This window comes from Gopherus flavomarginatus, chromosome 1, assembly GCF_025201925.1.
Source record: "Gopherus flavomarginatus isolate rGopFla2 chromosome 1, rGopFla2.mat.asm, whole genome shotgun sequence".
Classification (NCBI taxonomy): Eukaryota; Metazoa; Chordata; order Testudines; family Testudinidae; genus Gopherus; species Gopherus flavomarginatus.
In genome coordinates, this window is record NC_066617.1 from 113,244,980 (window position 1) to 114,273,927 (window position 1,028,948).

At 43.0% G+C, this 1,028,948-nt stretch overlaps 8 protein-coding genes across 23 annotated transcripts; 2 read left to right on the plus strand and 6 right to left on the minus strand.

Moving 5' to 3' along the window:
• The first annotated feature begins 25,782 nt into the window (after nt 1-25,782).
• Nucleotides 25,783-96,113, plus strand: PKP2 (plakophilin 2). The gene is made up of 13 exons (XM_050918483.1): nt 25,783-26,139; nt 41,308-41,420; nt 44,427-45,130; nt 53,052-53,190; nt 60,379-60,586; nt 69,806-69,983; nt 83,529-83,646; nt 85,380-85,541; nt 86,048-86,221; nt 87,826-87,979; nt 89,630-89,819; nt 93,760-93,847; nt 94,554-96,113. Exons 1-13 carry the CDS (start codon nt 25,920-25,922, stop codon nt 94,620-94,622), a joined length of 2,517 nt encoding a protein of 838 aa, XP_050774440.1. The 5' UTR covers nt 25,783-25,919; the 3' UTR covers nt 94,623-96,113.
• Nucleotides 96,114-172,893: 76,780 nt separating this feature from the next.
• On the minus strand, nt 172,894-226,059 carry LOC127031540 (uncharacterized). The gene is made up of 21 exons (XM_050918471.1): nt 226,010-226,059; nt 225,438-225,527; nt 218,887-218,987; nt 217,487-217,673; nt 215,855-216,283; nt 214,693-214,745; nt 213,382-213,521; nt 203,910-204,051; nt 201,800-201,841; nt 201,058-201,085; nt 198,112-198,186; nt 196,837-196,970; nt 194,406-194,592; nt 192,155-192,631; nt 190,464-190,513; nt 188,991-189,112; nt 188,133-188,253; nt 184,735-184,768; nt 183,677-183,763; nt 183,124-183,239; nt 172,894-174,233 (listed from the first exon to the last, which is right to left on the minus strand). Exons 2-21 carry the CDS (start codon nt 225,445-225,447, stop codon nt 174,186-174,188), a joined length of 2,583 nt encoding a protein of 860 aa, XP_050774428.1. The 5' UTR covers nt 225,448-225,527; nt 226,010-226,059; the 3' UTR covers nt 172,894-174,185.
• Nucleotides 226,060-230,310: 4,251 nt separating this feature from the next.
• On the plus strand, nt 230,311-237,132 carry YARS2 (tyrosyl-tRNA synthetase 2). The gene is made up of 5 exons (XM_050918775.1): nt 230,311-231,109; nt 233,483-233,650; nt 234,183-234,338; nt 234,948-235,118; nt 236,782-237,132. The coding sequence occupies exons 1-5, from the start codon at nt 230,328-230,330 to the stop codon at nt 236,939-236,941; spliced, it is 1,437 nt and encodes a 478-aa protein (XP_050774732.1). The 5' UTR covers nt 230,311-230,327; the 3' UTR covers nt 236,942-237,132.
• A 17,571-nt stretch (nt 237,133-254,703) lies between these two features.
• On the minus strand, nt 254,704-319,365 carry DNM1L (dynamin 1 like). 4 transcript variants are annotated; one of them, XM_050918500.1, is made up of 20 exons: nt 319,133-319,365; nt 293,568-293,715; nt 285,029-285,067; nt 283,750-283,796; nt 282,162-282,233; nt 280,856-280,942; nt 279,546-279,708; nt 276,231-276,351; nt 274,728-274,859; nt 274,200-274,406; nt 273,842-273,962; nt 272,226-272,381; nt 270,500-270,589; nt 267,969-268,061; nt 266,415-266,471; nt 265,192-265,269; nt 261,992-262,159; nt 261,229-261,338; nt 258,622-258,781; nt 254,704-257,005 (listed from the first exon to the last, which is right to left on the minus strand). In XM_050918500.1, the coding sequence occupies exons 1-20, from the start codon at nt 319,232-319,234 to the stop codon at nt 256,949-256,951; spliced, it is 2,208 nt and encodes a 735-aa protein (XP_050774457.1). In that variant the 5' UTR covers nt 319,235-319,365; the 3' UTR covers nt 254,704-256,948. The 4 variants fall into 4 exon arrangements, with proteins under 4 accessions (XP_050774457.1, XP_050774460.1, XP_050774469.1 ...); XM_050918503.1 differs by lacking the exon at nt 285,029-285,067; XM_050918512.1 differs by lacking the exon at nt 265,192-265,269 and having other exon boundaries at nt 319,133-319,364.
• Nucleotides 319,366-333,766: 14,401 nt separating this feature from the next.
• On the minus strand, nt 333,767-551,437 carry FGD4 (FYVE, RhoGEF and PH domain containing 4). Of its 7 annotated transcripts, none has more exons than XM_050918294.1 (17): nt 551,335-551,437; nt 414,822-414,983; nt 396,552-396,735; nt 391,995-392,472; nt 380,269-380,358; nt 377,071-377,216; nt 364,870-365,026; nt 362,250-362,388; nt 361,193-361,251; nt 360,223-360,369; nt 348,457-348,629; nt 345,766-345,796; nt 345,444-345,539; nt 344,925-345,050; nt 342,798-342,938; nt 340,914-341,054; nt 333,767-340,574 (listed from the first exon to the last, which is right to left on the minus strand). In XM_050918294.1, the coding sequence occupies exons 3-17, from the start codon at nt 396,641-396,643 to the stop codon at nt 340,317-340,319; spliced, it is 2,274 nt and encodes a 757-aa protein (XP_050774251.1). In that variant the 5' UTR covers nt 396,644-396,735; nt 414,822-414,983; nt 551,335-551,437; the 3' UTR covers nt 333,767-340,316. The 7 variants fall into 7 exon arrangements, with proteins under 7 accessions (XP_050774251.1, XP_050774270.1, XP_050774260.1 ...); XM_050918313.1 differs by lacking the exon at nt 551,335-551,437 and adding an exon at nt 477,898-477,974; XM_050918303.1 differs by lacking the exon at nt 551,335-551,437 and adding an exon at nt 433,133-433,313.
• An 11,227-nt stretch (nt 551,438-562,664) lies between these two features.
• BICD1 (BICD cargo adaptor 1) lies at nt 562,665-873,373 on the minus strand. Of its 5 annotated transcripts, XM_050918401.1 has the most exons (11): nt 872,593-873,373; nt 736,529-736,741; nt 657,574-657,726; nt 652,271-652,708; nt 636,480-637,574; nt 623,837-623,988; nt 608,066-608,383; nt 606,917-607,107; nt 596,014-596,022; nt 586,261-586,336; nt 562,755-568,511 (listed from the first exon to the last, which is right to left on the minus strand). In XM_050918401.1, the coding sequence occupies exons 1-11, from the start codon at nt 872,803-872,805 to the stop codon at nt 568,421-568,423; spliced, it is 2,949 nt and encodes a 982-aa protein (XP_050774358.1). In that variant the 5' UTR covers nt 872,806-873,373; the 3' UTR covers nt 562,755-568,420. The 5 variants fall into 5 exon arrangements, with proteins under 5 accessions (XP_050774321.1, XP_050774348.1, XP_050774358.1 ...); XM_050918364.1 differs by lacking the exons at nt 596,014-596,022; nt 606,917-607,107 and having other exon boundaries at nt 562,665-568,511; nt 586,261-586,346; nt 608,176-608,383; XM_050918391.1 differs by lacking the exons at nt 596,014-596,022; nt 606,917-607,107; nt 872,593-873,373 and adding an exon at nt 756,577-756,687 and having other exon boundaries at nt 562,665-568,511; nt 586,261-586,346; nt 608,176-608,383.
• A 45,953-nt stretch (nt 873,374-919,326) lies between these two features.
• RESF1 (retroelement silencing factor 1) lies at nt 919,327-972,733 on the minus strand. Of its 3 annotated transcripts, none has more exons than XM_050917931.1 (6): nt 972,218-972,733; nt 953,587-953,718; nt 939,153-939,193; nt 923,241-929,018; nt 922,388-922,462; nt 919,327-920,729 (listed from the first exon to the last, which is right to left on the minus strand). In XM_050917931.1, the coding sequence occupies exons 4-6, from the start codon at nt 928,969-928,971 to the stop codon at nt 920,572-920,574; spliced, it is 5,964 nt and encodes a 1,987-aa protein (XP_050773888.1). In that variant the 5' UTR covers nt 928,972-929,018; nt 939,153-939,193; nt 953,587-953,718; nt 972,218-972,733; the 3' UTR covers nt 919,327-920,571. The 3 variants fall into 3 exon arrangements, with proteins under 3 accessions (XP_050773888.1, XP_050773878.1, XP_050773885.1); XM_050917921.1 differs by having other exon boundaries at nt 953,587-953,735; XM_050917928.1 differs by lacking the exon at nt 953,587-953,718 and having other exon boundaries at nt 972,218-972,275.
• A 12,625-nt stretch (nt 972,734-985,358) lies between these two features.
• On the minus strand, nt 985,359-990,931 carry LOC127042800 (uncharacterized). Its single transcript, XM_050936188.1, is given in 2 exon segments — nt 985,359-988,048; nt 988,051-990,931. Coding segments are annotated over 2 exon segments (5,571 nt in total).
• Between the last annotated feature and the right edge of the window lie 38,017 nt (nt 990,932-1,028,948).

The following is a 1,028,948-nucleotide window of genomic DNA, read 5'->3' on the forward strand; positions in this document are numbered from 1 at the left end:
TTAGTAAGTAGGAAACCTTTTCTCTCACTGGACCTTGTCCATAAGGGATGTGAGTGTAAATGTTGAGACATGCATCAACTTTTTATGAATTACCACTGTGACTATTAATCAAACACCACAACTCCCTCCCCTCTCCCCTCACCAGAACATCTGCTGTGGCTCCTGAGACCCAGCATTCTTTATTACATGCAATGACTTTTTAAAAAAATTCTCTACAAACTGATATAAGTAGAACTTGGAGTTTTCTTTTAACATTTGTCCTAGATTTTATGACATTTAATATGCACTCTCCTCATTTATTTTCTAGTTCCAGAAGCTTTTTTTTTTTTTTTTTTTTTTTTTACTTTTTTTAATTATAACAGTTTAGTATGTACAGGTAACTACACTGCATTTAAAAAAAATCCTGAAGTTTACTTTCAGTTAGAGAGACTCATAATGCAAACCCCAGATCCAAATATTCCTAAACTTATAGTGGATTGTCTCCATCTCCATGTTCAGATATATATTCTCAGACTTAGCGGTTTCATAGTAGCATTTCTATCTAGTATGGAATTGTAGAAAAGCACCAGCCCTCCACCTCTTCCCATTCTGTCTCTCCTACATAGTATTTTTACTCTTCAACAGGTCATAAGCATAAGCTCCCCTACTCTCCTGCATAACTACTTTAAGTCCCACTTAACAAAAGTCATCTGTTTAAAACCCTGCCGTTGATACACCCTGTACCTAAATGCAGACTATCAAATCCAAATAGTCCTCTCTCATAACATATGGAATTCCAGTGCTCCTTGAATTCAAATCACAGTTGATGCCTTCACTGGTATCATCCTTCTCCTTTCTTCGTGCTTGTCAATGGAATGATCTTTGAGAAGATTACGTGCTATGCTCCTCCAATGCCCTGAAGACATTTTTGGTTCCATCACACCTTTCTCCACTGATGTCAGTTGTTCCCATATTAATTCCATTCAATGGTATGTACCAGTATTTTTAAGGCTTGCTCTTACTCTTATTGTGGCACACTTTATTCTAGCACCCTCCCAGCAGCCTGCTTTCCTTTGTTTACCTTATCTGGACTGCAGGTGTCATGGGCTATGTTCCTCATTATGGACAGATTTCTTTGTGAATACTCTCTGCCAGTGCTTGCCATGTGTTCTTCAGTTGAGCTGTTCTTAGTTTGATCCTCCTCCTGTCACATCAAGGGCATGATAGCTATTGTTGATATCAGATTAAATGGTGCCATCCATATTTCCCTTCTTCTCCTCCTACAGCTTCTAATCTCCTTGACATCTCCATCTTTCTTCATTTTCCTACTCTGCCCCATCCAGGGCTGGTGCAACCATTTAGGTGAACTAGGCGGTCGCTTAGGGCGCTGGGATTTAGGGGGCGCCATTTTCTTCAGCAGCAACCACGGCGGCCGGATCTTCGGCCACTCCTGTCGCCGCCAGCACTTAGGCAGATGGAATTGGAGCAGGGGAGCATGGGGAGGGCCGCCTGCAGCAAGTAAGGGGGGGAGGCGGCACCATTGGAACTCCCTGCCCCAGCTCACCACTACCCCGCCTCCTCCCCAGCACGCCGTGGCTGCTTCACTTCTCCCACCTCCCAAACTTGCGTCGCCTAAGCTGATTGGCGCCGCAAGCCTGGGAGGCGGGAGAAGTGAAGCAGCGAGGGCTGCTCGTGCTTGTGCATGGAGCAGGGGTGAGCTGGGGCAGGGTGGGTGCCTCAGGGCGGAGGGGGCACCTCAGGGCAGATAGAGGGAGCTGCCGTGGAGGGGGCGCCTCAGGGCAAGGGGGTGGGGGTGTGGTGGGGGAGGGGGGCGCAAGGAGGAAGTTTTGCCTAGGGCGCGAAACATCCTTGCACCAGCCCTGCCCCCACCTAATGTATCAACCTGCCATGTCTCACCGGATTGTTCCCATTGGTGTCTCTCCATTAAAACCTGCTTTGTTTTTATCAGGGACTCCAGCTTGTGTTCAGGCTCCTACAACAGTTTTGCTGATTTTTTTTCTTCTCACAACAGTGTTATACTAGTGCAATTCTATTGATTTCAGTGGAGTTGCTTTTGCTTACACCAGTGTGCGAGGAGACTGAGGCCTCTCATCAGCAAATAAGGAACCAAGCCTCAGCAAAGGGCATGTTCAGACTCACTGATCAATCTGTCTCAGGGTTTGCCATTTGGTTTCAAAATTAATATCATACAAGTACATATGTAAAAGCAAGATTATCCTCACTATCAAAATTTCATTGTCCATGTCCAAAGTAAGAGACCCAACAGTAGAAAATGGGAATAGGCAACATTTTAGGCGACTTTAACTTCAATCAGAGATTTAATTCAGGAAGTAAATCTTGATGTATTTTAATTTTGCTTCTCAGTAAGATCCGCCAGATATATCACTGCTGCATAACATCCCTCAGCAGGGAAAATGACTGAAAAACACAGTCCCATTTGTTTTCACTTTACAGCGATTGCCAAGTAATAATGGAAGCAGTCATAAACAACATCAGCTTTAGAGAGCACAGTCATCAAATCGACATCTGTTTGATTCATGTCCATGCCCCCAGCCCCGCAGGTTTCTCCTCCTTAGGGCTGTGGTTTGCCTGGAGCCACGATAACCATGTGACCAATTCAATGCTTTCTCGAGGACTAAATTGTAGTCTTTCAACACAGCTGTGCATGACCACACATCCCAGTTAACATTCCCACATAAGAATACAAGATTTTCAGCATGTGTATGTTTACATATGAATACATACATGTGCTCATATATGAGGAAAGGTGTCACTTCACCCGCTGCTAAAATCCACCAATCTCAGAAAGCAGAGCACAGCAGCAGCTTACAAAGGCCACAGTGGCACTGCACAGCAACTAGGACAGAAAATGAAGAAAAATCACCCCAGAAAATTGAAAGGCACCAGAAATTTAGATAAGCAGAATATAAATTACTTGAATGGGACTGTGGCCATGAATCATCCACCAACACTGCTATTTTTATGGAAAGTAATACAGAAATTTGCAGTCAGATTTTCAAAACATTTTTGCGTGCGCAAGTCTGTTGTAAATGAAAGCATTTATGTATACATTCAGCACTTGTACATGCAAGTATCTTTTTGCCTGTGCAAAATCTATTTGCATGTAGGTACCGTAGTGTGTCTGACTGGGTCTCCAAAAGGAGTTCCAAATAGTTCTCTTTGAGTGAGAAGATGATGACTATGACACTGGATCAAAAAGGGTAGAAGGGACATACTGGGGAAGCTCTTTGGCACTCTAAATCAAGTGCAGAGGACTTATAGACTCATAGACTCACAGACTTTAAGGTTAGAAGGGACCATTATGATCATCTAGTCCGACCTCCTGCACAATGCAGGCCACAGAATCTCACCCATCCACTTCTATAACAAACCCCTAACCTATGTCTGAGTTACTGAAGTCCTCAAATTGTGGTTTGAAGACCTCAAGCTGCAGAGAATCCTCCAGCAAGTGACCAATGCCCCATGCTGCAGAAGAAGGCAAAAAACCTCCAGGGCCTCTGCCAATCTGCCCTGAAGGAAAATTCCTTCCCAACCCCAAATATGGTAATCAGTTAAACCCTGAGCATGTGGGTAAGACTCACCAGCCAACACCAAGGAAGGAATTATCTGTAGTAACTCAGATCCCATCCCATCTAACATCCCATCACAGAACACTGGGCATACTTACCTGCTGATAATCAAAGATCAATTGCCAAATTAATTGCCAAAATTAGGCTATCCCATCATACCATCCCCTTCATAAACTTATCAAGCTTAGTCTTAAAGCCAGATATGTCTTTTGGACCCACCATGGTAAAACAAGTTAAGTAAAGGTAATGTTCTGCATATTCCACAGCAACATTCATTTTCATAATTATTGTACAGAAGTATTGTTGACTGAGGGAAAACCTGTAGCAGAGTTTTTATAACAGAGTTATAGACCTACCAGGAATAGAGGGTACACAACATGAAACTCTCAGTTAAACACTTGGCCCCTGGAATCCCAGTAAATAGCAAACACTGCTCATCTAGAATCCTTTTGTGCAATCCATTGTGACAGGTAGGGTATGGGCAAGAAATGTACATAGCTGCCTTCCATTCTGTTTGTTGGAATGAATATTCTATTTTAAACTGCTCCCTTGGTAATAAACAAAGTCCAGGAGCAGCAAAGCAATTATCAGCAATGGTATTCTGAGGGATCAATTTGGCCACTGGCTGGGAGAGCACAGCTTGAATTAGAATAGCAAACCTGGTCTAGCACTATGGCAGACCTTGCTAATTCATTAAATAAATTCTCCAAGGATGTTCTACCAAAACAAATTAGAAAGATTCATTGGGCACCATGGACCACATTCATTCCTGATTTATCTCTGTTATCCCCAACGGCACCACATGAGGAATAAGTTTGGCCAGATATGTTCCGATTTCCAGGAGGTGCTTTTACAGAGCTCTCTATTCCCATCTGGACTTATTGTTTAAAGTTGATAAAGAGTCATGGATGGAAAGGTGAGAGACACTGTGGATTGAAAATGCTCTGAAAGAGGAAAATGTTGTACTCAGCTTCACTGAGCTAAAAAGAAGCAGGATACAGCAGTGACAGAAATTGGAGCGTCAGCATTTTTTATTATTTATTTAAATAATTCCAAGAGTTGGTAATAGAAGCAACACATCCAGATTTGCATCAGATATTTTAATGATATTATTTGGGAACCACAGCAAATCATGAGAAACAATGTATTGGCACAGAGAACTTCTGCCATTTAGGTCTAACACCTGGGCTAACAGATGGCAAGTGACACAAAACTGATAAATATAAAGGAATAAATCCAAGGAGAGGGAGAAGAGGAAAGAGCTTGAGCATATTGATCAAGCAGCGTATATGTTGAAAAATCCCCAAAGTTTCACTTCAGTTTGCAGATTGTCTGGAGTAAGGGAACTGGGTTCCAATCATTTTGTTCCTAGTGATGTTGTCATGTTTAATTCATTATTGTATGCAAAACACCTTGAGATCCTTGGATTGAAGACCTTGTACTATGCAAACTTATATAATTAGAATGCAATCAAAGGAGAGATCATCACTGCACAAGGTGTTCTCTAATCAATGCATTTCCACCCCAGAAAAAATGAGTCTTGTATATCTTTATGTGGGCGGATAGGGAGGGAGGAGAGCGCATAATTTAGGGTATAGACTGTTGGAAGTTTGGAAATATTGAAAGAGGTCAGCGAGACTTTTGTTCAAAGTTCACTGTCTCTCATGATAACAGCTGCCTTCCTCTTGGTTCCTGCATTTTATTCCACAAAAATTTTTCTTTTGGATGAAAAGCCATTTTCATTGAAAAAGCTTTCCCATAAGATCTTCAAAATAGATTTTAAGGTGCGGCTGCATTTTGGTTTAAACTGAACGATTCTGCACCACTCTCTAGTCTAGGGTGTAAACCATAAACACTACCAAATGGTGGGGGGGGAGGGAATGGTTAAAGCACTGGATTAAGATTCAGGTGATTTGGGTTCAATTTCCAATTCTGCTACCAGCTTTCTATATGCCCTGGGGTATATCACTTAATCTCTCTGTGCCTCATTTGTAAATGGAGATTATAAGACTTCCTTTCACCTACCAGTTGTCTGTCTTGTTTATTTATACTGTAAGCTCGTCAGGGCACACAGACTCTCTTACTATATGTATATACAGCACAATGGGCCGCTGATGAAAAATGTGGCCTTTAAGCGCTACTGTAATCATGACTCTAATGAACTCCTCTGCTGTGCCCCCTCTTTCAATGAGTCCTGTAGTCTGAGTACTCACGCCCTCACAGAGGCAGGCAGCACCTTTATTATTTACTTATTTACTTATTTACTTGGCTGTGGCCAGGTTGTCAAGGCATTGAGAAACAACAGCCATTCAAGAAGTTTAATCACCTTGTCATTTAAGGCAATGGCTGTAACAGGGGTTAACTCTGCTTTGTTGCTTTCCAGCACTGAGCTGACTGTACAAAGAAATTGACTTTCTCCTCACGTCGGCGGCTTTTTACCGCCAGCTGGTGAGATGATTTGAATGTTCTTCCTGTCAGTTTCCTGGCTGTCTCGCTTGTGCCCAGAGCGAGCAAAAAATGACAGAAGCTGAGCTCCCTCCACAACTGGCCCAACTACCTACACATCTGAATCTAAAATGTAAACAACTTCTAATTGTTTCCCTGGAATATTAAAGAAGAGAGACAGGGACAGAAGGCACAAAAGAGGAAAGAAGGAGCCGAGGGCATGGATGGGTGGCTAATGGTAAAACATGCAGGAAGGGGGTTAAGGGTAGAGCACTCCACAAGGAACTCCTCTACTACCGTTTTATTGAGTGGGACAGGATTGTTGCCCTCACAGAATGAGCTGCAAGTTTGGCCCCACCCCAGCTCTCCACTCCAGAATGAGCTGAAGGTCTAAGCCCAGGACCCATGAACTTTGTAGGAAGTCTACGCTTTCTCAACCAGCTCAGGTCCCTTTCCCACATTTCCCCCTGGTCCCCATGGGCTCCCCATTCCCCTTTTGCCCTTAACACCTGCATTCCCAGCCCTTGCACCCCCTTCACCTCTAACCCCTGCCCCCTCCTGTGCCCTAACGTCTACTCTGTATCCCTTTGCCTCTAACTCCTGCATTCCCCTCCTGTGCCCCCAGCCACTGCCCCGCTCCTGCTCCCACTTCAACCCTAACCACTGCACCCTCTCCTGAGCCCATGTGGGGAAACTGATTTGGATGCATGGAGCAGCTGGCATTGCTGCCTGCTCCCGCCAGAATGCTGCTCCTCTGCACACCCCTAGGGGTTTGGTGGGGTGGGAGTGAGGAGCGACCAGGGCTCCCTGCAGGGCCGGCTTTTGGAAGTGTGGGGCCCAATTCAAACAGTTTCGACGGGGCCCAGACAGGGATGACTTAAAAAAATTTAAAAAAGTGGGGCTTGTACTCACCGAGCGGTGCTCCGAGTCTTCGGCGGCAGGTCCTTCACTCACTCCAGGTCTTCGGTGGCACTGAAGGACCCGCCGCCAAAGACCCGGAGCGAGTGAAGTACCCATCGTTGAAGTGCTGCCGAAGACTCAGAGCGCTGCCGAGTGAGTAAAAATTAAAAAGGCGCCTCTAGCCAGGGAAGGGATTCTCACTGGGTGCAGGGCCCGATTCGGGGGAATTGGTGGAATAGGCCTAAAGCCAGCCCTGGCTCCCTGCATTCAGGTGACTTTCCCCAGCCAGGCTGTGTAAGTGGAGGGCAGAAAGCAGCAGCTTCTAATGCTCGCCTCACAGCACAGCCCATGGAGGAACGTGTGTGGTGGGGGAGGGGTGAGCTGTATCTGTGGGTACGTCTTCACTACCCGCCATATCGGCGGGTAGCTATCGATTGCTCGGGGATCGATATATCGCGTCTCATCTAGACGCGATATATCGATCCCCGAACGCACTTATATCGATTCCGTAACTCCACCTACCCGAACGGAGTTGCGGAATCGACAGGGGGAGCCGCGGACATCGATCCCGTGCCGTGAGGACGGTGAGTAATTCGATCTTAGATACTTCGACTTCAGCTACGTTAGTCACGTAGCTGAAGTTGCGCATCTAAGATCGATTTTCCCCCGTAGTGTAGACCAGCCCTAAGTGTCACCACTTCGCCCACACCCCCAATGTTCCTCCACTGGGAGGAAGCAGAGAGAAACCTGGGAGCCCCCCAGAAAGCAGTTTCTGATACTACACCAGCTGCGCACATCTTTGTACTGCTGCAAAGCGCCCCTTTGACCACCGGGTGCCCTGGGCAGCTACCCGGGTGGCCCACCCCTAAGGCCAGGCCCTGCCTCTAGGTGGCTTTGAACATGTGAATTTAGATGGTCTTCAAAGACAAACTGAGGAGATCTGCCTAGTGCACATGCAGAAAAGGCCTAAAAATGCTACTACAGGTCATGAACTGAGATGGAATGCTGATCGCCTATACGTTTAGTGCAAACAGTGAATTTCATGGTGTTCTAAAAATCCTGAGATCTCCAGGGCTTGCAAGATATGCCATAATACTCTAATGAAAGAAAAATAGATTGCTTGTGAGGATTATTGTGAGATAAATGTGGTTTCCACATGATGGCAGTGTAGCTTCTGCTCTCTCTGAGGTTATACAAGTCTGCAGCACAGAATCAAATTGCTCATTGATCTGAATTCCATGGGGCGTAAACTTACTCTGATGTCTTCTGACAAGGAGTTCCGCTACCAAGGCCCTATTACTGACACTATTTTGTTCTCAATGCCTCATGGTCAGAACCTGGGTCTGCCCAGACGCATGCAATGGGGAGTTGTGCTGAAAGAACCAAGTCTTTCTATATTTGTATTATCATAACGCCTATGAGCCCCAGTCACGGAGCAGGACCCTATTCTGCTAGGCACTGCGTAAACACAGAACAAAACGATGGTCAGTGCCCCTCAAAAGTTTACAATATAAGTATAAGACAAAAGATGAGAGATGGACACAACCAGACAAGGGAGTACAAGGAAACAATGAGACAGTATTGACAGCATGGTAGGCATTGTTCTCTGCACACCAGCAGCCTGTTTGCCTTGTTTTTTATAGGCATCTTGGCAAATGAGAGACTTGGGAAGAGTTTTGAAGTGCGATACCAAAGTAGCTTTGCAGCTGCTTATGAAGAGCACCTCCCAGGCATGAGGGGCAGCATGGGAGAAAGTACAAAAGTGGTTGCTAAAAATTTAACAAGTGTAAAATCCTGGGATGATCGGAGGTGAGCATCAGCAGCTCGGTAGCAAATGAGAGAGAACAGGTAGGGTGGGGATTTAGCATAAACGGCCTTGAAAATGAATATAAGCTGCTTTTGTGTGATCTTATACAAAGGGAGAGCCAGTGGAGGGATTCAAAGAAAGGGGTGACCTGGTCAAAACTCCTGTAGTCTTCACTCAGGGAAAAGCTCCCATTTACTTTACTCTCGCTAAGGTTTGCAGGTTTTGGGCCAAAAACTCTACAACAAAATAAATAAGTTTTAACTTAAAATGTTTTTGGATAAATGACCTAGGAAGTCAGAAAATAAATTATTTCTTAGTATGGGGCTTCTGAATGATTTACCAGTGTTCAGATCTAAATGTCCTGTCCCACTGAGCCCTTTGGGAGAACTCTTCTCTCACTAGCTGCTTCTGTCACTCTGGGAATAATTCAAGGAGATGAACTGCTTCGTTCAGGAGCAACTCTCACATTTTGTATTTCAGTCAACCCCTCTACCGACCATTAGCAGATTTTGGGAAGTTTCCCACTGGAGGAGAAAACTGCGACAACAAGTCTGGGTGTTTTCTTAGTGTAATTAATTTTATTGGCACTTTACAGCCCAGACCAGGGCTCGGCAACCTTTCAGCAGTGGTGTGCCGAGTCTTCACGTATACATTCTAATTTAAGGCTTCTCGTGCCGGTAATACTTTTTAATGTTTTTTAGAAGGTCTCTCTATAAGTCTATAATATATAACCAAACTACTGTTATATGTAAAGTAAACAAGGTTTTCAAAATGTTTCAGAAGCTTTATTTAAAATTAAATTAAAATGCAGATCTTCTCAGTTTAGTGTGCTCCTTGCCCTTGCTTTTCCTTGCTGAGTTTTCCAATGTCTGGTGGCATGTATTTGGATACTTTAAGCTGCACACAGGCTTCTGAGTGATCAGTTGTTAACCGGCTAGAAGCCCAGATCAGCAGCTGAGGAGAGTGGAGCTGATGGCTGGTAGGGCTGAGCAGGGCTGGAGACCTGGACCCTGTCTGGCAAGCGGCCTGCGCTGGAACTCCAACTGGAAGCAAGGTGAGTGGGGCTGTGGCGGGGACCCCGGCTGGCAAGGGGCCAGCAGCCGGAACCCCAGAGAGGCAGAAGGCTGAGCGGGTCAGCCCGCCCAGCTCTGGGGTTTCGGCAGTGGACTGAGCGTCTCCGCCCGCCCCTGTTCTGGGGTTTCAGCCGTCCACTCCTGCCAGCTGGGGTCTCAGCCCACTGCCAGCCTGGGGTTCCTTCTCCCAGGCCAGCAGCGGGTGCTGAGTGAGACCGGTGGTGGGACCCCAGCTGGCAAGGGGCCAGCAGCAGGAATCCCAGAGCAGCGGCAGGCTGAGCGGCTCAGCCTGCCCCACATGCCATCAAAAATTGGCTCACGTGCCACTTTTGGCATGCATGCAGTAGGTTGCAGATCCCTGCCCCAGACCTTGAACAGAGGTGGTCACAGATGGCATGAAGCAAACTCTTTTTTTGGAACTCTCAGCCCCAACACCAGTGTCCAGGTCCCAGAAAGCAACTCTGTCCCAACAATTGACTTTTGTTGCATTGATTAAGGCAGAGAACAAACTGCCTGGCCTTTTGCATACAGCTTGCCCAAAAGACCCTGCATCTAAAGGAAAACAATCCAGCAGTTCTTCAGAATTGTGTGTAACAGTGCCATCTGGTGACTCCTGCCATAACATTGTTTTCAAAATCTTCAACAAAACTGCTGCACAGTTATGGTATATGTGAAACTGGCTTGGTTTAGATTTTAAAAACTATCCATGTTTTGTGATTGTGCTTTAATTCTAAGTCTTAAACTGATTGCTAAGGGAGGTGACTAATCTGTAATCATTGATCATGTGTGCAAATCCACTCTCTTACTGTCTGGAAAGAAAGTGTAACCTGTTCTTTGCTGGAAACCTTTGTAAATCAGTAAATAGTCCTAAAATATTTTAAAATCATTTCTAGTTCTGGGGTGTCTTGCCTACTGTTTGTCACTTCCCTTCCTTCTCCACACTTTACATTTTCTTTTTCTCCATTTTCCTGAGATGTTTTCTGGCCATCCACCCCTCTCTACCTACAAGTCCTCCCTTACCTCATGACTGCCCCGTATCTCTAGTTCCCTCCTCTCCATGAATTCCTGGTCCTTCTTTCTCTCTAGGTACCCCTGCAGCAGTGGTTCTCAAACTATGGCGCACGCCTCCCAAGGGACTTCCCAGATCGTGTCTGATCCTCCCTAGTAGTAGCATAGTTTACCTCAAAGAACAGGAAATTGCAGCTGAAAAAGTATAGGGCCAACACCAGGGGAGGGAAAGGGAAGCTATTAGGGACAGGCAGTGAGTTGCAGTGAATTAAAATGGGAGACAGACAGACTGAATCAGCCCAGAGGAGGGGACCTATACCGCTGGTGTAGCAGGTATGTCAATATGGAAAAAAAATACTAGTAGGAAATACTGGCTATACCGACTCTGTTTGTGCCCTGATTGCTCCATAATTCACAGTTACTTGTTGTTGGGGTAATACCCTTTTTTCATTTGCTCCTAATTTTCAAAAACAATCACTCTTTTAACTAAAAATCTCCAAAGTTGGTCCAAAGGTTTTGTTTGTTTTATTTTTAAATTGAACAACACTGGTTCCTCTGTGTCTTTTTCTTAGAACAGGAAAAGTGAAGGTACACACTTTCCCATTCTAAATAAATTCCTGTGGGGTTTTAACCACTTAATTGCCAAAATGGCTGGAAACAGAATGTCAAACACTTGGTTTTGAGATTGTGTGCACAACATTAAGCCTTGATCCAGCAAACTCTTGTGCATAGGCATTCTGTCACCCCTAGGAGCATAGTTAAGCACATTGTATCAGAGCAGTCACCCTGCTCCAGCCCTGAAGGAGTTAAAACAGCCCTGGGAAAGGGCTGCCCTGCAGAGCCAGAAGGCTAGGCTGATTGGGAAGTCAGTCACAGCTGGGGCCAGGCCCCAATAAGGCCACAGCAGGTCCTATAAAAGGGCTGCTAGACCAGTGCTTAAGCAGAGTCTCTTGTTAGCTGTGAAGAGAAATGGGCCTGGTTGCTGAACAGTGCACCAAGTGTGGCGCAAGACTGGGGGAAGGCCAGAGGAGTTCCAGCCTGGGAAACCTCCAGGTTGCAGGCCTTGGTAAAAGCTGGGAAGGGTTCTGGGGCTGCAGAGGCAGCAGGTCCAAACCCCTCTTGCCAGTGATGAGTGGTTTACAGACTGCTGTCTGCCCCTGTGAGCAGGGGCTAGATGGTGAATAGCAGTAGCCACTGAGCTGAGGTGGGGATAGGGAGTTGGTGGCTCCCCTGGGAGGGGAGACTCAAAGTGTGGGGACACTGCTAGAGGGCAGTACCCCAAGATAAAGGGGTACTGGGGTCTAGGAGGGACATGGGGCCAGTAGCAAGGTGAGACACTGGCCTGCAGATGGTGCTCTGGAGCTGGAGAGCTCATTCCCAGGACAACCGGTAGGAGGTGCTGTGCTGGTGAGTCATTGCCTTGCTATACACATGCATAAGTGTTTGAGCCTTAACTTTGGTAACTTTTTTAAAGTAAATCATTCAACCTTGACTCTTTTCATTTTTTTGTAATGAACATAGATATTTACACATCTCAGGAAGTTCTAATGATAATGTCAATGTTAGTTTCAGGGCAACTGTACCTGCATTTCCCCTACATGGTTCACCAAGGGCACCCACTTCATGGTTGTGGTTCCCAAAGGTCACCTCTCTTGGATAGAGACCAGCATCTCACTCTCTCTTGACTGGGAATTTTAAGGCTGTATAGCTCCCTGCCTTACACTGTGATATCCCTATCAAGACAAACTGCCTAAAAAGGCATTTTGCTCACTCTCTGAGGGCCATGACTAGTGTATTGCCTGTAGTTAATAAATTACCACAAAGTGCCTTCTAAGCCAGCACATGTAAAAGCACTATGGACAAAATACTACCAGAAATGAAGCTAGGCTTTCTAACATCTGTCTATCAGAATTCTACTCCAACATAGAGTTCTAGATTTTAGTCCAGGGGTTCTCAAACTGGGGATTGGGACCCTGAGGGGGTCATGAGGTTATTACATGGGGGGGGCCATGAGCTGTCAACCTCCACCCCAAAGCTCTCTTTGCCTCCAGCATGTATAATGGTGTTAAATATATATAAAAAGGTGTTTCTAATTTATACAGGGGGGGTTGCACTCAGAGGCTTGCTATGTGAAAGGGGTCATTAGTACAGAAGTTTGAGAGCCATTGTTTTAGTCTCTCAAAACCCACAATGGAGGTTCCCCCATGATTACAAGTTCATATCTGTCTTTGATCTAGAACAAGAACAAAAGCTGGGCAGAGCAGCCATTTCTTTATACAGTTCTAGCTTTTGATCTTGGCCTTAGTATCAGGTAATCAGCAGACAATGACAGTCTCCTCAGGACATAGCTTCAGAAGGCTGGGTTTTTGCGTAACTGGAGCTGAGGAAACCTCTCCCTAGGGATTTACTAGGAATCCACTTGACGCTTATTGTCCCAAAAATCCATGCTTGTCTCTCTCTCTCTAATAGAAGTTGGTCCAACAAAAGGTATTCCCTCACCTGCTTTGTCTCTTATACTTGTCTGGCACATTTTCAATTCAGTCATTTGAACTCCTTTTTGCTTCCTAGGTCTCACATCTGTCACATCTCCCCCCTCAGGGAAGTTGCCTGGAATCCTGGCCCACATTAATAAATTTAATACAACAAGGTCTTCCCAGGTGATTGCCATATCTGTCACACAGTGAAAACATCCAAATCAGTAGAACTTCATTTTCACAGTTGTCAGAATCCTGCATAAATAAACGTATTCACAGATTAGTAGTGTCATAGTTAAAGAACTGCCCAACATTTTGTATTTTAAAATGTTTATTAAAATCCTATACAATATATCCTTCTGTCTGCATGTTTACTGTTTTTAAGATTTCAGTTTCTTAGAAACAGGGGAAGGAGGGTGTGAAGCTTTTTGGGAGTTGTTTTAAAAAAAAAAAAAAAAAAAAAAAGCCCACATTTGTTTCTTTTCAAAGACCAAAAAAAAATAAACCAGCAAGGTGATTTATATCAGATAAAAGAGAAATCAGCATCATAATTTTCTTTATTTGCATATAGTTCTGTCAGTTAAAATGGTGCCTGTAATTTCCTTTGGGCTTTCTCACATTCTGAAAAAGGTATTGCTTTTGTGAAGTCATAGCTGTGAAGTACAGGCCTTCACAATACTTCACGGTTATGATATGTATGCTATTACACATGTCAAAACTTGCATTATAGGGTAATAACATATTTTAGCTGAGTTTTGAGGTCTGAGTGCATAAAGCTCTGATCATTCCTATTACAGTATCACATGTCTTGGAATGTATCATTGCTTCTAGTTTTGAAAAAATATGGTTGCTCCAGTAAATCTACTAACTTGGATTCTTAATCACTTCAAATGTAAGTATAGCACTATTATAGCTAAGGTGACCAGACGTCCCCTTTTTAAAGGGACAGTCCTATATTTAAGCCCTGCTGCAGGTATCCTGACTCTTTCTTAAAAAGGGGCAAATTGTCCCATATTTTCTGTCTTCCTCCCCTCCCCCCATCAGCAGTACTAGTGGGTCCTGCTGCTGGCCGGATCCCTGCTCGCCAGCCGCCCGCCCACCAGCAGTGGAGGATCCAGTGCCGACAATGGAGGTGAGTGTGTGGCCGGGCTAAGATGAAGCGCATAGGCCCAGCCGCTCCCCTGGCTGGCCTATCAGTGCAGCCCCTGCTGCTTGCTGGCTCTTGGCCAGCAGGGCCCCACCCCGTCCCATTTCCTGCCAGCACTGGGTGTGCACTGTGAGCTGCGGTGGCTGGTGCATGCAGGCAGTCAACAGGTGGCAGCCAGTTATGTGTTGCCTCTGCTGCCCATCTATCAGCGCTTTACATGCTCTCCTCTTGCTGTCTTCTCTCTGCTTTGCCCCTTTACCACCCGCCCAGCCTCACTGCTCCTCCAGCACTGTAGGGAGAAGCCACCCCTGATCAGAGTGCTTGGCTCACTAACAGCTTGGCCAGCAGGCTCCTTCCTCCCCCCATTGCCTGTGGCTGGGCTGAAATCCTAAAAAAGCCCAAGACCCTCCAGCCTGAGGCACTGGCCAGGAGGAGCTGAGCCCTGTGTGCAGGGATTTCCCGACACCCCCTGTGATTTTTTTTTCCCAAACCCCACCCCCAGTTTTGTGAACTAGTTACATGTAGTGTTGCCAATTTAGTGATTGTTTAGAAATTTGAATGGAAATTGAAACATGAATACACACTTTCAAAGCATATACAGTGTATGATAAAATACATGTATCTGAAAAAGGACAATAGATTTGAAAAGTATGAACGTAGACTAGCTTCCTTATACAGCTGTCATTTTTTTATGACAATGTCAGTGCATTCATTTTGGTCATGTTGGCCAACCTAATAATATCAAATTATGATTTGGAAGCAAAGTCTCTAAATGAGCTCTCCCTGACAGCTAGTGACAAGCTAGGGGCTGAAGGAAAAGGCTTCAGGACCAGATTGTATTTACATTCACACCTAATCTACCTGGGCAACAGAGCTCTGTTTGTTGGATACCTAAGTGATAGATTTTTGGCTGGGGTTGGGTTACAAATCACTTGAATGTGGGGTAGGGAGGTAATGAAGTGGTGGTAGTGGCTCTAACTTTATGAGTAAAGGGCAGTAGAACTGTACTTAGCCTGTGCTGATTGAGGGCATTGAGAGAGGATGGGGACAGGTGTTTTGCTTAATGATCTGCCTGAGTCACAAGTACTATTTGACCTGCTCCTCTCCACTGTTCAAAGACAGAGCTGATTAGGCTCCATAGATAGTCTTTTGTTTTAAGTGACCACTACAGCTGAAGTCACTGATGACCAGGTCTAAGTGCTTAGTTCTGCTGTGGGACAGTGTTCTGTGGAAGAGACAGCCCAGTCTGCACTAGCAGCAAGGTTCCCCCACTGAGAGCTCAGCTGAAATCACTGAGAGCTGGTTAGAACCTCAAGAGACCAACTCACAGAGGTCACAGTGATAGGTGGCAACAGAAGTTGATGGCGCAGGGCCATTGGCAACAGAGCAATGGTGTGAATGGTGGCACAATGAACAACAGTGGCCAGAGCGAACAGTGAGCAGCTGGAGGAATAAGCAAGGTGCCTCCTTGCCCCCCAACTGGGAGGTGAACTCATGTGAAAGCACCTCTAAACTGAGTCTCCCCTGACCAAGGACAACACTGGTGAGTGTTAATGAGTCTGTTAAGAATGCTGGAGACACATCACCATTCATGCAAACAAACATGGCTGTGGCATCATACTTTCTATTTAAGCGAGAGATACCATGCACTACTGTCATAAACAGATAGCTAAGGGTTAATGTCTTTCACCTGTAAAGGGTTAACAAACAGTGACCTGAAACACCTGACCAGAGGACCAATCAGAAGACAAGATACTTTCAAATCTTGTGTGGAGTTATCATAACCTTAGTCCCAGATTTGGACCTTAGTGTCCAAAATATGGGGGTTAGCATGAAAACCTCCAAGCTTAGTTACCAGCTTGGACCTGGTACTTGCTGCCACCACCCAAAAAATTAGAGTGTTTTGGGGCACTCTGGTCCCCCTGAAAAACCTTCCCTGGGGACCCCAAGACCCAAATCCCTTGAGTCTCACAACAAAGGGAAATAATCCTTTTTCCCTTCCCCCCTCCAGGTACTCCTGGAGAGATACACAGACACAAGCTCTGTGAATCCAAACAGAGTGACTCCCCCTCTCCGTTCCCAGTCCTGGAAACAAAAAGCACTTTCCTCTTCACCCAGAGGGAATGCAAAATCAGGCTAGCAAATCCAACACACACAGATCTCCCCCTGATTTCTTCCTCCCACCAATTCCCTGGTGAGTACAGACTCAATTTCCCTGAAGTAAAGAAAAACTCCAACAGGTCTTAAAAGAAAGCTTTATATAAAAAGAGAGAAAAATACATACAAATGGTCTCTCTGTATTAAGGTGACAAAACACAGGGTCAATTGCTTAAAAGAAATATGAATAAACAGCCTTATTCAAAAAGAATACAAATCAAAGCACTCCAGCACTTATATTCATGCAAATACCAAAGAAAAGAAACCATATAACTTACTATCTGATCTCTTTGTCCTTACACTTAGAAACAGAAGATTAGAAAACAGAAACTACTTCTCCAAAGCTCAGAGAAAGCAGGCAGACAGACAACAAAGACAAAGACACAAACTTCCCTCCACCAGAGTTGAAAAAATCCAGTTTCCTGATTGGTCCTCTGGTCAGGTGCTTCAGGTGAAAGAGACATTAACCCTTAGCTATCTGTTTATGACAGGAGTGAAGCCTTTGTTTGTGGGTTTTGGCTTTGTTCTCTCTGGGTCCTGGATGGGACTAGAGGTGCAACCAGGTTTCTGCCAATCTCCCTGCTACAGTCTCTTATCTATTCAGAATTGTGAGTAAGAATGAAGGCGGTCATAGTCTTTTAATTTGTTTTCTTATTTGCATATGTGTACTTGCTGGAAGTAGCTTAAATTGTGTTTCTGCTGGAGAAAGTTTCTTTCTATTTTGTATAAGTTAAAAGACCCTGTAACTTTTTACCATCTCAAGTGCAGAGATAAGCCTTTTACTGTTTTCTTTTTTTTATGAAAGCTTTTGCTTTAAGACCTCCCTGATTTTTTTTTTTTCCTCCAACTTAAGGCTCAAAGGATCTGAGTCTGTGCCCACCAGGGAATTGGTGGGGAGAAGGGAAAGAGAGCAGGGAGGGAAAGGTAAATTTCCTCTTTGTGTTAGATTCACGGAACTTGAATCCGTATTGCCCCTGGGAGAAGAGGGATGAAAAACCTGCTCTCAGCGTTTATCTGTGTATCTCTCTCCGGGAAAGAAGGGAGGGGAAGTGGTTATTCAAGGATTTGAATCACGGTGGTCTCCTAGTGTAACCAGGGAGGAAGAAAGGAAGGGGGAAGGGAAATGGCTTATTCCCCTTTGTTGTGAGACTCAAGGAATCTGGGTTTTGGGGTCCCCAGGGAAGGTTTTGGGGGACCAGAGGGTATCAGGCCCTAGAAATTCCTGATTGGTGGCAGCGCTACAGAATCTAAGCTGGTAATTTAAGCTTAGAGGACTCTATGCTAGTACCCATATCCTGGACGCTAAGGTCCAGATTTGGGAATTATATTATGACAACTACAACCTGGAGGCCAATGTTAAGGTTGCTGTCACTTGTTCATCCTGAAGTTGAACGCTGGTTCTGAACAAGCCCAGCAAATGCTCACTATCTTCCTGAAAGAAACTCAACTGGCTGGCTAGAAGCATGTATTGCAACAGTGAAAGATTCAACAGTTGAAAAAGTGAAGAACTCTCTCATCACATTCAAAAAAATTGCATATATGGCTGATGAATGCACCAATGTAAATAGGTATCAAGTATTAAGTCACTGTATGTTATCTTGATGTCAGTGGTAGGCCAGTAGATGCATTTCTAGATCTTCAAGTTATAGAAGACACATGGGCTACATCTGTGACAACCCACATATTAGATTTAAATGCTTGTCAGTTGGACCCCAAACAGATGGCTGCTTGTGCATTTGATGGAGCTGCAAACTTCTCCGGAAGACATGGTGGAGTACAAGCTTTGCTCAAAGAAAAGTGTAACCCTAATCTCTCCTATACGCACTGCAGAGGGCATCTACTCCAACTAGCGTTAGTACAAGCTGCAGACTCTTCAAAAGATATTAAAAGCTATAAATTTGTCTTCATTATATTCTTTTCAGTAAGAGTCCAAAGACTGAATATCTTGGAAAATATAGAAGAAACACTCAGACTGAAGTTCAAATTAGTCCAACCTGGGAAAACCCTCTGACTTTCTCATGAGTGATTCTTGGCTATCTTAAAATTACTGTAGCTGTTATTACTGGCTTTGGAAAGTATCCATAAAGATGGGATGGATCTAAATAGAGAAGCTAGTGGATTACTTTTGCTGCTATGTTCAGAGAACTATTGCCATTCTTTCTTGTAAGTCTACTGTTGAAACCACTTGGGTCACTAAATAATACCATCCAGGCATCTGGTACAACAGTAGTACTTTGATCCAAATGTAGCTTCTATTGCTGGACAATTGGAGAGCTATCCATTGAAAAAGTACTGGAAGAAGCAAAGACTTCAGTCCAGAAGTTGACTAGTGAAGGCATTTATATTCAATCCTTAAGTGAAGAGGTCAAGAAGTGTTTCAGACAACTGAAAGTACACAGATTTGATTCTTAATCTACAACAGTGACTTCTAGATTCTACTCAACCTCTACACAGCTTTTACAGATCACTGTCCTATAAAATACCAACAGCTGAGTGGAGTGAGACCCTACCAGGAAGGGGGCTGCCATGTGCTCAGGACAGAATAGAGAATTTGAGTGGAATATACAACAAACGAATGAAAATTTGACTTTGACTTTATCATCACTTGTGGCTTGACTCGATCTTTATGCTGTTTCCTGGAATGAAAGAAGTAGTTCATCTCTTGCTACTCCCAGTCACAACAGCTACAGTTGAGCGTTCTTTTCATCATGTCTGATCATGTGAATGTACTAATGAGCATATCAATTAAAGGAATAGAAGTACTGGACACATGAGAAGCCACCAAAGATGAACGCATTTGTCATAACTTAGTCCCAGATTTGGACCTTAGCGTCCAAAATATGGGGGTTAGCATGAAAACTTCCAAGCTTAGTTACCAGCTTGGACCTGGTATGGCTGCCACCACCCAAAAAATTAGAGTGTTTTGGGGCACTCTGGTCCCCCCCAAAACCCTTTTCTGGGGACCCCAAGACCCAAATCCCTTGAGTCTTACGACAAAGGGAAATCCTTTTTCCCTTCCCCCCTCCAGGTGCTCCTGGAGAGCTACACAGAAGCAAACTCCGTGAGTCTAAACAGAGGGACTCCCCCTCCCCGTTCCCAGTCCTGGAAAACAGAATTACCTCCCTCTTCACCCAGAGGGAATGCAAAGTCAGGCGAATAAATCTAACACACACAGATCTCCCTCTGACTTCTTCCTCCCACCAATTCCCTGGTGAGTACAGACTCAATTTCCCTGAAGTTTCCCAGTAAAGAAAAACTCCAACAGGTCTTAAAAAGAAAGAAAGATACATAAAAATGGTCTCTCTGTATTAAGGTGACAAATACAGGGTCAATTGCTTAAAAGAAATATGAATAAACAGCCTTATTCAAAAAGAATACAAATTAAAGCACTTCAGCAACTATATTCATGTAAATACAAAAGAAAAACAATAGAAACCTTACTGCCTTACTAAATTTTGTACTTACAACTTGGAAACAGAAGACTAGAAAGCAGGAAATAGAAAATCCTTCCCAAAGCTGAGAGGGACAGTCAGAAGACAAAGACTCAGACACAACCTTCCCTCCACCCAGAGTTGAAAAAATCCGGTTTCCTGATTGGTCCTCTGGTCAGGTGCTTCAGGTTACTTTTTTTTTTCAGGTGAAAGAGACATTAACCCTTAGTTATCTGTTTATGACAGCATTGCATTCAAGAAGTTCATTAAGAGTTGTGCAAAACTATAACAAGAAACCACGCATGTAGATATGCTTCATAGAAGGCTTGAGTAGCCAACTTTAATTTGTGTGGATTTTTTTTTTTTTTTTAAACATGAGTGAAAATGGTCATGAAACATTTTTTCAGTTTTTACTATGATGCCATACAGCCTACCTGTGCACTCACGGTCTCACCCCTCATCAGCCCTGACGCCTCTCTTTTACCACCACCACCACCCCCCCCGGCAAATTTTAACACTCTCCCCCTAATTTAAATTCCTGGGGAAAACACTGCCTGTGTGCGCAAAAGCCCTGCACAGTGCTGGCATGGGGAAGTCTCTCTGTCCCTCACCTAAGCTCTGGAGTGGTGGGGGAAGGAGAGGGGAGCTATTTCCAGGCTGTTCATGCCCCGAACCTGCAGAATCCAGGGCAGGGGGTTAATACCCTCATATATACACACACCTCTGGACCCTGTTCCCAGGGAGCATGGGGCTGCTCTGTCCCCTAAGCACCCTCCCATGCTGGGCCACCTCTCTGGACTAGTTTGCTGGAGCCCCTGCAGTCAGGTTCCCTGGGCCCTGGTGCACAATTAATCCTTACAGCTTAACCTCTTCTGGCCCGTGCTGTAGCCAGACATGGCTGGGTCATAACAGGCTTTGCCTTCCCTGGCACTGACCCACTGCCGGACAACTGGGCTACGGTGCCCCCTTCTTCCCCGAGACCTCCACCACCACCTCTATTTGTAAAACTGATGAATGAAATTGTTTAATCACTTTATTAATGTAACTTCATAAGTAAAGGTTTTTGAATTAAACAATATTCATTCATAAAACCGGTTACCCCAAGAACTGGCTAATTGACAATGAAGATGCTTGTTAAGAGCCATAGCTGTTCATGTCAGCTGCCTTTGTAAGTTTCACTATCAATCCAATTCCTGCTTAAATCACTGAGACTTGCACTGTTTCAGTATTGTAACTTCTGTTCATTTTTTACACTTGCCTACATTGTAACTTCTGTTCACTGTTTGCCATCCACTACACTTGTCGATATTGTAATTCAAACCCCATTTAAAACACTCACTCCATTTTGAAAAAGCTTCCTCCAACCTTCATTTTGCAAATCCTGCTCTAATCTTATTAGTTAGTTTAGATGTGTGAATGAGGTGTATGGATGATGGAATCAACCTCCAGCCACAACCTGTCCTGATGAAATAAAGTTCCAACGCCAACGACTGAAGATGCAGACAAGAGCCCTAACATAGTGAGAAGAGTCTACCCTAAAAAGAAAAGGTACAATAGAAGGAAGATCAAAGCCAGGTCCGAGGTGAAATTCATGCCTGCAGTTGACGGGTGATCAAGCACCAAACCCAGAGGCAGCAAGACCTATAGACTCTGGATTCAAACTAAAGCCGACAAAAAGGATGGATGAGATGGAAGACTGTGGAGGGTAACGTTCTGCTGCCAACATCAAAGGGCATCGGTGCATGCCCAACAGAGACCCAGCTCAGCCTTGTGCCTGGCTTTCCTGGCCAGTTAGCTGCCAGAAGCTATGAACCCAAGCTGCAAAATCAAGCCATGAACTCAGGCTATATTCAGGACTGGTAACTATGCAGCAGCTCCAGAACATCTGATGGGTGTGTGTGTGTGTAAGGATTAAGATATGAGTTATTGGTCATAAATCAAATTATCATAACAAATGTGGCATCTTTGTCTTGCTCCCTGGAAAGATCCTGTGTAGTTTTGTCTGTACAACATATTCCACCCCTGAAGCTCCATGCTGCTGGCGCTGGTAGCTTGGCAGGGGGAGAAGACCTTTGGGGTGGGAGGAGCTGGTGCTTGGAGGCTGCCTGTGGCTCTTGGGCTGGCTCAACCCTAGCAAGGGAAGGGCTGGTAGCTCAGCCTGGTGCTGGGGCCAACCTGTCACTTAGGGGGGCTGGTAGCTCAGCCCAGGGTGGACTGGGGTGGGCAGGCCAAGGCACTACTGGTTGGTGGGGGGTGCCCTGTCAGGGCTTTTCCTTTTAGGGGGGATTTGAAGTTCTGGTGTGCAGGGAGGTGGGGCAGGCAGGCTACCCTCCCCAAAGCAGAGGTTCACCTGCTGCCCGTGGGCTGGGTTATGTCAGTGGCCAGCAGCAGCCTGGAGCTGTTAGCTGCATTTCAACACTATGCAAGTAGGAAGGGACAAGCTGCTTCCAGCTACACAGCAGCGGGTGGTGGTGGGAGAGATGAGATGAGCTCTGCAACAACAGGGGCCAAGTCATTCCCTCTCTTTCCCCTCCCCACCCCACGGCTGGAAGCAGCTCCTATCCCTTCCCTCCCATGCAGTGCTGAAAGGCTGCTGCTAGCAACATTCTGGTGTGAACCCTGGCAGAAATCTGGGGAGGGGAGGCATGTGACCCTGTGTGCCTGCCCCCAGTGTGATGCCTCTGGAAGACACATACCAGGAGAGGTGGGTCCATCCCAGGGACCCAGCCAGGTATGGAGGGTAGAGAGTACTGGGCAGGGAGGGTCAGGTTGGTCAGCCATCGTGTGTGTGTGTGTGTGAGGTGTACAGCTGTATGTGTCACCTCTCCCTCTGGGTGGGCGGGGTAAAGGTACATATGTCACCTCTCCCTGTGTGAACCCTACAGCCATAAAGATAAGAAGATAAATAAAAAGAATCCAACTATACACTTTCTTTAATAGGGGCTCAGTCAACTTGTTAATTTGAATGTACTGTATAGTTCTTGAATGAGTCATTTTACCAGGTGTCCTGTACTCTCCATAAGGAAATCTATAACTAAGGTGACTATTTTTAACATAACCTTTAGCATAGTACATATTGTCATTATTTATCCTTTTAAGTACCTACATCCTAAGACCCCTGTGTCATAAGAAAGAACTAAAAATAATAAATACCTCCTAACATAGTAGGAAAACAACCACCCGCACACAGGGACATGATGCTGCCACCACTTAGGCGAGTGCTGAACTTTACTGCCCTATATGCCTTGGATTTGGCAGGATCAGGGCCACAGTTAACAAGGGAGAAAGGCTCTACGAGTCCTGTATGTATGTGTGGACATATCTAGATATGTGCTTTGGACTGCGTGCCTCTTATCCATCTGGATTATACATTCGTTCCTGTTTGGAAAGTGCTCAGCACATTGTGTCGGCTGCTGATCATAAGTAATAATTTGTGTGTATGTGTGATTTGCGGAAGGGGACTGTCTATGTAAATATGTGATTGTGTACCTATCTTTTATGTGTCTTTATGGCTGGTTGCTTGGGTGTGCTTATGAGTGGGCATGGGTGTGCCTACAAATGCAGACACTTCTGTGTATGTGCATGCCTTTATGGCTGGTGGGTTGAATGTGTGAGCGAGCACAGAATCATAGAAATGTAGAGCTAGAAGGGATCTCCAGAGGTCAGCGAGTCCAGCCCTCTGCACTAAGGCATGTGGCTGTGTAGGTGTGTGTTACTAGATGTGGTTTGATGTTGAAATCAAACTGACACTTTTAAAAAGTTATGCCGGCATAGCTATGTCTGTTAGGAATGGGCGGAGAGGAGGAGAGAATCATACTCCCAATTGACATAGCTATGTTAGCAAAAGGCCTAGTGTAGATTAGGCCCCAGACTTTTACCAAAGTAACAGGTGTGAGTTAAAACTAGATTAGTTAAATTGGTGCAGCCCAGCCCTGTGGGTGGCTGTGTATGACAAAACTTCTCCATCTGTTATTCAGTAGGCCTTGTTCTAGGCCCTGTCTACACTACAAACTTTGATGAAGGCCTGTTTTGGGTATAAGTAGTGTCTTGCTCAGGCAGGGGCACACTTGGTGCTATGCAGCCAGAAGAGCTAGGCTGTTGCCTGTAGGGTTGCCAGGCATCTGGTTATTGACTGGAACACCTGGTCAAAATGGTGGCTGTCAGCTCTGCTGACTGGACCGGTAAAAGTCTGGGCAGCAGCACAGCAGGGCTAAGGAAAGCTCCCTGGCTCCACGCAGGTCCCGGAAGTGGGGGGCATGTCTGTGTCCCCTAAGTGTAGAAGTGGCCACTGAGGCACCATGGGCTCCCCTGCCCCAAGTGCTGGTTCCACAGCTTTCAGTGGCCAGGAACTGTGGCCAACTGGAGCTGAAGGGGCAGTGCCTGCAGAGAGAGGCAGTGCACAATGCCTTTGGCCCTCCCTCTGCCTAGGAGCCAAAGGGAAAGGCCAGCCCCTTCCGGGAGCCACCTGAGGTAAGCACCACCCTGAGCCCAACCTCCTGCCCTAGCCCTGAGCCCCCTCCTACACCCAAACTACCTCCCAGAGCCTGAACCCCCTCCTGCATCCCAACCCCCACGTCAGCCCATAGTCCCCTACCCACACTCTGAACCCCTCATTTCTGGCCCAAACCCTGCCTGCAATTCAACCACCTTTCCCAGCCCCCCACCAGAGCCTGCACCCCCTGCTGGAGCCCTCACCTGCCCCACACACCAACTCCCAGCCCAGAGACCCCTCTATACCCTGAACTCATTTCTGGCCCCACCCCAGAGCCTGCACCCCCTGCTGGAGCCCTGCAGACCAATCCCAGCCCCAAGACCCCCTGCACCCTTCACTTCTGGCCCCACCCCAGAGCCCAAATCCCCTCCTGCACTTCAACCCCCTTTTCCAGCCCTGCACCAGAGTCTGCACCCTCAGCTGGAGCCCTCACCTGCCCTACAGCCCAGCCCAGAGCCCCCCCCCCCCGAACCCCTCATTTCTGGCCCCACCTCAGAGCCTGTACCCTCTCCCAAACCCTTGCGACAGACTGGAGTCCCCTCCTACACTGCATACCCCTTGCCCACACCTCCAGCTGGAGCTCTCACTCACTCCTACAACCACCCTCCTGCCCCAGCCCTGAACCCCTCATTTCTGGCTTTACCCCTTCCCAACTCCCTGCCTAGCCAAGGAAAATAAGCAGGGTGTGCGGGGAAAGCGCTGGAGGGAGGGGGCGGGGCGGGGGTGTTCAGTGTTTTTTCTGCTGTCGGAAAGTTGCTCACCCTAGTTGCCTACACGCTTTGTTTGGGGGAGTCGCCTTTCGGCCCTGACCAAAGCTCATGCAAAGTTGTTCTGTCCCCTCCCTTGCTATAAAGCGCTGCCTGAGCCCTACCCAGCTGGATCCTCGTGCCCACGGATTGACTCCTTCCTTCCCTCCCTCGCCAGAGGCTCAGCCCGCCCCGCCTGGTGTCCTTTCCCTGCGGGCGCTGCAGCAAAAAGGTTACTGATTTCCCGTCCCCTGCCTTGCTGCCACGCCGAGTTGCCGGTGAGCAAACGCAGGGCGAGGCCGGCTGGGCGTGTGGGACCGGAGGGGGCCGCGCCCAGGCCGAGGAAGTCCAGGAGTCCTGCCCTCGGGGCCAAGGGGAGGGAGGGCGCGCTCCTCCCTGCTCCTATCGCCAGGCTGGGGGAGGAGCAGGGGGCGCGGCTCCCTCCTGCCCCTGGGGCGGCAGGATTCTGGCAGCCAGCTGCTACCTGAGCTGCGGCGAGGGCGTGGCACAGCCACGGGCTGCCCGGCCCCGTCTGTCCCTCCTGCACTGGGCGCTGGAGCTGGGTGGCGGCGGCTGCTCAGCCAGGGACCGACCGTAGGGAGCAGGCTCCACCGCAGCCTCCGCTGGAGCTTCTTCCCCCAGCTGGACCATGGGCACCTTGGACTCTGCCGCCGCCGCCGACCGCAGCTACATCCGTACCGTCCTGGGCCACCAGACCCTGCAGGAGCAGGACAGTTCCACCTTGGCTCTGCCCTCCGAGGCCAGGCTGAAGCTCTTGAGCAACAGCGCCGGGAAGGAGAAAAGTCTCCGCATCCAGCAGCAGGTCCAGCAAACGCTGGCCAGGAAAAGTAGAGGCTCCCTGTCAAATGGTGAGTGCCCCAAGCAGGGCCCGATCCCGTCGGCCTTATGACTCCTCCTTTTCCCTTTCTCATTCTTTTTGCTTTCCTCACCGCTTCCCCCCCCCTTCTTTTCTTCTTTCTTTCTATTCATCCCTCCCCCTTACCAAGATTAATACCAATAGTCTCTGGTACCTTTTGCTTTCTTCTTTACAGTTCTCTCACAAGGCAGCCTTATCCTGTGGGGAGGCTCTTCCTGAAGGTGACACTGATAGTCCATGGTTCTCTGTATTCCTGTCTTGCCCACAGAAAAGTTTGAATCACTGGCCTCCAGGAGTCAAATGTTTCCCTTACAGCCCCAGCCCTCCCCCCAACCATTCTGCCTGTCTTCCCCCTTATGACCTGTTATGCTAAGACCAGCTGGAGGTTCTCCATTTTTCTGACTTCTTTCAACTGTGTGTCAGGTCTCCAGTTGAAATTGTTGCTATATAAATGTAACCAGGAGTACCTAAAGGATTTAAGAGTGCAATATTGATTTGAAAGTCAATGGGATTTATGCTCTATCAGTGCTTTTGAGGATTGTGGGCGTTTTGATTAAGCTCAGTGTTGGTTATGTTCTGTAACTTAGTGTTTGTAAACTGCAATGGCCCTCAGGGAAATGGCCTTGAGATGATCTAATGGGACTTTCCTGCCTCTTACAGGATTTGCCATATGATCATAGCTGTCTCTCTTATTTTTTCTTTAATGCTCTCTCTCTCTCTTTCCTTTCTGATTAAATAAATTAGCCCTGATTTTCCTCTCTTGCGACAGTATTGTCACAGTAGTATAACTCAGTTGACTTCAGCTGAGTTACTCCTGTTTTGCCACCTTGTGGAAGAAGAATCATGTTTCTTCCTCCTTCAACCCGCCATCCTGTAACCATTCCAGTGTGTTTGTTTTAATCCTCTTTTAATTATTTTTTCTAACTGTCAAACTGGGGAAAGATATAAAGAAAATATCTTGCCTGCCTTCAGGCTGCAAACATAAAATAAACACACATGGGAAAGGAGTTATTAGGAGACATAGAAACAATAATACTATAGAACAGGGATTGGCAATCTTTGGCATGCGGCCTGAGGGAAATCCACTGGCAGGCTAGGGTGGCTTGTTTACCTGCAGCGTCCATAGGTTCGCGGTTTGCCATTCCGAGGTCAGTGGGGGCTGCGGGAAGTGGTGGCCAGCACATCCCTCGGCCCGCACGGCTTCCCACAGCCCCCATTGGCATGGAATGGCAAACCACCGCCAGTGGGAGCTATGATCTTCCAAACCTGCGGACACTGCAGGTAAACAACCCCAGACTGCTCATGGATTTCCCTGACGTGCCAAAGGTTGCCGATCCCTGATATAGAAAATTATTGTTCACAGTACGCATTGGTGTGTGTAGGGATTTAACTATAAGCACTGCCTTTAGGAGTCTCTGACCTGTGGGTTGGATTCATGCTGCCACACTCTTTGCCCACCACATGGATCCAGGGCCAAAGAATTCTCTAAAGCGCTGAGAGATGGATGCCTTCAGCTCTTATAATATGGCCCTATGTTGGTATTAATCGGTGTTGAAAATATGATTTCATTTTAAAACAAAGGCACCCAAAAAGTTGAGGCTATAAGGATCAATTATGAAAGCTTTAATCCTGTTTTTAAAAAAGATGAGGAAATATTGACTCACTCTTTATTATAGTCTGATGCTCCATTTATGTGAAGAGTCTTAAGCTGAGTTTTAAGTACGGAAGTGATCATCTTTTTGTTCTCATAAAAATATGAGAGAAAGTACCCCTTATGGATAAATATAATTCATCTACCTGTCTTGTTCCCAACAAAAAACAATAGTGATAATAATTGTGATCTAGTGCTATTGGTGGCTTCCAGCTTAAAAAAATTCACTAAAAATGAATGGGATGCAGTCACAACTGTACCTTCATTAAAAAACTTTGCAAGACATCCATCAAAATCATGTACCCTTGGTTTCACAATAAAGTACTCGGTAGCTCTAGGCAGAATAGTTTAGTTTATGTGTAAATTCTCAGCTTGTGAGCTTGAGTATTAAAGGAGCTTCCAAAGATTTTAACAATTGCTATTTGTTCTGTTGAAATGTTTTTTTACAGGTGAGTCTAATTTTATGCACATTTAACATGCGTGAATTCAGCTTTGCACAGTTGGCAAAAAAAAAGAGAAATAACAATTTAAATACTGTACGTGTAGTGCGGGTGATTCCGCACGCCATCACACTCAGTGTAATTTTGACTATCCACAATTTTCGCTTTACACGCTGACAGCGGAACGTAACCCCAGTGTAAAATGAGACTCGCCTGTATTTTACTTTATTTTATGGTTGATGATAGAGTTGAGACTTTGAAAAATGCTTCTTTAAACAAAAGCTGACAAATGAGGGTGGGTTAGGACAATGCAAATGTCAACACACCCAAAACACTCTGAAAGATTGCTCTAGACAGGGGAGGCACCAGCACACCAAGCGCATGCATAGGGTGGCAAGCCGCGGGGGGTGGCCTGCCGGTCCCTGTGAGGGCAGCAGTCAGGCTGTCTTCAGAAGCATGCCTGCGGGAGGTCTGCCAGTCCTGCGGCTTCGGCGGCAATTCAGTGGCGAGAACGCCAAAGGTACGGGACCAGCGGACCTCCCACAGGCATGCTGCTGAATCCGCATTACCAGTGGACCTCCCACAGGCGTGCCATCGAAAGCCGCCTGACTGCTGTGCTTGGGGCGGCAAAATACATAGAGCCACCCCTGGCTCCAGACCTACTACTTTCTCTAATTCCTCTTCAGGGTGTTTGCAATTCTAATGGATTTGGGATATTTGGGGGGGGGGGGTTATTACTATTATTATTTACTTTTTTTTTGAAATTCAAGTATTTCAGACATTTTGCATTTTTGAAATGCCAATAATTTTTTTAAATAGGCTTCAGAAACAAGAAGCCTGTATATAAAATGCCTGTGATAGGTGAACTAGTTATGGCACTAAGAACTTTAACAGTAGTTCTTCCTTATGTACCTGTGCTCAATTTATCACACTTCTTTGGGTTATTTCCAACTCAAAACACAGAAAGACCCAAGACAACTGGATTTGTTTCATATTAATGTTTATACTTAGGTAAGCCCCCTCAGCAGAGATTTGCTACTATTTTAGATGGAAAAAACGTCCATCTCCCTGAATTATAAAGCCTTTCAAACTTTGCTTTGGCACTGTTGGCTAAATATACACCAAGTGCCTAATCCTGCACCCCTTAAAGTCAATGAGAAAACTCTCATGCACTTCAAAAAGAAAATGCTTAATCCTCTCTGATATAAATGCCCCATTAGTAAGCATTTCAGACCTAGTTCATCAAGCTACTTAAGCATACTCATAACTGGACTATTCACATGCTTAAAGTTAGGCAAGCACATAAGCACTTGTTTCTACATCTGTAAAGGGGAATCAATGATACGTACTGCAAAGGGCCTGATCCTGTAGTCCCTGAGGCCTAATAATTTCCATTGGCTGAACTGGAAGCTTTGAGTGTGCAAGGAGTGTAGCATCAAACAGTTTATTTTATATAAAAGGCATCAGAGTAATGGTTCCAGCTCAGCCTTAACTGTGACCTACAAAGAGAAACAGATTGCATTTGTGCCCTTTTTTGCTGTTTCATAATGCATAAAGAAGCTGAAAGTGTTCTGTTCTGTTTGTGGGTTTTTCTTTAGTTTCTTTCTGCTTCTTTTTTCTTGTTAGAAGTTCAAATCCATCTTGAAATATGTTCATTTTTATTCCTTGAAAAAATGTGTAGTTAGTCTTGAAATGAGAATTACTCCAGTTACTATGAGATTAAAATTAAGTGCTGTTTCAGTTCTATTTCAAAAGAAAAACACACCTGGTCAGTGAACCAATTGCTGTAGATTTATAAGTTAAAAGTTTGGTCAGAAAGAAATAAAATTGAGCACTAAAGCAGTCAAATGAAAATTTTGATTATCTACATAAATAAACTTTCTCCCACTTGGTCTCACTGCAAAATAGAATCTGTTATCACAAAGAGAGCAGTATCAAAATGTTATGCAATAATAGGTCTGGAATTCCTCCCTTCAGTTCACATGTGTAATTTAACAGTAGTGGCGATTTCATGTGCTCTTCAAGAGATTAGAACCCATTATATTTCTGTTTCTTCTTTTCACCAATCTGGATCTCTTTGATGTGTCTTTACTGGCTACTTAATTCTGTAGCTGGCATTTCCATTCCTCTAGTGATTGACCAAATCCACACTCCTTTACATCCTTAACCATTTTATTGATGGATAGGAAAGCAGAATCTGGCACCTTAGTTTATCAAAGGGCCCTGCCTATATAATTAATTTCACTGAAGGAGTTGCATTCAATTTTATGAATAATAGACCTATAAGTCTTCTGAGGTTTTGGAGGACAGTTTTGGGTGTAGGCCAGTTATGGATTATGTTCCCTTTTATGTCTCCCTTACGTTTCTTCATTTGTATAGGTCTTAATGGGATTTTTCTCCCTTGCTTTTAGCTGATTTTCTCTCTTCTAGTTTGAGTAGATATTTCAGTAGAAATTGGATCATACTCAATCTGATGTTTTGAAATCAGAGAAAATCATTCCCTTTTAAAATCATTGTAGATAGAGGCGTTAGGTAGAAGGAACATTTGCTGAAGACTTCCATTCATATTTTTTCCTGTTAAATTCTTTGCTGCTTCTTCCTAAACAATAAAGGCTTTTTGTTTTTCTTAAACTATGAGAAATTGTGCAACTGTTCCAGCATGGACAAATGTAAAGTATAAAACATTAGGAAATATACTATAGGGATCGCTCCTCCTTTGGCAGGGAGATGGACTGAATGATCTGGATGACTCTCTATCTCAGGCATCTGATTCACAGAAGGGCTGATACAATATAGTACACGTCTAAGTGCTTCCATGTTTCATGAATGTTTGAACAGGAAATTAACGTAAGAACGGCCCTACCGGGTCAGACCAAAGGTCCATCTAGCCCAATATCTGTCTACCAACAGTGGCCAATGCCAGGTTCCCCAGAGGGAGTGAACCTAACAGGCAATGATCAAGTGCTCTCTCTCCTGCTATCCATCTCCACTCTCTACAGAGGCTAGGTACACCATTCTTTACCGATCCTGGCTAATAGCCTTTTATGGACTTAACCACCATGAATTTATCCAGTTCTCTTTTAAACACTGTTATAGTCCTAGCCTTCACAACCTCCTCAGGTAAGGAGTTCCACAAGTTGACTATGCGCTGTGTGAAGAAGAACTTCCTTTTATTTGTTTTAAACCTGCTGCCCATTAATTTCATTTGGTGACCCCTAGTTCTTGTATTATGGGAATAAGTAAATAACTTTTTTCCTTATCCACTTTCTCAACATCACTCATGATTTTATATACCTCTATCATATCCCCCCTTAGTCTCCTCTTTTCCAAGCTGAAGAGTCCTAGCCTCTTTAGTCTTTCCTCATATGGGACCCTCTCCAAACCCGTAATCATTTTAGTTGCCCTTTTCTGAACCTTTTCTAGTGCTAGAATATCTTTTATGAGGTGAGGAGACCACATCTATATATAGTATTCAAGATGTGGGCATACCATGGATTTATATAAGGGCAATAAGATATTCTCAGTCTTATTCTCTATCCCCTTTTTAATGATTCCTAACATCCTGTTCGCTTTTTTGACTGCCTCTGCACACTGCATGGACAGCTTCAGAGAACTGTCCACGATGACTCCAAGATCTTTTTCCTGACTCGTTGTAGCTAAATTAGCCCCCATCAGATTGTATGTATAGTTGGGGTTATTTTTTCCAATGTGCATTACTTTACATTTATCCACATTAAATTTCTTTTGCCATTTTGTTGCCCAGTCACTTAGTTTTGTGAGATCTTTTTGAAGTTCTTCACAATCTGCTTTGGTCTTAACTATCTTGAGTAGTTTAGTATCATCTGCAAACTTTGCCACCTCACTGTTTACCCCTTTCTCCAGATCATTTATGAATAAGTTGAATAGGATTGGTCCTAGGACTGACCCTTGGGGAACATCACTAGTTACCCCTCTCCATTATCAGAATTTACCATTAATTTCTACCCTTTGTTCCCTGTCTTTTAGCCAGTTCTCAATCCATGAAAGGACCTTCCCTTTTATCCCATGACAGCTTAATTTACATAAGAGCCTTTGGTGAGGGACCTTGTCAAAGGCTTTCTGGAAATCTAAGTACACTATGTCTACTGGATCCCCCTTGTCCACATGTTTGTTGACCCCTTCAAAGAACTCTAATAGATTAGTAAGACACGATTTCCCTTTACAGAAACCATGTTGACTATTGCTCAACAGTTTGTTTTTCTATGTGTCTGACAATTTTATTCTTTACTATTGTTTTGACTAATTTGCCCGGTATCGACATTAGACTTACCGGTCTGTAATTGCCAGATCACCTCTAGAGCCCTTTTTAAACACTGGCGTTACATTAGCTAACTTCCAGTCAATGGGTACCAAAGCTGATTTAAAGGATAGGTTACAAACCTTAGTTAATAGTTCCGCAACTTCACATTTGAGTTCTTTCAGAACTCTTGGGTGAATGCCATCGGGTCCTGGTGACTTGTTACCATTGCATCTTGGTGACTTGTTAGATAGGAGAAGGAAGAAAGCAGGAACCCAGAACTCTGAAGGGTACCTGTAGGGGACACTTTCGCCCACTCAGAGAGAGAGAGAGAAACAGCGATTCATGAGGTGAGAAACCATATCAATATGAGAAGATCATGACTACTACCAAACTGACTGACTACCTGGGGTGTGATTATATTGAGACCTGCTGGGTATCTTGGCTCCACAAGGTTTTTGTGGTAGCTAGCCAAATACAGGTACACATGGTAAAGAACCTCATAATTGGAATGTGAGCGCACACAGAATTTGAGGCATTTGGTGCTCACTGAGTCTTTATAGACTGACTGTCCCATTTGTATTTTGTGCTGTCTTAGGTACACCCAGATTTGTCCTATTGTCACTGTAACTTAGAGGTAGGGTAGTAAATAGGTGGACCTTGGCTGCAAACTGCAGACAGGCTACCATCCATGACCCAGAATTATTGGGAGGAATTCAAAGCATTTTGAAGCCTTTCTGGACACAGGAAAAACTCTGGTACTAAGTCCAAGGGATCAACAAGGGCTAGAGGAGAAACACAGGATGACTGGGAGCTTTTCTCTGAGTCCACTCAGGCTCTTCAAGACTCTCTTTCCATTACAGAAGCTGTGTTGCTTATTCTCATGATTTTATCACAAGTCTAGTGATATTTGGTGGCTTTTTTAAAAAACACCAGCTTCTGGAGTCCTGTGATTATGTAAGCCTTTTTGTTAAAATGAAAGCTGTGATTAAGCTTCTGGCACTCTAGTTGCAGGAAAAAAAAGCATTAAAATCTGATCCCTAAAGTCAGGAGTGTGCCCTGCTTGTCCACCCTGAGACCCACCCTGGCCTAAAGGTTTCAAAAATGAGAGGGTAAATATGGAACACCCAGACTTCATTTACATTTGGCTTAAAAACCATGAGATTTAACAATCTTCTGATTTTGGTGGCCTAACTTGTGGTTTTTGAATATTTGGAGTTGGCAAAACTGTAAGTCTAAGAGCTTGTCTACACTTACATTAATATAGACCAGGGCTAAGAGTTGGAGATGAAAAGCATATATATGTCCAGCACGGAGCCTAGAGGAAGGGTTCAGTCTCCTTACTCCAGGGAATGCAAAGGCAAATCTGACTTAGAGCTCCTTCTCTGGGACTAATAGCTAATGGAGAAATTCAGCATTATGTAGTAACACTTCCTTTAGAAGCAGAGTTTCACAAGAGCACTGAAGGTCAAACCAGCTCGCCAGTTAAAAATCTAAAATTCTTTGCTTAGTAGAAGTTCTCTGAATGTTGCAACTTCTGATCAACAATATTTTGGCTTTGCAAAGAGAACAGCTATGCTTGGTATGAAGCTTAGGCTAATTTAGTGAATGGAAGGCAATGTATTATTGTATTATTGGTTGAGTGCAAACAGTGAGTTCAGAGCTGCACAAAACATGCAGGCGAGAGAGGTCTTGCTCACAGGAGCTTTGTCTTAACTAACTAAATAAATAATAGACAATATAGACCCCTAGCCTGAGATTTTCAAAGGAATCTAAGGAAGGTAGGTCCCCAAGTCCTATTGAATGTCAAGCTGAGTTGGGTCTCCAGTCTAGGTCTCTTTATAAATTCCCCAACCATAAAACACTGGGCAAACAAAGTGGACTAATGACATGGCATGATTGCAAATATATGTATTTTCAAGGAATAAATAAACGGCAATTCTTTGATTGGAGAAGTAATACTGCTCGGCTTCAAAACACATTTATAATTGCTGAAGGAGTTACACCAGTAAATTACATCTTAGTACTACTGAGGCCTTGGGACAGGACAATGATGTGTGATATAAAAAGTCTATAAATTAAACAAACTATATGAACATGTGGGGTCTCAGTTGGCATCGCACAGTGGTAGGCAGAATAAGCAGAATGTACATGTTTGTAGAGCAAACCAGACATGGCTGGCACCACTTGGTCAAATACAGTACTTAGGTATCCCTTACCTGGTATAAAAGACACACACAGACTTAAAGTGACAGAGCAATGCAGCTGGCACATATGACTGAATTTTGCCCAACATCTTTAAATGCTTTTCAGTAGTATACATAGGTTCTGATTTATCCTTACACTGTTACATTCCAATGAAAATCCATAACAGCTCCATAATATAATCCTTTTTCAGCCTCTTGGTCTGTTTTATTTTTGCCACATCCTTTGCCAGCCTCAAAATAGTTACCCAGGTCCAGATTCACAGAGGTATTTAGATGCCTAAAAGCACCTAAGCAAGTTAATGCTTAACTCCCACTGAAAGTCAAGGGGTGTTTTGTTTTTGCAAATCCCACTAGGTTCATAACTTTAGGCACCCAAATATCTTTGTAAATCCACCCCCTAGAGTTTTAAAGATGCAAATTTAATCCAGTTTTGGCTCAGTTAACTATATAGTTCTTTGGTTGTTTTCCATCTGGTATTTGAGGACAGACTGCCTTTTGGATCAAAGTGATGTGACCAGTCAGTTGCTCTAGGTCAGGGGTCAGCAAGCTGCAGCTCTGGAGCCACATGCGACTCTTTGGCTGCCCACTTGCAGGCAACCGTTTTTTGAGAGAGTGCAGGGTGCAGGCTCTGTCCAGGAGGTGCTTACCACAGGTGGCTCCCGGCCAGCAGTGCAACAAGGCTCTGGCCCCACGCTGCTCCGAAAAGCTGCTGCACATTTCTGTAAACCACTAGGGGGAGGGATGCAGCGGGTCTCCGTGCGCTGCCTGCACCCGCAAGCACCACCCCCTCAGTTCCCATTGGCTGATTCCTGGCCAATGGGAGCTGTGAGGACAATACTGGGGGCAGGGGCAGCACATGGAGCTGCCTCCACCCACCAGGGACACACAGAGACATGCCGGCCGCTTCCGGGAGCAGTATGGAGCCAGAGCCTTGCTTTGCTGCTGGCCAGGAGCCACCTGTGGTAAGCACCTTCCATCCAGGGCCTACACTTTGCACCCCCTCCTGCACCCCAGCCTCCTGCCCAGGTCAGAACCTCCCCCTGCACCCAAACTCCCTCCCAAACACCACATCCCCTCCTACACCCCTACCCCAGCCCGGAGGCCCCCCCCCCCCCGTTTATTTTCAAATTCAAATGGCAGAAGTCACATTAAAAGTATTGGTGAGTAGTAGTAACTTTAATATTTCAATTATTATTAGTTGATAAATTGTAATTCTACAAGTAGCTTTGCGTGTGGTGTGTCTCTCAAAATATTTTGGTCAAAGACAAAAACAAAAAAAGACTCTTCTTTGAAAGGTTGCCGACCCCTGCTCTGGGTTCTCCATTGTTGAAGACTAGTTTTCTGTCCATATAAACTGCTACAATTATGCTTCAGTCATATCCTTCCCGAAATTTTGACTTTTACTTTACCCCTTGAAACACCTCTCTATATTTTATGTGTATAACAGTATTTGCAGTTAGTCAGAGCCAGTGGATTCTTTTGAACAATAATTTAAATAGTCAAAAAGTATTCTTTTTTTTTTTTTTTAAGCAAGGGACTTTACCTTTTGGAAGCATTATATTAATTATAGACTCACAACGTGAAAAAATGTTAAATGAAAACAAATAATCTGATTGTAACCAAGGCAATAACGTGAGTCACAGTTTTACCTTCAGTGCTAGACCTTGGATAAAACGTGAGAGAGTCAGTACAGCATGCCTCCCACACTTTCTGTAGGATTACCTAACCTTTCAGGTATGGATTGGGACTGTCATTAACCCCCTTTCCTCTCTGAGGGTTTTATGCCATATGTCTCCATAATCCATAGAATTTGCTCATGGTCTCTTACTGTACTCTGCATGCAGAACTCAAGGGATTAATGAAGCACTGCCTGCTCCAATATGTTACTGCTAGGTTAGAGCCTAAGGAAGAAGAAACATCAACAGTTGAGCTAGGCAAGTATGCAGTGCAGATTATATATACCATGTGTGCTGCATTTTTCAAAGCTGTGTCAAAATTGCCCCTGCAGTATATGTACAAGGAATAGCATTGACACATGAGCATGCATTTTCGCAAGAATTTCCATCTGCAATTTTCTGTTTTCAGCCCTGCTAGCCAGAGCTGGTCCACAACATTTTTGCACCTGATGCGGGGAGCTCAAATAACGCACCCATTGTCCCTTGCTTGGGCCAAAAATTTGAAAGGTCTCAATTCTGCCTTTCTTCCTGTTCTACTCATCATGGTACTGCTCTGCTACCTACCCCAATAAAGAAGAATTAACAACTTAAAATACCTTGTTCAAAAATTTTAAGTAACCATTTTATTTTCAAACGCCTGAACAGCAATGTCCCTTTTCTTGTCTGCATAGTAAACACTGGCATTTTTATCTGTTTGAATAATCAAAGTGATGCTTTCCGTGCCTTCTTGATTGCAAAGATTTGAACTGCTTCCTGAAGGACCACAGTCTGGGCCAGCTCATGCTCTATTGAGATGGTTGCAAGGCCGACCAGCCTTTCCTGTTTCATTGTGGAGCGTAGATGTGTTTTTATTAACTTCAGCTTGGAGAAGCTGCATTTTCCACTGGCAACTGTTACAGGAAGTGTTAGAAGTATGTACAGAGCAAGAAAAGCATTTGGAAAGAGGATGGTCATCTTATTTCTGCACATATATTCCAGAACAGCCTTTGGAGTTGATCCTGCTGAAATGTATCTTGAAAGAGCTTTCAGTTTATCACCTAAATCACTTGCATCAATATCGTGCATGTCATCGTGTGCCAACACTGTCTATAGTGCCCTGCATTGCTGGTGTAGGCCTTCTTCAGAGATAGTGAGGAGTTTTGGAATATCATACAACATCTCAAATATACTGTTGTGTTCCTTGAACTGCATGAAACATTCTTCAACTGACTGTATTGCACAATCTAGCACCTGGTTAAAGAATTCAACTTTGAATTATTGTTTGGGGTATCTTATGGGATTATCTCGTGCCTCGTAATCAAAATGTCTTCTTCTTCAGTGACTCTTGTATTCTTGAATGGGTGGGAAAATAGCTTCAGTGTGAAGTACCTCTGCCAACTTCTGTGCACTCTTCAGAATGTTTTGAAATCCCTCATCTGACCAGTAAGACTGTAGGTATGACTTTGTTTTGTCCAGTTGTTCCATTGCTCCAGATATATCAAGGTCAACAGCTTGGAGTCTCTGGCTTACAACATTTATTTCAAACGGTATGTCATGCCACAACACTAAACCACACAGGAATGTGAAGTTATGTATGTTTCTGGTGATTCCATTTCCCTCTGCCATGTTCTCCCATGAACAGTTCCTATCATAGCATTATCCTCCATAATAGCAACTAAGGCATTGTCTATCTTCCCGATTTGGTGTGTGTTAGGCTTTATCGCCTCCACTCAACTTTCCCATCGTGTGGCACAGTGGTTTCAGTGTCAGAGAGGCTGTTCCTAGATGTTGCTTCAAAATTTGCTATCGATGAGTTGATGTGGAGAAAAATACATATATGCTTTGAATTACATTAAAAAATTCAGCAGCCTCACTTGAAGTTGACACTGCATCATTGACCACCAAGCTCAATGAATGAGAACTGCTTGGGACAAAAAAAGCTTGAGGGTTTAACTCTCAGATCCATGTCTTCACTCCTCTGTTCTTTCCTCTCATGTTGGCACCATTATTGTAGCCCTGACCTCTCATGTCAGCTATCACAATTCCCATGTCTTCCAGCTTTTTAAGAAGCACATTTGTCACACCAGCTCCTGTAGTATCATCAACGTCAATAAATTCTAGAAAATGCTCTCTGACAGTCACCATTGCAGGGACATTTTCACTAGGTTCTGTTTGTTGTTACAAAACGCACCATTAAAGTCATGTGTTCTGTATGGCTGATGTCGGGTGTGCAGTCCAGCATAACAGAGTAATATCTTGCTGACTTCAGGTCTGCCACAATCTTCTGTTTGACTTTTGTTGCCAGTAACTGTATGATCTCATTTTGAATTGTTTTTCCAAGGTAGTGGTGTGTGTACAGCATCAAACTCAGCCATCAGCTTCACAATTTTAAGGAAGTTTCCATTGTTTGGCACATACAGCTGATCTGAAGTGCCATGCAGTGCTAGGTTTTGGATAGCAAGCATTCTCACAACGGCAATGAGCCTTTTCAGAACATTTTGCCAGTAAAGAGACTCTGATGCAATCTTCTCTTGATGCTGATCATCTATGGTGGCCTTTAACCTTAGTCTCATCTCAAGCTCTTTCCACCTATGGAATGCTCTCCAGTGATTCGCTGCCTTCTCATGGCGTGTCAGATTTCTAGCCAGATTTTTCCAATCCTTTGTTCCTGTAGAACCTAATGGGGCTGGAACATTAGACTGGAAGAGTTTGCAACAAAAACAGTATGCAGTGTTCTGAGTTTTTGAGTACATAAGCCATGGCCTCTCCACTTTGTCACCATTGGGGATTTCATGTCAGTAATGTGTTGCATGGAAACTTCTATTTTCATTGTCTTTGGGGATCATGAATTTTCTCACTTGCTGTGGCCCATGTAGTACAAGGAAGTCTCTCAGGCTACTGCTCAAGTGGGTCCACAGTCCTGGATCATCAAGACTTAAGCAACTAAACTCAGCAGCAGCTGTTTCTTGCGCCTCCAACACACTCTTCTCTGATCTACACTTTTCTTCAGGAATGTGCATAGTTACATCCATTTGAGATGGAGATATGGATGCTGCAGTAGCTTCCAGGTCACCTGCACTCTGACTAACTGGAAGATCAGGCATCTCCTCACCACTCACGTCCTCACTGGGGCCGGAAGGCTCACTGTGAACATTTGTGTCTATGTATCTCAGGAGAGCTCCTTCCTGCTTAGATAGAAAATTTTCCTTTGCTTGCTTTCTTTTTCTGAATGCTGCCCCAGAGGGGAGTTTTCTTCTTTCACTCATGACTGCCATTCTGTGCCAGCTATAGTGGTTTTCAGCACTCAATTGAAGGGGACAAATAAGCAGGCTGGTAGCAGGTCATGAGTGAGGGAGGATATCAGCGTCTTAAGGGCCTAGCTGGCTCCTGCTTCAGTTGACTGCCTATTCCCCCTCAAGTGGGTTCAGGGAAGTGGCAGGCAACAGGAAGCTCCCTGAAAAGCTGATGTTAATCAGTGCAGGCTCCTGGGGGTGCTAGAGAGGTACATAAGAGGCTCCTCCTCCTCTCTCTCTCCCTGCAGCTCCTGCTGCTTTTTGTTATTCCCTCTCACCTTTTCTCCTGCCTGCCTGTTGTCTCTTGTGCCCTCCAGCACAGCACTCCACCATCTCTGTGCACCTAGAGCAGAGAGAATACATATGCACCAGTAGCAGACACAATCTTCTACACTTGGGTTCTAGTGGTGCCCCCGCCCACAGTCTGGCACCTGAGGCAGCCACCTCAGTTCGCCTCACGGTAAGGCCAGCCCTGCTGCTAGCATATTTTGTATGTACTTCACACTCTGATTTAAAATTGTAGCTTTGTATGCATATTTTGGGTTATCATGGAAAACAATTGTTCTGTAGTTGGAAAACATGCCTTAGAGTATCCATTCATTGCTAGAAGCTATATTAATGTAATCCCTTTATTACTTTAGTCAATCATCCATCAGAACATAGGATGTTTCTAAAAATTCTCACTTGCTGTTATCAAAATATTTTTATAAAGTAGTTCTTTTGGCCTCTGGCCTTAAGAAAGCTAAGAGATATTTAAAATATTAGATAATTTTTATCTATAATATGAGAGACTGAAAAAATGACCTATTGCTATCAGAGAACATTGCTTATCCGTTACCTAAATATAATACAGTGAATACTTAACACCTTTTCCATTTCTTCTTGTTCAGTCTCCAGGTAATACACCTCAACCCCAATATAATGCGGGCTGGGGCCGCATCACTCTGCTTCCTGCCGCCAGTGAGTGCGGGGAGGTTGGGGAAAGGATGCCCTCCGCACTCACTGGCAGCGGGAAGCAGAGTGATGCGTCCCCAGCCCACTTCACTCCACTTCCCAGCCGCGGTGCTCCACTTCCCTCTGCAGGTGAGTGCGGGGAGGTTGGGGAAAGGACGCCCCCCCGTACTTACCTGCAACGGAAAGCAGAGTGCTGCGGCTGGGAGCTGGCGGAGTGGAGCGGGCTGGGGCCGGGCTGCTTCGCTTCTGCCACTGCTGGTGAGTGCGGGGGGGAGGGATTCCTTCCCCCCCAAGCCCTCTCCCCCAAGCGACACGGTTGGGGCCGGAGTGAGGGAAGCAGAGCAGGCTGCACCCAGCCCCCTGTTAATCCCCCGGCTACTCTGGGACTGCAGGGCCCCCGAAAGTGCTCTCCCACAGCTTCTGCCCCCAAGACCCTGGTAGGGGAGCCCTTGATTGCCCCCTTATTGAACTCCCTGGCCTGGCCCAACACCTTTAACATGCTGCTCAGAGCAGCATCAGAGCTTTACCACATTGCATGCGAACCCACCTTATATCGGGTCTTGTTATATCAGGGTAGAGGTGTATGTATGTTGTTATCATCATAGGCTGGACATGTATTGTCTTTTTGTTATAAAATAGTGTTTCCTTAAGACACTACTTACGTTAGTCTTATTTCAATTACAGGCAGTCTCCATCGGGCCATCAGTGTTCCAGAACATGTTTATAATCTGGACACAGTTGATAATTATTCTGTTTCGAGACCTCCACATGGAGTCGCATATTATTCATCTCTCCAGGTGAGGAAAATGTAGGAAATAACTGAAAATATGTAGAATTGCAAATTCATTACTTTGTCTGCTGCCACAAACAGTGGCTAGATTTTTTTTTTTTCTATCATGTTAAATGTTCACCTTGCCAATCACTGGTTTAAAGAGATTACAGTCTGCGGCCCATCAGGGTAATCCATTCACGGGCCACCAGACAGTATGTTTACTTTTGCGCAGCTCCTGGTGGCTGCGGTTCACTGTTCCCGGCCAATGGGAGCTGTGGGAAGCAGCAGCCAGCCCACAGTGCTTCTCACAGCTCCCATTGGCTGGGAACGGCAAACTGTGACCACTGGGAGCTGCAGGCGGCTGCGCAAATGTAAATAAACTGTCTGTTGGCTCACCACAGGCAGCAGGTTGCCCACCACTGCTTTAAACCTTTCAAAATGCAAGAATTTCTGCTGAGGTGTCCTTGTCATATAGGATTAGTGGAAACTTGGGGCTTTAAAAGCACCACATACCCATGAACAGAAATAATTATTATTTACTATATGAAGCAATTCAGATCTGAGACAGAAATGTGTAAAGGCACTTGTATAACATCGTCACCTGTGAGGAGCCTAATCCCTATTTCAAATGCTAGATCTTTTGGTCTTGTATGAGTCAATGTGGGTTCTGTTCTTTTTTTTGTATCCCAGAGGACTAACATCACCCTCAACAAAGGAAGTAGGCTACTTAGGCCGAACTCATGCTGCCTGGTTAATTAAGTAGGACCTAGTTTTAATTAAATAATCTCTGTTTTCTGAATATATCTATTTACCCTCTTCAGACACCCTCACAACCAATTACATAACTGCACTTGCCTCGCTGCCACCCTTATGCTCTCACACCCCCCAATAAGAAAATATTTTAAATGGGTTTTACTTCGCATTACGGAATGAATAGTGTCATCTCTACAAAGGAGAGAGCACTGAGGGCAGGAACTGGAGGTAACACAGGAACCTCAAGGAGATGTCATCACTTTGATGGTAGAAATGGAAGAACCAGAGAGAGTGGATGGTATGGGAGAATGCCTTGCAGCCTCTCTGCATCACAGTGTGGGACTATGACTCCTGAACTGAAGCATCCTTTTCCCCTTTGCAGTTCCCTCCATCGTCCTTAAATATATATCTCTCTTCAATAACAAATGCAATCAACCCTATGGGCCTGACCCAATCTGACAGCTAGATTGTGCACCCCTTCCTTCCACTGGTGAGCATTCCCACTGCTGAGACTACCCCTGTGAGGAGTTCCTCACCAGTGAAAGTAAGGAGTTTGTAGTCTGGCCCCTAGATGCTATGGCCTCTACGCTAAATTCATAATTCACATTAACTTTTTAATGGACGTGTATGTAAATAAAATGCGGTTTAGCGATTTATGACAAGGTGCCAATCTGCCCATTGGGGCCAGAAAAGCTGTTCATCACTGCTCCAGTGCAAGGTCAGATAAGCTGACTGCATGTACTACCCTGACTAGAATATCATTGTTAATGCTCTTTGCTGACACAGCCTCTTTCATCTGTCTGAAGGTCTCAGATCCTTTGCAGATGTTTAACTTCAGCTGGAGATGTTGGTGTTCAGTATCTTTGAAAATCAAGCTCTGAGTGTGTCAATCTGATGAACACCTAAAAACAGAGATGACCCAGCATGTAGAGGCTTTTTTGAATATCTAGCAATTTAGTGACTTGCCTAGGATAACACTTCAAGATGGTGGCAGAGCAGGGGCTAGAACTCAGAAGTCTTGACTCCTAGTCCTGGGCTCCTAAGCACTAGAATGCACTCCCTCCTTGTTTCACTGGGAGGTTAATGAAGAAGTGCAAAAAAACCCATTGTCATCTGAATCTTTGATTGAAGTTCTCGTTTTATTATACTGTAACTCCTCACTTAACATTGTACTTATATTCCTGAAAAATGCGACTTTAAGTGAAACGATGTTAAGCAAATCCAATTTCCTCATAAGAATTAATGTAAATGTGGGGGTTAGGTTCCAGGGAAATTTTTTTTCACAAGACAAAATACTATTATACACAGTAAATTGTTTGTTTAAAACTTATACTGTACACCGCAATTATGATTGTGAAGCTTGGTTGAGGTGATGGAGTCAGAGGGTGGGATATTTCCCAGGGAATGCCTTACTGCTAAATGATAAACTTGCACTTAGTTGAGCCCTCAAGGGTTAACACGTTGTTAATGTAGCCTCACAATATACAAGGCAGTACAAATGGAGGGAAGGGAGACGGCATGGCAGGCAGAGACACACACCGTGTGTGTGTGTGTGTGAGAGAGAGAGAGAGAGAGAGAGATGCACATTGCCCCTTTAAGTACGTTGATCCCACTCTAAGTACATTGCCTTTTTAAGTAGATCAGCAAGTTGAGACAGCAGCTGCTGCCAGCAAGCTCCCTCCATCCTGAGCCCTGTCATGTCCCCCCTCCTCTCTATGGAGATAGGGTAAGCGGGGGGTAGGAGGGAAGGGAACACCCTGACATTAGCCCCCCTCATTGTCGTCATCCGTCCATGCGTGCGCACGCAGCAAGCAGGAGGCTCCCCGGGGGCAGCTCCAAGGCAGAGGGCAGGAGCGGCACGTGGCAGTTGGGAGAGGGGACAGCCGAACTGCTGGCAATTGATAGCCTGCTGGGCGGCTGCCACACAGGGAACTTAGGGGGTAGGGAGCTGAAAGCAGGGGGCTGTCGATCCACCCTGGTTCCAAAACCCCACCAGCTAGCTCCAATGGGCTGCTCTTTCTGCAAGCAGTGGACAAAGCAGGCAGCTGCCACACAACTTTATAAGGGAGCATTGCGCAACTTTAAACGAGCACGTTCTCTAATTGATCAGCAATGTAATAACGAAACAATGTTAACTGGAATGACTTTAAGTAAGGAGTTACTGTACTATTCTATTAGCAACTTGCAAAAAATATATAAATTATAAAAGAATAGTTAAGAAAGTAAAAAAGCTCTATCCTTCTGGTGACTTTTGTCCCTTTTTTGCTTCTTTGCACAGGTGAGCTCACCAATCACTTACAAACATGGCTGGGTAAATACAGGCACACAATATAATTCATACAAGACAATGGAGGAGAGGAATCAAAGGCAGCCTCTGAAGAGATTAGAAGTTTCTCCCCAGAAAGGTCCTGAGAAGCTGACATATGTATACAATGATTTCCGCTACAACAGGGGAAACCAAGTTGGAGTCTCTGCAAGGCACGGTGATAGGAGAAGATACAATATTATTGTCCCACCAAGATATGCTCGCTCTGAGATTGTTGGTCATGGTAATCATGATTCTGCAATCAGAAAGCAAACTTATCAAACCCGTTTCCATAGACGATCTTTTAATGACACAGTCTTTAACAGTGCCCCCACCAGCCCGAGTGTATCTTTGTACCCACAAGTTGGATTCAGTCGCAGTATGACCAACCTCTTAGAGAAAGAGAACTACCTGACTACAGGTAGTGCTGTGGGACAAGTCAGATCACCTGTTGCTTCCCAAACTGGACTGCAGAACAGGCAGTCTCTGAAGTCCAGCTGGCAACAAAGTACCTTCCGAAGCACACAACCCATGAGGGAAACTCCCCAGACTGCTGCAGTGACCAGTGCTACTGCCGAAACGGATGGGAAGAGGATTGCAATGACTGCTGCTATTGCGGCAGCAGAAAATGTTCTTTTACGCAGTGAAAAAGCAGGCGCCAGTGGATCTCAGCCAGGGTAAGTCTGACTCTAAATCTCCTCTAGTTCACAAATACCTGGAAGTTTTCGTACAGATTTTGTACCCCACATGTTTCCCAGTAAAAAAAGAAACGATCCCAGTCCATCCGTTCACAAAGAATAGATGCATTTCTGGCCAGTGACCCAATAACCGACTCAATCTAAAATATTTCAGTGTGGGAGAGTCAATTTCTGATTTCTTTTTGGGCTCTTATTTTGGATGAATCGAAGGAAGAAGGGAAATTATTATTATTATTATTATTATTTATTGTTAACTGTATATACTATAGTTCCAAAAAGCCTCACAACTAGGGTCCCATTGTACTAAGCACTAGTCAAACATATAGGGAAACATGTTATTTGCCTTGAATAATTTACAGTCTAACTTGCAATAATATATTGACAGGCCTTGTGCTGTTGGGTAGATCACATCATTTCAGCTCTGGTTCATTTGGCTATTCTTATATAGATTGAACCGCTTGATAACCAGAAGAATATTACACAGTTTATTATGTTTCACATTCCTATTTCATGTTTTGTTGTATATGTAGTTTGAACATTAATTGTTCTGCTAGCACCAACAGTGTAATTAGAGAATTTTCTTTTTTTTCCACAAGCGTGTAGCCTTCAAATTCCTTTTTACCAAAGCTTTATTTGCTTTCATATTTTGTTTTTGTTTTTTATGTTTGCTGCTCTATTTGTTGAAGTTTTGCTATGGGGCTTGAACATTTCTGATCAGATAGCTACAGCATCATTTGTTTACCGAGGAATTAAGTGTACAGACCATTAAGGTTTGCAGTATCTGAGTAGAGCATTGTTCTGTGTGTTGTCAGGTCAGGACAAGTTATCATACAGTAAAATGATTCCAGTCAAATACATCCTGTTTAAACAAAAATACTGAATTCCTGATGTGATTCTGATGCTCTTTTAAAGCAGGCAAGGTTAAGGAATTAAGATAACTGAGGCTATGAGGCCAGGCAGTGCTGGCAACTGAATTTCTATATGTGTCCTCTGACTAGGTATGAGGAAGTGACTGGGTGAACCTTAAAAGGTTTGGCTGTTCATTTCAGTTGGGATATGCATGCAAAAGTTCAGATTTTATTTGTACCTGAAAAGAAATATCTGAACCTTAGTTGGTCAGCGAAATTGTCCTGAAAAGCTCTCAGGAAGAGCCTCTCTCATGGACATTCCTTACTTCTTGTGTCCAGTTGGCCAGTTCTGAGAATGAGCTGCTTTGAGGTATTATGGCAATTCTGGTCCTAGTCAGAACCAGGAAGTACAGAAGCACAGGAAAATGAAACAATCAGGATAAAAATTAGCCACACTTTTTAAAAAACAAACTCAGAACTGGTGGTTTTGGGATGGGAGGTGAGGAGGGAATTGGTTCAAGATTTAGGCAGTTCTTCCTTTATACGTGCCAGTTTATTTCTCCATTGTATGACTGTCAGTTGTGTCAGTGATGGATTTGATTCACCCTTTGTCAAGCTGTTTCACCAGATACATTTATACTGGAGATGAGGTAGACACAAGTCCCATTGGTGCCCTCCCTCAAAGGCCCTACTAGGGGAAACAGCCATTCTCTGAGACTTCCCAGAAGATAGGGTAAATCAGTGCGTCTCCTGGGTACCCTGGTCCCATGCTCTTCCAGTCTGACTGTATTCACTATGTAAGCAGTGTCAGTTGGCTCCAGGTCCCCCAGCAGCACACAGACTGGGGCATGTTTATACCATTTGCTCCTAACACCAGAGGAAATTTCTACTGCATAAATCCGCATCTTGGATTCTATAGGCAGAATGAATCAGGCCCTCATATTATATTTTCCTGTATACACTACTATTACTGTTGAATGGTAATTTAAGTGGCTTTGTTTCTCCGCTAAGGCCCTGATTCATGAAAACACTTACATGCCTAAGTCCCATTGACTTAAGTATGTATTTAAAGTTAAACACATGCTTAAGTGCTTTCCAGAATCATGTCCTAACTCTGGACTTGATTCAAGCTAAATTCATTCAGGGGAAAGAGGAGTTCTTTACCCGGACACCAGTATATTTTTATAGAGAAGGTTTTTTGTAAAACTAGAGGAGCAGCATGGAACAAAATACTGAAATGATTCACAATTAGACAACATGTGGATGAGTTTTCAAGGCAGCACCAAAAAGTAAATGCCAAAATCCAGTTAGCAAATAACTTGGCTTGTATCTCCCAAGGTAACAACACTTCAAGGGTCACAATTTAAAAACAAAACAAAATCCTTTAGCTTTGTGCTGGAATAACTTTTGTGTTTGCAATTAATTGTGGGCACACATACTAGAATTTAGATATCAGACTATAAGGCTTGTTGGCAAAATTGCTGTTCACACCTGCAAATGTGTGTCTGTATTCTGTTGTTGTGCCTATAAATGATTGTGACCACGTTCAAATACAAAGGCAAAATTAATGGCCAGACTGAGGTCCTCTTTGAAAGTGTAGCCATTAACAGCCAATTTTTTCAGCCCAGCTTTTGCGAGTACACTCTCTCTCTCTCTCTCTCTCTCTCTCTCTCTCTCTCTCTCTTTTTGCACCTGTAAATTATGAACACACACAATTGTGGGAAGCCTGTAAGTCACTTGAGTATCAAAATACCCATATGCTCCGAGTTTAGATGTTCAGGTGCCCTAAATTGCATTTTGAATTACAGCCATATTATGAAAATCTAGCCTTAAAATTCCATAAGAGCATGGCATTTACTCAAAGTATAAGAACCTATATGATGGGTCAAATTAGTTAGAGCAGGGATGGGCAAACTTTTTGGCCCGAGGGCCACATCAGGGTTGCGCAACGGTATGGAGGGCCGGGAAAGGAAGGCTGTGCCTCCCCAAACAGCCTAGCCCCTACCCCCATCTACCACCTCCCACTTCCCACCCCCTGACTGCCCCCTTCAGAACTCGCAACCCATCCAAACCCCCCTACTCCTTGTCCCCTGACTGTCCCCCCAGGACTCCCATCCCCTATCCAACTGCCCTCTGTTCCTCGTCCCCTGACTGTCCCCCCAGGACTCCCATCCCCTTATTCAATCCCCTCTGCCCCCTGACTGCCCTCCCAACCCCTATCCACATCCCCGCCCCCTGACAGGCCCCCCGGGACTCCCACTCCGAACCCTCCCTGTTCCCCATCCCCTGACCGCCCCCCCAGAACCTCCCCCCGACTGACTCCCAGGACCCCCCACTCGCCACCCCCTTACTAGCAGCAGGAGCTCACAGCCACAGCCCCTGGCCAAAGCCATCCTCACTCCCCACGCTGCCCAGCGGGAATGGCAGGCCAGAGCACGGGGCCCACCTGATGGTATCGTTGCGAGGGAGGGAGGACCACGGGGAAGGGACCGGGGACAAGGCTCCCCAGCCAGGAGCTCAGGGGCCAGGCAGGACGGTTCTGCAGGCCGAAGTTTGCCTATGTCTGAGTTAGAGATTGGAAAAGACAAATAGTCAAGATATAGTCCCTGAAAAGAGATGTATCACTTGATAGTATACTTGATCTTAGACAAAAAGTAAAGAATAAATTATAATCATGTAAAATGTCTTTAAATACTGAATTAAGAATAGATGCATTACAGGTGCTGGTGTATAACAACGCACCTGCAGAACACAGGTATCTTATGTTCAGGCACCTACAAAAACTGTAATTACAAACTCTACGAATTCCCCTTATTAAAAAAAATCTCTATATGTGAATAATATTTAAGTAGAGCAGGGATCGGCAGCCATTGGCACGTGGCTCACCAGGCATCCTGACAGGCCTTGCCGATTTGTTTACCTGCTGTGTCTGTAGGTTTGGCCGATTTGCGGCTTCCACTGGCTCTGGTTCGCTATCCCAGGCCAATGGGGGCAGTGGGAAGCGGTGGCCAGCACATCCTTCATCCCACGCCGTTTCCCTCAGCCCCTGTTGGCCTGGAGCGGTGAACTGTGGCCAGTGGGAGCTGCGATCGGCCGAACCTGTGGACGCAGCAGGTAAACAAACCGGCCCAGCCTGCCAGGGACACATGCCAAAGGCTGCCGATCCCTGAAGTAGAGTATCTTTTGCAGTTCATTCTATACCATATTAGCATGGTCCATCTTCTCTTACAGACTGCACAGCATATTGTAGAATTAAGTATGAGAGATACCAGACACATTGTGCTTTCATGTACACCATTGTAAATTGAGTAGTGTAACTACACTGAAGTCAAGGCAATAAACTGTGAGCATAAATTGATTTATTCTGGGTTTACATCAATGATACCAAAAACAGAATTTGGCCCTGCATATGTTGTTCTATAATAGTAATCACCATAGGGGAAGAAGATTCGGACAGGTCTTTCTCTTCTAGTAAATGCTGGATAATTAAATGTTATGAGTCCAATTCTGTAGTCCTTTTTTGACTCTTTAGGGTTTGATTCTGCACCAATTAAATAAATGAGAGTAGGATCAGGGCATTACTCATGTAAGGCAAAGAGGATGGACTCCTGCCTCCATGGAAATTTATTGGAGTTTTGTTATTGACTTCAGTGGAGGCAGGATTTCACGCAGAGTAATCAGTCACCTTCCCCAAATATCTCTTAATCTAAGACATGAGTAAAAACTTGAGTATTAAGCCTTAGCAAATTTCAGCATTTAGCCTTATAATAAAGCACACACTGTGTATTTTACAGCCGTGTGCAGGGAGTTATTTAAAACTGAAGGATTCAGTCCTACTCCGGCATCTTTAAAGATTAACCAAGAGGATACAGAATCATTAAACTTTTTTTATATATAAAATACAAGCATTTAAAAACATTTACAGAATATTTAGCTAACACTGTGAATAAAAAGCACAAGGCTTTGAGACTCTTGTCCTTATCTTTTGGACATGCCAGTAGGATGTTGCGCCAGTAGGATGTTGCACCAGAAAGACACTCATATCAAAGGCTTAGAGAGTTCCTGGAGTGCTGCTGCCCTTTGATGTTACACAGCTGTTCAGAGAGCAGTTCCTTCTGGAGTCATCATTCTAATTGTGCTGAGTGCCACCTTAAAATTATCAGACAAAATGGTGTATTGCAGCTACTCTTTAGTCTGGTAATTAAGATAAAGTGGGAAGCCATCATGGAGTCGTCTGGAAGAGATACAGATATCTTGGAAGTTCATTTGCTTATTTACACTCTGCTTGCTCATTTGTAATATGGTAATTGTTCATCTGTGAAGGTTTTGGAGTTGGGACAAGATCAGAGCTTCAAATTCTGATTTTAAAACGTTGGCATAAGTTTGGAGTGTTTGAACTTTTAAATATGTCATACAATGGGTCACAAATAACATATTCCACTGTCCTGTCAGATAAACTTCAGTGAAGTAAAAATCAGACTAAGCCTCAGACCTGTTATAATTAGCCTCATTATAACCTTGTGAACATGAATAAGGACTAGTAAAAAGACTGCAGTACACAACAACAGGATGGAGACTTTGGGGAGGGCTAGCTTAGTGGTTTGAGCATTGGCCTGCTAAACCCAGGGTTGTGAGTTCAATCCTTGAGGGGGCTACTTAGGGATCTCGGGCAAAATCAGTACTTGGTCCTGCTAGTGAAGGCAGGGGGCTGGACTTGATGACCTGCAGGATCACTTCCAGTTCTATGAGATAGGCATAGCTCCATGTATTTATTTATTTTATATTTATGTTAATGCAGATATCAGCCACGAAAAACCATATATTGCTCTAGTTCGCCTTGCAGAATTACACTGGCTTCAGTAGGAGTTGTGTGTATTCATTTTGGGTAGTACATGACTGTGTGTCTTTCTTGACTGATCTCAGTGCCGTGGATTAGCTGTTCCTGATATACATGTCCTGCTATCAGGCCTACTTTTATAGCAAAAGGTTGAGAAAGTATGTACTTTTCTGGCTCACATTAAGGGGAGTAAGAGGAAGGAATGTGATTCAGTTTGATCAGTTTACTGCTGTTCAGGTTCATTATGTATGATTTTGATAAACTGTAAGATCCTTACACCAATGTTGCAATTTAGAGTACCTCAGCAGCTGCACTAAATTGCATCGCCGCCAGGGTCAGTCGTGAGAATCAAGGTGCTGTAACTGGCACCAAGCACAGTTTGGTGCACAAGAGAAGCTAGCCCACGTTGATGATATTTTTGCTCATAAGCCTATTTCTATTTCTCCCTTCCATTGACACTCTCATCCAGTTTCTCCTTCAGCTTTCCTTTCTGTCCTATCTTTTTCAAAGGTATTATTGATATGCCTAGCAGATGTCTATGTCCTACAAGAGCAGACTCCTTGGCACCTGTCTGTTAAATAGATCAGTTTAAAACACTAATTCTGAGAAGAAGAGAAGACAGGAGATTGCATGGTTCATAATAAATGAAAACATAGCGGAGACCTCAGGACATAAGAATGTAATTTCATTTGTAATATGGACGTCACAGTTGTTTTCCTTCTCTTTGCTGTTCTTGCAGCCATACTAATCACTTCTTATGCCTCCTGATGAACCTCCAACTCTAATTGTAAATTATAATCTATTGCTGCTGGTCAGAAAAACTCTGATAAAACATTTTTCCATTGGAAACATGCCTGGTTTCCTGCCACATCAGTCACTTCACAGACTGCAGGGAACACCAGAGCTCCTAGGGTCTGCAGCTCCAGGATAGTTCACTATTTGGACTGTCTTGGAGTCGGTGACCTCTAGGCTTTCAGACTTCTGTGGCAATTGGCTCTCTACTGTTATCTTGACAACAAGAGTCTGGTCAGTTTCACTGTGTTGTTCAGTGGTGGGCACAAGCAAATCTGGCAAGATTCATGTTAATTTCAGTCAGAAGCAACCAGGGCTTCCTGAGTCCTGGGTTCAGCTGCAGACCACCAGGTAAGCAATCAGGGATTCCAGGAATATATTTTGTTTTGGAAACACCATGCTTTGGTGTTGCCAAAATAAAATATTGCAGGATTTCAGTTCCATAAATTTTTTGGTTTTTTTGCCCAATTCAAAATGAATTTATTTTCTGAAATCTCAAAAATTTTAATTGAACTGAAATTCAGTTTCCTGGCCAGTTCTGCTTCCACTGTAGAGAAACGTGCTGGGGGTGAAAGGGAGTGAGGGATGTACCTTACCTGTCCTATTTCTACACATGCACATATGTGCATTTTATTGGCTTACATCCCTTGTAGATACATTTTATTGGAAACATGTGAGCCTGGTGACTGCTTCTTCCAGCTTTTGACATTTTGCGTGATGTCATCATTCAGGCAAAGATGCTGGCAATTAAGGGGAAAATGGGGACATACTTTGGATGCTCCTGTGAGGCAATTTTTTGTGTTTCATTCAGTGAGTGGAAAATAATTTTGTTCCACCATAAACAAGTACTGTCTGTCGGAAACAAAAGCAATTTTCAAGTCTCCCCCCCCCCCCACCCCCCCCAAAAAAACCCACAAAGGCCGAAGCATCAGATGTTCCACGCATGGAGCAGCTGAGAAAGGATAGGACACGTTGCATATATGCCATCATAATGGCATTGCACAGAAAAATAAACAGAAAACCCTGACAGTTACAAACACTCTTTCTAATTTGGCCTCCCATGGGGCCCAATCCTTCATGGTGCTATGCACCTCCTAAGGTCAGTGGGAGTGGAGGTTGCTCTGCACCTCACAAGGAGGGATACTTGAACTTCTGGTGTGGTTGAGTAATTCCGGCAGGATTTATCGTATGCTGACCCACTTCATGTTATAACAATTCCACTTGTCAGAATTTTTTCCAAATCATGTGTTAGACTTTTATGGATACCATGACCTTTCTCAACTCTCTCCTGTTACTGGGAGGAGCATCATAGTCTAAGTATAACTAAAGAGTGTTATGAATTGCCTCGTAAAAAAAAAAAACAGTCTGAATGCTGGTATTCTGCCGTCTTGAGTCACCAAAACTTCCATGGCTATATATTTAGGAGTCCAGAAGGGGAGATGTCTCTGGAGCTCGCAGTGAACACTCTGGACACTGAAAGGACATCTTCATTACCCAGGATCCTTGCTGCAGTTAACTTTATACAGCATGAGTGCTTCCAGAAAGCAGAAGCCAGAAGGAAAGTGAGTAATTGGTTTTCAACTTCATGCTAGTGGAGCAAGGAGTGTTCTGCATTTACTGTACTGTGTTGTCTGCCATTGAAAGAGAAAATGACAGTTTAAGAAGCATCATGGGAAACAATAAACAACATTCTAAGCCAGACTCTCTGCTGCTGCAATTTACTCCAGCACCATTGAAGTCAGTGGAGTAGCTCCAATTTACAATGGGAAAAATTCTGGCCCTCTATTTAGTATTTACGAGCAGTTGTGCTTACCGTACAATTAATATGTATTTTCTGTTTCTCTTCTCCCTTCTCCATTTTTTTAAAATTAGGGACAATTTTATTAAAATTGATGTTCAGTTACAGTGGAGATGACAGCCTGATAAATACCTAGGTAGAAAGAAAATAGGTACTTTCATTGTGCCAGTGGAAATCAAAATGTGCTGTGGTATTTGGACAGGAGTATACACTGTGGGATAATGTGAAAGAACAAAATTATTTAAGGGTCTTTCTCTTTTAAGTTGAGAAATCAGTTACCCGGTTATTTAGCACTACAATATCTAAGGGTTGGGCATATAAATAAAAACCCACATAACCTGCTGAATCTAGCTCAGCAAATTGCATGTAAATATAGTAAAGTGAGTAGTGTGGTTCCTCATTTGAGAAGAAAATGATCAATTATGGACCACTAATTCCAATATTTTTTAAAGATATGTGCCCAGAGTTAGGCTCCTAAATTCATATTAAGGCATCTAAATAGTGGCTTCATTTTCAAAACTATTGAGCACCCAGCAACACCCAGGAGCACGTAAATATGAACTTAAAAGCCTCACTTTAGACGTGATTTTTAAAAAAGATCTTCGTCAAAATCTACATTTAGCAACTAAATGTCCATTTTAGATACCTAAACCAGTACTTGGATGACTAAAACAGGTAGTTGTGTGCCTAAATACAAATATGGGTATCTAAGTTTGATCACTCAAGTTTGAAAACTAAGTTTTTATGACTGTATCCTGTTTATAGTTGAGGTGATACGGACCTGAGCTGCAAAGTTAAGACCTAAATTTATACAGTACTTTCTCAGGGTTTACGAGTAGTGTTTGTGTTGGATTTGAGATTCACTTGCTCAGCAGATGGGTCTAACAAATCTTTATTAAGGCAAAACCCTCAGCAAGCGATTGTAGTAAGAATTATACTGGGTGATCTCAAATCTTGATTGTGTAGGAAAGCCTAGATTTAGGAAGATGGTCTTGCTGTTTTTTAATTAAACGAAAGCCTGAAAAAAATACAAAATGTAGTAAAGCCCACCTTCCTCCTAAATAACCCAAGTGTTTGTACACCCTCCCAAGGCATACAAAGTAGAAACAGTAGTTATTACGTAGTTCTTGTTACTGCTCAGCATGCTGTCTTGTGAAGTCATTGTGTAGGATATTCCATGTGCTGGGTTTGTTTGCTTTGTATAGTAATGTTTAATCACTTTTACTAGACTTTTAACCATTGGAATAGCAAATAGATAAGTGACACAGATTTCTTTATTTTAAAGAGCCCTATTAGGTTATTTTACATAAAGGCTGAATTAAATAGAAAACTGTGTTAAATAGAAACATTTACTTACAATATAAGCATTTTTATCTCTGTTGATTGTGAAACCACTTGTGTCAGACAGTAAAAATGCTGATCATGGTGGACTGCTGAATGTTCCCCTAACAAATTCTTCTATCCTTGGATCAGCAGCTTTATCAGGAATATAGTGTCCCACAGTTTTTGGCGGGGGAAAGGGGGAAATGTAGACTGTATGCACGCTATTCCTTCTAGTCCATGTTTTATGACATTTGGAACCCAGATACGGAGTGTTTTGTGTGATCAGTTTTCATGATCTATTGGATGCTATGTAGTGCTTTATTTATTACTATGATCTTGTGTAACAGTGGAGGTGTCTGTAGTAACTCCATAGATAGGTCTGAGTTGAATTTTGCACTTAAAGCAGAGAATCAATCTCTTTATTACATAAGAGAAATACAGTGTGTCCGCCCCAAACTACTGCAATTACTCCTTAAATACAGAATGAATTTTCTGAGAATTCACAAGTAAATCTGTTAATTTGTTTAGGAATTAAAACAAATTTAAAATGGGACCTTTAAAGAAAGTGAGTATCTAGTATCAAACTCGTTTTTTTCATTTCCCCAAAAATACTCAGTAACACAATAATATAGACTCTTCAAGCGTCCCATTAAGTTAAAACTCACTGAAATATTGGGATATGTTGAATAGATAGATTTTATTCTTATCCATCCATCGTCATTTTCCCCCATTATTCTTTGTAACTGAAAGTTTCTCCTTCAGCAAAGATTGAAAGGTTAAAATGGCCTACAGAGAATATCAAGAAGAACCTCTCTCTTTCAAAATGGGTGCTTTATCCAGTTGGTCTCAGTGGGACTCACATTACTGCTGACCTCAGCTGGTGGCCATTTTAAGAAAGGTGTCTTTTCTCTCTCTCTCTCTCTCTCTCTCTCTCTCTTTCATTCTTCTCAGTGGTTCTGAGTGTCTCTACCTCCGCACAGCATAGGGGGCCACCATGGGAGTTTTCCCTGAGGACAGCTGTGTTCTCAGTCCCACTGAGAATAAGGGGAGGTGGTAGCTGTTTTGAAAAAGGCAGTTCTTTGTGACAAACTTTCAGTTATGGAAGATAATGGCAGAAAATTGCCATTAATCCCAACCATCTTTTCAAAAGCTGCTCTTTGCATCAAGTGTACTCAAACTAGTAGGCTGGGAAGAGGAAGGAAAGTAATGAGTGTGCATGCATATGTGCATGCACAGAGAAATGAATGAAGGTGCAGGAGGCAGAAGTAAGCAGATACATGCAGGATAATTCACAAAGATGCAGGAGGGAGAGAGAAATTGGATGGGTGGAGGTTTGTGGTGCGGGGGGGGGGGGAGGTGGGGGCTTGGAAAAGCCAGGGGGAATTTGGAGGATCAGAGGGAGGGGGAAACAGGATGTACACTCTGGCTGGTTTGCGTTGCTCTAGCTAAATAAAGCAGCTATAAACCTATTTTAGCTAGCCCCATATGCTTTGGCTGCTATTTGCTGCTCCAGATTGGGGCAAAGCAGTCAAGTGTGTCAAAGAATCTGGTCACAAAAGTTAAAATTATTATCTTCAGATAAAATATCAACCTTTTTATATTTTCAAATCACTAAAAATATTACAGGGCAACATTCCCTTTGAGTTTCTGGTTTAGGGTTCATGTGTGAATTTTTTAATTTGAAAAATAACAAGGAAATTCCTGGATCACCTTAATTCTGCCCTATTACAAACCCAGCAATCTTCTCATATAGTTAAAACTTACAAGCTATGTTGAATTTTTTCCTGATTAGTACTTATTATTTCCTCCCATTATGCTTCAAAACTGAAAGTTTCTCTTTCTGCAGAAAACTTAATTCTGCTTTGAAATGACAACAATGCAAGAGCAATACAATAATGTTTAAGGCTCATTAGAGTTTGTGGACCCTGCTTAGATTAAATGAGTTTCAAAGATACATTTGACTTTTCCCCCCTTTTATAGTGTCAGTACAGGGCAGAGTAAAGGTTGATTGGGTGCCCTAAACTGTGCATTACCAAACCATAACGTGTTTGGATTTTCTTTAAATTTAATCTCTAAGTGTGAATTTCCTGGGTTTCCTTGTTTTTCAGATAATTACAACAGCATTGTAATGTAGTCTACCCTAAATTACTGATATGTATTCTCAACCTTAACTCCATTTTAATGTAGTCATTTTCTGGGAACATGTTATGTTGCTATGCATACTAATCTTATGTATGGATGGATTATTGCTTGTTTGTTTCATTAAATGCCAGATGTTGAAGGGATTATATGGTTTACTGTGTTGAGTACATGTTACAGAGCATTTTCCTACTTAGGTCCCAGCTCAAATACACTTAGGCTTCTATTTTTCTGAGTTTATTCATTCAGTTTTCTGGGTTTATTTTTAGCAGTTAGAGTTTTATGTAGATGTGAAAAAATCAGCATGTTTCTGTGTTTTCTCCTTGTGTATATTGTAATAAATAATGCAGATTACGTTACGGCAGTATATATTTAGGGCTTCAGATTTTAGATTTTAACTGATAAACACTGATAAAATGCCCCTGATTTAAAAAAAAAATCTGTTTATCCAATAAACACCGGGAAAAACACAAGAAATGGTTACTTGAATCTAAGGGCCTGTCTGCACAGAGCAGTAATACAGGCTACAGGGGTGCGATTTCTCAAGCACACTAACATGGTGCGCATTAATTGGCTTGTATAGACCCTGCTGATGTGCACTAAACATTCCTTGCTGTGCTTTAATGTAGTACTGTTTGAAGCAGAACAATGTTAAAGCATGCTAGGGAACATTACAAAGAGATTAGTCATTACAGTATATACTTCTGTATATACATTATAACATATAATAGTAAGTATACATTATTCTTTACAGTTTATATCCCGGGACAGCCTCAAAAACCCCAGTGTTTGGACATCTATATACAACTCACAAATTGCTAAAAATAAATCAAAAATTGAAATTAATAAACCCCCAAAACCAGAATCCTGTATATACAGTGAAGAATAATCTCTTTGTAATGTGCTGATTATGCTTTTAATATAGTTCTGTTTCAAACAGCACTATATCAAAGCACACTCAGGAACCCTAGTGTACACCAACACACACTAGTGAGCTTTAGAAATCACACCTCCTATAGTCTGCATTACTGCTCTGTTTAGACGAGCCTTAGCTGCAAGCTATAATTTCCAGTGTTTGTTTAACAAACACTGAGTGTTGTTTGTTTGTTTTTTGGTAGTGGGGGGTGTTTATCAGTTAAAAACAAAAATCAGAAACCTTAAATACAATCTAGGTTAGCAGAGACCAAACCTTGTTCACTTCTTGGGTGGTCTTAATCTACTTTCCGCTGGACCAATGTCTGTATTTTAAAAACAACCATCATAACTAGCATCCTTATTTTCAGTCTTGGCAGAGAGTCTCAAAATGAGTTGTGAAGGACAGTCCCAGCAGACAGAGTTTGAGGAGCATTTGTGTGGCATCATGAAGGAAGCTTGTATTGCTGCTGCTTGTGTTGTACTTGGGTGGGTTAACAAAAGAGTTAAGTCTCCTGGTCTGGAAGCTTGATTGTGGGGCTTTTTACCTTTCCCTGGTCCATTCACACATCCAGGTAGAGTTCCTCTGGATTGTTTCCACTGATTCCTTGGATTCCGTCTCAAAGCAGTGGATGTAGTCCGGGGTTCTCTGCTTGGTGTCCCTTTTGGGTTCCCTTGTTTTACACTTCCACCTGCACCTGTCTTCCATAATCTGTTAGGGCCTGTGGCCCCTTCTTCATCTGAGAGCATGGCCGTCTGTTGTTTGGTGGATATAAATAGGCCAGTAGCTTTCATGAGCTCTACAGTCACTGACAATTACAAAAGAAAGCCAGTAAAAATGTTCAAAGAAAAACTAAGTAATGTCAAAAGGACATGTCAGTTTTGTAGCAGTAAGCAAATAGTCCTTCAGTGTTTGTGCTCTACTTACCTTGAGAGATGGCTATTTCTCTAGTTCACTCTGTGAGAATCAGAGTGCTGAAGGATAGGGAACCAAGTCAGTATAGTATATTAGCAGGAAACTTTACCCTTTATACAGCTGAGTCAAAGCAAAGGCAGGTGTGCAGAGTACTTTGCCAGGGCATGAAGATAACAGGAGGCTTTGTTGCATTTCATTTCTTCCTGATCTCAGCAGCTGCCAGTTAGATTAAATTCTTTTTATCATACGGCTCCATGCTACCCATAATAGTTATATCACGTTTCTAAGTCTTGTATGTACAATCCTTGCTATACAAGGATGTTTGTCCAGAAGACCCTATTGCATTATGGGATATTGGATTAAACCATTCCTAACTGCTTGACTGCAAGACATACTGCATAAGAAACTTGTTCCTAAAGAAGCCAAAACTCATTTACACCACATCTTGGGATAACTGGGATACTGAGAGTTGCCACAGCATCTAATCCCTGAAAAATATTTTATTTCCCTACTACTGCAGTGATTATAAAATGCTCTTTTTATTTTGCATTCTTTTTGGGTCAGATCCTCACTATCTAGTCCTCTAAAAAGAGATTGAAGTGATATCTCTTCTATAGGTACTGCAGTGATTTAAGAATTGTCTAGATATATTTAATTTATGATTGTGTGTACTCTGAGGTTTCGTTTTATGTTTTTATTAAATTCTTATATAGTGTGCTACTGCTAAGAAGTGCTTAGTAAGTAAAATAGGTTATTTATTATGCCTTCAGCCCATGCAGCAGGGGACAACAAGGAAAGCTGCAGATTGGCTAGCATGGGGAAATAATCATCTTGAACTTGTGTAGCACCTTCCGTCCATGACGCTCAAAGCACTTTACAAATATTATTGCATTAAATCTAAGGACAACCCTGTGAGGTGCAGAATTATTATCATCCTCATTTTATAGATGTAGAAGCTAAGGCACAAAGAGGTTAAATGACTTACATGAGGTTGCACAAGACTGTGGCATATTTGGGAACGGAACCCTGCTCTCTTTAATTCCAGCCCCACGCTTTAAACCATGCTACCTCCCTTAGCTGTGGATTTTGACTGTGACTTATACAGAAGCCCTAAGATAATGGGTTCCATACCAAAATTTATAATTAGAGTTGGGAAAACTTTTATTTGGGGGAAGGGAATAGCACATTTGAAAAATGCAATTTTGGGGTAACTGAAACCATTCACATTTGACAAATAATTTAGGCTAGATACAAAATGAGGGGGAGGGAAATTTTAAAAAGCCAAAAACATTTTCAAAACAAAGTGTTTTGACATTTCTTTTCTAAACGACCTATTTGGTTTTGAAATGTCATTTCATTAGATCCAAACAAAAAAAATGTTTTTTCATCAACCTGAGAAAAGTTACTTTCTGTTCAAAACTAACCAATTTTTTTCCAGACTTTTCAGTTCCACCACTGAACCAAAAACTCAGCTATTCACTCAGCTCTACTTACAGTCATGGCCTGTTCACTGTCCTAACTATTAACAGTCAGAGCTTCAAATCATTCAGCCCACTGTTATACCTAAGCAAATGAAAAAGCTCCCAGAAGCTATATTTGAGAAGGCATTTTTTTCCCCGTAGCTAAATAATGAGAACACTTCTCTTTGGTTTCCTTTCCCAGGTTTATTTACTTGGTGGCATTCCCAAGCTTCTACAGCTTCTGAAAATGCAGAATGAGGACGTTCAGCGGGTGGCATGTGGAGCTTTGAGGAGCTTGGTGTATGAGGACAATGACAACAAACTAGAAGTGTGTGAGCAGAACGGGGTCCCAGTCCTGCTCCGTGTACTCAGACAAACCAAGGATGTGGAAACTAAAAAGCAGATAACAGGTAATACTTGCATGCACGTTTGCAGTGCTCTACATAGTGCACAGGCTTGCTGTAATATGTGTTTGTTTATTTAGCTGAATGATCAATGGGTCAAACATAACCGGGAGAGGAACAAGGATTTAAAGGGACATTGTCAGCTAGATAGGGCTCCTGTCCTCAGCCAACCTCTAAAGTCTTGATTCAAGGCCAGTTTGTTCTCCTAGGGAGTAATAGCCACATAGGAACCAGGAAACGGCAATTTCCCTTCTCTAATCTTCTTCTGAGTCCTTGCATTGGAGGGGCTCAATGGCCTACAACTCCAGAGAAGAAAGTTGGGGGCCCTTTCAGATTCATGCTGCTCTGAGAAGTCCACTAGGGACAGAGGGCCACTGGTACCGATGCCATGTATGTCTGCAGCAGCTCTGGTCCCCTGCAGAGTTATTCCTATAATTATCCTGCCGTCAGAGCTAAGTGAATGTCTTGTTAACCTGTCATGGTTCAGGAAAATTTTGGAGCTTGGCAGTGCCAGACTTAACTCCTGTGAAAGTGAGAGGCTCATATCCTAGAGTCTCTCATAGCCTAGAGCCTATGATTTTCCTTAATGATGATATAGTCTCTGTATAAGACCAGGGCAGGAAGGACGCACATAGGAAGCAAAGCACCAGAGTTCTGTATCTGAGGGAAAGAATGTAAACTTGAGGAAATTGCTAGCTTTTAAAGAGTATTAGTTAACTATTCCCTCTGTGAAGAGGGTCAAGAAGCCTTTGGTCAAAAATTCTTTGTGTGATATTTATTCTCCACCAAATGACAGAAAGATTATCTAATTTTCATATACAGGAGAGCAGTACATCCCAACCTTAGAAGCTCAACTTCAAGGTCACTGATTTAGTTAGTGGCAGGACTGTTAATGTAGACTTAATTGGCCAAAAACTAAGCCAGTTCTGACAAGACTAAAATTTATTTCTCAGTTCCTAATATGCTGGGAGACTACCTCCACCTCCACTGTGTGTGTGTGTCTGTCTGTGTCTCACGCGCGTGCACATACGCGCACACACACACACACAGTGGAGTTCCCCTAAAGAAGCGTGACTCCAACTATATGCCTCTGGAGTATGTAGCCTATAGGTATTGGCTAGGTAAGGTATAGATATTAGGTAAAATATAGATATAAATTGACTGTGCAGGCCCAAGTCTGTGAGACAATAGCTTAGCATAAGGCCTATAAAGCCTTAGCAGAAGTGACCCTATGTCACAAAGTATCATAAGATAAACATCTATGACTGGATGGCTGAAAGGTAACCACAAAATATCAGTTGATGCTAGTTTAAATATTTTAAGATAAGAACATCAGTAGATGTTCAGCATGAAAAGTGCCATGGCAACCAATTGACATATATACTAATAAGCTTCTTATCAGAAGACAGCACCCCAGCGTTATCACAGTAGGAGGTTTAGATATGCACGGAGGAGGCCAGGCATCTTTATGAATATTCATTGTGGCCACAGAACCTGTGTATCAGGGCCGACTACGGCCTAAGCCACTGAGATCTTAGAATTCCAGGGATAGGATAACCACTATTAGACTGCCGGTCTCACAAGTTTTAGGGTCTCTGCCAGGAATGGTGTGGATGTATGGAGTATCAGATGCTAGACATAGTGACTGTCTTGTGTTATCTCTATCTAATTTGCTGGGTCGGAGTATTTGTACTTTTGCTAATTGTACTAATAAAAATATTACAAGTATAGAAAGGTGTGACGGGGACGCTCGCCTCTCGTGAGTGCCTCCTGTGAGCTGGGTGGGATGCTGCAAGCTTTCCTTCCCCAGGTGCCCCCTGTTGTTTATTGACCTTACTAAGTGGGTCTTCAGTGGCACAGCCCTCCAGCCAAGTCACACAATCTAAAATGAAAGATCCTCTTCTAGGGCAGCTAAGAGGTCTGCTATCACTAGGGTCTTCAGTCCCGTTAACGCCTACCCTTCCCTTGAATATCATACAAGAAGATCTGGAGGACTTCGAAAACTGGAGAAATAGAAATGAGATGAAATTTAATACTGTGAAGTATAAGATCATGAATTTAGGGACTAACAACAAGAATTTTTTTTCCTATAACCTGGGGACATATCCAGGGCTGCCCGGGGGGGGGGGGGGGGGGCAACTGGGGCAATTTGCCCCGGGCCCCACAGGGACCCCGCGAGCCCTGGCCCAGCAGCAGTCCTGGTCTTCAGTGGCATTTCGGCAGCAGGGGGCCCTTCAGTGCTGCCAAAGACACAGAGCGAGTGAAGGGCCCCCTGCTGCCGAAATGCCGCTGAAGACCCGGACTGCGGATGGGCGAGTACAAGCGCCGCAGCTCCCCCCTTTGCCCCAGACCCACTGAATCCTCTGGGTGGCCCTGGACATATCAGTTGGAAGTGACAGAGGGGAAGAAAGATTGGGTATATTGGTTGCTCACAGGACCACTATGAGCCACCAGTGTGATGCGGCTGTGGAAAAAGGCTAATGCGGTCCTAGGATGCATCAGGCGAAGTATTTCCAGTAGAGACAGGGAAGTGTTAGTACCATTATAGAAGGCACTGGTGAGACCTCCTCTGGAATACTGTATGATTTCTGGTCTCCCATGTTTAAGAAAGATGAATCCATACTGGAGCAGGTGCAGAGAAGGGCTACTAGGATGATCCGAGGAATGGAAAACCTACATTATGAGAGGAGATTCCAGGACATTGGCTTGTTTAGCTTAACCAAAGGAAGGCTGAGAGGAGATGTGATTGCTCTTCATAAATACATTAGAGGGATAAACACCAGGAAGAGAAGGGAGTTATTTAAGTTAAGCACCAGTGTTGACACAACAGCAAATGGATCTAAACTGGCCATCTACAAGTTTAGGCTTGAAAAAAACCTAACTGGCTTTAAGACTGAACTTGATAAGTTTGTGGAGGGGATGTTAAGATGAGACTGCCTACAATGGCATGTGGCAGATCTGTGCCTGCTATTAGCAAATACCCCAACGACAAGAGATGGAGGACTAGATGGGGAGGGCTCTGAGTTACTACAGAGAATTCTTCTCCAAGTGTCTGGTGGATCTTGCCAACGTGCTCAGGGTTTAACTGATCACCATATTCGGGGCTGGGAAGGAATTTTTCCCCAGTTCAGGTTGGCAAGACCCTTTGAGGGTGGAGTGTTTCGTCTTCCTCTGCAGCATGGGGCATAGGTCGCTTGCAGGTTTAAACTAGAGTAAATAGGGATTCTCTGTAACTTGAAGTCTTTAAACCATGATTTGAGGACACCAGTAACCTCAACCAGAGGTTATGGGTCTATTACAGGAGTGGGTGGGTGAGATTCAGTGGCTTGCAATGTGCAGGAAGTCAGACTAGATGTTCGTGATGGTCTCTTCTGGCTTTAAAGTCTGAGACAGAACACCTTTCCTAAGGGTAATTATCTCCCTTGTGCACAGTGGGGCTCTCGTAATAACTCCCAAACTACAGAGTGTTAATAGGTTTCTCTAATAAAGCCATATAATACTAGACCAGGTAACAAGTAGCAGACTGCAAATGCGTGGCATGGACTGACACGTAAGGTAGGGAAATGGGGCTGGGAACAATCATACTATGTGTGATGTACCCCTTGATGAAAGATGTGAATTATGCTGTGAAACACTGGTGATGTATGCTGCTTACAGAAAGTGCTACCTTCTGCCACATACCCTTATGAACCCCAGCAGAGGGTGAGAGGAGGAAGCCTTGTCAGCACACCAACCTGACTGGCTGTGATTCTAGTACTGGGGATTGGAAGTTTCATAGAATATCAGAGTTGGAAGGGACCTTAGGAGGTCATCTAGTCCAACCCCCTGCCCAAAGCAGGATCAATCCCCCAGGCAGATTTTTGCCCCAGATCCCTAAGTGGCCTCCTCAAGGATTGAACTCACAACCCTGGGTTTAGCAGACCAATGCTCAAATCACTGAGAGATCCCCGTCTCCTGTTGAACCAGTGTGTTTTATCCAGATGTGGCAAACAACTGCAGGGTTCCCTGTAGCATTTTCTGTGGATCTCCAGCCTAGTCACAGAAAGGTGAAGTGACTTCCTCAGTCACACTGGAAGGTATGGAGTTGTTAGCTTCATAACTGCATTGTAACTATTAAAGAAAGGAAAAACTTAAATTTGCCCACAGTTTAACATGCAAGCTAATTAAGATATTTGAATTAGATTCTTTTTAGGCAGAGAAGGAAGTTACAAATTACTTGTGGGAGAAGAGTATGTCTGGTTGGGAAAGTGGGTTTTAGCCCATGAAAGCTTATGCCCAAATAAATGTGTTACTCTCTAAGGTGCCACAAGGTCTCCTCATTGTTTTTGCTGATACAGACTAACACAGATACCACTCTGAAACCTGTCAGTATGCTAGTAGTGGCATATGTTTCTTCCCTTAGAGAGCTGATACATGCAAGATGGGAGGGGTTTCCTTTTAAATTATTATTTCTTTCTGTGACAGCTCTGCCTGTCTGTGCTGTAATCCTGCCTGCAGGAGAAATTTTCTTTCATTTCTTAGATGAATGTTGCACAATAATAAGATCAAGAGGTTAGACATTCTCCTGCAAGCTTACCTGGCTCACCTTCAAAAGCTGATTTTGCTTGTTCTGGGTGTTCTACTTTGTTTCCTGCTGAACTCTTTACATAATCAACAAATACGCTGTTTGATGCAGACAAGGCGGTGAAATGAGGACAGACCCATGCATGGAATTAAGCAATAGGCCGCAACTTTTATGTAACTTCTGCACACAAGAGAGTTGCTACCCACCCATCACCCAGACTCTCCTGTAGCAGGCATTTAATTGGCTCCAGTGCAGGGGTTACAGGGCTCCTTACCATATAACCCATAACGTGGGGTAGGCTCTCCTCAGCCTACCCTGCCAGGACTCAGCTCTCTCTGAGTCCTAGCACCCTCCCAACTGTGAGAGGCATAGGCGCCAACTCCATGGGTGCTCCAGGGCTGGAGCACTCACGGGAAATAAATGGTGGGTGCTGAGCACCCACCTGCAGCCCCCCTACCAGAATCTTCCCCCTCCTCCCCTCCCAGCGGCTCCTGCATGCCGGCGGGCCCCACTGATCAGCACCTCTCTCTCCCAGTGCCTACTGCCTGCCACAGATCAGCTGCTTTGCAGCGTCAGCAGGTGCTGGGGGGGAGGAGGGAGGTTGCAGCATGCTCAGGGGAGGAACTGGGTGGGGAGGGGAGGAGGGAGGTTGCAGCATGCTCAGGGGAGGAACTGGGTGGGGAGGGAAGAGGTGGAGTGGGAGTGGGAAGAAGCAGGGCAGGGATGGGGTTTTGGGGGAAGGGGTGGAGTGGGGGTAGGGTCTGGGCTGAGCTGAGGGGGAGTCCCCCCGCCCCTCCTGGCAGATTAGAAACTTGGCATCTTTGGCTAGGGAGTCAGAAGATGCCAGGGCCGGCTTGAAGGTGCCAAGAGGAAGGCAAATAACTCTCTGATCCATGGCCAATTGGCCCATGAGAGGAAAAAATTCCGTCCTGGCCCGCAAATGGGCAGTTGGCTAGGCCAGCGGCAGCTGTCATGCCGGGTTCCCATTCCTAGTTCAGGGTGGGTATGGTGGGGCTGCTGGAATGGAGCCAAAAGAGGCTCCACATAGCCCTTGCACCAGTTTAAATCCTGGGAGCAGGTGAATGCTTCGCGCTAATAGGTAGCAGAAGCTCCCAGGAGGGGAAGGGCTACCTAGTGTCCCTCAGCGAGTGTCTCTTCCTTTGCTGCTGAGACTGGGTCCCCTCGCCACTGGTCTCATCAAGTTCCCCCACCCACTGAGGCAGATGGGCGGCATTTCTCTCAGCGTCACTCCGATGAAGTGGGTTTTAGCCCACAAAAGCTGATGCCCAAATAAATGTGTTAGTATCTAAGGTGCCACAAGGACTCCTCATTGTTTTTACTAGCATACTGTGTAGCATATCTGAAGGTAAAGGGCCTGATCCTGCAGACATTTTTGCATGTAAGTAACTTGATTCATGCCTATAGTCTCAGTGGGATTGCTCAAATGGGTAAAATTAAGCATGTGTGGGAGTGTTTGCAGTATCAGCAACATTTTAAATATTTTGGCAGCTGTGAGTCTTCTGTTCGAGGTGCTTTTATTTATTTATTTTTCTCATTTTTATATAACACCTGTGTTCCTGTGACAAATTGATATATGTTGTTTTGTTACATGAATTTTGTTTTACAGAAGCCAGTTCACAATATATTCTACTTGGACCCTCCCATTTTACTTCCTATTTACTGCACTGGTTTTTGTTTGTTTCATTTTTCCTAGAAGAAAGTTTTTGTAATACACAGGTGTGGCAGCATTCCCAACATTTGAGTGGGTTTTTTCCCCCACCGTTGGCAATTATTGTAATTCAGACACCTGTTGTATCTAGGTATTATAAAGGAAACATCATCTGTGAGCTGCTGAGAGGAACATCAGCCCTGCTCTGTGCTGCTTTTTTAAAGGATGAGGTTTATGGAAGTCAGAGCAGCAAACTGGAAAAACAATCATTCTCTTTGTAGTTCAGAGCAGCAGTTTACACTCACTCAGAAAAGTACCTTTAAAATCCTGGCTTAGTCTGTTAGTTTTTCCCCTACACTATTCTAACTAGTTAAAACTAGCTATGTAGACTGTGAACATACACAGTATACAGCACCCCTTCCTAAGTGTTCTTTTGGCTGGCTGGAAGATAACACAATTCCAGACATTGCTATTTTCACTTCTGTGAGGAATTCTGCTGTTAAATGTGGAAGAAACTTGGTAACAAGAATCTCTCATCTTGGTGTCTGCAATGTATGATGGTGATGTGCAAAATATTCTGTAGTGAAGTATTGTTGGTGAGCTAAAATTCCACCCACTGACCAGGAAGGAGGAAGGGGAGTGCGTATGACAAAAGTGGTCAGGGGATTTGCTGATTCAGAGCTTCCCCATTGTGACCTCCACCAAGGTGAACGTCAAAATGCCCACACCTGCATGACCCCTAAGGTATACTGCCTCCCTGCTTCTAGAAAGAAAATAAAAGTAAGAAAAGGTGAGATTTCTGGAGGGCAGCCTTAACAGCCTCACCCTCCAAAAAGAAAAAAATTACTGGCTTATACTATCTCCTATGTCACACCCACCTCCATCCTCAGTTTGGGATTTTCTTGTCAAACTGCTTATAACTAGCTTTCTTTGAGTACCTGCCAATGGTAAAGAAAATGCAATGGCAGTCATAATTATACAGTGGTACCTATGGACAGATCCACATGTTCCAGATCGGTAGCTCTGTTTGCAATATCAGGCTACAGGCCACTGCTGCTCCTGGAAAATAAAAGGTAATACATTCAAAGGGCCATATACTTGCTATAATCCACCCATTGAAGTCCATGGGAGTTGTGAGTGCAGATGTTAGGGGACTTAGGATAAGTTTCTCAGGTGACATGAATGGACCTTGTACTTCATAGCTCTGTTGATATCATTGGAGCTATGCCAATTTACACCGGCAGTTCCTTTACCTATATACAGAAAACAGAACTAATCACATTCTCAGTACCTTTGCTCCCTTTTCTTCTCCATTTCCCTTGAGAGTAGATACGTGAATGAGTAGTTACCTGTTATCTAGTTACCTAGAACACCTACTTATTATTCTCTTCTGGGCTTTGGAACCCCACCATGTGGTTCAGAGCCTTCCATCTTTATCCTTTGACATAATGTGTATACTATGTTGCAATAGCTCCATGGTGGGGGAAGGGAGCTCTCACTCATTTGATTTGTGTGTTTAGTTACATTATGGCATTTTTTTTTTCAAGTATGATAGCTAACATGTATATCTTGAGAGAGAGAGAGCAAGGAAAGTAAATTAAAAAAAAACCTCATCAACTCTGAGCGGAAACTCAAACATGCAGTCACTTACTTCTGTTACCACTGTAGGCCCCTGGGCATTTCTTACCTGCTTGTGCAGGTACAGTAAATGCCAAATGGAGTTCTTTGATCATTGTTCCTCACTAGCTGCCTGTCTCCTGATTTTTGGCATTGCTTTTCACTAATTGGTCACTGCTGCATAGAGGAGAAGTTCTTCTATACTTGGCTGATACTACAGAGTTTTCCTTTCAAAGGAAAAAGACAGTGTTGTATTTAAGGACAAAACCTTAGCTTGCAGACTTCAATTAAAATTGTTTTAAGTCCTTTGTGAATTCTTTCAGTATTAAAAGCTGTGTACACATAGTAAGATCAACAGTGCAATACTTGTCCAGTAAACCAGTATTGCATGAACTATTAAACATCTGACTTGCTCAGTTAAAATTCCTGTTAAATTTAAATATATGCAGTAAAATACCATAAATCAATGGTTCTCAAACTTTTTTTTTTTTTTTTTTTTGCGGACCACTTGAAAATTGCTGAGGGTCTCGGCAAAGCACTTAATGACCTTTCCAAATGTTGTTTGTGCCATTAGCTAACTATTGTAAAGCACTTTGGATAAAAGCACTATATAAAAAACCCCTTAATAATTAACGTTTTTTTGTTCTACAAACAAAAGCACACAACTCATATTTTACTATCACTAGTCTTACCTTTCTAATGCAGTGGATGTGCCCTCCTTCTCCCAGTGCGTCAGCTGGGGCTGGGAAGGAGGGACGTTTCTCCCCAGCAGCCATAGCTCTGGAGCTGGGGAAAGTCCCCTCCTTCTCTGGCAGCCACAACCCTTCACATCCCAAATTCCTCCCACCCCCTCTTCTCACCCCACTGCCCCCTCCCCTCTGCCCCCTATTCTCCCCAAGGCCACCACCTCACCTTACATGTGAGTCTTCTCCAGAGTCCAGGCACCTAATTAGTGGAGCCATGCCTGCATAACTCCACTAATTAGGTTGGTGGCTCTTCATTCTCTTGTGTGCATCCACCCAGGTGCGCACCTTAGAGAGAACTATCCACGGACCACCTGAATGGAGCTCGCGGACAACTGGTGGTCTGTGGTCCACAGTTTGAGAACCTCTGCCGTAAATCACTGTGCCTTTCCTTCTGTGCTTGATACACTGCCATGCCATGGGAATTTATGATATCGGTTCCATCACATTGATGCTTTAGGTCTAATATAACTGAGGATAGCAGGGATTGAGTTGTCTTTTAAAAGTTATCAAATTTTCACCTGATCCAAAGCCCACTGAAGTCAATGTGCGTCATTAATTACAGTGGGTTTTGGATTAGACCTTGTAAATTGAGTTCTTGTTGCCATTCTAATTTATTTTGGTTATTGTAGGTTTGCTGTGGAACTTGTCCTCCAATGACCAGCTGAAGACCCTGCTGATTAGAGAAACCCTGGACCCACTGACAGAGACCATTCTTATCCCCTACTCTGGTTGGCCAGATAGAGATTACCCAAAATCAAGTATTGTATCTGACCCTAATATCTTCTACAATGCCACAGGATGCCTGAGGTGAGTTCTCCATCTTCAGATACCCTAAATGCTACTGATGATAAAGCTGGGTTGAACACTCTTTTTGAACTTTACATGCTTCCAAGCACAGAGGGAAATGTCTTGTCTTGTTTTCAGGCTGACATGTAGGTCAGATTTTGAAATGCAACCTAGTGCGTATCTGAACTGAACAGCTGCTGTTCAGTATCATAAAAACAACTTTATTTATAAAGTTCCTACAACCTCTCCAAGAAGTGCAGCTAAACCATTTCAGTAAAAATAACCAGTAATCAAGGACCCAGTTATCCAAGCCTTATTCCTGCAAAATAGTCACATTGAAATCAAGGGGAAGGCTCATGTGAGCAGAAACTGTTGCTGTGGGTTGCAGGATTGGGCCCTAAATATTATAATATTAAAGATCTTTTTTAAAAATCGCACCATTACACAGTTTGTGCAGGGGAGGGGAGAGTCATTTAGTCTAATACAAGGGAAGACAGTCATTTTAAAAAAAGGAAAAAATATTTTCCAGTCAGTTTTGTAAAGTGTAGAGGGATGAGTGAAGCTGAGTATCCAGCTTCCCACACCGAGAGGCCTTTGCAGCAAAGCTCTCTCACCTACTGATCTAAACTGTGGATGATGAAAGGTAGTGGTCACCTCCACAGAGAAGAAATATCAGAGCACATGTACCTCATCCACAAAAGTATTGCCTCTGACCCAGCTGTCACATCACTTGCAGAATCAATGCCTGTTTAGTTTTGTTCCGTATAATTGATAGGAACTGTGACGTTCTCATTCAAATACCTAGTAGCTGGTCCTTTGGCAGTCTCACAAAAACGTGTCTGCCCTTTTGCTCTCTCCCTCCCATACACACCCTAAATACTTAACATACTCACACTCAGCGTTGGGTATTTGTCAGTACCTCTGGACAGCTGGGTGGATTTAGGATTGCAGTAAATGAAGCATTATTATTGAAAAAGTAATATTGTAATGCTCAGTGATGCGCGTGGAGAATAACAGTTAAACCAATAAGTTTGTTTAGTTATTTTTTTATTATGCTAGAATGAAATGTTGTTCTGGAAAGTACTTACAAATTATAGTAAGTATCCTCAGTACGTACATACGAAGAAACCTGTCTTAAGCATTCAAGTGACTGATATATCAATTCCTTGTTTAGAATGTGGCCTTCTAATAAAGGTGAAGCAGAGCTGTACTGTGTGCATGTATAGCTACTTTGGGGTGGTTTTTTAAGATATTATCAAACAAGGCAGAAGGCTGCATGTTATATTGATTTTACTATAGTGGGTATATTTTCTGAAATTCTGGGTTCACTGACAGCTCATAGGCAAGACTTCAGCAATGTGGTCACATTTATAATTAATGAAGCTGAGCATATTGTAAAACAGTGGCTTGTGCAGCCTCTGGAGAGGAGGTTCCGGATACGTGAGCAATTCAAGTGCTTCTGTGGTGAGTCTGTGACACTGGGATCAATCCCATGCAGAATTTGTTCCTCTGCCTTCCCAGCTGTTGTAGCAGTGCTGTGAAGCTGTGATGTAGCAAGGGGAAGGACGTCAGACACATGTTGCATTATTTATGGTCCTTGAGCTGGCCAAAATATTTCTATTCCATGCTGGTGTACTGCATCTGCTTGAGTGAGACTGGATTCCAGAGGTACTTACACACCTAGCCCCCTGAAAAGAATCACCGTAGGTGACCATTTAATTTGTGAACTCAGCAATAAGGCATTCAGGTTCTGATCCAGCACTAAGTAAAAAGGGTCTTTCCATGGACTTTAAGGAATCAGGATTATTGAATAACCAGATGAGTAATTTACAAACTGTTCACCCTGGAATTGTAAAACAGACACTATTCCAGGGGTCAGCAACCTTTGGCACACATGCCAAAGATGGCACGCGAGCTGACTTTTAATGGCACGCTGCTGCCTGCTGTAGTCCCAGCAGGCAGCAGCGTGCCATTAAAAATCCTGCCCAGCCCGGCCCACTCTTCTCTGCCCTCCGCTTCCCCTAACCCCCGTGGGGGCAAGGGGCAGGGGGCAGAAGCTTCGTCCTGCCGGCTGCCCTGCCTCTTCCCATAGTGTGCTGGGTTCCTGCCCCTCCTCCGCCTCTCCATCCCTCCCTCCCTGCCAGCCGATCAGCTGATGGCCTTTGCGAGGGAGGGAGTCAGGAAGGATCAGAGTCAGCGTGCTCGCTGCTCTTGGCAGAGGCAGAGAAGAAGTGGAGGCAGGGCCTTGGGGAAGGTGGGGTGGAATAGGGGCATTTCCTCCAGCCCCCTGTCCTGACCCCCCCCACACACACCCAGCCCTCTGCCCTGCGACCCGCAGCCCTGCACACCCCCCCAGACCCCTGCCCTGAGCCCTGTACCCCCTTCATACACACCCAGCCCTCTGCTTGAATCTGTCACACACACCCACGACCCAATCCCTGACTCTTGCACCCCTCACATCCCCACCTCCACCCTGAGCACCAAATGGGAGCTCCTGCACCCCCCTCCCACATTCCCACCTGCACCCCTCTCACCAAATGGGAGCTGCCCCGGTAAGTGCCCCACACCTGAACCTCCTGCCCCAACCCTGAGCCCCCTCCCTCATTCCAGCTCCTGGCCAGACCCTTCACCCCCAGCCCTGTGCTCGGTGCACTCCCACCCTCAGCTCAGTGCAGAGAGAGGAAGAGAATGGGCCAGAATCAAGGAGAAGGTAGGTACTCACTGTATGTGGGCAGGGCTGGGACCCCAGACCAGCAGCGGGCTGAGTGGGTCCAGCAGCCGGAATCCCGGCTGGCAAGAGCCGGCGGATGAAACCCCTGAGAGGCAGTGGGTTCCCGGCTGCCGGCCCCACACAGCCCGCTGCCAGTCTGGGTGAACAGAACCCCAGACCAGTGGCGGGCTGAGCAGGCCAGCGGTGTAAGATCAACATTTTAATTTAATTTTTTAAATGAAGCTTCTTAAACATTTTGAAAACCTTGTTTATTTTACAATACAACAATAGTTTAGTTATATAATATATAGAGTGAGAGAGACCTTCTAAAAAACATTAAAATGTATTACCAGCATGCAAAACCTTAAATTAAAGTGAATAAATGAAGACTCAGCACACCACATCTGAAAGGTTGCCAACCCCTGCACTATTTAGTTATAGTAATTTTATACCAAACATGTATTCACTTTCTTATTCACTGATAATTGTTGTGCCACTGGCTTTTTACTTGTTATTGAGGACATGGATGAGATGCAAAATTAATCCATGGAAAGCCTAAGGTGTGTCAGAACTGGAGATTAAAACTGGACAGTCAGTGAACACAGTTGTATTCCCCTCTGTCTTTTTTCTGTCTGCAGGGTATGTTTTTCTTTAAATCTGATATGTGATACACTGAGACACATCTTAGTGGCAGAAACTTTAAAGAAATGTTCCTTTGTCTTTAATTGGAAATAATCATAGAATCATAAACTTTAAGGTCAGAAGGGACCATTATGATCATCTAGTCTGACCTCCTGCACAATACAGGCCACAGAATCTCACCCACGCACTCCTGTAACAAACCTGTGTTTGAACCATTGAAGTCCTCAAATCATGGGTTAAAGCAGGGGTAGGCAACCTATGGCACATGTGCTGAAGGTGGCATGTGAGCTGATTTTCAGTGGCACTCACACTGCCCTGGTCCTGGTCACAAGTCCGGGAGGCTCTGCATTTTAATTTAAATTTTAAATGGATCTTCTTAAACATTTTTTAAAACCTTATTTACTTTACAAACAACAATAGTTTAGTTATATGTTATAGACTTATAGAAAGAGACCTTCTAAAACCATTAAAAATATATTACTGGCACGCGAAACCTTAAAGTAGAGTGAATAAATGCTTTTGTAGATTTCCCTTCGGATACTATGAGATGGTCAGTAGAGAATATATTTAATTTGTAAGCTCTTCTTTGGAGCCCCTCCCCATGATATCCGAGGACTGCACAAACATTACTGAATATATCTTCACAGCATCCCATGAGGTAGGGAAATACTATGGCCACTTTACAGAAGGGGAGTCTGAGGCACAGGGATTAAGTAATGTGACGTTCCTGTGGTCACACAGGAAGACAACAGAAGAGCCAGGAGCTGACCCTAGACTTTCTGATTCCCAGGCCAGTATCTTAGTCACAAGACTCATTTCTGTCAGCAGCAAAAGGAAGTCTCTGCATTTTACCTGCAAAATCCACTGTAATTATTTACTTCCTCAAGTTACAGTTTTGATTTTGCAGCATCAGCAGCATGACTGTGTTGTCCTAAAAACTCTGAGGCAGTTTTCTAAAGGCAACTTTTAGTTTTCTGGGAATGAAACAGAAGTGGTGGGCACTGCATTTTTTTATTTATTTATTTTTTTTTTAAACGAAAGGCTAGGTAGCTGCAATACCCCTTCCTCCCTTTGGATCTGAACAGTACCCACTGAATGCTCATTAACTTCACTGGGCATTGGATCTGCCCCTGAAACCTGAATATGCTCACCAATGGAATGGCTATGTTTATTTCTACTCATTCAGCATATAAAACATACTAACATATGTGTTATGGAAGCACCTCTAGGCCCCAGCTGAGACTGAGGTTCTATTGTGCAAACACATAGTAAGGGATAGTCACTGGCCTGAGGACCTTACAGACTGAATAGACAAAATGGACAAAGGGTGAAAGGGGACACACAGATGAGAAGAAGAGTTACCCAACATCACATAAAAGGTGAGGAGCAGAGCTGGGAAGAGAACCAGGGTCTCTGGACTCCCAGGCCATAGCCCTGGGACACTATACCATGGCAACTTTTTTTTTGCAAAAGGCTAGGTGGACGCTTATTTCTGTTTAAACTTATTTCAGTTTAGTTAGCTTAAATCAGCTTCTAATCAGACTAACTGGCAAAAGTCACTCTTAAACCAAAGTACAAGTGTCCACACATCTTTTTGCATCAGTTTAAATAAATTGGTTATAAAATCAAACCTTTAGTTAAACCAGTGCAACTTTCTTATGTTGAGAAGCCACTGGGCTCTGCACCACATTATGACTTCAGCAGGGCCAGCTCCAGCTTTTTTGCTGCCCCAAGCGGCAAAGTAGGGGGGGAAAAAAAAAAAGAGAGAGCCACGATCAGCAGCGCTTTAGTGGCTGCTCTACTGCACCAGTTTCATTCTTCAGCGGCAATTTGGCAGCGGGTCCTTCACTCCGAGGGGACTGACGGACCTGCCACCGAATTGCTGTGGAAGACCCAGACGTGCCGCCCCTTCCCATTGGCCGCCCCAAGCACCTGTTTCCTTTGCTGGTGCCTGGAGCTGGCCCTGGACTTCAGACAGGTACACTACACTTGCAAGAGCTAAACACAAGTGTGAGCACAGGAGATTTTTGGTTTTGCTACCAAGTCAAGAAGATGTATAGTAGATCAACTATTGCCATTAATTATAAGTCAATTCTATGATAAAAGTAACCTGGCTGTAGTTTTGGACATGCCTCTGTGAAGTCTGTAGAGCTGAATGTCAAACTTCTAGCCTGAGAAGCTGTCCTGTTTCCGCTTGCAGATGTGTGTTTTGTTAACAAATTCTCTTTGGTTTTGGTATGCAGATCTCCTTTAGTGGAGTAGTTGTGCATATATATTGCAGAAACCACTGCTGCTGTGCTAAAGTTATTGCATAAGCCATTCTCTCTTGTCAAACATCATGGTTTTACAGCACACACGCAGTGGTGGTTATACCAGACACATGTTCAACAATGAAGATTCTGTTCCTATAGGAGCACTTCAAGGCCACAGATATCCTAACTACTAATTAACTTCAGTTCTAACAGATAATAAACCAGTGTAAAAGGCAAGACCTTTTATTTGAGGGATAATAGAATCAAACCAAGACAAACATTAACTACTTGGTATAAACTTTTGTGTCCTAGTTAATGTCTACTATGGGGTAGCGTACATGGAACTAAAAAGATAATCCTGGCATCTATAAACGTGCCAAAGTTTTGTGTATACAAAGAGAGATGCCTGTTAGCTGTGCCCCTTTACAATGGACATCTGTCATCTTAGGCTTGATTAGTTATTTGCTTACATATATAGCCCAGAACAGCCACTTCAAAGTCAGCCAGGATGCAGATGCACAGAATTAGTCCCAGTGCTGGCCAGGAACTAGTCTTAGAAAGCTTATTGTAGCAACTTTTCAAACCTTGATATTTGCTTACTAAAGAATAAAGAATTCCAATGTGAACTGTTTTTGATCAAATAAAAATGGACATTGAGCCAAACTCGTCATTGGGGTAGCTCTACAGAGTTCAGTGGAATTACAAAACCTGTTCAGAGAATCAGAAGAATTTTGATTAACTTGTTTAAAAATTCTTTTTGTTTGCACTCTTTTGCCCTTCCCACTTTTGTGAAATGAAATACCATGAGATGTATTTCTGACCAAAATGAGATCAAGAAGTATTGGACAACTCACAAATATAGGGGGGGGGGAAGATTCTGATAAGATTTAGGATCCTTTCCAAGCCAAACCTAACCTTATAAAATTATCCATTTTCGATAAAGGATCAAGAGGAATGGTCTCGATTTTTTTTCTCTCATACTTCAACATTGTTGTAGTCCCATAGATTACAGTGGAATTACCCCTGCTGTGTGTCTGTATTAAATATGGGAGAATCTGGCTCAAAGGATCACTGAAATCCAAAGGAATGCTACAGAGAAGTCATGCAGTGAAAAACAGGGCACAGAAGGTGCTATGCTGGCAAATAATTTGTTTTAATGTTTATACATTGCCAGAATATAAATCTGTAATTAGTCCTTTCTTTTGTAATAACTGACATGTTTGTTGCTCACATTGTTAGTCTGTAGCCTGCAGCCTGTGTTGCAGCTGGAATGCTGCACTTTGAAGTTTAAAAATTATACGTGGCATATTGCTCGTGTTAAAGGTGAACTGCAAAGCTGCTTTTCAAAAATTAACACGCTCTTCATGATGTCTTCATGATACCAAATGAATAGCTGCCGAAGATAAATGCAGGAAAAAAATAAGTAAGAAAAATGTTTTGAGAAATTTACATTGAAATATTTAAAAATTTATTCCTTCTTTACTTGCAAGATAAGTCCTAAAGTCAAGATTCACTTTCAACAGCTGATAACATTGCAAATAGCTAAAACACTGCAATAAACACAGGAAAATGCTCACCACCTCTGATCCAACGTGTATATAATCTTAATCAATTATTTCAGGAGAAACAGAAGCCCAATCTTGAGCCCAGTATCAGGTCCATGAGTGGGGGCTGGGGTGGGAGGAGGATGAAGGTTGAACTGATTTTTCATATATTTTGCTTTAGTGTGTTAAAATATTGGCAGTATTTACCCTGGGCATGTGATATGAGTGACAGTGGGCTGTGATTTTTAGAAGAATTTCAAAATCCCTTTTTACTCTATTTGTGATCCCCCTCCAATCGTTTGCTCCCTTTTGCACGTACTGACAGTCATAAAGCTAAACATTAGAAAACAATCAGGCATGTTTCAGTGGCTGCCAGATACTGAGTTTCTGACACAATGGCATTGTTTGTATCTGAAAGAAACTTTGGCATTCTTTCCTGAACACGGAGAGTTAGGTAAATCAAAAGAAAGGGTGTGTTGCCTAACAGCCAGGCAAATAGATAAAATTGGCTTTACTATTTAATGAGCTAGTCAAAGCAAACCTGGCACTGAACCCAGGGAAAGTGGTGTGAGTTTTAAAGGTAATGTTGCATATCTTTCTCTTGATCTGAAAGTACTGTGCTCTGCTTTGACTTCATTCATTCCTTCAAGTGGAACTAGATGGATTGGGTAGCCTCACAGCCTGAAATGTTATAGTAGCCACTACACACTGAATATATGGTCTTGGGCCTGGTCTACACTGGGGCGGGGGAGGGATGTCATTGTCAGATACGCAACTTCAGCTACGGGAATAGCGTAGCTGAAGTCGACATATCTTATTTCGACTTACCTCCCGTCCTCACGGCACAGGATCGACAGCTGCTGCTCCCCCATCAACTGTTTCCACCACTCGCCCTGATAGACTTCCAGAGTCGACGGGAGCGCGTTTGGGGATCGATTTATCGTGTCTAGATGAGACACGATATATCGATCCCTGATAGATCAATTGCTACCCGCCAATCCAGCTGGTAGCGTGGACGTACCCTTGGATATGACAGTGCATGGCTGGCATGGCTGTGCTTCTGAAATAAAAAACAAACCCCTTTTCTTAGCACAAGACTTCCTGTGTTTCTTTGCTGTACTTTGAACACTGGTGAGAATGTGATCTCCCTTTTGGCATGAACTACCTGTTCAGAAGGGTTCTTCATGAATAACAGGAGATAAATGCTTCACACTGGACAGAAGATGATTGTTCTGCCCAAGTTGCTGCAGAAGCAGATTTGTACAAAGCAGGCGAGAGGCAGAGCTCCTTAACTTCCTTATCAGAGCCATGTGCTGCCCTTACTAGGCGCTGGAATGTTCATTTCCCCTTCACTGTCCACTTCTTCTCCATACTAATACATTGTTCATTTAAAACAACACAGACCTATGGCGTAGGAGCTAGTGCTCAGCATACCACAGCCGCCAATCTTTCTTATTTTGGCAGAGGAGTCCTGGCTTTTTAAAATCAGTCCTGTGGGTCGCTTTATAACTGGAATGTCCCACAGCAAAATGCATCGTAGTTCTTTCAAAGAACGGATGGTCTTTTGGTTAAGGAACTGACCTAGGGCTTAGGAGATCTGGATTTAGTTCCCAGTTGTGACTCAAAATTCCTGTGACACCTTGGAAAAGTCACTTAATCTCTCAAAATGTGGTTGTACAGTGCTCAGCAGACTGGGGGCTTGATCTCAGTTGGAGCCTGTAGGTGCTACTGTAATATAAATTAGTAATGATATTACACCTCTTTGACCCCTGTTGCAGCAGGACCTTTTTACATTATCTCCATTCTCTGAATCTGTCCCCATCTTTTCTGGTCTCCCACTCAACTTAACACCCATTCATTTCCTCCCTGTTCTTTCCAGCTCAGCAGCTTGCAGCCCAGCACCTTAGTTGGTTAACTAAATATGTCCCTGAATTCTTAGCCCTGGCTGCTTTCGCACTTCAAAACTGTGTAAGGTATGAAGGGAATGCAACTCCCTGAACTTCCTGAGATGTTAGGAATGCCATTGACACAGGAAGGCAAGGCACCGATGTCTGGCCTTCACGTGCAAAGTTTTTCCGGTCACTTTTTAAAATAAAATTTCAGTGACTTTCATTTTGGTAGAAGGAGTACAAAAGTCCAGTATTTATCAGCAAAACAGCTGATGCACAGGCCCTCAAAGTACAGTATAAGCAGTCCCACAATGCCCTGCCAATGTGTCTCAGTGCTGGAGGGGCCTCCCCTCCGCTTCAGTTCAACCTTGATATTAGTAGTTCTGTAAAATATTCTTTTCTTTCAAAATCTTTTCTCATTTTACTTTATAGTAATCCTTTGCTCTAATATGCACATCTCATCTCAAGATCCAAACATATTTTACAAAGAAGAATTAGTTGAGTCTCTGGAAACACCCTTATGAGATAACTAAAGGATTGCTCCAGCAACAGGACATAACACTGTGCAAGAGTTTAAGACGGAATGAAAGAAATAAGCATATTGTGTAGACATTAAATAAGGAATTTAGGTGGGCAGAATTACCTAGACTAGTGTGTACTAAGGTTTGGCCAGGTCACCAGGACTAGCACCCCTATGTGAACAAGTGCCATGAGATTTTTTACTGGCCACAGGTGATCAAAACCTCATCCAAAAGAGAGTGCTGCCAGCAGCAGTGTACTCCCTAACAGTACACTGCAGCATTGATCCAGTACAGCCTCAGAACGAAAAGCACCACCTACTGATTCACAATATCCGCTGTCCTCGTGGTGCTCCCTGAAGGACTCTCATCCACATTCTGACCTGCCCTGACCCTGCTTAGGGCCAAATAGTCATAGCCCTTATTTGGTCATGTACAGGGGAGTATGTCTTCCCTCCGTCCTGTTACTCCCCTGCTCAAATTGTGGTAGGGAATGGGAGGAAATACAACCATAAACATGCGTGCACAGCTGGGCGCACAGTGGAGAGTAAAGGAAGGGATGAAATAACTTACTTCTTCCTAGAGTAAAGGAAGATCAGAGGAAGGAGTTGTGCCTCTGAATCATATTTTCTTCTCGGTTCTGCTCCTTAGGCAGTGCAGCCATGTGCCAGCCCTGGCCCATCAGAATTGTAAGGCTGCACTCTAATCCTTTGTAAGATCTGACAGTATTATGCCTCCAAGCACTATGGCTGCTGCTGTCAAAAATTCATACATGAGGATGCTTTTTGTGCAGTGATTTTAAACTAATGTGCTGTGGCATAGTGTAGTTCCATATCAGCTAGTCTTTGCCAGTAATGGAAATTCCGTACTTATCATTCATGATATTTTTAGCTCTTCTACGCTAGTGAAACTGTTTTTGATATGCACATGCAAGGCTGTTACACACACCTCTGTAGACATAACCATAAACTGGCAAAAGGGATGACGTGTTTCAAGTGTGTTGTATCTGAGGAAAATTAAAATTGCAAAGCAACACCGATGGACGCCATGTGAATAAGCTTGATTTCCAGGTCCATTAATTCTACCCAATATCATTTCACAAGGGAACAAATGAACTCAGAATTATGCATACTAACAACAAAGCATGACCGAAAAGAAAACTGCAGTTATAATGTATCCTTGTTTAAACTGTGTGAATACCACCAGAGGCAAAAAAGCACAAGAATTGCATTGGCAGCATATAAAACACCACATCTGTTTTATAGTGCATAAACAATAGGGAACTTTTAAAGTGGTAGTTCATCAGCTTTATGGCATTAATAAAATTTTAAACCATTGTAATTTGCCACCTGGTTGTGTAAAGCTTTTTTGATGAATTTATTGGAGTGACTCATTTAAAGGGAAATTTTGCTCCTTTGTTTGTGATGAACTGTGATATCAGACTGCATTTTATATTCTTTTCCAACGAAGAGCCTGAAATGTGGTGCAGGATGCAGGCTCCTCCCCAGCAGAACTGCCTGAGGTCTAAATAGTGAGGCTTAGATTTATGATGCCATTATTCTGAAATTCAGATCACATTCTGTTATAGAAATAAATGTATCTTAAAGTTATTAGCCTCATTGCTCTCTCCTTAAATTGGCAGTTCATTTGGGTTCAGCTTCAAGTGGGAGTTTTTGGTTTTTAAATCACTTTTATAGTTCATGTTAAGATTATGTCTCACAAACTACAGATCTTCTGACTGAAAGCTGGGGTGGACAGTTGTTCCTTGTTGATCTATGAGGCAGAAGAAATCATGTAGCATAGATTCAGTGGCACTCTGAGCTGGAGAGAGCGAAAGGTGGCTTTAAGCTTCCTTTGCACCTCCTATATTCTGGGACTCTTCTGGAGCCCTCTGGGCTCGCCTAACTTAGACTCCAACTGCCAGAAGCCTTCTGTGGGCCATGGAAAGGAGAGAATAGCCAGAGTGTAGTATGCTCTGGCCATGTTCCCTACCTCTCCACTCCCTCGTTAAATTATCTTAGTCTGGGGATAGCAAGGGAGACCAGTGTAAAGTTGCCCTTCAGCTATACACGTCTGAGCAAAGCCCCTTACACAGAGGGCATTTCCTGGGGTGGAGACACCTACTTGTTGCCTTTAAGCTCGTTTAAGGGGATTTAAGGGAATCAGGGAGAGGATCCTATATTGGGACACTAAGCCAGGTGAGTGTAAATATCTCCCCACCTCTCTTTCACCTGTGGAAGCAAAGGGGAACTAAATATTTATAGCTGATGAGGAGATAGGCCCACAAACTCACCAGAAGGTCAAGGAGATGAGGTGAGCAAGGAAGAGGTTCTTGGCCACTGACCAATCCATCAGTTCTTCATAGCATCGCTGTGGGGACTCTAGGGGAGGGAAGGGAGCCTTTCCAAATGGATCTAGCAAAAGTCTCAGCTCATGCTTACCTATTGCATGCAGCAGCAGCAGCAAATGTGGCTCATCTCCTAACTCCTCACTCCAAGAGGTGAGGCAGGACTGCTGCTGTCGCTTCCAGGGAAAGCCCACTTCCTGTTCCTTCATGCCACATTCCTATCACTGCTGCGGTAAAGAAGCTCTAGGCCTTTTTCCCTCCTGGGTTGAGCTATCCTTACACTCACAGGAGCTGTGGGCTTCCCTTCAATGCTCATTAAGTTTGGGAAGTTGCTTCTGCAGCAGAAATAATCTCTGGTTCTCGTTTGGTCACCAAGTGAGATGAAGGGCAGTCTCAAAAAGGGAGGGAAATATACACTTGTTCACTGTCCCAGTACAGTAGCTGGGACACGGACTCTGATAATGTCTAGGCCACCAAAATAAACCAAAAAAAGAACAGCGTATGACTCCAGCACCGCCTCTGGTCTCTGCTTTCAGCCATTAGAAAGTAGAGATAGAGGCTGGGGAAAGAGGAAATACAATATGAAAATAACTCTAAAAGTTAATTGGAAGAACAAACTCCCAATTGGAGTTCAGCTCCAAAGGAACTACTAATTCCTGGCAACCTTTATGGACAAGTCCTAATATTATTTACATTACATTATTTACATCTAGACATCAACCAAGTTGGTACTCCCTTTGTACTAGTGTTGTACAAACACATAGAAATGAGAGTATAGTAGAAGTGAAGCCAATAGGATTCAAGTAGTCTATAGAATCCTCTATTAAATTCTATAGGTTTTTTAAATCAGCCTAATAAATTTTGTTGCTGGAATATAGTTCTCTATTAAGTGCTATATGGTAGGATTTTAAAAAAATCTATAGAAGAGCACTTGAATTTGGCCTCATAACTAAGACTTTAAATTGCAGTGAGCTGAAGAAGTATGAACTTGTTTTATGGCAGTTTGTGGAATTGGAGAATAAGTATTCAGAATGCAGAGTATGGAGAAGGGAGTCGTCTTCCATTACTCAACACTTACGTTTTATAGCTAATGTACAAAGGTTGCAGAACTTCTTATCATGTGTAACTATAGATGAGTGATCGTGGTTTGGAGGATTGAATGGGTTTGGATAACTGCCCCAAAGTATGGATGCTTATCCAAACCTGGGGTTGCCATATTGTGGCAGAAATCTTCAAATAATCTTTCCAGTGATATTTTGACACATCCATTTACAGTCCTGAGTTAAATTAGAAATCTCACATGGAAATTAAATAATAGAAAAAGCCTATCCAACTTGTTCAAACTTTAACGAATGTTGGTCCAACTTCTGGGTGAAGGTTTAATACTGGTCTTATTCTATACAAATAGATTCACCTATCCTTCTACAGTATGTTATACTGTGTGGGAGTACTTCCAGGGTTTTAAGATGACAACCTTAGTTAGCAGAGTCTTCTGTTACTTGATGACTTTTTGATTACTCAACATCTGGTGACATCCTGCAGAGGAGTCAAGTCATGGCCCCACAACTTCAGTATCGTTTCTGCTGTTTAGCCAGTGGATGGCAGGAAGACAGGGAAATGACCAGTATAAATCTCTTCTTATCAATGTATTTCTTTCTGGACAGAAACATGAGTTCTGCTGGCCCAGAAGGAAGAAAAAAGATGAGAGAATGTGATGGATTGATTGATTCTCTTGTGTATTACATCCAAGGAACCACTGCAGACTACCAGCCTGATGACAAGGTACCTCTTCAAAATGAAAGGATTCTGCACCAGGACTAATTGAGAGGGGAAAACAATTAAACCTTTCAATTCAAAGAGATATGGTAGAACCTCAAAGATATGAACACCAGATCAGTGCTTCAGTGCTTGGTATGGTGTCTGTAGATGGAGGTGGAAGAGAGAAGAAGAGCATGGCAAACATCTCTCTCTTTTATCATGTCTTTTCTTTCCTCTTGGCTTTGCTCCCCTCGCTCCCTTTCAGAGTCAGGTAAGCATTACCTCATTGTAGTCCCAAACTGACCAAAGGAAGGAGGGTGACTCTCCTGAGAGTCCAACAGATCCTTTGTTGCTGCCTAGGCCAGTGACTTTTGTTCCTAGGAGACTGGGCTGGATTTGTCCCATATATGCTCTGATGAGAACACATTTTCAGCCTCATAACTATTTACATGAAATTACAACCTATTACAACAATTACTATAACATCACTATGGGCAGGTCTATGCTACAGCTGGGATCGATGCTCTGAGATCGATCCACCAGTGATCGATTTAGCAGGTCTAGTGGAGACCCGCCAAATCGACAGCAGATCGCTCTCCAGTCAACCCCTGTACTCTACCCCCGATGAGAAGAGTAAGGTAAGTCGACGGGAGAGTTTCTCCCATCGAACCCCCTTGGTATAGACCCCACGATAACTCAGCTTGAAGTATTTTGGCTTACTGTGGTAGTGTAGACATAGCCTATGACAACAATGCTCAGTGCATCATGAGCCTTCCAAAGACACCCGACATGACAAAATTTGCATTGGATACCGCACAATCATTTTATAAAGATGAACATGGGGGTGCTGGATGTTCCCCCAAGGTACAGAATATCACAGCAGGGGAGCAGCAGGGCTCAGGGTTTTAGGTCTGGGGGGAGTGCTGGGGCTCAGAGCGTCTGCTCCCTGGCTCCTTTCCCAGCTTCAGCCCTGAAGGGGGTGCTGGGGCTCGGGTTGCCCACCACAGCTGAAACCGGCGTGCAGCCATGGGGAGCCCCGAGCCCTAGCGCCCTCTGCCCCAGGGCAGAAGACAGGAATGGAGCCTCAGGGCTGATGCCCCTAGCCCCAGCACTCCCCCCGGATCTAAAGCCCTGAGCCCTGGTGCTCCCGCGGGTCCGAAGCCCTGACCACCTTCACCCTGCCTGGAGCCCTGACCCACCCTGCAGCCGCAGCTCCAACCTCCCCCAGCCTCAGTGGCTGAAGTCCATAATGTCTTGTTCAGAGTTATGGACATTTCAGAGTTATGGACAACTTCATTCCCGAGGTGTCCATAACTCTGACGTTCTTACTGTATGCAGAAATGATTGTGAAAGAACTATCACATTTTCACTTAGCAGAGATGAAATGTCAGATAAGACACTTTTCATAGGTGGATTTATCATTGTGTCCTATGAGGATAACACACATAGGTAGAGAGTAAATTTTTCAAAAATGTCTAAGTGAATATAAGAAGATGCCCCATATTTTAAAAAGTGATTCAGAGCTAGATTTGTTAATGTATTTAGAAGCCTAAATATGTAGATGAGTTTTAGTGGGGTTTTCAAAAGCACCTGTGGTTTCTGGTGGCCTAATCACTATTGTCTAGTTCTTCTTCAGGCGACCAAAAACCCAAAGGTTGGCCATGTAAGATCCTGAATCAAACATTCCTTCCATGTCTATATTGTCTATTCGACATGTGCAGAGAGCTATAATGATATCTACTTCTTCATTATTTTAGGCCACAGAGAACTGCGTATGCATTCTTCACAATCTCTCCTACCAGCTAGAATCAGAGCTGCCTAGCAGTTATGCCCAGAACATCTATATACAAAGAAAAAATACTCCTACCAATGATAAAACCTTGGGGTGCTTTGGAACACGCAGCAGGAAAACAAAAGTGGTAAATATGTGAATTTATTATACTTTGAATTGGTAGGCAGTTCTAGCGTGGCTGGTGACGAATGGTGATCTGACAACAGCTGCAATAGACCTGGGGTCCTTCAGGGTTAATAACTTGTCTGGCAGCATGAGCCAACCAAACTCATTTCAAATGAATGACACTTCACTAGAAGCTTGTAGGATTGTGACCCACTGCTGTTAGTATGATAATGTCTGATGTCACAATATTTTTAAATACTTATCTTTTATAAACCACTGTTTGAGTTCACAGCATACTGTAGTTTGTTATATCTGGGGGTCTGAAGAGCCAAGCAATGAACTTTGATTTTGATCTTATACTAGTTTTACATTGATTTTATTCTGTTGACTTCAGTTGGTGGAGTTACTGCTGATAGTAAAAGTAAAAGCAAAATCAGGTACCAGTTACAGAATGCCTGCTTTAGATTGTGATGCATTGGGCCATATAAGTTCTCAAGTTCTAAAAGTTTGATCTCTTTACATGTTTAGAAGCAACAAGATACTCTGCTGCCCGAGGAAAAGAGCAGTCCCAAAGGAGTAGAATTACTCTGGCATTCCACACTTATTAGGATATATCTCTCCTTAATAGCAAAAAGTACAAGAAACTACACTCAAGAAGGATCTTTGGGAGCTCTCCAGAACCTCACAGCAGGCAGTGGACCAGTAAGTCATTCTGTTTCTTGTTTCTATTTTAATTTAGAAAGGTGGAGACTGGGGCCACAATGTGAGATGTTTATAGCTTTGAGCTCAGACCACCATTGTGAAGTTGCAAGCTCACAGGATTGATCAGTAAGAAGGAATCTAAGGGTATGTCTACATCTACAATTTTGCAGCGCTGGTTGTTACAGCTGTATTAGTACAGCTGTATAGGGCCAGCGCTGCAGAGTGGCCACACTTACAGCAACCAGCGCTGCAAGTGGTGTTAGATGTGGCCACACTGCAGCGCTGTTGGGCGGCTTCAAGGGGGGTTCGGGGAACGCGAGAGCAAACCGGGGAAGGAGACCAGCTTGCCCGCGGTTTGCTCTCGCGTTCCCCGAACCCCCGAGCAAGCAGGTCTCCTTCCCTGCGGTTTGCAGGGGGGTTCGGGGAACGCGAGAGCAAACCGCGGCGAAGCTGGTCGCCTTCCCCGGTTTGCTCTCGCGTTCCCCGAACCCCCGTGCAAGCAGGTCTCCTTCCCTGCGGTTTGCAGGGGGGTTCGGGGAACGCGAGAGCAAACCGCGGCGAAGCTGGTCTCCTTCCCCGGTTTGTTCTCGCGTTCCCCGAACCCCCCTGCAAACCGCAGGGAAGGAGACCTGCTTGCTCGGGGGTTCGGGGAACGCGAGAGCAAACCGGGGAAGGAGACCAGCTTCGCCGCGGTTTGCTCTCGCGTTCCCCGAACCCCCCTGCAAACCGCAGGGAAGGAGACCTGCTTGCACGGGGGTTCGGGGAACGCGAGAGCAAACCGGGGAAGGAGACCAGCTTGATTACCAGAGGCTTCCTCAGGTATGCTGGGATACCTGCTTATTCCACGGAGGTCAAGAAAAGCGCTGGTAAGTGTCTACACTTGATTACCAGCGCTGGATCACCAGCACTGGATCCTCTACACCCGAGACAAAACGGGAGTACGGCCAGCGCTGCAAACAGGGAGTTGCAGCGCTGGTGATGCCCTGCAGATGTGTACACCTCCTAAGTTGCAGTGCTGTAACCCCCTCACCAGCGCTGCAACTTTGTGATGTAGACAAGCCCTAAGAATATGGACATAGGGGAGCAGGCTCAGAATTGTGGATACTTTCTGCTTGGCACGTTAAGGAGCTGTTCCTCCTCTGTATGTGTCTCCTTCTATGTAACAAGCTAATTCATTGGGACAGAGATGAAGGCATGAGTGTATATAATAATGATGTAAAACATTTTTTCTTCTAATATTATAATTATTTCTCTATGAATTTCCTCAAAGAGCAGAAAACTCCCTCTGACACATCCACAGCCAAGGTATTTTTAAAGTGTCATCACTTTTCTAGTATACACCACTGACTGGCCAAACAATCCCAGGATCAGGTGGTACAAAAGGGATTTAAAGCTGCTATTGCATCACTTATCTCTTCCGTTCAAGCTTCCACATAGTTCAGAATCTGGGCTAATATCTCAAACGTTCCTGAAAATGATCTTTAGGGAAACTTGTAACTTCATTGCCTGCGCTTTTCAAAAAATGAGATAACTTAATGTGATGGTTGTTTATACAGCAGTAGAATCATAACAATTGCTCATTAAAGTTGTATGCCTTATGACAGATGCCATTTTCAGCAGCTCATACTGTTGTCCAGAAGGCAAATGGCCTTCAGAGTATTCGATTCATGCTGCATGTAAGCAATCCAAGTATAAGGAGGACAGCCGTCTCATTGCTCAGGAACTTATCTCGTAATGCCTCTCTGCAGAGTCAAATAGGTGAGCAAAGGACTGTTTTCTTTCAGATTTTATCTCTGTTTCTTCTCTATTTTCAGTTTTCCTTCTTTTTTTTTTTTTTTTTTTTTTTAAAGAAAAGATTGGATTAGTGGATTTAACAGATTTAGGGCCAACGCTTGCAGCCTTTTTTCAGGTAAAGGTCCCATTGACTAAAATATAGGTTTTGCCTAAGTGAGGACCATAGGCTCAGATTCTCTCTGTTTAACAGTATTATGTATTTCTCATCATATCTTTTCAGAAAAGATTAAATGAAAGAACTTAAATTAGTCCAGTTTTGGAGAGGGAAGATAGTTTTGCATTTAAAGTGATTCACACTCTCACAAGTGTACCATGATGTAATTAATCCCTATATTTGGCCCTTTGAGTGTAGCCACTAGCTGTCAAGGTGACTGTATGCTGGCAAATCTTCTCATTGTGGCCTCTTCCCATTGGCACTAGTGTAAGCCATGTCTACACTAGCACTTACGGTGGCAAAACTTTTGTCGCTCAGGAGTGTGAAAAAACACACCCCTGAGTGATGTAAGTTTGCTGGCAAAAGTGGTAGTGTGCACAGCACTATGTTGAGGGGAGACACAGCTACTGCCGCTCGTTGAGCTGGTTTTATTATGTCGACGGGAGAGCTCTCATAGTGCAGAATTACGCTGTGTAAAATCTATGAAAGTGTGTGTAGAATCAGGTCGTTGTTCACGCTACTTGTGTGTTCTACCCCTTCCCACCCCATCCTGTGTTTCTTGTCTATTTAGATCGGAAGCTTTTCAGGCAGGGGCCATCTACTACTCTGTGTTTGCTCAGTGCCTAGCAAAGTAGGGCCCCATTCTCAGTCATTGAGAATGACTGAGGCACTACCATAATAGACATGATTAGAAACATGAACACAGGAGGCTCCTTTCCCACTTTACCAATGCAGCCCAGTGCAGCATTTAACCAATAACTTCAGTATATTTTGTTGTAGGGATTCGTGCTCCATATTTCTGTGCATCTCTTGAGAAGTGCTGAGTATCCAGAACTCTCAGTGATTTGGTCTCAAGCATCATTTTTCTAAAAGTGTTCTTAAGCACCTGTGTAACTTCAAGCACATTTAATGTTCAGCCCATGCTTAGGTGCTTTCCTGAATGAGGATTGGTTTATACACAATCTTAAATTCTTTCTTAAATCAGGGCCTTGAACTGGAGTTCAGAAAGCTCAGTAGCTCATGTGATCAGGCCCATAATGTATATACCTCACAGTTCAGAATTGCTACGCTAATATTTATGCTATATTATCACACCTTGCACAGTTAGTGCAAAGATATTTTATAACAGTTACATGAATTAATTGAAAATTAGTGAAGTGTCCCCAGCTTGGAGGGATTGGAGTAAAATATAATATATGTTAATCTGCCTCGGATTGGGGAGCTGCAGAATATACTGTAGGGAGGAAATCTCAGCCTATCAATATTTATAGCTGGGCATCATTATACCCACAGTTGGCTATAAAATAAAATCATGAACTTTCTTATGAAGGGACAGCCCACCTGTTAGCAGACACCCAGTAACATAGGTAGAGTAAACCTGGTATCAGTGTGTTGTATATACAAAGCAGATTATATGGTACATTTGTAATTGAATTCTTTGTTTCCCTTTCATCCTCTAGCCACAAACGTCTTATCAGATTTGGTCTCCATACTTCCTGACTCTGTCCAAGGGTCAGAGGTTACCAATGAGATCACAGCTTCTGTCTGCTACACCTTGTACAACTTGACCCAGAACAGCTCCCAGAATGCCCGGCTTCTCCTAAACACAGATGGCCTACCAAAGATAATGAACATCAGCATGAGTGACAGGTAAGCCATTTTAAAGTTCCCCCAAGATAAAAGAGCAGCAGCATCCATTGGAAAGAATATAACTTAAAGGAATAGACAGCCTAAATAATAATTGTAGTGTGACTCAAATCAAACACATTGGGTAAAACAATGAAGCCCTTTTTAATAACTGCTCTATCCTGTCATTTTAAATGGCTCCTTAAAAGGTGATAGGTAAGGCTGAGAGTCTTTCACGGAGGTCACAGAAGTCACGGGTTCCGTGACTTTCTGGGACCTCCGAGACTTCTGCAGCAGCCAGTGGGGCTGACCCCCAGGGCTGCCTGAGCAGCTGAGGCGGCCCTGGGGCCAGCCACAACAGCTACAGCTCAGGCGGCCCTGGGGCCAGCCACACCAGCCGCTGCTCCGGCTGCACCAGACAACTGGTCCCGGCTGCTGCCCCGGAGCAATGATCCGGGACCAGCGTTGGCATCCCAGGCTGCCCCACCACCAGCAGCAGCAGTTGTGCTCTGAGCCGCCACCCCCACCCCCCGTTCCAGAGCAGCAGCAGTGAGGCCCTGGGCCACCACCCTCCCCCCAAGAAGCAGCAGCAGAGCCTTGGACCGTCCCCCCACCCCCACCCAGCAGCAGCTGCAGGGTCCCAGGCTGCCCCCCACAGCAGTGGCAGGGCCCCAGGCCAACCTCCCCAGCAACAGCGGTGGTGTGCCAGAGCAGCAGCAGTGTCCACCAGGGTGTCCCCTCTCCTCCGAGCACCTGCAGCACCCTGGAGCCCCCTAGAGCACCAAAGATTTAGTCAGAGGTATTTATAATACAAGTCATGGACAGGTCAAGGGCAGAGGCTTTTTTTTTTTCTTGCCCATGACCTGTCCATGACTTCACTGAAATTATTCATGATTAAATCACAGCCTTAAGCCTGGTCTACACTATGCATTTAAACTGAATTTAGCAGCGTTAAACCCATTTAACCCTGCACCCGTCCACACAACGATATAAAGGGCTCTTTAAACCGGTTTCTGTACTCCCCCTTGACAAGAGGAGTAGCGCTGAAATCGGTATTGCCATGTCAAATTAGGGTTAGTGTGGCCGCAAATCGACGGTATTGGCCTCCAGGCGGTATCCCACAGTGCACAATTGTGACCGCTCTGGAAAGCCATCTGAACTCAGATGCACTGGCCAAGTAGACAGGAAAAGCCCCGCGAACTTTTGAATTTCATTTCCTGTTTGCCCAGCATGGAGCTCTGATCAGCACAGGTGGCGATGCAGTCCCAAATCCAAAAAGAGCTCCAGCATGGACCGGACGGGAGATACTGGATCTGATTGCTCTGTGGGGAGACAAATCTGTTCTATCAGAGCTCCGTTACAGAAGACGAAATGCCAAAGCATTTGAAAAAATCTCCAGGCTATGATAGACAGAGGCTACAGCAGGGACTCAGCACAGTGCTGCGTGACAAGCGTAATGGAAAGCCAAAGAATCAAATGGACGCTCATGGAGGGAGGGAGGGGGTACTGAGGACTCCAGCTATCCCACAGTCCCCACAGTCTCCGAAAAGCATTTGCATTCTTGACTGAGCTACCAATGCCTGTAGGGTCAAAAACATTGTCTCAAGTCGTTCAGGGAATATGTCGTCAATTTACTCCCCTCCCTCCCTCAAAGAAAAGGGAAAAAAATCGTTTCTCACCACTTTTCAATGTCACCGTATGTCTACTGCATGCTGCTGGTAGACGGGGTGCTGCAGCGCTGAACAGCAGCATCCTCTCCCCTCCTTTCCCCGGTGGCAGACGGTACAGTACAAAATGACTGATAGCCGTCCTCATCATCACCCTGTGAGTGCTACTGGCTGGCCTCAGTGAGGTCGGCTGGGGGCGCCTGGATAAAAATGGGAATGACTCCCTGTCATTCCTGGCAGACGGTACAAAATGCTGGGTAACCGTCCTCATCATAGCAGCTGGAGCCTGAGCTCCATCAGCCCCCCGCCCTCCTTTCATGTCTAAAGAAAAGATTCTGTACTCCCTGGACTATCATAGCAGCGGGAGGCTGCGTTCCTCACCCCCCCACTCTTTAATGTCCTGCCTGGACTATCATAGCAGCTGGAGGCTGCCTCCCCCTCGCTTTATCTCACTAAAAAGTCAGTGTTTCTTATTCCTGCATTCTTTATTACTTCATCACACAAATGGGAGGACACTGCCACGGTAGCCCAGGAGGGTTGGGGGAGGAGGGAAGCAATGGATGAGGTTGTTGCAGGATCACCCCCTAGAATGGCATGCAGCTCATCATTTCTGCGGGATCTCTGGAGCTCTGACCCGGAGCGGCTGTGCTCTCTGGCTCTCTAGTAGACTTGCCCCATATTCTAGGCAGGACTGACTCTATTTTTAGACAAAACATAAAGAAGGGAATGACTCAGGGAGTCATTCCCATTTTTGTCCATGCGCCCCCAGCCGACCTCAGCGAGGCCAGCCAGGAGCACCCATGACAGCAGCAGACGGTACAAAATGATTGATAACCGTCATCACCAAATTCTAATTACAAACGGTACAAAATGATTGAAAACTGTCATCTCATCGCCAATTTACAATGGCAGACAGTGCAGTAGGGATGGTAACCATCTCTGCTACCTTGCAAAGGCAAATGAATGCTGTTGTGTAGCACTGCAGTACCGCCTCTATCAGCAGCATCCAGCACACATACGGTGACAGTGACAAAAGGCAAAACAGGCTCCATGGTTGCCATGCTATGGCGTCTGCCAGGGCAATCCAGGGAAAAAGGGCGCGAAATGATTGCCTGCTGTTGCTTTCACGGAAGAAGGATTGAGTGACGACATTTACCCAGAATCATCCGCTACACTGTTTTTGCCCCATCGTGCATTGGGATCTCAACCCAGAATTCCGATGGGCAGAGGAGACTGCGGGAACTATGGTATAGCTACCCACAGTGCAACGCTCCAGAAATCGACACTAGCCTCGGTACATGGACGCACACCGCCGAATTAATGTGCTTAGTGTGGCCACGTGCACTCGACTTTATACAATCTGTTTTACGAAACCGGTTCATGTAAAATCGGAATAATCCCACAGTGTAGACATACCCTTAGTAACATGCCGTGGCTATGTCTACACTGCACCCCACTGGTTGCGTCATGTAGGGCATGTGTAGAGAGACACAGCAGTGAAAAGCAGGCCATGTCCACCTGCAGTGAATGGCTCTGGCAGGGGAAACGCAGCTGGGAAAGGCTCTGGCAGCAGTGAGGCTGTGGGACACTATACTGGTAAAAACAGTAGTGTAGACAGGGGAGGCACTGCTAGAGCATATAGAGAGCTGTGTAAGTAAGGTACATACCCACAGCATTCAAGCATATCTTTACTCTACTTGCCTAAGCGGTGTCTCACTGTCTACACTGCTTTTTATACCTGTACAAGGGGGGCGTGCAACATATGTTCTCTATCAGCCACTGTAAGGAGCAAGCAGTGTAGACATACCCTATATTATAGGAAATTCATCTGTTGAAGGACTAGGTCTTTTATATAAATAATTCTCTTTGTGCCAGCCCTTCTCTCATAAGGGTGAAAGTCACCTCAGTAATGGGGGCCTACACAGGACCATCCATAAATGAAAGCCCCATTTAACCCTTAATATTGGGTTTAACTAGGACAGAGGGCCTTCGATGGGCCCACTGTGCTGCAGTGTCTTTCACCCTTAATGAATACCCCTTAGAGGTGGAGAGTTCAGACTACTCTGTTGGGAATATCGTCACTAATAGCTAAAGCAAGGAAGTGTGTTCCCTACGCTACTTTAGGTGGTAGGGATGTCATGAGCTGTACTGGGGAACCTGAGAGAATGAACTCAACTCTTCTCAGGGAAATGAAGGGAGGAACTGATCATAAACAATCATGTTTTTAAGTCTGAACACACATTGTGTTCATGAATTGGTATTTTAAATGTTTTATATTTATTTTTTACAAATTGTAGTAATATGCTCAGCAAAGCTAGCAAAGCTGCCTCAGTCCTCCTGTACTCCTTGTGGTCACATACTGATCTCCACAGTGCCTACAAAAAGGTAAGATCTGAGTTAGTGCAAACATTGAATCTGCCTTTAGATTAAACTGCTTTGGGGATTTCTTTGTGCATTCATGGAATGCAATATCCTGTATACAGAATCAGGGCCAGCTCCAAGCACCAGTGGAGCAAGCTGGTGCTTGGGGCAGCCCATGGAAGGGGACGGCATGTCCGGGTCTTCGGTGGCAATTCAGCGGCAGGTCCCTGAGTCCCTCTCGGAGGGAAGGACCTGCCGCCGAATTGCCGCCGACATACAGCCACCACGTTAATTTAAACCACTGTTGCATGTCCACACTACGCCTCTTGTGTCAGCAGAGCGCATCCACACTAGCAGCTCTTGCATCGACACAGAGAGCAATGCACTGTGGGTAGCTATCCCACTGTGCAGCTGGCCGCAGGGTGCTTTGGGAAGGGTTTGCAATGTCTCAAGGGGCAGGTAGAGCGTCACATGATCCAGGTTTCTCAATCCTATGATTCCACGGGCATCCATGGAATTAGGTTACTAGATTACCAGCCGCTCCTCCACTGAAATGTGAGGAATGGAAGGGAGGCAAGGGTGTGTGAGAGAGAGGAGGGGGGAGGGGGGAGAGACAGAGACCACGTGTGTGTTGGGCGAGAGTGAGTGGGTTAATATACTGTCGTATGCATTCCCTTTGTTTTCAGAATTGTCATTAACTATAATTAGATCTTTTTGTTTCATTCCAAAGGCTCAATTTAAGAAGATAGATTTCGTCAATACCCGGACGACAAGAGCGTACAACTCACTCAAAGACTAAGGCAGGCTACAAATATATAGAGACTGTGTGTGGATTTGTATAATTATCTATTCAATGTCATCCTGGCCACCATGAACTGTCAAGTATCTGAAAAAACAGAGACTGATTTTGTATGAAAGCTGATGCTGTCTTCTGCCTTTACCCTATATCACACTGTTCTCGGTGTACTTCAATATATCAATCGTCAAAGATGGTATTGTTAGGGATTCTTAGTGCAAATTTTTTTAAACTTACTATACTAGTCAGTGTTTCAAACAATAAGTATTTATACAGAGAGGTTTGAAATTCTGACCTGCAACACATTCTTTATAGGCTACTTTTTAAACATGGAATTTATCTCCACACCATGTGAAATGGAACAGAATATACAAAAAGTTGTTTTATCATGTGCATTTTTAAAAGCACCCAGAAGGTTAGGAGGAGGGGTTTTTTATAGACAGGGGTGTTTGTCTTTGTTTTTTTCATTTTTTGTGTTTTTCTATTACTTATATTCACGTGCTCAATAGCTCACCAGTCGCTTTTGCTTTGAGATCTCAGCAGCAACAGCAAAACTGACAAGCAGTAATGCAGCTTCAGCCCACTTTCTTCCCTTTCACTGCTGCTAGAATTTTTGGCTGTGTCCCAGAAGGAGTTTTAAAAAGTGTCGGCAAGTTACTCCTGGGGGAATTCTGTGCCACTGCGCAATGCAGAGTTTTGCAGAAATTAATGTTGCGTGTGCAGAATTTATCTTTTTCCCCACAAAAAAGGGCTGCAAAGATGTTGCCTGCCACTAGGGGCCCCTGGACCCATCAGAGCCCTGCTCGCAAATAGAAAACCAGGCCAGGGGGAGGGGGAAGGAACTGGAGGTTTCCCAGCAGCTGCAGTTCCCAGCATGCCCTGAAGGAGGGAGGTGGCAGCATGAAGGAAACTCCGTGCAAGCCCAGGACTGAGCATTGGGCTGTTTCTCCCCCTGGATCCCTGGACTCTAGGAGGGTAGGGGGTGAGTGTCTGGGCCTTGGAGGGCCCCATGTCTGGGCTCTGGGGGGAAGGGGGAATGAATGTCTGGCCCTCTGGATGGGCTTTGAGAGGGGAGAAACAGGAACTCGGTTGTCGTGGGGGTTTCTCTACTCTTGGGGGAATTTTGTGTGGGTATTGTTACAGACATACTTGCTGACAGGTATTTTGAAATAAATTACCAAAATAATTGCAACTGGCATGATTATATAGTGTTATTTTTACCAATAAAATTTGCAGAATTTTAAAAAATGTTGTGTGCCAAATTTTTAATTTTTTTGGTGCAGAATTCCCACAGGAGTAATCAGTGTCAGGTACCTTGGGCTAAACTGGAATGTGTCATTCATTGCTAATTGGGTTAGAGAAGTGATGTTGATTCATGGACAAGTTTGAGAAACATTCAATTTAAAAACAATTCTGTTGATAGCTATAAATCGGGGGTGGACAAACTTTTTGGCCCTAGGGCCATATCAGGTACAGAAATTGTCTGGAGGACCGGGTAGGGAAGGCTGGGGGAGGCTGTGCCTCACTAAACAGCAAGGCATGACTTGGCCCCCACCCCTATCCAGCCCCCCAGAACCCCTGCCCCCATCCAACCCCCCCCTGCTCCCCACCCCTGACTGCCCCCTGGGTCTCCCGCATCCTATCCAAACACCCCTGTTCTCTGCCCCCGACCACCCTCCTGGAGCGCCCCGCCCCCATCCAACCCTCCCTGCTCTCCCCGCCCCATGTTACCTGTGGGGTGGGGGAAAGGAGGGCTCAGTCCTTTCCCTGTATGTTTCCCCTGCTCGTTTGGCTGCTCTCCCTGGCAGTCAGGCAGGGCTTGCTCCCTGTCTGGGCTTGGCTGCTGGGACAGGGGCCAAGCATGCTGGGGGTGGAGTGGGGCCCTGGCTTGCTCTGCCCCTGTCACTGGCAGCAGGGCGTAGACCCATTGACTGCCACTCTGCAACCTCCCCTGCTCTTCACTCCCTCTGCTCCCCACCCCCTGACTGTTCCACTCCGGAGCACCAGGTCTGACAGTTCTATAGCAGTACCACCCAGCCGGAGCTGCAGCCACACTGCCCAGGTGCTGGGGGAACTGTGACTGCGAGGGAGGGAGGGGAGCTGAAGGGGAGGGGCCAGGCACTAGCCTCCACCCCACTCACCATGCTGCTGGGAAGTTGGGCTGGCTCCTCTGCAAGGCTGTCCTGACCCCGCTCCCTGGCAGGAGCTTGGGGGACAATGGGAAGGGTCCTGCAGGCTGGAAGTGGCCCGTGGGCCGTAGTTTGCCCGCCTCTGCTATAAATGGTAACGAGAGTGGAGATTGGTCCCTTATCTTTATTACTAAGGATATAAGTGAGAGATTAGGGACATTGTTGCTTAGGAGTTCATCTGATCCGCTTTATATGGTTTCACTTGTAGACATAAATTATCCATTGGCAAAATCATAGTCTTTCCACAGCAATTAATTGCAATATGACAATCAGAGGAGTGTGACTTCAGCTGTGGGAGTAGGTAACAGCAGGAGATGAAATTTTAAGTAATACAACACTAGGGGTTTCTGACATGATCCTGTACCTGGAAGAGGGGAAGTAGGCAAAAATACAGAAAATGTGCAATGCCCTCAGTAAAAAAAAAAACTGTCTCTTAATAAATTTTTCATGGCTTTCTTTGAGCCAGCAGATGATCTTTAATGTATAAAACTCTATAGGCCAGATTATCAACTAGCATAAATCGATGGCTCTCCATTGAAGGCACTGGAGCTATGCTAATTTTATGCCATCTGAGAATCTGGCCCTATCTATTTATAACCTCTTTTGCCCAGCCATCACCCTCAGAGCACCTTCACTACCAGCCTCTGGCACAGGAGTTATTACCGTAGCCCTGATCCACCAAAGGATTCCTCCACATTATGGAAATCCTCAACAGAGTCTGTTTTATGCCAGGGGGACTGGGAGCAAGGACTTAATGGACCAAGAATTGTACCCATTCATTTTAACAGTCCTTACCAAAGTTTCAGATCTTACCTTATCTAAAGCTATAACCAAACAAACCACAGCACAGCAGCATATGCAAATGTATCTCTGGATACTAGGGAGCTAAATTCTGCTCTCAGATGTACATAGCTGTCTTTGACTTCTGTCGAAGCCACATATGTGCATCCAATGCAGAATGTGTCCCAGGAAGTTTAACGAACATTATTTTCCTACCCTAGATCATTTTTATATATTAGTTGATGCTTTTTCTTTGCTTTGAATAACTAACATCAAATGCATCAAGTGGGAGGTTCTTAAAATAGTTTGATTCTTAAGGGACATTTGCAACAAGTTCTATACCCAAATACAGATATTGCTTAAAAAAAAAAAAAAGTGCAAGGGGAAGACAAGAATACAACCTCATGTATGTGAAAATGTTTTCATTATTTTTTTAAATGTGATTGAAAACAGGTATTTAAAATCTGAATATTTCTCTCCAGTGTTATGAAACCAAACCCCGCTGCATTGTACTAATGAATGAACACTGGGAAGTGGCACTGAACAGTGTTGTACTGCCCTGAAATGAGTGAAATGCAAAGAAGTGTACAAAGAGCACAAAGGGTGACAGTGAAGAATGAAAACCAACACCAGTACCACAGGAACAGAGAATATCTAAGACTTGAGAGGGAGACTTTCAAAAGTGCTCAATATTGGCCTAACTCTGCTCCTCTTGAAGTGTGATTGAATTAATTATGGTGCTAGTTATAGCAGGTACAGATTTGTTTTTTATGTTGACCGTGGCCCTTTAAATCATGAGTGTTCAAAATGTATTTTGCCGTTGTAAACAAGAAAAGTCAGAGCTGCCATCACTCTCAGTGATAAATAGGGCTGTTTGGGAAGAAATCTAGGGACACACCTTATTATTAGGCTTGGGAGGATTCGATTTTTATCGGTAAATGGTGAAATCGACATTTACCAACATACACTTACAGAACAATTAAAAAATATTTCCATCGATAGTAATCAAAATGTACAGAGAGGCTGTCATGGTATAATTCCCCACTCTGAACCTTAGCGTCCAAAAGAGGGGCTACCAGCATGAATTTCTCTAAGCTCAGTTACCAGCTTAGTACTTGTAGCGCTGCCACTAACCAGGAATTCCAGTGCCTGGTACACTCTGGTCCCCTCAAAACCTTGCCCGGGGGGACCAGACCCTCTGGATCTTAACACAAGGAAAGTAAACCCTTTCCCTCACCGTTGCCTCTCCCAGGCTTTCCCTCCCTGGGTTACCCTGGAAGTTCACTGTGATTCAAACTCCTTGAATCTGAACACAGAGAGGAAAATCCACCTTCCCCCCTCCTTCTCTCTCCCCCTCCCAGACTCTCCCTGAGAGAGAAAGTAATCCTAACACAGAGAGAAATTAACCTCTCTCTCTCCCTTGCCTCCTTTCTCCCCACCAATTCCCTGGTGAATCCAGACCCCGCCCCTGGGATCTCACACCAGAATAAAAAAACAATCAGGTTCTTAAACAAGAAAAACTTTTAATTAAAGAAAGAAAAAGCAGTAAAAATTATCTTTGTAAATTTAAGATGGAATTTGTTACAGGGTCTTTCAGCTATAGACACTGGGAATACCCTCCCAGCCTAAGTATACAAGTACAAATTAAAACCCTTTCAGCAAAATACAAATTTGAACTCCTTCCAGCCAAATACACATTTGCAAATAAAGAAAACAAACATAAACCTTACTCGCCTTATCTACCTAGTACTTACTATTCTGAGCACATAAGAGCCTGTATCAGAGAGATTGGAGAGAAACCTGGTTGCACATCTGGTCGCTCTCAGAACCCAGAGAGAACAACAACCAAACACTAACAGCACACACAAAAACTTCCCTCCCTCAAGCTTTGAAAGTATCCTGTCCCTTGATTGGTCCTCTGGTCAGGTGACAGCCAGGCTCACTGATCTTGTTAACCCTTTACAGGCAAAAGAGATATGAAGTACTTCTGTTCTATTAACTCTTACTTGTCTGTTTATGACAGAGGCAAAGTAAGAAAAATGCTGCTTGAGAACTTACTAGAGCCCCATCTTAATGTGTGCAAAATGTGTGTAGTGCCAGCATTAGCAGAGCTGGGGCTGGGGCTCCATTGAGGTAGCTGTAACTTTTTGAATCTCAGTATCCACTGTTGTTAAGTAAGCACGGTCTGACCCACCCAAATGTCCAGCAACTGTGGTAAAATGCTTAAAACCCATAATTTTGTACAACAGAACATTTTAATTGTTAACAAGCAAATTCTGCCAAGCCTACATATTACAGCTGAGTTTCTTTGTTTATATGAAATCAAAAACATTTCAACTGGACTCCAAGGGGGGAAAACTGTTAACTGGGGAAATAATAAAGCACTTGCTCAAATGGAAAATTTGCCTTTGGATTGTATTGCTGTTAATGGAAATATTTGTTCTCGGTGAAAACGTCCTGCTTTCAAGCCTTATCTACCTTAAAGAGGGCAAGTCCATTTTTGTTATTAGATCTTGCTACGGAGAAACAGAATTGCAGTAAAAGGATCATGTAGTGTTGCAGTTTAGCTGTTTCTGGTTATACCAAAGAACCCCTGTATTAATCTGTTTACAGTAGAGTGCCTGTTACGCATTCCTTGCAAATGCAGTAGTGATCTGCCCAAACACTTGGCATTCCTGAGGTTCTCACTAGCCTTTGCAGAGATGTTTTCTATTGGGCTGATCACACGGGTAGTATCTGAGCATCTCATAAATAAAATTATCCTCACTGTGTTCCAATGAAGCTGGAAAACATTATTACCCCACATTTTACAGAGGGGTAACTGAGTCATAGAGATATTAAGTGATTTACCCAGGATCATCCAGGGAGTCTGTGGCAAAGCTGGGAATTGAATCCAGATCTCCTAATCTTGGGCTGATGCATTAACCAGAAGAACCTCCATTCTCCTGTAGCAGAAATAATTAGTAGTTAATAGTATTGTGCTAGGACCATGGGATATTGAGATATATTCACTGCCAGAGAGTGGTTCATTCTTTTCCTTGTTCCACCCATCTAACTTCCTCTCTCTGCTGTCATGGCTGGTAAGTAAGGGGCAGGGCTCTCTCTTTCTCTCTCCCCCTTGCCAATCAGAGTTCAGTTGCAGCCATCCACAATTATGTATCGTAGCCAAAATAGCTTAATTAGACTATGTGTATATGATTCTTTTTTCCCAATTTGGGGTAGAAATGATAAGGTATGTATTAAGTTAAACCCAACCACTGCAAAGCCCTGAGACTACAAGAGCTCCAGCCCTTGCAACACTTAGAATTGTTTAGCCTGGTAGTGTGTCCTGGAAAGCAACTTATGAAAGCTGAGGGATTGCTGCTTCTGTTTCTTCAATCACCCTGAGTCTGGATGTCAGTGTGTCTCGGGAGTTATCTCAGCTTGCCCAAAGAACTCAGATTTCCCTGTCTATTGGATTGTAGGACAGAGACCAACAGCCTGAATTCACATACCTCCGCTTTGCCCAAACTGAGACACATTCTGCCTCCTAAACAGTGAAACAACTACCACTGTGCTGCAAGTGGGGACAGGTCATGGCAGCTCAGGCCAGGTGTAGTAAAGTAATCAAGGAGCTAACTGGATTACTCAGCGTATACTGGGAAAATTGAGGCTATAAATACTAAAAATGAGGATTGGCAGCAATATATTGAAAAATCAGGCCACTGTTTTCTTGCAAATGAGATTCTAGATAAGGACAGCCGGAAAGCTATTTTCCTCAGTGCTCATGGCAGTAAAACCTACTCCCTCTTAAGTCATTTGTTACAAACTCAGAAACCAGAGGATAAAATTTTGGAAGGTCTGCAGATGATCCTAACAGAGCATTACCCATCAAAACCAAGTATCGTTGTAGAATATTTCCAGTTCCATGGTAGAATGAGGAGGCAGAGTGAAACTAGCTGGGTATGTGACAGAGCTAAAAAGATTAACTGATTATTGCTCCTCTGGAAACGTCCTAGAGGATATGCTGCAGGACAGATTGGTTTGAGGTATCAATAATGAGAGAATTCCAAGGCGATTGCTGGCTATGATGAAGTGGGGATTTTCCCTTGTTATGTTGTATGTGAGTCTTACTGTTGAGCCTATGTGAGTTTTACTGTTTTGCATGAATACCGTGTGTGCCTCAGTTTCCCTGTGTTCTGCACCAATACCTCGGTGGTGGGAATAGGGGTGTGTGACATTGGCTGAGACCTCTACGGCAGGTGAGGCTGCTCCAGCTGGCTGCACATATGCTATGACTGGTGCCCTTTGTATCCTGAGACCCAGGCGGGATGCAACCAGGTGCTGCCCAGGTGACTCTTTGCCCAGGAAGCAAGACAAAGACAAGGAGGAGGAGCAACAGGGGTGTCTGAGGTCAGGTCGCTGAAAGCTGGCAGTCTGCTTGGAGGAAATGGAAGAGGGGGAGTCCAAGGCTTCTACCTAGGACTCCCCAAGATGGACTTGGCTGAAAGTCACTGATTTTGGTGCTAACAAGTTCTGTCCTATGCTGAGTTCCTGTCAACTAATAAATCTTCTGTTTTGCTGGCTGGCTGAGAGTCACATCTGGCTGCGGAGTTGGGGTGCAAGGCCCCCTGGCTTCCCCAGGAGCCCCACCAAGATGGACTCGCTGCGGGAAGCACACAGTGTGGAAGGGGATGCTGAATGCTCCAAGGTCAGACCCAAGAAGGTTATAGCCATGTAAGCTTCTTGCCCTGGTGACAGTATGCTCAGAGAGAGGAGGTATGCTCCCCCAGAGTCCTGACTGGCTTCATATGGAGTAGTTTCAGAGCATCGCCCAGTGACTCCCAGTAACTGGCCACAAGCGAACTTAACCTGGCCCAAAGCAGTAGACTTAGCAATTGCAATGGAAGCAGCAGTGGAAAACTTACAAGATTTGCACTTAGAATCAAACTGACTCAAAAAACAAAATGTAAATCTAGTTGCAAGGGATTCAGACTCCTGCGGTGTATTTTCATTCTGGAGAAGTTCATTTTGCACCCCTTTATAAACTTAAAACAGCCTGTTGTGCTATATGCCTCAAGGCTGGACACTTGGCCAGAAAATGCAAAGGTAACTCTCAAACAGCTGTCATGTCCAGGAGGGTAGACTCGAAAAGGCCAGCCAAAAAGAAGAAAGTAGAGAGCTTTTTACCTTGAGGGGATGGGAGACACAGAGAAGGAGATACACAATATGTACCATCTAAAGGCAATAAAGTGGGCTTGTACGAAGTAATGGTAGAGTTTAAACAATCAGTACAAATGGAAGTAGGTAGAGGGGCTTCAGATCCTGTGATCAATGAACATATACATTAGCAGTGCAAAGCAGGACTGAACCCACTAGTGAATGCAGGAGCCCACCTACCTACACCAGGGAACCCATATGGGAGGTAGGTTCTGTGTTTTTTTCTGTAAAATACAAAAACCAGAAGAAAAAGTTACCAATCCTAGTGATCCAGAGATAAAGGCAAAATCTCTTAGGCAGTGATTGGTTGCAACCATGAAAACTGAATTGGGATGAAATTTTCAAATTAGAACCTAGCAAAACAACAGCATTCCAGAAGTTCTGGGTGGTCAACCAGCCATGTTTAAAGACTGGTTAGTGGCCCTGGAGGATGTAACAGGTGGTATCTAGGATTGGCTCAAGCCAAAATACCTTAAAGCAAGACCAGTTCCTTATGCTTTCAGAGAAAAAGATTGGAACTGAGTTATCCAGGCTGGAAAAGGAGAGTATCATTTCACCAGTGCAGTTTTCTGAATGGGCCCTGAGGAGGCCACCTGTAACAACCTGGGTACAAAAGAATCTTAATGAGGAACCAGAACTCTGAAACTGAACCAAGAACTCTGATTGGTTTTAAGGGGTAGCAATTTAAATGACGTACAAAACACAAAATTCTTGTGGAGAATTAACACCCATTTTTAGCAAGATTTGAGAAGCAATTCCACTCACTTACAATTCCATGCACCACTGCTACATTGTATTCCTTTGAACAAAATTATTTTAAAAATAAGCCAAATGTAGCTACTAAATTGCATTCTATCTTCTAATGCATTGTTTAGCCCTCCTCAGAACAAAAGAACAAAAAGACAGGGACATTCAATGAAATTAAAAGGCCACAAATTTAAAACTGACCGAAGGACATGTTTATACAACATAATTTGCCAGGAAAATTGAGTGCCTGAAAATAACAGCTAACTCAAGAGTTGAACAGGATTCAAAAAAGGACCAGGCATTTCTATGGCTAATGGGAATATCCCCAGTCACATCATACAAGTTTTAAAATTTAAAAAAATGGTTGGAAAGAATATGAGCCTTCCTTTTATTAAGACAAAACCAACCTCTAATGGAGCAGAGGTCAAAGAAACTTCCCCACAGGGGATTCATAATTGATCACACCAGAGTTTACAACACAATTTTCCTGCACCTTTCTTTGAAGCAGCTCGTAATTTGGACCCTGTCAAAGACAGGACAGTGAACTAGATGAACCACTATCCTGATCATGGCAGATGCACATCTGAAATAGTTGTACATTCACGTGATGATCTCCACTGCTACCTGTGAAAAGTTCAGACAGACCTTTGCCACAAGGACTATGAGTTGTACTTGTTACAGACAATGGGCCACATGTTATGACCATGAGGTTTAAAGACTTTCTGAGCAAAACATATACAAACTTCCCCAAAGGCTTAGCAGAGAGAACTGTGAGGAAGAGAACTCATCTGGCCTCAATCCATTCCAGCCTGGATGGAGAAGTGTTAAGAAATCAAGCTTTTGAAAAACAAAACCATGGCTGTCATGGTGAATTCACAGAGTTGAGCCCAGGACTTGGTCTACAGCAAAAGTTTCAATATTTACCTGCCAACATGGATTCTGGGTACCATCCTAGAGCAAAATGGGCCCTTGTCTTTTAAAGTCCATTTAAGTAATGGTCAAATAATAAGACATCCTCAAGATCATGTCTACTTGCAAAGAACCATGCCAGCACCACAGCCTTTGTCCTTGGGTAATGACCATCTGAAAGAGCCAAGGTCAGGAGAGGACACCGTTTTGCCAGGAATGCCTGGGAGAGGGGGTATTTACAGAACTGCTGGACCAGTAGACTGAGGGTAATAGGTCTCAGCCCCTGTAGGCAGCCCTGGCTGTTGAGGAGAGTTGTACTCTGTGAGAGAGAGAGAAAGAGAGAAGAGCCCTATTTAAAAGACTACATTTGGGCTCTAAAGTAAGGGAAAGAAAGTAGTAAAGTGGCTTAACTGGGTTTCTCAGAGTATTATAGGTTGGGACTATGGGTATGTCTACACTACGAGATTATTCCGATTTTACATAAACCGGTTTTGTAAAACAAATTGTATAAAGTCGAGTGCACACCGCTACACTAAGCACATTAATTTGATGGTGTGCGTCCATATACCGAGGCTAGCGTCCATTTCTGGAGCGTTGCACTGTGGGTATCCCATAGTTCCCGCAGTCTCCCCTGCCCAGTGGAATTCTAGGTTGAGAGCCCAATGCATGATGGTGCAAAAACAGTGTCGCGGGTGATTCTGGGTAAATGTCGTCGCTCAATCCTTCCTCTGTGAAAGCAATGGCAGACAATCATTTTGCGCCCTTTTCCCCCTGGATTGCCCTGGCAGACGCCATAGCATGGCAACCATGGAGCCTGTTTTGCCTTTTGTCACTGTCACTGTCACCGTATATGTACTGGATGCTGCTGACAGAGGCGGTACTGCAGTGCTACAGAGCAGCATTCATTTGCCTTTGCAAGGTAGCAGAGATGGTTACCATCCCTATTGCACCGTCTGCCATTGTAAATTGGCGATGACGGTTATCAATCATTTTGTACCGTTTGTAATTGGAAATTGGCGATGACGGTTATCAATCATTTTGTACCGTCTGCTGCTATCATGGGTGCTCCTGGCTGGCCTCACTGAGGTCGGCCGGGGGCACATGGACAAAAATGGGAATGACTCCCTGAATCATTCCCTTCTTTACGTTTTGTCTAAAAATAGAGTCAGTCCTGCCTAGAATATGGGGCAAGTCTACTAGAGAGCCAGAGAGCACAGCCGCTCTGGGTCAGAGCCCCAGAGATCCTACAGAAATGATGAGCTGCATGCCATTCTAGGGGGTGCCCCTGCAACAACCCCACCCGTTTCTTCCCTCCTCCCCCAACCCTCCTGGGCTACCGTGCAATATCCCCTCATTTGTGTAATGAAGTAATAAAGAATGCAGGAATAAGAAACACTGACTTTTTAGCGAGATAAAATGAGGGGGAGGCAACCTCCAGTTGCTATAATAGTCCAGGCAGGACTTTAAGGGTGGGAGGGAGAGGAGCACAGCCTCCCGCTGCTATGAAAGTCCAGGGAGTACAGAATCTTTTCTTTAGACACGAATGGGTGCGGGGGGCTGATGGAGCTCAGGCTCCAGCTGCTATGATGAGGACGATTGCCAAGCATTTTGTACCGTCTGCCAGGGATGACAGGGAGTCATTCCCATTTTTACCCAGACGCCCCCTGCCGACCTCACCGAGGCCAGTGAGGAGCACTCACAGGATGATGACGGTTTTCCGTTTTGTACCGTCTGCCTTCAGGAAAGGAAGGGGAGGGGATGATGCTGTTCAGCGCCACAGCACCACGTCTACCAGCAGCATGCAGTAAACACCGGTGACACTGAAAAATGGCAAGAAACGATTTTTTTCCCTTTTCTTTCATGGGAGGAGAGGGGGGGGTTAACTGACGAGATATACCCTGAACCACCCCGGACAATGTTTTTGACCCTACAGGCATTGGGAGCTCAGCCAAGAATGCAAATGATTTTCAGAGACTGCGGGGACTGTGGGATAGCTGGAGTCTTCAGTCCCCCCTCCGTCCCTCCATGAGCATCCATTTGATTCTTTGGCTTTCCGTTACGCTTGTCACACAGCACTGTGCTGTGGACTCTGTATCATAGCCTGGAGAATTTTTCAAATGCTTTGTCATTTCGTCTTCTGTAACGGAGCTCTGATAGAACAGATTTGTCTCCTCATGCAGCGATCAGATCCAGTATCTCCAGTACGGTCCATGCTGGAGCTCTTTTTGGATTTGGAACTGCATGGCCAACCATGCTGATCAGAGCTCCACGCTGGGCAAACAGGAAATGAAATTCTAAAGTTCACGGGGATTTTCCTGTCTACCTGGCCAGTGCATCCGAGTTCAGATTACTTTCCAGAGCGGTCACAATGGTGCACTGTGGGATACCGCCCAGAGGCCAAAACCATCAATCTGCGGCCACACTAACCCTAATCCAACATGGCAATACTGATTTCAGCACTACTCCTCTCGTCAGGGAGGAGTACAGAAACCAGTTTAAAGAGCCCTTTATATCGATATAAAGGGCCTTGTTGTGTGAACGGGTGCAGGGTTAAATTGGTTTAATGCTGCTAAATTCGGTTTAAATGCTTAGTGTAGACCAGGACTATGTTCCAACTCTCCCTTCTTGTTTGGTTAGTGGGAGTTTTCCTCCTGACTCTACCACAGTGCAGTAAAATAAAGCAGTCAGTTCCCAGCCTGCAGCCCTAAAGGCCTGGTCTACACTATGAGTTTAGCAGCGTTAAATCGAATTAATCCTGCACCCATCCACACAACAAAGCCATTTCGACATAAAGCGCTCTTTAAATCGATTTCTGTACTCCTCCCCAACAAGGGGAATAGCGCTGAAATCGACATTTCCTGTTTGAATTAGGGTTAACATGGACACAATTCGACAGTATTGGCCTCTGGGAGCCATCCCACAGTGCCTTTGTGACTGCTCTGGACAGTAATCTGAACTCAGATGCATGGGTCAGGTAGACAGGAAAAGCCCCGCAAACTGTTGAATTTCATTTCCTGTTTGCCCCTTGTGGAGAGCTCATCAGCACAGGTAACCATGCAGTCTGAGAATCGAAAAAGAGCTCCAGCATGGACCGTACAGGAGATACTGGATCTGATCATTGTATGCGGAGACAATTCTGTGCTAGTAAAACTACATTCCAAAAGACAAAATGCCAAAACATTTGAAAAACTCTCCAAGGGCATGATGGAGAGAGGCCACAATAGGCACTCACTACAGTTCCATGTGAAAGTTGAGGAGCTCAGACAAGCATACTAGAAAACCAAAGAAGCAAATGGACGCTCTGGGGCAGAGCCTCAGACATGCTGCTTCTACGCTGAGCTGCATGCAATTCAACGAGGGGCCGCCACCACTACCCCACCCCTGACCGTGGATTCCGAGGAGGGGATGGGGAAGATGAGGAGGAGGAGGACGACGAGCTTGCGGAGAGCACACAGCACACCGTTCTCCCCAATAGCCAGGATCTTTTTCTCACTCTGACTGAAATAGCCTCCCAACCCTCCCAAGTCGGTATCCTGGGCCATGAAGCTGGAGAAAGGACCTCTGGTGAGTGTACCTTTGTAAATATAAAACATGGTTTAAAAGCAGGCATTTTTTAATGATTAATTTGCCCTGAGGACTTGAGATGCATTCACGGCCAGTACAGCTACTGGAAAAGTCTGTTAACGTGTCTGGGGATGGAGTGGAAATCCTCCAGGGACATCTCCATGAAGCTCTCCTGGAGGTACTCCAAAAGCCTTTGCAGAAGGTTTCTAGGGAGGGCAGCCTTATTCTGTCCTCCATGGTAGGACACTTTGTCATGCCATGCTAGTAGCAAGTAATCTGGTATCATTGCATGACAAAGCCTGGCAGCGTATGGTCCGGTGTTTGCTGGCATTCAAGCAACATCCGTTTTTTATCTTCTGTGTTATCCTCAGGAGAGTGATATTGTTCATGGTAACCTGGTTGAAATACGGGAATTTAATTAAGGGAACATTCAGAGTTTCCTACTGGGCTGTTTGCCTGTGGCTGAAAAGAAATCTTCCCCGCAGTTAGCCAAGCGGTGGGGGGGCCCCCCACTGGCACTGAGCTGTTCACATTTGGCTAGCAGGGATCTTCCTTGATACCAGCCACGCGGTGCAGGGAGGGGTAAAGCAATTATCCCAGAGAATTGGGGTAGTTTGGTTTCTGATGCTACTTGTTAACATGAAAACCTCAGCACTCAATGGGCTTTGCTTGGTATGGGAAAGGAGGGCACTGCTTTCATGAAGGTTACAGAAGCCGAAAGACAATGGCTTACCATGGCTGCTTGCAAGCCGAATTCTGTTGCCCAACCCTGCGTCTGTGATCTCTAACTCCAAAGCCTCAGGCACTCAAGATACAAAATGCGACCTTGTACTGAAATCACATGTGCTATGTAATGTGAATAGTGTTGTTCACTGTGAAAGAGTATACCCATTGTTCTATAAAATGTATCTTTTAAAATACTTCTCTCTCTCTTTTTCCTCCTGCAGCTGCAAATTTTTCAAGCCTCCCTCCTCCGTCTCGAAGGCTATCTCAGATAAGGCAGTGAAAAAAACGCATGTGAGATTAAATGTTCCCTGAGATCATGCAGTTGACCCGCAATGAAAGCACTCATCTGAATGAGTGAAAGGACACAGTATCACAGTACAGGAAGTGGCCAATGAACGTGAGGACTGGAGGGATGAGCATGAGGACAGGAGGGACGCTCGAGATGAGAGGTGAAAGCAGGAAGGTCAGAGGAGGCAGGATGCAATGCTGGGGCTACTGTGGGATCAAATGGACATGCTCCGGCATCTGGTGGAGCTTAAGGAATGGCAACAGGATCACAGAGTGCCGCTGCAGCCCCTGTTTTACCCCCTCCTCCCTCCCCAAGTTCCATAGCCTCTTCACCCAGATGCCCAAGAATGCGGTGGGGGGGGGCGGAAAGGCTCCGTGCACCCTGCCACTCCACCCCAGTGGACAGCCCAAGCAACAGAAGGCCATCATTCAACAAGTTTTGAAGGGGCCTTTTCCTTCCTTCCTCCCCTCCTCCCACACCCCACCCGGGCTACCTTGTCAATTCTCTCCCTATTTTTATAATCAATTAATAAAAAATACATGGTTTTTAAATGACAGTGACTTTATTTCCTTTGCAAGCAAGCTGTGATCGAAGGGGGGAGAGTGGGTGGCTTACAGGGAACAAGTCAATCAAGGGGGCGGGTTTTCATCAGGGAGAAACAAACAGAACTGTTACACTGTAGCCTGGGCAGTCATGAAACTGGTTTTCAAAGCTGCTCTGATGTGCAGTGCTTCATGGTGTGCTCTTCTAATCGCCCTGATGTCTGGCTGCATGTAATCAGCAGCCAGGTGATTTGCCTCAGCCTCCCACCCTGCCATAAATATCTTCCCCCTTACTCTAACAGAGATTGTGGAGCACACAGCAAGCAGCATTACCAGTGGGAATATTGGTTTGACTAAAGTCTGAACGAGTCAGTAAAGTGCACCAGCAACCCTTTAAATGTCCAAATGTACATTCTACCACCATTCTGCACTTGCTCAGACTATAGTAGAACAACCCCTGACTACTGTCCAGGCTGCCTGTGTATGGCTTCATGAGCCATGGCATTAAGGGGTAGGCTGGGTCCCCAAGGATAACTATAGGCATGTCAACATCCCCAAAAGTTATTTTCTGGTCTGGGAAGTAAATCCCTTGCTGCAGCCATTTAAACAGACAAGTGTTCCTGAAGACACGAGCATCATGAACCCTTCCCGGCCATCCCACATTGATGTTGGTGAAACGTCCCTTGTGATCCATCAGTGCTTGCAGCACCATTGAAAAGTACCCCTTGCAGTTTATGTACTGGCTGCCCTAGTGCTCCGGTGCCAAGATACGGATATGGGTTCCATCTATCGTCCTACCACAGTTAGGGAATCCCATTGCAGCAAAGCCATCCACTATGGCGTGCACATTTCACAGTCACTACCTTTGGTAGCAGCAGCTTAGTGATTGCTTTGGCTACTTGCATCACAGCAGCTCCCACAATAGATTTGCCCACTCCAGATTGATTCCCGACTGACCGGTAGCTGTCTGGCATTGCAATCTTCCACAGGGCTATCGCCGCTCTCTTCTCAGCTGTGTGGGCTGCTCACATCTTGGTATTCTGGCGCTTCAGGGCAGGGGAAAGTAAGTCACAAAGTTCCGTGAAAGTGCCCTTACACATGCAAAAGTTTTGCAGCCAGTGAGAATCATCCCAAACCTGCAACGCTATGTGGTCCCACCAGTCTGTGCTTGTTTCCCAGGCCCAGAATCGGCATTCCACGGCATGAACCCGCCCCATTAACACCATGATCTCCAAAGCTCTGGGGCCCATGGTTTGGGAGAATTCTGTGTCCATGTTCTCATCACTCTCGTCGCCGCATTGCTGTCGCCTTCTCCTCGCCTGGTTTTCCAGGCTCTGGTTCAGCATAAACTGCACGATAATGCATGAAGTGTTTACAATGTTCATGACTGCTACGTTGAGCTGAGCAGGCTCCATGCTTGCCGTGGTATGGCGTCTGCACTGAAAAAAGGAGCGAAACGATTGTCTGCCATTGCTCTGACGGAGGGAGGCGCAACTGATGACATGGCTTACAGGGAATTAAAATCCACAAAGACGGAGGCTTTGCATCAAGGAGAAACACAAACAACTGTCACACAGAATGGCCCCCTCAAAGACTGAACTCAAAAGCCTAGATTTAGCGGGCTGTTGATTTCACAGAGGGAGGGGGGAAGCAAATGAATACAAAACAAATCTGGTCTATTTCTTGTTTTGATCCACTCCATCTATCTTTTACATCTTAGGTTGGCAGCAGACAGTGCAGTATGACTGCTAGCCATCATCATCTCCTGTGTGATCAGCAGAAGATGCTGCATTAAGACCACAAGCCATCATCGTTTCCAGACTGCTTGCCAGAAGTTGCTGCATTATGACTGCTAGCCCTCATCATCTCCTGGGTGCTCGGCAGAATATGGGAAATGACCTGGTTGAGTCACTCCCATCTCTATATGATGATAATGGCTTTCAGTCCTAATGCACCATCTGCTACCAAAAGGCAATGAGCTGCTGCTGCTGTGTAGCAATGCAGTCCCACGTCTGCCAGCACCCAGGAGACTTATGGTGATGGTCAGCTGTGTGGGCTCCATGCTTGCCGTGGTATGGCATCTGCACAGGTAACGCAGGAAAAAAGGCACGGAATGGTTGTCTGCTGTTGCTTTCACGGAGGGAGGGAGGGAGGGAGGGAGGGAGGGAGAGGGGGGCCTGAAAACATGTACCCAGAGCCACCCACAACAATGTTTTTTGCACCATCATGCATTGAGATCTCAACCCAGAATTCCAATGGCCAGGGGAGACTGCAGGAACTATGGGATAGCTACCCACAGTGCAACACTCTGGAAGTCGATGCTAGCCTCGGTACTATGGACGCACACTGCCAAATTAATGTGCTTAGTGTGGCTGCGTGCACTCAGTTTTATACAATCTGGTGCCAAAAATCAAACTCTGTAAAATCGGAGTAATCCCGTAGTGTAGACATACCCTAAGAATAAACTTATTTCTGTTGCACCGAGCCATACCTTTGCAAAACAAGGCGACTCCACATACTCCATATGCTGCAGAGCTCTGCTTTGCTGAGCATCTCTGTGGCCATTGAAGAGAGTAGAAGTAGAGTAGAAGAGAATTTAGAAAGTGGCCATTGAGTCTAGTACCACATGAATTCATAGACTTAAATTCTCCATAGATGGGTGTGCAAGGGGGCTAGCTACTAGCATAGCTGTAGCAGTGGCTGAGACAAAGCTGAGTAGTTGCTCTTCACTCAGCTACCAGTTTACAGGGAGGGATGCCTCCTCCCCGCCACCACACAGACATTTTTAAATCCCGCCAACAAAACCTATTCGTTCTGACCTTGTGCAGGAGGAAGGGTCTTTTGATCCTTAAGCAAGGCTCACTTACAGAAGCAAACAAGGTAACCCAAGGGTGTGACTTTCTGTATAGAGTTAGCCAGTATAGTGCAGTGTGATTGCACAGCACTTTTCTGCTAAGTGGGCAAGTCAGTGACACGACAAAGAGAACAAACAGCCTTTTTATAGCAGTCAATATACTTAAGCTGATGTTTTCCCTACCCCTTTATGCGTACTTTGCACTTCTATAGGTTTATTCTCGGTGAATCACAGTTCCGGGGAGTGGGGGAGGACAATCGGTTCATTTCCTTCACACACTGATCACAAAAGTTTTCTCCATATGCAGATAGCAGAAGAGTTACTAATTCAGTATCATGAATTTGAATTCTTTCCTCTATGTCTCCCAGTACTTTGCCCAATCTACTTTTAAATGATTCAAGTTAAAGGGCTTTAATATCATGGTTACAAAATTAACCTGTTACTTATCCTAAGCTCTCATGTCCTTAGTTTTATCCCATTATTCCTAGCAATATACCCCTAAGACTGCCCTAAAATAGCCAGGCATATGAGGAAGGAGAGGAATTGGTTAATCATTTGATATATCAATATGAAATATAATTTAGAGAAATCACAGGAACACTCCACAGGCACAGAGACTTCTGAACGTGAGCACCCTCCCAACCAAGAGAGGAAAAGCATTGCGGTAGTAAAGAAGAACTGGGATCTCATGGTTAAAGCACAGGACTAGTAATCAGGTTCTGTTCTGCCTCTGCTATGGACTGTCTGTGAACGTGAGTGAGCCAACTTAGCTGTGCCTTGGTGTTCCAGTCTGTAAATTGGGGATAATACTATAATAACCTTAGTCCCAGATTTGGACCTTAGCGTCCAAAATATGGGGGTTAGTATGAAAACCTCCAAGCTTAGTTACCAGCTTGGACCTGGTACCTGCTGCCACCACCCAAAAAATTAGAGTGTTTTGGGGCACTCTGGTCCCCCTGAAAAACCTTCCCTGGGACCCCAAGACCCAAATCCCTTGAGTCTCACAACAAAGGGAAATAATCCTTTTTCCCTTCCCCCCTCCAGGTGCTCCTGAAGAGATACACAGACACAAGCTCTGTGAAACTACACAGAGAGACTCCCCCTCTCTGTTCCCAATCCTGGAAACAAAAAGTACTTTCCTATTCCCCCAGAGGGAATGCAAAATCAGGCTAGCAATCCAACACACAGATCTCCCCTTGATTTCTTCCTCCCACCAATTCCCTGGTGAGTACAGACTCAATTTCCCTGAAGTAAAGAAAAACTCCAACAGGTCTTAAAAGAAAGCTTTATATAAAAAGAAAGAAAAATACATACAAATGTTCTTTCTGTATTAAGATGATATAACACAGGGTCAATTGCTTAAAAGAATATTGAATAAACAGCCTTATTCAAAAAGAATACAAATCAAAGCACTCCAGCACTTATATTCATGCAAATACCAAAGAAAAGAAACCATATAACTTACTATCTGATTTCTTTGTCCTTACACTTAGAAACAGAAGACTAGAAAGTAGAACTACTTCTCCAAAGCTCAGAGAAAGCAGGCAGGCAGAAAAAAGACTTAGACACTCAATTCCCTCCACCCAAAGTTGAAAAAATCCGGTTTCCTGATTGGTCCTCTGGTCAGGTGCTTCAGGTGAAAGAGACATTAACCCTTAGCTATCTGTTTATGACAAATACTTACCTGCCTTGCTGGGCTTTTGTGAGGATTTATGAATTAATGCTTGTAAAATGCTTTGAGGTCCTCTACTGCAAGATGTTATAAAATGTAACACTGTGGTGTGACTCTACTTGGAAATCTTGTTCAGCTCCATAAATGGGAATTTCAGCATGCTTCTGACACTATGGAGTATGTGATCTTTAGTGGGAAAACTAGTGGATGGATGCAGGTACCATGTAATACAAAATGCAACTATCTCTATTACAGTTGAGAAACCAAAAATAGGAGTTCAGGTTTGAATAAGAAAATTAAGTCTTTAATTCTGAAATAAATGAGCTGGAAGTATAGTGAAAACAGAGTTTCTTGTCATATTACTGGCACTTCTGCTTTCTTCATGGCCGGAAATGGAAGTGGAGGAAAAAGTCAGTAACTTAACTGACCTCCACACCAAAGCTTTTTTTAGAGTGAGCAAAATTCAGAAAGCAAAATTGTACATTATTTTGCTGAATGTAAGCGCACTAATAAAGCAACATGTCAGGAATGACCAAACCAGACTGGAAGAATAATGCCCAGCACAATAGGATCCAATTTCTGTTGGAGCCCCTGGCCTCTATTGTAATACAAATCATACTCAGCTGTTTCCTGTTCTGAATGTGAGGTGGAAATTGTACTATCTCAGATATCGTTGTATGACAGCTCTGGACACCATTACAGTGAGCAGTAGCACCACTGTTCAGGCTGCATCACAACTTCTGTTTAAAAATCAATCTTTCTAAGTCATCTAAAATTGACATGCTTCCTTTCAAATTTGGTGTGCCTCAGGTGGGTGAAGGGTAGGGTTCATTAATTCAATTTCAGATCATCTGAATCAGGGGTTCCAGAGATATAAGCCCTGGAAAAAACAGCCATTTTTCAGAAAGTTTTTAGGTGGGTTCGGGGGCAATGGGGACTTTTTTTTTTTTTTTTTTTTTTTTGCACAGAGCTAGAGATCAAACTATTCATGTGATATGGATCAAAATGAATCACAGACTCATAGAAGATTAGGGTTGGAAGAGACCTCGGGAGGTCATCTAGTCCAACCCCCTGCTCAAAGCAGAACCAACACCAACTAAATCATCCCAGCCAGGGCTTTGTCAAGCCTGACCTTAAAGACCTCTAAGGATGGAGATTCCACCACCTCCCTAAGTAACCCATTCCAGTGCTTCACCACCCGCCTAGTGAAATAGTGTTTCCTAATATCCAACCTAGACCTCCCCCACTGCAACATGAGACCATTGCTCCTTGTTCTGTCATCTGCCACCACTGAGAACAGCCTGGTCCATCCTCTTTGGAACCCCCCTTCAGGTAGTTGGTCTCAATCTGTCATGTTTTACTCAAGGTAGTGCATGGCACCCACTAAATCTTTGAAGAACCCAAACTGAGAGTGGTGTTCAAGAAAATATACATTTTTTACAGTGTACATGCATCAATACAGAAAAACAGTCAGAATTTTCCATTCCCACTATTTGCTATGCTGTAAAACTTGATCTTGTAATTGCTCTAAAATCTATACAGTTCCTCAGATTGCTAGGAAATTTGGTGTGTGTCATTGAGGGGGAGGGCATTGAGCAGCATTAGTGATCTAAATTTGGGGTCATTTGACCAAAGGGTTCCCAAATTACAAGTCTCCCCTAAAACAGCTTCCTTTTGCTGCCTTGTTCTATTAAATTGAGAGGTACTAAATAATGACTGAGTAAATCACAGACCTCTGTGAATTCACTGGCGCTGAATTCACCCTTGAATTAACATAACGAAGGATAAATTAATCACAAGCCCCTACTTAAAATAAAAGAAATTTGGGAGTGTGTCTCTGGAGGTTGCTACAATTTGTGAGTCATGAGTGGTAATTTTATTTGGGGGGGATGTAATCCCAGTCTTTGGGGAAAACAAATCAGACATCTGACTGCTTCCTGGGAGGGGAGGGGTATTAGCTGGCAGATAAATGGGTCGGGGACTGCAGCAAGGAGAGGCGGGTTATGGGGAGGGGGGATAAATGAAGATGAGTGGGAGGGATGGGTAGTACAAGCAGGGAATGTGCTGAGGCTATTGCCGCTGATGTCTCTAGTCGGAACCTTTGTACATTGTGCAATAAAGATTTGCTGACTCATTCTGCTTGCTACACGTTGCCTCGGTCATAACATAGCATGTTTTTATTTTAGGGGGAGGCTTACTGTGAACACAGCAGAATAGTCAGCAGCCAGTCTAACCAAAATTGTTGTCCTATTGGGTGAGGGGGAGCTGGAGACATAGGACTGTGTGTGTGGAGAGGTGGGGATAGGGATAAAGACAGGGACAGGGGTTGCAACCATAGAGGGGTTGGGAAATGAGGATGGGCAGTAAAGAAGCCTTTGATTGGTTGTTTGAGAAAAATCTGTATTTTACTAGCCTCTGGGTGGGTGGACAGAAAGGGACAAGTGGCTGCTTCCTGATAGGTCAGATTAATGTGATGTTTTCAAAGACACATAATGCAGAGGGTTAGAAATGACAGCGCAGGTACCTTAACCACTCAGGAAAATGAAATGTATGCACTGCCAGTGTGTCAGTCCTGGGCGATTTCTGGATCACAAAGTTGCAGAAGTTTGCAAGAGAGCAAGGAGTACACCATGACATGGGGATTGCTGACAACAGGCTGATTTGAGTGGAGAGAGGCAGCCTGTATTGGGATCATAATTTTGCCCACACTACCGTGTCTAATTGGTGACTTAAAAGTTTGTGATCTACCGGATATTGGGGTGATTCACACGGAAAGAAATAATCTGGACCTTTATTCCCTCTGTGCACCTCATAGAGTGTATGAGAGCAGATTTGGATGGCATCAGAGATTTGTGTCCAGGAGCTGCAATAGTTTTCTCTGATTTGGCTGAGCAGCTGACTAATTGCTACAGTGACAACATGAAAGCTATTAATAAATGTTGAAAAAACATTAATCAGGAAATTGGAGAGTTCATGGCTGACTGGAAAACGTGTACCGTATGGCATAGAAACATTACAAACTCTGACATCCCCTGTTTCTTGTAGATGGGGTACATTGGACAGGGGTCAGAGGATCTTTCTCTCAAACATAAAACTGTAAGTCATTTGGAACAGAAACGCTGTCTGTGATTTCTCTCACTGGTCCTACCACAAACTCCACCCTCCAACCATTCTGAAACACCATTCCACTGTAACATAATTGTCCTTGGCTCCAGGCACTGCATGTGAGTTGGGTTACAGGAGGGAGAAGAAATGGCAATAGATACATTTATATACCAGGAAGTAAGGACTTCAGGGAAATGAGTTCCCTGCTTGCAGGGGGTGGTGCCAGGGCACAGTAATGCTGAAAAGGTGGGGGGGGGGGTGCAGTCAATAGGTCATGGGTATGGCAAGGGAGATGTGCTGTAGCAGGGATGGTGGAGCCAGCTCATCAGAGGAGAAGCTGACTGGCTTGGTATGCAAATAGTAAGACATATGTAGAACTGCCTGAATGATTACTAACCCCTACCAACAATATTTGTTTTTCTTTTCAAAAAAGCAGGAAATTCAATGACAAAAAAACTATGTTAATGCAGAGTTAAGCTTACTTGGTGGGATGTCATCCCCTTGCAGAATTCTGAGTTGAGCAAGACTCAAACTTCTGATAACCAAGAAATGCACAATTAAGGTTGCCCATGCACCCTTAACTCTGTCTGCATTCAGCAATGCTCAGTATGCTTCTATCAACATGTCTGGGGATGTAGCTCAGTGGTAGAGCACATGCTTTGTATGTATGTATGAGGCACTGGGTTCAATCCTTGGTATCCCCAAGCTCTTTTGGGCAGAGAGGGATAGCTCGGTGGTTTGAACATTAGCCTGCTAAACCCAGGGTTGTAATCTCAGTTGTTGAGGGAACTGGGGTAAAAAATCTGTCTGGGGCTTAGTTCTGCTTTGAGCAGGGGATTTGACTAGATGGCCTCCTGAGGTCCCTTCCAACCCTGTTATTCTACGATACCTTTAGTCTGATACCCCACAGTTGCTGAAATGTACAAGTGCTTTACCTCTTTTTACAATCCATTCACTGTCACCAAACTCAACATCCTGCAAAAGGATGACATACAACCAAGCAACCTTAACCCTGCATTAAAATAGCTTTTTGCCATTGAATTTAATTTTTAATTGGTGTCCATTGTACTCCAGATGAAATAACGATGTATAATTACTACATTATTTTAAAAATTCCCCTGCATAAAGCAGGGAGCTGAAAGGATGCAATGGACCACTTTAGGTGTGAAGGGATGAAAAAAAGAAAATCTATGAGTTAATTGTGGCCTGGGTGTGGTGCGGTATTTTCCAACTGAATATACCCCAGCTCAGTGGTTAGGGTTTCAGGTTGATCATGGCCCAACAGGAGACCATAACAGAATTTGTTCCAGCTAACCTGAGCAGTAACTCAGCTTGGATAGTGAAACTAGAATGCTCAGTTTCACTTTGATTTCAATGAGTTTCTCTTTCTGGTTCTCATTCACTGAAATAAAGCTGCTGTGTTTGGGTTCACGCCATCAGAGGTTAATGTTTTCAGTTTTGAATGTTTCCACTGACTTTTGTTTTAACTGAATCAAAAACATTTCTGTTGCTATGAGGCTTTGTAAAATCTTTTCTTTAAAGAATGAAAATGTTGAGACTAAAACAACTTGTCAGTGTCCCTTCAAGGGAGTCTTAAAATGAGTAGCTTCAAAGGGCTCGCCGTATCTCATTTATCATATTTTGCCAAGTTCTTGATTTCTCCAACACCATCACCTGCTTGTATTTCCTTTCATTCCTCCCTTCTCCACCGCTTTCATTATAATTCTCATATTACATCTCCAACAGCCCCAGCAAAGCAGGTTTGGGACAGCTGTCGCCCTTCTTTTAACCAACTCATTAATCAGAGAATCAGACATAAATCCCACATCAAGAAGAATCCAAATCTCTTAAAGAACTTGTGAAGAGTCTCGTTTAGCTGATGAATGAACAGCATTGGCCAAATGTCAAGGACAAATGAGATAAAGATGAAGGCTAAGCATGTCTATGCAATCATTTTCGGCTGCTTTAATCAACAGATTGCTTTCAAGTGCTAACCCCAAAGCCACTTTAATATTGCTATTAAAGGTCCCAACATCTGGAAATCAATCAGTGGTGTCCACGTCTTTCTTGCTTATTTTTCTGCAAATGCAAAGCATTGTGCTGAGTGGTCATGTAAATTCTTACAGGATTAGTAAAGGCTTTAGGCCACAATCATCTAAATATCTTTGATGCCTAACTCCTGTTGATTGCAGTAGGAGTTAGGTGCCTAAATATCTTTGAGGATCTGGCCCTCAGCTCCTCCCACTGGTTTATATTGCTCAGAGGGAAAGGCATTATAATCCTTAATTCTCCAAAATGTTACTATGAAAATCAGTTTAGAAATTGTAGGCCTTCCCTTGATAATACACAATATATTGTAAACAAGAAAGATATATTGGCATTGCTCTCATTTTTCTCTAGCTTCAAATGGGAGATGTTAACCCCACCCTGTGAAACTTAATGTAGTTGATTGTAGGATTAAAGGCAACCTCCAGTTTTGCTTGAAGCAACCACAGTGACTAGGTGCCACAGACGATAAATGAGTGATGCTGACATTGCATCTGGCACTTGGTAAATCCTGGACACTGAGCAAAAGGAATGGAGAGAGGTACCGTGGTATGGAATGAAATAACTATATTTAAGGACATCAGGTGAAAGAACCTCACACAGAAATAGTTCGTTTGTTATGCCTCCAGGCCAAAATACCGTAAGACTCTGCTACCCTCACTATGATGAAGGTGGCCTGGCCACAAGATAACACATGGGTTCCTTTGCCATTGAAAGTAGCTTCTGAAGATGTGCTAGAAAGTCTGTCCCCAAGTTGTTGATACTACCTGAGAAATATTCTGATAGTGAACAGTTGCCTTGCTTCCCGAGTGCCCAGACACCATAATGGTGGATGGCGTAGACATATATAGAATAATTAGCCTTCTGCTTCTAAATGTGAGATGTTATGGGATTCCATGCAATCTTACATTGCTCCAGAGCAGTTTCAAAGGATTTCATTCCAGCTCGCACTAGAAAATGTTACCCCTAAGTCGTAGCTTGGTGATTTATAAGAGATTTAAGAGGTAATGGGCTTGTCTGCGCTGCTGCAGCGCTATAAGTGTAAGCAAGCCCCTTGGCTTCTCAACCATTCTATGGTTTTGAAAAATTTAGGCTAGGGCCATTGGGGGTGAGGATTGCACTCTGATGTTAGGTTTCTGAATGTCAGCGCACACCGAAAATAGCTGCTGCAATAAACTGAATCTTGAGCCTATCGCTCACTCTGCAGAGAAATGGCAAGATTCAGAATGTACTGTAGACACTGACCAACTGGTTTTACCTGTCTTTGCACGCTGTACTTAATCTTCCCAAGCCCATAGTTAATCTATTTACAAAAGCTCTGTTGTCAAATTTTTGAAAGGTTCTTTGCTTCAGCAAAATCTACAGTTGACTTGATGCCCTCCAAGTCCAGCACAGTCTTATAAACCAGTTTTCACTGGCATCAGCTAGCACGATGATGGATCCGTTATCCCAAACGATGATGTCTTCAATTTGTGAGAGAGATGTCATTGGGACAGAGAACTACCTGTTGTTGGTATTATTTATTTGTACTACTGTAGCACTGAGGAGCCCCAGTCATGGACCAGGACCCAATTGTGCTAGGCGCTGTACAAACACAGACCAAAAAGGAGGTCCTTGCCCCATTGGGATTACAATGTAAATATAAAACAAGAGATAGCAGTGGATACATCCAGAGGGGAAATACAAGGAAACAGTGAGGCAGTATTGATCTGCATGCTAGGCAGTGGTCTTTGCACACTAGCAGCTACCCAAAACTCATAAATAAACTGCGACCGGCTGTATCAACCCCACACTGGCAGTGCCGGGGTTAGCACACTGCTTTGGGCTCAAGAGGTCATACCCCCTCACCCTTGCTGCGCATGCCCCTAGTGGAGGGAACATATAAAAGGAAGCAGATCAGATCAGTCCGGGCAGGCTGAGGAGGATCGTGGACGTGTGCTGCAGAATCCTGCTGAGAGACCACAGAGGCGTGTATCTGAGCTGCGTCAAGTGCAGCGAGCCGATCGTAGGGACCCAAGGAGACAATTAGCCACAACAAGCAGAGGAGATACCAGAGGTGGAGGAAAGGGTAGGAAGCAACCAGGGAATGCACTTGGGAATACAGAGATCTGAGGTGCATAACAAAGTGGTTGTGAAGGGCCCTAGTGGAGTAATGTGGGCCTGGCTTCCCCTCTCCCCTCCCCTGCACTCACCACTTGGTGACCTTGCCACTAGGGAATGTGGCCTACTGGGACTCTAGCCATTGAGCCATACTACCACTTGCCACAAAGGCTACTGGGAACCTAGCCATTGTGTGGCACTGCCACTAGGAAAGCGGCCTATTGAGACTCTTTAGTCCTTTGGGGATACTGCTGCTAGCTATACCGGCCTGCTGGGACTTGAGGCATTGAGCGATCCTGCCACTGGCCACAGCGGCCTTCTGGGACTTGAGCCATTGTGTGCAACTGCCTCCAGTGAAAGTGGCCTACTGGGAATCTAGCCATTAGGCAATACTGCCACTAGTTACAGCGGGATTGGGACTTCCGCCATTGTGTGGGACTGCCACCAGAGAGAGGGCGGAGCCTTGGACTCCTGCCACTAGGCACCCCCCACCATCAGAGAGAAAGGGCAGCTCCTTGGATCCCTGCTGATTCCTTAACACAAACTCATAAAATCTAAATTCATTCAGAGCAGTATGTAACTAGTTAAAATCCTCCACTCCAAGAAATAGTCACGTGTCACTACAGTATTGAGTTAGAAGCCGGCGGTAACAATATCATTCATTATTTAAAGCGCACTTTTGTCTGGTTCATGGTATAATTCCCCACTCTGGACCTTAGCAACCAAAAGATGGGGTACCAGCATGAATTCCTCTAAGCTCAATTACCAGCTTAGTACTTGTAGCGCTGCCACCAACCAGGAATTCCAGTGCCTGGTACACTCTGGTCCCCCCAAAACTTTGCCCGGGGAACCCCAAGACCCAGACCCTCTGGCTCTTAACACAAGGAAAGTAAACCCTTTCCCCCACCGTTGCCTCTCCCAGGCTTCCCCTCTCTGGGTTACCCTGGAAGATCACTGTGATTCAAACTCCTTGAACCTTAAAACAGAGAGGAAAATCCACCTTCCCCCCTCCTTCTCTCTCCCCCTCCCAGACTCTCCCTGAGAGAGAAAGTAATCCTAACACAGAGAGAAAATTAACCTTTCTCTCTCCCGCCTTCCCTCCTTTCTGCCCACCAATTCCCTGGTGAATCCAGACCCAGTCCCCTGGGGTCTCACCAGAATAAAAAAACAATCAGGTTCTTAAACAAGAAAAGCTTTTAATTAAAGAAAGAAAAAACAGTAAAAATTATCTTTGTAAATTTAAGATGGAATATGTTACAGGGTCTTTCAGCTATAGACACTGGGAATACCCTCCCAGCCTAAGTATACAAGTACAAATTAAAATCCTTTCAGCAAAATACAAATTTGAACTCCTTCCAGCCAAATACACATTTGCAAATAAAGAAAACAAACATAAGCCTAACTCGCTTTATCTACCTAGTACTTACTATTCTGGACATATAAGAGACTGTATCAGAGAGATTGGAGAGAAACCTGGTTGCACGTCTGGTCACTCTCAGTACCTAGAGAGAACAACAACCAAACACTAACAGCACACACAAAAGCTTCCCTCCCTCAAGCTTTGAAAGTATCCTGTCCCCTGATTGGTCCTCTGGTCAGGTGACAGCCAGGCTCACTGAACTTGTTAACCCTTTACAGTCAACAGAGACATGAAGTACTCCTGTTCTATTAACTCTTACTTATCTGTTTATGACAGTCTGACTATATCCCAAGTCTACACAATGTTATTACAAAAGTGTCCTTTTTAAAAATGTTAAAAACATGAGTTTCATTAGCTAAATCACTTTGGAATGTGGCAGTCCAGCAACAGCAACAGACTATGAAGAACAGTGTTTGAATTGGGATAAGGTACAGGTGATTACTCCATACATCCACTTCTCACCGCTGCTGAATGTGTAAAGGAAACAAGACTGAGAAAAAGGACCATGATGGAGGCGCTTTGCAATAATTTATGAATAGTGTATGTTAACCTGATCACTGGAACGTTCACTGTATGAAGATATTGGCTTAACACAACAGGGACTGTCTCAAAAAACAGTTAAGAAGGACAAGAATAGCTCAAGATAGCCACCTCTCAACAAACACTTGAGAGCAGTTAAGTGACAATGACAGGACTATTAGCTTTAAAGATTTTGCCTACTTATCCAGCCAACCTGCAAAACTGGTTTCGACCAGTACAAGAAAAGACCCCTGACCACAGAAAATCAAAATATTTATGACAGGATTTAAAAGGAACACTCTTTCAAAAGAGGCAGCAGTTGTTTGGGAGAACCAGATTGCGACACACTACACTGCACTCCAAGATTTACCTTGCAAATAGTACAACATGATTTTTTTTTCATGAGAGCCAGTGGGTCAAGACCACAATATAGTTCTTCAGCTCATCTTCTGGAGACAGGTGCTAAACACATCCCTCCAAGTAAAATGTTTCCTGACATGTTAATTTTCAGAACTATTATAATAAACCCATATCTAAAAAAAACAACAAAAGACCAGATGGCATTATTGCAGAATCTGAGCATTCTGACTGCTTGTAAAGATAGCTGGTATTTTCTTTTGGAAAATACTCCACCCTCAAGGTCAAATAACTACCTGCTGTGGTTTGCATTTAGATTTATCCCTTCTGACAGACAATGCCATATGAAATATATTTAGGCACTCCCACACATTTGACTGTAAGATTTTCTTCATTCATCATGCTAGCCCAGGGGCACTCTTTACCAAGGGAGTTCCCGCAATCCCAAGGCAGTTATTAGACAGGGTTAGAATTAAGATAGATAGAGCCCTAAGCTCTCACCTGCTCCCTCATTCATTACATACAACATAAAACCCTAACAGAACATTGTTTAGGTTGCAAACTCAAGCATTCAAAAGTTAGGAAATGCTAGTGTGACGATGGGACCCCCTTCTGGGATGCCACCTGATATACCGGGATTTCACTGAGCATCTCTTGCTCCACCAGCCTGGGTTCCCTCTCCCTGCTTTTCTGAATTAGGCTCTCCGGCCTCCTGCAGCACACACACAGAGGTAGGGCCACACCCCGCTGCAGACACAGACACAGAGGTTTCGACTGCACAGAGTTCGTGGAGTAATCCTTGTGCTTGTGTGCATTTCCTCAATAAGCCACTAACATTGTTTGGCCTCATCCAACATAGCACGTTTGAAATACAAAGACATGGTCACTAGGCCAAGATTCAGGTACAAAAATGATATATGCATGCCAATTGGATAAACACATTCAGTAAATTATAACTTTTCCAATGATATCTTACAAGACCCATCATGCATAAAGTATATCTTAGTTATACCATAGTCATATCACAAGCATATTTCCATAAAGAATATGAGGTGTAACATCATAGCTAGATTTATGGTTGCCCATGTAACCTTAATTCTGCCCTCTTGTGTATCCATCCTATGCACTGAATGAGGCAGGGGTCCCCTGGGAAATATAGCACAAGATCACACAAATAAAGAGTGTATCATAATGCACATGCACAAGGGGACAGTGAGCACCGTAGAAGTAAATGCTGAAGGTGGTAGTAATAATTATTGAATCTTCGCCCTTCCCCAGTACTCTGTGGATACTTTGTGCAGCCTAAATGCTGATATAACAGCTTGCTGCTACTCTAGTATAGTGTCTCAGAAAATTCATGCAGTCTTAGTATGACTTTAGCAACCCTTTTTCTCAGGGTTACTAAAACTGCAGAAGGCAATTAGGGCTGGGTGAACAGCTCAGGCAGAAATTTGAGCCTGCCTGAACCACCCACATTTATATCTGACCTTTGAATCCCAAATTTGGCTTGGCAGAAAGCTATTAGATGTTTGCATTTTCAGTGTTTTGATGTTGTGTCAGGCCTCAAACATCTTATGCTCTCTGGATCTATCCCACGGCAATAGCGTGTACAGGAAAATGACTAAGTGAATAGTACTCTGGTAGACCACCCCCAGAGCACAGGAGAGAGGAGTTCAAGTTTGCCAAAGTTCAAATATGTTTTTAGGGACAAGCACTTGATACAGTTATAATTTTGCTGTCAAATACAAACATATGATGCCAATATTAAGAGCACATCCGCTCTTCTTAGGGTGAGGTCCTATACTGAAAAGCAGCTTGGGGGAAATGACAGCATGGGAATCCATATATATCTTCACTCAGTCACTTTCAGATTCCAGTTTGCTCGGATTACAAGGGAAAAGAAGGCTTTTCTGTCTGCAAGCTCTGCAAATTCACTCTGGGATCTCTGAAAAATCAAGCTCTTTTCCTTCTCCCTCATTTTATCACTAGGGCCCTACCAAATTTACAACCATGAAAAATGCATCACAGACTGTGAAATCTGGTCTTTTGCGTGCTTTTACCCTATACTATACAGATTTCATGGGGAGAGACCAGTGTTTCTCAAATTGGGGGTCCTGTCCCAAAAGGGAGTTGCAGGGGGGTTGCAAGGTTATTTTAGGTGGGGTCGCAGTATTACCATCCTTACTTCTGCACTGACTTCAGAGCTGAGCAGCTGAAGAGCGTTAGCTCTTGGTTGGGCGCCCAGCTCTGAAGGCAGCACCCAGCCAGCAGCAGCGCAGAAGGAAGGGTGGCAATACCATACCATGACATTATTACTTCTGTGCTGCTGCTGGTAGCAGTTCTGCCTTCAAAGCTGGGATCCCAGCCAGCATCCACCACTCTCCAGCTGCCCAGCTCTGAAGGCAGCATCACCACCAGTAGCAGCACAGAAGTCAGGGTAGCAGTACTGCAACCCCTCCTACAAAAACCTTGTGACCCCTCTGCCATACACACATACACACACACAACTCCTTTTTGGGTCAGGCCCATTAAAATTACACCACCATGAAATTTCGGATTTAAATAGCTGAAATCATGAAATTAATGATCTTTTAAATCCTATGACCATGAAATTGATCACAATGGCCTGTGAATTTGATAGGTCCCTAATTATCACAAGCAATAAAAATTCTTCAGGGAGAATTTAGTTGAAATTTGTGTTGGTGAATGACAGAGGCCAATACAATTGTTTGTTCTGCCATAATGGTTTGGGCTTCTCAGTACAAACTTCTTCTTGGTGGTGAAGAAAGCAGATATGCCATGAAGATCCATAATTACCATTTTTTACAGTATTCTTCTGACCATAGCAACACTTTACGTTTTCTGTCCTAAATGTCCTTGTATCACAGATTTAGAACAAAACTGATCACAAAAGAAAATTAGTTATTTATATTAAACATTCAAACAGTCCTAGGAAGTTATGACTTTCTCTAACATTTCCACAATGGGGAGACTTCCTTATGAGGGAAGAATTTTCAAAGACTTGGGTCTGTCTGAGGTGTACGAAAACATCACTTATGTGTCAAAAACATCCCTCCAGCCCATCTAAAAACAATTTCTCAATGGGGGTGCCTAAGAGAGAGCTTTTTTTGAGGATTTCCTAATGCAAACGTCAAAACTCAGGCAGGCCAGGGTTGTGGTCTTGACCCCAAAGCATCCGTGTCCAGTTTCACTACCTGTAATGGTGATTCCCTATCTAAAGCTCCATCTATACTGCAATCATGATAAGAGAATGGTTAAAGCATGGTTCTGTTTTCCAGTGTAGACAGGGGTTAACTGTGTTTAAATAGTTGTGCTGAAGCCATGACATGTCCACCAGAGGTTGGAAGATTGACTGACGGGCTCCAATGTATATCCAAGACATATCAAGGCTGTAGCACATCTGGTAAACATAGTTATGCCCTGTCTACATTAGAAAATGGAACCCTACTTTAACCATGTTGGAGGGTAATTATAGTGTTACTGGGTACTCTGACGCAATTGTATTTGCAATACCCAAAACCAAAGAAGATAGCTGAGTTAAGATGACTGAATGTTCATGTGGATCTTATTGTGATTGCTGTTGAAACTCCATTTTGCATTTGAACTCCTTACTTTGCCATGCCACAGGAAATAACTTGCAGAAGCTTAGCTCTGTTCACTGATCTTTTAAAAAAATATATTTTGTTTTCTTTCACATGGACTGTTTTTCCTAAGAGTTTATCTCAGGCAGTTGTGCTCCAAAGAGCTATCTGTATACCTTTGTGTCTCCTGGCTTGTAAAGCCCCTTTTTCAGGGCTAAAATGAAGAAAATGCTACTGAAGAAAATTGATGGGATAGCAAGAACTCTGGTTTAAGCTTGAGCTGGCTACCTGAATTGCCCGTAGCCAGTAATTAAAGCTCATACTGGCTGAGTTAGGTGCCTAAGCACATTTTCAACACATTTCTGCAACATTTGTTGTGCACTGCAAAATTGGTTGTGTCTTTGATCCTCACACAGGGTGGTGCTAAAATGCCCCAAATCGGAATCTCTGAAAAATCAAGATCTTAATTCTGCACTTGTTGAAGTTAATGGGAGACCTTGACGGGAGCTGAATTGGGGCATAGACTCCCTAATTTTAAATCACCAATTTGTTCCCAGACAGAAAAAGAAAGCAGAAGCAAATCTAGAGAAAAGATGTTTAATTGTTTAAGATGAGATATAGGGGTGTTGGTTATACATTTAAAATGAGTGCAACCTCACCCAGGTTTCCTCAAGCTAGTTCCAAGAATTTGCAGTCACTAAGTTGTCTGACCAACTTTTACCTGCTGTTTGACTCTTTTACATTTGATGCCTTATCAATCTGAATGTATTGCTGACCAGTTTTCAAATGTTTGCAACGTTTACTTACTTAATGAGCACTAATCAACAGCAGGAGCATTCAGCAGTTTAACAGAGACTTAGAAATCTCTAATTCTTGTTTGGAAGATAAATGACCACAAATAATCATGAGGTTGGGAGACCATAGGCAGAAAACAATATGGAGCAGCAGAATTCTGTGTGGTAATTTGGATTTAGCTGCCAACTTCTATGTAATTTTAGGGCTAGCCATCTGAGCTTGCACCTCAGTCACCAGACTGGGAACGCTCTTGTGAGTTCCTTGTGATTCTCATCTGCACCAATATTTCAACCAAGACAAAGGAAATATGTTTACTGCTTCTCTTAATTAGTCCAATTTCCTGATATTTTATATAGTTGAATAGTGTGACATCCTGAGGCTCAAAAGTCAAAAATTTCCACAGGGAAAAGAAAACAGCTCTAGTCAGCACGTCTGGGTCCTGTTGTTCCCAGGCCTGTTTCATTACTGCATTGCTTCAACTGTCTTCTACTGTCACGCCATTGTTTTCTGTGGAGTTACACCAATGTGAAGCTGGCATAATATTGTGGTTTATCAAGCCTGCTGTCTCTGTAGCTGACTGCTTCAGTGATCTTGGGCAAGTCATTTATGGGCAAATTTTCAGAAGTGGTGTCTAACTGTGGTTGCCTCCATTTTGGAGGGAGTATCTTTAGTGGCGACACTCTCTGGGTCTTAGTTTATTCACCTACAAAATGGACATAATGAAGCATAACAGAGGTGAGGGGAGGTTTTATCATCATTAGTTGTGGACTTGGATAAAAGAGATTCTGTGTAAGTGCCAAGTATTAGTACTATGATGCATATGCAGTGGGATTTCTTTGTGCTCTCTTTCTACTGAACAAGATTTATGGTACATAACAATAAAATAGAAATTACAGTGAAAAGCAATATGCTCTGGCTGTGCAGATTATGGACATTCCAGATATGAACTGGGGATACCTGATGTGCTTCTTTGTATGCCTTATCCTGAAGGCCTGTCCCGCTATTTTGTAGCAGCACTAAAGACGTGTGAGCCTTAGGAGCACTCTGAAGGCCATGTTTACACTTCAAAGCAGGAAATCATTTTGGAGTTGGAAAATCCAGTGTGGGTGCCGTAGTTATGCAAGTGTGCAGCTCCTGCTACACAGAACAGTGACTCTCTGCAATGTGCAGCACACAGTGGATGGCTTTGCAGCTAAGGAGTTTCCGAACTGTAGTGGAGCAATAGATGGCAGGCACATCGCTATTTTGGCCCCAGGGCACCTTGCCACAGAATGGGCTACTTTTTTCATTGTTATGCAAGCACTCAGGGGTGGCTCTAGGTATTTTGCCACCCCAAGCATGGCAGGCAGGCTGCCTTCAGCAGCTTGCCTGCAGGAGGTCCCCGGTTTCTCCACAGGCATGCTGCCAAAGGCAACCTGCCTGCCGCCCTCACAGCGACCAGCAGAGCACCCCCCGTGGCTTGCCACCCCAGGCACATGTTTGGTGTGCTGGTGCCTGGAGCCGTCCCTGCAAGCACTGGTTGATCACCAGGAATGCTCCACTGACATCAAAGTTGGCTAGTCAGGGAAGGTGCATGATGTGCACATCTTTAAGAACACAGGACGTTCAGAAAGCTACAAGTAGGGACTATCTTTCTTGACCAGCAGATTGCCATTGGCGATGTTGAAATGCCAGTAGTGATCATACCTACCTGTCTCATGAAGCCATACACTGATCACCTTGACAGCAGCCAGGAGATATTCAACTACGAGCTCAGCAAGGGCAGAATGACAGTTGAAAGTGCTTTTGGTACATTGAAAGAATGCTGGCGTTGTTTACTCAACAGATTGGATATCAGTGCAAAAAATATCCTCATGGTTATAGCTACCTGTTCTGATCCTGCACAATACTTGTGAAGCAAAGGGAAAGAACATGCCTCGGGATGGAGGGCAGAGGTGAAGTGGCTGTCTGCTGAGTTTGAACAGCCAGACACACAGGCTATCCGATGAGCTCAGCTGGGGATAAGGAACTTGGGGTGCAGACAGGATGCCCCAGGGCTAGGGCCAGAGAGGACTCCCTTCCCCCAAACCCCACTGGCAGAAACAAGCTCCAGGGGAGGGACCCTTCCTCTTCCTCACCCCCCCGCTGCGCACACGCTGTGCACCACAGTCACTGCACATGCTCCTAGGGCCTCTCTCAGGTCCAGCAAGCCAACTCTCCTCCCCTGTGGTGGATACTGGAGCAGGGGGTGGGTTGCCATCACATGTGTGGCCTCCCCTGCTGCTGCCCTTCACCATAGCCTCACTGGGGATGGGGGATGGGTCCAGGGCCGGCTTATGAGCCACGGGGCCCCATTAGAATACTCAGCTGCACAGCGTCCACTCCGGGTTTTCCGCGGCACCGAAGGACCCCGCCTCTGAAGTGCCACCGAAGACCCCCAGAGCGGGGCCCAATTACGTGCGGGTGTGGGGCCCTATTCGGCACAGGGCTCAATTCCAGGGAATTGGGTGAATCAGCTTAAAGCTGGCCCTGGATGGGGCTCCCCCTAGCCCAGCATGGGGCAGGAGTGGAGACTGCAGGGTGGTGGCTGCGGGTGGGGGGAGCAGGGTGTCACAAAATTCACCCAAGCCCCAGCTGCTCAGGTCTAGGAAGCCCCCCACCTCCATCTCCCCTGTGGTGGGTAGGTAGGTGCTTGGGGGGGGGCTACCAGCACATGTGGCTTCCTTCCTCCCCTGCTGCAGCCTGCTGCCCCTCACCCTAGCCTCACTGGGGATGAGAGATGGGGCTTCACCTTGCTCAGCATTGGGCAGGAGTGGAGGCTGCGGGGGGGAGGTGATGGATCACAGGGTCAAACCTCACCGAAGCCCCAGCAGCTACTCAGGTGAATGAGGTCCACTCCAGATGTCCATCTTCTGGCCAGAAGTCCCCTTGGCGTCTCCTCCAGGTGGGTGCCGGGGGACAGGAGAGAGGGTTCCCAAGCACATGCTTGCCTCCTCCCCACTCCTTTCTCCCCCTCCCCCTCCCAAGCTGCTTCAACAGTCTGCCAGCCGCTGCTCTCTATAGCCTTAGACAGAAGCAGTGGCAGGCAGTCGGCAACCCAAGCAAGGGAGAGAGGCACCAGCTGGTTTTTTCAGGCAGGAAAGCTCCGTGGGTGGGGACGACACTCTGGGGCGGGATGGGCAGGACTCGCTCCAGGCGGGGCCAGGGGAGAAACCCAGCTCCAAATATTGATGGAGCACAGCCCACAGCCTTGAATATTTCTGGTGCTCGGGCACCTCGAGCCTATATAACCTACCACCCCTGTCTGTAGCATCTGTGTTTGCTGACAGAGAATCTCCATTATGTCCTGGTGCATTTCCCTCTCCCTTTCTTGCTGGGACTTCTGGACTTCCTCCTCTCCGGTCTTTCCTTCTCCATACAGTTTGCAGTATTCACCATCCGATGCAGCAATGGCTTTCAGGGCCTTGCAGAATATATCCTCCCATGTCCTCTTTTTCCTCCTAGTTATCTGGGTCAGTCGTTCTGCGGAAGTGGAGGGGGTACCCCTCAAGGCCACAGTGGCTGTAGCTATAAATGAAACACACAGAGGTAACAATGTCAGTATAGTATGTACAGAAAGCAAACCTTCTGATTCAGAAGTACCCCCTTCCCTTGCTCCCGAAAAGAGTTAAACAAGACATACTTATTGGCACGTCTGCTTCAGAGTTCTTGTTCATGGTGCCACTAACTGCACCAGCACTGGTGAGTATGACTTGCCAGGAGTGAGGGAAATACTCAGTTGCACGAAATGATGAGTATAGGGCACTGGCACTGAATACTGGTGATGTTTTCCACAGGCAGTGGTTTTAGCTGACATCTCACTCCTGAGGGTAAAAAAGGCAGAGAAAGCACAGCTGCAGCTGGCGTCCCGAAATCACCTGGACCTGTATGTTACTAGCCTGATTAAGGCAATAGTGCCTGCCGAAGTGATTGTCGAATTATGTGGGAAAGTGTCCTACCACAGAGGAAGAAAAAAGGCTGCCATCCCTAAGAACATTCAGGAACATTCAGGAAAGGATTGCAAAGTACCTGCATTGAGATCTCTCAGGAAGATTGAAGGGACTTCCCTGTGTATATAAACAAACTGCTTTGCATATCCCCTCCCTCACCTAACTCTAGAGGGGAATGAAAAGCAAGTAACAACTCTACCTCTTTGTTGTTCCTCTACCTCTTCTAGTACAAGTAACTTAATGGAAATTTTATAGCTTACTGGAAATTTTATAACTTTTAAGATGGGGGTGCCATGAATTGTTATGGGAACTGTATTTACACACTTACTCAAGTTTCCTTCCCCTGCTTCCCTCTCACCTGTGCTCAACTGCAAGTATTGGCCTGACAGTGGAAGAGTCAAAAACAGGTCCTGGTTCACAGTACAGCTGGACCTGCCAATTGTCTGTCCCCTATACTGCTCCTCTTCCTCATCCACCTTTCTCCTCATCACTGTTCACAGAAGGAGCCTGTGACTCAGGCTTCTTGGAGGTATCCACAGTGGTTTGCAGGGGTCATGGTGGGTCTTCACCAAGTATGACACTTTGTAAACATGACAAGTCTGCAGCTCTGTACCCAAACGATTGTTGGCCTCCATGACCTTCTGGTACTTCTGCCACAGCTCCTTGGTTTTCACGTGGCACTGATGCTGGTCACTGTCATACCTCTTCTCAAGCATCTCTGAGCAATCTGCGCATAGATGTTGACATTTCTATGGCAGGTTTGGAGCTGTGTCTGCCCAGCCTCTTCTCCCCACAGGCCCAGGAGATCCAAAAACTCCTGTCTGTTCCAGGCAGGAGCACGTCTGGAGCATGTAGCCAGCATGGTCAGCTGGACAGTTGCGCACAACAATGGAAAGCAGTTAGGTGGGCTCGCTCAGCTGGAGAACCAGGAAAAACCATTTGAAAAATTTGCAAGGTTTTAAAGTCAGGGAGGGGAGGCTTGCAGTCTATGTGACCCTTGGTCAGTGAAATTAACAATCATGTGTAAAGCAGTGTGTGTCAGGCATTGTGGGACAGCAGCTGGAAGACTGTTAGGGTCCATATAGGTAACGCAGTGTCTACATTTGGCATAACAAGGCATTTACATGGTTTGGAGACAATTTTAAATGGAGACCCATGGACAGCTAGGTTGACGCAAGACTGCTTATGTTGGCCTAACTTTGTAGTGTAGCCCAGGCCTGAGTTCTGCACCATACTCACTCACCAGGATTGAAGGGTGTGCCTTCACTGAGCCTTCACAGCCCTGTGGTATGCAACTTTTCTCTGGAAGTAGTATGGTAATTACCAGCTTATCTGTAGCTGATAAATAATAACTGATTCTTTGTGTGAGTAACAGGCTATAAACAAGACTTCATTGTGGTGACTAGCTGATTGTACGCTAGCCAGGAAAACCACACCCAGCCTCAAATGCAGTTTCAGCTGGATTATTTTGATGCTGCACAGTAAGTTTCCCTGCAGTGTTCTCACCAAATATACTGCAGCCGTTATTTACGTATTGGAAACCCAGGGATCCTCCCACAATCTGTGCAATCCTCTGCAGCTCAGTGCCTCTGCAATGACACTGGGGCCCACTGCCCCTTACCCAATTTGACTCCCTAGTGCACAGCACCAGTCTAGCTGTGATGCCAAGTGATACCTTCTGGCTACAGACCCTGAAGTCCCTCCTTAGTTAGGTTCCATAGCAAAGTCAACGTTAACTTGGTTTGTATTATCATTCTATATTGCAAAACCTAATGAGATTGATGGAGGTCAGGGTCATGGGTATCCTTCCAGCCTCTCCTGCTCAGGTGTGCCCATTCTCTAGACAGATCCATAATCTTGTGAAAGGCTTCTGCAGGGAATGCTGTTGCAGGGAATGCTGCTGCAGAGGTGGCACAATGCCAGCTGAAAATCCACAAGGTTTTCATCCCTGAGGAACTGGAGAGGACACTTTGACCAAATGCACGGCCAGAGCATGCCATTCAGGCACAGGTCTACATTGCAGACCGTGCAAAGCTGCACTAACCTATGGAAAACACCAAAGAGATTTTGCGGCAGAGAGGTGTCCCAGAACTCCATAAAGAGCCTGCACAGTATTGCACCTTGAAGGTGCAGCATGCTTCATCCCAGCGTGGCCAAGCAGCGCTACTGGCTGGTGTGTGGGGCAAGGGGAGTTATGGCTCCACCATCTCCCAGTTCATTCCTGTCCCTTTTGGGTCACTGTACTTCCTGTGGCAAGCAACTCAGCAACAACCCAGCACTCCCCTGAATGCAAGGTTTGCCAATTCTGGCAGGTGTGACTGGAGTCTCTGTGTGCCTACTGTAAAACAAATAGTGAGTGATAATACCAACCAACCAACCCTGGGAAGAAAAGGTGATGCTGTTGCTGTGTGTGGAGATTTTTATACATTGCCAATACACCAGTGTGATGCATGGCTAGAAAGGGTAAAACACCCTGCAAAATAAATAACCCTCAAAAGACATGTGGGGAGATAATTGTGTTTTTGTGTATTTACATATGTATGAGTAGGGTGAACAATGTAATCAACAGTCCCTGTCTATGCTGTATTCTGATAATTCAGAGGTCAAAAGAACATCCTTTCATTTAAATGAATTGTAAACACAGGTTATCTTGGTTTACATCTCTCTTTGAAATGTACTGTGAATGGTGGAGGAACAAGAAAATGGCCTTATGTTAACTCATATAGCTAAATACCAGTGATGGACCTCCTTCAAAATCATGGTAATCACCTTTTGTTTCCTGAGGAATTCCAACTTGTCAAAAGACATGAAATTGTATAAAAGATCCTTGGGTCCTGATTCTGTCATCTCAGATCTGCTTAGGCTTCATCAAGGGACGTTTGAGTCGCAAGACAGGTCCCAGTTATGTTGGTACACCCTGAATATGAGATTTGGACATTGGACTATAACCTATGAACTATTTCTGAAAGAACTCTTTGCAACTACAAAGCTCACCGTCTCTGCTATGAATCTGAACCTCAGTGAACTGAACTCATGTTTGGATGTATATTGATCTTTTAACCATACTCTCTCTCTCTTTTGTTTTTTAATAAATTTTAATTTAGCTAATAAGAATTGGCTGTAGCATGTATTTGGGCAAGATCTGGAATATTCACTAACCTGGGAGGTAATGTGTCCGATCCTTTGGGATTGATAGAACCTTTTCTTTCATATGATGAAATAAGATTTATAGAAATTTTCATCATATTTGACGTGGATACCTGGATGGAGGCCTAAGGCTGGATCATTTTAAGGGAGCTGAGTAACCAGTGAGGTTAAAAAAAAAAGCTGTTTTATGCTGGCTTGGTAAATCTAAGTACTGGAATATCCACCAGGTTTATGAGGATTGTCTGCCCCATTCTTTGCAGTTTACTCTAATTGATTGACCATAGCTGGCCCCCACTGGGAACCCGGTCACAACCAGCTACTGACTACTTTATTAAAAACCTATTTTTGCAGGAGAAACAGACTCGGTGAGAGCCTTAGCCCTGCTCTGGCCCCGTTATTCTGCATGAAAGGGCTGGAGCAGCTTAAAGGGGCCAAAAAAACAGTGAATGATCCAAGCATTGCAAAGACAGCCAGAACCCTTTGCAAGCCCCGGCATAGGTGGGGTAGGGCACCAGCAAGCAGCACTGTGGAGATCCCAAGAACTACTGGGATCTATAGGGCAGCCCAGAGAGGCAGCCATAGCTTAACAAGTTATATCTGGGGCTTCACCAGCCCCTGCAGCAACCCAGGACTTGGAACAGCGACTTAAAACTACCTTAGTCACCCCCTCCACTTGGGCTGTGAGTTCTGTGATGTGCCTCTCAGAGGCCCAGTGCAGAATCTCACCCACCGTGTATGTATATATTTAATTTGAAGAGATTATATTTCAAAAAGGAAAGTTCCTCAGGTGGGGGACTCGGGAGGGCTCTTCCAGCTCTACATTTGTGTGTCTGTGGGTACCTCTACAGTACAAAATTGATTTGAACTTGTTCTATTCAAATTTTCAGAAGTGATTTTATACATTCGGTGTTGTATGTCCCCACTAAAGTGTGTGAATTCATTGGAGTGCATCCACAGTACCGAGGCTAACATTGAATGGTGAAGTGGTGCACTGTGGGAAGCAATCCTACAGTTACTGCAGTCCCCGCCGCCCATTGGAATTGTGGGTTAAGCTCCCAGTGTATGATGGGGCAAAAACATTCTTGCGGGTGTTTCTGGGTGTGTGCTGTCACTCGCTCCTCCCTCCGTGAAAGCTATGGCAGATGCCATATGGCCAGCAGACGGTGCAGTACGGTGCACTGCCTGTCTCCTAGTACTATGAATCCACCTCGTGTGTCCTCTCGTCCTTCTATCTACTCTTTTATCTAACCATTTCCCACTTTTTTTTGGATACCATGAACCAAGTAGCGGTTATACAGGGGCTGCAGCCGCAGACTCTGCTCTCCCACTCTTACATCGCTAACTAATTTTTCCATGCTGTCTGTCCTGGGCTTGCGTGCAAGCTACAGAAGGCAACAATTCCTCACCGTTTTTCGGCCATCGTGAACTGAGCCGCACAAATTCTGCCACAAACTCTGCTCATGCTTCCACCGCAAACTCTGCCCTCCTGCTCTTGCAGTTCTAGAGAGCTTCCCGACCCTGTGAAAGCTACAGAAGACACCCATCTACCGCCTTTCATCAGCCATCTTGAACTCAACAGCTCTCCTACGTTTTGCGCCCTTTTCCCTGGATTACCCGTGCAGGTGCCATAGCATGGCAATAATGGAGCCCACTCAGATCTCCAATGCAGTTTTGACCATTGTAAATACCTGGTGTATTATCCAGCAGTATGTGTAGTACCTGCAAAACTAGGCGAGGAAGCGACAACAGTGCAATTACTATACTGATGAAGACATGGACACAGACGTTCAAAGAAGCACGGCATGTGGCTTGGGAGATCATGGTGGCATTGGACTAGGTTCATGCCGTGGAACGCCGATTCTGGGCCTGGGAAACAAGCACAGACTGGTGGGACCGCATAGTGTTGCAGGTCTGGGATGATTCCCAGTGGCTGCGAAACTTTTGGATGCGTAGGGCCACTTTCATGGAACTTTGTGACTTGCTGTCCCCTGCCCTGAAGCACAAAAACACCAAAATGAGAGCAACTCTCACAGTTGAGAAGCGAGTGACCATAGCACTGTGGAAGCTTGCAGTGGAAGGAGCAGTTCAACTATAGGCTGAGCAAGTGCAGAATGGTGATAGAATGTGCTTTTGGACGTTTGAAAGGGTGCTGGCGCAGTTTACTGTCTCGGTTAGATCTCAGCACAACCAATATTCCAATTGTAATTGCTGCTTGTTGTGTGCTCCACAATATCTGTGAGAGTAAAGGGGAGATGTTTATGGTGTCGTGGGAGGTTGAGGCAACTTGCCTGGCGACCAGTTTCGCACAGCCAGACAACAGGGCGATTAGAAGAGTGCAGCAGGGCACGCTGCACATCAGAGAAGCTTTGAAAGACAGTTTCATGACTGGCCAGGATATGGTGTGACAGTTGAGTTTGTTTCTCTTGAAGTTACCCGCATCCTATATATATGAAAGGAAATAAAATCAAAATTGCTTAAAAACTGTTCTTTATTATTTGTTGCACAACACATTGAGAGAAATCAGAAGGTAGACCAGGGGAAGGGGGTTATTGGGTTAGGGGGTTGGAGGAGGAGGGAAGGACAAGTCCAGAAACCAAATCAAAAGTTCACATATGCCAGTTTTCTGCTGCTTGGACGATCCTCTGGGGTTGGATGTGTGGGTCCCTGTAGCCTCCCCCCTTGTGTTTTTGGGCGTCTGGGTGAGGAGGCTATGGAACTTGGGGAGCAAGGAGAGCGATTATACAGGTGCTGCAGTGACAGTCTGTGGTCTTAGTGCCTTTCCCGCATTAGATCCACCATACAGCGGAGCATGTCAGTTTGCTCCACCATGCACTTGACCATAGCGTCCTGCCTGCTCTCATCGCGTGCGTCCTTCCTCTCTTCGAGTTCCTGTAATGTTTTACGGGACTCTGCAATTGCTTGCCTCCATGCATTCAGCTAGGCCCTATCAGTGTGGGAGGACTGCATGAGCTCGGAAAACATGTTGTCCTGAGTTCATTTTTTCCACCTTCTAATCTGGACCAGTCTCTGGGATGGAGTAGATAGGGGCCACGTTGAAACATTTGCACTTGTGAGAGGAGAAAAAGGGAGGGTAGTATTTTAAAAAATACATTTCAGAGAACAAAGGGGACACTTTGGTGTGAGTAAGCCATCACACATGGTCGGGCAACAGAATTCAGCTTTCAGGCAGCCTAGGGGCACTTAGGGTTCTGTTTCTTCTACATTCATTTCAATGCTTTCAAACAGCTGGGCCCCCTTTCCCACAGCAAGCAATGCCTGGTGGGTTTGCCATATAAAAGAATGGCCTGCAGGCTCTCTGGGATGATCGCTTCACACAACACACACACACACCCCGCACCCACTGCGTGGCTCCGATGAGGCTTTAAGCAGGGATGAGCCCTTTAAACTAAAAGCAAATAGCCCAGCACAGCTGGGTTTCCCCCCGGCCCCCACTGCATGGCTCCGATCAGGCTCTCACTCACCAGAAGTACCTTCTTGAGGGTCATGGTTCGGGAACCCGCCTTGGGAGTGGGGGGAGGCTATTGGCTCCAGCGTTAAAAATAGTTACTGGCTAGGGGGGAAAACAGATTCCCCATTTGCTGCCTGTGCACTGTCCTCCTCCTCCTCCTCTTCGTCCTCCAATGACTCTTACTCCTCACTCCATGCAACTCCCACCTTGCAGGTGTCCACAGACAGTGGTGGGGTACTGGTGGCATCACCCCCCATAACTGCATGGATCTCACAGTAGAAGTGGAATGTATGGGGCTGTGAGCCAGAGCGCCCGTTCGCCTCCCTGGCTTTTTAGTACACTTACCTGAGCTCCTTGATTTTTATACGACACTGCTCTGTGCCCCTGGAGTAGCCTCTTTCCGTCATGGCCCTGGAGACTTTAGCATAGGTATTTGCATTCCTTTTTTTGGACTGTAGTTCTGCCATAACAGACTCATCTCCCCAACATGTGATGAGATCCAGTACCTCCCATTCAGACCACGCTGGAGTTCATCTGCAAATCCAGGACTGCATGATCTCTTGTGATGGTGGACTCTGCTTGGTCGCCTGTGATGGTGGACTGTGCTGATGGTCACTTGTGCTGATGGTGACCAAACAGGAAATGAAATTCAGAAGTTCCTGGGGCTTTTCCTGCCCACCTGGATAGTGCATCGGAGTTGAGAGTGTTGTCCAGAGCGGTCACCAGGGAGCATTCTGGGATAGCTCCCGGAGGCCAATAACGTCAAATTGCATGCACAATACCTTTAACCCAGGATTGCGATCTCGATTTAAGCGTTACTCCACACAGTCTGACCATGTAGACGGAATCTTTTTTTTTTTAATTAACTTGGCTAATTCCAAAACAACAGACTAGTGTAGACCAGACCCGTGGTTCAGTTTTCAAAGTGTTGATAAACTCTGTGTGCAGCAAAACCCTTTCTCAGGCTGGTCCCTAGTACCTCCAAACCATGATGTTATTATTTACAAAAAAATTGTCATAGTGCCTGTATAAGTTGGCCCTTCTGTGAGCCAGTAATTGACCTTTTATTAATGACTCCAACAGAAACTTAATGGTCCTGTTTTGGAAAGTTAAGATCTGAACTTGAGAAGCATGGAGCATCCACAATTCCCACTGACTTCCCAGGCCTGGATCCTAAGGCAAGAACTCTGAATCTTTTAGTAAAACATGGAAACGTTCTGGCCATTGAAAGAGCTTCTAGGCAGGGCTGGCTCCAGGAATCAGCTTAGCAAGCAGGTGTTTGGTGCGGCCACTCCAGAGCGGGGCGGCAGGTCCAGCTATTCTGCAGCAATTAGGCGGAGGGTCCCTCACTCCCACTCGGAGCGAAGGACCTCCCTCTGAATTGCCGCACATCGCAATCGTGGCCTTTTTTTTTTTTTTTTTTTTTTGCTGCTTGGGGCAGCAAAACGCCCTGGAGCCAGTCCTGCTTCTAGGATAACTTGTAATTTAATCTCTGTTTTTCACATGACTGCAACAGAACAGTTTACAAATAATTAACCCAGAATGCCAGCACCTCTGAGTGTCAGAGCTCAGGACTGACATACTGCTTTATCAGATATCCTTTGGCTTTACTTGTTTGAGTACTTAGTTAATAGAGCACAATCAGCCTCAATCTTCAGTTGAACTGGTCACTGTGTCGCAAGGACAGTGGGATAACATCAATGTAAACCACATTATTGTGTAGTTCATTGCCGGTTCAGCAGTTTCTCTCTTACTTTCCTGAAATTTTCCAAGAGGGACATGTAGTACCAAAGGGCAATTTTACTATATTATTGATCTGGATCAAGAGTATGTTGCTTTCCCATCAATATTATATTGACTCCACTGCTTTAAGACAATTAATGTTAGAGGCACTCAGCGTGGTTCTACTTGAAACAGATTTAAGAAACAAAACTCCAACAGACATCAATGATATTTTTGGTTATGGCATATACACAAATAACAGCGAAGCAATTTTTTGCCCCTCTGTTCACTGTTTCGCTGATAAAGAGGTCCCTGGTCCCAACAATGATAAGATATGAATGGAACGCTTTTTCACTGTTACCCCAAAGCACAGTTAGTGTGTCCTGGATTTTTGTGTCAAGTTATCAGTGGCTTATTTCCATTGTAACAACCGCCATTAAAAATCTTTGAAATCTTTTCTTAAAAAGCAGCTTTTATAGGCAAAGCCCCTATCCGCCATACTTTTTAGCTGGTATTATAGAGTCTTAAATGTTCCTTTGGGGTGGACGGGGGGGTAGAGAAGGAACAGTTAGTTTAGATGGTCTGGCGCAATTGTTGCTGGAGTTTAATTTGTTCCTTTTGGGAGTGGGAGGGGGAGAAGAAATAGTTAGTTTAGATAGTTAGTTTGTTGGAGTTCAATTCTGTTTTCTTTAAGGAAAAAAAAGCCAAACCCACACAGAAGGGAAGAGGAAAAGTCTAGCAATGGTAGAAAATGCAGCTTCTGTCTGATACTTTCTTTAACTTGCAACCTCACTGCTGAAGGAACAGCACACAGTCTCGGAGACCTGGCAAACTGGTGCCAGCGCTGGGATGTGTGAGGCATTACTTGTAACTGTCTTTCTGGTCACTGGCTTACAGCAGTGCTGCAAAGGTTGTGTTGGCTTGCTAAGCCTAATTTTTATTGGACAGAGAAAAAAGGAGACAGGAAAGAGAAGAAAGAAGGTGACAAAGGAAAATGACACCAGGGAAGGGTTAATGACCTATAGCTCACATCCCAGGTGGTGTTCAGGGGTTAACTGATGCTGTTGGAGGTGGTGATGATATCTGGTTCCCTCTCTGGCCCAGTCTGGTCAGGGTGCTTTCAGGATCAGGACAATGAAGGCCCAAAGGTGTCAAGATTGATCCCAGTGTCCCAGGAGATAGTGGGGGTGGCAGCCATGATGGTAAAGCTTGTGTCTTCCAGACCATGTGACCTTAGTTTCCCATCAGCAACCCTGACATAAACAACATCCAATTAAAATTAACCAATCAAAACACATTTCAGTGGTTTCAACTTTCAATATTTCCTCTCATTCCTGGAGTCTTTTAGTTTATTGTTATGCCAACTGTGACTTTGCCAAAAGCCTTGAAAATCTCTTATCATAATTCTTTTAACTTAAACAAACAAGTTTGTACCAATCTGTTTGTCTTCTGCTTTTGCTTACTTTCATAAACAATTTTATGGAACCGGCTGAGTTGGCCTTTTTTTTAACCTTGGGCTACTTAGAGCACAGGACTTTACACAACGCCACAAATCCTCATTATTCCTGCTTCCTATTCCAGACTCTTAAATTATTCCCTCCCTATGCCTGGCTATGCCCACAGCTGTGTTAAAACAGCAGAACTAGCTGATCACAAATGTAGAAGAGCATTTCAGGCTCAGCAGCAGTGCATAGCTGCAGAGACATGAAGGCTTTGCTTTTTTAATGAAATGTGTGACTTTTGTTATTATCACTGCACTGCCTCTCACCTCTCAGCTGTACCTCATCCTGTGGGACATCACTCAGTTTGTAGACCCAAAGTTCCTGTGTTCCACAGAAATTTGGGTCTCAATCCTGTTATTTCTTGCATGATTGGTGGACTGTTGCACTCACACACAAACAATTGTAATATCAGGGCCTACACCCTTCTTGCTTGATATTACTGAAAAAGGTTTACAGCAGTAATATAAACTGAAGGCACAGAAAGAATTATCAACATGAAAGGAAGGAATCCCTGAGGATGTAAAGTTTCCTGCATGGCTTGCTTTTGTGGAACCCTCCTTCTGGGTGTTTGTCAAAACCTGGGTCCCACATTTGGGCCTTGGAAGGTCAAAAGTAGAGCCGGCCAACCTTCACAGTTTCCCATGGAAGGGAAATTCCAAAGCAACGTTTATTTTGGAAAAATCAAAATGTTTTTATTTAATTTTTCAGAAGTGAATTGAAGCAGCTGGCTGCCCCAACTCCCAGGGACTCTGCATGCTGGCCAACACTGAGGGACTCCCCAGGTCAGAGTCAGAGGCAGCCAAGAAGTTGCCTAGAATTAGGGGCAACCAGAGAGTCAGGGGCAGCCCAAAGGCTTCCTGGGAATCAGAGAAGTTCCCATCACACGGCAGGGATTCTAGATGCCCCAAGAGCCTTGGCTTCCCAAGCTACCAAGCTCCTGGTTGCATGGCAGGGCACTTGGAAGCCCTAGTGATTCCCAGTCCCCAGGCAGTCTGCATGGCAGGACTGTCTTGGAGTCACAGATCCTGGTAGTGCAGGCTGCCCAGCAGCCCACTTAGAGAGCCATCAGGAAACCAGGCAGGTTTCAGTAGAAATTCATCAAAAGTGAAACATTGTCACAAATCAGCATTTTCCAGTGAAAAACCAGTTTGTTGGGAAATTGCCAACCTGTTCTAGCTGAGAACTGTGCTAACTGCACATGTACGGTTTAACTCCAAACCCAGTTTTACTGGCTAAACAATGTTTCTAAAATGGGCTTTTAGACAAAGAGCTCTTTTTTAAAGTGTTTGTTTTCCTAATCAGAACTTTCGTTGAGTGCTAGCCTCAAACTGCTCTGTTTTTTAATGCCTAGGTTATAAAGTGCTGAATAGCAGGTTTCATAATGGAACTGCTGCCAGACCTTCAGCCAGACTGGCACTAGCGGTTGTTGAGTGAGAGTCATGGTAGTGATTTGAATCGAGTCACTAGCACTGTATCTGTACAAGAACAAACATGGAATCTGCATTGCCCTGACTATACCAAGATTTTAAACCTTCATACTCCTGGGCCCCAAGCCCAGCAAACTCCAGACCTTCAGTGACCTAAATGTGAAATTTGAGCGTGCAAGGAATGCAGAATTGGGCCCTTTACGATTTTGCATTTACATGGGGTCTGGTCCTGAAAACTGTTATTCATGAGAGCAGTCCTTGGTGCTCCCTGATCTAGCTCCCACTCAGTGGAATTAACTTCAATTAACTTCATTAACTTCAATGGGAGCTGGATCAGGCCCTTGTCTTGTCTCCGTAGACTGTACAGGAATGTCTTGTGTGAGTCAGGGTTTGCAATATTGGATCAATCAGATTCCATCGTCATATAGTAGGAATCATTTTAACAGATGCCTATTTAGGGCAAAAGGTGTAGCTGTAATGTAAGAAAATTCTTATTCTAATTCTCATTCTCCTCAACTTGTATAAGCAGCAAAACACACAGCAAATTGACTCTGGCTTGCGTGGATCATTGTACACATTCAAAGAACAGCCTCTCTATTCAGTTGTTAAGATTAATGTATTTTTAATTTTCTAATTTTACGATACTTGAGGAATAATAAAGGGATCCCCCTAGGGCTGAGTTAATGTAGTTTTGTGAAATCCGTCACATTTCAAAGTAAATAAGTTTAAATGTTTTACAGATTGGATTGTGTTAACCTTTTGAATAACTTTGTCCAATCAATGCAATTCCAGAATTCTTTTGACCAAACATATTTCATTCTTTATATTTACAAATAATAATTGAAAAACGAAGAGGGTCAAACAAACACTAGTGCCAAGCAAAAAGGGCAGTCCTCCGAATATTATTATTAGCAACCGAGGAGTCCCAGTCATGGAGTAGGACCACTGCTTGTCTTTTTCGGGATCGTTGAACAACCTAACTTCAATACAGTTACAGACTTAACTTCAAGCCAGGGCTGATAACAGATTCTCACAGAAAGTTCTCTTTTTACTCCTGCAGGTGAACTAAATTTATCCATAGTGCAACTTGATTGTAGTTAACGGATTGGCACCAGACATGGGTTTGGGCTCTTTTTAGAAACAATCTTTTTTAAAGAATAACTTATGTCTGAATTAAGAACTATCAATCAGTTGATGTATGTCAGATGAGCATTGTCTGTATATTCTTGCCCTTCCCAGGACTGGTTTTAATCAAAACAATCCAGGGAGCATCCATATCACAGGGATGATTTTTAAAAGTAAACTATGGAACTAGAATTTGTAACCGAAAATATTGCATAATTCTCTGCTTCATTCAGTAGCACTAGAACGATCAAAATATGTACTGGAATTGCAGCCTTTTTATGATTAATAACGGCATAGGTGGAAACAAAAGTCTGCAACAAAGAGTGGGGCTTACTGCACTGTATCCCTAGATCAATCTCAAAATGATCCACCAATCAATTGCTCCGCTGATATAGTCACAAGGGTTGTATGAAACTCAGCAGTTTCAATGCATAACAGCTCACTGGAGTTTTTTTCTTCCTTTTCCATCTATGTGAGGTTCAAACCTTCCTGAGTTTGGATTGGAATCCAAAAACACAAGGCAAAATTCCCTAGCAAGTCCTATGGTTTACCTGGTGTTATGTTGAAAACATGAACAATGGAATATTTCTAATTTGGCACTTTAAAGAAATATACATGAAATATTTTTGATATGATATATGCCACTCAGATTCATATTAGTAATCTTGTGCCCACCCAGGAGCACTCTGAGCTTGTACTGATGTCCAATGTATTTTGAATAATAGAAAACATCACCAATTCTAGCATATATCTTCATATCTGAAATGTAAAAGCTGTCCAGCATCTCTTTACAGATAAGAAATGAAATATAATCCTTTAAATGAACACATTGTAAAGCTTACTTAATAATGCAATTGCTTAGGATTACTCATTCATCACATGAGTCTGACAATTTGGGTGGCACCAAGTGTAAAATCAGATTGCTGTGGTTTTCCTTATCAATGCAGAAAACCCATTATAAACACAGTGGAAATGATACATAGTGGACCAACTTCATCCCTGGTGTAATTCCACTATTAGTGAAATCAGTGGTGCTACACCAGAGGTAGATTTGGCTCTTTGCATTTCTGTAAGGCACATGTCACTTTAAAACAAGTAGAGTGGAATGCTGAGAGCGCAGAATGCTCAGGCAGGAGTCAATCACAAAATGGAGGGTGGGGCTCAGTGCTCTGGGTATGGCCACTGGAACTCACCAACAAGTGGCACTGCCCTGTATTTCTATGTCACCATATTCTGACTAAAGTAACTGTTCGATTACACAGGGGAGGAGAGAAAGAGGGTGAACACAAGCTGTTCTTTATGATGAATATAAGCATAGAGAACATCAGGTTCTGTCACCTAGGCCTTGGCTACACTTGAGAGTTACAGCGCTGTTGGTGGCTTTATAGCGCTGTAACTCATTCCCCGTCCACACTGGCAAGGCACATACAGCGCTGTATCTCCTTGGCTACAGCACTGCTTGTACTCCATCTCCCCGAGAGGAATAAAGAATATAGCGCTCCTGCTGCTGCAGCGCTGGGGTGCCAGTGTAAACAGGGAATAATCTTAGTACGCTGTGACTGACCTCTGGAAACTTCCCATAATCCTTTAAGTGCAGATTCCGCTCTTTGTTTTGTTGTGATGCCTCTGTTTGTTTTGTTGTGAACTCCGGGCTCCTGGAGCTGCTTATCAAAAAACACAAACACAAGCCCCTGTTTGCTGTGAATGAGCAGAGGCAGGGGGGCTCCCTTTGGAATGCCCACAGCTCGTGTTGCTTGAAGAGAGGGGGAAGGAAGGGGCTTGAGGAGAGAAGCAGCACGGCAGGTGGGGGGGGTCCGTTTCAGAGCAGCTGCTTATCTGGTCTGTGAGGAAAAAAACAAAGAGGGCTATTTGCTTTTAGTGAGCGAGAGAGGGGTGGAGGAGGGGGTCAGAAGTTGCAGCTGCTGACACAGTGTCAGCTCCAAAAATACACTCTTTCTCTCCCCCACACTCCCTGTCACACTCCCTCCTCCCCCTTTTGAAAAGCACGTTGCAGCCACTTGAATGCTGGGATAGCTGCCCATAATGCACCACTCCCAGTGCCGCTGCAGATGCTGCAAATGTGGCCACGACCGTGCGCTGGTAGCTGTCAGTGTGGACAGACTGCAGCGCTTTCCCTACTCAGCTGTACGAAGACAGGTTTAACCCCCAGCGCTGCACAGCTGCAAGTGTAGCCATACCCCTATTCAGACACTTGGATACTCCAGTAACAGTTGCCATTTTAAGCACCTAGGAAATGTCTATTTCCTGAGCACAGTGAGACACCTTCAGGTAATGAGGTGCAGGTCTGGTTGTGTAAGCTATTATAATGAAGTGCCACTAAAGCAAACCTCATCAGCACTGAGCTGGTGGGCTGCGTAAGCAGCAAAGATGCACAAACCAAGTATTGAGCCTGTGCTTATCGAACTGCTCTTCAGTATCATTAGCTCCCCAAAGTCAGGAATGAAAAAAGTGACAGATTCAGAGTCACAACTGGAAAGTTTGGATGCCTTAAATTTCCATCCATCCTGGCGAGGACTTCCCATCACACAAATGAACTGCATGGAATAACACTAGCCAGTTTGAGTAACAATAGCAGTGTAGCCAAAGCAACACAGGAGGCTGCATGGCCTACCCACCCTCTCACATACTTGAGCAGCCACTGCCCATGTCACTGCAATGTTATTGCTATTGCTACTCAAGCCAACTTTGATATGGCTAAACATGCTGTCATAACTTTCCTACTCAGATCTGAACGTTAGAGTTCAGAACATGAGAAGCTAGCATGAAACCTCCAAACTTAATTACCAGCTTGGATCTGATATTGCTGCCACCAGCCAGAATTCCAATGTCTGGCTCACTTTGGTCTCCCCAAAACCTTCCCTGGGGAACCCCCAAGACTCAGATGCCCTGAATCTCACCACAAAGGGAAATAACCCACTTCCCTTCCCCCTCTTTACCTCCTCCCAGATTTCCCCGCCCTGGGGACCCTAGGATATTCCCTGCTTCAAGTCCTTGAAACACAAATACCGAGAGATCAAATCTCTCTCTCCCCTCACCCAGAGGGTATGCAAAGTCAGGCTTAGTAAATCTAACACAAAGAGACTCTTTCTTCCCCCCCGTCTTCTTCCTCCCACCAATTCCCTGGTGAGCTGCAGACTCAATCCCCTTGAGCCCCCACTAAAAAAAAATCAACAGGTCTTAAAAAGAAAGCTTTATATAAAAAGGAAGAAAAAGACATAAAAATGGTCTCTGTATCAAGGTGACAATATACAGGGTCAATTGCTTAAAAGAAAAAATGAATAAACAGCCTTATCCAAAAAGAATACAATTTAACACATTCCAGCAACTACACACATGTAAATACAAAAAAACAATATAAACCTATCGTCTTACTGTCCTTGTACTTACAACTTGGAAACAGAAGATTAGAAAGCCTGGAGATTCCTGTGGTCACTCTCAGAGCCCAAAAAGAGAACAGACCAAGAACAAAGGACTCACACCCAAAACTTCCCTCCACCCAGATTTAAAAAAGTCTTGTTTCCTGATTGGTCCTCTGGTCAGGTGTTTGGTTCCCTTTGTTAACCCTTTACAGGTAAAAGAACATTAACCCTTAGCTATCTGTTTATGACACATGCTGCAGTCACACCCCCTGACTGCACCATAGACAAACCCTTAGTTCTTATCAGAAAGATACTCCTTGCCTGCAGGACCAGTAGAATTTTCAATATCCAGGCCTGTAAGATACATTCTTATTCTTTAATTATTTTGCAGCACTCAGAAGTGTGCTAAGCACTTCACACGCAATATAGAAAGACCCAGCCACTTCCAAAAGAGCTTCCAATCTAAAATTTGTAACAAACTATAGATCCAGTTGAGGATGGACTGGAGTAAAGCCAGTATGATCACATTGCTGCTTACTGTACAGAATGGGTATGTCTTGGCTTATTGTTTTAATGTGCACATGTAAAAGGTGTCCAGGGAAAACAATTGACTCCTTTACTGTGGGTATCAAAGAAGAACTGAATTTTCAGGAGTTGCAGCATTCATTCTTGGTTTGGTGAAGCACTAAGAATAGGGTTGCCAGGTGTCCAGTTTCCGACTGGAACGCCTGATCAAAAAGGGACCCTGGCGGCTCTGGTCAGCACTGCTGACTGGGCTGTTAAAAGTCTGGTCAGAGGCGCAGAAGGGCTAAGGCAGGCTCCCCGCCTCCTGTGGCTCCACATAGGTCCCGGAAGCAGCGGCATGTCCCCCCTCCAGCTCCTATGTGTAGGGGCAGCCAGGGTGCTCCACACACTGCCCCTGCCCCAAGCACTGGCTCTGCAGCTCCTATTGGCTGGGAACCATGGCCAATGGGAGTTGCAGGGGTGGCGCCTGCAGACAGAGCAGCACACAGACCTGCCTGGCTGTGCTGTCACGTAGGAGCCAGAGGGAGGACATGCCGCTGCTTCTGGGAACTGCTTGAGATAAGTGATACCTGGAGCCTGCACTCTGCCCCTCTCCTGCACCCCAAACCCTTCATCCCCAGCCCCACCCCAGAGCCTGCACCCCCACTGGAGCCCTCATCCCCTCCAACACCCCAACACCCTGCCCCAGCTCTGATCCCCCTCTCACCCTCTGAACCCCTCAGTCCCAGCCTGGAGCACCCTCCTGCACCCCAAATCTCTCATCTCTGGCACCATCCTAGAGCCCCCAGCTGGACCCCTCCCCTCCCAGACCCCAGCCTGAAGCACCCTCACGCACTCTGAACCCCTCACCCCCCAGCCTGGAGCCCCCTCCTGCACCCCAATCCCCTGCCCCAGCCCAGTGATCTAGTGAATGAGGGTGGGGACAGTGAGTGACGGAGGGAAGGGGAGATGGAGTGAGCAGGGGCAGGGCCTCAGAGGAGGGGCGGGGCAAAGGTGTTCGATTTTGTGCGAGTAGAAAGTTGGCGACCCTAACTAACAAGCATGAGACATGTGCTACTATATATCATTCAATAATCAATTACAACAAATAATCCCAGGAGAAGGCACTTACAGAAGAACATCCTTACCTGGAAAGGCTACTGTGATTTAAAAGAAGTGAGTTGGTCTGTTGGGCTCTTATATTTGTCCAAATGCAACTGTAAAAATCCAACTCAACTTCTGACCAGGTTCAGACAGAATAAATGCCGCATTAGGCTCTATTTATCTCCATGATAAACACCTCCTTGCCATGGAGCACACTGCAAACACCTCTTGGCTCACAAGTGCATATATCAGAGGGGTAGCCGTGTTAGTCTGGATCTGTAAAAGCAGCAAAGAGTCCTGTGGCACCTTATAGACTAACAGACGTTTTGGAGCATGAGCTTTCGTGGGTGAATACCCACTTCCTCAGATGCATGCATCTGAGGAAGTGGGTATTCACCCACGAAAGCTCATGCTCCAAAACGTCTGTTAGTCTATAAAGTGCATATATGTTTTTCTTAGTTCAGATTTTTGTGTCCTGATGTCTGTTGCACAATTCACTAAGTTGGTCTTTTATGCTGGCTTTTGTTGTTGCTGAATGGTCTAATAATTTTGATAAAATTAAATCAGAAGCTTTACACTGAGCTTTGGTCAATTATGTTTTAATTCTTTTCTCTCCCTTACACATCAGTTTATTTATTCCTCCTTACTCTACTTTGTTTTTTATTATTCCACCCAGAGTGGAATTCAGCTGCCACAACAAAGTGGGGAGGTCACTTTCATTTAGTTTGACCTCCCATCATAAGTGATTCTAGGGCTTCTTATTAAGCTCAGCAAGAAGCTGGTCCAGGGCAGGCAGAGAAAACAATGTCCACCCTGTTTATTCAGTGGTTTATGTGCTGAGACAATAGCCACATAAAATAAAGGAAAGAAGACAGACAAGTGAAAGAAGGGCTAAGAAAAGCTCCAACCCAAAGAGAAATCAGAATCCCTTAGTTCAAATATTTTAAGTAATGCATGTTTTTCTTAAGGTGTCTTTGCTTTTCTGTTGCATTTTTAGCACCCTTGGATTGGTTTCACACTGCCTCAGCCTGCAGCCCATGCTGGAAAGGCTTGATTTTTCAGTGCCCCATCACTCCTTTACACTGTCTCTGTCCACAATGAATCATAGGTTTTTAAGGCCAAAAAGGGACCATTATGGTCATCAGCTAGTCTGATCTCCTGCATATCACAGGCCAGCGAACCTCATCCAATAATTTCTGCCACAAGACTATAATTTCTGTTTGCTCCCTAGCACACCTTTTGGAAAGACATTCAGTCTTGATTTAAAGCTATGCAACCCATCGTTGTCTCCTGCTCCGTCACCCTCTGGTCCAGTCCTGGGTTTACAATGGCACCAGTGATGCCACAGAGCCAGGCCCATGCTCAGAAGGGGTCCTCGCCTGCGCCGCTTGTACTGCACCCCAACACCCTGCCAGCCTGCTGGCTCCCCCGACCCTGCCCACCACTTGCTCCTCTCGCCCTGCCCGCCAGCCGGCCCAGGGCTCCTCTCCACCCTCTGGCCCCACCCGCTGGCTCCTCTCTGCCTCCTGGCCAGACCCCAGTGCACCTCCAGCTCTGGCCAGTCTCTGCTTCTCACCACCTGTGAAGCCCCACCTGTCTCCCCGGAGCTGAGTGTCCTCGGACTGGTGCAGAAGACTGGCCAGTCTCAGCCAGGTGTGGAGGGATGTTGCCAGGGGCTTGGCTGGGCCCCTCCAGGCAAGTGAGTCCTGAGGGAGCTCAGCCAGGGCAGGTCCTGGCCTGGCTGATTCTGCCACTCCCAAGGGGCCGGAGTGATTCCCAACCCTGGGACCAGCCCTGGTCGCCTCCCAGCAGGGTCGGTGAGAGCAGCCGGGAGGCAGGGTGTGGGGAATGGAGTCTCTGGGAAGTCTTGGGGGGGTGCTGGGCTGTGAGGAGGTGGGGAGGATCTGTGTGTGTTGAGGCACTAGGGAGTGGAGGTTCTATGGGGGGTGCTAGGAAGTTGTGGTGGGGCTCTGGCCAAAGGCGACTCTAGGCATTTTACCTCCCCAAGCATGGCAGGCAGGCTGCCTTCGATGGCTTGCCTTCAGAGGGTCCCCTGGTCCCGCGGCTTCGGCGGAACTCCCGCACGCCTGCGGGAGATCCGCCGAAGCCATGGGATCAGGGGACCCTCCGCAGGCAAGCCACTGAAGGCAGCCTGCCTGCTGCCCTCGTGGCAACCAGCAGAGCGCCCCCAGTGGCTTGCCACCCCAAGCACACGCTTGGCGTGCAGGTGCCTGGAGCCACCTCTGGCTCTGGGCAGGGGTGGTGTTGTGCAGCGCACTGGGCATTTGTGACAAGGTCGGGGTCGGGGGAGGCGTGCTGGGCATAGCGGGTCCAGGGGCCTCTGGCCATAAGGAGTCAGGGGTGTTTGTGTTAGGTGAGGGGGGCTGTGTGGCAGGGCATGGGCCCACCCCCGAGGGAAGGTGAATGCTGGCAGCACAGGGGATTGATTGAGTGTGCATATGGCAGCTGCCAGTTTGTAAATAGTGCCCTCGCACTGGGCTGGGCGGAGCGGGGCCGCCCCTGCCATGCCGTTCCCCATTGCCCCTGGCTGGTCTCTCACTCTGGGGACCCCACTCCCCCATGCCATGTGCCACTGCCTCCATGGGGGCCCACAAATATGTTTAAAGCCAGGCCCACAGAAGGTAAATCCGGTCCTGCTCTGTTCAGCCAGCGATACCAACCTGGATGGCCTTTTTATTCTCTCCTCCCAGCCATTTCCAGCACCATGCTTTTTTTTCACATTGCACATGAAGCATGGAACACTCTTCCCAAATCTGGCCTGTCCCATGCTCCTCCCCATAGTCAGGGCTCTCCTTAAGACTCTCTTCCACACCACAAAAAGTGAGTTGACGCTGATAACAATTATTTTTTGAAAATGGCTTGAGCCGCCTAGGTATGTCTGCATTAAGTCACAGTGTCATCATTGCTATAACTCTTTCACTCTCTTTCCCCAGTCCCTCACTTCTCTTTGTTACCCTCATTTAGTGTGTTACCTCTGAAATTAGCTTGCAAGATCTTAAAGGCAAAGGCAGGACCAACCTTAGGGGTGGGGCCACCCGAGCGGCCACCTGGTAGTCAAGGGGGCACCATACAGCAGAACAGAGGTGTGAGCTGCCAGTCTAGTGCCAGAAACTGCTCCCTGGGGAGTGCCACATGGGGAGGGAGCTCCCAGATTTCTCCCTGCTTCCTTCCAGCAGAGGAACATGGATGGGGGCAAACGGTGACACACAGATACTGCTCCCCCACCCATGTTCCTCTATACCCCCTTAGGGGGCTGCGAGGGGAGGAGTTTGGAGCAACACCAAGCACTCCAAGCATCCAGGTCACTTTCCCACCTGGGCTATGCTGAGAGGCATCAGGAGCTGCTTCTCTCCTGCCCTCTCTTTATGCAACTTGGGTGAGGAAAACGACCTGGATGCAAGAAGCCCTGACATTGTTCCTCACCCCCCCCCACACACACACACAGACTCCTAGAGGGGTATGGAGGAGCAGCATTTCATGGGGGCCCAAGCAGCAATGCCAGGTGCTTTGGGCAGCAAGGTCAATTTTCCCACATGGGTGCAGGAGGGGGGGTGCAGGGGTTAAGGGCACAGGAGGGGGCAGGGATTAGGGGTGCAGGAGGGGAGTGCAGGAGTTGAGAGTGAAAAGGAATAGTGTAGGTTTGTGGGGAAGAAGTGGGGGTAGTGGTTGGGGCAAAGGGGTGGGGGGGAGTGCAAGGGTTGGGGTGAAGGGGGGGTTGGGAGCCCATGGGGGATGGGGGGCACCAGGAGCGGTGCCAGGGTTTTTGGCGCCCGAGGGGGGGGTCCTTCCATGCTCCCGGTCTTCGGGGCACTTCAGTGGTGGGTCCCGGAGCGAGTGAAGGACCTGCCACAGAATTGCCGCCGAAGACCCGGAGCGTGGAAGGACCCCCCCGCTGCAGAATTGCCGCCGAGGGCCACAAAATGCCACCCTCCCAAATCCTGGCACCCTAGGCGACAGCCTAGGTCACCTAAATGGAAGCTCTGGCCCTGGGGGGCACCCACAGGGTTTAGGAGCAAAGGGGGTACTGCATCCATGGGGGCTAGAGGTGCCAAAATACAAGTTCAGCCAGGGTGCCATTTTCCCTAAGTCCAGCCCTCGGCAAAGGTGATGATGGGCCAGCATGCCAGCTCCAGCTATGTTGAATATGGAGCAAGGATCCACGGTATATTGGTGTAGAAAGGTGAAGCTAAGCCATCCATCCTTTTGTCTGATCCCTGGCCCCCGGCACATGTTAGAACAGGCTAAGTGTTGCTCTAAGTTACTATAGCTACAGTGGTCCCCTAGGGACAGTTTCACCAAGTGGGAACTGTCAGTGCAGCGTGTGCTTTAGCTCCACCATCTTCTGCCAGCCTATTCTGGGTTTCAGATGAGGTGGCATAGAGCCAGCTCCATGGGCTTTACACCACTAGGGAATTCTCTGACTGCCCCCTTTGAGCTAGACTCAAAATATTTTGATAATCTGCAAAGAGCCTTGCACAATTTGGGGGCACTATGATAAATATAACTATTAATCGGTCTCTTTGATTGTACTTAATTGCAGTAGAAAGCCAAGAAATTCAGGCAGCTCCTTGCCTTGTTTTGTTAGTGGGATCTTTGTTTTTCTTTCTTAAAGAGAAAGCTTTATGTAAAAAGAAAAAAAATACATAAAAATGGTCTTTCTGTATTAAGGTGACAAATACAGAGTCAATTGCGTAAAAGAAATATGAATAAAACAGCCTTATTTAAAAAGAATACAATTCAAAACACTTTAGCAACTACACACATGTAAAATATAAAAAAACATATAAATCACTATCTGATCTTTTGTACTTACAACTGGGAAACAGAAGATTAGAAAGCAGGAAATAGAGAAATCCTTCCCATAGCCGAGAGGGAGATAGGCAGAAGACAAAGCAGTCAGACACAAACTTCCCTCCACCCAGACCTGAAAAAGTCTGGTTTCCTGATTGGTCCTCTGGTCAGGTGTTTCAGGTTACTTTTTTTTCAGGTGAAAGAGACATTAACCCTTAGCTATCTGTTTATGACAGTCCTCATATCAGGTAGGTTAAATTGAGCGAATAGTTTCACATGCAGCAAATTGTTTACCCAGCTGCACCTGGCCTTATGAAGCTCATACAAATCAATGAGCTCCATTGCATTCTGCAGCTGTCTGTTTTTATTTTGGGTTCCAAAATAGCATTTCCCCTTATTTACTTACCCTTAAATATACCAGATCTAAGAAACATAAGCAGTTCACGGTAACACCATAGCAGGCAGTAATGTTGAGCTGCTTCACTGAGTGAGGAAATGGTATTTACACCCATTTTCAGGGGAAATTCAGTAACTGCAGGAGGAGAAAGACATTTCCCTTGCTTGGCATTCCCCTTCTCCCCCACTCCATTCCCCCCCCCCCCCACACACACACACTGTATCACATTTTCAAGCAATGTATGAGTCCTAAAGTAACAGGGCAGACTGTTCATTGCTGCAATATATTTCAAGAATTTGCAGAAAATCTAATGACTAATCCTTGTTATGGAGATTAGTCAAATATTGGCTAAGCAAATTTATGACTTCACTGGAATTCTCACAGTCTTTGGTGGCTTTGTGGAATTGGGTTGGTTACAGGATTTGCGTTATTCCTATACAGAGCTTTGGTTTTCAAAAATAATCTAATAAGCACCATTTTACAGCTTGGGGAACATGACCATAAATCCAGCTGCTAATGGGAGTGGATGTTAGGCAGCTTCAAAGCTCTAAGAGTCAGCGGGAGTGTTTGTTTATATTTAGCATTGATCAAAGGAATGAATGCCTGGACTGACTGACCATTCAGTGGTCAAGACTTTGGGCAGTTTTTCAGACTCTCTTGGATTGATTTGGTTAGTGTAGCTGGCAACGTTATAACTAAAACAAAGCCACACACACACACACTGCAGAGGATGCAAAAGATACAGAGCAATGTGGGTCGTTTTGTAAATTGGGCCCATTCATATGAAATACCTTTTAATACAACCAAACACAACGTTATAGATTCTAGGAACAAGGATTACAACCCATATATACAGAATAGGGGACTGGGTCCTGGAAAGCAGGGACCCTGAAAAGGATTTAGGGACCATAGTGGTCAAGCACCTAAACATAAGTGCCCAGTGTGATGCTGTGGCCAAAAAAAAAAAGCTGGGGGGGCGGAATGCAATCCTTGGATGTATAAACAAGGCAGTAGGAGTAGACAGGTGATTTTGACTCTGAACAAGGCATTGTTGAGCTCCAGGGCCTGTACAAGCATATTTTGCGCCCTAGGCGAAACTTCCATCTTGCGCCCCCCCCCAAAAAAAAAATCACATACATTATAGACTATACACAGTCTCAGAGTAACATGTTATAATTTAGAATTTATGTTTCCGTGCTTTAAGTTTAGCAAATTTAGAAACAAGTTCCTCCAAGTCAATGCTGTGAGCAATGTCATGTTCTAGTGACAAGGTAGATAGCCCAACAAGTCTTTGTTGCAACATTGATGTTCACATGTATGTTTTTATCAATTTGAGCTTCGAGAAGCTTCGCTCACCACTGGCCACAGAAACTGGGAGAGTCAAGAGGATGAGAAGAGCAATAACTGTGTTAGGGACACTATCTGTCAGCTGGGGGTCAGGGCTGTGAGGAGGATGGGGTCAGGGGGTTTCCAGCTCAGAGAGACTGGGCTCGGAGCTGGGGGTCAGGGCTGTGGGGGGGATGGGGTGAGGGGGTTTCCAGCTCAGAGGGACTAGGCTCGGAGCTGGGGGTCAGGGCTGTGGGGGGGATGGGGTAGAGGGGGTTTCCAGCTCAGAGGGACTTGGCTCGGAGCTGGGGATCAGGGCTGTGGGGGGATGGGGTAGAGGGGGTTTCCAGCTCAGAGGGACTGGGCTCGGAGCTGGGGGTCAGGGCTGTGGGGGGGATGGGGTCAGGGGGGGTGCCTGGGGGCACTGCAGCAGCTCAGCTCTGCAGGCTGCTGTTCTCTCCAGCCATCCAGGCACAAGGGGAGCAGCAGCAGGGACCAGCTAAGTACCAACGGGGCAGGAGCACAGGCACCTGAGGCCAAGCTGTGGGGAAGCACTTGCTTACCTTGCCCAACATATGAGCATCGGGGTCCTCTTTCTTCCTCCACTCCACCAGACCACGACTGAGGCTCTTTTCTTCTCCTCGCTGGGGCTGATGTGGAGGCTGAGCCAGGGGGCAGCACCCACTTTCTTCAAGAAGCCCTGGTGTCGCGCTGCCCTGGCAGGGCTCCTGCCACCTGCCCTAGACAGAGCTGTGCAGCTCTGCCCAGCCGCCGGCGCCCCCGCCGGCAACAAGAAAAATGGCACAGGCTGGAGCCCCTGCTCTGGGAGGGAGAGGGATTCTGAGCTTCTGCCTGCAGCTCAGGGATTCCCCTGGGTCAGAGCGCAGCGGGCAGCCCGAACCTCTGGGCTGCCACGGCAGCGCCCTGACCCAGGGAACCCTCTGGGCTGCCGGCTGCAGCAGCGGCGCGCTGACCAAGGGGAGGCCCTGGGCTGCCGGCTGCTGCGGTGGACACCCTGGGCTGCCGGCAGCAACTGTCACAGGCAGCTCAGACTCCCTCTCTGTCCCAGCAGCAGCGGCTGCTCAACCATTTAAAAAAAAATTGGGGGGGTGCCACTTTTTGGCGTCCCCAAATCTTGGCGCCCTAGGCAACCGCCTAGTCCGCCTAAATAGTTGCACCGGCCCTGGTGAGCTCCCATACTAGAATACTATGTACATTTCTGGTGTTCACATGTTAAGATTATGAAAAATTGGAAAGGGTGCAAAAAAGAGCCACAAAAATGATTTGAGGAGTAGAAAACATACCTTACAGTGCGAGATTTAATGAGCTCAATCTGAAGCTTTAGAGGTGACTTGATTATAGTGTATGTACCTTCAGGGCGAGAAAATAGCCAGTACTAAAGGCCTTTTTTAACCTAGGAGAGGAAGGCATACCAAGAACCAAAGGTTGGAAGCTGGAGACAGGCAAATTGAAATTAGAAATAAGACACAGATTTTTAAAGGTGAACATAATTAACCTTTGGCACAAACTACCAAGGGAAGTGGTAGATTCACCATCTCTTAATGTTTTCAAATCAAGACCAGATCATAGAATCATAGAATATCAGGGTTGGAAGAGATCTCAGGACGTCATCTAGTCCAACCCCCTGCTCAAAGCAAGATCAGTCCCCATCTAAATCATCCCAGCCAGAGCTTTGTCAAGCTGGACCTTAAAAACCTCTAAGGAAGGAGATTCCATCACCTCCCTAGGTAATCCACTCCAGTGCTTCAGCACCCTCCTAGTGAAAAAGTTTTTCCTAATATCCTACCTAAACCTCCCCCACTGCAACTTGAGACCATTACTCCTTGTTCTGTCATCTGCCACCACTGAGAACAGTCTAGATCCATCCTCTTTGGAACCCCCTTTCAGGTAGTTGAAAACAGCTATCAAATCTCCACTCATTCTTCTCTTCTGCAGATTAATCTTCTGCAGATGCCTTTCTGGAAGATATACGTTAGTCAAACACAAGTTATTGGGCTGAATAGGTTGAACTTTTGGGGCCTATTATATACAGCAGATCAAACTATATAATCAAATTGTCCCTTCTTGTCTTTGACTCTATGAATCTTCCAAAAGGCTCCTGAGAAATCTTGGCTCTCAACTCAACCAGAGGCTGAAAAAAATCCCCACATGAGCAAGTGACTGATGTGCTGGTTCTAGGTTCCAACACAGGGAATTCAGTCAGTGATGGATTTAGGCAGGCTACTTGGAGCCCCAAGATCTGAGCCCTCAGTTTATAGGGTACTAGACTATGAGGGAGGGAATCTTCTCCCTGCTACAGCCTTTGGAACAGAGACTTCAACTTGGATCCTTTACATTGCAGGTGAGGGCCCTAATTACTGAGCTGCAGAGTCATTTTTTTCTTGCTTTCTCTGTCTGGCCCAATGACTATTTAATCATTTATACAAAATTGAATCGCTCTAACAGTAGAGATTGAGAGACCCACCCCAGACTACCCACATCACCCAATGGCTAGGGCACTCATTTGGGAAGGCGGAAGCCCTCGGTTCAAATTGCTGCTCCAAATCAGTCAACATGGGGATTTGAACCTGGCTCTCCCAGGTTGAGTATACAAACCCTGGGCTAAAAGGTACCCGGGGCAACCACCTACTCCTCCAGTATCTTTTGTGCATGGTCCAATCCAGCAGGCAAGACAACACTTCACTTGGGGATCCTGCTGGGGCTTAGTCCTGAGCTGGGCACCCAGATTTAGGTGCCTGGGCACCACCTACTGGCAGACATTTGAACACTATGGGAATTTTACTAGCACCTAGGGATTTTGACACCTTCAGGGTTAGACAGCAGTTGACATGGGGTTTTGAGGCTTTAAATTTGGACATAGGCACCAGAAATATTTTGTAGATCTATCCCTAAGTAACTTGACCAAGGTCACACATGGCGCCTATAACAGATCAGGGACTTCAACCCACAGCTCTCAGTTCACAATCAGCCTCACAGAGGAACTAGATGATATCTCTGAGGCCACGTCCACACTACAGAGTAAAATTGAAATTAATAAAATCGATTTTATAAAACAGATTTTATAAAATCGATTTTACGCGTCCACACTAGGGCGCATTACTTCGGTGGTGTGCGCCCATGGTCCCAGGCTACCATCGATTTCCGGAGAGATGCACTCTGGGTAGCTCAGTAAAAGAATGGGACCAATAACTTCGATTTCCGTCCACACTAACCCTAAATCGATTTAGTAATATTGATTTTAGGGTTACTCCTTTCGTTTAGCTGGAGTACAGAAATCGATTTTAAGACCCCTTAAAGTCGATTTTAAGTGCCTTGTAGTGTGGACAGGTACAGCGTTAAATCGATTTAATGCTGTTTAAATCGATTTAACGCTGTAGTGTGGACCTGGCCTGAGTAGCTGGGTATTGTTTCTTTAAAGGGTGTAGCTGGAAGAGGGGCTGACAAAGGTTCTAGCAGAAGTCTGCAGCGAAGGAGAGAGAGAGAGAGAGAGAGAGAGAGAGCGCGAGAGAGAGACACACACACACACAGAGACAGAGTAACAGTACTTCAATTAACATCTTTGTTCACTGTAAGAAGAAAGTAGATTCTTCTGTGATTCTTTACCATTGTCATATGACAGTGTCACAGATTCCATGCAACTTTAGTAGTACCAGCTACAACTGGTGGGAATGGGAAGGGGATTGACATTTTAGTGATTAAAATAGAAGAATAGAGTTGAAAATGTTCCACGTGACTTGCAATTCATTCTCGGTAGACGTTTGTGTGCTGTATTAAGCCTGTTTATCACCTAAAACTTTGCTTTAGTTGGGAGGATGAGAACATACATTATGCTGGTACCAGCAGATTTCTCATGCTGTTCTGTTCTCTCACTCTATCTAACATACTCCAACAGGTGAACTAGGACAAGTCACATCTTAATCCTCTACTGATATAAGCAATCAAACACAGAAGACATATTTGGCAATATTGTAACAAGCAGCATTGTGCAAAACACTCAACTTTTGCTTTTTGAATTGCTTGTTGTGAAAATACTGATTTATACCTCCCCCCCAAAAAATGTGGCTCTGTAAGTTTGCACTAATTTTCATTATCTCCCACCAAATGAGACCAAATTGCACGTGAAGCTGAGTCATAAAGTAGATGTTGTCATCTGTATTTGGTGTCCTCCCATGGAAATGAGTTGGTGGCTTCACTGTCATTCCTAATGGACAGGTTTCCACCACAAACCCCTCCCCACCAAAATGGGCTTCCGCCTTCCCAAAGGCCCAAATCCTCAAAGGTATTTAGGCACCTACCTTGCATTGATTTCAATGGGCATTAAGCACCTAAATACCTTTCAGGATCTTGGCCTAATTGCCCTCCGACCCTCTGTTGGCAACATCAACAGAAAGACTGAGAGACGAAGAGCCATGGAGACCAAACGCCACTCTCAGCCCGACTGGGGTGGGGGGGGGCTTTCTAGTTCAGGATGGAGGCACTTTGGCAGGCCAGCATGGGGATGCTTTGCACTGTGCCTGCCATGTTATGCTAGTTCTGTTGGTAGAGTTTCTAGTATCAAGGACCTTTCACCACTACTAAAGTCTCAGTCACTTTCTTTTTTTTAAACTCTCTCACCTTACGCACTTTGCCTCTTTTTTGCCAGAGCATTTTTTTCACCAGGGAATAACAATTTTTGCCACAGCAAGGGTTGTCAGCAAGACATTTCTTTGGATAAAAAGGAATTTGCATCTGTGGAAAAGTTGCTTTCGCCTTAGCGAAAAATACCACCTTTGAGGTGAAAACACTATGTTTTCTGCAAATCCAGCAAGAATGTTACTTTTCAGGGTTCTCACCATCTTGAACTTTATGTCATTGCAGACTGTGCCTTTAAGGGCTTCCCAGGCAGTGTATGTGGGTGGGGTACTGTGAAGCTCTTGTTATGCCCATCCAATTGGAAATGGACACAGAATAAAGCAGAACTCAAGCACCTTAAGCACCAAGTGATAATTGATAACCACAAATTTCATAGGATAGCCATCATTTTGCTGTGTAGCTTTAAAATCCTTCATACCAGGTTAGATACTATGGCACCGTGATACTGCAGTGATGGGCCTTCTATAAACATGATTATCTCTTTTGGGATTAATGCAATGTTATAACTTCATGCCATCGCAGCATGATGTGCTGGTTTTGCACTGCAGTGAGTTTGTCCAGCTGATCTATTGGTGACACCTGCAACAGGCAGTGTTTTTCATGAGAGCTCCCGCTCCCTCTCCCTCTTGAGAGCTATGGGAAAGAATGGCTACTAAATTGCAACGCAAAAGCCTCCCCGCAGAATCCCAGAGGTGCTTTAATGCATTAGCTGTCACTTTTCAATAGTCCCCTCTCTGTTCTATCAGGAGGAAGAAATATGTCTTTTCACAACAGTTGGGCATATTCATCTGACAAATACAGTACAACAAAGGAGGCAGTTTATATAATAACGTTTCTTTTTTCTTCTTTGGGCCAAGCCTTTTCTTTTAAATTAGTTTGCCATGACAAGGTAGTTCCTAGTTAAACTATGCTTGTGAAAACGCAGCTCTACACTTGTCTGCAATTTAGTTTTTATACCAGTCACTCCCATTATATTTAAGAGCTATTTGTTCCTTTCATAGACAATGCAATCTGTTTAATCAGCGAATATGATCTTGAAATGATATCTTGGCAGCTTTGCAGTTACACCTAAATATAAACATCCCCCACTGAGCCTGAATTTAATCTCTCAGTGTTAACACAAGATCTGGAAAAGTATTACTGTGATAGAGCACTGCAGGAATGGAAGTATACTGTAGACTTGCCTATAAAGTTATCTCTGATGCCTGGCCTTTGATGATTCAGCCCTGCTGCAGTTCATCAGAAACCCTTCAGTCAGCTTTTTCCACAAACACACCCCGCCTTCCCCATAGTGGAGGCTTCATACTTCTTAAACACTCCTCTGAGGGCATGTGCTCTGTGGCTTGACCAACCTGAACACTGGTTCAGATAGCTGTGCCTAGATCTTAAGCTACTCGTCAAACTCACTGTAGCCCATCTCCATGGCTTCCTGAAAGAATCCTTCCCAGAAAAATCAAGGGCCTCTGAGCATCAATAACAGAAAAGTTGGACTCTAAAATAAAATGTTGCTTTTATATAGCATCTTTTCTCTGTGGTATATACTATTCCTACTGAGTCGGCTACTCCAGCACGAGTCCATGCTGCTCCACAGCGCAGGCTGGTGTTCTGTATAAATAATTTAATAGCACCCAAAGGTTTTTAAGGCACTTCCTGTTAAGAATGTTTGCATTTACATGACCCAAGGATTTCACTTTACAAACATTAGGGTGAATTTCATATCTGTGTTACCCCTGAGGGAATTCTGCACCAAAAATTTTAAAATTCTGTATCATAAAAATTCTGCATGCAATATTTTAAAATTCTGCAATTTTTATTTGTCAATAAATAAATGTGTAGGCTCCAGCATGGCAGTGGGGAGCATAGGCCACTGACTGCATGGAGGTGGGAGATCACTCTGCAGCCCTTCTCCACCAGGGACATGGACCTGACAGTGAGGCTGCACCAAACCATGACACAGCAGAAGGGACAGGCATGCCCAGAAACATCCCAGGGCCCTGCCCTTCTGCTCCAGGTGCACAAAGTGTGGGGCAGGCAGTGGGGAGTTTGGCAGGGGGGTCTGGTTGCGTGGGGGCTCCATATGCAGGGGGTGAGGTGCAGTGGAGCAGAGGTTTCAGGGTAGATGACTTAGTGGGGCAGTTATGTGGGCAGGGGGGTGAGGCTTGGTGGGGGGATCTGGATATCGGGGGGGGTTCAGACACACAGGGTGAGTGAACAGGAGTGCAGTTCCCTGTTCAGTGACCTGTCTCCCCACAGCTGAGGAGTGATAGGGGCAAGAAGTGTGGGGGTTGGAGCTTCCTGCAGCTAGGGAGGTTTCTGGGGATGTGTCTGACTCAGCCATGATCAAGGCCACTCTTTGCAGGGGAAGAGGAAGTCCCGTCCTCCCTTGCCCCCAGCCCAGCTGGGACTGGCAGCTAAGCCTGCTGCAGGATAGGAGCCACTGTCCAGAGCATCCCCAGCCCCCACCCCTCAGATTTACCTCTTCACTGGCTGCTCTGGGCACCCAAAATGACATGCCCACACTGCTGAGCAGGGGCGGGTGACTGCTCTTGCGGCTTCCCTTTGCTTCCCTGTCAGAAAGTCATTTTTCTGCAGGGAACCAAATAAATCTACAGGGGACATGAATTTTCCATGCACACACTAGCGCAGAATTTCCCCAGGAGTAACACTGTGTACAAGGCCATCAGTGAAATGTTGCCTAAGCCTTCTTTTGAGTGAGTCTATCCATGGCTCTAGTTGGGAATAGCAAGGAGCCCCAGCTACTGCTGCTCCAGAAAACATTCAAGCCCATTTTGTTCCTTATTGTTGCTCAGCAAGTGGGAACATATTTCTCATGCAAGAATACACTAATGGAATGCCAGCTTTAAGATCACAGCATCGTTATGTTACACATCTAGTGTGTGAAAGCAAAGAACCTATAAACATCCCAGTGTCACATGAAATGTGGCTATAGTCCTCTCTATACAGGGGCTTTCCAGCACTGTAGCTACACCAAAGCAAATCCCCACTGTAGGTGAGCTACACCAATGGAAGATAAGGCTTGCACTGGCGATTTCCACTAGTAAGTTGCCAGAGCATGTCAAACTGGTGCAATGTGTCTTTACACAGGGTTTGCACCTACATCAATGTAATTACACCAGTGCAAATTTCCCTTAGCTATGCATACATCTGAAAACTACCACAAGAATGCTTTCTAGGTATATTAAACATGAAGGCACTTAACTGCAAATAAATAAATAAGACACATATTAGGTGTGTTTGTCTTTGCAAGGTGTGGCACAAAACTCTTCTCTGATGAAAACCCTGCATTGGAAACTTTGCTGACTAGTGACATTTTCAGTCTGTCACACCCTCTATCTGTAGGGTGTCTGTAGCATACTCAGGAGAGGTCCCATGGGCTTAAAGGACTCTAAATAGACTCCTGTTGTCTGATTTGCCATTGAATCATATGGAGGTAGAGAGAAAAGAGAGCAATGAAAAGCCTGAACTAAGTGCATTGACTGGCAATCCCAAGGAAGAAAAAAAGAGTATTCCCTTTGGGTAAAGAATCAGTATTTCATGTTGTTCATCTGGGAAGTATCAGTGACACCTGCGATGCTGTAAAAATAAAATCATGATTATTAATATCTATCTCCACCCAATTATGAAAACATGAGCTGTTCTCTAGCAGTCAACTATGTGCTCTCATGATTCTTTGATGTGGTCAGCAGATGCCTGCTTTTTCAATGAAATGTTTACTGAATGTTTTAAAACACCATGCATGGAAAAACACACACTAACTCTGATCCATTGCCCATTGAGGTCAGTTGACAGATGCATTGGCTTCAGAGGGAGTCGGATCAGATGTACATAGAATGCTGAAGACATACAAAAGACCAGCAGGACACAGAGTTTGGAGTAGGAATTATATTTGATGTTCTGAATGGTGTATGGACAACTTTTCATGATTACTTACCAATGAAACCACCCTCAGCCTGACTGAAACAAAACATGAAGAATTGCAGGCAGCTTATGAAGACATTCCAAGAAGATTTTCATGCTATTTCAGACTCCTGGCAAGATTAGGAAAAAATATTTCTATAATAACAAAGATCCTGCATTTTAAGGTCATTTCTGCACATTTCAGAGCCCTTTCCCCCATCCTACAGTGTCTTAGTCATTACCAAATTCCAGGCAAGAAAACAAATGACTTGCCGAAAGCAAAACACAGAAGGATGCCTGCTTATAGACAGTCACCACACAGCCAGCTGGGCATCTCGGAGGATGAAGCTAAATAAAGAAGGAAAATAGGGAGAGTCTCATCTCTTCCGCAAGGTAAAGTATGCAGTAAATAAGCTCTCTGCCAGCTATCCAGAGGTGCTGCGTATGAGGGGTCAAGTGCCTCCCCAGATTGGCCTGCCAGGGGCAGGGAGGGAGAGAGGGTCTGGCCTGCTCTCCCTGTGCCTCCCCCCCCGAAGCTCTCCCTAGAAGCCAGGCGGGGAGAGGGATGGAGCCGCTCCTACCTGAGAGACCCTGGGTGCGAGACAGCAGTAGCCCACTCCATGCCTGGACTCAGCTACGAGGGACTGGGACTAAGTGAGCTGGAGCCCACCCACTCGCCCATCTGGTATGCTTGTCACCCCCTGCCCAGGCAAGGAGTGGGCTGCTGCTACCTTTCAGCCAGGCTCTCTCAGGCAGAAGTGACTCCATCTCGCTCCCCACTCAGCTGCCATGGAGAACAGCTGAATGTGCAAGAACAGAGAGCCTCCCCCCACCCACCCCAGCAGGTAACGTGGGGTGGGGAGAGTGCTGCAGCCGCAGGCTGGGCATGGGGGTGTGTAACTGGGCAGGGGAGACAGGTGGGGTGATCACAAGTCCTCCCCTTTACATTGTGCCCCCCCAGTAGAGGGCAGTATCAGTCGTCTATGCAGAGGTGACACATGGAAGGGTGATGGGGGCGGGGGGGTCACAAGCAGCCGAACATGCCAGAGGCAGAGGCAGATTACTGCACAGGCCGACAGGGCACGTTCCCGGGGGCCCCAGCCCTGCCCCTCCTCTCCATTGCCCTCAGCTGTGGTAAGAGCCACCCAGGCAGCTGTGGGGCACCCCGGAGCCTTCACCTGCCTTGGTGTGGGGCCGGAATGCACAAGAGCAGCTCCTGGCACATGACCTTGTCCCCAGGGCATGCCCCAGGCCAGGTGGAGGGCCCAGGGCACCCACAGTGGGAGCTGTCTGAGGTAAATGCTGTCCAGTTGGAGCCCACACCCCAAACCCCTTCCCGTACCCCTACCTCCTGCCCCAGGTCAGAACACCCTCCTGGAGCCCGCACCCCACACTCCCTCCCGCACTCCAACTCCAGCCCTGAGCCCTCTCCCACACTCAAACTTCCTTCCTCCCAGAGCCTGCACCCCAATCCCCTGCCCCAGCCCTGAGCCCCTTCCTGGAATCCGCACCCAGCACCTCCTCCTGCACCCTAGCCCTCATCCCTGTCCCGCACCCAAACTCCCTCCTGAAGCCCACACCATCACCCTCTACACCCAAAGCCCCTTGCCCCAGCCCTGAGCCCGTTCCTGCAGTCCAAACCCCTCAGCTCCAGCCTGGAGCCCCCTCCTATGCTCCAGACCCCTCATCCCCGGCCCCAACACAGAGCCTTTACCCCCAGCCGGAGCCCTCACCCCAACCCTGTGAAAGTGAGGGAAAGTGAGAGAGAGCCAGCAACAGAGGGTGGGGAATGGAGTGAGTGGGGGCAGGGCCTCAGGGAAGGGGGCAGGGCAAGTGTTTGGTTTAGTGCAATTAGAAAGTTGGCAACCTAGGGGAAGCACAGGTAGAGAAGGACAGAGTAGCTCCCCCCCCCTTGCAGGTAATGAGGGGGCAGGGAGAGCATGGCAGCCACAGGCTGGGCACGAGGAGATGGTCACTGGGCATGTAGACATGTGGGGTGGTCATTTGTCCTCCCCTTTAGATTGTGCTTTCCCACCCCCACCCCAGTATGGGGAGGCACCACTCATCTATGTTTGGAGGCAAGATTGCTTTGCGACACAGAAAGAAACAGTTCAAGGTTGTTGGTAGCATTCACAGAGCAGCTGCAGATGATGGAGAGCTGGTTCTGGGCCCAAGAAACAAGTACTGACTGGTGGGATCACATTGTCATGGGATGACAAGTGGTGGGTGCAGAATTTTTGGATGTGCATTCCTGGATCTGTGCGCCTAACTCTCTCCAGCTCACGTGTGCAGGGACACCAAAATGAGAGCTGCGCTGACAGTTAAGAAGCAAGTGGCAATTGCACTTTGGAAACTTGCAACCCCAGATTGCTACCAGTCAGTTGGGAATCAATTTGAAGTTGGGAAATCCATCCCAGGGGTGGGGCTGGGGCCAAAATGCAGTTGGGCAATAGATGGCACACATATTTTAGCACCAGCCACACAGTGTATCAACAGTCAGGGCTACTTTTCTGTGGTAATGCAAGCATTGGTGGATCACCGGGGTCCTTTTACTGACTCAGTTTAGGCAGGTCAGCGAAGGTTGCATGATGAACTCATCTTTTAAAACATAAAACTGTTTAGAAAGCAAGAAGCAGGGACTCTCTTTCCTGATTGGGGGATTACCATTGGGAATGTTGAAATGCCCATAGTGATCCTGGGAGACCCAGCCTATCCCTAGCGCCTCTGGCTCATGAAGCCTTACATGGGCACCTCAGCAGCACCAAGAAGTGCTTCAACTACAGGCTCAGCAGGTGCAGAATGACAATGGAATATGTCTTTGGCTGTTTGAAGGGGTTGCTGGCATGGTTTACTTTCTAGATTGGACCTCAGTGAGAGAATATCCCAATGGTTATAGCTGCCTGCTGTGTCCTGTATAACTTCTGTGAAGCAAGGCAGGGAAATTTTCCCCTGGGGAGGAGGGTAGAGATGGAGCAGTTGCCTGCTAAATTTCAACAACGAGATATCAGAGCTATTAGAAAAGCTCCTTGTGCAGTTTTATGGCTCAGGAAGACTATTTTAATAGTTAGCCAGTGTAGTGTGTGTTGCTGTAGTGTGCTTTATCTGGCCTCACTCTTTTGCAGCAGGGCATGAATCGTGTAGTGATTGCTATGTATGTAGGACTATAACATTGTCAATGCACCTGTTAATATGGTTTGTGAATGATATTATTGTTTCTGTGACACAGTACAGGAGCAGGAAATTAGTGGGTGTCAGACCTGTCCAGCAGCAGATAGCATCCATTGTGAAATAATAAAGATGAATTTTGTTCTAAAAATAGAATTTTATTCTGTTCCATGAAAAGATAATTTTTTAAAAAATTAAAATTTACCAAATTAAGAAAACAGAATTTAATGAAGGGGAAAGAACACACATTTCCATTTCAGGTACACATACACCAACCATGGCTTTCACAGATCAGTGTATGGGAAGCTGTGATTGTCTTTAATGTCCCCCAGGGTAGAGTGGTAGGGGTAGTGTAGTGACCCCTTGATGCCTTGTGGTGGGATACAGGGAGTTCCCGATACTGAGTTCTTTATGAGCTGCGGAGGGAGGTGAGCATGGGCTTGTTGAACCTGCGGGTCTGCCAAAGTCTGCAGCAGCTCAGTTTGCTGTTTAAGAAGCAAAAGCATCTCTTGCTACACATCCCTCTCCTTTTCCTATGCCTTTCTGCTCTCCACTCTATCATTCTCCATGCTGCCTGCAAGGGTGATCCTCCAGGCCCTGTGCTTGTTCTCTGATACAGCACTGGCTTGCAGGCGCTCCTGGAACATGGCATCCCAGGCACTTCCCAGGTGTGAAGGAAAAGACCCTAAAGCCACAGTGACAACAGCTGCAGCTACAACACACAGAGGTACCATTGTCAGTGTATTCATGATGGAAATTGAAACTTAAGAACTCACTGCCCTTGCACCCCAAAAGTTGTAAGCGCACATTCTCACTTCTGCTTGGAATTGAGAGGGCTCAGCAGCAGTCACAACCCCAGCCATGATAAGTAGGGCCCCTGGGGGAGGGGGCTGGAGAAATGGGGGAGGGGAGGGGAATAGCTCACAGGCATGATTACAGTTGCAGATGGCAATGGGACTGATTACTGGCACCATTTTCCATAGGCGGTGGTTAGTTTAGCTGATATCTCACTCCTGAGGGTAATAGAGGCAGAGGGAGCACAGGAACTGCTGGCATCTAGATGCTGCCCAGGCCGGCCTACTGCTAGCCTGTGCACTGCAAAGGTGCCTGCTGAAGTGATTGGTGAATGGCGTGGGAGAGTGGCAGAAGAAATAAGGCAGCCATCCCCAGAAACCTTCGGCACAGGATTGCAAACTACCACATGACTGTTTCATTGAGCTCTCTCAGGAGGATTCATGGGACATAGCGGTGCTCATAAACAAACTCTCTGCATGACCCCTCTGTGCCTAATTCTAGAGAGGAATGAAAGCAGAGAGCAACTACCTCTACCTCTTTTTGGCCCACTACCTCTTTTAGAATAAGTAAAAAAAGAGTAAATCAACAGATGTGTCTTGCTATGTCAAAGTAAACTGCATACTTACCAGAGGTTCCTTTCCCCTGCATCAGGCTCACCCATGCTTGACTGGCAGGACCGGCTGGATTGTGGTGGGGTCAAAAACATGTCCTGGCTTGCTGCACAGCTGAATACCCCAGTCGCCTAACCCCCATACTCCTCCTCCTCATCCACCTTGTTGTTCATGGCAGGGGACTGTGATTTGAGCCCCTCGGAAGTATACACAGTGCTTTTGGGGGTGGGGGTGGTGTCTCCACCAAGGATGGCTTGCAGCTCATTGTAAAAGCACCAGAGCTGTGACTCAGCATCAGCTCAATCATTGGCCTTCCTTGCCTTCTGGTATGCCCTGGCTTTCATGCAGCACTGCGGCTGGTCCCTCTTGTAGCCCTTCTCCAGCATCTGCCAAGCAATCTGCTCATAGATGTCTATGGTTCTACAGCTGAATCGGAGTTGTGCCTGCACAGCCTCTTCTTCCCACGGTCCTGTGGAGCCAATACCTAATGGCAGGTGTGTGTCTGCAGTGTGTAGCCGGCATGATCAGCTGGGCAGTTAATGGTAACAATGGAGAGCTGTTAGGTGCACTCACCAAGCCAGGCTACCAGGAAGACATTTCAAAAATTCACAGGGCTTTAAAGGGCAGGGGGCAGCTTCCTGTGTACCTGGCCCCTGGGTAGCAGAGTTCACAATGGTGACCACAGTGGGCAGCTCCTGGGGGGTCAATAACAATTGATCTAACTAACACAGTGTCTACACTATCACTGTGTTGACCTAACTACATCAATCCTGACTCTACACTGCTCGGGGAGGTGGTGTTATTAAGTCGGCAAAGCAGAGTGCTTACATCAGCAGGAGTGAAATTTAAGCGTAGACACGTACACAGCTCGGTTGACGTAACCTGCCTTGTGTTGACCTAGCCATGTAATGCAGACTAGGCCTAAAGTTTGAAAACTTCTGACACTTCACCCTTCTCCAAAATGAAACCAGCTCTGGCATAGAGCATGGCCCTTATGTGGCAGTGTATAGCAACACTAAACTATAGCCTGGGACAAAGAGTAAAGAGCCTCAGCTTGTTAGAATACTGAAATAGCAAAATATTATATTCGATTGCAACTACAGGGAAATTTAGGTAACTAAAACTATTACTGGATGTGTAATTTGGCCAGGAAATTGGGACTGGTTACCTCCTGTCTTTTATAAAGTATTGCATGTGATCTTAAATATTGGGGGCCTCCATTTTCTACCTAATCCCAGATCTGTCATATTTGGCCACACACTGCTCCACTGTTGTATTGGCTCAGAACTAAACTTGCAGAGGAGACAGCCCATTATGGAATCCTCTTAATTTTCACAGAGGTCACCCATCCAAATAATGACCACACCATATACCTTTTGAAATCAGCCAAGAGCACAGCCTAAGGATGCATGACTGCAGGCCACACTGCTGTAAACAATCAAACAGCTGATACACACATACAAGAAGGCTAAGTCAGGGATCAGTATAACTATTTGCCTCCAGAACAGAACCATCCTTGAGGGAGTCTTACACCTTTTCCCAGAAGAAAGCTCTTATTATCAGCTTTTAGGACAATGTCTTATTTATAACCTATCTAAACAGGCAGATAAATGGACATTAATAAGTTTACTGATAGTTGGCAGCACAGCAACTCAAGCCCAAGGGCCTTTTACCAAGACCTGTGTTTAGCGTACTCCATGCATGTAAGTTTGATGACAGCAGCAGAGATGCATATCTAATAAGCAGAACCACAGTAAATAACATGAGAGAGGGGTGCTGATAGACAGTTTCTTAGTTCAAGGTTCCTTGCCCTGAAAACTGTTTGCAATAATACAGTCTGTCATGGCCTTGCTCTCTACTCAACACTAAGAGTATGGGGAAAATCACTTGGGCACAGTTGGATGTCCAAAAAAAAAAAAAGTGTTTATTAACTATGTACAATTATACAAGACCTAGCTCACTGTGTACACTGCTCAAAGGCGGTGGTTATAAGAGGACAGTGGAGGCTAAACCTCCCCAAACAGCCAGCCCGCTGCCTTTCGAGCATGCTGCTGCTGAAAGGGTGGGTGCCCCGGGCAGGGCCCCACTCATGCTCCACCCTGAGGCCCTGCTCCCACTCATCTGCTTCCCCTGAGTCTCTGCCTTTTCCCATCCCTGCTCCGCCCGCATGGGAGCATCATGGGAAGGGGTGAATACGCGCACAAGCTGGTCGGCTGACAGCAGGTGGGGGGGGTCCAGGGAGGGGGCAAGAGGCGTGAGTGGTGGGCCTCGGGGAGGGGTCCGAGTGGGTCCAGGGGTGCAGCATGAGTGGGGCTTCAAGCAGAGGTGGTTGAGTGGAGGCAGGCCTCGGGGTGGGGCCCCGGTGTGGGGGCACACAGCCTCCCCAAATGGAGGAGTCATGCACCACCCATGGCACTTCTGTTCTCGCAGGATCCTGATGGGTTCAGCGATAGACAACACGGAGGCCCGCTACAGAACACCCAGACTATTTCAAGGGCTGGTCCCCAATTCCCATACACCATCTGGAATTAGGGTTGTAAAACGAACTGTATTTTACTGCAAGTACATGGTACCCATGCAGCTGTGTCCACAACAGATCAGAGAGCCTAACCACACCCAGTACACATTCTGAGTTGGCTTACTAATGCTTCCTTGTTAAAAAAAACTCTTAGCTCAAGAGAAACAATTCTACTTCTTATGGGTTTCTCATTTTCTCATGCTCCTTGGTGCTGCTATTCATTTACTTAACCACACACTCACTCAGTACCAAAAAGAAGAGTTACACAATATCACACTGAATCATAGTATAGCCCTCAAAAACATGTGACAAAAAAGTTTCCCAATTTATATAGCACAATGCAACATAATGCCCTTGATTAGATTCATAGATATTCTCTCTCTAATGCAGGACAATTCAAATTCTGGTAAGTGAGAACAGCAACAGTTCTGCAAGCTGCTATGCCTTTGAGCAAATTAGCAAAGCGCTGGTTTCTGATAGGCTCCTCATCAGTTTGTGTTACTAATCTGTAAATAGTAATGGTGGCTACAGTAGATACGCGACACATGCTGCAGAGTTAAACAACATATCTCAACTAAGATCCATTCCTGGATCTACATAATCAGGTTTTTGTGTGTCTGCTTTAAGGAAGAAGTAATAAATGCTGTAACGCTGTAGATTTAAATTCATCTTGAAGGTATAATGCTGAAAACTGAACAATGTCTTATATATTTTATTCCTCACAGGGTCAGAGAAATGAGACCTTGCTATTGAAGATGACGTTGATGCTCTTAATATTTGGGAATCTGCAACTGATATGAATTGTTTTTAGCAACAAGAAAGGATGGGAATGATTACCATTTACTTTGGTTTAATACACTGTCCAAAGAACTAATGGTGATAAGACTGAGATATGCTGAGAAGTGAATCAGCAACCCAAATGATAAAAAGTATTAAATAAAGAAGGCTAGGGTTTTCAAATAGAACCTAAGAGAGTTAGGCACCTAGCTACTCTAGAAATTCAATGAGAATTGACTTCAGACTCTCTTGAAAATCCCAGACCAAATTTTAAAAGCCCAGTAAAACAGTAGACTACTCAGGGTGAGTTAGAGCAGCTTTATGCCACTTTGGTACTATCTCTCCTGAGCTATGCGCTGTGATCCTAGGCTATCTCTGAGTATCCAGCCCTGAACGTTTTATCAGCTGCTTAGTCTTCCTAAATGTAGGTACCAAGTTACCAGCTGCATAATAGGTATTAGACTTAAATTGTACTTGAGTTTGTATGGATTGACCCTTGACCACTCTCAGTTTGTGCACAGAAAAAAGTTAATGATGTATAATGTGGGATAACTGTTTATTATTATTTGGCAGGAAAAACAGTCAAACAGCAACACTAGACACTGAAAATATCTCTGGATCAGTTAACTGAGAATAAATGTAACACAACCTCAGTGAATGAATGTTAGCATTATCACTTAGTGGATAAAGCTGTTATACTGCCACTCAGTGGTTAACATATATATGAATTAATTTATTTTTGACATCTGTGATAGGAAAGCCCTTTGTCCACCATTTTATCTGAGTAACTGTTGTACCTGTAGTTTTCAAAGGCAGGGTACCTAACTATCATCATGGCAAGTAAATTAGATCAGAGTATTTGTCTCAGGGAATACTTATTTATGGGATGTACTATGCCATATCTCTGTGCGCCTGCCAGTATTATCCTGCTGATGTGAAAAGCCTGCAGTTGTGCTGCCAAAAGATATTGACACTCAAATGCGGCCAACTGTCTGGATCAAAGGAAAAAATGAGCCAATTCTGAAATACTCCCTCTCAGTAGCACTTCAGCTTCTGACTTGGTTACCCCATCCTTTACTGGTCATCCAAAACCATAAATGTTCCAGGAAAATTTATGGGAAGCCTAACATCCACTTAGAATACAATCCTAGCACATATATTAAGCATATTTTTAACATGTGAAAAAGCTTCTCACAATAAGTTTATTTTTCTCAGGGTATTTCTCCTGTGACCCCTCAATAAAAATCTTTAAATCTTTAACTCAATGCTAAATTGGATCCTGGACCGTACAAGACATAAATACATGTAATTTTACTCACATGAGTAGGCTCCTTAAATTATAATATAATACAATATAATATAAAATATAATGTGTCACGAATATCAAACTTCCCCTATTGGTGTCCAGTCCATAGATCAGTTATTGGGCCAGTCAAATTTACATACAATAAAGTATCAGCCAAAAACTGACTAATTGCATGTACATTTGGACCTGACTACCAACTCCACTTTCAACCTAGCTAATTTGATCTACGGTGATCAGAATGTATATGAAGAATTCCTTGCAGTGACTAGCAACTTACTGTCTGGCACAAGGCAATGTAGAATTTTAAATTTCAACTTGTGCTTAATGTAAATACACCTCTACCTCGATATAATGCTATCCCTGGGAGCCAAAAAATCTTACCGCGTTATAGGTGAAACCATGTTATATCAAACTTGCTTTGATCCACCAGAGTGTGCAGCCCCCGTCCCTCAGAGCGCACAGCCCAGCCTCCCCAGAGCACTGCTTTACTGCATTGTATCCAAATTCGTGTTATATCGGGTCACGTTATATCAGGGTCGAGGTGTACATCTCTGTGGAGTTACTATCTTCCTTCTTAAAAGAGAGAGAGAGTTAAAAACATGACAGAATGTTAACATACAGTCTCTGTTACGTCAGTTATAGCCTTTGCAAGAAGAGTGTAAATCAGATAAGAATCCATTATTTAGCTATCTATCAATATACTCTATCACGCAGAAACTCACTTAGTTACCCTGGTATTATTTTGTTGGTGAGGCCAACATAAGAGTACCGTATCCCAGAAAACTAACATGTCACCATCACTAAGCAGTGGATTACAGAATTACTTCAGTATGATCCTTCTGGGAAATTCCTGTAATAGTTCAGGAGGCCAGGGAGTGACTCTGAATTTAGTTGGAATTGAGGCAATTCTGTTTTACCTGTAAATTTGTTTTTTTCTCAATTCTTTACAACATAAACTTTAACCATAAAATGTACATATCACCATTAATTGGGCATGTAAATGAAACAGAGTTGGAGGCTCATGTACGAGTTTTTGTGAGGCTAAAGTCATAAAGCAGGATCGATTGCTCCTCTTCTTGAGTGAGTGACAGTACCATCAAGGGTCTCAGGTGGCCCAGGTCAGACATCTGGGACATGGTGTTCATTGCTAAAACTATACAAATGCATAGGAAACTGCAGGCAAAATAACATTCTCAGATTAATACTCAATCAGTTGCTCAGCTGGAGAGCATCCAATCATATGACTCACCAATACATATAAAGTTTTTAATTAAAAACAATACAGCTTTATTAGTCTCAGCTCTGTTAACTAATCAGTGTGTAATAATATCATGTCTGGAGTCTATCTTCCAAAACTTCATGATAACCACACTACCCTTAAAATGTATCCCTGGTTCTGTCCCTATTTCTGAAGGAAAGATACAGACAATGCCATGATCAGCTTTGTTTTGATTCATTTATTTAAATGGCTTCCAGTACAAGGTAATTTGATAATTATAGCACTAAAAAAAATGGAAAAAACATGCAAAAGCTGTTACCAAAGCCTGATATCTAATGCCACAAGAGGCTCTTAAGCTAGTAAGGGCAGGTCTACACTAGAAGCGCTACATCTGCATAGCTGCGCTGAGTGCAGGGTGACCAGACAGCAAATGTGAAAAATCGGGACAAGGGATGGGGGGCTGGGGGGGTAATAGGAGCCTATATAAGAAAAAGACCCCAAAATCGGGACCGTCCCTATAAAATCAGGATATCTGATCACCCTACTGGAGTGTGTCTGGTGAAGATGCTGTATGCCAACAGGAGAGCACTCTCCTGTCACATAATTACTGCACCTCTGCAAGCTATGTTGGTGGGAGAGCACCTCCTGCCAACATAATGCCAGTGTGAACAGCGCTTAGGTTGCTGTAACTTGCATTGCTCAGGGGGATCTTATTCACACCCCTGAACAATGTAAGTTACATCAATTTAAGTGGTAGTGTAGACCTGGCCTACACCATGTGTGTGTGTGTATATATACACCTCTACCTCGATATAACGTGACCTGATATAACATTAATTCGGATATAATGCAGTAAAGCAGTGTTCCGGGGGCGGGGAGGGGGTTCCGCACTCTGGTGGATCAAAGCAAGTTTGATATAACACGGTTTCACCTATAACACGGTAAGATTTTTTGACTCCCGAGGACAGCGTTATATCGAGGTAGAGGTGTATGGGGCAATTACTTCAAAATTCTAGTAGTGTATAATTGTTTATATATAAGCTACCTGAAGAGGGAGTTTCTTTAAGAATCTAGCATACTTAGGTTTCTTTGAAGATATTGCCAGCACAAGTTTCCAGCTATTTTCACCAGGAAGGATGGTCTTATTGTTCAGACTCTGGTGTGGGCTCAATTCCTGACAGCCTTACAGATTTCCAGTGAAAGTCACTTAGTCTCTATGTGGCTCAGTTAAAATGGATGTAATGAAACTTTCTCACAAACTCTGTTGATCTGGTTTTTAAATGACGCATGTTTGCAAGTGTTCACAGGTCCAGGGCCTCAGGCTGTGAACTGTTTGGTGACGGATTGTCTTATAGTATGCGTTTGCATAGCACTTGGCACAACGGGGCCCCACAATCGCAGCTGGGGCCTCTAGATACTCTTATAATAATAAAAATAATTTTCCTGCATATGTCCAAATATTTCCGCATGGTGTGTCACTCTGATTATTTGGGGACTCTAGGTACAACTTATGAATTCTGTTTGATGTTATAAAATTATGAAATTATTGTATCAGGAAATGCCTCTATGAGGATGTAGATTCCACCAAACCAGGGAGTTGTGAACCTTAATGATTGTTCTCTGACAAAAGGGTCTGCTAAGGAGATTGCCGAAGTAGGGAAAACAGTTCAACCAAGTTTCTCTGCAGGAAGGGGAATCAGAAAATACCCAGCAGGAGAACAAAGAAACCAGATGTTGGTAGCGGCCATAAAAATTTGAGGGAAGACTCACAGATCAAGACACAGGAAGCTTTGGGCAGAAGAAAGGAAGAGAAATGCATGCTTTCTTAGTAGGGGGTCCAGGCCAAGCCAAGTTCAAAGAGACCTAACTAACTTAGAAGTACTCAGTGATTCAAAAAAGAAACCATGAGCTGCAGAAGAAGGATCCTGGACAGCCCAGAAGAAGCCCAAGTCCAAAGAACTCTCCAGAGCGGTTAGGAAACTGAGGTGTGCTTATTATGTTGTCTGTGTATCTCTTGTGTTGCCAAGTAAAGAGTAATTGTGTTTTAGAATGCTGTGCAAAGTTTGTCTGTGTGTCTGTTGGCTTTCATTGTCACAGGGGTAAGGTCTGGATTCTGTTCAGGAGACTTAAAGAGCACAGAGGGCCTATCTCACTGGATCCCTGGGAAATGCCCAACCAGATTTGGGAGCTCTACTAGGGCTGTTTGTGTGGAACTGTCATATATTATGTTTTCAGTTATTTTTGCTAAGATGCCTAGAAACTTATGGAAAGAGGTACCTATACAATTAAAATGCATTATTATTTTAAGTTTATAACATCATATAGTGCCTGGCATCTCAAGATTATTAACCCGATACTGAACTATCTGAGATTTTTTAGGGGGTTGCCGTGTCCCTAAAACTCTTCTGATTGTTCTGATGTTTATGCTGGTTCATCTTCTGCAGCATTCACAGAGGGCCCCTCTGCATTATGTGACTCTGAAATTATTGCAAAAATATAAGACATATTAAAAATAATTAATTGGTAAGATGATTCCTGGCCGATACTTTGCTTGTCATTGAATTAAACAGATATGGGTCAACTGAGGATATCACTCACTAATCTGCACCCCAGTGTCATTTTAGTGACTTACAACTGTTATTCTAAAATCATCACAGGTACGCTTTCCACTTCCATATTAACATGCTTCAGTTTGTTAATGTAGTTCTACACAGTGCACTTCTCAATTCCACAAGGCCTTGTTTTTACAGAATGTCCTGCACAACCTACACATCACATACAGTCCCCAGCTAAAACCCCTCCAACACATCATCAGGGATCTACAACCCATCCTGGACAATGATTCCACACTTTCACAGGCCTTGGGTGGCAGGCCAGTCCTCGCTCACAGACAACCTGACAACCTGAAACATATTCTCACCAGTAACTGCACACCGCACCATAGTAACTCTAGCTCAGGAACCAATCCATGCAACAAACCTCGATGCCAACTCTGCCCACATATCTACACCAGTGACACCATCACAGGACCTAACTAGATCAGCCACACCATCACCGGTTCATTCACCCGCACGTCCACCAATGTAATATACGCCATCATATGCCAGCAATGCCCCTCTGCTATGTACATCAGCCAAACTGGACAGTCTCTACGGAAAATGATAAATGGACACAAATCAGATATTAGGAATGGCAGTATACAAAAACCTGTAGGAGAACACTTCAACCTCCCTGGCCACACTATAGCAGACCTTAAGGTGGCCATCCTGCAGCAAAAAAACTTCAGGACTAGACTTCAAAGAGAAACTGCTGAGCTTCAGTTCATCTGCAAATTTGACACCATCAGCTCAGGATTAAACAAAGACTGTGAATGGCTTGCCAATTACAAAACCAGTTTCTCCTCCCTTGGTTTTCACACCTCAACTGCTAGAACAGGGCCTCATCCTCCCTGATTGAACTAACCTCGTTATCTCTAGCTTGCTTGCATATATATACCTGCCCCTGGAAATTTCCACTACATGCATCTGAGGAAGTGGGTATTCACCCACGAAAGCTCATGCTCCAAAACGTCTGTTAGTCTATAAGGTGCCACAGGATTCTTTGCTGCTATTTGCAGAAAGTGATGCACCTCCTGTCTCAATGGATGCTCGAGAGAAGAGTCCCTGAGAAGGATCAGGGAAGGAGGGTGGATAGTTGGTATAGATGTAAAAGGGATGGTATAGCCTGATAGAATTGGTTCTAAAACCCACTGATCAGATGTGATCATGGCCCAGTTGGTGTAAAATGGCCTGAGTCACAGTGCCCAAATATTTGTGTGTTGTCCGCTGACGCTGGTGTTATGGGGAGATCATGCAGACCCTCAACCAATACTTCAAAATTGCGGTTTGTTTGGTGGTGGTTGAGACGCTGAGTTCTGGGGTTGATTCTGTCGGTATCTTTGTGGTCTATTTCTTTGTCCCCTTGATTCATATGGTCTCTGCTGTCGCTGAGACATGTTGTCCCTGTTTCTGTTGTCTGGCTGATAATGTTACCTCCTGTTTGATGTTATGTATAGCCCTAATGTTCTGAGGGTCACCCTGGAATCTTTCATGAACTAGAGAACTTCATCGGTTTTGGCCTAAAATAGTCTGTGTCTGTCAAAGGGCAAATCTTTCACTTTGTGTTGCAGTTCTCCGGGGATTCCTGATGAATGCAGCCATGATGCCCTGACATTACAATGGCTGTTGCTGTCGTGTGAGCTGCTGTCTGCCACGTCGAGGGCGGCCTGTAGTGTTGTCCTGGAGATAAGCCGGCCTTTGTTCACAATGGCCTGGAATTGTTCTCTTTTCCCCTCAGGTATATTCTGGATGAATTCTGTGAATTTGTTATAATTGTCATGATCATACTTTGTCAGTAGTGCAGTGTAATTTGCAGTGAGGAATTGCTGTGTGGCTTATGTTCACTTTTTGGCCTAGAAGATCAGCCTCTTCCATTCTTTGTTTTGAGGAGCGGATTTATATTGTTTGTTTCTTTGATTTACTGCATCCACCAATAAGGAGTTTGGTGGTGGGTGTGCAAATAGGAATTCCATCCCTTTATTTGGTACGTGGTATTTCCTATCTGTGCACTTGTTGGCTGGTGGAATGGAGGTCAGTGTTTGCCACATTATGTCTGCTGGTTTCAGGAGGGCATCATTGATAGGGATGTCAATCCTCGAGGAAGTTGATGTATGGAGTATTTTCAGGAGCTAGTGTTGTGTCTCTTGTACTTCCTATAGAGGGATGTTCTGGCTCTGTGCCCTCACCTGAAGAGCTCCTAGAGGTGTTTGAAGTCATCAGGGGCCGTTGTAGATGTGGGTATAACTGTTTCATCCGGAGAGGATGAGGAGTTGTGTTCCAGAGGTTCACCATGTTCTGATGTGTCATCTCTTTCTTCTTCCCATTCCTTTGTGGCTTCAGAGGGTTCGGGTACTGAAGTTGATGCTGATTTTATGGTTTTTCTGTGCACGGATGTAGGCCATTGGAATTGTACCCTAAAAGTTGCCCTTGGGTAGCAACTGTAGCTGGAATGGCATGGGTGGGCATATCCATGGGTTAGCCAGCCATGGTGGTAGACCCTTATTTGGGTCTGATTTTCTTTTGTATTTGGTCGCTGTTGGGGAAGAATGGCCAGAAAAGAAGACAGCTTCCTCTTCTTCATCGCTTGGAAATGGTGGTGCGATGGGAGAGTGGGGTTGGTCTGGTGCTGTAGGTACTGGAGAATCCACAGTGCCAAGTAGAGTAGAGTCAATGCAGATGCAATTTGAGGTTTGTTCGGCAGACATTGGTGCTACCATTTGCAGTGCCACTGCTTTTGGTGCTGATTGCTTCTGTATGGCCTTTCTCGGCACCATGGTGTCTTGATTAGGTTGTTCTATGCTCTGTGCTGCTATCATTGGTGCCGGAGGGGGTGCCATGGGTTGCAGCATCGGTTGCGGTGCCGTTCCTTTCACTGAGGTAGAGGGTGCTGTGGAGTAGGAGGAGAAGGCTGAATGGTGCCTGCTGCTCGACTCTTTAACTTTGCTGGCAGAGGTCCCTTGGTGGACGGTGCTGGAGGTGTCCGGTGTATCGAAGATGCTCTCTCTAGAGAAGCTCAACATCGAGGGCATGGATCTTGCCAGAGACTGTTTCTTTTTTAATGGTTCTCGGCTTGGAGATGATGAGGCTCTCTTCCTTGATTTCTCTGAGGGCGAGACACTAGCTCTGTCCAGTGACATGGCCCCGGGGAGCCACTTGTGGATTCCATTGTGAAGGTCAACGTTTTCTCCATTAGGATGCATTTTAGGTGGAGATCCCTATCTCTCCTTGCCCTTGCCTTTGGGTTGCAACAGTGAGCGCACTTTTGACAGATGTGCGACTCCCACAGGCAGCGGACACAGAGCGAATGTCCGTCTGAGACTGCCATGGTGTCCTTGCAAGATGCACACTTTTTAAAATCTGGTGGTCCAGGCATTTTTGTTTTCGTCCCTTTTCAAAGTTTTGAGGACAAAGAGAAAGAAATGTAAAAAAAAAAATTTTTTTTACACTACACTATTAAAAACATCTACTTAAATCCAAGCTTAAACTAACTATTAACACTATAAGCACTATCCTAAATCTCTACAATCTAACTAAAATCCACTAACAGATTCCATCTCAAGCCAAGAATGGTTGAGAAGGAATTAAGACGGTCAGTGCATGCACGTGCCAGAAGAGGCGCCAGCGCTGTCACAAGACAGCTCTTGCGCATGTGCGCCCCGGCCAGACACTGCTAGCAAAATCTCCGATCAACAATGCTGGGATGCACTGCCACCTGAAATGGAGCACCCACAGGGACACCACTCGATGAAGAACCTGACTCTAGGAGTTATGTTCCTCCAGTTGTGGAACAGAAATTTACCATGTGACTTACATACGCCCTCAGAACTAATCAACACCACTTGAATTTCAGATATTAAATTTTCACAGTGAACAATCTATAGCTCAAGAATGATTCACTCTAAACAATTAAGTAAAGAATTTCAAATAATGAAGACATTCAAGAAAATCAGACTGCTCAGAAAATTTGTGGATAAAAAATTTGTCATGTGAATGATTGGCTCTGAATTACTGATATTGTCACTTCAAAACTTAGAAAGGAATCTCTCAAATTTGGGGCTATTTTCTGCCCCAGTTATTAGTAATCACAAAGATAATACAATTAACCACTGGAACAGTAGTTATAAGAAATTTTACAGTAATCTTGCAATTGCTTTCTAATAAGAGTCGAATGACACATGACTATAAGCCACCATGAGTGGATATGCATAAAGAAAATGAATGAGTCGAATCCTACATTATGGACTTCATTATACCTCTAGCTAGCTATAACAGGTTCTTTATGGCCCTAGCATCACTTCTTCAATTTGCCCACCAGTCCTCAGTTTCCTTTCTGCTACATTAGTTTGGATTCTGGCCAAACTATAAAGTCCTCACTTCCAGAACAAACAAAAGCAGGCCAAGCACAAAACAAAGTATTCGTTTGCCCTGCCCCAAGATTTTATCACAAGTCTCAGGATATTTGGTGTTTTTCGTAAAGCCCCAGCTCCTAGAGTTGTGTGATTAAATGAGACTCTCAGCTTTCATTTAAACAGAAAGGTAAGTTTCTAGCCCTTCCAGCCGTGGAAAAAAGCTTGAAACAAAGGCTCAAAAATCAGAAGTCAAACAGAAAGCACCTATTTAATAAACATATGATTTTTAAGCCAATTGCATGATTAATTTTTTAGGGCCCAACTCGTGATTTTTGGCCCTTTAGGGATGGCAAACCCCATCCAGGGGTTGAAGTGGGGCTTCCTCCCATCCTCACTGAAAGCTCTGGACTGGGCACCTAGAAAAAATTAATGGCAAACCTGCACCTCCAGCATACACCAGTACTGTATTGTGGCAGGTCTTTTCCTTCTTTTACTCTACCTCTTCCTGGCTCATTTGATGTCTTGTCTCTTCAGGCCCTGAGAAACTTACTCCTCCTCAGGGTTCCTGCATCTTCACAAACTTTTTCCACAGACCCTCCTGGGCTCAGTGCCTACCCAGTTCTATAAGTTGTCAGGCCCACACAGGGCCTGGTCTTTCCAGAGAACTTTCCCCAGCAGGTACATGCTCCCCTCTCTCCTTTCTCCCTCCCACAACATCTCCAGTCACTTTAAGGAAAGGTTGCCTTTTAGAGGGCCTGCTTTTTCTCCCACCATGCACTGCAGTTCTGCCCACAGTTACCAAGCATCTGTGAGAACTACATCTCACAGAATCTTTAGTTTTGAAGGCCAAGCTCTGTTGGTAGGCAGCCCAGCAGTGCCTGCTATTAAAAGGGCCAGCACTCTCAGTTACAGTAAGCAACGAAATTATGGTAAATTTGTCAGTCTCAGAAAAGACTAGACAATCAGACCAGCATACTTCTCAAAATGTCAACTACAATTAAAGTCAAAGGGATAATCCCCAACCAATTAAAAATGTTGGCATTAATAATTTTATTCATCACTCACAGGCCAATTTAGTGAGTTTTTATCTTTACCATATTATTAATTATTATTATTTGTATCATAGTAGTACCCAAGAGCTACTGGGCACTGTACAAATACAAATACAAAATTAAAGGATGGTTCCTTGCCCAAATTGCTTATTATCTTAACCATTCTAATCTAAATATTTAAAGCATTATGTAGGCATATTTTTCTGGTTTTATCCGGTTTATTATTTTTTAAAAAAATCTGTTTACCTGACCAGAAGCATGTCCTTCATCTGCTGGTGACTGTATTTCCATTGTCTTTCCTTCCTTCTCTCCTGAAACTGAAGTTCCTTCAGTATCCTTTCTACTACATTTCTCTCGATCAGCTGTAAGTAAAACTGCAACTATAAATACTGCCTGATGAAACTTAGAACTAAACAGAAACACAACTCCCTCTCCTCCTTAAAAGAAAAGTACATTCTTATGTAAGTAAATTTGTAAGTCTGGGAAATATGGGTTGCAATAATTTTTCAAAACTATGCTAAGGCCTTTTTGGTGGACGGTGGGTTCTTGACCACAGTTTTGTCTTAACATGATTTAACATACCTGATAATTCTTGAAGGACTAGTGTGGATACTCTAAACTGATTTTGAAAGTGATTAGACTAACATACACTTTCAAACTGCATTTAAAATTGGATTAAACTAATGCCAGTGTAGGAAAGGCTAAAAACACTGATCAAACTTCCTACTGAATTAAACCTTAAAGTCATTACAGTCTTCAGCAGATCTCAGAGAAAGTATTAAAAAGCCAGAAAACTCACCTTGGAGTGCTAAAATCTTTTCACCACAATGTTTTTTGATGATGCTTTTTACCTGAAAGGGTTCAGTGCTTGGATTATTTTCTTCTTCTGAATGTGGGATTCCATGTGGGGGAAAATTTAAAGTATTAGTATGTTTAGGCAATATACACTCAGAAAGCAGTTAAGTGTCAGTCTCCAAAGCCATGGAGTCCATCCACCTCAAGAGTTTGATACTTAAATTTGTACCGTATTTACAAACATATGGAAATACAATAATATAAGGCAAATGTGTATCAAGATAGCACTGAAAAACACAGTAGTTCTACAAAATGCTGCAGAAACAGTTGCAAAATTTTTGCAAATCAGACATTTCTCTTGATATATATCAGCAGTTCTCATTAATGTTATGCACAACCTACTAATGTTAACAGGAGTTGCATATTTATTAAAGGAATAAACTACTTCATCTTTCTACATGACTTGGTGTTTCTACATTAACTTGACTATTTTATGTATCATTGCTTTCATGATTAAGCAAATGTATGTTAATAAATCACAGTAAGTAAAAGTAAGACTATAACAAGTATGACAGAAGTTAATGTGCATCTGAAATGAGGAGGAGCAGGAGCTCAAGTTGTTTACTTTGTGAACTCATGTGCCTACAGAAAGATTAAACTGTTCTGATTCTCAAGGTCCTCTTTACTTTTTTTGAACATATAAGTTAGCACCAACTAACTTCTCAGGGGAGAGTTCACTGGCGGGGCAACAGGATGGGATACAATTTGAGAAAGAAACAATAGTATACAAAAATAGAAAGTCTCCTAAATAGCTTTGATAGTGCTCATGTACTGATGCTAGATAAAAGGACTGTCCCTCTCTCACAAAAAGAGAATAAAAGGCTGAATTGAAAAGGCAACTCTGCTGTGAACATTTATGCAAAGGAGTAACTTTACATATGTGACAAGTGTCTTTAAACAAAATGGGTCTCTGCATATGTAAAGTTATGTATTTACCAATCAGGGCCTAAGACAGTATTTTCATGCATTTAATATAAGCTCATATTTTATATAGTTGCCTACCTGTTGGATCTTTAGTTGCATGTTCTGGTTGCTTCTAGAAGAAAAAAAAGAGAATAAGTGAATGGAAAATATTGAACATTTCACTTTTCTAATGAAAAGTGGGACTATTTAGTACAAGGATCAGCAACCTTTGGCATGTGGATCGCCATGGTAAGTCCCCTGGTGGGCTGGGCTGGTTTTACCACCTGCCGCTTCCGCGGGTTCGGCCAATTGCGGCTCCCACTGGCTGCAGTTCGCCCTCCCAGGCCAATGGGGGCTGTGGGAAGCGGCGTGGGCCGAGGGATGTGTTGGCCACTGCTTCCCGCAGCCCCCATTGGCCTGGAACGACAAACCATGGCCAGTGGGAGCTGCAATTGGCCGAACCTGTGGATGCGGCGGGTAAACAAACTGATCCAGCCTGGCAGGGGGCTTACCCTGGCGAGCCACATGCCAAAGGTTGCTGATCCCTGATTTAGTAGCTTGTTGTGCTGAAGGGAATTTTTAAAATAATTGTCTGGATTCATTTCATAGTGGGGCATAATAGTAACTATCATGAGTTGTTGAATGTCAAATAGTTTTATTTCAAACTCTAACCAGGCTAGAGAGCTGCGTACATTAATTCTTGTGCTGAAATGACTCTACAGAATCATTTATACAGTCATTAAAAAAAGATCTTAGTTCAATGAGCTATATTATCTTCAGAAAAAAGAAGTCCTCATTCTACTTTAATAATTATACTATAGGAATATCCGTATATAGGAAGTGACTGCAGAATCAAGCCCTCTGGTCCCAGTCATGGAATGATTTGTGAACATAGTCCCACAAAGTTAAATCTCTGCAAGATTGAGACTGTGACTCCAAATCACAGTCCTAATTCACTCTATTAAATATAAAATGAAATACTGTTAATGGAACATCATAGCTGACACACATTTAACAAGCACCAAGGTCAGAAAATTCAGTTATGTTTCCCACAGCAGCTGCAACTGAGCCACGGATGCGTATACAAGACCAAACCCTGCCCCCTTCCAAAGTAGAAAACTCTAAAATACAGCAAAACCTCCATGGTTTTATCATGCAAGGTGGCTGGCCATGGAGAGGGTGTGCAGGGGAAAATCACATTCCGTATCATGGAATTTCCAGATTTTTGTGCCTAGGTAATTTCAGTTATAAAGCTTTTGTTTGAATTTAATGTCTTTGGCTAGCTAAAAATCATTACACCATGAAATGGAAATCGTAGCACCTGGTCCTGTAACCACTGAAGTCAATGGTAAAACTACCACTAACCTCAATATTGCAGGATCAGGTCCTTAATGCACTATGATTACATATGCAAATAAATGCACTGGTGCCTTTGTTAAATATTAAAATAAAACTTTCCACATATGTTCAGACAGCCCTTGTTTGAATTTCCCCATCTTGTAAGAGGAGAGATCTGCCAAGCATTCTGCTAGGTATCACCACTGGAAATTTCCAGTTTCATGTATTGTATAGGTAGGGCCCTTCATTTGCAGTTTTAATTTAATTTAATTTAATTTTTATTTAATTAATTCCCAGGAATTTATCAGTTTATTACCACAAAAAAGGTGAAAATCAGTGCAAAAAGTTATTAATAATTTTTCTGGGTAAATATCAGGGTTTATTTTGGTGGACAGAAAGACAGGGGGGAAAGGTATTCAGTAGATTAATGCTTTGAATTTCGTTCATCAATGTGGTTTTCTGCAGAACTAAAACAGAACTCAAAACACAATGCCACCTCTGAGTTTAAGAAAACAACGTCTCTGTAATCCCCAGATAAAACTTTTCATTTGAATAAACAATTGACAGTTGTAGACTTAGAACTATTAGCCTATAAATATTACATTTAATAATTGGGCCACACCATTTGCAGCGCATACACTCAATTTCATCCTTTTCTCCTGTTTTTGTTTTTTTTTTAACTTTCAAATACTTCCTTGTGTTCTGAAATGTATTCCAATATAGATTTTCATTTTCTTCCCATTTTCATGTGTCAAATCTTTAAACCATTATCTGCTAATAGCTTGAAATGTGTATGTGGTGGGTGTGAGCTTCATCAGTACATTCAGATGCACACGCATTTCTGAGCTTGCGTGTGTGCCTGTTTCTTTATTGTGTGCATCTTCTATACCAGCGTTTCCCGAACTTTGGACGCAACTTGTTCAGGGAAAGCCCCTGGCGGGCCAGGCCGGTTTGTTTACCTGCCGCGTCCGCAGGTTCGGCTGATCACGGATCCCACTGGCCGTGGTTCGCCGCTCCAGGCAGCCCCCATTGGCCTGGAGAGGCACGTAAGCAAACTGGCCATGCCAGCCAGGGGCTTTCCTTGAACAAGCGGCACCTCAAGTTTGGGAAACACTGTTCTATACTAATACATAGCCTTACTTCAACAGGCAGCTTGGCATATACACACATACTAATGCATTATTGTAATACGTATATCTCATGCAATATATTGTATTTTCCTAATAAAACAAATTATTTTGTATGTATTTGAATGATACAAAAGTAGGGTGAAAAATCAGAAAAAAAACTGAGTAATACTTTTTGTAAAACCCAGAAATTTTTCGGTAAAAATTGGTTTAAATGGAAAATGAAGGGGCTTATCTATAGGGCACAATATTCTCTGGGGTACCATACAGAGCTTGTGAAAATTGCTATGACACACTCCATCAAGAAGGCTGATAAATGCCTCTCCTAATGCCACTGTAAAAGTAGGAGTTGGAGGAGATTTCTAAAGGAAATGAGACGAAAGATGGATTACCAAGAGGGGAGGGGGTCAGGGAACCAATGGTTGACTGGGACTACGTTTACGCTATGAGCTCGGGGTGTGATTCCCCTGCTTGTATACACATACTAGCACTTGCTCTCAGTGAGCAAGTGCAAATTTAAATAGCTGTGTAGTCATAGCTGCACAGGTAACAGCAGCAGAGGCACAGCTGAGCCATGCCAAATACTTATCCACTAGTTTCAGGCGAGCCTGCGAACACAAGAGGACAATACGATTTGCTCTCGGGGGGAGCGAGAGCTAAGGTGAACCAGGGCTGTCTGGGACAAGCTAGACCTTTCAAGGGCCCCTTGGTTAATTTTAAGATCCTTTTCTCTTAAGTGCTTTGGCTTTAGTTAAATAAACAATACTCTTTTTTACAAAGGTCACTGTAACCAGAAGGTCATAGGCTTCCAAAGGGAAGAACAGCAGATATTAAACCCACTAGGACCTGCTGGGTAAATATGTTTGGTAAACAGGGTACTGCAGCCTAGGACCATTTGAGAGTGAGAAAATCATGTGATTCCACCTGAAGAGAGGTAGTCACAAGGTCTGTGCACTAAGAGAAGGGGCAGAGTTGCAGTTAGCCCTGTAACTGTGACACATGGCTTTTTGCTGTAAATTTTCTGCTACCTACTTTTCCATCTCGATTAGGCCAAATGATTTTCTTTATCTTCATTGCTTTAATTAGGTTTTCACAGACACTACAGGGCTCACATGTGGTGATTAATTCAGTGTCACTCAGATCATCATCAGTTCTGTAAAAGACAAAAACACTGTTGTTTTTATAAATTAGCTCTTTGTTGGTTGAAGTTATTTCTCTTAGCGTATCTAAAGCGAGTTCTTCTTCCTTCTCTTCCTCTGCCACTGACCAAAGGAGATTAGTAAGGAACCTCAGCACCATGGCTAAGACTCAGGATATGCTGTGGACTCACTGCCATGGGAAGTGATGGAATGAGGTTGCATAGGCTCTATCCAAAGAGGAGTCTGCATGGTCCTCCTTTCAGCTGTGTGCTCCCAGCACTGTAGAGATAATACTCCTGTCCTCACCACCACCCCCAACCCACCACCACCCAGATCCTCCCAGTGTCCTAGCTCAGCTACCTTCCTCCCCCTTCTCTAGTAGGGTGAGGTAACATACTCTAGAGTACCTTTTTGTAATCGTGTCCATCCACCATTCATCCATGGCTCTCACCACACCCCTCTTATACATCATAGCATCCATCATCATCCTCCCTCCCCCTTTCCCCACGGTCTCCATTTCCTCTCCCTTGTTACTCTCACATCTCTACAGATCTCATCAGGTCTATCTACTCCTCTTCCCCTATCTCCTCCCACTCACACAAATTTAGGTTTCACATCTGCATCCTCCTCCTCACCCCTAGTGAAATTTGCCCCCATTCTACCCCTTCCTCCACACTCTCCACCTCCCACGTACACACCCTCTGCCACCACCTCCTTCCTCTTTCATGCTACCATTCCTCACACTTCCTACCTTAGAATAATTGCATTAGCTTCTGCACAGATGATTGCATGCTGGTCACAACTACCATCATCCTTCTGTGCAAACAGACTATTCGCTGTCCCTTTTGGAAATCCATTGTAGCCAACAGCGACCTATAACAACACCAGGCAAAAATAAACAAAAAGAATACTTTCCCAGGACTCTGATGCATTTAGGCCCAATCCAAATCCCAAAGATTGTCACTGACTTCCACAGGAATTGCTGTATTGTTGTGCTCTTTGATCAGCTCGTTGTTATTCTTTGAGCACGTAGGTTTCCATCTTGCAAAATGTTTGGTTTTTGAATCATGAATACTAAATGTATCTGAAGTCCCAGTCAGGGTTACAGTTCCTAACAGCAAATCCTGTTTTTAGGACAATTTTTTTTTCAATTTCCATGAAATCTTGTTCATGCAAATTTGAAGTTTGCTTTCCATGAACAGACATCTCAGTAAAACCTGATTAGTCATGAAGCCAAATGCAAAAAAGATTGTGGTCCATGAAGTGAACAATTTAAAAATTTAAGCAAGACTGCGGTATTTGCCCAACTGAGGTGGAATTATTTATTCATTTTGCAAGTATTTATACTGTAGAGATTGCATGAGTGTAGCAGGACTGGAATGCAGGGAAGTCAGCTGATTAGTAATAATATGTATCACATAGAGGAGGCTTGGCACAAGCCAAGCACTGTGTAGACATTAAATAATTAATCATCACAACATTCCTTCGAAGTAGGTCAGGAAGTATTTTTATCTGTATTCTTCACATGGAGACACAGACACAGAGGGCCTAATTCTGATCTCACAGTGTTGTGACTCCACCGACTTGGTAATGGACCTCAAAAGTGCATTCCTTAGTCCTAGTCCCATCCTCAGTCAGCTACACCATGTTACATCTCAGCACGTGTAATTGTGTGAAATATTAGTAGTGCTATTGGTGTACTAAGACAATAAGTTCTAAGGTCTCTGGAAGACTGCAGCTGCACATTTCATAAGCCTTATTATATTCTATCTGAATGTTTGATTATTTTTTATACTCTGTTAAAAATAGTCATGTGGAAATATGACTATGTGGGTAATTTGCTCCTTGTGCAAGTTTAATTGTCTTTAAAATCCTTTCAGATTTTGACTTGCATGGGGAGGGGTAGTGTAGGAGAGTTTTTAAGAATCGTTATTTATGTCAGTAGAATTAACTTGCTCACTTACATAAATAATACTGAGGAAACCCCACAGAAATACAATGCATATCTATGGCAGACTTGAGCTCTTTTAAATATTTCTATGCATCACAATACATTGCACAAAAATCCTACAAGCAAAAGTTTAATGTGACAATCAGCTATAATAGATTAATGTTTGTATCAAAAATGAATATTTGACCGTGAGACTGAGGGGTTTTCCTCATCATTTTCAAACTGTATCCAGACTAATATTAATAGTTCTTGGGCTGCATATAAGGTACTTACAATGTCTTCTTTCCTGTAGATCAGTGTCCCCACTCCAGTATTAGGACTGTCTGGCATGAAAAAAAATCAAATAGTGAAGCTACCAACAAAGTCTGAGAATGTGATTCACCCTGTTGGTGCAAATATATGCAAGTACACCTTCCTGAGCCAGAAGAGGTTGCTATTACAACTACTGCCCTCCAAAGGGGATTCAACCCAGGAAAGAAAGTGTTAAGTTGCAGTGAGGGCTCCATATCAGCACCAGCAGTGAAGACTATCCAGGGATGTGGTGAATCAGCACATTCCAGAGTTGATTCCCTGAAAGACTTCAGCCCACACAGACCTATGTCCCTATGCAATCCACCTCTACCCCCCCACCTGGTGGTGTCTTCTTGAGTAGAAGTACCAATGATCTGTTAAATTCCTGTAGCACTCCTTGCTGCTCATTCCAACATTTATTGTATCTCCCTGTATCTCAGAAAAAGCATAAAAAATACTATCTCCACCTGAGAAAGTGAGTCATAATGGTTTCTGCTAAGCCTTCTCACTACAAAAGGTGAACTCATCCACTCAGTGAAGCAAAACCAATACAATACAACCCTGGGGTTTTTCGTCTTTCTCTGCAGCATGGGGTATGGGGTCACTTGCAGGTTTAAGCTAGTGTAACCTGAAGTATTTAAATCAATATTTGAGGACTTCAGTAACTCAGCCAGAGGTTAGGAGTCTATTACAGGAGTGGGTGGATGAGGTTCTGTGGTCTGCAATGTGCAGGAAGTCAGACTAGGTAATCATAATGGTCCCTTCTGGCCTTAAAAGTCTATGAGTATGACCAATCACAGCCAGCCAACCCAGCTTGAAATGCAAAAAAGTAATATTGTCTCAGAATTGTTTTAAAACTGTTATAAAATTACTCCAAATTTGCAAATGTTTAATGGACTCAAAACCAGGAAAATCTGAATAAAAAAATATATGTTGGACCAATATGTCCGACATCTTGTGTGAGTGCACAAGAGTGGGAGCAAAAGAGTGGGCAAGGGAGCAGCCATAACTGTAGTGTCTGCACTCAGAGCACAAGAACGACTGTCTAATAGCACCCCCTGAGGTACTAGAAACCACAAAAGGGGTGCAGGTGAAGGTAGGGTCATGTACTTGCTGTTTAGTCAAAGATAAAATATGAGCCTTCCTCCTAGAGGTTAGTGGAATGGATGTTCTTCCCTTGCTCACCATGGACCTCTAGGAAGCATTGTGCTTCTTTGGGGCATAATTCTGCATGGAATTCTTGGTAGTGCAGCATGGCTCTTCACCAAATACAAGCTGGTCTAGGGTTTAAGGTGCAATCTGGTCCTTTGTAATGGATATTTTTGCCGATCTCTACTACCAGCCTTGAAAGTATTTTTTCAGATGACCTGTATTGGTTCTATATTGACGTATAATTAATTTAATCTGGTCTGCATACCACAGGCTAATTTTCTAACACAGGTGATACCACTGTAATATTTCACCTCTAGTGTAACAAGTTAGCTAAATGCATGCACAGCTTCCTTGAAAGTCATTACCATGAATAAGGTCACAGAACTCAGTGTTACAGCTTCACTCACATTAAATATATATAATTCTCTACTACCCAGGACTATAAATTCCTGAACTCATATCTTTCCTATATCATATTACAGTACTTACTGACTTTACCTTAGTACTAATCATTCACTTACCATTTCTGGCTGCTAGTAAGTTACAGAGTTGCAATGCATGAGTATACTTGGGCTGTTTTTCAATGGCATGTTTATCCTCTTGAAAATTATTTTCCTTTATTTCGGTATCAATGCCACCTGCCAGTGTCTGAAAAGATTCCATTGCTTTATTAATATCATCTTCATATGATTGTTGGAATGATTTATCTTTTTTAATGTGTGTCAGGTTAAGTATTTCTAAAAGTTTAGTTGATGATAAACTATTATATACAGAGGTAACAGGAGTGGTGCTCTTATCAACTGGAGGTGACCCTGTTCGTGGAAAAATCCTTCGCTTCACCATTTCAACATCTAATATTGGTATGTAGACTGCTGAAGTGATATAGCTTTCCCTAAAGATGTTATCAACATGTTCAGCTTCCATTTCAATTTTCTTCAGATTTACTTCTGTTGTTTGTATTTCAAGATTAGGCCAGTAATACACCTGAGAAACTTGAGCTGCATGAAGAAAAATAGATGTAAGATAATATTTTAAAAGAAATATAATAAAGTGGACACATTTTCTTAACTAGTAAAATTAAAGCAGTACTGGAAGTAATTATATTAGTTATACTTTTTCATGTATTATTATTTATTATCATGAGAACAGCAGTGTGAGGCAGTTACGCCTAATACACAAAAGGGGGCCTGGTCCATGACTAGTGTTCCTAGGTACTACTGCACTACAAATAAATCATCATCATCATCATCACCCTCTATGTACAGCACCAGCTACACAAACATGAAAAAATGAGAAATTAACAACTATGTCATTAACAATCTAGATCTTCCTATTAATCTCAGACATAATATATCCTCTTCACTGAACACATTCAGTAAATTGAAAACATAGCTCAATCAACAATAAAACAGAAGCCTTGAAGCAAAACAAATTATTATTAATAGAAATTTTAAAAATTGACACCTTTTGAATTATAGACATAACATGAAACCAGGTACTTACTTTGTGATATTTATTTTAAGAACTTTGTTGCCACTGTAAATGGAAATGTCAGTACAACCCTAAAGATGGAACTGCCCACACATATAAATAATCCATTTTAATGCTCACAGAAATGTATATATTAAAATTAATTTCACCACTATAAATCTTAGAAACATAATTCCATTTAAAATTCAGCTTAGTCAAGTAGATCTTGATGTTTCTATTTGTTTAAAAGGTGGTCAATACTTAACTGTGATTGGACTAAAGATATATACGATTCCTTTCTATTTAGCACGGTGTTACCATATTGTAAAGTGAATCTCTTTAGACCATCCAGGAAGCATTGTTTCACGTGATGTGATTAAACTGAGTGAAACTATAGATAACTCATATTTATCAAACCAGGTGTGACTATCAAATGCTAATATTAAAAAATATTAAATAGGTTCTATATGGTTTTGTGTTTGGGTTTTGTTGTTGTTGATTAGGTTTTGTTTGTTTGTTTTTTTGCAGGCAAATGCACTTGAATAAATGGCAACCAAATATTTAACTATTTGTCTTCTGCCTTTTTTGCTGGGCAAAATTGATACATTAATTTTTCCATAGCAACATCCTCCCTTAATTTTTTTATAGTATTCCTCTAGGTTTGTATTATTTTTCTTTTTCCAATCAGAGGTTATCAGTAGCTTAGCAGCTGCAAGCAGATGAGAGATGAATTTTTATTTCTTTGAGTGTGACCATTTCTTCTAGGAAGCCCCAGAAGGCTTGCCAAAGGATCATTTGGTAATAATATCCAACAATTAGAATTATCAGGTTAGAAATTGCATCCTAATACTCTCTAAGGACTGAACATGTCCACCATAAATGCCTAAAATCTTTCTGTCAACACAATTTCTACAACATTTATTCCTATACAACCTCTCTCTATTTTCAACCTGACTGGAAACGTTAAAAAACAACACCACCACTTTCCTAACCTGAGCCTCCAGCAGGCCACCTCTGGTCAGTGTTAAGGTTGCAGTTTCGGTTTTAATTTTACTCATTTACTCACTCAGTTTCAATAACAGGATTGTGGTATGAAAGTTAATTGAAGAGGACAAGATGACTTACCTCTCTAGCTAAACCATCACTCAACAATAGGACGAGTTATTCAGCAGAAGACATGCAGGAATGGGAAAGGAGTAGAAAGGAAAGGAAGTAACCCTTGACATCACTATTTTATCAACCTGTGAGCCTTTCACAGGTATGATGCCAGTTAGTTACAAATATCGTATCTCTGATACTGACCTTGAATCAAAAGTTTTGCACACCTGATGCAAGGCATTCGAGACAGGTAAACTTCACAGCCTCCTAGTGCATTTGGAAATCTTAATAATGCTCTTGGCACAGCATGAAGCTCCTTAGTGGAGCAGTCCATTGTGATAATCCTTTTCGGTTTGTTAGCTTCACAGATGACAATTCCAGTTCTGAAAAACTACAAAAAAATGCTTTTACAATATCTTTAAAACAAATAAAAGGAAATATTTCTTCACACAACACACAGTCAACCTGTGGAACTCCTTGCCAGAGGATGTTGTGAAGGCCAAGACTATAACAGGGTTTAAAAAAGAACTAGATAAATTCATGGGGGATAGGTCCATCAATGGCTATTAGCCAGGATGGGCAGGGATGGTGTCCCTAGCCTCTGTTTGCCAGAAGCTGGGAATGAGCGACAGGGAATGGATCACTTGATGATTACCTGTTTTGTTCATTCCCTCTGGGGCACCTAGCATTGGCCACTGTCGGAAGACAGGATGCTGAGCTAGATGGATTTTTGGTCTGACCCAGTATGGCCGTTCTTACGTTCTTATGTTTAAGCCTGCCAATTAAAACAGAGGATGGCAATATCCATTTCAACAAAGCAAACTGCTTGCAACACTTCCTTCTGAGTGGAGGCATGTGCAGCCAGCTAGCAGAACACAGAAAATGTTTGGAATTGACTGGGAAGATGGTGGGTCTAACGCACCCAGGAGATCTGCTGATTCAATGCCTCTCCAGGGAAATCTCCATTAGGGCTTGTCTTCACTGTAACGGTTAGTTCTAGTGTACTCAAATTACTGCACTCGAGCTTGCCTAGTTTAAATGCAAGCGACCATACTTCAAAACAACACTGGAGATACACCGAGTGATCTGACTAGCAGCACAGATAATTGAATTAGCTGCTGATGCATTATTATAATTCAAGGGGTTGCATCCCCAGTGCATTACTAGTTTGAGCTTCACTCCAGCATAACTTGAGCTTCAGCTCACCATTAGCTAGATGTGACAGCTAGTTTGATCTTAAAGCACCACTTAACTCAAGCAAGAGCCTGGTATGTGAATGGGAGTCAGGTTAGGGGTATCACTCAAGTTATAACTCAAGCTAAATGTGCTGTGAAGACACACCCTCAGTCCTAGCTAGAATTATGCTGGCTCCCCATGGTGAATCTCATGCAGGAATGTAGAAGTTGTATGACTGACTGCTTTCCAATATGGTGAACCCTCCCCCAGAGCAACTGCCCCTTGAGGTGCAATTTACGTCCTCTGCAACTGCAGGGATGAAACAAGCACAATACTTTCACTGCAGGACCAAACAGGAAAATATTGGCTAAGGGACAATATTTTAAACAGAGGTAAGTGAGATTAAAAATATAGATAAGAATTATATATTTTAGTATTACTTATTTTAAAGCTTTCTTCAGTATGAAAGTCTTGCTTTTATATTTCTGTCCTTGAAAACTAAGGCAGACTATGCTACAAACTTAAGTTTTTCAAGAGCCAAATGTTATCAAATATATTATTGGTATTATTTAACATTTATATTGCTGTGGTATCCAAAGACCTCAACGAAGTTGAGCTCCATTGCACCAGGCACTGTGCGAACATATAACACATGTCAACCCCTAGCCCGAAGAGCTTACCCTGGACATTTTTAATAAGGAGAATTAGTGAGAAAGAAGGAAAATAGTCTTTCTGTCTGGAAATTCTTCTTCAGACAGACACACAGATCCATCAATTTCCATAAAGATAGATGGGAACTGCAATAATTTAGTACTAATATAGCCAAACTATTCTGCTTACTATTCCTAGTTCTGCAGCCCCACGTTAAACAATATCAGAACATACTAGACAATATCACATATAGAATTCCTGATTTGAGGGGCTGAATTTTGTGCTTTTGAAAATGAGGAACTATCAGAGTTGGCTTGAGGCAGATACTTTCTCTGCAAGCCTTCTGTACACAAGTGACAGTGAACTTCAACCCCAACCTGCAAAATCTCTGCTCATCTGGTTCTGAACCACTTTAAAACAGATACTATCAACTGTGCTGTGTGCTTGTTTTATGATATACCAAATTTGGACTATGATGAGATCATGTAAGACTAAACATTACATGACCATGTGAAAATACTAAGATTTGGAAACCACTTCACTCATATGAAATCTTTACCAGATAATGTTGTGATATGTTTAAAGGCTATTCCACCACTATTGGCTGGCATAAGGACCGAGTATTTATGCAATTTGGAAAAATAAAAGGAGTTTTTGATTTATCAGAGCTTCTTGTACGTTCTGCATATTGTAGGTTAAAATCCTAACCAGTCAAAATCACAATCAGCAATATGTAATAGTCAAAATCCTAATTAACATCATGGCCTCTCTTATTCTGCACAATAGATACTGAATTCACTCAACTCACTTTTAAGATATCTGGTTTTTTTTGTTTGTTACCAACATATTTACATGTTGGTTCTTGACAGTTTGGTGCATTTTCCATATGGAGTGCTAAGAAGATGCACAAGTCTTCTTTATTTGGTAGACGAGAAGGAGGACCTGAAGAAAAAAGTGGAATTAGAAGCTAGTTCTTCAAAACAAGCATGGAGCAAAAGGAGCAAATGGAGTAAATGTAAAATAGCCAATGGGACTGAGCTACAGAGGATAATTCCCAAACTATGCAGTCTCTGGTTAAAACGAATGCTGCTGTACCTTTCATTTCTATGTGTGTTAAAATAAAGAACTATATCCTAAAATCACATTAAAATTTCGTCCACTGACACTCTGCAAATCCTCTTTCTTGAACTTTCCTGATCCTGAGACCAATCTGTGCCTCTCCAGTCCCTGCTGTAAGTTACACTGGCCGTTCCAGCAACTGGGGATTGCCAATGTGCAATGATCCTCTAGTCTTGCTTCCTTCTCTGGCTACTCTGCCTGTATCTGCTGAAGGGAGAGTAACTCCTATGCCTGCCCCTTCCTTCGGCTGGCACAAAAAGTGACTTCCATTGACTTCAACAGGCTTTGTATCAGGCCCAAAGCGGATATCCTATATCTGGGACAGCCTTTTCCTCACTTACTCAACTTCACATTCCTCTCCAAAACTCATTTATTTCAGCTACCATACTGCCATTTATCTTCTCTTTGAAGCTATATGTCCTTCTCTGTTACCTGAACATTATTTAAATAAATAACTAATTCATAATTAATACAAATAATATAAAATAAGACAATTTATACAATCAGCTTTACTTAAAAACATCACTCTCCCAAAAGCTATATTTCCTTCCCATCCATTACTGTTGTGTCTATCCCCTTCCCCACAACGATCTGTTGTCACTATCCATTATGTTAACTGTGTGTTTTAGGTTGTAAGATCCCAGGGACCTTACGTCCGTACATGTCAGTAAAGCACCAGTGGCACAGTCATAGTGCGATACAAATAACAACCCATACTATCAGAACAATAACTTTATTTCTACTATTATAGGAAGAGAGGCCCAGAAGTGGAATAGCATGGAAATTTCAAATTAAGACTGAGGTATGTTGCCGGAGATGGATGTTAGAAGTATGCAAGTTGCCTGCCTGCACTATGGCTCAAGACTTTCTGAACAATTAAATTTATTCAAACATCTTAAAGAGAAAAGAATTACGTAAACCAAGAAATAAGAATATATGAGCAAGTTTGATTAATTTTTTTTGCCTTTATCATTCTTTCTTTCTGTTTCTTCTCCATCTCTTTTTTCTGAGTTCTCTGTTTGCTTACTGAAGGGGGAAGCTGGAGGATAAAAGACAAAAAGTTTAAATTAGGAATGATATATCAGATTTTCTCTGATGAGGTTTAGTAATGGATGAGATCCCATCTATTACCATGAATGGCACCAGATCCCTGCTCACTACAAAAGGGAGAGGGTGAGGTATCTCAGGATCAGTTTATTACAATATTTGATAAACAAGAATTAAAATCTGGTTGATGTTTGGATCCAAAGGTCCTTCTACGCAAAATTCAGATTTGTCAAAGCTTATCATGAAAAAATTCAAAGACAAAATCAAGACAAAAATGTGACCCATAGTACAAGATGCAGGGTAGTGAGATCATTATCATCATTGCACAGAAAAGACCTTAGACAGACCAAGTCATCCTCAAATGATCCCAATCTTGTAAATTCTAGCTCCTCTATCCTTTAGTCTTTCTTTGGACATAGACTTCTAATTCTCATGCCTTTTGTCATAAACAGATAGTTAAGGGTTAATATCTCTTTTACCTGTAAAGGGTTAAGAAGCTCAGTGAACCTGGCTGACACCTGACTAAAGGACCAATAGGGGGACAAGATACTTTCAAATCTTGGTGGAGGGAAGTCTTTGTTTGTGCTGTTTGTTTTGTTTGTTGTTCACTCTTGGGACTGAGAGGGACAAGACATACACTCAGACTTCCCAATCTTTCTGAATCAGTCTTTTGTGTTTCAAAATAGTAAGTAATAGCCAGGAAATGCGGATTAGTCTTAGGTTTGTTTTCTTAACTTGTAAATGTGTCTTTTTGCTGGAAGGATTTTTACCTCTGTTTGCTGTAACTTTGAATCTCAAGCTGTGGGGGAGTCCCTTTAGTCTATATGAATGTGAGTACCCTGTAAAGCATTTTCCATCCTGATTTTACAGAGATAATTTTTACCTTTTCTTTCTTTAATTAAAAGCTTTCTTTTTAAGAACCTGATTGATTTTCCTTGGTTTTAGAATCCAAGGGATTGAGTCTAAACTCACCAGGGTTTGGTGGGGGGAAAGGGAAGGGGAGAATGGTTAATTCCTCTTTGATTTAAGATCCAAGGAGTTTGGATCTGTATAGTCTCTCAAGGCAACCCAGGGAGGGGAGAGTCTGGGGGGAAAAAGAGGGGGATGGTTAATTTCTCCTTGTTTTAAGACCCAAGGGGTTTGGGTCTTGGGTTCCCCAGGGAAGGTTTTGGGGGAACAGAAGGTGTACAACACACAGACTTCTGGCTGGTAGCAGCGTACCAGATTTAAGCTAGTAATTAAGCTTAAAAGTGATCATGCAGGTCCCCACTTCTTGAACCCTAAAGTTCAAAGTGGGGAAAAAACCTTGACACCTTTGATGTGTAATCCTGTTATTTTATAATAAGGGGCCTGATTCTTTCCATTACCCTAGTGTTACTCCACTGACTTCAGTGGATTTATACCAGCATAAAATGAATGTAGTAGGCTGAAGAATCAAGCCCAAGGAATCCAAGCTGTTCTCAGAGAAAAGAAAAATAAAACGCAGGATTCTGATCAGCCTATTTAGCACCAGAGGAAAGCACCTAAGCACACATCAAAGGCATGAGAATGAGAAGCCTATGTCCAAAATGAAATTTTCATTTCATATTCGAGTCACAAAGAAAGACTAAAGACCAAAAGGAACATCAAAGACTGGTGAGCAAAGGACACCTGCTGATTTGTAAATGTATTATTCATTTTGCACATTCCTATAGCTAATCTGAGGCCCATTACCGCATCCAGAAAACTGGGCCACTTACTGTGCAGAGAGCAGGATTCTTGTACGCATCAGCCTGTTGTTCATTCAGAAGTATTAAACTAGCAAGTAGAGTGGTGGGATGCAGATATTTGAATTGTATGGCCCTGAACCAAAATAGAGCTAATAGGTCTAATTCAGAGGTCAGCAACCTTTCAGCAGTGGTGTGCCGAGTCTTCATTTATACACTCTAATTTAAGGCTTCGCATGCTAGTAATACATTTTAACATTTTTTAGAAGGTCTGTCTATAAGTCTATAATATATAACCAAACTACTGTTATATGTAAAGTAAACAAGGTTTTCAGAATGTTTCAGAAGTTTTATTTAAAATTAAATTAAAATGCAGATCTTCTCAGTTTAGTGTGATCCTTGCCTTTGCTTTTCCTTGGTGAGTTTTAAAATGTCTGGTGCGTTTTTGGATACTTTAAACTGCACACAGGCTTCTGAGTGATCAGTTGTTAATGGGCTGGAACCCCAGATCGGCAGCTGAGGAGAGTGGAGCTGGCGGCTGGTAGGGCTGAGCAGGGCTGGAGGCCTGGATCCTGTCTGGCAAGGGGCCTGCGCTGGAACTCCAACTGGAAGCAAGGTGAGTGGGGCGGCAGCAAGGGACCACGGCTGGCAAGCGGCCAGCAGCCGGAACCCCAGAGCAGCAACTGAGCGGCTTAGTCTGCTGCCGCGCTCTGCGGTTTAAGCTGCCAGCTCCTGCCAGTCGGAGTCTCAGCCCGCTGCCAGCCTGGGGTTCCTTCACCCAGGCCAGCAGCGGACGCTGAGTGGGACCGGCAGCAGGACCCCAGCTAGCAAGGGGCCAGCAGCTGGAACCCCAGAGCGGCAGCAGGCTGAGTGGCTCAGCCCGCCCTGCTCTGGGGTTTCAGCCACCGGCTCCTGCCAGCCAAGGTCTCAGCCCTCTGCCAGCCTGGAGTTCCTTCACCAAGGGCGAGCAATGGGAACCCCAGAGCGGTGGCAGGCTGAGTGGCTCAGCCCACACTGCATACCATCAAAAATTGGCTTGCGTGCCACCTTTGGCACACGTGCTGCAGGTTGCCGACCCCTGGTCTTATTTAATAATAATAAAATACCAACTTTAGCAACCTTAAGACACAATGTTCAACTGTATGTAGTTATCTTACCAGAACATTCCGCATATTGAGGTTTCCACTGTTGAAAAACAGAAGGAATTTATGCAAAGCACAGTCCCAAATAATTTTTTTGAATAGTTCTTTTTCTGACCACAGCTGCCTTTATTCATCCTAGCTATTCATTAGATCTGCTCAGGGAATTTCTTGGGACATCAGACAATTCCTGGTATCTTTACCCATACCTACATCCCATCTATGTCATTATTTCATTCCTAAATCTTTCAGTCTATTCAGGCAAGGCAAGCTCCAGGTCAAAAAGCTACTTTTATATCAGTATTTATCTAATTTGTCACTAACTCTGCCTCTCCCATTTCTCTTTCCACCCCCAAACTCTGATCCTTTTACCTATATCAAACATATTTAATAAAACTTAATTATTTAAGTGACATTGTTTTCCTCCTCTGGTGCTATTCCTGACATTTCTTCTTGTTGGTGTTTCCCACTCTATCCCTAACTGGATGACTCCCAAACCCATAATGAGCTTTCAAGAAAGCCACTAAACACCTCTATTGTGAACACTAGTGTGAATACATATTTAAATAAGTATGCTCCTCAGTTTCTTGTTTGGTGAACTTTCTTACAAACGAATATTGGCTTGGATAAACATTTAAAAAAAGAAAATCAAAGTGGTCTTGAGCAACATCAAAGTGAATTTGATTTTATTAAATGAGTGTTTGTGAATACTTTTTCACAACATTTTCCCTGCTTTATACTCCTCAATAAGGATACATACCTGATAATATTCAAAGTTGCTCTTTAAAGAGTCTGTAGAGTCCTGAAAAGGAAAAAAACCTTTTTCAAAATACATATATATCTCTGGCCAATGTGGTCTTATTTGTGAATATTCTTTCTAGAATTATCCATGTCTGAGTAGTCTTTACAATATACATATTCTCATTTCTTCTATTAACTGGAGGCAGACTAGATATCTGGATGTAAGCCAGGCTTAGGACAATCCCTCAAAAAAGAATTCTCCAGAACTAAAGTTTCCAAAACTGTAAAATACTAACTATGTAAAAGTTAACAAGTCAACTCAGCCATTTGCAATAGAGCCAAGGAAACAAATATAAGTATTTCCTTGGAGGAAATGGTCCTCCATTTCAAGTTACTCAGAAAATGAATAATGGCCAGGAAACTCTGGATACAATACAATGCTCCAAGGGAAGGCCAGACTGTCAGATATGGAAGGTTCAAGAAAGCCTATTCACTTGCATGATCAAATTTTCACTTCTCTGTTTTTCTTGTGTCCAACAGTCTTTAAAGTGAGATGTAGAAAGCACTTGTAAAGTGTAGCAAGCCCAGGGGTGAAAGTAACTTTGTCAAGGTATTTTTCCCACTTTGAACTTTAGCGTCTTAAAAGTGGGGACCTGCATGTACCCTTCTAAGTTTAATTCCTAGCTTACATCTGATAGTGCTGCCACAAGCCAAAAATATAGTGTTTTGGCACACTTCCTGTTCCCCCAAAATCTTCCCTGGGGAATCCAAGACCCAAACCCCTTGGGTCTTAAAACAAAGAGAAATAAATCATTCCCCCTACTTTCCCCCTCCCAGACTTTCCCCTCCCTAGGTTACCCTGAGAGATTTCACTGATCCAAACTCCTTGGATCTTAAAACAGAGAGGAATTAACCTTCCCCCTGCTTTGCCTCCACCAATCCCTGGTCAATTCAGACCCAATCCCCTTGGGTCTTAAACAAGGGAAAAAATCAATCAGGTTCTTAAAAAAGAAAGCTTTTAATTAAAGAAAGAAAAAGTAAAAATTATCTCTGTAAAACCAGGATGGAAAATGTTTACAGGGTAGTCAGATTTATGTAGCCTAGAGGGACTCCCTCCCCCGTAGCCTGAAATTCAAATTACAGCAAACAGAGGTAAATATCCTTCCAGCAAAATACACATTCACAAGTTAAGAAAACAAACATAAGACTAATCCACCTTTTCTAGCTAGTACTTACTATTTTGAACATGAGAGACTGTTTCAGAAAGATTGGAGAAAGACCTGGTTGCACGTCTGGTTCCTCTTAGCCCCAAGAGCGAACAAACACAAAAACAAACAGCACAAACAAAGACTTCCCTCCACAGAGATTTGAAAGTATCTTGTCCCCCCATTGGTCCTCTGATCAGGTGTCATCCAGGTTCACTGAGCTTCTTAACCCTTTACAGGTAAGAGAGACATTAACCCTTAAACATCTGTTTATGACAAACTTAAAGGAGTTACCGGAACACCAGAGTCCTGAGAGGAGGCATGGCCACAACCGGAAGAGGTGGGGCCTTTAAATACCCAGCTCCTTTAAATCACCCTGGAGCTACCAGCTGCAGAGGCGGCTGGAAGCCCCAGGGCTCAGGGGCGATTTAAAGGGACCGGGGCTCCAGCAGCAGGGCTTGGGTGGCAATTTAAAGGGTCTGAGGCTCCGGCTGCTGCAGAGAACCCTGGGCCCTTTGAATCACAACCAGAGCCCTGCTGTCGCTACCCCGGGGCTCTGGCAGCTAGGGAGGCTTTTACTGTCAGTCCCTATGATTAAACTGCAGGAGGTTAGACTTTCTCAATGGAGAGTGTCCTAGAATATAGCATTTACTCCTTTTTTGGCTCCAGAAAAGTTTGGATTTAAAGGCTTTCAGGGCACAGTGAAAGCCATATTGTTTTAGTCATTCATTTGTATAATTATGAATGTTTAAGTATGTTGAAGGTGTTTTGTATAGTGGAGCTTCCTCTACTACATAATACAGGCATGTACAGATGCTTAGGATTTTTTAAATTGAGTACGTTGATCATAAACTATAGCACTAAACACCAAATGAATGTATAAATAAATAATTACAATAAGGTAATTGCATTGCATTAGCTCACTTGTTGGTTTGATGATGACTGTGATGAGTCTTGTACGGAAACAATTTTCTTTATGCCCACAAACTGTATATAGTTCTGACATTCAGAGCAGGGAGGTTTCGTGCAATAAAGAACATCATTATCTTCTATCTTTTTTCTGGATCTGAAAAAAAAAAGTAGCAGCATATATTCTCTGCAAGAGCAAAACAAGAGATCATGATGAGCTGTCCCTCAAATAAATCCTAGGACTTTCCCTGAAGAACCTTATTTATTGTTAGTTCTCTCTGTCCCAGATTTCCCATCTCACTTTACTTCTGCCTTTGAGCTTCTCATCATTATACATATACATTTTCACTTATAATTTACAACAGTAAGGTATTTCTGTCTTAACTGAAACCATTCCAGTCTCGTTGAAGTACTCTGTCTTTTCTCTACAGAGAAAATGGCCATAAATTGGCTGCTAGGCCAGTTATAACTACCATCTTTCCCTCAACTGCTGGATGTATAGTCTTCTTGTACTCTCAGTATGCTCTCAGCTGTGAATCAAGAATAACTCCACTGAAAATGGAGCTGGAGCAATGTAGTCTAGTGGAAGGGAAGCCAGGAAATTTGGATTAGTCCTGGTCCTGGTCCTAACACGGCTTCCCTTTGTGGTCTTGGGTAAGTCACATAACCTCTATGTGTACCAGTTTCCATATCTGTAAAATGAGGATAATATCTGCCTTCATTCACAGGAATGTTATGTATTAATTAATTAATGCCCCAACATAATTTTTAACAGTTATATGCTAAGTATTATTAATAGTAATTACAATATTCAGTGTAAAACAGATGTGAGTTCGCAATCAGGCTCATACTGCAGTACTGGGAATATTGTTATTTAATTTTTGCATATTTTAAAGTAATGTGAAAATTAAATGACAGTGAATATTTTCAGCCTGGCCAGGGAATGCGGTAGGTTGGAGAGGAAAGAGCAGTCTGCTGGACTCAGGGGTACTAGCTAGAAGGAAGATTTACTCACCTTGTGCAGTAACTGTGGCTCTTCAAGATGTGTGTCCCTATGTGTGTCCCACTTCAGGCTCATATGCACCTTTCAAACCCTTGATAGAAGATTTTCTGTAATTAGTGTCCACTCAGACCATGCATACTATACAACCTCATGCCACACTCACAGGGTACAGAGGGCTGCACAGGTGAATCACCTTCATTTCCCCTCTCTATCCCAACATGCAACAAGAACAATCCAAAGCAGAGAGGAAGGAAAGAAGGCAAGTAGTGGAGCACCCATAGGAACGCACACCTTGAAGAACCACAGTTACCGCACAAGGTGAGTAGCCTTTTTTTCTTCTTTGAGTAATGTCCCTATGGGTGCTACTCCTGAGCAGTATTCTCACAGAAAGCTTCAGAATCAAGACCAACACTGAAGACAACACAGCACAACCAAGTTCTGCATCAAATCTGACGGTATGGACCAAGGCGTAGTGTTTAGAAAAGGTGTGCACTGAAACCCACGTAGTAGCTCTGCACATCTGAGGCACTTTGACGTTATTGAGTCACACTGTGGAAGTTGCTTGTGATCTGGTAGAGTATGCTGTAATCCTTTGAGGAGGCAAAACACCAGCTGCATTATAATAAGCAGTAATACACCCCGAGATCCATCTCAACAGTCTCTGTGAAGAGATTGTAGATTCTTTTGATCCTTTCACAATGGAGACAAAGTGTCTCAGTGATTTCCAAAACTGCATAGTCCTATCCAGATAAAAGGTCAATGCTTGTCTAACATATGCCTGTCTAACATACGAAGGGAAGTCTCCCACTGAGATTTATGTGGTTTAGGAAAAAATACCAGATTAATAGACTGATTAAGATGGAAATCCAACAGCACCTTAGGTAAAAACTTTGGGTGTGGTTGCAGGTAGACTTTGTCCTTGAAAAATAGTGTAAATGGGTCAAGGCTCCAATTTCTCCAGCTGACAGGATAGCTACTGGAAAGGCCATCTTCACAGATAAGTGAAGCAAGGAGCAGGTTGCCATAGGTTCAAACAGAGGTCTCATAAGGAATCTAAGTACCAGGCTGAGATCCCAAGTCAGAATATAGATTCCCCAGACCCCTAATAAATCTTAAGAATAGAGCAGGGGTCAGCAATCTTCCTGAAGTGGTGTGCTGAGTCTTCATTTATTCACTCTAATTTAAGGTTTCGCGTGCCAGTAATATATTTTAACGTTTTTAGAAGGTCTCTTTCTATAAGTCTATAATATATAACTAAACTATTGTTGTATGTAAAGTAAATAACGTTTTTAAAATGTTTAAGAAGCTTCATTTAAAATTAAATTAAAATGCAGAGCCCTCGGACTGGTGGCCAGGATCCAGGTAGTGAGTATGCCACTGAAAATCAGTTTGTGTGCCGCCTTCGGCACGTGTGCCGTAGGTTGCTTACCCCTGGGATAGAGGATATGCAAAAACAGAATACCCCACTAGTAGGGAACGAAAAGCTGATATTGCATCAAGGAGAATCTTAATGGAACTAACTGATAAACCTGTTTTGTTTTTTTTTTAAGTTGAGCAGATAATTCAAGATGGCTGAGAGCCGAGACAATTGAGACACAAGGCAATGAGGGTGACACCAGTGATTGAAGCTCTTCCATTCTGAAGATAAATAATTCAAGTTGACTCCCTTCTACTGTTTAATAATACTTGTTGTACTCCTATTGAGCAGGTGGATTCTAATCCCATGAGCCATCTAGGAGCCATGATTGGAGATGGAGGACCCCTAGGCTGTGGTGAAGCACATGACCCGCTTCCTGGGAGAGGAGATGAGGGACAGTTGAAAGCTTGAACAGTGGTTGGACACACAGGTGAAGCAGATAAGGATACCAAACTTGCCTTAGCCAGGTCAGTACTACAAGGATAACTCTGGCTTTGTCCTACCTTATCTTCCTCCTCACTTTTAGAATTAGTGGTGTTGGAGGAAATGTGTAGAACAGGCCGTTTATCCAAGGAAGGAAAAAGGCATCTCCCAAAGAGAGGGGAACTTCCTGTTGCTGTATGTGGCCAATAGGTCCACCTGTGGAAGTCCCCACCTCTGGAATATCCCATGAAGGATCTGAGAGTCCAACTCTCATTTGCAGTACCGGGAGAAGCATCTGTTGAGCATATTGACTGTGACATTCTGGACTCCAGGAAGGTAAACAGCTGAGATCTGTATCTGACGAGTTATACACCAGTTCCATAACTTTATAGCTTCGGCACACGGGGAGGGGGAATCTTTCAGCTCTATTTGTTGATATAGAACATATAAGCTACATAGTCCATCATGATACTCTTTGATTTGCCCTTGATGAGGGGTAGGCATTGAAGGCAGGCATTTCTGACTGCACTGAGTCCCAATAAGTTGATATGGAGACCAGTTTCCTGAGGTGACCATGTGCCCTGAGTTGTGAGTATGTTGAGATGTGCTCACCACCCTAACAGTGAGGCATCCATTCGCACAGTTATTGTTGGAGCTGGGACGCTCATGCAGACACTGCGTTGATCTTTCCACTAATCCAGGGAGTTCTTCACCTTGAGAAAAACTGTAACCAGTTTGTCCAAGCTGTTACTGGCTGAGTAATAGGTCCTCCTGAACCAGCCCTTGATAGCAGCAAAGACATAGGCCTGGTCTACACTACACAGTTAGGTTGATGTGAGGCAGCTTACTTCAATTTAATTATGTCAGTGTACACACTGCAGCTTTGCTCCCGCCTGTGTAGGGGCTTGTCTACACTACCGTGCAGGATCGATCTGAGATACGCAACTTCAGCTACGTGAATAGCATAGCTGAAGTCGACGCACTTAGATCTACTTACTGCGATGTCTTCACTCCAATAAGTTGACAGTTGACGTTCTCCCATTGACTCCACTTGCGCTTCTCGTTCTGGTGGAGTACCAGAGTCCACGGGAGAGTGCTCAGCGGTCGATTTATTGCATCTATACAAGACGTGATAAAATAACCCCCCTGGATCGATCACTGCCTACCAATCTGGCGGGTAGTGTAGACAAGCTCTAAGTGCCCTACTACACCAACATAATAACTCCATCTTCAAAAGAGATGTGATTATGTCGGTGTAGTTAGGGTGGCACAGTGTCTGTGTAGACAGCAGGAGCCGTGAAACTGACAAGAAAACTGGGCAGCTAGAGCCCAGCTGCCATCTGCTTTCCTGGAGAGCTGGGCAGCTAGACCCTGCTCCCAGCTGGGAGTCAGGCTAAGAAGCCCAGGCGGCTGGAGAAGCTGGAAGCAGACAGAGGAAGAAGCTGGGGCAGCTGGCAGCTGGACCCTGCTCCTGGGGCAAAGAAGCTCCAGATAGTTTCTCCCTTGCTCCTGACAAGGAATGCGGAGGTGAGAATCCCAGGGAAGCTTCTCACCCCCTCCCAATGGAGAACGGGAAGGTGAGAAGCTCCAGGCAGCTTCCCTCACTCCCAGCGGGGAACAGGAATGCAAGAGGAGGCAACCCACTGGGAGCTCCTGGCAGAGAGCTGCCAGTTGAGCTGAGACACTTGGCGCTCATCTCCCCACACTGCCCCTCTTAGGTCAGTGGAAGTGCTGCTGGTGAGGATACACACCACCAACCCAAGAAGGGTAGTGTGGACATGCACCACTGCAGTAATTACTTCAGTGGTTGTAAGTCAACTTACATTTCTAGTGTAGACATGCCCATAATCCTGCATGTTTGATCATGAAAGTGCAAGCTTCCATATGACCCAGGAGCTGCTAACAGTTCCTTATGGTAGTATGGGGACTATCTTGAATTGTCCCAACCGGATTCAACAAAGTTGTGAATCTGTCTGTGGAAAGGGAGGCCCTGGCTGCCAAAGAATCCAAATATGCCCCTATGACTTGTACTCTCTGTGCAGGGACTAACTTGGACTTCTTTAGGTGTAGCTGGAGACCCAACTCTTGGAAAAGGGAAGAGAGCTGTGTGGGTGGAAGTTAGTATTCCTTTGTAAGATCAGTCCTTGAGTAGCCAGTTGTCAAGATACAAGAAGACCAAAGTTGCTTCTCAATGAAGGTAAGCAGTTACTACCACTAAAATCTTTGAGAACACCTTTGGGGTCAAAGAGAGGCCAAAGGGAAGTACTCTGTATTGAAAAGGATCCTGGCCCCTGGTGCAGCACAGATATGTCCTGTGTGCGGATTTATTGCTATATGAAAATAAGCCTCCTGTAGGTTGATGGCTGAAAACCAATCTCATGTTTCTAGAGGAGGGATTGTAGCTGCCAGAGTCACCATCTGGAACTTCTGAGATGATAGAAATTTGTTCAGTTGTCTTAGATCTAAGGTTGCTCTCCACCCTCCATCCTTCTTTGGCACAAGAAAATACTTTGAGTAAAACTCTTTCCTCCTGTGAGGGGATGGGACCAGTTCTATTGCTTCTAATCAAAAGAGGGAATGTACTTCTTCACTCGGTATACTTTTGTGGGAGGAGTCCCTGAAGAGGGAGGGGGAAGGGGAGATGGGCGAGACCTATAGCAGTAGCTCGATGTTATAACCTCTCTGACTCACTTGTTTGTTGTAATATGCTGCCAAGGCTATTGGAAATTGGAAAGGCAGTCTCCAAAAGTGGGAAGGTGGGCAAAAGGTTGCAGCTTGCAAATTAGAGGTGCGGGAGGAGTAGAGCCCTCAACTGAACTGTCAAAATTGCTGTTTCAGTGATGACGGGGTACTAGCTGAAGGAGGTTGGGAAGCTCTTTTTCACTGAAATCTGTCTTTTTCTTGTGAGTTTGGTAGTTATATGAAAACTAGAGAACTGAGCAGGGCACAATCCCTGGGTAGTCTGAGGCCTGCTAAATCTCCTCTTGTTTGGAGGGGCGTATATACCAAGAGATCTCAACATGGGCCTAGAGTCCTTCAGCATGTGCAAAGACTCATCTGTAATTCCTGAGAAAAGTTTCTGACCATCAAATGGGAGGTCTTCAACAATATTCTGAGCCTCTCAGGAATCCTGAACACTGGAGCCATGATCCCCTGTGCATGACAACTCCTGTGGAGATGGATCTAGCGGCAGTGTCTGTGGCATCCAACAATGGTTGGAGAGAGGTTCTGAGTAATAACTGACGATCCTTAATGATGGCCTGGAAATGTTCTCTATGCTCCTGTGGAAGATGTTCAATAAAGGATGTGAACTTGTAATTCGTGTAGTCATACTTGGCTATGATTGCCTGATAACTTGTGATCCAAAATTGGAGGGTTGCGGATCATTACGCCTTCTGTCCAAAAAGGTTTAACCTTGTCATGGCCCTTGTCCTGAGGAGTAGATCTGAAATAATGCTGTCTACTCTGCTCACTTACAGCATCCACCATCAGGAAATAGGGTTGGGATAGGAATATTAAAATTCTGAATCCCTGGGGGGAAGATAATATTTCTTATCCATCCATTTACAAGTTGATGATTTGGTGGCGGGAGCTTGCTACACAGTCTTTGCTGGATGCAGGAGTGCTTCATTAATGTGTACCACAACCCGAGTGGGTGTTGCCGACAGCAAAATGTCCAGGAGCTTGTAATGTGAGTCTTTAACCTCCTCAAGAGATGTCAGGAGGGTGTCTGCCACCCCCTTCACAAAGTCTTGGAACTGACAAATATCATTGGCTATCGATGGTGTGCAGGCATTAGTGCCTCATCTGGAGATGCATACAAAACAGAGGCTTAAGGAACCTCTCAATCTGCCCTAACTTCCTGTTCCTCAAAGGTCTCCTTACGCTGGTGTTTTGGTGGTGGAGACTATGTGACCCTAGTTTCCTGGTGCAGTGGAGCTGGAGATCTGGCAAATTGTAGCTAATATGCTGCCCAAGGATCCCAGTATGGCCACTGGGGAGGCCGATACCAGAGAGCAGGTGATACCCAAGACTGAGCCCACCATCCCTAATATCAAAGCATTGATTCATTTAGTGATGTGAAGTGGAACCCTACACTGATAAAAGGGCGAATGACTAAACATCTCTTTCATCCTCCTCATTATCCTCCAAAGGCGGGGCCAGAAGAAAAGGGTGGAGAATCCTGTAGTACCAGGAAGCACCAGTAATCCAGAGATTGGGGTCTCAGTACCAAGAGTTGTTTGGTACCCATAAGCAATGGGGACGCCAACTCATCAAACACTTGCAAATCCCTGGAGTAAAGGCATTCCTGTGGTACTGAGTGGGTAAGCACTGATGCAGCAGTTGACTAGGGCAGTATCATTGGTTTGGAGCCCACAGGTGTCAGGGCTGAAGGTATGTGCTTCAATGTTGTCAGTAATAATGTGGAAAGGCACCATTGGTAAGTCTGAAATAGATGGCCCCAATCTGGAGGCAGATGGTAGCGGGGTCCTGCCAGTGCCATGTTTCTCCAAAGTGCTCCACAATCTGGTACTCGAAGAAGTTTTTAGACTCCATGGGACCAAGTCAAGAGGCTGAAGCCTCTGACACTGTAAACCTAGCAGGAGATTGGGACTTCTTGAGAGCTGCTCCTTGTGGTGAGAGACTGAGTGCCTCTTCTTCAGACCCTTCCTTGAGTCTTCTGAGCTCCTCCCCTTTTTAGACAAGACCTTAACCAAAGTCAAAGGAGCACTGGATCTGTCTGGAGATAAATGTATGGGGAGGGAGTCTCCTGAGCTGACTTGGAAGCAGGTCAAAGGGAGCGCTCCATCATCATCAGCTTCAGTTTGATCTCCTAATTCTTCCGAGCTCTAGATTTTAGAAGCAGGCAAAAGTTACACTTCTGGGAAATGTCAGTTCTGGGTGCCAAATTTCAGAAAAGATGTGGACAAATTGGAGAAAGTCCAGAGAAGAGCAACAAAAATGATTAAAAGTCTAGAAAACATGACCTATGAAGGAAGATTGAAAAAATTGGATTTGTTTAGTCTGGAGAAGAGAAGACTGAGAGGGGACATATTAACAGTTTACAAGTACCTAAAAGGCTGTTACAAGGAGGAGGGAGAAAAATTGTTCTCCTTAACCTCTGAGGACAGGACAAGAAGAAATGGGCTTAAATTGCAGAAAGAACAGTTTATGTTGGACATGAGGAAAAACTTCCTAACTATCAGGGTGGTTAAGGACTGGAATAAATTGCCTAGGAAGGTTGTGGAATCTCCATCATGAGAGATTTTTAAAGGTTAGACAAACAGGTGTCAAGGATGGTCTAGATAATACTTAGTCCTGCAATGAGTGCAGGGGACTGGACTAGTTGACCTCCTGAGGTCCCCTTCCAGTTCTATGATTCTATGTCTATGGTGTTGGAATCTCCTAAGCAACAGCTACCCGTACCGTGGCTGTTGCTGATCTTGATAGCCTCCCGATGAGAAAGGTAGTGTTTGAAACCTGGGGAGCCAAGCATGCCCAGTCAGGCCAAATAAGCTCCCCAGAAAAACTGGAGGAGAAAAAAGGAGGAGAGGAAAAATGGAAACCTCTCATAACTATCTAACTACTTCTATACTGGCAACATCTAATACTAATTAGAAACACTAAATAACTACAAAACACACTGAGGCACACATGAGGCAGACACTCTAGAGCTCCTTCTCAGGCCAAGATGGTAGAGAAGGAACTGAGGGTGGTTCACCCGTGCAGCCCTATATACCTTTGGAGCATGGCATGAGGTTGTATAGCATGTACACATAGGATGAACGGACACTGCTAATGGAAAATCTCCTATCAAGGGCAGAAGTGGCACATGCACACCTGAAGTGGAATCCCTATAGGGAAACTACTCAAAGAAGTGTCTGTTTTGAAGGGCAGGAAAGTTCTGTAATTCTAGTGTATCTGAACCTCAGCTAGTCTTAATCTGCTTCAAACACAGCTGCTTGCCTATTGCTAAGGAAGTGGCAATGCCAGCCAAAACATCTTCTCTCCTTCTTCTCCAGTACCACAGTTAAGTGCCTGCACAAGGAACAGTGCCATTTGCTGGTTGCTAGGCAATGGCAGTAGAACATTTTCTTCCCAAAATGGCCAGTCTCTGCTATCAACAAAGTAGACAGTAGCAGTGCTGCCCTCATCAGCTCCTCACATATACAGATGTAAATAACTCACCAGCCACTACCATTGCCACCAGAATCCTCAAGGCAAACCACCTCCCACTACTGTTGCTGTCCTAAGGATCAGCTGATGCTGCCAGGTAAATCTTTCAAAAGGTGCTTGGAGCTTCATGTTGTGGGGAGGAAGTAGGCATGTTGGGTAACTATTCCTGAAGAGTGGAATAGTGAGGTGTTATGGTGAAAAATTTGTGAAAACCCTTTGTTAAAAATTTTGATAGCATATTACTGTGCTCAGAGGTGTAGAATACTAGTAGTCCTGGGGGAAATAAATTACTGAGCAGACACCAGGTGAGGTGGTCAAAGGTGAATGCTGAATGCAATTTATATCATGGGTCCACAATTAATCACCTGGATATTACAATGCATTGATAAATAGTATCATAAGGAATTTATGTAAAACCACTGAATTATTTTTAAACAAACAAATAAATAAATAATAACAACAACTACCTGAATAGTAGAGCATTTGCTTCAGCATGGATAAGGACTGGTCCTTTTGCTGTTCCTGACTCTTTTTTGATGTTTCTACCTGCACAAGGCAGGTTTGCAAATATTGCACCAATAGGGTATCCATTATAACCTGCCCCAAACTAAGAAAAAAAATTAGTAGAACCTAACAGAGCTGTAAGATAACAAGAATGACTAAGAAAAATAAGACACATATCACTGTAGTTTAAATAAAGATAAATATAAATACATGAAATTGCCTCTTTTTTTTTAAGATGCACACAATTTTCATGTTTGAGAAAAGTTTGCAATATACAATAGTTACATCACTTTTACTTCTCAGGGATTTTTCTACTCAAATACTCAGTCACTGCCTACTATCGAGACCAATTATTTCTTACATATATACATCAGTCTGAGAGCCCTATAATGAATGTAATATACACTATTTTGTATATTTAATAAACTGTTTCCCAAATTGTTTTGAGGCAATTTTTCCAATTTACCAGACTAAAATATCTCAACTGCACCAGCAAATAACCTTCTCACCCTCACTATCCAACTCAAAACCACTAACTACTATGTATACCTTTTTCTTGCATCCAGTGACCTCAAAATTCCTCCACCATCATAATATCTTTCCCTTCCTACCTTAATAATATAGTTAGAGCTAGCTTCTTTGCTGGGCCATGGTGAATCATTTGTCTGGATTTCAATGATAAAATGTTATCATTATTGTCACTGTGTTTATAGTTAAGTGATTAGGAGCTAGCCTTCTGAGGGAAAGGAGGCTGGAAGTGAAATCCAGAATATTGGAGGAGGGAGGTGCCAGGAACTGTTTGCTGCAATTACACAAAAAGAAGGTACGTTTATTTAAATGAACTGTACGTGGTATTCTAGAAACTGTAGGTGTTTTAATAAGTACTTTTAAGTTTTCAAAGAGGTGAGAAAGGTACAAGGCTGGATTCTGATTCAGTTATCTTGATGTAAAATGAAGTCTAGTGTAACTAAGATTAGATTCAAATCTCATCACCAAGGCCCAATGATAGGGTATGCTTTATCACTGAGTTACAGAAGTGATTGAGAGTGCAGCCAAAAAGCCCGGGGCTCCTATGGGGTATTGTACCTTATACACTTTACTAAGGGCTAATACTGAAGGCATTATCTACTTATAAGGTAGATACATTAATGCAGCAATGACCAGCCAGGTAACAGTGGCAAAAACTGGAAGTACCAATACTAGTATACTTATTAGCTAATGCACTGGAGAGAGTGAACATTAAAGGAAGTGCATGAAACATTTGCCATACTTACAAAATATCCATTCTGACTGTATAATATGCAACCAACACCTCGATCTGGATCATCTTTTATAAGAGAAAGAGCATTTTATATCACTTTAGTGGTAAGACTTAAATATTATATTGTGTTTTAAAGTGTCACGCTTTAGAATATTGAAACAGAATGTATAAGTAGATTGATCTGTCTAAACTACCACAAATACAGAGCATACACTATATTAATACATTATCTAGATAGCAACATATACACCGTTTTTATGGAAAGGCATTATTATAATCAGATACAAAGAAAAGCATATTTCATCACAACACAACAACTCAATGTAAAGTTTTTCCTTGATTAGTAATCTCAAAATATAAACACAACACAAAACCCTGAAAATGGAACATAAAATGTTTTATGTACACATTAATTGGGTATGGTGAGGACTCCAAATGCAAGGCCATTTACATACATAATTTTACCATAAACAGACAATTTTATACACTTTTCCTGGTAACTACAAATGCAAAAGAAGAACGAGCAAGTATAAGTACTTTACCAAAAAATGTGTCAGTTGATAAATATAGTAACTGATCATTTTCCTCTGACGTTATCACAAGAAAATATTCAGAGGCCAAAATCATGAAAAAAAATATCTAAATATAAACATTCACACATGCACACAATCCAGGGAATCAGAATTATGGATGCTGCATTGTGATGAAATATGTACTTCTTTGTACTTGATACAAAACTTTTGTTTATGTTTATTAGCTAGACATTGTAAGATTTACTTATCATTTCCTTGCTTTTAATTGCTTAGATTTTATAAATGATTTTAGATAAGAACATGGTTGTCACTTAGTAATCGTCACTGTTTTTAAACAAAGCTTTTTGGGTTTGAAATATGATAGTGTGATTCAAAATAACTTGTTTACAATTTCACTTGAACTGATTTGAGTTTAAGTCTATTTTGACTCAAATGTAGTACCGGATATGATTTCAATAAACATATCTACTTATTTAAATGAAAAATATTTATTTAGATCCTGGGTGAGGAAAGCATACCAATTCTTTTGTTATCAACATGAGTTATGAAATATTTGGCTTAGCTCTAGCTAAATTTATTAGGAAAAAATACCTGGTTTTCATATTTGTTTGCTATTTTTTCCTATATTTTCAGTATACTTACCAGATCTTGCTGCTAAAAGATAACAAAGCTGCAATGCATGTGTGTGCATTTTTTCCACATCAATCTTTTCTTTTTCTTCAAATTGTCCATGGGAACAATGTAGTAAACAATCAAGGCAACACAATGCATTCTTCATCTGCTCTGCACATATCCTTATATGGCCTTGCATATTAAGTAATGAACTATTTTTTTCCATGTCTTTAGGAACAGCCTCAGCATAATGGGAACTGCATTCTGTGCACTTGTATATTTTGATTCTAGATGAAATCTTAAATACAGTGTCAGAGTCTGCGATTGGTAGAAAAACACTGCTACTTATATTACTTCTGAGAAACATTTGGTCAACTTGCTTGAGATCTTCCTCAACTGCTGAATCTTCCCCTTTTAGTTCTGGAGACATTGGCCAGTAATAGACTGAAGAAACTGATCCTAAAGATGAACATTTAGACTGATTTACAATACAATTCAACCAGACAGGCTCATTAATGCCTACATTTCTTGATAACAATGGTGGGCCTAATTCTCTGTTGCAGTGCTGCCAGTATGTGCAACACTGTTAGTGCATTCTAATGTCAAAAAACTAATGTAGTTGGCCACAGAGAATATCCCCACCCCAGTACAGAGGGCTCCTTGGATGCTGTAGAATCACTGTAATGGCTACTATCACACCCCTCATGCCTGAGGCCAGTAGAAAGAGCATGGTTGAGAAAAGGAGCCAGAGCCAGGTTAGCCCTACATCCTGCTGTTCTAACTTTTGCTAGGGGCTGGCCTGGTGCTCAGCCAGCCCAGCAGTGGGAGGGCATAAAAGCAAGCTTTGAACCACCATCTTGGGTTGTAGCATGTGGTCTTTCGGGCAGGGGAGGCTCTATGTATTTTGCTGCCCTAAGCACGGCAGTCAGGCGGCTTTCGGCGGCGCGCCTGCGGACGGTCCGCTGGTAACATGGATTCGGCGGCATGCCCGCGGGAGGTTAGCCGATCCCACGCCTTCGGCGTACCCACCGCTGAATTGCCGCGGAAGCCGTGGGACCGGTGGACCTCCTGCAGGCATGCCGCTGAAGGCAGCCTGACTGCTGCCCTCATGGTGACCATCAGGCTGCCCCCTGCAGCTTGCCACCTCAGGCATGCGCTTGCCGCGCTGGTGCCTGGAGCTGCCCCTGCCTTCAGGACAGGGGACCCAAAAACTAAGAGTTATATATTTTTGGACCTGCTTCATAAGTGAATTCTGACACAAGCTCACATTACATGACATGAGAACTACAATTTATGACCCTAGCCTGCAAATTCTTCCCAGGCAAGTAGTTTCACTGATTTCAAAGGGACTACTTACATGAAAAAAGGACTACTTGTGAGAGTCAGGATTTGCAGGACTGAGCTCCATAAGATAACATGATTTTTTCAAACCTGATATTCAGTATGGGCTTAGGGGGAGGGATAGCTCAGTGGTTTGAGCATTGGCCTGCTAAATCCAGGGTTGTGAGTTCATTCCCTAAGTGGGCCATTTGGGGATTGGTCCTGCTTTGAGCAGGGGGTTGGACTAGATGATCTCTTGAGGTCCCTTCCAACTTTGATATTCTAAACCTACTCAAAAAAACCTCCCATTGACTTAAATGGGTGAGTCAGTTTATTATTTACCTTGAATGAGAACTGTAGTACAGGTGGAGCAGGGTTTCCTGGACAAGTACACAGTGCAGTTATTCAAAGAACAGGGAACGTTCAGCATGACATGTTGCACAGCATGTAGGTTTTCTCTGGAGCAGCTCATTGCTACCATTTTGTGTATTTTGTCTGACTCACACACAACAATCCCAGTTTTATTGAACTGAAAGAAAATAATGTGACTTACTATTTGTTTGCAAATTTTATTTTACAAACACCTGTGTTTTAAAAAGCAGCTTCAACATATTACAGATTTGTCTACACTGTATGTAAGTACATTGATTCTTCAGTCCTAATAACCTTTGGGTCTTAATTTGTCTTTCTGCGTAATCAGTCCTATGAATATTTATTTACTTGTTCATTATTAATTCACTATCTTTATATGTGTATGCTGTTTCTGAATGGACACAATCAGTCTCCCTTTGAAGTCACTGATAAAACTCCAGGTGACTTCAAGCAAGCAAGATCAACCATAGTTTTCTAGAACACCCTCAAGTGAAATTTATGAGCAAAAAGGAAGCGTGACTTTGTGAGAGGTATAAATCATTTCAGTCAGCATTACATTAGCTGTAATGGATCCAGTAAGGCAGAGAGACATCAGTGCTACTGATTAGATTGCAAGCTTTTTGGATGAGAAACTATATCCATGTGTAATGGTATGTTTATACAGTGCCCAGCACAATAAGGACCTAATCCTTCTTGGTGGCTTTGGATTCAAATAATAGATAATATTATCTGACAAAGCTTTCTTATGAAGTTAGTGTATAAATTAAGCTCAACCAAATTCACTCTTAAAAGCTAAAATTCTAGTCTTCTCTGTGGAGGCAGTAACTGGAATAATCTACCCGAGGGGGTTTCACATGTTATTCAATTATTTTAAAGAACAGTAGCATACTAGTTAATCTAGCCCATTATGCACAGGAAGGATGGAAAGTGATCAATAACAATAATATTTAACACATACAATGTTTTACATTTTAAAATCACTGTACAGTATGAATTAATCTCCACAGCCCCCCTGGGAAGTAGGCAAGTGAGCATTACTATCCCCATTTAACAGATAGAAAAACTAGAACAGAAGTCTTGTATACACTAGCCTTTTTCCAGAAATCTCCCACCACCATACTACTTACCAGCAAGTATGCTAAGAATTATGGTATATTGATATGATACAGTGACTGTGAATGATCACATCTCAGCTGTTATCTAATCAGGGAACTGAGCTCTTTATGTAACTGTTCATCTGCTTACTAATTGAAAACTAAATGGTATTGATTACTGTTCGCACCTATTAATTGATATTATCAGTGATTTTAAGGGTTCATCCCCTTTTATTGGAAAGAAACACCTCTTTGCAGTGACATCTCATTGCATACCTTTTCAGATGGGCTAACACACATTGGAGAATTCTCCATATGAAGGGCTAGAAACATACACATGTCTTTTTTATTTCCTAAACGTGTGGCAATCTTGTAACCTACATAGTTTCAAAGAAAGAAAAAGACATATTCAATAGACATATTCAAAAAGAGCTCCAATCCATCTTGTTAAAAATCCTGTCAACTGTTGTAATGCAGGTAATTTATAGAGCATCTATCATGAAAAAAACAAACAAACAAAAAACACTTTGGATGAAAACTTGGCACCACTGAAGTAAATGGGGCTAAGATTTAACCCTTGGGCACCTTCTAACTATAAGGACAGTTAAGCTCTGGAACAGGCTTCTGTGATGCTGGCAGACCAGGTGCCAGCTCTTGCCAAGGCCTCTAGACATCACTAAACACTGACAAATGCATAGCTGGAAACCAGTCTGGCTCACCTGTGCATTAGTATTTTTACAACAGATGTTAAGCTTATAAGAATGTGTTTAGTGGAATACTTGTGCAGTAATCTCACTTGTAGTATCTGTATCCCTTGTTATAAGGTAATACGGAAATGTTTGCTTTGTACTATGAAAGTGTTTGCTATGAAACTGACACCCCTCCCACCCCCACACCTCACCCCCACACAGGAAAGAAGAATGATCAAGTGTGAAATACTAGTTTATCATTTCCTCCCCAACAAAATAAGGCCTGTAGGCACCAGACAAACCACTGTGGAACACCAGTGGATGAATCAACTTTGTTGATTGCTTCCCCCACACCCATGAAGTGGATACATGCACAAACCCTTCTCCCATCACAGCTTGAATGCTGGGGGAAGGGAATAAAAGTCCCTGTTAAGGATAAATTGTTATCACTATGCTGCTTGGAATTTGGAGAGGGCAACAATTCTAATAAACAAGGGATTTGCTGAGGCTGGGTTAGTCCTAAAGGACATATTGAGCTTGTGCATGATAGCAGCTACTATTATCTTTTGAAACCTAAGAGAGTAACTCATTTGTGTATGTATGTTTGCCTGCTTTAACCTTAGAGACCAGCATTTCTCAAACTGGGGTCTGCGGACCCCTGGGCAGTCCCCGAGGGTACCCCAGGAGGTCGACAGGCCCCGCTGATCAACTCCTTCCCCTCCCTCCCTCAATTCCTCCCCCTCCCTTCCAGCACCTCCTGCATGCTAAAAGTCTAACAGTGCAGCTGGGCTAAGGCAGGCTTCCTACCTGTCCTGGCCTCACACTGCTCCTGAAAGCAGCCATCATGTCCCTGAGGTGGAAGAGGAGAAGAGGGGGGGGTCTCTGTGGACTGCCCCCACCACAAGCACCGACTCTGCAGCTCCCATTGGCCAGGAACTATGGCCAAAGGGAACTGCGGAGGCAGCGCCTGCGGGCAGGGTCAGCACGAGGAGACCCCCTTGGCTCCCCGCCTAGAAACTGCTGCCAGACAGATGTGCAGGTCGGTTGCTGTTGGGGCCACTCGAGGTAAGCGCTGCCTGGCCAGAGTCTGCACCCTGTACCCACTCCCATACCCAAACTCCCTCCCAGATCCTGCACCCCCTCCCACACCCAAACTCCCTCCCAGAGCCCACATACCCCTGCACCCAAACTCCCTCTCAGAGCCCAGAGCCCTCACCCCTCCCATACCCAAACTCCCTCTCAGAGCCCACACCCAAACTCCCTCTCAGAGCCTAGAGCCCTCACCCCCTCCCACACCCAAACTCCCTTCCAGAGCCCACACATCCCCCACACCCAAACTCCATCTCAGAGCCCAGAGCCCTCACCCTCTCCTGCACCCAAACTCCCTCCCAAAGCCTGCACCTCACATCTCCTCTATGACGTTATCTAATGTGATGGGGCAAGGCCAGATGGCTACAGTAAAGTACTGAGAAACAGGTATGTTAGCCCCAGGCTAAACAAATCCCTGGTAACCAACCCCGCTGGATGCCAATAGGACCCTGGTAACCAAATGGCAGTTGCTCCAGGTTAGTCAAGGCACCTGGGGCCAATTAAGATCTTTCTAGAAGGCAGTAGAGATAGCTACTTTAATTAGAACACCTGCAGCCAATCAAGGCAGGCTAATCAGGGCACCTGGGTTTAAAAAGGAGCTCACTCCAGTCAGGCAGGGTTGAACCAGAGGAGAAGGAGTGTGTGAGGAGCTGGGAGCAAGAAGCTGAGAGTGAGAGAGTGTACTGCTGGAGGATTGAGGAGGACAAGTGTTATCAGACACCAGGAGGAAGGTCCTGTGGTGAGGATAAAGAAGGTGTTTGGAGGAGGCCATGGGGAAGTAGCCCAGCGAGTTGTAGCTGTCATGCAGCTGGTACAGGAGGCACTATAGACAGCTGTGATCCACAGGGCCCTGGGCTGGACCCCGGAGTAGAGGGTGGGCCCGGGTTCCCCCAAACCTCCCAACTCCTGATCAGACACAGGAGGAGCTGACCCAGACTGTGGGCCCCACAAGAGGGGAAGATCACTGAGGTGAACAAATCCGCCAATAAGCGCAGGACGCACTAAGGTAGAGGAGGAACTTTGTCACACTGATTAAAATATGACCATGTAGATCACTGTTGCTACCACTTTTATATAATTGCAACAAATATTGTACAAAGGTTGTCAAGCAAGTTGTCTATGGAAAGGTTATGATTTGCTGAATATGATTATGCTATTCATATGCATGTATCATTTTTTGTATTTAAAGTTACAAGTATTAGCTCTCTACCTGGATTTCAAATATGTTTGCTCTGGGGCTACGCCCACAAGGTATTTACCCTGCACATCTTGAAGGGATTATTCAAGTTAAGTGGCCCATCAAAAGAACACTTAGCTTACAATGGAAGGCGCCTATTTACTCTTAATAGAATTTCCTGCTATGACTAAGTGAAATCATGCATGGACATGTGTCTTGCTCATGTGACTCCAAATTCCATCTTTTACCTGTAATTTTCCACTATTTTGAGAACAGCTGTTCCACTGTCCTAAGGGCTTTGTTTGAAACAATGGATTTCTCTCCACATGGCAGAAGCTATAAAAGGTACTGGAAACATCTCATTTTTGCCTCTTTCCTGCTCAAACCTCTGGACAATGGACTTGTACTAATGGGAGCATTCTAACCAAGGACTGAGGCCCTTCCAATGATTTGGAAGCAACCAGAGACTTAACAAATCCACAGTTTATTCCATCATTGCTACAAGCCTGAACCAAGGACTTCCCAATTGCTGTATGTATTTGATTCCTTTAACCAATGTTAACTCTCACTTTTTCTTTCTTTCTTTCCATAAATAAAACTTTAGATTTTAGATACTAAAGGACTGGCAACAGCATGATTATTGTGTAATATCTGAGTGATATAGTGACCTGGGTGTGTGGCTGGTCCTTTGGGATCAGAATAACACTTTGTTTGATGAAACTGGTTTTAAAGAACCACTCATCTTTAGGTCTAGTGTCTGGGTGTTGAATCCAGGACTGGAATGCGTAAGGAAACTGCTTTTCTGACTTCTTGTTAGCCAGTGTGGTGAAACAGTTTACTTGTGTTGCTGGTTTGACATATCTTATGGGAGAATAACCACCAATTTTGGGATGTATCTGCCCTATTTCTCAGCAGTTTGTCCTGAATTTGGTATTCTCAGCTGTGATCTACGAAGACACGCTGACATCCTCCCATACCCAAACGCCCACCCAGATTCCGCCCCCCTGCACCCAAGCTCCCTCCCAGAGCCCACACCTCTTCCTGCATCCCAACCTCCTGCCTCTCCCAGCCTGATGAAAGTGAGTGGGAGTGGGGGAGAGCCAGCGATGGAGGGAGGGGGTATGGAGTGAGCATGGGATGGGGCCTTGGAGAAGGGGGCAGGGCAAGGGCTGACTGGGGAAAGGGCTTGGGAGTCCCCAGAAATGTGTTCATCAACATAGCGGTCCTCAGGTTGCTAAAGTTTGAGAACTGCTGTTGTAGATAACTGTCTCATTTATTTTCGTAGTTAATACATCTTCAGTTAGTTTATTACAGGATTAGCTACAAGCCTTGTGTTTGGTGAGAGATCTAGGTGCAACTGACCTGGGATAAGTGACTGGTCCATTGGAATTGACAGTAACCTGAATTTTGTTGTGCTTTCTGGTATATGGGACCATCTATCACAAAAGTCAGGCTTGCCTGGGTGGAAAGATAGACCAGAGTGCCCAAGGGGACTGTCTGTGACTCCATGTTATCATAGAACCACAGAGTTAGAAGGGACCACAAGGGTCATCTAGTCCAGTGGCGCTCAACCTTTCCAAACTACTGTACCCCTTTCAGGAGTCTGATTTGTCATACATACCCGCAAGTTATACTTCACTTAAAAACTACTTCCCTTACAAAATCAAACATAAAAATACAAAAGTGTCACAGCTCACTATTACTGAAAAATTGCTTACTTTCTTATTTTTACCATATAATTATAAAATTAATTTGAATTTAAATATTGTACTTACATTTTAATGTATAGTATATAGAGCACTATAAACAAATCATTGTCTGTATGAAATGTTACTTTGTGCTGACTTCGCTAGTCCTTTTCATGTAGCCTGTTGTAAAACTAGACAAATATCTAGATGAGCTGATGTGCCCTCTGGAAGACCTCTGCATACCCTAGGGGTACATGTATCCTTAGTTGAGAACCACTGATCTAGTCTAACCACGTTAGGGCTATTATAGTGCTTGTGGAGTTCACACTTGTTACTTGGTTTGTGCAGTATAGAACATACAACCAATCTGAGGATTGTAGCCCTGGTTCTTGACAGTCTGCCCTGGGGTTGGCGCCCATGTTCATGAGCCACTCCGGGTAGCCTGACAATTTCTAAGGCAGGTTCTGTAATCCACCACTAGAGGTTTTTTAGGCCTTGGCTACACTGGGGCTTTACAACGCTGCAACTTTCTTGCTCGGGGTGTGAAAAAACACCCCCCTGAGCGCAGCAAGTTACAGCGCTGTGAAGTGCCAGTGTAAACAGTGCCCCAGCGCTGGGAGCGCGTCTCCTAGCACTGTAAGCTAATCCCCTCAGGGAAGTGGAGTACCTGCAGCGCTGGGAGAGCTCTCTCCCAGCTCTGGAATCGTGACCACACTCGCACTTCAAAGCACTGCTGTGGGAGCGCTCCCGCGGCAGTGCTGTAGAGCTGCAAGTGTAGCCAAACCCTAAGAATAGGTTGGACAAACTCCTTTCAGGGATGGTCTAGGTTTATTTGGTTCTGCCTCAGCACAGGGAGCGGGACTTGCTGACTCTTCCAGGTTTTTTGTTTTGTTCTGGAGTTTTTTGGTTTTACACAGCTGTATGCAAAAAACAAATGGACAGCAAAAACAAAGCCCCTAGCTTTCTTCACTACTCATCAACCAGCCTACACATTGGATGAGGCAGGGGTCTTACAGAAAAAAATACTGGGCCAGATCCTCAACTGATGTTAATTGGCATAGCTCCTTTGCCTTCAAGGATCTGTCCCAGGATATCATTGCATATGTTAGGACTGAATCATACATCATATGCACAAAAGGAAAGAGTTAAGGTCATGACAACCTCAGCTTTGGTATTTGCTGAATTCTGAGTACTTCACATTACACTCTTTATATTATTTGTAACAATTTTTCTATGGAATTTCTTATATTTACTAAAACATCAATAAATCCATTATGTGGAACAATTTGCTAGACATAGAATGCTCTGTTCTGCACAAGACTGATACTCACTCCACTGCCTCAGTTTTACCCATTTAACTTTATAGACCAGAATGTAGTTACACTGGATAAGACCAGTAGTAATGGAGCAGGGAATCAGGTTCAAGATGTGCAGCCTTGCCTCTGTTGATGCCCAGTCACAACACAGTTGAAGTCTTTCAGATGACTTCAACAAATGTTGGATTGGGCCTTAAGTAAGTGAAATTCTGAGTACTACGATACACACGCCAGATATAATAAAGGATTTTAGAAAAATAATTATTAGTGATTTAATGTTCACACTGGAGCAAGTGGTTGAAAATTATTTTCTACTCCATCCACTTTTTCCTTTAAATTACACTGGAAATTGTTTCTTATAAATATTCCACATCTTTCATCAAACTTATCAGTGGTACTTACCACTTTGTTCGTTAACTGCATAGTTTCCAGGCCTGGTGGACTATCTTTTGTTTACCATATCTTACCTATTGTAAGACCCCCATATTGTATCCATTGCTTTATAAAAAGTAAGGCACCAGTCTCCTACTAAGAACCATATAGGCCTGTGACCTGGGTCCCTTCCCATGATGTTGTACATCCCTACTATTATTTCCTCTACAGCCACCATCCACAAGTGGGCAGAAGGAAGTTGTTGTGATCCTGAGCTATGATTGGAGCCCCTAAATGCTACCACAATACAGACAAGCAATAAATAAATAGTAATAGATCTGGGCTGCCACAAATTTCCTGCATGTCCATAAGCAGCTTGGATCTACACAACAGATCTACCAGGAAGAGCCCAATTGTCAAATGTGTAAATATTTTTAACTGGGTACCAGTTTCTTCTATTAGTCATCTCAAAATGTAAGACAAAAGAAATACAAACCCCGTTCCATGTCTAACTGTAAAGAGTCCTTTCCTTCGGAAAATATTTAAGAATGTCTTCTTTCCTTTTGCTTTCTTTCATCTGATATCACTGTGGTAAAGAGATTATATCATTACATCGATAATCAAAATCATACATTGTGCTTGCAAATGTGTTTTAAAAGCATATAATAAACCCTTTTCCTCCATATGAATGAAAGGTACATGAACAAGAAATTTTGATATGTAATATCACAGCCTCATACTTTTTGCCAGCAAAGTAAATCTTCATAAAAATAAGAAAAGTGAACCCTTCTCTGTAATTGGATTAATTCAAACATACTATCTAGTTATTTGGAGGAGAACAATAACATTAATATTTCAACTTCTCACAGAGTACTAGAGACACATTCAGTAAATATTCCACCATCATTTTGGTGTGTCCTTTCCATTTTCTTCTGTTAAGTTCAATTTCTACTTTTCTTTTAAGGAATTGTTCACTATTGGTGACTGAAAGAACCTTTACTTTGTGTATTCTAAACACTTAAATAACAAGCCATTTAATATCACAGAGTAAATTTATGCTTTTCTTACCTGTTTCTCTATTACCAAGAGCATTTGCTTCACAGAGATTTAAAAGACTTTTAAAGAGCAGAAGTGAAACTAAAAAGCTACTTTCAGTTCATTTGTCTGTCGTGATCATAAGCTATTTCCTGTTGATGTTGTAATAGCTCAGTCTGGTTCATATTGCTGTGTGTACTATTTAAAATTCACAGTGTTTATTAAACAAGATTAATTCTCTGAAATAATGGAAATTGACCAGACTAGTGCAGGGTATGAAGATAAGCTCCAAAAATGCCCTTTGAAATGAGGGTGCTTTATTTTGTACTTTTCCCATCTCTAGCAAAAAAATTATGTCCCCGCTTTAAAATGTTAATTTGCAAGTGAATAGCACCTTGCTTCTGATTATGGAGTGATGTACTGGAGAGCAGGGGCAGCGAGTTGTACGGGCCCATGGTGCCCAGGCTTCAGCAAATTCAGGAGGACCCAGCTCCCCCAATGTTCAGAGCCAGGTCTCTCCCTCTGCCCTGCCTGTCCCTCTCCCTGCCCGCCTCCCTGGGGCATCCCTGCCTGCAGTGGGCGACTGCCCCCTGAAGCTTCTTGCTGCGCTGCCATGCCGGCCGCTGTCACAGCAGCTACAAGGAAGCGTTGCAGGGAGCAGGCTGAGGCAGCGGCTGCTGTGCCTGCAGAGGAAGGTGGGGAGGAGGTGCATGGCAGCCTTCCCCTTCTCCTTCCCCTTCTCCCCCCCCCCTGCAAGCAGGCAATTCCTGACTGGACCTCCTCAGCTGCAGCTGGGGGGGGGCCCTTGGGTGAGTGTCGTGCCAGGGGGCCAGAGGGGGCCCCCCTCCCCTGGAGCTCGCTGCTGCCAGGGGGAGAGGGCTGGGGGGAGGCCTCACTGGCCCCCAGCCCCAGGGCAGCCTGCCTGCTACACCCCAAACTCCTCATCCCAGGCCTACCCCCATGCCCTGCACTCCCTCCCGCACCCCAACTCTCTGTCCCAGCCCAGAGACCATACCCAGCACCCACTCCTTCCCAGAGCCCACACCCAAACTCTCTCCCAGATCCTGCACCCCAAACTCCCTCCTGCACTCAAACTCCCTCTCAGAGCCCACATCTCTCCTGCACCCCAACCCCCTGCCCCAGCCCAGAACCCACACACAGCACCCAACCCCCCCCCGAGCCCGCATCCCTCCTGCACCCAAACTCGCCCCCAGAGCCTGCACCCCCTCCTGCACCCAAACTCCCTCCCAGAGCCTTACGCAGGTGTGGGGAGGGACTTGGACTCATTCTGAGCACCACCAAAAATTATACAAACCTGCCACCCCTGCTGGAGCGGGCTTTTAAGGCTGATGGGAGCCCTCTGTTAAAATCCCACCATCAAATTGAAGAGATAATTGGGATGTTTTTCTTGACTGCCTCTGAACTTCAGTCCCCATCTGACTACTGAGAAATCCTCTCCAACAAAAAATGTGTTATCCATTAAAATTATATCTGAAGAGCATTGCCTAAGGAAAACACCAACTTGCACCAGGTGAAAATGTGTGGTATTATTCATTAAAGGTCTGCACTACCTTCATCATAAGGATAGGTACATTAGTCCTTTAAAACTGTAGCAGGAAGTTGCCAAGAGGAAGAATGAAAAAAGAAGTTCTACACTGAAGCAAAGACAAGGTAGCTTTAGGAATAATACTGTTTTTCCTATTCTAATTAACTTCCTTGTTCAGTGTTAGAACACAGTGACTCAGGTTATTCTTTTTCATTATGAAAACATATCATAAGTTGCCTTATTTTGAACCAGCAATAGAATCAAGCAAAAAACTAGGAAAATATTTTGAAAAACCAATTCAAATTTGTTTGTGAAAAATGTTTATTGAAATTTCAAACTTTTGAAAAATGTTAACAAGCCCTAACCAGCATAAGGAAAAAGAAAAGTCAATACCAAAGTTCAGCCTTCAATAAAATGTTCATTTTGATAAACCCATGGAATTACTTGCGTGGATGGCATATGTTACCTGAGTCAGACCTGCCATAAAGCTTAAGATAGAGCATAGCAAAGTGCAGTTCAGTTCATTAATTCATGTAACTGGTAGTGCAGACAATATATATGTAATTTGCCTTCACTCAGAAAAGAGATTAAGAATAATTACATTCTTTAAAAGTCTGATAAACATTCCATTCCACATATGTAATATATGAATGGAATTGCTTTTACCAAAGAGGTGCCAAGGCTCAGAGAAGGCATGAAAGCCTGTTTTAAGGACCTTATATATATAAACAGAGCGTTGTGACTGTGGTATCTATAAGAAAGAATGTCTAAGAGATCAATTGAATTTTAAAAAGGAACTTTCTCTACAATATATTGTTAATGTCTGAGCTGACAAGTGGTGTAAAAATCACAGATACCTGAGTGGAATAAGTGCAAGTCACCTAGCAAGAAAGCAGCGGGTGACAGCATGGTGCAAGAAGCAAAGAAATAATTCCCATGGAAAAAAGGGAAGAACCATTACTAAAATACCTGAGTTCCTGGGCAGAAATGTGGTAGGTGTAGAAAGAGAGGACACATAACAGATGAAATGGAGTGGAACCAGCGGAAATGTGCAGGGAATGTAAAGAAAAGGGTATTTGTCTAAAAACAAAAAAAAAAAAAAAAAAAAAAAAAAAAAAAAAAAAAAAAAGCAAAGGAATCAGGAAGATAACTGAAGCAGGGATACTTGAAGCCTATTTCATGGGATTGTGTATCCAAAAATGGCATGCCAAACAGATTTGGACTGTTAGTGAAATCCTGTTACATTTGAAATTAATTCAGGAATAGAGGTGACAAAAATGAACGCCCTAAAGCTGAAGGTTTGATTTCCTATGGCAATTGTATTGCAGTTCTACATTCTTTTACGATGACATATTGGAAAGGATTCACGAGGCATCTCAAGGCCACAAATTACATCTAGTTGCTTTTGCTTTATTATTTTGCTATATAACAAAAATTATTTGGAACATACATTTGCAACATTTTTTAGAACTGTTTTAGTACATAGAGTCTTTCCCTATTTCCTTTTCAACTGATAGTCACAAATATAACTCTTTAACAACAGGTCATCGTGCTCCAGTACCTCAAATATATTGTTTTATGTTGGTAAAGAATTTCACCTGCCACCCAAGGTACCTACAGAGACAGAGTCTGCAACTCTTCTGCCCTTTTCTAGGCACCATTTTAGCTAAGTACTTAAGCATGTGCTTAATTTTAATCTCTTCAATGAAGTCACTCACAAACTTTAAACTAAGCACATGCTTAAGTGCTTTGCTGAACTAGAGCCATGCCATTTGGTTACATATGGTCCAGTGAAAAAAACCTCTAGTTTCTCTTCTTCTATCTAGAATAGAGAGTCTCATCTTTGGAAGGTTCAGCTAGAACTTGTTCCTCAATAAGGGCAGCCAAATCAGATTGTGATGTCATTGAACCCAAACCTTAAGAACAAGAAGCATGTAGTGGGGGGGGGGAAGGGAAGTGTTTAAAACTAGAGTAATTTTAATGTATGTAACAATAACAGGGACTTGAGAAATGAAATTGGCCAGGGAGCTAGTCCTGAAAAGATTTCAGAGTAGCAGCCGTGTTAGTTTGTAGCCACAAAAAGAACAGGAGTACTTGTGCACCTTAGAGACTAACATTTATTTGAGCATAAGCTATTGTGGGCTACAGCCCACTTCATCTGATGCATGTAGTGGAAAATACAGTAGGAAGAGATATATATACACACACAAAGAAAACATGAAACAACGGGTGTTACCATACACACTACAAGGAGAGTGATCAGTTAAGGTGAGCTATTATCAGCAGGAGAGAAAAAGAACTGCTTGGAGTGGTAATGAAAATGGCCCATTTCCAGCAATTGACAAGTAGATGTGAGAAACTGTGACGGGCAGGAAACATGCATGGGGAAAGTTTTACTTTCTGTAATGACCCATCCACTCCCAATCTTCATTCAAGCCTAATTTAATGGAGTCTAAATTGCTAATTAAATCCAATTCAGCAGTCTCCCCTTGGAGGCCTGATGACCATGGGAGTTGATTTGGTCACGTCAGCAGCCGCACGGACCCATTCTTTGACAACCGACGGAAACCGGCGCGCGCGCGCCACTTTCCCCGCGCAGACACCCTGATTTCAGGGGGCGGGGCTGGGGACCACGAGGCGCGGAAAGCGGGGAGGGGAAGAGGCGGCTGCTCTCCCAGCTCTAACGCAGAGCCCAGGCTCCTCACAGGGCAAAAGGGGCGGGGCCTAGGGAGCCCGTTCCCGCGACAATCCGGGCGGACCCCGCCTCTACTCCCAGCGTCCCTGGCGCTGCACTTCCTAGCCAAGATGGCGGCGCCCAGGGTGATGCGAGTCGGGTGCCGCCGGGCTGCGGGTCTTTGCGGGGGCCTGTCGCGGCGGATCCATCACCAGCCGCAGCGGGCTCCGGCCGCCAAGGGGCTGCTGGCGGCGCAGTGCGAGCGGGGCCTGTTCCAGGAGGTGTTCCCGGCGCAGCGCGCGGAGGAAGGGCTGCCCGCCCTGCTGGAGCCGGGCCAGCCCCCGCAGACCGTTTACTGCGGCTTCGACGCCACGGCCGACTCGCTTCACGTCGGCCACCTGCTAACCGTCATGGGCCTGCTGCACTTTCAGCGCGCGGGGCACAACGTCATCGCCCTGGTAGGCGGGGCCACCGCCCGCCTGGGCGACCCGAGCGGCCGCACCAAGGAGCGCGACCCGCTGTCGGAGGAGCTCGCGCGGGAGCACGCGCTGGGCCTGCGCGAGGGGCTGCAGAGGCTCTTCCACAACCACCGCCAGCTGTTCTGGCCCGCAGCGGGCGGCGCGCGGTTGGGCGAGGTGATGCTGCAGGACAACGCGTGGTGGCTGGGGCGTGAGCCAGTGGTGGGCTTCCTGTGCGGGGTCGGGGGGCGCCTGCGCATGGGGACCCTGCTCAGCAGGCAGAGCTGCCAGGCTCGGCTCCGCAGCGCTGAGGGCATGAGCCTGGCCGAGTTCCTCTACCCGGCCCTGCAGGCCTACGACTTCCTGCACCTGCACCGACACCATGGCTGTCGCATCCAGCTCGGGGGAGCCGACCAGATGGGCAACATCATGTCCGGATATGAGCTTGTCACTAAGTATGGGCAGCAGGACAAGGGGGCAGCTGGGCTGCACCAGTGGGCTCTGGCTTAATCTCTCATAGGGATGGGCAGCCCCTGAGAGATGCTTCCTTTCATCAGGATTGGCAACCACTGAGGTGCCAGTGAGAGCTGCACCATGATGGCCACCAGCTTCATCTCTCATAGGGATGGCTGGCTCAGAGATGCTGGCACAGCCTGCCAGGTGCCATCATGGGCTATACCATGTGTCCAACCACTTCATCTTATTGGGCTGGGCAGCCCTTGATAGATGCCAGCATGAGCTGCGTCACCATGGCTTCCGACTTCATCTCTCACAGAGATGGGCAGCCTCAGAGAGACCACATGTCCCAGATTGCCATGAGCAGCAGAAGCACGGCTGACTGCTTCCTCTCATAGGGCTGGGCATTGGAAGCCCCTGAGAGATGATGGTTCTAACCTGCTAGGTATCATCTTGTGCTGAGTGGCCTGAGGCACCTAGCAGGTTGGAACCTGTCCTCTAAGAGTTGGTCTACACTGGGCGGGGGGAATTGATCTAAGATAAGCAACTTCAGCTACGCTATTCACGTAGCTGAAGTTGAAGTATCTTAGTTCAACTTACCTGGTCATCCTCATGGCGCAAGTCGACTGCCATGGTGTCCCTGTCGACTCCACTTACTCCTCCTGCCGAGGTGGAGTACAGGCATCGATTCGGGAATCAATTTATCTTGTCTAGACAGAACATGATAAATTGATCCCCAGTAGATTGATTACTACCTGTTGATCCGTGGGTATTGTAGATGTGACCTAAAAGCAAGGAGGTGGCTATCCCAAGTTCAAGCCTCTTGCTTCACACATGCTAATCCACAAGTGTGACAGTGATGAGGATGATATTAAAGCACTGGAGGGGTCAAACTTTTTCCTTTGTTTCTCAAATAATGGAAGGAACTCAGGATGGCCAAGTTCAAGTATTCAAAAATAATGAGTCAGGCCTCAAATAGTTTATATTGGCTTAAAAAAAAAAAGACAGCAGGTGTTATTTGTCTTCTGAATTTTCAGCCTTTAGGAACACAAGGATCATGCGTTCAAGCTTTTCCTCCTAACCAGGAGGGCTAGACATTTTTATTTTTTAAATGAAAACAGAGTCTCACACTCATTTGTCTCCAGCATCTGGGGCTTTAAATAAAATATCAGATATGAAACTTGTTAAAATTGTAAGGAGTGGTAATGCTAAAGTGGTCAATATTTTCCGAAATTTCAACAAGTTTTCCACCAAATGAAAAATGACCCTTTTTTTAGCAGGGCTTTGGAGCTGTACTCCGGTTCCACTCCAGCTCCAGGCAAAAACCTTCAGCTCCATTGCTCCGGAGCTGCTCTGCACTCCAGTTCTGGGCTCCGCTCCAAAGCCCTGTTTTTTAACATCTCTAATATATAAGTAGACACAGCTCTTGGGTGACAGTACAATCTTCCATTGTCAGGTTGCCTGAGGTATAGCAACTTTGAGGGAGCAGCACTGAAATGCTTGCTCAGACTTTTTTTTTTATTATTATTATTAAAGTTACAATCCATAAAAAAAGACCAGGGGACACTTACGTTCAGTAATTGCAGTCTGCATCATGGCAACAACTAGTCTGTTAAGAAAAGAAGATGCCTCTAAACATTTCTGACTGTCTCCAAGGTATAAGACTGTTTGTGAGATTTATAGCATCATCTACTGCAATAGATAAGTGGAAATGGAGGAGAAAAGGCAGCTGAAAAATGCTTTTAAGGAGCAACTGCAGGTACCAATGGTGGTGGTGGGGGGGGGGTGTTGTACTAATAAGTGAAATACAAACAGAGTGCTAGGTCTAGCCTGTCTTGGTAGTTGAAATGGAAATTAAGCACTTCTCAAAAAGCTAGACAACATTCAAAGTTATTATGCAAGTTATGCTGAACATAGAACAACATCTACAAGACATTATACATCAAAATTGACATTCAGTGCATCCTAATACAGTATTCTGAACCAGATGCTTCAGAAGAACCTGCCAAAAACCCTGTTATGAATAACCTGCCAACAGACAAAGTTTCTTCCTAACCTCTTATTAGCTGCTAGTTGTCTTATACCCTGAAACTTGGGTTTACATATCACTTCTAATTTTTTAAAAACCTAAGTGGATAGTCTCATTATTACATATAAATGTAGCTTATTTTGTATCCCACCAATATTGTTGCCTCAAACATTTAGTGGCAATGAGTTCACAAGACACACATTTTAACAATGTATTTTAGTATAATCTAATTACTTTGTGAAAGGCTTATAAGCAGCTCAGAACCACCAGTAGTTTCAAGTACAAGTTACATTTAAGCTTACCAAGCAATGTGATCTTAATGCAGTTTGGTTTTTTCCCACAGAGTGACGGGAGAAGATGTGTTTGGAATCACTGTGCCTCTTATTACCAGTACCACTGGAGATAAATTGGGAAAGTCTGCTGGTAATGCAGTTTGGCTAAACAGAGATAAGACCTCTCCATTTGAGCTGTATCAGTTTTTTGTTAGACAGCCAGATAGCACCGTTGAAAGGCAAGTAGTTCTTCTTAAACCTCACTTTTCACAAAATTTGCTCCAGAAAACTATATATAACAGCAACACTGAAAATGTGCCTGTGTTTTATACCGACAGATACAGTATGAGATCATGCAGTATGATGAATTTCCACTATCATCATGCCAGTTTTTCTTTTGAAAATGAGTCTTTATTGGTTAAATAACATACATCAGATTAATAAATGTACATTACATTAGCACTTCATTTATTCACACATACCGGTAGATGCATCACAAGTTAGCATCAGAAAAGTGGCCCGTTGAGTTTTAAGTGGCATGAAAGTGTATGAGTGTGCAGTTGAGGAAATAATCTACAAAAGATATGGTTAGTCCTAACTTTGCAAATGGAAATAAAGGTTTGGAAAAAGTAGAATATCTAAAATCTGGATATTTTAAAATTAAAAAAAAATCATTTTAACACGGGGAATTAAGTTTGCATGAGAGAGAGAGAAAGGAAGTCTAGTATACAGACCACTGTAGAGATAAAATAATTCCCTCCCTGCCCTTAGGTACCTGAAACTCTTCACTTTCCTTCCTCTTCCGGAGATTGAGCACATGATGGAAATGCATGCTAAAGAACCTGAAAAGTGGGGACCTCAGAAACGACTTGCTGCAGAAGTAACTAAGCTTGTTCATGGAAAAGAAGGTCTGGAATCTGCTAAAAGGTAAAATTTGACTAATTTATCTGTCCAATTTCAGGCTTATTTAGGAGGAGTGTTCTTCATGACCAGAAAGAAATACTGTGTGGTTAGTTCATGAATAGGGCTCCGTGTCTGTCACAGATTTCGTGACTTCCTGCAACCCTGTGACTTCTGCAGCTGCCACATCTCTGTGGCTCCCAGCAGCAGTCCCGACACAGATGGAGCAGCGGGTGGCCCCCCACGGTGCTTCCCACCCCCTGGCAGATGGTGCCGCGGGCCCTCATGACTCTGTCCTCTCTCTCAAGATTTATGGGTTATGTATGGTATAGGCCATGACATTTTGTTACCCGTGACCTATCCATGACTTTTACTAATAATACCTGATTAAATAGCAGCCTTATTCATGAACAGTTGAGTGGGGGAAGGGAGGGCAACAAAATGTCATGTAATTCTGCTGCTACTGTTATCTTTGAGTGGCATTGACAAGGTTTTATGGGTTTCAGTTCAGTCTTGTTTTTTCTTTATATATTATATAATATGCAGGAAGGTAGGCTACTATAGTAAAAAGATGAGTTTGGGGAGAAAATCTTAAAACAGGAGAACCCTAACTTAGTTAACCATATTTGTTTTTAGATGTACAAAAGCACTGTATTACAGCAATGTGGAGGCACTGGAGGCTATGTCTGACCAAGAATTACAGGAACTTTTCAGAGAAGCTCCATTTGCTGAATTGTTGCTTGAACCTGGAATGAGTGTACTTGACCTGTGTCACAAAGCAAATGCCATTCCAGATGGACCTAGTGGGTATGTTCCTCCTTTAATACCTCTTTGTTATATGAGCTACATTTGTACATTTTCCAGGAATTCACTTCTAACAGAAGGTCTGCTTTGTTCAGTCCTCAGTTATATCAAAACAACTAATAGTCATCCATCTGAGAAATCAATTAGTGAGGTGTTGATGATCTACCTACCAGTAGTACAAACTCAGGTGGGAGAAAGGCATAGGTGGAGAACACACTAGATTGATTTACAAGTTAAGGTGAAGTTATTAGATAGGTCTCAACTGTGCTGCTAAAATATCTTCTCACTATTGATCCAAGTTGTAGAATGTTGCTATCTGCTACATTTCATTAAGTAACTAAGTCTGGCATGCTTGTTTGTTCTGGTGCACATTAAAAAGTTCTAAAAGAATGACACATGAATTCCAAATGCACTAAAAAGTAAAAAAGCTATCAAGAGTATTGATTGGCTAGAGCAAAATATTGAAATAAGTGAATTTACTGCTGGTGCAATGCACCAAATTAAGAGCCATGAATAAAAAAGGACAAATAAGAACAGCCATACGGGGTTGAACCAATGGTCCATTTAGCCCCAGTATCCTGTTTTCCGACAGTGACCAATGCCAGGTGTTTCAGAGGGAATGAACAGAACAGGTAGTCAAGTGCCCCATCCCTTGTTGCCCATTCCTAGCTTCTGACAAAGGCTAGACAAACAGAGGGACACCATCCCTGCCCATCTGGCTAATAGCTATTGATGGACCTATCCTCCATGAATTATCTAGTTTTTTTGAACCCTGTTATAGTCTTGGCCTTCACAACATCTTCTGGCAAGATGTTCCACAGGTTGACTGTGTATTGTATGAAGGAATACTGCCATTTGTTTGTTTTAAACGTGCTGCCTATTAATTTCATCTGATCCCTAGTTCTTGTGTTATGAGGAGTAGATAGCACTTCCTTGTTCAGTTTTTCCATACCTGTCATAATTTTATAGACCTTTATCATATTCCCCCTTAGTCATCTTTTCCAAGCTGAAAAGTCGCAGTCTAATTAATCGCTCCTCATATGGAAGCCGTTCCAGACCCCTAATAATTTGTTGCCCTTTTCTGTACCTTTTTCAATTTCAATAGACCTTTTTGAGATGGGGCCACCAGATCTGTATGCAGTATTCAAGATGTGGGCATACCATAGATTTATATAGATAGCATGACAAAGTATCATATTGCCTCTATCCTTTCCTAATGATTCCCAACATCCTCTGAGCTTTTTTGACTGCTGCTGCATATTGAGTGGGTGTTTTTAGAGAACTATCCACAATGATTCAGAGATCTTTCCTGAGTGGTAATAGCTAATTTAGACCCTGTCATTCTATATGTATAGTTGTATATGTATGTAAAGACAGCAGTAGAGTCAGTTTCCTCCTTACCTCACCTCTCAACAAAGGCATCAAATTGCTAGAGGGGGGGAGTGGTGTGTCCTTTAGGAATGTGACTGATACCAGTTACAATGTTGACCTGAAATGAACCTGAATAAGTGACCTAGAGGCAAATGGTTTCATGCTCCAGTATGAACTGCTCAAGTTGTCCAGTCTCCCACACCAAAATTAATACAGTAATTTTTTTCTAAACGGAATGTATGAGAGTTAGCAACAATCAATCAGTTTCATCGTGCAATTACTGTTTTGTTTCAAGGTACCAGAAGATTACAGATGGTGGAGTCTCTATAAACTACATTCAAGTAACTAATCCTGAAACTGTTCTTGTTATTGGGCAACATATCCTCAAGAATGGAGTGTCACTACTTAAGATTGGAAAGAAAAACTTCTACATTATAAAATGGCTGCAGTTATGACAAAAGGAAATACCTAATTAAAATAAGATACAGCTTCACACTAAATTTCCCAAAGCCTCTATCTTATTTTGTCCTTTCTATATTGTGCATATTGCACATCTCACAACAGTGTAGTGTTTGTCTCATTCTTCTCACAATGTGAGATTCTACCTAACACATGTGGTTCAAATAAAAGCAGCTACATTTATGAAGATGGATAATTTTGTATTTGTTAATTTTGACAGAGTTTATAAATCTGAGAGGTTTGCTACATACTAGAGTCATGGAGTGAAGAATACAGTAAAGAAACTCAGAGCAAAATATTCCATCTAGTGTACGCCAGAATTCCTTTAGGGATAGAGCAATTGTCATTCCCATAATCAGTCCTCCAAAATAGAATTCTCAATGCAATAAATGTCCCAGAAGGCAGTCTACTCATTTGCCATCAGGGTTACAAAAAACTAATTTATTCCCTGCCCCCTCCAGAAAAGACATGTTTTGTGCTCTAGTTTGAGACTTTCATGTTTTTGAATAGTAACAGAATTTGAAAGTTTAAACACGGGGCTCTCATTTCAACCAGTGCAAATCAACTTTTATCCAAAAAGGTGAGCTGTGGAGAGATGACAGTTAATGTTTCCTGAGGAGCAGAACAGTAAATTACAGAAATGTTTAGAAGCTAAACTCATGGAGGCTTTAGTGACTGGAGGAAGAGGTGTGAGTAAAGGATAGAATGAAATAACAGATGTTGGATTTGCTTAAATGTAGTCTTGCTTTACCCCCTGCAACTCCTAGGCCTTCTAGCCTCTTGTATAGGAGTTAACCCACTGGAGAAATAAGACGGTTACTCACCTTTGTAACTGTTGTTCTTTGAGATGTATTGCTCATATCCATTCCAATTAGGTGTGCGCGCACCCAATGCACGTTCGTCGGAAGATTTTTACCCTAGCAACACTCAGGTCAGCTGGAGTGGCGCTGTTATGGCGCCGGATATATACCCCTGTCGACCCAACGGCCCTTCAGTTCCTTCTTGCCAGCTACTCTGACAGAGAGGAAGGAGGGCGGGTTTGGAATGTATATGAGCAACACATCTCGAAGAACAACAGTTACAACGGTGAGTAACCGTCTTTCCTTCTTCGAGTGCTTGCTCATATCGATTCCAATTAGGTGAGTCCCAAGCCTTATCTAGGCAGTGGGGTTGGAGTGAGATGTTGTAGAATGCAAAACTGCTGAGCCAAAAGCTGCATCATCTCTGGACTGTTGAACCAATGCATAATGTGTGAGGCAAAGGTGTGAATCGATGATCAGGTAGCTGCCCGACATATTTCCTGGATGGGAACACAGGCCAGGAAGGCAGCAGATGAAGCTTGAGCCCGAGTAGAATGGGCAGTGGGGTGGCTAGCCGGAACGCGAGCCAAATCAAAGCAGGCACGGATGCAAGACGTCACCCAAGATAAAATTCACTGAGAGTAAACCTGCAGGCCCTTCAGCCGGTCTGCCACTGCTACAAAAAGCTGAGACGACTTTCGAAAGGGTTTTGTTTTTTCGATATACAAGGCGCGAGCCCTACGGATGTCTAGGGAGTGCAGCTGCTGTTCCCGACGCAATGAGTGCGGCTTCGGGAAGAAGGCCGGAAGGAAGATGTCTTGATTGACATGAAAGGCAGACACCACCTTAGAACGGAAGGTGGGGTATGGTCACAGCTATACCTTGTCCTTATGAAACAGCGTATGGGGGGGTCCGCTGTCAGGGCCCGAAGCTCGGATACTCGCCTTGCCGAAGTAATAGCGATGAGGAAAGCCGTCTTCCAAGAGAGGTACAGCAGTGAGCAGGTGGCTAGCGGTTCAAAAGGAGGACCCATAAGCTTGGCTAGAACCAGACTGAGGTCCCAGGTAGGGGTAGGGCATCTAACCTGCAGGTACAAATGTTCTAGACCCTTGAGGAACCTCGAAATCATGATGTGAGAGAAGACTGATCGCCGGTCCTCCCCTGAGTGGGAGGCGGAGATGGCTGCCAGATGTACTTTTAAGGAAGAGACCGCTAGACCGTGTTCTTTCAGGGACCAGAGGTAGTGCAGGACAGTAGGAACTGGTACCTGTGTGTGGACAGTTACGTTGAGCACACCAGCAGGAGAAACGCTTCCACTTGGCCAGATATGTCAACTTAGTGGAAGGCTTCCTACTGCCCAAGAGTACCTGTTGGACCGAGACAGAGCAACGTAACTCGAATTGGCTTAACCACGCAGCTACCATGCTGCGAGGTGAAGAGACTGTAGGTCTGGATGGTGAAGTCTGCCTAAGTCCTGAGTTATGAGATCCGGCCAGAGTGGTAGGGAAATTGGGTCTGCCACTGAGAGGTTGAACAACATGGTGTACCAGTGCTGCCTCGGCCACGCTGGAGTCATCATGATCAGGTGGGCGCTGTCCCTGCGGAGCTTGAGAAGGACCCTGTGGACCAGCAGGAATGGTGGAAAGGCGTAGAGTAGATGGTTGGTCCACGGTATCAGGAATGTGTCTGAGAGGGAGTCTGGGGAGCGTCCCTGGAGGAGCAGAACACATGGCATTTCCTGTTCTCGTGAGAGGTGAAGAGGTCTTTGTGCGGAAAAACCCCACTTCCAGAAAACAGAATGGATGACGTCCGGACGAATCGACCACTCATGAGACAGGAAGGATCTGCTGAGATGATCTGCCAGAGTGGCCTGAACTCCTGGGAGAAAGGACGCTCCAGATTGAGCGAGTGGGCTATGCAAAAGTCCCAGAGCTGAATGGCTTCCTGACAAAGGAGGGAGGAGCGTGCGCTGCCCTGTTTGTTTATGTAAAACATGGCCGTTGTGTTGTCTGTGAACACTGATACACGATGGCCTTGGAGATGCTCTCGGAACACCTGGCACGCTAGATGAACTGCCCTCAGCTCCCGCACATTGATGTGCAAGGTTAGTTCTTGAGCTGACCAGAGCCCCTGAGTGCGAAGGCCCTCGAGGTGGGCACCCCAACCCAGAGATGACGCTTCTGTGGTTAGGGCCATCGAAGGTTGCGGTGGGTGGAATGGCATCCTTGCACAAACTAGGGTGGGAGTCAGCTACCAGGTTAGAAAGCCTAAAACATTTAGGGGAACAGTGAGTATCGAGTCCAGGCTGTACCGGCCCAGCCAGTATACTGAGGCAAGCCAGGTTTGAAATGGACGGAGGCATAGCCTGGTGTGTTTGGTCACGAAGGTGCAGGTGGCCATGTGACAGAGTAGGCTGAGATAAGCGCAAGCCGATGTCGTCGGGAAGGTTTGGAGGCCTTGAATAATTGTAGCCATTGCCTGAAAACGAGGCTGCAGCAGGCAGGCTCTGGCCAGAGTGGAGTCCAGAATCGCCCCGATTAAGTCTATTCTCTGCGTGGGTATCAGAGTAGACTTCTCTATGTTGATCATCAGGCCTAGGCTCCTGAAGAAGTCTTTGACGATGTACAGGTGATGTCTCACTTATGACTCGGAGGTCCCTCGAATGAGCCAATTGTCGAAATACTGGTAAACGTGCACTCAACGACGCCGGAGGGAGGCCGCGACTACTGCCATGCATTTTGTGAATACTTGCGGAGCCGTAGAAAGGCCAAATGGAAGGACCATGAACTGAAAATGTTGATTGTTGACCAAAAAACGGAGGTACTGTCTGTGTGGTGGGTAAATCGTGATCTGGAAATACACGTCCTTCATATTGAGGGAGGCGTACCAGTCTCCGGGATCCAAAGATGGGATAATAGTCCCCAGGGATACCATGCGGAACTTCAACTTTATCATGAATTTGTTGAGTCCTCGCAGGTCTAGGATCAGTCGTAGACCTCCCTTTGCCTTGGGGATTAGGAAGTATCAGGAATAAAACCCCTTGCCCCTCAGCTCTTTTGGAACCTCCTCTATGGCTCCAAAGGTTAGGAGTGACTGGACCTCTTGTCAGAGGAATTGCTTGTGAGAGGGGTCCCTGAAGAGGGATGAGGAGGGAGGGTGGGGTTGAAACAAACTGAAGGTGGTATCCCAACTCTACCGTGTGCAGGACCCAACGATCCGAAGTTAGGTGGGACAACACAGGGAGGAAATGGGAGAGGCAGTTGTAAAAGAGAGGAGAAGGATCCGGGAAAACAAACTGGTGGGCCTTCCTCGGGTGTCCCATCAAAAGTTCCATTTGGGCCCCGCTAGTGGGTTTTTTTTGGGGTGGGGGGCGCCTGCTTTTGCCCCGCTTGGGGGCCAGACTGCCTCCTTCGATTCCCTCAGCCATGCCTTCTGCTGAAGTCCTGTCGTGGCCTAGGAGGGGGTAAGTACAGTGAGACTGGGGCCGGAAGGTCCTGCGTTGGGTCACTGGTGTGTGCATCCCCAGCGAGTGCATTATTATGCGACTGTCCTTCAAACTTTGTAATCTGGGATCAGTCTTGTCTGAGAAGAGCCTCTGGCCTTCAAAGGGCAAGTCTTGAATAGTTTGTTGTAATTCAGGAAGAAGGCCTGATACCTGGAGCCAGGAGATACACCTCATCATCACTCCTGATGCCAGAGTCCTGGCCGCAGAGTCCGCTGCGTCCAGAGAAGCTTGGAGGGAGGTTCTTGCCGCCTTCTAACCCTCCTCAAGTAGAGCCTAAATTCCTGGTGGGACTCCTGAGGAAGAAGCTCCGTAAATTTCTCCAAGGATGTCCGGGTGTTATAGTTATACCTACTTAAAGGAGGGCTTGCTGGTTTGCCACCCTAAGTTGAAGGCCCCCAGCCGAATATATTTTGCGGCCTGGGAGGTCCTTGCGCCTAACCTCCTTGGGAGCATGACGCTCCCTCTCATTTACTGATTGAACTACTAGGGAGCAAGGAGGTGGGTGTATGAGATACTCATACCCCTTGGAGGGTACCATGTATTTTCTCTCTACTCCTCTGGCTGTGGGGGGGGATCGCCAAATGGTGTCCGCGTTTGCTTGAATAGTGCGGATAAACAGCAGGGCCACTCTGGTAGGTGCATCTGCAGATAGGATGTCCACTGCAGGGTTCTCTATTTCAGGGACCTACTCCACCTGCAGATTCATATTCTGCGCCACCTGTCTCAAGAGGTCTTGATGTGCCCTTAGGTCACTTGGGGGAGGGCCGGAGGATGTTCCTGCCACAGCCTCGTCTGACGAGGAGGAAGAGGAGAGGCCAGGGACAAGAGGGTCCTGTAGGGGCTCCTGTTCTTGAGGAGCGGCGTCAGACTTCGGTGGGACCTGGATGTCTGCAGCTGGTACCGAAGCCTCATCCGTACCCATGGAGGGGGCAGGGGGCTTACGGTTGCCTCTGGTGCCCGGTGTTGTGACGGGGCAGACCGTGGTGCAACTGAGGGAACACCTTGGGCTTGGTGGTACGCCCACGGTGTCCAGAAAGACCACTGATGGGGTCCTTGCTCGTGGCTCTGGCTCTCAGGAAACATATGCTGGGGACATCCGAGTCACGAGCCTGTGGATAGGAAATGCTACCAGCCTGTGATGACAGTGAGGTGTGTCTCAACGGCCAAGGTGGTGCTGATAGACCCTGAGAGGGAGCCATGTCCTGGGTTGGTCTTACACGGGACGGCACCAGGGAGCGGTACCGGGAGCTGTAACGGTACCGCGAGGGAGACCGGGACCTACAACTGAAGCAGTGCCAAGAGGTCGACCAAGATCTCAAGTCCCTTCGCCTGGAGCAGTGGCGAGATGCGTGGTGCCGTGAACGGTGTCGGGAGTCAGATTGGTACCGTGAGTATCTGACAGGTGAACAGGAGGCCGGGCAGTGCTGCGAGTGCTACCAGTACCGCGATGGAGAGCGGTGCCGGGACTGCGAGCAGCGTCGGGACCGGGATCATCGGCACGACCAAGATCTTGAACGATGCCTCTCAGTGGCTCCCACAGAGGGCGGCCTCAGCAAGGCAGGCTTGCCAATAGATTGGATGACCCACACCGGCGGTGCCGGGGGTTGAGGCAGCGTGGTCTCTGTCATCGCGATCAACTCCCATGCCGTGGAGAAGGTCTCCGGCGTGTATGGGAGAGCAAGTTCGACCACGGCGTGAGCCGGGGAGCTTTCGGGCACCGGACTCAATGGCCCTTGCAGGACCGGAATTAACGGTGCCGCACTCGGCGGTGCTGTGGCAGATGACGGTGCCGGGCGATCCGTCGTCGACGGGCACTCCTTCTGTGGTGCGAGTGGTGCCGAAGCAACTGGAGCACTGTGTTGCTTCCTGGGCCGTGGGGACAGGGAGCAGGGCTGAGCAGACATCAGTGCTGGTGAGGGTCGGTGCCGTGGCTCCTTCGTGGTACCAGAGTGGTCCGGAGCCGAAGGAGCGCTCCTTACAGATGCAGGTTGAGCGCTCGGTACCGATGTTGCAGGGCTAAGTGCCGCCTCCATGAAGAGCTGTTTCAGTCGAAAGTCCCGCTCTTTCTTCATCCTCAGTTTAAATGACTTACAGATGCAGCACTTTTCAGGAAGGTGGGATTCCCCTGGGCACTTGAGGCAGGAGTCGTGGGGATTCCCTATTGGCATCAGCTTTTGGCAGGCCAAGCACGGTTTGAATCCCGGTGACCTGGGCATGAGCCCGACACTGGGGTGGAGGAAAGGGGCTAATCCCTGATCTCCCCTCAACTAAATACACTAACTATACATATACACAACAACTAAAACTAATTACAACTGTAAAACTCAAACTATAAACTCAATTAACAGTAAAGAACAACGAGTAAGCTAGGGAAGTGGAGATCAGCAAAGCCGTGCTCCATAATTCCAACGACCATCATGGGCAGTAAGAAGGAACTGAAGGGCCGTTGGGTCAGCAGGGGTATATATCCGGTGCCATAACGGCGCCACTCCAGGGGGCGACCCAGCTGACCCATCAAGTGTTGCTAGGGTAAAAATCTTCCGATGAACGTGCACGCAGCGCGTGCACACTAATTTGGAATTGATATGAGCAAGCACTCGAAGAAGAATACAAAGGTTCCTACTGCTACTTTCCTGGAACAATTGTAAAGAGGATATGCATAAGAATGTAAAAATACCAATTTATGAAGGTAGTTGACCTCAAGGGCAGCCAGAAGCCTTGCATGTGATAGTGGATCTGTTCCTTTCACAACCTGGAGCTCAAGATGCTGATGAAAACCAGCGTGAGGCTGTTGAGTGTGACTCAAGGAACATGGGCTAGAATGTCTCATTCCTTGATCATCAACCTATTAGAAGTGAAAGCCACCGGAGTCCCCTTGCAGAAGGAGTAATCCTTGGCAAGCTGAATTCATCCTGACAGAGCAGCCTACATAAATTGGTAAGGTGAAATGAGCTCAAGCTTGAAGACAATAGAGATCCTTTCCTGGGCAGATATGGCTTTCATCAGGCAAGTTACATAAGAGATCCAACTTTGTGCAGGGGGTCGGACTAGATGATCACATTGGTCCCTTCTGACCCTAGAATCTATGAATCTATGAAAAGCAGACTGGCTGAGCCTCACTTAAAATGTAAGCTGCCTGAAGCAACGACCATCTTTGTGTATGTACTGTGTCTATTTATAGTACTTGAGCCTCTAGATGTTATTGCAGTGCAAATAAGCAAGCTGTCAGAACAAGTTTCCCACAGGAGCAGTGACAATTTGGACCTCCTAAATTAGACGCTTCAGATACAGAGGCCACACAAAAGAAGGAGCAGATAATATGTACTTTGTTGTGGGTAGGATTGGGTAGGCAAAAATAACAGTGCAGTAACTTGTAGGAAAACACACTCTCTCATCAGTTTGTCAAATAAAATTTTAGCAATGTAAAGCAATTTTTTTTTAAATAAAAGTTTTAGTACTTAAATTTCAACAAGGGATAGATTTGATGGCTGTTATAAAATATTTTTTACATGGTTTAGGCAAGATTTATTCTTTTAGTGATAAATAATTGGAATTCAAACAATGTTTATATATATATATATAAAAATACCAACTGTAGTGTGGGTTTTTTTTAATAGCATGGGGTAATCTCATGGGACTTGGATCTAATTTTTTTGTGGGTAGGAGCAGGCTAACAATGCAGGAGCAGAAATGAGTACTGCAGGACAGGAGGAGGAGTGGGATTTAAAAAATAGTCCCATGCAAGGCTTTTTCTAGGCACTGAAGCCAACTTCAAGCTCCCCCCTACCCTGGCACATAAGAATTAGAGTTGGACTTGTTGGACAACATAGCAGTAACCAAGATATGTAGATCTAGACTGCTTGGAGAACAACAAAACCTTGAAAGTAGTCATTGGATAAGTTTCTTTTGAGTATTTTTGAATGCACTCCATAATTGACAACACTTGTTGAAAGATTTTTGCTGTATGCTGGAGACGGCCTGCGCCCCTCCTACAAAGTGCTGCAGGTGGCCTAGCTTAGCACCTTCTTTCCCACCAAGGACCTTGTCAGATTCATCTCCTAGAGTTGCAACTATTGCATTATTTTCTAGAAGGTCCAACAACCCAGCCTATGCTTTTGGTTCCCCATTATATGGTTATGAACTGGATTCTTGTCTTCTGGAACCCATGCTACCTAGCAACATGGAAACATATAGGAAGCATGCATGGTAATCAAATTGGTTCCCCACTAATGGGGAACGCTTGAGTGTAAGAAGCAGTTACTGAAAAAAGTCAAGTCACCTACTTGTAGCAAAGGATAGTTACAGCAAAAACAGTAAATTCAGCAGTAGTATGAGAAAAAATGTCATTCTGAGTCCAAACAGGCAAAGATGAGATGGGTTTCTGCTATATGGAGCCCTCAAAGAGCACAATATATAGTGCAAGCACCCTGGATGCAGCAATACAGAGACCCTTTTATACCCCCACTCTACCTGAATTTGTAGGCAACTTCTAACCCAGATAGGGTACATCATGATGTTCTAGCCTCTCACAGGTCATCCACCTGCATTATCTATATAAAAATCTGAACTCAGTTATTGTATCAGCTAGGAGCCACAGACATGGTCCAACGCTCCACTGTGCTAGACACTAAACATTGAACAAAAAAGTCTTCCAATTTTCCTATGTGTATTTCATAAATCAATAACACTAGGAAACCAGACATTCTAGTTCTTATATTTTCTTTAGGATAGTCTGGACTTTAGCATTAAAGTCCATGCCATCATTTCAGCTTTATAAATCACTAATTGCCAGCACCTTACCTGTGAGGTTCCTGGAGCAGTCCTAGCCAAATAATTAATCAGACCTTTCCTACACCTACGGTTTGCCCTTTATACTACAAAGTACTCCACAGCTCACTCCATAGAGTCGATGCAAGTCTATATTTCTTCAACTCTGTCAGTCAATGTCCGCATGCTGGTAGCAAGCATAATAGCAAGGAGAGTTTACCTTACTCCATATTGCATGAGACAAAAGTTGTGCTTTGCACTAAAGAATCATTCCTATGCAAAATCAACATATCCCTTCACGCCTCAAAATGGGAGTCATACCACTATCATTTTGCCCAAAGCCACATCAGAAAGCAAATAGCACCAAACTTGAGGGCAATGACAAACTCTAAAATAGACCAATTCAGGAAATCACCTTCACTGTTTCCTTCATCTAAATTCTCATGGACTGGTGGAAAAGTCAGACTCCAGAATGTAATATAATGGAAATCCAATTTCCTTTCTGGGACTCATCTCATCTTGGCTATATTTTTCTGCGATCAATTCATCAGATTCTGAGCTCTCTCTCTCTCTCTCTCTAAAATTCATAGCTAGATAAATTTTTTTAAAAAATGAAATTGTGTTTAATATAGCTTTAGAAATACTCTTTGAAAAGGGCAGAAGCAACAGTAAACATGGAGGCAGGCAGGTTTTTTTGTTTGTTCAGTGCCAAGGATTATAGGACCATGGTTTGGTTGGCCTCTAGATGCTACCACAATATAAATGTTAATATAATGATGGCTGCTATCCCAGGATGGAATAGCCTTCAGTACCTGCACAGAGTCAAGACTGGGGAACAGGTCAGTCCTAGAAATCAGATAACAAGAAGTTTGTACTTGGTATAGCTACAGAAAAAAATTAGATTGCAGGGTTTGAATACAGTAACTCCTCGCTTAATGTTATAGTTATGTTCCTGAAAAATGTGACTAAGCAGAACTATGTTAAGTGAATCCAATTTCCCCATAAGAATTAATATAAATAGGGAGCTTAGGTTCCAGGGACTTTTTTTTCACCAGACAAAAGACTGTATTATATATATCTATATTATATATAGATTATACATACATACAGAGTATAAGTTTTAAACAAACAATTTAATACTGTACACAGCAATAATGCTTTTGAAGTTTGGTTGAGATGGTGAAGTCAGGGTGGGATATTTCACAGCGAATGCCTTACTGATAAATGATGAACAAGCACTCGGCTGTGCCCTCAAGGATTAACATGTTAATGTAGCTTCACACGCTACAAGGCAGCAGAAATGGAGGGAGATGAGAGAGCATGGCACAGACACACCCTGTATGTGAGAAAGAGATGCACATTACCCCTTTAAGTACACTGACCCCACTCTAAATACGTTTCCTTTTTAAGTAGATCAGGTGGAGACAGCAGCTGCTGCTAGCAAGCTCCCTCTGTCTTGAGCCCTGTCATGTGCCCCCCCACACACTCTGTGGAGATGGGGTAAGCAGGGGGAAGGGGTAGGGGGACACCTTATTTGCCTCCCCCCGGCACAGCAAGCAGGAGGATCCTGGGAGCAGCTCCAAAGCAGAGGGCAGGAGCAGCACATGGCAGTGGTGGGAGGGACAGCTGAACTGCCAGCAATTGATAGCCTGCTGGGCGCAGGGCTGGCCTTACCATGAGGTGAACTGAGGTGGCCACCTCAGGTGCCAGACTGGGGGGAGAGGGAGCGTGCTGCTAGGACCCAGAGTGTAGAAAATTGTGTCTGCTGCTGGTGAATATGTATTCTCTCTGCTCTAGGTGCACAGAGATGGTGGAGTGCTGTGCTGGAGGAAGGAGGGCACAAGAGACATAACAGGCAGGCAAGAAAAAAGGGGAGAGGGAATAATAAAAAGCAGCAGGAGCTGCAGGGAAAGAGAGGAGGAGGAGGAGGAGGAGCCTCTTATGTACCTTTCTAGCACCCCCAGGAGATTAACACCAGCTTCTCAGGGAGCTTCCTGTTTCCTGCTGCTTCCCTGAACCCACCTGAGGGGAACAGACAGTCAACTGAAGCAGTAAGAGCCAGCTAGGCCCTTAAGACACTGATATCTTCCCTCACTCATGCCCTGCTACCAGCCTGCTTATTTGTCCCCTTCAACTGAGTGTTGAAAGACACTAGAGTTGGCACAGAACAGCAGTCATGCATGAAAGCAGAAAATGCTCCTCTGGGGCAGCATTCAGAAAAAGAAAGCAAGCAAAGGAAGCTTTTCTATCTAAGCAGGAAGGAGCTCTCCTTAGATACAAAGACACAAATGTTCACGATGAGCCTTTCGGCCCCAGTGAGGATGTGAGTGCTGAGAAGATGCCTGATCTTCCAGTTAGTCAGGGTGCAGGTGACCTGGCAGCTACAGCAGCAACCATATCTCCATCTCAAATGGATGTAACCATGCACATTCCTGAAGAAAAGTGTAGATCAGAGAAGAGTGTGTTGGAGGTGCAAGAAATAGCTGCTGTTGAGTTTAGTTCCTTAAGTCTTGATGATCCAGGACTGTGGACCCACTTGAGCAGTAGCCTGAGGGACTTCCTTGTACTGCATGGGCCACAACAAATGAAAAACTTCATATTCCCCAAAGACAATGAAAATAGAAGTTTCCATCCAGCACATTACTGGCATGAAATTCCCAATGGTGACAAAGTGGAGAAACCATGGTTTATGTACTCAAAAACCCAGAATGCTGCATACTGTTTTTGTTGCAAACTCTTCCAGTCTAATGTTCCAGCCACACTGGGTTCTACAGGAACAAAGAACTGGAAAAATCTGGCTAGAAATCTGGCATGCCATGAGAAGGCAGCAAATCACCGGAGGGCATTCCATAGATGAAAAGAGTTTGAGATGAGACTAAGGTTAAAGGCCACCATAGATGATCAGCATCAAGAGAAGATTGCATCAGAGTCTCTTTAGTGGCAAAATGTTCTGAAAAGGCTCATTGCCATTGTGAGAATGCTTGCTACCCAAAACCTAGCACTGCGTGGCACTTCAGATCAGTTACATGTGCCAAACAATGGAAACATCCTTAAAATTGTGGAGCTGATGGCTGAGTTTGATGCTGTACTCCAGGAGCATCAAAGAAGAGTCACCATCCAAGAAATATATACACAATTCAAAATGAGATCATACAGTTACTGGTAACAAAAGTCAAACAGAAGATTGTGGCAGGCCTGAAGTCAGCAAGATATTACTCTGTTATGCTGGACTGCACACCTGACATCAGCCATATGGAACAAATGACTTTTAATGGTGTGTTTTGTAACAATAGAACCTAGTGAAAATGTCCCTGCAATCATGACTGTCAGATAGCATTTTCTAGAATTTATTGGCATTGATAATACTACAGGAGCTGGTGTGACAAATGTGTTTCTTAAAAAGCTGGAAGATACGGGAATCACGATAGCTGATATGACAGGTCAGGGCTACAATAATGGTGCCAACATGAGAGGAAAGAACAGAGGAGTGTAGACATGGATCTGAGGGTTAAATCCTCAAGCTTTTTTTGTCCCATGCAGCTCTCATTCATTGAACTTGGTGGTCAGTGATGCAGCATCAGCTTCTAATGAGGCTGCTGAATTTTTTAATGTAATTCAAAGCATCTACATATTTTTCTCTGCATCAACTCATTGATGGCAAATTTTGAAGCAACATCTGGGAACATCCTTTCCGACACTGAAACCACTGAGTGCCACACAAGTGGAGGCGATACAGCCTACCAAACACCAAATTGGGACGATAGATGATGCCATAGTTGCCATTATGGAGGATAACGCTATGATAGGAACTGTTTGTGGGGGAACAGTTGCAGAGGGAAGAGAATCACCAGAAACACACACAACTTCAAATTTCTGTGTGGCTTAGTGTTGTGGCATGACATATTGTTTGAAATAAATGTTGTAAGCCAGAGACTCCAAGGTGTTGACCCTTGATATATCTGGAGCAATGGAACAACTGGACAAAGCAAAGTCATACCTATAGTCTTACCGGTCAGATGAGGGATTTCAAAACGTTCTGAAGAGTGCACAGAAGTTGGCAGAGGAACTTCACACTGAAGCTATTTTCCCACCCATTCAAGAATACAAGTGTCACCGAAGAAGACATTTTGATTACGAGGCACGGGATGATCCCATAAGAGACCCCAAACAATAATTCAAAGTTGAATTCTTTAACCAGGTACTAGACTGTGCAATACAGTCAGTTGAAGAATGTTTCATTCAGCCCAAGGAACACAGTAGTATATTTCGGATGTTGAATGATATTCCAAAACGCCTCACTATACCTGAAGAAGACCTACAACAGCAATGCAGGGCACTAGAGACAGTGTTGGCACATAATGACATGCACAATATTGGTGCAAGTGATTTAGGTGATGAACTGAAAGCCCTTTCAAGATATATTTCAGCAGGATCAACTCCAAAGGCTGTTCTGGCATATATGTGCACAAATAAGATAACCAACCTCTTTCCAAATGCTTTTGTTGTTCCATGCATATTTCTAACTTCCTGTAACAGTTGGCAGTGGAGAATGCAGCTTCTCCAAGCTGAAGTTAATGAACACACAGCTATGCTTCACAATGACACAGGAGAGGCCAGTCGGCCTTGCAACCATCTCAATAGAGCATGAGCTGGCCCAGACTGTGGACCTTCAGCAGGAAGCACTTCAAATCTTTGCAACCAAGGCGGCACGGAAAGCAACACTTTGGCATTTTTAATCTGTTTGAATAATCAATGTTTACTATGCAGACAAGAAAAGTTACATTTGCTATTCAGGCGTTTGAAAGTTAAGTGTTACTTAAATTTTTTGAACAAGACATTTTAAGTTGTTAGTTCTCCTTTATTGGGGTAGGTAGCAGAGCAGTACCATGAGAGGAGTAGAATAGGAAGAAGGAAGAATTGAGACCTTTCTAAGTTTTGCCCCAAGCAAGGGGACATGGGGGCGTCATTTGAGCTCCCTGCCTCAGGTGCCAAAATGTTGTGGGGTGGCCCTGGCTGGGCGGCTGCCACACAGGGAACTTATGGGAGTGAGGAACTGATAGGGGGGCTGTCGATCCACCCTGATTCCAAGCCCCCACCAGCTAGCTCCAACAGGCTGCTCTTCCTGCAAGCAGTGGACAAAGCAGGTGGCTGCCAAACAACATTATAAGGGAGAATTGCGCAACTTTAAACAAGCATGTTCTCTAATTGATCAGCAAAGCAACAACATTAACCTGCACGACTTTAAGTAAGTAGTTACTGTAATTCCTTCAGTTTTGTGGGAAAGAATGTGTCTTCTGGTGGTTGGGTCAGGTTCCTTTGCCTAAGACTAGAGAGTGATGTTATTTGCTGAACCTTCAGTTATCAGTTTCCCTCTAATTTTTGTCTAGACTTTAATACAGTTGAACTCACTTGCTACTATGGTAAGAGCCATAATTAAAAAACAGTTCTCTCTTCCCGATCCTTATAGTCAATATAGGTTTTTATAACACTCATTGTCATCATCTCTGAGCTCTTTCCAACATAGCTCAGTAAGGATTAAGTCATGTGACTACACTTCTGTCACATGTTTGTTCTCTCATCCTCTTCTCAGAGGCAGATGTGTGTGTAGAAGAGTGGTTTAGTTTAGTAGTGGATGTCTTTTTATATATAAATATACCTGTTGTGCGTTTATATTAGAATAGGCAAGGTCAAAGAAATGCACCTTGCACTTGGAGCAGAAGGTGATGTTTGTTCCTGGGCAAGTTCATTCTAGAGTCTCACATCGCCCCTGGAGAAAGCTCTATCTTGCACAGACAAGCTTTACTCTTATTTCACAAAGTTTCACTGAGCCAGAGGAGCATAGCTGTAGACCACGGTCTTCCTCCTGGAGCTTTAGGTATGTCCTGGCCCAGGTCATGGAATGCTTCACAGATAAGAGCTGAGACTTTGAACTTGATTTGAGATTCTATGGGAAACTATCATAGGAGCAGAGGACATCTCCAATATGTTCCTGGAAGCCTGTATTGCTGAGGAGACATGCTGCAAGATTTGTGTACTAGTTGGAGTTTCCTAAGTGCTGAAGGCTTTATGCCCAAGTATATTGCATTCCTATAATTCAGTCGAGAGGTGACGAAGGTACTACTAACTGAAGCTAGATCTTCAGCTGCCAAGATGAGAATTTCCTAGCCAAGTGGAGATGGTAGAAAGTATTACTTGCGGATGCTGCTATGAGAGAGGAATATATCAGCAAGCAATATCAGCAAGAATTCAGGAGTACTCCGAGACTACGACCTGAACTGACCAATAGTGGGTATTAGTCTTCAGACAACAGAGACTGCACCATGGCTGTGAGATCTTGAAAATACTTTCCTCTAACCACCAGCATCACCTCTGTCTTGTTCAAGTTCAGCTTCAGGCAAACGTTCATTATCCACTAGCTGATCTCATCCAAGCACTGGGACACAACGATAGTAATATAGTCAAATGTGGTGAAGGACGGGTAGAGCTGTGTATCGTCTACATATTGCTTGCACTTGAGTTAGTCTCACGTGACCAGTTAACCTTGTAGTTGCATGCAGATGTTGAAAAGGACTGGACAGAGAATAGATCCTTGTAGAACTCCACAAATGGGGTATAGTGGTAGAAGTGCAGTTACCCATCAGTACTTCTTGCAGTGTTCTTCCAGGAAGGATTCAAATAATTTTAGCATATTACTCTGGACCCCTGCCATCTGTCTCGGGCGAGACAGCAGAATCTCACATTTAACAGTGTTGAATGCTTTCAAGGTCCAGCAAAAGGAAAATAACCCATTGACCAGAGATCATACATCAGTGCCACTAAAGCAGTTTCAGTTCCATGTCCTGGCCTGAATACAGAATGTGCTGGATCTAGAATGTTAACTTCAGTTATATGAGCCTGTAGTTTGCCTTTTGCTAGATTTTTTTATTATTATTTTTTAATGAATCTGCTCAGGAATGGGAGGTTTGACACTGGGTGACAGCTGGCTAGGACTAAAGTATCCAGGGTGGGTTTCTTCAGTGTTGGTTGGACCAGTGAATGTTTGAAGGAGGAAGAGAAGATTTTCTAACAGAGGTGTTAACTATTTTGGTCAGTAGTGGTGCCAGCTGTTCATGATTCTTTCACAAGCCAGGAAGGACACGGATTGGATTCACAAGTCTTGGGTTGAGACTCATTTAGGGTGTCCAGAACTTCTTGATGTGTTACTGTACTGAACTCTGTGAATGTAGGTGGGCTGTTGGTTGATGGAGGCGAAGCAGATCCTTACTATTTGAGAAGCCTTCCCAAATGTGCATGGTCTTCTTAGCAAAGTAGGATGATAGTTCTTCACTAAGGCTAAGATTTTGTCATGGTTATTTTTAGTAAAAGTCACAGATAGGTCATGGGCAATAAACAAAAATTCACAGAAGCTGTGACCTGTCCATGACATTTACTAAAAATAACAAAATGGGAAGTAGGGGAATCCAACACCCATTTGATCGGGAATAATGTCCTTAAGTATACACACATATCCCACTCCCACCTACCCCCACATAAGTAAAATTTAAAACTGACCGCTTAAAAAAAGTAATTTATTGATATGAAAGCTATGTGCAAGTCTTTCACACTATCAGTTTTATTTACAGTAACATACATACGTCAAGTATATTAAATGTCAAATTTCTATTTCTCTAACTTTTCTCCCTTGATTACTTGCTTACGCCAGTAGTTTCATTGGATACTGGATTTGTTCAAGGTGTGCAAAAAGAATAGCTGTTCTTGATGAACAAATGTTAAATTACATTTCCCAAGAGGTGTTTGACTTCATTTCCAACCCTTCCTATTTTTTGCTTTGTGCACACAAGAAACCTAAATCTGTGGAAATGAGTCTAACTTCCTCCCTATTCCCTGCCAAGTAAAACCAAAGAACTACAGCCTGGCCTACACTAGGTTTCTTTCACTAAAATTTCCATGCCATTTCTTCCATCGATGGAAGTAACAACCATAGTTCTAGCATAGACAAAGTGCCAGTGACTGCTGGCATTTTAACCATCCCATTATCTAGCACTGCTTAAGCTAGTTGTAGACAATACCGTACTTAAAACACAAGCAGCCACCTGAGTCCTGTTGACACTAAAACTCCCACTCCTGTACTAGAACTAGTGATGGGAAATTCTGGGAGAGCAAATCACAGTATAGAAAAAGCTGTACAAGTGTAACTACATTAGAAACCTAAAGTTCAGATGGTGATGGGTATCTGACCCAGTTCCTCATAATTCACAGTTGACTATCTGGTATATTCAATACACTATATATAGCAGGGATTCTCAAACTTCATTGCACTCCAACCCTCTTTTGACAACAAAAATTACTACATGACCCCAGGGGGTGGGGTGGGGAACACAACACAAAGCCTGAGCCCACCGAAGTCCCACCACCCTGGGTGGGAGGGCCAAAGTCAAACCCAAGGGCTTCAGCCTGAGGCAGGTGGCCTGTACCCTGAGCCTCACTGCCCAGGGCTGAAGCCCTTGGACTTCAGCCCCGAGTGGTAAGGCTTGGAGTTTGGCCCTGGGCCCCAGCAAGTCTAAGCCAACCCTGTCAACTGTATTAAAATGGGATCATGACTCACTTTGGGATCCCAAACCACTGCACTATAGCTTATTTAGTCAAAAGATGAAGTAATGTTAAAGCATGGACTGATTTTTTAAAAAAATATTAAGTGATAAAGGCAGACCAAGTTCATTTCTTTCAAATCATTATATATCCTTAGCTTATTTACAAGTTAGTGTGATACCAAAATATTATCACAGCATTTCCAAAAAGAATTCAGGTCACCAATGCTAATTAACACTTAATAAATTGTATCATTTCTTGTGAAATTTACTTTTCACTTGTGAGAATTTCTTGAGTAAACTGCACTCATTTGCTTTGTGCAGCCTTCTGAAAGTTCACATGATTGGTGTATTTCCTGACAAGGAGACTAAATTATATTTTCCAATTAATCATTGATTAATCTCTGTCAGCCACTAACATGTTGAAAAGTAGCATTTCTAAACCAAGAGGGTATATACATGGGTGGATGGGGAGACATGGGCAAGAAAGAAGCCCAGTTGCAGAGAGTTGAACTGTATTAAAAGTGGATTCCAATTAAAAGGCATTTAAAATAATTGTTGGTTAAATTAGTATGAAAACTAACAGTTTGAAACCCTCTCTCTTTTGGCCTCATGTTTCCAGAACCACAGGAAGCATTTTTCCCTGGTAATTAAGAATGATAAATTGGTTTCTTTATGTTGATTAAATAGGATATTTAACATGTAAAGTTCTAGACTGCTTACATATGTGGAATTTAATGTGGCATATGAGAGAGACAGGATTCTTAAGCCAAATAATGTTGTTTTCATCTGTTGATCTTAACTCAGTGTATCAGTGATAAATGAAAACTGATACTTAGCCATTATTTTAAACTAGTCCCTTAAATGTTTGCAAATGATCTGGTTTGTACATTTATAGTTTTAGCAGCTTAAACAGGAATTCAGTTTCTGTTAAGTGATGAAATAGTGAAGGAACTGTGTGGGTCGGAGAAGAAACCCAGGCCTGCTGCACAGAGAAGAGCCATAAAAATGTGGACAGTGATGTCTATTTAATTCTTCTACAAATAAATGTGCATGTGAGAGAAACAACATCAGGAACAGCATCATGAACATTTCTACGTTATCAAATAAATAAATCTGTGTGAAAAAATACATGCAAGTGTGCTGGAGTTTAAATTCAAATTGTAGGAAGCTATAATGTATAATAAGATTTTAACTTTTAAGAAGCTCATGTGATCAGCACGTATCGTGCTATCTATGGCAAGAAGAAAACCATCAACTTCATGCTCAACCTCACATTTATCTTACAACAAACTGGGTTGTCTTAGAAAAATTCCTCACAGCACAGTAAAATTTGTTTCCCAGGACAGCAGTATTTAAAGTAGACTCTGGTATAAACATTCTAGTCATGCTGTCTCTTCCACAGATACTCTTAGCCTTCATACTTTACAAAATTATTTGAAAAGAACTAAAAAAAATCCCACCTCCTTTCTGTCCAACATAATTTTAAAAGATAACATTACTATCCCACAACAGTTTTGAAATTCATTTTATTTTTAAATTCTATGAGAACAATTTTGCTAGTGGATGGTCCAGAGGTTTGGTCCCAGAGGGGGAAAGGGGTTCTTGCACTTAATTATCATCCCCAACAATGAAATGCAAACTCTGCTGCACATTCATTGGTTTGCATCAATTCTTTAGTACCTCCTCCTGTTTGTTTTTTAAAGTTCCAGGCTAACTCACCTAAAGTGAAATTCATTTATCCAGTTCAAAAATTTGTTTTATAATGCTGCTTTCTTTTAAAATTCTGAAATAAAATGGGTGCACACATACTTATATAGAAGACATTTTTACTGTGCCAGGTATCAAATTCAGATCTCCATTTGCCATGGTGCATGCAGTATACTCATGAAAGAATACCTGGTGCTTTCTCATCTTCATGGTATTTAAACCTCTATTATAAAAGCAGCTTAAAACTATGCAACAAGACTACACTGTCCATCTACCCCACAGGCAATCTCTTTAGCAAGCTAGGCACTGGAACTTTAATGGTTCTGCCTAAGTTTAAATGAGACTGTCACAGGACAGTAAACTTGGTCTGTTTTATTTGCACCAGATAACTGGTAAGGAAACATTTAGAGCCATTTATTATGTGGATTAAATGTGACTTGTTTTGCAAAGTACAGCATACTTTTCAGTCTGTAAGCCAAACCAATTGTCTTTACATGAGCAAATTTACACATAGTTGCAGTACACAGATAAGAGTTCATAAATAAAATTCTACCAAGTATACAATGCTTAGCAAATTTTCAAGTCATCAGGATTCTCCACCCATATAAACAGTGTGGCGGGTAGAGATAACCTTCACCAAAGATGCGTCTCTCGAATCTCAGCAATAATCTGACTGGCTCGCTGCAATGCCTGCAGAGAGGGGAAAAACAAAAGAAGAAATATTAATTTTTCCCCTATTTGCTTCTCATATGACATCCAGGAGATCATTCTGTGGAAGACAACGTTAATTAAGCAATGTTTTACAAAACAAGATCAATCATTGTTTTCACTGTGACAGTGTTGGGAGGATTAATTCACTAATATTTGTAGAGGCCTCTCAGATCCCCAGATGGAGCATACTACACAAGTGCAAAATATGACAAAAACCACAAAGGTATTGTCAAAATAGTAGCCCAGAGTTATTGTGTCAAGTCACCCCCTCAGCCTCTCATTCACAAACTGAAAATGTTAGAAATTCATGCAAAACAGGTCTCAGTTTAAAACAAAAAAGTTCTGTTCCAGTCGTATCTTTTTTAGACTTTTCTTTTGGTTCGGGAGATATTCTCGCCTATTCAAAGCATTTGTATTAACATTCCACGTGGATCAATTAATCTTTAGGTAAGCTACACAGATATTTGCCACCACGTATCATCTTTAATAAAGAATAGTTTCTTTCTGCAACTAATGTATAAATAGCACTCATTTTGTACCTTCAAACCTCTTCACTAGCATTCTGCCTAATTCATGCACCACTGGACTATGTCCAAATCCTAGCAGCTTTAAAACAGCTGTCATTTTAAACAAACTTAACAAATAAACCATTTTATGATAAATACTAACAATGCACTCAGGACTGTACAAAACAGATGACTCATGCCCAAAGAGTTTACCATCTACAAGACTCTCTCTGACTCAAACATGTGGGTTAGGTAAGAGCAGAGATTTAAAATGACACTTGCTACATCCAGTCCTGGAACAGTGACAGGTTAGGGGGCCTGGTATCTCAAACATCCAGAGTCAATGCCTGCTGCATTCTATGAGAGAACTGACCCACACTATTTCTCCCTCACTGTGCTGACTTGATCTTTTAGAAAGCATATTTCTCTATGCCAATTCAGTGCAAATGAATGGAACAGGCAGTATTTGGTACACCACAAAATAAGTGGAAAATTATAGCTTTGGAAAAAACAAAATTTTACTGTATTTATGACAAGTTCAAACTCGCTGAAGTACAAGAAATATAGGTGCAGCATCTGCAGTGACAGCCAAATCCACTGCAATATGTCCCTGATCAAAATCTTTAGGACAGGATACTTTAGGACAAAATAGTTTAGTACTATTCAGAAATAAGCATGGAAATTGGCGGGGGGGGAAGGAACGGGATGAGATGACACCTCTTAACCCCATCTTCAAAAGGAAATTCTGTCAAGGGAGGGTTACAGAGCTTTAAAAGAGTATGTTGGAAAACCTAACAAAGTTCACTATTCTAAAACTCTTATGAAAGAAAGATAATACCTAACAAAGCTGTGTTTGGAGTTTACTCGAGGAGTTAGATTAATGATGTATAGTGAACATTACTAGTATTTCATTATTGCTTTCTTGCTCATGCAGGGCTTCTATAAAAGAATGAACTAGATCAAAACAAAACTGACCTGAATCCAAAAAGCATGGCAAAAACCTGAAGACTGTTATATACCTGAAATCTCAGCAGATTTAATATGCTTCAGTTTAATTAACTGTTCATTGGGTGTTTTGATTTTCGATACCTTTAACATGTCAGCTGCCTCCTTTCTGCGCTGTGCCATGTCCTCAGATTCCGTCAGAAGGTCATCTAACAACAAGGATTTGTACAGCTGTCCAACTAGCTCGCTCTGAAGAGTGTCTTTCACATGATTCACCAGAAAATGCATCACCGCCTTTGGCACACTGCAAGTGAAAAAATAAAATATAAAACAAGCCACATAAAGCTAGGGCATTAGCTATTCTAGATTCAACATGCAGTCTGAATAAATCTATATGTTCCAATGTAAGAAATTATACAGATTCTTGACAAGAATCTTACAGCAATGTCTTAAATAGCTGTAAAGTGACTATGTGCAGTCCAACAGGTGCTGAGTTTATTGCCTGTAAGATGGCCGCATTTCAAAGTGAACTGAATCCCATATGTACAACCCTGAACAGTTCTATACCAACTGTTAGGTCTAAATTATTTTTATTACAGTAGCACCTAGAAACCCTAATCAAGATCAGGCCCACTGTGCTAGGCACTGTAAAAACACTAAGCTCTTCACAGCAGGATCTGTCTATTAATATCTAAATAGACAATACAAAAGGATGACAAGGGAAATGGAGGCACTGGGCAGTGATTGTCCATGGTCACACACTAGGTCAGCAAAAGAGCTGGCAACAGAACATAGGTCTACCAATTCTCTGCCAGTACCCTATACACTGCTTCTAAGGCACCACACAGCAAGAAGTGATTGGAATTTCAAAATGCGAGCAGAATTTAGACAAGCAGAATATAATTACCCAAAACAGTTTGGCCATGACCAAGCCTGAAGACTCCTATTCATGAAAAGGCAGCTATGAAATCTTTAATGATCACAAGTGGGCAAGATTTCAGATTTGTGTCACACTTGAAATAGCAAGAAGGAACACTGGTTTAGTATGGATTTCTGTAGTTACAAGTGCCCCTGAATTTCCTGCAGTAAATTCAAAATACTGACCCTGCCTTGCTTATGAATCTGACAGGACATAGCACAGCAGAGCTCTTCTGATAAAGTGGAAAAATCAATATAGATAGGAATTGGCAAGATAAAAACCATGAACTTCTTATGGAGTGATAAGTGCAACGAAAACATATCCTAACTCAGGTGATCAGCATCCAGGCAGGAGCACTTGGGATAGCCTAACCTGGATGTAAGCAGCTACATTGAGAAGCCATACCCAAGTTAATGTTTTCTCACTGGCGCTATATTATGTCTGTCACTAGCACTTTCTGGGGGCATACCCCATGGTTTGTTGTGCTGCAGTAAGCCAAGCTACTCTATTCTTTCCAAGTGAATGTGGGAGAACTTGTCTGTCCTTTTGGGCATGTGGGAAGATATTGTAGGACAGTAAGCAATCAAGTGATTTAGTCTGTGTTACCACAGGCAGGTTACCAGCTTGAGTGAAAACAGATTTTAAGCCTACAGTGACAGATGAGATAGCTAACCTAGGTTGAAAGCACCGCTAAACTCAGGTCAGATGGTTGTGCAGATGGGTGGATGATACAGGGTTAGAGGCAACATCCAAGTAAGAGCCTGACTTAACTCTGCCATTAAACTTAGAGATGCAAGTGCTCTTTTCAATGGCCAATTCCTAAGACATCTTTGCATGGGAACACATACTGGCTCTTAAGTGTTGTAAGGTTACATAGTGTAAAAGTAAACAGCCATGACACACACAGTATGTGAGCCTATGTGGGAAAAAGTGCATGAAGAAGGGAGAACAAAATTATTTAGGGGAGCACAAGAGGGTATATAACGTGGAATACAAGGATAAAGTGAAGTACAGGTAAATCAAGGTTGAACGTCTGGGGTAAAAGGACTTTTGGATAGCATTAAAATGGAAAATGAGGAAACACCATTTGAGTCATTTAAAATTAAACTGGACAGAATACTGGAGAACAATCTTGCAATTGTCATAGTGTTGGCTAGACAACCAGATCGAAGCTTCAAATTATAGAATTCTCTTACTTTGCCTATAAAAAAAAAGGGGATAAATTGCTGGCTTTTCTGTAAAATCTTCAGTAATAAAACCATTAGTCTCTTCTTTGCTTCATTCTTCTTACCAAAAACAAAACAAAACAAAACTGGGCAACAGCAACTTTAAAGACAGTCTACACAGCAGAGGCAGCATTACTACATCTAGCCTTACGGCTGAGAATTGGCACACACTAGTCAAAATAATTCTATATGAGCATCCTCAGACGGAAAGCTGGTGGCTGCAAAGCTAAGTCCTTTGACTGCTTGACTGGACCTTGGATGTATGCCAATTATTTGCCCCCAGTCCATCAATACAGATTGCAGTATCCTATACAAAAGCAGACATTCTCTTTAAAAGCAAATGAAGTTTAAAGTGCAATGCAACAGAGTACTCAAAAACAAGAACTAGTATTGGATGCTTTGAAAAAGTGTGCTCTTTTTGCCTATCAAGTGGACTTCAATTTTATAAGGAATCAAATTTCACAGCTCCTCCTTGTAGATCTACTAAAAACTCTGCCTAGAGAGATAAAGCAATATAAATGCAATGTTGTATTCAGCAGCAAATGGTATGGCTATATCACACGAAGATTTGCAAGGTTTACATGTCTACATAAAGTTAGCTATTACCTGTCCTGAATGTTCTTCCTGACAATAAGAAAGTAGGATTTGATAAGTCGTTCTATCACTTCGCAGTCTCGTTGCTCACGGGAAGAGAGTCTGCGTGCAACAGGTACAGGCTACAGGAAAAAATAAAGACAATCTTATTCTAATGTTTACAGGTTGATTTTATTTAAAACACTTCACCTACTTTCGATAGCAGTGTGTAAACTCCATTCATCTTTCAGCTTGATTCCAACTGGTCTTGCAACAAGTGTTTACTCTCCCCAAAACAGAACTACAGATGTTTTGATAAGTTAAAAACATGAGCCTGAAACTGAGCGGAGAGGTAGTACAAAGGACAGGAAATTCTCAAGAAAACAACCTCTCAGAGAAAAAGGAAGATGTGATTTAATTTAATCAAGTGACTTTAGTTTTTACAATAGCTCATGGTTCCTGACAGTGAAAGTGATTGTCCACTTGATCCTGCTGAAGTCTAGGGCAATTTTGCTACTCTGACAAGAGATTAATCTTTTTATAGCATTAATGAAGTAGACAAATAGTCCCTTAATTTAGATGGGTGTGAAAATAAGTCAGTTTCCCCCAGTTTGTTCCATGAACTAAAGGGAATGAAAGTGTTAATGGCAGAGCACCTCAGAAGGTATCTGCCTATCCATATGCCAATAATAGTTTTGTATTCTACAAGTACAGAATTCATGTAGATTAAAATCCTGTTTCCTGTGCCTGAGATAATCAGGAGAGGTCCAGATATATCATCTCTTTCACAACTCACCACATCCAACAGGTTTACAGCATGGCCTTTTTGAGGACTGGCAGGTAGGACTATAACTGGTTTGGATTTTTCCTCCATTAATAGTTCTTCGGCTTTTGAGGGTTTCAGCATTCCTCTCCAGTTGCCTGTTCCAGGTTCTTGAGTCACATCTCCCACCCCAGGAGCAGCCTGCAGAAACAGGACAATGCAAAGAAATACTGGTCATACAAAACTCAGGCACTGCAAGGAAGTCTCCTGTGAAGCTTACTACTACCACCACCAGGTGATCACGCATGGCTCACTTTATTTCATTCTTTGCTTCCAACAACTCTACCCTCCCTCCAAGCTTCATCTTGGGTGATGGATTGGGGGGGACACATTCAATTCACTGTGACAATGTTGAGCAGTGTCAGTGTAAACAGAGTACAATTTTTCAAATATGCGTAATAGGCTAACTCCCATTTTAAAAAGTGAATTAGGCACTTCAGAGCCTAAATCCCACAAGTCTCTGAGACTTGGGCTTATGTACACTGGACCTTTTCCAATATATTAAACTATAATAATCATCATAATATCTTAAGAGCTATAGTTATATTGGTATAACTACCCTGCCTGGATATTCTTATTCTGGAATACGAGAGAGTGTCTTATTTTGGTTTTAGCTTACATTACTCCCGAAGTGACATAAGCAACACCAGAATTCTGGAATACGAGTGTCCCTAGGGGGAGTTACACTGGTATGGCTATAGTGCCTTAAACTCACATTCTCCCTTACAGCACTTCAAGATTTCCCATGTAGATCAGGCTTTGACTCTTAAGTACCTAGTTCATTTTGAAAAATGGGAATTAGGCTCATAAATCACATTGGAAAGTGTTACCCCCTATCTTGTAGCAGTAGGTACCTTCAATAACTGAAAGGAGTAGCTTTTGTTTAACACATTTGGTTCGGTAAGTATATTTCTAGGCAACATAATTCTGAAAGGTTTGAACCCATTCAACAGATTTTCTCTAGTGCCTCAATTCAAATAGAAGCAAGAACAGTCCTTTACAATAACAGTTGTAAAACCCCATGCATTCAGGTTCCCAGGTATTAAAAGCTTATGTGTGTGCCACAAAGCTTTAGGGATCTGTCTCCAAGAGACCAACTGCCCTGCCCCTCCTTGTGCAAGAGCTGGCATACAATGGGACATAAACCAAAGTTAAATAATCCAGATCAGCAAAACAGAAGGAAATCTCCACCCACTGGGAGACAGGCAAGAACTGGCATTCTCAGCCAGCAGAACTTCCCTTACAGAGAAAGGCTGTTCTTCATCTCCCAGTAAAAGGATGCAACACCCACTCTGGGTCGCACATTAGGGACATTGGATGAAAAAGTATTAGTAGGTGATACTGTTGCATTACTTTGAAGATTGTTAGTTTGAAGGCTACATTGCTAGATGCACCCATATTCACAGAACCTGATCATCCATCCCGCACCACTCTACAACCCTACTGTCTGTTTTATTCACCCTGCTCATATACCTTTGACAAAGTTATTACTGTTTGTGAAGAGAAATAAATTTAAATCTCATAGTTGAATCACTGAGAACCTTGAAACACTTCTTATATCTTGTTTCAAGTACATGTGGAAAACAAGTCAAACCCCACCTTCTGTGCTCATGATTAAAAAATTAATAATTACCAAAGCTTGTCATGGGTCAAAAGGAAACTACAAGCAAGCAAGCAAAAAAAAAGAGTATATATACTCAAGTTAATGATGAATCAATCTAATCAGAAGACAACTCAATTTTATATCTGAGCAACTCAACTGTCGGATTCAAACAGATGTTTTGGGTTTTTTCCTAAACACAACTGTTAACAGGTAATGTGCATAAAACACACTGATTTGAATTTTCACAGTCGTAATCTTAACCACTAACAAAATAGGAGACATTAAGACAGACAAAGACTTAAGAAGGTTCATTACATTTTCTGCTAGTAGTAGGACTGCTGCCAAAAATGACTATCATCAGATTAGGTGCTAAACCACAAAATATGGCTCCATAATAGTAATCTCTAAATGCACCCCATATCCTTTCAGCACAGAATCAGTCACATATATCACTGTTCAAAATATTTCAGAAACAATCTCCAAGACAGACTACATTTTGTTAACACACTGAGAAAGACTATTAAGATTAGCACATAGCCGTATCAAATTTACAAACACAAATTTTACACAGTGAACAGCAACGTGCTTGAATTCAACAGTTCCCCTGTAATCAATCCTGCCATCATAATGCCTAAGGAATACACATCACTAGTACACAAAGCCTAGTCTAAGAAGAGCCGTTTTCAGCTTTTGTTTAGGTGACCTTGGTGGATTAACCCCCCCTAAATCACTTGCTACTGTATACAAATAAAACTCCAGTTTCAACTAGAATTTATTTTAGGTTCAAACTCCTTAATCGGGGCTGGGCGGGGGGGGAGAACACGACGATACACGACAGTGTCTTTGCATATATACATGCATCATCTAGCACAATGGGGCATGAAGCTCCTGTGATAGCAATATTCAACAGCAAACATTCCTGCCTGTAAAATGACGACGACTAGGAAGTGAAAGGTTTTTCACACAGATGTGCTGTGAAAACAACAAAACAGGCAGTACACCGGAGCTGAAATGTAAAGAGCCATTGCAAGATGTATTGTACAGATACAAATAAATTGGTTAGCAGGGATTATTTTTAAAATGACAAAAAGGGGATTCAGCTAGAACAGATCCTAGAGAGATTCCCTGCAGGCAGCAGGAGACTCACACCTTTAATTTATCTTCTGCTTTCTTCCATTAAACATTAAGATATATTAAAACACAACTTGACAAACATGCTCAAAATGTTGGATTACAGTATGGTAGTTGAACAGACTATTTTGGTGAAACAATTTCCTGCAAATTATGTCTCTCCACATTTGCACCACAATTCACTGCAAACAAATACGCAGATAACGAAAGCAATGAAATTTCTATCTGAGTGTACCGCATACATTACCTGCCCTGTACAATCTAATGAAATGTGAGTAATGCTAGGCAACCTCAGCACTACAGGACACATGATCTGACAGATGCAGAGGACACTGCATCATTGACAAAACACTATGTACATGAACTACTTTTTGTACTATCCAAGGTGAACCACAACAGGATTGAGCATGCAGTGCTAATAGGAAGGATCAGGACAGACCTTGCCATCAGCCTCAGCAGAAGCAGCAGTAGAGGTCTCCTGGGAGGCAGATGTCAATGCACCTGGAGGTTTAGTAGACTAAAAAGGTAAGAAATGCAGAAAAAAAATCAACTAAGGGCAGACACTGAATGTGCCTAATACAGTCATACATTGTTCTCTACTAACATCTCAGCTATCCAGAAAGACATTGTTAACTTGTAGATTTACAAGCAGCCCAGCACGAACAGGAGAAGAATCCCAAAGGCCTTAAAAAGCAGCCAATTAAAAATTAAACCCTTCTGGCTTGTTTGGCCTCCAAACTGTTGTCAATTCCCACGCTGCAGATTTAAATTTGACTGTACAATGAAATAACAGAAAAGCATGATGTAATGGGCATGATCAAACAGCATACAAAACAAGCTCTGTACTGCTGCTTAACACTCCCAGTTCTTCCACCAACTAGTTCACACAGATCCTAGGTTGATCCTATAAAGTAATATTGGATACATTTTGAATGCTTCTCTCACTTGCTTAAAGTTCCGTGCATTAACTGTTTTTTAAATTACAAATGTCAACAATTCCTGCAAAGCTTAAACAGAATTTTGGAGACTCATGAAAAAGATGTTTTGCACCAATCTGGGCTTATTATAATTTCACACAACACCACAGTGCATGAAACACTCTAAAATGACATATTGCCCATTTTCACAACTAAGTACACTTTTCTATGTCACTTAGTGCTGCCTCATGTGCACTTACCAACTTATCCTGAGAACCTTGCAAACCTAAACGAGCTGATGGGATACAGCTGAAAGAGCAGTAATATAATAGTACTGGTCAAAAGGTTGGAATTGAATAGACAGGAGCTATGTCTAAGCCTGAGAATAAACTCATGCTACGGCTTAATTTTCTTCTTCCAGAGAATAAAATGCTGCATTATTAACTGTAGCTCTAAAAGTGGCTTTAAAAGTTTGAATCATCATGTTGGCTTTGGGATCTTAAAAAAAAAAAAAAAAAAAAACCCACCATTACACCATAGAGGATTAAAATCTCCAGATTCTCCCTCAAACCACATTTAAGCATACAAGTTATGACCCACTTTTTTTTTTAACGCTTGCAAACACATTAAATCTCACCTACTTAACAAGATGCTCATGGACTATAAGTGTGTAATACAGTTCTCACACTTTGGATCAAAGATTGTGCATTAAACAATTTTTTTTTTTAAATGAATACTCACTCACCTTGTCTCGTGGCACAGCAGAAGGCAATTCTCGGGCTAACCTGTTACGCCTTTGCTCCTTTAAAAAAAGCCAGCAAAAACCTTGATTATTTATCATTCTAGGTCAAGGCGCATTCAAGCTTTATTGCTTCAGGGACAAGCACCTAAACTGTAAAGACTGATGCTAGCAACATGTGTCTCATTTATCGCAAAGTAGCTTGTATCCCACACTATGATGTTTTAAATCAAAACCTGTTAGCTGGACAAGACAGTTTTGAAGGATTAAGTGGCCAGATCTAATTTGCAATATAAAATCTGAACTGAACAAAGTGTTCAATGCACGAAGTATTCAAGGCACAGATCTTTGCAGTACACTCAAGAAACTGAGCTTCTAAGCCACAGCCCTTAAAAACCAAGATACAGCTTGGATCAGGATAGATTCCCTATAGTCTTCATTATGAAGTGTGTTTATAAAATAATATCCATAAGGAACTGACTACTAGAGCAGCATGGTCAGGCTGATCATTACTGGCCCAAAAGAAAGGGGGAAAAGGAGAGACCTTGCACTACCTATAGAACAACAAAGTAGCAGTTGAAGCAAGTCAAGGTGAATAAAGAGAAAGATTGGACTTTTATGATGATTAAGAATACATCGCTCATTAGAAAGGACAAAGCATTACAAACTTAGAAGAACAGATTTCAGACCCAGTATTTTTTTTTTTCAGAAAATGTTAGAAAAGGGGATATTGTATGCTATTCAGAATTTGTATAAGATACCACAGAAGTTTACATGCACTGACAGAGTCCTTATTCCTGCAATAGGATCATCACAGACAGACTTTGTTCCCACACTAAGTCAATGGGAGTCCACCTGCGCAAATCTGATGGCAGAACTGTGGCCATAGGTAAAAGACTTGCCCCCAGCAAGCTTACCATTATATAACACAAAATAAATAATAAAGAGCATCAAAACATAAGCGACAAGAGGAAATATAAGAAGTCAATGGACGGTGAGAGATGTGGTTGGAGAAGTGAGAGAAGAAATCAATGTTAGGGTAGTGAGAAGTGGGAAGCCTCAGGATAATGGCCAGTTCTCAACATCTATAAGGCTATTTTGTCTCTCAGAAATAGACAGATATTTAGGGGAGAAAAAAGCCAATCACCTGTGCTAAACAATGTACATTAGTTAGTATTGGCCTCTGTTCTGTGAAGTTTGCGTCTTGTCAATTAGTTTTGTTTTGTACTTTAAGTGGCATTTGAAACACATGGAATTAGTATTTACAATGTATTATCCAAGTTTATTTCGCTTCGCATATTTTAAAAACATGCTATTTTAAGAAAGAATAAAGAATACTTACTGATGCCTTAAGAGACATGCTCCAGAGGAACACGTAAGCAATGTCTTAAGTTTAAATTTATGGGTTGTAATTATAAAGGTTTTCATATTAAGTATATAAAGGCACAGGACAGTTGTAAGAATATACAATTTATGTTCAGATTTTTTTTTAAAAAAAGGTTCCACTTGAGTCCCTTATAGATAATCAGGGCATCACTTAAAAGGCTGTGTTTTCCTTACCTCTATGTTGTTGTTTATTAGCCCACAGGCATCAGCAAAGTCTGGGTGTTTCGTGTTGATATAAGCTAACTCAATGGCCACCAAATTATGAACCTAGAGGGAGAAAAGTCATTCATAGTTAAGATTTTATGAGTTAATTTACTGCCAGGAAAGGGTGTTGGACTGGCAACTGTAGAAACTGCAGTCTAATTATCCACAGTACAGCATAAACATCTACAGCATAGGTTTTGCCCGCATTGCCCTGCTATTGCATATCATTTCTGACCCAAAAGGACAAATTCTTAGGGCAAGAAGGTAATTCATCCATCATGACCTAAGTTCCCTATAAGCTGCATGGCCATGCAGCAGCCTATTTAGCACCCTGCAGATGCTCAAGGAACCCGCCTGGGACCTGGCGCAACCAGGGGAGGGGCAACCCCTACCCCTGCCCACATCCAGCCTGGCCCCAACCTGCAGTGGCACCCCCACCTCTGGCCACCTGGACCCAGCCCTGGCCTGGTCCTTAGCATGGCCAGAGGAGTCCAGCCCCAGGTGCAGCCAGGGCAGCCCTCTCCTGGCCCGGACCTGCTGGGGTTGGGGTACTTATCCTGCAGTCCCAACCCCAGAGCTGCCGCAGCCAGGAGAGAAAGCTGGGGGGAGTCCTCTCTCCCCGCCATAGCGCCTGAGCACCCTCCTGCACCCCAAACCCCTCATCCCTGGCCCCATCTCAGCACCTTCACCCCCTGCAACCCAATCCTCTGCCCCAGGCCTGGGCCCCTCATCCTCGGCCACAGCCCTGAGCCCACACCCCCTGCCAGAGCCCCCACAGCCTTGCACCCCACCCTCTGCCCAAGCCCTGAGCCCCTCATCTCTGGCCACACTACACAGCCTGCACCCCTCAGATGGAAACCGCACACCCCTGCACCACAACCCTCTGTCCCAGCCCTCAGCCCCCTCCCACACTCCGAACGCCTAGGCCCTACACATCACCTCCATATTGGTGCACATAAAATTCATTCCGCACATGGGTGGGAAAAATTAGAGGGAAAACTGATCAAGACATATTTAATCTTTTCCCTGTATTGAAATCCCCCCGATCCCCACAAACTGGCACTCTTGATGGTATTTTCAGGCAGACATCTGTCCACTAAGAATTGGACTAAGCTGCAACTCATTTCACACTCTTCACCTAACAGCTGCGACATAGTAATTTTCAATCACAAGCACTCTGCACCACATTTGAACCAGTAACCTGAAAGACTGTCCCAGAGTTGCTGATGCCATCCAGTGGTGCAACAACCCAATATGTTTTTGTACAATAGTACTGACTACATCATTCTTTATTATGAATGGTGATTAGTCAAAACTACCATTACATTTAAGTTTGAGCAATGAAATCAAATTACAAAATCCAATCCAAGACAACCCAAGCCTTATCTTTTACATTTATCATAGTATAATAAAAAAATTAGTTAGCCTAATTTTGGTTAAGAAAATACCATTCACTTTAGTTTGTGGCCAATAGGGAAAAGGCCCCAATCAGCAAGTAAATGAAGGCCGTGAGAATAAGTAGTAGTTTTATGGAAGGGTGTATGATTTGAAAAGTAAAGTAAAAGAGCTCCAGTAACAAGACAAAGAGAAATTGTCTCAAAAGAAAAACCCACACCTTCCCACTGTTCTGCTGTGCAAGCAAAGATTAGGGGAGAGAGATGAGACAAGGCCTTGAAGGATGAAAAGTAGCAAGGAGACACTGCTTCAAACTAGTTTTTTGCTAAAGCTAGTAAATTAGCGGGAAGGTATAAATGAGGCCAGAATTGGGGTTCTTTGTCAGACCCTACCTGATCATGCTGGAGCACATCAGAGTGTGATGGTCATCTCTAGGTGTGGCCTATTTGTAAGTGTAAGTCCATTAATGGCTGTTAGCCAGGATGGGTAAGGAATGGTGTCCGTAGCCTCTGTTTGTCTGAGGGTGGAGATGGATGGCAGGAGAGAGATCACTTGATCATTTCCTGTTAGGTTCACTCCCACACCTGGCATTGGCCACTGTCAGCAGACAGGATACTAGGCTGGATGGACCTTTGGTCTGACCCATTATGGCCATGCTTATGATGTATGGTGGTACATGCTATATTACCACTCCACAGCAGCAGTGTCAGTGTCTACATAATAATCAACTATGGAAGTTAAGTGAGTAAGTTTAGTAATGTATTTTTGTGCATCTCTGAGTCTGATAAGAAAGCACAGCTTCCATGTTATCAAGAAAACAGAAGCTAAGTGGTTTAAAATGTGAATTCTAGGTAAAACTTTTTTGAGGGGGAGGGGGATTTTTTTTTTTAAATTAGGCCAAGGTATTCAAAATCAGGAGCCTAAAGTTAGGTGCCTAAATATGGATTTAGCTTCTATTTTTGAATATTTTGGTTTAATCTAATGTTTTAGAAACTTTAAGATTATATGGTAAACAAAAGCACTAAGAAAGGAAGTCACCAATAGAAACAACAGTTTGCTAGCAAGCAGGAATGGAATACAAGGTGGTAAGTAACAACACTAATTACCATTTCATTTGTAACTGGTAGCCTCTTACGCAGAAGACTGGTCACTACTTCAACTATGGCATCATGTAGTTTGGGAAACCTCAGCAATTCCTAGAATACAAGGAGAAAAAGCAAGGTAATAGAGTCAAAGTCTAATGCCACCATTAGAGTGACCACCAGATCATCTAGTCTGACCCCCTTTATATTACTGGCCACCAACTTAAATTGCCCTTAAAGTTGGAATTGCGATTACAGTTCTTGTTGATTTCAGTCAAAAGCAGGGTTAATACCAAGTCAATGAGCAATAAGAGTTAACAGCAGGGAATGCGCAGTTATCGCTTATAATTTTTGTAGCTACAGCTTGATATTGTTGTCCCACTAGGCACATTTGGGGGAGATTTTCACAGACAAAAATGGCAGTCACCTAATTATAATTTGTGCCTTTGATAGTATCCCCCAAAGTAAATTAAAATTAGTGTTACATGCAGACAATTTGGAGATGTTGAAGTTACCAGAGTTTACATTATCCAATTAAAATTGGCGAGAAATTTAGACAGGCAGAATAAAGTACCCAACTGGGACATACCAAGATGCTGGGGTTAACACTTCCATTAATGAATAGTGCTGTGAGGAGATCTTTTATAGCCACATGTACAACAGTTTGGACCTCACTTAGGTCTCATCCAAAAATACACGGATTCCTACCACTGAACTGACTGTGCCTCTATATTCCTTCCTATCTCCCACATAAATCTGCTATGGCTTCTCTCATAAGCCTCGACGAAAGAGGGAGGAAGAATAAAAAGTTATTCTTAATTAGGGACTTTCCTGCAAGTCTCAGCCCTTCCCTGGTGTTGTGCCGATTCAGAATATGAGAAATTTCAACACATAGATAGGCTAAACTATCAAGGTTAAGAGACCTGGTAAGCAGGAGATTTTTGTGAAGCCAGAGCAGCATGAGTTTCTAGTAATCTGCTGTAAACTCTGCTATCAGCAATTCGTGGCTTAATAAATTATTCAAAAGTGTAATTAACTTACTTAACACTTTATTAAATGATCACAAAATACTGAAAATAGGAAGCATCTTACACATTTCTAATCATTTAAACTTTTTTCTAAGAGAATAAGAGTCTCTGAAAGCAACACTCTAAAGTTTTCCAATAAAAGTTTCTTCGATACATTCAACAATTATACATGGAGGGCATTCTGAGCTATCAGTGAGATGAGAATGGCATTTTCACGAGGACTGCAAAACCTGAAAATCAATTTTATGTTCTTGTGGCCCTGCAAACATTAAGTCTAATGTGGGAAATGACAACTGAATTTAGACTGCCGCATTTAAAAATCAGTCTAAACAATCTCAACCATTGTGTTAACTTCTGGCATTCAATAATACTACCGTATCTGCATCTCTTCTATCAAAACTAGAGCATCTGAACCTTATGGCCAAATCCATTAGTGCCTTATTAGAGTCACAAGCCAACAATGACAGTCTGCCCTTATGAATAAGATCCTTTGTATTCTGTGGGAAACGTGTACTTTCACAAAGCTGTTTACACAAGTCTAACTCTGTGACTTGTGTGTGTGTGTGTAAGTAATGTGGATACTGAATTTTTACCATAAAGGAGGCTGCCCAATACTGTTAGACAAGTCGCAATGCACTGAACCTGGGTCTTAAGAGTTTATGATATTTCTAAAAAAATACTTGTACACATTTCTAAACTTAGTAGTCAACCTCTGCTTTTACCTGTGTACTGTAATTGCTACAATGTTGGATAATCCTCTGCATTTCCTCATGAACCAGCTCCACACAGCGCAAGCTGGGCTCCTCTAAACGTTTGATTTGCCTCTTCACCAACAATTCAAATGACACTTCAGGAACGAACAAGGCAGGTCGGGGTCCCTAGTCGAAAAAGGGAAGAAAAAGGGCAGATACTTTTTGTGTGATAATAGCACCCAAAGTGTGCTAGGTGCTGCATGAACCCTAAAGGGGCATTAGATGATGAATCCCAAAATTAAATCATGTTATTCTCACATCAAAATATTATGTTCAGATGAAGATAAGGTTGAGAGTATGTACCAGTAACCTAAGGGTTTAAAAAAACACTCCCCTCCCCCACCGCACAGAATAATCCCAAAACAGCACAGGGAAGATATTGTAATTATTCAAAGCAATATATACTCATTTTCACATTAAAAGAGAAGCTCACTAGTACACAAACGCTGCATAAAAAAACACCCAGTGATGAATCTTGCCCTCAATCTACAGTTGATTTATAGGTTCAGAGGGGTAGATTAGTGAGAATTGTACTATGAAGGGGGAAGCAGGGAGAACCCAGTCACCAAGGCCTGGTCTACACTGGAGGGAGGGTTGGGGTGGCGGGGGGGGGGGGGAGAAATCGAACTAAGTTATGCAACTTCAGCTATGTGAATAACGAAGCTGAAGTTGACGTACTTAGACCTACTGTTGCCACTCCCCTGTTGACTCTGCCTGCGCCTCTCACGGCGGCGGAGTACAGGAGTCAATGGGAGAGTGGTCGGGGGTCGATTATCGCGTCTAGACTAGATGCGATAAATCGACCCCCGCTGGATCGATCACTGCGTGCTGATCTGGCAGGTAGTGTAGACATACCGCAAGTTTCTGTGCTTTAAGGTCTCTTCCCTGCACTCAGACCTCAGTTCCTCTGGCAAAGGAGTTGAAGCAGCAATGCTATGGGGCGCCTTTCAAGTATTTGGGGATGTCAAAGCTATTATGTGACCAATGAATCTTTAAAGACCAGTGTCGGTTGTATCAAATATTCTATCGGTGAAAACTCTTGACAGATGTTGTCCAGTATTCCCCATAGAATTGCTGCATGCAAATTAGCTGTAGAGTAAAGATGGTGAGTGGCTGAGTTACTTCTGATGCCACAATGGCCCCACTCAAGAGTTGCCTGAGTTGTTGACCTGAGCCCGTCTGTAGCCTAAATAATCATAGTAATGAGATCCAATCATTAATCTTAATTCCAGTCTAGTTTCTTTGCTTTATAAACTATGCACAAGACTGATTATTTTTGTAACTATTAGGAAAGTTTGAAGTGCATGTGTTATTCCACCATTAAGATTACTTGGGACCAAGAAAAGACGGACACCTTTACATTTCTTGAAGGACCTAGTTTTAATTAATGTCAGTTAAAATTAATTTAACTTGTATGGTCTCAGAAAATGTGAGGATATATTGTTCTCTTCACATGATAAAGAATTCCTGCTTTAAGCACAACCTTAATTTCATAATACAACAGACATGAATCAAAACAAGATTTTTTAAAACCTCATTTCAAATCCAACAAGCAAAAACCGTAGGAAACCTAAGATAATACTCACTGTAGCATTTCTAATAGCAGTCAAAATATCTATAGTGTTAAGGCCACCTAGTGGATCAACAGATTCTAAGGTTCGTCCAAATGTCTCATGAAAAATGTAGCAAATTCTAGCTCCACCACAACTAAAAAGATAAAATTAAGATTGAAGTTACAAACGAGGAAGAGGAAAAAATATTAACTGCAAGGTTTTTCTGTGCCAAACACATTGAATATTTTAAAGTTAACATTATCAAAGTATAAATCTTCAAATATATTACGATTTGCTTTTACTACTACTACTGTAGTTTTAAAGTAATGTGATCCAATGTTTCACGCCAATTATCACAATCTAGATTCTATAAACAAACAATTATACTTACAGCTCAGAAGTTTCTATATATTTTGCTGTTCCTTCAATGGTGTTGCAATATTCAGTGGCAAACTTGGTAATCAGTTGCAATAAAGTGGCACTCTTGTCCTCTACAGGTTCCCCATAGCTGTTCAGCAGAGATTGATATTGAGCAGCTAAAACATTTATTCTTGTTTTCAGTTCTGGCAAGCAATCTCTGATATGATGCATTAGTAACCTAAAAATAGAGAAAGTATAAATTCCTCTGTTAGAAAAGGGAAGAAATCCTCTTCAAACTTTGTTACCTCCAACACAACTTAAAATATAAACAATTATGATCAAACAAATATATTCTATAACATTTGCTAAGAAAGAGTACAGTAACCGCAGATACTAAATTTTGTTTCAAATTTCAAAGGGAGACATCCCAATGTTTCACTGTAGAGCAGTAGTACTTAAGGGATGCTAAAGATAAAAATAATTTTTAAAACATTAATTTTAAAATCTTTTCATTTGTTATCGGCTTTTTGCATTTTGCATGACAATTAATCTGTGGTACCTGTTAAGTGTCCTAGCGAGATACTTGGTTCCATTTCGGTTGGCTAGAGATGGATACTTCTTTTGAAGAAAAGCATATTCATCACGGATAGAATCAGCTACAGTCTTCTTATTGTTAATATCTAATTGACTCCTAGGGTAAAAAAGAACTATTAGTAAATAAATGTAAGGTGCAATTATTTTATTCGTGCTTCCACTTTTCTTGACAGTGCCATCCCGAAGTCATCAGAACATCTGCCATTTTTGCCTTCATTCTTAACCCATTTCTCCAACCATTTTCTCTCTTTAACTAACCATGTTTACACAAAGTTTGGTCAACATTTTCCTCTGACTATGAAGGTGGGGGATCGGTACTGAGAATGAAGACATGTCATCTCTTCTGAAGGTATAGAAACGTTACTCCATGGACTGACTGGTTGGTGTTGTACAGTAAATAGGAAAGCAGCATGGGCAGTAGCCACCCGCAGTACATTAAGCATGCAGCCTCTACATCAAAGTGGTATCAGCTCTCACATGGAAGATTGAGGGGTAAAGCAGGTGGAAAGATTAAGTTTCTGAATCCAAGTACCCACACAGCAGCCAACATTTTGAATCTGGGCCACTCACTGCTTATTTCTTTCTGTAATTAAATACAGATGCTATTGTCGTCTCCAAATCCCTTATTCTAAATCCCACACCCATATGCTTGAGAAACCTAAACATTCCTTCGTATTATGGAAAGATCCAGCTTTCAAGAGAACATATTAATTGCCATCCCCTACACCAGTGGTCACCAACTGGTAGATCGCAGAGCCTCTGACAGTGGATCTCAGTCTCAGTCACTGAGACTGAGATCCACTGTCAGAGGCTCTGCGATTGACCAGCCAATCACAATAGGGTTGCCAATCCTCCTGCAGTCAAACCAGGAGATTGTACGCTAACAGTCCAGCAGCACAGCAGGGCTAAGGCAGGCTCCCTGCCTGCGCTGGCCCCACACTGCTTCTGGAAGTGTTCGGCATGTCTGGCAGTGGTTCCTGGGAGGGTAGGGGGTACAGGGTCTTCATGTGCTGCTCTCACCTGCGGGCACCATACCTGCAGCTTCCATTGACCAGGAATGGGGAATGGTGGGGAACCGGCCACTTCCGGGAGCAGCACAGGGCCAGGGCAGGCAGGGAGCCTGCCTTAGTCTCACTGCACCGCTGCCCGGGAGCCGTCTGAGGTGAGCAGTGCCCAGCTGGAACCCCCACCCTGTACCCCTCCCATACCCCAACCAAAGCCTGAACTCCCTCCCGCACCCTCTCCTCCACCCCAACCCCCTGCCTCAGACTCAGTCTGGAGCCCCTCCCACACGCCCAACCCTTCACTGAGCAAGATGGGGCCTCTGAGAAGGGGTGGGGCAAGAGTGTTTGGGTTTGTTTGATTACTGTTATTTCTACTGTTTCTTTGAGGTAGATCCTGAGTTTCACTTAAATTCAAAAAGTGATCTTGCACTTAAAAAGGCTGGAGACCACTGCCCTACACTCACCTGTTCACGATCCCAATTATGCCAAGTTTAACTGGAATCACTCTTCCCATAAGTACATCCATAGCATCAGTGCCAGCATCCATGAGATCCAGCTTTGTGATAACAGCAAGCGTTCTTCGACCTATCAAAACAGCAAGAAAATTGTCATTTACAAGAAGTTTGTCAGCTGTAAGCAGTTTAGTAAGGCAGTAGAGCAGGGGTGAGCAAACTACGGCCCAGGGCCACATCTGGCCCTTCAGATGTTTTAATCCAGCCCTCGAGCTCCTGCTGGGATGTGGGATCTGGAGCTTGCACCACTCCACATGTGCCATAGCTCTGCATGGCTCCCAAAAGCAGCGGCATGTCCCTCCTCTGGCTTCTGTGCGCAGAGGCAGCCACGGAACTCCGCACGCTTCCCCTGCAGCTCCTATTGGCCAGGAACCACAGCCAATGGAGCTGCAGGGGCAGCACCTGCAGATGAGGCAGGGCGCAGAGCCAGCTGGCCGCACCTCCATATAGGAACCGGAGCGGGGACATGCTGTTGCTTCTGGGAATTCCTTGAGGTAAGCACTGCCTGGAGCCTGCACCTCTGACCCCCTTTTGTGCCCCAACCACCTGCCCCAGTCCTGATCCCTCTCCTGCCTTCTGAACTCCTCAGTCCCAGCCTAGAGCAGCCTCCTGCACCTCCAGACCCACCCCAGAGCCTGCATCCACAGCTGGAGTCTTCCCCCCCAGCCCCACCACCACCACACACACAGTCCAACCTCCAATTTTGTGAGCATTCCTGGCCTGCCACACAATTTCTATACCCAGATGTGGCCCTTGGGCCAGAAAGTTTGCCCATCCCTGCCTTAGAGTATTCAAGAAGCTCCACGCAATGGTCAGAACAAGATGACTAGAACTATGAGCAGCAAGATTCTAGGCTCCATGGAGCTCTAGTAACCTGCACAGAAAATAAGGTTTGACTGGTGCACCGGCTGGAAATTCAGATAATTGACGTCAGTGACAGGAGCACTGTGCCAGCTGAGATGGGGTTAGAGTGAGAGAGAACAGGAAGTACTATGCTCACAAGCTTATAAGTTTTAAGTGTGAGCTGAAAGAAGAGAGCCCTGGTATATACCTGGAGCTAGACTTGACTTGTTTGCAGTTGTACAAGGGCTACGCTTGCAACACTACCACTATATGAATGGCTAGAAAAAAAAACTATTAATTTTATTCTGTACACAATGAAACAGATTTAACCAGTTTCTAAAGTATATGATCAGATGTTTCTCAAGGAAAATAAGAACTTTATATTTGGATATGAACATCTCTAAACCCAAATGTGGAAAGAAACCTGTGTAGATATACTGGATTTTCTTACTTCGTGAAATGCTTTAGAAACAAATAAAACTTACACTATCTTGGAGCCTTAACATCTTAAATAAATGTGTTAGTCTCTAAGGTGACACAAGTACTCCTGTTCTTTCTGTGGATACAGACTAACATGGCGGCTACTTTGAAACCTAGTGAACTAAGCACAGTTTGACTGGGTAAGTATTGGCATAGGAGGCTACTGCAGACAAACCAGGTGCTGCAGGAAGAGATAATTCAGTGTTCAGTACTGCCCCAAATCTATACTGATTCAGCATCTCAGCCCTGCATTAGCTATCGCTGAGCTGTTATTGTAAGGGCCATCTTTCAAATGCATGCAGATCAGAGGTCCTGACCACTGGTAGGCATTAAAAAAAATCCTATAGAACTTTTTGGAAGAATAAGGACGTATAATAATAGCTGCAGACCAGCACACGTGGTACAGGCCTCAAACCTTTAAGGCTGGGAATTATTGAACGTAGTCCTAGAGTTATATGCCTGATCATATGAACAAGGCAATAAATAAAAAGCAGGATCTGTTGCCCCGTCAGACAGCCCTAGTTCAAGGAAAGACCTAGGAGGAGGTTCTTCAACGGGGTTAAGAACGTGGGACCTCTGAATGGAGCCCCTGAGAGTACGTCTACACTGCAATTAGACATTTGCATCTGGCCCATGTCAGCTGACGCAGGCTCGCAGGGCTCAGGCTAAGGGGCTGTTTAACTGCAGTGTAGAAGTTCAGGCTTGGGCTGCAACACGAACCCTGGGACCCTCCTAACTCGCAGGGTCCTAGAGCGCAAATGTCTAGACCTCAATTAAGCAGTCCTTTAGCCCAAACCCCACGAACTCAAGTCAGCTGCCATGGGGCAGATGGGTGTGTTTAATCCATGTAGACACACCTTGAGGGCCTTTGCCTGAAGAGGCCCAAGCAGAGACTACGTTCCTGTGCCTGACACAATGGAAAGGGAAAAAATCCCAGACACCAAGGTGAAAAGTACTTGGGAAGCCACATTAGAAGGGTGAAATATTGAATATATTTTGTTTGATAATAAATGAAACCCCTGAACAGGAAAGAGAGAAGGGAGAAGAATTTTGTTGTGAACTTCAGCTCTGTGTTTGGGGACTTTGAGTTGGGCCTGAAGAAGAGGGCAAACCAAGGCAGGGTGGTACACCGACAGGTAAGGCAACTGCATGACAGGGTGTTAATCCCAGTGTCTTCGGATAATTTTAACTTGAGTAACTAGATTCACTGTCTCTACATATTTCTCCTCTAGGTTCAAGTAAATAAAATACTTTTAGCTATTTCAGTGGTTGTGAAAGTGATTCTCACATACATACAGTCAGCAAGTGTGTAGAGTGCTTTAGGACTCATTTGGCTCAGTCACTACATAAATATAAAATTAGTGTATATCCGCTGCTCAGAAGAAGTTCAAATCAGCAGACTTGCCAGACAAATACAGAGCACTGAAGTGGGCAGTAGCTGAAGACCAACGCTTCCAAATGTATTTTCTCCCTTTTGAGACTAGAACAGAACCATATGCAATAGCCAATTACTAACTGTAGAAGTATGCATTTTCCCTGCTACAAGACATACATTTTATTCCTCCAAAATTATAATCACCTGAGCAGGTCATACTCAGTGACAACTCTCATGAAAGCAGCCTTCTTCAATGCAATTATATTGCTTTGTAAAGAGCAGTGGACTACATGACCATATTAGAAGAGTAACAGGATCTGGACTGGCCTTGCCTGTGAGCCAGCAGGCCCTTAATTAATCTCAGCATTGTTAACAGCTTCCGAATCACACAAGATACAATTGGACAATGTTATTTGTTAAAATATAACAGCTGTTTCCTGAGAAAACCCACTAGTATGGAAAACAAATACCATTTTCTCCAGAACTTTAATTTGATTCCTATTTTTCCTAGGAAAATCCATTTTAAGAGAAATGCTAAAATGCAGGTTCCGGTATGTCTTGCTGCTTACCATCTGGATCTACCTCCCGTGCAATTTTAAGTGCCTCTGATGTAGCCATGTCTGTGTTGGCAGCTGTGACTGCCAGAATAATTGAATTTGGGTTACTAATGAATCGAAGGATTAGTTCTCTGATTTGAAGTTCAATGTCCTTAGGCTGATCACCTACAGGTACCTAAAGGGAAACAATATAGAACTCAAGGGGGGAATGAATCATGCAAATGCAAATCACACACTTCTCTCTATAAAAAAAAAACACAACAATATAAAATCAAATTTCTCTGGACTTTGAAACCAGGTTAATGAAGATACTATAAGAAAAGTACAAAAACATGAAAACGGTGCACAGTGAGAACCAAACCAAATACTCCAGCTTATTATGTTAATTTTGAGGAGATTTTCAAAGGAACAAATGGCAGTTCTGCCCCTAACCTGCACTGCAAGTCTAGGGAAGTTACGCACTTAACTGCCATAGGGGACCCAGAAAATAGCTCCCTTCCTGTAGAAAAAGTTACAGTTCAATAAAAAACTTTCATATGGGACCTGAATATTTCCTCCCCTTCAGGGCACTCTGTGTGTCCTTCAGAGCTCAGAGGGTTTCCTCCATTGTTTCCTTGCTTTACACAATTCTTCAAGCATCGCCAATTCTGTAAGATGGGGAGGTGTCATTTTGATTCTGCTCAATACTTACCTAATTAACTACAGGTGTTACTGCTGACACTAAAGTGCTACCTCTCCTATTAGCCAAGCATGCTGCCTCCACAACATTTCCAAGCCTCTTAGTGTACATCTACTCCGCAAAAGAAAAAAAAATCCCACAGCAGCAAGTCTCTGAACCCAGAAATACATACATGGGCTCATGGAGCTTGTACTGTAGTGATATAAATAGCATGTAGACATTTTGGCTCGGCCTCTAAAGCCCAACTCCCTTCCCAGTCTTCAGAGCCCAATCTCTAGCCCAAGCAGAATGTCTACATGTTTATCTTTAGAGTCGTAGTGCAAGCCCAAGTATGCAGACCCAGGCTCTGAGACTCGCTGCTGTGGTTTGTTTTCTGCAGTGTAGACATAATCTTTACAAGAAAACCCTCTTCCCTCAGTATACAGCACTACCAAAGATCCTAATTCTAATCATAAGATGGGGACACTTCATTTCAAAGCTATACAGAATTGCTGGTCAACTTGATGAACAATAACATTTTCTGTTTTTAAAGGGAATCTTAGATGATTTATCAAATAGTACAAAATGGTCAAAACAGAGGTAATTTTGCCCCTCAAAAATAATCTACCTGCAGCAAATCAAAAGGTAAAATTCAGTCTCTTACCTTTGTCATTCCTGGCAAATCCACAAGAGTCAGATTGACGACATTCGGTGAAAAAATTTTAAGGTGAATAGGTTCAGGACTGATCCCCTAGAAATACATTAAAATCACCAAGAATTAGAGTTAGAGGATTTGTTTACCTAGACATACCTCTCAGAAAGCCAATTATTTACTAAAATTAAACTCCTGCACCAGAGACCTCTACACAAGAATTTGTCCAGAAATAAAGTCAGTTTATCAATCAATTTCTGAGTGCATGCAATCCCGCTTTCTCCTACTTAATGGATAAAAAAAATGTCAGCCACGGCACATAGGCACATAAACATGGCTGCTGATTTTACAAGCTAAACAAAGTGTCGTACATATACATAAAGCTGTTTATATAAACACCATATGGGTTCGACCTAGGGAGGTGGAGGCCACTTCCACTTGTGGCACTATTACATAAACAAGTTTTGAAGCGAAGTCTGATACTCAGAATTCTGCCAGTATAATCATTTCATAGCAGTGTTAGTGTCACCTCAGACCTATGAACTACATGTGCTAGTGGATCCACTACATTATTTACTGTACACCGGAGTTGTATGAGTCTTTCCCAATGTTTAACCACCAGATTTTCTGCAAGTAGGATGGGGTGTTTGCCCGATGTCAGCCCCAAAAGGGCCAAGGAAGCTGAGAAAGGGGCAATCAGTGGCCATACATGAAAGGTTCGGCTGCCAAAGCAATTCCTGATTGGAAGACGGCATTCAGCTGAGCAGAAAATGGCTGCAGCAACCCTCTATACTTTAGAGAGGAAGAGAGGAAACCTAAGGAAAGAGTAGGATCCTGTGGTCCTGACCCTGAGAGAAGGGTGTACCAAGCAGAGAGATGGGCAGAGAAGAAAGCCTGCTGGAGATGAGTAGGAAGCAATCCACGGAGAAAAGGGACTGAGCAGAACTTGGCTACGTGGTGTAGAGTCCCTGGGCTGGAACCCAGAGTTGTGAGAAGGCCTGGGTTCCCCTACCAGGCACCGATGGAGTGGCATTGCCTGGACAGCAGGTCCACTGTGACTCTATACCCCAGAAGGGGAAACAACATAGTGACCTGGCAGGAGGGTTGAGTCACAAAGAGGAAGCTGCAGTCCCTGGAGTGAGGGAGGGGCTGTACAGCGAGAGAGAAGACAACAGGCTGAGACCCTGCAAAGAGAAGTGTCGAACCTGAAAGAGAGCTAATCCCCAGAAAAGGCAGGAAGAGGTGCCACCATCGAGTACCCCATGACAGTAAGGAATGATATTCTGTGAACTAGAGTTTGAGTTCATCTCATACCAACCTTATTATTTCCTGAAATCCTCTCTGTTTCGTTTTCTATTTCTTGTCGAATTTCATCAAAGTCTGTATAGAGCTGAAATACAGAAGCAAAAGTAACAAAGTCAGACAGCAATGTACTTACTGCATATATCTATGAGAGAGAGAGAGAGAGAGATATCTATATATCACCAAAATGTTCTTCGTGCCAACAAAGTGATAAATACTGTAAGTATGCACATAAAAAGCAAGAATCATCTTCAGCACTATTTTACAATGTTATCAACGTGAACATTAATAGCTGAAAACTCATTATTGAGTAATAACATTCGCCTTTTGTTACAATGGGCAGCAAGAGTTATTACTTGTTACCAAAATCTCATCAAGGGGAAAGATTTATCCACAATAAAATGTTTAAACTATATTAGTTTTATATCTAATAAAATTTTGTCTTTGAAGTTTTATCATGAGTAGGATACACTAACAACATGTTGCCCTCTGTATCTTTCAGGTACCCTGTTCTGCCCCCTGCCAACATGCCCTGCCAATCTTCCCTGGTCTGCCTCCACATTCTGCAACCACCTCTTCCTTCTTTAAACAAAACACCAGTCCAAAATTAGGTAGCACAGAGCTATGTCATCCAGTCTTCAGTCCTTCCTGGCTCCCCATCTCTGTATGTATCCCCTATCAGTCTCCATCTTTGGCTTTGCCAGAAGTTGTAGAAACAGTTTGGCATCAACAGCATATCAACTAATAGTTCAAAAATAATTTCATAACAGTGTTCTATAAACATGTGAAAAGATCCCTCTACATGAGTGGCCTAAGCCATAGCTTCAAGCAACACACAAAGAGGGGAAAAAAACACAATGACACAAAATACTGCATTCTGTCACACCTCTTCACAGCAAATTTCTTCTCCCTGACCCAAAGTACAGGGAGTCAAAACTGGGGCCCTCTTCAACCCACTCCAAAAAGATCCAAATCAAAATCAACAAGCAAGTCATCAAATCAAGGATGGCTTGCTTCAACCAAGGGAGATAAACTGTCCTTAACACAGGAAGACTCTTAAGCATTACAGTCCTTCACTGTTCACCACATGGCTGGGGAAGCTCCTTCTATTCCTTTCAATCCTCCTCCCACAGTCTTCCACTACTTTCCTCTTATCTCTCTGCTCAGTAAGTCTCTAGTTAACTCCTTCCCTGACTATCTTAATCTGGAGTAATAAAAACAATTTGTGATGGTATATGTACTTATCTTTGTAATTTCCACTCAATGCTTCACCAAAACACACTAAAAGCAAAGCCAACAATACATACGAATTTGGAATTTTTAAAGCCTAGCCATTCAAGCCAATACAGTGAGGACAAGCACTGTAGAAGAGAAACAACCCAGAGACACCATAACTTTAAACTTCCTTTTCTGAACTTAAAAAACCCACAAACTTCTCAAGAAAAAAGAAGTTCTACCTTGGCATGAAATGTAGCATGTGGAATTCATCCCTTTTAGGGGAAGCTGATGGTGGAGAAAGGGTTGGGATTGAACTTCAGGCTTATAATGGAAAGATACCTCACTTTAACTATGAAGGAGCTACTGTCACTCCACAATAAACATACCTTATTTTTGGTGTGAAGAAATTTACCCCATTCTTCAGCATCAATCCCTGAAAACAAAACCATTACATGAGTTAGAGAGGAAAAAAGTTTCATTTCAAGGACACCCTACTAAGAGCCTAAGTATCCTCGTGTCTTTTTCACATGAACAGTTTGTTGAAAACCAATATACATTTTCTTTTAAAGTAGCAGTAGAAATGCAAACATTAATCTACTTCCTACTGTAAGAAATTAAATGGCTTTAAATACATATACTTAACATTCTGCATCTCATTTCAAATGTTAATTTGTAGATCCGTTGCCTAATTTCCACTCTCTGAATAATGGATTTGATTAAAAGAATGACTCATTTTCCTATCCCAGAAGTCCCCAGAAATGCCCTGCTTATTTAAAGATCAGTTTGTGACTGAAAAAAAACAATTTTGCAACATCCTTTTTTGCATACAAGCAAGCATACATATAGTGCACTGTACAGAGATCAGATTACAGCTGAAAGAAATTGTTAGAAAAATCTGCTCAAGCAAAAAAAAAAAAAAATTAAGTAGAACACTTATGTATTGTTTAACAATGAAACCTTGGGGCAGAAGTCTTATAAAGCCCAATTCTGCCAGAGGTCAAGCATCCTTAGCCATATGGACTTCCATGTTGGCTGACAATACTCTGTGCTTCTTAGGACAGGCCCAAAACTAGCGAAGGAATCACAGAAGTGGCCACTTCTGTTATTGAGTGTACATAAGTGCAAGCTCCTACTAAAAAAAGTAAGTTTTAGTCACATCTGGAGACATCTGTATTCCCTCAACTAGATCTCCATTTTTTTAAGTGATGTTGCATTTCAGAAATTCACAGTTGCTCCATACAGAAATCAGTTCTAGAAAGGAACCAACAAGAACTCTGCTTACTACTTGCTCATCCAAATACTGCTTATCTAAAAGTAAGTACCATTCAGACTGTCTCATTCTGGTAGGAGTCCCAAAAGAAACTCACCTATACACATTAAAAACACATTATGTAACTAAAATGTTATGAAAGTTATATGATAAAGCAACACATCGCAAAAGAAAAGTTAAATCCATCCCTTAGATGCTAATGCAGAGCAAAGACAGAAATTACTGAAATTGAAAAAAAAGCCATAAGACCGACCAAAATAACCATCAGTCAACACAGTAGGCAGTGTGTTAAAGTAAAAGTGCAGTCAGCAATAAAGTAGCATGAAAACAGGTAGTTAGAACACATAAACATGCAGATAATGCGTAGGGACAACAAACAAGTGGCTAAAAGAAACCTTTAGTAAGGTGTCTTGGATTTTTCCATGTAGCAGGGTCTGCAGTTAAACAGAAACAGCATTGAATAAAGTTTAGTACTTGCCATTAAGTTTTACATAGCATTCTCTTTACCTTTCTGTACCAGACTTAGAGGGATTATAAAAGCATGCAGACAGACATGCATGCTATTCAATTATTAATGAAAATGCATAATGCATTATCACAATACACTGTAAACAGATCTTGAACACTCATCACTAAATGATACCTATTAATCAAATATACTGTCATGTCGTTTATGTGATGTCTTTATTATTGCTGTTCATCTCAGAATTACTGTTTTGAAGTATTTTGATTTCAAACACACAAAACAATGCCCTTTTCAACAGAGCAATCTAGGACTTCCCTTGATGAGAGTCATCTCTCACCCTGGATAAGCTATAAAACCTATTTGAAAACAAGGATTTGACATGTGTTTGTGTTTTTTTTTTTTTTACACATTGCTGGAGATGGCTAATGTTCTGTAGAGAGATTAACTTTTTGCTGCATAAATCACAGTTATGCATGACAACTTCCTGCACATCAATAAGAAACTCATGAAAATTAAAATAAGCAGAATACAATGGCCAGAAATCTGAGATTATATTTAAGAAGAAACAGTGCCAGGTAATTTAGACTTTAAAAATGTAGGTTTCAAAAACAAAGTTTATCCACATCTTGTAACTGCCTTTACACTAAGAAGGCTATTTCCTCACACCATCCTCTACTGGGAGCGGAAGAAGCCAACTAGGGTCATAAAATGCTGCCATCAGAACCCCAAGATCTTCTAGGTTGAGATGGGGACAGCAAGGACTTCCCAAAACAGTAACAAGCAGCACCACTCGTGCATGAAGAGACCCAGCTGGTCTCCCAGCTCTCCCTCTCCAATACTTTACAGTCCCTAAACACCAGTAGACCACTTCTTATTATCTGAAATTTAGACATTATTGTTCCTGTTTACTCATCCCTTCATTCCACCCTATAACAAACAAAAATAAAGAAATGGAACAAAAGAGAGACATGCCCAGCCACACTCTGAAGATGCTGTACCAGTTACTCCACCCTTTGTCTTTTTAGATGGTAAGTTTTTTTGCAGCAGGAACTGTCTTCCTTTGTGCTTGTACCAATTACAAAAGGGGGCCCCAAAACCTGACTGAGGCTTCTGCCTGCTACTGAGATATAAACAGCACTTGCTTCAGATATCACAAGGTCCTATATTTGGAGGCACTGATGTGAAAAGCTGATAAAATAATGTTGCTTTAGTAAACTTCAGATTCTAGATTCAGACTCTTGCTCCCATCTTCTGGCTCCATATTAACTGTCCAGTAAGACTGCAACATTTAACTTCCCACCTCAAATATTAAAACAGTAAAGGTTACTAAACTGATCCATCATACGTCCTCTTCCCCTATCCCATCCTCCCACAAAACGGATGAAGTTTAATTGTAAAAATGATTCTTAGCTGCAAGGCCAATTTAATAATTAATGGGGGCAGAAATTTAACAGAGCTCTCTCAATTGTTTTCTTTGTCCTGTAATTCAATAGAAAACAATGCATGCCACGAACATGTTATATGACTATCAACAAACAGAACTATTATGAGGTATTTGCTCTGATCAAACCAAGAACCCCTCTCAGATCTCAGTCTAAATGAGAGCTATGGAGATTGTGTCTCTGTCAGATATGATGATGTGAAAATACAGTGCTTACTCCCTCACTTCTAATGGAGTAGACTATTCTCTTTAGTTAATATATTTTCTGTATTTTGGGTTAGAAGCTCTTTGGAAGCTTCAAATTCTGTTCTACTGAATAGCAATCGTATTTACTGTCCCTTCATTTCAGTGAAGCAGTATGATTTCATGATGCACAGAAGCGACTCAAAAAATAGTTGCTCTTTGGTCTAGCACAAAAGAAAATCAGAAACATTGACAGTTACATGGTTCTTAGACTTATCCTCCCTACCAGAGTGCTGAGGATCAAACTCAAATACAGTAGGTAGGCTTCTTCAAGAGAAAAATTATATGGGCTCATTCTTCAGGTAAATCACACTGACTCTTGTCAAAGGATATCAAAATGAAATTAGCATCACTGGAAAGTAGAGGTTATTTCCAACTGCCTGTACAGTTGTCATGTCAATGTATTTACCTTCAACTTCTTTTTGAAAAACAATCTAGTATTGGGCACAATAATATTAAGATCTGAAAACAAGTACAATAGGTGACAATTCGGAAGTCTCTAAACTACAAAACAAGGGAGGAATTTTCTGGGTGAATATACCTATGCTGAAGATAAATTTCTGTTTATAAAAACATATGTATGAAGCCTCACTTTTGGAACCAAGATGTGCATGATTTATATACAAGCTTCAGTGAATAAAGCTCGTGTTAAAATGTTAAGTCAATATCAGCACAATACAAGGAGGCATTCAAATGAAAGCACAAGGAACCATTATGTCTTCTTACGTTTATGAGCATGAAGAGTTCATTAACAGTATGTTCAGAATAGTACAGTGCACTGGTGCAGAAACTGAAGACTTCTTGTGTAAGATTCAACTAGCAGAAAAATCTCCCTCCTTTAGGGATAATTTGTGTTTTTGATAGGCAAATATTAAGTTTGTTTTCCTCATTCTAATTAATTCAAATCAGGGGTGAACTATAATATTTTTTGCCCAAGCTAGTAATTTTTATTGACAATTCTGCAAGTTTAGTGTATTTTTTAAAAAATGGAAGCAAATATGTCAATTTATTTAATGACCGGATGCTAAAATATGCTTGAAAAACAGATTTCCACAAGAGCTCTGAAACAGAAACCAAGTTTACTAGGCTGGAATAACTGGAGCAGCTAAACCATTGTGGATAATATGAAATCCTTCTTTACTATACAATAAACGTCTAGCATTCCTGATTATCCAGCATTCTTGCAAAAATGTCATATGTCGCTATCCAATGCCCTGTCTGGGGATTGTGATATTATGGGTTGGACTTGTAAAATTGGTAGCTAGCCTATGACATTACCTGGCACTTTAACTTGTAACCAACTTAATCAACTACAGTCAAATGCCCCAGGGTTAGTTCCATGAAATGCACTTCAGAGTTAGACGTGTAGGGTTCAGATATGCAACTGTCCTTAGATTTATTTACAAACAGTATTGTATACACATACACAACTACTATACATCAGTTTTAGAAATATATACTTTCATCTTATTAGCAAGTGGAATACAATTCTAATTATTCTGAAAATAATCCATTATTTGCACTATTTTTGGAATTTTAAAAATGAACTACCAAGTTGTCCTAGTTCATTTGACAAAACCTTCACACTACATTTCAAAGCTAAAATGGTTCTTATAATTCTGCATATGCACTAGCACAATGATGTCAGTGGGAACACATTTAATTCTGAGAATAGCATTTGTTAGGGAACAGTATTAGAGGGCCAATAAATTAAGCATCAAATCACTCCTCTCCCCCACTGGTGTTTGTCATATGTTGTCATTCAGCTTCTGTCATAAACAGATAAGTAAGAGTTAATAGATCAGAAGTACTTCATCTCTCTTTTGCCTGTAAAGGGTTAAAAAGATCAGTGAGCCTGGCTGTTACCTGACCAGAGGACCAATCAAGGGATAGGATACTTTCAAATCTTGAGGGAGGGAAGTTTTTGTGTGTGGTGTTAGTTTTTGGTTGTTGTTCACTCTGGGGGCTCAGAGGGACCAGACGTGCAACCAGGTTTCTCTCCAATCTCTCCAATACAGGCTCTTATAAGTTCAGAATAGTAAGTACTAGGTAGATAAGGCGAACTAGGTTATGTTTGTTTTCTTTATTTGCAAATGTGTATTTGGCTGAGAGGAGTTTAATTTGTACTTGTATACTTAGGCTGGGAGGGTATTGCCAGTGTCTATAGCTGAAAGACCTGTAACATATTCCATCTTAAATTTACAAAGATAATTTTCACTGTTTTTTCTTTCTTTAATTAAAAGTTTCTTGTTTAAGAACCTGATTGTTTTTTTATTCTGGTAAGACCCCATGGGACTGGGTCTGGATTCACCAGGGAATTGGTAGGGAGAAAGGAGGGAAGAGGGAGAGAGAGGCTAATTTCTCTCTGTGTTAGGATTACTGTCTCTCTCAGGAAGAGTCTGGGAGGGGGATTGAGAAGGAGGGGAGAAGGTGCCTTTTCCTCTCTGTTTTAAGATTCAAGGAGTTTGAATCACAGTGATCTTCCAGAGTAACCCAGGGAGGGGAAGCCTGGGAGAGGGAACGGTGAGGGAAAGGGTTTACTTTCCTTGTGTTAAGATCCAGAGGGTCTGGGTCTTGGGGGTCCCCGGCCAAGGTTTTGGGGGGACCAGAGTGTACCAGGCACTGGAATTCCTGGTTGGTGGCAGCGCTACAGGTTCTAAGCTGGTAATTGAGCTTAGAGGAATTCATGCTGGTACCCCATCTTTTAGACGCTAAGGTTCAGAGTGGGGAATTATACCATGACAGCTTCATATTAATAATCTAGGTTTGGTGACAAAATTACACATACAATTCAAATTCCAGAGGGTATTTACCTGCCAGAATGTTTTTGGTTTTTTTTAAATGTAGGTCAAATTCTGGACTTCATCTTCTTAACAGTGTTTGCTTTATAATATCAACAACACAGATCCTCTGACAGCAGGCAGCTTTGACGTTGTATGAGAAACAACAGACCATGCTGACTCATTTAGGAAAGACTGCAGTATTACTGGCTGTAATTATATACAGCAGTATATAATTATGTAAATACTCAAAAGAAAGCAAAACAAGTTATTTTTTCCAAAAAAGAAATTTCTCTAAATCCCTAAAATTATTATAGGACAACTATGCGTAAGGACACTATGTAAAGATAAAGTTCATATGGTTATTCTTTATTTCATGTCATTTTAGTCCTTGAAGCTGGAATGAAAAAAAGACAAGCCTGATAATCATAATTAGCTACATATAGGTTTATATATATAGACAGTTGTTTATGTACTTATATCTAACACACAAATAGGGCCCTACCAAATGCGTGAAAAATGTGTCACAACCGTGAAATCTGGTCTCCCCCCATGAAATCTGTATAGTGTAGAGTAAAAGCACACAAAGAGACCAGATTTCATGGGGGAGACAAGCATTTCTCAAACTGGGGGTTCTTACCCAAAAAAGAGTTGCAGGGGGGATGGAAGATTATTGGGGGGGGGGTGGTATGTGTCCAGTGATGAGCTGCCAAAATATTAACAACTGGTTCCCTCCTCCTCACCCCATGAGGGGGTCGTGCACCACCCCCACCCCCCGGGACTCCTGCCCCATCCAACCCCCCCACATTCCTTGACACCTCACCCCCAGGATCCTGCCCCATCCACACCCCTTCCCTATCCCCCAACTGCCCTCTGCCGCCCCATCCAACCCCTCCTCTTACTCCTGATGGCCCTCCAGGACCCCTGCCCCATCCAACCACCCTTTCTCTCTATCCCTGACTGCCCCCCACCACCTCATCCAACCCCTGCTCCTTCCTGACTGCCCCCGGGACCCTTGTCCCCATTCATTCCCCCTGTTCCCTGCCCTCTGACTGCCCCGACCCCTATCCACTTCCCCAAAACCCACCGAACATCCCCTCCCTGCTCCCTTACCACACTGCCTGAGGCCCGGGCCAGAGCCGCTCGGCCGGCACCAGGACCAGCGCTGCGGGGCCCGACTCCCTGAGCCAGGCCGGAGCCCTCAGCCGGCACTGGGACCGGTGCCGCGGCGCCCAGACTCCCAGAGCCGGGCAGGCCAGGCGGGCACCGGGACCGGCGCCATGGGGCCCAGACTCCCTGAGCCGAGCCGACGCCACTCGGCCAGGACCAGCCCGAGCCGGGGGCCAGGGGCAGGGGGAGCCAGACTGGGCCGCGCACGCCGTGCCTCCTCCCAACCCAGTTTACCTGCCTGCTCCTTGTTTCAGGCTTCCCGCGAACATTTGATTCGCGGGAAGCAGAGGAGGGGGAGGAGAAGGAGCACGAAGCGTTCAGGGGAGAGGGGGAGGTGAGCTGGGGCCGGGTGGACAGCTGCCCAAGCCTTTGTTAAATTTAAAAGCATTTTTAGAACCAGTTGTCCTGAAACAACCAGTTCTAAAACGGCTTCTAAATTTAACAACGGGTTCCTGAGAACCAGTGCGAACTGGCTGGAACTCACCACTGTATGTGTCACAGTATTGCCACCCTTACTTTTTCGCTGCATTCAGAGCTGAGTGGCCAAAGACTGGCGGCTGTTGGTTGGGCGCTCAGTTCTGAAAGCAGCACCCTGCTAGCAATACCATACCATATCATGCCACCCTTACTTCTGTGCTGCTGCCTTCAGAGCTGAGCAGCCAAAGAGGGGCAGCTGCTGACTGAGGGCCCAGCTCTGAAGGCAGCAGCGCAGAAGTATGGGGGGCAAAACCATACCAAACCATCCTTACTTCTGCACTGCTGCTGGCAGTGGCTCTGCCTTCGGAGCTGGGTTCCTGGCCAGTAGCTGCCGCTCTCAGGCCACACTGCTCTGAAGGCAGGGCCACCGTCAGCAGCAATGCATAAGTAAGGGTAGCAGTACCACAACCCCTCCCACCAATAACCTTGCAACCCACCCCGCCCACACCAACTCCTTTTTGGAGTCAGAACCCCTACAATTATAACATCGTGACATTTCAGATTTAAATAACTGAAATCATGAAATTTACTATTTTTAAAATCCTGTGACCTTGCAATTGACCAAACGGACCGTGAATTTGATAGGGCCATACCCATAAAGAAAGGTATCTATTGAAAAGCGTCTGTGTATTTTGCTTTAGTGTTTGTCCCTGCTTCTTGGAGCATCCGTGCAGTTTGTTTGCACCTTGGTAAAGAAATTTTAACTTAGCTGATAGAAGCCATAAAGCTCTGTCCATTCCAATCAGATGAGCCTACCTTACTCTGAAAATGAAAAATATAGATATACAACTTGGCACATATGTAGTGGCTTTCATCCAAAGATCTCAATGGGCTTTATACCATAAATATTTATTTATTCATCTTCCCTGTGCAGTAGGTGCCATTATCCCCATTTTACAGTTGAAAAGACTGAAGCCCAAGGTCACAGGAAATTTGTGACAGAGCTGAGAACAGAAGAGATGCCTACAAACTCCTAATACTCTGTCCTAGTCTACAAAACCATCTTTTCTACCCTTAATCTTGCAGACTAGGACAAAAACTAGTAATTAGCATGCATCTCATTCTACAGTGCATGAGATGAAAGCAGTTCAAAGGGTACCAAAACATTAAGTTCAGATAAAACACAAACAATGTGAAATTAAATTTCACAGATACTTTAAAGAAACCAAATGTGTTCTATGGTTCTATTTTAATATTCATATACCTCTCAGAGTCCATCCTTGTCAATTAGTTTATTGTGCTGTGTGTTAAAAGCTTTTAACTTTTATACATTGGATTTGTGTTTTCTGTCACTTTCAGGAACAATGGCATTTGGAGCTGGAACACATTCAAGGTTCTCCGGCGCTTAATGGTAATTTTTCAAGAACCAAAAGATACAAGAAGTATATTAATAAAACAAAACAAGTAACAGACTTCTAGAACCTTGATTGAATATTTTCAGGAATCTGTTCTGAACTAAAGGTTTTAAAAGGAACTTTATTTAAATTCAGGAAAAAGTAACAATTTTAGTATATATATATTTAAGTTTCTCATGCCATCAGAAGTGTATGTGTTTTCACTGTTAAATGGAAAGATTTTTTGCTATGATTGATTAATTCTAGTGGCCTCACTCTTACATAGACTAAGAGTATTACTTCATGCAAAGTGAAACTGTTCCAACTTCCAGCAGGCAATTGAGGTGACACTCTAGATCTGCTAACGGGTAAGGAGTCGCCACTAAAAGAGACTAAAGTTTTAGACTAGATAAGATTTAGAATAATCTAAATCATCCTGCTTTTCTATGGCTTAGAATTTCTCAATACTGCTTAGTAAAATGATAGCAATAAGCCACTGGAGGTTCCAATTAAGTTTTAAACTAATAAAGGTTTGTTTTCGTCATCCCCAGCCAACTATTTTTTCCAGTGTACATACATACTTTAACTCCTCTCTACAGTCATGCACTTGTTGGGGAGGTTTTATTTATCAGCACGAACAGAGAACATAAGCAAAAATGCTCTGCACACCCTATGCAATCACTACCAGTCAGATACCGTAATACTCTCTTCTCACAGGTGCTCACTGAATACAAGGGAGAGAACAAAGGTAAGACTAAAAATATGAAATTCAGAAAAACTATTGAAAAAATCAATTAGCCTAACTGCCAGAACTTTTGCAGCTTCTGTTGTATGGGAAGCATAGGTGGTGACAGTGGCTATGTTTTCTCAACACAATTGTATGTATAAAATAAGCCTCAGAGAAATAAGAAAAAAAGTTGGTTTTTTTTTTTCCCACAGAAAGGATAGAAATATCATGAGGTATTTTCTTTAAAGACAACTACATAAACATGAAGATTAAAATCCCAGTTGGATCACTCTTACCATTTTCATCTCCAGATGTTTTCCGACGATCCTCTGGTGAAACATGCACCAGCTGCAGAATAAGAGGTCTCCGGGTGATAATTCCAGTACCTCTTGGGAGTAGATCCCTCCCCACAAGGCTTTCCAGCACTGAACTCTTTCCACTGCTCTGAAAATTGAAACACATCTGTGACTTTCTTATATACCTATTATTGCAATGCTGTAATATTAACCTTTTAATAATTTATTTTCTTTAAAGGAAAACAAATGCCTCCACAGATTGTATTCATTTGTTTCACCAACCTTGAAGTAGCAACTTACTGGGCTTAAGAAAATATTCTGCATTTTTTTTTTAGCACTTTCCATCCAGAGATCTCAAACCACTTTAAGACCATTAATCTTCACAACAAGCTTTTGGAAATAACTGAAAAGTTGTTTAATTATACTTTAATTTCTATATTCTTTTTATCTTCTGGGGTGACTATTTTGTTACATCTTACAGTAACACTACAATGAGTAACAGTATAGTAGAGAGTTAATTTTCCTGGCTACACCATGATGAAAACATTCAAGTGTCACTGAAAAAGACGTTTTGCATTTGGGTACTTGTCCTTTCTACATCGATACAGTAAATCTTTCACATGAAAACAAGTACCCCAAGTAGAATTTTGCACAGTTATTGTACACTTCTTGGCAGATAACTCCACGGATTGCAAAGCTGATGCATCTTGCCTATAGGACAATCAACCAGCAGCTGCTGACACAACACAGCAGTTAAGATATACTTTCACTGAGGCCTGGTCTACACTGGTGGGGTGGGGAGGGAAGGGAAGATCAACTTAAGTTACGCAACTTCAGATACTTGAATAACGTACCTGAAGTCAACGTACTTAGATCTACTTATCGCAGTGTCGACTGCGGATGCTCCCCCGTTGACTCCGCCTCTCACTCTGGTGGAGTACCAGAGTCAACAGGAGAGCACTCAGTGATTGATTTATTACATCACCACTAGACGCAATAAATCGAACCCTGCTGGATCGATTGCTGCAGAGGTAAGTGTAGACATGCTCCTGTTGATTACAGATTGCTCTCGCCCCTTGCTCCACCGATATGGCCACCAGGTGCCCGTTATCTACCGGGTAATGAGCGTTGGAATAGGGCGGAGGTTCGATCACTGGATGCCCCGGGGGGGGGTGACAAGTGCCCAAGGGCAGTGACGGGGATAACGCAAGCAATCAGGCGTAGTGTTAAAAATTAAGGATTTATTAAAGGAGTCACAGATAAGGATAAGGGATAACACAATTAGTTACAGCTTGGGCTTACAATATAATACTAGAACAAATAACACAAACACTACAATTACAAATAGAAGTTGGCCCTGGTATTTTTCTAAGTCCCAGTAATTATTCAGGTCGTCCCAGGGGTTAATAAAAGTGATATTGGTGCTGTTAGTACTCATAAATGCAGCAACTAATCTTAGTAGACACAAATTGCTAGGCTCAACTGGTCCCCCTTGCGTTCAAGGTTTCCTGGTCAACGGGTTTCCCCTAGCAGGAGCCTTGGGGCGGCTGGAACCAGTCTCTGCCTCTTATCTAACACACAGATGTACAGATATCCTTAACAACTAATTATACTTACACATACAAACCACAAAAGTTTCATTACGGCCGGCAAGCAGTCAGGCTCTGGGGAATGCGTGAGCCAGGAGAGAGCCAGGTTGATCAATTCTGGATACGGTTCGACGGGAATTCGAGTTCTCTCTCCCCCCGTCCCCAGGAGGGGGTCAGGAATATATAGCGAATTTTTCGTCATAATTTGTGATAAGCCAATTGTGGGGTCGCGAGTGGCTTATGCCCATACAAGGGAGGCAGTCGGGCCCCTACATCCTTACCCAGGTAGCAACCGTCGTGAGGGGAACTTCGTCCCTTCAGACCGGCTGACCACAAGGCTGCTTTTCCTGTTACAAGTTCTGCTTTCCAAGCAGCTACATGATCAGTGGCAGCTATGGGGGCTGGGGGAAAAATCCGTTGGGGGTGGAGGCCGGGGCACTAGCTGCCTGGCCCTAGGGCCCAACTTGGGGGTCCAACATGCCCCCATGCTCCGGCCGACAACACCCAACGTACCTAAACCTCAGTGTCCGAGTCAGCGTCCGCTCCTACGAGCGGATGCGTCTCAGTGGCCGAGGCAATAAGGGCACTTCCCACCATCCGCCGAACACAGGCCTTAACAAAAGCACACCCGAGGCAGAGGAGGCAGAGGCCCACCACGAGCGACACCAAAAGGGACTGAAAATAAGCCTTATAGGCACCAAGGCCCAGCCACTCCAGCCATGACCAGAAGCGGAAGGTCTCTCTGGACTCACGCACAGCAGTTCCCAAGGCCTGAAGGTCATCAATCACTTCACTTAAGTTTCCAGAGATAGAAGAAAGAGAGATACAGCACTTATCTTTAAACTGCGGATACATAGATATGAGGGTTTCACAAAAATCTCGTGATTGTAACAAAAATTGTATCATTAAGCGATTTTGAAAAGAATACTCTGCTAATTCATCTAACCGCTGATTAACTAAGCTGAAGCCCCGTGCAGTGGTGTTAGCTAGCGTTTCAATAGCCAATGATTGGAATAATACTTGCTCACGCAATAACATATATCCCACGGGGTTGAATGAAACCGCTGAAGATACTACAGAGGATAACGCACCCTTTGCCCTCTCCCACCATCCCCAAGAACGTCGAACCCGCCCGGCCGAACTGGGCTGCCGGGTCTTGACATAAAGACCACCCCCTTTTATTAGGATAGACCCGATGGTACATATACCTTTGGGATTGGGGGGGAGTGCTGCAAAGGCCGTCTCGCCACATAGCCAAAAGTGACCGGGTCTTAACTTATTTAAAACCCAACTAAAATAAAAATAGGTGTGCCTAAGAGGGTTAAAGAAGTCACTAAAGGGTGGGTCCATGACATTTATTTCCACGACAGTTTTATTGGTTATCGGCAGGGGGGTGTCCTGATTCATAACAGCGTTGCCGTGGGATACGTTGTCATAGATAAGGGTTTGGGAACAGTTTGGATACGTGCCTACCCAGTAGGGTGAGTTTGACCGGCCTCGTCGTCCCTTATTGCCATAAAACACCCAACAGTGGGACGCCATGGGTCTCTGTCCGGGTGACAAGGGGAGTGGGCCTAGATAACGTGCCGAAGTTTTATTAAAAATAGGAAAGACACGGGGGGAGATGGGGTTAAAATAATCATTTATACAACCTGTCCACTGCACGATAGGGAGCCACTGAGCAAAGGAGGAAGAACAATTAAGGGGACTATTAATACTACTAAAGTTAAACACTAATGGCAATAAATCAAACAAAGGCCTATTTACAGACAGCCTATTGGAACATGCAAGACAGTTGTCAGGTGTCAGTGAGGATAAGTCGATGTTTCCTCCCAGGACTTCTTGGATCCAATAGGCCGCGAACATAAGCTTATGGGCGTTCTCATCTACAGGATACGGCTGTCCTAGGTTCCGCGGATCGGGGCCCTTCTGGTTGTCGTCCCGTTTTCCTGCTGCCATTGCGAGCTGCAAGACAAACAGAAGGCGGCCTTATTGGCCCCCGTTAGTTCGTTCCTGACTCGGAACGCTTGCTTATCCAGTTATGATGGACCAAGGTGTGGGTGCCCCGGGCATTCACAATCGTGTAGGTATTAGGATATTTACCTATACTTACAATTTGTGCAGCGTAGGGTTCTCGGTGACCTGAGGCCTGTGGCTCAGCCACCCAGACTAGTTGGTCAGGCTGATATACGGGTGTCCAGGGGCCTCTAGGTCTGGGGCTGATTTCAGGCCAACGAGAATAGTTTGCATTGAGAGAGATTAGAACCTGTGGTAATAGTGCACTCCAACCCTTATAGTCAGCGTTGGGATTAACTGAACGAATCATGGTTTTCAGAACCCCGATTTTCCGCTCTACAACACCATTACTTTCGGGGTGATACTTTAAGTGAATATGGAGGGAAGCCCCCCATCCCAGCACTAATGCTTCAAAACGTTTGCTGGTAAACGGGGGTCCTCCATCTGCTTGAACTTCGGAGGGCACACCCCATGCTGCGGCTACCTGTTGCAGTGCCCCAGCCACAGCCGCAGCCGTGGTGGTATTTAGAGGGATACAGTGAGTTTGACGGGAGCCCAAATCTACCACTACCAGAGCCTTTGGGTGGCGACGGGCTCCAGGCAGGGGTCCCATTAAATCTATTTGCCACACCGCGCCAGGAGGGAAATACTCCGCAGCGTACGCCCACCGCTCATAACGTGGGCGGTTTTGGGACTTGATTTGTGCACACTTAAGGCAGGACTGCACGATTCTTTCACAGTCCTGCCGCCGTACCTCAGGTTTTCCCTGAGCACCTAGGGCTAACTGATTATATAGGCGGCCGCTAGGCAAATGCCCCCAATCCTCATGAAGCCATTGGAGGAATGGGTCGGTGTTAAGCTGGGGCTGCTGCCCCAGGCACACTTGGGGTGCTTGAATTTCCCTCATTTTGTGATCCAATTCAGAGTGGAGGGGGTTAGAGTCAGGACGATGTGATGGGCAATGGGTTATAAACCAGGGCCGGGAGAACTTACGTATGAGGTCAAAAATAGTCTCCCACAGGGGCATAAACGCTGTGGGGTTAGCCTCTCCCGTGAGGATGCTGAGACAAAATTGTGAGTCTATACCCAATACAACCTGATCAGAAACAGAATGGGCCTGGGTAACATGCTGGGCAGCGAGAAGGACCCCATGAACTTCGCTCTGCTGGGCCGATGAACCCGGGGGAAGGAGATCAACCTGAAAGTGGTCGCATTTAGCACAGAGGACTCCTGCCCGGGGGGTCGGGGAAGTGCCCCCGTCGGACACAATCCAGGGGTCATATTTTGTTTCTATACACAAGGGCTCCGAGGCTGCTGGGAATCGGACATCGTTTGGCAGCGATTTAAGCGTCCATTCCCGCCACGTGATTTCCCCCAAATAACACAGCTGTTGCCAAGTTAGGCTGGTCCCGTGAAAACTGGGGGGGGGCAGGCGCGTGAGCCAAGGAATAAGGTGTACCTCGGGGCCTATCAGGGTCCCTTTACTAGATAGCGGGGCCCAAATGCGTGCCTCGCCTGCGGCTAGTAACATAAGTCCTATGGGTCCATATCGATACTGAGGACCCTTGAGCCGTCGGGCCCAGTTATAAACCGGTTGCCCATCTTGTGATACCGAGTACCCATAGTGATGTTGTGTAAAGAAAAGGGTAATGGTAAAAGGTGAATCCCTTTTATATCGCGCTAGCCGTGGGTTGGAGGCAAACCAGGTGGCTATGTGTTCCAAGCTTTTTTGGGCCTCAGGACTCCATATTTCCCGTTTCCGTTTGGACGAGAGGGGTTCCTGGATCGTTTCCAGGTCTACAAGGTGTTTATCTGGGATGAAGTGTCGGTGATAATTAATCAGGCCTAAAAGTCTCTGCAGTTGCTTTTTATTCTCGGGTGGGTCTTTAACCCAAGGGTCTAAAATTCCCGAGGTGGGTTGGCCACAGTTATAAGGGTCATAATGTTGGCCTAAGAAGGAGAAGCTTTGAGAGGGCACGAGGTGGCTTTTTGCCTCATTAATTCGCCACCCATTGGCCTTTAGTTCGGCTACCACGGTATTAGTTACGTGTTGGACTATGTGGTCGTTGGGTCCAATTATAATTATGTCGTCCACATAGGCCAAAATGGTGGTGCCCCCAGTGGCTTCTACCCCCTTTAAGGTTTTTGCAAGAGCGGACGTGGCCAAGGTGGGGGAATTACAGAATCCTTGAGGGCACACCTTCCACTGGTACTGTGCGCCCTGAAAAGCGAAATTTAGGATTTGGGGTTTGTCCTCCAATGGGATTTGATAGAACATATCCTTTAAATCTAGGGTGCAGGCCCACCTTCCACTGGCATCGCTTAGCTGTTGCCGTATTTCTGGAATGGTGGCTGGGCCTGCGAATGGGAGGTGTCGGACTCGGCTATTTGCCTGCCTATAGTCAATTACCAATCGAAATTCAGAGGAGTTGCCGGGCTTGGGGATACCCCAGCCGGGAGATAGATAGTTTGACGCGATCGCCTGTGATATCCGTCCCTCCTTTAACAACTGGGCGAGCAGTTGCTTAATGAGGGGGATGCCTTCAGGCTTCGTGGGAATGGGGGAAAATTTCCATGAACTGTCATTAACAAGCTCGGGGCAATAAGGGGGGGGGGCTTCGGGCGACAGGGTGACAGGCAGAGCCTGACAGACTTGTTTTTGTAATCGCAGTCGTTTTATATCCCCAACCCCCAGCAAATTTGTTCCCCCCAACAAAGCCTTAACTTTTCGCTTATACCCCTTATGAATCAGAGTAAAGGTGACTACAGGCTTTTCTTCAATACTGTTAAGACCCTGAATAAACATAGTAGAACTTGTGGATACATGGGGTACATCGGATTTTATAACGGAGATTTGAGCTCCGGTGTCCAACAAAAAAGATACAGGGGTATAAGGGGGTTTGGGACCGGCTACCAATAGGGTGTGATATGGTCGATCATCCCAAGTCTCTGTGGAGGCCGGGGCGCACCCGGCCTCTACTCGTTTTTTGTTCTCAAATAGTCGTCCCAGTCCCTCCATCCTAACTGTCTCCCCAAATCTAGCTGCTGGGTATCAGACATTTTCCGCAGTGCCTCCTTGGGGATCCCCTTATGTAACAGGAACCCAAAAAGTGCTCTTTCAGCCTTAGTTCGTTCAGGGTGTTTAGACTGACCCTTGTTAACAGGGCTCTCAGCTGGAAGGGCTGAAATGGGGTCCTTCGAGGCTGGTGGCATTCGAAGCCGGGACATGACTTCATATAAGATAATAAGGGGTTGCCCAACCCAACCATGGAGCAGCAGGGTCCCCCCTGTGTCAATCGGTGGGGCGCCTTCTACGGCCATGTCCACTGCGTCCCGGTTGACCGGAATTTGAGTGGGGTCTGCGACAAAAATAAAGGGGAAGCCCGACTGGAGCTGTTGCGGGTTTAAATTTAACGGCGTCGCTTGTGGGTCCCACGTTAAGATGGACGCTCCGGCAATGGCCCATATAACTTCGTGGGGGGTGTTTATGCTGCCAGGGGGAATATACATGCCCTTAAAACTTCCCTTCATTGTTAGGGCGGCCGCGGCTGGTATAGTAAGCGGCCAGACCCCATTTCCTAAGAGGTGATGACCCGGGAACCCTGACGACCAATTAGACGTTTTGGCCAGAACAGCGGCCTCCTCCTTATCCACTACCTCCGCCCCATAATCCAGAGCCAGACGACCCAGCCATATTAGGGGTGCCTCGCCCTCCCTGCGCCTCGTGTCTGCTAAGAATTCCTTCAACTCCGCCTTAGTGCGAGTTCGAAGCTCGGTGGTCGTAACCGTCTGGCCTGTATTAGAATCCAACTTACTTTTGGTGAGAACAACGGGCATTGCCTCTATCTGCCCCTCCTTCTCAGGCGCAGGTGGGGCTGAGGGGAGTGCGGGGTAAATTAAAGGGGAAGGGGGGTCTTCATAGGGGGGTGGGCTTTTACTAGTCTGACTCCCGTCCTCCTGCTCTTTTTCACTTATCTCACATTCTGCGCTGTCAGTGCTGTTAGCAGCGGCTTGTTTAGCAGCAAACATAGTGCTTCCATGAAGGACCGCGCAGAGGTCCAGCGCCTTATTCAGTGCGCTGAACAAGACCGTGGACACGTCCTCTGACTTATACTCGTCTGGTCTAAGTTTCTTTGTTCGCCTGGTCTGTTCTAATTCCTGCACTAACTGGACTAGCAACCCATGGGCAGGATCACCCGGCTGTACCCGGGGCGGGGGTATGAGTTTGGAAACGGTGGCCCCGGATCTTTTTATGATACGGCTACACTCCTTCCAAATGCCCAACGGTGTCTCGGTCCGACTAGTCTCCGCAACCCCCGTGCACTGGGGCTGCAGGGAGCTATCGGCCGGCTGACATTTAAAGGTGGGATGGCAATGGAGGAGACATCCTACGGCGGGCAGGGTTAATGAGGTCGTATAGCTTTTTGACCCTGACCCTGACTCTATAATACAAACCCAGTCTAGGGTGGGCTTCGCAGACTGTCTGCTGGCCACTTGGTGAAATTGCAGGTGTTGAAATTGCTCGAGCTCAGATTGCTCACGGTCCCCACTACACCACGGGCACTGACCCTCCCGAAGGCATCCTGTTCGTGACGCCATGTTGATTACAGATTGCTCTCGCCCCTTGCTCCACCGATATGGCCACCAGGTGCCCGTTATCTACCGGGTAATGAGCGTTGGAATAGGGCGGAGGTTCGATCACTGGATGCCCCGGGGGGGGGTGACAAGTGCCCAAGGGCAGTGACGGGGATAACGCAAGCAATCAGGCGTAGTGTTAAAAATTAAGGATTTATTAAAGGAGTCACAGATAAGGATAAGGGATAACACAATTAGTTACAGCTTGGGCTTACAATATAATACTAGAACAAATAACACAAACACTACAATTACAAATAGAAGTTGGCCCTGGTATTTTTCTAAGTCCCAGTAATTATTCAGGTCGTCCCAGGGGTTAATAAAAGTGATATTGGTGCTGTTAGTACTCATAAATGCAGCAACTAATCTTAGTAGACACAAATTGCTAGGCTCAACTGGTCCCCCTTGCGTTCAAGGTTTCCTGGTCAACGGGTTTCCCCTAGCAGGAGCCTTGGGGCGGCTGGAACCAGTCTCTGCCTCTTATCTAACACACAGATGTACAGATATCCTTAACAACTAATTATACTTACACATACAAACCACAAAAGTTTCATTACGGCCGGCAAGCAGTCAGGCTCTGGGGAATGCGTGAGCCAGGAGAGAGCCAGGTTGATCAATTCTGGATACGGTTCGACGGGAATTCGAGTTCTCTCTCCCCCCGTCCCCAGGAGGGGGTCAGGAATATATAGCGAATTTTTCGTCATAATTTGTGATAAGCCAATTGTGGGGTCGCGAGTGGCTTATGCCCATACAAGGGAGGCAGTCGGGCCCCTACATCCTTACCCAGGTAGCAACCGTCGTGAGGGGAACTTCGTCCCTTCAGACCGGCTGACCACAAGGCTGCTTTTCCTGTTACAAGTTCTGCTTTCCAAGCAGCTACATGATCAGTGGCAGCTATGGGGGCTGGGGGAAAAATCCGTTGGGGGTGGAGGCCGGGGCACTAGCTGCCTGGCCCTAGGGCCCAACTTGGGGGTCCAACAGCTCCAAGACTGCACAATCCTAAATTCCCTCTGCGTGGCATTTCCCTCTGCAGAACTTGTATAAGAGGTTTGTAGAAGTGTAACGAGATAGGCAAAAATATCATATACATACAGGTTCGAGGAAATACCTTGTTAATCATCTACTAACATTTACTAAGCCTGGGTATATTACCTCAATTCACTACAATTCTGAATTGACAGGTTTGGTTTGGGGAGTTGTTTTGTTTTAATAGAACCATACTACACTATTCAATTTCTCTGTAGTTTGCAGCTGAGGGAATAAGAAAAGAAGGCAGGAAGCTAAAAAGGTCTTTGGTAATCACTGATTTATTGAGTCCCCATATTATCACCCACCATCATGGTAGTTATTTAATAATCACGGAGCATATGGAAATGTCTACCTGCTACACACTAGCTCTATGGAACCCTCTCCACTGGGTTCCAATCCAAGGCCCAATAGTAAGCAGCTATGTCCTGCTACTCCAAGTGCTAGACTGCTGTTTTTCCTCCCTGGATCATTTCCCACCAAATCCCTCTTTTACCAATAGATAAAGTAAAAATATGAAATAATTGAAATCAGAAAGTCTCAGACCTTCCGAGAGCTGCAAGTCCCTTCTCTGTAGGTTTTGCAAAGGTGGTACAGCTAGTAGCGGCACCTGCAGCGCTCCTTCCCAAGAGATCAGGGTGTAGGTCAGTTCTACACCTCTGCCAGCCAACTACTGAGCTGATTGCTCCTCTTTTAAGTTCCTCCTCCAGCCCATGCATGCTTTGCAGGTGAGGTGGGGCAGGGCTGCCTGGGCCCAAAGTAGCTCCTTACCCCCTTCCTTTCCAGTGCAGGGTTTGTACACTGTCACAGGGGCACTATTTAAGTCAAAATAGTAAATACAATTTAGTAAAAATTGTCTTATTCTCAAGATTAGCAGCTGCTACCCTTCATTATCTTCAGGTAGAAAGCTGTTTCTTTAACAATAGTTTAAAATCAAGAACCGATATGGAGGACTGCAGCAGAGTCCTGTGGCATGTCCATATGGAGGACATGAACCTAACCATATCATTGTTTACAAAGGCAGATTAAGGTGTCACACTGAAAGGAGGATAAAATAATGGGATTAAAAAGTGACTTGCTAAAGGGTTAATTTATAAAGTGCAAAGTAGTAACAGATTTTTACTGATGTGATGGGACAAGACAGCCAAATCACTATCTGCCCCACTAAAGGAAACACACACAGCAAGAGAGTATTAAAGAGAATATTTATGAATAAGGCTTCAACCTTAGAATGTATCAACACCTCCTCAAGCATACAGGGCCAAAACCTTCAGTTGTTACTCAGAATTTCAACAGGAACATTGCCTAAACTTTAATTTAAAAAAAAAAAAAATAAGAGCTTCATGCTGAGGGAGAGAGCTATTTTATCAACAAATAGAGAAAGACTTAAAAACCACACTAAAAGTAACGCTGCTGTCAGATTTGCAAACCGCAGCTGGAGTTACATTATGATGAAAAATAAGTCCAAAATAATCACACCGAAATTATCTGAATTGGAATGTGGACTCACTCTAAAAAAATAACTACATAAATACGCACTCACTCCATAGATCTGTTCCCTATAGGAGTTGCGGATATATCTTCTGACTTGTACATTTTAATGACTTTCTCCCCAAGCAACTCTACAGAGCCAACAATTAGAAAATATGACTTGATTCTATTTCTTTTCATCAATCCACAGCCGACGTCTTCACCGCTAAACTGAGTAACAGGCAGCTCTTGGCTTAAGTCTATCCACACACAAAAATCCTTGTGTCGGACGTTGTTTCTAACTCAAGTTGGCTGGCCCACCAGGAGATAATAGAACACAGCTGGAGTTAGTACAACTCATCAGTAGGTCACATCCCCCGTTCTGTGTAGCTCCAGTATTATTTTGCAGGATGGATGCTCTCACTTAAACCAGGCTAACTCAAGAGGAGTTAACTTGAGCATAGATATTTACATTAACTCTGTAGTAAAGATATAGGGTACATCTACATATACATACATACACACACACACACACATTCTGCTCATCTTAGTGCCTACAAGTGGAAGTGTGGCTAAGATAGCATGGATGACAGCTCACATAAGCAGCCTGAGTATGTAGCTGGGGGTCAGAAGGGCCTGTACTCAGGCAGCTAGCCCAAACTGCCGCCCATGTTATTTGTTGTAGAAAAGAGCCTGGATACATAAGACTTGCTGTAAAGCCTAAGGCCCTGCTTATAAACAGCGAAGTTTGCAAGAGTCAGGCTATGACCAAAGTTGGGCCCTGTTACAAAACGTGCCAGCTTGCAGGTTCGCTGTCTGGAACATGAACTTGGCAAGAACACGGCTGGTGTTGCAAAAACACAAACACTCCTAAAAAGTGCTAGGCACTGGACACTTGCATAAATGCATTCCAGAAGATCATGCCACAACACCCCAATACAAAGTTATGGTGTAAATACACTCCCCAAAGATGATATGGAGACACACTGACCCCTCCTGAAGATGACAAGGTGATGGATAAAGATGTTTTGATTAAACCAACATGTACAAGGTAAAGGGTGGTAACTAACCACATCAGAGAGGCAATAAGTAACTTGTTTGTATCAATGTATAAAAGAAGAGTCACAGAGGTGTCGTCTTTGTCTGGCCAAGGGGAGAGCGGAAAGTCACATTGCTTACTGGGCTGGTTCATTGTAACAAACATACATGTATTATTCTTAAGGCTGCAATTTAGTCACGGAGGCCATAGAAGTCACGGATGGGTCCCCTACCGCCTGCGGAGGCAGGTAGCTGTGGGACACCCCCACAGCTCCCAGCCACTGCAGATGGCAGGGGGAACCCCCATAGCTCCACGCCACCACCACTCCTGGCCACCATGGGAGGCAGGGGAATCCGCTGCTCCCAGGCAGCAAAGGGAACCCTCGACCACTCCCCACCCATCCACTCCAGACAGCAGGGGGGACCCAGCAGCAAGAGGGACCCCCAGAGCTTACAGCTGCTGTGGTGCCACCAGAGGGGGACCCTGAAGCTCCCAGCCTCCACACCCTCTGCCCAGGCTACCCATTTTGTGATGGGTATTTTTAGTAAAAGTCAAGGACAGGTCACAGGCTTCCGTAATTTTTTCATTATTGCCCATGACCTGTCTGTGACTTTTACTAAAAATATCCATGACTAAAACTTACTCTTAATTATTGTACCTGTAACCACTGAGCCAAGGCATTAGGACTGTGTTTCGTTAACAATAAACCTGGTGGAGCGCCTTTGCCACTGAACCAAGTTTGTGGTCTTCGTGGACAATTCCATCAAAGTGCGTGGCATGGGCTATCTGGCCAGACCCACTGCAGCACACAGAGAGAACACATGCAGCCAACAACAGTCACCAGCACTATGGCCATATTGCTATTTTTATGCATTAGCTCCAGCAGCACTAGTGCACATACATCTACCCGAGCTGGGAATCACATCTCCCAGTTGCTGTGTAGGTGCACCCATATCATAAGGTCCAACTGCAGGGCCAAATTCTTTCCTAAGTCACACTTGCACAATACAGATGGGTTGTAGTGGTTAAAAAGAATTTCTTCTGCAGAATTTCTATTATGAGTGAGACTACATGAGAAGGATTAGACTCAGGTTTACTTAGATTCCATTATGAGTCTGCAGGACTGAGAAAAACATCTTTTTCCTCAGACTGAAAATTTTTCAATCAATAACTAATGATACACAAACAAACCCTACAATACCAGTTTACAGTCATTTTCAGACAAGAACTGCACCCTCAGCTAATTTCACTTCAGACATTAACACTAATGGACTTGTACTAATTGTAGATATTGTCAATTTAAATTTGTTGTTGCTCTTTAAATGTATCATGTTCTTCCAAGATAAAGTTTCTCGTTTTAAAAAGTGTTTCCAGTGAGGGATAAGCTGTCAAATGCAACTACTGAGGAATTTCAAATCTTCAATAAAGATAATTTGTAAATGCATCATCTTTTGCAAAGTTACACATAACTGCAGTATTGGAAAAAAGTACAGAATTTATGCTTCAGATAACTTACAGTAGGACCATAGAGCAAAGCAGGAGCATTATAGCCCTGACTTAGCAAAGCAACGATGGCAGTATCAGAGAGTTTCCCCTACAATATGAGATAACAGAGGCGAGAACTCGGAAATAGAAAAAGCTTTCACTACAGGACAGAATCATCTCCTCAACATTTTCTTAAAACTAACTATCAGCCCTGCTCTGAGATTCCATATGGGATTGCAAAACTGCATTCTTTCCTTCTTGCATACAATCACCAACAGTAAAAGTCCAGCTGGACAAATAATGCTCTCTGTAACACCTGTGTGAATCCATAATCTTCAGCAGTTTGCACAGTTGCAACTATTTGTCCTCATACTCCGAATTTAGTAAGCAATTCCATAGCTGATACACAGGGAGGAATAGAATCTAGTTCACTTTATCTAAGGACTTGTCTACACAGGGAAATTGACTGGGATAGCTACTGTAGACTAAGTAGCTACACAATAGGTATTCTGGAACAGCTCCCCACATGGATGTTGTTCCAGAATAATTACTTTGCTTTGGAAGTGCACTAATTTTTCTGGAAGAAAGTATGCACATGGGAAACTATCGTGGAATAGATATTGCAGAATAGCTAACTACACAATAGCTCAGGGGTCCCCAGCGCGGAGTCCGCAGGGGCAATGGGACCTGCAGGGGCATCTAAAAGCACCCGCGGCCTGGCTGGCAGTGGAGCATCCGCCAAAATGCCACCGAATTTTGGCGGCGACGCCTCTCGATGACATTGCTTGTCGGCGGCAAGTGGCATCATCGAGAGGCGTCGCCGCCAAAACGCCGCAAAAATTTGGTGACATTTCAGCTGCTGCTCCACTGCCACCATGGTCCTTCATTTGGCGCTCACCAGACGAAAAGATTGGGGACCACTGCAATAGCTATTCTAGTCAATTTCACTGTGCAGACAAGCCCTAAGTTGCATTGGCTCTACAAGGCTAACAAGAGTAAACCATATTCAGCAAAGGCAACACAGTGGACTCTTAAAAACATAGGAAGCTGGACTGGTGAGTTTTCATATAATTCCTTTTTAGAGTAGGACTGCACTCCAACCAGGCTTCACAAGGGGTAGCCCGTATCTATATCCCCTGTGCACATGCACACACAGCCCCTCCAATTTTTTGGCAGAAAAGTGAGACACAGCAAAAGGGTACCAACTGCAAATCCTTCATCAATAAATACATTCTGTAACAAGAGATTGAGCCAGTATACTCTTCTGCTTTGCTGGAGTCTCAACTCAGTACTACAGCTGACTGCAGTTCTTCCAAGTTGCACCATGAAACAGTAACGTTGGATATCTGACCATTCAAACGAGTTCCAGTGGAATATACGGATCTGCCTTTCCATACACATAAGTAGTACTGTACAAACATACTACAATAATTGTGCTTAACCTTATTAAAACAAAAAAATCCACTTTACAAGATAGTAAGAAAACCGTATCTTAAAAGAAGCCAAAGTAGAACCTCAGAGTTACAAACACCAGAGTTGTGAACTTGACTAGTCAGCCACACATTTCATTTGGAACCAGATGCACACAATCAGGCAGCAGTAGAAACCAAAATAAAGCAAATACAGTAGTTTATGTCTAATAGAGTACTCTGTTAAAATAAAGGGAAATGAGCATTTTTCTTCTACACAGTAAAGTGTCAAACTTATATTAAATTCAGTGTTGAGTTGCAAGCTTTTGAAAGTTCCATAACATTTTGTTCAGCGTTATGAACATTTCAGAGTTATGAACAACCTCCATTCCCAAGATGCTCGTAACTGAGGTTCTACTGTAGTCTCAAACTTATTCTAAATTCCAAACCAAAAAAACTTATTACTAGAGATTTATTATTCAGATATTTGACAACATAAAGCCTGTGCCTTGTGATCATCACATGTAGGAATCTTCTCCAACAGCTTCTAACATACATTACAGATTTCTCTACATTTAGAGAGTACGTTTGTGGTTGTCAAATTGATTTTTTTCTCAGTTCTTTTGGAAACATTTTTTTTTTAAGTAAGTGTGGGCAGGATTAAGGGACAAACAAAAAAAATTATCAAGTTTTTGGAAAAAGCGCTCTGCCACTCAGAAGGAGAACAGAGCCCAGGCAGCAAGCAGGAGTCAGTGGAAAAGAAAGAAGGTCCTCTCATGTACTGATAACCGGTTAAAAGATAGGAAACAGAGGATAGCGATAAATAGTTAGCTTTCAGAATGGAGAGAGGTAAATAGTGGTGTCCCCCAGGGGTCTGTAGTGGGCCCAGTCCTATTGAACATATTCATAAATGATCTGGAAAAAGGGGCAAACAGCGAGGTGGCAAAATGTGCAGATGGTACAAAACTACTCAAGACAGTTAAGCTACAAAAGGATCTCTCAAAACTAGGTGACTGGACAACAAAATGGCAGATAAAATTCAATGTCGATAAACACAAAGTAATGCACAGTGGAAAACATAATCCCAACTATACATAAAATGATGGTGTCTAAACTAGCTGTTACAACTCAAAAAAGATCTTGGATAGGTCTCTGAAAACATCCACTCAATTTGCAGCGGAAGTTCAAAAAGCGAATAGAATATTGGGAATCGTTAAGAAAGATACGGATAAGACGTCAAACTATAGTGCCTTCATACAAATCCATAGTACACCCACATATGGAATACTTTGAGCAGACACGGTCAACCCATCTCAAAAAAGATATATAGGAATTGGAAAAGGTTCAGAAAAGGGCAACAAATGATTAGGTGTATGGAACGGCTTCCATATGAGGAAAGATTAACAAGACTGGGACTTTTCAGCTTGGAAAAGAGATGATCAAAGAGGGATATGATAGACGTCTATAAAATCATGACTGGTGTGGAGAGAATAAGAAATTATTATTTGCTCCTTCTCTTAACACAAGAACTAGGGGTCAGCAAATGAAATTAATATGCAGCTGCTTTAAAACAAACAAAAGGAAGTACTTCTTCATACAACATGGTCAACCTGTGGAACTCCTTGCCATAGGATGTTGTGAAGGCCAAGACTATAACAGGGTTCAAAAAAGAACTTGATAAATTCATAGGGGATAGGTCCATCAATGTCTACTAACCAGGATGGGCAGAGATGGTGTCTCTAGCCTCTGTTTGACAAAAGCTGGGAATGGGCGACGGGATGGACCACTCAATGATTACCTTTTCTGTTCATTCCCTCTGGGGCACCTGGTATTGGTCACTGTCAGAAGACAGGATATTGGACTAGAAGGACCTTCAGTCTGACCCAGTATGGCCGTTCTTATGAAAAAAGTGGCAGTACTTTAAATTTAAGCTTGGCAGAACCTTTTTTTTTTTAATTTCAACAGAAAATATCAATGTTTAAGCATTTTACTTTTTATTGATTTTAAAATTTCACAGTTGTATAAAATTATGGGTTTTAAGCTTTTATTTTTATCAATTTAAATTTTCATAAGTTGCAAGAAATTGGGGGGCAGACAATTATTTAATGACATGTTGCAATTCAAAAAGTTAAATCTTCATAACAGTTAAAACACAAATTATCCGCATCTGTGTCAACATACACAAAGTATACGCGTGACAGAATTCTGTGTCACTGAGCATGCGCAGAATGTGTGTCCCCCGCAGATTTCTTTGCTTCCCTGCAGAAAAATGACTCTCTTACAGGGAAGTAAAGGGAAGACACGAGAGTGGTCATGCGACCCTTCCCAGTAGTATGTTTTCAGTGCCCAGGGCAGCTCGCAGAGGTAAATCACTGTGGGGCAGGAGGCAGGAGTGGGGAAGACTGGGCCAGTGGCTCTTACCCTGTGCTGGGCTCGGCTGCTAGTCATGGCTGGACTGGGGAGTACAGGACTTCCTCTTTCCCTGCATAGTATTTGAGGCCGGGTCAGACCCACCTTTAGATTTCTCCCCAAGCTGCGGGAAGCTCTGCAAACCCACCCCCGCTTCCTGCTCCTTGAATGCATCGTTCCTTAGCTGCAGGGGGAGGGATCCATGTAGAGGGAGCTGCTCCCCCATATGCCCAACTCCCATGCATCCGGACCCCGTCATATCTAGACCCTCCGGCTGAGCCCCACTCCCCCTGCACCTGGACCAACCCAACAAGCCCCAACCAGCTGCACCTGGACCCCTACCCCACTGAGCCTCACTTCCCCAGCATCTGGACCACACACTGACCCTCCCCAACCAGACCCCCTTGCCAAATTCTATCCCCCAGACACCGACTCCCACTGAGCCCCAACCACCTTTACCTGGACCCCCCTGCAGAATCCCATTACCGTTGCAACCAGAACCCCCGCCCCCAACAAGCCCCCTGTGCATCCACATCTCCCCTGCACCTAGATCCCCCACTGAACAACCCACACTTGTATCCTCCCCAATACTTGGATCCTGCCTTGCTCAGCCTGCATGCCCACACGTAGTGCACCTGGCCCAGAGAGGAAGGGACCTGGGTTGTTTCTGGGGTAGGCCCAGTTCTTGCGCTGTGTCAGGATTGGGTGTAGCCTCACCTCTGAATCTGTGTCCCCAGGGGTGGGGGTGGGAGGAACTGCACAGTGATTTCCCACCTCTGTGCAGCCAGTGGCTTGTGCTCCCCAATGTCATGCTGGAGCCGTCAGATTTATTTAACAAATAAAATTTGCAGAATTTTAAAACACTGGGCGCAGAATTTTTATTTTTTGGGCACAGAATGCCATCAGAAGTAAAAGTAAATATCCTTAAAGCTGGTTAGATTTGATTTAAATCAAACTGATTTAAATCACTAGTCAGGAAGACTTGATTTAATCATGGATTTCTACATAAAAGTGCATTCTTGTCGGTTGTTATAACCTTAATACATATTCTTCACAACTCAGAGATAGATGTAAAAGATACACACTATACATTTTTAAAGTGATTTATTTTGAAAACTTTTCAGATTAGTTTTACATCTATATCAGGAAATGAATGACTGGTTATTTCATTTATCAAAGGTAATCGAAGCAGATAGTTCATCTCCCAATGACTTCATAACTATCTCCAATTCAACAGGTTAATCATTAATATTTGAAGGATTTTCTTGCCATGCTGTATCAGGAGGAGATCACCATTAGACAGACATTTAAATTGTTTTAGTTAACTAAAGCAAGAATGTTATGTATTCTGGATTTTTTTCTTCAACAGCAAACATAATATTTTAACAAAACAAGCATATGAATTTTTGAATTTAGTTAAACATTCCAGTTTTTTTAATTAGTTTTTTGTTAAAATTGTTTTTAACTAAAATAGTTAAATTAAATATTTTTAAAAAAATTCAAATCGACTGTGTCAGCCAGGTCAACATCAGAAACTTAAAATATTGGCTTCTGCAGTTAACTCAGTCGTCTTCACCTTCATTTTCCTGTTCGTTCAGAATCTGGAAAAGAAAAACAAGCTTTCCTGCTTTTTCAGGACCCAAACAATGTGGAATCAATTAGTCCAAAGGAAGAAAATATTCTTTCTACACCAGCAGAAGAAGCTACTGCTGTTAAAAGAGAGATTATCACTTCAACAGTCTCTGAATCCAAGTGCTTAAGTGACTTCCACCAGTTCACTTGTGTGACTTTCTTTAAAACATCAGCAGCAAATATATATTTCTTGAATGGTTCTTATTCCCAAACTGGGTCTCTTTTATGGCCTGCTGCCATTATAGGTTTTCCCTTCTAGTGAGAAAATGGTATGGAAGATCTCAAATCAATGAAGGCTACACTCAGAAAGACTACAAGACTTCTGGAATACGCTGCTCAAGCAGTTTCATTTTTGTTTCTACTCCCTGTCCCTCTCTTCTCACATTTATCTCCAGATGACTTCTCCTTGTCCAGCTCTATTCCACCCCCAAAAATCTTCGCTTCATTGAACTTTTTGAAACTTTGCACTTCAGAGAGAGGTAAAGGATAGACTGTGTGTACACAAATTTGCAGAGGGACAATAGGGTTGAGGTCTGTTACTTCTCACCTCTATAGATTATTTTTATTTTTTTGCTGTTAACAAGCATGTTATCTCTGGAGACACAAATCCACAGTTTGAGAACTGCAAAACTACTCATCTCTGATGGTATCTTCTAGACTGAGCACCGAGTCCCATTGGATAGATAGAAAGATTATCCTAAATAATCTATACAGAAGTCCCTGGAGCCCCATAAATTTGGGTCCCTAATCCATGAACTATTGGAACTCATTTACAAAACTTTTCTTAAACTTCACACGAATACATTGTCTCATACTCTAGAACTAGAATTTATAATCCCTATTCCATGATGAGATATCTTTGAGCTATAATGTATCTGTCTTTAGATAAAATGCTTTTTGAGGAAAAAATCTATCAAAAAAATCAGATTTTAAATAAAAAAGTCTAATTTAAACAAAAAAATCCGTTTTTAACTTATTTTTTAAAATCATTGCTTTTTATCCACCCTGCCTTGAAACCAATTCTAATAAGCTCTCAAGCACCATTTTTCTCTCTTGCCTATCCATAAATTTTTCCATCACCAATGGAAATATCTTTTCATTCATTTGTGGGGAAATTGATGTTTACTGACTTTTACCAATCAAAATCTAATCCTCCCAAGTCTATCTATACTCAGCTCTGCCCACACGCTCAAGCTAGCTAGATGTACCCACCAAACTGATTGGCAGTAAAATAGTCAACATTGCCATTGGTTTCAATGTTAAAATCCTTTAGATGAAGGGGACACAGTTCATGCTTCTGTTACAACTATCCTTTCATTCATCCATCCGCAGACTCATTGTGAGACAGTGAGGCACTGATCACATTCTGAAGGTTTTCTTCAAACCTAAGGCCCTAAAAAAATTCTGCAAAAGCTAATGATGGGGCCAGAGACGCTCCAGTACAGCATACCATCAAGTACTGCTCAATCTGACCTACATCAGAAGTAGATTACACGGTATCTTGACAGTGTAAATAGCTAATTAATGTCAATTTCAAATCACTGCTTCTGCTCAAAGCAGGCACCAGAACAGGCAGGGTATGAATCGTTGGGAGGAGACACTTGAGAGGAAAACAGACAATTGCACACAAAACCAGACACCATGAACAGCACATAAAAACCAACAGGTTTTTGGTTGGGAGGAGTTGGGGAGACAAATGCACACTCCTTGCCAGTTGTCTGGATTATGCATTTGCAGTTCTGTCCCATCAGTGGCCAGCCACTGTGTAGATGCAAACAAACCCCTTCTACGGACACAAAAACTGGAGCTTTGCTAAGTAGAGCACACCCCAGTTTGAAATCTGGGTAAACGAAACTGGTGCAAATTGCAGCTTGCCCTATCTAAAGCAGGGGTTTACACCAACACAGTGCAAGCACACCATTGTTTTACAACTGACAGCTGAAATTGGGACAAATCCCCAGTCGAGACAAGGCCGTAGCCGCTAAGCACGAAAACTCAAATTTAACAAACTAAATCAGGGCCAGCACAAGTACGAGGATATCCCGATAGAACATCTGGTACAGTTGCTCCTGAATTCCAGTAGTTGAGAGTGTACACCTGGCTTCACAAACCTTTTTTCCCCAACCAATATCTTGCTGTGAGAATTATAATCTTAACTTTATCCAACAGAATACAATGGATGTGCAGGATAGCTGTTATGCAGAACCTGACATACCCCATTATGACATTCAGAGTGGTTCTATCATTGGGGTACCAAGGATACCATATCCACTCAGCAAGATTAAAAAATTAATAGAAATAAAAGCAAGTTAAGGCAAACCCAAATCTGTGAGACACTCACAGACATTAACAGAATAAAACAGCTGTTGTCTTTGAAAGATCCATGCAGGAAGGCTGTATGTTAAATACTGGGAAGTACACTTAGGCACTTTCCAGTAGGAAGCCCCAAAATAGCAGTGAAACAATAGTGAATAAGTCAGAAGACAAACATAAGTCTGAGAGGCAATTTCAGAAGTGCTACTAATGAGCATATGTTCAGTTAAGTATTACAATATCTCATCTGAAAAACTGTCCCAAAATCATGTCCAGGATGCACAGGTAAGAGCACAATTTTACACATAGCATGGGTTGACTCATAACTCATTTCTGCAATGGTATAATGGTATTTACTACTAAGCTAGTCATTATTTAAATTAATGGGAGAGGCAATGCTTTCTAGGAACCCCCTGCAGAAGGCAAACAATAACCTGGAGGAGTAAAGCTACCTCATTCATAGCCATTTGGATTAATGCCCTCTTGCGATGGCCAAATCTGATAATATTCTCATTCTCCATAATGAGCCGTGTGTTTTGACCTCTTCTTGAACCCAGACCTGATTTTGTAGTGCGGGCAATTAACCACAGCAGTAACTATCACACATGTATTTTGTATGTACATACATTCAAATACACTCATTGTTTTGGGAATAATCAATATTACTCCTTCTCTCTTTTTATTGTAGTGTTTTGTGCTATTAGGTTGAAGCCATTCCATAATGCTTTGTAAGTAACAAGTCTTAACCACAGAGCAAAGCCATCAGAGCAGTTGGACGCTATTGCACTATTTTATTGTGTGTGTTGCTTATACAGTATTCCCAGCCTGTGCTTTTTCATGAAATTTGATAATGCAGAAAGCTAACATCTAAAACCAAAGGAGAAATAAAAAGCACACATTCACCACTAGGAATGACAGAATAACCAGAATTAGTGACACAAGATTAGTGTAACAGGAAGGGTTCAAAGGGCAGAAGCCAGTAGTAACAACTCAACTCTTTTTGCTAAGGTTGGCAAGAATGCTAGCAAAATATCTATACTATGACACAGAACTGCTGCTCTACACAATGCCTGGAGAGAACTGGAAAATGATCAATTCTCACACTGTTTGGAGTAACACAAAACATGACTAGAGGGGCAGAGGCATCTGAATAATAGTGCCCAAAGCTCAGTTAGGAAATATTTTATAATTAGGACTAAAATGTGGTTACAGAGAGAAGAAATAGGACACTGAAGTTCAGCAGAACATGTTTTCAAGGAATGCAGGAAACACTGAATCACAAAGCAATGGAGGAAAGGAGCACACTGGGGAAATAGAAAGCGTTCAAAAATAAATTAGGTGCATGCCTGCAGGATATGGGCAATTTCTAGCTAAAAATACTGTAGGAATGAATAGAATTCACACACCATGCACAAAAACACAAAATATATCATGGATAAGAGAAAGGCACAAGCAAGGTATGAAATATTATATAAAGGGAAAGAGTGGAGCTATTATAACATAGAGGGAGAACAAAAGTGATGAGTGTGAAATTAAAATTACAGAAGATTAAAACAATATTCCTTTCCAAGGAGAATGTATATAAAAAAATAAGGCCATTTAAGGAGAGAAACAGACACAAGGAAAGAATGAGAACAATTCACTGACAGGAGACACACAGAAATTCTCTTTCATTTGACAGTGTCCGTTTTCCACAAAGAATGAGGCTGGTGAAGAATACAGAAATGGATTTGAAAAGTCAAATGGAATAAAGAAAATATTTTTAAAAGTCTTCATATGCCAGCAAACTACTAGGAAATTAGGCATCTTCGAAGAACTCCAGGGCCATATGGCATTTAACCCCAAAATTCTGAAGTAATTGGCCTACACAGAGAATCTCAAGAAGGTTAATTTCAAAATTTACTTAAATAAGGCAATAAAGCTAAAGTAACAATTTAAGAAGAAATTTGAGGAGTCTCCAGAAATCTGTAGAATCATAAACCAACCTTAATAAAGGAACACAACAAGAACACACTCAGGCGGCTATAATTTCACTGAGGGCAGACAACATAGATTCATATCACAGCAATCAAGGTTAATGAATATAATAATTATTTTTACTTTTAAAATATTAGGAAGGATGCAATTTATCTAGACTTTACAAAGCCCTTTAATATAGTGTCATGAGACCCCCATCTAAAAAGTAAGTAGGATAATTATGAAAGTATTAAATACAGAGCTGTTATTAATATAAAAACAGAATATTTATAAGAGTGGACCATTCAAATTACATGAATTGTAAGGAAGACCATTATTTGCTCTTTACATTTACGAATGGTATATGAGGAGAAAGTTGTTAATCCTTTGAGATTCTTGCCCCCAAACTGCCATGTCAATAAATTGCACAAAGTTAGGCAAGGAAAGTTTCAGACAAAGGGTCAGGTGGAAGAATGCCACAATTACACCTGCTTTGGGAAGTGAATTACCCTGAAATATACTGTAACTACTGCTTTACAATTCTTTTACATTAAGAATAATTAATATCACTGGAAGAGATTAAATGTTTTCAGAGGATAATGGTGTCCTTTCTGCTGCAAAAATAGTAAAGCATTTAACCGTAAATGCAAAATAGACTTTTTCCCTAAGAGTAGGAAATATACCCTTGACAGTGTTCTATTACAAGTATTTTACATCTGTTAGAATAATTATACATCAGTCATTTAGTGTATCTGAAGAATGTTGGTAAAATAGAATGACAGCCTATTCCTGTACTTCTCTTGACCACTACATTCTAATTGACGTAGAGAGCCAACCTATTATGTGCTTCAGCAATACAGCCTCTTTTGTAGTACAAGTATTTCAAAGGTCAAAATGTATAGTGCTCTCCTGAATAAATCATTTTCTGAGTGTCTGATATTCTATTATTTCCCATTCGCCCCATATATAAATATAACTGACCCTCAAGTATCCAGAAATTGAGTTGGATTTGGTATAACTTACAAAAAGAGACATCAATCCTAAAAATAAAGCAAATTTTTTCTTACAAAATTTTTAACAAAGGGTACTACTTCTACACAGAAATAGGATGTTGCAGTAGTCACTCTCAGAGCCCAGATCAATGGGCTCATGATGTGACATTAAAAATAGCTATGTAGACATTAGGACTTGGGCTGGAGCTCCGGCTCTGAAGCCTAGGGAGGGGAGTGGGCTTTGAAGTCAGAGATCCAGCCTGAACCTGAAGTCTGAGTCTGTAGAAACAGGCTCAGAATCGCTGCCACGGGATCCTGCTTGCTACGGAGATGTACCAATCCTGCAGCAAGATCCACGTGGCCAGACTGATCCACCTGCAGAAAGCTCCACTGAATTCATTGGGAACTCAAGGGTCTGTCCACGTAGATCCACCTGCAGAAGTGCTGCCAAAATATATAAGTTCTGTCTAATTTCCATGAGTTTCTATGGTCATAGGAATACAGTCAATTTAAGTAGCTACAGTAAACTTTTTTTTTTTTTTTTACACACACACACACCCCTACAGGAATAACACTGCTTTACACTATGACAAATGAAAGAATTTTAAAAATCTAATTTAGCTGGTAACTACTTATGTGTGTTACTTTCTGCATTTCTCCCAGTATAGACAATGGGGGAAAAAATGCAGTACTACTACTTTTAATTCGTTTCACTTTCAGTGTCCTAGTGCTCAATGTTTGGGTTTCAAACCCTGCACAGGAACTTTCTCTAAGAACTATTTTCATTTAGATAGGTAAAACCTTATTAATAGTCTATGATTTTATATTTTGGTTTTTAAAAAAATTAAGGGTCACATTTAAGTTGACATCATCCCTTTAAACAACAGTATGGTATCAATTTGGTTTTTAAATCATACTAGCACTGCTAGATTAAACCAGTAATTTGTTCCAATTATTTTGCGCCAACAGAGGCTCGCGGTTTTTAAACAGGTGCACCAAATTGCCATTTAACACGAATCAATCCAAGTAACTGCCAGTGATGTTAAATGCCGGTACATGAGAGCAGAGGGCCGGAGTCACACAGATGAGGTGTTGGGAGTTACCTTACCAGCCCCATCTTACTACACCCCCTTTCCAACGTTATGCAGCCCAAGCACCGGGAAGGTCAAGCCCAGAATAAAACGGGGGCCTGCTAGCGGCCCAACACGTCAAGATGCTGGAGTGGGCAGCGCAGTCACCTTCAGTGGGACACTTGGAGCCGGTCCCTTCACACCTCCCCCTCGCTCAGGCCCCCCGCCGAAGAGGGAACAACCCTCCCCCGCCTGCCAGGGCTGAGGCACCGTCAGTCACTGACGGGCGCTGGGCGCAGCAATCCGGGACACCGGCTAAAGGGCGCCAGCGGGTCTCCCCGGGGTCCCCCCGCCGCCGGCTGGCAGGCCCCGGAGGAGCCCTCGGGCGCCAGGCAGGAGCGGGCTCGGGGGACTCAGGGCCCGGACCCGCGCGAACTCAGCTCCCCGCCCCAGCCCGCGTCCCCCGGTGCCCTTCGCAGAAGGGCGGCTGCCGCCTCGGGCCCGCCGCTCGCCGCCTCGCTCACCTGCGTCCCCACCACCACGATCTGCGGCAGCTGGATGATGTCGGCCCCCACGGCGTTGAACACGTCCTGCAGCTTGTTGATCACCGGGATCAGCGCCTCCATGGCGGCGGGGCGCCCGGCCGGGGACGCGGCGGCGATGAATGGACCCGGCAACCAACGGTTCTACCTCCCCTCCCCCCCCGGCCACTACCCACCATGGGCGCCGGCCCCGCGCGCAGCCCGAGCCCAGCAGGCTGTGCGCGCGCCCCCGCTCCCGGGGCGGTGGCGGCAGCCGCAAGGCCCGACGGGAGTTGTAGTGCCAGGAACCGCGTAGCGCCCTCTAGTGGCTCCCGGAGGCAGCGGCAGGCTGAAGCGGCGCAGGCTGCCAGGCCTCGCCCCTGGACGAGGGGGAAATGGTGCAGCAAAAGCCAGGGGCCTCCGGCCCACCCCTATAGCATAAACAAACCATAGCCCTGAATTGTCATTCATTATTGTGCCTAATAGAACAACAGATACTGTACTACAGAGGTACTGCAACTGGGGATGCGACTGCGCCCCTTGGGTTGAAGTAGTGACAGCCCCAATAAAGGATTTCTGCCCTCAGCACCCCTACTATAAAAATTGTGCCAGCACCACTGCTGTACTAATACCAAAGTCCCTGCACTAAGTAACCACAGAATAACCAAACCACCAGGCCTTCCCCAGCTGTACAGTGTTTATTTACTACCCCCAGGTTTACACAGCACCTTCCCCGCTTCCTCCATAACAGGCTCCTCACAAAACTCCCAAATACCCTCCTTTGCCCTGCCAAGGTGCAGATGTAGCGATTAATGAGTGGGGGTGAAAAAACACAAGAGAGACCCTCAAAAACCTGTGGGACTCCTGCCTTGCGCATGTGCAAGTTAACTCTGTCTTTCACCTCAGTTGCATGTATTTTTATTTCTGTTGTAAGTAATTTTCAGCAGTCCCTGTGAGGAGATGGCAAATTAGCATAGGACACAACCTGCGGACTGATTTGCGCCAACCCTCACACTGAGAGAGGCTGGAGAGCTATGTCTCTGAAATGCAATCCTGGGAGACAACCTAGTTGTTGTAAAAGCACAAGTGCCCTGTCTATGTTATAATTTCCATTCCTTCCACTGATGCAGCTGCACAGATGTTGAATTACAACTCTGAAGTTTGCTAGAGCTCTGTTAACAGAAGTAATTACAAAGGAGTGCATCAGCATTACCTCCTAAGCAACTTGTCTGATGGCAAATTGGTGCACTTCCTCAGTGACGTTAACCCTACAAGGTCATCCAAACAGGAGAAAAGGGTAGCCAAAGGGATATGAAAATACCATAAATGGACAGAAACAAAATTAATAGCATTAATTTTCATAACTTGCCACGTTTAGTAAAGTGGAGATGGGCCCAAACCCCAACATTCAGATCCAGATCCAAAACTTCACCAAAGCAGAAGTAAAGCCGATCGAGCATTTCAGCTCAGATCTGTTTTACCGGGAGTCATAAGGGCAATTGCATATGCACAGCAGAGGGATGCTGTGGAGAGGACCTCTCTACAGAGGAGTCCTATATTCCTCAAAACGTGAGTGTTTATGGGAACCCACCAAGGCTGTGGAGGCTGATGCCAGGAACATCTAGTGCCTTGTCTCCACACTTACGGCACACAGTGAACACTACCACACATTTAGAAGACTGGTGTACCATCAGCACTCAGAGTGACATCCTGCAATTGAGTCAGTTACATAACCTAGTCTCCTCTAAGAGATGTCTCCCTTTACTTGCAGTTATAGTCTTGGCTTCAAGGAAGAGCAGCAGGTCGAAGGAAGGGGCCCGGGCAGAGACAGATGCATCGTGGAGGTGAATGCCTGGCTGCGAAGATGGTGTCACCAGGAGGGCTTTGGCTTCCTCGACCACGGGATGCTATTCGAGGAAGGACTGCTAGGCACAGATGGCGTTCACCTTTCGAGAAGGGGAAAGGCCTTATTTGCGCACAGACTGGCTAACCTAGTAAGGAGGGCTTTAAACTAGGTTCGACGGGGACAGGTGAGTAAACCCCACAGGTAAGTGGGGAACAAGACCTGGGAGATGGCTTGGAAACAAGAGGGAGCACGGGCTATAATGGCAGAGAGAAAGGAGGGTCAGGGCAAAGCTGGGAGGCAAGATCAAACCAGTATCTTAGATGCCTATGTACAAATGCAAGAAGTATGGGTAATAAGCAGGAAGAACTGGAAGTGCTAATAAATAAATACAACTATGACATCGTTGGCATGGGATAATACACACGACTGGAATGTTGGTGTGGATGGGTATAGTTTGCTCAGGAAGGACAGACAGGGAAAAAAGGGAGGAGGTGTTGCCTTATATATTAAAAATGTACACACTTGGACTGAGGTGGAGATGGACATAGGAGATGGAAGTGTTGAAAGTCTCTGGGTTAGGCTAAAAGGGGTAAAAAACACAGGTGATGTCATGCTGGGAGTCTACTACAGGCCACCTAATCAGGTGGAAGAGGTGGATGAGGCTTTTTTCAAACAACTAACAAAATCATCCAAAGCCCAAGATTTGGTGGTGATTGGGGACTTCAACTATCCAGATATATGTTGGGAAAATAACACCGCGGGGCACAGACTATCCAATAAGTTCCTGGACTGCATTGCAGACAACTTTTTATTTCAGAAAGTTGAAAAAGCTACTAGGGGGGAAGCTGTTCTAGACTTGATTTTAACAAATAGGGAGGAACTTGTTGAGAATTTGAAAGTAGAAGGAAGCTTGGGTGAAAGTGATCATGAAATCATAGAGTTTGCAATTCTAAGGAAGGGTAGAAGGGAGTACAGCAAAATAGAGACAATGGATTTCAGGAAGGCAGATTTTGGTAAGCTCAGAGAGCTGATAGGTAAGGTCCCATGGGAATCAAGACTGAGGGGAAAACAACTGAGGAGAGTTGGCAGTTTTTCAAAGGGACACTATTAAGGGCCCAAAAGCAAGCTATTCCGATGGTTAGGAAAGATAGAAAATGTGGCAAAAGACCACCTTGGCTTAACCACGAGATCTTGCGTGACCTACAAAATAAAAAGGTGTCATATAAAAATGGAAACTAGGTCAGATCACAAAGGATGAATATAGGCAAATAACACAGGAATGCAGAGGCAAGATTAGAAAGGCAAAGGCACAAAATGAGCTCAAACTAGCTATGGGAATAAAGGGAAACAAGAAGACTTTTTATCAATACATTAGAAGCAATAGGAAGACCAAGGACAGGGTAGGCCCACTGCTCAGTGAGGAGGGGGAAACAGTAACGGGAGACTTGGAAATGGCAGAGATGCTTAATGACTTCTTTGTTTCGGTCTTCACTGAGAAGTCGGAAGGAATGTCTAGTATAGTGAGTGCTTACGGGAAGAGGGTAGGTTTAGAAGATAAAATAAAAAAAGAGCAAGTAAAAAATCACTTAGAAAAGTTAGATGCCTGCAAGTCACCAGGGCCTGATGAAATGCATCCTAGAATACTCAAGGAGTTAATAGAGGAGGTATCTGAGCCTCTAGCTATTATCTTTGGGAAATCATGGGAGACGGGGGAAATTCCAGAAGACTGGAAGGGGGCAAATATAGTGCCCATCTATAAAAAGGGAAATAAAAACAACCCAGGAAACTACAGACCAGTTAGTTTAACTTCTGTGCCAGGGAAGATAATGGAGCAGGTAATCAAAGAAATCATCTGCAAACACTTGGAAGGTGGTAAGGTGATAGGGAATAGCCAGCATGGATTTGTAAAGAACAAATCATGTCAAACTAATCTGATAACATTCTTTGATAGGATAACGAGCCTTGTGGATAAGGGAGAAGCGGTGGATGTGATATACCTAGACTTTAGTAAGGCATTTGATACGGTCTCGCATGATAGTCTTATAGATAAACTAGGAAAGTACAATTTAGATGGGGCTACTATAAGGTGGGTGCATAACTGGCTGGATAACCGTACTCAGAGAGTAGTTATTAATGGCTCCCAATCCTGCTGGAAAGGTATAACAAGTGGGGTTCCGCAGGGGTCTGTTTTGGGACCGGCTCTGTTCAATATCTTCATCAACGATTTAGATGTTGGCATAGAAAGTACGCTTATTAAGTTTGCGGACGATACCAAACTGGGAGGGATTGCAACTGCTTTGGAGGACAGGGTCAAAATTCAAAATGATCTGGACAAATTGGAGAAATGGTCTGAGGTAAACAGGATGAAGTTCAATAAAGATAAATGCAAAGTGCTCTACTTAGGAAGGAACAATCAGTTTCACACATACAGAATGGGAAGAGACTGTCTAGGAAGGAGTATGGCAGAAAGAGATCTAGGGGTCATAGTAGACCACAAGCTTAATATGAGTCAACAGTGTGATACTGTTGCAAAAAAAGCAAACGTGATTCTGGGATGCATTAACAAGTGTGTTGTAAACAAGACACGAGAAGTCATTCTTCCACTTTACTCTGCGCTGGTTAGGCCTCAACTGGAGTATTGTGTCCAGTTCTGGGCACCACATTTCAAGAAAGATGTGGAGAAATTGGAGAGGGTCCAGAGAAGAGCAACAAGAATGATTAAAGGTCTTGAGAACATGACCTATGAAGGAAGGCTGAAGGAATTGGGTTTGTTTAGTTTGGAAAAGAGAAGACTGAGAGGGGACATGATAGCAGTTTTCAGGTATCTAAAAGGGTGTCATCAGGAGGAGGGAGAAAACTTGTTCACCTTAGCCTCCAATGATAGAACAAGAAGCAAGGGGCTTAAACTGCAGCAAGGGAGATTTAGGTTGGACATTAGGAAAAAGTTCCTAACTGTCAGGGTAGTTAAACACTGGAATAGATTGCCTAGGGAAGTTGTGGAATCTCCATCTCTGGAGATATTTAAGAGTAGGTTAGATAAATGTCTATTAGGGATGGTCTAGACAGTATTTGGTCCTGCCATGAGGGCAGGGGACTGGACTCGATGACCTCTCGAGGTCCCTTCCAGTCCTAGAGTCTATGAGTCATTCCCCCACTCTCCAGCATCTTCAGCGAGCCTCTCCTATATGCTTTTTGTTGGGAACTGGGGACTCCCGGCTTCTCCCCTTTTTGTCTCTCTCCTGGGAGTTAGGGAGTTTTATGGTTTCCTTAGTCCCTTAGTCTCCACCCCCCACCTCTCACGCAATCCTGTATGTCGTTTGTTTATCCCCAATGTCAGGAAGTCAAAATGCCTCTCCTCTAATCCCTCCCTCCACCCTACTTCCAAAAATGAACCCTGCTCTGCAACCAAATTTCCTGATGCCCCCTCAACACCACATCATAGCTGCCTTTTGTCTGCCTGCACAATAACCCCATAAAAGGAAGGGAATCTCTCTACCTTGCTGTCCTGACACATGGCACCTTGGTTTGGAACATTTGTAAAAACTTAGAATTGGGCTGGCTAAATGGAGACTGCTGGAAACCATGAAGGAAAGGACTAGGGTAATTTATAGGGGGGAGAGAAAGAGTACAAGTGATAAGCAGACTCTATAATATGTAAGACATCAGCAATATTTGGCAATGAGATGGATCCCAGATTTAAAATCAGATGGATGAGGGAAGAAGAAAGCTATCAGCCAGATTTATTAGCTAACAGACTCTGCATTAAATGTTTTTTTGTTATGTTCATAGCATCTAATTACTGGCAAATCACATCCCAAACTTGCTTCTGCTAGCCAACTTTTGCATTTCACCTTGATGATCAAATCACATCTGATGAGCTTTATCCTGCCAGCAGGAGCTCATATGACCTATTATACACAGAAATCATAACACTGGGAAACTATTCCCAAGTGCTCAGCACCTTTCCCTAAATATCTACAATACACTGAAACCAACTTGCTTGATGTTCTGGCACTGGACCATGTTCAAAGTATCTCTAGGCAAGGGACCTTTCTGTTGCTTGAGCATCCCCACTCCTATGCCCTATGCTCACTGATGTTCATGCTAAGTGATCACTCCATTACATTTATTCAGCTTGGTTGCTTATTTTAAAATCACTGGCTTTTTCACCTGTTCTCTTCCTATCTGTGATATCCTCACTCCAAAGCACACAAAATGAGTTTTAAAGAAGGTATATAAGGTAGCTTGTTGAGCCTTTATAGCATGAATACAAGTGTTCACTCAAGAACTACCAAATGAAAGAGTTATGAATATAATGGAATTGAATTTTGTTAACTTTTACCCCACTATTCAGCCAGCTCTAGTACTGACACCCTAGCACTTGTTTGAGTCTCTGTGACAATTAAGTGCTGGATGACATCATGCTTTGTATTCATTCTATGGATAAATTGGTCAGTCCTTTCCCATTTCCGCCAACCATCGAGAGGTGACAGGAAGGTAAAGAAAGAAAAGGGGAAAGAGAGCAGAGTAAGTCTTGTCTTCTCAATCAGCATTGAATCTTCTCTGCACAATTCTTATTCCCAGTCAGTAAGATGTATTTTCCAGCCATATTTGGATTTATTATCCATTTATGTTTTCATAAGTGAGACATCCATAGCAAATGGAATATCAGTGCTACTGGAATGACTAATATTTCATGACAAAAGTTTAAAGCAAAAATTAATTAGTCATAAATTAATATATTCATGAAAGAGAGAAGCAGTTAAAGCTCATGCAAGGTAAAGTGCAGAAAATTGTGCTTGAATGACTGTACCCAGGGCCGGCTCCAGGTTTTTTGATGCCCCAAGCAAAAAAAAAAAAAAAAAAAAGAAAAAAAGCGGGGGAAGGAGTGCCACTACCGAAGCAAAAAAAAAAAAAAAAAAAAAAAAGCCAGAGTTCTGCCCCTTGAAAAGTGCCACCCTCAAAGACCTGGAATTCAGCCCCTTGAAAAGGGCCGCCCCAAACACATGCTTGGAACGCTGGTGCCTAGAGCTGGCCCTGATTGTACCTGGTGGGGAAAAGTCCCAGTGGAATGTATTATTCCCAATAATGATACAGTAATCCATTGTGATTATCCAGTGGCATCGGTTAACCTTTGGAATGCTAACGCTCAAGTATTCCTGTCATGGGCAGCAGGTCGCATAGGCTGGGGAAGGCTGTAACTCCCCAAACAACCAGGCATGGCCCTGGCTCCCTGTGTGCGGTGGCTCCAGTCCTGCTCCTACTCCAGCCCCCGAGTGCTCCAGTTGGGGCTGGGGCTGGGGCTAGGGCTGGGGAGACTGCATGCTGCCCACCTTCCCGGTGCTCCAGAGCTGTGGAGGCTGGGGCTGTGCATGCCGCCCACCTTCCTGGTGCTCCAGGGCTGGGGGACTGGGGCCGTGCTCCGCCCACCCCACTGAGCTGGGGAGGCTGTGGTCGCCTACCCTCCCCTGTGCTCCAGGGCTGAGGGGACTGTGGCCACATGCCACAGGCCCTCCCGTGCTCCAGAACTGTGGAGCCTGCGGCCACACGACACTTGCCTTCCCAGACATCTGGGGCTGGGGGAACTGCAGTATGCCCTCCTGTGCTCCGGAGCTGGGAGGACTGGGGCTGCGTGCTGCCCACCTTCCCGGTGCTCAGGGAACTGCGGCTGCACGCCACCCATTCTCCCAGCACTCCGGGGCTGGGGGACTAGCCTGGGGTGGGACTGGGCAAGTGGCTGTGGTGGGGGAGAGGCTAAGGCAGAAGAGGTGGGGGTGGGGTTAGCCTCTCCCAGCCGGTGGTTCACATGCTGCCCAGTACTGAGGTACAGAACCTGAATTCTGGATCCTGGGAAGTGACGGGGGAGCCGTCCCTGAGTTCATTCTCAAAATGCCAGCTTCTGGATTCCTTGGAAGAACCAGGCTGGGCAGAGGAACAGGAAGATGAAAGGTGCTGCTGTTAAACCCGTTGTCTCTGTCCTTCTTCCTGTAAGAGATGGACTGGGGGACACCCCAGGACCTCAATGGAGGCAGGGAACAGAATGGCTTCCTAGCCTACTTAGGGGTGCGTAGGGCCAAGGAACAGAATGAGGCATGGGAGTCTAAGTCCGTGGAGCCGTTCATCGGTCAGTTCTGAGAAGAACCCTTCTCCCTCAAACAGGAGATCCTGTATCTCCTGGGACAGCCTGGAGGACTGCAACCAGGAGCTGCGCCTCATGACCATTGTGGAGGCAACTGCCCTGGTCACAGAGTCCGTGGCATTCCAGGCCACCTGGAAGATGCCTCTCACCACTGCTTTGCCATTGTTCACTAAGGCAGCAAACTCCTGGGCTCAGTCCTGTGGAAGGCCCTCGAACTTGCTGATGGAGTCTCACAGGTTGACATTGTACTTGCCTAGCAGGGCCTGATGGTTAGACATCTGAAATTGCAGGCTGGCTGTTGACCAAATTTTCCTGTGAAACAAGTCCAGCCTCTTGGTGTCTTTATTTTTCGGTGTACTACTGGCCTGTCCCTTTCGTTGATGATGGACATGACCAAGGACCCCGCTGGAGGATGGGTGTACAGGTATTCAAATCACTTCACATGGACTTAGTACTACTTTTCCACCTTCTTAGAGGTAGGCAGAATGGAGGAGGCGGTCTGCCACACAGACTTAGCAATTTTTAGGTCCCCTGGGTGGATGGGCAACATGACCTGGGCCATGGTAGAGGAGGGTATGATATTAAAAAGGTCGTCTGACTCCTCTGCTAACTCCTCGACCTTGAAGTTCAGCCTGGCAGCCCCCCGTCAGCAGGGCCTGGTGCTCCTAGAAGTTCTTTGGGAGGGATGCTCATTTGCCAGGGGCCTGCCACAGCTTCGTCAGGAGACGACGAAGATGACTGCACTGGAGGGGGAGGGGCGGCTTCCCCTTGCTTGTCTGGGAACGGCTCCTTGAGCATTAGGGTGACCAGATAGCAAATGTGAAAAATCGGGAGGGGGGTATGTGTGTGTGGGGGGGTAATAGGAGCCTATATAAGAAAAAGACCCCAAAATTGGGCCATCTGGTCACCCTGTTGGGTATTGGTGTCACCAACATGTCAGATTCAGCACCGTGCTCCAACTCTGGGGTGCCAACTGTGTCGGGGGCAGTTTGTCTGATGTGGCTTGGGAGGAAAGGTGGAAGTATGGGACCGGCATAACAGGCTCCCCCACGGGTTCCAATACTGCTACTGAGCAGGCCACTGTCCCTGCCTCCATACTGCCACTGCAGGATCCACGCCGATAGTGATTAGTTTTTTTACAGGCAAGGGGCTGAACTCCCCTTCTGACTCAGACCATTGCCCTTCCAGTGACTAGGGCAGGGCTGTAGATGCCTGAGTCTGCCAACTGACCCTCGTCAGCAACAAGTAAGGAGAGGGCTAGGATCAGTACTTGCCCAAAGAGAGGGACTGGGGAGCCAGAAACTGGTGCTGCGATTGGGAATGATCTCGCACTGGGAGGGATCCATGCCTGGGAGACCACTTAGTGACAGTAATCTGCACTGTGGTGATCTCTGGTGGGAGATCCGACAGTGCAGTGGGTACAGGGATCGGCATTGTGACTCAGGTGTCCCGTGCCTTGTAGGTAGCAACCTTGGTGTCAGAGACTGGAGTCTTCTAACCAAGGCTGCTGTGCTGAGGTCCTAGGCCGCGGTGATGGGGATCGATGTCTGTGGTCCAGGGATCGGGAATGGCCACTGCTTTAGAGGATGACCCCAAAACATGCTTGCCCCTAGATGCCAGGGCCTTAGCTGGGTCCATTGCCTGGCTATACATCGGCAGTGCTGGCTGGCCTACTTGATCTTTGGTTGCTGGGCACAGATGGCCCTATGAGGGGCTGGGATGCTCTGCTGCTCCCAGGAGTCCGAGGTTTAACATCCCTTCCAACATTTTATCATAATTAATTATCATAACTGGATATTCTTCTTTTCCATATAAATGTCCAATCTTTGTTTTAATGTTGCCAAGTTCTGGTCCTTAATAACTTCCTGTTAACAATGTGTTCCAGTGTCTAATTGCGCGTTGCGTGAAAAAGTATTTCCTTTCATCGGTTTTGAATTTGCTACCTTTTAATTTCATTAAATGTTCCTTTGTTCTCATGTCAGGAGTCAGAGAGAATATAAGTTCCCAATTTATCTTCTCTGGACCATTCATTATTTTATATATACTTTTATCATGTCCCCTCTGATTCATTTCCTTTTTAAAGAAAACAGTCTTTTCAATCTCTCTTCCATATGGATTTTTCCATGACCTTGAGCATTCTTGTCACCCTTTTCTGAACTCCTTTAAATATGCAATCCCCTTTCTGAAACAGTGTGACCATTTCTACACACAGCATTCTGGAGGCTGCAGCATTAAAAGTCATATAATGATAAGATATTTTCCATATTATTATTCTCCATCCCATTCCTTATGCATCCTAACATCTTGTTCGTTTTTGACTACAGCTGTACATTGAGCAGAAGTCTGAATTGACCTATCTACAGACACTCAATTCCCTTCTTCAGAATCTTGCAAGGTATAGGAGTACTTTACATTTTTCCCTCCAGTGTGCATTACTTTGCCTTTGTCAATGCTGAACTTAACTTGCCATCATGCTGCTCATTTAGTTGGCTTGTTTAGATCTCTGAAATACCTCAGTCCTCTAGTTTTGATTAATCTAATAACTTTGGGTCTGCTGCAAATTTTGCTACCTTCTCTACTCACCCTCATGCCCTTTTTGCAGATCTTTAATAAATATATAAACCCCTGATTGCTGGCTCAGGCTAGAGCAATAGGGCAAGTCACCTGCATGCGAGAATCAAAGAAATGCTAACAAGTCACAGTGTGTTCAAGCCTATCCACTTGTTAGAACAGATCAAAAGGAGATGTATTGTTTTCGCCTACCTGCATTCTGTTGTCTGCTATCTCATTACATGTAGTTCCATTATGTATACCCTGTAATTAGCTAATTCTAAATCAAAGGTATATTTACTTGATGTTTAAACTTCATGAAAACTGAGGAAAGATTGTTTGGATTATTGTAACTAAATGTATTGTGTATGTATCTGTAATTGGATTGTCCAATCGGGATCGGAGCCTTTGAACTGTAAATGAAGAAGCATGCTAACTTCAAAGCATGGGTCATTGTGTTCGACATTGGGAAATCCACGGACCCAGTTTGTGTTTAGTCTGAGGAAAAGCCAATGCTGGAGCCACTTGCCAGATTGCCTCCCAGGGAGGACACTTATAAGAATGGATCTAGGGAGCAATCTGTATCTCTGGATGTCGACTGAGTGGAATACTGAGTGATTGAACAGATACCTAGAGCGATTCTAGGTAATCCCGAGAGATGTATGGAACACTAGCAGATTACAACATTTTTGTAAGGTTACCAGGCATCCAGTTTTTGACCGGAACACCCAGTTGAAAAAGGACTCTGGTGGCTCGTCTCTAAAAGTCCAGTAGGTGGCACAGTGGGGCTAAGGCTGGCTCCACATGGCTCCCAGTAGTGGTCGATATGCCCGGCTCTTAGGCGCAGCTCCCACTGGCGTTGCCTGTGGGTATGGGCAACATGCAGAGGCCCCTGGCTAATGCGCCTAGGAGCCAGATATGCCAGCTGCTTCCGAGAACCACCTGAGGTAAGCACTGACCAGCCACAGCCCACACCCCCTCCCACATTCCAACCCCCTGCCTGAGACCTGAGCCCCCTCCCACACCCTGACTCCCTCCCAAAGCCTGCACCCCTCTCTCCTCCTAATCCCCTACCCCAGTGCTGAGCCCCCTCCCACACCCAAACTCCTTTCCAAAGCCTGCACCCCGCCACATTCCAACCCACTGCCCAGCCCTGAGCTCCCTCCTGCACTACGAACCCCTCAGCTCCAGCCGAGAGCCTTCTCCTGCACCCCACAGCCCAAGCCCCCGCCTCCAAGCCCACACTCCCAGCCAGAGCCCTCATCCCCTCCTGCACCTATCATAGTATCTTTCCCCAATCTGAACCTTAGAGTCCAAAAGTTGGGGTACCAGCATGAATTCCCCTAAGCTTAATTGCCAGCTTAGATCTGATAAGCTGCCACCAATCAGGACTTGGAGTGCCTGATAAACCCTGGTCCCCCCAAAACCTTCCCTGGCGACCCCCAAGACCCAGACCCACTGAATTTTAACACAAGGAAAGTAAACCCCTTCCCTCACCGTTGCCTCTCCCAGACTTCCCCTCCCTGGGTTACCTTGGAAGATTACCGTGATTCAAACTCCTTGAATCTTAAAACAGGGAGGAATGTCCCTCCCCCCCCTTCCACCCTCACCCAGAGGCAATACAGATTCAAGCTCCGTGAATCTAAAACAAAAGGGGTTCCCCCTTCTCCCCTTCCTTCCCCTTCCCTGTTAAGAACAGACAATTCCCTTGAGCCTCAACAAGGGGAAAAAATCAAACAGGTCTTAAAAACAAAAAACTTTTAATAAAAAAAGAAAAAGGTAAAAGTTACCTCTGTAATTTAGATGGTAAAAGTTACAGAGTCTGTCAGCTTATAGAAACTGGAGAAAAAGCCTTCTCCAGCAGAAATACAATTTAAAATACTTCCAGCAAACTACACATTTGCAAATACAGAAAACAATCAAAAGACTATAACTGCCTTTTCTACTAAATACTCACTATTCTGAATATATAAGAGACTGTACCAGGGAGATTGGCAAGAAACCTGGTTGCACGTCTAGTCCCTTCCAGGACCCAGAGAGAACAAAGCAAAACCCAAAAAAACCAAACACAGGCTTCCCTCCACCGAGATTTGAAAGTATCTTATTTCCTGATTGGTCCTCTGGTCAGGGGTCCGGTTCACTGTTTGTTAACCCTTTACAGGTAAAAGAGACATTAACCCTTAACTATCTGTTTATGACAGCACCACATTCCCCTGTCCCAGCCTGGTGAAAGTGAGAGTGGAGGAGAACAAGCGATGGAAGGGGGGAGAATGGAGTGAACCAGGGGGTAGAGCCTCAGAGACGGGGTAGGGCAGGGCCTCAGGGAAGCGGCAGGGCAGGGGTTGGAGCAAGGATGTTCAGTTTTGTGCGATTAGAAAGTTGGCAAACCTACTTCTCTGCTGGACTTACATTAACCTGTGAGTCAAAGTTTGCATTTTACCTGCTTTCACCTCTCAATAATTCATTTCTTTTTCTAACCCAATAAACCTTTAATTAGTTTACTAGAGAAACTGGCTGTCAGCTGTCTTTGGTATGAGATCCAGAGAATCCATTGACCTGCAGTAAGTGACCAACCTTTTAGGGTTGGGAGAAATCTAATGTGAGGTGATTTTTTGTTTTAGTAACCTTTCATCACAAACTCATTTGTCTGCAGAATTCTATTTTTTTTTCAGTAAAAATACACCAAATATTTCAATTCCATTAAAGAACCTGAACCTTTCTACTAGGTGACTTCATTGCCAAGGCAACCTGTGACCTGACAAACCCATGCTTAGGTATATGATATTGTCTAGAGAAATGACTTAATATGTTCAAGCATTGAAATGTAAAAGACACGCTTTTATTCTTCTGCCACCACACTTTGGAATGGCATTCAGGATATCACAGTTTTTGTAGTAATGACATAAGAACGGCAATACTGAGTCAGACCAAAGGTCCTTCTAGCCCAGTATCCTGTCTTCCAACAATGGCCAATACCAGGTGCCCCAGAAGGAATGAACAGAAAAGGTAATCATTGAGTGGTTCATCCCCTGTCGTCCATTCCCAGCTTCTGGCAAACAGAGGCTAGGGACACCATCCCTGCCCATCCTGGCTAATAGCTATTGATGGACCTATCCTCCATGAATTTATCTAGTTATTTTTTGAACCCTGTTATAGTCTGGTCTTCACAACATTCTATGGCAAGGAGTTCCACAGGTTGACTGTGTGTTGTGTGAAAAAAAATACTTCCTTTTATTTTAAATCTGTTGCCTATTAATTTCATTTGGTGACCCCCTAATTCTTGTGTTTTGAGAAAGGGTAAATAAAACTTCTTTGTTTACTTTCTTCACACGTGTCATGATTTTATAGACCTCTATAGATCCCCTCTTAGTTGTCTCTTTTCCAAGCTGAAAAGTCCCAGTCTTATTAATCTCTCCTCATATGGCAGCATTTGCATACCCCTAATAATTTTTGTCGTCATTTTCTGAACCTTTTCCAATTCCGATATATCTTTTTTTGAGATGGGGCAACTGCATCTACACTCAGTATTCAAGATGTGGGCTTTTTTGACTGCCGCTGCACATTGAGTGGGTGTTTTCAGAGACCTAGCCACAATAACTCCAAGATCTTTCTTGAGTAGTAACTGCCAATTTAGTCCCCATCATTGAATATGTATAGTTGGGATTATGTTTTCCAATATGCATTACTTTGCACTTTCTCAACATTGAATTTCATCTGCCATTTTGTTGCCCAGTCACCCAATTTTGAGGGATCCTTTTGTAGCTCTTCGCAGTCTGCTTGGGACTTACAAAATAGCTCAAGATAGATATCATCTGCAAATTCTGCCACCTCCCTCTTTACCCCTATTGAAGTAATATTCAAAATAGCTTCATATCATCAACCAAAATTTATGTTTGTAGAGACAGCTTCCCAAATTGAAATAAGCCTGGTTTAAAGTAAAATAAGCATCCACATGATGTTTGGCATTGGTTTAAGATCACACATTAAGTTAAGTCATTACAATCTTATATAGACAAACCCTTATTCTCCACAGTCATCTATATGCTTGGCACTGTATTTTAAATCATTTATCAGGACAGCAATAAATCATGGACAGATAGTCAACAGTACTTAATGATTTATTTTACAGCATACAAACTAAGTATTCAACAGGAATTAAAGTGCTTAATTTTACAATATGCCAGCTCCCATCTTTATGACCAAATATACATATGTTACACAAAATATATACAATATCTGTAAATATTTTACATTCATATTTCTTGACCAGGAAAATTACCACTTATATTTGCACAACTTAAATTTTGCTTCTTCTTTGAAATTTTGCAATTCAGTGTAAAATCAGAACAAAATTTACACCTCTTCGAAACTTTAGGTGTTTTTAAAGAAAAAAATCAGTTTCTTCCAAATTAAACTGCAAACAGTGTTTTCATAATTAAGAGAGATTCTAATACACTGCATGTATATCTGATATTACACAGAAGGGCTGATCCAATTCCCACTGAAGTAAACAGTCTAACTCCCATTAGCTTAAGTGGTAGCAAGAGATATCTCACTGTATGTAAAATAATCTTCTTCTATTGCAAATGGTTCCCCATATATAACAAACTTGCCCTCCTTCGTCTAAACATTATGGCACCTCTGTGTAAAAGAGGCTTTGACACAGTTCCCTCCCCTTTCTTGAACATTACCACCATAAATAGTTTATGAATCCACAAGGATAAACTATAAATTGAAGTAGGTTAGTATCACACATTGACAGAAACAATATGTTTTATTCATGGAAACAATCTGCTTTACAATTTAGTCGAGAAATAAAATCTACATTTATTTGGAGGGATGGGGATGACAATGCCATGAATAAATGTGAGAATAATTTAATGAAGAGGCAGTACAAAAAGCACATTGAATATTTAGCTGAATATTTAGACTGAATTTCAGCTTATAAATCAGTTGGAACCAGTAAACAGGCAAGTAAAGTAGATCGACTTATGTATTGATTTTTATCCTCTTAAGGTATATACAATTTTGTCAAAAGACTACTTATATTTTTAATCCACAGTGTACTTCTGATTGTAAAATGCTGTCTGAATCAAATAATTGTCTTAAAAATATATGTTAAATAAGTCTCCCTATTGTTTTATAAAAAGGAGAGAGGACTAAAGAAACAATCTGATTGGCATATGTAAATTTCCATCCAAAGAATATATTTCACTACAGTCCAATGGGTCAGAACCATGTTGGTAAGTTAACAACCTCTTACCAATATGGCCATGAAGACGATAACAGCTAGGTTAAAACAAGTTCTCCTTTTTATAGTTCATTTGAAGCTCATCACAAACAGTACACTACAGAGTTAAACCCATACAGACTTTGCCAATTTTTTTTTTTAAGCATTAGAAGATTCTGCTCATACAATTGCTGGTATTGCCCACCCCCATTCCTTATTATTTGAATTTATCTGCCTGAAAGCAAATTATTTGTTCTCAGGGACTTCCACCTGCTTATTCTCACCTCTGCCATTGTTAAGTTGTTTTGGAGATTGCAACAGTGTGATAGAGGATTAAAACTTGATCCAGCTCAATTCTGAGTTGGATCTGGTCCTACGAGTCCAGGTGAATGGCAGTAGCAGCAGCACGCCTAAAGATGGGGTGATCCTGGTTTTCATGAGCATGCCTTCAGAGAATATAGGCCAGATGTAGCGCTAGTGCAAAACATCATAGCTGTTTAGGCTCCATTGGAGATATGCCAATTTACACCAGCTCAGGATCCGTCCCTATATACTTTCATGGATGAGTCTCAATTTATTATTTAGAATTATTTCCATATTATTGTTTTTTAAAACTTCCTGCAAGAAAAACAGGTTCTTAGAACAAGAACTCGTTAAAAAAATGGGGAAAATGGTAATTTTTTTTTGAAATTCCATGTTTTCCTTTTGAAATTAAAAGTTTGACCAACTACAGACGTAGTAAAAATGGGAAAAGATTTATTAAAAGTATTTGAAGTTTTCCTCATCTTTTCAAGTTTCAAAGTTTTGACCACTCTACTTAGAACCTATTTGAATCCCTGTCTGTAACCTCTTCTAAAACCTATACAGGCTTGGGGTATGTGTTTTGTATTTAGTCTCCCTGCCTCAATTTATCCCATATATTAAAATGGAAGGAATAATACACCTCTAACCACACAAGGGTATTATGAGGCTTATTAAAGGTTAGTAAAGAGATCTTCTTTGTAAAAAGCTGCAATTATATGATGCACACACGTACTTTAAATATTTTCCACATTCCACTCCAATGGGAAGAGAATGTTTCTCTTTTTCAGTGCTTGCTTTTTTAAAAAAATTTTTTTCCTGTTGAACAGGAGTACTTAAATACAAAAAATACTCCTGTCAAAGTCAATAGAGTTGAAGCTGCAAGATGCTCCAGGCTTTAACAGCTTTTAATCATTCAAGTGTAATTACATAAAGCCATAATAAAACAGATAGGAACAGCAGTGCAGAAATGTTTAAGACATATTAAAAATAATGCAAAGGGTTACCATTCGGGATTCTGTGCTTGTAGACATCAGGAAAAATATGTTGAAAAAATAATGTTGTAAATCTTACCATTATTTGTCAAATAAATGCAACTAATGCTTTTTGATTAGCCATAGTTCTGGTAAAAAACAGAAAAAATTTAAATCTAACAAAACCAGTAAGTAGTCAAATATCTGATAAGCTCTAAATTGCACAAAAATATCCTCCATCACATAAAACATTTTAAAATGAGCACTTCTTGAACATAGGGCTTAAATAATGTAGCTAAGGCATTCACATACATTATAAATGAATGCCCATTTGTCACTTAAACATATGTAGCATCTCTTCATGCTACTAAAATTAACATTTGTCAATGTTTTCTTTCAGGAACTTTGTTTAAAAAAAATCACTCAGGGCTGAAATTTGTACACAATCTAAACAGTCGGGTTTGGAAAGAATTTTTTTCTCCATAATTCAGATGTTCTAATGTCATGGGAATTAAAGCATAGCAGTTAGCACTTTCAGTTTGTGTCTTTACAGTCAGAACATAAACCTTAAAATTAAGCAGAAGTTTTTACATGTGGTTATGTGGATTAGCCTGTGAGGTACTGGGTAAAATATTTGGAGGAGTTGTCACTGGGATCAGAAAAGCAACCTCTCTCCTTCACTGTCTGTACTTTTTTTTCCAGAATGGTTGGCACGTGTCTATACTTGTAGAATATACACATAATCAAATAATTCTTGCTTTTCAGAGTCTCCCATTACGTGCTGACTGAGAAGAGAATAGCTTTGAGCAGACTGTTTTATTACTGTATAAAGTGAAATAAATTATTGGGTCAAAAACCTAATTACAGATTTACACAAACTTTAATGGCTCAAAATGAGATAACAGACCAGGAACGAGAAAGGGACCAGCTACTGGAACACCTACATTCTGATTCTGGCTTAATCCCTAATTCATAGTCTGATTTTGGAAGAAGTCATTTAGGGCTTAGTCTTTCAGAGGTGCTGACTACTGTCCACAACTCCAGCTGAAGCAGTTGCAGGTACTTAGCATCTCTCAAAAGAGAGTCAGACCCTAATCTCTTTGCATCTCAGTTTTCCCTATCTAGGAAAATGGGGAAAATACTGCCTACTTACATGCCTTACAAGGAAGACCGAGTTAATGTTTGGGAAAAGCTTTGAAAATATGAAGCACTTTATTAGTGCTATGTATTACTACTTTATCCAAATCATCACTTCCTATGGGAGGTGGCAAAAGAGAATAAATCTGAGGTTTTCCTTACATGATTCCTTTCTATAGGGTGGGTGAGGGAGTTATCCATTCACAGAACAGGCCCTGAAATCTCATAGATCAGGCAGAATCTATGGGTATGTCTACACTACTTGCTGGATCGGTGGGCAATGATCAATCCAGTGGGGATCTATCGATCACATCTAGTCTAGATGTGATAAATCGACTCCTGAGCCCTCTCCCATCAACTCCTGTACTCCAGCGCCACGAGAGGTGCAAGCAGAGTCGACGGGGGAGTGGCAGCAGTTGACTCACCACGGTGAAGACACCATGGTAAGTCGGTCTAAGTACACTGACTTCAACTACGTTATTCATGTAGCTGAAGTTGCATAAATTAGATCGACACCCCCCCAGTGTAGACCAGGACTACATGATTTCCAAGGTATTGGCACTCAAGGCTCCCAGAACCAGCAGTTGCCTTGGGAACTCCTTTTGAAGGCAGATATCCACCGAGGAGAATGGCCATGGAAAGATACAATACTGACCCTCAGGTAGTTCTTTCTGGCCAGAGCTCAGCCTGTGTTTCCATGCCCTAAGCCTGGATGTTCCCAGGAGAAAGTACCCATTTGGGGAAAGAAGGCAAAGTCACCCTGCACTTTCTGTGCGAGATGAGCAGGTCCATGCTTTAGTTTGCCCCTGTGCATCGGCATGAATCTACGGGTATGAGTAGGCCCAACTTTAAGGGAAATAGTATGAATTGTAGAAGTGGTTTGAATTTCTTTAAACTTCAAGAAGATTTTTTTAAAAAATAAGTTGTACATTATATACCCTATTAAAATAAAGTAGTGAACAGGATTACACGCAGAGCAGCCTAAACCTAGTGAAGACTAAGGGACAAACTGTGCAATGACATACATCCTGGGCAACCATATGAGGCCAGATTCTGATCTCGCATGGGTAAAAAACTGGACTAACTGTGCTCAAGTTGGAGGGTTACACCAGATTTACACTAGTACAACCGAGATGAGAATCTGGCCCACTAACTTCAGTGAGGTGGCATAAGAGTTAGCACAGAATCTGCTGTGACTGCCTTTTACTCACCCTGGTTTCCCTAAGTATTGGGCAATACAGAAAGATTTGGATTGCTCAGAAGTAAATGACATTAGGTGAATGACTATACCTAAGTACAACAACTGTTGACTGAAGGGTAATCTTTCACTCTCAATGACGATTTTAAAAAAAAGGGTAAGGTCTGTCAGAGTGACAAAAAGAAATTTTAAGGTAAAGTAAATCTTGACTCAAGTTACTAATTTTTATCTAATTGTAAAGATAAGCCCAATCAAAACTCTAGATCCATCCCCCAGAGTTTTTGAGGAGACTGTACCTAAATCTGAACTTTGTGACTTGGAACCCTCTTAACTAATTGCTGCATTTTAGAAAATAAATGACTTCATTTAGGTTTTTTTAAGTCAGAAATTGATTAACTTGCTCTATTAGAGAGACAGTCATTGCATACGTACCATAAAGACCTATAGTCCATCTAAAATGTTACAGTGGAATCCTCTTATAGCAGAGTCATTTGCCTCTTCATAAAAGACTACTAGAAATGAAGATTCATCACAGGCCCAATACTCAAAGACTGATGCCCACAGATAAGTCTTTACTCCCAAGAGCAGTCCTACTGAACTCAATAAGAGTAAGGACTACTCATGCAAGTCAAGAATTGCAGGATCAGACTTTATATCTGAGTTCACACAAGAAGGCTCTAACATGATGTATAATCCTTGCAGATAGTTTTTAGTGATCACTAGCTGATGCAATATGTGTATTTGTGAAAGTTAAAACATTTTAAACACGTCCAAGTGTTCCAATGACCATAAAGGCAAAAAATATATGATCCCAAAAGATCATTTAAGATCAGGATGTTAATTACTAAAGCACATACTGTATTTTAGAAAGGTAGCACCAGCACCTTGAAAAGATAACAGGCAAAGAACCAAATCAAACCAAAAAGACTACTCTTTTTTAAAAACACAGCTGGAACTCACAAATCCATTACATGCCACTTAAATTACTGCTATTTAAAAAATATTCTTAATATATAAAAATATCAAGATCAGTAGGTGTAAGCTAGTTAAACAAATCACTAAAGAGTGGTTTTTTTCAATTTAGAACCCTCTTAATTTGCAAGAGAAAACATACTTTATTTTAAATAAATTACAGACTAATAACCTATGTATTGTCATGAAGCAAAATCAAGTACAATTTTTTCTAACACTGTACATATATTGTACTTTATTTGTATTTTAGCAATGAATTTCTAAACTGAAACAATTAGATTCTTTTCCTGATAAACTGACAAAAGCCAATATTATTATAAAAGCCATTTGCATTAAAAAAGTGAATATAACATATGTACAGCATTGTATAAGTAATTCTATAAACTAGATACAATAAACCCAACTGTCCCTGTATATTTCACTACAGATCTATTTTGGCAACGTGGAGGTATATCTTTTATACTGATGAAGTCCTAACGTAAAGGATGCATCAAATATCCACATTCTTTAATAAAGTAGCAAACTTTTACCCAACAGCAAGCGAATCATACAATGCAATTTACTTTGACACAAACAAGAAGTACACTAAAGTTAATAGGTTTTGTTCTTTTAATGGCATTTATGTTTTAAAAAAAAATTCTGTGGAACGGATCTGTACATTAAACTTTATTGACAGAACATAAATATAAGAAAATGATCTCTAAATAGATCAGTATCTTTTCAACATAAAGTGCTAAGAGATGCATGTAGTAGTTGGAGAATTTGCTTCTTTTGCTTGAACAAAGAAAAATCAACCAAGAATCTGACTGGATTATTTTAAAACACAACATGGTCTTGAGCTTCAGCATTCAGATTTTTTAGAAGATTCAGGCTGTTCCTCTAAACTCATCTGCAATTCATTTTGACATTCTGGTGTCTCACCTTTGACAGCTAAATGGATGACTTTCAACCATTTCTCTTTCAGTTCCTCGCTGTCTGCTGCAAAGCTGTGTACAGATTTGGACTGGGTCAGTTTAAAGCTATGTGGGAGGTCAGCACTTCTTGGAGTGTCATCTACTGCATAGCCCAGTAGTGGAATTGTAGCCAAAGCTTTAACATCCTAGGAAAAAAATAAATCCTGATAAAAACCTGCTTTGGTTCACAATACAGGCTGAAAACAACTCCTTGACTATTCCCAGACCTGAAGAAGAGCTCTGTGTAAACTCAACAGTGTGTCTCTCTCACCGACAGAACCTGGTCCAACAAAAGATACCTCACCCACCTTCTCTCTCTTCCCATATATCCTGGGACCGACACTGTTACAACACCACTGCCTACACAGATTTCCCCTTATTCTCACATTACATGTCCTTCTTCCCAGATGCCCCAATGGGGCAAAGGAGTGAGGAGGGCAGGAGGGATTTCCTATTTGTTTTCACACTATTTCCTCGCTACATACCTGTGGAGCACCATACATGTACAACACGAGAGCTTCATGTTTAGGAATAACACACCAAGCTTTCTGCCAAGGCTTTGATTTTTCCATATATTGAAGAAAGCTACATATGACACTGTTTCCAGAGACTTCAGCTGATTCAATCTGTGAGGAGACAATACAAAGTGTCAGAAGGAAAATGAGTTTTTCTTAAGAAAAACTCACGTTTTCATGATGTTGACAAGAATGCATAAAACAGGACAATTAAATACGACACTATTTATAACAATTTGTAGAAGTTTCTCAGAGATGTTCTAAAATGCTAGTGAAGAACCAAATCTTGGCAAACTTCTGCTGAAGATCATGGGAGTTTGCTTGATTAAAAACTGAATAAGGGCCTCAGGATTGGATTATGAAAAATAAAAATGTATCTAGATATATATTCAACCTCCCTCGCCTTAAATATGCCCAATCTGCCTTGTTCCCTCCAGAATTTTTTAAAGTGCAGGTGGCAGAATCACCTTTAACTTTTCATCTACCTCCACCAATGGATAGTTGCCAGACACTAATATCTGAAACAATCTCTCTGATTTCTAGCATGTCCACCATGAAGGCGCCCAAATGTTACCAGCAACCCATCACAATTACACTCCTCTTTTGGCATTCAAAATTTTATGAAGGCATCCAACAGAAATGCATTTTCAAGGATCATACTGGAATTCAACCATTAACCCTGGGTAAACTCAAGAGAAATAACTAAATACATTAATGGAAGAATATTGATAGAGTGACCTATTACTTGGACTCAGTCATCTTGGGAATCTGTAGAGAGAACATGCATGATGATTTAGTTGGGAATTAGTCCTGCTTTGAGCGAGGGGTTGGACTAAATGACCTCCTGAGGTCCCTTCCAACCCTGATATTCTATGATTGTGTAGTGTTAAGATTTTATTGGCATGAATTTGGGATAAATGCATTTCTCAGAAATGGCAAGAATTTAATAAAAACTGACTTGGACAATAATGTATATAAATTGGTGCTTATCCTCTTAATTCCCTGCCTTCAAACACACACACATTTCTAGACCTGATTGTTGATGAGATATTGACCTTACCCTGCACCTCAAACACAGAATTTCACAAAATGTTCACATTTTAGGAAGACGAAGGAAGGAAACATTTTGAAGCTACTTGATTTGCAGTGTTTTAATATTGGATTAGTGAACAGACTGCAGTTATGCTGGGCCACTTCTCACAGTTACCACCTCTACTTGTATGTTACAGTGCATGTGTTATATAACTTTCCCCCACAACCAATTTTTCAGTCAATCAATCTTAGTTCAATTTCTCTTGACGGTCACCCCAATAGAAATCTCCCCAATAGAATGTTTTTTTTAACATTGAGAGGTTTACTGAGTAAATCAGAGTGATGCTACATATATTGATCAAAACAAAATCTTGTTTTGGGCATTTGGAATGTCATCAGAAATATCTGAAATTCTCTCCATTCTGGCCACAAATTTCAAAGGTATAACATATTTTGGGGTTTTTTTGAACTAGCATACTGAAGAGATACATGGTGAAGTCCAGTAAAAAAAAAAATTATTCAACTTTGAGGATGCATATTCAATCTGGCTCAGAGATAAAGAGTAACTTTCACAGACTTCCATTGCAGCCAGCTACAATGATTTACCCAATTGGCATATGCAATCTGGTTGGGTGACCTTGCTCCAAACTTCAGTATTGTTTATTTCTAAAGTGGTAAAAAAAAAAAAAAAAAAAAAGAATTTTACTGGCTCACAGGACTTTTCAGCCAGTGATGAGCCAAGAGATTCTTATTGTATGTAGCAATACATGCCCACGCAGGAATTTTACAGATTCAAGTATTTCATTTTTTTAAACCTCATACCTCCAAGATGCCTTTCTTTTTCTTTTCTTCACTATCTGTGCAACCCCTTATAATCTGATAGCAGTCCTTACAAACTTTGTTCAATTTATTGCCATCATATTCAAGTTGAGCTTTATAATCAGAACATTTCCAGCAAACCACCTTAGGAAAAAGAAATAAAGCAAAATTAAGCAAGCAAATTGTCAGAAAAATCAAATGATCACTTTAAAACCTACTAAAATGCAGATCAAGTGATGTGTAAGTGCTGTTTTCTGACACTGGCAGTGCTATCATACCAATTGTAATTTAAAAGAAAAACTTAATTTTTAACTATATTTCACTATTTCTTGAATAAGTGAGTGCTTTTTATCTTTCAAATTGCTGGACTGAATAAAATGAGTACTAGGATTCTTTTAAATGTTCTACAATTTAGATCCTGATTCAGGAAATCACCCACATTCGGGATAGATGCTTACACAATAAGCTTAACCTTAAGCACATGTTCAAATCTCACTGAGGTCAAATAGAGCTTTCAAATTTATATCTTAACGTCAATATTAAGGACCACTTCAGTGTAAGATAAATTCTCCTGAACAAACCTCTCCCACTCAGTTTAGCCTTATGGTCCTTTGTCTGCGAGAAATATGCAAGAGGTTTGCTTACTATTTCACTCTCTATACTAGTGGTTCTCAACCTATTTACCATTGTGGGCTGCATATGCCGCTCTCTCTGTTGTGTGGGCCACATCCACAGAATATATACACTACCTGTATTGCCCTGAAGATGTCACATGCATGGGTCATAGCTGCATGCTGATTTGACCGTGGATTGAGAACCACTGCTCCATACACTCCAATACATATAAAATGATACTGTGTTGTTTTTTTTTGTAAAAGAAATTGTTGCTTTTGTCAGAAACCAATGTCTTAACTTTGTTATAAAATCTAAGCATACAGCTTCATAGTTAGTTACAAAACAACGACAGACACACACCCCCCCCCAAGGGAGGAACAACTGAAACAGTTCCATGTTGTATCCTGACAGTGAAATTTTCTTTTAAATAGACTAAAACAAGAAAGCTAGACTCCTAAAAGGTGTAGGAGGAAGGTCTTTTATTGTAAATATTTTTCAGCAGAAAATACTCCTCTGAGGAGAAAAAGAAGCCCAGCGTGAAAAATGAAAGCGTGAAAAGGAAGAGAGAGTCAAAATAACTTTTTAAAATGGTTGTTGTAGTAGCTAACTGGAATAGTACATAAGCAGTACTATGTACTCTGCACTCTGTTACACCACCAAGACAAATGTTTTTCGTTGAGCCCAACCCAATTTAGATCACAAGGTTTTCAACCAAAACCCCTAATGAAAATTAAGTGAGCAATATTAACTATCATTTCTAGAAAAGACTTCTGCCATTAACCCAAATTAGCCTTTAAAAATATATTTATATCCCCATGAAACAACATTTTAAAATGAAATGGAAGGACATGCATTAGAGATAATACAAAACGAAATCAGTTAAGAATTTCCTGCACCAACCATGCAGAAGGAAAAGGAATTATCATAAATTTAACTGGGCACCTCTAAGCTGGAGGAAGCAATCCAAAAACTCCTAAAAGAGTTAGTGCTAACAAGAAAGAGCTAATGACAATGCCTGAAGCATAGTGCAAAGCACAAAAGCAATGCTATGAATGCAGTAAAGGCATGAAAATGTACATCAAGCAAAATCACCCAGGATGACCTCTGAGACTAAGATTAAAATCAGAGGTTGCACCATCACTTAGTGAAGAAAGAAATAACTTACTGGGAGAGAAGGGAAGAAGCACGGTAGTTTTGCTCTATTTATAGTGCATCCAAAGGTGAGTGAATAGGTCAGAGTTGATATGATCTAGACTGATATTTCTGGCATTTTGCCTATCTTACACATTTAGATACCTAGCTCTGCTGAGAACAACTGAAAATATATTTTGACCAGCTTTTGCTCCTTTTCTGGGTTCACCTAATAGAGCTGCTTCTTACGAACCACAAAAGTCACAGCTGAAGTCTCTGCTGCAGTAACATGAACAATCAGCCACCAGATGGGGACTCTAAACAACTGTTTAGATCTGTTCTAGCGTCTGGTCACCCAGCTAGCAGATGTGGATTTCCACTTACATGTCCACATGCTCGACAATGATGCCGTCTCCTTGTCAGTGCATTGAAGGGCTCCTTGCATTTCATGCACATTGTTACTTCATTGTCTCGGATCCATCTTGGTGCTCTCTTCCCAAGCTCAGCCTTCTGAAGAGGGAAAAGAAGGACAATTGTGCAGTATTTTTAGTAGAGAAAATAATTATTCTCTTCCTCTGGAAAGGAAATGGCAAAGCACAGCTCAAGCTATGTTTTGAAATTTATGTGAGAGATAGCTAACAAAGATTCCAGTCAAAGATTGTAACACATTGCTGAAAGGACACTCCATCATTCATTTTAGAAAGAACAGGATTGTTTATGAGGCATGGTCTGGCTCATAAAGGGAAATGGTTGACCAGCAAAATGATTACTTTGTAATTCCATTTCTATAAGAATCTTAAGCCTGAATATGCAGCTTCTGACACCCTCCAGCAATATGGCATTTGTAACAGGAAAAGGACAAAAAGGGCACTAGTTGTACAAAGCTACAGTAACCCGACTTACAGAAACTTCAATGGGCATGTCCTCATATTCTTTTGCAATGGCGTTTCTGAAGGTTTCATTCCTCTGCTGAAAAACTTCTATGGTATTCTGAAGAGCCTATTAGAAATACAATGGATAAAGGTCACAAACATACAATATTTAATAGACTCTTTGAATTTAAACTATTTAATGACCAACAACAAAACTACCAGAAATGTGAATTAATTATGATCAGCATTTGATTACATCAGAAGTTAATATTTCAACTTAAATATCACAGGCACAGCCCAAAAATAAAGTTTTGGTTTTTTTTTAAAGTAAGTCAAAATATAGATGTGTTTACCTTTATCCATTCTTCCTTATCTTGTTCAGAACTAAAACAAACATTGACATATTAGTATAAAACTAGCTTAGGAAACATTAGCTCATGGTAGTTGGTGAATGAAGCTGTAACTTACAAAAGAAGCAGAGACTTTGAAATGATTCCAACATTTATAAAAACAGTAGAGCTCCTGAAAGTGTCTAGTTAAAAATGAATCAGAATCGTGGTTTGAAGCTTGGTAAATTTAATAGACTAGAATTAAGTTCTACTCGAAAGATCATCTTAAATGCACTCTTTAAAGACCTATAAGAATGGCATTTTCAGCATTAAGCTTTCTTAAAGCACAGTGTATAAAAGAAACAGCACACAAATTTCAGTGTGAATTTAAGATAGCTGTAAATGAACCAAAATGGGAGAAACTGCATCAGTATATCAACTTTTCCCTGCAGCATTCTTCCTCAAATTAAAGTTAAAGTAAATGAGAGCAGAAATAAAAAAAGAGTTGACATAATAGGGTGATACTATCTAACAGAAACAAAGAAAAGTTTTGTTTTAACACTATAAACCAAGCATCCATGTGTTTCCTTTTATTGACTGGGGTAGAAGATCTATAGAGGATGACAGAGCTAAGCATTTTCCACCCAGTGTCTTGTACATTAATTGTTTTCAAAGCATCTCAGTAAGGCTTCTAAATTCAAATCCTATGAAAATATGCCTTGTATCCCAAGGAAAAGCACTACTGTAATCTAGTGATGGAGTAAATACAAACCTAATTTCCCATGAATTTTGAATCATGAAAAAAAGACTTGAAATGGTGTAACCCACACACCTTCTGGGTGTGGTGTTCTGTCCCATCTAGTGGCACCGAGACCACTTAAAGAGAGAGATAAAATGAGTCTGCTCTACAGCCTTGGCTAACAGTCAGTTGGATTTTAGCTTATGTGGTAGAGGCTCATGCTCTAAATTCCAGAGGTCCCAAATTCAATCCTGCTCGCCAACCACTGGGGTCTGTCAATGTTACAATAGCACCACAGTATTTTTTTTTCTGCTACTCATTTAATACTTCCTCCACTCACTTTGGTGAAGTAAGGTGCATACAAAGAATTCTCTCTCTCCCCGCCCACCCCTCGCACATACACACCTCTACCTCCATTTTGATTTTTCCTACTGTTGGATGGGATGTGCAGGTGAGATCACATTCCCACCATACATGGGTATGTCTCCAGTGAGACTTATATATTTTGTAATATTACTGCAACTAGCAATAAAACTAGAATCCTAAAATAGAAGGACAGAGTCCTGTTCCTCATTCTTTACCATTTGTAAATATTGGAAAAATGAATCTTCTAACTAAACAAAATAATTCTCCCTAATCCAACAATTCAACTAACTTTTAAAAGTAGTATGTAATCCCCATATCAGACAAGCAATCACTCCATGTGGGAAGTGATCTAATATCAATTTTAAAAAAGTGACTGAAACACTAAAATGCACTCAAGCAGTAATCTGAAAATAAATATATAAAATTATCTGGAAAAGGGAATTCCTGGGGCAAACTAAACATTTCATCAGAGCTTGGACAAATTTATAGGATGAGATTTATGCATAGTATACATTAAGAATAAAGTATGCATCAACTAAGATTATTTTAGTCTCACTAATCTACTTTTAGGACGGCATTTTTGTACATATTACTTGACAATTTTGAATGATCTTTATGAAATACATCCTAAAATGTTCTCAAAAGCTAGACAAACTTTCCCTTTAAACTAAATAAATTTAGTGCTAATGAAAGTACTAATAACTCGAAGTTGAACAAAATAAAAATAGTTGATACCTGCATTTTGTTCACAATCACAAAATGCTTTTCACATGTGAAATGCATCGGTCTCCAGGTAGAATACAGTGGATATGTTGTATGGTGTTACTTCTGCCACCACACAACAATTTCCAACCAGTATGATATGTAATAAAAATAATCTATTATTGAATTAAAACATTAAAGACAAATTTACCTTTATGGAAGAGTCCTAATACAATTTAATACAAATAACTTTTCTATGGGTTTTGAATCATCCTATATAATTGACAATTGTATCCCTGCCATTGAATTATATTGAATAGTTAAAAATCTGTATCAAGATTATAATTTTCAATTACATTTTAAAGCTTTTAAAGATAATTTATATAGATCTGTTACATTTTTAGAGAGAACATCATTATAATTCCTATTAAATTATAGAGGATTTTTCCATAAAGCTAAGTAGGCAGATTACAATGAAGCCTTTGTTTATTCACAGAACATATACAACATGCACAAAAAAGACCACAAGAACTTTGCTACAGTGCTTGACAGTATGCTTCTATCATGAACTGCAATCATCACTGTTCAGGATGAAAGGTCAGTTCTGCATGCCTGTTTAATCCTTGGTCTTTCTGCAGAGGCTGTCAATAAAGGCTAAATGTGGCAGTCATTTCTGAAAAGAGGAAACTTACCCACTAAAACAGAACTAGGGCACCAATTCATTCAAAAAGGCCAAACAGCAGTGAGGACAATTTCAAAGTCCACCAAGCTGGGCCCATTTTTAAACTAATGATTTACAAACAGAAGGCTCCATATCACCTTACCAGTTCTCCAAATCAACCAGTCCCACAATTCTCCTCTATTTTGATATATTTTTAATGCTTCAAAAGTAAACCAATGTCTCCTACCTGGCCTGCAACTCCAGTGTTCGCTCTTTTCCAGACACCTGGAAGGTGCATGGATATTCTTCATTGTGTGTTTCTATAATCTTCATACCATCAATACCAACTCTTGTTCGTACTGAGTACTTTGATCCCACCAAACTGAATTTGGGTACACAATACAGCAACATGTTGTTGAACTATTAAAAAAAGAAAAGAAAAAGCATACATCAATAACAAAGAAAGTCAAGTACAATATATTAAGAGATGAATTGCACTATCACCTTACAAAAACAACATGAAGGAGAGCGTGGTTAGGCTTGTTAATTTCAGACAAAATCAAAATGGAAAGAACTGATAATATGGATAGGAATTAGAAATAAAATTAAAAGCCAACTATTGATACATTTAAAAACCAGCTACTGCATATGTGCAGTAATTTTCATAATGTTTATAATTATGTGATGTTTAGCAACACTAAGCCTTTTGTTGAGAATTTTCCATGCTGATTTCAATACGCTGAAAACTGGGTAAATAGATTTTTCTTAAAATCTTTATTCTAGAAGAGCAGCAAATTGAAGGAATTTCCCATCTATGATGTCAAATGGTAGATTTCTGTCTTTTCTTCACAGTATCTTTTTTTTAAAATCAAAGTTATGGTGAGACTACGTAAACCCACAAAAGGAAGGGAAAAATTATGAGGCCAAAGTGGACATACTGATGACATTGATCTTTTTTGTAAAGTGCTATGATTTCTACTGAAGAAAAGCACTATACAAAAGTTAGGTATCATTAGTATCATTTATTATTTGTAGCTTTTAAATAATCATTTTTAACAGCCTAGAATTTCAGCTCAGGGAGGCATCCACTGCCATGCATTTGTGCTTATGAAGATTTAAATCAGATCAGTAGTATACTGCTCAATAGTATTCATCACCATGCATTTTTGACAGATTTCCAGGCCCATTTTAGGGCTTATGTCCCGCCTTCCCACCCCTTTTTTCGTTGGCACCGAAGTGTGGCACCGTCAGCCATTTTGAAATAGTGTGTGTGTGTGTGTGTGTGTGTGTGTGTGTGTGTGTGTGAGAGAGTGTGTGTGTTTGACTAGGGGAAGTGTTGTGTATGTTTGTGCTTGGTTACGTTGAGAGAAAAAGGTTGAAAGAAGAGTCAGTTTAAAGCTGAAAAAAACTGCATAAGGTTTAGAGAAAAAAAGGAAAGAAAGGTTATTTGGATGTGATTGAGTAAGGAGAGAGGCTGGTAAAGGCAGGTTATGAAAGAATAGAAAGATTTTTGTTTTTAAAGGGTTAGTTAGTTTGAAAGAAGAGAGATTTTTAGTGAGTTTGAGTAAGGAGAGATGATAGTAAAGACTTAGTTTGGTAGGCTATTAAAGAATAGAAAATTTTGAGATAAATGTAAAAGGTGTATTAACTATCAGGATGGGTTAAGAAAAAAGCTTTTAAAAACATTAAAAACTAGGGTTAAAAAGGGAATTTACTAAGGCAGAGCCTGTTTGGTAAGCACATGGTAAAAAAGTGAATAAAAAAGAATTTCAACTATTCAATACCAGTGTAAAGTTAAGAAAAGAAAGAGGTTAAAAGAAAGAACAGGACAAGAAAAAAGAAAAGAGCCCTCTTCGCAAAGAGCAAAGATAGAGAGCACATGGTGGAACAAAAAGAGAGAGAGAGAAAAATGAGATTGGCACCAACTTTGGTGCTGTCAGCCATTTTGAAAAAAATTATGTGTGTGTTTTAATAAGGGACGTGTTGTGTGTGTGCTTGTGCTTGGTTACATGGAGAGAAAAGGCTTGAAAGGAGAGAGAGTTTAAAGATGAAAATGAAATTTTGCATAAGGTTTAGAGAAAAAGGAAAGAAAGGTTATTGGATGTAATTGAGTAAGGAAAGAGGCTGGTAAAGGCAGGTTATTCAAGAACAGAAAGATAGAACTTAAAGAAAAAAGGAAATATTTGTTTTTAAAGGGTTAGTTTAAGAAAAGAGTTAAATAATATTGAAAACTATGTTTAAAAAGGGAATTTACTAAGGCAGAGCCTGTTTGGTAAGCACAGGGTAAAAAAATGAATAAAAAAGAATTTCAACTATTCAATACCAGTGTAAAGTTAAGAAAAGAAAGAGAGGTTAAAAGAAAGAACAGGACAAGAAAAAAGAAAAGAGCCCTCTTTGCAAAGAGCAAAGATAGAGAGCACATGGTGGAATCAGAAAGAGAGAGAGAGAAGCAGGGAGAGTCTGTTTAGTAAGCACATGATAAAAAAGTGAATAGAAAAGTATTCCGTATCAGGGTAGGTTAAGAAAAAGAGGTTAAAAGGAAGAATAGGGCAAGAAACGGGAAAAGAGAATCCCTTTGCAAAGGACAAAGAGAGACAGCACATGGTTGAGTCAGAGAGAGAGAATTAAGTGTTTCTGTCCTTGGTTCAGACCCTCTCAGACTTATCACCACCACCTTTGGATCAACCCAATTAGAGGTTGTTTTACAGCAGCGTCATAGAATTCGTTTTCCTGAACCAATCCTAGAGTCCCAAGATTTTAAACAAGAGCCAAATCCCTTCTTTCCCCTCTCCCCTCCTCCCTCCCTTTTAACTGTTTTATTCTTATCTAAAGAAACAGACCTCCAATATTTTTTTCACCATGTAGCCCTTTTACAGAGGAATTTTTAGAAAAGTTAAAACCAAAGCTTTTAGTAACAAGCAAATTTTAAAAGTTTTCCCCTAGGTTTTAGACTGACGGGTTATTTTTTAGTAAGCACAATGTGAAACAGGCTTTTGCAGCAAAGCTCCTGTTAGCAAAGCAGCCTCTGAGAGTCAGTGGATCACAGAGAAGGAGTTTGCTTCTTTACCTGCTTTTTAACAAACACATGTTAAAGTTATATTAAGTTTTGCAAAGGTATAATGACAAACCTAAGACACATCCCTTTTGTATGTGTTGTAATAAAAAAAGGAGCAGGCAGAAACACCCCAGGTTTAAAACCTCAGGTTTTTAGTAACAGACAGTTTATAAACCCCTTATTTTGTAAACCATTGAATTAGAAGGAAGAAGATTGCTTCTTCCCCCACTTTTTAACAAATAGAGGTGAAAGTTATATTAAGGCTTTTAAGGGAATAAACACTTGAAAAGACATGCCTAAATGAAGACACATTTCTTTATTTAACCCCCTTGGCATAAGTGTTTCAATGAAAAAGAACAGGCAGAGGGATTTTTATAAAAGTTAAAACCATAAGCTTTTAGTAACAAATTTTTTTAAAGTTTTCCCCTAGGTTTTAAACTAACAGGGGTTATTTTTTCATTATCAAAAACAATGTGAAGCTGCAGCAAAGTGCCTGTTAGCAAAGCAGCCTCTGAGAGTCAGTGGATCAGAGATAAGAAGGAGACTTCTTTCCCAAACTTTTTAACAAACATAAGTTAAAGTTACATTAAGTTTTGCAAAGGAAGAAAGCTTTGCTTTATAATGACTTGAAAAGACAAACCCAACACAACACATCCCTTTTGTATGTGCTCTAATAAAAAATTATGCAGAAGCACCCTAGGTTTAAAACCCCAGGTTTTTAGTGACAAACAGTTTATATTCCCCTTATTTTGTAAACCAGTGGATTAGAGAGAAGAAGATTGCTTCTTCTCCCCCCTTTTTAACAAAGAGGGGTGATAGGCTTTTAAGGGAATAAACACTTGAAAATACATGCCTAAATGAAGACACAGTCCTTTATTTACAGGGGTGTTTCAATAAAAAAGAGCAGGCAGAAACACCCCAGGTTTAAAATCCCAGATTTTTAGTAACAGACAGTTTATATACCCCTTATTTTGTTACCCATTGGATTAGAGAAAAGAAGTTTGTTTTTTTCCCCACTTTTTAACAAAGAGAGGTGAAAGGCTCAGAAAGGAATAAAGATTTGAAAAGATAAGCCTACCTGAAGACCCATACCTTCATTTAGCCCCTTAGGCATAGGTGTTTCAATAACATGCAAGTCCGCAGAAACAACCCAAGCTTAAAAACACAGAAAGCCTGTTCATAAAAGTTTTTCCCTAGGTTTAGGCTAGCACTAGTCTTTTTTTTAGTAAGGACAGAAGGCTTTTGCAGCAAAGCAGCTGTCAGCAAAAACAGCCTCTGTAAGCCAGTAGATCAGAGATAAAGCTGCTGCTTCTTTGCCTGCTTTTTAACAAATACAAGTGAAAGTTATATTAAGCTTTGTAAAGGAATAAACACTTTAAAATACAAGCCTATATGAAGACAGGGCCCTTTATTTAACATTTTTACATGCGTGTTTCAATTAAAAAAAGAGAGCATGCAGAAAACACGCCAGAGTGAAAACCACAGAACCTTAGTAACAGCTAGTTTATATCCCCCTTATTTTGTAATCCTATGGATTAGAGAGAAGTTTATTTTCCTCCCCATATATTTGAAGCATTATGTGTTTTTTAAAAAGTTTTAAAAAGAGCTGTAACAAAACAAGGCACCTCTTAGGCCTGGTCTACACTACGCATTTAAACCGATTTTAGCAGAGTTAAACCGATTTAACGCTGCACCCGTCCACACAATGAGGCCCTTTATATCGATATAAAGGGCTCTTAAAACCGATTTCTGTACTCCTCCCCGATGAGAGTAGCGCTGAAATCGGTATTACCATATCAGATTAGGGTTAGTGTGGCCTCATATCGACGGTATTGGCCTCCGGGTGGTATCCCACAGTGCACCATTGTGACCGCTCTGGACAGCAATCTGAACTCGGATGCAGTGGCCAGGTAGACAGGAGAAGCCCCGCAACTTTTGAATTTCATTTCCTGTTTGCCCAGCGTGGAGCTCTGATCAGCACAGGTGGCGATGCAGTCCCAAATCCAAAAAGAGCTCCAGCATGGACCGTGCGGGAGATACTGGATCTGACCGCTGTATGGGGAGACAAATCTGTTCTATCAGAGCTCCATTACAGAAGATGAAATGAGAAAGCATTTAAAAAAAATCTCCAGGCTATGATACAGAGTCCACAGCACAGTGCTGCGTGACAAGCGTAACGGAAAGCCAAAGAATCAAATGGACGCTCACGGAGGGAGGAAGGGGGTATTGAGGACTCCAGCTATCCCACAGTCCCCAGCAGTCTCCAAAAAGTATTTTCATTCTTGGCTGAGCTCCCAATGCCTTTAGGGTCAAACACATTGTCCGGGATGATTCAGAGTATAGCTCGTTAATTTACCCTCCTCCCCCTCTGTGAAAGAAAAGGGAAAAAAATCATTTCTTGATTTTTTTCAATGTCACCGTATGTCTACTGCATGCTGCTGGTAGACATGGTGCAGCGGCAGTGAACAGCAGCATCCTCTCCCTTCCCTTCCCCGGCGGCAGATGGTACCGCAGAAAAGGACTGATAGTCGTCCCTGCCATCATCCCGTGAGTGCTCCTGGCTGGCCTCAGGTGAGGTCGGCTGGGGGCGCCTGGGTAAAAATAGGAATGACTCCCGGTCATTCCCAGTAGATGGTTCAGAATGGCTGGTAACCATCTTCATTATAGCAACTGGGGGCTGACCTCCATCAGCCTGCTCCTTTTCATGTGTAAAGAAAAGATTCTGTACTGCCTGGACTATGATAGCAGCGGGATGCTGGGCTCCTCTCCCCCGCACCGTTTAATGTCCTGCCTGGACTATCATAGCAGCTGGAGGCTTCCTCCCCCTAATTTTATCTCGCTAAAAAGTCAGTGTTTCTTATTCCTGCATTCTTTATTACTTCATCACACAAATCGGAGGACACTGCAATGGTAGCCCAGGAGGGTTGGGGGAGGAGGGAAGCAACGGGTGGGGTTGTTGCAGGGACACTCCCTAGAAAGGCATGTAGCTCATCATTTCTGTGGGATCTGAGACAGAGTGGCTGTGCTCTCTGGTTATCTGGTACACTAGTTCTGTAGTACACTTGCACAATATTCTAGGCGGGACTGATTCTATTTTTAGATACCATAAAGGAGGGATTGACTTGGGAAGTCATTCCCATTTTTGTCTTTGCGCCCCCGGCCGACCTCAACCAGGGGCACCCATGACAGCAGCAGACGGTACAGAATGACTGATAACCGTCATCTCATTGCCAATTTACAATGGCATGGCAGACAGTACAGAACAACTGATAAACGTCTCTGCTGTCTTGCAAAGGCAAATGAAGGCTGCTGTGTTGCACTGCAGTACCGTGTCTGTTCGCAACATCCAGTAGACATATGGTGACAGTAAAAAAAAAGCTGAACAGGCTCCATGGTTGCCATGCTATGGTGTCTCCCAGGGCAATCCAGGGAAAAAGGGCGCAAAATGATTGTTTGCCGTTGCTTTCATGGAGGAAGGAATGAGTGACGACATTTACCCAGAATCACCTGCGACATTGTTTTTGCACCATCATGCATTGGAGTCTCAACCCAGAATTCCAATGGGTGGAGGAGACTGCAGGAACTATGGGATAGCTACGGGATAGCTACCCACAGTGCAATGCTCCAGAAATCGATGCTAGCCTCGGACCATGCACCACCGAATTAATGTGCTTAGTGTGGCTGTGTGCACTCGACTTTATACAATCTGTTTTACAAAACCGGTTTATGTAAAATCAGAATAATCCCATATGTAGACATACCCTTAGAGATATTTTGTAGAAGTTTAGTGAACTAAAAAGGCTTAAAATACTAGCCTGTTCTTTTTAAAAGAGTGTTTTTAAAGTACCAAAACAACAACTGGGTAAGAATATGAAAACTGGCAATTGAAGGGAGTTTACATATGTGTTTTAATAAAAAAAAAATCCAATATGTGTTTTTTGTATAAATCCAAACTTTAGAAAGCAAAGAAAAAATAGCTTATATAAAAAAGTTAGCATTTTTTTTGTTTTAAACCAGAGATATGGAGCCTTCCTCACCCCTGCTCTCTCCACACACACACACACACACACACACACACACACACTTCTCTCCCTAGCCTTCCTCCCCCTTTTTTTTTTTTAAATCTTTTTTAAAATCTAAACCAAGGACAAAGAATTTTTTTAACAAAAGCCAGAGCCACAGAGATCAGGCCATGGGTGTAAGAAAGCTTCCTGAGTTTTGGGAGCATGTTGATAACTCTTTTAGTGAAACAGTTTTGTAGGCAGCCTGTCTGTGTAAGTTGTTATGCTTTAGCATGGGCAAGCGTTTATTAGTTGAAAGCCCGTTCCCACTTCATGACATATTATCTCCCCCATCTTACGGCCTATCAGAAATATTAACAAAAACAAGCTAAAAGATACATTGTAGCAAGGACTGCAAAGCAATAGTTACAATATTGTTGATTATTACCTTGTCTAAGCCCCTAAAGAATATATTTTGTTTTTATAAAACACTTATGCAAACTGTAACCCTAGGTGATGTACAGCATTAAATAATATGAAACAGTAGACGAGAGACCTGAGACATTGTTGAAATCAGAGGAGTCATGATTAAGTCCTAATGCAGAGGGCCTTGGGAGGGAAAATGAAAAGATACAGCCAAAGCGGAAGATGATATGATTTAAGAGGAGTTCTGGGGCTTCAAGTAGGTTTGTTATTTCATGTGTTATTTAATAAGTTAAAGAGAGAGGGCTTTAGACATTACTTTAAAAAACGCATTTTAAAATGTTTTATAGTATATGTTGTTCAGCTTTAGTTACAGGGTCCTGGTTGTTTAGATAAGAGCAGAGCAGGGCTCTGCTGCAGCTTCACAGTTTTTACTCAAAAATAACTCATGTTAGTCTAAAACCTAGGGAAAAACTTTTTTATCACTATACATTACTTTTATAGGCTTGTCTTTTCAAGTGTTTATACCTTTACAAGACTTCCATCTCTCTCTTTTTTAAAAAGTGGGGGAAAAACAAACAACTTCTCTCTAATCCACTGATTTACAGAATAAGTGGAATATAAACTGGCTGTTATTAAGGACCTGGGGTTTTAAACCTGGGGTGTTTCTGCCTGATCTATTTTATTACAACATACTTGTAAATAAAGGGATGTATCTTCATATAGGTTTGTCTTTTCAAGTAATTATCCCTTTGCAAAACTTAATGTAACTTTTACTTGCATGTGTTAAAAGTTTGAGGAAGAAGCAGCCTTCTTATCTCTCACAGACGCTGTTTTTGCTAACAATGGCTTTGCTAAAAAAGCCTGCTGTTTCAAATTGTGCTTACTAAAAAATAACCCACGTTAGTCTAAAACTTTTTTGTCACTATATATTACTTTTAGAACCTGGAGTTCTTTCTGCATGCTCTTTATTTATTAAAACACCTATACCAAAGGACTGTGTCTTTAGATAGACTTGTCTTTTCAGGTATCAGAGGGGTAGCTGTGTTATTCTGGATCTGTAAAAGCAGCATCCGACGAAGTGGGTATTCACCCACGAAAGTTTATGCTCCAATACGTCTGTTAGTCTATAAGGTGCCAGAGGACTCTTTGCTGCTTTGTCTTTTCAAGTGTTTATTCCTTTACAAGCCTTTCACCCCTCTTTGTTAAAAAGCAGGTAAAGAAACAAACTTCTTCTCTCTAATCCACTGGTTTACAAAATAAGAGGAATACAAACTGACTGTTACTAAAAACCTGGGGTTTAAACCTAAGGTGTTTCTGTCTGCTCTTTTGTGTGTCTTCATTTAGGCATGTCTTTTCAAGTGTTTATCAAGGCCTTTACAAAACTTTTATCTCTCTTGGTTAACAAATTACTTTTATAAACTACAGATGTGCATCTGACGAAGTGGGTATTCACCCACGAAAGCTCATGCTCCAAAACGTCTGTTAGTCTATAAGGTGCCACAGGATTCTTTGCTGCTTTTATAAACTAGCTGGCTGTGGCTTTAACCCCAAGATAATTTCTTTTTTATTTTACCTTATAAATAAAATTACTTACAAAGCAGAGGCTGGTAACTTTAACATGTGTTTTTTAAAAAGCAGGTAAAGCAGCAAACTCCTTCTCTGTGATCCACTGACTCACAGAGGCTGTTTTTGCCGACAGCTGCTTTGCTGCAAAAGCCTGCTGTCCTTACTAAAAAAATGACCAGTGCTAGCCTAAAACCTAGGGGAAAACCTTTATAAACAGGCTTTCTGTGTTTTTAAGCCTGGGTTGTTTCTGCGGACTTGCATGTTATTGAAATACCTATGCCTAAGGGACTAAATGAAGGTATGGGTCTTCAGGTAGGCTTGTCTTTTCAAGTGTTTATTCCTTTCCAAGCCTTTCACCTCTCTTTGTTAAAAAGCGGGAAAAGAAGCAATCTTCTTCTTTCTAATTCAGTGGTTTACAAAATAAGAGGTTTATAAACCGTGTTACTAAAAACCTGGGGTTTTAAGCCTAGGGTGCTTCTGCCTGCTCTTTTTTATTACAACACATACAAAAGGGATGTGTTTTAGGTTTGTCTTTTCAAGTCATTATCCCTTTGCAAAACTTAATGTAACTTTAACATGTATTTGTAAACGTATGCCACTCGATAGTATTCGTCACCATGCATTTTTGACAGGTTTCCAGGCCCCTTTTAGGGCTTATGTCCCACCTTCCCACTCCGTTTCCATTGGTGCTAAAGTGTGGCGCCGTCAGCCATTTTGAAAAAAAGTGTGTGTGTGTGTTTGACTAGGGGAAGTGTTGTGTATGTTTGTGCTTGGGTACATGGAGAGAAAAAGGTTGAGAACAACCTACCTTTACCAGCCTCTCTCCTTACTCAATCACATCCAATAACCTCTCTTTCCTTTTTTCTCTAAACCTTACACAATTTTTTTTTGTCTTTAAACTCTCTCATTCTCTTCTTTCAACCTTTTTCTCTCAATGTAACCAAGCACAAACACATACAACATATCCCCTATTAAACACATACACACACAATTTTTTTTTCAAAATGGCCAATGGTGCCAAACTTTGGTGCCAACTTGATTTTCTCCCTCTCTCTCTTTCTGATTCCACCATTTGCTGTCTAACTTTGCCCTTTGCAAAGGGGGCTCTCTTTTCCCTTTTCTTGCCCTGTTCTTTCTTTTAACCCCTGACACTGAATAGTTTCAAGCATTTTTATTCACTTTTTTACCCTGTGCTTACCAAACAGGCTCTGCCTTAGTAACTTCCCTTTTTAAACCTAGTTTTCAATATTTAACTTTTTTCTTAACACACCCTGATATTTAATTCACCTTTTACATTTATCTCAAATTTTTCTATTCTTTAATAGCCTACCAAACTAGGCCTTTACCATCATCTCTCCTTACTCAAACTCACTAAAAATCTCTCTTCTTTCAAACTAACTAACCCTTTAAAAACAAAACTCTTTCTATTTTCATAACCTGCCTTTACCAGCCTCTTTCCTTAGTCAATCACATCCAAATAACCTCTTTCCCTTTTTCTCTAAATCTTACTCAAACTTTCTTTTTTCATCTTTAAACTTTCTCACACTCTTCTTTCAATGTTTTTCTCTCCATGTACCCAAGCACAAACATACACAACACTTCCGCTATTCAAACACATACACATACACACTTTTTCAAAATAGCCGAAGGCGCCAAACTTCAGCGCCAACGGAAACGGGGTGGGAAGGTGGGACATAAGCCCTAAAATGGGCATGGAAACCTGTCAAAAATGCATGGTGACGAATACTATTGAGCAGTATACTACTCAGATCTATAATGGTTAACATTTTTTTCTTATGATTAAAACCAGAAACTCATGTTTTTAAATGATATTTCATAGAAGCACAGTCTACCCCATTAAGATTATTTAAGGCCTTTTTTAATATTTCTTACAGCTTCAGAAGTCCTGTTGACTAGGGCTTGCTTATCTCTGGAGCACACTTGAAAACGACTCTCAAAAAAAGAATCATTATGGATTACATACAATGGCTGGTGAAGGATTCTATGATTCTTTTGATGGTCTAAGCCACATTCACATCAGCTGAAGTGTGTATCACAGATATGGCACATCTGAACTTTTTATGTCCCTCATTTTAATATCATGTCTAGCCCCGTTCAGAGACTTTTCTTAATAAATTTATTCCACTGCTAGAAACTTGGGTGAGCAGAAGTCTGTCCCTCAGAAAATATGTACTTTACTATCCAGAGAACATGAAGCAGCCAGTGGCTCATATAGAAAATGGGACAAATCATGACTTGAATTTGTCATTTTAATATATTGGAAGCAGTGAGTTATATCAAACATTCCACAAGGGAATTAATGAAGAATCACTGATGGAGTCCACCAGTGCTAAAATAAAGACAGAACTGAGTATGTGAACCAAGGGAAATGTGATGAGGTAAAGCAACGAGAGCAATTGAAAAGAGGGTATGAACTTTCCAGGGGTACTAGGTTCTGACAAAGCCATGGGACTCATTTGGTCATATCACACTCAAGGATTTTGAAGGACATCTAATAATTACTATATCTGTAACGCACATGCATGTTCAGACTACTTGATTAGCTAAATAATCTACTGCTATAAAATACTATTCTAATGTATTCTAATAATATCTAATTAGAATAGAATCTTAAATATTTTTATTCCAAAAATGTAAGCACCCCAAATACAGTAGTAGACTCCATCAATATAAATGAATAGCCTCCATGATAGCTGTAGCAACTATGAAAGACTAATACTACATTTGCTCAGATATGTTACTGGACCTTGGTTTAATTCTGTTCTAAACGTTTGTCATTTTCCAGAAAACATTGTGGGTAAAATCTTGGCTCCAGGTGAAGTTAATGGCAAAATTTCCCCATTGACTTAAATGGAGAGAAGACTTCACCTTTGCTTTCAGGCAGCTCCTTGGAATTAGAAAGGAGCCTAACATCACTCACACAAACACAAGTTTTGATACTTACTAAGAAAAGGTATCGTTCTTGGGCTGATGTATTACGAGCAGCAAGTTTAAGGATCTGTCCTTCTTTTATCAGCTCATTTGAGGGGTTGACAATATCTTCCTCTTCTCCCAACATCTCATACACCTCCAGCAACTTCTTTAGATTCTCCTTTTCAATTAAAATAAAATTACACTCGTGAATAAGCGATTTTGCCAGTGTAAAATGGTTTACCTGAAGCTTATGTAAGAGTCAGAAAAATGCTAGTTTAAAAGAATATAAACCTCTACCTCGATATAACGCTGTCCTTAGGAGCCAAAAAATCTTACCGCATTAAAGGGGAAACTGTGTTATATTGAACTTGCTTTGATCCACTGGAGTGTGCAGCCCCGCCCTCCGGGAGCACTTCTTTACCATGTTATATCACAATTTGCATTATATAGAGTGGCGTTCTATCAAGGTAGCAGTGTAGATAAGCCATTCATATAGGTTGCCAGAACCAGCTTATATTTGGGCATAAGCTGTTTCTAGTAATCTAATTTATCTAACTAGTATTTAAGTGTACTTATATAGTGCTATTTCATGTCCAAAATATTTTACAAATATTTAACGGTTTATGTACCACAACATCCCTGCGAGGGAGATAAGTATTTTCTCCATTTTACAGGTGCAGAAACAAGCACAGAAAAGTTAAGTGACCAGCATAACCTCTTACTGGCAACCAGGAATAATACAAAGAAATCCCAATTCCCACTCCTGAATTTTAGTTACAATATCATAGTTTATTAAGCATTCCAGGCAACAGTAAAAAGGACAATATAAATAGCAGCATTTTGGAGCAAAGAAACCAAAGTTTGCAAGTTCAACTGTTTGAAAAATCTCCATTTCAAGTGTCTGGTAAAATTCACAGAATTTCCTAGCTGTACATGCTATTTAAAACACAAGACTAAGAATAGAGTATTAAGAAAGGGAAAACCCCACAAAAATCACTTACCATTTTTCGTATAGCACTATTGGAGTGACTGGCTGCTGTGGATATAATATCCAGGGATTCTAGATGGCACCGAAAATGAAAAACAAATGTAAATACATTGTTATTTACTACAGTACACAGACTGCTAGGTCTAATGGCATACTTCTAAATTTCATATGAATGAGAGCCTTCTCAAGCCCCAGAATTGTCAATAAAGTAAGCTACAAGTGTTTAGTCCAACTGGGTACTTTTGCCTTAACTGAATGTAAGATACAATAAAAGTTAGAGTTAACAGATTAGATGCTGGAAAAGTTTAGCAGGAATCCTTACCAGTTTTAATCAATTATTGTAGGGTGTTTGTGGAGTGAATTTCAAAATTCATGAACTTCAGTACTTGTACCCAAAATATGAATCTAAGATTCACGGCCCCTCCAGTCAAGGAGCAGAAACATGCAGAGTGACCTACAGATCCATCTAAAACAGCTCCAATTTCAAATACTTTTAAGAAACTGCTCCAGGCCAAGAATTATTTTCAGAAGCTATTTGAAAAATAATTCTGAATAAGAAGAAAAAATATGATCTGTTCTTGCATATTTCATACATGAAAAATGATAAAACTTGGAATCTATTTTCACAAACAAATTGCTGAATTGTGTATTTTAAATAAACAAAATATGGATCCCATTTTCAAGGTTGTTCCCCCCCCTCCCCCCAAGCAAAAGACCATTTCTATATCAAAAGCCACACAACAGTGTGCTTAAATGCCAGACTAGCCTTCTCCTAAGAATCGTGCATATGGCGTAGTTTCAGAAAAGGGTGCAAAATCATGTGAAACAAAAGTAGACTTGTTGTGCTCCTTGCCAGGAAGGACAAATTGTAAGTTTCACTGCTCTAGCCTAGAAATCAAAATAAACAATGGATCATTTTTCAGAGAATCTTACAACTCTACGCTAACATTTTCCATGCAACTGCATTTCTTTACCTCTTTTTCACTGGGATAGCTTTAATTTACAGAGTCCTTTTATTACTGTTTTCTAATTGCTATATTAAGTTATCACACAATCCATTAAATATTTACTTTCAGCATCCTTCCAGTCTGGGGAATCTTGAGGCAGTTTCCTTAGGTAGTCCTTTAGTAGCATCTCATAGCGTGGAATGCGTTGTACTGGTTCTAGCATATGATGTTGCAATGTCAAACTCCCACAGACTTTTTGTGTCTAGGAAAATGTAAATATATTTAGATACCACAGTTCAGACAATATTTTTCCATAACTTAATATGTCATAACACAATACAAAAGTTGTGACTGACCTAAATCCAAGACTACTGTATCTTCATAAAAAAGGACTACAAAAACATGGGATTTTAACATAAGAAATCCTGATTGCAGGAAAGTGAGTTAGTTTTTTTCATCATAATCAAATAATTAAAATCCTTTCCAATGACTTTAAAAGCAAGTAAAGTTAATTATTGTAAAGCAGGGAGAATCACTGTATTTATTTTCTTTGTATCCAGCAGAAAGAATTTCATAAATTGAACCACAAATGACATTGCATTTGAACTTAATTTTTCAAATAATATCTGTAATAACTGATCTTAAACATCTAATTCATTTAATAAGGGACAAACATAATTTACCATCACAAGTCATAAGAGCAGGGCATTTTATTCTGGACTCTAATATGGCACACATGTATGACAAATGCCTTCTTTCAATACATCGCTATCCATGATGTAAAAACAAGGGTAGCTATATTGAGAAAAATGTCTGTTTACTTCCATTTCCTTAAAAAGTAATAAGCTGTAGATTAGACTAAAGCATACAAAAGAAGTCCCTTACTGAGGACCACACATTCTGCTTAAATTGCATTACATTGCAAGAATGTCTTATTCCTTTCCCAAACTTCTAGTTGGTAGGTCTGTAGGTTGGAAATGATATCCATACTAATTAACAGAAAAATCAAGAAGAGGCCCTGGAGAGGTGAAGTTACAGACTTTTCCAAAGAGATACATTCCCATGACTGACTGCTCCTTCAACCTTCACTTACTCAATAATTTAGGAATGTAAATGTACTTCCTAACTCAGGTGTTTTGGAAAACTGCAGGTCATGCACGACAGGTTAGGAATTTAGAGATGGACAAATATGTAATTGTAAAAAAAAAGTGTTATTTACTTTTTAGTATCTATGACCGACATAAAGCAAATTCGTTGGTCCTCATGTGTTTTAACATTTATGCTTTGATTGATGATGTGTTTCACTGGAGAGAAAGGATGCGGGAGAAAAAAAAAAGGAAAAATAGGACAAAATTAAATGGACAAAACGGAATCTTGACTTACTTCTAAGGGACCAGAAAAATAGATTGTGTTTTGGAACAGGGCCCCCAAATACCCCGTGAGAATCTGCTTCATTAGAATAACCCCACTGACCGCATAGCCCTATTTGTCACCTAACACCCCACACTGGAACCCATAAGGGGTATCAAACAATCACAATGCATACCTGATGGGAACCACATCCTGAAATAATTCTTTTCCAACCCCCTCTTCTGGGCTTCAAACAATCCCCCAGCCTATCCAAGAACATCATCAGAAGCAAGCTTCCCACAGACCAGGAAACATCAATTCAAAGCAGCACCAGACACTGCCAAAACAACAGATGCAAAACCTGCAGACATAACTCCACTGCTACAATGATCTATACCTCCCACAAACACACCTTTCAAGATCCAAGGGTCCTACACATACCCATTGCAACATGTGGTATACCTCATCCAGTGCAACAAAGACCTCAACAACAACAACAAGGGTGAAACCAGACAATGACTACAACTCTCGAACAAACTCACATAGAAAAATGATAAAAGACAAAAACCAACTTATCACTCATAGGTGTATATTTTTCACAAAGCAATTACTCCATATCTGATCTCAGTGCTCATCCTCTGAGGCCTGGTCTACAGTAGGGAGGTGGATCGATCTAAGTTATGCAACTTCAGCTATGTGAATAACATAGCTGAAGTTGACATATTTAGATCTACTCACCGCGGTGTCTTCTCTGAGAGTCGACTGCTGCCACTTCCCCCGTCGACTCCGCCTGCACCTCTCACGCCGGTGGAGTACAGGAGTCGACGGGAGAGCGCTCGGGGGTTAATTTATTGCATCTAGACTAGATGCAATAAATTGACCCTCCCTCCCCCGTTGGATTGACTGCTGCCTGCCGATCTGGCGGGTAGTATAGACATATCCACAGGAAACCTACACAACTCCTTCAAAAGACAAGCCTAGGAACTTAAATTCATAACTCTGTTGGACACTAAAAACCATGGACTTAACACAGAGATTGGTTTTATGGCTCATTAAAACAATTTGCAACACACCCTACTGCCTACTCATCCTTTACTTAAAATGAAGTGGGAAGTTGTCTCCTACAGTGTGTGTGAACCCCTTAGACTTGTCCCACCTTGTATTTAGTTCAGATGCTCTGGTTACCTTCTCCAGATCTGAGGAAGAGCTCTGTGTAGCTTGAAAGTTTGTTCCTTCCACAAACAGAAGTTGGTCCAATAAAAGATATTACCATACCTACCTTGTCTTTCTAAGGAACTGGATATTAAATTATTTAACACCGTCTTTCAGAAATACAGAAAATGACAAATACACAGTACTTTGTAGCTCTTCAAGAAATAGTCTCTTCCATTACCTGAATGTCCTGAATAATGGATTTGAATAGAGGAGACCGCTCAGTCCACATTTTCACCAGTTCCATTGCATTATCAAAGTTTTTCACATACTCTCCATACATCTTGAGGAAAGGAGCTAACTTCTGCAGAATATCTCCAATTCTGGGGGTTTCAGCCCTGTAGAGCAAGAGGATTGAGACTCAACTTCACAGCAAATAAGTAAAAGCCGACAAGGTATTAACTAGTAGACAAAATGAGGGGGAAATATTATTTAAAAATCTAAATTAATGAATCCTCCAGTTCAATACTACTACACAAAGGATCCCAGTCTGACCATCAAAGGAGACCTGCAAAAGTGAAAACAATCTTTGTGCCCTATCTTGATCATGTATAAAGGCCACAAGTAAGGAATAAAGCACTACATAAAATGTTAATTCTTCTTTCATTATTTCCATTTAGTAAATGGCATTTCTCTGGGCTGCCATTATAAGTGATATAACACTGCACTTCTCAACTGGAGGTGAAAACTCAGGAGGCCAGTCAAAGCAGAACTGAGAAGATTCCAGTATTGCTAGAAATTATTGGAAAAAATCAGACAGTTTTAAGTTATATGATGATAGATTCCATACTTTGAAAAAATATTAAGTCACTTAGAAGCTTAAAGTGGTAAAGACTATAGAGTTGCTTTATGTCCACAGTAAACAAATAGCTTTAGCAGCTTTTCAAAAATTGAAAAAAAATCACTTCGCACTGACCTTTTCACAAACAAACAGAGTTCGCAACAAGGTTCCAATAGTTTTATGAGCCAGCCAAACAAGATATAGCCTACAAATGAAATGGACTACTTATCTATAGCTGCTAGCTCACCAAAGGTGGTCTGATTTCACTTTCCCTCCAGAGAAACTAAACTTTTAAGGCTGTCTCTAATGCCAGACCAGGTGGTTTCCAATTTCTACAAGCTTGGGCACTAGGCCATATCAGATATATCCAAAAAAGTCTAGCACATTGAGTCTTGGCAAGAATAAAAGTCTCCTGTGACTTCAGAACCCCTCCATAAGTAGGGCCCTTCATTTTCAGTTTTTATTTTATTTAATGTTTCGCAGGAATTTGCTGGTTTTTATTACAGCCACAAAAGAGGTGAAAAATCGGTGGCAAAAACTATTAATTTTTCTGGGTAAATATGGGGGGGGGAGGGTGCTGGTGGATGGAGGAACAGGAGGAAAAGTATCCAGCAGATTAATGCTTTGATGAATGGAATTCAATGTGGTTTGCTGCAGAACTAGACCAGAACTCCAAACACTACGCCACCTCTGAGTTTAAGAAAACACAACATCTCTAATCCCCAAATAAAACTTTTCATTTGAATAAGGTTTACTATTGTAGACTTAGAACTATTAGCCCATAAATATTTACATTTAATACTTGGGCCACACCATTAGCAGCACATACGCTCAATTTCATCCTTTTCTCCTGTTTTTGTTTTTTTAAAAACTTGTGAACCCTTCCCTTGTGTTCTGAAATGTATTCCGATACAGACTTTCCTTTTCTTCCCATTTCAGTGTGTCAAATCTTCAAATCATTATCTGCTAATAGCTTGAAATATGTACATGGTGGGTGTGAGATTCATCAGTACGTTCAGCTACACACACACACACACTTCAGAGCTTGTGTGCACCTGTTTATTGTGTGCAACTTCTAGACTAATACATAGCCTAACTTCAATAGGCAGCTTGGCATATACACACAGACTAACATATATTGTAAAATCTATATCTCATGCAATGTATTGTATTTTCCTAATAAAACAAGTTAGTTATTTTTTATACACTTGAATATATAAAAGTAGGTGTGAAAATTGGAAAAAAAAGAAAAACTACTTTTTGTAAAACCCAAGATGTGTGTGTGTAATAATCAGTTTAAATGGAAAATATAAGGGTTCATCCATAAGGCACAGCCCAAAGCACTCTGGAAGAACATGCAGCGCAGAGGTGCCTTGGAAAGAAGAATCTTCTGATGAGAAAACGTATAGTGCCATAGGTGAACTGATGGCTGTAGATAACCAGTCCATTTCAGATTAAAAAAAACAATTTGTACTTTGGCTGGTTCATCAAAATTACTGGAACCTTGTTACTTGTTCCCAAACCATAATGTTATCCTCGATATATGCCGCTGTCTGAAAATGCTTGATTCTAGTGACAATGCTACCTGTTTACCCATAGACTCAAAGCCATAACAATTTTTGGTGGGATAAGGGCACCCATAGCATACAGGCAACAGTTCCCATAAGAAGAGTTAGAACTCCAACGAATAGTAATTTCAGAGGCATTTCCAGACACCAGAGATAACATCCTCATGATGTTCCAAGTCAACAAGGCTAATGTAATAAAAGCTTTTCATAGTTATGTAAACCCTGGGATACTTCATATTTCTGCATTATCAGACCAACCTTCTACGGGGAACTTACTGCAGTGAGTCAAGCCTGGTTGGTCATTTCTCAAACTCCTCTTTTGCTGTCTTCAAGCTGCACAGCATACAAGAGGTACTTAGGTCTGGTTGTGATGTCTCAAGCAGGGCTGTCAAGCGATTAAAAAACTAATCATGCGATTAATCGTGCTGTTAAACAATAATAGAATACCATTTATTTAAATATTTCTCAATGTCTTCATTTTCAAATATATTTATTTCAATTAAAACACAGAATGCAAAATGTACAGTGCTCATTTTTTATTACAAATATTTGCACCGTAAAAAAACAAAAGAAATAGTATTTTTCAATTCACCTAATACAAGTGCTGTAGTGAAATCTCTTTATCATGAAAGTTGAACTTACAAATGGAGAATTATGGAGGAAAAAACCCTGCATCCAAAAACAAAACAAGTCCACTCAGTCCTACTTCAGCCAATTGCTCAGACAAACAAGTTTGGCTACAATTTGCAGGAGATAATGTTGCCCGCTTCTTGTTTACAATGTCACCTGAAAGTTAGCACAGGCGTTCACATGGCACTGTTGTAGCTGGTGTTGCAAGATACTTACATGCCACATGCATTAAAGATTTATATGTCCCTTCATGGTTCAACCACCATTCGAGGACATGCATCCATGCTGAAGACAGGTTCTGCTCAACAACAATCCAAAGCAGAGCGGACTGTCGCATGTTCACTTTCATCATTTGAGTCAGATGCCACCAGCAGAAGGTTGATTTTCTTTTTTGGTAGTTCAGGTTCTGTAGTTTCTGCATCTGAGTGTTGCTTTTTTAAGACTTCTGAAACCATGCTCCACACTTTGTCCCGCTCAGATTTTGGATGGAACTTCAGATGCTTAAACTTTGGGTCGAATGCAGTAGCTATTTTCAGAAATCTCACATTGGTACCTTCTTTGCATTTTGTCAAATCTGCTGTGAAAGTGTTCTTAAAATGAACATGTGCTGGGTCATCTGAGACTGCTATAACATGAAATATATGGCAGAATGTGGGTAAAACAGAACAGGAGACATACTATTCTCCCCCAAGGAATTCAGTCCCAAACAGGGCTGCCCAGAGGATTCAGGGGGCCTAGGCCAAAGCAATTTCAGGGGCCCATTCCATAAAAAAAAGTTGTAATACTATAGAATACTAATTCTTGTGGGGGCCCCTCTGGGTCCTAGGGCAAATTGCCCCACTAGCCTCCCCCACCCCACCCCCCCGTCAACCCTGGGAAAAAAATATTTAGCACAAACCCATTTTTGAGAAAACTTCTTTTCAAGTCACCTTTACAAGGTATCACTGGTTCTCGGCATCAGCTAGTGCTAAAAGGCACTAAAGCTCATTAAAAGAGTTGGATAAATATTTTCCATCAAAACTCTTTTTGGATTTGAAAACTAGGGGTTTTTAAAAAGCAGAAAAAATCACGGACAATGTCTGCTTTCCTTCAAAATTTGTTGTATTTTTTTTTTATTGAAAAGCTGAAATTAGTCTGCCAAAATCTGAACATGGTTCAGGGTTTCAAAAGCGTGTGGCCAAATATTTGCTGCTTGCTGTGTTTGATTGTTTAAAGAAACAATAAAAAAATTCTGCTTAAAAAAATTCCAAAACTTTTGAACCATCTCAGCTTGTGACCAAATGCCTGAGCCCATCCAGTCAGAGATTTTTCCAGGTTTCTGATACTCTGCTAGCTTCCTTGACTCACATCTGTCTCCATAACTTTGGGTTCATTTAGGTTAGAACATAAGAATGGCCATACTGGGTCAGACCAAAAGTCCATCCAGCCCAGTAATCCTGTCTTCTGATAGTGGCCAATGCCAAGTGCCCCAGAGGAATTGAACCTAACAGGTAATGATCAAGTGATCTCTCTCCTGTCATCCATCCCCACCTTCTGACAGACGCAAGGGACACCATTTCTTGCCTATCCTGACTAATTGCCATTAATGGACTTAACATCCTTGAATTTATCTGTTTTCTAGAGACTGGCTCCATGGGGTCCCTCACAAACTGGAGACTGTTACTGTGGGTTTGTCTTTAGTATAGACTATGTACATACTCCATGAACTGAGCATTTGAGCTTGCTCCAGAATCTGGGATGAGCCTATGTTGTGAAAACTGAAATGCTCAAAATAGTACATGCATGTGAATGGACACAGGGTTCTAAAATTAAATTAACCCAGGGGGTCTCAAACTGGGGATCGGGACCCCTCAGGGGGTCACAAGGTTATTACTGGGAGTCACGAGCTGTCAACCTTCACCTCAAACCCTGCTTTGCCTCCAACATTTATAATATAGTGTTAAATATATAAAAAAGTGTTTTAATTTATAATGGGGGGGGGGTCGCACTTAGAGATTTGCTATGTGAAAGGGGTCACCAGTACAAAAGTTTGAGAAGCACGGAATTAACCCCTCTGGAGCCTCAAGGAATGCAGGGGACATGGGGTCTCCCTTGGTAGGGTTGGGATGGAGGTAGGGGGTATAGGATATTGCTCTTCTCACGTGATCCCTCCCTCATGGCTTTCTTGGCTCAATCAATGTTACTCTAAAGTGGCTAATTTTAATAAAGCTACCCTCCCTCAACATGAATTTCCCTATGGCACTGAAATTAAATGTAGACTGTATCTTGGCATTTGAGAAGTGAAAGGGATGGTAGCCCTAAGGGAAAAGATAACAGCTTGGCTCTGTGCGTTAAATAGCTGTCTGCAAGCCTCAAACTGCTGAATGAGCTTTAGAGTATGGAAGGCTATGCCTCCCCAAACAGCCTGGCCCTGCACCCTATCCGACCCCCACCCACTTCCTGTCCCCCGGCCAGCTCCCCTCAGAATCACCAACCCATCCTGCTCCTTGTCCCCTGAGCGCCCCCCCAAGACTCCCCTAACCACCACCCTAGGATCCCCCCATCCCACAGCCTCTGCTGCTCTCTGTCCCTGACTGCCCCGACCCCTATCCACTCCCCACGCCGAGTCCTGACAGATCTCTGCAACGCCCACAATCCAACCCCCCGTTCCCCATCTCCTGACTGCCCCCTCCAGAACCTCTGCCCCCTCCCTGACCCTGGGACTCCCTGTCCCTTATCCAACCCTCCCGGGACTCCCTGCCATGTTGCTTAGCACACCACATCCAGGAGCAACCCTGGACAGTACTGCAGCAGCCTGGCTCCACACGACCTGAGTTCTCGCCGCTCGGCCTGGAGCGCACAGCCCCATCCCCTTACCACTCAGCTCTGAGCCACGTCGCTTTAGCTCAGTCCAGGGCCGCTCCTGGACACGGCGCGCTGAGGTGCTGGGCGATGGGAGAAGGCGGGGGCGAGGTGGGGGGGAGCCTCCGATGTTCTCGTGGGATCCCCTGTGGGGCCCAGGGCAAATTGCCCCACTTGCAGCCCCCCCGTCCACCCCCCACCGGCCCTGGTCCCAAATTTAATTAATGCTTTAAAAAAATAATAATAATAATAAAACGTGCATCATCAGCATGTAAACATGTCCTCTGGAATGGTGGCTGAAGCATGAAGGGGCATATGAATGTTTAGCATATCTGGCACGTAAATACCTAGCAATATTAACTACAAAAGTGCCATGCGACTGCCTGTTCTCACTTTCAGGTGATGTTGTAAATAAGAAGCAGGCAGCATTATCTCTCGTGAATATAAACAAAATTGTTCGTCTTAGCGATTGGCTGGAGAAGTAGGACTGAGTGGACTTCTAGGCTCTAGTGTTTTACATTGTTTTGTTTCCGAGTGCAGTTATGTAACAAAAAAAAACTACATTTGTAAGTTACATTTTCACAATAAAGAGATTGCACTACAGTGTTTATATGAGGTGAATTGAAAAATACTATTTCTTTTATCATTTTTACAGTGCAAACATTTGTAATAAAAACATAAAGTGAGCACTTTACACTTTGTATTCTGTGTTGTAATAGAAATCAATATATTAGAAAATGTAGAAAAACATCCAAAATATTTATTAAATATCAATTGGTATTCTATTGTGATAAGTGTGTTTAATCACAATTAATTTTTTTGAGTTAATCGTGTGAGATAACCGTGATTAATCAACAGCTCTAGTCTCAAGATGTCATGACCAGCTGGAACACTGTTTACTTATGATTAAATGCCTGCTGTAATATAAACAGGTTCTCACGGCCATTTGTTCAAAACAATCTTAGTTAATCCACCAAACGCAACCCAGCAAAATCTTGTAGAGTTTATAATTCCAGTCTGGTGCCATTTAGGGTACACGTCTTCACTCCAGAGTTAGTTCAGACTAGCCTCGCCTGGTGCATCCCCAATGCAAAGTCCTACTTGTGCAACAGTATCCCCAGTGGTGCAGCACTAGTCAATGTACTGGGATGGGATTTCTGGTGGATATCTCATGGTTCTTAGTATGAATTAAGCTGGGCTGTTCCATAATTCATTTGCAGAGTGCTCTCTCTCACTTAGAATGGAGCTGCTGTCTGTGTCAGTGACATAAGAACACCTTATCTAAGTAACTTTCAGGCAGAGCTCCTCATTATTAACGCGGACTGTTCTGTACACAAAAGCAAACAGCATTTGGCATCAAGAACGTCTAATGAGACTATCACTAAGGATTTCAGTCTGCAAGCCCAAAGTGATTCTTAGCACACGTTCATGGGCTGTATCTCTGCTCAAATTCTTTGGAAGCACAGCATAAATGGAGTGAGAAAATGTGGGGTTAAAGTACTGAGCCAGTGTAGGTGACTTCAGTGCAGAAGGAAGGAAGGTGGTAGACAAGAAACCAGAGCCTAGATAGAATTGTGGGTTAGCACTGGAGGCCTAACAGAACCTGGGCTTGATTACCCTGCATTCTCGCTGCAAAGTAGGCAGGTTGCCAGATCAGGCAGCAATGAAACTCGACCTCAAGCTATACCCTCAGTTGTGCCTGCTAGCCTGGATTTAAAACATCCTCAGGCCAAGGTTACAGATTTGTCTATGTACACAGAAGCTACAGCCTGGGCTAACTGCAGTGAAGATATACCCTTGGAGTGCTCACGCATGAGATCAGCTCAGATCAAGCAAAACTTTACATCGGGGTAGGCAACCAGCAGCAAACGTGCCAAAAAGGTGGCACACAAGCTGATTTTCAGTGGCACTCACGCTGCCCAGGTCCTGACTACCGGTCCGGGGGGCTCTGCATTTTAATTTTAAATGCTTCTTAAATATTTAAAAAACCTTATTTACTTTACGTATAACAATAGTTTAGTTATATATTACAGACTTATAGAAAGAGACCTTCTAAAAACATTAAAATGTATTACTGGCATGCGAAACCTGAAATTAGAGTGAATAAATGAAGACTCGGCACACCACTTCTGAAAGGTTGCCAACCCCTGCTTTACATGATGGTTCTGCGGTCTGATCATTGACAGCTTATTTAAAGAGCGGCATAACACATCAAGGTGCTGGATGTGAAAATTCCACTTTAGATCACTTTAGCCATACCAAAACGCAGCAAAGTTAGGAGTATTGCCTATGTTCTGGACTCCCAGATTTAAGATCCAGACTTTTATCATCCTAACTGCTGAAAACAAAACAAAATAAACAAAAAAAACCCCCACTCAGCTGGGAAGTTACAGTCAGAGAAGACATTACCCAGCAATGTGTATAGAAAGCCAGAGACGATACCACAATCGTATATGGAGTTACCAGCTGATATTCACAGAGTTCCTGGCTCTCGTTTACGGAAATGCTACAGAAAATGTATGGTTTTTTTTTTTTTTTAAACGTCATAGGACATGATGGAAGAGAGCAGATCCCAGAGACTGGTGGAAAACAAGATCTATCAGATTTCTCTTTCAGAAATATCAAACATTTCTCCTAGGCAACATCCTTCCTTCAAATATGTGCACAATATGACCTATGAAAGGCAGTTAAGCAATTTCCAAGGTATCCAAGATACACCAATCACAGATGAAGATTGCATCCAGATAATACAGGATGGTGTGCTGTTAAACTCATAAATTGCATTTTAAGAACATTAATATTAGAAGTTGATTTACAGAGGCACTTTTTACTTTAAAAAATAACCTGAGCATTTACATTGCTAATGTATGCTGCTTTTACATACTCCAGAAAATGCAATTTAGTATTTGTGACACTCTGTACCTCAAAATAGCACCCTGGAACCCATATATTTACCACTGTGATATGATTATATGTTTTGTACCAATTATGCCTTGTGAGGTATCATTTAAAAAGTCTTGATCTGCTGAACATTGCTATCCTGTTGGATTGAATGTACTATCACTGTATGTGAAGTTATGAAGTATTGCTGTATGTTTGGTACTGAACTATGTGGAGAGTGGGGATCGCTCACAGCTAGCTTCTCAGTGGCAACAATGGAGCAACAATCACTGACCAGACTGGCATTGATGGCCCATTAAAAAGAATCTATTCTCTTAGAGACTCCTTAGAGAGCACATATGCAATGGTGGCGACCCAACTCTCCTCCCTCTCTCCCACACCCACCACAGCAAGGATCTTTCTAGCAGCTTGAAGAAAGTAGAAAAGAGGGACAATGACATCATCATCTGGCCTCTCTCCTCCCCCATCTTAACACCTGGAAGACTGTCTGGAAGACAAAGACTTTGAACTGGGGAGATTGGTCCCAGGCTAGGAAGGGAATCCAGACTGTGTATTCAGAACTTGTGAGCTGCCTGTAATATCTATTAGGGTGAGAGACTGATTCTCTCTTAGTCTCAAAGACAGAAACATAGTCTAAATTTTATTTCATTTCTTATGTAACCAATTTTGATCTGTATGCCGGCTACTTGTAATCACCTGGAAAAAAAAAATCTTTCTGTAGTGAATAAATCCATTTTATATTTTACCTAAAACAGTGTGTTTTTGGTTAAAGTGCTTGGGAATATCAGCTCAGATTACTAAGGCTGGTGCTGGTTCACTTTCCCTTTGACAGTGCAAGCTCATTAATTAGTTCACCACTCTGTCAAAGGAGTCTTGAACACGTAAGATGGTATATTTCTGGCATGCAAGGCTGGGGTAATTGGCTGGTGCATCTCTGTATTATTCAGGGGTAAGGCTGTGAGTCTTTCATGGAGATCACAGAAGTCATGGATTCCATAACTTTTTGGGACCTCCGTGACTTCAGCAGCTGGAGCCGCTGGGAGGTCCCGGTCCAGCTTCACCAGCTGCTGCTCTGGCAGACCCAGGCAATGGGTTCTAGGCACTGCCCCGGAGCAGCAGCAGGGCCCCGGGCTGCCTCCCCACCCTCTCAAAGGAGCAGCAGTGAGGCCCCAGGCTGCCCCCCCACCCAGAAGAGCAGCAGCGGCAGCAGGGGGGACTCAGGCCACCCCTCTGCCTGGAGGAGCAGCAGCGGCAGCAGGTGGGACTCGGGCCTCCCACCCCCTCCCCCCACATGAAGGAGCAGCAGTGCAGCAGGAGGGACTCGGGCCACCCCCGTCCCTCCCGCCCGGAGGAGCGGCAGCAGCCACCAGAGCACCTTCTCCCCAGCAGCAGCTGCTGCTGGAGTGCCCCCCGCCCACCACATTCCTCAGCATCTAAGATTTAGTTAGGGTTATTTTTAGTACAAGTCATAGTACTGGCCATGACATTTTGTTTAACGCTCCTGACCTGTATGTGACTTTTACTAAAAATACCCGTGACTAAATCATAGTCTTATTCATGAGTGGTTCTGGGAGCATTCATGCAATTTCATTGGGTGTGGGGCTCCATATGCTGATGGCTAAGTGACCCCAGCACCTGGAGAGGTTTGCTGTTTGTCACTGGCATAGCCTTGTGAGAGACAGCCCAGGTTGGAGAATTAAGGGGAAACAGTGGTCCCACAGTTCCAGGTTGTACTCTGGGATCCTGTCACAGTATTTTACTAATACGACACACAGCACAAAGTATAGGAGACAACTTTCTCTAAGGCAGAATGTAGTTTATATATACTATAGCTTTTAAACCATTACTCAAGTAAATCATACTTCCCCCTCCCCTAAAATTGAGCAATTTAATATTTGGGTTCACATTTAGTATCAATTTTTTTCATTTGATGAATACAAAAAGATGAATTTCTCATATACACTATTAAATACTTTATTATAATGGAGTAAGGAATGCAAGCTTAATGTTAAGCATTACTTTATTTTATGCTGCTTAGGGGTTATCTAATTATATTTCCTTGTTCTATAGAAAATGTTTAGTTCTCTCTGTGTTGGTGCATGATAACCACCATTTTATTTTGAACCCTGTGGGAGCTTACCTTGCCTAGACACCTGGTGCTCTGTGCCTCAAATTTACCCTCCTCTTGTGCCCCTGGAGGAATTCATGCCATACAACTGGTGTTTGAAACTAGAATTTTCTCAGGCTTATTAATAAACCAAGTCTGTTCAACCCCTCGCCCCCAGATCAGGGTTCTCACGTAGCCTTTGTTATCAGTGTTTCCTGCTAACTGTACTCGGGCTCTGTTCAGCTCCCACTGGGCAGTGAGTGATGTCATTCCCACTGTGGTTCTTTCCTAGGCAACAGCTCTTCTGTAATCTGCTGTGCAGACCCCCCCACCAGGAGTTCCACAGCCCCTCATCTCCTCTTGAGCAACAGGCCCTGCTTCTTATTTCCTGCCTTGTACATGACACACAAAACATGCATGCACGCACGCCCTACACTGCAAGCATGTCTGCATTGCCTGCAGGCAGTTATGACCCTTTCTTGGTAGAAGGATTAATATTTCACCTGCCAATCCAGGGATGAGGCCTGTGCACCCTATCACAATCCTTAGGGATCTTCTATACCAGTTCCCACCTATTCTTCCTCCAACTGTTACCTGGACTGAGACAAGCAGGTATTTTAGGATTTTCTTGGATGTTGCAGGAATCAAGAATTCCTTAACTCTTCTAAAAATGCCCCTGATTTTTGACATTTGGAGTACTTTGTAAATGGGTGTCTGGATGTGACGAGAAGCAAGAGAACTTAGGGAGGTTAAACAGTAGGAACTCAGCTCACTGAGATGACATAGGATCGGACCAGTGTACTGCTGGTGAAAACTTTTTGTTAACGAGTTGTCACCTTTTCTTGAGGCAGAGAGATTTTTAAGAATTAGGTTGGATTAAATACATTGAGTTTGTGCTGACAACTGCTATGTCTAGTGTTATCACAGCACAGGCACACTTCCAGTTATTTGCACTAAAGATGGAAAATAAAAAGCTTATCCACAGTACAAAATCTCCATTAACACAACATTTTAAAATTTATACCACTCTGGCTTGCTCTTTTAACGTGACTTTCCCTTGAAAAAATGCCATGACAACACCATCCTAAAAATAATCCAGAACCAGGTGTTAATTACTAAATGATAAAGTTAAAACATGTAATAAAAGGAATTCTACTTTATTATAGAGTAGAAAGCAATGATAAAATCATCAGGTTATTGCACAATAATTGCATAAGCATTCATTTGCACCAATTCCTGTATTTCAGGCAACAGACTCACCAGGTAGCATGTAATCTTAAAGGGCTTACCGCTCTCATTCAGCTAAAGGTTTCACATATGAGTAATCCCATTGACTTCACTGAAACAACCATGTGCTTAAACTAAGGACATGCTTAATTCCTCTATTAAACAAAACCCTGATGAACAGTAGAGCAGCAGACAATTTTTCCCAACAGCAGAACTTCCTTGGTGCATTTTAATGGCAAAGTGTCTTCTATCTCAGGCATGTAACAATTTCAACGCTAGCTCAGACCCATTATTAAAAGGCTTAATATCTTTCAAAACAATTCTTACCATTCTTGCATTCTTTTCTCAAGCTCCGGAAGCAAGAATTTACTGTGGAAGGCGTTGATTGATGAAATATTAGAAAAGATTTTATTGACCACCTCAGCTGGAAATGAACCCCTGTAAGCTTCCTCCAATAGTTTGCCATAGAATACCTGCAACACAGAAGGACTTAAAAGTTAACAGGCCAATGTGCATTTCTGTTATCTTTAAGTGGTACACAGTAGACAAACACCCCTTCCCCCACCCCCAAGCATTTCTAGATGGTTACTTTTGTAGCTCAACTGTGGGAGCATCCAAAATTACTGAACTATCATCGTCCCCCTTCCCCTCCCCTTCTTCAGGTATCAGCGGAACTCCCCACCTCAGTGTGCCCTCCAGGAGCCAGAGCAGCAGTGAAGCCCTGGGGAGTAAGGCACTTCCAGAATGCATTGGGTGCAAGTGATGTCATCATACTTTGCTTTCTTTCAGTTTGGACTACAGACACTCTTTCTATCTGCTGACTGGCCTTTCTTTCTGGCCTCCTTTCCAGTCCTCCATCCTATCTTCTTTTCTTTGCCTCTCTCTCTCAACACCCCCTTTCCCTTCCTATTTCCATACTCTTGTTAATTCATCCCCTTGATGCTCCCTTGTTGCCCCACACTCTCATATAAAACACTGAGCTCAGCATGATATTTTGCAGCTATCACCCTGAGCACTTTGCTTGTACATTGGATCCCCTTGTCCTTTTAGAATATGAGCGCTTTGGAGACAGGGGCTGTGCCTTTATGTGCGTTTTAAGACATCTAGCAGAACAGGGCTCTGATTCTGAATCTGCCTTTTGGTACTACAGCAGTAGAATTAAAAAAAAACTCACCACCTACAGAATCATAGAAATGTAGGCATGGAAGGGCTTATAAACATTACGTAAGTATTATGTTAACCAAATTTAGGGAAATAAGCTCACCGCCACCATTCTCTTTTCTTTTCATGATGCTGGTAGTTTTAGGTGCTACCTGTAAACTTCAGAATTTTGCCTGATATTCTGGAAAAACGTGAATGCAGAAATGCATCTAAAATTGGGATAGTGAAAATACTTCTACAACACCAGTTAAAAGAGACTAAAAGCATATTTGAATACCTTACTGTGATTTCTTGTGTCCCTAAAACAATGCTCTTATTTGCAAGAAAGGTCTATTTTCAACACAATGTGTTCATGTAAGACACCTATGTAAATCATTTCCCTCATATTCACGAGAACTAAAACTGATATGCCTAAGCAGTCTGACAGCTACTAGCTGTTTAATGTAGCAATTAGGACTTTTAAGACCTGATTTTGATTTATAAGCCCATGCACTAGACCAGGAAAATATCAACATGAAATAAAGATGAAGAACAAGGTTAGTTGACAAAGCAATGCATGATCAGAGATATTTAGGTATAGTCAGGGCCGATGCAAGGATATTTTGCACCCCAGGCAAAATTTTCACCTTGCGCTCCCTCTCCCCAGAGCATCACTTATTATAAACTTTCAAAAATGAATACTGCATTACGTGGCATTGTTCATTAGAATTAATACACATTCAGCTTGAAAATTTATTAATTTCATTATTTATTCTACATATTTAATCAAAATAAATGAATAACCTGACAGGGTGTGAGACTGGTTGGCTTTGGGCACGGGGGTGTGGCAGGGGTTGGCTGGAGGCAGGGGAGTGTGGGGCTGGTTGGCTTCAGGCAGGGGGTGTGGCAGGGGTTGGCTGGAGACAGGGGAGCGTGGCAGCGACTGGCTGGAGACAGGGGGTATAGGGCTGGCTGGCTGGCTTCAGCCAGGGTAGGGGATGCAGAGCTGGTTGGCGACGCGGTGTGGGGTTGGCTGGAGACAGGGGGTGTGGGACTGGCTTCGGGCATGGGGGTGCGGCAGGGGCTGGCTGGAGACAGGGATATAGGGCTGGCTGGAGGCAGAGTGGCTGGTACCAGGGCTGTTCTTAGATATTCTGGGGCCCTATGCAGCCCTCCTGCGGGGGTAGGTTGTGCTGCCCCAGGCCTCTGGGTGGGAAGCAGGGGGGCCCCAGGCCTCGGGGAGGGCAGGCCTCGAGGGGGCGGGGCTCGCTTGGGAGGCAGGGGGAACCATCCTCCCAGCATTCACCAGCGGTGCATCTGGGGCCAGGTCTCCCTACTTCCCCCCCACTGGTGAGCGCAGGTCAGGCCCTGCTGCAAACCTCAGGGAAGTGGGGCGGGACGGAGCAGGGGCAGGGGCCCTGGGGAAGAGCCAGAGCAGCAGGGAGCAGTGCAGTGCCCCCGGCAGCCAGAGGAGGAATGACATAATTTCCCAGCCTGCCGGCAGGAGCTAATCAAAACCACAGCACCCCCTAGTACAGCGGCAGGAAGAGGATTACATGTTCAGCTGGCACCGGGCGAGCATCCCAGACATTTTGGGCACCGCTTTTTGGCGGTCTCAAATATTGGTGCCCTAGGCGGTCGCCTAGTTTGCCCAGTGGTTGCCACCGGCCCTGGGTATAGTGGGTATATATGAGAAAGTAGGCAGGCTCAAAGAAAGATTTAGAGAACTGCAGATTGACATGTAATGACTAATATAGTTTGAAGCTGTTAAAAGTGCAAGCGCTCAATTCTTCCATCACAGAATAAGCATAACTACCATTCACTTTAATAGGAATCAGGCAGACCATGTGATGGAAGAATAGAGCGGAGAAGGTTTAAGATGGGATGCTTCTCTTCTAGATCACTGTTTGAAACCTGGCTAACATCAGTAGACACCAAAGTTCTACCAGAGACACTGTTCAGTGACTTAGTGCGCAGGTGATTACATCAAACACATACCACTATACATTGGCTTCCTTGTTGGCAGTTTCAGCAAAGGCCAAGAAATGAATGAGCAGAGAGAGGTGAAATTAGCCTCTCCTCCTTGTAGGCTGTCTCGCTGGTATGGAAGCTTGCACTTCTATTGCTCACACTGTGGTCTACGTAAACACAAGAATTCAGTTTCTATGTCCATCAGGGACCAGTATGTTTTGCAAACATTAAAATTATTTAAAAACAAAAACAAAAAAAATGAAGTAGTTGTTGCAAATGACTGCTTAGTTGAGAGAATTAGAAGAAGGCAAAAACCCACAATCCCTTAATGTGGTTTTTACAAACAGATAAAGCTCATGTGAACTGCAGTATAAGTAAGTAAAAGAATGAAGCATTTCTTAAAGCAAAATTCACCTTGTCTAAGAGGTCAAGTCGGCTGACGTAGGCTCTTTCTGTATGCAAAAGCTCATCGGCAATTTTGTGACGTTTCTGCTCATCTGTCTCCTGAAAAAAACAGAAGATTCTTTTTCTGAATAGTTCAGGGTAATTCAATTCACGTTCTACATTTAATTAGTAATTTTTTTTTTTTTCGCAAACACAAACTAATTCAAAATGACAATGTTCCCACAGGATTTAGCAGGAAGTAAAAATCAGGAGCAGAGCAGAACCAACATGTAACAGTTTTCCTGTTTGCGCAGATGGCTTTGTATTATTACTAGGTATTTGCCAAACCCTTCCATACTCCCCACTCCCAGATTCCTACCCAGTTGAACAACTAGTTAATGATAATTATCATTAACATTTCAGAGCTATATGAATTAACTCCTATCTTTTGCCAGATGAATTCAGCCCTTTTTTTGTTGTCGTTTCCAATATCGTTTAAACTGACTGTTCTTTGCACAACTTTGTTAATCAAAATTATTGCACAAACATTTTATATAGACAATCAGCCTATGGATTCCAGATGAAAGGTTAGCTGCAGTAAGAGTATTCACTAGGGCTGTGCAGGAAATGGATTTTCTGTTTCGTGGGAAATTCCACAATTCTGAATCCCCCCCTACTGAAATTCCAAAAAATAATATTCCAGATCGATAGAAACATTTTGTTCCAATTTCAATTTTTTAAAAAAAATTTTAAAACCAGAAAAGAATTGCAACGGAGTCATTCTGAAACAGAAAAACTGAAATGCTCCACTACAAAAAGCTTGAAACAGAACATTTAAACCTCAGGGGGAAAGAAATGAAAACAACATTTCCACACAACATTTTGATTTTGATGAAACGGCATTCTCCAACGGAAAAACGTTCCATAGGAAAATTTTTGAACAGTTCTACTATTCACTTGTGTGGCTGTTCACCTTATTCACATGGAGTGAAATCTCAGCCCAATTAAATCAATGGGAGTTGTGTTATTGGCTTCTCTGGGGTGACGATTTCATCCAAAGTATTGTTTCCACTACCTGGCTGTAAGAGTAAATCTTTTATTAAGAGGAAGGTTTGAATAAGTAATTTCTGGTGCAAATCTTCCAGCAAACAAACACACACACATGCTGCAGACATCTTTGCAAATGTTTGCAGAACACTGAAGTACATCGCTTTTATTCGATAGTCCGTTAGCGGCTCATTTTTTGTAGTATTCACCCAAGCTTTAATGCTATTACCATCCCTGTAAATGTTAGTATCTGCAAGTAACTGAAATACACTTCAGTCCTAAGCTTCAGGGCTGCCACCAATCATATTGCTGCATGCCAAAACTTCTCCCTTCAGACTTAAGTAGCTGCTTCGACAAGATAGTCTCCATTGAATCTGCTTACCCGTATAATGGCCACTGTATTACTAGAGCTTATAAAATAGCACTCCTACAGTCTACATGCACTCAGAAGCACTGCAGAGACCAGAAAAGCTTAAACTATAGGATGCTGTAGGTTAGTATCGGGGTGAAAGTAACTTAAATGACTTACTGGTATGCCAGACTCCTGAGCAGGGACATGGCCTCAACCAGAAGAGGTGAGGCCTTTCAAGATTTAAAGGCCCTGGAGCTCCAGCTGGGAGCCCCAGGGCCTTTAAATCACCCTGGAGCTACTAGGTGCAGAGGCGGCTGGGAACCCCAGGGCTCACAGGTGAATTAAAGGGCCCGGGGCTCTGGCTGCTGCAGAGCTCCGGCTGCTGCAGAGCTCTGGGCCCTTTAAATCACCATGGGAGCCCAGCTACTGGAGCTCCGGGGGCACTTTAAAGGGCGCGGGGCTCCCTGCAGTGGCCAGAGCACCAGGCCGTTTAAATCTCTGTCTGAGCCCAGCTGCCAGAGCTCCGGCAGTGCTTTAAAGGGCCCGGGGCTCGCCACAGTGGCTGGAGCCTTGGGCCCTTTAAATCAGTGCTGCAGAAGGCGGTCCAGTCCGGCACAGCATACTGGGTCTTGCCGGACTTTCACCTCTGGTAATAATTTACAGATAAAGTCTTACATTTGGACTTCAGAGGCTACAAAGATTCTTGTTTTTTCTGCAAAAATTATTTCGCATCCCCCAAAAAATAAAATATCCCAGCAGTTTCCCCAAGTGTGCGTGAAGAACCATTTCACTACATATTTTCAGGGGACTATTTTAAGTCCACATTATTTGCATATTTGTATGCATTACAGAACCTAGTTAAAGGAAAAAGCATGCAGCTAAAAGAACAGACTTGTTAAAATAATGTAACTGCGATATTGCCAAGCAGCATTAAAAGCATCGTGAGTTAGGGTCCTCAAATGTGGGAGATTAAAAAAAACTCCTACCATTTTTAAGCCAAATACATTTTAAAAAAAGTTCGCCATCTGCTTTTTGCCCTTTTAAGGGGAAGCTTCCCACAACCAAAGGGTGAGAGCATTTCAGGTCCAAAATTTAACCTGAAACATACACAAAACATGAACAACAAGGAGTCCTTGTGGCACCTTAGAGCCTAACAAATTTATCTGGGCATAAGCTTTCGTGGGCTAAAACCCACTTCATCGGATGCATGGAGTGAAAAATACAATAAGCAAAATGTATATTATAGCACATGAAAAGATGAGAGTTGCCTTACCAAGTCGGAGGTCAGTGCTAACGAGGCAAATTCAATTAAGGTGGAAGTGGCCTATTCTCAACAGTTGAAAAGGACTCCTTGTTGTCTTTGCTGATGCAGACTAACATGGCTACTACTCTAAAACCTGTCACCACACAAACATGTGCATGAATTTCCACTCTGAGCCATCTCCTAACCCCTAGGGTGGAGAAGCTGCCATTCTATCCTCTTTGGTCCTCCGCTGGATCACCACCCTGCTCTCCCCCCAGTTCCATTTCCTTCACTATCCCACTGACTTCTGTCTCCTGTCCCCATATTTTCCCTCTTTTTCCCCTTCATATTTTCCCCACAGTTACCTTCTCTTCCTTTGAAGCCTTATTAGTCTCTTCCTGAACTTTTTCATTTTCCCATCTCGTTTAGTCTTCTTCTACCTCTTATGTTCCTCTGAACCACCTTAGCCTTCCTCTTGCACCCCACATTCTCCTCTCCAGTCTCTTCTCTGGACCCTGTGGTAAATGGACGCCCAATTTCCCCCTCCCCTCATCTTCTCCTGCTCCCACATTGCCCGCTCTCCACTAAATATGCTCCTGAATCCTACGTCTCCTCTGTTTCCTGCTGCACCTTTCTTCTCTGTGCCCATCAGGGCTGGTCTACATGGGGAAATTTACCATCCTAATTATATCATTTGCTTTTATGCTGCTTTGGAAATGGTATAAGGTAAACTAGACAAAGGTGCTCTTATTCCAGAATGGGAGTGTCCATGTAGGGAGTTATACTGCTGTAACTATAGCAGTATAATTTACCAGAATCATGTTAGTAAATTTGCTCACGTAGACAAGCCCTCAAACTCCAACCACACCTTCTCCTAGTCTCCCACTCTATACCCCGATTAAGTTATTCTCAGCCTTCTGCTGCCACTGCCATCCCCATGCACGTCCTCACTCTCCTCTGCTCCCCAGATTCTCCTTCTCCTCATAGTGTCCTGACTAGTCCCCCAACCACAAAAGTCTAAACAAGGCATATTTTGTAAAAAACAAAACAGAACAAAAAACCCAACATTTTCTGACTATGATCAGTATTGTGGCAAATTTCTAATGATTTATAATTAGATTTCTTTTAGTTGTATACAAAAAGCTTACAATTTTATATAACAAAAATGGAACATACAAATAAGAAAAGAAAGATATATAATGTACTGAGCCACAGCATGCTTTCTTGGTTAAGCAAAACTATCTACTGACCTCAGTAAAGAGGTCTGCTTAAAAAAAATGGATGGCTTGATATAGCTCCAGGAAATCATCTATTACATGAAATATCACAAAGGAACATAAGAAAAAGAAGTATTCTCTATTATACACAAAATATTAATATTAAATGAAAACTATAAGATTCCAAAATATTGATTAACAAGGTGTTGCGGAGAGGGGGTGCGGGCTCTGGGAAGGAGTTTGGGTGTGAGAGAGGACTCTGGGCTGAGGCAGGGGGTTGGGATACAGGAGAGGGTTTGGGGTGAGGGGTCCTGGCGGTGCTTACCATGGCTCCTGGGAAGCGGCCACCAGGTCCCTGCAGCCCCTAGATGAAAGGGAGGCTCCATGTGCTGCCCTCACGCCCACAGGCACCTCCCCTGCAGCTCCTATTGGTTGCTGTTCCCAGCCAATATGAAGCTGCAGAGCTGGGCCTCGGGGCGGGAGCAGCACACAGAGCCTCCTTGGCTGACCATGCATCTAGGGGCTGCAGGGACCTGGCAGTGCTTCCGAGAGCCACACTGAGCTAGGGCAGGCAGGGAACCTGCCTTAGCCCTGTGCCTCTGCTGCACGACCAACTGGACTTTTAACGACCTGGTTGGTGGTGGCAACCAGAGCCACCAGGGTGGGTCCCTTTTTGACCAGGAGTTCCGGTCAAAAACTGGATGCCTGGCAACCCTATGCTGCTATGAGTTACCTGTTCCAACCAGTAATTTGGAATAGATAACTTTTGTGTTCAGTCTTTCAACAAACGGTTTTTTCAAAATATTTAACCACCCAGACGAGCTTGGGTGAAACCTTTCCTGTTTCACCCAACTCAACTGACAAAACCTATGCATCAGAAAGGATTGTAAATAACTAATCAATTTACAGATGAAGTCTAAAATTATGCATTCTATGTGGTCTGGGTACACATTTCTTACTACAAAGTTATTAGTGTTACTCCTCCTCAGAATCATTTCACGGTGATACAAAATGAAAAAACAAATAGTTTGCATTTAAGTTATTGCCTGAACTGAGACATTAAGCCATGATGAGAAAAAAGTCTGCAGAGATTAAAAACAAACTTCCATACTTAAAATATTAGCAGTATGTAGACATTTTTCATAATCCTGCAATAGATTTACACATCCTGTGAATTTACATCAAACTTTTTCTATGAACTACATCCTAATTTATTTGAGGCAGTTTCCACTGAAATTTGCAGATCGAAGTAAACTAATATCAATCTCTTACCAACAAAGCTTTTCCAGTTGTGCCAGCAAACATGAAGAGGGTATGGGAATATAGAATATGATTCTTTCCTTTCCAGATTGAGTCCTTGCCTCAAGAGAATTTACAATCTAATACAACAACTGACATACGAAGGGTGGAGAGAAAAAATACAAAGTATGTATCACCACTACTGCCAAACTCTTGTTCAAAAATCATTAGTTGGACCCCAAAAATGACGAGTGACCTAAAAGCAATGAAATTTAAAAATATAATTCATTTGAAGTTCCTTTTTATTTGACTTCTGTTTGAGCATTTAAGTCACATGGACTCTACATTTTCAAGCTTTTCTCTGTGATCAAGTGGGCTAGAAATTTAATTTAAATTAAGACTGATGGTCTCATGCAATCTCTTGGTTCCAGCAGCGAGGGCTTTAAAGCCAACACCATATATTATGAGTCTTGAGATAAAATCATGAGAGCTGGCATCATCATCTTATTTATAAGTACATCTCTCTCTTCAGCTTCCCCTCAAGCTGCCAAATATTACCCACATAAGTGTATTGTATATCTATTCACCTTCAAGAAAGGGCACAGATTTCATTACCCCTGAAGATAGGACAGCACTAGTTAAGATACCGCTGTCACCCCTATAAAAAATGCTAAAGGGATGAAATTTTGAGTATCCTTCCCAGGGAAATGCAGCAACAATCACACTCTGACTTCTGCCCCTTCAGGGAAGACAAAGCCTGGGGCATAGAGATAAAGGAGAGCTGTTTTCTCTCTCAAAAATGTGGCAAAAGGCGTGTCCTTTTCCGGCAGAAAGTTCATCTTACAAGAAATTCTCCCTCTCTCTTCACAGACCCACAGACCAAAAGCACCACATCACATCTGCAGCATGAACTCTGGGATACTTAAGTGTGTCTACAATATTGCAGCCTGCAGCACTGCCACTAAAAGAACATGTCAAACAAATGTTATATTTACTGAAAATATACAATTGATTTTCAACTCTCTAGAACACAATCATTTATATTCTGATTTTCCATTACATTCAAAATGTGTAGTCAGACACTTTTTGGAGAGGTGTCTTCAGTTAGTTCTAATGGAACACTTCTCCCAGAATGTTCTCTCATACAGCTGTGGCATTCTTGTACTATTCAGCCTTCCGGTGTATAAAAAAAAATCCTATTACAGAAGGTATTGCTGTAGCAGGACTGGCAATTTTCTTAAGATCTTCTCTTTAAAGGTCTTTTGTCATGCGTTATTTGCAGTTCTTGATTTTTTCTTACATCCCGTAAAGTGTTTAAAACTCAACAAGTTCCATACAGGATTTTTTTGCAGCAATAACAGAACAACCCTTTGCCAAGTCTAGTCACAATTTTGTCTGGACCCCTTTACAACCTGTAATTCCATAATGCCTCAGTCAGATCTACCTGCTATAGAACTGAGAAAAGGAACAGGGAAGTGCATTCAGAATTAGCTCTCAATTATGAGCTCTGGCTTCACATTACTCCCCAGCCTCAAACTCACCTCCATCCTTGAAGCAATGGATCAAATCTACTTATCTTCTTAAGATACATAAATTCAGAAAGAAAGGATATTTCCCTCCCCTCCTTCCCTTTTCTTGAATTTTAGGACTGTTTCAAAGCATTAAACTGGTGGCCAAGGAATAGAGCTGGTAGTCTACACAGTGGTTCTCTAGCTTTTAGTACCGCTGCTCCATTGCCTCATCTTAAAACTTGGTGATTAGACACACCCTTTTTTTTTTTTTTTGTATTTGACACTAGATTCAAGGAGGACACAAGAGTGTGAACATTTCGGTGACTTTAAATGTCTACAGTTTAATTATACACACTGATCTAATCTAGGTTTTTAAAACTATAATTTGATTATATGGATTTTTGGCATGTTCAGACACAGTAAGATTTTAGTGAGAAGAGTGGGCCCATTACAAACTGCATAGTTGTATAATATTTGGTTGAATATCTGCTAGTTTCCAAGTGTAAACAATTTCTGTGGTTAGTTTTCACAGAAATCACTGCTTAAAACTCAGCCTTAAAGTGATAACTAGGAGAAAACAGAACCAGTATTTTCATAGCTTTATCACTGACTTCTTTGTACTCTCTAACAGAAATCTAGAATTCCTGGTTTATTGGATTTGAAAACTTGGTCTTCAGAGTGAGTTTATTTGAAAATTCTACGATTTTTTTTTTTAAGATGAAATACCTAAGGTTGGAATGGAGTCAACTGTTACCAATATCAGATTTCAACTCCAATTGGTATTTGGAGATTCATGTCCAACTCCAGGAAAGTATTCATCAAAATGGAAATACAATCCAGAAAAAATGAGTTAATATTTGGTCTCAATAGAATTTTGATCACTTTTCCTCTTAAAAAAAATTAAAAGTCTGATAACATCTCTAAATCTGGAAACATCTCAGTAACTCTTTTCTGTGTGGCATCTCCAAAGACAGATCATTTTTTATAAATCCCCTGATTTTCTCTCTTTCATATCTAGTATATCTGTATTCCTAGTTTGAAGTGTTAGGTTCTTTGCATTCAATTTGCCTAATATGTCCATCAGGTAAATCAGTTAAATGCGGTCAAGAAGCCCCCCTTACAAACGTAATCTGCAAGGTCCGTTTTCCCAAGGGGGAAATTCTCATTTTATCAATCAATTTAAAGATGTGTTGTAACATTTTCCCACATGACAACCACCTGACTTTACTGTGAATGGAATGTAGTCAGAACTCATCTCACCACATTATACTAAAAAACGTGTTCACTGCCCAGGATTTTATTATATTATTTTAAGAACAATGTTGAGGGCTTCATGTATTTCAGGGTGCAACCTCTTTGATGCCAAAGCTTGGCGATGAATCATCCAGTTTCCACATTGCTGCTGTTGCCACTTGCTTTACCCATGGCTGAAACCCCAATAGTTTCTCCAGTTATAGCTGCTGCCCCATCCATGCACAGCCCCATCACACATAGCCCAGTTAAGACCTTCATCCATCATGAGTATTTCCTCACTGGTTCTTCAGGTCGGGGTTTCTTTGCAAAATAAAAAGTCCTTCATCTATTGTACTTGCTTTTATAAATCTCAGATAACACAGAAGTTGAGCCATGTTAGCTACGTCTGTGGCTGATCAAGCTGCAGTGCAAATATTGACTCTTCTTAAATTTGTTCTATCAACTGATCCTGGATGTTTTCTGCAAGGTCATAAATGCACCAATGGAAGGTGTTATTTGATAAAGAAATGGTTTTTCAGTGTCATGGCTGCTTGTTTCCCAAATCAGAATTCTACATGTCTATTATTTCTGGAAGGAGACGGGTCCTGCAAATGGTGTGTGCTTGTTTGCTTTTTGTAATCTGCCTGGCCACAAGATGCCTCTGAGGATTTTCCTCTTTAGACATGATTTGGGGGGGAGGGAAGAGCAGAGGGAAGGATGCTTTAATTCTTCTAGTTTCTGAAGGAAAAATCATGGCTTTTGTTCACGAATTCCAGGTGTTGGTTTCTAAATGCTCTTAGCGTCATACTTTCAGTTATTAACATTTGAAAATAAATGACACACTGTAACTGCAGATGTTCTGCAGTAATACTGCAACATGAATATCCAGATCTAATGTAATATCATTGTGTTATCTACTTTTCTTCCTCTTCTGTTTAACTTTATTAAAATCACCTTCTTTGGTCAAAGATATGCTACATGTAGGCTTAGCACATGGCAAAAATCATTCCATTATCAAGACAAGACACACCTGTCTCTACCTCAGTCTCCTTGCCTTATCTGCTGGCACTGGTGCTGGGAGCCTTTCAATATGTTTATACTTCACGCAGCAGTCCCCCAGTCCGAGTAGACACATTTGGCTGGTGACAGAGTTGCCAATTTTGGCTGGCTGTATTCCTGGAGGTTTCATCACATGATATAATCTTTAACTGAAAATTAGTCTTTAATTCCTGGAGACTCCAGGATAGTCCTGGAGGGTTGGCAACTCTAGCCAGCAGGGCTCACACTACTGTTCTGAAAACAGCTGTGTAAACATTGTGGCTTAGGCTGTGAGGTCGGGCTTTGAAGCGCAGAGAGGAGGATGGGCTTCAGGGCCTGGAGCTCCAGCCCAAGCCTCAACTGTCTAGACAGCTATTTTTAGAGTGCTAGCGTAAGGCCCACTAGTCCAAGTCTCTAGCCCTGAGCTGAGGCGGTGGGGGGAGAGGGAGGGGAGGACGGATGGTTGTTTTGATGTAGAGTCCATGGGCACTACAGACATACCTTCTGTACTATATACTCCAGCAAGGGGCTCTCAGCTGAGAGCCCACCCTTGCAGTGGAGTACACAGAGGCTGCCCCAGTCCCAACAGCAGCATTATTGAGAGTACAATTTAATTGTGTCCTAATTAGGAACAAAAACAGCCATATAGATTAAAATTTGTTCCCAAACACTTGTGGCTCACGCATGAGCTCTTCATGGCTCCCCAAGGGAACCACAGTACAGAGTTTGGGAACCACTGTATTATGTTAAGAAAAATATCTACTGCTATTGATAATTGTTAGACTGCATTTACACTGTCCTGTTATATTTTTTTTTTTTGCTATCAATTTAGGATGTTATGCAAAAATAAAATTTCACATGCATTTCTCTTCCATACTCATTCACAACATCATTTGCTTCTGCAGTTTCTTGAAGATGGTAACAAATATCTGCACCCAGGACAGAATGAAGGTCTTGTTCATATTGCAAACGAATATATAGTTCAGAAACAGCTGCCATCTCTAATGTAATATACTGGGTGTTGAATATTCCAGGGCTGGTATTACTGTTCTAGATTTTAACCATTCTGACTTTTGTGTCTGCTTCTTTATTCTTCTAGCATCAAAGGATAAAGCATCCAGCCTTAACTGGTTCAAATATTATACCTATTCTTTTTGGTCAGTTAGGCCAGATAACATCTGTTTGTTATCCACGAGGCCAAGAGCAGACACAGATGGGATTGCTCTCGTTAGCATTTTCCTCAGGCTTTTGCCCAGTTCCTTCCTGTATTTTATGTTCCAGCAGCCTCACATTTCTGCCTTTTCCTGTACATACTGCTAACACCTGTTGCATAATTTGGATTCCCATTCTGTATTGCCTAAGGAGTGTCTAGTGTATTGTACTGGACTAGACATGCACATAAAAAGAAACAGGCATCACAGAACAGGAAGCAAAGAAATATAATAGAAGGTGTGGCAGGGCAAAGGTACCTTGGATTCCTATCAGATCTATGCAGAGATGGGATCCTAACACTCTTCATCAGCAACAAGTATAACCTCCCATTCACTGGCTAAGATATTCAACTCTGCACATGTGAAAGTTTACTATGCACTGTTTATCCTGCACACACACAGGATCACCTCCTATGCAAAATTAAATGCTCAGTGATATGCGGTTTCTTCCATAAGTGAAAACCCAAAAGAAAATATGCAAGACAAAATCTGTGGGAACAAAATACACATCAGGGATAAAAAAAGCAGTACAAAATCATGAACGCCTACACTCACAAACTGCTAAAATACATTATCCTATAGGAAACTGACAGGTAGGGAGAGACACACATGGTGGGTGGGGGAGTGTGAGAGACATACACATTGAGCATTGCTAATTCTGTCTGACAGGCCCTACGTTACCAGAGATTGTCTTTTACTTCAAGTATTAGTGGGCTGTGCTTTCAAGACCAAGAGCTGGGTTCTATTCTTCTCTTCCCTCTGAAGTTCCAAGTGACTCTGGTGTGCAGCAAAGCAGCAGTCACACAAATCTAGCTGGCCATGGTTTTGTTACAATACAGTGCCTCATGTACTACATAGTCATCTGAATTTTGAAACAGGATATGATTTTTTTTTTGCAGTTCTATTTTCCAAGACCAATTCACTTTCACCCACTCATTTCCTCTTAACAACAACAAAAGAAGCCTCTACTAGGAAATCTCAGATTCATCCCCAGTGTAATTCCACTGACTTCAATGGGATTTCAACAAGGGATAAATGTATTTCTTCATCCCTTATGTCTAGCTGGGACATCCCAGTGGCTTCCCATTGTCTTGCTAGATCCATTCAGAGGGTTATACTTGAGCTAAGCTCTCACAAGCCAGTTCTGTCTCCAGATACCTTGATGCTGCTGTGTTAGTGTGTGTTTTTTTGCCACTCCAATCATTTGTTCCTCCACCCTCTCTCATGGCACAAACAACATGACTAGACATGCAAGTTCAGGTCAGTTACAGTCTTTTCCAAAAATATCCAAAAAGGGTTGCCAAATTTTGCATATTCAAGATCTTTGAGGAGTCCCAGTTTTGGTGCACTAGGACATCATAATGTCACTGCACAGCACACAACCTGGGTCTATTTCCACAGGTTAAAAGTATTCAGCATTTTCAAAAGTGCCTCATTAAAAGGCTAATCTATTGTTGAAAGGTTTTTGGTTTTATTTGATTTTATTTATTTGCAGAGCTGGTCACATTTTTTCAAAGTTTAAAAAAATAAATCGGGGGGAAAAATAAAAACATCTTCCTTTTTGAATAGTTCTATAAAACTTCTTTTTTTTTTTAATATGAAACACCTGGAAAAAAAACACAGGAACAGTTATATGCAAGGAAAAAATACAGAATGTAATTTTACCTTTGCTTCTACATGCTCATCTTCCTTACTGAGTTCCTCATTCTGTTTTTCCTCTACATTAGTATTAGTTTCTACAGTTTCATTTTCAGATGGGAACAGTGTGTCCCTGCCTGGAGTCCTGCAGCAGTCAAGAGTTTGTCCTGTGCAGATCATTGTAGCTTGCAGTGATTCTGTAGTAGTGCTTTCTTGTTCCCCATTTACTAAGTTACTGTTGACTGCAATATCTGAAGCTGGAGTGGATGTATTGGTGCTATGTTCCAGTAATTTATTGTCATTGCATTCCATCTGGCTTTGTGCTACTACTCCATTGGCCGTGTGTTTCTGTACAACCTGAGTTTGATCTGTATTATTTCCCTGCTTTTGTAGTGGGTGTTGGGAGATGAGTTTTGGCTGAGGTGATGCTGACTCATATCTTCCTTGAGATTTAGCAACCTTTACAACAGAGGATTCTTTCTTCAAATCACTAGGACTTGAGGGACTAAAAGGTTAAAAAAGAAAAAGAAAAAAAAAGTTAAGGGAATCATTAGAAAAGTGTTTTATTTTAGCATGGCATTTATATTGCACAACTTTAAATTTCTTCAAAGGTATTTTTTATTTGCTAATATTAGAAATGTTCAGTTATGCAGAACATGTCTAATATAGGCCTTCCATGATGTAATGCCATACTTAATTCAACAAGTCACAAGGGCAACAGTACACATCTTTCTAGAAATTAAAATGGTGTCCATTATCTGTCTGTTAATAAACAACTTATGACACTCTTCACTAGTAGAACTCAAAAGAACATTACAAAGGTGGCCAGTATTGTTATCCCCATTGTACAGACAGGGAAACGGAGACACATAGGTGAAGTGACTTGTCCAAGGTCACTCAGCAAGCCAGAAGCAGAGCTGGACAAATCCCAGTCCAATGCTCTGTCCATGTCTACACTTAAGTGTGCAAGAAACATTCTTTTAATTTTTCCCTATTCCTTTCTTTATCAGAATATAGTAAAAGCTTTATATTCTTAATCTAGCTCCACATACTTATCGCAGGTCAGTCAATCTATTTAGTGCTACCCTTTCAGATCCTTGTCACTATCAAGAAAAAAGCTTTCTTTCTCTTCGGGCCTCATCAGTTCAAGTCAGTCCCAAATATTCATCTGTTCCTGGTATGTACCCCAAATTTTATCTTCCTGCGGTATTCTTTCATGGTTCCAACTCTGGGCTACTGTTAATATTAAAGATACTCGATAAAATAAAGTTATATTGCTCTATTGTAAAATCACTGGGATGAAAAGGAATACTTGCATGTTGATGTTTTACTTAAAATTCATATTTACCAAAAAGAAAATTTTTTTAGAATTGTGGTGACAAAACTATTTTGTATAAAGTGATAAATAATGCAGTTTTCCTACTGCACTGTTTGTAATATGTGAAGACCATTAATTTAGAAGGGTTAGAAACATTAGGTTTACTACCAAATAACTCTTCCTTAAAATAATGATTACAACCATAGTCTGGACTCTACAGGTTTATTGGTGGTTTGAAGAATGCATTTCATTTGGATTTTGGTTTTCTGTGTTTGCTTTTTTTTTTTTGCAGCATGTAAACAAATAAAAATTGCTTTGCAATTTGTTTTGTGACAATTATACCCTTTTAAAAACTCAGTGAAATGCATATTATGCTACATTCATTTATAAAAATAGTTAACTTCCTATAGATTCATTTTGGTTTTTTTATGCCTATTATATATTACCTTGCTCCATATAGTTAAGAATCATTCTAAATATTCCCCATTTCTATTAGCTTTTGTGCTGCGCAAGCTAACAAAAACCTATTACTGTAATTCACATTCACAATTTACTACTACACAGTTTGGGTATACTAAGACAAAAGATTGGCAGAGGCTATCAGTCTTCCTGCTTTAAAGCAGCAACACATTGCCAACTGAGGATATGAAAAAAATTCTCTTTTCACAACCCACAATAACACCACAGAACTGGGTAGGTGTATTATGGAGGCTTTTTCTCAAAAGAGGATTAGCCTTGCTCTAGAAATCAGGTACAGGCTAGTGTGTGCAATTAAACACTAGATAGTTCGATCAATTATCTCTTCATGTAAGACAATTCCACTGTTTATAAGTAAAAGTGAACAAACATTGTAAATAGGGAATAATAGGGTTTAGCATAATATCTATAGTCCCCTTGGGTCTCAAAATAGTACAGACTTCTCAAAACCTTTCAGACATCCCCAAAAATGGAACCAACTGACCACCTCCTGAGGAGGACAGCTATCAAAGCATACTACCTGCTCAATTCCCAGTCAGGAGACCCTGATATTAGAAGGTAGTTAGAAAGTTCCCTGGCTTTTTTTCCAGCATCAAGGAGATGCATGAGATCATCTCAGATCTCTCTTAAGAAGATAAAACCTTGGAAAAAAGCTGGAAGGGGTGGAAGTCCTATGGCTACGTTTGGATTTCTTTTATTTCCCTCCTTAACAAAAAATGAAGCAGTTCAGTTTGAAGGATGGGTGAAAATTCATCATGTGGAATAACGAGAGTCAGTTAACCCATCCTGTATCAAGCAGCTCCATCATGACATTTCCCCTCTCTTGTTAAACAGTCCTCATAGTATGTCACTGCCAGACTGGATAACTATTAAAGCAGATGGAAGAGTAAGAGTAGCTTTCCTAAGGATACCAGACTGTTAAAAGAATTCTGAGGCTGATACTTTAGGAGAATTATAAAATGGAAAACAAAAAGGAAATTGTGGGTGGGCACTAAACTGAAAGAATTCTTGTAAATCCTCCAATACTATATTTCCCCTTTCCCTATTCACAGCTGTCACAGCAGTGTAGCAGTGAGATGAGATCTCGAGTAGGTTAGAGGCTCCTTTTCCTTTCACAGATCAAGCTCATCATCCCTGTGATAGTCTTGGTCTTCCAGTAAAAGTCTCTTCTTGCAGCACTGGACTACTCCTATCTTAGGATACATTCCACTGCCTGGAAGCCAAATTCTGCCCTCTGATGCATGTGTGCACATTGGCCCTAAATTAGTAGACTGGCAAGGCATAATAAATCATACATTCGTGTACAAAATGTTCCTTCAGAATGCTGATGTCCTTGAGATACTGGAAGGCCAATGCCATATATACCCACTACACAACTCTCGCTGCTCCTAGAATTGGCCCAGTCTGAGGTTTTACAGCTTTCTGAAAGATCACCGTATAATATTTAGGACCATTTATCCAATTGTTTAAACAAAGAGCTACCTGGGGTTTGTTTTTATTTGATATGTCTCCTTTTAAGATGAAGATAACACCAGAGATTATGTTCACTTAAAATTTATTCCTTCTTCTGATGGTAGTTATTCCAGTTTTTTTCTTTTAAATTTATGTTCGCACACATCATATCTTGAGTAGAGGAACTGACCTTTCATGTGTATAGAGAACTATGGAAACCTCCTGGGACATGGATATAAAAAGTTTGTTATAGTACATCGCTACCTCAATATAACGCCACCCAATATAACAGGAACTTGGATATAAAGTGGGAAAGCAGTGCTGGGAGGGGGTGGGAGGGCTGCGCACTCCGGTGGATCAAAGCAAGTTCAGTATAACACGGTTTCACCTCTAATGCGGTAAGATTTTTTGGCTCCCAAGGACAGTGTTATATCAAAGTAGAGGTGTATTATAAATATGTTTCTTCTCACTGCCTCAAAAAGCATGTTTGAGCATTTAGTCCCTTCATGCATATTTTGATTGAAAAAAATGTGAACAATAAATGTTATCACAGCGGATATTTTTCAGTGTTCTAAATATCTGCTTGCATGTTTGTAAAATGAAGAACAGCAGCAATGTCCTAATTCACTACAACCAGAAAGTGAAATGGACCATAAACAGATAAGTGAAGGTGACCCATTTAGTTTTCCTGTTTATGCGGAATGATGTAAGAAAGGGTAAACCAGCATGAAAAGTCAAAAGGAAAAGATCTCAAATGATTCCACTAATAACATGATATTTATTATTAAATACAAAAGAAATTAAGGTTACCTGAACAATTTCATTTTAAATGTTTATTCCAAACCATGAACATTTTTCAGAATGTTTTAATCATGCAAACTATTTACTTCACTTCAGATTGTGCTTGAGAAACTAACCTTGAAAAAAAGTGTATATTCCAAGGCCTAAAAAAAGTTTCTATTATTAATTATTAATATTCTAAATCAACATTTACAAGTATTAGGCAGACCACCACAAGTTAGATTTGTTTAAACACATTTTTCCTTTTAACAAAATACTGCAATTAGACAATATATTGTAAAGCAGGAAGCACTGTGTTGCAGCTAATCCTGGGGAGATATCAGATAGTTGTCATAGGCATTACTCAGTTCCCATTTATATCCGTAGCAAGACTGCCATTGACTTCAGTGAGAGCAATACTGGAGTCCATACTGTCACAACACATGCCATTCATTTACACCATACATTATAGCTCATTAATCTACACACAGTGTTGTTAAAAGAATTAGGACATGTTGTCCTTTACCCTTACTTTTAAAAGAAAGCAAGTGACGTACCCGCCTCCTTCAAAACGACTGATGAGATCTGACACCTTGCTGGGTTTTTCCTTTGACACACAAGAAACAGAGGTAGGTGTGACTTCCTCCATTCTTGGTTGTGCAGTAGGTAAAGCTTTCCGTGTAGGGGTTTGGTGTGTGATGGATAAAAATGAATTCTGCAGATGCACTGGCTTTGGAGGCACTAAGAAAAAAAATGGAAAAAAAAATCCACACCACACACATTAGCTGTTACTTTGTATTGCTAAAACGAAGACAGATAGACCAACCGACAGAAACAGATACCAGGAGCATTAAGAAAAGTTCCTTGAGTTCACCTAAATGTAATTGTTCTCTTACCAATTCATACTAGAGTTCAACATTTACTGTATGCAGTCAGACATCCAGTTAGTTATTGGACAGAAGCCAGTCAAAGTGCTACTTTAAAAATCTAATCAAGTTGCTTTATAGAGTCTACTGCAGTCAAATGGACAGCAGTTTTGATCCTCATAACCATCAGTTTTACCCCAAATACGAACTAGTATAATTCCAAGATATAGCTGTGATGAAGGGCACAGGAATTATTCCAGTCACCCTTCCCCAGCACGGGCTAAAAAAGGCTCCGAACAAAACTTTGGTGCTCAATCTCTCTCACTCACATCCACCAACTGATATCAGAAGGGCTTTGCTTCAGGAAAGCTTCGGTTTTGGTTGTCCAGTATCAAAAGACATTGCCCTGAGCACTAAAGCTAAAGTCTATGAGCTCTTGTATTGGCGTGAACAGGTGCAGCTGCATTTACTTCACTGGACCTGTGCCCTTTTGCAGAGGCTGACAATATGGTCCTATATATAAACTAATGTAGATTTATACAAACTTTTATAAATAGCCACCCTTTGAAATACACAATATCAAGCAAAATAGAAATAATGACTTGGATATGAATAAAAATCCAGCAAGTCCCTCCCTTTGATCACATCCTTTCCGTAACACCCCAAAAGGGATAAGCTTTGCAGCACATCTAGAAAGTTGGGGTGGGGCCGGGGGGGAGAAATCAGGCATTGGCAGACCCAGACGGGTAAGTGAGCTCCCAAGTCATGGGTTCCTAGAGGAAAATGCCCTGCTACCACCTCCCTTGTTTATAGCAATGGAACTACAGGTCACTAACCAACAGCAGCAGTATGGTATGGCATAGAAGAGAACAGTGAGAACAGACAGCTTGCTAATTATAAAGCAACTGTTGTACAGTTTCTTAATCTAAAATGAGCCAACATGGATCCTTTTGCTTTCTAGAATTTTCCTCAAATCCTAGGGCTTTTCAGTCTCCACCTCAGCATTACCAGCTCTACAATGAAGTTTAGCCTCCTTCCCCCCACCAAAATAGTTAGTGATATTTGCTTACTGTGTCCAGAATGCTTTCATTCCCTTTCCCTCATCCCTTATCTCTACAATAGCCAAGTGTTTCTGGAATTCTTAGTAATCAACTCTGGTTTTATAGAGCCATAGCCAAGAGGCAGCAGGCCAGGCTGCATGAGAAGCACTGCCCTTCAGAGTCACAGCTACTGGCTGCTTTCAAACTAATCTTATCCCTATCTGAAACCATCACCCACCACATCTGAGTGTCAAGTATCAGAGGGGTAGCCATGTTAGTCTGGATCTGTAAAAGCAGCAAAGAATCCTGTGGCACCTTATAGACTAACAGTCGTTTTGGAGCATGAGCTTTCGTGGGTGAATACCCACTTCGTCAGATGCATTCACCCACGAAAGCTCATGCTCCAAAACGTCTGTTAGTCTATAAGGTCCCACAGGATTCTTTGCTGCTTTTACACATCTGAGTGGCAGAGCTTCCACTGTGGCCTGACACTGCTTCCTGCGATCATTTCAGAGCAGCAAACCAGCTTCTGCATGGCAAAGACAGGGGCGGGGGAGGGGAAATCACATGTAACAGCCCCCCCAAAATGAATTGTGGGTAGAAGGAACAACATGAGAAGTGGAAAAGGAAAAAGTTACACACACACACACACACACACACACACACACACACACACACACACACACACACTTTTTCACTTTCTTTAACAAATAAGTTACTGATTGGAAGTCAAAAGAGCGGCCACTTTGTTACTTCCTGAATCACACTTCCACTAAAGAACATCAGCTCGTGAAAGCCTGCATCCAGCCAATAAACCAAGATTCCCACCAAGAGGGAATAGCAGATGGCACTAGTACAGGGTATGTGTCACCCATGACTAAGAAAAGTAAACATCCTAGAAGCTACTGATATACGGTACTGTACATGGTTAAAAGCCACACAATTCCCTAGCAGCACTGACACTTCTTTCCCTGTGATTCTACTGATTTTGCATATATTTTACTTGAATATCAGACCTTCACATTGTAATTATTCACAGAGTTATTAAACAGAGAGAGGGACTCCATTCTTAGGAAAGATTGAAGAGTTAGACCATAAATAACTATAGTTTGACTGAAGGAAAAACAGCATGCATGCTAGTTAAATGATGGAGACATCAAGGAGAGGGCAATCATTTAAGGCAGTTTAGGAGACATAGGTGCACAATCAAGAGAGAAGATCAGGTGTCCCTTCCTCCCCCACCCTTATCAAAAAATCCTACTTCTAGATCCTGAAACAGTTCCTCATGGAAAGCAGTTTAAGCCCTATCATCCAAGATTTCAAGACCGTGTTGAAGAAAATAGTTATATTCCTGAGGGCATTCTGCACCAAAAAATTAAACATTCTGCACCCAATATTTTAAAATTCTGCAAAATTTATTTGTCAAATAAACATGGAGGCTCCAGCATGGCATTGGGGAGCACAGGCCACTGGCTGCACAGAGATGGGAGATAACTGTACAGTTTTCCCCGGGACACGGACTCAAAGGTGAGGCTGCACCCAACCCTGACACAATCCAAGGACTGGACCTGCCCCAGAAACACCTCAGGGCCCTGCCCTTCTATGACAGCTGCACCACTTGTGGGCAGGCAGGCTCAGCAAGGCATGATCCAAGTGTGAAGAGGCTTAGTGTAGGAGGATCCAGGTGTGGCTGAGAGGGTTCTATGTGGGGCAATCTGAGTGTGGGCAGGTCAGTGGAGGATCTGGATGCACAGCGGCTTGTTGCGGGATTTGGGTGCAATGGTAATGGAACTCAGCGGGGGAGGTCTGGGTATGTGGAGGTCCAGATGCTGGAGTAGTGGGGCTCGGTGGGCTGGGGATCCATGTGCAGCTGATTCGGGGTCAGTAGGGTGGGGATCTGGGTGTCAGTCACTTGTTGGGTGGTACCAGTGCAGGGGAAGTGGGGCTCAGTGCAGGGGCTTGGGGGGGGTGAGGCTCAATGGGAGGGTCTGGATATGAGGTGGTCTGGATGCATGGGAGTTGGCCAGATGAAGGAGCAGCTCCCTATACAGTGATCTCCCCTGCAGCTGAAGAGTGATGGGTGCAGGAAGCTGGGGGGGGAGTTTGCAGAGCTTCCTGTAGCCAGGGGGAGAAATCTGGGGGTGGGTCTGACACAGCCCTGGATGCCGTGCAGAGGAAGAGAAAGTCCCGTCCTCTCCAGCCCAGCCAGGACTAGCAGCTGAGCCTAGCACAGAGTAGGAGCCACCAGCCAGGTCCTCCCCAGTCCTACCCCCTGCCCCCCAGTGATTTCCCTCTCTGCCAGCTGTCCCGGGCATATGAAACACACTGCTTAGGAGGGTTGCATGACTGATTTTATGGCTTCTCTTTGCTTCCCGGCAGAAAAATGAGTTTCTGAGGTGGAACCAAAAGACATCTGGGGGAAATCTGCGCTACTGCGCATGCGCAGAATTTATATCCTCACAGGAGTAATAGTTGCATATATACCAAACTATCAGGAACAACCACGCCCTGGCAGAAAGATGGACTTGATCTAGCAGAGCTTTTCCATCTCTACCTTGCATTAGTGCATGAGAGGAAATAGTGAATTCTGCTACCAATAGAGAACTTCACTACCAAGGAGTAGCTTTAGTGACAGCTTCAGTACAAATAGGAGTGTACATATTACTTTGAAGTTATAAACTCTTTGGGAAAGGGTTTTGGCTATTTAATCTATTCAATCATATGAACATCAAAGGATGATAAATGAAACAACAATAGTATCAAAGAACAATGGAGAAGGATGAGGGTCACAGTAAGCAATGAGACTTTTCTTAGATGTGTAACTGTTCTTGGCTCTTAACATTTATATGTATTAATATATGTCTATGGTCCAGGACATAGACTAGACTAAGAATGGTGGAGTGGAGATCAGCACTGGAAGGGTAACTCAGCATGCCATATTTTAAAGGATTGCTTTACAAACATTGAACAAGTGAAACAATTTTCTCACCAGCATTTTGTACAATGAGATGCTTTCCAAAGAAATTAAAAATGTTTCTTCCATCTGCCTGCTTGCTGCTGTGAAGCACTGTTTCCGCTTTACTGTTCTCCCTTCTCTCATGCAGTTCTCTGAAGGACTGGCAGATCTAGGCCAGTGAGCATCAGATAATTGTCAGAGAGCTGAATAGCTAGGTAGCTAGCTGAACTAAAAAAAAAAAGTTATGAGACAGCTAAAAAAATCAGACAGACAGACTGTCTGGGAAGAAGCAGGACACAACTGAGTATCGGCATTCCAATTTCCCTGGGGGAAGAGATGGAAGGACGAGAGGTGTTTGGGTGGATTTAAGACCAGAATTAAAATGATGCATAGCAACATTTCCTGTGATGCATTTCACAGAGTAATTGTAACGTGCTTCGTACAATTGCAGAAAATCAGTTTGTTAAGCAATTAATACTGGAGTGAGAATTCATAAAAATTGCTGGTGTTGGTGGAGTTTATGTTGAACAAATACAAGTGGTGTATGTTTGGAGCAGAAATCCCCCCTTCCCCAACCACTGGATCCTACATCCATTTTGCAGCAAAAACAGTTTCTAAATCCTTCCTAAACAGACCATGGCCAGAGGTGGTCAGACATCTTTCTAGGTGGTAGAAATAATATCAAGACAAAATCCTGGTTCCACTAGAAATGACAAGCACTGGGACCATCTTAACTGTGACAATCACAATATGTTAGAACATCTGGTCAACCTGAAGATATTAAGATTCGTAGGTGGCAGGACACATGGGGAATGAAACCAGACAGCCACACTAGTCCCATTAAAGTGAGTTTATTTTCATCTTGTCTCCTTAATAAATACTGCCTTTCTATGAATTTTTCCTGTAACCAAGCAACGTTATTACTGCATGGAAGTCGGTGAATCAGAATGGGACATGACCACATGAGGTTCACTGTTTGAAAGTCACTGATAACAAGGAAATAAATCTGGTAGTTTAAAAACCTTACAATAAGGTGAACCTTTTAATAGGGATTGTGGAAAACAAATTAATCCTATTAATTCCTCATTCTATGTACCTTCTGTAGCTATTTAGTTTAATCACAGATTATTTCTCCTGTGTGAACACAGGAGATCTTGAAGAATAAAGAGACAAAGATGGTAATACACCACTGGATAATTTAAAGCTCTTTTCAACAATAAAATTTTCCCAGCTTCTATGCTGTGCAACTATGAGCACATCTGGGGATGCAGGCTGCATATCCAGCCCAAAGAAAACCTATCACAGTGCCCAAGTAGCTACTTCCATACACTACTGATCAAAACTAGTTAATCAGGATTTAATACGTAGTATACAGCTGTACAATCAATTGTGTATGAACAGACAGTGAATAGGTAAAGTAGGTGCAAAAGCTGCAATGAACACAGAATATTATCTCCACAAGGCACGAGAGGAATTTTTCCCTTTCACTGGAAGCCTCTTGACTTGCCTGGCCTTTTCCCCTTGCTGTTACTCTAGGAAGTTTGTGGGTTTGGTTTTTATAAATAAAACTTTAAATTTCTCCCTAGCTCACTGATATTAGCCAGAAGATTTGTGGCATCTTGATTCAGTGAGAATACAGAAGTTCCAGCACTCAGGAGTGTCATCTACATTACAGTTCCCCTGGCTGACTTGCATCAGTAATCATCACGGAGCATGCTCCATCACCTTCAAGTAAATTGTCAAACGAATTTGGACAGACAGCTGCCACAGAATCTCTGCAGGAAAAAGCCATGCAGAATAATAGTCTGGATCCAGCACAGAGAGGAAAATTACACCAGTCTATTCTATTCTACATAGGTTCTTATATCATGCTAATCAGCTTAGTATCTGAGCACCTTTCAGCAGTGCAGTAAGCAACGTGACTGATATCTGTCATGTTTCACTTCTCTCATCTGCTATCCAGGGGGAGAAAAGAGTGCAGTGAAATGTTTTATTTTGGTATGGGCTTTCTTTGCTTTGTTTTTTGTTACTATATATTAAAAAAATGTGTTGCTACATGTTTATGTTAGAGAGAACAAGGTCAAAGAAATCCATCTTGTGCTAGGAACAGAAGGCAGCAAAGTTTGTGATGGTTCTTAGTGTGACAGGCTGACAATATCCTAGTCAAGCCTTACTGATTAAATGGAACCTGACTGAATTAAGTTTAATACCCCTGGGATCCATTGTATTAAAAATGTAAATGTTTGTTTATGTACTATTGAACACTGCACGGAACTTGCAGGAAAATGGGGTTAATGTGCTCTCTGGGAGATAAGAGGAACTTCAAAGGATTTTTGGAACAAAACATGTAAAGTGGATCCTGCTGGAAATAGCGAGGGGATGAGGAGAATGTAAATGATCCACTTAAATCTATCCTTTTTAATCTCTGCCCTGGATCTCCGTGACTTCCGCATCTGCAGCGGCTGGTGTGGCTGACACCAGGGTCAGCTGTTGCTTTGGCAGCCCCGGCAACTGGTCCAAGGCAACTGGCCCTGGGCACAGCAGTGGCACCACAGGTCGCCTCCCAGCCTGGAGTGGCGGTGGGGCCCTTGGTCACCTCCACCCCAGGAGCAGCATCATCTACTGGAGCATCGCTGCCACTTTTTAGTAAAAGTCACGGACAGGTCACTTGCCGCGACTTCTCGGTTATTACCCTGGACCTGTTTATGACTTACTAAAAAAACTGTGACAAAATCGTAGCCTTAGCTGTGATGAACCTAAACTCATAAGGAAACCCCTTGTGTGGGGTTTTGAAGGACTGCTCCAGCCAGAGGCCATGCAAGGGCTGCGGTGAACTCTGGTAAGCTTATTAGCACATGTATAGGTCCTTTTATTGCTGTTAATGTGTTCTCTGTAGTGCTTCAGTTTAAGAATAAAATAGGCTTGCACAGGAACAATTGTCTGGTAACTCAACTGTGGGCAGTCACACTTATTAGTCTCTGAAGAGAAGGCAAAAGAAGCTTGCTTAGGCAGCCTATCTTGTGCTGGGAATAACAGTGAAGGCAGGGAACTTGGGAATCGCATAGCAGTGTGAAAGCAAGTTACCTAGAAGGGAAAAGTACAGAGAAAAAAGTATCAGTCTTTTCAGGAAAGAGACAGGGAAAAATGGATTTTTGAACAGCTGAAGAAAAGCTGGCTGGTTGAGCTATGCAGAGAAAGGCAGCTGAGAACTGAGGACCAGACAAAACTGCAGCTAGTACATTTGCTGTATTCTAACGAGCAGCAGCAGAATAGTCCAGGTGCGCAGAGAACCTCCAGTCTGCTGGCAAAGGATCCAGCAGATGGGAGAATCTTGGAGCCAACTCCCTGGAAAGAAACAGGGCAGAGATGGACAGATGCAGCAACTGTGTTCGGTCCAGACTAGTACATCACTGCAACAGGAGTTGTGCAGAGTCCAGTAGCCAGAGCAGGAGAAGCTGCAGCTGGAGAGAGACAAAGTGCATCTGGAAAACTTAGCAGCTTGAAGATCAGGAACAAGGGAGAGCAGATCGGGAGCAGCAGCATCAGTGGAGAGAGAAGAGAAAGAAGAGCCAGAGTCAGCATGAGAAGGAAAGGGACAAGAAGGGGCACTATCAGCTCAAGATGGAGAGACTGTGCCAGAGACACCAGGAAAGACATCATCAGTTTGATGTACAGAGACTGCCAAGTAGAAGAATAGTCCATAGGTAAAGCCAGTCCCCAGGTACCTGTCCCAATGGGAGGCCTAGACTCTCAATTACTTCCTGGCTTTAGGAAGGGGGATGACATGGATATGTTCCCAGACGTTTTTGAAATGGAGTATGAATTGAACAAGATGAAGGAAAGAAGATATGATAAGGAACCTGGGTCCACTATTGCCTTGGACAAAGGTCTTGGACATTTTTACCCTTATGGGTAGCATATAAAGATTATGATAATTGTAACCAAGCTTTACTGCAAAAGTTTAAACTGACACTGAAGCATTTAGGAAAAGGTAATAGGGAGTTCAGGAAAAAGGGGCCATGATCTATGATGAGGTTTTAATTCAAATGAGGAGTTATGTAAAGAAATGGGGAACTGATCAGGGAGCTAAAACAAACAATCAGTGAGGCCTAGAAATTAATGGGTATAGAATGAGCCTATAAACTTTGCCATGCCAACCTGAAATCATGTTAACAGACAGTAATCCTAGAGATGTTACAATGGCTGGAAAACTGGCAGGTCAGGATATGGATAGTCATCCTGGTCTGGAGAGAAAACTAACAAGGATGAAATGGCATCAGAAGACAGAGATCAAACCCAAGAGCAGACCCACACCCAGCAGTGAGGGAAACCATCTCCCAGAAGCCTTGGAATGGGCGAGGATATGTGGTGCACCATATGCGGCCAGCAGGGTCACTGTGCCCAAGAATCCCTGCAACATCTACTAAGTCCCTTGGGGTTCTGAAAGGCCAGCTATACCCCAGACACAGAGTGATCTGGTGACTGAGTCATTCCACAGTCTTGGATGGTCTGCCGAGAGAGCATTGCCTCCTGCAAAGATGAGTTTTGGCTTTACTGGGGAACGCTCTGTTTTGCCAGAGGAGTGCCATGGTATTCACCCTGGAGCTTTAGGAGACCTTTTAGATCCCCTGGGTCCAAGTCATTCAGCATCTTGAAGATAAGGACAGAGACCTGAATCTTTATTTGAAGTTCTATAGGAAACCAGTGTGTGGAATGGAGGACAGGTTTGACACAGCTCAGAATAGCCTGCACAGCTGAGGAAATGTGCTGAAGCATTTGGGACTAGTTGGAGTTTCCTAGGCACTGAAGTCTTCATGCTGCCGTATTGTAGTCCAGCTGAGAGCATGTATAACTGAGACCACGACTTTGGCCACCAGGGTCAGACAGAGTCTCCCCACCATCTGCAGACGGTAGAAAGCATTACTCACAGATGCTGCTATATGAGAGCTCAGTGTCAGCGAGGAATCCAAAACCACTACTAAAAACTGTAGTTAGAACATCCTCCAGAGCTACAGATGTACAGATATGTCTTTGTAAGATACCGTACTAGAGATGCAGTAAATCACTTTTCTTTCCACCACATAACAGGATTTAAATTTCATCAGGTATGAAATAAGAAATTATGTGATACACATCATGCAATCGGAGGAACACTTGCAGGCAGGCAGACAGGCAATCGACCCTGTTTGTACCACTGTGTGTGATTATGGTGAAGCTGGGCCCAAGCTAGAGCTCAGACATATCTGTAGTGGGAGCAAATTCCGAACTACCTACAGCACTCTGCCTCAGTGACCTGGAGCATCATGTTTCACCTCTGGATTGTCAGAGAACTTTGTGGACCTTGAGGACCACAGTGATCCATGCATGTGTCACCACCAGGCAGGGTTACTGTAATCCACTCTATTTTAAGCTGAATTTGAAGACAATGTGCAGGTTCCAGATGGTACAAAATGCGCCTGCCTGCTTCCTTTATGGTGGAGGCTGCCGTGAACACATCAGAACCGTGCTTAAGTCCCTTCACTGGCTTCCAGTCAATTTCAGAAGCCCGTTGAGGGCTTTTTTCCTAATTTTTCAAAACAATTAATAAATCAAAACCCAGCAACATTAAAGACTGAATTGTGATCTACAAACTGCTGAGCTTATTTGTTGCTGAAAGGAGTCCTAAGGAAACAAGAACTATCCTTTTACCTTTGAATGCCAGGAAATAATATAACCAAAATTGAGGGGAAATAATTTTATATTGGACTCTGTTCAGCAATTTAGTCACTTGCTCTGGCTGCATCAGGACTGGTATATAACGAGTGATTATTTCCAAAGATTTAAGTTATTTTTCAGACAGACACCAAGTACTTACACTGAACAAAGACAGGTTCAAAGTCCAAGGCTAGTTTCAAATCCAAATCTTGGGTAATATGTACGACTGTGAACATTCTACACTTTATTTCCAAAACAGCGCTGATGAATTAAACACACACACTTGGCTTTATCTTTACTTCTTGTTATTTCTATCTCCTAAACTTTGGCAGGTTAGATGAATGTTACTTAGTGATTAATCTATCAACAGCAAAGAAACTGGCATTGCAATTCAGGTCTGAGATCTTATTTCCTTTCATCACAGAGAGATATTTAAGGTTGGCAAGACTAAAGCAGTCTCCCCCAAAAAGTATTGAAGGGAAAAAAAAAGTGTACGGTACCTGTAAACTAAAGCTACAATTCTGTTAAAAATACAGCTTCTCAACAGAAAAAGAACAGGAGTACTTGTAGACCTTAGAGACTAACAAATTTATTTGAGCATAAGCTTTCGTAGGCAACAGCCCACTTCATCGGATGCATGCAGTGGAAAATACAGTAGGAAGATGTATATATACACACACAGAAAACATGAAACAATGGGTGTTACCCTACACACCCTAACGAGAGTGATCAGTTAAGGTGAGCTATTACCAGCAAGAGAGAAAAAAAAACTTTTTGTAGTGGTAATGAAAATAGTCCATTTGCAGCAGCTGACAAGAAGGTGTGAGGAACAGAGTGTGTGTGTGTGTGTGTGGAGGGGGGAGGAGATAAACATGGGAAATAGTTTTACTTTGTGTAATGACCCATCCACTCCCAGTCTTTATTCAAGCCTAATTTGATGGTGTCCATTTTGCAAATTAATTCCAATTCAACAGTCTCTCATTGGAGTTTGTTTTTGAAGTTTTTTTTTGTTGTAATATTGCGACTTTTAGGTCTAATCTAGTGACCAGGGAGACTGAAGTGTTCTCCAACTGGTTTTTGAATGTTATAATTCTTGATGTCTGATTTGTGTCCATTTATTCTTTTGCATAGAGACTGTCCAGTTTCATGCCTCCAGCTTCCATCTCGGGCACATCGCACGATCCATTGTCTACAGCCAAGCACTGAGGTACAACCGCATCTGCTCTAACCCCTCAGACAGAGACCAACACCTACAAAATCTCCACCAAGCATTCTCAAAACTACAATACCCACATGAGGAAATAAGGAAACAGATCAACAGAGCCAGACGTGTACCCAGAAGCCTCCTACTACAAGACAAACCCATCAAAGAAACCAACAGGACTCCATTGGCCATCACATACAGTCCTCAGCTAAAAGCTCTCCAACGCATCATCAGGGACCTACAACCCATCCTGGACAATGATCCCATACTTTCACAGGCCTTGGGTGGCAGGCCAGTCCTCACCCACAGGCAACCTGACAACCTGAAACATATTCTCACCAGTAACTGCACACCGCACCATAGTAACTCTAGCTCAGGAAGCAATCCATGCAACAAACCTCGATGCCAACTCTGCCCACATATCTACACCAGCGACACCATCACAGGACCTAACCAGATCAACCACACCATCACCGGTTCATTCACCTGCATGTCCACCAATGTAATATACGCCATCATATGCCAGCAATGCCCCTCTGCTATGTACATCGGCCAAACTGGACAGTCGCTACGGAAAAGGATAAACGGACACAAATCAGATATTAGGAATGGCAATATACAAAAACCTGTAGGAGAACACTTCAACCTCCCTGGCCACACTATAGCAGACCTTAAGGTGGCCATCCTGCAGCAAAAAAATTTCAGGACCAGACTTCAAAGAGAAACTGCTGAGCTTCAGTTCATCTGCAAATTTGACACCATCAGCTCAGGATTAAACAGAGACTGTGAGTGGCTTGCCAATTACAGAACCAGTTTCTCCTCCCTTGGTTTTCACACCTCAACTGCTAGAACAGGGCCTCATCCTCCCTGATTGGACTACCTCATTATCTCTAGCTTGCCTGCATATATATATATATACCTGCCCCTGGAAATTTCCACTACATGCATCTGACGAAGTGGGTATTCACCCACGAAAGCTCATGCTCCAAAACGTCTGTTAGTCTATAAGGTGCCACAGGACCCTCTGCTGCTTTTACCATGATTTCAATAATTTTCACTCCACCATCAACCTCATCCTGGACCAGTCCACACAAGAGATCCACTTCCTGGACACTACAGTGCTGATAAATGATGGTCACAACCACCACCCTAGACTGGAAACCTACTGACCACTATACTTACCTACATGCCTCCAGCTTTCATCCAGACCACACCATATGATCCATTGTCTACAGCCAAGCTCTAAGATACAACCACATTTGCTCCAACCCCTCAGACACAAACACCTATAAGATTTCTATCAAGCGTTCTTACAACTACAATACCCACCTGCGGAAGTGAAGGAAACAGATTGACAGAGCCAGAGGAGTACCCAGAAGTCACCTACTACACAGGACAGACCCAACAAAGAAACAGAACGCCATTAGCCGTCATCTTCAGCCCTCAACTAAAACCTCTCCAGCGCATCATCAAGGATCTACAACCTATCCTGAAGGATGATCCCTCACTCACAGAACTCAGGAGACTAGCCAGTCCTTGCTTACAGAAAAGCCCCCCAACCTGAAGCAAATACTCACCAGCAACCACAGACCACACAAGAAAAGCACTAACCTTGGAACCTATCCTTGCAACAAAGCCCATTGCCAACTCTGTCCACATATCTATTCAGGGGACACCATCATAGGACCTAATCACATCAGCCACACTATCAGAACCTCATTCACCTGCACATCTACCAACGTGATATATGCCATCATGTGCCAGCAATGTCCCTCTGCCATGTACATTGGCCAAACCGGACAGTCTCTACGTAAAAGAATTAATGGACACAAATCAGATGTCAAGAATTATAACATAAAAAAAAACAGTTGAACACTTCAATCTCCCTGGTCACTAGATTACAGACCTAAAAGTCACAATATTACAACAAAAACAAACTCCAATGAGAGACTGTTGAATTGGAATTAAAGTTGCAAAATGGACACCATTAAATTAGGCTTAAATATAGACTGGGAGTGAATGGGTCATTACACAAAGTAAAACTGTCTCCCCATGTTTATCTCCCCCCACTGTTCCTCACACCTTCTTGTCAACTGCTGCAAATGGACCATTTTCATTACCACTACAAAAAGTTTCTCTCTCTCCTGTTGGTAATAACTCACCTTAACTGATCACTCGTTAGAGTATGTATGGTAACACCCATTGTTTCGTGTGTGTGTGTGTGTGTGTGTGTGTGTGTGTGTGTGTGTGTGTGTGTGTGTGTGTGTGTGTGTGTGTGTGTGTGTGTGTGTGTGTGTGTGTGTGTATCTATATCTACCTACTGTATTTTCCACTCCATGCATCCGATGAAGTGGGCTGTAGCCCACGAAAGCTTATGCTCAAATAAATTTGTGAGTCTCTAAGGTGCCACAAGTACGCATGTTCTTTTTGTGGATACAGACTAACATGGCTGCTACTCAAACGTCTCAATGGAGCAACCCAAACAGTTTAAGGCACTGGGATTGGTTTGGTTCATGCAGGTACACCTCATTCCATCCCTCATTTCTGCCTGCTTGCTTTTTATGAACAGGCAGGCCCAATACAAAATGCTTTAAGATAATTTTGATACCCTGAATGCACTCAGAGGAGCAGAAAGAGGGACACACACAGCAGGACCCCAACATACCAGGCCCAAAACTATTTGCAATAGCATTATTGCTTTTTAGCTGCAAATCTGTACTTCTCATCTTGCAACAGCATTGCTGGAAGTGGCCCTGTCTGGAGGAGGTTCTTTTGAGATAAACACATTGGACTCATGGCTAGGAGGGAGCAGTATCAGCTGCAAAACTACCTGAATTATACATGTTCACAGTTACCCAATAGACAGGTGGCCTTGTAATCTATAAGTTACTACAAATTGGTGTTTAAAAAAAAAAATCAGTCTATTTTTATGGATTTCCTACTGCTCTTCATCCATTAACTTTTTGTATTTTTGTTTTTGGGGAAAATAACTTAAAAAACCAAAACATTTTTTAGCTTGGTTTCAAATAATCAGTTACAACAGGACATTAAGGCAATACAGAAAGGCTATTAAGCTGAGCAATGTTTATATACGCTCTTCACTAGAAACAAGAATCTTTTTACGAGGAGTTTTATGCACCAAAAGCACAGCTTCGTTTTGCTCATGTTTCCTGAACCAAAACTTGCCCTCAACACCCACTGATTTTTTCCTCCCTTAAATATGAGATGAATTTGATATTTATGAAAGGTGCTGTAGTGGCACCACTAGGGAGTGACCTCCCCATTTATCCACAGTACAGACAATAGCAATGCTAGTTTCCACCACACCAGGAATGTGCCTCAGCCTAACCTGGATGTGTATTACCTTAGGAAGAGAGGCTCAGTCTCCATACTTGTTCATTTATCTGTGGAGACTGAGATACAGATTATAATCATCACAGTTGCTGTCACAACTGGCACCCACGGACACGTCCATTCGGAAATAAATTGAGATCTTTTTATTTCCTAGAGGACAACATTTTTAGATTGCAATGACTTTTGGTCACTATCAACCTGGGTTAAATGTTAACCAGTGACCTCAAGGTGAAAAGGTTTACATTCCACTACCAGCATTCTTAGTGCTGATATTTTTGTAAACCAGAGGAATGTATTCTGCACACAAAAACATGGTTTGTGTTTTACATATTCTAACTCAAACTTGTAGCTATGAAATTATAGAAAGGTAGGACTGGACGGGACCTTGAGAGGTCATCTAGTCCAGTCCCTTGCACTGGGGCAAGACTAAGTATTATCTACCATCCCTAACAGGTGTTTGCCTAATCTGTGCTTAAAAACCTCCAATGAACACAGATTCTACAACCTCCCTAGCTAATTTGTTCCAGTGCTTAATTATCCCGACAGTTAGGAAGTTTTTCCAAAAGTCTAACCTAAATCTTCCTTCCTGCAATTTGGGCCCATTGCTTCTTGGCTTGTCTCACTGTTCTCCTTAATCACTGAGATCACTCTCCTCTTTATAACAACCTTTTATGTACTTGAAGACTTACGTTCCCCATCTTCTCTTCTGCAGACTAAACAAACCCTATTTTTTCAATCTTCTCTCACAGGTCATGTTTTCGAGACCTTTAATCATTCTTGTTGCTCTTCTCTGGACCTTCTCCAATTTGTCCACATCTTTCCCGAAGTGTGGTGCCTAGAACTGGACAGTATTCTCACCGAGGTCTTATCAGTGCTGGGTAGAGTGCAAAAATTACTTCTTGCATCTTGCTTACAACATTCCTGCTAATACATCCCAGAACGATGTCCACCTTTTTGTCACAGTATTACGTAGTTGATTCATATTTAGTTTGTGATCCATTATAACACGCAGAGCCTTTTCTGCAAAATTCCTTCCTAGGTAGTCATTACTGATTTTGTATTTGTGCAATTAATTATTCCTGCTTAATTGTAGTTCTTTACATTTGTCCTTAAGTTTCATCTTCATTATTTCAGACTATTTCTCCAGTTTGTCAAGATCATTTTAAACTCTAATCCTGTCCTCTAAAGTGCTTGCAACCCCTCCCAGCTTGGCACTGTCCACAAATTTCACAAGTGTACTCTTTATGCAATTATTCAAATAATTTATGGAGATATTGAATAGAATCGTACCCAAGAAAGATTCCTGAGGGACCCCAGTAGATATGCCCTTCCAGCTTGACTGTTAATCACTGGGAAACTGTACTCAGAGAGCAGTTGTCAATCACTTGTGCACCATTTTATAGTATAGTAACTCCTTACTTAACATTGTTGTTATGTTCCTTAAAAATGCGACTTTAAGCGAAACGATGTTAAGTGAATCCAATTTCCCCATAAGAATTAATGTTAACGTGGGGGTTAGGTTCCAGGGAAATTTTTTTTTTTTTTTTTACCAGACAAAAGACTATATTAACACACAGTTTTAAAAAAACAATTTAAGACTGGTACCCAGTGATGATGATTGTGAAGCTTGGTTGAGGTGGAGGAGTCAGAGGGTGGGATATTTCCCTTACTGCTAAATGATCAACTAGCAATTGGCTGAGCCCTCAAGGGTTAACTCTCTCACTCTACAAGGCAGCAGGAATGGAGGACGGAGGGGAGACATCGCAGTGCGAGAGAGATACGAGCATTTCCCCTTTAAGTACACTACCTTGTTAATTAGATCAGCTTGTTGAGATCACAGCTGCTGCAAGCTCCCTCCATCCTGAGCTCTGGTGTCTCCCCCCTGCTCTATGGAAGATGGGGTAAATGGGTTGCAGGAGCAGGGGGAGGAGGACACCCTGACATTAGCCCCCCTCTTCCTTCCCTCCCTCCAGCACAGCAAGCAGGAGTCTCGGGGAGCAACTGCAAGTCAGAAGGCAGGAGCAGCATATGGAGTGGGGGGGAGGAACAGCTGAAATGCAGGCAGCTGCTGCACAGGGAATTTAGGGGAGTGGGGAGCTGACAGGAGGCTTCCGGTCCACCCTGGTTCCAAGCCCCCACCAGCTAGCTCCAATGGGCTGCTCTTCCTGCAAGAAGTGGACAAAGCAGGTAGCTGCCAAACAACGTTAGAAGGGAGCATTGCAAACTTTAAAAGAGCATGTTCCCTAATTGATCAGCAATGTAACAACAAAACAACCTTAGCCAGGATGACTTTAAGTGATGAGTTACCGTAGGCATGTTTAGGCTACGTTTCCCTAGTTGGCTTATGAGAATGACATGTGAGACAGTATGAAAAGCCTTATTAAAGCCAAGATTATACCACATGTACTGCTTCTCCACCCCACCCTCTGCTTCACAAGGCTTGTTACCCTGTCAAAGAAGGATATTAGGTTGGTTTGACATGAGTTTTCTCGACAAACCCATGTTGACTGTTACTTATCTTTTTAATATCTTCTACGTGCTTACAAACTGATTCATTATTCGCTCCATCGCCTTTATAACTGGGCTATGATTCTCTGGGTTATCTTTATTCTCTTTTTTATAGATAGGTACTATATTTACCCTTTTCCAGTCCTCTGGAATCTCTTCCCATCATCCATGAGTTCTCAAAGATAATGGCTTAGAAATCTCCACAGCCAGTTGCTTCAGTATCTTGTCAGGCCCTGCCGACTTGTTTAAGTAATTCTTAACTTGTTCTCTTATTTTAAGCCTCAGATCCTATCCCGTTTACACTGATGTTCTCTATATTAGTCATCTGATCACTGCTAACCTTTCTGGTCAAAAATGAAAGAAAAAAGGCATTTATCACTTTGGCTGTTGCTGCATTTTCTGTTACTGTCTTTCCCTCCTCGTTAAGTAATGGACCCACCCTGTCCTTGGTCTTCCTCTTGCTTTTCACATATTTGTAAAATGTTTTCTTGTTATCTTTTAGCAATCTTTAGAGGGCAAATCAAAGTGAATATGTAATTCATTGGCGGGAGTGAGGGAAATATACTTCCTCCATTCAATGTGCACATTTGCATAATAAAGAGTAAAGAATAATACGTTCAATATAATGTGTTCTTCTCCCACACAACCACCCACCTCACTACCTAGGGTTCCCATTTCTGCTAGAATCTGAAATGCCCCCTTAACGCCGCCTACTCAGCTGGGCTGTTTTGCTCACCATATAATTTAAATATAGGAACATATCCTTCCAGCTCAAGGATGCAGGACTCCTTCTGAAAACTAGCATGAGACTCATGGAGCCCCTCAGTGCCAAATGGCAGAGGGTAAACAAAACCATAACTCATCAGGCCTGACCCACTCATTGCCCCAATTCACCTTTGTCAATCTGTAGCTAAACGGTGTTGTGTGAAGTGTCATATGCAAACTGGTAATATACAGAGTCTAAACCCTAATCCTATTGTTTTGCTGGCTTGACTGTGTCTCCAATGTAAATTAAGCAAAGTGAAACCAAATACAATGAAAAGGACATTTACTTGTAAGGTAAACGAAGGCGAGCAAGATGACCACTTAATAATCTCAAAGGAGAATGGAGGCTGCACTCCCCAGGAAGCCTGCCTGTCTCTTGAAACAGGGTCAGCTAGCCACAGAATGACTTATGTAAACAGAGTATTTGCATCTGTACTTACCTTGTGGCTTTGGACTTGAAGCTGAACGTGGGGACTGTTTAACTGGCACGTTTCCATTTATTCCCTGAGCCACTTCATTGCATGCGTTCTGCTTGACTAGCCAGGTTGTGCTATTTGCTGAGCAAGACTTAGTTAGGAGACTCTTTGGACAGGTGCTGCTGTCTATAGGGGGGGGGGGGAGAGGGGGAAAAAAAAAAGAAGTAAGCATGAATAATGCGTAGGATAGCAAGGATATAATGTTCTACATCAGTGGTCTCCAAAGTGGGATGCATGTACCCCAGGGGCTCTGCAAGAAGATCCTTCGGGGTGCGTGGCAGGAGGAGCGCCACTGGAGCAGTGCCATTCAGGCAGCTTTTTTTTTTTGGCGTGCTTTGGCAGTTTGGGGGGGGGGGGAGTTTGAGTGGCTTTTGGGGGGGGGGGCGGCGCTTGGGGCAGCAAAAATGGTAAAGCTTGTCCTGCAGCACGGCAGAGGGTGTGTGCTCAAAATTTTTTTTACTGATAGGGGCGCACAATCAAAAAAGTTTGGAGACCACTGTTCTACACAATATGTTCTATCATTTCACTTCTACAGAGAAAGTTACGAATGATTTTGTGGCAGCCCTGGGTACTGAGTTTCACATTTCCAGTTACTGTTCCATTTAAATGTCTATAAATAGTATCACTCTAGATGTGTGCTCTTTCTTGGTAAAATTAAAGAATTTGTTTAATTTTAAAAAACGTGTTGCGACATACAGACAACCTCTCAAATGTTTTCATATCTAGCAATATTTTGTGAACAGATATAGATATGCAAATAGAGTGACCAAACAACTATTTCATTTTTCTCTACATTGATTTTGCCAAGATGCACACTTAGCTACCTGGATCGGCAAATAGATACTTCAATAAAGACTACCATAGTGGACATTTGACTGACTAAAGGTAACAACTTTCCTATACGATCAACCATGCTGGTGATAATGGTTTACGTACATAAAGAAGGAATCTTAAAATTGCCTTTTATCTCATCTAACTGTATTTGTTGTTTCCTTCTCCAAGCATTCTATCATAAGCATCTGAAAATAAATCAGCTATGTTTCTCCCAGCAAGATGTGATTTATGCCAACAAGCGAAAAGGTATGTTATCTTCTTTGCCTAAAGACAGCTTGATGCAACACCAGAGGTTAAGATCATTTTTCACAAACACATTGGAGATTACAAATGGACTAGCTGTATTATTCACTCTTTTCAATCTCACATTCAATTAATATTTAATTCTCAAGAAGCACTTCTTGACTGGCTACTTCTACAATTCCACTAATTTAATAACAGAAAAATAAGATAATCAGATATTTAAGACCCTGAGTCAAAGTTTTCAAAAGTAAGAGCCTTTAGTGAGGTCAGTAGGAGCTGTTCGGTGCACAGCATTTTTGAAAGGCAGGCAGGTGGGCTAAATATAGCTTTAGGAGTCTTAATTGTAGGCTTTTATGTTTGAAAATTTTGATCATGGTTTCTTAAACCCTACCTGAAAAGTAATAAAAGACCAAGACTAGCATAAAAGGCTTCCAGAATCGTTTCCACTGAAAAGCTGATAATTAATAAATTATTTGAGATTTAAAACATATATGCCCCACCCCCCACACACACACAAAAATCCCACCAAAGGGCTGATTTTATGAATGGGCTAGACTACATTTGAGATTCCTGTCAAATGAACAATCTTTTATTCAAAATATAGGAACACTTGTCCTGTTTACAACACAATATTTGTTGGAGTTTTAAAAGTTGTGTAGAAGTTTAAGTTATATTTCAAACTTTTGATGCTATTTTCTTCAAAAGCACATGAACTGGCTACTATGAAGTGTAGTTTATTCTGGCATGGTTAATAGGTTATGCTTAGTTTTCATGAAGGGTACCCAGAACTTAAACTGAGGTAGTGCAAGGAAACCTTGGTGTAAGAAATCCTTTACAATGTTTAGTAGTCATAACCTAGGGCAGGGGTAGGCAACCTATGGCACGTGTGCCGAAGGCGGCACGCGAGCTGATTTTCAATGGCACTCACGCTGCCTGGGTCCCAGCCACCGGTCTGGAGGGCTCTGCATTTTAATTTAATTTTAAATGAAGCTTCTTAAACATTTTAAAAACCTTATTTACTTTACATACAATAATAGTTTCGTTATACATTATAGGCTTATAGAAAGAGACCTTCTAAGAACATTAAAATGTATTACTGGCACGTGAAACCTTAAAATTAGAGTGAATAAATGAAGATTCGGCATAGCACTTCTGAAAGGTTGCCAACCCCCACACTAGGGACATCTGATGTACAATAAATCTCAGGAACTGTCAGCTTTGGCTTCAAACCAGTGTCTTAAAAACAAACTTAATTTAGCCTGGAAGGCAACAGAACTTGGAAGTGCTACTTACAATCCTATTAGGTGTGCAAGAAATAAAACACACTGCAAAAGGCTGCAGATTTTAATGGACTGCTATAGGTTTGTATTGCATTTGTTTTCAACTGGAGAAAAACGAAACATTTGTTTACCCCTGCAAATTTGTTCTCTGCATCATATATTTACAAATCTTGACTGAAACTCCCAGAATTTCAGTTGTTTACCAATATAATGCTAGCTAGTTACTTTTACAGTGTTAATACAGGAATAACTTTTACCATCCCCAAACTAAACCATTGCGGGAGGACAAAGGAAGAGAAAAAGATTGTGTGAAATATATCCCGGTGGGATTTTCCAATCTATATATCTCACTACCAGGAAGGAGGGTTAGGCATCAGAAATTTGATGAGTATTTTATTATTCACTTTTGCCTATCACCTGCAGTGAGGTTAGAAGGAATCCTCCATCTGTTCTAGGCTGTGAGATACAGTATCTAATTTTCCAGAAAATTTTAATTAGGAACATCTAGTCATATTTCATCTGCCACAGTTAGAAGTGCCAAAAAGAGGGCTGATTTGCATTTGTAAAAAGTAAAAAAATATTTTGGCAAGGTGCAGATCCTCAAACTGTGGTTCTGTAGGGCAGGCCATAGGAAGATGGAACAAGATCATTAGGTTTTAGGTCAGATTTTTTTACTTTCAATCCTGTTCAAGACACCTAGGTATACACCTCCAACAGTATGAAATGTTTTAGGGTGTAGTCTAAGCCAGTGGTTCTTAACCAGACATCTGGGGCCCTACGGGGCTGCAAGCAGGTTTCAGAGGGGCCGCCAAGGAGGGCCAGCATTAGATTCACTGAGGCCCAAGGTAGAAAGCTGAAGCCCCATCGCATGGAGCTGAAGCCCAGGGCTCTGTGTCCTGCTGCCCGGGGCTGAAGCCTGAGCTATGTAGCTTCGCGGAGGCCCCAAGCAACTGCCCTGCTTGCTACCCCCTAATGCCAACCCTGGCTTTTATATGCAAAATACCAATTATTGTGGTACAGGTGGGCCGTGGAATTTTTATAGATGCTGGGGGGGACCTCTGAAGGAAAAAGCTTGAGACCCTCTGGTCTAAGCCACAGGGATACATAGACTTATTCTTGTCACAAATGAAAGTCAGTCAAATGTTTTCAGGAGGAAGAACTATTACAGTTTCAAAGTCAGTTTAAGAGTACAGATTTTTTTTAAGGTCACATTAATGATTACTGAATTCACATGTACATTCCCATGCACACTGTCCACAGCAAATATAGTTTCTCACTGTTGTGGTGCTAAACTAATTCAAGGATATATTCCACAGATGTCTTTAATATTTTTTCCACACTTCACCAATTAGAAAAACGATCTAATTATCTGACTACCCAAGCCCTTAATTAAATGTTCTTTTCTGCTTTGCAGAGTAATTTCAGTAAGGTTGAAACCTGAGAGAAAGCTAGTCCGACAGATAAAACGAGAACAAACTGCAGATATCCTGAAAGGCCAACAATTTTAGAATAAAATGGTGTTTATCAAATTGTTTTCAAAGCACTTGCTGTCAGAGTTGAATATTCTTATTACACCACTATCTTGATTTCTTAGATCTCCTGCAGTTTTGATGACTATCATTTGCAATAAAAAAGGCAGGTTGCTTATCAAAAGATAATAATATTGCAAAAGCTTTCTAACCAGCTACCCTGGATTTGCTTTTGGAAATAGAAAGTATGGGAAAGGGGAATCCAGTGGATTCATTTCTGATCCACACAGACATACTGAGCTTCCACAGAGCTGAGCTTATTAAGCACATGGGAGGCATCAGCATCCTGCCCCTAACTTTATGTAAGAAAACAAAACCAGCTCTACGATTGCCAGGGACTGCAGTAAGGGGTGAAGGATTTGCTCCATAAGGGTACAACTCTTTCCCCAAAGGTATCATTTGGTAGAGTGAGATCTGTGGTAAGAAAATCCAATAACCCAGAACAAGCCAGAGCACATAATGTGAGTGTATAATAATTCTGAATACTTTAAGTGAGAAAACGTGACCCAAAAGGGAGTGGGACTCAGAGTACCTCGATTCCACCCCTGGCTATCTGCTCAGCTTCTCTTAAAAAAAAGTCATGTATGTATCACAGTGGACACTCCAAAAGCAAAAGTTCCCAAAAATCAGTGGGCATTTTTTAAAACGTCAGTGTAACATCTCATCTGCCAGATGGAGTTACTTAACATTGCTTACCCAACTCTGTAAAGTGATGTAAGAGTGGTATGAACATTTTATTTTATTTAATACAATTAACTTTATGAGGCTGATTTGTGAAGATCCCTCAATTCAGACTCACATCTGGTAAGTGCAGTTTTGTGAATGCAAAGGAAGCATAGGCTTACTTTATATAATTTACACATCCCACTACAGTTGCTGATTTACTAGCACAGGGGTACGCAATCTATGGCATGCGTGCCCAAGGCAGCACGCAAGCTGATTTTCAGTGGCACTCACAGTGCCGGGGTCCTGGCCACTGGTTCGGGGGGCTCTGCATTTTAATTTAATTTTAAATGAAGCTTCTTAAACATTTTAAAAACCTTATTTACTTTACATACAACAATAGTTTAGTTATATATTACAGACTTATAGAAAGAGACCTTCTAAAAACATTAAAATGTGTTACTGGCACGCGAAACCTTAAATTAAAGTGAATAAATGAAGACTCGGCACACCATTTCTGAAAAGTTGCCGACCCCTATACTAGCACAATAAGATAGACATGTAAATCCCATCAGCTGCATCCACTAAACTGTACATGCAAGAAAGGACACAATTCAAGGAAACCGCAGGATTTCCACTGGTTTTGGAATGAAACCATGGAAAATCAGAAGTTTCAAGCATCTTTGATACAAAACTAGAAAGAGCCAGCCCCAGCTCATGAACAGTAATTGTTAGAACCAAACAGGGCTTTTTCAGGTTTAATTGAATCTGAAAGTAACTAAAACTACAGAGTGTGAGGCAGGAAATCTACACATTCAATAGCTGGGGTGGGAGTGAGGGGGGTGGGAACTGCTGACTTGCCCTCAATTGTTTACACATTTGTATTTTAAAGCAATTGTCAGTTACAAACTGTAAATGCTTTAAAGAGTCTGCTCACTCTGTTACTCTGTTCTGCACAGAGTTCTGAGGTTATTTTAAGGCGATGCTCGCAGTGGTAAGCCAGTGATTAAATGCTTTAGGCGGTCAATGATGCTGTTAATAAGAGAAAAGCAACTGTCCGGGTAGGTCTACACTACAGCAGCACAGCTATCAGGGGTACCAATGCAGTGTTGTAAACAGTTCCTTCACAGGTGGAAGGAGGGTCTCTTGATACAGGTAATCCACCTATGTCAACCAAAGAATTCTTCCATCAACTTACTTGGGTCTACACCAGGTGTGAGGTCAACCTAATTACAGTGCTCAGGGTGTGACATTTTTCAAGGCTCTGAGGGAGATAGCTAGATTGACCTAATTTTTAAGCATAGACCAGGCCCTCTATGAAAGGACTAGTGGGTGGAATATTCAAGAGGAAACTAGTTTTCCTCTTGCTTCTCTGCAAAAACCTAGTTTCCTAAAAGCGTTGTGTAAATTTCCACTGGGCAAATATCTGGGATTATGTTTGAAAGGTTGAATTTAGGCATTGAACAGATCTTTATGGGCAAAACATATGCCAGAGAGCAAATTCAAGTAAATATTAGTTCTGATATGTGAAAATTGGTTATTTTTACTATGTTATTCTCTAGCCCAGTGGTTCCCAAACTGAGGTTCATGAAATATGACAGGGGGTTCTCAGGGAAAAATTCCCTAATGGCTGACAGAGCTTCCCTAGGGACCCCGGGCAGCAAGGGACCAGCAGCTAAGCAGATCAAAGCAAGCATATCTATCACACTGAGGAGATTTAAACTTCAAGACTCCTTATAAGAAATGGAAAGGGAGGTGGATATTTTTTGCTGTTTTTACAATTAAATAGGCAGCTAGTTTTGTTTTTTAAATTATTATAAAGAACAAGTTTAAGCTTTGTTGTAATGTGCATTGTTTGCCTGGACTGCTCAAGCCCTGAATGCTTGTGTAGGAGGAAATCTGAGATGGCTTCTTAAATACCTTCATGCTGTTTCTCATCTGATACTCCTTGATGAAACATAGGAGCCTTGTCTTATAAACAGGCTTATTCAAAGTGATACAAGCTACTGAAGTGAGAAGAATGTTGCAATTTTCATAACGTAATAAAAATACTGTAATGATAAATAATTAATAAGTGTGTAATAATCATGTCAAACACAAATTTTATATTTCCAAGATCACTGCTTTTATAATTTATACTCAGGTAAAGGAAAAAATACCTAGAAATGTTCATTTTTAGGAGGGGGTTCACAAGACTTGACATTTTATTGAAAGGGGTTCACAGATTGTTAAAGTTTGGGAACCACTGCTCTAGACACAAGCAAAGAGATTTTGTATGCTGCAGTAGACAGTAGAAGCACATCCCCTCCCCCTAACTTTCCCCACAAACCTTCCTACCCTTCCTCCCCCACATTATTTTCAATAGTTAAGTGTATGTTATACATCCTGCTAATGTTCTCTGGGCTACATTAATTCCCTCTTCTTTTGGTGTATACCATTTGCTGCAGCGAATAAAATCAATCCTCACCAGATTTGTCATATCATTTTAGAGGAAGCAAGAAGGCATTTACCCTGTTTTCTCCTTACTAACAAGGTTTAGTGCCTTTATTGATAATGTTAATAGTGTATTTCCAAACACATTGTTCTATTTTATCTCAGGTTCAATTTCACACCAACAATATTCAAGCCAAAGCCTGAGCTGGATGCTGAGTACTTACTACCCAATATTTTCTGGGAGAAGCAAAATATTTCACAAGTGGGTATTTACTCTACAAATGTTTTTCTGGTGTTTTACTCCCCCGGTTACCCAAGCATGACCAGTTAGTACCCTTCTGTTGATGTTGCACCAAGTATTCAGCTTTAATAGAGGTTGTGCAACATATAGATGGAACAAACAGGAATATAGGATTTTAATAGCATACTTAAAGCTGATAGACCTAAAATTAGATACCAAAGCATTGCTTGGCTTATGGGTGTGAATGAGACATAAACAACCTTTCCTTTTCAAGGATGGTCAATTCTTGATACCAGGCAGGGTGTTTTATGATCAGTCATCTTCACTACCCTCTCTGCTCGTAAGTTTGATGGAGAAAGGAGGATAAGAAATAGGGAAACATGCATGTATGCGCACACAACCTGTTGCAGAACTCATACTGGAAGATAACAGCTGAAATGCGGAGATTTTATTTACAGTGGTTGCTATTAAACTATAAACTTTTGCCAACAGTTACCCGATATCGGTGTCGCCCTATTTTGTCCCATACTTCAAATAGTAGGTATCTGTGGCAACTCTGTGATAACAGTCAGTCAAGTTGAATTTTCAATAGCTTCTTGATTTTGCAGCCTTCATTATAAAAAAAGGCTACAGAAATTCACAGAAGTTACATTTTAAATAAAATTTTAAAGGTAAGAACATGCCAATCATTTATTTTTTGAAGTATTCTACAAAATTATATAATACTGAAAGTTCTCTTAAATTCTATAGAATAGTTTAATACAAAATACCCTTACTCTTATAGACTTTTCCATAAATGTAGGAAAAGGCAAAAATTTTCCATCCTCTTTATCATGAGGAACCCCAAAGCAAAAGGGCTCAAATCAGTTTTAGGACTTCAAACAAAAACACCCACACAAACACCCCTCCCCCTCAAAAAACTACCCTGAACCCCACACAAACCTGGAGGAATTTAACTTATTAAAACAATATATGCAGAAGATAATTTCTTCTGCAATACTCACCCAAATATACAAAGATGACTGCCAAACCAAGTAAGCTCATTTTATAACACACACCTAAACAGAAAGAAGTTGATCTGAGGAATTTAAAATAGTTGGACTTTCGAGTATTTTTCTATATCTATCAATTGCTTATGTCCTTATTTAACCAACAGGTTTTCTTGATCAAAATCACATATGTAATCCTTCAGTCTTTCTCTTTATAAATATATCAGAGGGATTAATATTAGAGAGGGAGAGGAATTATTTAAGCTTAGTACCAATGTAGATACAAGAACGAATGGGTATAAACTGGACACTAGGAAGTTTAGACTTGAAATTAGACCAAGGTTTCTAACCATTAGAGGAGTGAAGTTCTGGAACAGCCTTCCAAGGGGAGTAGTGGGGGCAGAAGACATATCTGGCTTTAAGATTAAGCTTGATAAGTTTATGGAAGGGATGGTATGACAGGAAAGCCTAATTTTGGCAACTGATCTTTGATTATCGCCAGATAAGTTTGCCCAGTGGTTGGTGATGGGATGTTGGATGGGATGGGAACTGAGTTACTGCAGAGAATTCTTTGCTGAGTGCTGGCTGGTGAGTCTTGCCCACATGCTCAGGGTTTAGCTGATCGCCATATTTGGGGTCGGGAAGGAATTTTCCTCCGGGGTAGATTGGCAGAGGCCCTGGAGGTTTTTCGCCTTCCCCTGCAGCGTGGGGCATGGGTCACCTGCTGGTGGATTCTCTGCAGCTTGAGGTCTTCAAACCACAATTTGAAGACTTCAGTAACTCAGGTATAGGTTAGGGGTTTGTTATAGAAGTGGATGGGTAGGGTTCTGTGGCCTGCTTTGTGCAGGGGGTTGGACTAGATGATCACATTGGTCCCTTCTGACTCTAGAATCTATGACTATGAATCTATGACTCTTGACACAGACAAATTCTCAGATAGGTCAATAAGAGTTGTGCCTCCCTGAGAATTGTAGGATTAAGCTTTAAGGATAGAGTGGAACATCAACAACATGATCAAGATTTACAGCAATAGGTTTTTGGATCCCAACCTGGAATCTTGATGTACAGTACATCATGCAAACTAAGTGACCAAAGGGGAAATTCAATACTAATTCACTAGAGGTATTACACTGACACTGGGCAATTTATAAAATCCAAGAGATTGCCAAGAGTCAATTTATCAATCCAGTCTTGTGTGTTGTATTGATCTTCATCAGTTGACCCTGATCCCATAAGCTGCTCCACGCAGGCAAACCTATATGCTCACTCTGAGCCCAAGTAAGATGAAGGGATCCAAAGAATAGGGTTTACATACATTACCTTTTAACATTTTTTTGAACCTTTTTTTTAAACTAGTTTTAACCTGAACAAAACTCATGGTATTGTTTCAATAAGATAAAAGCATTACCACAAGATTTCAAACAATCCCTTGAAATCTCCACTCTTAGTTACAGCCCTGGTTATATTGCTCTACATACTAAATACTGAAATTTGAGTGCAAAATTTATATTCCAATTAATGTATTTTATAAAATTGTGGTAAAAATGAGAAAGTTAGCAATTTTTCAGTAATAGGTTTGATTTTGTAAGAAAGTAGTTTTTAAGTGGGGTACACAAGACATATCAGACTCTCCAAAGTAGTACAATAGTCCAGAAAGGTTGAGCGTCACTCAGATATTGTGTCTGAGGGCTGATTTCTTCCTTCTCCTCCTCCCTATCTCTCTGTTGGCTTTTACAGCTTAGTGCACATGTGACTGGGGAAAAGAGGAAACCAGTCAAGTTTCAGTTGCTTTTGTAAGTCACTCCCTACATCAACGGTATTTTCAATTGTAATATATACACCTCTTCTGGAAAGCACTAACCGGAAGCATTTCTGTAATGATACCCCAGTGGATTTTTCCCTTTATTCTCATGGCATTACTCTGGAATGTGAATAACTCTGCAAATGTCTGCGTTCTAGATCACTTTTCCCACTGTAAATGTTCTGCTTAAGGCTTATAGCCAGGATCCCAGTGAAGTCAAGGGGAATCTTTCCACTGACTTCAATATGCTTTGGGTCAGGCCTCAAATGTTCTGATTTATCATTTTCTAAAGAGCCCAATTCTGCAGTCCTTAACATAGGAAATCCTTACTCTCACAAGCGGAGTCATTACACTCAGTGGGATTACTTGCATGAATATGGGCTGCAAAATGAGGCCCTAAGTGAACAAAATGAAAAATACATTTTCTTCAGGGCATCAGTAGGGTTGCCAAGCGTCCAGTTTTCAAAGGGACCCTGGCAGCTCTGGTCAGCACAGCTGACTGGGCCGCCAAAAGTCCATTTGCCAACAGCGGGGCAGGCAGGCTCGCTCCGTGCCTAGCTCCTGGGAAGCAGCAGCATTTCTCTCCAGCTCCTAGGTGGAGGGATAGCCAGGGGCTCTGCACACGGCCCCACCTACAGGTGTAGGCCAAAAGCCTAATGGGAAGAAATTGTCTCAAGTAAAATTGTACTCCTTTTTGCTAGCTTTGAATTCGTAAGAAGAAACTGTAGCCTTGAATTAGTAAGAAGAAATTGTTCTGAGTTTATTTTTTGCTGATTATGTTAACATTGGTTCTTAGAAGGATAGAAGTTTTATGGCTGTAATTGCCTTATTTACTGTTTGGTGTGAGTGAAGAATGTATTGTAATTAACTGAAAAAGGACAAGTAGGCTGGATGGTCAAGAAGGGAGTAGAGGAATCAAGAGGTACCAATTTTATCATCAATCACCCGGAGGGCAGACTGATGACCCTAAAGCAAAGGCATAAACCCCAAGGACAAGATAAGGAGTTGATCCAAAGGGACAGATAAGAAACAGCTGCGGATCCTTCCCGTAACAACTCAAAATAATGCTAATTAAGAACAACCTTGACTACCTCGTGGGTATGACACAGCAAGATATGGGAATTTATTGCTATAAAAGAAGGGTGTATTGCCATGGGACTTTGGGTTTGTTTTGCATCAACATTGGAGCTTTGAATACATTTGACAGAGGTCTAGCTCCCCTCCCTCATGTGCAGTTTCAGCTGGCCACTGGAATTGACCGAGCAACACTAAGGACCGATAACTATAAGATCCAGCTGCAGAACTCTGTGTGCGCGCATGTGCATATGTTGATTTCAATGCTTAAATTGTACTCTCAATAAACGCAGCGTATTGCCTTATCCCCTTTAAATAGATTCTCTGTGTTTCTTATAAGCATAACACAGGCGCCACGCTGAGCGTCAGCTCCACAGCTCCCATTGGCTGGAAACTGTGGCCAATGGGGCTGCAGGGGTAGCACCAGCGGGCGCGTGGGGCCCCCCTGGCTGCTCTGCCTAGGAGCCGGGGGGACAGCCCATTGCTTCCAGGGAGCCATGTGGGCTTCTGCCATCCCCAGGAAATGGCAGGGCCACCTGAGGTCATCACAACCTGGAGCCCGCACCCTGAACCCCCACACCACAACCCCCTGCCCCGTCTCCAAACCCATTCCAGCACTCAAACTCCCTCCCGGAGCCTGCACCCCGCATCTGTTCCCGTGCTCCAACCCCCTACCTCAGCTTGGAACCCGCTCCTACATCCCAAACCAGTCATCCCCAGTCCCACCCCAGAGCTCACATCTGCAGCCAGAGCCCTTATCCCCTCCCACACCCCAACCCCCCGCCCCAGCCTAGAGTCCCCTCCCACACTCTGAACCCCTTGGCCCCAGCCAACAGCCCCCTCTGAATCCCAGTCTCCTGCCCCAACCTGCTGAAAATGAGCGAGTGAGCAAGGGCGGGGGAGAGCAAGCAACAGAGGGACAGGGAGTGGAGTGAGTGGGGGGTGGGGCCTCAGGGAAGGAGTGGGGTGGAGGCAGGGCAAGCGTATTCAGTTTTCTACAATTAGAAAGTTGGCAACCCTAGATACCAGCAATACACAAGACACCTATCATGGAATTATGCTCTGACAGAGTATAATCTAACATTCTTTAGCATGGCCATCCAAATGCTAATGGAGAAGCTCTAGTTTAAAACAACATAACATAACATAACATAAAATAAAATAAGAGAAAAGATAGAGTTCTTAATGTTACATAAATACAAACAGCTGTAGTTACAGTGGCAGTTGAGGTTCTAAAATACAGTGAAAATTTTAGTGTATTTGCATTGCCTTTTTTAAACTAATATAGAATAATGGTATTGGGCAACAGCTTTCCTAAAAAATAATAAAAGCTAAATATAAACTCAAATTCCTTCATTCCTTTATTGCTCATCATATGAAAATGCTTAGAACACATTTTTAATGCATCTGTATAATGTCTTTTGTAACCACCTGGTCCGTCACTCTTACTGGCTGTTGATCTGTGCTGTTAAAACACTTCTTAAGCAACTTGCTTATTTTAAAAATAGCTACATACATTTTAAAAGATGAGCGCAGATATCTTTCACTGAACGAAGGCTCTCTGCTACTAGATAATATTTTTAGAAACAGGATGCTGCAAGAAAATAACCTCATCCCCAAGAAGAGAAAAACAAACTAATTAAAGAAGTTTTAAAACTGACTATTCCTTTGATTAATTTAAATGCAAATGTACAAATCTTCAAGATTATACCACATAAAATAAACTGAGGTAAAGACTCAGTATAAAATCTGCCTGAAATATAGAAAAGGCACAAGAGAGCCTTAAAAGAAAAAATCAAAGCAAATTTCAAACACTGGACCCAAACTGTTAATAGTGTGAACCATCTCTTTTATTTCTCAATTCTTTCAAACTGCAGAAATGGATAACGTGTATGGCATAACCACTTATAGCCCCACTAACTCAAGCATGAAAAGAAAATCACGACTCTAAGATCTATGAATTCAAATATGAAAAGAAGTTTTAAAAGCAGTGCCTTAATTCTAGAATGCCGTGCACTGAGGTTAACTCCATAACGAAGGCCAGACACTAACATTTACTACTGAAAGACAACAAATCATGTAAAAAAGGGAAGTATACCTTAGAAAATCATCCCGTTTGTTAGAGCAGACTGAAGTAGACTGAGTCCTGTGCTTGCTGCCCCTGACATAGGTAATACCAGCATTGCCTCTCTGCAGCATTACAGCTGCTCTGTTTAGCATGCTTTTTCTAATTTTGGGGGGACACAGACCATTTTTAGGCTACTTAAGTAGTCCCAGCTTGCTGCCAAGTAATTAACAGCCAACATCTACAAAACACAGAACAGCAGCTCCCTGGGAACGTCTGCAGCACCAACTCAGAAGTATAAAGAACTCAAGCTGCAAACCTCACAAGAATGCCAGTACTTCCTGCTTTTGACCTGGTTGGAAATACCACAAGAATAGCCTTAAATGGCTGATTTAAGCAAATTTAGGGCTTCCTGTGAAATCATTCGGTTGGAACCCCTCCTGCAGTCTCCTTTCATTCTCCTCTACTAAACTTGCCACAGTGGTGCCAGTTTTCATGTGGACATTGCCTATGAAGACTTAGACCTCCATATATCATCAGAGCAGGGGTTGGCAACATTTCAGAAGTGGTGTGCCGAGTCTTCATTTATTCACTTTAATTTAAGGTTTCGCGTGCCAGTAATACATTTTAATGTTTTTAGAAGGTCTCTTTCTATAAATCTATAATATATACCTAAACTATTGTTGTATGTAAGTAAATAAGGTTTTAGAAATGTTTAAGAAGCTTCATTTAAAATTAAATTAAAATGCAAAGACCCCCGGACTAGTGGCCAGGACCTGGGCAGTGCAAGTGCCACTGAAAAAAATCAGCTTGCATGCAGCCTTCAGCACATGTGCCATAGGTTGCCTACCCCTGCATCAGAGCATAATGGCCATCATTAAGGAAGTAAGTCATATTCACATAAGTATTGTCTTCGATTCAAAAGAAGAATTAAAACAATCTCATCTGCCAGAGAACATTCTTTTGCTGTTCAAATACTCACTTCAGACTGAACGTTAAAAGGATTTGCATCAATTCTTTCAACTACTCTGGGTAATTAAACGCTAATTTACTCTGCTTACATGTTACTAGATGATCAGGCTGACAGAAATAACAGAGATCCAGAAAGACCAAGCCCAACAGTTTAATGTTTTTACATTGTTCAAACCCTTTGTCCCTCTTCCTGCCCCCACATCCCAAAAATGTATTTATTTCAATCCATCGACTAGTATTAGCACACATCACTTGATTAATTCCCAAATTGGGAATCCTTTGAAGTTATTTTTGATGCAAAGACTTCGATAATTGCTTATTGGAAGCACTGCACACTGAAAACAGCTGAAGCATCATACAATGATTTAAAATTAATCATATTCCTGTCCTGGGATTTATAATATTCCTAAAATAAAGAATAGGAACTTCCCACAAAATCTCATGCTACTGAAAAAAAAAAATTCTGAAATAAGCCTCCTTGTAAAGTTACCAGTGTTTCACGAAGGCAAGTGTCTTTTTGTGGGGTTTGCCAGAGCCCACGCAGCATCCACTGTGGCCTGTCTGGGAAAGGCCCTCAATCTCCCAAACCCTTCTTTCTGCAAATACCCTCCTTCAGTTTTATCAAATTTACACTTCTAAACCTTTGGCCAGGTAAAAAAGGCAACTTAAAACCAACAGATTTTTGCCAACTCACAATATTTGGTGTTCTTCTGAAAGCTCCTACATCATTTCATGGTAACTGCGGTCCCTCGAAGGCACTCATTCTAGGTTCCCAGCTTCTCAGCCATCACCTCTCTTGGGCAGAGACCCACATCTCTCCCTCCCGACCAGGGTTTTTCCAAGCTGCACAGTTCAGCCTGCCTACATTGTTATATCCCCAGAAAGCCACACTGTCTCAACAGGCCAGCACCTGCACTTGGCTTTCTCTTTGAAGGTTATGAGCAGCTGTAATTGCCAGCAGTCACAAGTTACCATACAGCTCTCTATAAGCAATCACATTTATTCTTAAGGTAAAAGCATTAGAGAGAAAACATTAAAAATAGTAAATATATGCATGCTAAAAGCTTACGAGAGGTCACCCATCAGTCTTCTACAGCCTCACTAGATTAAGTCCTTCCAACTCCTCCCTGAAAGGATTGGGGGCCCCCTTGAACAGAAGGCCCTGTCTGTTTGCTGGACCAGAAAGAAGACTGAGTACATTTAAACTCAAGCTATCTATCCAAAAGTCCTTTCTTTGTCTGTTGGTTGCTGGAGAACACAGTTTGAACTAGTATATGCAAGCCTCTGCAGGTAGTAGTACTTTTCTGGAGGAGTTACAACTTGAGTGAAATTGCCTGATCACCCCCTCCCTCCCCCCACAGTTCTTAGCTCCGGAAAGAAGCTAAGAACAGCCTACTCTTAGGTTCTCCTGTTCACTCAGACATGAATCTCACAACATGCTAGTATCTCTCTTAATAGTGTTTTACCGTAAGACCTCCCCTTGTGCATGAAGTCCATTTCCTACCTTCATGTCTTCTGCTTTACGTCAACAACTCAAGCAACCTAGCTGCAATGCAGCACAAGCCCAAAAAACCTGTCAGTTATTAACCGAGGCCTCCTAGTAACACACAGGCAAGGTCATGTTAAATTTCCTTGTGAAATATAGGAGTCCATTTAATATTTAGCCTTTCAAGATCAAGATTCTCAAACTTCATCTTGCCAGTTTGCAACCAGACTATTAGCATATACGTTCATATTTTAGCCCAATGTGAATTGAAGTAGCCAAGTAATAAACTCCTGACACACAGAAAGAGATTAATTATAAACAGTAGCTGGGGCAGCACTGCTACAATGCAGAAATCCATGCTCCTCAGCAATGTCAAGCTAGTACAGCTAGTTTACTTATTTAATATTGATCAGTTTCTGTAAACTAAAAGGCAACCGCTGCCCATCACCAATCGTTCTATCACAGTGGTTCTCAACCCCCCATCCCCCCCTCCCCCCCGACACAGACCACTTGAAAATTGCTGAGCGTCTCGGCGAACCACTTAATGATCTTTCCAATTGTTGTTTGTACCATTAGCTAACTATTGTAAAGTGCTTTGGATAAAAGCACTACATAAAATCTTAAAAACTTTTTTTGTTCTACAAATAAAAGCACACAACTCATATTTTAATATCAGTAGTCTTACCTTTCTAATGTGATGGATGTGCCCTCTCTCCTCCGCTGAAGCAGCCCCCGAGCTGGGGCTGGGAAGGCGGGGGCAAGGCTCTCTCTCCTGCCACAGAGCTGAGGCTGGGAAGGAAGGTCATCTCTCCCCAGCAACCGTAGCCCTGGAGTTGGGGAAAGTCACCTCTTTCTCTGGCCACCGCAGCCCTGCACGTCCCAAATTTCCCCCAGTCCCTCTTCTCACCCCACTGCCCCCTCCCACCCACCCCTTATTCCCCCCAAGGCCACTACCTCACCTTACATGTGCATCTTCTCCAGGGTCCAGGCACTTAATTAGTGGAGCTATGCCTGCACAGCTCCACTCATTAGGTGGGTGGCCCTTCATTCTCTCATGTGCAGCCACCCAGGTGCACATCTTAGTGGGAGCTATCCACGGAGCACACTTTGAGACCCCCTGTTCTATTGCACATCACTCAGAGGGCAACTAACTTTAAAAAATTTTGCTCTTAATACCATGTGAACAGAATTTGACCACAATAACCATCCTAGAAATTTTTTCACCTCAAAAGGCAAAAAACGTATGCCTACTATGTACAAGGACCACATGCACTACTATCATTTACTTCCAGAGCACAGCCGCCAACTTTCTTTCTGCAGTAATTTGTGTTTTACAATACAACTTTATGAAGCATATTTTTTATAAAGCATATCCTTTCACACACATTGCGTCCCCAAAACAGGCTGGGGTTACAAAGTTGAAATAAAAATACAAAAGCAGAGAAGGGGAAAAAATGTCAAGAGAAAAATTCTTGCATCCGTCATGGCGAGGTTGTGCAAAGGTGCAGAGAAGATAGTACACAAATTGAGGGAGTTAGGAATAAGAGACCAGATCTTTGAACTAAGACACAAATCAGAATGGTTTTAAAAACTTCTGGGCCTGTGTATTGGTACATGAAATGAATGAGGAGCCAACAGGAGTTGTCTGATATGGGTGACATGTCACACTTCATACCTGTGAGAAGTTTGGCACCAGCAAAAACTGAAGTTGGGAGGACTGTGCTTGGGGTTGATAGACCAGTAGAGAATGGAGTCCGGCAGAGTTAGCTGCCCAGTTTACCCCAAACTTCCTCAGCAGACTGCTATCAAAACCCCAGACCAAACCCCAAACTCAAGTACACAGAAGTTCTCTCTTCTCCTACCCCTCAACTGGTTCTGTGGTTTTCGTAACAGCCAGGGGTGATGGGCTTTTCAACGTATCTGCTCACAAATCTATTTCATCTCTAATTTTGGATTAGATCCCATTTTCAAAAAATATTATAGTTTGCTCTTAGGATCAGAGAATGTTTACATTGTGTGTCCTGCAGAGTAAGCACTTGTCAAGGCTGAAATTACAATGCAACTATATTTTTTTAGACACTATTCCTTACTGCAAAGTAAGTTAGAAAAATAAGCATGGAGTACGTGAAAGTGGCCACTGCAAGACCACATATACAGAATTAATTGGCAACGCAAACTTATCTCCCCCAAATTAGCCAGGTGAACTTAATTCATGAATCACTGAGAAAATAAATATTTCAGACAATACTGATTTATAGCAACAGACTAGGGACCTTTCAGCTGTAAACAGAATTGTTGCTGTCAGCTCAATAGCAAACCAGAAATAGAAAGCACTTAAATATCTGAAAATTCAATTGTTTGAGAGTTGAGGTGAAAATAGCAAGATGTGCACAAACAGTATTTTTGCATGATGAACTTAGCAAACACTCCAAGAAAAAAAAAATCTATAAACTGATTAGTCAGTGAGAATAAACATGTTCCAAATGTATTACACAATCAAGCAGCTGATTTTATAATATATTTATACTTCTAAGGCACCAGATATAAAACTTTGCTCTTCATTTGTCTTTGGACTAAAACACTATTAAATATTCTGCAGGTAACAACTCAAATTCAAAGACTAACAATCAAAAACAATTCAAAAATCCAAACAAGTCAGCCTTACCTAGATCAAAAGACATGGTTTTCATGTATGCTGATACCAAATTCACTCTAATGCTGCTGTATGCACCAGTAATCGAGTTCACAGTGTTAATGATCATATGACAGGTTCACATATACCCCATTTACAAATTTTGTAGATCATTGAGAAGGAGTTCTAATCAGATGCTCAGTATATACTGAAAGTTTACAGTTTACAGACATAGCATGTAATAGCCCCACCTCTTTGACGGCATGCCTGTTTTGTGTAAGGGAGAGAGAGAGGGCTGGAGCAAGCAAGCAAAACTAACAAGAGAGGAGAGAGAGTCAGTTGGAAGAGGTTTTATTCCTGTTAAATAGAAAAACAAGGGAATCAACTTATGTAACCTTCAAACCACAGGAGCAAAGCATGGGGAAAACACAGTAAGTGGTTTTCATCTAATGCCTCAGCTATTTTGGAAGTTTCTACAACTGTTGATTTCACCACTGTATAAAAAAACAAGGTTAAATGATAAAATCAGTAGCCCTTTCCTCTGGTTGATACTTACAGTCCCATTGTTACTAAGTGACTTTTGTTTCCAAAATCCTTTTCATTGTGCAAACAGAGCGTGTTTAAACTGCTTCTTTGAACTAAAGTAAAGGTGAAGATTAGAACTCCAGAGCAGAGGTACAACCGAAAAAGATTCTACAATGTATTCATAAAATGCTGGCTTTTTTGGTGTAGAATGGAAATAGAATGAGGTCACTGGAATGAATCCAGTTTTAAAATAGTAAGGCTCTTGCACCCTGTGCTTGGCAATGCCTTGGTACATATTTTGATGGCATCTCAAAAAAACCTGACATGCTGCAGCATTGCAAGTAGCTAAAAAGTTCAATTTTTGAGGAACAGTCCTTGCCACAAATACTGAAGGAAGGCACAGGGTCAGAGGATGAAGCCAGTACACTGGTAGCACTTGAGGCCTACTGACTGCACTTTCCTCTTCACTCTCCTCTGTCTCAACCACCTCTCTCTTCTGACTCTTTGCTTGCAGGTAAATGTAAGGAAAGAGATAAATCAGAGTCAATTTTGTATTGTGTAAATGCAAATCATCTTAGAAAAGTACAGACATTAGATGAACTGGAAAGAGTAATATTACTATTAACAAACAAACTGTTGAAGATTCCCAAGTCTAGTTTGCTAAGAACCCCACCCCTTTTCCTTCATGCCCTGTTGACCTTGTAAGACAATTACCCTGTTGCAGGTGTCATTTTGCTCAGACCGTATCAAACAGTATCCATGACTAACAAAGTGGTCAGCAAAATAAAATACATAAATGCAACGTATCTGGTTTCCTCCACACCCAAAGAGATGGTGCGACAGGGACAAATGCTGCCCAAGCTTGGCGGCAGGGGGACAGGGGAGGAGGAGGAGGAAAGAAAAGGAGGGGAAAAAAAAGCTTAAAAGCCCTGGATGAATTTCATTCTGGGGCAAGAGGAACAGACTGGGTTAAACCTGGCTGACTGTTCTTGGTAAATTTGGATAATGTGAACCAGAACATGGCACATGTTCATTCACAGCACCAGGGCCGTAGCAACAATGAACGTGGCTCCCTCCGAACATATGTCTGGGGCCCCTTACAATGCAGAAACTGGAATGCGGTATTTATTTTATACAATATACAGGATTCATATTATGTATACATAGGCCTACAGTGTACATGTACTCTGTATTTACGCAAAGCGCTTCTTTCGAGCCTTGTTCTCCGCAAATTGGTTAATCAATGCGTCATATCCAGAGATCTGGCAATCTTGTTTTCGATTGAGATAACTGCAAGCGCAGAAAGCCTGTCATCTGTCATGGTTGAGCGCAGGATATTCTTGATCAGTTTCATTCTGCTGAAGCTCCTTTCAGCACCAGCGACAGTAACTCGTGTGGTCAGAAGAATTCTGATGCAAATACAAAGATTCGGATATATCTCCTGAAGGCTGTTCTTGTATATGTATGTTAAAAAATTGTTTGCCGTGACAAGTCCTCTCTCTTTCTCGATGACATAAATAAAACGATTCAATTCCATTATGAGTTCGTTGGCATCAATGTCTCCCATTTTTCTTTCAAAATTTTTGCTTTGATTCTCCAGTTCATTTTCTCTGTGACACTGCTTCAGGCTGTTAGCGTTGTACAGAAATCCAAACAACTTATACCACTCCACGAGTTTGTCAAATCGCGCCGAAACAGAAGATATGGCCTGATCAGTGAGAACAAGAAAGAACTGCGATTTGAATTTTTCTTCGGCAGAAAGACGACTCGAATCATCAGCACATTCGTAATCAAACATTCTCTTCTTACGTCGCACCCTGGTTTCTGGAAACACCTGCTCAATACTCATATGCTCTGCTATTTCACGTGCATTTGTGACCACAGAGTTATATCCTGTATTTTGATAGTCTTCCAAAAACTTCATTGTAGCACCGACTTCTGCCTGCAGGACATCAATTGACACATCTGGTGACTGAATTAATTTGCTGGTTTTATTGACGTGAAATAGTATATCGTACCACATGTACACAGTCAGAACAAAAGGCCACGTAGTAACATGGTCTAAAAGCGCACTGGCTTCTGTTGCTGTATTGCCATCTTTCTTTTCGAGCGCATATTCTAGCAAAGATGACAAAGCATTGCACAATTCTTCAAGGTGATAACGCAATGGCTTCACAGCATCAATTCTCGACTCCCAACGAGTGTCCAATAACCCTTTAACAGATATTGGCATATGTTCTTGAAGTATATCCCAACGTGAAGCTGAAGAAGAAAAGATAACGTATATTCTGTTAATCAGACCGAAAAAGTCAACGGCATATTTCGATGACTTTGCTGCGTCTGAGATCACAAGATTCCAAGTGTGAGCTCCATATGGTACATACAAGGCATGGTCATTTATTTCTAGCATGCGGGCTTGAACTCCTTTATTCTTTCCTCTCATATTTGCGCCGTTATCATAAGCTTGGCCTCTCATATCAGCAATGTCTATTCCTAAGTTGTTTGCCTTTTCAAGAAACGCTTCCAATAAGCCCTCGCCAGTTGTATCATGAACATTAAGAAAACCAACAAACGCTTCACGAATATTGACACTATCTTCACCGTTGCATTCAACAAAGCGTAACACCACAGACATCCGTTCTTCATGTGACACGTCGGGAGTACAGTCAAAAATAACTGAATAATATTTTGCTTTTTTAAGCTGCACTGTGTTGGCCTCTTGAATGTTACTGGCAACAAGTTGAATCAGCTTGTTTTGGATCTGTGGATTGACGTACTGAACATGCGTCTCTGCCTTCCTAATCCTCTGTAAAAGTTCGCTGAGGACAGTATCATACTTTGCAAGCAATTCAAACAGTCCCAAAAAGTTGCCATTCGAAGGATCGCCGAGCTTTTCATTACTTCCTCGAAATGCCAAGTTTCTTTCAGACAAGAAAATAATGACGACATCAACCATGCGTTTGACAACATTTCTCCAGAAATCTTTCTTTCAGAAAAGCCTGCAATTCGAGTTGGTCAATAGATGTACGGTTTACTATGCCTGACCGAAGGTCAAACCATTTCACCATACAGTCTTGATGACCTTTGCCTGTTTCATGCTGCTGAAGTCTTTTTGACAGTGCTTTCCAAGCAGATGTTCCACGACGTAGCAGTATGTCGCCAGTGCCAAATTACAACAAAAACAAAAAATGGCATCTTCCTGAACTGAGTACATTAACCATGAACGTCTTATTTTCTCGCCATTTGCCATGGTTCGATAGAAATGAGTACTTGTGAACCTCCGTCTTTCCTCGTTAAATGGAAATTCGTAACTTTCATTCTGCTGCGGTGGGCCACGTGCAGCAATGTCACACACTTGCCTGTCCGATATTATAGACGGCCAATCTCCTGGATCATCAGTCAGTGGTTCAGATTCAGATACTTCTTTCCCAGCAGCAGCTGGAATATCTGTCACAGTTTGTTTGGTAGAACAACTGGCTTCACCTTCGACCTCACTTGAAGCACTTCTGGATACGATTCGTCGCTGCTAGCGCTGTCCGTTTCATGTGCCTGTACCTGTACATTGGATTGCAGCGCAAAATACGTTGACAACTTTGGAATTTTCTCAAGTTCCTTCTCGGCATCTTTTGCTGCCTTTTGTTTACTAGCTCCGCTCTTATACATTCTCTTAGACATCACAAAGCACGCTTCTGCGTTCGAAACGATAAAAAACTAAACAACTAAATTAATAACATTTATCCGCCGACCGCCATTATGAACGCAAATACACATTCTTTGAATGGGTCCAACTAAAATTCGAAACTGACCGACAGACAACTGATGTAGCCAATAGCATTATGATGTATCATAATGACTTCACGGTTTTGTCAGTAAAACCGACATGGATTGTGCAATAGCATCAATAAATGTCACTTACCTAGTTATACCTTACATTTTCTTTTGCCACTTTTAAGGGCCTCCTTCCTTGTGGGGCCCCCTCCGGTCGGAGGTTACGGAGGGCGCTCGCTACGCCTCTGCACAGCACTGAAGTAATCTTCCTCAATAACTGTTCAGATGATATATTTGCTTTGCTTTCCTCTGACTTTTTGCACATGCCACAACTCTGCCTCTGTCTACAGGAAGACTGGAAGGTGATATGTAAGATGGTGCAAGTGAGTATAAGGTGGTGTAACTTGCACACCAAGTGAACAGAAGAGATACATATAGCAGGAAAAGTAACTGACAGGATAGCGTAGATCATAAGTGCTGGAATTAGGGGTTCTGGGGTACTGCTGCACCCCCTGGCTTGAAGTGCTTTCCATCATATATGGGGTTTACAGTTTGGCTCAAAGGCTCTCAACACCCCCACTATACTAATTGTTCCAGCACCTCTGATGTAAGTTAAATTAGTTAAAGTTCATACTTTAACTCAGCTCCTCTTTCAGTACCTGAGCACAGAAATTATACCATCTTAGACTTGCATCATGTTCAACTTCGCTTTCTTTTTTTTTTTTTTTTTTTTATTATTCTTCCCTGTCCAAATGCCTTATTTCACCACTCCCTTTGTATCTTTATCCCACTCCTGACTTCCTGCTTTCTTCTATATTTTCTTTAATGCTTTCTTGCTGTAACTGGAAACTCTTTCACCCTAAAGGTGCAAGGTAACACCACTTCCATTCAAATTCCTTGTTAAAATTCCTTTCTTCCAAGAGCTCACCAGTCAAAGCCACCTGCATAAAATCTCTTACTCATCTATCGTAGAAATCCTGCTACACTTTTAAGACAGAGCCATTTGGGGTCATGCAGTACACTGGGCGTGTGTTTGGTACCATGGCAAATACAGTGTTAGAGGTTTAAAAAAACCACTGTCACCGTAATTCATCAAAACCCAGTTCATGCTGAAGAATTTTACCAGGATCTAAGCCCCGAAGAAGCATTACAAGAGGTAAGTGCCTCTGTTACTGACTAGTTAGCCTCACTTGTACATCCTGCTGGGAATTTCACTTTCCCCACTCTGAAATATGTTTTACTCTCCATCTTCTCCTCATGTCTGGATGTGTTATGAAGCAGGTGGTGGGGTTGAACTGCGCTTTCTAAATCTGAATCCAAATTTGTATGAGTTCGTATCAGATCATTCACTCTGTCTACCACCTCCCAGCTTTGATAGATAGGATTACTTGATAATGAAAGTACATATTTAAAGGCACAGTCCACTACAAAAAAACAACATTTCCTATTACCACACATAGGCAATTTTAGTAGGGAAAGCACTTAAAAGCCAATCCCAATGGTGTTTTGCCTCCATAACAGATGCAATATTGGATCCCAAAAGGATATGTAACCTACTTCAAAAAAACAAAACCAAAAACACAAAAACAGTATTTTGAACATTCAAAAACCCCAAGGGTAACTAATCCCCAACAAGTAACATTTTCACCAATTTTAAGGAAGCAAGTACCTAAAAACTAGTATTCCCCACAGCCCTGCTTAGTGCTATATATATGCAAAACAAGTATTATTACATTTATTAATAATTAGTTTACTATCTTTGTATTGAATAGTCGGTTCTCTGGAACTGGGCCACTAATTATTTCCTTTCTGGTACAGATGTTGAGTCCTATCAGCAGAGTTTTGCCAAAACACACAATATATTTTATAACAATTTTGCTTCTGTTATTTTAAAAACTTTGACACATATTTTGACTTTGAATGCTCAAATGCAAGTCCAATTTGTATATATCTGAAATCGGAACACAACCTTGCAAATCCTAGTTTTCCTCTACTCCAACATGTTTAGGGATGATCTCATTCACTCTCTCACCGAGGTGAGCAAGCAGGAAAACTGAATTTCAGCAAACAGTAGGAGTCCATGTTTCCTTCAAAAATAATTTTAAATTCTACTGTTTCTTTATTTTGAAATTAACCCCTCCCCAACAATTGTATTTTCGGGCGGGGGTGGGGAGTGACAGCAGAATAGAAAGACATGCTATCAAATGGAGTTCTGCCCACTCCAGCTGGTTTAGTAGGTTTTTTGAACCCATTACAAATATCTTAAAGAGAATATCAATATATTGATGAATGCTTGGAGTGAACACTTGGTAAATTTAAAAATGAGAAGAACTGTAAAGAGGAGACGCTGTGATTCCCCATCCTTGAGGATCTGAATGAGAAGCCCAAGTCCTCTCAAACCGACAGACAAATACCTTTCAATTTAATTTCCAGCAGTAATTCAAACACTACCAAGTATGTATTGCAAATTTAGCACCACATTCAGAGATGAAGGGTGGGTCATTGGTTAGGCTTTGGCCTGGAAAACCTGTGTTCATTTCTTCATATTATTCATCTGGATTTCAATAGTGACTGAAGGCCCTAGCCAGGGTCAGGAGCCCATTGTGCTAGATCCTGCAAACACACAATAGAATACAGTCCCCCGCCCCCAAAGAGACTATCCTCTAGCAGACAAAAAGAGATGTAAGAAAAACACAACACAAAAGCAATTTGCTGTAAGTATAATACAATTTCTCTTTTCCATTTCTCGTACGTAAAACCCCTCCCCATGACCTCCTGTGTCCAGCTTCTTTAAACTCCTTGCTTGGCCTGACTGTCCTCCTTCCGCCCTTCCCATAGTAACAAATTCAGCCTCGTTTGCAGAGACTCTCATGCAACAAGGAAAAAAAAAATCTTTTCAAAGATGGTTCTGTCCCACTTTCCCACCCCACCATGTGCGGGAGTGGTGGAGACAGAGGAAAGGAGAGCTTCCTGATCACCCCTGAACAGTCCACATGGCCCAAGCCTATCCCAACACACAGTGTCCTGGCTCTGGTGACTCTCAATCCCTTTCCCTGCAGGCAGGTAGGGGGGAGGAGGAAGAGAGTTTGTGTGTCCTCATCCCAGGGTCAGTATCTGTTCCACTGGAGACCTCCCATGTGACCATGAGCTAATGACTTAGGGTACTGGCCTATGGGAATCAGCCTCCCAGCCTGGGTCAACAGACTCAAGTTAGTGGGGCTTGTGCTAGCAGTCTAAAAATAGCTGTATAAACAGCACTTTGAAGTTGCAGCTCAGGCTGGATCTTGGGTGTTGGACTCAGCTGCAACTCAGCTCCCCATCTGGAAAATAGGGTAATAGTCCTTCCCTACCTCAAAGGGGTGTTTTGAGGATAAATACATTATAAATGGCAAGGTGCTCAGATAATATGGTAACGGTGCCATAAAAGTATGATACACAGTGACTGATTTTAAAGACAGATACTATCATCAATATAGTCTGAACTCCTGCACATAAGCCATACATCTATGCAGTAAGCTACTACTCAGTATGAGAAAAGATTGCAGAATATAGAGATCTACTCAGATAACAGTCAAAAAAGAGAATAGATTAGCAGTCTGCCTATTAAATAAGGTACAGAACAGGGGTCTCAAACACACGGCCCGTGCCCGTGCCCGCCCCCTCAGCCTACCTCCAGGCGAGGGATGGGGAAACTACACCCGTGGGATTGCCCCCTCAAGCCCCGTGCCTCTCTCTGAAACTGCTGGCATCGTATCCCGCGGAGGGGAGGCGGGGGGTAAGAAGCAGAGGGCTCCGTCCGTGTGTTGCCCTGGCTTCTAGGCACCTCCTCCTGCAGCTCCCATTGGCTGGGAACGGGGAACCACGGCCAATGGGAGCTTCAGGGGAGGCACCTCCCCCAGGGGCCACAGGGACATGGTTCCAGCTACTTCCGGGGGCAGCAGCCTGCCCTGGCCCTGGCCCACACCGCTGCCACCCCAACCCCCTGCCCTGAGCCCCCTCCTGCACCTCTCACCCCAACCCCATGCTCCGAGCCCCCTGCTGCATCCCCCACCCATTCTGCACCCGAACCCCGTGCCGAGCCCCCTGCCTGCACCTCAATCCCGTGCCCTGAGCCCCCTGCCTGCACCCCACAGCCCAACCCCGTGCCCTGAGCCCCCTGCTGCATCCCACACCCCTTTGCACCCCAATCTCCTGCCCTGAGCCCCCAGCCTGAACTTCAACCCCCTGCTGCACCCCCACTCCCTGCCCTGAGCCCCCTGCTGCATCCCACACCCGTTCTGCACCACGAGCCCCCTGCCTGCACTCCCACCACACTCCTCATACATCCTCTGGGGGCAGGGAGGGAGCGGAATTGGGGTGGGGACTTCAGGAAAGGGGTGGGAAGAGGTGGGGCCTCATGGAAGGGGTGGAGTGGGGGCAGGGCTGGGGGCAGAGAGAGGGGAGTGTGTCAGTGATGCGGCCCTCAGGCCAATGAACTAGCCCTCATGGTCATTTGAGTTTGAGACCTCTGGTATAGAACATGACCATCAAAGACACTGTAGCCTGGGGAGTGTGTGTGGGGGGGCAGCTGAGTAATCTCAGAGCTAGGGCTGTCGATTAATCGCAGTTAACTCATGCGATTAACTAAAACAAATTTATCACGGTTAGAAAAATTAATCATGATTACCTCGCAGTTTTAATCGCACTATTAAATAGAATACCAATTGAAATTTATTAAATATTTTGGATGTTTTTCTACATCTTCATATATATTATATTTTGTGTTGTAATAGAAATCAAAGTACATTATTTATTCCAAATATCTGCACTGTAAAAAAGATACAAAAGCAACAGTATTTTTCAATACACCTCATACAATCTCTGTTGTGAAAACGCAACTTACAAATGTAGATTTTTTTTGATATATAACCACAGTCAAAAACAAAACAATGTAAAACTTTAGAGCCTACAAGTCCACTCAGTCCTACTTCTTTTTCAGCCAATTGCTAAGACAAACAAGTTTGTTTACATTTACAGGAGATAATGCTGCCCTCTTCTTATTTGTAATGTCACCAGTAAGTAAAAACAGGCACTTGCATGGCACTTTTGCAGCCGGCATTGCAAGGTATTTACGTGGCAGATATGCTAAACATTAGTATACCCCGTCACGCTTCAGCCACCATTCCAGAGGACATGCTTCCATGCCAACGACACTCATAAAAAAATGTGTTAATTAAATTTGTGGCTGAACTCACTGGGGGAGGAATTGCGTGTCCCCTGTTCTGTTTTATGTCCCCCGCATTCTGCCATATATCACATGTTATAGTAGTCTCAGATGATGGCCCAGCACATGTTCATTTTAAGAACACATTCACTGCAGATTTCGCAAAATGCAAAGAAGGTACCAGTGTGTGATTTCTAAAGATAGCTACAGTACTCGACCCAAGGTTTAAGACTCTGAAGTGCCTTCCAAAATTTGAGAGGAACAAGGTGTGGAGCATGGCTTTCAGAAGTCTTAAAAGAGAAACACTCTGAAGCAGAAACTACAGAACCCAAACTACCAGAAAAGAAAATCAACCTTCTGCTGGCGGCATCCGATTCAGATAATGAAAATAAACATATGTTGGTTCGTAGTGCTTTGGACTGTTATCAAGCAGAACTCGTCATCAGCATGGACGCATGTCGCCTGGCATGGTGATTGAAACATGGAAGGACATATGAATCTTTAGCACATCTGGCCATAAAAACGTCTGTTCTTACTTTCAGGTGACATTGTAAACAAGAATAGGGAAGCATTATCTCCTGCAAATGTAAACAAACTTGTTTGTCTGGGCAATTGGCTGGACAAGGAGAAGGACTGAGTGGACTTTTCTTTTTTAATGCATTTTTTGGTACACAATTGTACATTTGTAAGTTCAACTTTCATGATAAAGAGATTGCACTACAGTACTTATACAGGAACTCCTCACTTAAAGTCATCCCAGTTAACGTTGTTTTGATGTTAGGTTGCTGATCAATTTGGGAACATGCTTGTTTTGTCCACTGCTTGCAGGAAGAGCCGCTCATTGCAGCTAGATGGTGGATGGTTGGAACCAGGGTGGACCAGCAGCCCCCAACACCAGCTCCTCACTCCCCCTAAGTTCCTTGTGCAGCAGCTGTCCCTCCCCCCACTGCCATGTGCTGCTCCTACCCTCTGCCTTGGAGCTGCTCCCAAAGACTCCTGCTTGCTGTACAGGGGGAGGGGGGCTGTCAGAGTGTCTCCCCCTATCCCTGCATCCTACTTACCCCATCTTCCATAGAGCAGGGGGGACACACGATGGATGGAGGGAGCTTCTAGACAGTAGCTGTGGGTCTCAGGTCTCAGCAAGCTGATTTAATTAACAAGGCAGTGTACTTAAGCCTGGGGTCAGCTACTTAAAGGGGAAATGCGTATGTTTTTCCTCACACACGGGGTGTGTCTCTGTCTGCCCTCCCTCCCTCCCTGCTGCCTTGTAGAGTGTTGAGAGAGTTTACCCTTGAGGGCTCAGTCAATTGCTAGTTCATTTAGCAGTAAGGCATTCCCTGGAAAATATCCTACCCTTTGACTCCTCCACCTCAACCAAGCTTCACAATCATCATGACTGTGTACCAGTATTAAACTGTTTGTTTAAAACTTATTGTGTGTGTGTGTGTGTGTGTGTGTGTGTGTGTGTGTGTGTGTGTGTGTGTGTGTGTGTGTGTGATTAGTCTTTTGTCTGGTGAAACTTTCCCTGGAACCTCACCCCCTCATTTACATTAATTCTTATGGGAAAATTAGATTCACTTAACATTATTTCGCTTAAAGTCACATTTTTCAGGAACATAACTACAATGTTAAGTGAAAGCTTATGCTCCAATATGTTTGTTAGTCTATAAGGTGCCACAGAACTCTTTGCTGCCTCTACCTACATAGAAAACAGAGTGCCATGAAATGAAATCTCAGTAACTCTGGTTCAAAGAAATGTTTTCATTACTGGTTAACTAAGAGAGTGTTTCTAACATGGATAATTTTGCCCACATTAAATTGTTCAAAATAGAAAATATACATCCAGTAAAATGGCATAGTGTTGGTTCAAGGACATGCATAGTACATAGTTGAATTCCACAGGAATTAGTTTACCACTGTCTACAAATTGAAGCCACTTGCTAAATAAAATGCCCCTTGCTTCAGCACTCCAGGACCTGGAAAAATTAATGCAAAAACATCTTGATAAAATACTTGGCACTTCTGTTTTGCCTTCCATCTCAAAGCAGTCTTCAAGCCATAAATAAGCTTCACCAGCACCCTGTGACTCAGTTCTGTGTTCTGCCCTTTCTACAGCTGATGAAACTGAGGAAGAGGGAGGTTAAGTGACAAAGTCAGTGCTAGAACAAGGAACAGAACCCAAATCTCCTGATGCCAAGTCCTATGCTTTTAATCACTAGACCAGGGGTAGGCAACCTATGGCATGTGTGCCGAAGGCGGCACACGAGCTGATTTTCAGTGGCACTCACACTGCCTGGGTCCTGGACTGGTCCGGGGGGCTCTGCATTTTAATTTAATTTTAAATGAAGCTTCTTAAACATTTTAAAAATCTTATTTACTTTACATACAACAATAGTTTAGTTATATATTATAGAAAGAGACCTTCTAAAAATGTTAAAATGTATTACTGGCACACAAAACGTTAAATTAGAGTGAATAAATGAAGACCCGGCACACCACTACTGAAAGGTTGCCAACCCCTGCACTAGACCATGGTTCTCCAGCTTCATATTTGAGTTTCACATTTCTATTATATACATTATACTATAGCACTTATCTGTATGACTATGAAAACACATGCATGTGATAATGTTTTTTTAAGCAGCACACAGGTGAGATGTACATTCCATGCCCGTTGTGCCTCTGCGGTCTATTTTGTTTCATTCAAAGTGTGACGCTAACTGCAGTTTAAATAAAAACTTTATTAAATGCCATGGCCTGATCTGTTTATGTGATGGGCAGTTTTAGCCTAACTCCCCATGTTTCCTGTTCTACTGGTGACATGTCAGTAACAGTCCATTCAGGAAACATGGGCCCTCTGACTCCAATTCCACTGATTATAATTCACTTTTCCTATTTTAGGATAATTTTAATACAAACATTAAAAACAAATCATTGACACTGAAGACCTTACCCCAGGTCCCTTTGGCCCCAGGCTACTAGCACGTAGCAGAGATGGAAGCTTCTCTTTACCACAGACTCAGCTGGTCACTGAGTCTTTGAGACAGTTTGATCTCAGCAGGCAACCAACACGGGGAAAGACTTCTCTCTCTTCCTATCACCTGTCTCTAAGTCTAGCAAATGCTCCTCCCTCCCTGTGGAGTTGGCTTCTCAAATGGTTCTCTGTTACTCCATTCTGCTGATCTCTGATCACCTACCACTCGTGTAGTCACCTCATATAACCTGGGTGCCACTGCACCCCTCAGAACTGCTTTAGTCCACTTCTTCTGCTGTCTCTCTAATGGCTGAATCCTCACACGAGTGCCTGTCTCCAGGGCCAGTAGGTCCTTTGCAGACGTGCAGTACTCCAGTGCAGTGTTTCCCAACTTATGTGCCAAGACATGCTATTGTGCTGTCAAGCACGAACAGAATTTTGGAATTGTCACTTGTGGGGAAAACTAATCTCATTTATTTTAATTAGTGTCAGACCCAAATTGCATTTGGTGTTGTTGATCTTTGGGTATACGTGCGTGAGACAGACATTGCATCACACTACACTCAAATAACCTTGCCACTTACATGGTATATCACAGTAGCTGTGTTTTCTTATCAACCAAGTGGTGAATTTTGAATTGAAGACTCAAAAATGGATACACGTTTGAAGAAAGATTCTGGCATAACACCTCCACATCTACTTTCAGTGATGAAATGGAGTGTGAACACAGCAAAGTCAAAGTGGTGAGCCAATGCTACTTGCTACTTATTTGCTAATTGGATTTTTATTCACAGATGAACAATCTTGCCCTCTTCCACAATGTCTCGTATGTGGGAAGAAACTCTCAAACCATGCCATGGGGCCAGATAAGTTAAACCAACACCTTACAAGCAAACATCTGGCCCTGGCCAACAAGCACAACATTTTTTCAAGTGTTTGAAGGACCATAAACAAATGACCAAGGACCGTAATGGTTTCTGATTAAGTGCTGGACGCAAACTCAAGCCGATATTGTGGTAAAGGCTAAAAAGCTGCATACAAATCACAGAGATGTTAATTTTACCAGCATGCAAGAAAATGTGAATAATGTTAGGTGCAAATGCAGTCAATGAATTCGCAAAAGTTCCCCTTTCAGATAATATGAAAAGTCACCATATTGATGATGTGTTAGCTGACATTCAGATTGCTCCAAGAAAAAAAAATCAAATCAAGCAGAAGGTTTACACTGCAACTTCATAAATCAACAGATCTCAGTGGTCATGCTCAACTCTTGGCTAACATCAGGTACATTGACGGTCCTCTGTGGCTTGTCGTCTGTCGCCCACCAGACGAAAAAGGTTGGGGACCACTGGTATAAGATATCTATTTTTTTTATTTTGCAAACAACTGTCAGGTCACACAGCTTGAGATGCTATATTAAAGGTGACAAGAACCTTCCCTGAAGAGGGAGAAATGCACTGGAAAAATTGTCCCAGTATTCACACAAACAGGGTGTCCTTTATGACTGAAAGGGATTGTAAGCAAGGTCAAAGAACAAAACCCAGCTGTGTTGGTGACCCACTGTTTCCTACATTGTGAAGCTCTTGCGGCCAAAACACTGTCAGGAGAACTCTCTTTACTATTAGATGGCGCAGTAAAGATAGTGAACCTAATAAAAATCACGGTCCTTAAAACGTTGCCTTTTCTCGCTGTTGTGTGAGGAAATGGGAGCAGAACACCCAAATTTACTTTTGCAGACAGAAATATGCTGGTTTTCCCATGGAAAAGTTTCCTCATGTTTGTATAAGCTGAGACACAAATGTAAAATGTTCTTAACTTTGAAGGAATCTGTATACACAGACTTGATCGTCAATGTGGCATGGTGTGCAAAACTTGCCCACCTGGTTGATATATTCTGCCTCCTAAAATGAACTGAACAAGAAAATGCAAGTATTCTACCACTAAACCACATTCTGTTTTCAGCTTTCTAATGCCTGAGATACAAAACATTGTGGGTCGAATTCCACAATGGTGTACATCCCATGCAATTGCATTCAACTTATTTGTGGAACTGATGTTCTGTGCTCACAATGATTCCCTAGTCATGAGATGAGGTGCCACACTCTGCATCTACTGAAGCTTTCAATAGCCAGCTTCCAAAATCCATTGCGAGAGACAGAGCCATTGTATCACAAAAACAGTAGTGCTGCAATCACACAGTGTGCCACTTAAACCTCTTTACACTAGGGCTTGTCTACACTGGCAATTAACAGCGCTGCAACTTTCTCGCTCGGGGGGTAAAAACACACTCCCGAGTGCAGCAAGTTGCAGTGCTGTAAAGTGCCAGGTAAACAGTGCCCTCAGTGCTGGTAGCTACACCCCGCTCCCTCCCTCAGAGGTCTGCCCCCCCATGGCGGGAGGGGGGCTTCGTATAGACCCATAATAGCTAGGGATGGCCCTGCACATGAGGCACGTTAAAGTGCTGCCAGTGTAGACAGGGGTAGTGAACATTAATGCTACGTTACAATGTATGCATGTGGGGTGGGGGGGTGGGGACAAGGGGAGTAACATGGAAATAAATGTTATGGACACATTCAAAATTATTCTGAATTAAGATCATTGCAAAGGAAGCCAAATTAACCATCTGTCAGACTGGTGCTCTTTGATGATGCTGGCAGTTAATATGTCACATGATTTTGAGGTTTATTACAAAGTCTACATGGAAGTTTCACAACAAAGTATAAAATAGCTACTTGAAGTTTGTATTGCTGCACAACCAGGGCAATCTCATCGACTACAAATTAGTTCAACTGACAGTGACACACTTGAACTAAGGCTTTGTGCATCTACAGCATGAATCATTATTGCAGACTCCTTTGTAAACGTAGCACATTATAATATCCACTCGCTGTGAACAAAAACGAGGAGTACTTGTGGCACCTTAGAGACTACCAAATTTATTGCCAACTCTGTCCACGTATTTGTTAAAGGGACACCATCATCTGACCTAATTACATCAGCCACACAATCCGGGGCTCGTTCCCCTGCACATCTACCAATGTGATATATGCCATCATGTGCCAACAACACCCCTCTGCCATGTACATTGGCCAAACTGGACAGTCTCTAAGCAAAAGAATAAATGGACACAAATCAGACATCAAGAATTATAATATTCAAAAACCAGTCGGAGAACACTTCAACCTCCCTGGACACTCAATAGACTTAAAAGTGGCAATTATTCAACAAAAAACACTTTCAGAAACAGACTCCAATGAGAAACTGCAGAACTGGAATTAATTTGCAAACTGGACACCATCAAATTAGGCCTGAATAAAGACCAGGAGTGGATGGGTCACTACAATAACTAAAAACTAATTTCCCATGCTTATTTCCCCCAATTTTTACTCAGACTTTTTTGTCAACAGTTTGAAATGGGCCACCCTGATTACCACTACAAAAGTGTTCTTTCCTCGTGTTGATAACAGTCCACTTTAATTGAATTGCCTCGTTAGAACTGACACTCCCACTTGGTAAGGCAAATCGTGTGTGTGTGTGTGTGTGTGTGTGTGTGTGTGTGTGTGTGTGTGTGTGTGTGTGTGTGTGTGTGTGTGTGTGTGTGTGTGTGTGTGTGTGTGTGTGTGTGTGTGTGTGTGTGTGAGAGTGAGTGAGAGAGAGAGAGATTCCTACTGTATTTTCCACTCCATGCATCTGATGAAGCGGGTTTTAGCCCACAAAAGCTTATGCCTAAATAAATGTGTTAGTCTCTATGGTGCCACGAGGACTCCTGGTTGTTTTTGCTGATACAGACTAAGACAGCTACCTCTCTGAGACCTGTCACTGTGAACAGTTTTGCATAAGATACTGCACCATAGTATCAAGCCACTGCAAGACAATGATTTTGTTTCATAGACCAAATCTTGAGAGGTCTCAACCCAAACTGTAGCTCCAAGCTGATGGCAAATGCAGCAGCTTGTCTCTCTGATGGAGTGAGCTGTTCTGAGTATTGAACACACCAGTGCTCTGCACTGAGTGTGCTAGTTTCCCAGGGATAGACCCCACTCTCTTATGTCCGCTTTTCACTGCTCCACTAGTCTAATGGGGATTAAAACTGACCCCAAAAGAGACATCCAGAGCTTCCCCTTGCATAGAGTAACCCCCAACTGGTGAAGGCAGGCAAGACTGGCTCCATGTTACCTCCTCTTAGTCATCCTACTGCACAGGGGGCATGCCACGGAGCATTCTAGGAGCAGAACATGGCGTGGCCAGAGCACACTGTGCTTCTGCAATCTTCACCGATATAAATGGCCCTTCTGGAGCTGGTACAAGCCTACTGCTGCTCTAATTCACAGCGGGGGCCCGAACTGGCTACCAGCTCTTCCCAGGATCTGATGGAGGAGAGGTAGACAGGGGGCATTGTTTTGCATCCTCCCACATCCCACCATGACTAAGGATTGAGCCCCTGTTAAAAAACTTATCTGATGGGCCCCTATTGTTTTGTTGAATTTTGAGGTACTCTGCAATCAGTAGCAAGATGACAACATTCTCCCTGCAAGGCCCATAACACTGAAAACCCGATGTCTTTCATGGTTCATCAAAGCAAGAAAGTGATGAGATTCAGTATGTAACTTAATGATGTCTCCATTCATCAATATTGTAATTCACTTCTTGACCATTATATGGGTACAAGTACTCATGTTTTACATGAATATGGTCCCAATATAGGAAGACTATTTTAAGCTAGCAGTGTAATATAGCAATTGGCATTTACTAGAGTATACAGCAGAGTACTCGAGGCTCCATGAAGTATATCTAAGAAATCTAACCATGCTATGTTATGCATGTGCATACATAAGCACACAAATGGATTTCAGTAACTGCCAAATGTACTTTACTGCAATAATTACCAACAAAAACAAAAAAACCCTTCATTCTGACCATAGACTCCCATGAAAATGTAATATTAATAAAAGCTGTGAGCAATTTTAAAATAGGGCAACAGCAAAAATATATTTAGATTGGTGGTAGGCATTCACACGTGAAAAGGTACTGTGGCCCAGTGGATAGGGTACTGGAGTGAGAGTTGGGAGACCTAGCTTTTCCTCCCAACTCTGCCAATGACCTGCTGTGTAACTTCTGTTTCCTCTCCTAGCCTTCATCTTTATTGTCTATTTACATTGTAAGCTCACTGGGGCATGGACAGTCTTTTACTTTATTTTTTTTTTTTTTACCATAGGGCCCTGATATCAGAGTCCTGGGTATGATCTGTAATGCAAAAACAACAATAAAAGATAATGATCTATCACCTCTTCTTTCAGTTACCTTTCACCAACCACCAACCTGTTAGACATTTCCCCAAGGGCAGACTGCTCCACATCTGTCCTTCACAGGGATTTTTTTCAACTTTTTACAGAAGCCTCTGGTACTGGCCACCACTGAATAATGGACTATAGGGACCACTGGCCACTACTGAAACAAATTTTCAACTATATTAACATTGACAACAAGACAACTCCTATATTCCTATCCAAATGGGAACATATACGGCTACTCAAGCAGATTTCTAAGAACTTAGCACATATAATAAAACCATGCTACTTATTAGAAATGAGTCCAAACTACAACTCTAAATCCTAAACCCCATGTATATTTTGGGGTGGAAGGGAAGAAAAAAAAACTGGATTCAAGTACGGGGCCTTTTCAGAAGGAAAAAACAAAAAACAGAAGTTAGCTTTTTTAGCTGCAGTTCAGTGCATAGAAATCACAAAAGAAAAAATAAATCACAATACAAATTGGATCTGCAATCATTACATCAGAGTTACTGATACTGTCTTTTTTGAGTGGAGCTACTTTGTATATCTTTCAAACTTCTTTCAAAGGGAGCTTGTTAAGTGCTGCAAAGAGAAAGCCATTTGCAGTGTACAACAACAGTGTACCTAGATTGAAAGTCACTGCCTCAAAGAGCTGTCTTTTTGTTCTGTATTTATACAGCGCCTAGCACAATGGAGTCCTGGTCCATGACAGGAGCTCCTGGGCGCTACCATGGTACAAATAAAAAAGCAAGTTTTACTGATTTTACAAAAGCCAGGAATTGTGCTACATATTCTTGCGTATCAACTACTGACTCCTTATCTAGTTACACAAAAAACAGAGTGAGCACTCCTGCAACTTTTACTATGCATGCTTTCTTATGACTACCTTAAGTGTTTTCCGCTATTTTCACATCCTCTACAAAAAGTGGGAACTTGTGGTTCATTGGCTAATTCTCTCCAACAAAGAGACTTCGCCTTTATCAGCATGGTTTAAAATGTTATCTAACTTGCAGACTTTACCATTAGTGGTTTCTCCTTGTTAAAAAAGTCAATAGCTCAACATTTATTAGGCTTCCTCATTAACCTAACTCTAATTTCAGAGAATTGTGAGAACTGTTTTGATATAGAAGACAGAAAATATCACATTGCCTCCATATAAATACATGCTATGCCCACATCTTGAATACTGCATGCAGATTTCGTCATCCTATCTCAAAAAAAAGATATATTGCAATTGGAAAAGGTACAGAAAAGGGCAACGAAAATGATTAGGGCTATGGAACATCTTTCATATGAGGAGAGATTAATAAGACGGAGTTTTCAGCTTGGAAAAGAGACAACTAAGGGGGGATATGATAGAGGTCTATAAAATCATCACTGGCGTGGAGAAAGTAAATTAAGTGCTATTTACTCCTTTCTCATAACACAAGAACTAGGGGTCACCAAATGAAATTAATAGGCAGCAGGCTTAAAAACAAACAAAAGAAAGTATTTCTTCACACAACACACAGTCAACCTGTGCAACTCTTTGCCAGAAGATGTTGTAGAGGCCAAGACTATAATAGGGTTCAAAAAAGAACCAGATAAATTCATGGGAGGATCGGTCCATTAATCGCTATTAGCCAGGATGGGCAGGGATGGTGTTCATCACCTCTCTTTACCAGAAACTGGGAATAGGCAACAGGGAATGGATCACTCGATAACCTGTTCTGTTCATTCCCTCTGGGGCACCTGGTATTGGCCGCTCTTAGAAGACAGGATACTGGGCTACAGCCACCATGTGTTTTTATTTCTGATTTGCCAAAAAGATAGCTATTAATTACAATGCTTGTCCATTCTATTTTAGTAGCACTAGTGCAGAGGTGGGCAAACTATGGCCCGCAGGCCAGCCTGCCCGGCCCCCAAGCTCCTGGCCTAGGAGGATAGCCCCTGGCCCCTCCCCTACTGTCCCCCCTCCCCGCAGCCCAGCTCGCTCACTCCACCGCTGATGCAATGTTCTGGGCAGCAGAGCTGTGAGCTCTTGGGGCAGCTCAGCTGCAGAGCCCGGTCTGACCCGGTCTCTGTGCTGCGTGGTGGTGGTGTGGCCCGGCTCCAGCCGGGCAGCGCGGCTGTAGCGTCGCCAGCCACTGGTGCTCCAGGCACTGCATGGAGGGAGGGGATTGGACGGAGGACAGGGGAGTTCAGGGTGGTGGTCAGGGAGGAACAAGGGGTTGAATGGAGGCACGGAGGAGCAAGGGGGTTGAAGGGGTTGAATGAACAAGGGGTTCCAGGAGGGGGCGCCAGTCAGGAAGGAGGGGGGGCAGGATGGAGTAGTGGGGGGCACTCAGGGGCAGGGGTTCTGGAAGCAGTCAGGGGACAGGTAGAAGGGGCAGTTGGATGGGGTTGCAGGGGTCCAGGGGCAGTCAGGGGACAGAGGGGGTGTGTGGATGGGGCAGGGATCCCCCAAAGGGGCTATCAGGAAAGAGGGGGGTTGGATGGGGCAGGTGTCCCAGGAGGGGGGGCTGATAGAAAATGGGGGCCGGGCCACGATCCCCTCCCCTAACCAGCCCTCCATACAATTTATGAAACTGGATGTGGCCCTCAGGCCAAAAAGTTTGCCCACTCCTGCACTAGTGTGTATTGATTAAATATAAACCAAGTTATAGGAAGATTTTTAAAAACTTTGTTTTTGATAGTGGTAATAGTGGTGGTGGTGGTATTTCTCACTTAATGTAGATTTACTTACACCTGTTTAATCCTCACTGAAATCAGTTTAGTTTAATTTAATAATTTACTAGTGTATGCTAAACAAGGATTGAGTGGGTTTAAGTGCATCTACATTAGGGGGTATCACCTATTTAACTACACAGACTTCAAATTAATTTAGATAAGACTGTACAACTTGTCTAATATAGACAAGCCTTAAGTATTGGGACACAATTGAAAATATTGACATTTACCCAATGTGCATCCATGTATTTGTATAACACCACAATTAATCTGCTTATAAATTTGCTTCATTTGAGTGCGCAATGTTTTCTCTTTTTTTTTTTTTAATTTTTAAAAAGGGCCCCTGAGAAGGTGAGTGGGGAAAGTCTACCTACAGAACAGGTGAGACATTTAATGAATGCCCTAAGGCTAGAGGTTTTGTCTACATAAGGGGTAGGCAACCTATGGCACGGAGGCTGAAGGCGGCACACGAGCTGATTTTCAGTGGCACTCACACTGACAGGGTCCTGGCCACCAGTCCGAGGGGCTCAGCATTTTAATTTAATTTTAAATGAAGCTTCTTAAACATTTTAAAAACCTTATTTACTTTGCATACAACAATAGTTTAATTATGTATTATAGACTTATAGAAAGAGATCTTCTAAAAACATTAAAATGTATTACTGGCACACGAAACCTTAAATTAGAGTGAATAAATGAAGACTTGGCACACCACTTCTGAAAGGTTGCTGACCCCTGTCTACATGATTTTTCTGTGGAGAATTTTGTTGTAGAAAAGAATCAAGTATGAGAAAGAAGCTTTCCAAAAGGCAAACACCCCACACTTCTTTTAAACCTCTCATACTGTTCTAAATCTCATGAATCAGCACTAGGCATGAAGAACGAGAAGTACTTGTGGCACCTTAGAGACTAAACACATTTATTTGAGCATAAGCTTTCATGGGCTAAAGCCCACTTCATCAGATGCATGCAGTGGAAAATACAATAGGAAGAGATATTGTATAGCACACACACACAGAACATGAAAAAATGGGTGTTGCCATACCAACTCTAAGGAGACTAATTGATTAAGATGGGCTATTATCAGCAGGAGAAAAAACATTTTTGTAGTAATAATCAGGATGGCCCATTTCAAACAGTTGACAAGAAGGTGTGAGTAACAGTAGGGGGAAAATTAACATGGGGAAAGAAAGTTTTTAGTTTGTGTAAAGACTCATCCACTCCCAGTCTTTATTCAAGCCTAATTTAATGGTGTCCAGTTTGCAAATTAATTCCAGTTCTGCAGTTTCTCATTGTAGTCTGTTTTTGAAGTTTTTTGTTGAATAATTGTGACTTCTAGGTCTGTAATTGAGTTACTAGGGAGGCTGAAGTGTTCTCCAGCTGGTTTTTGAATATTATAATTCTTGACGTCTGATGTGTGTCTGTTTATGCTTTTGCATAGAGACTGTCTGGTTTGGCCAATGTACATGGCAGGGGGCCATGGCTGGCATATGATGGCATATATCACATTGGTAGATGTGCAGGTGAACGAGCCTCTGTTAGTGTTGCTGATGTGATTAGGTCCTATGATAGTGTCCTCTGAATAGATATGTGGACAGAGTTGGCAAGAGCTTTGTTGCAAGGATAGGTTCCTGGGTTAGTGTTTTTATTGTGTGGTTGCTGGTATTTGCTTCAGGTTCGGGGGCTGTCTGTAAGCGAGGACTGGCCTGTCTCCCAAGATCTGAGAGAGTGAGGGCTTGTCCTTCAGGATAGGTTGTAGATCCTTGATGATGCTCTGGAGCGGTTTTAGTTGGGGGCTGAAGGTGACAGCTAGTCGTGTTCTGTTACTTTCTTAGTTGGGCCTGTCCTGTAGTAGGTGACTTCTCAGTACCTTTCTGGCTCTGTCAATCTGTTTCTCCACTTCCACAGGTGGGTACTGTAGTTGTAAGAACTCTTGATAGAGATCTTGTAGGTGTTTGTCTCTGTCTGAGGTGGAGAAAATGTGGTTGTATCTTAGAGCTTGGCTGTAGACAATGAATTGTGTGGTGTGGTCTGGATGAAAGCTGGAGGCATGTAGGTAAGTATAGTGGTCAGTAGGTTTCCGGTATAGGGTGGTGTTCATGTGACCATCGCTTATTAGCACATCTACATGGCTCCACAGAGCAGATGGCAACACTAATATTTCCATGTATGTCAAGCACAGATGACTTTAAGGGTATGTCTACACAGCAACGAAAAACCCGCAGCTGGCCCATGCCAGCTGACTTGGCCTTGGAGGAAGAGGGGGCCCTCAGGCTGTGGGACTGTTTCATTGCTGTACAGACTTTCAGGCTTGGACTAGAGGTGGAGCTCTGGAACCCTCCTACCCTGCAGGGCCCTAGAACCTGGGCTCTAGTCCCAAAGAAGTCTACACAGCAATGAAATAGCTCCACAGTCTGAGCACCACGAGCCCAAGCTGGCTGGCACAAGCCAGCTGCGGGTTTTTCTTTGCTGTGTAGACATGCCCTAAAGGGAATACATTCTTAGGAGTGAAGTTACGCCATGATCTGGCCCAGCACTTAAATATGTGCATGAAAGTTCAGCACCTGAGTATCCCCATTGAAACTAATGCTTTGCCAGACTGGGGCCTTAGTGAACGGCATGACTAAGGTCATGGCTACACTAGAGAGTTGCAGCGCTGGTGAGGGGGTTACAGCGCTGCAACTTAGGATGTGGCCACACTTGCAAAGCACGGCCAGCGCTGCAACTCCCTGGTTGCAGCGCTGGCTGTACACCCGGTTGAGCCTCGGGTGTAGGGATTCCAGCGCTGGTGATCCAGCGCTGGTCAGCTGGTGGACGCCCACCAGCGCTTTTATTGACCTCCGGGGTATAAGGAGGTATCCCAGAATTCCTGTCCACAACAAACCGGAAGAAAGGGAGAGCTCGGAGTTCAGCCAAACTGCTTATTTAAAAAACAAACACAGCTCCTGTTTGCTGAGCGAGCGGAGGCAGGCAGGGGAATTACTTTGGAATGTTCACAGCTGTTTGCTTGAAGAGAGAAACAGCACGCTCACACGGCAGAGGGGGAGGGGGAAGTCCGTGTTGAGCAGTTGCTGATCTGGTCTGACGGGTATTTAGCAGTACATAATTTGCATTTAGTGAATGAGAGAGGAGTGGGGGAAGGGAGTTAGAACTTTTAAAATGATTGAAGGTAGGCACAGTCCTTAGAACTTGCAAGGCAGGGAGCTGAGAACAGTGTCAACTCCAAAAATCCATTCTGTCTGTCTCCTCCACCCTCCCTGTCACATTCCACCCCACCCCCCTCTTTTGAAAAGCACGTTGCAGCCACTTGAATGCTGGGATAGCTGCCCACAATGCACCACTCCCAACAGCGCTGCAAGTGCTGCAAATGTGGCCACACTGCAGCGCTGGTAGCTGTCAGTGTGGCCACACTGCAGCGCTGGCCCTACACAGCTGTACGAACACAGCTGTAACTACCAGCGCTGCAAAACTGTAAGTGTAGCCATGGCCTAAGTAGTGCTGGGCACACCTCTACTCAGTCACTGGTCTAGAATTTAAATTGTTGCAGACAATAGATTAGGAGGGTAATAGAAATGAGGCTCCAGCACGGCAATGGGGAGCACAGGCCACTGGCTGCGCAGAGATGGGTGATCACCCTGCAATCCCCAACCACCCTGGGACAGGGACTCTGCAGTAAGGATGCACCAGCCCCTGACATAGTGCAATTGCCGGACTTGCCCCCAAAACACTCCAGGGCCCTGCCCCTCCACGCCAGGTGTGCTGCAATTTGCAAACCAAAGAGATAGTCTTACATACACGCCCAGCCCAACCCTGCCCCTCAAGGCGGTGATCCATGCCTCCCCTGGCACCCAAACCAAATGCACCTGTTTGGGACTGCTGCCCAAGAGGGGCACATGAATCAATTATTTTTCAGGGAAAGAGAAAAACCTGTGGAGGACATCACGTCTGCGCTTGCACAGTACCACAGAATTCACCCAGGAGCACACGGTGTACACACGAAGTCTGAGCCAAATACAGCTGTTGTGCGGAGTTTGCTTACATACAACTTAAACAAAAACACCACCACCCCATAAGGTATGAACAGCTCAAAAACAAAATAGTCTTGCATACAGCTAGTATACACATATTCCTATCTATGTAAACATCACATCTCTAATTTTATGCCCACCTTTAATATTTTGTCTGAAATCAAACTGTAAACTCGTTGTGGTAGGGATGTTCTCTTCCTATCAATTTCCTTAGCTCTCTGCATGATGCTCTTTGTGCCCCCCACCCCTATTATCCCTGATAAAAAATCCTCATCTTAAGTTTTTCCTGAGCTCAACTGTTCTTAAGGGGGCTTATATCTAAAGATACTTATTCTCTGTCCATGCCCTTATTGCCTTCTGTCTCAGATGTACAAATTATTTTGTTCTTCTGGCTTGGCTCTATTAGGACCCACATAATCTGGTATCAGGGTCAGTGAGCAAAAACAACAGCATTTCTACACAGGATTCTAGCATCCGCCATCCTAACATACACAATTGTTACAACTGGCATCCCATCTACCCCAGTTGAATTTACATATTGAGTTAAAAAAAGGTTGAGAGGAAGTTAATAAGACACAGTCAAGGGTAAAATCCATCTAAAGAAAGAAGGAAACACTTATGTGAAACTAAACTAAATACTGTTACAGCATTTATATTTGTAGTTCTTGTGATGAAGGTGCAAGACTACATTTCCAGGACAACTCTGCTTTTTGTTTTATACAGGAAAGAATCAAGTTACGCTGCCGGTTAAACACACAGTTTACAATGTAATTACTGCTGACGCAATTTCTGAAATTTCTTTTAAATTACTACTGTCTACATCTAAGCCTACATCAGCCATTCAATAGTGGCTTTTCATCATTTATTTTAACAAAAGAGCAATCAATGATCTTTTCTCACATTTCCTCTGCTGCCATCTACTTGAGGAGCTCTGTGGAATTTGAAGAACAAAATATGTTTCCTATAAGCTACATGATTATTTAAATTTCATGTTTTGCTTTCTTACCATAATCAAAGATATAAGTTTTACTCTCTTCTGAAACCGAGCTGGGCCACGTCTGTCTAGATATTTTTAAATAAACTGGTTTTGCAATATTTGCATTGAAATATATGGGAAGAATCTGAGTAAACCAAAACATGATCAGCAGACTAACATACTACTGTATCTTATTGAAAAACCTAGCTAGATCAAGTGTATTTTCACAAATTGCTTGCCTCTCTCATCTTTGTCTTTACCTCTGTCCGCTACATAACTGGTTATAGACAGCTCTACTCTAACAGCCATACTCAAGATGCAAGTGCATTAGTCAGCATTAGCAGATTGCAGCAACATCTTCCAGTTTGCACAGAATATAATTCACCAAATATCAGACAGCATTTTACAATTAAAAGAAAACAAAGGGGAAATAAAGATTTAAGTGGCCTACTAGCTAAAGTTTTAGACCTACAAAGTACTGAGAAAAAGCATCCTTGCAACTTGTGGAAATGTCAAATACTCAGCAGGCTTTCAGGAAGGGATGGGCAAACTATGGCCCATGGGCTGGATCCAGCCCATCAGGGCTTTGGACCCAGCCTGTGAGACTGCCACCCCGTGGCACCGGGGCCCCCGTGCCGCTCCCAGAAGTGGCTGGCAGCACGTCCCTGGAGGGCAGGGGGGGAACAGAGGGCTCCATGTGCTGCTCTTACCTGTGGGTACCTCCTCTGAAGCTCTCACTGGCTGGGAACGGAGAACTGCGGCCAATCAGAGCTTCGGCGGAGGTACCCATAGGCAAGGGCAGCGTGTAAGCCCTCTGGCCCCCACTCTCCCAGGAACCACAAGGACGTAGTTCCAGCTGCTTCCTGGAGCAGTACGGGGCCATGGACAGGGCAGGCAGGGAGCACGCTCTGGCCCCAGGGCGCACTGCTTCCACTCTGGAGCCGCTCCAGGTAAGTGGTGCTGGGCTGGAGCCTGCATCCCACACCCCTCCTGCACCCCAAACCCCTGCCCTGAGCATCCTGCAGCACCCTAATCCCTGCCCTGATCCCCCTGCTGCACCTCACACCCCTCCCTGCACCACTGCTCTGAGCCCTCTCCTGCACTGTGCACCCCAACCCCCTTCCCTGAGCCCCCGCATACATCCTGCACCCACGACCACACCCCCTCACACACTTCAACCCCCTGCCCCAGTCCTACATTCATGGCCCTGCCTGCAATGTCCCCACCCAGATGTGGCCCTCAGGCCAAAAAACGTTTGCCCACCCCTGCACTGAAGATATGTTTGAGGTATTGGTACTATCTTATACAAAAAGCTTAATGCAAAAATCACAACTCAAGCAAGAATCACTGCAGCATACTGGAAGCCAGCTACAGTATTCTGAACCAGGTGGAAAAACAGCATTTAGCAAAATCAGGATGCTGGCAGAAAGAGCACTGCAGTAATACAAACTTCTTTTGTTAGTAAGCACTGACAGACAATGATCCCTGCATCTACTAAGGAAAGTGATTGTTTTATCCTGAACAGAACACCACAGTTTTCATGTGTTGGGATTTATGTAGCAATAAATTTTTAGATAAAAGAATTAAATGTGACCACCACGCTATTACCAAACATCTGTTCTCAAGAGAACCTCAGCTCTCTATCCAGACACATTTTACAATACACCACCAATTCATAGCTATAGAGACAAGCTTCTCTGCAGCAGATTAAAATTTAGTCATTTATAGACAGAGCAGAAAATTGTCACAACAGGACCAAAGGGCAAAAATGGGTCACATGGATTATAGTAAGTGTTCAATCATAACACCAGAAAATGGCCCCAAGCAATGGCACATCCAGTGGCTATTGAAGAGAACTGGTGCAGAAAACCCACATAACCTAAATCATGCACTTGCCAAGGAGCGATTACTTTAGTCTGAAGTAATAAAACAGGACTTTTGAGAAAGTAAGGGTGGTATCAGATAATCTAGCTGAAACCCTTTGATAGCACAGCAACCCTCTATACTTCAGCATTATTCACAGTACTGAACACAAACTATCCTGTCAAGACCCGCCTCTCAGAAAGCTCACCAGTATGAGGTCTAACCAAGACAATCTCAATACTCTAATCTGATCAAATACCAGGCAAGAAGCTACCACCAAGCATTCTTACTTATAAATACATATCAATTTGTTGAGTTATTCATCTTTAGGAGCATCAGAAGTTCCTTTATTAAAAGAAGGAATACAATAGAGCTTCAGAGTTACAAACACCAAAGTTACTAACTGAAATGTAAATATAAACTACTGAAAAATAAAGGGAAGCTTAAAAAAAGATTCGACAAGGGAAGTAAAGTTTCTGTGCATGTTTCATTTCAATTAAGATGGTTAAAAGCAGCATATTTCTTCTGCATGGTAAAGTTTCAAAGCTGTGCTAAGTCAATGTTCAGTTGTAAATTTTTAAAGGAACAACCATAATGTTCAGAGTTACAAACAACCTCCATTCCCGAGGTGTTCATAACTCTGAAGTTCTACAGTAATAGAGACAATAAAAGAGAGCGTGTGCAGGACACAGGACAGAAATTAGGAGATTTGGGTTCTAAATCTCCTTCTGCCACTAACATGCTGAAGTACCTTGGGTAAGTCACTTCATCTGTCTGTGCCCACCTTCCCCTCAAACCTTTCCCTTCTTGTCTACTCTGTAAATTCTTCGGGGCAAGGGACAGTCACTATGTGTTTGTATAGGTACCTAACAAATGGGGTCCCATCCCAGCTTAGGCCACTAGGCACAATTTTTTATTATTAATGGTAATAATAAAAAAGGAGAGCCAGTATAAGGTATTCCGCTTGAGACCCTCACAGTCTGAGCTACTTGGAAACTTACTGCTAGCCTACTATTCTGTTATGAAAAGATTTTGTACACAACTGTTGCAATGCAGGTTAAGGACCATGAGACTTGCATTTTCATATAGAATTAAGCGTAGGCTGAATATGCAGTTTAGTATCACTGAAAAAGAGATCCTCCAGGACAGAAGCCTGATTGGTATTTTGAATACCACACAATTTAAGCGCATTTAGAATTAGAGTGCAAAGGGGGCAGGACATTAGCATGGGAAACCCCAAATCTGGAATTACTGCCCTGGAAGAGAAGGTTACTACAAAGTGATCATTAACAGTCTGTCGGAGGATGACTAGTCTTCTTCTTCAGATGAGTTATAGAAACTCTTTAGAGAACACTGCTGCCCACAAATATATGGAGAGCCTCGTAACAGTAAAGATGGCCCACAGTTCTCCAGCTGATAGTACACAGACTTCAGGTTGCTAAAAGCCAAGCCAGTCAACCAAAATGAAAAACCTCAATATACAGACGAGGATACAGTGCTTCAAGCACAGGACTGGGATTCAGGTGTTTGAGGTTTAGTGCTGACTGTTAGACTTACGACCTTGGGCAAAAATCAAACTGTGCCTTATTTTCCCTTCTGTAACAGAGAAAAGATTGCATATCTACTTCAAATGGAGGTGTCTTGCAACTGATATTTGAACAACAGCTGTGGATGAAAAGTTCTGTATAGAAGTACAACAATCAGCACTTTCAAACTCAGCGTTCAAATCCATACTTACGACCCCAAAGAACCAGATCATCAGAGTTGTGGTGCACCCACAACTTCCACTGAAGTCAGAGAGCATTGTGGGTACTCAGCACCGCTTGAAAAATAAAAAAGATCAGGGCTTTCATTTAGGCAGTTAAATATGGATTTGGATGCCTAATCAGCATCCAAGTTTAAACATTTATACTAGTAAGAGTTATGACCAAAAGGAATTTGGCGATCCAGAATGTGGTTTAAACACAGATTGTCCACTTGCTACATGAAATCATTAACAGAGTGTAGTGCCGTTTTCTTAAACACAACAGATATCAGTAAAAAGCATGGTCCAAAGCCCATCAATTACTGTATACAGACATCTCCAAATATACAGCTGAGAACAGGTTAAAAATTACAGCAAAGGCTATTAATAGAAACAAGTGTGGAAAAATTATTTTCATTTAAAGGATGATCCCTGTGGTACGACACTGTAGGATCCCTTTGCAGGAATAGGCTCCTAGCATGAAGCAAAAATAGCCAGTACAGCAATTACTGCAGCTCAATTATTTCCACAATTCTAGTCATTACAAGGCAGCTTATAATACGATGGCATCAGTCATCATATCTGACATTAAAATTTCTGTCTTGCATGTTTTTGCTTTGGGTAATAAAGTTAAGCTCCCCTGACAGTTGTGTAAAAAGTAAAGCTGGTCTAATAATGAACCACAGATTTGTGAATAAACAGCTTGATTTGATTTGCTGCGACTTGTGGAGTCATATTATTACTTACAAGTATTAAGATAATGGCATGAATCCCTGAAGTTTCACAAATGGATAATGTACTTGGCATTCTTCAGCTAAGTTTTAGCTGGCCAATCAAGGAGTAGAAGTACCATGAGCCAAATACATGCCGTGAATAGGGAAGAGTCAAAATGAAATATTCATAAGCCATTCACAAATGACCCACAGTCTGAAAAACAATTTGTCTGAAATATACAGAGCACTAATGAGATCAGTCTCTATCCTTAAAGAAAAAATTAAATTGAATTTTCAGCTGAGAGAACGTAATTTGACCAGCTCCAACCAAAAGCCAGGCAGTTATTTTTCATTATGTATGCAATTGTTGATCCAGCACAAAAACACCTATGACAACAACAGTATTTGATGTGCATGCGACTTATGACCGTGTTTCTCAATCAATCTAAACACATCTTACTAACTAGCAGTCTAATCCTAAACTTGCCTTTCAGAACTCAAGAGGGATTACTCACATTACCATCATGCATGAATGTTTGCAAGGTTAGGTTTTAGGACTGTTTGATTTAAATACTCAAGTAGCCAGTTTGCTCAGTCATTTCTTACATACAATAACAAACATACATTTTGTTCCATGATGGCATTCTAAGTAGCATCATCTTGCATTTAACTACTGGTTAATTATATATAGCAGAGCAACTGGATAACAAAAAGCAACATTATTTTTATAATTTCATTTTAATATTCTATTCCTGCCTCATCTACCACCCCACTTACCCTCTGTACTTACTTCCCTATATGCAAAATGAGAATAAGGCTACTTACCTCACAGGTAAATTGTGAGAATTTATTCCTCTTTATAAAGCCATTTTGAGGCCCTCCAAATCTTCAGTTAGATGTTGGTAACAGAGGGTAAAAAAGTATTATATTCTTCCCTACTGAATAGAAATCCTTTGTAACATACTAAAAATTCTTTTTTGTACATATATATAGTAAAAATTCATATACATATATATACATATATATATATATATGTATATATATGTATATGAATTTTTACTATATATATGTACAAAAAAGAATTTTTAGTATGTTACAAAGGATTTCTATTCAGTAGGGAAGAATATAATACTTTTTTACCCTCTGTTACCAACATCTAACTGAAGATTTGGAGGGCCTCAAAATGGCTTTATAAAGAGGAATAAATTCTCACAATTTACCTGTGAGGTAAGTAGCCTTATTCTCATTTTGCATATAGGGAAGTAAGTACAGAGGGTAAGTGGGGTGGTAGATGAGGCAGGAATAGTCCTAAACCCTAACCTTTAAAAATATATATATATATATATAAAAAGAATTTTTAGTATATATATAATATAATTATAGCTGTAGTTAGGCAAAATCTCATGACACCAAGAGCACTGATTTGCTTTCAACCAAATTAAGCTATTTCACAAATTTCCTAAATCCTTATATAGCGATTTCTAACTTGAGAGGGGAGAAAATGCAGACATCAGCAATATTTTTAAATAAAAAGGGCATGGAAGGCACAAGTAATTTCATACAGATGACTTACAAATAGACCAGCAGTAGCAACTACCATGTCAGCAGGATTTTCTTCCCACATCCAACATCCCTAGACCTCCATTATCTCACACAAGTTGCAAAGAGAGTGGCTTGTAAACAGATGCTATGACTTTCCAAAACAGTGAATGCTGAGAGAGGATTGCCAGCTTTAATCTTGAAGCTAAAGAGCATCCCCAAGGAGGCAAATCACAAGCTGGGTTTTGTTTTGTTTTTTAAATTCCAAACATATCAGTAAGCAGTAGAAAAATGTATCAAAACTAAACTTGTTTACAAATGCTGCAAGCGAACAGCCTGGATGCAATGCATAAATCCAAGTCATGTCAGACAGCATTCCAGAATAATGTGTCAAAGAAAATGCAGAAAGACTTGTCTGTTTGTGGGAAACAATTGAGTCAGTTTGCTGACAAGCCCTTTGGACTCCTTTACATTGAATCAAACCCATTATTCAATGTCAGGCTTCCTTTATAGTTTAATATACAGAGATATTGCAAAGGAGACTTAAGAAATGTCTCAGTTAAGTACCTACACTATACACACATTTCTGGCCATTGTCTTTTTTTTTGTTCATTAATTAAATGCATCTTGGAGTAGGTATTTTTTTGTTTTTGGATGGGGATGGGAAAGGAGTTTGTGGCAAGATGCACTGAAGGTGATCTTTCCCTCATGTAGATCTCCTATAAAAGGTAGCAGTGCTGCTCTGGGATAGCTTTTGGGGAGGAATTCCAAGGAGAGACAGAGTCCTCCTTTACGGTGCTCCTCAGAGGGGTTCAGTGCAACCTATTGACCCTGCTGACCAAGACAGCCAGCGTTCCAGGATAGGTCTCCCTCATGACAGTTTATTGGACAAAGGCATTGCAGTAGCCCTCATTTGTCACTGAATCAAGTAGGAAGGTCAGGGACATTTACATTTGTGGTCCACAATACATTAAACTAACTGATTCCATAAGAATCAGTGTCCATGTATTTTAACATGGATTCGTAGCATCCAGAAGATTTAAAAAAAAACAAAAACAAAAAACCACAACACTGTTATGAATGGCCAGATGCTTTAATGGATTAAATACTGACTGGCCTTAAATCCCTCTGTCTGCAGATCAAGACTGACCCAGTGACCAAAGTTAAAAAAATTCACATTTTGCGGCCTCTTATTTTTTTTTTAAATTGGAATTTATATATTTTGTTGAAAGCCTATTTAGATATTTATACCATGCTCATCACTGTCATTTAAAATCGAGAGATACATCTGAGAACGTCAGTTGTGAAGTCCTCTATTTACTCTGGAAACAGAACATAGGCAGTGGCAGTACAAATTCCATGCCAGTCATATAGCCAAAAAAACAAAAGGAAAAAAAAAATCACACAAGAAGCCACTTTTAAGTCCATTCCACCGTTGGCCTCTTTGCCTACACATGCCAATGAGATACTAACTGTGTCAACTGTGATAGTGAATTCTGTGACTGACACCAGCCAATTAGGAAATGAACTGGGACCAACAACTCATTTCACATAGGCCACAAAATAACCTTTACATAAAACTTTTGACCCAGCTAAATCCATAATGTTCTAATGGTGAAAGTCTAATCTCCAGCCATGAGCCAGTCTGCTCCTTGAACCTTCTTTTAAAAAGCACCCAAATATAATAGTACAAACACAAGTAGTACGCACGAACAAGTGCACCACAACTTTAAGTCCAATAAAACAAGCTCTAAATAAATGACACTGTTCAATGTCAGAACACTGTGAAGGAGGAAAGACTCTGTCCAAAAGCAAAACCATTTAATTATTACAAAAGGTGGTACAGCCTCTACCAAAACTACTCTCCCACTTCCACCATGTATAAGCATGGCATTGTTCCTATGTACATTTAAAAGCACTTTAAGCCTATCTACCTCCCTCCAGAACACACATGCAGTCATGCTACTGTGCATTCTACATAACAAACCCATATACTGTAGTGCTGCCACCATAATTGCTCCAGGGATAAGAATTAAATGTTCAGTACTTTAAGACTTAAAAAAAAAAAATCACAACACTGCCAGATTAAAAATTTACCATTTTCAACTGTTATTTTGCATGCTGTTGACTTATTAACCATGTCATTTTCGAACTTTCCTCACAGACTCTGACCTACTGACATTTTAAGTGCACAGACAGACAGCAGATCAGTGGAATGAGGAGGACTGACATGGCATAATTAAAAGGCTTTAGTGCTGCCCTCCCCCATACAAAATAAAAATGGCAGTCTTGGTAAGATGCATGCAGCATAAGCGCTTTATTTCAAAAGAAAATCCCATACCATGGCCAGAAATCCTTGCAAAAGGGACACTACCTTAACGATGATTTTTGGTACAATAGTGCTTTAAGACATATTTTAGAAGTCCCTTGTATAAAGGCAACAGTAATTTTAAATTGGTACACAAAAAATGTTAAAATCAAGCATTTGTTATATCTACTACCTCCTACAGCACAACAAACACGTTGTTTAAAAAGGACTCCATGGATATAGAAGAAAGGAGTCTTACAAAAGAAAGTGCATCTCCCTAATTTTATACTTGGTTTTACTGAAACCCTGACATGAAAGCACTGTCACGTTGTTTCCATACGCACAGCACCAGTACCCTGAGAACTCGCGCAAAGTCACTGCACAATTGAACTGCATATTGTTACAAAATAAAGATTTGATCTGTCAGTGAGTTCGGGGCGGCAGTGAAAGGGGGAGGGAGGATTGATCTGGCGTTCGACTACCATTTCATGTTCTGTCCAAGTCACTTACACTATCTAAACCAACCATGTATCTATTGTACCGGTAACTCCATTGAATGCCACCCCCCGCATCCCAATCCCCCATTCCAAAAACAAAACAAATGTGAAGCTCACCACAAGCTACTCAAAGAAAAAACAATTAACATAAAAAGGTGTGTAAATCAGCCAGCCAATTAGTTCAATGTGTAATGGGAGCAAGGAACAGTATTTCACATAGAAATGAGGTATGAATTGCCCCAATTCGGCTAGTCATTCTCATTTCCTACTGCAGAGATCCAAAAATCAACTACTTAAAATGAGACAAAAGAATCTTTAGAACATTAATATTCCCAGTCTTTACTGATAAAAATTGCTAGACCGAATGACTAACAGTTATTCATCTCTAGATCACGAAACCATATATTGAATTAATATTACAAAAATGTATATATATTGCATTTAGTACTAACCTTATAAAAGCTGCATTTGCTCCTCTGGACAAGAAATCATTAATAGTTTTGGTAAAATCCCTTTATGTGCTCTTCCAGCTTGCTAATTCAAAGCTTCCATTAACACACTCCATTGCAGATAATTGCAGACAGCACACGCTCCCCTGCTTTTGCTAGTCCCAAACACAGTAAGGATAATCACATTCCAGCGGGGAGTGAACAGATGGTGGATTCCATGGTAACCAACTCTCCTAAGGCTATTGGTTGAGCGTGTGACTACCACTTATTGGGTAACAATCACTCTTTGTGCTTCAGCCTTGCAAATCCTTAATGAAGGGACATATAAGCTCCTAGCACTCACTGGGCATGCCTAGGCAGGTGTTTTGCCATTTAAACAAGGCACTGCACCACAACAAAAGCTTTCATCAGGATTTAACCTTGATGGTGCCTATGTCTAATATTTTGGGCAGGTTTAATGCTGAAGAATAAGATCACACAAAGCTCAACTTGAAGTCTATTAAAAGTAACTCAACAGTTATGGACACATGTAATTATCTTCTAGATTTTTTTCTTCACCTTAGTAATTTCCAAAAAGGTTAAGTGCAGTCATTCAGTCATTTTTTTTCCTTAATGAATTAATTTCCAAACCATAGTGGATAGATTGAGATTTACATTATCTTACAAGCAAACAAACCAGCTGTTAAAAAATTAAGTCTTATTCATAAAATACAAGAATGTAGGAGTGTTAGGTAAACTAAGTCTATGCTTGTATGGTACAAAAATAATTGCCAGAACAATTTCCCAAAGGTTGGTTTATTTCTACTGGAAAAGGTTTCATACCTACTCTGTTGGAACACTTGCTGCATTTTCTGGAGCTACTATGCTTTGCCTTACCTACAAGTGTTCTAATCTCCTAATTTAGGGATTTATTCAACAAGAATATTGCAGTTCCTTGCTTTTGTCGTTAGAGCCTCTGCTGGGTTCTCTGTCTTTCCATCCAGCGAGACTAAAGCTGATTCAGCAGCCAGAAGCTACCTGTTCTCCGCAGACAGTCTGAATATGAAGCAGAGAGGATTGTCTGGAAAACGCTTTTTGGACTGTGCAGTAACTGAAGCTACTCATCTCACCTGACCATATCCATCTAAAAAGAGGCCTACATTGACACATGTAGCAGCTCAATGGAGCAGTCTTAGCAAAATCCTCAGTGACATTATATTGAGGACAGGAAGAGCAGGGAAGTGGTTTTTCAAGAACAATTGATAGCAGTCTTGCCTGCAGAGAAGAAAGAGCCTGGAAGGCATACATTGAGGCTTTAATTGCATGCCATCCTCATTCAAAATAATAAGAGCCCTATTTAGTGACAGAACATGCCTATTAGTTTACCAATATTTTGTGGGTGGGATCTGTTTATAAGTTCAGCCTTTCACAGCCTCGCCCTCCAAATCTCTGTCATTTATACTTTACAGTGCTTTGGAAAATGGAAGAGGATTTTTGTAAACTGATGGCAAACCACCTAGTATCTGGATCCATCCTAAGCATGAGGAGTTTCCAATTCAACAGACTTACTATATGGAAAAAAGAAAAAACCCTTTCCCCCCTCTTCCCCAACAATATCGCTCTTATATTCTGCTAGCTAGCCCTGATCCTGCAGGCCCATTAGCAATTCCTAACGGAGAATGAGAACCCCTCTATTGGAACTCGCTGTGATAAGTCTTACGATTTCCCTGCAGATGATGCTGCACACCATGAGACCACTCAGTGCTGCCCTTCATTCGTGGATCCTCAATTCCTTTCATCCTCACTGCACCGCTGAGCTATATAAAGTTGATATAAAAGAACTAAGCTGATATAAAGGAACAAAAAAAACTAACTACAGTTATAAATTAAAATAAACTTAACTATTGCTAATAATTTGTTTTAGGGTGGCACCTAGAGATTGGAGCCCCATTGTGGTAGCCACTGTACAAACATGTAGTAAGAGTCCCTGCCCCAAAGAGATTACAGTCTAAATAGATGAAATAGACAAAGGGTAAGAGGAGAAAGAGGCACAGGCAGGCTAAGTGGCTTACCCATGGTGTCACAGCAAATCAGTGGCAGAGCTGGGACTAGAACCCAGGCAGTACCCTGTCCATTAGGCCACACTGGCATGCAATGTTAACTGATGTCTGAAATGCGTTACAAGTGACATTTGGGTTCAGAAGCCCAAAACTAGACCTGATATTTCCCCTCATGTCTATGTAGACCCCAGGCAACTCTCTCTGCAAATTCTTATCTATTCCCATTCTAAAATCATGACACGCGAAATGAGAACACTCAGGTGGAACTGGGTAAGAGGAGAATTGATAGGTAACGCAATGACATGGTACAAGCTGTGATGCAAGTAGCCCCTGTGATGTTTCACTCCATATTCTTTACGAAAATATGCTTATGATATGAACATAACATACCAGATATACTTTAGGCAAAATGGGTCTTGTAAGATATCATTGGAAAGGTTATAATTTATTGAACATAATTATCCAATCTGTATGCCTGTATCATTTCTGTATCTGAAGTTAGGAATATTGACTATGTTATTTTAGGTGACACCCACTGCCAACCTTTCAGGTACAACAACGGAAAAAAGCCAGACAGGGTGGATGGCCCATCAGCAAGGAAAACGGACTGTGAAAAAGCTTGGCCTCTCTGCAGACACTCCATACTGACACTGACTCATGAATGCTGTGATACTATGGAGTCAGGTGGTCTTGTCACCTGATACTAAACGTTTCCTGGGACTTCTTGTAACCTTCCACTGGAAGGAAAGGGGTGGGGGGAGGTGTCAAGTTTGGGAAACAAAGGATTGCTGCCTTATGTAAATCCTATTTAAGGATGGGGAGGAAGGCAAATGGGATGACTCCTCTCCATGGCTTGTTTGCCCAAGAAGAAAGACTACTAAAGCCACCTGAAGGGAAGGCGGGGGGAAGTTCCGACTGAGACAGGCGGTCCAATCTGAAAAGAAATATAACTGGAACTCTGAACCACAGAAACTTTGCAACCTACTGAAAAACAACATTTAGGGTAAGAAATTACATTTTGTAACCTGTTTCTTTAGTATCTTGAGCTTAGCTTGCATACTTTGTTTTATTTGCTCAATAATCTGCTTTGTTCTGTCTGTTATCTCTTATATTCACTTAAACTCAGCTTTTGTTGTTAATAAACGTATTGCTTGTTTATAATAGAAATTACATAAACTGTGTTATAACTGGGGGGGGGAGGGGGCAAGAAGTTGTGCATATATCCCTCCACACTGAGGGAGGGGGCGAATTTCATAAAAACTTTGTGTTTGTACTCCTTAAAGGGAGACAGCATGTGAGTGCTGCGGGATCCCTCTCACACAGAGCTGACTTCAGTGTGTCTCTGCAGTGAGGTGTGGCCCTGCCTATGTGTTATGGAAGAGGCTTGTGAGTCTAACCCAGCAAGACCAGGTAAAGGGGACCCAGGCTGGCAGAATAGGCTGATTGAGTAGGGGGAGACTCAGTTAAACCCCAGCACATCAGGTGACACCCCAAAGGGCCCAAACCCCTCACAGCCTCCGTCACGGAAAAGCTGAGGGAACACTGACTGAGATCGCTGGGGAATGTGAGACGATGAAATGTGGGATATGTTGGGCAGAGCACAAGATCTAGTCGTCCCAGGAAAAAGACTATGGGAAGACCCAGAAAAAGGTGATTTGAGACACTGAAGGAGGACACACAAAAAGTCAGCGTCAGCTTGGAAGACTCACTCGACAGGAATGTTTGGAGATGAAGAACAAGGACCACTGACCCCAACTAATGGGGCAAAGCAAAGGTGAAGAAGAAGATATGGCAGACTAATATAGGTCTGTATTATCTGAACACCTCAATCTTAAATATATTTATCCTCACAACACCCCTATGAGGTAGGGTACTATCATCACCATTTTACAGATGGGGAACTGAGGCACCAAGAGGCTAAATGACTTGCCCAAGTTCCCACAGAAGTCTATGACAGAGCAGGTAACTGCACTCAGATCTCCCAAGTCTTAGCCTAGTGCCCTAATCACTAGACCATCCTTCCACTCCAACTCCCAGTGCCTGTGCCACCTCGGATAATGGCTAAAGATCCCTTAACTCACTGAAAGCTGAGGAGATTGGTAAGAACTGATTAACGCACAGGAGTTGCTGCTGTCCTTGAGGATTTTTGGAGTCTTTTGCTGAGGAGGGTGAAAAGTATGGATGGGAACTGTGGGGCTGCCATTCTTCTCTGACTCTAAGGAGCTCAAATCACACACACTTTTATGCCACGCCGTGGTCTCCAATCTTTTTACACACAAGATCACTTTTTGAATTTAAATGCAACCCAGGATTTACCCCAGCCTGCTCACTCCATTCTCCTTCCGTCACCTGCTCTCCCCCACCCTCATTCGCTTTCACTGGGCTGGGGCAGGGGGTTGGGGTTCAGGAGCAGGCTCTGGGCTGGGGCCGAGGGGTTTTTGTATGTGGGAGGGGACTCCAGACTGAGTGTGGAGCAGGAAGTAGGGTGTAGGAGGGAATGAGGGGTGCAAGCTCCTGGAGAGGGCTCCAGGCTGGGGTGCAGGAGGGGTTGTGGGCCCAGTGCTGGTGCAGGAAGGGGCTCAGGCCTGGGGCGCGGGGTGGTGCTTACTTTGGGTGGCTCCTGGTCAGCAGCACAGTGGGGCTAATGCAGGCTCCCTGCCTGCCCCAGCACCACGCTGCTCCTGGAAGCACCTGGCATGTCCCTCCAGCCCATTGGGGGTGGGAGCATGTCACTCCGTATGCTGCCCCTCTCTGCAGGCATACCCCCACAGCTCCCTTTGACCTCAATTCCCCATTCTCGGCCAATGGGAGCTGCAGAGGCAGTGCCTGCAGACAGGAGCAGTGCGGAGACCCCCTGCCCTCCTTGTCCCCCGGGGCCACGCCGCCACAAGGATATGCCAGCCACTTCCATGTCCGGGAGTGGCAAGGGGCCAGGGCAAGCAGGGAGCCTGCCTTAACCCTGTTGCGCCACTCGACTGTTAGTGGCCAAAGATCACGACTATCAGAGGCTCTAGGGTTGACCAGTCGATCGTGATCTACCAGTTGGTGACCCTGCTGTAGAGAGACTGTGTAGTCATCACCTTAAGAAGAACAGAGGGAATGTATAGGTGTATGTACTAAGGTAGCATTTTTCAAAGTTTGGGTCACAACCAGTACTGGGTTGTGGCATGTCAGGCACTGGGTCACTCTGGTCAGCTCTGCTGACCAGGACGTTAAAAGTCCCATTGGTGGTGCTACCCAGCTAAGCCAAGCTAGTGCTTACCAGCTCCGATACCACGCTACACCTCGGAAGTGGCCAGCAGCAGGTCTGGCTTCTAGGCAAGGGTACCACGGGGCTCTGCGTGCTGCCCCCACCCTGAGCACTGACTCTGCACTGGAGTGCAGCGCAGTCCACAGTGCCAGGACAGGTGGGAAGCCAGCCTCTGACCCCAGCTGCATCGCTGACTGGGAGCCACCAGAGGTAAGTCTGCACCCCAACCCTGTGCCCCAATCCCCTGCCCCAGCCCTGAGCTCCTCCCAAACCTGGAACCCCTTTCTGTACCCCAAACCTCATTCCCAGCCCCATCCCAGAGTCCTGACTGCAACTCCCAACCCCAGCCCTGACCTCCTCCCACACCTCAAACCCCTCATCCCCAGCTCCGCTGAGTTGTTGGCAACAACAATTTTCAACTGGCTCCCCAGAAAAAGAGCTTGAAAAAATCACTGTACTGAAGTACATCCCACAATAAGAATTATTTAACTACAACAGAATGGTGAATCCTATGTGGAAAAAAACATCAATATAGTTACCACCCCATAACAAAATTATTTATAAGTATTTCCAGTGCTAGTTGTGTATGTTTATATATATTAAATCCTGTTCATTGAACCTGAAAGACTGTCATACAATGGCCTAACTCTGTGTAATATCTTTTAAGTCCTGAAGAGACAGAGTTCTGGCCTGTGTTTCAACAGAGAGATAGCCTGCACCTCAGGCTAAGGGGAGTATATTAGAGTTATATGTAACATTACTCAGCATCCTCTCTTTACCCCGGTACAGGTGGCTAATGCATTAGTCAAAAAGACCATATAACATCAGCTAAACAGATGGCAAACACTGTATCAAGAGAACAGTTTGATGCACCTTAAATTCCAACTGCCACAGGAGGAAAGTGATGCAGAAAGCACTACTGGCAATTCTTGCTAGGCCTTAGAACTGCCTTTGTTAGATGTTCATGCATGCAATCTTTTTGTGCTGCTGCAGAGTATGAAAGTCTTGCATAGCAATTTTCTGACAAATTGGCACATGTCTATTTTGTAAGTCATCTTGCTGCTCTCTAGCCTGAAGCTCCTTCAGTGGGTGCTAGCTTAGTTAGCAGTACCGTTATCCAGGAAATCAGGTCCTGATATTTAATCATGCAACTACAAAGTTTGCTCTATCTGTGACCACAGCTGTCGACTCTAATGCCAAGCACGCAAGAGAGAGGGGGAGTGCAAAGGGGAAAAGAACAGCAACATCTCAAATTTTGCTAACAGCAGCAGAAGCTGTGCCAATGAACGAATGCTCAAAATACTGTGTGTGTGTGTGTGTGTGTGTGTGTGTGTGCGCGCGTCACTCAATTGCCACAACTTGTGTTGGTCATGCTGTCTGGAGTGGCTCAAGACCATGAGTGCCAACCTCAGGGCAGACTGTCAAAAAGCAGGGCAGAGACACCAAACCAGTTGTATGGTGAAATCTTTTCATAGAACAAACCAGTAACAAGTGTGAACTCCTAAACCTCTCCAATAGTCTTATCATGGCATCACAGACAGTCCCCTTGGGCACTCCAGTTTATCTTGCCACCTAGGCAGGCTGGACTATGTGACAGATGGTCACTTCACCCCCAAAATCATAACAATATTCAAGTTACAACCAGCCCCAAAACACCAGTCACTTCCTACATGTCAGCTGTACTCAGATCTCAAACCAATGATTATACCTGTAGCCAATCCTGTAATAAACTAACTAAATATGTATTAAGGAACAGAAGAAATGAGAGTTTTACAAGGTTAGAACATGAAAAATATACATACACCAATGAGTTACAGTTGTAGACTTAAAAAAGCTAATATAAGCTTCTATAATAAGCAGCTGCATGCATCCTTTAGGGCTGAGTCATACCAAGCAGCAAAGGGATCTCTTGCTTGTGTTTATGAATCTTTGCTCTTCAGAGTCCAGACACCATAAAGAGATGCAGTTTCCTTTTCAGGGATTTTTATCCCCTTCACCCCAGAAGCCAAGCTGATGGGATGAGTTCATCCCCAGGCCTCCCCTTCTGGAGGGAGGGAGAGAGATATACAATCAACAAGGTTTCCTCTCCTTTGATGCTACATAATGCCTCATTTGCCTTCAATGGGTCATCTTGGGTTAGGGTGACCAGATGTCCCGATTTTAGGGTCTTTCTTATGTAGGCTCCTATTACCCTCCACCTCATCTTGATTTTTCACACTTGCTGTCTGGTCACCCTATCTTGTGTGCTGGACGAGCACTTCACTTTAATTAATGCTTCTTCTGTTTGGTAAATTACACAGTTACAGAAGTTTACAATGCAAACACTGAATATAACTTTATATTATGGGTTACAGATATTATAAGGTAGGATTAATACATGCAGCATCCTACAAGCAATTCCATAAAGTCTAAACACGGGACACATTCTTATATCTATTTTAACTATACTAATCCACAGATAAACCAGACTGGCCAGACCAGCTATTCATTAGTCAGTGCTCATTGAGGCCTGGGGCCCTGGCATAAAATGGCACCTTGTCTGCCAGCACCACAGTGTTAGCTTTCAGAGACCCCATGTATAATACTGTTTGCCTCTCTAGTAACACACACTCCTTGTTATCACTTAAAGAGTGCACAATCAAAAGCTTTTCCCCTCATTTCAAAGTTTTAGTTACTACAGTGATTCCACATTCCCCTGTGCAATCTCAATATAGAAAAAGGAAGCACACATAGTTCCCTGATTGCAAAACTAGATTACACTACTTGAATCTATTTCCTTACGATAACTATCCTTACACCTCTTGTTATCTGTCTGTAATTGACCATCTAGATTATCACTACAAAAAAGTTTTTTTCCTGCTGATAACAGGTTATCTTAATTAATTAGCCTCTTATACACACACACACACACACACACAATATTATATATATATACACACATATATACACACACACACACACACACACTATATGTTTCATTCTATGCATCCGATGAAGTGGGCTGTAGCCCACGAAAGCTTATGCTCAAATACATTTGTTAGTCTGTAAAGTGCCACAAGTACTCCTGTTCTTTTTACAGATACAGACTAACACAGCTGCTACTCTGAAACCTGATTGCAAAAAGACATTTTAGTAGTGCCTGTCTCTATGTGCACTAGTGTTATGCATACACAATGTGTTCTTGATCCTGAGTGGGGTCCTGGATGCTGCCATGATATTATAAATAGTTTTATGAAACTATAGGATCGAAGATACAAGGTCATTAAAAATAATTTATTTACTTTTGTGTTTAAAAGAATCTTTCCCTCTCTGCTGATTTGAATACATCAAAACATGTTTACATGGAGTTTTACAATATTATGAATATGTATTTCAGCAACAATAGAGAGTGTGAACCAGAGGGCCAGCAATACCTTTCTTTCTATCAAATCCGTAAGAATCAGATATTGGCATGGTGACATTTGCAGAAGAAGTGGCAAATAGGAATTTACGTTTTTCATAATTTGTCCATTAACCTATTAAGTAACCTCTAGTAGTTTTCATGTGTATAGATGGTGGGGGGAGGGAGGCAACCATGAAAAAAATATTCATAAAAAAAGAGTACCATTACTTGCATTTCCAATGATTGCACAGAACAAAATGAAGTGCATTATAAACTGAAGAAATATTGTTTTGCTAGTAAGAAACAATTTTTCAGACAGACATTTTCAGCATTATCAATAGTCTACTGACATCAGTATTGAAGCACTATCCCAGTCAAAGGAATACTGAAAGCATTTTTACCCATCCGTATGAATGCAGCTGTATAATTTGCTACATTGTCAAATACTTTACTTACTATAGTGTAAGTTCCACCATCACCTGACAAAGAGCTATGTCACATATTCTCAAGCCAGGTAGGGATACACAAAGTATTGCCAGCCTAGCCCTAGCTATTCCATTAAGGATGTGATATTTTATTTTTATTTTTAAGTTTAGCTATGCCAGCAAAAGCCCCAATGCAAATGTAAATATGCTGGCATAAAAGGGGCTTGTGCAGATACAGCTTGTTTTGTTTGGGGAACAGTTATAAGATATATTAGCAAAAGCATTTTTTTTTTTTTTACCAGTATTAGCTGTATGTGCAGTAGGAGGGTTTGCCATTATAGTTATAATAGAAAAGCTTTTAAGTACGGACGAGGCTTCACTATTAAGGAACCAAACAAAAGACCACTTAATGAGGCACTACAACCATCCCTTAATACAGATATAGGCGGTAACACTAAAGTTCCATTTCCCATCCCATGATCCACACAGATTGACTGGCAACAGAAGAAGCAGAAAGAGAAAATTCAAATGTTGGTGGCAGAAAACAGTTTAATACAAGACTTGAGCACAAAGCATATCTACAACATTTTGCCATTGCTATGAAGAGACATACTGCACAACACACCAACATTCTGCTTACTCCACTGACTCTCCAGTGAGCACAGAGTCCAATTCAGTGTGTCTGACCTGATGTTCAAAACCCTCAACAAGGGAGGGGAGAGCAGCTTTATTTACCTGAGAGATGAACTCTCCCTCCTCAACAGCTACATTTGTGCGTAGGAGACAGAAGTCTCCCAGGAGAGGGATCTAGAATGTGAAACTGAAACGCAAAAATGACCATATAGGTCTTATCACGTCTAGCAACAAATACAGGACATATCTATTTGACTTACATTTCCCTCAAATTATTTTTTAATTCCCTAACTCACACAAATCAGATGTATAAATTAATCAAGCCTTTCCTAAAGGCTGGAAAGGAGGAAATATTTCTCATCTCAAATTCTTGGGGGATGCTCAGATACTATGGCGATAGATTGTTATATTTAGCTAGCTAAATATATACCAAGGAACTATACTATATTTAAAATGCATTAGATTAAAAATAGCTTACTTACAGCCTCCCATGCCTTTCATCAAACAACCAACCAATGATGTGAACTGGACTTCTCCTTAATCGCAAAGATTTACCTGTTAATGCCTCTGCACATTTTGGATTTAGCCCATAAACTGGGCACAGAAAATGGTTTATAAAACACATTTTAAAAAAATAGGAAGTTCTGAATTTCATAATAGTTACTAACACTGACGTGACTCAGGAAATATGCAATACAAATTTCAAAACACAGTGAAGAGCAGCCAGGGGTTGGGAACTGGAGCAGAATTATATTTTTTATTTAAAATCATACTTTTAAAGGATTTGTTAAAAAAAACAAATACCACTTAATGCTCACAGATCTCATACCAGTTCAACTCAGTGTCCTGGGCAAATTTATCTTGGTAACTACATTCTGTGACTTAAAAGTTCTGTCCAATTACAGCTATGCAGATTATACTTCCCTTTCTTAAAAACCTGGTATGCAGTGTTCGTGAAGAATGACTATATAATACACAAGAAGTTGTATTTCAGTTTATAAAGTAATTTGGGCTCTTTGAATGACTTGAGTTAGGATATTAGCTTATTCTCTGGTTACTTCCATTTGCAGGCTCAGATTAAAGTTTGTCCTCTAAATTATATTTAAAATATTCAATTTATATCCAGGGAAGAGGTGCAGTGTCTACTCAAGCTAAATTATTACCCTTCAGCAACAAGCTGAGACTAGTAAATAGGACAGCCTTATATTTTAACTGTTTCATTCTTGCATCTTATTTTTATGTAATTTGTACTAAATCAATAGTATTAAATATTTGAATCCTTTATTATGTATTTCATTCCTGCAAAAAGCTAATACAGATACAATCAGTCACTGAAGTGACTTCCCAATTTTTTTCCTCTTTTGAATGCCAAGTATTCTACTAAAACTATACTATTGTTGCAACAGTGTTTTCAAAAGATTTAGTGATCTGTTGGCCTAAAATGCTCGAACAGCAAGCCATGCTTTCAAACCCAACATTCCCTCAAGGTCACAGACTTCCCACACATCAAAGTAGCAAACCCTTATAGAATAATCCTATAGAATTATGCGGAGATGAAACCAACACGTTTCTAAGGAAATTTTTCTAAACGACTATCCTTTCTACAGAACGTCTCTAAAAATCTATAACTTATAGAATTTGTTCAGGCATGTTACATAAGGAAAGAGAAGTCCATTTCAACAGATTTCCACGTGTGCAAGCTGTATATTGTACTTAACATACTGCAGTGAACACTCAGTGTAACATACTACTTTTTTCATACACAGTCCTCCTCTTTCCTTGAAGCTGGACTGTAAAGCATTGACACTAACATTTCCTTTCATGAGTATACCTACACAGGCAACAGCCATAGGTAAGGAACTAGTTGAACAAACAGAATGTTGCCAACTCTCACAATGTTTGCCATTCTTCTCAAAGCCTCAGTTTCTGTTTTTTCATTCACAAAGTGTGAAGCTGAATGGAGCTTAAAGTTGAATAAGTGAAAGTTTATTAACCCCCCTGGATTATTCTGTCCACATGTCTGAGCTGCTTCCTGCCTAATTCCCTGCATTATCTATTCCACTGGTATCCCATCAATAAGAGTCATTCCAGGGAACAGTGACTCTCTGACTTCAATTCCACCGATCATATTATACCAGGAGCCATGCGATGATGTGAAAATTTCAGCTTCCATTTAAAATACGTTTTTTTCAGTTGTGGAGAAAACTTGACCCTGCTAAAACCTCAGAAAATCAAAAAGTAAAAACAAAAAACAAAAACAAAAAAACACATTGTGGCTCTGTTTTTAAAGTGTCAAGATTTTTAAACAATTTCAAGATTATATTTTTAGGACCGAACATTATTTTGTTGGGTTGGCAATACCAAGATAGACCAAGAGATTAAAAGTAGTGTACAGATTTTATGAAACCCTGTGTCTTTAAGAAATGCATACTAGCTGATAAGTAGTTCTCCAAGAACTTACTGCTTATACATTCAGATAAACAGAACTAGGAAGACCATCTGCCATGGTTCCATCTGGTGATGCCCAATAGTTACCTCCATCTCAAGGGACAGAAACAGGAAGTACCAGGAACCAAGACAGCTGAGAGAATCTGGGAACACTAAGCTGATTCCTGTTGGGCTATACTGGTCTAACAAACATGAGGCTTTCCTGAAATCCAAGAACTCACTCCATGATCAACAAAAGTTGTCCCTGAAAGCATAGCTGGACCATGTTACTGTATGTACACATCATACCGAAACAAGCATATGTACTATATCTAAAGAACTCAGTCAGTCAATGATGGATTCACAGTCTAATTATTTTTTGTGCCTTTGCCAAGAAATCTGCTTGCTCAGAATGCCTATTACATGACATTTATTAGCATTCCTGGTTTTTTCTGCAACGCCTACTAGCTAGCATCTCATGTGACAATGGTACAGAATAAAAGAATGAGTCACTTCTAACACTCAACAAGGAATTTGTAAGAATAAGCAAAAAACACTATTATCCCCAAAACTGCTTTCTTTCATCCCTTCATGGTAGAATCTTGATCCAGAACACTCCTTTAGTCCCTTTCCTCCAGACATCATGCCACATATTTAAACGAACAGTACACAATGCCTTTTTAAAGCAACATTTTAGTCCTATAACTTCCCTTTGCCTTTTAAAGCATGGACAGTAAATTCTTCTTTATCCCACCCTAGTAATTTTGTGTTATGAAAGGAGCAATAGCGTGTCTGGTACAATAAATAAAACATCACTAAAAAAACCCCACTTTTGTTACACTTTTTTGTCTGAGTCAAATTTGGTTTCATCACTGCCATTGCTAGAGTTATTGCTCACATCAAAAACAAGGAGGAGTTATTCCATCTAAATGCATACAGAGCAATATCAGTGCTATATCACAATTATCTGAAACAAAATAACGCTTCAACATCTACTATACAAACAGTACACTTTATATTCAAGCTTACTTTAGGTGACCTATGACATTCAAATAACTAAGGTTGTACTGTTAGACAATATCCATTTTTGGCTCCCTCTCCCTAATCCATTTTCATTGCACCAATTTACATTAATTGGGTCTTAAGATGCTCACATACTACAACGACTGACATGATAAAACCTTCCAAATGCAAACAGATGGACATCATACCAAATGGACTAAAGATAAAAATCCACTGCTATCTACATACTACACAGACCACAGTGAGAGACTATGCCATACTCTGTCAAAGAAACTGAGGAACCACCTGATCAGCATCCTATACAGCAAACCGGAAAACATCAAAAAAGAGCTCTCCAACCTGGAGACTCATTAATAACCAAACTTCCATACAAATGGACTTCACTAAAATAAGACAGAAGATCTACATTACTCACTTCATCTCTCTACAAAGGAAAAAGTACTGTAAGCTGTCTAAACTCCTACCTGCCTCATGGGGCCACAACCGTGGTACCCCCAACCCACCCAGCAATATCATCAATCTATCCAACTACACACTCAGCCCAGAAGAAAAGTCTGTCCTATCTCGGGGACTCTTTTTCTGCCCTGCCACCCCCACCAACATGATACAGTTCTGCGGCGATCTGGAAGCCTACATTTGCCGTCTCCGACTCAAAGAATACTTTCAGGACAACACTGAACAGCGCACTGATACACAGGTACCCTCCCACCAACAGCACAAGAAGAACTCCACATGGACTCCTCCTGAGGGTCGAAATGACAGTCTAGACCTCTACATTGAATGCTTCCGCCGACGTGTACAGGCAGAAATTGTGGAAAAACAACATCGCTTGTCTCATAACCTAAGTCGTGCAGAACGCAATGCCATCCACAGCCTCAGAAACCACCCAGACATTAATCATCAAAGAGGCTGATAAAGGAGGTGCTGTTGTCATCATGAACAGGTCTGACTACCAAAAGGAGGCCGCCAGACAACTCTCCAACACCAAATTCTACAGGCCACTTCCCTCAGATCCCACTGAGGAATACACTAAGAAACTGCAACATCTACTCAGGACACTCCCTACACTAACACCGGAACAAATCAACATACCCTTAGAGCCCCGACCAGGGTTATTCTATCTACTACCCAAGATCCACAAACCCGGAAATCCTGGATGCCCCATCATCTCAGGCATTGGCACTCTCATTGAAGGACTGTCTGGATATGTGGACTCTCTACTCAGACCCTATGCCACCAGCACTCCCAGCTATCTCCGTGACACCACTGATTTCCTGAGGAAACTACAATGCATTGGTGACCTTCCAGAAAACACCATCCTAGCCACCATGGATGTAGAGGCTCTCTACACAAACATCCCACATACAGATGGAATACAAGCTGTCAGGAACAGTATCCCTGATGATGCCACAGCACAACTGGCTGCTGAGCTCTGTGCCTTTATCCTCACACACAACTATTTCAAATTTAATCACAATATATATCTCCAGATCAGTGGCACCGCTATGGGCACCCGCATTGCCCCACAATATGCAAATATTTTTATGGCCGACCTGGAACAACGCTTCCTCGGCTCTCGTCCACTCACGCCCCTTCTCTGCCTACGCTACACTGATGACATCTTCATCATCTGGTTTCATGGGAAGGAGACTCTGGAAAAATTCCACCAAGATTTCAACAGCTTCCACCCCACCATCAATCTCAGCCTGGACCAATCTACATGGGAAGTCCACTTCCTAGACACCACGGTGCAAATCAGTGATGGTCACATTAAACACCACCCTATACCGAAAACCTACCGACCGCTATGCCTACCTTCATGCCTCCAGCTTCCATCCCTAGCACATCACACGATCTATTGTCTACAGCCAGGCACTGAGGTACAACCGCATCTGCTATAACCCTTCAGACAGACAGAGACCAACACCTACAAAATCTCCACCAAGCATTCTCAAAACTACAATACCCGCATGAGGAAATAAGGAAACAGATCAACAGAGCCAGACGTATATCGAGAAGCCTCCTACTGCAAGACAAACCCAAGAAAGAAACCAACAGGACTCCACTGGCCATCACATACAGTCCCCAGCTAAAACCTCTCCAACGCATCATCAGGGATCTACAACCCATCCTGGACAACAATCCCACACTTTCACAGGACTTGGGTGGCAGGTCAGTCCTCGCCCACAGGCAACCTGCCAACCTGAAACATATTCTCACCAGTAACTGCACACTGCACCATAATAACTCTAGCTCAGGAACCAACCCATGCAACAAACCTCGATGCCAACTCTGCCCACATATCTACACCAGCGAAACCATCACAGGACCTAACCAGATCAGCCACACCATCACCGGTTCATTCACCTGCACATCCACCAATGTAATATACGCCATCATATGCCAGCAATGCCCCTCTGCTATGTACATCGGCCAAACTGGACAGTGGCTACGGAAAAGGATAAACGGACACAAATCAGATATTAGGAATGACAATATACAAAAACCTATAGGAGAACACTTCAACCTCCCTGGCCACACTATACCAGACCTTAAGGTGGCCATCCTGCAGCAAAAAAACTTCAGGACCAGACTTCAAAGAGAAACTGCTGAGCTTCAGTTCATTTGCAAATTTGACACCATCAGCTCAGGATTAAACAAAGACTGTGAATGGCTTTCCAACTACAAAACCAGTTTCTTCTCCCTTGGTTTTCACACCTCAACTGCTAGAACAGGGCCTCATTCTCCCTGATTGAACTAACCTCATTATCTCTAGCTTGCCTGCATATATATATATATATATATATATACACACCTGCCCCTGGAAATTTCCACTATATGCATCTGACGAAGTATTCACACACGAAAGCTCATGCTCTAAAACATCTGTTAGTCTATAAGGTGCCACTGGATTCTTTGCTGATGATATAGCCTAGGTAGAACAGAATTTGAGATCTAAGTTCGAGATCTATTCTTCAATGCAGTTGTTGATTTTGGTAGCAACTGTAGGCCCTAGCCAAGATGGAGGCCAAATTGTACCAGGTGCTATACACTTATATACTAGCAGTCCCTTGTCCTAAAAATCTTACAATCTAAGTAAGCAAAAGAGATAAAAGAAGTATTGTCTATTTTAAAGATGAGAAGACTGTGGCAGAGATTAAATAATTTGCCTGAGGTCACACAGAATCCTGAAACACAGCCATTAACTGACCCAGGGTCCCAGTCCAGTACCTTAACCAAAGACCATCCCTTTCACCAATCCACAACTGACTTTGATCAAGCCACTTTTTCTACACACGAGTCTGCCACAGTAGCTTTAACATTTATATAGACAAGCAAGTCCTTGGTAAGTGTTTCACACACTGATTACCAGAAATGTCTTTGTTTTTCTATTTCAGGTTCTCTGTGGTGATGTCAGTTATATATTCCCACAGCTCTTATGTCTTCTTCCAACTCCCCTTCAACTTACTTCTGAAGAGTCCTCTTTCCATTTAGTTTCATTGCTACTTTTTATTTGCAAGCATGAAATAATTTTGTTTTTCACCCAGATGTGTTTTCCACTTCTCTGTTGAAGTTCTTTCATCTGGAATCTCCTTTTACAAGACCTGTTTAATCAACTGGAAAAAGCCCTTTCCACTGTCTTAAAAAACAAAATAAAAAAAGCAACACAAAACTGATTTAAATGGGGCAGGGAAGGGACTGAAAGGGTTGGCTACCCACTGCAGAAGTATTTCAAGGTTTGATACTTAAAGATTGTCAATGAAGCTTCATTTGAGTTAGATTTTCATAGTGATGACTAACAATCTTAGCCTCATATTAAAGCTGGCTACCACAGTCTTGCCCCTTGTCCCAGTTGGTTTGTAAATGAGGCTCTGAGGCAGCATGTGTTGAGTGTTCAATAGAACTTGCCAGCTACACCACCTGTGGTTTAAATGAGCTGCTGGGCTGTAACTGTTCAAGAGCACTTTCTGCTGTCAACTTCTTTTATTTAATTTCCTCTTTATTTTCATCTGATTCTCATGGTCATAACTTGACTGCACACCAGGGACCAGTTAGAGAAAGATGGAGCAAGTATACCCTGCTTCTCTCTCTCTCCTATTTTTTATGCAGTGTTCATAAAAAATGTACTCCCTTCCCACTTTCAAATTTCCTCCTATCTGCTCCCCTTATTGTGTCACTTTCATTATTGAACTGTATAAGATTTTGGTTACTTTTTTACCATATCATCCTTCCAGCCCTACGAAGAGGGTTGAGCATCTTTAAAATGCAAGACACATTTAGTTGAGTAAGTTAAGGCACCCAAATTTGAATGTTCTGGCCTCCATTTTCCAGGCTGAATTTAATACAGTGTCTTTCATGACACCAACAGGGACCTCCACCATCACGCAAAATGTTCATCAAAACATAAGCAAAAATTTAACCTCAAACGTAGCAGAATTCAAAATATATATTGTGGAGCAAGACAGTCATTTGGTTTAGGTTATTCAACATTTACATAAGTTTTATTTTTAAATGCAATTATTTACATAGCTTTACAGGTCCAATACATAGGTCAAGAATTGAGATCTTAGCTTTGCATGTAAGCGGATATGAACATTACAGCAACAGTGTGCCTAGAGTTCTCTAGCATTGAAAGACGAGACTAAAAAGTATGGATCACATTTTAGCACTTGGAGCACCGCCAGTCAGGTGCTTTAACAAAACAAAATTTTTTAACAAATGAGTTTGGTCCACCAGGTAAACCAGAATAGAAACAATACGCCATCCAGTAAAGGGCAGGGGAACTCAACTCACACCAGTGTTAGAATACATCCTAAGAGTTTCCATTTGCCAGTATTTCTCCAGAACATACTAGAGAGAGAGTACTCATTTATTTTATTATATAAAATATACCTAATACAAACTGATGGGTACCTTGCATAATGGGGCTCTGATTCATGACTGGGACTCCAAGGTGCTACTGCAATACAAATAATAAGGTACATATATAAACAATTTCCTTTTGAATTTTATATGACTTAATTAAGAAAAATGTAACAGGCCTGCTCAAAACAAAATCAATACCATCCTAAAAAAACCACATCCCTTCCAATTAGAGTCTGATAAGAGACAGGCCCAACACTATACCCTAAATACCAGACTGATTGAAAGTTGCTTCCCTTGCTGGCACAGGGCCATCGAGCTTTCGTTGCACTGCTAACACCACACCACCAGCCCACAATCATTTTGTTGACGCAACTAAAGTGCTCTCAGATGCCACAGTGGAACATGGGGACAGAGCTGGCCTCACAGGTATCCAAGTCCCAAGCTATTCAGGCCTTTATAAATCTAAGACTCCATCTTGATTTGCACATGAATGTAAATAGTAAGCCACAATTTCTGGCTACTGATACCACTTGAGTTTCCAGGAACAGTCAGGATCTTGAAACATCCCTAATGTGTGAAATGTGAAGAAACCTCCTCAATGCTGATGGCTGGAACCACCTCCGCTATCTAATCAGCATCTCTCCTCCAGTCCACATCATTGCAATATTTTCTAGAGGAAACTTCAACCATTTGTTCTCATCGACACCCCAGGCTTGGTCAGGCAACATGAACGTAACCTGAGGAAAATGAAACACTGCTGCATATCACCTGGACAATGACACCACAACTCAGAATGCCTTGCTATCTCCTTCAGCAGCCTCTCACACACATTGGCTAGAAGAGGTGACAGATTAAGTGCTTGCTTGGCTGTTTTTTGTTTGTTTGGGGTTTTTGGTGGGGGCGGGGGGCAGAAGAGGAGAAATCTTCCAGGATCTCTACATATCTAGAGATGATGAATACAATTGCCTTTTCTCCCTCTTCAATCAAGGCAATATTTGATAGAACTAAAAACTCCACGATGTAAAACAGCCATATTTTCCCAGAATTTACCAATGTCTATAGTATAAGGTTGAAGGAAATTAAAAAACGGGAACTGACAGAGGTTCTCAGGTCAAGTTTTTCTCTTGAAGGAAGGAAAAAACCACACATTTAGGTTTATCTTATAAACCACTTTGCAAACCATCCTGTAAAATTCTAAGGTTTGACTTCTACTGTGAAGACAAAAATGCAAATAGTACAGAAGTGCTTTTTCTCCAAAAGACTGTCAAATTGTTTCTGCTACATACACTGTACATGCTAGGAGCCAGAATTCAGTGCATTTTAGGAAACAGCATTTTTTATATAATTTATTTTAGTTACATGCCAACTTGAGCCACCATAGGTAAAAGAAACATGAACTTGTAAGAACACAGTATTAGTGGATTACACACAAGATTTCAAATATAAATGCCTCCAATCCACCACAAGTGGCTCAGAAATTTAACTCCTATTGTCTACTTTGTAATAGGGCAACTAAAAGTGAAAAAGCCAAGTGAAGAGGAAGGAAAACAACAGCAAGCATTCAGAAAGAAAGTGGAGCTTTGATAACGCTGGACCAAAGCAGCAAGAAGATGAACCCACATGTTGAAGCTGAAGCAATGACAAGAACCTAGCTCTAGGAAGCTTGCTTTGGTTTTAAGTTGAGATTTTAAAGAAAGCTCCTTCCATGTGTATTACCAGCCACATGCAGTCACGCCCTGGTGGCATTCTAGCAGTGGTGTAGGTGCCCTAACAGAACAAGTGTACCACAGGTGGCTCAGAAAAACTGAAGCACTTAAATTTTTTTTTTTAAACTAAGAAGTACATTTGATTTATCATCTACTAGTTGTGGGGAGATGGTTGCCGAAGGGGAAATTCTGGAAGACCAGAGAACATGCACCAGTAGTCACTACTGTACAGTAAGAAGAATGTCAAGGAAGTGCATTAAAAATGAGTAAGTCAATCAGCAATAATATAACACCAAGAACTTTTCAATAAGGTCTTGACAGCCACGTAAGCAAGAAAATAGCTTACGGAGCCAGAAAAGCACAATAATCCTTCACTAACAAAGTTCAATGTCAATCCAGGCCAAAGGTCCTGTTCCCTATTTAAATTTCTATTTAGCTAAAAACACATACATGTCAAAAATTTCAGAGGCGCCTACCTAAATAACAGGCGCTTTTGAAAATGTTACTCATTAAATTTTACTTGGACTTTGTTTTCTAAGTTACAATGGATACAAATTTCAAAAAGGTATCAGCTTGCTCCTGAAAGGCTGATCCTTCTAGTCAATCCTTACTATGGCAATGGAGGTAGAGAGAGGCCTAGACTCTGATCCTGTCCCTTGAGGAGTGGCATGGATGGACAATGCAAGAGACATTATAATTCTACCATTTGGTCATCTGTTTTTTCCATTACAGCAAATCCTGGAACAGCTGACCCTGTTGTTGCCATGCTCACAAGCTACATACACTCATGACTCTGACTCATGATTTTATTGTACAAACATTATTTTCCTCTCCTTTTTGGCAGCTTTTTACATATTTTATGGTTTACAACTCCATCTTACTCTTTCATTTGAAGTAAGTTGCATGTGGAGAATAAATACTAAAAATCTATTCCAATCTAAAAGGTCTCCGATTTCTTCACCACTATGTTTACTGCTAAGTTTTTGAATGCTGCATCAAAAAAAATACCAACTACAAATGGCACAGAAATAAGAAAAAGCTTTGCCCGTTTCCAATTTTTTTTTAAATTTATTCTCTATGGAATTCAAACACCTGTTTTATGTGTTGCTGCCTCCTAAATCTGTTGACCACTTGTCAGTGAGATTTAATTGTTGAAGTGGGTGGCGGAGGGACTTTTTTTGCAATAATAAGCATGACTGATTGCGAGGATTTTTTTTTTTTAAATCAAATCAAAACCTTTTTCACAGCTGTAAGAAATAAAAATGGTCTGTGCAGTAATACTCTGTTGCCAAAGTTAGGCAACTAAATCCCTATTTAGACACATCAGTGGCCCAATTTTCAGAAGTGAGAACATGCATCTTCCATTGAAAGATACCTGCTTTTGTAAATGTTGGCCTCAGTACGTGCATTTCAATATTTTACCATGTTGCATTTCATTTTGGCACCTGAATACTTAATTATACGGAAAAAAAGAAAAAACCCTTTATCCAAGAAAGAAAAGAATTATGTCTATAGTCACCAGCTTGGGAGGCACAGACACCAAAGTGGAGACTGGGAACTGCGGGCTTGAAATAGAATCAGAGAAATATCTTTGTTTTCCAAGTCAAGTAACTTGTGAGAGAACACCATTCCTAGAGAAGAACGATGTTCTTCTGGTTAAGGGACAGAACTGGGACTTGGGCTTTGAGTTCAGTTCCCACCTCTTCAACACACTTCCTACATGACTTTACTTGCCCAAAGTCGCTCTCTGCCTCAATTCTCCATCTGTAAAATGGAGATACTACTACTCCATCCGTCTGGCCTATTTTACTTGTAAGCAATTTGGGATGGACACAGTCTCACTGGGAGCTTGATCTCAGTTTGGAATCTATTGTAATAGAAATCTTTCCTGTAGCATTGCTCTATACCAGGGATCAGCAACCTTTGGCATGCAGCCTGTCAGGGAAATCCATTGCCGGGACGGGACCATTTGTTTACCTGCAGCAGCCAAAGGTTTTGGCGATTGGAGCTCCCATGGATTGAAGTTCACCGTTCCTGCAGCCCCCATTGGCTTTGAAGTGGCGGTCAGCACATCTCTTGGCCCACGCCGCTTCCCGCAGCCCCCATTGACCTGGAACGGCGAACTGCGGCCAGTGGGAGTGCCTATCAGCTGAACCTGTGGATGCTGCAGGTAAACAAACTGTCCCGGCCTGCCAGCAGATTTCCCTGATGGACCACATGCCAAAGGTTGCCGATCTCTACTCTATACTAATAAGTCTTTTACAAATACAAGTACAATCAGAAGATGCCATCCCTTCCCTAATGATTTAACAATCTAAGTTAGACAAATAGTCTGACCGTCTCTGGGAGAATTGAGGGGAAAAGTGCAAAAAAAGAGGAAGAATTGTTCTTGTCAGAGGGTCAAGACCAGACTATTTGTAAATGTGTGTTAACTTCCTTAGTTCCTGATTTTTTGGCACTGGGAGAAGAGCATTTTTTTCTTATTTGTTGAGGAGAATAAGAGGGAAGAAAGCAGGTAGATCAAGAGAGTGAATATTACAAAATTTTCCTCTAAACGTGACTTAAAAGAAGGCAGAGTGTCAAAGTTTAATAGTTTTAAAAATGTGCAGGAGAATTCAGGAATTCTTTGTGGCCTGCTACAATAAATTACAATGGTGATGAACTCACAGAAGCAGAGGCCTTTGTATACAGCTGAAAGTTTGGAACTTCTAGTAGAGAAACATAAAACATTCAAGATAACGTATTGACACTCCATATTCCCCTGCTGTTCCATGGTAATTAGTGATTCATTATCATACAGTGAATTAGATTCTGCATAGGCTTTGTTTGTTTGTTTTTTGTTAAAAAACAACAAAAACTAATCACAGAAGTGTAGAGCTGGAAGGGACACCAAGAAGTCATCAAGTCCAGCCCACTCTGTAAATCTAGACCATTCCTGACAGGTATTTGTCCCACCTGTTCTTAAAAACCTCCAGACACAGGAATTCCACAACCTCCCTTGGAAGTCTGTTCCAGTGCTTAACTACTCTTATAGTTAGACAGTTTGTTCCAAATACCTAACCTAAATCTCCCCAGGTGCAGATTAAGCCAATTACTTCTTATCCTACCTTCAGCAGACACAGAGAACATTTAGGCACTGTCTTCTTTATAGCATATGAAGACTGTTCTTATGTCTCCCTGTAGTCTTCCTTTCTGAAAACTAAATATGCTCAGGTGTTTTTTTTTTAAAACCCTTTCCTCATAGGTCACATTTTCCAAACCTTTTATCATTTTTGTTGCTCTCCTCTGGACTCTCTCCAATTTATCTACATCTTTTCTAAAGCATGGAACCCAGAACTGGATACAATACTCTAAGCCTCATCAATGCTGAGTGGAGTAGCACAATCATCTCTCATGTCTTACATATGAGACATTCCCATTAATACAACCCAGAATGCCAGCCTTTTTCACATATCCATCACATTGTTGACTCATTCTACTTGTGATCCACTATAACCCCAGATTCTTTTCAGCAGTACTACCACCTAGCCAGTTATTCCCCATTTTGTAGCTATGCATTGATTTGTCCTTCCTACATGAAGGACTTCACACTTATCTTTATTAAACTTCATCTTTTTAAGTTCAGACCAATTCTCCAATGTATTAACATTGTTTTAAATTCTAATGCTGTCCTCTCAGCTTGGTGTCATTTGCAAATTTTATAAGTGCACTCTTCACTCCATTATCCAAGTTATTAATGAAAAAATTGAGTAGTATTCAATGTAGTACTCACTCTGTGGGACTCCAATAGATATGGCCTCCCAGTTCAATAGCAAACCACTGATAACTACTCTGAGTACAGTATGTTAACCAGCTGTGCACCCATCTTATCATATTGTCATCTAGACCACAGTTCCCTTATGAGAATGTCATGTAAGACTGCATCAAAAGTCTTGCTAAAAAAGAAGGCATACCACACGTCTACCGCTTCCCCACATCTCACTATACTGGTAACTCTAAAAAAGAAGGAAGTTAGATTGCTGTGGCTAATGCTCTCTCTAAATTTGCCAGCATCAAGAGTAGATGAGATGCTGGACCAGTTTCATGGGCGAAACACACCTCAACCCTAGACCTAAGCAAAGGTTCCTGGCAAATCCTCTGAGATCCACCACTGCACTTTAAGACCACATTTGTGACACTAGTTTGGAAATTTCCAAAAGTTATCTGCTGCAAGAGCTCATAAGATACCGTGCTGCATGCCTTGATACAGTGATCTCGATCAAGATTTAGGAAAAGTGGGGCACCTACGCCAAAAATCCCTAACTTCAGGTCTAATTATTAACCCATATACATGTTATTCTGGGTAGAGCATCTTCGATTCTTTTGGGGCAAGGAAAAGATGAAACCTAAACAAAAGAAAAGAAATCGTAGACGATCAAGTCCCTACCACAAAGAAAAGGCTTTTTTATAGAATTAGCTTGGTATTTCAGGAGGCTTATACCCAATGTCTCTAAAATTGCTACTCCATTAATGGACGTCACTAAAGAGGAGTTAAAAAATTTAGTGGAGGGCAGAATTCAACAATCCTTTCAAAGAAAAGAAAGTCATGTTCTTCTGTTTAATATAACGGAATAAACGGTTCTCAAAATCTGGACTAGCAGATACTTCTAAATTAGGAGGGCAAGAATTTTAAGGACTGAAATCTCTTTTCCTTGTATAAAAAAAGGAGTAGAAAAAACGCTTCCCAAGAGAGCAAAGATATTGCACAATCGAACGGAAATACCAAACTATTAAATGAGCTATTGAAGGACTTATTTCCTAGGATGAAGATTTAACCTAGGTTAATTGCATGAAAGATAATGATGGTTGTCTTGCAGGTAAGCCATTAGACTGCTAATCAGGAGGCCTGTGTTCAACTCCTGGCTGTAACACAGACTTCCACTTAGTTTTGTGTCTCCCATTTCCAAATCTGTAAAATGGGGATAATGATTCCCTGTCACATAGAGGTGTTACAATTATTAAGGAACCTGTCCTTGTGAGTTACTCAGATGCTGCAGTGATGCGAACCATATAGGTATAACGGAAGAGACGAACATACACATGTTCTAGGTGATATTTAGAACACTAGCCATATCAGAATATAGTAATATGCTGCCCCCCCTCAAAAAAAAATCAACAAAGTTACAAAATTTATATCGTACTGTGGGATGGAAGAAAAAAAAAAGATTGAAGAAGTTTGTTTCCTCTTGACTGAGGAAGACAGCATGCATGTCATCGCCTAAATAATAAGAGAAGAGGAAAATGTAATAGGATAACTCACCAGCAGCAGGTGGAAGAGGGAAGATACAGAAGGCAGCTGCCAGTTGCCAAGTTACCACTTTAAGCTTGCAGCTACTTTTCTCTGCCAAATTTAAAGGGTCAGCTATTCTAAAACTACACTGGAAAAAACAGGGGATTTTCAGAAGTGAGCTTGTAAAGAAAGGACAGGGGTTGAATTCCCTCTTCATTAAAGACAAGGCATCTGGTTGAAAGTCATCCCAAAGTTTGCCAAGTTTAGATCTCAGAGTTTAAAATATAAAAATAAAAACTATAATAAAACAGATGTAATTTGGTATCAACGGATACCTTTCAGTTCGTATCACTTCATCCCCAAACTACCCATTCCTATTGAGCAAAGTTGGAAACTCCTATAAAGATGGCACTTTTTAAATTACCCTATCAAAAACAGACTCATTTATTGCAAACACAGTAGTACATCAACTGTTACTCTCTAAGCAGGCAATTAGCATGGTAGGAAGACCAACATTGTTTCTAAAGGATTTATATATTATCTGCCCTGAACATAAAAAGCTTGATGTTTCCATAATGCGCAAAAATACTTGAACTCGAAGAGGAATATTTCAAAGGTCCAGTAGGCCAGTGCAATAGTTGCTTTTTGCAGAGATTAACAAAAAAAAAAGCAGAGAGTGTTCCACAAACATGAATCTGAAGGCTCCAACAATACATATACCACGGACTCTCTAAACATCAGCTCATGCATCCAATTTCACTCCTGCAGCATCTTTAAAGTCCTACCGCAAACTGAAAACATGAGTCACAGACTATTTACAGTTATTTACTGTGCATACTTTGAAAAGCTTTTGCATCAGGCAACAACACATAAAAGGCTCACAGTTGTATTCTTCTTGTTCAAGGAAGGATTCCAACTGAAATCAAACAGAAGTCACTGGAGATATTTAAGCAAGTAAAGCAAGCAGGATATGACTCAATGTCTTTGCTGCTAAGAGAAAAAAAGTTTAGTGGAAAAAAAAAATCTTTACATTACTGCAGTTACACCCAAACCCCAGACATATGTAAGGGGACTGTTATCTCCTTACTAACATTCAGTGGGGGTGTTTGGTTGCTAGCTCCCAGCACTAAAAGGGGAGGGATCGATGGCAAATCAGGACCCTGAGACTGACAGTCCCCAGGAACAATGGCGAGAGGCCAATGCTCCAGGTTAGCCTGATTGACAGGGCGGGCAGGCTAATCAAAGAGACAGAAGGCCAGGGTGGGTCCCATCCTCCATGTGAGCTGGAATTGCCTGGGTCAGACAGACTGGGGCCGAGCTAAGGAGAGAGCAGGGGCCCAAGCTAATCTGCTAGGAGCAGAGCTGCAGTCCAAAAAGCCAGAGCACAGCCCAGAGAGAGAGACCTGCCCTGGGAGGGGAGCTGCAGCAACCAGAGCCAGAGGGGCCAGACAAGCAGCCCAGGAAGCAGGTGAGAGCTGAGAGAGTGTCACAGAAGCAGCCTGCAGAGCAGACCTGCCCTGGGAGCAGAGCTGTTGCAACTGGAGCCAGAGAGGCCAGAGAAGCAGCCCAGGGAGCTGAAGGCAGAGCAGCAGCAGCCACCGTGCTGAGGCAGTGTGGAGCTGGGGCTGGAGCACTCCGGAGCTGGGTGCGGTGAGCAGCTGGGGAGAGCGAGGGGGACCCTGGGCAGTGGGCCCAGCACAGGGATACGCCTCAGCCAAGAGGCTCTGCAGGCCAGACTTGGAGGGGGATCATAACCCTGACAGAGCGGAGGTGACACTGGGGAGAAGGGTCCCTGCCACCCAGAGTCTGAGTGTGTGTGACCACCGCCAGAGCATGTGTCCAACCCGCAGCATCCCTGCAGCACAGCCAGGGCCTGAGAACGAGGCCTGGGAACTAAAAGGAACAGACTGTGAACTGCCCTGACATTCCAGAGAGACTGTTTGTAATGTTCTCTGCCACAGAGAAGGGTGATGTGTTTTCCTTTAACCCCTTCCATTTTTCCTTATTCTTTTTTTAAAATTAATTGTTAATTAAATAACTTGTATTTGCTTTAAATTGTATGATGTGATCAGTTGGTCAGGGAGGTTCGCAGTGCAAAGAGAGTACCGCGGAGTGGGGACACCCTAGCCCCGATCCTAGGTGACCACAGCAGGGTTGGGGGTTGAGCCCCTCAGGAATCCTGGGCCCAGCCTTGTTGGGGTTACGAGGACTCTGCCAGACAGGAGAGTGGAAGGGGAGTCCTCAACGGCAGGGAGGCCTCTGGGTAAAGGAAGTGGGAGCGAGGACTCAGATCCTTTTGGCAGCCCACTTCACCGCAGTAGTGCAGAAGCCAGGAAAGTTCCCCACAATAGTGGGACCATTCCCCCGCTTACATATATCCCTATAAATAGTTCAAAAGTTTCAAGTTGTTAGCAACAGTTTGCTGGTGATAATCATATTAGAAAGTTCTAATGTACACTGGCAGCTGATGTTTAAACTAGTGTGTCATCTAACCCCTCACAAACTAGCATCTACCAGCACCTATCAACTAGCGTTCTCTCCATTGATATCACCATTGGAGCTGCACTGGTGATGGCAACTGTGGGAAATTTTAACAAAGGAGTCTAGCACAGGCCTATGCCTGGTCTACACAAGAAAATTAAGTTGTCTTCCCTACATCACTCAGGGGTGTGAAATATCCACCCCTCTGATAGACATTGGTATACCAATCTAAACCTTGGTGCAGACAGTGCTAAGCTGATTGACAGAAGAATTGTTCAGTTTACTTACTGTCTCTCAGGGAGGTGGATTCCCTACACTGACAGGAGAATCCCTCCTGGTGGCGTAGGTAATGTCTACACTTAAGTGCTGCAGTGATACAGCTGTCCCACTGTAGCATTTTAACTGTAGACATACTGCAACTCTTGTAAGGCCTAATAGAACACCTCTTGAAGTAAACAGCCAGGCTCCTCACAGACATAAATGAGAACAGGACAGCCCACTGTGATAATAAGAAAGGAGAGTTGGCAATAGGTGTGGTTCTGGTATCATTTTAGGACTACAGTAAGTCAAATCTATATTTGAGACTAAATTGCAAGAGCACATGACTATTTCCTATAAATGTAGTTGTTTATTAGATTTCACACACACACAAAAAATGTAAGTTGCCTTCTAGTAATTTATGGCAGAAATTCTGCCTATGAGTCATATGGCTGCTTTTAAAAAAAAGATATGAGACACAAAAAAGTAACTATTTCTGAGTACTTGACACATGCATCCAGAAAGTGTAGAATGAAGGGGTCACCTAAAAGTGTTAAAATCAAAGACCAAATGACTGACACCTGATTCCTGCAATAATGAATTTCAAATAGATTGCCTTGAACATCTTATGGGTGAAGAGAAGGGTAATGAAACCAAGGAAGAACATCAGATCCACACATACAGTGGGCAACTTTCCTCTAGTCACACCCTTGAAACTAACAGCTACATTGTCCTTTATTTTAAACCCTTACAATGTGTTTACGAAATACTTAGTCCAGTCTATGAACTTTTAGCAGGATTCCAATTGGTTATACTCTTAATTAAAAGCAACTGAACAGTCTATAGGTTAATAGTTTCCATTCTATCTCCTCCACTAGCACGCGTGTGTGCTTGCAAGCAAGCAAGCAAGCAAGCAAGCAAGGGGCAGGACATGTTTTTTTTAAAATTCAATATCTTACTGAATGACACCACTTGCCACATTAGGAATTCTAGACCACTAGCATCAAATGTTGTTATATAGACATTAGGATTTCATAGCAAGTTTTATCAATGTGGAAGAAAATACTTAAATCCCCATTTGACTCTGCCCATACAAGGTCCTAGATCTTGCTGTTAATGGTTATTAAAATTATTTTACAGCACCTCTCTCAGCCATTAAGAAATATAGTAGACATGATCAAAACATAAGAACTTCATCCTAACTCTACTGTAAAGATCAGGCTGGCTGATACTATTCATTGGTTGTCAGACACGAAAACCAACAAGCTGTGTACGCTTTCTTCTGAAAAAAGATACCAAGGTAACCTTTCTTGAAATTAATAAGCTGCTAGTGGTTTGCTTTTTCATCTACCTGAACTCTTAGCCCCAAGAATTATGATTTGGGGACAGCTTAAGGCTAGGGGCAGCCATGTAAGAAGCTATTCTGAAGAGCTCAAATAGAAATAAATGAGGTTTGTAATTACTATTTTCTGCATTGTTGCATGGTCAGACTACATTACGAGGTGGTTAGCAAAGCTTTTGACATCCACACAGTGCAAAGTTAAGTATAGGGTTTGGGGTTTTTGTTTATTTGATTTTGGTTTTAAAAGTGTTGACAAGGCATTTCTTACTATACACATATGTACTTACTGAAGATATAAAAGACATCAACATGTGCACAGATGCACATGCTATGAAGTAGAGGGATGTGTCAAGGCTGATAGAAACCAAAAAAAAAAAAAAAAAAAAAAAAAAAAAACACCAATCAAGTTTGAAGGTCTCTCTTGTAAGTGTAAATGCTTGCTGTGCATTTTCAAGCTTAGGCCAAAATGATCTTTTATTAAGACATTTGGAATACACTAAAGAAATTAGTACAGTTTAAAAAACTTAATAGCACATCCCTTCAATAGACTTTTTAATTTGACAGTAAGAGAGAGATAAGATACAACGTAGCACTTTTTTTTTTTTTTTTTTTAATGTGCAATGAGACCCCAAAGAAAAAGGAAGAAAGCTAATGACTAAATTCTCTTCTCTGATGGCTGCTTGGGGTGACTGGAAACCTCCAGGCCAGTGTACACCCAAAGACATACTTTGCTGACAAGTATTTTTCTTTATAAAGACAGGTGTAACAGAGACCAAAATCTCTTTAACGTATCTCAAGTTTATTGCTTCTTTACATACAAAGCAGTCTCCTGCAGCCCGTCAACCTCACCACATCAGGGGCAGCCATTTTGAGGCCACATGCAGCCTCCAACAGAGAGATACAGAGAATGCATTCTGCGCAGGTCCAGGTTCGAGTGGCAAGAGGCTCTGTTTTAAACAAAAATCCCTCTCTGGTGTTTCTACTTCATTTCAGGAACAGATTTAAACAAAAAAGTAGGAACTTGCCCAAAGTCTTTGGCTTCACACTTACCATTTGGCCCGCCAAGTGTTGCACATCAGGCCTGGCAGTCAGTCATAACTGCATGTTTCCCATCCACCCAATACATTGCAACAGCCCTGCTGGAATGTCACCCATCTTGCAAGGTGGTAGGGACTGATTATACCTCCTGGCAATCAAATCCTATATATGATGGCAGCATGGCTGTCTGGATGCTCTGGCCCCCTACTGTCCCCCAACTCTCTGCAGTTAGGGATGACAGGTGTCTAGTTTTTTTTACTGGAACACCTGGTCAAAAAAAGGACCCTGGCGGCTGCTGACCAGGCCGCTAAAAGTCTGGTCGGTGGTGCAGTGGGGTTAAGGCAGGCTCCCTGCCTGCTCTGGTTCCACATGGCTCCCGGAAGCAGCTGGTACGTCTGGCACCTGGGTATGTATGTGTGTGTGTCTGGGAGGCTCCCAGCTTGCAGTAGCTGGGGACCATGGCAGCTGTGGAAGCAGCGCCTGTGGCACAGAGTCCCCTGGCCCCTGTGTCTAGGAGCCAGACAGGCTGGCTGCTTCCAGGAGCTGCCTGAAGTAAGTGCTGGCCAGAGCCTGCACTCCTGAACCCTCTCTCACACCCTTGGCCCAGCCCTAAGCCCCCTCCCGCACCAAAACTCCCTTCCAGAGCTTGCACCCCACACACTCTCCTGTACCCCAATCCCCTGCCCCATCCTGGAACCCCCTCCTGAACTCTGAACCCCTCATCCCTGGCCTGGAGCACCCTCTCCTGCACCCTAAACCCCTCATCCCCCAGCCCCACCCCAGAGCCCTCATTCCCTCCCGCATCCCAAACCCCTGCCCCAGCCTGGTGAAAGTGAGTGAGGGTGGGGGAGAGCCAGAGGGGAGGGAGCAGGAGTGAGTAGGGCATGGCCCCAGGGAAGGAGTGGGGCAAAGATGTTCAGTTGTGTGCGATTATAAAGCTGGCAGCCCTATTTGCTTTAGGGAAGGAAGGGAAGGCACCTGTGGTCAGATGCTTCTCTGCTGTGAGAAGAGAAGGGCAATGGGGGAGCAGACGGGGGAGGGGGCGGGAGCAGGGGGAATGGATCAGGGGCTAATACAGGATGGAGTGCTCCCTAACATAGCAGCTGGAGATTACCCTGACAGAAAGGAATCTTTGTGGCATGGAGTGATGGGAGAGTGGGTGAGGAGAAATGTAGGAACGCTCCTGGGTGGGTAGGGAGTATGTCGAGGGGCATAGTTGGAGAGAAGAAACGATCCAGCAGAGTAGTCCTGAGCTGCCAGCACACAAAGCCGTTAGAAGAGTGCTCTGAGTTACGCTAGGAGCTAGTATCGGCCCGACCAAACCCAATATCAAGGGAGTGAAAAAGAGTGGCTTTCATCCTGACCCAGTCCAGCACTGAGCACTTGGCTGGAGCTGGGTCATATGTAAACAAAAAAAAAATCCTTCAAAAATAATTCAGGATATACATGCTAAATAAAAAACAATACAAAAACTGTATTAAGTCACGGGGTCCACATAAAAAAGGGTGTTATTTTTCATGCAAGTAGATTCAATTTAAAACTGGCGAATTTTTAGCCCTAACTCCTTGACAATATCTTCTTAATTCAAAAGAAGTCTGATTTCATCCCCACACAGAAGGTTGTGCTGTATAGGAATAATAGGAATAGGCTGAAAAAACATATCATATTAGGGTCTAGTTTAAAAAAATAAACTTGTACCCAAATTTGGAGACTGGCAGGCTTTGTGCTGTTAAATGAAAGCTAGAGGGGAAAAACTCATGAGATTACTGGTTTTTACTACTCAGTTTATTATGCGGAGGGTATCTAGAAACTTAGATTCAATCTCTGTATGGGAGCCAGTCAAGGCCTGGAAGTTCTCTACAAATTGACTCAGTGGAAGCAGGACAGACATTTTGCTATCCCAAGTGAATTTCAGGGCACTAACTGTGCCCTCCCCTCTCAACTGAACCATATGTTTTAAAACTTGTGTTATGACTGGTTAAAAAAAAAACAAAACAAAAAAAGCCATCTCCTTTCCTCTCTCCATTTTCTGTATAAAACTTTTCCTCCTACTGTTTTCCATAAAAATATTTCCCTGAAATGATAATGGTTTCCTCTATGTTTCATCATCTCACTCCTCCCTGAAGCATATTTTCAGTGTCTCTGCTCATCCCACCTCTTCCTCCTTCCACTTCTCCCCATTGCCTGAGGGCATGGCTACACTGGAGAGTTGCAGCACTGGCTGTACACCTGGTTTGCTTGGGGTGTAGCGATTCCAGCGCTGGTGATGCAGCGCTGGTCATCAAGTGTAGCCACCAAAAGCGCTGTTATTGGCCTCCAGGTTATTAGGAGGTATCCCAGAATTCCTGTCCACAACAAACCGGAAGAATGGCTGAACTCTGATCTCCCTGTAGCTACTTAGCTAAAAAACAAACACAGCTGCTCTTTGCTCCAGCGAGCGAGCGGGCGGAGGCAGGGGAGTTGCTTTGGAATGTTCACAGCTGTTTGCTTGAGGAGAGAGGGGAGGGGTAGTGTTGAGGAGCTGCTTATATGGTCTAAAGACTATTTAGGAGTGCATAATTTGCATTTAGTGAATACAGGCAGGTGGCGGAAAGGTCAAAACTTTTACAATGATTGAAGGTAGGCACTGTGTATCTTCCAGTCCTTAGAACTTGCAAGGCAGGGAGCTGAGAACAGTGTCAGCTCCAAAAATCCACTCTCTCTGTCTCCCCCACGCTCCCTGTCACACTCCACCCCACCCCCTCTTTTGAAAAGCACGTTGCAGCCACTTGAACGCTGGGATAGCTGCCCACAATGCACCACTCCCAACAGCGCTGCAAATGTGGCCACACTGCAGCGCTGGTAGCTGTCAGTGTGGCCACACTGCAGCGCTTTCCCTACACAGCTGTACAAACACAGCTGTAACTCCCAGCGCTGCACATCTCCAAGTGTAGCCATACCCTCAGTTTCAGCCCTCTCTTTTCTACTCTTCTTTCCTCCCAGGCTTTCCCCCTCAAATATGCCCTCACGTGCTGACTGTCCTCCCCACATACGCACTCAAATTCCCTGGATCTCCTGTACACACATCAATTCACATTCTGCTCCCCAACACCTACCTCTCTGCCCTTGTCCACATTTCGGTTCCACGGGGTTTACAAGAAGTTTCAGTATGGGGAGAGGAAGCTTAGAGCATCCTTTAAAGGTCTTTGCTCAGCAGATTCTTCTCTTCCCTTGGTTCCTGTGGAGTGATCTGAGTTTCCCCATTCTACCCTTTTCATTTCCTTGTGAAAGAGGGAGTTGCACATGAGGTAGCTCATTTTCACTCACTTCCCTACCAGGCACATAATTGCAGAGAGGTGGTCCCTGAATGGTACTGCGGTGAATGCACCACTGGGTTCTTATAGATGCAGGGCCCTTCACAGTCTGTTTAGCAGTGAACTCTGCTTTCTCCTTTTATTCCCCTTTCCCTTTAATAACCCATTATGTGGCAAACTGAGGTTAATGCCTGTGTGATTTACAATTTGACCCCAGATTATTAGTGTCTTCTGGGTCACAAATGAATAATTCAAAAATTGAATATTTCTGATTTTTCTCTTTCCACCTACCGTCCTCAAAATAATCCCCAAATAATAGCTGCCCTTTTCACTAGGAACTAACTACTGACTTTTAAAGATTTGTAAATCAATGTGGCATAGAAATGGTGTGAGCATTTCAACATGCCTGTGTAGCCAGACTGCACCAAACCATTTAATATTTGACATGTAAGTGGAAGCTGAGGGAGAGAGGAAGCGTTATAAGTGACATACACCAACATTTTCTGTAGAGTCAATGATTAGCTGACTGCAGAGGACGTGTTTAAACTTCTTCTCTTTTACTCTGTACTTACACAAGTGAAACAAAATTTGGCCTGACTCTGTCCTTTGTAGTTTGCAGAAAGTGGAATAAGCAGAACAAAAAAATTGTATATTCTTCCTAAGCAATTGTTTTTCCAGGGGAGGGTAGACAGTAAACAAAACAACCCCCCCCACCACCACACACATGGATATTTCTTGTTCAGAATTGACTCATCTTGCACTTTGTGGTAAAAATAAATTTCTTAGGACACATCTACGCTGGCAAAGTTACAGCACCACTCAGAGAGCACTGAAGATAAACCGCTGTTGTGTGTTCACACTGTCACCTGCCTGCACAATAGCATGTGTGAAAGTAGAATGAATTAAATTGTAAAAATAAGAATGGATTAAAGAAATGTTGTATGTACCTTTAAGCAGAAATAAGAAATGTTGAAATACAGGTGCGAGGCATAAACAAGGGTGCTAATGGCGAAACAGTAACAGAGGATCGGTAATAGTTAGTAAGGAATTAAGATATGCATGCCTAAGCCAGGTAAACTTATCAGATTCTGCTTCCTTTGTTATCTTGTTATGTGCTCGCCCTTTTATCTGCATAAATAAGATAGTTTGTGTCTTGCATGGTGCTCACGTTATCTGGATGTTATTAGCAGAGCGCTGTGCTAATAAAACAGAGTGGTCTGACAAACTGTGAGTCCTGAGTCTAACTTTAACAATTTGGAGGTTCCACCGAGATGGCAACTGTCTTCACTGGGGCTGTGTGATTCCTGACCGGTTTTGTAGGATGACCGTGGCAGCCGGCACCTGGGCATTTGGCCCGAGCTGTCCTCCACTAGAGCGGAAAGGCACATAGCCACAGTGAGGTCTACGCCATCGAACCTGTTGGTTCCCACTCTGTTCTGGTAGGGATCCTGGGATCTGACATCAGGAATCTGGTCAGGTAATTATTTCTGTGTTTTGTCCGGACTGAGGACTGTCCTGTCTCTGTGTCTATCCGTCCTCTTGTGGAGTGTTTGAGTCTGGGTGCCGTCTCCGTCCAGGGATAAGCCGACCAAGGGGTTCCTGTCCCCACGGTCTGAGTGAGTGGAATCTGCACAATCACAGCCGCACCACACCTTGGGTAAAACCCTTAGTGTGAAAGCAAGGGTGACCGAGGCAGTAGCCTGTGGGCTCCTTTTGTGTGTTGCACTGGGCATCGCTCTGACGAACCTGAATTTCCTTCTTTTGTGATTGGTGTGTGAAGTCCTCCTGTATTGGTAACCAGACGTCTAAGTCGGGACCTTTCCCTAAATGAATGCCGGCTCATTTTATGTATTTAGGATGGGTCCGGACTCCTGTCAAAAGCGTCCAGACTCCAGTAAATTTCTGGAAGAATGGTCTAGGCTAACTCAGGGGGATCCCAAAACTCAGTGGCCACTGTTAAAATCTTGGAACAAAGACTGAGTGGACGTCTTAAAAGACAAACTCGGCCAACCTAAAACTAAATTGGCTAAAGGAGAGGTTAATTGTTTCATGCAGTGGTGGGAAGAAGCAAATCGTAGGTGGACAAAATCAAAACTGGCCTCTCTCAATTATTCAAATAATAAGTTAAAAGCTTTATTAAAAGCCTCCTCTCCCACCACCAGACCAAGCGCTCCCCTTTACCCTGTTCTCCAAACCTCGGATCGATCCAACCCCCTTCATACTCCCATCTCATTGTAAAAAGGACAAAAAGCCCCTTGTTCTGTTCCCCTTTGTTGTCTGCCTCAAAAACTGATTCTTTAGTGTTCCACTACCAATTCAGCAAGGAGAGTGGGCTCCTCAACTAGCCCCCACCCTTCCTGGTCCCTTTCCTTGAACATTTCTTTCAAAATTATGAAATGACCACAATATCACTCACAAACGGTTCACTGGAAAAAGCAGGATCGGGCCCAGACAAGCAGGCAAGCAACAGATAAAGTAACTGAAAAACAGGTTGAAAGCCCTAAGGGAATAGTGTCAGGAGTAAGAAAAGCAGTACGTGCAGCCATGAACCCCTGGAACAATACTTAAAATGGTGAAATAGGTGTCATTTTGGGACATAAACAAGTGATTTAAGGGAAGAGAGTGAAAAGTTAACTCTACAGAGACTGGAGAGAATTAAGCAGTTAAACTTTGTGGAAAATGTTAAAAAAGGACCATGTTAAAGAGAGAGAATTCTTGGTTTATTTGCAGCCATTCTGAAGGGAAAATGGACCCTTTTCCAGAAGAATGCCTGTAAATAATCCAAATATATATACAGCTATGTAAAAACAAAGCAGTGTAAAGGAATGTTAAGGAAAAGAAAATGTGTATGTATCTATTTGTCTGTGAAAATATTTAAAGTTCTAAGAATCTAAACCAACACATCTGGTTTGTAAAACTCCTGTTTTCTAGGTGTGAGATAAATTGGTTTTGTTTTTGTTTTTAATGCCACTAAAAATCACATTTGACTCTTTAATTCAAAGTTGCAAAACTGACAGACCTTTTTGCAAGACACAGGTAATTAGTGCTGTTTGACTTTGGGATTTAGCATTTAACCCTTAAGAGGTAACTTGATTCTTTACAAAAATTAAAATGTTTTTAAATAAAGACCAAGTCATGGCTGCAATAGGGCAGTCAAAATCAGGAGAATAGGGAGAGATTCTGAAGTCTTTTTGTTTAGTTGGGTTTTTTTTTTTGTAACAATAACAGATAAAAGCTGTAATGAAAGAATAAGAAATTAACAGTGACCCTCTGAAGCAACAGCAGAGATGAGGTGCACAAAACAAAAAGCAATGTTAAAAACACTGCGCCTTAAAATGGCTCTGTGTAATCAGACTGTCACTTTGATAAGAGTACATGAAAACTCTGTCAGAACAAAAGAAACAGTTACACCTTATGTAAAAATTAATATGGCAAATAAAACCAGAGAAAGTTTAAGAGCCCTGGCCAAAGAAACAGGGGCGATCCGACAGGTGGCTCTCCAGAACCATCAGGCATTGGACATAGTGCTGGTGGCCAAAGGAGGGACCTGTGCTCTCATTGGAAAAGAATGTTGTCTGTTTATACCTGACGATACCAATCAGGTAATAGATCGCGCTAGCCACTTAGAACAAATTGCATATCTTCCCCATGAAGATCCGAGTTCTTTATGGAAGTGGCTAAGTAACCTGTTCAATTTCTCTGGTATAGGAAACTGGTTGTTTCAGGGAGCCCTAACTATCCTGTTTGGAATCTTAGTGATTTTTGTATGTCTTCAGTTAATCTCCTGTTGCATCCAAAATGGTGTAAGACATGCCACACAGCTAGCTGCCCCAAACAAGAGTGCTAATATGATGATTTTAAATATCACTGATGAAGAAATAAAGAACGATTGATTTGTGGAACCAGTAAAATTTTGGTCATGGCGTGAGCTTGACCAAAAGGAGGGATTGTGAAAGTAGAATAAATTAAATTGTAAAAATAAGAATGGATTAAAGAAATGTTGTATGTACCTTTAAGCAGAAATAAGAAATGTTGAAATACAGGTGCCAGGAAAAGAAACAGTAGGCACAAACAAGGGTGCTAATGGCGAAACATTAACAGAGGATCGGTAATAGTTAGTAAGAAAATAAGATATGCATGCCTAGCCCAGGTAAACTTATCAGATTCTGCTTCCTTTGTTATCTTGTTAAGTGCTCGCCCTTTTACCTGTATAAATAAGATAGTTTGTGTCTTGCATGGTGCTCACATTATCTGGATGTTATTAGCAGAGCACTGTGCTAATAAAACAGAGTGGTCTGACAAACTGAGTCCTGAGTCTAAAGGTATGGCTACACTTGACATTTCAAAGCGCTGCCGCAGCAGCGCTTTGAAGTGTTAGTGTAGTCGGAGCTCTCTCCCAGCGCTGCACGTAAACCACGTCCCTTATGGGTGTAGCTTGCAGCGCTGGGAGCGCTGTGGCACTGATTACACTGAGGCTTTACAGCGCTGTATCTTGCAGCGCTCGGGGGAGGGGGGGAGGTTTCACACCCCTGAGCGCAAAAGTTTCAGCGCTGTAAAGTGCCAGTGTAGCCATGGCCTAAAACTTTGATCTCTTCCTCTTCTGCTGCTAACAGTTGTAGGAAAGTGGAGGTGGTCACGGAGCATCCTGGGTCCTGTCCCAATGCCCTGTGATGCATTGCTTCATATCCCAGAAATCCCTGTGCTTTCATCTGCATTTAGTGCCATCTTTCAACAGTTTGTGTATTGCTTGCCCTGCCTCTGTGGACTGCAGGAATGGATCCCGAACTGTTGACTAGTATGCCGTTCGCTCCGATTAACACATCACGAGTGGCAGTGGAGTTATTCCTTAAACTACAAAGGCAAGAGGAGTGCGACATTGAAATGAAATCGCTTGTGGCATTCACAGAGGTGCTGACCAGAGTGGAACGCTGTTTTGGGGCTCAGGAAACAAGCACTGAATGGTGGGATTACATCATCATGCATGTCTGGGATGACATGCAGTGGCTGCAGAACTTTCACATGAGACAAGCCACATTCATGGGACTATGTGATGAGCTCGCCTCAGCCCTGTGACACAAGGACACGAAAATGAGAGCTGCGCTGTCGTTGGAGAATCATAGAATATCAGGGTTGGAAGGGACCTCAGGAGGTCATCTAGTCCAACCTCTGCTCAAAGCAGGACCAAATTCCCAACTAAATAATCCCAGCCAGGACTTTGTCAGGTGTGACCTTAAAAACCCCTAAGGAAGGAGATTCCACCACCTCCCTAGGTAACCCATTCTAGTGCTTCACCACCTTCCTAGTGAAAAAGTTTTTCCTAATATCCAACCTAAACCTCCCCCACTGCAACTTCTGACCACTGCTCCTTTTTCTGTCATCTGCTATCACTGAGAACAGTCTAGATCCATCCTCTTTAGAATCCCCTTTCAGGTAGCTGAAAGCAACTATCAAATCCCACCTCATTCTTCTCTTCTGCAGACTAAACAATCCCAGTTCCCTCAGCATCTCCTCAAAAGTCATGTGCTCCAGCCCCCTAATCATTTTTGTTGCCCTCTGCTGGGCTCTTTCCAATTTTTCCACATCCTTCTTGTAGCGTGGGGCCCAAAATTGGACACCATACTCCAGATGAGGCCTCACCAATTCCAAATAGAGAATGATCACATCCCTCAATCTGCTGGCAGTGCTCCTACTTATACAGCCCAAAATGCTATTAGCCTTCTTGGCAACAAGGGCACATTGTTGACTCATATCCAGCTTCTCATCCACTGTAACCCCTAGGTCCTTTTCTGCAGAATTGCTGCCTAGCCACTTGGTCTCTAGTCTCTATCAGTGCATGGGATTATGCCATCCTAAATGCAGGACTCTGAACTTGTCCTTGTTGAACCTCAGAGTTCTTTTGACCCAATCTTCTAATTTGTCTAGGTCCCTCTTTACCTATCCCTACCCTCCAGCATATCTACCACTCCTCCCAGTTTAGAATCATCTGCAAATTTGCTGAGGGTGCAATCCACACCATCTTCCAGATCATTAACGAAGATATTGAACAAAACCGGCCCCAGGACCAACCCTTGGGGGATTCCACTTCATACTGGCTGCCAACTAGACATGGAGCCATTGATCACTACCCGTTGAGCCCGATGATCTAGCTAGCTTTCTATCCATCTTACAGTTCATTCATCCAGCCCATACTTCTTTAACGTGCTGTCTTGTGGCGATTGCACCATGGAAGCTGGCTACTTCAGACAGCTACCGATTGGTCGCCAACCAGTTCGGAGTGGGGAAGTCAACCATGGATTTGTGTTGACAGAAGTGTGCAGGGAGCTTTCTTCTCCAAACAGACAGACTCTGGGCAACATGAATGACGTGGATGGCTTTGCACAAATGGGCTTTCCTAACTGTGGAGGGGCGATAGATGGCATGCATATTCCAATTCTGGCACCAGACCACCTAGCCACCGAGTACATTAATCGGAAGGAGTATTTCTCAATGGTTCTCCAGTTGCTTGTGGATCACCATGGGCATTTCACAGACATTAACGCAGGCTGATCCGGAAAGGTGCATGACATACACATCTTTTGTAACTCTGGCCTGTTAAGGAAGCAGCAAGCAGGGACTTTCTTCCTGGACCAGAAGATCACCATAGGCCAAGTTGAAATGCCCACTGTGATCCTGGGAGACCCTGCCTACCGCTTAATGCCGTAGCTTATGAAGCCATACGCAGGGCACCTTGACAGCAGCAAGGAGCGGTTCAACAACAGGCTGAGCAAGTGCAGAATGGCTTTTGAATGTGCTTTTGGCCATTACAGGCCTGCTGGTCCTGCCTCTGTGGGAACCTGGACCTGGCAGATGACAATATTCCTATGCTTACAACCGCGTGCTCCATAATATTTGTGAAGGGAAGGGTGAAAGCTTGACTCAGCGTTGGAGTGCAGAGGCTCAGTGCCTGGAGGCTAAGTTTGAACAGCCAGAGACCAGGGCTACTAGATGGACACAGCGTAGGGCCATAAGGATCAGTGATGCCTTGAGGTAGCAATTTGAAGCCGAAAGCCTCTAATATGTGTTGCTATGCTTGGCACTGCAGTGCTTGTAATACCAGGAGGTGATTGGTGCACATGCAGGGGTGAAAGTAACTTACAGGATTTACCAGTACTGCCGGAGTCCTGAGGAGGGCGTGGCCTCTCCTGGAAGAGGCGTGGCCTCTCAAGATTAAAAAGGCCCTGGGGAACCAGCTGTGGCTGGGAGACCCAAAGCCTTTAAATCAACCAGGGGCTCCCAGCTGCAGAAGTGGCTGGGAGCCCCCCGGGGCTCAAGGGCAAATTAAAGGGTCTGGTGCTCCGGCTGCCAGGGAGAACCCCGAGCTTTGCGGGGCTGGGGCAGGGATTTAAAGGGCCCAGAGCTCCTGCCACTGAGGGAAGCCCGGAGCCCTTTAAATCCTGGCCCCAGCCCGGCCACCAGAGCCGGGATTTAAAGGGCTCTGGGCTGCCCACAGCTGCGGGGAGCTCTGAGCCCTTTAAATCTCAGCCCCGGCCCGGCCGCCGGAGCCGGGATTTAAAGGGCTCTGGGCTGCCCACAGCCACTGGCAGCCCAGAGCCCTTTCAGTCCCTGCCGTGAAGTCGATGCGGTCCAGCACGGCATACTAGCTCTTGCCGGTACGCCGGATCAGACCGGACCGGCTTACTTTCACCTCTGGAGCAGCAGAAATAATGTCTCCCCACCCTTCAAAAGGGCACCGGCGCCCTCCCCACGGGATAGTAATACATACTGTATGTATGTGTATGTGTATGAATGTGTCAAACAATGCAGCTGCAGCCTGCCACCGAACAGCAGCAACCGGACCCTGTGAGCTGCTGCCTGCAGAAAGCCAGCAGGTGCCGCTGGGCTGGGTTTGCCAAGGAGTAACCAACCAAGGCAAAAACCACAGCCAGCCAGCCAGGGAGGGAGCTGGGGAGGCGGGGGGGAAGAAGGGGAAGTCAGGGATGAATGAAGGACAACTGGTATATTTCATGAAGGCTATTCAAGATATTTAGAGAAAGTTTTGTCAATTTCAGCCTCTGCACTCTGCAGGCAGAACAAAAACAAAAAAAAGAGATCTGAGATTGCACCCGATGTCCTAAGGACATTTCAGGTGTTTAAATCAATATATAAAGAGGGTGGATTGGAATGAAAACTACTATTTCTTTCAAAGGAGGCACAATAATTTCCCTGAATATTCAGTTTTCACCTCTAATCCCTTTGTGGTTTTTTCTATGGGGGCTATTTGCTTTCCCTGTGAATCTTTAGTTGCTTTAGCACAATTGCTTTGCCCAAAATAAACCCTAATCATCATGACATATCTTTCCACCATGTTCTCCATGTTTTTTGTGTTGTTTTTTTAAACAGTAACATTTCAAAGAGGATCTGCAAGCAGTTTGGACATCACAACCATGATCCTCTGCTGGGAAGGGAATGGGATAGATTTGAACTTGGAAATGGTTCAAGATTTTGATTGTGTTTAGGAGATCCCCTCATCCCGGGGGCAGAAAAGAACTGCCCCTGCCATGGTCACACACACCCAACAACAACTGGGAGTGAAATTAACAAGGATGCCAGAAACGGCTCCTAACTCTGGGCACTGAACTGCACAGGGAACAGCTGAGTTTACACTGTTCTTTTGCAGGCAGCAGCAGCAGGCATCTCAGCCAGTCTCCCTACTGCAAGCTAGAGCCTGGAGGAAAACCCCTGCTGGGGGGTGGGAAGGAATGCAGAGCCTTGTCTGCAACCTGGCTGGAGAAGGAGGAGGAGATGAGAAACCAAATGTGACCGTGAGGTTTTCCCCTTCCACCTGCTTTTATTAGCTCTGGATTTAAGTTGTGCAGCCAAATGCTTGTATTTGTTGTGTATATTAGTATTGGAGTGATCTCTTCATCCCGGGGGCAGAAAAGGACTGCCCCTGCCATGGTCAAACACACCCTCCCCTCGACCACCTCCTCCCAACTACGGAGAGTGAAATTAACAAGGATGCCAGAAACCTAGCCCTGGGGGCTGAACCATCAGGGAATAGCGGAGTTTAAACTTTTCTTATGCAGGGAGCAGGCTTCTCTCCCCCTCCCTCAGTCTGTCTCCTTTTCTTACCTGTCCTCCGTACTGGCCCGTGCTAGCTTACTTTCACCTCTGTGCACATGATGCAATAAGGGGATTTAACATAATTGTATGTTGCTTTGCAGTGCTCTTTTTGCTTTCAATTAATAGAATGAAGATTGCTTTCAAATCAAAATTCTTTTATTAAAAAAGACAACAACCAGAGGAGAGAGTCAAACAAAAAGGAAAAAAAACCATCAGTAGGGAGTGAGATGGGGGAAGATAAAGTTCCAAGAGGAGGTGGGGTTCTGCGACAGCTACAGATTTGTTTATGTCCAGGGATCATATCCAACCTTCTCCTTTGGAGTACAATGCAGCGGGTACTGTACTTCAGCAGGGCCAAACTGCAGAGGGACGGGTGTTGATTGCAGTGGGTAGTCGGAGTCCTCAGTGCTGGACTGTAAGGGGAGAGGAGTGGAATGCTGTGGGTATAAACTAGAGCCAGGAGGCTGATAAGATTGTGTTGGAGGTGCCTGGGGGGGCGTATGGAAAAGAGTTGTGTGACTGTAGCTGCAGGGGACGGCAGGTGTGGAGCTGCTCGGTTTGAAGAGCTAATATCGCCTGGAGCACATCTGCTTGGCGCTCCATAAGCTTTAAGAGCTGCGCTGTGGCTTCATTCTGCCATGCCACGTTCTCCTTTCAGTCCCTCTTCTTGCTGTCCCACCACTCCTGTAATTCCTGGTTTTTGGCTGTGGAGTGCATCATGACATCACACAGAAAGTCCTCCTTAGTTCTTCTTGGCTGTTTTCTAATTCTATGTGGCCATTCAGCTACTAACAACAAAGAGGGAGTTTGGGATCCCAGGGCCATCTTGGGGAAGTTTAAATGCAACATTTTATAGAAGCAGTATTGTTTGCAACACAGATAACACTGATTCAGTGCTTTAAAAACACAGCCAGTAGTCACACATCTGTCACTAACTGGCTGACCTCAGGCAAGCACACATGAGCCACAAGACCCCCAAAATGATGAGTAGCTGCAAGGGAAGGGTAAATCACTATTCCCGGACCCTGCTGTACACTGGGCACATGGCTCTTGGGGAGAGCCAGCACTGTAGGGTGGGCTTGATAATCATTCCTGTCCCCACACTTTCCACAGGATGTGACCATTATGGAAGATTCCCTGCTCATCTTCTGCAGCAAGGTATCAAGGGAGGGTCTTCTCCAAGCCTGTGGCTTCCACCCTGGCCCCTATGTGTCTCACTGGTGTGCAGGATTGCCCCCCCAGTGACAGCACAGTGGCACAGGAAAGTTATCATTAATGGGACAAGAAACAAAGCAGCTCTGACAAAGAACCTGCAGCAGTGGATTGCCCACCATCTCCACAAGAGTTTCCTGGAGATCCGAGGGAGATTCCCATGAAGTGAGGGAGTCAATCAACAGCCTGTTCTGCCTCTCAGACTAGGCATGTGGTGGGAGACAAGACTGCTTTCTGCAACCCTCCTGCTCCCAACAACTCACTTCAGCAATTCCCAAAAATCAGATCCACTTAAGAGGGGCCTCCTCTCCTGTTCGCGCTTCGCCAATCTCCAACAGCTGTGACTGACGAGCCTCCTCCAGGGTAGAAAAGAGCTCCTGGCTGCATGCATCTCAGGCCTCCATGTCATCCTCCGCCTCTGGGTCCCCCTTCCCCTCCCCATCCTCATGCAAGATTTCCTCCTCCTGGCTCAGTCTACTCTCGATTGGCACGTGAGCCACCAAAGTATCCACTGTGGTCTTCACAGTGGACGTGGGGTTGCTACTGAATATCACGTCCAGTTCTTTGTAGAACCGGCAGCTTGTGGGCGTAGCACTGGAGCGGCAGTTTACCTCCTGTGTCTTGTGGCAGATGTTCCACAGCTCCTTCACTTTGACCCTGCACTGCAGTGTGTCCTGGTCATGGGCCGTTTTTGGCATGCATCATGAAATCTGTCCATAGGTATCATAATTCCTATAGCTACAGCGCAGCTAAGACTGGACAACTTCCTCTCCCCAAATGTTGATGAGGTCCAGCAGCTCAGCATTGTTCCACACGGGGGATCAGCTGGTGCTTGGAGCAGGCATGCCACCTTGAAAGATGCGCTGAGACCACTGCACGTGTCACCGAGCAAACAGGAAGGGGACTTTCAAATTTCCAAAGGAATTTATGGGGTGGGGATGGTCACTTGAGGGCAGGGCAGTAGAATTGAAACCGATGAACAGAGAGATGAGAACAGGCATTGTGGGATACCTCCTGGAGGCCAATCACAGTGCTGTAATCACCATGGTGTCTACACTGGCACCCCAGAGCAGAAAGCCGTATGCCTCTCATTGGGGTGGTGTTTTTACAGCGCTGCAACTGCACAGTTTCTGGGCACTATGTAGTTTGGCAGTATGTACACCTCAGGAGTTACAGTGCAGAAAGCTGATTTACTGCATAGAAACTTGCCAGTGTAGACAGGGCCATAGTGTAGCACAAGTGTCTTGTTTAAAGGTCATTTCCCTTTCTTCACCCCCGTTTAGTCATTTCTAAGGAGAAGATTTTAATGCTTCTGCTGACTTGTATGGGCACAGGGAAAGTGTCTAAATTTAACAAGGCTTTTTATCTGCCAGACATTATACAAGCACAGAGCTCCTATGTGGCTCATTCTTTAGCAATGAAAAACTGGTGTGTTCACACTAAACCTTCGTAGTCTGAGCCTTATTTCAAATTAAATACTGGAAGAATTTTTCCCAGAGAAAAGCAAGAGAGTTTTACAAGATGACATGGGTGTGAGCTACAAAATTCAATTCTGGTTTGGATTCAGTCTCTCTCAAAGTTCAGTTCTGTTTGGATGCAAGATTAGAATTGGACCCCTCTCTACTATTAATAAACACCAGACATTTATTAACGGAAGTCCAAATTACTACCCATCTCCTCTTATTCATGTCTCCTACTCTGGTGGCATAGAAATCAATGGAATGGTGCCTGTACTGGAAGGAAATTCTGTTCTACTGAGTGGGTGGGGATGAGTGATTAAACAGTTGCGTAACCCCAAAGATTTTTTTTGTAGTTCCTCTTTCTTACATTTCCCAGAATACTTTTATTTCTTGTTGGGCTGAATCTGGAAAGTGCTCGGACAAGCAGCACTGCCGAGTTCAACTTGAGGACTCCCAAGGGTAAGCCTATTGACAGCAGCAAGCATTGGCAGGGTTAGACTCTCAATCTCCATGGTACTACCAGAGACTCACTGAAAAAGGAAGTTTGGTCATCTATCAGTGCCCTACTTCACAACTCCTGAAACAGTATAGCCATGGCAGAAGTCACTTCCAACAAAATATAAAGATTTTTAGTGGCAGTGGTCCACAGTGCTGCCTTGTAAGATTTTAGTTTCAATAAAGCAAGCCTTTTCTAAGAGAGAAAATGGGAGCAATAAACACAAATTTAGGCTTGCAAATGCTGAGACAGTCAGTAATGGTTCAGATGAAAAGGCCCAGGATCCAGCAGATGTTGAATCTTTTTCTTTTGAAGTGCAATTGCTACTCCTGGAGTAATTCTACACTACTGCACAATGCAGAATTTGTGTTCCGTGAAGAATTTCATTTCCCTCCTGCAGAAATGGGCTGCTAGACTCAGCAGTCCCCAACTTCTTCGCAAACAGAGGACACTGCCAGGTGCAGGGAGAGAGGAGAGCCAGAGGATTCCGGGCAACTGTAGTTCCTGGTACCTCCTGCAGAAATGAGGCGATGGGTGGGCTGCAGCCTCACAGTGAGCAGTGTACCCGGCCCAGCGGGAATGAAGGCCCTGGACAGTGTCAGCCCTGCACAACCCAACACTGAAATCACCACCGGAAACGCCATACAAAAAGTCTGGTCTGACCAGCACCAGGCTGTTTCTCCCTCTAGACCAGACGGGCAGAGTTTTCTCCCAAGATGTGCCCAGCTGGCACATGTGACACACTCAGACTGAGGTGCCCAACAAAAGCACAACAGAGAAACAAGGGTTTGCGGGGATTTCTTCAGAGCTGCCCAGAAGGGGGGGGGGGGGCAAGTAGGGAAATTTGCCCCATGCCCCGCAGGGGCTCCACAAGCCCTGGCCCAGCGACGATCCGGATCTTCGGTGGCATTTCTGTGGCAGAGGGCCCTTCAGTACTGCCAAAGGCACAGAGCAAGCGAAGGGCCCCCTGTAGCCGAAATGCCACCAAAGACCCAGACCGCCCTCGGGTGAATACAAGCGCTGCAGCTCCCCCACTTTGCCCTAGGCCCCCTGAACCCTCTGGGCGGCCCTGGATTTCTTTAACTCTCTACTCTTGGGGGAATCTTTTTTGTTGTCTGCATTGTTACAGACATACTTGCTGACAGATATTTTGAAATCAATTACCAAAATAATTGAAACTGGAGTGACTTATTTTCACAAATAAAATTTGCAGAATTTTAAAATGTGCTGAATTTTTAATTTTTTTTTGGCACAGAATTCCCCCAGGAGTAAACTGCTCTGGAAATATAGTTCTATGACCAGCTTACTCAGACCTAGGGAGCTAACAGTATCCTTATGATTAAGAGTCATGAAAACAATCAGAGGATAAGCTCAATTATGTTAATAAACGTAGGAAAGGTGCTAAGCAGGCAGAATTGCCTTTTGAACAAGTTTTTCTGGTTCATGGTAATACAAAAATGTACCTGCTTTGGAGAGAATATATTTAACGTGCTATAGCAAATACGCTTTGGGTGTTCCTGCAGGAATACATTCATGGTCCTTTCATTTCACCAAATCTTGCTCTGAACTGAAACAGAGCAGCAGCCTTTAAAAAAAAAAAATTGCAAACTGTTCTCTCACATTCTTAAACAATGCCACAATTAAAGAAAAGTGCATGCATGGAATGACATCCACAAAGGCCCCAGCAGCATTATACAGCCCTTGCTTTAAACAATATTTAGAAGCACCTTAAAAGAACCACTATGCATATACTCATTTTCTAGCACAAACTGGGATCAAGATCTCTCCTCCCTCAGATTCTCTTCAGGTATAAAGCCTGATTTCAATGTAATAGATGACTCAAAAAGCAACATTTTAAGGGTTCCTCCCCACTCAAAAAAAAAAAAAGAGGATAGTAGTCATGTCCTATAAACACAGCACAATTTTTTAAATGCAGTTCATTAAAAAAAAGTTAAAAATCTCATGTAGATATGGATTTCAAGCAGGATCTGTATTCCAGTTACATGGGTGCTGCACTTGTATTATGAAAGATTCCCTATGGCAACAGAAGGCTTTCAATTATTTTGGATTATTGCCAGTGCTTTTGGAAAACCAATTATTTACTCCTACAAGTGTGCCAGTGACTTGGTGGATGAGCTATGTAACTGGACAGCAGCTGCTGTCATGAGTCAATAATAAAAGGCATCCCAGTCATTGCAGTAGTGTTTTGTTTTCACTTTAAAAAACAAATCACAAGCATTGGTTTTTCTTACAGGTATTGAATGTCTGCTCTAGTATCGCCCTCTCTACCTCCCAATTTCACTGGATCATAAAACTCAGCCTTCAGATGTTACTGCCCTGGAAGTGGATTTTGCCCTTCTTAATACAGAAGTAATGCTCCAAACATGATGGAAGAAGAAATCTAGAGCACAGGCCTCAGGCCACATACATCTGCAACAATAGGACTAGAAGATCTGATTACTGCCAGCCATCTAACAAATGTAGACTATGCCTGAACTGCCAGATGTAGGTGTCTAAAGTTAGACACCCAAATCTGTATTTAGGCACATAATTAAATAGCCTGATTTTCAGAGGAACTGAGATTTTTGGAAGGGCTCAGAGCACTCAACTACTCTGAAAATCAGACCACTTAATTATGTGCCTAAATATGGATTTGCTATTCACATTGAAAATACTGGCCACAGCACTCTGAAAGCAGTCACTCCCATAATCACTTTATAGTAAACTACTCTCAGTATTAGTCTTCGGTTAATACACATAGCATTTATTTTATATTGTCTAAAAAATTATAACTTTCTACATTAAACATCTGCAGAACCATAGTATGACAAATATTCCTTCAGAAAAATCAGTAGTTCTCTTATAATTCTGAAGCACCTTCATCTAATCAAAACAATAAATTAACTTACCAGTGAAGACAGTCAGAACATTTGCTAAGAAACAGATGGATTCATTTATGCTGTTTAACCTTAAATATGGCTTTTTTTTTTAAAAGCTTAGCTAAGCTCACTTCCTGTTCACACCATGAATACAGAGACACCCGAAGCAGGACATACATACTACCACATACTGACAGGGCTAGCAGTCTCATTTCCTTTGTGGCTTCCAAGACCAAGACTGAAACTGTCTTGCCACTGGAAGATCATTGCACTTTTCATAAGAAGTCACCACACTAATAAAACCCTTTCAATATACACATTTGAGTAAAGACAAAAGTGAGGGTGGAAGCCTCTTCACTTACTATAGTATCCATAGCTTTGATTCTCTTTTCACTGTACTGCATCTTTAAATGTAAGTGCCTGTCCTCTCTGCTAGAGGGCAGGGTTGCAAGGCGATTCAAAAAAGCATGCGAAAGAGAGAAACACTAACAGATGTTTGTTGTGTGTTTTCCTTAATCTAAAGTACGTATTTTGGTCTTTGTGTAGGGAAAGATAACAATCCTTCCTACTTTAAGTGTATCATGTCCATAAGATTGTCAGACACAAATAAAGGGTGTCTACTAACCTTTCAGAATTTCTCTTCAAATCCTAATGGTTAAAAATCAGTCAGGTTACTTATACAGCTGCCCTCCCAAGTGGCCAATTTACATGTTAAAAAGATGCATCACATGTAAAACATCTGACATATGCACTCTAATTGTGATCCTTATTTCACAGGTCAAATCTGGCAATTGAAATATCTAAGAATTATTACCTTCGTATTAACATGTCAGTACTAGTAGTCTGGTAAGAATTTGCTTTTGACAGGTATACATTCAACAAAGACAAATTATACTGTAAAACATATCCATATACCAAATCGGTTTTCTAAGAAAACTTCTGTTATACTCTTCTTGTTGCACAGTAGGTCTGTTGAATTGATCTGTGCTTTTATCTAGTATTGTATTTAATTGGACTTATTTCAGCATACATTTGGGTGAATGGAAAGCATATACTTTTGTCAAATTTCTTTCTTTAGCAGCTACATCATTTGACTGTACTTCATTATTATGCAGTCATTTGGTTACCTAGTACTTACATGTTGCTTAATATTTCTGTGGGAAGCAGTGATTATCAACAACAAACTATCCCTAAAGGCTGATGGTTGCTTTAAAAACAAGTGACCATTTCTAAAGCAGCAACACATACAGGTTCATAAAATATCAGTAACGTGAAGCAAAACAAAAAACCTCATTTTCTTGCTTGTTGGTATGTTTTCCAAACAACTGAAAGTATTGCTAATTCTAAGAAAAGTTTCACCAAGGTACACAACAGCTGCTTTTCTTTACGAAGCAAAGGGCAAAATTCAAAGCAAATCTCTTTGCTCAAAATTTACACAAGTTTGCCTATTTTTTCTTCAAAGCTTCAAGGCCTATAACCAGTTTGTTATAGTTTTACAAAAAAGTAGAAAATTTTCTGGATGAGAGAAGGGCACAAATTAGGTGAAGCAATACAAATTCAAACCGAACAAGCAATTTCAGTTTTACACAACTGTAAACATGCTCTAATCTTCCTAAATTGTTTGGAGGGCATAGCGGGGAGGAGGAGGAGGAGGAGGATTATAAACTTTACATAGAAACAACCCATCTGGGCTTGCAACCACTTGCACAATCAATCTATAGATTATATAAGGGGATCATGTCCCCAAATGGAAACTTTCAGCAAGGCTTATATAAAACAGCAGCACCTCCTTGCAGCCACCTCAGCACTGTACATAGACTCACAATTCTGGGCATATTACACAATATAAACACTTTCTAAATATACATGAAGAACCATTACCTTTGTGCTAAGACAACATACTACTTTTCAGTGGCTTGCACAAAATAGATCGAAAACCTATTAATTCAATTAAATGAAATATGTTTTTTCTGAAAACGTCCTGTAACTTTTTTTGTTTTGTCTGTATGCTATCCTATAGCACAAAAACAACAAAGCCCTAGTGCGACAGTTTGTATCCCTATGTTCACTTCTTTTATAAAAAGTGTGTTAAATTTTGTACAAAGCATACTGTACAAAGTACCATCTGAAAACATAATTTGCTGATCATTACTGTCCTGGTAAAATGTGTAGCAACATTTATGTAAGGATATAAGTGACACACTATCTCAGGGGAACACCCTGCACCCCCATGTTCATCCTTATAAAATGATTGTGTGGTATCCAATGCAAAGTTTGTCATGTCGGGTGTCTTCGCAAGGCTCATGATGCACTGAGCATTGTTGTTATAGGTTGTAATTTCATGTATATAGTTATAAGGCTGAAAATGTGCCCTCATGGCTTAAAACAAGCCCAGGCAAAAAAAACTCTCCAGGAGCAGAGGGGCAGTTCACACTCACTCATCAGGGCACGTGTGGGAAAAACCCAGCCCCACCTCACAGGAACAAAGGACACTGACTGGCCTAGGCAGCAACAAAGGATCTATTGGACTCTTGAGTGAGTTGCCCCCCCTTCCCTTGGTCAGTTTGGGTCTGCAATGAGGTATTCTCACCTGACCCTGGCGGGGGGGGTATAGTCGCAAAGCCAAGAGAGGTAAAGACATGATAAAAGGAAGAGACGTTTGCCATGCTCTTCCTCTCTCTTCCACCTCTATTGCCAGTCTGTGGTAAGAAGCATCCAAGTTTGTAAGGGCACTGAAAGTGTTAAGATCAGCTTAGAATGCGTTTTGCCTTTATTTCATTTGACCAAATCTGACTTGTGCTTTGACTTATAATCACTTAAAATCTATCTTTTGTAGTTAATAAAAAAGTGTTCATTCTACCTGAAGCAGTGTGTTTGGTCTGAAGTGTGTCAGAGACTCCCCTGGGGATAACACGCCTGGTGCATATCAATTTCTTTGTTAAATTGACTAAGTCATATAAGCTTGCAGCATCCAGCTGGCATAACCAGACACTGCAAGATGGAGGTTCCCAGGGTTGTGTCTGGGACCAGAGATATTGGTTAATGTCATTCGGTTGCACAATCCAAGGAGCAGCTTACATGCCAAAGGCTGGCCATGAACAGCCCAGGAGTGGGGGCTCTCACAGCAGAGCAGGGTAAGGCTGACTCCCAGAGTCAAGGATTGCAATGACCTAGCAGATCACTGGTCCAGATAACACCAGGGCAACGTCACAATAAGAGTCCACAATGTTACCAAAACATGTTCCAACATGTTCTGGAGGGCAGTCACAAACAAGTTCCCCACAGACAAAAGGCTAGCCAATGCCTCAGCCAAGTGTCAATGGGATCAAAGGGACCATCACCTGATTAATCAGCTACTCTTCAGCAGGAGAGAGGGCGTGGGCAAAAGATCTACATTTTTTCAAAGAAGCAACTTAAGGTTCCTGATCACGCTGCCTGAACATCAGATGGAAATTATTCTTGCACAAGAGAAAGGGTGGTAAGAGGAGAGGACAGACACCCCAGATCATCTCTTCCTTGATCTCTACCCACAGCTGCATCAACATCTGAAGAACAAAGGAAGTAGCACTGGACTGGGGGAGAGATCCTCACCGAAAGAGGCTCAGCCAGTAAGACTGATAGAATATGTGGGGAGAGAGACCTGTGCTTTGTATTCATTAGGTGTTATTGCATTTTAGCTTTTATTTCTTTTTAACCAATTCTGACTTATATGCCTCATTAGCTGTAGTCACTTATAAAGCTTTCTGTAATTAATACATTTGTTTTGTGGATTTATCTAAACCAATGTATTTGAGGAAACTCCGTTCGGCCTAACAAGATTTGTGCATACCATTTTCCATTAATAAATGACGGACTTCATATGAGCTTGTATTGGCCCAAAAGGTGCTGGGTAGTATAAGATGCACATTTCTGGGACAAGTCTGGGACCGGGAATTTGCTAGTGTTGTCCTGTAATGCAATTTATGAGTGGCTGGTCTACAGCACTCAAGCAGTATAGCTGGGAGTGATTTACATGCTGGAGGCTGTGTGTGGGCAGACCAGGAGTGGTTGCTCTCACAGCAAAGCAAGGTAAAAAGACACACCAGGCTGGGAATTGAGGAGCTACTGCTGTCCATCACTCCGGATTGTACCCTGGGTAATGTCACACCTGGTTAGCAGGAAGTTTGGATGTATTTTCATGTAGCAATTGTTCAGAATTAGGTCATGAGGTAAACACAATAAACTATAGTAAATAGGTCACAAGCATCACATTGCTTTTGAATGTATTTTGTGTCCAAAACAAAACAACTTCTGGATGCTGAAGTGCTGCCTCAAAAAAGAAAGTCAAATCACAATGCAGAAAGGAACATTTAAAATAAGAGTATTTTTACAAGAAATATTTTTAAAGGTGTCTAAAATCAGTTCCCATTTTCCATAGGCTGTTATGCAGAGCTGGTTGAAAATAACCTATTTTCATAAATAAGTTTCCAAATGTCAAACTTGTTTTCAATTCCCATTGTTTGAAGAAGTGGACCTATTTATTGGATTGTTGAAGTTTTGCAAATTTATTTTTATTCAAAAGATATCTGATATTTTCAGTAACTTTAAAAATGCAGAGTTTTTCCACAAATGATGAAATTGTTGACAATGCCAAAACCTATTTTGTGAACAATTTTCTTATTCAATTAAAAAAAAAGAAGGGCCACTTTCGGTGAAACTTCATTTGAAGAATGTTGAACAGCTTAGACTTCAACTACAATGGAAAAAAAACAATGGTTACCTACCTTTCATAACTGTTGTTATTTGAGATGAGTTGATCATGTCCATTCCAGATGTGTGCATGCCCACATGCACAGTTGGAGACTTTTGCCTTCGTAATATCTGTAGGGTCGGTTGCGGTGCCCCCTTGAGTGCTACAAACATGCATCGCTTTATCAGGCACCACTGACCCTACTCTTTCTCAGTTCTTTTTTATTGACAACTCTGACAGAGGGTCGGATGGGCAGGTAATGGAATGGACATGAGCAACACATTCCATTCTAGGTGACTCACAAGCAGTACCCTTGGAGATGGGCTCAGAGGTCACAGTCTAGTGGCTCTACCAAAGCCAGCACCGACCCACGCCTGCTGGGTAAGCACGTACTGGGATGTGAACGTGTGGACACACGACCAGGTGGCTGCCCTATAGATGTCCTGAATAGGCACTTGGGCTATGAAAGCTGCCGAAGAGGCTTGCACCCTGGTTGAGTGGGTGGTGACAATCACCAGAGGTGGCACCTTAGCCTGGTCATAGCAGTAGCAAGTGCAGGTGATGATCCAAGAAGAAAGTCTTGGAGCGGACACTGGACAGCCTCTCTTTCTGTCGGCCACTGCAACAAACAGCTGTATAAATTTATGGAATGGCTTGGTCCATTCAATGTAGAAGGACTAGCACTTTTTTTTGACATCTAGGGAATGCAGCCAATGCTCCTCCTGCAACTTACGCAGCTTTGGAAGAATGATGGGCAGATAAATGTCCTGGCCCATATGAAACTGGGAGACCACCTTCAGCAGGAAGGCTGGGAGTAGATGCAGTTGGACCTTGTCCTTGAAAGAGACCATATAGGGTGGTTCCAAGGTAAGTGCCCTAATCTCAGAGACCCTACGGACTGAAGTTATTGTGACCTTCCAAGAAAGGAGGAGGAGGAACAGAAGAAGAGAACATGGCACCAGAGGCTCAAAGGGGAGCCATGAGCCAGGATAACATGAGATTTAGGTCCCGCAGAGGAACTGGGTCCCTGACGTGTGGATAAAGGTGCTTGAGGCCTTTGAGGAACCTGGCAGTCATGTCATGGGCGAAAAATGATCTGTCCTCGAATGGCAGATGGAAAGCCGAAATAGCAGCCAGATGGACCTTAATGGACAGACAGACAGAGGTCTTGGAGTTTGAGATGCAGAAGGTAGTCCAGAATTAACTGCAGTGAAGCCAGCTTGGGACGAATGCCTTTGAGGACCAGTACATAAACTGCCTGCACTTGGCCACGTAGATTGCTTTAGGGGTGGGCTTTCTACTGCCCAGCAAGACTTGCTGGGCTCTGGCTGAGCACTCTTGCTCCTCCACATTTAGCCATGCAGCAGCCAAGACACCAGGTGCAATGCTGCCAGGTTCTGGTGCAGGAGGGCACTGTGGGTTTTGTGACAGCAAATCCAGCCAGAGTGGTAGCTGTAATGGAGCAGCCACAGAGAGATCCAGCAGCATGCCAAACCAGTGCTGGCACAACCAAGCCGGCACTACGAAGATCACCTTTGCCCTGTCCTGCCTGATATTCATGAGGACTCTGTGGATCAACAGAACTGAGGGAAAGGTGTAATTAGAGCCTCTGACCATGGGAGCAGAAAAGTGTATGACAGAGCCTCTGTCAGACCCCTGAAAGGAGCAGGGAACGTGGCACTTCCTGTTCTGCCTGGATGCAAACAGCTCCACCTGGGGAGTTCCCCACCTGTGGCAGGTGATGCTGACCACCTCCAGAAGGAAACACCACGCATGGCGAGACAAGATGATCCCGCTGAGGTGATCTGCCAAGGTGTTCCTGGCCCTGGGGAGGTGTGCGGCTAAGAGATGGATGTCATGTTGTACACAGAAGTCCCATAGCCTGAGGCCTTCTTGGCAAAGGGCAGACGACGTGGCCCAGCCTTGCTTGTTGATATAGAACACAGCCGCTGCACTGTCCATCAGGGCCTGGACCACTTTGCTTTTTAGGTGAGGCAGGAAGGCATGGCAGGTCAAGCGGACCACTGTGAGCTCCCTGACACTCATGTGTACTGAACAATCAAGGTGGGACCAATAACCTTGCATGCTGAGATTGCCCAGGTGGGCTCCCCATCCCAGGTCTGAAGCATCGAAGATGAGGGTAATGCAAATGGAACTCCCTCCAACACCAATGCAGGATTTTGCCACCATGCAAGTGACGACAGGATGTGGTCCAGGACCTTGACTACACAGTCCATTTTGTGTCTGTTGGGGATGTAGACCAATGCCAGCCATGCCTGCAGCGCCCTAAGGTGGAGTCACCCATGCTGAACCATGTAAATTCAGGCTGCCAGGTGGCCCAACAACCACAGGCACCTATGAGCAGTGGTGAGAGAGTTATCTTGTATACACGAGATCAGGTCTGCCATGGCCAGGAACCAGGCCTTGGGGCGGGGGAGCCCTGGCCTGGGTAGAGTCAAGTACCGCTCCAGTGATCTCTGTGCACTGCATCAGGACTAAGGTTGACTTTGTCTCATTTATTAAACAGCCCCAGGTCATGACAGGTGGAGAAAACCAGGTCAAGATGACGCTGTACCTGATCCCAGGATCGATCTTGTATTAACCAGTTGCGAGGTATGGGGAAATCTGCATGCCTTTGCGCCTCAGGTAAGCGGCCATTGGCACTATATATTTTGTAAACACTCTTTGCCAACGGGAGGCTGAAGGGCGGTGCCATGAATTAAAAATGGCGGTGGCTCAATAATAATTTTTTTTTTTTTTTAAAAGGAAGAAAAGACCTGTGCCCCAGGAAAATGGAAAAATGCGTCCTTTAAGTCGAGAGCGGCAAACCAGTCTCCTGGATCCAGGGAGGGGATAATTGAGGCTAGAGAGACCTCCTTTTGCTTTTGGGATTAGGAAATAATGGGAATAGAACCTTTTCCCTCTCATATCTGGGCGAACCTCCCTCCACCATCCCCAGGCACAGGAGGTTCTCGACCTCGTGCACTAGTAGTTGCTCATGAGAAGGGCCCCTGAAGAGAGATAGGGAAGGGGGTTGGGAGGGAAGGTCAGCCACGAATTGCAGGATATAGCCCAAATAAATTGTGTCAAAGCACCCAACAGTCCGATATCAGCCACAGCCAGGCTGACCCAAAGGAGCATAGAAGGTTGAGGAAAAAGCAGGAGGGTGGATTCTGGGCAGTGGCTGTGCCGCCATCCTCAGGCACATCCTCAAAATGCCTGTTTCTGGCTGTCCTGGTCTCTGGAGGGGCCAGGCTGGGCAGAGGAACAGGAAGACAAAGGGTGCTGTCGCTTAAACTCCATGTCTGTCTTCTTTCTTTAGAAGCAGGACTGGGGGACACTCCACAACCTTGACAGCGGCAGAGGAGGCAGCGGCTGGAATGGCTTTCTAGCCTCTTGAAGGGTGTGCAGGCCCAAAGACTGGAGGATGGCATGGGAGTCTTCAAGGCTGTGGAGCCATGCATCGGTCAGCTCTTAGAAGAGCCCTGCTCTCTCAAACGGGAGATCCTGAAGGGTAGTCCGCATCTCCTCGGACAGTCTGGAGGACAGTAACCAGGAGCTGCGCCTCATGACCACCGCAGAGGTGACCACCCTGGCCAACAAGTTTGTAGTGTCCTGGGACATCTGGAGGGCGCCTCTCACCACTCCTTTGCCCTTATCCATTAAGGTGGCAAACGCCTGGCCTTGGTTCTGTGGTCCTCCATAAGCTTGCTGATGGAGTCCCACAAGGCAAAGTTGTATCTGCTTAACAGGGCCTGATGGTTAGACACCCAAAATCGCAGGCTGGCCGTTGAATACATTTTCTTGTCAAATAAGTCCAATCTCTTGGTATTTTTATTTTTGGGTGTGCCACTGACCTGGCCCTGCCCTCCCTTTTGTTGACAGCAGACGCTACCAGGAACCTTGCTGGAGAGTAGGTGTACAGATATTCAAATCCCTTTGCCGGGACATATTTCTTTTCTGCTTTCATTGAAGTAGTTGGAACGGAAGAGGTGGTCTGCCACACAGACTTGGCAATTTTCAAGACCCTTTTGTGGACAGAGAACACGACCCAGGCTGGGGTGGAGGAGGGTATGACGTTGAAAAGGTCGTTGGAGATGGAGGAGACAGTGGAAGAGTCCAAGTTCAGGTTAGCAGCCACCCCCTTGAGCATGGCCTAGTGCTCTTTGAAATCATCAGGTCGGGGGGTGCTCGTTGTCTGGAGACGACAAAGAGAACTGTACCATTGCGGGAGGGGTGGCAGAGTGAGAGACATGGCTTCCCCTTGCTTGTCAGGGGACAGTTTTGGGCATCGTGGTGCATTGCACCGCTCCCGTGTTGAACTCAGCACCATGCTCCAGTGCCAGGGCTGGCTGGGCCGGAGGCAATTTGTCCAATGTGGCCTGAGAGAAATGGTTGGAGTACGGGACCAGTATGATAGGTACATCCCATAGGCTCCAGTATTGTCACTGGGTGGGCCACTGTCCCTGTTTCCACGCCACCAGTGCCATGCCTGTCTTGTGAATCGCCAGTGGCCCACCTCTCCTAGGTGAGGGGCCGAACTCTCCCTCTGACTCAGACCAATGCCCTTCCAGTGACTGGGGCAGAGCTGTAGATGCCCGAGTCTGTCGGCCGACCTTTGTCGCCAACCCATAAGGAAAGGGTGAGGAATGGTGCCTGCCCAAAGAGTGGTACTGGGGAGTTAGAGACCGGTGCCGCAATCGGGAACGATTCCGCACCTATGTCTAGGTGATGGGGATCTGCGCTGTGACTATTTCTGGCTTGAGGCCCAGCAGTACCATGAGTACAGGGATCAGTGTCATGACTCGCACGTCCCGTGCCTCATAGGTGATGACCTTGGTGTTAGGGACCTGGATCTTCTGACTGGAGACCAAGGCTGTGGCACTGGGGTCCTTTGCCATGGTGACGGAGGACGATGCCTATGGTCTGAGGATGCTACATTGTTTTAGAGGGAGGTTCCATAATTGGCTTGCCCTTTAGAGATCTGGGCCTTAATCCGGTCCATCGCCTGGCTTGGTGTCTGGGGTGCTGGCCAGCTTCCTTGGCCGTCGAGGAGGCCTCAGGCACAGGTGGCCCTAAGAGGAGCCGGAATCCCCTGCCACTCCTGGGAATTGGAGGTGGATCCCTGGCTGCGCAAGGGGGTCTGACCACAGCTGTACTCCCATGTAGCTCCAGGGCAGGCACGTGGCCTAACACACGTTCTTTGCCCAAAGCCCCCTTGTCCTGCAGTACCGATGGGCCCTTGGGCTTCAGCTGCTCCTTGGGCACCAGTGCAGAGGAATGGTGCCAGCAGTGCCAGCAGTGCACTGTGCGCCGATGCCAAAATACTAGGTGTGGAGTGTGATGAGGAGGGCTCCAAGGCAGGACAAAGCACAGTCTCCATGCAGGGGCGGCTCCAGGCACCAGCATGCCAAGCGCGTGCCTGGGGCGGCAAGCCACAGAGGGGCTCACTGCCGGTCGCGGTGAGGGCAGCAGGCAGGTTGCCTTCAGCGGCATGCCTGCGGAGGGTCCACTGGTCCCACAGCTTCAGCGGACCTCCCGCAGGCAAGCCGCCGAAGGCAGCCTTGGGGCGGTAAAATACTTAGAGCCACCCCTGCCTCCATGAGGAGGGCCCTCCAGTGGATATCCTGCTCCTTTTGAGTTCAAGGGCAAAAGTTTTTACAGATCCTATACTTGTCTTTTCTGTGTGATTCCCCCAGACACTTCAAACAGCTATTGTTGGGGTCCCTAATGGCCAATGGCCAGGTACACAATGAACATGAATAAGCCTGGAGAATGCTTACATGCTAGAGGCTATGCGTGAACAGCCCAGGAGTTGGGCTTCTCACAGCAGAGCAGGGTAAGGCTGGCACCCAGAGTCAAGGATTGGAGTGACCCAACAGATCACCGGGCCAGATAACACCAGGGGAATGTCACAGGAATCTGTCTCTATTTTGTTCCTTTTATGTTTTATAAAAAAAGGTAACATGCTCTAAAGATTGTTTTAAAGAAGCAAGAAGCTCAGATTCTCCACATGACAGACACTTAGGAGGGCTGTCTGCAGCCAGGATGGGAGTTCACTCTCAAAGAAGCCATGTGCAGAAGTTGTCTTCTCCAAAGATATTTTCTTCTCCCACCTCACTAGTGCCCTCCAAACCATGAAAGATTTCCCCTCTCCTTAAGCACCTGTGAGATTGCACCACACAACCACCACTGTGGCTAAGGAACAGACAGCTAAGGATTTATGGACCCAGAAATATTTGACTCCTTAAAGCAGTTATAGCCCTTCCTCCTCCAAATCTCCCACAGCACCCAGCCACTTGGTTTCCCCACCTCAAAAAAAATTGTCTCATCCTGGAATTCAATGAGATTTGGGCAGAGCCAGCTCCAGGCACCAGCATTCCAAGCAGGTGCTTGGGGTGGCAATCTGCAAGGGGCAGCAGTCCCTGTTGTTTTGCCCTCAGCAGCATGCCAAAATGCCGCCGCAGACGGCGGGGGGGGGGGGGGCAGTCCGTGTGCCCTTAGGGCAGCACGCGCGTTTCTGCAGTGTAGGCAATTCGGCAGTACCTTCTATATTTAGCTGTCCGCAGCGACTTCAGCTAAACATAGAAGCTGCCACCGAATTGTCGCCACCGCGGAAACACGCCTGCCGCCCTAAGGGCGCACGGACTGCTCCCGCCACGGCAGCAATTCAGTGCGCTGCTTGGGGCGGCGAAAACTATAGAGCCGGCCCTGGATTTGGGCACCTACCTCCTTTAGGCTCCTTTGAAAAACCCAGCCGCTATGCCAAGCAACTTCTGTCAGATTATCTCATATAGGATCACTCATGACACCTCCTTTTCCAGTATACATGAGCGAGAAATTAAAAAAAAAAAAAAAAAAAAAAAAAAAAAAAAAACCACAAAACAAAAAAAAACCTCGAATTTCATGAGGCCTTCCTTTTCGGATTCACTCTGGTTTGTGGAGTTCCTTCTGTTTTGGTTGTGTTTGTCTTAATTTCATTATATGTACAGTACAATAAAGCAATTTTGCTGTCACGGAAAAAAAAAATCTGAAAAACAGTTCTTGACTGTTCCAGAAAGGTTTCAGCATTTGTCTAAAAGAAGATTAAATATCTGCCCTTTGGTTTTGTAATTTGTTTTCATATTCAGAGGCAAGCTTTCACAGCAGCACATGGAAAGGGTATACTATTAAAATAGGAGACTACTTGTTTTGCATATTTACATGTTACAAACTTATTCCATACCTCTGAACTCATGTTTACATATATTTGATACTTTTCATATAGCTGTGTATGTGAAACATTCCTAGTATATGTGAAACCAAAGTCAGCCCTTCGCTGTACTAACTGCATTGCTATTAGTCCATATAGCATCTGTCCATCTGAGAAGCCATCTATTGCACTATCTCCAGTCTTAATTAAAATCATCAGTGTAGGAAGCACTAACCATCTCTGGCCATCGATGATTAAAGAATTTCAGTCTACAAAAGCTGTCAACCCAGAACCTTCTTTAAATCATTAAAAATATTATAATCACATGGAACTGTTTGTAATGTGCTAAGTCCTCTTCGGCATGAGAACCATACTACTGAGAGTTTATTGATGGCCAGTCCACACAACCGTAGCCAATACTTTTACTTAGTTTGATTTGGGAAGGATTAACCATCCACTAAGTGATTTGAGTAGGAAATTGGGCAAAAGAACAAACTTGGAGAGAGAAATCATTTAAATATTCCTTACTGGAGCTTTAGGCTTTGTCTTCACTGCACACCTTAGAGTGGCACAGCCCGTGCCACTAAAAAGCCTTGCTGTTGTAAAGCACACAGTGTAGCCACTCTGTCAGCAGGAGAGAGCTCTCCTGACAAAATAAAACTATCCTCAATAAGGGGCAGTAGCGCTCCTGCCGACAAAGCGCTATCCACACCGGTGCTTTTCGTCATTAAAACTTTTGTCATTTGGGGGATATATTTTTTTCCACAAAAGTTTTAACAACAAAATTGCAGCTTAGACATAGCCTTAATATTAACTACATTCAAAGCTACAGGTAATTAACAGAGAAACTGTAAATGATAATGAGATGCTTCATTAAAGTAGCTAAATATAGACTCAAAATTCAAAGTGCTCTATAATCCATGTTTTGATTAGTTTGTCAGATCATCACTTTCATAAACACATTGGTCATTCGGGCACCATCACTGATAAGCAATCAACCTAATGTCTCCACCCCTGACAATTGTGTATCAGTGCTTGAGTCTCCACAAAGTCCATTCCAGTACATATTTATTTTACCAATCCATCTCTTCTTCTGTCTACTACTACTTCTCTTCCCCTGCACTGTCCCTTGAAGGATGAACTTGGATAGGCCAGATGATCTTGTTACATGGCCGTACCACTTCAGCTTGTGCTTCTTCACGGTTGTCAGGAGGTCTTTATATATCACCCAGTGCAGTGGGTCAGTGTTGTGGACCTATTCATTAGTGACGTGGTTGAAGTACGAGATACTTCTGTAAAATTCTGGGTCTCTCTACTACCTGTATTTTCCATTTAAGTTCTGCTGTAAGGATCCATGTCTTGCACGTATACAAAAAAATGGAGATGACCTGTGCATGCTGCAGTTTCAGTTTGGATTCCAGGGAGATGTTCTTGTTCCTCCAAACTAGCTTCAGCTTTGCCACTGTTGCTGTTGTTTGTGTAGTTCTTGTTAGAATTTCTGCCTTTGATTCTTCATCAGTAAAGATTGTCCCCAAATACTTGAACTGTTTCACTGTCTCCAGCTCTTGTCCACTGACAGTGATATGTGAGCTGATCTCATCACGTTTGTCTGTCTTCAGCTTGGTTTTCTCTGCACTGGATTTCCATACCATATTTTGAAGAGGTTTTATCCAATTGTTTCACAAGGTTGGCAAGTTCATCTTCACTAGTTTGTCATGTACTTAAACTAAAACTTTCCTTTTCCATCCAACCCACTTAGGCTATGCCTACACTGCAAAGTGCTGATCTGCCAAACTGCTGTATCACCCAGTAGTTAATAGTGACCTGAGAGAACCTTACTCTTCTCTTTACCCAGTTAAAGACCTAAACATTTCCTGCTCACTGCATTATTCTCAAAATGACATGGAAACTGCCATTACTATTCCCTGAGGAACATTCCCCCTCAACTCAGAACCAAAGGTTCTCAAACATTTCCCATAGTGTGGCCCATGTTTTAATAGAGAGATTGTCCCCTGGACCACTTCTCCCTCTACTCAGGAGCAAATAAATATCCCTGTTACAACTACAGCATGGAGAAAATAAAGTAAGTGCTACATATATGTAACTCCTTTGAATGCAACGTAGCAGCAAGAAATGAAGAGGAGGAACCAACATCACAATCAGTTTATTCTCTGCCAGCCACCAGTGGTCCATAGAGTTCAGTAACCTCCGTTTTAGATATTGAAGACTAGGTCAAAGAATGCCTGTTTCTACAAATATATTAATAACTTAAGCTTAAAAACAAGGAATTTCAAGTTCTCTTTATATTTTTGTATAGGTAACCATCACTATATGATGTGAATATCACCTCCAAGAATAAGAAACAAGACATCATCTCCCGTCTTGTTGGCTTACAATATATGAGTTTTTCCCCATTTTGGTGTGTGTGGGGGCAGGGATGTGTAGAAGGCTACTGTGGAAAAGCTAGGTTGAAGAGAGTAGTTTTGCATTTAGTTCTGAATGCAGTGAAGTTAGAGGTCAACCTCTTATTTCTGCTACCAGAAAGTTCCACAGTCTTGGTCAAAGTTCTGCCATGCACAGTCTTGAGTGTTGCCCTACCTTCATCATTCCAGTCAGCCAGAGCCATTGGGAGGGATGGATACTCTTGGATAGATGGGGCCAATGCTAGACAGGGCTTTGAAATCCGGACAGCAACTTGTACCATAACTGATGACTGTAGCTATTTTACGACAACTGTAAACTTAGTTATAAAACCTAAATCAACCTCCTATCCATAAGAAATTTTATTGATGGTAAGAAAGAAAGGTCAGTTATAACGAGACTCCAATTTTCTGCCCCAATCATATTTCGTTCAGTTCGAACAAAAGAAAAAAGACAGGAATGCTTAGATATGTACAAAACTAGATTATCTTCTATATCACATGGCCTGTGTACATAATTGTATCATTTCTTTTCAACCACCAGTGTCTGGCACAGATTTGTAAATGATTTACCATTTATCAACACTGAGGTTTAGTGCAACTACATATTATGAATGGCTCCAGAATAATGTTAACTTATTTTTAAATGTTCTTGAACATATGAACTTCAGCCTCAGATGTGGCTGGTGATTTTTTGTTCAATTTTTGTTTTGATACATTAAAAACTACACTGAAAAAGGAGATGGGAATAGAAGATGAAATAAAGGAAATTCCAAAGAACGTATAAAACATGGAGCAACCCTATTGGTCAGGTAAATTTGGATCAGGTAACAAGTATACACACATCCATAGTTACAAGTACTGTTTCATATGATCACATGTAACAATGCTGTCCCTTTTTCATGGTGATACATAAAGCTAATAGTCCTCTCAATTATTTAAAAACAATTTTATCCAACAAATTTTATTCCCCTAATAATGGCTAAATCAATACATTCTAAAATGCCGTTTGCACATCTGAAACTCAAAGAACACAGAAAAAAAATCAGTGACAAATATAAAATAAATGAACTTTTACGACAAGCTAGAAACACAGTAGTTAGCCTTAGTGGAAATATTCAGTATGGCCTTCACTGACATTCCTCCTCTCCATCCACCTGATGAAAATGGCATAGCACAGGTCAGTGTCTAGAAATCATAACTCTCACCATTGTAGTGCTACAAGGTGAAAAAAGTTGTGTGGGGGTTTTATTTGCGAGGAGGAGGGTTCATCAGCATAGTTTCTCCAACTTTATTAGACTTTCTCCGATTCGCTTGGCACACTTACTTGTTTTCTAGGAATATGGTTAATGCTAGGAAAGTATTTAAAAAAAAACTAGGTGATGATCTTCAGCACTCTAGCTTTAAAAAGCTGAGTGGCTATGCTGGAAGGGAGGAAGAGTAGGAAACATCCCCTGCAACTTTTGAGCTCCTAGAGAGTTTATTAACTGAGTCAGCCTGGAATTGCCTAGTAGGTCTACACAATCCATTTGTCTGGAATTACACCTAGACAAGAATTATGCATCTTCTCAGCCAGTCATCATGATACCTATATATCACAGAGTGCCACTTTCACACAGGTAAACCTAAGACAGACATGGCTATATGAGGACAGAAAAATAAATGACTTTAAAATTAGTATGAAGCCAGTTTTCCTCTTCACTAAATCCATCACAAGAGAAGGGTGACATCTGACAAACAGTTATAAAAAGTCATCAACTCATGGATTGAGGAAATAAAGCAAATTTAAGAGCTCATTGCCAATCTAGGGCAACTTATCTTTCTGTTGATACATTGTATGGGGAAACCTTCCATATGTACCTATTTCTTATATAAATATTTCTATATTGTTCATACTATACTAGGCAGCTACTCAAGATCAAGGAATTTACTACTGAAAAGTCATATGCAGGAGCCAAAAGTTATAAGGTATGGTAAACAACATTATTCATGTCATTTGTTCACTACAGGAAAGGGCTGTTTTCTAAGTGTGTTCTGATTACTCTATTTTTCATTGAAAAAAAAAAAATCAGTCAACCTTAAAGACTCAAGAAACTCTTCCTGACTTCTCTGAAAAATTAGGAACAAAGCTAAAATACAGGTCAAACACCATATACCATTCCGTCTATTAAGTTATATTAGAAGAGTTTTTATTTTGAAATTTTCCTTCAAATGTCTATTAGTTAGTGAGTATTAGAGTATGGTTGTAGTCAGAAAATTGCCTGTAAAAACAATATGAGCTATATATTCTCATTAGCTTCCATATCAAAAGTTGCTCAGTTTAGATTTACAAGATAAAGTTGACACTGAGCAATGAAAATTCAAATTGGGATCTGAAGGAGACACTTTTCTGCCTCGTATACCAACACCAATAAAAGTTCTGAAGTCAGTAGCTTACTGACAAATTAATTGATGAGTGAGTAGAACAGAATCCAGTTCACACTGCCACAGGCACAGTGGTACTGTCAATGCTGAGGAAAAGACAATGTTACTACTTGAGCACATCAAGAAGTAGATAATCCTAAATAAAGTGTGATTTTATTTTATTGTACCAACTTTTGAGCTACCCAGAGCTCTTCCTCAGGTCTGGAAAAGGTAATAAGCATGTCCCAGCTAAATACAAGGCGGAACAGGTTGTTTAGCATAAGCAGACCATTCAAGGCAAAACAATCAGTTAACACTTCTGCAGGATAGGACAAAACGGGGGGTAGGGGGGAGAGAGGGAAATTAGTGGATTACAGATTGTTGTAATAAATAACTCTCTCTAGAACACTCCTGCATGAGCATCAACTTCCTGGACACCACGATCAGCGTCAATAATGGAAACCTACAGACAATTATATACAACAAAACCATGGATGACCAGATTTACCTTAAAAGATTTGTTGGTGTGTTTGGAACTGTGATGTGCAACCAGTTGCTCAGATCCACGGAAAATGCTCAGGAGAGCGAGTCCAGGATACACACCTTAACACACTTAAAACCGATCTCACCAAATAAGGACACTTCACCAGAGAATTAGATCTCATCATGGAATGTGCCACCCAAATCCCCCAAGAGAACATGCCCCAATATGCTGGGGGGATGGAGGGGGGCAGAACAGTGTTGCAACCTCTCATGCTTTTGTCATGAGTCTCATGATAATTATTCTTCTTCATAAAGCCCCAGCTCCTGGAGTCAAGTGGATATCTGATGATTTTAGCCTTCATTCTTAAAAAAAAGGTAAGTTTCTAACCTTCTTGGCTGTGGAGAAAGCTTCAAAATGTGACCTGAGTGTACCCTGAAGGCTCAAAAAGCAGAAAGCAAATAAAAAGAACACCAAATCTATTATTTTTACATAATCTCATGATTTTTTGTGAGCCTGACTCATGATTTTTGAACATTTGGGGTTGGCAATACTGAAAAACCGTCAGACTGAACACCCCTAAGGTATCACCTATCATCCCACACAAAAACCCATATGAGGTATCATTAAACTACAACGTATACTCAATAGGGCTCCCCCATCCTGAAAGAAATCTTCCCCAAACCACCTCTTCTGGCCTTCAAACAACTCCCAAACTCCTCCTCAGAAGCAAGCTCTGCACAGATCAGGACCCACCAACTCAAAGCAGCACCAGACCCTGCCAGAACAGGTGTTAATGGGCCACTTCACCATGAATGGCCATACTGGGTCAGACCAATGGTCCATCTAGCCCAGTTTCCTGTCTTCCAACAGTGGTTGCTGCCAGATGTTTGAGGGAATGAACACAACAGGGCAATTATGTGTTAACCACTTACATTAAACAATCTGTACCGCCTTGTATTTAGCTGTGACACTCTTAGGGCTAGTCTACACTAGAAGCACTACAGCGCAGCACCACTGTAGCGTGTGGGGTGAAGAGGCTCTCTGCCAACAGGAGAGAGCTCTCCCGGTGGCATAATAAAACCACCTTCCCAAGAGAGGGTACTATGTCGGCAGGAGAAGCTTTCCCAACTACATAGCGCTGTCCACAGCAGTGTTTAGGTTGGTGTCAGGGAGGTGGCTTATTCACACACTATAAGTTATACTAACACAATCTGTACTGTAGACCAGCCCTCAGCATCTTTCCTAGCCCTGAAGAAGAGCTCTGCGTAGCTCAAAAGGGAGAGCTCTCACCCATTGGCATAGAGCGTCTTCATCAGATGTGTTACAGCAGTGCAGCTGCGCTACTATAGCACTGCTAGAGTAGACCAGCTCTTAGTTATTTAGGGTATGGCTACACTTGAAACTTCAAAGCAAAAGTGCGAGTGTGGTTCACTCCACATCCTGATGGGGTTTAGCTTGCAGCGCTGGGAGCTGTCCTCCCAGCGCTGCAGCACTGTTTACACTGGCGCTTTACAGGACTGTATCTTGCATCGCTCAGGGGGGTGTTTTTTTCACACCCCTGAGCGAGAAAGTTGCAGCGCTGTAAAGCGCCAGTGTAGTCAAGGCCTTAGATTCTCTCCATGCATGCTTGTGCTAGTCTGTTGTACTCTTTAGAAATTTTTTCCCATTTCCATTTTTTGTAGGATTCCTTTTTGATTTTCAGGTAATTAAAGAACACCTGATGCAGCTATACTGTCCTCTTACTAATCTGCCTCTCTTTCCTTTTCATCAGGATAGTTTCCTCTTGTGCCTTAAAGACTGTCTCTTTGAGAAACAGCCAAGCTCTAATTTCTTTTTCCCCTCAGATTTTCTTCCATGGAACCTTACCTAATAGTTCTCAGAGTTTGTTAAAGTCTGCTTTTCTAAAGTCTATTGTCCTTATTCTGATACTCTGACTCCTCCCTTTCCTTAGAATCACATCATCTATGGTTTCACAATCACTTTCACCCAAGTTGCGCTCCTCCTTCAGATTTGAAAAGCTTGTCTCTCATGAACAGAAGTTGGTCCAATAAAATAAAACAAAGCATAACTTTATTTAGGTCCATTAAAAGATATTACCTCACCAACTTTGTCTCTCTCATACCCTGGGACCAATAGAGGTATAACACTGCAAACAACATATTTTATATTTATTTGAAAACCCATGAATGATCTATGTTTAAAACCAGTTAGTAATGGTAAAGAGACATTGTGCTTGACCTTTATTTGTTGACATGAAGAACAATAGCCCATGATTAAGGTCTATAAATTGCATATTATACAGCTGAAGGTATTAACCATATTGAAATGCTAAACACATTGAGTTGGGTTCAGTTTGTGGAGCAATTAGTTTGACCCATTGTTGTTTTACACATGAAGAAATTTTTAGATTATCACTAAAGCTGCTTAACTGAATTGCCTCTACTGAGAGCCAATACAGTCATTCCCATCTGCTGCCACAATCATAGCACAGCACCTCATTTAAGCAGTCTTTGTGGTGAGAAACTGATATCTTAATATAGAAAAGTTTACCCAGCAAATTTATAGCTAATTCATCTACTCTCTAGTCATACTTTTTGTTAAGAGGGGTGAGGGATTCTTTACTTTTCAGGAACATTCAGTAGATAGGATCTGTGTGCATCTCTTGTTACAGTCATGTGAAGAAAGCCTGTGTACAACATATACTTCCTCTGTGCTCGTATTCAACTGCTGGAGAGAGACTGACTCATTTCTGTCAAATACAGAGATTTTTTTATTGTAGTTTCAGCAAGCCTCCTATAGTCTCTAGAGTGGGAAGAAAAAGCACCCAACCTCCTTTTATGACATGTACAAAGAATTGAACATACATAATAGTTTGAAGAAACACTAATATATGTGGTCAAATCTCATGCATTGCAGCAATACATTTTAATTAAAACACAAGGTTTTTCTTACTCACATAAAAATCCAAATCACAAATCTTTTGTTTTAACCTGTATGGGTATATTCCTGCTAAGGTAACTGTTGCACAGCAGCTTTACTACTTATTTGCAAACAAAATCCCCCTGTCCTTTTTGGAACCTGGCTTCAGGCCTTACTTTACATGATAAAGAACACTCTTGTTATCAGCTTGCAAAGCAAAAGAATTGTGTTCATTCAGTTAAGTGTATTACTCCTGAAATACCTTAGCCCAAGGGTTCTCAATCTTTTTCTTTCTGAGGCCTCTCCTCAACATGATATAAAAGCCTCATGGCCTACATGTGCCACAACAACTGTTTCTCTGCATATAAAAGCTGGGACCAGCATTGGGGGTAGCTAGCTGGGCAACTGTCTGGATCCTGCAAATCTAAATTGTTCAGGCTTTGGTTTTACCCCTGGGGGCGAGGTTCACGGCCCTGGGCTTCAGCCTTATGCAGTGGGTCTTTGGATTTTTGCCCTGAGCCCTAGGAAGTCTGATGCCAGCCCTGCTTGGAGGACCCTCTGAAACCTGCTTGTGGCCCCCCCAGGGGGCCCCTGACTCCTGGTGGAGAGCCACTGCCTTGGCCTATGAATTAATGTTTAATGCTGGTCCTTAGTAAATCCCATATAAAAAGTGCAGCCAAGAAATATAAAAGTTAGTATATAGGGACTACACCCAGTCAGATACACACATATGGTTTGTTAACATGTACTAAAATCACATGCATGTAGTGCTCAATATCATAGAAAGCAACAGAGGTTCCTCAGAATAAGCACAACCTAGCCAGTATTGTTTTAGAGTTAATCTACACTGCACACTACTTCCAGCAGCATGTAGAGTACATACATTATACCTGTGCTAGGTGGCATGCAAACAGAGATGGTGAGGCACTGCTTAGGCAAGTAAAGATGCACCTGAATCTACCTAAGACACACCTAAGCTGTGTGTTCCCAATCTATACTGTGATTTTTAGCTGTGTAGTGTCCCAGTGCAAAGCCTTTCCCTGCTGCAGGGAGCTGCCCGGTGTCTTTCCCCACCATAGGGGAAGACTCTGGCAACAAGGAAAGACCCTGGCAAAGTGAAGGCAGAGGGGAAAGGCTTCCGCAGCTCCCTGCTACCAGAATCTTTCCCCCCTGCCAGAGCCTTTCATGGACACCACAGCGTGAACAGAGTCTGGTTCTCACGCAGCATGTAGCTACATGTACCCTACACACCACTGCCAGTTTGTTACCATCTGCCATGAACCAGCTCCAAAACATACATTTATGAGTCTGCTGTACTTACCAGCTTTCAGATGTCACCAGCCTCCCCTCAGAGAGAGGCCTTTCCGTGTGAGGTATCTAGGAAAAACTCCCTCCAGTTGAGCAGCTCTTCTGGCACCAAGCAACTGGAATGCAGTCCTCTGCTCACTTCAAATCATTAACCTGCTTCTGCTTTTCTAACCACCACCTGTTCACCTTATCTGGAAAGAACACATCAGAAATCTGATCCTAGCTCTAGAGGCAGGCATGCACAAGTCATTGCAAACAATAGCACAGCTCAAACTTCTTTGGCTCAACACACCCTGCCCTCCTGCACTTCCCAAAAGAAGTCTGTTCAAACTACAGCACCAACACTCTCCTCCTCCCCGCACTTCCCCAACACACACTAGTACTGATACTAGAGCTGGTCCCATAACTATTCAAATTCATTTTCCACATTTAACGGATTTGTTTGTTCAAGGCCCAGTTTTGCCACCCTTACGCATATCGCGTAGTACCTTACTTCACAAGTTGCACAACTGATTTAAACAAGGCAGAGTAAGACTTCAGCATGAAGATGGCGAAATTGGGCTTTGAATATATAAATTAATAATCCACCAGATTTAACTAAGAACAGACACTAAGTCTCAGACTCCAAGGTCAGAAGGGACCATTATGGTCATCTAGTCTGACCTCCTGCACAATGCAGGCCACAGAATCTCACCCACCCACTCTTGTAACAAACCCCTAACCTATGTCTGAGTTATTGAAGTCCTCCAATTGTGGTTTGAAGACCTCAAGCTGCAGAGAATCCTCCAGCAAGTGACCCATGCCCCACGCTGCAGAGGAAGGCAAAAAACCTCCAGGGCCTCTGCCAATCTGCCCTGGAGGAAAATTCCTTCCCGACCCCAAATATGGCAATCAGTTAAACCCTGAGCATGTGGGCAAGACTCACTAGCCAGCACTCAGGAAAGAATTCTCTATAGTAACTCAGATCCCAACCCATCTAACATCCCATTGCAGACCACTGGGCATACTTACCTGCTGATAATCAAATATCAATTGCTAAATTAATTGCCAAAATTAGGCTATCCCATCATAACATCCCCTCCATAAACTTATCAAGCTTAGTCTTAAAGCCAGATGTGTCTTTTGCCCCCACTACTCCCCTTGGAAGGCTGTTCCAGAACTTTACTCCTCTAATGGTTAGAAACCTTCATCTAATTTCAAGTCTAAACTTCCTCGTGTCCAGTTTATATCCATTTGTTCTTGTGTCCACATTGGTACTAATCTTAAATAATTCATCTCCCTCCCTGATATTAATCCCTCTGATATATTTATAAAGAGCAATCATATCCCCCCTCAACCTTCTTTCGGTTAGACTAAACAAGCCAAGCTCTTTGAGTCTCCTTTCATAAGGCAGGTTTTCCATTCCTCGGATCATCCTAGTAGCCCATCTCTGAACCTGTTCCTGTCTTTAGCTAAATAATTTTTAAATGTATTTTAACAGTCGAGTCTTTAAAGGAAATGTACATACAGTCACATTGTGGTTCCCTTCATTCCTACCCCTACCTAAAGAAGCCAGACAAGTGTTGTATATGGAAAGGTGGTGGGGGAGGGGGTGGAATGGAAGGGGAAGAATTTCTTGAGCATTTTATACAAACGAAAAGAGGCCTTAGTTTTCTTGTCACAAATGCGTTTTTAAACTAGCGAGCAGAGTTGGACAAATTGTATATAGCATAGTGGATTACCAAAAATATGAGCGTATGCATTGAGTAGCCTATCCCCACTCAAGCTTTATGTTCTATATAATACTAAGACACACACAAAAAAAGTAGAGCAGCCATTATTTCTGTCCAGTTTTCTTCTCTTTCCTTAGTGAGTAGCTAAGGAAAGAGATGGGACACAGGGGGAAGTGTTTTGCTGGTGCTGGTCCAACAAAAACAATTACATTTCATACACTGAAGGACAACAGTTGAAAACTGAATTTTCCTCTGCAGCCAATTCTTTGTGAAAGGCTGTTGCAGTTGAGCACCTCTGACTTCTGCTGCTCTGTAGTGCATCACCTAAACGTGTCCAGACTGACAAACGACAATAGTCAAGAAGTGGGATGGAAAAGCTTATAGCATGCATGATAGACCTGAGGAGAAAATTCAGTCAGCATAATTAACCCACATAATTTGAATTTACAGTGGCACTTGTTATGTCTGTCTCTTTACAGTGGGTTTTCAAATTGTGCTTTCACTGTACCTATTCACACACCCTATTGTGCCTTGAGAAGGATTTGAGGATCCTAGAATATAGCATGTTTCAAAGATAATTTGCCTATTTTATCAAATGCACTGTGTCAAATGGATTAGCCCTTCTCACGGTATCCAATCTGAATTGCATTTGAAAGAAATGATGGTCAACTAGAGGGGGAAAAATATATGAATATTCTGGCCCTTGCAATGGCAGGTGTCAAACTACTGAAGCTAGTGACTTGGGATACTCCCAGTATCAGTTTTAAGACGACACTTTTGATTCTACTTTATTGGAAGGATGTTTCAACAGTTGGGTTAGGACTGGGAAGCCCTGGGTTTAAGTCCTGCTTACCAAAGACTTCCTGTATGACCTTGGGTAATCTTGTGACCTCTCTGTGTCTCAGTTCCTCATCTATAAAATGCGGATAATAGCACTTCTACTTCACAGATGCGCTGTGAGAATACACTAAAAATTCCAAGGTGCTCAGATATTACAACAATGGGGGCCACATAAGTACCTCAAATAGAAATAGATCTATTTCGATATTCATACATAACTGAACATGCTCCTGGATTATTTTGCCAAAGAAATTCTGAAAGACTGTATGAGGCATTTAAAAAAAATTAATCTTTAAAAAGAGGATCAATGCTCCTTTTCCCCACTGTCATGTACTGCATGTTGCTCTATATGTATGCTGAAGACCAAGTGTTTTATCTGTATTGTTAAAAACCTGATCTGGTGAGACATGTATTAGAGCAATGAGGAGAGGGATCGGCAAAAGACTGTTTAACAGAGTTGGCTTAATAAAGGGAAAGCAGAATTGCCTTTGGAACATGTGAGACATTCTTTTAGAAAAGGATGTTGTCTAAGGAGGTTTCCCTGTACAGCTTCTTTCACTTGATGTTTTCTAGATTTACTTCTTTTGGAAAATAAGTTTTAAAGTCAGTGATATTCAAGACCTGAAAACCTTGCTGTGTCTTTTAAACCTTTTCTATTTTGAGTACCAGACTTCTTAAAAAAAAAGAAAAAAAAAAAGGGTTGGAACTAATCAGAATCCAGCTTCAGAGAGAGATTGTTTAATGGCCAACAGGAAATACTGAAGAGGTAAAATATTCATGACAATAGGGTTCATTTGCTATGTGTAGCTGCCAAATGTAGCAGCTCAGCTTTTAGCTGAGGCTCAGACTTGAAATAATTGCCAGATTTATGCTAGGATTTCTGGCTACAAGTCATACAAGAGATAAGGAAAATCCACAATGGACTAATTAGTTACACAATTAATAGAGGATAATTAAGAAAAGTGGCAATTTAGTTATCACTGTCAAAATAACCCGCTCATAGATTTGCCCCAGTTGTTAAACCAGGAACAAAGTAGATCTCCATAACCATTATGGGGAAGGGAAGCAGAAATCTGAGCAAGTCAAGTTACAATAGTTAATTTTAGGGGAAAAAAAATATAAAAATCCTCAGAAATGGGCAGCTAACTAGAGAACCTTCAAAAGAGCTCATTTGGTTTTGAAGTTATTTCCAGATTCTTTCCTTCTCTCTCAGATACACACACAATTGTTCTCAGCTCCATGAATAATAGGCTACCTTTCAACATTTCCCATACATCATGTTACAATGTCAGCCTTGAGAAAAACGCAGGGAAGTACTTTCATTGCATTGCCACTGAAGTTTAGGGCCACTTTCCAATCCAGTTACACACAAGTGACTATTTTTAGTTACACAGATGCAAATTAAAGGAAAAATTGGGCCCTTCAGCTCTTATTTGTGCCAAAGAGCCAACAAAATATGCTGAGAGGCAGATTTAAAAATTTTTTTTTTGGTGTGTTCCTGCAGTTTTAGTCTAAAGATACCACCCATGTTTACTATAAGACAGGGGTCATCTTCTAGGGAATTTGAAATTAGAACTATTCTTGCAGAAATAGTAACAATGCAGCCCCTAATAGTGGCAAATATCAGTGGACACTACCGGTGTTTATTTGTACAGAGCACCAGAGTACTCAGGCTGTCACATTGGCACTTTTTTCTTATACACTTTTTCCATACCCCAGTCCTGATCCTGCAACAGTTGATTCAAACCATTGGTAAGACTTTAAACTTTGTTTTAATAAAATAATTCTTGTATTAATGGCTGCTAGTTATATGCTAAGTGGAGCCTTATTTTCACCTTATGACCACACTGATTAGTGTGATACAAGTAGGTAAAGCTGCAATTAAGTGAGAAAGTCAAAATGAATTTTTAATAAAGTTTACATAGTTGCATATTTAAATTAATAGGCATCATAACTAAAATTCAAACTTGGAATGATCTCACCCACTGGTGTCAACTCTTGGTTTTATTGCAAGTCTCATGCTCTTCGGTGTTTCTCTTAAAGCACCAGCTCATGGAATCATGGTTATTACATGAAAAACTCAGTTACTTATTTTAAAAGTGATCACTTCTAGGATTCACATTATCCAGATCTTCTCTGCAGCCATGAGGGCTAGAAGCTCAGATGGCACAAGGTAAATAAAAAGAATCCCACACTTAACTTTTTAATTCAGTCTCACAGTATTTTGGTGTCCCACTCTTGATTTTTGAAGGCTGCAATACCACTGGCCCTGTGGCAAACTAGTTAGAGCTGAAAAGGACTCTGCACTTCTTGATGGAACTGAAATACCTCTGTGGTGGGCTGTACTATGAAACAGTAAAAGAAATGTAAAGTGCATCCATTTGAAAACAAAAGTGGCATAGATGGACCCAACTGAAAAATGTCACTGGGGAAGTGCGGGGGAAGACACCTCAAGAGAACTTTTGTTTAAATCTACAACAGCGGCCTACTGGCCCACAAATGCCAGTTACACCAATATCATTGGCCACAACTATCCATTTCCTACTCACATGAAACCCATCTTTGATTAACTATTTTTGGCTTCATAGTTATTTACTTGAGTCCTGCTGAAGTGTCACATACTGCACAGACAACTGTGGCATTTTAAGCACAAACAAAAAGAAGATTATTCCATCACAGAATCATCATAATGTGCTCTTATCATGCAACATGAAGCCAGACTCTGTTTTTAGGCTAAAACTTGCTTCCAAGTAGTGTTTCTGTTTTAACAAACAGACACTTGGGAGAATCTGCATATATAAAATGTATTAATTCCATTTGGTTTTATGAACTATTTCTGACTAACCTTTGGACGGCATTAAAACACCCATTTTATAGCAGAAGGCAGACCAGGTCAGAGTATCTGAAATAGGGCCAACAAAAGTGAATAGCCCATCCCTAGTGGAACTATTAAATCTCTCTGCAGTCCTACCTAGGAGTTGGAGAATGGGAAATCCCTAGCGGAGGAGGAAAGAAGGAAGAGGTATCAGACCCTACCCAGCAAGAAGGGGGCAAACCATCACCAGAACTAAAAGACTGAGCAAGAGGAGTGAGGGTCAGAGGGACCTGCCCCCTCCCTTACAAACACTGACCAAACCCCAAAAGACTAGAGGGTTAAGGATAGTGGAGAGAGGGGGTTAAATTCAGGTTTCTGTTCCTTTGCCTAAATCTGTGTATCTTCTGCTTTCTGTGGCTATGTCTAGACTTTGAGCTAGAGATGTAAATTCCAGCTTGAGGAGAGACACTGGTGCTAGCTCTGAATGAGCTAGTGGCTGGCAGGTAGGGCCATACCACAGAGGCTACACATTACTTTTAGCACACTAGCTCAATCAGAGCTAGCGCAGCTGTATCTCCTTCAACACACTTCTAGATCAAAGCCTAGATATACCCAAAGCATAAAGTGTGTGTTTAAGCCTTTACAAAAGCTATCTTCCTCACTTTAATGGTCACGTGGTCCCCAAGGAGTTAAAATTGTGCACTGAAGTGCACACGAGGTTGGAGCTTGGGGAGTGGGGATGGGGGACTGTGCATAAACTTCTGGAGGAGGGGTTCAGCACTGGTCTTGAGGCTTAGGGCAGCTGGACTGCAGGGTCCCACCCTCCACGGAAGGGGTGCCAGACAAAGTCTACACCTGGGAGCATGCCTAGAGGTCAGAACTAGAGAGAGTTTCTGGACACTGCTCAGACTCATTTGGCTTGTGAGCAAGTAGGATCCAAGGATTAGAACAGCCTGAAGATCATTCACAAAAGGGGATCTGTGAGGGCTACAACAAAACAAAACCCAATAACCCCCTGGCAATGCACAAAGGATTCAATTATAGGGGAACAAACAGAGACTACGGGGAAATCCAACCTCTATTCATGTCACAGACAGTTATTTTATACTATTTTTCCCAATATGTGTGTAATTTCCATTGATGTCAACAGGAGGTGCCCAAGTACATATTGAGGAAAGGCTATACCTGTGAATTTGGTGCATTTTCATGTAAGAGGCTTGGAAGTTAAACCCTAGGATTTAATTCAGTAGGCCAGGGCTTTCACCCCTTGTCCTTAATCCACCACAACAAATGACCTGGGGAACTTGTGCTGTAGTAGTAACAGCACAAAAGCAATATGCTTCCTGAACAGGTTCCTTTTATTTTTTCCAAACCATACACTTATTTTTGGTAACATCCAAACTTCTCATGTTTCCTGCACATTGGATTAGTTAAGAGGAATAGTGTTTTACATGCATGAGCCAGTTTCAACATTGTAGGCATGCAGCTAGTTCAGGAACTACTACTACCATTGCCTCTTCATTTCCCACCTTCTACCAAACATTCTAAAAAGAGGTGACTAAATGGGCATATTTTTATTATTTTGACATGTTTAGATGCAAACCTCCCTCTCTTACTAAACAGTCATTCATTTATTGACAATGACTTCATTAAGGGCTAAATCCTTTTTCTCCTAGAAGTTAGTGTTATGGGTTTGATGGGGGAAATTCTACAGTCTGTGTTAAACAGTAGGTCAGATTAGAGGATCATAATGGACACTTCTGGCCTTTTAAAAAACAAAAAACCTAATCAACTAAAGAGTGTTGTGCTGTTAGCTTTTGGTCATTTTAGTCCTAAATGCTGAAAAACAAAAAACCAAACAGGAAACAAATATGCACACTTAACGTTTGAGAAAAAGCCATCTGTACCAAATATACCAATGACAGACTATGTATCAAGTTCAGTCAGGGTGTGATTCCAATAGCATCAATGTTTTAAGTAAAGTTGGATGCCTGTAGTGCTGACAGGACCATTAAGACTTAGGATACCAACATCTGCATTTTTGTTACTTTCACACAACTCTGAGTTGCTTCAATGGGAGGTATGTGCACATATATCTGCAAGCAGAATTTAGTCCATGGTGGTAATAATCTGCAAAATAACTGCGGAATGGGAAATTGTATAGCCAACACAAATTTCCAACATGGTTTCCCATAAAATAATTGCTAGTACATTCCTCAAATTTTGTGGAGAGAAAAAATATTTTGAAGAGAACTTCACCCTGTTCTCCCCAGCTTGTTTTCAGATATTACACTGGTCAGAATTTGTTTGATTATTCATGAAATACAGTACCAAAAAAGAAAAATCCCACAGCAGGGAAGTCCAATATATGACAAGTTTTAGGTCACAATGGCCTCCACTGTGTCTAGTACTGTAATTGCTATCTGCATTAACTAATGCTCATTTTGGTTTTCCCTGAACACATCATATAGCAATCAGATATTCAATCACTACAATCCAATCAACCTTAATACGGTGGGTGACTCACACCCAGGAGCAAGGAGAGCAGATGCCCAAAGGTAATTATTCATTTCCAGAGGCAAGAAAGAGAATCAGAGCACTGTTTATTTTGTTCAGAGCCCTCAGCCTCTATTAGATTCACTGTTTTAACACAGACATCCCTTAAAGCACTGCACAGCACGTTACTGAAGTCTCCTTTATTTCATCCCCTGCAATAGGCAGCAAATTTTAAAAGAACCCATAAAGTATTATTTCAATAATGGATCATATCCATTTGATGAGCTGAGGTACAGCAGCAATAGAGGGAAATCACAATCTTTTCTGCTAGACTTTGCAAATACCTTGATGCAGCAATACTATATGGAACGCAGGTCACCTCCGTTCTCTGAAAGCAAGACAGGGATAACACACAATAATGCAGAATCTAACACTGCTAACATGTAAGAGCCTGGCATGAAATCCTTTACTATGGGGAGGTAAGCGGGGCAGAGGTGAGCCAGTAATTTTTTACTCAGAGGAAGAGAACCAAGGTAAGCACATGCTACTTAGAATCGGCCCTCCTCCCGACTAGACTTTTTAAACAAACAAAACCCCACACATTCCTGTCATACATAAATATGAACTCTTTCCTCTAAAAATTGAAAAAAGCCATTGATGACAGTAAACAATCACTGGTCTATGTGCTTTGAGCAGTGTCTCACATTATCTACCCAAAAATGAATCCTCTCGAGTTAGCCTACCTACCTTGATTGAGAGTAGCCACACTGCAATATCGCAGTCAGACTGCGCAGAGCGACTGGATTAGAAACTGATGGTTCTGTGAACTTGAGCAATAGCCTATATCCTCTGATAGGCCAGCCAACTCAAATCAAAGCACCACCACACTTAAGTTAAGGGTTTACTTGTGTGGTCGGGACTCAAGTTAGAGGCAACACTAGAGTTCAAGCTCAAGTTAACTTTGCAGTGAAGACAACCCTTAGCTGCGATCTTCATAATCTAGGATTAACCAGATTTCTACAGGCCAAGGTTTCTCAACACATAGGCCATGATCCAAAATTAGGTCCCCAGAACATGTCAAAGGGTCCCACAGCTCCAGTCTGGTAGAGTTGGCTGGGCTTGGCTCCAGGGGGCCAGCTGGGCCAAACGTGAGTGAGAGTGAGTGATGCTGCAGCAAATCTCATCTACCAGGTGCAACACCCAAAGCAGAGAGTCAAGACCAGACAGCTATGTGGGACTGGAACCACAGGAGCCCCCACTGCAGGGTTAGTGCAGAGTGGGCTCTGCAAACACCCACGAGGGCCTGCCACCATACTGGAAGCAGGACATGACTCCCCACCCCCAGGGTCTTTTTACTGGGTCCTGACAGGCCATCAACATTTACAAATGGATTCTGAGCCCAAAAAGGTTGAGAACCACTGCTGCAGACCATACGCCCTACAATTTGCAGCCGCCCCTTTAAAATCTCTCCTAAGTTTCCAGTACAATTTTGTTCAGCTTTGAATTAAATGTCAACTTCTAAATAATTTCTACTGGTTCCTTAGGTAGTCACTTAAACCAGGTTTCAGTTTAGTTTTAATATAATCAGACTGGCATTGAACGCATCACTATGAGTTACTGTGGCTCAGTTGGTAGCACATTTGTCTAGAAGCTGGAAGGTCTTGTATTAAAAGCCCACATCTGGATTTCACCTTACACCAAAGGCTGATGTGCACTACAATCCTTAAGTGGGGGGGGGAGGGGAGAGGGGAGAAGAGCATGACTATTAGGAGGTGCTATTTTTCATTCACAACAATGAACTGGAATACTTACCACCTGTCTATATACATTAGAGTCTATGATATGTCTCCCAAAGACTAGATATAACCTACAATGTTCCCTACATGAACAGATTCTGATGCCCGGCCGGTGCAAGAACCGTTGAGTGCACAGTGGTTACTCCAGTTCCTGACTCTGCTCACTAACAACACATAAAACTTACTAGTTTATGAAGAGCTTTTAAATACCAGCTGTATACAAAAAAAGTCTAAAATGTGCTCTGATCTCTTCATAGTCTTCCATACAAGCCCATGGCACATGGGTAGTTTTTCTATTTGTCTGACGCCCAGACACAGTACTTCTGATGCTATGAACGTTGTGAGAATTCTCCCATCCCCTTACAATAACCTAAATAGCTGACACATTTTTCAAATGCCTGGCACGAGACAAATTTCAATATTTTATGATTCAATGCACACAATACCTGACAGGATGCAGTTAGGTAGGGAGGCTTCCTCAACATTCAGCTAGCATTTTATGAAATGTAGACTGCACAAGATCTGGCACCCTTCCTATCATGCCAACACCCAGCTTTACAATGCATTATGTTGTGCCTGAAAGCTAAAGTCTATGTTTGCAGAATAGGAGCTAGCCTGAGTCACACTTTTCCCTGGGCAAAAATAAAGAAGAAAAATTCCCAAGTGATAGTGAAAAGAAACCAAACTGGCTGCTCATTTAGTTGGTGGGGTCTTGTGATCCAGACACAGGGAGCACAGACTTCATCTAGGGGCTTATAGTGGTGTAGTGGCCTAGGTGTCTAACTGCAAGATAGGTTACATTGACATCCCTAAGGCAACAAAGGATGTTAGGCCCTATCTGTTTCCATTTCTCTACTTCTAAATGAAGATGTACTTAATACAAGGACATTGTGTGGACGCATTTAGGAAGTAATCTGAATAGGAAGTCCTATATATTTGGTATATTATTATTCTCTTAGACTTTTGATATTGTTCTTGCTCAAGTAAAAAAGTTAGCCCTTGCTCACTATTCAGTTTCTCCATTTACTGAGTGCAGCAATGAACAATGTCCTATGACTGCAACGGTGTCACTATGGAAGTTATAATAAATTCAGCTTAACAGCATCACTCATAAGGTGCAGATTGAGATAGTATGTTAGAGTAGCAGTCGTATGGTTCGCTACACCTGCAATTCCCTTTCTCACCTCATTCACTTGATCTCTGTCCTCTTCTGCTTCAAATTTTTCCCAGTAAAAACTTGCTTCTAACATAAGGCCTCTTAACTCACCTCTCCCCGCTGAAATGTTGTAATAAGTGAAAATGAAAGACCCACAGAACTACAAGAGGAACGTCAACCACCACCACTTAGTCACATTTTTCTTGATTCCCATCCCTCATCTCTTGACTTCTCCATGTCTATTTGGAGAGTAGCTCCTTTCGGTAGGGACCTTACTATTAGTCTTTAAAGTGTCTACCACACTTTGGACACTATAGATGTAACATACAGCACCTTTAAGCATAAGCATCCCCATAATCATCAAACATGACAAGTTTTTATGTATGTTATTGCAGTGTATAGGAATCAAGCCATATTTCTTAAATAGTTTGTGAGCCCCCTAGTGGCTCTCATGGTCCTTTAGGTTTCAGAAGCCACCAGAGCGGTGGTGTGCGAATGTGTAGCAAGGCCTTGCACGTATATAGTCAGTCAACAGGATTACTGTGTTCATGTGTTTCCTTCATACTATGTATGTTGTGTAAGGAACAACCAGTGGGGAGGATAGGAAACTAATCCAAGAGTGTAGTCAGAAAGAGGGTAACTGCAGAGGGTTAGTGAAAGTGCAAAGGAAACTCTAGCCACTGGGACTGAGAGTTAGCTGTTCATTTGGAGGAACAGAAGAATTACTACCCAAGTCCTATACCAGGGATGGCCAACCTGTGACTCCGGAGCAACATGCGACTTTTCAGAAGTTAATATGCAGGGTTCCTTGTATAGGCACCGACTCTGGGGCTGGAGCTACAGGCACCAACTTTCCAATGTGCCAGGGGGTGCTCACTGCTCAATCCCTGGCTCTGCCACAAGCACTGCCCCCACACAACCCCTTCCCACCCCATCTCCTGAGCCTGTGATGCTCTTGCTCCTCCACCACCCCCCAGCAAGCCACAAAACAGCTGATCAGGAGGTGCCGGGAGGGAGGGGGAGGCACTGATCAGTGGGGCTGCCAGTGGGTGGGAGCTGCTGCGAGCAGGGCAGGGGAGCTGATGAGGGGGCTGCTGATGTATTACTGTGGCTCTCTGGCAATGTACATTGGTAAATTCTGGCTCCTTCTCAGGCCCAGGTTGGCTGCCCCTGTCCTATACACTACATATTATATAAATAAAATATGAAAATCCCCCTCCCACTACAGAAACCCTATGAAAAATCCTTCAAGTATACAAAAAGGGGAGGTTTAAAGGCTTTAGAAAAATCCTTCTCTGGTAGCAGTAGCAAGAGCACTAGCATATCATATCAACCTGCTCATAAACAACTCCTTAAAATACCAGTGCAGCCACTGTAACTGATCATGAGTTTTATAAAAAGTTTGTTCGTATGAGGTTCACATGTGCAGGCAAATCTGAGTTGACAGTTTCCCTTTAACACTGTACTTTAAGTTGAGGGGGTGGCAACTGGCATTTCAAGCCTGAATCTGTGTCAAACAGCAAATTAACATACAGAGTGTGTTGCTTATCGACAGCAGGTGAGTTTCTTCCTTTCTTATAAGGAGTAGCTCTGAGGCATAAGACATAATGGAAGTATCACCAAGGATGGAGTCCCATGTTTACTGCTTCTACAGTTTCCATGTTAGATGTGCTCAATATACAAGTTTAAAGAAAAAGAAAAGAAAGGATTTTTCCAAGATGCAAGCCCAGCACATTCAGACTGGGCACTCAGAGCCAAGCTGGCTCCCTTCTCCCCACCCCCCAAATCACCATCAGTAATAATAAAGCGTGTAGAACCGTTAAGTGACACCTGTGTAGCACCCCCCTCCCCATCCCTTAACTGCACAGGTGTGACTGATGGAAATTTAAAAAGCAAGCCTATTCAGGAGTCATGAGATTAAACAGAATCCCCAGATCATTTTGTTATAGCCATGTTGGCTCTGCAGAGCCAACAGATAATCCAACAAAAATGTGTCATTAAAAAAGTCAGAGACAACACTGAATGCATACATGGAGCATATCTACAGAGTAGGATGGTGCTATTTTGTCCATAGTCTTTTCTCAGTTCCAAACCAGACACTTCTGTACAGACTCACTAACCAGGACCTGCCAAGTCTCTCACACTGAGAATTAAAAGGCTCAGACAACTCAATTTTGAACCTCAAAAATTAGTTCTTGCAGAAACAAGCACTTTTGGAAAAACAAAACAAAACAATCAACCAAACACACCTAAGATTTTTTTTACCTCAAAGAGAATTTTAAAATCCAAAACATCCCTGTGTTAAACTCCAGAAAAAAAAATACCTAATCTACTTTCATTGCCTAAACAGAGCAAACCACCACCAAAACCAGAGTGAAAAGTTATTAACACCCTACAGTGTTTGTCATGACAAGATAGAAACATTTAAAGATATTATTGTATTAGGTTATCATTGACCCGAGGGCCAAAATTCCAGCTTCACCAGGAGGGATACATTAGCCCCTGTAATGTCAGAGCCATTCTGAAGTCTTGTCATTTGGTGAAGGAGGCTTTTGCTTGTGTTTTTCCATTTTTATTAGTTATTGGTATGACCCTAGCCCTTCGGAGCCCTAGTCTTGAACCCCGTTGTGCTAGGCGCTGTACAAACAATAAAAAGGCACCCTGCTTGCAATCAAAGAGACATTGCAGACCTCAGCCAGTCAGTGCGGAAGGAGAAGCCGGACAAAATGAGAGAGCCGACCGGGCGGGCCAGGCTCAGCGCTGGGGGAGAAAAGGGGAGGCGCGCGGGGGTTGTTACCTGCTGCTTCCTTCCGAGCCCCCTCTCCTGGCGGTGGGCAGAGCCTGCCTCCTCCAGTGGGGCCAGCAAAGACCAGGGCCGAGCTGTGCAGGGTCGGGTTGGATTTCCTCCGGATCGCCATCCGCCTGAAGTTAGCGCTCTCCGCCCCGCTCATCCTGCCGGCGCGAGGAAGCGGCAGCTCGCGCTGCCCTGGCTGCTCAGCGGCCCGGGCACAGCAGGGCTCGCATCGCGCCTGCCCGCGCTCCGGCTAGAGCAGAGGGGCTGCTGCCCTGGCGCTGGGCTCGGGGCAGGCAGCCGAGGAGAGCAGCTCGCGGTCCTGGAGCGCTGCGGAGGCCGGGCTGGCAGGAAGCCAGCGGCGCAGGGACCCTCCCCGGCAAAGCGCGCCCGCTCCCTGCACTGCAGCTACCTCGGGCGCTTGGCTCCAGGCGCTCTCTGCACCAGCCCAGCGAGCGCAGCACCGCCCTGGCTTTGTAACTCCGCCTCCCTCCCGCACCTGCCAGGTGAGTCCTGCCTTCGCCCAGCGCCGTCCCCCGGGAGGCAGCCGAGCTGCGCCGCAGTGGAAACTCCGCAGCTCCTCCCCCTCCGCAAGCAACTTCTCAGCAGCGGCCTCTGGCTCTCTAGCTGCTCCTCTTGTCCCCTCCCGCGTCTTCCACACCCCTCGTCGGATCCTCCCCACCCCCAACTTTTTGATGCACTCGGGCAGCCGCCAGTGTCTCAGTACCTCCCTTGAACTCTCCGTCCCCGTCTCCTTTCCTGCACCTCTAGCCCAGTGTTGTTGCAGCTGCAGTGCCGCGGCACACACCCTGCCCAGGTAAACCCTTTGATCCTCCAGCTAGTAAACACAACAGCTCTTGATTCGGTGTCAGCTAACTTTCAGACTCCACTGGCACAAAGACACAAAAAGACACTTGTCTCCTTCCTCCCGGCTCCAACTCCGCAAAGTTCCCACCCGCAGAAGGGAGAAGCAGGCGCCTGAGATAGCATCGGCTTCCGTTCCTCCTGATTTATGTTCTGCTTCCTGGACTTGCCTGTTCCTTTCTCTGCTGATGCGCTGGCTTCCCTAGAGAAGCCAGAATAAGCATGCATGAACATGCCTGTACCGGGTACAGTGTACCCACAATAGCACTCATTGGATTGGGAAACTCTTAGATCAAGTGAAACCTGTCTGATGTGGGTACTGAGAGCCCGGGTAATCCAACCACCTAGTGAGAACAGATAGATCCCTGTCTGAGGGAGCTCAAAGAAGTCCAGGGCAAGTGAGAAGGAATAATGACCAATCTGTGCGAGCAAACCCTTTAGGCAGCAGGGACAGGCAACTGGAGGAGCTCTCCCATACCCCAGGATTCCAATCCCCTCCCCACCTTTCCATCCCCAAACAGATCCTCCTCACCAGGCAGACTCTGCTTTCCCCACAAACTGCCCCTCCACCATCACGACTTATTTCTGATGCCACTTCCTCAAAGATTTCTCTGTGTCTGTATTAGAAATGGGCCTTAGCTTGTCACATGCCAGCAGGTCACCACACCAGCTATTTTTATATATTTATAATTTTTATTAATTTGTCCAGATACAATAACTAAACTACCAGATTCATCATAATATCCAAAGTAAATGAAGACAGTTAGGACAAAGGGAAGGGGAAGTGACATATCCATCTTCAGGGTCTACATTCATTATAGATCTCTCAAAAGTCAGCCCAGATGGCTTTGAATGTTTCAGGCATTTTCTTTCTGTGGAGAGCCCATTTGGAACAGCCATATAACTGAACTAGGCATCGGTATTTGGTGGGGATTGACTTTTCCATTTTTGCAGGATTATTTTTTTAGTGACCAAAGCTGCATGTTGGCCCCATGCTGCCTTGTTAGCAGGTAACTTCCAGGTATCAGGATGATATCCAAGAATGAAACTTAAGGGGAAGGGCTCCCATCAATTTTTTTTTCTCTTGACTTGTGATATACCACTTATGAGCATGTTTATGTTCCCATTTAAACAACTATACGTTCATGTCCAATGGTGAGGCAAGGCCGCACTGCTGGTCAACCAAACATACTTTAGTACCCTTTGCTGGAAATGTATATGTTTGTTTATGGAAAATATGCAGAGCATAGTGCTGATAGAGTTCCGCTTGAGTAATTTGAAAAGAGGTGTGTGTGAGACTGTCACATGCTCAGATAACACAGTGATAGTCATATAAAAATCTAGACTGTAAACTCTGCTAGGGATGACTCAGCAGTATCCAGAGAGGGAGTGCCTCCATCGGAATAAGGGATGGAGGAATAAATATAAGGAATAAGTCACCCTCACATCCTGTCTAGCTATAGGTGCAATTTTAATAAGGGATCCTGAGGGCCCATCGAACACCTCACTTTGGATAAGCCAGTCATCGCTCTACCCTAAATTTTCCAAAGCAACTGGTGATTTGTTTGGATCCTAGCTCAGCACTTTACAGGGGCATGATTTTTAAGAGCCAGATAGGTGCTGAGCATTTTCTGAAAATCCACCTCCATTAAGGTATCTCAGAGTTAGAACAAAACAAATCAAAACTTGTCCCAGTTAAAAAAACAAAACCACAGCCAACACTTCAGGAACTAAAATAAAAATGACCATTCTAAAGGTTGCAGTGTGTCTAAGAAATCTCAACGTGGATCATGGAAATGCTTGCGGCCCAGAAACTGAGATACCCCAAATCACTGGCCACTTTTGAATATTTAAGTCCCTATGACGCAGCAATACCAAAGAGGATAATATTGGTAATTCTTTAATATCAAGTTTTACAAATTCTTACAGCACAAAGAACCTTTTCCTTCACCCCTTGGAGATTGCAGATTTGTAGACTACATCACAAATCATTACGTCAGGGCATTCGTTTGACTGGCTGGCCAGTGAGTTTCCTACAACGTAATATCAGGCCCGGCAGGTGTCTCTTATTTAAAAAAAAACAAACAAACAAAAAAAAACCCTTCATAACTATTTATTTTGGGGGATTGACAATCCCAAACAATATATAGTAAAACCAAAATGGAATCCTCCATATACAAAATCCATAGTCAAATATGTAGCTGGCCAAGCCAAATCCTGCTAAGAGATTTGGGTGTCACATTGGTCATAGACTCTGACCTTTGAACAGAATGCTGTGGAACCAACAATCTGACCTGCCAAGGGGAAATATACAGAGTAAAAGTAGATATAGCAAAAGGGAGACTAGATCAGGATTTCTCAAACTTCATTGCACTGTGACCCCTTTCAGACAACAAAAATTACTACAGGATCCCAGAAGGGGGGACTGATGTCTGAGCCTGCCTAAGTCCTGCCACCTGCAGGCAGGGGGCCTGTAACCTGAGCCCTGCTGCCCAAGGCTGAAGCCCTTGGGCTTGGGCTTTGGCCCTGAGCCCCAGCAAGTCTAAGCTAGCCCTGGTGACCCCATTAAAACAGAGTCACAACCAGGAGCAGTGCCAGGGTTTCTGGTGCCCTAGGCAGAATTCAGGGGGCAGCATTTTGTGTGCTCCCCACGGGGCGCGCAGAGGCTTCCGGTTCTGCTCCTGTCGTGCTGCTGAAGAAGGACTCTCCACCGAAATCCCGCAGGCGACAGCGGCAGTCATTGAGCTGCTCAATTGCCTGCCGCTGTTTCCCGCGGCACATTGGCAGAAGGTCCTTCTTCGGCGACGCAACGGGAGCGGAACCGGAAGCTTCCGCGTGCCCCGTGGGGAGCACACAAAATGTCGCCCCCCCCCCGAATCCTGGTGCCCTAGGCGACCGCCTAGGGTCACCTAATGGAAGCGCCGGCCCTGGTCACAACCCACTTTGGGGGTCCCAACCCACAGTTTGAGAACCACTGGACTAGATTTACTGATCAGACCAGACATCTCTGATCTCATGCTGTCTGTTGCATATTCCAAATGAAAAACCTCTGATGGCAGCAGAAATCCTCCGCACAGAGTATCTGCAGGGTGGGCCACAGAGCGCCATGTGAGTAGAAAGAGATTTTACATACGTATCAGTTACATCAGAAAGCAAATGCAATATCTAGCAATTGAGGATGGTGTATGAAACAGACACATGCTGGTGGACTTCAGCTTCTCGAACCAGTGAATAGCTTACAGTGACCGTGACCTCAATCCTCAACACCACTTAATAGCAGTTGGGCTCAGTTCAGGAGGGGAGAAGTTGCATCTCACTGATCCTGGGGCAAACTGAGGGCTTTTATCTCCCCTCAGAGCACACACCCCACTTCCCATTAACAGACATACTTTATTTTTAATAGTTACCAAAGCAAATGTGGTTTTGACTTCCTCCAGCTATTTTTCAAAGTGATGTTTGGTTTTAGATCCTTTCCCCATTTTTCCATCAAGGTAGTTTTATCTTCCAGACCCAGAAATAACTATTATGTTATGTGGAGCTCAGATTCTTTGAGAGGATTTTTCCTGTATTTAGTGTTTCTATCCTTATTAATGGTCTCCTGAAACCTTAGCTTTCTACATGGGATTTGATATAATGCTGAAGTTGCAAATAAGCCAAAACTGGTCTATTAATATTCCCTGTAACAGTATGTTTCCATAATGCTATCCTTATAGAATGGTTGATCAGTGAGTATATGCACTTCTTTCCTCACATATATTATCTATTGATTATATAACCCTGGTTAAAATTCTGGATTGTTTCTGAAGGGTGTAAGCAGGGAGAGAAAAGGGTTATTACCTTGACATTATTGGCACAGACTACGTGTGACAGTACTTAGTGCATGTTTACATCACAAAATGCATTGCCATGCTTCAGCAGAGGGACTAAAGACTGAATGTGGGTGTAGATAGAATTAGTTTGTCGTTGCTTCAAGCTGTCTCTTTACGCGATCTTGCCAATGTCTCTCAACACGCATTCAGGGAAGCTTTCCTGCTGCTGCCTGTGATGGACAGTTTAGGTAAACAGATCTTTCAGTGCCAGCCTTCTACTTGAGAAAAGGAATGGCTGGTAACTTTGAGCTGACAAAGAGGTGGCGGTGGTGGTGTGGGACACACATGAAAGATGTTGAATGAAGATACCCTCAGAGAAGTTAAGGTCAGCATTGTCAAAACTATCTGCTATTTTAGGTGCTCAACTTGAGAGGCCTGGGACCTGATTTTTCAAAATACTTAGGATATTTATCATAGTTTACATGTTCAAAGCATTGTTCCCTTTGATGTCCATTGCAGCTGGGAGTGCTCAGCACTTCTGTAAATCTGGCTGCATGTATCTCAGATCAGGTGTCCAGAAAATAAGGAACACACAATTAGTGTCCCTCCCCCTCGCAAAGATCTGGGCTTACGTGATTTGCCCAGAATTCACCCAGGAACTCTGTGACAGAGGCAGAGATAGAATCCAGTTCTTCAGCGTGACATTCAGATACCTTACCATGAGAGCAACCTTTCTCTTTCCCTGCACCTGTTTCCTTCTGTCTGCTCTATAGTCCTACTAACCTCTGCCTGCTTCACATTCCTCTGTATTCCAACAAAACTGGTTGTTTCCTCCACCAGCAGTAGGGTTATTGAGGGCCCAAGAAGAATTGTCTCTGCTCAGTTTTGGTTGCTGGTGTCACAATAGGAGTGAGGATGAGTGATTGCAGGAAAAATCCTGCTGTCCTTGTGCAGCCCTGGGAAGACACTCAGTCTGGTGAGCACATAGAAGCTGTAAGGAATCTTCAGTGGAAACAGAATCTGCTAAGCATATACAAACAGTGGGTTTTATTTCCTTTTCTCTCTCTCCAGAAGCTTATAATATTAGAAAAGTTTGGGCAGATTTTTATGGGGAAAGCAAAAAGTTCCAATCCTCACAAGAGGCGTGAACCAGCCTGCCAGACTTCAAGTCCCTGTTCCACATCATGGAAGCACTAGGGCTTCTTAATGAAACTGTAAAGATTAAAAAAAAAAAGGGGGGGAGGGTATTTTTCTCTAACCTTGTGAACAGGTACGCCACCTTAACTGAAACTTAAAAATAAAACAAAATAAAATAAAAATTCATCATCCTGAGGCTGACAGCCATCATGGAACATTTCAGCCCAACTAGTATAAATTTGGTAGTTATTATAATGCAAAATTACTCTTAGGCAACCTTAACTGAAGGCAGCAGCAGCACTGCTTGTAATGAATACAGAAGGGTTGGTGAGTGGTGACCTCTCTACCTTTACCCAGCAGGGCAAAGAAAGAGGACAGGTAAGTGGGAAGGATATCAGACAAGCAACGGTTCTCAGGCTGCTGGCTGCATTTATCTCCACAGACACAGATCCTTTTACTGTAGAAAGGACCCTGCCACTCTGGTCAAAACAAATACAGCCTTACTTCCACCTGTCCTCAAAGTGCCAGGGAGAAAAGGGTTACTTCAGCTGTCATGTAGGCCAAGCCTGGTAGGCAAATCAATCCCTTGTACAGTTTCTTGTCCGGCTACCAATGAGGCTCATCAGCATTGCGATGGGGAACACTTTATCAGCAGAATACAGAGTGATTGGCTGTTTGGGAAGGATTTTGACCCCCCTTGCTGCCGGATCCTACTCAGACTTCCGCAAGGAGAAAATGTTTCTTGCTTTGCAAGATGCTTCTTGCTTTGATGTACAGGTATGGTTTGCTGCACAGCATTCCTAACCCCATTTTCTGCTGACTTCAGCTCTTCCTTTGCTTGCACATTGCTTGAGGCTAGAGATTTGCATTTTACAGAGCTCCACAGGATGAAGACCCTCTGCAGATATTGGTGTAATTCAGAGATTATACGAATTTCTGGAAACACTATAAATGGATTTAGTCCTTACTCCGGTGTCTGCCTCAATTTCAGTAAAAGGAAACAGCAAACCATTTCTATTCAGGGCCGTACTAAAGTTTTGTGGGCCCAGAGCCAAATATATTTGTGGGCCCCCATGGGACACTAAGCAGGAGCGCCAGAACCTCCCCCTGCCCTGCCTCTTCCCCCTCCCAGCCAGGCCCTGCCATTCGCTGCTCTCCCTCCTCCCCCTTCCCCATCGCTCCATCCACTCCACCTCCCTCCCATCTCTCCCAGGGGTTTAAGCAAAGTGAATGAAGTCACTGCATGCTTTGCCTTTATATGGCCATATGCTTCCTCTCTGACAAACAAGAAAACTTAATCACATGGACCAACTATCCACTTCCAGGAAATGCAGGCATAAACACGCATGAAACTTTTCCCCCATAAATAAGCGTAGTTTGGTCCTTCATAACCCCATACAGTTTTTGACCGCTCAGTGCATTGCACCTTCTAAAGCCAGATCTTAATTACATTTATTACTAAATAATGTCTTAATCTGATAAATAAGAGTAATGGTTAATTTCTTTAGCATCCAAAAATCAAAGACTTCTGGACATGGTAACAAACTTTACATAATAATAAAATTATAAAATAAAGCAATATATTCTATATATACCAGAGCAGAATTAGAATTAAAATCCTTGAGATTTCAATATTTGTACAGAGAATAAAATGCGCAACTGCCAGTAACAACAATAGAAAAGTCATGTCTAATGCTCTTTTCACTGTGCTGAAGAGGGTGGAGTTTATTTTTTGCCTTCATATATCACTATTCCTTAATTTCTGATGGGGGGAGATCAGGGCTGGGTTGGCAGGGGGCTGCTGGTCAGGAGTGAGGGTTACTTCAGGAAGAAATGCAGATACAAAATTTCTCGATACTTTAAATGACTGCTTCATTGAGCAGCTAGTACGGGAACCCACAAGGGGGAGAGGCAACTCTAGATTTAATCCTGAGTGCAGCGCAGGAGCTGGTCCAAGAGGTAACTGTAGCAGGACTGCTTGCAAATAGTGACCATAATATAACAACATTTAACATTCCTGTGGTGGGAAGAACATCTCAACAGCACAACACTGTGGCATTTAATTTCAAAAGGGGGAACCATACAAAAATGAGAGGGTTAGTTAAACAAAAGTTAAAAGGTACAGTGACTAAAGTGAAATCCCTGCAAGCTGCATGGACACTTTTTAAAGACACCATAATAGAGGCCCAACTTCAATGTATACCCCAAATTAAGAAACACCAAAAAAGAACTAAAAAAGAGCCACCGTGGCTTAACAACCATGTAAAAGAAGCAGTGAGAGATAAAAAGACTTCCTTTAAAAAGTGGAAGTCAAATCCTAGTGAGGCAAATAGAAAGGAGCATAAACACTGCCAGCTTACGTGCAAGAGTGTAGTAAGAAAAGCCAAAGAGGAGTTTGAAGAACGGCTAGCCAAAAACTCTAAAGATAATAACAAAATGTTTTTTAAGTACCTCAGAAGCAGGAAGCCTGCTAAATAACCAGTGGGGCCCCTTGACAATCAAGATACAAAAGGAGCGCTTAAAGAGGATAAAGTCATTGCGGAGAAACTAAATGGATTCTTTGCTTCAGTCTTCACAGCTGAGGATGTTAGGGAGATTCCCAAATCTGAGCTGGCTTTTGTAGGTGACAAATCTGAGGAACTGTCACAGATTGAAGTGTCACTAGAGGAGGTTTTGGAATTAATTGATAAACTCAACATTAACAAGTCACCGGGACCCAATAGCATTCACCCAAGAGTTCTGAAAGAACTCAAATGTGAAGCTGCAGAACTATTAACTAAGGTTTGTAACCTGTCCTTTAAATCGGCTTCGGTACCCAATGACTGGAAGTTAGCTAATGTAACGCCAATATTTAAAAAGGGCTCTAGAGGTGATCCTGGCAATTACATACCGTTAAGTCTAACGTCGGTACCAGGCTAATTAGTCAAAATGATAGTTAAGAATAAAATTGTCAGACACATAGAAAAACATAAACTGTTGAGCAATAGTCAACATGGTTTCTGTAAAGAGAAATTGTGTCTTACTAATCTATTAGAGTTCTTTGAAGGGGTCAACAAACATGTGGACAAGGGGAATCCAGTGGACATAGTGTACTTAGATTTCCAAAAAGCCTTTGAGAAGGTCCCTCACCAAAGGCTCTTACGTAAATTAAGCTATCATGGGATAAAAAGGAAGGTCCTTTCATGGACTGAGAACTGGTTAAAAGACAGGGAGCAAAGGGTAGGAATTAATGGTAAATTCTGATAATGGAGAGGGGTAACTAGTGGTATTCCCCAAGGGTCAGTCCTAGGACCAATCCTATTCAATTTATTCATAAATGATCTGGAGATAGGGGTAAACAGTGAGGTGGAAAAGTTTGCAGATGATACTAAACTACTCAAGATAGTTGAGACCAAAGCAGATTGTGAAGAACTTCAAAAAGATCTCATAAAACTAAGTGATTGGGCAACAAAATGGCAAATGAAATTTAATGTGAATAAATGTAAAGTAATGCACATTGGAAAAAATAACCCCAACTATACATACAATCTGATGGGGGCTAATTTAGCTACAACAAGTCAGGAAAAAGAGCTTGGCGTCATCGTGGCTAGTTCTCTGAAGATGTCCACGCAGTGTGCAGAGGCGGTCAAAAAAGCAAACAGGATGTTAAGAATCATTAAAAAGGGGATAGAGAATAAGACTTTGGGTATGGCTACATTTGGAATTTCAAAGCGCTGCCCCAGCAGCGCTGCTGGAGTGCTGCCGCGGCAGCGCTTTGAAGTGTGAGTGTAGTCGGAGCGGCAGCGCTGGGAGAGAGCTCTCCCAGCGCTGCATGTAAACCACATCCCTTACGGGTGTAGTGTGCAGCGCTGGGAGCCACGCTCCCAGCGCTGCTGCCCTGATTACACTGACACTTTACAGCGCTGTATCTTGCAGCGCTCAGGGGGGTGTTTTTTCATACCCCAGTTGCAGCGCTGTGAAGTGTGAGTGTAGCCAAGGCCTGAGTATATTATTGCCCTTATATAAATCCATGGTACGCCCACATCTTGAATACTGTGTACAGATGTGGTCTCCTCATCTCAAAAAAGATATTCTAGCACTAGAAAAGGTTCAGAAAAGGGCAACTAAAATGATTACGGGTTTGGAGAAGGTCCCATATGAGGAAAGATTAAAGAGGCTAGGCCTCTTCAGCTTGGAAAAGAGGAGACTAAGGGGGGATATGATAGAGGTATATAAAATCATGAGTGATGCGGAGAAAGTGGATAAGGAAAAGTTATTTACTTATTCCCATAATACAAGAACTAGGGGTCACCAAATGACATTAACAGGCAGCAGGTTTAAAACAAATAAAAGGAAGTTCTTCACGCAGTGCACAGTCAACTTGTGGAACTCCTTACCTGAGGAGGTTGTGAAGGCTGGGACTATAACAGTGTTTAAAAGAGAACTGGATAAATTCATAGTGGTTAAGTCCATAAATGGCTATTAGCCAGGATGGGTAAAGAATAGTGTCCCTAGCCTCTGTTCGTCAGAGGATGGAGATGGATCGCAGGAGAGAGATCACTTGATCATTGCCTGTTAGGTTCACTCCCTCTTGGGTACCTGGCATTGGCCACTGTCGGTAGACAGATACGGGCTAGATGGACCTTTGGTCTGACCCAGTACGGCCGTTCTTATGTACTAGCAGAGCTTGGGGGAGACCAGGGCTAGGCTAGCAGGGGGCTGCCCAGGTTGGTTCCCAGAATGAGGCAGGAGCCAGGGACAAGCATGGCAGGGGTGTCAGTCCCCCGAGTGAGGCAGGGGCTCGGGACAAGGGCACAGTGAGGCAGAACTGGGGTGTCAGTCCCCAGAGCAAGGCAGGGGCTGGATACAAGAGCACACTGGGGGGGATGGGGAGTCAGTCTTTGAGCAAGGCAGGGTCCAGGGGCAAGAGCACAGCGGGGTGAGTGTGTGGACAGGATCCTCCTGGGTGCAGCACAGAGCCAGTACCTACCTCTCTCTGCCGGAGCCAGGTCCTTGGGAGCCAGTTCTCTCTCTCTCCAGCTGAGCTGCAGTCCTCCAGGCAGCAGTAGCTGCTCTTCCCACCCTTCTGGCGGGGAAGCTGATTGTGCTTACTCCTCTAACTAGACCTTTAGTGTATTGCCAGGTCCACTTTTCGACTGGAGTTTCTGGTTGAAAAACTGGACACCTGGCAACAGGGGCACTGGAAGATGGGCCCCATCATTTTTAAAAGTGGGAGGGTTATGCTTTCCTACATTTTTACTGCCATAAGGAGCAAGGGCAGGGCCCTGGGGAGAAGAGGCCAAGCATGGGTGGGGCCTCAGGGAGGAGCAGGGCCACCATCTGGGTGCTGGTGTGGGCCCCTTCTGAGTGTGGACCCAGCACCACAGCACCATTGTAAACCTGGAACTGTTTCTATTAATTCTGATACTTTTGAAAGTAACACGCCCCTCCCCCCCACGCCCAAAAAGGAAAAAAAGCATACAGCAAACTACTTACAGAGACAGTAAGGTAGGGGAGAGAGAGAGAGAGAGAGAGCATAGAATTAAATGAACAAAAAATGGCCAGTTTATTTACTGGGACAGTAATACATTACACTGTAATTTTAATGGGAACATAATTATATGTATATTGGCTTCTTTTAATTGATTTCTTCAGCACTGGATTGTTTTTCTCAACCATTTGACTGCATGGTCATACTACACATGTACAAGCACATACTTTATGAATCCCTCACAAGGCATTCACCTAGGATTATCTATAGGTATAAGAAACATGGCAGGAAAGGGTTAACATGGGGATTATGTTAACTTGAAATATAAATGATGCATTTTTGGAACCAAGAATTATTCATCATGTTTTGCTTTTAAACAAAAGGTAGCAACAAGAAGAGTTTCTCATGTTCAATATTTTAGTCAATGAGCACATATACTTTTGTATTCTTCACCATCCAGAAACACTCCATCATTTAAGCCCAGGAAGGCATTACAACATAATTTCAATTCAACATAGGAGTAGCCAAGTCATAACAGCAGTAAACATACAGTATACAAATTTGTGTTTGTCACAAATATCACCAATGTTAAAACTATTTGGAAATTAACACGGCAATTGGTATGGTTTGTTAGATACAGATCATCATGCAAATGGAAATGTTCAGTAGATTATAAAAGTCACAAAACATCAGATTTTTTTGTTTTTTACATTTTTTTCCCCAAAGGATCAAGTTAATTAACCCTTTAACAGTCAAACCATAGGGCTTGAAATTAGTAGGGCAATAATTAATGAGATACATTTAATTTACCCACTGGCATGGTGCACAAAGCCATACCTGTGAATAATAAACAAATAAATAATAATAATAACAATAATAGTAACCATTTTAAAAGCTAGAGTTTTCTTATTTCTTCTTCACAGCTGATTAAATGAACCAGCTAGCAAACCAGTTCATTTGGGTCAGCCTCTTTTGTTCATTAATCTCCAGCACACCTTTTAAATCAAACACAAGTTTTAATAAAAAAACCATTTGTTTAACCATGTTTACTAATGCTGAGAAAAACCATACAATAATCTCCATTGTTTCTATTACAGCATAATAATGATGAGCAGAACAAACACCTCCATATAAAGACAGTAATTGAAACCCAAGGCCCCATCACCCAGAGTCTGACAACAAATGAACTGCATTTATAGAATATGGGAATTTTCCTTTATCTCACGTCAGTTTGTCACTTTGTTGACTTTAGATTTAATAGAGGGGAATTTTCAAGAACTCCACAGGAAAAAGATTAAAATGCAAGGAGGATTTAAACCATGCTTATCATGTAAGGTACAGACTCTGTGTAACATCCGTCTTGCATTTCTGACACAGGGAGTAAGGGAATCATACAGGAAAAAAGAATTCTCTAGCTTCATCATCATACTCATGGAAAAGGCTACATGATTTAAAGAATCTCATGCATGAACTTTATATTGCATATGTAGGTGCATTTGTGCCTTAAGGCTAAAGGCAATTAGTTGTTTTTTTGTGTATTTCTTTTTCACAGAATATTTAAAAATTTAAAAAAACCAACACCATCAATGGTGAAAAAAGTTCTGAATACTGTATGTCTCCTTAAGACATACTGCATGTACAGCAGGAGAAAAACTGAAGTAAATTGATGGCTATCATTTTTAAAGAGGTAAATAAAGCAATGATCATGCTTCAAATGTAAAACATCAATGCCTGCCATTTTCAAATAAAGACTTCTTCAGGACAGAAAGAAACAAATTTACTGCAACTCCAACAGATGTACATCTATCACTTGAGAAAGAGAACAGACCTCTGAAGAGCTTGTGTAATCTATAACCTCCTTACGCACTCAGTCCATTTCTATTGAAGTTGATGGCAAAATTCCTCCAGTGATGCCAGGTGAAGTTCTAAAGTAGCTAGCATAATATGGGCCCAGTTCTGCTTGCATTGCATCCAGTGTAAGCAGGATTGCTCCCCATGTAACTAGCTGCTTTATGTAAACACTGATATTAATATGATTTCAGGTTAGCAGCCTTCATTGGTGATGTTTTTATCATCTTTTAAAACATCCTCCTCTTTTTGCTTACAGATATGTATGGCAAATGGTTAAAACCACTCCAAATTTTTAAACAGGAAAAAAACTGAAGCATAATCTTGGCATTAAAACTCTCCACCTTATCTTAATAATAAACAGTTTGAGTCTACTAATCCTACTGTATAGCTATCATTACATTAATTCTACTTGGGTTGAATAAGCATGGAGATGCCAACCTGTCAGAGATCAATTAAAAAGGATCTCCCTGCTGCCTCTGTCTAGAAGGCAAAGACCCTTACATGATTTGAGATGGGAAATGATCTATATTTTCTCTTTCTATAAAAGTCTCAAGGTTACCTTCTGACGCTGGTAGAACATATATTCTTCCCCACTCCCATTTTACAATTTTCTATTAATTCACTTTCTTCTCACCTTATATTTGAATTTGATTTACACTGTTTATTTTGTTTTCCTTCCACAAATTTCCAGTAACTGGCTGTTCAGACATGGATCATTTGTTTCTATTAGGAAACAACTCTCCCAAGGTCAGAAAAAAGGACAAAACGGTCATGCATTTATAGGCTACCTGACAACCAGAGACTCCAAGGCCCTCTTTATGAACAATAGCTGCATTTCTAATATGAAAGTCTGGACAAGCTTTTGAAAGACGTTTCTTTGCTGTTGGGGATACACATCAGCATTTCTAAGTATACCTAGCCTCTAAGAATATATGTATTCATTTTTTCCCTTTCATTTTAAAATCAGGATAGATGGCAATGTGTTAGGAATGATTTTTAAAAATGGCTATATACAACATTTTGCCAACATTAAAAACAAGTTGGATTTTTTGTGTTCAGAAACAATTCCTACCAGATATTTGGTAAAACTTTACCTCACTAATTACCATCTAACCAAGAAGGCTTTATGTTTTCTGAAGTTTAAGATACTTTTTTCCCCCAGTGAACTGACAAAAGAGGCAAGACTGCTCTGGGGCCTACAAAGCTTTATTTCTTACAATGCAATAACCACAGTCATTTTTACATTTAAGTTGGTTCTTTCCTAGATCTCTTCAATTTCAAGCATGTATTCTTGCTTTATTATATTTAAAAAATTATAAATTGATTAGGAATTAAAGCATCACAGGAGAATCAAAACTTTAAAAAAAAACTACTTATTTCTGTAAAACATGACCAAAATTTCTAATCCATGGAACACTCTTCTATAACTCTTGATCCAAACAGGCATACCATTACAGTCTTTCAGAGTTGCTAATTTTACTTTGCAAATCACAATTAAAAATGAATATATTATTGAATGAATATTTCAAAACAAGTATTTTCTCCACAGATTCATATCTATATAAAAAGAAACTAAACCGTATAGGATTTTTTTAGAATTTGTTTTTAAATTAGGGGGAAGAAATGTTCTTTGTAGTTTCAATAGATGTCTGGTTTGGATATGAAAACAGGAGATAATATTCTAAATACAGTTTACAGCAACTGTATGCAATGTGGCAATGCTAATTCTTTTCTCACTTAACTGATATGCAGTAGCTATCTTTGTTGGACACAGACGCTACCACTGAGGAATAATAATACACTGATCTAACATCGTCAGGTATTCCGAGGTGCTTTTTAAAGGCAACATTTGCCCAGACAAAACAATTCTTTAATAAAAATCTACATAGCAGCTAATCTTAGTGCCAAACAGCATGATAATACTAAACAAGTTTTATCGGACTTTTCTGTTAGAAGAGTAGGTTATGTATGGCACTAAATAGTTATGTGAATGCAGTACAAGAAGTGAACATCTTGGAAACATGTATAGAAACAGTGCAAAGAATTGTTAGGTTGGTATGATCAGACTTTTACATGAATTTGTTTCTATTTTTCTCCACCTCCAATTCTACACGTTTTGTTATATTAGCTCAATGGCTCTGACAAGGTTATATAGTGTACATTGTTGATTACATTAGGATACTTCTATTTACAGCACCTTCATTACTGGTACTATGGTAATGATTGTTAGGCACACTGATTGGCCGCTGATTTTTTCCTCCACTTATATACTGTACGTTATTACATTTGGTAAGTACTGTTAATGTTGGAGGACTGTGCTCATTTCCTCAAATTCAGTTATATTGAATTATTCCAACTATATCTGCAACAATTTTTCTTTTTTAATTGCTGCAAATCGTAAGCTGCATTTGTATTTCCATCTTGTGGATCATATTAACCCCACAGAGAAGGAACAGACAGGAACATGGAAATATCAACGCCTGTCTTCTTTAAATAAATTAAGGCCACTGACCAAGAGCAAGGAGTATGCTAATTAGCAACTGACTGGGCAGTACTTGTATTTTTCCATCTTGATGATCAGATAAGAAGCCCAAAGGTGCTAAGACACCACAGCTTATTTAGCTACTCGCCTTGCTGTCAGATTCTGTGCAAAATAAATTCAGCTATCCTTCATTTTGCTGTGAAAATCCACTACTCTGCAACACAGCTTTATCCAGCCTTTAGAGGAGAGATTCTTTAACTAGAAACACTGTGCACCATAGGTCACCTGAGTATTTGTCATAAACTGACAATGAACTAAGGTTCTGTATTTGTTAATATTTGGCAAGGGAAAAAATGCACTACAGTAAAATCCTGCCAATTTCAATCCAAACCATTAACCCTACATGCATGAGGTATTTCACCATAGAAAATCTCATGCTAAATGTATATAACCTCACCATTCTTACTCTTTATCCTTTCACTGGTAAGGCCTCAAACAAGTACCCTCAATTTGGGAGCAGGAACAAAACCAGAAGATTTTAATTAACACACAACATTTTACTTCAGGTTATTTTAGCTTTTCTTTCTCAGATACCAAACAGAACTCTCCCCACACCCCCCAGAAAAAGCACCAATTCATCTACTTTTCTGAAATGCATAAATATACTTAAAATGTAAGCAAATAACTGAATGAAAATCAAAGCATCATTCTTTAATCTCCTTCTTAGGTTTAATAATTAGCTTCCAGTGAAGACCGAGAACAAAACCAGCAGCTAGTGTAATAGAAATTAGAAAACAAGTGCATAAACAATATCAGTGCAGCAGCAAAATATAAAGTCACTGTTAACATTCCAGTTCACCCCATTTTCAATGTTTTTGTGCAATAAAAAAATTAGGCCATACTCTGTGGCCAAGATAACAATCATCATATTTTTTAAAATATCGACTCAATCATTCTTAACTTAAGCTATTTCTGGTTGTCTTTTAAAAATAAAATGAATTAAATACAACTCTCACCAAAAAGAGAAACAAAACAAAACAAAATCCAAAAACCAGGACCACATTTTATAAACACAAAATTATGGTGCAAATAAAATAAAAATAAATATCACACTCTTAATGACAGAAAAGAAAATCTGAACTGGTTCGTATGGCTGAACGTAGAGGATGTGAAAATAGGATTTTGTAACATTTTTTTAAAATATTGGCTTAAGTCTCTCAATATTTCAGAGGTAAAGCCAAGCAGCTGGGAGGAACATTTTCTCACTTTGTTAAATTTCACTAAACTTCAGGTGTGATAGCAAAGTTTGAATATAATTAGAGGAACCATAAAAAGTCATTGGGTATGAATCCAGAGTTAAATGCAGCAACAAGGAAGGATTGTCTACTGAATCCTTGGGAGCAACTTATACCTTTGTTGTGTGAGCTCCACTCCCGTTTGTTTGTTTGTTTGTTTTTTCTCTTATGTTGCATCTGAAGATTAGGAATAAGGAGGAGGCTTGGAGAGACAGTTGAGAGGGGCACACTGAGAGCTGGAATGTGGCTGCTCTTCTGGAAGGGCTACATTAGGACTGAAAATTAAAAGAAGAGAAAAAGTGCTTAAAACACATGGCCAAATCTTTACACAAACATAAACAAAACAGGTGTGGGCACAGATTTTCAAAGGGGATGAAACCCAGCTTGCAAATTTGTACCCTCCATTTAATTCAGGCAGTGATCTGCATATGTAACATCCCTAATATGCACATACAAAATGGCCCTTGCACATGTAAATCAGATGCTAAAGATGTCCTGCTGTCCAATTAGCACCACACTGGCACAGATATAGCAGTTTCTAGTAATATCCTGGATAAGCTTATTGAATTAAATTTAATCTTATTGAATTAAGTTTATGTATCTTTGGTGCCCATTGTATTAAAATTGCAAAGTTTATATATGATTGTGGGGTTGTATGTGACTTCTCTAATGGGGAGACATGGCCAGTATAAACCTTGGGAAGTATTATGACTATATTAAACAATATGATAGACAAACATAAGAATGGCCATTCTGGGTCAGACTAATGGTCCATCTAACCACAAAGTGAAGTGGGGTTCCTAGGAAATATCTGGGGGGAGGTGAATGCAAATTACCACCTCCAGTTATGCAAAGACCCAGCCTTCTGAAGCTTTGCCCTGAGGAGGGGACCCATTCTCTGGCTGATTGTCTATCCACAGTTTCTGCACATTGAAGACTCAAACTGTATGAAGGAGTGCTTGTTCTGAGCCAATGAAGTTATGGACTTGTAACCACAGAAAACTGCCTATTGTGGTTTGAACAACTGACTCCTACCAGAGCTCTTTCTGAGTTGGGGTGATCTCTAGTAAACTTTTTACACACATGCTACTTTCATTTATTGTTTTAATATGTTTTTCCTGTAAAGCTTTTACCTTAAGAAAAAATGTGCTTGCTTAGAAAAAGCTGTGTGGTACTTTATAACCAGAGATCCAAAAAATCTGTTTGTGGCAAAAAAACACGGAATTTGTGTTTTTACAGAGACTCTTAATTTTTACATTTTGTGAAAAAATAAAAACATATATTAACTATTAACTATATTTTACTAAAAATACCAGTGTCACTTATTCAGTGTGTGCAATCTCCCCCTCTTGTGGTTGATTTTTGAATGCACTTTAAATGTACATAGCTAAACACACTCCAATAAACTGCTTCTGGCATATATTGGTTACTCAGTGATGGATAGGGTTTGTGTTTTAATGCATCTCAAATTTCACTTCAGCCTCTACATGTGAGTAATTAAAGTTAGGAAAAGATACTGAAAACTTTAAAAATCACCCCTAAAGATCCTGTCACTGAGTTTGGCAAGGACAAATTTCATATTAATGGTTCTGTACTTGTATGCAGCAAGGCTGTAGATTACAAATTGGAATTCTATTAATTATATTTTATTATAATGATTGATGGCACTGGTAGGCTTCAAACTTGCTTAAAATTTGTAAATCTATCAATAAAACATTGTGTTCAGCTGATTCCTATACATAGTGTGGCTATAGGGTGACCAGACAGCAAGTGTAAAAAATCAGGACAGGGGTTGGGGGTAATAGAAGCCTATATAAGAAAAAGACCCCAAAATTGGGACTGTCCCTATAAAATCAGGACATCTGGTCATCCTATGTGGCTAGAAAAACTAAAATTCAGCATTTTATTTTAATTGTGGAAAACCACAGATTTTAATTTTTAATTTTTTTTTATCATGGAAAACTAGGATCCCTGCTTATAACTGGGTAATTACGCTGTTTATAGTCTCTGAGGAGAAAAGCAAAGCAAACCTGCTTAGGCATTCTATCTCTACCAAACAAAGGTAATGGCTGGAGAAATGGAAGCCTGAGAGTGGGTGCCCCTGGCAGGACCGGTGCTTCCATTTAGGCGGCCTAGGCAATCGCCTAGGGTGCCAGGATTATTGGGGGGCAGCATTTTGCTGGGGGGGGCAGCAGGCGGCTCCAGTGGACTCACCGCAGTCGTGCCTGCAGAGGGCCCCCTGGTCCCGCGGCTCCAATGGAGCTGCCGGAGGCATTCCTGCGGACGGTCCACTGCTCCCGCGGCTCCGGTGGACCTCCCGCAGGCACGGCTGCGGCAGCTCCACCGGAGCTGCGGGACCAGCTCGCGGGGCAGCCAAATGGCCGTGCACCTAGGGCGCTAAAAACACTAGCGCCGGTCCTGGCCCCTGGTGGACCACAGAGGGGAAGACAGGTGATGTTGCCCTGAACTGTGACACACAACTTTTGTTTACATACTTAGATGAAGAATGTTGTGAGGGTAAATGAATGCATGGGCAAAATGGTGGGATCAAATTTAAACAGCAATTAACAAATGTCATTTGATTTGCACACTACGGATTTTATATGTTCATATGATGATCCATACTAAACTGAGGGTGCCAGTTCAGAAGCAAGGTTTCCTCTGCTTTGAATACAATGTACCAACTAGTGCATTTGTTCAAATCCACTGAAACCTGCCTTTAGAGGCAGCACCACTGACAAGTACCCTCTAATACAGGGTTTCTCAAACTTCATTGCACCACAACCCCCTTCTGACAACAAAAATTACTACACGATGCCAGGAGGGGGGACTGAACCCTGAGTCTGCCCAAGCCCCACCACCTCGGGTGGGGGTCCCAAAGCCCAAGGGATTCAGCCCCAGGCAGGGGGCCTGTAACCTGAGCCCCGCCACCGACAGCTGAAGCCCTTGGGCTTTGGCTCCAGCCCTGGGCTTCTGCTTTGGCCCCGGACAGTGGGGTTTGGGCTTCAGCTTCAGTCCCTGGGTCCCAGCAAGTCTAAGGCAGCCCTGGTGACCCCTTTAAAATGGGGGTGCGACCCACTTTGGGGTCCCAACCCACAGTTTAAGAACTGCTGCTTTAATGCTAGCAACCACTTTAAAACAGCCCCAAGATTTCCAGTAATGTTTTGTTTGGTTTCTAACCAACTTTGGTTTGTCGCTTAAGACAGGTTTCATTGCTTATTGTTTTAAATACTAGTCTAGAAACGATATTCACCCAGGGTGAACTTCACCCCTTACAGCATCTCATTTGGCCAAGCTGTCTTTGCAGGGGTGAATTGCACTGCCAGAAAGCTTTTACATCTGAGCCCTGCTTGAGTTACAGTCCTTAATTTTTCAAGTAAAGCATCAGGCACATCAAGCTTCAGCTACAGTATGTTAATAAAATCAGCCCATAAACACCTGCCATTTTTCAGGCTGTCTGAGAAATGTCTTTTCTTTTTTTTAAACTCAGTATCTATTATAGCAGGGATAAGCAACCTATGGCATGCAGGGGCAGCTCTATGCACCAGCAAAGCAAGTAGGTGCTTGAGGCAGCCCATTTTCAGGAGTGGCAGCTGACAGGGATCCAGCCCGGAAGCTGAGAACCAACAGGGGTCCCTGGGAGCTGTAGTTCCTTGGTTAGCTCCCTGCCTATAGAGCCAGCCCTGGAGCAGGAAAAGAACTACATTTCCCAGCATTCCCTTGGCTGCTATCAAGAGGAAAGGGAGGGGGAGGGAGTATGGTAGGTGAAACCTCATGCTGCAGCTTGCTGTGAATGGAGAGCTCACTGCTAGAGCGGGATGGCACTGTGAATGGGGAACAAGTGTGCCCAAGGAGTAGAAGGCTTTGTCCCAGATATCTCCTTCAGAAGACATCCCCAGACTGGATTAGGGATACTGGTGTGACCTCACCTTGCAGCCCCCAAAGAAGGAATTGGGTGGACTAAATGGACAGTGCCCCTCTCTATCTGAAGCCTAGCAAGGGAGGTATGTTGATCCCACTAGAATCAAAAATGAAAAGTCAGGGAGGGGAGGCTCTACTGGACCTGGGCAGCTTTAGATACAGTACCAGGCACGCAGGAAGATTTCGACTTCTGAGCCATGGAAGTGGAAATCGACTTTTCCAGATTTAGCTAATATTCAGAAAGGGAATCTAGCACCTGCCTTCCAGATTTGAACACCTCAAAATTCAAAAGTGTTCAGGCTCAATTTGGGCAGCTATCACTTCATTTCTCCTAAATCAAATATACTGATCCACTGTAATTTGCTATAGAAAAAGTAGATAAAATTGCGCAAGAAATGCTTCCCAGTGGTTTTTAGGACTGGAATTGCTATTTTCAACAGCCATTGCCTTTTTTTTTGTTAAGTTTTATTTGTTTAAAAGAAAGACAGTGATATTGCATTGGCAAATTCCCCATAGAAACAAAGAGTGGAACAAAAGAATAATAAAGGCACCTCAACTTTTCCTCATTTATGGAGGACAATCTTATAATATGCATCCAGATATCCTCCAATCTCACAAGCTGAAAACTGTTCCACTTTACTGCAGTTCTGTAACCATATGGGAACCAATCCTGTCTGTGTTCTGTGCACATCCAAAATTCCTGCTGAATGACCCGCCCTGGGAGCAAGTTACCAGTGACCCAGTCCTGGGGCGGAAGGAGGGTGCAGGTGTGGGGGTGGGGAAGAGAGCCCAGGGCTGGGACAACAGGATGTGGGTGTGTGTGTGTGGGAAGCCCAGGGCTGGAGTGGCAGGGGGTGCGAGTGGAGGGGAGAGCCCAGGGCTGGGGTGGGGGCAGCCAAATTTTTTTTTGCTTGGGGCAGCAAAAAACCTAGAGCCAGCCCTGATGGCATACGTGCTGAAGGCGGCACACAAGCTGATTTTCAGTAGCACTCACACTGCCCGGGTCCTGGCCACCTGACCGGAGGTTTGCATTTTAATTTAATTTTAAATGAAGGTTCTTAAACATTTTAAAAAACCTTATTTACTTTACATATAACAATAGTTTAGTTATATGTTATAGACTTATAGAAAGAGACCTTCTAAAAACATTAAAATGTATTACTGGCACATGAAACCTTAAATTAGAGTGAATAAATGAAGACTTGGCACACCACTTCTGAAAGGTTGCTGACCCCTGTAATATAGTCTGTTTGGCAAGCACAGTGAAGCACAACTGCTCTTGAAACTGCACTGTCTCATGTATATATTATCCTTCCAGGACAGAATTTTGGTGCATTGCAGATATTGACTGAGGGACTGCAATTAGTCTGCTGTTGGGAATGGATCAATTAGAAATGCCAAAGGTATTTATAGCATGTTGAAAAGGTGTAAATATTTACATAAAGGATTTAATTAGGGAAACCAAAAAAAAAAAAAGGAGTACTCATAGTTCCATTTGTTCAAAGACAAAAAAGAATGTGGTACATCACCACCACTGTGGTTTTATTATGGCAGGCCACAGTTTTCAAATTTGGGAAGCCTAAGAGAGTTTGGTGCCTCACTCCCACTGGAATTCAATTGGGCACCTAACTCCCCTTTAGACTCCTCTGAAAATCCCTATCTAGCATGCCTTAAATTAGGCTCTTAATTCTACGTTTAGGCCTTTACATAGAAGATGCCTGAATACAGAATGAAACCTGCAAGGTGCTGGGTACCTTCAACCCCCACTGGCTTCAATCACTGTTGAGGGTGTCCAGCACCTTGAAAAATGAGGTTCTCTAGGAGGGACTCACCAGGGGAAGCAGGGTTCAGCACTTTTGAAATCAATCCACTTCTCCTTGGGGGCTCTATCCTGCAGTGGACTGAGCACTGATCCAGCTAAATGCTTAAGCACATGAGTAGACCCACTAGCTAGGTCAATGTCAGAATTCTCAGCACCTTGTATTATTGAGCCTCATAACATATGGAGGTCGAAACTTAACTCTAGGAACCTGGGCTTGTATATTTTGGCCCAAATATTTTCCTAGTTGGATTTGTTTTACCTTGAAAAAATTCAATGTAATTTACTATGATGGTACTTTCCTTTGTATTGCGGTTAGTGTGATGCAACAACATGTAAACAGAGTTGGCATTAGGGGAGGGATTTGAATTAGCTCTTTGCCTATTCTGGTCATCCTCAATAAAGGGAGTGTGGGGGAGTGGGGGGAACACAGAAAAGGATGACATTTAGGGTGAAATTCATCCATTTACTGAGAGCAGCACAAGGCCTCTGCACCTCTTAAGTCTTCAAAATAGGGCTTAAGTGGAACTTAACTCAGGCACAGATCTTGTTTTCCCCCTCAGTGAAGGAGTGAAATTCACCCTTAAAGTAGCAGGTGATAAGGATTTATTACCAGGTGGCCCCATAATCCTAGAGAGGTCCCATTTTTTCTAGGATTCCTGTGATTGGTTGATAATGGTAGAGTGGAACAGAAAGACTCATGCATATTTTTCTTGTTTAAAAAGAGATCTATCCAAATGTGTTTCCTTTCAAAGCTACCTTCCTACCTTTAAAAACAAATATTAGGAGGAGTACGTGATTTCAGTTACTGTGATACAAAAATATCCCAGTACTCAGGACATTAAGCATGGGCTCATTTTCTGTCCATGGCACTGCTAAGTTGGATATCATCTTAGTATATAAAAACATTTTTTGCATAAAAAAATTAGACATTTCTGTCTCACCAACCTCTTAATGATATTAATAATAAATTATGATGAGATAACTGGCTCTGTGGATGAGGGGAAAGCAGTGGATGTGCTATTCCTTGACTTTAGCAAAGCTTTTGATACAGTCTCCCACAGTATTCTTGCCAGCAAGTTAAAAAAGTATGGATTGGATGAATGGACTATCAGGTGGATAGAAAGCTGGCTAGATCGTTGGGCTCAATGGGTAGTGATCAATGGCACCATGTCTAATTGGCAGCCGGTATCAAGCGGACTGTGCCAGCACAGACTCCTGGATTTGTTCAACATCTTCATTAATGGTCTGGATGATGGGATGAATTGCACCCTCAGCAAGTTCACGCATGACACTAAGGTGTGGGGAGATGTAGATAGGCTGAAGGGTAGGGATAGAGTCCAGAGTGACCTAGACAAATTGGAGGACTGGGCCAAAAGAAATCTGATTAGGTTCTGCAAGGACAAGTGCAGAGTCCTGCACTTAGAATGGAAGAATCCCATGCACCGCTACAGGCTGGGGACTGACTGGCTAAGCGGTAGTTCTGCAGAAAAGGACCTGGGGATTACAGTGGACGAGAAGCTGGACATAAGCCAACAGTGTGCCCTTGTTGCCAAGATAGCTAATGGCATATTTGGCTGCATTAGTAGGAGCATTGCCAGCAGATAGAGGGAAGTGATTATTCCCCTCTATTCGGCACTGGTAAGGCCATATCTGAAGTATTGCTCCAGTTTTGGGCCCCCCACTACAGAATGGATGTGGACAAATTGGAGAGAGTCCAGCAGAGGGCAACAAAAATGATTAGGGGGCTGGGGCACATGACTTATGAGGCGAAGCTGAGGGAACTGGGGTTATTTAGCCTGGAGAAGAGACGAGTGAGGGGGGATTTGATAACAACCTTCAATTACCTGAAGGTGGGTTCCAAAGAGGATGGAGCTAGGCTGTTCTCAGTGGTGGCAGATTACAGAACAAAAAGCAATGGTCTCAAGTTGCAGTGGGGGAGGTCTAGGTGGGATATTAGGAAAAACTTTTTCACTAGGAGTGTGGTGAAGTACTGGAATAGGTTATCTATGGAAGTGATGGAATGTCCATCCTTAGAGGTTTTTAAGGCCCAGCTTGACAAAACCCTGGCTGGGATGATTTTAATTGGCATTGGTCCTGCTTTGAGCAGGCGGTTGGACTAGATGACCTCCTGCAGTCTCTTCCAATCATAATCTTCTATGATTCTATAATTAGCGGCGTTAGAAGAAAATAAACTGCCCCCCCGGGACCTGACTGCCCCCCCGGGACCTCTGCCCCCATTCAACCCTGTTCCCTTCCTGAATGCCCCGACCCCTATCCACACCTCCACCCCCTGACAACCTGCCAAACTCTCCTGCCCTCTACCCACCTCCCTGTACTCCCTGCCCACTTACTGTGCTGCCTGGAGCACCGGTGACTGGCAGCGCTACAGCTGTGCTGCCTGGCTGGAGCCAGGCCACGCCACCACCACCACACAGCACAGAGACCGGGTCAGGCTGGTCTCTGCAGCTGCACTGCCCTAGGAGCTCTCAGTCCCACTGCCCAGAGCATTGTGCCAGCAGCAGAGCGAGCAAGCTGAGGCTGCAAGGGAGGGGGGACAGCAGGGGAGGGGTCGGGGCTAGCCTCTCAGGGCAGAAGCTCAGGGGCCAGGCAGGACGGTCCTGCAGGCTGGATATGTTCCACGGGCCGTAGTTTGCCCTCCTCTGATCTATAGGATACAATCATTAAAGGATACATTGCAACCCATGTGTTTCTAATGATGGTACATATGAATGAAATCAATGTGGCAATGTATTCTTGAGTTCAAGTGTCAGCTATGTTGAGTAGTGTAGGCAGTATCAGAAGATAGTAAATTACTAACAATAAAACAAAAAAATACAAAAGTTGGGGAAATGTCGAGTTTTTGACACATATTTGGGAATAAACTTGCAAATTACTACAACTGGACATGTGTATCCCTACACCTGTGATGTGTGCTGCTTTTACAACATAGTTTTAATGCATGTTTTTATTAAATTCTGTTTAATGGTTAATATTATATCATTAATGAATGATTGCCATTTGTTTGAGCTAGTATTACTGCATATTTTTAAGTGGATTTCAGCTATGATTGAAAAAGCTAATCATATGTTTCTAATGCCAGTTGGAAAGTACTATGCAAAGCCTTTTAATGTTGTTCTTAACTAGTATTTTCTATTTCCCAAATAGATAATATACTATACAATATTATCTAATTAACATTAAGCCTGCCTAAAATGAATCAGCAGTGGGGTATATTTACAAACTATAGAGGCCTAATGTTATTTCATGGAAACTATGGCTTTGTACAGATAATGTCAGGTTTTAGAAATACTTTATTTCATGGAAAAATAATCAGCTCACTTCCTTTTACTTTAATCACTTGTAAATTTATGACAGATAACCTGGGGCTATATTTTTGGCTTCACATATATACATAGGGTTCCCAGTGAATTATATGGAAGCCTGAATATGGCCCAAAGTAAATATCATACATACAATCTCAGGCTAATTATATGGTAATATACTTTCTACAGTAATTCAGAAAAGTGATTACAGGTGATGATAGGAGAAGAGGAGGTTATTTACTTCATAGTAACTGGAGGTTCTTTGAACGTGTGGTCTCTGTCTGTGTTTCACCATGGCTACGTATGTGCTGCATGTGCCTGGAGTAAGATAATTTTGAAAGCAGAGTCTGCTGGCCCTAGGATGACCAGACCTCCTGATATTATCAGGACTGTTCTGATATTAGGGGCTTTGTCTTATATATGCAACTATACCCCCTCCCCTCACTCCTGTGAGAAAGAAAGTGTCCCGATTTTTCACACTTGCTATCTGGTCGCCCTAGCTGGCCCACACATGAATCTTTGCTCTCTTCATGCCTCCCGCTGAAGAGATAAATGGCAGGGCAGGCCAACTGTCTCTTCAGTTCTTTTTCTACTGTGAATCCAAGTATGGTCCGAAGTAGAGAGGAAGGAGGACGAGTAGTGGAATATAGAAGGGGACAATACATCTTGATGAACTTCCAGCTACTATAAGGTAGGTAACCTCCTCTTCTTCTTTGAGTGCTGGTCTCTATGTGTATTCCACAGTGGGTGACTGACAAGCAGTAGTCAAGAAAGAGGAAGGTCCATGGATGCAGGCATCAGAGCTGTTTGAAGGACCATTGTCTCAAAGGATGTGTCAGTGGTGGAGTCCTGTGGAGACCATAATGTCTCGTGAATGTATGGATGGAAGTCCACATAGTTGCCTCAACTAGAGGCACTTCTTAAAGTGATGCTACAGATGTCGCTTGCTCTTGTAGAATGAGTCCTCACCCATTATGGAGGAGGAAGGTGAGACAACTGCCAGCAAAATAAGATACAACCTGAGATCCTCTGCAAGGAGATAGTGTGACCTTGGACTCTTTCTGGTATAGCAATGAACAGTCTGGGAGATTTTCTAATCAATTTTGTCCTTTGTAGGTAGAAGGTGAAAGCATGTCATAGGTCGAGGGAATGAAGCCTCCTCTCCTCCACAGATGCATGCAGCTTCAAAAAAACCTCAGGTAAGTTGATTGATTTATTTATGTGAAACTCCAAACCAACTGTAGGAAGGAATTTCAGATGTAGCCGTAAACAGACTTTGTCTTTATAGAATAAATTATATGGTGGATCTGCCATTAGGATTCTCAACTCACCTACACTCCTGGCTGAGATGATGGCCACAAGGAATGTAACTTTCATAGATAGAGGAGACATGCAACATGTACCTAACAGCTTGAAGGTATGCTTAACGGGAGCGGACAGCACAAGGTTCAAGTCGCAATAAGGGGGAGGCTTCCTTACTGATGGAAAGGTCCTAATTAGGCCCTTTAAGAATCAGAGTGAAAATTGAATAGCCATCTGCTGGTGGATGGCGCACACTGATTACTGCCAGACAGACTTGTATAGAGTGGAGAGAAAAGCCAGCCATTTTGACAGAAAGAAGACAATCCAAAATGAAGGGAACATCTGCTGCCTTGGGAGATATGCACATCTGATGCACCCAGATGGAGAAACGCCTCCACTTGGATGAATACGATTTCCTAGTGGAGCTTTTTCTACCATTTTAAGAATGGTTTATATGGCTTCTGAACAGGAAAGTTCTAGTGTTGATGCCCATCCAAAAATACGCTAAGAGATGAAGCATGTCAGGATTGGGATGCTTGATCCTGCCCCTCTCCTGGGAGAAGAGAAAAGGAAACAACTGGATGCTCATTAGAGGGCAGGATGACAGCCACAGGAGGTTCAGGAACCAAAACTGTCTGGAGCAGTAGGGGACAATGAGGATGACTCATGCTCTGTCTTGACAGATTTTCTGCAAGACTCAAGGTAGGAACAGTAAAGGAGGAAAGGGATAGCTCAGAAGACCTGACCAGGAAAGAAAGAGAGCATCACCCTGAGAATGTAATCTTACAGCACCTTTGGAACAATGTGTGTTACATTTCTTGTTCATTTGGGAGACAAACAGATCCCAGATGGGAGTCCCCCACTGAGCAGAAATGTTATTTACTACTGAATTCCCACTCCTGACTGATGGTGAAATGACATTGTGATTGGATTCTTGATAGCAATTTCATAGGGTGACTGATTCTACGCAGAGGGATTGATCTCATCCCATCCCTGTCACATTGTCTGACATTGTGGGGACATGATGGGACCATATAAATTGCAAAAAGACTTTGAAAGCATCTCAAACTGTCCAGAGTTCCAGAAGGTTGATGTGCATCCTGGCCTTTCAGGACATCCAAGTGCCCTGAGCCATATGGTTCTCCACATGGGCTTCCCAGTCTAAGAGAGAGAGTCTTTAATGATCATCTTGTCTAGTAGGATGGTAGGAAGAGGACACCCACACACAAGTGATGAAGATTCTTCCACCACGTTAGAGAAGCTGTTACTCTAGCAGGAATTGTTACCGTGGTGTTCATGTGGTGTTTGGTTTGTGAATACACAGTGAGAAGCCATGCCTGAAGGCAATGTAGGCAGAGTCTGGTGAATGGGGTAACGTAAGTGCATGAAGCCATGTTCCTTACGAGAAAGGAAAGTTCTGACTGAAGCTCAAGAGTTGCATATAGCCTGATCTATCAGGTTGCTCATGGTGTGAAACCTGTCCTTTGGCAGATAAGCTCTCGCTGTGCCGAATCTAGGGAGGTCCTTATGAAGTCTGTTGACTCTGACTCGTAGGGAAGAAAATAAGAATGAATGAGGTCAACTTGTGGGCCTCCTGATATGTCTCAGCAATGAGAAGGCAATCATCAAGATAGGAGAAGACTGGGAAGTCATTCCATTTTCAATAAGCTGCTATAACCAGGAAGACCCTGCAAAAAATTCTGGGGGCTGTAGCAAGGCCAAATGGGAGAACATTATATTGGAAGTGGTTGGGGCCCACCATGAATCTGAGAAAACATCTGCCTGTAGGGTGGATATCCATGTGTGACGTTATATGATTAAAATATGAGCATGTAGATCATTGTTGCTACCACTGTTATATAATTGCAACAAATCTTACACAAAGTGTGCCATGTAATGTGTCAATGGAAAAGTTATGATTTGCTAAATGTGATTATCCTATTTGAATGCATGCATCATTTTTGTATCTGAAGTTATGAATATTGGCTATGTACCTGTATTTCAAATGTGTTTGCTCCTGTGGTAACACCCACAAGACAGTTTACATCCAGTCTAGCCAGCACAATGTGAATGAAGTATTCAAATTATGGCCCATCAACAAACACAATGGGCCATGGAAGAAGATTATCCATACCTGATGGACTTTCATGTGGATGTTCTAGCTAGAATACGGGTAACGGTTGCTCTGACTCATCAGAGCATGCAAGGGCATGTGACTAAGTCACATGGTACAGAATTGCATCTTGTGTGGCTATAATTTTCCACAAACTGTGCTGAGGGCTTTGTTTGGGGCAATGGGTTTCCCTCCACATGGAAGAAGCTATAAAAGGCCCTTGAAACATCTCCATTTTGCCTCTTTCCTGCAGAAAAGGATCTAAGGGTTACAGTGGATGAGAAGCTGGATATGAGTCAACAGTGTGCCCTTGTTGCCAAGAAGGCTAACGGCATTTTGGGCTGTATAAGTAGGGGCATTGTCAGCAAATTGAAGGACGTGACCATTCCCCTCTATTTGACATTCGTGAGGCCTCATCTGGAGTACCGTGTCCAGTTTTGGGCCCCATGCTACAAGAAGGATGTGGAAAAATTGGAAAGAGTCCAGTTGAGGGCAACAAAAATGATTAGGGGGCTGGAGCACATGACTTATGAGGAGAGGCTGAGGGAACTGGGATTGTTTAGTCTGCAGAAGAGAAGAATGAGGGGGATTTGATAGTTGCTTTCAACTACTTGAAAGGGGGTTCCAAAGAGGATGGATCTAGACTGTTCTCAGTGCTACCAGATGACAGAACAAGGAGTAATAGTCTCAGGTTGCAGTGGAGGAGGTTTAGGTGGGATATTAGGAAAAACTTTGTCACTAGGAGGGTGGTGAAAAACTGGAATGGGTTACCTAGGGAGGTGGTGGAATCTCCATCCTCAGAGGTTTTCAAGGTCCGGTTTGACAAAGCCCTGGCTGGGATGATTTAGTTGGGGATTGGTCCTGCTTTGAGCAGGGGGTTGGACTAGATGACCTCCTGAGGTCCCGTCCAACCCTGATATTCTACAATTCTATGATTCTATGAAGAAAGAATCCATATCCTCTGATGGTTCTGGTAGAGAAAAAGCATAGCTGGAAGAGGGGATAGAATTCTGTCCAAGGTAACACCCCGGTGGAGTCACAAGCTTCCTCATTAGGGAAAGTCCTGATGATGGTGGAAGAGCAAAGATATTATCCAGTGTGATATAGGTTTCTGACCTTCTTGGAGTGCAAGGAGACTGATGCACTCATACCAAAGGAGTCAGAAGAGGCAGACTTTGGGCTTGTCTACATTTGAAACACTACAATCATACAGCTGCAGCACTGAAGTGTAGACACTCACTACGGTGATGGAAGGAATTCTCCCATCAGCAGAGGTAATCCACCTCTCCAAGAGGCAATAGTGAGGTCAACGGAAGAATTCTTCTCTTGACCTAGTGCTGTCTACACTGGGGGTTAGGCCAGCTTAACTGTGTTGCTCAGGAGTGTGGAGTTTTCACTTCCCTAAATGACATAGTTGGGTACAACTTAACTTCTGAGGGCAGACCTGGCCTTTGTATTGCTACCACCACCAGAGGAGGTATCTTCGATCGCACCTAAACAGATGGATCCTGATATTTTGACTTGGATGGTACTGGTGGAACGGATGCTGCCAGGACAGGTTCAGTATCAAAGAAGCCCTGGCTTTATGGGCTTTAGAGTCCTGCCCTGGGACTTAGTACATCCTAAATCCTTAGAAGTGGACAGAGTAGGTTTGCTTGACTTATGCACAATTGTGTTAGATGATTTTATAACCAACTTAGAAAGGGACCTACTTTTATGTTTGTGTGAGTGATCTCTGCCTTCCTGATGAGACCCTGATGGGGGTCTGTGCATACATACTCCCCTGTAGCAGTCAGACCTCGTGGTGGGAGGTGCATTCCATATAGATGCAGGTGGGTGTACAGGGGGGTCCCCGACCTGGGTCCAGCTGTGGCCTCATGACCTTCTCCATGAGGTGTTTTCTAACCTGAAGTTTCTGCGCCTCATGGGTATGGCTAGGAAGGAACAGGAAAGGCAGTCAGCCCACTCCACCCTGTATCTCCTTGACTGGCGGCATGAGGAGAGCAAGGGCATTTCAAAAAGTGGGATGGCCCTGGAGCCCTCCCTCACTCCCCCCAATTCTGGCACCACTGCATGGAATGCATGCATATCCACAGTGGATTACACACAGGGACCAGCACTTGAAGAAGAAATCCAACAATTTGGTAAACATCTAAAAATGTGACTGCTTATCCAGATCTTTTTGGGCCTAGAAATTCAGATGGATTGTCATGCAAATTTTCAAGCTATCCAAGGTACCCTGTCTTTGGTTTAGTTGGAAACACAGCAAGAAAATAATCTCTTATAGTTATAGCTGAAATATGCAGAGGCAAGCAAAACTGTAAACATAAAACAACAAAATAAATTGACCAAATGTTTCTAAACCTTAAAGTTTCAGGTTCAATTCAGTTTGAATCTTCTCTTAAATTTATCATAGGAAGTTCACCAGAAGCTATTTACAAAAGCTATTTGTAAATTAGAATTACACTGGAATGAAAACATCTGTGGGGATGAGTAATTACAGTGTGAATTTCAGAGTATGTACAGGATAAAGTAAAACCCTACACAGGTGCCATTTAAGTAAAAGAGTTTGTGCAGCCCCATTTGAGTAAAGAGCTCATGCCACACTTCATATTTGTGTTATGGTGAGGAACGTAAACTATTTTGAACATGACTAGACTTGACATATCGTGGGATGCAGAAAACATTCATGTGAATTTCAGTCATAACAAGACACTCTGTAGTTCCAGGTTAGAGGCCTAGGGAGGTCACATTCCTGTGGGCATGGTAGCAGGGATTTGTAAAAGCATGCACACATCTCTCTGTTACAACTGAATAGGCAATTTGCTCTTCCCTCAAATGCCTTCAGTTTTTATTCCAGATCCCAGTTATGGTACTCAAAGCAGTGAAAAATTCATGCCATTATGCTGTTGTGCTGATAATGGAGCTGTTGCTGTGTTTTCTCACTGTGCAAGACACAGTCCAGGATATGCAGCTATGTGGCCTAGGCATGCCAGACATATTTATGAATATTTATGATTGGCATTACACCCAACAGCGCATGTATATTCTTATCAAGAAGAGCATCAAACTGGTGATGAAACCGATAATCTTTTCAAAGCCAACAGATAGGCTGGATATAGGTCTACTTGTTTCTTGTGGGATGACTAGTTTGGATTTCTGAAAATTATTAACTACAAAACTCTAATTTCCCCTGTACCCTTGTTCTGAGTCAGGTGGACACTGCAAGAAAAGCTTCTCACACAAAGTTTCCAAATCTGGTTCTAGCTGAAGTATCCAGAGGAAAGCAAATATGTAAACAAATGAACAAAATAAATGACTGATCTTTCTAATTGGGGAGAGACCTAATCCATGTTTACGCAGTCTGGATACCTCAGCACTTTACAAATGTCCTTATTTTCCCCTCTGCCATAACATGTGGAGGGGCTCTAAATCAAATCCCTGCATGTGCAGAGGAGAGAAGGGCACAGTGGCTCTGCCACAGGCTGTCTACTTCCCCAAAGCCTATGGAAACCCCTTCACTGTCATAGCACCCACGAGGAGCAGGGGCAAGTAAACAGCCACATGAAGTGACATCTACTCACTCTACATTCATAGGAGTTTACTCACGTAAATTAATGCTGACCCTGTTGTCACTGGCTTATGAAGTATCCCTCCTCTGCAAGCTGATCTTCCCTCAAGGAAGAGATCAGGGCAGCCAGTGAGAACTACATGAGAGCAGAGGTCCTGAGGCAGAGTACGGAAGAAAGGTGGCAGGAGGGGAATGAGGGACAGACTCTGCATGGATGCTTTGGGCCTCTCTCTGGATTCTTCAAGATTGTAATCATTTATAGTTTAAAAGGACTAACTCCCCTGGTCTCTGCACTGGAAAGTGCAAGGAGCAAAATGGGACAATTCAGAGGACCCTGGTACTTTCCATTGGACTTGCCTCTCTCCACACTTTTGTTTGCAGTACAGATAATATAGCCAAGTGAATTTACAATAGTAGCAAATGTGGTGTGGTTCCTCCGTTCTGGCAGAATCAGACCTGCAAGGTCTGACTAACTAGATTAGATTCAATTTAGTTTAGGCTAAATATAAAACACAACTGGGAAGACTGTCTGTTGTATGAGATGCTTTGCTATTTGTTCACCAGGCATATAAACACACTGGCGATATGACAGATACATTTCACAGCTGGCATCGCTGCATTTCATGCTTGCAGAAGAACTGATGTGCAGTTCTGTGCTAAGTGGTATTAGCTCATTTGGAGCATGTCATTTTCCTGATAGGAATTGGAGAGCCTTGCAAAGTTCTACTCACTCAATTAGCAGGGGCAAATTTGGTTGATTTTTTGGTTTCTGAGGTGCAGACAGGAAAGCAGACACACAAGAGGTTTAAGGGACTTCCCCAAGGCCATAGAAGGAGTCAAAGTGACATAGCAGGGATTAGAATTTCCTGGTTTCTAGTCTATTACTCATATCTCACCTGTTCTCTAACCTGATTAAAGGGAACTTCTATACGTACTGTAATGAAGTTCATCTTTGGAGGGTGGGTAAATAAATAAATAAATACATAAGAGGTTTTATTATACGTTAGGGGAAGATATAAAAAATAACTTTGCATTCTCCAAATGAGCAGGTCAAAACATGGGTAAATATCTTGTGCAAAGCATATATTGGAACCTTCATGTATCCCAAAAACAAGTGTACCCTATTTATTTTATGTAGATTACAATTTATATGGCAAAAAAACTTTTCAAGTACCAACTACTTTAAGATGACCATTTTGTTACATTTTTTCAGTGGCAGGTCAGTACAACATAGTTGAAACGTGATTTAAAAACTCTTGTGTGGAGATGTTTCCTCTTTCAAACCAAATGTTTTGATTAGTTTTTTTTTATAATAATACTTAGAACTTATATAACATTTTTTATCCTAAACATTTCAAAGGTATTTAAGTTTAATTATCTCCATTTTACAGATGGGAAAATTGAGACTCACCAAGAGGTGAAGTGACTCACTCAGGGTCATACATAGAGTCAGTGGCAGAACTAAAATTGGAGTCCAGGCCTCCTGATTCACTGTTCCCTGTTTTAATCACATGACAACACTGCCTCCCACTGACTAAGAAAAAATTAAAGACTAGTTTGTTTTTTAATGTAGAGTCAGCTGACACTGCTAATTCTGCTGTCCTTACTCAGGCAAAAGTCTCAAGAATTTCATCCAAAATATATTAATTTTGATGTCACTGGGAAATTGTCTGGGCTAAGGAGTACAAGACTGAGCCCTAAATTATTTTCCTTATTTTTGATATATGTACAAGCAACAGCTTCCCTAATACACATAGGGGGAAAAAATCTCCTATGCTGTAACTACAGAAAGTATTAGAGTAACTCAAATCAATACTTTGCTTAAAAAGCAAGCAAGCCTCCCTCCCCACACACACAGTTCAGAACTTTAAAAACAGGAAAGGCTATTTATATAGGAAAGGAAGAGTAGATGCAAATGCAAGAGTAGTGGCATGCAGCTATATGCAAAGAGAAAAGAGTTAGCTACAGTTACCTGACAGTCTGGCAGTCCGGCCCCCTGGCTAGTTGTGAGCCGCATAGTGGTATGGAGGTAGCAGGCTGCTGATAATCTACAAGAAACTGATAAATTAGACATATATACAAAGAGATGACAAAGCAAGGGGTTAGTAACAATAGTGAACAGACTATGCAGCTGATGGAGAGATTTAGTGAGGAATGTATGTTTAGTTCTTATTAGCTAAGTTAACAGTTTCTTTCACAAATACTCATGGAAACAGTTGAGCTTATTTTTTTCCCCACTGGCAAGATATTATTAGATGGGAGTTTTAGATCAACCATATTTAATTTGCAATATGGGCCTGACGGTAGTCTTTTCACTGACTTCAATGGGGTCTGAATCAGGCCATATTAACCATTATTTTATCATAGGGTATGAATGCAACTGGTTTCCTTACTAGTAATATAAAATGTCAATAATAGCTACTTTAAAATTCTCATGATATCTTATGCCTATCATATGTAAAAAAAATCCTCTGTGGACTTGCAGAGTAAAAAATATATATATAATCCTGTGGCAGTCCCAGCTGCCATCAAAAAATAGTTATTTCAAAAAGATTTAAATCAGACATTACAACCTGCAAGTAGTGGCAGTGAGATTGTGTGTGTGAAATAAATGTAGAGCCACTGTAATTCTTGTGACTGTGTTTATACTGGAATGAGGAAACAGATTTTAAAACCACTAACAATGTTCTCTGTTTTCTTGATTTAAAAACCAAATCAAACAACAACAAAACAAACCCTGAACTGCTAGCCTTTTACCAACTTCCGAGTCTGAGCAAACCCCACCACTGCACAACAATATAAGAAACTAACAGTCTGACTCTTTATAATGGAGCTAGTCCAAACATTCTGCGGCCTGTGTTATACACATATAGTCAGACAGATGATCGTCATGGTCTTTTCTGGCCTTAAAATCTGTGAGTGAAATCCTGACTCCATTGAAATAAATGGAGTTTTGCCATTGATTTCAGTGAGGTCTGTGCATCTCTTGTCTGCCATGAAGACTGCATCTTGATTCTCCAGATCCCAGCTTTTGATTCTCTAAGTTTCTTTCTCTAAAGCAACTGCTTAGGAAACGGGAAGTTATTCTAATGTGAATTTTAAAAACAAAAATGACAAGACATCATAGTTAATCAGAATCTTTTTTAGGAATCATGAATCTTTTCTTCTTTTTCTCACTGGCTGCCACTCAAAGCACAAAACTCCTTTTGAAGGAGGTACAAATAATGTCACAGTCTCTGCTCTGGTGTAGAGGAAGATTGTTCCCTTGGAATTCAATTCTGCTGTCTCAATCAGTTGGAAATTGTTGTTGGTACTATATATACACAAAGACTCCCCACATGTAACTGACACTGTTGGTACTGTTCTTTTTTCACAGAGGGCAGGGTACTTGCCTGAAAATACTGGGGGTCATTTTAGTACCACAGTTGCCCCTTCTCAAACAAATCCATTTATCAGTCACCATATAGTGATCTGTGTCCTAAGGTGATCTGTGCTGCCCTCTAGTGGTTAAGTGTGTGTGGACAAATCACATTTGGTGCCTCCCTTCTCACCACAGTAAACATCATAGATTTTTGGACCCTGAGCATGACCTTTGGCAGGAAGAGGAGGAAAGAGTGTAAGGAATTATTATTCAACACATCAAAATGTGTCATATGACTTGAGTTGTCAGAGCTGCTCTTTTGTTGCAGTTTGCAGAATAGTCTATTTGAAGTGCTGGTCTTAGACCCAGAGCTTTCTCTTGGAAAATCAATGTATAGCTTAGTAGGGAGGTATCTTATGCAGCAAGATGGCTGTTCTACTGGTGAAAAACATTTTTACATTGTGTGATGCCTGAATGGCTATCAGTGTGTAGTCTCTCTAGCTCCCAGGACTGATGAAAGATTAGTTAAGCCATAAAATGCAGGCACTGCTTATTGCTGGTGCAGTAAAGATTTTTACTCTATGATAAGTCTCCTAAAAACAGCATCAATGACCTGATTAATGCAAGAGTCAGACTGGTTTATTCCTAAAGTCTCTGTTGCCAGGAAAGCCAAATACAGTGTTGATTTCAACCACTACAGGGACAGAACGACTATTTTGTATGAGAATCCCCCAATCCAATTCATACTGAAGTCAGTGGGAGTACTCCCATTGTCATCAGTATAAAGGCCTGCACTAGTGACAGGCAATAAATAAAAGATTCAGCATGGTTCAGAATAGCATTCTTTGAAACTCTAAGGGCACAACTCCTATCACCACTCGGTCTCATCAGCCCTACAGCTTCTCATCATTCTAGCAACTCTCCTTCACTGTTGGACTGGCCAGAGCTACTTTCTCCTTTTAAATCTAATGCCCAGTGCTAGCCATGGGCCAAATTTAGTCCTAGTGGAACAGCTTTAAATTCTGTTAATTCAATTAAGTTGCACCCATTTACATCAGGACTGACACTGGCCCTATAGATACTGTTAAACCAAGAAACTCTTTGTGAAAAATGTGGGAATTTTGGTAACATTTTTTATGATGCCTGTGCGTGCCTCAGTTTCCCTTGGGGCTTTGCATAGCTATGCACTGAGGTTGAAGGGAAGGGATAAAGTGGTGACTCAGCAGCCTGGTTGGAAACCAGCGTCATTAACAAACTGAATAAAAGTCTACACATTGTCCTGAGAGACAATGGAAACCCCAGTGGCCAGTGACCCACACACCTATTGACCAAAAGCCAAGAGGAAGGAGACTTCCCCACCCCACACACCTCTCTGCAAGGAAGCACAGCAAAGGCCCCAAGCAGTAGAACAAAGGGGAAAGTTGCTAGGTGGCTGTGATAAAAGCTGTGCTCACAGAGATCCAGCATGCACCCCACCCCCCGGAACCAAAGACAAAGGGACAGAGACAGGGCCAAAGTGGATTCTACAGCAGCTCGGCTAGGTAGAGCCCTCACATTGGCTAGACTGAACAATGTCTTAACCTTTGCTTCTCTACACCAGTGGTTCCCAAACTTGGTTTGCAACCTGTTCAGGGTAAGCCCCTGGTGGGCTGCGAGACGCTTTGTTTCCCTGAGCATACGCAGGTATGGCCGCTCGCAGCTCCCAGTGGCCACAGTTTGTCATTCCCAGCCACTGGGAGCTGCAGTAAGTGGTGTGGGCCAGGCCACTGCTTCCCGCAGCTTGTATTGGCCGGGAACAGCAAACTGCAGCCACTGGGAGCTGTGAGCGGCCTGGACCTGCTGATGCTCAGGTAAACAAAGCATCTCACAGCCCAGCAGGGGCTTATCCTGAACAAGCTGTGAACCAAGTTTGGGAACCCCTGCTCTACGCTAACCTCAGGACTTTCACATTCTGAATGCTAGGTAACCGATAGTTTATCTTGCTTTGAAAAGAGTGCTTGGCATTGCTGAAAACACTAACTGGGAGCACTGCGTCCTGAAGGAATAAAGAACAAGCCTCCCACAGGAGCTCAGCTCTGCAGGATTTGCTGCGGGGAGTGGGAGCCCCAGAGGAAACAAGGATCATTAGCACTCAAAGGTCCAGTTTTGGAGTCTCGGCGGCTGCCAGCCTGCCCCTGTGAACTGTGTGGATCTTTGGGGGTCTGGCATGCTAAAGGGGTCACTCCCAAGGGACTATTAGCAGGCTGGGGCATAGACCAGACCCTGTGGATCCCTGACACTCTTCTAAATCTTTTCCTGCTCTGTCTTCTTCTGGCTAAGCACCACACATAGTGTCACAGGTACGTTCAGCCTTTGGACCATAAAATAGGTGAATCCAATCAACATTATCATGTGTGGCTGTGTTTTTAATGTCTGAGAAATGGGCATGCAGTTTTGCTGCTGTCAGCAATGTCCTTAGTGAAAATTTTACATGCGACTACAGGATCAGCATAATGGAACTCCCTTTGTACATTCTGTCATTGGATATACGAAACAAGCTGTCTATATAAAGAGTGACTTGGTATTACCAAGGAACAAGAATAGCAAGGGATCCAAGACCAAAAAAAGTATCAAGAAAACATGAGTGCTGCTGCAAATAAGTGACTGGTGTCTTCTGATTACTCAAAATTCATGAAATGTTTCTATAAAAATCTCATGGGTAAAAATTAAGAGCCAAACACTAAATATAAACAACATTTTAAAGGGACGATTCACATTAAGAAATCCAGATGTGTGAATAAAGATTTGCAGGATCAATCCCTGAAAAGAAGAAAATGAAATTCTTATTGCAAAATGTGAAGTTGATGTTTTGGTGTTTTATGTAAAACTCACCCTGGAGACGGAAGAATCCCTTCATTTTGCAGAACTTGCAGAAAAGTCTCACTTCCTAAGCTCAGATTTTCATAGTACCCACCCCACTACTGTCATGCCACCCAATGTCAATTGCACTTGCTGCATAAATCTTGCGGGAACTTGATAATGTGTTCTGCTGAGACGTGCTATTGATAGTTCACCTGAAAACAGGAGCAGTCTCCGTTTACCTGAGAATGAATTATTCTCTTTCCTGGGATTTCAAAAACAACGACAACGTTGATTTAATGTAACTCCTGGCTAACAGAATGAATCAAGAGTAGTGAGCAAGAAAACCTTTTCTTAAAAACAACCTCCCCCCCCTTCTTCTGAACACTAGCCGTGCAATAGGCAGAAATGCAGTGTTTTACACTGCAAAATCTACTGAAACAATTTGTTCCCTCTGCTCTAAGTTTCTGATTTGGGTAAATACGTCATTTCCAAAGTCAAAGGCCAGTGTGATATGTCAAGAAAAATGGCAGCTTGGAAGGGAGAACACTCATCTTGCTGCTATGAGACAAACTCCTAAGACATTCTGAAACTCTAAGCTGAAAAGGTGGGAGAAATCTTAACAGCCTTTAAGATGAGAAATATATTTTTTCATCTATGTTATAGGTAATATTTCCATACTTTGTAACACGAGGTTTGGGACAGCTTAGTGCTGCTTTTGTCTCAGTATGTAACAATTTGAGTTTATTTCCTACCATCAGTTAAATTTGTGATTTTTCTCTTGATTTCCTAACTTATGCCAAAGAAACACTGCTTTTATTAAAACAAACTGGAATTTGATGTGGTGATTTCAATTGGGATGATTGCTGTTGGCTACTTCAGAGAGAAGGCAGCATGAGAAAAGTAACACTTAAAAGATGAGGAGAGCCTACTCACTCATAAAAAGTGACAGTCCTGTGGCACCTTATAGACTAACAGAAGTATTGGAGCATAAGCTTTTGAGGGGGAATACCACTTGCGTCTGACGAAGTGGGTATTCACCCACGAAAGCTTATGCTCCAATATGTCTGTTAGTCTATAAGGTGTCACAGGACTCTTTGTCGCTTTTTACAGATCCAGACTAACACGGCTACCCCTCTGATACTACTCACTCATAGAATATTAGGGTTGGAAGAGATGTCAGGAGGTTATCTAGTCCAACCCCCTGCTCAAAGCAGGACCAACCCCAACTAAATCATCCCAGACAGGGCTTTGTCAAGCTGGGCCTTAAAAACCTCTAAGGACAGAGATTCCACCACCTCCCTAGGTAAGCCATTCCAGTGGTCATACAATCACACTTTAGAAGATCATGGTGGTCCCTTCTGACTTTAGTCTGACCTCCTGTACAATGTAGGCCACAGAATCTCACCCACCCACTTCTGTAACAAACCCCTGACCTATGTCTGAGCTATTGAAGTCTTCAATTTGTGATTTAAAGACTTCAAGGTGCAGAGAGTCCTCCAGCAAGTGACCCGTGCCCATGCTGCAGAGGAAGGCAAAAAAACCTCAGGGCCTCTGCCAATCTGCCCTGGAGGAAAATTCCTTCCCGACCCCAAATTTGGTGATCAGCTAAACCCTGAGCATGTAGGCAAAACTCACCAGCCAGACACCCAGGAAAGAACTCTCTGTAGTAACTCAGATCCCACCCTCTCTAGTGTCCCATCACAGGTCATTGGGCATATTTACCTCTAACAGTCAAAGATTAATTGCCAAAATTAGGCTATCCCATCATACCATCTCCTCCATAAACTTATCAAGCTTAGTCTTGAAGCCAGATATGTCTTTTGCCTCCACTGGTTCACCACCTAGTGAAATAGTTTTTCCTAATATCCAATATAAACCTCCCCCACTGCAACTTGAGACCATTTGCTCCTTGTTCTGTTATCTGCCACCGCTGAGAACAGACTAGCAACATACTCTCTGGAACCCCTATTTAGGTAGTTGAAGGCTGCTATCAAATCCCCCCTCATTCTTCTCTTCTGCAGACTAAATAAGCCCAATTCCCTCAGCTTCTCATCATAAGTCATGTGCCCCAGCCCCCTAATCATTTTCATTGTCCTCTGCTGGACTCTCTCCAATTTGTCCACATCCTTTCTGTAGTGGGGGGCCCAAAACTCTACACAGTACTCCAGATGTGGCCTCACAAGTGCCAAATAGAGGGGAATAATCACTTCCATTGATCTGCTGGTAACGGTCCCCAAACAATGTCCTAAGAAAACGAGCCAGTATGGTCACAGAGGAGAGCAGAATAGTTGATGGGTGCCAGAACTTATTACAAACATGTTAAACAGATGCATGGGCCAGGGCTTGCTGATCAGTAATTTAGTGGAAGCAGTGACTGTGGTACAGTAGGAGCACGCCAGTGTGTATAGTATTTCTTCCGGGTACAAGGCTGATAAGCACTAGATGGCACCAACTATTTGATTTAGTGCAGTAAGGTTGACTTACTGTGATATTGTGTGGCAAATCTTGCAATGATCCTTCATTAACATTGTGTCAATGCTGGAGATTACGCTTATGTTAAATATGTTATCTGCAGAATATCACCCTTCAACATTTTTTACTTGAGTATCTAGCTGGCTAGATCATTGGGCTCAACAGGTAGTGATCAATGGCTCCATGTCTAGTTGGCAGCCGGTTTCAAGCAGAGTGCCCCAAGGGTCGGTCCTGGGGCCGCTTTTGTTCAATATCTTCATTAATGATCTGGAGGATGGCACGGACTGCACCCTCAGCAAGTCTGCAGATGACACTAAACTGGGAGGAGTGGTAGATACAATGGAGGGTAGGAATAGGATACAGAGGGACCTAGACAAATTAGAGAACTAGGCAAAAGAAATCTGATGAGGTTCAACAAGGACAAGTGCAGAGTCCTGCACTTAGGATAGAAGAATCCCATGCACTGCTGCAGACTAGGGACTGAGTGGCTAGGTAGCAGTTCTGCAGAAAAGGATCTAAGGGTTACAGTGGATGAGAAGCTGGATATAAGTCAACAGTGTGCCCTTGTTGCCAAGAAGGCTAACGGCATTTTGGTAGGAGTATTGCCAGCTGATCAACAGACGTGATCATTTCCCTCGATTTGGCATTGGTGAGGCCTCATCTGGAGTACTGTGTCCAGTTTAGCAAAGGTTTAGAAACACACACAGTACTGACTGGGTTAAGATCAGCAATGCAGGGAAACTTCCACAGGTGTAAATCTCATCACTCCCCAATGCCTGTTTCAATAAGTGTTTACTCCTGAAGTATGTACAAAAGATGCAGTCTCATAACAAGCATGGAAGGAAAGCATTAGATAAACTAAAGGCTTCTTACCAGCAAGAACCGGTGATTGGTTTATTGGACTGGCTAGAATATGTCATTACTGAGATAAAGAAAAGCATTTAGAAAGATGCCATCTGTATTATTGACTACTACAGAAAAATGTGATAAAGCACTGTTAACAATAATAATTTAGTGCTATACTTTGGTTTGAACATAAAGATATATGGCTTTATGGATCAGTCTGTTTAAATTGCTTCCTGGAATATCTCAGGCTTCCCTCGCTACACTATTACTAATCTCTTTCATCTAAGCAACATTACAACTACAGTTTTTTTCTTCCTCTTAGCATTTAGCCAGGTAATTTCCCAGCGCAATGGAGGTTTTAGCAAACACAGAATTCCAGATATTTTAGCCCTGCAATGCAAAGAAAACTGTAGGAAATGATGTAGATTTTGCTAAATCCTGACCTCTGCTGAATTCATGCACAAGCGGTGGGACCATTTCCTCTTTACTCCCATTATGTAAGAAACAGGCAAGGATGCTTCAACCCACTCAAGAGCACCAGAAAACATGTTCCAGTGGTGGCATGGTTTATAGGTTAAGAGATGCAGCCATCTGGCTAGCAAGCATTATGCTATAAGCAGCAACCATTATCCAGATGCAACAGTGATAATTGATAAATTAAACAGTAATAAGTCACCAGGATCAGATGGTATTCACCCAAGAGTTCTAAAGGAACTAAAATGTGAAATTGCAGAACTACTAACTGCGGTATGTAACCTATCATTTAATGATGACTGGAGGATTGCTAATGTGACGCCATCTTTTTTTTAAAAAGGCTCCAGAGGCGATCCTGGCAATTACAGGCTGGTAAGCCTAGCTTCAGTACTGGGCAGACTGGTTGAAACTATAGTAAAAAACAGAATGATCAGATACATAGATGAATACAATTTGTTGGGAAAGGGTCAACATGGTTTTTGTAAGGGGAAATCATACCTCACCAATCTACTAGAATTCTTTAAGGGAGTCAACAAGCACATGGACAAGGGGGATCCAGTGGATATAGTGTACTTAGATTTTCAGAAAGCCATTGACAAGTTTCCTCACCAAAGGCTCTTAAGCAAAGTAAGTTGTCATGGGATAAGAGGGAAGGTCCTCTCATGGATCAGTAACTGATTAAAAGATCAGAAACAAAGGTCAGGAATAAACGGTCAGTTTTCAGAATAAATAGAGGTAAATAGTGGTGTCCCCAGGGGTCTGTACTGGGACAAGTACTGTCCAACATATTCATAAGTGATCTGGAAAAAGGGGGCAAAATTTGCAGATGATACAAAACTACTCAAGATAGTTAAGTCCCAGGCAGACTGTGAAGAGTTACAAAAGGATCTCACAAAACTGAGAGACTGGCCAACAAAAAGGCAGATTAAATTAAATGTTGATAAATGCAAAGTAACTCACATTGAAAAACATCATCCCAACTATACATGTGAAATAATGGGGTCTAAATTAGATGTTACCACTCAAGAAAGAACTCTTCCGACAGTGGCCAAATCCAGGTGCCCCAGAAGGAATGAACAGAACAGGGAATCAAATAATCTGTCCTCTGTTGCACATTCCCAGCTTCTGGCAAACAGAGGTAGGGATACTATTTCTGCCCATACTGGCTAATAGCCATTGATGGACTTAACCTCCATGAACTTATCTAGTACTTTTTTGAACCCTGTTATAGTCTTGACCGTCACAACATCCTCTGGCAGTGAGTTCCACAGGTTGACTGTGTGTTGTGTAAATAAATATTTCCTTTTGCTTGTTTTAAACCTGCTGCCTATTAGTTTCACTTGATGATTACCTGTTCTGTTCATTCCCTCGGAAGACAGGATACTGGGCTAGATGTACCTTTGGTCTGACCCAGTAAGGCTGTTTCTATATTCTTAGTGCTCCTGCTTTGAGCAGAAATGAAATATGCTCCACTGCTTTGAATCCTGCTAGATTCCTTTAGCAGATGACTCACTGAGCAGTCACTGCTCCCTCTCTCAGTGTAGGCTGGGACAGGTTTTGAAACTTAATGTACAGGTAATGTTCAAAGAGATGGACAGGTTGCATTAGAGTTTTTTATGCAGGGAACAGAAATTAAAGCAATAGGAAAAGTCTGAGGGGAGGCAGCAGAAGTGGCACAGAAGGACCCAATTTTCACCCAAGATTTAGGAATGAAGGTGAGAAGGTGTGGGCCTCTCTTTGCTAAGCCAGCATTTAGTAAAGAAAGGCTCAGGGGGAAACAAAGATTAAGTAAACCAGAAGTTGGGAGCCAAACCTATCCCAGCTACACAAGCTTAAGGGCCAGGTGATTTTACATCAACTGAAAAATCTAACCCTGAGAATGATCATAATATCAAAGGAAGGCAAAGAGATATGCTAGTGCAGGAGATGCTGATGCTGTCTTATCTTGCTCTTTTTCTTTTAACAATGGAAAATTTAAATTCTTTAATTATATTTCCTGCCTTGGGTTGCTTGTGATAGCAGGGGATTGGACTCAATAACTGAGTTGATCCCAACCAGTCATATGTTCTTATATTCTTTTTTATATCTGTATTTTATCAAAATCTTGTACCCATTGCCCAACACTGTAGAAACATTTTCACCTATCTGAAAGCATCATTCAAAATAATCTTTTTGAAAAAGTCATGCTGGTTCCCCGCCCCCCGCCAGTCTGTTCCACTTCTCAATTCACTACACCTCTCTCTGTCTTCCCTCCCCACCTTTTAATATGCTGTCCCATAGCAGGAGACCAGATAGCTGATTTTTCCTAATTTTTTAGTTAGTTTTATTCAGTACTTTCTTCTGACACCTGGATTACCTGCCAGCCCCAATTAAAGTCTCCCCCTGGTCTTTCCATGGACTCCATTGGTCACGTGAATGACAATCAGTAATCAAAGTAATGCAAGCAAAGCTGTATGTCCATTTTAACCTTCAGCTTTGCCTCATTGTGGCTTATTGTAACATGCATTTGTATGTTACAATGGCTTATTGTAACATGCATTTTTTTCCAGATACAAAAAACAATATTAAGAAATTTCTTGACCGTTTGACACTTTTTTATTGTAGGTCATGCTTTTGCATTTTTATAATGAATATAATTTGTGGGATATTTTTTAAATCATTCCTCACTAAATCTAATGAAATGCTAAATAGGTGTTAGTAAATTAGCAGAAATGGGAATGGACAGAAGCTTAAAAAGATATTATGTTAAGGGTGTTATACAGTTCACAGACATAGCATTTCTACAGATCCAAGCATCTACTGTGTACACACATATTAAAAATGTGATATATCATTTAGAGGCTTCAAAAGCAAAAAGGAAAAGGCTTATAAACATATCACTTGTGATACTGTTGTCTAGGTTACCAATTTTCATTTTAAGACTTGTGGATACATTTCAAAGGTCATTCTGGCCTGCAAACATGGCCAAGGCCATGGTACAGTTTGTACCATGTCAGGGTATAAGTAAGGTCTGATCCAAGCCTGCTGAAGTCAAGGTGAATGGGATTTTGTAGGCTTTGGAACAGGCTCTAAAGGCACAGTTGGCAACCGTCACAGCCCAAAACAGCAATACATCTACAATAATGAATATGTTCATTTTGATGACAGAAGTTACTGATGAGATTAGATGACGGCCTCCCAAGAAATAGCTCTGCAACAGAGATAAAAAAAAATCCTTGCTTCACTAACTTAAACAAGCGGAGACTCCCTTCTGCACTATCTTATGTTTTCAGATGACTAGCACAATAATTAATATTCAGGTATTATTGGTGATCAAAATCAGTAACTCATGAAACCGCATTAAACCTTTTCATAGAACATAAAGACAGACAGTATTTGTTAAAGGAATTTTGAAGAAGTGTCAATAATTGTTTCAGATAATTGAGGGTGGTAGATTCAGGAACACAATATTTTTATGGAAAGTAACAAGAGTACTGGTAATACATTTTTTAAAAGGTGTGATGTGTTACTTGCCTATATACTTGGTTGGAAACAGCTTAAAGTCGAATGGATTCTAATCAAGAACTTCCAACAGAAGTTGCTAAAATTTGTTATTTAAATGAGACAAATTCAATCTAATAACCAGGTAACAATTTTTATACACATGGAAAAAGGTCAATAACCTCTTGATAATGTTCAGCCTTAAGACATGGACTTCACTGCAATCCTTTATTTCTTTATTTAATTCTGTTTCGTAGCTGGCAACATATCTTCATAAGGTGGGGGGGGTTAAACGCACTTTAAAAAGGTAATGAGAAAATACAAAGAGAAGCGAATACAACCAGTGGCACAGCAGTAAATTAATGTCATCATAATAGTTAAATGATATTGACCAGCATGAAATGTATACCATCGGTCTTCTCTGTGGTAATTAGGAAGCTAAACATAACAGAGAAAAAGCATAAAGCAAAGTGGTCCTATTCACAGTGGCACCAAGAGGTAAAAGTACATTTAGCCAGCTGATTTCTTGATCAGTTACAGCCAGCTAAAGTCCTTGGCAATGATACTTCTCTTTAGTTTTGTAGCAGCTTTCACAAGGACAATGTACCACAGTAGGAGTGATGTACGTGCATAATACTCATTAAGCTTAGTTAAGTGAGCATATCAGATGTAGAACATGTAGACCCTAATAGCAAGGATATATAGCTATTTCTAGATGTATTCTCTAACCCCACACATTAAACAATGAAGACAAAATTATACACACACAAATGGTTCATTACAAAAATAACAGAAAACAGAGAAACACAGAACAAAAAATGGACACAGGTAATAACATTAAATTAAAGATGTCTAAATTATCATTTTTGTATGTAGCACCTGATTTAGTCACAGTTCATAACCCTGAAAAAATTGATTAAAATAATTTCTATAAACAGTGTAAGATACATTAAACTAATGTTGCAGGAATCCTGTAAATGTCAATAGCCTGTCTGTGTATAAAAATAGATAAGGCAACTTGTGCATATGAATTCAGACCATAAACATCAACGCATTCACTGCACGTACAAATATATTTTATGCATATTCAGGGAATCACAGAGAAACTCAGACTAAGATCCTCTTGCTCATGACACACCCAAGAGAGTAATTTGTAGTTGACCTCAGTTTTGTGAATTTGGAGGATTTCCAGAGTTAGGACAATATTTTTAAAATGTTGGACCAGATTCATCAGCATGCTCCAGCTGCTTTGTGTTGCTCCAGTTACACAGACCAGCCAAAAATGATCTGATCTGGCTGTTTAAGCCAAGCTTATGATTGCTTTTCATCACCGTAGAAAGCAAACAGAGCCTACTGGTGAATCTAGCCCAGTGTTTTGAAGGTATGTTAAAATTCTGAATGAATTAATTTTGACAGATTCCTTTGAAAAGCAGAATTATGTTGCACTGTTGAATTTTTATCTATATATTTGTGGATATGTTAAACAAAAAAGTTAATTATTTATCACGATGTATACATAAAATTGTATCTTACACACAATAAAATTCTGAGTCCAGAACCCAGTTACAGAATCAAACGCTTAGTCAACAGGTAACTAGCATAGAAAGAATTGTCATTTTCTGTCCATATGACTTCTTTTTTCTGAATGTATTCCATTGACCTAAATATTTAATTTAAGACAAGGAGAAGAAAGGATTTTTTAAAAACAGTCCAAGTCTACAATCAACCTCGTTCTAGAAACAAGTGAGGCATTATTAGGGCTTGGTTGAATAGGCTGCTGATATACTTTTGAAAAGCAGGCTAACTGCAAAATTAGTACCCAAGCTAAGAACTTTTATCAATGGCCTTGGATCACTTCCTTTTTAAAAATTATGCTTCCTAATTATATAGGTTTCTAACAGTCCTGCTGTCCCAAAAGAAGGAGATGTTAGAACAAGTCAAGGTTTAGGAATTTAAGGGATACTTATGGTACTGGAGTTTATAAAGTTAGGAACAGTTTTGTAGATTTTGTTCTTAAATGCAAAGCAAAGCTGAAGTGTTTATTAGCCACTAAAATTAGAAGTTTTAACCTGTATAACTTCAAAGCTTGAAGATTAATAGCCTCAGAAAAAAGAAGATAGAAACCAAACAGTTAAAAAACCAAACAAACAACTTTTTCTTCTCTTTCAAGGGTGTAAGTTACACTGACTATTAGGGCTGTTAACTTAAGCAATTAACTCAAAACAAATTAATCGTGATTAACCGCAGTTTTAATCACACTGTTAAACAATAATAGAATACCAATTTACATTTATTATAAATATTTTGGATGTTTTTCTACATTTTCAAATATCTTGATTTAAATTACAACACAGAATACAAAGAGTACAGTGCTCACATTATATTATTTTTATTACAAATATTTGCACAGTAAAAAAGAAACAAAAGAAATAATATTTTTCAATTCACCTCATACAAATACCATAATGCAATATCTTTTTCCTTAAAGTGCAACCTACAAATGTAGATTTTTTTGTTTGTTACATAACTGCACTCAAAACCAAAACACTCTCGTAGCTGGCATTGTGAGATATTTACATGCCAGATATGCTAAACATTCATATGCCCCTTCATGCTTTGGCCACCATTCCAGAGGACATGCTTCCATGCTGATGATGCTCGTGAAAAAAATAATGCGTTAATTAAATATGTGACTTGAACTTCTTGGGGGAGAATTATATGTCTCCTGCTCTGTGGTTTTACCCACATTCTGCCATATATTTCTTGTTATGGCAGTTTCAGATGACCATCCCACATATATTGTTCGATTTAAGAACATTTTCACTGCAGATTTGACAAAATGCAAAGAAGGTACCAATATGAGATTTCTAAAGATAGCTACAGCACTCGACCCAAGATTTAAGAATATGAAGTGCCTTCCGAAATCTGAGTTGGACAAGGTCTGGAACATGCAGTCAGAATTACTGAAAGAGCAACACTCTGATTTGGAAACTACAGAACCCAAACCACCAAAAAAAAAGATATCATCTGACTCAGCTAATGAAAATGAATGTGCATCACTCTGCACTGCTTTGGATCATTATCAAGCAGAACCTGTCATCAGCTTGGAAGCTTATATTCTGGAATGGTGGTCGAAGCATGAAGGGGCATATGAATATTTAGCATATCTAGCATGTAAATACCTTGCAAGGACAGCCATGAGAGTGCCATGTGAACGCCTGTTCTCACTTTGAGATGGCATAGTAAATAAGAAGCGGGCAGCATTATTTCCCATAAATGTAAACAAACTGGTTTGTCTTAGCTATGGCTGAACAAAAAGTAGGACTGAATGGACTTGTAGCTTCTTAAGTTTTACATTATTTTGTTTTTGAGCGCAGTTATGGAAAAAATAATTCTACATTTGTAAGTTGCACTTTCATGATAAAGAGATTTCACTACACTACTTGTATGAGCTGAACTGAAAAATGCTATTTCTTTTATCATTTTTACAGTGCAAATATTTGTAATGAAAAATAACAAAGTGAGCACTGTGCTGTGCAGAATTTTTACTTTTTTTATTTTTTGGTGCAGAATTCCCTCAGGAGTAATAATTGTCCCAGAAGGATTACTCTACTGGTTGAGGATTGGCCAAAGGGATGAACTATGGCCCCACCCCTTATAGACACCCTCGTAACCTCCCCTCACCATCAGGTGATCCTGGTTTACAAGGGAAGGGAATAGGTAGTGCAGAGACAGATTTATGTGCTGTGGGGGGTTCCCATATACCAAGGGAATCCACTGGCTGCCACTTTCCAGCAGCCTGAGCCATGCAAAGAGGCTGGAACAGAAAACAAGGATCTGGCCCCATATGTTAAATACACACACATAACATTTTCATTATAATTAAATGCACACACACACTTACTAACAAAGAGGTAAGTGAAATAGAAATCAAATAAAAACAGAATAAAAATTGTATAAAATACTTCTGAGGAAAATTATTAAATTAAATATTCAGTAGTTATGCAGTACTGGTACAGGAAACAATTCTTTAAAAAACTAAAAACAACAACATACAACTGGAAATGAAAAAATAAAAGCCATGTGAATTTTTCATCATTTGTGAGCTGATCTAGCAAGGTACTAAGCACCTCCTGACAGATGCTCAGCGCCATCTATCTCCCCTGATACTAATGAGATTTGAACATGCTGAGCCCCTTTGAGACACTCATTACCTTAGAGGATTGAACCTCTTTGTGATTTAAAACCCTTTAAACAGGTTTTTATTTAAACAAAAACCCTTCCCAGGTCACTATGTTATTCTTTATGCAAAGGCTGTATAGTAATTAATAAATTAATTAGTTATTAATAGTAATGAAATCTAAAACCTATGATCCAAATCCTCAGCTTGTGTAAATGAGCATAGCTCCAATGGAACTACACTGATTTACATAAGCTGGGGATCTGGCCTCAGCTAGTCTCTGAATTTCAGAGAGTAATGTCACTTCTACAGGATTTCTTTTGTGTTTGTTTTTCAAACCGATTATATAGAGTTCTATAGCACAAACATAATTATCCATTAAATAGTACTTTTCTATCAGAAAAAAATGGGTGATTTCTCCTCTTGACAAATCTGAAACACTTCAACACGTATCCTGTACGGTATTTTTACATATTTAAAGTCTACTGCTGGTAAATCTAAATATAACAATGCACAAAATGTGAAACCTGCAATAGTTTGATTCAGTAGCATGCAAAAGAAGGGCAGAGGTCTGTATGTCCCAAAAAATATTGTGGTTGACCTCTTAATATCAGTAAGATTGAACATCAAAGAGAGTAATACAGAACAGTTTAGTACCCACTACTTTATGGTGGGTCAAATATTTTATGGAGAATAAACTGCAGGCATTCATTTTTCTACAGCGTGCTTAAAAGCGTCTATGAAACCATTATCTAAGCTTTTTTCTCCAACTCCAAGAATCTCAATGGAGTGAAATGTATCATTTTAAGCTCAGATTGCTACAAATAACAAAGAACTTTTATGTCAAAATAACAGATGTGACAAAGAAAGAGAGCTGAGAACCAACCTTGGACCTTTTCCCCTTCCCTTCATTGACAAAGTCAAGAAAGGACAACAGAAACATGACCTCTGTCAGATTTGGGGTAGTGGAATATTAAAGACCATCTAATCACATCTACAGGGTCTGTGCATGAAAATTAGAGAGGAAGGAGTTCAGATACAACTGAAAATAAAAGGTCATTGGTGATACAATGTTGCATGCTGTAGGCTGTCAAATTCAGCATCAAATTCATTACTGAGACTCCTTTAGAAGGAATAAATGATGTTATGGGGCCTTTTGCTTCCTTTTTGCTCTCATTTTCTCATGTAAATAGAAAAACAACCACACAACAAAGAGGGCTGCAGCTGCAGCTGCATGGTGCACATCCTGGTTGGCTCAGCCTAGTGGAGAAGTAATTTTTATCAGCATAAAAAGCTTATTGACAAAGGCAGAGGGGGATAGGGAACAAATCTCAATCCTAGATGTGATCCATAAACTGAGTTCTCAGTGTAGTGTGCAGCAAGACTACAGTACAGCTAAACACATATTATCCTGAGGAAGTCAAACAATATGCTTTGTAAGTGAACTGATCGGTGTTCTTCAGCAATTGTGATTAGAAACCATTAGCTCAATAAAGGAGCCCAGGTGGATCATACTGCAATAATCTGAAATCAGAAGGGTCTATATGTGCTGATTTAGTTGCACATTGGAGTCAACTGGGATCAAGAAAGAATCAAGAATTCTTTCCTGAGAATTCTTTAACTCAGCCATTCTGTACTGGAGCCCCTCACTGCAGATACCAACCCAACTTCTCCTCTGCCAAAAGGCTAGTAGTGCCAGCACTTCCCTAAAAGTAGGGAGCAGTGTCCAGGAATGTGGCATGGCTAAAGATAGCCAGCGGATGTGCCAAGCAGGAGAGCTAAAAGAAGGGCAGCATCAAGGAACAAATTAACACCACAGATGAATGTAAAAATGGGAGCACAGGGAGCTGATCACAGATAGGGAGGCATAACTGATATCTTTCCACACCAAGTTCACTTATTTTAGTCCTTAGTGTTCCTCCTCAAATACATCTTTAATTCCAATACACTGGAGATTAAAGAATGACTAGACACGTCTAAATGTCATATGGTGAAATTGTCTTATGAAGGAAATGCAGATTTTAAAACATGCATAACTTAAAAAAAATTACTGAACCAATAGCATTTTTCTTTCCTCACTGAGGACATTGAAACAATACAAGTTTGAAGTTCCTACCTTTAGCCATTTTTTTCCACTCTTCCATAACCTGGACCAATTTTTCTCAAACTTCAGTGAAAAATCCATCTCAGAATTCAGACCAAGTATGGACAATTTCAGCCCAAGGGCCATATGTTTGAGGAAGTGGGGAGGTTATGGAGTGGTTAGAGTGGGAGGCACAGTTCAACCTTACCTTGGTGTTTACTACCTACCTGTAAGCACTAAAATAAGTAGAAGCATGTTTATTTATAAGATTAAATATAGGGGGGTTAAATTGTAGATGAAGAGAACAAACTATCAATAGGGACACTTGATTAAAAAAATATAGTGAACTTGATGGGCACCAAAGTGACCACCAGACAGTCCTACTGGACCAGAAGGCTCGTTTCTTTGAAGTGGAGATTCAAAGAAGAAATGTATAAAACACTAAAGGAGTCGAAGTGGGAGCAATGGGTTATGGAATCTTCTTGGGACTGTGTCATAGGAGTTGGGTAAGAAGAACACAGGAAAAGTTTGCTGAAGAAAGGTTGCAAACTTCTTTGGGATGGTTGTGGATGTTTTAATTAATTCTGTGTCATCATTCTTGAATTCTATTGCTAATTCTACTTGTGATTTCTCATTTAAATGAAAATGGCTGCTACAAGCTTTGTATTTCATCCTGTTGTGTGATTTGGGTTTGGATGCTATTGTTATCTGACAATCCACACGATGAAGAGGTATTGCTATTTGCTGAGCACCAAATGTGCCCGACTCAGTACAATGCATGGAGAAATACCCAGTTCCTGACACAAAGAGCTTACAAAATTCCCGTAAAAATGGACTATGGATTAAGGTGTTTTATGCTTTCTGCTTTGGGGAAAAGAAAATACAACTCAGGCTGCTGCAATAAGAACAATGTTAGTCAATTTCCCACTGTCATTCACAATACCTATTCTAAAATAGGCCCAAGGTAATCTTTAAACCTGAAGCGGATATAAAATTTTGATCAACATACTCAATTGTAAAGTAACATGAGGAAATGTAAAGTAAAATGAGAAAGGCAAAAAACTATCTTCCTTCATCAGGATTAAGTGCTCAGTAGAACAGTCATTTGAACAAACCACTATAATAGGTTTACTTGAAATGTAGGCCGTGTGAAAGCATAAAAGGCCAATAAACCACACCCATGAAACCATTTTAGGGGTATTTTACCCTGAGAAGGAAAAGGAATACATGAATATATAACACTGTCTTAAGAACCTAATAGACTTTGAGGATATGTTAGTGCACCTCCAGTGCACTGTTTGACTAAAGGCATTTATTATCAATGGAACACTTTTGCTTTTTAAGTATCAACAAGTTATTTGGCCTCTACTATGCAGAAGGTCAGATGAGATTGTTGTAATGGCCCCTTCTGGCCTTAAAAATCTATGAATCTTGTAAATTCTATATTAACAAAAGAACTCCTTTACAAAAATCTACTCTTGCAATGTTTGAGTGCAGCCATACCCTCCACTGATTTCAAGTTGGGAGTTCTGGGTATGCGAATAATGCAAGATCCGTTTCTTTAGGGGTGTGTAAGTGGCTCCCAGAAATAGTGATCATGACCCCATTCTAAGAGGGAGAAGAAACAACAGATACCATCAGTGTTTAATTAACAGATTCTTGTCTAGAGGGTAGTTATAGACACACATGATCTCCTCTTTCTTGGCACACTACCCTTTCCTCCAAATTATGAAAAATATTGACACAACTGCTCCCATATGCTCCTACTGAAATAATCAATTCTATCAGGTAAGGACTGATTGTTTATTCTAAGTAACCCTGTATGGTGCTGCTAGAGCAATGCAATGGGAATATTTGAAAGGAATTCCTGATGATAGACGGATATGATTTGCTGTGCAAGGTTGTCATTTCTTAGCTGCTGCCTTCATCAGTCAGCCATTCAATTTTTTGACAGTAGACTCTTATGGTTGCCTGCTTTGTTCAGGCTTCCTACAGTCCTGCATCTGGTATATGAGCCAGTGTCATTTGAATCACACTTCTTTAAGCCTGCTGTGGTATTACTTTCACTAAGGGAGACATAGTGTATTCTGATATATTATGCTGTTTTCTTATAGCAGGTATTTTATTTATTTCAGAGGATGCCACCAGTCTGGTCTTTACCTCTTACATTTTCTGTTTGGGCTTCTTCTGCTTGGCAAGCTTCAAAGCAAACAGTTAAACATATCTATTGACAATCAGAAGTATGCATGTTAATAGGTTAAAAACAGTGCTCAGTCACAGACCATCCTTACTGCTTTCTGATTTCTAAGAAAAAATAGCAATTATTAGTTTGCCACCACGAAGAGTGCGATGACATGACCTTAGGAACCAGGAAAGCTTCCTGGCAAGATGGACCCCATGAATCAATGTACATAAGATAAATCCTTTGTGAGCTTAATATTACCTTTAAAAAACTCCATCAAGTAGCTAAGCACAAGCAGGACACAGATACTACTGTGGGCCTTTGCCTATTTCCAGCCATTATATGCGTTAGTGACTGTTTTTGAACTCCTAATTCCTCTCTCACTTTCAGTTTGTATTTTCATCACTGGCTAACAAAAGAGGCACTGGACCAAATTCAGCCCTGGTGTAACTGGGTGCAACTCCTGTGGATGCCAGTGTGAGTTGTGTCCACTCACACAATGGATTAACTTGTCCCACACCATCTAGAACCAGTTTTTGTACATGTGGGGGCTGATGTTCTGCCAGCAGCTGCAACAGATTACATAGGAGAGGACATTTTGATTTTAAAGTTGACAGAAGGTGCCCAAATTACATCGTGTGTGCAGTTCTGGGGTTCCCTATTCTGCTAATCACTTTGCACCACATGCACCCAAGGAAAAAATGTTTACCTGGTATGGCCACGGTTAACCTTTTTTCCTTGCTGAGACGGTACTCATGGATGAGTTCACTCATGGAAGGGGGGCTCCTCAGAAGAAATGATTCTGTGGAGGTGGGATCAAGGGGGGCTCTTAATATATTCTGTAGGTAGGTCCCTGAAGTCCTGGGATGGCTCTGATCACAAGGGGAAGGTGAGAATAGTCTTGCAGGAGATCCAAGAAAAATACATATGGAAACAAAAGAGTTTTACTTTAATTATCTTTAAATGCCTCATGAATGACAACAGCATGCTAATTTGTTTAACAGGTAAAACCAGCTAGTGTTGCCACCTCCTATCGTTTCCACAACATGGCATGTTGCCTGCGTTGGAAATTTTTTTCATAGTTGAGGAGGAGATGAGGTTTATATATTTATTCTCCACCCTCCTTCCCACCTCCTGAGCATTATATTCAGCATTTAGTGGGCTTCCTGAACATTTTCTTATCCTTTGCATTGTGACCAGAAAGTAGAGGGAAAGGGAATGAACATCCAGGACACTTCTCTAATGGAGTCCTTTTCATTATCAGAACCATTGACATCTTCACAACTACACAGCTTTGGCATGACAGTCAGAAGACAACATGAGAATTCACTGCTTGAACAACCAGAACATCTGCTTTAGGTTATAAACCACAGTCATTCCCTTTGAATATGCAGAAAAGTTCATCCGAGCGAACACATCTATATCCTTCTCCCACTCACGAGGAGACAGAGGCAAGCACTATAGCATATCAGAAGGATTGTGTTGGTTTGTTTTGAAAAGAAAAGCATTGACATGCTCACAGAGCATAGCTTTTTTTTTTTCTGGAGATTATTTTGCTGTGTGCAAAACCTTAACTCATTTTAAAAGGACATACAAAGTGCACTGAAACACTGACAGAATATAGTCTAAAACTATAAGAAAAAGGAGGAGATAACATTATGGGTAGATGGAATCAGAAACACACTTAGCCAGGCTTTGAGTTTCGATCAGCCACTATTTTTATCCTCCCCTCTCCCTTCTCCCCAACCAAAATAATAAATAATAATAATAATTAATAATAATCTGTTTACAATTCAGTGAATGACTTTAACTAAAGTCTGGCCACTGCACTGTACTATAAAGATCACTGCATGCATACCTTTTCCTCTGAGTGCCACTGCTGACCAGTAAGTTTGGCTGCTGTGGGCCCTGACTATGCAGGAGGAAAGTGTCTACGGTTGGCACGGTGGCTGATGCTTCCTCACTTACTTTAGAGCGGCTGTCCTTGCTCTTTCCAAGCTTGCCTTTGCTGCGTCGGGACTGCTCATGATCAAACTCTAAATCCTCCAGTCGCTGGGTGAGGGCAAGTTTTTGCTGGATAGCCATCCGCAATAGAGAGTTTAAGGTCTTCTTCTCATCCTCTGCAGCTGCCAACTGCCTTTGCATCTCGTCCAACTGTGTGACATACTCATCACACCTGGAGAAACAAATGGAACAGAAGCCTAGTGAAGTATTCTAAGAACCAAACAGAGCAAAGCAGAGATGGGCCTGAACCAACACCCCAAATCTAAACCATAGACCAAGATTTGTATCCAGTTCACAGCTCAAACTCATCTCTAGGAAAGGCCTAATCTCAACCTTGCCCCCCACTACTCCAAGAAAATTTGGATTCAGATCTGGATTTCAAACTCTCAAGCTCAACAAGAAAATTTGGCTCCAGAGCACTGGTGCGGCCCATGAAAACTTTTCAGATTTCAGATCCAGCTCATGAGTTTAGCTCTAGGGTTTTGATTTAGGACCATCCCTAATTTTGAGCACCATTGTGATGTGGGCAAATTAAACGGATAATTTACATAACACGAAGGGGGTCATAAATAATAAATTCTACCTACAGCAAAGTATTACATAAAACAAGAGCAGGAATATCTTCATTCAGTACCCAGTAGTGCATAGATTGTGTGATGAGATGCTTTCAATTATTAGCCAGTGTTAATTGTTCAAAAGCTATATGCCATTTTTAGGGATCAGGAGGCTGTTTGGTGTTTAGGCCCATTCAGTCCTTGACCAGACTTCCAATAAGGGAGCGACTGAGGCAAATTGTAGTGAGTAGGGTTTTGTGATGTGGACACTTGCTCATTTTACACAAAAGCTGTCAGGTGATAACTTTCAGATACTCTAGCTCACCCCCTTAGCAGAATTTGAAATGGTGAACTGTAAACAAAAGCTTCGTTTCCCATTACCATTCTCCTGATCCACCTACTTCTCCCAACACTTCAGTGTTGGAGCTAAACAATAATTCACATCTGATCATACCTCTTATCTATCCCTCACTTATTTTACATCTACGTTTTAGTCTTACAACAACCTGACATTCTCTCACTATTCTAAATGTACATTATTTACATCAGAATGGTTGAATCATGAAACTCACTTTGTACAGAAATGTCAAAGAAATCAATCATTCAGTAGTTTCAGTTTCTAAACCACAGTTCTTGGCTCACTCATTTTGGGACTTCGACCCATGTTTCATCTCATATTTGGTCTTTGGGAGGTTTTGAGGTACGACTATATCCCCCAAGTGATTGAAAATGAAAAATGAGTCTGACTTGATATGGCTTTAAACAGGGATTTCTAAAGCTTACAGTGGGCCAAGACATTATGTCCTGGCATTAGTCAGTTGCGGGAGTGAAACAGCTTTTATTCTATTAAATGAAGGGTCTCTTTTCCAGTCTGAACTCTTACTAGATGCAGTCCAATTGTCCTGACAGTCAAACTGCTCTATGGATAACTAGAATGGGATAGTATCACTCATTCTCAGCAGCATCAAATGCTTCCTACATGCTTTTTTAAAAATACTAAAATATGCACCCACTATGTTAGAAATTTCATTACAAAAATTGTTTGAATTCACCATAAAATAAAAAAGATGTATTTAAATAAAATCCTACCATTTCTGTACTAATGGCAAAACCCTATTTAAGTGTCACCCCACAGTAACTCTGCTGAAGTATATGGAGTTACTATGGATTTACAACTGTGTAACAGGGATGAATTTAGCCCTAATAGCGCTATCAAAAGGAAATAAACACCCAGTCCACCATTTTATTTTCTCTTTCGAAATGTCTGACTCACAATAAACCTCTGAATTCTCGCTAACTGAATGATGAAACCATTTAGTCTATAACTTTTATCCTTCAGTTAGAAAGCAGGATCACAGTGTTTGGAAAATTTTTACTCAATCTATATAGACATTGTGCTCTTCTTTCAAGTGATTTCAGCAATTTTAATTGCAAACAAAATCACTGTAAACCAGCCATAGCTTCAGTAATGTATGCTTTCTACAGAGCTTTAACAAGCAGGACTGCATTTGATTGTTCAAATTATGGGGAAAACAGATACTGCCGCAATGTTGGCTGGCTTACAGTCGTCTCTGACACCTCTCGCTGATAGAAACAGTTTTATGTTTATGGGTGTTTTAATAAATCTATTTGACAGGGCACTAGAATGATGTTAGCATCCTGGAAATTAGATCAATTTGAAATACAAATGGCTGTAATACCCACGATTTCAGATTTAAATTCTTACTCACTGGGATCCGACAGATCTTGTATCTCCCTTCTCCAGTTCGCCTCTTCAGTTTACCCAAGAAGAGATAAAGAAACTTTGACTTCTAACTACATCCCCAATGGGAAATTTACAAAAAAAATGTAACTACTAGATTCAACACCACAAACACTTGCAGGATCACACTAGCAATAGAACTGAATGCTTTGCTTTCATATGCCAATGATGCAGTTTCCTTGTTGGGATAAAATTAGTTGGCCTTAAACCTCAGAGAATACATGCTCTGCAACTGCACAACTGCCTTGTAAAACAGTGTAACTGTGCAGTTATTATTTAAACATAAGGCTTAATGAAGATGTGCGTTATTAAAACCAATTTAGACAAACACACTTCTCACTGCTGTGCAGGAAATCATCGTAAATTGGCTTTAGAAGTTTGGCCATACTAGGAAGTTTTTTTACTGGTTGTTTGTAACCAACCTCACATGTATGTCACTGATGACCTAATAAAAGCAGTTTTCTGACTGTTATCCTTAATTTTCTATACATCTTAAACTTATTTTCATAAGAGCAATAAGACATTCTTGACAATTCATTGCAGGGCAATTAAAGTCACTTGATCTACACCACTATCCAAAGTATGCTATAATCTCTCAGAAATGTACGGCCCATTGTTTCTATGGTTTGTTGAGAACCAGTGTTCTAAAAGGTTAAGCATAGCTACAAAACAGTCAAGTCAAAAGCTATGGTTAGCTTTTGAGGCTGCTGAATCACCAAAGTGCTACAAGTCTCCTTGAAGTCCACAGTGGTGGAAGCTATTCCTGTTTACAGGAGGTAACTACCTGTTGTAGCGATGGTACTTTCCCTCTGTTAAATTCCCTCTGTTAACTATTCCATACAACATGCAGTCATGGGATAAAAAGGTAAACATTTCTGATTAAAGAAATAATAATATGCATATCTATAGGGCCTTTCACCCAAAATCTCCAAACACTTTACACACATTAATTAAGCCTCACAAGATATTGTGTGGAAAGAAGTTAAGTGCTAAAATGATGTGGGGTGGTGGGTAAGCGGGGCTCCAACAGGCATTGTGGCTCAGAATGGGAGTTTTAAATATACCTCAGTGATTTAGAAGCACAAATTCTACTGACTTTCAGTGGGACTTGTGCTCTATCCTCAGAGTCTCAATTTTCTCCTTAGTTACCCCTGGAAGTAAGCTGATATTGACCCATACCACCAGTCAGTTACCATCACCAACACCCATTCCCAACACAGACTCAGCCGTGATGGCCAGCAAGAAGGTGAGGTGAGAGCCAAGACCTCTTCTCCCTTCCGTCAGCACTAGACCGCTTTTTCTCACCCCCTTCCCACTATATTGTCTGCTGTGGCAAGATTGTTTTTTAAAAGGCATCAGTCTATTACTATGCTCTCTCCATGTGTGTTACTCTGTCACTGTTTCACAGGAGTGATGCTCAAACCCTCTGCCATTCACTCAGAAGGAGTAGAGAGGACAGGCATCTTGTATCAGGTCTAGGGATATAGGAAGGAGCAGCAGATTGAGTGGGTGGGTTAGGGATCAGATCGGGGGCTCAGGTGAGCAGCAGCAGTTGGCAGTGGATTATATCAGCTGCTGCTCGTCCAGGCAATAAATAGGAATTCAAATTCTACTCTGCTAGCAGGGTTTCGTCTATGTTCATGGCTCCAGAAGATCACTTCCTCTGTTGAATAAGCTTCAGCATGAATACCTATTATATTCGCAAACAAAAAATGCCATTATAAAAGAATTATGGCTGAAATAATCTTTTAATGGAGTCCAGCTAGTGCCCCAAAACATGATTACACTTAAACTTCTTCACTTTGGAAAAAACCCAAACATTAGAATGTCTGGAGATGACTAGTTAAGAGATTAAGCCTGTTCCCCACCACCACATAATATTTCCTCACTCAGTTAACGTGGCTCATCTGGCCTTAACTGACTCCCTAAATTTTGCAAAAATCCATGCAAAGGTGAAAATAACAACTGTCTTAGGAGAGCATGGGAAATGGATCCTTCTTTGAACAAGAAATGGATTTTTATCAAATCTTCCCCTGCGGTGGGTGGGAGGAGATCTAGAGTTGTGGGGAACATGTGCTCCTGGCAGGAGATGGGGAGCAGATAGGGGATCTGCCCCTTTAGGATCCACGTGAGGAACAGGACTGCTGTTTCCCCCTTGAAGGCATGCATTTAAAGTGCTGTATCACCACAAAGATGGTATATCTGATTTTGTCAGCGGAGCACCAGAACAAACAAACGTTTCCCTACAAAACAGAAAAGTGTACTTCAAAGAGGAAAAAATACTTTCCTTGCAAATACTATAAGACAGAAGAAATCATTTTAATATCCATATTTACAATATAACTCTTCTTTCAAGAAATGCCCTTCCTGCAGTATGGACTCAGAAACAGATATGTGATGCAGGGTTGCCATAGGGACCACTCTACTTTTCTTGAACAGCAGATTACACAACTGAATTTTCATGCTCAAGGTTATGCTACAACAGAGTCACGATTAGAAAAAACTCACATTCTCCCATTTTTTCAGACAGATTTTTTTTTTTCTTGAATGGATGCCTACAATACGTTGTTTGGAGTAGCACTTTTTATTTAGACATACAGTGCTTCAAAACAGGGGACAATGACTTGCTATATCTTTTGAGCATTTGGAAAGAGAGACTTAAATATAAAATTCCTTAGATTTTTGGGGTGGGAGAAGAGAGGGGACATTTTCAGCAGAGCAGAACCAAAAAATGCACTGATACATATGATCTGCAGTGAAATTTAAAAAACACACTGACTTTTTATGACTATCTGTGCCCACAAAATACTACACAACCCCTTTTGAATACTTCAGTGCCACTACCTTTAACCAACACTGCCTTCTATAATTCATGCAGCGACATTCTTAAACACTGATGCACATCACTATGTGATGTTACTCATGGTTCTGATTAACTCTAACAGACATGTGGAGCCTAATTCCAAATAAACCAGCCTGCAATAGTGTCATCCATATTTTATTATTTTTACTCTATACAGTTAGACTCATACAGGAAAACTCTATAGGCCAATGAAAGGCATTTGATCTTGAAAAGTGATCCCTTGATTACAGTGGCCCCAACAATGCCCTTCCATGGTATGACACATGGCCAGAAAGGACCATGACTCAGATATAAATGACTCAGATTCAACCCTTAAAGACATATGGGGAAATAATGGTTGTGATTTTGTGTATTTACATATATATGTTTCAGAGTGGTAGCTGTGTTAGTCTGTATCAGCAAAAACAATGAAGAGTCCTTGTGGCACCTTAGAGACTAACATATTTATTTGGGCATAAGCTTTCGTGGGCTAGAACCCACTTCTAGCCCACGAAAGCTTATGCCCAAATAAATGTGTTCATCTCTAGGGTGCCACAAGGACTCCTCGTTGTTTTTACATATATATGTATAGTGGTGGACAATGTAATCAACAGTTCCCGTCTATGCTGTATTCTGATAATTCAGAGATCAAAAGAACATCCTGGCATTTAAATTAATTGCAAACATGGGATATCTCTGTATACATCTCTCTTTGAAATGTATAGCGAATCATCTGTGAATGGTAGAGGAACAAGCAAATTGCCTTATGTTAATTCGTATAGCTAACTATGCATGTATTTGGGTAAGATCTGGAATATTCAATAACCTGAGAGGTAATGTGTCCAATCCTTTGGGATTGGTAGAATCTTTTCTTTATGTGATGAAATATGATTTTCAGAAATCTTCATCATATTTGACTTGGGTACCTGGATGGAGGCCTGAGGCTGGGTACTTTAAGGGAACTGTGTTATTGACTTCTGAATAACCAGTGAGGTAATGAAGAAGCTGTTTTATGCTGGTTTGGTAAATCTAAAGTATTGAATTATCCACCAGCTTTGGAGTTTGTCTGCCCCATTCTTTGCTGTTCACCCTAATTGAGTGACCTCAGCAGGCCCCCACTGGGACTTCAGTCACAGTGGTATAGTCATGCTAGGCTACGCATTACCACAGGTTAATTAGGGTTTTGGATCAGAACCACACACTTGTCAAAATTAATTTTGATATTGGAGCGTTTAAGGGTTAAAAATCAGTTACAGTGAATGACCCACGATCCTATAAAGATCATAACAGAAAAAGCCTTGAAGAATCGTGCTCACAGAGGGGGTTGTCTTTTAAGAAAATGGCCCTGGAGCAAAACCTGAAAAATCTGCTAATGACAAGGGATCAGGAAGCAGACCCAGTGAAAATGCTTGCAGTGAGAAACCAGCAGCAGTTTGAACAAAGACTGGCAGAAATTCAAATACAAAAGAAGCAAGCTTTGGCCCAGCTGGAGAAAGAAGCTGCTCAAAGAAAGAAGCCCATGCAAGTCACATGGAATGGCTGGCTGCTGAGGAGAGGGTTGTCAGACTTAAGCTCCAAATCAAAAAAGCAATGGAAGAACAGCAAAACTTGTATCATTCTGAAAGTCCAGTTTATAACAATGTTGGTATGTTATTTGACTTTAGATAGTTGTCTGTGTTTAACCAATTTTGTTATGATCAGAAAGAGGGTGTTTCTAACCTCAGGAAGGTGGAAAATAGCTGTTTGTCTGTGTAAAAAAGCAGTTTGTCTGTGAATAAAGTTTCTGCATGTCCGTCTAATATCCCAGAAGTGAATCTGGCATTAGATGAGACTCAGGGAAAAGTTTCTTTAGAGCAAATTAAAGTTGGTGATCAGGTTAAAGTCCTAATTGAGGAAGGAAAGGGTACAGTCTTGGGCTTGGTCTACACTACACGTTTAAACCGATTTAACACTGTACCTGTCCACACTATGAGGCCCTTTATATCGATTTAAAGGGCTCTTTAAATCAGTTTCTGTACTCCTCCCCCACGAGAGGAGTAGCACTAAAATCGGTATTACCATATTGGATTAGGGTTAGTGTGGCCACAAATTGACGGTATTGGCCTCCGGGCAGTATCCCACAGTGCACCACTGTGACCACTCTGGACAGCAATCTGAACTCGGATGCAGTGGCCAGGTAAACAGGAAAAGCTGTTGAAATTTTGATTTTCATTTCCTGTTTGCCCAGCGTGGAGCTCTGATCAGCATGGGTGGCAATGCAGTCCCAAATCCAAAAAGAGCTCCAGCATGGACCGTACAGGAGATAATGGATCTGATCGCTGTATGGGGAAACAAATCTGTTCTATCAGAGCTCCGTTACAGAAGACAAAATGCCAAAGCGTTTGAAAAAAAAATCTATATGCTACACAGTATTGCGTGACAAGCATAACGGGAAGCCAGAGATTCAAATGGACGCTCATGGAGGGAGGGAGGGAGTACAGAGGACTCCAGCTATCCCACAGTCCCCAGCAGTCTCCGAAAAGTATTTGCATTCTTGGCTGAGCTCCCAATGCCTGTAGGTTCAAACACATTGTCCGGCGTGGTTCAGGGAATAGCTCGTCAATTTACTCCCCCCACCCACGCGAAAGAAAAGGGAAAGAAATCGTTTCTTGACTTCTTTCAGTGTCACCCTATGTCTACTGAATGCTGCTGGTAGACGTGATGCTGCAGCAGTGAAGAGCAGTATCCACTCCTCTCCCCTCCCTGGTGGCAGATGGTGCAAAATGACTGATATCTGTCGTCACCATCAGCCCGTGAGTGCTCCTGGCTTGCCTCAGGTGAGGTCGGCCGGGGGTGCCTGGGTAAAAATAGGAATGATTCCTGGTCGTTCCCAGTAGATGGGACAGAACGGCTGGTACCCGTCCTCATCATAGCAACTGGGGGCTGAGCACCATCAGCCCCATCCCTTTCCTGTGTAAAGAAAAGATTCTGTACTGCCTGGACTATCATAGCAGCGGGATGCTGGGCTCCTCTCCTCCGCACCGCTTAATGTCCTGCCTGGACTGTCATAGCACCGGGAGGCTGCCTCCCCCCATTTTATCTCACTAACAAGTCACTGTTTGTTATTCCTGCATTCTTTATAACTTCATGACACAAATGTGGGGTACACTGCCATGGTAGCCCAGGAAGGTTGGGGGAGGAGGGAAGCAACAGGTGGGGTTGTTGCAGGGGCACCCCCCATGAATGGCATGTAGCTCATCATTTCTGCAGGATCTGACACGGAGCAGCTGTGCTCTCTGATACACTGCTTCTCTAGTACACTTGCCCCATATTCTAGGCAGGACTGACTCTATTTTTAGAAACCATAAAGGAGGGATTGACTCGGGGAGTCATTCCCAGTTTTGCCTTTGCGCCCCCAGCTGATCTCAGCCAGGGGCACCCATGATAGCAACAGACAGTACAGAAGGACAGATAACCGTCATCTCATTGCCAAATTATACTGGCAGCAAACGGTACAGAATGACTGGTAACCGTCTCTGCTATCATGCAAAAGCAAATGAATGCTGCTGTGTAGCGCTGGAGTATCGCCTCTGTCCACGGCATCCAGTACACATACGGTGACTGTAAAAAAAGAAAAGATGAACGGGCTCCATGGTTGCTGTGCTATGGCATCTGCCAGGGCAATCCAGGGAAAAAGAGCGCAAAATGATTGTCTGCCGTTTGCTTTCCCGGAGGAAGGAATGACTGACGACATGTACCCAGAACCACCCGCAACAATGATTTTTGCCCCATCAGCCACTGGGTTCTCAACCCAGAATTCTAAGGGGCGGGGGAGACTGTGGGAACTATGAGATAGCTACGGAATAGCTACCCACAGTGCAACGCTCTGGAAATCGATGCTAGCCTCGGACCATGGACGCACACTGCTGAATTAATGTGCTTAGTGTCGCCGCATGCACTCGACTTTATACAATCTGTTTTATAAAACCGGTTTATGTAAAATCGGAATAATCCCATAGTGTAGACGTACCCATGGTGAGTGATGGATTGTTGGCTAGTAAAACTTGTGAAAGTGTGCTTACCAATATGAAAATTATTTGCTTAAAGTAGCTCAGTATAATACGGAGAATAGCAGTTTATGTGTTGGGGTAGCAAACTTGCCTGTTAAGGAAGCTGCCTCACTTTCCAGGTATGTGTCTGAAATCAGCCATTGGTGCTGGAACAAAGAAAAAGATATCTCCAATTGTTTGTCTGTTTTAAATAGCAGCATGCCTGCTGAGAAACAGTGTCTCTCTCTGTCTGTAAAGCAGACAGAAGAAGCCTGTCAGCCTCTGATGGTTGAAGATTTATCAGTTGACCCAAAGTTGATTCTGGATACAGCTAAAGCCCAGGAAGGAAGTGGTCCTAAATTTGTGTCTGCTAGGGATAATGACATTGTAACTAGGTTGCACCCAGTTAATGTCACAAATAGCTCCCAGAGACTAAACGATTCTGGTGCTTCTATTTCGCCTGTTGCTAGTGTGTTGCTGGGTAAAGATATGGCAACTATGTCTGATCAGCTTGATATCATAGCCAGCCAGGGCACAAGGAAAACATGAAGGTGATTTGACTATGTTACCCACTGACAGTGTGGAAACTTGTAACAAAGAAGAGAATGCTTCTAATCTTTTGACTATGAAGTCTAGCAGTGTACCTGAAAGGCAGCTGTGTAAAAATCCTCCTGATGGGCCAGAGGTGATTCTGGATGTAAGTGAAACTCAGAAGGAGTTTGGTGTTTTGTCTGTTGTGCCAAAGTTGGTTCTGGACATAAATAAAGCTCAAAAAGAATCTGTTGCAGTACATGATATTGCAGAAGAAAAGGAATTTCTTGGTCAAGTCTTTGAAGTCTGTGAAAAGGGATTGTTTCCCTTGATTCTTAATGGGCCATTGTTGATAGTAAACAGTCTCTCTTCTGAGGAAAATGTGTTGGTGCCTAATGGTCAAAGTCTTTCAAATGTGCACAGATCCACTGGCCTTGCTTTTGAAAAAATCCAGTGTGGATAGCTTTGAGAAGATTTCAGATAAAGTAAAAATTGTTAGGGAGTTTAATCAGCTTGTTGGGGAGACAATGTTGTTGGGACAGGAATGTCTTCATGTTAATTCTTTGAGTAAACAGTTTATATCTCAGGTTCAGAGGGAAAACTGGATAGCTGAATCTGCAGAGCAAGAGAACAGCTGTGCAGTTAATCTGTCGAGAATACAGAGGATGGCAGGTAAACTTAGGGTGACCAGGTAGCAAATGTGAAAAATCGGGATGGGGGTAGGGGATAATAGGAGCCTATATAAGAAAAAGTCCCAAAAATCGGGACTGTCCCTATAAAATCGGGATATCTGGTCACCCTAAGTAAACTCTCATCTCTAGATATTTTGGATATGTCTTGTAGTCTCTTAGGGTATGGCTACACTTGAAACTTCAAAGCGCTGCCGCGGCAGCGCTTTGAAGTGCGAGTGTGGTCGCAGCGCCAGTGCTGGGAGAGAGCTCTCCTAGTGCTGCACGTACTCCACATCCTCTACGAATGTAGCTCACAGCACTGGGAGTCGTGCTCCCAACGCTGCGGCACTGTTTACACTGAGGCTTTACAGCGCTGTACCTTGCAGCTCTCAGGGGTGTGTTTTTTTTCACACCCCTGAGCGCAAAAGTTGCAGCGCTGTAAAGCGCCAGTGTAGCCATGGCCTTAGTGGTCTTGACCTCTGATTCTATGTGGAAACAGAGGTTGTTAGGGGAAAGACAAAAGAACCTTAAATCTAACATGCTAGTGAAAATAGATGGTATCTCTTTAAGACAGAGTCCAGCCTTGGAACTGGTAAAGGCTGAGGATCTGAAAACTGGTAAACAGGCTAGTGTCTGTGTTGATGTAAATTACGTGACTTGACTGGGGGGAGACAGACTTGCCCATAGCCATTAGCAAAGAGGACACACCCAGCCAGCCGATGGATTCTGTTAAGCAAAAGAGCTCAGATTTTGACCCTCCAGAACAGGGAGAAAGGGAAAAATATTATTATGTAATGGAAGTACAGGTTAACTCTAAAATACCAAAACACCAAGGAAGTGGTTAAAGTGAAATCCTATGTTAAGGAAAACCCTAAAGTAAAGAAGAATCTACAAAGGTTCAAAAGGAACACGGAACAAGCTGACTAACACAGGATTTGTCTAAAGAACAGGCGAGGCATGACAAAGATGATTGTAGACATACACAGGTGATAAACCTGATGTTAATATTATTGTGAATAATTGTGACTAACTTGTTGCTGATAACAAAAACTGTAAAAATGTACATTGTGCACAGTCTTTTGGAAAAGTCCTTGAACATGTTAAAAGGGTACATAATAGAGACCCTTATAATTATGCTGTTTGGTTGAGTAAGAACACACTCTGGATTAAAAAGCCTAATAACATTAAAGTTTCACAGCTAATGCCATGCACATTCCTAAAACTTTCCACAGCAGAAAAACCATTACAAGCTTAAACTGCTGTGCAAAATGGGAAACTGAGGTACAACACCTCCCAGCCTTCATGGCTGAATACCAGAGTAAGTGCTCTCTGAAGAACATTAATGGCTATGTTAAGTCAACATGGCCAGAAATGGTTAAACATCCTGCAAAATAGATGACTCAGATTCAACACTTAAAGACATGTGGGGAGATAATGTTTGTGCTTTTTGTGTATTTACATATATATGGGTAACCCCCTGATTTACATTAATTCTTATGGGGGAATTGGATTTGCTTAACATCGTTTCACTTAAAGTCACATTTTTCAGGAACATAACTACAACCTTAAGTTCCTGTATGTGTAGTGGTCGACAATGTAATCAACAGTCCCTGTCTATGCTGTATTCTGATAATTCACGGATCAAAAGAACATCCTAGCATTTAAATTAATTGTACACATGGGATATCTCTGTATTCATCTCTCTTTGAAATGTATAGCAAATCATCTGTGAATGGTGGAGGAACACAGTGTCCCAAGTGGGATAAAGAAGTGCATTCAGTACACCAACAACCTAACATTACCTTGACATTTCCTTTCTCAAGCTTTCCAAAGTGCAGCCACATAGCAGATTATTGGCTCATGCTCTACATGATAAGCAGTCTGCTTTATGCCACTGATGCCACACCCTCCTCAGGTCCTTGTTGCAGACTGGAATGGCCTACATCTATATATACCTCACAAAGTGTGCTTTTTAAAAGATGAATAAACAGATTTTTAAAACCTATACAAAACCATGCATTTCTGGAGTGAAGTCATTGAAGTTACATTCACTCAAACCAGCTGTTGATCTGGCTCCTAATTACTACAGAAAAGTTCCAGTATGAAACTGTGCATGTAATATGGTTAGATTAGTGCAATGGTTCTCAAACTTTTGTACTGGTGACTCCTTGCACATAGCAAGCCTCTGACTGTGACACCCCCCCAATATATTAAAATCATTTTTTATTAGGGCTGTCAAGCGATTAAAAAATTAATCGTGATGAATTGCACTGTTAAACAATAATAGAATAACATTTATTTAAATATTTTGGATGTTTTCTACATTTTCAAATATACTGATTTCAATTACAACACAGAATATAAAGTGTATAGTGCTCACTTTATATTTTTTTCTTACAAGTATTTGCACTGTAAGAAAACAAAAGAAATAGTATTAGGTGAATTGAAAAATACAAGTACTGTAGTGCAATTTCTTTATCATGAAAGATAAATTTACAAATGTAGAATTATGTACAAAAACTGCATTAAAATTAAAACAATGTAAAATTTTAATCTGCAAGTCCACTCAGTCCTACTTCTTGTTCAGCCAATTGCTCAGACAATCAAGTTTGTTTACATTTGCAGGAGATAATGCTGCCCACTTCTTGTTTACAAGGTCACCTGAAAGGAGTTCTCATGGCACTATTGTAGCTGGCATCGCAAGGTATTTACATGCCAGATGCACTCAAGATTGATATGTCCCTTTATGCTTCAACCACCGTGCCAGGGGACATGTGTCCATGCTGATGATGGGTTTTGCTCGATAACAATCCAAAGCAGTATGGACCAACACATGTTAATTTTCATCCTCTTTTGAGTCAGATGCCACCAGCAGAAGGTTAGTTTTCTTTTTCGGGTTCTGTAGTTTCCGCACTGGAATGTTGCTCTTTTAAGACTTCTGAAAGCATGCTCCTCACCTCATCCCTCTCAGATTTTGGAAGACATTTCAGATTCTTAAACCTTGGGTTGAGTGCTGTAACTATCTTTAGAAATCTCACATTGATACCTTATTTGCGTTTTGTTAAATCTGCTGTGAAAGTGTTCCTAAAATGAACAACATGTGCTGGGTCATCATCCAAGACTGGTATGAACATGAAATATATGTGATATGCAGGTAAAACAGCAGGGGGCATACAATTCTCCCCCAAGGAGTTCAGTCAGAAATTTAATTAATGCATTTTTTTTTAAAATGAGCCTCATCAGCATGGAAACATGTCCTCTGGAATGGTGGCCAAAGCATGAAGGGGTATACAAATGTTTAGTATATCTGGCACATAAATACTTTGCAATGCTGGTTACAAAAGTGCCATGCAAATGCCTGCTCTCACTTTCTGGTGACACTGTAAATAAGAAGAGGGCAGCATTATCTCCTGTAAATGTAAACAAACTTGTTTGTTTTAGTGATTGGCTGAACAAGAAATAGGACTGAGTAGACTTGTAGGCTCTAAAGTTTTACATTGTTTTGTTTTGAGTGCACCTATGTAACAAAAAAAAAATCTACATCTGTAAATTGCACTTTCACAACAAAGCGATTGCACTACAGTACTTGTATGAGGTGAATTGAAAAATACTATTTTGTTTATCATTTTTACAGTGCAAATATTTGTAATAAAAAATAATACACACTTTGGTTTCAGTTACAACACAAAATACAATATATATGAAAATGTAGAAAAACATACAAAATATTTAATAAATTTCAATTGGTATTCTATTACTTAGTGCAATTGAGACTGAGATTAATTTTTTAAATTACGATTTTTTTTTTTGTTAATTGCATAAGTTAACTGTGGGTAATTGACAGCCATATTTTGTATACATATTTAACACCATTATAAATGCTGGAGGCAAAGTGGGGTTTGGGGTGGAGGCTGACAGTGACAGTTCATGACCCCTCATGTAATAACCCCGTGACCCCCTGAGGGGTCCTGACCTCCAGTTTGTGAAGCCCTGAATTAGTGCATGATAGGGCAACTACATGAAGCAGGAGCCTGCAGTAAATGTGGTGTCAGATTAGAAGGGGAAAATAGGGTGATTTAATCCCATAAAGTGCTGAGAGCTTGGCTACACTCACACTTTACAGCGCTGCAACTGGGGTGTGAAAATACACCCCCCTGAGCGCTGCAAGATACAGCGCTGTAAAGCGTCAGTGTAATCAGGGCAGCAGCGCTGGGAGCGCGGCTCCCAGTGCTGGACGCTACACCTGTAAGGGATGTGGTTTACATGCAGCGCTGGGAGAGCTCTCTTCCAGCGCTGGCGCTCTGACTACACTCACACTTCAAAGCGCTGCCGCGGCAGCGTTTTGAAATTCCAAATGTAGCCATACCCTGAATCTCTCTCTTTCTTTGGTTATTTGGGGGAATTCAGCACATATTGCTGCAGGCATTGGATCTTTTGAAAATAATTATTTGGAAGTCACCTTTAAGAAACCAGCTAAAACTGAAAGTTCCCTTTAGTTAAAAAAAAAAAACAAGAAACATAAGATGTGATTAATTATGATCCTGCTGGGAAGAACTGAAAAATTCACTGCAGAAGGTGTGTAACATTTTTAAACCTATGAACGAGAAGATAAATGAAATACCAACAGCTGCAGAAAATAATAATTTACAGTGCAATGAGAAATTGCAGTCACCTGATAATTATCAGTGCTGGGTTATAGCAGAGCCATACTGATAGGGAATTATAGATTTTTTTTTCCAATGTGAAGGTTTTTACATGGCAGAATCACTGTGTTATCTTTTCGGAGTGTGAACAAAAAGCACATAAATCTAATGTTTATTTTCCACTTCAAAAAATAGGAGTATAAATCCAAATATAAAGGGCTCTAATATAGTTATTTTTATAACACTTTACCCAAGGCTGTACTGGCATTGCCACTTAAAAGCATTGTTTTCAGAGGCATGCAGCTTGGTGCCATTTGGAAGCTTGAAACTTTTGCAGAGTCTGCATTACAAACTTCATTCTCCTTGATTCAACAAAGCTTTGGTATTGCAGAAAGCTCAAAAGCTTGTCCCTTCCACCAACAATAAAAGATATTGCATCACCAACCTTGAGGAAAGTAGCTTTTGTATCCACATACTAGCGCATCAAGAGCATGAGAGGAAATGCATGTAGGTGATAATGTTCTCTCCCTCACATCATAGGCTTGCCTTTCAGCTATTGAGCAGGAGAGAAAGCTATGAGGCAGTTTACCTTACCTGGTTGCAAACATTGCTCTCAAGGATGAGAAGGTTGCTGCATCTTCTTTCAAAGCCTTTAATTCATTTCGCAGTTTGGTCATGGTTTCGGTCACCATTGATTTTTCATTCTCATATTTATTCTTCAGATTGGCCAGTGCCACTTCAGCTGTCTGAAAAAGAGAGCGATATATGTTTCTGAAAAGGGACTTTGCTAACAGCTAAGAGGCCAGGTTATGATTTCATTTCTGGCTTCCACCTTCATTCACAAGTTAATGCACCATGAAACCAGTGATATACCTGAGATACATTGATGATACTTTCATCCTCTGGACAGACGACCTAAACTCCCTCACAGATTTCCACCACAACTTCAACAACCACCAAACTCTCTCTAGAACATTCCCACACCAGCATCAACCTCCTGGACACCACAATCACCTTCAACAATGGAACTCTACAGACAACTATATATAAGAAATCCATGGATCACCACATTTACTTTCGTAGATCCAGTAACCACCCCAAACACACCATGAAATCTGTTGGCCGGTGTTGTTTGTCATGTTGTTGGGATGGAGAGGAAAGGAAGTTCACTATGGAGGCTTCAGTTGCAACTCCATAGTTATAGGTGAGTTCTATTTTGCACGTAAACCAGAATTCAATCTTTGTTTTGTACATGAAGTACAGTGTATCCTCGCCAAACTTACAGCATTTACTGAGTATAACATGAATTTTCTAAGAATTTACAAGTGAATTCATTAATTAATTTGAGAGTTAAGACTAATTAAAATTTGATCCTTTAGGAAATGTAGTATCTCCATCAGTTTTTTCATTGTCTCAAATGATTTTAAGAAAGGAATAATGCAGTCACTTCAAGTTTTCCAGATAGTTAAAATTAACTGACATTTGTGTATAGGCCATTGTGATAGACCCAGGCCAGTTGGGTACAGCAGAAGGCAGATATACTGGCCATTGGATTAACAGTTTTCTGTTCCCTGACTGACCAGAGCAGAGGTGGCTCCAGGCTAATGAGAACATCTGACTCTAACCTGCAAAGAGTGAAGTAAGGCCATTAAGCTAATGTCACCACCTGACTCTAATTAAGGCCCCACTGATACTATAAAAAGGGCTCATTCCAGTCAGGCAGAAGAGAGCCAGGGAGCCAGAGGAGAGGAAGTGTGGCTGAAAGGCTGGTTAATGAAGACACCCTCAAACCATCAGTAAGGGAGCCCTAAGGTAAGGGTGAAGAAGGGAGAAGCAGGAGAGCTGTGGGGAAATGGCCCAGGGAAAATGTAGCAACTCTGGCAGTGAAAAGTTGGCTGCCAACAGCTGCTACCATTAGAGTCCTTGGGCCGGAACCCGGAGTAGAAGCAGGCCTGGGTTCCCCCCAACCCACCGCTACAGGAACATCTCCTGGGAGGGGAAGTCAGGACCCTGTCAGGACAGGAGGCTAAACTGTTCTGAAATAAGCCCCCAGGGACAACAGAGACTGTGGGAGTTCTCTCACCAACCTCCTTGCTGACCTATGATGAAAAGGGCTCAGTAATCTGTAACCCTGGCCCTAGAGAGAGAAGGGCTACATGGAGGGTCACAGTGAGCCACTGAGGCTAGCATAAATCGCCTAGAAGTGCAGGACCCACGGGGAGAAGGTCAGAGCTCGGCCACAGCCATATTTGAAGAAATCAAGTTGTAATTACATTATTAATGACTGTTGTATCTACTTGTTTGGCGGTAGTGGTTCAGTGGTATGAGAGAGATAGGACACGTGTCAAGAGTTCTCATCTGCAGATTACTTAGCCCAATAGTCACTGTCATTTAAAGATGCCATGGGTGCCTTACGGAGGTGTTTTTAGTGACTCCATAGTTAAGGCTGAGTTCTGTTTTGTACTTAAAAGCCGGAATCCAGACTTCTTTGCTTTGTATGAACAATACTGCATATCCTCCCCAAATTTACCACACTTCTTGTTTGAGTATAGAATGTATCTTCTAAGAGTTTACAAGTACAGCTGCTGATTTGTTTAGGAATCAAACTGACGTAAAGTAATTTAGTATCTGGTGCTAGACTTTGCCCTTCCCCACCCCCAATGATCTCAGTAACGGAATAACACATTTCCCATACATCATAACTTCCCATAGAGTTAGCACTCAGAGAAAATGTGTGCATTGACTGCATTTTAATAATTTATTTTTGGATTAATGGTAATTTTTCCTATTCTTGATAACTGAAAGTCTCAATACAGCGTTGTACTACTGAGAACTCTACAAAGAAAAGCCCTTTTTCAAAATGTCTGCTATCTTCCACGGTTCTCAATAGGACAGGAACTATGACACTCACCCGTTGGTGGCCATTTTGAGGAAGGTCTCTCTCTCTCTCTCTCCCCCTCATTGTTCACAATGATACTGAGTATCTCTACCTCCACACAGCACGGGGGACTAATCATCGTCCCATAGGGAATCTGGGGCCTTAGTCTCATTGAGAACAATGGGAGATGATTGCCATTTTGAGAGGGACAATATAAACATTCCTCTAGAACCTTACTAGTTGATAATGTGGATTTCAAGGAAACATCTATCTGGTAAATCATGGCTGTGTTAATTTCCTCTGAGCTGGTACAAGAGAATTTTAGAGAACAGTTACCGCCCATTCCTGAACTGTCTCCCACTGCCACTCCCCATCTAGGATACACACTGTCAGACTTAAAATACAGTCTGTACTCCTCTGCTACAGCTGACATGATTTCTCAAGGATCTTTTTCTTTGGTGCGACAGTGCTAAAAATTGTACAACAGATATATGGATATGGCATTCTGTATGTCATATCCTGTTTTGATATTGCTGCCTACAGTGCTGCAACATTCCACCCCAGAACAACTGTGTTTCTTTGCTGGTTGAAGCGATCCCAACATTTAGTTTGTCTTTCAGTTTATATTTGTAAACAGTTTTAGGACCGTACAGGGTAAAAAGAAATTTATAAATGTAAATTATTATAACTACTCCTGAATTCCCATCCAAAAATGAGAGTCAATGCATCAAAACCTTCAGGTCTTTCTCTTCTCAATACATTGTAGTCTAAAAGAGTAGGTATATAACAAAATTAAAAACTGAAAATCCTCCAGGAGGTCCCCAGTGAGCTTCCTCTGCTCCACACAAGCTTTTACATGTAAAATTATGTAGTCTCAGGCAACTCTTCTCAAAGTCATCTTCAAACATAAGCCAGTACAAGCGCACCAAAGGCAAAGCAAACAAAATCAAGAAAAATACAGCTAGGCAAGATAACAGAAAACAAATTCCTCTATCAAACCTGCAGATATACCTAAATGGCTTCCAAAGGAATAGGGCAGAGCATCTGTACGTGCATACGTTTGCATTGCCTGTCTCAACTCTTCCCCCAGTCTATCAATATTATAGAAGGACCCTTTTTCTGTTCCAAATTCAATCTCTCAAAAGTTGTGGCCTTAAAACTATAGCCCACATGCAAACTTTGCTCTGTTTACTCTTTTTCAGTTTAGATATTTCAAGTTTCAAGACAACTTTACACATTTAGAAATGTCTTGCCACTTGCTTTGTGGTAACAGTGTGTGAAGCAAAACAAATGAGCTATACTTGTTACTGAAAAAAAATGAAAAATGCTAAAATGGTAAGTACTTCATTTTTTACACATAAAAAAGCAAAACAATGGGCCTGCTATTTTAGTTATGGAAAATACATAGCACTTTGAGGAGTACTTAGTATCATGATCTACATTTGCATTCAAAGTACAAAACCTCCATTTTACTATACCTGCCTAACTCCAGGCTTTTGGCTTAAGGCTCAGGCTTTGGGGGATATTTTAGGCCCTCAAATAATTCCTGCAATGTCTCAGGACTTGAGGAGACACCCCAGTTGTCAAAGATAGAAGCATCATGGCTGCAGCCAGCACATATGTAAAATGGATACTGAATAAACTAGAGGGGACTAGAGAGTCCTACTGTTCACCATATTTGCCTGAAGTAGGGGATTTTATTTAATGTATGTATTTATTTTTAATTAATGTAAAGGAAATTCTCAGGCTGTTGAATTTCCCTATTGTAGGCAGGTTTATTTTATTTTCTACATTTTATTTGAAACCAAAAATCAGAACCATTATTGATGTGAGCCATATGGTTAGTATAATTACTTTACTATTGCTTTAGATTTTTAAGATTCTATGTTTTGCTCCCAAACTAGTGTTGATACAGCAAGTGAAGCGCTGAATAAATGTATACATAAAACAAAAAGAAGACGTGAACTAACAAAAGGTATGTTCATCATCATAACCTTGATCAAACTGCTTGATCCCCTTTTCACCACCCTTTTTCTGTTTTTTGTCTGGATATTTTAGGTTGCAAGGTCTTTGAGGAAGACACTGTCCTCCTCTAAGTTAGTATTTTTTTTAGCATAATGGGACTCTAATCCTGTTTGGCGCTTTTGAGGGCTACTGTAATATGAGCAAAGAGGACTGTAAATTCCTTGATTGTTTTCCTTCAGTCAGATAAGCATAATTCAATTTAAGAGGCAGTACTGTACATTTTTTTTTCAGGAACTACTGGTTATAATGCCAACTTAGCAGAAAATGTTAGTGAAACACTTCATTGTACTGTTTCTTTTAGCAACATGATGCAGTTTTCTTCAGAATGAAGTTACAGTGCTACTTGGTGGCCACTAGATAGCACCCATGTTTCCTAGGTTTACTGTGTAATGTCATTACCTAAGCAATATCCAAACCATAATCCTGCATTTTGTTTCTGAGGAGCCTTTCCTTGAGTTGAATGATGGTAAGAAGAGAGTAATATGCTCTTCTTAAATAGGTATGTTTTCCTAAAAACACTAACTTCTTGACATTAATTTAATGCCTCTTTTTTAGTATTATGCCCACTGTTCCTGACCAGAAGATGTTATCAAAAAAGCAAAATTCTTCATTGCTGTGACTGTTTACTTGTAAAATTGCATACTTGTATTGAAGTTCCCATGAAGCATGCTGTATTTCTAAACATCAACAAGCTGTAAGTCATTTACCCCTTTTGTACTTTTCATTGTGTTTCTTTATAAAAAATCAAAGAAAAATTAATCACAATAATAATAATAATAATAATAATAATAATAAAAAACAATAGACATTTTTTAAAACAGTGATGCCATTTCTAAAAAGGATTTTAGACATTATTTAGAATACCAAGGCCAATGTAGCAAGAATCAAAGAGGCCAGGGATGGGATGGGTCTCGACTGCTTTCTTGGACACAAAGGATGAGAATATGTGCTGACCTTTCTAAAAGCACAGCACAGTATTTGCAACCCAGAAGGAGGTGGGCCTATGGTGGCTTTGTGCCATTGTCTCCTTCCAATCCCAGGCAGCCCTGGGACCCCTGGCATAACCTAGACAGTCCTAGGAGACTGTCTGAGGGTGTGTCTTGAGTGTCAGCCCTAACTTGACGCCCATCCACACACAAATCTCTAGCGTAAGTGGTACTTTAAGCTTGAGCTAGGAGATAGCTGGCCCATTAGTGGGGTGGGTTGAAGCTTGAGCTAATAATGCAGTGAAGATGCAACAGCTCAAGTTATAACTCATCATCAGCTAATCTAATCACTCCAAGCTGCTAATCAAATGACTCCATGTAACTCTGCTGTCTGTTGCCTTGCAGTGTAGTTGTCCTCAGCTACACTAGCTCCAGTGCAGTAAAGATAACATATTAACTTGAGCTAACTGTTTTACTTAAGACAGGCCCTAAGTTACCACAGCCTTCCTAGGCTGCTATATTGTCTGCAGGGCTGCCTGGAATCTTCTCAACTCTGAGCACTGCAGTCCCAGCAGCTCCCCAACCACACACCTCCGAGTCCTCTGAGCGCAGCCTCAGGACTCTCTTCTGGGGTTCTGTGCTGGAGAATCCTCCCCTGGCTGGGTCTGAGGCTTTCACAGCCCCTGCACTCTGCCCTTTTACCTAGATCAAAGGGCCTAGAGCAGGAGTAGGCAACGTATGGCACGTGTGCCGAAGGTGGTATGGGAGCTGATTTTCAGTGGCACTCACACTGCCCGGGTCCTGGCCACCAGTCCGAGGGGCTCTGAATTTTAATTTAATTTATTTTTAAACGAAGCTTCTTAAACATTTTAAAAACCTTATTTACTTTACATACAACAATAGTTTAGTTATATATTATAGACTTATAGAAAAAGACCTGCTAAAAATGTTAAAATGTGTTACTGGCATGCGAAACCTTAAATTAGAGTGAATAAATGAAGACTTGGCACACCACTTCTGAAAGGTTGCCGACCCCTGGCCTAGAGCAAGGGTGTATCTTAGTTACACCACATCTACATCAACAATATACCTGTATTAGGATAGGGTTACTTGTGCTCAGATACTATAGTGATAAGGGCCTCATAAGGACCTATATTAATAGTTAGATCAGGGGTCGGCAACCTTTCAGAAGCGGTGTGCCGAGTCTTCATTTATTCACTCTAATTTAAGGTTTTGTATGCCGGTCATACATTTTAATGTTTTTTACAAGGTCTCTCTCTATAAGTCTATATATTATAACTAAACTAGTGTTGTATTGTAAAATAAACAAGGTTTTCAAAATGTTTAAGAAGCTTCATTTAAAATGAAATTAAAATGTTGATCTTACGCCGCCGGCTCACTCAGCCTGCTGCTGGTCTGGGGTTCTGTTTACCTAGGCCGGCAGTGGGCTGAGCGAGGCCTGCGGCTGGGACCTCGGCTGGCAAGGGTCTGGCAGCCAGAACCCCAGACCGACAGCGGGCTATGCAGGGCTGGCGGCCAGAACCCCAGACCGGTAGTGGACTGAGTGGCTCAGCCCACTGCCGCTCAGGGGTTCCATCTGCCGGCTCCTGCCGGCCGGGATCCAGCTGCCAGATTCGCTCAGCCCGCTACCAGTCAGGGGTCCCGGCCCTCCCCACATACAGTGGGTACCTACCTTCTCCCTGGTTCTGGCCATTCTCTTCCTCTCTCTGCCGTGAGCTGAGGATGGGAGTGCACTGAGCACAGGGCTGGGGGTGAAGGGTCTGGCCAGGAGCTAGAATGAGGGAGGGGGCTCAGGGTTGGGGCAGGAGGTTCGGGTGTGGGGCATTTACCTGGGCAGCTCTCATTTGATGCAAGGGGTGCAGGTGGGAATGTGGATTGTGTGTGCAGGAGCTCCCGTTTGATGCTCCGGGTAGGGGTGGGGATGTGGCAGGTGCATTGGATGTGTGGGGGCTGGATGTGGAGGGGTACAAGAGTCAGGGCAGAGGGCTGGAGTCAGGGCTGAGGGCTGGGGATGTGGGGGAATACAAGAGTCAGGGCAGTGGGGGGCTGGGTATGTGTGGGGGTACCAGAGTCAGGGCTAGGGTTGTGGGGCGGGGGATGAAGGAGTCAAGCAGAGGGCTGGGGTGTGTATGAGGGAGGTATAGGGCTCAGGGCAGGAGCCTGGGTGGTGGCAGGGGTGCAGGGCTCAGCGCAGAGGGTGGTGTGTGTGTGTGTGTGTGTGTGTGAAGGGGGGTCAGGGCTCAGGGCAGAGGGCTGGGTGACTGCTCCTCTAAGAACTCCCAACCCCCTGCTCCTTGTCCCCTGACTACCCCCTCCTGGGACCCCTGCCCCAACTTTCCCCCAGGACCCCACCTCCTATCTAAGCCTCCCTGTTCCTTGTCCCCTGACTGGACCCTACCCCCTACCTGTCCCCTGACTGCCCCAACCCTTATCCACACCCCCGCCCCGAGCCAGATCTCCAGGACTCCCATGCCTATCCAACCACTCCCTGCCCCCTGACAGGACCCCTAGAACTCTCGACCCATCCAACCCTCACTCCTGCTCCCTGCCTGTCCCAACCCCTCCAGAGACCCTCCACCCTAACTGCCCCCCCAGGACCCTTCTTGCTCCCAGTCCACTGACTGCCTTGACCCCTATCCACCCCCTGACAGACCCTGGGACTCCCATGTCCCATCCAACCCCCCCTGCTCCCTGACTGCCCCCTCCAGAGACCCCCTTCCCCTAAGCACTTCCACATCCAACCCACCCTTCTCCCTGTCCCCTGACTGCCCCCACCCCTTATCCAACCCCTCCCAGCCCTGAACCCCTTATGAGGCTCCAAGCAGAGCCAGATACGCTGCCTCGTGGGAGCACACAGCCCCGCCCCTCACAGCACTGTGCGCATGGCAGCAGAGCTCCGGTTGAGCAAGGAGTGTCTTTCCCTCCCTGCGGAGCCAATCACTGCCCCGCGGGAGCATGTAGGGTGGCAAGGCTTCAGGGGAGGGGGGAGCGTTTCTGCCTCCCGGCAGAGCCAAACTGCACTGTGGGAGCGCACAGCCCCGAACCTCAGAGCGCTACGCGCATGGCTCCAGGGGAGGGGAGAAGGCGAGGTAGGCGGCAGCTTGCTGTGCTTGGCCCGGCGCTCTGGCCCAGGAGCACGGACCCTCCGGCCTGCCGCATTGGGAGAGTGGGGCCATTTGCCTACCCTATGCACACAGCGGAGGGAGGGGAGCAGAGGGCAGAGGAGAGCAGGCCGGGCTGGGCAGGATTTTTAATGGCATGCTGGAGTCCTGGCAGGCTCCAGCATGCCATTAAAAATTGGCTTGTGCGCTGTCTTTGGCACGCGTGCCATAGGTTGCCAACCCCTGAGTTAGATTATTGTTGGTGAAGCATGACATGGAAATAAAGCTGATTGGCTTTCAAATATTAGGATGAGTTTGCAAAGTTAGCAATTAAGAGACATCTTTTTACTTGCAAATTGAGCACAATTGACTGGAGTCATTGAGAAACAGACACAGAATCCCACTGTGCTTTTTCACACAACAACTTTTCAGGGCAGGGTTGCAACACCTTCATTTCACATACATAAGATCCATGAGTTCTCTTTCTTTAGTTAACTGTGTATCTTAATATACATGTAAAAAAACCGATATGGCATAAAATTCACTGGATGTACAATACAGCCAAGTTAACTTTGCTGTTGGAATCTTTAGTGTTGTATTTCCTGACCTCTGGGTGATTTTACATTTTCAGCCTATCATCATTTATATTACAGCAGTGACCTAATCAGGATTGGGACTCATTGTCCTGTTCTCTGAACTAACACAGATGATGGAAAAGCCCTCAAGAGTTTACAATCTATGGCCGTGATCCTGCAAACACTTGAACACATGCTTGAGGATAAGTAGTTCTATGCATGTCAGTGGAACTACACCTGCTTAAAGTACATTGTAGGCCTCGGACTTGGCTCACCCCCACGCTAACCTCGCCTTGACCAGCCTTGTGTAAGCCTGGGACTTAGCTCATCCCCATACTAAACTAGCCTTGATTAGCCTTGGGTGAAACTCAGGGATTTCACCACTAAAATTAAAAAAATGCTCTGCTGCTGCTAAGACACTCCCACCTCAGGAATGCCCCTAACAAGAGTTCTAACACCGAGGGTTGTAAAGTAGAGACACCCAGGCGCTGGGTAGTTTAGGGAGGATACAGAAAACCCCTAACAAATGGGGAAATAGATAAGATAAGCTCTGACCAGTGAATTTATACTGACAATCTGCACAAACAAAGGAGGTCATAAATAAGGTACAATTTGGGCATGAAAGATAAAATGTAAAGAGCAGGGAGAAGAAAACATAGGTGCCAGTGCATGACTGGTTAAATGTTGTTACCTAGGGGTGTTGAATAATGTAATAGGTTTAGTAAATTTGAAGGATGGAGCTAGTTTTACCTATATAATATAAATGAAAAACAATGCTCTTTAGGAACCATCTCCAGCCTGCAGTTCAACATCAAACTGCTAGAACTCTGACCCCCTTGCATGACCGTGATGTGCAGAGGCAGCACCAGCATCCCCAGATGAGTGGATCCTGACTGGCCATCAGATGAAATTTGTATATATTTTGGGAGTGGTGAGCATAATAGCTTTGCTTGGCAGATGTATTTTGTGTGTGCTGCTAATAAATAGATGTTTAGAGCATAGCTATGTGAGGCTCTTTCACTGGGAAAACGTTACGCAGACCTGTATAGCCCAGAGCCCCATGTGAAAGGGGGGGTACTTAAATTGACCAGGTTTACCCTGAGCTCCATGGGTAAGGGTATGTGCTTTACAACCCGAGCCCTCTGTAAGGAAAGGGTGGGGGTACCAAAATTAACCAGTTTATGCCTTGAGCCCTTGGCAGGGTATAGGCAGGGTGCCCTAGATTTTTGCAGAGAACAACGTGCATAATAGTTTGTAAGACTGGTGCCTAAAGGTACAAAGGCAAAGCGTTGGCGATAGGGGTATAACACAAATAAATGAACATGGTGATGATTGACATTTTACATTTAACATACAATGCACCTTATTCTCGTCTTACTATACAATATCAAGAATAGACCTGGTCACAAACTGAAAAGAAAATTTGAGACAAATTTTAAAATCTTTATTTCATTTTTGAAATTTTTTTAATCTCCTTTTTATCATTTTCAAAATAACAATTAAAAAAGTGGTGTTTTTGATCAGCTTTTTCCAAAAGTGATACATATTTCTTAAAAAAATCCAGTATTTCTTATTTTAGAAATGACAGACAAAAAATTTCAATGGCAATAAAATGGCATTTCTGAAAAACAAATATTGGAAAAATTCCAACCCACTCAAAATCAGGAGTAACTGCATTTAAGTCAATAGAGTTTTACTGATGAAAAACCAGTATAGAAAGGAAAACCAGACCCATAATATCTGGCCAGGTGACTGCAATGACAAACTAGTATCCAAATTGGATAAGAGATTTGCATACCCAGGAGAGTTGTGTGATCCACTCATTTGTATTAAATGATCAGACATTGTTCAATAATCAGAAGGGTCTACAATTTTGCTGATCATTTTGCTTTGCAGAAATAAATGTTTTCCCCTACCTAGAGTGCGTGGGTTATTGCTGCCATTTAACTACTGTTGACTATAAAGGGATCAATCACTGAATTTGTTTAGCAGAGAGCACCCACCGTTGTTAGGATAGCACAAAGATATTGTAGTCCAATGGTTACAGCTGGGGAATGGGAGTCAGGAGGCCTGGATTCTAATCCTGACCCACTTCATGTCTTTGGTGGAATCATTTAGCCTTTCTATGCCTCAGTATCCCCACCTGTAAAATGGGGTAATGATACACACATTTGTAAAGTGTTTTGAGATCTTTGGCTGTGTAACTGCAATGAATGTTTTTTTTAATTCCCAAGCACCCTGGAGTTGCATACTGCCTCAAGGCTACAGCACATGATGTTACCATTTGGAAGACCCAGGTTTGGTTGTGGCCTTCAAAACCTGATTTCTTCTCAAATCAGGAGACCCACTAGGGAGCCATGTTAGGGCTCGGCTCTAGCTGTGCCTTTCTTACTGCCCTTCTCCTTCTCCTGTAGGCTGATCCAGAGGTGAAAGTAACCTGGTACAGACCGGTATGCCATGCCAGACTGGACCGGCTTACCCAGGCTGGCGATTTAAAGGACCCAGGGCTCCCTGCAACAGCCAGAGCCCTTTAAATCACCTCCTGAGCCCCACTGCCAAAGCCCTGGGATAGTGGTAGCAGGGCTCAGGTGGTCCTGTAAGGGGCCGGGTCTCCCTGCAGCGGCCGGAGCCCCTGGCCCTTTAAATCCCCACAGTAGCCCTGCTGCTGCTACCCTGGTGCTCTGGCAGCTGGGCTCACATGGTGATTTAAAGGGTCTGGGGCTCCTGATGCTGCAGGGAGACCCAGGCCTTTTAAAGCACCGCCTGAGCCTTGCTGCCACTACCCCGGGCTAGCGGCAGCAGGGCTCCTGTGGGGATGTAAAGGGCCTGGGACTGCCCACCGCTAGAGCCCCAGGCCTTTTAAAGTGCCGTCTAAGCCCAGCTGCCGGAGCACTGGTAGCTCTGCAGCTGGTATCTCTGGGCATAGGCACTGACTCTGTGGGTGCTCTAGGTCTGGAGCCGCACAGGAAAAAATTGGTGGATGCAGCTCCCCTCCTCCCCGGCTCACCTCCACCTCCGGCTCCTCCCCTGAGCACTCCTCCGCTTCTCCCGCTCGCTCTCAGTGCTTGGCACTGCAAAACTGCTGTTTTGTGGCAGAAAGCGCTGGGAGGGAGGGAGGAACAGGGGGAATGTGGCACGATCGGGGAAGAGGCGAGGCCAGGGCGGGGATATGGGGAAGGGTCCAATAGGCGCAGGGATCAGGGAAGTTGGGGTGGGGACTTTGAGAAGGGATTGGAATGGGGGCAGGGGTGGAGTCGGGGCAGGGCCAGGGTCCAAGGGAGGGGGTCGAGCACCACTGGCGCCAGGAAAAGTTGGCACCTATGGCTCTGGGGATGATTTAAAGGCATCCTCCTCTTCTGGTTTAGGCTATGCCTCTTCCAATTGAGGCCACACCCCTGTTGAGGACTCTGGCATACCAGTAAGTTCTTTAACTTACTTTCACCCCGGGCTGATCCATGTAATGACATTGAGGTCTCAAACTCTGCAGCAAGTCACTCACTCTGACTCCTTTAGGTCAAGGTTGGGTGCTGTAAAAGGACTATGCAGAAAGATTGCAGGGAGTTAAACAAGAAAACCCTCAGCTTCATTGTGACTGACTGGAAAGATGATCAGCTGAGTCTTCAATGTCTACCACAATATCTGCTGAAAGGCACATAAATCAGCTATGAAAATACTGATCACCACAAACTGACAGCATTGCTACTCACTTACCTGTTTGTTGGCTTTCAACACTGCCCTCAGGGTTGCTATCTGCTCCCGTTTTGTACTCAGCAGGGACTTCAGTTTCAGTATCTCTTCCATTAAGGCCTCCTTGTCCTTATCAATCATGGGCACCAGTTCACGTGCTGCTGCACGCTGGCGTGACAGCTGCAGTGACCGATCTACAGCCTTCTGCAGGTGCTTGATTTGGTCCCGTATTATTGCATTTAGGTTGTAGATATTCATTGGCTCTTTGCGTATGTCACTGGTGTCAGAGACTGGAGAGGAAGGAGGGGCCGTGATGACAGGAGAAATCGTAGGTGTCTTGGTTGGACTTTGTTCTTTGCCAGCCTCTGTGCTCTCTTTCGAAACATGCTCAGTTGGGGTCCTGGCTTCTACCGGGGATGCCGTTCCTCTTCTGGTAAGCCGTGGAGACAGGAGCCCCCTAGGATCATCAGGTCCCTTCAGGCTCCCACTACGAGTGACTCTACTTTGCCTGTAATAGTCCAACATGACCCTATTTGGAGTTTCATTATTACACAAACATACATGGTGATAGAGCTGAGCCAGCTCCTCACTAAATGTCACCAGCTCATCCTGGGCTGTGTTGAGGGTATTATGGTTTTCATTCGCTATGCTCGTCATCCTTTGCAACTCTTTTTCTATGTGAACCATTTTCTCGTAACTTTCCTTCGTTGATCTTTCCAGGTTTGTCACCTGCTCATCATACCTCTGGATCCTGCTTTCATACTTCGTCTTTTCTTCGGTGTATGTTTCCACACATTTATTGTATTTCTCCTTTAAGGCCTTTATCTCAGCTTTAAGGTCAATCACTTCTGTCACGGCCACTTTGTATTTACACTCTAGGATCTCCAGGCCATTGATGTCTACTTCATAATCATGCGTTTCCTCGCTGGAGTCTCGGCCCTTCTCACAGTCTAGCTCTGCTTTCAGCTCCTTGTTGCTCTGCAGTCCCCTCATGGCGTTGACGTGCTCTGTGAGCCTGTGGACCCGCTCGTGTTGCTCAGTCAGGGCTCCCTTTGTGTGTTCTAGCTGCGTTTGGGACTCCTGAAGGTTGGCAAGGAGAATAGCTTTTTCTCTCTCCACCTGGAATGATATAATAAAGAATATTAACATTTGAGAAGGGAATTAAACTAAGAGACCTAGATCCATAGGCCACGAAACATATGCCATAGCCCGACTTTTTGGCCAGGCCAAACCTCAGTGGTGCTGCAACCACGTGTGCCAGGTCACAATGCCACTTGCTCAAATTTGTCCTGGACTCCTCTCTGTCATGACGGAGAGGCTGTTGGGACAAACATGAGTGGGACAAACATCTGCACCAGGTTGCAGCGTGATTTGCTCAAAATTGGAGGGGGTAGGTGGACGGGGTCACAGGCCAAGAGGGTCAGGTTGATGGTGGGGTGCCAGAGAGGGGAAGAGAAGGGTCAGGAGGAGGGCAGGGATCTATTCTCCCCCCCACACACACACACACTTTAAATGGTGCTCTGCAGCCCCTGTATAGGCCAGTTCTCAATCTTCATGTGCTGGTCACCAAACATTGCCAATAGCATTTCCACCCCCCAGCTATGTAACCTAGTTGAAATTTCAAAGCACTTGAGGAAATTTAGACACACCAGTGTCATAACCTAGTCCCAGATTTGGACCTTAGCGTCCAAAATATGGGGGTTAGCATGAAAACCTCCAAGCTTAGTTACCAGCTTGGACCTGGTAAAGCTGCCACCACCCAAAAAATTAGAGTGTTTTGGGGCACTCTGGTCCCCCCAAAAACCTTCCCTGGGGACCCCAAGACCCAAATCCCTTGAGTCTCACAACAAAGGGAAATAAACCTTTTCCCTTCCCCCCTCCAGGTGTTCCTGGAGAGATACACAGAAGCAAGCTCCGTGAATCTAAACAGAGGGATTCCACCCTCTCTACTTCCAGTCCTGGAAACAGAAGTACTTCCCTCTTCACCCAGAGGGTATGCAAAGTCAGGCTAGTAAATCTAACACACACAGATTTCCCCCTGACTTCTTCCTCCCACCAATTCCCTGGTGAGCACAGACTCAATTCCCTGGAGTTCCCCACTAAAGAAAAACTCCAACAGGTCTTAAAAGAAAGCTTTATATAAAAAGAAAGAAAAAATACATAAAAATGGTCTCTCTGTATTAAGGTGACAAATACAAGGTCAATTGCTTAAAAGAAATATGAATAAACAGCCTTATTCAAAAAGAATACAATTCAAAACATTCCAGCTACTACACCATGTAAATACAAAAGAAAAAAACAATAACCCTTATTGTTTTATGATCTCTGTACTCACAACTTGGAAACAGAAGATTAGAAAGCAGGAAACAGAAATCCTCTCATAGCCGAGAGAGAGACAGGCAGAAGACCAAAGAACAAAGGACTCGGACACAAACTTCCCTCCACCCAGATTTGAAAAAATCTTGTTTCCTGATTGGTCCTCTGGTCAGGTGTTTCAGGTTACTTCTTTCCAGGTGAAAGAGACATTAACCCTTCGCTATCTGTTTATGACAACCAGCCATTAATTTTAAAATTGAATTGTAGGTACACATATAAATCTCCTAGAGTGTCTGAAAATCTCAACTCCCACTCCCATTTGCAGTAGTCTAATGACAAGTGGTCATTATTTCTTATTATTAATGCTTATTTCATCAAGGGCTACCCACTTCCCTAGCAATTCTGCTTAGGTATCTAAATTGACAGTGACTGTTTTCTCATTAAATATCAGATTTATCTCAAAATATGTTCTCTGAATTTTAAACAACCACCACACATTATTCAGCCTACCTCATGATATAATGCATCATAATGATACATATACATTTCTCCCCTAAGCGTACAAATTAATGTAGCAGTTTCTGTGAAAAACTCTGCCATTCTTTCATCATCATTATTTATTTATTTATTTGGATTTTTACCAACAATTATGAAAAGCACCCTATCAGTGCTCTTGGGTATCCCTGACAATCTTTAAAGAATACATTAAACAGACGCATAAATTCCCCCAGCTCAAATGAAGTAATGCAGCAACAACATAAATAGAAATAGAAATTACAGCACACACATAATCCCCAGTGCATTCTACCACTATGTACCCCCACCTGGCACTCATCTCCTCAAAGACATGGGAGAAAACATGGTCCTTGCAGCACACCCTGGGAACTAAAACTGGCTCTGTTACAAACCTGGAGGTAGACACAGATGCTGTCAATCAAAAGGCAGCAATCTGTACGTGTGCTATAAAGTTTTGGGGCCACATCATCTCCTGCCTGGGAGAAGGAAAGAAGGAGCTGAGCTGCCATTGGCTCTGAGTTATATTAATTCTGTCCTAGCTTTCCACAGAGAAATCTGGAGGTTAAAAAGGAGATGGTGCGATGGAGAATGGCCATACCCCAATGGTTTAATACAGAACGTCTCAAAGCAAGGGAACCAGGTTAATTGTTAGTAGTTTGGTCTCTTCAGATGCAGATTGTCATACATAAAAAAACCCACAATATTTAAAGTTTCCCATGTGTCTTTGTCCAGATCAGAACTGGTGATGCAATGGAAGATAAAAGACTGTGGGTCTATTCTTGCTCCCCATGGTTTCAAGGGTGTTTTTGACAGTAATTTCAATATGTGCAGGATTAGAGTGTGGGTTGTGAGCAGGTTAGATTTAATTGTGAATGACTGTGTGCTCTTTGGTAGCCACTGTTGCGTCTTCCCAGCTCTCTGTTTATATATTTGGAGAAAAATGTCAATTCCATCTTCGTTTTATGGGAAACAGAATTACTAATTCAGAGAAATCAGAGCTTCCTGTTTCTAAAAGCCTTTTAAAAAGCATTTCCCCCAATAGGTATCTCCCCAACCAATATCTGGGAAAGTCAAATTAGTCTCTGCAAAATTTATATGGGGGAAAAAAAAAGGCTTTTGAAGACTTTATAAAAAGAATATCAATACCATTAATGTTCATTCGGTGTTCTAAAGTGAAGTTCAGACTCTACCATCCCATAGCTAGGAATTCTGCATTTCCCAATTTAAAGGGTTAAGTGCATGATGGATGGTTTATATGTCTGCTTTTAAAACCTGGCCTCTATTTTTGCACCTGTAGTCAGCAGCAGACACAAAATTGTAGGTGTAAAAATAGAAGCCATTTTAAAGCCTCTTTAAAACTCTCAATTCTTTTGTGTGCAGATGGAAGAGAGATGATGGCTCTTTCTCTAACCCACTGAGTACTTAAGCAGAAAAATTGGGACCAAATTGTATTACCGTTTTCCTCATATCTGTGTTACAACACAAACAGCACATCCACTTCCTCAGACATACAGAACTGCATTTCTGTCTGAGGGTATGGCTACATTTGGAATTTCAAAGCGCTGGAGCGCTGCTGCGGCAGCGCTTTGAAGTGTGAGTGTAGTCGGAGCGGCAGCGCTGGGAGGCAGCTCTCCCAGCGCTGCATGTAAACCACATCCTTTACGGGTGTAGTGTGCAGCGCTGAGAGCCGCGCTCCCAGCGCTGCCGCCCTGATTACACTGACGCTTTACAGCGCTGTATCTTGCAGCGCTCAGGGGGGTGTTTTTTCACACCCCTGAGCGCGAAAGTTGCAGCGCTGTAAAGTGTGAGTGTAGCCATGGCCAGAGTTTGGTCCCCACTGGAATCTAAAGCTACTGAAGAGGTTAGTCTAATTCCATGGCTGTAGCAGGGACTTCTTCAGTTCAGTCTTGGGCTCTGCCACTGCCTCAGTTTCCCCCGTTAATCAGACTTCACACTGCGAGTGTTTTCGCTCTAGCCCTCCCTTTTATGACCATCTGGTTTATTAAAAAAACAACAGTTCACAATAACACAGATCTTCCAACCAGCCTTCTTAGCTGGCTCACACCCTCCTAGTCCAATGCCTGCTGAGACTTTCTTCCTAGCAGCGTGGGCGGCGGGTGGAGGTGGTATGTGTTACTCAGCTTCCTGGGTTCATCAGTAATCTTTCTGGAGTCCAGGAAGATTACTGATGAACCCAGGAAGCTGAATAGCAGATACCACCTCCTCAGCCACCCCGGAACCTGCATGGAGCATAATCAGGGGCAGCTCCAGGCCCCAGCATGCCAAGCGCGTGCTTGGGGTGGCATGCCACGGGGGGTGCTCTGCCTGTCACCGGGAGGGCGGCAGGCGGCTCCGGTGGATCAGCGGACCGCAGGACCAGCAGAACCTCCGCAGGCATGCTTGCGGGAGGTCCACTGGAGCCATCTGCCGCCCTCCCGGCGACCGGCAGAGCGCCCCCCACGGCATGCCGCCCTGCTTGGGACGGCAAAATGTCTAGAGCCGCCCCTGGGCATAATAAAGCAAAACCTTTGCCTGCCAAACCCCACAATCGGGGGTCTGGAAGCCTCAGCGGTGGACTATTATACCTGCCACCCATGCCTAGCAGGCTTCTGCTTCCTGCAAGTCTCTCTCTCCTCAGCCTAGTTTTCACTGACTCTCCACTCTTTAATGGAGTACTGGTGTAGCCCAGTGGGCTAGCTTACCTCTATTATATTTTCTGCTTTGCATTGTATTCTGCTTTATTATATTCAGCAGTAATGCAAGGAGCCTACAGGCTTGTATCCTGTAAGACATTGGTTTCAGCAGTTAGCATGAGACTTGTGGCCTACAAACTTTGGCATAGATAAACTTAGGTAACCCATAAGTTTTGGGGAACTGGAAGTAGAATGTAAGGGGGAATTTTGTCCATAATGACATCAGCCAACCATAGCAACATGAACTAACACCAGCTTCTGGAATGTTTTGGACGGAACATCCAACTGCAAGACTGCCATGGCAACGAATTGACGTATATGATAATGGGGTGAAATCATAAATATATTAACCTATAGAAAAAGGATATGGTAAAGGGAGGAAATATAAATAAGGAAGAGGGGAGAAACCCCTACTGAATATCCATTAGACATGGTAACGTCAGCAGAACATATTATAAAAGTGGGAGAGAGAGAGAGATGTAGCCCTTGGGAGGGGCCAGAATGATGGCCATTGGTGAAGATGAGGAAGGTGACAGTGATGAGGAAGATAATAGCTAACATTTCAGGCTGTTCTGCAAGGGATGGTGTAAGTATGGATGTTCAGATGTACTTTTGTATTATCTCTGTCTACCTTACTGAGTTAGAGCGTGTGTGACTTTGCTAAATGTATTAATAGATTATGTATTTGTAAATATAGAAGAGTTACTATAGCATGAGTGTTACACCTGTGCACATTGGGGTTCCCAACTGTATAATAATTTTAGTAATACTGGACCTGATCTTGGGACAAGAACCTGTCTACCCTGAAAGTGATAACTGGGAGTTTTTATTCATAATCTATAGATCAGGCTATACTGACTTCCCAGGTCTGCTGTCCCTGGAATCTCTCTCCTGATTGAACTGAGGCTGCCATCATGTCTCCTAGCAGGCCTGATTCTTAGTTGCATGCTCCTCACCACATGACCTATTCATTCCATTCATCTGGCAAGGTGGGCTACACCCTGGCACAGATGAGGCTGAATATCAATCATCTTGAAGTGCCAGCTCTTCCTGTGATAATAACCATATACTGAAAAGATAAACGGATATTGTCACAAGAAGAGCTAGCCCTTAAAGGTAAGTAGTGCTACAGCATGAACATTAGGAGAAGTCCTTGAATTTGGCAGCTAATAGTGGATTCTATTGATACAGAAATAAAGATGGCTGCATGGGGCTCTGTAGGGAGGCGGTGTGGTTCCCTGGTGGAGCCAGAGCACTCCAAGCCTGCCCCTCAGAGGGTCAGAGACCAGACAGGAAGTATAAGAGTTTAATCCCAGAGCTCACTCAAGAGGCAGCCGCTCGAGAGACTGGACCCCTCTGGCTAGGGTGACCAGATGTCCTGATTTTATAGGGACAGTTCTGATTTGGGGGTCTCTTTCTTATATAGGCTCCTATCGCCCCCCACCCCCATCCTGATTTTTCACATTTACTGTCTGGTCACCCTACCTCTGGCCCAGCTCCCACCAGGGAGACTCCAGCAACCAGCGGTGGACCTGGAAACTCACCTGACACTCGTTGCGGACCAGCATGTGGGAGAGTCGCTGAGCCTACCCCTCTCACCAGCTACCCCAAGGATCCAACGGTGATTGACCCCCCTGAGGACACCACCTTGACCCAGGTACCTCCAGAGGGGGAGTTGGGAAGTAGCCCAGGGTCAGCCGACCCTCATCTGGCTGCAGCACAGCCGGAACCCATGTCAGTGTGTTGCGCGCGCCCAGGATCCCCACTGACAGCAGTGGGCCTTTGGTCGCTGCTAGGGCCCCAGGCTGGGACGCAGTGGAGTGGGAGGACCTGCCACCCACTCCCCCTCTCCCAGGCCGCTTGGAGCCTGAAGCCTGAGTGTGCTATTTACCTGTGTTTGCTCAGCCCCTGTCTGAAAGCCTGAGCCTTGGACTCTACTGCCCCGCCCTGACCCAGAGCCTGGGCTAGTTATCTTTTAATTGTTACCTGTGTGTGCTCAGCCCCCTGCTGGACGGCTTGACCCAGGACTCCTGCTGCCCGACTGATTCCCCAAGGGGCCGTGCAAGGATTAAGGGAGGTGGGGTGGTTCCCCGCCATCCTGCAGAGGGATGAGCCCCAGCTAACCTCTATACAGGCTCATTGTCAAATAAAGTTTTACCATTTGTTACATGAAGTTGGCCCTACAGAGCCACTGTATTCCAGTGACTATGACTGCTTAAACTAGTTAGAAAGAATTGACTCTTAGTACATTATTGTTCACTGAAGACATCTACTATGGAGAAGAAAATTAATGGGAATGTTTATGATATCTTTAACAAACACAAACCAGGTTTGGAAAGATTGCTTCTCTTGCAAAGTTTCAGACTGGCAAAATAAAGTGAGAGTCTGCATGGAAATGATTATCTGTTTGCAGATACAAATAACATAATGTTAGAAGTAGTGTATCTGGAACCCATATGCTAACTGGTATACTAGGTGAGACATTTAAAGAAATCTACGGAATCAATATAAATGTATTATATAATAAGCAGTACAATACTAGGCGACACTAGGATGTTACTGTGTGTTTCAGTGACTAATATATGCTTCTACCTTAAAAAAAAAAAAAAAAAAAAGCAAGAGTAAACCCCTAAATAATAATGACTTTCTGCTGTTCCTAAGTATTTCACTTTCTTTAATCTGCTGTATTTTTATTTCCACCCACAGCAATCTTCTAGAAACAGGGTGTTATATTTCAGTGTTATCTGGGTTTTCTGGACAGCTAAATTAGTAGTTTCACTAACTAACTTTATCGTTATCTAAAACTGAAAAACCAACCCAAATGGGCTGTGCATGTTTCATGCTGCATACTTCTCTGCAAGCATTTCAGTTTGGGGGTATTTTCCCCCAAAGCGTGTTAGCAGTTTGCTTTGAACTATGGGAACCAAATTTATCATTATTATTTAGTTTGTTAACAAGAGAAGTTAGCAATGAACTGATGGTGGGAAATGTGAAGAACTTCTGAACAAGAAACTTCCATTATGGAACCTGATGTCTAGTCTAATTTTCTTGGTTCTCTGGACAGAAAAGCACTGAAAGTGCTAAGGAAGCTGAAGGAGAAGGTCAGAGAGGGAAAACACTGAACATTGTTCAACAGCCACCACATGGGATGATGAAGAAGGGTCAGCAGATCTGAAGATTTGTCTAATCCTCTCCACTCAGAAGAAAGGAGGCTATGAGGTGGGGCCTCAAGAATAAGGAGAATAAAGTGGTGGAAGGAATCACGGGGCTCTGAAAATGATATGGATAATTCCTCTTTCCCAAATCAGAGAAGACATTTTCGCCATTAATAACCATTAGAATTTTAATTGAGGCATGGACCTTCGCTGGGAATTGGTGGGTCATATTACTCACCTCAACTCCACCAGAGAGGTCCTTTGGGGCCATCTGCCTGTCCCAAGTCAGGATAAAGGAGGAGGGTTGGGCGTGGGAGCTAGCAACTCCACCTCGTAAAAAATCAACCTGCTACAGAAACTCCAGCAATAGAGACAACAGAGACTTTTACCCTGGAAAAAGAACAGTCTTCAACTCGAAGTGCATGACGCTGAGTGGTAAAAGCCGTGAGGAAGCCACTAAGCCGATTACCCTTCTTGCAACCAGGAGGATTACCATAGGCACATGGAATGTGAGGAACCTTCAGGCTGATAGCAAAAAAATGGGCTATACCTGGAACCAGCTAGAGCGAATGGCCCAGGATAGAGGACTCTGGAGATCTGTGGTTGGTGGCCCATACCCCGATTGGGGTGACGGGCATGAGTGAGTGAGTGATTACTCACCTCGTTTAGAAGGTGTGTCTTGTTTGCACTATTGGAATACAAGCAGTGACAGCATGGTCTCCTCGGCACTAGCCAGAAGCTGGCCTGTCAAGAGGTAGGAAGGAGTGCAGCCCCAGAGCTGCAGGAGGAATTGTACCTGCCTTAACCAATATTTTGATGCGTGTGCTACAATAGGCCTATAGTTTGCTAATAGGGCAAATAAATGGCTGTTGTGTACGAAAATTTCAAATAGCTAAAGTACACACCCTTTGGTGGAAGTGGGAAGTGCCTTTGATACATGCCTCCATGAATATACCACCACAAAGACACTGCTGAAGATAGCAAATCCTATTTTGCTGAAGCATTACCAGCGTGAACATATAATTGAATCCCCATCTCCAACATCAAGAAACTTCCTGGAGGAGTTCCTCACATTTAATTTGTGAGACCATAGGTGAGCTTGTGTGGCTCTAAATAGAAAGGACAGTTTACTTAAAAAGACAAGCACACACCAGCATTCTAGGACAAACCTTTAAGTATCTGTAGCTGTTGTCCCCAAAATTTTCAGGGTTACATCCCCCCTTATCCCTGTCTGTTCCCCCTCCCCCCACCCCCGCCCCCGAGCCAGGCCGCAGCTCCTGGAATTCAGACAAGGATAAGGGGGCCAAGGCTGGAGCCAGGAGCAAAGCCTTGGCCGGGCCGTGGTTGGGGGTTGAGGCTGGAGGGCGGGGCCGGAGCAGAGCTGGGAGCCAAGCGGGGCTGGGTGGTGCTCCCTCCTAGCCCCAGCACGCTGATCTATAGAAATCATGTCCGTTTTCTTGCTGTGTCTATTTTTTTCAAAAAAATTCTTAACATGCTTAGGATGCCTAGTAAGGGCAGTTGCTGTCTGTATTACACACAGTATCAAGTTACTATGGTCAGGCATATCCACTCAACTACGAAATCTTCCCATGTATATGTACTATTTGGAATACACTTAATAAAACGTGAAGAACACTATTAGGCTGGTCATTGTCGGTAGACTGACAATGTTACTGAGAATAGTTACCAAATGAATACTGTTAACACATTTGTATATGCTTTTCCTCACAAAACTAATTGTACAAAGCTCCAGGCACCATATCATCACTGCTTTCTTATGTCATAACCAAGATTTGGTAACGAAACAGGTAAAACAGTTAGTACTCCAGCAAAATGTCACTTAACATGTAGGGGAACTTTTTTCCCCATTGAGTATAATAAAGCGAGGTCCATTATATTCTCAATTTTATTTCTATGCATCTCTCACTTTTTCATGAGTCTCCCTTTAGCAGAGGGACATCGTGATGGCACCTTCCGGAATTAGGCCCAAGAACACTCAGGATACGTCTATACTACCCGCCGGATCGGCAGGTAGTGTTCGATGTATCAGGGATCGATTTGTTGCGTCTCGTCAATCCGTGAATCGACGCCTGTACTTCACCTCAGCAGGAGGAGTAAGTGGAATAAACGTGGGAGCTGCAGCAGTTGACTCAACGTCGTGAGGACGGTCAGATAAGTCAAACTAAGATACTGAAGTTGCGTATCTTAGTTCGCACCCCCCCATCCCAGTGTAGCCCAGGCCTCAGTTTGCACTGAGCTGACATGCTGTGCACCCCACAGGAATTGCTTAACAGCTTGCATGGTTGGACCTTTAGGCTGCGTGGCTCTGTATTATTTCTTTCTTGGATGAGGATACAAATGTTGGCAACTACTACTACTTCTGTTTTGTTTTGTTTTTTATTAAGTATGTATACACTGGATCCCTTCCCAGTTCTTAGAATGCCTCCTGTGGGCATGGAGGAATGGAAAACAACTGCTAGTATTATGCTCCCCAGTGCATCAGCAGGGGATGATAATGTGGAATACAACATTGTGTTATGTCTCAAACACCAAGAGCTCTTAGGGTAAGTATTCAACAAAAGGAACTCTTCTCCCATTTTGTTCTTTCTTGATTAAATGCCAAATCTTTTTCCAACTTAAGTTAATGGCAAAAACTCCAATTGATTGTAACAGAAGCAGAACTGAGTCTACATACACTAAGGACTAATTCAGATACCCTTACTCACATTGAATAGCACCTTAGTCCACAGTCTCACTGAAGTAAAATGGAGTAAGGTGCTACTGAACCAGTGTAATGGTATCAGAATGTGGCCTGAATTTATTCAGCAAGAGGAACTGGATCCTAGTACAGAAAGTTGTCTGGAAAAAGCGAGGGTATGTCTTCACTACCCGCCGTATCGGTGGGTAGCAATCGATTGCTCAGGGATTGATATATCGCGTCTCATCTAGATGCGATATATCGATCCCCGAACGCGCTTATATCGATTCCGTAACTCCACCAACCCAAACGGAGTTGCAGAATCGACAGGGGGAGCTGCAGACATCGATCCCGCGCTGTGAGGACGGTGAGTAATTCGATCTTAGATACTTTGACTTCAGCTACGTTATTCACGTAGCTGAAGTTGCGTATCTAAGATCAATTTTCCCCCGTAGTGTAGACCAGCCCTGAGAGTCATAGAATCATAGAAATGTAGGGTTGGAAGGAACCTTGAGAGGTCATCAAGTCCCACCCCTTGTGCTGAGGCAGGACCAAATAAACCTAGACCATCATCTGACAGGTGTTTGTCCCACCTGTTCTTAAAAACCTCCAACAACTGGGATTCCACAACCTCCCTTGGAAGCCTATTCCAGTACTTAACCACTCTTATAGTTAGAAAGTTTTTACTAATATCTAACTATAAACGAGTTGGCTGCCCCCATGTGCCCTCTGGTGGCCTTGTGCCTCTGCCCTGCCTTGCCCTTTATTCTTCCTTTTCCAGGTCCTTTTACAGAAACTCCACACTTGCTCATCCAATCACCACCTTATTGGGGCCTGGCTTTATTCAGACAAATAACTCAAAAGTAAAACTCAAGAGTCCCAAAAATCTGTCCTGGGGCATGGCTCTTACCTCAGAGCCTGCGGAACCAAAAGGGTTCCGTGTTGGAGTTCTTACAGGGTGACCTGCCCTGGGGTTCAGCTTGCAGCAGTCCTGCTCAGAGCTGACTCCCCTGTAAACTTCCCAGAATCAGCCTTCTTAAACAACTGTCAGCTCTATTTTAAAGAACCAGCTGCTTGAGGTTCTCTCCCCCCTTGCACCAGGTGTCTCTTGTTAGCTCATATAACAAGCCTGCTCCAGCCTGTGACTGCAGTTCCCTTACTCCCTCTGCTCTATCACACTAACCTAAATTCTTTGCTGAAGATTAAGCCTATTACCGCTTGTTCTACTTTAAATGACATGGAGAACAATTGATCACTGTTCTCTTTATAAAAGCTCTTAACATATTTGAAGACTGTTATCATGGTCCCTCCCCAGTTGTCTTTTCTCAAGACTAAACATGCCCATTTTTCTTAACCTTTCATCATAGGTCAAGTTTTCTAAAACTTTTATCATTTTTGTTGCTTTCCACTGGACTCTCTCCAATTTATCCACATCTTTCCTAAAGTGTGGTGCCCAGAACTGGACACAGTACTTCAGCTATGCCCCAGGGCTGAGTAGAATGGGCCAATTACCTCACGTCTTACATACTACATTCCTGTTGATACACCCCAGAATGACAGACTTTTTTTGCAGCTGCACAACACTGTTGACTCGTATTCAATTTTTGATCCACTATAACCCCCGTATCTTTTTTAACAGTTTTACCACATAGCCAGTTATTCCTCATTTTATAGCTGTGCATTTGATTTTTCCATCCTAAGTGAGGTACTTTTCATTTCTCTTTATTGAATTTCATCTTGTTAATTTCCAACCAACTTCCAATTTGTTTGAATTCTAATCCTTTGAATTCTTTCCAGCTTGATGTCATCCTCAAATTTTATAAGCACTCTCTCCACTCCATTATCCAAGTCATTAAGGAGACTATTAAATAATAGTGGACCAAGGACTGACCCTTGCAGGACACCACTAGATATACTCTCCCAGTCTGTCAATGAACCATTGATAATTACTCTGTGAGTACGGTCTTTCAACAAGTTATGCACACACTGTTCATCTAGACCACATTTCCCTAGTTTACTTATGAGAATGTTATATGGGACTATGTCAATAGCCTTGTTAAAATCAAGTTATATCATATCTACTGCTTCCCCTCATCCACTAGGCCAGTAACCCTGTCAAAGAAGGAAATTAGGTTCGTTTGTCATGATTTGTTCTTGACAAATCCATGCTGGCTATTCCATATAACCCTATTGTCCTCCAGAGGCTTACAAACTGATGGTTTAATAATTTGTTCCAGTATCTTCCCAGGTATCAAAGTTAGGCTGACTGATCTACAAATCCCTGGGGGTCATCTTTGTTCCCCTTTTTAAAGATAGGTTATATTTGCTCTTTGATAGTGGTAAGCCAGCTCAGGATAAAATTAACAGACCAGTTCACCTGAGTGTGATCTTAAAGGCTTGTCAAGATGCATTGCAAGGTAATCAAGCTAATTCACAGTGTGTAAGTAACAAAGGAATGTTAATTGGGCTTCCAAACATAAGAGGTTTCAGAGTTCATAAGAGGTTCACTTGTGTTTATAAGAATCAAGAATAGATACTAAATTAGGGTGACCAGATGTCCTAATTGTATAGGGACAGTCCTGATTTTGGTTTTTTTTTTAATATAGGCTCCTCTTACTCCCTACCCCTGTCCCAATTTTTCTCACTTGCTGTCTGGTCACCCTGTACTAAATTGCATTTTGACAGGTTTCAGAGTGGTAGCTGTTAGTCTGTATCAGCAGAAACAATCATAGACTATCAGGGTTGTAAGGGACCTCAGGAGGTCATCTAGTCCAATCCCCTGCTTAAAGCAAGACCAATCCCCAGACAGATTTTTGCCCCACATCCCTAAATGGTCCCCTCAAGGATTGAACTCACAACCCTGGGTTTAGCAGGCCAATGCTCAAACCACTGAGCTATCCCTCCCCCTAAATGAGGAGTCCTTGTGGCACCTTAGAGACTAACACATTTATTTGGGCATACGCTTTCATGGGCTAGAACCCACTTCATCAGATGCATGAGGTGGAAAACACAGGAGCAGGTATAAATACATGAAAGGATGGGAGTTGAACTCACACCTTCTTGTCAACTCTCTGAAAAGAACCACTCTCATTACCACTTCAAAAGTTATCTTTCTTCCCTTGGTATCCTGCTGTTAAGTGAATTGTCTCGTTAGACTGACCTCACTAAGGCAACTCCCATCCTTTCATATAGACTTGGTGGATATCACATTGTGTTTACAAGACTGAAACCTTAGGGCTGAAGCATTCAATCTTCAAAGCAAGGCCATTAGGACTTGTCACAGACTCAAGTATCTATTCTTCCTCACACTAGATGCCCAGACTGTCTTCCTAGGAAGACACCTGTGAACTTGTTCTTTATGTCAGAGAGCTATAAATATAGATTCATGAGACTGATCCAACAGCTCTGAACTTTCTGGACGCTGTTGGAGGCTATTCCAGATGCAAGACGGATCTCCCCAAGTCTGCTTTGGTAAAACCTTGAGGAACTCATGGAAGGACACGAGACTTATGGAGAATCAGCAGGCATTATACCTCTGCTAACAACTGGTCTCTCAGATTCTGAGCCAACTGTAACGTTTCTTATACGCTTAGAACTTTTAATAACTCTTATTTCTTTTCCTGAATTAATATATTTTTAGTTTCATTTTCTAAGGATTGGCTTCCAGTGCTGTTTTTGGTGAGATCTTGAAGTATCCAGTGAACCTGGGGTGAGTGACTGTTTTTTTGGGACTGGAAAAACCTAATGTTTGGTGGCTTTGGTTTTAATAACCTTACATCATAAAGTCCAGCTTCTCTGGGCTGGAATGCTAAGTGGGCTGTATGTGACTCCTTGGTAAAACCAATATAGTGATCCATGGGTACACTTTTGTTACTGACTTGGTAAAACCTAACTGTAGAATATACTACCAGTTTGGGTGTGTCTGCCCTGTTTTCTGACAGCGTGTTCTGAGTTTGGCATTCTTAGCTGTGACCCACTCTATGAACCGTGACACTCTTCTCCAGTGGTCTGGAACCATGCCTATCCCCCATCAGTTCTCGAAGTCTGTTATCATCAGGGAGGAGCAGCTTTCATAAGATAATGCTTAAAGGTGCTCTTCAGTTTACTGGCTTGATTTTTAAATTATTATGTTTGCTAGATCTGCAAACCCTTGTGAACTCTCCTCTCCTGCCCCAACCCCATACACACTTCAAGCACTGCTGGGTCCCTTTCTCCTCTCTTCCCCTTGTTTCTGATCATTTCAGGCTATGCACATACCCCATTCTCTCAACTGAACTTTTTTTGAGAGATCTGGAAATTAGAAAACACCTAGGCAGAAAGCTAAGAACAGGAAAATGGATGGTGGGGAATAGGATCATGGACAAGTAAATCAGTCATTAGCGCTACAGTCTGGTATAATTATGTGGAAGTCTTTATGATTTTAAGCTGAGCTCTTACCTGCACAAGTTGCTGCTTCAATTTCTGCATTTCTGATATGTTGAGCTCACTGAAGAGATCAGAGACTGGGTGCAGAGATTCTCCTTTCCTAACTGTGGGAGTCCGGTAATCTCCATTCAGTTTCACAAGAGGCCCATGGATGTGCCCGTTCATTTTGTCATCATTATTAGGTTCGCTCCCATCCTCTGCAAACTTTAATCCATCTACCGATATATTAATGTGATTACTGTACATACTATCATTGAGGTTGATATACTGGGAGAGTTCCTTCCTCAGATTGTTCTTTTGCTCCCTTTCATTTTTTAAAGTCTCCAGGGCTTCCTCCAGTTGATGTTCGGCAATCTCCTTCAGTCGGATGGCATCTTCTAGCTGGCTATTAAGCAATACTGTCTCCTCCTCAAATCGTTTAATCTCATGCTTTAAACCTTCATATTCAACCTGAATTAGACAAGACAAAGAACATTCATAACACTAAAACTTGGGTCTTAAAAACCTGCCATATATTAGCCTGATTCAACTAGGCACTAAATAGCCAAATATTACTTAGACCAGGCATTGCCAGTAGCTGCAAAGAGCGTCGTTCTCAGAAAATTCATGAAGAAAGGTGTACTGCATGTACCCCATTTTATTAGTTCTCAGTTTTATATTGTACTGCACACATTTTCAAGGGGTGACAATCAGAATCTGTGGGTGATTTATTAGGACACATACTATATTTCAGAGGTTCTTAATCTTTTTCTTTCTGAGTCCCACCCCCTACACACACACACACACACACACACGCTATAAAAACTCCTTGGCACACCTATGCCACAATAATTGGTTTTCTGCATATAAAAGCCAGGGCCAGCATTAGTGGGTAGCAAGCAGGGCAATTGCCTGGGGCCCCATGCCGCAGGGGCCCTCACAAAGGTACGTTGTTCAGGTTTCAGCTTCAGCTCTGGGCGGCGGGGCTCAGGGACCTGGGCTTCAGCCCCATGCAGTGGGGCTTCAGCTTTCTGCCCTGGGCCCCAGCAAGTCTAATGCTGGCCCTGCTTGGAGGCCCCCCTGAAACCTGCTCGAGGCCCCCTAGGGGGCCCTGGATCCCTGGGTGAGAACCACTGCTGTATTTCATGCAAGAACAGTCACTGACCTGAAGCTACACTAGGAAGTGCAGCTTTATTATTAGTTATCATAAGTAACGTTTGTCTATTATGGCATTGCGTATAGATAGAGGTTAATTATATTGTTTGACTTATCACTCATAGCTAGTTCTAAGGCATCTATTACTATGACATCTAACTTTTTATCTGATGTAATGACTGCGTGCCCAGTTTTTTATACTGTAGGGACATATAGGTTTGTTTTATGAAAATTATTCAATACGGTTTTATTTAAAAAATGAAAGTACAGACTAATAACCCAACCTATTTAAAACTGCCAGATGTCCTCAAGTGGCAGCAATTTTAAAATAGAGGTTGACTTTTGACAATCTGAAAAATATAATAGTAGCAGTGTTCAAGCAGCAATAAGAATCCATCTTAGGGCACTGACAGCTGGTCTTCTAGTCCTGTAGCAGGCCAGACTGAAATTCTTCCCCTCCTGAGCTGGTGTTGGCCACTCCAGTTTTCACTGACTGATAAATCTCTCACCTCATCACAGAGCAGCCACCCAGCTCCAAAGGCAAGGAGCTGTATTTTCACAATACATGTGATAATGTGGCTGAAGAAAATGGCAGCTGCTTCTCCCAGAGTAACTACCGTGTTTTTAGAAAGGAAGCGAGTTCCCCATCTCATCACAACTATAGCCACTCACTGTAGTGGAGAAAATGGAGAAGCTATCTGCTATGCCAGGCACAGACAAAAATGCAGGCAAGAAAAGGAGGACTACCTGGTTCTAGGCAGTTTACTTCCAGTGCTGAACAATTCACTTAGAAAATGAACCAGTTTGACATAAACTCAAAGTTTCACATCAACAGAGCCAAAGAAAGAAGCTAGTGGTAGTGCTGGTCCTAATACATTTGACACCGGTTTGTTAAGGACCCGAGCCTTCTCCCACTGAAATCAACGGTAAAACTCCCATTGACGTCAAAGGGAGTAGGCTTGGGTTCTAAATCACTTTGCTGTCATGATGACCAGCCATTAAGATGGAAGAAGATCTGCGTTCCTTGGCTCTCCTTAGCATTCCAGCTGCTCTGATCCTCACCTCCACTATTATCCAAAAGAATTAGGAACTGACATTGCCAGTACAGTGGTTTAGTTCCATTGTAATTTGTTGGCAAGGAAGATTTGACATTTTTACAATTTTCTCTCCTTCCTTATGGAAAATTTAGTCCTGCTACTGCAAACTGCTTTGTACATGTGATCCCCCTGCCTCCATACACAGCCCCATTGGCTCATGAGTCTGCCTATGCAGAGCAGCTTGCAGGACTTGGGACCTGTAATAATTCCTTCTTTTACCTTGTCTTATCTTGATGGAATTACTAGCTCCAAGAAAGACAGTTCTACACTGGGAGAGCCCTGGCTGCTGAATTGGAATGGGAAGAGTTCTTATGCTAGAATAAGCATCTGACCAGTCAAGACACAGGAATGTGTTGGACAAGAATCATTATGAAAGTGACCAAGCAATTGAGGCATTCAGATTCTTTCCTCACTGATAAGCAAAGTGACACAAAAATAAAGGATGTTTAATGAAAACAAAATAGCTTTATACCTGGTACTTTCCCCCCTCAGAATAAAAACTATTAGAAGTAACTCTCAAACTTTATGGATAATAAAGACAGATATTTATTTCACCCTTGTGTCATAGGAGTGGTGTCAGAGGGTGGCGGGGGAAGGGTTGGAGAGGGGTGAGAGAAAGTTAAAAAAGTATTTTCTGGTACTACACATGCCCCTGAATCCCTTGAACAGTTTCTGTGGCTTTACCTAATCATATTTTTAAATTTATAGGAAATAATTTCCCAATTTTCAATTTTTTTTCCGGTTCCTTGTTGCTGTACAAAAGACCCACACAAACAAAATGGAAATGTACTGACCATACACTGCAAACTGACTATACACAAATTCCTGTTAAATCCACAAAATACATTTTAAAAAAAGGAAGAGAAAAATAGTTTCTGACTAATTCCTTTCAATTTCTTTTCTGTTCATTATAAAATAGAGCCAGACATTTTTTTCATTCAAACAAAATTTTGATAAAGATTCATTAACGTTTCCATTTTCCAATCAGCTCTACTTATAAAAATGGTAGCTTTAAACAGACAGTGGTATGACTTTTAATTTGATGATATTCCTTTAATATTTTTAATTTGTAAAATTCAGATTTTAAAATAAATCAGCTTAAGTAGTGTAATAATGTCTTTTGGAGGTGGAGGGAGAAATTTGGTTTTCAAGTAAATGCTGAAAAATTCCCAAGTAAACAATTCCCAAGTCAAACAATTCAAGTGAAAAATTTGGCAGACATTACTAGTTGGCAGGCATTACTAGTTGCATCTTCAGTGGATGGTCTGGAATTTTGTTTCATTTGGTGTCTACAGAAATATTTGAAAAGCAGAATTTAAATATAATATAAGGAATGGGTCCCTGTGAATAGCAAGTTCCTTTTGGGCTTAGATATTCAGTAGACAGTTGAAGACTTATTTGGGAGCTGGCTGAAAAGGCAGTCTTTAGAATTTGAACCTTCAGACTGATATTATGTCACTGAGCAAACAGCTCAGGAAATTTAGTGACTGATTATACTGCGAAGTTTTTGAAAATCTGAAGGTTTGGGGTTTATCCCAGATTTTGTGATTTGGATTTGGGGGTCATAAATCTGTGTTGCTGTTGTTTTGTAGGGAAATTAATCCTGAAAACACAGGCCCTATTAATAAAATCCAGTATCTATATTTTCTTGATTATACACATAATATAAGCGGTGAAATTCTCATGAAAATCAGAGAGATTTGCACTGTCTGAACAGTAACTGATTTTTACATTGCCATTTTTCATGGATTCTTCTTCCAAATGCCTAAAAAGATCTGATCATAAAATATCAAGGACTACATAATACATGATTTTATAAATTAAAGAATATACAACACTAAGCTCTTATGAAATTCCATCTTGTAGATCAAAACTATTTTCTGAGTTACAAGAACATACAAAAAGTATTTGATAAAAAAATACAGTGATTTTTTTAACTCAATCAAAATATGCCAAATATTTTTTCCTCTTTATGGGGCCCTGGTATTCAGTTTCATTAAGAGTGAAGTGTTCTAACAGATACAAACACTTGTGAAAAGAGTCTCTTCTGGTGGAAACTATGACAGTCCATTCATGGGTCTAGTTTTCCCAAGATCTGTGCAGATCATTTCCATGAAGCTAGTGAGAATCATACTTGTACCTCAAAGTGGGGATACAGTGGCCTGGATAATACCTCTCTGATAAAGACAATCGACTGGAAATTTAGTTTTAGAAATTTATAAGTCATGGTGTCTCAATATAAGGAAAGGAAAGTATGGATCTGTTTCTATTATCTCCATGTCCCCTGTTGTGCTACCTTGTTCTAAGTGCTTCACTCACCATGTCAGGATGGGTAAAATAGTAAAAGTTAGATGAAATAGTACTGCAAATCCTGACAGGAACAAGATAGCTTTGTTAACAAACTCCCTCTAGAAACTGTGGCAATCTTGGATACTTGATAAAAGCCCTATTTATCCCGTTGAGCATGTTAGGCCTTAAAAAGCAACTGCATGTTATGGACGCAGGAAGCAATTACAATCTGTTTGAAATGAAGGCATTGCCTTATAAATTGTTATCTGGCGCTGGCATGGAATGTGTTTAAAAGAAGAAAAATATTTCCAGTTTAATCACCTGAATTGCATATTTACCAATTTATTGTGACAAGACAGCACTTTTGACAGAGGAACAAATCCCTTTTGTCCAAGACAACAGTTTTCTTGATTACTTTGCCAGCAACAACATTTTCCACAGAAAAAATTTACGTTTTTCAGAGTAACATTTCTAAATGTCATATATGTATAAGTGGGCCTGAGTTTCCCTTCACATCATTGCGAGTTGTGCACACATATTAAGTGGAGAGCAATCCTGGATATTGTTTACAGCTGGTTGCAGTGGGGTTTTAATTTGTCATGGAGCACTCCGGATGCATTCAGCACTTTAAGATTTCCAGTGTGTTAGTTTGCCAATACTCTATTTAACAATAGCCAGCAAGATATGAAATATCTCATACCAGATTAATTTAAAATAGGTCAACTTATGCAGTTTAAAGTCAATCAGTGTTGTATTTTTTTTTAGTCTAGCATCTAAAATCTCTTCTGTGCTTACTTGGTTCTGTTTCAGTGTGGACACCAGTTTTTGCAAAGTGATATTTTCTTCTTCAAGCTCTGTGTAATCCTGAAGAAGTCTTGCCTCTCGGAACTTATATTCTCGAATTTCATCTTTCATCCGTATTCTCTGCAGCTCTGCCATTTCGTTATTCTGAAAGAGAGGAAAAAAAACCCAACATATTACTATTTCATTTACAGCAGCATGAATGGTAAACATGGCCCCAGTGTATAACAATGGCAACAAACAAGTAATCAAAATGATGTAACACTACATGTCGAAACGGCAGCACCACAATTAATATGTTGTCATACCATAGTTTCTGTACTTTGTTATACAACTGGATGCATACAAATGAGCATATATGATATGGAAACTTGAACAAAATAGTTCCAAGATTAATTTTCTATTTAAATTAAAAAGCCCTCCAGTGCTTTATCATCTTATTGCTTTTATTTGCTAGAAGCCTGGTTGAAAGGCTTAGATCAAAACACAATTGCCTACTGTTTTTCACTAAAGGACAACACACTAGACTCGTAGAGCAGAAAAATGAATAATGGTGTCTGTCTTGCAAAGATAACTATTAACCAAGAAGAAGTAATATAAGAACCAACTTCATGTTTTGAAATCAAGTACAGGTATTTGTGTGCTGTACTATTCAGTGAAACCAGTTGCAAGTGACTACTCAAAGGATGGAAAACTCAGTTGTCTAACAGATGTGGTCTTCTAATAAAGCCAGAGTATTTTAGGATAACATGAGGCAGCTTCTTAAGCCCAGAGTTTACCCATTAGGGTGGTCTCTTGTTTCAGGTTCTGCTGTATGTATAAAGTGGTATATGTATAAGTCATTTAGACAATAACCCTACCAGTTTTCTAGACAACATTCTTATATATGTTTCAAGAACTGCCACCAAAAAGTTATTTGACTGCATCTAATTCTAGGTTTAACTAATTTTTTGCATCCAGAGCTTGGGTTTCCTAAGGTTATTCTTTGTGGGAGATTCAGATGCTGAAGTGACCTTTAATCTCTCTAAATCATCAGATATCAGAGGCCTGATTCTAATGGTACACTTGTATAACCCCACTGTCTTCTATGGAGTTACTCCTGATTTATAATTAGGCTTGGAATGAGTTGATTTTAATCGGTAAATGTCAACAAAAGTTGATGTCACCATACCCAAACCAATGAGAACCATTTCCATCAACAATAATCAAACTTTACAGATAGGCAAAGTAACAAATATGCTGCTTGACAACTTATTAGAGTTTGATTTAAGGGTAAAATTTTGACATATGATGTTGACCATTTGTATTTTAGCAGTTATAAAGCTTTAACTTTTTGAATCTCAAAGTTTACTCTCATTATCTAATTATTGTCTGACACTCATAACTTCCTGCAACTGTAAAAATTTAAATTGATAAAAATAAAGTGTAAAAATAAACATCAATATTATCCGTTGAAATGATAAAAAAATAAAAATCCAATTCTGCCAACCCTGTTTATAATGAAGTAGGTGAAAGTGGAATCAGCGACAGATATGGTCTTTCAAGGCAGCACTGCTCTGTATGTGAGCCCCCCTTCAGTCCTGATTCATGGCAGTAAGGACCATCAGTTGCATCTCCCACCCCCTGCAGGAATGATGAGTACTGCAGTAGCAGTGGTACCTGGGGGGTACAATGGAATATTCTACAGTAAGAAGAAAGGCTCCATTCATAATGATGGCATAGACTCTGTCTCTGCTGTGATGCCAGAAGGAGCAGAGATAGAAAATAATATAATCTATGATTTCTGCAAAGGGAGAGCAATCACAGACATTATATCTTTCTGAAAAGTTGAACATCTCTGTAAGAAACAGGCACTATAGAAATTGCATTCAGTGACCTGTGTATATCTGGCTCTGTATGCAGTGGCAGATTAGCCACTGGGCTAACGGGGCCCATTCCCAGCGGCCCCAGCCAATTGGGGTACCCCCACGCTCCAGCCTGCTCCACCTGCCCAGGGCTCCTGCCAGGGAGCATGGTCATAGGAACATAAGAATGGCCATACTGGGTCAGACCAATGGTCCATCCAGCCCAGTATCCTGTCTACTGGCAGTGACCAATGCCAGGTGCCCCAGAGGGAGTGAACCTAACAGGTAATGATCAAGTGATCTCTCTCCTGACATCCATCTCCATCCTCTGACAAACAGAGGCTAGAGACACCATTCCTTACCCATCCTGGCTAATAGCCATTAATGGACTTCACCACATGAATTTATCTAGTTCTCTTTCAAACCCTGTTATAGTCCCAGCCTTCACAACCTCCTCAGGCAAGGAGTTCCACAAGTTGACTGTGAGCTGTGTGAAGAGGAACTTCCTTTTACTTGTTTTAAATCTGCTGCCCATTAATTTCATTTGGTGGCCCCTAGTTCTTATGTTATGGGAACAAGTAAATAACTTTTCCTTATTCACTTTCTCCACACCACTCACGATTTTATATACCTCTGTCATATCCCACTTTAGTCTCCTCTTTTCCAAGCTGAAAAGTCCTAGCCTCTAATCGCTCCTTATATGGGACCCGTTCCAACCCCTAATCATTTTAGTTGCCCTTTTCTTAACCTTTTCTAGTGCTAGAATATCTTTTTTGAGATGAGGAGACCACATCTGTACACAGTATTCAAGATGTGGGTGTACCGTTGATTTATATAAGGGCAATAAGATATTCTCCATCTTATTCGCTATCCCTTTTTAATGATTCTTAACAGCCTGTTTGCTTTTTTTGACCGCCTCTGCACACTGCGTGGATGTCTTTGGAGAACTATCCAAGATGACTCCAAGATCTCTTTCCTGATTAGTTGTAGCTAAATTAGCCCCCATCATATTGTATGTATAGTTGGGGTTATTTTTTCCAATGTGCATTACTTTACATTTATCCACATTAAATTTCATTTGTCATTTTGTTGCCCAATCACTTAGTTTTGTGAGACCTTTTTGAAGTTCTTCACAGTCTGCTTTGGTCTTAACTATCTAGAGCAGTTTAGTATCATCTGCAAACTTTGCCACCTCACTGTTCACCCCTTTCTCCAGATCATTTATGAATAAGTTGAATAGGACTGGTCCTAGGACTGACCCTTGGGGAACACCACTAGTTACCCCGTCCATTCTGAAAATTTACCATCTATTCCTACCCATTTATTCCTCCACCCGCTTGCCTGGTGCTCCTGCTGGGGAGTGGGGTCAGGGTGGTGGGGCTTGCCCTGCTCCATCCACGTGGTGCTCCTGCAAGCCCCTGCACCCCAATCTCCACTCCCTGGCAGGAGCACCAGGAAGGCAGGGCAAGCCCCCATGCCCTGATCCCACTTCCCCAGCAGGAGCACTGGGTGGGAGAGTGGGAGGGACTGCAGGTGGAAGAGATGGGGGGGTCCCCCCATTTGCTCTGGCTCAGGGCCCTACAAAAGTGTAATCTGGCTCTGTCTGTATGTACAGATTAATTCCTAGTACATAAGTGTTTTCAATTCTGAGTTGATTTGCAAGACACAGATATTTAGTTTTGCATCTGAGTTAAACAAGCGTAAAATCCTAGAAGATAAAACTATAAACCACTATAAAATATATTGAAGCACAAAAAAAACATGCAGTGTAGCTGCAGGAGTTCTCCTGCCAACAAAAACTTCCACCCCCACATGAGAAGCAGCAGCTTTGTCGGCCGGAGAGTACTCCTGCTGACAAAATGCTGTTCACACCGGCACTTTTCACCATTAAAACTTGTGTCGTTTTTAACACCCCTGAACAACAAAAGTTTTGCCGACCAAGTGCCAGTGTAGACATACCTTCAATTTTATCTGGATTAAGACTGAAAATAGGGGTGAATTGTCTCAAATTGGTTTTAACTGAAGTCAGTATCTGGCAGTGACATCATTTGTTTGTTAAAGGCTATAAAAAATGATGAAATTGAAGATTCTTTGTCATACTCTACCTGATCATGCTGCAGCACACCAGAATGAGAGTTTTCCCCAGGTCTCACCCAGCTGTAAGTATACTGATCACATGTTTATGAACACTTTGTTACTGTATTGGCTCTAGTGACTGCTTATTTTTAGGCTGTCAGGCATGTTTAGAGCAATTGTATAAAATACCATTTGATGTATACATTAAATAAAAGAATTAATGGTTAAATTAGTGTCTGGTGATTTCCCACGTTAGTATTATTAATGTCTAATATTATTAATAATTCCAATACCACTGAACAATTGCCTGTGTTTTCCATTTCTGACATTATGTCTTTAATTTTGGCTCCTGTAGGGTCTGGGTATACATGCAAGTCTACTTTCATGAGAAATGTGAGACAAAATGGACTGAAGGGATAGCAGTATGGGGACAACACCCAGCCCTAAAAGAGAGCTTATGCCAAGCATAACTGTGCTATCTCACAACCTTACTAATGGCAGGAAGAAGATCAGCCCCTGGATGAAGAGCAGGTGGCTGAAAAATCAACCCAGGCAACAAGTGTGTTTTAAAGAATTCTCCTTCTGCATAACAGTCCCATCCATTAAAGGAATCTCTCAGGACTGCTGAAGTGGTCCACAGCAGGCTCAGGCCTGTAGCCAATTGCAGTTTAGGAAAGGCTTGTGATAGGACAGGATTAGGGTGTATTAGCAGAATTACACAAGAAACCTAATGTCTGTTCACATTAAGTCTGATCCAAACCCCAGTGAAGTCAATGGAAAGACTCACATCAGGCCTATTATGCCAGTCCTTCATGAGCAACAACAAATTTATACATAAAATTAAATTTTCAAAAACACACAACCAAAAATATGTTGAAGGTCAAAAATCTTAACTAGTAATTTGTAACTGTTGGATGAAGCAAAGGGTAGGAAGGTTGAATAGCTGATAACATAAAATTAAGGTTCTGACAAAAATTATACAAAACTAATCAATTATTTTATCCTATACTTAATTTTTACAAAATCCATCACATACTCTGAGATACAGTAAATATTAAACCCCCCTCCTCCCCCCTCCCCGAAAACTGGCTCAGCAATCGGCTACATTGATTAAAAGGAATAGCTCTTAGAAAAAGCAGGAAGGGGACAAAATAGCCAGAGATCAACAGACCTGAATAAAAAGGCTTTTTACCAAATCACTGATGTGTTATTTCACTGATGCACTACAAACTACTTTATTTTGGAAACGGTTCTAAGATTAACTGAATGTGTAAGACCAAGGAATGGAACCAATTTTCCCCCTAATACAACATATAGCAACTGTACAGGAAGCTTGAATGGCCATCTTTCTTAAATTCATCATATTAAAACAAACAACAGACTGCTCATTCCTTCACCACATACCACGGCTTCTCCTACACATTCCTGGAAGTATAAACAGAACCACTTATAATATTTCTCCTCTCTCCCTTCTTTTATCCATATAGAAAGTGTTACTACAGAACAATATGCTATTTGCTCTGGTTAAAACAAAAAATAACAGCAACAACAAAAGAACCAGCCAAAAATTCTGTCTGCTAACAGTTCTGTCTGCAGTGTTACCTTAAGTGTCTATCCAAAGCATCGGATGGAAGCAAGACAGTAATAGTACTGTCATAGGGACCAACACCAACTCAGCATGTTATTTTGAAAAGATGATACAATATTTCACTAAGGTAAAACACAAATCTTGTCACTGAAAATGGCATAACATTGCACTCTATACTCCAACCTCTCCCTTGGCACTTGCAAAAGCCTGCATTATGCTGGCAAAGATCCAGCTGTAAAGCACTGTTTCATTTTCAATACCACACATAAAATGCTGTGCTTTACTAGTACAGCCCAATATTTTATCAAGGCTAATCTAAAAGCAATCTATAGAGTTTTTTTTTCAAATTAGCACCTAGTATGAGCAAATGCCAGAAAAGGTCTTTCAGGATAGCGAGTAATGTTACAGAATTTTCATAGTTATGCTATTTCTGTGTGGTTTGCATTGGTGAAATATTCTTTTGTCTTTTCAAAATAACATGCTAAGTTTGTATTTGGTCCCTGTCACAAGTATTATATTTGCTTCCACCAAATGTTCTGATTAGAGACATAGGAAATATGTCTGGCAACAATTGTGTTTATTATTTTTGTCAGTTTTTTTTAAAATATTTTGACTGAACAATACATCATTATGACATATACAACAGTCTCCTGATACATAAGCCAGTGTCGAAGCATGATGCAAGTGTCACATTTTGATCATCACATCAAGCCTCTCTCAGGATTTTTGAAATGCACCAAAATACTTTTATATGATGTAAAATGGGTGTATCAGCAGGGCAATTTTCCAGATGAGCCACTAGGAGACAATTCTAAACCAAATGATTCTATGATCAGCAAAATAATTCATAATTCAACTTCGCTTTTAATCATGTACTATTAAAGTTCCAAGGGATGGCTGCTGATCCAGAAATGTTTGCAAGGGTTTAACCAAAAGATTTTTTATCACCTCCAGAGAAGATTCCCTTCTTTGTATTACTGTATCTGTAAAACACTGTTAACCCAAGAGGTGGCGCTAAAGGTACATGAGTCATGTTTTAATGCCTAGAGGTTATTTTCTGTCTCAATCACAAGAAGAATTTGGTGCAATGATTTTAATGCATCTGTGCCAAAAAAGCAAGAAAGAGACACCTATGAAACTAAAGAAGACAACAGACTTCTTGTCAGCATGGGATCAGACCGTGACTAGTGGGCATTAATTACTGTAGGTGTTAGCATATTTCTTAATGCGCTACTGGAAGTTATTCAGATGCTACGGTAATAAGGGCAATATAAGAACCTATATAGGATTGAATAGAATAAATCCTAATCAATGTAAAATTGAATGCACCAATTAAGATGGAACTAAAGAGTTAATATCTGCAATCATCAGGCACATCTTCAATGGCACTACTCAAATTTGTAAAGTAAAGTATGTGCCCAAGCGTTTGGGCATATGCCTAAGGCCCATGGCCATGAACTGTGAACTCTTCAGTTCAGGGAACTGTGTCTTCCTATGTGTTTAGTTAACATGTCTTTTTATTCTCTGGAACAGAGCTAGGCCGATTCCCCAGATGTTTAATTGATCCTTTACCAGTATATAGTTAGGAGTCTCATTTAGGCTTATATATGGACATGGAGTCATGAGCATTTTTTCCACATTACTTCACATAAAACTCAAGGGAGGGATTCCAAGTTAAGCAGAAGTGATGCCGGCAGCATCTGGCACAATAAAAAGCCTATTTTCTTCCACAGTGAAGGGCTTTTCAGCTCTGTTAATCAGAAAACAATCAGATATGTGCACCAAAGCTAGTCTACACTGGACCAAAGTTTAAGTCTTATCTGGTGGGAAGTGCAGCCACAACCACTTGCATTGTATGTGAATTTCTACTATTAATTTAGTAATTCAGGAGCAAAAACAATGAAAATTAGGTACTTTGGTTTTAATAACCGAATATTGTATGTATGCAATACAAAAGCCCATTTGAATATGACTTTTGTAATGTATTAACAATAAATGGGATGTTTTGAAGCCGACTATGTCAGTTGGACGATTTATGGTTAAACTAATATCTGCTTTCTTGAGTCTGGGAACACCTGTCATTGTAAACTTGGGTGCCAAATTCACTTTAATCTACACAGATGAAAATAAAAGGTGTGGGTTTTGTAGACACCAATACTTAATAAATCTTTTTAGTTATATTTTACCTTGGGTTAGAATTTAACATATTATGAGTAATTTCTGTTTCTTTCTCCATCCTAAATTTGTTTCTATTTGGCCCTAGGAGAACAAAAATAAATGAATGAAAAATTCTTGAGACTAAAAAAAACCCTCCCCAAAAATGCCAAAATGTTCTTATTCTACTGCCTTTGGGGTAGCCTGTTAGGAGCTATATGGTCCAATTACATCTTTTCTTTTTAAAAAATTGATTTGTGTTTGAGTTTTAATAAATAAACAATCAAAATGGAAGAGGAAATCTATATCTGCATCCTATAGGACCAGGGCCGGCTTTAGGCCTATTCCACCAATTCCCCCAAATCAGGCCCTGCACCCAGTGAGAATCTCTTCCCTGGCTAGAGGCGCCTTTTTAATTTTTACTCACCTGGTGGTGCTCCGGGTCTTCAGCGGTACTTTGGCGGCAGGTCTTTTGCTCGCTCTGGGTCTTCGGCGGCGAGTCCTTCAGTGCCCCTGGAGACCTGAAGTGAGTGAAGGACCCGCCACCGAAGTGCCGCCAAAGACTCAGAGCACCGCCTGGTGAGTACAAGCCCCAAGTGTTTTTTTACATGTGGGTTTTTTTTAAGTCATTCCTGCCGGGGCCCCGTCGAAACTGTTCGAATTGGGCCCCGCACTTCCTAAAGCCAGCCCTGTATAGAACATATTCTACCCTCCTGGCATGGTTTACAAGGAAGCAAACCAACACATAAAGCGGGAGATGAAAAGCCATGCTCTTTCCCTTCCCACCCTATAGAAGTCCCTCTCTAGGACAACATTACCATTAGAAATCTGTGGATTTTGGTGGCCACAGAGGGAATACAGCCAGGGATCAACTAATCTATACAGGATGATACTCTCAAGAGTTGGCAGATTTCAAAGAAAAAAATCCACTCAGACAGTAAGGATGCACCAAACCAGGAATGGAATAATGTGATAGGTGGTCCATCCAAGCAACATTAATTCGCCATATAAACCCATTCCATGCATGCGAGGTGCCACAACACCATTATTCCTTCTGACCTGGAGGGCACCACATGGGATTGAGGACCTATGCAGAGTACGAGGAGGTCGACCAGAAGGGAGGATGAGTGCATAGTGCCCATTGTTTCCCACAATTGCATGTGAAAGCTAATTAAAAGTGAACTAAAGTCTTAGTCCTGATCCTGCATCAGGATCTGCTAGTGCAGGGCTGGGTAAACTTTTTGGTCCAAGGGCCACATTTGGGTATGGAAATTGTATGGCAGGCAGTGAATGATCACAAAACTGGGGTTGGGCTCTGGTTGGGGGAATGGGCTCTGGGGTGGGGCCAGAAATGAGGAGTTCAGGGTGTGGGAGGGGGCTGGGGGTTGGGGTGCAGGCTCTGGTTGGAGGTATGGGCTCTGGGATGGGAATGTAGGTGAAGGGTTGGGGTTGCAGGAGTATGCTCTGGGCTGGGGCAAAGGATTTTGGAGGGCAGGACGGGGAATCAGGACTGGGACAGGGGGTTGGGACATGGGAGGGGATCAGGGGTGCAGGCTCCGGGTAGTGCTTACTTCAAGCAGCTCCCAAAGCAGCAGCATGTCCCTCCTCTGGCTCCTATGCAGAGGTGTGACCAGGTGGCTCTGCATGCTGCCCTGTCTGCAGGTGCCACCCCTGCAGCTCCTATTGGCCATGGTCCCCAGCCAATGGGAGCTGCCAGGGTGGTGCTTGGGGTGGGGGCATTGTGCAGAGCCCCCTGGCTGCCCCTACGCATAGGAGCTGGAGGAGGGACATGCTGCTGCATCTGGGAGCCACAGCATGCACAGAGCGGGGCAAGCCCCCGACTCCGCTCCCTGCCTGGAGTGGGAAAAGCCCTGGATCCCGCTCCACAGTGGGAGCTCGAGGGCCAGATTAAAATGTCAGAAGGGCCGGATGTGGCCCCTGGGCCATAGTTTGCCCACCCCTGCACTAGTGCTATCCATGTGTCCTTGAAGAGCCCTGTAGATTAAGTGGGCACAGCAGTCTACATTAGAGGATCCTGATGCAAGATCCAGGCCTGTAGCAGTTGAACTCCCCTTTAGGGAGGGGTTTCAGCAGTAGCAGCAGGCAGGGTAATCCTTGGTGGTGCAGCCGGGCTCCCCACAGCTCTGACCAAGCCAAAAGATCAAGATGTCACTGACCCTTGCCTCCAGGTACCACCGGCTATCGGTGTGCTTGAGGACTTAGCATTATCACAGTGGCATGATGAGATGAGGAAAAACAATCAAAGTCACTGCACCCTTCAGTGACTAGAGGACAAGGAGACTAGTAAATTGGCTGCTCTCTGCAGTCTGCAAACAGAGCAGGACGGTGGAAGATCATGTACTGTATTTTTCACTCGCATGCGGTATTTCAACGTAGCATCCTGGAACCCCCTTATTCACCATCATATCATTGTGATATATTTTGTACAAAGTATGCCTTGTGAGGTGTCATTTTAAAAGTCTTGATCTGTTGAACACCAATATCATGTTGAATGGTATGTGCTATCTTTGCACGTGAGGTTATGAAGCACTGCTATATGTGTTACTGAAACATGTTGTGAGATGCCCACAGCCAACCTTTCAATTGCAACAAAGGACCCTATCAGACATGTGCTGATGGCTCATTAAAGGGAATCCACTCTCCCAACAGCCACCCTTGAGACTTCTCAGAGAGACCACGTATGCAATGGAGACTGCTTGACCAAGGGGGATTGCCTGATCCTCACATCCCAGTAAAGATCTTTCCAGCATACTGGAAGAAACTATAAAAGAGGAGAAGTGACATCATCAAATGCATCTCTAAACCCCCTCTCCTCAACCTAACACCCAGAAGAATGTCTGGAGGACCAAAAACTTTGATCTGGGGAAGGGTGGTCCCAGGCTGGAAGGTGGTCCCAGCCTGTGTATTGAGGAGCTGTAACCTGCTTGCACCATCTGTCAGGGTGAGACACTGATTGATTCAAATCCTGTTTAGTTTGTAGAACTTAGACTGTGAATTTTTTTTATTTCTTAAGTAACCAACTTGGATCTCTACGCATGCTACTTACAATCACTTAAAATCTATCTTTACATTTTACCTAAAACAGTTGAAGTGCTTGGGAAATCTTAGCTTAGTTTACAAAGGCTAGTGTGTGCCCACTGCACATTGAGGGAAAGGTGAAGGGGGTAATGAACATACACTGGCCAGGCTTCTGACCAGGGCAAGATGGTACAGCGTTGGGGTGCAAGGCTGGGGAGCAGGGGGAATTGGCTGGAGCCCCCCTATTGATAGTTCATGAGCGGCTAGGAGATTGTTCACGTAACTCTGTTGGAGGTGTCCCTGCCTGTGGATGTCTGTGTAAGTGCAGTATCTTCCAGAGGTATGTAGCTTCACATCAACATCACAGTGTGAGAGGGATACCCCGGGTTGGTGAGTTTGGAGGGCTCAGGGGTCCCACAGTCCTGGTTGCACCCGGGGACCCATCACAGAGGCTCCCTCCACAATGTGTTTGAAACAATGCTAGAAACAACTCTCCTGAAAAACAGCCAGGTGCCACTCGGTGGAGTCCCTCCTATAGTCATCATGCCCACCTTCTCAGTCTTTCCTTGATTATTATTTCTCTCCTAATGTAGTCTCTAGGCCTTCCTGCTTACCAAGCTCAGCACTAAACAGGAAGGAACTACCTTGATCCCATTTTCAACTGTCCCTCTTTTGCCCATAAAACCCCACCATTTCCTTACAGAGATTCCCCTCTTCGTCTACAATCAGTATCTCTTGTTCAGCTACCTTACTATATATTTTTTTAAAGTTTTGCAGACTAGACAGAGCTTGCATTCACATTAATGTCATTCTTATCCCCTCCCTCCACATTGGCTTTCATACCCACCTTCATGTATTCTCCCAGTCCCATGAACACTTATACATATATACTTTAAGGATGTCATTAATACCATTGAACTCAAGCATACACATACGTGTTTGCAGGATCAAGACCTTAGACTGTCAACTCTGAGGCAGGAGCTAACTTTTGATTTACCTTTGTACAGTACTCCGCACAACAGGCCAGTATAAAATAATAAAAACAAACTACCACGACCAAAGTAACACAGAGAAAAAAAGGCTTCTCCAGAGCTGGCTTTAGCACTTTGGGGTGGGCTGCACAGCAATTTTTTCCAACTCTTCCACAAACATACCCAATTTCTGCCACAATTAAATGAAATCAAAACAGGGATTCCTACATTCTATAATGTCTCAGGTTTGGATCTGTTAGAAAGGGCTCACGTGAGCCCGTTCCTGCTCATCAGTTGCAGAAACTGAAAGTGATCAACTCTTAAAACCCATCTAAGTGGTAATTTGGAAGTGACATCTGCCAGTTGCTCTTTTTTAAAAACAAAACCAGCCATCCATCAGGTGTTACATGCTAAATTTTCCAGTGGGCCTAAAGGGAGATTGATTGCACACAAAACAAAAGTAATACTAACTGAAAGAGCTATATATTGGCCGCAAATTCACTAGAGCAACAAACAAACTTCAGTCTGAAAACAAAGAGTATTTTTGTTTCTGATTTTTATTTTGTGGTTGAGCAACGACAACACAATTTTCCTCCACCTCTAAGGGTAAAATCTTGGCCTCACTGAAGCCAATGACATAACTCCCATTGACTTCAATGGAGCAAGGATTTCACCGTACTGTGTGCATGGTACAAGAACCTAAACAGAGTAAGAGTGAGACTGATCATTTTTATATATGCCACAGAAAATTAAAATGAAAAAAAATGTGTAACCATTAATGGTTTGTTTTTGCATGACACTGCTAAATGCTAGTGTTTTTCCTCGAAGATGGAAGGGAATAAGAATTCTTTATCACAATCAATAAGTAAGAATGCTGTTCCATTTTCCTATGTTTCAGATGCAGTAGAGTCAATCTTATCATAAGCTCTCCATTCCGCTTGGCAGCTGATTCCCTTTCCCAGGATTCAGAAATGTTTTAATTACATCTTATTACTAGCTCAATCCTAAATTCTTTAAAGCAGCAATCATGCTGTACTGTTGAGAGATGAGCATGACAGTCTGTAATATCCTCAGCTGAAACTCACCATTTTATGCAGGAGAGGAGCTTAGCATCCAACCTCTGTCTTTAGTTGAAGGGTATGCACGTTACACACTGAGTGAATCTGTGATCATGTAAATGCCACATGCAAGTTACAACTTTATTTGCCATCATTTGCAAGCAAAGCACCCTCCTCTTCCATCTGTTTCACTAGAAAAATTCACAGGATGCACATTCCATCTTAAACGTTAACAGCACTAAAAGCTTGTAGGAGCTCATAACATTGTAGCATGATTAACACAAGAAGGTGGTAGAACGAAACTTGCGCAAATGGTCACCTGATGTTGTAACTACAGTCACCAGTCCCAATAGCATACAAAATCTCAGTCACTTGTTATAAAGAAATCTTTTTGTGGGTATTACTAGCAGGTTTCACAGTATTCAGAAGTATACTTGGAAAAAAAATCAGTGGACCAGAAGAGGACATAGTAGTCACCTTTTACTAATTACTGGATTGATTTTCCTTCAACTAACACTGGTTTTGACTTCAGTGAAGTTACTCTTGATATGCATCAGAGTAAATAAAAGGAGAATCAAGCCATATATCTATTTTTCCTAACAGAGCCTAATATCTTGTTTAGAGATTTATAGAAGTGGTCACAATTATTTCACAAAAAGTCTTGCTTGGAAATTTTCATAATTTTGGGCACCATCACAGCTAATATTTTACTTTTCTTCACAGTTTCTTGGCAAGAATTATCTCACTCTAAACATGTAAAAATGGAAGAAGCCAGACTTTGCTCATAATTGCTCTCATGTTTAGCATCTTCGAGGAGAGGAAGGTATCAGGAAGGGCTACTGCCTCACCAAATCTAGGATGGTCTTTGGAGGAAAGAGTAAGCTGTCTTCAATTTATTATTTATTAATTGCATTACATTAGCTTCTAGCAGTCCCAGTTAGGATTAGGCTCTTGTGTGACAGTGCTAATAATTAGGGCTGTCAATTAATCACAGTTAACTCATGCGATTAACTCCAAAAAATTAATCATGATTAAAAAGATTAATCATGATTAATGGCAGTTTTAATTGCACTGTTAAACAATAGAATACCAATTGAAATTTATTAACTATTTTGGATGTTTTATACATTTTCATATATATTGTATTCTGTGTTGTAATTGAAATCAAAGTGTATATTATTTTTTATTACAAATATTTGCACTGTAAAAAAAATCAAACAAAAGAAATAGTAGTTTTCAATTCCCCCATATAAGTACTGTAGTGCAATCTCTTTGTTGTGAAAATGCAACTTACAAATGTAGATTTTTTTTTGTTAAATGTCTGCACTCAAAAATAAAACAATGTAAAACTTCAGAGCCTACAAGTCCACTCAGTCCTACTTCTCATTCAGCCAATCGCTAAGACAAACAAGTTTGTTTACATTTACAGAAGATAATGCTACACATTTCTTATTTACAGTGTCACCAGAAAGTAATAGGAATTTGCACGGCACTTTTGTAGCTGGCATTGCAATGTATTTATTTGCCAGATATGCTAAACATTCATATGCCTCTTCATGCTTCAGCCACCATTCCAGAGGACATGCTTCCATGCTGATGATGCTCGTTAAAAAAATAACGTTAATTAAATTTGTGACTGAACATCTAGGGGGAGAATAGTATGTCCCCTGCTCTTTTTTATCCACATTCTTCCCTATTTTTCATGTTATAGCAATCTCAGATGATGACCCAGCACACGTTGTTCATTTTAAGAACACTTCCACTGCAGATTTGACAAAGCGCAAAGAAGGTATCAATGTGAGATTTCTAAAGACAGCCACAGCACTCGACCCAAGGTTTAAGAATCTGAAGTGCTTTCCAAAATCTGAGAGGTTTGGGGTGTAAAACATGCTTTCAGAAGTTGTAAAAGAACAATACTCAGATGCAGAACCTACAGAACCCAAACCACCAAAAAAGAAAATCAACCTTCTGCTGGTGGCATCTTACTCAAAAGAGGATGAAAATGAACATGCATTGGTCTGCACTACTTTGGATTGTTATTGAGCAGAACCCGTCATCAGCATGGACGCTTATCTCCTGGAATCGTGGTTGAAGCATGAAGGGACATATGAATCTTTAGCGCATCTGGCACGTAAATATCTTGCGACATCAGCTACAACAGTGCCATGAGAATGTCTGTTCTCACTTTCAGGTGATGTAAATAAGAAGCAAGCAGCAGTATCTCCTACAAATATAAACAAACTTGTTTGTCTGAGCCATTGGCTGAACAAGAAGTAGGACTGAGTGGACTTGTAGGATTTTTGAATGCAGATTTTTTTATACATAATTCTACATTTGTAAGTTCAACTTTCATGATAAAGAGATTGCACTACAGTACTTGTATTAGGTGAATTGAAAAATCCTATTTCTTGTTTTTTTACAGTGCAAATACTTGTAATCAAAAATATGTGAGCACTGTACACTTTGTATTCTGTTTTGTAATTGAAATCAGTATATTTGAAAATGTAGAAAACATTCAAAACTAGTTAAATAAATGGTATTCTATTATTAACAGTGCGACTAATCGCAATTAATTTTTTTTATCACTTGACAGCCCTACTAATAACATAGAAAGCCTCACAAACTCTGGGCTTGTCTATATGGTGCATTAGTCTGCAACAGAAGGGTGTAAATTCTAGTGAGCCTTAGTGGATGGCTTACTAACTGGCCCATGTGGATCCTGCTGGCAGGTACTCAAAGTTCACTAGTGCACATTAAGGTAGTACTGTTCAAAATGGGATTTACATTAATATGCACATGGGAATTTTTAGTGCATGCCAGCAGGGTCCACATGGGCCAGTTAGTGCGCCAGCCACTAGTGCGTATTAGGATTTACACCCCTCTGGTGTGGACTAATGCAATGTGTAGATAAGCCCTCTATTTCTCATGGTTCCATCGCCAAACTCAGTGGTTTAGGACAAGTTTTACGTCAAGTTCCTGAGAGTATTCCAAACTGAAATTCAAGGATTGTGAACCCACGTGAAGCAAAATGCAAAAAAATGTGCGCGCTGACCTCTGCACAGCACGAACAACCAGTTAGGTGCATGTGTGCAGTGCATACTTATTTACTTTAGAGTTGTGCAACTTGCTTTTATCACCTCTTCCTCACGCACAGAGGATCTTGCTTCCCAGAAAAACAGAACTAACATCAAGCTAATACAAAGAGTTGCTCCTAAGGGTAAACTGAGATGGAGCCAGTATATTGAACGAAATAGAAGAAGAAATCAATCTGAATGTGCTTTAGAAAGCAGTTTGCATAAATTACTACAGGCTTGAGAGAAACTGGATTTTAGTTTCAGGGGTTACGAGTGCTGCAAAACTGAGCAGCTACCAAGTCACCCTTCAAACTATAATGAGGCAGCTATGCAGAACTCCACTTCAAAAACCACATACTCTGTGTATACCTGTAGGTCTTTTAGAACAGTTTTACTAGAAAAAACACATTCAGTAAATTGACAGTTGTCAGTGCATCTTAAAAGCTCTGACCTTGCATGCAGAGCACACATGCTTGCTTTTCTATGACATCAGGCACATCTGTTGGTGTTAAGAAGATGGCAAAGTTTCAGTGACTAATTCCTTTCTTCTTAGAACATTTGGCATTTTTGCTTTTGTCACTGTGTTTCAGTGATTTCAGCAATGAGTTATGAACAAAGATGAGATTCTTCTGTGAGGGTAAACTACATCTTTCAGGGCTGAATGCTAAGTACCACTTCTTTACTGTTTTTGGCGCACGTGGCAATTCATTAATATTAATTGCTATGTGCAAGACGTAGGGTATGTCTTTACTGGCAACATTAAAGCGCTGGCAGCACTTTAATATGGCTTGTGTAGTCGTGACACAGCATTGGGAGCTCTAAAAACCCACCTCCATGACAGGGGGTAATTCCCAGCACTAGTGCACTGTCTATACTGACACATTACAGCGTTGACACTTGCAGCGCTTGGGGAGCATTTTTTCACACTCCTGAGGGAGAAAGTTGCAGCACTGTAAAGTGCCAGTGTAGACAAGCCCTTAGTAAAGCAAACCGCCATTGGAAGTTATGTGAATTTCTTGATAACTGACATTGTTGTGTTTTTTTTTCTCTGCCAGTTCATTATAAAATTGATTTTAAATGTGGTCTTGACTTTTTTGCTCTTACCTTTCTTTTATTTATTTTAAAATACAGATAACACCTCCAAGTACTCTTACTTCACATCTTACAGTCATCCAACGTGGCTTTTGCAGTGACAATTTTCTCATCTCAGCTTTAAAGGACTGATCAAGTGAGAAATATCAAGATACTCTGCATGATACCAGAAAACATCCCAAACATAATACATTCTATGGAAACAGAATACTAGGGCCAATTACTAATGATATAATCAGCCTGAGAGCTACTCAGACATGAGATACATGGTAGCTGAACCCTACAATTAAATTATTGTTTTAGAAGTTAAATAAGCAAGGAATGTAGTGGCAAGTAACAAACAATATCCCTTTGCCCTGAGGGTTTGCCTGAAACGCAAAAACATTAGAAATGGAGGGGTAGAGGACAGGGAATAGGGTTAAGATCATATTTAAATCAACTTTTTTTCATTACTCTTGCTTGTATTAACCCTTTGAAAGCTTGAATTTAAAATGTGTTGCCTTAGGACGGTGTTTGTTTTTACTTACCACCGAGCTTCTATATGAGGTTATTACTGTAGGGCTTCTTAGGAAGCTGGGCTGGTTGCAATAATTATCTTGAGAAAAATCTCTGAAATCTTTGTTGTTGTTTTTTTTAAAGGAAAGAATTAAATATATTTCATCCAAAAAGTCTTCACTGAGAATGCCCAGAAGTAAGGATTCAAAAACAGCTCATTCTTTTACACCAGGATAGTACACTCACTAAAGAATCAATATTTTAAAGTATACAAATACAGCCAGTTGGGAATTGTTTGATGAAACTCTTTTTCCATGGGAAAATGTAGATTCACTGAAACTCAATGTGATGCTGTGGCCAAAAGAGCTAATGCGATCCTGGGATGCATAAACATGGAAATCTCGAGTAGTAGTACAGAGGTAATTTGATCTCTATATATGGCACCGGTGCAACCGATGCTGGAATAGTATGTCCAGTTCTGGTGTCCACAATTCAAGAAGGATATTGATAAATTGAAGAGCGTGGAGAAGAGCCACGAAAACGATTACAGGATTAGAAATCGCACCTTATAGTGATAAACTAAATAGATTGAGCTTTTTGAGTCTAACAAAGAGAAGTATATCAGGGTGGTTACCTTGCTCCTGTCCTAAAGGGGTTTAAACCAGCCCTGGGAGAGGGCTTCTGGCTGGGGCAAGAAGCCTGGGCTGATTGGGGAAAGTAGGCTCAACTGTGGCCAAGCCCCAATCAGGCCCAGCTGTTCCCTATAAGAGGTTGTGAGCCAGAAACCCAGACAGTCTCCGTCTGCCTGTAGAGGGAGAAGGGCCTGGTGGTAGGGGGCTAGAGACAGGGTACCTGAGTGGAGCAGGGCTGGGGAAAGGCAGAGGAGCTGGGGAGCTCCAGCCTGGAAAGCCCCAGGCTGCGGCCTAGCATGAGGCCAACCGGTACTAGGGGTTGCAGAGGGCAGCCCAGGGGTAGGCCAACGCAGCAGGTCCAAACCCAACCTTGCCAGTGACGAGTAGGCTGATACTGCAGTCTGTTGATGATTGGCAGTAGCCTGATACTAAGGCAAGGTGGAATAGTGGGTGAGGGTTTCCTAGGGAGGGGAGACCTGAGAGAAAGGGGTTACTGCCAGGAGGTAGCGTCCCAGGTAAAAGGACACTTGGTCCAGGGACGGACATGGGGCCAGAGGACAGGCGGATCACCAGCCTGCAGAGGGCACTCCAGAGCTGGAAATTGAGCTAATTCCCGGAGAGACCAGCAGGAGGTGTCGCAGGGGTGAGTCCGCTCCTCTACAAGAAAGTTCAGAGGTGACTTGATTAGAGTCCATAAGTATAAACATGAGGAAGAAATATTTAATAATGGGCTCTTCAACATAGCAAAAAAAGGGTTAACACAATCCAATGGCTGGAAGTTGAAGCTAGACAAATTCAGACTGGAAATAAAACATCAATTTTTAACACCGAGAGCAATTAGCCATTGGAACAACTTACCAAAGTTAAATTTACTGACAACTTTTTAAATCATGAGTGGATGTTTTTCTAACAGAGATGGTCTAGGAATTGTTTTGGGGAAGTCCAGTGGCCCGTGTTATACAGGAGGTCAGACAAGATAATCACAGTGTTCCTCATATTCATAGATTCAAAGGCCAGAAGGGAACGGAACTGTACTGGGGTCTGTGAAGCTGATTCTTTTAAACAGATGTATTATGAAATCAGCATATATATTAACAAAAATGTCAATTGCTTCATTGCTGTAAACTACAAGTATGATTGCATAAGGTGCTGTGTAACAAACATAGGAAAGTGGCTAGTAGTAAATAAATATTATGTTTAGAATACTTTATATTCATGCTAAATTGTATAACTTTGAACTGCACTGAAGTTAGATGGCTGTAAACTCTGTGTTAGCCAGCATCCTATACAATACATAGTGCTCATATACATGTATGTATTAATGCTGATGTAAGCAGAATCAGGATGAGCTCTACTCTGACATCTGGTGGTGAATTATGGTGAGCGTGGAAAAGAATTTCAGGGGCTGATCATGTTTGCATAGGCACACTCATCCCACCTGGCATAGCCCACGGCAGCCTGGGATGGTTGCTTTGGCAGCTGTGGGATCCCCAGTTTCTTTGTTGTTGGGGTGGGAAGGGTGGAGTGTTGTCACCCTGGTTGTGTGGATGAGGAACTGTGAAACTGCTTTGTGACAGGGAGTCTCACCATCAACTGAGCGGCACTCGCTAGACAAGGGAGTGGGCTCCTTGGGTGAGCCAGAAGCATCAAATGCACCTCCTCCTCTCTCCACTGTTGAATACCAGAGCTGATTTTTGATTCCCTTAAGAATCTAAGTTACAGGTTCCTGAGCTGAAATCACTAAGAACTGAAATCACTGAAGAGCTGTGCTAACTAATGGGGGAACCTGAAGCTATATTGCAGAGTAGAGCAGCTGGCAGAGCAGAGCAGTTTGTGGGACAGTTGAGAGTGCCCACGGAGCGAGCAGAGCTGAGCAGTTTGCGGGGATGGCTGGAGCAGATCACAGGACGGCTGGTGGAGCAGAGCAGAGCAGTTTGTGGGACAGTTGGAGCGGCCCACGGAGCGAGCAGAGCCAAGCAGTTTGCGGGGACGGCTGGAGCGGATCACGGGATGGCTGGTGGAGCAGAGCAGCTGGCAGAGCAGAGTGGAGCGGAGCTGAGCAGTTCGTGGGGAAGGCAGAAGTAGAATCCCATGGAGAGGCAGGGCAGTCAGCGCCGGAGCACGTAAGGTGCCCCTTTCTACCCAGACTGACGGGGGGTGGGGAACCCCTGCAGATAGACTCTTGAACTCTGGGGCTGCACTGATCCAGGACAGACACTTTTGGGTTGCGGGACTTTTGGGACTGTGGGTGATCTTTGGGTTGCTGGACTCTAGGGACACTTGGGGTATTGGAGTTTGGAGTCTTGGGGTGATTTTGGGGTTGCTGGACTCAAGAACCCAGGGAAGAGGACACGGCCAAATTTCCTGGGGTGGGTCTTTGTTCATGGTTTGGTCTATGAACTCTAGTTGAGGTGTTTTCCTATTTTAATGCTATGTTGTTTATCTCATGTTATTAAATATTTTCTGCTACACCGAGACTGTGTGCTTGTGAGAGGGGAAGTATTGCCTCTTCGAGGTGCCCAGGGGTGTGTGTAAGATTTTCCCAGGTCACTGGGTGGGGGCTCGAGCTGGTTCTGCATTATGTTGTATGGAAGAGACCCCTATGTATTGAACCCGGCCCTTGCTGCTATCAATTCGGCGTGGCAGAAGGGTTACACTTTTATATAACTATGAATTGTATTCATGTTAAGCTCTTCCCAGGATGCTGTTTAACCAAGAGGAGACGTGAGGTGTTGTATTTCAGTGAGAGCTACGGAGACATATCAGAGAGCCCCAGGCCAAGACAAACAATTTTGTTGATGCTCAGCTAACATGTTCTCTGTACCAAGCTAGGTTAGGGCAGCATATCTGTTAAGTTTTGCTGACTTCTGGAAAATTATGCTCAAAACAAGATAAGCAACTGATAAGAACTGGTGCATAAATCCATGGGAATACTGTGGAATTTGTGAATCTTCCATGTTCTTATAAACAAGGGTAATAATAAGCAAAACTGAGCCCTTATTTTTGGAACAGATTGAATGCTGAGCGAGGCTGTTTCCCAGGTTAGTTTGGTAAAGTATTAACCCTTTCCTTTCTGTGTTGTGCTCTCTTGCGTGACTTAATAAAGCTGACTGTGTCTCAGTTTTCTGACAGCTCCTCAATAATCTAAATCAAACTCTCACACAACTAACAAAATACAAGGGAACAATTACCTAAATGCTCTCGTTTCAACTTGTATTCTAGGTCGTGCTCTATGGTTTAATACTGCTAAACAGTAGCTGGTTATATATTATAAAGTAAGGACAGATGAAGTAGTCTGGTAAAGGGGCTGTGTATTTTTCCTTCTCGATTGCTCCACACTCACTATCTTGACTCATCATGTAATTTCACTCATTCCTCAGTCAGTTTTCAATGCCAGATGATAGCTGAATTTCTAATGTTAAAAAAACAAAACAAAACATGTTAGCTCTTTATGCATCATTTAAAAAAAAAAAAGGTGTGGGGGGGGGCAGGGACAACCCAAAATCCCCCAAACCATGGTCTCTGTAGTGGCATTTCTCCTAATGTTCTGTGAACTTTAGGATCCTCTGGCAACCAAGTTCTCTTTTTGATTAAAACTTCCAAGCTCCATAATCTCACCAAGATCATGGTCCTAGGAAGAGATTTGGAATTGAAGCAAAAACACTTCAGAGAAACAAGAAAGTGAATGTAAATAGTAAATATGACAGTCATTCCATGCAGTTGGCCTACCAAGGAAGGGGGGCTGGGAGGAACGCTATCAAGGCATCTAGGCTGTCTGTTCCCTGGGAAAAAATATTTTAACACATATTTTAACACAAGGCAACTTGTAATTGTGTCACATTACTAGGTCGAGAAAAACCCTCAGAGAGAATCTCAAGTGTATTTCTACCAGCTAGCACATGTTAAAATCATAACTAGTCTTGTCCACAGCAGTTGTTATTAGTGTTGTTTATTGGTATTAACATACTGCCTAGGAGCCCCAGTCATGGACCAGGACCCCACTGTGCTAGGTACTGCACAGACAAAGAACAAAAAAATGCCCCTGCCCCAAAGAGTTTAAAATCTAACATTTTAGCATGTTAGGTACTATGCATTAGCTAGTGTATTAAAATGCACCTTTTCCCCCTAGCGTGGGCATGACCTAAAAGTTTGTAAGAACTAGGAAAAGTGGTCAAGGTTAGCTAGGGGGCAGTTAACATGTCTTAGCTTAACCTGACCTTTTCCCTATTGTTCATGCAGGTTAACACCTTTTACCTCAATATAACTAGCTGAAGTAAAGTATGTTAACTTGTATCTAACACTAGGGAAAAGATTGTGATTAGGCCAAGGTTAGGGAATACCTGTTAGCAAATGCTGATTCAATCTCAACCTCTTTCTAATTTCGAAAAACCCTAACAGGCTGATCCAAACCCACTAAATTCAATGAAGGAAACAAACGAAAAACCATTGGCTTCACTGGGCTTTGTATCAGATCCCAAATTTCTGGCCATCTTGGAGGTAGAATGAATAAGTATAAGAGAGTTTGCAGGGAGTGAGCAGTGTGCAGCCTTCTATGGCCAAAAGCATGGTCACTCTCATGCAGGGAATTCGAAACAACAGGCTCCTCCAGACTGAGTGATGCTCAAAGAACCACTCCCTCCCATCCCTGGGAAAAGATTTGGAGACTGAGCTCCTTCTTACCGCATCAGAGGTGTACCACACTCATTAAAGGATGCTCTAATGGTTTCTGGATGGAGCTGTTGGGCCCTTTGAAAACACTGATATGCTACAGCTCTCATTTCATACAGGACCTACCCTTTGTTCTCATAGGTGAAAGGGCACTGCTTTATATGGAACAGTCTCCATTAATATGGGCTTTCATAGATAAACAAAAAACAATGACACAATTTTTTCCTGCTTAGAATCTCAATTAGAATCTTGGATTTAGCAACAGAAGACAGCTTTGAAAGTGACTGGGAAATGGGAAACATAGCTGATGGGGAGAGAATATTTTTAAAATGAAACATTTGTTTAAAGTATAAATTATATTACAATGCCTTGTCATTAAATTAGGGACACAGTTTATTAACAAACCTTTGCTGACTTTAAAGTTTATAAAAGGAACTGTACTTCACTTTAATTAACAATGCCACCAGAAAATACTAATGTGTTCTGTATTTTCCTTACATTGGGACTATAGTAGTTAGAGGTGTGAAAAAAGCTACTAACTCATGGAGTCCATCCTCTCCCGGGGAAAGAAAGAGAAGAAATAGCAATGATAAGCTAGTACTAATACAATTAGAAAACATTCCACCAATATGGCAAATGAATAATAGGTTGCATTAATTGATTCTTGATGCATACCCGGAGTGGGAATATGCAGAGTACACGAAGAATAAATGAAGGTTACCTACCTTATTAATTGAAGTTTACTTTACTTCCTTGGGGAAAACGTGTATGCATCATATTGTATTCCTAAATAATGTGTTTTTACTTGAAGTGGAGGCAGAGGGAAGAATGAACATAGTCTAGCAGTCTGAACATTAGACAGGGAGCTAGGAACTCCTGAGTTTTAGTCCTAGCTGCATCACTGACTCCCACTCTGTCCTCAGTCAAACCACTAAAGGCCAGTTTTAAAAAAAAAAATATGTAGGCACCTAAAGCTGCAGATAGGTTCCTAAATACCTTTAAAAATCTAGCCCCAAGTAGCAGAGGCCAGTGTGCCTTAGTTTCCCCATCAGTAAAATGAATAGAAATACACTCCCATTACTGTAAAGTTGAGAGGATTAATACTTGTTCAGTGCCTGGAAGGTGAAAAGTGCTATGGTATGTAAGTGGCAAACAGATATTAGCTAAACAACATCATACTGTACAAAAAAAGCTGTAAAATTATATATATTTTAAATTGTAAAAATATAATTTTGTAAGCAAAAAGTTCTGAGCACAGATAGAATATATCTCCATAGTCTGCTATTTCACATATGAATATGATTAATGTTTGCTGTGGAACACATACTGGTTACTTTACCTCTGTGAGCATATGGAGAAAAGAACATACAGCAGCACTACTTAAGAAGCAATAGGAATTGCGGCATTACTAGTACGAATTGAGAAAGTGATTCATCTTGTGAAAGAGAACGTTATGTGGCTAGCATGGTAAAATGCTGGTATGCTTTGGGTTTTTTTCCCCCCAAAATGGAAGATCATGGGGTATTTAGAAAACAGCACCAAATACTGTTTCCTGATACTTCCAAGAGTAAATCCAGACCGCAATACATCAAGTCCCTGCCAACAAAAACAAGCAAAACTCACAGCCAGGGCTGTCCTTAAGCATATGCAGCTGTGTTGGGCACCCAAAAAATTGAGGAGCCCCTGGGTCTTAGTGTCCACGATCCTGCCTCTTCCTATCCCTGTTCTGACCCTTCCTGCAGTTTCCCACCACAGATAGCTGCTGCAGGCTGGTGAGTCTTAGGCCTTGGCTACACTGGCACTTTACAGCGCTGTAACTTTTGCAGTCAGAGGTGTAAAAAAACACCCCCCTGAGCGCAGCAAGATACAGCACTGTAAAGCCTCAGTGTAATCAGTGCCGCAGCGCTGGGAGCACAGCTCCCAGAGCTGCAAGCTACACCCGTAGAGGATGTGGAGTATGTGCAGCGCTGGGAGAGCTCTCTCCCAGCGCTGGCGCTGCGACCACACTCACACTTCAAAGCGCTGCCGTGGCAGCGCTCTGAAATTTCAAGTGTAGCCATACCTTTACTCTGGAGGGGATCTAGTATTTAAAAGTGAAAAAGCTTTCCAGCCCGCCAGACCTATTAGCACACCATTGAAACTGTTAAAGAGTCATTCAAGCAGTAATGAAGCCATTTAACTGGCATTTGCCAACCCCCAAGTATATACTGCCGGTTTCTGAATTTACTGACAAAAACAGTTGTGCATGACTGTAATATTTACTCAGAATATGTTAGTCTACAGGACCTTAGTTTAAAATTTGCTTTAAAAATATTTCATTAGTGTGTTGCTGAAGATTAAAAGTCACAGCTCTAAAAAATCCTTGCATAGATTTTTAGATGCACAATCTGAGTATTTATCTTTAGCATTAAATGTTTGGATCTTCAGACATAGTTTTTTAAATAAATCCTTCAAAAGACCGCCCTTATCTAAAATACACATGCGAGCCCGGGCTGCCGTCGGGCATAGGAGCACCAGTTTAATAATACTGCAGAAAGCCCCATAAATCCTAAGGACGGCCCTGCTCTCGGCCACAGGAAGAGAGCAGTAAGAAGAACATCTGTTCTAAGATAAGAACTGGTGGGTAAAGTCAGAGGGAGTAAAAGCAGAGCTGGGAGCTAACCAGATGAAGTAAAAATATATTAACTTAGGTTAGATATTGTGCAAAACTCATGAAGATTTGCCTATCACTTTGCCAATCCTAGAGAATAAGATGAAAACAAAAGAGTGGAAAAGAGCTTCTGAAATCTGGTCTGAGAGGATGGGTGTTTCTGGCAGTCAGTTATCTGTCTTATTATAAAAAACTCCCAAATCCACCAGGGTGATTCTTCTCCAGGATAAGATGACAGAACATTCTCTGTACATTTCAAAGCTTTATGCCAATGCAAATATAGTCTGTTTTCCACAATAACTGTAAGGTTTATAGTCTTTGAATTAGGACAAACACACAAATGTGAACAGTCATGACACTTCCATAATGGCGTTGTGGAGTATTACTCACTATTTCAATAGAAGATGGAGCATATGCATGGGCCTACTTTAACCCTGTTTAGATATTATGGATGATTGAAACATAGGAGTCAATCTCAAAAGGATATAAGGCTACACATGAAAAGCAGGTGGTGAAGAGCGAATGAGTAGGCTGGAAGAGGCTTTAGTCCTTTTGGAAAGTGATCCAGCCCCCCCATCTAGGTTCAAAGGATGTTTGAGTGACTGGTGATGTTAGGGAAAAAAATGAATTTGCAGTTGCCCCTTTGCCCAGACATAGTAGATTTGGGGGCTTTGCAGTGGGTTATTATCCCATTGGAAGAGCAATGGGTGACCCAGGTTGAGGCTATTTTCCTCCTTGTGTGTTTTTATTCACAACACATACAGCAGCCCTGTTTACCTTTACCGGAATGATAGCAAACAGCAGCAGTGAAACTGCACAATGGCAACTCCACTCACAGAAACCCCAAATATGGCCCCATTATTTATAAAGGCAATTTTGCAGTGTTGTTGTAGCCATGTGGATCCCAGGTTATTAGAGACACAAGATGGATGAGTTAATAGCTTTTATTTGACCAACTTCTGTCAGTGAGAGAGAGAGAAGCTTTAGAGCTTATTCAGAGCTCTCCTTCAGGTCTGGGAAACTTAATCAGTGGAACAGATTGTTTAGCATATGTAGTTAATACATCTTTCAAGGGATCATTCAAGGTGAAGTGGCCTGCTACCACCCCTCTAGTCACAGAGTGAAAAGGAAGAGGGGAGTTGTCTATGGGTTATAGATTTTTGTAATAAACCATAAATCCAGTGATTATATTCAGTCCATGATTTTTAGTGTCTAGCAAAGTTATGAATTTAAGATCCCAGGCTCATCTTTTGAAAGCGTTGTGCAGGTTTCCTCTGAGGATGAGGACTGAGAGGTCAGATACGCTTTGTGAAAAGTGTTCGGCCACAGGTGATGTGGTGTTTTTGTCTTATATCATTTTCCTGTGAGAGTTCATTCAAGAACGTAGTGACTATCTTGTTTCACCCACATAGTTGTTATTGTGACATTTAGTGCACTGGATTAGGTACACCACATATTGTGATAGGCATGTGCAGGACTGATGGATCTTGAAAGGTGGGTTGATCACTATAGCAGTGGAGATATGTCTGCAGGTTTTGCATCTGTTGTTCTGGCAGGGTCTGGTGCTGCTTTGAGTTGGTGTGTTCTGGTCTGTGCGGAGCTTGCTTCTGATGATGAGCTTGGAGAGTGATGTTTGAAGGCCAGAAAAGGGGATTCAGGAAACATTTCTTTCAGGATCAGATCCCCACTGAGTATGGGTTGTAGTTGTTTGATGATACTCAGTATGGGCTCCAGTGAGGTGGTAGATGATAACTAGGAGTGTGTGGTCAGAGGGTATTTTGGGAGCCTGTTCCATGATGTGATCTACATTTCTAGTGGAGTGTCCTTGTATGGTGATGGCGGTTTTGAGCGTGTTAAGGTGGGTTGAGGAGCATAGTCTGTGGTATCCGAGTGCCTGGCAGTAGCTAACAGATTTCACGGTTTGGTTGGGGTGGTTACTGGACCTATGAAGGTAGGTATGGTGATCTGTGGCTTTCTTGTATATGGTTGTTTGTAGGATTCCATTGTGTGTCCAGGAAGTTGATGCTAGTGTGGCAGTGTTCCAGAGAGTTTAATGGATGAGTGATGATTGCTGAAGTTGTGGTGGAAAACTATGAGGGATTTTTAAGTTATCTGTGCAGAGGATGAAAATATCATCAACATATCTCATTTATAACATTGGTTTCATGGTGCAGTTGTCCAGAAATTCTTCAAGGTGGCCCATGAAGAGGTTGGCATATTGAGGAGCCATCTCAGTACCCATGGCTGCAAAGTGTTTGTTGCTGAATGTAAAATTGTTATAGGTGAGGATGAAATGGGTGAGTCTGGTGATGTCTGGAGTGGATATCTGAGGGTTGTCCATCGGCTTGTAAATGTTTGAGGCAGGCAGATATGCTGTCATTGTAAAGGATGTTGGTGTATAGGGAAGTGACATTCATGGTAGCACAGATGTGTTCTGAGAGAGGTTGTTAATGTTGTGGTCCAGTTTGTGGATGAAGTTGGTTGTGTCCTGGAGGAGGCTGGCGCTTTGTGTATACTCCACTAACAGCCTTCCCCGCCCCCAGTTGCCTTCCCCCCCCACATACCTTCCTTTCCTCTCTATGACTGGATGTGTGTTAATGGGCCACTTCACCATGAATGGTCCCTTAAAATATGTGTTAACTACTTATGCTTAACAATCTGTTCCTCCCTGTATTTAGCTGTGACTCTCTAACTACATTTTCCAGACATGAAGAAGAGCTCTGTGCAAGCTCAAAAGCTTGTCTCACCAACGGAAGCTGGTCCAGTAAAAGATATTACTTCATCTATAAAAGACATTACTTTGTCTCCATAAAAGGAATTGTATTTTAGCCAAAAGAGCTGCTCCCTCTCTGACCCTTAATTACTAGGAGCTGGTCTACACTTATAGCACTGGATTTTCCAAACCCCTGAGTGATGTAGATGTACTGACATAAGTTTGTTGCGTAGACCAGGGCTCTATCAACTTTCTATCGCTGTCCTGCTTACCCCACCTACTCTCTCTTGGAAAACACCTCTGCCCAAAGTCACATGACTTAACTGCAAGAAGTCTGTTAATCTTAATCCTGAGCACAGACTAGTTCAGACAGGCCTCGGTGCTAACCTTCCTTTCTGCCAGCTAGAGATACAAAGAGAACTCCTCAGACAGCTTCAATGATAGCCAATGTCTACTGGAGCCAGCTTATCTGTGAGTCATCATCCAGACAAGAGGATGCTTAACCTGCCCAGTTCTTTTAATGAGCTTGTCTCCACTGGGAAAACTTTTTTCAACATAATAGTGAAGAGGCAAATTAGCTAACACTAGGTTGACGACAAATGGCTGGGCAGCGTGGACAAGCACAAGCCATGCTCATCGTATTTAAAACACCCAGCATAGTGAAACCTTGATCCTGACAGGGGGCTCTGAGATTTACTCTAGCAATATTTAGTAATACTTACACTACAAAGCATTTTGAGAACTATAGTGGAACAGCATGAAATACACATAGGGCTTGAAAAATGATTTTCCAAGGATGAATTAAGCTAGAGGCAGAATTGTTTCAAAGTGGGATTTTTCAAATTTTGCTCAATGCATCAGTAGCTCTTTAAATAAACTAGGTTGATTATTTTAAAACTGATCTTTTTACTTAAAAGTGTATGAAAATGAAGGCTTCCTGCACTAGCTGAATTGCTGTTGTTTAGCTAGGCAAAGATGCTTACACTGTTTACCTACTGTTTAACCAGGCAGCTGAAAGAAGAGGTATAACATGCTTAGTATCGATCAATAGGAGCTGCAATAGAGTTGAAAGCTGCTTCCTGGAGAATTCAGCTTTACCATCATAACTGCACTGTGCTGAAAGACCAGGATAATGCTTCAATGCTTGTTATATCACTTGTTACTTTTTCTTTAAAAATTAGCTTTACTGTTAGTGAAAATTCCAGTAAAACCTTAATTTAAAAAAATCATTCTGGATTCTAGGGAAGACTGAAGTTTTGTTTCTAAAATAAATTGAAAGGACAAATTGTCAATTTCATTTTTAAAATATCCATCACACAAAATTATTTTTTTTCCATCCCTGTTCTGAGTGATAATAGGTTATCGACTCTGCATGAACTGCACCATAGAAACACAGGGTTATGAAAAACAAAAAACTAGAATCCACCCAGAGGACAGTTAACTTGAAAACACACATTCCATCTCTGTAATTATAGAGTAGGCTACAATAAATCATTATTAAAAGTTTAGAGCTAATCTCAGTGAAGTAATAAAAGTTCCTAATGAAGGAATGAATGCAAGGAGACTGAATGCAGAGACTAATAGGTGGAAATGGCACATTCTTTCATGTGATGGCACTTGACGGGCCCTAAGTTATGTGCTTCGAATAAAGCAGGGGTAGGAAACCTATGGCCTGCAGGTCAGGTCTGTCCTGTTGCCTAATTTCATCGGGACCACGGCAAGTTTCTGCTCCGCAAGCTGGAAGCCCCAAGCCTCAGCGCCTCCTCCCCCCACCTCCCATGGGGCTGGAGCTGCAAGTGCCAGCTTTCCCCACTGCGGGGGGAAGCTAGGGTTGCCAGGCTGTTAAAAGTCCGGTTGGCTCCACGCAGCTCCCAGAAGCGTCCAGCATGTCCCTGTGGCCACCTTAGGCACTGGTGCAGTCAGGGAAGCTCCATGCACTGCCCCCACCCCGAGCGCCATCTATGCAGCTCCCATTGGCTGGGAACTGCGGTCAATGGGAGTTTTAGGAGCAGCACCTGTGGGTATGAGCAGAGCACACTCCTCAGAGACGCCTGGCCGCACCTCTGCCTAGGGGACATGCTGGCTGCTTCCGGGAGCAGCGTGGAGCCATGGAAGGCAGGGAACCTACCTTAGCCCACTGCTCTGCCAACTGGGAGCTGCCTGAGGTAAGTGCTGCCCGTCCGGAGCCCACATCTTGAACCCTCTGCCTCAGGTAGGAACCCCCTCCTGCACCCTAACTCCCTCTTGCATCCCAGCCCCCCTGCCCCAGCCTCCTCCCACACTCCAAACCCCTTGGCCCCAATCTGGAGCCCCCTCCTGCACCCCAGAGCCCTCGTCCCCGGCCAGAGCCATCACCCCTTCCCACACCCCAACCCCCTGCCCCAGCCCAGAGCCCCCTTCCACACCCTGAATCCCTCATTTCTGGCCACACACCTGAACTTAGGGGAATCCCGAAGCCTTTCCGCCCCACTGTGGGGGGGAAGCCCTGAGCTTCCATGCCCCTCTACCTCCCATGGGGCTGTGTGTGGCCCACAACTGATTTTTTCTGTGGGTCAATGGCCCCGATAGAAAAAAGGTTCCCCACCCCTGAGGTAAAGGAAGCGACATGCATTCACTGTACTTCATAACTTTCACTCCCCGTATTACCATATTCTGGAATGGCATCACTGTTGGGCCTGAAGATACACTTTGTTCCTCTGTCTACTGCAATGCTACCTTTAAAAAACTGCATCTTTTGAGTCATAAAAGACTAGAAAGGAGTTCAGTTCTACCTCTACAAAGCCAGCAGCATAATTAAAAGGGCCGACTTACAGAGTATGGCGTAACAAGTTATCATTAAACAGAAGTGATTAAATACATGGAATGAAAAGCCATGCTAGCCTGTGGCTATTGTGGTCTTCTTTGCTAATGCCTCCTTACCTCTTTCATTGCGGGCAACCGCTGTTCAGCAATGGAGCCCAGTTTTATTATTTTTAAACTGCCCCTGTTCCATTGGAACGTTTCTACAAGTAGGTTTGTCCACATCTCCCATGAGATGTCCTGATGTGATTCAATCTGCACCAGTCTTTCAAATATAAATCACATCCCAGTGGTTTCTCAACAAAATCAATGATGAAGTGTTTGTTTTGAGCAGCTGAAGTGCTCCATGTGTCTCTCCATTGAACCACAGTATCCAAGTTGAGTTTAAGGATCTTGACACGGTTCCATAGAGGGTTGCGGGATCTTATCTTTGGCGGGTTCTGCGGGTCATGGTGCAGCGGGATCCTTGTACTTGCATTGACATGATTAAGAAAGCGAGATGTCTGAGCAGCTCTTCTAATCTCTGGAGGCTGGATGTGTGATGGCAGCCAGTCAACTGGCATAGATTTGAGTGTCCCCAACACTATGCACATAGCATAATTGAGTTAAGTGTCAAGGAGTTTAGTGTGACTGCTATGAGACCACACTGGTGCACAATATTCAGCTGCAGAATATACCAAGGCAACTGTTGTGGTTTGTAAGGTTTGTGGACTGGAGCCCCAGGAAGTTCTGGACAATTTTCTAATGAGCATGACATGAAACTGGACCTTATTGCGGGTGTTCTTGAGGTGTTGTAGAAAGGTCAAACTCCGGTCCAGTGTAATACCAAGATACTTAGGATTAGCTTCGTGGCTGACACTCTTACCACAGAACTATGCATCAAGTTTGGTATTAGCCATTTTATTGTAATGGTGGAAAGCAGTTACCATGGTTTTTTTGGATTAGGCCTAGGTTTCCAGCCTTGGAAATAATCAGCCATTTTGCTAAGATCTCAGGTAAGGGTGCAGCTGATAGTATGGAGGCTTGTGTGCTGAACAGCTAGGGCAATATCATCTGCATACATGAATCTCCTTGACTCCGTCACTGGTATCTCTGCGGTGTATGGATTAAAAAGTATTGTAGCCAGGACAGAGCCCTGAGGGTTGCCCAAGTTAAGAGTTCTTGGTGTACTGCTCTAGCCATTAAGGTGTACCTTAAAGCGGAGGTCCCCAGTCATTGCTGCCAAGAGGCAGATTGTTTGCTGGCAGTGAATGACATGGGAGACCGTGAGGAGAAGGCCCTGTCTCCAGCCAGTGTCGCATGCTGAGGATAGATCAACATGGGCAATCCCTGTCTTCAACTTACACTGGAATCCTGCCTCAATGTGGCTGGTAAGTGAAGTTACTTGGTCACAGCAGTTCCTCTTCGGGAAAAACCCTGCCTGCTCCACTGGGAGGATGACTTCAATAATATGAGACAGATGGTGGAGTAGCGCCTGTTCCATGAGCTTGCTGGTGGTTGAGAAGAGAGACATCGGGCAGTAGCTGGCTGCGTCCACTGGGAGTTTCCCAGGCTTCAGTAGGGCAACCACTGTTGCCTTTCGCCAGCTTACTGGCACTTCTCCGGTTCTATGCACGGAAGTAAAAAGTGTCGCTAGCCATTCCCATCCCCGTCTCCCCAGATTCTTGAGAAACTCTGGAGGAATGCAAACAACCCCTGCAGCTTTCCGGGTTTTGGTTTCCAACAGCGCAACATTGATCTCCTCGACAGAATATGGGGGAGAGTGGGGAATCCTCCAGGCATTGTTGAAGGTTTCTGCAGAGTTCCCGCTGGACCTCCTGGCATGTTATCTTGTCTGTTGGCATCTTGTGGTTAGAAAGAAGATGAGAGGCAACAGCATTTGCCGTCACCTTTGCTGAGCACTGTGTTACTGGCTGGGATCCTCCAAGTTGCCATGACCCCATGCCTTATGGCTTGAATGGGTGAAATCAAGGCTTTCAGTGGTTTCTTTCCACCTTTCCAGGAGCACCAAATTCAAGGACTCAAGCAGCACAGTGGCTTTATCTGGGTTGCTGCTCTTTTCATATTCCCTCAGGAGAGACTTGGATTCTTTTGTCCACCAGGGGGCAAAAGTCTTGTGATGATCATGTGGGATGTACTTCTTAGTGGTCGATTTTAGGATGTTTGCCCCCACACCTCCAGTTGCCTTTGCCGTCACATCATAAAAACCTATGTATTATATACATAATTATATAAAGGGCCTGATGCAAAATTCACTGCAGTCAGTGGAAAGACTCCTACTGATTCCACTGGGCTTTGGATAAGCCCTTTATACACACATTATCTATCCACACGCATGTGCACTCTCACACAAAGTCCATCTATCTATCTAAATACAATGTCTCAGTGGCTGAGGATGTGTGGAGTTCACTCCTGCAGCAAAATTCTGCTGTGATTATCCTCTCATGAGTATCACCACCACATCATGTTCAAAGTATCATGGTTGTCTCCCAGAGGTCATGTGACAAAACAGACATTAAAATTGTAATAGAAATAATTTTCATAACTGAGGGACAGGCTGCGCAATACAGGAGGATTTGCTGTTGCAATAACTCCTCTCGCAAGAAAAGGAAGAAAAGAAAATATTCCCATCTTCTTTTCTGCAAATATTTGCAAAAGGGATTGATGTTCACCCTGGAGATTAAAAAGACCAAAACACACAACACTAATACATTGTGAAGGAAGATTTTAAGCCTAAAAGACTGGGCAAATCTGTTCATTTTTTTCTTGCTTGCCCGATCATTTCTACTTGGGACTCAATAGAAGCCAAATCATTTTGGATGTTCAGGCTATTCAGTGTTGAAGGAACCATTGTGTTTTTACTGCATCTTAAATGAAAGTGATCTAGCACTAACCCTGAGGCTTGCTTGTTGTTCCCTGGGAACAGGTCGGTCCTGTATGATTTGATATACACGGCTTTAATAGGATTTTCATTGTTCAAGAATTATCTTCGCTTTCGATTCCCTGATGGAAAGAACACCCCTGAGATCATTCTAAATCAGTACCAACAGAATCCATAAATAATTCACTCCCCGTGAAAACAAGTACTTTGTAGTTTTAGTTAAAGAATGTTGCTTTACTAACCATCCTGCCTTTAAAATGTTAAGAAGATGGTTAAGACGCATTCTACTTCAGACACATCAGTTACAAGGGCTGGATCGCTGGCTACTACGAATATGTAACGGATTGGTATCTTTGACATTTCTGTTTCATGTACAGATGCTATGCTAGGGAAACTCAGAAGGGCTTCAATCTGTAGCATATGCATCTGTCTTACTGTCTCTTCTTTGGGAAGAAAAAAAAAGAGTGTTTGTGTGTGGTACACAAAACTGATTAATTAAATTACAGGAAAAAATGCCTCTTAAGCAAAGTTGCTAGTTGGTTTATTTTTGTCTTCTAATTGCTGCAATGTGAAGTTAGGTATTCACTGAATTCCAGTAGACTAGCCCTTGGTGCACTCATGCAATTTACAAGCTGAATTCAGCAGGAGGCAGGTGATGTGGCTGCCCTCAATTAGATCTGACAGGGTAACAAGGCAAATGTATTGCTATTGATAATGTTCTAAATAGAGGAGGATTTCATAAACAGGAGTACCACCGTTGTTGTTTCATTATGTCATGTTTTCAAATCCAAATGGGTTTCTCAATGGTGCTTTTCTTCTCTCCATTGGTCTGAAACCTTTTACATTTAAAGCTTCAAAACAGTCACTGTCATTTTTGTTTTTCACTTGGAGAAGCAGTTAATAAAAATAACTTCAAAGAGAAATAATTTAATGGTATTTTTAAACTCGTACAGTAATTTAAAATTCAGAGTCATTTAAAATGTATAGGATGATTTATTTTTTAACTAGAATTACCACTGTGATGACTAACTCCATCTCTCATAACAAATTGAGGAGAAAGAAATTATATAGCTGCTTTAGGAGGAAGAATAACTCATTACACCTCTACCTCGATATAATGTGTCCTTGGGAGCCAAAAAATCTTACCGCGTTATAGGTGAAACCGTGTTATATTGAACTTGCTTTGATCCACCAGAGTGCGCAGCCCCCCTTCTCCCTCCGGAGCATTACTTTACCGCATTATATCCAAATTTGTGTTATATTGGGTGGTGTTATATCAAAGTAGCGGTGTATTTTTAAAAGGGAATGGAGGGAAGAATGGAAAATTCTAAAAAGTTACAAATCATGGGTCTAGTATCAACAATTAGGACAGGTGTAGTCTATAGGTGTAGGTATTTCCTAGGTAAGGCACAGCTATAAGTTTAGGCAGTAATGTAATGAGCCTACAAACAGTAACTTAGCTAAACAAGGCTTATGACCCAAAAGCCTTAGCATAAGCAGCTAAGCCAGGAATAACCCTAGAGATCACAAGATATCACAAGACAGAATGCTGTAATGACTAACCTGCTGATAGGTAACCACAAGATGCTAGTTTATACCAGCGTGGGATATTTCAAATCAGGAACATCTGCTGATGCCTGACCACAAGCGTGCCATGGTAACTAAATGACATATGCCAAGAAGCTTGAGGTAAAAGGCCTAGAACCTTTGGGAGAATAGCATCCCAACATCAGTAGGGTGAAGAAATACAGATAAGGAGAAGGGGATGATACCCCTTCTGAATATGAATTAGGCAAAGTGGAGTCAGCATAACACACTATGAAAATTGTATCCCAGCCTGCGTCCCTTGGGGCGTGTCATTTTTGGGAGATGCCAGGATGATAACCACTGATGCTGATGGTGATGGGGTTCATCAGGATGATGATGATGAGGAGGACTAGCACTTCGGGTGCTTTTGTAAGGGATGGTGTGAGTAAATGGATGCCCAGATGTACATTCTGCATTATCTCTATCTACCTTGCTGGATCAGAGTGTTTGTAACGTTGCTAAGTGGCTTAATAAAACTATTACAAATATAGATGGTCTTTCCTAAACGTGAGTGTTGCAACTATGCACATTGGGGCTCCTGACTAAACTTTAATTTTAATAACACTTAGGCCTGATTTTGGGACAAGAACCTACCAAATGTCAGAGTGTTAATTGGGAAATCTTCAATAATCAATATAATTAATACACAATCTATAGATTAGGCAATACAGGTGTGTGAATTACTCCATAATTGCCCTGTTCTGTACACTCCCCCTGAAGCTCTGACATGGGTCACTGTTGGAGACGGGATACTGGGCAAGATGGACCATGCTGTATGCCACCTCTTAGGTACTTAATTTTAAGTTTGAAAGCAAATTACACTTACATATCACAGTTTCCTTCCTATGAATTTCCTAAAATGTTTATTAGGCATAAAAATGAAAAATAAGTTGTGAAGAACCAGTATACCAAACTTGCCCAAAGAATGGACACAAATGCAGCTAGTGATTTGGACAGACAATGTGCATTACGAGGAATACATGTTTTATACTTGGGATCGGGAAGGGGTGTGTGTGGGGGAGGGAGGGAACAAGGCACAATATGAACACCTCTGCTCTATAGTTAGAGCCCTGTGCAGATACAAATGTATATCCATGGAAATAAATCCGTATCTGTGGAGATGCAGGGCTGTACCGGGAACCATAATAGCGAAAGGAGCAGCATGTGGGGCAGACGCTCCCAGGAGCCAGCGCCCTGCGCTGTACTCCTCCAGCACAGCTATACCACCAGCAGCCTTGCCTCCAGCCCTGCCCACTGGGGCGGGCACCAAGCTCACCAGCAGCTGTCCCTGGTCATGTTAATGTATTCAAGCAGCGTGCACAGCTCCAGACAGGAGAGACAGACCGCTGCTTGGAAGGGACTCCTCTCCTGGGCCGTGCAACCGCTTGAGCACATGAGCGTGACAGAGACAGCTAGGCTCTGCCTATAGTTTTCCCAAAATAAACAAACAAACAAACCAACCTAATCTGCAGTTGTTTCTCAGATCTACAATACAGTGTGGACGAAAGGCAGTTTCAAGCTAATCGGGGAAACCTATGTCATAAACAGATAGCTAAGGGTTAATGTCTCTTTCACCTGAAGCACCTGACCAGAGGACCAATCAGGAAACCGGATTTTTTCAACTTTGGGTGGAGGGAATTGTGTCTCTGAGTCTTTGTTTTCCGTCTGCCTGCTTTCTCTGAGCTTTGGAGAAGTAGTTCTACTTTCTAGTCTTCTGTTTCTAAGTGTAAGGACAAAGAGATCAGATAGTAAGTTATATGGTTTCTTTTCTTTGGTATTTGCATGAATATAAGTGCTGGAGTGCTTTAATTTGTATTCTTTTTGAATAAGGCTGTTTATTCAATATTCTTTTAAGCAATTGACCCTGTGTTGTATCATCTAATACAGAGAGAACATTTGTATGTATTTTTCTTTCTTTTTATATAAAGCTTTCTTTTAAGACCTGTTGGAGTTTTTCTTTACTTCAGGGAAATTGAGTCTGTACTCACCAGGGAATTGGTGGGAGGAAGAAGTCAAGGGGAGATCTGTGTGTTGGATTGCTAGCCTGACTTTGCATTCCCTCTGGGGAAATAGGAAAGTACTTTTGTTTCCAGGATTGGGAACGGAGAGGGGGAGTCCCTCTGTGTAGTTTCACAGAGCTTGTGTCTGTGTATCTCTCCAGGAGCACCTGGAGGGGGGAAGGGAAAAAGGATTATTTCCCTTGGTTGTGAGACTCAAGGGATTTGGGTCTTGGGGTCCCCAGGGAAGGTTTTTCAGAGGGACCAGAGTGCCCCAAAACACTCTAATTTTTTGGGTGGTGGCAGCAGGTACCAGGTCCAAGCTGGTAACTAAGCTTGGAGGTTTTCATGCTAACCCCCATATTTTGGACGCTAAGGTCCAAATCTGGGACTAAGGTTATGTCATGGTGGCAGCGGTGGGATCTAGACAGAATCCAGAAGCCAGTAGGAATATTATATTTTTCTTTTCTCTGCTAAGGGCTTTTTAGCAGAGAGAAACAGTTGGTTTTAAAAGGGAACCAGAGAGAAATTTTTTTTCTGCTCTCTCTCGCAGTTTGTGGCTTGCATGTTAAGGGTGTTTTGTCATGCAATAGCCCTCCCATTAGGAGGCAAGTACCAGCACTTATAGGCATGCAAATAAAGTGGTTTTTCTGGTTTCCCTTCATTGAACATTAGCTAGAGAGAGAAAAGGAAAATTAGCTAAAGGCACTGTTGCTAGGCAGACTTCAGGAGGCAACAGAGAACCTGCAGTGCAGAAGATAAACACCGGAGGGCACCCCAACACAAGAAAACAGGAATCATGACTTCTAAGGCAAAAATTGAGGCTGAAGAGCAACTCAAAGAAGCTGAACACAGGCGACAACTGGAAATAAAACAAAAAGAGATGGAGATGAAAGAAAGAGAAGAACAGATCAAAGAGGCAGCCTTCCAAAGAAAACAGGCAGCCCAAGAGGCAGCACACAAAAGAAAACTAGAAGAAGAAGAGGTGGCCCACCGCCGAGAAATGGAAAAGCACCAAAAAGAAATGGAAAAACAACAAAAAGAAATGGAAAAACAACAAAAAGAGAATGAAGAGAAGGAAAAACAGAGAAAACATGAACTGGAGTTGGCAAAAGCTGGGCTGCATGTGCCAGCCAACCCTAACAACCCGGCGCCCATTATTGCTCCACAGCACAGGAAATTTCCCACCTACAAGGCAGGTGATGACACCGAGGCCTTCTTGGAAAATTTTGAAAGAGCCTGTCTTGGGTACAACATCCCCGAAGACCAGTACATGGTAGAATAGAGGTCACAGCTCAGTGGACCTTTAGCAGAGGTGGCAGCTGAAATGCCTAAGCACCAAATGAATGACTATAAACTTTTCCTAACCAAGGCCAGATACAGGATGGGGATAACCCCAGATCATGCCCGTCGGCGCTTCAGAACCCAAAAGTGGAAACCCGAGGTGTCATTTCCCAAACACGCCTACTACATTGCAAAAAACTATGAGGCCTGGATAACAGGAAACAACATTCAAACCTTGGAAGAACTAAACCTCCTCATACAAATGGAACAGTTCTTGAATGGTGTTCCTGAAGACATCACACGGTACATACAAGATGGAAATCCCAAAGATATCGCTGAGGCGGGGGAGATTGGAGCCAAATGGATGGAACTGGCAAAAAGCAAGAAAGCTACTGTCAAGGGGAACGATTACCCCAGGGGGCACACAGACCATAAACCCTACAACCGAGGACAGCCAAAGACCCCACATACCACCCAAGTAAAGCCACAGATACCCTACCCTTCAACCTCACCAGTCTCCAGTAACTCACCTCGGCCCAGTGACCCATCAGATGGAAGATGCTTTAAGTGTAATGAACTGGGACATATCAAGGCCAAGTGTCCCAAGAACACCATGCGAGTGCAATTCATTACACCACCATCACCCCAAAGATCCCCAGGCCCGGATGCCTCTCAAATACCCTTGGAGCGAAGGGAAAATTTGAGAGTGGGCGGAAAGAAGGTTACTGCGTGGAGAGACACGGGGGCACAAGTGTCAGCTATCCACCAATCCTTCGTTGACCCCAAATTCATCAACCCAAAGGCCAAAGTTACAATTTACCCCTTCATGTCACAAGCTGTAGACTTGCCTACAGCTCAACTGCCTGTCCAGTACAAAGGCTGGTCAGGAATGTGGACTTTTGCAGTCTATGACAATTATCCTATCCCCATGCTACTGGGGGAAGACTTGGCCAACCAGGTGAGGCGGGCCAAGAGAGTGGGAATGGTTACACGTAGCCAAACCAGGCAAGCTTCCAGACCCATTCCTGTTCCTGAGCCGTCCACAGAGGCCCCGTCTGTGTTACCAGAGACCCAGACAGAGGTAGTGGACCCGGATTCCATGCCTAACACTGAAACAGCCACAGCATCTCCAGTCCCAGGCCCGGAACTGGAACAGCAACCAGCACCAGCAAGTGCAACCACATCTTCAAACTCGACGCCAGAGGGCGCCAGCGAGCCACAACTGGCAGAAGCAAAAGACAGCCATACCCAAAAGGCTCAGCCAGAGCCTGAAATACCCTCAGGTGCACCAGCGGAGAGCGGTTCACCAGCAACGGAAACAACCCCATCACCTACATCGCTTCCGGAGGGACCAAGCCCAAGTCCACAGTCTGAGGAAGAACTGGTGACCCCAGCCTCAAGGGAACAGTTCCAGACTGAGCAGGAAGCAGATGACAGCCTTCAGAAAGCTTGGGCGGCGGCACGGAGCACCCCACCGCCTCTCAGCTCTTCTAATCGATCCCGGTTTGTTATAGACCAAGGACTTTTATACAAGGAAATTCTTTCTGGTGGACACCGGGAAGAATGGCAGCCGCAAAAACAGTTGGTGGTTCCAACTAAGTACCGGGAGAAGCTCTTAAGCTTAGCCCATGATCATCCCAGTGGCCATGCTGGGGTGAACAGAACCAAGGACCGGTTGGGGAAGTCCTTCCACTGGGAGGGGATGGGCAAGGACGTTGCCAAGTATGTCCGGTCTTGTGAGGTATGCCAAAGAGTGGGAAAGCCTCAAGACCAGGTCAAGGCCCCTCTCCAGCCACTCCCCATAATTGAGGTCCCATTTCAGCGAGTAGCTGTGGATATTCTGGGCCCTTTCCCAAAAAAGACGCCCAGAGGAAAGCAGTACGTACTGACTTTAGTGGACTTTGCTACCCGATGGCCAGAAGCAGTAGCTCTAGGCAACACCAGGGCTAACACTGTGTGCCTGGCCTTAACAGACATCTTTGCCAGGGTAGGTTGGCCCTCCGACATCCTTACAGATTCAGGGTCTAATTTCCTGGCAGGGACCATGGAAAAACTGTGGGAAACTCATGGGGTGAATCACTTGGTTGCCACCCCGTACCACCATCAAACCAATGGCCTGGTGGAAAGGTTCAATGGAACTTTGGGGGCCATGATACGAAAATTCATCAACGAATTCTCCAATAATTGGGACCTAGTGTTGCAGCAGTTGCTGTTTGCCTACAGGGCTGTACCACATCCCAGTTTAGGGTTTTCACCATTTGAACTTGTGTATGGTCACGAGGTTAAGGGGCCATTACAGTTGGTGAAGCAGCAATGGGAGGGGTTTACGCCTTCTCCAGGAACTAACATTCTGAACTTTGTAAGCAACCTACAAAGCACCCTCCGACACTCTTTAGCCCTTGCTAGAGAGAACCTAAAAGATGCTCAAGAAGAGCAAAAGGCCTGGTATGACAGACATGCCAGAGAACGTTCCTTCAAGGTAGGAGACCAGGTTATGGTCTTGAAGGCGCAACAGACCCATAAGATGGAAGCATCATGGGAAGGGCCATTCACGGTCCAAGAGCGCCTGGGAGCTGTAAACTACCTCATAGCATTTCCCAATTCCTCACTAAAGCCTAAAGTGTACCATGTTAATTCTCTCAAGCCTTTCTATTCCAAAAACTTACAGGTTTGTCAGTTTACAGTCCAGGGAGATGATGCTGAGTGGCCTGACGGTGTCTACTACGACGGGAAAAAAGACGGTGGCGTGGAAGAGGTAAACCTCTCAACCACCCTGGAACGTCTGCAGCGGCAACAAATCAAGGAGCTGTGCACTAGCTTCGCCCCATTGTTCTCAGCGACCCCAGGACGGACTGAACGGGCATACCACTCCATTGATACAGGTAATGCTCACCCAATCAGAACCCCACCCTACCGAGTGTCTCCTCATGCCCAAGCTGCTATAGAACGGGAGATCCAGAACATGCTACAGATGGGTATAATCCGCCCATCTACCAGTGCATGGGCATCTCCAGTGGTTCTGGTACCCAAACCAGATGGGGAAATACGCTTTTGCGTGGACTACCGTAAGCTAAATGCTGTAACTCGTCCGGACAACTATCCAATGCCACGTACCGATGAGCTATTGGAAAAGTTGGGACGTGCCCAGTTCATCTCTACAATAGACTTAACCAAGGGGTACTGGCAAGTACCGCTAAATGAACCTGCCAAGGAAAGGTCAGCATTCGTCACCCATGCGGGGGTGTATGAATTCAATGTCCTTCCTTTCGGCCTTCGAAATGCACCCGCCACCTTCCAGAGGCTGGTAGATGGTCTACTAGCTGAACTGGAAAAATTTGCAGTTGCCTACCTCGATGATGTGGCCATTTTTTCAGACTCCTGGCCCGAACACCTACTACACCTGGAAAAGGTCTTTGAGCGCATCAGGCAGGCAGAACTAACTGTTAAGGCCAAAAAGTGTCAAATAGGCCAAAACAGAGTGACTTACCTGGGGCACCAGGTGGGTCGAGGAACCATAAACCCCCTACAGGCCAAGGTAGATGCTATCCAAAAGTGGCCTGTCCCACGGTCCAAAAAGCAGGTCCAATCCTTCTTAGGCTTGGCCGGATACTACAGGCGATTTGTACCACACTACAGCCAAATCGCTGCCCCACTGACCGACCTGACCAAAAAGACCCAGCCAAATGCAGTTAAGTGAACTGATGAGTGTCAAAAGGCCTTTACCCAACTTAAGGCAACGCTCATGTCGGACCCTGTGCTCAGGGCCCCGGACTTTGACAAGCCATTCCTAGTAACCACAGATGCATCTGAGCGTGGTATAGGAGCGGTGCTCATGCAGGAAGCAACAAATCACAACTTCCATCCTGTCGTGTTTCTCAGCAAAAAACTGTCTGAGAGGGAAAGTCACTGGTCAGTCAGTGAAAAGAAATGCTATGCCATTGTGTACGCCCTGGAAAAGCTACGCCCATATGTTTGGGGACGGTGGTTCCAACTACAAACTGACCATGCTGCACTAAAGTGGCTTCATACTGCCAAGGGGAACAACAAGAAACTTCTTCGTTGAAGTTTAGCTCTCCAAAATTTTGATTTTAAAATTCAACACATCACAGGAGCTTCTAACAAAGTAGCTGATGCACTCTCCCGTGAGAGTTTCCCAGAATTCAGTAGTTAAAAAGTGTTCTTAAAATGTAGAAGTCTGTTAGTTATATACTTAGGAGTATATGTAAAGGTCTATGTGTTGTATTAATCTGTTTATTTTCAAGTTCTAGAAGGAAATCGCCGCCAGTGAGCTTCCCCCACTGTCTGCAATTTGGGGGGCGTGTCATAAACAGATAGCTAAGGGTTAATGTCTCTTTCACCTGAAGCACCTGACCAGAGGACCAATCAGGAAACCGGATTTTTTCAACTTTGGGTGGAGGGAATTGTGTCTCTGAGTCTTTGTTTTCCGTCTGCCTGCTTTCTCTGAGCTTTGGAGAAGTAGTTCTACTTTCTAGTCTTCTGTTTCTAAGTGTAAGGACAAAGAGATCAGATAGTAAGTTATATGGTTTCTTTTCTTTGGTATTTGCATGAATATAAGTGCTGGAGTGCTTTGATTTGTATTCTTTTTGAATAAGGCTGTTTATTCAATATTCTTTTAAGCAATTGACCCTGTGTTGTATCATCTAATACAGAGAGAACATTTGTATGTATTTTTCTTTCTTTTTATATAAAGCTTTCTTTTAAGACCTGTTGGAGTTTTTCTTTACTTCAGGGAAATTGAGTCTGTACTCACCAGGGAATTGGTGGGAGGAAGAAGTCAAGGGGAGATCTGTGTGTTGGATTGCTAGCCTGACTTTGCATTCCCTCTGGGGAAATAGGAAAGTACTTTTGTTTCCAGGATTGGGAACGGAGAGGGGGAGTCCCTCTGTGTAGTTTCACAGAACTTGTGTCTGTGTATCTCTCCAGGAGCACCTGGAGGGGGGAAGGGAAAAAGGATTATTTCCCTTGGTTGTGAGACTCAAGGGATTTGGGTCTTGGGGTCCCCAGGGAAGGTTTTTCAGAGGGACCAGAGTGCCCCAAAACACTCTAATTTTTTGGGTGGTGGCAGCAGGTACCAGGTCCAAGCTGGTAACTAAGCTTGGAGGTTTTCATGCTAACCCCCATATTTTGGACGCTAAGGTCCAAATCTGGGACTAAGGTTATGTCACCTATATCAACCTTTTTGAACAGTCAGAATATTTATTCCATATACCTCTACCTCGATATAACGCTGTCCTCGGGAGCCAAAAAAATCTTACTGCGTTACAGGTGAAATCGTGTTATATCGAACTTGCTTTGATCCGCCGGAGCGCTGCTTTACTGCGTTATATCCGAATTCGTGTTTTATCGGGTCGCGTAATACCGGGGTAGAGGTGTACCTGTTTGACTGGAATGGCCGCACAGGAAAATATTTATCATAATAATTACCAAAAATAAACACAGGAGAAATCAAATTGAGGTTGTCCCTTAAGCTTATAGGCCTCCATTCAGAAAGGTGGACAAGAACATGACTAAGGATATGTCTACCCTTCATGCTGGACAAGGGATTCCCAGTTCGAGGAGAGATACTCATGCTAGATCTGAGCAAGTTAACTCACTAAAAATAGAATGTAGCCATGGTAGCTTGAGTGGCAGGAGGAGCTAGACTCCCTTAAGACACTAAGTGTGTATTTGGGGTGGCTAGCCCCACTTGCTGCTCACGCTGCTGGGTTTTATTTTATTTTTAGTGTGCTAGCACGAGAGATGGCGCGAGTGTCTCTCCTTGACCTAGGAATCACCTATGCAGCTCAAAAGTGTAGACATACCCTAACTGTATAGTTAAGGAGACTACCCATGTGCTAACATCTTATGTGCTTTAGTGAGATTATCCACATACTTAAATTAAGGCACATGGTAAGGTGTGTTCTTGAACTGGAACCTCAGTTCTGGAGCCGTATCCTAAGCCCTTGCAAGCAGGGCTTTGGAGCTGTGCTCCAGCTCTGCTCCAGCTCCAGGCAAAAGCCTGCAGCTCCACTGCTCTGGAGCTGCTCCAGGCTCCGCTCCAAAGCCCTGCTTGCAAGAGGACCTGCACATCTCATTCTTCATTCTGATTGTAACTTCTGGCCACATTGCAAAGCCTGCCCCTTTAACTAGGCTTTTTCTGTGGGTTGAGTCAAGTCAGGATGAATTGAGAGGGCCTTGGTGCTCACACGAGGTTAGCCAAAAGACTGATCTCCTCTTCAATTTTTTTCCTCAGTTCAGTGCAGGAAATTGCACTGGGTACTTCAAAACCAGTGGTGGGCCAAGCAATCCTAATGTATATTTTTATTTATTCTAATGCTTATCTTCCTGTTTTCCTTACTACATTTGAAGCACATATGTGTGCCAATTTTGGGAGAGGTGACACCACTTTTCCTGTGCTGATCAGAACTTAGCCCTTGAAATTTTAACCAAAGAAGAGCTAATTTAAATACATTTCTTTTGCTATACATATTTTGCTCAAAATACAGGATAGTTCCTCATCTTGTTACCATCTCTCTCATGAGAATGTGACCTGCTAACAGTCTGTGAGTTACTGTGCAGGAGATGGAAGTGTCACACAAAGCCATAACTCACAGGAATATAGCCAGCATTAGAATTCTGATATCCCATTCTCACCACCAAGTCCGCAACACTACTGGGAAGTGGGCCATAGTTAAACCTCTGTCTCTCTCTATAATGTTGGCATTGTCATTCCATGGTAATTCTTTTAAACGCAATTCTCAAGTGAGCATAAACATAGGCCTTCTGAGTACATTCCCTTGACATTTAAAAAGGTATCTACTGTGATGTTTTCAAGGACTTATTTGGGTGAGGCGCTGCTGTACAAAGAAACGGGGCTGTGTATAAAGAAAACACCACAGTAACGAAAAACTGTATGAATACCCAGTTCAACACACATTGTGTTATGAAAGAACTAGTTACAGAAGCTGCCAAGTTGTAATTTCGTATGATCATCTGCACGTACACATCCAAAGCATTTGCCAGCAAAAGTGCATTTCCCTCAATCCTGAAGCTTAAAAGTGGATTTGACCATCACAATGAAAGGGTGATAACACTGTCTGACCTCTGATTGACTTGGTGCCCTCTTCCTGGATATTGACAGGCACTGGTTATTGAGAACAACTAAAAATACATAGCTTGCCTCATACACAGCAATAAAGTAAAAAATACACTGAAATGGAATCCTTGAGTTTCTCACTATTCCCCTTTGTGCCATCTTCCTCTGGCATTTTTCCCCTTGAGAAAAGGGGATGACACAGAAGGCACAATTAGACTTCATGATGAAAGCCAAGAACTTATTAGTAATTTCATTGAAGTGCCAAACTGGTAATGAGTTCTGGGTTTTCAGTGAGATGAGGGAATTGCATGAAAGACTTTACTCTGTGGAGGATGGTACCTAGCAATAGCACCACATTGCCATGCAAAGGATGACTCCTGATTTGCATAGCAGCCTTTTGTTTTCAGAGATGAAGGTCTCACTGAATTCAATCAGGAGTTCTGCCTCAGAATAGCAGCATGACATGGAGTACAAAAAAACACCAAACAAAAACAAAAACACAGGAGAAATTAAATTGAGGGTATGTCTTAAGCTTTTAGGCCTCTATACAGCAAGGTAGACAAGAATGTGCTTAAGGATATGTCTACCCTTCAAGCTGGACAAGTGATTCCCAACTTGAGGAGAGACATTTGCACTAGCTCTGAGCAAGATAGCTTGCTAACAACAGAATGCAAACATGGCAGTTTGAGAGGGAGGAAGAGTTAGACTCCCCTGAGTGCATTTGCATCAGGGACACTAGATGTGTACTGGGGATGGTTAGAAGCATCCTGAGTAAGGCTTCGTGTCTGTCACAGAGGTCACAGATTCCGTGACCTTCTGTGACCTCCGTGACTTCTGCAGAGGTCACCTGGACACCACTGGCACTGGTGGTGGGGGAGGGTTGGCAGGGCTGGCAGGCTCCCTAGCCAGCTCCCACTGGCATGCCCCTGCAGCTCCTAGGCGAAAGGGCCAGAGGGCTCTGCGAACTGCCCGTGACCACAGACACCACCCCTGCAGTTCCCATTGGCTGTGGTTCCTAGCCAATGGGAGCTATGGAGCTGGTGCTTGTGGTGGGAGCACCACGTGGACTCCACGGAGCGCCCCTGGCCTTCCCTCTCCAAAGGAATTGCAGGGACATGCCAGTGGGAGTCAGGTAGGAAACCCGCCAGCCCTGCCAACCCTCCCCCTCCCATAACTGCCAGTGGTATCCCAGGTCCCAGGCCACGCACTGCCACCAACCACAACCCACAGGCCACCACCCTCCCCTACAGCACCAGCAGGGTCCCGGGCCACCCCTTCCAGTACCTGCAGTGCCTCTGGCCCAACCACCTCCAGAGCAACCCCAGCCCAAGTTTTAGTGAGGGTATATAGTAAAAATCATGGACAGGTCACGGGCTGTCAAGGGCAATGGGTGGGAGAGACCCTGAGAGTCATATGATCCTCCCCAAATGCCATGGGGAAGGGTGGGTGCAAGGGACCAGCAGCCAGCAAGAACAGAGCCTCTCCTGTTCTGGCCATTCTGCCCAGTGGGGGGTGCTGCCCAGTGGGGAGAGCATCGGGGCTCCAGGCTGGGTGTGGGATGAGGAAAAGTCATGTGGGAGTGTCCATCTTTGACTGGGGCCCCCTTTGTGTCCCTCTCCACTACTAAAATGTAGCCTTGGTCATGAGTTTTGATTCTGCTTGCTGCTTTGGTTTTGTATGTAAATTATTACTAGCAAAAGACTTTACCAAAAGGTGAGTTTCGCACTTCAGTCTAGGCTCAGTCTGGTTTCATCTGAATGTTTTTCCTGCTGGGGTCACGTTACCATTGTTGGCAAAACTCCGCCAGAGTCCCATAATGCTCTATGGCTAGACCAAAGGTGAAGTGGAAAAATATTGCCTGAAAAACTATAGTACTGATAGAAACAATGAGGAGTCCTTGTGGCACCTTAGAGACTAACAAGCTTATTTGCGCATAAGCTTTCGTGGGCTAAAACCCACTTCATCAGATGGGGGTTTTAGCCACGAAAGCTTATGCCCAAATAAATTTCTTAGTCTCTCAGATACCACAAGGACTCCTTGTTGTTTTTGTTGATACAGACTAACATGGCTACCACTTTGAAACCTATTGTACTGATGTGGCAGGGGTAGTTTCCATACGAGGAGTGGAACTGTACTAAGGACATGGAAGAGTACTAAGAACTGTGAAACCAGCTCTCACAAACAGAGACATTAACTAAAGTATGTAAATGGTTTTATGACCGTAATTAAAAAGGTGATGGGATAAGGTATGTTGTGCAACTACATAAGAAAGTAGCTAAAAGTAACCAAATAAAATCTAGCATATATTTTAAAATGCCTTGTATCCATTTTAAGTTGTAAAACTAATAACTGTAAGTAGAGCTATTGTGAAGATCTACTAAGAAGCTAAACTACTGCAATCTCTGTTCTCTGTAGGTATAGCTCTGTTCTTTATTTGCCAAGTCTGTCAGAGATAAAAGATATGCCCTGGTGAAGCTTGTGAAAGATGTGCAGACTAACAGGTACAGATATCTGTGCTGGGGTCTGCTTGGTCTCAGTGTTTTGCAACATATTTATGGAACCAGATCAGCAAAGACAGGGCTGTAACCAGGGTGGGGTGAGCAGGGCAGCGGCCTAAGGCACAAAGCCATGGAGGCAAAAAAAAAATGGGGCAGAGAAATGACAGCAAACACACAGTAGAGGGCAGAGGGAACATCTGAGTATTGATAGTGACAGGGACACAATTTGAAGGTTCTCTGCGTGATGTGATCACCCCACAGAGGTTTCCAAATTGTGCAGCACACCTCTGGAGGGGCAGGGGGCATGCAGGAACATTTGTGGGCGGGGGGAGCAGCGAAACCCAGCCAGGTGGGTTTTTTTAATGAATTGGTAAACTCAGAGGTTGTACCGTACGACTGGAGAATTGCTAACATAGTTCCTATCTTTAAGAAAGGGAAAAACTGAGTAACTATAGGCCTGTTAGTTTGACATCTGTAGTATGTAAGGTCTTCGAAAAAATTTTGAAGGAGAAAGTAGTTAAGGACATTGAGGTCAATGGTAATTGGGACAAATTACAACATGGTTTTACTAAAGGTAGATCGTGCCAAACCAACCTGATCTCCTTCTTTGAGAAGGTGACAGATTATTTAGACAAAGGAAATGCAGTAGATCTAATTTACCTCGATTTCAGTAAGGCATTTGACACGGTTCCACATGGGGAATTATTAGTTAAATTGGAAAAGATGGGGATCAATATGAAAATTGAAAGGTGGATAAGGAACTGGTTAAAGGGGAGACTACAACGGGTCATACTGAAAGGTGAACTGTCAGGCTGGAAGGAGGTTACTAGTGGAGTTCCTCAAGGATCAGTTTTGGGACCAATCTTATTTAACCTTTTTATTACTGACCTTGGCACAAAAAGCGGGAATGTGCTAATAAAGTTTGCGGATGACACAAAGCTGGGAGCTATTGCTAACACAGAGAAGGACCGGGATATCATACAGGAAGATCTGGATGATGTTGTAAACTGGAGTAATAGTAAAAGGATGAAATTTAATAGTGAAAAGTGCAAGGTCATGCATTTAGGGATTAATAATAAAAATTTTAGTTATAAATTGGGGACACATCAGTTAGTTGGAAGCAACAGAGGAGGAGAAGGACCTTGGCGTATTGGTTGATCACAGGATGACTATGAGCTGCCAATGTGATATGGCCGTTAAAAAAGCTAATGCGGTTTTAGGATGCATCAGGCAAGGTATTTCCAGCAAAGATAAGGAGGTGTTAGTACCGTTATATAAGGCACTGGTGAGACCTCATCTGGAATACTGTGTGCAGTTCTGGTCTCCCATGTTTAAGAAGGATGAATTCAAACTGGAACAGGTTCAGAGACAGGCTACTAGGATGATCCGAGGAATGGAAAACCTGTCTTATGAAAGGAGACTCAAAGAGCTTGGCTTGTTTAGCCTAACCAAAAGAAGGTTGAGGGGGGATATGCTTGCTCTTTATAAATATATCAGAGGGATTAATATTAGGGAGGGAGAGGAATTATTTAAGCTTAGTACCAATGTAGACACAAGAACAAATAGGTATAAACTGGACACTAGGAAGTTTAGACTTGAAATTAGATGAAGGTTTCTAACCATTAGAGGAGTGAAGTTCTGGAACAGCCTTCCAAGGGGAGTAGTGGGGGCAAAAGACATATCTGGCTTTCAGACTAAACTTGATAAGTTTATGGAAGGGATGATATGATGGGATAGCTTAATTTTGGCAATTGATCTTTGATTACCAGCAGGTAAGTAAGCCCAGTGGTCTGTGATGGGATGTTAGATGGGATGGGATCTGAAGTTACTGCAGAGAATTCTTTCCTGAGTGCTGGCTTGTGAGTCTTGCCCACATGCTCAGGGTTTAGCTGATCGCCATATTTGGGGTCAGGAAGGAATTTTCCTCCAGGGCAGACTGGAAGAGGCCCTGGAGGTTTTTCGCCTTCCTCTGCAGCGTGGGCCATGGGTCACTTCCTGGTGGATTCTCTGCAGCTTGAGGTCTTCAAACCACAATTTGAAGACTTCAATAACTCAGACATAGGTTAGGGGTTTGTTATAGAAGTGGATGGATTGGGTTCTATGGCCTGCTTTGTGCAGGTGGTCAGACTAGATGATCATATTGGTCCCTTCTGACCCTGAAGTCTATGAGTCTATGAGGTGGCGCTTGGTCGCACCTGCATGGTGGGGCTCAGAGAGGGAGCACCACCTGCAACTCAGTTCACCTCAGAGGCCCAGTCAAACTGTCTGGGTTGCAGGAGGTTTGCAACCAAAAAATTAGAGGGGGGACACATGACCCTGCATGCCCCCCTCCATGCATTGCCTCTGGTAGGAGGTACAAATAGGCTTGCTCATTCCAGGTGCTAAAATTCCTACTCATGGCTCTGAGAAAAGATTAAAGGTTCATGTATATATAGTGGAGTTTGGGGCACCTCCATTTGTTATAAACAAGGGTAGTATAAAATGAGAAGTAAGCCCATGATTTCAGGACTGACATTGCAAGACAGGTCCCCAGAGTTAGTAATGTATAACCTCTCTGTAGTGTGCTTATTGATCTTGGATCAGCAAACTGGTTGAGTCTGACTTATCCGACATTAACTAAACCCAACTTTTTAACACCCTGAACCTGCCGCTCCTCAGCACGAGAAGATATTCCTTAGATCTTAACATCCAGCTTGCGATCAAAGTGCGACCCCATGAATAAGGATAAGACGAGATGTGGCATTTGTTTAATAAATAAGAAAACAGCAAATACGCTAACCTGAGTTACTGATATTTTCCTTGCCATTTATTATTTGTATTGTGGTAGCAGCAGTCAGGGTTCTGTTGTGATAGGCACATAATGAAAAGATAGTCTCTGCCTCAAAGAGATCATAAAACTTTTGGTTTTGCTAAGTGAACTCATAATGAATCTCTAAACCTTTGAGGCCTCACTTTACAATCAGTTCTGTGCTGTTAGCTATTACAAATGCAAAAGTGAAGTAGTGTTTTTTCCCCAACAAAATGTCTTCTGCAGGAAATATTACATTTCCTACAATGCCATACAGAAAATCCTGCACTTATTTGGCTCAGACTGACCACAGTGTGCTTTACAACAAAGAAGGCAATATGAACATGATCCTGAATTGGTTAGGGAGCCTGTAAGAGGGTTTATACACCCCATACTGAGCATGGACAGAAGAAAGAGGAGAGTCTTCCCTACATATAAGCAATCAGGCTGACCACACCCCATATAACTACCAGAACTGGCAGTTGGGGAGCCATGCACCCACAGCTGTGACAAATAAGGAAAACAAGCCAGTTCGAAAGGGGGGAGAACAGAGAGGGAATGGGAGACAGAAAGGCCTAGGACAACCAAGGGGTAACAGCCCCACACCAGATTGCCTGTGAGAAACTGACAGGGAGACAAAAGGAGACTGCAAATCCTGGAGTTAAAGGGCCGACAGACTCAAGTTAAGAGGTTATACACTGGTCTAACAGTAGAACAGAGGTGCTCAAACTGGGGGGGGGGGCATGGAATGTATTCTGGGGGGCATGAGATACAGAGCATTATACCAAAGTCCTTGCCATCTGTATGTCAATCCATTTGCTACAACGTGGTGTGCACATTTAATTGTAAGCATGGCCCACAATCACAGTTTTCCTTTTGTTCTTATTACAATGGATTGTTGGTTCATTCATGCAACAAGGGGAAAAAACCCAACTCAAGTGAAAAAACAAAGAAGCTGAAACTGATTGAAGTGAAGCACAGCCACATATATATTGGTATATGTACTTGCGTGGTGGGGTAGGGTAAACTACTCCAGACACAAAGATGGGAGGGGGCACGATTTAATAAGTTCGAGAACCACTGCTGTAGATGAATTGAAGGGGGCCACTTAGGAGAAAGTTAGGACCCCTAGAGAGACTGAACCAAGAGCAGCTGACAGCACCAGTAGATTGAGAAGGTGGGCACAGATATGCCCTTTCCTGGTGAACATGAGAAATGTTAAGCAAGTCATAGCCACAATATAATCTACAGTTCCTAGGAGACAGATCCATGTTATTCTTTCCATTGTGGCACGTGACTACACTGTTTGCATGTTGACTAGTGGGAATACTTCAACTTTATGAGATCTGCTATTATTCTCTCTCTCTCATTCTCACACATACCCTCAAGGCAGAAAACTTATGACGCATGGAAGAGGTCTTCTGATACTGAATAAGTGACAAGAACTTCAGCTTGTCAAGCTGTTTTAACTCTCTTGTTCTGGCAGGTGCTCAGGAAACCTAGCAACACGGATGACTGCTTTCCATATCCTTTTTGCTATTCTTAAGAAATTCTTATCAATGACATATGTCTCTGAGACTTCCATGCTGTCTGTGTCTCCACTCAACTGTTGAGGACTTTCAGCAGACATTTCTGATTCTTAGGTTAAATTCTTTATTCTTTTTGGAGATTCAAACACTAGAACAACAACAATCCCTATGATTGTTTAATATATCAACCAAAATCTTTTTTTTTATGTATAAACCAAAGTGATCGGTATAGTGCACAAAGTAGAGAACAAACTGAAAACGTAGATTGAATCTTAGAGGGTGACCAAATGATGGAATGTATTTAAATCAATAATGGAACATGTGTACTCCCTTGCTCTGATCCCACAGACCTGTAGTAATTGTGTCTACACTGCAATAAAAGCTCTGTAGCACAGCTGTGGCTGTCCTGGGTCAGCTGACTAGGGCACATGGTTCTCACGCTACAGGACTAAAAGTTGTAGTGTAGACGTTCAGACTTGGGCTGAAGCCAAGGCTCTGAGAGCCCCCAGTGAGGGAGGGTCCTAGAGCTTAGGCTCCAGCCCAAGCCCACAGTTCACACGGCAACGTTTAGACTCTCAGCCTGAGCCCTGCAAGCCTGAGTCAATTGACCTGGGCTCTGTGACCAGTGCCATGGATTTTCTGTTGCAGTGTAGGTGTGCCCCCAGATGTACAGAGAGGGACCTCTGGTGACAGAGAATGTTTGTTACCAGATGTGTTCTGTGATTAATGAAATAAAGAACCATTGATTGATGTTTATGTCAATAAGAATCACTTTTGTCATAGATGGTTTCTGTAATCATGGCTCAGCTGCAGCTGTCTTTAGCTTATTTGTAGTAACTGTTGCCAACCTGCTATTATAACATTTAAAAAATAAAAAAAAAGATAGAGACTTTTAAAGTAGCAGTAAACACTTTACTTGTTGCTGAAAACCGTACAGATTGGTGTTGCTGACATGCCTTCCTGGCTCCAAGTGCAAGGTGCTTCTTTTGATAAGGCTTGCTACATAACGATTCCCTCAAACAACACGATGGGTAACTTTGGATTGTGAGATATCTGGGACAGAACCTACACTAAGCTCAATTGCAGGAAAGAAATGTCTTTGTCCTAAACAGTACATAACTTACTTCCCCAAACTCTTCCCTTACGAGTGAATCCAGTCTTCAGATCGGTTGGTAACATATCAAACCTTCCTTTCTGTACTCTTCACTGTGCTGTATTAATCTTTGATTAATAATCTGTTTACATAAATGCCACTTGAGCCTGTTAATTGACATCTATCATTAAAAATTTGAACCCATAACAAGGGCTGGCTCCAGGGTTGTTTTTTTTTTCTGTGGCTTAGGGCGGCAAAAAAACAACAAAAAAAAAAACAAAAAACCCCCCCACGATCGTGGTCAGCGGCAGCTCCACCACGCCGCTTTCTTCTTTGGTGGCAATTCGGCAGCCGGTCCTTTCCTCCGAGAGGGACCGAAGGAATTGCCGCCGAAGAGCCCGACGTGCCGCCCCTTCCCTTTGGCCACCCCAAGCACCTGCTTGCTGAGCTGGTGCCTGGAGCTGGCCCTACCCATAACAAACTGAAGCAGACTGAAGCCTCGAACTGTTGGACACACAAGGTAAATTTCTTTTCTGATTTACACCCATGCAAGCCCCTGAAGTCATTGAGTGAGAGTCAGCACAGAACATGGCCCACTGCTCCTGAAGAACCCAGATCCCTTGGCAAAGATTCTTAAAACTGGCCATTCAGTATTTAATAGCGAATACGAACAATGTCAAAAATTGACATTTTGAAAAACCTTAGGCTGGCCTAAGCTATTTTTAACCAACAATAACTATATAAATCTGAATAGCACAGATGTTTCCCACGGGGCTCCCTCATCTATAAACAAAGACCCGTCAGTCAATTCTTACATATTAGAAAAAAATTTCCCAATAATCATCATCATAGGGACCACATAAGACAACTTAGGGTTTAGTGGCAGCATGGTCCAGTGAATAAAGCACTGAACAGGCATTCACTAGACTATGGTTCTATTCCTGACTCTGGCAGTAATCTGGCCAAGGCATTTCACCTCTATGTATCTCTACTTCCCTTCCCACCCTTTGCCTTGTCTATCAAGACTGTAAGCTCTTCAGGGCAGGAACTGTCTCTCATTACATGTTTGTACAGTATCCAGCACCAAGAAGCCCTGATGTCAGCAGGGGCTCTAGATGCTACCATGATACAAACAGAATACTACTACAGGGCTAATAATTTCCCATTAGTTTCTGTAGGTACCTACACTGATTTATCCTGCTCAAGGCTCTTGCTTTGATTTATTACTTCATAGAAAGTAAAAAGCACTGTTTAAAGTACACCTGTTTTATTTGGCGCTTACAATCTTAAGACCCTTTCTGCTAAGAAAAACAGGGAATATGAGAGAGTAACATAACATACATGCTGTAAATTATGCAGTGTCCTCTTGGCAATGATCCATCATTCTGCCTAACCCTTGCTTGACCGCCCCTCTGTCCATTGTTCAAGTCTTTTTATTTGTGGCAGAACTAAATGCCTGAATGTTGCCCAAGGAAAACAGTGTCACTTATGTGTCAGATCAGAAATGCGTGTCCTAAATCCCAGTACCAGATTCATCAACAGGAAACAAAACCAATCAACAAATGTTTTTGTTCAAATGTAGGTGCCTGTTTGAGGACAACAAATCATTGGATGGGGTGAAAATTGCTCTGAAAAAAACAATGTTAAAATCACATTTAATCAGTGGGTCTCTTGTCACCTTCCTCTCATGTTACACATACTGAAGAGGTCCTAGGGAAGGGTTGTCTTCTTTGACTGTATGATCAGATTATAAACAGTAATAATATTATGAACTGTGTTTCAACAAACGTTAATATTAATGCAATATAGCCCTCATTTGGTTTCAGATACAAGGGCTGAGTCAGTCATTGGGAGAAGCATGAACATTTAGAACTGCGGGGGAACTACACAATGATACACAATAAGTGGGTGGGGATGAAGTGCTGCCTTGCAGTTCAACTGATCTACAGCTTAATAAGTATATTCAGCATAAGTTCAAACCAATTGCCATAACCACACTCAGGAAAGTTCTCCCCCGAACTCACAGCTGTTCCTATGATGGACAGATAATGTCATATTGTAGCATATCAGTACCCTTTTATAATATGAGAAAAGACCTAGCAGGGTTACCAAACCACTGACCCAGAGAAGATCACTTAGTTCTCTGGGTCAGTGGTACAAAGAATGCTAAAAAGTTTCCCATCCGGTGCTTTCTGGAAGATGCACCAAAGACAGGAAAACTGGATACAAAGGACAGAGGATGTGACCCAATAAATATAAAATTGTTACATGCAGATTGAGGCACAGGAAAATATTTTCATGAAATCTGGGTCAGCGCTAGCTAACACTATTCCACAAACACGCTACAATTTTGTCTCTCTCTAATGCTTTGTGCAGCCAAATCAAGTATTACTCTTCAATTTGCTTAATTGCTGCTTTTTTTCCCACTAGACCACTTATAGGATAACAACTATTTTCCAAACCAACTGAGAGCTACATTTATTACTTGTAAGAGACATGGTGGCCTCTTGGGAGACAAGGGAGGTTTCTTTTCAGACAGATCCCTTCCTGGTTCATGTAGATCTGAAAGGACAAGAGGGAAAAAGCAAGATTGCCTTAGGTGTAAATGAGGAAATACTAGATACGTTCATGGAGGATAGGTCCATCAATGGCTATCAGCCAGGATGGGTAGGGATGGTGTCCTTAGCCTTTGTTTGCCAGAAGCTGGGAATGGGTGACAGGGGATGGATCACTTGGTGATTACCTGTTCTGTTCATTCCCTCTGGGGCACCTGGCATTGGCTACTGTCAGAAGACAGATACTGGGCTAGATGGACCTTTGGACTGACCCAGTATGGCTGTTCTTATGAGAAAACCCTCAGGAAAAAAAAAATTCCTACTGAAATCAATAGGACCCTAGTGGCTGCAGCACTCATGAGTACTGTTACCCAGCTTCTCCTGTCCCTCCACCCTGTGCATTTTTAATGTGCTCATCACTGAAGTATCCCTCCATCAAACACTTTTAAGAAGTCAGACATGGATCAGAATCTGATCCTTTTAGGTATTTGGGGCCTAATTTTCCATTGCCATGCATCTCATATAGTCATTACACAAGTGTAAAATGAGTGCTAAGCGAGCTACAATACTACCAAATCAGAAGGATTTACATCTACTTTGTGCTCACTTTGCATTGATGTAAGTGACTACACAAGTGTGATGGAATGCACCCTTATATTCACACCCTGCACACTACTGTAATAATCTTTGAAAACTAATAACTTGTTGGTCAATAATATTCTGGTCAAACGTTATATGTACAGTTATTAACATAAGCTGAAATCATGACAGAAGTGTGTTTACTAGACAAGTCTGGGAAGCAGGTAAACCTGTTTCTCAAAGACAAAGGATAATTTGACGCCACAGCCAGGTGTCAAAGCTGATGGGCCATAACCTATCAAGTGGCCATTCTTTGGCAAGGAAAGGGGGCAGGAATAAACAGATCTGCATCTTAAGAAACAGCAGCAAAAAGCCTGCTCCCACCAGACTCCATGTCTCCTTGCTTTCAGCTGGAAAGTACTTTAGCTAGGGGTCACTCTCAGGAAGATGCATTTTAAAGGGTAACTGAACTATAAGAGTGAGGGGCAAAAACACCCCAAGTTCTCTCTCCCTGTCCATCTCTCTTGAACCAAAGATGACAAAAGAATCCAGCTCGGACTTTGTGAGGGATCCTGACCTGAGGATTGGTCAGTAATGCTGTTGGGAGCATGTAAGAATTTTATCTTGAACCAAACCAAGTCTGTAAAGTTTTAGTATCAGGAAGTATTTTATCTCTACTTCTCTTGTAACCATTTGTGACACTATTGCCTAAGCTTGTACTCACTTAAAATCCTATCTTCTGATAAAGAAAACTAACCCCAGGCCCAAAAGCCGGGTCTTAATTAAGCTAATAATTACATTAAGGCCATAGGCCTTAATCATACTAACATATAAAGAGTAAGGAAAATAATTTTTACTAACTTACCTAAGGTTTACTTAAAAATTTTAATATACACTATTATAACACTATTAAATGCTGCTACCACTACTATAACAATTAAATGCTGCTATAAGGGGTTAAACTAACATAAAATTCCTTAAATAACCTTAAATAACCAATTTATTACTGCCAAAATAAACTAACAGCTGTTGGGCCATTATAGTCCATTAAGTAGCTCAAGCATAAAAAATAACTCCTAATAACTTGGCCAAAAAAACAAACAACATGTATTTTTGGACCCAAGTTCCTTAAAAAAGCTTAAGTAACAGCTGTATGACCACAAGTAAAGGATAACCGAAGTGTCAAGGTTTTGGCAAATGCAAAAACTTTTTATGGGAAAGTAAAAAAGAACAAGCTTTGCAATTTTTAGCTCTTTTTGCAATATATAAAAATAATTAATTGTTTTAAAAAAATGTCATATATTAGCCAAATAAGGGAATGACGAATGTATAAGCTCATATAATAATTTGCGGTTTTAGGCTTTATAAGCACAGGTATCACTGCTGTAAGGTAAAGCGACTTACCCCTTGCTAGGGGACCTGTCGTCTCTCCGTGCATATGCATGTATTCTCTAATTAATCAATAAAGGAACCTCAGGCTGTCTGATCAACTCAACACGGTGGTGGTCATTTTCCACGACAATTTGGTGCATTGGCCGGGAACCCACGAGAGGGCTTCTCCTGGATCGGAGGACCACAGGCAGTCTCCTTCCAACCCCAGGGCCCAACTAAAAGGTAAGAGACCTTTTGAAATCTCTATTGGGGTTTGGCAGAGGACTGGTCTGTAGGCTCCGGTTTGGGGTAAGTCACAAGCTGGGTTCAAACTTTTAGCCATCAGACAGACCTGACGCCCTTTCTCTAAGGTTTCCAGGTCATGTAAGTCTTGAAGGTATAAAGCCTTTCCAAAGGCTCCAAAGGTTTTAAAGGTATCGCCGGCAGCCCACGGACCACACTCCTTTCGGTCCGGAGAGTCCTGATCCGCTCCTGGGCTAGTACGCCCTGGGAATTGATCGGGGGTCCCCTTCCTACTAGGTTTGGTGGGGATCCGGGTTTTAAAGTCTTTCGCTTTGACGCCTGTGTCAAGAAAGTGCCTGTGTCTGTGTGTAAGAAGGCCAAGCGGCCAGTGTAAGTGACAGCTGTGGGAAGACGCCCCGAGCCTCCTGCGAAGTGAAAGCTCGTAACCGGGAGTGTCTCAAAAGCAAGCCCCACAGCTGAGCTTTGTGTATGTGTGTAAAAAGATTGTAAAGCTTCCTAGCTGGCAGGCCTTGGTAAGTGGCTAGCCTGTTGGGTGCTTGTGTGTTTCCCCGTCCCTTTTCCCTTCCCTTCCATAACCTATGACCCTGTAACCGCTCCTTGATCACTGTCCTTTCAGGACCGCAGGGTCCCTTTTCTGCCCACTGGAGCCCTAAGCTCCCTTCCCTTCTCGGAGAGGAGGGAAGTCCCCAAGAAAACCGTACCGCTGGGTCCGTAGCTTCAAAAGCATCGTTGGCTTAAGGCTGGTGCTCTGGGCTGACGACAGGCGTGCGGGAACCGCGGGTTCTCCGGAAGGAGGCCCGTCCCATCCTTTACCTCCTTCCTTGTAGGTACCTGCTGTATTGCGGGTCGGCAAAAGCCTACTCCTATTTCCCCTGCCCAGGGCAGGTAAAAACGCCATCGGTGTTAAAACCGTGGTAATCCTAATCAGTGTTTCCCTTGTATAAGTGGCTTGTGTGAAAGAGGGCTGAAGTGAAAATGGGGTCTAGTCAATCTAAAGGGATTCCTGTCCCACCAAAAGGCACTCCTGCTGCTTATATGTATGTGCACCGTGGCCCATCAACATGTAAATATTTGCAAAAATGAAATTGGTATACCAAAAATGACCCGAAGCTGCAATTTCCTGTAAAAGGCAGTTTCAATCTTAACAGGATTGTGCACCTCTGGGGTGCCCTTGTTGCTAATTCTGTAGGACAGGAACAGTTCAACGCTTATTTTAAATGGCATAATAAAATGGAAAAAAAACGTCAGAAATCCCAAGTTAGGGGTTTAAAAAATACCCCCCAAAAAATTAAAAACTCAACTTAAAAAAGCACAGGAAAAATTAAATAGTGCTCAAAATATGTCTAACCCCCCTTTATTAGACGTGGTTCCCCTCTGTCCGTCCCAAACGCGCCCAAAACCGACTGCCCCAAAAAGGACCTACCCTTCACCACCCTCCAATGAGCTAATCAATTTGTTCCTAAAATATCGGCAGTGGCCTAATAATCCTGTTCCTGTCCCTAATAATCCTCCCGCATATAGTCAGGATGATCAAGCGGGGGGTGGGGCAGGAGCTGAAAACAAAAACAGTAAAACAAAATCGGAAAACCGGGGTGGCCATCAGGGCGCCTCCTCATCTCCCTCGGGTTCAAGTAGACCAATGTCTCCCACGACCCCTTCAAGTGGCTCCTCGTCTCAGTCTCCTTTGTCACCAGAGTTGACTAAAGCCCTTGCCGTAATAACAACTGGGGAAAAGTTCATGGCCCGGTGGCAACTGAAGGCAAGTAAAAAAAACGTAGACTGGGAAGGGGGGAATATTAATTAAAAAAAAAATATCTCCAAACTCCCCGTTACGGCGGTTGTCGGGTACTATAGCTGAAATAAGGCAACTCATAACATCGCCAAAATATAAATCCATTCTAAAAAGGTGCTCTCCCGCCTCTGACCCTAACCCTGTAGCCTTTCGCACTCGCCAGAGGACTTGGCTGCGTAAGGCTGCAAAAATAAGCACCCCGCCCGAAACCATTACCAACTTTCCCCTCCGCCAATTACCAGCAGGCACAAAAGGGTTAATAACAGTACATGCCCCCTGGTCACCTGGTGATCTTTACAACCTCATTAAAAAGTTTCCAAAAATCAAAAAAGATCCCGTTAAATTCCAAAAACAATTAAAAATAATAGTCAAGTGTTATAACCCCTCACATGCTGATATGCACCAACTGTTATCAGCTATTGTGCCCAAAAAAACCCTTACCCGCCTCTATGCAAGGGCAAATTGGCCAGCTGACCTCAGTCAGCTATCTAAGGCTAAATTTAACCAAAAAAAAGTTAACGTAATCAATAAAGTTCTTAATGTATGCCCTAAAAAAACAAATTGGGCAAAAATAAACGCCTGTAAGCAAAATAAGGAAAAAAATCCGACTAACTTTATGAAACGTATTAAGCAAGTGTTTAAAAGGCATTTGGAAATTAACAATGCAGAACAGGTAGCTACGCAGGCAATAGTGGCTGCCTTTGTGCAGGGACTCTTGCCAAAGGTGGGGGAGCAGTTAAAAATTAATATAGTAAATTGGAAAGGCAAAAATCTAAAAAAAATTCTGGCAGCAGCACAGCATTTTCACCGCCAGTTAAAAAAACAAACAAACAAAAAAATCTAAACTTATGGCTTTACAAATCCAAAATATGCAAAATTCCGCTGGAAAAGGGCCCAGGCGAAGACCAAAACAGGCTGTAACTAAAGCTCAACCCTCTGCTGGAAATAACCCCCTAACTAATCCTAGCTCCACAGCCTGCTTCTCATGTGGGCAAAAAGAACATTAAAAAGCCAATTGTCCCCAGTTGGAAAAAGTCCAGTGCAAATATTGTAAAAAGGAGGGACACCTTATTCAGGACTGCCCTACACGACCCCCTAAACAGTTCCCAAGGCAAAAGGGATTGCCTTTTCCTGCTCCGTCAACCCCGGCCCTTAACTATTAAAAATGCCAAAAAACTAATAACGTCGTCGTTGCCCCCCTCGTTCATGTGGATCAGGCTGGTCCAACAGTTTCTTGCCTAATAAATGGTGTCCCTACCCCTTGCTTGGTTGATACAAAAGCTTCTAGGTCTACCTTAAAAGCACAAAATTTCTCCACTGTACCCCTTTCTTCTAAAATTGTAACCGCTGTGGGGGTAAAAAATACTCCCATTGCCCACCCTGTGTCATCTCCCTTATCTATATCTATTGGTCCTCTTTCCGCTAACCATGCTTTCCTTCTCAGTCCGTGTTCCCCTGTAAACCTTTTAGGTAAAAATTTGTTGTGTAAACTTCATTGCACTATCTTTTGTTCCCCGGACGGGGTCTTTTTAAAGGTCCCAAATCCGGCTCACAATAAGGTTCTAGGCCTCCTACAAATTAATCAAGCCCCAAATCGGAAGCCCGAACCCAGTCCTTCCTTGTTGCAACAGGAACTACTGGCAAAGGTACCCCCCTCGCTGTGGGCTAAACATGTTAATCAAGTAGAACGCATTTGTTCTGCTCAACCTGTTAAAATTCGTCTCAATCCAAGCAAACCTCTTCCCAGGGTCCGGCAGTATCCCCTCTCTCAGCAAGCTGAGGAAGAAATTCGCCCGGTTCTTTCTGCTCTGCTCAAACAGGGAGTTATAGTCCCAACAGTAAGTAAATGTAATACTCCCATTCTGCCTGTACAAAAACCCGAAAAAAATACCTGGCGATTCGTACAGGATTTGCGTGCCATTAATGCTGCTGTCCTTCCAACTTTTCCGGTAGTTCCCAATCTTGCTACTATTCTCTCTTGTATACCTCCAACTGCCCAGTATTTTTCTGTAATAAATTTGTGTTCTGCTTTCTTTTCTATTCTCATTCATATAAATAGTCAGTTCCTCTTTGCTTTTACTTATCAGGGTGCTCAACACACTTGGACCAAACTACCCCAAGGTTATATTAAGTCCCCTATCATCTTTTTTCAAATCTTAAAAAAGAATCTAAATAATATCTTATTTCCAAAAGGTTCTGTCCTAATTCAATATGTAAATAATCTGTTGCTTGCTTCTGACTCCCTAAAAGCTTCAAAAGCGAATACGTTAGTTTTACTCCAAGCCCTAGCCCAAAAGGGTCATAAGGCCTCAAAAAAAAAGTTACAACTCTGTCTCCCCGTAGTTCATTATCTAGGCCATAATATTTCTGCGGAAAAACGCGCTTTATCTTCTTCGCGGGTACAGGCGATTCAAAAGATCCCTAGACCCATTACAAAAAAACAGCTTAAAAAATTTCTAAAAATGGCAGGCTATTGTAAACAATGAATTCTGGGTTATGCGTCTCTTGTGCGGCCCTTACAGGATCTAACCCTTAACAAAATCTCTGACCCTATTCCATGGCCTGCAAAAGCAAAAAAAGCGTTTCAGCAAATTAAAATTGTTTTAACCAAAGCCCCTGCTCTCGGTCTACCCGATTACAAAAAACCTTTCACTCTCTTCTGTCATGAAAGAGAGGGTTCAGCCCAGGGTGTTCTTACTCAAACTCATAAAAAAAACCACAAACCCATAGCTTATTTCAGCTCCTCATTAAATCCGGTAGCAGCTGGGTTACCCCCTTGTCTTCGGTCTGTTGCAGCGGCTGCAATGTTAGTAGAAGCTTCCGCTTCTCTAGTTCTTGGCAGCCCTCTCACTGTGGCTGTCCATCATGCGGTCACCGCTCTTCTAACTAAAAGTAAAACATAGCACCTCTCAAATTCCAAACTTACTAAATATCAAATGCTACTTTTAAATGCTGCAAATGTTACTTTAGTTAGGTGTCCAGTACTAAATCCTGCTTCCCTTCTCCCCACGGCAACCGATGAAAAACCCCATAATTGCTTATCTATAACTGCTAAATTGTCTGCTCCCAAATCTGATCTGCAGGATATTCCCCTGCAAAACCCAAAGTTAATTTATTATGTAAATGGTTCCTGTTTAAAAAATGCAAAGGGACAGCTGGTAGCAGGCTATGCTGTGTGCAATCAACAAGCATTATAAAAGCGTTCTCCCTTCCTTCAGTAAAGTCAGCCCAAGTTGCTGAATTGTTTGCTCTTACTCGAGCCTGTTGCTTGGCAACCGGTATGTCTGTTACTATTTATTCTAACTCTAAATATGCTTTTAAAGTAGTGCATAATTATGGGCAGTTATAAAAATATAGAAAATTTCTTACTTCTACCGGAGCACCTATTAGCCACGGCCCATATGTTAATGCTCTTTTGTCTGCTTTACAATTGCCCTCTGCTATTGCTGTAGTCAAATGTGCAGCCCATAAAAAACCTCATAACAATGTTACTCAAAAAAATACCCTGGTGGATGCTTCCGCCAGGCAAGCGGCCCTTTCCGGGTCTCCGGCTCCTACTAAAATATTCGCCCTTTGCATGTCCCAGCCCATCTCCTTAGTCAACTCTTTGCAGGATCTAGTGCTTACGCAGGAGTCGGCACCAAAGAGTAAAAAAAACCGCTAAAAACAGTCCGGCTGTTCCAAACATCCGGATAATGCCTTGTGGTATGCACCAAACGGCCGCCTGGTAGCACCCTTGGCTCTGCTTCCCCACCTTGCTCGGCTAGCACACGGGCTGGCCCATGTAGGCAAAAAGGGAATAATTGCTTCTGTACTTAAACATTGGTATGCTCCAAAGTTCACAAGTATTGCCCAGCAGTACTGCCAAACGTGTCCTATCTGTTTGGCATATAACAGTAAACAACCTGTTCAAACGACCCAGGCAGCACATCCGCCGCCATGGGGACCATTTGTAAATATTCAAATAAACTTCATAAGTATGCCTAAGTGCTGTTCATATAAATATGTACTTGTGTGTGTGTGCATGTAATCTGGGTGGGTAAAAGCTTACCCATGTGCTAAGGCAGACTCAACTACAGTAGCAAAAAAGTTGCTCAAGAAATTTATTCCTCGCTTTGGCATCCCTGTCTCAATTAACAGTAACAAAAAAACCCATTTTACAGGTCAAATCACTCAACAAATCTGCAAAGACCTCCATGTGGACCAACGTTTACACTGTGCTCACCACCCTCAAAGTGCAGAAGCGGTAAAACAAAAAAATAAAAACCTAAAAAACAAACTGGCAAAACCGTGTGCAAAAACAGGCCTCAAGTGGCCAAATGCACTCCCTCTGGCATTAATGCAAATAAAAAACACTCCCATGTGTAAACATAAATTGTCTCCTCATAAAATTCTCATGGCTAAACCAATAAGGATGCCAGTGTCCCCGCCCCTGCCCCCTAACTCCCAAAATTTACAACTCTGTAATAAAAATGTGCTAAAATATTGCAAAGCGCTAATTAAACATGTTAAATTTGTTCATTCACAGGTCCAAAGTGCCCTACCAGATCCAGCTAAAACTGCATGCCATCCCTTAAAGCCTGGTAACTGGGTTTGCTGTAAGGTGTTCCAGCAAAAGTCCGCCTTGGAGCCCAGGTAAAAGGGTCCGTTCCAGGTCTTACTAACTACCCATACTGCAGTAAAGTGCCAAAAACTCCCAAATTGGGTACACGCATCTCATTGCAAAAAGGTAACACCTCCTTTAAATCCCACCAGTGCCCTGTTTGTTCCACAGCCTTGGCCGGCAGCGTCAACAGGTAAACCTAAGCAAAAACCCAAGTATCATCTTCAAGGTCGGCAGGTTATTTAATCCATCATAACTAATCCGCAGACCAAAATCAAACAAACTGCACAAGTGCGAAAATGGCTGATGCCCTATTTGGTTCATCTCCACTCTAATGTTTCTCATGTTCCTTCTAAACATTTATGACTCTTTCCTGCTCTCAGCTGCTGCTCAAAAGACTACTTCGTTGCGCTTCCTGTCGACAGCAAAACCAAAAGTTAAAACAACCACCCCACGCTATCCTCTGTGTGGGGTAAACACTGCTGCTGCTGGAAAAAGGAAAAGGACTCCTCCTCGTTCTGCTTTGTGTGGTGTACAGACCCTTGCTGCCGAACAAAAGGGAAAGGCAAAAAGGTCTCAAAAAGCCTCTACAGTTAAACCAAAAACTCTTACTATTAAAAACGTTAAAAATTGGCCATGGTATAAAAAACGGTACATAATGTGGTATCAGAAAAAAACTTGTGGTTGGCAGGCATAAAAATGTAAAATACACTGAACATTAAAATTTATCCCCAGTACAGCTGATTGCCACCCAGGTCAGGTCCCCTGGCCATGTCAAATCATTCCAAAACTACTAGACCACACCTCCCCTGCTCCCCCCACAGTCCCCCCTTTAAGTAATCCTCCCATAGTAACTCCATCCCTTAATCTCTCAGAAAATCATGCCCGTTCCGAGCCCCAATCAAACCCATATTTGCCCAAGACCTCAACCATTAAACAGTGGCCCAAACCCTCTTCCTCTGGTAATTTGTTCTCTTATTGTTTATCCAAGTTAATCTTTTCATTACATGGCCAAGTGTATAAACAGTATGTTAAATAAAATGTGTTTGGTATGGTGTATCTTAGTTACCGTAATATAACCTCTTATGTTACTTATACAAAAAAACCTAACCAAGCTAAAATTTACATAAACACATAAAATACTAACCATAATATAAACCTTGTGTTAGTCCCAGGTACTTGTTGGCCTCTTACTAACAAGGGTCCAAAATGTTTTGTAACTACTCGTGCCACCAGGACTAATGTTACTGTTAAAAAAATATGTTTGGCCACTGTAGGATTTCTTTGTGTACAGGACATTCCCCTCACTGCAAATCTCACCTGTACACTACTTCAATACACTCCTTCACATTCAATTAACACCACATTGGCCAAAAAGGGCATTCAGGTTCAAAGCCAACAATTATGGTATAAGCCTACCAAAAAACCTCACTTATCAAAATTTAAGTAAACAATCTTAAATGCTACTTTAAAAACCGTCCATTTCTCCCTACCCCTTACTCACTTTCAAATTACTAGCACTTATTCTAACTGCTCTAAGGGTGCGGCCGTACGCCTAATAAAACAGCAAGCTCAACTTAAAAATAGCAAAAAAAAAAAAAAAAATATTGTTAATACTCTGCTGCACGGTGCTAACACTGCAGCATCAGCTTAAACTGTTTACAAAACACAAAAACATAAGGGTCATCTAAAACAATTAAACCAGGCTGCAGAATTTATCTCTGGGGCTCAAATTACTAAAAAAAAGGCCGGTATAGGCGCACTCCATACTATTTCGGCACTAAGCATTGTTACCCAAAACCTGCTTAAGCAAATGGTCCACCAAGTTGCTGCATCAAAAAAGGCACTGCAGTAAAATCAAGCGTGTTCTAAAGTACAAAATTATCTCAACACTATCCTTTTCTCTTTACAAAAAAACCTCAAACAGCAGCGTTGGCCCACTGCCCTTACTAATACATCTGGCATACCCCTCAATTTGTGGCCATAAAAATATACTTAAAAGTTCTCTAAATAAAAGTGTTGGCGCTCACAGTGCTCCTTCCGGGCTTATAAACCCGTAAAAAAATTTTGGGCCCCCACTTATCGCATTCTCCCAGGCCCTTGGGGGGTGGTTGCTTGTAAAACTGGGTAATTCATCAAAATGTTTAAAAAATTAAGCCCCCTGGCGGTCCTAACCGCTTCTTAATCGGTGCCCCAGCTATAACCCCTAACCTTTAAATAGGTCTAGGCAATCTCTAAACCTATTGGCCTCTACAGCCCCCACAACTGCAATGCTTTAAAAAACTACACCCCAGAAAGATGGTAACTGTCCATCACCAGGTATGTTGGAAGGGTCCTGGCAGCCTACAAAACTTAGCCTCCCATACCCTGTTATCTGCCAATAGCAGTTGTGTTCATATCAATTCATCAATCATACATAATGTGGCCTTTAATCTCCACACCAGCTCAGGTACTCATAACATTTACTGGCCTGCAAAAAAACATTACCAGGTACATTTAAAATTTCAGGTTCCTTTTAACTAAACCTCCGTTGTCCCTAACCAATTCCATTCACTGTTATCTCTCCTACCAAACATTCAATCTATCTCACACTTACAAACTCAAATTCACTATTTAAAAACTGTTTATCAAAAAGCTCTAAAAGCCCTCCAAACTGTTCATTTAGTATCCACCCTCTGTGTCAAAAGTAACCTTCTTTGCCAATTTACAAAAAGCTTTCGGTCACCCCAGCAACACCCCTGGTATGTATGGCTTCTTTTTGCCATTGGTACATTCACCTTTGTATGCATTTGCTGTTGGTGTTGCTGTAATTGCTGGTCACATTGTACTTGCCCTTGTACAACTTCTCGTTCCTATCTTCCACCGCAGTTAGTCTCCATTAACCCTGTCAAACTCAAACCATACTTCACGCCCACCAATGTCAATAATAATATCTGTGTTACTTTCAGGGCTAACTTTCCTGCCAATGTTCCAATTCCTTTCAACACTCCCCAAAAAGGTAATCTTGGCCAAAAAACAGGAGGTCAAAAAACCATTAAACAAATTGCACAAAAACTCATAAATATTCCCCTTTCAAACATTAATAAAGTGTTTGCTGACGTGTAAAGTCCATAGGCAGCAAACAAAAAAAAAAAAAATAAAAAATACCTAACCCCAGGCCCAAAAGCCGGGTCTTAATCAAACTAATAATTACATCAAGGCCATAGGCCTCAATCATACTAACATATAAAAAATAAAAAAAATAATTTTTACTAACTCACCTAAGGCTCACTCAATAATTTTAATATACACTATCATAACACTATTAAATGCTGCTAACACTACTATAGCAATCAAATGCTGCTATAAGGGGTTAAACTAACAAAATCCCTTAAATAACCTTAAATAACCAATCTATCACTGCCAAAATAAACTAACAGCTGTTGGGCCATTATAGTTCATTAAGTAGCTCATGTAAGCATAAAAAATAACTCCTAATAACTTGGCCAAAAAAACAAACAACATGTATTTTTGGACCCAATTCCTCAAAAAAGCTTAAGTAACAGCTGTATGACCACAAGTAAAGGATAACCGAAGTGTCAAGGTCTTGGCAAATGCAAAAACTTCCTATGGGGAAGTAAAAAAGAACAAGCTTTGCAATTATTAGCTCTTTTTGCAATATATAAAAATAATTAATTGTTTTAAAAAAATGTCATATATTAGCCAAATAAGGGAATGACGAATGTATAAGCTCATATAATAATTTGCGGTTTTAGGCTTTATAAGCACAGGTATCACTGCTGTAAGGTAAAGCGACTTACCCCTTGCTAGGGGACCTGTCGTCTCTCCGTGCATATGCATGTATTCTCTAATTAATCAATAAAGGAGCCTCAGGCTGTCTGATCAACTCAACACGGTGGTGGTCATTTTCCACAACACTTCTTTTGTTACATAAATGTGTTTTAATCTTTAGTCAAAATTAATCCATGTTGTGGTTAAACCATAACTCCATTTAGAAGGAGCACATTGTTGTATATTGTTCCCTGACAGGGACAACAGACCTAAAATGTCTGAACTGTCCAGGAGAGGGTTGGAAATGCAGAACAAACATTTTCTGGAGGGGAAATTCAGGACTGGGAATATGTTGGCATCACCCTGCACGTAGTAACCAAGGCTGCTATAAGCCAGAGTGTGACGGTGTTTAGTGACAGAGTATCGGGGTCAGAATTGCTGAATCAGGACTGTGGCTACACACAAGGCGTGACTTGCAGGCAGGGCCGGTGCAAGGATATTTTGCGCCCTAGGCGAAACTTCCATCTTGCGCCCTCCCCTCCCGCCAAAAATCACATACATTATACACAATACACGGTCACAGAGTAACATGTTATAATTTAGAATTTATGTTTCCGTGCTTTAAGTTTAGCAAATTTAGAAACAAGTTCCTCCAAGTCAATGCTGTGAGCAATGTCATGTTCTATTGACAAGGTAGATAGCCCAACAAGTCTTTGTTGCAACACTGATGTTCACATATATGTTTTTATCAACTTGAGCTTCGAGAAGCTTCGCTCACCACTGGCCACAGAAACTGGGAGAGTAAAGAGGATGCGAAGAGCAATAACTGTGTTAGGGACACTATCTGTCAGCTTATTTTCCCATATGAAGTTCAATACATCTTGCAGTGATGAACTCCTTTGGACTCGTCTTGCAATAGCTTGCAATTCACTGCACAAGTCAAAGGCATCAATATCTTTGGATTCACCATGTTGCAAAGCTTTCTCCAGATTCAAGCAATGTTCCATAATTTGCTTTGGTGTTTTATTTTGCAAACTGTAAATATCATATATGAAGCCAAATACTGAACTAATTTGCTGCATCAATGTGAATCTTTCTTCAACCGAATGTATTGCTGTGTCAATGACTGCAAAGTAAAAGTTCACTTTGAATTTTTCTTTCGGATCATAAATAGGTTCGTCATCTGCTTTATATGTGAACCGCTTCCTCTTCTTTCTAATACGGATTGGATCTGGTTCAAAAAGTGCTGGTACATCCAACTCCTCAGCAAGTTCACCTGCATCTACCAATGTTTTCTCAAAGGCTGCGTCACTTCTGCGGCCCACAAGAAACTTCTTGGTTTCTCCAAGTTGATTAATGGCATCACATATATCAAATTATTTTGCCTGAAGTTGTTTGCTAGTTATGTTGATCTCAAACAATATGTCATGCCACAAAACAAGAGAAACAAGAAACTTGAAACTAGAAATGGCTTTTGTAAGAGCCTTTGCATCAACTCGTGATGTATTGCCAGATGATCCTGTCAAGAGTATTGTCTTCATAGATGTCTACCAGAGCATCACAGATGTCACCAATGAAAGCAGGATGGAAAAGCTCCCCCCTAAGAAGACCTAAGACATGATGGCTGGATACATAAACAGACACCTGTCCCTCACAGGCACTACCTCATAACATGCCAATTTTGCTCAGGACAGAACATCACAGAGGAATATTATGCATTCAGTGGTCTCTACACTGGCCAAGCAACAGCATGACAACTAACCTAACCAGTCCATTCAACTTTTTTGACTGCTTCTTGGGCACTGGTGAGGGGTAATGGTGCCAGACTGAGCCCGGTGATGGGTGCACTACAAATCTACAAACTGAGGCAAGGTGCTGGGCTTAGAGTCCTGCTGAGACTGCTGTCCTGCACCAAGTGGAGCACAGCCTCCATGAGGAGAGAACTCAAACAAATATCACGCTCCTGCATGATTCCCCCAAGCACTTCTTCAGGCAGCTGCTATGTGGGTCACTCACAGGCTTAGGCCTGCCTGTTGCAGGCAAAACACAGCAGCAGGGCTTAAAACTCAGACAGGGCCGCCCAGAGGACTCAGGGGGCCTCGGGCAAAGCAAAATCGGGGGCCCCTTCCATAAAACATTTGCAATACTATAGTAACATGTATTAGGAAATGTAAAAAATAACTAGTGAAATACATTCAAAAATTAACTTGTAATAATTTGAAAATACACCACATACATTATTTAAAAATATTAAAAGCTGTAATGGTCTGTATACATTTGCAATTACATAATGGGCAGTTGCTGGGTGATTGTGATAGTTGATACCAATGGGCTGTCGTAGCCTGGGGGTGGTGCTGTTGTTGCCCACGGCTGGGTGGGGAGCTGGGCTCTGGGTTCAGGGGTGCCCAGCTCACAGGGGCTGGGCTCAGGGATGTGGGGAGATAGGGTCAGGGGGATGTCCAGCTCAGAGCTGGAGGTAAGGGCTGTGGGGGGATGAGATCGAGGGGGTTTCCAGCTCAGAAGGACTAGACTCAGAGCTGGGGGTCAGGGCTGTGGGGGGGGATGGGGTCAGGGGGGTGCCTGGGGGCACTGGGGCAGCTCAGCTCTGCAGGCTGCTGTTCTCTCCAGCCGTCCAGGCACAAGGGGAGCAGGAGCAGGGACCAGCCAAGGACCAAGGGGGCAGGAGCACAGGCACCTGAGGCTGACCTGTGGGGAGGCACTTGCTTACCTTGCCCAATGCATGAGCGTTGGGGTCCTCTTTCTTCCTCCGCTCCACCAGACCACTGCTGAGGCTCTTTTCTTCTCCGTGCCCCTTGCTGGGGCTGACGTGGAGGCTGAGCCAGGGGGCACCCGCCGCTTTCCTCCAGAAGCTGAAGTCCTGGTGTTGCGCCACTGTCGCAGGGCCCCTGCCATGTGCCCTAACCAGAGCTGCACAGCTCTGCCCAGTCAGGCAACGAGAAAAATTGCAGAGGCTGGAGCCCCTGCTCTGGGAGGGAGAGGGATTCTGAGCCTCTGCCTGCAGCTCAGGGATTCCCCTGGGTCAGCACAGCCGCCGTCAGCCCGAACCTCTGGGCTGCCACCGCGGCGCACTGACTCTGGGGGTGCCCCGGGGTGCCGGGCTGCCGCGGCAGCGCACTGACCCCGGGGGGGGCCTTGGGCTGCCGGGCTGCCGCGGCGGCGCGCTGACCCCGGGGGGGCCCCGGGCTGCAGGAAACTGCTGCCGCGGGCAGCTCAGACTACCCCTCCAGCAGCAGCGGCTGCAACCATTTAAAAAAATTTTTGGGTGCGCCGCTTTTTGGCGCCCTCAAATCTTGGCGCCCTAGGCAACCGCCTAGTTCACCTAAATGGTTGCACCGGCCCTGCCTGCATGGTGTCTGGCTGTTTGCGAGGAGCCCAGGTTGGGAGCCACAACAGTGAAGCATTGTGAGGCACCCAAGGCTGCAGGATAGGTTGTGCCACAGCCCCTCATTGGTCTGGATTGCATCCCGGAATGTCACAACTAGGATGCAAAGGAAAAGACAATCAGGTGACTGGATTCCATACATGTGCCCAGGATCAAAGTTTACAGCACCTCACGGACACACCAGAACCAGCTGGTGGACTTCCAAAGAAGACACCAACTACCAGATTCTTAATGGATTTTGCACAGGGCACTTTTTAAAAAGATACTTTTCTAAAGGCAGATCTTCAATGGCAGGGCTGTGGCTGCTGAGGAGTAGATTTGCCAAATGGTATCACCAAACAGGAACAACTCCTCCACACAGACCTAACAGAATGGCCAGTGAACACATGGCTGAGGTCTTGTTATTACTGTTACTTTTATATAGCCCCCAAAAGTGCCTAGGGCTTTACAGGTGTACTACTCTGACTTCAGTGGTAGAGGGAAATGGTTCCAGATCTGCTGATTATGGGTCATCATGTGGGGCTGGGTATTCCCATCATGTCTAGTAACTAAATAATAAAACCCTACCACTGCAGCAGTGAGCTATTTATAGCAAACGCTACACAACCTCAAAAATCCCATCCAGTTTAAAGGTGCTTTTATGTGATGTGCCTATAGAAGCAGTGAGAGAGTTTCCATTTTGCTATAGATAAACTAGAAAGCAGAAAAATCTCAGGCTCTCAGATCATTCATCTAGTTAACAGTCATTAAACCATCAGCCACCCTAGGCTGGTACTTAATTTGTTTAAATAGTAAATCATCCCTAGTATAATTCATTTGACTCCAGATTAATCTCTCCCTCTGATTCAGGTTGATGGGGTTCATCTGATTTCAGGGTTCACACAGCAAGGCACAGTACAGGACTAAGGGTTCTATTTCAGATCCTCTCTCACACACACACTCTGGCTCTCCCTGGGACACGATGCCAACTGTCCCATGAGTCCAAAGTAACTTAAGCACCAAGTCACTCACCCTCTATGCTAGCAGCAAAGAATCCTGCGGCACCTTATAGACTAACAGACATTTTGGAGCATGAGCTTTCGTGGCTGAATACCCACTTTGTCAGGCGCATGTAGTGGAAATTTCCAGGGTCAGGTATATGCTCTATGCTGTTCATCCCTGAGCCCCGGAAGATTGCAGGATCCTTTCAGCACTGATAGAGTGCATTCTTCCTTGTACTCAAGAGCACAAATAGTGCTTTTTCAAATGCCTGCTTAACCTAACAAGGCCCACCTGTCCAGATTGTTGCAGGACTGACAGCTCACACGTTCCCTTCATGACAAGGCAAATCTTTTACCCCTAAATGAAACTCAATATTCCCCGATGTGTGCAGGTGCATACTCTCCATCACAGTCCTTATGAATGGTTTCATCACACATGCCTGTGTTAGCCAACAAAAAACAGTGTTAGTATCTTTTAGTAAATATTAATCCTTTTAGTCCTCTTCTCCTTTTTATGTATTAAATTAATTCACATATTAACGATTCTCCCGAAATCCATACAGTATTAACAAGGTGTGTTTGAATAGTAAGGCTAGAGTGCTGGTTTATAACCTGTGAATGACCTATATTTAGGAATTTCATGACTGAGTATTGGACTGTACTTCATTATGGCAGGTGCCTCCAAATGTGTGGGAAAACAGATGTGCAAAAAAAGAGACCCCCTCCCTCAAAGTGTCTACTGGAATACAAACACAACTGGGTGATTGACAGGGAACAATTGTTATTGGAGATGTTTTCTGAAATGATGAAATGAGGATCCATTAAAAGATGTTTTTAACTCAGTGGGAAATGCTGTTTGTCCCAGCTGTCAGTAATAATGACCAGATTAGAGTTCCCTTTAGTTTACCGATCATGTAACCTAAAGATACCATAAAAGAAATTCTACAAGGTAAAATGAACATGTTACAACATATCACACAGTGAAATTAATCATAGGAAAGTATTTTCCTTCCAAAAAATGCGTTTGTCTCATGCCCTGTAAAGAGACAGAGGTTTTGGAAGTTAGATGGAGAGTACAATCTATTGGCATCTCACCAGTTACACAGAAGACGACACCCAGAAGCCAGCTCTTTACCTTACACCAAGGATGGTAACATATCTGTTCTTTCCATTTGATCCTGTTATTTGACCATCTGGAATTGTTACTAAATTTCAACATGCAACAATGGTATCCTCATAGAACCATAGGGTTAGAAGGGACCGCAAGAGTCATCTAGTCTAACCCCCTGCCAAGATGCAGGATTTGTGTCTAAACCATCCAAGACAAATGGCTATCCAGCCTCCTTCTGAAAACCTCCAGTGAAGGTGCTTCCATGACCACCCAAGGCATCTGTTCCATTGTCCTACTGTTCTCACAGTTAGGAATATATAAATGAAAAACTTCCTAACTAGATGAACAACCAGACAGGAAACCATTGATGCCAATTTTACATGACTTATCCTACAACCTGTTTCATGCCTGAGCTATTCACTGCTACTACTTCTGTTTTTGTATCACTCATTGTGACAAGAGTACTCTCTTGGCATAGTGAAAAGGTGAATTTAAGGTCAGCTGCCACCTGTGCCTCAATAATAATTCTTTTCTTTGGCAGTTCTAGACTCTCAGAGCAATCTGCATGGGCCACTCTGACATCCAGCTTCTATGCTTCTTTTCAAATAAAAGTTTTCAACAGTACATTGTGAAATGGGTGACAGTTCTGAAAGCCACACTAACCATTTCTCATTTCTTTCCTTCCTACCTCTCTAGAAGTGGATCATTTCTTACAAGCTACACAGGTGTTTGTAAGGAGATATTACAATTACTCTGCAGCCTTCCATTTAACATTTCATGGCAAGAATGCTCAGTTATTCTTCAGTAAATTGAGCAGATTCAAAATATGGCCGCTGGCTAGCTGAGGGGCAACAAGATCAGGAACCAGGGTAACATGATAAGAATTTTGCATTGATTTGTGTTTTAACTGCAAAAAAAAATTTAAAAAATTAAAACCTCAATATTTGAAGATTTCACATCTTATTTTAATTTTTCAAATATATTCCGGGTTTTTTTGGGGGGAGAACGGGGGGGTGAAAGGGAAGGAGCCATGAATAATTGTGGCTTTTTTAACTGATTAAAAGGACCATTTCCGAATGAAAATAGCCCATATTTATTTGTAAAGGGCTCTTTTTTTAGTATAAAAAAGCAAACGTTCCAATGTCTCTGGAATGAAAATCAATTTGGATACAAAACTTGCTCAAGTTTTGGAAGCAAAAAGGCCATTTCACGCACAGTTAAATTTCTCCAACATTAAATGGCCCAGAACAAAAAGGAATTATAATAGCTAGTGATTAAGGTCCTGGTAGTAGCTATTCATATTTGGAAAGAATCCACAGCACAACTATTTCAATTGCTAAAGCAGTGAAGTCTGGCATGGGTTTGAAATAGAAATAGTCCAAAGGTTCATCCACCATATCCTTTTGGTATTAAGAGTGAAATCCTGAGGCCAATGAAGTGAATGGGAGTTTTGCTATTGACTTCAGCAGGGTCAGGACTTGATCCTAAAGCTTCTCTCTCAGCCCAATCTTAGTGTAAGATGGGCACACACTCCCCACAGGCCTCTGTTCCCTTCTCCCCATCCACCCTTTCACTGTCACTTATTTCCCCATGCCCTCTGGAAACCAGGTGTACACTGATGGTTAAGCTCCTTAACATTCCCATCACTGAAGCCTTGACATTCATTTATTTTATCAACTGGATTGCAAGCAGCCCTGGTCTGTGGTGGCTGTACCTTTCTGCAGTCCTAACAGATACTGCAGAAGTTTCTAGTGACACAGAATATGGTTTCAATCCTTTGTCTGCCAGGTTTAATCTGAAGTTCATCTTCTATACGTTGAAGAGAGAGAGGAATGAATGGCAGCCCTTAAAACTGTCTGGAGACTAAAAAAGGGATTTATCTGCATCATGTTCAAATTCCTCAGCCTAACCATTTAAGCTTTGCACAGCTCCATCTCTACCTATATCTCTGCTCTCTTTTCCACCTACGTCCAAACTCAAGACCCTGGTTATGCCCAACTTGATCTCATAACTGCCCCCCTCGATACTGTTTCCCACTCTTTATGTCATGCTTTTCCTCATGCTGCCAGCTGTGCTTGGATCAGAATTACAGTTCCCATACATTTAAAGTCCTTCCACAGCTGGTCCCCTTGCAATAGCTTCCTGCTCCAGCTTTTGAGTCCAATCACATATTGTTTATATGGAATTAGCTTAAAGTATGGCTGTAAGCTCCTCAGGTCAGAGGCCTCATCTTCGTGCTGGACTATAAAGCACTAAGCCCCCTTATGATATTGTAGGGGGAGATTTTCAATGGCACAAATGGCACCTAACTGCAATTTGTGCCTTTGAAAATCTCCCCCATAAAAACCAGAAATATGTTAAATATTGCAAAATTAACAGCAAAAGTGACAGAAGATAAAGATTATATTGTAAAAAGATCCTGTTACATTGTGACACTTTGGGCTTTATTTTCACCTTTCACCAGTTCATATGCAGCTACATAAAAGGTTAAATAAGCTATTAACCATATTGATTTCTAGAGAGATACACAGAGCAGCAACAACTATATATTCACATACTATATCTGAACTTTGTCACTGATTACTGAAAAATGTTCCTCATGACTATAAACCTAGTTAATGAAAACAAAATATGGTATCTGGTTCAGATTACTGAAAGATTTTAAGAGGCTCTAATCAATTTTGGTTGTTGGGTTTAGTGCACGGGTGCTAAGAAGTGTTGCCGGCCTGTGATATACAGACGGTCATATGAGATGATCTGATGGTCCTTTCTGGCCTTAAACTCTATGACTACAAGTTCTGAATGTCCCAAGTTAGAGGCCGTGGGTGGGGAAACAAAGGGCAGGCTTACTTTAGAAAACATTTATTTTCTATTTATTTATTTATTTGGATTTAAATAATAATTTAAGGATGCCTAGCTGAGGTTCTAGACCTCACAACACATCATTAATAATACAGTGAAGTCTCAGCAGCATTAATGTAATCATTTCAACAGGAACTCAGCCAGCCAGAGACCTACAGAAACTCCTTTCCACCCTTCATTGTTGTGGGAAATGTACCTTCAGCCCTCTCAGACAGGTGTCTTTTGCACCAATTTGAGGCTATTTCTGCGTGTGCATGAATGACAGACAGACAGACAGACAGACAGACACACACACACACGAGGGTGGATGGGACAGCTCCAGAGTCCCACAGCCCTCACAGAGAAAGCCCTGACAGCCTCCCCACACCCTTCTATAATGAGGAAAATCCAGCTCAAACAGCTTGGCAGACTGTAGTATGGCACATCCTTGCAATAATTCATGTTTGTTTGCTTTTTTAAACTCTGGGATTACTCAATTCATAGAGCTCATAAGAGCCATTGGCTTTCAAGTATGTCCTGATTGTTCAAAATACCCTTGCAGGGATTCAGATATTTCTGCCCTGTTGGAAAACTGCTGACCAGACACTCCTACAGTACATGATCAGCATCCTGATTCTGAACAGAATGACCAGAACAAGAAACAGAACCCAATTGGAAGAAAGTTCCCAACACAGATTGGGGTTGGTGGTGCACTTTCATCAAGCAATTTAGCCGCATGGTACCTATAACAGGGCCTGCACTGGGAGAATCCAACAATCTGTTTTCCGCACCAGAGAGGATCAACTGAGTCCAGACCAGAATACTGCAGAGTTATGATGCACTCACAGAAATACCATCTCCAGCATTGTGGAGGAATGGTTAAAAACATTTTTTAAAAACATAGGGAGGCTAATTTTAATTTATACTTAATAAAAAAACAAAGTATTTTAAAAAACAAACAAATGACAGCCCCTCTTTAAAAAAAGATGACTTTGGACTTACATTTTTGAGGTGTGTGCGCACTTAACACCTCTGAACAACAAAAGTTTTGTCTTTCTCTTGCAAGTGTAGACAAAGCCTTAGTGTCACTAGTGGAACACGGGACAAAGTCCAGAGCCACTTAAAGTAGAACAGCACCTCAGTTCTTGACTCCCTATTGACACATAGGACCTATGATATTAATCTCAATGAGATGTACATGCCTGGAAAGAGAGGAACAATGAGCTGTGTAAGCAACAGGACACTTCTGGATATGAGGTTGATGTGAGATATGTGTCTTCCTCAGGCCAAAGGCCTACAAGCACCTGAGATATGTAGCTACCTCCAATTATTACACTTCATTCAGTGTGTCATTATTCTATTAAGAAAATGGTAAAATTGGAAAATCTGAAGACATGTATTCACTGGAATCTGTAACCTTAGCTAGCCAGTTTGTTTCCTCCCTAATCCCAACTTTCAAAACATGAACAAACTCATGAACCCTGTACAGTAAACAGCAAAGAAGTGAAAGTTCTGGCTAGGTGTAAGATTATAGATTATCAGGGTTGGAAGGGACCTCAGGAGGTCATCTAGTCCAACCCTCTGCTCAAAGCAGGGCCAATCTCCAGACAGATTTTTGCCCTAGAGCTGTAAGTAGCCCCCTTAAGGATTGAACTCATAACCTTGGGTTTAGCAGGCCAATGCTCAAACCACTGAGCTATTCCTCCCCCCAAAATAGCCAACCCAAAATAATGTAAGTGAGAAAACAGAAAGTGAGAGCAAGAGAGAAAATCATCTGAACAGAAAAGAATGCAAAAAACAGGTATTTATGAGAAGCGCATGTTTCTGCAGATCCTGAACAGTAAGATGAAACCCTGCTGTGCTTTTAAAATTATGAATTGCTGACCTGGTCGTCCCCCCTACACACAAACAAACTGGGTTGTGATGTTCCTGGGACTGATTACCGCAGGATACTCCCGTATTTATAGATACAATGCTATTTTTGTGACTCAGAGCCATACCATTTATCAAACTCAAAGAAAACCCGTTCTTAGTCCCATCCCTCACTCTCCTCCCTCACCCTGATTAATTTACCTCTTTCAGGTCATGGACGATAGCAGTGAGCCTCTCATTCTCTGCTTGAACCTTGGTGACCACTGCCCTGCTCTGTTTCAGCTCATTTTGCATCTCCAAGATCTTCCCTAGGTAATAAGCTTCCTTTGATGCAGATTCCTGCAGGAGAGTCTCTTCACGTGTTTCACCATCTTCCGCCACTTTGCGGTGAATTGAGAATGATTGTCCAAATGCCTGCAAGAGTAAAATAATGGAAGCCCTTAAAAATCTACTCACTATAGAGAGCAACTCTATCCTGCCATGGGGAATGGACCACATCTGGGGCCTCCACGCTATGACCAACTAAACATTGTATCAGCAGCTTTCCAAGAGATGAGGGTGTCACAGGTTGAGCCTCCTGTCTGGGATGCCACCTGATATGCTGGGGTCCCATTGGTTCTGCCCGTTCCACCAGCCTGGGTTTCCTCACCCAGTCCTAGCTGTGCCAGGCCCTAAAGCCTTCTCCAGCACGCATACACAGGTAGGGACACACCCAGCTGTAAATGGACACAGACACTGAAATCAGCTCTGTGTGAGAGGAATCAGCTTGGAGATTGCCCAGCACTCACGTGGTGTATACCTCCTTTGGGGCATAAAACCAAAATAATATTGTCTTGAACTATATAGAAAGACCTGCATAGTGCAAGCTCATGAAAATTCACCCCCCCCCACCCAGTATGAATGGCACAAACTGGGTTTTTAAATAAAAAATAAATTTATTAATTACAAAAGGTAAATTTTAAGTGATTATAAAGGATAGCAAAAAGAACAAAGATTACTGAGAAAATAAAACAAAACATGCAAACGAAGCTTAATACATCCAAGAAACAGGTTACAAAATGTAATTTCTGACCCTAAATGTTGTTTTAGGCAAGTTGCAGAGTTTCTGTAGCTTAGAGTTCCAGTTATTTTTCTTTACAGACTGGACCCGTCTCAGCCTGGACTCAACCCCTGCCTTTCCCTTCAGGTGTTTTTAGCAATCTTCCTTCTTGGACTGGGAGGCAATGGAGATGAGTCCTGTTTGCCTTACTCCCTAGCCTTAAATAGAATTTACATAAGGCAAGAACCTTCTGTTTCCAGAGGAAAAATACAAGCAGCGTCCAAGATGGTACTCTGTATCAGGTGACATCATTAGACGAACCTGCAGTATCAAAGCAACATCCCAGGAAGCTCCTCAGGATGGTGTCAGATTAGTATCTCCAAAGTTCTATTGTCCTTCTTAAATGGTTCATTCAGGCTGATGGAGCAATGCCCACCAGACAGTAAGCATTCTCCCAAGCACACACACAGTTGCAATTGTTACAAAGTCAATATTCCTAACCTCAGACACAGAAATGATACATGCATGCAATAAGATAAACACATTCAGTAGATCATAACCTTTTCAACGATACCTCACATGACCCGTCTTGCATAAAACATATCTTAGTTATGCCATATTCACGTCATAACAATATTTCTATGATGAATATGGGGTGTAATGTCACAGAGCGCCCCACTTAATTTGCATGAAATAAAACACATTGAAGCTGTTGTCATCTGTAACATAGGTGTAGCCCAGAACAAAACACAGGTACCACTGTGCAATATTTCATCTCCTTGCAAGTAGTCTCCTCTGAGATCTAGATGGTGCACTGCTTGCTGAGAAATTCTGTCTTCCTGGGCTCAGTATGCTTATTTGTATTACCATAGCACCTAGGAGACCTGTTCGTGGATCAGTACCCCATATATTGCTAGGTGCAGGACAAAAAACACAGAACAAAACAACAGTCCAAGCCCATGGGGCTTACGCCATCAGTAGCCATTTGACCATCACTGAGCTAGGTGATCCAATATCTCCAAGTGCTCTTTTTCTCTAATTTATATTAAATAGATTTTTTTAAAAACAGTGTACATGGCTAGTAGTGCTCTCTAGCGGGGTGGCTCTAGGCACCAGCAAAGCAAGCACCTGCTTGGGGCAGCCCATTTGCAGGGGCAGCATGGGAGCAGAGAACCAACAGGGGGCTCTGGGAGCTCTAGTTCCTTGGATAGCTCCCTGCCTATAGAGCCAGCCCTGGAGCAGGGAAAGAACTACATTTCCCGGCATTCTCTTGGCCACTACTAACTGGAAAGGAAGGGGGGGGACCTCATGTGGCAGTGCGCTGTGAGTGGAAAGGAGACCATATTTTAACATTCAAAAAACAGGACACTCCAGGGGGAGGGAAGCCCCACTCTGCCACCGTCCACTCCATCTGACTGCCCTCCACAGAAACTCCAACCCATCCAACCCTCCCCCTTCGCTCCCTGTCCCCTGATCACCCCCTCCCAGGACCCCTGCCTCTAACTTCCTCCCAGGATCCCACCCCCTAGCTAAGCCTCCCTTCTCCTTGTCCCCAAATGCCCCCTCCTGAAACCCTCCCCCAACCTCCCCCCCAGGACCCCAACCCCTACCTGTCCCCTGACAAACCCCTGCGACTCCCATGCCTATCCAACTGCTGCCTGTCCCCTTACTGCCCCCCTGAACCTCCACCCCATCCAACCCCCCCTGCTCCCTGTCCCTTGACTGCCCCCCCGGAACCGCCTACCCCTTCTCCAACCCACTAGCCCCCATACCGTGCCACTCAGACCGGCATGTCTGGCTCTGCGCAGCTCCAGACACACTGCTGCAGTGTTCCCTTGTGGAGCCCACAGCCCCCCACTCCCACCCCCAGCACCTGCCTTCCAGATTTGAACACCTCAAAATTCAGGACTGCTCAAGCTCAGTTTGGGCAGCTGTTACTTCATTTCTCTCAAATCAAATATACTGATCCACTGTAACTTGCTGTAGAAAAAAGTAGGATAAAATTGAGCAAGAAATGCTTCCCAGTGGTTATTAGGACTGGAATTGCTATTTTCAACAGCCATTGCCTTTTTTTTGTTTGTTTGTTTAAAAGGAAGACAGTGATATTGCATTTGCAAATTCCCCATAGAAAGAAAGAGTGGAACAAAAGAATAATAAAGGCACCTCAACTTTTCCTCATTTATAGAGGACAATCTTATAATATGCATCCAGATAGCCTCCAATCACACAAGCTGAAAATTGTTCCACGTTACTGCAGCTCTGTAACCATATGGGAACCAATCCTGTCTGTGTTTTGTGCACATCCAAAATTCCTGCTCAATGACCCGCCCTGGGAGCGAGTTACCAGTGTCCCAGGGCTGCGGCGGAAAGAGGGGGCAGGTACGGGGGGAGAAGAGCCCACTGCTGGGGCAGCAGGGCGTGTTGGGGGAGGGAAGGGGAGAGCCCAGGGCTGGGGCAGCAGTGGGGTATTGGGGGGAGCGCTGAGCTGGGATGAGGGGCAGCCAAAATTTTTTTTGCTTGGGGCAGCAAAAAACCTAGAGCTGGCCCTGGCTCTCTACATTGTCTTTCATTTTCAACAGTGCCTTATAATGTGACCCAACTTCAGGCAGTCAGAGGCGCAAAGAGAACATGTGAAGGCTCATCATAATTCACAAGAAAGTTGAGAAGGCTACATAGGCAATGACCATCTATATTACTGTACAGCAAATAGAGATGCTGCTTTTAAACTCTTAAAAAAATAAGAGAGTTTGACAGCATTACCATTTTTATTTGCTTTCTTTTAGCCTCTTTCTCCCCGCTTCCCTGCTCCACTCCCTTCTTTTCTATCCTCTATTCCTCTCATGAAGAGAGTTATTATTTAGGGATGAAAAGAAATTTCTAAAGGAACAGATATTTGCCAGTTAATCTTTCCCTGCTGTTGGCCTGAGTGATCCCCTTTCTTGCATAGCTCTTCCCAGTGGTTAATGAGAGAGATGGCTGCTTTAGACAGCTCTAGTTCAGTACTACAGCAGGCCCAGTAGAGATCAGCAGCATCATTTAGTCGATAGGACAGACAAAAAGGCACATAGCGAAGAAACATCTGCCACTTCATTTTAATTACTATTAGTCAAAACCGTGGATAACCTACTCAAAACCAATGGAAATAACCAAGTATAAAGAGCCATTATCTTAATAGTAGCTAAAGCTCTCATACATTTTTTAACCCAAAAAATTATTCTTGCTTGAAGATGGCGATAGTCTTCCCATTTCAGGGCTGACAAAGGTTGTGGAAGCATCTCTTCCTCTAATGAAGACCCTCCCAAAAATTTAATTTCTGCTGTACTCATAGCTCCATTCTCAGCTTGATCCCCCAAACCCAAAGTATACTAGATAGTTGTTCTTTTTGTGAACGGTACTCTCCTTTACCTTCTCGTTAATAGAAATGTCATGCCAAATTAAATCCATTGCCTTACCGTTGTTATTTATAGCCTTCTCAGAACACATGCAACATTTTGCTGGCATCACAGTTGAAAGAACCCTTGAGAATTTCATTGCAAAACTCTGTTCATACCTCTGTACTTTGTAAGTATGGTTTACTTCAAGGGTATTGTGAAATCAGCATTAAAGGATTCTAAATATATTCAATAATATATTAATTCAGCTGTCGCTTCAAAAGACTGCAAGTTCTGAAACAGCAGGAGTCAGCAACTTGCTGGATGAGTTATTTTAAACAAGAGGTTCGATTTAAACTAATGCAACTGTTAATTGTGATTCAGTAAATACACCTGTTAATATAACAGGGAATTAGGAACACTGCTGATGAAGTACAGCTTATGAATAAAAGGTGAATTCAGTGGCTCACTATTAATGATTAAAGGCCTAAGCAATAAAGTGCCTGTCTATCAAAGGGACACAGATACTGTGGTGATGAAAGCTAGAGACAAAAACACATTTTTTAAAAAGTGGGAGTCAACTCTGACTGAGGAAAACAGAAAGAAACAAACTCTGGCAAGTCAAGCATAAAAGTATAATTAGACAAGCCACCAAAAAAAAAGAAAAAAAAGAAAAAAAAAAGAATTTGAAGAGAACTAGCTAAAGAAATGAAAACTAACAGCAAACTCTTTTTTAAGAACATCAGAAGAAAGAAACCTGCCAAACAATCAGTGGGGCCACTGGAAAATCAGGATGTTAAAGGAGCACTCAAGGAAGACAAGGCCATTGTGGAGAACCTAAATAAATTCGTTGCATCAGTCTTCACTGCAGAAAAGATATAAGGGAGATTACATTTCAGCCATTCTTTTTAGGGGACAGACCTGAGGAACTGTCCCAGGTTGAGTTGTCAGCAGAGGAGATTTTGAAACAAACTGATAAATTAAATGGTAATACATCACAGGGACCAGATGGTATGAACCCAAGAGTTCTGAAGAAACTCAAATATGAAATTGCAGAACTACTAGCTGTGGTATGTAACCTATCCATTAAATCAGCCTCTGTACCAGACGACTGGAAGATAGCTAATGTAATGCCAATTTTTTTTTAAAAGGCTCCAGAGGCAATCCTAGCAATTACAGGCCAATAAGCCTAACTTCAGTACCAGGCAAATTTGTTGAAACTATAGTAAAGAACAGAATTATCAGGCACATAGATGAGCACAATATGTTGGCAAAGAGTCAACATGGCTTTTGAAAAGAGAAATCATGCCTCACCACTCTATTAGAATTCTTTGATGGGGGTCAACAGACATGTGGGCAAGGGTGATCCAGTGGATATAGCGTACTTGGACATTCAGAAAGCCTTTGACAAGGTCCCTCACTAAAGGCTTTTAAGCAAAGTAACCAGTCATGGGATAAGAGCGAAGGTCCTCTCATGGATCAGTAACTGGTTAAAAGATAGGGAACAGCATGTAGGAATAAATGGTCAGTTTTCACAGTGGAGAGAGGTAAACAGCAGAATCCCACAAGGATCTGTACTAGGGCCAGTGCTATTCAACTTGTTTATAAATGATCTGGAACAAGGGGAGAACAGTGAGTTGGGAAAGTGTGCAGATGGTACAACATTACTCAAGACAGTTAAGTCCCAGGCAGACTGCAAAGAGTTACAAAGTGATCTTGGGTGACTGGAAAACAGTGATAGATGAAATTCAGTGTTGATAAATGCAAAGTAACGAACACTGGAAAACACAATCACACCTATACATACAAAATGATGGATTCTAAATTAGCTGTTATCATTCAAGAAAAATCTTGGAGTCATTGTGGACAGTTCTCTGAAAATATCTGCTTAATGTACAGCAGCCATCCAAAAAGCTAAACACAATGTTAGGAACCATTAGGAAAGGGAAAGATAATACAACAGAAAATATCTTAATGCCACTATATAAGTCAGTGATACACCCACACCTTGAATAATGTATGCAGTTCTGGTTCTCCCATCTCAAAAAAGATACATTAGAATTGGAAAAAATGCAGATAAAGGCAACAAGAATGATGAAGGGTATGGAACAGCTTCCATATGAGGAGACATTAAAAAGACTGGGATTGTTCAGCTTAGAAAACAGATGACTAAGGGGGGGGATATGATAGAGGTCTATAAAAATCACAAATGGTGTGGAGAAAGTGAATAAGGAAGTGTTACTTACCCCTTCACGTAACACAAGAACCAGGGAATCAGGCAGGGAAATTAATAGGCAGCAAGTTTAAAAACATACATAAGGAAGTACTTCTTCACATAATGCACAGTCAACCTGTGGAACTCATTGCCAGGGAATGTTCTGAAGGCCAAAAGTATAATGGGTTCAAAAAAGAATTAGATAAATTCACAGAAGATAGCTAATAGTCACTAATGAACCTATGATGGTCAGGGATGCAACTACATGCTCTGGGTGTCCCTAAACCTATGACTGCCAGAAGCCAAGACTGCATGACAGGGGATGGATCACTTGATAATTGCTCTGTTCTATTCATTCCCTCTGAAGTATCTGGCACCAGCTGCTGTCAGAGGACAAGATACTGGGCTAGCTGGGCCATTGGTCTGATCCAGTATGGCCATTCTTATGTTAGCTATATATGTATGTACAGACATATTTATATGTCACCATCACAGCAGCTGTAGCTGGCAGAGCAAGAGAAGACAACCAGCCCATGAAAAGACAGGAGGGCATGGCCTTGCTACTAAATACCTGTTTTACTGGAATCTGAATCCTTCCCATGCTGTCAGATATCACTTAAGGAGACTATTATGGATAAATACCAAAATACATCAGTGGTATCCTTGAGAACATAAGAATGGGCATGCTGGGTCAGACTGATGATCCATCTAGCCCAGTATCCTGTCTTTTGACAGTGTCCAGTGCCAGACGCTTCAGAGAGAGAGACAGAACAGAACAAGGCAATTTACTGAGAGTGATCCACCTGCGGTCATCCAGTCCCAGCTTCTGGCAGTCAGAGGTTTAGGGACACCTAGAGCATGAGGTTGCATCCCCGAGTATCTTGGCTAATAGCCATCGAGGGACCTATCCCTCCCATCAGTGAACCTATCCATCCTTCTACATGGGTCATCATGAGCCCTTTTCCTAATATTTGATGTCCGGGTGCTGTCTTTTTAGGTTTGTGAGATGCATTGAAAGTAGATTTGAGATTTTATTTTTCTTCCCTGAAAACCTTATCCTGGTTAGCATTTGGCCATAGCAACTTTAATTAAAAAATAAAAATAAAAAAAAATACTGTATTAGACCCCCAGGGGGTTTTGGGCATGAGAAAAAATCATACAAAAACATATTTAATTATTATTTGCTGCACCACATCTAACACACTTTCTGCAATGGTGGTGAAACAATGTCTATACTAGAACTAAGGATATTTAAAATGAAAGTTTCAAGGCACAGGAGCACAATAGCTGTCGTTTTCCTAGTGTATACAAGTCTCAGGAAGAAGAGGCAACCATTCACAAAAGGATTGTTTCCCCTCTCATCCCCACCCTCCAAAATCCAACTTTAAATGTTTGTTCCTAAAAGGAATGCAGGACAATTAGCTGCCAAAAATATAGCAGGTCTCTAGTACATGTAGGGTGACCAGATGTACTGATTTCATAGGGACAGTCCCGATTTTTGGGTCTCTCTCTTATATAGGCTCCTATTACCTCCCACCAGCTGTCCCAATTTTTCACACTTGCTGTCTGGTCACCCTAAGTACATGTTTATGTCTCCACAGAAGCCATGGAATTTTAGCTGCTCAGTGATAGAACCAGCTATTTACTTGATCTTTTACTGTGCTGGTAAATCATTTATCCGGAATCACTTTTTATAAAACCACTAACAGCAAATTATGAATTACACTGATCATTAAGAACTGAACTTCTACCAATCATCATCTAAACTGTGCCCTACTTCACATCTTATAAACTAGTTCTCACACTGTAAGAGCTTTAAGCTTTTTGTCATCACTTCACCCCATCGCCTACCTTCCTACCTCTCACAAAAATGAATATTTCACAACTAGGAAACGTCCAAATATAATAGAGGTATCCAGCATGAGGGTGCAACTAAGCTGATGAGTTTTTATGTACATTTTACAATTCAAAGGGGAGTGATTCCCCTGCTTATGTACACATACGCTAGCGGGAGCAGTGTCACCGCAGTAGCACAGGTAGTGGTAGCAGAGATACAGCTGAGCCAGGCTGAGTACAAACCTGAAACCAGTGGATAGGTACTTGGCATGGCTCAGCCACGCCTCTGCTGCCACTACCCATCCTTCTGTGGCCATGTTGCTATTCCTAGTTGCAGCAGCTTGATGAGAGCCAGAGCGACTGTGTGTATATAAGCAGGGAAACCACACCCCTCACTCGTACTGTAGGCATAGCTATAGTAAGAGAGAAAAAGAATTCAGTATTTTTTCCTGTGAATTCTAATTTGAACACGTAGTCTGTAAAAATACTTTATGCTATGCCATTAAACTACTCCACAAATTGCTGTCAGTTTATACCCGTCCCCCCACTTTTTTTTTTGCATAATTCCTCTTAGCATAGTTTGAAATTATGCAAACCACACATCAAGGAGAGAATATCAAAAGTATCCTTTTGTCAAAGTGTGCGCAAGCAGTTTTCCTCCTTGTGCATTTTAAACTTCTATTAGAGCAATTTGCATGTAGAATGGCTACACTTTTCAAAGAGAACTACTTAAGTGCTTCAATGGGACTATTCACATGTTTAAAGTTATGCACATGCCTAAATATTTTCAAGATCAGAGCCTAAGGCATTTGTGTAGAAAACAGTACTTCCTTATATAACCATGTAACCTTGCTGTAGAGGTTCCAATGAGCTGGTCATTTATTTCACCAGCACTGTTCCTTTAAGAGGAAAAGTTTGCTGCTTTTGAATCAGTTCGGGTTAACAAAACTTGTAATAGGCTTGATATAAAAAGAACACGAGTACTTGTGGTACCTTAGAGACTAACAAATTTATTTGAGCATAAGCTTTCGTGGGCTACAACCCACTTCTTCAGATGCATAGAATGGAACATATAGTAAGGAGATATATACACACACATACAGAACATGGAAAGGTAGAAGTAGCCATATTAACTCTAAGAGGCTAATTAATTAAGATGAGCAATTATCAGCAGGAGAAGAAAAAAAAAACTTTTGTAGTGATAATCAAGATGGCCCATTTCAGACAGTTGACAAGAAGATGTGCGGATACTTAACATGGGGAAATAGATTCAATGTGTGTAATGACTCAATCATTCCCAGTCTCTATTCAGATTAATGGTATCTAGTTTGCATATTAATTCAAGTTCAGCAGTTTCTCACTGGAGTCTGTTTTTTAAGCTTTTGTGTTGAAAAATTGCCACCCTTAAGTCTGTTACTGAGGGACCAGAGAGGTTGAAGTGTTCTCCGACTGGTTTTTGAATGTTATAATTCCTGATGTCAGATTTGTGTCCATTTATTCTTTTGTGTAGTTTTGTGATTGATTAGATTACTAAGAGTCATTCTAGTTGTGAATACCCTAGAAAGCTACTCAGAAGATACTGCTGGTCCACAGCTGGCTTTTAGTTACAGGAAACATATTGCACGAGTTTTCTGACAATTGCATGGGTTTCCTGATGCAATTCAAGACACTAACATTGCTATATAAAGCCCTATATGGCTTGAGTCCTGTCAGAAACCACTAGCCTCCTTGTGTAGTGCCACGACAGTTTAAATTGGGTGTGACGCTCAAGTTAGATTTAAAGATCTGAAGGCCAAATGAACCTTTTCAGTGGAAGACTTCCCCGACTGGTCTGACAGATGTCAAGTGTGAGATCACCAAGGCATGACGCTCTTAGCAGATGAACCAGACCCCTACAATCCTTTGGTTTATCTACAAAGTCCCATAATGCTTTATAACTAAAATTCTTCATATTCAGGCTAAATCTCTGTGTGTTGTCAAATGGCGGATTGTGTGATGTCTTGCTCTGACCCCGATCTTTAGAAATATGTCCAGAAAACCAAGAAAGTGAACACTTGTTGTTATAGACGTTTTCTGTAATTTGTGAAATAAAGACTTGTTGATAGATGTCTTTAGCTTATCACAGTTATATAAGTTGAGATGCCATGAAGGGAATTCCACAAGCCAATAGGTCATGACAATGAAATTTTCTGAGTCTCTTTTTTGTAAAGAAGTATGGAATATAAAGGGGGGAATTTCTACAAGATAGTTGGAACGCATCAGGGTGCAAAACCACTTCCCCCTATTGATAAGGTATTTGCCTTTTTGTATCATTCTGATTCATCTTTTACTAATAATCTTTGATTATGAAATTGAGCCTGGAATCAAACCTTTAGTTAACAGTGCAGAGCCCATCTTTTACCTCAGGTATTTGCCCAAGGAGGGAGTTGGTGATTCATTTATTTGGGGGGGATATATTTTCCTTTTGAGTTGTTCACAAAAACTGTACAGTATGTCATCATTAAACACTGAGCATTTGCCCAGAGACTTTGAAACCTCATAACAGTATATAGTGTGATTTTTATTCCAAATGGATTCTGAGCACTCTGAATGATGAGAATTCAGCAATGACAGAAGTTCATATCAGTACATTATAAGAGATCGTGTTAATGGACACGTATAGGTCATTATGTGATACATGAGTTAGAAATAAAAATGAAAACAAGGTCATTCATCATAGATCTTAGAACCTTTATGTGTGGAATATAATCGGCATGCAAGAATGCAGGGAATGAGGTGGACATATGCTCCTGAAGGAGTGGAAGAAAAATATGATTGATCCAAGCAATTCCACAGTTGTGAATATTTCAACATAACCAAGTAACAATCAGAACGACAATGCCTATTCAGAGACAAAAAAAAACATCACTGGAAGATGAAAATCATGTTCACTACTTTTAAAAAAGCTGAGAGTTAATTCAAGAATAGAAAAGTACCACATATGCAAAAGATCAGCTAAAAACAGTAGCAGGTAATGGAAGATGCTGTGGGAAGTCCCTCTGAGTTTCTGTTTTATTTTTATTAGTTCACTCTCAGGGCTGAAATTTGGAAGAAGAGTTCTGCCAAAATTTACCATTACGACCTGTGAGCAATAAAGTTTACTGTAAAGCACGACTTGACTTCTGCCACAAATGGGCAAATGATGAGCCTACCTGTATGACTGATATTTAACGCAGTTTCCCCAGACACAAAATGTAACAGCACAGAACTTGTTAAAAAGATTACCTGTTTCAATAGCTAACTCAATTTAAGTAGGAATGCATTTATGCTAGTAAATTCCGCAATTCCAGCACAAAGCAGGAAACAGGGGAGAGGAGGAAGGGTCAAGTTCTGCAGAGGGTTGTGCAAAGGACAAGAGAGCTCCCAAATTAAAGCATCAATATGATGCTCCTAGCTAGTGAATACTTAATCATCTAGTGGTATATGATTTACTGTTTGCTCTGACTTCTTTCCTTTTCAATCCCTCCACCTCCAGTCACAGAACTCCTGCCCTCCATGCTTTGTCCATCCTTCCCAACCTCCTGTCATACCTGTTACCTCTATTCTATTGAGGTTTTTATACAGCCATTATCACTGTAATAGCTGGATGCCTTCCCAAAGTGCATCAAGCACCATGAAGGCTCAGAAACATCTAGCATGCACCAATATGCCTGTGACGTTCGGGGATGCAATCCAGAGCAATGAGGGCCTCTCTCACCACCTTCCCCACAAGCCTGGGTGACTCACAATGCTTTGCTGTTGTGAAATCCCAACCAGGGCCACTCAAACAGCCAAGAAGTATGCAGGTCACAGCCTGAGTGTGTGTATACATCTGCAGCTGTGGTCCAAGAGAAAAAGATAAAACACTTTCTAGTAGCTAAAACAAGCTAGACTTGGTTCTAGGTAAAAACCTTACCACAGATTCACAGCAATAGGGCTGGCCAAATCATCAGGTCAGAATCTCACCACAAACTCAAAAGGACTGGTTCCTTTGTCTTCTTAGGCAAGAGAGAGAGAGAGAGAGAGAGAGAGAGAGAGAGAGAGAGAGAGAGAGAATCTGCCATGTTTTTGCCCCTATTTTTACAATCCAATCCCCCTTTGAAATGCATTTTCCTTAGGGTTTCCCCTAGATAAAGTTCCTTCCAGCTGTGAGGAAGGAGACATGGAGTTTTGTGGTGAAAGAAGTTCCATGTTGTTGTTTGCTAAAATATAGATTGATCTGTTCCTGCCATCCTTCCTTGCCAATGAATGGCCACTTGACTGGTGATTGATTGCCAATTAACTTTGAGGACACCTGGCTAAGGCATCAGCTTGTTCTTCATCTTTGAGAAAACCATTTGCCCCCTCCCCAGACTTATCTCGTTAACACATAGTAATCATAATTTCATCTTATGTTCATAACTCTTAATAGACATTTCATACATATATTCCACAAGAATATTGATTATTAATATGTGGTTAGTTTTTAAAATGATACCTCACAAGGCATACTTTGAGCATAACTTCTTACAATAGTGTGTAGGGTGCTTTCGGTCACAATACCATACTGGCATCTCTCTGATTGTACTATTTTTTTTTTAAATGCTGGCTATTGTAGTTGTGAAGAATACACTGTTCACCTATATGAGGTTACTGATGCAGAGCTGTATTGGCACAGAACCTGGAACAATAGCTCTGAGAGGACTGAACCGTGCTTGTCATGTCAGAGAGGTGCTAACTAAAGATGCCTAATGATGATAGTTAACTAATGTTGACAAATTATTTCATTGCTCATGTTGGAAAGCAGAGGAAGGATCACAGAGCTGCACTATTCATTGTGAATGACATCTCATTTTGGTGCCACAAGTTGGTGGCATTTGAGAGATACCACCATTACATTTCCCCGCCCCCACTTACAAAGGAACCAACCCCAAGAACCTAGCAGAGCCCATGCGCATACCGAAGACCTATCTATCAAGGAGAGAAGTTCAAGGAGTGCAGTGGAGCCAAGCGGCATGCATGATCATATTCTGAATATATGCATAATCTCATTTTGGTGATTTAATGTGGGCAGTGTTTATTTTGTGGGATGAGCTTGAATGTCCACTTCAAATATCTACCTACAAGCATCTACTTTCCTTCTCCCTCCCCCACTCCCAGTCTATCTCATGTAGTTCTTTCTTTCTGCCTTCCTCTCTCTGTGGGAAAAATGTGTGGAATATTTTAAAGCATATATATTACATGCAAACTGTGCTATGTGTTTGTATTAGCAAAGGCAAGGTCAAAGAAGTATACCTTGCACTTGGAATGGTGAGGTTTGCAGCAACTCTTAGATCCTGTGGCCGAGATCCTGCCCCTACCTCCTTACATCCCTCCTCTTCTATATTCCCTGTCCCTTCCTTTGTCTTTGCTGTTAATTAAATACCTCCTACCTTTCTTCCTTACCCCACTAAATGTATTATATGGGTTAAAAATGGGGGGAAGGGAATCTGAGAACTAACATGACCTTTGCCAACCTCATTTTAATCACTTTAGTTTTATGTTGCACCTTTTGTCTGCCTTGCCTATTTAGACTGTAAGGTTTCTTTGCAAGGATTGTCTCTTATTCTCTCTGTACAGCACCTATCACAATGGGGTTCCAATCCTGATTGGAGTCTCTAGGCACTACTATGATACAAACAACAAACAAAAACCTACCAGAATTACTTTAAAAGCAGCAAAGAGTCCTGTGGCACCTTATAGACTAACAGACGTATTGGAGCATGAGCTTTCGTGGGTGAATACTCACTTCGTCAGATGCACGCGTGCAGAATTACTTTGGCAGTGTTAGCTCATTTTCTCATCATGTCATATTATAAAAAATAAAGAATGGTGGATCTTTAAATCTATAGAGTAGCCATCAAAACACAATTGTGTAATATACTAGCAACAATCCAGCTGCTTATCTTTTCAAACTATAGCTGCCAGCCCTAGAAAGATGTATATTTTTCCATACATTACCAACATGACCCAAGATTAGACATATCAAGAAAAGCATGTTGTTAATATACAGATATAATCACAAAGAGACACTGCTAAATAACTTAGGATCAAGTGTTGAGCTCTCTTAGAATTTGTCTTTGAGTGGGTATGATGATTGAGAGGCTACATGGCCTTGTAATTAAGGTTGCAGAATGAGTCTCCAGACACCTAGGTTAAATTCCCTAACTGCCACAGAATTCCAAATTGGGATTCAGGTCCCGATCTACAAAATGGGGACAATAATATTTCCCTAACTCTAAAGAGTGTTGTGAGAAGGAATATATTATTAATTGTGACATGGAAAGGGCCATACGCTCTAAAACAGAAGTCTAACTATTACATATATAAGGTATTTTATTGCCTGATAATCTATAAACAAGAAAGTATAAATCTTTTATCTCCATATACCAGTAGACTTAATTTATTACATTCAGCAGTGATTTAAGCTGGTCTGAAAATAGGTATATAGGTCTGTCTCATTTTATGCTGGGGTTACGTTCCGCAGTCAGCACATAAAGTGAAAATTGCGTATAGTCAAAATTACATTGAGTATAATGGGGGGCGGAATCGCCCACGCTACAGAAACAGTATTTAAACTGTTATTTTTCCTCCTTTTTTGTTTTTTTTCCTTGTTTTTGCCTATCACATAAAGCTGAAACCGTGCACGTTAAATACACCTAAGATGCGACAGACCTGTAAATGACAAAATAGTGTTGTGACATGGTCCCCACCAGAGTGTCACTTGGAATTGGGGTACCACTGAGTGTGCTTGTTCCACCAACCTGGGCTTCTTTATACTGTCCTATGGAGCCAGGCCCTCAAGCCTTCTCCAGCAAACACACAGATAGGGACATACCCAGCTGCAGAACGATGCAGACACAGAGATCAGCTCTGCATGGGAACGCTCAGCTAGGGAACTGCCCAGCACTCAAGTGCACAGCACCTCTGGACAGGGCCACCCAGAGGATTCAGGGGGCTTGAGGCAGGGCTGGGTCTTCGGTGGCAATTCAGTGGTGAGTCCCTTTTGGAGGGAAAGACCCGCCACCGAATTGCAGCTGAAGAATGAAGCAGCAGCAGTAGAACAGCCTAAAGTGTCACCGATCGTGGCTTCTTTTTTTTTCCCGCCGCTTGCACTCTCCGGCGGTGCTCTGAGGCTTCAGCAGCACTTCAGCAGCGGGTCCTTCACTCACTCCGAGTCTTCGGCTGCACTGAAGGACCAGCCGCCAAAGACCCGGAGCGAGTGAAGGGCCTACCACCAAAGTGCGGCCAAAAACCCGGAGAGGCTTGCGGAGCCCCTGCAGGGCCCGGGGCAAATTGCCCCACTTGTGCCCGCTCTGGGTGGCCCTGCCTCTGGAGTTTAAACCCAAAATTATACAGTCATGCGCTGCACAGAGAACATATGCTCATGAAATTTGCTCCTTCCCTCAATGTGGAGGAAGATATGCACAGTTTATTTCCTCCTCCCCTCCATTATTCCACAAACTGGTTTTAGAGAAAACAAAAACAAGTTTATTAACTACAAAAGATAGATTTTAAGTGATTATAAGGAATAGCAAACAGACTGAAGCAGATTACTAAGCAAATGAAACAAATAAGCAAGCTAAACTTAATACTAAGCAAACCAGTTACAAGTTGTAATTTCTCATGCTAAATGTTATTTTAGGCATATTGCGGAGTTTCTTGAAGGCAAGCTGCTCTTGCTTGCAGCTTAAAGCTCCAGGTATTTCTTTCACAAGCCAGACACCTTCACAGCCTGGGCTCAGCTCTTCTCCCCGCCATTTGTCTTTGTTTCTTAGATGCTTCCAGCAGTCATCCTGGGCGGGGATTCAGAGAAGAATAAACCCCTATCATCTCACTCCCTCGTCTTAAATAGGATTTCCATATGGCAGGAATCCTTTGTTTTCTAGTGTGGTTCCTCCCCCTCTCAGTGGAAAAATATTGGTATTCTATCATAGTATTCTACCAGGTGACTTGATCACATGATCCTGCAGTGTCAAAGCAGCGATGAATCAAAGGTCATTTGCAGCATCCCAGGAAGGTGCGAGATTACCATCTTCAAAGACCTATTGTTCTCCCTAATAGTTCACTGGCTGGTTAGATGGGGAAAAGTCAAACTGATAGTATACTGTCTGGTGGATGTTCCCCAGGTGCAAACACCTTTGTAGTACGGATATATAGTCAACATCCCTAACTTTAGATACAAAAATGATACATGCATTCATACAAATAGGATAAATTATATTCAGTAAATCAACCTTACCTCACATGACCCATCTTGCATAAAATACATCTTAGATATACTATAATCATATTATAACAATATTTCTATGAGGAATATGGGGCATGGTGTCACAAGTGTCACTTGCACCTTCTGTCATTGTGTATCTAACTTGGTTTCTTATGGATACAAATGTGACAGGTGTCTTATCTATACCATAGATACAAAGAAGTTCAGTGTACATGGAAAATGGGGATAATTTCTAGGCTATAAATGCTGAGCTGTAGCATGAAAAGTAAACAATTTTAGTATTCCCCCCCCAAAGGTGGACCTGGATAAAAGGAAATAAACTTATGTGGACTTTTTCTGCATTTTGTCAACAGACCCGTATAGAGTCTAAGATCCCTGTTGAAGTCCATATATCAAATGTCAGTCAACAAGTGCTGTCAGAAATTTACCAGGGGGGCCAGTTTCATTCAGCTCAGCCAGTAATATCTCCACACTTGTGTAGCCTCAGTCCATTCCGTGCAGATTTCAATCAATATGGCATGGTGTGAGGGCCTTGGGCAAACATGCATAATTTCCAACTTCATTTTTTAATGAGGAGCAAAAATATCCCTAAATATATCGCTAAGGACACATTCATAGTCAAGGATAAGAAAGAGCTAACATGGAAATTAACATGCAAATAATCTCCATTGTTAATCAGCAATCTAACAAAAGTGGGAGTTGAATCAGAATCCTCCTCTAAAAGGCATTATAGCATTCCAGAGGCTCTAAATATCCTTCCTGAGAATTCCCTCTAGGTACAGAAAATACATGAAAGTAGAAAGCGGTAGCAAAGAAAACCATTTATCTACAACACAACTAATTAGACTTATGCTGGTAGTTTTAAGCAAAAGTATTATTGACTATATTAGTTAGGAATAATTTTATTCCTATAAATAGTCAATCGCACATTGTTAATAAAAAGATTAAAAGAAACTGTAGCTATAGCCACACCTATCTAATTTACACTTATTTTCAGACCAGCTTACATGACTAATTGAAATCTACTATTTGGAGATAAAAGATTTATACTTCCTTGCTTATAGAAGTTCATATTGTTATTAGGCCAAATTCTTCAGCCCTTACTAAGCCTAAAATCCCATTAAAACCAATGAAACCTTTGTTTGAACAAGAGCCACCTAGGATATTCTTAGTGAAATATCTGCTTGAACTATTAGTCAGAACACCTTTCACAGACTCCTGCAAACATTGTAAATAAAAGTGAAGCCTCAAATTTAAATGAAGTTTAACAATGCACTGCTTTCCATTATATGCACAAAATAGGCAAGCTAATTGTTCTTTCCTTTCACTTGTTTGCCTGTAAGTGGCTTGCAGAGAATGTTTGGTTGAAGTTTGATTCCTTAAACATTAAGTTACTGTATAAGGGCAAGATTATTTCTAGCCTTCCTGTTCTGCATGGCTGCAGTGAGGGAGGAAGGACCCTCTCACCACATGCACATATCAGGGCTGGCTAGATGCTATCTCCCCCATGCCTGGAGCTCCCAAAGGCTGCATGCTGAATTCTCCACTTTTAGCACCATGAGGAAGTGGGTGGGAAGGAAATGGGGAGTGGGGAGACACCATTGTTCCTTCCACTTCTACACCCCAGCCAGTAGGGTTGGGGGGCGGGGATGAGGGGAGGAATAAGTAAAAAGGATGAAGTATTTTCCCCTTCCCCTGCACCCTAGAAAACAAAAAAAAATCTTCACCGATACGGTCTGCAGATGATGCAAAAATTGGGGGAGTAGTAAATAATGAAGAGGCGAGGCCTCTGAGGTCTTGTTTACATTGGCAAGTTGCTGGACAGCAAAGCAGCTTTCTGCGCTGTAACTCCTGATGTGCACACACTGCCAAGCCTCTTAAGGATGGTCTACATTGACTTTTCCCCCACCCTCGCCCCCAATCTAAGACATGCAACATGCTATTTGCGTAGCTGAAGTCTAAGTATCTTAGTTTGACTTACCTGGCCGTCCTCACAGCAGCGAGTTGACCGCCACAACTCCCCCATCAACGCTGCTTACTCCTCCTGCCGAGGTGGAGTACGGGCATCAATTCGCAGATTGATTTATCGTGTCTAGAGAAGATGCGATAAATCGATTACTACCCGCCGATATGGCAGGTAGTATAGACGTACCCTTAGTGCGCAGAAACTGCGCAGTTGCAGCGCTGTAAAAAACCACCCCTACAGAGGGTTACAGCTTTCTGTGCTGTGGCTACAGCGCTGTGGTGCCCTGGTCAATTATAGCGCTTCTGGGAGGTGTCCCACAATGCCTCTTCTCGCCTCTCTGGTCATCGATTTGAATTCTACTGCCCTGCCCTTAGGTGACCAACTGTCATCCCCACCCCTTAAATTCCTTGGGAATTTTGGAAGTCCCCTTCCTGTTTGCTTGGTAATGTGTGAAGTGGTTTCAGCACATCTTTCCAGGTGACCATGCCTGCTCCATGCACCAGGTGATTCCCTGCTTGGAGCAATGCCGAGCTGCTGGACCTCATCAGCATTTGGGGAAAGGAGGCTGTCCAGTCCCAACTGAGCTCCATATGTAAGAATTAGAATACTTATGGACATATTTCACGATGCATGACAAAAAGGGGCCATGACTGGGACGCACTGCAGTGCAGGGTCAAAGTGAAGGAGCTGTGGAACACCTACCACAAGGCGCGGGAGGCAAACCACCGCTCTGGTGCTGCACCCATGAGCTGCCAGTTCTACAAAGAGCTGGATGCAATACTCGGTGGTGATACCACCTCCACTGTGAAGGCCACTGTGGATACTTTGGTGGCTCACGTGCCAGTTGAGAGTAGACCAACCCAGGAGAAAGAAATCTTGGATGAGGATGTGGAGAGGCAGAGGATGACTCAGAGGTCAGAGATGCATGCAGCCAAGAGCTCTTCTCTACCGCAGAGGAGGCTAACCAGTCACAGCTGTCGGAGCTTGATGAAGCGCCAACAGGCGAGGAGGCCCCCGGTAAGTGGCTTTGATTTTGGGAATCACTGAAGTGAGTTGTTGGGGGCAGGAGGGTTGCAGAAAGCAAACTTGTGTTTGCATAGTGCATGTACCGCTACATGCCTAGTCTGAGCAGCAGAACAGGCTGCTGATTGACTCCCTCACTTCATGGGAATCTGCCTCAGATCTCCAGGAAACTCTCATGCAGATACTGGCAATCCACTGCCACAGGTTCTCTGGGAGAGCTGCTTTGTTTCTTGCCCCATTAAAGGTAACTTTCCCGTGCCACTCTACCATCACTGGGGGGGCGGGGACAGGACCATTGCTGCACACAGGTGAGCCATATAAGGGCCAGGGTGGAAGCCGTAGTCTTGGAAAGACTCTCCCTTGATTTCCTGCTCATCTTCAGCAGCAAGCTATCTTACATAATGAACACAGCCTGTGGGGACAGTAATTATTTTAAGGCCTCACCCTACAGTGCTGGTTCTCCTCAAGAGCCACATGTCCAGTGTACAGTACAGTCCTGGAACACTGATTTCCCCGCCCCTGTGGTTACTCACCATTTTGGGGGTCTTGTGGCTCATCTGTGCTTGCCTAGGGTCAGTCAGTTAGTGACAGATATGCGAATAGTAGCTGTGTTTTAAATCAATCAGTTGTCCCTGTGTTGCAAACAATCCTGCTTCTGTAAAATGTTGCATTTTAGCTTCACAGATGTGACCTTGGGAGTTCAGCATCCCTCTTTATCATTGCCAGCTGAACAGCTGAGCAGAATTAGAAAGTGGACACGAAGAACTAAAGAGGACTTTCTGCATGATGTTCTGATGCATTCCGTGGCTGAAAAACAAGAATTGAAGAATTGGCGGGAGAGCGAGAAGAGGGACTGAAAGAAGAACGTGGTACACCAGAAAGAAGCCATGGACAGGGCTGGCTCCAGGGGTTTTGCTGCCCCAAGCAGCAAAAAAAAGCCACGATCGCGATCTGTGGCAATTCAGCGGGAGATCCTTCGCTCCGAGCGGGAGTGAAGGACCCTCTGCCGAATTGCCGCTGAATCCCTGAAAGTGCCGCCCCACTCCAGAGTTGCCGCTCCGAGCACCTGCTTGATAAGCTGGTGCCTCGAGCCGGCCCTGGCCATGGAGCAGCTTTTAAAGGTTATGGAGCACCAAGTGGACGTGCTCCAGGCACTACTAGCACTGCAAACCAAGCAGCTCCGTGCCCACCCTCCCCTGCAGCTGCTCAACTCTTTCCCATGCACCCCCCAGACACTGCCAACACACTCATCAACCTCCTGGCTCCAGTCTGTACCCGCTGCATTCCACTCCTCCTCTATCACAGTCCAGCCCTGAGGACTCCCAGTACCTACTGCACTCACCACCTCTGTAGTTTAGCCCTGCTGAAGTACAGTACCCGCTGCACTGTACTCCAAAGGAGAAGGTTGGATAGGATACCCACACATAAAACAAAACAGAACAAAAAAAAAAACACACCACCACTGAGGGGTATGGGGGAAGGAGGGTTCCAGGAGGAGGTAAGGTCTGGGACGGTTAAAGATTTGTGTCTCTCTCTCCTTCTGTTGTTTTTTTAATAAAAGAATTGCTTTGGTTTGAAAGCAATCTGTATTCCATTAATTGAAAGCAAACAAAGCCCTGCAAAGCAACAGGCAATTTTCTTACACCTTCATAGTGCATTGTCTGCACCAGTCACAATCACCTCTTAGCATTGCAAGCACTGCACTCTCAAGTACAGCAACAAATATTAGTGGCTTTCAGCTTCAAATTGCTGCCTCAAGGCATGCCTGATCTTGATGGCTCCGTACTGTGCCCCTCTAATAGCCCTGGACTCTGGCTGTTCAAATTCAGCCTCCAGGCATGGAGCATCAGTGGTCCAGCCCTAACTAAAGGTTTCACCCTTCCCTTCACAAATATTATGGAGTGTATAGCACATGGCTATAAGCATAAGAACAGTATCATCAACCAGGTCCAACCTCCCATCTAGGCAGTGCCAGTGGCCCTTTAATTGGCCAAAAGCACACACAGTCATTCTGCACTTGTTCAGCCTGTTGTTGAACCACTCCTTGCTGCTGTCAAGGTGTCCCATGTATGGCTTCATAAGCCACAGCATTAAGGGGTAGGCAGGGCCTCCCAGGATCACAATGGGCATTTCGCCTCTGGTGATCTTCTGGTTCGGTAAGAAAGTCCCTGCTTGCAGCTTCCTGAACAGGTTAATGTTCCAAAAGATGTGTGCGTCATGCATCTTTCCAGGCCAGCCTGCGTTAATGTCCGTGAAACGTCCACAGTGATCCACAAGCGACCGGAGAACCATTGAGAAATTCCCCTTCCAATTAATATACTCGGTGGCTAGGTGGTCTGGTGCCAGAATTGGAATGTGCATGCCATTGATCACCTCCTCTGCAGCCAGGGAAGCCCATTTGTGCAAAACTATCCACAACGTCACACACGTTGCCCAGAGTCACGGTCTTTCAGAGCAGGAAGCAATTAATGGCCCTGTACACTTCCATCAACACGAGTCCAGTGGTCAACTTTCCCACTCCTAACTGGTTACTCCAGACTGCTACCGATCGGTCGCTAGCCAGCTTCCAGAGTACAATCGCCATGCGCTTCTCCAACAGCAGGGCAGGTATCATTCTCATGTCCTTGCGCCGCAGGGCTGGTGCGAGCTCAAACAAACAATCTCATGAGTGTGGCTTTCCTCATGCAAAAGTTCTGCAGCCACTGCTCATCATCCCAGACATGCATGACTATGTGATCCCACCATTCAGTGCTTGTTTCCCAAGCCCAAAAGCAGCATTCAACTGTGGTCAGCACTCCGTGAATGCCACAAGCAACCTCGTGTCATAACTACTATGCACGGCGAGATCAATGTTGAACTGCTCTTGCCTTTGTGGTTTAAGGAATAACTCCACTGCCACTCATGACGTGTTAGTCAGAGCGAGCAGAGTATTAGTCAACAGTACAGGACCCATTCCTGCAAAAAGAAGAGGGAGTGCACGTAGTACACAAACTGTTGAAAGATGGTGCCAAATGTGGACGGAAGCACGGGGATTGCTGAGATGCGAAGCAATGCATCATGGGGCATTGACACAGGACTCAGAATGCCCTGCGACCCCCTCTACTTTTCCATAATTCTTAGTGGCAGAAGAGGAAGAGCTGCTCTTTGAGATAAGTTGCCTAGAGTGCACCACTCCACGTTTGCGGCACTTGCAGCGGTATTTGAAGATGCTATTGCGCAGGCAGCTGACAGTCTGAACACACAACAGCAGTTTCCTTCAGTGCTCTGTGAACGGTGCTGTAACTCTGCCAGTGTAGACACATCCTAAGTGAGAGAAGTCTGGATTGCTTAATAAACTGCATGCAAGGAAACAATATGCCTTTTAACTAAAGGAATAATCAACTAAACATGATCTTCCATGGCAACAGTGTGGCCAAAAGGGAACTGTCTTTAAACTTAATAAGCCATGATGTCTTATTTAAACTAACTGAGTTACTTATTTGACCACTAAGTAATACTTATTACCGTACTATACAGAACACAGAAAGAAACATACATTACCATCTCTACGTAACTGGTGAAGTGAAAGCAGCTTTTTCACTCCCAACTAACTACTCAAAATTCATTTCTTATCCCTTGCTTTAGGACAAAGAAAATTACTTTTTTGGGGGGGAAAAGCTACTCCCCCAAAACTAGGGTGGCCAGATGTCCTGATTTTATAGGGACAGTCCCGATATTTGGAACTTTGTCACATATAGGTGCCTATTACCTCCCACCCCATCCCGATTTTTTACACCTGCTGTCTGGTCACGCTACCCAAAACTGATCCTATTGAGTGATCTGTTTTTAATATCTCAATTTACCTCATTACTTATAGAATTTCTTGTATGGTATATCAGTTTAAATAACTAATAAGCAAAAGGACTTTCTAATCTAGTTATTATTACTAACAGCTGGGGTAACAGGCAATTCCTAATGAGTTATACATTTCTTTCTATGGGTCATTTCATAAAATCACAGAAAATGTGCAACAACAAATTTCTCATCAAACCACAGAACATAACTTGATTATAAGCACCCCTTATCAATTGCCCCCACTTGTTCATTTTAACACTTCTGTAGTAACAGGCAGCCATTTTAGTGCCAGGAATCCCTTCTTGCACGTTGAGACTAGGTCAAGGGAGTTAAAAGTTTATATGCATTTCATTACTGAATACACATCTTCCTTCATTTTATCACCAACTAAGATCCAACATAAATGCACAGAACTTTTCAGTTTAATAGGTACAAAGTACTAAATTGTATAAATACACAACAAGAAAGGATTTTAGTTAACATAAAAGAATTGTAGTAGTTTTAATATATACTAAAAGAGCTAATGCAATCCTTCAATGCACCTATAAGGGAATCTCAAGTTTGAGCATTGGCCTGCTAAACCCAGTAAGTTCAATACTTGAGAGGCCCATTAGGGATCTGGGGATTAGTCCTGCTCTGAGCAAGGGGTTGGACTAGATGACCTCTTGAGGTCCCTTCCAACCCTGATATTCTATGTTCTATAGGAGTAGAGAAATTACTTTACCTATGTATATGGCATTATTGTGACTGCTGCTGGAATACTGCATCCAGTTCTGGTGTCCACAATTCAAGAAGGATGTTGAAAAATTCAAGAGAGAGTTCAGAGAAGAGCCATAAGAGTGATTAATGGATTAGAAAATATTCCTTATAGTGTATGACAAAGTTCCTCCTCTACCTTGGTGGATCCTGCACTTATTGGCAGATTTGCTTGCCTCACAGATTCACCCTGCGGGTCAAGAAACAGCCCAAAGACCTTCCCCTCTGGTAGAAGCCACAGTCCAGGTCAATTTCTCCTGTGTTTGATCAGGAGTTGGGAAGTTTGGGGGGGAACCCAGGCCCTCCCTCTACTCCGGGTTCCAGTCCAGGGCCCTGTGGACTGCAACTGTCTATAGTGCCTCCTGGTACAGTTGCGCGACAGCTACAACTCTCTGAGCTACTTCCCCATGACCTCCTCCCAACACCTTCTTTGTCCTCACCACCAGACCTTCCTCCTGATATCTGATAACACTTGTACTTCTCAGTCCTTCAGCAGTATGCCTACTCACTCTCAGCTTCTTGCATGCCTATTGCTCCCAGTTCCTTGCACGCACTGGAGTGAGCCCTTTTATAGCATCAGAGGGGCCTTAATTAGAGTCAGGTGCTTAACAGTCTCACATGACTCTTAGCAGGTTAATTGGAGTTAGGTGTTCTCATTAGCCTGGAGCAGCCCCTGCTCTGGTCACTCAGGGAACAGAAAACTGCTTATCCAGTGGCCAGTATAATCTCCTTTCAACTACTCCGCTGTTCCCAACTGGCCTGGGTCTATCACAAGTGCTAGACCCAAGGAGCTCAATCTTTGTTAGACTAAGGAGAAAGTTAAGAAGTGACTTGATTACAGTCTATAAATACCTATGCAGGGAACAAACATTTAATAATGGGCTCTTCAACCTAGTAGAGAAAAGTCTGGAAGATGAAACTAGACAAAAATCAAACCGGAAGTAAGTCATACTTTTTATTTTTTTTTTTAAGCCAGAGTAATTAACCATTGGAACAATTTACAAAGGATCGTAGTGGACTCTCCATCACTGACAATTTTTAAATCAAGACTGGACGTTTTTCTAAAAGATATAATCCTGGAATTCATTTGTGAACCTTCTATAGCAGGGGTAGGCAACCTATGGCACACGTGTCGAAGGTGGCATGTGAGCTGATTTTCAGTGGCACTCACACTGCCCAGGTCCTGGCCACTAGTCCGGTGACTCTGCATTTTAATTTAATTTTAAATGAAGCTTCTTAAACATTTTTAAAACCTTATTTACTTTACATACAACAATAGTTTAGTTATATATTATAGACTTATAGAAAGAGACCTTCTAAAAATGTTAAAATGTATTACTGGCAAGCAAAGCCTTAAATTAGAGTGAATAAATGAAGACTCGGCACACGACTTCGGAAAAGTTGCCGACCTGTGTTCTATAGCCTGTGTTTACAGGTGGCCAGGCTACATGATCACAATGGTACCTTCTGGTCTTGGAATCTATGCATCTATGAAGCAGCAGGAATGAACCAGAAGCTCCCTGTGGGTTTCCAAGCCTACCAAGAGAATCCTGCCACCCTGCTTCAGTCAATTATATATCTCTTGAAATAAATTCTTACATGTATCCTCTAACACAGTAAAATAAAAATACTCTTTAGCAATAAAAGCCCATTTATGGGATAAATGATCTTCCAGTGAACAATTTGCAAGGGATAACAGTTTTAACAGGATAATATGCTTCTTGCCTTATCAGCAGTTTTGTCTCTCGTTGATCTATCTTCAGACAGCAAAATAATTAAGAGAGAATAAGCAAAATGTGCAAGCTCGGAAGCTTGTCTCTCTCATGAACAGAAGCTGGTCCAACAAAAGATATTACCTCACCCGCCTTCTCTCTCTCTCTCTCTCTCTCATAAGCAAACAAGCATTCAGTTCACCTGAGAAAAACTTAAGTACTAAGGGTGAAGTTCTGCAGTCAACGGCAAAATTCCTATTGACTTTAATGGTGTCAGGATTTCAACCTTATGTATTTATTTTTGGATGATGTATTGTATTCTGACCAGACTCCCTGCAAGCAGAGAGCAGGAACTATTTGCTATTAAAGCAACTATCGCTTTTTAAATTAACAAATCCTGACAACTGTAGCTCTTCCAAGTATAGTCTTATTTTCAGAGAGACTTTCACACAACTTAGCAGATGTAATCAGCATTTTCCCTTTACACTTTCTTCCTAAAAGGGCAGTTCCCGAGGAATGAAAGAAATTCATTCCTCACTTTATCCATGTCATCATGAGGAGCAAAGTCAGTGCCCCTGGAGAAATCAGGATCAACCAAACAGAGAAGGAAAACTGTAATCAGCAACAAGAAAATGCTTAGCGAGCAAACGGAATCTGCCATTAAGGTCACATCTACACTTGCAAACTTAGAGCTTCACAGCTGTACCGATGCAGCTGTGCCCTGCAAGATTGTTCGTGTAGTGGTTCTATGCTGTCTACACTGGGGCAAAGCCACTCTTCAGTGCTTACATGTTATCTCTTCCTCTCAAAAAGGCAGTATCTAACTTGTCTCTGAATTTTAGAGGTAACAGTTTATAAAGCTTAGTTCAACTCTATGCAATTTAGGTGACCACTTACACAGCTGCAATATCAATATGCAAGTATCAGTTCCTCCAGCAAATGCTCACAGTGAACAGTTTCCTGCCCTTTCACAGGCTGAAGTTTCTTTGTACAAAATATTTGTTGAATAATTTTGAATAGTAATAAATAAAATGTAAAACACTCGCAGTCTGTGTGCATGGCCAATTTACAAAGAGGAAAACCCCCACAATTCTCCTAAATGTTCAGTGTACATGGTCTGCCCAGTTCTGGAGGTAGCATTTTTCTAGTATGTCTCTCCGATGTTAAAAGCTCATTACAAACTCATCTCATGCCATCTAGGCTGGGTTATGCTTCGGTGGGTAAACCAGAGTGTAATGTGCCTGTTCTTTTGCTGAGTGAGAGGCATATATTACAAGTCAAAGTGTGTGTTTCAATCTACTTTTACATTTTTACAAGCAATTTCCATTTAGCTGTGAAACAGTTAAGTTACATGGAGGTCATTTCTCATTCGTATTAGTAATTTACACTGAATCACACCTGGACAACTCATTAAATAGAAACTATTACCAACACTGCATCTGACACAGACAAAAAAAATGCCATATATGGCTGAGTATAGTTCATTCATTGTTTCATGGACCCAGAGTCCTCCAGAAAGTGTCACAAATCCACACATCGTGTCTCTGAATATTGCGTTTTATACTCAGATCTCAGTTAACTGAATGATTCATAACATTACAAGTGGGCATAGACCTCCCTATTGTCTTTACATTTGAGACAACTCTTGCTAGCTGTTTATTCCAACAAATACACAAAATACCTTGAACTCAGTAACTGCAGTACAACTTCAATTGCTTTCAACAAGAATATGAAAATAACTGAAATGCAAGATTTTAAAAAAAAGACAAAAACCCTTTTTTGGGGGGGAAGGGGGGCAACACACTTCTTTTGCAAGCGTTCCAGGGAAGATGAATTAGATAGGAATAAATGTCCTAATAGTATCTTTATGAACCCAAGACACGACTACCTTCATGTGGAGAGGCTCCAAGCCCATCAAATGCAGCAGTAGCTCCACTTTAGGAGCTATACACAAGGGAGGAATTCTGAACTGAAACCTTCTTAGGACTCTCTGCACCTATCGGGCAGATTCCCAAGAAGTGCCTAGGTTACTTTGGTACTCTTAAAATCAATAATGTCCTCCTAAGTCAGTGAAGTGATTTTGAAAATTCCGGTTATGCATACACAGATAGATATGCCCACTGCATGAGGGTGTAGTACAAAGCAGTGGTTCTCAACCAGGGGTACATGTATCCTGGGGGTATGCATAGGTCTTTCAAGCAGTACTCAACTCGTCTAGATCAGCGTTAGGGGGTGGTAAGCAGGGTGACTGCCTGAAGCCCCACAAAGCTAAGCTACATATGTCACCCTCAGGCACCATGTCGGGCTTCAGACAAGGCTCACAGGTGTAAAACAAGCTCAAGGATCACACTCAAATGTGAGCATAATACTTATCTTCCAATCAACTTTATAATTATCTAGTAAAAATGAGAAAGTAAGCAATTTCTCAGTAACAGTGAGCTGTGACACTTTTGTGTTCTTATTAGAACTGTCAAGCGAAAAATTAATCGCGCAATTAATCACGTGATTAATCAATAGAACAACATTTAAATATTTTTGGATGTTTTCTACATTTTCAAATATATTGATTTCAGTTACAACACAGAATACAAAGTGTACAATGCTTGTTTTATTTTTTTATTACAAATATTTGCACTCTAAAACACAAAAGAAGTTTTCTCAGTTCACCTAATACAAGTACTATAGTGCAATCTCTTTATCAAGAAAGTTGAACTTAAAAATGTAGAGTTGTACATAAAAAAAACTGCATTCAAAGATAGGACTGAGTCGACTGTTTTATTTCTTGTTCAGCCAACCACTCAGACAAACAAGTTTTTTACATTTGCAGGAGATAATGCTGCATGCCTCTTGTTCACAATGTCCAACTTGAAAGTGAGAACAGGCATTCGCATAGCACTGTTGCAGCCGGTGTCGCATGATATTTACATGCCAGATGTGCTAAAGATTCATATGTCCCTTCATGCTTCAACCACTATTCCAGAGAACGTGTCCATGCTGATGACAGGTTCTGCTTGATAACAATCCAAAGCAGTGCAGATTGATGCATGTTCATTTTCATAATCTGAGTCAGATGCCACCAACAGAAGGTTGATTTTCTTTTTTGGTGGTTTGGGTTCTGTAGTTTCCGCATCTGAGTGCTACTCTTAAGACTTCTGAAAGCATGCGCCACACCTCGTCCCTCTCAGATTTTGGAAGGCACTTCAGATTCTTAAACCTTGGGTCGAGTGCTGTAGCTATCTTTAGAAATCTCATATTAGTTCCTTCTTTGCCTTTTGTCAAATCTGCAGTAAATGTGTTCTTAAAATGAGCATTGTGCTGAGTCAGCTGAGACTACAATAACAAGAAATATATTGCAGAATGTGGGTACAACAGAGCTGGAGATATACAAATCTCCCCCAAAGAGTTCGGTCACAAATGTAATTAATGCATTATTTTTTTAATGAGCATCATCAGCATGGAAGCATGTCCTCTGGAATGGTGACCAAAGCACAAAGGGGCACATTAATGTTTAGCATTTCTGGCATGTAAATATCTTGCAATGCTGGCTATAAAAGTGCCATGCAAACACCTATTCTCACTTTCTGATGACATTGTAAATAAGAAGTGGGCAGCATTGTCTCCTGTAAATGTAAACAAACTTGCTTACCTTAGTGATTGGCTGAACAAGAAGTAGGGATGAGTGGACTTGTAGGCTCTAAAGTTTTGCATTGATTTATTTTTGAGTTTAGTTATGTAACAAAAATTTACATTTATAAGTTGCATTTTCATGATAAAGAGATTGCATTACAGTACTTGTATGAGCTGAACTGAAAAATACTATTTGTTTTATATAGTGCTAATATTTGTAATAAATAACAAAGTGAGCAGTGTATACTTTGTATTTCTGTGTTGTAATTTAAATCAATATATTTGAAAATGTAGAAAAACATCCAAAATATTTAATAAATTTCACTTGATATTCTATTGATTAAAAGTACCATTAAAACTGCGATTATTTGTGATTAATTTTATCGAGATTAATTTTTTTGAGTTAATTGCATGAGTTAACTGCAAATAATTGACAGCCCTAATTTTTATGTCTGATTTTGTAAGTAAGTAGTTTTTAAGTAAGGTGAAACTTGGAGTTCATAAGACCAATCAGACTCCTGAAAAGGAGCACAGTAGTCTGGAAAGTTTGAGAACCACTAGTATAAAAATTTCATCAGCATGGGTTTGGGAGGGAGGAAGAGGGGGAGGTTGGAAGTAGTAAACTCCTCTGTACTTGATTTTTCATTCCTACTCCAATATCCCCCCATTTTACACCACCCTAAATAAAAAAAGGAGAAGGCAGTGTGACCCAGAAAGCCCCTGAATGCCAACTGGTGGGGGCACCCCACACTGTAACTCACATCAGGCATGACACAGTCATTGTCCCAGCATGGCATTGTCACAGTATTCATCCCAAAGGTACCATGTAAAGGTACCACAAGTAAACTGGTGACACCCCAGTCCTGAAAAAATCACTACATGATTTATGTACGAGTTGTGCACAATGAGTTACAGATGTATGCTGGAAATATGTTCCTAAAATATGTTTGGGAGGGGCAGCATAAAACCAACTTGCCTAGACAAAAGAATTTGCATTTACCTGTCTAGCTGGCTTGGCTACAGGCAGAGACTAATGAAAGTACATTTACATATAAGATAAACAAAACCATCAAGTTAAATGAGCAGGGGAGAAGAGCATTTAACTATCATGCTTGGGGACAGAACCTGCATCCCAAGAAGCCTCCCTGGCTTGAGGCAGAGACAATGGACTTTGAGTAATATAAGGGGAGGGGAAAAAACATTTGATTTATCTTTCACTTAGGAAACAATAGGGGACAGCACCCTTTGGGTCTATTGAAGCTGGATCCTCTTTGTCAGGATGGCAAGAGTTGCTGGAGACTTAATTTAAGTGAGAAATCTGCTTAAACAAAGATTGTAACTTACTGAAATTAAGTTTCACTCAGTAGAAAGAGTGTTTTGGTTTGTTATGTTTGTAACCATACTTGTCTTCTATTCATACTTAGTATCACTTAAATCTCTGTTCTTTGTTAATAAACATATTCTTGCTTTATTACAAAACCATCTCAGTGCTCTGTATTAAACTGGAGAATGAGTCCTCAGCTAGCCAAACAGACCGTGCATACTCCGTCTTTTTGGAGTCAGCAAACTTGATAACTTTTGTGAGTGGCCAGTGAGAGGAACTGGACACTGCAAAGAGACATCTCTGGAGAACTCATGAATTGGGACACATTGATTGTTACTTGCAAGTCAAGGTTTAGACTAACAGAAGAGATCGCTGGCAAGGCAGACAAGTCGGTGTATCAGGGATCCGACATATAGCTTAGCAAAACTCTGAGTTGCTGAGGTTGAGAGAGGTAACACAGGAGCTCACAATTCTGGGTACCCCAAGCAAGATGTCACAGTCAACTGTTTTAAGCAGCTCAGTGGTTTGGGATGTTAGAAGCCTTAGTGGGTATGGATTAGGGGGCAGAGTGCAAAGGTGAGCGGTAAACACAATTTAACACATGACTCTGCAGTTTATTACATGGCTATCACCATGACATATGTGGTTTGTCATATTAAGGGTCTCATAGACTCATAGGTCAGAAGGGACCAATATGATCATCCAGTCTGACCTCCTGCACAAGGCAGGCCACAGAACCCCACCCATCCAATTTTATAACAACCCCTAACCCAGGACTGAGTTATTGAAATCCTCAAAATTGGTTTGAAGACCTCAAGCTGCAGAGAATCCACCAGCAAGCGACCCATGCCCCATGCTGCAGGGGAAGGCGAAAAACCTCCAGGGCCCCTGCCAATCCACCCTGGAAGAAAATTCCTTCCCGACCCCAAATATGGCGATCAGCTAAACCCTGAGCATGTGGGCAAGACTCACCAGCCAGCACCCAAGAAGGAATTCTCTGCAGTAACTCAGTTCCCATCCCATCCAACATCTCCCCGCAGACCATTGAGCAGACCTATCTGGTGGTAATCCAAGATCAATTGCCCAAATTAATGATCCTATCATAACATCCCCTCCATATACTTATCAAGCTTTGTCTTAAAGCCAGAAAAGTCTTTTGCCCCTACTACTTCCCTCGGAAGGCTGTTCCAGAACTTCACTCCCCTAATGGTTAGAAACCTTCATCTAATTTCAAGTCTAAACTTCCTAATATCCAGTTTATACCCATTCGTCCTCGTGCCTACATTAGTACTAAACTTAAATAATTCCTCTCCCTCCCTAATGTTAACCCCCCTGATATATTTGTATAAAGCAAGCATATCCCCCCACAGCCTTCTTTTGGCCAGGCTAAACAAGCCAAGCTCTTTGAGTCTCTCTCTCTCTCTCTCTCACACACACACACACACACTTTTCAGCAAGGGAGATTTAGGTTAGATATTAAGAAAAAATTTCTAACTATAAGGCTAGTTAAGCAGTAAAACAGTTTACCAAGGGAGGTTGTGGAATCCCCATCATTAGAGGTTTTTAAGAACAGGTTAGACAAACACCTGTCAGGGACGCTCTGGGTATATTTGGTCCTGCCTCAGAGCAGGATGGGGGTGGGGAAACATAGATGACCTCTCAAGGTCCCTTCCAGCCCTACATTTCTGTGATTCTATATCACAGAAACAGACGACATAACTTGACATTTTCAGACCAGTCTAGGAGTTTAACAGATTTTCTGTTAAAATTATCTCTAAATACCCTAAACTGCTTTGAAAATATCAGCTCATAGATTTACCTAATAGATTTGCTAACCAAGGCTAGATGGATAATCACAGCAAAACAAAAACAAAACCACTAGGAGAAAATATCTGATTCTGGTCTGTGAAATATTATCCCAGCTATTATTACACATGATATAATTGATTTCCATAAAAGCTGCAGCAGATACTTCGGCAGCTTGGAAATCCATTATATTAAGCCAAAGAAGTGGTGCTGCAAACAGATTGCATGGGGGAGGAAAGGAAGTTCAAAATTTTTTAAATACAAAATGAAACAACAGATGTTTTAGTTCCTTGAAACGGCAACAAACAATTCAGACAGTCCAGCTGTCACAATGTGATATTTGTTAAAAGCTTAACCCAAAGGCTAACCTTCCTGGGTCAAAAAGGTAAAATGCCTCCACCACTGCAAGGGTTACAGGTGGCTGGGAACCACTCCAGGCCAAAAGGTCACCTGAAATTTTTGCTTCAGGGCAGACCCTGGAAACAATGTGGAACAGTAAAGCAAACGTAGAATAATTATGCATGCTAACCTTTGGCAGCTATAGAGATACTTGAGAGGGGGAAAAAAAAAAAAAAAAAAAAAAAAAGAGAGAAAGCCAAAATTTTAAATTCACTGAAGCCCTGGAGGAGGACAGCTCTTGGGAAGGTCTGAGTGGAAAGACGATAGATATTTTGCAAAGAAAAAGAATATGGACCCTGAGCAAATATACTGATGAATATTCTGAGACTTCTAGGAATGCAAAAGCCCTGCACATAAAACCACGTGGAGACTGCCAGCATTACATTTTTAAAAATCAACATAAAGGATATGCTATAGCTCAAACAGAAGCTGTGGGTGTAACACAGGAACTCTTGAGTGAAACTGCATGGCCCATCACACTAGATGATTGTAGTGCTCCCTTTCTTGCCTTAAAAATCTGTGAATTATTCTTAATAACTTTGAGTTTATTAAAAAAAATTTCCAAGTTCAAATTTTTCTGACAGATAAAAAGGAACCATTTTTTCTACCACATACATTTTCATGAGATGTTTTCCCATTTTTTAGCAAGCTTTAACAACAATGTAGTGGTTACCAAGATGTAGTAACTTTTTCTTATACTGCTGCTGTACTTTAAATTTGACAGTTTTCCCACAGCAAGTTATTTTTTTCAACACCTGAAGCACTTTATCCAGAGAACAGCAACAGTACATGCTGTTCCATATTCCCCTACCAGCATGACTTAGAATGACACATTCAGACTCATTCAATACTTTGCTACCTCTGCCATGAATACACTTTAGGTTTTGAAGTTGTGGAGCATGTGGATTATTTTAACAGAGATACTATCATTCTGCAATTATAGAATATCTTGATGCTCAAGCAAAGACAAATGAACATGTTTATTTCCTTGATTATAGTAACAAAAATTACACCAATACTACTCCTTCAAATGCACATTTGCAACAAATTTTCATCCTGAGCACGTCATTTTTGTTTTGGTATGCATGACAAATTTGTAATCTCTTTGTTTCATTTCATTTTCAGCATCAGGTGCATGGGGAGATTCTGGCAAACCAGTGAAGTGCCTGAATCACTATTGCTTATTGCTAAAAGTAGCCAAGTCAGCAGGCCGTAAATTGGCCATGCAGTAGCCTTAACTGAACCAAGGCAGGAGGAGAAGGGGTTTTGGATGTCACAGAAAAGGCAGCTTGACCCTGCATCCTTCGTGCTAAGAATGTTGAAATTGCTGTTATATGTATTTTAGAAAAACAGGAAGCTTGTCTATATGTGCCCTCAGGAACTTGTCTGTCAGGGCCTTAAGGCATGCACATTCTGAAAAAACACACCTGGTTAACTGATGATCAGAAAGAAACTTCTTGCTTGACCTTTGAAACCACTTGCTTAACAAGTTTTCTTTAAATGACATGTCATTGTATTAACTAATGTATAAATAAGGGGGAAAGTTTGAGGTAGCTGGACTCTTCAGAAGGGACTATTCAGGTACTCTCCTTCTGGACGCATCCTGTGGTCCCCACCGGCAGACGGAAGTTTGGCCAATGGAAGACTGTTGCTGTGCCACTCGAGAGCCACACACAGCTTCAGTAATTATCGAGGGCTGGAGTGTTTTACTAACCTGTTGCAGACGTGTGTAAATGCTTGAGACTGAGGCCTTGGCTATACCTGCGAGTTACAGCGCAATAAAGCAGCCTCGGGCACCCTAGCTCACTCTCCGTCCATGCTGGCAAGGCCTTAGAGCGCTCTGACTCTGCAGCTACAGCGCTGCTAGTACTCCACCTCGGTGAGTAGAATAATGTTTGTTGCGCCCCTCCTGGAGCACTACGGTGCCAGTGTGAATGAGGTGTTGTGTTACTGCACTGTGATCAGCCTCGGGAAACTTCTCATAAACCCCTTAAGTCAAGTGGCCATTCTTGTCATTGTGAAATCAGCTGCAGGAATGCGGAAATGCCCTTTCAAAGCTCCATTTCGCTGGCTGCTTATCAGCTCTGAGAAAAACAAACATTTACTGTTTGCTTTGAGTGAGTGAGAGAGAGGTGGGGGGAGGGGGATCTGAACTTACAAGACAGCATGCTGACACTCAGCACCCCAAAAACCCACTCACTCGCCCCCAACATACACAACAGACTCCCTGTCACATTCCACCCCACACATACCCCATTTGAAAAGCACGTTGCAGTCACTTGTATGCTGGGATAACTGCCCATAATGCACTGCTCCCAATGCTGCTGCAGGTGCCACAAATGTGGCCATGCCAGTGCGCTTGCAGCTGTCAGTGTGGACAGACTGCAGCGCTTTCCCTACTGTGCTCTATGAAGGCAGGTTTACCTCACAGCACTCTACATCTGCAAGTGTAGCCATGCCTTAAGTAAAGTTTATCTTTAAGTGAAAGCACTTGTGTTGTCCTGTTTGTGCCAGCCATCTATAGGTCAGACAGCCGAGTCTCCCTTGATTTATTTCCTGACACTACCTCACACAGAGTAAAAGTTACCAAGAGCTTTGGGTTGAAAGAACCCCAGGTATCACAGGAGTTCAATCTGTTTCACTTATCAAAAAGAAAATCAAGAGATGACTTGATTACAATGTATAACTATTTTCAGTGGCAGAAAATACCAGGTACTAAAGAGCTCTTTAATCTAGTGGAGAAACAAGAACCAATGGCTGGAAGTTAAAAGTGACAAATTCAAATTAGAAATAAGGCAACAATTTTTCTAACAATAAGAGTGATTAACCACTGCAACAGACTACTGAAGGAAGTGGTGTCTTCAAATCAAGACAGAATGCCTTTCTAGAAGAAATGCTTTAGTCTCACAGTACCCAAATTTCAGTACATATACAGCACCTGGTTGTACATCAGCTTGATCTTCCATCAGTTTACTTCACAACAATATAAAGTGTTACATAATACAATGAAATTTGGGAGACACTGCTTTAGTCAAACACAAGTTATTAGGTTCAATACAGGAGTAACTGAATAACATTCTATGCCTAGTGTTATACGTGAATTTATCCTGACTACCTTTAAACCAGCACTGGAGATCTGGGGGGCAATTTATACCGTTTCTCTTTCTAAAATGTACCATGGAAGATGAGACATTGACAACCATTAAGATAGTTAATGGTGACACTCTACTTGAAGCTTTGTAATCATATTGACAGACAGTAACTACTCAGGGGTAGCTCTAGGGATTTTGCCGCCCCAAGCACGGCAGGCAGGCTGCCTCCAGCGGTTTGCCTGTGGAGGGTACACTGGTCCCGCGGCTTTGGCGGATCTCCCGCAGGCAAGCTGCCAGAGGCAGCCTGCCACCAGGCCTGCTTCTGCATGTCTGCCCTGGCCTCCATGCTTAGATGCAAAGCCAGCATGTACACCGAGCTGTTTCCTGTTTTCGTCTTTGCCAGTAAAGGCTGAGGGTTGACCGTTCCAGTAAAGGCTGAGGCTGAAGTTTGACCGCTCTGTTGCAACTTTACAGATATTTTGCAAACAGCTTGCAACAGAATATCCCCTGCTCTTCGGGGAAACTCGGCGAAACCCTATCTATAGTTTATTTAACCTTATTTGGTAGACGAGAAGCCCCATATACCTATCAGTGATTTTGACACTAGATCTTGGGGGCCGTCACTTTGGGTATATCTGTCCTGCCCACAGTTTGGCAGGCAGAGAGGAGAGCGCACCTGAGTCACTGGCACCCTGAGTGCACCCGTAACCGAGCCTGATCACCTCAAAGCCTCTCTCAGCTCTCGTGTTTCAGTGGAGCTTACGCGTCTGCCGGCCGTAATGTTTTTGCATTGGTTTGTATTAGTAAGTATGCCTTATAATTAATTGTTTTTGGAAGTTAACAAGATTTTCTTTTTGGGTTAACTGTATATTGTGTCTCTTTGTATGAGTATATTGTGTGTTTCCTTGTATAAATAGAGTTGTTAGTCAATATTGTCTCTGTATCACTAATAAACCATTAAGGTAAAGCCATACGTCTCAGTGCCTGCACGCTCCCAACACTGTGCCACAACTGTTACCCCTCTAAACATCCAAAAACGAACCTTTATCGTTCGGTCACCCCTGCAACCTGGTAGATAACAGGTGTGCATCTGACTACTTGGGTCCTCGCATACTATTGGGTGACTAACAGAGGGTACACTGGTCCCGCAGCTTTGGCGGATCTCCGGCAGGCAAGATGCCAGAGGCAGCCTGCCTGCCACCCTCGCAGCGCTGGCGGAGCGCCCCCCGCAGCTTTCCGTCCCAAGCATGCGCTTGGCATGCTGGGGCCTGGAGCCGCCCCTGTAACTACCTCAAGAAGCTTATATTCTAGTTCAGACACCAATAAAACAGCTCAGGCATAGAACATATCAGGTGATGGAACAAGCAAGAGGTGATGGAGAAATCATCCTAAGGCTTCATTGAAAAAAAGTGTGTCCCAGGAAGGGAACTGAAATGGGGAGTTACATTCTAGGCATAAGGGAGGGAGGATGGTTTTGTCAATCAGGAACTAGATTACAACACAGGAGATCTGGTTTCAATTCCTAGCTCTGCAAAAGATTTGGACATACAAAAATGGCAGGACACAAAGTCCTTACTAGTCACCTCTGAAAAACTCAACTTCACTGCCTCAAGTGGCAAAAACAGAGTTCAGTCTCCTTGCCCATGCAATTCTTAGGGTATGTCTACATCTACAATTTTGCAGCGCTGGTTGTTACAGCTGTATTAGTACAGCTGTATAGGGCCAGCGCTGCAGAGTGGCCACACTTACAGCAACCAGCGCTGCAAGTGGTGTTAGATGTGGCCACACTGCAGCGCTGTTGGGCGGCTTCAAGGGGGGCTTCGGGGAACGCGAGAGCAAACCGGGGAAGGAGACCAGCTTCCCCGCGGTTTGCTCTCGCGTTCCCGGAACCACCCTGCAAACCGCAGGGAAGGAGACCTGCTTGTTCGGGGAACGCGAGAGCAAACCAGGGAAGGAGACCATCTTCGCCGCGGTTTGCTCTCGCGTTCCCCGAACCACCCTGCAAACCGCAGGGAAGGAGACCTGCTTGCTCGGGGTTCGGGGAACGCGAGAGCAAACCGGGGAAGGAGACCAGCTTGATTACCAGAGGCTTCCTCAGGTATGCTGGGATACCTGCTTATTCCACGGAGGTCAAGAAAAGCGCTGGTAAGTGTCTACACTTGATTACCAGCGCTGGATCACCAGCGCTGGATCCTCTACACCCGAGACAAAACGGGAGTACGGCCAGCGCTGCAAACAGGGAGTTGCAGCGCTGGTGATGCCCTGCAGATGTGTACACCTCCTAAGTTGCAGCGCTGTAACCCCCTCACCAGCGCTGCAACTTTGTGATGTAGACAAGCCCTTAATCTTGTTGTCAGCTCTCCCAACAAGGAAGCCCACTGTGATATTGGAGTACTTGTGGCACCTTAGAGGCTAACAAATTTATTTGAGCATAAGCTTTTGTGGGCTGTCTGTCTACTGGGTGTTAGATTGAGGCTGCCAGTATGTATTAAATTTATGTTTGGGTTCACTCCTGTCAAAAAAATGTTTTAGACTAGCAGCTTGGTTATACAAAGTACACAAAACTCTTCTATTTAAGTAAACTGACCATTAAAGGTCGTATTTGTCCATACTGATAGAGCTGAAAAAGCATTGTTGGGAGTGCAAGGTGGAAAACTGAGTAATAATTTAGGGTTTAATCCAATTTAGGCTTAATCAATTTTTGCCTTTATTTATATAATTTCAGACAGAATTATTGTCACGTATGGTGCCTGAACATACATCTATGCCAGACAAACAACAGACAAGACAGTGTAGGTAAATGAGCCCAAGTTACCAAAGTCCAGAGCACCAAGAAGTGCTTCTACCTGCCATGATGGTCATTACCTCCTCTGATCTCCTGCTCTAGTCCTTCAGTCCCATGCTTCAGTTTCTGGTCCAGGGTTTCCCCAATTTGGGCCTACGCTCACTTGGATTCTTACACAATTTCACATTCTCTTTTCTCAACTTTTCACCAAACAGCTTTTAGTACATTACCCATTGTTGATTTATGTAACCCATACACTATGCATATGCAAGTTTCATTTACCCACCTTCTGCATTTTCATGCTGTTTTGCAATTTCTGCATCATGCTGTTCAGTGTCACCCTGTTCCTAGGTCTTCCCAGAAAAAGGGGGATTTTATTCATCAATTACATGTTTGTGTTCCTCTCATTTACATCTTCCAACTCAACATATTACTTATCTTGCCAGTAATAATATTGAAGAAGGATCAGCAAAAACACACTCATGCCTGACAAGGCCTTGGCCTTAGTGTTACCCTAGCTATTCTCATTCACTGTTCATAATTACAAAATGATTAAAAATATACCTATCGAAGCTTTTAATTTTATCACTCGCAAACTTTCATTTTTATTTCAATAGATATTATCCTATTCCACCATTCAATCTATTAGAAGGGAGTGTTTTGGAAAGCACACTAAGACTTCTTTATCTTCTCCAAACAGGTTTGTCAGGGGATTTTTATATTAGTCCAAAATATTATATTTGTATACTGCCAAATCTTGTCAGTGGTTTTTTTTTCCCCCTGCTACAAATTTTGAGGTGCTTATATTTTGGGGCCTTGATATTTAATTGCTTTTAATGGTATTGAAACAGCATTTTCTAGGCAACAAGAGAATTTGAATTTAGAGGTGAGAAATCCTTCGGTATTTGCATGCACCCTGGATTGAGACTGGGAGCGTAAAGAGACAGCTCTCAGTTAATGGTCCGGAGTTGCTCCCTGGCATAATTGTTTCCTACTCCAATCTGCCACCACCACAATTTGATTTAGAGGAGGTAGTTTTACTATTCTAATACAAGACTAGTTACCATGGATTCAAGCAGGCATATACTTCCACAAGCATTTTTAATTTCCTTTGGGAAACATTTCCTAAGGTCACTGCATGTTCTTTATTGGTCCTTTCATTTACACTGTCCTAGATCTCTCTAACTGCACATGCTGCTTTGGTCATCCTTACTGTGAATGATATGTCTATATCGGCTTGTTATGAGCACACTGTAGTTTGGGCCATGGCCCAACCAAGGGCGCAAAGTTCAAATGGCTAGTTACATCCCAGCTTGCCGCAACTTTCTAGATCAATCTCTGCTGAGCTCCACAAGCATGCAATCTCTGTCCATAGTGTACGGTTAGCACCCTTCTTCAAAAGATGAGATTTGCATTAACAATCTCATGGGATTTTTACCTGTACGCATTCTTCCTGCATCTCAGATCCCTCAATCCTAAAATGAGCCCGCCTATGTTAGGAATCTTAGGTTTCCAATCCAATAATTTAAATTTTGGAAGTTTCTGAAACAGTTTATCATCATTAGTATTTTTTTAAATGCAATAGCTAACCTTCTCTAACTTCATTCCAGCTCTAAGCCATTATTGGTCCAACTCTTTTTTAAATTTGAAAAATGCTATGGAAGATTCAATTTGAAGAGTGGGAATTTTAGAAACATTATTCTGAGAATCAAAATTCTATGGACCCCTTTTCTACATTGACCTTGAGTATACAGAACAGAACAGTGAATCCAGGGAACATGTCTTTTTTTAAATAAAGATTGTCCAGAAGACAAAGTAAGTGGGATTTTCCTTCTATAATTTTGTTGCTTAACTTATTGAATATGACCTTGTCACTAATTTTCCACAACATACACCTTTATTGCTTTAATTTTCCAGGGATCTTTTTAATAGTGACAAAATCTAAAAGAATGCAGTTAATTTGTCTGTACAGATTCATATGATATTCACTACGTTGAGTGGTTAGGCAGTTATGCGTTTATTAATTACAAAAAAAGAGCCACATAAGTGTGTCAAATAAGCTCTTAAGTGATGGCACAAAAAATTGGACTCTTAAAAACCAACCCGTAGACCTCACATTTCTTCTCTTATCTTACAAAAATTGGTAATAAATAATGTACTATACTTTTCTAAAACTGTTGTTTTAAAATGTAATTCTACTGAGCAGCAAAAGCTTTAAAAGTAGGACAGTGTGTATGTCAGGTAATGCTTCAGTTCTGCATTTATACAAGCTAGTCAGAGATTGCTTCAGAAAAATGTACATGAATAACCAAAGGGTGTTTTAGAACAATGCCCAACACAGAGACACCTAAAATGCAGCCACATCCCTGAAATGAAAGCATTATGTTCCAAATATACTAAACCACAGAACTGTGATTACTACATCCATTTTTAATATTGCTGAAATAACCTGCTGATTTAGAAAATAACTATGTTCTTCGCATCAGGTACTGGTGAGGTCAACTGTGAATATTACGCAGACCACAAAGGTTAATGTGTTTCTTTACACAGAAGTTAAATTGGCAAAGCCCCATTGTAAGCAGTAGTTTTGAGATAAACTAATTAGATTTTGAGCTGCTAACACTCCCAGTGAGTGATGGCCTAGATGATTGACTCATTAATTCCACTGAACCAGGAAAAAAAAAGAAAAGCACCTATAAGAACAAAAACACACATTAGTACAATCTGAAAATATTTTAGAATGACCACTGCAGTCCTAGATGGCAATGATAGACTAAAAGTCAGCCCCGTGTTGAAGCCAAATTTGAGGTTTACAGGACAGTGTGAAATCAGCAAGGTTTCCAAAGCCTCCTGGAGTATTGGAGTATGCTGCCAGAGAAGAAGAAAGGGGCGGGAAGGCAGGCAATCAGCAGCAAAATGGATTAGAGGAAAAACAACAATACTCTGAACTGGTCCTTCATAAGCCCAATAGTGACTATGGAGCTTTGCAATGGACATCAGTGGGCCAGAATTAGTGCCCATCTGAGGCTCTCACAGCATGTTACAAATATTAGCTAAGCCTAACCACACCTGTGTGAAGTATGTTTTTATATCAATTTTACAGAAGTGGAAACTGATGGAGGCAGGGGGGCTGGAATTGGGGGGGGGGGCTAGAGAGGTCATGGTCTCCCCCACTTTTAAAAACATTCCCTGACTCTAGCCATTCAAGTTTAAAAACATTTAACTCAATATCTTGCCCATGGTGACACAGGCAGTCTGTGGCACAGCTCAGAACAGAATCTATGGGTATGTCTACGCCAGTATTTCTCAAACTGGCGTCGCCACTTATGTAGGGAAAGCCCCTGGTGGGCCAGGCCGTTTGTTTACCTGCCTTGCCTGCAGGTCCGGCCAATGGGAGCTGCTGGAAGCGGCACAGGCCAAGAGACTTACTGGCCACCACTTCCCGCAGCCCTCATTGGCCTGCAGCGGTGAATCGCAGCCAGTGGAAGCTGCAAATTGGCCGGACCTGTGGACGGGGCAGGTAAACAAACCAGCCCGACCCACCAGGGGCTTTCCCTGCAGAAGCGGCAACCCTAGTTGGAGAAACACTGGTCTATGCTACAAGTCCTAGAGTGGCACAACTGTGGCGAATTTAGCTGTGTTTACAGTGGGGATTAGGTCAACCTAACTACATTGCAGAGGGCATGACATTTTTCACAGCTCTGAATGATGTAGCTGGGTCAACCTACATTTCAGGTGTAGACCAGGCCTAGATCACCTGATCCCAGCTGTGTACTCTACCACATGACTACAGACACCAGGAGAAGAAAAAAAGAGGAAAGATGGGAAAGTAGCAGAAGAAGGAATAACCACAGATTGAAGGGGAGCAGAGAGAAAGAATTTGCAAGAGGAGAAGGAAAGAGGGGCAGCAGCCATCAGAAGGAAGAGTGCGTAGTTAGTTAGGCATAACTAGTTTTCTTCTTGCCACATCATCCCCCACACCAACACCAACCCTAAACAGCCTGTTAATTCTGGAATATTTCAGATATTATAATATTATGGATACAGTGAATATCTGTAGAATACAGACCAAATGCCAAAGGACTCCCTGGATTTGCAAATGAAAAGTATTTTCATTCCCCATTTTCTTCCTAACAGCTCATCTAACTTCCATTTCATGAGAATAGAACACGGCATATACAGCTCACAGACAGTGATACTGCAATTGCAATTCATCCACTAAGCCCTCGTCCAGACTAACCCGCGGCATCGGCGGGTTAAAATCGATTGCTCGGGGATCGATATATCGCGTCTAGTCTGGACGCGGTGTATCGATCCCCGAGCGCGCTTACATCGATTCCGGAACTCCATCAACCCGAACGGAGTTCCGGAATCGACGCGGAGAGCCGCGGACATCGATGCAGCGCCGTCCAGACTGGTGAGTACCTCGATTTTAGAAATTCGACTTCAGCTACGTTATTCTCGTAGCTGAAGTTGCGTATCTAAAATCGATTTTAATTCCTAGTCTGGACGTGGCCTAACACAACAAATACAGATGCATGTTCACATTTCTTTTTGACAGGTTGATCAGTTCATAAGCCAAGTCATGTTGTCCAGTCCGGAAGCTGTATTTGTAAATAAGTCAACAAGGACATTTCTTAAAGTACGGTAAGTCCAGTCAATGTTAAATGTGTCAGAATGCTATTTAGAATTGATTACTCAATTTCTGAAGTGAAATAAAGGGTACAAGCTCAAACATTTTAAACTGAATTTCTTTATCCATCAAAATAAAAAGAATGCTCACCTTTTCAGGAAATGATGAGCTAGGAAGGTTGTTATGAGCTTCTGAGATGCTGACACAGAAAACTTGAAGGGAAATAGCCTTCAAGGCTAGTTAGGTTTTTAACTTAAGAGATCTTTGTAAGCAACTCAAGAACGATCTCTTCCTAAAAACGTGAACATCAGGATAGATTGGAAACTATACAAGGATTTGGATGCATTTCTAGCATCTGCTCTCAGTTACAGATGTGGAGCACTACTGGTTCCAATAAGGCCGTAGGTATGTAACCTAGACTAGAGTATTATTTGGCTGTTACATTAGAGGTCAAACAAAAGCTACATTTTAAACCACGCAGCATCAACACCACAGACTCTCACTTCAATCCTCAGAGAGGGAACAGAGCTTAAGTAAAAGGGCTGCACTGGCATGAAACTCTCATGGAGTTGTGGCAAAGAATCCCAAGACCTATACTCAAAGTAAGTCTCAAGGAGCATGGGTGGTCGGGGGAAGCAGCTTCTGTGGGAAATGCAGGGGAAATAGTGGACCTAGCCTGCTGGTCCTCTTCTCCACAGACTGGGGTCATTGGGATACCTACTGAGGGCAGGTCCTTGGGCCCGATAGGAAATTTCCTAGCCTATGTGATTTTCATGAAGGATGCTGAGTTCTCTCTTGTGGGGTCACCACAGCTTTTTCATCCTGCACCACAGACCCAACACTTTGGGCTTGTAAGCAGCTACATGAGCCAATTCAAGATTGTGTTTAAATAGATAGCAGACAATATCGTGCTCAGCTATATTATGAGGATAGGAGCCATATAATTAGACAGGAAAGCAAAACGCTTTGCAAGTGGACAGATAGGTCTAGTGACTTCCCCAAGTCACTGAGTGACTTTGTTAAAGCAGAGCATAATACTCAGGAGTCTTTATACTTTATACTTATTCCATACATTTACACATGAAGTGCACCAGCCATAAGCTGTCCCCATTCCTTAGTGGTCACCAGGCTTTCTCAATGTTTCACTGTTTGCAGCCAGAGTCTTGGCATCATGATTTTGGGGATGGACAGTCTTTTGCCCAATGCCAAGGGATAAGTGTCCTAGGTGAGGTACCTTTTACCCCCTTCTGCTTCTCTTAAGAGGACAAATGCTGTCTCTCTCAACTCTAACTGCCAAGCTATGTTTTGGCAACTCAGGCTCTGTCAGTATGCGAACCATTCCTCACTTTCTTATCCAGACACCTGCCAGTTGTACTCTCTGAATACTTTGTGATGTGTGATTCACACCTAGCCACACTGCTTATTCAGTGACTTCTGAACTACCACGTTCTCTACAATTTTTCATTTTATAGTCCTGTGTTATAAAATATTTGATATAAAGATGTTGACTGGAACTCCACTTTGCTGAATAAACAGACTGCTTTCCATCATTTGTCTCTGCCCATCTATTATTTCAAAGATTCAGTGCAACTGCACCATGGGAATTTCATGTCAGCTCAGCCCTTTTACCTGAGGCGGTATCAAATACTAGTCATCTTTTTTCTGTATATACATCATGGGGCCTGGCTCTCCTCCTGCCTAAAATTACATGGACTCCAGTGGTTGTGCCTTCACCATATCCTTTTATTTTAAATTCCCTCTGCCATTTCTACAATGATCCCAGTGCAACAACCTATTTACAGCACCAACAGCATTTTTTTTTGGCCCTCTCCCTAGGACTTAAGGGGAACAGAGGTCTCCATCCCTTGAGGCCTCTGTGTTACTGAGCTCAAGTAGTCCTGGTTCGTGTGTTGTTTTCTCTCTCTCTCCTCCCCTCTCGTCTCTCCCCCCCTTCCCCCTTCACACTTCCTTCCAGATTCTTTAATTAGCCCTGGGCTGATGGGCTAATTGGATCCTTATCCCGTCCAGTCAGCCAGCCCAATTGTCTAATTACAGTTCCCATCAGCTTTCTCAAGGGGAACTAATTAACATTGGAGTGATCAGAGCACAGGCTCACCTGTTTGCTTCCTGCACTCTGTCACAATATAATTTATTCCATCTGCATGCATCATAGACAGTCATCCATTACAGTAATAGGCAACAAGCCATTCTCTTGAAGTCACCATCTTAAATGTTAAGTATTCCAGAGTACATCAAAGATGATTTTTTTTTTAAACAGGTAACCATCCAGTCTGTCACAGCAACCTGTGAATATTTCTTGGAAACAGCAAAAACGCCGGCCTTTCTACAACATTAGACCTTGTAATAATTTTCCTTCAGCTTTTGCAAAGTTTCAGCTTTGTATGCGTGTGGGGAGGAAGATGTGGAGGGATGTTATTTACAAAAAAGCCCAAAAAACAAAACAAAAACCCACCATACCGTGCAACATTATGCTCCTGGATTTTGTCCAAGTCAGAGCTAGTGATACAAAGCAGCTGAGAAATAGTAAAGAATATTCAAATACATAAATAAATAATGGATTATTTTAACTGCTTTTGAAGAAGTGTACCACTTATCTGCAGAAAGAACATATGTAGACTTCATACTATTATATGCCACAATAAATTTGCATAATTTTATACTTAATTATTGGATTCCCTTTCAATTATGGAGACACATAGGAGGGGAAATAATTGTTTTCCACTAAATAGTATAATCACTAAATGATCCTGGAACACTAGTAGGACATTTGAGTTCAGGACTTGTACTCCGTCACAAAGACAGATCCACACGGTAGGGAAATGGTGGAAATCTTTCCTAGATTATAAGATTATCATCATCTAGCCTGACTCCTTGGATCACACATGCCATAGAACTTTCCTGAATAAATTCTTATGTGAACTAGGAGTATATATTTTAGAAAAACCATCTGATTTTTATTTTAAAAATTTCCATTGATAGAAAAATCCACCACACTATCCCCTTGATAAATCATTCCAGAGGCTAATTACCCTCAATGTTAAAAATTGGCATCTTATTCCTAGTTTGAATTGATCTAGCTTCAACTTTCAGACACTGGTTCTTGTTATACCTTTGTCCGCTAGATTGATGAGCCCTCCATTATCAAATTTCTATTCCCTATATTAGGCATTTATGGACAGCGATTAAAACATAAGGCAGCTACATAGAGTAATGGCAACACCACATTTGACCAATTGCATTTTGTGGAGAAGGACGAAAGATTCAAGGACACAATAGAAAAAAAAATTAAATGTACTGATGAAAAACAACAAAATAAAAAGACACAGACAACCTGACGCCTCAATTAATGCATCAGGAAAACAAAAGGAACACTGTAGGGGACTGAGAAGCTACAACATCAAGCCAATCATTATGCATCAAATATGCCAGAGGGATGGGTCCCCTGTGAAGGCATGTATTAAATAAAGGCAGGCATATAATGTTATGTTACTATGCATTAATAATTAGACCAAGAGAACAACAACAATTGCCTTCTAGACAAATAGATGTCAGAGATTTTAGGAGTCATCTTAGAGGAACAACCAACCCGATTAGCACTGAACATGCATTCAGGATCTAAAGGAAAGATACAACGCAGGAAGAGTATGTCTGTAGCTCAGTGATTTTTCAACAATCAGTTACTGGTAAAAGGTGAAGAAAAATGACCTGATTTCAAAGTCTCCCAAAAAAAAGAAAAAAAAAAAAAAGTGTTTTTCCTTCATATGTGGAGTCTGATTGCAAAAGCATGTACTGGGCTAGCTTCTCACTAAAGATGTCTGTTTTCAGAGATGGAAGCAGAGGCTGCCATTTTCTATCCTGTGAAATTCATAGTGAAGTATAATGTCCAAATCTGTCTTCTGGAGGGAGACACACCCCACCACATCTGGCAGACAACTCCAAAAAAACCAAAACTCCTCCAGCGGAATCAGACAGACATTGTGCCTAATATCACTCCCACTGAAGCTGATGAGGGTTTTGCAATTGACTTTAATAGGAGCAGGATCCAGCCCATTGACTCGGCCTGGAGACTCCAATCACGAAGTGTCAGATACACACTTCTGAAATCTCCACTAGCAGCTCCACCAGCGGTTGGAACCCCCTCAGTGGGGCAAGTGCTCTGTTTATTGAGTGCCCGTGTGTTTGGCCTGCTAAATCTTTTTTTTACAGTGCATATGTACTCAACTAGTCTAAAAGTCAGTGTGACCCTTTTCAGGCTAGGACTCTGACCCCCATTTATATCTCGCGGTTTCACAAGTCTAATTTGGGATCTGATTTTGTTGGTTGATGCCAGCACAAGTGACTTTAGCCTTCCAAACAGTAGCTCAGTCTTAAACCGGATCTGTGCTTAAGGTGTTTTCTCTAATTTATTTCTGACAGGAGGACACATAACATAGGCCTGGTCTACACTACGCGTTTAAACCGAATTTAGCAGCGTTAAAACGATTTAACCCTGCACCCGTCCACACAACAAGTCCCTTTATATTGATATAAAGGGCTCTTTAAACCAGTTTCTGTACTCCCCCCCGACGAGAGGAGTAGCGCTGAAATCGGCATTGCCATGACGGATTAGGATTAGTGTGGCCACAAATCGACGGTAGTGGCCTCCGGGAGGTATCCCCACAGTGCACCATTGTGACCGTTCTGGAAAACGATCAGAATTTGGATGCACTGGCCAGGTAGACAGGAAAAGTCCCACGAACTTTTGCATTTCATTTCCTGTTTGCCCAACATGGAACTCTGATCAGCACAGGTGGTGGTGCAGTTCCAAATCCAAAAAGAGCTCCAGCATGGACCGTACGGGAGACACTGGATCTGATCGCTGTATGGCGAGACAAATCTGTTCTATCACAGCTCCGTTACAGAAGACGAAATGAGAAAGCATTTGAAAAAATCTCCAGGCTATGATAGACAGAGGCCACAGCAGGGACTCAGCACAGTGCTGCGTGACAAGCGTAATGGAAAAGCCAAAGAATCAAATGGACGCTCATGGAGGGAGGGGGGGGGGACTGAGGACTCCAGCTATCCCACAGTCCCCGCAGTCTCCGAAAAGCATTTGCATTCTTGGCTGAGCTCCAATGCCTGAAGGGTCAAAAACATTGTGCGGGATGGTTCAGGGTATATCTCGTCAATTTACCTGCCTTCCCCCCGCCATGAAAGAAAAGGGAAAAAAAAATCATTTCTTGCCATTTTTCAATGTCACCGTATGTCTACTGCATGCTACTGATAGACGCGGTGCTGTGGCGCTCAACAGCAGCCTCCCCTCCCTTTCCTTTCCTGATGGCAGACAGTACAAAATGGTGGAAAACCGTCATCAGCCCGTGAGTGTTCCTGGCTGGCCTCGGTGGGATCAGCCGGGGGCGCCTGGGTAAAAATGGGAATGACTGCCTGTCATTCCTGGCAGACGGTACAAAATGTTGGGTAACCGTCCTCATCATAGCAGCTGGAGCCTGAGCTCCATCAGCCCCCCACCCCTTTTGTGTCTAAAGAAAAGATTCTGTACTCCCTGGACTATCATAGCAGTGGGAGGCTGCGCTCCTCTCCCCCACACCCTTTAATGTCCTGCCTGGACTATCATAGCAGCTGGAGGCTGCCTCCCCCTCAATTTATCTCACTAAAAATTCAGTGTTTCTTATTCCTGCATTCTTTATTACTTCATCACACAAATGGGGGGACACTGCCACAGTAGCCCAGGAGGGTTGGGGGAGGAGGGAAGCAATGGGTGGGGTTGTTGCAGGGGCACCCCCTAGAATGGCATGCAGCTCATCATTTCTGCAGGATCTCTGGGGCTCTGACCCGGAGTGGCTGTGCTCTGTGGCTCTCTAGTAGACTTGCCCCATATTCTAGGCAGGACTGACTATTTAGACAAAACAAAGAAGGGAATGACCCAGGGAGTCATTCCCATTTTTGACCATGAGCCCTGGCTGACCTCAGCGAGGCCAGCCAGTAGCACCCATGACAGCAGCAGATGGTACAAAATGATTGATAACCGTCATCTCATCGCCAATTTATAATGGCAGATGGTGCAATAGGGATGGTAACCATCTCTGCTACCTTGCAAAGGCAAATGAATGCTGCTCTGTAGCACTGCAGTACCGCCTCTGTCAGCAGCATCCAGTACACATACGGTGACAGTGACAAAAGACAAAACAGGCTCCATGGTTGCTATGCTATGGCATCTGCCAAGGCAATCCAGGGAAAAAGGGCGCAAAATGATTGCCTGCCGTTGCTTTCACGGAGGAAGGAACGAGTGATGACATTTACCCAGAATCACCCGCGACACTGTTTTTGCACCATCATGCATTGGAATCTCAAACCAGAATTCCAATGCACGGGGAGACTGCGGGAACTATGGGATAGCTACGGGATAGCTACCCACAGTGCAATGCTCCAGAAATCGAGGAGTCAGAATAGCAACTGGGTTCATCTTGAATTTCTGTAAGCGGATTTTCACAAAAGAAATGATATTCGCCACAGCTCAGCAAAGCACTTAAGTACATGCATAATTTTAAGCATATGAGCAGTCTTATCGGGCTCAGTGGCACTAATCACATGCACAAACATAAGAATGGCCATACCGGGTCAGACCAAAGGTCCATCTAGCCCAGTATCCTGTCTACCGAATGATCAAGTGATCTCTCTCCTGCCATCCATCTCCATCCTCTGACAAACACAGGCTAGGGACACCGTTCCTTACTCATCCTGGCTAATAGCCATTAATGGACTTAACCACCATGAATTTATCCAGTTCTCTTTTAAATGCTGTTATAGCCTTCACAACCTCCTCAGGTAAGGAGTTCCACAAGTTGACTGTGCGCTGCGTGAAGATGAACTTCCTTTTATTTGTTTTAAACCTGCTGCCTATTAATTTCATTTAGTGACCCCTAGTTCTTGTATTATGGGAATAAGTAAATAACTTTTCCTTATCCACTTTCTCAACATCACTCATGATTTTATATACCTCTATCATATCCTCCCCTTAGTCTCTTTTCCAAGCTGAAGAGTCCTAGCCTTTTTAATCTCTCCTCATATGGGACCCGTTACAAACCCCTAATCATTTTAGTTGCTTTTTTCTGAACCTTTTCTAAGTGCTTTACTGGATCAGGGCCATCATCTTTTCTCCCCCCCTCCTTGTGGCTATCCAAATAGACCCTAACAAACCTGAAAAGTGATCATCACCCACACAGATAACCTTCAGATATCTGCCATCAACTATAGGACAAAATAGCAGAACAGATCTAACAACCAAATATAATCTTGGGGAATTTTAGCAATTCTAAACCTGTAAAGATTTGTCATTTTTCTTTTAAAGAAGTTTCCAAAAAAGCCCTAAATATTTAATTAAAAGCAATATCTTCTCACATACATCTTCTCTTTTAAATGTTCAAATAAAGGGGTGAAGTACAGAAAGCTTTCCTTTTGAGTACTTAGATATTACATTTACCCTTCACTAGCTGCTAAGTATTTTGGAAGGAATTATTAAATTTAAAATAATTATTTTATTATTAAAATTAATTAAAAATAATAATTAAAATTTAAAAAATTATTAAAATTAAAATAATTGCCAATTTATGTCTTCAAAAAGGTCAATCTTCAAAATGGCATTTATAAATAAATAGTGAATATCCCCAAGAACAAACTGAAATGGGATCTTGATCTGTTCTCCTAAATGAAGCGCAGTATTCCATTTAATAATTAAAAATTAATTCACATCTACTCTTTAACATAACACTATGCCATCAGTCAGGCAGGAAAATCAAATATCCTTCTGATTAAACAACTCCATTTGTTGAGACAAGGAATTCTAATGGCAATTCAACGCCATTCCATACACTCACTATGTACTGCATAAATCAGTTTCTTAAACTCGGAGGTCTCGACCCAAAAGAGGGTCACAAGCCTATTTTAGAGGGGTCACAGTATTGTCACCCTTACTTCTGTGCTCCAAAGCTGGGTGACATGAGAGTGGAAGCTACAGGCCAGGAACCCAGCTCTAACGGCAGGGCAAGGAAAGGCAGCCGCCAGCAGCAGCACAGAAGTAATGGTGGAATGGTATTGGGGGTGTCATCACTTTTTTTGCAGGGACGCTCACAAGAGTCTGAAATATTTTCAAAGGAGGTTCAAGCAAAACATGCTTGAGAACCCCAGGCACAAATGAATGCTGGAATCCATCCCAAACAGCCATATATTCATTGCTTAGCCAATATCTTGCAAAACTGTTCATCAAACATGTCTTTCTTTAAAGATGCAGTGAAGTGTTGGCATCCTGTGGCAACATATTCTGAACAGTGCACTTGTAGGGATAGTAAAGAAGGTACTAACAGTGATTCCCCCAAAGTGACAATGACCCCCCAGGTTCACCAAGTACAAAAATCCCCCCAAGTTCATCAAGTACAAAAATCTTTTGAAGCTCTTATGTTAAAACTTGTAAGCTCCTGTCTGCAGAAAACACTGATTGTACCTGTCCTGTGAAAGATACTCTATTACTATGTAAAACTTACAAACAAGTTAATTGACTTTGTTCTTGAAGTAAACACTATGCTAGCCTTAAGCTGTAATTGATACAATGTAAACAAACAGACTCCCACCCTCTGTAATAGAGGGCCGGGAATCTCATAGGAAATTAACACTCACCCCCAAAAGTGATGGAGACAGTAAATTAAAATATGGTTAAGATATGGAATGTATGTTGATGAATGTTTTATGTACGTGAATGGTTAGGGAGGTGCCAGCCTGGAAAGGATCCATCGGCCGAAGAATGTGTCCAGTAGATCACCAGACAACCCCCGGAGGGTAAACTGGGATCCACCCCAAACACCTGGAAAGAATGTACCACTTTAGACAGTGTGGAGCCACCAGGAATGTGCCATCTGCTAACTGAGCCAACAACAGCAGGATGAAACGGTTCCCATAGACTAACATAGGAATTAATTTCTATAAAAATGGACTCTAGAAATTGAGGATTTTGAGTCCCTGGTTCTGCTGCCAACCTCCAGGAGCATCAGGTGCATCTGACACAGACTCGGCTCCATCCTCATGACCAAGATACCTGGCCAGTAACTTGGCATGAGCAACTTCTAGGCTGGTAACTATAACACCTATACAGAACTGAATGAATGATTGTGTGAATGAATATATATATATATATATATATTTTGCGTGTGTGTATATAAGGAATAAGTAGTTATAGGAATAAGTAGTAAAACAACGTTGTTTGCTTTTATCTTTTGCTTTATTATATTTACAATAAATGTGGCATCTTTGCCTTATCCCTCTTAAGATCCTGCTGGTTTTTATTATATTGGTATAACACTCTCACCAAACAACCTTATCTGTTTTTTTGTGGTGCTTCCTCTAGCTACAGTGCTATTTATAAACCAACCATCATAGTATCTTAATGAACTTCTGGATGATCCCATAAGACTTCAGCATCCATTTTGAGTTCATTTGGTTTTATTAATTTTATATTGCATCAAGAAGTTGACTTGTTAATTTGAAAGTTCTGAACCCAACTGCTAGCCAAACCACACTTCCAGGATGCCCTGAATTTATGCTAAGCTAGATTGTGGAAATATACAACTAGGTAAACGCTCAATAACCCTTGTTCTTCATGTGTGCAGAACCTGTCAGGAGAAAGATGCATGTTCTGTTAAGCAATGTAATATATTAATTGTTGCTGGGAACCATTAGGCCAAAACAATTCATGTCACTATGCTCTGCTGCTATTTGTATTCTTTGGTTTACTTATGCTTAAAATGTTGTTATATATGGTTGGCATAAATGTGTCTGTATTTTGACAAATAGATATGAAACTAGGTATGCAAAAGTAAGGTATATTAATCTTCTGCTTGTCATAAACAAATATATTATAAATCTAAGTCAAATTAAACTCACACTTTGGAGAAGAGACAGATGATCTGAGCTGTAATCACTACGTGACTGCTTCCCAGAGACTGGTAATGTATGAGCCTTTTGTTTGTGCTTTTTGAGGGATCCTGCCTGGCAGAATGCAGAGGAAGGATCCCTATGCCATCCTCACTAACCCACTTTTGGCTCTACCAGGGAGGATTTAGCCAGGTGTGTCTTGGATTTAGGATAGCACAATTCCAGGTTGTCATATTCTCTCTCTTTTAATGATTTATGCTTTAAAATAACCTCACATGTCATCTGTAGTATTGTTTCAAGTTTCTCACTAATAAAAAAAGCCAGAACAGCTATGAATCAACTTGCTTCTTCAGATTCATACAAGGACTGTTTTAGTCTCATCACAATGTTTTAAATTGTTAGAGGGAAAAAATAGCACTACAAATCATCTTAAAAAACTGGGACAATACGGCCAAAGAGTTTGAAGAGTCCAACACACTCTATATTACACTTAGGGAAATTCTGCACCACTGCACAGGTGCAGAATTCATGTCCCCCACAGATTTCCCCCTCCCCACCCAAAAATGCATTCTGATGGGAAGGTGCGGCAGTTACACCTTTCTACCACCAGGGTTTTCTGTGGCTCCAGAAGAGAGGGCAGCTGGCTCAGCCAACTACAGACAGGGAGGGACCAGAGACTCTGTTTCTCACAACATCGTGCCCATGGGACCAGCTGAGGAGGCATGGGATATGGGGGTGGACAGACTCTGTCACATGAGACTGCACATGGGGAGTCAAGCTGGGATTCAGAAGGACTAGTGGGAGGGAACAGATGGGGGTCGGGTCCCAGGAGCTAGTAGGGGTGACAACATTGAGTTATGGGCTGAATAGGAGTGGGGATGCATGGCCACATGGAGACATGGGGAAGTGGGTGCAGGGACACTTGGGGATGGGGCAGCTGAGTAGAGGAGCAGAGGCACTTGGTGACGGGGCAAGGAGGGATGGCTGAGTGGAGGTGCAGGAACACATGGGGACCGGAGGTGTAGAGATACACAGGGACAAGAGGAGATGTGCCTAACTGAATGGGAGAGGCCAGGGGTCAGCCATGCATGGAGAAGGCTCTGCAACTCCCTAAAAATCCCTCCACCCCCCCATAAAACCCTGTTCCATACTTCACACCCACACCCAACAACCTTCTAAGTTCACACTCAGCCTCCTTCCCAGCAATTACTTCCTTCTTCCTCAGCTCCTCCATTACCCCTGACTTCCCCAAGCCTTTACACTGCTTCTGATGGGTGCAGGAAATATATTTCTGCATTGTAGTTTAAATTAATTTTACTCAAATTCTGTATTAATATGCCTAGCAAGGAATCTATTTGTCAAAAAAAAATTTCCTGAATCTTTGTTGTCTGTATTGTTAGACATACTTGCTGATAGGTATTTTGAAATAAATTACCAAAATAATTGAAAATTGGTGTAATTATATTGTGTTATTTTGACAAAAAAATGCAGAATTTTAACAGCTTGTGTGTAGAATTTTTAGTTTTTTGGTGCAGAATTCACCCAGTACTATACAGAGGAATGAATGACAGAAACTACACTGTAATCAGAAAAATATTTTGTTTAGCGTTCCTCATGTGCATAGTATCAGGATGATATCTTCTTTATTATTTCAAAGCCATATCAGCATAGCTCTTGACTAGCTTATATTTATGATACAATGCCTACCTATTTATTTCATTAAAATTTCCTACTGTTTTCAGTGCCCATCTTGAAATTCACTTCTACCATACAAATGCAGGTTTTAAATGCTTATACTTTAAGCCCAATAACCTAAATAATGTTAGCTATGATTACTTTTGTTTTAAGGAGTGCCACAATGTGGTTAGCTGTGCTAACACCAGGCATAGATGCTGACCTTCAACTTTAACACAAGGAGATTGAAGATGGAGGATACGGGTGTCATAATATAATTCCCAATTCTGAACCTTAGCGTCCAAAATATGGGTACTAGCATGAATTCCCCTAAGCTTAATTACCAGCTTAGATCCTGTAGTGCTGCCACCAATCAGGACTTGAGTAGAGCGCCTGATAAACTCTGGTCTCCCCCAAAACCTTCCCTGGGGACCCCCAAGACCCAAATTCCTTGAGTCTCACTACAAAGGGGAATAAACCATTTCCCTTCCCCCTCTTCCCCTCCAGGTGTTCCCTCCCTGGGCTCCTGGAGAGATATACAGATTCAAGCTCCGTGAATCTAAACAAAGGGATTCCCCCTTCTCCTTTCTTCCTCCAAGATCTTTCCTGCCCTGGGTACACTAGGAGATCACCGTGATTCAAACTCCTTGAATCACAACACAGAGAAATCAGGTGGGTTCCCCCCCTTTCTCTCCCCCTCCCTTCTCCTTCCCTGTTAAGTACAGACTCAATTCCCTTGAGCCTCAACAAGGGGAAAAATCAGACAGGTCTTGAAAGCAAAAAACTTTTAATAAAAGAAAAAAAGAATAAAGAAAATCACTGTAAATTCAAGATGGAATATTACAGGGTCTGTCAGCTTATAGAAACTAGAAAGAAGCCTTCCCCCAGCAAAATACAATTTAAAATACTTCCAGCAAACTACACATTTGCAAATAAAGGAAAACAAATAAAAAGACTATAACCGCCTTTCTACTTTTGTACTTACAAAATTGGAATAGAAGGTTAGAGAGCCTGTAGATACGTGTAGTCACTCTCAGAGCCCAGAGAGAACAAAGCCAAACCCAAAAAACACAAAGGCTTCCCTCCACCGAGATTTGAAAGTATCTTGTCTCCTGATTGGTCCCCTGGTCATGTGTTTGGTTCCCTGTTTGTTAACCCTTTACAGGTAAAAGAGACATTAACTCTTAACTATCTGTTTATGACAAGGGGAAAGAGATGTAAAATGCTAGCAAAGGGTTGTATAGTAATTTATCATGTCTTGGCAATATAATATGGTAATAATTCTAATTTTCTTGATAAGATACAGAATATCCCCAAGAACCCCACAACCTTGACACAATCATCTGTTTACTTTCTTGTAGGTGTCACAATACAAGCAAGTATTCAGTGGAATACCACATGGAAAGTTTAATCCACTGCCAGCTCAGAAGACAGGACTGGACAACAGGGGATGGATCACTCAAAATTGCCCGGCTCTGTTCATTCCCTCTGAAGGATCTGGCATTGACCACTACTGGAAGATAGTATACTAGCCTAGATGGACCATTGGTCTGACCCAGTATGGCCATTCTTATATACTAAACAAACAGGTTTAAAGTTCTCTCAGGTCTTGAAGGCAAGGAAAATAATTTTTACTTGATGTGCTGGAGGAAGAGGAACCATTAGAGAAGTTCAGAGAGGGGAGTGACATGGTCAAAGGAACAAGCTGAGAAAATGATCATAGTGGCTATGTTTTGTATGGATTAGAGGGGGAAGGGGTTCAACATGAGAAAAGTGAAGAAAGTGAAAAGTGGACAGGGCCAAGGACAGTGCCCTGTGGGACCCCAATGGACAATGGGAAAGAAAAGAAGGAAGGCAAGCTATATAAATCACTGAAGGAAGAGTCAGAGAGGTAGGAGGAAAGCCAAGAGAAGTTAGTAGCCCATGAGCCAAGGAAGGACAAGAAAATGAGCCTGGATGGACGACATTAAATGCTGCAGAAAAGTCGGAGAGGATGAAGATGAAGAAAAAATTATTAAAAACAGAAAGGGGAGAAAAGACAATAGATAGAAGGATATTGGGGTTGCCCTGGGGTGACACACTTGAAGAATTTGGTCCCACAAGTTGCAATCACATCAAAAACAGCTGTTTCCACCCCATAATGTACATTCAATGGACTCTGGATCAGGCCCTTGGTTAGTTGGCGGAACTGTCTTACCCAACTGTAACGTGTTCAGTACAGTCTAGATTTTCCCCTCCCCCTCCTTAATTAAAAATACAAGACATACACAAATTTAAGCATATTATTGGAAATTAATTAATGAATTAATGCATTCAGCAGTGGCCTAATCTAAAGCGCTTTCTCTGCAGAACCACTTAATGAATCAATGTCCCTGGATATTTCCAAGGAGGCATGTGGAAATTGCTTTGGTATCTTTAATTATTTCCACAATTTAGAGCAAACAATAAGAGATTTGCAATCGCTGCACATGCGTATACCTCACCATCTGGAAATAATGTGCCCTCTAAGAAAAGCCTATTATGTATTAAAAGTTCTTCTGTGTTTCACCTTGTATTAAATTTCTATCTTTCAAATATATTATCCTACTGTAAATAGCATACAAAGTTAGTGTTCTGTATAGTATTACTGCTATAGCTTGTCAAAAGAAAAAAAAATCTAGATTAAGGATTTTTTTTAATTTTGGAGCCAAATTCTGTCCTCAGTTATACCCATTCAACTATGTCAGTGGGTTTGTGTTAGTGCACCCAAGGGTAGAACTGGTGCATTGTTAGATTAGGATTTGATTTGGATTATTAATAAGGACTTAAATAACCAGGTTCATTCAGAATTTATTATTGTGAGGAAATCTTATCTGTGTCTGTTATGGGTCAGCTCTGAGATCATCAACCTCTGGCAACACAAGCACTGCCTTCTAGACCTCAGCAGGCCTCCCTCTCTCTGTACAGGTTTGTGATAGGGACAGACCAACCCTTGAATCCTCCAAGCATTCCCTGTGGCAAACAGCCCCTTATGCACTGAACACTCACAGAACTACCAGGCCTGCTATTCCCAAAGGCACAGTACACCACAGCTTATTAGTTATATCTTAGAAGAGAGCTCTGCTGACACACAGCACTTACCTATATTTATAGTGAAAACAAGAATAAGTTTATTAGCAAAGAATAGAGATTCATGTGATAGTGACTACGAATATTGGAAACAAATGGTTACATATAAAACAAAATCGCAAGCAAGCTTTCTAGAGACTAAACTTAATAGGCAGGTTAACTGCCTGTCCAAAGCAGCTTATCTCACCCAAAGTTCTCTCCAAGACAGGTTAAAACCCCTCTTGAATGAGTCAAACTCACTGTCCATTTAGTTCCTAAGTAAAAGATGCCTCTTGCACCTCACATATGCCAGAACAAACCTTTGATGTGCTCTTCAAGATAGAGTTACCCCTCTACACACAGTTTACCATTTTCTGTTAGGCCATGTCGATACCAATGTCGGCAAAACGTACGTTGCTAAGGGGTGCGAGAAGAACACCTCCGCTGAGTGATGCAAGTTTCACTAGCATAAGTGATGGTATGCACAGCCCAAGTCTCAGGGTCATAACGACTAATTTGTGTTCTGCCTCTACGGAATCAAGTTCTTCTTTAACTGATGGAATTGACACATATTGAAAAACTCTTTTTAGGAAAGAAAAAAATAAATTTTTGACATCCACAATTAAATTTTCCAAGTGAGATACTAGTAAAAGAGTAACATACTAGTAAGATACTACATAAAGGACAGCCATGCTGGGTCAGACCAAATGTCCACATAGACCCGTATCCTGTCTCTGGCAGTGGCCAGTGCCGGATGCTTCTGGCAATTGGTCGTTTAGGGACATATGAAGCATGGGGTTGTCCCTGACCATCTTGGCTAATAGCCATTAGTAACATACTAGTAAGACACCAGTAATATAGTAATACACCGCTACCTCGATATAATGCCACCCGATATAACGCGGTAAAGCAGTGCTCCGGGGGAGCGGGGCTGCACACTCCGGTGGATCAAAGCAGGTTCAATACAACACGGTTTCACCTATAACGCGGTAAGATTTTTTGGCTCCCAAGGACAGCATTATATCGAGGTAGAAGTATACATGTTTTGCATACAGGTGATTAAGTTCTATTTGTGAATATATCCACAAAATGTTATTACCCTTGTGAGACCCACATCTATAGTAGAGATTGTCACAACAAAACTCCACAGACAGCCCCAATTTATCAAGTGGAACAAATATTCCTTTCCATTACAGTGGCTTTATGATGGCACATGCAATTACATTCACAAGAACAATAATATCCATTTTGACTAAGACAATGGGAATTTACTTTTGTAATAGGAAGGAAAAAAAACCCAGAGCATATTATTTATATGTGAAGATAGATGAAATGTAAATGATATTTCAGGCATTATTCCCTATCCAAAGGCTATCAGAACAATCACTGAGTTAGTGTTGTATCATTTGTGCATATAAGAACAAACTGAAAAAGTTCTACAGCATGGAAGTAACGCAAGTTCAATTCTTTTTCATCATTTACATCATTCTCTATCTGAGCTCTTCCTGTAAAACAACAAAAACCTGGAGAAATTAAAATAATTTTTTTCTGAGAAAGTCATATGCAGAATGCCTTCCACAAGTGACCTCATTCAGCCTGAACTAACATTTGCCTTGGCTGGACCATGGAAATTCGGACACACTATAGCACCTTGCAGCTGAGGATATCAAACCACCTTACACAAAAACTTTAAAATGTTACTAGTATTACTTAAGTCTCACTACACTTTGGTGACATATTCAAGTATCATCCTTGTTGAACAGATGTGAACACCAATGCATAGAGAGGTTAAGAGATGTGACAGTTCACACTGAGATGGTCAAAGAGGGAACCCGGATTTCATAACTTGGTCAAATAATCTTTTACTCTGTATTTCTTGAAGCCTCAGATCTTTCTGGACTGCATGCAGCTGTCAACGCTGCTCACTATTCAAAGGAATAAAGTACCTCTTAGTACATTAATAGTTGCTGAGCCACTCAAAGGGTATTCCATGGCTGCCTTAGATCTATCTACTTGGCTGGTGATAGAGAGCCAACCAAATCATCATCATCTGCTTGGTTCGCCCGAGAAGGCATGGGGAGAAGCTAGCACTAAGCCATCTATGCGCTCACCCAGTCCCTAGGTCTGTCAAAGACTGATTCAGCCCCCGTCACAAGTTAGAGCAGCTCTGAAGCCACTCTGACAACCCCTCCAAGGTTCATTGCAAGATGACACTGGTCGAAGTGCAGCATTCTCCAACCACGCCCTCTCCCGCCTCCAGTGCATAGCATATCTCATGAGGCTGAGGGAAGTGACTCTTTCAACTGGAGAGTCCTCCATACTTAGGGATTCTCTAACTAACCAGACTAGGCAACTTGAAGGTTGCTTTGCACCACAGCCTTACTGGTAGCTAGGATCAGACTCAGAGTCAGTTACTTCACTCAGCCTAATACCATACTTTGGGCAATCAAGGAGCAAGGTGGAAGGTAAAGTAAAATGTGGTGGGCAGGTTATTTCTCAGCTGACTGAGAAAACAGGGAAATATTCCAGATAAACCACTGCCTGGAGACATTAACATCCCCTACCTGGCTGGCAGCACTAAGGAGATGCAGGGTCAAACTGAAGAAAAGAGGAAGAGCCTTGCTGAGGACTCTCCAATGATATGGGCAGGCATCCATATGTACTCCTTTGCTTTCAGGGAAACAGCCTCCTGGCACTCCCTCATCTGATAGATGTTTGTTGGTGCTATACTATAATGGAAAAGCAACTCATAGGTCAGGCCCAGGATTTATTTTTTTCCACCCTGCGGCAGAGGTTCTCTGTATCCTCTAACATGTCCCTGAGAATGTCCCACATCCTCCCCCATGTGCTGAGCAGATGTGATCTGATGTCCCCAAAGAAATTACATTTCAATCTAATTTTAGGTTTAGTGATAGAACAGAGACTGCACTGCTGAGGCACTGCAATGATTCTCTTTGACAAGGTAATTCTGGCATGGTGTCTCCAAGTTTTGTTAGATCTAGGCTGACAGCTTTCAGTGCTGTGGACTTTGCTGCCTTGAGCATCCCAATGTCCTTCTAATCTTGCATTGTTTTCATCACCTTCATCCTCCATGGTGCTGTCAGAATTCATTGTTGATTTTATTTATGGCTCCAAATGCTAGCTAACCTACAGTTTGGGACTGACCCCTGTACTCTTCACTGCTGCAAACTCACTTAGGACATCCAACCATGTGCATTTACTAAAGATCACTGCAGTGGCACAGACATCCAAAGGCAACCTCAGCCATATCGTTTTGTCTTGGCTTTAATGAAAGACTGTAACAGAACTCATTTAAAGCTACTTTTTTAATCCAAACAAGACAGCTGAAGATTGGCTCCCCGTGTTCACTCAAATCTACCCCAGATTCTGGCATTTTGATGAAAAACAGATTCACTTGAGTCTTTTGAGGCCCTTGTAACCAACATTTTTTTCCTTGTTATAACCATCAAGGAACCACTGTGCTGGCATATAAAGGCCTAACGTCTAAGAATTCCCATGGCTATGCTAAAAGATTTGTCAAGCAAGACTCACCTAAGGCCTTACAAGTAGCATTAGGTAGAAAGCAGTGGAAATGTGTGTGTGTTAGCAGTTATGCTTCTTTTGCTTCGAAAAAAACCTAACAATTTTCACAATCTATTTTTGAAGAAGCTTTCTGCTAAACTAACTGAAACTGAAAAAAGGATGGAGATGACAGGAAAAGTAACTCACCATGCAGGTGTATGAAAAATCGCGGTTTTGTTTGTGCTACAGTTTCATGATAGGTAGGTTAGAGTTGTCCAATGGAAATATGAAACATAATTGACTGTTTAAATCAGTTTACCAGCACTCCCAGCTACCTCCATGACACCACTGATTTTCTGAGGAAACTACAATGCATTGGTGACCTTCCAGAAAACACCATCCTAGCCATCATGGATGTAGAGGCTCTCTACACAAAGGTCCCACATTCAGATGGAATACAAGCCGTCAGGAACAGTATCCCTGATGATGCCACAGCACAACTGGCTGCTGAGCTTTGAGACTTTATCCTCACACACAACTATTTCAAATTTGATGGCAATATATACCTCCAGACTAGTGGCACCGCTATGGGCACCCGCATGGCCCCACAATATGCCAACATTTTTATGGCTGACCTGGAACAATGCTTCCTCAGCTCTTATCCACTCACACTCCTTCTCTACCTATACTACATTGATGACATCATCATCTGGACCCATGAGAAGGAGACTCTGGAAAAATTCCACCACAATTTCAACAGCTTCCACCCCACCATCAATCTCAGCCTGGACCAATCTACATGGGAGGTCCACTTCCTAGACACCACGGTGCAAATAAGTGATGGTCATGTTAACACCACCCTATACTGAAAACCCATGGACCGCTATGTCTACCTTCATGCCTCCAGCTTCCATCCTGGACACACCACACGAACCATAGTTTACAGCCAAGCACTGAGGTACAACCACATCTGCTCCAACCCCTCAGACAGAGGCCAACACCTACAAAATCTTCACCAAGCATTCTCAAAACTATGATACCCGCACGAGAAAATAAGGAAAACAGATCAACAGAGCCAGATGTGTACCCAGAAGCCTCCTACTGCAAAAGCCCAAGAAAGAAACCAACAGAACTCCACTGGCCATCACATACAATACCCAGCTAAAACCCCTCCAACGCATCATCAGGGATCTACAACCCATCCTGGACAATGATCCCACACTTTCACAGACCTTGGGTGGCAGGCCAGTCCTCGCCCACAGACAACCCGCCAACCTGAAGCATATTCTCACCAGTAACTATACACCGCACCATAGTAACTCTAACTCAGGAACCAATCCATGCAACAAATCTCGATGCCAACTCTGCCCACATATCTACACCAGCAATACCATCACAGGACCTAACCAGATCAGCCACACCATCACTGGCTCATTCACCTGCACGTCCACCAATGTAATATACGCCATCATATGCCAGCAATGCCCCTCTGCTATGTACATCGGCCAAACTGGACAGTCCCTATGGAAAAGGATAAATGGATACAAATCAGATATTAAGAATGGCAATATACAAAAACCTGTAGGAGGACACTTCAATCTCCCTGGACATACAATAGCAGATTTAAAGGTAGCCATCCTGCAGCACACACACTTCAGGATCAGACTTCAAAGAGAAACTGCTGAGCTTCAGTTCATCTGCAAATTTGACACCATAAGCTCAGGATTAAGCAAAGACTGTGAATGGCTTGCCAACTGCAAAAGCAGTTTCCCCCCCTTGGTGTTCACACCTCAACTGCTAGAAGAGGGCTTGACTGAGCTAACCTCATTATCTCTAGCCTGATTCTTGCTTGCATATTTATACCTGCCCCTGGAAATTTCCACTACATGCATCCGACGAAGTGGGTATTCACCCACGAAAGCTCCAGCCACCTGAGATATGCTCCAATACATCTGTTAGTCTATAAGGTGCCACAAAACTCTCTGCTGCTTTTACAGATCCAGACTAACATGGCTACCCCTCTGATACTGTTTAAACCATGTAGCCAACAAGTTAACCTCAGTTAGTAATTTGATAACACCAGTCATGCAGTTACCTATGAATCATAATATGAGATAAACACCTTGAGTATAAAAATCTAGTGAAACTCTTGTAATTTAGGGTAGGACAAGTGACAGAATGGGCCCCCAGGATTCGTGGTAAATGTCACCTTTTCTGTTAGTGCTGCTTAATCCTAGATGTCTAATCTTTGGTTAATAAACAGCTTGAGTCTGACCAACTGATGTTTTGTTAATCAATAATCTAAATGAACCCAATTATTTACAATAACTATTAGGATCTGAAATACTGAATGGTATTAATTATTGATAATTAACAATCACTAATATTTGTCATTAATAATTAATACAATGTTTAATTGTAATTATGTTTAGTGATATGATTAAACTAATCTGTACTTAGGAGAATCTTAACAAACCTCAATAAAATCTAACCAAAGGTGACTTATTTGATTTAACAGTTATTAGAGATAGCACATACACAGAGAGGCATAGAGTTAGCAATAGCTATGGAAAAATTTCCTTGCAGTTCTCTGACAGTCTGTGTCAAGCCTGCAGATGGACCTTACTTCCTCATGATGTCTTCAGGTACATCTACACTGCACGTTTCTTTCAGCAGTGTGTAGAGCACATACAGGAGTAGCCCCTGAGTATAAACAATAGTGTAGACCATGAGATACAGCTTAGATGAGTCAAGACACACCTGAAGGATGTGATTATGTACTCGAATACATAGAAATGTAGGGATGACCTCTCGAGGTCTGTTCCAGCAAGTCCAGCCCCCTGCACTTAAGCAAGACCAAGTGAACCTAGACCATCCCTGACAGGCGTTTGTCCAACTTTTTCTTAAAAACCTCCAGCGGTGTGGATTCCACAACCTCCCCTGGAAGACTATTCCAGAGCTTATCTAGCCTTACAGTTAGAAAGTTTTCCTAATATCCAACTTAAATCTCTCTTGCTGCAGTTTAGGGCCTACTTTCAGTGGACATGGAGAACAGTTGACCACTGTCCTCTTTACAAGAGCCCTTAACACATTTGAAAACTGTTCTTAGGTTCTCTCTCAGTAAATCAAATTTTTTTTTTTTATAAAAAAGGTTTTTTAAGGAAAAAACTTATCTAAAGATAGTTTTAGATAAGATAAGATAAGATATCTTTGAGCTATAACATATCAGGGAATAGGAATTATAAAAAATAATTCTATAGTATGAGACAATATGTTCATGTAATGTTTAAGAAAAAAGTTTTGTAAATGAGTCCCAATAGTTCATGGATTAGGGGCCCATTCTTATGGTGTTCGAGGGGCTTTTGTATAGATTATTTAGGTTAATCTTTCTATCTACCCAACGGGACTCAGTGCTCAGTCTAGAAGATACCATCAGAGATGCTTAGTTTTGCAGTTCTCGAACTGTGGATTTGTGTCTCCAGAGGTAACATGCTTGTAAACAGCAAAAATGTTTTTAAATAAATAAATAAATATTGTGACAGGGTCAGGCCAGATGGCTACAGGAGAGTGTTAGAAGGCAGATATATTAGTCCCAGATTAAGCAGGCCCCTTTCCCTGGGTGAGGTAACAGGGGCAGTTCCAGAACAAACAGGAACTTGCTGGAACCAACTAAGGCACGCAGGCTAATTAGGACACCTGGAGCCAATTAAGAAGAAACTGCTAGAATCAATTAGGACAGGTTGACTAATCAGTGCACCTAAGTTGAAAAGGACCTCACTTCAGTTTGTAGTGTGCATGCAAGGAGCTGGGAGCAAGAGGCACCAGGAGCTGAGAGCGAGAAGACATATTGCTGGAAGACTGAGTAGTACAAGTATTATCAGACACCAGGAGAAAGGTCCTGTGGTGAAGATAAAGAAGGTGTTGGTAGGAGGCCATGGGGGAAGTAGCCCAGGGAGTTGTAGCTGTCACGCAGCTGTTCCAGGAGGCACTCTAGACGGCTGCAGTCCACAGGGCCCTGGGCTGGAACCCAGAGCAGAGGGCAGGCCCGGGTTCCCCCCAAACCTCCCAACTCCTGATCAGATACAGAGGAAGGTCTCTAGGCTGTTTCCTGACCCACATGATCATTCTCTGAGGTGAACAAAACTGCCAATAAGTGCAGGACCCATCAAGATAGAGGAGGAACTGTCACAATATATAGAGGTGAGAAATAACAGACCTCAGCCTTATTGTGTACACAAATTTGCAGAGGGACAGAGTCAATCCCTTATCTCTCTCTAAAAGTGCAAAGTTTCAAAAAGTTCAATGAATAGAAGGTTGTTGGGGGCAGAATAGATCTGGACAAGGAGAAGAAGTCTGGAGATAAATGTGAGAAGGGAGGGACAGGCAGTAGAAACAAAAGTGAAACTGTTTGAGCAGCATATTCCAGAAGTCTTGAGGTCTTTCTGAGCGTAGCCTTCATTGATTTGAGATCTACCATACCATGCTCACTAGAAGGGGAAAACCTATAATCGCGGCAGGCCGTAAAAGTGACCCAGTTTGGGAATAAGAACTGTTGTGGAAAATTGACCACACGGTTGATTTTAGATCAGACAGCCTGAGGCACCTTTATTTCATACAAGCATATATGCAGGGAGAGACAGCATAGACCCCACGCAAGAGGCAGGCTGCTCTGTCCTATACAATTTTTACCAAGCTTATAAAGGTTACAACTGCAAAACGTCACACATAAATATACCCATATTTGGGTTATATTGCTAACACTGCAAGTTAAGATTAATATTTTACCGTATTTGGCATAAAATATTGCAAATCAAGAAGCTATTTCAACAGGTTTCATGTGTTTTGGCAGTTGTTGCGCTGGTCATTTTGTAACCCCTCTTTGCGGTTACCTTAAGTAAGCAATATTTGCCACACTATACTTGCCTAAAGCTGAGCTGGCACCCAAAGGACCCCTTGTCCTCCTCCCAGTTCCTCTTTTGTCAGTGTTTCATACCCTGTTTCTTCATACCTAGTTTCTTCACATCCCAGTTTCTTCATGCCCCAGTGCTCAGTATGCTGATAAACGAAGTGTTCTTATTTAGCATTTGTTTAGTTAAAGCCTGAGGTCTGCATATAGGGGGCCTGTAAAAATAATTGCAAAGCTCCTCTAACTATAAAATAGCAGCAAAGCTTATCTAACGAGACGAGGGGGTTATGTTCCCTATCAGAACCATTCAAGAAATATGTTTGCTGATGGTTTAAAGAAAGTCACACTGGTGAACTAGAAGTAGTCACTTAAGCATTTGGATTCAGAAACAGTTGAAGTGATAATCTCACTTAACAGCAGTAGCTTCTTCTGCCAGTGTAGAAATCATTCCAAACTGAGGGTATGTCTACATCTACAATTTTGCAGCGCTGGTTGTTACAGCTGTATTAGTACAGCTGTATAGGGACAGCGCTGCAGAGTGGCCACACTTACAGCAACCAGCGCTGCAAGTGGTGTTAGATGTGGCCACACTGCAGCGCTGTTGGGCGGCTTCAAGGGGGGTTCGGGGAACGCGAGAGAAAACCGCAGGGAAGGAGACCTGCTTGCACGGGGGTTCGGGGAACGCGAGAGCAAACCGGGGAAGGAGACCTGCTTCCCCGCGGTTTGCTCTCGCGTTCCCCGAACCCCCCTGCAAACCGCAGGGAAGGAGACCTGCTTGCACGGGGGTTCGGGGAACGCGAGAGCAAACCGGGGAAGGAGACCTGCTTGCACGGGGGTTCGGGGAATGCGAGAGCAAACCGGGGAAGGAGACCAGCTTGATTACCAGAGGCTTCCTCAGGTATGCTGGGATACCTGCTTATTCCACGGAGGTCAAGAAAAGCGCTGGTAAGTGTCTACACTTGATTACCAGCGCTGGATCACCAGCGCTGGATCCTCTACACCCGAGACAAAACGGGAGTACGGCCAGTGCTGCAAACAGGGAGTTGCAGCGCTGGTGATGCCCTGCAGATGTGTACACCTCCTAAGTTGCAGCGCTGTAACCCCCTCACCAGCGCTGCAACTTTGTGATGTAGACAAGCCCTGAGAAATCATTTGGGACCTGAAAAAGCAGGAAAGCTTGTTTTTCTTTTCCAGATTATGAACCAACCGGAAATGAAGCTGAAGACAGAGTTAGCTGCAGAAGCCAATATTTTAAGTTTCTCATGTTGACCTGGATGACAGTCAACTTTTTTTTCTCTTTAAAACAAAAATTAAAAAAATATTAGTTAACCAATTTTAACAAAAATGATTTTTAAAAGCTTGAATGTTTAAATTCAAAAATTTATATGCTTATTTTGTTAAAATATGTTTGCTGTTGAAGGGGAAAAAATCCAGAATACATAGTGTTGTCATTTTCAATTGTTTTATTTAACTAAACGTCTGTCTGGTGATGTTCTTCTCCTAATACAGTATGGCAAGAAAATCCTCCAAATATTAATGATTAGCCTGTTAAATTTGAGATATTTATGAAGTCATTGGGAGGTGAACTATCTGCTTCAATTGCCTTTGGTAAATGAAGTAACCAATCATTCATCTTCTGATATAACTGTAAAATTAATCTGAAAAGTTTTCAAAATAAATCACTTTAAAAATCTATACTGTGTACCTTCTAAAAATGAAACCTACATCTGAGTTGTGAATAATATGTATTAAAGTCATAACAACCAAGAATGCACTTTTATGTAGAAATTAAATCGAATCTTCCTGACTAGCAATTTAAATCAAATTAATTTAAATTCAATCCACCCGGATCCTGACATTTAGTCAAAAGAAGGGTGGCTGGCACACCCATCAGCTTTAATGAGGTCTATGATTCAAAGACCTACTTGATGGCTGCATTAAAATCTTCCTGATCAATAATAATTTCCTAGACATAAGAAAAAACTAACCCAAATTTCCATTTGAATGGAGAAAAGAAATATCACAACACATTCGTATATATGCTGAAACAGCCCTTTAAGCTATCAATTCTCTTCTATTATTACACACGGGGCTGGTAGCATCACCTATACTTAAGGTGGCCTAACACTCTACATAAAATCTATGTATAAGTTGTTTATTATTTTGTCAAATTTTAACAGTTCAGATTGAAATTTTTCATGATGGCTGCCTCAAGTTGAATTACATTAGAAAATCTTCAGCTAAAATGGTTCAGCAATGTCAAAGAACAAGACTAGGGAAAATACTTTATGTTAAAAAAAAAATTCTTTGAAGTATTTTGTGGAGGAGCTCCAGCACCTCCATGCTTTGGAGCAAGGAACTTGAAATTTGACAGGAGGGTTGCTCTGTCAGGGATGTGCCTTTTGCATCTGAAAATACACCCAAATTTGGCCAAATTATAAGCCTCAGTCGAGGCCTGCTACAGTTTGGCAGCTATAATTTTCCAAAGATTCCATCAGCACTGAGCATACTCCTACTCTCACAGCTCCTATGCGCTGAGTGGACTGTGCATGCACCATTGCCACTGAGCATGCCCCATCTTGCTGCTTCTAGCTATGGAGTTCTCAAACTGGGGGTTGGGACCCCTCAGGAGGTGGTGAGGTTATTACATGGGAAGTCACAAGCTGTCAGCCTCCACCCCAAACTCTGCTTCACCTCCAGCATTTATAATAGTGTTAAATATAAAAACGTGTTGTTAATTTATAAGGGGGGGGGGGGCGGGAGGTCGCACTCATAGGTTTGCTGTGTGAAAGGGATCACCTGTACAAAAGTTTGAGAACCACTATTCTAGCTGCTGTGGGCCACTGTGGTGCCAAACACGGGAACTAAGAGCAAGGAGCCTGTTTCTTCTGTGTTTTCAATGCCCGCACTACTGGCACCCAGTGTGGAGGGGGAAGAAGGAACCGACCTGACTGGAATGCAGAGGATGAGAAATGAGCATTTGTAGGAGCCAGAGGATAGCGGAAAACAGAGTGGGAAGGGGACAGAGCAGGAGGTGGGCAGGAGACAGGAGCATGAGCAACCTTCATTCCAGAGTTTCCTAACTTCTGAAGGCTTGATTTCCAATTTTAACTTGCTTTTATTGTAGATTTTTTTGGATGTACTAATTTATTTACATAAATGCCAACTGTGTCCTCAAAGCTGTATAATTCCCAAAAATAAAGACACTGTTCCCTGAAGAACTTGAAATTTAAAAGGCAGACACAGAAGAGGATTCTGTGAAATCGAGAGAGAGGAGTAACTCCTGCTGTCATAGGTTGTTACTTGTGTTAGAAGATTTGGGGTTTTCTAAGGGATTTCACTAATGAAATAGTAGCTATGTGAACAGGGTTAATGATGTCACTAAAGTTGATGGAATGCTACACCTCAAAAACTTGCAAGATCAGTTCCCAAATGGAGATTTCAAAACCATGTATCTCAGTCTTCCCCTTAATACAATTTGCCCAGATCAGGACCAAGATCACTGGACTGGGGGAGGTGGGGAACCCTACAGAAATTGTGCTCTATATTTCCTCATTGGTCAAATGAAAGGACACAGAAAATGTGGGTAGAATCCTGGTTCCACAGAAGTCAGTGGAAAAGCCCCATTGACTTCAATGGGATTAGGTCTTCACCATCAAGATACATTTGAGAATTCTACCAAATTGTCTTAAATTCAATGGTCCCACACACTATATATCTTCTTTTAGAAGGCATTACTTCTATTTCATTACTTGCCATTGCAGCTTTAATTCTTTTTTGCTTTCAAGTAGAAATAGTTCTTGATTTGAAAGGTGCAACACTGAACTCCCTAGTAAAACAGACAGTTATCAGGGAAGAGGGTGATGAATTTGGCAAGGGAGAGAGAGAGCACATGCAAAAAGTAATTTTAAGAATCAAGTGTAACTGGAATAAAGACAGATCTCCACAAACAAGTGAGGCTCTTGGACTTGAAGCAGCAGGGGAGAGTCTCCTTTTGGGGCTACTAAATAAGGCAGGGGATATTAAAAACTGCATGGTGAAAGTGCAGTAATTACCCAGTAAATATTAACAGAAGGCTACACCTAAACAAAGTTATCTAGTATGTGTACCTAACCTGGCACACCATCAGTATGGGACCATAAGCTAAAATATTTTTCCCACCATGAATTTTGTATATATGGTATTCACCATATTTTAAGCACTAGACAAATATTTCAAAATAACCTGGATACAACAGTAGACATTAAATTGTACTAAGGGACAAATTCTGCCCTGATTTACATCTCACACAACTCCACTGAAGTCAATTGTTATGGTTTCCAGGCATGAAAGAAAATTGAATTGCACCAAAAAGTGTCAGTCAAGGGAGATTTTGAGCATCACGGGCTGTTCCTACTGAGGGGAGTTTATCCCTTCATTTCAGTTGGTGCGGGAACAAGCCTAAAAGAAGATCTCAAGGATGACTAACTGAAGTTGACTTCCTTAAAGCATTTAACTGAGAGATTGCACCTTTACACTGAACTAACCACTCCCACAAGCAAAAAATAAAACTCAAACTGAAGAACTGAGCACATTTTTTTCAGAAGTTACATTCAGTACTGTGTGGAATAAAGGAAGCATTTGTGAGACTATCTATTCTGACAGAGGCCTGGTTTCACAGAGTGGTGAACAACGATCTCTAGCATCCTTGTGTCTGTCTTGCTTCTCTAACACCATTTGGGGGATTTCTTTCATTGCTGGAGGAACATTAGAGAAATTGCTAAGTCACTTTATACTATCTATTCTCTTCTAAAACTAAACCACCTTTTTTTTTTTTTTAAGATAGGCGAAAGCTAGAAACTCTCTCATTCACCATCACCCAATTGCTTAACCTTGGGGATACCCTCAGCACTTCCTTAATCTATGAATATTGCCAAAGTCTAATCCACTTGTGGGGAGTACATGATCACCAGCAGAGGCACTGCTCTCACAAATTCCATACCTCCTTCCCCACGCCATGAACAGATCTCCCCACTCCTACACTGAAAGTAGGAGCTCGGCAACCTGTATAGCATAGTTTCCCATGCCCCATTTTTCCATGAATCCCATAGAGTTCTCCTGACTACTCCAGGGATACATACAGTAGAAAAGGAGCGGAGATTGTGAGGCTCAGGCCAGGACCAAATAGAGACAGGCACATGGCAGGTATGAAGACATAAGGCTTCTACACAGGTAGGCATCCGCAGGATGTCAGGGTTTGTGGGGAGTCTCTCCAGTCTGTTCCACACGAGACCAATGCCACCTCTGATGGATCACAGGGGATGCAGTTTCTTTACACTTGCACTTAACTTTGACCTCAAGCTCAGAAGGAACAAAAATTGTGCAACAATAGGGAATTAATTTCCTCATCTTCTGTTGACATTATGCTCTCCTGTTTATATTTCAGCCATGGAAAAAAGCTCTTTTAGGTTGGATTAAACCAAATGGATACAGAATGTAACAGTCAGGCTTTTACAAATAAAGCAACTTTAGCCCATTAAAGTATAGTAGCTTGTCCCTGTTTTGATGCAAGCAATCATTTGTTATACTGGAGCACTTGTGCCCAATTTTGCAATTCTTACGCAGGCAAAGATCTTGTTGACTTTGCCCTCTGTTTTCCAAATGTTTAGGATACCCAGTTTAACGGTCAGTCATTAAATTATTGTATGTTACACCTTTATTCCTACTCATACATATGAAAACAGATAAGCATTTACCATCATTAGTTACACTTATTTTAAACTCTAGGATCTGTTGTCATGTATGAAGGTGGATGGGCAGAGCAGGCCAGTGCAATAATTATGAAATCAACACCCACAAAACTCCTTGTGATATTAACTACAACCACTATAATTAATATATTTATTTCCTTTTCTTTAACTTACTACATATTTATGGGGACACAGGTGCTGACTTTCCAATGTGCAGGTGGGTGCTCGACCCCTGGCTCTGTTTCAGGCCCTGCCCCAACTCCTCCCCTTCCCTCAAGGCCCCGTGCCTGCTCTGCATCATCCTGCCCCATCCCACCCTTTCTCCCAAGCCTCCACCCCGGCCCCACTCCACCGTGACCCTGCCTCTTCCCACCCTATTCTGGCCCCTCCCCTGAAAGTGTCCTTGTTCTTCCCTCCTTCTCCCCCATCCAGAGCCTCTTGCATGCCACGAAATAGCTGATCACAGTGGGTGGGAGCAGGGCCGGTGCAACCATTTAGGCGGACTAGGCGGTTGCCTAGGGCGCCAAGATTTGGGGGCGCCAAAAAGCGCCCCCCAATTTTTTTTAAGTGGTTGAGCGCTGCTGCTGCTGGGATCGAGAGGGACTCGGAGCTGCCGGCAGCATCCGCAGCCGGCAGCCCAGGGTGTCCCCTGGGTCAGGGCGCCGCTGCGGCAGCCAGCAGCCCAGGGTTTATAGGGGTCAGGTTCTATATGTTTGCGGTGCTCGAGCACCAGGAGTATTCAGGGCTGGGGGCCCTGCTCCAGCAATATTTGGAGCTGGGTCTCTCCCCCGGCCCTGCCTGGATCGGGCCCCAGGCCCGACCCCCGCGGGTCTCCCCCCCCCCACGCCCCGCCTCGTCCTGCCTCACAGAAAGCAGCGCAGCACCTCTCCCCTGCCTGCTTCTGCTGCTGGAGTAGAGCAGCTTCCAGCAGAACTGCTGTCTGCTGTCCCAGGGTCCTAGTGCCCCCCATTTCCTACTGGCAGGGCAGGCTGCCCTTACCCAGTGCTTCCGCCCTCGCCCTGAGTCTCTCCAACACCCAAACCCCTCAGCCCCCCACACCCTAATCCTCTGCCTCAGCCCTGAGCCCCCCCACATAATGAACCCCTCATCCTCAACCCCAATCCTCATCCCTCTGCACCCTAATCCTCTTCCCCAGCCCTCAGCCCCCCTGCATCATGAACCCCTTATCCTCAGCCCCAACCCTCATCCTCCTGCACCCTAATGCTCTTCCCCAACCCTGAGCCCCCCCACAGCATGAACCCCTCATCCTCAGACCCAACCCTCATCCCCCTGCGCTCCCTCCTATCCCCAAACTCCCTCCCAGAGTGTGCACCACCTCCCCTTTCCCACACACTCCTTGCCACCCCCAAACTCCCTCCCAGAGCCTGCACCCCTCACCCTTTCCTACAACCCCACCCCCAGCCTGCACTCAAACTCCATCCCAAAGCCTGCACCCCTCACCCCCTCCTGCACACCCACCTCCTGCCCCAGCCCGGAGCCTGCATCCAACACCCAAACTCCATCCCAAAGCCTGCACCCCTCCTGCACCCTAATCCCCAGCTCAGGGCCTGTACCCCAGAGCTCTCCCCCCAAACCCTTCCCAGAGCCTTAGGCAAGTGGGGACGGAGTTTGGGGGGCAGGTTCTGGGCACCACCAAAATTTCTACAAACTTGCCACCCATGCCTGGGTCAGCGTGCCACCGGCAGCCCAGGAGTTCCACTGCGCAGTTGCTACTTCACTTCTCCCGCCTCCCAGGCTTGAGGTGCCAATCAGCTGTTTGGCGCCGCAAGCCTGGGAGGAGAATTAGAGCAGGACAGCGTGCTCGGGGAGGACACGGAGCAGAGGTGAGCTGGGGTGGGGAGGTACCGCAGGGCTCCTCGGGCCAGGGGGAGGGGAGCTGCCGCGGGGGCGGCGGGCACACTTCAGGGCGAGGAGCTGCTGCAGGGCTGGGGGGGCGCAAGATGGAAGTTTCGCCTAGGGCGCGAAACTTCCTTGCACCGGCCCTGGGTGGGAGGCGCAGGGAGAGGGAGGTAAGCGCTGACCAACAAGGCCCAGCGGTGGGTGGAAGGCACTGGGGGAGGGGAAAGAGGAGAGCTGATAGTGGAGTTGCTGGTGGGTGCTGAGCACCCACCATTTTTTCCCCTGTGGGTGCTCCAGCCCCAGAGCACCCACAGAGTCAGTGCCTATGTATGGGGAAAAAGATGTAACATGAATTCTGGAGACTTCAAAAAACCTAGGATACAGTTCATCCCTTTATCAAATCAAAGAAAGGAACGTTTGGCACATATTTTAAAGTACAGTCTCCATGAGACTGAATCTTGCTGGCAAAACTGATATAACTGGGTTGCGGCATGGCCTAGAATACCTCACCATTAGCAGCATGGATTCTGCAGGGAAAGAGTTAAGTGTGTTTTGCTCTCTCACGGCCTCACAGAATATAATGGCCGTGGAAACTGGTCTCTAAGCAGAGAGCATCTGGGCTATGGACTAAACAGTCCTAAAGGAAGAATGCAGCCAAACTGGAGATTATCTTGTTTATTTTATCAATAAAGCAAGACCACAAGAAAGGCATAAACTTGGACTTGAATCTGTGGAGTCTGCAAAGCTGTAAATGGGCATTGTAGTGCCTGGGGCAAGCAAATATATTTCCCCCCCGCCCCCATATCAGGTTTTTCCTAATTTTTCTGCCCCTGCAGCTTTGCGTCCTGGTCAGCTGTCATGCTCTCCCCACCCTTGGAATCTGTAGAGGAAGTTAGGAAAGGTGACTGCTCACAAATAAACAATGGAGTAGGGCAGCTTAATGCTCAGGCAAGGGAAAGACTTGCAGTCAGGCATGTCATATTAAAACACAATGAAAAATGGCCTTGGGCCAAGTGTATTAGATAATCCTTCTAAACCACAACATCTGCAAACAAGCTGGGCATATAATCATAGTTTACAGAGAAGTTGCTAAGATTAGTAATATTGAAAGTTGCTCAACTCCTTTAAAAATTAATTCCCAACTTTCTTACTGACCCGCTATGTGACTCTGGGCAAGTCATTTCCTTCTCCCCTCCCACCTTTTGTCTATCTTGTCTACTTAGTTTCTGTCCTTGTTATATGCTGGTACAGCACACAGCACAAAGGGGCCCTGACCTTGGTTATTGCCTTTTGGTCCTATTGAAAGACAACTGCCCTTTCAGATTGTGAGGACTGTCCAGGCATTAGCAGAGAAGCCAATGGCAGCAGGGTAGAAGGTGAGCAGCACCACGGAATTCTTCGCACATTCTGGTATGGAAACTTACTTTTTCCACAGGTCTCCGAAATCTGTAGGATCTGAAAATTACATTGCATGCCCCAACAATGGCTCTACAAATCTTTGCCCTGCAGGCCATTTTAGAGGAAATTCTTTGATGCAAGCCACAGCATTTCCTAGTCCCTCAGCACCTCTCCCACAGGACTGATCACTGCTGGGGAGTTCTCATTAGCATCAGTGAACCTAACTAGAAACTTCTATAAAAACAAGTATTCCCTTTCTTGGTTTCCTGGGCACATTTTCTAAAGGTCAGAGCAAGAGGTCTTGCATGATCCATCATTCAACAGCACAGATTTAGCCTTAATACAAAAGATTACAGATACAAAGCATTATGGGACTTGGGTTTATCTGCTAACAACAGTAACATTTTAAAAACTGTCTTTGGAATTCAAAACCATTTTGCTATTTTTCTTTAAGGCATCCATTTCTAGAGAGTGTTATTACAATTGTTATTAAAGTAGCAACAAAGCAAACAGGAAACCACAATATCTGTTGTAACAAAGAAAATCTTCCTAGAACAAGATATGCAAATATTTACATACAAAAGTAAATGAGGGAGAGGGAAAAAACCCAAATCATAATAAGCTATGAAAAATTAATATTCAGCGCTTCTCACTCATAGATCTCAAAAGCACTATAAAAAGGTAGGTGTGTGTCAGCATTTCCATTTTACATATGGAGAAAATTGAAAGTGGCTTGCCCAGGGCGAAACAGCGAGTCAAAAGAATATAACTCAGGACTCCTGAGTTCCACTCCAATGCTCTATCCATTGCACCAAACAACCTGCCTGGGAAAACACATAATAGAAGCCTCTAGCGCTACCTGTGACACTGCACCCCATAATGCTTTATAGAAATATGCTTATAAGTGTAAATATGATATAACTGGAATATGTTTTATGCTAGATATGCCATATAACATATCTCTGCAAGGGTTATGATCTACTGGATATATTCATCCTATGTACATGTATGTATCATTTTTGTATTCAACGTTATGAATATTCGCTATGTACTTGTTTGATTTTAAGCAGCCTCAGTGAAGCAGTTGGTCAGCTTCTTGAGAAAAGACTATTCTCATTAAGGGGCCAGTCAAGAATGAACTTTGAAAGATGCCAATCCACATCTAAGCTTTCCTGGCAATGTAGCTCAGCCTGTAAAGTTCTGAGTCATGCATGGACATGTGACTCCAAAACTTCATCTTGCAGCTGGATTCTGCATTGGAGAGAGGAGGGGGGTCTCCACCCACAAGAGAGTGTCTGTTTAAGCCTCTGGAAACCCCTCTATTTTGTCTTCAGCTGGCTCAAGAGATATCCTTTGGGGGTGGAGAGGCTACCTGAAAGCAGGGGCGGCTCTACGCATTTTGCTGCCCCAAGCATGGCAGACAGGCTGCCTTTGGCGGCTTGCCTGTGGCGGGTCCGCTGGTCCTGCGGCTTCGGCGGACCTCCCCCGAAGCCATGGGACCAGCGGACCTGCCGCAGGCAAGCCGCCGAAGGCAGGCTGCCTGCCACCTCGCGGCAACTGGCAGAACGCCCCCAGTGGCTTGCTGCCCCAAGCACGCGCTTGGCGTACTGTGGCCTGGAGCCGCCCCTGCCTGAAAGAAACTGAAACAAAGGATAGTAACCACAGGGGTGCGAACGATTGCTGGACTCAGACTAGAAGGAGACTAAAAGAAGCTTATTGATACATCTCTGAGGGTGAGATTACATCTCTGAGGGTGAGATTTCATCTGTAATCATTTTCTTATTGTATTAGGATTAGACTTGCGTGTTTTATTTTATTTTGCTTGGTAATTCACTTTTTTCTGTCTGTTATTACTTGGAACCACTTAAATCCTACTTTCTGCATTTAATAAAGTGACTTTTTAAATATTAATTAACCCAGAGTATGTATTCATACCTGGGTGGGCAAACAGCTGTGCATCTCTCTCTATCAGTGTTATAGAAGGCGAACAATTTAGGAGTTTACCTTGGATAAGATTTATACAGGGTAAAATGGATTTATTTGGGGTTTGGACCCCATTGGGAGCTGGGTACCTGAGTGTTGGAGACAGGAACATTTCTTAAGTGGTTTTCAATTAAGTCTGCAGCTTGTGGAGGACATGGTTCAGACCTGGGTCTGTGTTTGTAGCAGGCAAGCGTGTCTGGCTCAAACGGAAGGGCACTGAAGTTTCAAGCTGCCAGAGAAACCGGGCTTACAGGTAGTCTTAGCACATCAGGTGGCAGTGCCCAAGGAGGTTTCTGTGATCCAACCCATCACAACACCATCATCCCTTGTAACCTTAATAGCATCCCCATGCAAGAGGGCAAGTGGCTCACAGGTATCTGGTAGCGAGTTTCAGCTGGCCAGACCACTTAAGTGTGTCCCAATTCATTGTCAAACTTTATCAGAAGTGACATAAAAGTTATCATTGGAACAGTAACAACCAACATATGGATCATTAATATTCTTGCATAGTGTATGTATGTTAAATGCCCATGGGACCACACAAATATAGAGGAAATGTGGAACTAATGTGTGTTACCAGACAAGTCTGGGGACTGGGTAAACAAGTTTCTCACATACAAAGGATAGGCGGATGCCTCCAGCCAGGTGTCAGCAGACAGTCAGTCCATTAGCAGTTACATATTGTGATAGACCCAGGCCAGTGTGGTACAGAAGTCTGGTAGAGGGCAAATATACTGGTCACCGGCTGAGTAGTTTTCTGTTCCCTGAGTGACTAGAGCAGGGGCTGCACTGGAGTAATCAGGAACCTGCTAGAACCAAATTAAGGCAGACAGGCTGATTAGAACACCTGCAGCCAATCAAGGCAGGCTAATCAGGGCACCTGGGTTTCAAAAGGAGCTCACTCCAGTCAGGGAGGTAGGAGCTAGAGGAGAGAAAGTGTGTGTGAGGAGCTGGGAGCAAGAGGCACAAGGAGCTGAGAATGAGAGGGTGTGCTGCTGGAGGACTAAGGAGTACAAGCGTTATCAGACACCAGGAGGAAGGTCCTGTGGTGAGGATAAAGAAGGTGTTTGGAGGAGGCCATGGGGAAGTAGCCCAGGGAGTCGTAGCCGTCATGCAGCTGTTACAAGAGGCACTATAGACAGCTTCAATCCACAGGGCCCTGGGCTGGAACCCGGAGTAGAGGGCGGGCGCAGGTTCCCCCCAAACCTCCCAACTTCTGATCAGACACAGGAGGAGCTGATCCAGACTGTGGGGAAGATCACTGAGGTGAGCAAATCTGCCAATAAGCGCAGGACCCACCAAGGTAGAGGAGGAACTTTGTCACAATATCAAGTGGCCAATTCATTTGCATTTTAGCAAACACCAGCGGAGAAAAAACCAGCTTGGCATTTCCTTCACCAGCAGACACCATATCTTTCCCCACATCTTGAATGAACTTGGAACAAATTGTGAAAGAGAAAGTAGTTAAGGACACAGAGGCGAACAGTAATTGGGATAAAATACAATATAGTTTTACAAAAGGAAGATCGTGCCAGACCAACCTCATCTCTGAGAAGAGAACTGATTTTGTAGATGAAGGAACTACAGTAGATCTAAACTACCTGGATTTTAGTAAGGCGTTTGATACAGTTCCATATGGGAAATTAGTTAAATTCGAGAAGATGGGGATTAATATGAGAATTGAGACGTGGATAAGGAACTGATTAAAGGGCTGACTACACTGGTGAAAGGTGAACTGCCAGGCTGGAGGGGGGTTACTAGTGGAGTTCCTCAGGGATCAGTCTTGAGACCAATCTTATTTAACATTTTTATTACTGGCCTACTCACAAAAAGTAAGAGTGTGCTAATAAAATTTGCGGATGATACAAAGTTGGGAAGTATAGCCAATACGAAGGAGGACTGGAATATCATACAAGAAGATCTGGATGACCTTGTAAACTAGAGTAAAAGAAATGGGATGAAATTTAATAATCCAAAATGCAAGGTCATGCATTTAGGGACTAACAAGTAATCCTCAATTTATAGCAAAAATAATCAGTTGGAAGTGACAGAGGAGGAGAAAGACCTGAGTGTATTGATTGCAGGATGACTATGAGCTGTCAATATGATGTGGCTGTGGGAAAAAAAGGCTAATGCAGTCCTAGAATGCATCAGGTGAGGTATTTCCAGTAGAGATAAGAAAATGTTTGTACCATTATACAAGGCACTAGTGAAACCTCATCTGGAATACTGTGTGCAGTTCTGGTCTCCCATGTTTAAGAAAGATTAATTCAAATTGAAACAAGTGCAGAGAAGGGATACTAGGATGATCTGAGGAATGGAAAACCTGTCATATGAGAGGAGACTCAAAAAACTCAGCTTGTTTAGCCTAACCAAAAGAAGGGTGAGGGGAGATATGATTGCTCTCCATTACTACACCAGAGAGGTAAATAATGGGGGTGGGGTGGAGGAGGAGTTGTTTAAGTTAAGCTCCAATGTGGACACAAAAACAAATGGGTATAAACTGGCCATCAAATTTAGGCTTGAAATTAGGTGAATGTTTCTAACCATCAGAGGAGTGAAGTTCTGGAAAAAAATCCTAACTGGCTTCAAGACTGAGCTTGATAAGTTGTGGAGGGGATGGTATGATGGGTCTGCTTAAGATGGTATGTGGCCCATTGATGACTGCCAGTAGCAAAAATCCTCAACTGCTGGAGTCAGGACACTAGATGGGGAGGACTCTAAGTTACCTAGGAAAGAATCCTCTGTAGTATCTGCCTGGTAGGTCTTGACCATATGCACAGGGTCTAACTGATCACCATATTTGGCGCCTGGGAGGAATTTTCATGCAGATCAAATTGTCACACACCCAGGGGATTGGGGGGGGGCGGGTCGCCTTCCTCTGCGGCCTGGGTCACTTGCAGATTTAAACTGGTGTAAATGGTGGATTGTCTGTAATTTGAAGTCTTTAAACCCTGGTTTGAGGACATGAGTATCTCAGCCAGACATTAGGTGTCTAGAGTGGGTGAGGTTCTGTGGCCTGCAATGTGCAGGAGGTCAGACTAGATGATCACAATGGTCCCTTCTGACCAGGGCCGGCTCCAGGCCCCAGCACACCAAGCGCAGGCTTGGGGCGGCATGCCACGGGGGGCGCTCTGCCGGTTGCCGGCAGGCGGCTCTGGTGGACCTCCCGCAGGCCTCCCTGTGGCGGGTCCGCTGGTCCCACGGCTCCGATGGAGCTTCCGCAGGCACGCCTGCAGGAGGTCCACTGGAGCTGCAGGACCAGCGGACCCTCTGCAGGGAGGCCTGCAGGAGGTCCACCGGAGCCGTGGGACCGGCGAGCAGCAGAGCGCCGCCCCGCAGCATGCCGCCGTGCTTGGGGCGGTGAAATGGCTAGAGCAGGCCCTGCTTCTGACCCTAAAGTCTATGAGTAACTTACTTTCGGGGGCTAACCTTGAGAAGAATCCATTTCAAAGTTTCACTGGACTATAAAAGAGAGGGGCGAAGAGGCCCAAGTTATCTGTCACTTAAGGAATGGAGCACGCTGGACTTCATGGGAGATCCCGACCAGAGGGGTGGTCAATCATCTTGCTGGAAGGTAGACTGGTAAGGAAACTGCCTTGAACAAAGGCTGTAGCTTTTTTTTGTTAATTCTTAGCCAACAGAAAGCATTTCACTTTTTATTTGCTTAGAGACATTTCTAGCAGTATCCTTTATACTTTTACTCACATTACATTCTATCTCCTTTTGTTAAAACTTGGTTTACTTCCAACTTAAACCAGTCCAGTGCTGTGTTTCAGTTGAAGTGATTGCTAACTCCAGTTAAAGTGATAAGCTGTGCATTTTGTCTCTTTCCAGGAGGAAACAAACCTTATTATTCCCCTGAATGGTCCAGGAAAAGGCTGGACATTGCAGAGCACATAGTCTTGGGAAAATTCAGTACTGTGGAGTGTTGGGGTCACCGTGGCAGGTGTAACCAGAGCTGTTATGTGCCAGAGTGTGGCTGCACTGCAACAAGCAGGCCGCTGGCATCAGAGTTGTTGGTTCAGAGCTGCTTATCATAGACATTCAGTGCTTGCTTTTCTGCTGGCCATCAGCATCCAAGCTGTGAACCAAAGCAGCAGAGTATTTAAGATACTCAGGGTTACACAGCAATCAATGACACAACCCCTCACCAGTGTGGGTTGCACCCCACAATGTGACACTCTCTTTCCCCTCCCCCTCACACGTCTCTGTGGGCCTTCTACACCCCACTCTGAAGCCTACCCTTACTTTTCAGATAGTTCTGCAACCCTGATGGATTAACAGGATTTCTCACTGACATCACCTCAACACAGCACTGCAGTACTTTTAACTGTAAACCTCACAGCAGCCTCTAATGCTGCCTGTAGCCTCAAAGGTTACTGGGGGAGGAAGAGGCAAAGCTAGAGTAGGAATTGGAGGAGAAATACAGTGCAGGTTCCCCCCACACCCACACCAAGAGAGAACTGTGGATACAGGTTTAAGTTACCTAGTAAGCAGAACTGTTGTTATGAAAGTGCAGAAACATACATACACAACTCTTATGTCAGCAGTTGTGAAAAATAATCTGTCATATTGACACAGTTAATGGATCCTGCATCTCTAATGCAATATTGATTTCACTAACATCCTTCTATGCCATCATCTTGGAACAGAGTATCTTTGTTATACAGTAAGCCGTGCTCCAGTTCACGCGCGGTAACAGTCAATGTTATAACGAAGTTATTTTGCAACAAAAAGGTGTTCTGAGTTTTGTACTCAAACAGCAGTCACCATCGTTAGGAACACTAACAGTCAGGGGAAAATAAGTTGTATCCAATTCTAACTGAAGGACATAAATCCACACCGTGTAGAGGTCAAGCATAAGAGTTTATTACACACAGAACTGGCGGAGTGTCACCGTGCCTATCAGACTCAGATACTGTCAATCAATTGATTACAATAGAACATATAGATTTTCCCTGGGCGGGGGGAATGACAGGGTAGGCAGTTCCACACCCCGGGATAGGTTTTGCAGCAAGACAAGATAGCACATTAGCCAATGGTTAACAGGTTACATAATGTCTCTGCTCATGGTCTCAAGTTAGCAAGTTAACATTTAATTAATACTTTGATGAAATGTTATTAATATAAAATGGATATGTTGAATTCTGATTTGGGGTCCATAGGAATGGAGCAACTCCTTTGATTGTCTAACAGGTATATTCCTAGGGGTTAAAGCAAAGAAATAGTGAAAGTATATGGCAATGAATATTGTCTTCTGTGTCTCTTAAGGCAAGGCATTGGTCCCTGGGAAGGAGAGGTGGAAGGATGCCATATCTTATACTGACATGTGCCAACTTTTCATAAACTCAAGGTTGGATCTGTGGGAAGAACATCATCTCCCTACAGAAGAGACTAACACAATAACAGAGATTCTTTGTTCAATCTGCAACTCTGAATAAGACACAATTATTTAGTTCTTAGCGCCAACACCTGGCAATTTGCTGACTAGTGTTATTTTAGCAAAACAAGATTATCCGTTTACCCCAGTTTTCTCTTAGCTGATTGCTATTTGCTAGGCCTCTGGTCTCTTGACCATACTCTGGAAACGAGTTGGCACAATCCATATACCAGGTTTATATAAAATGCACATGGATTTTAACCCTTCACGAATGGCTGCTTACTCACTGTTCAAAATCGAACACATCTGCCATGTATCTGAATGCACAAGGCATTCCCTAAGAAAAGGGCAACGATGGCAAAGCAGGGCAGTAGAGGATCAGGAGCTAAAAGGTTAAAACAATACTTCAGTGGTAAGCTGTGCTGCCTTTAAAGGTTCTTTCTACTGCTTTCACGTAAAAATATGAATGATATTTTCAAAAATGGCTGCCTAAAATTAAGCTCCTAAATCCTATTTAGGTGCCAAAGTAAATTGTCTGATTTTCAAAAGTGCTGAGCATTCAGCAGCTCCCACTGACTTCAGATTTATACCAGCAGATGATCTGGCTCTGTACCTGTAAGTAACTAATCTAACTAGGATGCTGGAAGGGCAGGTCTTAGCATCTTTTGCTAAGTCTGTAAAACATATGCTACTAAATCTGCCCCACTGCATGCTGCCTCTCCATCACTCTCCTCTCTCACCCACCCCCCAAAAAGAGTTCAACTCCTGACCCATTCTCTCCCAAAACCTTAGCTGACTCTTGTTCACTATACCCATAGCCCCTCGCATTAACATGAATGAACAACACAATCACAGTTTCCATAAATGAATAAGGAAATCAATGTCTTAATTTTTAGGGCACATCATTGCCTGTTGTACAGAAAACCATGTTCTGCCCTGATTTTGTAAACTCCAGACACCAGACACATAAGCTGGTGAAGCCGAGAGCAAGATGAATAAGCATGCATGAACTTCAGAGACCAGCCCCATACCTGTTATACAATACTACTGCCACTTTACCCTCCATGATCCCTCCCAGGGAGCACACCTCCTCAGGCCACCTACACAGAATTCCAATCCACATAGACAAAATTCTGGGCATTGCTGCACGCAGGTAAACTACAGACAATTGAGCTGCAATGCCACCATATGCAGACAGCTACTAATTCAGACTGGAGGCCAGTGTCCTCCCCAGCCACCACAGGAGAGCAGTAGATTGTGGCAGCGTATTGATGTGAAGACAGGGGACAAAAGAGAGAGAGAGATGAAGGACAAGACTGGTGTTGAAGAGTATCTATAGCAGATAGAGAAAGGGAAGGGGAGTAAAAGGCTAGGCAAGAAAGATGAAAGGAGGAAGACGACTAAAGAACAGAAAGGAGGAAAAGGAGCAGGCTGCCCAACTTTGATGCACACGTCCCTGACCCCATTAAAACCATGGGCTATGAACTCAGGAAATGTGCCCCCATTTTTCACACTGAAATCAGAAATGCTACATAGACTATTTTTATTTTAAAATATAAAACACTCTCTCAGATTTAGGAACATTTGCAGCCACTCAAAAACTGGCTGCTCAAAGTTTCACAGGAATCTGTTTCTTATGGCACAAATTCACTGTTTTACACAATGCTTAGCAGCGAATATTCAAGATCATAAATCCTGGGAGTCTCTTAATTCATTAAATAACTCAGTTTCAAAAGACTATAGGTGGCAACTCTAAAGCAAACCTGTTTGGTACATCTTAACTATTGTACAGCACCACTTATATTTTGACATGTTTTACTGCACACATGACTATAGTTCCCTATGCTGAATACAGGATGCCTGGTAAAGTTATTTATATTCAAGCGATTTCAATGGCAGTCAGAACTATGCAGCACATACATTCAAACTGACATCAAGTTGACTGAGCCCTTGTCAAAAAGAAATACTTTATAGTTGGATTCTTTTTATTTAATTTCTTATCTTTAAGGCTTTAGGATTCACACGGGGAAGAGGTAACACTCAGGCACTCCCGTACACCTCTCTCACACTGGGGCATGACTGACTGACCTGACCCTCCCAGCTCGGCATGCTCCATGCCTGGCTAGGCCCTCAGGATGGCCCACCTCTCGTGGTACCAGGTGCCACGTCTTCCCGAGGCAAGATGTGTGGGCGGGGGAGGGGGAATGAGGGAAGGGGAAGCATGGAGGGTCACATATCCCCCTGCCTCAGATTTCTGCCAGGGTTCACACCAGAATGTGGTCAGCAGCAGCCTTTTGGCACTGTGCGGGAGGGAAGGTATGAGAGCTGCTTCCAGCCACAGGGGGGCAGGGGGAAGGGATGACCTGGCCTGTGTCTTTGCAGAGCTCATCTCTTGCCCCCTCCCTGCTCCCTTGTGACTGGAAGAAGCTTGTCCCTTCCTGCCCACACAGTGTGGAAAGGCAGCTAACACCTCCTGGCTGCTGCTTGCCACTGACATCCTGTTCCTGGCACAGGCAGGAAGGGGTTAAGCCCTAAGGATACATTGTGCACCAGGGCCCAGGGAACCTGATAGCAGGATTTCAGCAAACCTGGCCAGAGAGGTGCCTCAGCAGAGAAGGGTGCTTAGGGGACAGAGCAGCCCCACGCTCCCTGGGGGCAGGCCCAGTGAAGAGGGTGCTAAGCCCCTTCCCGGGGGGCTGCTGCGGAGCCTGCAGGTTCGGGGCATGAAATGGCTGGAAATCGCCCATCTCCCTCCCCCACCCCACCACTCCAGAGCTTAACTGAGGGGCAGAGAGGCTGCCCCATGCCAGCGCTGTGCATGGATTTGGCACATGCAGGGCTCGGCTCCTCCTGGCCAATGCCCTGGGCCAGAAGGTCTTGGGCTTTCCCAGGGGCCGACCCAGCCAGAGGCAGTGGGGGAAGGAAGGAGCCTGCCAGCCAGGCTGTTGATGAGCTGAGCAGTGGGACGAGGGGCTGGTTTGCTGCACAGCGCTGGGAGCAGCACGTGCCCCACCTGGGGGATATGGAGGAGCAGTAGGGGTGGGGATTAAGAAGGGGAAAAGCAGGGAGAGGACAGTGAGAGAGAAGGAATGTAAAAGGCTGATGGGTGGGCAGCAGAGGAGACATGTAGCCACCACTGCCTGCACTCACCAGCAACCACAGCTCACAGTGCACAGCTGGTGCCATCCAAAAATGGGATGGGGCCCTGCTGGCCAAGAGCCAGCACACTGTGGGGGCTGCACTGAGGGACCAGCAAGGGGAACAGTCGGCCCTGCACGCTGCAGCTTTGCCTCACCACCAGCCATGCACACAAACCCCCATCGTCGCCCACTGGACCACTCAACTCACCACTGGTAGGCAGGCAGCTGACAAGCAGGGATCCAGCCAGCAGCAGGGCCTGCCAGTACTGATAGCAGCAGAAGACAGAAAATATGGGACAATTTGCCCATTTTTAAGAAAAAGTTGGGACACCTGCAGGAGGGCTTAAAAAAGGATGAATTGTCACCCTACCCTTTGTTTACATGTAGTAAAGCACAAGGAGCTACTTCTGACATAACGCCATGCACGTGTAAGTTGGCTTGGCAGAATTCGATTTAATATATATATATATATATATATATATATATATATATATATATATATATATATATATATATATATATATAAAATTGACAGATTTTTAAAGCATCTTTTTTGCATTTTAATTGATTTAAAATTCACAGTTGTAGGAAATTATTGGGGGGAAATCAGAGAATCAAGGTGTCAGATAATTATTTAATGATTGTAGACATTAATTCAAAAAGTTAAAGCTTTATAACCATTAAAACACAAATTGTCAACATCAAATGTCAAAATATACAAAGTAAACATTTAAATAAAACTCTAAAGTTCTCAAGCAGCATTTTTCCTCCTTTGCCTATCTGTAAATTGAAATTATTGTCAAAGGGAATATTTCTTCTATCTGTGTGCATACAGTGAAATTGACAATTTACTGACATTTACCGATAAAAATATAAGCCAAGGATCGGCAACCTTTGGCATACGGCCTGCCAGGGTAGGCATCCTCGCAGGCCGGGCCTGTTTGTTTACCTGCCATGTCTGCAGGTTCGACCGATCATGGCTCCCACTGGCTGCGGTTCGCCGCTCCAGGCCAATAGGGGCAACGGGAAGCAGCGGCCAGCATATCCCCCTGCCTGCGCCGCTTCCCGCAGCCCCTATTGGTCTGGGACAGCAAACCGTAGCCAGTGGGAGCCATGATCAGCCGAATCTGAGGACACAGCAGGTAAACAAACCAGCCTGGCCCATCAGGGTGCTTACCCTGGCGAGCCGCATGCAAAAGGTTGCTGATCCCTGATCTAAGACTTCCAAGCCTATATAAAAGCCAAAATTACCAAAAGCAACTAGTGATCCTAGGTACCTCAAGTTTTTTGCAGAGGGGGGTCCCCTCCATTAAAGAGGCCTGATTGTGAACATCCTCTTCTGAAAGTCGGCACCTTCAAGGTATACCAAGTTGGATTGGGCAGTTGAAAACCGAGATGTTCAAAATTACTCAAACACATAAAAGAGACCAATTCACCAAATGTGCATGGGCAGCAAATACATTTCCATGTTTAGTTTTGTGCTATAACACTGAAATTCAGAATAAGAGCACAACAGAAGTTGGTGCAAAATAGGAAACCGCACTAAATCTTTTTTTTCCAGTCCAACATCTCTTGAGTTTTGGGAATAGCGAAAAAAAAGACTTTAAAATATGGCAATGTGGTAGTAAAGAAATACCCCACCCAACAATTTGAAAGTTCAAAAAGTCAGAATATCTTTTATGAATTAAGTGTGCAATATATTTGAAAATGTTAAGTATAATTGGATTTTCTGAATGAGTGAGTCATGGTGCTGAAAATGACACCCTCTGTCTAAGTAGAATTCCCAGCCTTGCAGATGTGAAAGTCTGCTTTGTCTGATTCAGAGCAGTCTAGCTATATCTATGCTAAAAGGAAGTGTGAAAGTAGAATGAATTATATAGTAAGAATAGAAAGGATTAAAGAAATGTTGTCTGTACATTTAAGCAAAGTTGTTGGAATGTTGCAACCAGGTGTCAGGAATACAGACATTAACATAGAACAATTGCACCGTTTAAGGGCAATTGGTGAAGCATTAGCCTTAGATCAGTAACAGTTAGTAAGGAAATAGGATATGCATGCTGTGCCCCAGGTGAATTTTACTGTTTTGATTTCTTTGTCCCTTTGTCTAATTCCCACTCTTTTATCTGTTTAAATAAGACTGTTTGGGCCTTGCATGGCCACTCACATATTCTGAATGTTATTGGCGGAGCGCTGTGCTAATAAACAGAGTGGTCTGATAAATTGTGAGTCCTGATTCTAACTTTGACAGAAGCATAGCAGCATCTCTACCACTCCATAGTTAAGCCGCCGTAACCCCATAGCATAAATAGATTCTACAATGACAGAGTGGGTTTTTCCATCACTGTAGGAATGCCACCTCTACAGCTGACAGTATCTAGGTCAATGGAAGCATTTTTCCATCAAACCTAGCTATGTCTCCATTAGGTTGGCATAGCTAGGGACCTGAGAGGTGTGAAAATTTCAGTTGACATAGCTATGGCACCCAGGTACGTGAAAAATAAAGTGTAGACCAGGCCTCAGACTCTGTCTCACTCTGACCTAATGAATATTTAATTATTCATACAAAATGGAACAGCTCCAACAGAGCAGACTGAGAATAAGACAGGGAGACTGACTCTCTAGCACAGTGGTTAGGGCAGTCACCTGGATGTTGAAGAACCAGGTTGAAGTGTTATACCAATTATATTAGACCAGTAAAAACCAGCAGGATCTTATTAAAGGGGACAAGACAAAGATGCCACATTTATTATGATAATTTGATTTATGACTAATAACTAATATCTTAATTCTTATACACACACATTATACCTAATACCTATATACACACACACACACACACACCCATCAGATGTTCTGCAGCTGCTGCATAGTTACCAGTCCTGAAGATAGCTTAAGTTCATAGCTTGATTTTGTAGCTTGGGTTCGTAGCTTGTGGCGGCTAACTGGCCAGGAAAGCCAGGCACAAGGACAAGCTGGATCTCTGTTGGGCAGGCACTGATGTCCTTCCATGTTGGCAGCAGAATGTTACCCAGAGTCTCTCATCTCACCCTTCTTTTTTTAATAGGCTTTTAGTTTGGATTCAAAGTCTATAGGTCTTGCTGTGTCACGCTGCCTCTGGGTTTGGATTGATCACCCATCAAGTGCAGGCGTGACTTTCAGCCTTGAACCTGGCTTTGATCTTCCTTCTGTTGTCCTTTTCTTTTTAGGGTGGATGCTTCTTACTTTGTTTAGGGCTGTTGTCTAGGTCTTCAGCCGTTGGTATTTGAACTTTATCTCATCAGGACAGGCTGGGGCTGGAGGTTGATTCTGTCATCCATACATACCTCATTCACACATCTAAACTAAACTAATAAGATTACAGCAGCGTTTGCAAAAATGAAGGTTGGAGGAAGCTTTTACAAAATGGAGTGAGTGTTTTAAAATGGGGTTTGAATTACAATATGGAACAGAAGTTACAGTGTAGGCAAGTGTAGTGTGGATGGTGAACAGAAGTTACATTAATAAATTAAAAACAATTTCATTTATCAGTTCTACAGAAGTCTCAATTTTGAGAGGCCTCAGTTTCATCCAGAAGCAAAATAAAAACAAAGATTCTGATGCCTCAAATTTTCACACAGTGGAATTCTTGTTTTCCAGCCAGTCTCAAAAAAAAAAATGTTCTAAGTTCGGCTTCTTTTTCAAACATGAGGCCAAAGTAATTTCAGCTTTAGGCCAGTTTAAATCAAGGCAGAACGTTCCCTGTGGTGCAAGTTTAACAGGGGAGAGGTGACAATTGGCAGCATGGTCCTAAGCCTGGCTCTGTCAAAGGGCTTGCCGACTGATGTCGTGGAAAGGACCACCAACGAGTTGAGTTGATCCGACAGCCTGAGGCTCCTTTATTGATTAATCAGAGAATACAAGCATATATGCAGGGAGAGACGACAAAGTCCCCTAGCAAGGGGAAGTCGCTCTACCTTACAGCAGAGATACCTGTGTTTATAAAGCCTAAAACCGCAAATTATCACATGAGCTTGTACATCTGTTATTACCTTATTTGGGTGATACATGACATGTTCTCAAAAAAATTATTGCAAAAAGAGCTAAAAATGGCCAAGCTGTTCCTTTGTACTTCCTTTTAGGGAGCTCCTTCTATTGCCAAGACCTTGGCACCCCGGTTATCCTCCTCTTGCGGTTTGAGCAGCTGTTTTCTCAAGCAAATTTTGAGGAACTTGGGTCCAAAAATACATGTTTGTTCTTTTGGCCAAGTTATTAGGGGTTATCTTTTATGCTTGCATGAGCTACTTGATAAACTATAATGACCTGACAGCTGTTAATCTTTTGGCAGTGATGGATGGGTTATTTCAGGGACTTTTATGTCAGTATGACCCCATATAGCAGCATATACTTATTTAGCAGCATTTAGTAATGTAATGGTGTTATAATAGTAGTGTATAGTAAAATCAGAGAGTGAGCCTCAGGAGGGTTAGTGGAAAATCAACTTTTCTTACTCTGCTATATGTTAGTATGATTGAGGCCTAAGGCCTTGATGTAATTATTAGCTTGATCAAGACCCGGCTTTTGGGCCTGGGGTTAGTTTTCTTTATCACTGACAATGCTACCCAAAAAGTGAGCGGCACTGGTCAGGGAGGAGGTATCACTGGGGTGGTCGGATGATGTGGTAGTTCAGCATATTTTTGAAGTATCCCCCATTGGGGTTCAGATGTAATTTTAAGTTGCTGCTTCCCAACAGAACCCCCAAGGTAAGGTAGAAAGGGGTAGTGGGAGCAAGGGGCTATTCAGGAGTGAATTTGGCTCACGAGTTACAAAGATTTGAGAGCATTTCATAAGTGACTGGGGGGGCGGGGAAGGCAAATTACACAGATACGTGGTGGATTCAACTGGGATTAGGCCCAGGTAGGGAATCTAGCAGTGGCAACGAGTTATGGGGGAGCAAGATCAGTCCACGAAGCAGGCAGAGCTGTCCTGAAAGGGCGCTGCCATGTTTGGGAAGTCCTGATTCAGCATAGACCCTTAAGGGTCTCTGGTGGGTTTTTAAGAGGCCATCCACCCTGCGGAAATCATGAGGGAAGACAAGCATAGCACTACGACTTCCAGCCCTCCCTCAATTCCACCTAGAGTATGGGGAGGTCACTACGTAGCACCCTTGCTGGCAGTCTGAGCAGAGGTGCCAAAGACTAAGTAGTCATGGAAATCCAATGACCATATTACCCACAGAAGTGGGCCTACCACTGCAGATTTGAAAGAACCTGGGAGGGCAGTGTGAGAAAGACTGTACTGCCACTGTTCATGCCATCACCGGGCAAATAATGGACCTATTTCTCCTGGGCTGTTGGCCCAACACATCTCAAAAACAATGACAGCACATCGAGCAAACCCTTACTCAAGTGGGAGTCTCACTGAAATCAATGAGATACTGATTTAAGTCAGGATTTGCAGGATCTGGCCCTCAATTCAACTGAAAAAGTGAGGGAGTTAGTCCTAGTGCTACTATGGAAGAGGACTGTGCCACTTTAGATTAAGAAAACACCTGCATCTTTTAAAGATGAGTGGGAACAGGAAGAGTATGAGGTGTCCCTGGGGCTCTTTGGGCCACAGTCTATCCTAGATGAGCATGGTCCCTGTGGCAATCTACATGCAAGATTGCACCATTTTAATGTGTTTTTCTAATTGATATTATTGAACTGGTGTAAAAGCCAGAGTGGACTCAATTATATTTAAACCTGGTTTATAGCAGTTTAGCTTAAATCAATTTCTTGCCAATGCAATAGAAGGCAGGGTTAAATTGAATGAAGAGAGTCCACCCAGGGTTTTGCACCAATTTAACAAAAATTGATTTAAAACTATTTTCATTAAACTGATGCAACTTGTGTGTGAAGACAAGCCCATGGTGTTTCTCTGGGCAGGTCGATCTGTGAACATGTGATATAGAATCAACCATGCCCTCATGATTCCCTTTGAGACCTGCCTTTCACAAACATAATTCCCAAATTAAACTAGCCTACCAGATAATTGCACATTCACATGTCCAAGGTGTGAGTCAAACAATTCAAACCAAATTCCATGGCATGTTGCACTATGCAAATATCCTTACGCAGTTAGGTTACAAATCGCACTGAGAAATACGGAACAGATGGTAACACCAAACATCTCCAAAAGGACCCGCTAAATCAACTGCCAATGCATTGATCGCCACTCGTTGATCCCCCAGTAAATGTAGACAAGCCCTAACTCTGGTTGTTCTTGATAGCCATAAGAAGTGCCATTCTTTTTCTGAATCCTGCTAGGCTCTCAGTCTCAATGACGAGTTGGATGCATAAAATGGTCAGTATGCCAGTAGAGCAGCTTAAAATTACTCTCTCTTGGCACAGTATCTGCAGCAAAACTAATGCTTAGTGATGGAGAATTCCATCACAGAGCAACTCTAAAGTAGGCTTAGTGGTACAAAGGACTAACAGACTAATTTATTGTAAATATTATAAAAGAATATCAAACCATGAAAATAAGTCATTTTTAGACATCTGGCCATCTATGTACTTGTTTTTTAATTTCAGTAATGAGATCAAAATTGCATGTGGGCTTTACGTTTGGATACTTCTCAGAAGTAGAATCGCTATGGTTTTACTACATTGGGATGGTGGAGGCTGCTGTAGAGAGGTGCTGGGGCTGAGTGCAAGGGTGTAACACTGTGTCTGCAAACTTTGTAGATCCACTGAATAAGACTTCCATATCAGGAGCATGTTGTATCAAGCTACCAGCTGAGTGACTGCAATAGTGGTCACAGAATGGATATATGGTTCCCTTGACTTCCTCCACCCCATCCAGAGATTCAGCCCCACCCAATAATTGTTCAGGTTTCCCCAGCCAATCTTCATTTACTCAAACACTGAACAAGGTCAAAATTCACATCTCTTTACCCTAAAATCATTTTCATTTATTTTCTTCATTGGGAAGGACACAGAATAGAAATGGTGTTTCAATTGAAGAGGCTTTACAAAGATCTGTTACTGGTCCCTTAAAGTATGTTCATTGTTTCCATGACGCTGGAAAAAATAGAAACAGAAGGAGATGAAATATCCCCTACTTTTGTCTTGCAGCTGGTATCCTTATATTCCTTCCCAACTTGCTAGACTGAATCGTTCAAAGCTATAGTGATGATTCAGCATAGAGAATGCTATATTGTCTCTTAAGAGATAACTGGAATTTACTTATACTTCCAATAGAAATTCAGGATGACAAAGTGGAGGTAGGGGGAGAGAAAAGTCACAGTCATTTTAAATAGCAATAAACATCCTCAGCCTGGGACAGGATTATATATCACCCACCACTTCTTTCTCCAGGACTCATACCATAAAACCAAAATGGTGCAATATTAATGAAGAATTTCAGTTCCTACAGGCATTAGTGATTAATTATTTGCATATTACTAAGTCCAAGAAAAAGTGCTGACACAGTTGTACAGATGAGAAGATTCTCAGTCTCTACTATCTATGCTCAATTCATAGTTTTTGCAATATGAAAAGGTCTTACTGCACTGAGATGTTTTACATGCAACTTAGCAATAACTGATGTGCTTTGTATCCAAATCAATTTTAAATAATTTAGTAAATTTCTAGATGCTATTGTTTCCCAAAACAAAGCAGCACAGTCTCTCCACTCTATTTCACCAGTATTCAGTAAATTCCTTCCTTCATTGCTGCTGCTGCTCATGACAATTAATAATATCCTTACAGGTATTGCCAGAAACGAAGTGAGTTTCTTTATTAATTTATCCCAAGCCTTTGATCGAGTCAGTCATTTACTTACTCTGGGCAGACATGAATAATTTTTGCATAAGTGTGTTAAAACATAAAGGATTTATCAAGGGAATAAAACATTTTTTAAAGGGGCCTGAACCCAACCTATAATTTCTTTTGCCTATAATCAGCCTATCATTTGTGCTGATGAACACACAGATTTCTGCCTGCCTGTACTTGGAAATCAAGTAGATGTTTTACTATTATTGCTCAGACAATTTTTCACTGCCATAGAACTAGAGACCATTTTAAAAGTTTGGCCCAAAACATCTGAAGATGCAAAACCAATTTTATCCAAAGCCTGCTGGCTACAACAGGTCTAATAGAGGACCAGGAGGGGGTCTCGGTATAAAATTAAATCACTAACTTGGTGATCCAGAATTACTAAAAAAATGTGACAAATATACCATGCAAGGCTAAGCATCATTAACAGAAAAGACATCTTTAATAAAGTGTATTATTCAGACTATTGTGTTAACCTGGGAAGACAACCCAAGAATGCCCATGTAACATTTATTCAGAGGCTTTTGTTTAGAAGTATCTCATACTGTTTTCTCTCTTAGGATCCACAGACTATAGCAGGGATCGGCAAACTTTCAGAAGCGGTGTGCCGAGTTTTCATTTATTCCCTCTAATTTAAGGTTTTGCGTGCCAGTAATACATTTTAATGTTTTTAGAAGATCTGTTTCTATAAGTCTAATATAACTAAACTATTGTTGTATGTAAAGTAAATAAGGATTTTAAAATGTTTAAGAAGCTTCATTTAAAATTAAATTAAAATGCAGAGCCCCCTGGACCAGTGTCCAGAACCTGGGCAGTGAGAGTGCCATTGAAAATCAGCTCGTGTGCCGCCTTCGGCACGCATGCCATAGGTTACCTACCCCTGGACTATAGCAATATGCAAAGAATCATGGGTGGAAAGTGAGACTTGGCAAGCCAGCAACTTTTTGTGGTGGATGCCACCTTGTGTTCAATCTTTCATTTAAAAAAAAAAAAAAAAAAAAAAAAAAAAAAAAAAAGCAAGTCTCTCCTCTGAGAGCAACTTCAAAGCTTCTTACTTCAATAGAAGCCAAAAAGCCCTGCAGAGATTACTCGGTTCACTGTTGGGGCACAGGAGGGATTTATGTTTCAAGGTCTGTGTACACATAAAGAGTACAACTGATAGAAATTACAAATTTCAGTCTCCCAAGATATTCTGAAATTTCAGAAATTGGTTTTTTCCTGAACTGGGAAAATAAGTCAAAATCTCAGAATGTTTTGCAAAACAAAATATCCAAAAAATATTTTGTTTCAATCTTACTGAAACATTTAATTTAGACAAGGTCAAAATGTTTTGTTTCAAGTTTATCAATTTATCATAACCAGTCAAACTGATCAAGGCTCAATGAAACATTTTCATAAATTTCCCCTGAAAAGTTTGAGCAAACTGTTCCATCAGATAATTTTTGACCAGCTCTAGTAAACAGCTATTTAAAGATTAAAATGCCAGCCAATGGCACTCAGAAATACAGAGCATTGTTCCTAGATTTTGTAGAACTAGTAAGAGTTGTTGCTATACGTGGCTTCCCTCAGTGAAGCTCTGTTCAAAAAGTATACATAGCTACTACAGACTCCATGATGGTTGGCTGCAGAGAAGCCACAGACTTAGTGGAAGTCACTACCCCTCCCAGTTACGAGGCACCTTCCATGTTCAGTAATATTTGCACAGCCATTTTGTTTTTAAAGAGTGTATTGAATATATTACCTATGTATAATGTACCAGGATACCTCATCTGTGGATGTTCTCTGAAACAAGTTGCAGCATTTCATGAAATGGAATGCAATTTCTGCAAATAAGTAAGGGCTTGTCTACATCACAAAGTTGCAGCGCTGGTGAGGGGGTTACAGCGCTGCAACTTAGGAGGTGTACACATCTGCAGGGCATCACCAGCGCTGCAACTCCCTGTTTGCAGCGCTGGCCATACTCCCGTTTTGTCTTGGGTGTAGAGGATCCAGCGCTGGTGATCAAGTGTAGACACTTACCAGCGCTTTTCTTGACCTCCGTGGAATAAGCAGGTATCCCAGCATACCTGAGGAAGCCTCTGGTAATCAAGCTGGTCTCCTTCCCCGGTTTGCTCTCGCGTTCCCCGAACTCCGAGCAAGCAGGTCTCCTTCCCTGCGGTTTGCAGGGTGGTTCGGGGAACGCGAGAGCAAACCGTGGCGAAGCTGGTCTCCTTCCCCGGTTTGCTCTCGCGTTCCCCGAACCCCCGTGCAAGCAGGTCTCCTTCCCTGCGGTTTGCAGGGGGGTTCAGGGAACGCGAGAGCAAACCGCGGGGAAGCTGGTCTCCTTCCCCGGTTTGCTCTGGCGTTCCCTGAACCCCCGAGCAAGCAGGTCTCCTTCCCTGCGGTTTGCTGGGTGGTTCGGGGAACGCGAGAGCAAACCGCGGCGAAGCTGGTCTCCTTCCCCGCGGTTTGCTCTCACGTTCCCCGAACCACCCAGCAAACCGCAGGGAAGGAGACCTGCTTGCTCGGGGGTTCGGGGAACGCCAGAGCAAACCGCAGCGAAGCTGGTCTCCTTCCCCGGTTTGCTCTCGCGTTCCCCGAACCCCCCTTGAAGCCGCCCAACAGCGCTGCAGTGTGGCCACATCTAACACCACTTGCAGCGCTGGTTGCTGTAAGTGTGGCCACTCTGCAGCGCTGGCCCTATACAGCTGTACTAATACAGCTGTAACAACCAGCGCTGCAAAATTGTAGATGTAGACATACCCTAAGTTACAGGGGAGACAAAAGGACCTTATCCTCGGCTGGTGTAAATCAGTAAAGTTCCATTGCCAAACATGACCCTGAATAAATTGGACTGAATGAAAACCAAAACCCCTAGCTTAGATTGAGGCAATGGAAAAGAAATCCAAAGTCAGCGGACATGAGTTTCATTGAAGAAGAGCAAAAATAGATGGGGGAGCCTAAGATTAAATGCACAGAAACATTCCAGCAACAGGGTTTTGTTTTTTTTTAATCCACATATATGTCATTGCAACTAAAAATACAGTTTATTTCACTTACAATAGTCAGTGATAAAGACAGACAAATGTATATTAGATAGGATTTAGTTTGTTGTTTTCTTACTATTGTTCTTAAATTGACCTAAAAGCAAAAGATCTTAGTGCTTTTGTTACATTAAAGCACTGCAGATTTAAGTTAGTTACACTGTTTCCTCTCAATTCCATATAAGTTTTTGTGCATTTTTTAAAATTAGTGCATCTAAACCAAATAGGGTGACCAGATATCCCGATTTTACAGGGACAGTCCTGATTTTTGGGTTTTTCTCTTATATAGGGCTTGTCTACATCAGAAAGTTGCAGCGCTGGTGAGGGAGTTACAGCGCTGCAACTTAGGAGGTGTACACATCTGCAGGGCACCACCAGCGCTGCAACTCCCTGTTTGCAGCGCTGGCCGTACTCCCGTTTTGTCTCGGGTGTAGAGGATCCAGCGCTGGTGATCCAGCGCTGGTAATCAAATATAGACACTTACCAGCGCTTTTCTTGACCTCCGTGGAATAAGCAGGTATCCCAGCATACCTGAGGAAGCCTCTGGTAATCAAGCTGGTCTCCTTCCCCGGTTTGCTCTTGCGTTCCCCGAACCCCGAGCAAGCAGGTCTCCTTCCCTGCGGTTTGCTGGGTGGTTCCGGGAACGCGAGAGCAAACCGGGAAAGGAGACCAGCTTCGCCGCGGTTTGCTCTCGCATTCCCCGAACCCCGAGCAAGCAGGTCTCCTTCCCTGCGGTTTGCTGGGTGGTTCCGGGAACGCGAGAGCAAACCGGGAAAGGAGACCAGCTTCGCCGCGGTTTGCTCTCGCGTTCCCCGAACCCCGAGCAAGCAGGTCTCCTTCCCTGCGGTTTGCTGGGTGGTTCCGGGAATGCGAGAGCAAACCGGGAAAGGAGACCAGCTTCGCCGCGGTTTGCTCTCGCGTTCCCCGAACCCCGAGCAAGCAGGTCTCCTTCCCTGCGGTTTGCTGGGTGGTTCCGGGAATGCGAGAGCAAACCGGGAAAGGAGACCAGCTTCGCCGCGGTTTGCTCTCGCGTTTCCCGGAACCACCCTGCAAACCGCAGGGAAGGAGACCTGCTTGTTCGGGGAACGCGAGAGCAAACCGCGGCGAAGCTGGTCTCCTTTCCCGGGTTTGCTCTCGCATTCCCCGAACCACCCAGCAAACCGCAGGGAAGGAGACCTGCTTGTTCGGGGGTTCGGGGAACGAGAGAGCAAACTGGGAAAGGAGACCAGCTTCGCCGCGGTTTGCTCTCGCGTTCCCCGATCGTCCCTTGAAGCCGCCCAACAGCGCTGCAGTGTGGCCACATCTAACACCACTTGCAGCGCTGGTTGCTGTAAGTGTGGCCACTCTGCAGCGCTGGCCCTATACAGCTGTACTAATACAGCTTTAACAACCAGCGCTGCAAAATTTTAGATGTAGACATGGCCTTAGACTCCTATTACCCCCCACCCCCATCCCGATTTTTCACACTTGCTGTCTGGTCACCCTAGAACCAAAATCTCAAAGCCATACACTTCCCAAAAGTTGAACACATTCAGATCCAAACCTTGATTCCACAGGCCTAACAGCAGGGCTCCACCCTCTTCTAGAAAAGGGTGAGCATCAAAAGGTTCATTTCAGATAAGCAACCAACAGTTCAAATGCTTATCCAAACTATCTGAAACTCTCTGGTCTACAGAACAGCCTTTCTTGTAATATTTCAACACTTTATCTTAAAGCTCCAGCAGGAAACAAGAGAAGCAAAAGGTATGTGAAGATGAAAAATAAAGTAGCACAGAGAATTTTTTTTTAAATGTGCTAACGCTATTCAGAGCAGATCTAGGACAACTTTTTATAGGAAGGCTGGAGAAGGTTTTATTTTGCCAAAGCAAGATCACCAAGACCCATTTTTAATCTTCTTTGTTAGACCAATACTGACATTTATGCTGGGTCATAACTTACACCCATATGTCTGTTCATTATGAAAGTGTGTAGTTAGTACACGTTAGAGACAGAAGGTGGGTGAGATAAACTCTTTTTACTGGACCAGCTTCTGTTGCTAAAAAAAAGAGATGGGATAGAATAATTTTGGCAATTAATTGATCTTTGACTATTAGTGGTAAATATGCCCGATGGCCTGTGATGGGATGTTAGATGGGGTGGGATCTGAGTTACTACAGAAAATTTTTTCCTGGGTGCTGGCTGGTGAGTCTTGCTTACATGCTAAGGGTTTAGCTGATCGCCATATTTGGGTTGGGAAGGAATTTTCCATCAGGGCAGATTGGCAGATGCCCTAAGGGTTTTTTGCCTTCTTCTGCAGCGTGGGGCACAGGTCACTTGCTGGAGGATTCTCTGCACCTTGCATTCTTTAAACCACAAGTTAGGACTTCAGTAGCTCAGACATAGGTCAGGGTTTGTTACAGGAGTGGGTCGGTGAGATTCTGTGGCCTGCATTGTGCAGGAGGTCAGGCTAGAAGATCATAATGGTCCCTTCTGACCATAGGCGGTGGGTTATATGGGCTCGAGGTGCCCGGGCTCAAGGAATATTCAGGGCCGGGTGCCCTGCTCCAGCAATATTTGGAGCTGGGTGTCTCCCCCGGCCCTGCCTGGATGGGTCCCGTCCCCGGCCCCTGCGGGTCTCCCCCCACCGCCCCGCCCCGCCGCATCCCTGCCTGGAGTGGGTCCCGGCCTCCGTCTTCCACCCCTCCCCCTGTGTCCCCCCTCCACTGCATCCCTGCCTGCTCCTGCTGCCCCAGTAGAGCAGCTCCTGGCAGAACTGCTGTCTGCTGCCCCAGGGTCCTAGCGCCTGCCATCCGCTAATGGCAAGGCAGACTGCCCTTACCCTGCCCTAGCCCTGAGCCTCTCCAGTGCCCCAAACCCCTCATTCCCAGCCAGAGCCCTCATCCCCTGCACCCTAATCCTCATCCCCAGCCAGAGCCTTCATCCCCCTGTACCCTAATCCTCTGCCCCAGCCCTGAGCCCCTCCCACAGCACAAACCCCTCATCCTCAGCCCCAACCCTCATTCCCCTGCACCCTGAACCTCTGCCCCAGCGTGCACCACCTCTCCCTTCCTACACCCCCACCCCCAGCCGAGCCTGCACCCAAACTCCGTCCCAAAGCCTGCACCCCCACCTACACACCCACCCCCTGCCCCAGCCCAGAGCCTGCACCCAAACTCCGTCCCAAAGCCTGCAGCCCTCACCCCTTCCTGCACACCCAACCCCTGCCCGAGCCCGGAGCCTGCACCCAGCACCCAAACTCCTTCCCAAAGCCTGCACCCCTCCTGCACTCTAATCCCCAGCCCAGGACCTGCACCCCAGAACTCCCGCCCAGAGCCTTAGGCACGTGGAGGTGGAGTTTGAGGGGGCGGAGTTGGGGGGGCAGGTTCTGGGCACCACCAAAATTTCTACAAACTTGCCTTCCATGCTTCTGACCTTAAAGCATATGAGCTACACAGAGCTCTTCTTCAGATCTTGAAAAGGAATTCAGAGGGTATGTCTATACTGCAACATAAGCCCAGGGCTAATAGAACTCAAATTAACAAACCCCGGGTTTATTAACTTGCAGCTTGAGCATTTACATTCATTTGTAACCCCAGGTTAGGAAATGTTGAACCCTGGGTCCCAATCAGGGGCTCCAGCATCTACGCGGCATTATGTAGGCCCGAGTCCAACCACCCAGAGATGGACAGCTGGAGAGCAGTGGCTGCCAGTTAGGAGCCCAATTCTCAAGGCAGATCCACCTCCGGCAGCAGCACAGAAGTAAGGGTAGCAGTACCTAATCTCCCTCCCCAATAACCTTGTGACCCCACTGCAACTCCTTTTTGGGTCAGGACTCCCAATTTGAGAAACCCTGATCTCTCCCTTGAAATCTGTGTGGTATAGTGTCAAAGCACACACAAAAGAACAAATTTCACTGGGGGAGACCAGATTTCATGGTCTGTTACACATTTTTCATGGCCGTGAATTTGGTAGGGCCCTACCTATTGGAAATAACTGGCAGTGAAACCTGCATGAAGGGCTAATTACATGATAAAATTCTAATGGGAACTTTGTTTTCTAATGCATTAAAATCACCCATCAATCCATAAAAGGAACCCTTTCACCCTCTTTTCTCCATCCTTTCAGTCTCTTGAATGTAGTTACAGTGCTATTACCCCACAAACCAAATGACAGTACTGAAGCTGTAAGCAGGAAAACTTTCCCCAATCCTAACTGGCAAAGCAATGCAAAAGAGACTAAGTTTTGGAACTGCTAAGTGTGTCTGCACAGCGTCTTTCTGCAGTGGCTGTACAGTGTGTTTTTGTAGCTCAGACATAAAGACTGATTGCTAGGAAGCAGACTGTGTACTGGAATAGTACTCTGGAGAGTGACATGCAAATAAGTTAACAATGCAATTAAAATGCTCTTTGTGGTCTCAATCTACATTTCACCATCTCCTCCCCACTACACATCTGTGATCAGTCACCCAGCACTCTCTGGCCTCACGTTCACCTCACATACCGTACACACACACACACACACACACACACACACACACACACAAAACCCCTATTCAGAGTGAGATCATGCTGCTGTAATAGAGTGTTCACAAAATGCCCTTGTGATTCAGCAGGTCTACAGAGTTTTAGGGAACAGGTTGTAAGGATTTGCTCTGGTTGTTTATTTATTTGTAAGTGCTCATTCTTTATTACCAGCTGAATGGGACAGTTCAGGCTCACAGTGTAAGGAGGGGACAGCCAGAGGGCTAACAGAACTTATTAGGCAGAGGACCAGAAGCTTAGGAGCCTTTGATTCACCAGAGCTGATGATTCTGGTAAACAGTTCCAGGAAGCTCTATTTAAAGAGACAGTCAGGTAGATTTGGGGCCAAATTTTCAACTCAACCTTCAGATGGACAGTTTTTTCCTCTCTTATTAAAAAAGAACAAAACATCTCTGTGGAAAAAATCAAGGGTACTTGGATGTCTACATGTCTATTTGGACCCAGATGTCAAGCTGATAGATGCACAAGGAATAGTCAATACAGGTAAAGATAATTGACACAGTCTCAGAATTAGATTTGTTTTAAAACTTGTTTAGAATCCTAGCCAGATTACAATAATACCTAGGATCATGGTTTTTTTTGCGTGGAAGAGATAAATGCTTAATGGCTCATCACCTTCTCCAATTCTCCTCCCCTATCCAATTTAATTACCATCAATTATGCCTCCTAAAACACCAGATAATGCAATCTGTGACATAAGAGAGGGTTTAGAATTAGTACACCCTGTAGTATGAACACTACTTGTCAATAGTTTTTTATCAACAATTTGTGCAGCCAGCTACACAGAGACAACTAATCCAGCATTCTTCCTCCATACCCAGCAAAATGGGGTCAATCAGTCCCCACCAGAATGAGCCCCAGAAATCCATCCCCCAGTCAGTTTAATACAATAACAGGCACTCACACAGTCTGACAGAAACAAAGTATGGGAGAGTCACAACTGAGAACAACAAATTCAGGACAAACTGCTGAGAAATAGGGTGGACACCCCCAAACTGGTGGTTATTTTTCCATAAGATATACCAAACCAGCAACACAAGTAAACTTCTGTCTCCCCACACCGGCTAACAAGAAGTCAGGTAAGCAGTTTCCTTAGATATTTCAGTCCTTGAACCACCACCAAAAACACTGGATTTAAAGATGAGTGGTTCTTTAAACCCAGGCTCATCAAACAAAGTGTTCTTCTGATCCCGAAGGACCAGCCACACACTCAGGTCAACATATAACTCAGATCTTACCTAAAAATCATGCTAAAATCTAAATGTTTATTTATAAAAAGAAAGAAAGAAAAAGGTGAGAGTTAAAATTGGTTAAAGGAATCAAATACATACAATAAATGCAAAGTTCTTGGATCAGGCTTGTAGCGGTGATAGAATAAACTGTTAGCTTAAGTTAAGTCTCTGGTTGCTTCCAAATCATTGGAAGGACCTCAATCCCTTGCTTAGAATGCTCCCATTAGTACAAGTCCATAGTCCAGAGGTTTGATCAGGAAAGAGGCAAAATTGAGGTGATCCAGGGGTTTTTGTTTGTTTATTTTTATTATAGCTTCTGCCATGTGGAGAGAAATCCATTGTTTCAAACAAAGCCCTCAGCTAGTGGAAAATTACAGGTAAAAGATGGGAGTTTGGAGTCACATGGGCAAGTCATGTATCCACGCCCAATTTTGCTCAGTCATTGCAGGAAGCCATTACCTATACTTTAGATGGAACATTCACAGGAAAGTCCATTCACTGTAGGTGGGCATCTTCCCTTGTGAGTTAAGTGTCCTTTTGGTAGGCCACTCAATTTGAATAGTCCCTCCAAGATGTGCTGGCTAACTGCCTCATGGGTGTCACCCCAGGAGCAAACATTTGAAATCCAGATATAGGGCCAATATTTATAACTTCAAAGGCAAAAGTGATACATGTATATAGATAGCATAATCATAACCAGCAAATCATAGCCTTTTCATAGACATCTCCCATTTTGTACAAGATTTGTTGCAAATATACAACAGTAGTTGCAACAATGATCTATGTGGTCATATTTTAATCAGATAACATCATAAACAGTATGGCAAAAAACAAATGAGTCAAGGTGACATTCAAATGAATAAGGCTGCAAAGAAATTTAAAAAACAAAAAACCCCAAAAAACCCAGGAAAATTCTTAAGCCGCCCACCTTCTCTCTCTCTAGTATCCTAGGGCCAACACAGCTACCACTACACTGCAAACACAGGCCAAAGAAGTAAGCCATTCGATAACAATATGAGTTCAGGGATGTATGACTAAGGAAATGTGTCTCAGTCAGGAATATGCAGCACATGTATAGCATGGACTACACCAATACGGGTGATAAGTTATCAGTTAGGCACAACTGGTAAGAGCAAGGATGATGCACACATGATATCTGGATTAGATACATGTATCAGGCACAGAAGGAAAGTGTCACAGGGCAGTGTTGCTCCACTGCTACCAAACATTCGCTGCCATGCCCAGGCCCCTTTAAGAAGGTTCATTCTCTTAATACAGGCAGGTAAATCAACAGAAAACAATTTTAACTCACTCTTTTCTCTCATGCTTCCAGGGTCTCTAGCACTCTTGTTCCTAGCAGCTGCCCAATTTCAATCACCTCTGTTCCCCTGAGCCCCTGGCTGTAGGGACTCCACATAGGACATAGCTCTGTTCCACAGCCACATTTTTCCCCAGGCACAGCCTGGCCCAATCATTCTCTTTTCCACCTCCTCATTTCCTGCCCTCTGGCAGCCCTTTACAGGCCCAGGTGTAACCCAGCCCCCTTTAATTGGCTGGATGGGGTTCATCTGCTCCAACACAGGGGAGCTGGTCTCTGTGAATAGAGCTAGGCTTAGCTCCCCTGTGAGGGAGTGCTAGTTACTAACCACGTGGGGGGAAAACACTGCAGGATCTACACAGCCAAACCAGCATGGAGGTAAACAGCCTACCTGTGCCTCAGGCCTGGGGAATTGATCGCTAGCCTACCCTGCTCTGGTTTATGTTTGATTACACTCGTGATATATTGTCCCACATTTTTCTCAGTAAGGTTTTAAAATCGATTAAGCTTAATAATGGGCATTGGCCATGCTTTTTGCCCAACAACAGAACCTAAAAAAAGGCAAAGGATCATCCCCCCTGAAGGGCCAACATGCTCCCATATTGACTTGTGTCACAGGGTAGGCGCCAGCCCAGCTTATGAGCACTTTTCCTTCTTGTGCACAAAGCCCATCCAAATGCAACTTTCCCATCTGGGGTAAAAACAGGAGACCAAAAATAAAGCTTTGCCTTCTCAGTATGAGTTCACAGAAACAGTTTTATTCACACAACAAGCTCTGTGCTATAAAACAGTATATAGCATCCTCTCTCTAAGTTCAAAGCCATCTTCTCCTCAACCCCACTGCCTCTTTTGCTGGCATTTGTAAGGAAGCTGACTCATAGACTCATAGACTCTAGGACTGGAAGGGACCTCGAGAGGTCATCGAGTCCAGCCCCTGCCCTCATGGCAGGACCAAACACTGTCTAGACCATCCCTAATAGATATTTATCTAACCTACTCTTAAATATCTCCAGAGATGGAGATTCCACAACTTCCCTAGGCAATCTATTCCAGTGTTTAACTACTCTGTCAGTTAGGAACTTTTTCCTAATGTCCAACCTAAATCTCCCCTGCTGCAGTGTAAGCCCATTGCTTCTTGTTCTATCATTGGAGGCTAAGGTGAACAAGTTTTCTCCCTCCTCCTGATGACACCCTTTTAGATACCTGAAAACTGCTATCATGTCCCCTCTCAGTCTTCTCTTTTCCAAACTAAACAAACTCAATTCCTTCAGCCTTCCTTCATAGGTCATGTTCTCAAGACCTTTAATCATTCTCGTTGCTCTTCTCTGGACCCTCTCCAATTTCTCCACATCTTTCTTGAAATGTGATGCCCAGAACTGGACACAATACTCCAGTTGAGGCCTAACTACCGCAGAGTAAAGCGGAAGAATGACTTCTCGTGTCTTGTTTACAACACACCTGTTATGCATCTCAGATTCACGTTTGCTTTTTTTGCAACAGTATCACACTGTTGACTCATATTAAGCTTGTGGTCTACTATGACCCCTAGATCTCTTTCTGCCATACTCCTTCCTAGACAGTCTCTTCCCATTCTGTATGTGTGAAACTGATTGTTCCTTCCTAAGTGGAGCACTTTGCATTTATCTTTATTGAACTTCATCCTGTTTACCTCAGACCATTTCTCCAATTTGTCCAGATCATTTTGAATTTTGACCCTGTCTTCCAAAGCAGTTGCAATCCCTCCCAGTTTGGTATCGTCCGCAAACTTAATAAGCGTACTTTCTATGCCAACATCTAAATCGTTGATTATCATAATCGAAGATTATGAACAGAGCCGGTCCCAAAACAGACCCCTGCGGAACCCCACTTGTTATACCTTTCCAGCAGGATTGGGAGCCATTAATAACTACTCTCTGAGTACGGTCATCCAGCCAGTTATGCACCCACTTTATAGTAGCCCCACCTAAATTGTACTTTCCTAGTTTATCTATAAGAATATCATGCGAGACTGTATCAAATGCCTTACTAAAGTCTAGGTATATCACATCCACCGCTTCTCCCTTATCCACAAGGCTCGTTATCCTATCAAAGAACGTTATCAGATTAGTTTGACACGATTTGTTCTTTACAAATCCATGCTGGCTATTCCCTATCACCTTACCACCTTCCAAGTGTTTGCAGATAATTTCTTTAATTACCTGCTCCATTATCTTCCCTGGCACAGAAGTTAAACTAACTGGTCTGTAGTTTCCTGGGTTGTTTTTATTTCCCTTTTTATAGATGGGCACTATATTTGCCCCTTTCCAGTCTTCTGGAATCTCCCCCATCTCCCATGATTTCCCAAAGATAATAGCTAGAGGCTCAGATACCTCCTCTATTAACTCCTTGAGTATTCTAGGATGCATTTCATCAGGCCCTGGTGACTTGCAGGCATCTAACTTTTCTAAGTGATTTTTTACTTGCTCTTTTTTTATTTTATCTTCTAAACCTACCCTCTTCCCGTAAGCATTCACTATACTAGACATTCCTTCAGACTTCTCAGTGAAGACCGAAACAAAGAAGTCATTAAGCATCTCTGCCATTTCCAAGTCTCCCGTTACTGTTTCCCCCTCCACACTGAGCAGTGGGCCTACCCTGTCCTTGGTCTTCCTCTTACTTCTAATGTATTGATAAAAAGTCTTCTTGTTTCCCTTTATTCCCATAGCTAGTTTGAGCTCATTTTGTGCCTTTGCCTTTCTAATCTTGCCTCTGCATTCCTGTGTTATTTGCCTATATTCGTCCTTTGCGATCTGACCTAGTTTCCATTTTTTATATGACGCCTTTTTATTTTGTAAAATGACCCCAAATACTTGATGGGCTCTAGATGTTCTTGCCTCTTAGCCTCTTTGCCCTTTCCTCCCTGGACTTCCACAAAGCAAAAAAAGAGATGCTATAGTTTACCTCTGCCTGGGTGACCTCAGTGAGCAGTGTACCCTGTCACACCATACCAGGTGTTAATATCTATTTTAATGTAGTTAGGGAAAAGACAGGAACATTAAACTGGCACCTTCACAACGAGAGAAATCTGTATGGAAACATTATAGATTTTTAACCCTTGCTCCTTCTCAGATGTCAGTCGTCAGCAGATGATATGGACTCCTGACAGACTAAAACTGAATCGGGTCATTACAATCAAATAGATATTGCTCATTTCAAAGTGACACTGGATTCTTATTTTCATCCATTTGGACATAATTTTGAGGCCAAGCACTAATTATTTGGGGGCAGATTTTAAAAGTGTTTAGGTGCCTAAAAATGGAGAAATGCACTTAGTGGATTTTAAAGAAGAACCCAGGTTCTTTTACAAATCCCACCAGCTGCCTGTCTGCATCTTTAGGCATCTAAATACTTCTAAAAATCTGGCTCTGTGTGCTCAGAATTACAGTTACTTGCAGGTGCAAACAGACCTTGAGGTAATCATGTTTCTGATCATAGCTGAACGTTAATCTCGTTGTTACTTAATTTTAAAATGTAAAATAAAATGGGTTAACATTTCATTTTGAATATCGATATCCTTTTCCAACAAATGAAAATGTTACAAATCACATCTGAGACATTTTTAAATTTAAAAGATTCTTCTCTCTGCTTTTGTAGTTTAAAGACACTTTAAATAGTAAAAAAAAAAACAACATAGCACCCCAAAACTAGGGGAACAAGCACCAACGATGTGAAATCATTGTAATTTTTCATGACAATGGTTATGGAATAAATCACACTAGGCGAAAAACAAAACACAAGCTGCAGCTGAGAGCTTCAAATGCCCTCTGCCCTCTCCCTGGAGCTGCCTTACTGGTATTCTAAAAACATTGCATTGTTAGGAGGAGAAAATGCTAAACATTTCAAGCAGATAACAATATTGACATTTAAGTGCACTAAACAGCAATTTTCAGATGGGCAATGTGGTTAGCATAAATTAATCGTCACCCTTTCAAATGTTCATTCTCATCAGATTGTTCCTAAATAGCCTAAACGTCTGGCTATGTATAAAATATATTTTGTCTGTGCTAGAAACAACAAGGCTATTTCTGCATTCCTCCTTATATACAGCGAGACAAAAAAATTAGAAAAAAAAGATGATTTACGGAATAAGCTGTTGTATGAAACAGAAGCTGTTTTATTCTGTGCATAATCCTGTGACCATTGTTCTAAAGAAGGCAGTATAATAACAAGACTAGAATAAATGGTGCTGTTTCAGGCTAAAAACTTATCTGGTTTGTACTGTTATGAGGACCAAATCTCAACTGGCATTAATAAGCACAGCTCTCTTGAAGTTATTCAAAGTGGGGGTCTGTGGTCCAGGTTCCAACACTGGGAGTAAATCAAGCCCTTTCTTAATTTTTGAATATTAGACCTTGTCTACAACACATAATTTTGTCGACAAAAGTCAGCTTTCATTGACAAAACACTGAAATGCTCCTCCTGACGATGTAACTTCCCTGCTACACTGACACAAAACCGCCTCAATGAGAGGCATAGAGCTTTTTGCAATGTAGTTAAAGTGACGCAGCATCAGTGTAGACACTGCACTTGGTTATGTCACCCTAACTGGCTTCCAGGAGGCATCCCACAATGCCCATCCTGACCGCTCTGGTGAGTACTTTGAACTCCGCTGCCCTGAAAGTACACAGGTATGCGCCCCTTCCACCATGTTTAAAGGCCCAGGAATTTTTGAAATGCTTCTTCCTGTTTGCTCAGCATGCACAGTTCACTCAGCATCTTCCCAGCTGACTATGTCAGCTTTCCACACCAGACACACTCCTGTGTGGTGTGCACCGGAGCTGTTGGATCTGCTGGGCCTATGGGGAGAGGACGCTGTGCAGTCGCAGCTTTGCTCCAGCTGTAGGAACTTTGATACTTACTGGCAGATTGCTCGTGGCATGCAGGAGAAGGGGCATGAAAGGGAGACACAGCAGTGCTGTGCTAAGATCAGTCACTCAGGCAGGCATATGAGAAAGCAAGGGAGGCTGACCGTCATTCTGGTGCAGCACTGAAGACATGCTCTTCTACAAGGAGCTGCACACTATCCTCAGCAGTGACCCCACCTCCACTGCCAAGAGCCCCATGGATACTTTGGGGGGACTGGAGGCAGCAGCCAGTAGACTCAACCCCAAGCATGCAGTGGTAGACAAGGAAGTGGAGCTGGAGGATGCTGTGGAGCACACGGCAGGCTTGTCCAATGTCATGGTGAGTCAGGACCTCTTTTTGACTCCGGAGGAGTCTAGCCAGTCCCAGCACTCTGGCTCTGGCACACATGATGCAAGAGTGGGGACTTCTGGTAAGTAAGTGCTCATTTTGCTTTGATACTGCATGGTGTGTGGAGACTGAGCTCTCATTTACTTTGTTATATGGTAGAGGAGGGATAAGGGACAGAAATTAACAACAGAGCCTGTCCATCTGTGCCGTAGAGCCACGGTGGAAAAGTTTCTTAATGTACACGGGGATGTCTCTGAAACCCTCCACAGTGATCCTTAGGAAACTTTCCTGTAGGTATTCTACAATCTTCGGCAGAAGGTTCCTTGGCAGAGCTGCCTTGTTTCTCCCCTGCTGTAGAAACCTTTGCTGTGCCACTCAGCAATTACTTCTGCAGGGACCAGAGCAGTACACGAGCAAGCGGCATTCAGAGCCAGTCTGAAGCCACACACATGCAGGAGATGCACCCTTGCATCATGGGTTACCCTCAGGAGTGAGATATTGGGTTTGATTATCTTAGCCTCTGGAAAAGGGTACCAATATTCAGAATAGGCTCCCTAGATGCTTGTAGTAATCCCCTTCGCAAACCAACCAGACCCTTTGTCCCTTTTTGCCAATTTCCCCTTCCCCTTGCCTCCCCGCAGCAAACTCTCAATATCTGGGACTCGTGCCAAGCTATGTGCCAGCCAAGGGACAGTGAGGAAGAGGTGTATGTAACTTTTGTGATTCACAGCTGTGAGCGCACTTACAATACTATCTCTATTCATTGTTTCTTAGGTTTATGTAGATATGCCCTTGAGGACCCACTCCTCCACACTGGCAGAGTGCATCAGTCAGATAAGGCCGTGAACCAGGAGGAGTAAGGAGGATGTGTTTCATGAAGTGCTGCAGTCACTAGCGAAACAAGAGATTGAAGGGAGACAATTAATGAAAGAATCAGACTGGATAGCCTGGAAAGGAGAGAGGAGGAGGAGCCGATGATAAAGGTCTTGGAAGGCCAGACAAATTCTGAAGCCCTCATTATGCTGCAGTCTGAGCACATCCGTGCACGACTCCCCCTGCAGCCAATATTCATCTCCATTTCATGTCCTCCTCTAACTCCCCCCCACACACATTGCTTGTGTTTTCCTGGTCTCTCACAGTACGCTGTGCATTCCATGCCTAGGGACTGGTCTCACAATGAAAGCTGGAGTTACACACAGCTGTGAGAGCCCTAGCAGAGAGACTGTTCCTCTTTGCCATGTCCCGTTTGACCAAAAATTTGTGCTTTGTCCTGGTATTAAACTTGAGTCTTTGAAATAAAATGAGAGTCTTTATTTGTGTCATAGATACGTTGGCCAGTGCTAACATTCAAACACAGTGGCTATAGGCAGTAATATTTGCTCAGCACAATAACACTCAGGAAGCAAGCACTACAGAGGTCATTCAAGGCAGCAAGTAAACACTGACTGGCCAAACACATCACATAAAGACACAATACTGGGAATCATTGTCAAAATGCTCCTTCAATGCTGCCCTGATTCGAATAACCACTTGCTGTGCCCCTCTAATTACCCTGATATCTGGCTGCTCAGAAACAGCAGTCAGTTGATCAGCCTCAGTGATCCAACCCTGGGGAAACTTTTCCCCTTTCACTTCACAAATATTACGAAGAGTACAGCAGGCCGCAATGAACATCGGAATATTTTGCTCATTGGGGTCTAACTGGCCAAAAAGGCAGGGCCAGTGAACTTTTAATTTGCCAAAGGCACGTTCACTGGTCATTCAGCACCTGCGGAGCCTGTTGTTGAAGCATTCCTTGCTGCAGTCTAGCCTTTCTTGTGTAAGGCTTCATGAACCACAGAAGCAAGGGGTAGGCAGGGTCTCCAAGGATCACTATGGGCATTTCTCCATCTCCTACTGGAATCTTCTGGTCTACAAAGGAAGTCCCAGTGTGCAGCTTTCTGTAGAGTCCAGTGTTCTGAAAGATGTGTGCATCATGTACCTTCCCTGATCACCTGCACTGATGTCAGCAAAAAGGCCCCGGTGATCCACCAGTGCCTGCCAGACCATAGAGAAAGTGGCCCTTTTGGTAGATATACTCTGTCGCAAGATGATCTGGGGCCCAAATTGGGATATACGTGCCACCTCTCACCCTGCTGCAGTTAGGGAATCCCATCAATTATTTCCTGCACATTACCAAGAAACACAGTTCTTCAGCATTTATGTCACACTCCCTGTCAGTACCCAGCCCAAGCCAGGGAAGCTAGTGATCCAACCAGCAGACCAAATTCAGTGATGAATCCTGGTAACACACACGTTGCGCATAAACTAAGTAGCAGCAGCAGGAGGCGATTTGGCCGTAAACACTTGCATCACCGCAACCCCTATGATGGACTTTCCAACTCCAAATGATTTGCAACTGACTGGTAGCAGTCTGGAGTTGCCAGCTTCCAAACAGTAATCACCACTAGCTTTTCCACAGTGAGGGCAGCTCTCATTCTGTTGTCCTACCGCTGCAGCGCTGGGGAAAGCTCATTACACAGTTCCAGGAAGGTGGATTTGCGAATCCAAAAGTTCTGCGGCACTGCTTATCATCCCATACATGCATCACGATGCCCTCTCACCATTCAGTGCTTGTTTCCCAAGCCCTGTACCGAGGATCCACCCTGTGCAGCTGTTCCATGAATGCCAGCAGCAATCTTGAATTCTTTGTTTCCATGGCAGACAGCAGACAGTGTTCATAACACTCTGTGACATTACTGACATGAACTGTGACTGTATAGATCATTGTTGCAACCAAGATCCTACAACTGCACCAATTCTTGTATAAAGAACATCAAGTAAGGTGTCTATGAAAAGATTGCAATTTGTTAGTTAGGATTATGCTGTCTGTATGTGTGTATCATTTTTGTATTTGAAGTTATGAATATTGGCTATGTACTTGTATCTCAATGTGTTTAATTCTAAGTAGCATCAGTGACACATTTGGAAAGCTTCTTGAGAAAGGACTATGCTGAGTAAGTGCCCGATCAAGAAACACTTAACTGACAATGGACTTTGCGAGATACCAATCCACATCTAAGCTTTCCTTGGAACGTTCAAACTAACATGTAAACAATGTCGTCAGCCTGTAAAAAACTGAATCATTCATGGATGTGTGACTTGCCTAGGTGGTTACAAAATCCATGCTGTTGCTGTGACTTTGCACAGAAGAACAAAGGGGTTTCCGCCCACAAGAGAGAGAATAAAAAAGGCCCTGGAAGCCTCTCCATTTTGTCTTCAGCTGGCTCAAGAGAGGGCCTCTCCACCCTAAAGAGATGCCTGAAAGAAATTGGGACAAAGGACTGTAACTATGGGGGTGTGAGTGATTGCTGGACCCGGGCCATAACCCACAATGTTGGTCTGAAAAGGATTGGGCCCAGACTAGGAAGGAGTCTAGTCTGTGAAAGAAGGTTATTGGAACATCTCTGAGAGTGAGCTTTACCTGTGTTCAGTTTCCTACTGTATTAGGCTTAGACTTGTGTGTTTTGTTTTATTTTTTGCTTGGTAACTTACTTTGTTCTGTCTGTTATTACTTGGAACCACTTAAATCGTGTTTTTTATATTTGATAAAATTGCTTTTGCTTATTAATTTACCCAGAGTAAGTAATTAATACCTGGGGGAGCAAACAGCTGTGCATATCTCTCTATCAGTGTTATAGAGGGCGGACAATTTATAAGTTTACCCTGTATAAGCTTTATACAGAGTAAAACAGATTCATTCGGGGTCTAAGCTCCCAGAAAGACTGAATACTGGGAGCTGGGAAAGTCCCTGGTAACTGAGAAGCCCCTGGGCTAAGTGAATCTTAGTTACTGTGAACTGCAGAGGAGCGTGGCCCAACCTCTTGGTCTGTGCTGTAGCCGACTGGCGTATCTAGCTCAGCAAGATGGGAAGCCTTCTCTGGTGGTATCTCAGCACATCTAGTGACTGTCTTGAGGGAGTTTCTGTGACCCAACCCATCACACGCTCATCACCAGACTGGTTAGCAGTTCAGGATCCATGCTGTCAGGCAGAGATGGCGGGTGCACAGTTTACAAGGGCTGTTGAAAAATAACAGTGCAAAACAAAGTAGGAAGCCCATGGAATGACGGGACAGAAAGAACTGCATCATTGGATGGCAAGCATATCCCCATGATCCACCGAGATCTGTTCCCAGAGCTCCCAGCAGCAGAGGGTGACAGAGGGTGGCAAGTTGCACTGTGAGATAGCTACCTATGATGCACTGCTCTCTTTGTCAATGCAAGAGCAATGACTGTGGATGCACTTCACTGACACAAGCAGTGTTGTGTGGACATGCACAACCGATGTAATTTAAAGCGGCTTATGATTGTCAACTTAAGTTAACTTAACTCTGTAGTGTAGACCTGGCCTTAGTCATGTAGGGCCCCTCCATGGGACAGAGACAGGGGGCTGAAGGCTCTGGGAGGCTAACTAAGCAAAGTTTTTGAGAAATCATCTCCTCAGATGCTAAACAAAGAGAGAAACCTTCAATAGCAAGGAAACTGGGGATCTATGAAAATAGACAGCCTAAAAATCATTCTCTGCTGGCAGGGCTCCTCTGCCCTCCCCTAACCAGCATAAATCTTTCAGCAGCCATGGTGCACTGGCAAAGTTCTTGGCAGCTTTCATCCCATTAACACTGATTTATTTCTCTGTATCATGAATTTAGGTCAGATCTTCCAGTCCACTTTGGTACATTTGCACTTGTGATTTATCTTACAATGAAGAAGTGGCTACCCAACCCTTCTGCAGCATTAAAGAATGGAGGAGATCATCAGTAAGTATGGAACTGATACAATCCTCACTCGGGCAAAACAGCCACTGAAGCTAATGGGAATGGGCAAGGCGTGGAGGACAAGGCTCTGTATGCTTAAAAAATAAGTGTTTTTCCATGTAAACAAAGAATGTACGAATATTAGAAATACCAAGCCAGGTCATGATGTTAATTTTAATCAAGGATACTGGAGTACGCCCCAGTTCTTATAGAGTATAAATTAATTTTTGATATCTGTGTAAATTTTACAGGACCTCAATATTAAGGTCTCATTTAAGTGACATTAAACTCCATGGAACTCAGCTGATCTACCTTAGGCCAATAAAGGGATCAGTTAAAACTGAAGCTTTAGCCTTCCTGCTTTATATAAGTGCACCAGGCCAGTTACCACTGGAAACTGAAATCAAATTACTGCAGGCTCAGCAAGGTCTGAAATCACTGAGGGCAATGCTGTCCCTGGGGAGAGGAATTTCCTCGTGCAGCACAACTGTTATCACACCAGTTAATTAAGAAATGGCACTGACAAGTTACCAAGAAATTCTGTACCATTCTTCTTAGCTGGAGGGATGGAGATAATACACTCTTCTTAGTCAAGGGCACCTAAATACTAGAGGAGATAAGATTCAACCAAAATGCCTGCTCATCTTCAGAGCATGCTGCAAAACTCATCTTCCATCTGGACAAATAATTCTTAAAGCTGTTTGGGAAATTTTTGATGAAAGTTTTTGTTGGAAATTGCAGATTTGTCTAACCCCAAACGTTTATCAGGAATGTGCAAGTTTCTACAAAAGTTTTCCAGAGGGAAGGTTTCTCAGATCCAGGATGGAATTTCTGGTCAGCAAGAACCCACCACACACACACCCCTCCCCCTGAGAGCAGCCAGGCCCTCACCTAGAACATGGCAGACCCTGTTCAAGTCCCTGATCCAGAGCAGAATCAGGGCTTGTTTACACTTAAAAGCCTGCAGTGGCTTGGCTGCGCCGATGCTACCTATATGGCTGGGGGGCTTCTCCCATTGGTGCAGGTAATCCACCTCCCCAAGAGGCTTTAGCTATGTTAACAGGAGAAGCTGTCTACACCATGGGTTAGGTCGATATAAGTGTGTTGCTGAGGGGTGTGGGTTTTCACACCCCGAGCGAAGCAGTTTTATGGACACAATTTACTAGTACAGACCAAGCCTATGTCTCTCTTGCTGGAGCAGTTCCACTTTGTATAAGTAAATAAATATTCATTGGGCCAGAGCGAAAGATAGAGGCTGACTCTCTGTCCCAGTGGTTATGACATTCACTGCTGATGTGGGAGACCTGTGTTCAAATCCTTGGTCCAATAAATATTTAATTATTTATACAAATGGAACAGTTCTAACAGCAGCCTTTGAGAGAAACTAGCTTGCTGGTTAAGACACTTATCTGGGATGTGGGAGATACAAGTCAGTAAATCAAGGCATGAATTAAGCAGGGCAAGGGCTTGAACCTGGGTGTCCCACATGAATACTCTGATGCTGTTAGAATTCCGTCTGAGACCTTTTTCCCGTCCGCTTCCCAAGAACTCAGTTCAACTCCAGACTTCATCACTTGGGTATCTTTACTTGGCGCACCGCAATGCTCCATGGAGTTGAGCAAGGTACATCACAGATACAAAGTTACAGAGAAGAACTCCTCTCTCTTTATATACATATACACACCTCATTGCATTTACTATAAACATTGCATCACATATTTTGGGATTGGCTTGGTTCCTGTGTAGGAACCAATCCCTATTCCTCACGCTTTGTCCATATTTTCCCTACTCCTTACCTCATCTTTACATTCTCAACTTATCTTGTCCATTGTTATTTTGTTCTTTGTAAATGGTTCGCTGGGTGTTCCCTCCCTTTATCTTAGCCAGTTCAGACATTCTGTCTCTCAGCTCACTGACCCATTTACCTATCTTAGTTAGCACACACACATTCTGTTTTCACCCTAATGATCTGTTTACCTTCTTAATCCTGTCTCCCAAGAAATGAGGCTCTGTACTCATGTCAAGCCAGGCCTACAATCACCGTATAGACTAATCTGGGGAGCAATGTAGGAGGGTCTCTTTCTCTCTCTCTTTCACTGAAAAACTTTGAAAGGTTTCCATTTAATCTTGGTGCAGAATTGGAAAAGTTTTAAAATCTAAGACACACACAGACACACAGAGCCAAGTGCCTCTTCGACAGGATGAAGATGCATTTTGGGGGCAGCAAAATCCAACTGTAACCTGCAGCTGCCCAGGGAATGTCAAGATATGGAGGTTCCGTGTGGCCAGCAACAAGTAGAATTTATGAAAAGATCACTGTGAAAATTAAACCTACCCATTCAATCATAGGACTGGAAGGGACCTCGAGAGGTCATCTAGTCCAGTCCTCTGCACTCATGGCAGGACTAAGTATTATCTAGACCATCCCTGACAGGTGTCTAACCTGCTCTTAAAAATCTCCAATGATGCAGATTCCACAACCTCCCCAGGCAATTTATTTCAGTTCTTAACCACCTTGACAGTTAGGAAGTTTTTGTAATGTTCAGCTTAAACTGCTCTTGCTGCAATTTAAGCCCATTGCATCTTGTCCTATCCTCAGAGGTTAAGGAGAACTTTTTTTTCTCCCTCCTCCTTGTAACAACCTTTTATGTACTTGAAAACTTCTCCAGACTAAACAAAACCATTTTTTCAATCTTTCTTCATAGGTTATATTTTTTAGACCTTTAATCATTTTTGTTGCTCTTCTCTGGACTTTCTCCAATTTGTCCACATCTTTCCTGAAATGTGGCACTCACAACTGGCCACAATATTCCAGTTGAGGCTTAATCAGCATGGAGTAGAGCAGAATTACTTCTTGTGTCTTGCTTACAACACTCCTTCTAATATATCCCAGAATGATGTTTGCTTTTTTTGCAACAATTGACTCATATTTAACTTGTGATCCACTCTGACCCCCAGATCCCTTTCTGCAGTACTTCTTCCTAAGCAGTCATTTCCCATTTGTATGTGTGCAACTGATTGTTCCTTCATAAGTGGAGTACTTTGCATTTGTCCTTATTGAATTTCATTCTATTTACTTCAGACCATTTCTCCAATTTGTACAGGTCATTTTGAATTTAATCTTATCTTCCAAAGTACTTTCAACCCCTCCCAGCTTGGTATCGTCCGCAATATTTGTAAGAGTACTCTCTATGCCATTATCTAAATCACGGATGAAAATATTGAACTGAACTGGCCCCAGAACTGATCCCTGTGGGACCCCAGTTGATACGCCCTTCCTATGATCTCTATTTCAGGAGGTGACTACACATATTTGAGCAATAATGTGCTCAGCCATGGAGATGCAGGAGAATTGGCTGTGCAGCCCTTACAATCAGTTAGTCAATGTATTGGGCAGAGCAGCTAGTGGGCAGTTAAACACATTGAGTGGTGATGTGATCAGTTCTGGAGCAAGTGACTCGTGATAACACCACTCATCACCTGCCTGTAGCTGAGGAACACCACAGAGATGGCATCAACACCACAGGGCAGCAACTGATGAACAAAGTTTTAAAAAGAATCCACTCCCAAAGGAGATATTAGCCTACACTGTCTTCAGACAAAAAGAAGTGTCTCCTATAACTGGAGGGGTGTTAAAAGGCCACTTCACCTTGAAACATGTTTTAAATACTTATGCTAAACAGTCTGTTCCACCTTGTATCTAGCTGTGATTGAGTACATTACGTTTCCCATACTTGAAGAAGAGCTCTGTGTAAACTCAAAAGCTCGTCTCTCTCACCAGCAGAAGTTGGTCCAATAAAAGATATTGCCTCACAGTGAAGACAAAGCACTTTAGTTTTATCCCAGAGTAAACTAGGTGAGGTCAACCAAAAGCATGAGGTAGAGTACTGGTCCTGTTTGTGGTAATGAAGGCAGGAGAGGTGGCCACACTGCAGTAAATCATTATCAGCAGAAAATATAAAGGCCTTAGGCAGCGGAAATGTTTGCATATGATCACAGCCATTTAACAGAAGAAGTAGACAGAACTACATCAAACCTAAAAATGAACAAATCAAAAGGAGTCTGAACAAGATACTGGAAATATGTTTGGGAGGGGACATAGGAGGCACTAATTCAATCTGGAATCTTTGGTATGAGCTTTGAAAAACTCCCTGTAACCATGCCTTAGTGGGTCACAACTGAGGGTACCAAATTCAGGACAAACTGCTGAGAAATAGGGCAAATACAACTCCAAACTAGTGGTTGGTCTTTTATAAGATACACCAAACCAGCCACAAAAGTAAATTCCTGTTTCACCATACTGAAAACATAAAGGTAGTTTCCTCAGGCACTCCAGTTCTTATGTCACCACCAAAAACACTCCTTACCCCAAGTTGTATGACAAAATCGCATGGCGTTGGATTATTTGTTAGCTACTCAAGGCAGCATTTGTGCCTTGATTAATGAAAGTTATTGTTTTTATTCAAATCAGGATAAGCGCATTGAAACTGATGTTCACAATACGATGGACCACTTGAAAGTGCTGTATGATGTGGGCTCTGAAACTTCTGCATGGGATGCCTCTTGGCGATGGCTGACCTCCTGGCTTCCGGATCTCGGCACCTGGGGGAGACGCATCGGGCTCCTGTTATTATTGGGACTAGTGGGATTTGTATCTGTGTTTATCCTTCTGCAATGTTGCATAAACTGCTTCTCCACCAAACTGGCCCAACTGGCAGACCCCAAACCGGTGCACGCGTTGGTGGCAGTAAACACACCTCAGTCTGCCAAGGGGTGGCGTGTGGGGGCAAGGTTGTGGAAGATTGGTGAGGAGCTAAATGGCAGACAGAGTACATGACTGAATGTGAGCAGAAGATGCAGGCCGTTCAGTGAACTTTGCCTGATAGACTCTGCCAAGATATGGTTTAGTATAGTTCAGTATATTTTCGTTTGTAAACAAGTCAGTTTATATAATGTGTACGATTTATGAATGTAATGAATGTAGCCAGCTGTTTACCCTCTATAACCCTGAGATAAGCGCGGGGGATATAACATCACGGAGAACTCCCCTCGGCAGAGTCCTGCCTGGCCAACTGTCCCGAACAGCCAGAGTCCCCTGCAGCCACTCTGTGCGCCTCAGGGACTCCCTGCACAGCTTGGAGTGTAAGTTCTTCCCTCAGTAAAGTCTTGCTTATTATTCTCAGGCTGAGTGTCATTCTTTCACCGGTATATTGGTCCCCCTTCCGGGCACAGGAGGGTATCCCATTGTTCTTACTGTGGAAAATTACAGCAACAAGATGAAGTTTGGAAACACCTGGGCAAGTCCCACGTCCACACATTTCACCTCCTCACAGCAGGAAATTTCATTAAGTGTAGATGGGCGTCTCCTATGGTTCATTATCAGTTAAATGTTCTTTCGATGGGTCATTCAATTTGAACAGTCCCTCCAAGATGTGCTGGCTAATTACTTTGTAGGCGTTACCCCAGGAGCAAACATTTGAAATCCAAGTATAGAGCCAATACTTATAACTTCACATACAAATATGATACATGCATACAGATAGCATAATCATAACCAGCAAATCATAACCTTTTCATAAACACCTCACTCGACACCCTTTCTACAATATTTTCTGCAAATATATAACAGTGGTTGCAACAATGATCTATCTCATTATATTGTCATCAGATAACATCACGCTCTCCGAATAAATAAAGTTTATAAAACACTTTGGGCTCCCTCCAGGATGAAATGTAAATACAAGTTACTTCTTACTGCAATTTATTTTTTCAGATCCCTGATTAAGAGAGGGCCATTTAAGGTGTGTCTACACTGCAATTAAAAACCCACAGCTGGCCTGTGTCAGCTGGGTCAGGTTGTTGGGACTCGAGCTAAGGGGCTGTTTAATTGCAGTGTAGACCTGGAGCCTGGGCTTTAGGACCTTGTGAGGCAGGAAGATCTCAGAGTTCAGGCTGCAACCTGAACCCAAATGTCTACAGTGCAGTTAAACAGCCCCTTAGCCTGAGCAGAAATCAGCTGTCACAGGCCAGCCACGGGTGTCTAATTGCAATATACACTTAAAGACCACGGGTTTATCTACACTTGAAATGCTACAGCGGCATAGCTACATCGCATGTTGGGAACTGCTATGCTGAGGAAGAATTAACAAGCTGATTTTTGTTCCATTGCCCAAAGTGCCAAACCATGTAGGACCAGATCTTCAGCTGTTGTCAATTGGCATAGCTCCACGAAAGCTGAGGATCTGGACTTACTGTACCAACGTGAGATAGGCCTGGTCTGCACTAGAAAATAAGTTGGCTTAGCTACACTGCTCAGGGGTGCGAAAAATTCACAGCCCAGAGTGGTGTAATTAAATCAACCAGCAGCACTTAATGCAGCTTCCAGGAAGTGTCCGCCAGGTCCCTGCAGTCCCTAAGCAGAGATGTGGCCAGGTGGCTCCGCACACTGCCCTTGCACCCGCAGATGCCGTCCCCACAGCTCCCATTGGTCACGGTTCCCGGCCAATGGGAGCTGTGAGCAAGCACTTGGGCAGGGGCAGCGCTTGGAGCCTCCCTGTTCACTCATGCCCCTAGGGGCCACAGGGACCTGGCATCCACTTCCAAGAGCTGCGCAGCACTAGAGCAGACAGAGAGCCTATCTTAGCCCTGGGCCCCTGGTGTGCCACCGACCTGACTTATCAGTAACCAGTTACCAGTCACCTATGAAAATAACTAGGACAAAATCTTAACCTTGGATATGGCACAGCCCCAGGAAGGAGAGGTGTGGAATTCCATAATCAGGTGGAAGGAGTTGTGAGACCAGAGCAGTAGTAGACCTGAGGGACAGACTCACCAGAGAGGCCAGAGGCTGCAGTAGGAACTGGGAAACTGGGTGAACTGAAACTGAGGCTGCCTGTTGCCCTGATAACCTCCCCACACACACTTCCAGCCAAGACTCCCACACCTCTCTACCCCTCCCCAACCTTTTACACACACAGTCCCCACACACTCCAGCTCAAACTCCTTTCCTCAGTCTAATCTTATTAGAGCTGGGCAGAAAACAGGTGTCTCAGCTGTTTGGCGGTGGTCAGGAGGGAAATGCTGGGAGGCAGGCGGAGCAGCAGGGATGCGGCGCATTCAGGAGAGTGGGAGGAAGAGGAGGTTGGGCAGGGAGTGGGAAGAGCTTGCATGCTGGTTGGTGCAGAGCACCGACTAATTTTTCCCCATGAGTGCTCCAGCCCCGGAGCACCCACGGAGTTGGCACCTATGCTCTCTTTAGTTTAGGAAAAGGTTAAGGGGTGACTTGATCACAATTAATAAGTGTTTACATGGAGAACAACTATTTGATATAGAATCTAGCAGATAAAAAGGTATCACAAGATCTAGTGGCTGAAAGTTGAAGCTAGACAAATTCAGACTATAAATAAGGTGCAAATTTTTAAGAGTGAAGGTAATTATTCATTAGAACAATTTACCAGAGGTGGTGATATATTCCTCATCACTGGCCATTTTTAAATCAAGATTACATTATTTTTGTAAAAGATATGCTCTAATTCATACAGGAATTAATTCAAGGAAGTTCTATGGACTGTTATACTGTGTGTTAGATTAGATGATCACAATGATCTCTTCTGTCCTTAGAATCTATGCCTCTCCTGACCATTACATGCAGCCTTGCAATACAAAAATGAAGAGATTTGAATCAATATTTTGCATTATGTTTAAAAAGTATTAATATACATCAATTGTCATCTCACAGAAACTCACAGGTATGAAGCAATGAAAAATGTAACAGTTCCTTCTGAGGAGCAATTTAATGTGTTCAATATTCCCAACCCCTGACGATCAAAATCTTTGCAATAGGGCTTGGATCCCAATCAAAGTGGTGGCCTCCCTATGCTAGCTTTAGTACAAATATATAGATATGGACAGTCCTGTGTCCCAAAGACTTTACAATTTAAATAGACAAGACATACAAAGGGTGGGAGGTCAAACGGTATGGCTATATTGCTCTCAGGCTAAGGTATGTTGCAATCCCAGGGGGTGTGAAGCACACGACAGCAAAGGCCTCAGCATGGGTTGTCTGTGCCCACCTGAAAACCTGGATATTTAAGCAGTTAGCCAATGCTCAAGTCTGTGCTGCTGCAACATCACTGCTTCAGAACCTGAGCTAGCTCCATTAAAGCTAGCTCTGGCATGTCTACAGAAGCAGTAATCACACCCTGTCATTGTACTGCCCAAGAGGAAGTGACTTGCCCAAGGTCAAACAGCAGGTCAGTGACAGAGCTCCTGATTCCCAGCCCAAGGCCCTAACCACTATTCCTCAAAGGCTTTCTTTCATGTTCCATTGTAACCCTAACCATTGTGAATAGCTCCACAACAAGGACTCGATCCTGGATGCTGTCGAATGCCTCTTGTGAGGTATTGGAACTGCAAAGGCTTGTGTCTTGCAGGGTCAGATTAAATGTACATTTCTCAAATACCACAATTACAAAGAGCATCCCACGTTTCAGAACTCCACACAATAAACAATTGCAAGCTAACTTTTTTAACACATAGCATTACAACAATGGAAACTTTGTTGTGGGAGCGAGTATGAGATGAGACAGCGACAGCAGACGAGGAGAGGCACAAAGCCATGACAATAGGAGAGTTGGTTGGAATATATTTCCCCCCATGGAATAATTTAGACTTTGTAAGAGGGGAAAAAAACACCTAAAGATTTTGACCCAAAAGTTGTTTGGCCAAAAGTCCAATTTTTCTATAGAAAGCACATTTTCTGCAAAAAAAAATTCATTTAGTCAACTCCCCTACCCACAATTTTCCACTGAAAACCATTTTCAGTGGAAAAACTGCAACCAGCCCTAGTTAATAGCAAATGCAAATGTGAGGTTCCCATTCATAGCAGGGAAGAGGAGGGTTTGGAGCTGTTTTGGAAAGAGATCAAGAGAATGTAAGAAGAAAGGAGATGGGTAGACTGCTACAAAAGCCTGGAATGGCAGCAGGAAAGGGTCAACCTCTAATGGAAAAAAAGAGGATAGAATGGAGAACAGAAGTGGCAGAGCAGAAGGGACAAACGGGGGAAGAGAGAGATGAGATCGCAAAGGGAGATGGGTGAATGACAACAAAAGGCCTTTTGGAAGAGGAAAGTAGCTATAGACATAGATGGAGAATCAGTGAAAGTTTTTCATGACTGCGCTGATACTTCTAACACACAAATGTTGACAGACAATGGATCAAGAAACCAAAATCTTTTTTTGCAAGGGAAATTTTCTTTCAGCCGGTTTTCACCCTGATCTTTCATTAAGTTTTACAGTTGAGGAAGGGAGGGGGCGGGTCTTGTGATTAAGGCACTGGACTAGGGGTCAAGAGGGTTCAATTCCTGGCTCCTGCACAGACTTCCTGTGTGACCTTGGCTAAACTGTTTGACCTCCCTGTGCCTGAGTTTCCCATCTGTAAAATGGGGATAATACTATTTCTTTTGCCTGTCTTGTCAATTTAGATTGTAAGCTCATTGGGGCAGGGACTGTCTCGCATTTGTTTGGGCCATATTGTGCTAGACGCTATAGAGTGTCAGTGCCTCTAGGTTCTACTTTAATACAAGTAAATATGAACACACAATAAGTACAGCCGACATTGCTGACAGCCCAGGAGGTGGAATGAAATTTGGTGATCCATACTGTACTTTGGCTTACTCTTTAAAACAGTGCAGCCTGCAATATGAAATCATTGCAGCTACTACAAGTAAAAGATAGTGTTACAAATGACAGATTTCAGTATTATGCTGAGGTAGCTTCTCACTACCAGTGTAGTTCTCTTTGTCCCTTTCGCAGGTCAGACACACAGCATGCTTTTTCATCAGGGCTTAGTCAGTGTGTTTTATATCACGGCAGGCACTTCCTGCTAAAGCACCCTACCAATGGCAACCATTGTTCAGGCTGGGTGCATTAGCCATCGCTCTAGCAGCAACCAAGGTCATGCTGACTCACTCCCTCTGGCTTTTCCTTTACATCCAGGGGCCGCTCCTGCCATAGACACTTTGATATTCATAATCTTCCTGTTACTTCAAAGCTGCAATGCCATTCTTTACAGAGGGCACAAAGAATTGAATTGCAGTCTCTTAAAGGTTCTATGTATCAAATTTCTGACTGTTTTCCAAGTAGTTACAGATAAAAATGTGATTACTTTCCACTAAGGAAAGCTGATAAACCACTTGAAGGTTTCTTATTTTGAATAAGACAATACTCCTATGGAAATACTAGAGTAAAGGCTAGGGGGAGAAAATCCCCACAAAGGAGCTCCTTGTGAATTTCCCATAAATCATTTGGGGGAAGGTACAGGGTCCCGTCCCACTCCTATCCTCCCTTCCCCCTCAAACTTCTTCTGAATGGATTGAGCAGGAAAACAAGCAGATCCCAGGGAAGCAGCAAAATAGCAAGTGTCATCGGTATGCAGGCCCTGTGCTCTGTGCTGGCTCTAGGATGCCTTATTCTCCTGGCATTTCAATTCCAATGGGACTTCTTACTGCCAAGGTCCATCTTGCCCACTGCAATCCCTATGATCCCTTCAGTGAGCACTCCACACAAAAAGAGAAACTGGTGAGCTTCAGTTCATCTGCAAATTTGACACCATCAGCTCAGGATTAAACAAAGACTGTGAATGGCTTGCCAACTACAAAACCAGTTTCTCCTCCCTTGGTTTTCACACCTCAGCTGCTAGAAGAGGGCCTCATCCTCCCTGATTGAACTAACCTCGTTATCTCTAGCCTGCTTCTTGCTTGCTTATATATACCTGCCCCTGGAAATTTCCACTACATGCATCCGATGAAGTGGGTATTCACCCACGAAAGCTCATGCTCCAAAACATCTGTTAGTCTATAAGGTGCCACAAGACTTTTTCCTGCTTTCACACAAAAATAGTCATGCAACATTAGCTTTTGCTATTAAACACAGATAAATGATGCACCAACTCCCCCAGCAAGGCCCTCCTCCTCATTTTACTTCCTAAGAGATTCAGGGGAACGGGAGGAGGGTGAGAGTTCCCCTGAGGTTAATATCTACTATAAATGCAAACCAAAAGAGCAACAAAATATAGGAATGACTGTAAAGCTAACCAGTCATAGCCCAGATTATGATTGTAAAGTACTTTTCAAATGCTAAGTGCCAATGGTCTGTTATGGATGGCATTTCATTTCCTGCCCCCTGGTATCGTGAGCCACTCTACTGCACAGAAGAATGGAAAAAAGTTAGAGTACTCTGAACCTGTCATGATCTACAGTAGTGGTTCTCAACCAGGGATATGTGTACCCCTGGGGTAAACAGAGGTCTTCCAGAGGGCACATCAACTCATCTAGATATTTGCCTAGTTTTACAACAGGCTACATAAAAAGCACTAGCCAAGTCAGTACAAACTAAAATTTCACACAGACAATGACTTGTTTATACTGCTCTACAGACTATACACTGACATATAAGTACAATATTTATATTTCCAGTTGGTTTATTTTAGAATGATATGGTAAGAATGAGAAAGTAAGTCATTTTTCAGTAACAGTGGCTATGACACTTATGTATTTTTATGTCTGATTTTGTAAACAAGTAGTTTTTAAGTGAGGGGTAACTTGGGGGGTACACAAGACAAATCAGACTCCCAAAAGGGGTACAGTAGTTGGGAATGGTTAAGAGCCACTACACTACAAATACCCATTGTATCCTTTCATGGAAAACGGTGTTATTTAGGTGCCTTAAAGTTGTGCTCTTAAACCTACTTGCAGTCATCCAAATAGAAGTGACCTATATTCCAAAGTGGGTAAGCAAATGATGGCCACATTGACGTCAATGGGAGCTGGGATTGCTCAGCACTTCTAACAAAACAAAAACAGCCGCTTCTGTGTAGGTGAGTAAAGGCAGATTTTATGTACCTCACTTTTAGGCCCCAAGATTTGAAAATTTTTGGCCTAAAACTTTAACAGGGACTTTACTGAATGTTCTGGAAATTCCAAGGATCACAATTTAACATCAAATCCAGCCAGTTTCAGTTGCACAGGTGTAAATCTGGAGTAACACCAACATCCTAAGTGATGTTACTCCAGATTTACACCTACAATATGCAACTGAGAATAATATTTGGCTCTGTAGTGAGTGAAGCAAAGGAAAAATTTTTAAATTATTATTTTTTTTAACCAAATGGACAACCATCAGCCTCTAAATTCTAGGAAAGATAAGAAATTATCTAATACCTGATGAGTGAAAACCTTCAAAGCGCTGGACTCCTCCCAAGAGTTGCTGAGTGCTTTCACCTCCCCAGGAAGTCACTGAAATTAGCAGGCTCTCAACACTTGCCAGCATCAGTCCCAAAGGCAGTCAGTGCTGTTTGAGGACTAACCCATCAGATTATTCCTATGTGAAATAACTGTCCTTTATATTATACAAAGAGTCAGGAAGAATGGAGCCATATCTTTGTGACCCACAACAGTTAGGTGCTCAAGCGTGGGTTCTTTGTTACCCCTTCTCTGTTTTTAGATTTGTTTTTTGGTGGGAAGGAACCAAAAGTGACAATGTATAGCGTTCACGTTCTGCTAAGAGTGCGTTAAGAATCCTGGCCCCACTTAAGTCAATAGGTGTTTTGACATTGACTTCAATGGGGCTAGGATTTCATCCCAGGTCTTCAGCTCTACTGATGTGCAGCACTGAAAGGATGGTACATTGCTAAAGAGGCCATTCTTCAGGCGAGGTGTTAAAATGAAATCTTTTCTGTATGTCTCTATCTCACTACATTTTCAGAAAGATTAAAAGATAACCCAAATCTCCTGACCAATACATTCTCTCAACGTCAAGGTTTAAATCCAAAACTGTGTACACCTGTTATTGCTCAGGGCACAAACCTTTCAGGTTTACTCAGACCAGTATAATTCCTTACTGCTTTGTAAAACACTGAGAAACCTTCAATGTGTGGAAGAAAAATTCTTATCTTTATTTATGCAAGATATCAATGATACAAATTATAATTCAGTGACTACTTTGAATTTTTAATAAATGAATAAAACAAGTCACAGGGGCTCAAACTGGGCATGAGATTTTAAGCATCCCAGATTAAGCATGAGATTGGGAGCCAGAGTTCATTGGGTTTTATTCCCAGATCAGCCAGCAAATTACTACGAAGCCTTCACCTGAGGTTTATCTGTAACAATTACTTGGAGGCAAACTGGGGTGTGAATGCAAAAGAGGTTAAGTGACAGAGGGCTTGTCCACACAAACAATTAGTTTGGGGGAAGCTGGGGTGTGAATGTAGCCTGCTGCAGACAGTCCATGTGGAACCTGCTGTGTGCATTAACAGTTTGTTAATGAGCTTTGATCTAGTCTTATTTGAAACAGGAGTAGATCAAAGCATATTAAACTGTTATCACAGGTCAGCAGGATCTATACAATTAGTCTGCAGCAGGCTAGTGCAGGGCACATTCACATTCCAGCTTCCCACAAACTAATTGCTCATGTAGACAAGCTCAATGTCACTTAACCTCTCTCTGCCTCAATTTCCTCATATGTAAAAAAGGGTAATAAAACTTACCTGTTTAATAGGAAAATGTAGCTAAATGTATTTTCCCTTTGCTCTCCCCCTCATCCAACCCAATTTTACAAATCCCCTAAGGGACTATCCCACAAAGGAGAATCATGATGGTGATACTGCCACAGAGTGAAGCAGCCAAAAACCTACAGAGATTCACTCTCAGCCTCTGACAGGCCAACTGAAAGAATTGAGAATGTATCTAACACTTACTCGTCCCCACTCCAGGCACTGTTGTATCTGTGTGCAATATGGAAGAACACAAGTCTAGTATGTTTCAGAGGGACAGCTCCTCATTTATAAGGCACAGGTGTAAAGGGACCTTAATGTAAGTGAGAATCTGGCCCAGAGTTTATTCCAGATTGGCAAGAATGAAACTGACTCGACATCTTAGATGTGGAGCAGAGAACAAAGAAAGGGGAGGTGAAGAGGAGCAGAGAATGCTACAGAGGCAGGAGTCAAAAGCAATTTGAGAATGAAATGGTGGTGAGGAGGAACAAAATGTTCCAAGTATTATCCTAGACATGAGCAAGGAGAGAGATTGAGAAAAAAGCATAAAAAAATGAACTAAATTCAGCCATGGTAGAACTCTACTAATGTCAATGGACTTTTATCAGGGATGGATTTGTCCCAGTACTTTTCAGTTAGGGGGGAGATTGTATTGCTGTTTCTTTTGACTTCCAAATTTTGTTAAGTTTGATGGTGAAAGAAGCTCAGAAATAAAGCCTGCCTCCTAAAAATATTTTAATCCTTCCCCCCCCCCACACACACACATACACACTGAGGAGTGGATGAGGAGAGTCCCCAATTAGAAAAAAAATTAAAGCCCTAGGTCATGCACTAGCTCTTTTTCACCACTGGTGCAAATATTGTACAAGGGAAGGGGACAAAGGGAAAGCGCAGGCACTTACATTTCATCCAATATCAATTCCTCCTAAATCAGGAAAATCTTCCTCCTCCTAGCCCCCATTTAAATTTTTGTTTTATTGAGGTTAAAAAGAGATGAGAAAGGAAAATGAGGAAAAGATGGGTATTCCACAAATAAAAGACAATTCAGCATAAATTAATGGATTTAAAAAAACAAACAAACCTGCCATTAGAAATGTAACAGCTATCCACCCAAGAGAAGAAGTGTGTAGTGCAATGTTGTCAGTAGCTAAGCTTTACACCAACTTGCCTTATAACAATGAGATATTGAGAGAAATTCAGTAGCAGGGGTGAGCTTGAAAGTCTTGCATTGCAGAACTGCTCTTGGACACAAGAGAATTCATAAACCAGTGGAAAGTCAGGTTCACAATGTGCATAAAAAAATACGCTAAAGAAGAGCCTGGTAGAAAAACAGGCCAGGAAGTAGGATGCTGAAGAACAAGGATGTTTGTGCCCACTTGAAAAGTTGTTCAAGAAGTGTTGGTCCCTCCATAGACAATGCCAGAGATTAGGGGCATGTCTACACTGTAATTAAAAACCCACAGCTGGCCCATGCCAGCTGACTCAGACTCATGGGACTTGGGCTATGGGACTGTTTAACTGCAGTGTAGAGGTTTGGACTTAGGCTGGAGCCCAGGCTCTAGGACCTTGAGGTGGGACAGTCCCAGAGCTCAGGCTGCAGCCTGAGCCCAAGAGTCTACTCCGCAATTAAACAGCCTCTTAGCCTGAGCCCTGCAAACCCGACTCAGCTGGCACAGGTCAGCTGTGGGCGTCTAATTGCAGTGTAGACATACCCAATGTGACCTTGAAATATTTTCTTCCAAATGCCAGTGGCACAGGGTAAATAAAAGCTACCCAGGTGCTGATTTAACCTGTGTATTTGACTTTAAGAATTTTCCTAATCTTACTCTAATAAATATACACAAATTGTTACTTTTGGCCAGAACGTCCTCTTCCCCAGCATAGTCTCGCCCCAATCGCAGTTGCAAGAGAGCTCCCTGTTCAGCTCTAAGTACAACAAATATCCAGATTGCTCATGCCAGGCCTTCAGGAGGGCAAAACTGCTGAGGCAGAAGATTATTTTTTCAGAACAGACTCAAAGAAAAGATGGCAGCCAAATTATACAATACAATTCCAGTACCAAGAGCCTAATTCCACACAGATTAAGACCCTTAGACTTAAAACTATTTATTCAGCCATCCAGGGCCCCTCCAGGCACCAGCGTGGTAAGCAGGTGCTTGGGGCAGCCAATGGAAAGGTCAAAACTCAATAGTTCTTGTCCCTCTTGTCCAGTCTAGGTACCCTGTAGAAGACTTCCTCTTACCTTGGCCTTCCTTCAGGCCCTTTTCCATGGCCCTCCCCGGTCCTACTGTACCTCTGCCTCTCTCTAGACCTTCTTTCACTCTCTAGCAACCACAGAGGGATTGCAGAGATCTCTCCCTACAGCTTCCTCCCTCCAGGCTCACCACCCCAGCTCTTCCCACAGCTGGGCTTCTTCTTCAGTGTTGGGCCAGGCCCACTCGCTAGGTGCAACCTGGTGTTTTAACGAGGCCTCTGCTGCCAGTTAACTTTTTAGTGAAAAAGTGATTTTAGTAAAAAAGTGATTGCAAAAATTATTCTTATTGCAGGAATTTGCACTGCAAGTGCTAATACGTGAACATGCAAAAACACAAACTCTATAAAAGAACAGAAGAATAGTTTCCAGAAAACAATTAAATATAGACAGTTAAGCCCCCAGTTTAACAAGATTTGAATAGTCCTACTGAATCCCTATTCCTGTGATTACAGGTACACATGGGCTTAAGTACCTTGATGACTTGGTGCCTAAAAGCAAGACATTGCCACTGCAAGCCTAACATTCAGTTTTTATATTTGAAATGTAAACTAGTGATGAACAGAAACATTATTTATAAGATGGGGAAAAATCAACAGAACAAAAAGAACTTTTAAAATGATAAAATTCATGGAAATTTGGCATACTGTTACAGCACTGTTCTGTCAATCCTCCCTTAAAACCTACAGCTATTACAATTGCATGTTACAGCCTTGAAAACTGTAAACTCAGCAAAGCAGCATCTCTCTTTTCACCTTCCTGCTAATTGGTCCAATACTTGGAAAACATAAGGATAATAGCTGATTGATTCCTCATTTTTTCCCACTGAATGCTCTTAAACCTGGATGGCAGACTTAATGTAATAACTACTGCGCTTACTGGAAGCCAAGTTTGCTATTAGGTCATTGATTACAGCCTCACATCTTTTGTATCACGTAACATCATGACACCTCAAAACACCAAATTCTTTGTTTAAAATATGGGCATTTTAACTACTGTACAAGAAATTTCAAGGGCCACCACAGCGATTTGTATTTTAATGGTGGCACAGCATAAATCATATGTACATAAATTAATATTTAATGTAATGTATTACAACTGAGTGCACTGCCACTCCCTACTGTGTATTTACTTTCCCATCTCACTGACCCATAATACTGAAAAATATTTCATTCTTTCAAATTTGAGGCTTCCTGCTGCAGTCCTTATAGAAAAGTCCCTTTGAAGTGATGGGAGTTTTGAATGTGTAAGGACGGTAGGATTAAGCTTAATGGTATGTTTCTTACAACCAGTGAGGCACATCCACTAGAGGCAAAGGTTAAAGTGACAGGTCTGTCTGATCAGTGATAAAGTGCAAAGAGTTGCTAATAGCAGAATGAAAGGTATAATAACAAAATAATTCATTAACTGAATGGATACTTGTTTCAGGACAAATTCAGTACAAACTCAAATTCTATCCCAGTGTGCAAATGACTTCAGACACAGATAACTCTTGTAGAAGCAAAATAATCTCTGTTGGGAGTTTCACTTATACCAGGAGCAGATTTGCCACAAAACAAACTATACGGTGGAATGGGGACCCCAACAAAGGGGAGCTCCCAAAATGCAGGACAAATCTCATCTGATAACCTACCCCCGTGTCCCGGCCAGAGAAGCGGCAGGGTCAGGCAGGCAGGCTGCCTGCATGCTATGGCTGGTGGCCCCACGCCGCTCCCAGAAGTGGCCGGCTGCTGGCACATCTCTGTACTCCCCTGGGCAGCGCATGGAGACCTGCTGCCCCCTGCTCCCCAAGGGCTAAGCAGAGACGTGCCAGCAGCAGTGCTAAGGTGGCTCCCTGCCCGCTCTGCCTCCCTCCCTCCGGGCTGCACCACTCCCAGAAGCTGCCAGCGGGGTGGGGGAGGTGCCGGTTGCTTTGGGAGCTGTGCCACTTGAGGTAAGCGCCACCCCCTGCCATTCTCTCACACCCCATCCCCCTGCCCCAGGCCAGAGCCCACACCCAGCACCCAAACTCCCTCCCAGAGCCAAACCCTGCACCCCCTCCACCCTCAACCCCCTGACCCAGCCCAGAGCCAGCACCCAAACTCCCTCCTAGAGCCTGACCCCCACACCTCCTCCTGCACCTCAACCCCCTGCCCCAATCAAGGTACCTCACTTTATTTTCATTTACTTCCCATTACTTATAATATAGCAAGAGGCGGAGGATGAAAAAAAGAATGAAAAACGGGGGTAGGAGGGCGCGATAAGAGAGAATGTTCTTTTTCTTGTCTGGGTCCTGAGGGGGGGGGTCCCCCAAAATGAAGCTGCGCACAGGGCCCCACTAATTCTAAATCCATCACTGACTTCTACCATTGCCTAGCAAAAGGTCTTAGTTGCCTACATGTGCAGCCCACACCCCAGAATACCCTCTGCAGTGCATGTTTCAGAAGACACACACACAAGCTATTTTTCATAGGCTTTGGAGGGAGCCTGAACTGGCGCAACTGACTTTAGCCCCACCACACTACTCTGTCTGTCTATACTGCTGTATAGGAACAGATTGGTTTAACACAGTAGTATGGGACACCTTCCTCCTTTTTAAGTTTTCGTTGTATTGTACACGTCAGTAACTGATCACCAGTGATATAAGGGTTCACATTCTGGGCCACGATCAGGATGCACCGAATGCAAGTCTGACAGCATTCTTCTTTCAATCTTACCGACTTGTTTCCATTGCATGCGTCACGTATCCACAGGATCTGTGTCACACTCCAGCTTTTAATCGGTCTCTTAGAGGAATACCTTTAGTGTGGCAGACCCCCAAGGAGTCTTACACTTCCTTCAGGTCAGGGCAGGTCACACAGCCTCACCACCTCCTAGACTGAGCATCTGCCCAGTGCTGGTGGAAGTCCAACTGAGAAAGACTTCTGCTAAAGACTTGTACACTCCCCAGGGACTAATGCAAGTATTTTCAGGGACACTCAAACAGCATTTTCAAAACATAGTGGGATTTGTTCACCCACTGGAACACAGTACTGGAAGTCCTTAGGTCAGCACAGAGAAACAGAACACAGTCCATTCTGGTCAAGCCAGAGCAATTCACCAGCCAAGCTGTAGAGAACTCAATTTCAGCCTCTATCTTCCTCTCTCTGACCACCTTAGTCAATCGCTGGAGAGAGCAGCCACGTTCCTCCAGAACCAGAAGCCCACACTCTATCCTCTGCTGGCCACATCTCAGTTCTTTGTTCCTGAGCTGGGGTCTTGGTTGTGGTTTCCTAGGTGTCAATTTTTAAGTCACTGGGGATTTCTATTGTCTCCCTGGGATTCTGCATTGATATGGAAACACTTTCAGTAGCTTCCAGACAGTTCCTTAACAATCCTAATCACTGTGGCTCAGGCAGCAAAGCAAAACTCTCACCTCATGTCCTGCGTTACCCCCAAGCACAGACTTAACACTTTTCTCTCCACTGGGTAACAACACAAACACAAAGGGAAACTGAAGATTCATATAAATGTGACAGAAAATTCCCACTTTGTCACAGTCTGCATCTTGGCTTGTCAACAGCAGAAAGCTGGGAGTGCCTGTGGGGTTCCTGCCATGCCACTATACAACCAAAATTCCTTAGACCAGTTTGACTAGACCACCTCTGACTGAATTCTAATGTCACAACGCCAACAGATAGACATAATTTGCTTTATTTTGAGAAGTTCTGAAGTTCACTCAGGCCACAGTGTCAATGGATGTATTAAAAAATTAGATTAGAAAAGCAGATTAGAATGACAGACAGATTTGGGGTGAATCCTGCCTTCACAAATGTAGAGGGCCTTATACGTAAAGCCCTGCAAATCTGTGGATACCCACTTTATATCTGCGGCTGTGGATACCCGCTTTACTTCTGCTGATGCCGATACCCGCTTTATTTCTGCGGATGCGGATACCCACTTTATATCTGCAGATGTAGATACCCGCTTTACTTCTGTGGATGTGGATACCAGCTTTATATCTGCAGATATGGATACCCACTTTACTTCTGCGGATGCAGATATCCATGGACCGTGTTTGTAGATTGCGGATTGGATGTGAGTACAACTTTTGTATCCATGCAGGACTATACTTATATTAACAAAATCAGTGGCTCTTCTGCACGGAGTGGGAGGAAGAACAGAATTCTGAGAGCCTGCTGAGAGGGTGTAAATGCCCTGTACACCACCATGTACAGTTCAGGTGAGTCGCCCTCCTCTCCAGAATTGATACATAGGCCAGAGAGGGTCAAGATCCTGGAACTCAATTAGCAACTGTGGAATGGTTTCTCTGCCATTTCATGTCCAGGGAGCAAAAGGATTCTTCCCCTTCCTCCCTCAATGGTTATTTCCTATGCACAGCCTGTGGATCCAGAGACAAGGATTTGGTTCTGTGGGTTCAATTCTGTGTTGATATGCACCCCATGCAATCCCACAGGCTTCAGTGGGGGGTAAATCAGAACAGAATTTATATCTACAGGTTTTCTAATGTCAGCAAATCTTGTCAACACAGATATCAGGGGCTGAATAATTGCTCAAGTTTAATTTGTTCTTATTTAATCTAATTTCTTGCATTAACCATTGCCCCTGTGGTAATGCCCAACCCCGTGTCCTCAGTAGTTCCTGATCAGCACTGATGTACACTGCTTTGAGAAGATCACAGCCAGATACTGTTACTTAGATCCCCTTTTTCCTATCAGTTACATTTTATAATTGCACCTTAGTTAGACTTCCCTTTTACTGCTGGACCACTTGTACCAGCTCAGCCCTCATGACAGTGCAAGTTACCCACCCCAATCCCTGAAGCCGAGGGCAGTGGTTTCAAATCCTGAGCCCATTGCACTGGACCAGCGAGTTTTGGAGGAAAACATCAGCTCTATCTTTTGTATAAGAGCTTAGTAAGCACATGAGTGTGTGCAGCACAGCAAATCAGATAACTCTGCTACAAAAATATTATTTCTGAAAACTATCCTGGTCACCGGAACAAAGTATTTAACTTTTCCCATTTATCAGGAGGTAAATCAAAACCTTTGCATGTATAAACAAATACTTATAGAAGTGCATACAGCTTATGTAGATATTTTGTTGTTTATAAGCTTAGTCAACAAATTACTGTTCTCAATGAGAAATATCTAGTTCATTGTTTCTCACTGAATAGATCTTCCCTATATTTGATTATAAATGGCAATATAATTTTACAGAAGAAATACATTACTTTAAATTTTCAGAAGAGATCATTCTTATATGCTTCCTCCTCTTCTCCAAAGGTTTACTTAATGACATCAATGTAATTTTTGTGTGCAAATTAATTTGCTCTGTCTTTATATACAAAGATGAGAACATTTTAAAATTTAGCGATTAAATAGGATAACACTGGATATGCAAACACACACTACCATAGATGGAGTGTATGCGCATTGTATGAATCTTTGTTACTTCTCTTAATGATAAATATAGGTAGCAGGATGACATCCAAAGGTGAGGAATAAATAAAAGATTATGTGATAAAAGGTTATGTGTAACACTCATAATTATACTTCCCATGTTATACAAACTCAGCTGAAAGACACTCCAAAAATATGTATCAGATCAAATACTTCATCCTTTAAGGATGAGCTAGAAGTTTAATTTTCACTGATTAGTGTGATCTCATAACTATCTTCTGGCTGCTTTGCCCCTCCTGAATGAGAGGCTGCCCCCTAAATGTATATAAAGGTGTCTCTCTTTCCACATATTCCAATATACTGTATACAATATACTCATCACCCAAAATGTTATATACACGCTTGTCCAGGTTTCACTTTAAATAAGGGCCAAACATTCAGGTATGACTGAAGTATTTCCCAGTGCTACAAATGCCTGCTATTAGAAGTAGTGGTTCCCAGTTGCTATCTTACTACACAGGTTAGGGCAATGCCTGTGTATCATTGGCATCTTAAGCAGCCTTCAGTTTAAAACGTCATATAATCCACTCTTAAACGCTACAGTCACTGCTGACTCTTGAGCCCTCAAATAAATCACTCCTCCCCAGCTCATAAATTCATGCCTCCAGGGTTCTTTTCACACATTCTCCACAAGGCCATTTTTGCTTCCATGTCTGATCAACGGGCTCAGGTAGATTAACATGGAGGGCATCCGTGAGAAGAGCTCCTTAGGCCCCTTTCATTATTTCATTTTGTTTAGTGCAAGGGGTTTATTCGGGAGAGAGAGGGGGAAGAGGAGAGCAAAGCATCAGCTAACTCACCTCTCTCAGCTGCTCCAGCTCCTGTTTAAGGCAATCGTAGTCAGCCTCCAGCTCGTCATACTGCTGCTTCAGGGTGAGTTTTTCCTCCAGCACCACCAGTCCATATTCAGCTGCCTGGATTTTTTCGTGGGTTGTTTCGGTGAGCTCCTTAGTCAGCCTTTCGATCTCAGCCTTATAGTGATCCACTGTCTGCAATACCTCTTCTGCAGCCATAGCCCTTGTGGATGGATGGATGGATGGACAGATAGATGGAGAGGGGGTGGGGGGAAGGGAGGGATGGATGGATGGCACTGTCCCTGGATGCTCCTGCTAGCAGCAGCAGCTACACTGACTAAAGCACTGAAGAGAGATGCAACATGGAGAAGAAGGGGAGGAAATCAAAGAAAAGGCTGCAGCACCATTAGTCCTCTGGCCGCTTCTCTCCTTTCTCCTTGGCCTGTCAGCAGCAGCCCAGCGAACCGGAGCTCGGAGGGGAGGCAGCTTGGGGATTTTTTGCTTATTCACAGGCACTGATCCGCCATGTCTCGAGGGCAGCTTCACTGCAGTCTCTGAACTCTCCACCTGCTCCCTCTCTCCGCGCTGCTGCTGCAGCCTGTGCAAAAAATGATGCAGTCTGTCTGCTGCCTGCCTGGGACCAAACGAGAGGAGGAGAAAGCAGATGGGGAGGAAGGCTGGGCTGGAAGTGGGGGGAAGGGACAGTTATTACCATAGCACAGCAAAAGAGAGACTACAGCCACCTCCCCCGCCAGCCACCCCCCTACACACCTCTCCCCAGCGGCCAGGAGCAAGGGGAGGCAGAAATGAAGAAGGAAGGGAGGAGAGATGGGAAAGTGGCAGTGATGTCGCCTCCTCCCACTCTCTCTCTCCCCTCGAGTGCAAGAGTGTTTGTGGCTGCCTCCACACAGGTTTGTTGATACGTATAAATAAATCTCTCTCTCACACATACACACACTGACACTCTCTCTCACACACACACACTCTCTCTGCTCTTCCACCCCCAGACCAGAAATCCCACACAGACACACAGCAGGTTATTCTCTGGCAGGTTTGCAAAAGGAGGAGAGCAGGAAACAATCTTCATCTGCTTCCTGTCAATGCATCTTCACGCTTGCAAACAGAGCGTTGCAAAGAGGATATCAGAGAGGGGACAGCTCAGACTCCCTAAAAATTCACTGTAAGGCAACACCCTCCTCAGTACACACATGTCCTGTACCCCAAACTCATTCATCCTACTCCAGAACACACAAACACATCCTGGCTCCCACTGTCCCTGGGATTAGGCTGAAATCTTCATGAAAGGCAGGATTCTTACACTTTCCTTTGAGGTGTCTGATGTTGGCCACTGTCAGAGACACTATACTGGACCAGTTGGACTTTGGGTATGAATCAGTATGGCAAATCCTATATCCTATGGGAGGCATCAGTCTCCCCAGGCTGTCTCAGTACAACTCTGTCCTAACCATACTGAACATTGGGAAGTGTGTTTATGTGAATGGAAACACCCGTTAGTTTGAATAATTTAGCTGCTGAGAAGAACGCACCCTTTTTCTCTTTCTCCTCCTTGCAAGAAAGGAACAGAGCCTGCCACCCTGCCTACACAATCCCGACCCTGTGACAGTGCCACCCCAAGGTTTGGAATTCTCCACTTCATCGTCTAATAAATTGAAAAATCAGGGAGATCATTCTAACACACACAGAGTGTGTTATACTGACCTCTGTGTTGTTCACATCATACCCACAGCATACGTGCACTCTTAGAGGACTATGTCCTGTGTCTGTATTTCTAAAATGCTCCATGTTTAGTAAGATCAGCCAACTGTAGTTTTGAAGTCTTGCCTGTACATATTCCTTAAGTCTCTTGACAGGGGAGAAAAACTGGGGAAATGTGGTGTGGTTCCAGCCCTTTTGCTTTTTGAGCATGTTTCTCTGATGGTTACAATACTGACTGTGCTGTGAAAAATAGCAGCTGAGATTCAGTCCAGGCCATTACATGAAGAAGAGCAAAACATGTAGCTTTCACAGGCTTGTTATGGAATAACTGACTGGTCCTTCACTGGGGAAACACGTACAAGGAACAGAAATTGGATTGTGACTCTAATTTTCATATACATTCAGGGCTGAAAACTAAGAATGGAGTCCTAATCTCTACTAAAACCTATTGCATCAGTTATTAATTATTTTTTAAAACCACCAAACAAACTTTCCTACATTATTCTGTAGTTGGAGAGTAGCTTTTAAGCAAACATGGAAGCTTCTAACAAATTGTAGTTGAGAAATAAGAGTGAATATTCACAGCAAAGGAGCATACAAAGCAGTGACAGGCTTTTGCAAGTGATTAAACATCAAAACAAGGCCAAAAAGCCAGTTACTCCACGCTTGCTTCATCCAGCAACATTTTTTTCCTAAAACAGGATAAAAGATACAAGAAACCAACAATAAAATGGGTGGGGGGAGGGAAGGGAGCATATAATTTCCTTACCTTGATAATGTTTGAAAGTGTTGTGTTGTTCTCTTGAACTTTCTACTCATGCCACTTTAGAATCAAAGCTTACATGAATAATAGTTCAATAATAGGTTGAAAAACAAACTGTTTAAGTTCAGAGCTAAAAAGTACATGGTTGTTCATGAAAAAGATCCGTATGGAAATCAATGGATGCAACTGGACGTACAGGGCTACTCCTCTCCAGCCTTGGTCTAACTCCACTGAAATCAGTTTGTTCATTGTCTCATACACAAGCACTGTCTTGTCACATGCACAAACCCCGTCTGGACACAGTAAGAGATGAGGGGCCTGACTGATTACATTTTGGCATCTTGCTGCCATATTTCCACACAGTAGGTGAATGAGAACTTCTTTTTAACTGAGATTCCTAGCACAGGGTTGACACAGGCAATGTAGGAAAACTTATGCTGCCCCTTCCCCACAGAGTCCTTGATTTTTGGGAGTGGAGGTGGGAGGATGCAGCAAAGCCAAGAGTGGGAGATGGAGTAAACTCCAGCTGTTCTGGACTGTGGAGCAGCTCCCTGGCAGTTGGGGGAAAGTTGTCCTGAGAATAACTCCTTTGGCTGTTATACTAATTATGCTGGGGGCCATTCTACCTTCAGAATAGCCCATCATTTTCCACTATTATCTCCTCACTCTCCTGGGCTGTACCTCCTGTGCTGCATCTCCTAGCAGTCGCAGCATAGTGTCCCATTCTGGGGTGCAATTCAGACCCATGAAGAGCTGTGTCACCTCTTACCCTGTAACTCTGAGTGCTACATAATGCCTTTCCCCTGTGGCTCTCTGTCTGGGACACCCAGTCAGCAACAAGCATGCACTCTGTGTATGTATTCGGCAGTGCTGGTCCAATGCTTTGAAACCTGGACCCTCTGTGCAATACCACAGATTTCCACTGGCTTCCATCAGCCTTGGTTAACAACTAGAATGGTGACTTCACACTCTCCCCAGCCCTGAATTTTCCCAAAAATGTGAGTTCTGAAATGTCTAGTCCTGTCCTGGAACCATCAGAGGAATAGTAACGTTCATTGGCCTTTCAATATTTAAAAGTTTATTACTTTAACTCAGGTTACCAAACAGTTCCGTTCAAACTCAGCACAGGATTAGTTTAGATTAAAAATAAAATAAATTTATTAACAAAAGAAAATAGGCTTTTAAGTGAATTCCAGTATAAAAAAGCAATTTAGAAAATAGTTCCCGGCACATAAAAGTGAAAACACACATCTACAAATTGAAAACTTAATCTAGCAAGTTTTCTTTCAAGGCTTTGTTCTACATGGTCTTAGTCTTCCAGCAAGATGGTGACTTGTGATTCTCCTCAGTCAGGGTATCTTCCAGAGGCCTAAAGGTGCTGGGTCCTTTGTCTCCTTCAGTGAAGCAGATAACATTCTTTTATAGTCCTTTGAAGTGCATTCTGCTGAAGGTTACCCTTCAAAGAAACCTTTATTCAAGCAATGAGGGAAGCAACATGGAGTCTGATGATGAAGGAGGCTCCATGTTCTTGCTATGCAGGGCTGTCTGGTTTTGAACATATGCTAATAACAACATATAGGGGGAATTCATAACTTCATATATAATATTGATACATGTATTTCACCACAATATTATTAACCAGTGAGTTATTAGTCTTCAAGTGATATCTCGCAAGGTATATTTTATACAAAGATTATTACAATAGTGTGCAGGGTGTGAACACGGGTGCATTTGGTCACACATGAAATATGGCCCATTGTGTCTATACTTTCAGGATTTTGTACTGATGACCACCAAAATAGTATCCAAATGCCTCTAACTTTAATTGGATTGGCACAGCAAGGTCCATAATGGACTTCATAGACTCCTTTGCTCTTCTCCTTTTCTTGGCTTGGGGTAGTTTCTGGTCTTGCGTTTTTTGTGGGGAAGTGGGAGGGGAAGATGTGACACACAGGCCCATTGGTGCCAACTGTCAAAGGATTCATTGTTCTTTACAAGCAACTCCTGTCTCAGACCCGAAAAACGCTACACCTAACATGCCGCTTGCATGGTATTTATCCATGAAAGGTAGCATGTGAGATCTCTCCTGAAAGCTTGTAACTTATCGATACTCATAATCATTGCAAGATGTCTGTAAAGGTAGTATTTAAGGAATAATGCAACTACGTTGAAAATCATGCTTTTATGGTCTTGGAGAGAAAGTGAGTCACTAGGAAATCATATGTCTGGTGATGATGCATTCAGATGGGAGGGAGTTGTTACCCTCCCTGGCTAGCCAGTTATGTAATGCATTGCTCAGCATCCACCTTTGCACGAACCCAGAAAAGTCAATGGAAGCCCATCAAAGAAACTATAAACATCAGAACCACTTGGGAGTGAAAAGGAATGATAGCAAGGGATTGCCCTCTCTGTGATTAAAGACAAAAGACTGATTCAATATATCACATGATAGAGAAAGACACTCTGGGTCCATTCACTGAGGAGAGACCTTGATGAGCAGGAATATGTCATGAAAGACTGGATCCTACCTCTGTGGGGCTAGCAAGCACTGCAAAAACTGAATTTAGGGATAGGAATCTACTTTATTAGATAGGAAAAGTAACTATTAATAAGTGTAGGCTCGACTTCTTGTTTAGGATTTTTTTTAAAAAAACCATTTGTTTCCATCACTCACACTTGTTTCTGTCCAAATCTCTATTCTTTCTTAAACAAATTTCTTATTGTTTTGCCATAATTGAATTCACGTGTTGTGTGATATACAGGACCAATGGTCTAAGAAGTAAAAGTGGTAAACTGGGATACACTGTTCCTTTGGGAACAGAGGATCTGGGTTTTCTTGGGCATCCAGTGATAAGGGGCTGGACACTACAGAGAGACACTTTGAAGGGACTCAAGGATGCATCTATTGTCAATCTACAAGGCAAAGGCAGGTCTGGCGTGGCCCAGCAAAGAAAGCTTGCATGGCTGATAGTGTTAGGAAGCTAATAACCAACTGGCATAGGCCACACTCCTCCATGATGGAGGCAAGTGGCAGTGAGGTGAGTCTCAGCCCTGGTTGCCATGAGAAGCATCACAGAAGGGCACCTGATGCTGTAAATGTCATTCTGTTGATGGTGGCTTTATCAAAGAAGGTGTTGGAGCATGAGCTATCCACTCAACCGGATCCCCCATGGCTGAGACTCCCCTCCCCCATCCCATCCTTATTTCCCATGAAAAATACAAGTTAAGGCTGCTGCATGGAGGTACAAATTAAGCACAGGTTCTAGGCCACAGTTCTGGGACTATCAAGTATTTACTTAATAGTCAAAGTGCACAGCCCTAAGCATTCTGACTATTTCATTGCACAAACATAAGTTATCTCATGGACTTTTATGCCCTGCCCAGATCTCTCTTTATGCTTTCTGCCTTTGACAGCTCAGAACCCTTGTGCCTGCATCTTATTAAGAGTTGGTAGATCTGATTTTATTATTATTTCTTCTTCACTTTTATTCTTTAGAGTTAGTTTCCTCTTGTGTGATGATTTCAGCCAGTCACCATCTAGAAGGCTTGAACAGTAATAATTAGTACTAATAGTGGGTTCTATATTACATCTTATAGGAGGATATCAAAGCACTTTACAGATATTTAAATAACCTCCCATAAGGCAAGTATTATCAGATCCATTTTACACACAAAAGTTGCACTTTACATGCCCTGAATATGGCACAGGTACTTTCTGTGCTAGGAACAATAATCCTGCAGTGAAGTGCAGATTTTTGAGGCAGCCAAGCATTCAAGGACTGGTAATAGGATATAACTCAAATCCAGCACAGATCAGTACTATCAAAAGTCATTGCCATCTAGAGGGTACTCAGTGGCCTGTGTGAAATGAGCAGTCATGTGCAATGACCACATCCTAGTGGTCATTGCAGTGTAGGCAAGATATAAAGGCCCTGATTCTGCAAACTGTTCCAGCTAGGCACACCTCTATGCCCCCCTGAGTCCCATTTGCTTCCCAGGTGCAGGGGTCTGTATAGAGCACCTTGCAGGATCAGGGCCACAACCCACAACTGCTGTTGGGCATCCTTGAAAGCAGGCTCAGCATAGTGGCCAAAGAACAACTAGGTATGGGGACAAAATAGTCCTCTCACCAGATGTGGTTCCCTGCAGATTGAAATTGAAGCAGGCTGCAGGCCATTGGAGGAAACAGGCACTACCATGGCCTGTGTTGGATCAGTGGATAAACAAGTGACTTCACACTCCCTAACTGACAAGCCTGCACCTTCTTGGAGCATTACATGTACACAACATGCTCTTGCAGCATGCCCTAAGTTCCCAGCCTATATAAAAAGTAGGCACTGGGGAGAAAATATAGTTCAAGAACATGTTTGAAAAGTGTAGTGCAGAAGAAGGAGTCACAGAATGTTAAGTAAAAACATTTCTAGGGAATGTTAAGAGAAGCTTCAGACAAAAATTAATGAAAGGGAAATTATATTATAGTGAAGAGCATAGCTCTTGTAACAGAATATAAAATGGCAAAAAGGAAAGAGCAGGATAAAACTGAAGAGGTTAGCGGGAAACTATGGAAAAGAAGAGTCCATAGAAGAGCCAAGAAAATTCAGATGTACTGAGGAGTTGGGTGGAAATCATTAAAATTATTTTAAGAAAAAAATTGCAGGGCAAAAAATAGTAGAGTGATAATTACAGACAAAAAGCAGCAAGAGTAAAGGTGATGCCTGATGTAGGAAAAAATATAAAATAATAATAATAAAGAAACGGACAGATATTTAACTAAACCATCTCCTCAGTTTGAAATGTTGTTTCCCACAAGCTTTGTGCTCATGGGGCCAGACACAGTTCCTCTGAAGTCAGCTGAAGTCTTTTCAGTGACTTCAATGGTCACAAGATCAGGCCCTTGGCTAGGAACAACTTCCATGTTCTACAAAGAACCCTAGAATACAGGAAGAGCCCAAGGCAGCAAAGAGGATCAGAAAGAATTCTTAAATATTCATTACTATTTTAAAGTGCTAGGGCCTGTCTTAGTGGGAGAAATTTTCTAACTAATTTCTAATTTTTTTAAGTTTTTAAACCATTTCATCTAAAACTATTAGAACCTTAGCATGGACTCACTTTTCCTGATCTGGTTTACCACCAGGAAGAGGTGAGAGGGATGAAATTTATTGCAAACCTATAAAGTTAGCATCCAGTATTCAGCTTTTAGCCCATCAATTTCTTTGGAGCAAGCAGACATACAGAATTCATTCGCAGACGGAATATTTACTTCTTCTATTGCTACACATGACCAGGAAAAGCAGCATGATTAGATGAGCTAATAGCTCCCTTCTGGCCTTAAAAATCTATGAAACTAAGAAAGAGGAAATAAATTGCATTTAATAGCCCTTCAAAAGGAGCATTACCTTCTTCAATTTATCAGCCTTTTCTCCTCACCTTTTAATAACTACTTATTGAAAAATTTGGATTGGTGTTTAATCAGGTTCTTTAAGTCTAAACCAAAAATCCAGAATCTGTAGAATGCCTACGTCCATAACATTATTTTTCTATATAATTTAGTATTTGCTTGACTAACAGTTATCACAATTATAAATCAAACATCTGTATTTTTAAAACCTTTAAAGGCAGCAATTATTGATAAAGAAAAATGGAGATTTTCACAAGAAACTAATTTGGTTAATAAATAAGGTACAATTGTAGCTGATTTTTTTAGATAGAAATAAGCTAACATAAGCATCTAGCTTGATTGTAGGCAGCTTCCACATCCATCCTGCTAAACAAACATTATTATAACAAATGCAGGACACACATAATAAAGAAAATTATCTTAGGTTTATATTAAGTGAATTTAGTGTTCAGGACAGGTGCAAGATTTATGGGCATTATCCTTAAACTTGTGGTGCATTCGATTTTTGTCCTAACATTCAGTACAGAACATGTGGTGTTTGTTTCGATATTTACAAAATAAAATGAGGGCTTACACAGAAGGCATGTGGGCCCATATGGCCATATTTTCCTCTGGAAAGAAGGGTGCCATTTGGAAGATTAAGGCCCCAATCTTGCAAAGACGGAGGCAGTTGGTTAACTTTACACATGAGTAGTCCTGTGGAAGTCAAGTGTCAGAGTTAAGCACATGCCCGAGTCTTTACAGGACTGGGGCCTAACAGATGGTCTAATATACTGCAGAGAATCACAAACCTGGCAGATTTATTTTTTTTACCCTGGCGTGAACTCTGGCTTACACAACAACAGTAACTGAACAATGAACAACATTATTCAACACTCATAGAAAAAGCTCAGAAAGAGGAAACTCATATTTCGTAAACCTATTTCATGTGGTTTCAATTTCTATCAACCCCAGAGGATAAAAAAATCAGACCCCAAGATGTCATGAGATTACACTTTGTTCATGATGTTTAGCCAAACAAGTAAGGTTTGGGCTGTTTTAATTTGTCTTCTTGTTTTTGAGCCTTCAGGGTACACTTGTGTCACAATTTCAAGGTTTTCCCTGCAACCATGAGGTCTAAACACTTATTGCTTTTCAATGAAAGCAGAGATTCTCACATTATCATTTATCTCCAGGATCTAGGGCGTTAAGTAAAACACCATCATGAGATCTGAGATAAAAATCACAAGATTTGGCATCACTGGGTTTGTAGTTCAGAGCATTTGACTGAATGGCTTACAATATCATGAAAAGGAATGGATGGATTTGGGAAGGAGACTATTTTAAAACAAGAAGACCACTATGAGTGAGTGTAGAAAGATTTGTATCGCTATGATAGCTTTGTAAGTCCTAGCTAAATGCATCTAGCAGGGAAACAACAATAATATGTGCTTTTTTTCCCCTAAAAAGGCTGAACCCAATACTGTCCTGCCAGTGGGCCTGAGCTCCTCATCCTATGTGAAACCCATGAGAAGGGAACAGGGTTAACTGGTAACTTCTAGAAGGTGAAAGCCTCATGAGTTGTCTTTCCCTCCCGTCAAGGGGGAGAGATTTCTCAAAGTGCTGCAGATAGTGCAGCTTGGGAAATATATAAAGCATTAGCCATAACTACTGCTCCATAGTCCATGGATACCACAGGTTCAGGAGTGCTTGCAGGAGCTCCTGCTGCCATGGGGAAAAAGGTAGGTCCCAAAACATGATGTCCTTCGCCTATCTCTGACTGGCCAGTGGGTGACTGGGCAGCAGAGGAAAGTCTGAGTTCTGGAGCAATTCACACACAAAGAAACAATTTGTGGTCACTGAGGCATTCCAGTTTTATCTCTACCCCCGCCTCTGCCTGATTTCCTACCGCTTTTGCTCTCCTCTGCCATCTTACAGGGAAGGGGCATCTGAACTATGTCCCGAGGCAACTGAACAGATGGGAAACATACATAGAGGGCAAGACAGGCCTCCAGGGAGGCAGGCCATATAGGTACCTAGATAGAGCTATAGGAGTTTTTATGATCTGTTTCAAGTGTTACAATTCACTTTTCTTAACCTAACCTAACAGCCAACTGGGCCTCTCTTCCTTCCTGAATCTCTGGAAGATCTGTCCAGTAACTGCATGGCTGCCCCAAACCTCACAGGAAATATTTTTATGGAAACGGGCTGCTTGATAGCTACAATTCTGCAGCATCCCACATAATTCCGTTTTTACCTCAATCTCTTTCTTGTATGCAGTCATCAGAGCTCAATGTCCAGGTTCTGTAACCAGATGTTAGCAGCTGTATCAAAGAGATGCTAGGGAAGCTTGAACAGAAAGCCCAAAAGGAAAATTATTTAGGTGTCAGAACTTACCAAAAAAAAATGATATTGTACTCAGGAAAAAATTGCTAGACTACATGTTGCTGTTCAAAAATAGTATAAATGTCACTTTTTCTATACTGAAGGGATCAAAGTCAAAATATATTACCATATTAAATAGGAGATATCTTTGGGTGTGTTTATCCAAGGCAGCAATACTCAACTCATTTCTCTTCATAACCCTGCAAGCAGATTTCTTCCAGGGTTTGAGTGGTGTCATGTCTGCAGCTGTAATTTGCTAATAGCTTTCCCACATATAAGTTTTGCATCACTAGAATTCACTCTGTTGGTTTGGTAATAAGCTTCTTACTCAAGTGCTTCTGGGTCACACACTTACATGCATTTTCTCTTCAATCTTTCCCTGTGCTGTAAAGCCAACTTTCTGATTTGAACTGTGCAACCCTAGAAATGCATTGACATACCATTGTTTTTTTTCATGGTGGGGGAAAGATTGTTTATTCGTTTGTTCTGGGACCCTAAGTAGTTTTGGTTCCCCCTTATTAAAGAAAGAGAAGCATAAATTTAAAAAAATTAAAAAGGAGGCAGCGATAAAAATGATGATTGGTGCCAGCTTATTTTGTGCATAAATCTACTCATATTGAATTCATTAGAGCCAAGATTTTCAAGACCAGATATTGACCAAAGGGTCCTGCTCAAGCTACTCAGTACTCTGCACTTTTGAAAAATCAGGCGACTTATGTCTATTTCTAGGAATAGATTTAGGAGCCTAATTCTGAATTTTGAAAACGTTGGCCAATGTCTCCTTGTCTGCTCATTTGGGGTCTGACTGGAATCAATGGAATTGCCATTGATTTCAAAGGGCTCGAAGCCAGGCTCATAATTTTTGTTTGCATTTAGATACATACTGAACTGACTGGTGGATCATAAATACCTAGAAGGATATTCCAACATTTTGGTTATCACTTTAAATCCTCTTTCCTCTTCCTGCCTTCACATTTAAATCACACCCTGGACTGAAGAAGAGGTGAACATCCTTGCAATGTGTTACCTTTTATTTTCACACTAATCTGATTTTGTTCCCTGGGTTCCAGTGACAGGCCTTCCTTACAATGATCACTGACTTCTCTCTGGGACACTGAATACTGTTAGGATTTTCCATAGCTCATCCATACACAGTAATCCTATGTTTTATTAACTTCAAGAAAACCTAAGGAAAAGGATCTCCTTTTGGTTACATCATAATTTTTTCCTGATCTTGCTAACATACTAACCAGCTCTATATTTATAGTAAGTATTTCCTAAATTAAGACTTACTTTTAAATGACAGCAATGCTAATGTACAAAAAGAAAACCAATTTAATGGGGAATTTTGCAGATAATGAGTTGCAGTACCTGCTGATGCACAAGGGAGATTAAATATATCTTTCCTAGAAGCCAGCACGACATTTCAGAGTTAAACCATTAACCATACCTTCCAAGCTGATGCACCAGGGTAGCTGAATTACAAGAAAGCTAGTATAGGTTATTAATATTTTAAATGAAGAGAGTAGTTCAAGTTGTTAGTTTTGTCAATAGAGGTTATATATTGATATAAGTACCGCAGACTCCAAGGCTATCAAGCTGGTTGGGAAACCAGAAATTTCATGTCAGAAAATTATGAGTTTCCTCAGAACAATTAGAAATGAAATGAAAAAATATTTTTGGTCGGAAAATAAACAATCATTTTAATTTAATTTCAACTTAAAATGTCATTTCAATTTGGTTTTCAGAACCCAAAATATTTTATCTTGTTCTGATTTTCCCATCTGGAAATGAAAAATGTAATGCGAAAATGTCAAACCACACTTTCTGATGAGAAGATTTATTTACCAAAAATTTCAGCCAGCTTTACTTAGAAACATATCAACACACATATCTTATTTGATGCATTAATATATTTTGATTCAATATAACCTGATAGTGAATGGTTTGTGAGAACATAGAGTAGATACAGTTAAAGGGCCCAGTTCTGCCAAACTTACTCATGTGAATAATTCTATTGACTTCAGTGGGGACAACTCACATGCACAAAATTAACGTCTATAATTCTTAGCAGAATTGGGGCCTGAGACACATTGATTAAATCATTTTAATTAACCAGTTTCCCATACCATATGTCTTATGTATTCATTGAACTGTCACTTGCTTAGCTGAAGAACAGACCAGACTATATTATACATGTATGCTTTATTAATCAAAATTAAAATTAAAAATAAGAAATTATAGCAGGTAAAATAAAGAGGGTTAAATAAAAGTGTTTACAAGGGGTTTACCACCTAGTTCACAAGAGCATGTCAGACATGCTGGTGCTTAGTGAATAATGCTTTAGACTGGGACTCAGAAGACCTAGGTTCTATTCCCAATTCTACCATTGGCCTTCTGGTGACCTTGGGTAAGTCACTTTAGTACCCTGTGTCTCAGTTTCCCCATCTGTAAAATGGGGATTATGATTCTTACCAGCTTTATAAAGCTCTTTGAGATCTGCTGACAAAAAGTGTATTATAAGAGCTAGGTATTCAGAAAGTACTGAACTCATGCTTAAGATCACTCCTGAATAGGGATGGACTTAAGCACATGCTTGACTGCTTTCCTGAATCAGGCCCTATAAGAATCAATTTATCATGAAAAATATTACCAAGTGGTAATAAATCAAATCACAATAAATAAGTCTTATCACATAGTGGTAACCTTATTGTAATTCTGTACTACTCTAGGAAGATGTTTTTTGTTTTGACACAGACCTATGAATCCATAGTACAGGTCCTTATCAATCTGCCATTCAAGCTCTATAACAATCAAAAGTTATGGGAAATTAAAGTAGCCTGATTTTCAAAATGTTATGGACATGAGGCCCCTTAAAAGTATCTCAGATTGAGCAACCAAGAAACAGAGGCACCTAAAATCATTAGTTACTATAGAATATTTGTGCTATGCTGTTTAACGTTCCTGATGATTCCTGATTTTCACATTTCTTTCTTGCAATCCACACAGTAAATTAAAAAGAAAAAAATTAATTCCTAAATATATGTACGCAACTTAAAAGGTACAGATGGTTACTGAATAGTATAAAAGATCATCAACAAACTGGTTATTAAACTTAATGTCATGTGTGGTTTTGCATTTTTTACTACAGCTCTTTTAAAGATATTACTCAAGGATAGTTAGCAGATAGAGAGCCAGTGCATAAATATTGAAGAATTAATTTTCCACAAGCACTAATTTTTTGAATTTCTGCCTTTTTCCTCTCCATGGTGTTATAAACAGATAGCTAAGGGTTAATGCCTCTTTAACCCTGTGTGTTAACCCTTTGTTAAAGGGTTAACAAACAGTGACCTGCAAACACCTGACCAGAGGACCAATCAGGAGACAAAATACTTTCAAATCTCGTGCAGGGAAGCCTTTGTTTGTGGGTTTGGGGTTTGGCTTTGTTCTCTCTGGGTCCTGGACGGGACTAGAGGTGCAACCAGGTTTCTGCCAAGCTCCCTGCTACACTGTCTTATCTATTCAGAATTGTAAGTAAGAAAAGGCGGTCATAGTCTTTTAATTTGTTTTTTTTTTTCATTTACATAGGTGTACTTGCTGGAAGTAGCTTAAATTGTGTTTCTGCTGGAGAAAGTTTCTTTCTATTGTTTATAAGTTAAAAGACCCTGTAACTGTTTACCATCTAAAGTGCAGAGATAAACCTTTTACTTTGTCTTTCTTTTTTTATTAAAAGTTTTGCTTGTAAGACCTGTTGATTTTTTTCTCCTAGTTAAAGTTCAAGGGAATTGGTGGGGAGAAGGGAAGGATACATTTTCTCTTTGTGTTAGATTCACGCAGCTTGAATCTGTAGTGCCTCTGGGTGAGGGGGAAGGTAACACTCCTCTTGGTGTGGTGATTCAAGAAGTTGAATCAGGTGATCTCCTAGTATTCCCAGGGTGGGAAGGAGCTGGGAGGAAAAAGGGAGGGGGAAGGGAATGGTTTATTTCCCATTGTTGTGAGACTCCAGGAATTTGGGTCTTGGGACCCCCAGGGAAGGTTTTTGGGGGAGACCAGAGTCTATCAGGCACTCTACTCTAAGTCCTGATTGGTGGCAGCCTATCAGATCTAAGCTGGTAATTAAGCTTAGGGGAATTCATGCTAGTACCCATATTTTGGACGCTAAGGTCCAGATTTGGGAATTATACTTGACACATGGGCACCTATGTCAACAGTTCCCAAGTTACTTCAGTCTCTTACTTAGGATACAAAAAAGCAATTTGTTTGGTCTTTGCAATACTCTGTTTTCCTTAAATCCCATTTTTTCACATCACACATAAAACTCTTTTCCCTGTTCCCTCTCTTCCCCTTCCTGTACTCCATCCTTTTCTCTCTATTATCATTTGCATCCCCTGCTTTCCTCAGATTTCTTCTGCAGACATGCTAACTATTCTATCAAATAACTTGGGAAAACTACATTTTTTCAGATGTTAGTTTCATATTTATCTTGTGTAAAGATTAAACTGGAAAATCTGTATTTTCTAGAGCCATAGCATTTCTATATACTATTCTACTCTAGATATATTGCCTTCTTACAGGGAGCAATGGATGTCTAAGATCTGGACTGTCCAGGAGAACACATGTTTTGAGGAAAAATCTGGGTCTGGGAGTGTGTTGGGATCAACCTGCAAGTGATAACCAAGGTGGATGGAAGACAGAGTGTTGATGGCAGGGGCGGCTCCAGGCCCCAGCACGCCAAGCGCGTGCTTGGGGAGGCGGCAGGCGGCTCCGGTGGACCTCCCGCAGGCATGCCTGCGGAGGGTCTGCTGGTCCCGCGGCTCCAGTGGACCTCCCGCAGGCATGCCTGCGGAGGGCCCGCTGGACCTCCCGCAGTCCACCAAAGCCATGGAACCAGCGGACCCTCTGCAGGCACGCCTGCAGGAGGTCTGCCAGAGCCGCCTGCCACCCTCCCGGTGACCGGCAGAGCGCCTCCCGCGGCATGCCACCCTGCTTGGGGCGGCAAAATGTCTAGAGCCGCCCCTGGTTGACGGCAAGCTCCAACTATACGCAGATACTTAGGATGTGACCTGCAAGTTGTTTCCAAGGGGACCACTTTGAGTGTACAGCACCAAAGCATTGTGAGGCACCCAAAGCTGCAGGGCATGTGGTGACACAGCCCCTCACTAGTCTGGATTTCCCCCAGGCTTGTGATACTCCTCCAATAGCTTAAACACACCTTTTCTCAGATCTCCACCTGAAGGTGTGAGCCTTCTGGTTTAGTTCCTCAAAGGGCCACATGAAAGGTGTAACACATGAAATGTACAGACACTGTGCACAGTATTCTAGCACACTATTTATCTTTCTTTAAAAGCATGAAAAATACACAGATTGATACAAAAATAATAAACCCCACATTCATTTCCCTGCCTCAGCTTCATCACCATTCTAGAACATTTGTTGGGCTGTGGTCAGAGCTATCTGGGCCCATCCAGTATCCTTCATCTGCAGAGCACGACATGGGTCCTGAAACCTGGAGTCTTTTCTCTCCACTATGCCTTCTCTCACCTTAGCCGGTTCATCCCCTTCCCCTCTCCTGCCCAAAATTTCTTGTGTGGCTCCTTGAATCTTCCCTCCTGCTTTGTCACCTCTGTCTCTTTGTCCTGCTTGGGGAATTTCCACTCTCCATACTCCAGCCTCCTACAGATAAGCTGAAGGAAATGGCTTCTCCCAGCTATACCCAACCTATGTATTGACTGGTCCAAGTACAGTCATTAAAGTTAAGTACTCTCCATTGTCCCTAGTCTAGTGGGTATGACACACCCGTGCCAGCAATGGTGGATACACATGGATGTAGAGGCAGTCCATGATACAGAAATTTCATAACTTCACATCATCAACTAGAACTGATAAATTGTATGGACAGATTTCTCAAATTCTCACAATATGGAAAGAGCAAAATAAATTATAGTTCATTTGAAATTGAACCTTTGAATAACTTATGTGATTTTATAATATCTAGTAATTTGTTATTTTGCCCTCCGTGTATAATTTTGCCAGTTTGGGGCTTGAGCCTACACCATTGAAATCAATGGAAGCTTTACTAGTTGCTAAAATGGGTGTAGGATCAGGTAATTCATTAGGAGGCCATGTTGGGCGTGTGGTGTAAATTGCCCCTCAGCAGCAGGACCAGCAGGGTAGCACCTTTGTAAGAGGGCTGGGGAAACTTAGGTCATGCCAGTTGTTCTGGCCCCTCTTCTTGTGCTTTTCCTTCTCTGTGTTCCCTTGTCCTCAACCGTTCTCGAACCATTCAGAAACAAGGGAGAGGCATCAAACTATGCAAAAAAAGAAATGGGGACAGAATGTAAGCATCTTTGTTTCCAGAGAAACAGAACTTCACAATGTGGGTGAAATCCTGGCCCCATTGAAATCAATGGGAATTTTGCCATTGACTTTAATAGGCTATGATTTCACGCTAAGGCTTTTATTTTCTATAGAATAACCATTGGGGTAGTGGTGTATATATACACATACTAAACAATCCATTTCCAACCCAGAATGTGGCAAAAATGAGAATATTTTTCAGTCGCGTGATTTCAGAATTCAACTGATAAATAACATTTCCCATCGCTGCAGCAGTTATACAATTAATAAGCACTGAAGCTGCACCATCAAACCTAGTACACTTTTTCAAATCATATGTGAATGTGAAATCAAGGTAATCCAGGGTGAGATAATCAAAATAATTGCCATAATATCAGTATTTAACCTGCCACACCCCTTATGTTCCAGTCACACCAAATATATAGTAGGAAATTTGTCGGTGAGAGATCTGATCTTAAGGAAAGTTAATTACTGAGAGTCATCATGATAGATAACTACTTTAAGACATTATTACAAGGATAAAATCCATTTCTCTAGCTAAAATAATAGACTATCCTACATCAATGACTAGCAGCTTTGGAGAAAATATTCTTTAAATTATACAGTGTACATGAGAGAGATTTTTAATATGCAGTAGTCTTCCTCTTTAGAAACCTGGATTAATTATGTCATCTATGTACATGCAAATGTACCCAAGAAATGCATTCTTAATAATTCAGATATATACAGGTGACTCTTTACTCTCTACAGAAAGCTTGCAACATTTTCCATTCTGGACAGACTATTCACTGTACATCACTTCTCTTTTTACATCGATAACTGAAAATTGAATCAAACTATTATAGATGAAGAAAAAGTTAATGATTATAGAGTGGTCCTGATAGTGCAATGGCCATTTAATTAGTGTAGATGAGGAGGAAAACATTTAAATGCACTTAATTCATTTCTCTGACTAAAGTGAAATATGGAGGTAGCTATTTAAAGCAGCTAATTTTATCCAGTGTCCAAGACTTACGAATAGCTAGGTGATGTAATTCCATTTGAGCTTGCAAGCAGGACAAATAAGTGTTTCAATATATTTTCAGGGAGCCAGTGCCATTTATGAATTATTTAGTAGAAATTCCAATAGATTCTATTAACATCTTTCAGATGGACTCTGTTGCCCTAATAGCATGAGTAGATTAAGGCCACTTCACTGCTGTATGAGAGCATCCATAGAGGGGTATAATGTGCTTTAATTAATGCTCTTTAAAGTCAGACCTTTTGTTGATGTGACTTAACTTTCCTGAGTATCACCTAGTAGACAAGTCCTAATAGATCATTTGCATTGTTCTATAACCTAGTCACTGGCAGGAAACAGGGATCAGGAGGAACTTTTCAACTGAAATTTCCATTAGAGTTACATTCCTTGTGCTTTGATAATACTTTACAGTACAAGAGAGCAAACAATGATAAATTGTCATCAAATCATAGAAGGTACAGATGGACACTTGAGTCTCATTCATTTTAATATGCATCCTTGTCTGATATTTCTTGATAGTCAGAGTAAATTGTTTCATTGTTTAATGTATTCTTCTCATTATATCCCTTTGCACCACCCTAAGTAACTCTTTTCTTCATACTGATGAAAAAAATCAATGACAATTTGAATTAACTTCTTCTTAAAAGCAGAAAATATATGAATAATTTGCAAGATTTGGGAATTTAATAATTCTTGGGCATTTTCTATGTTACTTTAAAAATGAATTGTGAATGATCTTTTTTAGTCTCCTCTTCCATATATCCTCTACCCCACTAATTCACACCAAAATTAGTAGGATTTACTCCAAGTCATAGTGGGCTAGATTTTCAAAAGTATTTAGGCATCTAAAGATGCAGATAGGCACCTAGTGGAATGTTCAAAAGCAATTAGGTACTTAATTGCTATTGGTATTTGTGAAATTCCACCTAGATACCTATCTGCATCTCTAGATGCCTAAATACTTTTGAAAATCTTGCCCTGAATACATAAATACCTATTCTGATGAAGCAGTAGGTGTGCTTATTTACATTTCAGATGGTTCTAAGACAAAATATTTGGTTATCTGGATCCTAATCTCTCCAAAGGTCTAGAGTATTCTGATTTGGAGTCATCTCTCTCTCTCTCCAGTCATGCTGATATTTTTGTCAAGCATGATCAAATTTAGAAATAAAACATCACTGAAAAATTTATAGAAACTAAGATATTGGGCCACATTTTCTCCTACAGTATTGCTCCTAGGAACCACCTCAGCTGTGCAAAAGGACTTTAAACCCAACAAATCCAGACAAATGGGGATTTCTTTGGCAGGGGAACCTCTGGGTGGCACGGACCCTGCATAGCTAGCTCTTTTTCTGGCAGAAAAATTTTGATTTTTCCAGTTATCCAATAGGAAATTGATAATTAAATATTTAGTTTTGGGTGTATTAAACTGAAAGTGAAATATTTTGTTTTGTTAAACTGACCCAAAATGTGTTTTGAATCATTGCTTCATGGTAAGTACTTTGAGCCCCATACTCTCCTTTGTTCCTTGACTGGACTACTTCTCCATGTGCTCCTCCCTCCGAACAAACTGTATGGTGCACCATGTGAGATGTAGTTTAGCCAGGGTGTTCAGCCCATATGAGAGAATGGGGGCATCTGAGGGCTGGTCCAGACTAGGAGGGGGAAATCGATCTTAGATACGCAGCTTCAGCTACGTGAATAACGTAGGTGAAGTCGAATATCTAAGATCGAATTACTCACCCGTCCAGACGGCACGGGATCGATGTCCGCGGCTCTCCGTGTCGATTCTGGAACTCCGTTGGGGTTGATGGAGTTCCGGAATCGATATAAGCACGCTCGGGGATCGATATATCGCGTCTAGATTAGATGCTATATATCGATCCCCGAGCAATCGATTTTAACCCGCCAATACGGTGGGTTAGTCTGGACGTACCCTGACTCCTGAACTACAACTCCCATGAGGCAATGCGCTAAAAGAGGAAATGAAGTTTAATTTGAAACTGACTTGAAATAAATTGTGTTGGATCAGTTCAAGAAAACAAAACGTTTTGATTTCAGGTATGTCAACATATTTTTGTCAATCAAAAACGCTGAAATATTTTGATGTTTCCAAATCAAAATTTTTCACAGTATTTTATTCTGTGAAAAGTTTTGATATGTCAACTTCCCCCCCCCCCCCAAAAATGTTGAAATATTGGAATTTCCAACATCTGTAGAAATTACTTGTAACCCTGAACCATGTAATGTGACTTGCCTCAGGTAATCATCATCAGACTGGTGCCAGCATATGTGTCATATTTTTATCACAGCTACCACCAGTGAGAAAATATTTTCTGCTTCTACAAAGATGATGTGATGCTACAGGAGTCACTTGCCTCTAAGAAAATTCTATGACACTGCTCTTTGGTTGAATAATAACTGGTTTTGTTTTGCAAATTTAAGTCAATACTCTTTTCTCATCTTTATGGTAGAGCTGCATAACATACTGTATTGTTCCTGCTCCTTGCAAAGAGATGGTAATTTGTGTAAATAACAACACAGTTGTTTTTATTTAAATTCAGTGGGAGCAGCATTAGGTGCAACATCTGTATACAACTTTATAGCACAAATCTCAATACAGATAATATTTTTAAAGTATTGGAGTACCAAAAGAAAATCAATTAAAAAAAACTCCTACCTCCCTGGCCACACTATTGCAGACCTTAAGGTGGCCATCCTGCAGCAAAAAAACTTCAGGACCAGACTTCAAAGAGAAACTGCTGAGCTTCAGTTCATCTGCAAATTTGACACCATCAGCTCAGGATGGAACAAAGACTGTGAATGGCTTGCCAATTACAGAACCAGTTTCTCCTCTCTTGGTTTTCACACCTCAACTGCTAGAACAGGGCCTCAGCCTCCCTGATTGAACTGACCTCGTTATCTCTAGCTTGCTTGCTAGCACACATATATATACCTGCCCCTGGATATTTCCATTACATGCATCTGAGGAAGTGGGTATTCACCCACGAAAGCTCATGCTCCAAAACGTCTGTTAGTCTATAAGGTGCCACAGGATTCTTTGCTGCTTTTACAGATCCAGACTAACACGGCTACCCTCTGATCCTAAAAAATTGATAGTTATTTGATGTATATTAATGAGGATAGAGGTTTCTGCTGAGAAGCATTTGAGAGAGAAAACTATTCCTTTTAAAATTGAGGTATATGCAGGACAAGTTTTAACTGTTTAGATCGCAACCATTTTAAAAGAACTTCTGGCAGTTTTGTGAGGTCTAGAAGCATTTTATCATAACATGACTGTTCAGAATATAATTACCTGGATATTTTGCCATATGAAACTTTCAGTTGTAAAAGGCCAAATTCTGCTCTCTGTGACACGCATGTGATCCCATTAACTTTAACTGGGGTTGCACAAGTGTACGTGAAAACAGAATTTGGCCTAACAACATGGGTTACCATTGCTTGGTTACTAACTGCTGACCAGTGTAAATGGGGGTGGGGAAGGGCAATCTGTCCCTATATTAATAATAAAAAAGTTTGTTCATAAACTGTATGTCTTTAAGGTGTCACAAGTACTCCTCGTTCTTTTTGCTGGATAGAATAGTAACAAATGGGAGATTGGGTAGAATGCCTTTCAACTCTAATTATTTCATTAACAGACAAATAACCTCCGAGAACTGTAAAATGTATAAATTAAAAGACCTGTTAGATCATCTTCTCTTTCTCTATGTCAGTGCAGGATTACATTTATTGCTAACATATTGTCCAGCATAGTTTTAAATGTGGCAGGTAATGGGACTTCCATGACTTCCTTTGAAAAGGATTCCTCAGGCAAAAAGATCAGACTAAATATGCTAATATGAAGGCTTTCCCTTAGATGCCTATCCTAAACTAGTCCTATGAGTTAATTTTTTGTCATTAATATTTCAGTTGCATGGTCTTATAAAAATTCCATCATTGGATCATGATGTAGACATTTTATGGTATTTTACCACAACATAGACAAGAGGAGTAGCCACAGAATTACAAACCAGGAATTATGGCAGTGGTTTCCAAACTGCAGGTTGTGACCTCAAATGGGGTTACACCCTCAGCAGATGGGATCGCAGCAATCCCTATTGTGCAGGCACTACTTTGTGTTACACGGTGTGACCTCTACTGTACGGTGTGTGTAAAGTCACACTGCACAGAGGACACCATTTTGCTCTACAAAATGGTTACTGTGCACAGGGCTGGATTAACTTTTTGTGGGCTCGGCGCCAAACATATTTGTCGGCCCCCCTGGGGAATGATTGTAAAAGGGGCGGGGGTGAAAACACAGTGGGGCAGGAGCTAGGGTTGGTCTCTGAAGCAAGGGAGGGTCGGGGTAAACTGCAAGCGCAGCAGGGCTGGGGAAGGGGTAAACAGGATCCCCCACACACACCCTGCCCACATAGAGTGGGTACCTACCTGGTTCTAGCCCATTCTCTTTGTCTCTCTCTGCACTGAGCTGCCCCTCCTCCAGCAGCAGCAGGACAGGTTCTCTTCCAGCCCTCTGGGGTGGGTGTTGGGAGTGGGAGGAGCAGAGGGGAATGTGGTTACTCCTATAACCGGACTTTTAGTTTCCAGTCAGCACTGCTAACCAGACATCCAGGTCCCATTTTCTACTGGAGTTTCCAGTCTAAAACTGGATACCAGACAACGGGGGTGCCAGAAAACCCTGAGGGGGGGAAAGGGGCAAGCAATCATTTTTAAAAGTAAGATGGCTAAGCCTTAAGCGGGGGGCAAGTGGTGGGTGGGGTAGGGAGTGGAGAGGAGCTAGTGGGCAGGACCATGTCTGCTGTACTGCCCAGGTAGGTCAGAGATTGTGGGGATCAGCTGACACAGTGGCCAGGGCCGGTGCAAGGATATTTTGCACCCTAGGCAAAACTTCCACCTTGTGCGCCCCCCTGTCCCTTCCCCGGAGCATCGCTTATTATAAATTTTCAAAAATGAATACAGTGGCGTCACATCTTACACGGGGGTTAGGTTCTAAGGTCAGTGCATAAGAGGAAAATCACATATACTGAAAATTACCATAAAGTACAATACACACAGTATACACTAGAACAGGGGTCCTTAACCTGTGGCACGCAAGCTGCTTTTTTTCTTTTTTTAAATGGCAGGCTGCGGGTCCTGGCCACCGCTGAGCCTGCTGCTGGCCTGGGGTTCCATTCACTCAGCTGCCAGCTGGGGTCCCAGTCGGTGGCTCCACTCAACCTCCTGCCATTCACCCAAGCCGGCAGGAGACTGAGTGCCCTGGTGGCCAAGACCCTGGCTGGCAAGGGGCTGACAGCCGGAACCCCAGACTGGCAGCGGACTGAGTGGGGTCAGTGGCTGGGACCTCAGCCCGCTGCCAGCTGGAGTCCCAGCCGCTGGCTCTGCTCAGCCTCCTGCCGGCCTGGGTGAACAGAACCCCAGACCGTTCACCCAGGCCGGCAGGAGGCTGAGCGGAGCTGGCTGGGACCCCAGCAGGCTGAGTGGGGATGCCGGCCCTGCTCAGCCCACTGCCAGCTGAGTGAACAGAACCCCAGGTTGGCAGCAGGCTCAGCAGCGTCCAGGACCCACAGCTTGCCATTAAAAAAAAAAATCAGCTTGCATGCCACATTTGACATGCATACCATAGGTTGAGGACCCCTGTTCTAGTGTATACTATGTATACTGTATTTTATGGTAATTTTCACTATACATGATTTTCCTCTTATGCGGTGACTTTAGAACCTAACCCTCATGTAAAATGCAACTCCACTGTAGTGTAAAAAATTTTTTTGGGGCACCGCTTTTTGGCACCCCCAAATCTTGGCACCTAGGCAGTCGCCTAGTTCACCTAGTGGTTACACTGGCCCTGACAGTATCCCCAGCCTAGGTGACGTGATAGCCAGTGGTGGATTTAGAATTAGAGGGGCCCCCTAGCCCTGTGCTCAGCTTCATTTTTGGGGTGCCTCCTTGGGACCCAGACAAGAAAAAAAAATTCTCATCTCCCTCCGCCCCCGTTTTTCATTCTTTCTTTCTTCATCCTCCTCCTATAAGTAATAGCAAGTAAATGAAAATAAAGTGAGGTACCTTCATTGTTCTTGTAGTCTAACTTATTTTTCCACAGACTACTTGAAAATTGTGGAGGGTCTTGATGGACCACTTTATGATCTTTCCAAATAGTGTAAAAAAATGTTTGGATGGGGGGTCTGGCCAGGAGCTAGAGTGAGGGAGCTCAGGGTATGTGAGGGGGTGGAGGGGGTTGGGTGTGTGTGAGGGAGTGCAGCGGTCAGGTTGGGCAGGGGGCTGGGGGTGTGGGCTGGGGTTGTGGGGGTGCTCACGCAGGGGGTTGGAGGGAGCATGCCCCAATTCCAGCCCCTTCCCCAAGGCCTCACCCTCACCTCTTCTCCTCCTCCTCCCCAGAGTGGCATGCTGTGGCTGGCTCCTCCTCCCCCCACTCCTGCCAGCAAGCAGCTAATCCAGCTGATAAGCGGCAGGGAGTGTGGGAGGGAACAAAGCACACTGGGGAAAGAAGTAGGGCAGGAGCCAGGCTGACGGCAGAGGCTGCCATGGAGACCCAGCAGCCCCCTAGCGTCAAGCTTCTCTGACCCCACAGGAGAGAACAGGGATAGATCATGGGCCTGGCCCCAGTGGCGCCATTGTAAATCTGGTATTGACTGTGCATGCCCCAGGCAACACTGTGTAGAGGACTTCATTTTGCAGAGCAAACTGGCATCCTCCCTGTGGTGTGACTGGATATGCACCATACATATAAGGTCACATGGTGAGGAGCAAAATGGAAGTTCTCCACACACTAGGTATATCACACACACAATGCATACGAGGTCACCCTGTATGGAGAACACCTTCTGAACTTCAAAATGGCATCCTCCTTGCTTTCTGGGGTCCCGGCAGGAAATACTTCATTAAAATGGATTTGTGCAGCTTGGGAACCCCTGAATTATGACTTTTGAGGCTGCTTGTACACTCCCTTGGCACAATATTTCTATAGTGTGAATGTTTCCACACACCTCATAGGAAACAAACAGCTTTCTGGCATATGTTGGACTCTCTATGAAAGCTCAGGAACTAGTAGGCTTAGGGTGACCAGACATCCTGATATTAGGGGCTTTGTCTCATATAGGACCCTATTATCCTATCACCACCCCAGTCCCAATTTTTCATACTTACTGTCTGGTCACCCTAAGTAGGCCGTTTCTGTTACATCCAACCAAGACTATTCAGCTTGCTTTCCCATTATTTTATCTAGTGAGTAAATGGGGAAAGGAATGTTAGATTAGATTCTTGTTACAATTTACGCTTGCAAGTTCCCAAAAGAAAATGAGTGACTCATCTCACATGAAGTTTCTTTAACACCGAACACCTGGGAGGCTATTTGGATTTGTTATGTTTCTTTAATGGGACTGGAATGGGTTATCCCAGAGATATTTTTGGAAGAAGATTAATTAAGCAGTCTATGTTAGCTTGACAGCTACTTCATATTCCCCAAAGATCACACTGCTGACCTCCTTAGAGACAATGGGGAAGATTTTCAAAAGCAGAAGGGGGCGTGAGCTATCCAAATCCCATTAAAAATTCAACTCCCCCGCATGCCTTTGAAAGTCTCCTCCAAATATCCTTTGCCCATGTTTCTGCTTCTAGTGAGGCATGTAAGGCCTTTTCTTTTTTTTTTTTTTTTAAGAAAAACTTCTTAAAATTTGAAAGGCCCAAGTACAGTTCATAAAAGGCTCCATTTTGTAACTCTTATGCACATAATATCTGATCCAAAGGCCACTGAAGACACATTGAGCAAATTACTCAGTGAGAGCACCTGCAGTACTCCTCTCCTCTTCAGTGTGAGTATAGGCTGCAAAATCGGTCCCCAACATTTGGCAAATTAAAAATAATGAGAGAATGTTGATTTTCACTGCCTCGACTCCACAGCCAGCAGGCAGTTTCACGAAGAGATCATCTGTTAAACTGACTTTGCACACTTGAAACAACTGCGTGATTTAAAATAAGACACTCTCCCCACCCACCCACCCACCCACAATGAAGGTTTCGTAAAACAAACAACTCATTAAAAGGGAGCTCTAGGGAGCCATTCTAACAAAGGGCATCCTAATAGTTTTTATTCAAAAGATACTTTAAACAACAAAAAGAACAGGAGTACTTGTGGCACCTTCGAGACTAACAAATTTGTTTCAACATAAGCTTTCGTGGGCTACAGCTATTGAGATGAGCTATCATCAGCAGGAGAAAAAAAAAACCTTTGAAGTGATAATTGAGATGATCCATAGAAGGTGTCTCCTTGATTGGACTCTACCAGTTGGTATCCATACTTCCACCTGTTCATGTTCTCGGTATATATAAATATCTTCCGTTTGTGTGTTCCATTCTATGCATCCAAAGAAGTGGGCTGTAGCCCACGAAAGCTTATGCTGAAATAAATTTGTTAGTCTCTAAAGTGCCACAAGTACTCCTGTTCGTTTTGCGGATACAGACTAACATAGCTGCTACTCTGAAACCTTTAATTAACAATAATACTATGTTTGAGGCATGAAGTGACTAAATTAATACTTCATGGAATTGTAATCTAAACTAATTTTTAAAACACAAAGAAAGATGCTTATTCAAAGGGTGTGCCAAATCATCCTCTGCATGGAAATAAGAGTGGAATTTCCTTCAATTATTCCATATAAAAGCAAGTTTCTGCACCCTGTGGAACACAAGAGGGGTTTGGCTCACTAAATCCATGGCTGTTGTGAGGTTATTGTGTCACTTCCCATAGGTTAGGGCCATATTCAAGGATAATGTGTGTCCAGCAGCATCATGGTCAAGGCACAGTCTCAGGGCATTATAAAATTCCGGCTGCCAGCAGGTGTCAGGCCCAGCACAAGCTGCCCCACAATCAGTGGCACTTGCAAGCTGACATTTCATGAGTCATAACAAAACTAACCCTTAGCAGGGAGATATCAGAGGGAAGGAATAGATAAAAAGTTCTTAAGCTCACAGTGACAGGGCCTGTGTTAAGTTTGTTTGTGTCCTAAGCAATACTTCAAGCTCATTTCAGTGTTGCAGAACAACTAGTGATGGACAACACTTCACTGCAGCAGAATTTCTCATTCCAAAATAATATTTCATTTGATCATATTACTAGCAGACCATCTTTTACCCACAAGCGACTGGAGATGCTGCAAGAGCTGTACAGGAAGCCAAGAATATCCTATAGTAGGAAGATATATTCCTTGCTCTTCCAAGTTACAGTTACAACAGACATAATGCAATTAGAGAACTGCCGTGTCTAGAACATGGTGACCATGTTCATGTCAAACTGGATGGAGAAAAAGGATGGACTACTCCAGCTGTTACAAAGAAAAAAAGCAACTCAGTGCCCAGATCATATGTGATCAAGACCAACAGTGGAGAGTTCAACAGAAACTGTCAACATCTATGGTATGTTCCTCAGAAAGAACAATCAACAGAGCAAATTCAATGGAGAGCAGATGTAGAACAAGAAGACGACTACCCAAGAATGCCAAACCAATCACAGCCACTCATTGGAACTAATGGACAGCCAGAAGACCAATTTGTTACATGCTCAAGTCACTTAATAAAAAAACAGTACAATCCAGAGACACTTAGTAGACTGATACCTACTGAACTTCAAAGATAGTGTGACAGTGTAAATATTGTAAATGGTAGGAATGTAGAATTTAAAGGGAGGAGAGGAATGTAATGAAATGCTAATCTGTATTATATTGTTGTGGAAAAATTAACCACGTGTTGTGTTTTGATCAGAACAGCCTGAGGCTCCTTTATTTTACGAGCATGTAAAAGGGATAGTGCCCCCGAATTACAGACAGACAGAGGCTTATAAAGCTTAAAACCGCAAGTAGTCAAACCCTCTTTTCACTCGTAATATTCTCTTAAACAGAAAAACAATCCCTTATTAGGAATACAGAAGCAACAAGCTTTCCTGTTTATCCTCAGGCTGTACTTTTGTGGTTGGGGCTTTTCCTAATTTCCAGTTATCACAGCTCTATTTTTCAAGACTGGCTATTGCAAAAAGTTCTGCTGGCAATTTCCATTTTCTCTTCCCCTTCAGCCCAATGACCATTGACACAGTCATGTCAACCAAAGGTTTTGAGCCTACTAACTTTTCTTCCACCATATTGATCAGCCACTAGGTGACAGTGTGTGTAAAACACCTTATTTAAAGCTAACCGTAGCCATAACTTGCAGGTCATTAAAAGATCATATGATGAACACATCTGTATGTATAAGCAAGCCCTATAGCTAGTCCATATCTGGTGCAGAAGTACATGACAGTGTCCACTAAAACTATAATTCACTATACCTAGAATAATAGTCTGCTATAACCAAATAATGATATTCTCTGAATTCACATAAATCTGCAGCTAATCTCTTCCAGTGTTTGTACACTGTATTGTTAATCGTTGTCTCAATTTAATTTGTTCTGGACCTCCTTTCAAAAGCCCAATGTCATCAAATCCTCCACTGAGTTCTTCCACATTTCTCACTAGGCCCATCACGGATGCCACTCTGCAGTTGAGAAAGTTGTTGCGTCTTTTATCCTTTAAGCATATGCATCCTGACTGCAGAGCTTGTGTCTTTGTAAGTTGTTTCTGTGGCAGACTTGCCCATGCAATTCGCTTCAGAATACCTGCAGGTCTAGTCAGAAATGTGTCAAAATGACTTCAACTTTGGGTTGAAGATGATTGTAAGTACCTTCTGAGATGACTGTGACATCACACTCATCAGCTTCTGACTCAATTTTAAAGTCAATAGTCTTGCCATGAATATTCAGTTTCATTCTCCAAGCAGGTTCCATGTTGTCACGAGTGATAGAGCCCAGAAAAAACGGCTCTTGAATTTCTGTAATGAAAGTCAACTCCCTGACTCCTTTGGTGTGGCAAATAGCTGCAAAATGTCCATATTTCATGCGTGTATTACACTAGGTGCTTCTGGCTGGACATGCATCATCTCTTGGGATATGACTTTTTCCCATCTCTTGTGCATGTGGGCTGGAATTTGTCCCTCTTTGCTTGGAAGTTGTCTCTCCTTGCCTCAGGGGTCTTATGGTAATGACTTTTAGCACTCAAGCTGCATTTTTTAACATCTTCTGAGCTAGTTTCTTGTTTGGCAAGTTACTCTTGATTTTGCTGTCTCCTGAGCTCAGATCCCTTTGCTATTTGAATAGCTGTGGCTAGGGTTAATTCTTTTCTCAATTGTAGCTGCTGTGAAAGTTTTTAATTTGTTAACCCAATAACTAGCCTCTCTCTGGTATTTTCAGGTTTTGCATTCCCCCAAATCACATCTTTCTGCCAATGTATGCAATTTTCTTATAAAAAAGAAACCAAAACACTGAATATTTTCCCCTCATCCTTGAATTCTCTAATGAAAGCTTCTCTTTGTACCTCAGAGAAATGTTTTTTACGAAAGTATGCATCAATGATAGCCAGAACCCTTTCATAGTTATTGTTGTGACAGTCTTCAGTACAGTCAAAGGATTTAAAGATATGCTCTGCTTGCTTCCCCATGGCATCTTCATCACACAGCAAAGGCACCATAAGTTGTCTAGTCACAAAGAGCTGGAGGTGGACCTAATTTTACCAGCTATAGGGCACAGTTAGAAGTGGCCATCAGCACAGCAAAATAACCTCACACCTAACCTGTTACAGGAATGTGCCAGACAAGACAGCTAGTCAGACACAAATAAGATTCTCTGGTTATGCAATTATGAATCACGCAATATTGATGCCCACCATAATTCCCGTGGGGAGAGGATGATAGAGAGAATGAACCACACATAGCAGTTGCTTAATGAAGTACAGGAAGAAATTAAGAACCTATATCAAATAGTGAAAACAACAAGTAGTACTTGTGGCTCCTTAGAGACTAACAAATTTATTTGGGCATAAGCTTTCATGGGCTATGTCATAAACAGATAGTTAAAAGTTAATGCCTCTTTTACCTGTAAAGGGCTAAGAAGTTCACCTAGCCTAGCTGACACCTGACCAGAAGAACCAATGGCGGAACAAGATGTTTCAAAAGGAAGGAGGGAAGTTTTCCTTTGTTTAGAGTCTCAGTTTCAGCCGGAGTGAAAAAGATCAAGGAACCAGCCTCTTATCAGAGTAGTAAATTTTAGAAAGGGATATATAAGTTTATGTTTATTTTCTTTGTAACTTGTCTTGGTACCATTAAGGGAATTATCAAAATTTGGGTATTCTTGTGTGTATTAAGATTTTTGCCCAGGGGAACATCTTCTGTGTTTTGAATCTGTTGACTGTGAGAGTAGCTGGTATGCTAATCTCTCCCAGAGAGTTTTCTTTTACCTTTCTTTTCTTTAATTAAAAGCCTTCTTTTAAAATACCTGGTTGATTTTTTCCTTGTTTTTAGATCCAAGGGAGTTGGATCTGGATCCACCAGGAGTTGGTGGAAGAAAGGAGGGGAGATGGTTAATTTCTCCTTGTTTTAAGATCCAAGGGGTTTGGATCTGTGTTCACCAGGAAATTGGTGAAGTCTCTCAAGACTACCCAGGGAAGAAAAGTAGTGCTTGGGGGTGGTGGCAGCGATACCAGATCTAAGCTGGTAATTAAGCTTAGAAGTGTCCATGCAGGTCCCCACATCGGTACCCTAAAGTTCAGAGTGGGGAAGGAACCTTGACAGGCTAAAACTCACTTCATCAGATGCATGCAGTGGAAAATACAGTAAGAAGATATATATACATAGTGTCTCACACTCACACACACACACACACACACACACGCATGCTTGTCTCATTAGAATTGGTAAGGCAACTCCCATCTTTTCATGTACAACACCAGTGATGAAACAATGGTATGCCTTCTCCCACACCTATCTCTTTGCTTTCTTCCACAGCAGTTTGTTTCCATATATAGAATGACTTCCCAATCTTAGTGGCCCATTTTCTCCTCATGCAAATCCATGAGGTCCTGATCCACTTGATCATTAAAGATCCAATGGCACCTTTTGAATTAAGTATCAAGTAAAACTGTGTTGAATACACCTTCATATTTTAAATGAATAAAACATCAATTTTTTAATTTAGCCACAGAGTTCAGTGCCAGAGTGCTGAAGAAAGCAGAGACCTAGAATCTATTCTATAGAAGTTTGTACAACATGCCCAATGCTACAGTAGGCAAAGGCCTTACAATTTCTCCTATAATATATGCACCATAAGAATAATATTTTCTCTTTCTTCCTTTGGTTCATTTTACAGAAACGATAAGCTCAAGTGCATATTACATGTAAGTTTGGAATGGCCAGCGTCACACTCATTTTGATTTCATTAGACCGACTTTCACAATTACATACTGATGAGAAGGTTTCATCTCCTTCAAAGTCTCAGCATAGGGATTGATATCATTCCAGGGGACCAGCCATGATCCTCAAAGAGCTTTGGTCTATCCCATGAAGAGTCTTGAAGATTAAGACTGAAAGCTTGACTTCAACTTGATAGGAAACAGAGATCCAGAGTAAACAGCAGAATACTGGGCTGTACATAAAGCCCTTTGATACCATAAGTGGAGATGGTGGCACTGGTGACCATTGTTAAGGTTGCCTGACACTTGTCATTATTTATAGTATGCAGTGTTGTAGCCATGTTGGTCCCAGGATGTCATATTTCATTTCAGTTGTTTATAATACTGCCACACTAACTGTTTGGTCTGAAATTTTTCCGTGCCAGCTGACTGCTGCGGGCTGAATTTTCTTTTCTTCCTCCCCCCGCCCCCTTCCATAAAGATTCAGCAAGATTTAGCACTTCCAGGTTTTAGAGCAATGCCTTGAAATTTGGTGGCATTTACCTTTGCGTCAAGGGTGTGACTTCTGCTCATCTAATTAAAAAACATCCAAACGTGGCTAAGTTAGAAACCTCTAAAAATATCACTTGCCACATGCTCAGTAGAGATTGTTAGAGTTTGGTAGCCAAATTCTCCAAAGATTCCATCAGTGCTGAGCATGCTCCAGCCCAGGACTGCAGGGACTGAAAAGAACTTTCCCTTTAATTGTTTCATTGGGCACAGGAAATGAGAGTGAGGAAATGGTTTTTCCTGTGTTCTCAATGCTGGCATCCAGGCAAAGAAGAGGAAGCTGCCTGACTTGAATGCCTAGGGGACAAGAGCCAGACTGGGGTGAGGGATGGGGGGCCGCAGAGAAAGTAAAGCAGGACAAGGAGTGTGGGATAAGGGCAGGGCACTGGGGGGAATGTAAGGAAATGTATAATGAACTGTTAAACAGATTAATATTAAATAATGTTAGAGAAGTATCTATTATGTAGTTAATAGCATTTTAAGAAAATGTAAAAGGAGACTTCTGCTTTCTGTATGTGTGTTTGTTAACACAGATTTCAAAGGCTGTAAAAAAATCAGAAAGTTTGCTTGTGTCTTATCTACACTGAATTCTTGGTCTGTGTAAACAACATGTCAAAGCAAACCAAACAAAACTGTAATTTAATAGCCAGGTGCAGATCTCCCTACTAAAAGACTGGGAAGAATGGGTACTGACTGAACAGAAACAGATAACCTAGCCAGTAACTTCAAGGCCACAAAAAGAAAGTAAGAAAGACTAAAACAATTGTTTTAAAAAATTGCCAATTACCTGAAAGCAATGAAAAGAGAGCTGGATTGAGTAAGAAGGGGAATAGCAATGGCTAAAAATCAAAGGGAAAGATAAGAAGATGCATTTTTATTTATCCTGTTAAAACTCTAATTGGTATCAATTAAAAGGATTTGGGGATACTATTATGAAAATATATTTAGAATAGAAGGTTTATAGATGAGGTGGTTTTAATAAGATGTGCCTTTGTAATGTTGTGAAACAACGTATAAAGAATGAGAATGGAGCAATGGAGGACGCTCCCCGATCGGACCACCATAAATCTCATAATGACAGAAACAGCCTACCTGTGCCCCAGGATTGCGTAATTAATCATTACGCTATCTTGTTTTGCTTTACTTAAGCTCTGTGTTTAACTAAGACAATTATATACAGCCCTAACATTTTGTTTTTAAAATTAAGCTAGTTAAGCATTAATTATATGAACTGTGCTTTTCACTCAATATTCTGACGTCTCTGGGCACACATGGTCCAGACATATTACAACATTCCTCCATTTTGGGATAGTGACTTAGATTGGAGTGCTAAGAAGGCTGAGTGGCTGTAGACAGTCATTTATCCAGGGTATTTTGTAAATTTCCAGATAGAGAAATAAGCTGAATAAGATGAAAGGCTACATTAAATAACACAGTCTCCCACAAAAGTGGAAATTTGGTTCAGACTATGGGAGACCTTGAGAAATGGTGCAAAAAGTATTTGAATGATATAAAAAACAAAAAAATGTAAAGAATTGCAATGACTGGGGTGCGTGTGTGTCTTGCCTTCCTGCTCCTTTTTCCTGTTCATTTCCTGCCTCCTGCTCCCTGAACACAATATTTCAGTTCCTGTGTGTGTGTGTGCGTGTACTTACTGTAATGTTTTGTTCAGAATATTGGTGACAACTGGTTAATGGTTATTACACGTTTTGACTGACCTACCTGTGTCTGTTACTTCACTTTCTTTCTTTTTTTGTGATTGCTGTTCTGGGGTGCCTCAGAGCATAACAAGTATCCTATAAGAAGGGATGGTGCATAGAGGCTTTATGTCTTTCTATACTATGTTTGCAAAACAAATTAAAGCATGTGAAAGAATCTTGCAGACAGTTAAAGGCACACAAAAATTAGATGATTGATTGTGGTGATGAGTTAGACTATGTCTGCACTGCCGGGGTAAGTCGATCTACACTACACAACTCCAGCTATATGAATAACATAACTGGAGTCGACGTACCTTAGGTCGAGTTACTGTGGGGCCTACACCCTGGGGGGGTCGATGGGAGAAAATCTCCCACTAACTTACCTTACTTTTCTCATCGGGGGGTAAAGTATAGGGGTCGACTGGATACCAATCTGCTGTCGATTTGATGGGTCTTTACTAGACACGCTAAATCAACCATCAGTGGATCGATCTCATAGCATCGATCCCGGCTGTAGTGTAGACCTTCCATTAGAGGGAGAATGAAGGAGACAGCAGCCCATGCTGCTCCACTCTATGGGTGCTCCACTGTAAGTGTATCTGCACCCCTCTGCCTCTGATTTGATATTTTAGACAGCAATGTTCATTTGAGCTGCCCATGTGCTGTCCCTCTCATGTTCTGCCTTAAGGCTAATTAGCCCTGCGCAAGTGAACCACCCTCAATTCCTTCATTGCAGAACCATTATTGAGAACTCTGAAGCAGAGGGGAGGAGAGCGAGTTGCGAAGCACCCATAGGGACACTCATCTTGAAGAGCCATCATTACTGCACAAGGTGAGTAACTTCTTCTTTAAGGAGTAGTGCCCTTATGTGCTCCACTGCAGGTGACTCCTGAGCAGTATCCCTGATGCAGGGTTAGGGTTTCAGATTCAAATCTACTTTGGATGACAATGCTGTGGAGCCGAAGATAGCATCGGAAGCTGAGTTGCTAATGATTACGTAGTGTTCTGCGAAATTATAAGCAGATGCCCAAGTCATTGCCCTGTAGATTTCTGAGATGGGAACATCTTTAAGGAAAACAACCGCAGTAGAAACTGATCTTGTGCATATGTATGCATTCAGGATGGAGGTAGCAAATTACAAGTATGATAACAATAGTTAATACAGTTTGAGACCCATCAGGAAAGTGTCTGAGCTGGTACTGCAGTGCCTTTTGACCTGTCCGCAATTGAGAGGAACAGCTTAGGAGATATCCAGAAGAACTTTGTCCCGTTCAAATAAAAAGCCAAGGCTTTTCTAATACCAAGCATATGAAGCATAGTCTCCCTGTTGTCGCAGTTTGGGTAGCAGGTGGAAAGGTGAATGAGCTGGTTTATGTGGAAACATGGGGTCATCTTAGGGAGGAACTTTGGATGTGGCCTCAAGGTGACTTCATCTTTAAAGAAAATTGTGAAGGGGCATGTGTGCCATTAATACCACTATTTTCCCTATTTGACGTGCCAAGGTGATGACTACTAGGAATGCTGTCTTCATGGACAGATGCATAAGAGAACAAGAGGCCATAGGTTCAAAGGACAGTCTAGTTAGGTTCTTTAGAATGAAATTCAGATCCCACATTGGAGTAGGGTTCCTGATTTGTGGGAAAAGATTTTTCAATCACCTTGATGAAATCTCTGTTGTTCAATGGGTAAAAACCGAGTGTCCATCTATCTGTTGGCGGAAGGCCGTGGTGGCCATAAGATGTACCTTGAAAGAATTAAGAGCTAGCCCCACTCTCTTGAGGCCAAGCATATAGTCCAGCACAAAGGGAAAGGAAGAAGATATCGAGGCAAATTGCTTGGAATTACACAAGACCAGGAATCTTCAATAAGTAAGTGAGGTGGGTAGCCAATTTCTACTGTGTAATAACACTTTTCACCTCCTCAGAACAGCAGCTCTCTATGTATTGGAACCATGAAGGAGCCAAGCCTTGAGCCAGAGAATCCATAGGTTGAGATGGAGGGTTTGCCTGTCATTTTGGGAAAGGTTTAGAATGGGCTAGAGAGGGATTGGTGGACACATCGTTAGCTGTGCCAGGTATAGGTACCACATCTGTCTCAGCCAGGTGGGAGTAATAAATCACTTACACTTTTTCTCTCTTTATTTTTATCCCAACCTTCGTCAGCAGAGAGAATGGAGGAAAGGCGTATAGAAGGCCTTTGTCCCGTGAGAGAAAGAGAGTCTCCTAAGGAGTGTTTTCCTGAGACTGGCTCTGGAGCAATAAAGTGGGTATTTTCTGTTTAGCTAAGTGGCAAATTTGTTCGGGTTCCCCAGTGAGAGAATATGCAGTGGAGTACTGTTGGGTTAATTTCCTATTTGTGGTTATGGGAGACCTTGCGACTGAGACTATTTGCTGTTATATTCTGTACTCCTGGCAGGTAAGCAGCTGATATGAGAACACTGTGGCAAATGCACAAATTCCAGAGTTTTAATGCTTCCGCACAGGGAGGATGATCTGGCACCCCCTTGTTGATTTATATAGAATGTGCCTGTCATGAATATAAAGGGAAAGGTGACCACCTTTCTGTATACAGTGCTATGGGGTCCCTCTTGACCAGAGGCACAAAATCCTCTTACCTATAAAGGGTTAAGAAGCTCAAGTAACCTGGCTGGCACCTGACCTAAAGGACCAATAAGGGACAAGATACTTTCAAATGTGTGGGGGCGGGGGGGAGGAGGCTTTGTCTGTCTGTTCTGTGTGCTTGCTGGAGTCAGATCAAGGAAGAAAGCAATCCAACTCCTATAGAGTTAGTAAGTATTTAGCAAGGAAATGGGTTAGTTTACTTTTATTTTGGCTTGTGTTTTTCTTTGTGTAAGAGGGAGGTTTATGCGTGGTTTTGTAACTTTAAGCTTTTGCCTAGAGGGGAGATACTCTGTGTTCTTGAATCTTTTGTTATTCTGTAAAGTACTTACCATCACGATTTTACAGAGGAAATTCTTTAAATTTTCTTTAATTAAAATTATTCTTTTAAGAACCTGATTGATTTTTCATTGTTTTAAGATCCAAGGGTTTGGGTCTGTGTTCACCTGTACCAATTGCTGAGGATATTATTCCCAAGCCTTCCCAGAAAAGGGGGTGTAGGGGCTTGGGGTGATATTTTGGGAAAGTAGGGCTCCAAGTGGCCCTCCCTAAATGTTTAAATCACTTGGTGGCGGCAGCATTATTTAATCCAAGGTAGAAGAGAGAAATTGTGCCTTGGGGAGTTTTTAACCTAAGCTGGTAGAAATAAGCTTAGGGGGGTCTTCACGTGAGTCCCCACATCTGTACCCTAAAGTTCAGAGTGGGGAGGGAACCCTGACAGTACCCATTATGTTGTCTGTCACGATTTTTATGAGAGTGTTCTTGATTAGCGGAAGAAAGTGTGTGCAAGCATTTCTGACCTGTCTTAGTTCTAAGAGCTTGATATGGATAGTGAATGCCTTGGGGGATCATTTGCTCTGAACATTTGCAGAGCACGAAGCAGAGAGAACGCATGTGCATGTCAAACAGACACTGCAATCTAAAATCTCCAATCAGAGAAGCAAAGACACAGATGCATCTACAGTGGAGCATCCATAGGAAACTACTCGAAGAAGCAGCTTGCTGGCTGATTTTAAATACCAGCAGAATCTCATACTATATCTGGATGGTTTGTCAATACTCATTGTAATATTCACTGAGGAGCACTATTTTGTGATGCTAAAGGCTTTGTTAATGAAATTAATACAAGGAGATTTAAAATTAAATCCACTGAAGGCACAACTGGTAAAGCAGAAGGTAAACGTCTCGAGTTTAACCGTGCAGCATAAGGAAAGATCTGTGGATCAGCAAAAGGTACAAGTAATTTTATCTTTGCCACTGCCCACTTCTGAAACTGCTTAAAACAATTTTGGGGAATGTCAGGGTTTTTCCTGGGATTTCATACCAGGATATGCAGAAACGGAAGCTCCATTATATGCTTTGCTTAAAAAAAAAAGCAGCAGTTGGGAGTGGAATACACAATGAACTGCAGCAATTGGTAAACTGAAGAAGGTGTAACAGATTTCTGTTACCAATCTTCCTGAGGTGTCAGATGATCAGGCTAAAGCCACAGGATCTTTTAGGGAGGAGATGAAGGTACACATCAAGCATTTAAATTTTAAAGTTTTATTAATAAAACAACAAAATAACAGCAGAGTGTGCTGGGAATGCTCCCATGTTACTCGGAGGAAGAAGGAAAGTGTTATCACCCCAAGCCCTAACCCACTTTTATACTCACACATGCACTATTCAAGACTGGCCAGGGCTGTGTGTAAGGTCAGAAGAAGAGGAGAGAGGAAGGATGGACAAGAGTGCTGTTCTGGGCTCAGGCCATCCAGGTCTGCTGTTGATCTCTAAATTGCTCCAGCTTTCAGGAGGGTTTTAAGTCCTGGCCCCTGGGGGAAGGTGGGGTGCTCTGTTCGGGGACTTCTGCTCCTGGTGCCATCTGTGCCAGTCCAAACTGGCTTTCCATAATTTCTTTAGCCTTCCCAAAACACCCCAGCTCCTGGGACGCAAGGCTCAGCCCCTCCACTTGTTGTTTTGTTTGTGTTTTTAATTTCTGCGGCTCTGGACATTGTTTTCTTTTTTACTGGCCTTGCTGTCTTGCAGGTCTGTACAGTTGGATTATTTTTTTTTCCACAGCTGCTCAGGCACATTCAAGCCCCCGTCTTTCTAGGCTACGAGCAGTGTCTTTAGGCAGCTAGGGACAGCGTCTTATCTTCCGACTGAGCTAGCTGAAACGTTGGGTAACCCATTCTTTGCTTTCTTCTTTTTTCCCCCTTGCAAAGGAAACTTCCACTCCCCACTTACCCACCTTTGACCCTCCCCAAAATGCTTTGCGATGCTTGCAATAGTGTTAGCAATATACAATGCTTTACTGCCTTCCCAGGGGACTACCTGAGAGAGGGGGCCTTGGAGTGTTACACAGGCACTGGCCTCAACGCTCATGTTAATCCAACCTAATTATTCACAATCATTTGTGTTGGAATTAGCTGCTGCTGTGGTGGCATTAGCAGCCCCCTGGGTCAACATAAAAACTCGAAGTTAAGGCCAACTGCTTATGCATCTAGGGTTCTAACCTTTATGAAATAAAAATATTCATGACGTTAAGAAACAAACGTTAGCAACCCTGGATGCAAAGTCGAATAAATGAAGCTGACCTGGCCGCTAAAGAAGCAGCTATAAAGCCTCCGGAATGGAAATTACAATTCAGCACAACTCCTGTTAATACTGGTAAGGCACAGTGGAAATATTTTAATTTGGTGGCCCTGCAAAACCAGGACAGCAGCATACAAAAACTTGTTCCAGGTAGGAAGTGCTCAGAAAATACCCCACTAATGGTAATCCTTTCCCCCTTGGGAAAAAGTTCATCAACGTCTCAACCCTCAAATCAGAGGATGTAGTTGTTCCTAAGCAGCTACAATTTGAACTGATATACCCATGACATGACTTGCCCACTGGGGGGCATCAGGAAGTTGAAAAGAGAGTGGTCCCCATATAACAAGTTGATTGGTGGCCACAAATAAAGTTAAATGTTAAAAACTACCTGATATGTGCTCGAACTAACCTAAGGCCTACAAAAGGTAAGGCCAAATAAGGACATCAACAAAAAAAGGGACTCTGGGTCCAGTTAAAATTAATTACACTGACCCCTTACCTAAGACTGTTCAAGGCAATATATTTGCCTTGGTAATTGTTAAAGCTTTTTCTAAATCGGTAGATGCTGTTCCCATGAAATTTAACAGAGCAGCTGCGACTGCTAAAGTTCTTCTACAGCAGGTCTTTACCAAATGGGGCTCTCCTGGGTAATAAATTGAAATCAAAGGACACACTTTACCAGGGAATCACATCAGTGATTTTACTGAGTACGCAGCAAAAATATCATTGCCGATCATTCTCAATCTTTTAAAATAGTTTTTAAAAAATCATACCCTAAAGCTAATACTCACTAAGGACCTAAAAAAATAAAAAGAACTGAAATGTTAAGTTGCCAAGAATACTAATAGCCTTGTGAGCTATGTTTAGATCTCTTTAAAATGATAACTGGGTGTAAAATAACACTTGAAAAATACTGTGTTAGCCCAAACCTTGTACAGCAGGGGACACTAATGAATCAATTGCTGTCAGTTAAAATGGCAACTTAAAGAAGCTGGGCAGCTAACAATTTAGGAGTACGACAGCAAAAGGAAGCTCAATAATTCAGTCACTGTAAAAAAAGTAGCAAGTAGGAAATAGGGTAATGGTAAAACTGTATAATGCTAAAAAAACAAAGAAAAAAACCTTGCAACCTAGCAAAGGAAAGGTATTTATGGTGAAAAGAAACCGCCCTCTGGTCCCTCTGATAGCCATTAATAAAGAAAAGTGAAAGTGGAACAAATGGGTTCATATTACCCTGTTGTTTTTCTTTAAAAAAAATTATAATACTGCTATTAATATTTTACAGAATAGACTTGTACTAGAATACTTTGTTGAACTATGAACTTGAACTATACAAATTAACCAAAGAAATCAAATAATCCAGACCTTCCGACCAATAAACTTTGCAAACTCATCACAAACTACAGCTACGATTGGGCAATTGGATGAAGCCAAGGACAACAGGAATTTCAGTGCCTGCCACAAATAAACTGAGTATTAAAAAAATTAATAGTCAAAAGATTGCATAGTAACATTTCATTAAAACTACACTAAAAACACTGGTAAAAGAGACTTAACAGTACCATATTCTCAATGTAAAGAAGGGGTGCCAAGTTTCTATAACATGAAAATACAAAATGGGGGCACAACGCCTGAACGAGGTAAAATTACAGTGCACAGTTTTAGAGCCAATGTACTACCTTAGAATGTAATGGGCACAATCCCACTAAAAACATCTGAAAAGACAGCCCAAATAAAAATGTATATTGCCCATAAATAAATAAAATAAAATAAAATAAAAAGTAAAGCCAAAAAATTAACTTGCTAGAAACCAACTTTAAAACATAACTTAATACGTGTATTGGAAAATCAGGAACACTCTAAGTTGTATCTATGGGTTGTATAAAAAAAAGAAATAAAAAGGCAAATCCTCCCAAATTTTTACTTATGGAATCCGGATGGTTCAGAAGCTGTGTGTAGTGTCATTTGGCAAAACAGCAATGGAGCTGGGTACCATCTGGGTTTAATGGGACTTGTCTGCTGCATCTGAACAAGTAACATCTCGGGGTATTCATAAATTGGCAAAAGTACTTTGATATAACCATGAAAACAAAGCAAAATTAAAAAAAATAGTTAATAAGAACCAATGCAACTGTTTACCAATATACATACCAATTTAATCTCTCCGTAAAATGGTGTTCTAAACCTGAGGTGTTTTGAGGGCTGCCCTAAAATAATTCCAGAACCAAAAAGTGATTTAAATCAGTCCCTCGTCAAAAGTAAAAATAGCATATTATACAATAATGTGCGTCGGTTCTATGTCCCGGTAATTCTTCATATCATTCAATGGAATCTTTAAAAGGTCAATGTTTGTAAAGGTAACCAACTAAAACTTTGTATAAAAAAATTCATACCGCAACTATAAAACAACCCTAAAAACTAAAAGTAATAAGTTAGTAAAATAATATGGGCATTCAGTGCATAGTTGAAATAAAAAATGTCCTTAATGAACCAAGGTAATATACAAAAGAAGAAAGCCAGAAAAATAAATTAAAATAGTGATTAAAAATAAGGTGGTCAATCCCCTTGCTAAAGTTAAAAATAAATTGATTTTAAAAGCCTATTAATAAAGACAGGTTTCAGAGTAGCAGCTGTGTTAGTCTGTATCCGTAAAAAGAACAAGAGTACTTGTGGCACCTTAGAGACTAACAAATTTATTTGAGCATAAGCTTTCATGGGCTACAGCCCAAGGTGCCACAAGCACTCCTGTTTTTATTAATAAAGAAACATACATGACATTACCACATCACTTAAAAAAAACCAAAATAAGGTTAACCACTTAATTAGTCGTAACAAGGCTGAAATCCACGCTATGGCTAAAAAGGTAACATGTTCGACAGTAAGTGCTCATGAGGTGGGTTTGCCAAAGTGATGCCCTTGGAGCCATGCAATCAACTTGTAGTATGAATCATAGTAACAATGAGATAGGATCCTTGGAAAGGGCCTATCTTATGTGCCCAATATGGACATAAAACCAGAAACACATACATGAAAAATAAAAAGCACTGTACTTACACAGCAAGTAAAATACAATTATACAAAAAAAAGGGTCTAACTTACCAACCCAATTCGTGTTTTACCCTTAAATTTAAAACTGTAATTGAATAATACCCATAGTTAAATTTATTAATCCAACAGTGATCAAAAGTCAGCCAAATTTTTGTAATAAAGTTACTTTGTGGCTCCTTAACTTTACAACACCCATTGCTGAAATAAATTTACATTTAAAATCTCTTTCACGTGTATAAAAAAATTAGATTTGGTAAATAAATAAAATAAGTGTTATAACCAGTCAACTGGTAAAAACAAATAATCTTAAAAAAAGATCCAAGTATTGGTTTGTTGCTGGTGCCAGTAATATTCATGGTAATAATGATTGTATTGTGCTGTAAAATAAAATATATGCTTTAAAGCAAAAAAACAAATGTTAAATCACATAGCCCCCACTGCACAGCTCTAAATGAAGTAAAGCCCTGGTCAAAAAGCTAAAAACCCAAAGGTGAGGTCTATAAAAATGTATAATCTGGGTTAAATATATGTATATTAAATAATGTTTAAAAAATAGATAATGTAAAAAAATATTTTCTGCTTTCTCCATGTGTTTTGTTGACAGCTTTCAACAGCTGTAAAAACAAAATTAAAATAGCTGGTTTGTATCTTATCTAAAGTGAATTCTTGATCTGTGTAAATAACATGGCAAACCAAACAAAACAAATATGCAATTTACTAGCCAGTAAATCTCCCTGGAAAAAAAATTTCTCTCCCCCTATTAAATAAACAAAACTAGCCAAACAGTAACACCAAAGCCATAAAAAGCAAAGTAAAAAAATAAAATAAAACTGTTATACAAAAATAAAATAAAAGCAACCGAAAATAGCTAAAATAAAAAAATTTTTTTTAGCAAAATAAGTAAAAGGTTATCAATTACAAAACTGAGTGTGTACAAAAATATTTATACATTTATTTGAAATAGAAATTTAGTTTTAATAATCTGTGCCTGGCCAATGTTACAAAACAAGGTTTAAAAATATATGCTTAAAAAAAAGAGTGAAGCAACATAAAACTCACACCAAATAGAACCAGTACAAATTAAATAATGACCAAAACAGCCAATTTGCACTTTAGGATTGGGTAATTAATTAATCTAATTAGTTCTAATTAGCTACCCTGCTCTATCTGCTTTACTTAATTAAAGTAGCAAGAGTGTCTTCAAATTCAAGTTTAAAACTAGTTAAGTTTAGTAATTGGTGTAAACTGAGCTTTTCACCAGACAGGAGGGACCTCTGACTGACAGGCTAAGAGCCAGTGTGCAGGGGAAGGCAGATTCTGCAAAGATCCCAGGAGCAGAGGGGAAGAAAGAGGGATTGGCTGAGCATAAGGAAGCTGAGGGAGTGGAGACTACTGATTAGATGAGAAACTGTAGAGAGGGGACAGGACTATGAAGAGCCTCTAGAAGACTACTGGAGTGAGGGTGGGTGGACTGCCAGAAAAACCAGTGTGAGACTGATATTGAGACAGGCTAGGTGAAGAAACTAGGATTGGCACAAGGACTCAGTAGAGAGCATGAAGGAAGGAGGGGAAGATACAGGATTGGGTCAGTGACAGACTAAAGGGGACAGGATCAGAAATGTCTGAACACAACAGATCTTCCCTTCAGGAGTCTGTCATCAGCAGTATTTAGTGACCACTGGATTTTTTATTTTAATAGTGGGAACAAAGCATTTGGGGAAAAGGATTTCAAAACAGTCTACATGCATGTCTATCTTACCACCAACCTATCAACAAGGTGGCTGCCTCCTTGCGTGCCCCCTCACACACTGGGAAGGCTCTGCTTCAGTTCCCTCCTCAATAACTGCACAAAAGCCTGCACCCAATAACAACCCTTAGGGACTGGTTTATTAACATAAAATTCAAAATAAACACACAAGTCTTCTATCCCAGACTCAAGTTGGGCACAGCCCCTCTTTCTCGAAGACTGTTTCCAAGCAGGGCATAGCTTTTCCACTCTTCCCAGTCTTTGCTTAGTCTCTCCCCTCATCCACTTCTGAGCTTCTTTGAGTGACTCTGCAAGCTTCTGAGCAGTCACACCCTAGCTTCTCTACCTAGTCTTCCCAAGGCTCGCAGTGACCAAGAGGCTATCCAGGGTCAAACATGCCCCTACCCCCCTGCAGGAACCTCCTGCTTTCTTCAGCACCTGCCTCAGCTTCCTCTCCTTGTTACCTGTTCCCCTCTGGCTCTCTCTAAAAACCAGTGGCTCTCTCTGACTCCATCAAGAGGCTGTTAATGAGGCACAGTTGGGCTGGACCAGTTTTCTCTTAAAGGTTCCAGTTCACCCTGAGACATCCTCTAATGGTCAAAAAAGGCAGGCCTAGCTTCTTCCAATACCCCACTGAATGCCTACATTGTCGGCTGGTACCCATAAACAACTCCCTCTCTTGCAAGAGTATTCCTTTTGAAAACAGCAATACCTAGTTCTTTTGTTCGGTGTTCTTGGGCTTTCTGGAAAATAAATATAGTTCAGGCAGTTGAATACTATCCTGGAGAACTGGATTCTATCCCTGCTTCTGCTGCAAATTACCTGTGAAATGCTAGGTATGTCTGTAAACCAGACTTCTCACAGGTGGCCAATAACTGTTTTTCTGCCTGCCCAACATGTGACCCTGGGGTCTGATCTGTAGAAGTGCTGAGCATTTACAGCTGCAACTGAACAGGAGATGTGCTTTGAACATATAAAATGTTAAGTACAGTACTCAAAAATCAGGTCCTATGTGCCTCAACTTGGGCATCCAAAATTCATTGACACTTTTGACCTTAATTTCTGTACTTCATCTGTAGAATTGGGATACCATCATCCCTTCACAGAGATGTTTGTGAAAATGAATTCGTTAATGATCGTGAAGTACTCAGTTACCATAGTGATGACCACCATAAAAAAGCCCATCAGGAAATTATTCTACCTTCATAATAGAGATGTAATAATGGAGACTAAATACAGAGCCACACATTAAAAAATGAGAGTAAGACAGAATATTGCATATCTGCTCATTTGGTGAGCAATGTCTATTCTGCACACTGAATGAGATGGGACTTGTGGAAAAAGTAATATGCGACCATATAGTCAAAAAAATGCAGGGAGCCCAAATTAAAGTTGCAAAAGCAACCTTAATTCTGTCATTTCCTAGATTCTGCAACCTTCTTGTTCCTTTCATGTATTTCTTGTGTGTAATATACATTTTATTGTCATATAGCAAGCTGTTAGCCTCATAAGGTCAGTCATTCAGACAGAGAGAATTACAGTGATACCTTCTGGAGGATCATCATAATATTAAATACTACAAAGGGGCCAAGAACATCTCAAAATACAGAGCACGAGTCCAGTCTAGTGGAAACCTACTATTGATGACCGTATGCAACTAATCCATGTCTCTTAAATATTTTTAAAGGCCTATATACAATAGTCATGGGCTGATTGCTCAAATTATCTCTTATAGAAAGGCCCTCCCAAACGAAAACAAAAAAAAATACTATTTATTCATTTTTTATTCATCTAAGTCAGGTGAACACCTTCAGATTTTCTGAAGCAGAACAAATCTACACAATTAAGTTAAGATATGAAAAGGGTACTGTCATAAACAGGTAATTAAGGGTTAATGTCTCTTAACCGTAAAGGGTTACAAGCAGTGAACCTGGACCACCTGACCAGAGGACCAATCAGAAGACAAGATACTTTCAAATCTCGGTGGAGGGAAGTCTTTGTTTTGTGTTGTTTGTTTGTCTGTTGTTCTCTCTGGGTTCTGAGAGTAACCAGACATACCTACAGGCTCTCTAATTTTCTGTTCAAACAGTAAGTACCAGTAGAAAGGCGGTTTAGTCTTTTTGATTGTTTTATTTGCAAATGTGTATTATGCTGGAAGGATTTTAATTTGTATTTGTGCTGGGGGGAAGGCTTCTCTCTAGTGTCTATAAGCTAAAAGACCCTGTAACCTTTACCATCTTAATTACAGAGACAACTTTTACTTTTTCTTTCTTTTATTAAAAGCTCTTTTTTTAAAACCTGATTGATTTTTTCCCCCTTGTTGAGGCTCAAGGAAATTGAGTCTGTACTCACCAGGGAATTGGTGGGAGACAGGGAGAGAGAAGGGAGGGCGGAGGAAGGTGGAATTCCTTTGTTTTAGATTCACGGAGCTTGAATCTGTATTACCTCTTGGGGAGGGGAAAAGAGGAGGGGGAAAGGTGCATTCCTCTCTGTTTTAAGATTCAAGGAGTTTGAATCACAGTGATCTTCCAGGGTAACCCAGGGAGGGGAAGCCTGGGAGAGGCAACGGTGAGGGAAAGGGTTTACTTTCCTTGTGTAAGATCCAGGGGGTCTGGGTCTTGGGGTCCTCTGAGAAGGTTTTGGGGGGACTAGAGTGTACCAGGCACTGCAAGTCCTGGTTGGTGGCAGCACTACAAGATCTAAGCTGGTACTTAAGCTTAGGGGGATTCATGCTGGTACCCCATCTTTTGGACGCTAAGGTTCAGAGTTGGGGTTATACCATGACAGGTACCATTAGCAATTTGGTAACTAATACATGCAAGACTAGAGAGGAACTTTTTCTTCATGGGAGTGGGGGTCAGAAAGGCGATGGTAAGCTTCAAGGTAAAAAAAAAGAAAAGAAAAGCAAACACACCAATAATTCCCAATAGTATTAAAAATTGTCCAGGGACAACACTTCCTGTAAGCCACCAGAGATTGTGCATCTTATTATGGAGAACTTAACATGTTATTAGGATAATATAACTTCTCCTGCCATTGACCCCTCAAACTCAAACACTTGCAAAGCCCCTTTTCTATTTTGAAAGAAGGGAACCATAGGTTTTAATATATTTTTAGCATATAGTCATGTGGAAATTGTAGTGGGATTGGTCTGTTGTATAACTCCTACGTTGTTCACATCCAAAGTCCAGCACAAGCATGGGTAGGTCTTCTGAGTGTTGGTGCCAATTCATTACCAACTCATCTATGGGCTTCTTCCCCAGTCAAAGAAAGAGGAAAAAAATGCCAAACAAGGAAGGTGATCCTGAATTTCTATGAGCACCAATCTATTGTTCACATGCAGCAGCTCAGGACCAAATCCTCCCTCAGTTACACCTATGCAATCCTTAATGAAATCAGAATTACAAACTAACTAAGGACCTTTAAGATAGTCTTTTTGAGCAATTGTAAGAAAAACATTTTCACACAATTTTTGGTTTCCTTCAATATCCGTTCAGCTCATTAAAAAAAATATGCAACCAGCTAGAATTAACTGCAATCAGTAAATCAGAAAAATAACCTGGCGGAGAAATACCAAAATGTAATGCTCAAAATAAGTTTATTTAATATATGAAAATGGTTCAGTTAATTATCCACACTGGCTATATTTTCAGTATAAACTTGTAAAAAATTAAATGCCAAAAGTTCTGAAAAAATACAATTAAATTCAAAATTCTGAACATGGTGAGCAAAAGGAACAAAACGACCAACAATAATGAATATAATCCATATCACACTGTGTGTAGTTTTAAACATTAGCTAATGTAGCTTAGAAACATAGAAATTCACTTTATTCACTTTAACCAGTGACTGTAATAGCTTAGACAACATGAATTCAAACTTCCTAGAATTCAACTACTGCTCCTTTTCTTTCAAATATGAAGAAAGTAGGAGAAAATTACCCTAAATTCAGGATGAAAAGCATCAACTGGTCATCAACTTGCAGTATGTTAAGATAAGGAATTACTGATTAAGGGCTAATCTACACTACTGCGCTACATTCTGGTGAAAGTGTTCTCCCGTCAGCATAATTACTCCACCTCAGCAAGAGGTGGAAAATATGTTGTCAGGAGAACATCGCCCGCCGACACAGCGCTAGCCTGGTCAGGGTTTAGGTCGATGTAACTTGCGTCACTTAGGGGGTGGCTTTTTCACATCCTTGAGTGATGTAATTTACATTGACTTAAGTTGTATTGTAGACAAGCCCTTATTTTTTAACAAGTTTAATAAAGTTCAGTTTAGTAAAACTGGGTAGCAGCATAAATACTTCATGGTATCCCTCGATCAGTAGGCTCAGGTTCAGTTGCTTTGTTGCACTGTCCTGTCTGCCACGTAAAAAAATATTAACTTCTCACTCCCCCCACCCCCACCCCCCAACCTCAAATAAGAAAGCCTTGTTAAAAACAGAACTAATTAGAAGATATTATGTAACATTTAGGAATCTACCACTGATCCCTTTGCACTGGTCATATTTCCAGTGCCAGCAATGGAAAGTCTCTGAGGGGAGGAGATTTTCCAGAAACAGAAAGTAAAGCAGTTGATCTACTGATAAAACAATCTGGATGGTTTAAATGCTCTTGAAATTTTGCTAGCTTCAATTAAAGCCTGTAGTTTGAAAAAGAAAAAAATATCAAATACATTTGCTAAGGGTTAACATTTTTAACACTGACATTTTCAGCGTTAAGATCTTATTTGCTTAAACAAAAAATGAATGTATACTGAAGATCAGCAACACACAAATTTAGTTCGCACAAATGCATTTTTGCTGTTTTATGACTGAAGATGACCTATTTTGAACAGCTACTATCAAGGCTTCTGCTTCTTTTTGCCAGATACATTTTCCTGTAGGTCTGAAACATTGTTTTCGAGTCTTTGACTGGAACATGAAGAGCCTCATTTCCTTCCAGGATTTGTATTGCTGCATCAAGTGGAATATCATCATCAACTGAAAGACAGATATGAAGTCAGTTACACTCAACATCACTACTGAACATTCATCACTTACTTACAAAATTTCAGCAAGCTACATTTTACCTTTTAAAATAAAGTGAAATACAAATGCAAATATTTAAGAGTTCAGAATGAGCATTTTACTTGTGTGGCATTTAAGACCACCCACTGTGAAAACAACTGTTACATAACCTGATATACTAAACAATCTAGCATTTAATTCCATTCCATATAACCATTTTTTAAAACTGAATTGTAACAACTGCATGAAGAAATGTGGACAAAAAGGTTTGGGCCTTGTCTACACTATGGAATTACAGCAAAATATTTCCACCGATGCTACCGTTGGATCAGCTGCATCCAACTGGAGCTGAAGCATAGATGAAGCTTCACCTGAGGCATTACCGCATTGTTGGGGCAGTAACAATCTCCATAAAGCACCAGAGCCATGTCTGCACCACAAAGTTGCAGCGCTGGTGAGGGGGTTACAGCGCTGCAACTTAGGAGGTGTACACATCTGCAGGGCATCACCAGCGCTGCAACTCCCTGTTTGCAGCGCTGGCCGTACTCCCGTTTTGTCTCAGGTGTAGAGGATCCAGCGCTGGTGATCCAGCGCTGGTAATCAAGTGTAGACACTTACCAGCGCTTTTCTTGACCTCCGTGGAATAAGCAGGTATCCCAGCATACCTGAGGAAGCCTCTGGTAATCAAGCTGGTCTCCTTCCCCGGTTTGCTCTCGCGTTCCCCGAACCCCGAGCAAGCAGGTCTCCTTCCTTGCGGTTTGCAGGGGGGTTCGGGGCACGCGAGAGCAAACCGCGGCGAAGCTGGTCTCCTTCCCCGGTTTGCTCTCGCGTTCCCCGAACCCCCGAGCAAGCAGGTCTCCTTCCCTGCGGTTTGCAGGGGGGTTCGGGGAACGCGAGAGCAAACCGCAGGGAAGCTGGTCTCCTTCCCCGGTTTGCTCTCGCGTTCCCCGAACCCCCGTGCAAGCAGGTCTCCTTCCCCGGTTTGCTCTCGCGTTCCCCGAACCCCTGTGCAAGCAGGTCTCCTTCCCTGCGGTTTGCTGGGTGGTTCCGGGAACGCGAGAGCAAACCGCGGCGAAGCTGGTCTCCTTCCCCGGTTTGCTCTCGCGTTCCCCGAACAAGCAGGTCTCCTTCCCTGCGGTTTGCTGGGTGGTTCCGGGAACGCGAGAGCAAACCGCGGCGAAGCTGGTCTCCTTCCCCGGTTTGCTCTCGCGTTCCCTGAACCCCGAGCAAGCAGGTCTCCTTCCCTGCGGTTTGCAGGGGGGTTCGGGGAACGCGAGAGCAAACCGCGGCGAAGCTGGTCTCCTTCCCCGGTTTGCTCTCGCTTTCCCCGAACCCCCCTTGAAGCCGCCCAACAGCGCTGCAGTGTGGCCACATCTAACACCACTTGCAGCGCTGGTTGCTGTAAGTGTGGCCACTCTGCAGCGCTGGCCCTATACAGCTGTACTAATACAGCTGTAACAACCAGCGCTGCAAAATTGTAGATGTAGACATACCCTCAGGCTCCCATTAGTGCAGTTGAACTAGCAGCAGCACCAGAGATAATATTTTGCTAAAGAGTACATTAACAATTTTTGAAGCCAAGGAAACAGTATTTGATATTTATTCCAACTTGAATAATCAAGTCATTTCACCTTGAGCTGTTCCTTCAGTTTTTCTTTGCTTCATTGGGATATAATTTAACCAATCTTCCTTTTTGCTTTTGACCCCTGAAAATTAAAAGATAAAAGAGACTCAATGGAGGGATAAATCTTACAATCACCACTAATTCTTACCACTCATGTTATAAAGCACACAGCCAGGCATAACAGGAGAGCCAGTAAGTGTTAAGGCTCAAATTGTTCTATATAGCTATTCACTATTTATAGGAGTGGCCAAACCGTAGCTCAGGAGTTGCATGCAGCTCTTTTACAGTTAAAGTGCGGCTTCCAGAGCCCCCCCAAATCCTCACTCCATTCTCCACCTACCGGGGGGGGGGGAGGAAGAGGGAGAGGGCAGAGCTCAGGGCTTGTGCCCTGCAGCAGGGTGATTGGGCTAAGGGCTTTTCCCTGGGGGTGGGAGAAATCGGGCTTTCAGCCCTGTCGGAGATGCCTGCCAGGGCTTCAGCAGGAATGGGGATGAAGCTCTGAGTCGCAGCTGGTGCACCTGGCTCTTGAACTTTTGAAGATTATCCTATGTGGCTCAGAGGGATAGTACATTCAGCCATCCCAATTTATAGTTTTGTATAATATGAAATCTAAAAGATTGGAATTTCTACTGTTTTATTTGTCACAAGAGAACAATAAATCATAAAATTATAATCAATTCTCCTCCCCCCCCGCTCAAAAAATATTGAGGGTATGTGGTTTTAAGCCCAATACCGACAATAAACTGCTCTTGGCTTTGCATCACAGCATTCAACCTAATTTTTGCCTCATTTCGTACGCAAGACCACACATTATTTATATGGTTTCACAGATAAGGAGAATACTTTAATTTATACTGCACCTGCCACAAGGGATGTGTCTCTTTCAGAGGAGCGTGCAATATCCAAACTCTCTCCATCAGTGGCTGTATTTCTGAACAGTATCTCTGGACACAATTTAAACTCAAGCATTTGTGGTCTGTGTAGTTTATCCTCTGAAGGTGAGCTATCAGTTTTCCAGTCCTGGCTGGGCTCTGGAACTTTATTAGATTTTATATGCCATACGGGTTTGGCAGGTGTTGTGTCTAGTTTTGTCAGACAAATGCTTTCTTGGGCAGTACGTATAAACGCAACTCTATTCAGATAGTTTTTTTGTTGTTCCCTTTTAAGAGAAATGTTCAGTCTACTAGTTTTTCGATTTTTTTCAGAATGTTTCTCTCTATTCTGAACATCCAGGTCTTTCTCTCTGCCAGAAAAGTAAGTTTTAGACTTTTTACCAGGGCGCCCTTTTTTTTTCTTTGGTTTGGGGATATAATTATGATTTGCTAAGAATAAGTTTTTATATTTCCAGACATTTTCTTCTTTTGATGTTGCAGATTTCTCAAAATATGCCACATCAGTACTTTGTTTATTAAATCCTGCATGTTTGAAAGTGTTCGTTTCATATTTGATTCTTTCACTTTCCAATTTTGTTTTTTTGGAGTCTCTCCCCCCAATCATGTTTTCTTTCCGCTTTTGTCTATATAAACGTTCCTGTGAAGACAGGACATTTATAGATTTATGCTGAGAATATTCATACTTTCTTGAGCTTGCATTTGGGGATTTTCTTGTGGCTCCATGATGATTATCTGACTTGTGTGTTATTTCCGTTGGCAATTTTGTCTTCTCTTTAATTTGTCCATTCTTGCTAAATGTGTAATTATGTCTCTTAACTCTGTGTGCTTCACCTGTACTCTGTTCAAGTTTTTTATAATTATGTTCTTCATATATTTTATTTTGTTTGATCTCAATGGTTTCTGAAATTTTTGAATTGTGGACATGTGTCTTGGATTTCATGGCTAACCCTTCTGTTTGTGTTTGATCTTTTTCAAAAGATTTCATCTTACACACTTTTTCTTTTGTTGATATTACCAAGTGTTCTACATTTGTATGATGGACCTTTCCTGAAGCAAATTCCTCCCTTGTGCATTTCTGAGAATCTGTTTCACTAGTCCAAACTTCTTTCTCCGAAGAGGGAGTCAATACATGGAGTTGCAACTCTCCGCTCCACTGGCCATTCATTCTTTTGAATTGATCAGTTGCTCTTTTCTCAGAAGATTGAAAAGGTCTGATTATTTCTTGGTGTGCTTTAGCTGATTTGTTTAGCTTAATATCTTTGTTTATTGTAGCATTTTGGGCATATTTTCTATCTTTCTCTAATGTGGGAAGATTTTTGCTTGTATCATGCAATTTGACAGGAAGCTGCAGGTTGTTTTCCACTGCACAGTTAGTCTTTGTTATGAGACCAGTTCTACTAGTTGTTTCCTGTCTCCCTTTAAAGACAGTGTTTTCAGATTCTGAACACTGATTGCCACCATCCTGTTTCTCCAAAGCAACATCCTCTTGAGATTTGCATGAGCACCCTGGCACTGCATAAACGGAAGCTAACCAACCCATTAAACAACAATATGTAATTTTTTTATCTTGTTTTGGGGCTGCGGTTTCCTGTGTGTTCTTTTCCCTCTCCATGCCTAGATTCTGATCAGGCTGGATATGGCTTTCTAAAGTCTCTCTCTCCGATGAATTGATTTCCAGTTGTTGATTTTCAGTGTTTTCCACCATGACTTTGTTACAGGATTGGTGACTATGTTCAGGGAACAGTTCTTTCATTTGTTCTGAATTTAGTATTGTGATTTTTATTTGGTTTATTGGATCCTTAGGATCACAGCTTTTGCTATAAGCTTGAGTTCCTTTTTCAACTTGATTCTCTGTTGGCTCAATCACAGGATCTTCATTTTTAGTCAGCTCTTTCATCAGTACGTCTGCACCTTCAATCCCATAAGGAAACTCTTTTAAAAGTTCAGTCAGCTGATCATTTAGAAAGGTTACAGATACTGCTCTATTACCACTAATCCCACTGTCTACTGTATTTTCCCCTTCATTGAATAGATGTTCTTGTGTATTTTCTTCCTTTGCAGTAGAATAGACATCTGTGTCACCGATTACATTAAATGATAGGTCTTGTCTGTTTCTGATCAACTCCTGGTCAACATCAACAACATTTTCTCCATTCTTGGAAACTATATTTTGCACTATTTTTTGTCCCGAGCTACAAACAGTTTTAGAAGTGTCTTCATTTTTTTCTTCCTCCAAACTGCTTACATTTACATCATCAAAAATCTTTTTATTACACTCATTTGTATCACATGATAACATCTCTAAACTTGGTACTCCTAATGGCTTTGTTGTGGAAACTGCTTTAGACACAGGTTTTTGCAATGGCAGAAAACTCTCACTCTCAAACATATTTGTTTTCATTTCAGATTCTCCTTTACAACTGTCCAATTGTTGTTCTTTATGCTTTGTACTAGAAATATTTTCTTCTAACAAGGCACCATTTTTCTCTAAATGCATCAAAGGGACAGAACTGAACATATTGGCTATTTGTGAATTATAAGATGCATCACTTTCAACAAGTGAACATACGCTGGAAATCTGTAACATGTCATCCTCTGATACAATTGCGGTAGCGCCCCCTGGTTCTACAAAGTCCTCACAATCTTTATTCTTTGTTAGATCATCTTGAGACATTAGACTAGAACCATTTGTGCTTGTTTTGGGCAAAGAAGTTTTGTTTTGTAAACTGAGCTGCATGTTAGGTTTTTTTGCTTCTTGTGCAAACTGATCAGCTTTCCTTTTGTTTACATCATATGAGCAGTTTGAATTTACAGCATCTTTTACTATTTTGTTTCCATTAGCTGATTTGGTGTACTGCATATCTGAATCCACTTTCTGTATTGGAATACATTTATTAGATAGTAAGTAAGTAGTTTCCGCTATCCCTTTATTGGTATTTGCCACTACTGAAACATCTTGTTTCTCTTCTTGTAGACTACATACACTACCTCCTTCAATCACTGGATAAATTATTTCAGCAGAAAATGTTGTATTTTTTTCTTGATGTTCACTTAAAGTTCTCTCTTTAGAAAGTATTAAAGGAGAAACTACAGCAACTTGGGGTTCAAAACCCTTGATCAAGTTGGAACTCAATGTATCATGTTTTTGCCCAACAGAAGGAGTTGTAGAAGACAGAGTTGTTTCATTTGTACTTATTGTAACTTTATTTAAGTCACCTTCAGCTACTGCAGTTTGGTTGTTCTCCAAGATACGACATGTACTCTGATCATGAAATCCTTCATAAGATGATGAAATCATTTTTGATTCTATGTTTTTATTTGACTGACTATATTGAACATCCACAGATTCTGAAGGACACTTTCTCCACAAAGCAAGACATGCTGCTAGCTCTTCCATAGAAGTAGTACAGCTGTTCATTTTAGAAAATGAGTTTCCAGTAGCAACTGGTGGTGGTGTATTCTCAGCTACACCATTAGTTACACCTAGTTCAGCTGTTTCTGAAGCAAGAGGATTTATGTGAGAAGTAACGAGTATCTTCTTGTTGTTCAAACTTTTGGTGTTCTCCGTTGGCTGAGAACAAACGCCTTTAGTGTGCTGATCCAATTCAGGACATGCAGATATTGAACACTGCACTGTCTCTGCAGCACTTTTTACTTCTCTTTTGCTGGCCAGTGAACTTCCTCCTGACAGTGTTAAATTGGAAGCTGTTTTTTCAGTCTGAAGGAGGCTACACATTTTATTAGCAAAAGCACCAGACTTTTCTTCTTGCAAAATATTCATGCTACTTAGAACAGAGTGGAGAAGTGAGGCTTCCTCAGTGCCAACTGACATATTTTCTGGTAGGACTCTGTCAGAGCTACTAAGTTTGGTAAAACCCAAAGTGTTTTCAGTGCATTTCATGGTCTCTTGAGTAGGACCTGCAGCTGGTGCATTCTTTGGGCCTAATACTGAAGTTCTCTCAAGATTATTTAAATGAACTGGGAGTTTATCCTGATAGGCAATCAAAACAGAGCTTGAAGCAGAATTTCCTTGGTTAATCCAATGACTATTCTGAGTCTTATCTAATCCTTCACTGCCAGTGTTGGTAATGTTTTTGTCATTTCTTTTTTCAAGTGAAGACTGACGAAGTGGCAGTTGTTGACTCTTCATTCCCACTGTACCAGAGTGTGAAAATGTTCCAGTCTTATTGAGCACATGTCGTAAAAGCTTAAAGTTAGTGCTTTGATTTTGTGGAGGAAGGTCAGAGGTCATTTTATTATGTTCTGAAGATGCCAAGAGTTTTTGTTTTATTAAAAAAACCCTTTCAAGTATTGCATATTTTTTTTTAATTTCCAACAGTTTCTGAGCTTCCACAGCCAGACTCTCTTTTGTTACTTTCAATCTATCATCTGTTGATGAAATACTTTTAGAATTATCGGGCAAATCTGTTGAACCATTAATTGGGCTTTCTTGTACTGAAGCTATTTTATTCAGTGGCTCAGAAGGAACAGTTACAACTTCTTGCATGTTGTTAAAATATTTTTCTAAAATGTATGTTGAAGGCTTAGCTGCTGCATTAAAAGACTGATTTGCTGTCACATTTCCACTTAAATTATAAACATTTCCAGTTGCCTGACTAGTTTCTCCAGACTCTAGTTTCTGCCAGTGCTGTTGTACATCTTTAATGAAAGAAACATTACTGTGATCTGACATAGTTTTCTGCTGGTTCTGAATATGTTCATTAGATATAATTGGAACTACCTGTTGAAGACCTGTCAAAGATTGTGCTGCAGCTCTACAATCATAACTAGAAGGATAGCGTGGAGGATTTCCATTATGATCTTCAGAGCCAATTTGGACTGATGCATACTGTTGTGATTGTACACCTACCGCAGTGTTTGTACTTGATGAATGTGTATCCTGAAATGGAGTGCTAGGACAGTGTACTTGCTGCTGGAGATGTTGCGCAGGCAAAGCAAAAGCCAAAGAGTTCTGTTGAGAATTTACATACTCATTTGATGACTGATTAATGGGTACTGTAGCACATTGCTGAGAAGATGCAGGCCCATTCAAGTTATATTGTGGTACCCATTCTATTGGCAGCTCCCGTGAAGATGTATTGCATGCTTGGTTACCTTGATGAAACATCACAGTTCTTGTAAAAGTAGGCTGTGCTATCTGAGGCTGCATAGGATACGCATTTGTAGTCACATACTGACTCTGTGGCTTCTGAGGTATACTCTGTAAATTTTTTGCAGGGCTTGTTTGTGATGATGCAGTAGCTATTCTTGATTGGGAAAAAGCATGCATGTTGGACACCGCGTTTGGCCAAAGATTTAGAGTAGTCTCTACTGGCACATGTGTAGCCTGTTTAGGGGCAAGCCGCCTGGTTTGTACATGTGAAGGTGGATGCCTCTCAAATGAATGTTGTGAGGTAACAAGAACTCTACCAGGTACCGAGTCTTTTGGAAATGCTTGCTGCAATGTTTTGTATCCCTCAGTATTCTGGAAAGGTAATGGATTTGTAACCATGTTCATGTTAGACTGCAGATATACCGTCTGGTTACTTCCAGGATAAGTACAAGCATTCTGAGTAGAGTATGTGCTTGTCTGAGGGAAAGCACATGCATTAGAAAGCATGTGAGAAAAATGAATTCCTTGACTTTGAAAGTTCTTCTGATTATCAGCATTTTGAGGTGGTCTTACATTCCAGTTCATCTTGTCTTGGTGTTGCTTTTATTTCTGTTGAGTTTAAACTCAGAATTCTAAAAAGAAGCCAAAATATTAATTATATTTATGCCAATAAATGTTTTTATTCTAACTTTCAAATATCTACTACTAACAGAATTGTTTGAATGAAATGAAGTTGCTAGATAAAACTTCACTTACGAGCCATAATACTGACATCAAAAATCCCAAATGCTAAAAAGTACGTTAAATATCTTTCCCATAATATGATCAAGTTATAAAAAACACAGCCACAGCATATGAATTTGGATTTTTATATTTGTTTTCACTCATTTTTGCTTAAACAAAGAAATGTATGCAATAATAAGCTAAAATAAGCAACAAGTAAAAACAGTTGAACTCAAACATTTACAAAGCATAATATCAACTCAAGGACTAATAAAGCATAAGGCACATTTTATAAAAAAAGAAGCTTCACTTTGAAAAGTCTGTGATATACAGAGAAGCAGACTTCCAAATATTGGCTGGGGGAATTATTTGTAGTTAAAAGATTTCTCCTCAAATATTTGTGTCCTATTTTTCTCCAGTTCTATTGGAGATGTAATTTCACCCTCCTTGCAGTTAGGGCCAGCCACTAATTACTGAATGCAAAGTCGTAAAATTCAGTATAATCAGTTTGACATTCTAAACTATATAATATAAATACTCATCTTCCCTTCTTAATATTGTTTGTCAACGTTAAACTTATTCAGTAGCCAGAAGGGATGGAGTCAAGCACATATATGACATCAAGAGAAAACAGGAACTTGTAAAATTTACATATGACAAAGGGCTCTGGTGTCCAACATTTCTGTTTAATATAGATATTCCAGGTACTCGGTATCACATCATAAAGTTTCCTAAAAATCAGAGAATAAAAACTTATCTTTTTGCTTTCAAGATCTGAATTAAATAACTACTGGACCGCTCAAGCATTTGTATACATTTCAAGAAAGATGACTAAATAATTTTAAAGACTAAAATAATTAATATAGCAAGTTGCAAGATAATTGATAGATGATATAAACTAATAAAAATTAAACATCTACAGTTGCTGTAATCAAAAATTCCTAGCAAATGCAATAAGAGCTAACTATAGTAGTTGACACTAGTAAGAAGAAATTTATGGATTAAAAAGGTAGTCTGAATCTCTCAAATGACTATGGGGCAGAATTAAGGCTGTTTGTAAACTGTGAGCCTCAGAACGTACATTAGAGGTGCCAATCAATCCCTCCTCTTCCATGCAAACCCAAGACAACTTATTTCCCTTTCTAAACTAGAATAGGACAGTCATTCAAGAGCCTATGTGGGGCTGGTGACTTTTTTTACGATCTGCCAATCCTAAATTGACTCCCAGATGGTGAGGCTGTTTGTACCCCACAAGCCTATAAAGCTCCTTCATGCTCCAGATGAATTTAAGGGGGAAATTGCTCCAAATAAACTCCTAAAAAGCACTGCAGGGAGGGGGATTACAGATATCCTGAAAAGCCTCCATAAATCAGTAAGAGGAGTGAAACAGTTCCTGTGCCTTCTTTCTCCACTACTCCCTCCCATAGCTGCATGCTCATCCTGCCCACTCCACTCCACCTCCGCTCCCCTATCACTACTAAAACCTGCTAAAGTGGTCTGCTTGTTGGCTGTATAGAGCCATAAATAGGGAGAGAAGTCCAGTGACCTTGGAATAGGCAGAAGAGTTATAACTAGGTAAAATCCCCAGCTAGATGAATAAAAAAGTTTAATTGTTTACTTTAAGAGGCCTCTCACTAAGAGCTATAGAGCTGAACTTAAAAAAGATTAAAAGAATACAGTCTTCCAGCAGACATGACATCTTTTGATATCTTGTTTTAAGTCTATTGGAGCAGATAAGCCATTCTGATATTACTATTTAAAATCATAACAACTTACCAAATTAGTATTTAATTGACCAGTGTGTAGTCTGTGTACTCAGTGAAGTCATTGGTAAAGCCCCCATTGACTTCAGTGAGTGAAGAATCAGGCAATCATCTCCACTGAATTAATCTAATAAATTAAGTTTTAGTTTTTTTTCCTTCCCCCACTACCCTTAAAAGTGACCAAACAAATGTAGAGCTATTTTGGCCTCTACAGAACCCCTCTAATTTTAAGCCCTTCTCATTTTTAATTTTAAGTCAAATAGGAACTCACACAGTCAAAGACAATAACCTACCAATTTTGAAAGTTAATTTCTCAGTTCATCAGGGAAAAGAAGTGCGTCAAAACAACTGCTACTGGCACACCCTCCTCTGGCAGGATGCAGGATGGCAAGTGCTCCTGTCACAGTTGCCCCTTGGCCAGCCATAAAAGGAACACAGCCCCAACAATTCAGCCCCATTCAGCCTCTCTTGTTCAGGAAGGTCAATAAGCTAGCCCCTCCACTGGTCTCCTAGCCAGTTCTTCCCTTTTCCTGGGAAGGACCTGCATACCTTTCCATTCTCTGGAGATTTTGTCCCAGGCAGCTCTCACCTGCCAGCCTATGCTCTAAGTGTATGTCTAATCAGGAACTAGAAACCAGCAGCTAGCCTGTGCCAGCTGACTTGGGCTCACAGGACTCAGGTTGTTTCACTGTTGTTGTCGACTTCCAGGCTTGAACTCCAGCCTGACCCCTGGGACCCTGTGGAGTGGGAGAGTCCCAGGGTTCGAACCCCAGTCTGGGTCCAGAAGTCTACACAGCAATGCATACTGAGCCCATGAGCCCGAGTCAGCTGACGTAGACCAACGGGGTGTCTAGTTGCTGAGTAGACATACCCTCAGCCAGCTTTGACTCACTACGTCTCCCCTCCCCTTTAGGGCCCATGTGCCCTCTTTAAGCCTAATCAGGAGGCAGCTAAAAAGTGTACTGGCCTCTTCCCTCTTAAAGGGCCAGTGCAACCCTGTGACAATGAATTCTTCCTTTTTGGAGGGAGGAGAGCACTTATAAGGAGGTCAGTTGGAATGAATAAACTGATAACTGCCAATTCATACTTCAACATCTAGTAAGAAGAATAGTCTATTTTAAGTCCATCCAAAAGCCACTGTGCCTGCCATTCTACCGTGAAAACTGAATGCCTCAGACAGCACCTTCAAACTCATTTAGTCCATGTGTTTGTTCAAAGTCATATCTTATTGTAGGGACAAAAAAAACACATTTAGTACTTTTTCCTCATTAGTATTACAGCATCAATACAGTCAAAGAGGGAAGCATAGTCACTTTTGAAAATTTTGCCCAAGTGAGCCTCATGAGGCTAAGTCCCATTTTCAAAAATTACAGGATCCTAAGTGCCTAAGCTAGGTCTACACTTGGAAGGCTTTGATGATATAGCTAAACTGCCAATGTGCTCCTAGCATGGGTGCAACTATGCTTTTTGCTGGTATAATTGCACCCACACAAGGATATTCTGCTGCCACAACTATGTCACAAATCACATGTCACCCGCTGCATGAGCGCGCACACACACATCCACCCACCCTAGCTATGCTGGCAAAAATTTGTAGTGCAGACCTGGTCTAAGTCTCATTAAAAATCCATGGGATTTAGGTGCCCAGCTGCATAGGCCATTTCTGAAAGTGGGACTTACAAATTTTGTAAAATATTTATCCTATATTTCCTTTGTGTGCATTGGTAGAATCATGAGCAAGTTCAAACTGAAGTGCCAACAAAAACAAAACCCACCAACCATGCAGCAATGACATTTGTGACATATCAGTTGCACTGTAGAGACAGTTACTTCAAATCAGGTAGTGAAGGTCAGTGTTATTTAGTGACAGGCAAAGGGAATCCAACTTATATTTCAACTCCTAAGGGTCACTCACTCGCAGTACCTGGTAATATTAAAAGTAGAAAGGTCTTCATTTATTTGAGGGTCTTCCTGAACTTGGCCTTCGATTTCTGAATATTTTAAAATAGCTGAACTGTATACTTGAGTACTAATTTTAAGGACTGAATGCTGTTACATGTTTGGATGTAATGAGACATGCTGCCAAATAACCAACTCAGTTGAAGATTTAAGACAGACAAAATCAATACTTAATACAGCACTACACAGAATACAGAAAGGAAAAGACATATATACCCATCTCTGACTGCAGAAGTTTGGCATGACCAACTCGCCAAAATTTAACCCTTTATATAGCAGTAAGACAAAGAAAATCCTTTCATGCTTTAAATTTTATTTTGAATCAATAATAAGCCAAACAACATTTGTAACTAACTCATCTCTAATAGGATCATCGGTAGCCACAATTAATTCTTAATGAGTTAGACATAAATCAATGCATTAGTCAGTGGTTTGCTGTTATACTGATTATAGAACACATCTGTCAAAGTTCCTTCCCCATTCTGAACTTTAGGGTACAGATGTGGGGACCTGCCATGGACACTTCTAAGCTTAATTATCAGCTTAGATCTGGTATCGCTGCCACCACCCCCCAAGCACTACTTTTCTTCCCTGGGTAGTCTTGAGAGACTTCACCAATTTCCTGGTGAACACAGATCCAAACCTCTTGGATCTTAAAACAAGGAGAAACTAACCATCCCCCCTCCTTTCTCCCACCAACTCCTAGTGGATCCAGATCCAAACCCCTTGGATCTAAAAAACAAGGAAAAAAATCAATCAGGTATTAAGAAAAAAGGCTTTTAATTAAAGAAAAGAAAGGTAAAAGAAAACCCTCTGGGAGAGATTAGCATACCAGCTACTCTCACAGACAACAGATTCAAAACACAGGATGTTCCCCTGGGCAAAAATTTTAATACACACAAGAATACCCAAATTTGATAATTTCTTTAATGGTACCAAGACAAGTTACAAAGAAAATAAACATAAACCTATTTATCCCTTTCTAAAATTTACTACTCTGATAAGAGGCTGGGTCCTTGATCTTTTTCACTCCGGCTGAAACTGAGACTCTGAACAAAGGAAAAACTTCCCTCCTTCCTTTTGAAGCATCTTGTTCCCCCATTGGTTCCTCTGGTCAGGTGTCAGCTAGGCTAGGTGAACTTCTTAATCCTTTACAGGTAAAAAGGCATTAACCCTTAACTATCTGTTTATGACAACATCTGTTATAACAAATGTTCCCTCTCCAGATTGTTCATTACTAGTAACTTATCAATAATAGTGTGCATTTATAAGCATCCTTTATCAATTACACAAGCCTGTCCATTACAACACACATCTATTAGTTGCCTGAGGTCCGTTCCTGACATCTGAACCAAGTTAGCAAGGTGAAGGGGGAAAAACAGATTAGATCATTAAGTACAATCCAACTATGATTACAGACATCCATTTGTCTAAAATCACACACAGCATTCTGGGATTTTTGGCCAAGGAATCATGACAGTTTAATATACAAAAGAATCATAAGATTAATATTTATTAACAAAGCAAACATCTGGTGTCTGTTCCATAATTTTTACAGGCACGTTAGTCTCTCCTCCATCTAGTCCTTTCTGTCCCACTTTGTTCCAAAGCAGCCTCAAAAACTGAAAGTAACTACATTCACTCCCTACTACTTTCACAGCCCATCAACACATTATTAAACTGTGATAGGCACAATATAAAAGCCTTAAAAAGGAAAAAAGGTTACTTACCTGTAACTGAAGGTTCTTCAAGATGTCTTGTCCGTATCTGTATTCCATTGAGGGTTATGCATGCATACCATGCATCAACAGTCAGACTTTGAAAGTAGCCACCGCTGGTTCATGCATGTGCCCTGGCTCGCCTCATGCTTCCATGTAAGGCAATAAAAGGCAGAGCGCATGGACCACATCTTTAGTTCCTTCTCCACCATTAATTGACCAATCTGCAGCAGAGGGAAAAGGTGGGCAGGAAGTGGAATACAGATCAGAACCACGCATCTTGAAGAACCTCCACTTAAAAATCTCTGCTGCTTCTTCGAGTGATGGTCCCTACTGTATTCCACTGAGGGTGATTAACAAACTGTACCTAAGTTGGAGGAGAGTGCAAGGTTAAGGATGGAGTGGTCACGTGGAGAACTGCCATGCTGAAGGAAGCATTCACTGCCAAGTCAGAACTCCACCTCACTACTCTACATATGTCTACAAGGAACACATCCTAAAAGGAGGCCATGGTTGAACCCTGAGCTCTTGTGGAGTGAAAACCTGCAACTGTGTAGGGAAAGTTAGGCCTGACAACTGGTAGAAGAGTTTAAGGCAAATAAAAATCCACTTGGAGATTCTCTGGGTGGAAATGGTTTGCCCAGAGTATCTCTGCTATTGCAACAAACAGTCTAGAGGACTTCCTAATTGGTTTCATTCTGTGCAAGTAGGAAATTCTAGAGCAGCGCCCCTCAGGGGGAAGGAGAGGCTTCGGAGTTAGGTCTGAATGGACAATAAGACTGTCTCTCTCAGCCGAGTGTCCGATGGTGAATCCTGGTCAATGACATAGTGTTGTATGAACATGTGAGATGATGTCCAAGTAGCTGCTTTACATACATCAGTAACAGGCACGTCATTCAAGAAGGCTACCAATGTTGAAACTGATCTTGTGCAGTGTGTTCTGACTCATGATGGGGATTGTAGCTCATGTTGACAGAAGTAAAACTGGATACAACTTGAAATCCTTTTGGAAAGTCTCTGCTTAGATATGGATTTGCCTTTAAACCCCTCTGTACTGGGGAGAAACAATTTAGGAGTTTTTCTGAACAGTCTGGTCTGTTTGAGATAAAAGGCTTGTGTCCTTCTGATGTCCAGGGTCTGGAATACTGCCTCTTGTCTGTTCTTGGTTTAGGGAAGAATGTGAGAGAATGAATGGGTTGGCTGAGGTGGAATGAAGAAGGGACTTCAGGTAAAAATGTAGGATGCAGTCTTAGAGTGACTGTATTCTTGAGAAAGATCATATATGGTGGATATGCCATAAGGGCCCCAAGATACATGCCTTGTGGACACAATGGCAACGAGAAAGGCTACTTTCATGGAAAGGTGTAGTAGTGAGCATGTAGCCAAAGGTTAAAATGGGACGCTTGTGAGAGATCGAAGCACTAACGTGAGGTCCCATGGAGGAGTTGAGGCTCTGGGTTCTAGGTAGAGATTACATACGCCCTACAGGAATCTTTTGGTAATTGGATGACCAAACGCTGAAACCTCATCCACCTTATGGTGGAAGGTTGTGACTGCTGCCAGGTATACTCGGAGTGAACTCACTGAGAGACCGGATTTCTTAAGATGAAGTATGTAGTCCAGGACTAATGGCACGGGTAGAGATGGTGGCTTCAATTTGTTTGTTTAGGCAACATGTTTGGAATTTGTTCCATTTGTGGAGGTATGTCAAGCGTGTAGTTGACTGTTTACTGTGTAACACCATGTCTGACTTCCTCAGAGCAGATCATCTCCTCGCCTTGGAACCAGTGAGGAGACAAGCTCTCAAGTGGAGTATCTCCAGGTTCGGGTGCAAGGTCTGACCTGCATCCTGTGAATGGAGATTTGGAAGTGGGAGGACACATGGTGGGCATGCTGACATCCGCTGTAGGTATTGTGGCAGAGCTCTGACCTTGCTCCCGTGGGTCCTGCGCTTCTAGGCAGTTTATGCTAGCCTCAGTGGCTCACTGTGACCCTCCACGTAGCCCTTCTCTCTCTAGGGCCAGGGTTACAGTCTACTGAGACCTTTTCATCATAGGCCTGCAAGGAGGTTGGTGAGAGAACTCCCACAGTCTCTGTTCAGGCCCCTGTCAGGACAGGAGGCTGACTTCCCCTCCCAGGAGATGTTCCTGTAGTGGTGGGTTGGGGGGAACCGGGCCCGCCCTCTACTCCGGGTTCCGGCCCAGGGACCCTAATGGTAGCAGTTGTTGGCAGCCAACCTTTCACTGCCAGAGTTGCTACATTTCCCTGAGCCACTTCCCCACAGCTCTCCTGCTTCTCCCTTCTTCACCCTTACCTTAAGGCTCTTTTAATGATGGTCTGAGGGCGTCTTCAGTAACCAGTCCTTCAGCCACACTTCCTCGCCTCTGGCTCCCCTCTGTCTGACTGAAGTGAGCCCTTTTTATAGTATCAGCAGGGCCTTAATTAGAGTCAGGTGGTCACATTAACGGAATGGCCTCACCTGACTCTTTGTAGGTTAATTAGAGTCAGGTGTTCTCATTAGCCTGGAGCAGCCCCTGCTCTGGTCAGTCAGGGAACAGAAAACTTAACCCAGTGGCCAGTATATCTGCCTTCTGCTATACCCAACTGGCCTGGGTCTATCACAGTGTGGATACCAGGTTTGCTTGGCCATGTGGAGGCTATCTATGCGGATGACTTTGGCTTAGCTGGCCCTCGTATGACCCTAGACAGCAACAGCGTAGGAAGGAAGGCATACAGGAGAGGTGTCCCCCATCGGACGAAAAAAGACATTGCCTCTGGATCTTGGTCCAAGGATCCTATTAAAGTTGTAAAGTGAAGAACTCAAAGGTTAGGAAATGTCAGAATTGCCTGTGCAACCGTGGCAGCTTTGTTTCCCCTCCACGTTCAGGTCCCCCCACTGGTTCCCAGTCTGCTCATAATGCCAGTCTCAGTTTCCTTCGCCTCCCAGCTCAGTTTGCCTTGCTGGCTCCCAGACCTAGTCTTTTTACCCAGCCTATCCCCATCTCCACCCACTACCAGCCTCCAGTTTCAGTCTCCATCCCAGGATTCTTGTCGGGGAAGACCAGAGGAATAGATTGGGACATGTCCTACATCTGGCTCATATCCTCTCTCTATTTGAGTCAAACAGTCTTCTCCACAAATGCTCCCCACTGCAGGCACCAAGGCATGTGTCACTGAGAACAATGGAGAAACAGGCTCCCTGCTCTCATTTCCAGTGCCTGGCCCCACCGCAGCCTAGAGAAACCATTATAGGGAAAGACTGTCTTCACTCCTGTAGGCTTAGGCTGAAGTATGCTCACTCACTCTGGAGATGGCACATGCAGTCTGGTCACATGTAGAAGCTGAGAGAGGAAGAAACATGTTCAGCTGCTCTATAGGGATGTCAAATCTATAGTCTGGTCAGCATTAGGAACTGTTAGGAGATGGTGCATAGTCAGTATGAGCAGAATCTTCAGAGATTTTAGCTTTTAAGCTCTAGGAAGTTTCCAATGAGCATGTGTGAACTGCAATTTTTTAAACGGCTTATAATTTGACCAAATTTGAGTGCATTTTCACAGGGACAACAAATGATGTATCACTGATACAAAGCCACCCCCCTACCAAGTTTCAAGTTCCTGCTCCAAGTCAGGGGAGCAATAGAGCTTTCCTAAGAAAAGGAACCAGGGATTTTTAAACAGTGAAAAACAAGCTCCATTCTCTCTAGTTCCACTCTCAGAAACAGTTGAACTGTTTTGGCTGAAGTCTTCCAAAAACATTCAGACTGAGAAACCTTAGTAACAGGCAGTGCTACCTGTGCCATCTATAATGAAAATTCCCATAATCTTTATGAGGTAGTTTGATATTATCCTCATTTTACAAAAGGGGACCTGAGACCGAGTGGTTTGCCCATAACCACAAAGAGCGAGTCACCTGGCACCCAGAGCTGTGGTTTAGATCTTGAGAACATTTAGTTCAAGTCTAGCAGAAATAAGGTTTGAAGTTGATCAGGCTAGCACTCTTGCAGTTTAACTGGATCATACAATAAGAATATTCAATAGGATACTTTTCGCAATTATAGAAGGAAGGATAGTCTTGTGGTTGAGGCTCATGAGAGAGAACCAAGAGCTCTGGTTTTGCTCCCAATTCTGAGCAAGACACTTACACTTTACTCTATAAAGTGGAAATATTGTTCAAGTTCACGGAGTAGTGAGAGGCTGAAGTCAGTGTTTGTAAAGCCATTTTGTGTTCCTTTATTAACTTTCTGCATCTTTTTAGCACCTAGTAGGTTCAAGGGCAGTCACTTGCAGACACCTATTTAGGGAAGTATTACAGACCTACATATACAGAGAGATGCAAAAAGGACAGTGATAATCAAAGGAATATAAAAGTGAAAATAAGATCCTGTAGAAAGAGTACAAAAAACCCCAAACCCTGAATCTTTATGAGGAAACCTAAATGCCAGATTTGAACAAGCACTTTTTGCATACATGAACCTTATTCTTCCTCCAAATTATGGTCAAGTTATGTTTTGTGAGTTGGAAAATAATTTCACACACTTACAAAACCATGACAAACTCTTTGATCAAATCCACTATAAGTTTGTGTAACAATGAAAATCACTTACTGATGGTATTCCGGACAAGAGGCTTCCCGTCTTCATACAACCTGCAACATAAAAGAAATTATTAGACAATAGAAGCCAACATAAGTTGAGAATAGCAGCCTCTAGTCAAAAGGAATTTTAACTTCATTGCCTGTGCTTACCTCAAGCTAATTTGAGAGCTTCTGTTTATTTATTTATTTTAAATAAAAGCAACATTTAGACAAGTGGAATTTTATTTGTCCATCCCCTTCTCTAGCTTACTACTTCATGCATATAGACAGGTAGTATTCTCTAAACGGCAATTAAGTTATCAGACTGTGGCTCTTTAAGATACTGTCAAAAAACAGACCATGTAGCTTAACTGGGCTCTGATTTTATTTAGTTTAATAGTGCTTTAGAGAATATGGTTATCTTCTTGGAAGATGACCACTTCTTCATTTCATCACCATCACTGGTACTTATTAACCCCATTTTGTATTTGCCTTTTCTCCTTTAAAACAAAACATCTAAACCTAACAGCCTCTCTCATTTGAGGGTGAGTGGAGACGGAAAGAAAATTTTGTCCCCTTATACATGTCACCTTTGGCCTACACAGAGTTCTGCTTCTTCAGTTACCAGATTGATTTGTTAGAGAGCTCAAGGGACTTAAGGCCTATGGTTAGCCACCTGCAAGTGCAGATCTAACACTGAATTAATGCATTTGGAAGTTTCTACCTAGGCGTCTTGTTTTTAGAGTTTTTCATCAAAAACTTCAGGCATTCTATCCAAGTGCTTTATAATAACAGAGCCTCATCCATACGTCACGTGGCTCATATAAATAATATAAAATAATAATAATTTAAGATATATCTATCTCATAGAGCTAGAAGGGACCTTGAAAGGTCATTGAGTCCAGCCCCCTGCCTTCACTAGCAGGACCAAGTACTGATTTTGCCCCAGATCCCTAAGTGGCCCCCTCAAGAATTGAACTCACAACTCTGGGTTTAGCAGGCCAATGCTCAAACCACTGAGCTATCCCTCCCCACAGAACATAGCATGGTGCTTCAACAACAAATGCCTTGAGCTCAAACCAGGAAAATGTCTCTAACCTGTAAATTCAAGTAAAAAAGCTCTGAATCATTTCTCCAGAATCATTCTTATTGGCCTGACCACACTATAGAAGTTAAGGGAAAATCATTAATGGCGCATAATTCCTAAGATTTATTTCCCATACTTCAGGGAAAGAGAATAAGAGAGACTGGTTCATGATGAAAATACAGTCATAGGATTTGGCTACACTGGAGAGTTGCAGCACTGGTGGTGGCTTTACAGTGCTGCAACACACTTATAGCACTGTATGTGCCTTGCATCTCCCTGGCTACAGCGCTGGCTGTACTCCACCTCGGCCTGGGGAATAATGACTGCAGCGCTGGTGATACAGCGCTGCTCCACCAGGGTGGCCACCAAAAGCGCTGTTATTGGCCTCCAGAGATATTAGGAGGTATCCCAGAATGCCCGTTCAGCCACTCTGCTCATCAGTTCGAACTCTACTGCCCTAGCCTCAGGTGACCTGCCCTTTAAATGCCCCGAGAATTTAAAAAATCCCCTTCCTGTTTGTTCAGCCAGGTGTGGAGTGCAATCAGTGAATCTTTCCAGCTGACCATGCCTCCACGCACCAAACGAGCCCCAGGAAGGAGCAATGGCGAGTTGCTGGACCTCATCAGTGTTTGGGGGCAGGAAGCTGTGCAGTCACAGTTGCGCTCCAGTCGTAAAAATTACGATACCTAGGCAGATATCAAGGGCCATGCTGGAAAGGGGCCATGACCGGGACGCGCTGCAGTGCAGGGTTAAAGTGAAAGACCTGTGGAGTGCCTATTGCAAAGCCTGCAAGGGAAACTGCCGCTCCGGCGCTGCCCCCACAACCTGCCGTTTTTACAAAGAGCTGGACACGATACTTGGGGGTGACCCCACCGCCAACCCGAGGACCACGATGGACACTTCAGAGCGAGCGTGGGGGGGAAGAGGAGGAAACCGAGGATGAGGGTACTGGGGTGGGGGGGAGACACCCCGGAGTCCTTGGTGGCATGCAGCCAGGAGCTCTCCTCAAGCCAGGAGGAAGGTAGCCAGTCACAGCAGCAGGTACTTGGTGGAGGACAAACAGAGGAGCAGGTTCCCAGTAAGCAGCTTTTACTTTCAGGATGGAAATTTTTCGGGAGAGGAGGGAGGGTTAGGGCTGCATGCATGCCTAGATGTGGAATAGTGTGGGCAATGCGCTTGCGCAAGTTTACTGGGAGAGCCACTGTGGTCCTTGTCCCAATCAGGCTAACGTGTCCGCTCCACTGTGCCGCGAGGGATGGGGGGACCATTGCAAGACACAGGAAAGCTGCACAGGGGCCAGGGAGGAATCCGCATTGCTGTAGAAGACCCTCCCGCTCTTCCCAGGTGACCCGCAGCAGCAAGATATCTTCCAGGATCAACTCCTGTGGAAAATGTTGGGAGACTGTTCAGTGTAGGTGCCCCCTGCAGCTGTTTGCTTTCCCCAACGCATAGAAACCTTGAGGACAGTACAACCCTGAAGCAATCAGTCCCCCTTACTCACCATTTCGGGGCTCCTGTGGGTTGTGTGTGCTCTCTATGGTATGGGAAAATTATGCTATTGAGAAGACTGTAAACTCCTTCACTATGTAGGAATAACTGTCTGATATAAACAATGCTGCCTCTGTTAAGTGTTCCCTTTTTTGCCTTTCCACAAGCAACCTTGAGATCTCAGCTGCCTGTGTTAACAACAGCTCAAAGACTCCAAAACCTCCGGAAGAAGGTGCAAAAAATCAAAGAAGACATGCGGCAAGCAGTTATGGATCACTCTGCCACAATGAATCAAAAAGTGCTGGACTGGAGGGAAAGGGAAAGTAGGATCCGCCAGAAAAACACAGCGGCCAGGACGAGAAGCACAAAGCAACTGATAAACATAATGGTGCACCAAGCGGACTCTATCCAGGCGCTTGTACCCATGCAGGCAGAGCACTACCGCGCCGGCACCCCCCGTAACAAAGCTCTCTCTCTTGAGCCCCAATGTCAGCTCAAAACTCCCTTCCACAGCATCCAGGTTCTTACCACCACCAGCTGCCTCCAACACCTGTACATTCACGAACCAGTCCTGAGAACTACGATCCTTACCCTCTGCACTCAACCCCCATCACCATGCAGTATAGGCATCTAGAAGTGCAGCAGTCATTGCACAGCACTCCAGACAGGACATATTCAAACCTATGACTTGTACAGTTCCCCACCCCAACCCCCTGCCGTTTTACGTTCCCGAAATGTTGTGTGTCTGTCAAAGTTATTTTCTTTTCAATAAATGAATTCTTTGCTTTGAAAACAGTCTTTATTATTGCAGAAAGTCAAAGATTCCTTAGCCCAGGAAAGAAACAGGCACTGCATATCAGCTTAGGAAACACAGATTCTTACTAACATTGTAACCACTGCACTTCACTCCCGTGCAAGGCACCCAACATTACTGTTGGTTTTCAGCCTCAAATTCCTCCCTCAAGGCATCCCTAATCCTTGCAGCCCTGTGCTGGGCCTCTCTAGTAGCCCTGCTCTCTGGCTGTGCAAATTCAGCCTCCAGGCGTTGAACCTCAGAGGTCCGTGCCTGACTGAATCTTTCACCCTTCCCTTCACAAATATTATGGAGGGTACAGCACGCGGATATAACCACGGGGATGCTGCTTTCACCCACGTCTAGCTTTCCATACAGAGATCGCCAGCGCCCCTTTAAACGGCCAAAAGCACACTGCACAGTCATTCTGCATCGGCTCAGCCTGTACTTGAACCAGTCTTTGCTCCTGTCAAGCTTCCCTGTATATGATTTCATGAGCCAAGGCATTAACGGGTAAGCGGGGTCTCCAAGGATCACAATGGGCATTTCAACATCCCCTACTGTGATCTTCCGGTCTGGGAAAAAAGTCCCTGCCTGCAGCTTCCTGAACAGGCCAGTGTTCCGAAAGATGTGTGCATCATGCACCTTTCCAGACCAGCCTGTGTTAATGTCAATGTAACGCCCATGGTGATTCACAAGCGCCTGGAGAACCATAGAGAAATACCCCTTCCGATTAACGTACTCGGATGCTAGGTGGGGTGGTGCCAGAATAGGAATATGCGTCCCATCTATTGCCCCTCCACAGTTAGGGAAACCCATTTGTGCAAAGCCATCCACAATGTCCTGCACGTTCCCCAGAGTCACGGTTCTTCTTAGCAGGATGCGATTAATGGCCCTCCAAACTTGCATCATCACGATTCCAACGGTCGACTTTCCCACTCCAAACTGGTTCCCGACCGATCGATAGCTGTCTGGAGTTGCCAGCTTCCAGACTGCAATAGCCACCCGCTTCTCCACCGTCAGGGCAGCTCTCAATCTCGTGTCCTTGTGCCGCAGGGTGGGGTGAGCTCCTCACACAGTCCCATGAAAGTGGCTTTTCTCATCCGAAAGTTCTGCAGCCACTGCTCATCATCCCAGACTTCCATGACGATGTGATCCCACCACTCAGTGCTTGTTTCCCGAGCCCAAAAGCAGTGTTCCACAGTGCTTAGCATTTCCGTGAATGCCAGAAGCAATTTAGTGTCGTACGCGTCAGGCGTCTTGCTATCATCGTTGGACTCCTCATCACTTTGGATCTTAAGGAACAGCTCAACTGCCAAACGTGATGTGCTGGCGAGACTCATCAGCATACGCCTCAGCAGTTCAGGCTCCATTTCCCACAGAAATCATGCTGCACAGAAACCGCTGAGAGCCAAGATGGCGCCAAACGTGGACGGAAAAACAGAGATTGCTGGGATGTGAAGCGATGCATCAGAGGGCATTGGGACAGGAAGCAAAATGACCCACGCCCTCCACCCCCTTCCCACAACTCATGGCACCAAAATGGAACGAGGTGCTCTGTGGGATAGCTGCCCATAATGCACCATTCCCAACACCGCTGAAAATGCTGCAAATGTGGCCACACTGCAGAGCTGGTAGCTGTCAGTGTGGCCTCACTCCAGCACTTTCCCTACACAGCTGTACAAAGACAGCTTTAACTCCCAGCGCTGCACACCTGCAAGTGCAGCCAAACCCTAAGTCTATGGTTACCAGCAGTTGTATTTCTGATAGTTAAACTGTCGCACCTTTTTGGGGGGCAACGTGGAAAAGTAGACAGTGACCTGAATGGGAAAGTGTGTATCTGAAAGATGTAAAATTGTCACATTTCTTTCCATTTACAATCAGAATTGTTGTAAACATGTAGGACATAAATATAGTTATACAAGTGAGTGATTTTTGGAACACAGGGAAGCTGCGAGCCGTTCCCTGGAACGGGTAAAGTATTAACGCTTTCCATGTTGAGTTACCTAAATCAAATCCTCTTACATTCCCTTTGTCAAACGATCTACAAATTTGAGTTTTACTAGCAGTTTCCCTTCAATTTGCTACTCATTGAAAATGAACAGCTTTTTCAAGCAAAAGGAAACAGACTTATTTTGGCAGTGTCCAGACACGACTGATTTTTCAAGCTACCACCAGCCTTATCTTTGCTTCTAATATCAAAATCTTCATAATTCCTTACATTGAGAGTAATAAAATACTGTTATTGGAAATTTTTAGTATTTCTTGTCCTTTCCACAACAATTAAAATGATTTCAGTAATCTTCACTCTAATATACTCTGTACTATAGAGGGGTGAGCAAACTACAGGCCACGGGCTGGATCTGGGCTGCGAGCTGTTTTAAGCCAGCTTATGATCTGCATCTAGCGGCTCAGCCCCACTCCCGCACTCCGGCCAGGGTGCAGGGTCGGGAGCAGCACCACATGTCTCCAGGAAGCTGCAGCATGGCCCCGCTCCGGTTCCTATGCGCTCAAATGGGAGCTGCAGGAGCGGTGCCTGCAGATGGGGCAGTGTGCAGAACCGCCTGGCCGTGCCTCTGCGTAGGAGCCGGAGAAGGGACATAGCACTGCTTCCAGGAGCCACTTAAGATAAGCACTGCAGAGAGCCTGCACCCCCTGAGCCTCTCCCCATGCCACAACCCCCTGCCCTGATCCCCCCTCCAAACCCCTCAATCCTAGCCCAGAGCACCCTCCTGCACCCCAAACTTCTCATTCCCAGCCCCACCTCAGATCCCACAACCTAAGCCAGAACCTGCACCCCCTCCCGCACCTCTGCCCCTGCCCTGATCCCCCTCCCACCCTCCGAACCCCTCAGTCCCAGCCCAGAGCACCCTCCTACACCCCAAACTCCTTATCCCCAGCCCCACCCCAAAGCCCTCACGTCCTCCCACACCCCAACCCCAATTTTGTGAGCATTCATGGCCCCCCATACAATTTCTATTCCCCAACGTGGCCCTCAGGCCAAAGTTTGCCCATTCCTGCTCTAGACGATTTTAAAAGGTATGCTTCTGTATCTCTTAAACAAGAGAACCTACACAGAATTTATGTAATCTTTTTTTGAACTTACAAAGCATATGTCACAGACAAGCTCCAGTACATGTACAAAATTACCAAATCATAGCATCTTAATTAACAAAATCAAAGCAAAACTGGACCCATGTTGCTTATTGAAAGAAATGTGATCATCTGTTTTTATAAGCTGTATTAGAACTAAAAACTAACTAAACTCAGTTTAAGAAAACGTATTTACAAAGCAAACCTATGATTTAAATTAAACTTTTTAAAAAAGCATTGCAACTATCAAACCAAACAAGTTAGTCTCAATATTGGATTGGAGGTTAAATCAAATCAAGTTAATACAAAAATTAGTTAATCATTCTAAGGATTAAGGATTCCAAGAGGTCTACCCATTTGCTTACAAATCTCAACTAAAGATTTACTAGACTCAATTAAATCTACAATTTGAATGGTTAAACATCTTATTATGAAATCAATTTATCTAATGTCTAAATCGCTATCTCAGAGCCAATTATAAAGCTTCCTTAAGACTTCAGTTCTTATGTGGTGGCTAATCCTATTTCCCTAAGAGATATTTATCGGAACACTTTTAATAAGTAGAAGTTTGACAACTCTTATTTACCACCAGGGCGGCTCTAGGTATTCTGCCGCCCCAAGCACGGCAGGCAGGCTGCCTTCGGTGGCTTGCCTGCAGGAGGTCCGCCGAAGCCATGGGACCAGCAGACCCTCTGCAGGCATGCCGCCGAAGGCAGCCTGCCTGCCGCCCTCATGGCAACTGGCAGAGCACCCCCCATGACTTGCTGCCCCAGGCACGCGCTTGGCGTGCTGGTGCCTGGAGCCGCCCCTGTTTGTCATCTGTAATTTATGGTAATCTGAATTTCTCAAGACTTTAAAGCATAAAATACAGAACACACTTTAATGAATAGTTTTGTGAAAAGTATTTAAAGCTGTTTAACCCTGCAAAACATTTGAGGCCCTCCTCCGATGGACTTTATGGGTGTGATCACGCACATACATGCGCATAGCCACACTTTCACATCCTATCCTAAAAAAAAAAAAACTCACCACGTAAGAAGACTTGGACATATGTAATTTAAAAAAAAAAAGGAAAACAAAATGAAGGGAGGTTTGCCAACACTTCATTCAGCTCTGAGTCTTCTGGACTCTCAAAGTAGGAGCTAGAACTGCAAACAAGGATCCAGGTGGTGATGTTCTGCTGGCACAGCACTTATTGCTAGCAGTTCTTTGGGTGCAGAAAGAGAATGGTTAAAAGGCTGGAGTGGCTTGTTTGTTGACATCATAACTTCTCCCCAAGGTCTTGGGGTTTCTAAAATGTCAGTCTTCCTTCAGATGGCTTGTTGACCTGAAAAGTCAAGTTTCTCAAACTCACTCTTGATTCTTAGTTTGTGAACTTTGCTTCCTCTGCCTTGTATTATCTCTCTCTATTGACAAATCAGATGTCAAACACACTGTGCAACTCGGTCCAATCAAAATTAGGTTATCCTTAGCAAGGGTTGTGTGTCTGAGTTAATAACTACTTGAGATTCTTGGGCCTGGTCTACACTACGCGCTTAAACCTATTTTAGCAGCATTAAACCGATTTAACGCTGTACCCATCCACGCTATGAGGTTCTCCAGCTATCCCACAGTCCACAGCAGTCTCCGAAAAGTATTTGCATTCTTGGCTGAGCTCCCAATGCCTGTAGGTTCAAACACCTTGTCTGGCGTGGTTCAGGGTATAGCTCCTCAGTGTACCCCCTCCCCTCCACACGTGAAAGAAAAGGGGAAAAAATCATTTCTTGACTTTTTTTAATGTCACCCTATGTGTACTGAATGCTGCTGGTAGACGCGATGCTGCGGCAGTGAAGAGCAGTATCTGCTCCTCTTCCCTTCCCGGTGGCAGACGGTACAATATGCTTGGTAACTGCTGAATATCCCTGGCTGGCCTCAGATGAGGCCGGCCGGGCGGGCGCCTGGGTAAAAATAGGAATGATTCCTGGTCATTCCCAGTAGATGGTACAGAACGGCTGGTAACCGTCTACATCACAGCAACTGGGGGCTGAGCTTCAATCAGCCCTGTCTTTTCATGTATAAAGAAAAGATTCTGTACTGCCTGGACTATCATAGCAGCGGGATGCTGGGTTCCTCTCCCCCACACCGCTTAATGTCCTGCCTGGACTATCATAGCAGCTGGAGGCTGCCTCCCCTTCATTTTATCTCACTAACAAGTCCCTGTTTCTTATTCCTGCATTCTTTATAACTTCATGACACAAATGGGGGGGACACTGCCACAGCAGCCCAGGAAGGTTGGGGAGGAGGAAAGCAAAAGGGGGTTGTTGCAGGGGCAACCCCCGTGAATGGCACGCAGCTCATCATTTCTGCAGGATCTGGCACGGAGCAGCTGTGTTCTCTGGTTCTCTGATACACTGGTTCTCTAGTACAGCAGCCCCATATTCTAGGCAGGACTGACTATTTTTAGATACCATAAAGGAGGAATTGACTCAGAGTCATTCCCATTTTCGCCTTTGCGACGCCGGCCGAGCTCAGCCAGGAGCACTCATGATAGCAACAGATGGTACAGAACGACAGATAGCCGTCATCTCATTGCCAATTTACAATGGCAGCAGACGGTACAGAACGACTGATAACCGTCTCTGCTATCATGCAAAAGCAAATGAATGCTGCTGTGTGGCGCTGCAGTATCACCTCTGTCAGCGGCATCCAGTACACATACGGTGACTGTAAAAAAAAGGCTGAACGGGCTCCATGGTTGTCATGCTATGGCGTCTGCCAGGGCAATCCAGGGAAAAAGGGCGCAAAATGATTGTCTGCCGTTGCTTTCCCGGAGGAAGGAATGACTGACGACATTTACCCAGAACCACCCGCGACAATGATTTTTGCCCCATCAGGCACTGGGATCTCAACCCAGAATTCCAAGGCGTGGGGGAGACTGCAGGAACTATGGGATAGCTACGGAATAGCTACCCACAGTGCGACGCTCCGGAAATCGACGCTAGCCTCGGACCATGGACGCACAACGCCGAATTAATATGCTTAGTGTGGCCGCGTGCACTCGACTTTATACAATCTGTTTTACAAAACCGGTTTATGAAAATCGGAATACTCCCGTAGTGTAGATATATCCTTGAACAGGCAAAACTGAAATTATTTAACCAAAGATTATCAGAGATTTGTACAGCACTATACAGAATATAGCAAGAAGAGATACACTACCACCCTTTATGTATGTGATAAAGAGCTGGCGCTGTGTCTCTTCTTCGCTGCAACTGGTGGCAAGCAGTTTCATTCTCCAAGTTCCAAAAACAGTGTCATTATATAGTGTTTTTAAACCAATACCCCTCTTTGCCAAAAGAAACTTACGTTCTTTTATCATTTCGTATTCATTCTCAGTTTACCTGATTTGTGTGTGAAGGCATAACTACAGCTGAGAGGACTAATGATTCATCAAAATAATATCTTTCAATGGGTCTTTCTTCCCCCATAATAATTCCCTTATAGGAAACATCTGTTGTAACAATCATCCATCATCAGTTTCCCAGGTTTATATCTGCTTATGTAAGCATTATATAATTTATTTATTTTAAGGGAATGGTTTCTAAAACTATCTTGAGTTTTATAGACATGGAGATGCCAAGGATTCTTAGATATACCCTAATACATACAATTCCTGAATAGGGTTACTTACAGGTCAAGAGCTAGTATTCTGGGCTTTAGTGTCAAACACACTCTTTGCTAATATCATAAAGATTCTAAAGAATAATTGATTTATAAATGGATGAAATATGCAGAAAGAAAAGGACTAAAAGGGTCAATATTACTACCAGGTACTGACACAAGCATCAATTTGTAAGATCCTCACTTAAATCAGTGATGAAAAAAAAATTGGTATTATTGAGAACTCAAAGACTGTAGGTTTGTAACCTCTGAAAAATATATTAACAACAAAAGCAACATGTGACCACTTTTAAGGAAGCTAGATGGATGAAAAGTCACAAGATGACATTGTATCACCAGTTTAAGGACATAAAAATACATAAAAACGGCATAAAAATCGCTGATTGGAAAAACTAGCAACAAAATATACAAACTTTTCCTTCATCAGCAAAATTCAAAAGTTCAAACTTATGATCAGTTCCATCATCTACAGTTTCTCCTCCACTAATTTAGAACCAGACCAGTGATCCTATCAACAAGACATTTACATTATCTTTTGGAATCAACATCTTAACAGAAAAAAATCCCTTTAAGCTTATAATGAAACTCATTTGAAACACAAAAGACTTAAATTAATATTTTATCTGAGGTCTGTATATCCACACATGCTATTCTCCTCAAATCACTTCAGAATTAGGGACCAACAACATTTCAGTGTTTTGTGACTCACAAATCTCAGATGATATGTGCTATTATCTTACATCTGGCTCTGTCAAACACACTAGATACTAAAAATCTCACACCACACCGCGTGCAGTCCAACCCCAGACACTCGAGATCCTCGAAGCACTCGTTCTGATCAGATGCCTGATGTTTGCATTGTAATCCCATCTACATCAGATCCAGCTACACCCTTGTTCTCCAGCTACCTCTCCCGCTTCCTGGATGCCTGGACTCAGATTACTTCAGATCGCTGGGTTCTCAGCACAGCAGAACTGAGTTACACCATCCAATTCATAGACAGCTGCCGCAGCACCAGGTGAAGTCCTGACAACTCCCTGATCCTTGGCGGCACCAGTGGTGCTGAGTCTTGCCCCTCTGGGAATGCCAGTACCAGTAGGGTAAAATGAATGGGTGTGGCAGGAGCCAGGGATCATCTTTATTAATCCCCCCACACACAAACACACACTACTATATTATAGCTGTGACCATACCTGTAACTATAAGTTTGACAGACTTACTCCGGTGATTATGCTGCATTATCTCTCCCGCGTGCGCTCAGAATCTTTCTTCGTCTCTCCTCACTGTCCTTCTCTCAACTGCCAGACTGACCTTTATGGCATTTTTCAATTCTATTTTTAGACGCAACAGCATCCTACTTATTTACCTGCTTGTGCTAATTGTCAGTTCTATTTTTAGACTTTCAAACATTATTTACCTCAGTGTTATGATCTCTTAAGTCATTGTTGTTTACCATCCTTTTCCTGCCAATTCTCTATTTAGTCCTATGTGATCTGCAGTTTCCATTTAATGGTAGAGTAACTATTACTTATTGAAAATGAAAGCCAGGGACACAAAACAGAATCTGAGGACTTCAAAATGGAGTTTCACTGGTATCAGTCCTAATTTTCGTCAATTATGCTGATCACAAACAACTGCCTGTTAGGATAATATTAGCAGCGCAAAGCTATGTCAGTACAGCAAAGCCTAAAACCCCTCTGTGGGTGTTACTTGCTTGCCCTGTGTATGTTCCAAGTTATAACAAGTTTTATCAGTATTACACCCTGCTGCACAAGACCCTCATTGGGAGAAAGGTTGGGGCCTAGAAGCAAGAGCCAGTAGGCTGAGCTCCAGCTAGGAAGAGCAGGGAGTCGCAGCTTTGCAAAGAACAGACTGGGGCAGAAGAATAGCTCTCGGTGTGCTGGAAGATTCCAGAGTGGAGTATGAATTTTGTGAGGGGGATGGACTTGATTTTGGGACTGTCAAGGTATTTTTCCCACTTTGAACTTTAGCGTCCAAAAAGTGGGGACCTGCATATGCCCTTCTAAGCTTAATTCCTAGCTTAGATCTGATAGCGCTGCCACCAACCAGAAATTCCAGTGTCTGCTACACTCCCTGTCCCCAAAACCTTCCCTGGGGGACCCAAGACCCAAACCCCTTGGGTCTTAAAACAAGGAGAAATAAACCATTCCCCCTCCTTCCCGCTCCCAGACTTTCCCCTCCCTGAGTTACCCTGAGAGACTACACTGATCCAAACTCCTTGGATCTTAAAGCAGAGAGGAATTAACCTTCCCCCCACCAATCCGCTGGTGAGTTCAGACCCAAACCCCTTGGGTCTTAAACAAGGAAAAAATCAATTAGGTTCTCAAAAAAGAAAGCTTTTAATTAAAGAAAGAAAAAGTAAAAATTATCTCTGTAAAACCAGGATGGAAAATGTTTACAGGGTCTTCAGCTTATATAGACTAGAGGGACTCCCTCCTCCCTAGCCTAAGATACAAGTTACAGCAAACAGAAGTAAAATATCCTTCCAGCAAAATACACATTCACAAGTTAAGAAAACAAACATAAGACTAATCCGCCTTTTCTAGCTAATACTTACTATTTGGAACATCAGAGATTGTTTCAGAAAGATTGAAGAAAGACCCGGTTGCACGTCTGGCCCCCTCTTAGCCCCAAGAGCGAACAAAAAAAAACAGCACAAACAAAGACTTCCCTCCACTGAGATCTGCAAGTATCTTGTCCCCCGATTGGTCCTCTGGTCAGGTGTCAGCCAGGTTTACTGAGCTTCTTAACCCTTTACAGGTAAAAGAGATATTAACCCTTAACTATCTGTTTATGACAGGGACCTTGAGGATTGTATCTGATTTTTTTTTTTTTTTTGTTATTAAAACAGCTCGAAGCAGAGATGGTGGTAGCCATGAGAGAGGCTGTTTGGCGTTCTTAAAGGGCCCTGAAGATGGGAAATAGGGGCACGGTGCCTCAGAGCCACCCCTGGCCACAAGTAAGTGCTTTGCAGACAGCTGAACTTGTTACAGCCTTAATTTTTTTCCTCCCAACTTTTGTGAATCTTGACTCTTCTAGTTGCCAAACAACTCTGTTGATCTATGACCCTTCCCTCTCATATTTCACTAGTACAGCTGGGACAACAGGCAGTTCTCACTGAGTTAACATTTTTTAATGCATCCCCATTTCATCATTTCAGAAAACATTTCAATCACCATTTGTTGTTGCAAAAGGAACCAATCCTGTTCATAGTTCTGTAGACACTTTTCGCAGTTTGAGGGGCCTCTTTCCTGGGCATCTGTTTTCTCACAGACTTAGGCTAGCCATAATGAAATACAGACCAATATTCAATAATATGAAATTCCTAAATATAGGTCATTCACAGGTTGTCCTGTTAAGGCAGCTTTCAAAATACAAAGGTGATGAAATGAAGACTGAGAATCTGGTCTTTTCTCTGCCATGCTTGTGTTCGCTCTCACACACATTCTTCTCCCCACCTTCCCCTCCTGCCAACCTGGCTTCGCTCCACTTCCTGACATTGATCAGAGGTGGCAATGCTATCGTCTCCAGCCCTACAGCAAAACGGGCAATGGTTGTAGGCTACTCTGGTCCTTTGTTCCCTTCCAGAGAAAAGAACAGTGTTTCCTTAAGATACCATAGTCTAAATTAGATGACCTAATGAAGCTGACTTCTCAATCACCTAATTGTAGAAGCCATTTTTTAATTATAGTATTGATAAAGAAAAATAACCCCAGGCCCTGAAGCCAGGCCTTGATTAAGCTAATGATTACATCAAGGCCATAGGCCTCAATCATATTAACATATAGAAAATAAGAAAATAATCGTTACTAACACACCTGAAGCTAACTTTCTGATTTTATGATACACAAACTATGAATAATGCTGCTAAAACAATATAAATGCTGCTAAAAAGGGGAAGTAACCAGTCCATCACTGCCAAAATGTACTAACAGCTTCTAGTTCATTATAGTTCATTAAGTTGCTCGTGCAAGCATAAATAACTCATGATAACTTGACCAAAGGTACAAACAACATGTATTTTTGGACACAAGTTCCTCAAAAAGCCTAAGTAACTTGCAACTGCTTAACCGCAAGTAGGGGGAAAACCAAGTGTCAATGTCCTGACAATTACGAAACCTTTGTGTGGGGAAGTAAAAAAAAGAGCAGGCTTGCAATTAGCTCACAAATGATATATTAATAGCAATTGTTTTCAGCAGATGTTTTAGCAGATGTCATGTATTAGCCAAATAAGGTAATATCGGATGTATAAGCTCATATGATAATTTGTGGTTTTAAGCTTTATAAGTACAGGTATCACTGCTGTAAGGTAGAGCGACTTACCCCTTGCTAGGGGCTTTGTCGTCTCTCCGTACGTACGCATGTATCTCTGATCAATCAATAAAGGAGCCTCAGGCTGTCTGATCAACTCAACACGGTGGTGGTCGTTTTCCACGACAGTATCCTCTTCTGCAGCTGTAAAGGAGTATTTTCTTGATTTCCGATCATTGTGTCAAGTATAAAAAACCAAGAGAAAGGGAAAAGCTAAGTCTAAGCATTTCAAGTAATTAACAAAACCCAAGTTGATAGGTGAGATTTAACATAGTCAGGCCAAGACATTTAGGTTTAGTCATTCAAAACCTTTATTTGTACCAAAAAGCTTTTACAACATAAAAGCAATGACTACTTACACATAAGCAGAAAAAAAACCCAATGGCTAGTTACCCATTCCTGTGGTGTAGGCAGGTCTCGGAGAATTTCTCCTACTATGCTTCAGCTACCCCTTACAGTTGAGCATATTTATATCTATTCAAATTATATAAATCAAACTTTCCTCCCATCAATATTAAGCATTGTAAGTCTAACGTAACTCATATAATATATTAATTTACATAGCTTTTCCTATCTACATTACAGACCTCGGGATTGGCGGTTGTTCATAACTCTGAAATGTTCATAACTCTGAACAAAACTTTATGGTTGTTCTTTCAAAAAAAGTTTACAAGTGACACTGACTTAATACAGCTTTGAAATTTTACTACGCAGAAGAAAAATGCAGCTTTGAACCATCTTAATTTAAATGAAACAAGCACAGAAAGTCTCCTTCCTTAATCAAATTGTTTTAAACTTAAATATAAACTACTAAAAAAAAAAAAAAAGGTAACACAGTATTGTACTTTTATTGTCTCTGCTTGAATATTTCCAGTTCCAAATGAGATGTGTGGGTGACCAGTCAGTCATAACTCTGGTGCTGGTAACTCTGAGGTTCTACTATAGTTTCATAACGTCTCTCTTTTCTAATTTGTTTATTTCCACTGATCATTCATGCCTACCAGGCCATCTACCTATAGCGACTTAATGTAAGGACTTCCTGGTTTTTGCATAACCACCTTTTGGCAATACATTCTGTACATCCATTGCACTGAGAACATCTTATCTATAAAATATCCTCTAACTTGGATACATTCTATGGTTAAAACATCACCATTGTCCTACACCACAGCTGCAAGCATCAAGCAAGTTTACATGAGGACAAGTCAGTGAGGCAACACCCAGGCCAAATAAAGACTAGGCCTAAACTAGACAGTTTACACATAGGTAGCATCTCGGCCCCAACAAAATGGCAAAGAGAAGGTTATTCACCTCATGCAGTAACTGAGGTTCTTCGAGATGTGTCCCCCTGTGGGTGCTACACTTCAGGTGTTGGTGCGTCCTGGCACTGCTGATCTGAGATTTTCAGTAGCAGTGCCATTTGCGATTCCACCAGCGCTCATGCATCCCAATCCCCTCAGTTCCTTCTCTACCGTAGAGTCCTTACTGCAAACTCTGAAGTAGAGGCGAAAAAGGTGGGTAGCAGAGCACTCACAGGGTCACACATCTCTAAGAACCTCAGTTACTGCACAAGGTAAGTAACCTTCTCTTGGAGTGCTGTCCCTGTAGATGCTCCACTTCAGGTTAATGTAGAACAGCACCCTCATGAGGCTGGAAGAGACTTCAGAGTGGAGTTCGTAGCTGAGGCTAGTATAGTGAGACCTAGTCGTATGTCCAAGCTTGAACCAAGAGTGATTGCATAGTGGTTTGCGAATGTGTCTTCAGAGGCCCAGGTGGCTGCCCTGCAGATGTCTAGAATGGGAATATTGTACAGAAATGCTATGGCGGTAGCTAAAGCTCTTGTCAAACGGATTCTGATGCCCAGAGGGGCTTCAATGTTGTGTAGTGAATAGCATGTATGGATACAGCTGGATTTCCATTTGGATAACCTGTGTATCAATATAGCAGAGTGTCACAACCCAATGGCCCCCTCTCTCAGGTCCCCTAGGAAGGCAAATCAGCACTGCATGTTACTAACGCTGTTGAAAGCATCGTAATGCATACTGGGGAGGGTCAAAGGCGTAAGTGTGGAGTGAAAGATTCCTTTGCAGGCTATGAGAGGCCAAAAGGGGGCCAGGAAAGAAGGAAGAGAGCAAAGAACAGGTCAACTCGACAGGTCAGCTAGCTCAGTACAAAGGTAAAATGCTGACTCCAACCAGCTCAAAACCACAGCACACATCTGATTCTTGGCTGCCTGACAAGAAAGATGGGGCCTGGATTCCACCCCGACCAGCCGTGAGAAAGGAGGATTCAGCTGAAGAGACTTGAAAAGGCAGCCAAAACAAGCGAGACGGTGAAGGCAAGCGAGAGGGAAAACAGACTCTCACGTCCCTGGAGCCGATGTGTTTTGGGAATGCTGAGAAGGCCCCAGAAAGACGGTTTGGACTGGTATAAAGAGCATGGGGAACAAAGGTTCCTGAACAAAATGCCCCATAAAGAACCTGGGACTTAAAAACCCCCAAGGGTCGCAGCAAGTTGGAGATCACAGCGGACCCTGGATGACCCGTGCACGGGACAAGAACTCCTATCCACCCCTCCTCCTCCTCTTCTTACATTGTACCCAGGGTTTGCCAGCCTCAGGTCGTGCGTGTGACAGAATGAAAGTGGGTTAGGGTTAGGGTTGGGGTACTAATGCTTTCTTGCTTCCCTTGAGTGACGTGGGAGCAGTCCCAACACTAATACCATAGAATATCAAGGTTGGAAGAGACCTTAGGAGATCATCTAGTCCAACCCCCTGCTCAAAGCAGGACCAATCCCCAGACAGATTTTTACCCCAATTCCCCAAATGGCCCCCTTGAGTATTGAACTTACAACCCTGGGTTTAGCAGGCCAATGCTCAAACCACTGGGCTAGCCCTCCTCCCTCACCATTGTTATTTTATTAATACATCTTTAAAACTTAAACACTTGGTGTGCACCATCATCTCTTCCCCTAAAGATCCTGGGGCCTCAGCCTGATTACCTAACGACTGAGGCAGATTGGTGACAGATTTCTGTCACAAGAGCCCTTTGATCATGATGTTAACACAGATTCAAGGGATTTATGGAAAGGGTTCATTCTGTCTAGGTAAAAAGCTAAGGCCCAGTACACATGCAATGTGTGCAGGACTGCATCTTGAATGTTAGTGTGTGGTTTTGGGTGGAATGTAGGTAAACAGATTGGTTGGTTGAGATGGAACGAAGACGATATTTCGGGCACAAATTTAGGATGTGTTCTAAGGCTGAAGAATATTGTGTATGGTGATTGAGCCATGAGAGCCCCTATTTCACTAACTCTTTGTGCCGATGTAATGGTGACCAGGAATGCTACTTTCATAGATCAGTAATGAGTATGTGGCTAAGGGTTTGAAAGGAAGCTCTGATCAGACTTGAGAACCAAAATTTAGGTCCCATATAGGTGTGGATTCTCGGACGTCTAGATATATATTCTGTATGCCTGTTAGGAATTGCTTAGTAATCAGGTGGGCAAATATTGACATCCCATCTACCCGCTGATGGAAGGCAGTGATGGCCACAAGGTGAACTCTCAGAGAGCTCATAGCAAGCCCTGAGTTCTTCAGGGAGAATAAATAATTCATGCTTAGTGGAAATGGTGCCCAGCTTGCAGGTATTTGTTTCTTTTGGCACCACAGGAAGAATCTTTTCCATTTTTGGAGGTAGATAGTACGTGTGTTGTGTTTCCTACTTTTTATTCACACTTGTTTTACCTGTTCTGAGCAGGTTAGTTCGTTGGGGCAGAGTCATGCCTTCAGGTGAAGTCCCTCCGGGTCCAGGTGGAGGACATGACCATCATCCTGAGAGAAGATTTCATAGACAAGGGAGAGTGAATGGTTTGCAGATGGCCAAGCATGTCAGGTAAGAGGAACCAAGTCTTTCTGGGCCGTGTCAGCATTATAAATACTTCTTGGCTCTGTCCATTCATATTTTGTGTATAACTATGGAGATAAGAGGTATCAGTGGGAATGTGTATAGGAGAGGAGCATTCCATTTGATGAGGAAAGCGCTGCCCCTCAGAAATCATGCTCCAAGTCCTGCTTGTGAGCAAAAAACTTTAGGTATTTCTTGTTTACTGATCAAGCAAAGAGATCTATGAGTGGTGGATCCCCACATGTGAAATGTGTTGTTTTATTTCATCATTCAGTTCGTGCTCTTGGGAAAACTGTCCGCTTAAAGTGTCTGCCATCATGTTTATTCAGCTTGGGAGGTATGCTGCTGTAACAGAGACGTGTTTTATGCACCAGTTTCATAGTTTTAGGGCCTCCGTGCATAAGGAGTGGGAATGTGCTCCACCCTGACTGTTTATATTAGGGCTGTTGAGTAATCTCAGTTAACTCATGCAATTAAAAAAAAAAAAAACCCTACTCGCAATTAATCGCAGTTTTAATCACACTGTTACACAAGAGACTACCAATTGAAATGTATTAAATGTTTTGGATGTTTTTCTACATTTTCATATATATCTTTGATTTTAGTTACAACACAGAATACAAGTGTATATTTCAATTACAAGTATTTGCACTGTAAAAATGATAAAAACAGAAAAAATATTAATTTTTCAATTCACTTCCTACAAGTACTGTAGTGCAATCTCTTTGTCCTGAAAGTGCAATTTACAAACGTAGATTTTTGTTGTTGTTCCACAACTGCACTCAAAAACAAAACATAAAAATTCAGAGGCTACAAGTCCACACAGTCCTACTTCTTCTTCAGCCAATCACTAAGACAAACAAGTTTGTTTACATTTACAGGAGATAATGCTGCCCTCTTATTTACAATGTCACTGGAAAGTGAAAACAGGCATTTGCATGGCACTTCTGTAGCCGGCATTGCAAGGTATTTACGTGCCAGATATGCTAAACATTCGTATGCCCCTTCATGATTTGACCACCATTCCAGAGGACATGCTTTCATGCTGATGATACTTGTTAAAAAAAATAATGCGTTAAACTTCTCACTGAACTCCTTGGGGTGGGGGACAAATGTATGTCCCCTGCTCTGTTTTACCTGCATTCTGCCATATATTTCATGTTATAGCAGTCTCAGATGATGACCCAGCACATTCGTTTTAAGAATACTTTCACAGCAAATTTGACAAAAATGCAGAAAAGATACCAATGTGAGATTTCTAAAGATGTTACAGCCCTCGACCCAAGATTTAAGAAACTGAAGTGTCTTCCAAAATCTGAGAGGGACGAGGTAGGGAGCACGCTTTCAGAAGTCTTAAAAGAGCAACACTCTGATGTGGAACCTACAGAACCTAAACCACCAAAAAGAAAATCAACTTCTGATGGTGACATCTGACTTAGATAATCAAAATGAACATGTGTCAGACCACTCTGCTTTGGATGGTTTTCAAGCAGAATCCATTATCAACATGGATGCACGTCCCCTGGAATGGTGGTTGAAGCATGCGCATCTGGCACATAAATATCTTGCAACAGCGACTACAACAGTGCCATGAGAACACCTGTTCTCACTTTCAGGTGACATTGTAAACAATAAGCGGGCAGCATTATCTCCTTCAAATATAAACAAACTTGTTTGTCTGAGTCATTGGCTAAACAAGAAGTAGGACTGAGTAGACTTGCAAACTCTAAAATTTTACATTGTTTTATTTTTGAATGCACTATTTTTGTACATAATTCTATATTTGTAAGTTCAACTTTCATGATGAAGAGACTGCATTACTGTACTTGATTAGGTGAGTTGAAAAATACTATTTCTTTTGTCTTTTTACAGTGCAAACACTTGTAATCCAAAATATAAAGTGAGTACTGTACACTTTGTATTCTGTGTTATAATTGAAATCAATATATTTGAAAATGTAGAAAACATCCAAAAATATTTAAATGGTATTCTATTGTTTAACAGCGTGATTAATTTTAATCATGCGATTAATATTTGTAATCGTTTTACAGTCCTAGTTTATACAAAACATACACATGACGTTGTCTGTTAGGATCTTTATCATTTTGCCTCACATGATAGGGAAAAAAATGTAGGCATGCATTGCAGACCGAGCACAAGTTGAGTAGGTTCATGTGTAAGAGCATTTCCGTGGGGGATCACTTATCTTAGGTTGTACACTGGTTTAGGTAGGCTCCCCATCCAATCAGTGAGGTATCTGTTGTGATCTGTATGGATGGCAGATCCTGCTGAAACGGGATGCCTGAGCCAACGTTTATTGGGTTTGTCCACCATCATAGTAAATGCAGGACCTCTGGGATCAGCATGAGTCTTTGCTTACACTGTGCTTTCATGGAATACACATCGAGTTCAGCCATCTTTGAAAACAATGCACGTGTAGTCTGGCATGTTTTACAACAAAAGCAGTGGCCGCCATATGTTCCAGGAGTTGTAGGCAGTTGGGTGTGGACACCCATGTGCTGTCAGAGATTACTGATATGAGGGAGGTCAGCACTGTGAATCGAGGCAGGTCAGCACTGTGAATTGAGGCATCGGTAGCCCTATGGAGTGAAAGAGATGATTTGTCGAGTGATGTGTAATGTTTCTGTCCTGGTAGGACCTTTTAGTAGGGGAATATTAGTATTCCCTGTCTGCGCAGATGAGCAGCTACTACTGCTAGGGTTTTGATAAAGCCTCATGGAGCCGTTGACAGTTCAAATGGCAATACTCTGTATTGGAAGTGATCTTGTCCCATTGTGAATCGTAGGAATCATCTGTGAGCAGGATAGATGATAATGTGAAAGTAAGCATCTCTGTAGGTCAAGGGCTGAGAACCAGTCCCCCTCTTCCAGCGCCGGGATGACAGAGTTCAGTGTGACCATTTTGAATCTGTGGTTGCGAACAAATTTGTTGAGTTTTCTGAGATCTGGTATGGGTCTCCAACTTCTTCTGAGTCAGGAAATAGTGGGAGTAAAACCTTCTTTCTCTGTGTTGTGTTCGAACTTGTTTCATGGCCCCTAATTGTAGAAGGTGATCTACCTCGTCTCAACAGGTGCTTGTGAGAAGGGTCCCTGAAGAGGGACAGAGAAGGGGGGCAGGTAGTGGGATGGAGGTAAAAAGGGATGGTAGAAGTTGTTTGAATGATCTCCAAAACCCAGTGGTCCATGGTGATAGTGGCCCACATATGGTAGAATGGTCGGAGTCAATGATAAAAAAACTTGGATTGTTGGTTCTATTAACACCGGTGGTAGGGGAAGGGAGGTCAGACCCTTGACCAATGCCTCAAAATTGCATCTTGTTTGAAGGTGCTTGGGACATCGCAGCCTGGGATTGGGTAGGGTAACATCTCTGTGGTCTGTGCCTTTGTCTTTGATTAAAAAGGCCTCTGTTGTCGCTCTCTGGTTGTGTTTCTATTGCACTGAAAAAGGTTGCTATCTCCCACATCTGTTGGCGGGAGAGGGAGGAAGGTATAGATGCCCAGGGTTGGGAGCGCCATTCAAGAGTCCTTCATTGAGTTTAGGACTTCCTCTGTTTTTGCAGAGAATAGTTTTTCCCTGTCAAAGGAGAGATCCTCAACTTTAGTCAGGAGGTCCTTTGGAATTCCAGAGGATTGTAGCCAGGAGGCCCTCCTCATGACTACTGCCATAGCTGTTGTGCAAGCAGCCACGTTCATGACATAAAGAGACACTTGGTAAAGTTGTACTTGACATAAGTTGACCTTCGGTAATGGTGGACTGAAATTGCTCCCTTCTGTCTTCTGGGATGTCTGCCAGAAAATCGTTGAGTTTTGTTAATTATCATGGTCATACTTCGCTAGTACTGATTTGTAGTTGGCCATGTGGAACTAAAGAGTCTCCGATAAGTAGATTTTTCGTCCAAACAAATCAAATCTCTTCGCGTCCTTGTCCTGTGGGGTAGATTTATAATGGGTTTTTTCCCCTCATTGGTTCACCACCTCCACCACCAAGGAGTTTGGCTGAGGGTGTGAAAATAGGAACTCCATACCCTCTCGGGCACATAATATTTTCTATCCACCCTTTTGCATATCAGAGGTACGGTTGCTGGTATTTGCCATAATAATTCTGCTGTTTCCATCAGAGCTCTATTAATTGGTAGTGCAATCTTAGTCGAGGATGCTGGGTGCAGTATTTTGAGGAGCTGATGTTGGTTTCAGTCACCTCTTCCAGCTGGATGTTCTGGCTTTGTGCCACCCGTTTGAATAACTCTTGAATTGTTTTGAGTCATCTGCAAAGGGGAGCAGGGGTGGCATGACTGCCTCATCCGGAGTTGGTGATTCCAATAACCAAGAACAATCATCCAATTCCTCTATAGAATCCTCATGCGTCTCTGAGGGTTAATTTGCAGTAGCCATAAGAAGGTTTATCTGTCACCTCTGGAGCATGCGGAGCCTTTGGGCCTGTGCTCGTAGACTGCCCATGGCTCCCACTGTGCCCACTGCATTGAAAATGGCATGGGGGGCACATGGGTTAATCAGCCATGGGGGCATGTCCCTGTGTTCCCTGGCACATTCCCTGCCCAATGAAGAGGAATGTCTGGAGTAGAAGACTGCCTCATCAATATCAGCTTCGTCATCACTGGAGAATCTGGAGGCATTTGGTGAGTCTGGCTGTACTGGTGCCATTGGCACCAGAGAACTGTTGGTTCTAAGTACTGGTGATCCCGATGTGGATGAAATTCTGATATCACCCGCTTTAGCAAGGGAGCGTGGTGCCATGGGCAGCAGTGCCGTGCTCTTACATGAAGAAGCCTGGGAGATCGATCCTGTCTGCTTGTGAGTGGCCTTGATCAGTGCCGACTCAGTGCAGTCAGGTATCGGCTTCGTAGTGTGCGGCACCGCTGGAGGTGGCAGAGTGAACTGAGGTGCTGTCAGCACCATGTCCTGCCTCGTAGTTGGTGCTGTGGAGAAAGAGGCTGACATGCCTGCAATCCTTATCTCTGTAGGCAGAGGTCCCAGTACGGACAGCACCAGAGGTGCCCAGAGTATCAAACGTGCTCACCCTGCTGGTCGCCGGCACCGCAGGTAGTGATCTTGGTGTAGACCATTTTCTCTTCAACGGTTCTCCATGAGCAGGAAATATCTCCCTGTTTCTTCACTTTCTGGAGGAGAGGGTACTCGACCTGTCCAGGGAGCAGGTGCCTGGAGAATCTCCCAATGGGGTTGTTCCAGAAGCGGACAGTGGTATTAGGGATTTATCCATAAGAATCATTTTGAGTAGGAAATCGCCGTCCCTCCTCACTGTGGCTTTAAGATTGCTGCAATGGGATCATTTCTGGGGAATGTGCTCCTCCCCTAAGCAGCAGACATACTGAGTGTCCATCGGAGATGGACATAGCATCCTTACAAGAAGTGTATCTTTTAAACCCAGGAGAGCCTGGCATTTTCAGAATCCAACTTCAATTGTGGAACTAAAAGAAACAGAGGGGAAACTCTTACGGAGGTTTTGTTTTTTGTTTAAGGGAATTTAACTGCTTAAAAACAGAAACCTAGATCAACAATGAACTAACCATTGAGGAATAAACTTAATTATTTCTCACTCTTTCCTAGATGATTTTGTGACATTGCCATTGAAGCTCCATCTGCAGCTTAAGATGGTTGAGAAAAATCCGAGGGGCCTGGGACGTGCAAGCGCTGGTTGAATCATCAGTGACACCATAAGACAGCTACTATGCACATGTGTCCCAACAAGGCACTGCTCCTGAAAATCTCCAATCAGCAGCGCCAGGATGCACTGACACCTGAAGTGGAGCACCCACAGGGACAGTACTCGAAGAATAAAAATTATTCTATAAACCTTGTGAACAGATGAATTAGACTGTTCCAATCTCAGCCATTGTTTCGGCTTTTCCATTTAACCTTATTTGATATGCAATATGCTTTGGAATCTGGAAAGAGCTTTTCTCCAAAGACATCAGAAGTACTGAACTGAGATATGAATAATTACCAAATTGGCCAGGCTATAAAAATTCTGTCAGATTTTATTAAAAACAAAACATTGTAGGTACAGTATCCATGTCAGGCTCACTTCAATAAGGAATATATAGATACAACGCAGGAACAAAATAGATTAACAGGTTCAGCTAAATACTTAAGTTATAAAATAATCTTTGATCAACAAAACATTACTAACTATTATTTGTTTTATCATAGCACCTAGAAGCCTTAGTCATGGACCAGAAACCCACTGTTTCCAGCACCGTAGAAACATCACAACAAGACAGTCTCTGCTCCGAAGATCTTAAGATTTACTGAAACAATTAGCTTGAGTTAGTGCATTCTGTGTTAGCCTAGCTCAAGTGAGAGCAACCACACTTCAAAACACCGGAGTTACACAGAGTGATTTGGTTAGCAGCGGCATTGACTGGATTAACAGCTGATGACTTGTCCAAACTTGAGTTGTTGCAGCCTCACTGCGTTAGTAGCTCAAGCATCATCATCACCGGAGCTTTATTAGTAAATATTAATTTGATGATTCTTTTGTACACTTCGTCTGGCATTCACTTGCAAAGACACCCAACAGCAGCTTCATCAGCAGAGTGAAGGGTCCTAAGCCTACCATGAAATCTAGTTAGTTGATATTTGTCAACAAAATGAGCTATTGACTGACAGCGGCGGCACTGACAATGTGGGTCATCGTGTAGACCCAAGTGTAGAGGTTGGCTGCACGTATTCCTTGGCCAGTTTGGATCGTGTTCAGCAGAGTCCAAAGCTGACATGGCAGGTCAAATCCCAGGGGTCAAAAGGCTGGATCACCGACAAGCAAAAATACTTCAAACATCTGTAGCTGACCACTCATTGTGCCATTGGGTATATATGCTGACAGATTCCACAGTGGATGCCTTGACATAAATTGTGCTCTGGGGTTACTGAAGATGTCCATATGCAGTGGGAGATCTGGACTGGCATATAGCTTTTCCACCAGTCCACCTGTAGACTCTCCATGATGAACGTGGGAGGAGCTATGTTGCTCAGAACTGGTAGCCAAGAATAGGAGTGGGGCAAGGGTGCCTGTGATGATGCACATGGTCAAGTTCAATTCAATGTTGACCAATTTACTGTGAGGTGATACACCACACAGGGACACCGTATTCCACTAAGGAACAGCACAGCACCAAAGCCAATGTGCAAAGTGTACACTAAACTGTCATGATTCTTTGGTCAAAGAACAGAATCCTTATTGTGCAGCACTTTGTTTTAGACTGAGCTAGTGCGTGACTAGTGATTAGGAAAGTGTGTACTCTATATACTCTACCTTAATCTTGCTGATTTAGTCCAGATGCCCACAAAGGGACCGTTAGCAAAGTACATCTCTACCTCGATACAATGCAGTCTACGAGAGCCAAAAAATATCTTACTGCGTTATAGGTGAAACCGCGTTATATTGAACTTGATTTGATCTGCCAGAGCGTGCAGCCCTCTCTTCCCCCAAGCGCTGCGTTACCACATTATATCCAAATTTGTGTTATACTGGGTGGCGTTATAACAGGGTAGAGGGGTAACAAAGGATGTCCGTTACTACAAATGACGTAATTAACAAAGCATATGATTGATATGGAGTTATGATCAAACTATGTTCAGTGATGGTTAAGAGATCTCTTATTTATGAAGTAATCACCCACTGACAAAATTTTTAACTCAAAGAATTGCTTGCTACTACAGTTGCACTTAACAACTGGGTTAGAAATCCATGAAGCTTATCAATCATGTAAATTGTATTGAGAATTGTTTTAAGGATCATTTCTAATGCATAAATTTGGGCATATAGGAATGATACTTAGGCCAGGTCCACACTACAGCGTTAAATCGATTTAAACAGCGTTAAATCGATTTAACGCTGTACCCGTCCACACTACAAGGCACTTAAAATCGATTTTAAGGGGTCTTAAAATCGATTTCTGTACTCCAGCTAAATGAAAGGAGTAACCCTAAAATCGATATTACTAAATCGATTTAGGGTTAGTGTGGACGGAAATCGAAGTTATTGGTCCCATTCTTTTACTGAGCTACCCAGAATGCACCGCTCCGGAAATAGATGGTAGCCTGGGACCATGGACGCACACCACCGAAGTAATGTGCCCTAGTGTGGACGCGTAAAATCAATTTTATAAAATCTGTTTTATAAAATCGATTTTATTAATTTCAATTTTACTCTGTAGTGTGGACGTGGCCTTAGACAAGCAATGCTGGCTTCAGCCTAGTTTGCTTAACATGAGGGCAATGTTGCCTTACAGTTGTAGCTGGAGGTAATGATGTCCTATACATGATTACAGCCACTGCTTCTTTAATTCCTTATTTTGTAGGGTGGACTGATTAAATCAAGGCAATTTAAAATCACCAATTTAAATGCCTCAAATGAAATTAATTTTAATCAACTTTTCCATTTGTACTTTAGTTATTTTCTAAAGTTACATTCTCATTGCTTGATATAACCATTAAAACATGATTTAATTAATCTCACTGTTAAACAATAATAGAATACCATTTATTTAAATATTTTTGCATGTTTTCTACATTTTCAAATATATAGATTTAAATTAAAACAAAGATTACAAAGTGTACAGTGCCATGCAAATGTAAACAAACTGTCTGGCAGCCCACCAGTGGATTACCCTGACGAGCCGCATGAGGGCATGTGGCACAGGTTGCCCACCACTGATCTAGACCATCCCTAACAGATGTTGGTCTAACCTGCTTTTAAAAATCTCCAATGATGGAGATTCCACAATCTCCCCTAGACATACTAGTTTAGAATAAAAAACATTTTAAAAGCCTTTTTCCCCCAGGGATTGTTACCCAAAAACAGGTTTTGGGAGCCCCTAGAATAGCCTACCTATTGCTCCCATAATCTGTCCTTCCTAGAGTATGGGTTTCCAGGGTAGATAAGGAAATACACCATTACTTCAATATAATGCCACCCGATATAACACAAATTTGGATATAATGCAGTAAAGCAGTGCTCCGGGGGAAGGGAGGGCAGAGCTGCATGCTCCAGTGGATCAAAGCAAGTTCAGTATAACTGTATTATAGGTGAAACCACGTAACATTTTTTGGCTCCCAAGGACAGCGTTATATCAAGGTAGAGGTGTACCTGAAGGACACAGATATAGCCTTCCAATAAATGAAGGACAGGCAGTATTCTTTCCACAACAAAGAACCTTTTTATTAATGCAACTAATAATTCCTAATACAGTAATAAACTAAAAACCTAAATAAAATACAAAGCCCTTATTCTAAGCTAAAAAGCGTTTTAAACTGCAATAACGTACAGTTCAAATGATTCTGAGTGTGCTCTGTAACAGATGGCCAGCCTTTAACCTACACACACACTATACTACTTTATGCTATGCTACACTACACTATAATTATCACTAGCAAGCTTACTGTACATTGATTTCTGCTGCTGCCACTGCTCTCAGCTTTCAGGCAGCTATCAGCTTGGCTCTGCTCCACCTCAATCACTTCAATTCCTCTGGGAGCTCCTGTCCTCTCCATCCCAATCTTCCCCCTACTGCTCCCTCTGCTCCTGAGTGTCTACTTTTATACTGTCCTATCAGCTCCTTACTGCAAATGGTCACTGACAGTTGTTAACTTCAAAGTTATGATCTGTTGATCTTTCCCCCCCCTTGGCTTTCTGCCAATGTTATGTTATGTTTTTCCCTCATTTGAAGCTCAAGCAATTTTTCCCCTTCTGCACCACACAAGCTCAGAAAATATCATGTGACCTGTGGTGACTCATCAGGTTTTTTTTGAACTACTTTAACCTACCTTCTGCCCTTGACCTATTTTCAGTGACCATGTGACTTGCAGCGTCCAATGGTATGTGACATGCAGCTTCTAATAGTAGAGTGATTTTTGCTTATTCCAAATGGAAGGTAGGGACAACAAAATGGAGTCTGAGGAATTTCTTAGATATCAGAATGTCCTTACTGAAATTTTCTCCCTCATGATTTAACCTTATTTAACTTACCTAATCAATAAGCCAACGACAGCTGTAACTATTTAATCACTTCTTAAACTCCTGGGGGAATTCTGCACTAAAAAGTTAAAAATTCTGGAACAAGTTTCTTGAGGGAGGCGGGAGGAACTGTTAGGGAGTTTCCCTCATGCAGATTCTGGCTGATCCCTAGCCTCTCCCATTCAGTCAGGCACATGTCCCTCCACCCCCACTCAAGACACACACACCCCATCCCCATGTGGCCCTGCCCCTCTGCCCCGTGGCCCTGCACCTCCCTCCCCCATGGCCCTGCGCCTCCACTCCCATTCTGCCGCTGCACTAGTCTGTCCACCCCCACTAGCCCTTATGAATCCCTGTCTGTGACACACACCCCCAGCAGCCCCACACTGCCTGTCTCTCTCCACAGTCCGTCTCCTGACCTGGCCCTACAGGCACTGTGAAGGCGGCTGTGCAGGCTCTCTCTCTTCCCTAACTGGCTGGCAGAAGCTGCTGTGTTCTATCACCCTCTGGTGGGCAAAAGACGGAACTGCAGCAACTTTTCAGATGATGCTTTTTTCTGTGCAAAAAAATTAAAATATGCACAGCTTATTAATTATGCACACATGCAGTGGCGCAGAATTCCCCCAGGAGTATACTGAGGCCATCTGTGGCCATGATTCTCTTTTATGGACATAGATATTAATCAATTCATTACTCAATGGTTTGCTGTTACACTAACTATAGAACACATCTCTTATAATAAATGTTCCCTGCCCATCTGGTCAATTACATTGCTCATTTATGACAACTACCAACTTTTGTTAATTAGTCCTTTCTGCCTCTGGACTATGTCAGCAAGGTCAGGATAAGGAGAGTGGATATTACAGTACAGTCCTACTAATAATAACAGATGTTAGTCTCACAGTAGCTCAGTTTAAAAGAAAGCACTATTGTACACAAACTCTGGCCAACACAGGAAGAATTCTGGAATTTTTGGTCAAAGAATCGGGAGTTTAATACACAAAGAACTATAAAACATTAATATTTTACTAACATTCGGTTACATAATTAGTAAGCTGAAGACACCTGTTTCAAGGATAAGGTTAGCAGGAACCATTGTGGTCATCTAGTCTGACCTCCGGTAGAACACAGGCCAAGAACATCTTCAAAATAACTCCTAGGTCACATCTTTTGATAAGAAGATCCAAACTTAAATGTAAAAAAATTGTCAGTTATGGAGAATCCACCACAATCCTTAGTAAATTGTTCCAATGATTAGTTACTCTCACTATTAAAAATGTATCGCTTATTTCAAGTCTAATTTATCTAGCTTCAACTTCCAACCATTGAATCATGTTATATCAGCCTCTGCTAGACTGAAGATTCCATTATTAAACATTTATTCCCCCTAATCAAGTCACCCTTAGCTGTTGATTCTCCTTAACCAAGAGAAAGTTATTAGCCAAGATGGTAAGGGATACAATCCCAAGCTTGACGTGGCCCTAAATCTCTGACTGCCAGAAGCCAGGTGAGAAACAGGAGAGCATCATTCCAACTGCCCTGTTCAGCACACACTCCCTGAAACTCTGGTACTAGCCACTGACAGAGAGGATAGTAGCCTAGATCAACCATTGGCCTGACCCAGGTTCTTAGAAGTATACTCTGAGTTCTTTGAGTCTACCATTATCAGGCATGCTTCCTAATTCTTTTATCATTCTGACTGCTCTTTTCTGAACCCTTTTCAATTGATCAATATCCTTGATAAAATAATGGATTCTTCAATCATAAAAAGACATTTGTAGCCAGATCATTATGACAAAACATCTGTTAGAGTGGTTCCTGATAAACTAAAAGCATCTATCAGAAGATCACTACTTCAACAATTACAGAAAACAGCTACCCACTCCTCAATCACAAATAGTCCTTTTCTGGCCATCTGGACACATTTTGTAAGTCAATGGGTCAGAGGACACACAACCCCTTACTAATAACATGCAACGGTCAAGCAAAATTCAGCTTATTGATAACACAATAGGGCAGATTGTATTTAAGCTTAAATACAAAGAATTATAAACACAAGGCATGGTGGGACTCTGGCTCACCTACAAAGAATCAAAGTGTAGTCATAAGTTACTATGGTGAGGTTGTTTTTTTTTTTTTTTTGTTTTGTTTTGTTTTTTAAAATCATCCCCTGAGGCTGGCTAGAATAAGGAAGCCTGCTATTAGCTCAATGGCCTGAAAAAAACAGGTTGAGAGGGCTGGACAACATGGTTCTCAAAATCTTCAGCATTCCAATAGCTTTTTGGAGACACAGATCAAGACTCCTCAGCTTTTATTTGTAGAGAGAACCTTCCAATGGCATGAGCACGAGCTTATGGAGCAAGTTTTAGTGATTCTGTTCTTGTATTTCCTTTTTTCCGCTGTATGCTTTGGCCTTGCAAATAGCATAAACTATGTTTTCAGTGCACTTCAGAGAATTTCAGTTTTTCATATCTGTGATGCTAACAATTTATGTCCCTTATGATGAAAGATTTCTTCTTCTTCTTCAGCTCTACAGATAAGTTTGGTAGTTCAGTCACACCACTCAGCTTCTGGGTGTTCCTTCTAGCCAAGCCAGTTTTATATCCTCACAGTATAACCTTAGATGTGCATTAATGGTTCTAGGCTGAATCATAAATGCAAGTCCTGAATGTACCATGGTATTGAAGGATATATGGAGATCAGCACATGGCACAAAAACTGATGACTGCGGTATTTTTATTTACATGACCAAAATTACCATCTTGAATTGAACATGAAAACATCTTTGGAAACTATATTTTTCTTTGTGTTCAAAAGAATTCTAATCTGCACTCTAGTCTATGAACGTTTGTATGTCATGGTCACCACTTTGGATCTGAGCACAGTCTGACCTGATGTGGAACAGGAATCTGAAGGGTCCGCCTCCTCCCAGGTGAATGCCCTGGGCTATGGCAGGTCTTTCTTGGCTCTCTGGTTGAAACTGTTCAAATGTCTATAAATAGTTCAAGGAGCGTTAGAGTAAAACTAAAGTGATATGTCCAAGACAAAATATGGAACTCAAGTTTTAGAAATAGTGGAAATCTCATCATCTATTCTGAAGATGCATATATTCTGAAGATACTATGCACATTACATAGAAAAACTTTTCATTGTGTACGTGAGATTATCAAACAAAACTGTTAGTGGACTGAGTTACTTTGTAGTCATACTAACCTTTATTGTGAAATCCAACTAGTAGTTCAAATTGTCCTAACCTGTTCTTTCTATATGCAGACTAGGTCAGAAGCAAGATGCATGTTGTGTTATTTGCCAGATATGAACTGGGTGCTAGGTACAGTTAACGCAGATGTCTCCATGGGCCCCACACTACAAGGAGGATGTGGAAAAAATTGGAAAGAATCCAGTGGAGGACAACAAAAATGATTAGGGGGGCTGGAGCACATGACTTAGGAGGAGAGGCTGAGGGAACTGGGATTGTTTAGTTTGCAGAAGAGAAGAATGAAGGGGGATTTGATAGCTGCTTTCAACTATCTGAAAGGGGATTCCGAAGAGGATTGATCTAGACTGTTCTCAGTGGTACCTGATGACAGAACAAGGAGTAATGGTCTCAAGTTGCAGTGGGGAAGGTTTAAGTTGGATATTAGGACAAACTATTTCACTAGGAGGGTGGTGAAGCACTGGAATGGGTTACCTAGGGAGGTGGTGGAATCTCCTTCCTTACAGGTTTTAAGGTCAGGCTTGACAAAGCCCTGGCTGGAATGATTTAGATGGCGACTGGTCCTGCTTTGAGCAGGGGTTTGGACTAGATGACCTCCTGAGGTCCCTTCCAACCCTGATATTCTATGATTCCACTGACATCCTCCTGAATGCTGTATACAAAACCACTGAATCATTCGTTTACACTGTTTGAACTAGTACCATCCAAGTATATATCACTAAGTTGTTTTTAAACTCCAAACAGTTCTGAATAACAGGAACACCAAAGTATCATTATTTCTATATGATACATAAATACACACGCAGAGTTTATTGTTCGAGACACAACTAATCACTGCGTTTCCCTACACCTACCCCCTGAAAACCGTAATGAATAACTGCGGAGAATCGCGCCCCCAGGAGGCTCACCCCTGGGAAATTTATATCCCTTGTGCGATCCCAGGGAGCCCGTTTTAGTAACAGCAGCTCGACACGGGCTGGGAGAGTGATCAACTTGGGGACACGCCCGGGCCTCAGGCTCCCTCCCTTAGCACCGGCGACAGGGAAAGCGGGCGGGGAGGCGCCGCTCCCTTCCCAGACAAAGCCCCCGCGCCCGCCGCTCAGGCCCGCCAGCCCCTCTTCGGATCGGAAGCAACGAGGCCGGCGGCAAACGCGCCAGGCTGCGAAGACCTGGGTGGAGGCAGCTCCCACCACCCCCGCCCGCGGGTCCCCAGGCCGCTGGCCCCTCCCCCCACAAGCGGGTTCGCTGGAGCCGGGGCAGCGGCGCAGGCTGATGACCCGCAGCTCCCCAAGGAGCAGCGACCGCCCCCCCCCGGGCAGGAGGCTGATGCGCGCCCCCGTGCGCTGCTGAGGACACAGCTGCCCAATGACACGGCGGGGGGGGGGTCTCCACACTCCGCCTCGGTTGGGGAGCAGGGAGTCCTCTTGCCCAAGCGCCCCGGAGCCCGGCCGCCACCTCTCCCGCGCGCTCCCAGCCGGCCGCTCCGGACGCCGCCGCCGCGCAGGTACCTGAGCATGTAGCGGGCTCGGAGCGGCGGGCAGGACGGACGGTTCCCGTGAAGCGCAGCCGGCGGCGGGAGCTGGAACGAAGCGCGACCAATGGAGTTGTTGGGGGAGGGGAAGCGAATCCGTTGTTGGTCCCCAGAGAGCGCGAACCGTTGCCGCTGCTCTGCTCGCGCTGCCCTAACTCCGCGTTCCCAGCCGCTCTCAGACTGACCCGCAAACTACCCAACCCCGCCCCGCCCCGGCTGCCTGGACCCGCCCCCAGGAACGCTCGCCCCAGAGGCACAGGCGGCGGCAGGAGAGCAGCGTGTCGCGCAGTCCTAGTGTCCTCCGCATTCCAACCGCTCTCCGTACCCTACCCCCCACCCCACGCTAGCAGAGCCTGGCGCCAGGCCCCCGCGCGCTGCTTCCCCCAGGCCGAGCGAGGCGGCTGCCGTCTGGCCCCCAAGGCTGCCCTGCAACCGCTCTGAGTCCAGCAACCGCGGTGTGGGGAGCTGCTGGGCCAAAGTTTTTTTTTTTTGGGGGGGGCGGGTTGCAAGCAGTGAAGAAGCTTTTGCAAGGAATTGGAATTTGTTCAGCAAAGAGAGTCTCCCGCTGATGCAGTTGGGTCGGTTCATCACTGAAAACAAAAATGTGAAATAAAAAATATTCGTGGGGGGGGTGTTGGCCAAATAGGGCCCGTTTCCCCCTGGAGCTTACCTAATTACACCAAGGAGGCACGGAGGACAAGAAGACGGGTACCACACCTTTATTCTCGTTCAGCTGAGCGGGTGTTTCTCCTCGGCTAGTGCCAGAGAAGAAAAACACACCTTACATGGGTGACATAGGCCCCTTTTATAATCAGCAACAAACAACTTTAGTTCTTATCCTGTTTACGTCATTATGCTGACCTATAGATAACAGGTTACACAGAATACATGTATTATTTTGGGGAGGGGGGATACAGGAGACATCTGTTGCGGATACATTTGTCATTTTGAAGGGAGAGTAAGGTACATGCCTTGACCCCTAGCATTAAATGTCTTTGGAGATACATGAGAAAACAGCTGCATATACTTACGTGCCAAGCGGGCCAATTAGCAAATAGCTGACATGGTTAAATATAAGATTAAATGCATGTCCTGTCCTTGATTCTCAGGTTCCGTCTATCATTCAAATCCCTAGGCCCATCCTTTAGCTAGAAGCAGAAGCCGGAATTTCAGGCCTCTTAATTCTTAGGCCTTTTCCATCAAGTTTCCCCCTCCTTAAAAACATTTTAAGAGCTTATGGGCCTCAGATCCTTCCGGCTTGTATAATATCATCATTTGTTGATATGTAACTTGACTAGGCAGTTTTCGGACCACTGCAATTAAGCACGGGGTGAAGCAAGCAACTGTTAATAGGATGGTGATAAAGAGTATAAAAAGGAGGAAACCTTTTCGTAACCATCCCCATTGTGGTAGCCAGGAGGTAAACCAATCTATTGGTACTAGCCCAAAATTGTCGAAAATGGGTAACTCGGGTTCCATTAAGGTGTTGCCATGCCCACTGATACCACCGTACCACATGGTGCTTGTTAGTGGCGTTATCTCGCTGGCAACTTAGAAAGAGGGCATCAAAGTACCCATCCAATCCTACTGCTTTACAACCATCGCCCCTGTGATTCCAGTAGGAACATCTTACCCAGCTATTGTTAGTTAGCTTTACATGGGTAAGGTTCCATCGTCCTTGGTACTTAAAACAGTCATATGGGCGACAGTAGGGATCCCAGCAATCAAATCCCAGAGATAAAGTCCATTCACACTTACTTTCCCTCATATACCTTCCCTCATGTCTTGTTCGATTAAGACAAAAGACACCTACTCCAGCAGAATAGAGTCGCCAAGGGCCGTGATCCTCAGTCCACCTTCCCGTTCCCTTATGTACTATGCTTAAGCTACTTAGCCACCACTTGGGCTGTACCGGCTGAGCTACCCAGGGCCATTCATTCAGTTCTCCCGGACCGCCACATACCCAGCAATTAGTAAGATTAAAGGAATCTGCTATTATTTCCCCTAGTTGCATAAACCTATTTTCCCAACCATATGAATAACTGAACATACATAACAGAAATACAAAGGATGGTCTCATTGTTTCTGTCTTTTAAACAGTCCTTTTAGTCCTTCCAGTCCTTGGTACTCCCAGGTAGAGTCTTCGCCTGTGTCCCTCCGGGCTTCCGGAGCCGGAGAGTTCAGAGGGCTGATGTCTTCTTCAGTTAGGTTGTCCTCTGGGTCAGGGTTCAGGAATCGCTTTACTCGAGTATGGTGCGTCCACTTGTCGCTCCCAAGGACCTTAACAGCGGCCTGGCTGATGAGCGATACAGTATGTGGACCGTCCCACCGTGGCGTGAGGGGATCACGCTTCCACTTTTTGACAAGGACCTGATCACCGATCCGGAAGGAGTGCACGGGTTGCTCCAAGAGAAGGGTCTGGAAAGGTGCTGCGTATCGATGTAACTGTAACAAAACAGATTGTAGCGCAGAAACCTGTTTCCACAAAGAGTCATTCCCCACTTCCCAGTTTACATCCTCTCAGTACCCCGGGATGAGTACTCGGGGAGGGAACCCAAAGACCAGTTCGAAGGGTGAAAGTTTCAGACCCTTACGTGGGGCCCTCCGAATGCGAGTAAGGGCGAGCGGTAGAGCGTCAGGCCACTTTAAACCAGATTCTATACACAGTTTTGTGAGAGTGTCCTTGAGAGTTCTATTCATTCTTTCCACTTGACCCGAGCTTTGTGGTCTCCAGGGTGTATGCAATTTCCATTGGATCCCGAGGGCTCGTGACACCTGCTGAACCACCTGGGAGATAAAATGACTTCCCCGGTCCGACTCAATCACCTCCGGGAGATGGAAGCGGGGAAGTATTTCATGTAACAGGGCTTTGGTGACGGCTCGTGCCTGACAATGTCGTGTAGGGTAACACTCTACCCATCCAGTAAATTGATCAACAAAGACAAGCAAATACTTATAACCCCTTCAAGGGGGGACTTCAGCAAAGTCCACCTGCCACCTTTGAAAAGGATAGGCAGCCCAGGGCCGACCTCCCATTGGGGCAGGGGGACCGCACCCCTTTTGGTTTGTTCGCTGACAAACGGAACAGTTATTTACAATTCTTTGGGCTTCCATGTGTGCACCTAATCCCCTAAGGGACCGGGTGACCAAATCGACCATAGCTCCTGATCCCAAATGTCCCTCCTTATGTAGGGATCGGAGAATCTCCTGAAGTATTGGTCTAGGTACAAAAATCTCCCCCCCTGGCAACTTCCACCACCCAGAGGGAGTTTGCTGGGCCCCTGCAGCCTGCACATGGGACACTTCCTCTGCTGTATAGTGGGGAGCAGGGGTTTTGGCTTCCGTATCTTGGACCCAGAGGAACCATATGGCTCCTCCTCGTGTGGCTTCTTTCGCGGCTTGATCAGCCATTCGATTGTACTTTCGCTGTTCAGTTTCAGGGGCCCTCCCATGTGCACGTACGTGTATCACTGCGACCCGGAGGGGAAGCATCAGGGCCTCAAGTAATGATTTGATAAGGGCCCCATGGGCTATTCTTTGGCCTGAAGCCGTAATGAAGCCCCTTTCTTTCCATAGGGTTCCGTGGGCATGCACCACCATGTATGCATAACGACTGTCAGTGTATACATTAATAGTCTTTCCAGTTCCCATCCGGAGAGCCTCAATAAGAACCACCAGTTCCGCTGCCTGGGCGGATAAGTTGGGGCTAAGCTTAAACTTGTACATTTCTCCTTCTTTAACTATAACGGCTGCTCCTGTAAATCGCTTCCCATCTTCTACATAACTGGATCCATCTATGTACATTTCAATATCGGGATTGGGCCAGGGTAAATCTGAAAGATCAGGGAGGGGATTAGTTTCTTGTTGTAAGATTTCAATACAATCATGGGTGGGACTAGTCCCATAAGGGACTTGGGGATCTGGCAGTAAGGTGGCTGGATTAAGGGAATTGACTGTCTTAAAAGTTAGGTTAGGGGCCAACAAAAGTCCCATCTCATATCTAGTATGTCGACTGGGGTTTAAATGCTTTTCCCCGGCTCCTGTTCCCAGTATCTGGGGTATTCCATGGGGCACCACAACCTCAGTATCCCCACCCAAGGTTAGTTTCTCAGCCTCCTGTACAAGAAGAGCGGTTGCAGCCACGGCTCGTAAACAAGCCGGCCAGCCTTTGGCGACCGGGTCCAATAGGGTGAACGGCTTCCGGGGATCCGGGAGAGCCAGAGCGGGAGGCTGAACCAAGGCTTCTTTAAGCTCTTGAAATGCTTTTTCTTTTTCCTTGGTCCAAAACCAGTTAAGCAGACCCTCCTTAGTAAGGGACTCGTATAATGGTTTAGCCTTCCCTCCGTAGTTGGGGATCCAAAGCCGGCAAAAACCGGTCAGCCCCAAGAAAGCCCTCAGCTCTCTGGGATTTCGGGGTTGAGGGCTTTCGAGTATAGCCTGGATCCTATCTTTATCTAAGCTACGACGTCCCTGACAAAGATGATATCTGAGAAAAGTAACCTGCTGTTTAACCAATTGGGCCTTTTCCCTGGAAACCTTGTACCCCTGAGCTCCAAGAAAGTTGAGGAGTTCTATCGTCTGTTCTTTACAAGCTGTCTCTGTTTCAGTGCTTAAGAGTAGATCATCACAGTACTGAACTATGTTACACAAGGGATGTCCAGCTAGGAACGGGGCAAGGTCTCTTTTTAGCTGGCTGCCGAAAATCTCGGGTGCACAAGTAAGTCCCTGGGGGACAACAGTCCAGAGATACTGAGCCTTGTAATGGGTGTCTGGGTCTTCCCATTCAAAGGCAAACAGTTTCTGAGACTCCTGATCAAGGGGTATAGAGAAGAAAGCGTCTTTTAACTCTATCACGGAAAACCAGCTGTGGTTCTTGGGGACTTGGCCCAAGATAGTATGGGGGTTTGGGACAACTGGATAGGGGGCCTCTACTAACTTGTTAACCTGCCTTAGGTCCTGGACTAATCGATATTGCCCATTAGGCTCAGGCACTCCCATTATCGGAGTATTGTATGGGGAGGTGCCCTCCCTTAACCAACCACACTGCAAAAACTTTTGAATCAGAGGTTTCAGTCCGATCCGAGTGGTTAGCTTAAGGGGGTTTTGTCGAATTCGGACTGGGCGACTTCCCTCCCTAAGGGAAATGTGTACTGGTAAAGCATTTCGAGCCCGAGCAAAACCTCCCTCCTCAGCCCAGACCTCAAGGTTAACCCCCGACAGCTGGTTCCTCTCACTCTCCGGCTGTGCCGGGGGAGGATTTTCAACATTCAAAAGGGCCATTTGATAGTTAGAAATTTGTTGTTTGGGGAGCCCAACTTCCATAGTCCCATTATTATTGAACGAGATTTCCGCCTGCAATTTAGTAAGCAGATCTCATCCTAGCAGCGCAATGGGGCAGGAGGGGCTACAAACAAATTGGTGGGATATATGACAGTCTCCTACTTTTACTAGGAGGGGAAGAGATTTTTCCAACTTTATATTTTGTCCTTCTATCCCTTGGACTATAGTACACCCTTGAGCCCTCCCCCGGGGAGCCTCTGCAAGGGGAAGCAAGCTAAGGGTAGCCCCTGTATCAATAAGGGCTTCAACTGGGCGGCCCCCTACCTCAATTGTTACCGTGGGATCCAGGCCAGCGGGCTGTGCCGCCAGGAGGGGCCGCTGGGTCCCTCGGCCTCCCTATACAAACGACTCTTCTTGCGCCTCGTTATAAAAAACGGGCGCAGGTGGGGCTCTGTTTCTGCTTCCCTCCCTCCTGCTATGTTGCTGGGGGCATTCATTCTTCCAGTGCCCCTCCTCCTTACAGATAGCACACTGATTTCGTCCCAAACGGGAGCTTTTTCCCTTCCCCTGTAGTCCTGTTTGTCCCTTCGTTTTGTCCCCCCCTTTCTCACTTCCCCCCTTCAGGGCCATTGCCAGTAGGCGGGCCCCCTTTTTCCGTTCCTCATCGTCTCTGCGATCATAAACTTTTAGCGCAATCTCTAAGAGCTCCTCTATATTTTTACCCGATGCCCCGTCTAATTTCTGCAGCTTTTTTCTAATGTCCTCATAGGACTGCCCAATGAAGACGGGAATGAGCACTCGCTTTCCATTAGCATCCTCTGGGTCGAGGCCTGTGTATCTTTTACAGGTGTTACACAAGCGCTCATAAAAGGCGGCTGGGTTCTCATTCTTTTCCTGTCGAATATTATACAGCTTGGCCCAATTTGGGGTCTTCCTAATACAGCGTTTCATCCCCTGTACTATAGCTAAAGCATATTTGCAATGGAGATCTCGACCCGCTGGAGTTGTATGTGACCAAGCGGGCGCAGCCTCAGGGAGCTGGTCGGGTAACTCAGCTGCGTCCATTCCCCCTGCTACTAGTCCCTCCTGGGCCTTTGAAAGGACCAAGCGCCTTTCCTCTGCAGTTAGTAGGGTATTGAGAGCAATTTTCATGTCGCCCCAAGTAGGGTTATGGGCCGAGACCAGGGTTTCAAAAACTGCTGTTAATGGGGCGGGATCGTCCGAGAACGAGGGGTTCTGATGCTTCCAATTATACAGGTCACTCGTGGTGAAAGGAACATATATCATAGTGAGTTCACCATCATGGCCCACAGTTTCCCTTAGGGGCAGTTCACGCACCGGGACTATCTCGGCTACGGCCTTGTCTACCGCGGGGCTCTTAGTAAGAGCAAATTTTGTGTCTCCCGGGGTGCCTACTACTTTCCATGCCTCCCCGACCGTCCTAGTGTGACTCCTCAGGCGGGAGGATATCGGGGAGTCCCTGGAGCTCGTAGATGAGGTAGAGATTTCCTGACCGCTACGGTCCTCCCCGTTACTGTCTCCTGGGTTGTTTTCTGGGGTCGTTGGTCTGGGGGGGGGCTGCTTTCTGGGGTATTCAATACAGAGGGAGGGGATTGTGCCGGGGAGGCCGGAAGGCCAGGATACACTGGAGGAGGGGGCATAGGATCAGGGGCAGTGGGAATCACAGCTGGTGGACAGGGCTTTTTTACGGGGGGACGACCTTGATGCCGATCAGGGGTCCGAGCCATTAAGGCCCTAATGGCTTGGGCTCTACACTCTCGCAGCCGCGGGGGGGATTAGCTGCAAGATCCTGCCAGATATCTATCTAGGGGTACTGGTCCCAATGTCCACCCCCAGTTACAATGCTATGCACAGCTTGTACAGTTTTTAATTTGAGTGTTCCCCCAGCGGGCCACTCCACCCCGAATGTTGGCCATTCCACAGTACAGAATTTTATCAAGTTATCCTTACATAATGCCACTCCATAATCAGCCTGGCGTCTAAACGCCTTCCAATTCTTTAACATACATTCCAAGGGCGTCCCAGCATAAGTGCTTTGTCCGGACCCCATTATGCTCGTGTTTAATTAAACCTGGTCACGGGTTCGACCGACCCCCCCCTTGCGATTAAGATATCCTGGTCATGGGGTTTCCCCTCGCAGGAGTCTCGGTGCGGCTAGGGTCGGTTTAAGTCCTAGACCTGGTTATTACAATTTTGGCTTCCAGCATAGCATCAATATGAGAAAAAGCAATACTCCTCGCAAAAACAAAAGCAAGCCCTGGGGCTGTTCTATGTCCCAGTAATTATCCAATACGGCCCACGGGCTAGTGAAATTAGTGGTATTATTCATTAACCATTGCCTGGCTTACTTAGCATAACCATCAAACATCCACAGTATCTTTCCACACCGGGATTACCTATGAGGTCCAACCACACTGCGGGGGCGTTATATCCCTCAAACCCAAGAGGTAAAACGCACTTACCACCCGGAGTGGCCGCGTCCGGCTGTTGGACCTTCCCCTTCTTCTGGCACCGTCTCGCCTCCGTGTCGTTAGGAGTTCTCTTAGAGAGGACGCAGTCACCCTGACCGATTGTAACGACCCAAGGCCTGAGCAAACCAGTGGCTCGAGGTGGCCACTCCTCGGAATCGCCCTCGGTCGCCGGTCAGCGCCCTCTACAGGGAGAGAAGTCGCGGCGGAGTCGCCATTTGTTGGTCAAATAGGGCCCGTTTCCCCCTGGAGCTTACCTAATTACACCAAGGAGGCACGGAGGACAAGAAGACAGGTACCACACCTTTATTCTCATTCAGCTGAGCGGGTGTTTCTCCTCGGCTAGTGCCAGAGAAGAAAAACACACCTTACATGGGCGACATAGGCCCCTTTTATAATCAGCAACAAACAACTTTAGTTCTTATCCTGTTTACGTCATTATGCTGACCTATAGATAACAGGTTACACAGAATACATGTATTATTTTGGGGAGGGGAATACAGGAGACATCTGTTGCGGATACATTTGTCATTTTGAAGGGAGAGTAAGGTACATGCCTTGACCCCTGGCATTAAATGTCTTTGGGGATACATGAGAAAACAGCTGCATATACTTACGTGCCAAGCGGGCCAATTAGCAAATAGCTGACATGGCTAAATATAAGATTAAATGCATGTCCTGTCCTTGATTCTCAGGTCCCGTCTATCATTCAAATCCCTAGGCCCATCCCTTAGCTAGAAGCAGAAGCCGGAATTTCAGGCCTCTTAATTCTTAGGCCTTTTCCATCAGGGGGGTTCTCTCTCCCCCCACCCCAGCCATTGGAATAAGCCCAGCAAACACTAGGGGTCGGTTTGCTGAAAAGTCATACATTTTCAAATGAAACAAAACTATGTTATTGATTGATTGATTGAGGCAGAAAAGTCACTTACTCCAGAATCAGAGTGACCTGAGAGTTACACCAGTGTTGTTAGAGCAAGGGTCAACTATTTGCTATTATCCCAGCTGCTCCCCTCATGCTTTCCGCGCCACGTACTCAGACTACTCAGTAAAGGAAGTTAAACAAATGTTAAACAGATGCATCCTGAGTACCCCTAGAGAGAAATTCAAAAAATGCAGAGGCTAGCAGAATTTATGCACGCGAAGCTGTTTGTCACAGGGTATAAAAAGCCTGCTCTGCGCTTGTAAGGTGTGCTTGTCTCTCTGGCATGAGTTGAGGAGAGTACCCGCTCAGCTGACTGACAAAATAAAGAACTTGGTAACCGTCTTTTAGTCTTCCCTGCCTCCTTGGGGTAATTGAGTAAGCTCCAGGGGGAAACGAGCCCATTTGGCTAACAGTGGCGACCCAGATGGGACTTCTTTCCCTGTAGAGGGCGCTGACCGGCGGCCGAGGGCGATTCAGAGAAGTAGCCACCTCGAGCTGTTGGTTTGCTCGAGCCTTGGATCGTCACAATCGGCCGGGCCGGCTGCGTCCTCTCTAAAGAGAACTCCGAAGGACACGGAAGTAAGACGGCTCTAGGAGAAGGGAAGTCCGACTGCTGGACTTGGCCACTTCAGGCGGTAAGTGCGTTTACTCCTGGGTTTGAGGAATACCGCCCCCAAAGTGTGGGTTGGACGATGGAAACCCCCTAGGCGGCCCGTATACGGGAAGGTATATTAACGATACTGCAGTTTTATAAATGTCTTGTTGTTGTGTTTCTGGTTAAGGAGTAAGCAAGTAACGGCCAATGAGTAACGTCACTAACTCCACTACTTTATGGGACGTTCTTGATAATTATTGGGACTTGGAGCAACCGCAGGGATTGCTCTTGTTCCTAGGAGGGGTAATTTTGTTCTTCCTCTTAATGGTGTATTGGAAACCAAAATTGTAACTGACTAAGGGTCTTGCGTGAAAGGTGGATGAATGCCGCTGACCAGGTCTGAGACTTAAGCTGACTCCAGCCACGCCAAGACTCCTGCAAGGGGAAACCCGGTGACCAGGATATCTTGATTGCAAGGGGGGTCAGCCGAACCTCGTGACCCAGTGGATATTTGAGTTGGGGCTAGATCCCTACCCTTTGCCTCTGTCTCGACACCCCTGTCTCAATAAAAATTGGGTAAAGCATAATGGGGTCCGGGCAAAGTACCTTCTCCGGGACACCCTTAGGATGTATGCTGGATAACTGGAAGGCATTTAGACGCCAGGCTGATTATGGAATTGTATTATGTAAAGACAATCTTGTAAAATTCTGTACTCTTGAATGGATAACTTTCTGGGTAGAATGGCCCGAGGGGGGGGACACTCAAACCAGAAATTGTACAAGCTGTACATAACATTGTAACCCGGGATGGGCATTGGGACCAATATCCCTATATAGATATCTGGCAGGACCTTGTGGCCAATCCCACCCCATGGTTGCAAAAATGTAGAACACGGACTATTAAAACCTCACTGGCCCATGCCCCTGTTAGGAAACCCTGTCCCCCTGTTAAGAAACCTTGTCCGCCAGCTGTAATTCCTTCTGTCCCTGATCCGTCCGATGCCCCTCCCCCTTTGTATCCAGGCCTCCCGGTTCTGGCACCCCCGATTGTGGATCCCCCCCCCCTTCTGAGGATAATGTCCCAACCGAAAATTTAAGGGATGGGCTAAGTGACCAGGGCTCGTCCAAACAGGAGCCCCCTCGGATCTCTTCGGCCTCCCTGTCTCGGGAGGACAGGCTGTCTTCCAACACTAGGAGCCAGACTGACTCCTTGATAAATCAGAGCTCCGGGACACAATATAGCTTGTCATCTGACTATAAGGCTGGGGATACTCATTTTACCCTTATTAGGACACCAAGCAAGGGTGGTGTGGTACACCAAAAGCCCCTAAGAGAGACTATAGCCCCCAGTGGTGGGCTTACTATGGTATATGTTCCCTTTACCACTAGTGATCTATATAACTGGAAACAGCAGAATCCCCCATTTTCGGAGGATCCCGCGCCTCTAACGGCAGTGTTTGAAACCTTAATTACGGCTCACAACCCTACCTGGGGCGACATGAGGGTTGCTCTTAACACCCTATTGACCGCGGAAGAGAGGCGTTTAGTCCTCTCAAGGGCCCGCGAGTGGCTAGCCGAAATAGTGGGAAACCCAGCCCAGGTGGCTGCGCAGCTGCCTGAGCGCCCTCCCAACTGGCCGCAAGACGAGGCAAACTGAAACCTCCATAGCCGATACGCCACGGCCATAGTGCAGGGGATGAAACGCTGTATTAGAAAAACCCCAAATTGGGCCAAGCTATATAATATAAGACAGGAAAAGAATGAAAACCCAGCAGCTTTTTATGAGCGGCTTTGTAATACTTGTAGAAGATACACCGAACTTGATCCTGAGGACACCAATGGGAAACGGGTATAAATCCCCTTATTCATTGGGCAATCCTAGGAGGACATTAGGAAGAAGTTGCAAAAGCTAGAGGGGGCGTCGGGCAAGAATATAGAGGAACTTTTAGAGATTGCTATGAAGGTTTATGATCGAAGGGGCGACGAGGAACGGAAGAAAGGGGCCCGTGTTTTAGCCATGGCCCTAAGAGAGGGATATGAAGAAAGGGGGGACAAAGATAAGGGACGACCAGGGCCCCCGCCTGGGTCGGAATCAGTGCGCTATATGTAGGGAGGAGGGACACTGGAAGAATGAATGCCCCCGGCGACAGGCCATGGGAAAGGAACGTAGAGATAGAGCCCCGCCCCTTCCCATCCTTTACAACCGTGCAGGACTCTCGGGGGAGGGATCTCCCCCATAGGGGGGCCGGGGTGTGGTGTCTCAATGCGGAGCACAGAAAATTCTCACACAACACAGCTGTAAGCGAGTAAAAAATCTTCTCTTTATTTTTACTTCTACTTCCTTATATAGTTAATTTCAGTTACATAAGGATTAGCCATGCATACTGACGTTGTACATACTGATCATATAATTGGACAAGAGCATACTATCACGCGCGCAGCATGCACAAAGCAACAATCCTGTAGGCACCATAAAAGGCCCTGTTTACTGTACTATGCAAGGTCAGATAAAACTCAGACAGTCACATGATTATAGCAAGGGTCCCAGTATTTTTCCAGACTGACTTGACAAATTGCGGCCTAAAATACACGATAGTTGCCCACAATTCCCCCCTTTTTATTAAATGCAGAGTCTACAAGGCGCTGCAAGCTGCGCTGAATACACTGAATTATGCAAGGAATAAAAAGAATCAATAACAGGATGCCCAGCAAAACAATAATAAATGTATGAGCTAAAGACACAAGCCAACTGGGCCAACCAAAACCTGCGAGCCAAGCCCACAGGGGATCATCATTTTGTTTTATGCTTAGCGCATAAGCCTTAAGCATAGCGATTTGCTGTTGAATACGATTACTATTATCAGTCAAATTAAAACAACACATTTCCTTTACAGCTTCACATCCCAAATGTTCTTGCAACAACAAAAAATCAATAGCTGCTCTATTATCCAGGACAGCATGCCGCAATTCCTGCTGTTCCTGGTTCAATAATCCAATAGCACTAGATGTAGTATTAATGGTTTTAGCCAATAAACAGGCAAGCTCGGCCAAATTATTCCCATATCCTACAGCTAAGCCTGGAAGACCCACCAATGAAGCAGCTAAAGAAACATATTCAGCCTTACTAAGCAGGGTCACATTCCCATTACACTCAGGAGTTAAGGGGGAAGCACGCCGTTTAGTTCGTGAGTGGGTGGTTCGATCAAGCAAGGTTGCTGAAGGCATTATAGGAACCAAACGACTAAGACAACACTGGGTAATAGACAAATTGGCAGGAACATAATTAAATGTACGGCTTCCACAGGTAAAAAACCACCCACTAGGTAAAGGGATATGACCGTAATTGCTGGTTACATTTTGAAGAGTTGTACAATTCCATCGCGCTCGCCCAGTAGATAGACAACCTTTTGTTGGGCGGTGGTTGGAGCAATTTACCATGCGTGCACACGTATTATTGGGATGATTATCAACAAAGGGGGTGTAAAGTTGCACAGCATCCGGGCGAAGAGAAGCACTGGGGGTACCCCAGTCTAGTAGCGAGGTATATTGTATCATTGATTTATTGGACGCTGTCCGATACCACTGCAAATTATACAAGCCAGAAGATTTCGGTATAGGTAAATCTTCAGGTGCTTTACAAACAGGCACAAGGCAGGTTCCCAACAAGCCATGCATATCGGGTGCAACCGTTAAGCAAAATTCAGATTGATTAAGCACATTAGCCAGTCGCACCCAAATATTATAGCGCAAGCGCTGTTCTAAATCCGGCGCAGCTGCAGCAGGCATTAAAATCATACAAAACAATAGTCCAATTATCCAACACATCTTGATCTCAAATAAAAAGAAAACGAAGGTCTGGAATATCGTCGTCCTGGTTTGCGTCCTCTGGGTCACTCGGTGGGTCACTCGGTGGTTGCTCCGGGTTACTGCGGGCAAGCCACGGTCGAACCCACTTCGCGGGCAGCCATCTAGGACCTGTAGCAGTAGAGACACAAGCATAACCCCTTCCCCATGTTAATAAATCCGCGGGACCTTGCCACTTTTGATCTGTATAATTAAACCATCGAACTTGTGGACGGGGCAACTGACAATCTTGGCCCGTAGCACCAGCAAGGTGCCGCATAACTGGTGGGACATTATGGGGTCCTACTTGTAGCCAATTAAGCACATATAAAGCCTTTGAAAGGCGAGCATGGGGTGTACGGGACAATGGATCAGCATCGGGGGCAACTCCCCCCTTTTGTTTTAACAAAAGAAGCTTTAGGGAGGCATGAGAACGTTCCACAATAGCTTGGCCGGTGGAGTTGCCAGGCACACCGGTAACATGGGAAATTCCCCACAAAGAAAGAAAGCGAGCTGTACGACGAGAAATATATCCAGCACCATTGTCAGTCTTGATGGACGCAGGAATGCCCATAACAGCAAAGCAAACCTGCCAATGTTTAATAACATCTCGGGAGCCAGTACTGGCCAATGCTGTTGCCCATATAAATCCCGAAAAGGTATCCACTGTAACATGAACGTATTTGAGGGAGCCAAACTCAGAAAAAAGGGTGACGTCAGTTTGCCAAATCTGTAAGGAGGACAAACCGCGAGGGTTGACACCGGAGGCAAGAGAAGGGGGCAAAACATGTTGCTGGCAACTAGGGCAAGAGGCCACAAGGGCACGGGTAGTAGATAATGGAAGCTTAAACTGTCTAGCTAAGGCACGGGCGGACTGGTGAAAGAAGTCGTGTGAAAGACGAGCCTGAGCAAAAGAATCAGGGACATGGACCGAACCAACCAATTGGTCAACAATGGCGTTGCCCTGGGCCAGACCATCCACAATACCAGAATGACTGCGAATATGAGTAATAAAATAAGGACAGGAACGGGCATCAAGTAAATGCCAAAGTTTTAAAAGGGCCTGCCACAGGACAGGATTAGGCACTTGTTTCAAAAGAGAACGTTCCAAGCGACTCGTAACACCCACAGCATAAAGGGAGTCACTGACAATATTAAGGGGGGTGGTAGGCCACTTAGCAAAGGCACGAATAATGGCTTGAAATTCCAAAACTTGCAGAGATCCCTCAGCGACCACCATTTCATGATGCCAGGCACCGGCAGTATACCACAAAATGGCGGCGCGAGCCATTTTGCCGCTTGCATCAGTAAACACAGTAAGTCCCTGGACAGGGGAAGATTGTCGCATGACAGCCTTTTCCAAAGGAATTGTCACTGATAAAAGGCGGTGAGGGGGATAGTGGTTGGTAAGTCGACCAGTATAACTTAATAAGGCAACAGCAAAAGAAACATCAGTAGCAAAAATGTGAGATAACAACGGAGCATTAAAAGGCACATAGATAACATCAGGATCAGCTCCCGTAATTGCAACAGTACGGGAGCGAGCGGTCAGAAGAAGTAATGCAATAGCCTCTATTCGAGTGGTAACCGTCTTGGAAAATTGGGAAGAGGGAAAAATCCATTCAAGGCAAACAAGGGGATCAGGGAGGTCGGGGAGCCATTGAAAAAGTAGCGCCTCCAGGGAAGTATCTCTGGAGAGTATTGCCAGGGACACAGGTGATCCTGGAAGAATACGACCGGAATACCGAAGGGTGATCTTATCGGCAATAGTACGAAGAGCAGCTTCATGGTGCGGTTGCAAGGATCGAGGTTCAGCTGGATCACGGCCTCCTTTAAGAAGTTGAAGAAGGGGAGCAAGATCCTCATTGGAAATGCCGCAAAGTCCACGGACCCATTGTAAGTCGCCGACCAGACGTTGAACATCATGCAAGTTGTGAATGGTAAGATTAAAAGTCAGTTTTTGAGGTCGCACAATGGAATCCGTAATGCGCATGCCTAAATAAAAGTAAGGCGCTTGTCGCTGAACCTTGTCCGGAGCTATAGTGAGGCCAGCAGACTGCAGCACAGAGGTAATTTCCGAGATAGCTGTTTCAGGATTAAGAGTTGCTGCAGCAAAAAGGATATCATCCATATAATGGTAAATAAGCCAGTCGGGATGTGCACAACGAAGGGGCCGTAATGCCCAGGCCACATAAAACTGGCAAATGGTGGGTGAGTTTTTCATGCCTTGCGGAAGCACTGTCCATTGATATCGTTGAGCAGGCTCAGCTTTGTTTACAGAAGGGACTGAGAAGGCAAATTTATCCCTGTCGTCAGGATTAAGAGGGATTGTAAAGAAACAGTCCTTTAAATCAATTATAAGTAAAGGCCAGTTGCGCGGAAGCATCGTAGGGGTGGGTAAGCCTGGCTGGAGAGCCCCCATATCCTTCATAACTGCATTTATTGCTCGCAAATCATGTAGCAGACGCCATTTTCCCGACTTTTTGGGGATAGTGAAAATTGGAGTATTCCAGGGGCTCAGAGAGGGTTCAAGATGACCCTTTGCAAGTTGTTCTTGGACCAGTTCGTGTACACGGGCGAGCTTATGAGCTGGTAACGGCCATTGAGCGACCCACACTGGAGTAGAGGTTAACCATTCCAACCGTAGGATCGGCCGCCCCTCAATGGCCGCTAAGCAAAAGGTGAGTTTTGTAAAACGACTCCCCACTGACTTAAACAGTCACGGCCTAAGAGCCAGACGGGAGCAGAAAGAACATAAGGACGCACCTTTGTGGTTGTAGCAGGGTCCTCATCGTCGCAAATTGTGATGTAATACGTACTGATGTGAGTGGGTTGGGTTCCACCAATGCCCCTAACCGAGGTCGCGGCATCTTGTAAGGGCCAGGAGTCAGGCCAAAACTGAATTGGGACAACAGTCACATCAGCTCCAGTATCCAAAAGGGCGTCATGTCGGATCTGGCGGCCATCAGGGCCATGTAGACACACCATCCGGGAAGGTTTACGTTGAGTTACTGTCATGGCAAAAGCTACCTGTGGAGAATCTGTAGAGCCAAATCCATGAGGGCCACGTTCCGTTAATTTAGTCTTTGGCACGGAACTGCGAAATGGAATCAGCTGGGCGATACGAGTGCCAGCTGCAATATTAACTGGAGGGAAGAGGGCCCGGACCATTATTCCGATGTTTCCGGTATAGTCCGCATCAATGAGACCAGGTAGCACAAAGATTCCTTGTTTAGACATAGAGGAACGGCCGATCAGAAGAGCACTAAGTCCGTATCCCAGGGGGCCGTTCACTACCGAAGGAACGACTTGCACCTTATCGTTTTCCAACGTTACATCTGCGGCTGTGGCCAAGTCCACTCCGGCACTTCCTCGGGTGGCTCCTGTGAGGTATTCCAAACAACCGGCTTGGGGTTGGGAGATACTTGTATCTTCGCGCCCCCCCCGGCGGGCGCTCCGCGTCCCGTTTCCCTGAAGCGGCGTACCGTCCTTCTTGAAACGAGACCGGCACTCGGATGCACGGTGTCCAAATTTGTCACAGCGATTACAGGTTCCCGCAAAAGCCTTTGTCGTGTTTTCAGTCCCCGCTCGCGCATTCTTATTTGGGCAATCCTTTTTCATATGCCCCGGCTTTCCACATGCAAAACAAACTCCGGACGGGCGGGAAGGCTTACCGGGTCTTACCAAAGGTTTAAGGGCTACCGCCAACGCAGATGCATGGGCCTTTGCATGTATCTCTGCTTTATCTGTTTCTTCATATATTGACGCTCTGCTGCAGGCCTCCACCATCTCAGTCAAGGAAGCAGTTTTTGGCAGGGTGGCTAGGATACGACGACAAACGGCGTTGGCATTCTGCGTGGCAAGATCGAGCCCAACGGCTGTTTTCGCCTCGGCTGTCAAGTTTGGGGAGCGATCTATTGCTTCTCGGAGTCGGTCAAGGAATGTTGAATAAGGCTCTGAAGGGCCTTGGACAATTTTTGCATACGGTGGAATCGGTTTACCAATTTGAGGCACATCTTTAAAGGCGGCCAAAGCCAATCTCTGCGACTGCTGTAGTATTCGAGGGTCAAGGCGGGCTTGTCGTTGTGGATCTGCATAAGCACCAGTTCCCATAAGCATATCCTGAGTAGCAAAACGTAACGGATTATTTAAATCCAATTCAATATTTTGTAGTATAGCCAGCTCCACACGCTTTAACCAATTATCCTTCCACAACAGCCGTTGAGTGGGTGTTAAAAGCATATCAGCAAACTTTGACGAATCGTAAGGGCACATAGCTTGTCCAACAAATACTTGCTCCACGAGGGACTGCACATATGGATTATTCATGCCATAAGACATTATAGCCTTCTGTGCCTCACAAATGAGTTTCCAATCCAATGGTGCCCATTGTCTCCGGGTAGGGTTATTTGGGTCCGGCGTAATAACCGGAAAGGCACTGGGTAGAAATTCTCCTTCTATGCGTGCTTCTTTTATAAGTCCATGCCATCGTCGGACCGGATCAGGCGAACCCGCTCCAGCGCCTGCAGAGGAATACACCGGCCGGGCGGTTGGCAGGACTGCAGGCGCAGTCGCTGGACGCGGCGGAACCGCGGGTGGCTGAGTAAGAAAAGGATTGGCGTGGTTCGAAGGTTCGCCCACCAAAGGTCGACCTGGTAATCGCCCACATTCTCCACGGCACCCCAAACGACCGCAACGAGGACAAGGAGCATCCGGCGATGGAGTTCCATGGATACCACACGCCCAACGTCCACAGGTGAGACAGGCAGCGGCGTTACCACCCGTGTACGAGGTGGGATCCGGTGGCTTAGTTTTATGGGCCTTATATTTCTCATAGTCCTGCAAAGTCTTTAAAAGATGAGACTGAGGAGGGACAGGCTCTCCCGCCATACGGGACAAGTGATTCAACATCTCCTGCAACTGGTATCCTTGCCGCCTCATCTCCTCACGAAATTCCGCGGAGTCCAAATAGGGAGGGTGATCAATATCCATTTTACCAAAAGAGTTATCCGAATCCGGAGGAAGAGGGACCGTGCAAGGATCAATGTCAGTCCCATCAGGGTCGAAACCAGGTGCGGTAGGGATAACTGTGTCCTCTCCTGGTGCAAAAAATTCCTTAGCTCCGACCGGGAACACGGCGGGTGACTCGGGCAGCACTACAGACGAATCATCCTTATCCCCAGCCGGGGACACAACGGGCGGCTCAGGCGGCACCACAGGCGACTCGTTCGTCTTTTTCGATCGGAAAATCTCCTCCACGGCGGCCTGAACTCCTGCTTCGGCAGCGAGTGTCTCCACTATTTTCTTTGCCTTGCACCATATTTGACTAAGGGAGACAGCCTCCTTATTACCGTGGGCAACCGACTCCCACAGATCTGATCCAAGTCGCTCCCAAACAGTCTTGTCGAAGACAGTGTTCGGGGTGATAAAAAATCCTCGTCGCTGCCCCCATTTAAGCAGACGGGACAGTGGTTCAGGGGAAATCTTTTCTCCCTGCCTTTCTGCCGTACGCAGCAGAAATTCGTGCACTGTCTTCTCCTCGACAGACAATGCAGAACCCATATTTTCTTTATAATATGCGGCCGCTCACCTGTGAGCTCACGAACGTCACTCTCGGACGACCAGGAGCCGATATCCCCTCGGTACCTCCTGCCGCGGCCACCACCTCCGCTTTTCTTCTCTCGAGCACTCCGACCAGGTCCTGCCGGATCGGATCACGTCGGGGTCACCAATTGTGGTGTCTCAATGCGGAGCACAGAAAATTCTCACATAACACAGCTGTAAGCGAGTAAAAAATCTTCTCTTTATTTTTACTTCTACTTCCTTATATAGTTAATTTCAGTTACATAAGGACTAGCCATGCATACTGACGTTGTACATACTGATCATATAATTGGACAAGAGCATACTATCACGCGCGCAGCATGCACAAAGCAACAATCCTGTAGGCACCATAAAAGGCCCTGTTTACTGTACTATGCAAGGTCAGATAAAACTCAGACAGTCACATGATTATAGCAAGGGTCCCAGTATTTTTCCAGACTGACTTGACAAATTGCGGCCTAAAATACACGATAGTTGCCCACACCAGGGGACCCAGCGGCCCCTCCTGGCGGCACAAGCTGCCAGCCTGGATCCCACGGTAAAAATTAAAGTGGAGGGCCGCCCAATTGAAGCCCTTATTGATACTGGGGCCACCCTTAGTTTGCTCCCCCTTAATAAGGCTCCCCGAGGTAGAGGTCGGGGACGTGCCATAGTCCAGGGGATTGAGGGACAAACTACAGCTTTGGAAAAAACTCTGCCTCTCCTAGTGAAAATAGGGGACCATCAGATTTCACACCAGTTCGTTTGCAGCCCCTCCTGCCCCATTGCGCTGCTTGGACGAGATATCCTTACTAAATTGCAGACAGAAATCTCGTTCGACAATGGGACCATGGAAGTTAGACTTCCTAAACAGCAAACCTCTAACTACCAGATGGCCCTCATGAATGCTAGAAATCTTTCCTCGGAATACCAGGGGAATGAAGGAAGCCAGCTACTGGGGGTTAACCTTGAGGTCTGGGCAAAGGAGGGAGGCGTCGCTCGGGCTCGGAATGCCTCTCCAATGCATATTTCCCTTAAGGAGGGAAGCAGCCCGGTCCGAATTTGACAATACCCCCTTAAGCTGACCACTCGGATCGGGTTAAAACCTCTGATTCAAAAGTTTCTGCAGTGCGGGTGGCTCAGGGAAGGCACATCCCCATACAATACTCCGATAATGGGGGTGCCTAAGCCTAATGGACAGTTCCGATTGGTCCAGGACCTGAGACAAATTAACAAATTAATAGAAGCCCCCTATCCTGTTGTCCCGAATCCTCATACTATCCTGGGTCAAGTCCCCAAGGACCACAGCTAGTTCTCTGTCATAGATCTAAAAGATGCCTTCTTTTCCATCCCCCTTGATTTGGAATCTCAAAGACTGTTTGCCTTTGAATGGGAGGATCCAGATACCCACTACAAGGCTCAATATCTGTGGACCGTTGTCCCACAGGGACTTACCTGTTATCATAACCTTAGTCCCAGATTTGGACCTTAGCGTCCAAAATATGGGGGTTAGTATGAAAACCTCCAAGCTTAGTTACCAGCTTGGACCTGGTACCTGCTGCCACCACCCAAAAAATTAGAGTGTTTTGGGGCACTCTGGTCCCTCTGAAAAACCTTCCCTGGGGACCCCAAGACCCAAATCCCTTGAGTCTCACAACAAAGGGAAATAATCCTTTTTCCCTTCCCCCCTCCAGATGCTCCTGGAGAGATACACAGACATAAGCTCTGTGAAACTACACAGAGTGACTCCCCCTCTCTGTTTCCAGTCCTGGAAGCAAAAAGTTCTTTCCTATTCCCCCAGAGGGAATGCAAAGTCAGGCTAGCAATCCAACACACAGATCTCCCCTTGACTTCTTCCTCCCACCAATTCCCTGGTGAGTACAGACTCAATTTCCCTGAAGTAAAGAAAAACTTCAACCGGTCTTAAAAGAAAGCTTTATATAAAAAGAAAGAAAAATACATACAAATGTTCTCTCTGTATTAAGATGATACAATACAGGTCAATTGCTTAAAAGAATATTGAATAAACAGCCTTATTCAAAAAGAATACAAATCAAAGCACTCCAGCACTTATATTCATGCAAATACCAAAGAAAAGAAACCATAGAACTTACTATCTGATCTCTTTGTCCTTACACTTAGAAACAGAAGACTAGAAAGTAGAACTACTTCTCCAAAGCTCAGAGAAAGCAGGCAGCCAGAAAACAAAGACTCAGACACACACTTCCCTCCACCCAGAGTTGAAAAAATCCGGTTTCCTGATTGGTCCTCTGGTCAGGTGCTTCAGGTGAAAGAGACATTAACCCTTAGCTATCTGTTTATGACACGCCCCCCAAATTGCAGACAGTGGGGAAGCTCACTGGCGGCGATTTCCTTCTAGAACTTGAAAATAAACAGATTAATACAACACATGCACCTTTACATATACTACTAAGTATATAACTAACAGACTTCTACATTTTAAGAAAACTTTTTAACTACTGAATTCTGGGAAACTCTCACGGGAGAGTGCATCAGCTACTTTGTTAGAAGCTCCTGTGATGTGTTGAATTTCAAAATCAAAATCTTGGAGAGCTAAACTCCAACGAAGAAGTTTCTTGTTGTTCCCCTTGGCAGTATGAAGCCACTTTAGTGCAGCATGGTCAGTTTGTAGTTGGAACCGCCGTCCCCAAACATATGGGCGTAGCTTTTCCAGGGCGTACACAATGGCATAGCATTCCTTTTCACTGACTGACCAGTGACTTTCCCTCTCAGACAGTTTCTTGCTGAGAAACACGACAGGATGGAAGTTGTGATCTGTTGCTTCCTGCATGAGCACTGCTCCTATACCACGCTCAGATGCATCGGTGGTTACTAGGAATGGCTTGTCAAAATCCGGGGCCCTGAGCACAGGGTCAGACATGAGCGTTGCCTTAAGTTGGGTAAAGGCCTTTTGACACTCATCAGTCCACTTAACTGCATTTGGCTGGGTCTTTTTGGTCAGGTCGGTCAGTGGGGCAGCGATTTGGCTGTAGTGGGGTACAAATCGCCTGTAGTATCCGGCCAAGCCTAAGAAGGATTGGACCTGCTTCTTGGACCGTGGGACAGGCCACTTTTGGATAGCATCCACCTTGGCCTGTAGGGGGTTTATGGTTCCTCGACCCACCTGGTGCCCCAGGTAAGTTACTCTGTTTTGGCCTATTTGACACTTTTTGGCCTTAACAGTTAGTCCTGCCTGCCTGATGCGCTCAAAGACCTTTTCCAGGTGTAGTAGGTGTTCGGGCCAGGAGTCTGAAAAAATGGCCACATCATCGAGGTAGGCAACTGCAAATTCTCCCAGTCCAGCTAGTAGACCATCTACCAGCCTCTGGAAGGTGGCGGGTGCATTTCGAAGGCCGAAAGGAAGGACATTGAATTCATACACCCCCGCATGGGTGACGAATGCTGACCTCTCCTTGGCAGGTTCATTTAGCAGTACTTGCCAGTACCCCTTGGTTAAGTCTATTGTAGAGATGAACTGGGCCCGTCCCAACTTCTCCAATAGCTCATCGGTGCGTGGCATTGGATAGTTGTCCGGACGAGTTACCGCATTTAGCTTACGGTAGTCCACGCAAAAGCGTATTTCCCCATCTGGTTTGGGTACCAGAACCACTGGAGATGCCCATGCACTGGTAGATGGGCGGATTATACCCATCTGTAGCATGTTCTGGATCTCCCGTTCTATAGCAGCTTGGGCATGAGGAGACACTCGGTAGGGTGGGGTTCTGATTGGGTGAGCATTACCTGTATCAATGGAGTGGTATGCCCGTTCAGTCCGTCCTGGGGTGGCTGAGAACAATGGGGCGAAGCTAGTGCACAGCTCCTTGATTTGTTGCCGCTGCAGACGTTCCAGAGTGGTTGAGAGGTTCACCTCTTCCACGCAAGCTAAGGGTTAATGTCTCTTTCACCTGAAGCACCTGACCAGAGGACCAATCAGGAAACCGGATTTTTTCAACTCTGGGTGGAGGGAAGTGTGTGTCTGAGTCTTTGTTTTCTGGCTGCCTGCTTTCTCTGAGCTTTGGAGAAGTAGTTCTACTTTCTAGTCTTCTGTTTGTTTCCTTCGGTAGGCCACCTCTTCTTCTTCTAGTTTTCTTTTGTGTGCTGCCTCTTTGGCTGCCTCTTTGGCTGCCTGTTCTCTTTGGTAGGCTGCCTCTTTGATCTGTTCTTCTCTTTCTTTCATCTCCATCTCTTTTTGTTTTATTTCCAGTTGTCGCCTGTGTTCAGCTTCTTTGATTTGTTCTTCGGCCTCAATTTTTGCCTTAGAAGTCATGATTCCTGTTTTCTTGTGTTGGGGTGCCCTCCGGTGTTTATCTTCTGAACTGCAGGTTCTCTGTTGCCTCCTGAAGTCTGCCTAGCAACAGTGCCTTTAGCTAATTTTCCTTTTCTCTCTCTAGCTAATGTTCAATGAAGGGAAACCAGAAAAACCACTTTATTTGCATGCCTATAAGTGCTGGTACTTGCCTCCTAATGGGAGGGCAATTGCATGACAAAAGACCCTTAACATGCAAGCCACAAACTGCGAGAGAGAGCAGAAAAAAAAATTCTCTCTGGTTCCCTTTTAAAACCAACCGTTTCTCTCTGCTAAAAAGCCCTTAGCAGAGAAGAGAAAAATAAAATATTTCCACTGGCTTCTGGATTCTGTCTATATCCCACCAGCTGCACACCATGACATAACCTTAGTCCCAGATTTGGACCTTAGCGTCCAAAATATGGGGGTTAGTATGAAAACCTCCAAGCTTAGTTACCAGCTTGGACCTGGTACCTGCTGCCACCACCCAAAAAATTAGAGTGTTTTGGGGCACTCTGGTCCCTCTGAAAAACCTTCCCTGGGGACCCCAAGACCCAAATCCCTTGAGTCTCACAACAAAGGGAAATAATCCTTTTTCCCTTCCCCCCTCCAGATGCTCCTGGAGAGATACACAGACATAAGCTCTGTGAAACTACACAGAGTGACTCCCCCTCTCTGTTTCCAGTCCTGGAAGCAAAAAGTTCTTTCCTATTCCCCCAGAGGGAATGCAAAGTCAGGCTAGCAATCCAACACACAGATCTCCCCTTGACTTCTTCCTCCCACCAATTCCCTGGTGAGTACAGACTCAATTTCCCTGAAGTAAAGAAAAACTTCAACCGGTCTTAAAAGAAAGCTTTATATAAAAAGAAAGAAAAATACATACAAATGTTCTCTCTGTATTAAGATGATACAATACAGGTCAATTGCTTAAAAGAATATTGAATAAACAGCCTTATTCAAAAAGAATACAAATCAAAGCACTCCAGCACTTATATTCATGCAAATACCAAAGAAAAGAAACCATAGAACTTACTATCTGATCTCTTTGTCCTTACACTTAGAAACAGAAGACTAGAAAGTAGAACTACTTCTCCAAAGCTCAGAGAAAGCAGGCAGCCAGAAAACAAAGACTCAGACACACACTTCCCTCCACCCAGAGTTGAAAAAATCCGGTTTCCTGATTGGTCCTCTGGTCAGGTGCTTCAGGTGAAAGAGACATTAACCCTTAGCTATCTGTTTATGACACCTGTGCACCCGAGATTTTTGGCAGCCAGCTAAAAAGAGACCTTGCACCATTCCTGGCTAGGCACCCTTCATGCAACATAGTCCAGTATTGCGATGATCTGCTCTTAAGTACTGAAACAGAGGCAGGCTATAAAGAGCAAACTATAGAACTCCTTAACTACCTTGGGGCACAGTGGTATAAAGTCTCAAGGGAAAAAGCCCAATTGGTTAAGCAGCAGGTCACTTTTCTTGGATATCATCTTTGCCAAGGAAGACATAGTTTGGGTAAAGAAAGAATCCAGGTTACACTTGATAGCCCTCAACCCCGGAACCCCCGAGAATTAAGGGCTTTTCTGGGATTGACTGGCTTTTGTCGGCTCTGGATCCCTGACTACGGGAGAAGAGCCAAACCATTATATGAATCTCTAACGAAGGAAGGTCTGCTCCATTGGACATGGACCAGAGAGATGGAAAAAGCATTTAGAGAGCTTAAAGAAGCCTTGGTTCAGGCTCCCACTCTAGCCCACCCAGATCCCCGGAGACCCTTCACTTTATACTTACACGAAAGGGGAGGGGTGGCTGCCGGAGTTCTGTGCCAAAGGTCCAGACCAACCTGGCGACCCATTGAATACTACTCAAAGGTGTTGGACCCTGTCGCCAAGGGGTGGCCTGCTTGTTTACGGGCCATTGCAGCAACTGCTCTCCTTGTCCAGGAGGCTGAAAAATTGACCCTGGGTGGGGACACTGAGGTTGTGGTCCCCCACGGGGTGCCTCAAATACTGGGAACGGGGGCTAAGGAAAAGCATCTAAATCCTAGTCTACATACCAGATACGAGGTGGGGCTCTTGCTAGCCCCCAATTTAACCTTTAGAACAGTTAGTTCTCTCAACCCAGCTACCCTACTGCCTGATCCCCAGGTTTCCCATGAGACCAGCCCCACTCATAACTGCATTGAAGTCTTGCAGCAGGAAACTAAACCTCGCCCTGACCTCTTGGACCTGCCCTGGCCTAACCCAGATATTGAGGGCTACGTTGACGGGTCCAGTTATGTGATAAATGGCAAGCGGTTTACTGGAGCGGCAGTAGTAGTTAAGGGTGAAGGAATATACAAGTTTAAACTCAGCCCTAATTTGTCCGCCCAAGCTGCAGAGTTAGTGGCCCTTATTGAGGCTCTCCAGTTGGGGACCGGGAAAACTCTTAACTTATATACTGACAGTTGTTATGCCTACATGGTGGTACATGCTCACGGGACCCTGTGGAGAGAAAGAGGGTTTATTACAGCCTCAGGCTAAAAGATTGCACACGGGAGCCTCATCAAAACACTTCTTGAGGCCCCAGATGCTTCCCCTCTGGGTCGCCGTAATACATGTGCGTGCCCATGGGAGGGCCCCAGAGGCCGAACAGCAGAGGTATAATCAATTGGCTGATCAGGCCGCAAAGGAGGCCGCACTAGAAGGGGTCTCATGGCTTCTCTTGGTTCAGGATACAGAAGCTAAAACCCCTCCTCCCCGATACACGGCTGAGAAAGTATGCCACACACAGGCTGCGGGGGCCCGGCAGGTTTCCTCTGGGTGGTGGAAGTTGCCTGGAGGGGAGATTTTTGTCCCTCGACCAGTGCTTCAGGAAATTCTTCGGCTCCTACATAAAGAGGGACATATGGGGTCGGGAGCAATGGTTGATTTGGCCACCCGATCCCTTAAGGGGCTGGGCATGCACATGGAAGCCTAGAGAATTGTTAGTAATTGTCCTGTTTGTCAATGAACCAACCAAAAGAGGTGTGGCCCTCCTGCCCCAATGGGAGGTTGGCCATGGGCCACCTTCCCTTTCCAAAGATGGCAAGTTGACTTTGCAGAAATGCCCCCATGCAGGGGCTATAAATACCTACTCGTATTTGTGGATCAGCTTACTGGATGGGTGGAGTGTTTCCCCACCCGGCATTGTCAGGCCCGAGCTGTCACCAAGGCCTTGTTACATGAAATGCTTCCTCGGTTCCATCTCCCGGAGGTAATTGAGTCTGATCAGGGAAGACACTTTACCTCACGAGTGGTTCAACAGGTTTCCCAGGCCCTCGGTATACAATGGAAATTGCATACACCCTGGAGGCCACAAAGCTCGGGTCAGGTAGAAAGAATGAATAGAACTCTCAAAGATACCCTCACTAAAATACGCACAGAATCTAGTTTGAAATGGCTTGACGCTTTACCACTCGCCCTTACCCGCATTCGACGGGCCCCGCGTAAAGGTCTTAAACTTTCACCCTTTGAACTGGTCTTTGGGTTTCCTCCCTGAATACTTATCCCGGGGCTCCGGAAGGATGTGAACTGGGAAATGGGGAATGACTCCTTATGGAAACAGGTCTCCAGGCTGCAATCTGTTTTGTTACAGCTACATTAGCCCGTGCATCCGTTCCAGATCGGGGACCAGGTCCTTGTTAAGAAGTGGAAGCATGACCCCCTCACACCACAGTGGGACGGTCCCCACACTGTTTTGCTCATCAGCCAAGCTGCTGTTAAAATTCTTGGAAGTGACAAATGGACGCACCATACTCGGGTGAAACGGTTCCTGAACCCTAACTTGGAGACCGAGTCAGCGGAAGAGGACATCAGCCCTTTGTCCACCCCAGCTCCGGAAGCCCGGGGTGGCACAGGCGAAGACTCCACCTGGGAATATCAAGGATTAGATGGACTAAAAGGGCTGTTTAAGAAAAAGAGATAATGAAACTATCATTAATACTTTTGCTTATGTACTCCCATTATGGTTATGGCTGGGAAAATAGGTTTTTGCAACTAGGGGAGACAATAGCGAATTCCTTTAATCTTAGTAACTGCTGGGTGTGTGGAGGTCCAGGAGAATTGAATGAGTGGCCCTGGGTAGCCCAAGCAGTGCAACCCAAGTGGTGGGTTAGCAACTTAAGTATAGTGCACAATGGGACAAAGGTTTGGACTGAGAATAGTAGCCCCTGGCGGTTCTATTCCTCTGGAATAGGCATCTTTTGCCTCAATCGGACACGACGGGAGGGAGTGCATATGGGAGAGAGCAAGTGTGACTGGACTCTAACCCTAGGATTTGATTGCTATGATCCCAACTATAACACGTACGACTGTTCTAAATATCAAGGGCAATGGAACAACATCATGTAAGGCTTACTAATAATAGCTGGGTAAGATATTCCTATCAACAACATACGGGCGAAGGTTGTAAGGGGGTAGGACAGGATGGGTTCTTTGATGCCCTCTTTCTAAGTTGCCAGCAAGACAATACCATTAGTAAGGACCACGTGGTGCGGTGGCATCAATGGGCATGGCAGCACCATAACGGAACCCGGTCCCATTTTAAACAATTGGTCTAGTACCAATAGGCCAGATGGGGCTGTAACTGTGTCTGGAAAACAGGAGCTGAGGCCTGGAAATGTGATTACTGCGATTCTGATGGTTCTCCGTCAGCGATTATGGGGGGGCCCTTAGGGCCAGGTAATCATTTATACTATGAACAACCATCGGACCCCGAAACCTGGGATGGTCCCTTTGCCAATGGGACTTGGGCCCTGAAAGGCCATTACTGGATCTGTGGGCCCTATACTCATCAAAGATTGCCTCCAAATTGGTCAGAAGTATGTTACGTTGGATACATTAGACCCTGGTTCTTTTTATTACCCCAAATGCAGGGAAATAAATTGGGAATTAAAGTATATGATGATTTAATTAGAGAAAGGTGGTTCATGGACTCCACCCTGGCTGCCGGAAGCTCCCAAACATGGGGAGCTCAGGAGTGGCCCCCTGAAAGAATTATAAAACATTATGTCCCAGCCACCTGGAACCCAAATGAATTAATATCGGGGGCCAGGGAGCCTATTTATAACCTAAATCGGCTAATTAGTTTACAGGCTGTTTTGGAAGTATTAACCAACCAAACTGCCGCGGCTCTTGATCTTTTGGCCGATCAATCAACTCAGATGAGAAATGCAATTTATCAACATCATATGGTCCTCGATTATTTACTGGCAGAAGAAGGGGCAGTCTGTGCGAAGTTGAATGAGTTTAATTGCTGTGTACAAATTGATGATAATGGAAAAGTGGTAAAATAGCTAACAAAGGAGATGAGAAGATTAGCCCATGTCCCAGTCCAGATCTGGGGAGGGTGGAATATGAAGTGGTTCACTTCCTGGTTACCGCAACTAGGATGGCTCCGGAAAGGTTTCCACTTCTTTGTACTCTTTATTACAACCCTATTAACCCTAGCTTGCTTTGCTCCCTGTTTAGTTGCGCTAATCCGACGAATGACTCACCAATTTGTATATCAATGAATGATGGCATTATACCAGCCGGTGAAAACTGAAGATTGGGGGCCATAGAGCTCTCAAATGTTTTTAAGGGTAAACTATTTGCTATTATCCCAGCTGCTCCCCTCATGCTTTCCGTTCCACGTACTCAGGCTACTCAGTAAAGGAAGTTAAACAGATGCATCCTGAGTACCCCTAGAGAGAAATTCAAAAAATGCAGAGGCTAGCAGAATTTATGCACGCGAAGCTGTTTGTCACAGGGTATAAAAAGCCTGCTCTGCGCTTGTAAGGTGTGCTTCTATCTCTCTGGCATGAGTCGAGGAGAGCACCTGCTCAGCTGACTGACAAAATAAAGAACTTGGTAACCGTCTTTTAGTCTTCCGTGCCTCCTTGGGGTAATTGAGTAAGCTCCAGGGGGAAATGAGCGCATTTGGCTAACAGTGTAGATGATAATGGAACCAGACTCCCATAATGCTTTGAGCTAGGCCAGAGGAGAAGGGGGAAAATACTGTCTGAAAAAGCAATCTTGCAATGGCAATTTCCATATAAGGAATGAAATTATGCTAAAAGACTACAAAATCAGTTCTCACTAGCAGATACATAAGAAGTGTAGTATAAGAGGGGTAGCCGTGTTAGTAGCCCTGTTAGTCTGGATCTGTAAAAGCAGCAAAAGCAGCAAAGAATCCTGTGGCACCTTATAGACTAACAGACGTTTTGGAGCATGACCTTTCATGGGTGAATACCCACTTCGTCAGATGCATGTAGTGGAAATTTCCAGGGGCAGGTATATATAAACCTGCCCCTGGAAATTTCCACTACATGCATCTGACGAAGTGGGTATTCACTCACGAAAGCTCATGCTCCAAAACATCTGCTAGTCTATAAGGTGCCACAGGATTCTTTGCTGCTTTTACAGATCCAGACTAACACGGCTACCCCTCTGATACTTAAAAGCAGAAAAGAGTCCTTTGGCACCTTATAGACTAACAGACATATTGAAGCATGAGCTTTCGTGGGTGAATACCCACTTCGTCGGAGCATCGACTAACAGAGGTATTGAAGCATGAGCTTTTGTGGGTGAATACATGCAAGTGGGTATTCACTCACGAAAGCTCATGCTCCAATATGTCTGTTAGTCTATAAGGTGCCACAGGACTCTTTGCTGCTTATAAGAAGTGTGCTTTGCTTTATTTCTATAACTACAAACATAATTGAATATGGTGTTTGTGTAACTAAAACAAGAAAGTAGCTAATACTAAATAAGTGAAATATAAGTAGAGTGCTTTGTATGCATGTTTAATTGTATCACTTTGGAGTGCATTGAAGATGAATGCTTTAATTTCTCTACATGCAGAAAGCTTAGCAGAACTTGTCAAACTGTTGTGCCAGCTGCAGAGCCATACCAGAAAAGCAGGAGAAGATGAATGATTTTGTTGATGTTTAACAAACACTCCTTCTGTACCAAGCTAAGGCTAGTGTAGGATATCTTTATGTTTGCTGAGTTTTGGAAAATTATGTTCAAAAGAAGATAAGAACCTGGTAAGAACTGTTGTAGAAATCTTGGGTAATGCATGGGGAGTTCCGTCAGTCATAAACAAGTGTGCTATATAGATAGGCTTGCATTCCTTTGAAACAGACCTACAGTCTTATTATTACCCACAGTGTGTTATTCGACATCTTATCAAAAATCTAAGTCAAGCCCTAACACAGTGTAACTGTTGGGGGGAGCAAGGCTCCAAGTAACTGACAATATGACGTGCGGTCAAAAGTTTACATTCTCAGGCCTACAATTGCCCTCGGATTGCCCCTTGGGCTAATCAATATGTTCTTTTGAAGCTAGCATGAGTACATGTGTTCATTTATTATTTTTCTTTTGTTCTTTTGTTTATGGTATAAGATGTAATTAATCAAAGGGGGTTCTGTAGTGTGGGTAGAGGATGTAGTTAATTAAGGAATCCGGTAGTTAATGAATTGTAAATGATCGATTGTAGCACCTGTGAACATCTCTGTAAACAAGTAGGGTATATAAGACATGGCAAAGGATAGTGATGTGTGCAGGATTTGAGATTGGTATCTCCCTGTGCCTTATTTGATTTCAGATAAAGAGACTTGCTTCTCCACTCCGGTGTGATCATTGGGGATACGCACACCAGGCAAAAGAACCCCAACTGTTGCTCCCTGCAACATAACTATATAGTATTATACCAGTAAATTTCCATGTGTAGACAAGTCCTTTTGCACCATATTTGGATACCTAAGTGCCTAAGTAGCTGCAGCTGCAAAAAATGCTGTCTGCCATTTGCAGCTGGCAAAAAGATTGTACCTGATCTAAATGAATGCCGATTTGGCCACAATGATCCACACAAGTGTGACATCTAGCTGGGACTATTTCAAGTCTCTTTATTAAAGAAGCAAGTCTCCTGCCTTGAGGAAGCTCTAGCAGCCATCTACTCAGCAACACAGGTTACCAGGAACACATCATCCCACTATGCCACTCTCTGTACAGATTGAATACAAAATATAGTTCAGGATTGCTCTCCTAATTTTCAGACCCCTAGCTGGAATGGGTCCATCTCTCCCTCTGTAACCATAACCTCTCACATCAACTGCATTCACTATAACAATGTTACTGTTGACAAATAGAGTTAGGCCTGTGGGAGTTAGGAACTGAACCAGAAATATGAACTGTGTTGCATTCAGATCTTAATATAAAACCTCTCATTCACTCAGTCAGGCTTTCCCACAATAATACGCTCAGTCTCACAGATACATTCATTTAAAAACAGAAAAAACCCTAAACTCTCTTCCCTTTAATAATATCCTTATTTTACTAATTCTCCAATCATAATGTCTTCCAGGCTAGGCAAGAGTTGAATTTTTAATATAAATAAAACTTTCTTCTGGAAATACCTTTCCTCATAAACAAGCAAAAAATGTGTGAAAGACCTTTTTCATCCCCATTTTCAGAGTCACCTTTAAAAGCAGATAGAGATGAATAGACACATAGGCCTGGTCTTCACTAGAAAAAAGTGTTTGTTAATGTGTTAAAATCCTAGTGTGGACAAGACAAGTATTTTTAACACATATGAGGTGGTGAGTTAAACCTGGGGATCCTCACTAGGGTTAAAGAGTTAATACAAATCTATGCTAGGGTGTTAATGTGTTAGCTAACACACCTTTTTCTTTGTGAAGACATGGCCTATAAAGGTGTGTTCAAAGTAATATACATCAGCAGTTAAAACGAGTGATCTCAGACACAACAACTAAGTTTGTATTCTGTCTTCCTGAGCAGCATCTGCTGAAAGAAAGAAAAACAAGATGGACAAAGTTGTCTCTGCTCTGATTGTTGTTTATGTCCTGGATGAAGGAAGAAGAGCTCTGGGAATTCAGCTGAGATATATGTATCAGAGGTTATCTGGATTACTAGCTTGTTATTTTTATAAAGGGCCAGAGAAAGCTATTATGCTGGCCATGACATCCTGGGAGTGAACAAAGATTCTTTTGCAGGAATGTAAACCACCTCAGCAGATGCCATCTAGTTGAACACATCCTTTCATATGTTACCTCAGAGCACAGAATAAATTACTTCCCTAATGATAAAAAATAGCAGAGTGGCAAGGCCATTAAGCAAAGCCATTGTTTCACATGTATCTCATGGAAACAAAGTACTAAAACCCCACACCCTCCTCAATGCATATGATGACTGAATACATATGGGAAAGGCACTGCCATTAAAATACTGTAATGCAAATCAGTAGAAGAAAAACAGACACTTTTGCCTCACCTACAATGGGCATTTAATCAAATTAGCTGAACTGATTTTAAATGGCTTAAAAGAGGTTAACAGTTTTAACATGGATTGACTGACCAATTTAACCTGGGCTAGACTGAATGTATCTATTTAAGGTATTTATCTGGTCTCTATCACTGCAGTATCTGAATACCTCACAATCTTTAATGTATTTATCCTCACAATACTCCTGTGAGGTATGTAAGTACTATTTTTACAGAGGGGAAACTGAGGCACAGACCTCAAGTGAATTGCCCAAGGTTACAGAGGAAATCTGTAGTGGAGCAGGGACTTGAACCCAAGTTTCTGGCTAGCACCTTATCCTCTCTAAACCCAGTTTAAACTTTTAAATATTTAAACAGTTAAAACATTTTCAGCTAACTCAAAGGCTCAATGTAGTCAGGATCTGAAGAAAGAGTGATCTAAGGATGTCTAGGAGAAAACAGAATTAAAACCATAGAAAGTAAGATTAAAAGAGGAACCAATTACAACTGGAGAAAATATCACTTTGGAGAGTGAAGGAAATGATTGTCTCTAGTCCAATTTATCAATTCAGGGGAGTGATGACTCAGAGCCTTTCATCTCTAGTTTGCCAATAACCCAGGGTTGTAGTTAGAGACAATTGTTACTATCTTATGTTTGGCAGACTGTGCAATGAGTTTTGGTGGTCTGAGTGCAGTTCTACGTCACAGGAGTGAGTGTAGCATAATTTGGAATTTTGTTGGTACTTGTAGCCTAAGCAGATAAAGCAAGGATTGAATGGACATGGAGAATTCACTGTCCTTGCTCAGTTGAGGTGATTACTACAACGATTGAGGCAAACAAGGATGCTACATGTCCTCTATCTGGTCTTTGGACAGAGAACTACAGTCCTCAGAGCTGGCAAGCTGACACATTTGCTGAATACGACATTCAAATCACACACAAATAAAAACTTAACAACATAAAGAAAATGATCAATCTTACTATGATCAGAAATAGGGTGACCAGGCTTAATTGCTTACCAACATTGCCCAGGCTTTGATCAAAAAAAGTATGTTTCCTGATAAAGAAACTAGAGTGAAAAAGCTTTCAGGGGCTGAGTATACTTACCAAAGGCTCTAAAACTATGGAACTTCCTTCCATCACAGATCAGGATGAGCCCCAGTTTCACAAGTCTCAGCGCCAGATATATCTCTGCGTAGATCTTCCCTTTACCTGAACTATAGGTCAATGTCCTCCAGGTAGACAACCACTAGATACTACAATAATTTGGGATAACAATGAAAGAAGGGTAAAGAATGTTTTTACTTTTAGAGCAGAATCAGTGTGATCTTCATTTAATTGTATATTACACCTAGATACTAAAGTGATTGCTATTGTTAGAACAAAAGTCAACTATTTGCTTATCATCTAAGCTGCTCCCCTCATGCACGTAGCTGCTTTCCGTGCGCACATACTCAGGCTACTCAGTAAAGGAAGTTAAACAGATGCATTCTGATTATACCTAAAGAGGAATTCAAAAAATGCATAGGCTAGTAGAATTTACGCACGCCGAGTTGTTTGTTACTGGGTATAAAAAGCCTGCTCTGCGCTTGTAAGGTGTGTCTCTCCCTCTGGCATGAGTCAAGGGGAGCACCCGCTCAGCTGACTGGCAAATAAAGAGTTTGGTATCCGTCTTCTTGTCTTCCGTGCCTCCTTGGGGTAATTGAGTAAGCTCTAGGGGGAAACGAGCCCGTTTGGCTAACAAGTGGGGACCCAGATGCGACTTCTCTCCTTGTAGGGGGCGCTGACTGGTGGCTGAGGGTGATTCCAAGGAGTGGCCACCTCGAGCTGTTGGTTTGCTCAGGCTCCGGATCGTTACAATCGGCCGGGGCAGCTGCGTCTCCTCTGAAGAGAACTCTGAAGGACACAGAGGCAAGAAGTTTCCACAAGAAAGGGAAGTCCGACTGCTGGACGTGGCCACTCCGGGCGGTAAGTGCATTTACCTCCTGGGTTTGAGGAATAACGCCCCCGAAGTGTGGGTTGGACGATGGAAACCCTTTAGACGGTCTATATACGGGAAGGTATATTAACATTGTTGCAGTTCTGTGAAAGTCTTGTTGTTGTGTTATTGATTAAGGAGTGAGCGAGTAACGGCTGATGAGTAATTTTACTAACTCCACTAGTTTTTGGGCTGTTTTGGACAATTATTGGGACTTAGAACAATCCCAAGGATTGCTCTTGTTCCTAGTGGGAGTAATCCTGTTCCTCCTCCTAATGGTGTGGTGGAAACTGAAATTATAATTAACTGAAAATCCTTTGTGAAAGGTAGATGAATGCCGCTGACCAGGTCTGAGACTTAAGCTGACTCCAGCCGCCCCAAGACTCCTGCGAGGGGAAACCCGCTGACCAGGATATCTTGATTGCAAGGGGGGTCAGCCGAACCTCGTGACCCAGTGAATCTTTGAGTTGGGTCTAGATCCCTGTCTTTCCCTTTGTTTCGATAAAAATTGGGTAAAGCATAATGGGGTCCGGACAGAGTACCTTGTCCTGGACACCCTTGGGATGTATGTTGGATAACTGGGAGGCATTTAGACGCCAGGCTGATTATGGAATTGTATTATGTAAAGACGATCTTGTAAAATTCTGTACTCTTGAATGGACGACATTCGAGGTGGAATGGCCCGAGGGGGGGACACTTAAACCAGAAATTGTACAAGCTGTACACAGTATTGTGACCTGGGATGGGCATTGGAACCAATATCCCTATATAGATATTTGGCAGGACCTCGTGGCCAACCCTCCTTTGTGGCTGCAAAAATGTAGGTCACGAACTATTAAAATTTTAATGGCCCGTACCCCTGTCAAGAAACCTTGCCCCCCTGTTAAGAAATCTTGTCCGCCAGCTGTGATTCCTTCTGCCCCTGATCCTATGCCCCCTCCCCCTATGTATCCTGGCCTCCCGATCCGGGCACCCTCGATTGAAAGCCCCCCCCCCTCCTCTGAGGATAATGCCTCAACTAAAGAAACAAGGGATGAGTAAAGTGACTGGGACTCTTCCGAACAGGAGCCCCCTCAGATCTCTTCGACCTCCCCGGCTCGGGAGGACAGGCCGTCTTACCATACTAGGAGCAAGAATGGCCCCTCGATAGCTCAGAGCTCCGAAACGCAGTGGAGCTTGTCGTCTGACTATAATCCTGGGGATATTTGGTTTACCATTATTAGCCCATCGGGCAAGGGTGGCCCAGTACTCCAAATGCCCCTAAAACAGAGCTATTTGTGTCTAATGCGGGAAACTATAGCCCCTAATGGTGGTCTCACTATGGTATATGTTTCCTTTACTACTAATGATCTATATAATTGGAAACAACAGAACCTCCCGTTTTCGGAGGATCTTGCCCCACTAACAGCAGTGTTTGAAACCTTAATTACGGCCCATAACCCTACCTGGGACGACATGAGGATCGCTCTTAACACTCTACTGACCGCGGAGGAGAGGCGTTTAGTCCTCTCAAGGGCCCGCGAGTGGCTAGCCGAATCAGTAGCAGACCCCACAGAGGTGGCTGCGCGGCTGCCTGAGAGTCCTCCCGACTGGCCACATGACGAGGCAAGCCGAATCCTCCATGGCCGATACGCCACGGCCATAGTACAGGGGATGAAACGCTGCATTAGAAAAACCCCAAATTGGGCCAAGCTATATAATATAAGACAGGAGAAGAATGAAAATCCAGCCGCTTTTTATGAGCGGCTTTGCAATACTTGTAGAAGATATACAGACCTTGATCCTGAGGACTCCAATGGGAAACGGGTACTGATCCCCCTTTTCATTGGACAGTCCTATGAGAACATTAGGAAAAAGTTGCAAAAGTTGGAAGGGGCGTCGGGCACGAATATAGAGGAACTTTTAGAAATTGCCATGAAGGTTTATGATTGGAGGGATGATGAGGAACGAAAGAAAGAGACCTGCGTTTTAGCAATGGCCCTGAGGGAAGGATACGAAGAAAGGGGAGGCCAAAACTAAGGGGTGGCCAGGGCCACCGGGGAAGGGACGGGGCTCCCGCCTGGGTCGAAATCAGTGCGCTATCTGTAAGGAGGAGGGACATTGGAAGAATGAATGCCCCCGGCGACAGGCCATGGGAGAGGAGCATAAAAATAGAACCCCGCCCCTTCCAGTCCTCTACAACAGTGCCGGACCCTCGGGGGAGGGATCCTCTCTATAGGGGGGCCGGGGGACCCAGCAGCCCCTCCTGGCAGCACAGGCCGCCATCCTGGATCCCACGGTAAAAATTAAGGTAGAGGGCCGCCAAATTGAAGCCCTTATCGACACGGGGGCTACCCTTAGTTTACTCCCCCTTAATAAGGCTCCCCAAGGTAGAGCCCGGGGAAGTGCCATAGTCCAAGGAATTGAAGGACAGACTACAGCTCTAGAAAAAACTCTTCCCCTCCTAGTGAAAATAGGGGACTGTCAAATTTCCCACCAGTTTGTTTGCAGCCCCTCCTGCCCCATCGCACTGCTTGGACGAGATATCCTTACTAAATTGCAGACGGAGATTTCGTTTGATAAAGGGACTATGGAAATTGGGCTTCCTAAACAGCAAACATCTAACTACCAGATGGCCCTCATGAGCGCTAGAAATCCCGCCCCGAAATGCCAGGGGAGTGAAGGAGACCAGCTGCCGGGGGTTAACCTTGAGGTTTGGGCAGAGGAGGGAGGCGTCGCTCGGGCCCGTAATGCTTCACCAGTTCATATTTCTCTTAAGGAAGGAAGCAGCCCGGTCCGAATTCGACAATACCCTATTAAGCTGGCCACTCAGATTGGGTTGAAACCTCTGATTCAAAAATTTCTGCAGTACGGGTGGCTCAGGGAGGGCACGTCCCCATACAATACTCCAATAATGGGGATGCCGAAGCCTAATGGACAGTATCGATTGGTCCAGGACCTGAGACAAATTAACAAATTAATAGAGGCCCCCTATCCAGTTGTCCCGAATCCTCATACTATCCTGGGTCAAGTTCCCAAGAACCACAGCTGGTTCTCTGTTATAGATTTAAAAGATGCCTTCTTTTCCATTCCCCTTGATCCGGAGTCTCAACGGCTGTTTGCCTTTGAATGGGAGGATCCAGATACCCACTACAAGGCTCAATATTTTTGGACCATTGTCCCACAGGGACTTACCTCTGCACCCGAGATTTTCGGCAGCCAGCTAAAAAGAGACCTTGCCCCGTTCCTGGCTAGGCACCCCTCTTGCAACATAGTCCAGTACTGCGACGATTTGCTTCTAAGTACTGAGACGGAGGCATCTTGTAAGGAACAAACTGTAGAGCTCCTGAATTATCTTGGGGCACAGTGGTAATAAAGTCTCAAAGGAGAAAGCTCAACTGGTTAAGCAGCAGGTCACCTTTCTTGGATATCATCTTTGTCAAGGAAGTCGTAGCTTGGGTAAAGAGAGAATCCAGGTTATACTTGATAGCCCTCAACCCCGGAACCCCCGAGAATTGAGGGCCTTTCTGGGACTGACTGGCTTTTGTCGGCTCTGGATCCCTGACTACGGGGGAAAAGCCAGACCATTATATGAATCCCTAACTAAGGAAGGCCTGCTCCATTGGACATGGATCAGAGAAATGGAAAAAGCATTTCGAGAGCTTAAAGAAGCTTTGATTCAGCCTCCCGCTCTGGCCCTCCTAGATCCTCGGAGGCCATTCACCCTATATGTTCATGAGAGAGGAAGGGTGGCAGCTTGAGTCCTGTGCCAAAGGTCAGGACCAACCTGGTGACCCACTGGATACTAGTCAAAGGTATTGGATCCTGTCACCAAGGGATGGCCTGCTTGTTTACGGGCCGTAGCAGCAACCGCTCTCCTCGTCCAGGAAGCTGAAAAGTTGACCCTGGGTGGGGACACTGAGGTTGTGGTCCCCCATGGGGTGCCTCAAATACTAGGAACAGGCACTGAGGAAAAGCATTTAAATCCCAGTCGACATACTAGATATGAGGTGGGGCTCTTGCTAGCCCCCAATTTAACCTTTAAGACAGTTGGTTCCCTCAACCCAGCTACCTTAGTGCCTGATCCTCAGGCTTCCTATGAGACCAACCCCACTCATGACTGTATTGAAGTTTTGCAACAAGAAACTAAACCTCGCCCTGACCTTTCGGACTTGCCCTGGCCCAACCCCGCTATCGAAGGATGCGTTGACGGGTCTAGCTATGTGGTAGATGGCAAGCGATTTACTAGGGCGGCAGTTGTAGTTAAAAACAAAGAGGTACATAAGTTTAAACTCAGCCCCAATTTATCCGCCCAAGCGTCGGAGTTAGTGGCTCTCATTGAGGCTCTCCGGTTGGGGACCGGGAAAACTATCAACCTATGTACTGACAGTCTATGCCTACATGGTAGTACATGCACACGGGACCCTGTGGAGAGAAAGAGGATTCATCACAGCTTCAGGCCAAAGGATTGCACATGGGAGCCTCATTAAAACACTTCTTGAGGCCTTGATGCTTCCTCTCTGGGTCGCCGTGATACATGTTCGTGCCCATGGAAGGGCCCCTGAGACCGAACAGCATAGGTATAATCAACTAGCTGATCAGGCTGCGAAGGAGGCTGCACGAGAATGGACCTCGTGGCTTCTCTTGGTTCAAGATACAGAAGCTAAAATCCCTCCTCCCCAATATACAGCGGAGGAAGTGTGCCACGCGCAGGCTGCAGGGGCCCGGCAGGTTTCCTCTGGGTGGTGGAAATTGCCTGGGGGAGAGATTTTTGTCCCCAGACCAGTACTTCAGGAAATTCTCTGGCTCTTGCATAAGGAGGGACATCTGGGGTCGGGGGCCATGGTTGATATGGCCAACCGATCCCTTAAGGGATTGGGTATGCACATGGAGGCCCAGAGAATTGTTAATAATTGTTCGGTCTGCCAACGAACAAACCAAAAGGGGTGTGGCCCTCCTGCCCCAATGGGAGGCCAACCCTGGGCCACTCTCCCTTTTCAAAGATGGCAAGCCGACTGCCGAGATGCCCCCTTGCAGGGGCTATAAATACCTACTCGTCTTTGTTGACCAACTCACTGGGTGGGTAGAGTGTTACCCCACCCAGCATTGTCAGGCCCGGGCTGTCACCAAGGCCTTGTTACACGAAATACTTCCTCGTTTCCATCTCCCCGAGGTAATTGAGTCTGACAGGGGAAGCCACTTTACTTCCCAAGTGGTCCAACAGGTGTCACAGGCCCTCGGTATACAATGGAAATTGCATACACTTTGGAGGCCGCAGAGCTCGGGTCAGGTAGAAAGAATGAATAGAACTCTCAAAGATACCCTCACTAAAATATATACGGAGTCTGGTTTAAAGTGGCTTGATGCTCTACCACTTGCCCTTACCTACATTCGACGGGCCTCGCGTAAGGTCTTAAACTTTCACCCTTTGAACTGGTCTTTGGGTTTCCTCCACGAATACTTATCCCAGGGTTCTGGGAGGATGTAAACTGGGAAATGGGGAATGACTCCTTATGGATACAGGTCTCTGGGCTGCAATCTGTTTTGTTACAGCTGCATCGATACGCGGTGCCTTTTCAGGCCCTTCCCCTGGACCAGCCCGTGCACTCGTTCCAGATCGGTGATCAAGTCCTCGTCAAGAAGTGGAGGCGTGATCCCCTTCCCCACGGTGGGACGGCCCATACACCGTCTCACTCATTAGTCAAGCCGCAGTTAAAATTCTTGGAAGTGACAAATGGACACACCATACGCGAGTGAAACGGTTCCTGAGCCCTAACCTGGAGGCCGAGTCAGCAGAAGAGAACATCATCCCTCTGTCCACCCCGGCTCCGGAAGCCCGGGGTGGAACAGGTGAAGACTCCACCTGGGAGTACCTCAGCTGGACGGACTAAAAGGACTGTTTAAGAAAAGATAATGAAATTGTTGTTAATCTTTTTGCTTATGTACTCCCATCACTATTATGATTGGGAAAATAGGTTTTTACAACTGGGGGAGACAATAGCGAATTCCTTTAATCTTAGCAACTGTTGGGTGTGTGGAGGCCCAGGAGAATTGAATGAATGGCCTTGGGTAGCCCAGCCAGTGCAACCCAAGTGGTGGATCAGTAATTTAAGTATAATCCACAATGGAACCGAAGCTTGGACTGAGGATGGTAGTCCCTGGCGACTTTATTCTTCTGGAGTGGGTATTCTTGCCTTAATCGGACGAGACGAGAGGGAGTGCACATAGGAGAAAGTAGGTGTGACTGGACTTTATCCCCAGGATTTGATTGTTATGATCCCAACTGTTACTCGTACAATTTTTCTAAATATCGAGGAAGGTGGAACCACACCCACGTGAGGCTTACCAATAATAGCTGGGTAAAATGTTCCTACCAACAATATACAGGCGAAGGTTGCAAGGCAGTGGGACAGGATGGGTTCTTTGATGCCCTATTTTTAAGTTGCCAGCGAGGACCACGTGGTATGGGTCCATCGATGGGCATGGCAGCACCATAATGGAACCCGGACCTATTTTAAACAGTTTTGGTCTAGTACCAATCGGCTAGAATGGGGCTGTAATTGTGTTTGGAAAGCGGGAGCTGGGGCATGGAAATGTAATTACTGCAATTCTGACGGTGAACCAACCATTGTGTGGGGGCCTTTAGGGCCAGGTAATTATTTATACTTTGAACAACCATTGGACTCCGAAACCTGAGATGGTCCCTTTGCTAATGGAGTCTGGGCCCTGAAGGGCCATTATTGGATTTGTGGACCTTATGCTTATCGCAGATTGCCTCCAAATTGGTCAGGAATATGTTACGTTGGATATATTAGGCCCTTGTTCTTTCTTTTACCCCAAACACAGGGAAATAAGTTAGGAATTAAAGTATATGACGATTTGATTAGAGAATGGCAGTCCGTGGACTCCACATTGGCCGCTGGGAGCTCCCAAACATGGGGCGCTCAGGAGTAGCCCCCTGAAAGAATTATAAACCATTATGGACCGGCCACTTGGAATCCAAATGAATTAATATCAGGGGCCAGGGAACCTATTTATAACCTAAATCAAATAATTAGGCTACAGGCTGTTTTGGAAATATTAACTAACCAGACAGCCGCAGCCCTCAATCTTTTGGCCGATCAATCAACCCAGATGAGGAATATGATCTATCAGCACCATATAGTCCTTGATTACTTACTGACGGAGGAAGGAGGAGTCTGTGCAAAATTAAATGAGTCTAATTGCTGTTTACAAATCGACGATAATGGAAAAGTGGTAAAACAGCTAACGAAGGAAATGAGAAAGTTAGCCCATGTCCCAGTCCAGACCTGGGGAGGGTGGAATATGGACTGGTTTACTTCCTGGTTACCACAATTAGGATGGCTCCAAAAAGGCTTCCTCTTCTTTGCGTTCTTTATTACAGCCCTATTAACCCTAGCTTGCTTTGCTCCCTGTTTAGTTGCATTAATCCGACGAATGGCTAGTCAAGTTGTATATCAACGAATGATGGCATTATACCAGCCGATAAAAACTGAAGATTGGGGACCATAGGGCTCTCAAAATGCTTTTAAGGGGGGAGAACCTTGTTAGAACAAAAGTCAACTATTTGCTTATCATCTAAGCTGCTCCCCTCATGCAAGTAGCTGCTTTCTGCGTGCACGTACTCAGGCTACTCAGTAAAGGAAGTTAAACAGATGCATCCTGATTACACCTAAAGAGGAATTCAAAAAATGCATAGGCTAGTAGAATTTACGCACGCCAAGTTGTTTGTTACCGGGTATAAAAAGCCTGCTCTGCGCTTGTAAGGTGTGTCTCTCCCTCTGGCATGAGTCGAGGGGAGCACCCGCTCAGCTGACTGGCAAATAAAGAGTTTGGTATCCGTCTTCTTGTCTTCTGTGCCTTCTTGGGATAATTGAGTAAGCTCCAGGGGGAAATGAGCCCGTTTGGCTAACACTATGTTACAACTAATGAATTAGGTTAGATTATCAAAGAGATAAAAATGGAAACCTGATTTGAAGGGGGGGAAATATGAGTTTTCTACTATATTCGGAAAGAAGAAGCTGGACATAGCATTTGAGTACGGCCACTTAAGAAGGGTAGAAACAGGCTAATTGATTTTCCGATGTTAAGTACCTGTTGTGGAGCATATATCCTAAACAAATGTAGTTAACACTGAAAACAATTAACCTGTCTGTTTCCTTTGCAGGACTAGTTGCATTTCAAAGAGAACAACTTCAGCCTTTCAGAAACTTGTCTCCAGCCAGCAAATGTGTGCATTCTACTCCCATGCCATCCAGTACAAAAAGATGTTATCTTCGTTGCCTGCAAAAGCTATTTCAGGCTGCACAGACAATATATCAGCTAGCAGAACCTTAAAGATACGAACACCAGAGTTACAAACTGACTAGTCAACTGGACAGCATGTGGAACTGGAAGTAAGCAATCAGGCAGCAGCAGAGACCAAAAAAAACAAATCAGGAAATACTGTACTGCAGGGGTTCTCAACTTCTCTCTTTCTGGGCCCCTCCTCCAACATACTATAAAAATTCCAGGGTCCAGCAGGGGAGCCTCGGGGCTTCAGCCCTGCAGGGGTCGGGGCTTCAGCCGTAGGGGGGACTCTAGACTTCAGCCACAGGGGCAGGGGGGTTGGGGCTGCAGCTGCAGGGTGTGGGATCAGGGCTCCAGGCGGGGAAGGGGGCTCAGGGCTTCTAACCCTCAGGAGCACCAGGGCTCAGGGGTTTAGAGCCAGGAAGAGCTCTGGAGTGGTGCTTCAGCCCTACAAGGGGATGCTGGAGCTTGGGGCTTCAGCCCCATGCAGGGATGCTGGGCGCTCTAGCTATGGGAGAGTGTCAGTTTCAGCACATCATCAGCATGGAAGCATGCCTCTGGAATGGTGGTTGAAGCATGAAGGGACATATGAAGCTTTAGTACATCTGGCACATAAATATCTTGCAACACCAGCTACAACAGCACCATTTCTCACTTACAGGTGACATTGTAAATAAGAAGTAGGCAGCAGTATCTCCCTGCAACATAACCCACTTTGTTTGTCTGAGTGATTGGCTGACCAAAAAGTAGGACTGAGTGGACTTGTAGCCTCTGAAGTTTTACACTGTTTTGTTTTTGAGTGCAATTATTTAACCAACAAAAATATGCATTTGTAAGTTACACTTTCAGGATAAAGAGATTGCTCTACAGTACTTGTATGAGGTGAACTGAAAAATAATTTTTTTTTGTTTTTTACAGTGCAAATATTTGTAATAAAAGTAAATATAAAGTGAGCACTGTACATTTTGTATTCTGTTGTTACTGAAATATATATATTTGAAAATGTAGAAAACATCCAAAAATATTTAAAATAAATGGTATTCTATTGTTGTTTAATCACGCAATTAATTGTGATTCATTTTTTAATCACTTGACAGCCCTACTTTTTACAGAACAACAATTCACAATCCTAACCTCCTAATCATACTAAAAACAAAATGGAACAATCTCTTCTCACTAACATCACAAGAGAATAGAACCATTTTTTCTTAGCAATTAAAAACACATCCTACTAACAAAATACAAATATTGCTACATAAAACAATTCTCAGATTATCACTTAAAACAATTTTCTCCATTAGACTCTCAGGCCTACAAGGGTGTGGTCAAGGTGAAAAGGGTGGACTTAAAAGAGGAGATTGAAGGTCAATTAGGAGAAAAATATGGGGAGTTCTCTCTCTCCGAAAAGCAGCCTGAATGAAGGCTGAGAAGAAGATTGGAGAAGAATAGATTGGCTACTCCCAAGGTGAGCTGGAGGAAGGAACTCTGATGAGTGGCACTGCCTGATCATGGGCAAAAATAGGAATGTACCAGCGCCTGGACAGTGGGATTGTTTGAGGCAGAGGAGTCTGTGATGTGGTGAGGGGGAGATGGTCACAGCTGAGGCATGCCTGTGAGGATGAGGTGGCCAGCCCCAGTGGGCTCAGTGGAAGATTCAGTTAGAATCATAGAATCATAGAAGATTAGTGTTGGAAGAGACCTCAGAAGTCCAACTCCCTGCTCAAAGCAGGACCAGCACCAACTAAATCATCCCAGCCAGGGCTTTGTCAAGCAGGGCCTTAAAAACCTCAAAGGATGGAGATTCCACCACCTCCCTAGATGACCCATTCCAGTGCTTCACCACCCTCCTAGTGAAATAGTGTTTCCTAATATCCAACAATAGTGAGGCAGTGTGGCACAGGAATTATAAAGGCCCAATCTCAGAGCCCCAGAGAGAGACAAGCCTCTCCGGAAACCAGAGTGAGCAGAGCCAGGGAGCTCTGAGCCCACTCCCCAGAGGGTCAGGCGTGGCACAGGAATTATAAAGGCCCAGCCTCAGAGCTCACTAGGAGAGCAGCTGCCAGGGAGACCAGACACCTCTGGCCTACCTCCTGGTTGGGAACCCCAGCGACCTATGGTGGATCCAACGGCTTGCCAGGCCTGCCCCATGCCAGCTATCCTGAGGCGTGGCCGAGCTTGCCCTGCACCAGCAATCCCGAAGAACCTATGGTGTTGGACCCCCCTGAGGACTACACCCTGACCCAGGTACCTCAAGAGGGGGAGTTTGGAAGTAGCCCAGGGACAGCTGACCCTAGTTTGGCTGCAGCACTGCCAGACCCATGTCAGTGTGTTGTGGCCAGGATTCCCACTGACACAACAGCAGATCATCTACCACTGCTAGGGCCCCGGGCTGGGACGTAGTAGAGTGGAAGGGACTGCTTCCCCCCTGCTACCCCATCTCATAGGTGGCAGTCTCCACCTCTCCTAGGCCTTCAGATCCAGGGCCTGGGCTCACTGTTGATAAACAGTTGTTGCTCAGCCCCTGCCTGAGCACCTGACTCACCATTGCCTCACCCTGATCCAGGGCCTGGGCTCACTGTTTATATACTGTTATTGCTCAGCCCCTGCCTGAGGGCCTAAGCATCTGACTCACCATTGCCCCACCCTGACCTAGGGCCTGAGCTGAGAACTAACTGTGTTGTTTCTGCCCTCACAAAGGCCTCAGAGGAAGACTCCTGTGGCCGGACTAATTCCCTGCTAGACCTCTTCCCGAACTGAGTGAGGGGGTGTGGGTTCCCACCACCCCAAAGAGAGGCAAGCCCTGGCTAACTTCTCTACACTAACCTAGACCTCCCCCACTGCAACTTGAGACTATTACTCCTTGTTCTGTCATCTGCCACCACTGAGAACAGCTGAGCTCCATCCTCTTTGGAACCCCGCTTCAGGTAGTTGAAGGTTGCTATCAAATCCCCCCTCACTCTTCTTTTCTGCAGACTAAACAAGCCCAGTTCCCTCAGCCTCTCCTCGTAAATCGTGTGCCCCAACCCCCTGATAATTTTCATTGCCCTCCATTGGACTCTCTCCAATTTGTCCACATCCTTTCTGTAGTGGGGGGGGGCCCAAAACTGGATGCAATACTCCAGATGTGGCCTCACCAGTGTCGAATAGAGGGGAATTATCACTTCCCTCGATCTGCTGGCAATGCTCCTACTAATGCAGCGCAATATGCCATTAGTCTTCTTGGCAACAAATGCACATTGTTGACTCATAGCCAGCTTCTTATCCACTGTAATCCCCAGGTCCTTTTCTGCAGAATTGCTACTTAGCCAGTCGGTCCCCAGCCTGTAGCAGTGCATGGGATTCTTCTGTCCTAAGTGCAGGACTCTGCTCTTGCCCTTGTTGAACCTCATCAGATTTCTTTTGACCCAATCCTCCAATTTTTCTAGGTTACTCTGGACCCTACCCCTCCAGCGTATCAACTTCTCCCCCGAGCTTAGTGTCATCCGTGAACTTGCTGAGGGTGCAATCCATCCCATCACCCAGATCATTAATGAAGATGTTGAACAAAACCAGCCCCAGGACTGACCCTTGGGGCACTTCTCTTGCTACCAGCTGCCAACTAGACATCAAGCCGTTGATCGCTACCCATTGAGCCCGACAATCTGGCCAGCTTTATATTCACCTTATAGTCCATTCCTCCAATTCATACTTTAACTTGCTTGCAAGAATTCCGTGGGAGACCGTATCAAAAGCTTTGCTAAAGTCAAGATATATCACCTCCACTGCTTTCCCCATATCCCCAGAGCCAGTTATCTCATCATAGAAGGCAATCAGATTGGCCAGGCATGACTTGCCTTGGTGAAACCATGTTGACTATTCCTGATCACCTTCCTCTTCACCAAGTGCTTCAAAATTGTTTCCTTGAAGACCTGCTCCATGATTTTTCCAGGGACTGAGGTGAGGCTGAGTGGTCTGTAGTTCCCCAGGTTCTCCTTCTTCCCTTTTTTAAAGATGGGCACCATATTTGCCTTTTTTCAATCATCTAGAACCTCCCCTGATTGCCACAAGTTTTCAAAGATAATGGCCAATGGCTCTGCAATCACATCAGCCAATTCCCTCAGCACCCTTGGATGCATTAGATCTGGACCCATGGACTTGTACATGTCCAGCTTTTCTAAATAGTCCTTAACCTGTTCTTTCACCACTGAGGGCTGCTCACCTCCTCCCCGTACCAAGTTGCCCAGTGTGGAGATAAAAGAAGAAGGTGGCACACGTTACGACCTCAGTGGAGCCCCGCGTGATCACTACTTCCCACCATCCAGCACAGATGTAATCAGGTTGAGCAGTGTCCGTATAAGAGAAAACTAAGACTACTGATTATTCCTCAAAAAAGGATTTTAATTACTTACAGCTATAAATGCAACACAGACAGAATAGGAAAAGGAGAAATAGAGACCAGCATTGAATAAAGATTTATATAAATGACAAATTATATTGCAAGCAAGCACAAGTACAGATAATATTATGCATTAGCTACTTACTACTGTAAAAGCATGTCCTTAACATTGAATATAAATGGCAGTTTATACTGATGATAGGTATGAGTACACGCAAAGCTACTGTTACTTATTGACTACTAACTTGACATGTACTGTTCCTGCCCTCAGTAAGTACAAGTAGAGACCTTATATATTGTGTGATAGACCCAGACCAATTGGGAACAGCAGAGTAGTAGAAGGGCAAATATACTGGCCACTGGATAAGCAGTTTTCTGTTCCCTGAGTGACCAGAGCGGGGGCTGCTCCAGGCTAATGAGAACACCTAACTCCAATTAACCTGCTAAGAGTCAGGTGAGACTGTTAAGCACCTGACTCTAATTAAGGCCCCTCTGATGCTATCAAAGGGCTCACTCCAGTCAGACCAAGGAGAGCCAGAGAGCCAGATGAGAGGAAGTGCGTGCGAGGAACTGGGAGCAAGAAGTGTGCAAGAAGCTGAGAGTGAGTAGGCATACTGCTGGAGGACTGAGAAGTACAAGTGTTATCAGACATCAGGAGGAAGGTCCGGTGATGAGGATAAAGAAGGTGTTGGGAGGAGGCCATGGGAAAGTAGCCCAAGAGTTGTAGCTGTCGCGCAACTGTACCAGGAGGCACTCTAGACAGCTGCAGTCCACAGGGCCCTGGGCTGGAACCCAGAATAGAGGGCAGGCCTGGGTTTCCCCTCAAACCTCCCAACTCCTGATCAAACACAGGAGGAATTGACCTGGACTGTGGCTTCTACCAGAGGGGAAGGTCTCTGGGCTGTTTCCCGACCCATAGGGTGAATCTGTGAGGCAAGCAAATCCGCCAATAAGCGCAGGACCCACCAAGGTAGAAGAAGCAGCAAAGAATCCTGTGGCACCTTATAGACTAAAAGACGTTTTGGAGCATGAGCTTTCATGGGTGAATACCCACTTCGTCGGATGCATGCATGCTCCAAAACATCTGTTAGTCTATAAGGTGCCACAGGATTCTTTGCTGCTTTTACAGATCCAGACTGACACAGCTACCCCTCTGATACAAGGTAGAGGAGAAACTTTGTCACAATTGATATAAACTCAAGCAACCCAGACTTCTTTACTTTTTTACTCTATACTGCATGCAAGCAGATTTTTTTTTAAACTTTAAAACCTTACCCCGCCAAAAATACGTTATCCTTTAGTTGACTGCTCTTTGTACTGGCCAGAAACAGATAGTTGGTGGAGTTCAAGTTTCCTCGGTTCAGGGGGTGCGGGTTAGACCGATCAAAGAGAGCGATCTCTTAAACCAAGACACACACACAAACCCACCTGAGGCTCTACACATTTTATCTCATCTGCCCGCCATGTTTTGAAGCTGGTCAACTAATCAGGGGAGGCCACAGTTTAGGGGGGCTATTGTGGTTGCTTTGAGTTCATGATCTATGCACAGGTGCACAGCTCATATTCTCCAGATACAGCCAATTGTCCTTATTGTGGTTAATGTGTCAGACACAAATCATTTGAAGCAGCCTAAAGTAGTGCTTGCTTGCTTTACACCTTGATCACAAGTCCGTATCTAATTTTGCAAAGCTTGCTTTTTGAAGCTGACCACAAGTTTACAATATTTCCTAGCTCGAATTTTCTCTTGTTGCTATGCTTGATCTTTGAAGCTTCCAGAAGTTTCAGGCCTAACATTGAATAAGCTTGACAATACTTTTGCTTGGTAAGACTTTATCACAGTAATCACACTCAGGACAGCAGTGTGGGAGCTGACCTTGTCCGTGAAGACTAAGGCAAAAAAAAAAAAGGATTGAATACTTCATCTTTTCCACATCATCTGTTACTAGGTTGCTGCCTCTATTCATTAAGGGTCTCCCACTTTCCCTGACCTGTTTCTTGTTGCTAACATACCTGTAGAAACCCTTCTTGTTACCCTTCACATCTCTTGCTAGCTGCAACTCCAATTGTGTTTTAGCCTTCCTTAGTACACCCCTGCATGCTCTAGCAATATTTTTATATTCCTCCCTAGTCATCTGTCCAAGTTTCCACTTCTTGTAAGCTTCCTTTTTGTGGTTAAGCTCAAAGATTTCACTGTTAAGCCCAGCTAGTTGCCTGCCATATTTGCTATTCTTTCTGCATATCGGGATGGTTTATTCCTGTGCCCTCAATAAGGCTTCTTTAAAATACAGCCAGCTTTCCTGGACTCCTTTTCCCCTCATATTAGCCTCCCAGGGGAACTTGCCCATCAATTCCCTAAGGGAGTCAAAGTCTGCTTTTCTGAAGTCCAGGTTCCATAATTTGCTACTCTCCTTTCTTCCATTTGTAAGGATCCTGAACTCAACCATCTCATGGTCACTGCTGCCCAGGTTGCCACCCACTTCTACTTCCCCTACCAATTCTTCCCTGTTTGTAAGCAGCAGGTCAAGAGAAGAATGACTCCGGTAGGTTCCTCCAGTAGTTGCACCAGGAAGTCATCCCCAACACTCTCCAAAAACTTCCAGGTAGTTGTTGCTGTACTTCTGTTGGAGATGTTCATAGACTTTAAGATCAGAAGGGACCATTATGATCATCTAGTCTGACCTCCTGCACAACGCAGGTAACAGAATCTCACTCACCCACTCCTGTAATAAACCCCTAACCTATGTCTGAGTTATTGAGGTCCTCAAATCATGGTTTAAAGACCTCAAGGTGCAGAGAATCCTCCAGCAAGTGACCCGTGCCCCACACTGCAGAGGAAGGAGAAAAACCTCCAGGGCCTCTGCCAATCTGCACTGGAGTGTGGCAAGAGCCTTTGCACAATGTAACACAAGGTAGGGGTTGTTAGAACAGTCAGACCACCAACTTGACTGCCAAAGAACAATAACAGGAAAAAACCTAATATGGGAATAATGAAGTAGCTTGCTTGTTTGCAAATATTAATTCCAAATAAGGCAATGTATCAGATTATAGTCTGCGGTTTTAACTTTTATAAGCTTGATGAAATTTGTCTTTCATGGAACACTTGGAAGTTCTTGGGGTGGATTTGCTGGCACTCGCAGTGCTCTTTCCAGGCCTATGGCCCTGTGAAGGGGGTGTGGGCCCCCACACACTGAATCCTCCCAGGCCCTTGGGGAGGTTGCATGTAGGACTGGGTGGTCCACCGAGATGTGTGGGAGGTAAAACCACCCCATGGCCTTAACCGGTTCCTAGTTGGTGCCACGGAGATAACACCTGACCTCTGGATAGGGCTGGGTAACCTGTGGACTTTCTGGCCTTTAGAACCTCCTCAGTTCCAGTGCATTCGGAAGCTTAACCCTAGGGAAATCGTTACCATCCATGAGCACATTTGTTGGGGAGGTAGTGGACACATAACAACCATTGCTTCCCAGCCCCTTATCCAGCCCAACGATAGCTGTGTTCATGTTAACTCAACTGTTTTACAGGATATGGTCTTTAATCTGAACACGGCCACAGGCACTCATGTTATTTATTGGCCCGCGGACAAAACATACCAGGTTTCCCTGCTATTCCATATCCCTTTCGATTGGACCACTCTGGTGCCAGATCTTTTTCGTTCCTTGGTGTCCCTCCTACCAGAGGTCCGGCAAATTTCCCAGTTGCAGGAGCAGATCCATCTCCTCGAAGACGTGTACCAGACCGAACTTAATGCCTTTCAGATGACCCATAGAGTTACAACTCTCTGTGTTGAAAATGATGTTCTATGTTCCATTACTAAGGCCCTCCAACCCCCCCCCCATTCACATCAGTACATATTATGGGGCCTTTTAAGGGGAGGATTGTTATTAAATATTTGTTTTTGCTATTGCTGCTGCAAGGCGTGCTGTCCCCACCCTGCACCCGCTTTGTATACTCCACCTCACCAAGTGGCCCTAGTTCCCTTAAGGGAATTAGATCCTTGTCTCCTCAATTCCCCGACTTATGAAACCCTGGAGACACCCCATGAAAATGGGACCACAAGTTCTGAAATCTGAGATTTAATGAACATTCAAATTTAGGGGTTGATGCCGAAGAAGGGCATCAAAAGGAGGGAATGATAGGGGAAATTAGCCCTCGCCACTTATAGGCCCAGAGTTTTGCGCTAACCTAAACTCCCCCGCCCCACCTCCTTGTAGGCCCAAAGCCTTAAGCATAACACGTACACACACCTTTAACTCAAACATACACATGTATACACTAACACTATTAGGCTTACTCTCTCTGCTGGCTTCTTTCCTTCTGCTCTGGTGTTACCCCAAGATTTGGACTGACACCCCAATACTGGCTTGCCTATTATTATACATTGAAATTTATTGTGCCCAAATGGAGAGAAAGGTGGTGACCCACCATAAAAGAATTGCCAGGCTATTACCTCTGACCTGCAGGGGACTCCCCGGAACAGGTTAATCTTTCTAACCCTTGAAAGGACACAGATACAGCCCTCTGCTCAAAGGACTGTCATACAAGCAGCAATTCTTTGAAAACGTCTTATTTATTGAGAGAATTAGGTGATTCTTGCTTTACTGAATATATTGTAAAGAAATCAGTACAGTATATAATAGGCAGTAAGGCACAATTACATTACATTTAAAAGTTATATATTCAATTGACACAGAAACTACAGATTATATGATGGATACAATGTTGTATTAGTACACTTTGACCCCTTTATACATATGCATAAGACCTTTAACATTAGACTTATCACAATATAGCATACTGTAGGGATATTAAAGAAGGTATTAACAGTGATTCCTTCAAGAGACAGTGACCCCCCAGGTTCACCAAGTACAAAAATCTTTTAAGTTCTTATATTAAAACTTGTAAGCTCCTGTCTGCAGAAAACACTGATTGTATCTGTCCTGTGAAAGATACCCTATTACTATGTAAAACTTACAAACAAGTTAATTGATTTTGTTCTTGAAGTAAACACTATGCTAGCATAAGGTTCTTGGGAGGTTACAGGCCTACCCAGGATGCTCTGCAAGAACGAGGCCCACACACACTTGTTGATCACTGATTACTCTCGCCTCTCGCTCCACCAATATGGTCACAAGGTGCCCATTATCTACCAGGTAATGAGCGTTGGGATAGGGCGGAGGCTCGATCACTGGCTGTCCTCAGGAGGGGTGACAAGTGCCCCCGAAGGTAGCGATGGGGATAACGCAAACAATGAGTCGTGGGGTTAAAATTGAGGGTTTATTGAATGGGTCACAAGTGCGGATGAGGAACAATTTAATACTAGTTACAACTTTGGCCTACAATATAATACTAGAACAAATAATAAAAATACTGCAATCACAAACAGAAGCTGACCCTGGTACCGCTCTAGGCCCCAGTAGTTATTCAGGTTCTTCCAAGGGTTAGTAAAGGTGCTATTGGTGCTATTATTAAGCATAAATGCAATTACTCGTCTAAGTAAAAAAAATGCAGTAAGACAGTTAAAGATTGCCGTGAGACTCCGGCCAATCCCCCTTGCGTGCAAGGTTTCCCGGTTAGTGGGTTCCCCCTCACAGGAGCCTTGGGGCGGCTAGAATCGGCTTTCGTCTCCGGCTTACAACAGACGATTACAGGCTCAGTTAGTTAGCAGAATTAGCAGCTAGGCATACTTACACACACAAACCACAAAAGTTTCATCACCACCGGCAACCGGGTAGGCTTCTGAGAACACGGAGCCGAGGGAGACCTCGAGTTGATCAGGCTCGTTTACGAGTACGGGTTTCTGCGTTTCTCCCTGCCCACCGCTTGCACGGTGGGCGATTTATAAGGGTAATGACGTGTTCAGTTTTTTGGCCAGGTTTCTCCTAATTAGGAGATTTACAGATGTCTCGTTACTACCTTTGGGGGGGGGGGAGGTTCCTGGAACTGGCTGACTACAACATTTGCCTAGCCCCAACGGTTACTTTCGGGAAATGCTTCTCGTTTGAGAATACGTGCATGCTCGTTTCCTGAACATGGAGTTATTGGCTTTAATGAACACTGTGAGTTATTGGCTTTAATGAAGGTAAAGTGACACACCCATGACGGGGACTCCTGGTGTTGCTGTCACGGAGGCAGGGAACCCAGCGCACCAAAGCTCGGCCTGGTATGGAGTCCAAAGGCTGGACCGGGATCATGCAGCTATATATACACAAAACACAAACACAACTCATACATAAGCAAATAGGGACTTTCCACAGGCTGTGTCTGCCCCTTGGCCAAAGGCCAGGGACTTTCCACAGGCTGTGTCCACCCCTTGGCTAAGAGCCATACAAACTGGTCCTAACCATTTAAGAACGGGTTATAACTGGCGTGCCATGTCCTACAGTGACTGGCCGCCGAGAAAGCGGAAATACTCTAGCTAAGCCGTAACACAGTCTTCCGCGGTTCCCTACAGCTAGCCTTAAGCTGTAATTGATACAATGTAAACAAACAGATTCCCACCCTCTGTGATTACAGGGCCGGGAATCTCATAGGAATTAACACCCTCCCCCCCAAAAGTGATGGAGACAGTATATTAAAATATGGTTAAGATATGAAATGTATGTATGTTGATGAATGTTTGATGTACATGAATGGTTAGGGAGCTGCCAGCCTGAAAAGGATCCATCGGCCAAAGAATGTGTCCAGTGGACCACCAGACAACCCCCTGTCGGAGAAAAACTCAGTTCTCGCTTTTTGTTTGGGTGCAGCAAAATCAAATACTTTATTCTAACTCCAGCAATTGCAATAGAGGGAGGGAGAGCCCTAGGACACTGGGTCGCCCCAGTCCCGGACAGGTCTCTCAACAAGTAAACAATTACAGCAAGCATTTATACCTTTGTTACAGACAATAACAAGCAATAATACAGATAATAATGAGCAACAGCTGCATTTTGTTTATACATAGGCTATCCTGCTATCTTATTTTCCTCACGTTGGGCGCCAGTCTATGTATTTAATTATCAGTGCAAGGTCGTGATAACTTCTCACACAGTTCTTTCCTACTCGCCTCACACTAACCTGGCTTCTACAAATCTCACGTCATTAGGGTTATAGCTGTCCTAACTCTTGCTAACAGACTGACGTGCATTAAGATCCCCTACAAATCCTTGTCAATTCTTTCCCTACTTCCACACCCCGGAGGGTAAACTGGGATCCACCCTAAACACCTGGAAGGAATGTACCACTTTAGACAATGTGGAGCCACCAGGAATGTGCCATCTGCTAATTCAGCCAACAACAGTAGGATGAAACCATTCCCATAGACTAACATAGGAAGTAATTCCTATAAAAATGGACTCTAAAAACTGAGGATTTTGAGTCCCTGGTTCTACTGCCAATCTCCAGGAGCATCAGGTGCATCGGACAAAGACTCGGCTCCATCCTCATGACCGAGATACCTGGCCAGTAACTTGGCATGAGCAACTTCTAGGCTGGTAACTATAACACCTATACAGAACCTGAGTGAGAGAGAGAGAGAGTGAGTGAGTGAGTGTGTGTGTGTGAGAGAGAGAGAGAGAGAGAGAGCGAGAAAGAGAGAGGAATAAGTAATGATAGGAATAAGAAGTAAAACAACATTGTTTGCTTTTATCTTTTGCCTTATTATTATATTTACAATAAATGTGGCATCTTTGCCGTATCCCTCTTAATAAGATCCTGCTGATTTTTATTATATTGGTATAACAATACAAATACTGTTCTAGACATGTGCAGAGAGTAACACTAAACATAATCGGCATAGTACAATGGTGTAAATAAGAGACAGACCACGTGCAGTTACAATGTACTACTAAAAACATATATAAGACCTCTCCTACATGTGGACAGAGCTTTTAATAATTATTACAGTACAACATTGAATCCACAATGATGCAACATGCAGAACTTCTATACATATGTATGAGACCATTACAATATTGCATTTTTTTTAACATTATTAAATAGAAATTATCAAAGAATCCTGTAGCACCTTATAGACTAACAGACGTTTTGGAGCATGAGCTTTCGTGGGTGAATACCCACTTCCTCAGATGCATCTGACGAAGTGAGTATTCACCCACGAAAGCTCATGCTCATGCTCCAAAATGTCTGTTAGTCTATAAGGTGCTACAGGATTCTTTGCTGCTTTTACAGAGCCAGACTAACACGCTACCCCTCTGATACTAGAAATTATCAATTAACTTTTTTTTAACATTGACATTCTGAGAGTGCTGGCCAGACAATCACAGAATGGGTAGAGTGGATCCCACTCAAACACAGACATCCAGCTTTATTGACACACACACCCACAAGCAGTCTTTTAAAATAGACAAGAAATCAGATTTACACTCCTTCACTAATCCCTCTGTTTAATCTCAGGTCCTCCACTCCAATCTTTTCCTTCTATTGCTGCCGCCTGGTTACCTTCTCTTGCTGTTTAATTTTCTCTTGTTTCTCTTCTCCTCTCCTCTCTCACACACACAAAGCCTGCTCCTGGCCAGCCTCATATTCAGTTTCTGGCCTTTTCTGATTGGTTGACCTTTCAGACTGAATCCTCCCTGCAAGGATGGCAACTATTCAGCCAATCAGCTTCACTCTGGCATCATAGCTAATCCTCCTCCTGACCCCTCCCAGCAGGTGTTTTGAATGAGTTGAGTCACACTTTCTGAACTTTGTTCGACCTTTGTTTCTGACTGGCTGTTGATCAATTTAGTCTGTGTCCTCCATTTTAAGAATTTCAAATAGAAAATCAGTGTGTCCACCATTTTGGATTTTAGCTTCAAACTATCATTATTTATAGCTTGGCTAAAGCATGTTGCCTAAAACTAACTACTATATTATGTAAGCCAAAGTATCATGATACTGTCACCATTTTTGTTAAGCTGATTGGGGGAAGTGAATTTTATCAAAATTTAAACCTTGTTCCAAGACTTTTCTTTGCAGGCAGATGCAATCACACATGCCTCTGTCCTGGGTGTTGCCAGTTGTTTACATAGGATTTGAACAATTAAAAAAAAACAACAGCCTTGTATCACTGGCAGGGTTCCTTCTGCTCTGTCACAGCTACTGATGTTGCTGCGGATACTGTTATGGCATTTTATCTTCTCAATCTGAGCCTGACCTCTGCTCAACTTCCTAATGATCTCCTCCCTCCTACTGACCTGTTTCTTCTCCCGCTCCTGACTTATCAATCTTTGGCTGCTATCTTTTACACAGTTTTACCAGCCACAAGACCCTCTCTGAACATGCTTGCTTTCCGATCATTCCAATCATTCTATCGGCTACCTTTCAATCCTCTCTTTATCCTCTTTTAAACGCTGTTATAGTCCTAGCCTTCGCAACCTCCTCAGGTAAGGAGTTCCACAAGTTGACTGTGCGCTGCGTGAAGAAGAACTTCCTTTTATTTGTTTTAAACCTGCTGCCTATTAATTTCATTTGGTGACCCCTAGTTCTTGTATTATGGGAATAAGTAAATAACTTTTCCTTATCCACTTTCTCCACATCACTCATGATTTTATATACCTCTGTCATATCCCCCCTTAGTCTTCTCTTTTCCAAGCTGAAGAGTCCTAACCTCTTTAATCTTTCCTCATATGGATCCTTTCCAAATCCCTAATCATTTTAGTTGCCTTTTTCTGAACCTTTTCTAGTGCCAGTATATCTTTTTTGAGGTGAGGAGACCACATCTGTACACAGTATTCGAGATGTGGGCGTACCATGGATTTATATAAGGGCAGTAAGACATTCTCAATCTA

Bases quoted from the DNA above. Each gene is read 5' to 3' on its own strand.
- DNM1L (XM_050918500.1), bottom strand. From the start codon at position 319,234: ATGGAGGCGCTGATCCCGGTGATCAACAAGCTGCAGGACGTGTTCAAC. The intron at 283,797-285,028 runs GTTTCTTTTAGC...TTTTGTTTTCAG, and splicing joins TCCAAGACACCTTACTAAAG to GGATTGATGCTGAAGAATGG. The intron at 265,270-266,414 runs GTGAGTGAGTAT...TTACCTTTTTAG, and splicing joins CTGCTGTGCCACGAGACAAG to TCTACTAAACCTCCAGGTGC.
- FGD4 (XM_050918303.1), bottom strand. From the start codon at position 433,229: ATGATCATTAACACTGTGAACTCGATTACTGGTGCATACAGCAGCATT. The intron at 362,389-364,869 runs GTAATGGAAGAG...ACATTTTCCTAG, and splicing joins CCATTATTCAGGACATTCAG to ACACAAAAAGTCTGTGGGAG. The intron at 348,630-360,222 runs GTAAGTATCAAA...TTTTTTTAATAG, and splicing joins AAGAACGATACCTTTTCTTA to TTCAACAACATGTTGCTGTA.
- RESF1 (XM_050917931.1), bottom strand. From the start codon at position 928,971: ATGAACTGGAATGTAAGACCACCTCAAAATGCTGATAATCAGAAGAAC. The intron at 922,463-923,240 runs GTGCAGTATAAA...TTTAATTTTCAG, and splicing joins AGACACATCCCTTGTGGCAG to GGGTCAAAAGCAAAAAGGAA. The intron at 920,730-922,387 runs GTGAAATGACTT...TCTGTCTTTCAG, and splicing joins AACTGAAGGAACAGCTCAAG to TTGATGATGATATTCCACTT.
- BICD1 (XM_050918401.1), bottom strand. From the start codon at position 872,805: ATGGCTGCAGAAGAGGTATTGCAGACAGTGGATCACTATAAGGCTGAG. The intron at 623,989-636,479 runs GTAAGTGAGTAG...TCTCTTTTTCAG, and splicing joins TGTTGAAAGCCAACAAACAG to ACAGCTGAAGTGGCACTGGC. The intron at 607,108-608,065 runs GTATGCATGCAG...ATCTCCTGCAAG, and splicing joins AGTGGCACTCAGAGGAAAAG to ACTATTCTCACCTTCCCCTT.
- PKP2 (XM_050918483.1), top strand. From the start codon at position 25,920: ATGGGCACCTTGGACTCTGCCGCCGCCGCCGACCGCAGCTACATCCGT. The intron at 86,222-87,825 runs GTAAGTCATTCT...GCCTTATGACAG, and splicing joins TCACAGCAGGCAGTGGACCA to ATGCCATTTTCAGCAGCTCA. The intron at 87,980-89,629 runs GTGAGCAAAGGA...TTCATCCTCTAG, and splicing joins CTCTCTGCAGAGTCAAATAG to CCACAAACGTCTTATCAGAT.
- YARS2 (XM_050918775.1), top strand. From the start codon at position 230,328: ATGGCGGCGCCCAGGGTGATGCGAGTCGGGTGCCGCCGGGCTGCGGGT. The intron at 231,110-233,482 runs GTATGGGCAGCA...TTTTTCCCACAG, and splicing joins GGATATGAGCTTGTCACTAA to AGTGACGGGAGAAGATGTGT. The intron at 234,339-234,947 runs GTAAAATTTGAC...ATTTGTTTTTAG, and splicing joins GGTCTGGAATCTGCTAAAAG to ATGTACAAAAGCACTGTATT.
- LOC127031540 (XM_050918471.1), bottom strand. The intron at 198,187-201,057 runs GTAAGATAACTA...TTTATCCTCCAG, and splicing joins TCAATATGCGGAATGTTCTG to CTTCCCCCTTCAGTAAGCAA. The intron at 190,514-192,154 runs GTAAGTGAATGA...TTTTCATGCCAG, and splicing joins CTTACTAGCAGCCAGAAATG to ACAGTCCTAATACTGGAGTG.